This window comes from Natator depressus, chromosome 7 (assembly GCF_965152275.1).
Source record: "Natator depressus isolate rNatDep1 chromosome 7, rNatDep2.hap1, whole genome shotgun sequence".
Lineage (NCBI taxonomy): Eukaryota > Metazoa > Chordata > Testudines > Cheloniidae > Natator > Natator depressus.
Genome location: NC_134240.1, coordinates 16,032,545 through 17,185,977, shown reverse-complemented (window position 1 = coordinate 17,185,977; position 1,153,433 = coordinate 16,032,545). Strand labels below are relative to the sequence as shown.

Genomic DNA, 1,153,433 nt, shown 5'->3' with positions numbered 1-1,153,433 from the left:
AAAACATATGGTTACTATAACTACCAATCTAAAGTGCTCCTGACTTACTATTCAATATGGCATATAGGCTTGATCTAGCTAAAGAGCTTTTCATATAAACTCAGACACATATCATTAAATATACACACAGGGAATAAATCCGACATTAGGATCTCAGCCGTGCTCTATCATCTACATCTGAAAAACGCTGCTACTGACAGTGCAGGACCAAGCTGAGGATGGATCTTCCTGGGTTCTTCTGCTTGGGTAGGAGTCTAAAGAAAAAGCCACATTTGGAAATGCCAGATCCTGTCTGGTTTTGCATATAACTGAAAGTCCTGAAGAGTTAATAAAGGTTGGGTTTTGAGATACCTGAAGGAAAATGATTAAAAATGCTTTGCCTAATAATAGTTGTACCAGAGCATGTTCCTGGAAAGTCTCCATTATTGCCGATGCTTTGTTCCAAAAGGAGGGATTTTCAGATGTGCATGTCACTGCCATTTGTATCTTTCAACAGTCTGCCCTCAAGAACACACTAACTCCATTGTCTGTATGGAGTCTTGACAGCTGAACGCATTTCAAGACTTCCATATCTTCATGAAGTGAGTTAATAGTCGTTTGACCCTTTACTTCCAGAACCTCGATTACAATGGATTCAGGATCAAATGACAATCTCCCCCTCACTCCCTCCCCTGCCCTGCCCCGCCTGCAAATAGTTTTATAAAGAAAAGTGTTGATTTTGGTTGTCTGTTATTTGTGATTATATTATTAACACGGAGGCGTTTATGTTCAAAATTGTCTCATCTCAAGTTGACTGCTCACCTTTTCACTTTGGGCCCAACCTTCAGTCTTTACTTGTCTACCTTGGGTCAAAGCCTTGACTTTGGCCAAAGTGCGCACAGTATGTGGGGGTGGGGAAAGGTGATACAAAGGAGGTTTAAAGTTACCTTTGCTCATCCATAGTCCTCCTGCAGCTTTGTGAAGTGCCAGCCCCTACTCTGAGTTTGAGGCACTCTAAATTACACTGACTGCAGCTATCCTTGGCAGAAACTGCAGTCAAGGACAATGTCCCATTTCCCCCACTAAATGAAAGCAGGGAGCAGTGTGTGGCATATGAGACTCTTCACTGGTTCGAGGCTACCTGATGATCACCTGTACATAGAGTGGACTTCCTGGGTTTGGTTAAGCCAGTTTATATTAGTGTACTTTGTTGTACAAATGCATTTGGCTCATTGGCTTCAATAAGAGTTTTGACCAAGTAAGTTATTGAGAAATGGTTGTGTCCAGGATTTGCAGAGGGTACTTCCCACTATGGTGTAAACAACATCGTAAAAGATATCGTCCTATAGGTTCATTGCTGTGTTAAAACATTTTAATTGCAAGGTCACTACTAGGTTATGATTGGCCTGGAAAATCTTAGAAAATGTGCAGTCGCTTTCCAATTGACAACATTTTGTTCCTTAAGACTTATTTGGATGGAAGTTCCTATGCCCTGTGAACATATGAAACATTTGTGTTGACCAAAAACATTCTGTTCTAATAGAATGGTTATGATCATCCCATCCTGCTCTTTATTGAAGTGCTGACCTTTTGCTAACTCAATAGTTGTCAATATTTCCCAAGTTAGTTGTGTGCACCTTATGGCTACATTATTTCCTAGTAATTTGTTAATTCAGCTACTGGCTGTTTTCCTGATCGTCTCAAAATAGAATCACTTGATGCAATTTAACCTTAAAACCTTGCAGAAAAAAAAAGTAAGACACAAGTGAATCTTCCCTTTCAGATATTTCATCATTGTTAACAACATTAAATTCAGAAGTATAAACTAAATTAAATAACATGCCATTAGCAACCTTAAAGGGACATACACAGATAACCAAAATGTGTGTTTTGGGCAGTGTTTGTTTGCTTGATTAAATATCACAATATTTTTTTAAAAAAAAGCTATTTCATTTATATCATGCAATGTTTCTCTCTGTTTCAATAATGCATTCACTGGAGAGGATGTGGAAGCTATGGAAATACCCTTTCCCTAATGCTATGATAGAACTTCCGTAGTTTTATGCCTGGACCCATAATTAGGACTCTCACATGGTCACATTTCTGTTTCATACCGTACATCTATCTCTTAATTGAATCCATTTTCAGCAATAACAACATTGCTTGTAAAACACCATTACTTATCTACAGCCTTATGGATATTAACTAATAAATCCTTACAATGCCCTGGAGAGGAATGATGGTCTTATGGTAAAGGCATGGCACTAGGAGTCAGGAGATCTGGGGTTTGTTCCCTGTTCTGCCACAGACTTCCTCTGTGACTCTGGGAAATTCAAGCCAGATCTCTGGGCTTCAGTGCCACATCCGTAACCTGGGGGAAATAATACTTCTTTTGCTTAGTAAGATTGTCAGGGCAGGGATTCAATCTTATTATGTGCGGTAGCTTACGTAGCCAGTATTGGTCAGGGCCTCTAGGTGTTACTGTAATATATCAAAAGAAAAATAATCCATGAGGCAGATAGGTAATTAGATAATGGACTATTGTCCCCATTTTATAGATAGGGAAACTGAGGCAATGAGATTGTGGTAACACCAATTAATCTATTGCCAGAGCCAAAATTAGAAAGTAGGAATTTCTGGCTCCCTTTCCATGCTGAGTCTACTAGCCGGGCAATGTTGTCTCTCTGTGTTTCAAAGCTTATCATTTTTAAAAAGACAATTTCAACCATCAAAAGAGAAAGCTATTTAAACAGCAGTTTTTCGGGCCATCTTTGGATGACACATTGGAGAAATGAGAGTTTGCACCTGAGAATAGATACAGTACAAATGAGTATCTCGTAAATATGTGAAATTCTCAAAAATAAAGATGTCACTCTGGAAGAACACCTACTGAAAATGATTACTGTGACAGGAGAGTCATTTGAAAGCATTCCACACTTTTCAGCATACCTCATGTCTTTACAGATTTACTTGCTTGTTCATGCACACATTCAGAGTTAAGCTGTCAAAATTGTCAAACTGTGAAAGTCATGCAGTGGTAAGCCTTTTTAATGCTTGATGAAGCGTGCAATCAGAATTATACAACATGACTTGGGATATGTAAATAAATGCATAAAGAATGACTTTACTTTTAATTCAGTTGTTCTTAATAATTTGTTTGTATGAAAGATAATAAAGTGTAATGATTGTTAAATTCATAAATGAAGCTAATCCCTAGTATGCCAAAAATATGGAAAGCTTTTGAGAGCTTTTGAATCTTAGGCTCAAATTGTAAATATGTGGCCATGCTTAAAATTGGAAGGATATCATTCATTAAGGGCTATATTGAGTCTTTAAGTTCAGCCCTGAGTTAGAGTGGTGCTAAGCCCTGATTCAGCAAAACTTTAAGCTTCTGCTTAAAGTTAACCAGAGCCCAGATCCACAAAGGTACTTAGGCACCTAAGTCTGGGGTTTAGAGGCCTAAATTCCAGTTTTGGCTACACTGCATTCCACAGAACACCTGCAGGACTGTTTAGAGGCCTAAACTCACTGAGTGCTTAAGTTTTCAGGGTAAAAGTTCCCTAGGTGCTTATGTTTCTGCCTCTGGGCATGCACACGCTTACTCCTTTTATGCATCCAGATACTTATCTCCTGCTTAAGCCCCAGAGCAATGCACAAACTGGGGAAAGATAGGTGTTCATCCACCCACGGGCCTGATCCAGTAGACGCGCGCAGAGGCTGCCTACCAGATAAAGTGCCATACAAAATCTGGCTAGAGGAGGAGATGGTGGTGTTTATTTTATAAATTTTAGCCCAGTGGTCAGAGCACTTGCTTGGGATGTGGGAGTCCCAAATTCAATTTGCCTCTCTGCTTGGGGAGGGGTGGGAAAGAATTTGAACAGGGGTCTCATACTTCTGCAGGAGAGTGCTCTACTGAGCTATGGGATATTCTGATGTGGGGCTCCCTCTCCCATTGAAGGTGTTCCACTGTGGATGAGTAATGAAAGAGTGGGCAAGAGAGACAGAGTAAGAACGTCTCTGTGGTCAGGCCGCCCTAGGTCTGGTCTCCCTGCGCCAATCACTGTTACATTATTTATCCACAGCAGAATAGCTTCAACAGGAGAGATTGAAGAAGCCCCAAATCAGAATATCCCATAAGCACAGTGTTTATAGCACCATCCTGAGACCCCTGTTCAAATCCGTTCTCTGCCCCCAGGCACAGCAGGGAATTGAACTTGGATACCTCACATTGCAGGTGAGTGCTCTAATTCTCCGGCTAATAGTTATAAAATGAGCTCCTCCTCCTCCAGCTGTTTCTACACAAACAGCTGGAGGAGGAGGAGGGGCCCATTTTATAACTATATTAAAATAATGAGGAGGAGCCTAACTCACGCCCACAAGAAGGACCTAAGCCACCTGACTCCAGGTTCCTGTTCATGGATCACTAAACAGAGATGGGTTTCAGACTGGTAGCCATGTTAGTGTATATCAGCAAAAAGAACGAGAAGTACTTGTGGCATCTTAGAGACTAACAAATTTATTAGGGTATAAGCTTTCATGGGCTAAAACCCACTTCATCGGATACATGCAGTGGAAAATACAGAAGGAAGATATATAGATATATATCTATATCTATATATATACAGAGAACATGAAAAAATGGGTGTTGCCATACCAACTCTAATGAGACTCATCAATTAAGGTGGGCTATTATCAGCAGGAGAAAAAAAACTTTTGTAGTGATAATCAGGATGGCCCATTACAAACAGTTGACAAGAAGGTGAGAGTAACAGTGGGGAAAAAATTAGCATGGGGAAATAGTTTTTAGTTTGTGTAATGACTCATCCACTCCCAGTCTTTATTCAAGCCTAATGTAATGGTGTCCAGTTTTCAAATTAATTCCAGTACTGCAGTTTCTCATTGGAGTCTGTTTTTGAAGTTTTTTTGTTGAAGGATTGCGTCTTTTAGGTCTGTAATTGAGTGTCCAGGGAGGTTAAAGTGTTCTCCGACTGGTTTTTCAATGTTATAATTCTTGGCGTCTGATTTGTGTCCATTTATTCTTTTACATAGAGACTGTTCAGTTTGGCCAATGTACATGGCAAAGGGGCATTGCTGGCACATGGCATATATTGATGGAATATATCACATTGGTAGATGTGCAGGTGAACGAGCCCCTGATGATATGGCTGATGTGATTAGGTCCAATGATGGTGTCCCTTGAATAGATATGTGGACAAAGTTGGCAACGGGCTTTATTGCAAGGGTAGGTTCCTGGGTTAGTGTTTTTGTTGTGTGGCATGTGGTTGCTGGTGAGTATTTGCTTCAGGTTGGGGGGCTGTCTGTAAGCGAGGACTGGCCTGTCTCCCAAGATCTGCGAGAGTGAGGGATCGTCCTTCAGGATAGGTTGTAGATCCTTGATGATGCGTTGGAGAGGTTTTAGTTGGGGGCTGAAGTTGATGGCTAGTGGTGTTCTGTTACTTTCTTTGTTGGGCCTGTCCTGTAGTAGGTGACTTCTGGGTACTCTTCTGGCTCTGTCCATCTGTTTCTTCACTTCAGTAGGTGGGTATTGTAGTTTTAAGAATGCTTGATAGAGATCCTGTAGGTGTTTGTCTCTGTCTGAGGGATTGGCGGAAATGCGGTTGTATCTGGGAGTGGACAAGTCATTACACAAACTAAAAATTATTTCCCCATGCTAATTTTTCCCCTACTGTTACTCACACCTTCTTGTTAACTGTTTGAAATGGGCCATCCTGATTATCACTACAAAAGTTTTTTTTCCTCCTGCTGATAATAGCCCACCTTAATTGATGAGTGTCGTTAGAGTTGGTATGGCAACAGCCTTTTGGTCATGGTCTCTGTATATATATATCTTCCTAATGTATTTTCTACTGCATGCATCCGATGAAGTGGGTTTTTATCCATGAAAGCTTATGCCCTAATAAATTTGTTAGTCTCTAAGGTGCCACAAGTACTCCTCCCTCTTTAAACAGAGATGGGCATCTCTCTGCAGCCTGGACTTAGGTACTTATCTCCAGGAGCGGGACAAGGCTCAGTCTCCTCCTTTTGGCAGTACCTCCAATTGGCTAGCTTAGGCAGCTCCCACCTAATGTGTATCACATTCTGTGTGTATCACCTCTCTCCATTCATTAGACAAAGCAATGAAGTGCCTAACTCAGGCTTTGTGGTGTTCCTGTGATTTCCTAGGTGCTACAACGCTCAGCATTGCAACACCTAAGTCCCTTTGTGGAACTGAGCCCAGGTACTTAAGTCCCACAATGGCATTTGAATTATAAAATTCCATAAAGTGACTAATGTGCTTAAGTGCTTCCCTGAACAGGAATGGCTTTATACTTGTGCTTGTAGCTAAGCACAGACTTATGCTTTGCTAAATCAGAGCTTTAAATTGTATCTGAGTTGTGCTATCCAATTTTTTATGTGTTCACTCACTTTCTCTAGCTCTATAACAATAACAAAATTTCTCTATCACGAGCACTCTGTGTACAATAGTAGAAATCTGAAGACTACAGACTACTACTCGGCCAATATTTTTCAGATTACCAATACATCAGCTGTGCAGAATGTTTTTCTGTTTAAGAAATAACTGGTCATGGTAGGGCTGTAATACTGGTGTCATTTCTAGCATTGTGATCCCACTTGTTCTGCTCGTTATCCTTCTGTACTGTGTTAACTTTGCTGGGGAGGCAATTACCAATAGCCTCTTCTCGTTATTAATTATTATAGTTATTCCCATAATTCACTATGTGCTTTCCAAACAGAAAAGAAGGTATGGTCCCTGCTCTTAGGAGCTCATAATCTCAAGACCGGCAGAGAATAGGGGGAATGGATATTATATATACACAGAGCATTGTAGATATTTTTCTGTGCAACAGCTTGTGTAGAATTTGACAGGACTTAATTAGAAACTGATTTGTTCTTTCTAAAGTTTGTTGGTTCAGGGGTGGGACACTAGAGCCAACTGAGTGGTGGGGACTTAATTTTCTTTCCAACTTTAGTTATAAACATATCTTTCTGCAACAGATCTTTGGCATCACATTCAAGGTGGGATAAAGGAATTTCATCAAGGCATCTATCCATCTCCTTAGGGTCTTTGGAAAATTGCAAGGTGCAAAATTGAGAAAGTTGAACCATAACTTTGGGTTTTACGGGTTTCTAAGGTTAGGAGGTGGATTGATGGATGATGTAAACTACAACATTTTCCAAAAAAGGGGAAAAAAAGTGTCTATTCAACCTTAACTATGCAGTGTTTGTGTAACTGTGTTGGTCCCAGAATATTAGACATAAATGGTGGGTGAGGTAATATCTTTTATTGGACCAACTTCTGTTGATAAGAAAGACAAGCTTTTGTACTTACACATAGTTCTTCTTCAGGTCAGGTCAAATCTGATGAAGAGCTCTGCATAAGCTCCAAAGCTTGTCTTTTTAGCAACAGAAGTTGGTCCAATGAAAGATATTACCTCGTCCACTTTGTCAACCTTAATTACTCATTTAGCCAATGTTTTTTGGCTCAACTACTTAGCACCTGTGGTGGAGATTTAAGTCATTTAGTTCCATGGACTTTACTCAACGTAAGCTGCTGCAATTTGGCTGAATGTTTTACCTCATCTCTACCAACTCTAGTAAAACATTAAGGCCTCTAATAGCCGTTACTAGGATGCATCTGGTATGCTGAATGGGTTTTTGAATAAGGACTCCACTTATAAAGTGGGTAGGGGTGATTTATTGACAGAGGCTTCTCAGAGGCAGACATCAGGAAACAAAGAAAATGCTGGATGTGAGTTATGTAGCCCAAAAATTAAGTAAGAAGATCCCTAATGTAGAGGAAATGATGCTTATATAATAATGTTGATAGTTAAAGACAAGTAATACTATGGGCATGTAAAGATTCACATTGTGAAGAGATTTAGAGCAAACATATTCATTCGATCCTCCCCAATGGACGTTTTGGTTTGGGACTCTCTGGCAAGGTTTAAATCAACATAAGCAACTGGAGTCAATAGAAGGCAGAATTTGGCCTTCATAGGTGTAAGTTTAGTGACAGCAACCTGGAGGCATTGTTGAGAGAGAATATCTGGGGGAATGTGAATTAATATAACTAGTCAGTGCGGTTTAATAAAGGGTAAATCTTGTCTGACACAATTTGGACTTGTTTTGGCGGGGAAGGGGATAAAATGAGAGAGCTGTCTGAACGAGGGTTTTTCATTTCATTTAGAACTTGGTCTCTAGCTCCTACAAAGCTTATACTTGCACTGTGTATTAAGCAGAAAAGAAAGAGAAATATATATTGTAGTTCTTTGTTTTCCTCTAGAAAGTTATGTCCAGACAGAGATTCATTTCATTCCAACATATTAAGCTGTATTGAGTGCAAAGTCGCATGCTACACCAACAGGAAAGGAGCAGTCTTGCATTTTTTAAAAATGCTTCTTCACAATTCAATCTAGACAGGTTGGGTCTGATTTTCATTTTCATCCCAATGCAAAAATAAATCAATACATAAACGAAGAGTAGTTTGCTGTTAGGGTATTTTTTAAATGTTCCCTCTAACATAAAACCATGCAGTTATTAGAGATAAGCCTTCACAGAAAGCCTGAATATGAATGACCCTAAATTTCAGGGGGTATTAAAACTCAGTTCAGTATCCACTTCCCACAAATGATCCCTTCTCTTCATAACAGACTGTACCCAACACCCTAAATTTGGGGTGTTATAAATCTGGACTTGGGTACAAATATTGCATCAGATATTGCCCCCTCACCCCAATTCACTCCCTTGTTGGCAATTTGGAAGGAAAAATCAGTTGGACAGTTGGATGTAACATGGTGTGTACCTCACACAGGCTCTGAAAGGGTTAATGTGGACCTGAGTAGCCAGTTAGGCTACCTGGCAGTAGCTGAAGGGTGGGCCAGTCTTAATTACAGATGGGTCCCAGCTGGGAGAGGAGCTGGATGATTAGTTTAAAGAGGGGGAGTTTGGAGCAAACGTGGCCTGCAGGGGGAGGAGAGGAGGAATTCACTCTATAGTCATTCTCAGGGATTAGATAGTGGAGGAGAGGTCAAGGAGGAAGCCTGGGGGAGAGTTGGCCTTGGGGTCCTCTCCTAAGTAGCAAAGTCTGGCAAGAGGCCAGGAGAGAGTTGGGGCTGCCACAGGAAGTGGTGGTGAGCCTGGATAATAGGGCATGATCTGGACTTCCCACGACAGAGCACTAGGAGGTGTTCAACTGAAGAATGGGAGGATAGGAGGGGGTTTACATTTGTACTTTTAGTTTGGAATTTTGTTGGAGTGGGCATTTGCAGGTGTGAACCCAGTGAATCCTGGCCTGAGAGAAGGATGAACCTAGAGGGTCTGTAGGGTGAAAGCCTGGTAAAAGGCAACAGTAGGAAGAAGCCCTGGGAGGTAGCAGGGAATAGATAGACCTTGCCTGCTCATTACAGGGCCTTGGTCTCTGATCCTAGGCTAGCCCCTGTGGATTGAGAAGTAGGATATGTTACAAAAAAGACATAAAACTACCTTTGCCCCCACTTCAGCTTCTCCAAGTGCTTCTCTGCTGCTCTTAAGGGTTGCATCCATCTATTTACAAACTGTTTAAAATGACATAATAAAGCCATGTATGAGTGTCTTGTAGCTGAGCTCTGTGTGGCTTGAAAGCTTGTCTCTCTCCCTAACAGAAGTTGGTCCAATAAAAGATATTACCTCACCCACCTTGTCTCTCTATTAAAGCCAAACAGTAGAATGATAACTCTAAATCATTTCCTTGTTTGGCATTCTACAACCAGGCATTAATCACTGTCAGTTACACAGTTACCAACCAGGGGCAGTAGCAGTGTTTGCATTTTAACAATATTCATTCCTATAAATACTAACTGCTAGTCTCATCTAATCTCATGCTCCACTACAAGCTAAATTGGATGGGTTTTCCTCTTAAATTACAGTAACAGAGCAATACAGACTAATATGGCTGCTGCTCTGAAACCAGTAACAGAGCAGAGTCAACTGGCATTCTCCTAGCACTGCTCAGATCCTTCTCTTTGTGTCTGTGGGACTCAGTCTGGTTCTTTTCCTCTCTTGGAAACTAGGTTTTATTATATCATTTAAATCACTTTGTAAATAGATGGGTGAAACCCTCAGGAGCAGCAGAGAAAGAAGTTGAGGTGTCTTTGTTATGTCTAAACTATGCTCTTTTATCCTCACACTCCTCTAGGTTTTTAGGTCATAGTACCATACAGCATTCTGTCGGTATGTCAGCATAGAACACTATTTGAACTGATGGTGCCATATTGATGAGATAGGAATATTCATAACAATGATAATTATTGGGGTTAATGCACAAAATCTGAGTTAGATTGGTATGCTGCTGTGTTCCACCCCAAAGAAGGCTGCGTGTCAGTGGCTGGCACAGTGCTCCCAATATGCAGTCTATAAAATGGTGTGAGAGCCTTTTAGAGGAATGGCTGTAGGTATGTAACTATTGACTATATTGTAACTATTGACTATATTATTAACTTTTAATATTATTAAATGACCCATTTCCTTTCCTGCTTAAGAGGCTTGTGTCATGCCACCCACAAGAACAGAACAATGGCAATGCTGGCCATCCAGCTATCATACTACTTTTGATGGACACTAATGATAGTACTTCCTGCTTATCGCTTTGTCCCCCATCACTGAATGAACTCTTAAAAAAACAACAACCCTAGAAACAACGTTAAGTATTTGAATACCTTCGCACCTTAAGTTATATAAGCCATTACTTCTTTAATCAGCCTTTTGTGTTACTCGGGTGTCTGCTTGCACATTCTAGCGAAGTAGAAGCAAAGAGAATCAATTTCATACAACTAAGGAAGTATAAAGCTGAAAAGATGCTTTATTCCAGAAGGTGGGAAGACAGATATATTTTTCTGTAGAATTCCATTAGCAAATGTATCATGCATTTTTAATAGACTCTAGCTGAATTGCTAGAGGAGGTTATTCAGAAAACTAAATAAAGCCCAAACTGTGGCAAGAATGCACCGATAATATGTGAAATATCCTGCATACATTTATCTGTCACTGTACTGAAATTCCTTCCCTGCTTTTCCATTAGATATAACTTGACTCTCCTGAAATGAATAATTAAGGAATTACTAACTTCATTGCACTTCTGTGTGGGAAATCAGTGACAACTCTGAAAACAAACTGAATTCATCCTTCAAAGTCTGCTCCCACTTCTGTTGACTCAAGGGCAAAAGTCTTGCTGGTTTCAAAAGGAACAGCATCAACCCTCCCACCCCCCAAACTGCACAGGGAGACAGGGACATTTCGGAGTTTTTCATAGGCAAAAATAAGCTAGGGGCCTTGCTCCCAAACATGAACTTGAACAGATGTGCTCATTTAAAAAAAAATCTCCTGTATTAGAAGACATCTATGTTTTTCTCCCTCTGAAGCTTTGGGGTGTGACAATCACAACCTTTTCTCATCGTGACAATTTGATTCCAGTTCACAATTGTTTCTTTTTTTTTTTTTCCTTAGCCACCCTCAGGTCATGTGACAAAATGGGCCACACGGACAACTCCAAAGCCTGGCATTCGCAATGTGTATAAACTGGGACATTGCAAGCAGCTTTCCACCACACCACCCTGCCAACGTATCTCAGGCCTTGTCTTTCCTACTGAAAAAAGCATGTGAGGTAAATAGCTCTATTGGCCCTCCGTGGTTTGAACTCAGCAAGTTTACCTTGTGGTCAAACTCAAGTGCCCGTTCTTCACCTCAGCACAGCATAGAGGTTAACCCAGGGGAAAAAAAATACATATTCTTTAGCAGTGAAGACTTCAGCCCTGATACGGAGGATAAAGTGACGGGGATACCATTGGCACAGAGCCGGTGCTAGGCATAAGCAGACTAAGCAAACTACGGCCTGCGGGCCACATCCGGCCCGTGGGACCGTCCTGCCTGGCCCCTGAGCTCCTGGCCCAGGAGGTTCACCCCGGCCCCTCCCCCGCTGCTCCCCCTCCCACTCAGCCACGCCACCGCATGGGCGGTGGTGGCGCACATGCGCGGGGTGGTGGGGAGGTTGGGTAGGCGGTCCCGGGGGCCGGTTAGATGCGGGGGGTCCCGGGGGGCACTCAGGGGACAGGGAGCAGGAGGCAGTTGGATTGCGGGTCCTGGGTGGCGGTCAGGGATTGGGGAACAGGGGGGCTTGGATAGGGCATGGGAGTCCTGGGGGGCCTGTCAGGGGGCAGGGGTATAGATAGGTCGGGGCAGCCAGGGGACAGGGAGCAAGGGGATTGGATAGGGGGTAAGATCCCAGGGCACGGTTTGGGGCAGGGGTTTCCAGGAGGGGGCAGTCAGGGGACAAGGAGCGGGGGGGTTGGATGGGTGGGGGGTTCTGAGGGGGGCAGTCAGGGGGCAGGAAGTGGAAGGGGGCAGATAGGGGGCAGGGGCCAGGCTGTTTGGGGAGGCACAGCTTTCCCTACCCTGCCCTCCATACAGTTTCTCACCCTGATGTGGCCCTCGGGCCAAAAAGTTTGCCCACCCCTGGCTTAGGCCACCAAGCAGCTCCAGGGGACCCCTATTAATTAGTATGTGTTGAGTGTGTGTGTGTGGGGAGGTGTAAAATATTCCTGCTTAGGGCCCCCAGTGGGCTAGCATTGGCATGCAGTTTCCCCATTCTCTGATACAAACAGAGGCAGATCTCTCTCTCCTCTTTGTTTGGTGTTGTAAGAGTTCCTCCTCATTCAATCTACTCCAACCACCATGTGGAGGTCAACATCTATGAAATCCTCCCTTCACCAGCTCCCTGCCGGGAGACTACACTGGTCAGAAGCACTGCCAGGGATTCACCCTTGTCAATGGGAATTTTGCCATTGACCTCAGTGCGGCTAGGATTTCACCCATGGAAGTCAGGTAGAGGTGTATGTGAACAACTACTGTAGTATTTCTAGACCAACGGGCAGATGACTCTACCCTCATTCTTTCTGCTGGAAAAAGCATCAGCAGTGAAGTGCTAAATATTAGCTATTACAAGCAGAGCATCTATAACTAACTTCTTACAGAGGACACGCAGGGGAGATGCTATATGCCGCGGTTTGCTGCTCCAGGCCAATGGGGGCTGCTGGAAGCGGCGCAGGCCAAGGGACGTACTGGCCACCACTTCCACCAGCCCCCATTGGCCCGGAGCAGTGAACTGCGGCCAGTGGGAGCCACGATCGGCCGAACCTGTGGACGCAGCAGGTAAACAAACCGGCCCGGCCCGGCAGGGGCTTTCCCTTCACAAGCAGCAGAACAAGTTTGGGAACCACGGCTGTAGAAAAATACAGCCATGAACTCCATTCCTTAGCCAGGCTCCTTGCTCTAACTCCACATAATCCAAAGTGTTTACTGTTTATCAATAAAATTTACAGCAATGTTGTACTGTTTAAAATATATTTCCTTCCCCCATGTGCAAAATTGTACAATTGCCAATTTAAGTGTGTTTGTCTTTGCCCTCCTCTAAAGCAGCAGCTATTGGACCCAGGTCAGAGGCGGGGTGCTGGATTATATAGGTTGATGACCTAATCCAGCATGACAGATCCTCTGTTCTTTTGTTTAGTGACATTTTAAAATGTGCATTTTTTTTAATATGCACCCTCCTAAAAATCAAGTGACCTACAGAATATTTAGAAAACAGCTGACATTCCCTGGACCAGTGCCAATAATTAAAACTTTGCTGATCTGTTTTTAGCGGGGTTCAGGTCAAATAAAAATAAACCCAAACCTTTGCTTATACTTGTCCCAAACAGGGATTAAATATTGTTTAGCAGGTCCAAAAATTCATCTTGTGCTTACGTGCCCTTGAATTTCAGCTAGGACTGACAGTGGAGTAATGGAAGAGTTGAACTGATACTCTTGTTGACAGCCTTGTACAAGCCAAGTCCTGTCCTGAATGATCCTGGAGAGTGAACTTTCCTAGAGGTAGGACTCTCCACGACAGGGATGGGTGAGATTGGTGGATGTGATGAGATTAGAGACAGTGCAAGGAGGCTGGTGCTGCGGCTTCTAGGGCTGTATGTGGTCTGTGGATGAACAGTCAACTCCACTCTCCAGGACTGTCAATCCACCAACACCTTTCACCAACTCTAAATGTACTTACATTTTAAAAAAATGGGGGGAAAAACATCAAGTTGTTAAAAATGTCACTTTGCATTATTAATCTACCACTCACAATAAAAATATCAAAGATCAGGAGTCTGAGGCTGCTTTTCCATAACATTATCTTGGCTTCACGTCCCAACTTTCAAACCTCTTTCCTGTTCACCCAATTGACTAAGCTGGGTAGCACTTAGATCAGCCAAATTGCTCCTATTGTGCTCATTAAAAAAACCTACTGAATTAACCAAATAAAACATTTATTTTAAAACATCTCAGGGCAGCTTAAAATAGCTATTACATACATAGCATCTATTCTTAAGCTGTTATTTTACACTGCTCATCCATTCATAGGTTCAAACCTCAGGTTGTGTGAATGTCCCACCTCAAACGATGGAAGTGTATTTCAAGTGAGTCACCCAAGGGTTAGATGATGATGATCAAGAAATCCTGGATCCAATAGAGGAATCAAATAGTGCAGTAAAATCTTCCTCTTAATGGGTGCTACCAGTTGCATAAGTAAATCCATCTTTAATGAAAATCATATTGATTAATACATAAATATTTTTACTTGTTTCTATTTTTAAAGTGATTCTTCGTTATCATGAGAAATCCAGTTGCAATCTCCTTAATTAAACACCACCTGGATTGATCTCTGGCGGGATATTTAGCTTATGTTCACCACTCGCTATCTTATCATGCCACCAAAACTTTTGGTGACCACATGACAGTCCTGGGTAAACCCACTTCATAATTTGCTGGTCTTTCATCATAATATCTAATCCACATATACAATCCAAGAAAGCCACTGAAACTGAACCACTGTTAATGGAGGCGGTTGCTGGGTTAGGATCCCAGTATCTTCATTTCTGATCTTTTCCTGATACTTTAATGTGGAACTACTGTTGAAGACGATGAGTAGAAAATGTCAATTTGCTGCTCTTCAGCCTTCCTCAGCACCCGTTTCACTACTGTATGTAGAGTTGAATGTTGACAGATAGATAGAGCTTCAGCTTTATAGCAAGTTTGATGTCACAACATCTCCAGAGTGACTCCTGTAGGGCCTGAAATGTGGCAGCTGCTGGTATAGGATTGTCTGAATCTTTTGACCATCCTGCAGCACTGGACATAAAGCTGAAGATACTTTTGAAAATGATTGCTAACTAGTGTGATACAGCATGGCCAGAGGGCAGCAGGAAAGTGTTAGAAGGGAGCCTTATTCCCTGCAGAGGGAAGAAAATTTGCTATAGATTAATTAAAGCACCTCAAGCCAATTGGAGCACCTGAAGCCAGTCACCGGATAAAAAACCCCTGCTTCAATCAGACAAGAGGAGGAGTTGAAGCAGAGTGGATTGGTGTTGGAGGAGAAAGCAGTTTGGAGGAGTTGAAGTAGAGTGGATTGGTGTTGGAGCAGAGAGCAGTTTGGAGGGAAGCAGAGGAGAGTTTGGAGAAGTGCTGCGGTGGGCTAAGAAGACCAAGACCCTAGGTAAAGGGACACCTGGTTTGTGCAGAGGGAGGGCAGGAAGCCCCACAAGCTGAAGAGCAGGAGAGGGAAATAGCCCAGGGGAAGGAACTGCTAGTTCAAGTGATTTACCGCTATCCCTAGGGCCCCTGGGCTGGGATACGGAGTAGAGGGCGGGCCCGGGTCCCTCCCTCTCCACTCCCCTCCTCTAGGACACTAGTGGGGCAGTTAATACCCCAGTTCAGGGGCAAGAAACGGTGCCCTGAACCCCACCCAAGAAAAGAAAGCGCAAGACCCATCATAGTAGTGCCAGCAATTTGACACACTAGGTATGAATTGAATGAACTGGCACAATTAGGAACCCCTGTCGTGTCCATACTCCCTCTCAAATTTGGAAATCTTTGAGGTTCAAAACACATGACTAACTTCCTTTTTGTCATTTTTACACTTTTGATCATCTCTGCATTTCCATGGTTTTGCTAGGAGTAGAAATCTCACCAGAACTATGCTCTCAGAAGAGGATGGAGTTTCAGGACTTAGCCTACACTTGTGCACTTTGCTTGTGAACACACTAGCACTTCCATGTTCCCTAGAAATAATCAATAGCCTCTAACTGTAAAAGTAATTGATTAGCATGTGAACACACAAAATCTAAGGGTTACATGCACCAGAGGTGACAGACTATTTACAGTCTAGATTATATAACACAAGTTGGTGGGTAGTCATACAAGTGGTTCCATTGACTTCTGTACAACTATTCGTGCATAAGTCTTCACTGTTTTCAGTAAGGGATGTACAGTGTAGCCTTGAGTGTGTACAAGTATCAACATGCACACATACATTTACACCTGCCAAGGGAAAGTGCATTTTTGCATTTTGCACATATGGAGTAAAATCCTGGACCCACCGCTGTTAATGGGAATTTTGCTATTGGCTTCAATGGGGCCAGAATTTCACCCGTGAAAGCCAGATAGAAATCTGGCTAAATAGTTACTACAGTGTTTCTAGCCCAACAGGAAATTACCCTCATTCTCAGTCCTGGAAGAAGCATCTTAACATTCAAGTGCTATTCCAAACTGAACCAAACATGTCAACCTTTCAAGGGTCTCCCTCTCCCATCTTTAGGTCAAGAGTATCTGAAGTGTAAGCATATTCTTCTCCATTCATTACATTTGAACCAAAAAAAGTCAATATAAGTGAAACAATTCTGAGCAAGTGCTTAGTGGTTCATTTCAATCCATGAAGGCAAAAGTCTGAGACCATTTAGTGAATTCAATTACCTGTCACTTGTCTTAATGCAACAGGTTTAAAATATTGTATTTTAAACCTGTGGTGCAGATGCTGAAGGGAGCAGATGAGACAGAAATTCACATCTTACTCAGGAATACGTCATATACTGTACAAACTTGGCATAATAAAGAAGATCTTTTCTCCAAGTTAATTAGGTTATCATGGACTAGAGTTAGATGATTGAATGCAGAGAATAGTCTTGAGTCTTTGCTGAATAAAAAATTATCCATGCTCTCCAAAATAATGAAACTGAGGAAATGATTCCTGCAAACTGGTAATGAAATGAGTTCTGCTGTAATGAATAATACTGGAGTTAAGTCCCACCTCATTAGAAAACACTAGATTTAGGGGAGTCAAGGGCAGCTTTTGTTAAGGAATTTATATGGGAGTCAGGATATGAAGTATGTCTGAGCTTTAATTTAAAAAAAAAATCTGCACGCTAAGCTTCACACACACACACACACACACAGAGTCAAATAGCAATGTAGTTCATGTATAGTCATCTGAAGGCACAGATTTTTCCCTGGCTTTGACTTTATTTTTGCACCGTTCTAAGTGTAGAATTATGAGCTAACCTGTTCCAGAATTTAAGCATACAATTGGTATGGGGTACCAAGCAGGATCCTGGCAATATACATATCAGGTGATTTGTTTGACAACATATAACCAATGAACCATCAAAACCCTACCAAAAAAGCTAGTGATACTTAATGTCAGTTACTCACTTTGACAGTTCAAATACCCTGGCTCTGAGGAATGACACCAAACCACAGTGGTATCTAGCTAAAGCAACAAAATATCACAATGTTAAAGTCAAGGATTAAAATAACAAACATAACTGCATGACCAAGATTCTCTAATAAATGCCATTAAACGTATGTCGGTGCTTTGGCATATTTACATAAAAGGAATGGTAGTATGGTCCACACCATGAAAAAAAGAATGGCATGTATATACAGTGGAGTACGATGAACAGGAAGGGGTTAGGTGCGAGAGGGAAATGACAAACCCTGATATTCCAGAACCCTTAAGGATGAGGAAAAGGGGATTAATCCTTATTCTCTTTTGATGCACGTGTATGAACTGGTGAAGTCTGAAACCATTTGACTTTCATCTTGCAGAGCCTGATGTAGTTTAGGCTACTTTAGGCACCTGTGTTTGAAAATGTTTAGCACCTGAAGAAAAGTGAGGCAATGGATCATCCAGTGGTTAGGGTGGTGGGACTCAGTTCCCTGCTCCCCCACAGATTTTGTGACCTTGGGCATGTCACCTAATCTCTCTGTTCTAGTTTCCCCTCTGTCCACAGGGGTGGTTGAACTTAAATGCATTATAAATTGTTAGATGTTCAGATACTGTGGTAATGGGAGGCCTTATAAGTACTGGAGCTGGAAAAGTGGCATGATTTTTCTAAGTTTACTGGGTGCCCTTAACCCCCAGAGATGTAGGAGTTATCACTTAGCATCTTTGAAAATGTTGAAACTGGTGTTGTTTGGTTTTTAAAGGATTAAAAGTAATTCAAATGAATGAGGGGAAAAAACAATGGAAAATCTTCAGCACTCTGGATGCCATAACTAGTTCACAGTGTGGCATGCAGAGTAGCACTTAACACAACAAATATGCTTACTAAAAGTGAACACATTCACGAGTCTTTTCATTAACTATAGTTAATTAATGTCTAGGTGTATACGACAGTAAGAAGTCCAACAATCTTTGGACCACACAGATCTTTTTTCAAGGCAGTTTCTGTGATGTCTCCAATCTCTATAGTAACTGTATGGTACATTTTCTTCCACTGCTGAAGTCAAAAAAGAACGGTGTTCAAAGTATTGGTCACATCTCACGTCTGAAAAGCGACTGGAAATTGCTATTCCTTGACTCCTTTGCTGCACTGAAGGATCTGCAAGTGCTTCTCTTTTTGAGACATTTGAATACCAAATTTCAGCGTAGTCTCTAATAAGTCATGCAAAATGTAAAGGTGTATACATGATTCAGACTTTATACTTAACTGTCTCGTCTGCCAGTACTAAAACATCCTTAGACTTTCTAAACACTTTCTTCCCATATTCCCCACACCGTGCATGGGGCTCAGAACCAGCTCAGGGATACTCACAGTTGGTTGAAAAAAAATTAATAGAACAGTTTTCTGTCCTGAAGTGCAGTTTCATTTAAATCAAAACATTGTGCGGAAAGGTGTTGATTTTGACAAAAATGTTCATGGGAAGAAGTCTAAACAAATCATGTGGACTGTCTTGTTTCAGTTCTACAATGTAGAAACATTTTGTTTCAATAGTGTTGTTGTATCAACCAGGCAAGGTACTAACAAGCTTCAACAGGACTTTATTTTCAAAGTGGAAACCTCTTTACCAAGCTGCTGCTGCATCCTCTGTAGCTATAAAGTTCTCAGTTATTGGCAAGTGCAAAACTGTGGACACAAAATTGGAACCCAGCTCTGAAAATCAAGCTATTATCATTTACAAAGTAAAATAGTCTATTTCACAGGGGTGTTGTGATGTTTTACATTATGAAATGCTTGGAGGGTGAAATCCTCCTAAAGGTGCATATTCTTTTTTAGAGACAGTAAATATTCTATTGGGTTCATACTCAAGGATTTTCATAGATGTTCAGTGAATATGCTAGAAATTTCCCAGGTGGATTTTCTTTGGTCAGATAGAAGAAACATCTCAAAAATGGTTTCACCATCACATAGTTAACTAATTTGGAAGTCTGAGGAACAGTGTTATAACATTCAAAAACCAGTCGGAGAACACTTCAATCTCCTTGGTCACTCGATTACAGACCTAAAAGTGGCAATTCTTCAACAAAAAAACTTCAAAAACAGACTCCAATGAGAGACTGCTGAATTGGAATTAATTTGCAAACTGAATACAATTAACTTAGGCTTGAATAGAGACTGGGAGTGGATGGGTCATTACATAAAGTAAAACTATTTCCCCATGTTTATTCTACTCCCCACCCTGCTGTTCCTCAGACGTTCTTGTCAACCGCTGGAAATGGCCCACCTTGATTATCACTACAAAAGGTTTTCCCCCGCCACCCTGCTCTCCTGCTGGTAATAGCTCACCTTACCTGATCACTCTCCTTACAGTGTGTATGGTAACACCCATTGTTTCATGTTCTCTGTGTATATAAATCTCCCCACTGTATTTTCCACTGCATGCATCCGATGAGGTGGGCTGTAGCTCACGAAAGCTTATGCTCAAATAAATGTGTTAGTCTGTAAGGTGCCACAAGTACTCCTGTTCTTTTTGCGGATACAGACTAACATGGCTGCTACTCTGAAACCTGTCATTTGGAATCAGTTTGACTGCTTCCCTGGTATTCTACTGGATTGCAAATTTATAAAGTTATTAACGTACCAGCTGTCTCTTATTAATCTGTTTTCTAATGTAAATCTGTCCTTTCATTGTGTACCTACAATATATTACACACAAACCCACATTTAAATAGTGTTAAGGTTGTGTCACCAAGCATAAAACTAAAGAAATACAGATTAATAGAAGAAAAAAAATGTTTGTTATCCTTGACCACAATAGGAAAGTCATTAAGATGGTCATCTGATGTGGCTAGGTATCAGAGTACAAATGTTTTATTTCCATCTTAACTGTGTGTTTCTTAATGTGTGTTGCTTGCTTTCTCTGAAGTGAAACTCAGTCTTACACAAAATGCCAGATTTGAGAGAACTGGAAACTGAAGCTTATTAATATACCAAAGGGCTGCAGGAACCACTTACAGGGCAGAAAGCAGTTCATTCCCTATGTCCATTCAGTCGTTGGCACCTCTGTTGAGACTGCCAGCAGACGTGACATTATGTATTAACCCAATCAATCATGCTGAAGGATTTTGATTTATAATATAAAATAGAGACCAAGATTTTGTGATCATCTAACATTCATATATGCTTTTGGTACTCTTGACTACAGAATCAGCCAGTGGATATTATTCTGACCAGAGTTGATCAAAAAATGGGGACAATTTTTTGCATTCATTTATTTATTTTAATGTCCCAATCACTAGCCAGTGAAATAAAACACATGGTCATACAAAGATTCATGGAGTACAAGGCCAGAAGGAACCATTATGATCATGTAATCTGACCACCTATGTAACACAGGCCATAGAACTTTCCCAAAATAATTCCTAGAGCAGATCTATTTTAGAGAAAACATCCAGGCTTAATTTAAAAATTGCCAGAATACACCACGGAGAATTATGGAGAAAATTATGGAGAATCCACTACGACCCTTGCTAAATTGTTCCAATGGTTAATTACTCTCACTGTTAAAAACTTACACCTTTGTTTCCAGTCTGAATTTGTCTACACTGCTCTTTTTCTCCTGGCAGACTGAGCCCCATGGGCTGACCCACGCTCTGATACTCAGTGGCATGGGTTTTTTATAGGGCCTTCAAGCTATTAAAAAAATTAATTGCAATTAATCACGTGATTAATCACATTGTTAAACAATAATAGAATACCATTCTCAAATATATTGATCTCAACACAATACAAAGTGTACAGTGCTCACTTTATATTTATTTTTATGACAAATATTTGCACTGTAAAAAACAAAAGAAATAGTATTTTTCAATTCATCTAATACAAGTCCTGTAGTGCAATCTCTTTATCATGAAAGTCGAACTTACAAATATAGAATTATGTACAAAAAAGAACTGCATTCAAAAACAAACAAACCAATGTTCAACTTTAGAGAAGCGGTGGGCAACCTGCGGCCCGCGGATTGCATGAGGCCCATCAGAGTAATCCGCTAGCAGGCCGTGAGACAGTTTGTTTACATTTGCAAGGCCGTCCACAGCTCCCAGTGTCGCTTCTGAGCTGTGGGCGGCCGTGTAAATGTAAACAAACTGTTTCACAGCCCGCCAGCGGATTACCCTGATGGGCCGCAGGTTCCCCCCACTGCTTTAGAGCCTATAAGTCCACTCAGTCCTACTTCAGCTAATCACTCAGACAAACAAGTTTGGTTACAATTTGCAGGAGATAATGCTTCCCATTTATTGTTTACAATGTCTCCTGAAAGTGAGAACAGGCATTCACATGGCATTGTTGTAGCCGATGTTGCAAGATATTTACATGCCAGATGCACTAAAGATTCATATGTCCCTTCATGCTTCAAACACCATTCTAGAGGACATGCTTCCATGCTGATGATGGGTTCTGCTTGATAACCATCAAAGCAGAGCAGACCAACGCATGTTCATTTTCATCATCTGAGTCAGATGCCACCAACAGAAGATTGATTTTCTTTTTTGGTGGTTCGGGTTCTGTAGTTTCTGCATCTGAGTGTTGCTCTTTTAAGACTTCTGAAAGCATTCTCCACACCCCATCCCTCTCAGATTTTGGATGGCACTTAAGATTCTTAAATCTTGGGATGAGTGCTGTAGCGATCTTTAGAAATCTCACATTGGTACCTTCCTTGCATTTTATCAAATCTGCTGTGAAAGTGTTCTTAAAACGAACATGTGCTGGGTCATCATCCGAGACGGCTATAACATGAAATATATGGAAGAATGTGGGTAAAACAGAACAGGAGACATGCAATTCTCCCCCAAGGAGTTCAGTCACAAATTTAATTAATGCATTTTTTTTTAATGAGCATCATCAGCATGGAAGCATGTCCTCTGGAATGGTGGCTGAAGCATGAAGGGGCATACAAGTGTTTAGCATATCTGGCATCTAAATACCTTGCAATGCCAGCTACAAAAGTGCCATGTGAATGCCTGCTCTCACTTTCAGGTGACATTGTAAATAAGAAGCAGGCAGCAGTATCTCCCATAAATGTAAACAAACTTGTTTGTGTTAGTGATTGGCTGAACAAGAAGTAGGACTGAGTGGACTTGTAGGCGCTAAAGTTTTATACTGTTTTGTTTTTGAGTGCAGTTATGTAACATTCAAAAATCTACATTTATAAGTTGCACTTTCATGATAAAGAGATTGCACTACAGTACTTGTATGAGGTGAATTGAAAAATACTATTTCTTTATCATTTTTACAGTGCAAATATTTGTATCAAAAATAATATAAAATGAGCACCATACACTTTGTATTCTGTGTTGTAATAGAAATCAGTATATTTTAAAATGTAAAAAAAAATTCAAAAATATTTAATAAATTTCAATTGGTAGTATATTGTTTAACAGTGTGATTAATTGTGATTAATTTTTATCACAATTAATTTTTGTGAGTTAATTGCGATTAATCAACAGCCCTAGTTTTTTATCACAGTGTGGTAGACATATCTTGAAAGTAAGAGTTGCATAGGAGATGAATCGGAGAAGATTTGAAGCCTTCTTCACTCTGTTGCTTTACCCAAAGGCCTTCCAAATATTTGTCACCAATTGCAGCTCACCTTACTGTGCCTGTACAGCCAAGCTGTTGGTCACCCTGCTGTTGCCTAAGTAAAGATTGCAAAAGCAGGTGTTCTGAAATCCAGATCTTCTCTGGTTTTGTGCTAGCAACGAGGGTTATTCTCACCCCTTTGTTCAGGATCTTCCTGGAGCAGAGAGTAAAATAAGAGCTACCAGCAGATACAGCTCTGCCAGACGAATAACAACAAGCATAAAGATGTTTGATTACCCTAGACCTCAATTTCATCAAACAGCTCCCTGCGTTCTTTGCTTATCCTAGGTGAGGAATGTCACTCTGGAAAATTAGTTTGAAGCTGAGGTCCTTTTATAGGGCATAAAACGAAGAATCACTTGGCTAGCTATCATTCACATGCTTTATTTAACCTTTGAAAGTTACTTTTATTAGTCACAAATAAAAGCTAGCACAAAGGTTTGGTATTGTTTTCCTGTCCCCTTTGTTTAATGCCCTTTGGGTGCGAAGAGACAACTCTGGTTCAGGCAGAACTAATAGAGACTTCCCCAGGGACAGGGCATTAATTTTCTGACACTGAGATAGACATCTCATAAGCCTCAGAAATTTGGATTCCACGTGGGAAAAGAAGCTGTACTTGGTTCGTTTGAACGTGTTGTTCGCTGCTAGCTGTACCATTATTGCTTCATCTCCATCCTCCTGAAAGAGAGTCCCCACTGGCGCTAGCAATGGGATCTGTTCTTCCATCTGCCGCAGAGGGGGTTACAGAAACATCTCTCAGTGTTCCTTCACAGAGAGTTTTAAGTTGGCTTCTTTCTTGTGTTTGCCTTACCCAGGAGTGTTTGCTTTCCAAATAACCAGACATCATCTCTTCATCCACAACACCACCATTAGACTGTTCTAACAACCCAGTGCTGACTTGAGGAGGCATTTTTCAGTCAATAACCTGAGGGAATATAGTGGGGGGACAAATATGAGTGTGATGTTTCCATTATCCCCATCTCCCTGCCTTCCCCCTCCTATAGCATTACAGCCTATGTTATTGTTTTGATTGTAACATTCTTAGAGCAGCTGCAGGTTGTGCAGCATTCTTTTAAAAAGTTAGCACATATACGGCCAGCGCTGTAAATGCCTTTTGCCTTTATGTGCCAGAACCATCAAACAGCACAGAAGCAGACAAAAATAAGCAGCATTAGGTAGCCTCTGATCTTTTTGATTAACAAGTTGTTTCAATTTTTTGAGTTCCCTGATATGTTAAAATTGGCACTTCTGTTAGCACAGGAGAACGGGGAAGAAAAGTAACCCCACTGCCTTTCCTCTACAGGTTTCTAAAATACTCTCCAAGAAAAGTGAAAAGTATCACCCCGCTATTGCAAACCTGACCTGTCCTCTAAACTGTTATAGGCCTAGAGCTCACAAGGGTAGGTACTGTGTTGACAAATGCACAGAGCAATATCAGTGCTTTCCATATGAGTGATATCCCTACCGTTCCAGCACTGGTTAATTTCCCTGTGTGATAAAAATTAATCCGTGATAACAGAGGAGATAATCTGTAGCTGAATGTCTCCTAATATATATTCCTCTGGTTGGCGCTGGGTATGTAGATCATTGGCAATTGGTTAATTCTTTCTCCTTCAGCAGAGAAACGATCTCAGCTGTTAGCCCTCATTGCTGGAATGCCACAGAAACCAGTGGTGGCACTGGGATAACTTTTCTTCCCCATTCTCCTGTGCTAACAGAAGTGCCAATTTTAACCAGGGGGTTCAGCTGAAGGGAATTAGTCTATCCTGGAGGCTATAAGAGAAGTGAGTTCTGAGATGTCTCCCACTCTAGATTATGTTGGGTTAAGAAAGTGACCCATTTTGGGATGAGAGGAAAATGCTAATTATGGGAAACTTTTATTTGAGATTCTGACTAGGAGAAACTCTTTTATATTATGGGCCTGATGTAGGGATTAATGGGCCAAATTCTCTGGCCTGTGTTATGCAAGAGATCAGACTACATGATCATAAGAGTTCCTTTGATCCTTAGAATCCATTAAATAAAATCATGTTCACTGAATTCATTATTTTTTTTTATTATTTCTTATTTGAACCACAAACCCAAGAGTTCTGTCACCACCTCTTGTCATGCTTGAACTTTCACACAGGTACTCTCCAAAAGATGATTTTATTTGGTTATACTAATCTATTTTTTAATATAGATATTCCAAATTGTAGTCTGTCATACACCCAATGTGCAATCCAAATTGCACTGTTTGGTCAGTAATGCACACTGGCTGCACTATACACTCATCATTGGACTCTGGTTTTTCACTCTCTTTCTAGCCTAGTTGAAACCATTAGAGTGTGCTGTCCTTATTTTGCTTTTGTATTTAATAATTATGATGTAGCATTAGTTGGCCCAGAGGGACAGCAAACCAAACGGAAAGGCTTTTTGTTGCACTCCATTTCCATTTAATGGCTTCATCCTAATTGTCTGTGGATATTTTTGCCTGACAACCAGTGTGCATCACTTGAAATCCTGACTTGTGCTATGTAACATTGCATCTCATTGCGTTAGTTATAGCCTGATGCGATGAGACATAACAAACATTACAATTTCTAAATGATTAAATTCAAGGCCATGGTATATGTCATAAATTCAGGGTGACACTTCAGAATTACAATTTGCTCTGTCCTTTTAAGACACAAACTTATCCTGAGCATGCACGAGATCCAGCAGATCCTCATGCTATTATCTATGTGCTTCCCTGGCTCCAGTGATAATTGGCAGCCTATATGTTTCTGTCATTTGACTATAACTCCTGAACTAAAATTCAGCTAAAGCAGAGATCTCATAATAATGAAATTACACATCCACCAGAACACACCGATTCCTGGTGTAATAACTTTAATTTTGCACTTAGTCTTAATTTACCGGCTGTTCTCACCTAAATATATGCTACAAGTATCTTTGGCCAGTGCTTGACACACACAGTTGGTATTAACATTTTACTTTTAACCAAAGTAATTTCTTGTAGTTACATTTTAGCATAAAAGAAAACAAGATCTAGCGGTAGCCTTGCTGGAGTTAAGATTTGCCAGTCTTTGCATTTAATAATATCTGGGGCTTTTTCCACAAGACTGTCTAAGCACCAGGAATGTACTATTTCCCCCTGTTTTACACCATGTACTCAAGGTCCTATGTCTCTCAGCCAACAACCTTTCAGTAAAAAAACTTGTTAATGCTACTTAATTGGCTGGAGCCAACGCTGCTGAATTATAGGGGGCATTCCATCACCTTGCAAGAAGTAATCATGGTGTTTCTTTAGGGCTTCAGCCTTCCCAGCTCAATGATTGACATGCCAGACCAAGGAATCAAACCCTGGTGCTTATAAAGGAAATACATGGAACAAACCATTCTGTTAAGGCAGAGATTCTCCAACTGTGGTCTATGGACCAATAGGGGTGATCCAGGGAGCTGGCTGGCACATAAAATGTGTTGGCTTTTCAGTTTCCCAGCCACTAAATCTCACTAAAGACAACTACAAATACATAAAGTGCCGAAGACTAAGTAATTGCTGTAGTTTCCATAGAGGTGTTATGGCAGTTGGAAACAGGAGGAGGAAAGCTGTGTGAGAGGAGAGGTGTCCAAAGGATAACGTTTTTATTGAATTTGTTCCACTCTATAAAGATCCCACCCTATCCTGTGAGACGGTCCAAGAATCCAACTCCACCTCTCCTAAATAGCAGTGAAGCATATAAACCACTAAGCCACCATGCTCTTTGTATCCATTTTCGGGGGCGGGGCAGGTGGGGAGAAGTCCCTATTTAAGCTAGTATATCCTTTCTAAATCTAATTTGGAAATTACAGGTTCACACCAAAATCTTCCTTATGAAAGAGGAAATTTGTTTTCACAGCCTCGCAAAAGAAAGTTATGCTGATGATACGTTGTTTAGCAGCACCACATCTATAATCTTCTCTTTGAATATAATAAGTATGAAACCTGAGCCAATTTCATCAGATCTTAGTTTATGAGAGAGTAAGTCACGATGCCAATGTTTTAATGCATGATTTATGCAGACCTCCCGTAACACATTTATGACTGTGAGATCCTTCTCTCCTTTGGGGAGAGAAGTAAGTGGATGTAGGAGAAGGTACAGTAGATAGTTTCCAAAGTGAAGTAAGTTTATGGAGCATTTAAAATCCAGAAGAATAATTTATAATTGAATGTAGAAGTGTTTTGGATGTGATTGTAGATGACAGAGAGTGAGGGATAGCGTTCACGGCATTCCTTGCCCCATAAGGCTGGTTTCACAAACTGCACCTGAAAGATCCCCATCCCCTGCGGAAAGCATGTGATAGTTTTGCTGCTTTCTTTCATTTCCACTAAAGACAGAGGCTATAATCCCAACAGCAGCTCCAGTAGAAGCTGCAACAGGAATAATAGAATGATAGGATTAGAAGGGACCTCAAGGGTCACCTAGTCTAACCCCCTGCCAAGATGCAGGATTTGTTGTGTCTAAACCATCCAGGACAGATGGCTATCCAGTCTCCTTTTAAAGAAAAGGAGTACTTGTGGCACCTTAGAGACTAACATGCATCCAACGAAGTGCGCTGTAGCTCACGAAAGCTTATGCTCAAATAAATTGGTTAGTCTCTAAGGTGCCACAAGTACTCCTTTTCTTTTTGCGAATACAGACTAACACGGCTGCTACTCTGAAACCAGTCTCCTTTTGTAAACTTCCAGTGAAGGAGCTTCAACCTCCTTAGGCAGTCTGTTCATTGTCTTAATATTCTTACAGTTAGGAAGTTTTTCCTGAGATTTAATCTAAATATGCAATGCTGTAGTTTGAACCCATTGCTTCTTGTCCTGCCCTCTGTGGCTAGAGAGAACAACTTTTCTCCATCTTTTTTATGAAAGCCTTTCAACTATTTTAAGATTGCTGTCATATCTCCCACTTAATCTCCTCTTTTCAAAACTAAACATACACAGTTCTTTCATCCTTTGCTCATATAGCTTGCATTCCATCACTTTGATCATCTTTGTCGCTTGCCTCTGGACCCTTTTCAGTTTCTCTACATACTTTCTATAGAGAGGCGATCAAAATTGGACACAGTACTCCATCTGAGGTCTAACCAGCACTGAGTAGACTGGTATTATCACCTCCTGTGACTTGCATGCTAGGCCTCTGTTAATGCAACCTAAAATTGCATTTATTTATTTTTTGCAACAACATCACATTGCTGATTCAAGTTGAGGTTATGATCCACCACAACTCCCAGATCCTTCTCAGCTGTGCTGCTGCCAAGCCAGTTATCCCCTGTTTTGTATTTGTGCATTTGGTTTTTCTTCTCGAAGGGTAGCATCTTACATTTGTCTTTGTTGAATTTCATTTTGTTGTCTATAGCCCAGCTTGCAGCACCAGTCAACCTGGCCACTCCTTGATAGTACCATCCACATTTGGGGCTAAATTAGCCTTCTGTGAGTCCCCTAGTGAAAAGGCAATTGCTAATACCTTGGGCCACTGTGACTCCCTCCCCAGATGCATTTTCCACTTCTAGTGTTCCTGCATCCTGGTTTATTCCAGTAGAAACCAACATTAACTAAGAATAAATGTAGCCTGTGATATGTAAGGGTTTCTGATTTCCATAAAAGAGGTTATTATTACCCATAGTCTGGGTTGAAAGTGATTAAAGCAACAGTGATGATTGCATTTCAGCTGAGGCAGGGTGAAGGGAAGGACCCATTCTGGCAATGGGTTGGAGGTCTTGATAGGCAAATGGTCAGGTACAGTAAGAGATGTGAGAGGAAACGATCAGCTCAAGGTAAAGAGTGATTCCAAGGTTTCTGACCCTGAGGGTAAATTTGAAATCTGAGTTAGGAAGAGTGAGAGAGGAATCGAGCCCTTACAAAAATAGTACTTTTTAATCCAGAAAACTTCAGGCTTTGAACATATTGATGAGAAGGATGCATTTTTTGGAGTATAGTTTAGTAGTATGTCTATAAATACACTAAATTCTTTCCCTGCAGAAATCAGCTACCGAGATAAAAATACTTTACACTCAGTTCACTAGCTTTTCTCATCCCAGGATCTCAAAGTGCTTCACAACATTATCTAATTGTCTCACACTGCCCTTGGGACTTACATAAGCATATCTACAGATGCTATATAAGAAGTAGGTATCATTGTTAATATTACTTCAACTGGAGAAACTTGGTGATGAGTCCTATATTCTCACCGTTGGAGTATTCCTGAGTAAAAGTCAAAAAATATTGTGGTGGAAAATTTTGGGATTCTCTAAAGTGATCGTTTTAAGACAGGGCTTGCTGAACCATTAGATGAAAATGTGGCTTAAATGCACAAACCTCTTCTGTGTTTTCTTGAGTGGGGGTAAAAAAAGAGTTCCCCTTTTTTATCCATTGTATTCTGAAGAATACCCAGTCACTCTTTCATCTTACTTGAATTTACCTCATTATAGATTTCAAGACCTGTATAAACAACATTCAATGTTTTACACTAAAGAATGTGTTTAGGAACTGTGATTTCTGTGAAAATGCAATGCTATTAGTAATGTACTGTAGAGACGTGGATGAACAAATATGGAGATAGACAGATCAGAGAATACAGCCAGTCACTAGAAGAGAGATACTAACTAAAAGTGACAGCCCCACTCCCGCCTACATCCATTCTCATACAATTTGCTGAGGAGAGAAAGTGAGAGTAAACACAGAAAGATAATTTATCAAATAATATCCTGTATCAAAGACCCAAGCTCTATACCATCAATTGTGCATCACTGGAAACATAAGGGTCCTGATCTTTGCTGTTGTCAATCATGTAACTCCACTGAAGTCAATGCAACTATGCTGATTTACACCAGCTGAGGATCTGCCCCACAGACTGCAGTAGCATAGCAGAGTATCTGTGCCATTCCTAATTATAATTCCCTGAAATGGCAGTTGACAGAGACACAGACATACCAATCCACACTTTAAAAGAAAAGATTGTAGATTCAAATTTCCCAATAAATTCCATCATTGCTAATGGATTACCTGGCAGCATCTAATAGTAGCTATAGACCCTGTCTGTAATACATTGCCCTTGTTTATTACTACCCCTTTGTGTTGTACCCTTTGCCCCACCCATATTTCTGTGAGCTGAGGTGCATGCTTCTGTGGCTATTGTGAAAGCAGTGGGGAGACCAAACACCTCATTACCCAAAGTAAGAACCAAGGAAACTTTTCCATTAATGTTTGCATGTAGTGCTTGTCAGGCAGGGCATTTGTCCTCTGGTACGTGAGATCATCATAATCTTGTGTCTCACACCTCAGACTCCATCACTGATCACAGTTGTGAAGAGACCTGAGCAGTGAAAGTTGGTATTGCTGTTGAAGAAAAGTCATGAGAAGAAATAGCATGAACATCAGTTGCCAGAAGCTAAGTATCTCCCCTTCTCTCACAGATAGGTCTTCAGCCTGCTCATTGGCCATTCCTCCATTTATGACCGTTTTCCTCCCATGGAGAGGAACTCCTCTCAGACCATCCCTGAAGCTGCTCTAACAGTACTCTCATAGGGGAGACTTTCATTTTCCCACACACCTTCCTGTCCTCACACCATGTCAAGACGAACTGGGTAAATTTTATTCGGAATACCTGGAGGAAAAAAACAGTCTTTGTGTTTAAAGGAAAGGATCGAGAGTCTCAAATCTGGGTTCAATTCCTAATTCTACCACAGACTTCCTGTGTGACTTTGGGAAATCACTTATTCTTTCTGTGCCTCAATTCCCAACCTTCAGCTTGTATGTTGTATTCCTTTGTCCTACCATTTGTCTGTCTTTCCTGTTTTGGACATAAGCTATTCAGAGCAGGAACCAAGAGTTAGGGCCTCTAAGTGCTACCATAATATACATAATAAATAGTAATAATGATACCTAGATGCTGCAGTTACATCACTGATTGGACTCCACATGCATTCTGCTTTCATTTTCATAAAATTCACTTCTAATAGCCATTTGAGAATCCCTCCTGTTGCTTTCCCCTACATCAGTGGTTCCCAAACTTGTTCCACCGCTTGTGCAGGGAAAGCCCCTGCCAGGCCGGGCCGATTTGTTTACCTGCCGTGTCCTCAGGTTCGGCCGATCATGGCTCCCACTGGCCGCGGTTCGCTGCTCCAGGCCAATGGGGGCGGCTGGAAGCGGCGGCCAGTACGTCCCTCGGCCTGCGCTGCTTCCAGCAGCCCCCATTGGCCTGGAGCAGTGAACCGCGGCCAGTGGGAGCTGCGATCGGCTGAACCTGCGGACACGGCAGGTAAACAAACCGGCCCGGCAGGGGCATTCCCTGAACAAGCAGCAGAACAAGTTTGGGAACCACTGCCCTACATGCTTCAGGCTTCACTTTTTGAACCCTAACACTTGCCTTGATAAAAAGTTCATGGAAGTATTTAATGCTCATAAAGAGACAAGGTGGGTGAGGTAATACCTTTCATTGGACCAACTTCTGTTGTTGAAAGAGACAAGCTTTCAAACTACATAGATAGACCTGTTCTTCAGGTCTGGAAAAGGTACACAGATAGTCAAGGGTAAATACAAAGTGGAACACATTGTTTAGCCTAAACTGTTTACACATATTGAAAGAGACCATTCAAGGTGAAATGGCCAGTTAACATCTCTGCAGTCATAGGACCAAAAAAGGTGGTATGTGGTGGGGGGATGGTTAGTGGGTTGCAGATTGTTGTAATAAGCCATAAATTCAGTGTCATTATTAAATCCACGATTTTTAATGTCTAGCAAGGTTTGAATTTAAGTTCCTAGGCTTGTCTTTTGAAAGTGTTGTGCAGGTTTCCTTTGAGGCCAAGGACTGAGAGGTCAGATATGGAGTAATCGTTTTAAGATAAGTGTTTGCTTGCAGGAGATATGGTGTGTTTTATAATCATTTTTCTGTGTGAATTCAACATTCCAAATCTTCCTGCATTTTTTTTTCTTAAAGATGTATTGGTCTTCACATAGGGAGTCAGAGAAAACCCCCTGGGATATTCTTCGCTATATGCCTGAACAGTAAACAGTGTCTAACTCTAGACTCATTATGAGTCTCATGAAAACAAGTACCCTATTTTAAATAACATGCATCTATAACAGTAAAGAAGCATTTTTTGCTAAACATTAATATTCAAGAGGATAATGAGTTTGGAGAGTCTTGCAAATTAACTCAAAAGCTGATATATTGTATATACTTCCATTAGTCTGTTATCTGAAAAGCTTTTAAAACATTGTTGGATATTTTTATTTGTTTGTTGCCAAAGACCATTTGGTTATTTCTTTATACTAGGGGGATTTTGAAACTGCTGCTGTAAGAGATTACAAAATATCAACTCAAGAGAAAACACTTTTTAATTTCCCTGTGCAGTATGCTTGTCTGTGCAGGAAACCGAGATTTCCTCAGGGTCAGTCAGACTATGGAATGAACTTCCAATGAACTATAGGAATTAAGGACCTTCTCACACCTGCTTGGCTATGTTTGTACTCTGTGTCTGCGAATATCCCATACAGGTTTATTGGCAGGAATGTTTACCGACTTGATACATTTTAAGTGAATATTGGAGAATATTTACATAATGCAGATTCTGAACTTGTAAACACAAGTAACAGGCCAGAAAAATAAATCTAAGAATTATGCTCAGCAACAAAAAATGGTATTGTGTGACCTCTGGTAGGTGTCTAATCAAAACTAATCGACAGAGCTTACATTTCAATTGGATTATCAGATATTTATAATGAACTGCTTTCAAACAATCAACAGAGCAGGGATTAAAAAAAATCCCTAGTCTATGAATACATTTGAATAACAAATTTCAGAATATTGTAAGCTGTTGTGGATAGAGAGAGAGAGAAAAAAAATCAATGACTAAATCTCTCATTCTTAATTATTTGTTTTGTTCTATTATTTAAGAAAAACTTCCCAAGCATAGAAATAAAAAAATATTAAAGGGATCAGCTCTGAAATCACTGAATTTATTTACTGGACCTTATTTTCATAAGAGTTGCCTGATCCAGAAATAAAAATTGCTTCCCAAAGAAAATCATGACTGTAACAGACTTAAAATTATATCTGTCCTCTTGTAGTCCTTACAATCTTTTCCCCATTCCAGAAGTTATAGGGTCTCACATCCTGATGCATTTATCTCCTGAGGTTTTGAGAGCAGGCAATCCATGAATATTGCCAACAATCCTGTGAAGACGGTGGAAGTTTATCATAATCCTATTCCCCTACCAGCTCCAAGAGCAAGATTTTTGTAAATCTCAATAGACTACCTTCTCCCATGTATGAAACCAACGGGGCTAGTTTCAAGGGGATTGCATCATTCGTGTGCTGGTAGTGCTGGCCAAGCAGGCGAAAATTTTGACCTGTGAGGCTTAACAGAAAATCCTTAATTAGAGTTACCAAAGGCTTCCAACTAATTAGGCCCAGTGAAGCATATCAAATAAGAGCAACTGTTTTTATACTGGCTTGAACTGGGCAAGTCACTTAATCTATTTTTGCCTCAGGTTCCCCTCGGTAAAACTGGGATACTTCCTTTCTTCTATCATTTGCTTGTCTTATCTATTTAGATTGCAAGTTTTTGGAGCAAGAGCCTGTTTCTTAGTACATGTGTTTAGAGCCCTGAACGCAATGGGTCCCTTATCTTGCTTAGGGCCTTGGGTTCTACCATAATATACATAGTTAAGAACAAGAAGAACCTGGTCATATAATTCTATGATGATAGCTCTAAGATTTTTCTTTAAATCATTTTTATATTGAACAGTATAAAAAATAGGTGCTGTATATGCATGTAGATAATGTTTTGTTCTTTCTACATAACCCTGGGAAACGTCTCTGAATGCTAGTGAAAGCAAAAGCCATTCATTTCCCTTGTCACATATGTTTTAGTAATAAACCTCACAAAGAATATTTTTAATTGGGGTTGGACATTCATTCAAGAGAAAAAACATGCAGGGTCTGATCCTCAGCTGGCTCAAATTGTCATAGCTCCATTGATGCCTGTGGAACTAGGACAATTTAAACCAGCTGAGGAGCTGCCCCCTGGTAGTTGTAAGAATGACAGACTGCATGGAGGGGCTGTCTGCATTGATAGCACTCCTCCTTGACCGAAGTTTTGTCTGACTCCTATTTAAAAGAATAAATCAAACTTGTTCTCGTTTTGTAATCATTTAAATGCGAGGCATGGAGCAACTGGTTGGAGGAGTTCTTATTTCAAATAATTTGTCTCCTAAATAAAAACTTTTTCAAATATTTGCTGTGTGCACATTTAAATAAAAAATTGTGTCTGCTGTCCAGACATATACTGTAGGAATGTGCTTTTCCTCTGTTACCGGAAAGAAATTTTTTTATTTAGTTCTTATTTTGCCTGGTCCAGTCCACCCCCAGTAGGATAAATGTCAGCCTTTATTCTCTAGCACGACACTTTTCACTTGGATGACTCCACAGAAGAGATGTGCTACCCCTGGGATAGCCACCATCTTGCAGGCTCATAGACAGAATGTAAGTGAAAATAAAGTCATGGAGCTGAGTAAAGCCCACGGAAGCCAGGAAATGAAAAAACAAGGCTGTTACTCTGCTGTTTATTGGTCCCCTTGTGCCTAAGTATCATGTGGAATCTTAGAGCAGTAAGCGATCTGGGGGTTTTCTCTTTCTGCTGCAAAATACCTAACCAGAGTAGAAATGGCTATGTGTGGAGTATCTGTTTATTATGCTTAAAGCCTGAACTTCTCTGCTTTTTAAACATGTCTTAACGAGCACAAAATTTAAAACAGTCCAATGATGTATGCCATCATGTGCCAGCAATGCCCCTCTGCCATGTACATTGGTCAAACTGGACAGTCTCTACGTAAAAGAATAAATGGACACAAATCAGATGTCAAGAATTATAACATTCATAAACCAGTCGGAGAACACTTCAATCTCTCTGGTCACCCGATTACAGACCTAAAGGTCGCAATATTAGAACAAAAAGACTTCAGAAACAGACTCCAACGAGAGACTGAATTGGAATTAATTTGCAAACTGGATACAATTAACTTAGGCTTGAATAGAGACTGGGAGTGGATGGGTCATTACACAAAGTAAAACTATTTCCCCATGTTTATTTCCCCCACCCCCCACTGCTCCTCGGACGTTCCTGTTAACTGCTGGAAATGGCCCACCTTGATTATCACTACAAAAGGTTTCAAAAGGTTTTCTCTCCCCCCCCACCCCCGCTCTCCTGCTGGTAATAGCTCATCTTAAGTAATCACTCTCTTGTTACAGTGTGTATGGTAACACCCATTGTTTCATGTTCTGTGTGTATATAAATCTCCTCATTGTATTTTCCACTGAATGCATCCGAAGAAGTGAGCTGAGGCTCACGAAAGCTTATGCTCAAATAAATTGGTTAGTGTCTAAGGTGCCACTAGTACTCCTTTACTTTTTGCGAATACAGACTAACACGGCTGCTACTCTGAAACCTTTCATTAACCTGGGTAGCCTGTGAATCGATGGAACCATTAGATTAATATGTGTCATGACATTGATCTGTGCTACTTCAGCCAAAGCCACAGTAGCCACTGAGCCAGACACATCTCCTGGCCAGGTCCCCAACTAGGATCCTTTTCTGTTGTTACCAATGCATGTTAATAGTAATAATAACTTATACAGCAACTTCCATCTGGGAATCTCAGTGCATTTTACACATACATTGTGAACAGAACTTTGCAGCACTCCTGTGAGGCAGGCCAAATACTATCCTCTCAATTTTATAAAATTTTATTTTATATTTTTATATATATGCAGCATAACTCTTCTAACACGAGCGCGCACACACGTATTTTTTTTGTTTTCAGGGAGAAGGGTGGAGGTGAAGGGACTCAGTTAACAAATCCTGGCCTCTTTCCTTCCTGTACCCATCGGCATCCCGTGTGCAGGGGGGCAACAAGACACAGAAAGCCCATGCAAGGGTTCCACAACACTATGCATAACTATAGAGAGGAGGTGTAGGATAGGTGGGCTCACAGACCATCCACTCTCCCCATTCTGCAGCTTCCATGACATGGGGAAGAGTAGCCTTTCCCAATCTCCATCCTCTGTAGAACTCCTCACTACATGACCCTGGATACATGAGCTGTGGGTGGGGACAGGATTTGCCACGTACGGTCTTGCATCATTATTATGATCTCTAGTCTTGATGTACAACACTTACTACCGTGGATGTCCCTAAGTTTAATGATGTCAAAAACGAGGATAAATACATTCAGATTCCTGATACAGACGGGCAGAATAGGCCCCACTCACTGGCATGTTAGGGTCACTTTGTGCCACCCCCCAAGTCCAAAGCAGACCCAAGCCTAGCTTAATTGGCCACTGTGTTGCGGAAACCTACTATGACCTACTATGACCTTCTGTCCACTGCATGCAGCAAAGAGGGCATGGCCAGGACTGCCTTACGCTGGCAGATTATTGGCTGCAATAACAACCCCTGGGAGCCATTAGCAATTGGCACAGGTTAGAGCCGCCTTCAGGCTGTTCTAATTTACAGCAGTTACTGAACCGACACTCTTGCAGCCCCAGGATTGGGGAGGAAGATACAAAGGAAGCTACATTTCCTTCGACTCCTTGCTACCGTGAATTTTCACCAATCCCTTCTCAGCTGCACTAGAAAATGTCAACCCATGTCTTTACTCCTTTTCGGAGACACTTAACGCAAATTGGTTGAAAGCAAATCATAGTAGTAAGGAAAGTTTAGTCCGTCGAGAGAGGCTGTCTGTTAAGATACATTAGAAGAAACTCCAAAAAATTAAAGAGCTGGGATTTGCTGGTACCAAAACAGGTATCTGAAAGTATTTTTGGAATGATGGGATCTAATTAGCCCACTGCCTAGTGAAGTAAATCAAAGGAGATGGGTTATATAAGGAATCCTACTCACTGTGGGCCTGAACCTGTGAGGTACTGAATGCCCTCAGATTCTATTGTTTTCAATGGGAGTTGATGAGCAAAGCACATCATCTCACAGCATCAGGCCTTGTATCATCAAATGTTAGTCAGATGGACTGTATCCCTTCATGGTCCTATCACTGCCCCTGAGTACAGCAGAAGGGAAAGTCTATCAGTATCTTGGATAGTCAGTAGCTCACTAAATAATATTTCTGAGGAAACGGTGATGTTTTCACTAGTATTTTATAATGCGGCATTTGTTACAGAGAACAAGGAAAAAGAGAACTCTTGAATTATTTCTATGTGGGCAAATGTTTTCCTAAACAGTGTGTCTGCACACTGGCATCCTAATGCAATTGTTTCTCAAAACAATTAGTTCAGAATATATGGAAAAATTTTACTCTTTCTCCAGCAGCAGAACTAGTATGGTACTGGGGCACCGTTTGAGAAATACAAGCAGAAAAATTATAGTAATCCAAATCTGATCTTCCCCAACCTCTTCTCTGCAATAGGCCCTTACTTCTCCTGGGAGTACATCAGCCTCATAGCGAGCCCAAGAGAGAGATAGCATGTGTTTCCCTGAAAACATTAGGGGAAGACATAAAATAAGTCACTGAGCTTCCCCTCCAGAAGATGACTCAAGGCTAAGGAAATGTTGAAGCTGGGATTTGCTGGGAAGTAGTTCTGTGAGGAGGACTGCTTACAGGACACTTCCTTCTGTCCTTGGAGGCCTGGACCAACTTGGGGTTGGGATAGGGAATCTTCACTTCTCCCTTTTGGAGGTCCCATGGAGATCTCTTCCCTTCCCCTTGTCCAGCGGGGTCCTAGAGACTGGAAAGATAGGGAACATTCAGCCAGCAGTAGGCCAATGAGCCCTAACTGGCCAGGTAGGTCATGGCACAGCTACGAACACACATCAGTATTTCTGTCACTTCTAACTTTGTGGTAACAGCAGCAAGGGGCGGGAATGAGCATATGAATCCTCAAATAGCATGAAGACTGTACAAAATATTAGTCCCTATTCATAGATTTGTGTATGGCCAATATTTGTACTTGTTTGGAAAATGAATTATTGGATGTGCCATTCCCCCAAATTCAGCAGTCACTCAAGTAGTGCCTTGATTAGAGAACCATTCCCCCAAACTATCAATATTATACTATTAAAATTGCAGTGTGATTACTAAATAGGTTGCAAAGCGATTACCGAATGCCTGCCTAGTCATTGGATAAAAGATGCCAGACTGAGAGTTCTATATTTTATATGCTGCAGAATGAGATTGTCTTCAAAGCTTCAGTTAGAGCATTCATTTTGCCACTGGAGGGCGTTATGGCCCCAGAAAACAGAAAGCTATTTTGTATTGATACAACAATCAAATTAGCAGGATTTATAGAGCTTTAATCTTATTTAGAATGTAGATTACTCCACTTCAGTTAAAGTAGGGGGAGGAATGAGGCAATTTACATGTGTTTGTATATTTAGAATGAATTATGCAAAGATAAGAACATCTCGCTGAAGCTTTTGAACACTCTACCTGAGTCTCATTCACAAATTTATTGCAACGTTATCAGACACATTAAAAAATTTGAAGCTCAGTGTGGCCTCTGTAAAATTCAAGATAATGTAAAATAAATTCTCCTTCCCCTCACAAACACATAAGGTTTCATTATTTTTCTCTTCCACAGGCTGCTTTAAAACAAATATTAGCTGATAATGAGACTAACCATCCATTTGATTTTGTTCAAGCTTTTTGCTTCACTTTTTAGTCACAAAAACCAGAAGCCACTCTCATTTTTGTATTTGTAAGTTCTTTGTGGCATTTGTTGCATCTTTGTGGCATCTTTTTGTTGTATTTGTACAGCACCTATCACAATTGGGTCCTGGCCCATGACTGGAGCTCCTACATGTTGCCACAATGCAAATAGCTCTCCGGCACCACCATAATGCCCTTACACCAGTGCTAAAAGACTCTGCAAGAGTCCAGGAAGGAGGATTTATCTTACAGAAGGATTGAATTTGACCCGTGGACTGGAATCCAATAATTTCACTCCTTGGGAGCCTCTGGTTTTTTGGGAAAAGGTGTCCAGTTTCTCAGTTGTAGCAATGAGGGTGTGGGAAGAAGGGCTTAATCAGGGAACTGGTTACAATTCCCACATTCTGAGGCCATCCACACCTTGTTTCCTACCAGCCAAATCCCTGGCCCAGACTGCTCTAAACCACGCCACTTGGCAATGGCCACCAAAGGTCATTGGCCATCTTAGAACTGTGTTCTGGCAACACCAGCTCCCTCCTCCTTTCCCCGCCCAACTCACTCCTGATGGTGGCTCTACAACCACTGAGGACTTTTCCATGTTGGGGGAATCCCTAGCTAGGGAGATGTGGCCACTCTCTGCTGCTTTTGTGACACCTCAGCAGCTCCCCAGGAGCAGAGCAAGCTTGAAAATCTGGCCCTTAGTTTTCTTACCCATCCCTTATCATCCTTCCACCTTAACTTGGGAGATCTAAAGGCATGTTATGGATAAAAGTCGCAGTAGCAATGAATACATGTTTGATATTGTGAGAGGAACAGCAACTCTGCAACTTGTGATGAATCTGAATCTTTTACAATGACTTCACTCAGATTTCTCTTAAACAATGACACTGATTATGTTCTAAACCTGTCTGTGAATGCCTGCTCTCCCCCTCTCTCATCAAGCCACTTAATTTCTCTCCATTTTTAATACTATGTATTTATGTTTGTACGATTCCTGATGGGTGGTTCCAAATGAAGTTTAGCACATATTATACCCATTTTGTGGGTTTGCCAACATATCTTTAGTTAACTGTATGAATGGGTTGGTTATTTGCTTCATTGCCTTGCTCACGTTTGTATGAATTGGTGATGGTGCCATTTCTACAGCTTCTTTGTGAAACTATAAGGATTGATTACACGTGTGTTAAGAGAGGAGTCATATGAACCAACCCATGTATCTGCATATATTCTGCTAGATAGAGGAGCTGGAGATTAAGGGCTTAATCCTGCTAATTGCTTAGCATTTCCTGCACATGCAGAGCACTCTTTACTCCCCTTGCAGCACCTGCTCTCCAGAATCTTGTAAGAGGTCCTCCGCACCTTGCAGGAATTAGGCCTTGTGAATGAAGATGTCACAATCCTAATGATATCTTAATACTATATTATGAGACTAGCTACTGTAACAGGTTCCATGAGGTATTTCACATCTGGGAAAAATCTTAAATAAGGGCATAAAAGCTATGATTGAAAACAACATAAGCCTAATAAATTATCTGTGCATGTACACATTGGAAACTGTTGCGAATTTCTGCTATTAAAGGGGATCAAATCCATATTATCAAAATGATTGCACAATCTGTCAGTTATCTATATGTATAATATTTTCCAGTCCAGCATGCACCTCCTGGACTCCTCAAAACAGAAGGGAAAGTCCAATACCAATTTTTTCTCAAGTGTTTTGTCATGAATAAAAGGTAGGCCAGCATAAAGCTGAATTGAATTCAGATGCACAAAAACAAAGGGCTGTATTAAAGCCATGAAAGCCAGTGGAGTAATTCTGGATTTATAGTAGCATAATTGAGAGCATACAGTTAACTGGCCAAAGTGTTTAGGGATAGTATTGATTTTAAATAAAAAACTAGAAGTGGAGGAAAATATTATGGGATGAGAGTCTTTACGAGTTTCTGATTTTTTTTGTTCTCATGGTTGTTTTCCGCCAAGTCCCATTCATTATGTTTATGCTGAATTACTGCAGGGAAACAGGCACCTTAGAGTTTTATGATCAGCCTCTTTGAGAGAATAAGCTTTTGTCCTAGGTTGCTGTTAAATAGCTAGGTAATTCATCTCATGATGGTTGTGTGTGATCGTATACTGAGAGATTGGCTGTTACAGCTGCTCTTGCTTTGAAAAATAAAGTCAGAAAAGGCATTATGAGGGTCACTGGTGAGGTGACAAAGTCAGAAGTTCCAATCTCTCATTTTGGATGAGATCATAATTCATGTGCACCTTAAATTTTGACCTCATTAAACAATAAAGCTAAGAAAGACCGATATATCTGGGAGATTTACTGACCACTCTTCCGGGAGATGTGGGCTTTGTCATAGCTTAGTCCAAAAATGCTTCTGTGAACTATTTAAAAAGCTAAGTGTAAAAAATAAATGGCAGGTCTCCATCAGTTATCTCTGGCCAATAACAAGTTACTTTAGGCTTCCACGTGAATGATTTGGAGACTTCTTACAAGACATGGTGGGGGTAATTGAGAATTACTGTTCACCACATACATACACTGTGCTATGCCTTATAGGTGGATATTGCTCTTTAAACCATACATTAGCAAGTACCTTGTATGATAAAATAAATTACTCTGAGCTTCCTAATACTCTTAGATTAGCCAAAATAGAAGACTGATTTTGTTCTTATTTTTAATTATTCTTCTCGTCATGGGCCTTTGGAAGGTACTAGAGGATGGATACTGCTTTGGTGAAGCACCTCAAGTGGTTTTAGTCTGATGCTTTTCTATATGGTCATGCTGTAGCCTTAAGGGACAGACAATGTGAAGGATAAAGAGACTTTATTAGTGCTTAGGGCAGATCATGGCTTTTTCATAAGCCCAGTACATGGACCTGTGAGTAGTTGTTCTGCCCCAATAGCAGATTAGGAAGGAGACTATGACTCAGGGTCACAATCTGTGTCCAATTTCTCCCACCACCTGCTCTGGGAGGAGGGATATATCCCATGCTAGCCCTATTCCTAGCACAGAATATGTTTCTTAACACTCTCGTGAAGCTGTATTGGCCAGTTCATTGTGTGATAGTGCCAATGCTTCTTCTACACCCCTTCCCACCCACTCCCTCTCCATTCACTACTCTAATCCATCCACTCCTACCCATGGAGGAGAAGCCAGGATAGAGAATTAAGCGGGTGCCTTAATGGGTGTGCAGGATGGGCCACTTTCTGGACCCTAGAATAGAAAAGCGGCAGCAGTAGATACTGACTGGCAAATATATATAATTTCCTGTCAATTATTTTTGTCACTGGGTTCTTTTTTCCTCAAGAATCAATGAGAACTCATCCAAAGTATTGACATAGCCTGGATTCTTGAGCAAGGAGTAGGTTTTTTGGGGGGAGAAGAGAGGGTTCCCTATTTCAATAAGGAATATGGCTTTGATGGATATAGGTTTCAGAGTAGCAGCCATGTTAGTCTGTATTTGCAAAAAGAAAAGGATAAATAAGGATAAACAAATAAATTGGTTAGTCTCTAAGGTGCCACAAGTACTCCTTTTCTTTTTGATGGATATAGTACATGCTAAAAGGTTGATCACTTTCAAATCTGTTTTTACAGGCAGTATATATCTTCCAAAGAAGCAGTCATTTACAGAAATCAACATGTTTAAGGTGATAGTTTTCTGTAATGCCTGAGAAAATATATGCTAAGTTACATGAACTCTGGGCCATGCAACTGCCTGTCAAATATCGGGGATTCAGAGTTGAAAACTCAACATTTATGCAGAGGTGCTGCTCAAACAGCACTGATTTAAGTGAGAAGAGACAGTGGTGACATAATCCTGAAATGCATTTGCATTGCATTTTCTATATATAGTTTTTTCTCCTCTGAGGAACCAGTTCATCTCACAAAGACCCACCAGGAACCTGGTACTTTTTGTATTTACTCCTCATGATCCCATCCTCCTTCAACAGGCTGTGCTTCAACCAGTCCCACAATGACAATGGTGCAATGAATGAATGATTCAGTGATGATGCATGGAATGTGTCTAAGCATACATAAATTGGCACAGCCTTCGCATGTTCTTTGCAATGGACCGTGCAAAAAATGTAACCTTGTATCAGTCCTGCACACCCTTATGATTTACCAGTGCCCATTTTATCATTCACAGGGGCCACTGTTGATAATTCCCAACCTTTTATTGACTCGGGAGCAAAAGGGCCTGATTAACTCCCATTACAATCAACGGATCAAGACCTCTAAGGGTTAATTCTTTTTTCACGAGTGTAAATCAGAAGTAACTACACCATGGGGGTTATACTAGTGTTAATGATAGGAGAATTAGGCCTCTATACTGGGGACACAGGTCTGCAGCATGACCATAAAGATGGCCTTTTGAAAAGTACTTACAACAGTTAAGGGCCACATTGTCAGACATACATGAGCATTTTCCTGCTTCTGATAATTTTATCCTTAATTTTCTTCACCTTTGGGGTCAGATTGAAATTGTGGAGTCAAGTAGAGAATCACAGGCATCCTACAAAAAGAATACATAATTTATTACTATCTCCATATTGTCATTTTTTGTTGGATAAATTCCACAGACAGAAGATACTTTGCACTGGATCTTTTAAACCAATGAACATCCTAAAACAAAGTGACATTCTGCTTCTGAGAACGAAGTGTAAAATAAATGAAAAAACCCACCTCTGTAAATGCAAGTACTGAAAACTTAATTTACAAATGCAAACAAGATAAGCTGCCAAGTTGCCAACACAGTTATCTAATTTGTTGACACAGAGATAGCAGGCAAGATTCTTATTTAGTTCCATACATCTACATTTGTTTGCCATCTGATCAGAACTGTATTCCAGCTACCTCAATATTACAGAAAATTGCTCTACATTCTTCTCATTTTTTAAAGCTAAGTTGCAGTTTGTGTGTTTCAAGCTCCATCACTGACATTTTCTGCTGGCTGAATCTGTTTATCTTCAAGGCACCCTGCAAAGACTATTTGTTTTTCCAAGCATTTGGGGAAGGTGGAACTATGGTGTGTAGAGTAGACTTGTTTGTTCAGTTGATTTGAATATTAAGTTATTTGTGTTAAGGAATTAAGTATGTCTTTGTCATAAATATAAATGGAAGGGTAAACACCTTTAAAATCCCTCCTAGCCAGAGGAAAACCCCTTTCACCTGTAAAGGGTTAAGAATCTAGGATAACCTCGCTGGCACCTGACCAAAATGACCAATGAGGAGACAAGATACTTTCAAAGCTGGAAGAGGTGAGAAACAAAGGGTCTGGGTCTGTCTGTGTGATGCTTTTGCCGGGAACAGGAATGGAGTCTTAGAACTTAGTAAGAAATCTAGCTAGATATGCGTTAGATTATGATTTCTTTAAATGGCTGAGAAAATAAGCTGTGCTGAATGGAATGGATATTCCTGTCTTTGTGTCTTTTTGTAACTTAAGGTTTTGCCTAGAGGGATTCTCTATGTTTTGAATCTAATTACCCTGTAAGGTATTTACTATCCTGATTTTACAGAGGTGATTCTTTTACTTCTATTAAAATTCTTCTTTTAAGAACCTGATTGCTTTTTTCATTGTTCTTAAGATCCAAGGGTTTGGGTCTGTGTTCTCCTATGCAAATTGGTGAGGATTTTTATCAAACCTTCCCCAGGAAAAGGGGTGTAGGGTTTGGGAGGATTTTGGGGGGAAAGACGTTTCCAAGCGGGCTCTTTCCCGGTTATATATCTGTTAGACGTTTGGTGGTGGCAGTGATAAAGTACAAGGGCAAAAGGTAAAATAGTTTGTACCTTGGGGAAGTTTTAACCCTAAGCTGGTAAAAATAAGCTTAGGGGGTTTTCATGCAGGTCCCTACATCTGTACCCTAGAGTTCAGAGTGGGGAAGGAACTCTTACAGTCTTTATTTACAATCTATTATTATCGTCCATTTTAAGAAAATTGTGTACCTCTGTAATATTTTAACTGAAGCCTAGATATATTATTATGATTCTTGGCTTCAGGCAAAGAGCTTGGCGTTGCTCACCTTTGCCGTGACCTGATCAAGGGGCTGCCCTGCACTGATCTGGACCCCAGGGCAGGTTTGCCCTCTAGAGGTTATTTATTTATTTATTTATTTATTATTTTCATATGTTGTTGTAGTGCTGAAATACCCAATGAAATAGGCACACTCACTCCCACAGGGGCACTACGCCTCACCATTAGGAATTTGGGGCAACATAAATCTTCTTGTGTTGAATTTCATCTCACATGGAGAGTTATATCCCTCACTAACCTCCTTAAACTTGCCGTTTGGCCAAGCCACAAAAATTCACTCCTTTTAATCTTCCCTCTCAAGTCATTCTCACCAGCCACTTAATCATTTTGTTGCTTGTCTCTGTATCCTCTCCAATTTGTCAAAATGAATGGCTTCCAGCAATTGGTGGCATTGAGAAGGTGGAGGGTGTATTTAAAATGTCATTTATTTGCTCCACAGAGAAAACAGATTTGTTTTGTTTTTTCAAAGAAATAGGGCTTTATATTTTCATCAGATTAGAGACATGACTCTCCTGCATACTTACAAGACATTATACGGAGCTACTTTCTATTGCAATATTTTGCTCTTTGCTTTATTCTTCTGTTGTATGCTTCTGATGTGTGTGGTAGAAATATAAGTGTTCAGGGTTTTTTTATGCTCTGGAAAGATATTCATTTCTCCATAGCTTGAGCAAAGGTTTGGCCTCACTATTTGCTATTTTCCTAAAGCCCATCCCATTTATCATCACCTTTCACTTTAGATAAATACACCTTGAAAGCATTTTCCAAATTAAATGTCAAATAAAAAGTTGCCTCATTGACATATTGACATCAGTATAAAGCAAATCACTAACATAAATGGGCATCTAGAGAAGTACTCTCACAGTGAAAGGTATTCATTCACTGTGGATAAACCTAAAATTATTTTCTTTTCGGCAAGGAAGCACAATTTGAATGATATTCCAATGTTATGTTACCTTGACCTCTGGCAAAGCTATGAATTGTGATGAAATGCAGCAACTGTGCATCACACTTTCCTAATGCACAGATAGTCTTCACTTTGACTGATGTATGGCAAGCAATAAATAATTTTAGGAACCATCTTTTTTACTAAAATCTGCACAAAGAATCATCTTTACTGAGTAGTATTCTGCCTGCAGATCACATCAAAAGGTTGTCCCCCACCTTTATTAGAAGACCACCTGTTTTATCAAATCTTGTCAGTGGTTGCTTAAATCAGATTTCACTCTATTGCCATTGATTAAGCAGGCAAACAATTTAATATCATCAGTATATAAACCCTCTTTCAACCCTTTGTCTCCATAATATCTGCATCTCATCAGCATCGAAACGAATCAACTCAATTTCAGACCTACATTGAAAGACCTTCCAAAGTTTCCATTGCATTAATTTACCTGGCAGGTTTGGAAGCAATGAAGTCACCAAGGGCCTCATCCAATGAAATCATTGACATCTTTCCATTTACTTCAATGGCCTTTGGATTAGGTCCTAATGCATTCCAACCTTTTGACCTCAATTTGGTATTTATATACAGGGGGAGGGGAAATAATCCAATCATTGTAATGTATTGTCCTGTATTATATTAATAAGTCTCTATCCTCTGCACTGGGACACAAAATTCTATATAAGTATAGGGTGGTAAAACTCATACCCTTCTTCAAAATTCATAATATAGCAGTGCCCATCTTAATGGCTTTCATTCTTTCAGAAATTATAGCAATTTTTAAAACACCCAATCTAATACCAACATTTAAATGACCAAATAAATCTCAGGCAAACCTTCATGCTTTCGTTCTCTTCGGTGTCTAGTTCAGTTTCTCATAACTTTCCTGAACTAATCCACTCAGTTCTGGACAAAGGTCATTGCACAGGGACTATGCAGGGTCATTTTAATTTAATTGAAAGCTTTTGAGATAGCTTTGGTATCTGAGCTCAAACACCATAGACTTAATGGTGAGTGAGCCCAAACCACAGCCTTGATGCTTTTTCTTTTTGTCCTTCTTCCCCCCTCCCCCCGCCCCCCCAGCATTTTCAAATAGATTCATTCTGGAGTTTCCCTGGGTGAAGTTTTCCCTCTCTCTGTTTTTAATGAACCCCTTGAGTTCTGTGCTAGGTTTTTTACTTTCCATCCTTTCTGTTAATGGCACAATGTATCTTTGCAATTTAACATGAATGCAGCCAAATTACATTTTGCCTGTATTTGCCACAAAGTATGTGTTTTTGTCTCCAACACTCTTTACTCTGAAATGCCATATATGATCAACTGTCTTAGAAATAATCTTTCCATCTCTCAATCTTCATAAACCTGTAACCCAAAGCACCTTTGGGTTTAACATTTTTTTTCCTAGAGAAAGGTCTCTGCAACCAATGACCCCTTAATGAGAAATTTGCAGCCCCAAATCAGACTTCCACTTCCACTTTATTACATCTACAGAATACCATGCAATATATCTTGATATGACTGTCATTCGTGCAATTTTAAAGCCAAATGCATCATTTTAATATTGTCTGAAGTGAGGTCATGGATTTTACCCAACATGAAATATTATGGTTACCCTGTCTACAAGGACAATCTAAAGAAAAGCGATTTGTCTAACAACTGCAGTTCAACATCTCATTAATACTATACAGAAGTCACACAAAAGATACCGCAAACATGCTAAAATATTTGTGTGAATGAGGTCAGAGGAGAAAAGGAAGATGATATAATTCAAAGTTTCTGGTCATGTAAATAGTTCATGGCCTAATATCCAGAGCCTTTGTTCATTTCAGTTTGAGTTATGGAGGCCTTTGAAAATCAAGCCCATATACTTGCCATATACATATATTCTTTCAGCTCCTGATTCAGGAATGATTTCAATGGGACGTAGTCTATTCCTACCAGGTACTGAGCTCCCATTGCTTTCTGTGGAAGTTAGAGCACTCACCATCTCTCAGGATGTGCTCAGCAACACCTTGCAATATTAAGCCCTACGACTTCTAGATAAAAGCCCTTTTTCAAAAATATCCTCATATACTTCATCCCTACACTGGGGTATTATAAAAAGTTCCCCTGGAGCATCTCCATTTAGAAGACCTCTCCCTTATTTGAATCCCCAGAAAGTGTCTCAGCTCCTAACAACAGTATATCATTAGCTCAGATATTAGTTGAGGAGATGTACTAGTTCAGGTAGTGGATCGACTATTCATGTGAAAAACCACAGTAACATGTAAGGTTTTAACAAACTAAACATACTTTGACTCTGTTTTCCCATTAAATGCTTGGTAAATTTAAACTAATCTCTGCACAGTGTTTTATGTTTCAAATACAACATTTGTTGGGTTGTGACTTACTTTTTAATTAAATGTTATGTAGTACAAGGAATGCATTTTAACAGTTCATCTCTTTTCATAATGCTGGATAAATAATAATAAACTAATCATAACTTAATTTTTAAAGTTCCTTTTATCCTCAAGAATCCCAAATTGCTTTACAAACACCCTTAGACATTGCTACCTTACTACTGGAGAGCTGCCACATGCAGGGTGAAATATGGCAAATACTCAGTACTGGTCTTCACCACTACTCAGCATGTTAGGACAGGAAGTGATGAATACCTTTTCCAGTGGGGAATTTTATATATGGAGAGTGTAATTTTGTAAATATTCCACTTAAAATTGGCTTTCGGAGAATGGTTTGAAAGCTGTGATTTGAGAGGCATTGAATTTTGATTTCTTTCCCTTAGGGTTATTTATCTGTTAGGTTTAGTGTACTAATGATATAGCATCCTTGCTATATCACAGCAAGATATCTTAGATGGGGGGTCATTTCTAGACTACTCATGATTTACCTGTAACTTCTATTGTATATCAGTTACTTATGAAAGAGCTACTGCATCCCGGCATAATTTTTTTAAAATTGCCATAGATTCTCAACTGGTGTAAATTGTCTTTGTTCCATTGAAGATTTCAGTGGAGCTATATGACAACTAACACTAGCTGATGATCTGCCCTATAAGCCTGATCCAAAGCCCAATTACTCAATGGGAGTCTTTCCATTGTCTTCACTGGGTTTTGAATCAGTCCCTATGTATTTTTTAAAAAGCCCATTAACATATACTTTATATTTTCCTTTCCAAGTTTGCTTAGTAAGAAAGATTTTATGTTCAACAAAAGCTCTCTGTTTTGTAAGCTGTTTTCTCCTTCTGTATGATTGATTCAGTAGTCTCAAAATGGAATGTTCAGGATTTCAAAATTCACTACCATGCAAGAGGAGTGAATTAATCAGACAGGACAGGCAGGCTAATTATAATGGAGAAAGCCTCTATTTATTTCCAAGTATCTTGTTAATCAGCCATAATGGAAAAGGAAATAGGGAGAAATTACATGGCAGTTTAGTGAGTTCTTGGTAAAATATATATTTTTAAAAATTAGTTTGTGTCTTTAAATCATGATCATGTAATTTAATTTAATCCATTAACAATATGTAACTTGATGTTCTTTCCCATTATGTTTTCAACAAAGGAAGTAATAAAACGTATAGTGACAAGTAGATAATGTTTCTGTTGCAGACTTATTACCCAAAGACATGACAGTATTTATTTGTTAGCTTCAGTTTGCTTTGATATTAGATTATTTTTAATACATTAACTGAAGGAAGACTGGGGGAACAAACTACAGGCATTGTTATATTGAAGTCTAATCCAATAGGTTACGTTATTCCCCATGAACTAGAAGGAGATTGGATGTAGCATAAATCAAAGCAGAATTTGGCCCAACAGAGGGAGATGGTTATTTTCCTTTTGTCACCCTTCCAGACTACTGTGGTGAAACACAATAACTTTGTGCACAGATCAATATAAATAATCAGTTACATATGGTATATTTTAAAGTTAATTTGGAACAGAAAATCCTTATTTGATACTTTACTGATATTTTACAAAGAGGATTTATTGTGTAGGTATATAAATACTAATATTCACCAGTGTATCTCCATTCATGGCTTTAAAACCGTAGAGGACTTTAAAACCGTAGAGGACTGATACATATTGGAATTACCTGGGCTTGAGGAAAGTAATTGTCAGTTGAGTTGGGGAAACTACATTGGTGCCTTTCATTTTGGAGGAATATGGCCCGCATTTGTAAAACAAGTGCACAAACTAGATATGGGGTTAGATCGTGGGCTGCTCCTGGCTCTGGCCAACAGCACTTTGTTCCATCTGCTTACAGTGGTAACAGTGTAGCTTCTTTCTCTGATGCACACTTTGCTACAATCACCTATGCCTTTGTCTCTTCAAGACCAGATTGCTGTAATGTGGTCTACCTTGTGACTATTCAGAAGCTGGAACTTTAAGTGGAGTTGCATATAGAGCCCTGGATGGGCACCTATTCAGAGTTTATTTTTCTACATTTAAAGACCGAATAAATAATTGTGGGAAATGGAAGGATAGGCTTGTCAGCTGCAATTGGAAAAGCGAGGGGTTCCACCTCCTGCCCCCTCACAAAATGTCACCCAAGCAATGAGTGCAAATAGAAAAACCCCCTTTTAAAAAAATCAGGATATGGCAATACAATATGTGGCACAGAACCTGAAAGAGGGAGGTGGCATTAGAGGGCTGCGCTGAGTTATTCCATCAGCAATCATCTCCCAGGGACTATTCTGTCATCCAGAGTTCACCAGAGTACAGTACAATCTGCACCATACTCCCCACATACCCTGTCCTGGGTGGGGGCAAGGAGCACAAGGTGTGCAGCTGGCAAAGCTGGCTTTATACCAGTGGTTTCCCTACATCAGAGCTACCTTGTTAGGGAAATATTTGGTTGTTTTGCAGTACATGAGCAGCATAAATCAGCCCATAGAGCTGAGGGTCCAGATATTTGCCCCGGAGATGTTTAGCAAACATTCTGTTAGTCTTCATAGCTATTTCCATTGGATTGCTTTCCTGCAGTTACTTTTCCTAGAGTTTTCTGTGTGTGTTTCCACTGGGTCTGCTTCAGGCTGCTACAACCAGAAAACTGAACTGTACATATCTTCTTTCACATGAGAGCTGTAATTAAAGAAATATTCTCCACTCATCTCTAAGAAGGATTTTAAAAAATGGACTAAAAATGCACATTCATTCTTCTCTCACTGATTCCAATAGCAGTTTTTATTGAAAATAAGAAAAGTAGGTCGGGGGGGGAGGGGGAGGGAGAGAAAAGGGAAATTACGCCGGGAATATTAACAAAGCTGTTTTGTCAGAATTTGTTTTGCACTGTAAAGCTGATTATCCTAGGGTCTTGAACATATTGAATCACAGGTATTGTAGAACACCATTTAATACATTTCATCCCATTCAAACTACCTGCAGTGAATTATATGATTATCTCTGACAATTCTATTTCTCTGCCCATTTCTGTGTATAACCAGGGTCTCAGTGGAATTATTGCTGCTATGCTATGAAACAGCAAAGTTTGCAGTGCCAAGTCCCATCCCAGAGAATCAACTGACTCTTTCTCTGCAGTGCTACTGACTAAAGTGTTTCATTATCTTGGCACAGAAAGCAATAATCACAGCTTATGAGAGCTCTAAACAGCAAAACCATTCTTTTTTGGATATATGTTAGGCCCTAATTTAGGCAAGTCAGCCAGACTCCATTTCAGGCTCAAACTTTCAGTCTCCACTCAACATACAGCAGTATTTGCTCTTCATTCAGAGTCTGTTTGGGGAGGTTTTTGTTTATCAGGATATATGGAGTTTACTGATTAGAAAAAAAATGAAGTGTTCAAAATCAAACTTTGATCCCCTTAAGTTGCATAGAGATATTTACTAACAAGCATCTTATGAGTTGGAAATTGAATCTTACAGTACTTAAGCCAAGCAGTCTTGGAAAATTATGATTAAGGCTGGAATTGTGGGGTATCAGAATGAAAGGGTAACATAAAAAGACTGAGTTTATTTCTACTCCAAATAAACATAACTTTGGTTAAATAAGGCATTTCTTCGAAAGACTGTTGTGGGAAAAGTCCAGGCAGAGATCAGCAAAGGAGTTAGAAGTATTTGCTCACAGAAATAGGATATTAAAACAGATAAGAATAAAGAAATGTTTTGTTTTATTTTTTTGTCACAGTGCCAGACATTGGAAACCCAAGAGGTGGCCCATCACCTGGGACATAGGAGGATTTGCTGCTGTGGCATGGGATATGTACAAAGATATTTAAGTCACCATTGTGCGCACGCCCCACCTGTAGCCTCCTGAAGATGCTACACTCCTATCCACTCTACCAACAGAAGTTACAGCAACTGAAAGGAGCGGAAATGTTACCATGTGCCTTGGGTCACTAATCACACAGCTTAAATAATAATTAATGATCAGTCAAATCAAACAGTCCATGAGCAACCTCTGCGCTGAAATCCTTTGGTAGAAACTATTTGGCTAATCTATATGATACACAAAAATATCAACAGACATCACGACTGCTTTGAGAACGAGTCACTACTCCAATCCAGGGTCTACATTTGTAAGAGATATTGACAAAAGAGAAGAAGATGGTAGGATTAATAAGGCAATGCATGGCAGCTGTCTAGTGTGTCTCTTCACCACAGGCAGCATGCTACAAGCCCAGATTCTCTGACCCAAAGATTTTGTGACTCCCTGCTCTTTGATGCTGCTTGAAAATGCTATGGGAGGCATTTTTTTCTGGCTGTTTTCTGACCTGTCCTCTGTCATCAGGCCCTAGCTTTGGTTGGTGAAATTTACTTTACTCAGTTGCAGTCTCAGTTACATCCTCTTTCAAAAATTCTGGAGATTGCATTTGGACCTGTTGTGCACCCAAAAGACAGGTATGATTTGCAAACCATTGGGACGTTTAGTCCATAAACTAAACATTTTAGTAAGGTATCTGAAAATTCGGATAGCCCTATTATTAAAGGACTGGAAATTGTTTTGATTTCACCTCTGCAACCAAACCATTAACTGAACTTGCATTAACTGCATTTGAGTTGGTGGTTTTGAATGTGGTTCTTCAGGTATTAATATCCTAGCCTCTTCCTCATTCACTTTTGTGTTGCAATGTTATGCCTAGAAAAATGTCTCTTAGGAGAGCTGCCTTGTAGAGTCAAGAGAAAAACAAATTGATGGTGCTACTGACAAGGGTCCTGAAAAAGATAAAGTAGGACAAGATTGTGCATTTATGTTTTACTCATATCAAGCCGTTATTTAAGGTGACCTAAACATATTTTCTGAATATACACATTTAAATACCCATGATCTTGGTGCCTCAAAACATGAATTTTCATTTAGAACTCAGACAGACACCCAAAGGTTAAGCCCCTTTGCATCTGTAGTGCTCTGGTTTGGAAAATGGAGCAAATTAAAAGCCTAAAAATACATGTTCAAAAATAGAGCATGCAGGGCCATTTTTGATCATTTTGTTCATAATGCTTAGCAGTTATTCATTGTATTGATTACTAGTACTATTAATATTATAGAAGTGCCTACAGTGCACTAGCCATTTCCCACACTCCCAGGAAGACACAAATAATTGGTTGGAAATGTGCAGCTGAACCATCTTTGATCTAATCATTGTCCATATCTCTTTAAAAAAATGAATAAAAACAAGATCCTGATGCTCTGTCCATGTTTTGACCACAATGCACCACTCAGGAGCAAGACTAAGGTCCAGCTTGATACTTCCTCCCAGCAAAGTGGAGCTACCAGCTGGCATAAAGTGTGGTAGCTGGCTCCTACACCAAATGTCCCACTAGCTGGTGTTGGAGGCTCATTGGGCAAGACAGAGCGTACATATGCCAATTTTCAACTAGCTTATGGTGCCCAGGGAACTATAGTAAGTTGATGGAAATTAGAGATGTCCCTAGATTGCTCAAACTTCTACAAAAGACCAGTGCACTTAGTATCTAGTGACAGTAATTGGGTTCCTGACTGCTCTTCATGCTGAGTGAATTGTGGCACTGGGAGTGAATCTGGGCCTAAATTTTTACAGTGCTGAATATACAGTACAAGGTCTAGTGTTAAACAACTGCAGAAAAATAAATGATTATCCGCTCCAAATAATGTTCCGATATTAAAGAATGTTATTGGTTATGCTTATCCAGACATTTTCCCAAAGCACCAGTGCTTACTGTGTACCTTTTCTATCAATTAAATACATACTTTTAATTGCTGAACCAATCATGACAAAAATGTCAAAAGAAACCATACCTTATTTTTAATTTAGTTTTCAGGAAGCATATCAAACTGTCAGTTTATAGTCTTCCATAAAGCCTTCAAACAAGCATAAAGGGGACAGTGGTAATAGAAGGTTCCTAGGACTGCCCCACAGACTACATTTGGTCTGTTATAAAGGGATCACTTCTAGCAGAGACAGTCACCATAGTCATTCACCCCCTGTTCCCTCTGCTAACATTGCTAAAAATAATAGCAGTTAGGACCCAGTGGGGAAGTGGTTTTGTAATACAGAAAGCTTATCCACTAGGGACTGGACTGAGAGCACTAATTCAATTCACGTACACCGTCAAAACAGCCATTGGATGGTAATTGCTTTCAAATCACTATTGACCTGGGCTTTGCATTGTAATTACTTTCCATTTATCAATAACTCTTTGTCAGACAGGGATACCCAATCACCAAAAATGCCAGAATATGTACTAAGAACAGTAATGAACTGCAAACAGAGTTGAGTTTGACCTAGGATGTTACAAACTCAATCATAATAGACATTTGAATTGAGATATTTTTAGACAATTTCTAAACACCTAGTCCATTTTTTTCAGTAAATTAATTTATACTGCATACTAAATACTAAAATGTCACTGTGTGGTTCCTTCAGTTGACCTTAGCATCTTTTTTCTTCAGTCTCCATTATATTCAAACAATGCAAACCATGCTGAAATGCTGAGAAGCAATTACGCTGAATTATATTAATGTTGGTATTATCTAGAGGCCGTTCCCCCGCCCCCCTTTTTTTTTCAAATTTTGATGAAATTTAAAATTTTCAGAAAGATCAGGAGAAATTTTGAAAAATACCCCAAATGTGTTTTCTCTCTCTTTTTTTTTTCTGACCAGCATTTCTATTATTAATCATTATTACATATTTATGTGGTACCATACATTTACAATTAACACCGCATTTTACAGAAGTATAATAAGACACGTTCTCTGCTTGGAAGAACAAACACTTTAAGGGATAGATTTGGTGTGCAGTGGGATAAAGTATGAGGAGCCCGTCACACGCACACCTTGCACACGGTAAGTGGAATTACAAACTCTTCAGTCAGGAAAGCACAGGGACAAACGTGGAGGTAAAGCCAGGGCTCCACTGCTTATTCTCAAGCTGGCCAGAAGCAACCACCACCACAAATTGGAGTAGTAGTACAAAGATTCTGCATAACTGGCAAATATGTAATATCCATCTAGTTCTATGTAACAATGTAATGTTACCATGCTAAAATAAAGGTAAATGCACAAGAAATTAAGCTAACTCTTGAGTTGTTATTAATAATTCACGTAACTCCTACTTATTATGTACACTTTAATGACTTTGATAGAGTTGAGATATATAATACCCTTATTTTAATTGAGAGTGTTTGGTATTAGATGCTGTGAGGCTTTCAAGGGGAAACATCTGCTTAGCATAAGTATCAAAAATAAAACTTTCCTTTTGACGTATTTTAGCTCTTTGCTCTCGTGGAAGATATTAGATGATCTGCTTTCAGTGAATATTAATGAAGTAAATTATCTCAGAAAATATCCTACTGTGTTCTAACTACAGGAGCCAACATGCCTCATTAGACTGCTGTTGATTAGAAATATTAAAGTGGCTTTGTCTTTCTTTTCATTTTAATTAAAATAAATTTGATAAGCTCTATTTTTTTTAAAAAAGGAAAGAAAAGTCACAACTGGTTGAATTTCAAATCTTTTTAAGTTAGAAGAAAAGTACCACTTTCTTGTAAATAATTGATTTGGGCTCAGTTCTGCCACCCTTCCATCAAATTGTACCTGATGTGTGAAGAGCACCATTGATTTCAATTAACTTGTTCATGGAGTATGTTACCACTCAGTGTGGATAAGGGTTGGCAGAGTCAGAGACCTTGCTTAGCCTGCTTTTTTTGTTGCAGAATTTCACAGCAGCCAAAACCTTGGTTAAGAAACTTTCAGTTTTGGGGTAGATCCTAAGGATTCAATTTAAAAGAAGTAAGCTGCACACTCTTAATCAAAGATGCTACTTACAAAGAAAAACAGTCTGGGCTTGATTTTGCAAACTCAGTGCATGCAAGTAGTCCCATTGTTTCCACTGGCAATAATCATGGGTAAGGACTACTTCCACGAGTAAGGCAAGCAGGACTTGATCTCAGAGTAGTTGTCAGGACATGATGGCTTTTGTCTCTTAATCTCAATGGAGAAGCCAGTTGATATACCGATTTATGTGAATCTGGGTGATTCTAAAGCTGGCACTGTGATTTGAACAAAAAGAGATGCATCCCAGTTCTGCAAGCCCCATGTAAAGCATGTATGTACTTGCCTTATATATATAAAAGACCTTATTCTATTGTTGATTAAGAATGAGCACATCTTCCAAGAAAAGCTAAAGGAAAACATCATCCAAGAAATCTGTACCCCCAGAGAGAACAGTCTGGGGCAGAGTCTGACCTGGAGTATTAGAATCATAGGAATGTAGGGATGGAAGGGACCTCCAGATGTCATCTAATCTAGCTCTGACAGGTGTTTGTTTAACTTATTCTTAAAAACCTCCAATGATAAGGATTCTACAACTTCCCTTGATAACCTAGTCTGGTGCTTAACTAGCCTTACAGTTTGAAAGATATTCCTAATATATAACCGGAATCTCCCTTGTTGAAAACTAAGCTAATTACTTTTTGTCCTGTCTTCGGTGAACATGGAGAACAATTGATCACCGCCATCTTTATAACAGCCCTTAACACATTTGAAGACTGTTATCAGGTTCCCCCCTCAGTCTTCTCTTCTCTAGACTAAATATGACAAATTCTTTCAACCGTTCCTTGTAGGTCATGTTTTCTAAACCTCATCATTTTTGTTGTTCTTCTCTGGACTTTCTCCAATCTGTTCTCATCTTTATTAAAGTCTGGCACCCAAAACTGAACATAGCACTGAACCAGAGGCCTCACCAGCGCCAAGCAGTGTGAAACAATTATCTTTGCATCTTACATTAGTTTTACATGCTCCTGTTAATATACCCCAGAATTACATTTGCCTTTTTTTACCACAGGATCACATTGTTGACTCATATTCAGTTTGTGATCCACTATAACCCCCAGTTCCTTTTCTGTAGTATTACTACCTCGCCAGTTATTCCCCATATTGAATTTGTGCATTTGATTTTTACTTTCTAAGTGTAGTACTTTGAACTTGTCCTTATTGACTTTCATATTTTCAACCGGAACGCCTGGTTGAAAAGGGACCCTGTGGCTCCGGTCAGCTCTGCTGTCCGGGCCGCTATAAGTCCGGTTGGCGATGCAGCAGGGCTAAGGCAGGCTCCCTGCCTGCCCTGACTCCACACAGCTCCCAGAAGTGCTAAGCACAGGGGCCGCCAGAGGGGCTCCGCACACTGCCCCCACCCTGAGTGCCAGCTCCGCAGCTCTGATTGTTCAGGAACTGCGGCCAATGGGAGCTGCGGGGACCGTACCTGTAGGCACAGGCAGTGCACAGAGCCCCCTGACTGCCCCTCTGCCTAAGAGCCAGACATGCCAGCTGTTCCATGGAGCTGCCTGAGGTAAGCACTGGAGCCTGCATCCCAGCCCACTGACCCATCCCTGAGCCCCCATCCATACCCAAACTCCTTCCCAGAGCCTGAACCCCCCCCCACACACACATCCCAACCCCCCTCCCCAGCTATGAGACGCCTCCTGAACTCCAAACTCTTCATCCCTGGTCCCACCCCAAAGCCCATAACCCCAGCTGAAGCCTGCATCCCCTCTCGCACCCCAACCCCCTACCCCAGCTCTGAGCCCCCTCCTGCACCCCCAACCCCTCATCCCTGACCCTACCCCAGAGTCCTCACCCTCAGCCAGAGCCCTCACCTCCTCCTGAACCCCAATCCCCTGCCCCAGCCTGGTGAAAGTGAGTGGGGGAGAGCAAGTGACAGAGGGAGAGGGATAGAGTGAATGCGGGTGGGGTCTCAGAGAAGGGGTGGGGCAGGGGCAGGGCCTTGGGGCAGGGCAAGGGTGTTTGGTTTGTGCAATTAGAAAGTTGGCAACCTACAAAGGTGCCAGAACTATCGTTGCTAATCTGGTCCTCACTGTTTAAGCAAATAGAGGTTTGTTTCAGGGGTGTGTACTGGAAATGAAAAGACAACTTTAACTATAGTGATATGACTAGTGTGACTATAATCAGCCTGTTGTACACCCAGGTTATGGACATAACAGATGTATGCCATAATCACTACATGGGGTCTCATATGAACAAAATCTTTTTACACTGCTATCATGAAGTCTTCATGCATATGTTTAAATGTAAGTACATCTCTGCATCGTTGATACACATTAACATAGTTTTTGGTGTTGCTGTTGTTGTTTTGGAGTCTATACAGCATTTTATAGCAGAAGTATTTACTACAAAATAGTGTATCACAAACACTGCAGCATAGTCATGAAAAGATGGAGTTTCTTTTTGACTGTTCACAAGGACAAAAATGTATTACAAAGAACATCCCAGGAAATGAATTCTAGGTCTGGTCTATACACAGATTCTGTACCAATATAACTATGTCGGTTAGGGGTGTGATTTTTTCTGACATGGCTATATCAGCACAGTCCCCTAGTGTGGTTGCAGTTATGCTTTATACACGAATAACTTATTCCCTTTCCTGTATGGAAACAGCTAAACCAGTATAAAGCACCTTGATTAGGATATAAATATGTCAACAGTAGGGGGGCTGTACTGATGTAGTTATGCCATTACAGTTAACTTTCAAGAGTAGACAAGACCCTAGTGAAATTAGTTTATACACAGAGGCAAAACTCACAGACAGACAGTAATGATACCATTGCAATAACAATCATTTTCTCAAGCTAAGAGAGTATTTACAATTTGCCTAACTCAATACGAGCAATCTTTTAAAATACTGCTGGTTCTTTTAGCAAGAATTTTGCTTTCCAATCTCCTTTAAAGCCAGGCCATTTTGTTAAAACAACTTATTCAGGCATTAGGTAAGACAAATTTGCCGTACACAATCTTGTTTTAGCAACCAGGGGTGAAAGCTCAATGTAATAACATAGCATTGGCCCCTACTGTCACCAGATGTACAATATATTAGAGCCAATTATAATGTTCTCTGAATCAGAGGCACACAAGGGAAGTGGAGTGATAGAAAGTATTTAATCAGAATTTCCTTTGGGATTAAGAGACTAGGCAAGGGATAACGTTCATGGTAGATTACATCTTTTGTTGTGGTGGGATCTAGGCAGATTAAGTACAGCATTACTTGTGGTTACTTCTGTTCTCAAGATGTAGATTTCAGTCAGAAAGACTCCTAATGCCCTAATAGCAAAGTATGATATGATATAGGAGAGCTTTACCCATCAGTGGAGAAGCAAGAAATCAAGCAGGCTTGTTCTCTCTCTTTCTCTCTTTCCCCCTGTTAAATACATTGAATTTAGTTAAAGTAGTTCTTCACACTTACAAACCACAAGTGAAAGGATGATCAAAGCACAAGGACCAAAGTCAGGAAGTCCGTACCTTAGGGATCATTCTTATGATGTGCTGAACACTCTAGCCCAATCCTGCAAACCACCTAAGCACATGCTTAACTTCAACCATGAATAGTCCTATTAAGTTCAATGACACAGCCCTCTGCTGGGGCTGTTACTGGACTACTGCCCCCCTGGGGAGCACTGGGAGCCATTCTATCCTAGGGGAGGAACATCTGCCATTGAGCTTGTAACCCATAAAGACGATACTTAATTTTGTTTGTGACTCATGGTGCCCAGGGCAGCCCTCACTGAAAATGCCAAGATCAGGACAGGCTGCAAAAGGGAGAGCAGATACTCCCAAGACTGGTGGGTAACAATGAAGTTAAACTCCCCAACCAGTCACAAATTGTGCTTCTGATCCCCTGCACTGGTTATCAGGAAGCAAAAAAGAAATCACACAGCTCCCTTTATTGCATTCCAGTTCTCTGGCTCCCAATCAGCTCCTAGGTCCAGTACAGTAAGAAGTTATTTTAAACTCTGCTCACATATACAAATATGTTCTTCTGACCCCAAAGGGTCAGCCACATTACTAGGTCAGTATAGGTTTGAATCTTACCCAAAATACCACGCTGCCAGCCAATGCTTTAGTGTCTAAACTAAAGATTTATTATAAAGAACAAGAAGAGATATGTTAAATGGTAAAGCAGTCACATACATACAAAGACTTCAGAGTCCATATATCAGGTTCCTAGCAGTACTGGTGAGTTTGCTGGCTTGAAAGTCCCTCTGGGATACATCAGCAGCTTGGATGGATCATTCAGTCCTTTGTTCAGAGCTTCAGGTTGTAGCAACTCCAGAGGTAAGAAGGAGGATTGAAGACAAAATGAAGAAGATGCAGCTGCTTTTTTATAGTCTTTTGCCATGTGGCTTGTGCTTCCTTTGTTTGAAACACAAGCTGACCAGCAGCACATGGCTTACAAACCTTGGAGGTCTGTCCATAGGCATGCCTTGCTGAGTCATAAGATGTATCCTTTGCCTTCCCGCAGCAGGCTAGGCAGTGCTGATGCCAAACTGTCTGGCAGTGTCACCCAGAAACATAGCCCAAGTTTTGTAATACAGACATACATACATATCTATAACCCAAAATACAAAGGTGATACAAACATATAAATGAGATGATCATATTTGGCAAATTATAACATTTTGGCAGATATCTTACATGGCATATTTGACACAACTCATTGCAATTTTACTATTCATAATATCCTCAAGTGTCACCCAGATTCCATACAGCACCACAATGTTATATGGGAATGTGTTGAAATGTATGTAGGCCCAAAAATCTATTTTCTAAAAATAGGTTGCACAATAGTCAAGGGAGGCCTGCTAAATGTGAGTGACGTGACGTGAGACAGCTCAGAGGCAAGTTAGAGAGGTAAGTTAGAACATACCCCCAGGTCACGTGGCAAACATGTTTTGGTCCTAACTGGTTATTACAAGTGTTTTAGATAAGTAGCTAATGTTTAGGCAAATGCTATCTAGATTGAGTTATTGATATGGTATTTTTGCAGATGCTAATTAAGATGATGTTAAATAGTCAATGAGAAAGTAGAAAATATTTAATTATACTGAAATGGTGGATTTAATGTTCATTAGTTAAGGGACATGTGATTATAAAAAAGTGTAGCACACAAATTTTAGAGTTGGTGTGCCCATCTACTATCAAGGTACTGTTAGAGACAGAATTATACCCATTCTCCTCATTTAGGGACTGATCACCCCAAAGTGCACAATTTCATCTTAGAATGTGAGTAACAGTATGTGGTTATATTGTAATGCCTGTTTGCTTAACTCACCATTAGATATTAAATAAAGTCTTTAATTTTGTCACTTGTGTTATTCACAGTCTTCCACTAAATTAAATTAGCTGTAACCACCCTGGAGGCTCGAACCTTAAAGAATTCAGTTTGGTTTTATTTCTTATTTTAACCATTTAATTGGGAACACATACATCAAAAGTTGCATGCTCCTTCCCAGCCCCAATAGCACAGAGAGTTCAATTCTTCTTGTTTCTTAGCAATGCCTTGCCTGCTGTCCTTCCTGACATTTCACTGCACCTCTGTGGAGTAAATAAATATTATTATCCTCGTTCTGAAGACAACAAAACCAAAGCACAGAACACTTAAAGCCACATTTTTTGTAAGTGGGCCGCATTTTGGGGTATCTCCCATTTTTGGGTGCCTGTTGGAGGCTCCTGAGCCTGAATTTCAGAGATGCTGAGTGGTCCAGCTGCAGCCAACAGTTCCTACAGTGTTCAGTAACTCTGGAAATCAAGCCCAAGGTGTGTCCAGATGGACACCCACAATCAGCAGCTGTGGTGCAGCCATGCATAGAACCTACATATTCAGCAGCCCTGCCCTGTGCTTTAATGACTCGGACACAATCAGTCTTTTAACCTTATTACTTGTAGTAGGGTCACGTGAGAGGCTTTTCACACAAACAGTCTCAGTCCTTGCACCCAAATTTGTGCCGGGGAGGACAGTAATTATGAGGAAGAATGAGCTTGTGGGTAAAGCTCTAGCCTATAATTTAGGAGATCATTGTTCAACTTCCACAGCCCTTATCTGTAACATGGAGATGATATTACTACTTCTGTCTATTCTGTCTATTTAGAGTGCATGCTCTTTGGGGCAGGGACTGTCTCTTACTCCGTGTACGTACAGTGCCTTCCAGACACTACCATAATACAAATAATAAGCAGTAATTATGATAAAGAGAGAAAATGAAACTCTTTGTTTATGGCTTCATTTTAACCCTATATGAAACCTGGCTCATTCCAACAAAGTAGAAATAAATACCTGCTCTTTTACCTCCACTTGAGTATTAACATTTTGGAATTTAGGGGACTCTTGATAAAGACTGTATGCTACTGAGTCTGAGGAGGATGCTCGAATCTCTGAAAGATGTTTTTGAGCAGCAACCAGGATGTGAATCCCTGTTATTGTGCTCCTACCTTAGTATTCTCTCTTCGGCACCTCGTTATTGAGATAAAATAACTGTTTTGTTGCATCCGATGAAGTGAGCTGTAGCTCACGAAAGCTTATGCTCAAATACATTTGTTAGTCTCTAAGGTGCCACAAGTACTTCTGTTGTTTTTGTTTTGAGAAATGCTTCTACACATTCAGTGATTGCATTATTGAAGCTCTCAATATGTCTTCTCTTGTTCCAAATCCTACTCTCGGGCTTTGCAGGAGTCTCTGGAGGCAGCATTAGAGTGTATGCATTTGCATATCCAGAATGAGTTGTTTATAACTGCAAAGCAAAATGGGCCAGGTGTGAGTCTAAAGGGTATATCACATGTTTTCCACCCAAGGCTCTACAGGGATTTGCTCGCAAGAGTTTTAAACCATGAAAAATGGCTCATAACAGCCCTAAGAGATTAGGACTTCCATCATCAAAACATGCTATGTAAATGTTTCCATTTTCCATCATTTCTTCCTTCCAACTGCTGTGCTCCCTTTTATTTTGGTGCTTGCAGGTTCTGTCCTACAGGGATTGAAAACAAATTTTAGAACTCCCTAACTGTAATAGGATCAGCCCTCTAGGCAATAGCTGTCATTTAACTAGACATGGGGAAACAATAAGGCAACATCTCCTACCTAATACATAACTATTTATGTGCAACTGGCCAGGATTCAGTTTCTTAACATCAGTAATCGAAAGGATATCATGTGGCATGCATTAAATGGTTATGCCAAATGTATTATAATGGCAAGCCAAAATGCTTATGCAATTAGTGCAGCCTTGCCAATGGCCACAACCAGCAGATGTCTTGTCTGAATCCTCCATATACTTGGAGGAACCGTGCATACAGAAAAAAAGAACAGATTTTCTTAAATAAGAAGGAAGTGTTGCATTTCAATAACTTTATAAAATTCTGCACACATAGGGCCAGATCTTCAGATGGCATAAATTAGCATTACTCTTCTGAAGTCAATGGAGCTAGAGAGATTTACAGCAGCTGAGGATCTGGTCTATCCTGTATAGTGCTTTTCATAGAGCTTAAAACACTTGACAAGTATTAATTGATTCAGCCTCTTGAAAGGAATGATGGATAAATATGAGCATGCAGCATTGAAGTGCCTGGTCCAAAGACACAGAGCCAATCAAAGGCTGACCTGAGATAGATCCCAGCAGTGCTACATTAGATTACATGGGTTACAGAGGAGCAAGACTTTTAAGGGAAACGCTACAATGCATCTCATTACTTTTGTAACCTTTGTTGACAGTTTTGCACATACTCTTTCTGAAGCGCTTGCTCAACAGCCAGAATCCACTTTAGCTGTACCCATTTGTAATGCTTTCATAAATGCAGACATTCCCAACACATATTATTGATTATTACTGGAGCTGGACATTTGCGTTGAAAAGAAAAGAAGCCAAATGGGCTAAATGTATTGATGGCTTTGTCCTATAATATGTTTGACATATTGCTGGAAAATTGGTGGTGTGCCTATTTTTCATTTGCTTTCGTTGCTGAGTTCCAAAATCAACCAGCCGTAGGTATTTTGAAGGTCAATACTAAATACTGGAAAATGGATAATATAGCAGGTATGAGCAACACTGAGTGGTAATATGAATGCAGAAGAGAGAAGGAAGGATGTGTAAAATAGACTATCACTTTTAATGGAGGCAGTGGACTATTTTTTAGGCCCTACTCCTGTTAAAAGTGAATTGGAGTTTTGCCCTTTTCTTGAATAACAGCATTTTGGGGGTGGGCAGGATGGAGCAGAAGGAAGAAGAGGGGAAGTTTGTACATTTCCAGAGTTTCTAAATTGGGAGTTCACTGCATTTTGTAACATTTTACATTCTCCCTACAATGTCACTGACAATGATGTAGGGTACTTTTTGTGTTTGATACTGTAGCTGGATGTTCTGTACATAATGCAAATATGCTGTGTTGGGTGGTGTATTTAAATATTTCATTGGGGTGATCTTTGCACATTTTCTACACTGTCTTACACAAAGGGTTAGAGATGGTTCTGAGAACTGCTGGAACAGAGCAATCGTCTGTTCAAAGCACCAGATAAAATGCATAGTAAACATTGGTGTAATTTATAGACCATCTGAGTTTACTTGTTCATTCTCGGGATCAAAACTAAACCACAAATAAAAAATTAAAACATATCCATTCGGTTTTGTGGTTCTTGAAAAGGGCATTAGATGTTGTATAAACTTTAATCTGGCTGTACTACAACAGAGTTTGTTTTCATAAAGCGGCTTCAGGGTTTAAGGCATCTTGCAGCTTATAAAGTAGATTTTTAAAACAATATATTGAGCAGTGATTCTACAGGCAAACAGAGTCACCATTATCGATAATCTAGCTACTCCATTGACTGGGACATCTGACTTATGACAGTGAAAAGAGTTTGTCAGGAATCTTGAAGCCACCAGAAATCAGGATGGGTTCAGGTTCTTTTCAATTCGTGGACATCATGAAAACACATGAAAGGTTTAAGAACATGAGCTGATGTTGCTCACACAGCCCTCCCAACTCACATACATACCATTCCAACTAGCACCAGCCTAGCCAGAGTCCTATCTTCCAGCTGGCCCTGCAAGCCTACCTTTTTATTCAGAATGGCTGGTGACATCAGGAAGAGGAAGTCCAGATCTTTTGGTTGTCTTGTTGATCTGACTTCTTTATGATCCATGCTTTTAGGGCTGGGTGGCCCCCTAAGCCACCTCTAGATCTTCTCCTTTGGCCTTTTACCCACCCTCCCAACATGAACTTTAGGGTGTCTATCCAGCAGGAGCTGATGTCTCATCAATCCATAAATGTTAATCAGGAAAGGCCAGTAAATCCCAGTCCAGCCCACAGTGCCCCATGTAATACGCATTTTTTTTCTTTTCTGGTCCAAGCAGTGTTGCCTGACATAGATCCGCAGCGCATATAGCACTGTATGGCTTTATGTGGATTCACGGAAGGTGGGTTTTCAGTTGAGTGACTCACACTCTGCATGCCAAGCTTGTGCTTGGAGATCATTATCTGTGACCCAAATATGTCTAAATCCATATTTTCTTTAAATCCCAATGCACATTTTCAAAGTTAGAGGTTTTTGCATATTTTTGTCATACTAGCAATACAAGTAACTGGAAAGCCCTGCCTGAGGTCAGAACTCTCATTTTCTATGCAATAGACAATTTGGAAAGGATTACCATGCCTCTGCAAAGCTCATATTTGCCTGCCATTTGTATTTGGCATTTAGCACAGACCATCATTAAAGTCAGGTTAACAAAAGAAGGCAGTGAACGGTTTTGCCATTTGGATTTTTTCTTATTGCTAGAATTTTAAAGAGGGCAGAGAAATGTTTTAAGGAAAATCTGACACACCTCCTGCAACCCAGAACGGTGTGGATACTTCTAAATGTGACAGAATTTGTGCAGTTTTGTTCTGTGGGAAAGGGGAAGGTACAGGATTTGTGAGCCCAGGCAGGATTAAAGACTGCAGACCTAAGAACATAAGAATGATTATAAATATCAGGCCAAATTGGTGAAATTAGACACTATGTCCCCAGTCCACACTAAAAGAGCATAGTTCCATTGGAGTCAATGGGGCTTCAGTATGTTTATTTGTACTAACAGGATTGGAGTCACAATATTGTGATTTCTAAAACCATTCATATGACCTGCAGCTGGAATGTCAATTTACAGCAGCTCGGCAGCTATCCCTTGAGTCTATTCCCACCGTTTAAATGTCACTGTAACAGCTACCTATTCTCTTTAACTTATAATTAACTCTTTTAATTAAGTACTTGGCAATGGAGCTTAATGAAAAATTCTATATAAAATAACCTGTATTGTAAACATGCTTCTTACAGTGATCTGATCTTAAAGGATATTGCAGTGTTTTAAACTCTTCCATCCTCCTTTCTCAGTTTCTGAATCTGCCACCCTTCTTACTGAGTAGTACCCATTGAAGTCAATGGGACTACTCGTGAATAAAGTACTTTCCAATGTAAGGGTGGAAGAATTGGACACTTAGGACCCCCTTTTACATACCCACTCCCTATGCACCTATACCATTTGCAGAGTATTATGGCATGCAGTACCTGTTTACTTCTGCAGATCCATACCCAAGGTCTGCCCGTGTAAGGAAGATTCTTACTTCCCTGCATAGGCATGGGGTTCCACTCACAAATTTACCTTAAGGGTTTTTCAACATGGCCAGCTTTCAGCTATCTCAAGGCAGTTAGTGAGCTCTATTTCTAGTTCAAATCAGAATATGAAGCTGAGGCTCTCAAAATTTAAAAAAAACAAAACCCAAAACCTCCCCCCTCACCCCACCCGAAACCTATGTTTTTCAAACCTAAAAAAACAGACAAAAACACTTTAGTTACAATTTTGGGAGAAAGTTCAGGACGTGGAAGGTGGCTCTTATTTTAACTGAATTGCTTGACTATGCCTGTACTTTATTTTCTGCAGAGTATTTGCAACAAAAAGTCCATAAATAATGAATGATCTGCCCATAAAAAAGCATACGACAGCTAAAAGCCATGCGTTCCACCAAATGTGTCCCTTACTGTTGGCAGAGTTAGACTAGTGCCATTTAAAAAAACCAAGTCTCTAATAATGCAGCCACTAAATGTGTAAGCACATCTGCTCGCATGTCTCAATTGACCTTTGAGTACCCCACACAATCTTTGGACTCCATACATCTATCTTCCTATCTGGATGCACTGCTATCTTTTTGTGTGTGCCACTGCCCATTGTCACACACAAAAAAAGGTTTCAGAGCAGCAGCCGTGTTAGTCTGTATCTGCAAAAAGAAAAGGAGGACTTGTGGCACCTTAGAGACTAACCAATTTATTTGAGCATAAGCTTTCGTGAGCTACAGCTCACTTCATCGGATGCATTCAGTGGAAAATACAGTGGGGAGATTTATGTACACAGAGAACATGAAACAATGGGTGTTACCATACACACTGTAAGGAGAGTGATCAGGTAAGATGAGGTATTACCAGCAGGAGAGCGGGGTGTCGGGGGGAACCTTTTGTAGTGATAATCAAGGTGGGCCATTTCCAGCAGTTGACAAGAACCTCTGAGGAACATGTGGGGGTTGGGGGAACAAACATGGGGAAATAGTTTTACTTTGTGTAATGACCCATCCACTCCCAGTCTTTATTCAAGCCTAAGTTAATTGTATCCAGTTTGCAAATTAATTCCAATTCAGCAGTCTCTCATTGGAGTCTGTTTTTGAAGTTTTTTTTTTGAAGAATTGCCACTTTTAGGTCTGTAATCGAGTGACCAAAGAGATTGAAGTGTTCTCCGACTGGTTTTTGAGTGTTATCATTCTTGACATCTGATTTGTGTCCATTTATTCTTTTACGTAGAGACTGTTCAGTTTGGCCAATGTACATGGCAGAGAGGCATTGCTGGCACATGGCATATATTGATGGCATATATCACATTGGTAGATGTGCAGGTGAACGAGCCTCTGATAGTGTGGCTGATGTCATTAGGCCCTATGATGGTGTCCCCTGAATAGATATGTGGACACAGTTGGCAACGGGCTTTGTTGCAAGGATAGGTTCCTGGGTTAGTGGTTCTGTTGTGTGGTGTGTGGTTGCTGTTGAATATTTGCTTCAGGTTGGGCGGCTGTCTGTGAGCAAGGACTGGCCTGTCTCCCAAGATCTGTGAGAGTGATGGGTCGTCCTTCAGGATAGGCTGTAGATCCTTGATGATGCGTTGGAGAGGTTTTAGTTGGGGGCTGAAGTTGATGGCTAGTGGCGTTCTGTTATTTTCTTTGTTGGGCCTGTCCTGTAGTAGGTGACTTCTGGGTACTCTTCCGGCTCTGTCAATATATTTCTTCACTTCAGCAGGTGGGTATTGTAGTTGTAAGAATGCTTGATAGAGATCTTGTAGGTGTTTGTCTCTGTCTGAGGGGTTGGAGCAAATGCGGTTGTATTGTAGAGCTTGGCTGTAGACAATGGATCATGTGGTGTGGTCTGGATGAAAGCTGGAGGCATGTAGATAGGCATAGTGGTCAGTAGGTTTCCGGTATAGGGTGGTGTTTATGTGACCATCGCTTATTAGCACCATAGTGTCCAGGAAGTGGATCTCTTGTGTAGACTGGTCCAGGCTGAGGTTGATGGTGGGATAGAAACTGTTGAAATCATGGTGGAATTCCTCCTTCTTTTCCATGGGTCCAGATGATGAAGATGTCATCAATGTAGCGCAAGTAGAGTAGGGGCATTAGGGGACGAGAGCTGAGGAAGCGTTGTTCTAAGTCAGCCATAAAAATGTTGGCATACTGTGGGGCCATGAGGGTATCCATAGCAGTGCCGCTGATTTGAAGGTATACATTGTCCCCAATGTCACAAACAGTCTTTCTGGGGCCTGGTGGAAACCTGATCCACAGAATTTTGCAAAATGATAGGTCTATCTGAAAAAATTCTGGATAAAATGATATAAGTGTATTTGAGAGCAACAAATGATAGGTTTAATATGCTTCTACTCATTGTATTCTTGCATCTTGGGATGAGGGAATAACATACATTCATCTTCAGAATCACATGTCAGAAAGTTATTTCTTTTATTTTCCCTTGTGCAAAAATATTTATTATGCCTTTGTATCAAAGAAATGCCACCCCTTTGAAAAGCACAAATAGTTAGTGACTGTAGTGTAATGGCAACATGAAATTATTTCTGTAACCCATGTAGACACAGTGACAGTGGATATTATTCACTGTCAATTGGGTCCCAGAAAGTATTCTGTTAAATTGCCTTCTGAGACTCAGTAATGGGGTTAATTATTTAAGCACTTTCATTTACAATATAACTCAGTCTTTTGGGCCAGCAATCTAAAACTCCTGTTGAAGAGACACAGAGATCTAGCAAACCATGTGAAACATTCGTTTAAGTAGACACTACACAAAGAATAGGTTTCAGAGTAGCAGCCGTGTTAGTCTATATTCGCAAAAAGAAAAGGAGTACTTGTGGCACCTTAGAGACACACAAAAGATGTGTGGTTTGCAAAGCAGGAATTCAACCTGCTACAGTGCATGTGCAAAATCTTGTTTAAGTAATACAGATCAGCTCTTCCATTCTTTTTGATACGCAAGGTCCCCCAAGCTTGTTTTAATTTCTGCAAGTTAAAAAAGTGAATATACATTCAGATTGATGTTGTTAATTTTGTTTATTGTCATCATCAGTCTGTGGTTACAACATGTGCAGGGTGATGTCAGGTCCCAAGCTGACTTGAGCCAAATGTAAATGAAGCTCAGGTGTTCACAGGTTTAACTCAGTTCACGTGCTGTAAAACATGGGCAGCTGCAACTCGCAGCTGATTGTTGATAAATGGAAATCGTTACCAAAAATATAGATTTGAAATGCCAGCTGCGAAATGGACGCTGGCTATTTATTGCTAGTTAATTCAGCAGTGTCACTGGGTAACAAAGAGCAATTGCTGGGTGTGTATCATTATACAGCCCGGGGTGGAGTGTAAAACATTAATACTGGCTCTGTGGAAGCTTCAGAAAACTCTTTAAAAAAAAAAGAAACAGCTTAGTTAGCTCCAACTCACAAAATGACTAGTGATATGGGCTATTTGTTTCCACTCTCTTAATTCTTCACGAGCTAAGCTATAGTCACTGCAGCAGTTCTCATTGATTGCTTTCTCGAACTTTGGATGACTGATGAATGCAGTAATGCCACACTCTCCCCACAAGAGCTCAAAGTGAGAGGGGACCTGCTAAAGGTGAAGAAAAATTAAACAAGTGGAGAGGGAAAAAAGGCAGCTCCTTTTGTTAAAGGTTTGACTCCTGCACTCCACTGGTTCCACTTTTTTCTTTCAGTCTTTGAATTGTTTGCCTGACTGTTATACTTGGTGACTTTCTCCATACCATGTTGTTATTCTCACAAACTTATAGCTGCTCCTCTACACATTACCAAAGTACCATCTTGCTGGAGCTTTATTTCATTTAGGATTAGATACAAAATAGATCTTTTGTATTTTTCTTCAGTTTCAATTCATTTTAACTTTATTAGTTTACTAGTGCACCCCAGGTCAAAACAATGTCACATGATAGCCTATGTAATTATATGGTCTAAAGACATTAGAGCTGTGCACATCAGTCAGTCTTTGAGAGGAACCAAATGCTGGTCAGACCTTCGACTTGGGAGAAGCATCATGTCACTACACTTCTCACCAAAGTGCCCCAGAAGATGCCTCAAACTACCAAATAAAATCAATGTGGCTGCCAGGAAAGACCCCAGCAAACAAGCAAAGTTGAAACACACACTGGAAACTGCATTAGTTGAGGTCCCGGAGCACTGCACTGACATTGAGGAAAACTGACAGAAGCTCAGAGATGTCACATATATGGCATCCAAGGTTCTCGGTTTTATAAGATGGAAACTCCAAGACTGGTTTGATGAGAATGACCCTGAGATTGACCAGCTATTGGAGACTATGCACAACACATACAAATCCTACATCTTGGACAAGAAATCAAGAAATCAGCAATGAAGAAAAGCAGGTAACATCGGGCCAAACAAACACTACAAACCTGATTAAGTCTATTGAAGAACCACTGGTGGGAGCAGAAAGCTGTAGAACTGCAGGAAGCGACTGACAAGCATGACATGAAGGACTCATACAAAGGTCTCCATGCTGTGTATGGCCCAAAATCCAGTGGTATAGCCTCAGTCCTCGCAGCAGTTGGTAACCAGCTGCTCACAGACAAAGGCAATATTCTCTCTTGCTGGTCTCCTGAACTGTCAATCAGCTATGTCTGATGGAGCCATTGACTCACTCCCACAGCATCCTGTCATGCGTGGATCCTTCTCTAAACTGGGTTACTAATGTCATCAAGCAGCTGTCCATGGGCAGGTCTCTAGGCCCCAATGGCATTCCACCTGAAGTGTACAAATGTGGAGGTGCCCATTGTTACCTGGGGTTCTTTCAACCCAAAACTCTTGGTAACTTTTACTCTGTGCGAGGTGGTGTCAGGAAATAAATCAGGGGAGACACGGCCGTCCGACTGATAGATGGCTGGCACAAACAGGACAACACAAGAGTGCTTTCATTTGACGCTAAACTTTACTTTGTCTCAAGCACTTATACACACATCTGCAACAGGTTAGTAAAACACCCCCAACCCTTGATAATTACCAAAGCTGAGTGAGGCTCTCGAGTAGCACAGCGGCAGCCTGTCTGCGGGTGGGGAACACAAGATGCATCCAGAGGAAGAGTCCAGGCCTGAAGAGTCCCACCACCTCAAACTTATTTATACATTAGTAATAGAATAACATGTCCCTTAAAGCAAACTTGTTAAGTAAGCAGTTTCAATGGTCAAGCAAGAGGGTCCTTCTGATTATCGATTAATCAGGTGTGGGTTTTTCCAGAGTTTGCAGCCTTGAGGCCCCAACAGACATTCCTGGGGCACATCCTGCTCTTCTAAAATGCATGTATCAGCAACTTTAACACAATTCTTATGGGTCAAGCTGCCCTCTCTGTGGCACCCCAAACTCCCCCTCCCCTCCTGTCTTGGTTAAACTGAGACTGCTGAATGGCCAATTTACAGCCTGCTGACTTGGCTGCTTTAAGCAATAAGCCATAGTGGTTTCAGGTACTTTACTGGTTTGCCAAAGTCTCCCCGTACACCCATGTGGTCAGGAAATTCACCAGCTTGTTCAAAAGAGAAATCAAACCAAGAAGTTTCTGAACATGTAGGTCTTTGTTAAGAAGATAATAGTGTGTAAAATAACAAAACTCAGAACATGGTATAGAATTTTACTCTAAGAACATTTTTGAAGATTCCATTGAATACCTAAAGTTTTGAAACCATCTATCTTTGGTTATAGTTGACTATTTACCATGCCTCTTTAATCCCCTATCGCTTTTCTCGGTTCCTGGGCTTATATTGAAATCCATAGTCCACAAAGTGAGACCAGTTCAGCCCATTCATTGAGTTGAAGAAAATGGAGAGGGAAATTATCCAGTCCATCTGTCTGCCCAGAATAGGCTAGTGCTTTCTAGAATACATTGTGGAATGCTTTATCCAGTATTACTTTAAAAATCCCAAGCAATTAGTGCTTCTGCCACCTCTCTTGGGAAATGATACCACAATCTAATACATCTCACTGTCAGAAAAGCTTTCCTGATAATCAACCCCTAATTTTTCTCTCTTCTTATTCGATTACTGTTCTCCATTTACATCCCTGTGGGCCACACTAAGTAATTCATCTCCCTTCTTGGTGTTAACTCCTTTGAAATCTCAGTCACGCTTTATATTAAGGTTTGTTTCTATTAAGGTTATCTTTACAAGGGGTTAAAAATGATTGCTAGACATCATAAAAAAATTACAGTCGTGAGTAGTGTATGCTGTAGGTGGTAATAAGCACATCAGAATGATGATTATGAATGATGTTTGACTCTGTGACAATCTATTAAACATTTATTAAAACATCTAATAATCATTTACTATCTCTTTGCAGGCTATTTATGAATGAAACCTTAATATAACCTGTGACTGAAATATCTACAGACTCTTAACATGTGTCCACTTATTAAGTGCTTAGCCAAGCTGTACATACTTGGGTCTTTAATCATTCCTCATCAGGTGGGCATTCTTTCCGAAATCAGTCTCTCCAGCTCATTTATCATTTTTTGTTACTTTCCTCTAAACTCCTTCCAACTTCTACATTTTTCCCCCACTAATGTGGTGTCCAGAATGAAACAAAATATTCTAGGTGCAGTCACACTTGTATCATTTATGCAATTCTCTCTATTCAATACCTTTGAGAAAGATTCGTAGACACAATATATTGTTATGTGCAACCATTTCAATTCAAGGCACACCTTCATCTATGTTTTCTTCTGCACCCTGGTTTTAAGACTATCTCTAATCTGTAAATATTGATAGAACTTGTTTTCAGTAGTATAAAATCAAATTTTCACTTGTCAGAAGATATGAAGTGACCTTGTTACAAATAAATGTTTCAAAAATACATTCACCGGACTCCCTTCTGGTTTATATTTTTCTGTAGCTCACACTAGGACCCAACTGGAATTTTTTACACCTTTTCCTTCTGCTTAAATGATATGTATCAGGTGTTCCTCACTTCAGTATTATCATTCTTTTACATTTATAGGATGACTTTCCGCTGAGTTTCATTTGCCAGATACAAGAGAACTGCTCTTACAGCAGCTTACTTTATCACAGCAACTTTATTACAGCTACTTTTATCTTTTGTCTCAAAGGGTTCCAAAGAGTTGTGGATGCTGTACATGCCACTGTACTCTTTATGTGTCCACACAAAATATGTGATGGGGTGTGCCAAAATTATGAGTCAGTTATGCAGAACCACCCTAGTGGTTGCCAGTAAAACTTCTGTAGATCATCAATGTATTCTATTCAGCACATGCCACTGCTATGTATGTTACAGAAATGGACGATTTTCAGAATGGTTTAGAGTGTTTTCAAAAATTGTTATTGGGTCTTAAAATGAAATGACCTCCAAAACCCTATTTTACTTTAGTGTACACTAAAGTGTCACAACTTTGAAGTCTAGAGTCCATATCTAGGCTAGAACCAAGTGCTGGGTCCCACTGGGAAGCTCATTTTCCTTTTAGAATGATAATTTGGATGATCAGAATACACACATATGGCTTTGCCATGCATGTGTAATGCAGGCAGCCCAAACTCATGCCAATAAAACGTTTAAGCTACACGGCACCTCACTGTCATGAGCATTGTTCTATGACCCATGGTCCCACAATTTATCACCTGAGTCAGCAGTTTATCACTTGGATAACACCTTCACATTGGGGGGGAGGGGGCATAAAAATAAAAATAATTCTTGTATGTACACCATCACACACCATCCCTTTGATCTTGATCAGTGTAATCTTGGATTCATGACTATATGGGGCACAATTTTAGTCCTAGTATTTATTCTAGTAATATGGCAAGAATGACGTTCTATTTAACTTTATTTCAAACAACCAGTATGAAAGGCCAGTATACTCAGCCATGGTAGACCTATTTTTCTTGATCCATTCCTGGTATGAGTTAAAACATTTAATTAAAACTGCACGTCACTTATAAATATTTATTTCTTCTTCAGAGCATCATCCATTAATTCTGAGGCTCACCAGAAAGCTTGAACAAGATCTTCAATAAAAATTGAAAGCTTCACGGCTTACATTTTCCTGATTACTCAAGAATAAAATATAAGGTAAGGCATGAACGGACATTAAGCACCGAAAACCTCTGAGGACCAAGTTTGCTTGCCTATCTGTGTAAAGAACAGAGAAGACATGTCCACCTTGTAAATAACTGAGATATATTCAGAGCATGCTATGGCAATAATTGGAAACCACTGCACCTAATATATCTCATGATGCTTTCTGAACTATGAGTTTTGGACTAAATTACATAAATCAGACACTTTGTAGGCTCATTAACATTTTATGATACATATATAAAGCCGTTCCTGTTGGTAAGATGTGTATTATGAATTTCTTTTCTTGCTGCGGCCGCAGGCAGTGAGATGTTGTAACACAAATAGATTACTTCATTAACTTCCAAGTTGGAAAGCACTTACTTTAAACAGAGTGGTGATCTCTGCTAGGGTGTTTTTTCTTCCCAAAGGAAAAGTAGGAACTGGGAACTTGCTTCTCCAATCTATGTATACTTTACTTTAAGGAATAAAGATGTTATTGTCAAGCAACAAGAAATTCATTCCAAATAGTAGAGATAGGCAAACAGGAAATCTGTAGGTTCAGTTGAGATAGAGATGGTATTCTGAATTTTGATTCCAATTTTGGCCAAATTTGTGAAGCCTCTTTTTTTATCTGATCTGAGTAAGGGTTTGCTATTCCCCAGAAACTACCTGTTCTCTTTTAATCCCAAGGGGTCTTCTATAACATCCACCCACCTCTCAGCAAGGTGAAGAATCTTTCATTACTCACATTGACATTCAGCTATACTTAAGGCCATTCTGATATCTTTACAATAAGTACTATTGTGTTCCTCAAGTAACCCCATTGATTTCTTACTTCAGGAGAAAGGAACAGATCAACAATTTTGCATTTGCTTTTCTTTGTTTTGCCTGACCTCCAAAGACCATGTTTGAAGTGGATTACTTTTCTTCAGTAATATTAACGTATAGGTAGGTTTTTTGAAAAAACACCTTCCCTTTCAGGATTGTCTTCCTCACATAGAAAATATCATTGAATTCTATTGATTTTGTGAAATGAAGGCATCATATTTCTGCAGGGCAAATTAACTTTTCCATAGAAAAGGCTTAAATTGGGCTAATGCCTAAGGAAAAGCCATTGCAAATGGCTTAGTTCTGCCAGCCTATAATACCTCATCCGGATGAGTAATGCCCTGGATCTTTCACAGGAGCAAGGTACTACCCAGTGATGGCACAGGCTGCAGAATTAGGCCTGAAGAAAGGAAAAATAAACCGGGAAATTAATGGAGCAGCAGATTGTGAGAAGCTGTATATCTTGTTACCAAGCTTTGGAAGATTTCATCCATGATTACATTGCTAATGATCCTTTTAATCTTTACCTCCCACTGTTGCTTCTTGAAGGCAGACCCAACACATGGTCCTCCAGGCTGCTACACTTTGCTAAAGCCCAGGTCACATTAGGAGGGGACAGTAGTTCACAGAATTTTGCAACTCGTTGCTTTAGGTATGGCACAAATCTGTGTTCTCCATAAGCTGCTCTGCCACAAAAGTACATTCACCCCAACAAGAACAGTAATACAAACCCAAAATGAAAGCTGTCTATTTCCCCTGCGATATCAGACATAAATGTTGGCAGTTTTTCTAATGAAAGTGAGCTTTTGTGTACCACAGGGTGAGTACATACTAGGAGGGCAAGTATAAACTTGTATGGCACAAATATAAGTGCTGCTCCCTAATCTGGTCTGAGCTTCAGGGGGTTTCCTTATCTCACATGGTGCTGAAGGAGCTTGGGGACTGGTGGTTCCTGCTCATTCCAAATGTTAGGCACATACTACTCTGTTATGTGGCAGGCAGTAAAATATACCTTAAAAACTGCCAGACCCAGTCTATGGTAACAGCAGAGGCTCCATTGGATTCTCACTCCTGGCCCCTAGATCTTACAGAACCCCTTCCCTGGATCTGGGATGGTGACATTGGTGCAAGTGCCTGAGGGAGAAGCATGGAACTTTCCCTGCTTCATTTAGCAGGCCTCAGCTGCAGAAGAGAATCTGTCCATGACATCTGGGCATAGCCAGACCTCAGAGTCTGAAGCAGAGCTGTGCAATATACTTGCCTTGCAACTCAAGCCTGCTTTGGTTAATGTATTTGTACACCAGAGCCCAAACTCAGGAGAAGTACACAGATACTAGGTGAGAGTTGTAATCACCACACAACCAAATAATCATCCAAGTCCTCATATGGTGATGGACTTCAATATAAAACCTGGATAGAATAGCTCTGGTCTTCTCCGCCCCACTTGGAGAACTCCTGAAAGGTATTCCCTTGCAGATTCAACCCCAGAAAGTGTTTGCTTTGGTTCTAATCTCTGTGAATCAAATACTGCAGGGTTTGCACAGCTTTGGTCTGATCATTAACAATTTGTGCAAATGCATTGTGCGTATTCCTTGTCTTTAGCTATTGCTAAAAAAAAATCTACCTAGCTAATTTTATGTAACCTTTTAAATAAATGAAATACAGGCATGAGCACTAACAGCTCTATTCTTCAAAATCTCTTTGCCAAGCTATACTAAACTCTGTTAACAGCCTAACACTTTGATTCACTTCCACCTACAGCTGTCTGTGTATAGGTTACAGATCAGACGATTTATTTTTCATCCAGTTATTTTTCACTATATCCCATACAGCTCTACTTCAGGGTATCGCTGAAAAAACTAGCTCAGCAAGACCCAAAAGGGGATTAAGCACATGAAATAGAATAGCCTCTGAATTTATATGAGCTAGGTTGAACGTTATAAAGGCCATTGAACCTCATGCTGCAAGGCATCAATTGGAGCCCAGCTGGGGCCAGGAAGATAACTAGTGCTCCCCTCCCCCTTGTAAAATATTGTAATGTGCATTGTGATTTATTTTCCTTTCCTTTAAATCTGCATTTATAAGTCACTGGTGAGAAAAGGCTACTGGACTAGACAGACAACTGGTTTCTTCTATTGTAGTTCCTCTGGCCATTCCTTTAGGGTTTTAATTATCAAACTAGCGTCACCCCATCGATGACCATTTGAGTTTCTGCCTCATTTTCTTCATTAACCATTTTTCAGAAAAAATGTTCAACTTTAGTTTTGAGATCATTCCTCTGTGATGCAGTATCTCACACCTGGTTGGGTCTCTCAATAGCCCCATGGAATACATGCTGTGTGAAAACAGGATTGGTAATGAGGGAAAAAGAGAACACCGACAAGATCATTGTTGGGGGAGGGGGCATGCTCGTGGTAGACTTCTTGCTGGTAGGGATCTACTGTGCAGATTTTGCCTGCAAAACTGGCAGAAACCAATGAGTGAAAGAATCTGGGCTAGTATTTACACTTTGTATACGTAAGGATGGATTTTCAGAAGCATTGCACAATGACCTACCTGCTCCCACTGAAACAATGGGAGTTTTACCATTGATTTCAATGGGATCAGAGATAGGCCAAAGGTAAGTGCTTTTGAAAATACTGTCCATAGTGAAGATTTTTTGTATTATTGACAGTGGAGAAAGATTTTCAAAGGTGCTCAGCATCCACGGTTGGGCTGTCTATGGGAGCAACTGGGTCCTAAGCTCTTTTGAAAGTCTGGTTTTATGAGTATATATTTATGGCTCAGTCTTGCAAGGAAGCCTTCAGTAGCTGTGACTAAGGTCAATTCATTACACTCAAGGGAAAGTTTTATGGTTGACAGGTTCAAGCAGACATTTATTAATTGAGCAATTTATCCTGACCTTGATGGAAACTATCACTAACAATCTAATACATAGATTTGATCATAATCTTTCAAGCCCAGGTTTACAAATGAATTGCATTTATCTGCTTTTGACTGTTTTTCCACGGTGTTTTTTTAATAATCTTGCACATTTTCTTTCCTATTTGCACAGATGCGTATATCATGCTGAGAACAATGCTACACCTAATTTGCTTCAGCAAATGAGATCAATTAAAAATAACTCAACAAAAATGATACTGAATCTTCAATTACTTCAAGAAGATGAAGAGCTAGACATACAGTAATTGACTTGTTCATCTTCTTGTCCTCTAAAACTCTGACATTAAACAAAATTTAACCTCGGATTTACTCGTGACCTGGTATTTGCTGTTTGTTATTTGCAATCTGTGAATGGTATCCTAAATCATCTGTTATGATTTTTCTTCTCTGATTGGGTGACTTAAACTTTGCAAGTAGGAGGAGCACCTTCTTCTGTTCACAAACATTACAGAAGTGTTCGATTAATCTAGTATGTGAATAACAAAAAAGGTTTTGCAAAAGGGTATGAGAGTATTATTGGCATGTATAATCTCCAGAATATTTGCTCATTCTTATATTAATGATGACTTAAATTGAGCTGCTGGGTGCGCAGCACTACTGAAAATTAGGCCACTTATTAGGTGTCTCGTAGCTCACGAAAGCTGATGCTCAGATAAATTGGTTAGTCTCTAAGGTGCCACAAGTTCTCCTTTTCTTTTTGCGAATACAGACTAACACGGCTGCTACTCTGTAACTATGCATTAGTTACTTTGAGAATGCAAATTTCAAAATACCTCTTTTATTTTGTTTAAAATACTGAAGGAATCTGATTATCTCCATTGTCCTTGAATTTATGTGCAAATGAAATCTGATCTCCTTCCTAATATGTTCTACCTTGGTTATAATCTGCAAAAAGTTTCACGATTGAGGTCCCAGTCCTGCAAACTGCTATGTGCAGTTTGGACTTCTGAACCTCTGCAAAGTCACATCGAGTACAGCCTGGGTGCAAGGGCCTACCCCCATTCAACAGTTTGCAGGATCAGGACCCCAAAGTTTAGATGTCAATCCAAAATTTATCTGAATTCTATGATTATGTCAAATTGCCTGTGAATTGTCATAAGTATTTGTCATGGTCTTTTGGCACTAGGATGTCCAGTGTTGGCTAGAATTTAGGAATACAGAGTTAATTAAAAATATTTGGGTATAAAAGTTTAACCAGCGTCTTCGAAGGCTATTGTGCCTTGACCTCTGCCTCTGCTGCATTTTAACACCTCCTTCCTGACACTAGCATCATGTGGGTCCCAAGAGGGTATTATGCTAAAGAACAATCTTATAAATATAGATGAAGTAGCTACCCTTCCGACTAAGGAAAGTGTGGGTGGGCTACATACTATGCCTCTCTTTTTACATTTGCTGTCTCATTGGCAGTGCAATATTTCAATGGAGCAAAGCAGGAAAAACTATCAAAATAAGCAGTATGGCACAGTCAAAGGAAATATCTGCCTTTTGCGTATATCTTGAGTCTCTAAAATAGGATCCTGCCAAACTTCCTCTGCTAAGTTCATTTCCACCGATGAATTAGCAACCCTCATGTCACTAATTAGAAGGATTTTACAGAGAATGCACATTTCTAATTAGTGCTGTATTACACATGCTACTAATTCACAGTCAAACTCTTTTTGATGAATAGTGAACAGCTGTTACTGATAACACCACAATATTGATCTTCTTCCTTTTAATTTCAGGAGACATTCTCAACTGGGTTCCTGAAGGGTCTCTACATTAAGATAGAAGAATTAGGTCAGCTTCCTGGAAGATCCCTGAGCTATGAATTATTGGGGCATTTTATCCTGAAAAACAAAACTCATGAGAAGGGACAAAAGCAAATTACCTTTACATACAGTACAGTGCTTTGAGCACAGTAGTGGGAATCGGACATTCTGGATTCCATTCCCAGCACTGCCACTGACTTGGTGGGAGTGACTTAAAGAAAGTCACTTTGCACCAGATTCTGAATATCTTCTGTCAAATATCTAACTCCATGATCTGGACTAGTCAGAGTGTTAGTACTTGTCTGCACAGGGGCATTCAGAAAATTAATAAAAATTAACTAAAGGTATGAATTTGAAGTGGATTAGTTAAACCGCATTAAACCCTATGTGAACACCCTCATTCAGAATTCAAATGGCCTTCATTCAGTTTAGTTTAATTCATTTTAAGGTGAATTAGATGCTATAGGCAGATGTTCAGTTCGTGTAAATTGTCATAGCTCCATTGACTTGAAGAAAATCTGCTCCAAATTATTCAACCTCATTAACATTATCAGAATATCCCTTAAAGGGCGCATCCTATGAGGTGTTGAGTAGAAATTATTTTTTCCCATTAAAAATTGGTTTAAAATTGTGGTTTTGTAGATATTTTAGTTTACCCACAATTTTTTGGATGAAAACCTTTTGTGTGTTTTTGTGTAAGTTTCCATTTAATCTAAAAGACATTTTCCATCAAAAAGACATATTAATGAAAAACATCCAATCAGCTGTACTGTTCAAAGCATCCTCGTCTTTAACTTCATTGCTTCTTTGTTCCCCCATTTTACATGCATACTTTGTCTGCCATTATAGAGATGTGGCAAAACTTAATGGATGAATAGCTATAAAGGTTTTTGAAGTCCTTGGATGAAAGGCACTATAAAAGTGCAACATTGTATAATTATTTATTCAGATGAGCATATTGTGGTCTTCTAGTCCTATTACTAAATTCTTGTCTTTTTGTTCAGTTCTAAAGAAACATTTCAACCTTCACATAAAAAGAAAAAAAGAAAAGGCTTTTATATTTAATGGGGGATGGCACACTAATTAGAGATGAACCTTCATCAGAAAACAGAAGTATTTCCATCAGAATAATTGTGAGACTTCCCTCTCATTGCAGTCAGTGTAATCTTGAAGCCATTGCATATATCTGTTTTCTTTGATCAGACAATTAGGGGTTATCATTTTGATCCATGAAACTTCCAAAGTCCATATGTATTACATAAAACACTTCAATTTATATTCACAAGTCTTAGATTGGATTTAAAAAGCGTCATATGAAAGATGTCTCGCCTCAGAGAAAAAAAAAGTGGGTCTAAAGATGTGAGTACATTAGTTTGTTTTGGGGCTTTGATTCCTGTATATTGTTGTTGTTTTTTAACACTGTTGAATATCTGTCATAATCTCCTATGAGGTATCAGGATCACACAGGAAAGCTATTTTTCTGTCTCCCACTCATTGTCTCTCATAACCCAAGTGAGATGGTTACCTTGTCTTCACTGCTAAAAAAAGGTGTATTTTTTCACCTCAGGATAATTCATGCACATGAGCTATGCAGAGATAAAAACACAGTGAGGACCAGGCACTTCATTTCTACTATTAATTCACCAAGGTCAATACGTGGAGAGGGGATAGGGTTGTTTACCTTATCATTTACTTCAGGAAGAACTAAAGTGGCTGGTCTTCAATGTGTTTTTGACTAAGCATAGCTCATGTGTATTAGTTGCCTCAATATAAAAAATATACCATTTTTAACAAAGAAGACCATGCCACCATCTCACTTTCATTGTAAGAGACATGACTGTTACCTTGAGGTAAAAATGCATGTTTTTAAGCAGTGAAGACAAGACAGGTGTTTCAGTCTCACTTTGACACACACCCACTACTCCTCATGCAAAGTGGAGAGATGATCTTTTGGTTCAGACAGTGGACTTGGAACATTGGCCTGGGGAACAGTTCCTACTTCTGCCACACACTTCCTGTATGGCCTTAGAAAGTCACTCCATCTCTCTGTGCCTGAGTTTCCCTCTGTCGAATGGGACAATAATATTTACTTTTCCCCACCCTTCCTCTATCATGTCTATTTAGATTATAATCTCTATGGGGCAGTAAGTGTCTCTTACTTTGTTTCTGTATGCTATCACAGGGCACTGATCTAGGTGTTACTGTAACACAAATAATAAACACTAATAACTGCAATCAGAAGTTCATTTTGGATACCTTAAATATTATAATATTCACAAAGCCAATATTACCCCATTGGACACCAAAATCAAACATCTTTAACAGGAAAGTAGTCTATTCGTACATCTTAAAAGATATTTTTATACATTTGAGAAATGATCATCTTTTTTTTTCTTACTAAAGTCATACAATAAGTACCTGTGTTTTATGAAAGCAGATGGTGACTTTTTTTGCTTGAGTAGCTGCAATTGACATGTAGTATCTTGAACTTAATCAAGTGCCAATCTTCGTGAAAGCTAGAAATTTATTAAGTGAAATATCATTGTTTGCACATCAGTCAAAACGTTTTCCCTACTTAATACGCTTCTCCTGAGTGAAAGCTTTTGAAAATGTGAATAATAACACAACACTATATAGCACTTTTCATGCTCAGATTGTTCTACATACATTAACTAAATGATCCTCCTCACAGCACCCATGTTAGGTAGATGAGCATGCATTCATATTATCCAATAAATATTTGTATTGTGGTCACAAGCAAAACGTAACTATTATCACCCAAATTTTGTACCTCGAGATAGAGAGGCATAGAGTTTAAGTGATTTACACCCTCAAATCTGCAGAGGTTGGATTGGAACTGTGGAGTTACGACTTCCCAGTCCTCTACAATAACTACTAAAACCTCTTTAAAAGATGCATGGCCAAATTCCATCCTCATTTATGCCCATTTCCCCAGATCTTCTGCTGGTATTGAATGGCATAGCTACCGTGAATTCAAGGGAGTCATGATCATTTATCCCAGTGGAGGGTGTGACCAATGTCTTTCTACATGTTACAAAACAGAGTTGAGAGATTTTGATTAATAGTGAAATTATCATTGTTCTGTCTAAAATTTAACAAATTACAAAAAAATAACATGGTGAAAGATTATAGTGGGGTGTAGGATAATATAGTAGGATATTTTATGTGAATCTTATATCAGACTTTTTTTAAAAAAGGTTTCTGCAATAGTCAGTGTGACCCTGTGGGATATTCCATTGGCAAATGCAATAAAAATCATTTTTATTGTTCCTACTATAAAAATAGAGACTTTTTTGAACAAATATCTATTGTCTCCAGAGCTAAGAAGATACCACAACATGTTGAAGCTGGTAACTGTAGATATATTTATGAGACAAAATGGGGTACAAAAAACACCGCCCTGTGGTTCATTTTTGAGAAGTGGTGTCAAGGGGATTAATTTAATCATTTAGGGATATTAAGCAGAAATTAGTTTTCCATGCTTGTGGTGGCTTAGCAGAGGGAGAAGCATGTGCAATGCAGTGTCTTTGTTGTCGCTTTAAAAATAAATATACCTGTTACGTGTTTATATTACAAAAGCAAAGTCAAAGAAATGCACAGGCAAGCTTTACTCTTATTTTTAACAGTTCCATTGTGTCAGAGGAGTGTAGCTATCAACCATGATCTTCATCCCAGAGTATTAGCCAAGAAGATTAACAGCATTTGGGCTGTATAAGTAGGGGCATTGCCAGCAGATCGAGGGACGTGATTGTTCCGCTCTATTCGACATTGGTGAGGCCTCATCTGGAGTACTGTGTCCAGTTTTGGGCCCCACACTACAAGAAGGATGTGGAAAAATTGGAAAGAGTCCAGCAGAGGGCAACAAAAATGATTAGGGGACTGGAACACATGACTTATGAGGATAGGCTGAGGGAACTGAGATTGTTTAGTCTGCAAAAGAGAAGAATGAGGGGGGATTTGATAGCTACTTTGAACTATTTGAAAGGGGGTTCCAAAGAGGATGGATCTAGACTGCTCTCAGTGGTAGCAGATGACAGAACAAGGAATAATGGTCTCAAGTTGCAGTGGGGGAAGTTTAGGTTGGATATTAGGAAAAACTTTTTCACTAGGAGGGTGGTGAAGCACTGGAATGCGTTACCTAGGGAGGTGGTGGAATCTCTTTCCTTGAGGCTTTTAAGGTCAGGCTTGACAAAGCCATGGCTGGGATGATTTAGTTGGGAATTGGTCCTGCTTTGAGCAGGGGGTTGGACTAGATGACCTCCTGAGGTCCCTTCCAACCCTGATATTCTATGATTCTATGATTAGACAATCTTTTAGGTGTCCTGGGCCCAGGTGATGGAGTGCTTTGAAGATAAGGAGCAAGACCTTGAACTTGATTCAAAATTATATGGAAAGCATAGGTCTGATGTGTTCACAGCAGTCTGTTGCTGCAAAGACGCACAGCAGCATTTTTACTTGTTGGAGTTTTCGAGTGCTAAAGGTTTCATGACCAGGTATATTGCATTGCCCAGTTCTGGCAGAAAGGTGATGAAGACATGAATAACTGAGGGGAGGTCGTCATCCACCAGAATGGAAAGGAGACTCCTAGCCAAAAGGAGATGATAGAAAATATTATTCTCGACTGTTGCTCTAGTTCTGCCTCTCTTCGTGCTACACTATAGAGATTCACCCTAGGACCTTCTCCAGTCTTCCTTTCTGGTTTCCTACTATCATGTTAAAAATACACATCCTCACTGCACTCTTGCCTATCCTGGAGTCCACAACCTTTAAATACCTCTCCTCCTATTTCTGTATATGGTTGGGAGCTACCCATGGTCTGAGGGCTAATTCTTTGTTCACCTAAAAGCCCCATTGAAGACAACAGGAGTTTTCAGTATGTAATTGACAAACCTCAATGGGTTCAGTGCTTCACCAACTCATCCAGTCATTCAGCAGCGTATTCAAATACATTTAAACTAGATGTGTTTGGACAATAGTGAGAAAATGATTATAGCCCTGGCTGAACACTGAAATCCAACATTTCAGTGGTTGGTTTCAAAAACTCTTGGATTCTTTTGTGCTTATGTAATGTCAACAGACCCCGGTCGTTGGCGGGTGGGATCGAACCAGGGTCCTCTGGAGCTTAATGCATGAGCCTCTACCACATGAGCTAAAAGCCAGCTGGCTCTTAGCCAAGGCTATAGAGCAGACTCATTTAACTCTCTCTCTAACTGATCTCGGTGCCACTAGATGGGACAGAACACCACACCCAGGAGGTGTGTGGGTTACAGTTACTCAAACTGTTTCAAGCAGATGGCATCTTCCAAAGAAATACTTTTGTATTAAACACACAGATATACAACTAACCATACATGGCAAAATCAAAGATCCAAGCAGTCAACCTGTATTCTGGGTTTTCTCCATTTCCCCTGTAATCATGTCAGTGTGCTTAAGTTTCTAAGATACTACCAAAATTCAGACATTTAGTAATTTCTGATTCTAAAATGTTGCTTTGTTCCTGAAGATAGGATTGTTCAGAGTTAAATTCCAGATTGAAAATGCTTTCATAGAATCATAGAATATCAGCGTTGGAAGGGACCTCAGGAGGTCATCTAGTCCAACCCCCTGCTCAAAGCAGGACCAATTCCCAACTAAATCATCCCAGCCACGGCTTTGTCAAGCCTGACCTTAAAAATATCTAAGGAAGGAGATTCCACCACCTCCCTAGGTAACGCATTCCAGTGTTTCACCACCCTCCTAGTGAAAAAGCTTTTCCTAATATCCAACCTAAACTTCCCCCACTGCAACTTCAGACCATTACTCCTTGTTCTGTCATCTGTTACCACTGAGAACAGTCTAGATCCATCCTCTTTGGAATCCCCTTTCAGGTAGTTGAAAGCAGCTATCAAATCCCCCCTCATTCTTCTCTTCCGCAAACTAAACAATCCCAGTTCCCTCAGCCTATCCTCATAAGTCATGTGTTCCAGTCCCCTAATCATTTTTGTTGACCTCCGCTGGACTCTTTCCAATTTTTCCACATCCTTCTTGTAGTGTGGGGCCCAAAACTGGGCACAGTATTCCAGATGAGGCCTCACCAATGTCGAATAGAGGGGAACAATCACGTCCCTCGATCTGCTGGCAATGCCCCTACTTATACAGCCCAAAATGCCACTGGCCTTCTTGGCAACAAGGGCATACTGTTCACTCATATCCAGCTTCTTGTCCACTGTAACCCCTAGGTCCTTTTCTGCAGAACTGCTGCAGAGCCATTCGGTCCCGAGTCTGTAGCGGTGCATGGGATTCTTCCGTCCTAAGTGCAGGACTCTGCATTTGTCCTTGTTGAACCTCATCAGATTTCTTTTGGCCCAATCCTCCAATTTGTGTAGGTCCCTCTGTATCCTATCCCTACCCTCCAGCATATCTACCTCTCCTCCCAGTTTAGTGTCATCTGCAAACTTGCTGAGGGTGCAATTCACACCATCCTCCAGATCATTTATGAAGATATTGAGCAAAACCGGCCCGAGGACCGACCCTTGGGGCACTCCACTTTATACCGGCTACCAACTAGACATGGAGCCATTGATCACTACCCGTTGAGCCCGACAATCTAGCCAGCTTTCTATCCACCTTATAGTCCATTCATCCAGCCCATACTTCTTTAACTTGCTGGCAAGAATACTGTGGGAGACAGTGTCAAAAGCTTTGCTAAAGTCAAGGAACAACACGTCCACCGCTTTCCCCTCATCCACAGAGCCAGTTATCTCATCATAGAAGGCAATTAGATTAGTCAGGCATGACTTGCCCTTGGTGAATCCCTGCTGACTGTTCCTGATCACTTTCCTCTCCTCTGAGTGCTACAGAATTGATTCCTTGAGGACCTGCTCCATGATTTTTCCAGGGACTGAGGTGAGGCTGACTGGCCTGTAGTTCCCAGGATCCTCCTTCTTCCCAGACAATGAGTTCAGAGTGCATTGCATGACGAACTACTTCCTTGTGTTTGTTTTAAACCTGCTGCTTATTAATTTCATTGCATGACCTCCGATTCTTGTGTTATGTAAAGGGGATAAATAACACTGCATTATTCACTTTCTCCACACATTGATTTTATAGACCTCTGTTATATCTCTCCTTAGTCATCTCTTTGCCAAGCTGAACAGTACCAATCTTTTTAATCTCTTCTCATATAGAAGCTGTTTTATACTCCTAATCATTTTTGTTGCCCTTGGGCAACTGGAACTGCAAACAGTATTCAAGATTCGGGAATATCATGGATCTTTATAGTGGCATTATGATATTTTCTGCCTTATTTCCAATCCCCTTCCTAATCGTTCCTAACATTCTGTTAGCTTTTTAGACTGCTCCTGCACACTGAGCAGATATTTTTAGAGAACTGTCCATAATGATTCCAAGTTCTCTTTCTTGAGTGGACAGCTAATTTAGACCCCATCATTTTGTATGTAGAGTTGGATTACGTTTTCCAGTGTGCATTATTGTGCCTTTATAATTATTACATTTCATTTGCCATTTTGTTGCCCAGTCACCCAGTTTTGTGAGCTCCCTTTGAAACTCCTCTCATTCAGCTTTGGACTTAACTATCTTGAGTAATTTTGTATTGTCTGTAAACTTTGCCACCTCACTGTTTACTCCTTTTTCCAGATCATTTATGACTATATTGAACAGCATTTGCCCCAGTACAGAACCTTGGGGGACCCTGCTATTTACCTCTCTCCATTGTGAAAACTGACCATTTATTCTTATCCTAAAGGACTTAAGTGGGAAGGCAGTTTGAACTGTTTGTTAAGTAAGAACTGACTTGTTATTCAGGTTTCTGGAATCTATGGAGTAGCATAGTCTGGTAGTGGGCAAAGACATTCCTTCTCTGTGGTCTTGTTCCTCTGGCCTGTGCTGACTAGAGTCCTTCATTTTGCACCAAATTAAGACAGTGTCCCCCCTGCAGTATCAGCCATATAAGTAGGCCCAATCCTGCAAGGTGCTGTGAACATCCTGAGGGTTCTTGACCACCCACAACTCCCTACAATGACAGATGAGGGTCCCAGTACCTCCTAGGTAAAGCCTTAAAAGTGAATTCTCTAGACATAGCATTTCCTTTTGAATGATGAACTCTATGTGCTCATTCAAATGAAAGGTGTTTCCACCGCACACATCAATAAACAGTTGCAGATGTTGCCTACAATAAAATAAAGCACAAAATGAGAACAGGAAAAATAGCTAATAAATAAAAACAATTAATATTGCTCTTTGAAAGGAATTCTGTGGTGTGTATAATGTAGTTAGAAATATTAGACTGATCGTGGAAATTCTTCAATACAGGTGGACCACTTTAACTTCATGGACCCACAGTAAAGTCAATGGGACTCCATGTACATACAGGGATCCACCTGCATGGAATAAGATGCAAGGGTAGTGGAAAGAGCATCACTTATAAAATCATTCCATTAAACTGTCTATCTATATGCCCTCCATCCAGCAAAGCACTTAACGTTTAAGTACATGAGTAATCCCATTGGCTTCAATGGGGCTACTCATATTGCTTCAATAAGATTTGACTTCCATGGGACTATTCATGTGCTTAAAGTTAAGCATGTGCTTAAGTGTGTTGCTGGGTCTATGAGCGCAGCTTGGAATCACAATCACTCACAGATTGCAAGTCCACTCTCTTGGCAGAGAAATCTGCAACAAAAATACATTTTTGAGCTCACTGGAGCTGAACAGCTAATTCATAAACTGCTGTTTACTACAGAGAAGTGTGTATTTTGAATCCCAGTTGTTGACTTTAAGTGCCTGTTCTTATTTCTGGCTTTAATCTGTTGTACATGGATATAACCATAAATTAAAATGATTTCCAAAGAACTAACATATATTTATCTAGTCAGAGCTGTACATTCATAGACAAATATGTGTACCCACTAATCTCCTGTAAGGGTGAATACTGCAAAGTTCTGAGTGCATTCAAATCCCAGAGATATTAATGAGATTTGAAGTGACTCAACATCTCTTGGGAAGTTCCCAGTTCCATGCAGGATTAGGCAATTATAGACTTTATTTGCTTTCTGGAACACTATTATACCTTTCAGACAATGGCTATTCATAAAGAATGTTAAATACAACTATTTCAGTTATGTCAACTGAGCATTAATTCTCTATTTAAATTAATATGTGTGGTTTCGGAAAAAAATCTTTGTCTTCAGAGATACGTTTTAAGAAATTCAGGATTTTTTAGACGGATGTTTTCACCTTATCAATTTTTTCCCCATTTAGAGCTCTCGGGAGAAAATATTGGGAACGTTTGGAAATATAATGCTTCAAATATACTGGCACTAATTTACTCTGGCAACATATGAAACGTGCTCATTTTTTAACCCTGAAGTTTATGCATAAAGTGTAAGAATGTATCACCAAACTCATATGTACTGCAAATGGATACCTTCAACTGACAAACTGTGCATCAACAGTACAATACCTTTTCCCTCCTGTGAAGCTAGGGCATATCCTTCAATTGCCTCTGACATTTTCTGATAGATTTTTGCCAGTACCATTTGGTCTTTCCTGATATTTAAAAAGAACATTGATTTAGCATAGTATTTAGGTACAGTAAATTATCAGTATGACCATCTCATTTTGTTGCCTATTTATAGAGGTCCAGGTAAAAAACAGTCTCTATATTGCTGGAAATTCTTTCTAAATATTTAGGAGTATAAATATTTAGGGGCTGCCTGGGTAAAAGATGCTGTTTCTGACTGGAATGACCACAAGGAAAGGTCTTGATTCAACCCTGAGTAATGGAGGCCGCTGTCAGGGCAGCCCAAAATTTAGGGCTCTTGATGATAGAAAGTCCACCTGGAAGGGAATTATGATGGTAGCTTCTGCTAAATTGGGAGGCCTACAAATAGCGAGCACAGCTTGAAAGTGGGTCGTGGTGGAGAGACAAAGGGTATGGATAAGGTGGCTGGAAGCTGCATATTATCGTAAAAGCATGAACATGACCTGACCTCTGCTTGGGAGGAATCACATCTGGACACAACAGCCACTACTTGGTGAACCTGTTTCCCCCAATCCTTTTTAAGTGATGCATGTTGTCAGTTGGCTTGCATGTTTGTGAGTTCTTTCTATGTGCTTTCCCAGCTCTGCACAGGTAGCTGGTTCAGCTGAAATGTCGTTGCCTGGGTAGTGCTGTTTAGGTTTCTCAGGGCTTCTGTCCTTGAAGCGTCAATGTTATTAGGAAGCAATGCAGCATGTTAATTCAGCAGACTTTGATGTTTCTCATAAAGAAAGACCTCAGGCACAGTTCAGTGACAAAAGCACTTGGCCAGGTTTATTGCTGTCAAGACAGAGTCCTAGTGGCCTGGCTCCATGGTTACAGGTATGCTAACACGAGTGCTCTGTGTCAAGGAACAGCTCAGTCAGTCACAGGACTCTTCACTGTCCCCTCAGCCGAACAAAGAATTAAGGCAAAGTATCCCTACATTTATAGATGAAAACAAACAACTAATACACACAACCTACATACCATCTCACATATTTTATGACATCTGTTTGTTACCTCCCCTTGTTCCTGATATCTTAGACCAGTGTTTCCCAAACTTGGGATGCCGCTTGTTCAGGGAAAGCCCCTGGCGGGCCGGGCAGGTTTGTTTACCTGCCGCATCCGCAGGTTCGGCCGATCGCGGCTCCCACTGGCCGTGGTTCGCTGCTCCAGGCCAATGAGGGCTGCAGGAAGCAGTGGCCGGTACGTACTTGGCCCGCACCGCTCCCCGTGGCCCCCATTGGCCTGCAGTGGCGAACCGCGGCCATGGGGAGCTGTGGTCGGCCGAACCTGCAGACATGGCAGGTAAACAAACTGGCCTGGCCCACCAGGGGCTTTCCCTGAACAAGCGGTGGACAAAGTTTGGGAAACACTGTCTTAGACAAAACATCCCCATTCATTGTTTGGTCAAACCATCTTATCTTATGCTCGATTGGGATGTATCTCTACTAGCTGGAATATATGTACATAAATATCTAGTGCCTAGTACACTGGCAACAGCTTTGCCAAGTTCATGTACCAGACAGTGAATTTGTAAGCATCTGCTTTAATACTTGGCCTGACTTTGTTTCACAGTCTCTGGTTCCGGCCTTAGATCTTTCACCAGGCCAATGCTACCAGCTCTCTCTCTGTCTCTACTATAATACATTATTGATCATCATTTTGATGTTTGTTTCATGGATTCCATGCCTATATCTTTGATTGAATAAACTCCACACTGCATGGGTACAGGAAGGGGTTAATTCTCCACATGGGTACAGGGTCTGATGCTAGCCCTGCTCCACAACACCTGTCAGAAGCATAAAGGCTGCAGGGGAAGGCCTTCCAACTGGTGCTGCAGCCCTGTGGCAGATAGGATTTAGAGGATGGACTGGGCAGACCTGACCTAAGTACTCTAGTAGCAGCAGATTATAAAGGAAGCTTGGATGAGGCTTTATGTTTTCTTATTGTCAATAAATTCAAACCCCAGAAACACTGCTCACAGGTGTGTGGCCTCATACAATATTTTTTGTATTTTGCTTAATGAATCTAGCTTATTTGTTTTCACTTAAAATTTCCTTTATTTCCTAAGAGTCTACTACAAACCAAGGAAGAACAAATGTACAACCTCAGGGGAGAGCCCAGTGTTTGTGCCTCCTTTGTAGCAGGCTGCATCTGAATACAAGATGGCAGATCCCTCTCCAATTAATGGTGATTATCTCTAATCAATGGTGCAGAGAACAAATAATCACAGATCCAAGCCACCTTGTGGCCTCATTTGCCAGGGTTCAGCTACTCTAGGCAGAGATCTATAATTGGATCTGCACAAACACAAAGCCTGCACATATATCTGACACCAGGATTGAAGATGTAGCTTTGGACTGAACTGTAGAAATAACATTATCTTTAGAAGATGTGACCTGAAAAAGTCACGGAATGTTCTCCTTATTACAGAGCTGTTATTCTGCAGCAGGGTCATTTGCTGGTTATTACAGAGCTGTAAAGATCAAAGAGGTTCAAATTCATTATAGTCAAATAAATATGGGGAAAAAAGTGTGAGGTCTTTTTTTTCCTGTTGTTTTTCCAGTTCTTACTCAGAAGAATTGAGATGACAAAAATGATTTCGCTAATGAGTTCCATTCTGTAAATTATGCTGCATTGATTTAAATAGTCAGAATACTCAAAAACCCCAATCTAGGCACTGCATTTCTTCCAGTCTATTTACAAATAACACACACTGTATAAACCTGAAATGTATGTCTCCTGCATTGGAACTACCATTGCATAATGCTTTATTGGCATTAATAATGAAGAGCCTAATGCTCACCTACATCGGTGCAGGCAGAGGGGAGCAGAAGTTGGGTGGACAATGAGACAGGGAATGCAGGCCATGAGAATCTTTTACTGTATATTCCCCAACTTTCTCTACTCCATGAGATCAGGGATCTATGGGACAGAGTGGGGCCAGGAAGCAGCCAATCCAACTCCACACCAGTTGGGGAGGGGCCTATTGCCTCATACTTCCCCATAGTGGTGATAGAGCATCGTAGCACCTATGTTTCCAGCAGGAGGAGGATTGCCTTTTCAGGATTAATGCCTCCTTTCCCTGCGGATTGGTAGCACCTGCAGGGTGAACAGTCCTAACCTCCCTTGATCCACTGAACACTCCCTGAGATAAGGAGAAAGTTGGAAACCCTTTTGAGGAACCTTGAAGGCCTACATTACAAAATGCTACTGTGTCTGGACAGAGTTGTCAAAAATCATCATAGCTGATGATGCCAAGTGAAGTTCAGTGGTCGACATAGACCAGGACAAACAGTGGTCAGCTTCATGCCGGCTCATTGTGATTGAAAAACTAATTGTTCAAGTGTCCCTCCTTGAGAGCCATGCTCAGACACAGTAAATCATTGCCATTTAGACCAGGCCAATGAGTTTTCTGAGCTGTCAGTCCCCATTTACTATGGGAGGATATGATACAGATGTGTATTTCTGGCCATTTGTTTTGTAAATGGCAAAACTAGAGTTTATTTATGAAAGACATAATATAAAAAACCCACCATCTTAAAACAGAAAGGGAATTTTTCAAGATCTGCCTGTCCACACCTAAACCTTTAACCTGAGACCCAATTTAGAATTAGTAAATAATCACTGCTAGTTCATTTTCAATCTTTCCAGCAGATTAACTGCTTGTCTGAACACCTGAAACAGGAATGATGAGGGTCTGAAGAGACCCTGGAACTCCCTGATTACCTCATCTGTTTTAGTCTGCTACAGCATAGTGAGAAGTTGACTCCTCTGATCACGATGTGATGCTTAGTCCATAGGTGTTGAAGCTCCATTTTCATGCTACATGGGACAGAAGAAGCCTGTTGCTCTTGCATTTTCCATTCAAAGTACAGTGTGGAGAAAAGATAGTGATGATTTAAATGATTAAAAATAAGGCACTTTTAACATCACTTTTTAATTACAGGCACCATCTAAACCACTGTGACAACTAGAGAAATATCTTGCAAAATGACAAAATATGGAAAATTCTTGCAAATTCTGAAATGTTGAATAGAAGTTTTACGTAATTTGGGCCTCAAGAGCACTATTTCACCACATCTGTCAACAAGGACAGGTTATGCATTCAGAAATTATTTAATTCCACTTAGAGAAAAATATGAATTTTCATGACGTTACCGATTGGAGAAATGGTAGATTTTTGCCTGAAGAAATAAAAGAAACTTTTGCACTGTTTGTGCAATGTCTCCTGGAATGTTTTGTTTATTTCCAATGTGCTATTTCTCTGGCACAATGAATGTTTCCATATTTATAGCGGTTTTGCCATATTAATATCCACACATGATAAACATGGTTTCAGAGTAGCAGCTGTGTTAGTCTGTATCTGCAAAAAGAACACCTTCTTTGTATGTATATATATATATCTTCTTACTATATGTTCCATTCTGTGCATCCGATGAAGTGGGCTGTAGCCCATGAAAGCTTATGCTCTAATAAATTTGTTAGTCTCTAAGGTGCCACAAGTACTCCTGTTCTTTTTACATGCTAAACATGTTTGTTACAGGTGTAGTCTCTCTCGTATGATTTAGCTGCATAGTTTTCCCATTAGTGCAGTTGAAGTTTCAGAAATCACAGGATATTCTGATGCAGTTTCAATGTTTCTCAAAACAATCAAGATGATATTTTTCACTTAGATTATACTTCATGCAAGTGTCTGAAGGCACTTTAAAAAGTTTTAAAGATACAGTGTCAGGGAAGCTCTCTGAGAAACAACTAGGAAGGTTGGGTCTGAATTATGGAATTAACACAGGATGGGGAGACAGGAACTCCTGACTTAGACTCCCACTTATGAAAATGATTTACCCTGTAGACATGGGCAAGTACCTTGACTTGCTCGTGCTTTGGTTTCCACATCTGTAAAACTGGGATAGCAATATTGGCTAACCTTCCTCACAGGGCCATTGAGATTAAATAATGTTTGCAGAGCTTGAAATTGAAATGTGCTAAGTATTAAAACCATTATTAACAGTGGTAAATATTGATCAGATTGAAATAACTATAGCTCTAGAATCTAGCATGAAACTTATCCCTTACCCAGCCCTTTACATCAGGGGGCTGCTTGCCTGGGTAGGAACTAAATGAGGACTTTGGCCCTGATTCAAATGAGATAGTTTGGTATGCACCTAACTATAAACACACAAATAGTCTCATGAGCTTCAGAGAGACTACTCATAAACCTAAAGTTAGATGTGCTTGGGTACCTTGCTTTAGGGGCCTTTGGAATTCCAACTTAATTTCAAGCCATTTTCTCTGTCTTGATAGGTTTCAGAGTCGCAGCCGTGTTACTCTGTATTTGCAAAAAGAAAAGGAGTACTTGTGGCACCTCAGAGACTAACAAATTTATTTGAGCATAAGCTTTCATGAGCTACATCTGATGAAGTGAGCTGTAGCTCACGAAAGCTTATGCTCAAATAAATTTGTTAGTCTCTAAGGTGCCACAAGTTCTCAAATAAATTTGTTAGTCTCTAATGTGCCACAAGTCCTCCTTTTCTTTCTGTCTTGATAGTCCTTCTCAGTCTTTTTACAGCCCATGTGAAGCCACCAGCTGTATTTAAGAACACCAGATTTATTGTTTAAAACAAATTTTCTGTTGTTTTTCAATTCACAGAGGGACTGATTCTGCTCTCTTCACTCACACTGAACAGTAAATTACCCTTCCAGTAGTCCCCTTAAAATCACCTCACAAACCCACCTAACATACAAATGAAGTTATATTTGCAATTAGAGCTATTAAGGCTTATATTGCTGTGCAATAACTCATGCTCAGGTGTTATGACTAACACAGCGTATCTGTGTGAATAATGGTCCAATATTTCAAACCCTGGTGTATCTTATTAGTGAATTAAAATATCATTCATGCAGTAAATTATTCCTTGCAAATCTTGGTATTTTGTCAACATTTTTATTTGTTTTAAATTATGTAGTAGTAAAAAGAAACAAATATGGCAAACTGGTGTTCTTCCTGAAGGTATATGTAACCTGCCTTTGGGATATATAGAAGTTACACACCAAAGAGAAAATAGCATTTCCATTTTTACTTTACATTTATTTTAGTGTTCCACTCCCTTAGTTCCATTTAAGTCAATTCATTCACTGCAGGTGCCACAGATAAAGCACTTCCATGCCAGAATTCAGCATTACTATTCTTCACCCGATGGCACCGATTGCCACTATACATCAACTAGGTTTATTCATCAGCAGCAGTCAAAATCCTGTGGTGTACAAACATCATTTTGAGGACCACCAGTAGTGCAATGATAGACATAAAGATACATTATGCCAATGAGGATGTAAAGCTGTTGATCTGAGCATAATGCACACCTAGGGATGAAATTCTGGCCCAACTGACTTCCTTGTGAGTTTTTCCATTGACTTCACCCCGAATTTTTTCTGAGGATCAGAGTCTGACTTCAGATGTGGATTTGTGGCTATAGATTTTAATGGGAGTTTCATTTGTTCTCCTCCCAGTCGGCTAGTGTTTTTCCCTTTATATCTTTTTCACACCTTTCAGTTGATGCTTTCTACTCTGCGGTCCATTCTGTTTGGCTAGAACATTCTCACACTTCAGATCCACCCATCTCTCTTGTTCTTAAAACCAAATTTTTCCAATAATCTTCTCCTCATCTCTCTCTCCTCACTAAAATGTTATCCTAATACTTGTGTTTTTCTTGTCTATCTCAGGCCCTGATCCTGCAATGAACTTTGGACAGGAGAACATAGCCCTCATACAGAGGAATTTGGGACCCAGCATGGGCACTAGGGTCCACCCAAAAGGATCTAGTTGTAGGACTGATACCTATAGGGACTTCTAAAGACAAGGAAGTCAATGGAAAAACTCCCATTGACTTCACTGGGCTTTGCACTGCACCATGTGTTTTTAAATCACCATGTAATTTTATGATTCTGTATAAAGGTTTTGTATTAATGGCAATATTCAAGGAAAGAATTTTGCCTTACAATTTCATATTTTCCACATACACCAAATGTTTTAGTTGAAGTGAGTTGGAGACAGATGAAGTATATTTGAATAATTTTTATCCCAGCTTACTCTACCCCTGGTATTAGTTGCACTCACCTCACATGTTTTGGGGAACCTTGGGTATGAAAGACTGTATATAAAACCAAATTCTCCTAGTGTTTCAGTGAAATTAAGCATTTTCCATACACTGTTTTATGTAGTCCATGTAAATTATTTGCCATACTTTCCATCTTATTCTGTATCCCCCGTGATATAGGGCAACTTCGGCAGAAATAAATATCCTGCACTGGCGTAAATTAATCTATGGCAAAGTGTAATTGCATGTAAGTGTGAAGTTCTCTGTCTGTCAAACAGCTATTTGAATTAGAGGTAAAATTTATCCCCTGGGAGGTAAACAATGTTGAAGAATGTTTTTAACGTGTCATTGGAGTTAAGGCTTGTGCAGAGATAACCAAAGACAGTTCAGGGCCACAACGTGGCTTCATGTAACAGGTTTCTGTCATGGGAAGAGTGAGTAACGAGTGCAGCCTGCTAGGGGGCTGCCCAGAATAGCTCCAGCGGCACAAAGAGCCATGAAGGCAACAGATTTGGGCAGCTGGAAATTCCCGCTGTGAAAGGGGATTCCCCATAGTTGCTCATTGCGACCCTTTCTTACAACCTCAGGCCCAGAGGCAATGGCCTGTGGAAAGGCAATGACTGCAGAGTTTATGCTCTGGCTAATCCTGGCTGCTGGATGCCCTCTCTGGGGCCATGGACAGCCAGAGTAGGTCTGAGGCTAATCTCACTTATGCTGGGGGCCAAACTGGCAACACTGCCAACCCCAGAATGAAGGAGCCGCAAAGAAAGCATAAATACATTTACATCTCGGGTCCTGAAGTAAATGCAGTGCAACCGGACCTGGAAATCAGACTTGACTACTTTAAACGTCAAGCTACACTTGATTATTCTGCATGACTGTAAGTCAGGAGTAATTCCACTCAAGTCAATAGTTACACCAGCGTAAATCCAGTGTGAGATCAGAATCAACCAGTTGTCTTTCTATTTCAGTTAGTCAGAGCTTTCCTTTCCTGACCAATCTAGCCTTTCTCCAGACAGTGCCATTACAAATTAGAAATTTACCATTCACCATAGCTAACATAATATTTATGGTATTCTCGTTCTAAATATAGGCTTTGCTGCAAATCCTGGAACAGGTAAAAACAGGGGTATGTTAAACAAAGTTTATGACACACATTCATAGGTACAGGAAGTAGGGCAGTGGCAGGTTTTGCACCCAGCATCCCACTGCTGGTCCTGCGCCCCTGCTGCCCAAGGTCCCAGCTGCTGTCTCCGCGTCCCTGCCACCCGGGTTCTCGGCCGCCAGCCCCACTGCTGCCCCGGTGGCTCCGCTGCCGGCCCCGGGTCCCACTCGGCCCTGGGTCCTGCTCAGCTGTTGGCCCTGCACTCAGGGGCTCTGCTGCCAGCCCAGGGTCCCACTCGGCAGCCGGCCCTGCTGCCATATGGCTCCCGGCTGCCGGCCCCACACCCAGGGGCTCCACGCCAGCCCCAGGATCCTGGCCACTGGCCCACATGCTGGGGCTCTGCATCCTGCTCAGCTGTGGCCCCAGCCTCCGCCACCTTACTCCTGTTCGGCGCGGCCCCCAGCCTCCCCACCAGCCACAGCCCTGCTCGTGGTCCCAGCTCTGAGGGGTGGTGAGGGGCGCGGACATGGATAAGAGAGGTGCAGCTCAGCACCCCCACTCCAAAAACGGTTCCAGTGCCACTGCAAACATTATGCTTATTCTTATCTGTTATGAAAACAGAATACTCCATTTCCAAGACTGCAGCCATATGATGCTCACTTCTTGGGAACTTTAACTTGTTGCCAATGAGTTGCACAGCAAGAAAATAGAACTACTGCTATCTGCTAACCAGCATATTTTCGAAGCGCCTTCAAAAGGGCACTATCCTAACAGGCATGTTTACACTCAGCAGTAATGACTGTTTGACAGCTGTTGCTGTTGGACTTTTATTTAATTAATTTATTTATTTAATATTTAAGTCCTATGATTTCTGCCTTTCATCCCATCTGTACAATGTACAAAAAAATCTAAATGTTTGAGTAGAACCCAGGAATCAATCATACTTTCAGTTTGTAGTCCATTGCTGTCATTTAATCATCTGCCCTCTCTTTTAAAAAAGAGACTTTTTTCCTAATTTCTTGCCTCTCATTTTCTGCAAAAGAAAGATATGACTTGCTTCTTACAACATTTTGTTTTTCAGGGAGATGAACATAACGGTCTTTCTGTCATGTTCTAGTAATAATCAGAGTCTATAGACATATCAACTCCAGGGGTCAGACATATCAACTCCAGGGGTCACACTTTGCTTCTACTTCATTACATGGCATTTCACTTACATTTATGGGTTCAACTATCTAGCAGAATGAAGTGCTTTTTGTTAATATTCAGATACTACCTTGCTTTAGCCTGAAAAAGTAAACTGTGAGGAGAGCTACGTTTGTAACATTACTGTTATTTATCTTAAATATTTCTTAAGTGAGTTTTATCATTCTCAATCAACATTGAATATTAAAAGGTTCAAAGAATTCAAGCAGCAGGTTTGAACTAATTCCTATGGGTGAAATCTTGGCCTCATTTAAATCAATGGGATTTTTGCCATTGCGTTGACTTCACTTTACTATATTTCTGAAAGTGTTCGGGGTTGGATAGATTGGGCAAGATTCTTAGCTGCAAGGTACCATGGGACAGAAAGGTGCCAGATCTGGCTAGCTGAGAGATCCCTGGTGTGAGAGAGCTCTCATATGGCACTGTCGTCTGCACCACCTCTACCTTTCCTACTCAGCCCCACTGATGAGGCCTATCAGGATGGGGATAGGTGTGACTGGAAAGTGCCGTGCTCTGGATATTCCCAGCTGGTATATAGTTCCTTAGGGACCATAGCCAGTTAGTGTAAGTCAGAGAAGCCTCCAAGTTGTTTTAACCAATATTAGTGCAGATTCACCCTGAGAATCAGGGAGTTGTAATCGGCTCCTTGCCAGTCCCCTTCTCTACTGTGCCAAGCTAAAGCTGGAAACATTGGAGAAACAGACCCATTATCAAATAATGCCTTGTGCTTGATTATAATGACACATACTATACTTAAAATCCATGGGCTTATCTGATCATCAGTCTTCCTCAGTTATTACAGTGCTCAGAGATATAAGAGTAACAGTGCATTTAGTTCCTTCCATATGACAAGCCCAATTATTAAATCATTTCTTCCCAAGTACAATTCTTGTCAAACTTAAATTTAAATGAGATCAAATATTGCAGGAAGAAATAGAAGACGGTCAATGAAAGAGAATGATTGTTTCTTATCAGCCTGCTAGGAAAACCAGATGAAAGTTCTGGTGGTTTCAAATTCAAATTTTACTGGACCCCATCCAGCCTTTTTCAGACAAGGATTATTGAATTGCAATAAGTAATGGAGTTGAACTCTGGAGAGGGGCTGAGATGTAATCAACATTTTATACTCTCATAATAAATTTATGAACTTTTGTGAACAAACAGTTGAGGCTATATGACTGGGAGAGGACTAAGATAACATTTTCAAACGTGGGTTACCTAAAGTTAGGCACCTGTAAAAATCCCCTGATTTTCAGAGATGCTAAGCATCCAGTGGCTCCTAGATAACTCAACTTGAGTTGTGGGTGTTTTGAAAATCAGGTGCCTAAATGAGAATCTAGATGACTCATTTTAGGCACCTGCTTTAATAATTTGTGGTGAGCTTTTATGTAGTTCCTGTAAGAGGCACAGCAGAAGAGTTTAAAAAGGCCCAAGAGGAGATGGGTAAGTCAATTTTGGGCTGCTGTAGGGATGTAATTGAGACAGCCCTTGGGAACTGTTTATGGGTGGACTACGTCACCTGGGATGCACCAGGGTCTCCCCCCTGATTGAATTGCTGCAGGGTGTTATGGAAGTCCTATGACTGTGGTGCATCATTGAATATATAGTCTGGCTGGGGTGCCTGGCCTGTATATGAGAATGGGGGCCTAAGATACCTGAAGTACAACTCCCATAAGGCACTGTGGAAGCTCAGGCAGATGCAGTTCAAATCTGACCCAAAATGAAACATGATTCAGTTCACCAAGCCAAACCAAAACGTCAATATTTCTGAACAGAAAAAGTTTGGAACTTTCCATGGCTGACAATTCTGTTCTTCAGACACAATGGGATGTCCTATCATCAGGATAAAGCTCATCTGTGCAGCAGACTGCTTTCTCAGAGACTTTGGAATGAACTGTCACAGGAACTAAGGACTCCAAATCTTGCCACCTTCAAAGTGCAAGGTCCACTTTCACTTTCCCTCATCAAACATAAACACAGAGCAATGTGTACATTAAAAAACAAAACGCATCAACTCCCCACCCAATCCTACCAAAATAAAATACTGTACTGCACACACAATTATCCTTCTGTGGAGAATATGAGAGAAAGAATGAACCACATGTGACAGTTGCTAGTCCCAGTGCTTAATGCACTACTGGACAGGGCTCAGACACCATGGTCTGAGAGTAGTATAAGAACTTTGGTGGAATATAATAGATCTTTCAAGGCAGTAGGGACATGGATCGAGGTTACCAGACAAAATTTCCTCAGTTTGAGTCACAGGCAGCAGAAATGACTGAAATTCAGCTAAAGGATATGTTGACCTGAGCCTCAGTTGATGTAAATTGGCATGACTACATTGGAGTAAATAGATCTATGCTGATCTACTTCACCACATTTTGTTCCCCCCAGACACTACAACCTGACCAAAATTCAATTGATTGAATCTGTGAAGGAAGTACAAAATTCTTCACAGTGTGACAAATCTTACCACTTGTCTCCTTACCATCCTGGCTTGCCATTCATCTAAGTTTTGGACAATTTTACTGTGGTAACATGTGTCTTTTGATATTTTTGTTGTTACTTTTTCCTCACCAAACTTATGAGAGAATGGAAAGTGAGATATTTTAATCAACCCCACTGTCTGATCAAACGTGATGATAGACTCCAGAGTAGAGAGGGGGCATCTACATTTTGTGAATGGAGCTACAGAGTGTGTCCGTGTGGATTTAGTAGCTGCCCTTTTTGAGGATTTCAGCTCTGACGTTCTGTCCCAAAGGACAGTATAATTCAGCTTGAATGTGTATGTTTGACTACAGATCTATACTTCACACTGCTTCCCACGGAACACAATTTGCATTTGTATTTTTCTTTTTTTCTGTGTTACAGGTGACAACATACAGTATCAGTCCTAAGATGAGAGAGATCTGTAGGAAGGATGTGGAGATGAGGATTTTTCCCTATTTATTTTTAATGAGCTCTATATGAATAATGCAGTTTGGAATTTAAGATCAGAAAGAGACTTCTTACATTTACATAGAAGGTTTGTAATCCTGCCATAAAGTAATGTGTATATATATATATATATATATATGTTGATCATTTTGAAACATTTTGTTCTGTTAATCGAGAGGTACATTCTTTATCATCCTTTTCTCTTTAAATTAGGACAAAGAGCTAAAAATCTTATTTTTACTGTGAAATTCTGGGATTTGGCTTTAAACAGTACAAAAAACCTATCAGGTGAAAGGAAATCCAAATGATACACCCTCAGTTACTCTGAAATATTTTAGAGTCTAAACTACAAATAGGGGAACTTAGGGCTTGATTCTTACCAGGTATAAATGTGTGTAGTGCTACTGAAGTGAAAGGAACTGTGCTCATTTACAGCAGCTGAGAATCTTGTTCTTACCTCTCACTCTGAACAACGACTATTTTTCATTTTATGTTCCTAATGGTGGCTACTATTTTAATTTGGAGAAAGGGATATGAATAAATCATCATGATAGAAGCATGTCTGCGATCTTATACTTTTAAAAAATGAGACAGTCGTGTATTTTTTTGTTTCTCAAGATAACAGAATTAAAAGGATGTTAATATTATTTGTTCCAAGAGAGAGGACCAAAACCAAAACTACAGTTCCAAACATTGTTGTCCTAAGCAAAATTCAGCTCCAGATTTTAACTGTACAGCTGTTCCCCAGCTATATAACAGGCCAAATAAAAACCCAGGATCTGAACACCTTTGAATATCGGGGAAGTTCAGGTGAGAAATCCTGGCCCCACTGAAGTCAAAGGAAAAACCCTCATTGACTTCAATGTGGTCAGGATTTCACTCCAGGTCTTGATCCCATTTTTGCAACTTGGGTCCATCTCTATTTGTGATATAGTCCAGCAAAAGCATGGAAACTCATTTAATCCAGTACTTGATGCAAATCATCTGACGCTTAAAAGCTCCATCTCCAGTTCTGCAGAGCTCCAGTTCAATAACAGGATTGTTATGTATTGAAATTAAAGGGCACATTTTCAAGTCAGATTTTGCTTAGCTGAAGCAGCACACGTGCAAAATTGTTCGCTCACATACTTGTGCCTCCACTTTTCAAACACAAAACCACACAAGCATGATATAAACATGTCCCTTACTTGCATTTGTCTTTAAATGGTGGTCATAAAGGGGGTTGAATTTGCACCAGTAAAAGTGAATAGCCTTTCTGGGTACAAATTCAAACTCCTGGATGTCCACAGGTGATACATTAGTTAATGTAAGTGTAACCCACACACCTTCTGGGTGTGGTGTTCTGTCCCATTTTGTGGCACGAAGGCCACTTAAAGAGAGAGAGAGAGAGATTGAGTCTACTCTATAGACTTAGCTAACAGCCAGTTGACTTTTAGCTCATGTGGTAGAAGTTCATGCACTAAGCTCCAGAGGTCCCAGATTCGATCCCGCCCGCCGATGACCAGGGTCTGTCAATGTTACATAAGGACGCAGGTGGTTAGTTTTCTTCAGGAGCCGTGGGTTTGTGCACCTGACAATGATAGGCGTAATTATGTGCACATGCAAAAGCAAGGCCAGCTTTTTAAAACAATAGGTCGAATTGTCCCGCAAAATTATCTGTTGTTATAATTGATCTCATCTTGTATCATTGTCTAGTGATGTTTTCCTTTGGGTCAGGGCTAGGGGGAGGATTATAAACACAGACATTATCATTTCTGTTCTTATTTGTCCCTAGATTGAAGAGTACAATCAGATGGGCTAGAAAATAGCTTCTAATATTTATGATCTTTCTAAAAATCATTACCAAAAAATCTGATTTTAGAAAGCGTGTAATTCTCAATGCATCGAGACTGTAAATTGTCTGTTACTAATGGGATTTCTATGTCAGTGGTAGGTCATTTCATTTTGTCTATTTTGTTCATGGTTCCTGTCTCTGGTATCTTTTGTCTCCATAGGCTTTTTTTTGAATCTACAAATTAAGATTTTTTTTTTCTTTTGCTTTTATTGCAGGGATAATTTAGAATTTTAATTAAGCTAACTGCTTATATGTGTAAATAAAGGCAATTTCTCCCTACCTCCTCAGCCATATCTAAAATAATTAATGGGCTTTGTTGCCTAGATCTATATACATCTGTCATGCTAGTATGTACTATTGCAGCGGTTCTCAACCAGAGCCCATTCAGGGGGGCCACGGAGCCCTATGGCTGAAACCTGGTGCCCCAAGCCCCAGCGCACAGCCAAGAGAGGTGCGCAGGATTGAAGCTAGCACCCCCACCCCATCCCAAGCCTGGAGTGGTGCAGGGCTGAAGCTGGTGTGCCCCCCCACCCCCAACTGGAAGCAGCACGGAGCTGAAGCAGGTGCCCTCCCCCAACTGGGACTGGTGTGGGTTGAAGCAAGCGTCCCCCCCAAGCTGGGAGTGGCACGGGGCTGAAGATGGCAAATCTCCCCCAGCAAGCCAGGAGCAGTGAAGGGCTAAAGCCGGGACCCCCAGTGCCCCCCCCTGCTGAACCTGGGAGCCCCCCCCCCACCTGTACACAGCCCCTAACTACGTCCTCCCTGCCCCTGAGCTACTCCCCGGCCTGCACACGGCTCCTAACTATCCCCTCCCTACACCCTGAATGATTTTCAAACATTTTGAGCGGAGTCCCCCCATCGAGTTATATATTTTTTTGCGTCTCCCCACAGTCCAGACAGGCTGAGTGAGTCAGGGGGAGGAGGTGGCGCTCCCTCCCTTGACCCATGCTGAAGAGGAAGGCAAAAAAACCCCAAAGTCTCTGCCAATGTGACCAGGGGGAAAATTCCTTCCTGACCACAAACATGGCAATCAGTTAGACCCTGAGCACGTAGGCAAGACTCACCAGGCACATACCTGGGAAATAATTCTCTGTAGTAACTCAGAGCCCTCCCCATCTAGTGTCCAATCACTGTGAAAATGTGAAGAGAATCTGACTTTGATAGCAAAGCAGAACTATCTGCATAATTACTTGGTGGATTGAAGGGTAATATGAATACAAGCAGAAATCTATTCTTGGAGACATTTTTTTATCCATGATTGGGGGAATGTAAAGGCTAAACTCCCATCTTCCTTTCTCCCCAGCTGAGTTGTCTTGTGTATTCCTCAGCTGTTGTCAAGGATCTAGGCCTTTACCTACAATGTAAAACCCTGATCCTGCAAACAGATGTACTAGAGCATTCTGCATAGAGTCTCATTTATTTTATCAGGATTCTGGGAGGCTTACCATTGACTTCAATGGGGCCGGTATTTCACCTTGTGCATGGGCACAGGGACCTCCACTAGTACATCTGTTTGCAGTCCCAAGATCTGTACTCTGCTTTTTATGCAATTCTTGCATTCATTTGACTTATTACAGAAGCAGCATGAATGTGTACTGTTGTCTTGATTTTTTTTCAAATGTTAACATTTCAGATGATGATTTAGCATCATATTCCCTATGTCTAAAAATGTCTGAAAACACAAACTACTTAAAATACACATTTAAATATTCATTGCTTTAAATCAAATGCTGGAAACTTGCTGAATTAGAAAAATAATTCACTACTGAATTTAAAACAATTATCAGTTTAGGATTGAAGAGCATCTTTCCTCTGCCTTCATGCTCCTAGAAAGAATAATAATGGACAAGATAAATGTTTAAGATTTTGGGTTAATTTGAAACTCTAAGTGAGAGTGGTGAAGTATGACCATGAACCCAAGCAGATCAAAACCAAAATTGACCCCATCCGGATTCAAGCATACTTACTCATCCTACTCCATTGAAATCAACCTTGCTAACAGAATCTGGTCCAACATCTTTGTGTAAACTAGTGGTGTAAACTAGTTTGCTCTGCATGATTTTTTTGTCCTCTAAATGGCATATTGACAACAGTAGCTTGTTACATATAACTAAAGGAGTTCTCCTTACGATCAGTGCTAGGGAGTTGTATTTGAGGTGCATGATACAAAGCCCACTAAAGTCAATGGCAGTCTCACTACTGATATGAACAGGCTTTGGATCAAGCCCTTTGTGTTGAAGGTGTGATCCTTGCTTACAGCCATTAGTGTGTGAACAGTGTTACATTCATATGAACCCCTATGTAGTGAAACCACTGAGTTTCTCATACTTCTAACAGACCCTTGCCAAACACCAGTCCTGATTCTGCTCACATCAAGAAGAATTTTACTGCAGATCTCAGCCAAAGCAGGACTGAGCCAATTGCCATTTGCAATGTTAGACTATTTAGCCGCTATTTTGATTAATCCTAAAATATGAACAAAAACTAAAATGTTAAGGCTGAGATTTTCAGAGATGCCTAAGGGATCTGGATGGCCGATTTCTCTAAAAATGAACAGGGATTAAGTGTCCAAATCCCCTAAATGACTTTGAAAAATCTCAGGGAATAACCACTACAACATATTGTCTTAATTAAACATGCTATTAAATGTATAAATCGCCTATCCCAGGGTCCAGTTCTCCTAAGTTAAGTAGGATGTCTTCTGTAAGTAAATATTACTTACTTGCAAAAAGGTTGCCTACTTTCACTTTGTTCATGCACATTCGCTCTATTCCGCTCCACCATCCCACTTCCCCTTTCCCCACTATCTGAAAAGATACTAGCAAGGAAAGCAGCTCACTTTCATGTACAGTGAAACATTAAAATTATTTTAAAAATGATAAATGAAGTAGGACAGAGACAAATTAGGGAGGATTATTTGTATCCTCCCTAGCAAAGCAAAGTAATAGCCTAGAAATCATTATGTGGGAGAGAAATGGATACAAGTAAATACTTGCAACTTCTCAGTGGCTCGGCAGCTATTTCTGCTGCTGCCTGTAAGTTATTAGTTTCAGCCTTTCTGCACCCTCTCTTCCTAATGGGCATAGTATGAACACACACAAAAATTATTATTGCTCTTTTATGAGTGAGCCAAACTCTCTGCAAAGAATAAGCAGTTTTCCGTCGGTGGTTCTTGCTGTTTATGACATTCAATACCAGTTACCAGAGCTTTGGATGGTTTTGGATGACTTGATACATTATTTCATTGGATTAGCTATTTCATGTGCCATCTGTCTTTATTCATGTACTGAGCAGCAATACCAGACCCTCTTGCATTGCTGTTACATTCTGGTGTAGCCAATTTTGCTCATTATACTAATGCTTCGGACATGTCGGGTGCATGTGTTTCTTTGTCTGTTTAATGGCAGGAGTGCTAACAAGATGGATAAACATGTCCTGTAGAAATAATGTAGCTGAAGCAGGTACATTCATCAGCAGCAATATTATTGCTATTTATAATTCATATCGCACCAACAATGTGCTAGACACTTTGCCGACAAGTCTGTAAACAAGGCCCCAGATCTGAAGAGCTTGCAATCTAAATCTAACAGTTTGCAAGCTCTTTACAGCTTTATGAATATTGCAGATTATAAAGAAAGATGTAGGAAGTATAATGAAGTTCGGAGCCACACTGTATGTTGCAATGTTAATTTCAGAAAAAAATCAGCATTGCAGAATTATTTCTTTTTGAAATGTTTGTTAGTTTACTTCCACCCTCCCTATAGTTGTAACAGAGTCCTTTTTAATTAATGTTATAGATATGTGCAGAAATGTGGCATAGGATGGGTCAAGATTCAGCCATTGGTATGAGTTTGGGAGGTATTGCCCCTTTATTTATCCCCTTAACCCTTTTGTTAAATGTACCTAAAATTCTGTTGCCTGCCCCATTGATTTGGTAGCAAAGAGAATGTGCACAATCAGACTCTGTTAAAGCTAATGTGAATCTATCATTGGGGCTATTACAGTTCAGTACAATTCAGCACTGTCTCTTTGAGTTAATGCTAAACAAGAGCCTCAGGGGCCGCTAGAGGTGTCATCTTTTGGGAAAGATGTAAAAACAAAGTCCTGACTACATCTTATAATTAAAAATCACACAGCATAAGACTAAGTATGTTAATCCCAGTATCCTGACCAAATTCCAGCTGCCTAATTACACTTTGCCTGCTTGAATTTTTCCTGCCGTTTATTTAGAAGGTATTATTATTCCCCTCTTGTCCCAGACTGCTGTGTATTTTCGCTGTGTGTGGATATATGCTCTTAAACAACTGCTGTGTTCCATCTGAAGTAGCTTCATGTCTGTGATGGGGGAAGAGACCTCTAGATATTTTCTAGACATTGCCAATTTTCTTAGCGATGCTTAATACCCTACATTGTTAATTTTTACTGTGAGATACCTCCCAATCACAATGAAGTGTTTTGAACTTTGCTAATTAATGTTAATCACATTGAGATCCAAAAATGAAAGGCACTAGTGATGGGAAAGCATTATTCTTACTGGGCTAAATATAGGGACCCAGCACCAGTTATTGGGCCATGTGCTGGATACTTCCTTGGGAGGGTTGGATGAGGGTGGAGTTCTGGGAAAGAATGCTTTCCACCAGCTTGGCTGAAGTAGCCACCCTGGCCTCAAAACACTCTCATTTCAGGGGCGCTAAGCCCAAAAGATCAGTGCAGATACTGTTGTCCCAACCCCACCCCCATTCTGTACTTCTCCCCCTCCGCCCATGTACTGCTAGAAAGGGAATCCCTTACACAACTGGACTCTGTGCTGTGCAGCAGATGGGCCCCCTGCCCCCTTTCATGGTTACTCAAGTGGAAACCTCTCTGCACAGTTAAAGTGCATTGGTTCAGATACTAGAGATACGTATTCTAACCCCTGAAATCTGGAATCTCCTTATTTCTTTGTAAATCCTCCAAATGGCATCAAACATTTTTGACAAAACAGCTAAGAATTGTCTGCAGTTTTAGTCATTTATAGTCAGTTTAATTATAATAGAAGAGTCTCTATTATTTTATAGGTAGGTGATTAATCTGTGACAAAGATTAAAGATTGCATCTCAGCAGGTAGTCCTATTTTATGTTCTGTCATTTCACTGATTACAAATGCACACAAATTATATAAACAGAAGAAGCGATTTTACTTTATGCTAATTTTGACTTGGCCACCTGTGCATTACCCAGTGTTGGATTATGGCAGGTTATGGGAAGTAGATTTCTGTCATTTTTGCAGTCCCCTCCGACTTTACTTGTACTTTGTTATGCAAATACATGCGTGTTCTACATACTAATTAATTTTATAGAGAAAGGCCTAAACAAAAACCCTGGATACCAGTATGGATCTGCGTTCACTGCTTCAGTCTAACTCTATGAAACTCTAAAACTCAAACTTTGGGGAAGTTTGGATTTCAGTGTGGTCTTCAGACTCCCAGTGTAGAGAGTTTACTCCTTTAAGGAAACAGGAAATTCAGACCTGGATTTCAGATCTTTCTAATCCATCTCTACTAATATAATATACATTGTTGGGATGTAGGGAGAATGTAGTCTAGCGACTGAAGCCCACAGAGTCAGGACTTTTTGATTCTGTTTCTGGCTCTGTCAGGGATTCATTGACCTTGACTACACTAGGATTCATCAGCCCTATAATTCCCAGTGAGCATAGTTACACTAATAGTAACAGCTCTGGAAACTGTAGACTGGACAAGACCCAGGCATCTGTGTGCTGTGTTGTTTAAACCTGCTCAAAACAGGATTATATGACCCTGCATTAAAAAGATCAGATCTGCTTCTGACCTATTGAAGTCAATGGGAGTTTTGATGATGAGTTCAGTAGGGCCAGAATTTCACTCCTAGTGTACAAAAGGTCATATGAGACCTTGGTAGGTGTGGCCAAGGCCAGGGTCTGACACCATAATGATAGGTCAGGTACAAAGATGTTGTGATTGTTGATATGTGTTAATTAATTTGATATTGTAAATCAAGATTGGATATCTTTTAAAAGACATGGTCTAGTTCAACTACAGGTCACTGAGTGTGATGCAGGATCCACACAGTAGAATGTTATAGACTCTGTTATGCAGGAGGTCAGCCTAGAGGATCACAATGGTATTGTCTTGCCTTACAAGCTATTAATTGATGTTTGTAAAGCATCTTGAGATCCTTCTATGAAGGGTCTAGTACCAGCCTCAGATAAAAGGTGCAATATAATTGAAAAATATTTTTTATTCTTCTGTGTTGAATCATTTAATCTTTGCAGTCATTCAATTCATGTAAATGTTAATTGTCCCTAAATTCCAGCTAATATAGACAAATTGCTAAAAGACTCTATAACTTTGGATTTTTTTATATTAATACTAACATCCATATGCTTGTCCTCTACTGTATACTCATCCAAATGTCTGAACTGACTTTAAATGCCATTCAGATATTTTCTGTATCATCTCACATAATCCAGTGTGTTCTGTAAGCATATAGCTTTTGTATGTAGTTTGTGGTTTATGGCCAAAAAACCACAACCCCTTGAAAACCTTTTTTGTATTTATAGCATAGGACAGTTCAATCATTTGCTGGGTATTAATGAAATAAATGAAAATGCCACATGCCTGTCTGTTAAAATATTACTGTTATCCTTTGCTTGTATTTAACTGGATGTGTTTCCTCTACCATGTTTACTATCTTGTTTTAGGCTTACAATTAGCAAATGTAAAAAGGAATATTTAATTTATGTGATCTACATACTATTATTATTTTTGCATTTATATTTTTATTCCCCAAAGCAGTTTTACTCTTCTGTACTTTAAAATTATTTCATTGCTTTGGAGGTCTTCTAGCTGGTTTTATTTTAATAAATTTTAATTGACTCTTCCTTTTCTTTAAGATATATCCTCAGGAGCCTTAGACTTTTGTATTTTATGCATAATAAAATGAACTGCTTAGAATAGTATCAAGGGTGAGGAGAAACTAAGTATCTTGATATCCAAGAGAAAGTGCTTTAATGAGGACCAGATACTTAGGTCCTCCATTCTGTCAATAGTCTTTTTTTAGATAATGTTTCCTTTTAGAAACACATTTTAGCACTGATTTTTGGAAAGGTTTTAAACCCAACCTCCAGGTTTGCACACATTATTTTGCACCCCTAAAACCTGTGCTGTGAATTAAATGCCCACAATGCTAATCACAATTCATGACTAACTTCCAGATTGTAACAATAAATCATGTCACTGGACTACACTTAGGTAACTTTTTTTTAAAAAAAAATAGCAGGCGAAGATTTCTGAATTCAGTAATTATTGTTTGTCAAAAGGTAGCTTCCTAAACATTAGTTAAGACTCACAATATAAGGGAGGAAACTACTAGAGCTCACTGAAAAATAGAATTTCCATCCACAGAAAATTCCAGTATTTTGACATTTGCTTTTGTCACAATTTAGGGTGAAAAGTTAAAATATCCAAACTTTTGTGCAACAAAAAATTCCAACTCATGCCCCTTTCACCCCCCCCCCCAAATAGACTCAGAAATATTTAAATGTTTCTTTTTGACATTTCAGATGGAAACTAAACCTTTATAAATTCCCAAATCAAAATGTTTCATCTCAGTTTGTCTGCTCTCATGACACACTGCAGAAACTCAACCACAGTAAGAGACTACTATGCATCATGGGAGTTTTAATTCATGTATGGGGCTGGGCCATATGGGGACAATTGGAACTCAGAACTACAACTCACAAGACAGACACAGAAATTAAATTCAACCCAGTCTGTAATTAAATGTTTCATTTCAGTTCAACAAATTAAACCAAAATGTTTTATTTTGATTTTCCTGACAGAAAATTCCTCTAAAAATCCATCTTTTTCCTGTGGAAGATGTTGATGTTTTCTGATAGAAAATATTTTGTTTATGTCTGTTCTACCTGCCCTAGTAAATATTAGAAAAGAACAGTTAAAGAACTTCCAGGTCCTGACTCTCATTCCATGGAGTTCACCCCAGAGAGCAATCCCTCAAAATGTATGCATATGATTCTATTTGTTCTACTTTGTGAGTTATAGTTGTTTTATATTCTACCAATTTGTAGGCTCCGCGTTATCTCTTAGGAGCTGATATATTTCTTGTTCTTCCATAATAATAAATCTCCCAAATTTATAGGTTCATTTCCTCCCCCAACATATTGTATACAGTTCAATAGAGGATTTGCTGCCTAATATGAATGTTTCTCTTTGAGCTTATTTCTTTGGATTGAATTTTTCTGCATTGATTTTTCAAACAGATTTTTTCCCCAGGATACAGCACAGAATGATGTTCTTATTTTATCATTTTAGGCAAAAGTGTAAATATTTCTCCCCCCCCCCTCAGAAAAATCTCATAATTTTCTGTTGAATCTGTAATGTTTTTGGCTGTAGTTTTATTAGCTTCTATTTATTTTCAGTTTAACGTGGTTTTTGTACCTTTTTTCTCACTACAGTTACTATACTCTCCAATTTTATGAAATAAATTGTAACTGTAAGCAGATAGTGTGTGCTTTGAATCTCTGTTGGTCATTACAGGGATATCTGCTGTGTGAATTTGGACATCACTTCATTTGGGCAAGTCTATTCAATATCTTCATAAATGATTTTGGTAATGGCATAGAGAGTACACATATAGTTTGCAGATTATACCAAGCTAGGAGGGATTGCAAACGCTTTGGAGGACAGGCTTAGAATTCAAAATAATCTTTACAAACTGAGGAAACAGTCTGAAATAAATTGGATGAAATTCAATAAGGAAGAACGCTAAGTACTACACTTAGGAAGAAGTAATCAATTGCACAAATACAAAATGGGAAATGACTGCCTATGAAGGAGTACTGCAGAAAAGGATCTGGGGTCTATAGTGGATCACAAACGATATATGAGTCAACAGTGTAACGCAGTTGCAAAAAAAGCAAATGTCATTTGGGGATGTATTAGAAAGAGTGTTGTAAGCAAGACACAAGAAGTAATTATTCTACTTTACTCAGCACTGATAAGACCTCAACTGCAGTACTGTGTCCAGTTCCGGGTAGCACACTTCAGGAAAGATGTGAAAAATTGGGGGAAAGTCCAGAGGATAGCAACAAAAATGATTAAAGGTCCAGAAAACATGACCTATGGGGAAAGATATTTTTTAAAAAATGTAATATTTTTTTTTAATCTGGAGAAAAGAAGACTGAGGAGGAACATAGTCTTCAAGTACATCAAAGATTGTTATAAAAAGGAGGAAGTGCACGAGGACAAATTCTTCCTCCTTATCTACTGAGGACAAGACAAGAAGTAATGGGGTTAAATTGAAGCAAGAAAGATTTAGGTTATACAGTAGGAAAAATCTCCTAACTGTAAGGATAGCTAAACAGCGGAACACAGTACCTAAGGAGGTTTTTAGAAAAACAGGTTAGACTAACACCTGTTAGGGATGGTCTATTCTAGATAATACTTAGCCCTGCCTCAGTGCAGGGGTCTCGACCAGATGAGCAATCAAGTTCCCTTCAAGTCCTACATAACTATGATTCAATGACTTCTGTGTCTCTGTTTTCCCTCCCATCCTTTCTCTGTCATGTCTAAGGCTCTGATTTTGTTGGTGGGGGTACCATCGAGTGGCAGGCGTATCCCTCAGCTCCTGGCCACCGCGGGTGGTAGGGGGACCCTGCAGCAGAGCTCTGGGCTGCCGCGGGGAACCCTGCAGCTCCCAGCCACCCTGGGCAGCGGGGGCCATCTGGAGCTCCGAACCGCCACACGCTGCGGGGATACTGCGGGGATAACACGGGCAGTGAGGGCCCCCCACAGCTCTGAGCCACTGCGGTCAGTGGGAGCCCCTGGAGCTCTGAGCAGGCCCCCATAGTTGCCCAGCCACCGAAGGGGTTGTGGGGACCCAGCAGCTCCCCATGGATATTTTTACTAAAAGTCAGGGACAGGTCACCTGAATTTTTCTTTTCTTTATTGCCCCACCTGTTGTGGTGGGGTGTACAAACCCCACACTGAGCAACAAGGGCTTAAGGGCTCATTTTGAGCTCAGCCAGCCCCACCCTGCCACACCTGCAGCAAATGCTCCATCTGCTGGAGGAATTAAAAGGCAGCAAATTAGCTCAGTTGGTGAGCAGTGTGGAAGGTGAGCACACCTGCAGCCCGCAGAGCAGAGCAGAGCAGAGCAGAGCAGAGCAGAGCAGAGTGAAACGAAACGAAACGAAACGAAACGAAACGAAACCAAACCTAAAGGCGCTGATGAAGCTGCCCAAAGGGGCCTTTCGTGAGGAAAGGGAGGACCCTCCACAGAGGCAAGCAGAGAGGGAAGTATGCTGTGGCCTTGGACAGTGGCAACTTCCTCTTGCTTCCTTGTGATTTGGATTTTCCCAACAGGTTTGGGCTTCCACTGACTTTCACTTCTCGATGGGAACTAGAATGAGTCTTATGGTATGACTACACTGCAACAAAGCACCCATGGCTGGCCAGAGTTCGCTGAGGCTCGCAGAGCTCGAGCTGCAGGGCTATAACATTTCTAGGGAATTTTGAAATCAAAACCAGCAGCCTCAGACAATTTTTAGATACTAAAATTGGGGGGAAAGAAATTCATAAAAAGCTCGGCTGAGTTCAGACATGCAGGGAAACTACTAGTCTATAGACACAGGCAGAAATGATCAATGCAGGCTAACCATGAACATCTTGTGATTCTACAAGCATTGTAGGAGAATGGAATGTGATAGTTAATATTACCAGCCAACATAGCATTATTTGCTAGTCTAAACTGTAGATGCCAAAATGTTAAAATCAGTCATTATGGGCCTGATTCAAAGTACAGTAAAGTTAATGGGAGCCTCTCTACTGACTTCAGTGTGCTTTGGGATCAGGCCACAAATGGAGTAGGCACATGCAGTGTGACAAAAATCTGCAAGTACTTCAAATCAATCTAGAATTCTTGTTTTACATCAGTTAAAAAGAATGAAATAGCCATTTCAGTTTTTAGCAATGCTATAGATAAATATATTGTGCAGAGACACAGAAGACCTTGCATTGCACAACCTTGCCTGCACTTTAATTATTGAGCAAGTTACTCTCAAATGGCTTTGACGTGTGTACAGTCTGACAAGCCTACTCTAAAGTTCAGCCTTTCCAGAAATGTAATTCTATAAGGAAATTGCATGTCACAGCAATTGTGTGACTCAGCTTGGTGACAGCCATCTCACCACAGTCGATATGAAAAGAAGAAAAGTCAAATATTAATAAAAGATGGTTGTGTCTTGCCCAGGTTCTGTATTTCTTGTAAATGCCTTTTTTCCAGTCAGGACTTGGGTATGAGCTCAGTAACACTGAACTCAAAGTGACAGTTCTCATTTCAATTACATCCCGAGATGTCCTCCTTCCCCTTTCTCTCACTCATTGCCAGGGCACACAAGCAACAAAATCAGATACTGCATTAAACTGGAGTTTGGGGTTCACTGAGAAGCTGATGGATTGTTGTTGTTTCTTCAGAGCAAAAAACATTGCCTCATACTCCACAAACCCACCATGAAGTATTGTGCTTTGCTGTAGCATTGATTTATATGTATACGGTCAGCCCCTAACAACTCTGTAAGCCAAACACCAACCTCCTTAGCAACCTCAGGCCAGGAGTTTTAGGGCGTTTCCCAGTGTATAATTGTAAGGGAGTATCCAGGGGATCTCTAGCTACTGCATAAGTAGTCATTCTTGCCCTGGCTAGGGCTAGGTTAACCTCCTTTCCAATGCAGCCTCTTTTGTAAAGTCTACGTAAGGACTGCTTAGAATAGCAGGCTCTGACAATACTTAGCAGGGAGTAATTGGAGTCAGGGATTCTCCCCCTTTTGGCAGTGAAGATTATGCTGCAGTCCAAGGGATGGTGCAAATTACTACACCCTCCCTCCCATAACTCCTTTCTCCAGCATAGTAGCAACCAGGGATTTGGGTACGAAATGAAGAGGTAATTTTTTCCCCAATATCCGCTTCAGATGGTAGAGCTCTGCATCACCCATTACTCCGAGCTTTGCCTAATTGGCATGCTATAAATTAGCATTTTGCAGTGGACACAGCAGTTTCCCTGTTAATGAAACACTATGCAAGTCCTGTACAAGAAGACCCTTAAGGATTACACACACACCACTCCCAAGAGCTGTTTGAATTGCAAGTGCCCCCATACCATTACCTTTTCGATATCCTACTGACTTCAATTGGATTACTCTTGTGAGTAAGGGCTCACTACAGTAAATAAAGAATGCACAATTGGGCACTTGTAAGTCATATAACATAGCAATGGGGGTATTAGATGTACAATGATAGAAAGATACAGATATGTAGATAGAGTTTATACAATTGCCTTGGTAATTTGTTCCTTTTAAACCCACCTAGCTAAAGAGACCATTTCATAGATTATATGGTACAGTTACTGGTGCTATGGAATGAAAAATCTGCTGGTGATTGTTCTTATTGAAAGTTTATTTCTTGGGCTAAAACAGTTTAAAATCTCCTACTTTAATCAATTATTTCAGCCCTTGGGGTAGAGGTGAGTGTGTTATTTTATGAATCTTTTCTCTGCACTTATATTTGGTTTGTGAGGACAAGTCCAGGAAAAGTACTGAGAATCTCTATTGTGCCCTCAAGCTTAAATCTCCTGCACCACTTCTGACCACACATGAAATGATTTTTGTTTTGCCTACGTGTGCAGAAGAACAGCCACCTCTGAGAATGAAGTCAGTGCCATGTTCATTTCACCACCAGCCAGAAGGAGACAGAGTACTGAGTAGCCATTCTACTCCATTCCTGCTTCAAAAAAGTAGGCATGCTAATTCTAGTCAATATATGGGGTGAAACTCCTGCCCACTGATGTCAATGGTTCAGGATGTCACCCAATCCTAACTAACCAAATGTCCAAGATCTCTTATAGGAAATGATCTCTTGCACTATATCATGCAGTTCAATAATAAGAGCCACGATGCATGTCTGTGTATCTAATCTAATCTATCTATCTATCTATCTATCTATCTATCTATCTATCTATCTATCTATCTATCTATCTATTTTATACACGACAAAACCATGTTTATAGAAGATTATGAAGGTTGCAAAGTGAACACCAAGTTAGGAAATGTCAGAATTAAGGTTGCCTGGACACACTTTATCACAGATATTTGCTGACAGCAGAGGAATGGTGAGACTCAGAAATCTTGTGTTCCATTCCTGGCTCTGGAGGGGATAGAGGGGACGCTCTAGTGGGCATAAACTCTCTGCTAGTTTCCCCTGAGTTTGATCCCTACTGCCTCATCCCCTCCAACCTGTCACTGTCTTAGTCCTGTTTCTTTTCCACCCGTCTCCTTGTTCCAATTCCATTCTCCCCCCTCCAACTACCAGTCACAGTTTCTCTTCCCTTCAGTCCCAGTCTTATTAGACTCCTTATCCCAATTTATTCATTCCCCTCTCCTGGTCCGACTTTTGCCCTCCTATGCATTAAGATTTGACAGCTTTCTCCTCTCTGCACTTCCAGAATCCCCACAGGGGGTCGCTGAGAGCACAAGAGACAGACTCCCTGCTCTCAGTTTCAATGCCCAGCCACACCCAAGCCCAGAGAAACCATTAAAAGGAAGGTCTTTCTGTGTACCCATAGGCCTGGGCTGGAGGAGGCTCAGTTGCTCTGTCAGGGTTGCTCATGTGTCGTCCGGTCAGCACTAGGAACTGTGAGAAGCTGGAGTATACTCAGAGAGGATGGACTCTTCAGAGATTTTAGCTGTTAACATCAGAGAAGCCTCCAATGAGATTGAAGGATGTGGTTTTTGAAAGGTTTAAAATGTGGCCAGGTTTGGGCAGATTTTCACAGGCCTAAGGCATATCCATGACAGAAAGGCCACCCCCTCCCAAATGTCAAACAAAGGTCTCAAGCATTTTGAACATGAGAAAAACAGTGTATTCTCCGCTAGCCTGATTCTCAAACATAGTTGAACAATTTTGGCTGAAATTTTCCAGAATACTTCAGCCTGAAGCAGACACCCAGCATGGAAAATTTCAGCCTAAACAGTTAAAAATTTTGCAAAGTTAGAAATTACCGAAAACAAGGTCTTTCAATGGGAAGTTTCAGTCAATCTTAATAATAGGCAATACTACCAGCCTCACCTACAATGCCACATTCCTCATTGCAGTATCTAAGTATGTCATGCTCTTATCTATTTCTTAGACTGTCAAAGTTTAAGTGGGGCCTTTGTCATTAGTTTTGAAATTTGACTTTGACATTGGTGCCTACATTTTCAGTATTTTATGGGCCTGATATTTGTACAGATTTTACATGGATGTAGCTTCATCTATTTCAGTGGACTTACTCTGATTTATGTTGGCATAACTGAGAAGAGAATAAATCCCTATCAGCACAACTGCATGTGCAAAAGTGCACATGCATTTCCATGCTTCATTTTTGTACTCATTTACAACATTTTCATATGCAGTCATGGTGAATTCATTCTCAGATGAGCAATTTCCCATCTCTCTGGCCATTTGTGCATATAATTACAGTGACTGTGCACACAGTCATGGACATTTTGTATGCAACTGTACACACATTGTTCAGAAGCAGTTGTGAAAATCTACTCCTGGATTAATATAGTTTTCTCTAATCCCATGAATTAAAGCTACTTCTTCTAATTTGCTTGTAAATATTGGGCTATATTTTGCCCTAAATAAAACCCACGTGAACCCACTTACTTCAAAGATATTGCACAATTTATCCATAGATTAGTTTAGCCCCAAATATTTACTCAGGCTTTTGATGTAGACAACTTCTTGCTATTCCACATACTCGCAGTGAATATCAGAACCTCCCCTGATAAGCTTCTTCTTTTTTTCTGCTCCCTACTGAATTTTAATTCATTCATGTTTCAGGCCATTATTTAAAAGAATGTCCTTTAGGGATTTAAAGTTTTGTTGTCTGTCAGAACTAAGAGTCTCTTCCATAGTTCTATTATAATGTAATTAATTAGATAGTCTAATGAATTTTCTCTGTAGAAACATCATAAGAGCACATTATGTAGATACTTAGATGTTTATCTTTACCTCTTTTTTCCTAAGAGAATCATTCATATCATTTCCAGAACCCTTAGGATTCCATCTGATACTACTCTCTCTATTAGCATCATTGATGTTCTCATCCATAGTAACCAACATCATTCCAGCCAAGGACAAGTAGAGATGAAGAGACATTACAAATATGGAGTACATTAAGTTACTTTTCTCTGCTCCAGTTAACCTTCATCTACACTTTTCATCGTCTTCTCAGCCACCCTGGACATTTTGCAAGGGCATCTTGTTCCCAGTAAATTAAATTGATAATGTCACCAGAACATAGATTCATAGATTCCAAGGCCAGAGGGGACCACTGTGATCATCTAGTCTGACTTCCTGTTTAACATACACCTTAGACCTTTCCCAGAATAATTCTTAGAACATTCTCAGAAAAACATCCAATTCTGATTTTAAAATTCTACCACAACCCTTGGTAATTTGCTCCAATGATTGATCATGCTCACTGTTAAAACCATAGCTTCATCTTCGAGCCATTGGATCGTTGTAGTGGGGCAGTTGCCCCACTTTAGCAGGGGAGGGGGTAAAACAGGCTGGAGGGAGCCTGTGCAGAACCCGGCCAATCAGAGAAGGGCAGAAAGGCAGCCAATCAGGGCCCGGCTGGGCCCTATATAAAGGCTGCAAAGCAGAGGAGAAGGCAGTCTCTTCCTGACAGGCAAGGGAGAAGGACTGACTCCTTGTAGAGATAGCACCTTAGATACAGCAGTGCTGGGCAGGCTCAGGGGAGCAGAAGGAAAGCTCCAGCCTGTTACCTGCCAGGCTGAGGCCCCTGATGAAAAGGCCAAGAAGGTGCACAGGCCAAGGGGAAGTGGCCCAGGGAGTGTGAGCAGTAGAGGGAAGAGAAGGGGAGCAGGACATGGCTGTGCCAGAGGGTCCCTGGGTCGGGACCCAGAGTAGTGGGCAGGCCTGGGTCCCTCCCTCCCCCCTTACACTGCACCTGGCCATGGAGGAGCATGGCTGATGGACTGTGCCTTGGCCCTGAGGAAAGGGACTAGACTTTGGGGCTGCAGGTGGCCATGAAGGCAGGTGCAGACTGAGTAGTGCTGATACCCCTAGAAGTGGGAAGAATAGGGCAAGGGCACAGCCAGAGGGCTGTGTCCAGAAGAGGATGCTGCAAGCCAGGGAGCAACGCAGGTCCCAGACAGCAGAGCAGAGCAGACAATGGGCAAAACACCACGTGCAGAGGGCGCTCCACAGCTGATGGAGCTAATTCCCAGAGCAAGCCAGCAGGAGGCGCAGTGCTGGTGAGTCAGCACCTCATTACAATCATCTTATACCTTTCTCTGCTAGATTGAAGATCCCATTATTAAATATTTGTTCCCCATGTAGGTACTTGTAGACTGTAATCAAGTCACCCTTCTCTTTGTTAAACTAAATAGACTGAGCTCCTTGAGTCTCTCACTATAAGGGAGTTTTTCTAATCCTTTAATAATTCCCATGGCTCTTCTCCGAACCATCTCCAATTTTCCCATGTCCTTCTTGAATTGCAAGCATCAGAATTGGACACAGTATTCCAGTAATACTCAAACCAGTGCCAATTACAGAGGCCTGGTCTACGCTGGGTGGGGGATTGATCTAAGATACGCAACTTCAGCTACGAGAATAGTGTAGCTGAAGTCGACATATCTTAGATCGACTTAGAATCACTTACTTTGCGTCCTCGCGGCACGGGATTGACAGCTGCCGCTCCCCCATTGACTTCGCTTCTGCCTCTCACTGTGGTGGAGTTCCAGAGTCGACGGCAGAGCAATCGGGGATCGATTTATCGCATCTACACTAAACACGATAAATTGATCCCCGATAGATCGATCACTACCCGCCGATCTGGCGGGTAGTGTAGACGTGGCCAGAGATGAAATAACCTCTCTATCCCTGCTTGATTTTCCCCGTTTATGTATCCAAGGATCGCATTAGCCCTTTTGGCCACAGCATGACACTGGGAGCTCATGTTCAGCTGATTATCCATCCTGTTAATTTGTCCCAAATATTTTTCAGTCACTGCTTTGCACGGTAGTGTCCCCAATCTTGTAGGTATGGCCTATATTCTTTGTTCCTAGAGGTATACATTTACATTTTCCATATTAAAACACATCTATTCTCAAATTGGGAACACAGGTCTGTAGTGTTGGATCCATTCCATTTTCAATCAATCTTTCAAGATCCAGGAAGTCCTAATTTGAAAATGGGCTATTTGCCCAGCATTACTAATGTGCTGGTTACTATCCTGCCTTTACATTTGAGGTACACACTTTACTATTGACAATTATATTGATTTCAAGGAACTAAGATTGTGATTGCCTTCTATGCCAGTCAAATCATACCCGAGTTGCTATTTTTCTGTTCCATCAGACCATAAGTAAAGGTCATCTTTATTTTAAGATCGCTTGACATTAATGCTGTTGTGAACTTGTAGTGAACCTACTGAGTATCAACTGAATTACCAACAGCATCTGCCTTTGAAACGTGTAGTGTAGATGTCACAGCTACAAGTGCAATCAAAGGAATGTAAGTTATTGCTCAGACAAGAGCAACCTATGCTTGGAAATATGGGGTGGCGGGTTATGATACATTTAGAACTTAATCTTATTGTAAGTTTCATGAATGCTGTGAACAAAGATATTGACAAGAGCACTGTAAAAATAAGAGACAGGCTATTAGATCTGAATAAATTAATTGTTTTGAATCACAAGCCAAAACTTGAACCAAAGTAAATCAGATATTTGAATGTACAGTAATACTTTTTTAAAATAGTGCTTGTGGGAAAGTGACATTTTCTTATTAAACAGATTTGCATTGTCTGTGTATTTATAGTCTTATCTGCTTGCATTACTGTCAAAAAATAGTCTTGGTGACCTAGATCCTCTTCTGGTCCCCTCACCAATAGAATTGCTAGCTGCATTCCCAACGTGAAATCTTTATTCCTGGTTATGATGCATAAATCAGGAAAAAGAAAACAGAGCTTGCCTTTCAGATCCCAGGTTATGTCTGTAGATGTGTTAATTATACACAAGCCATCCATCTATTTGTATATTGAATATATTTTATCTGAAAGCCACCAAGAAATGTGAAACCAGCTGTTAAGGCTGGGTTAATCTTGTTTGGGGTTTTGTTTGTTTGTTTGTTTTACTTTCCATGCCCTTGTCAGCAGGCTCAGTTAATATCTCCTGATAGGCCATGGGTTATTGTCTTGTTTTCACACTCAGCTGAAACTGGGAAGTGCAAACACCACGAGAGCTTATTTTAACACCATTACCTACATTTGCGGTCATCCAATTCCATTACTATACCAGCCCCTCTTCCTCCCTTTTCAGAGAAGCACAAAGCAATGGATGGCTGTTCTGCTGAGCTTGCATCATCTAGTATGGTACTCCCTTCCAACACCCACGGCATGACGGAGCCTTAAAATCATCCAGACAAGTACTGAGCAAACAGCACTAGTGGCTAAATGGCTTGATAAAGGCATCTACCAAGTTTGTAGCCTGCAGTACAATAAAGTGTTTATTTTTAAACTGATCTTAAAAAATAATTCTTTGATTATAATCTAGATACTATAATATAGTTATAGGAAAGTAAATGAAAGTAAGGAGTAATGATTGCATGGATATTTTTAACCAGTTAAACAAAGCCAAGTGTTCTGTGAGTGGAACACTGCGTCATAATGCATAGTATATTACAAAGGGGAGAGAGTCATTGGTGCTAAAGTATTAGCATCTATTAATCTATAGGTTTGAAAAGGAGAATACAAATACAAAAGAAATAAACACATTCTTGTACAGTCATGACAAATGCACTCTGCTTACAAGATGATAAAGAAGGACCCTCTGCAATGTAGGGGCAAAGGTGACCACGGTTTCATGGGTTCTGGTAGAAACATAGATAAGACTGACAGAAGTGTATATGGGAACTGACACACAGAATGACTTTGTTGTGAAATTTTTACCTTCTCAGATGTGTGGGCTTCCGGAAAGGCATAAAATGAATCAATCCAGTTAAACTTTTAAATGACTCATTCCTATAGATCAGGTCAGCAGTCAGTGATAGCTTTAGGCCAGTACTTAGGAAAGTCTCTGTAACTCTCCAGCGCACAAAGGCACATTAATTACAGTTACACATGAAAGTGCACCTCAGCCTTTCCCGTAGCTTCCAGAGTCTGTTTAATGACACCTTGTTGCTTTGGAATACTTCTATTAGAATATGTGTGTGCAATTTAGGGTGAAGGTTGAGCTGCCATCTCCTGGATACTTCATTTGGGGAGCCACTCTGTTAAATTAACAGCTCTTAGCATAATATTAACCTCTCATTTTTCTGAGATGTAATGTCCCAGTTCAGGTTCTGGAGGCAAAAGGCCCTCTGGTATCAATTCATTTTTAAGGTGGGTAGTTTTAATTTCCTTGCTCACCCCTTCCTCTTCTCTGAACTGACATAAAAAAAGATAAGGTGGGTGAGGTAATATCTTTTATTGGACCTATTTCTGTTGTTGAAATAGACAAGTTTTGATCTTATTCAGAGCTCTTCAGATCTGGGAAAGGTACTCCAAGTGTCATCGCTAAATACAAGGTAAAACAGTTTGCTAAGCATAAGGAGTTAACACTTGTTGCAAAAGATCATACCAGGTAAAATGGGTAGTTAACATCTCTGTAGGGCAAAGGAGGGTTAGTGGGCTTCAGATTGTTGTACCAAGCCATAAATCCACTGGCTTTATTGAGTCCATGACTTTTAGTGTCTAGCAAAGTTATAAATTTAAGCTTCCTGGCTCATCTTTGGAAGGTGTTGTGTCCTTTGCAGGTTTCCTTTGAAACACATCAACTTACAATGGCCATAACAACACAAGCAAAATCTGCAGACTTTTCTCCACTCCTACTATGTTCAGTACCCCCCACAACACACCTTTCAAGACCCATGGGTCTTAAATATGCCTATCACAATGGGTGTACCTCATCCAGTGCACTAAGGGTTTGACTACACTGCAATTAAACACTTGTGGCTGGCCTGTGTCAGCTGACTCAGGCTCCCAGGGCTCAGGCTATGGGGCTGTTTAATTGAAGTATAGATGGAGCTTGGGATCTGGGACTCCACGAGCAGGAACAATCCCAGAGCCAGCCTGAGCCCAGACATTTACACAGCTATTGAACAGCCCCATAATCTGAGTCAGCTGACACAGGCCTGTCACAGGTGCTTATTTGCAGTGTAAAGATAATCTAAATGCCCCAATAACAACAATGTGGGTTAAATGAGACAATCACTGTACTCACAGATGAACTCACACAGAAAAATGACAAAAGGCAAAAAAACATATCACCGATGGGCAACCACTTTTCACAAAATGATCACTCCATATCTGACTTCTTAGTCCTTCTCCTCAAAGGAAACCTGCACAACACCTTCAAAAGACAAGCCAGGCAGCTTTGATTCATAATTTTGCTAGACACTAAATATTATGAACCCAATCAAGACACTGGATTTATGACTCATTACAACAATCTGTGACCCACTACCCTCCATTGTCCTATGACTGCAGAGGTGTTGACTACCCAGTTCACCTTGAATGGTCTCTTGCAACATGTGTTAACTCCTTATGCTTAGCAATCTGTTCCAACTTGTATTAAGCTCTGACACTGTGAGTATCTTTCCCAGACCTGAAGAAGAACTCAGTATAAGCTCAAAACTTTTCTCTTTCACTAACAGAAATTGGTCCAGTAAAAGATATTACCTTGTCCCTCTAAAATCCTGGGACCAACACAGGCAGAGCAACACTAAAATTAAAATAGATGTAGCCAAATATAATGCATTGCCTTTTATTTGGGTTTCAAAGGAGATACTGTGTCTTTCTAGATTTTATTAGAAAATAACAAATTTGCTCCTTCCTTTCATTATCAGATAAGCGTATTAAACAAATTCAATTGAGTATCTTTTGAAGTAATAAAACGGAACAATTGCTAGTGAGATTTTTCTTTTTTAATATTGTTACTCTTGTTTTTCCCCACAATATCTTTTATGGAACAACAAAGATAACTGTAGTATCACATTAAAATGAGAACAGGGGAATGCTATTATCTGCGAAGGATAAGCTGAAACAAGTTGGTTTTATCTTTTAACAGAGAAACACACATCTTGGTAAAGCAGTCACTAACCTAGCTGCCTTGTATTAAAGCATCTCCTTATTTTTTTAATCTTTCAGAGGTGATCTAGGAGATGACACACTACATTTGCATAATCAAAATTATAATAGCTACAGATGAGTTTAAACCAACAATACTTGTTCTGTAAGGGTGTGAAGGTAGGAGGAGGAAATAAATATTCTGGGCCAAAGAATATTGATTCAGAAACATTTTGACAGCAGACAATAACCTGTATTTTCTTCCAAAAAGCCAAAGCAAGATGAGTAATTCTATGCAAATCTCTTCCTGTAAAGCTCATCCAATCAGGGAAGAACAGCTTATCTATAATCAGCAGATCAGCATTCATACTTTTACAGCTTGTTCTGAACCACAGAGAAAAGATTTTTAAGGCTTTGTGAACTTGTCTCCATCCACTATATGGATGTATTTCCTTGCCATTAAACAACAAAATTGCAGTGTAAACCCTTCATCTAAGCCATGAACAGGCTACATTCAGCTATGGCATTTGTCTATGCATCCTTAACTGTTGTCAAAATCTGAAGTGGAGGGAGTAGGCACCTGATATTGGGGGGTTCAAAAGATCACCTGAAAATAAATGTTCTTTGCCTGCACAGACAACATTGGATTTGTGGAGAGGGGAAGTTTTAGTGTTCTTAAAAATTGCTAGATTTGTGTCACTGAAAACTGTGATATAGCATCATAGAATCATAGAATATCAGGGTTGGAAGGGACCCCAGAAGGTCATCTAGTCCAACCCCCTGCTCGAAGCAGGACCAATTCCCAGTTAAATCATCCCAGCCAGGGCTTTGTCAAGCCTGACCTTAAAAACCTCTAAGGAAGGAGATTCTACCACCTCCCTAGGTAACGCATTCCAGTGTTTCACCACCCTCTTAGTGAAAAAGTTTTTCCTAATATCCAATCTAAACCTCCCCCATTGCAACTTGAGACCATTACTCCTCGTTCTGTCATCTGCTACCATTGAGAACAGTCTAGAGCCATCCTCTTTGGAACCCCCTTTCAGGTAGTTGAAAGCAGCTATCAAATCCCCCCTCATTCTTCTCTTCTGCAGACTAAACAATCCCAGCTCCCTCAGCCTCTCCTCATAAGTCATGTGCTCTAGACCCCTAATCGTTTTTGTTGCCCTTCGCTGGACTCTCTCCAATTTATCCACATCCTTCTTGTAGTGTGGGGCCCAAAACTGGACACAGTACTCCAGATGAGGCCTCACCAGTGTCGAATAGAGGGGAACGATCACGTCCCTCGATCTGCTCGCTATGCCCCTACTTATACATCCCAAAATGCCATTGGCCTTCTTGGCAACAAGGGCACACTGCTAACTCATATCCAGCTTCTCGTCCACTGTCACCCCTAGGTCCTTTTCCGCAGAACTTTTCTGCAGAACTGCTGCCTAGCCATTCGGTCCCTAGTCTGTAGCGGTGCATTGGATTCTTCCATCCTAAGTGTAGGACCCTGCACTTATCCTTATTGAACCTCATCAGATTTCTTTTGGCCCAATCCTCCAATTTGTCTAGGTCCTTCTGTATCCTATGCCTGCCCTCCAGCGTATCTACCACTCCTCCCAGTTTAGTATCATCCGCAAATTTGCTGAGAGTGCAATCCACACCATCCTCCAGATCATTTATGAAGATATTGAACAAAACCGGCCCCAGGACTGACCCCTGGGGCACTCCACTTGACACCGGCTGCCAACTAGACATGGAGCCATTGATCACTACCCGTTGAGCCTGACAATCTAGCCAGCTTTCTACCCACCTTATAGTGCATTCATCCAGCCCATACTTCCTTAACTTGCTGACAAGAATACTGTGGGAGACCGCGTCAAAAGCTTTGCTAAAGTCAAGAAACAATACATCCACTGCTTTCCCTTCATCCACAGAACCAGTAATCTCATCATAAAAGGCGATTAGATTAGTCAGGCATGACCTTCCCTTGGTGAATCCATGCTGACTGTTCCTGATCACTTTCCTCTCATGTAAGTGCTTCAGGATTGATTCTTTGAGGACCTGCTCCATGATTTTTCCAGGGACTGAGGTGAGGCTGACTGGCCTGTAGTTCCCAGGATCCTCCTTCTTCCCTTTTTTAAAGATTGGCACTACATTAGCCTTTTTCCAGTCATCCGGGACTTCCCCCGTTCGCCACGAGTTTTCAAAGATAATGGCCAAGGGCTCTGCAATCACAGCCGCCAATTCCTTCAGCACTCTCGGATGCAACTCGTCCGGCCCCATGGACTTGTGCACGTCCAGCTTTTCTAAATAGTCCCTAACCACCTCTATCTCCACAGAGGGCTGGTCACCTCCTCCCCATGCTGTGCTGCCCAGTGCAGTAGTCTGGGAGCTGACCTTGTTCGTGAAGAGAGAAGCAAAAAAAGCATTGAGTACATTAGCTTTTTCCACATCCTCTGTCACTAGGTTGCCTCCCTCATTCAGTAAGGGGCCCACACTTTCCTTGGCTTTCTTCTTGTTGCCAACATACCTGAAGAAACCCTTCTTGTTACTCTTGACATCTTTTGCTAGCTGCAGCTCCAGGTGCGATTTGGCCCTCCTGATATCTTTCCTACATGCCCAAGCAATATTTTTATACTCTTCCCTGGTCATATGTCCAACCTTCCACTTCTTGTAAGCTTCTTTTTTATGTTTAAGATCCGCTGTTTATATATATGTTAATATCTGCTGTTTAATCACAGAACAAAGAAGGGATGAACAATGGAAATATAAGGTCCCCCTCCCCGCCCTTGATAGCACGTCTAAGGTGGACAAGCAAGAGTGCTTGTGTATAAGTACCTTCATGGGAGGAAAATACTGTACTAAAGGGCTCTTTAATCTAGCAGAGAAAGGTATAACCAGAACAAATGGTTGGAAGTTAAACTCAGACAATTCAAATTAGAAATAAGGTACACATGTTTATACTGAGAGCGATTAACCATTGGCACAAACTACCACGAAAAGTGGTGGACTTTCTATCTTTTGATGGCTTCAGATCAAGACTGGATGCCTTTCTGGAAGTTATGCTTTAGTCAAACACAAGTTATTGGGCTAAATACAGGGGAAATCAGCTGACATTTAATGGCCTGTGGTATAAAGAAGGTCAGATTAAATAATCTATTGGTCCCTTCTGGCCTTAAAATCTGTGAAACTAAGAAAATTCTTAATGTGTGGGGCTTGATCTGGCTCCATGGTCAATGCTTGGGCTTCACGGATGCCGAAAAGTGCTGGTTTTTAGAATGGCTTTTGTGATGTGGTTGCTGGTTTGAATTATTGCTAATTAGAACTAATGACAAATGGATACAAAACAAAATCCTATACAGTGTGAAGTCCTGCCTAGATGAATTGTATCTATCTCTGACAGATAGTTGGTGGGGGTTGGTTTCTCTTTTTCACACCTTGGTCATATTTATATAGCTCATCAGACCAATTGAGTTATACTGAATTGAAGTGTAAACACTTATTAATTTTTAAACAAACAGGCCATTAAAGAAACCAAATACTTTTATGAATTCCCTAAACCTCAAGAAAACAGAACTGTTGTGCATAAAAATGCCTCTGGCCAGCACTAATTTGTGCTTGAACTCCAAGCTGCCTTTTTTCTACTTTCTATTTTATGTTGTTGTCCCTCTTCTGCTGAGAGGTAGCCTATATGTCAGAGAAATGACTGACACAGGGCCTATGTATCTTCTAAGAATAACTTGCCACAGAGGTGGTCAAACTGTATATATGACAATCCCTGCTAAAAGGAATCTCAGCCCAACACCAATGCCGTTTTCCTAGGAAGCAATTTTGCCTCAAGAATTGACTTTACTCAGACACCAAGTGTGATGGGGTGGAGTAGGCCCTCAGGCCCCCTGCTGGAGGCCTCATGGCCCTGACACACCTTGCCCCAGAAAAGGGCAGTGGAGAGGGTCCTCCAAGCTGCCTAGAATGGCTTGTGGGATTCAGCCAAATGGAAGGGGCTGCAGGGAGCAGCCAATCAGGGCCCAGCAGGCTTAATATAAAAAGAGCTGCAGGGCCAAGGTGAGTTCAGATCTTGAATAGAGCAGTGCTGGCAGAGACTGGGGGGAGCAAGAAGGAGCTCCAGGCTGGTTGCTGGGACTCAACCAGGACAAAGCCCTGAGGTAAGGGTGAAAAATGTGCTCGGTCCATTAGCCACTGGGGAAGTGGCCTGGACTTTTGATGCATCCCAGAAGGGGAAACTGAACTCTTTTAGTGGCCCAGGAGTAGAGCTAAGGCCAGAAAGGTCCAAAGAGGGTGAAATCATTGCTTCCAGGGAAGGAGCCCTGGGGCACTGCTCTATACCAGAATAGGGACACTTTGAGAGAGCCCAGAATGGGCTGAGAGACGGTTTAACCAGGGTACTGTGATAGGCCCTGCTGGACTAATTGAAGACTGAGCCCAGGGATAGGGCTGCAGATAAAGAGACATGACAGAGGCCACTGTTGGACTTGTACCCTGGAATGGGTTTGCTTTTTATTTCACATACAAACTCTGAGTGACTTGGCTGGAGGGCTGAGTTGCTGAAGACTTGCCATAAGGCATAGAGAAAGTGCAGGCACACAGTCTGCTGGGGAGGAGGAGGGTACTTGTAAGAGGTGAGTACCACCCCATTACACTAAGGCTGTGAGCAAATGCTCTGGCTGCTCACACTCTCCCATCTCTCAGCTCTGCCTTTGTAGAGAAACTTGCAAAACGCAAACTAACAGCAGTATAGTACATCTTCCCAAGACTGAACATTTGCTCACAAAGAAAGAACTTAAAAGACTACTAGTGTCTCCTGATGATGACTGCCATAACAATATCATCATATCTATTTGACAGTGATCCTCATGGAAAGTATAATATTTGGAGATAATTTCCTGAGTGTGGACAAATTTTGTCATGAAATTTTAACTGGCTTCATAGTGAAATTTGATGATTATTTTTGGCAGGTTCCTTTGTTCCAGGCAGAAATTAATTATTTTGTATAGCTTTGTGATGAAAAGATAGCTTTCTCTACCTATAAAATACAGCCTGATGTTTATAAGAAAACTTCAAAGCAAAGGTGTGTATTTTAAACTGACTTTGCAAGGGAGGAAAATTTATTTGGACATTAATACACATAAGTCTTCAGAACTCAATCTTAAGTCACATTATATTAAATACACTATCTGTCCCAATTAGAATTCCCTGTTGAAATCAAAGGTTTGTAATTAGTGATATCTCATATATTTTACATGCACTTGAATAGCATCCATTCCGAAAAAATCATATGAAATCTGTTAGAGATGGATCAGCCTTCTATAAAATTTTAGTCCAAAATTACAGAAAGGTTAGAATTCTCTATTAAAATCTGTAGGTTTTTTGAGTAATTTTTTCTCACTTCCTATTATGGGCTACATGATCAGTTTACAATCTGCCCTGAAAAAGAGGAAATCAATGGAATCACAATTCCCTGTTTGGCTTCACATTTCTCTAGGGGGAAGTAATCTGTTGTATACTAGTGGAAGATTAGAGTCATCTGTGAGTTGTTCTGGCTATTGCTTTAGAGGTGGAATCTAGACTCTGCCCATTCCTGGAATCCCTGCCTGCCCATCAGTGTGCAGCTGCGGGAGCAGCAGCCCATGGTGAAGATGTCCTATGTGCTGGCCCTAAATTTCCATAGAACACAATTGGTTTAATCTCTTTAAATTCCAAAGGGAAAATTCCTTAATGAATTTATGTAGCTGTCTCTAAATCATATTAGATATTCAGGGCCTACTCTTGTAACATGCTAACCATAGGAATTTCAGGGTTTACAACCTTTCAGGACCAGCTTCTTGCAGAATGCCAAAACCTGTCCACCTTACTCATAATGAGAAATACTATTATAGTTAATGGGTGTGCTTATATGAGTAAGTGAGTAGAATTGGACCTGTAGTTAGATTACACAAGAAAGGCAAAAAAAGCCAGGATAGCTGTATCCCACTGCATTACTCTACTTTTTCTCAGATGAAACTCTAGCAGTTTCAATAGGGTGACATTGATGTAAAACCGGAGCAATGTGGTAGTGATACAAGCCCACAGTATTGAATGGCTATTAGAAAACTAATCATGACCAGGGTCAAACTCTGATGTTGGTTATATGCATAGAGCTCCCAGTGAAGGTCTGTGAGAACTATGTTTGCTTCTCAGGTCATACTGGGGCTTATTTACTTAGCATGAGGACTGACTGTATTAAAACGGCTGGATAATATAGATCCATGTCTTCTGATTGCTATCTGAATTGTTCTGAGTACATTCACTGCATAAGTGGACTCAGAATCAGCTAGTGCTTAATTACCTTTTCCACATGAACTTATCCTCCCTTGGCACATTTTATCCTTTTTATCCTGAATGACTTCTAGCAGGTTCCCCTTGTTCCTCTTGGGATCTTTCCAAGCTGGAGGACTTTGTAAATTTCCTGCTGTCCTCATTCTCCCTCACTATTACTTTTCTTTCCTTCTCCCTGGTCAACCCTCACATTTACTGCCTTCACTTTATTTAAGCTAGTCCTGGCACCAAAATGTTTCTCATTTTGCATAAGCTAAAAATAAATACATGTCAGGTGGATTCTCCCACAGCTTCAGAACCTCAAGCCTGGTGCCAGCTACATTTGGTGTGTCACTTTGCATCACACTAACCACACTTCTCAGATATGAAACCTGCTGAAAAGGAGTCTGAAAGGAAAGTGAGCACGTAATCAGGGAATGAGGTATTCACGTGCTATGGATAGTTTGAGAGCAGCACACTCAATTTGACAGATAATTTGCTTCCTCCACATCTGTACCTACACCATGATAAAATACATTTACTTTTTTTTCCCCCTGAAATGTCTGGCAGAACCACCACTATTATGTTAACAGTAGACATGTCTATAAATATTTCAGTAGACTGGCAAAACCAGGTCAGACTAGATGATCATAATAGTCCCTTCTGACCTTAGTATCTATGAATCTCCCAACCTAGAATGTGGTGGAAGTTTTTACCAGATGTGCCCGTTACTTTGTGGTATCCTCATTTATTTGGGTTACTCTTCTGGGGGGGAGGGTCTGTAATTCTATTAATGTACTGCTTATATCACTTGTGTGTTCATATGGAGCTCTACTCCTTCCTTCTGAAAGTCCCCTCCCAATGGAGCTACCCTGCAGGACCTAGGTTCCCCAGGACTGGGTTCCTCCAGCCCTAGAACCAGATGAACATATGCGCACACGCACACGCACACACACACACTTTCTCTCTCTCTCTCTCTCTAACCGAGCAAGTCTGAGCGGACCGGGTCAATCAGCACTCTCAAGCTGATCCCCTTATGTCCCTGTACTCAATGAACTGGGTCAAACAGCACTTTCAAGCTGTCACCCTTATGTGCCCCTGGTCTCAATAGGCTGGGCTGAGCAGCACTTTCAGCTGCCCCCCCTTATGTGCCACAGGTTTAACACATCCCTATCCCCACTTTCACTCACAATTGTACTGGTAGTAACCCACTTGATGAACAAATCCCACAGTATTTTTGGGCGCTATAGGGATCTTTAGCTTAGGTAAAAGAAGCATTGCTGCAGAGTAAATGGGGGAAGTTAAAAACCCAAAAGAGTAAAGTTCAGAGAGAGAGAAGCAACCAGCTTAACCATAAAAGTTATTTATTGAATAATAGTGATAAGTACACAAGGAGGGCTAAACAAACATACCAGTTGCATTATTAAAGGTTAATACCTGAGGTAGAAAAGAAAACAGAGAGAAGAGAGTGGGATCTCACCCACTCCATGGAGTTTGAACTATAGATCAGGTGAATCTGTAGGGTATCAAGAGGATTGGGATTCAGTGGTCCTCGTGCAACCTTTGATTTCTGAATCAGTTCAGCCTCTAGCCCTATAATCTAGAGACCAAAAACATGGAATCTTGATTTCTAGCTGACTGAATGGCCATAGCCCTTTATGATGAGATGCTCTTGTACCTTTTGACAGATGAGGCAACTCAGTATTTCCATGTCCATCTGTCTAGTGCCATGTTTCTTCCTCCATTGTAGTCTGCTTCTATGACAATAACATATTTCTTAATGGTTTATCTTATATGTCATCTGTTGTCCTCCTCTTTTCTATCTTCCACCAACTGGTATCCTATCAACAGTTTGTCTAGGAATATGTTTGATATCCATACAACATGCCCAAACAACTTTAGCCTTCTTTCTCAAATATTTGTCTGGCCAGTTTGTTGGCCACTCCTTTGTAACACACCAGCATTAGTTATTTTATCTCACCAGTGGACATGAAGTATTCTGTGCAAGCATCTCTGATGGAATGCGTTAAGTCTCATGTCTAGCATTTGCCAAGTTTCAGAAGCATATAACAATGTTGGTATCACAATGACCTTGTGTAACTTTATCTTGGTTTTTGTGAGTCTATTTTTTTCCAAATATTTGCCAGTCATGAAAGAGCTCCACTTGTCTTCCCAGTTTTTGGTTTTACCCCCTTATGGAGTTGGTCATGAGCACATGTATCTTGCAAGCAAAATTGCCTTAACCTTGCAATAAGCTTTACTGTCAATCACATATACACCATCATTGCTGACTCCTCTTTCAACAGTCATGACTTTCATTTAATTTTTGCTGATTCTTAATCCTTCTTTGGAGGTCTCACACTTGTTATTGATAGTGGTTTTTTTTCATGGCCTTGCCATCTGTGTCCAACAGGACAATGCCATCTGCAAAGTCAAGATCTTGACATTTTTCTCTACAGCAGGATTGTCTGGCTATGTAGACTCCCTCCTCAGGCCCTATGCTACCAGCACTCCCAGCTACCTTTGAGACACCACTGACTTCCTGAGGAAACTACAATCCATCGGTGATCTTCCTGATAACACCATCCTGGCCACTATGGATGCAGAAGCCCTCTACACCAACATTCCACACATAGATGGACTACAAGCCGTCAAGAACACTATCCCCGATAATGTCACGGCTAACCTGGTGACTTTGTGACTTTGTCCTTACCCATAACTATTTTACATTTGGAGACAATGTATACCTTCAGATCAGCAGCACTGCTATGGGTACCCGCATGGCCCCACAGTATGCCAACATTTTTATAGCTGATTTAGAACAACGCTTCCTCAGCTCTCATCCCCTAATGCCCTTACTCTACTTGCGCTATATTGATGACATCTTCATCATCTGGACCCATGGAAAAGAAGCCCTTGAGGAATTCCACCATGATTTCAACCATTTCCATCCCACCATCAACCTCAGCCTGGTCCAGTCCACACAAGAGATCCACTTCCTGGACACTACAGTGCTAATAAACGATGGTCACATAAACACCACGCTATACCGGAAACCTACTGACCACTATTCCTACCTACATGCCTCCAGCTTTCACCCTGACCACACCACACGATCCATCGTCTACAGCCAAGCTCTGCGATACAACCTCATTTGCTCCAACCCCTCAGACAGAGACAGACACCTACAAGATCTCTATCAAGCATTCTTACAACTACAGTACCCACCTGCGGAAGTGAAGAAACAGATTGATAGAGCCAGAAGAGTTCTCAGAAGTCACTTACTACAGGACAGGCCTAACAAAGAAAATAACAGAACGCCACTAGCCGTCACCTTCAGCCCCCAACTAAAACCCCTCCAACGCATTATTAAGGATCTACAACCTATCCTGAAGGATGACCCAACACTCTCACAAATCTTGGGAGACAGGCCAGTCCTTGCTTACAGACAGCCCCCCAACCTGAAGCAAATACTCACCAGCAACCACATACCACACAACAGAACCACTAACCCAGGAACCTATCCTTGCAACAAAGCCCGTTGCCAACTGTGCCCACATATCTATTCAGGGAACACCATCACAGGGCCTAACAACATCAGCCACACTATCAGAGGCTCGTTCACCTGCACATCCACCAATGTGATATATGCCATCATGTGCCAGCAATGCCCCTCTGCCATGTACATTGGTCAAACTGGACAGTCTCTACGTAAAAGAGTAAATGGACACATCAGATGTCAAGAATTACAACATTCATAAACCAGTTGGAGAACACTTCAATCTCTCTGGTCACACGATTACAGACATGAAAGTCGCTATTTTACAACAAAAAATCTTCAACAAAAAAACTACAACGAGAAACTACTGAATTCATTTGCAAATTGGATACAATTAACTTAGGCTTGAATAGAGACTGGGAGTGGCTTAGTCATTACGCAAGGTAGCCTATTTCCCCTTGTTTTTTCCTAACCTCCCCCACCCCCTCAGACGTTCTTGTTAAACCCTGGATTTGTACTGGAAATGGCCCCCCTTGATTATCATACACAATGTAAGGAGAGTGGTCACTTTGGATAAGCTATTACCAGCAGGATAGTGGGGTGGGAGGAGGTATTTTTTCATGCTTTGTGTGTATATAATATCTTCTACACTTTCCACAGTATGCATCCGATGAAGTGAGCTGTAGCTCACGAAAGCTTATGCTCAAATAAATTGGTTAGTCTCTAAGGTGCCACAAGTACTCCTTTTCTTTTTTTCTCTACTCTGTATAACTTGTGTATCTTCCTTTGATGTTGCTCTTCACATCACGTAATCTCTTACAGTGAAGAAAAGAGGTGATAAAATTAAAATGTATTGCACTCATGTGATAATACCAAACTAATCAGTCTCTCTATTTTCTGCGCTTACACAGCTTTTTGAATCCTCAAACAGCATCTTGATCAGTGACACTATCTTTCTCAGAAGCACATATTGTTCCAAGATCTGCAATAGTGACTCTCTATCAATTTAGTAGAAAGCTTTAGTGAAATCTATGAAATTCAAAACTAATCTTCTCTGGTGGGCGAGACTTTTCTCAATCTACATATCATGTTTTCAGTCTAAAGCCTCCTTGCTCATTACACAGTTTTTCATCTATGAACAGTTTGATTTCCATGTACTGAAAGTAATGTTGTTCTCACCAGTTATCACACACCACTTGGTTGCCTTTTCCCCATACTATATTACAAAGTTTGTTTTCAGGTACTACCAAATACTTACCAGCTTTAAGCATTTAAGCAGTGATTTTATGTTGACCAGGTATTTTGTTTCTTAGATGCCTAATTACTTTCTCTATTTCTCCTCCTGAAATTTCTAGCAGTGAAATGTTTAATTTTTTACTTTGTTTGCATCCATTGTTTTGAGTTGGTGGGTCTGGTTGGCTGAGCACTTCACTAAAATGTTCTTACCACCATTCCTTTTGTTCTGCTTTCACTGTTAAGTAACTTCCCATCTATCATTTTAATGGTACCACTGTGACTCTAGAACTGTGACAATCTCTTACATATGTAAAACAGTTTCTTAGAATCATGTCTCACTGTTGCTTCTTTGGCTTCTCTAGTTTTTTTTATAAAACTATTCTCGCTTATCTTTCCAACATATCTTCTTTTGTTTTCTCAGGACACTGGGTTGTAGGCAATCAGACTTAATGGTCATTGACCACTAGGCCAGACTACTGCTGAGTCAAAACACCAAAGCCTAGGGTCAAAGCAGAGTCAGAACCAGGGCCGAGAGACAGAACCATAGTCAGAATCCAAATGCCAGAGCCAAGGGTCAAGACAGAGCTGGAGTCGGGAATCAGAGCCAAAAGTCAGAACTGGATGACCTGAAATCGGGTATGGCAGGAGAACGGCTGATTCCAAGGCAGAATCAAGGCTGGGACTAGGACTGGAATAAAGCTGGATGCAGGACAGGGTCCAGGCTCAAATAAATTGGTTAGTCTCTAAGGTGCCACAAGTACTCCTTTTCTTTCTCTATATCATCATTCATTACCTGCTGCTCTTGAAATCTGTTAGAAGGTCTTATTTTAAAATCCAGCCCTCAATGGCAATTATTGGACACTTTCCTAGACATTTTATGTAATGAGAAGTAAACAACCTTCCACAAGGCTAGAATCAGAGACAATTGGGTCAATGTTAAGAAGCACCAGGCTAGTAATTTCAATAAGGACGCACTCTAACAAAAATCAAAGATAAACTGAAGAAGGATCCCATGGTTTTTCAAACAAGCTGTTTTGAAACCATTCAGGTATTTAAATATTTTAAATATATAAAAGTGAAACTACAGTGTGTGGGTGGGTGTACACTGATTGAAATGAAAACCTTCGAAATGAAAATAATGAAACAAAGGACCTCTGTTAGATAAAATGCCAATACCAAAAGCTTTTCATCGTGTGATTAGAATTAGAATCTTTTTGGTAGTTAACACTGAATGAGTGGGCACAGGGGTCAGGGCTAATCTTTAGAAGCACAGAGCCCTCATTTTAAAACCAGATTAGATTGGTTTAATGGAAGCTCTTGAAATGCTTGGATAAATAATAAATGTGCCATTCAACATATTTCTCATATTGTTCAGATTACTGCATCCCTCAGAAAAATCCGCTTAGGTGTAGAGTTGGAAACCACTGCGAGTATCTATGACTCTAGCCCTTGTTAGAATCATAGAATAGAATCATAGCATATCAGGGTTGGAAGGGACCTCAGGAGGTCATCTAGTCCAACCCCCTGCTCAAAGCAGGACCAATCCCTAACTAAATCATCCCAGCCAGGGCTTTGTCAGCCTGACCTAAGGAAGGAGATTCCACCACCTCCCTAGGTAATGCATTCCAGTGTTTCACCACCCTCCTAGTGAAAGTTTTTCCTAATATCCAACCTAAACCTCCCCCACTGCAACTTGAGAACATTACTCCTTGTTCTGTCATCTGCTACCACTGAGAAGAGTCTAGATCCATCCTCTTTGGAACCCCCTTTCAGGTAGTTGAAAGCAGCTATCAAATCCCACCTCATTCTTCTCTTCCGCAGACTAAACAATCCCAGTTCCCTCAGCCTCTCCTCATAAGTCATGTGTTCCAGTCCCCTAATCATTTTTGTTGCCCTCCGCTGGACTCTTTCCAATTTTTCCACATCCTTCTTGTAGTGTGGGACCCAAAACTGGACACAGTACTCCAGATGAGGCCTCACCAATGTCGAATAGAGGGGAACGATCATGTCCCTTGATCTGCTGGCAATGCCCCTACTTATACAGCCCAAAATGCCATTGGCCTTCTTGGCAACAAGGGCACACTGACTCATATCCAGCTTCTTGTCCACTGTAACCCCTAGGTCCTTTTCTGCAGAACTGCTGCAGAGCCATTCAGTCCCGAGTCTGTAGCGGTGCATGGGATTCTTTTGTCCTAAGTGCAGGACTCTGCACTTGTCCTTGTTGAACCTCATCAGATTTCTTTTGGCTCAATCCTCTGATTTGTCTAGGTCCTTCTGTATCCTACCCCTACCTTCCAGTGTATCTACCTCTCCTCCCAGTTTATTGTCATCTGCAAACTTGCTGTGGGTGCAATCCACACCATCCTCCAGATCATTTATGAAGATATTGAACAAAACCGGTCCAAGGACCGACCCTTGGGGCACTCCACTTGATACTGGCTGCCAACTAGACATGGAGCCATTGATCACTACCCATTGAGCCCGACAATCTCGCCAACTTTCTATCCACCTTATAGTCCATTCATCCAGCCCATACTTCTTTAACTTGCTGGCAAGAATACTGTGGGAGACCATGTCAAAAGCTTTGCTAAAGTCAAGGAACAACACGTCCACCGCTTTCCCCTCATCCACAGAGCCAGTTATCTTGTCATAGAAGGCAATTAGATTAGTCAGGCATGACTTGCCCTTGGTGAATCCATGCTGACTGTTCCTGATCACTTTCCTCTCCTCTGAGTGCTTCAGAATTGATTCCTTGAGGACCTGCTCCATGATTTTTCCAGGGACTGAGGTGAGGCTGACTGGCCTGTGGTTCCCAGGATCCTCCTTTTTCCCTTTTTTAAAGATGGGCACTACATTAGCCTTTTTCCAGTCATCTGGGACTTCCCCTGATCGCCATGAGTTTTCAAAGATAATGACCAATGGCTCTGCAATCACATCTGCCAACTCCTTTAGCACTCTCGAATGCAGCGCATTCGGCCCCATGGACTTGTGCTCATCCAGCTTTTCTAAATAGCCCCGAACCACTTCTTTCTCCACAGAGGGCTGGTCACCTCCTCCCCATGCTGTGCTGCCCAGTGCAGTAGTCTGGGAGCTGACCTTGTTCGTGAAGAGAGAAGCAAAAAAAGCATTGAGTACATTAGCTTTTTCCACATCCACTGTCACTAGGTTGCCTCCCTCATTCAGTAAGGGGCCCACATTTTCCTTGACTTTCTTCTTGTTGCTAACATACCTGAAGAAACCCTTCTTGTTACTCTTAACATCTCTTGCTAGCTGCACCTCCAGGTGTGATTTGGCCTTCCTCATTTCACTCCTGCATGCCCGAGCAATATTTTTATACTCTTCCCTGGTCATTTGTCCAATCTTCCACTTCTTGTAAGCTTCTTTTTTGTGTCTAAGATCAGCAAGGATTTCACTGTGAAGCCAAGCTGGTCGCCTGCCATATTTACTATTCCTTCTACACATCGGGATGGTTTGTCCCTGTAACCTCAATAAGGATTCTTTAAAATACAGCCAGCTCTCCTGGACTCCTGTCCCCCTTATGTTATTCTCCCAGGGGATCCTGCCCATCAGTTCCCTGAGGGAGTCAAAGTCTACTTTTCTGAAGTCCAGGGTCCGTATTCTGCTGCTCTCCTTTCTTCCCTGTGTCAGGATCCTGAACTCGACCATCTCATGTTAGCACTTAGCAAAGAAAAATAAGAAGACAATCACAAGGTCCTTGCTTTTTTTTAGGAACACTCCTGTTGCCTAGACCCACTAATAATGCAGTGTAGATGTTTGGGCATAGGCTGGAGCCCAGGCTCTGAGACTCTTCCCCCATTCCTGGGTTCAGAGCCCAATCCCCAACATCAACGCTGAAATTTTTAGCCCCACAGCCTGAGCCCCACAAGCCTGTATCAGCCAGATGAGGCTGTGCTATGGAGCTTTTATTCACGTGTACTGTACCTATTGATTCTATACAGATGGTGAGTGCTCTTAGAAGTAATGTTTTACAGCCAACAATGCTTGCTTCAGGCTGTTTTTCTTTAACTGTACTTAAAATTTATCGTTAAACCTCTTGTTTCCTTCTCCTTAATTTAGAGGAAAGTGTCTTCTCTACACAGCCATCTATGTTTTGCAAAAGTTTGTGTTGCTCATTTAAGGCAATCTTCTCAAACCAGATTTTATATGTAAATGCACTATAGATCAATTAAAAGATAAATCTGACTTATGTGGGAATAATCTCAAGAAAAATGCAATTCTCAAATCTTGATAACATATCTAATGATCACTAAGTAATCAATTAGGTGGAAAATGAAGACAGGAAATCCCTATTTTGTTGGAGATTTTACTTTCTAGTAATTTCCTGGTTTATGGTCTGAGATTTTTGTCAGTCTTGTTTGTAAATTTTTATTAAAGTATTTGAATAGATGCCGTGTTAAACACATGCAAGAAAATGATCAATTCTTCTAAAAAAAAAAATACCCAGACCAAAGATGACACATATTTGAAAAAAAACTAATACCAGCATGATATCTAGGTGTATTACATTGAGGTTGCAAAGTCAAGCACTCAATGTGGGGACATGCCAGCGTTTAGGTTGCCTGTACACTGACAGTAAAGGAGAAGGGAAACTAAGTCTCTGGTCCTGCAATTAACTCTGTGGGTAACCCTTGAAAGGAGCTCACCTGCATGGAGTAAATTACAGGACCAGGGACTAAAATATTTTTTTTAAAAAGTGTGGTGAAATGTTATATTTTTATAAGTATTTATTATACTTTAAAAGATAAATATGGAGACTGGTTTTCCACTTTGCTACACAACTTTTATGATGTTTTCATTTCATGACCCAACATGGAAAACACCCATGTAAAAGAGCAGTGAATCAAGTGTTTATAGTATATTATGTGAGTGTTTACTGATCTGACTATAAATCACTCATATGAGTTTAGCAGCAGTTTTAAGGCAAGAGAAAAGGCGTTTTTTTGTGATTAAAGCATTGGGATGGGACTCAAGACATCTGGCTTCAGTTTTCAGTTCTGACACAGATTTCCCATTTGATTAACACATGACACTTAACCTCTCTATGCTTCAATTCCCCATTGCTAAAATGGAGGTGATAATATCATTGGGAGGTGTTATGAGGATACATTCATCAATTCTTGTGAGACACTCAGATACTCTAGTGAAAAGAAGCTAGATTGAAACGGGAATCAGGAAGAAGTCTGTCATACATGAGGATAGATTATATAATTCATAATTCCCTGGATTATAAAGCCAAAAATGACCATTATGAACCCATTTCATTTAATAACCAGTCTGTAACTGAGGCATTGCAGAGGTGACATGCTGAATTGGGGTACAGTTGCTGACTATCACTCACTGTTGGTTATCCTCCTGCTGGGTGAATCCTGAAGGATTCTGATGAGGATGTTTTGCTTCTCCTTAACCAGAGACCGGGGAAGCACAGAGATGGGTTAAAATGTATTCCGTGATTGTGAAATTGCTAGATCAACAACTGTAGACCCTGAAATATTTTAACTGTTATGAAGTTGGTCAGGAGTTAAGTGAACTAAAACTATTGAGTCAGGCTGTGTCCTTCATCATGTAAAACCCTAGTATATCAATGTCAGATCTGCATTTAGGAAATGACCATCCCCTGTTGCTGCAAAGCAGATTGTGTCTGCTGTGAACACCCACTTTGACCAGAATTGGAAAGTTTGCTCAATAACTTTCTGTTATGTGCACAGTCAATTGAAACTATCATACTTTCTTCCCATATTGATTCCACACTGCAACCAGGTTCCATTATCTTCTTCTTTTTAGACTATTTGGAATGTAAGACAAGCTAACTCATATCCAGTGGAGCTGCTGAAATGGATGGTGGTGGTCAGACTGAGCTCCTTGCCTCATAATCTGTTCTGAACACAACTGTTTTTTAAAAAGACCAATTTTTCAAGCGGACTGATGTACAACATTATGGAATGAGACATAACCTGTTTGTGTTTTAATGCAATTTGAATATGAATAACAGATCGTTGCTGCACTATACAATAGAGCAGATCAGCTGAAAAGGTAGTGGTCACCCTTAAACATCTTCCAATTTTGGAAAATGTTACCTTGGCGTTTGCAGTATTCCCTACCCTTCCCTATGTTTATTATACAGAATGGCTAGGGAATACTGCAAGAATGGAGGTAACGTTATTTATCTAAGGCGACTGGGAGGTTTTTAATAGGTTTTAATAAAAAGATCATTGTAATCCTGTGGCACTGAAATACCACTCTTATAATAAGTCTATTTTTCCTCTAACAGGTTTTTATCTAACTTTTGGCAGGGGGACTAAGCTATAGCCTGGAGAGGCAGGAACCTGGGGTGCACTGAGTCTGGAGGTCTTTCAGAATCAGGAAGACCCAAGTGCTCTGGAATCCCTTCTCAAAAACATGGGTCACAAGAGGAAGTTAAGTTCCCTGTGATAGGGTGAGAAGGGGAATATCAAAGTGACCCAGGAAACATAGTTATTTGGGCAAAGGGGAAGTACAGGGATAGACCAGGGTAGGGAAAGAGGTGGGGAACATGCTTTATTATCTGTCTGAAAGGCAGAGTGACCTACATTTTTCAGTTGCAGTACATCCACAGGGAGCCCTGACCCTTAGGGAACAAAGTGTTTTTAATCTCAATGACACCTGGGAACGGGCTGCTTCGTAGGGATTACTTAAGGTCTGACAAACGACAAAGAACAACAGAGGAAGGAAAGATTCTAGACAAGAGTCCATCCAGGCTCTTGCTTCTCTACTTTCTGTTCCTATCTCTTTGTTGCAATTCTCTGTCACCCCTGGTTTAACCTACTGACATGAATTTCCTCCCCCTGACATCTTCTAATCTGACACTATGGATTGACATTTGCAGGAGGTCAGGACATTGCTCATTTTGGAAGTGGAGACTGGAGTAGAAATGCAATGTGACCAGGAGCAGTGCTGAACAAAGAGCTGAGTGTGGTGGTAAACAGGAAGCCAGCAACCTACTAAGAAAGGATATCTGTGCGGTTGGGCGGAGGGGATTGGGGGGGAGTTTGCAAATGAGATCTAAGATAGCAGAAGGGATTTTTTTGTTTGTTTTTTTAGCTTAGCGGGTACAAAGAGAAGTTGAAGACAATACCCATCTTCAATACTTCAGTGCAGAATACTAAGAATAATAATATTGTCAATGCTAATAATGATCCTACACTTATACATTAATACTTTACATTTTCATCAAGCCTTTCAATCTGAAGAATGAAGTTGTTGCATGGACATTTTTCTTCCTGTGTAAAGAAGAAACACGCTCCTAAATTGCCTGTGGATCTGAACTAGGGGACCCTACTAGCTCTTCTGCACATCTAATATGTATTCTTTTTGTCAGTGCATGAGTCAGTAGAACCAAACATATTATGCACCAAAACTTGTGAAATTAACTGTATGGAGTGACCTGAGGAGGTGGAATGTGTAAAAAGTGAGGTTAAGACACAGCCAGATCATTTTGCACTTGGGTAAATGATCACACAAAATAAAAGTGCAAGTTGACTGTCTGGCCCCTTGATGCTACTGCAAACATATATTATCATGTACCATGCCACACCACATGTTGCAACACCCCATCTGTCTACCATTTGATCAGTGGGTTGTCTCTTTCCTACATTTCTTTTCCCCTTCTGTTTGTTGTATCCACATGTCACTTAGATTGTAAATTGCTTGGGATGTTTACAGTCTCAATGAAAGGCTTTTTTTCCCCAAGGTATTAGCTTTTGTCTTTCACTCAGAGTCCATCAAATGCAATCACGCAGCAGCATGGTAATGGTTAGGATGTGAATAAAAGGGCTAGCTTTCTAATACAGTCTTAATGTGATTCTTTCACATTGAGGAGATGCAGTAATAGCTGTCTGTATAGTTTTAAAGCAAATTATGACACTTCACACTTCCTGTTTGTGAGAGAACACTTTGTGCCTGAAAGAAGCCCGGTCACTGAAATTTGATATTCAGTATGTCCTGTGATTGTGTTCTACCCCATACTTTGATCAGCGGAAACCATTAGCAATTTTTTTTTCAAGCAATTGAATCCAGTAGCACTGCATTATGTAGAATGAGTACTTCTATTAAACTCCTCACTGAGAACTTATTAGCCACTGTTGAAAATAAGAGCAAAACTCAAACGGTAATCAAGACCTCTGACACCTAATCTATCCAATAGCTTTATTATATTTAACATAGAGGCAGCTATGTGTCCATAACTATAATATCTAATCACAGAGATGGTTGAATAAAAGGAAAAAAATATTCACCTTTAAAGGGCCCCAAATATGACACATGAAAATTATTTTGTTTAGAGCAAATACGTATTTAGACCTATAGGTTTACACATATGTCCAAATTTAGATCTAGAACTAAGCATTTGATTCTGCACATACCCATCATGAGTGTGGATTTTGGAATTCTATTTATCAGCCCTGATGCAATCATCTTTTCATCATCCACCCACAGCCACATTGCCATTCAGAACTCAGATGCATGGGATATAGAGGGTCAGATCTGAAAGTGATTCTAAGAAAGTCTTGTGAAAGTATAAGGTGGTTTTACTTACCAGTCCCCTCAATGTATACATTAGATGAGCTTTGACTTTCTCTAGACTCATGGGCCAAATTCAGAGGCGGTATGCAATTTCGATCCTCTTGCACTCAGCCTAATTCACACTCATTTAGAATCCCTTAGAGCTATATACACCCACTCTGCTAATGTCTAAAAGAGCATATGCCACTGGGATTTACACAATGAGAAGCCAGAAAAAGGTTTAGGGACATTCATCAGCCTCCCCCTCCCCCGCCAACACACAGACACTTCCCAGACCAGCTTTTGTTTGTTCGTGCTGCTGTGAAAATAAGGGTGCTCCTGTGGTTAGTGTGCTAGCCTGGATTTGGGAGACTGGTGTCCAATTCTCTCTTTTGTCACAGCCAACTGTGGGCAAGTCACTTATCTTCTTTATGCCTCAATTCCCCTTCTGTAAAAGGGAAAGAATAGTGCTTTCCTACCTCACAGGGGTGTTATGAGGATAAATATGTTGCATATTGCAAGGTTCTCAGCTACTGTAGTAACAGGAGGCATAGAAGTACCTAAAATAGAGTCTGGTTTCTCAGCATGGAGGAGGTTATAGCAAGTTAGTTTACATTAGAGTGGGTATCGTAATTCTAAGGATGTTTTACAAGCACAAGACACTCTGAGTAAGTATAATGGCTCTAAATTGCACATCAATTTGGCCAATAGTATCTAGCATTAGAAAACCGGGGTATTACCTACTTATACCATACTGTAATTACCTTATATAATAAACATTGAACATGTAGATCTTTGCAGAGGTGTTATATATTGCTTTGTAGAATCAGCCTAATCTGTTAACTTCACATACAGTTACCTGGACCATAGCCAATAGGATGTCTTCATTTTTTGGCTGTGTATTTATATGCATAGTAATGAAATTATATTGAAAATCTAAAAGAAAAAATCTATAACTCATCATGGCCTAATCATATAAGCTATTTTTCTTCTGATTAACACTGCTGCAGGCAAACTAACGTTTTCATTATCTTTGAACTTCTTATGTGCTGTGGATATGTCTCAGAATCTAAATTCTTCAACACAGAAACACATGTAGACCCCTGTCCTGGTTGGTAGCGGGAGGGCTTTTTGCCAAAGCAGATTTGCCTGCAGATTTTCTATTGAAGCATAGGGAATCTTAGCTGCACAAGAGAACAATTTATCACAAAGCACAATGGCAGAATTATAGACAAGGCTGAAAAAAGCTCTCTCAAATCATCTCCCTGCATCAAGAAGACTCTCCTTTTCTACTAGTGCTTCTCAGATTCTAGGGCAACACATTCTTGCTGTCTCCTGCAGAAGGTAGTGCCATGTGCCCATTTGTTCCCTTGTATTTCCCTGCCTCTTTTGAGATAGCAAGCACTCCAAGGAGAAGTCCCCAAGAACATTGCTCATCAAAACATGGCACGTTTGGTGGTAGAAGGGGAAGAGAAGGAATTCCTCTTTTGAATACTATGTCCATGTTTGGAAATGTCCATTAATCATATGAGAGACTAAGGGGAACATTTTCAAGATTTCTTAAGTCCATTTCACAAGTGATTTAGGCACCTGCCCTGCTTAGGCACTTCTGAAATTTGGGTCTTAAGGGCCTAACTCACATGGATGCTTTTGTAAATCCCACGAGGTACCTTTGTGCATCATTAGGCACCTAACTACCTTTGTACATCTGTCCCTAGGAACTTGAGTCCTACTGTTTTTAAATGAGATCGAGGGTCCTAAATTTGTGCTTTTTTAAAAATGGAATATAGACTCCTAAACCACTTGGGCACCTTTGACAATTCTACCATAATTTCCCAGATCAGTGTGCATCCACTTGTGATGACCAGTTAGGGCTGTGATGAGGTGTATATCCTGCACAGGCTCTGAAAGGGTTAACATAGGCCTGAGAGGGCAATTATTCTACCTGGCTGCACCTGCAGGCTGGGCCATACTTAATTAATGATGAGTCCCAGCTGGGAGAGGAGCTGGGTGATGGTTTTGAAGTTGAACAGGAAGTTGAAGGCAGAAGAAGACTGCAGGGAGAGAAGGAAGAACTCTGCAGTCACTACTAGAATTAAGATAATGTGGGGAGAAAGGCTAGGGGGAGTATCGGTCCTGGGATTCACTCCTGAGTAGTTTTCAGAGTAACAGCTGTGTTAGTCTGTATTTGCAAAAAGAAAAGGAGTACTTTTGGCACCTTAGAGACTAACCAATTTATTTGAGCATGAGCTTTCGTGAGCTACAGCTCACTTCGCTAGCAGCCACTCGGCTGGAGCAGGTTTTGCGGGTAAGCCCTGATAAAAGAACAGAATCAGAACATCCTGGGAGAGACCACTGGGAGGTATTCAGCTGAGGAAAAAAGCAGGGGAAACCGAGCAGCAGAGAGGGATAAAAGGTGAAGACTGTGGAGGACAGAAATTACATTTATGTTTGTACTTTAAGTTTGGGTTTTCTAGGGAGAGCCCTGTGAGTCCTGGCCCTGAGAGGAAGGTGACCCTAGAGAGAGGTAGCTGGTGAAAAGGCCTGAAGCTATGGTATGAAGTCACCCAGGGAGGCAGTAGCAAGGAGTTGAAAGGAACAGACCTGGGCTGCTGGTTATGGGGTCCCTGGACGTATGCTGGTGTAATGGGGAAGGCCTGGATTCCCCTACCAGCTACTGGTAAGGTGGTGTGAGGCTGGAGAAGGGGATAAGGTTTACAGAAATCTTGAGAGAAGGGTGTGAGGACTATAGGGCCCAGAGTTGGTGCCACAGAACTTTTCGTAAGGACCTTTGGACTTTCATTTGTCCGCTACAGAAGGAGTAGAACTCAAGCATGACCTGGCCAGAGTTACTAGAACAGAGACCACCTCAAAGCTAAAGTGACTGTTGGTCAGGGGCACTAGAGAGGAAACAGCCTGATATGCCATGAGACTAGGGTTGCCAGTTTGGGTTAGATGTATTCCTGGAGATTTCATCACATGACATGATCTTTAATTCAAGATTAATCTTTAATTCCTGGAGACTCCCGGCAAATCCTGGTGGGTTGGTAGCCCTACATGAGGCTGTGAGTCCACTATTCTACAATGGCTTATCCCTTCTTTGTTATTTGGGAAATCAACAGAGAAGAAAAAAGATACACATATATAAATTAAAAATAAACATCAGACTAGAAGGCCACAACAGAAACACTTCCTTCTCAGGAGAATAGAGAAAGAAAATAGAAACTCATTAAAGACATTTCTTAATTTAGACTTGCTAAGGGACTTCTTCTCTATACACTTGGATTTTGGTGACTATTTACTATAGTTTTTAAAAAAGTATACTTGCCTAGTTGCTATAGCAACTGCCCCATGACATGAGCCATTCACTATCTCCAAGATACCAGTGCCTTCCCAAAGAAACACAAATGTCCTAGCATTATTTTTTAGCCTTAAGGGCTAAAATATGTGATAATGCTAACTTGCAACTCAGTTAGATTTCAAGGTGTTTCTTTTTCTTTATTTTCACCTTGTGAGCAGCCCCCTTTTTGGAAGGGTTGGATGCTCCTCTGAAAGAGCAGGAGAAGAGCCTCCTTATAAGCCTGGGAGTCTTACAAACATGGACAAAAATAGCAATAGTCACATGAAATGTTCAGTGGCAACATCAAAAGATGTTGTTTCTGTGAATCCCAGTGTAGGAAATTTCAGGAAATCAAGGTGTAACCGATTTTTTTTTTATTCCTTGTGGGATCCCACAGAATCAGTGTGTCCTCTGGTTTAGGAGTTCTACTTTTTTACTCTGTCCACAGCAAATGGAGGGAAAGATTATGATTGTACAAAGGGGTTCTGCCCTCCGATTATAACATGGTGAGGTGTAACTCTGCTAGCCCTGTGAAACTAGTAATGATGTCAGTTCCAAATATTTGTACTCATCCTTGGTGTAAACAAGGCCCCTGCAAATACCTAACACTTTTATGGTTATGCCATGAGGCATTCTCAATATGCACTACATTTTGGATCAATTTGAAAGTGTTGGGGTTTAGTGGGTATGAATAGGGCATTTCAGATAGAACTGTAAGTTTGTAGACCTGCCTTTCTATTGCCCTGCACCTAGTGTTGTCATTTCACCGCATTACAGTGTAAAGTGGCTGTAAAACATTAACAAATCAGAACAGTAGCGGTTTGTATTTTTCACTGGTGTCAATGGCTACACAAGATGCAGGGTTACTGAGATTCATGCTTTCTGTGTCTAGTCACAGGCTTTGAAATCATTTCTTAAGAGTGGGGTATTATAGCAGGTGTTAAATTAAATATTTATTCACAATGAATTATGTATCTAATATTAGTAGAGCTCTCACTGGTCTCACTGACTTCTTGGGTATGTAATACAAGTGGAAACTGAAACATATATTAATAAAGATACTGAGCTGTTCATTTGATAAACACATGAATCTCTGTGCACAGAAGGTCTTTACAAAGGAAAACAACCCTCTAGATTGTACCTTGGATACCAGGACATCCCGTATCTCCTTTGGACGTTTAGACTGGTCATTAGTTACTTAAACCTGGTGTTTGTGTTTCTGAATAACTGAGCTAATGAGGATGCTCAGGAGAATAAGGCAAGAAGGATTTGACCCCACATCCTCTAGAGTCAAAACATTCCATTTAAATCTGATGAGGTTTTTGGCTATCAATTTCACTCTAATGCAGTGGTGGGCAACCCGCATTCGGCCGGTTGCCCACGACTGCTCTAATGTAACATTTTTAATATTGCTTTCTTTGAATCTCATGCTCCTCTGGCATCACACAACTGCCAGCCTGTTCATGGATCTGTATTACTGATGTTGACTTATGAAAAGGAAATGAACCAGCTGAACTTTCAGATCCCAAGTTGAGTTTGAAAGGCTGGTAGTTTACTGAACAAGTTTAACCTAGAACCCCGGGACAACAAAACTGGAAGCATATCATGTCATTTTTTACACAGTCACTATTCAAAATAGAACTTCATTTTAGACTGCAAGATAAACTTTTTCTACAAAGTGAAACTTGTCTTACATTTACTCCATAAATAGGTACAATTGGCAACACTTGGCAAAATTAGGTCAGGTTTATTTTGGTTTTTTTCCCCCTTTTTTGTCAGAATGATAGAAAAGGTGTGTGCATTACTTTACTTAGCTTTGCTTTCCCCCAAACAACTGGAGAACACAGAAGATAAATAAACATTGAGGTGACATTTTGGGGATAATCCAGACCGGGGGGGGTGCTGTCACCACCTGCCTGGTAACAGTGTGTGGCCTTAATGCTATGCTGCTATGGCTTAGGACTCAGACCTGTAGCCAGCCCACAAACATAAAGGCCTCACTCTGGTTTCCACCAGCCTAGTCGTCATCCTGGTAGGGTGACCTCAACAAACCTTCTGGTCCTGAGTCTCCCCAAATCTGTCCATCCGGAATTCTTAACTACCAGAAGCTCGGACTTCCCCCTCTGGTTAGTAGCCCTGAAGGTGTGAAACTTGCCCTCATTTATGAATTAACTGGGACACACCACACAGTTTGCAAAACAGAGACCTGCTTAGGATTAAAATAAACAAAAAGTTTATTCAATAGAAAAATCACAGATTCAAAGATAAAATAGCAAGGGAATGCAAACACATACAAGTTACACAGAAAAAATTATCTCAGAAATTTATCTTAGAAAAATTCTCTTTTCTAATTCAAGTTACCTAATACCTTTGAACAGTCTCCCAGTGTACCTACCCTCTGCCATACAGGGGATCAGGTGTTCACAGATAGTTCTGTTCTTCAGTTCTAGAGGAAGATTTCAGTGTCAAACCGCCTTTTAAAAGGGCTTTTTAAAGTTTTTTTTTCCTCCTGGCACAGTGACCCTTGGCTACTTAGGGTGGAATAATTCTAGCTGGGATGTCTTACTCTTTTTCCATTAATCCTAATGGCCCATTATGTGCTTTTGTTTTTCCAGAGTTGTACAATGCTAGGTGCTTGGAGCTAGTCTCTTCTGGTTGAGGAGGCAGACCCTCCTTGCCTGATTGCTTCACTGCCCTGTTGTGAGATGATATTGAACTTACACCACAGTTACAATTCTGTGTGTTTCAGAGTAGCAGCCGTGTTAGTCTGTATCCGTAAAAAGAAAAGGAGGACTTGTGGCACCTTAGAGACTAATAAATTTATTTGAGCATAAGCTTTTGTGAGCTACAGCTCACTTCATCGGATGTGTGTGTGTGTGGCATATTTTCATACACAATAACATGTAACACAACCAGTTGATCAACAGCTTTGGAGTTCATCTTATTCTTCCCTTGGAGTGTTTGGACACTGATTGTCACACCCCACTTGTGCCTTTCATGCTCTGTGCCATTTCTTTTGGGATCAGGAGAGGAGTCACTGCCTGTGCACTTACATTAATCTTTTGGCTCCCAATGCCCTGGTGTGGAGAGATTGCAGCAGTATTTCCAGCCAATAGGAGTGGGGAGCTGCATAACAGACCCACACCTTAGCCCCAAATTGAAAATAGATTTCACTCTATCCCTATCCCACTGTCCACTTGTCCAGAGACCAATTTCTTGGGAGTGAATTATGCCCCTAATGAATAAAACACTCTGCTTTAATCTGACTCTAATGATGCTTCCAACAACCAAAGGGTAAGATTTTTTTTTAAATGACTTTCCTGAGAAGGACAAGATCTGACTCTTCTTAACAACAGCCACTAATGTTCTGTAATGAAAGCTCTAAGCACTGTAGCAGCATTAGATTATGCTTATTTAGGATTTATTCCAGTATATTGCTATTACTGATAACCATTTCTAGACAGCTTCTTTTCTTATATGGTACTTCTCTGACACATATTTTCCCTGTTTGGGTATCTGCCATTTGTTGTTGTCATAAATATAAAGGGAAGGGTAAACACCTTTAAAATCCCTCCTGGCCAGAGGAAAAATCCTTTCACCTGTAAAGGGTTAAGAAGCTAGGATAACCTCGCTGGCACCTGACCAAAATGACCAACGAGGAGACAAGATACTTTCAAAAGCTGAGAGGAGGGAGAAAAACAAAGGGTCTGTGTCTGTCTGTGTGATGTTTTTGCCGGGGACAGAACAGGGATGGAGTCTTAGAATTTAGTAAGTAATCTAGCTAGATATGCGTTAGATTATGATTTCTTTAAATGGCTGAAAAAATAAGCTGTGCTGAATAGAATGGATATTCCTGTCTGTGTGTCTTTTTGTAACTTAAGGTTTTGCCTAGAGGGATTCTCTATGTTTTGAATCTAGTTACCCTGTAAGGTATTTACCATCCTGATTTTACAGAGGTGATTCTTTTTTACTGTTTCTTCTATTAAAATTCTTCTTTTCAAGAACTGAATGTTTTTTTCATGGTTCTTAAGATCCAAGGGTTTTGGTCTGTAGTCACCTATGCAAATTGGTGAGGATTTTTACCAAACCTTCCCCAGGAAGTGGGGTGCAAGGGTTGGGAGGATTTTGGGGGGAAAGACGTTTCCAAACAACACTTTCCTAATAAAATAAACCCGGATAAACATTTGGTGGTGGCAGTGGAAGTCCAAGGGCAAAGGGTAAAATAGTTTGTACCTTGGGGAAGTTTTAACCTACGCTGGTAAAAGTAAGCTTAGGAGGTTTTCATGCAGGTCCTGACATCTGTACCCTAGAGTTCAGAGTGGGGAAGGAACCTTTACAGTTGTAATGTGGTTAGCTTTGAGACTACCATTAAGAGGAGAAATAAAAGGAATTGTCTGTGATAACATCCTTTTCCTCCACCTTATTTCTGTTCTTTGTCTTTTTAGAGTGTAAGCTATTTGTGGTAGAGATTCTGTCTTCCTATATGTTTGTATAGTACTTACCACAATAGGACCCTAATCCTGACTGAGATCTCTGGATGTGATGTTAATGTTATTACTAAAATAGAGGCTTTGCTCATAGCTAGTCTGCTATGCAAGTAATCGTGACAACAAGGAGTTCATTTCTTGAGTTTTAGGGTCTCAACATATATTTTTCACTGCTGCTTTATGGCTGTTCCATAACGGAGTATCCAGGCCAAGTTCAGTCCTGGAGGAAGCAGGTCTGAGTTGCCTTGTGGCAGGAGGCTAAACATGACTTTTTTTTTTTTAATTTTAAGTTAAAACCAGGCCACACAGGATTTTTTTTCCTCTATGAGAACTTCATTAATGATCTGGAGGATGGCGTGGATTGCACCCTTAGCAAGTTTGCAGATGCCACTAAACTGGGAGGACTGATAGAATCATAGAATCCTAGGGTTGGAAGGGACCTCAGGAGGTCATCTAGTCCAACCCCCTGCTCAAAGCAGGACCAATCCCCAATTTTTGCTCCAGATCCCTAAATGGCCCCCTCAAGGATTGAACTCACAACCCTGGGTTTAGCAGGCCAACGCTCAAACCACTGAACTATGTGGTCCAGTAACTCTACAAATAAAAGCGAAGATACAGTGAGTTTCAGCTAGCTGCAGTGGAACAGGCTCACAGGCTGAAATGAAGTCTGGTCTGGTCCATGGGCCCAGTAAAGTTGAAGGAAAGATTTCCCAGTTACCTCAGTGACACTTGGATAAGGCCTGAGATCTACCAAAACATCAAATATTCTTCTTTCCCATCTACTAGAATAAAGTTCATACAATGGAAAGTACAGATTCAGCAGAGGAGATCACATTCATGAATAGCAGTGTCAGCATAGACCGTTACACTGCAGGAGTTCCTAGATGGCATTGGCTTCCATATACCTGATCTCCTAGCGTAGCACAACTCCCTTTCACTTACTTAGTTGCATCAAGAGAAATATTATTGTAACATTCTGTACACGTCTGATGTTTGATTCTGACAAGCACTGAGTGCCTCTTGAAAATAGCTCAGCACTCCACTCCCATTAACTTCAGCAGGAGATGTCAAGTTATCACTAGGAGGCATTCCATCAACACCTGGTAGGATAAGGCTATTAATCAATATCCCTTCTAACTACAACAGAATATGGGCACAGAATTGCAAGGTGCTGAAAGCCTCCTATGAGGCCAATATATTTGGTTGTCCTGCAATTAAATTAGGACCTAATCCAATATCCACTGGTCAATGGAAATACTTCAGTGGGCTTCAGATCAGGCCTTCTAATCACCACCACTGCTTTTCTTTTAGAAAACGTATAAAAGAAAACCCATTTCAGCCATTTATTTTAACAAGAGGAAGAGGGAAGGGGGAACCAATGGTAGCTAGTCTATTTTTCATTCTTGTGGGTTTTCTTTCTACGTTAAAAAGAAATTGCTAAGAAAATTCTTTTAAAATGTTGTTGTATGTTAGTTGTGAATAATTTCTCCTGTGTGTATATTAAAGGTTTTTATATCATGTATATCGCGTGTCTTTAACAGCAAATAATAATATAATAAAAAACACCCTCACACTTTTGAAGAGATGATTTGGAACTTAATAAATAAACTCATACATCAAACAGCTAAATACAGATGGTAGTTCATTTTCTTCACTTTTATTCCACATCAGTCAAAGCTAACAAAGCTTTCTGGGAATTAGGAACACGGCATACCCAACTGTAAAAGCACATTTTCAATTATAGCACACCCATTGATCAAAACTCAGTGATCTGTATCTCAGAACATATTAAGAGTTCTTTCTAAAGATGAATTAATTTCCTTAAGCTTAATTTATCAGTGTAACAATGTACTTACTTTGCCAAGGAACCTCTAATGTCATAAGTGCTAACTTATGCCAGGAAACCAATGTTTAAAAAAGAAACTTTTGAAAGTTATCCCCCTTGTATGAAAACTAAAACCACCTAAGTGACATGGGGCCCGAATCCCATTTCAGAAGTGATTAAGGCACTGCATGGAGCCGACATCACTTTTGAAAATGGGATTTAGGCTCCTACATCACTTAGCTGGTTTTGAAATTTTTACCTTAAGTGCTGAATTCTTTTGACAGTTTTAAGCAGATACACCAAGGGCTGAATGGGGAAAGAGACTCTGCTGCCTCATCCAACCTGATCCGACTGTAACACACTGGTGGACAGTATAAGGAAGCTGGCACATCTGCTCTGCATGCTGGAACTTTTGTGGCTAAAGATATTAATCTACTCACTAGGGATGTCAAAAGGAGCACTAAATCACAGAGTGGGAAAAGACCGTTTATTTGACATCGTAAGCACCTAAAGCAGTGTAAGAAAACCATCCACTCTGGGTTTCTTTCAATGTTTCTCAAAGTGTATGAACTGTGCCAGTTTCGACAGCATGGACGGCTATAGCAACATGGAATCATGGCCTCCTATCTTCAGAGTGAAATGAAGGAATGATGGTAACATATATTAAGATGTATCCATAATTATGCCTATACATTGGGTCAAATTCAATTGTGGTGTAGTGTAAATGAACTTAGTGGGATGAATTTGGCCTATTGTCAGTGACTTTTTTCTTTCCCAAATTAATATTCCAGTAGTGCATTGCAGCTTCAGCTATGATTAGCACCCATTGTTTTTAATGCTGTACATACACAAGAAACAGTCCTTTCCCTGAAGAGCTTACAGTCTAAGGCAAATACTTATGCACATACTACTACTCATGAGGAGTAAAGATAAGCATACGCATAAGCCTTTGTAGGGTCAGGGCCTACATACAGACAAAGGGTATGAGAACAGGAATTTTTTTTTTCTTTTTTATATTTAATCCATAAGAATCCCCAAATGTCAAATATTTGGTTTCAGCCGGCAAGTTATGCTCTTCTTCACAGAAAATGTGTTCATGCCATTTGTTTAGCATTTTCCCTAAAGTAGCAATTGAGGTTTACAGCCCCTTGTGAGGCTCCTGAGAAAAATTCTCGTGAGCTGCGACTTCTTAATGTTGCTATAGTAACTGATCAGCAGTTAATGAGGTTTTTGCTTTATATTTCAACACACATCCAGGAAACCTAACAACCAGTTAAATTACTTTTAATAAACATCTTATACAATGTACCCCTGAATGTAAGACAGATTTTTTCAAAACCAAGTTGGGTAAGCTTATTACTATTAGTACAGTAGATACACATTGCTTAGAACTAACATCTGAACTGTCCCTGGAAGTGGCAATGTCTTTCTTGTTCTACCAATGCTGCATTTATTTTATGAACTGCAGTAATGCATTTATCCTTGGAATTTTGGCAGGGTGTGTATCTCTCTGAAGAAGCAAAGGCATTTACAGAAGAAAATGTAACTCCAGAGATGCATAGAGTGGATCACATAAGACTGCTACAAATGCTTAACAACATTTTTAGCTTAAGCTTTGTCGGTTATTGCCTAATGCCTGACTGAATTTAAATCACAACTCTGCATTTTTATTTTAACCACAGAGCTTCTACAACGGTGCATGAATCATTGTCCCCTGCTGGATTTTGCTTCAAAGGGCACACTACATATTCAGAGAGTTCTATATTTATTTATTTGTTTGTTTGTTTGTGGCACCATTCACTACATTTCTTCTGGAAAGCTTACTCTTACTGCTCAGTGCATTGCCCTAAATAAGCCTTAACATCATGCACATTTCAGCATTTTATTTTATTGTAAGTAGACATAACAGAAGATAGTTTGGGGGAATTGTGAGTACCCTCTGCTAGACCTTTCCATTAAAACCAATCGTTTAATTTCCGGTAGCAAAGTTCTTGGTCCAAAGTGCACAAGCTAAAAACTTCTGCTCAAGTATAAATTATCATTAAAGCAATAAAAGAAAGGATTTGCACTTCCTATCTCCACCATATATATCACATAAATAAATCAGAATTAGGCAAAGTAAAGCCGTTTTAAAAGCTTGAACTTTTTTGGTGGAAGGAAGTTAATATTTTCAGTTATAACAGATTTGCAACATTTTTCTGTTGCATGGACCTCTTAGCAGGAGTTAGCATAAAGCCACTGACCTATTCCTTCTGACTCCTTTTCACAGGTGCAGCTTTTCAGTGACAGCCTGGTAATAAGAAAGGCTATTGTGGCTCTTAAGGGCAGAGAGGTCTTGTGATGAATGGGGAATATAGCCGTACAATTGATTAATTCTGTTTGAAATTATTAACCCTATGAACCTGTGAGGAGGCAAACTCCATTTTGAATGTTTAGTCTTTTTGCCTTCTCTAGGCGGCGTGTGTCTCTATGTTGGGTTGTATGCAGTGTTGTCGTCGTTGTGTCAGCCCCAGGATATTAGAGACAATGTGGATAAGGTAATATCTTTTATTGGAACAACTTCTGTTGGTGAGAGAGAGACAAGCTTTTGAGCTTACACAGAGCTATGCCAAAGGCTGATGGCCAAAGAATAACTATAGAGTGTATCTGACTTTTAAGTACCCAACCTTTGGAAATCTATTCAGTCTAGACAAAAGACTGATCCCTGTCCAGAAGAACTAGTTTAAGGGAGGTGCGGGAGGAGGTCAGCTTGGCAACAAAGCCATGTGGCAGAGGTTTGTGGGAAAGCTGTCAAGGATGTCACCTGACACGGTGCTGAAGGTTTTAAAAAGGCAGAGCCTGGTCTACTTGGGTCAGGGGCCATTTTCTCCAGTGTGTGAGGGAGAGACCACTTACCATGAAACATGCATAAGGCAGGGGATACCCCACCTTCCTGTCTTCCTGGATCCAGACTGCCCCCCAGGGAGTGGTGAGGTAACTGAGACCAGGACATGCATTCAGTATTTATTGTTGTGTATGATCTATACTCTCCTGTGCTTTATGTGATTAAGAATAAACAAGCATAAAGATCTTAGACAGGGAAATGTGTGTGCTGACTGCTTCATAATGATTGCATGCCCCTGCGAGAGAGAAATTGTAAACCAAAAGTTTCACACCTATTGGGTGGAGTTCCAGGAGAGCGGTGCGTTTAAATACTGGGGAATCTGAAGGCTCAGCACTGTGACCAGAGGGGCTAGGCAGCTGGACAGCGTGTTGCAGCACTCGGAGAAGGATGCCAGAAACAAAGCCTGCACCCTCAGTGAGTGCCTGGGAACCCCAAGATTGGGTCAGTGGCTGGACTCCATTCAGACTCCAGCTTCAAAACCCCAGGGATACAGAGCAGCAGAGTCTTAGATACTCCTTGCATCAATATTAGTGGGCCAGGCCAGGAAGGGGTGCTCGCTGTAATCTGTGACAAGTCTGCTCATGCTTTATAATGTTGTTGGTGTTTATTGTGTTACTAGTAAAATCTGCTTATGTCAAATACAAGTTATTGAGCTCAATACAGGAGTAACTGGGTGGAAGTCTATGGCCTGTGTAATACAGGAGGTCAAACTAGGCGATTTACTGGACCTTTCTGGCCTCAAAATCTATAAATCTATGAAACTCATGGGAGTTTTATCCTTAATTGTTGCAATGAATCAGCCTAGCTCCAGTAACTTCACTGGAGATATGATGATTTTACAACAGCTGAGTCTCTGGCCCTGCATGTATAGCTTCTGTTCAGAGCAGGGTAAGAACTCCATATGCTTACACTAATGGTCTATTAAATGCTGTCACTTTGCATTGTTACAGTGTAGTACACCAGCCACTCACGTTGGTCGCTTTTGACAAAGGTTTCCAGATTTCAATATTTAATCAACACCAAGAAAAAATCTACTTTGGTGAGTGGAGCCATCATGCATGTGATCTGTATTCTGATGTGTTACTGTAAAGCATCTTCTGGGGATTATTTAGTGTTCACCTGTTAGCTAGGCACAAACACTTTGGGTAGATAGAGACATGTCCCCATCTCCACCACTTTACCACCTGTGGATGTTATTGTCAATCCAGGTGCAGTATTAATGCACCCCTGATTCGCCAACCCCAAATTGTGTGTGTGAATCATAACCACACTCTAGCTGAGCAAAGAAAGATATTACTAGCCCATTTAACAAGACCAACAGTAAGATTATGTTATATAGAATTTGCTCTTATCCTTTAACATTCATCAGCTGTGAGCTGCAAAGGAGATAAAATGTAAAACTAGAGTAAGGAGGCACTGAAAGCCACAACTGCACACGTGCAGGATTAGAGACTATCTAAAATACATAGTTTAAATATTTTAATAATGTTCTTGTGGAAGGCTATCATAACATATTGCTGTCTGTATCTGAGTTTCTCTCACTGTTAACTCTTTGCTTCGTTTCAGTGGCACTTACATGCTGAAGTCAAGCCGACAGAGTCACTTTGATTTACAACTCATTGATGGCAATTTCGAAAACTCCCGGTTCCAGACTTGGATCCTTAATGTAATATCCATTTCCCAAACCAGCTCCTCAAATCCCTTGTCACTTGAGCATCTTGATATAGTTTGGATGTGTTGCTTTTGTGAGCTAATGGCTCTTGAACGCTAATGTACAAAGACAAAGTTCCAGACTTGTAAAGATTCGGTTTTATTGCCAATGCAGCCAATACCAATGGCAGAGAGAAAGTAAAGTTATAGAGGTTTCTTACTGTTGCTTGTGAAAAGGTCATATTGCCACCCAGGATCTTCCAAAGGATGACCCATGCTGAGCTTTTTTATTATAGCTGTGCTGGTCCTGGGACATTAGAGAGACAAGGTGAGTGAGGTAATATCCTGTAAACCTGAAAAACCAGTCTGGAAGATGGTGGACAGCTGGCACACATATAACTCCCCCTCTCTCAGCACTGCAGCCTCTCAGCTTCTTGTACTTCCTTCAGCTATTGTTTCTCTGACATTGCCCTCCCACTGCATCACTCAGTAACTGAGGCATGAACGTCAGCTGCTTCCTGCCTTTCCAAATTTGTCTTTTCCCTCCATTTCTGAGGCCCCTCCAATCTCTCCACCATGCACATATTTTTCGTGAGCTGGTGAAACTGACCAACCTTCCCAAAAGCTGGTAAACCCAGCAGGTATGATTATACAAGTTCTCTGTTACCTTTTATGATGCAACCTCCTACACTTCCAAGCTACATTCTGGAGTTTACCCAAAGATGTTGGGGAGAAAATGCTTTCTTAACCCAGTAGAGTTTCTGATCAACTGAAAGTTGTAGCCAGATCCATTCTTTTCCATACACATTCACCCTCATGTGAATGGTTTAATTATATCTGAGCCAGTTTTAAAAGATGTTTACAAATTCATCTACTATCAATTTGCCTGGCCCAAACATGCTTTTGAAATTAGCATGGAACACGATTAGCTCATTGGTTGTTATCCAGAAAAACCTCAGGCAACAGATATTAAGAAAGATGTTTTATAAATGCAATATCAGTTCAAAAGGAGACTTACGAAAATATCAAAGCTATAAAGAGAATGCAAAGCCGACAATGCAAAGCCTTCTAGAACATGTGAGACAAGCTACAGAAAATAAAAATCATTTACGCTCTGCTCATTTTGAAGAAGTGAGGGGAAATAAAATAGAAACCTATCAAGATTAAGTTTATAGTAATGCGGGAGAGGGAGATAGGAAAGATATATCTTTAAGGGCTTTGCAAGGAAAAAAGGCATTGAATATTTTGCACTCTTTTTAATCATCAATAATTTTTTTAATATGTGAAAAACTAACTTAAAATGAAGCTGTCAAGAAAAAAAGCAAACACATGTTTTCTTGTAAGTTACACCCTAGATTGTTAAAACAAAATGTATTTTTCCTGATTTAAAGTGTTAATTTAATTTTATATTTCATTAAGCTGGGGCAATGAAACACCAGTAGATTGTGCCGAAAAGTGCCAAAAAGTATGTGTCCTACAGAAGACAAGGCTCTGACCTCTATTGTTTTGTCATTTAATTCACAAATATCATAATATTCACATCCACAGAATGTAAGACATTTGTAGTTTTATGTCCGATTCAAGATGCTTACTGGTAATGCCTCTTCATAAGATCTAAGATACCAAGAAAATTTACTTTTTGATCTACATGATTGACCAAATTATTTATTTGGAATATACCAAATACCAACAAACACTTACAGAGAGCAAAGCACAACCTCACAGAAAAAAATCTGACACTAATCTGTTATTTGTGCCACAGAAAGGAAATTACTGAGTGGCTGTCATAAAGTTCAGAAATGCTGTACAAAAAATAAGAATAATGCAACTCAAACAGAAAGAGCATCAAGAGAAACTTTTATTATCAGTTTATTTAGTGCTTTGTGGTTTCAGTTACAAACAATCCCTTCCTTAAGTAAACCCTTAAGATATATGCCAGGACAATATGGGTTGACATTGGAGGGACAAAGCCACAAGTCTGTTGTTAGAGGTGGGAAAATCTATCTCATAAGGTGAGTTAACGTACCATTTTTTATTATGATACTCACCATCTTGAGGGGGAAAAGAGCTGAATGTGTATCATCTGTTATCTTGTCTTTTGGCTTAAAAAAGAGTCTCAAAATACATTTTCTATGAAGTAGCCTTAGGGATTTCAAGACCAAATGAATTATTACCAGAGCAGTATGAGCTTCGTGGCACCATATTTGCTTCAAACCTGGCAAAAGCTACTCCAAGTCCCTGAGGCTTGCTCGTCTGCCTTCCTAAGGAAGAAAAGAATGATCTTAAACACAGATGGTTCTGTGTGAGCCTGCTACCCTACTCAAACGTATAACATTTAGAGGCTGGTGAGTGCATTTAGCCAAGATCTCTAGAGTCCAGAACTACAGCCTCAATAGCTTTGATGGATAGATTAGATGTTAAATACCCATTCTAAATTGGCAGCTACACTAGCCTTCCACTTAGTAAATGGAACTGAAATTTTCTTAAAGCTTACTTTGGTTTATATTAACCTTGTGCTCCTTAATCACTTTTAAAGAACCAAGAAGTGCAGAACAGGAATGGAAACATAACTTCAAATAGCCTCTTCGCTGAGAAAACAAAGATGAATAGAAGAAAAGGTTAAAAAAGAAAAAAACTCTGATACCCAGCTGGTCACTTTTGACCTATAAATCCCTATATCACTTGGGACCTCTCTACATGAAATCAGATCACTTATCTGTGCTGGAGTCCAGCACAATCTTGTCCCAAAAGTCATGGCTCTTTGGTCCCTTCTCTCACCACTGTGCAACACTTGTGTAAATATCCAGAACATACTCCTCGTCCTTTTGCTGTTGCAGTGGCATGAATTATAGAGTCAAGGATCAGGAGGTAGCCGTGTTAGTCTGTACCCACAAAAAAAAAAGGTAGCACCAGACTCCTTGTTGTTTTTATGAATTATAGAAAATTTCTAGGGTACATTTCTATTGGTCAGCAGAGAATTCAATATTAATAGAAGGCACCGAGGTGCTTGCCTGTTTGTTTGCCACTGTTATAGAGATTTACAGCATATTTGACCCCACAACTAAAGCCTAGTAACAACCCACTCTTCAAAACACCCAACCTAGATAAAGCTACCTTTTAAAATGTGGGTTTTTTTATTTCAAAGCCCAATTCTTTGGTGCCTTGACACCATCACAGAACACTGAGGTTTCAAAGAGCATGAGGTAACTTTCAAACAGGTTTATAGGCGTTCCAAGGCCGTTCGCAGACTGACTTCTCCAATGTCTTGGGTTGATTGTGTGGCTTGACTATGACCATGATCTTGACCTGAATGCTGTTATTTTTTTCCAGGTGGGTGGCCCTGCTTGCCATTACAGTTGCCCTGACACTTTAATAGCATTGTCTTCATCATTTTCAAAAGCTCTCATATCATTCCTGATTGTTCTACTGTTCCCTCGCCCCCCAAAAAAGTCACCTTCCAAGCCATAGAGGTGTAACCATACAAACAATTCAAGAGTTGATGGTTCCATAATGTTTCTAAGGCTGTGAAGCTGAGAGCAGTGTCTTTTGAATAAGACAAGTTTGGGGTTTTGTATACCATGTAAACATAAAGTGTCCTTTGAAGACAATAGGAATCTTTCATTGACTTCTGGGGGTCCTGGGTGAAGCCTGAAGTGAATGAAATTCCTTTTAAATATGATATACCTTTCTTATATTTGGAGTGCAGGTGTTTCTTGCTTTGATAATTAAGATAACCTTTTGTTGAAAGATCTAGCCACTGTACCACTACATTATATGTGCATTGCTGCTGTGAGACTGTTTTCAGTCTGAAACAACTCAATGAAATACTTTGAGATGAGCTTTAAAGAAGTTGAGTCACACGAGTGTCACGCACATAATGTATGCAGTGTTGTACCTGTCGGTCCCAGGATATTAGAGAGACAAGGTGGGTGAGGTAATATCCTTTATTGGACCAACTTGTATTGGAGAGAGAGACAAGCTTTCAAGCTTACACAGAACAGATCCCAGTCAGCCACTTTTCACAGGTGAAATGTGTTCCTATAAATTCAGTGTTTGCTTTTTTAAAGCACTGGCATCTGAGTCATACCATATTTTCAGTGAAACGTTCACACAGTAAATGGAGAGTCCTGGAGCAATAATGGCATTACTGATTTTCACATAATGGGACCAATATACATAAAAGTCTTGTGCCAGCCCATTCGTTCTGGAATGAAGAACTGAGAATAAAATGTTATATCCCTCCAAAGAGAGAGTCAAATTCCAGTATCAGGGACAAGGTACAAAGTCTCACTCTTTTCAAATATATGTATTCAGGTAGACAACTTTGCAGAAGGCTGTAATGTTTCATGATGATCATATCCGTTTGCAGTTTCCAAATCCTGTAGTTATAAAACAAGGAAGCTTTTGTATTACACTACAAGTAATTAGAACAAAAAAATCAAGGCACTTAGAAGAGTTGTAGCTATTGGCCAGATTATCTTCCCACAGGAATTTGGGGGCAGACTCAGAACTTCTCTTCACTGTGCAAAATATAGACAGCAGCAGCTGACAAAACATTTGGGATTTGATTCTCTGACCATATCTGTTTTAGAATGATAACCCCACTGATTTCAGTGAAGTTACTCCTGATTTACACTAGCATAAGTAAAGAAACAAGCAGGCTCTTGGCCTTTTAAAATGATCTTGAAATGATACTTGCTTCGTGTGCATGCCAGGAAAATCCCACTTGCATTTGAGGCATTTTGACCTAAATTGTTGTGATGCAGTTTTGCTTTCAAACATTTCCTGCATTTGACTCCAGAAGCAGTTGCCTTTCAGTCCTGGATGAAATGATTCTGATACATTGGGCCAATTCCTGTGGCTCAAGCAAGGGTTGTGGAACTCCTTAAATGTTGCACAACAGAATGGATTGGGGGGATTTAGTGAGAGCAGAAGCTAGGCACAACTTCCATGGCTCTGCAGGGATGGCTTCCATGTCATTACAGACTGTAATTCCAAAGGAGTCCTGAAACACTGTGCAACTAGGCCGCACCACCTGCTGTGATGAATGGGAGACCTGCTGTACGACACAGGAGAACACAGCCATGGCAGGAATAATGCAGCTCTAAGTGTAAGCAGTGTCAGGATGAGCTCCACCCTGACATCTGGTGGTGAGGTGTGGCAAGTTGTGGAAAAGAACTTCAGGGGCTGATCTCATTTGCATAGGCACACCCAACCCGCCTAGAATGAGGCCATAGCTGCCCAAATGGTCACTTTGGCTGCTGTGGGATCCCCAGTGTCTCTGTTATTGGGGCAGGAAGAATAAATTGTTATTACCCTGATTATGGGAACTGTGCTTGGAACTGTACTTGGCCTTTTGTTATGATGGAGGGACTCACCATCAACTAAGTAGCACTTGCTAGGCAAGGGTCATGGGTTCCAAAACTCTGTGAATTGAGAGAGGTTGGGGACAAGTATTAATACTTGGTGGCATGGGCCCCTTGGTGAGGGCCTTACATGTTAATTGCACTTCCTCCTCTCTCCACTGTGGAATATCAGAGCTAATTTTGATTTCATTAGAAGTCTAGTTACAGGCTGCTGAGCTCACTTTGGGCTAATGGTGCACCAGCACTGAGGCTCCCCTACTACAAGCTGAATTCACCTTAGAGCTGAAATCACTGAGCGTTGTGTTAAGTAGTGGGGGAGCCTGAAGCTATATTGTGGCGCAGTTTGTGGGACAGCTGGAGTGCCTTGTGGACAGGCTGGTGGAGCAGTTTGTAGGATGGCGGGAGCTGCTGGTGGGACGTGGAGCAGTTCGTGGGACAGCGGGAGCTGCTGGTGGGCCGTGGAGCGGAGCGAAGGAGTTCGTGGGGCGGCTGGCGGAGTGGAGCGGAGCGGAGCTGAGCGAAGGAGTTTGTGGGGCGGCTGGAGGAGCAGAGCGGAGCGAAGGCCTATGGAGCTGTGGGGCGGTCAGCTTCAGATCATGTAAGGTGCCTCTTACCCCCGTCCCATCTCCACCCAGGTTGGGAGGTAAAGCTCCTCAGATAAACTTTTGAACTCTGGGGCTGCCCTGACCAGGGACAGAGACTTTTGGGTTATTGGACTTTTGGGACTTTGGGTGATTTGGGGTTGCTGGACTCAAGAACCAAAGGGAAAGGGGCATGCCCCAATTTGCTTGGGGTGGGATTTTGCTCATGGGTTGTGTTATGAATCCTGTTGGTGGTGTTTTCCCAACATAATGCCACATTGTTTCTCTCTGTTATTAAAAGGCTTTTTGCTACATTCAGACTATGTGCTTGCGAGAGAGGAAGTATTGCCTCTTGGAGGCGCCCAGCGGGGGTGGTATATATTTGTCCCAGGTCACTGGGTGGGGGCTCGAGCCGGTTTGCATTGTGTTATTGGAATGGATCCCCTAGATATTAAACCCGGCCCTTGTTGCTGCCAACTCTGACGGGCAGAAGGGTTACATAAGTCTGCATTAGCAACTGTGAAGAGGCTTTATTCTCTCTCTTTAGTCAAGGAAAAGGAGTCTGGCCTCCTCCCTGTATTGCTATTTCCTTCAGCTGTGCACTAAAGACATAATATGGCAGACTGGAAATGATTTGGGATCTTGCTGAATTAAAGATGCTATACAGAAGAAAACATAATTATTTTCTCATGGAAAAGGAGACACTTATTTTGTGAATTGGGGAGAAAAACGTAATTTAACTAAGTAGGCCAAATTTTCAAAAGAGTACGCTACATCAACAGTTCTGAGCTCCCTCAACTTGCACAATACAAACTCCAGCGTGAGTGCATGCTAGCTATGAGTCATGCATGTCCATCTTTCTCTCTCTCTCATACACACACACACACACACACACACACACACTCTCTCTCTCTCTCTCTCTCTCTCTCTGCAGGAGGAAACCAGGCTTTGTGTGCACAGGGTTTAGCTGCACACTTTTAAAAATTTGTCCCAAACTTTCATTTCTTTTGTTGGCTTGCCAAATGTCACAACCTAATTTAATCCTGGGTCTGCTAATTAGTTAAATGTCTGAGCGCACATAGTGCCCTTTTATGTCAGCTGCTGATTGTTGTGGTTATTAATATTAATATCATATCATTAAATCGATTGATTTTTATAACACCTTTCATAGACATCAAGGCATTTCACAGACTTAGAAACTACACACTTCATTTAGATTTGAAATGCATCCATTCCTGATGAGACTTGTGGTAGCCCTTAATACTGTTAGCAACACTACAAAGATGAGGATGACTACTGTATGTAATTGAGGCAACAAGGCAAAGCAAATGGAATATCTTTTCTTATGGTGAAATCTGATCCCTTCTGACACCATCTTTCTGCCCTAGCACCACATTACAAAGGAGAATAAAAAGCAGCAGCAAAGTCCCAACCCAACCAGAAGCCAGGTTGTCCCCTCTCTCCACACACCACAGAGATCAAATGTTTTCATCTCCACTGGGTCAGCGCTAGGTAGTTCTGGTGTGGGGCGAAGATAGTGGAGCAGAGGCATGGCCACACCATGTCGCACAGACCCTGGCTAGCCCATCAAACCTCTTATTTTCTAAGTGGAAATATGCTTGGTAATTACTGCCCCTTTGTACCATCTATCCCTTTCCAAAGTGGGGCAGGATGCATAGCGTCTTCTGGAAGTAAATCCAGGCACAAGCACAGAGTGTGATGCTCTTTTAGGGTATGTCTACAATGCAGCAGGGAGTGTGCTTCCCAGCATTGGCTTTGGCAGAGAGACACCCACTAGTTCCACTCAAGTTCGTGCACTAAGCTGGAGCTTAGCTAAACTGCCTCTGTTTACCCACATCGGGAAACATGCTCCCAGATGCTGTTTAGACATACCCTTGTTGGCTGGGCTCCAGTCATCTGCTTCACATTTTAATGATTAGTGTACAAGGCTAATTTCCAGTAGGATCAGGATTCTCAAATTACAACAAAAGGCAAAATCATTAAATTCCTCCCTCAGAGCTTCACAAACCTACATGGGTGTGGGTGGATGGGTGGGGGAATAATAAACAAAAAACGCTGAGATGTTCAAAGCCCCGTGAGGGGATTTAGATGCACAATGTCAATATGCAAATCTCAGGCCAGACCTTTGCAGCTCCGTCACACGTATGTCATATAAAGCACTGTCATTATTACAGCCCTGCAGACCTTCTTCACTGGTCACATCCAAATTCAGGATTGCCATGGCGTTAGAAAGGTCTGCTTTTCAAAGCTTCCCAAAGAACTGCTAAGAGTGTTGCAGTCATTTTATCATCGACAGCTTCCTGGCTCTTTTTTGCTTCAGCACATTTTATTTTCTCCATATATAACCTGCTTGTTTCCCCCTTTGGTGCCTCTGGATGACCACAGAATAGAAGTCAGGATGTATTTATCCTCTCTGTTCTGCCTTTTCTGTGCTATGTGACGCTGTTGATGCACATGCCGAGTTTCCCCAACAGCAGTTTTATATTTCCTTTGTCTATGTTTACCATTGGATGTTAGCTTGCAGTCTACGTTTCTGTATGTTTTAACCTCTTTTTACTCTTCCTTTTTGTAAATCCTTCACTCGTGTCATTTGCCATCAGGAGTTCATTTTAAAGCATTTCCTTAACAACCGGCAAATGCTTGAAGTCTTGAGTCTGTGTTGTGAGAACATCTTCATTGTGGCTTACACATTCCTTTCCGTATTTTCCTTCTTTTGTTCATTCTTTGGCAGGCACATATTCCAGAAAACATTCCTTATAAACGTTGATAGAACTCTTTCTCCTCCAGTCCTGCTTTCAGGCCACTATAGTTCCGATAGGCTGTAACACATGGAGGTATGTTGAGTGTCTTTTCTCCAATGGTGAATGTCTGACCAGCCGGGAGTTATAGCACCTTAGCTGTACATCTGCCAATAGTAGATGTCATTCCCTTTTTTTTTTCTTTTTCGTTTTTGACTTGGATTTGAATTTTGTCATCTGTAACCTTGTCTAACTGTAGTAGGAAATTTACCCATTGCTAACAACTGGTATCAATATTTGGTGCACCTGGTCCAGTGTTGAAAAAAGCTTAACTCCGTTTATAGACAGGACCAAATTGTGTCCCGCATCATTTCAGAAACTGTGGCTACACTTTGTTGTGCTCACGGCTCAGTTTTCTCACTGTTTCTCATTGTGGGCTGAGGTAACTTGTTCTCTTGGCAAAAGTACTGTCTGACTGCAGATTTGTCACACTAGACTACCTTCCATCCATCCAGGTTCAGTTGTAGTGTTGGGTGGAAGTAAATCCAAATATGATGCTACTGTTCTTTGATTAGCAGAGCTCCAGCAATCTGTTCCACGCACTATCAGCCCTTGGAGAAGATTAATATCCAGCAGTTCTAAGCATCTCATTTTGCCAAACAGTAGACTTAAAGGAACAGACCATTACAAGGCACAAGTAGGAGGAGCCAGGAGAGCAATATGGAGAGTTGGAAGCTTTAGGGATGTCCAGAAATCTGCAGGATTGTCTTTTGCATTTCGTACGGGTCCTTGGACTCCTCTGAAGTTGAACATCATACCGCTAGCGCTCTGCAAGGATCAATCCTCAAATAATTTAAACTCTGATGAGTTTGTACCTGTTATTTTTCCACCAGAAGAGCAAAATGGGAGCTAGGGTTTAAAATTCTTTTTCATAGCACTGAAAAATATCGCTCATATCTCCCTGCATGCAAACAGTACCAAAACTGAGGCTGTGAGAAAGGCCAAAGGACCTTCACTGGAATAAGATCATAAAAATGATTAACTAATGCTGTAGTTTTAAATTCCATGGACAGGAGCAGCCTGTTCATTTTTCTTTCTTTCTGGGTCATTCCACCTTTACCTCAGCAGATGAGAAGGATTAGAGTAGTAGCAAGGCAGATGTCACAGGGGATCAGACTTCAACTTGGATAATTACGTCCTGCCCACCTACATTCCCTTGTTGCTTCAATTCAACATTTAGCAGTCGGCACTGGATTCCGTTGTTGCTTCAGGTAAATATGTCGGGCCAGATTTTCAGAGGTAGCCTCTGATCTTGTGTCTGCATTTAATTGCATGCATAAATAATTTCGATATTCCCAACTTTTGTGACTTTATCATATTAAATGTTTTTTATTACATACTCAGTGCTTGGAGTGATGGGATTATGTGAGACTCTCAGCTTTCATTTAAAAACAAAAGTGATGTTTTGGCTTGAAAAAGTGGCCCAAGTGCACCGTAAAGGCTTAGAAACCAGAAGGCAAATGAAAAAAAAAAGCCCAAATGTTTTCTTTTTAAAAAAAATCTAATGCATTCTAAGCCAAAATGTATCTATAATTACTGTACTGTCAACCCCAACCATTCAAAAATCATATCAGGCCTCAAAAATCATGAGATTGGCATAAAAACATGAGATTTAAAAAAAAAACCATCTGGAGCACACTGTAGCGGGAAGTAGGTGTACGAGCAAAGTGACATGTACCAAGAGCTTGTTTGGAATAGCCAAGTGCAACTGTAGTTGTAAAGGGATAGATGAGGATATAAACATTTGCTGGGTAGCGGTTGGCTGCGCTGTCCCCAAGCCAACCAAGGAACACATTGTAACTGACAGTCACAATTCTCGTCTTGCTTGCTGCAAGCAAACTGCTCTGCTGTATTGGTCAGTGCACTGTGTGGGTGAGGAGTACAATCAAAGCTTCTCCCACTCCCTGCCCAGCTGTCTCCCCAGTGCTATGAACCACAGGGTGTATGGAACCTAAATGTCAATTTTGACCCCAAATATGCCATTTTAATATTATTATAGCTAGCTGTTTATAAGGTATGCAATCCTTATTCGCTGCTTTCAAGGAAAGGAATACATTGTTATGTGAGGGACATGCGGTGCCCTTAACATCATTAAACATTGCAAATGCTTCAAAAAGAGGGAAGAAATGACACTCTATACTCCTTTTCCTCCTCCCTTTCTTTGGCAAATTCCTACTTGGGCACTTTAGATAGCTTGGATATGTTGCCTGATCTATTGATTATGTATTAATTATACTGGTTACTTAAAAATTCCGAATTAACACTCTGAGGTTTGATTGGTTCTCATCCCAAGATCAGGCCTAGTATTATTACAATTCCTGGTTAATTGGGAACCCCAACGTGCAGAGTGGCAACACTCACGCTTAGGAAAAACCTTCTGTGTTTGTAACACAGTAAGCAAAGTTCCAAACACTCCAGCCCTGTAAGGTAGGTAGAGAGAATACAGAATGAGCTGAGCATCCAAATACACAAGCGATCCCTTGCAGAACAACCTGAAGCATTCCCCCTCTTCTTCCCCCTCACCATCACCAGTGTTCATCATCCTGGCATCTCCCAACGCACGCAGGCTGGAATACAGCTGTTACAATGTGTTATACTGACACCACGATGTCTCATGTATATACTGTAGAGGTTTCAGCCCCTTTTCTTTATTTGTAGTTCCTCACTCTACTAATGTTGGGGTGCCCTTTTCCCATAGGTTATTGATCCTTTTACCTCAAGTCCATTAACATACGTATGCATTAGTTACCATAGCATCATATGCTGATGTTCCTAACTTAAAATATCCCAAGCTGGTATAAACTAGCATCTTGTGGTTACCTGTCAGCAGTTTAGTCATTACAGCATTCTATCTTGTGATATCTTATGATCTAGGGTTACTCTTGGAGAGCTACTTATTTTAAGGCTTTTGGGGCATTAGGCCTTGATTAGTTTAGCTAAGCTATTGTTTTATAGGCCTCATTGCATTAGTACCTTAATTTACAACCATGCATAGACCTATGCACTTATATTATAGGCTACAGATATTGAATGGATGCATTGGTAAAAGTGGGAAATAAGATTTAACCCACCAAAGGTCTCAATATATGTTTAATCCCTAAACCAGTAATTTAATGTCTCTTAAGGGAGTGCAAAAATTTTACCTAAAAAAAGAATGCTGTAATATAATTTGCTTTGTACAAAAGCAAATGAAGAATCCTGTTACAAGTGTTAAGGCTCATACTAATAGGCATAAATGATGCCTATCAACAAACGTTAAGGCCACATACTTATAGTTATTGCTGAAAGGAAAGAGATATTCTGATTTATTTCAGAGGGAGTTTCCTTATCTCTGAACAACTTTTCTGAATCCCTGAACCATTCCTGAAATTTAGATATTTAAGATATTTGCTAACAACTACAAATTCCTGTATTATAATACGGCATGGAACTTTGAATTAAGTATAGTAAATTCATGACTATGTAGCTAAATTTGTTATATAGCTTATATTTGTAAGTAGGCATTTTATATTAGTGTAGGAAGAATTCTTAAGTTACTAGTATGAGTGATGGTGTTGAGATGCCTAGTGACATACTATTGAATATAGGAATGTGTATACAAAGATTAAGAGGAAGAACTGTGAATTTAACATAAGGAGATATTATTGGTTAGAAATAGTGTTCTTGTTTGTATTACTAATGTTTTTGAAGTTATCTAGGATAATGCCTAAAATAACAAGAGTACTGTAAATACTTTAAGTTAGGATATTAATTTCATAATGAACCCTGGAAGTTGTTAGAAATTAAAATCAATCTGGGGAATAAAACCTTCCTAAACTTGAAGACAGGATAGGATAAATTCTCCTGTAATTAAGGCTAATTGTAAAAAGAATGAAGACTAAACATTAATCTCCAAGATTATTGAAATGTCAATAAAATACCACTCAATTTACAACAGAATATGAAAAAGACTGTTAAACTGTTGTTAAATGTTTCAAAAAGAATTAACAGAAAACAGAACTAAAACACTTCTTAAATAATTCTGTTCGTATTAAACATTTTAAGTTACATGCTCAATAGGAACTAAAGAATTCAAGGAAGAACTGAAACTATGCATACGTTTCTGACATACTTTTCTGAGATTGAGTTGCCACCTTCTGAATGGGTAGAAAAATGGAATTACATCTGACGTGCCTAAATGATGAATTTATCACCTGTAACCCAAGTTGTATCATCCCAAAATTTGTGATGCCCAATGAAAAGGTGCCAACATCAAACAACTGATCCTTCTAGGAGGGGACAATCTAGTTCATCAGTGCAACTGAATGAAAGAAGAATGCATGAAAGAAAACACATAACCACAGATAAGTAGTAGCATCCTCACCTAATGATCAACAGATCTTGAACACAGAGTTATCTTGATCAATCCAAAGAGTGCCTACTGCAAGCAAGAAGTGATCCATTATTTGATTTGCATTTAACAAAAGGGAATTTCTGTTCTTCAAAGAACGACAAGACTTGGCCTTGAATAAATGAAAATATTGCTTTCCTAGATAATTGAATGCACTGGCATTTAGATCTTTGTTCCATGAATCTAGATTATTGTGCTGGTAGGATTTAAACTTTGAGGGATGTCTGAAATTAGTAAACCCAACATCTTCCATACATATTACTGAGCTATCCTGATTTCAAATAGTAGGTAGAAAATCCACACTAGGAAAATAGAGAACAGCATTCAGACTTGGACAATTTTCTCCTAAGAAAAATAATTGAACTGTTATATAATTTAAATCTGACACATTAAAATAAGTGGCTTTGGTGCATGATTTAATTGTTAGTTTCCAAATAGAGTGCACTGTATCCTTAAAAAAATATTGTCTGCATTTTTCACGTTACAGCTGATTTAACCGTCACCCAGTTAACTAAAGGTGTCTTCGTCACTAATTGAAAGAGAACTGACACTGAGTTTATAACTGTTTTGCTGTGAATGTACCTGAATCATTAAACAATACTCATTTGTGTCAAAATATCTTTGTGATAGTTCATGGTTTATGGTGATCTCTTGTTCCATCGTCCTATCAAAAATAACCCCTAGACTTAGTGCTACTATGAACTTGTTAGCATCACCAAACACCACTGTTTTGCTATCAGCTATAACTAGTTCACCCTCAACCCCTTCTCAGCAGCTACATTGTGCTGCCTGTGTGAGAAGAAAACTTCAGATTACAAAGTTACACTGTGTGTGAGAAATGAAGCATACTGGAAGGCTCGCTTACAAAGCTTTGAAAAGGCAGTGCAAGTAACAATTACAGAACACCAGGTAGGATTTAGATGTCCTACCAAACCTTCTCCTTCTCCTCTGACACACGATCAGATACAGCAACATAATAACATATAAGACGACACTTAACACTCAGAAAAAAATACAGTGCCATCTATTGGTGGAGGTACTGCTTTCACACTCATCAGTACAATACCACATAACTCCTCATCTTGCTTCACTCTTCATATGTGTATGCTACAAATGATAAATTACTTTTCTGCATACCTTTTGAAATTGACTTACATTGGTCTTGCATTTCATTACACTTTGCACATAGACTTGCCATAAGCATGTTATTATAGGCTTCTCTGAACACCTAGAGATTGTACAGAAATATTGAAGATCACCATAGCTTTGGCTTGAAGCCCAGTACTTTGCTCAGTTTAGTGAGCCGTGATTTCTTTTATTCATTTTTAGGGTCAATGTGCATTGTCCTTACAAAAACTATTGGACTTTGAAGTTGCAGCTCTGGAATGCAAAGCATCTTTTTCATCCACAGAACATGGTTTTGCCACCAGCTGATTTCTCAGGGACTTTAATTCAAAGTGAAAAGGTCCACCCTTATCAGAAATAATTTTATTTGTGTCGTGCTCTTGCCCTTTCACAGGAATAGACTGTATCACAACCATATTATATCATATTGCATATTGGATGTGGTGGTTTACAAAGAGATGGATTTATTTTCCCCATAGCTATGCTGAGACCATCAGACGCCTTCTCTTAGAGAGACTCCTTCACGCTTTTATCTAGTAAGTTTTAAGGAAAATGAGCTAAAAGTAGTTTCAGTGGCTAATCTGCTGTTGAGTCCCCCTGCCAGATTTTGCAGGTTTAAAAACACTTTTTCCATATTTTAAATTTTTCTCAGCCCTGTGATATGTGAATGATCCAGACAAACAATGGTATATGAAATGACTGAATATAAAGTGCATACATTCCATTATCTCTTTCTCCTACCCTTTCATATGTCACTTATCCTCTTTGATTTAAGCTCCTTGGGGCAGAGACTATGTTCTCCTATGTGGTTTACACAGACCCTAGCAAAATATGGACCTGATTTTGATGGGGACAATAGGCTCTACCATAATACAAATAGTGATTAATGATAACACAATAACTGACTATAGAAGGGGGAATATTAAATTGACTATACACAGTGCTGTCAAATCACAAAGTAAATGAACTGGAAAAATTGATTTTTTTTCCTCATTACCCCTTTTTGGTTCTAGTCATCTTAGATGTCACTTGACTTATAACAATAGTAAGTAAACAATATTCAGGCTGACGTGTAACTTTTAAGTTGACAATGTCATTTTAAGTAATAAAAGATGATTTCTGAACTGTGCTTGCAGTTGCACTTTTGTAAATCCAGAATAAGTATAGTAATTGTAATGCACTTACTCCAGATTTACACTGGCAAGTCAAAATAGAATTTGACCCAATATCAGTCAGGCAAAAGGGCAGTGGTCTGAATGCCCCCTTCCCATTTGAGAATGAATTGTCAGGGAAAATAATAGGATTCTAATTATTAGTGTTAGACTAAGCCCTTTAAAATTCTTCCTGTCCTGCAGAAAGAGAGTGTTTTATTTGCAGGAACTCAGTGTTATTCAGTGGAATTCACTCTGCAGGGACAGAAAAATTTTCAAGGACCAGGACTGTACTAACAGTCAATGGAGCTATACCAATTTACACCAGTTAAAAATCTGTCCCATTATTTTTCTGAGTAGGATTGTGCAGATCTGATTTGACTAAGGAAGAAGCATGGAGGACTAAATCTATACAAAAATCCAGTAAATCAAATGTTAACCTAGAAGTAACAAGTCTTAGGTATTATTTTCCCCATGTAGATGCGCTGCTGTGTCTTAATTTAATTCTATTTATTCAGATAATAACTTCCATACATTTCTATCCCTAAAGTTCTCCAAACTTGATTTTGTTCCATGTCACATGTGCCAAAAAACAGGATGAAAATGTGTAATAAATTAAAGGCAGCATTTTAGCCAGTGCAAAGTGATAGGTCTCTTGTCTAAAAATCAGCATCTTATGTGCACATTTTGTCAAAATCCTTGACACTGCGAAGTGCTTAGAAACCATTTGTGTGGGTGTAGCAGTTTAATCTGGATTCACAAAGGTCGTAAATGTGTGTGCTGGTGAGACAGAATGTAGACTTACTTGCAAAATGAATTCGCCAAGTAAAGATGTGCTGAGCTGTACAATAGCAAACTTGCATGGGGTGAGGGTAGGTATATTCACTCATCCACTAAAACACAAATACAACTTTATATCAAGGACAGCTGGTAGTCACTCCAGGAAAAAGATCTTTGATGAAATGTAACTTGTATGCTGCTCATTGATGCTGAGCAGGCTAAGGCAGCTAGACTGCTAAGATGAGATCCTTTGGGAAAATGTCCAATACCTTGATGTCTGTGTATTATGTTTATTTGTAATTAGGGAGCGGGGAGGGAAATTGCTAAAGAGTACATACCATTAATGTATATACTTAGCATAAGTGATATGGAATAGCATTGTATGCCAAATACAGAGGTGGGAAGTGGTGTCAAGCAGTACAAAAAAACAAAAACAATTTGGCCCATCATCAGAGGTAATGAAATAAAGCTAGTTAACAATATAGATTTTTGATGCTTTTTTCATATTCTGAATGGGTTCCAGTAATGTCAGCATGTAGCAAGGAAAGAAAAGAGTAACCTCATAGTGTTTGTATTTTGGGGGGGAGAGGGGGAAGTTGTTTTGTCCTTAAGTGTTTGCATTGGTTTCATCCAACACGAGCAGCGTAGCTAGTCCTGGCACAGATGTATTGGGGAAGGAGAAGGTGCAAGGATCTTCTCTCCTGTACCTGGCACCTCTTTGCCACGCAAGGGCCAGCCATCAGTACAGACCTTGTACCCATGTGACTGGTTACATTACTATGCTAGACTTGGTTAGCACCACTAATATTTCTAGCCACACGAACAGGAGAAGCAGCGAGGAGAAAGAGGTCTGTTCCTTCTTCCGGGGCCAGTGGAGTTGCTGATGACAGAGGGGCATGCACATTACACCCTCTTAATACTATAGCTCTCTGCACAGCTGGGGGCTCTGGGAAGCACAATGCTTCCTGCAGCTCCCACTTGGGCAATGTAGTTCCACGCTGGGTCAGGTCCTTAACAGCATTAGTTCGATTGAAACAGGAGAGGGAGTTCTCACCAAACCAGCCAATAAGGAGAGTGTTACAAGTATTCTATATTAAAGATCTGTGTGTATGTAGTTAGCAAATGTAGGAACCAATCCAAAGCCCTTTGTAGTCAATGGGATTCTTTCCATAATCAGGCCCCATATAAAGCACCATCTACTGACAAATATAAATTGTGTAGAATTGTTCACAGGTTTGTAAGCAATAAAGTTACTGTTGTGGGGGGGGGTGCATTGAAAATGGCTCCCTGATTACACAGCTCATGACAAAGGGAGATCTGTAAAGGAGATGCTGCTCCCACAAGCTATGCAGAGGAGGAGGGGGTTTTCCCTTTATGCTCTTTCCTGCTCTCTGTTACTTTAGGCCCTACTTAGAAGGTGTGATGTATTTGAATGTATTGAGCAGAGTGTTGAATCTGCTTATGTGAATTTGCAGTTATCATTTCTTAAGAAGTTGCTTAGGTTGACTCTGTTGTTATATAGTGGTTACTATGTTTCTTCTTCTCTCTCTGCAATACAAAGTCAATCAGCCATCGTGGCTCCAACCTAATGTCAGGGATTCATGCTATGTTTGCAATACACAACAACTGGCGACGAGGATTTCAAAGACCTTGTGTGCATCCGAGTAGCAAAACAAGCTTTGACATTACTTGCAGTCCTGGTGGGAAAGAGAGTCTGCTACAACGAGTACTCTGAACTACTAAACTAATAGTAGTGAGGTGACACGGCAGGCAATATTTGGAAAAATGAAGGTCTTTGACAATGCCACAGAAGTCTGGCCTATACAGAGAGGCTGGAAGAGTACTGGAAATAAATGAGATTCCCCCAGAAAAACAAACAAACCTGTAGCAGCATTACTGAGAGTGATGGGAGGAAAAACATACAGTTTAGTATGCAATCTGATCGCCACAGAGAAGCCATCAGTGCAAATTGTTCAAGAGCACTTGTGAACCAATCTCCTGATGATAGGCGAAAAGTTCAGGTTTCGTAAGTGGAATTAGCTTGAAGGTGAATCTGTTTCATCCTTTGCAACAGTGTTAAAAAGATTATCAGAACACTGTGCTTTTAAGGATGGGCTTAACAAGGCCCTAAGAGACAGATTTGTGTGTGGCCTGCTTAATGAAAGCATACAGAAGAGCCTTCAACTGGGGAAAATCTTACCTTTAAACACATAGTAGAAATTGAAGCAATGATGGAAACTGCAACAAGGGATGCAACAGAATTATGTACTGGCATTAAAACAGAAGTAGGAATACATAAACTATCCATAACCCAAGCAAGAACCGGTTCACTCAGCAGACAGACACGTTAGCAGTGTGGAAAAGGGTTCCACATGCCTTGTTATTGCCAATGTAAGCATTCATATTACAGAAGCTGTAATAAATAAGGTCATATCCAAGTGGTTTGTCACACTAAGAGAAATAAGGAAGAGGCCAAATCAGGGCATAGAAAAAGGAATATCAAGGTACACTCTTTAGACAAATACAGTAGTGACACAGACTGAGAGTGGAGTAGCCCGCCTGGTTATACATAATGTGAGCAAAAATGACAGTAAGCAATCTGTCTGACACCAGGGGTGGTGGGAAAAACAGTCAAAATGGAATTGAACATAGGCTCCACAGTGTCTGTTATCTCATGTTTGGAAAATGAGACTTCTAAAAATACCAAACTGAGAGAGACACTGATGCTACTGAAAACTTATATGAGAGAAAAGATAGCGTCAGTTGGAGTGATGCAAGTGAATGTGGAGTATAAAAATAAGTACTTTTTATTAGACTTATATGTTGTTGAGAAGGGGGGACTGCCCCTTGGGGCCATGAATGGTTACATAAGGTTCCTCTGGGTTGGAAATCCATAAAGATGCTGCAGTCACTTTCAGAAGGCTCCACTAAAACAGTTGATACAGCTGGAAGGAATACTAAATCAGGCATCAGGAGTGTTCACAGAAGGCATTAGAACTCTAAAACACACAAAGGCTAAAATAATCCTAGCTGAGAATGCTACTTTAAATGGAGTTCAACAATTCACAACACTGGAATAGTTTTAATTAAAGAATAAAATCGATTTATTTACTTACAAAGAGAATTTAAATGAGTACAAATAATGAGGTATTAAAGTCAGAAATGGTTATAAGATAAAACACTTACTAAACTTAACAAACTAGTCTTGGTTCAAGGTGAAGTCCCTTACCACATGTTTCCAGTAAAACTGCTGACCGAAGTCTCGGGCCAGGATCTGCTCCTAAAGTCCAGTGGCTGCTTCTTGTGCTGTATTAGATGAAAAGAGAGAAAAGGATAGGGAGAGACAACTTGGAGTGTGTTTGCTCCTCACTTTTACAGTCCAGACCCCCTCTGAGATGTATTTTCCCTCAAAGCAAAGTTTATTCAAACAGTAAAAGGGGTGACGTGGTGTTTAGTAGAAACTAGATTCCATGCTGTTTCTTCTCACCTGTTTGCTGAAATGTAGATTTTTCTTGTCTTCTGTTTTCTCCCTCTCAATGTCTGAGAACCCTGTTTACAATTTATACATAAATTGAGGTAAACACACAATCCTTTGTTTGAGACCTGCTTGACCAGTTCTGGCTAATTGGCTCTATGTGGGTTTGAACATGTTCTCCCAACATCATTCAGGGGGAATTAATAGCTTTACACCTAATGTTGCTACATACATTCCACCAGGATATTATTGTCCAGCGAGTTATTAGCTTTCAGATGATACCTTACAAGCAATATTTTGTACAGAGGTGCATTTGTCTTGTAACTGTACCTTGGGTTGTTCCCCACAGGTACTTCTGAAGTTGTTGTGTTCATTTCATTTCAGGAGAGGATAGATGTGATGTATTTGAATGTATTGACCAGAGTTTGAACCTGTTTGTGAATTTGCACTTACAGTTTCTTAAGCAATTGCTTATGTTGAATCTGTTGTTATATAGTGGTTACTATGTTTCTTCTTCTCTCTTTCTCTGATACAGTCAGTCAGCTACCATGGCTCCAACTGTATGTATATGCCTGTGTTTCTAATCAGGGATTTGTGCTATGTCTTCAACAGACAACAGATATCATTAAATCCAGTTAGATGTGGCACCACAGGGTGTTCTAGCATACATTAAATTATGTTCTGTTCAGCTAAGAGTATGACTCATAGATTGTGGGTAAAATTTTCAAAAGTCACAGACATTGAGAAGACTGTCTCATAGTCAATGGGACAAAGGGTCCTAAGTGCCTAAGTCCCTTTGAAAATGGGACTTAGACACTTTTGAAAATTTTACCCCTTCCCCCATCTTAGAGTGTAATAATTATAAACTAAGGCATAAATACAGACTATTTTTATAAGACAAGAGCAAACATAAAAGAACAAAGCAAACAACAAATCCAGGCAAAGCTTGACAACAAACTGACTGTGCAACATTGAGAACTCAGGAAAGCAATGTGAACTGAGTGACAATCTGGTCCAATTGTAAAACCCATTAGTATTTCTTCATCATTTCCAAGCAAGGCTTAGCTAATGTTTAATATAACCAGACTCAATTCCTGGAAGCTGTGTTGCAGCAGTAGGTACAATACTAGGATTGATTGGATCATATTCATTTCTGGTGTAGTCTCACTGAAGGTGTTGAAACAGGGAGGAATTGTTTGTAAATGGAGAATGTACCTGAGGTTTGATTCTACTGGTTTGGTGGACACATTGGTGTTTAAAAATAAATATATCTTCAGACATATAGCCAGATTTTGAGCAAACACAGAAGCATTTGAAAATCCATGTGGGAAATGAAAACATTCCTACCATTTTAAACATATGATGTCTCCACAGTATTTAGTAACTAGTTAGTCCACTTGGTTAGCTGACATTTACAGCAATTCTATAGCAAATTTTCAAAATTGTTGTACCAAGGAAAACAGCTGTGGTTTCCTGCCATTGCTACTAGTGTGCCTGCTGTAAGACCTCCTGCTCTTCAATAGGAGTCTGCTGTCATTACGGTTACTGCTCTGCTGCAACAGAAAGTAAACCAATAATGGATACTAGATTGCTAACGAGGCCAGGCTGCAATCCACCATGCATGAGAATAAATGCTAGTGGCAAGGGTCATAACATGTGGGTCTCTACACTAGTGAAGAAACAGAGGAGCTGATTATCTTCCCAATAGTACAGGTTTTGCACTGAATAACTCCAGTGACACCATTCCTGACTTACACCACAGCAAAGGGGAGTAGGGTGAAGCCCCGAGTCTGCATTCTATTAATGGACTGCTAAATGTGACACAGGAGATAATATGCCATCCTCATGAGATTATAAAGAGGGACAATCAGCAAGGCCAATCTAAGTGCTACAGCCAGCGAGTGCCTCAGTTATATTGTCTCAATATTTAAGTCTTTCTCTAGTAAAAGCAAACTCTTGAACCATATTCACTACAGAATATGCGGACAGTCAATGGAGTTACTGCGTGAAACTGAACCAAAGTCCATTGGAATCAATAGAAATACCGAAATTGATTGAACTGTCACTGAATGAGGACTTAAGAGACAGGAGAATGGGGCCCAGTGTAAAATACTGAAAATAGAGATGAATAGTAGTTTCACACTTGGTTAATTTTGTCCAGGGTTCAAGCCAGGGAATCCCAACATTCTCCATAGAGTGTAGCACATCTTGATAGATACGTCTTCTCCCACTGGTATCCTGGATGTCCTCTCTCACTCATGTCCCCTCTCTCATGATCAAATAACATCCCTGTGGCAACTACATCAATGGAAAGGTAGTATTAGGAAAATATTTAATTTAATATATAATTTTAACTTATTTTAATGAGATCTAGCACCTGTCAACAGGAGGAGAGAGAGAATACTGCGTGACTACCAGCTCTCCTTGGACCAGCAAGTTCCATGGACCACAGACAGGGAACTGCTAGTCTAAGCATTTGGGTAGATGAATACCTTCAATCCATATATAGTACAAAATGTCTTTCAAAATCCCACTCAGGAAATATATTCCTTACCTCATTTTTTCCGTTATAACTTTCCATAAGCTGTGAAAGGTTTAATGAAAATAAAAACAGTTTACAATCAGGCTACTTTACATTGCCATTGAATGGATTACTTTGGAGTCTGGAGGTTTCTTTGTATGTATTTATTGTTTATTTTAAAATAAATGCACCTGCAGAAAACCACTTATTCCCATTTCTAAATATTACAGATGTAATGTACCCAACTTCTGTAACATATGGTACATGGGTTGTTTGAGAGAGAAGGTTAATTCAGTTCAGTAGAAGAAGTGAATTTTTAATATAGCAGACAATCTCAGGAGTGAGCCATAATGTCTCTCCTAATGGACAAGTAAGCAACCCTGCAGAAATTAAAATAATTTATGGTATTAATACTGCAAGGGACACAGGTTGAGCAGTAAACAGCACTAATATTTATGAAAAAGAGACCTATTTAGATCCAAAGGGTATTATTTACTGGATAGTATTAAGAATTGGTAGGTCTACTTATTTTAGGTAGCTGACAAGACTGGCTCAGTCAAAGGAGTTCTTTGCTGCTGCCTGACAGGAACAAACATAATTACCATCTGCTTTGTATTCCCACTAGAAGTATAAAGGCTTTTCTTTCTTTTTTTTTTTTCTTCCAGAGTCAGCTACATGCCATAGGATTGTTCATTGCCTTGATTCAGAAATCTGTGTTACCTTCACTGGAGAATACGTTGATATGTATTCCAGTTGCCTTCAAACAACTGAAATGTTACTTAGGAAGATTTAGCCTCCACTTTAAAGGACATTTTTGTTGCACTTGATGTTGGTTTTGCTAGATTTGTTGTTTATATGAAAACCACACTGATACAAAAGCAGGGGTGTCTGATCCAAACTGGGAACTGATTCTTAAAAATATGGATGCCTAAATATTGCACACATTGTAAATGGCAGTTGCACAGATGGTATTGGAGAAAGACTACGTGTAAATCTGACAGACATTAGTGCCATGGTATTTATACATGGTACATGTGTAAACAGGCTGGTTATAATGGATACATCTGTTTTCCTAGCTTTTTGCCATTCTTCCATCCTGTGTCCATTTTAGAGAATGATGAGAGAAGAATAGACATGGTGGGCCAGTGAGCCGAGGTATTCAGGGGGATGTAGATTGGCTTGCCTATCTCTATAATTGTAGACCCCTAAATCCAAGGTTTTGAATAGTGTGTCCCTGCCCACCTGAACTGGGGCCGTTGTATGTTTGACCAATCTTTAATTTCCCCTCTCAATCTCCATTTATCTCCAGGTTTAAAAATGCTTGAATCGAACTGAACAAAAAAAGATCCTAGCAGATCTGAATTCTTAATTCACTGCAGCTGAGCAATTGTATGAAAGTAGCTTCTGCGTCTACTTTTTTCAATATCCTCTGCCATTCTTCTCTGTTAGTCACTTTTGCTCTCCAGCAGTTGCTAGTGGAAGAGCACGGTGGTCTGCACTGTCTCAGTGGCAGTGACCCTCAGTTACACGGCTGTAACATGATGCTGCAATCTTGGTGCTTGTAGAGCCAAGGCCGGATTTAGGGGCAGGCAACCCAGATAATCTTCTGGGGTGCTGGGCTCGGGGGGCACCAGGCTCGGGGTGCTGTTTTTGTTATTACCAATAAAAGGGAAAATAGAATGTTTGAAATAAAATGTTTCAGGTGATCCATATGTGGATTCATTTTTCACTAACCTCCTAGAATGTTCTGGACTTTTGTAGAATGCCGTGGAACTTTCCAGACTTTCTGAGGACTACATTTTCCTTGAACCTCCTAGAATATTGTCAGACATGCCCTGGTGGTACATACAGGGCGGGGTGTTGCCAGTCAGTCAGTGAGATATAAAAACGAAGCGAACTGAAGTGAGACCTCAGCTGCAGTATTGTGAACCTTGTTTTATTGTGTAATTGTGAAAGTGTACTTGTGTTTTAAGACTTTTATGTGACAGGGATAAATCATGCATGCAAATCATGCATCAAAGTTGTGAAATGGGCTAGAAATGCAATAAAAAATAAGTTTCAGAGTAGCAGCCATGTTCCTCTGTATCCGCAAAAAGAACAGGAGTACCTATGGCACCTTAGAGACTAACAAATTTATTTGAGCATAAGCTTTCGTGGGCTACAGCCCACTTCATCGGATGCATGCAGTGGAAAATACAGTCGGATGATTTTATATGTACAGAGAACATGAAACAATGGGTGTTACCATGCACACTATAACAAGAGTGATCAGTTAAGGTGAGCTATTACCAGCAGGAGAGAAAAAAAAACCTCTCTCACCTTAACTGATCACTCTCATTATAGTGTGCATGGTAACACCCATTGTTTCATGTTCTCTGTATATACAAAATCTTCCTACTGTATTTTCCACTGCATGCATTCAATGAAGTGGGCTGTAGCTCACGAAAGCTTATGCGCAAATAAATTTGTTAGTCTCTAAGGTGCCATAAGTACTCCTATTCTTTTTAATAAAAAATAAGGTATTCAAAAGTTTAACAAATGGGGAGGGAACGAAGATGCTCCTTGCACTAGGGCACCATTTGGTCTAGGGTCATCCCCATGTAGACCTATGCAAGCAGGTCTATTCTTCCGGACTACATGACAAAGGTGAAGTCTTATAACAGTCTGATGCACAATGTTTGCAGCAAGATCACTGGTTCTGCCTGGATCTTCAGGCTCCACACATGCTCTCTGGTTTTGATTTCAAATTTTGGGGTAGGAGTGTCTTTTTTTAGAGCTGAACAAATTATCCATATATTCTTCCAAGTTGTCATGATTTCAGAGGAGGATTCAGCTGGAAAAAAGCACTGAAAATCATGATTTTAGTAGAAAGCTGCTGGCAGCTCATGGAAATACATTTCAGCCACACCTCACAATCTAAATAGCAGTGTTATTATAATAATCATTATTTATTATGCGTAAAACATTCTAAAGCATCTAAGTCACTTAGAAATATGTCTCATTGAAAGTCAATGGGACTTAGGATCCTAATTCCCTTGGATGCTTTTGAAAATTTTACCCCATGCCTAAAATAAACTTGGTGCTTTCCAGAAGACATGTTCTCTACGTCAAAGAGCCTATGATCTGGATTTAGATATTACAAACATTAGGCATATCTTTCCAATGAAGTGAGCTGTAGCTCACGAAAGCTTATGTTCAAATAAATTGGTTAATCTCTAAGATGCCACAAGTACTCCTTTTCTACATGCTAGATGGGAAGAGCAAAGAATACAATAGGAGGAGTTAGAAGGGGGGAAGGAGAGAGGAGGAGGTTTGAGGTAAGGAGCCAGGTGGGAATGAGTGAAGTATCGTGACTCTTGGAAAATTGTAGAGTGAAGGTGGTAGCAAAGGTGAGGTTCAAGAAGCTTCATGTGAGGTAGCTTGGCAAAGTGAAAGGGCTTGGCATTCAGTGAAATACATCATGCACTGCTGCTTAAATGGCACGTTTAATTGGTGCACACTCTGCATAAAAGTGCACGAAGCAGTACACACTGTGTAAGAACAGCACACCAATAGATTTATGCTGCAAATATTAGAGGCCAGATTCTGATATCCTTTCTAATGCTTAATAGTATCTTACTCTACAAGTGTTCTCATTGACTTCAGTACGGCTGTTGATAGAGTAAGATATTGAATGAGGATCTAGACCTGAAGTGAGTTCCTTGAACTTCAGTAATTAAAAGACAGATGGTCACAGCCTATAGAAAATAGAGAGTGCATTGGTTCTTTAAATTCCAAGCAAGAATAGACTGAAACTAAAAATACAAATCAAATAAAACCAAGGTAATGTATAAGGAAAATGAAAGTCACATTAAGACTTTATGAGCTCTGTCTGCATACTCATATTCTAGCTACAGGCTAGGATGCCCAGATCTGAAAGCATTGCAAAGTACAAAGTCATCCGCACAGCAATGACCTGTTATCCCATAAACTATAAAAAGAGGTACTGGGGAAGTGTCTTGAAGAATGATAGTCCCAAATTCATTGGCCTCTAGTTCAGCAAGAAAAGGGGTGGTGGTGGGGAGAGGGGAACAAGCTCTTTGCAATTTTCTCTAACTGGTTTGATTGAAGGGCTGATATTATCATTTCAAGTGGAAAGACATTCAGATGCGGTCACTTAAATTATGAATCCAAATACTATATTTGGGTACTTAAGTGTGTCATTTTGCATGTCAAAAAAGGAGCTATGGATGTCCTATTAATGTGTCCACATTTGAAAATTGGGCTCTTATGTTCTGATATCAATTATAGCTGTTCTATTATAAAACACTACAGCATTATCTAGTTAGAAGCAGTATGAACAACTTCTTGGAAAAGATACTACTGTACAGTATTCACTGTTATTAGTTTCACACATTGATGGATAGAGCTCACTTAAACCAAAGCCCATTCTGCCAAATCTATTGCTTCTAATACTACACTGAGCATAACTAGAAATTATGTGGATGAAAGTAAAGGGTTGGATTGTGTGTATAGCTGCCTATGTGTGTCGTACAGTCTATTAATGATACGATTTCACCTTCATATTACGTCTTGACTATTTAATTGGATTTTTTTTATAGTGAATAAACCAATCAATATGAAACTAAACCATCTAGACAACAAATACCCACAGTTGTGAAAGCCGCTTGCTGGTGTGGATAACTGGAGCGTTTACTACAGCTGTGTCTGAAGCATCTACTTATGTACCAACTAAACCTATGTGCTCATTTACCTCTTAACTGGGCAGGTGCATGACATCGTTATGAATTATTGATTTACAGGAGCAGCTTGAAGCATTGACTAGGAGCCTTGTTTTTTACAAGACTTTTGTGATGCTGTTTTATGTTTTGTACAATCTTTTTCTTGCTTGGAAGCCCTAGTAACAAGAGAAAAATAAGGAAATTGTACTGCTGCTGAGATTGCAAGCAATATATTTGCTTGAATTATTTTCTTCTGCAACAAAGAACCTGAGTGGTCCTGACTCTGTTAAGCTGAAGACTCTTTAAAAGAGACCTACTCAGTGGTGAGTGAGAAACAGTGAAAGACTTTACCTCTTCCTTCTGATTATAGCCCTTGTTTCTGGATTTTTAGACTGCCCTTTGTATCATTTCCAGCAGATCTTGCAACCTCATGCAGGTTTCTCTGAAGTCAAACAAAATGTTGTGAGGGTGCCATGGTCCTGAAGAAACCCACTGGTAGATATGATGTAACAAGAAGCCCTTTTTATCCCTCCAGATTAGACTTCCATATTCATACCGTCATGGTTTCCATACATAAAGAGCAACCATATATTGTCATTTCAGGTTGAATGGCTGTTTTTTAGATGCGAGGCAATCACGAAACAGGAAAGAACGAAGGTAAAGTCTCAAAGAAAGAGCACATTGTGTGCTTCCCCTGTAACATAATGCACCTACTATGCCTAACAGAATTGCAAGTGCATCTGAAGGTGCCTTAGAAATTTAAAAGAGTAGTACACCAACAAAATCATAATAGTTACATATACATACACAAACTACAAATACCAGGTAAGATTAGTTTCAGAGTAGCAGCCGTGTTAGTCTGTATTCGCAAAAAGAAAAGGAGTACTTGTGGCACCTTAGAGACTAACCAATTTATTTAAGCATAAGGTAAGATTACTTATTTTTAATACAGTTTTCATTTTGAAATGTCTTGAAATCTTCTAAAATGCAGAAATTTGTTTCCAGAATTTCAAAATTGTCAAGCAAAGAGTCTAGAATTCCGTTCTGTTTCAAGTTCCTTCACCTCCCCATAGACTCCAGATGTCTTCTTTTTTTTTTTTTTTTTTTGCTTTTGGGTTTTGTTTGTTTGTGGTTCTCCCCTCTCCAACCCCAGTTAAAAGCTTTGATTTTTTTTAGCATTATTTTATTTCCTACTATTTTATATTTGTTATGTGTCTTCCTTTCCAAAGATAACATTTTCTCTTTTAAGGAATAAAATTATGTGACTGCTATCCATCCAGATTGTTAGTTGTAGCAAAATGATATCTACACGTCTCTAGCTGGAATTTCTAGGTTGTCATCTTGTTACTTGGATCCCATATTTTTAGACATAACTTTCTAAATAATACAAATATCTCCATACTTATGTACTTTGTGTTACTTTGACATGAATGTTTCTTGTTCTAGGTCAGTGAAAATGAAATGTATGACCAGAATGCCTAAAGTTTCAAAATGAATGTTTCATTGCTTACGTATTTTAGTATTTCCAATATGAACAGTCTTAGGGTAATCAAGATAGCAAGTTGGGAATGGAGAATCCTACAATGGCTATTTAGTAACAACAGAGATTCTGCAATCAGTGGGGTGCTATTAAGATTGTGTTTAATAAATATTAGTGAGCCTATTTTTCTTGACTGACTTCCAGACTGTTAACATTATATTAATCACAGTATAAGCTATTCCCTTCATACCCTTCATAAAAATCATTATTCTTCTATTTATAATTCTGTTTAGCATCAACAGAATTTTCTCTAGAACTCAAGGAATAATATTGACTTAATTCTGGTTTCTAAAATGAAACCTGAGAGGTAAGCCTCATCCTGTGTGAATTTCTCTTTGATAGGATATGGGTTGTTTTTTTACAGACTAATAACAGAGGGAGTGTATCTAGTGATTACAGAAGGATACTGAAAATAAAGATGCCTGGACTCTATTCCCAGTTCTGCAAATGACTCACCATGTGACTTTGGGCAAGTCATGCCAACCCCGTGCCTTAGTTTACCCATCTGTAAGGGTGTTTTAAAGCCTTATTAACTGCTATTTAGTAAGCAATTTGAGATCCTTAGATGAAAGGTAGTATAAAGCACAATGCATCTTTATGAATATTAACACAGAGGTCACCATAACAAGTCTACATTTACCCAGTTGCCACATGTTGTTGTTTTTTATTTTTATTGTTATTTGGGTTCTATAATATTTTAGCATGTTTCAAACCTAGTATCTCCTACAAAGGCTGTTAAGTAAATGCAAAGAAACTCATTGATATCAATGGACTTTGCTCCAGGCACATGTTCCTGGAAGTAGGAAAGGAAGAGATGAAAACAAAAGGCAATATTATTCAGCTACAAAGAACAAATGACCCTATTACAGATTTGTTCTTATCACCAATATGAGCAACAAGAATGGATGAGTGAAATATGACTACTTCGACTGCAACTGATGCTCATTGTCCATAATACAGACATCTAAATGGCAACTGTTTTTATATTGTGGAGATAACAGTTGTGACTCCATGGTTAAGGTTGAGTTGAGTTCCATACCTTAACACAGGGGTTATCAAACGGGGGGTCGAGACCCCCTCAGGGGGTCGTGAGGTTATTACATGGGGGGGTCGCGAGCTGTCAGCCTCCACCCCAAACCCCGCTTTGCATCCAGCATTTATAATGGTGTTAAATATAAAAAAAAGTTTTTTAATTTATAAAGGGGGGGGGTCACACTCAGAGGCTTTCTATTTGAAAGGGGTCACCAGTACAAAAGTTTGAGAATCACTACCTTAACACATGTGTATGTCAGATTTCTCTGAAGTTCAGCCTTGCCACTGAATTTCCTGGCTTTATAATGTTTGGTTCTAGGATAACTACAACATATCCTTTTAATGTATTTTACGCTAAATTACTGATATATACTCTGAAACTTTACTCCATTTTAGCATATTTGTTTGTCTGGGAACATATATACGTTTGTAGTTTTTCTATGTTTATACAGGTTGGATAAGTCAAGTCATAAAGGATGTCATATAGTCATGAAACTAAGAACGTGATGCTCACGTAAGTCTGAAATTATTAGTAAATCTCCTGTACATACACACTAGGTGTTCTTCACAGTCTTTGTCTTATATGAAAAAATACATTGGGAGTGTTCAAGGTAAGTCAGTGAGGCTGATCTACTTTTCAAAGGAGTTTAGTAATAAGCAGTTCATTTTGAACACAGTGGATTAGCCTGATAACATTTACCATTTCAAATCTCTGTTCTAATCTGCTGATGCACTTTGCTTGTTCACTTTATCTACATGGCTACCCTGTTTTCATTTTTCAGTACCAGGTTAATTTCAGATACCTATTCCTTTTGGTAGGTTTGAGTAAACAAGGGAATCTACTGTACATTTTATCTTCAGAATGGAAGTTTTCATTTCGGCTCAGAAACAACTAACTCAGAATGGATATCAACTTCTTGAGCTGATTTGCAAACACTTCAAATGCTGAATCACAGAAGTTGAATCATGAAGACTGAAGTTTGGAAAATTATATAAAGTTATAGCTTTACAGGAAATAATTATATTGCTATCTTAGACAGTATGGAGCTCTATGAATCATTGTAATTATACAGTCTATTGCGGTACATCAAAGGCTGTTAGATAGGGGCAAGTTTTAATATGCTGCTGACAAACATGGATTTGTTGATCCTTTCTTTTTAAAGCCAGCAATGATTTATCTTTCCTTAAAACTGACAGCCTTATCAGAGTTACACACAAGCTGAATTACTTTGGGCCCAATTCTAAAGTCTACAGGCCAGTAAAAATATCATTAAAATGGCTGAACCCAAACCTGCTCTCAATTACCCCACAATAGCTCATGGAAATCCAGATTAATACTGGTGTAGCTGAAAGCATAATTTGGCCAATGGTAGTGTAGTTTACTGTGAAATTACATTAAATGAATATATAAGGGATCAGGGGTTTTATGGCTGACTATGCATTATCTTTTCCACGCAATATTAAACACAGAGAAACTACAAACAGTTATTCTGTAAGTATTTCAATAGCATGCATTGTTTCTGCAACTGAAAAAACAAATCACTGGGGATTCTTCCTGCTAGGGTCTCTGAATAGATATCTTTTATTGATATTAATAGTCTGAATATTACACAAATGAAATTGGTGCCAATAATATGCATAAAACTAGTACCTTGAATAATTTAATACTCAATTAACCTTTTTCTGATTAATTATAGAGTTGTTTGAGTATTAATTCCTAATGATTACTTATCAAATATTGCCATAGTTTTGTCCCATGGGTTTAGAAGATTAACATACCCAGAAAACAAACTGAATCACTGAAGACACTAGTGGGAATTGAGTTATCTTGTATTCATAATATGATTGAAGATGTTCTGTCTGTGCCCATGATTAATTTATATTAAACCATGACTATTATGATTCCCTGCTTTGGGTTTTCATTTTAGGCAATCAGTGAAAGTATAGATTATATGCAAAAATATTCATAACAGCTTTCATTTGGGTTGAAAACACAAGTCTTGGGATCTCACATGATTTTTTAAAAAACTTACTGTAGATGTTGTGACAGGGTCGGGTCAGATGGCTACAAGAGAGTGATAGAAGGCAGATATATTAGCCCCAGGTTAAGTAGGTCCCTTTTCCCTGGGTAAGGTAACAGGAAAGGTTCCAGAACAATCAGGAACTTTCTGGAAACAATTAAGGCAGACAGGCTGATTAGAACACCTGCACCCAATCAAGAAGCTGCTAGAATCAATTAAGGCAGGCTAATCAGGGCACCTGGGTTTAAAAAGGAGCTCACTTCAGTTTGTGGTGCGCGTGTGAGGAGCTGGGAGCAAGAGGCACTAGGAGCTGAGAGTGAGAAGGCGTAGTGCTGGAGAACTGAGGAGTACAAGCATTATCAGACTCCAGGAGGAAGGTCCTATGGTGAGGATAAAGAAGGTGTTGGGAGGAGGCCATGGGGAAGTAGCCCAGGGAGTTGTAGCTGTTGCACAGCTATTCCAGGAGGCACTCGAGACAGCTGCATTCCACAGGGCCCTGGGCTGGAACCCGGAGTAGAGGGCGGGCCCGGGTACCCCCCAAAACCTCCCAGCTCCTGATCAGACACAGGAGGAGTCAGCCTGGACTGTGGGTTCACGAAAACAGCCAAACTGAGGGCTGCTGTGAATCTCTGAGGCGAGCAAATCTGCCAATAAGTGCAAGACCCAACAAGGTAGAGGAGGAACTTTATCACAATGTCAAAAATCAGCCTAATTTAATGCGAACAGAAGGAAAGGTCCTGAGATTGTATTCAGGAATATTATTTTTGCAATGTCACATTCATTTAAACAATTTAATAGGGCAAGCATAAAGTGTAAGTATAAAAATGTGGTGTATGTGCATTCAGAGATATGACTGAATTAACGTAACGGAACCACCAATAGTTGCTACAAGGAAATGTGGTCTAATCTACTCTGGGATAAGAAAAGTGTGTCATAATATCTTAAGAGTAATGATTATATGTACTAGAGGTTCCACAAACAGTAAATATGTTACTGTGCAATATAATTTGGATCTAATCCTTAGCTCAATTATGGGAATAATGCAAATATAATTTCTTAAGTCTGCTTTACAAAAAACAAAAACAGTTGATGAGGGTCCCAAAGGGGAAGATACAGGGTGGTTATATGCAAGGAAATAATCATTTGAATCTCTCTCCATCAAAACACACAGACATGTACCGTACCTTTGAAGCAATGAAATGCCAACAAAAATCTATATATCCTACTCCGATTAGCTAACCAAGAGCTAGACAATGATCCCAATCCATTCTTTTCTGTTCTGTTTAGGTTTTTATACCACACATAATTCTGTGGTTTCCGAAGGCCTAATAAAACAAGGATTTTCAAAGGGGGCTAAGCAAGTTAGGCCCCCAAATTCCATTCTTGGGAGTTGTGTTTTTGTGCAGCACCTAGCCCAGTGGGGTCCTCGTCTGTGACTGGGGCTCTCCCGAAAACTACTGTAATACAAATAATAATAATAATAATTAATAATAAGGATGTTATGATAATGATCATCATCATTATCATCCCAGCCTAAGTCAACATTTCAGTTCTATTTCCTGAATTAATGTTGCTTTTGCATGTCATATATTTTTTTCCTTTGTAGCGGGTTCTCATTAGCGTCCAATTTTCTCTAAGATAAAATGTGGGTATACTACCAACATCAAAGAATGTATTTCTTGAATAAAAATATGGAATTCTAAATGTGTACATTAATATGAGACCTGAACTAAATGACTTTTGTTGCGTTTTCTCTTTACAGCTCTGTGTTACTCAGCAACTTATTCATAAAATACTAGTGGGAAAAATAACTTGTTAATTATATACTAAGGCAAAATTCTAAAGGTTACCATTTGCTGAGTGTGTGGGTCAGTGAACAGAATAGCTGCTTATTCAAAACATAGCACAGAAGGAGTTGCAGGTTTTTGCTTTAGTGAAACTATATTTATTTCCTGTAAATATGTTTTCAAGCTATTAGTCAAGATGTTTCTATGGTAACTGATATAATTTCATTTCAGTGATGGATTGCAGAAACTCCAAGGAAATTTGGGATCATTGGGTTTCATCTGACATGAACCATGACAGTCTGTCACACTAGAGTTAAGTAGTTCCAGTTATATTGGTAGCAAAAGGTATGTAACTTATTTTCAAAAGATAACCAGCACAGTTACTATAAGAACATAAGAATGGCCATACTGGGTCAGACCAATGGTCCAACTAGCCCAGTATCCTGTTTTCCAACATCCTGCATCCAGTATCCTGTTTTCCAGCATCCTGGTGCCAGATGCTTCAGAAAGAAGGAACAGAACAAGGCAATTATCAGGTAATCCATTCTCTGTCATCAAGTCCCAGCTTCTGGCAGTCAGAGGTTTAGGGACACCCAGAGTATGGGATTGCATCCCTGACCATCTTGGAAAACAGCCATTGATGGACCTATTCTCCATGAACTCATCTAATTTTTTTTTAGACCCAGTTATACTTTTGGCCCTGGCAACAAGTTTCTCAGGTTGATTGCGCAATGTGTGAAGAAGTACTTCCTTATGTTTCTTTTAGACCTGCTGCCTATTAATTTCATTGGGTGACCCCTTGTTCTTGTATTCAGTGTAGTTGTAGCTGTGTTGGTCCCAGGATATTAGAGAAACATTAGAGTTGTTCTTTTGTTCTGTGAAGAAGTAAATGACACTTCCCCATTCACTTTTTCCACACCATTCATGATTTTATAGACCTCTATTCTACCCCTCCTTAGTCATCTCTTTTCTAATCTGAGCAGTCCCAGTCTTTTTAATATCTTCTCATAGGGAAGCTGTTCCATACTTTTACTCATTTTTATTGCCCTTTTCTGTACTTTTTCCAATCCTAAAATATAGTATTCAAGGTGTAGGCATACTATGGATGTATATAATGTCATTGTGATATTACCTGTCATGCTTTCTATCCCTTTCCTAACCATTCCTAACATTCTGTTAGCTTTTTTTTGACTGCCACTAACATTAAGCAGATGTTTTCAGAGAACTATCCACAATGACTTCAATATCTCTTTCTTGGATGATAACAGTTAATTTAAACCCCATTATTTTATATGTATACTTTACTTTACATTTATCAGCATTGAAGTTAACCTGCCATTTTGTTACCCAGTCACCCAGTTTTGTGAGATCCCTTTGTAATTCTTTGCAGTCAACTTTGGACTTTGAGTAATTTTATATCATCTACAAATTTGGTACCTCACTGTTTTTCCAGATCATTCATAAATATGTTGAACAGTACTGGTCCCAGTGCAGATCCTTCTGGGGACCCTACTATTTACTTCTCTCCACTGTGAAAAATAACCATTTATTCCAACCCTCAGTGTTTTATCTTTTAATCAGTTACTGATCCATGAGAGGACCGTTCCTCTTATCCCATGATTTCTTAGTTTGCTTAAGAGCCTTTGGTAAGGGGCCTTGGCAAAGGCATTCTGAAATTCCAAATACACTACATCCACTGGATCCCCCTTGCCCATATGCTTGTTGACACCCTCAAAGAATTCTAATAGATTGGTGAGACATGATTTCCCTTTACAAAAACCGTGCTGACTCTTCCCCAACATATTTTGGTCATCTAGGTGCCTGATAATTCTGTTCTTTACTATATTTTCAACCAATTTTCCTGTTACTGAAGTTAGGCTTCTTGGCCTGTAATAGACATGATTGCCTCTGCAGCCTTTTTTTTTTTTTTTTCGTGGCATCACATTAGCTATCCTCCAGCCATCTGGTCCAGAGGCTGATTTAAGAGCGAGGTTACATACTACTTTTAGCAGTTCTGCAGTTTCATATCTTAGTTCCTTTAAAATTCTTGGGTGAATACCATCTTGTCCTGGCAACTTAGTTATTACTGTTTAATTTATCAATTTGTTCCAAAACCTCCTCTCCTGACACCTCTCTGTTTGAGACAGTCTTCAGATTTGTCACCTAAGAATGGCTCAGGTGTGGGCATCTCCCTCACATTCTCCGCAGTGAAGACAGATGCAAAGACTTCATTTAGTTTCTCTGCAATAGCCTTGTCTTTCCTGAGTGCTCGTTCAGCACCTCAGTCATCCCGTGGCCCCACTGATTGTTTGCCAGTCTCCCTGCTACTGAGATACTTACAAAAATAACAGCAGTTTTATTTTTGTCTTTTCCCAGTTGTTCCTCAAATTATTATGAGACAAGTTGTAGATTTTAGCTGGGTAAAAGCATCGGGGTCAGTTCACTGTTTGATTGCTGATGTCATTCTGTGGAGTAGAGGGAATACTACAGAGAGATGTGATTCACCAAGAGTTCAACAATCTTCAAATAATTCCAATTTCCCCTTCCCAAAATAATTCCCCCCAGAAATGTATTTGTTCTTTATTTACTATTAATTATTCTTCTCAGAAATATGATTCACACTTTGGTCATAAATAACCATTGTCAGTTATGTGACTCCCATTGAGGGCTATATTTTGTGTACCACTGAGCAGGAGCACAAAAGAAACCTTCTCTCCCTTACATCCCTCCACAGGCGTCAAATACAATCCTGGTGCTTGCTGACCTGGAGTTCAAAGATCAGAACAACCTAGTTCTGACAGGTGGCACTAGACTCCCCAGGGGAAGTAGAGAGGGGCAAACACATGGGTTCAGATGTAATGGCTGGGGATGGCATTCCCTTCTCACTCACAAAGTCATAATCATGCCCTTTATATTTACAATTTTCAAACTGCAGCTATAGCTTTTAAAAGTACACTCATCCGACAACACAGCCTTTTTGAATTCAAACAGAAAGCACTGAACTGGAAAAAAATGGAAGCTGCTGTATGAAATATCACTGTCAAGAGATTTAAAAAAAATCCCTCCAAGCTGGCATGGTGTAAACAACTAATTAAGCATTTTAAATTTAAAAATAGCTTGTCAAAGGATTTTATATTTATCTACATGATTCTCTTGTAAGGAACAGAGTTTAAGGCTGGAGAGAAATCTTGGCTAGTTTAATTATGTTAGTGAATGCAGTCTAGTGCAAAAATTTTAGGCAAACAATCTTCTCATGAGCAGCTGTACATTAGTTCCTTTAATTGAAATATTGTTACTGTCCTTTCCATTTAACCTTATCTAAGGAAAGATGTCTCCAACTTCTCTTTGCTTTGACATGCAATACCACCACTGGTATTGGTAGTCCAATGATAGAAGAGTTGGCTAAGTTCTGTGTTAAAATCTTGCCATTCAATGAAGACTCTTTCTATGGTTTAATTTCTTTTTTGCTTTTTATAGACATCAGCTAGATAGGTCAGGAATAAAGGTCCTTGATAAATTATTTTTTTTCTCAGCCTTCTTTATTCCCAGAAAATGATCACTGGATCTGTGTTAACATTAGACAAGAGTTTCTTGAGGCTATACATGTATTCATCATGAGGAAGACATACCTCTTAGCTAGATGTATAATATAATATAATCCCTTCTAATCTGTTAGTGTGCATGTCATTAGTTAAGGATAGGTGCACTTTGGAGTCCTGATCCTCAGATATGCTCTTGCCCCTTTGTGCCACTCTACCAGTGCAGCCCCTGGCGGATCTCCCCTCTATAGGGAAATCCTCAGCTGGGCTAAAACTAGAATAGTAGCTCCTATACCACACCCTGTTTAGCCCTTGGCATAGGAGGCACAACCAAGGGAAAGGAGCATTGGCAGAGGAAAGGGGTAATGAGGCACAATTCCTTTCCTATGCTACACCAAGGGAGTGTAGTTGCATCCCTTACACAGGCTAGAAGCAACTCAGTCTAGCCATATTACCTAAATAGAACTGCTCAGGTGAGAGAGGGCTGCAGGCTCAGGTCCATGGGTATGTCTACACTACAATAAAAGACCCATGGCATGGCTGTGATTGGCCTGGGTCATATGACTTGGGATCTCTGAGTTGGTGCCAGGGGATTTTTATCGCAGTGTAGAAGTACCCGTAATAGATGTTTTTCGTGTGTAATTTCTAGATGTTAGTTATACTGAAATGGATAGGAGTTATGAGTAAGTAGGGAGTTCAGGAATGGCATGGTTCTGAAATCCTTCTGTAGCTCAAACCCTGCTTTTCATTTACAAGAGTCAGTGATATTATTCCAGATTCACACTGTGGCAATTGAGAGCAGAATTTGTCCATGCATGTGTAGAAGATGATTTTGAACAAAATTTTGCCTCAGCCATCCACTTCATAATTGATTGCATTAAATTTATAAAATACTTAACAAGCAGCCAGCTTGTTAACTGGGGACTATTACTGTATTCTTAAGGATCAGATATTTCTGTTGTAGGTGTAAATACAGTGGATTGAATAAAACTCATTTTCTTTTCTTGAGAGAATCAATACTCCACAGCAGGAAAAAAGACATCCATTCCTGACTATGGCTTTATAAACAGCATTTCACTATTCTCATTATCATAACAACTCATTTTATCTCCTTTGTCAATATTTGTCTTTATCATGTAGTGTCTTATCTCTAAATCTTTTCTTTTGGAAAAAGGAAAAAAATACATTATCAATCGACGACCTGCTGATTTATAAATGGAGCCTGGGGCCCAAATAAATTGTTATTAAGCATTTAGATGGAAGAATAATGGGGTTTGTATTAATTACACACTGGAAACTGCCAGTGCTTTTTATTGTCTTCAATAAGTCATCATATCTTGTAGCTGTGAGGTTTGGAAAAACCTGCAACTTAACACAGAGTTGGATATGAGCATGAAAATCAGTCCTTCTTTTTTCTGTACCTCAATCAGACAGTGTACATTGCTGACTAAATAATGTTTTCATATAAGGCCTTATCTTCAATAGGAAAAAAGATGTGTTCTGAATTCGAGTTGCATAATGAGATAATTAACACAAGTGAAGACAAGGCACTCTGTAGGTTTCACATGAGTTAGCAGGAACTACAAATTGCCTTCTCTTGTCTAGGATTTTACCTCATATTAGTTACTGTGTGTTAACTAACTTGAGTTAAGAACATACCCTTTTCCCTAGTGAGGACACATCCTAAATGGCTTAAATGTGCAACCATTATTTTGGTAAGATATACTCTCTCCCATTGAAGCCAAAAATGGGCACACTAAGTTTATTACATCTGTGATATGTATTACTCTATATAGACATGAATAATTGATAGTATGAATATGCGTGTGTGGCTGTAGAATTTTTAGAGCCAAATGGTGGTTCTGAAGCTACTAGAGTGCTGCAAGGGGCAAGCTATAAACTGCTATAAACCAGATTTAAACCAATGTAAGCGTGGTAAAGTGGCATCGGTTTAACTTAACCAGTACAACACACTTTTAGTTAAACCAATTTAGCTTTGTGTGTATACCAGGCTAGGGTGGGATGGAGGGAGCAGCAAAGGCACTTTGAGGGAGACATTGTGCTGTGAAGAGCTGAGGAATCTCTTATTGTAAATTTAAAGATTAGCCTGAGGGATAGCACTTGCAGTGAGATATAGAGTAGAGCTCTTTTGGTCAGATTCACAGCTGGTGTAAATCAAGGTAGCTCCATTAAGGGAAGTGGAACTGCACCATTTTATGCCATCCTCAGATCTGGCCCTTACTGTTTAGTGGCTTTGACATTTGTCCTCCCTTTTCTATTTCCTTCCACCTCTAACTTTCTCCATTGTACAAAAGTCCCAGAATTTTATGATCTCCAACTAACTAACTAAACTAAACTAAAATAAATAAATAAAACAATCATATCGTGGGTTGGTCACCATGGAGTACTGAAAGCAGAATGTTTCACTGCTGTGATGTTTTCAGATTCCCATAATCTGAATTTTAGGAACCTTTGTCCACTTTTCTTGTTACACTGTAATACGTTTTGGCTAGCTATGTCATCTAGCTTATTTAGTTTTGTGGACAGTTTGATAAAACCTGGAGGAACATCAAACTGTTCTCCTTATAATAATTAATATGAGGTATACAGTATAAATCTTTCATAACTTGTACAGAAATTGGGTAGTATCCCTTTAGATAGTTTGGGAGCCCTCTAGTGGCCCAACCTGTCTTTGAATGCAGAAACCACCAGAACCTAACAGAGTAACTGTGTATGTATGTAACTAGGCCTTGAACGTGTGTATATAGTTAGAAGACATGATTATTTTGTGTTGTGTTGTTTCCTGGCTGTTGTGTACAGAACGTAAACCATGCCACGAATATGATGATAGATGCAAACCAGCTTTATCAATTTAATAGAAATTTATCCTTGATGAGATTGTTCAAGTAATTATTGACAATTTCAACTTTGCGAAGAAGAAAAACGTGCATCTCCTTGTTTGTTACAATCTTTTCATAGACTCACAGATAATATTCTTTGCATTAATGCAGCTACAGTAGGTTTGTAGGATGCGTTCTGATTTGAAAATAATCAGTTGCTGACACTAGAAAGGAATATGCCTGACAATAATAGCAAATGCATGAATGAATGAATGAATCGGGCTCAGTTTATTCCTGGTGTTGCCCTATTAAATTCATTGTAGGAATGAATTTAGGCTACGTTGTTTAATTACAACAGAAATGGAAAGTGGTGATGTTAATTGTTCATGCTAAGGGGAAAAAAATACGCAAATAGATTCAAATGTGTATCCCTGTAGAAGTGGCCTGAGTGTATCCCTGTGTATCAAATGTGTATCCCTGTAGAAGTGGCCTGAGTGTATCCCTGTGTATCAAATGTGTATCCCTGTAGAAGTGGCCTGAGTTGGCGGAAAGCAGTATACTGCCTGTGCCTTATTAACTACTAGCAGTGCATGTACAAAAAATATAAAGTTTGCACAATGTACTGACAAGATATGACAGATGAGCAATATGCATTAGATGTGATTTGCTGCAAAGCTGCATGGCTTATATGAATTTTTAAACACAGTGGGAAAATACCACTTGGATATACTCGACAGCTTTATAGTAAGAATCATGGAAAGATCTCTTTTTACTTTACCATACACATTGTTAGTAATAATCAGTTATATAGTGTGGCAAATGTATGCAAGACGTAATAATGATTAGACATGTTCCTTGCTTTAAAGAGCTTCTAAACTAAGGCCCTGATTCAGTTAGGTCCCTAAGCACATTCCTGACCTGAATCATGCGAGAAGTCCCATTGAAGCCAAATAATTCTTCAGCTGTACAAGCACTATGACATCAAAGTACCATAATGAAACAGAAAGCTGGGTGTATAATGGAAATGAAATATCCTGGATCAGTTCCTGGATACAGGCAAAGAACATGGAATACAAGTCCAGAGGAAGTTGCAAAGGTAGCGCAAAATCTCTCATTTGTATTCCCCTGCATTGCCAAATCCAGGGCTGCTCAACACATGCATAGACACAACCCCTGGAGTAATGGTGTGGGAAACATAACCTCCCAACTTTTCCCTCTCAGGTAATCCCCACCACCCCACCTTGCTACTGTTGCAAGTACCATGATATATTTCCATCTTGTGAAATGCCAAAAAAGGGTGTGGGGGGGAGACAGGGAGAGAAAAGAGGTTTAGGTGTCTGTAAGGTTGACCTGGTATCTGGTTGACAAGCCAGAGATAGGCACTTCCCTCCCCTTGGGATCCTCAGCCATGTACTTTCTTCTGGAGTTCAGTGCCTAAGGCAGGTCAGGTGCTTAAGTAGCTCGTGTCTCATCTTTCTGCTGTCTCCCTGAAATCATGTGTGTCTCTTTCCTCTACTCACTCTCAATATCTCGCCAATGCTCCTCCACCTTCCCTAAAACAGGCCCCCCTGCTGTAGCTCTTCCCCACTGAATTGTCCCCTGGACTAAACTGTTTTCTGCCTCCCTCACCCTAGTTCTTGTCGGTGCCAGCTGGCTCCTGAGCTGCTGCACACAACAGACCCTGCTGGGAGAGGAGAAAGCACAGACACATCAGTGTGTCATCTCTCTCTGCCCTGCCGCTAACCAAACTACAAGGGTACGGTGGGAATCCCCATGAGGTAAAGAGTGGGGGATTGAATCTGGGATGGTGCCTAGGGCCTGGGAAGGAGGCGATAGAAAGAAGCTTGAGGGGGTGTATAAGGGGAGAGAAAAAGAGCGAGTCTAGGTGGGACGCAAGCAAGTCTGGGGAGACAGTGAGGAGAGGGAGAGGCAGAATGTATGTGTGGGAGGGTGGGGGGAACAGAGAGAATCAGCCTCATTGAGAGAACAGCAGGTGGAGAAACCTGTGAATAGGATGAGGGTCAGAATGGGAGGGTCGGGGGCAAGTGAGAGAGAGAGAGCAAGCACGTGAGAGGAGTTGACTGCTTGTGTTGGAGGGGAGAGTGTGTGTGTGTGTGTGTGTGTGTGTGTTCTGGGGAAGAAGGCCGGCATAAACAGACTGTTTGATCTGGGAAGCCAGCTTGTATTGGTGTGAATGGGTCTGGGGATGGAGGAGAAGGAGCTGGCCTGTGTGTGGGAATTCTGGAGGAATCTCCAAGTGTTTGCCCATTCACCTGATTGTGAAGGGAAGGCTAGTGTGTGAAGGAAAGATTGCGGATGTGAGACAGCGGAGAGTGTGTGTGTGATTTGGTGGGTGGAAAAAAAAGAGTGTGTGTGAGAGAGTTCTTGGTGAGGGAAGTGGGAGTGAGTGGTTAGAGACTGGCATTTGGAATAGGGCGAAGTGGTGAAGGGAGAGAGATTGGAACATAGAAGGGAAAGAGAAATAAAGAGAACAATTACTATAAAATGTAGAAGCATGATACTGAGGGGAAATAGAATGAGAAAGATAATAAGACAAACATGAAAGCAAAACAAAAGAAGACTGAAAAGAAAGGGGAAAGAACAAATGCAAGAGAAACAAAGTGAATTAGAAAAAAGTTTTCTATAATAGAAAGGGTAGATGCAAAAAACTTCAAGATAACCAGAGAACATGCAAAGGAAACACAAATGTGTTTGTGCCCATTTTTGCCTCTTTATGATGTATAGAAAGGGTCTGAATTCATTTTTCCGCATTTCTATTTTGCTTGGCAAATATCAAGAGTGTCCAGACTTGACCTTTGTGTTTTTGCTGAAGGATTCCTTGGAGGTTGAGAGACTGGAGTGGGAATTTTTTCAGCCTTCAATTACAGAGACAGGAGTGTTGAATATTTAACAGAGAGCTCTTCTCCCATTGCAGTTAAATGGGTATTAACAAAACCAACATTCATGCCAGTAAAACTCAATGGTATGAATATTTGAGGAAAGCAAACACAAAAGGGCTGTGAGCATGGCTGAAGCAAGTTGTTTAAAAAGTCAGAGTGAAAATGTGCAAAAACATTCTGACCTATTTCCCCAGCTCTAATTAAGTACAACTGTTTTAGCAGTCCCCTATTTTCCTATAGAAGTCTCAAATGTTTGTCCACATTCCTCACCTTCTCCAAGAAATAGATAAGTAGAGAAGATCCTGAAATGTGCACTGTTTTGTGAAGAGCTGCATGCAGTTATATGTCCATGAAGATACAAAATCTCTGCACATATATATATATATATATAACATTCCTTCTTCAGTTGGTGCAAACAGCTTTGCTTCTGTTACAAACTCCTTTAAGTCAGTAATACCCAGTTTCTCTGGAAGAGATACCACAGTAAGGCAGGTTAAAGAGGTTGTCACAGACATCGTGGTATGTGATTAGCCATTAAAGCATGAACACTTCACAATGCTTTTAATAAGATCAGCAATGCCACAAGGTAGCATATAATTCAAAAATACGTCCAGTCATTTAAAGAATTCAATGTTCTTTTCTTCCTGATTGTGAACAGTAATCTTCATTCAGCACAAGGGTTGTTTGATTTTTGTCAACAGAGTCACTTTTCTACTGATATTCATTCTTTATTCTTAGTTCAGTTACCCTTTATTTTTTGTTTTACTGTGTAGAGAGAGGAAAAGCTTTAAACCTTTTACATAAGGTACTCATTGAAGAAGAATCTGATTTACCCCTTCCCTGCCTTCCCCTTCCTTGCGGCATGACTCTTCTTGACATCTTTGAAGTCTTGGACTAGTGACTCCCATAGATATTTCCAAATCCAAATCTGGTTTTGTTGTCACTGACTTCACTCTGGGATGTTTACCTCATTTAAATGAATTCCAAAGGTGGCTTTGTGTTTAAAAAATAATGAAAATAAAAAGCAGCCTTTGCCGAATTTCCAAGTGCTGTTGCATTTGAAATTATAATTATGTTAAGCAGAATAAAGTGGCAGAAATACTTTGTCCAATTACCTTCACAGTACTGACTGCATGCATTTAGACATCTATACTTGCAACTGGAGATGTACTTAAAAACTGTCTGAACAATCAGAGGGAAAATAGAAATATATTCTTAATCCCATAATGCCATTCTGTTCAGAGAGAAGAAGAAATTTTATAGACCGAATGCCAGTATAATTTAACAAAAGGATTATTGCTCTTCAGGCCTAATAAGATATCACTAGAAATCAGTTGGCAGTTGATTTCCACAGTGTGACAAGATAATATGCAGAATAGTCCTGGGATCATTGTCTTTTTGGCTTTCCTAGCCATTCTCCTCAGTAGTGACTGAAGAAGACACTTTAACAGGTGCTTTTGCATATGGACCATTCATTTTCTCAAGAAGACATTTTTACTTTGTCCCCATGGGATATACTTTACTCTCATTTTACACTCTGTTTGGCAACCAAGCATCTGGGTGTAAAACACAAAGCTCTTTTTATTTGGTAGGGTGATTATGTTGGTGCTTAGAATTGTATTGGTAACATAAGATAAACAAAATAGGTTCATCTCAAAGTACTAGCATGTCCATAAATTTGTCACTTGACCTGCCATATAAATCTAAGATGGAAACAAAGTACTAACTGGTCGTCTCTCCATCCTTCTCCTAATGCAGGGTGTATTCTCCATTACCTTTCCCAGCCCAGTTTTACATGATTAGAGCTATGGGACTCCCACAGTTTTCCTGCCACTATGAGAATGCTCCCAGTCATAGATCTGCTGTCCTGTATTGTTGTTTGCATTTCCAGAGTGCCTAGGAGCAATGTTCCCTCTAATTTTTGACAGGCCTTGTGCGCAAACAATTTCTTCTGTGCAATTTGTTGTGCTTCTGTGCAAATTTTTGTGCGTGCGGTGTTTCGCCATGTGAGCGGGGTTTAGGATCTGTGTGCGCACGCACATGCGCACAGCTTAGAGGGAACAGTGCCTGGGAGCCCCAGTCCTTTTGCTAGGAACTGTCCAACACAGTAGGAACCAAGACACTAATCAGTTTAACATTATGGTTTTCCTTGTTTTCTCTGTCAATGTTCCTAATCATTTTCCATATAGGACCCGCACTTTTCCATGCTGAAACCCCCACCTTAGAATTCCTCCCCTCCCTAGTAATCAGGGCCCTCTAACTATTTAAGAATATAGGACAGGCAGAGGATTGCAACCCTGTGACGTCGGTTTACAATCCACTTCCAGATGATGGGCTACCTCTAAGTAAATAGAGGTGACAGACGCCAAGAGATGGGGGAAGAGGAAGGATAGATGCAGATGGGGAAGGAGCAGGAGCTAGAGGATGGAGATGCACAGAGGAAGAGAAAGTCAGGAGACGGGGGAGGTGGGTTGGTTAGGAGTGGAGGGGGGTTAGTAGCTGGGGTGGAGTTTGGTGGATAGGAGCAGAGAGGCAGTAAGGCACATAGGTAAGGAAAGGATAAATGTAGAGGGCAAGGGGCAGAGGCGTGAGATGGGGGTACAAATAGAAACAAAGTAGGGGATGGACTAGGAGAGGTGTGTTGTTAGGATCTGAGAGGGAGGGGAGGAGGAGCTGGAATTGAGAGGTGAGTAGTATGGTAGGGGAATAGGGACTGGAGCCAGGGTGGGTCAGGTAGGAGAAAAGGGGGACAGGAGATAAGGTGAGAGGTGGATCGGAAAAGAGCAGGAGAAAGGCAGGCTGAGCCTGCAGGAGCATAATAGTCCATAACCACTAGAGGACACATGTCTCCAAAACCTAGATTTGAATACCTGGGCACAAGGGGGCTGAATTAAGTCTGTACATGTAACCTTAATTCTAGCATTTCCTAACTTGAGATTGCTTGGTTTTGCAAATGTAATATTCTTTTAATGTAGTATTTTGAGTATAGTATAGAGAAAGATTAGTTATGATCTTCAATTTAATATTCAAGAATTACCCAGCCTTTCTACAGGCTCATCTGTGTATGCAAGTCTGGATATTGTGGTTCTTGTTACTACTTCCTCTTTCCACTTGCATAAATAGAAAACAGCCAGATACTATCATCAGTTTGTTCTATTGTGCTAGGCCAAACTATTATCTCGGCGGCCTTCAATTTTGTTTTCAGTTCCAAGATAACTTTTGCAGAAACTCTCTTTAGAATTGTTTCCCCCATCTGTGTAGTTTTTATCTCCTCTTGCCAGATAGCAACAATTCATCAGTTACTCTTACCTCATCGTTCTGTTGCAAGCATTCTTTAATAGTGGATTTACTTTCTATCTCTCATCTGGCTATATTGTGAGTATAGTGGCCTTTTTGATTTCTACTGTGTAGGTATGTGGAAGCACCAGCTGTGAAAATCGGTACCTTCAGATCTGTTGACAACTGTACTGTGTATTTCTTGGCATCTCTAACTTGTAGGGCGTAGCATTTGCCTGTGTCTGCATTTAATACATTGATTTATTTGGTGGCGGGGCAGGGGAGGGAGTTAGGATACTGACATTTCTCACAAATGACACACTCTTTTTTTCATCTTTCTGTGAAATTCTCATTGCTTCCAAATATTATGCCACAGAGGATTTTTTAAAGACATTATTTATTTCAATGTCCAGCCAAAGTCTGAAAATGTATTAGAAAAATAATAGCTAAATGCAGACAGAAAAGAATCAAACTATTTAAGAGCGATGGGCCAGATTCTCCCCGGCATTAGTGCAGCTTGCACTGCTCCGCTAGCAGGAGGCATCCTTAAAGCCAGCGTAACTGGTCTAGAGAAATATTTCCCCAAGCATAGAGGGCATTGGTGATAGTGCAAAGTCATGATAGCACCTCCTATGCCACCCCTGCTACCTGAAGCCACTGAATGGATTGTGCCTAGAGGAAAGAGAGTAGAGCCATGATATGCCTACGCTCAGGTGGTCCCTTGGCTTGGTCGCTGGCTGGCACAAGATAAAGAAGGCTTCAAGCTGCTCTAACTTGCACCTGGCAACTGAGCCAGTGCAGAACTAATGTAGGATCAGGTGTGCACAAAGGTAGCTTTAATCCATTTTTGCCCTCTCCTCCCATTCTTGATTTGTGATGAATGCTCCTTGGCTGGATCCCAGGGACTTTGCACAGGTATACAAACCTCAAAGAAATACTCATAAACATAGACAAGGAGTAACACAAATGCTCCTTCTCCATGGCAGCAGAGGCTCCCTAGGCAATAGAAGATTGTGCTTCCACTTCACAGAGAGGCAGCTGGATATAGGGACAGTGGCTTGCAGAGGGTGCACCCACCCTCATGCTGCTCAAACTATGCTCCTTCTGATCTCCCTGCTCAAAGTGGTGGATCAAAGAAAAGGCTGCATGATCCAATACTAAGCAGATCCTCCTGGGCTGCCCTACTCACAGGTTTGTGTAAGCGTCTACGGAAGCTGTTTCAGCTATTAGTCTGAAGCAGGCTCTGCAGGGCAACTCTGTATCTGGTCTATTGCTTGTGCTGAAGTACCTAAGCACCAATTTTAGGGCTTGATTCAATATTAGTTGAAATCAAAAGGAGCATTTCCAGTGATTTTAAATTGGTTCCTTTTGCACGCTTCCATGCTTAAAGGAGCAGAAAGCCATGTTGTCTAGGTATCATCTCCTTGTTATACCTTTGGCTGACATATAAATAATATCGGTCAAAAATAACCACACAGCTAAAAGGTTGGTTTTAAAAAAAAGCCCCACAAACAAAACCTATTATCCTTAAGGAAAAAGGCCTTATATGCTGGAATTAAAATATGTAGGTGGCTTCCCAATGTACATAGAAATTAGAAACATCTAAACTGGAGGAAGACATTTCCAATAATTATCCAGTTATGTGTAATAGTCAAGACCAAATTGTCAGATGCTTCCTAAGCTTGAGAGAGAGAGACAGGAATAATTGGTGTATCCAATAGATATTGGGCCAGTTCCTGAGCTTTGGTATATCAGTGTGGCTGCACTGATTTCATAGGAGCTTTGCCAATTTACACCAGCCGAGGATCTGGCCTTTATTTTTTGTAAGAATAAATATTTAGGCAATCCCTCGGGAACATGAAACCAGCAAAAACCATTTGTTGAAACAGTGCTCAGACCCAAATTCTTCAAGATGTACAGGTGTTTTCATAATTGTACAACATCTCTTGACTAGAGGAACATTTGTATGCCCTAATCCTCTTGTTTCCTTATCCACAGGTATTGCTTTAGAATCTCAGTAGCTCATAATTAGTCTACCAAAGAGCTTACTAGCTTAATTCACCCCCTTCTTATGTTCTGTGTTCAGTAAACCACAGCTCAATGTTAGCTCTTTCAACCAGGAGCTGAACATGTGCCAATCACACTGGTAATTCCAGGTACTAATTTTTGATCTCTCCCTGTGTGGCAACAATTTGAGTTACTGAATCACCTAACCTTCAGTTTTGCTTTAGCCACTAGGACAAATCCGCTCTCCAAAGGAAAGCTTTGGCTGCCTATCAGAATAATGTAGGTTATCTCTGTGTGCGGAATTTGGCTCAGTGTACAGAGCAGGTCTATTTGAACCCACATGAGGTCTTTGAAACAGGGAGCTTAAGAAGGGACTGAAGCAATGGTAATAGTAATAGCCTTCTAAATCCAAGAGTTGAATGGCTTGGAAGACTGTGGCATTGTCTGAAAGGGAAAATTTGTCAGTGATCCAGGATTCAGGAAATTGCTACAAATTGTTGACATTAGAAATGACTAATCATAAAACTCTTCAGCATTTTAGAGAGAGGAAACCTGTGTGTTAGGTTTCTTCCTATGCAGTTTACTGGTGTTTCTGGTGGAGCCACTGATGCCCTTTTTAAAGTCTAGTATCAGAGACCATCAACGGTCCTGACTGAGAACCTAGGCAGAGAGGGATTTTTTACTTTTACAAGGATACCTGTTTATATACCAGGATACCACTACATTAAAATCCACTTTTAGTTGACATCCATTTTGTCTGAGGAGGAAATTAACTCAAAGTTTCAAGCTATATGCCAGTAAAGATAATTAAATTCTCTGTTTGGACAGTTTATTATGGGTTGGTCTGAATTCTCATCAGTCCTTCAGTCTATGCACAGAACAGTTACGGAAACTGGAAAGGACTTCTTCCTCATGTGTGATCAGATCCTGCTGACAGTAAAGCATTCCAGATGTCCTCTTTGTTCCTTGCTAAATCGTATTGGTGGTTCATTGCTAAGTCTACCATTCATGCATGGCTTTGCAGCTGTATATACTCTGTTTTCATAGTTTTCAATATTCTCCTCTTTAATTAGCTAGATAGTCTGCCATATCTCTCCTTAATGGGTTATCACAATGGGCTGCTGGTCCATAACTAGAATAACTAGAATGCTGGTCCATAACTAGAATAGCTACAGTAACACTACTGCTACTATTAATAATGCAAAATGTTCCTATATTTCAGATAAATGAAAGTTATGGCTTGAAAGTTGTTAAGAAATTTGGTCTATTGATCTTTCAAACGTTGGTATATGACATGCAGATATTCCAAAAGATCTCTGTAATTATTTGAGCAACAAAATTCTTGGCTTCAGTCCACAGCTGAGCCCAATATCCAGTGGGTGTATCTGTATGCAGCACCTGGTTTGTGGTACCAGCCCTCAGTATGAGGCTGTGCTAAATTATGTCCAGCTAGCTATAGATGGCCCAGAGGGCCAGCAGAGATCAGTTGGAGCATGCCATCCTGCAGTCACAACCCCACCTTTGGAATGCCTTATGACAAGGGCTGCAGGGCTGGTAATATAAAAACTGGCTATGCCATTTGTGTACTCTTCACTGGGGGGGATTCTCAGCTGGGGAGAAATGGCTGCTTTGTGACCTCTATGCTGCAGCAGCCGCACAAAGGGAAAGGAACTGGGATCAGGGTTGAGGCCCTTGACTCCAATAACAGCTGACTCCCTGTGCTGATGCCATGATACCATTTACCTTCTCTTCTGTGTTTCCCTTTCTTTTCACACTGGTAGGAAGGCATGTCGTCTATGATCATATCAAGACATTTCTTCTATTTCAGGGATGAAACCATAGTTTTAAATTTGTCCTTAGAGATTAATTAAAACAGGTTTGTACAAATGGCAGCACAACTCAAGGCATTGTAGCCTAGTTATTAGAGCACTGGACTGCAATTCAGAAGTCTGGAGTTCTATTCCTGAATTGGCTTCCTGGGTCACCCTGGGGAAGTCACTTCACTGCTCTGTACCTCAGTTTTCATATCTTTAAAATGGGAATAATAAATAGACTCCGTTTTTTAAAGTCATTTGAAAAACTGATGAAAAGCAACATATAAGAGCTAGGTACACTTATTATTATTAACACAAGATGTTCCTTCTGTACTAGTCAGAGTGCAGCTATGACAGTAACAGCAATTGCGATCAGATTTATATGTTGCACAATTAATTAATTTATTTATAATAGTCTGGTAGCACTAATAAACTAAAGCACCCTTCTCTAGTCCCACCACTTCAAATGCTCATCCCAAAGGGGTTCTTACAATTCTAGGCATGGCTAGGGAATACTTATCAACTGCTTCTGATACTAATATTTTAACATTAGGGCCAAACGTCTCTCACACGAGGCTTCTTTTCAGTGTTCCTGCATCACTGTATGCCTTTAATATACCAATTTTCATTTTCTGAGTCTGTGCTTATTCTTGTCACATTGCACAAACCTTCTTGTGCAGTATCAGTTACTTTTTTTTAACTACATACAGGACACCACCTGAGCTAGAAATGATATATTTTTGTCTGGTTCTTGTTATGATGAGCATTCAAGGAGAATCTCCTGCTTACACTTATCAGGGGAATAGATATTTTTTGCAGGTTTTTTTTTTTTTAATTTTCATTGCAATCTTCCTGGAGCATAAAAATTGTGCATCAGAATTATGATGTCTGCTCCATCTATGAATTGTTATTTACTGTAGGAAAGCACTTTGTCTTTTCCTGAACTGTTTTTTTTTCCCCAGTTGTATAGTCCTTTATTAGAGATTAGGCAAGAGGGGTAGGGGGAAAAGTATGGCTTCTGAAGGATAAACTGTAATTTTAATTAGAAGAAATAGCATGTTGGAAAGATGTGAAATTCTACAAACTGGGGTTATCAAATGGTTTCACAGTGTGGACTGCATCTAATTAGAGAGATTGTTTTGTGGACCAACTCTTCTCCCATTTCCTATAACACAGGGCTAGACTGACCCTTCACAATCTAACTGAACTCAATGGGGAAAAAAAATCTATATCCCAGAAACTGTTATTGCAAAGTTCAGATGCGAGTGAATGTAGATATGTGTATGGGAGACCTGAGAGACATAGAGGGATGAAGCTCTCTGCTCCCTCTACTGGGGAGAGAAAAAGCCAGCTCTGGTCACCTTAATTTGCATGAATTATACTGCTGTTTACCCATAATTCCACCTACTGAGTTTTGTTGTTTTAGTTGGGATTTGCTTGTTTTGATGTGCAAATGAGATAAAAAAATTATTATTGTTAGTGTATCCATGAAAGGGGTTAGGAATAATGCAAGACTGCCTTGGATGAAGGATCACACTGACTGTATGACTAATGGACTGGGCTGGACTTTGGTTGGGTAATGAAGCTCAGGAAACAAAAACAGGGGAAGGGTTATCTTCCAGGAAGCAGGGTCTCTCTCCGAAGGTCCTGTTTTGTTCTGCATTCGTCACCTGCGGAGTTTTGTACCCTGTGTGGACTAGACCAGGCAGACCACTAGCAGCAGAAGCAGAGCTCAGGCAACAGCCAGGACTGACCAGACCAGCAGTGGGTGTGGCAGAGGACAGATGACTCCACAGTGAGGTCCAACCTGATGGGCAGCAGCAGTGCTGAGCTGACTTGACCGTGCCCTGACCCACCCATCCACTGGAAGTGGAGCTGAAATCACAGAATGGCACAAGCTACATATCAGAGTGGGACCTGGTGGAGCAGTTCTCTAACACCTGGAGCAGACCAGCATAGCAGAGCCATCCCCAAATGCTCCTTGACTACCACTGACACTAACTTGGACTGTAAGTAGGGTTTTAGGGGAGTGGGGCTTGTGAAGGAGCTGGGCATGGGAGTGCTGGCCAATGCATTGACTGGAGTTGCTAATATATATTTATATGTGCATAAAGGAAATATACACACAAAGGGATTTCATGTTTGTTTTGACTGATTACTTCTGTTTTCCCAAATAAATAAATAATTTTGTTCCATGTTCCCAGAGGACTCTGAGTACTTGTGAGTGGGGGAAAAATCACCTGCAAAGGTGACCAACGAGATTTGTTTTTTAATTTTCCAGAGTCAGAAATAAAACTGTGGCTCTGAGTGGGGATTTGAACCATAATTTTATTTATTATAGGGAAAGGGTCCCCTAGATTGATCCTGACTCTTCTTGAAGTCCTTAGCATCCGGCAGAGGATTTTATTGATATGTATGTGTATCTAAGAAGAAGGGCCATACAACCTTAAATATAATGGCATTACCACTTAAACCTATAATATTATAGATGGAACTGGTAGCACCATCTGTTATTAAGGCTGCCCGACACTTCCCATTCTATGACCCTTTTTTTCATTTGCTTATAACTTTTTCGTAAATTTTAACTTTTGGCCTGAAATTTTCTTTAATAGGTGTCTGCCTCAGGCTCATTTCTTTCTTTCTTTCTTTCTTGGAAAATTTCAGCCAAAACTATTCAGATGTTTCTGAGAGTGAGGCTAAGGGAAAATATATTGTTTTAACCATGTGAAAAATTCTGGTGATTTTCTTTTTGAAAAGCTTTGAGTCTCCATACTTTGGGGATTGCTTTGTGTCAGGGATGTTCATTTTGCTATCCCCATGAAAATCTGACCTGGTTTGAGCAGAACTTTTCCTGCAATTGGAGCTGTCGAGTTGCTCTGGGCTGTGCCAGGTCAAGGTCCAGGCATCTGAACTGAGAGCAGGACTTCACTCTCCTATGTGATCAGTGATCCCCTGCTGGGCCCAGGCAGGGTGGAGGAGGAAGCTGGGAACTGAGGTTGGGGGAGACTGCTCAGTAAAGGAAATGGGAAATGACTGGACAAATAGATTCAGATTGGGAATTGGAGTGGTCAATGGGGGGCTTGGGAGTCAGTGTGTGTATATGGTGTTGAAGGAAGAATGAGATTGGATTATGATTTTGGGGGAATGGGATTGGCTGGGCAAGGGTATCAGAACTAAGAAGCACTGGGAATGGGGGAGGGGAGATAGCTCTGACAAGAAGTCTGAGTGTGGGTAGGAATTGCGACTGACAAGAAGCCGGAGGAGGAGGGGATGAAGGGGATACTGAGATTAGATGAGAAGCCTAGGAATTGAGATTGGGACTGGAGGTCCCATTGGGGAAACCTCCAGTAGAGGTGAACATGGGCCAGGGGCTGTGACTGGAAGGCACCATTGGGGAATGAGAATGAGCTCCAGGAATATGGAGGAACAAATACTGGCTGGGTAAGGAGACTGGAGATAAGGAGCTGTGTGGAAAATTTGGAATGGTAGGCCAGGAGACCGGGTCCCTGGTAGACTAAGATGGGGAGTATGAAAGGGTGGGACTAGGACTTTTGGACTAAGGCACTGAAAAAAATAGTATGTGATCGTGTAATTCATAATCATATATTATTATACCTATTAGCTTGAAGTACACAGACATGCTGTAATTAATGCAGATGCACAATTGGGGTTTGTGAAGGTATAAGGGATACCACTCCTCTGTGGTCAGGGGCCTGGAGCTGGCTGGATAATTAGCTCCACTGCTACACCTGGGAAGAGATTGGCTGATCCCTATAAAAGGAGGAGCAGGAACTGGACAGGGGCTGGAGCAAGAGCTGGGAGGAGCAGCTCTAAGAAACAAAGGGACAGAAAGGAGACTGGGGAAAGTCCTGTTTTCAGAAAGGCTCTGACGTAAGAGCCAGGAACTTTTGGGTTAATTAACTCATGGGATGAGGGACAGACTTGGGGAAAGGGACTTCCCCTGTATAGCCTTTGAGGGGAGAGGCTGTGAAGATTTGACCTTCTTTTCATTATGAAGGTTTGAAATAAAACCCACAGCAATTAATTGGACTGGAGACTGCCTTATCTGGATTCTGTGAGAGGGCTCCAGGCAGAATTTACCCAGGGAGGGAATGGGCTCAGCAGGCATAAGCCTGGATCCAGCTGGAAGAGGGTACTATAAGGTAGGCTCCAAACCTTTACAGGGATGATTTCAGGTTACATGAGCAATCTTAAGTCTGGCATTTCCTAATTTAGGAGTTCTTGATTTTTGAAACCTTAATGTTCTTTTAATGTAGTTTTGTGTGTAATGTGTATAGTATACTATGTTATCTATCTACAAATGTGTGTAGATAAGTACAATTTATGGTCAAATAGAGTGTGTGTGTGTGTATATATACATACGTTTATATAACTAAGTTCAGCAAACTAACAAGATAACAAATAAAGGCAACCCATCTTGGCCGTGGTGAAATAGCAGTGTCCTTTCAAGAGGACTGTTTGCACATGTAAGGGTAACTCACATGAGCAAGGATGCAGTATCAGGTTTATAATTAGCATGGTTCTCTGAATATCAGGTGCTGTACCTGACTCACTACTTGTGCTACTCTCCAGCAATTGGCATACAGAATGCAGACACTAGAGGGCAAGTCTGTAAGTGATCTTTTCTTATCTTAAGCGAACACTTCAATGGTTTGTGCAGTGAAAGACATCAACTATCCTGGACAATTTCTTTGTTTTCTGTGAGGGTTTTTTCAAAGACATACCAGACTGGGAGTTAGGAACACAAAATGCTTTTATTGTTAATGGAACACACAAATAAGTCAGAAACCTCTGAGAACATAGATTTCAGAGTAGCAGCCGTGTTAGTCTGTATCCGCAAAAAGAAAAGGAGGACTTGTGGCACCTTAGAGACTAACCAATTTATTTGAGCATAAGCTTTCGTGAGCTACAGCCCACCTCATCGGATGTCTGATGAAGTGAGCTGTAGCTCACGAAAGCTTATGCTCAAATAAATTGGTTAGTCTCTAGGGTGCCACAGGTCCTCCTTTTCTTTTCTTTTTTTTTTTTTTTTTTTTTTGAGACAATAGAGCCTCCTTTAAACATCATACAAGGTTATTCCCAAATTCTGTCTTAATTCAGCTTTTAATGGCTACTTGAAATTCTCAAAAATTAGCTTTTAGCCTCTACATACTGTGTGTGTGTGTGGACACACAGATGCAATAGTATAACTTACCCTCTATTATTGTTTCTATAAGACAGAATGCTGGATGGAGAATAGCTAATATGGAAGACTGTAGAAGATGCTTACAATGTTAGGACTTTACTTATATTCAATTCCTTCAGTTTTAACTGTCCTTCCTTCCGGCTCAACTGCACCAAAACAAATAAGGTCCTGCCCAGAAAAGCTTAGAATCTTATGGTATGTCTACACTTTATCTGGGAGGTGTGATTGCCAGCTCTTGTAGAGGTATCTGTGCTGTTAGCACCTAAAATAGCAGCATGTCTGTGGAAGCATGGAGGTTCCTCAGGCTAGACACACCAAGTACAATTATGCTTAACCCCCTTGGTGCGCCTTTGCGGGGGGTGGGGAGGTTGGTGGAGGGGGGTTAGACCAAGGTGCGGCCTGTGCTGCTGTGGACACACTGCTATTTTTTAGGCGCTAGCTTGAGCTCAGCTAGCGGAGGCATTTCTACACAAGCTGGGGATCACATGTCCGATCTCAAGTGTAGACCTACCCTCAGAGCCTGATATTGCAATCCTCTCCCCACAATCCTTTGCTCACCCATGTATTTCCATTGAAAATACTGGGACTAAGCAGGTGTGAAAAGGTTTCTCATGTGAGCAAAGCCCTAAATGTAAGCCCTGAATGTAGTCTAATATCAACCATGATAGGTACTGAGACTCAGCACTAGTAACCTGGCATACCAACCCTGTTGCATTTCTGAGAAGAGGAAGAATGTCTTTCTCTTGCAGTTTGTTCATTAAAATTCTGCATAACGTTTCTGACAGCTATAGATTCCCATAGGCTAGAAAGGTAAGTCTGTTCAAACACAAAAAGAAACACCTACTATCTTCTGCACCTTAAAACGAGGCATACATTTTGCTGTCTTCAGGACTGTTAAATCATTTGGCAAACCTGAAGTACTGCTTTGCTGATTACTGCATTTTCCCCTCCTGTAATATATGTTTTAAGTTTACCTGAAATTCTTTCCATCTGCACTCCTGCTTCTTCCCAGAACGCCATAAAGCATAAGTTATGGACACTTTGTAAATTCTTCATTCCTTTTTCGTATCTGTTGAGAATTTTTCTAGCCTTGAAAACTATCGCTTACTAGAATGTGACAGCTAACGTTCCCTAATGATTCTGTGTGATTTATCATGTTGTTCCTATGAGAAAATCGAGATATTCACACATAGAGTACCCATTCATACAGTTGTGTATATAGAAAGCTTTATTTATAAAGAGAGAGTCACATTAAGTAATATGTAGTGTCTATTGAATGGACAAGGCTAATACAAGTGAAGGAAGAAAATACACACACCCAAAATATAGGATGATAAAAATACTTCACACTTCCCTATATAGCTCCTTTCATCTGATGAGCTGTAAACACTTTATAAACATTAAGGGTTAAGTTATGTGCTTGGTGCTGCTCTCTAGTCATCAAGTGGAAGTGCTCAGAGGGATTATGCCTTCACAGGATCAACACACAGAGAATGTGTTAGTACCCAGGGGAGCGGGGGAAGGATCGTATAGCACATTTTACCCCCATGGGTGAAAAGTAGTAGTGTGAAGGTCAAGACTATAACAGGGTTTAAAAAAGAGCTAGATAAGTTCATGGAAGATAGGTCCATCGATGGCTATTAGCCCGGTTGAGCAGAGATGGTGTCCCTACTCTTTTTTTTTTTTTTGCCAGAAGCTGGGAATAGGCAACAGGGGATGGATCACTTGATGATTTCCAACAGTGGCCAATGCCAGGTGCCCCAGAGGGAATGAATGGAACAGGTAGACAGGATACTGGGCTAGGTGGACCTTTGGTCTGATCCAGTATGGCCATTCTTATGTTCTTATGAATTCAACAGCCCATGCGTAGATTCTAGCAGACATATATGGGATTGCAGCCAGGCCAAGGTGCCAGAAAAGCTCACTGAGGAAATGGAGCACTCAGCATGGTAGCTTACAGCCAATTCTCAGTTAATGTCAGAATTCTACATGCGTCCTTCTTAGATTCTCTGGTTAGGAGCACATACTGTATGTGCTTTCCTTCCTTCACACCAGAAGCACCCAGGACAAGTCCGATTTAGTCCAGAACAGCTCATACTGTCAACATCCTTGAAGTATCAGTTTTACCCACTGCTGAAAAGTGGATGCTACACAGCAATAGTACAACAGTGCACACCAACGCTACCTCAGTCTATTTCTAGGAGTGAACAACAATTCTGTATCACGTCGAAACTACAGCTGGAATTTAAGAGGGAAGAATTTAATTATCTAAATTTTGACCAGCACACTGAGATTAACACCTTTGCCAGTCTCAAGAAAAGTGCCACTGAAAATTTAATGTAAAGATTCTGTGATGTGTGTTAAGTGTGGCCCTAACAAGATGCCACAGCCAGCAGCACATGATCTCCTTATACTGTGTGTAGGAATTAACTTGTGATTGACTCAGAAAGGGCCCCCTACTAAATCTTACAAGTGTATCTAAGTCTCCCTAGAAAGTCTGCTACCTAAGTAATGACCCAGCCCAACCCAGACAGTATCGCTTACAAGGTGGTATGGCTGCAATCAAATCACAATAATGAACTCAACCAAGAGAATAATATGCACACATCAGTGCTAAAGATTCTATTCACCTAGGGCAGTGTTTCCCAAACTTGGGACGCCGCTTGTTCAGGGAAAGCCCCTGGCGGGCCGGGCCGGTTTGTTTACCTGCCGCATCCACAGGTTCGGCTGATCACGGCTCCAGGCCAATGGGGGCAGCGGGAAGCGGCATTGGAGCGGAGAACTATGGCCACTAGGAGCCGCGATCGGCCAAACCTGCGGACGCGGCAGGTAAACAAACCGGCTCGGCCCGCCAGGGGCTTTCCCTGAACAAGCGGCGTCCCAAATTTGGGAAACACTGCCCTAGGGTGAAATTCTGGTTCCATAGAAGTCAATAGAAATTAGTTTTGACTCCAGTGTGGTCAAAATGTCACCCCTATGGGTGCGTGTGCACTAGTCTGTCTACACTAGATGCTTCTTGGATGTTTAGACGGCTTGCTTGGGGAAGTAATGTGAAATATAAGGAACGATGTAGCAAAGAGCAGCTTTGTCCTCCCTGCCTGATTCCCAGCTACGCAGCTTGTAGGTAGCCCAATGAAGGGTTTTTGAGGGGACTTGAAGCAAGGGACTGGATGGGGAACCACACCCACATCTACTGAATTTCATCCCCTGTGCCAAAGAGCTAGAGGGGATGATAGGGAAATATGGGCAGAAACCATTCCTGGAGGAACTAATGACAAGGGAATATACATCAAAGCAGGGATTTCACTCCCATGAAACTTAGACCTAGTTTCCTATTAAGTAGGTTTTTTCCTTATTAGACAATCAAAATAATTTAGCACATTTATGAATTAAGGGGGGAGGGAGGAACTAATCAATCAGAAATCCTCGCAACTGCCTCAGATGATATATTTGAATACCTGAGTTAGTGATCTTGGTGTCTCCAAAACTTAGTTTCTAATTAAATAGTAACTTGGAGGTATGTGGAGCAGCATAGCCGTATTTCGTCATTGGTGATGAACAGCTGCTCTAACAAATGTATGGTGAAATAGACATTTTTAATCTTGAACCAAAAATAATCCCAAGGACTCAGTACTAATAGGAACTACTAGTTATTACAACTAATGCACCCACAACCCTTTAGAACTCATCACTATAGTATCTGGGCACTCTGTGTATGGAACAAGAAAAGGAGGACTTGTGGCACCTTAGAGACTAACCAATTTATTTGAGCATAAGCTTTCGTGAGCTACAGCTCACACAAAAGCTTATGCTCAAATAAATTGGTTAGTCTCTAAGGTGCCACAAGTCCTCCTTTTCTTTTTGCGAATACAGACTAACACGGCTGCTACTCTGAAACCTGTGTAGGGAACCTAAGCTAGACCCATAAAACAACAATGTGTTTGTGTGGGTTTCTTTTTTTCATTCCATATATAGATTTCAATGCTTCCTTTCCTTGCCACTGACTACTGCATCTCTTCAAGAACAGAATCACTTTCACACAGAGGCTATGTTTGGCTAGGAGACGTGGAGTCACGGTCCGTTTTTATTTAATGATGTAAGTAAAAGGAATCTGTTTATTATTGTATGGGCCATATGCTACTCCCTCTTCTGCAGCCATGGAAGGCCTTATGAAGCAGAATTGTTGGATTTGTGCTTTGAAAGTGTTCAGGCCAATGGAAAGTCACTTACTAGAAGACTCTTCTCTCTCTCTCTCTCTCTCTCTCTCTCTCTCTGAGCTGTATTGGGCATGGTGGGATAGGCTGCTGGAATAGTAGGAGGATCCACCACTATATGAATAAATAGGGGTGTACAAGGACCCCAGCTGCTGACACAACATAGAGATCCCTCCTTCTAACTTCTCCTAGATCCCCTGTATAAAACTCCTTGGGCTTTGCAGGAGGTATGGGTACCATTTGGTCTGTCATTATTAAATCTCTTTACTAAGGCAGAGTTCTGTATATAATGATTTTCAGAGTGTTTTAATCTCTGTTCCTGCTCGATTCTTGGCTTGTGTCAGAGGTAGACATGAGGAAATCCCACACATGCTTTGAAGGTGGTTCTTAGGTGCCTCTGCTCTGACACGTCATCCTCTCAGCTCATTGCCACTCTTGTGTTATTTGAGCTACGCTCCCATTGGCTCGTGTAACTTCCAGTGATTTCTAGAGGGGGGGAATGCAGCACTGAGAACTTATGCTTCAGTGAACTGCAAGTTTAGGACTAGGGAGAATTAGGCAGATCTTGGCCCTTTCCCTTGTCTCCCTACCCGTGAGGAAAGAGGGGAAATTGGGGCCCCCCATACTGGTGTAAGCCGTGGGTCCAATCCTGTGGTCCTTACTCATCTGAACACAGGCTGCAGGATTGGACTCATTACTGTTACCGTACTGTTCAAGGGTTATTTCTTTTCAAATTATAATTCAAATTATATATTTTTTCTTTTGTCTTGCAAGATGATTTTTTGCTTTTAAAATTATCTTTATACAAGTAACAACCTGAATGTATTGTACGATAGGTGCTGTGACAGTGACCCTCATGCCAGCAGCCAAACTGTAACGTAAGATATTTTTCAGTGGCGTCTGGCTGCTTAGGAGTTTGGATAGTTCTGTGTGCAGCTTCAGGGTTGCTCTTGTTTCTGGGATTAAGCTACCATTGTGCTGCTGCCTATGCTACTTTACATTTTTGGAGAGCATAACTGCCTTGGTTTAAGGAAAAGCTGCTCTGTTTTATTTGTTTTGAGGTTTAAAATGCTTTAGTTATTGGGCGATTTCTTTGTATGGCTTATTACAAATGGATCCAGGGTTTCTTTCATATAGGGTGACCAGATGTCCTGATTTTATAGGGGCAGTCCCGATTTTTGGGTCTTTTTCTTACATAGGCTCCTATTACCCCCATCCCGATTTTTCACATTTGCTGTCTGGTCACCCTACTTTCATATAATGTATATTTTCTCTGCCCTCAAGATATGAACCTTAGCCCTGGAGAGTTCTGGACTCTGGAACACATTTTAGAGCAGGGCAGGAAGACACTTTACAGATGCAGCATCAAACAGTTGGTGTGGGTAGATGTGTCTGTGTGACTGCCATCCTGCCTGATTGGGGTATATATTCAAACTATTCATTAACATAACAGTAAGCTTTTGCAAGGCCATATGCTTCCTGCATATACAGTTCCTTTTCATTCAATATTTCCTACTATTTGTATTTGAATAACATAAGGCTTACTTCCTTGCTAGCCTTTGAAAGCACTTTCATGTCCATGTGCTTCACTATTTGTTCATTCATGTAACCAGAGGACACCCCCCATCCCACGCAGGAAGATACTGAGCTACACTCTTAGGAGGAAGGAATGCTGCTAAAATAGCAATTGGAATGTCAGGGTACAATTCACAAAATAAGCTGGTCTGTAGGCAAACATGGAAGTACACACACTTCTTGTAAAAAATAAATAAATAAATAAACAACTTTCTCCCTTAAATACTTCTGTCTACAGGTCGGTCAATGAGACTTAAGCATTAAGTCAAGACAAGTTACACCATAAATGAATCCAAATAAAGCATATGCAGTAATAGCTAATACTGCCAGTATTTCCATCATAGAAAGATAAAGCTTTTTTGCAAAAGAATTCACTACTCTGTCTCCATCGCCATTTCGTTTCCCTTTCTTTGCATATACTTCTAATTTCCCTCTGAAAATGGTGGTGGTCCAGACTCTGGAGATTGTGTCCACTGCTTTTACTTGTAGCTCCCTCCATTCTTGGTAGAGGTAGCGAGCCAATAGTAGCACAGATGGGATAACCTGTCAAGAGTGCTGACAACCAAATCTCCAATAGTCCTCCCTGTTTGTCTTCCAGTTCCTCTGCCTCCATGCATTTTGAAGCTCCATTCTTTGCCAATTCATCTGCACTGCTAGCCTGACCTCCAAGTGGGGGATATGCAACAGAAATTACCACTCCCAAAGCAACATATGAAGGGGGAGGTGTGGGTCTAAAACCTCTTAAAAAGCTCATCAAGATTTAACGCAGCAATTGTCATCCATGTTTTATAGGTTAAACAAGACATACTATGGATTAACTAAATGCTCTTCTTCAAGGGACTCATTGATACAGACATGATGTTCATTGTTATCTGAGATGTTATTTAAGACTTTAATGACAAATAAAAACTTGTGGCTAAGAGTAACTGCTGTCACTTGCTGGATTTAATAAATCTTGGCAGGGACAGTAAACCTGATAAAAGCAAGAGTCTATTACTTTAAAGTTATTTTACCAAGAATATTTCTTAATGTACAGGGAAATCATTCGGTCACATTGGTTCTATACAATGCATATGTATTCACCTACAAAATTAGCCAGAAAATGCAAAGACAATGCAATTTAATGTTATTGCTCTCCAGCATCTAGGTAACTTGGTGGATTGTTTTGCTCTTGGGTGAGATTCTTTTTAAGAAATGACCAATTACTTGTAGTCATTGAACTAAAAACAGTCAGATACACATACATACAATAGAATAGTGGTTTTGGTTTGTTTTTGTTTTGTTTTTTGTTTTTTGTTTGTTTGTTTGTTTTTTTTGTGAGGGACTAAAAGAAAGACTATTGGTATCTCTATACACCAGTTAGGAGGTGTGATTGTAGCACATGTAAACATACCAGAGATAGCTTTGATTTAGCTAGATCACTGTTATTTTTACTCGAGCTAGCTTTGAAGTCATGGTGATACAGGCTAGCTAAATAAGCATGTACCCAGGATCCCAGGGCTAGCCCCATGCTGCCACAGCTTCACTGCTATTGTTACTCAAAGCTAGCTTTGATTTAGCTAGATCACAGGAAGCTTATGTCTGTCTATGTGTGTTGCAAGCACGCTTCCTGATTGCAGTGTAGACACACCCTTTGTATATAAAGAATAGTCATGATCTCCTTATGCACATACTCATGTACACAACTGTGCACTCCTCTTACACAGGCCAATATCGCATTGATGTCAATGAGAAATGTGTGTGCAGGACACGGCCTATCGTGTTCATAGAATACATATCGCCTGAAAGTGTAAATGTGGACATGGCAGTGTCATTCAATTTACTTTTCTCTCTGGGACTGAGAATGTTGACTCCCCACTTGGTGCCTGATGCAAGTCCCACTGAAGACAGTGGAAAGCTTCCAGTGACTTCAGCGGGTCTTGGATTGGGCCCTCAGCCCTGCAAGTCAGCTTTGAGATGAATCTCCAAGATGAATTTACAAATTCCACATCACCTCTGGCTCTCAACCTTTCGTTTCCACTAGTGTTGAATTAGCCAGTGTGAAAAGAGAAACACCTAAGATCTACATATGTCCATATGAAGCTTTGGATGCACTTTGAAATGGCAGTGGATTCCTTATGGAGTAAAATTCCTCCTTATATAGAGGGACAACATAAAGTTTATATGCCACTTCTGCCCTATTCTAAATAGATCTGTGCTGATCATCCATGAATTTCACCAGTGTGGAAAAGCTCAAAACATTTGAACCAGTAGAACAAGTTCTATCACAACCATTGGGTCATGTAGCATATGTAGACATGGGAAAAGAGGTACAGAAGAGAGAGCACAGAACAGGTGCTGAGTGATTTAAAAAAAAAGTCAAAAGATGACTCTGTGAAGGCCTGCATAAAATATCAGTAATCTAACCTTTAACGAACATCTGATTGCATTATCAGACATTCCTCTGAGCATGCTCTGTATCACCGTCAATGTTCCCCGCTACTCTGCTGTAGGTTGACACTGACTCACATCCTTAATTATTTATCTATCCTGAATGGATTCCTATTTCCAAGCACTGCCTGTAAAAAAATAAGTAAGGCAAAGCTCAGAAATCTGTGTGTGGTGTTTTTTAATCTAGGAAATACTGCGGAGGAAGCTCTCTCTCATTGGAACAGCTTGCCTTTTTTCACTAAAATCCCACTAAACTAGCCCATTGGTGGAGCCAGCAAGTTCAACAGTCATCTGGTTACAATTCCCGGATAAGGCAAAGAGAGGGTGCAATGCATGTGACTTCCTTATCCAGAGTTATATTAAAATCAAAGTCTACATTGAATCACAATCCTAAGTGACTCACTGATCTGGACGGCAAAGGCATTGTAACCAGTTCTTAGACATTTTGAAGCTGTTAACGTTGCGTTTTTATTTATTTATTTTTTATTCATCTACTTGCCCCATGAGTATTACACCTATGCGGCACATTTTAGACCTTAAACAAATGAGCCCATAGATCCATTTAGATTCGTTTGTTTTACTACCTAATAGACGATGGACAATGGCAGTGCTGTCTTAGTTTTCGTAATGTCTTCATCTTTTCACCATTTCACTGTGCAGTATTATTATAGTTCTATTTTGCTGTCTGTCAATGCGTTATTATACCTATTAGCCTTATTACACAGACATGTCTGACCTTTTCTTTTCATATGTGTGTACATTTTTTGTCATTTAAAATTATATCTATTGAAGAAAATACACATCCTGAATCCTTTAAAAAAATCAGAATACCTGTTATTTTCTGTGGGGGCTGTCTGCATTCTCACTACTATTTTTTTATTGTAGGTAGTACAGTAGCCTTCAGTGACCACAATCTGAACTAAAGCCCTATTGTGATGGGTTGTGCTATATAAATATGCAATAATAAAGTTTGTTGTTAAGGGTCTCGTGCAGGAACTAAGGAATGGCTTACACATAAAATGGAGGTTGACAAGCCGTGTTCACACCTCCGAAAGACATAGTTAAGCTGACCTAAGCTCCAGTGCAGACACCTCTAGGTTGATGGAAGAATTCTTCTGTTGACCCAGCTACTGCCTCTCAATGGTGTGGACTTCCTACACAGCCACAAGAATAACCACTTCTGTCACTGTAGTGCATGTCTACACTTTGGTGCTACAATGTCAGTGTCTTAGCAACTGTAGTGTAGACATAACCTAAGAAAAGGCTAAGACCCTACAAGTGGATGTAGCATACAGCAAAGTAGGCATAAAGTTAGGAAGCAGAATATGCCCCCTGAATTTATTTCAAGAATGTGGAAGTTAATGGGGAGTTTGATGCTTTTGAAAAGCCTGCTAAATGTGTCTCTGCATATTTACCTATAAATAAACTAGTCTTTAATCCCTCTGTGCATCAGTTTTCCATCCTTACTTTGGGAATAAATTGTACTTCCCTATCTCACAAGTGTGCTGAGAGTATAAATACATTAAAGATTGTTAAGATGCTCAGATGTTATAATACTTAAGGGCATATAAGTTTCTCATGTAGAAAAGGTTATTAGTTAATCTTATTGTTGATAGTTCATTCTAGCACTACAGTTGCCTGGTCTACATTCATCCAAAAAGTATAATTAATTCAGTCTCATTGTTTTGAGGCAGAGCTGGCCAGTGTCTCTTTCTGCTCAGAAAAATCTAAGGCAATCCATCTGCAGGAAATAAACTGAAACATGTACATTCAGTGAGACGGGAAACCTGGAAAGCGATCTAGTGTAGCAGGAAATATTAGACAAGAGGTTGATGTGTGCTTAGAATCTCATGGTGGTAAATATGTTGTAAAAAATCTAAAATAGATGGCTAGATGAAATCTGATAATAAAGGACTTCCTCTGTATTTTTTCTCTTTAGTCTGAATTCTACCCAAACTGGTTTTAATATTATAATTCTAGGTTAATTGTTCACAAATATCATTACACAGTCAAGCTTCCTGGGAGCTCTATGCAATATTTGATGACCATTTTTTTAGGCTGAGTCAGCGCTTAGTCTTCATTTATGACATTAATTGCATTTACTATATCATTAAAGGCACTCTAATTCTTCCGTTACAAAATTTATGCATCCAGGCATGTGCTAATCAAATGTATTTATTAATTTAGGGCTTTTTTTAAAAAGTCTGTAATGTTTTTGTGTATGAAGGCTTTGTTGATAGGATTTTAAAAAATATTGTGTTAATTGTTTTTTGTGCTGTGCACTCAATTAAAATTATTTACACTAGTTTAATCAAAAAATAAATCCTGTCCTCACTGAAGTCAATGGGAGTTTTGCCATTGACATCAGTGAGGTAGGATTTCACCCTTACTCATTAGTAAATCTACAAAAGCAAGGAAATTTTAGCCTGAAACGGTGGGCATAAAAAAGGCAATATTCTCATTGACATAACTGGCAGGTATGTACACAAAAATACAACCGAATATAGACCCTAGTCCTGCAAGGACTTCTTAAAGTGTTTTACTTTAAGTCAATGGTACAACTTATGTGCATAAATGGGACTATTCATGTGCACAAAGCTAAGCACTTATGTCTTTGCAAGATTGGGGGTGCAGCTGGTAATGACTTGGCAGGTGGTGGGTGGAGATCTTTGCTTAGTGCATAGTAATTTTCCCGTTGTGTCTCCTCCATCATCACCATGAATGTATGTGTCATGCAACTGTCACATCTTGTCTTTACCTAGACTGTTGACCTCCCTGAGGGAGAGTTTTTCTTTTTACTGTTGTCTGGCAGTGCCCAGAACTCCAGGACCCTGAGTAGCATACCTATAACCTAGTCTACACTTCAAAGTTAGGTCGAAACAAGGTGATTGACATCAATCTATTTTGACATGTTTCTACACTCAGCTATGCTTCTGGACATCATAAGTGTCCCGTTATGGTGATGCAGTAAAACCATGTTCCCGACTAGCTTGGAGCCATGGTCAAATGAGTGTAGACGCTGCATGACCTATATCAACCCTAAAAATCATCCAGCAGCTGTCCCACAATGCCCCATTCCCTGTCAACAGTGATCACTCAGGTCACAAATGTAAACTCCACTGCCCAGGGATCACAGAGATGGGAAGCCACAGCCAGCCCCCTTTAAAATCCCCAGCATATGTTTGAAATGCCTTTTCCTGATCGTCCATCTTGGCAAGCACAGCAAGTAACTCTCCTTTCTTGTGCGCAACTGCACTACCAACCATACTGGCTACATGCTCCATCCTGGAGTAGACTAGAGATAGTAGATCTCCTTTGCTTGTGGGGAGAAGAAGCTATGCAAGCACAATCTATGAACAGATTGCACAGGGGATTCAGGCAAAGTGATATGACAGGGAACAGCAGCAGTGCTGTGTGAAAATGAAGGGACTGTGCCCGGCATACTATAAAGCCAGGGAAGCCATCAAATAATCTGGTGCTGAGCCACAGACCTGTTGCTTTTATGAGCTGCATGACCCAACACCACCCCGCTGACCACTATGGATGCCTCAGAGGATTCCAAGAGAGAAACCCATGCTATGAACAGCAAGGAGAAGGGGGCGGGGGGAGATGCAGCAGGGGGCTCCAACCATTCCATGAGCCAGGACCTGTTCAAGATGTCACCACAATCTAGCCACCAGCTGAGCCCAAATGAACCCAATGAAAGGGAATGAACCTCGAGTAATTGTACATGGATTTTTTTCCTGACAAAATTTAAATTTAAAAGATGGCTCCCTGGCTTGTCCTCAAGTTAATAAGACACAGGTATCAACATCTCATTTTTTTACTCCTATGAGAAGAGGTAGCGGTACAAACAGGTAAAGCTGGCATCTGCGTTTCACTCCACTGTTGGGTTAGTCAGAGGTTGGGACCGGGAGGGAGAGACATGGATCCATTTGTTTGTTTACAAAGGGAAGTCCCTTCTATCCTCCTGAGAGATATATGACAGCATGCAGTATTCAAGGTGTGGGCATACGGTGGATTTATATAGTTGTATTATGATATATTCTGTTTTATTATCTATTCCTTTCCTAATGTTCCTAATGTTGTTAGCTTTTTTGACTGCTGCTGCACATGGAAGTGTTTTCACAACCATCTACAATGACTCCAAGATCGCTTTCTTGAGTGGTAACAGCTAATTTAGACCCCATCATTTTATATGTATTGTTGAGATTGTTTTCCAGTGTGCATTACTGTGCACTTATTGACACTGAATTTCATCTGCCATTTTGTAGCCTAGTCCCCCAGTTTAGTGAGATCCCTCTTTAACTCTTTGCAGTCAGCTTTGGACTTAACTATTTTGAGTAATTTTTTGTTTTCAGCATATTGCCACCTCACTGTGCATCCCCTTACCAGACCATTTATGAATATATTGAACAGCACAGGTCCCGGTATAGATTACAAGTTCTACATGTTATACAGGAGGTGTGGTTTAAGGTAATACTAGTAAACTGGGGCACACTGATCCTGTGGGGGCAGAGGATCTGGGATTTCTGTAAGTAGCTAGTGTCAGAGGTGAGGCACACAGGGGAATGATTAAAAGGGACTCGGGGACTGGGGTGCACCTATTGTTAATCTACAAGGCAAAGACAGTGCTGGCACAGCCCAGAGGTGAGTGCTTGAGTGGCTGACAGGCTGGTGATGTCAGGAAGCTGACACCCAGTTGGGCACAGGAAGGACTTCCTCATACCAAAGTACCTTCTGTTGATCAAAGCTTGTAGTGTAGACATGGCCTAAGTGCTGCTGCAATACAATTATATCACTTGTCAAACAAATTATTTTACCAATGCCATAGTCCAGGGCTTAAATTCCTATAGAGTATTTCCCAGAGCTCCCCACACCTCCCCCCTACATATTTAAAAACTCCAGTGGGGTTGAAAATATTTACTGGAGCTCCGCTCAAGTCAGCCCTGGCTGAATTTAAGCCCTGCCATGGTCAGTTAAACAAAAAGTTTGAGAAGAGGGAGTGGCCTTATTGAATCCAATTGTGGAAAAATTGGAGAGAGTCCAGCGAAGGGCAACAAAAATGATTAGGGGACTGGAACACATGAGTTATGAGGAGAGGCTGAGGGAACTGGGATTGTTTAGTCTACGGAAGAGAAGAATGAGGGGGGATTTGATAGCTGCTTTTAACTAACTGAAAGGTGGATCCAAAGAGGATGGATCTAGACTATTCTCAGTGATAGCAGATGACAGGACAAGGAGTAATGGTCTCAAGTTGCAGTGGGAGAGGTTTAGGTTGGATATTAGGAAAAAAATTTTCACTATGAGGGTGGTGAAACACTGGAATGCGTTACCTAGGGAGGTGGTGGAATCCCCTTCCTTAGAAGTTTTTAAGGTCAGGCTTGACAAAGCCCTGGCTGGGATGATTTAGTTGGGATTGGTCCTGCTCTGGGCAGGGGGTTGGACTAGATGGCCTCCAGAGGTCCCTTCCAACTCTGTTATTCTATGATTCTATGATAATCCATTAATTAATGTTGTTGGCCAAGTTGTTGAAGCTCATTTGTTTTGTAATTTGCCACGTGTGTAGTTGAAACAACCACCATTTTTTGTACTGTATCTTCACTAGCATTTATCTGCAGTAACTCGTATGCAATTAAATATAATCTTACTGCATGTTGAAAGAAATCTCCATTTTTCTTTTTTTTTTAAATTTAAGAATTCTCTTAGTTTAATTCTTTTCTCTTTATTTGTTTGATCCTCACAATGTAATTCACTATGTATAATCCAGAAAAGTAAAAGTGGTTTCTGACTGGATGACGAGATCACATGGAGTTAAGTTTAAAGAGATAAAACTTACTTACCATCTAGCAGATAACACTTTTTTTGCAAGGCAAAGGACAAATAGCACAAAGCTAGGGGAACAATATTGGTTTGTTTTTCCCTGTCCCCATAATCATCCGAATTATATCTGGATGAGGAAAATCTGCCATGTTTTAAAACAATAGGATTTGTACAGACTGTAAACAGGGCAAGTTGTGTTTAAACCCTTTAGATTGTGTGGTCAATACTTTCAGGGAACCTAGTTAAGCTAAGCCTGGTTGGGAAGGGGTCATAGTAGCTGTGGCATGTAACATGCTGGACAGTTAACGAGCTTGATCTGGAAAGAACCATTCAGGGGCTGGGAAGGGATAGATAAAACATAGACCATGTTGCTCTTCATCCTGAAAGACATTAGGTGCCTGGCTATAAAGCCAGAGCAACTCACAGTCATTGAAACATCCAGAGGTATTAGCTAATATTGTTGTTTTTAAAATGTTAATGGTGTATTCTTATTCACCAAGCTAGCTCCCATTCATCCAACTGTTCTGCAAAAAGCAGTGTTTTCCTTTAGTCTGATATTTACGTAATTATCTCAAAATAAAGGGCTATTTGCTGTCCCCTTTCCCCCTTGATCTCACACAGAAAACTGTTTACTTCATATAGTGTCTGAAGGTCAGCAAGGGGAGAATGTCGGCCTGAGTTTCTACTACCTTTGCCTTCTGTCACCATTTCCATCAGCACAAAGTGTGCAGAGAAAGCTGTCATTTAGGTCAGGTAAGGTTTACAAGAGGTGGAGGGAATCTCGATCTTTGACTTCAGTGTTATCTTGGCTGAGATGGATTTTTGTATCCAAGCTTGAAACTTATGTGCCAGGTTTCTCCCTTAAACAGTTTGAAATGTTAGAGAGACTATGTCTTGTATACTTCATAATATTTTACTATTCATTAATGGAGCAGAGTTAAATTTTAAAATTAAGCTGTTTTTAGCAAGGACTGGGATAAAAAATGACAAACTACCTTAAATGTATGTTTGAACATCGATAACTTATCGATTTCTTAACATGAGAAAAAGATCACATTTTGGCCTGACAAACCTTGCTATCTGCTCTAATTTGGAAACAAACAACAAAAACCTTATGTTGGAATTTGTGGAATTTTTGTTGTTCTTTTTTTTGTCTGCTTGTCTCAGACACTTTCTCTAGCTGCAGTTACAAACCTTCCTATGATTCTGGTTTAAAACAGCTCTCTTAAACTAGTGCTGTGGTCAGGGCCAGCTCCAGGCACCAGCTTTCCAAGCAGGTGCTTGGGGCGGCATTCAGAATGGGGCGGCAGTCCGTGTCCCGCGGCGGCAATTCGGCAGCCGCTCCGCCGCTCTTCCCGCCACGGTGGCTTTCGGCGGCAGCTCCGCCGCTGTTGCAGTGGCGGCAATTCGGCGGCGGCTGCTTGGGGCGGCAAAATTGGTAGAGCCGCCCCTGGCTGTGGTTTTAACTAACACAAAAGCAACCCCATTTAAACAATCTTAATCTACCTAACAACAGCAAAGCTAATTATCTGCCTAACAACTATTACCTTTCTTTTTTATATCAAGCCCCATCTTGTATTACCTATATTCCTTCAATTGACATGTCAATAAAATACAGTTGGCTTCTGCATTTGCACGTGCAAGCTGATAGAAGGCCTGAATTTGTGTGTCTACCCTGAATAGCAAGTTATGAAACCACATGGAGGTCAAATATTTAATTTTTTTGTGCTTCCATGTGAACTGCCAACAATTTCTGCAAACACAAAGGAAGGGGAAAGCAGCTTTGGGCAAACTACGATGCTTATCAATTAAACATTGTTATTTGCATGGGCATTAGACAGCCCTAGTGTGTAAGTCAGCTGGGTACCATTTGCAAAATCACTCTTGTAATCAAATTCCAGGCCAAAATCAGCCAGTGCCAAGCCAATTCCGAACCAAGGTCTCTGCTCGGAAGACTGTTGAACTTTCGAGAGGTGGTAGGATGGGTAAACAAAGGTGTTTCGAATCTTTAACCATATCACATATATGCACACATGTACACAGACATATACATCTGAATTTTGTGGCTGTCCTTGACTTCAATTTGCAAGCCAAAATTCATCAGTTGTGAATGTCATTCTACCAGTAATACATAGCACAGGCTTCACTTGAAGAGGAAATATGTTAACTAAACCATATTCCCTTCTCTTTTATTTCATTCTGTCCAAGTTCTTATACTATGCCCAGCTCCATGATATCTTAATGCCAGATATGATTTATATTATATTTTTGTATGAGAAAAGAGCTATGTTATCTCAAAGTTTTACCTTGCTGCCCATCACTGTAGTATCTGAGCTTCAATCATGTATAAATGAATAGCAACAGTGAAGTCCCAGATGGATTTCATGGAGCGTCTAACATTTCTTCCTTTACGGGCTCAGAACTTTGCCTGGGGTGAGGAAAGGGGTATTTAGATGGATCTAAACAACATAAGTTTCGAACTCTAGAATACACCTTGTTTCTCATTTCATCATCACCAGATATAACTAAAGAACACAAAGCATGCAGAAGAAAGTGATTCTCCTATAACAGTTAGACATTAAAAAGAAAAGTGGCTGTCCTCAGTGGGCCAGTGCTTCTGTCATTCCCATGTGCCAACAGTTTTGAAACACAATGAGATTATATGGTCATAACTGCAACACGATTACAACAAAGATGGGCCTTTTCCACCCAACTGGAATTAGCTACCAGCAGCCAGTTTCATTTCTCTCTTGCTCATAATCCCAATTCACTTGCTAGCAGTTAACTAGATCCATGTCACACTTGCTACTGTGTGCTTAGTACATTATCAAATAGCAGTTTTACAAAGCTAGCTCTGACCCTGGGACATCACTGTGCTCTAGCTAAGGGCATTGCCCCAGGCGTACACCACAAGTACAAAAAGTACATCCTTGCGAGAGCACTTGTGAGAGAGTTAAGAATCTTGAAAACTACAAGTAAAAAATATGAACTAGGTAAGTACTCTATCTTGTTCCCATTAACAACTATGGGTCAGATTGTGACCTTCTATAGTAAAATCCACTGAACGGGGTCAAAACTCCATGAGCTTCCCATTTCAGAGTTATCTCAAACATTATTCCATTTGGGGGAGGAGAGAAAAGAGGTTTTGCCCCTTCCCTTCTATGGAATAAGCAGCAGATCTATCTCCCCAAGACTGCAAGTTCCTTAAGTTCTGCACTGATCATGGTCATTTACTGGAGTTATATGGTTTCCGTTTGGAGGCCCCTCTGCTTGCCTTACATGACACCAAGGCTCCAGTAGTGTCTGTTCTCCAGTGTCCCAAGAAGAAACAAAATACACTATGGGACTTAATTACCTCTTTGGTGAGCTCTGTAGTGGGTGCCATGGGTAACAACGTATATAAGACCTCTGTGATATGACCCCCACCCTCCTCACCTGCCATGAGTGGAGCTATGGAAGTACAGAGTGTGATCTGTGACATCAAAGAAGGAAGGTTATTTATCACACAGGCTATTGTCCACATTACCTTTTTCTTCAGAGGATGGTTGAGAGGCAGGGGGGAGAGAGGCGGGCATTGAGAGGCAGGGCGGCGGGGAGATGATTCTAGCTCATGCAAATAGAGAACCAAGAAGTGAGACAAAGATTTTGGAGTCTTGTTTACCTAGAGTAACAGTGGCTGAGGATTTTAAGATGTAGACCTAGTACACTGATGGGTTTCCAAGTGACTGGCAGCTAAAGATATAGGCAGGGCAGTTAGGGGATTCTGTCCCATGGAAGAAAGTCAGAGGAAGGGAAATTAGTGGAGGATTGGATTCTTGCCCAAACCCAGCCTGCTTCCCAATTGTCAGAAACACTGACTGAATCCTCACTATGCATGTGTGTGATCTACCTCACATGCTACTTCCCTATGACATTGACATTTCAGTAAATAATAGTTAAGCTGTAGGGGTGGCGTTACCCAGGATATTCTCTGGACCGATGAGGGGACACAGCTGTTCAATTCTCCAACCTGGGGTGCCTTTTACACTGCTTTGTTGTGTGTGCACCCACTCTGGGTCCACTCACACACTGCCTCCAGCATGTAAGTTACTCCCGATTATACTGTATAAGTATTATAGTCAGCCAATCATGAATTACACTGCAGGGCAACACCAGCAAACTCCCAGTAGCAGACTTTCCCCCAGAAATGTAAGTCTTATAATGCCCAGCAGCCTCCTGGACAATACAAGCTCTTATAAAGCCTGTCATTTCATTAATAGAAAATGATACACACAAACCCTCTTATTCCAAATGACGTTTCCCAAACACTTCAATCCAAACACACTGGTTTAGCTAAAACAACACAACAGATTTATTAAATACAGAAAGATAGATATTAAGTGATTACAAGTAATGAGTTAGAATTTGTACAAGACATAAAAGGTAAAATGCAAATGATAGCTAAAGGAACAAGCTTAAATTTAATTCAAAGCAAAAGTGTGTCTCTCCCTCTCCCTCTCTCTCTCTCTCACACACACACACACACACACACACACACACACACACACACACACACACACACACACACACACACACACACACACACACACACACACACACACACACAAGTTCCAACAGTCTTACAGGCTGAATCTTTCAGTCAGGCTCTCTCTCCCCAGTCTAATGCTGCTCCTTTGTTCTTCAGGTGATTGTTTGTTGATACTGTTGGTAGAGAGAAAGGGAGAGAGGATTTTGGGGCATTTGCTGTCTCTTCTTATATTCATTTATCTTGCTCACAAAACATCTCCAGATGAGACTGAAAGTCTGTATGGTCAGGAGACTCAAGCTGCCTATGTCAAAGTGTAGATTCTTTGGCTATGCTCTCACTCCTGCCAAAGAGTGGCCATTAATCAGGTGATGGTCCCTTTGACTTCTTTGACACCTGGCTGAGATGCTAGTTCTTCTTTTGTCTATGGGGAACTGGTTTGTGACTGCCCTCAAGAACATGTTGGAACATGTGTCAGTAATATTATACAGTGGAATCTTATAACCGTACATACAGTGCTGCCACACATTTTACCAAGACAATAATGATCAGCAAATCATGAATTTTCAAATGATACCTCACAAGGCATACTTTGTGCAAGTTTGATCATAATCCTCTAAAAGGGGTGAACATAGGGGTGCAGACTGTCACAGGAGCTTGGCCAAGTGGGTAGGGTAGGAGCTGGTGAGGAGCCAGAGTGAGCAATAGCAAGGAGAGTGAAGAAACCTGTGCTTTCTCTGCGGAAAGTCTGTGAACCTTTTACTGTCACTGATGACCCGGAATGGTTATTCTCATTGACGTCAGTAAAACTATTCATCTGAGTAACTCCCCTTGCTAAGGGATTCACGATCTGGCCATTTGTGTGCCAGAAGTGGGCTTGTGGGAAGGGGATCAGTTCTTGTAGACAGAGCAGGAGGGATCATCAATTGGTAATGATGTCCTATTTCCTTTAAAGGAGCAGGGGGAAGGGAGGAGTAAGGTGATTAGGAGCAGTGCTGTGAGTACTACAGCTCAGTTGGTTCTCCTTCTTTTTACCCATCTGCCAGGATGGGCAGTTCAATCCTGGCCCCATCTCACCTAAATATTAACCTTTCAGTGTTTACCACCAACGGTGGCACGCTCACTTCCCTTTTTAACAGGGTGTTGACAGAGGCGCTGGAACAATTTACATAGTGGGGGTGCTGAGAGACATTGAACCAAACTGTAAACCCTGTATATGATGGAAACCACTTCAAGCCAGGGGGTGCTACAGCACCCCCCACATCCCTAGTTCCAGCACCTATGGGTGTTGATTTAAAGTCTGGCCTTACAGAATGAGCCAGAGAGAGAGGATCTATTTCCCAGTGCACTCTGCCTGGCTAGATTAATATATTCATCTTACTCATTTTCCAGGTGGCAATAAAATCACATAGTGAATATTAATGGTTGTGATTTTATTCTTGTGCTCTTTAAAACTAAAGTGGCAAATGTTTCTTTATTTGTAGTCAGCTGGAATTTTCCTTTTATAAATATAGATCATTTCCTCCCAATAAGGAAACTCTGTTAGAGAAGGAGAGGGGTTTTTTGGGGTGGGGAGGGGTAATGAAGGAAGGCTGTTGAAAGTCTTGGCATTTCCACTGAATAACAAAATAACGTCCCACTCTAATAAGGTAAGAATGAGAGCAATACAGTGCTGCACAATTTTGCACAATTTTGCACTGCTGATATAGTGGCAATGCAAGGCTGGATATTTATGTTCGGGTCCCAGGTTCCTAATGCTAGAAAAGTCTGGAAGAACAGAGATACAGAATTCAGAGTAGCAGCCGTGTTAGTCTGTATTCGCAAAAAGAAAAGGAGGACTTGTGGCACCTTAGAGACTAACCAATTTATTTGAGCATAAGCTTTCGTGAGCTACAGCTCACTAACACGGCTGCTACTTTGAAACCTGTCATTATGCAAGGCACTGCATTTAGCCGTATGGAGTGGAAATCTATCAACTGCATGAAAAAACTCGTACAGATACAGACAGACATCATCTTCCTTTCCAAATGCAAACAGATGGACATTGTACCAACTGATGAAGTGAGCTGTAGCTCACGAAAGCTTATGCTCAAATAAATTGGTTAGTCTCTAAGGTGCCACAAGTACTCCTTTTCTTTTTGAGAGATACAGAAGTTTCAGAAAATGTTCCAAAAGCAAGTACTTTAAGTTTTTCCAGAGGTTCATCATTATGAACTATGCGTCTATAAAACTAGTATGTTTTTTGTCTTCTGTGTCTTGAACCTTTAAACTGTTAAGCATTGTCCCTGAAATAAGAATTCAGCAGCCATTTTTGTTCTCAGAACTCAGTTCAGACTGTTCATAGAATATCAGAGTTGGAAGGGACCTCAGGAGGTCATCTAGTGACCCCTGCTCAAAGAAGGACCAATCCCCAATTTTTGCCCCAGATCCCTAAATGGCCCCCTCAAGGATTGAGCTCACAATCCTGGGTGTAGGAGGCTAATGCTCAAACCACCGAGCGATTCCTCTCCCTCCCATTAGAGATACTTACAGTATGCTTTCACAATACAGATTTAACTTCCCTACTTAGTACGGTGTTCTGTGTACCTGTTGTGGCAGCTGGGAGACCTATAGTTGAGCATGCTAAAGCCTTGGCTAACAGAGAACCTTCTTTTAGCTAAGGCAGTAATGGATTATTGTTTCATATCCATAAATACCAGGTTTGATTCCCTGCTGCCAACACCCCCACCCCCAAGGTCATGACTTAATACAGAATTAATTTTGTTCTTCCTTTCTTTCTTGCTGTTATTCTCTCAATTTTAAGTAAGAATTATTCTTAGTGAAAATATTTGTATGCTGTTTGTGTACGGAGAAGCATATCATCCGTGGTTAATGAGAACACCAGAAACTGAGTTTTGGGGAAACCTTTGCCAAGTTGCGGATGAGAATCCACTTTTTCACAGATTCCAGTAGATTTGTTGTTGCAGTTGAAACAATGGCAGAATTTTTCTTGAAGTTTTCAGGATGTTATAATCTGAAAATGCAAAACAACACTCAGAGGCTACAAGTCCACAAAAAAACCAAACCAAATGAGGTACTTGTTGCACATTGAAACCAGAATACTTTAGCTCTAGCTAGAAGTTTTCTGGAGGCAGCATTTGGGTGGAAGGAAAGAATTCTTTACCTCAGGCTCTGAGTGAGAGGAACAGTTCTGATGGGCTCCAGCTGAAGATGTATCTCCCCTCAATGTAAGGAAGGTACAACATGATGACAGGTTATGGGGGCAAGGAAAAATGCAGAAGCTTCACTTTTCCCAAAATGAATCAGCTATTTAGAATTCTCTTCACTGAAAACCTACTTATTAGGTTACTACTTTCCCTGTAATGCTTTACAGGCTGAGCCAAGCTGTTGAACACGTGGTCAAGGAGGAAAAGATGAACCCTTTAGTGTATGTGGTAGTCCTTAATGAAATATGAATTTATGATAAGAATCATATATGGCATGCGTAAACACTCCTTATTTTGCCCATAGATAAATGACTCAGTAATAGCTTCTGTTCCTTTTGATATTTTAAGAGAGGAGGATTGTGAGAAAGCTTATACGAATATTTAATAATAGACAATAGGTAGGAATGAAGTAAATTGCTTATAAGCCAAGTAAACTTCTATTCCCAATTTAGGATGAATGAATTCTTTTAATGGGAACACGTTCTGCTAACACCTGGTTTAATATTGTGTTATCTAATAGTTTTCTGATCAAATGAAATTTTTGATTTGACCAATTTATGCTGTTAAAATGATGTAGTTTAATTTAAGGAATTTTCACTAGAGTTCAATGCCAACTAGAAAATAATAGTGGCTACATTTGTGTGGTTGTATTTCATTTGAAAATATTTCAGAGAAAAATAATTTAGTGAAATATAACTTCTTGCCCCAGTTTCTTGCTCAGTAGTGGAATTAATTGTATAAATAATTTGTCTTGAAGTACATACAGTGTGAGTAGCATGGACAGTTGGTGATAGTCAATGAGCAAATGGGTTTTCTCAGTAGCCTAATCATCTGTGTAAAATGTATTTGAGTAGCATTAGCTATTTTCCTGAACCCATCAGCCACTATGAAAATCTTTAGTTAACCTAATCTTAGGATTCCATCAGTCATAAAATGTCATCAGATCTGTCATATGGAATCCGTTAGGTCTTAGTCCTTATTTTACGGGAAATCTTCAAGAAAACTCTCCCTCTCATTGGCCCTGATTCAGGAAAACATTTAATCACAGGCTTAAGTCCATCCCTGTTCAGGACAGCACTTAAATGCGTTCTTACATTTAAACATGTGCTTAAATCCCATTTTATTCATTGGACTTAAGGACTTAGTTAAGTGCTGTTGTGAATATGGATTTTTTTTCCTGATTCAGTGCTACCGTTAAGTGGGGCATTGAGTAAACTCCTGGCTCCACTGTAGTCCATAGTTTTTCCGTTGACGTCAATAGGGCAAGGATTCACCCCCCTCTATTTTGACTTCTTTACATGTAGGGTCATATTATGATAGTCTTATTTATAAAGTGTGACTCAGCAAGTAATCCTGTACATTTGAATGGGGCCACTAGTGGAGTAAGGTACTATTCAACGTGGAGAGGAGTCTCAGAATCTGACCCAACTCTTTTGGTCAGAGTCATTTTCCCAAGAGTTCTGTTATGATGTTAGTTTCTAGCCTCTCCTATTTTCTACATCCAGTTGAAATCAGCAGTTTTGGCATATTGATACTATACATGATTGAAAATCACTTAGTATGCGATCATAGAAAAGTGATTTCATTCCAGTTAAAGTATAATTTTTTTTAAATGAACAAATGGATCACATAAAGTCAATGTTTTGAGAGGGATTTGAAACAGACTTTTCATGCTGGCACATAACAGGTCTTTATTTTACTCTACCGAGGAATAATAGATTTGTTTTGAACTTTTAAATAAAGCCTGACCATAAGTATCTCCATGGTACCATCCATATTTTAATAGATGCTAAGGCGATAACTCAAGTTTCTTACTCTTTATGGGGTAACAAGTGTATTTTAGGCTATATACACTCAGAGGCCAAAGTCAACCTGACTACAATTCTTAAATGGATGGGAAACACCCGCAGTTTTAATTATACAGAAATATTTAATGCTTACTGATTTTTCAGCATAATTGTATTAAATATAATCTATATATTAAAATTTGAACAATTCAAATGCTGCGTGTCTATGATCATACAGACACTGAATAAGTTCAGGCACAGCTACAATGGAGTTCCTGCCCTTAAAACATTTCTGGGCTGCTTCTTGTCTGTCTACAGGGGCATATTCAAAGGAGATGTGGCTCCCTAACCCTGGCTCAGCCTGAGGGCAACTCTAAACTATGACACCTGGCTATGGCACCCTATGACAATTACATCAAACAAGCATGGCTAGAGTACTACTGGACCCCCAGTCACAGCCCTGACGGACATGCTGGGGATTGCAAGACTACGCTGGCTCTATTCAATGTGAGATGACTCTCCAGTGGAAGTGATATGCTGGCTTTATTGGTACTTTTAGGCCACCAGAATGCCACAGCGGCTTTGGATTATCATAAAGAATCTGGCTCTGAGTTCTGACCACAGGAATAAACAAATGTGGAGGGGTTTGTTTGTCTGGTAAATTTCATTATAACAAATGCATTCAAGGAATAAACAGCACAATTAATAGATGCCAGTGCAAGAAACCCAGAAGCAAAGCTGTTTATTCAGAGCACAGTATATTGTGCATCCATGCATTAGTGCTACTTTATGGCAAACTAAGATTGTTTTTTAAAATATTTATAATAGTCAGTGCAATGCCTATTTTTAAGCTTGCCAAATGCTTTCTATTATCCATTGTTTATAGCTATGCCAAACTTTAACCATTTTGGCTGATAATTTCCATGCTAGATGTCTGCCTCAAGCTGAACATTTCTGGAAATTTTCAGCAAAATTGTGTCAGTCTTTTGTAGGAACAAGCTATGGGGTAAATACATTGTTTTGCCCATCTTTAAAATAAAACCATCTTTACAAATGTTTCATTGAAAAATTTTAGTACCTGCATGCTTTGGACCAGGGACTCAAAATTTGGCAGAAGGGGTGGGAGTCCCCCTAGCATCAGGGATGTGCTTTTTTACTGTTTCTGGGTGGAAACACCTACATTTGGCTGACTTATAAGCCTTTCAAAAAATTCTTATTTTTTCACATGATCAGTGGGGACTTCTTAAAGTTGGGCAGCTAAATTCTCTGAAAAGTATGTCTACACTGAGCAGGCTCCAGCCTACTTCTGTAGAGGCTGAGTGGGACTTTCCCAGCAATTGCTTGTCCAGGATGCTGGGAGCAACTGTAGTGTCAGGCACAGGAAATGTGAGCATATACAATTATGAGACTTTGTGTCATTAATATAAAGGGAAGGGTAAACCCCTTTAAAATCCCTCCTGGCCAGAGGAAAAATCCTCTCACCTGTAAAGGGTTAAGAAGCTAAAAGTAACCTTGCTGGCACCTGACCAAAATGACAAATGAGGAGACAAGATACTTTCAAAAGCTGGGAGGAGGGAGAGAAACAAAGGGTCTGTGTCAGTCTGTATGCTGCTTTGCCGGGGATAGACCAGGAATGGAGTCTTAGAACTTTTAGTAAGTAATCTAGCTAGGTATGCGTTAGATTATGATTTCTTTAAATGGCTGAGAAAAGAATTGTGCTGAATAGAATGACTATTTCTGTCTGTGTGTCTTTTTTGTAACTTAAGGTTTTGCCTAGAGGGATTCTCTATGTTTTGAATCTAATTACCCTGTAAGGTACCTACCATCCTGATTTTACAGGGGTGATTCCTTTACTCCTATTTACTTCTATTTCTATTAAAAGTCTTCTTGTAAGAAAACTGAATGCTTTTTCATTGTTCTCAGATCCAAGGGTTTGGGTCTGTGGTCACCTATGCAAATTGATGAGGATTTTTACCAAACCTTTCCCAGGAAGTGGGGTGCAAGGGTTGGGAGGATTTTGGGGGGGAAGACGTGTCCAAACTACGTTTCCAAGTAAACCCAGTTAGAGTTTGGTGGTGGCAGTGGTTATTCCAAGGACAAAAGATAAAATTAATTTGTACCTTGGGGAAGTTTTAACCTAAGCTGGTAAAAGTAAGCTTAGGAGGTTTTCATGCAGGTCCCCACATCTGTACCCTAGAGTTCAGAGTAGACTTGACACTTTGTCTCTGAGAAATTGGTTTGTGGGTGTTACAACGTATTTCAGTAACAATCATAGAGCAAAGAGACACTAACATGGCAGCAAGGTGCTAAGAGGTCATTTTGTGATTAACTGTCCATTCACCAGCAGTGGGGGTAGATGTAAACAAGAAATTTACACTTCATCCCAGAGATGGTTTGGATCTCATGAATACAGGGGGCTGTTTGAGAATTACCCCCAACAGGGTGTAGACAAAGGGAGGAGGAGGGTATAAAAATAAGTGAAGGTGATCTTTACACTACCCCTCTCTCCTCCTCCCATCTCTCTGCTCATGGCATCAATGAATACCTGAAGAGCATTGAACTGGGGAAGGAGTCCCTGGCTGAAAAAGGAAATCCAGCCTGTGAACTGTTGCAGCTAATGGTGAGAGAGACATTTGGCTTTTAAATTCATATAGGTATTAGCTTGCGTTTTTATCTTTTTAGGTCTTTTGTAACCAATCCTGACTTATATGCGTCTATACTTGTAATCACTGAAAATGTACCTTTCTGTAGTTAATAAACTTTTATCTTATTGTTTCTTATCCCAAATGGAGTTTCCTCACAGACTGTAATCTAAACTCACACTGGTTAACAGGACTGGTGTATAATCATTTTCCATTCTTGGGATGACAGACTGTCTATGAGCTTGCACTCTCTAAGACAATACTGAGCAGGGCAAGATGCACATTTCTGGGGAACAAGGCTGGGAATTTGCAGGGGTTGCACTGTATGTAGCTCATGAGTGCCTGGGAGAGCACTCATGTATTTAGCTGGGAGTGAATCTACATGCTGATGGCTGCGTGAGCAGACCAGAACTGGCTGTTCTGGAAGTAAAGCTGTGTTAAAGGCACCCCAAGCTGGAGAGTTCAGAGGATACCACTGTTCAACAGTCCAGATTGCACCCTGGGGAATGTCACACCCTGTTATCAAACTTCATCACCAAACAGGCATGGGGGGTGCTCAAAAATATACATGGACGTTGCCTTATCACTCAGATCTGACCTAACCGCTCATATCCATCACTGAAAATTAGGCTCAATCAGATTTTTCTTTAAGGTTTGTTAGGGGATAATTGTTTTTGCTGGTCTGTGATTGGCTAATACTACTTTTCCATATTATTTCAATTAATATCAGGGGAATGCAACATTATTGAAAGATAATGGTTTCTGGCTGCTAAATACATGCTGATATGTTTTCACAGCAGGAGACCTTGACCCTGTAAGAGTGCACATTACAATGACTCTATTTCTGCCTCATAAGACGTTTGATGAAGATTTAATTACTTGTTCTAATGAATATTTGTCCCGCATGTTGCCTCATATTATACTACTACTGTAGAAGAACTACATTCAGCTGGGTTTAGAGAACAGACCCAGGCCCCCAGTACTGCAAACACTGATACACAAGGTAGAGGGGCTGTTTAAGTGGGCAAGGTTCCACATGTGCATAGGTAGTTGCAGGACAAAGCCTTATTTCCCTAAACCATGCTATAACTTTAATGGGAGCCACACACAGAAAGCCCTATATAATTATGGGAAAAAACCCTCCTATTTGCATCTTTATGGCAGAGGTTTATGCCTTTTTTCCTGAAAAGCACTTAGGCATGTGCTTAAGTCTAGGGTAGTCAATTAAAATGAACTTATCCACACAACGTTCTTTAAATAATCCTTTAACTTGAAATAAAACCAACATGGGGCTAAATCCTAGAGGTGACTGTAACATTGGCTATTAAGTTAAATTTTGCAGAGATAGAACCATAGAAATGTAGCGCTGGAAAGGCCTTCAAGAGGTCATCTAGTTCATCCCCCCTTGTGCTGAGGCAGGACCAACTTTAACCATGAAAATGCCTGACAAGTATTTGTCTAACCAGTTCTTAAAAACCTCTAGTGGTGGAAATTCCACAATCCCTCTTGGAAACCTATTCCGGAGCTTAACTTTCTTGGTAGTTAGAAAGTGTTCCCTCATATTTAACCTAAATCTCCCTTGGTTCAGATTAAACTGATTTCTTCTTTGCCTACCTTCAGTGAACATTGAGAACAATTGATCATTGTCTTCTTTATAACAGCCCTTAATATACTTGATGAGTATTTTCAAGTTCCCCCCATCCCCACTCTTCTTTTCTCAAGACTAAATATAATCAGGTTTTTTTAAAAAATACCTTTGTTTACAGGTCAAAACCATGTCTTATTTTTGTTGCTCTGCTCTGGAATCTCCCTAGTTTTCCGTCTTCTTTTTTAAAGTATGGCACCTAACATATGACGCACTACTCCTGCCTCACCAGTGCCAAGTAGAGCAGAAAAAGTACCTCTCATATCTTACATCAAACACTCCTCTTAATGCCCCCAAGAATATAAGCCTCTTTTGAAACTTCATAAGAATATGAAAAGATAAGAATGTTCATACTGGGTCCATCTAGCCCACTATCCAGACTTTTGACAGTGGCCAGTGCTATAGCCTTCAAAGGGAATGATCAGAACAGGACAATTATCAAGTGATCCATTACCCTGTTGTCTAGGACATGGGGGTTGTGTCCCTGACCATCTTAGCTAACAACCATTGATGGACCTATTCTCCAAGAATGTATCTAATTATTCTTGTCAATCCAGTTATATATATTTGGTCTTCACAACATCACCTGGCAATGAGTTCCACAGGTTGACTGTAGGTTGGGTGAAGACATACTTCTGTTCATTTTCCCTGGGTGTCCCTGGGTCATGTTATGTGAAGGTGTAATAATACTCACTTAGTCGCTTTCTCCACACCATTCATGATTTTATAGACTTATAGCATATTCCCTCTTTAGTCATTGCTTCTCCAAGTTGGACGGGCCCAGTCTTTTTACTCTCTCCTCATATGGAAGCTGTGCCATAACCTTAATCATTTTTGTTGTCCTTATCTGTACCTTTTGACATTTCTGATATCTCTCTTTTTTTTTTTTTGAGATGGGATGACCAGAACTGCACACTATATTCAAGGTGTGGGCATACAATGGATTTTTACAGTGACATTATGCTATTTACTGTTTTAATAGTTTTCCCTTTCCTAGTGCTTCCTAAAATTCTGTTTTAGCTTTTTTGACTGCCACCACTCATTGAGTGGCTGTTTTTCAGAGAATTATCCACAATGACTTGAAGTTGTTTGTCTTGAGTTGTAACAGCTAATTTAGACCCCATCATTTTGTATGTAAAATTGGGATTATGTTTTCCAATTTGCATTATTTTGCATTTATCAACATTGAAGTTCAGCTGCCATTTTGTTGCCCAGTCACCCAGTTTTGTGAGATCCCTTTGTAATCCTTTGCAGTCAACTTTGGACTTAACTCGCTTGAGTAATTTTATATCCTCTGCAAACTTTATCTCCTCACTGTTTACCCCCTTTTCCAAATCAATTATGAATAGATTGAACAGCACTGGTGTCAGTGCAGATCTCAGGGAGACACCCTTATTTACCTCTTTCCATTCTGACCATTTATTCCTACCCTTTGTTTCCTATCTTTTAACCAGTTACTGATCCATGAGAGGACCTTTCCTCTTATCCCATGATTGCTTAGTTTGTTTTGGTGAGGGACTTTTTCAAAGTCTTTCTGAAAATCCAAGTACACTACATGCACTGGATCACCCTTGCTCACATGTTAGTTTGAGCTAATAGATTGGTGAGGCATGATTTCCCTAACAAACTGTATTAATTTATTTGTCTGATAATTCTGTTCTTTGCTATCATTTCAACCAATTTGCCTGGTATTGAAGTTAGGCTTACTGGCCAGTAATTGCCTCTGGAGCCTTCTTTTAAAATTGCCATTACATTAATTATCTTCCAGTCAGTTGGTACAGAAGCTGATTTAAGTGATAGGTTACATACCACAGTTAGCAGTTCTGCAATTTCATATTTGAGTTCCTTCAGGACTCTCTGGTTAATACCATCTGGTCCTAGTGATGTAAGTGTTTAATTAATTAATTAATTAATTTCTTCCACATCATATTGCTTCTCAGATTCAATATGTGTTCCACAATAAAGCCTGGATGCTTTTCTGCAGTACTATTGCTTACCCAGTTGTTACCATTTAGTATGTGAGCATGTGATTTTTTTTCTTGTCTTTATTGAATTTCATCTTGTTGATTTCAGACCAATTCTCCAATTCATCAAGGCCATTTTTAATTTTAATCTGGTCCCCCGAAGTGCTTGCCATCCCTTCCATCTTGGTGTTATTTGCAAATTTTATCAGTATACTCTCCACCTCAGAATCCAAGTCATTAGTGAAAATATTGAATAGTACGGAACCCAGGACCCCACCAGATATATCCTCCCACTTTGCTGTGTATTGATTTCAATGAAAACTTTGTCAATCAGAAGAGTGTGTGTGTCTGTGTGCATGCACACACTTCTAAGGCAAAAGTGGACATTGTGCCATAATTCTATTTTTCCAAAAAAATGTTTGAAAGATTTTGCTTTAGCGCTAACGTAAAAGAAAAACAAATTTTGAAATCTCAAAAGCTACCGTCCGCCTGAATTGTCATGCTCTAGTCAGCACTGACAAATTCTAAAAGGAGCCGAGCTGCTACAACTTTCTCTAAATGGTGCTCTGCTGCATCTCTTAGAGGCTGGCCCACATTCTGTCACTGAAGGGATAGCTATCCCATGTATTTGGACCAGGAGACAATCCCCTCCTGTGTGTTGAAAGTGGATGCCCTAGATTTGAATGGTTGTACCCACGTATTTGCAAACAGAATTTGATTCTCACTTCACACCAGAGTAAATCAGAAGTAACCCCACTGAAATAAAAGGCAATACACTATTTTAAAACTGGTGTGATGGGACGCAGGATCTTAGGACCGTAATCTAAGCTGCTATTAAAAAAAATACACCGAGTTATCCTGGCTAAAAATAATAATTTTGTATTAGTCATTTTCTTTCTCTAGCGCTGTGCTCTTCCCGCCACCCCAATCTCTCCTAAGTGAGTTGCAAAACTAATTAGTGTAAAATTTGAGGCAAATTTTCTAACCTACAGGAGGGAGAGTGTTCAAAATTAGGTAAACTCAGTTTCCACATCCTTTTAATTAACTGTAAATATTTTATTAGCTCTTGCATAGTTAAAAAAATCTCTAAACTAGTTACCAAAGAGAGAGGGGGAGAGAGAGACTCCCCACCCACTCAAAGGAAATAAGTCATCATTGGAGCTGATGATTTTGTCTTGTCATTGCTTCTGTTAACTGTTATTCAAAGTTTGGGCATGATTCAAGAGACCTGATTACATATAGACCTGATTACAGCTACTTCACTCTGCCAAGAAATTATGACAATTTCTGATAAAAGTTTTCATGCATTTCCTTCAGCTAAGTGGCTTTTAGGTATTTTTTACTGCATTTGAAATCTAATTTAACAAAGTTTACAGAGTGTTTATTAAACATGATTGTTCCTTCAAAAGTTCACTGTGTTTTGGTTCACTGCACTCTACATCACAGTGATGACTTGGGATTAGCACACGCTTCAAAAATGTAAAGCAATGCAACGTTTCTGGCTACATTTTTTAGAACTGCAAAACAGGTGCAAGTGCTATATATGGTTGCATGCACAATAAAAACCCTGCAATAACTAAAGCTTTGTACAGCCAGCAATGATTGAGTCACAAAGGGGCTTGCAACCATTTTTTGGAGGGCAAATCAATTTCAAGAGGAACCCAAACCACTGATCCTCCAGCTTTCTTCAACCAGTCCCCAACTTCTGCCCCATCTTTCTTCAGATAACTTCAGAAATAGGTCTGGATGCCAACTGAATGACGTTAGGGTCAATCATATGTTATTGTAAATTATGTGTCTTAATACCATCTGCTGATGCCCATGTTCTTTTGAACTAAATGTACAAGCACTTGGGTATGCAAGAAACATCTGGCATTAGGTGTGGTGAAGTACATAAGAACAGCTTTACTGGCTCAGAGTAAAGGTCTGTCTTGCCCAGTGTCCTGACTTCCGACAGTGCCCAATGCCAGGTGCCCCAGAGGGAATGAACAGAACAACCATCAAATGATCCATCCCCTCCTGCCCATTCCCAGCTTCTGGCAAACAGAGGCTCGGGACACCATCGCTGCCCCTCCTGGCAGTGGTGCAGGAACACTTCAAATAGTGGGAGTGCTGAAAGCCAGCCCCCTTTAGCCCTGTCCATGCCCCCTCGCCAGATCCAGCAGCCGGGACCCAGGAGCAGGGAGCCAGTTCTCGCGCCTTTGCATCCTCGCTAATAGAAATTGATGGACCTATCTTCCATGAATTTATCTAATTCGTTTTTGACCTGTGTTAGTGTTTTGGCCTTCACAATATCCTCTGGCACAGCGTTCCTCATGTTGACTGTGTTTTTTTAGAGGCTGTTGCATTTAGTAGTAATGTTGTCTTAGTTCTCTTCCTAAATCTCTCTGAGTGAAGCCTCTCGTAAGTGCAAAGCTGCTGCTATAGCACACCATGAAAGCAAAACAAAGGATATCTCAGTGGTTTGAGCATTGGCCTGCTAAATCCAGGAGTGTGAGTTCAATCCTTGATCAGGCCATTTAATGGGGCAAAAATTGGGGATTGGTCCTGCTTTGAGCAGGGGCTTGGACTAAATGACCTCCTGAGGTCCCTTCCAAGCCTGATACCCTATGGTCTGGAAGGGGACCCTATGGTTTTCAAAAATAGAATGCCTGTGAATTTCCTTTCCTCACCTATCGGTTGAAAGTATACAAGCCATTGCAGGCATGGGACTCTCCCCATACTTCTTAGCCTAAGTTCCCCCCTCCACCCAGGATAATTGCCCAAGTGGGATGGGAGGCTACCGAAATCTCAAGTGTTTGCCCACTCCCATTTGATGGTGCTGACCTTGGTAAAGGAAGGAGAATGAAACTTGTAAGAAGCCAAAGTACTGTACTTACGGATATGTTTGTAGACCCTTATTGTGTCTATTATCTAGCCTTGAGAGTCACACCCATAATTTCTTTTATTAGACATTTTCTAATGTAATGTAAATAACACTGGATACGAATGGATGTACTTCACGGGTACCAACTGTTTTGGGTCGTACTTAGCTGAGTGACCACCTGTCTTCCCTTATAATGCAACCACTGGCATGGCCATCACCAGGAAGAAGAAAAGGACACGTGGAATGGATTTTAATGAGGACACAACTTTCTTAGTCAAATTACAGCCTCGGTTCTTGTTGGGGAAGAACCCAGTGCACTGATTCTCACCCCAGAAACCCACTAGCACTACCATAATTGTCATTGGCTGGGAAATCCCCCTAGTGTAGTGCCATGACCCCCGGTTCACAGCTGCGCACACACACACGCCCCTCCCCACCCGTGATTGTGCTAGACTCGCTGCCCCCGCTGGTAAGGAGATGGCCTTGGGTTGCCCACTTTGTTACCTTTTTTGGCGCTGAAGTCCAAACCAGTGAGTGCCTGAACTGTGCACCTGCCATAAGGAAATGCCAGCATCAGTTTGGCTACCTCCACCCCGGCTACCTTAGAGTTTGGCCAACCCAATACCAAGATTGTCTAGGAACAAATTGGCACTTATATCAGAGAAGTGCACACTATCCTCTTGCTAAAGGGCCTCTGGGCTGTGTGGCCATGTCCAATAACCTAGCCAGGATGGAGACCTCATCCATGTCACTATTTTCCAGTTGGCCTTCCTTGAGACCCTAGCCACCCTACGGTGAACAAGGTAATACTCATCAGGCACGTTCTTAGGGACAAGGTGCAGGGCGGTGATATGGCGCTTAGGCAACAGAGTTGTTGTAGAGTACCTGCCACCCTGCACAAACAAATACATCAAGCAGGGATGACACAGCCAAGGACAATAGCCAAAGGTGCTGTGCACCCTTGGCCCTTCATTTGGCCGCCTCAAACCCTGAACAAAATCATCCCACAAGTATAGTGCAGCTGCCTTGTTGAGATAATCCCTTTAAGCACCTATGTTAATTGGTGACACCATATTTGTCAATCACGTTGGCCCTAGTCCCACTCTACAGGAGTTTGGGCTGCTGCCTATGCCATCTGGGGAAGATGCACTTAATGTTGGGGCAGCCTTCATAGAGAGCTACTTAAAGAATGCTCAGGACAAGAGGAGGGTGTCAGGGCCAGGGGCATGGGCGCACTCAGGGCAGTACAGGCACCTGAGACCACAGAAAACTCACTAGAGCACAAGCTCACCGTGCCCTTTCAATGGGGATGGTTTTGCCGATAGAGTGGAAATGCACGCTGGACATTTGAGGCCACTTGGTGGTGGTTACTTTACGTGGGCAGCTGCTTAGCAGGAGTGGCCGATTGGTTGGAGGGTACTGTCAGTAGCAATGGTGCTGTTTAAATTGCCTGGCTACAAAACATGCTCCAGTTCGTCGATACATTATAGGGCTCATTGCAGGAATCACTGCCTGACCCCTTCTGCCCACGAATACAGGTCAGACTAGATGAGCACAATGGTCACTTCTGGCCTAACCCCCATGCCCCAAAACAAGAAACAAAACGATGGCTAACACAGGCCAGAGAATGCCCCCACCCCGAGTGGCTGGCACTAGACTGACCTGCTACATAAGTAACACAGTCAAAGCCAGCAATGTGTGGCCAAGCTAGAAAAATCTTTTTGAGACAGACACCCAGCCTTTATTTGGAGTGTGTGCTAGCACATTGACCCCTGCCGTGCCAAGTTGCTCCAGTGGCTAATTATTGTTGAGACATCGTGTCTTATTGCAATTAATGATCTTTAATGCCCAACCATTAGCTCTTGCTCAGGAAGGGTTAACCCTCCCCCCGACTCTCAGAAATAAGCTCCCCTTGTAGCAGCCCTGGTCCACATGGCGCTCAGTCTGCTCTTGGATAAAAACAAAGCAGCACGCGTGCCTTGAGCTGCTCACTGTCAGGCAGGTTTGTTTGGATTCTCACTCATTCCAGTGAGCCCTTGCTGAAGCCAATCCCATTTTTCAAGAGCCTCCTAGCTTCTTAGGGCCAGCACAACTTGAGGCCTGACCCAGCTTGGGCCTGGGCTGCTGCTCACTGGGCACAGGGGATATTTTCGACACAATAAAAACAAAGCCAACATCTTGCCAAACAGCAAAGCATGTTGAGCCCCCGCCCTCCACTCCCGCAAAGGATGGGCTCAGCTAGTGCTGGGGCTGGTGGACTTGGGCTCAGAACAGCTCCCATGGCCAGCCCCAGGGTTCCCTCCAGCCAGCATCCCAGCTCACACAGCAGTAGAATCCCAGAGGAAGGTGTAGGACCCTTGCAGGAGGAACTCACCCCAGGTGATGTATTAGCTCAGCCCCATACAGACAATTTTTGGCTATCTCAAACATAACAGCGTGACCTGGGGCATCCACATCCCAGCCCCTCTGAACTCTGGTTGGGGCAGTGTCCCAGCACAAGGGTTGCCTACACTGTGGCATCAAAGCAGGACAGGAGAACTGGGTGGGGGCTCAATCTTAGGGGGCCCAATCTTAAGCCACCCTTGGACCAGGCAAGGGTCTGGCCCTGTGAGGCATGGGCTCTCTCTGGTGGTGGTGAACACATGTAAGGGGGCGGGGCACTGGAGCTCAGGTACAGCTGAGGCTAGTGGGGTTCCAGGGCACCGAGCCCTGCACCCAGACACAAGAACCTCTTTCCTTACACAGCAGTCCCCTTCTCAGCCTACCGGGCCATGCAACACCGTCCTAGGCAGGGACTCACAGTGTTAGCAATGCTGACTCATGCACGGACCTGGGTCCCTTTCTGCACCTTCCACTGATGTGATTCGCTCTGGCCTCCTGCCGCTCAGCCAGGCTGAGGGTGAAGGGTCAGAGGCAAAACAATGCCTGACTGAGGCTTCTGCCTGCATCTGCGTTTAAGCAGCTATGGACAAACCAGCAAACAGGGATCATTCATGGGATCCAAATCTCATACCACAGACTGCAAGACCTCTAGCCTGTCCCCTCCTCCCCTGCAAGTCCTATGGGGGCTGGAAATTTTAGAGACATGGCCTGTCTTGTCCTTTCATTCCCTCTTCCATTGTGGAAGCCACCAAACTCACCCCTTGTTTGGCTTGGGGCCCCCATTTAAGTGTCCAAGTCACTTGAGTGAATAGTCCCCCGCACACCCTTGACTAGGGGCTTGATGGAGAGGCTTCATGGTTTGATATTATTGGTCTGAGATTTATTTCCCCCAGTGGTTTACTAAATTCCAGATTACAGGACATGCTGCTGTTTTTCCTGATGGAAGGGAGTGAGCAGGCATTTGGAAACAGGAGTGTTGCTTGAGGGAAGAGTTATTTTGATTGGGACAATTTCATGCTTTTATAAATGGGACCTAAGTGTTCAATTAAATGATATGGACTTACACCAGCTGAAAGCTCTGGCCTTGTGTTTATGGATTTTGCATAGAGTTTAGGTAAGTACCACTGAGAATTTTTTTTTAAATGAACACCAACTTTTCTGCCTTTATTAGTCACTGCCCCGATAGTCCTTTCCTACCAGTAAATCCCATAATTGGGATTTTATTCATTTAATTAAGCTATAATTCAATCTACCTATCTCTATATTTGAAAAAGTACCAAACTACTCCTCTTATGATATATGCATGAAGAGTCAATAGAATTGGCAAACAGAGTCTTTCATACCCTAACTGCCTGTTGTGGGCAAACTACGTTGCAGCTGTCAAATTTTCTTTTGATGCTGATTACCTTCATCAGTGTAATTTATCAAGTTGTCTCGATAAAATGGGACACTAAATACTTTAGAAACTGATCTTCAAATTGCTCTCAAAAGATTGTTGCAGTGCCAAAGGTAGTGTACTGATGTGACATTTTTTCTCTTGTGTTGCAATGGTAATTTAAATGAATTGCTTCTCCCTGGCTGTATCACTTTACACCTTTTCCCTCCGCTCTCTCACTCCACAAATGCCTTCAAATTGACCTTTGATTGTTCAGGAAGGGAAGGTAATGTTCTTCACTCACGAGACAGTTTAACAACTTTGGTATTTTTCAAGACACAGTGAAGGTGCAGTCATTTTAGGCTGGTGTTAGACAGCTCAAGGTATTTGGTAGAGCCCTTAGTTTGTTTACTTTTGTTCTAGATCACAGGAATACATATATGGCTTCTTCTAGAATGAGGCTATGGAAGGGTACTTGACATATTGCATGTTTGAGACCTAAAGAACCAAGGCTGTACTCATGGCTCTGAAATATCAATAGTAACTGTATTTTGTGAAGTTCTGAGCTGTAAAACCAGATTCGATTAATTCCTTCCACATAATGGAAGCAAGGAAGGATTTCTTCATTCTTACAATTTCTGGGCTCAATTCTGTTCTCCCTACTCTGTCAAAACCCTCATCAATCCCAGTTTGAGTATTACCTGGAGTAGCAGGTGCTCACTTTGTTGAAGAGATACAATGCACTGATAATTGTGCTATCTAGCTATGGGTTTTCTCCCGCCCCCTGCTTCTGTCATGGTCCCATGAAGGCTGCTGTGGTCAAGAGAGGCTGCAGAAGAGCTTCTGCCATTAGTCCCCAAAATGTGATCAAATGTCTCTAGCCACTTACAGCCACTTACCCATCCAACCAGTCCTAAATGTCAGCTTGGCTTCAGAGCTGCTACTGTGTTAAGACCAAAAAGGCACCAGAGAAGTGATCAGTGTTCAAGGTTTATGAGCCCAGGTTGAAAGATTTGGAAAAAACAACAACCCAGTAGTCAGTAAGCAAAGAATGTCTAAGGAGCATGCAAGTTAAAATAGGCTAAGCAATGACTAATGATTAAAGTGATTTTCAGCTCAGTTTTGATCTTGCCATCAGTGTTCTATAGGTACAAGGGATGCTCTTGTAGACACTTGAAATGGGGAACTACTTGTTGAGCTATGGAGGTTGGAAGAGGGCAGAATTTTGTTCTTGTTGTTTCAGCCTATTGTTTCAACCCTGCTCTCTCCAACCACTTTTCAAGTGAGTCTGAGTTTTGGTTCCTGCTCCACATTTGGAAAGTGTGGATCTGATTCATTACTGATGACTCGTGTTGATGAGTCCAGTTTTGCATTGGCATTATTCCACAGAAATTAATGGAGCAACATTACTGAACCACTTTGTGGCCTACATTTTCATACGTGATTAGTGATTTGGGGAGCCTCAATTTTGGAGTGTCCACACTGACACACATTAAAAGACCTGATTTGAAGAGGGCAGGGGCTCAGCTCATTCTGAAAAAAAAACCAGGCCCCTTTACCTTGTTTCAAGTTGAGTGCCCAGTGACTTTTCAAAAATTTCGGCCCCATCTGGTTAAAGTACTTTTACATCTTTTTACAGCTCCCCCTGTGAAAACCCTCATGAACAAACTAACTAAAAGGGGGAGGGGAGGAAACAACTAAAGATATTTATTGCCATAAATAAAAAAAAAGTTAACCAAAACCTTTTATTGATACATTCTTGGACAATATCACAGGATCAAGAGAGAGGAAAGGGGGGGGGAGGAGTTTGCAGGAAAGATGGTTTTCACTAATTGGCACATAAGCAGCAAGATTAACGAAATTACTTATTACAAACAGTATAAACCATACATGCTTTTTTTTTGTTTTGTTTTTTGAAGTCCTCATCACACTGGTCAATCATGGTGGGCATCAACAAAGAAAAACCTTAAGACATGTAAAAGCCATATTCCTTCTTCCAAGTATTGTAAGAATAATTGAAATTATTGCAAAATAGTCATATATCATAAAATAACAAAATAGAACACAAATACAAATATCAAACAAGTTATTAACATGTACTGTAAAATACATTACTGGCATGCATTCCACACATCAAGACCTCTATTAAAACCAAGCAATATCCTTCTTGCTTCCTCTGCAGCCCATCATACTTATGAAAGGCAGGGGCTCACTTCGCCAGCACAGTTTTTGGTCTTTAAATAACTTTTTGTTGTTGTTGTTGTTGAATTTAAAAAAAACAAAAACAAAAACAAACATATGGATTGCAGTGACACAATAATAGTTATACAAGTCATGTACATAGTTCTTTTAAATCCTCAGGGATTTGTTTTTAATGTGCTAACATCTGAGAGAATAGGTCTTCAATGCAACTGTGCATTCAAAACAAATAGTGAATCTTTGAAACAACATGGATGGAAATATGCAAAATTCCTCACAAACTGTACAGAAATTTCAAAAACTTGCAGTCTGGAAGTACATATAAAGACAAAATTAGCCCCTGTAAAGTCATTGTCACTAAATGCAGTTCACCCATAAAGAGCTGGGTATTCATGTCTGGAGCTGGGTACTCAGTTTTCATACTTCCCATACATAGAGAAGGTCCAAGGTCACAGCCCAAGGACAGTGCCAGTGACTTATTAAGCCAAGAATAATTAAGGATATTTCATATAGCAGCTGTTCAGAATGCTTGGTCCTCTTACATTGGTCTCCATATTAACTGCCTAGCCTTTAAACTTCTCCAGCGGTGGATACACTGCAGGTCAGGAAGAGGCCTATGGCAGTTTGGGTGGCTGAATGGATGAAAATCTTCATCCTTCCTCAACTCTGTCTGAAGAAACGGACTAGATAACCAGGTTATTATAACTGACATACTTCTTTTTTGCAGCAGGGCCTGAAAGAAAGGAGGAAGATGGAAAACAGTCATTGACCTGGAAATCTGAAACTGTCCTTAAAAAGGCCTATTATTATTCCCTAATTAGTTGACACAGTGATGAGAGAAGATAAGCAGATGGTGACTGCTTTGCATTGATATCTTTACCTGTCAACTACTTCCCCTTAGAAGACATCTGTTTATTAATATTAATCTAAGAAGATTACTTATTAGATCAATTTAAGTGGTGTCTCTAGTTCTGAATATAACAAACAAAATTACCATAAATTTACTTTTCATAGTTTTGCAGTCTCTATGTTTTTGCAGTACTGAGTAACAATGACTAGATTCCATTAAGGGTTTTTTGTTTTTATGTTTTATGGTTACACATTCTCCTACTTCTGAACTCTCATAGACACATAGACTTGAAGGCTGGAAGGGAGCATCGTGAGCATCTAGTCTGACCTCTTGCACTTTGTGTGCCACAGAACCTCAGCCACCCAATCCTGTAATAGACCCATAACAAAAGGCAGGGGGGTAGCTGAGGAGGAGACCCCTGAAGCGGACCTAGGAAAAGAGGCTCCAGGGAAGATTTGTGGGCTAAATTTCATTTTCTCAGATACAAAAATAAAATATTTTCTATTCAAGTTTAATGATTGCTGGGAGCTTTAAATTTTCACTGCTGGAGATCGACAAATCTGATCTGTTAGGCCCATCAATTTATATCTGAGTTTGCTAAATAAACAAATAAATAAACAAATAAATAACCAGTCGATAAATAAGTTATGAATTATGCTACTTTTTGATAGTAAAAATTGTGAACATTTGTGCAATGGCAACTACACACATAATTCAATGACATTTGAGTCTATAGTGTTTATCAAGCGGCTCCCATGTGGAACAAAAAAAACCAAAAAAATCTCCGTTGCTTATATTTGAACTCTGTATGATTCAATATATAAGCTTATAAACATATGCTACTTATATAAATATAGTTTTTCATATATTACACCACATCCACGTATGTAACATAAAAATGAGCATGTGTATGAAACAAGTGTCTTTGCAGAAAAGTTTTTAAAAACCTTTGAAATCATGTATATAATATACCATACAACTACACTGAGCATTTTTTCTGTATCTCTTAATATCCCAAAAGTTTAAAATTCATTTTATAATCATGCTAAGTAATTGTTGCCGTTATTAACTATTATTTGATAATTGTGTTCTTTGAGCAACTTGAACACAAAAACAGTAGAAAGGTGTATCATAAAAAATGCACAGAAAGTAACATAACATGCAATTAAAAGTGAGCTTTAAGGCATCCTCCTGATAAGAGTTAAACTTGCAAAATGTAGACAAAAGACACAAGGCCTGAGTTTCTGGGATATTTAATATTTGCTGCTCCCTTTGGGGTCAAATACAATTGTGTGTGCTTAGCACCTATGAAAATCAGGAGCCATTGCACTCCTGAAGCTATTTAAAAGCTAACACTTAAAAAAAAATCATTAATACCTGCCCTTCAAAAAAAGTTAGACCACATTTATAAACATTTATATTTCTAAAACTAATTGTCAGAAATGCTCGTCTCCACATATACCCATATCTTTTGGAGATGACTTTGTGCATCTTCACAAAAAAATACAACTGAGCTGCCACATGTTTTCTAAATAGTTTGGGGGAGGTCCTCAGTTTGTGTATATGTTAATTTACCCCTGAGAATCCGCTCGCAGTGTGTCTAATCAATCTAAATTGGGAGCACTATTAATTCTTTCCTCAAACTTTGATATAACAGGTTCATGAGTCGCCAAACAATGGTTTGGCGAGTGCAATGTTTTGTTTTCATAAGGAAGGTTTTCACCAACAGCACAGACTGTTTCAAGAATATAATGTACAAGGATGCAACCAAACACAAATACTCTTGTCACAATATTCATTTTCTTCACTGGCTACTTCCCAAAGTGCTCAGATCAAGAGAAATAAGGAAACAATTTTACATTTAGGTACTGTCAACAGTGTCATTGAAGAATCTTGAATGTAACTTTGCCATTTTATATTCTTAGTCTAAACCCACTTCCGGATTCACTGTAAAAGAAATCTATTCAATCCCAACTAAGGGAAAATGAAGAACACCTTCAACAACATCTCTGGGAGTGGAGGATGCTCAGCATTTCACAGGATGCCGTGATATCTTGACAAATCGGGCCAAATGTGGGTGAGTAACAAATAATGGGTTAAACAATTTTATTCACAGAAGGTTTACATAGTAATGATCTGTATTATGATCTCACACACACTTTGGCTTTGTACCATTATATTTTCAGGATTTCAAAAAGCAGCAGAGAGTTTATTGCATTTATACCAATAAAGAGACGGCAATTTAGATAAACTCAAATCTTGGTCCATAAATTGTCATCCCTTTCCAAAGTTTTCAGATTTTTCCCTCTCCCACCAATGAAATAATTATTTTCTCTGCAGCTAAAGCTTTGCTTTGACTGGTTATCCTCCAGTATCAGCCTAAATATCTCATTTGTCATTTTTCAGCCTGCCTAAGCAACAATATCAATCAAATACACCAACCAGAAAGCTCAAATGAAAAGAAATTTTTGTGAGTATATATTTTTGTTTGCTCACATTGAAAAGACAGAATACAAACAATGAAATCATAGATCATGAGATTGTCTGTAGTACATATTTTCCCCTTTATATTTTAACAAAATAATGCTTTTCTACAGTTGACAAATACAACATAATTGATCTGGATAAAATAATATCCCAAGAATAGCAATGTATTTCTTAAATTCTGTGGGGGAGGAAAGGGAATTTCTCTTAATTCATCGATTTTAAGGCCAGAGGGATGAGTGGATACCTGCTGTATAGTACAGGCCATAGAATTTCACCAGTTGCCTCTGTAATGAGCTCAATAATTTGTGTTTGACTAAAGTACATCTTCCAGAAAGGCATCTAGTCTTGATTTCAAGACTTTAGAGATGGAGAATTAACCTTTTTCCTTGTAAGTGATTTACTATTGCCGTCTCAGCTCTTCAGTGTTTTGGGGAATTAGAATGATGAAGCAGGTAGGGATAAAATATTCTCAAAGAAAAAAACTTCCATGCATAGAGCGTGTGCCAATGAAACCTCAGCATCTACCAACAGTGACCATGCTTTAATCTGAGATACCTGAGTATTCCCCTGTACCTAGAATGGAAAATAGGTAGAGTATCAAAGGTACTGTGCTATGCTAACTGTTAATAAGAGGTGGCATTTTAATGGCAAATACTGACTCTCTTCTGTGTAACTATGTCTTTCCATATGTAAGCTAATGTACTTTCACACTATATACTATGTTTCAGAGTAGCAGCCGTGTTAGTCTGTATTCGCAAAAAGAAAAGGAGTACCTTAGTCTCTAAGGTGCCACAAGTACTCCTTTTCTTTTTACTATGTACTATGACATTTAAAAAAAACAACATTAAAAGGGTGTTTTTAGGTCGAGAGTTGAGAACTCATAAATTAGGAAATGCCAGATTTACAGTTGCCCATGCAATATTAATTTGCCCCTCTTGGGTGTATGCATGATGATATACAGTTTTAGATTACATGATCATATGTTTTTTTTTCCAACAGGACCCTTGCTCCATTCAATATGCAGGATGGACCGTGCTCCTTCATTGAGCATCTATTCAAAACAAAAAAACATTCAAACAAACTACACGTTACAATTCCCTGTGTAAAGTCAGGGCTGGCCCACAACATTTTGGCACCTGAGGAGGGGAGCTCAAATGACGCCCCCATGCCCCCTCGCTTGGGCCAAAACTTTGAAAGGTCTCAATCCTGCCTTCTTCCTGTTCTACTCCTCTCATGGTACTGCTCTGCTACCTACCCCAATAAAAGAGAACTAACAACTTAAAATGCCTTGTTCAACAATTTTAAGTAACACTTAACTTTCAAATGCCTGAACGGCAAATGTAACTTGTCTTGTCTGCATAGTAAACACTGGCATTTTTATCTGCTTGAGTAAACAAAGTGGTGCTTTCTGTGCCTTCCTGGTTGCAAAGATTTGAACTGCTTCCTGCTGAAGGTCCACAGTCTGGGCCAGCTCATGCTCTGTCGAAATGGTTGCAAGGTTGACCAGCCTCTCCTGTGTCATTGTGGAGCATAGATGTGTTTTTATTAACTTCAGCTTGGAGAAGCTGCGTTCTCGCTGGCAACTGTTACAGGAAGTGTTAGAAGTATGCACAGAGCAACAAAAGCATTTGGAAAGAGGGTGGTCATCTTATTTGTGCACATATATTCCAGAACAGCCTTTGGAGTTGATCCTGCTGAAACGTATCTTGAAAGGGCTTTCAGTTCATCACCTAAATCACTTGCATCAATACTGCGTATGTCATCATGTGTCAACACTGTCTCTAGTGCCCTGCATTGCTGGTGTAGGTCTTCTTCAGAAAAAGTGAGGAGTTTGGGAATATCATACAACATCCCAAATATACTGCTGTGTTCCTTGAGCTGCATGAACATTTTGCAAGTAAAGAGACACTGATGCAATCTTCTCTGGATGCTTATCATCTATAGTGGCCTTTAACCTTAGTCTCATTTCAAGCTCTTTCCACCTATGGAATGCTCTCTGGTGATTTGCTGCCCTTCTCATGGCATGCCAGACTTCTAACCAGATTTTTCCAGTCCTTTGTTCCTGTAGAACCCAATGTGGCTGGAACATTAGACTGGAAGAGTTTGCAACAAAAACAGTATGCAGTATTCTGGGTTTTTGAGTACATAAGCCATGGTCTCTCCACTTTGTCACCATTGGGGATTTCATGCCAGTAATTTGTTGGATGGAAACTTCTATTTTCATTGTCTTTGGGGAACATGAAGTTTTTCGCTTGCTGTGGCCCATGCAGTACAAGGAAGTCCCTCAGGCTACTGCTCAAGTGGGTCCACAGTCCTGGATCATCTAGACTTAAGAAACTAAACTCAGCAGCAGCAGTTTCTTGCGCCTCCACCACACTCTTCTTTGATCTACAATGTGCATGTTACATCCATTTGAGATGGAGATATGGATGCTGCAGTAGCTGCCAGGTCACTTGCACTCTGACTAACTAGAAGATCAGGCATCTCCTCAACACTCTCATTCTCACTGGGGCCGGAAGGCTCACCGTGAACATTTGTGTCTATGTATCTCAGGAGAGCTCCTTCCTGCTTAGATAGAAAAGCTTCCTTTGCTTTCTTTCTTTTTCTGAATGCTGCCCCAGTGGGGTCTTTTCTTCTTTCACTCATGAGTGCTGTTCTATGCCAGCTATAGTGGCTCTCAACACGCAGCTGAAGGGGACAAATAAGCAGGCTGGTAGCAGGGCCTGAGTGAGGGAAGATATCAGCGTCTTAAGGGTCTAACTGGCTCCTACTACTTCAGTTGACTGCCTGTTCTGCTCAAGTGGGTTCAGGGAAGCAGTAGAAAACAGGAAGCTCCCTGAGAAGCTGGTGTTAATCAGTCCAGGCTCCTGGGGGTGCTAGAAAGGTGCATAAGAGGCTCCTCCTCCCCTCTCTCCATGCAGCTCCTGCTGCTTTCTGTTATTCCCTCTCACCTTTTCTCCTGCCTGCCTGTTATGTCTCTTGTGCCCTCCTTCCTCCAGCACAGCACTCTACCATCTCTGTGCATCTAGAGCAGAGAGAATACATATGCACCAGCAGCAGACACAATTTCTACTCTCTGGGTCCTAGTGCCCCCCCCCACAGTCTGACACCTGAGGCAACTGCCTCAGTTTGCCTCATGGTAAGGCCAGCCCTGTGTAAAGTGCTATCACTACAGAAGTGGGCTCCATCCAGTCTTTAACTTAGATTTGCAGGTCCTGATCCTCAGTTGGGATCTGCTGCACTGTTGAGCTATCTGCTTATTTCTACTATTATATTTCGAGTATTTTAAGTTCTTCAGGGCAGGAACCAGGTCTTTGTAGGTGTTTTTATTATACTCAGCCCTGATCCTGTTTGAGGCCTTTGGCCACTACCATAATATGAATGTTAAATAAAACGTGTGCAAATTACTGGGGATTTCACTGTTCAGCTCAATTCACTTGGTGAAGTAACAAAGCTGAAAAGACACACATGTATGTATGAAGACTAGTTATGCAGACAAGTTGCTCAGTGAAACAGTTGTAAGAATTTTCTTTTTTAATCTGGGCAAAACAATCTTTTTCTCTAATCTCATTATTGGAAATGGTTGAACCATTTTTGCTGAAACTTTCTAAAAGTCAGCCTCAGACAGAAAATCAGCATGGGATAGTACCGTCAGAACAGTGAATGTTTGGGAACGTTATAAACAAGTGAAAACAGTGTCTTATAATGGAAAGTGTTGGGCAACTTTAGCTATAGACAACACTACCAGACTTGCTTGTAATAAAAGCTACCAAACTCTACAGGTTTAATTTCTTTCAGGCAGAAACAGGCATTCATTTTCAGTTATGTGCTTTATTCCAGGAGGACTATAACAGATTCATAGTCCCTTCTCGGTCTAAAAATCATTAAAACTTTTCTGCTTCCCTGTTAAACATTGTCAAGTGCCAAATTTGATTCTTGCCCCGGCCCTAAAATGTCCAAGTACAGTGTGGTTGGACTGGTTATCATCTTTTTTAGTCCCATCATATGGAGTGTGCTTTACGAGTCATCTCCTTCCAAAGTATTCTGCTCAATGCCACACACCCTCTTACATCACATGCTAACTAACTTTATGACAGCCCACCACTTCTTGCTGGGTCAGCTGCTCTGTCTTTTTCCTTCAGTTTGGATCTGCTGGACTGTGTAACCCACTTGTCAGGACTGCACACCACAAGACCAAATCATCTGAGCCTGCACTCGAGTTTCTTTTTGTTTATGGGTGTTGCTTTCAGTATGTCTCTAACATGCACATTCCTCGTCAGATCTTTTTCTCCTTACTCCACTCATCCTTCTCAACATTTGCAACTCTGTGAAACAGCTTTTTTGCTCATGTTTCTTCTTCATTGCCCAACACTCAGCGCCATTGGTGGACTGGTTATCTGGGTTGTAAAAAATATACCTTCTTCCAGTTTCAGTTGTTAGGGTACACAAATAAAACTATTTATTTATTTTCAAAGGCACTTATTCTCCACATTTACTATCTGGGACACTGTGCAAGAGTTAAACAAAAATTAAACCAAAACTGGAACCATCATGATGTAAGCAGAGTCAGGATGGGCTCCACCCTGACATCTGGTGGTGAGGTGTGGCAAGTAGTGGAAAAGAACTTCAGGGGCTGATCTCAATTTGCATAGGCACACCCACCCCGCCTAGATTGAGGCCATAACTGCCCAAATGGTCACTTTGGCTGTTGTGGGATCCCCAGTGTCTTTGTTATTGGGGCGGGAAGAGTAAATTGTTATTACCCTGATTATGGGAACTGTGCTTGGAACTGTACTTGGCCTTTTGTTATGATGGAGGGACTCACCATCAACTGAGTAGCACTCGCTAGGCAAGGGACATGGGTTCCAAAACTCTGTGAAGGGAGAGAGACTTGAGACAGGTATTAGTACCTGGTGGTGTGGGCCCCTTTGTGAGGGCCTGAAGCACCAATTGCACCTCTGTCTCTCTCCACTGTGGAATGTCAGAGCTAAGGTTGGGTCTATTAAGAGTCTTGCTACAGGTACTGTGCTGCATTCACTTTGGCCTTATGGTGCACCAGCACTAAGGCCCCCACTACTATGAGCTGAAATCACTAAGAGCTGAAATCACTGAGCACTGTGTCAAGTAGTGGGGAGCCGGAAGATCTAGAGTGCAGTGGTGCTGTTCGTGAGACGGCGAGCTGTGCAGAGCGGAGCCGTTCGCGAGACGGCTAGCTGAGCAGAGCTGTTCGTGGGACAGCGGTGTGTTCGCGAGACGCCGAGCTGAGCAGAGCTGTTCGTGGGACGGCGAGCTGTGCAGAGTGGAGCCGTTCGTGAGACAGCGGTGTGATCGTGAGACGGCGAGCTGAGCCGAGCTGTTCGTGAGACGGCGAGCTGTGCAGAGGGAGCCGGTCGTGGTGGAGCGGAGCCGTTCGTGAGACAGCGGTGTGTTCGTGAGACGGCGAGCTGAGCCGAGCTGTTCGTGAGACAGCGAGCTGTGCCGAGCGGAGCCGGTCGTGGTGGAGCGGAGCCGTTCGTGAGACGGCAAGCTGAGCAGAGCTGTTCGTGAGACGGCGAGCTGTGCAGAGTGGAGCCAGTCGTGGTGGAGCGGAGCCGTTCGTGAGACAGCGTAGCAGAGCAGAGCCCTGTGGGGCAGTCAGCTTCAGGACACGTAAGGTACCCCTTACCTCTTTCCCCCACACACAGGCACATTTTAGCCAGACTGGGGAGTAACACTCTGCAGATGAACTTTTGAACTCTGGGGCTGGACTTTTTGGATTTTGGGTGATTTGAGGATTGCTGGACTCAAGAGACATTTGGGTTCTGGGACTCAAGAACCCGAGGGAAAGGATGTGGCCCAATTTTCTGGGGTGGGTCTTTGCTCATGGTTTGGTTAATGAACACTAGTTGTGGTGTTTTCCCAATTTAATGCTGATGTCGTTTACCTCATGTTATTAAAGATTCTCTACTACACCGAGACTCCGTGCTTGCGAGAGGGGAAGTATTGCCTCTTCGAGGCGCCCAGGGGGTGTGTAAGATTTTCCCAGGTCACTGGGTGGGGGCTCGAGCCAGTTTTGTATTTGCTTTGATGAGAGGGAACCCCTGTGTACTGAACCCGGCCCTTGCTGCTATCAACTTGGCCTGGCAGAAGGGTTACAATAAAGTAAATCAAGTCACTTTCAACTGGGCAAAATAGGTTTCTGTACATTTCTCTTTCCTCATTTACCCTAATTTTTAACTTAATCTTAACTTTTCGGTACTTTTCGATCACTGCTTTGATTCTCAGCACTATTTTTTTCTTTAAGCTATATCTTTCCACCATGAGTGATTTTTTTCCAGTTTTATTAATGGGTATTGTTGAAATGCTCTATTGAATCATCTTGGTATTTTTAAATGTTTTCCATAGCTTTTTAACTTCCCTGGGTCATTTATGGGAAGATCTCTTGGTATTTCCACCATCTCACAACTGAAATATCATTAGGAGATTTTTTGGGGGGGGGGGGAGGGGGAGACAATTTAATCCCTAGATTTTATTTGTATCACCTTGTCTTCATTTTACTTAGAGGGTAACAAATATGGACTCTGTTCTGTGACCAATCATCTGATGAGTCGAAAGAATAGTAAACATGGCAAGCGACCAGCTTGGCTTAATGGTGAAATCCTAGCGGATCTTAAACATAAAAAAGAAGCTTACAAGAAGTGGAAGGTTGGACATATGACCAGGGAAGAGTATAAAAATATTGCTCGGGCATGTAGGAAAGATATCAGGAGGGCCAAATCGCACCTGGAGCTGCAGCTAGCAAGAGATGTCAAGAGTAACAAGAAGGGTTTCTTCAGGTATGTTGGCAACAAGAAGAAAGCCAAGGAAAGTGTGGGCCCCTTACTGAATGAGGGAGGCAACCTAGTGACAGAGGATGTGGAAAAAGCTAATGTACTCAATGCTTTTTTTGCCTCTGTTTTCACTAACAAGGTCAGCTCCCAGACTGCTGCGCTGGGCATCACAGAATGGGGAAGAGATGGCCAGCCCTCTGTGGAGATAGAGGTGGTTAGGGACTATTTAGAAAAGCTGGACGTGCACAAGTCCATGGGGCCGGACGAGTTACATCCGAGAGTGCTGAAGGAATTGGCGGCTGTGATTGCAGAGCCCTTGGCCATTATCTTTGAAAACTCGTGGCGAACGGGGGAAGTCCCGGATGACTGGAAAAAGGCTAATGTAGTGCCAATCTTTAAAAAAGGGAAGAAGGAGGATCCTGGGAACTACAGGCCAGTCAGCCTCACCTCAGTCCCTGGAAAAATCATGGAGCAGGTCCTCAAAGAATCAATCCTGAAGCACTTACATGAGAGGAAAGTGATCAGGAACAGTCAGCATGGATTCACCAAGGGAAGGTCATGCCTGACTAATCTAATCGCCTTTTATGATGAGATTACTGGTTCTGTGGATGAAGGGAAAGCAGTGGATGTATTGTTTCTTGACTTTAGCAAAGCTTTTGACACGGTCTCCCACAGTATTCTTGTCAGCAAGTTAAGGAAGTATGGGCTAGATGAATGCACTATAAGGTGGGTAGAAAGCTGGCTAGATTGTCGGGCTCAACGGGTAGTGATAAATGGCTCCATGTCTAGTTGGCAGCCGGTGTCAAGTGGAGTGCCCCAGGGGTCGGTCCTGGGGCCGGTTTTGTTCAATATCTTCATAAATGATCTGGAGGATGGTGTGGATTGCACTCTCAGCAAATTTGCAGATGATACTAAACTGGGAGGAGTGGTAGATACGCTGGAGGGGAGGGATAGGATACAGAAGGACCTAGACAAATTGGAGGATTGGGCCAAAAGAAATCTGATGAGGTTCAATAAGGATAAGTGCAGGGTCCTGCACTTAGGATGGAAGAATCCAATGCACCGCTACAGACTAGGGACCGAATGGCTAGGCAGCAGTTCTGCGGAAAAGGACCTAGGGGTGACAGTGGACAAGAAGCTGGATATGAGTCAACAGTGTGCCCTTGTTGCCAAGAAGGCCAATGGCATTTTGGGATGTATAAGTAGGGGCATAGCGAGCAGATCGAGGGATGTGATCGTTCCCCTCTATTCGACACTGGTGAGGCCTCATCTGGAGTACTGTGTCCAGTTTTGGGCCCCACACTACAAGAAGGATGTGGATAAATTGGAGAGAGTCCAGCGAAGGGCAACAAAAATGATTAGGGGTCTAGAGCACATGACTTATGAAGAGAGGCTGAGGGAGCTGGGATTGTTTAGTCTGCAGAAGAGAAGAATGAGGGGGGATTTGATAGCTGCTTTCAACTACCTGAAAGGGGGTTCCAAAGAGGATGGCTCTAGACTGTTCTCAATGGTAGCAGATGACAGAACGAGGAGTAATGGTCTCAAGTTGCAATGGGGGAGGTTTAGATTGGATATTAGGAAAAACTTTTTCACTAAGAGGGTGGTGAAACACTGGAATGCGTTACCTAGGGAGGTGGTAGAATCTCCTTCCTTAGAGGTTTTTAAGGTCAGGCTTGACAAAGCCCTGGCTGGGATGATTTAACTGGGAATTGGTCCTGCTTCGAGCAGGGGGTTGGACTAGATGACCTTCTGGGGTCCCTTCCAACCCTGATATTCTATGATTCTATGATTCTATTCTATGATTCTATGATCTGTTGTATGATTGCAATGGGCAAGAGACTGAGGCTGAACTTATTTTACTTGCCAATATTTTTCAGGTGTATAGTTTGTGCTGTTACACAATGCTAAACCACTGTTATCAGCTAATCAGATCTCAACTGTAGCTCTCAACACTTTATCACTACTTCTACTTATAACCAAAAGGCAGAATGAGCCAAAAACAATCTAGCATGAAATTGGGAAATCTGTTTGTTATTTCTTACACAGAAAAGAGAAAACAAATGCCTCCAATGACCCGAAGGAAACCTAATTTGTGTTATAAGATGTAACACTTCAAAACAATGATTGACATGATTTTAAAAGATTCATTTACAACATGCTTTGAAGTACATAGAGAGTCTGTTGTGGAACAACACTAAAGCCGTCTGTGAGATTTACAGTTAACTTCTGGGTAACTTGATTGATGGTGTAATTTAGTAGCATTTTTGAGTGTAGAAAAACCAAAAAAACATATGCTGGAGCATCAGATTCCTAATGCCACTGTGTTTATTCAGTTTGCTGAGATAGTTGCAGAACTCCAACTCTAATATGATTATTTTAGAAGTACAGTGCTGTATTTTAAATTTGGACATTTGAAAGCCACTCTAAAGTACATCAGACTTACCAAGAGATCACAGCAACAAGATTACAAACAGTTTTTCTAGTAAATGAGAGTAAAAGAGATGCCTGTTTAATGGGTGAAGTTTTATAAATGATATACTGATATTTGGGATTAACTGAATAGAATTTGCAGCAAAACCAATACCCTGGGCATATTACTTTTACAGAAAAATACTTTTCCTTTCAAATAAAGGACAATTATATTTTCATAGTTTTACAGTGATATTGTTGTGTAGTAAAAAAGAGACAATTAAAAGATCAGCAGTAAAAAGCTACTAAAATGTCAACATTTCCCACTCATTGTTACACAGTCAACCACAGACACTCTTTATTCTAAACCCGGGAGAAATTCCGCTGGGTGCTAACTGTTGGCAATTGCTTTAATGTTCATCACTGACCAGGTAAAGGTGACTGAAAAAATTGTATAACATTGGACAGTACATATTCTGAGTAAATATTAATCTTTATTACTCTTTTTTATTTTAAACTCTCATGATTTCATAGCCAAACATCCCCAAATCTTTTCTGTGCTAGCCAAAGGTGCTGACTAAACACTAATGTTAGAGTGTTTTCTTTTGGCCTAGTAGGTTTGCACTTTACTAACCATTCTCATTTTACCCTGAACTTTACCAGACCCTATTGTGTTATCAATAAGCTGAATTTTAGCTGGACCTTAGTGTGTTAGTAAATAACAGATTGTGTGACATTTTATTCTGGCACTTGACCCTCAGGGAAATGTGTGCAGAAATCCAGAAAGGAACTACTTTTAATTGATATGGTATTTTCTGTGCTTAATAAAATAAGCAATTGAAACACGCACTTAGTTTATAGATTATTTATGTCATGATGACTTGGTTAAAGATATCTTTTGTAACTGAGAAAAATGGATTGTTGAACAGATGTCTTTAGCTTATCAATTACATGAGGAAGATACCTTGAAAAGAAGTCCACAATCAATACTCTTATTCATTTTCTTTGTCTCTTTTCTGTTCACACACATGGTATATAAAGACAAATGTTGTTATAGCAATGCCTTGAAATGGACACAATGGTGTAACTGATAAAGATGTTCATACATTCTCTGTAACTGACAAAATGGACAAGGAATTTGTGGCATAGCATGTGTGATCTATAATCAATATAACAGCAAAACATTAATGGATGGATGAATGGCTAAGAACTAAGAGCTAATTATGGTTACATATTGTCCCAGTAGTGATAAATTACAAGTCTCATTGGTCTTATTTTGAATTAATAAGCCAAGCATGAGAAAGGATTTTTCTTTGTTCTAAACTAATATACAATATGCAATGTATATTTACTTAAATCTATATAATTCCACTGTATACAAGAATGCTAGTAGCCCATATGAATATAGAGAATTTTTAAAAAATCATTATTAACTGATCTTAATAGAGGAATATGGCCAAGATTTTCAATCTTGAGTGCGATAGCTAAATGCTTAACACTTAAATAGTTACCTAATTTTCAGGGTTGCTGAAGACCCTCAGTTTCCACTGTGGCCAATGTGATTTAAGAGATGCTAAGCACTTTTGAAAATCAGTCCATTTATTTAGTTGCCTATCTATGGATTTAGGTATGTAACAGATATCCAACTCTAAACATGCTGGCCTATATATTTAGTACCAAAATAAACACCACCAAAATATGTAAACTCATTTCTTGAGCTGAATGCAGAAGAGTGAATGCACAACAAACCTGGATCTAAAATGAACTGACTCTGGTCTGGCATGATTATTTCTAAATATTGAATACAGCTATAACTGGAAATAGAGTGGGTTGGTATTAATCACCTGCACAAGGTTAAGTTTACAAACAAACAAGTCATTGAAGTACACAGCAGTAATGCAGAAATTTCTCTGATAATGAACCTCAACATTTACACATAAGAGCTACGTTTTGCTTTCAGTTAGACTGTCTCCACTCTGTTGACTTTAATGGACTAGCAACAACATAAAAATGAGAGCAAAATGTGTTCCATTCCATGGACACAGTTGAAAAATGCAACCTCACTTGAAGGGTAAATATGCATGTCTTTTCTTTTACGGTCTGGCAGGCACTTCTTTTACAGTTGTACATTGGCTTTGCATTTACTGTTCTGGAGAGCTGACTTAAAATCCTAACTCAGGTCATATGTGCAAATCAGTTTGCATGCGTTACCAGTGGAAACTGGGCTAAGACATTACGCTTTGACATGGTTAGCAATATCTGCTCAATGAGTTGTTGCATAGACGAACAGAAATGCCAGAAGGTATTCATTATTAATTATTATTATTATTAAGATATATATAATACTGGCATGGAAGCAAGGCACAACTAGCACATATCACATGCTTGTGCTTGGCAATAATCATGACTTGTGGTCTGTAAGTTTTCTGAGCATTAAATGAACATACAATTTGAAAATAAACAAGAAGCCTCAGTTTTGCTTTGTTTTCAGATGCAGATAAACAGTGAGGTGGTGAGATTTTACAAGCAAGCTGAAATGGGCCTTTTGCTAACTAGAATTTGATTCTCTGGAGAAGCCATAATAATAAAGAAGGCATCTTGAGCTCCACAAAATCCTACAAGTTCACCAACATGACATTTATCTTAAGGAGATGATCATGTATCAGTAGTCCCCTTTTCTCACTTACACTGTGAGCTATCAGTTGTCCTCTTAGTTGCATTCCACCCCTCTCCACCGTTGCCCAAAGGTTTTTTGTCCGTCCCCTGCCCCAAAAAAGATATTGGCGTTTCACTTTTACAAGAAAGTATCTACTGTTTCACTAATGGGGTCTATTTTAGGATATACGTCACATGCCACTCATCAGAGCAACCTAATAGAAAAGTCTTTTTCTTTCATGATAATTAGTGGAGACTGAAGTGAAGATGGCCTGTGTCTAACTACATGAAAAACACAAAAGCATTTAGCTCAACTTAACATTTAATTCAAACAAGTGATGGAGCTGATAGGCGTATGTGTGGCACCTTTTCAAGCCAATAGCTTTAATGAAAGTGCCACCGCCAATGAATGACCCGTTTCAGAGTAACAGCCGTGTTAGTCTGTATTCGCAAAAAGAAAAGGAGCACTTAGAGACTAACCAATTTAGTTGAGCATAAGCTTTCGTGAGCTACAGCTCACTTCATCGGATGACCCATCACTCTTCCCAGCTCTCCAACAGCTTGAAAGCTGCCTCTGCTACTGATTCCCACATATTCATTTTCTTTGTTAAATTACTTTTAGGTCAACCCACCAGTGGCACTGGTATTTCATGACTTCCCACAGCAGATGATGGTTTAACAGTCTTTTGAAATGACTGCATCTCTTGCTCTAAAGTCATATTAAAAAATATGAACAGATCAAACTCCTCTTTGGATATAAAGTTTAATCACTGGATTGGTTTTCATTATCTTCATCATGGGCCACAAACAAAGAAGAGTCCAAAAGGAAGGCAGACCTTCCTGCAGAGTCCAAAAGGAAGGCAGATCTGTCAATAGTCAGAGTGAGATTTTCATCATTTTCACTTCAATTATATGCACATTTATTACGTTTTCCAATCCTAAAGAGAAAAGATTTACAGCGCAAAAGATGACTTTTATTACAGCCTACAGGCATCTCAAGCTATTAAAAGTATGAAACATGATTTTCTTAGTATTTCCGATGTTGGAGAGAGCCCCATCATTGTGGTGACTACGAATTTGAAACTCCAGCCCTTATTCCTGACAATGGATGTTGCAGATTACCTGCACTGGATTCAGGGGAATGAAGCTGCTTTTTGTATGAAATGCTGAGATGGCCACAGTTACACCTGGGCATCCCTGTGGATTAGTGACTGGAAAATTGCAATATCCATTTTAACAGTTATGTTGATGACTCTTCCTGTTTTTTTTTTTTTGAATGTATGTTAGAGAGAGATGATGATGATGATGATGAGGTCCTGAAATGCTCTCCTAATGTTTATTTTAATCCTACAAATGTGAAAACTTAAAATGCTAATGCTTAGGCTTTAATATTTAAATGAAAACATTTTTTACAGATCATACTATGTCATCATCATATTTTCAGATCTGCACTCTTTTCTCATTATGAAAGTATGCCAATGGCTTTTCCAGTATATAAATGCCAAAACTAGGATAATCTATAAATTTGGTGGGTTTTTTTTTTGTTTTTTTTGTGGTTAGTTGTGTGTTTCTGTAACCACCGTCTGAACTGAGTGTTGGCTTTTAAGGAGATCAGCGTAAAGAACCTCATATTTTAATAATTAAATATAAATATATTAAGCTAAAAATAAAATATCACCCAAAATGGTGTTTCTCCTAAGATTGCTTTATGGCCTTCTCTTCTCATCAATTACACATTAGCTGGCATGGCTCCTCGTCAGTCTTGGTAAAGCAGAAACAATTAGCAACTCAACACTAAACAGAGCCAGAAATAGCAGTGCTGTCCTAGTTGCCTTGGAGGTTTATCAACAGATCAGAAATTACAACAGGGAATCAGAAGTTGCTAAAAAAATGGTTTCTTTTTCCTGATTTCTAATTAAGCTAGTGCATAAATACCGTAAGAATAACCTGGCACCAAGTTCAGTGGCAACAACAGCCTTCTCTTTTAAAAAAAAATTACACATTTTGCCCTGAGAACTGTGTTGTAAGGCGTGATAATTCTGGTGTTACACTGCAGTCCCATTTGCCTTTGCTCTCTGGGTTTTCATATGCATACATGGAACTGGCGCGTAGATAATACCCTAACATGTGAGCCTGAGCACTGTACCCAAGATCAGCTGATAAAAATGTGACTATAAAGATAATATAGGATTTTTAATTAAAACTATGGCAATAAATTGAGTTCTTGTGAAACGATAGAAAGAATTGTACTGGCTTGAAATAAACAGAGTCTGTGGGCAAGAACTGAATTAATTCCCATAAACACCCGTATCAATACCCCTACACTGCAGCACACCTGCTATTCCAATTCATGCCCTCCCCCATGCATGCATAGTGCCCCCAGTATAGGGATCTTGTGATATGCATAAAGGAGATGTAGCTCATACCAAGTTAGCTCAGATTTTTCTTTTGGAACAAAATATAACCGTTTCCATTCCACTCGTCTGCCCAGTATTTTCCACTGAGGACCAAAGCCAATACAATCCATAAGCAGTGAGAGAGGCAGCCTATATTCTCTGTGTCATTTATACAGGTCTCCACGATGCAGAGCTGGACAGAGCTTTTGTTAACAGCCCTTAAAGTCTCAATCCAACAGAGCACTTCGGCATGTGTTTACTTTTAAGCATATGAGAGTAATATGAGAGTAATCCCCACTGATTAAATGATTTGGCAGACCAGGGCCTAACTGAATAGTGTACATTTTTTATTCTTTTTTTTAAACATGGGAATATAGATTTTTTTTGTGGGCAAGTTGCATGTGAAAACATTCTAAAGCAAGTGACCCATTGACATGCCCAGAATGACTTTGCTCAGATTCCTTACTCTAACTGGGATCACTGGGTTGGTATTTCCTAGACTTTGCCAAAGTCCACACTAAAGTAGGGAAGAGATTGTGGGAGGAAAGTGATTGAAAAAGTAGGTTGTAAGACTGTGCATGCAAAACGTCAACGTTTACAAAACAGGGTGTAAAAATTAGAATTAAATAGAAAATGAAGGACAAGCTCCTCAGGTGGGTTAAGGTGTAACTCTACCAACTTCATTTAATTAAAGTGGGTATGTTGTGGGTAAGACTTTGTGTGTATGTGTGTGTGTGTTATTAACAACAAAATATTTCCTATCATGGAATCAATTTTCTCTCATTAGACATTGTTAATGTTCTTGGGTGGGATGAGATGATGCTAGCAAACAAAACCAGACTACATCTCAGTTATTTTAAAGAAATAAAGAAGGCAGAGAAGAAGTGTGAGTTCATATATGTGTATGAAGGGCATTCTGGATACTATAATAATGAGGGAAAAATACATGTGACAAGGGAGGCATGAGGGTTGGTTATTGCTTTAAAAGTTCAGGAAATTGCAGATACCATAATTAAAGGCTGATGAAAGGCTGAGAGTCCTGTGTAAGGATGAGGGGCAAGGCATGGGGGAGATAATGGGGTTATGATATTATAGCAGCAGATTTAGTAGTCCACATGGATTCCAAGAGACACAAACCCACTCTTTTTATTCCAGTTTCCCAAGGTACAAAACAAAATGTAGCTTGTTAGTGTGATGCTTTTTACATTTCATGCGAATAGGTATCCAAGCTATAAGGCCCTAAATTGTCACTTCAAATAGGATCAAATTAAGCAGCTATAGTCCGGGAGTAGAATGGCATAAAAGAAGAAAGATTTCCAGGTTGCCTAGTAACCGCTCCCTTTTCTGTGTATTATATGAATGGAGTCTAGATACTTTGGGAATTTCTTCTTGTAATATGGGGGAGATTTGCCATTTCACTGTGCAACAAATTAAGCTACTTTATGTAGTATAAGGACCACAAGACTATGCCATAGGACTGACAGAGTAAACTTTGTTGCCAGCAATGAGTAGTACAGACCAAGACTGAATGGCTCAGACTCTGTGTGCCACTAATACTCTTTCACCACAATGTTGCCAGTTCTGGTTTACTCCAGGGCAGTAGCTACTGAAAGTCTAATAGCCAGTGGTGAGCTGGAGCCGGTTCGCACCGGTTCGCTAGAACCGGTTGTTAAATATAGAAGCCCTTTTAGAACCGGTTGGTCCGTGAGGGACAACCGGTTCTAAAAGGGCTTCTAAATTTAACCGGCCAAAAGTGGCGCCTTAGGCACCAACTCCATGGGTGCTCCAGCCCTGGAGCAGCCAAGGGGGGAATTTGGTGGGTGCAGAGCACCCACCGGCAGCTCCTCGCCCCACCCCTGGCCCTAGCTCACCTCCGCCTCTGCCTCCTCCCCTGAATGCGCCGCCCCGCTCTGCTTCTCCGTCCCCCCCAGGCTTCCTGCGAATCAGCTGTTTGCACGGGAAGCTGGGGCAGGCTGAGAAGCAGGCGGTGGCTTCCTGCTCAGGTCCAGGGAGGCGGAGGTGAGCTGGGGCAAGGGGAGGGGCCGCAAGGAGGGCTGCCCGCGCCGCAGCAGGTAACCCGGGGGTGGGGGGAGGCATGCAGGGGAACTGCTCCCCACCCCAGCTCACCTCCGCCACCCTCAGCCTGAGTGGGAAGCCGCCGCCTGCTTCTCAGCCCTCCCCAGCTTCCCGCCGAACAGCTCATTCGCGGGAAGCCAGGGGAGGGGTTGGAGAAGCAGAACGGGGCACTGCGTTCAGCGGAGGAGGTGGAGCGGAGGTGATCTGGGGCCAGGCGCGGAGCTGCCGGTGGGAGCCCTGCACCCACCAAATTTTCCCCATGGGTGCTCCAGCCCCAGAGCACCCAGGGAGTCGGCGCCTAAGGCTTCACTTTTGATGTGATCAGTGGGGGAGCGGCCACTCCCCCCGCTCCTCCCCAGCTATGCTCCCCCGCCCCTAGGAGCCAGAGGGACCTGCTGGATGCTTCCTGGGAGCTGCCCCAGATAAGCACCGCTGGGACTCCCCACCTCACCCCCTGGCAGGTGCCTCTGGCTCTTAGGGGTGGGGTGGGCACCCACTACAGTGGCCCACGAGACCCTCCTGCCCGGTTCTGGGGGCAGTCAGGGGACAGGGGAGAGGGGTGGATGAGGCAGGGGTCCTGGGGGGGGGGGGTGTCAAGGCACGCGGGGGGGTTGGATGCGGCAGGAGTCCTAGGGGGCGGGGGTGGGCAATGACCCCCTAGTGGGGAGAGGAGGGAATGCATTGTTAAGATTTTGGCAGCTCATCACTGCTAATAGCTGTTCACTGCCATGAGTGAGATGGGTTGGTGGTATCACCAATGACTTCAATTCCAAGGGGAGGTCACAGGCTGAATGGTCTGGTGAACTAAACTACTCTTTCCTGCCTAAAGGTGGTCTTTCTAGAGTAGGTTTAAGGCTCTTTGGCAAGGCAACTTTGACAAAGTTTACATTGTCACCGTTCTCATCTATGGATAGAGAACTTCAGCCTTACATAAGCACTAAATTTTTTGAATTCATTTTCCTAATGTTCAGATGAACAGGCAGCTTCTTGAATGATCTAAAAACATCCACCTACATGGTTGCCAAAGCCATCTCTCCATTTACAGTCCTGCTGATAAATTCTTCAAGCTCACCCCATTGCTCGGTTTCAAGTGTTTTCCTACGACAGAGGTGTGAAATTCTCTGTAACTTTAAGTCATCACAATTTGTGTTTAGCCAGCATTTGATCAATTTTCCAGAACTGGTAATGCTGAAATAAAGGCAGATTCTCAAGTTTCTTCCTTAATTTGAACTGGAAGGTGGTCATTATAGTTTAATTATAAATTGGCTCCTGTAACTTGCACCCATGTTCTAATGGTCCTTACGGGGCTTTGATTTTGCACTGTTGCCTGGATACAGGTCCATCTCCAGTTCTGACCCCCTCTCTTCTCTGGCTCACCCAGGCCTTATCTCTGCTCTTCTAGGGCTGCTGCAGTGATGGTGCATAGTTATTAGCTGTGCCTGGATGTTGGGGCCCCCTGCACTGTCTATATTCTCTTGGAGGCTGTCATAAATAGAAAGGGAAGGGTAAACCCCTTTAAAATCCCTCCTGGCCAGAGGAAATCTCCTCTCACCTGTAAAGGGTTAAGAAGCTAAAGGTAACCTCGCTGGCACCTGACCAAAATGACCAATGAGGAGACAAGATACTTTCAAAAGCTGGGAGGAGGGAGAGAAACAAAGGGTATGTGTGTCTGTCTACATTTTGTCTTTGCCGGGGATAGACCAGGAATGAAGCCTTAGAACTTTTAGTAAGTAATCTAGCTAGGTATGTGTTAGATTATGATTTCTTTAAATGGCTGAGAAAAGAATTGTGCTGAATAGAATAACTATTTCTGTCTGTGTATCTTTTTTGTAACTTAAGGTTTTTGCCTAGAGGGGTTCTCTATGTTTTGAATCTAATTACCCTGTAAGGTATTTACCATCCTGATTTTACAGGGGGGATTTCTTATTTCTAATTCTATTTTTATTAAAAGTCTTCTTGTAAGAAAACTGAATGCTTTTTCATTGTTCTCAGATCCAGGGGTTTAGGTCTGTGGTCACCTATGCAAATTGGTGAGGCTTTTTATCCAACATTTCCCAGGAAAGGGAGGGTGCAAGTGTTGGGAGGATTGTTCATTGTTCTTAAGATCCAAGGGTTTGGGTCTGTAGTCACCTAGGCAAATTGGTGAGGCTTTTTACCAAACCTTGTCCAGGAAGTAGGGTGCAAGGTTTTTGGGAAGTATTTTGGGGGGAAAGACGTGTCCAAACAGCTCTTCCCCAGTAACCAGTATTTGTTTGGTGGTGGTAGCGGCCAATCCAAGGACAAAAGGGTGGAATATTTTGTACCTTGGGGAAGTTTTGACCTAAGCTGGTAAAGATAAGCTTAGGAGGTTTTTCATGCAGGTCCCCACATCTGTACCCTAGAGTTCAGAGTGGGGGAGGAACCTTGACATGGTGGCAGAGCGGTGGGATTAACCTGAAATCATTTTGAGATCCAGTTGAGATTTTTTTGAACTAGAAATACAGATTTTAAAAAAAAGGAAGTCCAGAAGCAGCTGAAACTGAAAGCAGCTTGTTTTTCTCTGCTTTGTGGCCAAGCAGAGACAAAAGGGGATTATCTTTGTGAATTGCAGGTTTTCTTTGCCTGGAGGCAGGGTACTTAACTCCTGCAGGGAAATTCACAGTCTTCCAACCCAGAGCTTTTTGTTTCCCTAAAAGTAAATAGAAGGAGGGGTGTTCTACCCATTTGCCTGGAGACAAAAGTGGCAGGGTTTGTTTTTTTTTTCGATTTTGATTTTTTACAAGGAGCACAAGTTTAAAAAGGAAACTTGTTTTTTTCTTTGGGCTGGGTAAACAGGTTTCCAAGTAGTTGGAAGTTTTTGCTTTGATTTGGGCCCAGAGCAGAGACAAGGGAATTGTCTTTTTCTGTAGGCTGACAATCACTATCAGAGAATAGGTATTCTATTCCAGCACAGCAAAATTTTACAGCCAAGTTTTGTTTGTTTATTTCTAAACCTCGGGTGTAAAGTTAGTTAAAAACAGAGAGGTTAGAATGACAAAATCTGCGGCTAGACTACAGCTGGAATTAGCCAAATTTCAGGCTGAGGAAAAACAAAGGGAACATGAAAGACAGATAGAACTCCTGCGGCTGGAGAAGGAGGTACAGGAGGCTGCCCACAAGAGGGAAATGGAGGCAAGGAAGCATGTGGAGGAGGAGAAGGAAAAAGAGAGGAAGCATGTGGAGGAGGTAGAGAAGATAAAGGCTCAGCAGAATATACCAACAAACCCTAGCAATCCTTCTCCAGGTACCACTTCCCATCCCAGAAAGTTCCCCACCTACAAGGCAGGTGATGATACTGAGGCCTTCTTAGAAAACTTCGAAAGGGCCTGCCTTGGGTACAGCATCTCTACCGACCAATACATGGTAGAGCTGAGGCCACAGCTCAGTGGACCCTTAGCTGAGGTGGCGGCTGAAATGCCTAGAGAACACATGAACGAGTATGAACTGTTTAAATCCAAGGCGAGAGTCAGAATGGGGATAAACTCCCGAGCATTCTCGTCGGAGGTTCAGAGCCCTACGGTGGAAACCAGACGTGTCATTTACCCGACATGCCTACCACATTGTGAAACATTGGGATGCCTGGATATCAGGAGCAAGTGTTGAATCTCCAGTAGATGTGCCCTTCCTAATGCAAATGGAACAGTTCTTAGAGGGTGTTCCTGAGGAAATAGAAAGATACATCCTAGATGGGAAGCCCAAAACTGTAATCGAGGCAGGAGAGATTGGAGCCAGATGGGTGGAGGTGGCAGAGAAGAAAAAAACTGGTCGCAGTTGGAGCGGAGACCAGAAGGGACAACCCCAGACCACACCCTATTACCGGGGGCCGCCCAAAGCCCCACCTACCTCCCAAAGAACCCTCCAGACCCCTTATCGTCCCACCATCCCGTTCTCCAGCAACCCTCCTCGCCCCAGTGACCCATCAGCTGGACGATGTTTTAAATGTAACGAGCTGGGGCATGTAAAGGCCAACTGCCCCAAGAACCCCAACAGATTAGTTCATTGCACCGGAATCACACCAGAGGTCCACAGGCCCAGATACCTCCCAGATACCCTTGGAGCAGAGGGAAACTGTGAGTGTGGGCGGGAAGAAGGTCACCGCGTGGAGGGACACCGGAGCACAAGTGTCAGCTATCCATGCTTCCTTAGTGGACCCCAATTTAATCAACTCAGAGATCCAAGTGACGATTCAACCCTTCAAGTCCAACTCTTTCGATTTGCCTACAGCCAAGTTGCCTGTCCAGTACAAGGGCTGGTCCTGAACGTGGACTTTTGCAGTCTATGATGATTATCTCATCCCCATGCTGTTGGGGGAAGACTTGGCCAATCATGTGAAGCAGGCCAAGAGGGTGGGAACAGTCACCCGCAGCCAGGCTAAACAAGCCGTGAGGCCTAGCTCTGTTCCGAAAACTTCTATCAGGACCCGGTCAGAGGTGATGGACCCGGACCCCAGACCAATGTCTGCAACAGCAGTAGTGGATCTAGTCCCAGAGACCCAGACGGAACCAGTCCCAGAACCGGAACCAGCCGAACAACCAACACCAGACCCATTGCCAGCACTGAATCCAGTACTTGCAACCTCAACACCAGAGGGCCCCACCGACCCTGAACTGGCAGCAGCCGATAACCCGACACAAGAGGCTCAGCCGGAGCCTGAACCCCAACATAGTGCACCAGCGGAGAGCGGTTCACAGTCAACAGAAACAGCTCCATCCCCTATATCGCTTCCAGAGGGACCAAGCCTAGGTCCACAATCCAATGAGGAACTGATGTCTCCAGCATCAAGGGAACAGTTCCAGACCGAACAGGAAGCAGATGAAAGCCTCCAGAGAGCTTGGACGGCGGCACGGAGCAACCCACTGCCTCTCAGCTCTTCTAATCGATCCAGGTTTGTTGTAGAAAGAGGACTTTTATACAAGGAAACTCTTTCTGGTGGACACCAGGAAGACTGGCATCCTCAGAGACAGTTGGTAGTTCCAACTAAATACCGGGCCAAGCTCTTGAGCTTAGCCCATGATCACCCTAGTGGCCATGCTGGGGTGAACAGGACCAAAGACCGTTTGGGGGGGTCATTCCACTGGGAGGGAATGGGCAAGGATGTTTCTACCTATGTCCAGTCTTGTGAGGTGTGCCAAAGAGTGGGAAAGCCCCAAGACCAGGTCAAAGCCCCTCTCCAGCCACTCCCCATCATTGAAGTTCCATTTCAGCAAGTAGCTGTGGATATTCTGGGTCCTTTTCCGAAAAAGACACCCAGAGGAAAGCAGTACATACTGACTTTCATGGATTTTGCCACCCGATGGCCGGAAGCAGTAGCTCTAAGCAACACCAGGGCTAACAGTGTGTGCCAGGCACTAGCAGACATTTTTGCCAGGGTAGGTTGGCCCTCCGACATCCTCACAGATGCAGGGACTAATTTCCTGGCAGGAACTATGAAAAACCTTTGGGAAGCTCATGGGGTAAATCACTTGGTTGCCACTCCTTACCACCATCAAACAAATGGCATGGTGGAGAAGTTTAATGGAACTTTGGGGGCCATGATACGTAAATTCGTAAATGAGCACTCCAATGATTGGGACCTAGTGTTGCAGCAGTTGCTCTTTGCCTACAGAGCTGTACCACACCCCAGTTTAGGGTTTTCCCCATTTGAACTTGTATATGGCCGTGAGGTTAAGGGGCCATTGCAGTTGGTGAAGCAGCAATGGGAGGGATTTACACCTTCACCAGGAACTAACATTCTGGACTTTGTAACCAACCTACAAAACACCCTCCGAACCTCTTTAGCCCTTGCTAAAGAAAACTTACAGGATGCTCAAAAAGAGCAAAAAGCCTGGTATGATAAACATGCCAGAGAGCGTTCCTTCAAAGTAGGGGACCAGGTCATGGTCTTAAAGGCGCTCCAGGCCCATAAAATGGAAGCATCGTGGGAAGGGCCATTCACGGTCCAGGAGCGCCTGGGAACTGTTAATTATCTCATAGCATTCCCCACCTCCACCAGGGAGGAGACGACGCTGAGTGGCCTGAAGGTGTCTACTACGAAGGGAAATGTGCTGGTGGTGTGGAAGAGGTGAACCTCTCCATGACCCTTGGGCGTATGCAGCGACAGCAGATCCAGGAGCTGTGCACTAGCTACGCGCCAACGTTCTCAGCCACCCCAGGACTGACTGAACGGGCATATCACTCCATTGACACAGGTAATGCTCGCCCAATTAGAGTCCAACCTTACCGGGTGTCTCCTCAAGCTAGAACTGCTATAGAACGGGAGATCCGGGATATGTTACAGATGGGTGTAATCCGCCCCTCTGAAAGTGCATGGGCATCTCCAGTGGTTCTAGTTCCCAAACCAGATGGGGAAATACGTTTTTGTGTGGACTACCGTAAGCTAAATGCTGTAACTCGCCCAGACAACTATCCAATGCCACGCACAGATGAACTATTAGAGAAACTGGGACGGGCCCAGTTCATCTCTACCTTGGACTTAACCAAGGGGTACTGGCAGGTACCGCTAGATGAATCTGCCAAGGAAAGGTCAGCCTTCACCACACATCTCGGGCTGTATGAATTTAATGTACTCCCTTTCGGGCTGCGAAATGCACCCGCCACCTTCCAAAGACTTGTAGATGGTCTCCTAGCGGGATTAGGAGAATATGCAGTCGCCTACCTTGACGATGTGGCCATATTTTCGGATTCCTGGGCAGACCACCTGGAACATCTACAAAAAGTCCTTGAGCGCATAAGGGAGGCAGGACTAACTGTTAAGGCTAAGAAGTGTCAAATAGGCCTAAACAGAGTGACTTACCTTGGACACCAGGTGGGTCAAGGAACTATCAGCCCCCTACAGGCCAAAGTGGATGCTATCCAAAGGTGGCCTGTCCCAAAGTCAAAGAAACAGGTTCAATCCTTCTTAGGCTTGGCCGGTTATTACAGACGATTTGTACCGCACTACAGCCAAATCGCCGCCCCACTGACAGACCTAACCAAAAAGAAACAGCCAAATGCTGTTCAGTGGACCGAAACGTGTCAGAAGGCCTTTAACAAGCTAAAAGCGACCCTCATGTCTGACCCTGTACTAAGGGCCCCAGACTTTGACAAACCGTTCCTAGTAACCACAGATACGTCCGAGCGTGGTGTGGGAGCAGTTTTAATGCAGAAAGGACCTGATCAAGAATTCCACCCTGTAGTGTTCCTCAGCAAAAAACTGTCTGAGAGGGAAAGCAACTGGTCAATCACTGAAAAAGAATGTTACGCCATTGTCTACGCTCTGGAAAAGCTACGCCCATATGTTTGGGGACGGCGTTTCCACCTGCAAACCGACCATGCTGCACTGAAGTGGCTTCACACCGTCAAAGAAAATAACAAAAAACTTCTTCGGTGGAGTTTAGCTCTCCAAGATTTTGATTTCGACATCCAACACATCTCAGGAGCTTCCAACAAAGTGGCTGATGCACTCTCACGTGAAAGTTTCCCCGACTCAACTGGTTAAAATCGTCCTTGAGATGTGGAAAATATTGTTAGTCTTTATGTACTTGGTAGCATATTTAGAGATGCATGTGTCTTATTAACTCTGTTTTCCTAGAGCTCCAGGAAGAAATCCCAGCCAGTGTTTCACCCTAGCTGAGATTTGGGGGGCGTGTCATAAATAGAAAGGGAAGGGTAAACCCCTTTAAAATCCCTCCTGGCCAGAGGAAATCTCCTCTCACCTGTAAAGGGTTAAGAAGCTAAAGGTAACCTCGCTGGCACCTGACCAAAATGACCAATGAGGAGACAAGATACTTTCAAAAGCTGGGAGGAGGGAGAGAAACAAAGGGTTTGTGTGTCTGTCTACATTTTGTCTTTGCCGGGGATAGACCAGGAATGAAGCCTTAGAACTTTTAGTAAGTAATCTAGCTAGGTATGTGTTAGATTATGATTTCTTTAAATGGCTGAGAAAAGAATTGTGCTGAATAGAATAACTATTTCTGTCTGTGTATCTTTTTTGTAACTTAAGGTTTTTGCCTAGAGGGGTTCTCTATGTTTTGAATCTAATTACCCTGTAAGGTATTTACCATCCTGATTTTACAGGGGGGATTTCTTATTTCTAATTCTATTTTTATTAAAAGTCTTCTTGTAAGAAAACTGAATGCTTTTTCATTGTTCTCAGATCCAGGGGTTTGGGTCTGTGGTCACCTATGCAAATTGGTGAGGCTTTTTATCCAACATTTCCCAGGAAAGGGAGGGTGCAAGTGTTGGGAGGATTGTTCATTGTTCTTAAGATCCAAGGGTCTGGGTCTGTAGTCACCTAGGCAAATTGGTGAGGCTTTTTACCAAACCTTGTCCAGGAAGTAGGGTGCAAGGTTTTTGGGAAGTATTTTGGGGGGAAAGACGTGTCCAAACAGCTCTTCCCCAGTAACCAGTATTTGTTTGGTGGTGGTAGCGGCCAATCCAAGGACAAAAGGGTGGAATATTTTGTACCTTGGGGAAGTTTTGACCTAAGCTGGTAAAGATAAGCTTAGGAGGTTTTTCATGCAGGTCCCCACATCTGTACCCTAGAGTTCAGAGTGGGGGAGGAACCTTGACAGAGGCCTTCAGACCTGTGCTACATGGCTATGACTAATAAGGCCTCAGAGCCGGTAACAGGAAAAGCTGCTTGTTCAGAGTCATAATCAAGATTTTATTTCAAGACAATCTTCTAGAAGACAGGCCATTCCCTTCCTGACTACAGTTCTCCATTTAGTTTGCTCACATTCAACATTAGTGTATTTAAATGAACACTGAGTCTGCCTCTACATGGCATGTAGACCTGCAGCATTCATTTTGTGTTTTACATAACGGTGGTGTGCTTTTACACACCATTATAACAACAGACACAATAACCATTATCATTCTGCAAGTCTAATTTGCAGAGCCTCGGACGACTGAAATAAAAGGAGTCAACTGGGCTTCTATGGTGTTTAGAGCTCTTGGATAGCTATATATTAGGTCTCCCCTTTCATTCACCATTGGGAATAATGCAATTTTGGAGACATTCATTTAAGATCCTTCTGTAGAGAGAACATTAAACTCTACTTACATGCTAAACTGATATTTGCCTTCTCAGCTTGAGTTGGGGGCAGAGAACTTCAGCACTATGATAGAGATTGTGAGTTTCTCTTTTTTTATGCAGTATTGAAAGAGAGCCCCTGAAGGAGTTGCACCTGCTTTTTTAATTCAGTACAGATTTCCGCCACCCCCCTTCATCTTGACATTAATTTAATGTATTTTCTTGCTGTTTTATTTGTTTAAACTAAGCTGCTGCAGGTTGCCACTCCAAAAAATGAAACAGAGCCACCCCTTTGGAAAATCTGTTAAATGCAATTTGAATGTTTCCCCATCTGTGTTATACCGGAGGTGAATTTTATACCCAAGAAATTACTGACGGCTCATTTGGAATTTTGGGTTAGCTTTGTTGAGTCTGATGGGTGAGTGAGTCCTGCAAAACGGGATTCACAAGCATTTGTTTGAACAGTTGTGAACTTCCGCCATGTTTGTGCGCCTTTTTATTCACTAATAGAGAATGTTCACATAAGGCAGATTTTGTTTACACAATTGTTTGGGGGAAAGGTCATTCTCTGAACAAATACCATACCAGCAGTTTCGTGCAGATGAAAGTATTCATATTCTAAAAAGAATGTTTGTTATTTAATATACTCCTGTTTGGAAAAAAAAAAAAACAACTTCAACCAGGAACAAGTCTTTCTGACTTATGCAACCAATTAGACTGCTCAGATAATAAATAGTGCATACAGACAGAGCAAAGAGTTCACAAATAATCCATGTGCTGAAGTTTCTTCACGTACACTGTTCAAACAGTTAGGAAAAACAAGAAGTGAATAAAAATATCAAATTCTTTGTCAGATAATTCACAAATAGAAATAAAAAAGCTAACTGCTTCAGATAAATTCATAACAAACAAGAAGATTAGCTCCAAGAGATTGGAATTTTACCTCTTGTGAAAGTTACTGAGGCAATAAAAGTGGGAGTTTGGAGGCAGCATTTATTCCTTGTAATTCTCACAAGTATGTTAGTAAGAGTGTCTAATTCTCAGTCTCTGTCTGCTTAAAGATTGTGCAGGAAAATACATCTACAGTTCCCAGGCTAGATTCACTACAGGGATTGTGTTGCTATTTAATACAATAATAAGCTTATAGACAAGAGAAAGAGAGGGTGAGATACTCATTCCCACTCCGACTCCTTTACACCATGTAAAAGGGCAGATACCCTAACAGAATTGTTTCAGGCTGTGGAAGAATATCCTGGCACAGCCACTGAGGAGGACAGTCCTATGGCTCCTTTCTGATGACTCTTCTAGGGGACATGTCAGGAAGGGGGATGGACTGCAGCATGCAGCACAACAGAGATTCCGGCCAACACTGTGGCCCATATGGCAAGTCCGGAGAGACTGCAGTAACTAAAGCTGCCTAAGACCCCCTGGCCACTGGGATGAAAGTTCTGTGCTATGCCAAATCTCACACAAAGAGCTCACCTACCTATAAGGCACCTTGAAAACACAAAGTCCCTGCTGCAAAGAACATATAATCTAAAAACCCAAGGCCAAGTTCTCTGCTACTACAACTCCATTGCCTTTTTGACTTTCTATTGACAATACACAAACACAAAGGCATTTATACTTAAATATAAATGATATCTCTCTCTTACCCTTCAGCAAAGAGTATAACCTCAAATTATCCTGATGTGAAGGAAAGGCAGAGAGAATAGTAAGCCAATGTGGCTCCATCAGGAGCTCTTTCTTGACCAGAAAATGAGAAAAAGAATGCTACAAAAAGTAGAAACATGTACAAATTGCTAAGGAGGAGTGCCAAAAAAAAAAAATAGCACAAGAATGTAGGAACAAAAATCAGAAAGGCTAAGGCACAAAATGAGTTACACCTAGCAAGGGTCATAAAATGCAATACAAAAAGGTTCTTTAAATACATTAGGAACAGGAGAAAGAGGAAGGAAAGTGTAGGTCCTCTACTTAGCAGGGAAAGAGAGCGAATAATTGATGACATGAAGAAGGCTGAAGAGTTTAATGCCTATTCTGCTTCAGTTTTCACTAAAAAGATTAATGGTGACCAAATACTTAACACAACTAATATTTACATGGAATGCAAACAAAAGTAGGGAAAAAACTGGTTAAATACTATTTAGATAAGTTAGATGTATTCAAGTCAGCAGGGTCTGATTAAATTCATCTTGGGGTACTTAAGGAACTAGCTGAAGCAAGCTCTGAACTACTAGCCATTATCTTCAAGAACTCATGGAGGATGGGTGAGGTTCCACAGGACTGGAGAAAGGCAAACATAGTACCTATCTTTAATAAGAGGGCCCACGGAATTATAGGCCAGTCAGCTTAACTTCAATACCTGGAAATATACTGGAACAAGTTATTAAACTATCAGTTTATAACATAGAGAGATATAAAAAATAGCCAGCATGGATTTCTCAAGAACAAATCATACTAAACCAATCTAATTTCCTTCTTTGACAGGGTTACTGGCCTAATGTATAGGGGGAAAGCATAGTTGCAATATATCTTGATTTTAGTAAGGCTTTTGGCACAGTTCCACATGACATTCTCATAGGGCAAACTAGAGAAATGTGGTCTAGATGAAATTACTGTAAGGTGGGTACACAACTGATTGAAAGATCACACTCAAAGCATAGTTATCAATGGTTCACTGGCAAACTGAGAGGCTGTATAGTAAGGTCCCACTGGGGTCACTCCTGGGTCTAGTACTGTTCAATATTTTCATTAATAATTTGGATAATGGAATGTATACTATGCTTATAAAATTTGCAGTTGATACCCAAGCTGAAGGGGATTGCAAGAACTTTGGAGGACAGGATTAGAATTCAAAATGACCTTGACAAATTGGACAATTGGTTTGAATTCAACAAGATGAAATTCAGTACAGATGAGCACAAAGTGCTTCACTTAGGCAAGAAAACTCAAACACAAAAAAGGCTAATATTTTTTGCGGTCCCTTCAAGCCCTATATTTCTGTGATTCTAAAGTGAGGTAGTTTGTGGTCTAGAGGACTGAATAAAGAGCTGAGATGCAAGATGCCCATCCTGTCTAAACTGATGATTCACTGCATGGCATTGAACAAGTCATCTAACATTTTTATGGCTCAGCTGTAAAATGGATATAACACTTATGTGCTAACTTGCCTCAGGAGGGTCTGTGTTGTGAGGATTAACTAATGTGTAGATAGTAATGCAATGTAAGGCTAAAGTCTTATTGTCACCAAACAACATTCAGCAAGATATCTTTATTATTGCTGTATTACTTTATATGTTAGATTATCTGGAACGGTTTCTGGTGCAGTTTTTAACTGTTCAGTCATCTTGCTTAAAGATCTGCTGACATGTAGCTGTTGACTTAGCTCACTTCAATTGTTTTAAAAATTTACCAAATTCATAAGAAAATGGTCATTTACAATTAATAAAATAATTGTATATATATCTATATCTATCTATCTATATATATATACACACAACATATTCTGTATGGTATGAAATGCCAATAAGCACACTTGAAATATATGTTGATATGTCAGTCATTTCGCATGAATATGTGTATCACTTTTTAAGTGTTTCTTGACTTATCCATAGTTAAATTTTACCCACATGGCTTTCTTATTATTAGTCCTTTTAGAAATGGATATTTATCATGTCTACTGTTGTACAACCTCTAAGCAAACTCAGCATATCTAGTGAAGTAAATTATATAACTGCTCTTGAAGTGAGCCTGATACCCAGGGGACTAGTAAAATACCGCACGGAACAGTGTGAGTTTCATAAGTAACAATTAAAAATATCCAAAGTAATGGTTTCTTTTAACTGGGATTGCTTTGAAGTTCCCAAAAAGATTTAATAAGAAGCAGAAGTATAACTTTGTCTGATCCCCAGAGCATCTTGGGATTTGAAGTAGGCTTTTTCTTCAATCCAAGTATATTTTTTATATATTTTTTTAGCTTATAGGACAAATTTAAAGCAGCAGCTCTCATCAGATGACCATACTTTCAAACTTTGCCAGCTACTGCATATTTCTTACTGTACTTTTTAAAAAAAAATAGCAAGGACCACGTACCCAATACAAAATTAGAAAAAACAATAAAAAAGCATTTTCTTGGGTAAATGGCATTCAAAATTAAGATATTAGCTTTTCTGATGAGAGTTGCCACCAACCTGGAAACAGAATTTAACAACAACACTGCACTAAAGCTAAGGGAATAAAAGGCACAATAACAGCTAATTGGTATTACTCAAACAAGATGATGGCATGTTAGGAGATGTATTGAGTAAGCCCAATTCATGTTCCACCCATAGGCCTTCAGTGATACTGCATGAAGCTATAATATTCAGTTCATCTCCTAAAAACAAACATATTTTGGGGCCAAATTTTGGTTCCTTCAAGTCAAAGTCAAATCAACCATTAACTTCAATGGAACCAACATTTGGTTCTTATACACATTTGAACAGCTCTAGATCTAAACATAACTTTTATTGTTCTAACAATGATACAGGTGAGTGACTGTATCATTGGAATCCCTTGTGGGAGCTCTCAAGGGCTAACGCTAACAATCTGAGTTAAATGATGAAGATCAAAGGACGTTAGCCCTTTCCTCAGAGAGTTTAATAGAAAGAAATTTGAATTGAAGAATTTAGGTCTAAGAGAATAGTGAAAATAGGGCGAAGAAAACTCTTAATAGTAGATAATACAGAGGAAGCAACGATGTTGAAGAGGAATTACCACTGCAATACAAAGCCATTCGTAAAATCCTGGTTCACTGAAGTCAATGGCAAACTTCCCATTGACTTCAATGCGGCCAGATTTTTCACTGCATGAGTCCAAAGGAAGGATGGGCTGCCTCTGATAAAGATCACAATAAAACGGCAGTAGATTGGGCTGGGAGAAACAAAGAGAAGAGAGAAAAAGATTTGCAGTGGGGTTTTATGACAACAAGCATTGCTAGAATTAGCTTTAAAAGTGAAAAAAATAGAGTTGCTACTGTAATTCAGTTAAAATAAGCTGTGTGGGATTACTAATAGGGATTGCTCAGTGGCGGGGAGGGATAGTTCAGTGGTTTGAGCATTGGCCTGCTAAACCCAGGGTTGTGAGTTCAATCCTTGAGGGGGCCATTTAGGGATCTGGGGCAAAAATTGGGGATTAGGCCTACTTTGAGCAGGGGGTTGGACTAGATGACCTCCTGAGGTCCCTTCCAACCCTGATAGTCTATGATTCTATGACAATACAATAAGCAAAACACTTGCAGAAACAGAGTGTCTTTTTTTAAATCTTAGTACTTCATAACCACTCTGAAGTGGTTGTCGATGTCTCTTCTGTACTGTAAGCAGACTGTAAACCATTTGTAGCAAATGTATACGTTATTGTATGCCATCTGGAGCATGCTAATGTCTGACTGACTCTTTATAACTCCATACACAACTAACCAATGCACTATAAAGACTCAGTGGGACATAAGCACACGACAGCTGGTATCCATTAATGTACATAATCCCTAAAATAATGTAAAATCCACTTACAGCACAGAAAAGACATCAACCACTATTATGAGGGAGTTTGCTTCATTAAAATCACTGAACATTTCTTTACAAATGGTTTAGATATGTCCAGAAAATTTTTATTACTAAATGGACATCCGCTAACATAAAGTAAATGCACATATGATGGTTGTCAAACTACTTAGGAAGCCACTTACTATAAATTAAATGCAGGTATTAGCCTGCTGGAACTATTTAATAAACATTTCTAATGGAACTCTCAATCCTTGTAATAAAGGATTTTCTAGGGAGTGATCAGAAACATGAGATCTTCATGGCATATAGAATGCTAGCAACATATATTGGTTCAATAAATAATCTGAAATGAACTGCATGCTGATATTAGCATGGAAGGACTTAATATACCTTTTTTTTTATACACAGCTCTTTCAGTAAAGGACTGTACTTGCCTGCCATGGCTACAGTGTCAACCATTCTTAAAAAATCACTAAAAAATTATAGGGCTAATTCTGAAACCTAGCGTAGGGTGCTCGCATATTCACCAGTGGCTAGATTGTGGTCTTAGGCCCTTGCATAAGGGGCATTGAGACACCCTACGTGTAGCACCAGGAGTCACAATTACTCCCCTTCTGCTCCAGGGAGGAAGTAATTTACTCTAGCCATTGAAAGGATGCCATTTAGCTCTGCCACTCACCCAGACATCTTCACTAGACTTTTTTTCCCCTTGTGTGTATTATTCCCCCGTAATGATATGTTCCGGTATTTTGTTTCCCCATTTTAATTCCATCAGTGTATTGTGCTGATGGTTCTATCCACTTGGTTCTGTTTTAGGGTTTTCTAATAGTGTCCATCCTTATTGTATCTAAGAGCTAGCTCTTTGTTCCCTTTTCTGCTCTATAATATACAGAAAAATAACTGGATATATTCTTCATTGGCTGTTCATAATCCTAAACCTTCTATAAGTCAGAGGAAATGATCCATTTGTTTAAATCTATTGAAACCTGTACCACTTCTATATTATTCACTGATAAATTTGGTGGCATTATTGTTACTAATTATTTACCTTATACTAGCATGTAAAAACCCCAAAAAGTGACCGGGTGTGGCTTTGCAAGGCACTGTACAAACACATAGTGAAAGAGAAACGTTGCCTTGAAGACCCAACAATCTAAACAAACCAGAAAGACAAGGGGTGGGAGGAGAAACAAAGGCATAAGCAAAGGGAGATGAAAGTGACTTGCCCAAGTCACACAGCACATCACTGGCAGAGGCCAGGAACAGAGCCAATGTTTCCTGAGTCCCAGTCCAGTGCCTAATGCACTGAACACACTAGCTTTTAATATAACACCTGTACACTCACACACTTTGCTAGCTGTACTTTCATCTGAACCATTTATTCACACAGTGACATGGCTCACACCTTTGTCAAGATCAAATAACTACAATAAAATTGAATGATAGAAATACAAAATGACTCCACTGCTAATTCTTATGAGACTCTTCCTCATTTATAACCCACATCACCTTTAGTCATTACAATCTGCCCTCACTCACCTAACCAGTATTTTATTAATTCAACGACAATGCTTTCTGCACCATGCTTATTACTCTTCTCTGTTCTCCTACTCTTCAGCTTTGTTATATGTTCTTTCAAAATCTAAGCACATTACAGCCATGGCATCACTCAAATTTGCTATAATTATTTGCAATTTTTATCTATACAACATCATAAGTGAGCTAGTTTTGCGGGCAATGTAATACTGTAGTATTGCCCTAAGGAGGTTACAATGTAAGTACCTACATGGCCTGAAAAGAGAAGGTAACATAAAGAGAGATTAGGTGGAGAAAGGTCACAACAATAAGATCACACAGTTGCTTTGTTTCAGAGTAACAGCCGTGTTAGTCTGTATTCGCAAAAAGAAAAGGAGTACTTGTGGCACCTTAGAGACTAATTTTTCTGAGCATAAGCTTTCGTCAGCTACAGCTCACTTCATCGGATGCATACTGTGGAAAGTACAGAAGATCTTTTTATACACACAAACCATGAAAAAATGGGAGTTTACCACTACAAAAGGTTTTCTCTCCTCCCACCCCACTCTCCTGCTGGTAATAGCTTATCTAAAGTGATCACTCTCCTTACAATGTGTATGATAATCAAGTTGGGCCATTTCCAGCACAAATCCAGGTTTTCTCCCCACCCCCTCCACAAACCCACTCTCCTGTTGGTAATAGCTTATCTAAAGTGATCACTCTCCTTACAATGTGTATGATAATCAAGGTGGGCCATTTCCAGCACAAATCCAGGGTTTAACAAGAACGTCTGGGGGGGGGGTAGGAAAAAACAAGGGGAAATAGGTTACCTTGCATAATGACTTAGCCACTCCCAGTCTCTATTCAATCCTAAGTTAATTGTATCCAATTTGCAAATGAATTCCAATTCAACAGTCTCTCGCTGGAGTCTGGTTTTGAATATCGCAACTTTCATGTCTGTAATCATGTGACCAGAGAGATTGAAGTGTTCTCCGACTGGTTTATGAATGTTATAATTCTTGACATCTGATTTGTGTCCATTTATTCTTTTACGTAATGACTGTCCAGTTTGACCAATGTACATGGCAGAGGGGCATTGCTGGCACATGATGGCATATATCACATTGGTGGATGAGCCTCTGATAGTGTGGCTGATGTTATTAGGCCCTGTGATGGTGTCCCCTGAATAGATATGTGGACACAGTTGGCAACGGGCTTTGTTTACAGACATGAAAGTTGCGATATTACAACAGAAAAACTTCAAAACCAGACTCCAGTGAGAGACTATTGAATTGGAATTCATTTGCAAATTGGATACAATTAACTTAGGCTTGAATAGAGACTGGGAGTGGCTAAGTCATTATGCAAGGTAACCTATTTCCCCTTGTTTTTTCCTACCCAGCCCCCCGCCCCAGACGTTCTTGTTAAACCCTGGATTTGTGCTGGAAATGGCCCACCTTGATTATCATACACATTGTAAGGAGAGTGATCACTTTAGATAAGCTATTACCAGCAGGAGAGTGGGGTGGGGGGAGAGAAAACCTTTTGTAGTGGTAAACACCCATTTTTTCATGGTTTGTATGTATAAAAAGATCTTATGTACTTTCCACAGTATGCATCCGATGAAGTGAGCTGTAGCTCACAAAAGCTTATGCTCAAATAAATTGGTTAGTCTCTAAGGTGCCACAAGCACTCCTTTACAGTTGCTTTGGTTATTCATACACACATCTTGAGGGATATGCAGATTAGTAGTTGTTGCTGTTTTCAAATCTTTAAAAATAACAAGAGAAGACCAAAGTTCTTAGTGTTAAAAAGTATCAAAGACTTCCTAGGCTCTCTTAATTCCACCTATTTGGGGGGGTTATTCCCTCAAAACAGTAGGGAATCATGCGTTTAAATTAACCCATGGGCTCAAGTTTTTTGCTCAGCACCTTGTAGGATTGAGATTTTGGTGAGCAGGATTTGGGCATAACTAGATTCAGAATTGCTACGTGTAGCCAGCTCTGGAGTGGAGTGTGGATGTGCACATAGCCTTTAGGGTTCATGTTTTCAAGCTTTAATTTACAGCCATGAGGGCTAGGAATTTATTTAAAAAAGAATGCTAAGATTCTCATGCAAACATTGGACTTCAGAATTTGGAATTTTCAGGAAATATCAAATATTGCAAGAGTCAGCTATGCTGAATCACATTGGCTTCAGTGCAGTTACTCCAAATTATGCTCATGTAAATTAGGTTAATCAAGACTTCTGTGTCTTTTTTACAACACATAGCAAATACCACAGCACCGGAAGCATCATAAAAGTTTTCCGTCAGTATGGGCTATTTTTTCCCATACATCATTAGCCATGTGATGTAGGAATTACTTCACAAAGTCAGTGCACACATTTTCCTTGAGATGAAGGAAAGAAGAAAGAAAAGTATATTTTCTTTTGTTTATTTGAATGTGAGGCACATTTTGGCATAGATATCATTTTCCATCTAGTGCACCATCTCAAGTACTGACATCAAAGTCATATCTCCCTAACACAAGGGAGAAGAAATACTATTTTATGTTTGAGAGGTCTGTTCTAACCACACTGGGTAACAATTTCACTTTTAGAGCATCTCATTGATAATAGCAAACTATAGTGGCTTATGCACAAGCAAGTAATAAATTAAATATGAACCATTCTGGAAAAGTCCTGTAGAACTCAATACAAAATATCAAACTTTCCATTTTTAAACCATCCCATAGAAGTAAATAGAGAATTGTATCCTAAATATAGCTCAATGGAATAGATATTATTCTTTATTAAGTTTATGTGTGCAATCTTAGGCCCATTGAAGTCAATAGCAAAACTTCCAGAGACATTTGTTGAACCAGGATCTTTCACCCTATAAAGTTTTAGAGTAATTTCTATTGCTCTCCATTAGTTTCTATAGGTTTTTTTTATATATTTTGTGGAATCTTCTTCGTTTCCTCCCTATTTCTACAGAATTTTTCTGTATGGGAAACTAGAGAAGAAATATACTTTAGTGTCTATTCTGCTGCTGTTCAAATGTTCTGCCATAACTAAATCAGTGCGTACAGTGTCCTATTTTCATACTACAGATAGCCCAGAAAATGGATCATAAACAGAGGGTCTAGATTCTACTCTTAGTTAAGTGGTTGTGAATGAATATCTCCAAGAATACTGCCTCATAGATAATAAGGGGGATGCAAAACTTCACACTGGGAGCAGTGTTAGTCCCTTGATGGGAGTTGACGAAGCTCTGTACCCTTGCAGCATCTGCCCATCGCACAGGTAATAAGTTCTCTAGGGAATATTTTTATACATCAAATAATATCCTCCTAATCAGCAGCTTAATATTGACCCACGAGACATGAGTTTAACAGTGGGACACACCAGTCTTGGAAAGAAGCATGTGTAACTATACAGCTGTTCAATTCCTGCAAAATACAGTTTGTGGAGATCAGATGAAATTCCAAACTGCGAGGGGGTTCAAGCATGCATGGTCTCCCTGATTGTTTCATGAACAGTGAACACTTGTGCAAATGGGGTTCTGTTTGCATAAAAATTTAGGCTGTGCCGGTTCTGCATATGAAATTGGGCACCATTCATTGTTCCTAAAAGCTTGTCTACATGGTGCTCTATTTCATAGCAAAGGGGTGTAACTCTTAGGCTGCATGTCATACACCAACAGGCCCACATGGACCCTGTTGTGCACTAGGGAACTTTTAGCGTATGCCAGGAGGGTCCACACAGGACAGTTAGTGCACGCCACACTAAGGTGTTCTGGAATGTACACTCCTCTTGTGCAGACTAATAGACAGAGTAGACAAACGCTTTGTAAGTCCAATGGTGAGCAAAAACAATGCCAGGAGACTAAGGCACCCAATTCTATAGCAGAAATACTTAAGGTAATCACCCCAAAAGCTGATATTTATTTCCTTAAGGAAATACTTGCAAGTAACAAGTAAACTGGTTCATGAAGAACAAGTGGGGTTAAATCCATTGAATAATTTATTCATGCTATATAATTCAACCAGCTCTACTGCAGAGTGACTAACTCAATTACTAAACTTAATCGGAGTGGTTACAAGTTACAGTTTGCGACAATTAACATTTTATCTCAGTGCAGAAAGTTGTTTTAAAAGCTCCCATTTGATATTAGTAAGTGTGTTGATTTAATAGGAGGCTCTTTAACCCAGAAGCATGACAGGTATTCTGTCAAGTGGTAGTAACTACAGCAACTGTTTTGTTTTGTTTTTTCTTTGTCTTTGTGTGTGTGTGTGTGTATTATTATTGAACAGCAAGAACAGATAGCACATTAGCCAGAGCGTCATGAATTCTGCTCTCAGGTACGGCTGTGAAAACTCTCTCAATACACTGAGTTAGCATGGGTATAAGTAAAAGCCAAATCTGATCCAGAGAACAGATTCACCCTCCTTTATTTCCATTTGTATTATTTCCATAGGTGTGTTTAATGGCTACTTCTGGGCGTGTAGTGTTTAGCCATTTTACCTAACCCTCCTATATTTTCAAGTGTTAGCACAATCTCTGGGTACAAAAAGGAGCTGTCTCTCATACAATATATTTATATGTAGATTGAGGGATCATGAACTGCATAAAAGCTCAAAATTGTGTTTCCTTGACAAAAAGGATTCTTTTGTCTGTATCTTGTCCATTTTTTCTCAGAAAAAACACAAATACATTTTTGTCGGAAGCAAAAAAGAACAGAAAAAACAAATACGATATTTTCAGAGAAGTTTGCTGGTGCAAGAAGCACTTGTCCATTTGCAATAAGAGAGAAACAAAGAGAGACGGAAATCAATTTCTTATGTACCATTCTTTGATTTGCTGCTGTTTGAGCTGAGCCAAACCAAAGCTGCACAGACATATTTTCTATTCATTTCATAAGTCTGTCTCCAGGTAAAATAGCCTGTCTTCTCATTTTATGGTTTTATTTTGTTTCCATGCACAAATCAAAGCTCATCTGTATCTCTACCCCATTTTAGGTGTACGCTCCCTTAATTCATCAGGAGTGTGTGCACAAGAGTCAGCTGGTTTCTACGTGAACTACACAAACAATATGCGAGTCTGTTCACACATATAGAGCTACTAAAACAGATATTTGCTTTTGTACTGTTAAAAAAAAAATCAGGTCATTAGCTTCTCTAAATTTTCCTATAAACGCAATAGCAGAGGAATGCCCAAAGCAGCAGGTTTTTAATAACTGGCCTCCTTTTCCGGCATGGCAGTTCCCTTCAAGTGTTATGCACCATCCCTGGGTGGGTTGTTAGTAGAAAGGATTGACTCGGGAACCTATGGCTCTTAAAGCCTAAGCCTCTGCTGCCTGAGCTGAAAGACCCAGCTGTCTTAGCTACTGCTATTGCAAGCTCAGCAACCTCTATATAAAGCCCAGTAGTCTTTGTGAAAGGTCTTTGGCATAAAAAAAGGCATTTTGAGATGAGAGAAGAGCATTGTTAAGTTTGAAAGCCTGTCATGCACGCAGCAATAGTTGGAAGCACAACATTGCAAATGCTGACTAGAATGTACATATACTAATGGATTTCTCTTCAGCTTGTCACAGGGCAGAGGAAATTCATTTATTCTGACTTTTCAGCTTGATATCTGAAAGCCAGCTGGTCATCCTGCAGGGTTAGAGTAAGCACTGTTGGTGAATTGTACAAAGCTGAACCCCTGTAATACAAGCCCAAAACCAAGTACCCAGAAGTGTTTTTTATCTATATTTCTGAAGGTGTCATCTAATTCTCACCCTTGACACTGCAGAGTTCTTGCTTTTCTGGATATTTCACTCCATTAAGTGTTTTGTCATCTGGAGCTTGTTTGCTTAATTTTCAGTTTCTGTGCAACCACCACCCTTTGTGATGAACTAGTGCCATCGGCTCCTGATCTTGGAAGCACTTACATGTCTGCTTAACTTTCAGCCAGAGGCAGATTACAGTTTTGTGGGGCCCTGGGCCAGAAGAAGTGGCGGCCCCTCGCTACCCCTTCTGCCTGCAGTTCCCCCGCCTCCTGCCAGGGTGCGGGGTTGGGGCATGAAGGCTTCCCCCGCTCTCTGGCAGGAGTGCCATCCGAACAGAGCAGGGCAAGCCCCATGTGCCAACCCTGCTCCCAGGCAGGAACACCAGGTAGGCGGAGATAGCAGGGGTGCCCATTTTTCTGCCCCCCCGCAATCGGCCAGGGCCCCTGGGCACGGGCCCTGTTGGTCCAGTGGCTAATCTGCCACTGCTTTCAGTGCCCCAGTACTCCCACTGAAGAGATCACTATAAAGACTTCAGACTGAACCTCATTGAAATAAACCAAAGAGAAAACACACCCAGCCTCTTCCTTCAAAATAAAAAGAAAAAAGAAAAGGAGTACTTGTGGCACCTTAGAGACTAACCAGTTTATTTGAGCATGAGCTTTCGTGAGCTACAGCTCACTTCATCGGATGCATAGCATATCGTGGAAACTGCAGAAGACATTATATACACACAGAGACCATGAAACAAAACTTCCTCCCACCCCACTGTCCTGCTGCTAACAGCTTATCTAAAGTGATCATCAAGGAAGGCCATTTCCAGCACAAATCCAGGTTTTCTCACCCTTCCCCCCCCCCCACACACAGACACACATACAAACTCACTCTCCTGCTGGTAATAGCCCATCCCTCTTTGAAACCTCTCTTTATAATGCGCATGATAATCAAGGTGGGTCATTTCCAGCACTAATCCAGGTTTTCTCACCACCACCCCCCCCACACACACACCCCCCTCCAAAAACCAGAGTGAGTTTGTGTGTGTGGTTTTTGGAGGGGGGTGTGTGTGGGGGGGGTGGTGAGAAAACCTGGATTAGTGCTGGAAATGACCCACCTTGATTATCATGCGCATTATAAAGAGAGGTTTCAAAGAGGGATGGGCTATTACCAGCAGGAGAGTGAGTTTGTATGTGTGTCTGTGGGGGGGGGGGGGGAAGGGTGAGAAAACCTGGATTTGTGCTGGAAATGGCCTTCCTTGATGATCACTTTAGATAAGCTGTTAGCAGCAGGACAGTGGGGTGGGAGGAAGTTTTGTTTCATGGTCTCTGTGTGTATATAATGTCTTCTGCAGTTTCCACGATATGCTATGCATCCGATGAAGTGAGCTGTAGCTCACGAAAGCTCATGCTCAAATAAACTGGTTAGTCTCTAAGGTGCCACAAGTACTCCTTTTCTTTTTTCTTTTTACGAATACAGACTAACACGGCTGTTACTCTGAAACCTTCAAAATAAACACACAGAAGAATCCTTAGCCTTAGAAGCTAATGGAAATTTCAGTGAACAAATTTGAGAGCACACGAGAGAGAGAAAAAAAAATGTCCAGAAAACAAGTGGTAATTATTGGAGATGGGGGGATGGGGTGTGTGTGGAAGTGGGAGAGTGAAAATGGAAGAAGAAAACCACTATTTTGTTTTCAATTTTTCCTTATCTGAAAATGGCATCAAAATCTGAAAAAAACTGGACAGCTTTCACGTTGGTAAATATATTTTTGAAAATGTTGTCAAATTTGCCTAGTATAAATTTTGAAATTTCATTGACAATCAAAATGTTTTTTCAGTTCAGTCACAGACATTTTAATGAAACTTAGATGCCTATATGAAAAAAGAAGTGTATATCTGAGAGCTGATGCGAAATGAGATTCGTAGCTGGACTCCATTTCTCAGTGGATAGCTGGCCAATTATGAGGCTTGATCCAAAATCCACTGAATTCAATATGAGTACCTCCATCAACTTCAGCAGACTTTTAGCTGGCCATATTTGCTAGCACGAGTAGTAACTGGAAGCCCCAGTCACATTCTCAAGAAGAGGGCAAGAACTGAATGTGGGCTGGAGACTGACCTAATCAGTTTGCCACAGCTGATCCCTCCAAGTTGAACCACATTGTCATACCAATGTGACATTGCAGATAATCTGTCATTTAATGGTATTTTGCAATGTCATCTTAGCGCTAAATTCACTTTAAAAAGTTGTAAAAAGTAGAGAATGGATTCAATTAAAAACAAAAAGAATAGTTTCTTTTTTCAGATTAGTAAAACTACATTTTATAAAATAACTTACTGTATTCTGATTAGTGGACAGGAGGAACAACACACCTATAAAGGAACCTGCATATATTCATGTGCCCTAAGGAAAGGACAAAGCACAGGTCTCCACACAGACAAGATCTGACTATCTTTTCCCTGGCAAAATAAGCAACAAGACTTAAGTCTTACCTAGACACTATTTCACTAGACTTCAAGAAAAACTGTCTGCCAATGGGGAAAAAAAAAACATCTATTTACTCACAGGAAAACCACAGCTAAAGACCTTTCTCTTACTGTAAGCTGGGCACTCTTAAATAACATGAGATTTTAAGTAAGCCTCATTTTTATCCAAAGCTAAATCCATAACGGCAGAGAGGATTCAGTCAATTCTGAACAAACTCCCTCCCCACTCCCAAACAAACACAGAAAAGTCAAGTGTTGCGCTCTTAGGCAACAGGTAAACAGAAATCACAGTCAGGTGAGGCACAGCTGAATACAGTAAAAAAGCCACCTCACCCCCTCCCAACCACCTTGTCCATAATCCCAGTCACAAACCTGAAGGCTTTGTGTCGGGTCCACAAACATTTCAGAACCAGTTTAAATAATTTCAGCATTCTTTTCTTTCCCCAGCAGGGAGGGGCGTTCTCATTTCAGATACACTTGTGGGATTTTCATTGATTGAACTTTACTATCACAAATGTCCAGTTCTGTTAGCGTCTGTGGTGAATATGAGTAGAACTTTTCTCATACCTAAGGGAAATAACAAGTCACCCATCTGATACAGGTTTTGCACTTAACCCTGTCAACTGTATATTTTTCCTTCACAATTCTAAACTACTTACATTCACACTAGCTGTTAGCCGTCCTCAAAATATGCGACCTTTCCTTCCTCAAATGTGCGATAGATGATATGGTACTGTTGTCTTTAAATATCCTTTCTTCAAAGCAAAAAACAGTGTTTCTTAATATTCTTTATTCAACTAATAAGGCTTGAAGATTTATCATATAAAATCAGAAATTACAACTTGCTTCCGCAATTATAAAAATAAACAATGTTATTACAAGGAATTTATTACTGGTTAGTTTGGCAAAAATTGGAAAGCCCAATATGCTTGAGATGTATGAAGAGAATAGGCAAAATCCCGCACTGGTATAACTGTACTGAGGCCAATGGAATTACATCACAGATATTTTATAGACAAAGAGTAAGATTCTCCTAGAGGAGCAACACAGAACTTGCAGCCTGGGTGTATGTGTGTAAGTGGGTGTCTTTAATCCTGGGCTGCTCCACAGTCTGCTGTAGCCCTCATGGTAATTTAGAAGCCCTTGGGCCCCCTTTCTGTTCTAGTAGCCTCCCTGGGCTGCCCTATGGGCAACAGCGATGACTAGAATTTCCACAGCGTTGAATGCTGTGGCCCATCCCCTAACATGTCCTTCCGGCTACCAGTCCCACCCCCTACACCAGGGTTTGCAATGGGGAGCTCAGAGGGCTATCTTATGCCTGTCTTCCACAGTGTCTGTGCCAGGAGAAATTCTTTCCCTCCTCCCGCTGGACAAAACTGGGCTTTTAGAGCTCATTTACACAGTTTTGGCCCCTTTATCTGGCATAAAGGAACAGGGATGAGGATTTCACCCAATGTGTTTAATCCTTAAAAGCAACCAGGTACAAAATAGTACTAGAACCCCCAAGAATTAAGTAGTTCACAATTTGTTAATGAAAATAAAAGAAAAACGATTTAATTATGGTACAAGTAAAGAGAATGTTACTAGAAATAAGCCCGATTCAAACTTTTGAGCAGCATGCACCTTGCTCTATGTATTATTAAAAATCATACAGAAATATTTTACACATTAAAGCCAACTACTGGGGCATGATATTCATCACAGCTAAACTAGGGAAGGAATTGGGGATGGGATTAGTGGCTCTAAATCCCTTTTCCATTCTCTCTGGGACAGCTGGAGGCCAAAATAGTCTCTGGTGAAATGTGGAGCAGCCTACCTCTTCCGCTGCAGTGGTACCATGGGGACCAGAGTGCCAGCTGGGTATCAGCCTAGTGCCATGTGCTCTGCTATGCCTTCTAAACAGAAGCAGAGTCAGCAGCAAGTGCCATAGAGAAAGATCTTCATTACCTGACATTATCAGACATGGAATCGTCAGCTGCTCCTTTCTGAGTGTACCCAAGGTGAGTCCCTAACACATCCTCAACAGAGAACAAAGACCCTAAGCTAATGTCCAAACCCACATTCTTCCTAGAGTTTTGCTTTATTTGTAGCTCAACAGCCAACAACACAACACAAACCTCAGATTAAACTTTGTCTGTTCTTCAGTTTAGTTGTCCCTGGACACTCTAGAACTTCTTCTTTCCTACCTCCCTCTCTCAGGAATCACTCTCACCTCTCTTATCTTCTGGGTGAACTTCATGAACTGCACTGGACACCATGGGTTAGTAGAACTACAGCAGGATTCCCTAAGATCTCCTAAAGTGGTGGATCACTGGGAGAGCCTTCTTATCTTATTACACAATCATGTGTGCTATGGACCTCAACTTGAATTTCAGTCTAACACTGCTGTATTTGGTAATATTTGTTGTTATCACTATAGTAGCAATAATAATAAAAAGCACATACACCTTGAAAGCTGTGAAAAAATTGTCAATGTGAGTCGGGGGGGGGGGGTGGAAGAAGAAGAAGAGTTTTCAAATCACACAGGGACTGATTCTAATCTCATAAAAGTTCTACATTAGGGGTTACTCTAGCAACTTCAGTGAAAGAAGGCTCGGACTCTACAGTTTTATTTCCTGATCCTGCAACCCTTACTTATCTGATCTTACCACCTGAGAATACTATTATGTTAAATTAATTGAGGTGACATTTACTCTGCACAGAAGAAAGAGATTAATTATATATATCTGGAAGATAAGGGAGCCAAAAGCCTTTGTCTCCTTCATTGATATTACAATTTATGAATTTGACAAATTCTCCCTGAGAGCATGTAAGACTGAGAAATTAGTCAGAGGTAACTTTGCACAACCAAGAGTTTATAAGGCCAAAGAACAACAGTGAAACTAGCGTAGAAGTCATACAATATATGCAAGATTTACAGCTTGCTTTTCTTTTGTATCTCCAAGGAGAGAAGAAAACTGAGAAAATAAAGTAAAGAAAGAAACAGTCTCACAAAAAGTGATATTAACATTCATATAGATATCAGATTTGAAGGAAAATCACAGACATACTCTTTAATCTACATATATATCCTTTAATATACCAAAGCACTTTAAGGAAAAAATCCACATGTAAATGTAGTCAAGCATAAAATATTTTCGTTAACATGTTGCTCAGATCTCACTCTGTATATTTAAAGGATCTCCCTACAAAGAATCTTGGTACAAGAAAATATGGATGTTTTCTATATTTTCGCCACATACAAAAGTTTTAGTATAAAACAAATATAAGAACGGCCAGGCTGGGTCAACCATCTAACCATCTAACCCAGAATCCTGTTTCTGACGGTGGCCAGTGGCAGATGCTTCAGAACAAACAGAACTAGCAAGTTTGAGTGATCCATCCCACATTGTCTAGTCCCACCTTCTGCAATTTGGAGGCTTTGGGACCCACTGATCATATTGGCTAATAGCCATTGATGGCCCTATCCTCCAGGAACTTATCTAATCCTTTTTTTAACCAAATTACACTTTTGGTTGTTCGTTGTGTGAAGATGTACTTTCCTTTGTTTTACACTTGCTGCCTGTTAATTTCATCGGGTGACCCCCTAGATCTTGTGTTATGTGAAGAGGTAAATAACACTTCCCTATTCACTTTCTCCACATCATTCATGATTCTATAGACCTCTCTCATATCCCCCATTAGTCATTTCTTTTCTAAACTGAAGAGTCCTGTTTTTTTTCATCTCTCCTGTATGGAAGCAGTCCCATACCCTGAATCATTTTGTTTCCCTCCTCTGTACCTTTTCCAATTCTAATATATCTTTTTTGAGATGGTGTGATCAGAACTGCATGCAGTATTTGAGGTGTGGGTGTACCATGAATTTATATAGTGGTATAATGATATTTTCTGTCTTATTATTTATCCTTTCCCTAATGGTTCCTTACATTTAGTTAGCTGTTTTGCCTGCTGCTGTACATTGAGCAGATGTTTTAAGAAAACTGTCCAAGTTGATGCCAAGATCAATTGCTTGAGTGGTAACAGCCAATTTATATCCCATGATTTTGTAAGTATAGTTTGGATTATTTTTTTCACTGTGCATTACTTTGCACATATCAAGATTGAAGTTTATCTGCCTTTTTGTTGCTCAGTCACCCAGTTTTGTGAGATCCCTTTATAACTCTTTGCAGTCAGCTTTGGACTTAACTATCTTGTATTGTCTGCAAACTTTGGACTTCACTATCAACTTTGTATCATCTGCAAACTTTGCCATCTCGCCGTTCACCCCCTTTTTCCAGATCATTTGAACAGCACAGGTCCCAGTAAAGATCTTTGTGGGACACAAATACTTACCTCTCTCCATTGTGAAAACTGACCATTTATTCCAACTCTTTGTTTCATATCTTTTAACCAGTTACAGGTCCATGAAAGGAACTTCGTTTTTAACCTATAACTGCTTACTTTTCTTAAGAGCCTTTGGTGAGGGAGCTTGTCAAAGAGTTTTTAAAAGACCAAGTACACTATATTGACTGGATCACCCTTGTCTGCATGCTTGTTGGCTCCCACAAAGAATTCTAATAGATTGGTGAGAAATGATTTCCCTTTACAAAAGCCACATCGACTCTTCCCCAAACTATCGTGTTTATCTTAGATGCCTGATAATTTTGCTCTTTGCTATAGTTTCAACCAATTTGGCTGGTACTGAAGTTAGGCTTACCGGTCTGTAATTACTTCAAGAGCCTCTTTAAAGAATAGGAGTACTTGTGGCACCTTAGAGACTAACAAATTTATTTGAGCATAAGCTTTCGAAAGCTTATGCTCAAATAAATGTCTTAGTCTCTAAGGTGCCACAAGTCCTCCTTTTCTTTTTGCGGATACAGACTAACACAGCTGCTACTCTGAAACCTTTTAAGAATAGGCATTACATTAGCTACCTTCCAATCATTTGGTACACAGGCTGATTTAAGGTTACATACCACTGTGAGTAGTTCTGCAATTTCATATTTGAGTTCCTTCATAACTCTTGATGACTTATTTTTAATTTATCGGTTTGTTCCAAACCCTCCTCTATTGACACCTCCATCTGGAATAGTTCCTCAGATTTGCCACCTAAAAAAGAATGGCTGTGGTGTGCAGACCTCCCCCATATCCTGTGCTGTGAAGACAGATGCAAAGAATCCATTTAGTTATCTGCAAAGGCCTTGTCTTCCTTGAGTGCTCCTTAAGCACCTTGATCTTCCAGTGGCCCCACTGACTGTTTGGCAAGCTTTCTGCTGTTGATGTACTTAATTGTTTTGCTGTTACTTTTTCAGTCTTTAGCTAGTTGCTCTTCAAATTCTTTCTTGGCCTACGTTTTTATACTTTTACAGTTAACTTGTCAGAGTTTATGCTCCTTTCTATTTTCCAATTTTTAAAAGATACCTTTTTGCCTCTAACCACCTCTTTACTCTTCTGTTTTGCCCTGGTGGCCTTTAATTATTTATCTATTTATTTATCTTGGTTATCTTACTGTGTATTTTTTCGCTTGGGGTATACATTTAGTTTGGGCTTCTATTTTGGTGGTTTTCTATAGTCACCATGAAGTTTGCAATGTTCCTTTCAATTGATGTTTAACTACCCTATTTATTAGCCAGTTCCTAATAAATCTTAAACCCTCCTCCCTACACCATTGTCTCATCCATTCATGGAGAACCTGCAGTTGTGTCTTTTTGGTCCTGTGCGTGGAACTAGAAGCATTTCAGAGAATGCTACCACGGAGACTCTTGACTTTAATTTCTTATATAGCAGCCAAAAATTTGGCCTCCGGGACCTCTCTCCTACCTTTCCCTATGTCATTGGTAAGTACAGGTACCATGATTGCCAGCACCTCCACAGCACTGCACAAAAGTCTGTCTAGATGTCTCAAGAGATCCACAGCCTTCACACCTGGCAGGCAATTCACATGGGGTTTCTCCTCGTCATCAAAAAGCCAACTATCTATATTTCTTATGTCTAATAATCAAATACCCCATAACTATTACCTGGCTCTACTTGGACCTGCCTGGGGGGGGGGGCAACATTAGTGCAAGAGGATACCATGACATCATATGAAAGGAGGGTGCCAACTATGGGATTGTTTCCTTCTGCTCCAGCTTGATTTTCCCCTGCCCCAATACTTTCATCCTCCTTAACAGCACAGAGAGCATCACACTCGGGGTGGAACCACTTTGGTGTCCCTTAAGTCTCCTCTATGTACCTCTCTGTTTCCCTTATCTCCTACAGTTCAGCTACTCTGGCCTCAGGAGCCCATATTGTGTTTTTGAGGGCCATCAGATGCTTGCACACATAAGCTACCTGCCCAAAAGGCAATTAGTTATACAAGCTGCCCACAGTGCAATAAGCTGGATAGCTCTCACTCTGCTGCTGGACTTCTGCCTGCATTATTTTTACACTTGCAAGGCTTTTGGGGGGGAGAGTGGGGGTAGTTATTAGCCTAAGTTTAAAGTATGTTTGTTAGGTGTATCAGCCTCTCATACTCCATGTCTGGACTCACTCATAAACTTTCCCTGTTCTCTAGTTCCTCTGGTCACTTTGGAACTGGCTTTTTAAACTTCTCTTCTGCCGGATTTAGCCCCACCCCATTGTCAAGGAATCCTAAAGGGGCTAGAGATCAAAGGATAGCAGATTAGAGCTTTGTTAGAAATCTTTCAGTCTAGCCTGGCTCAGCACCAAGCCCCCAAAAGAGACTACACTATAATCTTCAAGCAAGCAAGCACACAGGAAGCACCTAAGCCAACTAACAGACATGAATGATGGGAGGGATTTGGGGTAGGGGAGTAAATTTGGGAACATTCATTTATATAGATGGATGAATGCAATCTATGAAATCTAGTTATTTTCAGATATAAAGAGGCCCAATCCCAACACACTGAAATCGATGGGGATTTTACCATAGACTTCAGTGGGATCTGGGTTGTGCCCACGGTTTGTGAATTCTAGAGGCTTGGTGATATTTACTCTCTCATTATGGAGACAGAGAAAACAAAATTAAGTTGTTTCTATAATCAAAAATCACATATTAATCTGACCCCCATCCATGCTTAATATGACTTGTTAATAAAGTACGGAGGGGGGAAGACAAAATGTATACAGTACAGTCATTGGAAAAACACAGGTCTCAATTTAGGGTGACATTCACATGATATCCAATGTGAGCAGAGGATGCTCAAGACAATCTGCTGCCCTAGACAAAACTTCAGTGTGCCGCCCCCTTTCTCCATCCTAGATCAGATGTTCTTAACCAGTGAGATGCATTGGACTTTTTTGAGGGGAGATGCGGCGAGCCTCCTGATGGTTTGGTGGTTATGGTAGAAGTGGGGGAGGGGAAGGGTGGAGGGCAAGCACCAGGTTGCAGTGCCACACATTCAGGGTTGGCCTGACCACCTCCCTCCATCATGAACAGGGGGTGGGGGCAGGGGAGCTAGGCCAAATTTGAGTGAGTGGTGGCATGACCCGGCACACAGCGTCACAGTGCCACTCAGGTCTAGCCCTGCCTCCTCTGCCAGCATACTCTAACAGCGTTAGGAGGACAAGTCCCATTACAAGTCAGTGGGATCTGTGCTTCTAACTTAGGTAGGTGAGTTTGAAAATCCCACATGAAACCAGTTTCCATCAAATATCAAGCAAAATTCCTGCAGTAAAAATGAGAGTGGACATTATTACAGTACTTACACAGCATCAATCACTGCATCTGACTTATTTATGAGGGATCTTATAAACAAACTTTAAATAACACATTGCGTTTTTAATCACATACATTAATCTGTGGTTACTTGATATACATATTCTAAAAGTAAATAAAGTAGTGATGTGCTGTCTTTCAAACTTAGAGATCTTGTAAGAAAGAACCAAATTGTGGTACTCAGAAGAGTAACTGCAAAATCACTTGATAACACTCAGATGATTAGAAAAAGATGGGATGTTTGACTTACTTTAACTAGGCTACTGGGCAAGAGGATGTTGTCATGGATGCATAAAACCTGAAGGAAAACAATGACTCAAATAGGTACTAAGACCTTGATCAACCAGAGACAATTAAAATGCAAACAATGTGCAAATGCAACTGAAATGTGGAAAAGAGGAATTAAATTCTTGGAACAAAACTCCAGACTTTTGTTGTTTTTAAACCTGGAAGCCTGGCTTAATCAGCTGTTCAATTGGCATAGACAGTAATTACTCTATTGCCTCAACGCTTTACTGAGATGTAGATAGGAGGAGCAATTGGATACAAGAAAGAGGGAGCTGCCTCTTCTACTTATAGTTGTCCCAGCCATTGTCAGTAATAATACAATCCAAATCCTAGTGAGAATTTAGTTTTGATTGAGCTACAATTAATGATATTACATCAAGAACAGCAATAACTGATGACTCACTGGCTTCAGATCAATGCATACACTATCTCTCCAGCCCACTCATGAGCAAGTTGTTCCCCTTTTAACTGACCTGCTAAAGGTTGTATTATTGGCAAATGGGGTATGGAAAAGATGGCTGAAGAGAGGAAACCTAAAAAAATGTAAGTAGTTCATACACACACACACACACGTCAAATAGACTACACAACCTGTTGAAGTTCACAAATCACTAGGTTTTCTTTTCCAATGTATTGCCCCAAATGCATTTTATCTCTCCTTATAGCCTTCCTTTTAAGGCTTGTTTACCCACTAGTGTACACGTGTAACTCACCCCCCTCCAAAAACCACACACACAAACTCACACTCCTGCTGGTAATAGCCTAGGGTGAGGGGGTGAGAGAACCTGGATTTCTGCAGGAAATGGCCCACCTTGATTATCATACACATTGTGAAGAGAGTGGTCACTTTGGATGGGCTATTACCAGCAAGAGAGTGAGTTTGTCTGTGGGGGGGCGGAGGGTGAGAAAACCTGGATTTGTGCTGGAAATGGCCCAACTTGATGATCACTTTAGATAAGCTATTACCAGCAGGAGAGTGGGGTGGGAGGAGGTATTGTTTCATGGTGTCTGTGTATATAATGTCTTCTGCAATTTCCACAGTATGCATCCGATGAAGTGAGCTGTAGCTCACGAAAGCTCATGCTCAAATAAATTGGTTAGTCTCTAAGGTGCCACAAGTCCTCCTTTTCTTTTTGCTAAAGTTAAAAATGCATCTGAGGTCCATGGAATGGCATATAATAACTGCAAAACTGAGCACTATCTTTCCAAAACTATCCTAAACAGGGACAGGGGGAAAAAAAAGTTTACATTTCTGTTTGACTGAGAAAAAAAACAGTAAGTATAAAACAAAGATTTTTAAACTTTATCAATATAAATGATGTTATCTGTTGCATTAATACAGTTTAACTAATCTTTACCTATGCTCTGTTGAACCATCTTTAGCTTTAGTGCTGTAGTGATGAAACAGGAAACAAAAGAAGCCTTTCCAAATTCTTCTCTCTCAAAAACAAACTGCAGCAGGATTTATTAATCATACCATTTAGGATTGTGCAACAATAGGTAATAAAGGGGAAGCATATGGATGTATCTAAAGATTAAAGAAGCAGTTTTACCCTGGAAAAGTATCTGAAACACCTGGGCTTTGATGAATTAAAAGATATTCACAGAGGCTTTAGTGAATTTGCCATATATTTAAGACAGGTAACATGAGCAAATTAGAGACTGAGCACGCAGAGTTGAGTGTGTGAGAGAGAAAGAATATGAACAGTAAAACAGAAGGGTACTGTGGTTATTGGGTCCATGTAAATAGCTTGCTAGAGAGAGAAAGAGATACTTATGTCTATACATAGTCTCTCTTCAGACCTGTACTGGAGCGCATCAGTTCTGTGCTCCCTGCTGACACTCTTCAAGGGCTTGCAAGATCAAGGCTAAAATGTGCTGAAATCAGGAAATAATTTTTCCACCACACAACAGAATCAAGATGTACAAACCATGCCAATATTTGGTCCAGTTGGAGGGGGCAAGGAGCAATGCACCAGAAAATAGAGCAATGCACCAGAAAAAAGATAGAATGAACAGGGGACTGAAGGTTCATAAAAGCAAGCAAAGGAGAAGAACAACAGAGTAGGTCAACATCACGTGACCCGCATAGTCACCGACATGAAATGGGGATGGGGATTGAATATTCAATATCTATACCACACTGGCACCTGGTAAGCGGATGCCTGGCATGAATAAACCTTTTATCTGAAGATCGTTGCTGGGTCACCAGCAAAATGGTACAAGTGGCTGTGATGATCTGTGCTTGATTTATCCTGATTCATAAGTGCTTACTGCTAATAGATCTAATAGTAAGTTAGCTGCACTGCATCCATCAATTATCTTGTCCCGTCTTGTCTTGAATTTGCGGTCTCCATTGCTGGTCACCAGGATCATCTCCAATACCACTCTGCTAACAGTTATCACCAGATAAACACACCACTCCTTTGGGTGTCAGACTTGCACTGTTGAGACATTGGTGTGCATGGAGAAGAGAATAAGGAAGCAACTTTAAACTAAACATTTTTTTTTTCATTTTCAAACATACATGAGGTGGATTCATGGATTTTACATGAACAGATTCCTTTTTCCCTTGGTCCCTTAAGTGACTATTCATGGGCTGTGTACCACTAAAGTGCAAGACCCTAAGACACCACACCAAGGGACTCCAAAATAGCATCCTTTTGCACTGACTTACACAAATTTACTATATTCACTGTGATAATAAGACATTTTTGGCCTCTTGCATATGGTGCAGCACACATGATGATGGAGATCACAACGTTGATAGGCTAACCTTGTGGCATCATAACAAAAAGAGAAGCCCAGATTTTATGATGTCTGGATCCCAATCCCAACCTTGTAGCTCAGGGCCATTTCTAGTTATAACTACACCATAAGCATGTAATGTGTTGCTATTATGTCAGCCGTTTCTTTTTACCACCTGCTCTGCATCCGTTAATCTGATGTAACCATTTGGTAATGCATGTGTGGTGTGAAAGACTCCGCAATGAAAATATATTCCCGATAGGTTTCCCATTTATTTCTTAGTCCTCACACTATGTGTGAAGCAACGGGCAATAGCAGCTGAAGTGTCAGCTAAGAAACATTGAGAAAATGCTTAAGTTTCGCAATATAATATAGCTGAAAACAAGTTTTAAAGCCAACCTACTATACATGGATGTTATTAGCTAGTGTCTAACCCTGATACCATGTCCTACAAGATGCTGAATGTCTTCAGCTTCACTGGAAACAGTGGGACTTGAGGGATTCAGCACTTTGGAAGATTACGTTTCTGGTCATCAACAGATGTCATGAATAGAGGGGGAAGGGTAGCAACATTTATGTATGCTTGGCAGCTGTACTGGATTGCCTTACCTGTAAAGGGTTAAGCAGTTCAAATAACCTAGTTGGCACCTGACCAGAAGGACCAATGAGTAAAGAAAATACTTTCAAATCTGGGGTGGGAAAGGACGTGTTTGTTGTTCCGTGTGTTGTTCGCATGGAGGGAGAAGCCAAGCAGGTACAATATCTCTTGAAAAATATACCTGGAATAATCCATCTAAAACCACAGAAACTGTGAGTAGGGCAAGGAAATGTGTTAGGTTATCTTTTGTTTTGGCTTGTGAATTTTCCTATGCTACAGAGGTAGTAACTGTGAAGCTGAACCCAGAGGGGAATCCTCTGCGTTTTAAATCTTTTTATTACCCTGTAAAGTTACTTTCCATCCTGATTTTGCAGATGTGATTCTTTCACTCTGTTCTTTTTAAATAAAGTTCTTCTTTTAAGAACCTGATTGATTTCAGTGTCCTGAAGACAAACGGTCTGGTCTGTGCTCACATTGCTAAGGCAACTGGTTGGTATTCTGATTCTCAAGCCTCCCCAGGAAAGAGGGTGAATGGGTTTGGGGGGATATTTCGAGGGGATAGGGATTCCAAGTGATCCTTCCCTAAATATTCTGTGTAAATCACTTGGTGGTGGCAGCAATATCAGTCTAAGGAATTAGTGCCTTAGAGAAGTTTTAATCTAACTGGTAGAATATAAGCTTACAGGGTCTTTCATGCGGGTCCCCACATGTGTACCCCAGAGTTCAGAGTTGGGGGGGAACCCTAACAACAGAGTTGAAAAAATACCTCTGATATTTACTCAAATGAGAAAGTTCATGGCCTTCTGTTCATGCATGGTGTGTATGCTTTCAATGAATATGTTATAGATCAAGTTTAGTGCTAGGAATATTCATGGAAATGGTGATTTTTAAGCAAATATCAGGAAATATTAAGGAAAATGAATTATTAATTTGTAAACATGAGTATTTGCTCCAGACAGAATCCTGATTCTGAGGGATATCCCCATCCAAGTCATGTGATCTCCATGTCCAAACAAAGCCCCAGTGCTGAACTTCATGCAGTTAATACTCCCAAAGTACTGTCATTAATCACTACCAGCCAAGAATTATGCATACAAATTATGTTGCAAATATTCTCCTATAACAAATACATCTGAATAAAAATTCGCAAACAGTTTGTGGAAAATTTACATAAGAATAAGATACGTAAGGAAAGATCCTGCCACTTGTAAATCATATTGAATTGTACTTTACTATGCCAATCTCAGTGGGACTATTTGTGGAGTAAAATATTGAGTAAGGTTCTCAGAATCTATTGCATAACTAGGTGAATAAATTATTCACTGAAAATTATTCACTCAGTTCTAGTGATTAGAGTTAATAAACTTGAGCTTTAGATCTAAAATGAATCCATCATTTTGTTTTATATTTATTGTGACACATATTATTAATCATATTTATTACAGAGATGTCTAGGGACCAACTGAGAACAGGGCCCCACTGTGCTACGCACTGTACAAATACAGTGCAGTACACCATCCCTGGCCCAAAGAGCTTACAGTCTAGTAGCAACTCTTCTTGGTATTATGACTTTGATAAAGAATAAAGCTGAAAGATTTGACAAATATGTGGAAATGGGAGCATCGATGTTGTACAGCAAAGAAAAACATTCATTTATTTCAATTAATTTATTTTAAAAAGAGTTGTTAAATGATTAATGGAGAACATTTGTGATTTTATCATGTTAATACCTGTATTTCCAAGTTGAGAAATTGGGATATGAGAAAATAAATATTAGGGATTTGTGTTACCTTAAAGTATACTTGAAGGGTTCCATACCTGAGATTTACTTACATGCATATAGATCTAAAAAATTTAAAATGTGACCATGTTAACATCATTAGCATGTGTCCATGTTAAAGGTTTAGTTTTTCAGCCATCAATTTTAAAATACAAATAGATGCAGTGGAGGCTTGTCAAAACCTCTTTATGTCTCAGTTTTGACTGCCTATTATCATCTCTCATCAGTCTGTGCTCAACAGAAGATCATTCAAGAGAGGTTAGAAATTGAGCACTATTTCTGAAGATGAAACTAACTTGTTACAAAGTGAAAATGAGGTTTGAATTCAGGCTACATTAGGGTGTCATTATTCTGTTCCAAATAGCCTGAGATACAATGAGCTCCAGAACACATAAATTGCTTTAACATATTACTTGTGGCCTGATCTTGTGAAGTGCTGAGTGCTCCCGAAAGGTGTCCCCTGTCGGGTGACTTGGCTGGGAGTTAAGGGTGTACAGAACATCCCCCAGAAAGAAGAAAGGCAAGAAGATGATTGTTATTATGGTATATAGCACGCAACTCATAAACAATTTTACTCTTCAGGAAAGGACACAGTGGATTAATTCCACTTTGTAGTAAACATCACAAGAGCATCATCTTATTGTGCATAATTTTAAATAACTGTGTAAATGTATTCTAAAAAAGCTATGACCATAGTATGGAACAATTTCTACCAGCCTGTTGTTGCACGTACATTATAAATGATTTCAATGCTTAGCAATCACCATAGAAACTTATATGCATATAGATTTGTTCTTTAGCAAAAAATTACTTTTAAAGCAACTGAAAATCTGCCTGAAGGAGAATACTATACCCCAGTCACAGAATGTTAGAGACCCTGCCTTGGATTAAGGCTGAGCTATTGTAACTTCTAATACTATTATAATTGTTTAATAGTCTCGCTGGTGTTAATCATCCTGCTTTGTATAAAAGCTTGCTCTCACAGCTCTTTAGTAATTCTAAAGAAACAAAGCTGCCCTTGCAGAGATATTCAATGATTGGCATTTTCAGATTAATTCAGTTAGTACTGCAGACCTGCTTTTAGCCTAAAGCAGCGCACAAAACAAGCTTACTCTAAACTGACTCTAAAAGGAACATCAAGAACAGGGTTCTTCTGGAAGGTTCCAGTTGCAGTTTCTGGTTCATACAATATTTTTGGTGGGTGATAGCCTCAAAACTTTTTGTTCTTAACTTCTTACAACTGAAAGCTGCAAAACCTAGCCCAGATGAAAATGATCACTGGTGTTTGAAGATATGCGGCCAGAACCTCAGCTGGTGTAAATTGGCATAGCTCCAGCAAAGACAGTGGAGCTATTCTGATTTATATCTGCCTAGCATCTGTTCAGCAAGATGTCATAATTCACTGGAAAACAGACTCAAATGATTAAGGAGTATTAATGAGTTGCAGTGTTTTTCACAATCACCTCTGCTGAAGGAACGTGAAATGCCAAAGGACTGCAGGTACAGCCTTGCTGCAAATAAATGTTCTATTTAAAATCTAGGGCAAACTGTATTGCTATGAAGGAGTGAAACAGCTGCTTGCATAAAAATTATAGAAACTAAAGTCCTTGTCATGTCTGTACATGTCCAAAATTTACAAGGCACGCACAATAGGCTTAATTTGTATTCCTGTAAATATTCACCAAGGAAAAATGCAAAAGTCTTTACGGTAGGAATAAGTAAACACAATTTGCCTAATGCTGAATCCATTTAGTTTGAAATTAGCTCATCTGAGGTTTTTGTTCTGAAATGAACTGACATTTTCCCATTGCCAGCTGCTAGCAGGCAACACCCGCTTTTCACACAACCATACATTTTCACTCATTGCTTCCCTTTCTTGACTATGAGAGCGGGTGTTTGGAAGGAACATACCACCTTAGTCCACAGGAGGATCCTCTCAGACTGTGGAGAGAGAAGAAATAATGCTTCTGCTATAAATGGTCTCCCCGATACCTAAAAAGAAGCCCTTCCTAACCCTCAAGGGAGGGTAATATAACACTGGATACTGACCCCCGTTGACTCCAGAGGCTAGAGTTTAGAAAGTAAAGATGCGTCTTCCCCTTACCTTTGAGCTACACAGAGGTCTTCTTCAGGTGTCTGAAGAAGAGCTCTTTGGAGCTTGAAAGCTTGTCTAGCTCATCAACAGATGTTGGTCCTATAAAAGCTATTACCTCACCCACCTTCTCGCTCTCATTATTTCTTCACATCACTCAGGCAAGACACAACTTTAACTACCCTTCCCTAGATACTATATAGAGTTTTTTGTGTTTTTATCCATTTTTAAAAGTAAAGAAATATTGTTGTCACTCCTGGGAAACAACTGAAAAGGTTTATAAATACACGTTTCCATACACCATTTATGGGAAATTGACATAGTCAGGTAATAGGGTAATACAATATTAACGTGTAAACACAGATTGGTTAGTAAGCAAAATAAATATCTGTTCATAAGTGTTGATTCCCCCCCACCCCCCCCTTCTGATAACATCGTGTTTGCTTTTAATACAGCACATGAGGGAATGCAGATTTTTTTTCCTGTTCTTTTCTGGAAAAGCAAACCAAAAGGTTATAGCATCCAGACAAACAATCAGCACAAGTTAGGAAAATACTTGTTGAAGAAGGATGGAAACAGAAGAGTTCTACAGTTTCAGAGAGAATCTCAGGATCAGATCATCCTCCTCCTCCTCCTCAGCACTTCTGTAGCACTGTAGGGCTGATATTTTCAAATCAGCCTAAGGGGTTTGAAGTCCTTTAATTTTTAATAGGAATCAAGCAACTGAATCTCTTGCATGGTTTTGACAATACCCCTTGACGTGTTGAAAGCAATGAACAAGAATCAACTAATTCATGCCTACCACGCATGAGGATAACTGTGGTTTTCACAATATCCAGGAGCATTACAAGGAATATTCTGCTTTAGAGCGTGTTGTGCCAAATCCTTATATCTGTAAATATGTAACTATGTAAATATGTAAATGTAAAAATGGAGGCAACTAAAAACAGTTATTTCTTTCTAGGCTGGCAACCTCTCCAACCTCATTTATTTATTTCTACCTTTCTAATTTTCCTCCTTGGCAATTTGGTCTTCCTGTGGTTACCTGCTACCCCTCCAATATCCCTATCATTTGACCTGAAATAATATCTTGCATGTCCTCTCCATACTAATTATTTTTGACCTCAGTGATTATGCTCCTTTCTTATCTCTGTGCCTTTATGATCTTCATATATATAATAAATCTTTCTGCTTTAAGTTAGGATTACATGAACAGATTCAAATGAAATAAGGACCAATTAGAATGTTCAGAAGTCTCACTGAATCCAAACTTATTTTCAATGTTGCTATGCTGATTTATTCCAACTAAGATTCTGACCCTTTATCTCTGATCTTTCCCTTTGACAATATAGACATGATTCAAGTAATACCCCTGTTAACCATTCCTAGGCTTGCAATTGTAAAGTCTCAGGTATTCTGGCTCAGCTGACTGGAACTTTCATGACCCTGTAGCTCCACGAAAAAGCTACACAGATTTATTTTCCAGCCCATAATATGAGTAACACCATAACAACAACAATGTTTTTCATATATGGGCAAAATCAGAAAGAAAAGGCCAAAACACAACACCAACACACACACAATTTCAGAAATAAAAAATGTTTATTAACATTATTGCTTTTCACAAAATTATCAGATGGACTCTTATTACCCAAATTCCTCTGGAACACAGAATGTCCTCCTTGATAAGTCCACAAACACAAAATTAATTCACCTGTCCACAATGTGTGTAGTAATAACACTCAGTAAAATCAACCCTCAAAACTTGGTCAGAAAACCCTATTCCAGAGTAGACATCATTCCACTGTGATTCTCTACCCTACAAAAATGCTTGTAAATCTGTTTATTTTAACACCATTAGAAAACTGACCACATACGAGTGCTATATTACTTTTATGCTCCCAGCCAACCTATGGGAGGTTCCTAGAAATGATTCAGAAATCATCTTGCCAGTTTTTAGACATGATTGCTGTAAGTAACTTTTGCTAACTTTTTATTCAGATTTAATTTCTAGTGAATGGGCTAGATCCTCATCAGGTTTAAACTCATGTAGCTCCATCAAGTTTAATAATAAATCACCACCTTGCTCTCGAGCTATACCAATTTACATCATCTAAAGTTTTGGCCCAACATTTCTATTTTTTTATAGTCTTTCCTTCTTGCTAGTTGAAATATGAACAATGTTTAGGGTAGATTCTTGTTCCAACACAACTAAACCAGTGCACAGTTCTAATATTCTTTTCTTTTTGATATTAATATAAAATAAACATATAATAAAGTAAAAAAGCTAGATTATTTCTTACCTTCTTGGAAAGCAGGCAAAAGCTATACTGTAGGTGGAATAGTGTACCAAGTAACAGATTTTTGTACACTCTTTCTTACTGGTGGTATGCAGTCTACAGGAAAAGTAAATACATTGATATGTACAATATGTTCACAATAGAATTTTTTTGCTTTGTCCTGTCACTGAGATCATAAAATTTATTCGATTGAAGATCTGGGATTAGAACAGTAAGAGTGAAAAGCTTGCAGTATATACAATTTGCTGTGGATTAAAAATAAACAAACCAGTTCACAAAAGTTCAGGTACCTCTGAACATAGGAGTAGCTGCCTACTACATATGAGAGGGACCGGTTGGATACTTCCCATCTGCACCAGCCCTGGAAAAGCTTTGTTTAGTTCCCCTTTCTCTCAGAATCCAGCCACCCTCATCCATGCAATCGCTCTGAGGTTTCCCAGCAACACCAGCAGCCATTGAAGGTTTTTCTCAGAAAGACGTAACAGGCAACGTTGTGTCAGTGATGTTAGGATTCAACACAAATGAAGAAACAAAAACAAAACAGCACAGCAAAGTAGCATTTGCGCAGCAGTGTCTATAATTCTCTCTGAGACATGGGATGTTTTCATTTCATATACACCACTCACAGCTTGCTGATGGGAATCCACGCAGCCAATATAGATTCTTAACACCCACAAAAATGAGGCTTGACAAAGTTGTATTCTTATTATCTTGCATTTCGGAGATAGAGAAGCATGTCAGAGTGGGGCTTTCATTTTTGATCTGCTTACACTGCACTAACCGGAGAGCCACATATCGGATAACATATTATAAAGAGTTATTTTATAAAGAAAACAAATACATCACGTTTTGTTTAGTTATAAAAGGCACCAATTACATCTCAGTAAAAACTGCAAGCTACATTGATTGCCTAGTAATTTCTACTCAACACAAAGTCAAAGGGAAAAAGAAGAAGTCACTCTGGACAGATTTATAGACGTGCTGAGCACCAGAAATCCCCATTTATTTCAATAGGAGTTGTGGTTGCTCAAACTTCTAAAAACCAGGCCATATTGAAAGTTCTGCCATAGATAGTTGGTGACCCCATTCTTTTTGCCACATCTCAACAAGCTACAGTACCTCATCTCCAAGCGAGGTGAGGGGACCCTAACTGAACAAGCTACTCTTTCTCGCCATCTGTTTTACTTTACTTTGCTTACTACTATGCTTGGCTTATATCATACTGATGTGTCACCTCTGCTACCCACTATCATAAGTTAGTAGACTACTCTGTGAGAAAGACCACTGTCAATCACAAAGCAAAAGCTAAGTAGGGAAATCACAAAAATGAAAAAAAAATTGCCCACAGCTATTTCTGTGAGTCCAATTTCTTGAACGTGTCAGAGGGTGGCATCTGCAATTGCAGGGCAATCTATTGATTTCATCAGTCACAAAAAATCCTTAGTCTGCTCCTGCAAAGAAAACAACTTGCCAGAACACTGGTCTCAGGAGTTCCAGATCATGGGGACACTATGTACTATATGCTTGAGAGGGTTTTGAAACAACAAAAAGTCAGATAGAACAAACTTCAGTTGGCAAGGACATGATAAGAAAGCCAGCTGTTCTCCTCACAGCTACACACTGGAATCACATTGCCAGGTTAGTTAATATTCTCCACCCAATTTAGAATTGTTGCTTCAGGAGTCAGCTATGATAGTTTGAGTAAATATCATTAGTCTAGTTCTTTTACTTATCTTGTAGGTGCACTTTTTCACCATGAAAATTGCTCTGTGAAGGGAATCCTAAAAAAGGAGGCAGTTTTGCAGTCACACCAATGGAAAAATGCAGAATACTTTGGTACTCAAGGATTCTTAAACACTAGAATGCTTGAAAAGCAAATGGCCTGTCTGTAAGGTATACTATGTCTAGCTTGTTAGAGAGACAATTCTCTCATTACCAAACCACTGAGATCTTGATTTCTTGTTGCTGTATTTTGCAAAAGCCATACATTCATGTAAGTGGCTAAGTGTAAGCAGTAATTATACATAATCCTCACCGTAAGCTAAGTATGGGTTGGAGATTTTTATTTTTGTCCAAGTTTGACATTCTACTCTTGCAGCGGAAACACAAATACATGATGGATAAGGCAGAATGGGAATTCTCCATTTACTCAATTTAAGACATGATGAAGAGCGTCTTTTCAAATACTGTGAAATTCAACCAAAGAAACGCACGAGAGAAGAATGAATTTGTTAAAAGAAGAAAGCTGCTGTGCACCAATTTCTGCTCGTCTTAAGCTGCTGGAGAACATTTTTAATGCAAACATGTAATAGCAGAACAAAGTTGTTAAATGAGTAAAAGCATGCACATACCAGATGTAATGATTATCAGAATTGTTAAAAATGAGATTATTAAAGTTTGAAAAGCTTGGTCTCAAAGCATTCCATTGATTATGAAACCTGTTTCAATTGAGATCAGGCGAGCACAGCTTGTGACATTTCCCACTCCTCTCATATCCCAACCCAAGGTCAGTAACACTCCTAATTTCCCCTGCTGGGTGGGACATAAAATCATTGCCCCTGCATCTTGGGTTGTTTTTTTTTCCTCCATGATTGCAGTTCTACTCTTTGCACTCACTTTTAAACTTCCCCAATTAGGCTCAGTCCTGCTAAGTGCTTCTCTACACAGCTCTGAGCACCATCAAGTCTCATGGAAGTTGGGGATGCTCAGCATTTCTGAGGAGTTGCTCAGCCCCATGCAGGATCAAGCCCTTACAGAATGCCAATAAAGCTAAAAAACCTTTGTGCTTACAAATATACTGGTGTCAATGCTTTACATGAAACATTTCTGGTTCACTGCATAATTTCTTTTCTTTTTCTTTAGATTAAATGCCAGCAGTACACATGGAGGTTTAGTAAAACATATTCTTTCTTTCTTTCATTTGGTAAAGTAATTTTCTTTTTGATCCTAAGCGTTTGGCAGCTAAATAGCCTTGGCAACCAACATCTGGTTTACTTGGGTTCAGTCATCAGTCACCCCAATGTTTGGAGGTACATGAATCTCATGCTGGTGGTTCAGCACAGAATTACTCTCAGTATAAAACGTTCAACATTCCCCTCCCCAAAATATAAATGGCACCCTCACCATAAAATGCTTGAACAAATTTCAAAGCAATAGAGTTACCAGGAAATGCCTTTGAAAATCAAACTTGTAAATAAAACTGTGCTTACTCACTTGAAACAAATAAAAACTTTTGATGTGAAAATTAGATCTGTACCCTAAGGCAGCACTTTCTAATACTGACTGTATGTGCTCCTCCTCATCCTTCAACCCTCTTTCCATTTTTGCATTCAGATGTAACATACTGTGTAATGATGGAAACCGGGAAACGACAATCTGTGTTTAATCATCTTTGTGTTATCTCACAACAGTTCAGAACTCAGGGGGGACATCCACTGCTTTTGTTCCAACCCCCTCAGTTTCCTCCACTGATGACAATTAGCTGTAGTCTACTCACTATAAAAATATTAAATGGGTCACACAGAAAAGGGGGAGGGGGGACGGAAGAACACTTACAATAATTTTAGGGGGGAAAAATCAACATTTAGAAATTAAAAAAAAATGACCAGCTGATAGTTGTTTGAAAAATGGAGGAGGAGGACCATTGTTCTTGTATATTTTTCAAATTTCAAAATTCTGAAATTTCATCAAATGTTTGTTCCATCAGCGCTAGAAAAAACATTTTATTACTGAAACACTGGTAAAAATTTTCCACAAACTTTTCAGTGTCTTTTTGATATTTGAATTTTTTCAACATTTCTCTGAAATGCTTTTTTAAAAATGAAAGAGTCCTCATCTGTTATAGCTGTCTGAAACACCAAAACAGTTGCAAGAATTCTGCCAATATTTCTTTTAAAATATTTGGACATTGAAAAGTGAAATTTCAACATTTTTCACCAAAATTATCCAATCTAGAAGTTCACAGAATATGTCCTATGAGTTTGAGCCTACACTCATTGAAGTCAATGGCAAGGCTCTCATTAACATTAATGTTGCAGGGTCATGGTACTAAAACATCTTAAGCACATGAGCTGTCTAGCTTGTTAGATTAGATTTTCTAACAATTGTCATGAGTGCACGTGTTCTATAAATGTAGAATATCTATAGTATTAACATAGAATAATATTGCATGTGTATGTACACATACACACACACATACACATATATATATATACTTCAAAGAAAATTTCAGCTTGTTAATCATGTAAAATTACACAATATAGTATTTGCAGAAAGGTTAACACAGTATGTAGTCATACTGCTCCTGATGAGACAACTTGAGAAATGTACATAGATATTTAGGAATATGATATGCATATGAAGGAGAATACAAAAAACGTTCTCCCTGCATATGTGAGTTAGAATTATTATTAATTATTATTAATTTTATTACCCTTTGTAAGATTCTGCTCTCAGTAACAATGTACTCTAGTTTAAAAAAGTAGTATAAAAGAGATCAAAAATTGGTCCTTGAGGATGGGATTTTCAAAGGAGATTGACAGAGTTAGGTGCCTAAACCTCGTTGATTTTTATGAGATTTGGACACCGAACTCTGTTAGGTGCTTTTGGAAATCCAAGCCTACAACATAGGAATGGCAAAAAAAACCCAAACAGGTTTTCTAAGGAAAATTGGACTCTAAACTAGACAACCTTTTTCATGAAGAAGTCTCCTTTTCATTGAAAATTTTAATTACACAAAATTCAAAACTGAATATGCATCAACTGCAAAAGGGTCAATTAAGAAATGCCATCAAGGTGCATCATAGGAGATGTAAATCCCAGGACCTCCATAGTAGTATTCTCTGAAATGCTTCCAGTTCCATGCACAGGGCCACAAAGACAAAACAGATCATGGATGCTGTAGGGAGGAGGGTTTTAGGTTTATTCGGAACTGGGTACCTTTTTAGGAACAGGAGAGATGGGCCCCACCTAAACCAAAATGGCACCAGACAGCTGGCATGTAAAATTAAAAAGTTAGTAGAGGATTTTTTAAAGTAAGGGTTGGGGGAAAGCCGACAAGTGCAGATGAGCACATGGTTCTGGCAGAGACATCCCTTAGGGATGAATTTATTAAAGGGAGAACTCTATCTCCTAATAAAGATGATAGGAAAGAAGTTGGTAAAATACTGGTAGGAGCTAGTGAGGAGCAGTGAAATGTAACATGAAAGAGAGCACTGAATACTGACAAAATGTACAAGTGCTTATACGCAACTACTAGAAGTCTTAATAGTAAGATGGGTGAACTAGAGTGCCTTGGAGGAGCTTGTCTTGGAACCACAAGAGGAGAGGCAATTCTTCATGTAGTCCTAAATGGAATACAGCATGTGGTCCAACAGGTGAATACAGCTGAAGCACTCGGTAATCACGACCATCATATAAATTAAATTTAACATCCTTTCAGGGGAAAAATGCCAAAGAAACTCACCACAGTAGGATTTAACTTCAAAAAGGGGAACTACATAAAGACAAGTAAACTTATTAAATGGAATTTAAAAGGAAAAATCACAAGGCTGAAATGACTGCAAACTGCATGGCGACTATTTAAAAACACTATAATATGGCTCAAAGCATATTCACTAAATCGCTAAATAAATAAACAAACCAGTAAATAATTAAATAAAATGCTAAGGGCCCCAAAATAATGCTACCATGGCTAAACAGCAGAGTAAAAAAGGTATCCTTTAAAAATTGGAAGTCAGATCCTAGTGAGGAAAATAGAAAGGAGCATAAACTCTGGCAAGTCAACTGTAAAAGTATAAAAAGGTAGGCCAAGAAAGAATCTGAAGAACAACTAGCTAAAGATACAGAAAGTAACAACAAAATAATTAAGTACATCAGAAGCAGGAAGCTTGCCAGACAGGAAGTGGTGCCACTGGAAGATTGAGGTGCTGAAGGAGCACTCAAGGAAGACAAGGCCTTTGCAGAGAAACTAAACAAATTCTTGCATTGGTCTTCACAGCAGATATGGGGGAGATCCGCACACCAGAGCCATTCTTTTTAGGTGACAAATCTGAGGAACTATTCCAGATGGAGGTGTCAATAGGGGTGGTTTTGGAATGAACGGATAAATTAAACAGGAATAAGTCATCAAGAATTCTGAAGGAACTCAAATATGAAATTGCAGAATTACTTAATGTGGTATGTAACCTTAAATCAGCTCCTATACCAGATGATTGGAGGGTAGCTAATGTAATGCCTATTCTTAAAAAAGGCTCCAGAGGTGATCCTGGTAATTACAGACTGGTAAGCCTAATTTCAGTACCAGGCAAATTGGTTGAAACTATAGCAAACAGCAGAATGATAACACACCTAGATAAATAAATACGATAGGTTGGAGAAGAGTCAATGTGGTTTTTCTAAAGGGAAATCATGCCTCACCAATCTATTTGAATTCTTTGTGAGAGTCAACAAGCATGTGGAAAAGGATGATCCAGTTGATTTAGTGTACTGGGACTTTCAGAAATTCTTTGACAAGATCCCTTACCAAAGGCTCTTAAGAAAAGTAAGCAGTCATGGGATAAGAAGGTAGGCCCTCTCATGGAACTGGTTAAAAGATAGGAAACAAAGAGTAGAAATAAATGGTCAGTTTTCAGAAAAGATAAATAGTGGGCTCCCCCAGTGATCTCTCTTGGGATCTGTGTTGTTAAACTTATTCACAAATGATCTGGAAAAGGTGGAGGAACAGTGAAGTGACAAAATTTGCAGATAATACAAAATTAATCCAGACAGTTAAGTCCAAAACTGACTGCAAAGACTTACGAAGTGATATCCCTAAACTGGGTGACTGGGCGACAAATTCAATGTTGATAAGTGCATAGTAATGCATATTGGAAAAAAATAATCCCAACAATATCTACAAAATGACGGAGTCTAAATTAGCTGTTACAACTCAATAAAAAGATCTTGGAGTCATTGTGGGTAGTTCTCTGAAAACAACCACTCAATGTGAAGCAGCAGTCAAAAAAGCTAACAGAATATTAGGATCCATTAGGGAAGGGATAGATAATAAGACAGATAATATATATAAATGCCTGGTACACCCACACCTTGAGTACTGTTTGCAGTTCTGGTTGTCCCATCTCAAAAATATATATTAGAATTGTAAAAGGTTCAGAGGACGACAACAAAACATCAGTAGAGTTATGGAACAGCTTCTATACGAGGAAATTAAAAAGTCTGAAACTGTTCATCTTATAAAAGATGACTAAAATGGTTATGATGGAGTTCTATAAAATCATGAATGGTGTAGAGAAACTGAATAGGGAAGTGCCATTTACCCCTTCAGATAACACGAGGGGTCATCTGATGAAATTAATAGGCAACAGGTTTAAAACAAACAAAAGGAAGTACTTCTTCACACAACACAGAACCAACCTGTGGAACTCATTGCCCTGGGTTGTTGGGAAGGCCAAAAGTATAACTGGGTTCAAAAAAGAATGGATAAGTTTATGGAGGACATCAATGGCAATCAGCCACGATGGTCAAAGATGCAACCCCATTCTCCTTGTGTCCCTATACTTCTAACTGACAGGGGATGAATCACTCAATTCTGTTCATTCCCTCTAAAGCATCTTGTTTTGGCCACTGTCGGGTACACAATACTGGGCTAGATGGACTATTGGTTTGACCCAGTATGACTGCTCTTATGTAGTCCAGTCAAGGATCTTGACCCATGGAGGAAAACAAGGTCACGAGGCACCTCAGATGTCTATCCCATAAGTCACCAAGGCAGTATTTCCCGACTGAATTTTTCCACTTTAAACCAAAAGCATTTGACTGACAATTTTTGTTTTTTCAGCTTTTGATTTTTTACTGAAAAGTCAAAATTTTCCATGAAAAAAATATTCCCATCAGCTCCACGAGAATAGTAATCTGTGAAAATGCCGCTCAATTACACACTCATTTTCTCATTCCCTTCTCTAGCTATATTTCATCTTAGCAGATTCCTTCTTCCTATGCTTTTGTTGTTATTGTTCCTCCTTCCCTCTCTTCTCCCATTCCTCATTCAAAAGGCCAATTTAGTTCATCTCAGGCTTGGCTGTGTTAGGTGTTAAAATCAGTGGAAGTTGAAGGTGCTCAGAACATTGTGTGACTGGACCTTAGCAGCACAGAAATCACAGCAGTGAGTGGATTTAAAGGACAGGGATAATTTCGGAGGGGAGGGATTTTATATGATGAAATAGACAGATTTACTGTACTGAATAATAGGAATTTAATTTAGGGTAAAATTCTGCCTCCTTAATTCATTCAGGGTAGCTCCTTACTCTTCAAGTAATCCTATCCTGTTGACTTCTTTAGCAATCCTCATGAGTAAGGTTCTATTCAGCCTGAGTAAGAATGGCAGAATATTGGCCCCGATTGATCAGGACTGTTTCCTTTAATGACTGTGACTCTACCACCAATCCTTAATAAGGGTGCCCATCCCTTTTGAAGAAAAAATCCTGGTTTCTCAGTTCAATTAGAACATATTTTGTACAGCTGTATGATACAACCACGCAGGGGAAATGCTGTGTTTGCTAGCCATTTCCACTTTGCTTTGGCAGTGGAATTTCTACTTCAGGGCAGCTATTCAGGCCATCCTTTAACAGACAGAAAGTGGCAGAGGTTTCAGCAGCAAATGGATGAACTGAATCTGAGCAAAGAAAGGGCATTTCTTCACGTTCTGATCTGGTTTACACAAAATTGCAGATGTGTCTAAACCTTTACAGTATGCTGTGCAGCTATCTCCCTTCCTGAATGCCATGCAGGTTCAAATACAAATGCAAATAAAATGTGATGGCCTCAGTATGTGATTTTGTGCTACACTATACCATGACATCCACATTAAGGAAATTAAAGAAACTGGAAACATCCTTTCTGTCCAGATTCCTCCAAAATCAGTGGAAAGACTCAAATGAACTTCAGTGAGATATATCTTTCTTACAGGGAGATGGATCAAACCATTAGATGGGAATTCTCTCAGGGCGTTTAACAGAGGTTTCTTTGTGTGTGTACAAGTATTTGTTTATGCATGTTATAAGTAAATAACCACAGCCCAAGTACATTAACACAGAAAGGATTAAGACAACCCACTGCTCCTGAATACTGTGGTTTGAGTCCTGCCTCCACAGTTCAGACTGGACATTATAGCTGCAGGGATTAGGATGGAACTTAGATCTCATTACATCAGGGCGTGTATTATTGCACAGTGGTGGGGTCAATACTCTAAAAGGTTACTGTTCTTAGAGCAATGTTCCCAGAGGAGGAGAAGGAGGAGGAGGAGTAGCTCCCAGCTATCAAGCATAGTCTGAAGAGTTTTGCCTAGTAGGCAAGCATCAAAAGGTGGGAAGAAAAGAGCGAATGTCATAAAAAGGACATCCATGGAGATATTAAAAGAAATATATTACATAAAAACTTTAATTGAGGAGATCAGATTATATGAAGGATCTAAAAATTGAATATTGGTCAACACATTCCCAGAACACACAAATAGCCAAGTAATAGGTTTAGAAATACTTACTGTTTGGGTCTACATTTTCACAAAGTTCTGTTTTTGCTTCCCCATTGGGCCTGTCACTTGCTTTGTGCGAAAGCCGTGATGACATGGTCGCTGCCGTCACTACGGCCTTGAAGCTGCGTTTCCGTTTCTGGACATTTAGTTCAGGATGGAAGATGATGATGTACACTTTCGGCATGTAAAGCATCCCCAGGGCCACTGAAGCACTTAAGTTCATGGATATTGTAAGTGTGGTAGTTTGTATGTAGAGCTAGGAGACATAACACATGAGACACTATTACAAATAAAATGATTGGGAAATATGCAGTAGCACTTAAAGAGGAGGTGTTAAGTATAATCATGCTTCTTGAGATGGGCTAAACGTCTAGGCAACAAAGCATCATGCTTTGTGAGATGCAACAGAAAGAGAAGAGTAACACTTAAGTAGGCTTTAGTAATTTATTAACATTCTGAAAAACCTTCTATTGAGTTTACAAATAACAGCCACTAACATAGAATCTGATCCTGATGCAAATTACTGAGAGCTCTTCTCTACCAATGGGCATCAACTACCATGAAATCAGTAGCAGCTGAGGACACTCAGGATCTTGCAAAAGCTCTTACTGCTCTGATTTAGGGCATACTCTGCAAGTATAGCTTTATTTATTTTATATTTTATTCAGCATGTGAAGGTCAGATTCTGGTTTCAGTTACGCTAGTGTAAATCTAGAGTTAACTCTCTTTTAACTGAAACCAGATTCCCCCATTAGGGAAGATGAACACTATAAACGTAACAGTTCAACTTGTTTAGTAATTTTATTAAAGCTGTCTTTTAAATTCTGGTAACTTTTCAACAACCGTATTTCAAATTTCTGCTGTTTATTCAAAATGAGTAATATAAGTACCCAAATAATATAAAATGGATTTGCATACTGCTGGCTTGCAGTTAAGCTTGTTAGCAAAAATGGTATGTGCAATACTCAGAGAATGCTAGTACTGTGAGATATGAATTAAAGAAATCCATAACACGTCCTTCGTTTAAAGATGTTACGCACATACATAACTGGAAGTGCTGTAATTTTGTTTAAACTTATCTTTTCAGAGGATACTCAATACATAAAGTGGAACAAGGCTCGGGTCTCAAGGATTGCTCTAATTACACAGGTTTAGAGACAATGTAATAAATATGTGAGTGCCAAAAAAGGGACCAAAATATTGCAGGTGCTCCTCGCATATACTGTATGCCCGCATCCAGGAAAAATGTTCACACCAGGCAATACTGCTTCTGGGATGCAATATTTCTCACTGCAAACCAATCTGTTCTTATGATGTCAAGAAAAATGCACTAGCACAGTTAAATGCCCACACTGCCCTCATTTTTCCAAATACCTGTTCTCAGAAGAACTTGAACATTCCTAAACTTGCTAGGCTTTATCTGGATAACAGTTGCTATTATATTGGTTAAGAACACCAGTGGAGGACATAAAATGTCTTCAGTAAATGAGTATATAACTATAAAGGAGCACATAGCTTAAAACTAAAGTGCTTACTCAATTTCTATTCACTCCGCACTCAGACCAAACTCGTATTATCTTCAATGGACTTTTGCAAGAGAAAGGACTTCAAGACTGTGAAAATATATGATGGACCAAATACAAATATCTGTCTATATTTTATATGTTCAGATATGTATATTTATCTCTATTTCTATCTAGATATACACCATATATATTCTCTTACTCATATACAACTACACTGCCATTTAAAAGTATAACCTCTGCACAGATTTCTTAATGTCTGATTCCCTTCTGAGTGACACTAGTGTAATGAGGAGAAGCTGCACTGATGTCAGTGACGTTATACTGGTGTACTTGAAAGGAGAAGTGGGTCCCTTAATATCTCTTTTAAACTGGTAACAATATATAATAATTCATAAATAATAATAATAATGGAAAAAACATACAGAAAGAGCAGTTATCAGTGGTTTTTGTGAAACTGAGAGGGCATCTCTAATAGGGTCCTGCAAGGGTCTATCTTTTCATTCATAGCTTGGATAATGGAGTGGAAAGTATGCTTGTAAAATTTGCAGATTACACCAAGCTAGGAGGGGTTGCAAACACTTGGCGGACAGGATTATAATTCAAGATGTCCTTGATAAATTAGAGAATTGGTCTGAAATCAATAAGGTGACATTCAATAAAGACAAATGCAAAGTATAACAGTTAGAAAGGAAAAATCAAACGCACAACTACAAAATGGGGAATAACCGGTTATAGAATAGTAATGCAATGGAGTAAAGGACTCCCTCTGAAATCAGGACAGTGTCATAAATGCAACATGATGACTTTACAACAGCCTCACAGTATGAGAAGCAGATGGGTTGGGTGGACACAATGCAAGTTTCAGCACAAAATGTTTTAGAGTCTAAGAAAATCATGAAAAGAGCAAAAGGGAATAAACATATATCAAGCTGTAACTAAGAGATATTTTTTTAAATCTTACCTAGTATGAAAGTATCTTTTTTTTCTTTTTTAATATGGATCTTAGGTAAGAACAAAATTAATTAGATAAATAAAGAGTCTCCTGAATTTTTGAACCTGCAGTTTATAATATAAACGAAGGGCAAAATTCTCCTGTCAGGTCCACATGATGGATTCTGATCCTTCTGACTTCCCACTGGTGCCAAAAGGTGGGTAGGGAGAACACTGTATAGGGGTTGAGATCCATCATGCAGGTCAGAAAGCAGAAATCTCCCAGTTATTCAAGCATGTTCATACCAGTAGCTTATAATCATTGGCTTCTCTCCATGACGATGTGTCACAGTTTTTAAGAAAAGTCAATGTGGCTACACCAGAACTAAATTTGGCCCACTGACATAATACATCAGTATAACATCAAACTATTTTTTCTTTCTCTCTGACTAATTTCCTTAGCTATAATGTCCACCGGGCTTAGCCCTTTTTTGTAAGAGGTTATGGATGGTGAGCTATATATATACATATATCTCACCCTGGACATAAATCTATTTTCTGCTTCTCTAAGCCAGATTTCACTGACTATGCAGCTAGTCCATGGCAATGAGTTTCCTGGATTAATAGTAAATTATACAGATCCTTTGTAACCCATCAAACTAAGACATTCTGAGGACAGGAGAGTATAGTGTTCGAAGGCAGCAGGCCAGGTTCTCAGCTGTTGCACACCGGTGCAGCTCAAGTGATGTCAGTGGAGCAATGCTGATTTATACCAGCTGAGGATTTGGTCTAAAGCCCTAAAGCATAAATCAACACTAGTGCAACTGCAAAAGCTGTAATCAGTCTGCATAACATGCAGCTTGCACTTGTTTTCATCAGAGCATAGAATGTCAGTAACATTTTTATTTGGGTGCATAAGGTCGTTCATTTCTATTCCCTACAGTTAACTGGTGATCTTGTAGTAATATTTAGTCAACAGTGCCTTTTACAGCATCTGGTTCTATAATTCCAGTGAGGTTCCCTAACGTACACATTGCACAATGACGGAAGGAGGAGAGGGCAAGAGAAGAACCTTTGAAGAACGAGAAACTGAGTGATGCACAATGAGTCTCATGACAAATGGGAACTGTAAGGGAAATTACTAGATACATTTACACATGAAATGCAATTTACATGCAGAGATTTCACTCCTTGTTTCATGTATTTGATAACTCTTTGCAAATACTTCTGATGAATGCAAATCAGTATTTTGAAACACAAAGATTGAGATGTAAATTACGCACGAAACCTCTTACTTCATGAATGCCTTTTATGGCTGGCCAGTGTAAGGCTGAACAATGGGAGCAGAAGGCAGTTTCCAATCTTAGGGCTGTTATGTCATATAAGGTGCAGACCTGAGTAAGGGGTGGTGTGGAGCCACGCAACACATGTGGCTGCTCTGGCAGAGATTGTGCCTCAGGAGGTACAATTCCTCCTGAAACTTCTCAGTGCTCAGGGATGCAGCATTATCCTTTAGGATGGTAAATCATGCTTCCCTATTTGGGCCTCAATAGCTCTACTGGCTGGTACAGATTGAGGACTGGGAACATGGTCCTGCCCCCTTCGTGCTGCATGGAGTATTAGTAGGAGAAGTATTGCACAGGAATAGGTCTTGTGTATTTTTGCACACTGTGAAAGAGCCAGCAGTGAACCTCGCTGGTTAACAACATTGGCCAATTGCGCACATGCATTGCGAGCATTTAATTGATTGTCTAGCAAAAAGCATGTGAGAGAATGAAACCCATTTTATTTGAAATCTGATGGACACTGTGACCTCCCTATATTTAGGGATAATGGGAAGGGATGATTCTTTCTTAGCCAATGAAGTGCAGTATATTTCTGAAGAAGACAACAGTAACCTGTGCTAAAGTTTGTTTATTTTGGGCCCTGATCCTGCAATGAGGTCTTTATGGACAGACCCCTATTCCCACATGGAACTCACAGCAGAATTAATTCGGGCAGAAGGAAATTGTACCATTCTGTATGTGCCACAGAATAACTAGTTTTGTTGCTAAAAAAGGACTATTCACATGAATAAGATGTAGGAGGATAAGGCTCTAAAAACTTTACAAATTTTAACTTTGTACAGCTTAAAACATGCCGTGCTGGCATCAGAGATCAGACTTTGAAGGAGCACATTAGAGAAAATTAGGCCCTAAGGATATCATTCAGATGCAAAGGCACCCAGATTTTATCATTTATTTTACATAAAGGATTTTCATCTGAATTTTAGATTCCTATGTTTTCCACATTCTTGTTTTATTCATGCAAATGATGAAAATTGCCTTAAAAAGCTCAAGAGAAGATTAGATTGGTCTTGAATATACAGATGTATTAGCTAGCAATTTTTAAAGCACATATAGTATCAATGGCACTGCTTGGGTGAATAAGGATACCTAACATGAGTAAAGCACTGTGGGATCAGGCTCTTAATTCTTGTGCATCCAGTGACTAGATATGCAATAACTGGGACATTACAGTCAAGAGCATTTCTCTTATAAAAGGCTGTATAGAGAGTTCATAAAGTGTAAGCATGTGCTGGAAATTAAAAGTTGGTGAACATAATCTGAGTCCAGCAGCAAATTGCCTTTTTTTTTTTTTTTTGGTCGACATGATTTTTTTTTTTTTAAAATCATCCACTGAATTGTTTCTCCTTATGATTATGGGAAATTAAGTTTAATACTTTGAAATATATTTTTTTTTGCATTTCCATTAACTCACAAACAGATTAAAAAAAGATTTTTCTCAGCCTGATTTATTTCACATTTATGTCGGTATTAGAATCAACCTTGGTCCATCCCATTGAGATGAATAGGTCAGTTCAAAGCTGTTTCAGACCAATTGTGTCAGGTTGGTTGAAGACCACACCCTATTGCTCCTTATCTAACCATAAAGTTGAGAAACGTATTTTTAATGAAAATTTAGATTCAGGAGCCACAATTCCTGGATAGCGATTGTATTCTGTGGCTACAAAATGATGGAAAACAAGAGAACTTAAATATAAACGGTTTATAGTCTTTTCTCTTTTGTCTCGGTTGCTATTCCCACCACACAGAAATTATCTTGGCATTCTGCAGACAATAAAAGGGGATGGAAATACCATCTTACACATGTATATTCCTTGTATTTTGTTTTTAAACCCATCCTACTAAAAAGTACAACTAACTTCTGGATCCAAAGATGTTTAATAATTTGTTCAGTGCCTGAACTAATGCAAAAGAGACACAATAATCTTCACAAAGAGCAGCTCTGCTGCTATCCTGTGCAGTGCAGACAAAACCTTCCTTTAACATCTTATGAAAAAATGAAGAACCTCAAGCAACACAGCACGTCCTAAAATCATGCTGATTTAAGGCTGGATTAGATGGATCAGATTAGCACTGTTAATCAACAGCACTTCCTGCATCAAACTGAGGTTTCTTTGCACATTTTCCACCTAAGCTCTGCTTGGCTGAGATCACAGCCTAGGTTGGTTATGGTTATGGTAGACCATAAGGAAATATAAAGTATGGAAAGCAGAGGAAGCCCTTCTTTTGGGAAGTATTTTCATATTTAACTCCAAAAATATCGTCAACTGCAAAAATAAACATGTATCTGCTCTCTTTGGACAGCTTGATTTATGGAGGTTCCAAGAAACAATAACTTTATCTAAAAAAACCATGCCTTCCGCAAGGCTTGTATTCTTTTATGGTCTGACACATGTAAAGAATTATATATGAAGCAATCCTGTCTTCTCCCTTCTCAGATCTGGCTCAGCACTCCTCTTCTCATGCTCACCATGCCTTTCCAACAGCCTTTCCATATTTCCAGGTGCCTGCTGTTAATTCCCATGGACACATTCTCTCTCTTTCCCCACAGGGACTGGAACCTTTGAGCAGTAAATAATGCCTGCCCTGAAGCTTAGTTATTCTCTAATTTTCAAAAACACTGCTCACTCCTGCGTACATATAACGTAATCATCCCTTAAGTATGGTGTGATAACATGCCAATGTTACTCTTTACACCGCAATCTTCCTGGGTTGGGATAGTCTGGACCAAAGTACCTTCTTCCCTGGGCGAACTAGGGTCAAAGTAATGTTCAGAGGTCAGTGGAAATTTCTGTGAGCCATGAAAGAATACTTTGAAATACTACCTAATAAACTAGGCCGCAGCTCCCGCTCTGTTATTTTTAATCAGGTCCATTTTAATAGATATAAAGCTAAAAATGGCAAATGACTGGAAAGGGTCATTTCTAAAGGACAAACACACACACTTTTCTCATTGTTCTGACATGACTGTTCTCAAGACTTAGCTACAAGGCAAGTTTGTGCACAGTGAGAATCTACCATGAACCAGCTTGCTGACCACTAACTTGTCATGTGGATACTGTTATTGAGAAGTAAAAGTCCCAGAGTCTGGCTTAGCATCCAGCCTCCCCTATAAAATATTTTTATACATATATGTGTATGTGTGTGTGTACGTGTGTGTGTGTCTAGATTGCAACTTCTTCACATTAACACAATGGGACATCTGTGTTCTCCCAGAATACAGTACTAATTAATAAAAATTATAATAATGCACAAAAATACCTGGTATGCACACAAAAATCAGGAATATCGACAAGCAAGTCATGCAGTTAGCTACCTACATGACCTATCTGCATATGCAAAGACTCACATTGAGCATGTACAACATTGCACGCCAGGTGGCTTTGGAAGTCAGGCCTACATGTTTCACTTTACTATTCGATACTTGCAGGAAGTTAATTAAAAACTTCCTTCTTGGTGGGTATGTACAAAAATAGAAAATAAGCAAAAATGTCAGGTAAACATGGACAGTCAGGACCTGATCCAGAAAGGCACTCAGAAACCTGCTTAAGATTAACCAGGTGACTAGTCCCATTGACTTGTTTAAAAACTAAGCACATGATTAAGTGTTTTGCAGCATCTGGGCCTAAGTGAGGAATTATTGAGTTGAACCTTGGCACTGCAGTGCTTCCCCTCACATTAGGGAGACAGAACAACTCTGTGGGAAAACTGTGTAATTGAGGCTCCATGAAAATGTTTAGGGGAGAGGGTTGAGAGGAGAGGAAGAAATAGTGCCCAACTGGAAAGAGGCAGAGAGTACAGCTAGAAAGCAGTTCCTCTTTGTGGATAAAATTCACCACTATGCAGGGGGCAGGACAAGGGCCTCAGATCACTTAAATTCTATTTAAGACTTTTTTTGTGTGTCTACACCAGGGGTAGGCAACCTATGGCACACATGCCAAAGGTGGCATGCGAGATGATTTTCAGTGGCACTCACACTGACTGGGTCCTGGCCACCGGTCCAGGGGGCTCTGCATTTTAATTTAATTTTAAATGAAGTTTCTGAAACATTTTTAAAACCTTATTTACTTTACATACAACAATAGTTTAGTTATATATTATGGACTTATAGAAAGAGACCTTCTAAAAACATTCAAATGTATTACTGGCACGCAAAACCTTAAATTACAGTGAATAAATAAAGACTCAGCACACCACTTCTGAAAGGTTGCCGACCCTGGTCTACACTGAAGTCAGAGGAGTTACACTGGCTAAAATGTAGAATAATGGTGATGTGGTGAATAATCAGGCCCAGTAGTTTACACAAAAAGTCTACTCTTCCCCATGTTTGCCTACATGTTGTTGACATTACCCATTGCTAACATTTGTAGTGGGACAGATTGATTGATTAGTAATGTGCTTTAGAAACAGCAATATGCTAATTCACCTGATATCCTAATTTGATACGAGAAATTTAAAGTGCTTTAAAGTGACATCCCAAAGTCCCAAATGATGTTCTTTTTTAGCCCTCCATGTAACCAACCTTTGCATGTTGCATTTCATAGGTGGCAACAGAAGAGGTAGGCGGTGTTGTGGCTAACCCCACTCACTGCAATAGAATTCTGTCGCCTGAATCTGACATACTTCTGCTGTGCTGCCGAGGAAAGGACAAATATATCCCTTATCTTTTACACATTCCATCAATGCTTTCCCTTCACTAATACTTTAGGCTATTAGCAACTTCTGTACTGCAGTCCTTTGTTTAGTACCTGGCTCAACATCATATAAAATTTGTTAATGTCGCACAAAATCATAAATAAACCTGCACATTATAAAACTATCTTATCAGCATACTCTTATGTAAGCAAAAGCTAAAGTGGTACAAAATAGTTTTAAAAAATCCATACCATTTAACTTTGGGTGATTTTGCATGTGACACACTTCATTCTCCCCAAAATGTCTTTTAAATTACTCGTCCAAGCTTTCTGCTGATGTACATGGGCACAGCTCCATTGACTTCAATGCAACTGCATTGGGATTATTTCTGAACAGGGTATTTATAAAATTTATCAAACAACCTTTTTTTTTCAGTTCATACCAAAGTGGCAAGACTTGACTTCTGAGCCTTTTTACTTTTGTAATGTGAATATTTCACAAGCACCTGTGATCAAAACTCAATCTCTATATTGAAACAAGCAAACACAAAAACTAATGTGATCATTAATGTTAGTGCAATATGATCATTTAGAATTATCAAGTTATATTTTCACTAGTGTATACATTTATTACTACAGAGATATGGAATACCAAGTTATGAGCATAGTGATATCAGAGATAAAAAGCTGATCCTGCTTACAACTACTTCTTGATGTGCTGTTCCAGTTTTTCCACCTGGAAACATGGTCGACTTAGCACACAGTACATCCCAGGGGACAGAATTGTCAGTTAAGACTGGAAAAGATCTGACATAAGGAACTTTTTTTAAACCTTTCTATTCTTCATTGCATAGTTACACAGTAGTATAGGACCACATGGAGACCATGGGTCCATTCATGTCTAGAACTGTCTAATAACTCTGTCATCTCTAGCCTACACACACACACACACACACTATTCTTAACCTTTTTCATGCTGACATTTGGTGCAGTTTTGTGTTTTAGTTGGGAACAGTAGAGGGAAGACAGACTAAAGTTTCAATGGCCTCTTACAAGGTTGATCTGTACTAGAGAGGGGATAAAGTGCAATCTTAGCCACCTGGCATGTGTATGCCCATGGTCCTCCCCTCTCTTTCCTCAGATTACTAACACTGCTTCCCAGATGAACAGACAAATTATATCTGATCCCTGTGTAGGTGTCTATAGGAATGAAGCTAGAAAGGGCACCCTACATCCTAGCCTCTCCCAGCTCACCATGCTGACGCAGCCTTAGTTTCCCGCTCATTATTTAAAAAAAACGACTAGTGTCAGGATCTGGAAGGCAACCACAGCCACTAAACAAGTCATTGCAATGAAAAGCGGCCCTGCACTTCTCTCCATCCCATGATGGAGTCAACAACTGTGGGCTAGGATCAGTCTTCTCTCCCACCAGGTGGCAATCTGGTGGCTTTGACAGCAAGCCAGTCCTCCTGGCCCTTAGGGTACCAGCACCATTCCTCTTCCACAACCTGCACAATCACAACAGTGTCAAATGCCCAGTGTTGTATAGCAATGAGTGGGTAAGTTTGTGAGGCTCAGGTTTCCATATTTTTCTGGTGGACATCAGAAACTGGTTGGTGAAGTTCTTTCGGATACCTGTTGGGAGACGGTGAATAATCAGCTTACTCTTCAGGTCTGATTGAGGGATGAAGGGAAGCCTAATAGGTGTCTTGGTCTATAGAACCAACACTTGAGCTAGGCATTGAGAAAGGTAGAGACCAAAGACAGGAAAAAGGATTGAATTTGACCTGGTTTGCTAGAGTAAAGAACAGCTGTGACCATGAGTAAAGCCATCTGTATTGTTCATTCTGATCCTCCTGCAAATTTTGCAGTGCTTGAGACGCAGTGGAGAGTTTCTTTGGGACAGGCAAATGTTGAGGATGGTTTGAAAATATAACTGGATGTCAAAGCAGTGTAGGTATTTCTATGCAGATTATTATGTAGAGTGTGAAGCTTTAAAAATGACAAAGGATGCCACCCCAGGGACATTTGATAAACAAATGGTAGTAGCTATGATGATTGCAGCTATTACTGTAGAAAAAAAAGAAGGCATACAAATGGTCTTTCTGAAATTTCACTGGCAATGTTATGGAATCATTCACACCATTTGATTATATAAATTCAATGCCCTGTAATTAAACAAAAGGTGATACTCTCTTCAGGGACAAGAAAATGATAGGAATTTACTGTTAACACATTTTCTTTTTAACAGTTGGTAATTTTGCGAGTTGGGGGAATACTGATTTGCTATTAAAACAAGAAAGATCATGGAGGAATTGGATTAATATGTTCTGCCACTTGATAAAATGTAGCAAACTTAGTTGGATGTGAACTAACACAGAGACATTTGAAAATGACTTCTGATGTATTTTCACATTTTCTTAAATGTTGTCGACCCCACAGAAGTCAATGACAAAACTCCAACTATGAGATTTCACCCCTTGTATTTTTTTTTCTGAGAGGTATTCCTGGATATGCATATATATATTTTAAAATCTTCCCCCTTTCCTGAATTTGTATTGTACATTATTTTGATCCAATGAGTTCAGAACAAAGTGGTTTTGATTCTGATAAGAGCTGTGAGAAAAAACTGGTTCTCTCTCTTTTTTTTTTTTTTGGTTCACTATCCAATCTGAAAAAATATAAAAATTTAAAAAACCCAACACCTTGGTTTTGGGTTGAACAGAATGTTTTGGTTTGGGTTGAGATTTTTTTAAAAATAAAATAGATGGAAATATAAAAATGAAAAGTCATTGTGAATAAAAAACACATTTTGTTTCAAAAATGTCATCATTCATCAAGTTAATCAAAAATGAATATTTGATTTTTTTCTGATTTTCTTGAGGGGATATGACAAACCATTTGGCAACATGAATTCAAAAAATATTTCAGCAGGAAAAAAAGTTTCCTCTGAAAAATTTTGCCCATCTCTAATTCTGAGTTTGAATTGGTATAAATCATGAATAACTCCCTCCCATGCAGTCATGGAGTTGCAGTGTTTAAAACCAGTATGAGATCAGAAAATAGCCAACGGTATTGATGAATCACATGAGGAAGACACTTTGCAATCAACAGACCCCTGACATAGACTCCAACATCATCCATTAGTGTCCACAGCAAGCAATGTACTAAAAATCATATTTTATACATTCCATTGGGTAATGTACACATGCATGATACATTTATGACTAAAGTAATTAATTAGCTGTCAAATGGACCCCAGCAGGATTAAAAGGTGATGAAGGCAGACAGCTATTCTTTGCATGCTAAAACAAATTTTTCCTTCCTATGAATTGGTATGATTTTCAACCTGATGTGCCTATTTACCTACTTAAAACCATCCCAGGAGTTATGTACATTGAACAACTAGTTTTCAAATTTTGTCAGACTTTGCAGCTACAATAGCTTGCACGATTTTGCTCAGTGCAATTAACTGGTCTATTAGGTTAGTCCGCTGAACTGATAATTTACTACTAAATTATTACCTCCTGTGAAGATACTCAATGAAAGGGGTTTGATAGGTCAGGAAGCTTTGTGAGTTTACCTAGAGGATATACCTTCAAAATTAACAGGGAAGGGGTCAGGGGAAGTTCATTGAAGAGGGAGGAGCCACAGTGTCCATATCCTGAGAGCGTCTGTTATATGGCAGGAAAGAAGACCCAACTCTCATGTAAGTCTGCCCCTTTCCCTTATCTTTCCCTCATGCAACTTGATTCCCGTGGGAAGGCTCTCCATGTCTACATAAAATCCCGCTCAGAGGATGGAGGTGAATTACTGTTCTTCTTTACATAATAAATAAAAAATACTACTACTACTAATAATAATAATAATTCATAATAAAAATCTAGCTCTTACAAAAGGATATCTGCTCAGATATCTATTGTTCCACATAGAAAACGAGTGTTGCAGCAACATATTACATAAATAATTGTCTTATGCTGACATCTAAAAATAACAAGAGAAGATGGAATTGAAATAGAAGCAAACAGTCAATATAGCACTGATACCACAATTGAGATGAGAAGCTTGGACAGTAAATTGAGAACAGAGGAAGCTCAGCTCAAAGCTTTTGAGCAAGAGTCAGGGGGAAGATTACTTTTACTTTAAAGGCTTGTTAAATTGCCTTCTTGGATTCATGAGAAAACACTTCTCTTGCTGATGTTGGCTTCAAACTAGAAAAAACAAAATTATAGCTTGTAGGTCCATGAACTGCAAGATCATGCCATTTATCATGGTCAGGCTTGAGTACAATAAAGAAAATGAGTAATTCAGACAGTGTGTGTTGAAACAAGCAGCAGCAAATTTCCTTCCCCACTATTTTCCTTCCAAAAATATTTGTTAAAAGCACTTATTATTTCTTGAAAATGTGAAATTGTTTCAATTTTTTTTTTTGCATAACCTGGTGCTAGAAGACTTACATTTCCAAGGATCTGAAGAAACTGAATTTTCATTACTGTGTGGTTTAGGATAATTCAGTTTTCTTCAACGAATTATTATGCTCCCGAAGCTTTGTATTGGGAGGGAGGAGGGGGAATAAATACCACAGACCTGTGTGTATCTTGTCTTAAATAGTGATCGCTGTCTGCTCCTTGCTCTCCTGAAATGAATATGAAGTATTCCAAATACACTATACACATAATAAATTATTTCTGCTTATACAGCTTGACAAAGGATGTAATACATATATCATCTCAAAAACAACTGGTGCCTGAGTGCGTTTTCTTATGTATTTTACTGTGAGATGGATTTTTTTATTCTTGCTAAAATAATGAGGTAAGAGTTCAAAAAAGGTTCTGACTTGAATCACCATCTCTGAAGCGGAAAAGCAAAACACACCATTTATCTCCCTCGGAAACTAACCATGCCTCCCATGATATATATAAACATACCTTGGCTTCATCAATTAAGTTTCCATGCTTTTATCTCTTGACCAAAGGCAGAGATTTTGTTAGCCATAAACACAATACTTGAAAGTAATGTTTGGTTCTATTGGGCATAGAAATGTAGAAACAATTCACTCTACAATTACTTCTTTGAACATTGTGTTTGGACCACAGATAACCATCTACCATTCTTTGATTTAATTACAATGGATTTTACTTAATTCCCTGTAATAGTATAAGTATTTAATAAATAGACTACGTAGCACAAAATTTGGGTTTATAACATATTCATTCATAAGGTGGCCCACTAAGTGTTTTACAGTAATGAGTTAGATATCTGGGACATCAGTGACTATGGGATCCCATGCAACAACTACCACATGCTTAGCAACACTTCATGGACTGGCCAGACCCTCAGATGGTGTAAATCATCAGGGTTTCATTAACTTCAGTGGAGCTACACCAATTTTTCACAGAGGATTGGGCCCATCAGATCTGACATCTACCCTTTGGAAAAAACACTGAACAGGTTTTTAATTTCTACCTGAAAAAGCCACTGAAAATAATCAGAATGACCTTTGTTTTAATGCTACATCTAGAAAAGGACACCTGTGACAGTGCAGCATCCCTTTGTCCCGTAAAAAAGCTTTAAAATCCTGTATTAAGGTATTCACTGACATAAGTATTCACTGATATAAGTGCGTACACAGCAGTGGCTCTTTTTCTTCTTTTTATTTGTTAGAGATAAACTCACAGACTTTATGTCCAGAAGAGACTGTCAGGATCATCTAGTCTGACCTCCTGCACGTTGCAGGCTGTACAACCTCACCTACTCACTCCTGCAATAGGCCCATAACTTCTGGCTGAGTTACTGAAGATCTCAAATTTTGATTTAAAGACTTCAAGTGATGCAGAATACACCATTCCGTCTAGTTCAAACCAGCAAGTAACCCCATGCTGAAGAGGAAGGCAAAAACTTTTTGATAAGAGGTTATATAATCAATAGCTGCTGCAGCAAAATGAAAGTGAATAAAAGGATTATGATCTAAAAAGATTCATTGCTTGAAGCAATAGTAATTATTCAAAAAAGTTCTGGTGTCCGGATTTTCAGAGTTGCTAAGCACCTTGAGGTACCAGTCCTATTTAAGTCAAAGGGAGCTACTGGTGCTCAGCCTCTTAGAAAGTCATGCCATGGGAGTATTCTGAGGGTATTAACTCTCTGGGATGCAGACAATCAAAACTCCGATTTTAGGTGGTAACAAGGTACAGATCAATTCAATATAAATATCAGTTTTGAAATGAACTTCTAAACCTCTCAAGCTTATCTCAGTTATGCCAACTTTTTCAGGCTATCCTGCCACTCCTGGCCAACTTGGTGAATCTTCTTTGTGACCTATCCCCAAAAACAATCTTGTTACTCTCTAAACATCCCTTCAATAGATCTCCAATTTTTCCTCCCTTCTCCACCCTGCCTCTCAAGGAGAAGAAATAAATCTCACCAGACCTATAAATGGAAAAGAGAATAGCTTAACACCGCACTTGGGAGTGTGTCCCTTTCATACGCACATGCAGAGCATTGAATCATCTTCACAGCTCCAGGCAAACTACAAATGCTAAAAGATTATACAGCAGAAATCAATGTTTGCTTTAAAACACATGGTTCCACTCTGCCAGGATGTCTAACCAATATTACCAGGATCTTTGATATTGGATGTGACAGTTCCGGCCACAAATCGACTGACTGGGATGCTCTGAAAAGCCACTATAAGTCACATTAAAGTGGAGAAGAACATAACCAATATGGTGCTGTAGCTGTAAAATTCCAGTTGGCACAAATATTGCTTTTACTTTCGGGTGAGCTCTGAGTCCCTCCTAAAAACGTGATAAAACATGACAGAGAACAAAACAGAGTTATCCTACCGGGGAAGAAGAGTATGAGTTTGATAATAATGGTAAACACCTAAATGTGCTTACAAGCATTCATACCTCCTGTTTCAAGGTTCTGGCAGATACCAACTTTGCAGTGACAACATTATATACCATAGTTATGCAGGTAATGGGTGTGATGAATTATGTTTCAATATGGTGCTAACAGCAGGAGGGCTTAGATACCAAAGGGAAAATTGGGGTCATATTGGGAAAGATTACCACCTGCAGAGGCCAAGCACAAAGGCAGACAGTACAACGGTAAACAGATCCACAAGGACTAATTTTTGATTTCCCCTGCCAGCATTGTAAGAACTGTTTCTTCTAGTGTCACAGTGCTGTAACCAACTTAAATTTTCATGTCTTACAAAACAGAGCACCTAGCACATGGCTGGTTTTCTAGCTTGTATTTCACAGTCCTAAGAAAGGCAAAGCAGAAAATGTAAAGCACAGATAAACTACAGTATACATTTTCTAAGGAGTTTTGGGCCTCTTTTGAGCTAAATATTGTATGCGGCTTTTTCCATTATAATAGGAGCTTCTTTGCAAAAGGGAGAGAAAGAAAAGAGCCTAAGTAAAAAATAATGAATATTTATGGATCCATAGTTTGTGTGATAAATCAAAACAGTTTATTAAATTTTACAGCATTTAACCTGATGATTTAAGTGTAGAGAAATAAACAATTTGGTCTCTCTCCACCCTTACCACATAGAAACGACAATAGCTAATCTGGGAGGAAATTAAATTATTCAGGTAATTGGACAGAGCAATGAAGCAGAAGCATGCAGCTCCTGTCAAAGGACATCAAATGGCTAACAGAGAAAATTGCGGCAGTATCACAGAAAACTACCACCTTCCAAAGTCAAATTGCTGATTCAGAGTATGCACCTATTAACTGTGCATCCATTAGGGAAAGGTGTAGTATGTGCTTGTATGTCAGCTTTATAGTTATTAAAAGGGATTCTGTAAACTACTTCAAACCATTTAAAAATACCCAACTCAGAAATAAATAGTGAGGCCTTGTCTTAAATCAGGAAGAGATTAAACTTGCTGTGAGCCTATGACTTCCATGAACAGACTGCATGCTGTGATATAACACAGATTTCATAATTTCATGGTCTCTTAGAAGCAGAAAGTTTGCACATAAGGATGTGCCAAGAAAATAATCTTGCAAGTCTAGTAATATTCTGAATGCATTTAAAAAGTCATTGAAACTCATAGAAACTACTGACAATTGGTTTATATAAAGATAAAAATGCTGTTATATAATATACTAGCCTTTTTTACCCTAAAACAGAACATAAAGCAGTATATATGCCAATATTTTTCTTTCCCTATACTTTTTATTAATAGAGTGATTTATATGAAACTAGAGGGAGAGAGACCCTCATTGGAGTAAATTGTCATAGTCCCAGTTGAAGTTAATGGACTGAGGACAGATAAATCAGCTGAAGGTCTGACCCAGAATCGTTGATCCTTTGGATTTCTTCTGCTCTTGTGTTTTGCTCCTGACCTGAAGTCTGGGTGCAATATCATAATCATTCCCACTGTAATTAACTGAGATACTAAACCAAGAAGATAACTGGGTGAAGTGACAGGCAGTGAAAGCAGATGTCTATGCTCCTGTTATTTATCTTTTGAATTGTTTATTGATTTAATATTTATGGGCTAGTAGAGGATTTGGGGACTAGATTAAAAAAATATTGAGGCCCCTGTCTCTGAGCACCCCTGTTGGATCAGGCCCCACAAAAAAGAGGAGAATGAGGAGGTGCTGCTGCCCCCCCAGTACCCAAAGCCCAGTGTTTAGAACATGTGACTGGGAGATAAGAGCCATTGGCCAGCAAATCCCGATTCCGTCTGACTCAGAGCACAACTTGAACCCAAATCTCCCACCTCCCCAGGCTGTGCCTTAGCCAGGAAACTAAATCATAAGGGGATCACCACCACCTCCATTTTTTGTGAGAAAGGCACCTAAGCTATATCAGCCCTAACTCCAGAAGAGGATTCACGGCTGTGAATCCCAGGTGGAGAAAGGTGCCTCTCTCCGGTCCAGAGTTAGGCACCTAATTCCCTTTGACATTCAGGGCTTAGGCCACACTTCTGTCCTGGCATTTCCTACTGGCTAGCTCAGGCAGCTCACTGCTCAGCATGCTGCCTTTTGTGAACCCCTTTCTTAGGCACATAACTCTCCCCAGCGCTGCCTGGGCACCTAACTTGGGGCTGTGGATTCCACTAGGCAGCAGGCAATGATGAGTGGACCCAGCCCTTGGTTTCTAAGGTTATGTATTCTGAGAAGCAGTGCAGCTTCCCCACATTGTCTCACCAACCTGTATCAATGCTCACCTATGTAGATATGCATCAGTCCTGAACTAGGGAGGCCATATGTATAGGTGAAAGGTTAATACTCTCTGCTTGCCCAAACAGTTCTTAGCCTCTCTCTAAGGCTAAGGGATGAGACTGTCAACAGGGATTTCAATGGGAACACTTGTCCACTAGGGAACTGTACTGAGACTCCCCAAATCATTTCATTTGGGTCACTAAATGGCCTTCCGATGATAAAGAATTTCAGCCACAGTAAAGTTTGGCCAGATTTCAATCACTGCATTCACCTGCATGAGGTGAATGGCTCAAAAATCCCACTACCAATCCCCTAAACTGTCTGATGCCCCTTGCTTGTTTTTCACAATGGCTATAACAGAAATTACACTTTCCTAAGACAGACAAACACAATGCAACAGAAGTTATTTGTTTCCCCAAAATTTAGTATTAAAATAAGGGCTTTCTCCACTCCCTCTTGCTACTCATATGGCTTTAATTAGCTAGGCAGAATTCTTGAGGTGTGATTTCCCCTTTTCTCCTAAGGATTACATCATTGGAGGGAATTTTCCAGCTTTTGTTTCATTCTTTGCATCCACCAATGCACCACTAAACTGACTGACACACAATCTTGGAATTTTATGGTATTCAATTCCAGACTTCAGCTACTGTGATAAATCATATTTCTCCACACTTATTGCATTTTATACATGACCAGAGATTAAAGTTCAAATGAAATAGATTTTTCTATCCTTCTTATATTCAAAACATTTCTAGTCTAGAAATCTTTAATTTTAGTAACTTTGTCTATTGAATAATTCAACAGAAAAAAAATGCAAAACTAAGTTTGAAATTTTAAGCCCAAAAAAGTGAGAGTTTGACTGCAGCAACTTTAATTCTGTGCCCATATGTGTATGCATTACTTGGGTCTGTGTGTCTTTCTTAACCAACCGAGACAGTAGGGTGTCCCTGATATCTCACTGCACATATGAAACTGGAGCCTGGATGGAGAATAGCTGGCTCAAGAGGATCCAGGAAAGACAGAACTGATGCTGCTTGGAAGATAGAAATGCTTAACGGAACTGGCTAGTTCCAACATCTCACCCTGAGTTAATGGCTATTCTTTCTGGTATTAAGATAATATGGTCACGAAATCATGAGGAGTCTTTATTTACAAAGAGTACTTTAATAGTTGCAGTCACCAAACCCAGTGTCTTCCACCTTCAGTTTTTAAGAAGACTCTCTGTTCCTCTCAGTGATGACCTGGCCAAGGCAGTTCATTTGTTCATCATGTCTAGGACATGTTATTGTTATTCACTATTCCTTGGACTTAAAAAACCCCACAACCCTCTAAGCTGGTACATAACAGATTGGTCTGTGTCCTAAAATGAACACAAACAGCATATTACATTATATTGTACTAGCTAATTAAAAAAGTCAGAAAGTCAAAAAAGTTAACAGAATGTTGGGAATCATTAAGAAAGGGATAGATAATAAGGAAGAAAATATCATATTGCCTCTATATAAATCCATGGTATGCCCACATCTTGATTACTCGTGCAGATGTGGTCGCCCCATCTCAAAAAAGATATAGGAACTGGAAAAGGTTCAGAAAAGGGCCAAAAAATAATGCGTAGGGGTATGGAATGGCTTCCATCTGAGGAAAGATTAATAAGACTGGGACTTTTCAGCTTGGAAAAGAGACGACTAAGGGGAGATATGATTGAAGTCTATAAAATCAAGACTGCTGTGGAGAAAGTAAATAAGAAAGTGTTATTTACTCCTCCTCATAACACAAGAACTAGGGGTCACAAATGAAATTAATAGGCAGCAGATTTAAAACAAACAAAAAGAAGTATACTTTCACACAACACACAGTCTGTGGAACTCTTTGCCAGAGGATGTTGTGAAGGCCAAGACTATAACAGGGTTCAAAAAAGAACTAGATAAGTTCATAGAGGATAGATACATCAATGGCTATTAGCCAGGATGGACAGGGATGGTGTCCCTAGCCTCTGTTTGCCAGAAGCTGGGAATGTGCGACACGGGATGGCTCACTTGATGATTACCTGTTCTGTTCCCTATGGGGCACCTGACATTGGCTACTGTCAGAAGACAGGATACTGGGCTAGATCTGACCCAGTGTGGCCGCTCTTATGTTCTATGTTCTTATGATGTTCTTATCTGCATCCAGTTCAAAGCTGTCCTATGGATCTATAAAACCCTAAATGTGATAGGATCACACAATTTCAGAGAACACATATCCTGCTCATCACGTCATTTATGATGGTCCAGTTTGTTTTGATCCCTGGCTCAGGGTTGTGGAACCCCTTGCCATATCCAACCCATGCTACAAAATGAAAGCATTCTCCAAACACACACTGAGAGTGGGGCCCAATCTAGAAGCCATTTGTTCTTAGCTTCTGGACTCAAAGCTTCCCCAGAGTTAAAGGTTCTGATTCAAAGCCCACTGAAGTCAATGGGAGACTAACAAAATGTGGATCTTTCAGATCTGTCTCAAGATGATGGTGTTGGGGGTGAGTCAGATCAGATCTTGTACATGTCCTGTTGACTAGCAACAGATGCTTAACTCATATAAGCACCATGAAGCTCTGAGCAAAATCCTATTAATGTGAAACTGGGTGTTGCTTCTGTGGAAGCACCCACAGGAAACATCCAGGATCCCAAGATGCTCTTACTCAAACAGACCCATTCTACTGTGCTATAGAGATAGCTGGAGCAATAAGCTATTATTTAGGATTCCCAGATTATTGTGCTAAAGTCATATGGCTTCAAACTGCATTTGGGAATCCCAATCTCTCTCTATCTCCTTCTCTCCTCCCCATTGTTGCTTACCTGCACAGCCCAAGAGATCACCTCTGGAAATATGTCCTTTTTAAAGTGAGAATTCAAAAATATCAAGTTATCAAAAACCCCAGAGTGTGTGGGAACCACATCCTAAGGGAGATTTCATCAGTTAGATAAGTGGGAAGGACACAAATTAGTTTTGAGTACGCTTGACTATGCCTGAGATGGACAACAATCTACAACACAGAGGATATATTTTTACAATGTTGGTATTGCTGTTATTTTTAATTCTTAGGAGGTGCTCAGACAATAGGGAGATGGGAGACAAATAGAAACCCAGTTAAAACTGAGGAAGAGACCAGGATTGTTACAATATCTCGCTACAAATCAGAGGGCTGTGGTGAATGTTCCTTTTCTTTTCCCTAATCTTTCTTTTTTTTCCGTTATATTGTTAACAATAGTTATCTACATCATATTCACTCATTTGATTGGTTAATATGTTGTCATACAGACACCACTTCTGTACCTCTAGCGTGTACCTCAAAAGATGTCCAAAAACAATATTTAAAGTATTTGTATAATGTCACCTGTAACCACTCATTCTCCTCCACAAGTGATGCTGCTATTTATGATCTGTACTTATTGTGATATACTGTATAAAAAGGGCTAATATATTCTTTAAAACTTTAAGCTCTTGTGTTAGTTACTGTAATATATTTCCAGTACAATAAATAAGTATGAAGCCTGGTTCATGTCATACCACTTGTCTCCATAGATGACTATCATTATTGTGTAATACAACCCAAACACAAGTTTACAGATAGGATGATACATTTAAGAAAAAAATATTGTCCATTGAGATCAAGGAGATTTGTGCTGTGCTTGTGACTCAGGGACAATGTATAGCTTTTAGTTGACAAATAATGAATTTAATTAAAAATCTTAATGACTGTATCACAGAAGATATTGATGGGATATATCATCTCATTAAATAGTTCAAGTAGATATGACAATGTTATGTCTAAACTATATATCCCAATATTCTTGAGACAATGGATGTATTTCTTGTTACTGCTGCCAGTATTCTATTTGGTTTCCCTCCAAGCTCCCTCATGTTGTCAATCAGTTTAAGAGTACAGGGCTAGGCATCTTTTCTAGTGACTTTTTCCAGTTGTTTAAGTACTACTATTAAGACATTCATCCTGCTGATAATTGATCACCTGCTCCTGCATAGCCACACAGTACAAACTCTACAGTTTCATAGAGCTTGACTTACTATAATATAGATGACTATCTAACATTATATAACAGACTTTTTACTCTGAATTTTTCACACTTGATAAGTGGCCTGGGTTTTCGGAAGTGCCGAAGACTTGCTGCTCTCATTGCTCATCATGTCTAAAAAGCAGGCCAAAGGGGTTTAACTGAGTGTCATGGCTTGATTTTCAGAAAAGATACAGCTAAAATTATACATGACACTTTTTAAACAACATTCTAAGACACCCATCGTTATAGAATTGTGTTGGCAACCAAAACATATGAAATCCTGTTGTAATTGTCCATAAATGGCTCTGCTCTCCTGCACAAATTGCTTCATCCCCTTTTTTCTTTTCTTCTTTCTGCTTTAATCTTTCTATTCCCTTAGTGTCACCTGTGCATCCTCATAACTTTACAGTGCAATTCATCAGTGTAAAACCCCAAGTAATATTAATTAGCTAGCCTGAAATTACACTGGTCAACATCATCTTTACTGTGAATGACGTCATTTTAGGTAATCTATCTTCTGAAGGGCCATTAAAATGATGGATAATCTGCAAAATTATTCAAGAAAAAACTTTTACCTAAATGTCTTAATAAAAACATATCACTTATTTACTCTAGGTTACCAGTACTGTCACAAAGAATTCAGCTTCCAAAAGAAGAAGAGGGGCATGCAGTATTTTATGACATGTTCCATGGCAAAGCCTAAATTGCACTGATATGTCACATCTGAAAAATAAGTGGGTCATAGAATCCATGTCAATGCAGTAAAAGTGATGAGCCTCAATCCTCTCCCATTTGGGCCTATTTTGTTCTCTCCCAATGGATCATTTAACCTTGTTGACTGAAAAAAATCTGCTTAGTTCATCCCTGATTTCTGAGATTTCAAAATATAATACCAAATACACATTTTTAATTTATACACACACGTGCATGTGTGTATCTGGTATTTAGACACGTGTGTATTTGGTATTTATATATATATATATATATATATATATATATACCAATACCATATACATGTAAGAGTGTCTGTGTGTGCATGCATGTACACACACACACACACACACAGTTTGGAACTTGGTTCTCACAATATTTAAAGGGAAACTGTACCTATTTGCTTCAGATCTGCACCATGGCACTCAGGTACTACCACTAAGATGACGTGGGCTATATAAGTAAGTGTGTAGGTAAGTAGAGAGTCCAAACTCTGCCTTTGGAGGGTTAAATGGAAGCCAGGTGTACACACCCTAGAGCTGAATTAGAAATAGAGAGATTTCAGAAGGTGAGAATACATTTTAATGTGGACAATTTAAGACTGCTTTGGTTACTTATGCCAATTAATTATTGAAAGTAACTACATTTGGGGGTTTAAGCTTTGAAATTAGATATATTCCTCATTTGTGCCACTGAAACTAGGAAGAATCTGAAGGTGTTTCTGGAAGAATATAACAAGGTATTTATTGTCAGAAGCATGCCAGTGGACTGAGCAGAGATGGCACTTACATTTCATATTTCATACTTCAAAGTAAATAATTTGCCAGCTGATGACCTTTCAAGAAAAGAGTTAAAAAAAATTAAAACTGAGTAACCAATACAAAACAGCTAATCACATGAAAGCATTAGCGACAGTGCTATATCTATTCATGCTACAAATGTAGCATTGATTAAGAGGTGGGTTTTCTCCTCTCTGTGAAGGTAGCAATTGCTTTGGGTTCTGACCCCATAAATTCAAGTACTATGACACTGAATCAAAAAAACAAAACTCTTGTTAGCTGGAAGACAATTAAGTCTAACTCACACTGGCTATAGAAACATGCATAAGGAATGAATAATAATACGGAGGCATGAAAATTGAAGCTGACATTACCTGATTTCATTTATGAATCATATTTGTAAATTACAAAAGGTAACAGTTACTGAAATTTATGATTGTGTGAATTCAAAGGTATGCAGTAGCATATGAAGAATATGGAGAAAGTATAGTATTTAAAGCTTCCCTTGCTTTAGAGCCATCTTGCCATTTTAAACATGTTTTTATTGACCTGAATTTGTTCTAAAACGTGGAAATTGGATGTGATAAGCAATCTCTCACTGAACTGCTCCTAATCTAATCTATCTGCCACTACAGCTGGGCAATACTGCAGCCACTCACCATAAATTCACTTTGATGTTACTTCATCTAGTCAACAGGCATGTATCAGTGGTATGTATCCAGACTCCACTGTGTAATTCACTTCAATGGCACTTGCAGCTGCTGGGTATTGTCTCTCTCAAGAGGCCCTAAGCAGATCACTAGAGATGTAAAATATTGTCTTCCTATAGCCTCAGAGAAGCACCAAGGTCAATGCCGGCCTCAATAAATAATACATAATAATAATGAAAACATGAAATAGTATTGAAAAGTTATTAATTTAAATATTCATCTGGAGAAATTTTCTTAATACTCTAAATTTACTTTTGGAGCATTTAGGATAAATGGTGCTATATAAAAGTAAGAGTATTATAAGGTTTTGTTTGTGCAGTCAGCATTTCGATTCTATGGTGCTGGGCACTATAATAACTATGCCCTGGTCTTCACTAGGACTTTAGGTCGAATTTAGCAGCGTTAAATTGATGTAAACCTGCACCTGTCCACACGATGAAGCCCTTCATTTCGACTTAAAGGGCTCTTAAAATCAATTTCCTTACTCCACCCCTGACAAGTGGATTAGCGCTTAAATCGGCCTTGCCGGGTTGAATTTGGGGTACTGTGGACACAATTCAACGGTATTGGCCTCCGGGAGCTATCCAAGAGTGCTCCATTGTGACCGCTCTGGACAGCGCTCTCAACTCAGATGCACTGGCCAGGTAGACAGGAAAAGAACTGCAAACTTTTGAATCTCATTTCCTGTTTGGCCAACGTGGCAAGCTGCAGGTGACCATGCAGAGCTCATCAGCAGAGGTGACCATGGTGGAGTCCCAGAATCGCAAAAGAGCTCCAGCATGGACTGAACGGGAGGTACGGGATCTGATCGCTGTATGGGGAGAGGAATCCATGCTATCAGAACTCCATTCCAGTTTTCAAAATGCCAAAACCTTTGTCAAAATCTCCCAGGGCATGAAGGACAGAGGCCATAACAGGGACCTGAAGCAGTGCCATGTGAAACTTAAGGAGCTGAGGCAAGCCTACCAGAAAACCAGAGGGGTGAATGGCCGCTCCGGGTCAAAGCCCCAAACATGCAGCTTCTATGATGAGCTGCATACCATTTTAGGTGGTTCAGCCACCACTACCCCAGCTATGTTGTTTGACTCCTTCAGTGGAGATGGAGGCAACACGGAAGCAGGTTTTGGGGATGAAGAAGATGATGATGATGATGATGATGAGGTTGTAGATAGCTCACAGCAAGCAAGCGGAGAAACCAGTTTTCCCGACAGCCAGGAACGGTTTCTCACCCTGGACCTGGAGCCAGTACCCCCCGAACCCACCCAAGGCTGCCTCCTGGACCCGGCAGGCGGAGAAGGGACCTCCGGTGAGTGTACCTTTTAAAATACTATACATGGTTTAAAAGCAAGCATGTGAAAGGATTAATTTGCCCTGGCATTCGCGGCTCTCCTGGATGTACTCCCAAAGCCTTTGCAAAAGGTTTCTGGGGAGGGCAGCCTTATTGCGTCCTTCATGGTAGGACACTATACCACTCCAGGCCAGTAACACGTACTCGGGAATCATTGTACAACAAAGCATTGCAGTGTATGTTTGCTGGCGTTCAAACAACATCCGTTCTTTATCTCTCTGTGTTATCCTCAGTAGAGTGAGATATCATTCATGGTCACCTGGTTGAAATAGGGTGCTTTTCTTCAGGGGACACTCAGAGGAGCCCGTTCCTGCTAGGCTGTTTGCCTGCGGCTGAACAGAAATGTTCCCTGCTGTTAGCCACGGGGAAGGGGGAGAGTTGAGGGAGTAGCCACGCGGTGGGGGGAGGCAAAATGTGAACTTGTAACGAAAGCACATGTGCTATGTATGTAATGTTAACAGCAAGGTTTACCCTGAAAGAGTGTAGCCACTGTTTTATAAAATGTGTCTTTTTAAATACCGCTGTCCCTTTTTTTTTTCCACCAGCTGCATGTGTTTCAATGATCACAGGATCTTCTCCTTCCCAGAGGCTAGTGAAGATTAGAAAGAAAAAAAACGCACTCATGATGAAATATTCTCTGAGCTCATGCGGTCCTCCCACACTGACAGAGCACAGACGAATGCATGGAGGCAAATAATGTCAGAGTGCAGGAAAGCACAAAATGACCAGGAGGAGAGGTGGCAGGCTGAAGAGAGTAAGTGGCGGGCTGAAGACAGGGCTGAAGCTCAAATGTGGTGGCAGCGTGATGAGAGGAGGCAGGATTCAATGCTGAGGCTGCTGGAGGATCAAACCAGTATGCTCCAGTGTATGGTTGAGCTGCAGCAAAGGCAGCTGGAGCACAGACTGCCACTACAGCCCCTGTGTAACCAACCGCCCTCCTGCCCAGGTTCCGTAGCCTCCACACCCAGATGCCCAAGAAGCGGTGGGGGGGCCACCGGCCAACCAGCCACTCCACCACAGAGGATTGCCCAAAAAAAGAAGGCTGGCATTCAATAAATTTTAAAGTTGTAAACTTTTAAAGTGCTGTGTGGCATTTTCCTTCCCTCCTCCACCACCCCTCCTGGGCTACCTTGGTAGGCATCCCCCTATTTGTGTGATGAATGAATAAAGAATGCATGAATGTGAAGCAACAATGACTTTATTGCCTCTGCAAGCGGTGATCGAAGGGAGGAGGGGAGGGTGGTTAGCTTACAGGGAAGTAGAGTGAACCAAGGGGCGGGGGGGTTCATCAAGGAGAAACAAACAGAACTTTCACACCGTAGCCTGGCCAGTCATGAAACTGGTTTTCAAAGCTTCTCTGATGCGCACCGCGCCCTCCTGTGCTCTTCTAACCGCCCTGGTGTCTGGCTGCGTGTAACCAGCAGCCAGGAGATTTGCCTCAACCTCCCACCCCGCCATAAATGTCTCCCCCTTACTCTCATAGATATTGTGGAGCACACAGCAAGCAGTAATAACAGTGGGAATACTGGTTTCGCTGAGGTCTAAGTGAGTCAGTAAACTGCGCCAGCGCGCCTTTAAACGTCCAAATGCACATTCTACCACCATTCTGCGCTTGCTCAGCCTGTAGTTGAACAGCTCCTGACTACTGTCCAGGCTGCCTGTGTACGGCTTCATGAGCCATGGCATTAAGGGGTAGGCTGGGTCCCCAAGGATAACTATAGACATTTCAACATCCCCAACAGTTATTTTCTGGTCTGGGAATAAAGTCCCTTCTTGCAGCTTTTGAAACAGACCAGAGTTCCTGAAGATGCTAGCGTCATGTACCTTTCCCGGCCATCCCACGTTGATGTTGGTGAAACGTCCCTTGTGATCCACCAGAGCTTGCAGCACTATTGAAGAGTACCCCTTGCGGTTTATGTACTCGCCGGCTTGGTGCTCTGGTGCCAAGATAGGGATATGGGTTCCGTCTATGGCCCCACCACAGTTAGGGAATCCCATTGCAGCAAAGCCATCCACTATGACCTGCACATTTCCCAGGGTCACTACCCTTGATATCAGCAGATCTTTGATTGAGTGGGCTACTTGCATTACAGCAGCCCCCACAGTAGATTTGCCCACTCCAAATTGACTCCCAAATGACCGGTAGCTGTCTGGCGTTGCAAGCTTCCACAGGGCTATCGCCACTCACTTCTCAACTGTGAGGGCTGCTCTCATCTTGATATTCATGCACTTCAGGGCAGGCGAAGGCAAGTCACAAAGTTCCATGAAAGTGCCCTTACGCATGCGAAAGTTTCGCAGCCACTGGGAATCATCCCAGACCTGCAACACTATGCGGTCCCACCAGTCTGTGCTTGTTTCCCGAGCCCAGAATCAGCGTTCCACAGCATGAACCTGCCCCATTAGCACCATGATGCCCACATTGCTTTGAGAGAAGTCTGTATCTATGTCCTCAACACTCTCGTCACCGCACTGATGTCGCCTACTCGCCCGGTATCGCTCTGCCAGGTTCTGGTGCTGCATATACTGCTGGATAATGCATGTGGTGTTTAATGTGCTCCTAATTGCCAAAGTGAGCTGAGCGGCCTCCATGCTTGCCTTGGTATGGCGTCCGCTCAGAAAAAAGGCGCGGAACGATTGTCTGCTGTTGCTCTGACGGAGGGAGGGGCGACTGATGACATGGCTTACAGGGTTGGCTTCAGGGAGCTAAAATCAACAAAGGGGGTGGCTTTACATCAAGGAGTATTTCAGGCAGGACTTCACGGAGGGTTCCAATAAGAAATGGTGCACCTAAGTTATTGTTCTTATTGGAACAAGGAGGTTAGTCTGGCCTCTGATTGATACATGGCTATATTTACCTCGCTGCACCTTCCCTGTGAGTGACTGCAGTGTGACCTAGAGGAATGAGTCCCCTAGACGGGGGTGGGGGGGAAGCAAATGAGTACAAAACAAATCTGGTCTATTTCTTGTTTTGATACACTCCATCTATCTCTTACATCTTTGGCTGGCAGCAGACAGTGCAGAAGGACTGCATGCCATCCACATCTCATGGCTGCCCGGCAGAAGATGATGCAATAGGACTGCTAGCAATCTGTATCGCCTGCCTGCTCACCATAAGATGGTTCAAGAGGACTGACTGCAGGACTAAAGAAAATGACCTGGTCAAGTCACTCCAAATTTAGTCCCTGTGCCCATGTCTGCCCAGGTGCTCCTGGCCGATGTGGCCAGGAGCACCTTGGACATGACGATGACGGCTACCAGTCCTATTGCACCATCTGCTGCCAGAAGGCAATGGGTTGCTGCTACTGTGTAGCAATGCAGTACCGCGTCTGCCAGCACCCAGGAGACATACGGTGACGGCTACCTGAGCGGGTTCCATGCTTGCCGTGGTATGGCGTCTGCACAGGTAACTCTGGAAAAAAGGCGCGAAACGATTGTCTGCCCTTGCCTTCACGGAGGGAGGGAGGGAACGGGGGCCTGACGATATGTACGCAGAACCACCCACGACAATGTTTTAGCCCCATCAGAGTGCTCCATTGTGACTGCTCTGGACAGCACTCTCAACTCAGATGCATGATTGTTTGCCATTGCTCTGACGCAGGGAGGGGCGACTGACGACACGGCTTAAAGGGTTGGCTTCAGGGAGCTAAAATCAACAAAGAGGGTGGCTTTACATCAAGGAGTATTTCAGGCAGGACTTCACGGAGGGTTCCAATAAGAAATGGTGCACCTAAGTTATTGTTCTTATTGGAACAAGGAGGTTAGTCTGGCCTCTGATTGATACATGGCTAGATTTACCTCGCTGCACCTTCCCTGTGAGTGACTGCAGTGTGACCTAGAGGAATGAGTCCCCTAGACGGGGGTGGGGGGGAAGCAAATGAGTACAAAACAAATCTGGTCTATTTCTTGTTTTGATACACTCCATCTATCTCTTACATCTTTGGCTGGCAGCAGACAGTGCAGAAGGACTGCATGCCATCCACATCTCATGGCTGCCCGGCAGAAGATGATGCAATAGGACTGCTAGCAATCTGTATCGCCTGCCTGCTCACCATAAGATGGTTCAAGAGGACTGACTGCAGGACTAAAGAAAATGACCTGGTCAAGTCACTCCAAATTTAGTCCCTGTGCCCATGTCTGCCCAGGTGCTCCTGGCCGATGTGGCCAGGAGCACCTTGGACATGACGATGACGGCTACCAGTCCTATTGCACCATCTGCTGCCAGAAGGCAATGGGTTGCTGCTACTGTGTAGCAATGCAGTACCGCGTCTGCCAGCACCCAGGAGACATACGGTGACGGCTACCTGAGCGGGTTCCATGCTTGCCGTGGTATGGCGTCTGCACGGGTAACTCTGGAAAAAAGGCGCGAAACGATTGTCTGCCCTTGCCTTCACGGAGGGAGGGAGGGAACGGGGGCCTGACGATATGTACGCAGAACCACCCACGACAATGTTTTAGCCCCATCAGAGTGCTCCATTGTGACTGCTCTGGACAGCACTCTCAACTCAGATGCATGATTGTTTGCCATTGCTCTGACGCAGGGAGGGGCGACTGACGACACGGCTTAAAGGGTTGGCTTCAGGGAGCTAAAATCAACAAAGAGGGTGGCTTTACATCAAGGAGTATTTCAGGCAGGACTTCACGGAGGGTTCCAATAAGAAATGGTGCACCTAAGTTATTGTTCTTATTGGAACAAGGAGGTTAGTCTGGCCTCTGATTGATACATGGCTAGATTTACCTCGCTGCACCTTCTCTGTGAGTGACTGCAGTGTGACCTAGAAGAATGAGTCCCCTAGATGGGGGAGAGGGGGGAAGCAAATGAGTACAAAACAAAACTGGTCTATTTCTTGTTTTGATACACTCCATCTATCTTTTACATCTTTGGCTGGCAGCAGATGGTGCAGAAGGACTGCATGCCATCCACATCTCAGGGCTGCTCGGCAGAAGATGGTACAATATGACTGCTAGCCATCCTCATCTCTTGCCTGCCCGGCAGAAGATGGTATAATACAACTGCTAGCAATCCATATCGCCTGCCTGCTCACCATAAGATGGTTCAATAGGACTGACTGCAGGACTGAAGAGAATGACTTGATCAAGTCACTCCAAATTTAGTCCCTGCGCCCATGTCTGCCCAGGCGCTCCTGGCCGACGCAGCCAGGAGTACCTCGGACATGACGAGGACGGCTACCAGTCGTATTGCACCGTCTGCTGCCACAAGGCAATGGGTTGCTGCTACTGTGTAGCAATGCAGTACCGCGTCTGCCAGCACCCAGGAGACATACGGTGACGGTTACCTGAGCGAGCTCCATGCTTGCTGTGGTATGGCGTCTGCACAGGTAACTCAGGAAAAAAGGTGCGAAATGATTGTCTGCCCTTGCTTTAACGGAGGGAGGGAGGGAACGGGGGCCTGACAATATGTACCCAGAACCACCCGTGACAATGTTTTAGCCCCATCAGGCATTGGGATCTCAACCCAGAATTCCAATGGGCAGCAGAGACTGCAGGAACTGTGGGATAGCTACCCACAGTGCAACACTCCGGAAGTCGACTTTAGCCTCGGTACTGTGGAAGCACTCCACCGAGTTAATTCACTTAATGCACTTAGAGCATTTTCTGTGGGGACACACACACTCGAATATATAAAACCGATTTCTAAAAAAACGACTTCTATAAATTTGACCTAATTTCGTAGTGTCGACATACCCTAAGATAAACAGATATTATTCACTAAACTTTTATCAGGAAAAGCAGAAAGGATTTGTGTTTAGAGATTGTTCTAAGACAAGAGCCACTCCAGAAAACACTCCATCAGATGTAATCTTCTCTGATTTTAATGGGCACCTTTCATTGAGATTAAACCCTGGGAGAAAATATGGCAAAAAGTGAAATCCAGGTGGGTAGGTGAGCAGTATTCTAGGCACAATCCACATCCGATACAATGATGAAAGAAATTACCTTCCCCTGTGTAAAGGTCACCACAGCACCAAGCTCGGTAACTGGGTTTTTTAAGGGTTGGATGAGACAGAATACAATTCCTTGTGTAGGCAGGCTGTGGGGCTAGCATGCAACCCGTCTGCAGCCACTTTTCTAGTCTAAGGGATGTAATAGCTCCTTGGCATCTCCTCTGCATGGATGTGAAGCAGCTGGATTAAAGATCAATGTAAGCCCTCTGTTGGCTGGTCTATTTGAAAGCCCCCCTGTGTCTGCACAGTGGGTGCAAAAATAATAATACTTAATCTTATATAGGTTTCAGAGTAGCAGCCGTGTTAGTCTGTATTCGCAAAAAGAAAAGGAGTACTAGTGGCACCTTAGAGACTAACCAATTTATTTGAGCTTAAGCTTTCGTGGGCTAAAACCCACTTCATCGGATGCATTCAGTGGAAAATACAGTGAGGAGTGATTTTCATGAGTGGGTCACAAAGTACATTATAAAGGAGGTTAGTATCAAGATCTTCATTTGACATATAGGGAGACTGAAGCACCCAGTGGTTCTGTTCCCAGCTCTCCTGAGTCCCAGATCAGTTTTTTATCCACTAGGTCACACTGTCTCTCCAGCACAGCCTATGTCCAGTGTCTCCCACCATAGTCTATCCAGCCTCACCCATCAACTGTTGGTGTGTGGAGGGTCCAGGAGCAAACCCTCTGTACCAGGGTGAATCTCACCATAAAACAAAGGAGCTTCTGGAGAACAAAGTCTTGGGTTCATATAATTGAACATTCTGTGAATCCCTGAAGGTGGCTGAGGGCTGAGATGCTATGATCTTTGATTTCTGAATAGAGATGGCTGACCTTGTAACCCAGAAAACTCCACTCAACTCCACCAAATATCCCTGTCCGTAAAACAAGCTGTTGGGATATACAGACAGACAACTATAGACAACTGTTTCTCCATCTCCAGGATCCTTATCTGAGGAGTCCCACAAAGCTCAGTGGTCTCTCTAAATTATCTCACATCTACATGAAGCTATTCACAGGGTTGGTGTGAGAATACAAGCTGAAGTGCCAGTAGTACATACAACACACAGTTCTACATCTCCTTTTACATCTCTTAGTTTTCTCAATGCCTATTTAAAATCCACATCTAGATGGAGAACAGACAGCTGAATCCAGAAAGACAGAGAAGCATATTGGGAAGCATTTGGAAGAACTATTTTCCTCTAAACATCCCACACAACTGAGTTCATCTGCGCTCACTGTTAAATTGGTCTGTTGCACTGGGCTCCTTTTGGATTCCCAATGCTAGTGGATACCCACGCAGCGATGGTAACAAAAACATCCACTTCCGTAGGTGACTGTGCAGAAGAAAGTGCCGCATGCTACCAGAGACCTGGCCTTGGTGATCCATGCATTCATGAACCCCACACTGGATTGCTGCAATTGCTTATATAGGGAATAATCCACAGACCCTGACATTTTTCTAAGAGATACAAACCCCATCTACTTTGTTACACAGTTCATCATGGACACCTCACCCAGTGCTCCACCCTCCGTACTCTCTCTCGACTGAATACAGTCTAGTTCATGATCTCCATGTTGAAATTCAAAGACAGGCCTCCATGGGATTGGTCCTGGCCATCATAATCTCCTATGGCAGCTACTTTCCACTGAAACAATGAAACTAACAAACAACAAAGGGAAACTCAAAAGTGCTGAAGACACAACTTTCACAACGGCTGGACCTACATTATGGACCTGGACAAGATAAGGGTGACCACAGACCTAAATATTAAGCTTATTTCTTCCATCTAGCTTTCCTTCAAAAAGGCCCCAATTCAGAAAAGCACTTCAAGCATATGTTTTAATCCAGCCTTATAAATAACACTCTTAAGCATTTGATTAACTTTGCAATGTGCTTAAGTCCCACTGATTTCAATGAAACATGTTCAATTGCTTTCCCAAACCAGGCATATGTTTTAATCCAGCCTTATAAATAACACTCTTAAGCATTTGATTAACTTTGCAATGTGCTTAAGTCCCACTGATTTCAATGAAACCATGTTCAATTGCTTTCCCAGCCCACAGTCCATACCCCCTCCCACACCCCAAGCCCCTGCCTCAGCCCGTAGTCCCCTCCCATACTCCAAACCCATCATGATAACCATTCATAAAGTTTTTCTACTGCAAGACACAGTTTTAAAGAAAAAAAGTGCTGTACACTAAGAAAGATTTTCTTTTTCCTCTTTTTTGTTGGTTATGTCAGAATATACCACCCTTTTGATGTAGCAACATTACCTCAAAATAAGGGGTGACACAAAACACTGCAGGATGAGGTTGCCACAGCAGGCAGATTAACATTACCTTTCAAAAATCGGAGTGTGTGCCCATTCTCTTAACAAGGATCATGAAGCAACTGTAAAGGGCTTGTTGGCAAAAGCCATATTTTTCATTACAATGGCCAACTCATAGTTTTGCGTGTGTGTGTGTGTGTGCGTTTAAGAGGTTGGAAAAGTATAAATTGCAATGGTCATTTATATCTGAAATGACAAACGTAATTTTTCGTACATGTTTTTAAAACGTATGTAACAGTCACAGTTCTAGAATGAGGTAAACAGCGTCTAGTCTATTTCATTTTAGCTTTGCTAGTAATAATAGCTCAAGCCAACGACGTCTTTATGTCACAGAGAAAATTCAATCAATTTGCACTCATGTAATCTAGCTTTCTGAAGAGTCATGTAGAATCTGAGTGTCCAAAGTTAAAATTAAAACAATGTTGGTTCTCTGTGTGCATACTTTATAAAAATTCTGCAAATACAACAATCTCAGGTAAAATATTTGCATCAAATTTCAAATCCACTCAAACTGCTTTGGGTTCAAGGTACAGCTTATATTTTGAAAAGTACAGTATGTGTGCATTGAAGTTATTTACACAGTTGGAATTAGTTGTATGCTCTGAAAGTTGCTAAAGCTGTTCCAGAAGTTCAGGCAGGGGTATAACCTTCACCCCCCACTTCTCATAAAAATTGAGATGTCTACGAGATTAAGAAAGGCTGAAGTAGCTAATATGCAAATATCCACTCCTTCATCAGAAGTTTAAATGTTCAAACCTTAACAACTCAGTTAAATTATGTTCATTAATCCTTTGTGCTCATAAAGCACACTTGTTTGTGCTAACTGTGTATATGTATCTTATTGGGATACCTGCACATACAAACACACATTTTGCAGGTGCAATGGAGGAATTCTATTATACTGTGGCTGAAACTTAAGAAACAAAGTCTGAAAATTTAGTCATGACTTAAACTCACTTGTACCCAAAATACCATAAGGCTTCTCTGATTACCAGAGGATAGGTGAAACACAAGTACATTGTTTTTAGCAATGCCTGTGATAAATTCAAGACACATTCACTGTACGAGGACAGCAGACCAAAAATACCTTTGTGCATGCTTTCCTCACTGAGCCATCATTGCCAACAGCACAGTAAGACATGTTATGTGTGTTGCAGCATTTATAGACCGCATGAATCATGAACCAACATCTTTTACCCCAGATCTAGCTATTAAAAACCTACCAGCAAACCTTGACATTTTCCTTTCTGAAAGCAAGATCGGGCTTTGTCTCATGTTAAGAATGTATCTATGATATTACAAAAAGAAAAGGAGTACTTGTGGCACCTTAGAGACTAACCAATTTATTTGAGCACTCTGAAACCTATGATATTACAGTAAAGGGTGTGTTAGCTTTTTCCATTATAAACCCCTGCTTTCAGTGGCTAAATGTACTAGTCAAGGAATTGTGGATTAATCATCTGGTATAATCACTGTAAACCACACTTCCCTCTTCCCATCTCCCACACCAGCTGAAATCTAACATGCTTTATTGGTTTGAACCAAGGAACATGTTTCATTGATCAGTGATGTCATACTTCATCCCGCTGAGCACTTTAAAATAAATGAGAAGACATCCCCATAGTAGGACATGTAAGGCTATGAAAGATGTGCTGAGAATCCATAAATATTCTGTAAAAAAAAAAAATGCTGCACCAGCAATGACGTATTCATATTACACAGGTGTATTCCAGTAGGTGCTCATTTAATTTATTATTCCTTTGGCAGCATCCAAGTTTGCATTTAATTAACTAAACAACTTGAGCCATCCAATTCTTGTTGCTACTAATGTATCCCAATTAGAACAAACCGTAACCATGGAAACTGCTAAATCTATCATAATTCATAAACTGAAGTGGGCTTGCTTTTAAGCTTATGGAATCCTTGAGTTTCTCTGACATGCAGATGGGCATTTATTGTCATGCTAAATTGGGATTTGGTAATCTCAGAATACAAGATGATTTAGGTGCTCATTTAAATAAGATTTCATCATAAAGAGACTATCATTTTAGATCCTGGTGCCAAGTTTCAGTCATTATACGATCCCTCTGATCTGTGTGTGGTTAGGCAGGTATCAATGTGCAACTCTGAAATAAAACCCTTCCCTTTCTTAATTTTCTAATATTGCATTGATTTATTGCAGTCTCTGGATTAACACACAGATTTCCTTTCTAAATTGTGGTGCTACAGTAGTGATCTATGGTAAATGTCCAATCTATTTTGCCAATCCTCCAACTCTGTGACACTGTATCTTATGTTACAGCACGAAAGCTCATGATTTCTTATTCCAGATCGTGAGGCAGCCCAGAAATTAACTCCTGTGTGTTGCTGGAGTAGTACACAGTAGTTGTACCTAAATCAGAGATAACACTACAAGTAGGTCAGTATTCTTTGTAGCTATTTCTCAGCAGAAAATTTCGGGTATTTACAGAATGCTACATAAAATATTATTGAGAAGTCAGAAAATGTTTGGTTTAAGACAAGATAGTATGTACCCTTCACTAACCCACAAAGTGAATAAAGCTAATAAACACACAGACACTAAGCTGCACCTATACATTTAAATATTAAGTACAGTTTTTAACAAACTTTTCTCCCTGCCTTTATGTAAGACTGGGACACATGCATTTACACCCTTCTACCCCTGAGTATCGAATACCTATAAATGCCTGTTGAGTATCCTGGGATTCCTCCTTCCCACAGATGAGGAAGCAATTCTATAACACTAACACCAGAAATCAAAATCAAAACTTGAATTCTTGAAAAACTATAAATAAGTCAGAGCATATGAACCATTGGCTTCCAGAGAAAGATAAACCAAACTGCCTATAGTTAACATTTCAATGAGCCTTGCAAAAATGCATTTTGGGGAGGTTATAATCAGACCCAGACACATTTTCTCCTAGACAGAAGTGCATTTTTGTAAGAGTTGTCTTCCCCTTGCTACATTTCTTGAGTCACAGTAATATAGCACTGGGCATTCAATTCACTGTTCACAAGAAAGTACCTAGGCATACATCTAAAAGATGTATTTTATTTTCTCCCAAACAAGCCCTTGCTCGCTTTCAGATCAGACTGCATTGCCACTTTGTCTGAATGCCAGTGCTCTTTGCTCTATTCTGACTTCATCTGAAACAATGTACAGCTACCTAAGGAGAAGGTGGTGGAGCACATGTCCATGATTGCGAGAAATCAATCTTTAAAGGTCCAGGCCTTTATTTCTGATCCATGAAATAAGCTAATGAACTACATTGATTTAGCAAGTACTCAGGTATCAACACACTAGGGTTTTTTTCCCACTGAAACCTGCCACAGTTCTCAAAGGATGGTACCAATATAAAACAATTTATTGTTTTATTTCCAGAACATCCCATCCCCACTGCAGATATGTATTTCAAGCACTGACCGTCTCAACTGTTGTAGGTGATTTTTCACCCCATATTAGTGACATTTGACATCAGTTTATGCTTTAGCTTTTAAGTGCATCTTACTTTTCACATTACCTAGTAAATTACCATTGATAGCTCAGATTGTAATCAGGATCTGCTCCACTACTAAAAAAAAAGCAAACTAGTCTTCAAATTACCTTTAATTACCTCTGTTAAACTGCAGCTTGCTCTAATGTGGAAAATGTAAATCACAGAGAATAAAGGAAAGGCCAGGGCATACTGTTCATGTACTGTTTTATCCTCGTACACCCTCACTAAGTCCTTAAACAAATGTTCCCTCTTAGACCTACTGTTTGACTAATATGTTGTGAACAATAAAAGGAAAACATGGTTGTTTCTGCTTATGATACATATAAATTTTGTAGCTTTTGCAACACAGCCTTCAGATTGCTTTATCACTGGGACTGGATGACTCAAATAACTGGTAACGGGTTACACTGTATGGTGCCTTTCTCCAACTCAAGGTCGGTAATGACTGAAAATGGCTACCAGTTGATGGATGGTGAGAGGCTGACATGAAATGGCTAGAGCTGGGAGAACACAGAAAAACATTTTTTGCAAGTTATCTTTTTTAATTTAAAGGGCACATCACTCTGGTTGCGCTCATGCTCTCCACGAGGACACTGGAGTGATGGAGTTTTACTTGCACAAATGCTTGTGCACAATGAACTTTAAACTCACAAGGATCTTATATTAAGTATATTGCAAATAGAAAAACGGCTTGACACGGTGGAGGACAGATGTTCCATAACGTCTTCCTGAAGCCCTGAAAATTAAATGAGTCACAGACAAGGTTTTAATGCACCCAACTAGCTGACCCAGTCAGCACAGATTTGGGGCAAGAAGGTATATGCCAGCTAAGGGGACTTAGTACATGGAGCTGCTGATCCTCCCCTTGTATATCTTGGAGGCCCCAGGCCATGGTAAAAGAAGAAGAAATGCTTCCCCCGTGGTAAAAGAAGAAGAAATGCTCATTGTTTACTCCTAAAAACTCCTGGACCATGGACAAATTTCAAAACTTGGCTATAGAAAATGCCAAAAAATGCAGTATAGTATAGGTATAATGAGTAGGCACTCCAACCACTTCCCAATCACGCTAAACACACTAACACTGTCCCACCCAGCCACCCATACCAGTGCCCCTGATTCTTGGGTGACTTGTAGGAGAAAAAGCAGGAAGGAGGAAAATTCAATCTTTGGCTGTGGATAATAGTTTGATAGACAACCAGATTCAGACACAAAGAATTGTTGCCAACCTCTAATGCTGCCATAAAGCAGGCAAAGACCGCCTATTTCTCCTCTGCTGTAGAAGCTGTGAAATCATGCCCCCAGAACTTTTCCAGGATGCAATTCAGTTCATAAATCCAGCCTTCCTTCCCTCAATCCCAGAACACAGAATGTCTCTCTGTGAGGAATGGTTACTTATTACACATAGGCTAGGAAGAACAATAAGCCAAAGGTAGGACTGGAATCACAATGCCTTTATTCCCAAAAACTTGGCCTGTTCTCTGAGGAAGTAGTCCTGGAAGCAACCACAACAATCAGGGCCCACCAGCTATGACTCTGACCCTTGCTCATCCTGTGGAATAGAGAACACTTGGGTTATCTCCACAGTAATTCAGATTCTTGGCATCTTCTTTGATGAGCGGCATCTATTACATGAAGTATTCCAGCCAATGCTTTTTTTAAAAAGGCGTGTGAGCTGGGAGAGGTGTGGGGGAGTGGAACATGATCATCAGGTCAACACAAACTATCTGTAGAAGCTCCAAATACTTTAATTTTCTTGATAAAAAAACACAGTTGATTGTCGGGTGCTAGTCATTATGCAGAGTGTCTCAAGCTCAAGTCCAATTCAGTGGGGAGGTCAGGTTGGGCTTGAATCAATTTGGGGCAGGCCACATGACAATCTAGATGTCAGAATTAGAATTTATGTACTCAAGTTGGTTGTTTAGATCCCTAAATACACATCTGGACATCCGTCTGTAAGCACCCCAATTTAAAAATCAAGCCCTAACTGATGTTTTTTAAATCTTCTGGCATATAAATTGGGAGATGGACAGGTTCTAATAGTATAGGCAAGATTCTTCTTTTTCCCATTTCTTAAGCACACCTGTACTGAAAGGTAATCTCTTTATTCATTAACCACAGGAGGGCAGCACAACTGCTCTGTAGGCTATTTTGGACCTAACAGAATGTCCTGCTTTCCCAATAGCTATTCCACCCATTTTTACTGGTAGAAAAAGACAAGGTGAGTACTTAAAAGTTAGACATGATGTTCTTTTTAAACATTTCAACACATAAGAAGATATTTACTTTTTTCCCTTTGCAATTTTATATTTGTACAGTTTATAATGGCAATGACAACCTCCAGGTCACACATTTCTTGGTAGTTAACGACCAATCTGGGTTAAGGTTTACAGCTTTCATCTCCTATGGCTGGTCATTATTTGGAAGGAAATACCTGATGAGAGGTCAGTTTGCTCAAGTATAGATTTTTCTAAATGAAACGTAGAGATGTTCACTTGATCATAATAACTATCTTGGTAGAAAATCAATGCTGGACAAAACTTGCTTTCCCCCCGCTCTAATTTTTTTGTTTTGTTTGCATACCTCCTGCCTCTTTCATATTTTTTTTCACGTGACCCAAAAAACAATAGCACCACTTGACTAATACAGCCACCTAAAGCCCATTCATCAACTGGCCATTCACAAAGCATTTCAAAATGTCCTGGCAGCTCAGTTCAAATGATATTGACCTTTACGTGGCATCTTGAGCCACTGGAAATGCATGCACCATGTTCAGTCTTTCGGGGAAAGGATTAGATAAGGATACAAATAAAAATGTCATTGCATCAGACAAAGCCAAGTGCTTCCTTTATGAGACTCTTTTAGGAATTCCTCAAGTGCAACTCTTCTATTAAAAAAAAGAAGAAAAAATATTTTCTCTATTTTCTTAGGTCTCTTCTCATAGCTTTCCTTTTCACTTCCAGTTCACTTCTTAACCTTTCCTTCTTATATATGCTAGCATGCATCTCTGTTTCAAAAATCTCAGACCAACTTTACTCTTTCTGAAAGGCCTTTAAGTTATGGTGAGACATTGATTCTCTGAAATTGGTCCTTAGATGCTCCATAAGAGTCCATGTAGCCAAAATAATATAAGGGATTTCCAAAGACACCTAGAAGATACGAATGTCCAATTCCCATAAGTGGCCACAGAATGGTAGTATGAAAATTATCATAAGAAAAAGAGACTTTTCTTCAGGAAAAAATTAATAATGAGCAAAATTGAGGATTCCCCACAATTCTGTCTAAGGGCAAATTTAATTATTTTGGAGGGGAAAATCTGTTTCCCCCCCTCAGTAAAATGTCAGTTGAAAAATAGTTGAATTCATAGCTCAACTTAAATGTACGTGTTTACAGGGCTTTGTATAGTTATTCATAGCAATAACGATTAACGGTAATGAAAGCAACGCCAAGGGCAAGCAGTGAGACTTGGATTGTAGGCGTTCCACAGAAATCGATGGCACAGCTCCATTTGACTGCAAGGTAGCAACTTTGGAGACCTGTTGCTTCTAGTCTTGTCAGCTTCCATTTGGTTTCTGCTATTCTGAAACAAGCAGTCGAAAAATCTAGCTATGAATGTGTGACTGCCCCATGTAAGGACAATGAAAAACATAACTTCGGCTGCCATTTGAGTTAGTATCCTTTTGCATGCTGCTTTCATATTCCATTCATATGCAACAGCAAAAATACTGAAGGACCTATTCTTACTGTTGAAAAGGTTTTATCAAATGAAGCCCTGACTCCTGCATGAAAGTTCAGCAAGAAAATTGAGGAACATCTGCATAGCTTGCTTTGTATTAAATAAGCCCTTCATGGTTTTCTTTATGCTCCTGGATGAGCTTAGAATCAGCAGCCATTATTTCTTACTCAAAATAACATTATTATGTTCTTACAGTACCCAAGGGGTTCAGAAACTGGTTAAGATATGCTCTTACTAAATGCTACTTTAGTCTCTGGCATTCAGCTTATAATGTTAGACATGTTCTAAAGGATTTCTCTGAAAAGATGATTAATTCTTGTTCAAACAAAGAAGCATTAATGGGAACCAAGGTTTTCCACAGCAATTTCAAAGGCAAACTACACTGTATATAGTACATTTCTGGCAGAATGTGTTATTCTTTGGCTAGTCTTTGTGGAAAAGCTCCATAGAATTTAGTAGAAAATGCAGACCTTTCTATATATTTTAAGCCATCCTACATTTGTATCTCTGCAATAGAATTCACAGACAAAAAATTACATTATGATGAAGTCAAGGTTGAGAGAACAGATCAATACCTAAGGGACAAATACATTTCAGGAATATTGTAATTGCCCTCTCCCCAAAAAAGTATTACAAACTCAAGAAATTCAAAATTCCTGTTAAACTTAACAAAAATCCAAAAAAGTATGGCAATACAAAGTTAGGGCACCCAAACACTTTCCTTGTATTGACACAGTAAGCATATAATGAAGGTTTAGTGTTTGCAGTCCTAGAGTGCATGAAACTGATCTTTAAAGACATATTTGATTTTTTCCCTTCTCAATAATGTAACTATCTTGCAAATCTTTATGTGGTTGCTCCTAACTCACACAAGTAGCCACCCTGAGTGGGATGGGACTATTCATGTAACAACTACTCATGTACACAGATTTTGGTGGATTGATCCCTTAATGCTGTTAGCACCAAAATACATTAAGATACAAATTAATCTTCCATTGATGCCATAACAGCAGTAGGATGGCCATTGTAACAGCTCTGCAGGAGAAAATTATACTGTCAATTCAAGAATGTTTGACATTGTAACGATTTCAAAATGCAAGCAGAGAGGAGAATTTAATCAACAAAGTAATTACTCTTTTGGACTCAAAACATTGTCAATGGAACGATAATTATTTCATGTTAAGGTTTTGCCAGCTTATGTTGTAGATAAAAAGTGTTCTGTAACCTTACTGTGTGCATATGCAATGATTGCTTTGCAAATGTAAAACTCCCCTGGCGGTTTTACATTTGCTAAAGAAAGAAAACTAAAAAGCACATGTCAACACTATGCATTAAATGCTTGCAAAATTTTAGCTTTCAAAATTATTTTGCTTTTTATCCAGAGGCAGTTAAATATGCACCAGAAACCAAAAAGGAAAGATACTTTTTCCACTCCCTAAAAATTTCCTTTAGAATTAATTTAGTACTTGTGGAAAGTTCCAGAATGATGCAACACACACACAAATACACAGTGGAGGCAAACAAACAAACAAACAAAACACAGTGGAGGCAGAAAACTCTCAAAATATTTGAGTACTTCCGAGCACACCAAATTCGTGATGAGGGCCCACTAGTCAGGAATGTGTGTGATCTACCTTGTCTTGCAGGCATGCACTGATTGCTGTGAATATGGCATGGGATGCACATGAACATTTGAAAACTGGGGTTTGCAATCCCATGTTTATTCATACAACATGGACTATGATAATTCAAGGATCCCCACACTGTCAGACTAATATACATCAACCTAATCTGGAAGAACCACTTCTGTACGGTACATCTAAACTGTGGCGTTAACTCACATTACCTACACTCAGGTCACTTCTCTCAAGTTAGCACAGCTGCATTGTGAAACAACACTTGAGTGGCTGTGTCCATATTGGTACAGTACTCACTCATGTGTGGCGCTAAGACTTCTGGGGGAACATCCCATGGTTCTTTGCATTGCAGTAGGTTGACCCATTCTATACATTCCTTCCAAGCAAATCGTGGGAGAACTTGTCTGGCCTTTCCAAAAGGCACATGGTGGGAATTATGGGAAGGCATTGGAGGACTAGGGGTACTCAAGTGGAGCTAGCCTGATTTCACACTGCAGAGTGATTTTGTTTGCAAGTGACGAGTTGCACTACCTTGAGTTTTAGACTATACATCTGACAAGCCAGGCAGCTTGAGTTAAAAGCACCACAACCGTCAAGTTAAGGGTTTGTGTGTGTGGATGGGACTTGAATTAGGGGCAATACTTGAGTTATGACTTGAGTTAACTTTGCAGTGAAGACAAGCCTCATGTCATTTCAGTTCTTTGCTTCTCTCCTGAGACTGCCAACAGGGATATCAGTGCCCGTTGATATTTTTTTTCTTCTGCAGATCCCTGTCCTTTAGAAACTGGGATTGCGGAAGAGAGGGGGATTTTTCAAAGACACAGGGGACGGTTAGGTGTCCAACTCCCATTGAAGGTCAACACCTATTTGTGCCTTTGAAAATCTACTCCTAAATTAACGACCACAGTAGATTTGAATTGAGACATAAGCTGGTGTTTGAAATATTCACAACAAAATCTAAGGGCTTGTCTACCCTGCACCGCTGTGCACTTCAGTGGTGTGAATTCCGGAGTGTACCAAAGTGTTGTGCTCTCCTTGCCCCACATGGACACTGCTGGCACAAATCTAACAGGTACCTAGTTTGCATTAACATAGTCCTGTTAGAAGGAGGACATAACCTTAAATACTTGAGTTGAAGTCTTTTTTCCTATTTCACTAAAACTGATTTTTATTGCATTTTCATGGAATGTTTATATCAGGTCTTTAACTTGATCCTACATTCATAACATCTTTTCACAATTTTTTTTTCTAAGCACAATTGTTTGCATTATGAAAACATGAAAAATTGGTGATTTCAACTGTTTCTGGAGCCAAATTTCAGTTTCCAAATACCTTTAAAAAAACAGAATTTTTGGGGGTGCAGTTTGCAGTCATAACTAAGCCTGTGTCTACACAAGCATTTTTTCTGAAAATTCCTCCCTATTGCCAGGGCCGTCCCTAGGGGAGTGCGGAGCCTGGGGCAGAAGTGACGAATCCATCGCTTCTGGGACCGACCCGCCACTTCTGGGACCAACCACACTGATCTGCAGGGCCCCCCAAAGCGTGGGGCCCAGAGCGGTCTCCCCGATTCACCGTACCCCAGGGATGGCTCTGACTGTTGCACAGCCAGAGTTGCAGCTCCAGTGGAGTTGTAAGAGCACATAGCACAATGGGGTCTTGGCCCATGACTGAGTCTCCTATCCCCTACTGCAATACAAAGAATAAGTATTACAGCAACAGAGGGAGCACCGGGGTAGACCAGCCACCTGTATTTTTACCGTCTAACTCTGCTCAGAGCAGACCGTGACAACATAGCATGCAAAGTGCAGATCGATGGTCTATGCTTTTGTTTTCACCATTGCTATGACTGATGAAGCTGCACCAGTGGGAGTCCAACAGTGGGTCATTTTAAGAAAATTGTTAGCGCAGACTAGCCCTTCCTGAGCTGCAGTGACTTTGAATAAGTGGCCTAACACTGGGGGAAATGCTGCATATTCACATTAAAAAACATTTTAATGGACATTTATTTTATACTTTGAAAACATATATGAGCTTGTAGAATCTTTAGGAAATTATTCCATATTAGCCTTTAAAGCACATAATTGTTATTTACACTGTGGTGGCACTTGGAGGTCCAACATGACAGGGCCCACAGTACTAGATGATGTACAAACATACAGCAAATGACAGTACCTCCAGGGAGACCAGAACAGATTTAATAGTGAAATGGGTTCAAGAGTGATCCGTTGCTGTCGACAATTTTAGATGATTAATTACAACATCTATGATGCACAACTTAGGCAAATTTTCATCAGAAATAGTGACTGTGAGGCTAAAAAATTAATAAGATTCAGACAGTGAAGTTCACTGAAAGCCAGAGAGGAAGGATGGTCTTGTGATTAAGGCACTGGATTTATGCCACATGACATTTAGATTCAATTTCTGACACAGAATTCCCAGATGTCCTTGGGCAAGTCACTTCATCTCTTTGTGCCTCAGTTCCTTTCAACAATAAAATTAGGATAATCAAATATCCTTTTTCTACCCATTGTCTATTTAAATTGTAAATCCCTCAAGTCCGGAAATATCTTCTACTATGTGTTCATATGATTCAAAAGAACATAAGAAAGGCCATACTGGGTCAGACCAAGGTCCATCTAGCCCAGTATCCTGTCTTCTGACAGTAGTCAATGCCAGGTGCCTCAAAGGGAATGAACAGAACAGGTAATCATTAAGTGATCCATCCCCTGTCGCCCATTCCCAGTTTCTGGCACAGGGACGCCATTGATGGACCTACCCTCCATGAAATTATCTGTTCTTTTTTGAACACTGTTATAGTCTTGGCATTCACAACATCCTCTGGCAAGGAGTTCCACAGGTTGACTGTGCATTGTGTGAAAAAAATACTTCCTTTTGTTTGTTTTAAACCTGCTGCAAATTAATTTCATTTGGGGACCCCTCGTTCTTGTGTTATGAGAAGGAGTAAATGCCACTTCCTTATTTACTTTCTCCACACTAGTCATGATTTTGTAACACCAGTCATGATTTTAGAGAACAACAGCACCATTTTATAGCACGATTCTTAGGACAATGGGGTAGTGATCTTGACTGGGGCCAGTTGGTGGGACTGTCAGACATATAGATAATAATAGTAATAGAGTTAGGACAATTGTTTATAGTCAAAGATAATGTAGTTGTTCTTGTGTCCCTTCCTTAGCATTGTGTAATTTGACACGGCTCAGTTTAAGAATCCATCAGCAATTTCATTTGCATTAATAGTTAGTGAATGCCAAAAAAGCTCACTACAACAAGCATCGAAATAGCACAGAGGCTTACCCAGGGCTTATTTTTCCTTCTTTGCTCTAGAAACAGTGCTGCTATTGTCGCAGGTATTGGTTTTTATCATGATATTTCCCATCATTTCTGGTTCTTCCTGGGTTAACTAAACAAAGCTCAAAGCAGGGGAGGTGAGGGACAGTCAAGGAGCCTGATATGGCTCCCTGACTCTTCGGGCCTCACCTACTTGAGGCCTGAGGTGATTTAGAGCAGCTGCTAAGTTGTTCTAAACTGTGCCACTGGTATAAGGTAATAGTCCTTAATGAATCACATACTAGTGGAAGATTGGCAGAGTTTTGCTCTGCCGCCTCCCCTTCCTGACCCCAATACGCCACCTACATCAGGACTGGGGAGGATGTAGGCTGAGGACCCAGATACAGCACACTTGATCTACCGGGGGGCTCCCCTCCAAAAGGTGTATTTTCTGCGGGGCATTTGTGGCCAGCTCCCCTGTGTTGTTTGAGCAATACAAAAAGGCCACATAATACAATAGAGAATCTGGCCCCAGGTCCCGTCTTCCCTTGATTTTATATCTACTAGACCACATTGCACAATGGGGAACAGTGATTAAGTACCGAGAATTCAGGTCACAGCTTACACTCTCTCTTTGTCAGTTCCATTTATTTTTTCTATGTTTTAACCCAGACTTTTTTGTGGGGGAGCGGGGGTGTAAAACTCCCCCCCCCCGCCTTTTTAGTACAGAAGGGAATGGAAAAAAAGAGGCTAGAATTATCACATTGAGAAATATCCCTCACTTTCTGCATCAAACATCAAAGCACTAATGCTTGCAGGCTTCAAAGAATCCCTCCGTGACTGAAGACCTACCTCCGGGGCTGCTAACTTAAAAAAAGTAATTTCTGCTTAAATGAATACATCGCCATTATGAGACAGTTATATATAAATATTAATGAAATATTATTGTTCCATTGTGAAGATACCTGATTCAATAATTGAAAAATTCACAAAATGAATTTGTTGTTAATTATCCTTTAGTATTCACCTGTATATTCCTATTAAAGATACGGGAGGCTATTACTGCACGAGCACACTGCGTACATTTTTCATGCCATCCTAACAGCTGATGGCACCTCTTCATTGGAAATGTGCACTCTACTCCTTAGGTAATTATGTAGAGCATGATTGTGGCCTTAAGCTCTATCAGTTCAATATTTTAAATTAGATTTTTACCACAGAAGTGCATATTAACATTAAAGGAGTATTACAATGCGGCAAATGTGATAAAACAGATCAACTTTAAACTTATGTATGCTTTTTCTGTTGTTTCAAGAATCATAATTCCATTAATTTAAGTCTTCTAAGAGGATCTAATTATACTAATCAGCTCTTACTTTACTGGGAGTAGCTTGGAGTTTTCTGCATTCTAAATTTAAATATGCACCTTGATAACAGAGCCCTGCAGCTCTACCACCCCTGGCTGTGATCTTGTCAGCTCTTATAAACTAAATGGGGTCAGACCCTATCAATACTTGAATAAGAGACCTCCAAGGAAAAGCCTGTGCTCCGGGAAGTAGTGTTGGTGATTCAATAAAGTAGTAATCTTTCCTTTTTCAGAGTATTTAACTGATGACCTGGCATTGTGTTTCTGGATGTGTAGTCTCTTGAATAAGATTTAAAGAAAAGAAAAGAAAAGAAAAGAAAAGAAAAGAAAAGAAAAGAAAAACAACTAACTTCTGACTTCTTCAAGTCATTAAAGATCCCAAAGCACTCTTTGCAAGAACAGGGGTGTTAACTCCATTACCCTTATCAAAATTACAATTTAAGTGATTATATGCTGCCTAGTTTAAATTCCTGCTGCTGCTCTAGCGGATATGCTCTTCTTTACTGGCTTAATGTACTGCCAAAAGCACAGTGATTAGCGCAGAATGAGAACCTATATAGAATATGTGACAGATAAGGCAGTATCCTGCAACATCTTTGGGAGATCTTATTGAATTATGTTTAAATAGCTTTGGGGTCCATTGTATTATAAATGCAAAATGTATTTATTATTACAGGATTGTATGTAACTTCTCTAGGGAGGAGTCCTGCCCAATGTAAATCCCTGGGAAGTGTTATGAGCTTCACACAATGTGCCAGGCAAGAAGGAACTTTTGGGACAAACAAACATAAGTGGGTTTTCCTCGGAAATACCTGGGGGAGAGGTCTGGACCCAACCTTTTGAAGCTATGCCTAAGGAAAGAATCACTGTGTGACTATTTACTTATTCATGGTCTGTGAAGATCTAAGATTCCAGCTGCATAAAGGCTAACATATGAAAACTCTTATGAAATGGTAAACAGATGAAAAAACCTTTTGTGAGGTTTGAAGGACTGAATCTTACCACAGCCCAGGGTGGAGTCAGGAGGTGGTCTCTGGTCAACTTATTGGTATGAGTGTAAGTTTTTTCATTGTATTTAACATGTTTTCTCTGTAATACTTTTTCCTTAAGAATAAATGTGTTTGCTTACAAAGGACTGCAGGGTAACTCATGACTATGGGCAATCACATTGTTTATAGCATCTGAGGAGAAAGCAAAGAGCAGACACAGACCCATTTAGGCCATCTGACTTGCTGAGGATATCACAGTGTAGGCAGGAAACTATGCAGCCTGGAAATACCCCAATCAAAAGGGGGAAAGATGCAGGTCTACCCTCAAGAGAAGTGACAGCCGAGGAGCAGGGAGCCCAGAGTGGGTGTCCTGGGTGGGCCACAGAGGGGGAAAAGAGGTGCAGGTGTCCTGAACTGTGACAGAACAGAATAGAATTTTCTGCTTTACTCTGTAGTGCAGTGTTTCTGAGTGCTATTAAGTTGGTACATTTCAGTGGTAGGTGAATGTTTTATATACTTTGCATACCGCTTATAAATCCATCGGTAAAATGCTTTAGGGTTCTTCTGCATGCAAGGAGCCATTTATTATTATTATTATTATTATAGAAGTAGTATTTCTAAAACATTCCACGCTGTACTCTATATACATTATATCAATTGGTGATGAACTATTATGGCTCAGGAAAAAAAAAAAGACCCCTCTGAACCATTATACATTTCTAGAACTAAATTCAAACTGAAATTTAACATATTAAAATATTCAGATACATTTTTTCTGACTTTCTGTTTCCTGCTGAGACTAGACATGGAAGTATAAAAAAATCTCACAAGAAAGTATTTTCTTATGCAATGTGTAGCCCAGTTCTGCAGATTCTAGAGATGGAGAGAAGCACCAGCTATAATAATATTTCACACTTTGATATAGTGCCTTTCATTTGAGGGATTCAAATATTGTGTCTTTTTTTTTCTTTTTGTTATACTGGTGAACCCCACTGATGCTAATGGAATTACTTTAGATTCACATGGACGTTACGGGGGGCAGCTAGATTTGTCCCCCAGAACAAATTTTACAGCTTGAAAAACTGAGGCACAGAAAACTGAAGGGATTTGTTCAAAATTCATAGAGATTCTACAAAAGATGTGAGAATATAACCCATTTCCTCTGCTTTCCTGTATTGTGCTTTAACTACTAGACCACACCTCCTTGCTTATTCATCTGGACATTGGGATTTGTATGTGAACTAAACTCAAAGACCAAACATTGTGAGGTTCATTCTGCACAGGAATAAGTAAAAGTCATTAGATTTTGAGGCATCAGTGAAGAAACTTATTAGAGTATGTGTGATGGGAGTAGGTGGATGAGAGACAGGGGATTCTCTGATCCAGAAAGAAACAAAAAGGCGAGTAAATGTTTCAATAAGCAAGTTTCCTCATCTATGTCTCTCTTTGTAAATTTTAGGAATATAATTTACAGGTGACTCTAGCATTTACAGGTGACTCTAATGCATGCTCCCAGCAATAACTCATGAAAACACAGTGGAGCTTACTGACCCATGAAGCATTATAGGAATATATTTTCACATGGGTAAACTATCCTTGAGCAGTTTCTCCAAAACAGTAAAGCAAAAAGAGGCTCTCCTTCAATAACCAAAATTTATAATAGCATTTGCCAGTTTGTGTGTTTTTGTATAGGTCAGTGTAAGAAAAATTTACTCTGCATTCATTTTTGAGTACATCTTGTACAGGTATTTTAAGCATAATGTACATCAGCTTAATAAGAGAAGTGGGTATGGAAGTTTTATATATGAACTGGCAGAAGGGTTTTATTATTGTTAAGCTGAGGGAATATTGGGGGAAAATATTGTAAGCATTCACCTAAATTTTAAATTAAATTAATTTCAGCCATGCTTTGAACTTATTTGGCATTTGCTTCCTACAAAGATTTGATTGATCCAGCTTTTCTCACATACTATACACGCTTTGCAGACACTATTAAGTTTGCACAGGCAGCAAGATGAGTTAATGCTTAATTTGCATATATGAGTATTCACAGTGGAATGTTTTCTATTCTATTTAATATATGTTCTTATACTGCTCTCATCTTCGTAGTACCTGAGCATCTTCCAGCAGTGCATTAAGTGACATGACTAATATCGGTCACACATGGTTTGTTCTTTCTCTCATCCTCTCCCCAGGTGTAGAACTGTGTGTGCAGGATAGTGCTTTGTTTTTGTAGGTTTAGGTGGTTTTTAAACATAAACCCTTAGCATGTATGTTAGAGAAGGCAAAGTCAAAAAGTGCTCCTTGCACTTGGAGCAGAATGGGGTGAGGTTTGTGATGGTCCTTAGTTAGCTGGAATTCATTCCACATCTGAGATGCATATTTTACAAGGAATGAGTAACTGTGAAAGAAAGCATGGGGTCAAATAAGGCAAAAATTATAAATGAATCAAGATATGCCGTAGAATCTCTATGGATAGAAATTCCATGCTTGAACAATTAGACTATAGAAATAGGAATGCTACCGACTATTTGATGAGGATGGAGATGATGATTGTGAAATGCTCAGGGAGATTACAAGCTACCACGGCAGAAAACACAATAATAATGGGGATTTCAGCTACCCTCACATTGACTGTGTATATGTCACCTCAGGAAGGGATCTAGAGATAAAATTTCTAGATACTACAAATGACTGCTTCTTGGAGCAACTTGTCTTGGAACCCACTAGGGAAGGGGAGATTCTTGATTTGAGTTCTAAATGGAGCACAGGATCTGGTTTAAGAGCTGAACGGGCTGAACCATTTGGTAATAGTGACCATAATATAATGAAACTTAACATCCTCATGGGGGGGGGGGAGAAATGCCAAAGAAACAAGAGTAGCATTTAATTTTTAAAAAGAGGAACTAGACAGAAATGAAGACGCTAGTTAAATTAAAAGGAATAATCACAAGGGAGAAATGCCTGAAAACTACATGGAGACCATAATAGAGGCTCAAACTAAAAGTATATAAATATACCCCAAATAAAAAATACAGTAAGAGGACCAAAGTTTCTTAAACCAACTAAGAAGTCATAGGATAAAATAGAAGGTACTTTCGTGGATCAGTAACTGGTTAAAAGATAGGAAGCAAAAGCTAGGAATAAGTGGCTAGTTTTCACAATGGAGAGAGGTAAATAGCTGAGTCCCCCAAAGATCTGTACTGCAAGTAGTGCTGTTCAACATTTTCATAAATGATCTTGAAAAGGGGGGTGGAACAGTGAGGTGGCAAAATTTGCAGAATATGCAAATTTATTCAAGATAGGCAAGGCCAAAGCTGACTGTGAAACATTGCAAGGTATCTCACGAAGCTGGGGGACTCAGCAACAAAATGGCAGATGAATTTCTGTGTTGATAAGTGGAAAATAATACACATTGGAAAAAATAATCCCAAGTATACATACAAAATAATGGGGTCTGGAGTAGCTGTTGCCACTCAAGAAAGAGATTTTGGAGTTATCACGGATAATTCTCTGAAAACATCCATACAACGTGCAGAGGTAGTCAAAAAAAAAAAAGAAGAAGAAAAAAGCAGCTAACAGAATGTTAGGAATCATTATGACAGGGATAGGTAATAAAACAGAAAATATCATAATGCCACTATATAAATCCATGGTATGCTCACACTTTGAATACTGTGTGCAGTCCTGTTCCTCCATCTATAAAAAAGATACCTTAGAATTGGAAAAGGTACAGACAATGGCAACAAAAATGATTAGGGGCATGGAACAGCTTCCATACCAGGTGAGAATAAAAAGACTGGAACTTTTCAGCTTGGAAAAGAGACAGCTAAGGGGGAATATGAGATCTATAAAATCATTAATGGTAGAAAGTAAATAAGGAATTGTCATTTACCCCTTCATGTAACACAAGAACTAGGGGTCAGCTGATTAATTAATGTGCAGCAAGTTTAAAACAAACATGAGGAAGTACTTCTTCACACAACACACACTCAACCTGTGGAATTCATTGCTATGGGATATTGTGAAGGCCAAAAGTATAACTGGGTTCAAAAAAGAATTAGATTTGTCATGGAAGATAGATCTATGGATATTAGCCAATATGGTCAGGAACGTAACCCCATGCTCCTGGAGGGCCCAAAACCTCCAGCTGCCAGAAACTGGGATGGGATGTTAGCGGATGGATCATTAGAAATTACCAAGTTCTGTTCATTCCCTCTGAAGCATCTAGCATTGGCTACTGTCAGAAGACAGGATACTGGGCTAGATTGACTTCACTCTCTGCACTTAGGACTACACATGAAAAGACTTGGGATCAGTGACTGTGGTGAATGCAGTAAATCCAACACCCTTACTATATTTTATATGGGATGAAACAGGGTTTCACCCATCAAGGGCACAAGTTTTCCGAAACCCCATCACAGGCAACTAAACAAGGCAGACTAGGATCCAACCATGGTCTTTAGTATATGCACACAACTCTTCTGTGACCAGAGAAAAATAAATTAAACTCTGCACTCAACCAATAAATCTCATAGTGGACTATTTCTTTCCCTAGGAAAGCTGCCTCGAGTATGTCCTACATTGCCTTAGAGAAAATGATTTAATATTTTTCTAAAAAATCCCTACTCCAGTATATCTGCCACCTCACCTTTCACTGAGAGTCCCAGACCCCTTGGGACTTCTTCCAGCCTTCTCTATGATGAGGGGTCATGCTCGTCTAGTCAGGGGACAAATATACCACCATGTCACAACAAACAAACCTTGAATTCCAAAACTGAATATTAAATGCTGCCTGTAAACTCAATCCACAGAGAAGAGAAAACAGTGGTAGTAGCAACAACAACCCACTACTCCTTTTGGAATCCTCCAGCCTGTCATCTACCTTTCTATCCAGGTACTGACTTGTCCCCCATCAGTAAAATACTGGAGCAGCTCCCAATAATTTAAAAATAGAAATAACAATTTACATCTGTTTACGTGAGTGTACCTGTGTGTTAGTGCTGATGAAAAACTACTTTGGAGAAATGGATTTTGCATTTAGCTCTGAATACCGAGAGATCAGTTGTCACTGTCGCTTGTAGGAGTGAGTTCCGTGGTCTTGTGAAAGTTCTGCTTTCTGAACATGTTGTAGAGTAGTTAGATTCCCCTCACCAAAGGAAGTATGGACAATCTCAGCTAGCAGGTAGTGCAGGGGTTTTCTTCTCTCATTTACCATTCAGGAAGGGTTGGGGTAAGAGACTCAATTGGTGGCTCTCACTGTTTTCACCACCTGTATTTCTTCTAGGTGTATGAATGGGCCATTTTCTTGGAATAAAAGCATTATGTTTCTGATCCTTCTCTTGGCTTGTTATTTTCATAGCCTATGTGCAATACATTGACAATTCCTTACCATGGGTGGTGCTGTGTCCTAGGGTGGAATGAAGAGGAGTCACTCTTCCACAAAACAATTTTGGGCCAGAGAGGTTCTATGAGGCATGACTTCGCTCTACAGCAGCGGAAAAGTAGGGTCTCCCCCCCCCCCCAACCCCACCTCTTTTACAACAGTGATATAGATTTGTAAAAATGCTCGGCTTCTGAGTCTGCCTGTATCAGGCAGCATTTTCCACCACTGTTGCTCAAATTTGCTCTTTTATCGCTTTTTCTATCACAGGACATCTGTGAATCAGGGGTATTGGTGTGAGCATGGACAGCTGCGGTGGTGCTAACAGCAGTCAGCAAGTAGCTGAGGCACAGGGGTGGCCAACCTGTGGCTCTGGAGCTGCATGTGGCTCTTCAGAGGTTAATATGTGGCTCCTTACCTAGGCATGGATTCTGGGGCTGGAGCTATAGATGCTAACTTTCCACTGTGCCGGGGGGTGCTCACTGCTCAACCCGCTGCTCTGCCCCAAGCCCTGCCCCCACTCCACTCCTTCCCCAAAGGCCCCTGCCCCTTCCCCTGAGCCTGCCATGCCCTCGCTCCTCCCCCCCATAGCTCCTGCGCACGTGAAACAGCTGATTGCGGGAGGATGGGGGAGTAGGTGCTGATTGGCGGGGGCTGCCAGTAGGCGGGAGGTGCTGCGGGCTGGGGAGCGGATGAGGGGCTGGTGACGTATTACTTTGGCACTTTGGCAATGTACATTGGTAAATTCTGGCTCCTTCCCAGGCTCAGGTGGGCCGCTCCTGCTGTAGCACTTCACTAATTCTCCTCTGAGAATTGGTTGGGAAAAGTATGTTATATATAATTTTAAAATGTGATGATCCTCTCTGCTGAGTCACACTCTGCTATAGAGGTTCTTAGAACCAGCTGCTTAAAGGGCATAGGACATCTATAGGTGGATGTAGGTATAATGACTGGTTTAGGGGATGAACCCACTGCCAATACATCAGTGAGAGGGAAACTTGCCCTTTGAAAAATCAATGACCCCAGAATTTGAAACTCCTATTCAGTTCTGCGGTGCTTACATAATAAATAACGTAGATGTAAACATAATCTTATTCACAGCAAGGTAAAGCTACTGCAGCCAGTCATGGGGTATATCCCTTTTGTGCTACTCCTGACTTAACACTCCTTAGCAACCGCCCACTGTGCTGAAAGAAAAATTATAGGCAGAAAGCAATAAAATAAATAATAATTTTAAGAGCAGTTGCCACGCTATTACTGTGGTGCTATATAATTAAGGATTTTGAGTGGGTCTAAGCACATTTTAAATCTTTGAAACTTTTCTATAGATGTTTAATGGTATACTGTATACACATTTTTACATTAATGAGGCTATTCTGATAAAATCTATGAAATCACAATCCTTTTAATCAGTCCTCTTTTTTAATCTAAAATATTTAACGTATTATTCGTTTTCATCATTTGTGGGTTTTAAAGAATGTTTATTTTTTTCTTTATTAAAAGACAATGTTCTCATTAAAAATAGCCCATTCTTTTCTTCAAGGAGCACCAGTTCTACGTTGAAGGTCCTTAATTGAAATTCTCAATAGATTTTTAGCAAAGATGGCAAAAACCTTTTTCCTTGAACCTTTTTTTTAAAACGTGGCTTCTCTTAGACCAAATACAAGTGTCAGCTCATTAAATTCCAGGACGATCTCTGAAAGACATTGTCTCGAAGCTGACTAAAATTAAAAGCTACAGTGCCTGACCATGCAGACCACTAACAGCTAGCTGAAAACAGAGTTCTGCAAAAACTAACCAATAGAACAACGATGGAGGACACGTGATGTGCCATAATTTTATACTGCTATTGCCATCAAAACTAGTCTTTATTTACATCATCAATTTTAGGGGCTTTCAATTATTTTTTGGTAAATTGTCCCATTGTTTAATATTTGTCATTTTAAAAATGGTTTAAAATTTACTTTCTTTTTAAGTGAAAGCTGAGATTCTCCTTTATATTTCTGTGTGCCCCAAATTACGGGAAGTCTGCAGTCACAGGCTGCATGAGCTACAGACGCTAGTTCTCTCGCTCATACAGTGATACACGCAGCAACAAATGTTTGACTCTGACAGACATCCCCAAAGGTATAGTCGCTATAGCAACTGCCATATCAAGCATTCCTCAGTGAGAAATATAAGCTTGTTCAACCTGGTTAATCAATATTTATATTGCAAAGAACTAGAGAGTATCTCTCTTTTACCAACTGTACAATATATAAAGTGCCACTGCCATGTAATGTGGCATTGTTTAATCTGAATAAGAATCCAGTTGGTGTGTGCCTGTGAATTATTGTATTTATGTTACATTTTATACAATAAGTACAAATGTGTGCTGCCAAATGTAACGGGCATCCTGATTATTCTATCGATTTGAATGGAATGGCCATCCTCAAAAATGTCAGCAGAGGAGTAAGCAGGAGGGTTCCACAATTAATGGGATTAAGGGTTTCACATTTCGCGCTGGTGGTCATACAAAGAAATGGAAAGGAAAAAGTGACAGAGATTTATGTAATTTGGACACAAAAGCAAATTCTTGGCTATGGACAAAGAATACAAGCTGCTGATTGTCCCTGCCCATCTGAATTCACGGCTAAACTGTACCCAAAGAAGAAGATCATATTGGGAGCGAAACCATCATTACTTATTTAGAGTAATAGTTACAACCTTCTTATTCTACAAACATCTCCACAGTAGCTTAAAAATATCCCATAAGGATAACAGAGCTAGGTGCATGGAGACAATTTTGTATCAGTTTTGAGGAAGTGATGAAACAGAGCAACTACCAGTCAGCACAGCAGGGGTTAAAGACAGCTCCTAGGTCCAGCTAGCTGCACCCTGTTATACCTGCAGCCAATGCCAGGCCTGGAGGGAGGAGAAAAGGAGAGATGGTGGGTCTCAGTCTCACCAACTGATGGCTGCCCTCCTGAAGGAACTTGGGACCGTGACCAGGCCCATCTCAAGACCCACAAGGGGACCCTACAGGAAGCAGGCCACCCAACTAAGTGGACTAGAGGGCCATGCCCCAAACTGAACAGACACTGGTAGGAAGTAGCCCTTTAGACTCCCTGCTGGGAGGGCTGCCCCTGTTCAGGGGTTGACAAACACCAAGCCTTGTGCTGGGATCTGGTGGAGAGGGTGGACTTGGGTCCCCCTACCTTCAAGACTGAGGCCTGCCACCAAGCCGCAGGCTGGAGGCCATGCCCTCTAACCACTAGGCAGTCTAGCCATCCAGAATGACCAATCACAGTATGACTTCAATATTAGCAATTACTAAAAATAAAGAGTAATCACAGACATCTGGTGATAAAATTCTCAATACAACATATCTAAACAGAATGACGACAGATCCCTATGTAGTACTTCAGTCACCTGATTTGAGGAAATAAGATCTTAGGGGCATATTCTACATCAGTGGTGGACAACCTGGAGCCCGTGGGACACATGTGGTAATCCGCTGGTGGGCCGCGAGACAGTTTGTTTACATTGACCATCCATAGGCACAGCCACCCGCAGCTCCCAGTGGCCACGGTTCACTGTTGCTGGCCAATGGGAGCTGCAGGAAGTGGCGTGGGCTGGCTGCTACTTCCTGCAGCTCCCATTGGCTGGGAACGGGGATTACGCTGACGGGCCGCAGGTTGCCCACCACTGTTCTCCATGCACAATTCCATTTGGCAATTTGGCATATAGTTCCAGGCTATAACATGACCTTTAAACTTGGGGAAACCAGAATTTCTTGTAACATAACATTTATAGATAAGGCTTGTTTCCAAATTGCATTTCTTTTTAGAAATGTTAAGCGGGTGGTCACAGGAAGACATATTTCTGTACATATGAAGAAGTTGTGCAATTATTCTGAAGTCTATGCAAGCATTCTGAATAAAATGCTGAACGTTCTAGTGTAATAATGCAAAGGAGCATTATATTTCAGACAAACCAAGCGGATCCTGGTTTGTCTGCTACAGAACATAGATTGATATTCAGGATTGCCATTAAGCAATCTAATTTTTCATTATTACATTCTAGATATTCAGGGAATTTAATTTAAGTAACAGAAAGTAGATGATCGTTTCTTCCTCTACAGTTATCCAATATTAATTTGTGATTTCACAATGCCTTCATTACGTACGCTTAACATTCGCAGCGGAAGGGAAAAAAGGGCTGGTGCTAGGCAGAGCCGCATGCAATTTTTAAAGAAATTCTGCCCGAGTGATCTACTTTTATGCCCAACATGATGCAGAAATGTGACTCAAGTCAGCAATACTATTCTACCATCGTTCTCTGAGTTCAAAACAACATAGGTCTGGGACATTTTCCAGAAACTTAAATTACATATGGGGTATACTGACCCTTTAAGGTTATAGAGGAAAGTCTACAAGGCGTTTGGTACTGCGATCAAGGGGTTTTGCCACAAACAAAGGCCCACTGAACAAAGGAAGTAGCTGCTGGGAAAGAGGACCTAGTCCTGAGGTAGGAAGTTTTTGGAAAGCGTAGGGGACAATTTCCTGGCGCAAGTGCTAGGGTAGCCAACTAGGGGGGGCGCTTTTCTTGACCTGCTGCTCACAAACCGGGTAGAATTAGTGGGGGAAGCAAAAGTGGATGGGAATCTGGGAGGCAGTGACCATGAGTTGGTTGAGTTCAGGATCCTGACGCAGGGAAGAAAGGTAAGCAGCAGGATACGGACCCTGGACTTCAGGAAAGCAGACTTCGACTCCCTCAGGGAACAGATGGCCAGGATCCCCTGGGGGACTAACATGAAGGGGAAGGGAGTCCAGGAGAGCTGGCTGTATTTCAAGGAATCCCTGTTGAGGTTACAGGGACAAACCATCCCGATGAGTCGAAAGAATAGTAAATATGGCAGGCGACCAGCTTGGCTTAATGGTGAAATCCTAGCGGATCTTAAACATAAAAAAGAAGCTTACAAGAAGTGGAAGGTTGGACATATGACCAGGGAAGAGTATAAAAATATTGCTCGGGCATGTAGGAAAGATATCAGGAGGGCCAAATCGCACCTGGAGCTGCAGCTAGCAAGAGATGTCAAGAGTAACAAGAAGGGTTTCTTCAGGTATGTTGGCAACAAGAAGAAAGCCAAGGAAAGTGTGGGCCCCTTACTGAATGAGGGAGGCAACCTAGTGACAGAGGATGTGGAAAAAGCTAATGTACTCAATGCTTTTTTTGCCTCTGTTTTCACTAACAAGGTCAGCTCCCAGACTGCTGCGCTGGGCATCACAGAATGGGGAAGAGATGGCCAGCCCTCTGTGGAGATAGAGGTGGTTAGGGACTATTTAGAAAAGCTGGACGTGCACAAGTCCATGGGGCCGGACGAGTTACATCCGAGAGTGCTGAAGGAATTGGCGGCTGTGATTGCAGAGCCCTTGGCCATTATCTTTGAAAACTCATGGCGAACGGGGGAAGTCCCGGATGACTGGAAAAAGGCTAATGTAGTGCCAATCTTTAAAAAAGGGAAGAAGGAGGATCCTGGGAACTACAGGCCAGTCAGCCTCACCTCAGTCCCTGGAAAAATCATGGAGCAGGTCCTCAAAGAATCAATCCTGAAGCACTTACATGAGAGGAAAGTGATCAGGAACAGTCAGCATGGATTCACCAAGGGAAGGTCATGCCTGACTAATCTAATCGCCTTTTATGATGAGATTACTGGTTCTGTGGATGAAGGGAAAGCAGTGGATGTATTGTTTCTTGACTTTAGCAAAGCTTTTGACACGGTCTCCCACAGTATTCTTGTCAGCAAGTTAAGGAAGTATGGGCTGGATGAATGCACTATAAGGTGGGTAGAAAGCTGGCTAGATTGTCGGGCTCAACGGGTAGTGATCAATGGCTCCATGTCTAGTTGGCAGCCGGTGTCAAGTGGAGTGCCCCAGGGGTCGGTCCTGGGGCCGGTTTTGTTCAATATCTTCATAAATGATCTGGAGGATGGTGTGGATTGCACTCTCAGCAAATTTGCGGATGATACTAAACTGGGAGGAGTGGTAGATACGCTGGAGGGGAGGGATAGGATACAGAAGGACCTAGACAAATTGGAGGATTGGGCCAAAAGAAATCTGATGAGGTTCAATAAGGATAAGTGCAGGGTCCTACACTTAGGATGGAAGAATCCAATGCACCGCTACAGACTAGGGACCGAATGGCTAGGCAGCAGTTCTGCGGAAAAGGACCTAGGGGTGACAGTGGACGAGAAGCTGGATATGAGTCAACAGTGTGCCCTTGTTGCCAAGAAGGCCAATGGCATTTTGGGATGTATAAGTAGGGGCATAGCGAGCAGATCGAGGGACGTGATCGTTCCCCTCTATTCGACACTGGTGAGTCCTCATCTGGAGTACTGTGTCCAGTTTTGGGCCCCACACTACAAGAAGGATGTGGATAAATTGGAGAGAGTCCAGCGAAGGGCAACAAAAATGATTAGGGGTCTAGAGCACATGACTTATGAAGAGAGGCTGAGGGAGCTGGGATTGTTTAGTCTGCAGAAGAGAAGAATGAGGGGGGATTTGATAGCTGCTTTCAACTACCTGAAAGGGGGTTCCAAAGAGGATGGCTCTAGACTGTTCTCAATGGTAGCAGATGACAGAACGAGGAGTAATGGTCTCAAGTTGCAATGGGGGAGGTTTAGATTGGATATTAGGAAAAACTTTTTCACTAAGAGGGTGGTGAAACACTGGAATGCGTTACCTAGGGAGGTGGTAGAATCTCCTTCCTTAGAGGTTTTTAAGGTCAGGCTTGACAAAGCCCTGGCTGGGATGATTTAACTGGGAATTGGTCCTGCTTCGAGCAGGGGGTTGGACTAGATGACCTTCTGGGGTCCCTTCCAACCCTGATATTCTATGATTCTATGATTCTATGAATTGTTTGTTTTAACTTTGCTACCAGATCTCAGACTCAGGAAGGCCTGGGTTCTCTGGAGGAAGAAACACACACACAGAAGTGCCATATTGTTTGTTTAAAAGAAATCTGGTTTCATCTGGTTTGCCATAATTGCCAATAATTGGGCAGTCTGACACTCCTAGTTCTATAGTCTTACTTGATAGAAAGCCTACTGAAGTCCATGCATGTCTTTCCAATAACTCGCATGAGCTTTGGATGAGGCCTAATTTTCCCCCAACCATTCATCACCAATATCTTGATGGGACTAAGCCTTAGCTGAGTCTGTCTCTGCCAGCTCCTGGGAAGACATCATCTCATCTGGGTTTCCAGATCAAAGAACATACTGGTTGTGTTTTTGTGTTTAATTTACTGTCTAGGATTTGTGCTGGGTTAGTCTGGGAGTCAATGCAGGAGAATCATTTCTGTAAATATTATTATATCTCTATGTGAACTGAAGGTGTATTTAAACTAAATATTCTATCTGGATTTGATACGTACATTTTTTATCTGTCTGCTTTGTCCTTTATATTACCAAAATTGGAAAACAAATAAGATTAAGTGGAAAAACAGAAATGTAGATAAATAAATGTTTCTAAGATGAAGAATTTTGGAAGTTTCTCCTTCCTATGCAAACTGTCTCCAAGAGCTATCAACTCTGATACAGACAAAGTAATCAATTAAGCAACTTTAACAAATACAAAAGTGAAAAAAAAATCTGAAAGACCGACATACCACAATTAGTTAATTATACACTATTTTTTCAGTTCAGATACCTATCTTTGTTTTATTTTTCTTCACCTTTACCATAAATGCATTGCCTCTGAGAAACTTTTCAATTGTAAGTCTAAAGTAAAATTTATATTAGGGTACATTAATAATAAAGAAAGTAACATACTATTATAGAATCATATAATATACATTTCCAAACTATGTTTGAATAATTGCATCATATGACATGATGTCTCTCTGTATGATTATATCTGTGAATAGAAAACAATCAAAAGAAAGCGGACAATGAATAAATGTAACAAGGTCTCTCAAATTCAATCTGGACTATATCTTTTAAGATTTTGTTTAAACATCAGTGCACTGCTACATGTACATGATCTTCTATCTAAAATGATAAGTAAATCTATTCCAATAATGTTAAAGGATTGCAATCTCTGATATTTATAACTAGTGACATAAATTTTGGATAACAGAAGGCTCCATTGATACTAACTGAGGATCTGGCCCAATAATTCCTATGCTAGATCACAACAGCGGTCATCTAATTCAGTGTCCTGTCTCAAGTAGCACTGGATAATTTAAAGAAAAGCATAAAATCTTCATCTGAAAATATCATACAATTTGAGGCGCTGGGAATTTCTGACTCCAAACAATATGTTTACATCCAAGAATATGAGGATACTTACATCTGATACTGTACCATTTATCTTATGCATATGAAATCTTAATTAAGTCATCCTGAATTTAAAGTTGCTTTCTCCCCTACCTGACTCACAAATGTAGACTTTCCAATAAGAGAGAAAATATCATTCAAAGTTAAAATTGATTAGTAAAAGAGCAAAGTGTCAGGGAATAATTGCATTTGATGCTCTGTACAGCAGTCACCTACAAATCAAGTTTTTCAGAGGAATACATTGTTATAGAAACGACTTGTATTACTTCTCTCCTTATCTTTTTACTTTTGTAGTTTAAAGTTTTGGCTCAATTTGGCTTATTGATTTAGTTGTACTTTACTTGACCTTACAGATCAGTCTGTGTTCTTTTCAAGTGCCATTTGTACTGACTCTAACATAAACCTATAACTTCTATAATTAGCTTAGAACTGATAAGTCCCACACATCCACTGAGAATTTAAAATAGTTTTGTTGTCAAAACCAATTATACCAGGAGAGTTAAAACTAATGTTTCTTTTGTACAGCCGCTCTCCAAAGGTACATGTTAACAAGCTGTGCTACACCATCATGCTTAGTTGGGCAGGAGATGATGTATGAACATTGTCAACTATCTTGAACCCTAAAAACCCACAAGCACTTCAGTTAAGGACACCTTTGATCATTAGAAGCTGCTTAAAGTTCAACAACAAGTGACACATTATTCTCAGAAGGAACTAGCCAGTGCCACGTTTAGGGACATTGTACGAAATATATCTTCAAAAAAGGATGTTTTTCTACTAAGATGATGTATGAATGGATACTGGTTTCACTGAGAGAGTTACTCTAATTCCACCCAAATCAACAAGAGATTAGCATATACTGTAATAGATAAAATATAATATAAATCAATTATGTTTATAAATTATATGTAAAGAAGTCAATATGTGGATACCTCAGTCAAGAACTAAACAGCCTCAAAAACCTGTTAAGCCTATTAAATATAAGCATATACCAGCTTCACCAAAAACATAACAAGCCCCATAACAAATCAAACTATAATAATTCACAAAACACATGTAGCAGATCAGATATTAAATAGCAAGCAAAAAAATGGTCAACTGTGTAAATGGCAGTCTGAACGACATGTAAATTAACCAAGTTAATGTAATAGCTCACGTACCAGGGATGGTCTCCAGATAGGTTTTTAAATAAAATTTTCAGTACAGCCTCCTCCCCCTCTGGCCTTCCTTAAACCCCACACTTCTCCCTTCCAGTCTGTTAAAACACAGCTGTTGAGATCATCTTTCTCAGTCATTGTTTTACTACAGCATTACTTATGATATAATTTTTCTCTGCTTTAGTGGCATATCTTTGTCAGAAAGAGAGCAGATCACACGCTCCCAATTGATGATATGTTTGTGCTTGTTAGTAAAAGAATAAGCCCACACAATGAAAGTCACAACACTACACAGAACATCACTTCCCGGTAAGGATAAAATGTTGCAGGGAATTTTGTCCTGACCCAACTCCTTTTATTAACGTTAAGAGAACTGCATGGCTGATCTTCCACACAGTATGTTCAAGACAGGAAATCATTAGTGTTCATATGAAGACCTGTTTCAGACAAATAGCTACCAGACTGATTTCTGCACAGATCGCAGATTTTGTAAGTAAAGAAAAAAGTTTGGTGGCAAGTCTTGTTGCTGTGCCTCTAACAGCCCAGTATTCATGAATATCTGTAGAAGCTGGGCAGAACAAGAACAAAGAGCCATTGGATACAATCTGTTGAGATAACAGGCAAACTGTAATATTCTGGTTTTGTGATCATATTGCCCTCTAGGCTCAGACAGAGGATAAGGGGCCAACTACTGGATAGCTAGGAAGATCTCCTTTAGCTCAAGAGGTAGAGGCCTATTGTTTTACTAGCACCATCTTCTCTGTTAGAAGTAAGATTAAGCTAATAAATGTCTGTTGTCTGCAGTGTATGGATTCAAAGAATGACGTGTTTTTAGCTTTGCAATTCTCATTAGCTTTAAACCCCATGACTTCAAACTTTTGACAATACTATTTGAGATCAGCTAGTTTTTATATCAGTTTGCTTAAGTCTTTTCAACCAACAGTTTAAACAACACATTTAGCCATCCCTTCACATGTCAACTATAGACTCCGCTCATCACAGCTCAGACAATATTTGAGCATTGCTATTGTGAACATTGCAATTGCTAATTAAGAACAAAGTTATGAATGATAAAGAAATGGACCTAACATTGTTTAAAGTTGCCTGTAGTACTTACTTCTTGTTTCTCCTACAAATGCCTCACTGGTGGAAACTGCACCAGGGATACACTCAAAATGTGCATCCCCCTCCTGCTGAGATAACATCCCCTTTCTCAGCTAGCACTACTCCCCTTTGTGGCTGTGATGGCTGTCATGGGGTCCATTGCAGAGGGGAGACAGTGGTCAAGCTGAGCTGTTGCAATCTTCCCACTGAAGACTTTTGCTGCTGGGGACTCTGCATCCTACTAGTGTAACTCAACTCTGAGACTAGCCTTAAATTGCAAATCTTAGTAAGACGAAAAAACTTCTGAATTCTAAAGAACCATTTTTTTGTTGTTACCTTGCCAGTGAAAACATCAAGTAACTGAAGTATCAGCCTGCCGAACTTAATGTCCATACTGATGCCCACACAAAAATGTGTTGTGTTATTGATATTTTTAGTCATACTTTAACAGATCATGTGACTTTCTGTATCAGATTTTAGTGATGCAAATTTTTCGTTGTAGCACGTTGTACTGCAGGTGTAAAATAAATCATTTTAATGGGGACCTGAACTACCCACTTGCCCACTCACCTAAGAGGAGAAGACATTTTGCCTGTACGAGTAGGCGGAGCTGGGTCAGAGTCTGTGATTCTGGGGTCTATGGGGAGGAAAGGAGCAGAATGGACCAAGTCCCACTTCTCCTTTAATGGAAAGGGAAGTTGGGAGTAGAGCAGCCTAGACACTGTTAGCTCTTTATGAGGCAAGGAGAAAAGCAGTTGTATCTGCTACTTTTTTTTTTTAAGAAGATGGGACAGAGAAGACAGAGCAAAGCAGTCCTTGAGCCACTTTTCACCAGATATTGGGAGGCAGTGAGGATAAAACTGGCCTCTGTGCTGCTGCTCCTTTAAGAGGATGGAGGGGGAGTGCGAAGCAGAGGACTCAGGAGGACAAGAGGAAGTGGGAGGCTGGGATTCTACAAATGCAATAGGAAGGCATCCAGCAGGAGAAATTTTGCAAAGCTCACACTATAGAAACCCCTTTTCATATCACAAATGGATGCAGTTATGCAATACATTTCCAAAGCTGCAATCACATTCCTAAGCACAATTAAAGTAATCTAAAACTCAAAACTTCACTTAGTCCTGCTCATTGTAGTGGTGAACAAAAGTTTTCTGGCTTTTTCACAGTGCTCATGGATGAGGAAAACACAGCTTAAGGAATTTAATAAGGGGAAATAGGTAACCTGAAGACACAGCTAATGACTGAATTTGAAAGGACTCCCTGTACACACATAATTTTGGAAAATATATCATTTTTGGACATGCTGTCTCTGTATCGATCAACGCCTCCCTTCTTGCTGTGCATTGCTCTGCTGTGTAAATAAAATGGGAAGAGAAGAATTCATTTTTGTTTGTTGGTTTGATTAGGGAAAAAGAAAGCACTTATGCCTAGATTCTCAAAGATGTTTAGGTGCCTAACTCCCGTTGATTTCAATAAGAGTTAGGTGCCTAAATACCTTTGCAGATCTGGGCTTTCATGTTTGGGTTGAAGAGTTACAGCAACAATTGCAAACACTAGGCCAAACTCTCAGGTGGAGCAAATTAGTGTAGGCCCACTGATTTCAACAGAGCTATGCCCGTTTCCACAGTCTGTTTAATTCATAAATTGCACCTTAGAATTGATTACTGAGAGTGGCATAGTTCGAGGTTGTCCAACTTGCTCTTGTTTGCAAAAGTATCTTTATTTTTAATGTAATGGTACCTTTTCCTCAGCTGACTTGTTTCCTATCTTTGTGTGGAAGAAAACATGTAGTGGACTGGAGCACAAGTCAATTGCTTGTAGGTTTTAGAACAACAACAAAAGGAGATTGGGTTTTATCTAAAGCCTAGTGAAGTCAACAGGAGTCTTTTAATTCAGTTTAATGGGCTTTGGATCAAGCACACGGATTAGATCCCAGGTTTTGATGCCTATTCTGCAGAACTTAAATGTGTCAAATTCAGTCCTGGGTATTAGCAGAATGTGCTCCACTAATTTTAATGGAATTGGCTTATGCCAGGACTGTATGTTGCTCTGGATGATTTAGAATTGTATTCTTTGTGAAGCAGAAGACTCAGCAGGACAACTGTTCACTCTCCTTAGTGCTGAACTCCAGAAGTGCAAACATGTACAATAATTGCCATGTTTATTTTTTGTTCACAGATGCTAAGTTTCTCTCTCATACTCAAAATAACTTACTTAAGAGCCATCATTTCAGGTAGCATGACAGCTACCCCATTCACCATACTGGAAAGGTACAGCTGAAACAGACACAACAATGAAACTAATAGTTCAACTGATTCCTATTGCTCATCTGCCAATTTATCAAATGAATGGCCCACCAAGTAATTGGAAGAAAAGTAAGGTTATATTCTGCTACACGTAACATATTTTATATAGCTAGCTCTTTTTTGGTCTATTCGGATCATAATTTATAGCTGCAATGACTCCTGATATATCAGTCTAACAGTTCATTTTCACCTACCTTTTCAGCTGACTGTGCAGTACCAAAAAATATTGGAATGAAGGCAAGCCATACTATACAGGTAGTGTACATAGTGAATCCAATGGGTTTAGCTTCATTAAAATTCTCTGGGACACCCCGAGTCTTGATGGCATACACAGTACATGTAACCATTAGGAGAATGCTATACCCCAAGGAGCAAATGATTTGTAGATCCGTAATGTCACATTTGAGAACTCCTCTGGCTTGGTCAGGGTCCATAGTCTTCTGCTCATCATAATCTATGATGATGTTGGGTGGGTCAACTGCAAACCAAATGAAAACCCCTAGAAGCTGAATTGATATTAAACTTGAAGTAATCGCCAGCTGTGATGTTGGGCTTATAAGCCGAGGTGCTGTCACTGACTTTTTGCCCTGTTCAAATATGCGGTAGATGCGGTTTGTTTTAGTTAAAAGGGCTGCATAACTGATGCACATCCCCAAGCCCAAGAAGATACGTCGGAAGGAGCACACTGCAACATCTGGTTTGGCAATCATCAGGAAAGTAATTATATAACAAAGAAATATTCCAGTCAACAGGACATAGCTGAGTTCCCTTCCAGAAGCCCGGACGATGGGAGTGTCATTATATCTAATGAAGGTCGCCATTACAAAAATGGTGGCAATAATTCCAAGCATAGCCAAGAAGACTGGTATGACGGCCCATGGAGAGTGCCATTCCAATTTCACAATGGGTACAGGGCGGCATCCAGTGCGGTTCTCATTAGGTCGCTCATTATATGAGCAGAGCAAACATGTCACCTCATCAGCTTGGTATTGGTACCCATCACAGAGCTCACAGTGCCAACAGCATGGCATCCCTTTAACCATCTTCTTCCTTTCACCTGGTTTACAAGGCAGACTGCAGACAGAGGATGGGATCTCACGTATTCCTTTACCCCATTGCATGTCTTCAATCTGTGAAATGAGAAATGTGAAATACAAAGAGGGGGGTTATTTGTATGTTAGTGTCAGGTATTGCTAGGGAATTGAACTGAGCTGTTACTTAGCCAAAAAAATCAAGCAAGCAATAAAAACACAGATGGCTTCATGTGTTTTAGTGGGAATTGCAGGTGTCAGCATTTTCACATAAAATTCTGCCTGCATGATTGCAATTACTACTGTAATTTACTATTTTTATTATTAGCGGTCTGATTACAACATACAACATGTGGGGGAAAATGAGAGATATTATAGAGAGATATTAGGAGCACAGCACCTTCAGAAGGTATAGGAAGCCATTGTTATGAAAATTAATAGGAACATGTAATGGTTTAATGGAATGCAGCAATACCATATAACAACGATATGACATGCATCTACAACTTGGGGCTTGATTTCGTTTTTTACTAAAGTTAGAACACCAGATGCATCCACTTCATGCGAAATTCTGGCAACAATGATAACATTTTGAATATGATGGAAGACATGTACTTCATAAGGAAAAAGTGAGAGTGGAAATGTGGCACTCTCTTCAATTCTATCAACCCCGTAAGAACCAGAGTTTGAAAGAGTCCATGAGAAACATTTATCAGTGATAAAAGAATGGATAATAGCTAACTAACAGTTCATTTAAGAGACACATTTTCTTCTATTTATGTGAGGCATCATGCATGCTTCTGGGCACTAAAATCATTAAAAAAAATCTTCTTAAATGAATGGAAATTCCCATTTGATTTCCTTACTCGCACTCTGTAGCCTTGCACTCTTCCATGTCTCTGGGCTGGTGAACAAAGGTTTCAAGTACTAGACAAGATGCAAACTGTAAACATCTTCAAAATATGCCAAAGCAGAACCAGAAATGACCACTTTATAGGTCCTAACAGACCTAATGTGAATTTATTGGACCACATTCTGATCTTAGTGCCACAAAGGACCACGAGTTCTACCATGGACCACAGATGCAACCACGAGATGGGAGTGGGCTCTGAGTTACTAAAGAGAATTCTTTCCAAAGTGTCTGGCTGAGGGATCTTGCTTACATGCACAGGATCTAACTGATCACCAGATTTGGGGTCAAAAAGGAATTTCCCCCTGGGTTAGATTCGCAGAGACCCTGGGTTGCTGTTTTGTTTTGTTTTTTGTTTTTTTTGCCTTCCTCTGCAGCATGAGGGAGGGTCACTTGCAGGTTTAAACTAGTGTAAATTGTCGATTATCTAGAACTTTAAGTCTTTAAATCATGATTTAAGGACTTCAATAACTCAGCCAGACACCAGGTTAGGGGTCTATTACAGGAATGGGTAAGTGAGGTTCTGTGGCCTGCAATGTGCAGGAGGTCAGACTAGATGATCATGATGGTCCCGTCTGACCTTAAAGACAATGAGTTAGCTTTTTGTGACTATTAATATATATAGGAAAGCAACGGTTTGCAAGTCTTAAATGAAGGATTAGGTCATACTTGACTGATTTAATTCAAAATTGGTCCTGGCTCAACTTCATTTCATATATTTAAAAAAATAAAAAAAATCACATGCTGCTCCAAATGTTTAATCTTCTTGCTATGCTACCAAGGGACACTGCTGAGAATGTTAGAAAAATAATCCCACAATAATAGATATTCCAAAGGTCTGGCACTGTATTAGAAACTTCATTAACCTTCAATATACACAATTTATACACAACTCTGCTGAGTTAAAGGTGCATAATTTATAGAAGCCAAAAGGATATTGACTCCAGTAGTTTAAATGAATAAATATAATTATTTAATTATAATGATAAAGACAATGTGGTCTCACTGAAAAGCTGGGCACCAGCTGCCAGGAACTACAGAGTTCTAATCCCAATTCTGCTACCGATTCGTCAGATCAACCAAGGCAAGTCACTTACACTCCTTGGGCCAAATAGCCAGGTGATGTAAGTGGTGGTGTAAATTACATAAATTGTAGTAAAACGGTGAGTGTCTAAGTTACACGCTGAGAGGTCAGAATGAATTGTTGCAGAAGGAAAAGGAAGCAAGAGGGAAATATAAGTGCTGGAACTATTTGTATTGTGGGGGTGCTGAGAGCCATTCAACCAAACTGTAAACCCTGTATATGACAGAAACCGCTTCAAGCCAGGAGGTTTGGTAGCACCCCCAGCATCCCTAGTTCCAGCACCTATGATAAGAAGTTGAAATGGGATAGGATTTTTAACTCTACAAATCACATAAAAGACAAGACCCCTTAAAAAAAAGACCCTAAAAGAGCAATGAAAAACATAGAATCTTAGGGTTGGAAGAGACCTCAGGAGGTCATCTAGTCCAATCCCCTGCTTAAAGCAGGACCAACACTAACTAAATCACCCAGCCAAGGCTTTGTCAAGCTGGGCCTTAAAAACCTCTAAGGATGAAGATTCTACCCCCTCCCTAGGTAACCCATTCCAGTGCTTCACCGCCCTCCTAGTGAAATAGTGTTTCCTAAAATCCAACCTAGACCTCCCCACTGCAACTTGAGACCATTACTCCTTGTTCTGTCATCTGGCACCACTGAGAACAGCTGAGATCCATCCTCTTTGGAATCCCGCTGCAGGTAGTTGAAGGCTGCTATCAAATCCCCCCTCACTCTTCTCTTCTGCAGACTAAATAACCCCAGTTCCCTAAGCCTCTCCTTGTAAGTCATGTGCCCGAACCCCCTAATCATTTCCGTTGCCCTCTGCTGGACTTTCTCCAATTTGTCCACATCCCTTCTGTAGTGGGGGGGACAAAAACTGGACTCAATACTCCATGTGTGGCCTCACCAGTGCCTAATAGAGAGGAATAATCACTTCCCTCGATCTGCTGGCAATGCTCCTACTAATACAGCCCAATATGCCATTGGCCTTCTTGGCAATGAGGGCACACTGCTGACTCATTTCCAGCTTATCATCCACTGTAATCGCCAGGTCCTTTTCTGCAGAACTGCCGCGCAGCCAGTCAGTCCCCAGACTGTAGCAGTGCATGGGATTCTTCCTTCCTAAATGCAGGACTCTGCACTTGTCCTTGTTGAACCTCATCAGATTTCTTTTGGTCCAGTCCTCCAACATGATAAAAAATAGAGCAGATGTTGTCTGTCTTAAGCTTCACATAGTTATACACCCCTTTGGTTGTATTATAACCATTTCATAGGTAGGCAGACTGAGAAGGAGAGATCTTAAACTAACTTATTTAAGGTTGCACAAGAAAGTTGTGCGACCGAATTTACGCATTCTGATTCCCATCTTCCCCATTCTAACTACCATACAGAGTTTCATAGATCTCATATTTCTATTCTAACCTAATCTGCAGTAGTTGAGGGATTTGTACTAATTTTCTGTGTGCTAAAATATCAAGGAACCATACAACTGAATCCTTAATACATTATCATACTTTTCTTCTATTATAAGCTTATAATGGGTGAATTTCCATATTCTCAAAAGTATTCAATAGCATGGCCTGATATTTGGGACAGCCTAAAGGTATCTCATTTTGTGCATATACTATGTGCAAAGAGAGATAAACAGATGATCAGGCAAAACTATGGAAAGTCCTTTATTTGTTGACTGGGTATACACCATGATAGCTCGATATCATTGGCCTCAAAGATTTGTTAGTGTTCTTTTGCTTCTGGCTAAAAAATTAATAATGAAAATCTGCCTCTCAAATAAGCCACCTGACATAGAAGGCTGTCATAGTGAGATTATAGATCTGATTGTAGCTAGAGACACTTTCCCCACAAAGAAAAGACCATATCTGAGATATGTTTGTCTTTAAAATAACTTATTGGTTTATAACTTCTTAAAGAAACCCAAACAACAACAAAACGTTTGTTTATATACTACATATTGTCTATACTTTAGGTCTTAGGTATTTCTAAGGTTATCAGCTTGTTTTCCAAGAGATGGTAAATTATGTTGAGGTTTATTATTATTATTATTTATTCTCTCAACTGCCTTGAATCTAATTTTGGTTTTGAAATCCTCCATCTGAAAGAGAATTCTGCTACCACAGTAATTTCCATTTGTCAAATCATATTTGATTACTGCTTGCACTTGCGTTATTTACAAAACTGGTAGCTCTTTTTATGCCACACTTCGAATATTTTTTATTAATTGCAGATAGGATCCTACCCAGGTAAGATGCAGTATTTTCAAAATAGTTCACCTAAAAACATGTGCTTCTGAGGCTTTTTTTAAAGAGGTGAACTGAAATGCTATTTAAATAATCAAGTTGGTTGAGAACCTAAACAGTACTCAAGGACCCTTATAATTTACAAATGGACAGTCTTTTTTAAAAAAAAACAAAATATTTTTTAAATCTGTTCTTCTTTCACGTAGCTGACATAACCAAAACTCAAGGTTTTGCTTCTCTTCTTTCAGTTAACGACACTGCTAAAGTCAAAAACAGCTTAAGCAATGCAAGGGGGTTAGATGTTAGAGAGAGCTTCTCAGCTGTTACTGGAGAAATACAAAAACTGTGTCTTGGCCAGAGAAAAAGCTTTTCATTTCACTGTTACAAAGAAATGTCATTATTTCTTTTATTTGCCCGTCCCTTGGGGCCCCTCATTCAGGCCAAACACCCATCAAAGTCAAGGGGAGTTTTGCTTGCGTAAGGCCTGCAGGGCTAGATTGTTTCTTTTCATGTTTCGAAGAGGTGGAAGCTTCCACTCCGTTTTTAACTGTTGAGTATTGTTTCTTTCAGGCCCCACTCTGCTGCTGATGGCAAGCTAATTGATCGGAAAGACACATCTGCAATTAGAGTTGAAACAAACAAACAAGATATGTTGGAGAAGAGTCAACATGGCTTCTGTGAAGGGAAATCATGCCTCACCAATGTATTAGAATTCTCTGAGGGGGTCAACAAGCACACGGACAAGGGTGATCTAGTTGATATAGTGTACCTGGACTTTTAGAAAGCCTTTGACAAGGTCCCTCACCAAAGATTCTTAAGTAAACTAAGCAGTCATGGGATAAGAGGGAAGGTCCTTTTGTGGATCAATAACTGGTTAAAATATAGGAAACAAAGGGTAGGAATAAATAGTTCAATAAACTGTTCAGTATTTTCATAAATGTTCTGGAAAAGGAGCTAAACAGTGAGGTGGCAAAATTTGCCGACAAATTACTACAGATAGTTAAGTCCAAAGCTGATTGTGAAGGGTTACAAAGGGGTCTCACAAAACTGGGTAACTGAGCAGATAAAACTCAATGTTGGTAAATGCAAAGTAAGACACTTTAGAAAACATAATCGCAACTATACATAAAAAATGATGGGGTTTAAATTAAGTGTTACCACTCAAAGAACTTTGAGGGTAATTCTCTGAAAACATCTGCTCAATGTGCAGTGGCAGTCAAAAAGCTAACAGAATGTCAGGAACCACTAGGAAAGAGATAGATAATAACAGAAAATATCATAATGCCACTATATAAATGCATGGTATGCTCACACCTTGAATAATGCATGCAGTTCTGGTCTCCATATCTCAAAAAAAGATATTAGAATTGGGAAAAGTACAGGTAAGGACAACAAAAATTATTAGGGGTATGGAACAGATTCCATATGAGGAGAGGTTAAGAAGATTGGGCCTTAGAAAAGATACAACTAAGGCAGGATATGATAGAGGCTGATACAATCATGAATGGTGTAGAGAAAGTGAATATTTACTCCTTCACATAACACAAGAACCAGGGGTCACCCAATTAAATTAATAGGCAGAAGGTTTAAAACAAACAAAAGGAATGCTTCTTCACACAATACCCAGTCAACCAGTGGAACTTGTTGTCAGGAGATGTTGTGAAGGCCAAAAGCATAAGTACTTCACACAACACACATTCAACCTAAGGAACACATTGTCATGTGGTGTTGTGAAGGCCATAAGTATAACTGGGATCAAAAAAAGAATTAGATAAGTTCATGGAGGACAGGTTCATCAATGGGTTGTTATCCAAGAAGGTCAGGATGCAACCCCATGCTCTGGGTGTCCCTAAACCTCTGACTGCCAAAAGCTGGGACTGGACAACGGGGGATGGATCACTCAATTTCCCTGTTCTGTGCATTCCCTCCAAAGCTTTTGGCACTAGCCACTGTTGGAAGAAAGGATACCGGGCTAGACAGACCATTGGTTTGACCCAGTGTGGCCATTCTCATGTAGTGATACAATCTGGAAGAAAACAAAGCGTCAGATTGTCCAATGACAAGTACAAACTGAACCCACTTCATCCAGCAGCCTATTTCTCAAATGGGCCAACTCCCAACATAGTAAAGTATTTTGTGAGGGGAACAACTACAAAGTGAGTGTGTATGTTAACAGCACCCTGCCACTTCCTCCAATCTGAGTGCCTGAACGTATCTTTCTTAATCATATCCATACCAAAGAGGTTTACAATTTGTGGAGGCAATGTGGCCTAGACAACAGAGTAGCAGACTTGGACTCAGGGGATTGGAATTCTCATCCTGGATCTGCCACTAGCCTGTTGGGTGATTTTCAGCACATCATTTCTCCTCTGAGTGTTGCAAAACTCTGGCTATCTAACACAAAAGCTATCTGATGGCATATGCCATACTTAAACCACTATTCTGTAGCAAAGCAGTGGTTCTTGTGTAGATGCTTGTGATGGGGTGTATGTTTTAAAAGAGACAGGGTGTCTACACTTGTAGCACAAAGATGGAGCTGAAACCACTGTATCAGAGGTTCATTGTTTATAATTCAGAAGCATTTCTCTGACATCCCTACCTTGATTCAGATACTTAAAATGGGGAGACAATTGTTTTGTTGACATCAGAAGGGCACCAGATGTTACTATAGCACTTTGTTCTAGAAACACCTGGTACAAGTTCGTTAGCACTTGTTACTGTTGCTTTACATCACCTCTTGGTCTTATTTCAACAGCTCATCTGGCAGGAAAAAAAAAGAGACCATCCTTGATGGGGCAAAGCAATATCACTGGTTCTACAAGGAACACAGAAACAATACCCGCTCCACACTGCTTCCCAGACGTGAACGCACAAACACATTCACACACATTCACATGATTAACCAGGTAGCGAGCAGGACTGCACAGAGTAATACACAGGGGACAGGGGAGGTACTTCCATGTGTTCAATTTTTTTAAATTAAGAATGTGGCATAGATCTATCCAGCTGACCGGTTCAGTATAAAGAGGACTCTGCTTCAGTAAGATTGTCTCTTTCTTGAAACACAATTATCATTCAAATTGTGGGAGGAATTTACATCTTTCCTTGCTAATAAAAATAGTCCTATTCAAGACAGTTTTCCTCCTACCAGAAAGACAAGGAGCAAAGAAAAAAATCTTTTATCCTGGCTGGATTTGGCTGGCTTCCATCCTTTGATGAAGAGCATGCCTGAGGGAAACAAATGCTACCCATCTGCATGTAGAAACTTTGCATGTCATGATTTGTGTAGGCCATTGGGAAGGGCACTACAATGAAATATCATCACCTCCTTCCTATTCACTCAGCTGAAATGTGTGAATGTTTGGATTGTGTTCCAGATATAGACCTAGATTTCCAGAAATGCATGCCTATTTTCTGTGAATAATTACTATGATGCATGCAAATTTTAATTGCATGCACATGTTTGCAGGTACTACTGCATTCACACCGGTCTGAAAAGCTGAAATCACAGGCTCTTGATTACGATTTGAAATTCATCTATCCCTTCAGTCCTGAACCTTCCTTTTAATGTAGAAGTGATTGAGAAAGAGGCTATTCCAAAGGCATCTGAAGAGAGCCTGGTAGTTTGTTTTCTGGCCCTATAAGGCACAGATATGGTGTTGGTGTGTTTGATGGATGACCTCAGAGTGATAATCCATTACTTACATACCAATAATGTAAGATTTCCCCATTGGTTTGGCCACTGTTGGTCAGAAAGTAATACTGATCTGACTGTGAGGACTGGATTGTTCTAAGTCATTATTCTGGGATAAGTACTATTTAGTACCTTTTATCTGCACTAATTCCACTTTTTCCACACACACCTCTCATGTGGGTTGGTTTTATTTCCATTGTTTTACTGTGTATGCAAAGTTAGGTGAAATGGAGTATGATGCCGAGTGTTGATAGCCATTATCTTTATTACCACAGTAACAAAGACTTAAAGGCAATGTTATTGCAAAGTGATTTCCAAACATCATCTGTTAAAAAAAAAAACATCACCAGGATGGACTGGCAGGGTATTCACCCATGTCCTTTTGCAACATGCCCTCTGACACAGTTGCCATGGACTCTTTTTCCATTCCTTTTCTCCCTTTCTTTTCATGTCCTGTTTATTCTGGTCCCTTTGTGGCCCTGTTTACATGTTTTTGCTAACTCTTGTCTCCCTTCCATTTGGTTACACTATTTCCCCCTTCCCTTGCTGCTCCCTCACTCACCAGAAGGATACATGCGGCTTGTGGCTGGGAGCATCCTTTGGTGACACTCAAAGAGTTATGGGAGCAGAGAAAAGAAACTCGGGCTGACGGGCTGCTTCCTGAGCCTTCAGCCCTTTATGTCCTAGCTACTCCTTGCCGCCAAATTACTGTAAGGTAAGAGAAGGTCTACACTTATGATGGGGGTGTAGAGTACAGACAGTGCATGCCAAGCTAGCATGCTTATAAACAGCAGTATAGATAGTAAGGTACTGCTTAGGTGACCAGAGTAGAGTGCCCTGCATGTCTTAGCCCTAGGGTATATACCCTACACTGCTCTCTACACACCCAAGCACTGCATATTTGTAGTAGCGTCCATATTTGTAGTAGGGTCCCAGCTGCCGACCCTCTGCTGGAGTCTTTCCTTGCTGCAGTGAAAGACTCCAGTAGTGGGGGAAGGTTCTGGCAGGGGGAGGTAGAAGGGAAAAGCTCTGGCAGCTCCCCCCTCCTAGGGTCTTTCCCTGCCCTGTGTAGCTACACACCACAGTGAGCATGGACACAGCCTGCCTTTCATTGAAGTAGCTACATGTACCCTACAAAGGGTTACAAGTGTGGACAAGTGTAGACAAGGTCTAAGAGGCTGTACACAGGGCTTTACCTAAAGAACCTCTGGAAACTTCAAATGAAGCAGCACTCCTGCTTACCAGTACTTCTTACAGGAAATACATTATATCTGTACTAGTTGCTAGTTCATTTTCTGGGTGCAATTCAAGATCTGATTTTAATAAATAAGGATGCAAATTGGTTTGGGCCCTAGCTTCTTGAAAGATTGCCTTTGCTCGTGTGGGACCACAGCAGTTGTGACCAGCAAAGGTGATCAAGCTAGCACTCATATAGCTTTTGCTGAGAGGCCAAAACTGAATCACAGAGAGATTAAATGGCTTGCCCAATGTCACACAGAAAATCTGTGACCAGGCTGGGAAATGAACTCTGCTCTTGAGTCCAAGTGCAAGGCCTTAACCACAAAACCATACTTCCTCATGAATTATTTCCCCTACAGCACGGAAAAATCCATTTTGGTTCTGGGTTCTCTCTAATTCATAATCCCATTCTCCTTAAACTTCTGCCCATCCCCTATTTCAGAAAGGCTCAAAGTTCAGAGTTATTTCATCAATTTCCAATATGTATTCTAATTATGCTCACTGTGGACAAGACATTGTCCTAATTCTCCATTGTAATGAATAAAACAACTGTTACTATACGTATATAATATAAACATTACTTTTTTCCTCTTCAACATGAACATTTGTATTATGAGACACTTGTACCAAACAAAATTATTTCACACAATGTTTAACATCAAAATCAGTTCAGAAATAATTACATTAGTGTTAATTAATATACTCTGCTAGAAAAAATAACCACTTTCCATCTTCTGGCTTTAACAACAACTATGCCATGATTTTTATGGACATATTGGAAAACAATTGTTGAGGATCATTCTCAGCTTTATTACTACCTTAGAGATTGGTTGCAGACTCCAGTTACTAAGTAAGCAGTTTAAACAGTTTTTGTATATTCAGTCTTACAGATGATAATATTTGCATGACTTAGCTCCTAGGGCTTAGCCATTAATGTCTTCTAATTAATTTCTAAATCCTGGTCTTTAAAATGATAATGGTTTTAAGCTAAGCATACGTCAATAATACACAGTCAATATATCCAATTGCAATATCTGAACTAAACTTTCTTTTATTAAATAGATCACAACAACAAAATAAACCAACCTACCAGGAAAAGATGCAAATCTGCACCACTAACATCCCAATGCATTGCAACTAAAAGGAGTTTTCTTTTTGTTGTTATTTTATTTTAATGTCACTGTCTGCATGCGATTAACTGAAAACAGTTAAAGAGGAACGGGAGTTTTACAGACTTAAATCTTGGAGATTTCTGATTGTGCCTAATCAATCACTTAGTTCTCAAGAAATCATAGAAGATTATTACTGAAAGTTTTAAGAATATGTAACTGCAGGTTAACTTTAAAAAGCCTTTTAAAGTCCCCCTCCCCCCCTTTTTTTTAAACAGTAGCAAGGAACAGACTATATTTGAAAACGTGCTGATTGTAAAACAACTGTATTCATCCTTGCCTGGTTTCTATGAGAAGACTGAAGAATGATTATATGAGATTCCAGTCCTGGAATCTGAACTGGATTGGCAGGGTGCTGCTCTTGTGAAGACACACTATGACTTCAGTGGGATTCTCTGTGGGTGAAAGGACCTGCCTGTGTGGATCATGTTGAAGCATCAAGACCTTGATTATTTCCTACAATTTAAGAGCTTGATCTCCAGAGGTGTTCAGTGTTCCCATCTCCAACTGATTTTAAATTTTATTGTTCTTAATGGCTATCATGGGGTGGAGTGGATGTAGGTCAGGTTGCTCTTTGGTTTTGTGTGTGTAAATATATATGTATGTATGTTACACCTGGGAGACATTTTCAAAGTAACTAATAATGGCTACAGTAAGCACAGCAGTATGGAAATAAAGTTACTGATGAACTGATGTGCCCTAAAGTACAAGTTGTTCTCCCTTATTTTGTATCCCTTTAAATATATATATATATATATTTTAAAAGCAGCTTTAAAATATTTAAGCTTCTTTTTAAAAATATAATACTCTTAGAAGATATTATAGCACCTGAGAGAGGACAGTCCCATATAACTATTCCTGCTAGTGTTTAGAATCAGTCTTTACATTAAAAGAACAAATAATTTCCACTTAGATCATGGATAGATCGATAGAGCTCTCCAGGTGGACTGCAGTACAGATAAAGTCCCAGCGAACAGCACGGTGACAAAACCAGACACTTAAGGTGGCAGGTTTTTCTTCAGTCATGAATATATTCAGTCATTCATTGCACTCTTATTCTTCCTGTTCTATTCCTGTGAATTGGCTGGTACTAGAGTTCACTTAAAGAGCAGAATGCTGGCAAATGTCAGAACTCTGACTGATGACGAGAACACAGCAGCCAGATAGCAGTGGACAATTGATATTACAGGTAAGCTAGGATTTTCACCTTTAAGGCCTTATTCTCCCTAGCCCCTCTTCCTGGGGGAACAAAGAGCCTTCTGCGCACTTTATGCACTCACACAAGGACCATGAATAATCATCATCCCTAAGCTCAAGGGAGCATGAGTATGGTTCACCCTTCAGGTGCACATAACCCGAAGGGAATAGGGAGGAGGCAGGGTATGACTCAGTGACCAGTTTTTGACAACTGGCAGGGGGCACAGGGATACATAAGGGTTATAGGAATCCCCTGGGTCTGGTAGCTATATACTAGTCCACCAAAGAATGTCATGTAAGGTCTCTAGTGAAAGCTTGTATGTCACAGGTCATTTCAAGATGTATGTATGGAAAATGATGTGAGCATATATACGCTGAAAAGTACATTATCTAGGTCTGCAAGTTAAGGCAGATCAGCAAATGGTGATCCACATAGTCCTGCCAGACAGAGGGGACGAGACATTTTTTCTCTCTGGCTATTATTGTGAATATTATGTATTGTACAGTTCACAAAGGACAGCCATTTATAGTCTGATCAAAATGCTATTCAATAATTTGCTGGAGATGCAAGAAAAAACAAAAACAGCAGGGATCACTCTATTTACGAGTAAAGAGTCCACTTTTGGAACCATATCTGGGTTGATGAGCAGATGAACCCAGTTATCCTTCACCTAAGAAGTAAACTGACAGAGGGTTTACTTCATAAAAGGATCCAAACCAGGCTTGGCTGAAAATGCTGGAATGAACTTTGGGTGAGATAAACTGCTTTAGGCAGGAGGATAAATTGTTAGTTAGGTTTAGGCCATAGAAAGCATGTCAGTTGGTTTATACAGAACCCTTTCTGTTTGCTAGCATATGAATCTCTTACTTTTTATTAAATAAACTATATGTGGTTTCTCCATAAACAAATCTAAGTACAGTGTTTTAGGCGGAGCCATATCCTAAGGCAAGCTAGTAAGCGGTGGTTTACTGTTCCAACAGCAGGCCTGGTAATTCTGCGAGTGTCCACTGGATAAGGGGCTGGATACCACAAGGGTATCCTCCGAGGACTCGGGGGGTTGGAATGTGCCTACTGGTAGTCTGCATGAGGGACAGCAGGGCCCACATGCACCGAGAGGGGAATGCTTGTGCTGCTCATAGCTGGGAGAGTCAGGGAGCTGACTCCTGGTAGACATGGATAAAGCTCCCTTACGCTACGGGCAGGTGGTAGCAAGGTGCCTCATAACCATGGGTAACCCAGGGAGTGTCACGCAGCGTCATGGACCTGGCTTCCTTCTACATCAGCCACAAATAAGTAAGCAGGGCTAAGGAACCAATTTTAGCTTTGTATCAAAATAAGAGAGATGAATCGTGCTCACTTTCCTGGTGTCTCTCCTGTAACACGGTCCCTCCTACAGCTCCTAGAAGTCAGGACATTCCTCACCAGCTCTACTCAGCTGTCTGGAGAAATAACACAATGTAGCCCTTAGTGACAAAGGACAAAATCATTGTGTCATGTTACGAGCCTGTGTCCGGGCACTTGTGCCTTCATGACACCAAGTTTGCATTTGATAATTCAGTATACAGAGAAAATGCATTCAAATTTAACTATTTCACTCTATCCTCAAATTATATCCTAGTTCTTAAGTAGGATTGACAAGGATGCTCTCAGCACATTGGGCTTCAATGGAGTTAGTCTGTGTTTACACTGGTGTAACTGAGAGCCAGTGTCTAACCTTACAGAATATCTCTATATGCTTCGAAAACCAGGCACAACTGAGCGAGTTAAGGATGCAGCTGTGTCTGTCCTTCTCTCTTATTTTCTTTCTACTCTTTGTTTTAAATCAGAAGTCTAAATCTGGCAACTTTCAAAATACCCTTTAGAATACTATTGTATTGACAATGGCCGAGAGTGTGACACATTAACTAATGCTTCTCAAGCAACAGAGACAAGATACAGTGTCTAAATTGATCACCAGTTCCTGTAAGAACATTTCTGTGTTAAGATAAAACGATTTCTAGAACTCCAGTGGGCATGAGTAGAGCTCTGGGCACTGCTATTATATTCCAAAAGAGTATTGATTATACCATTAGAAATCCAATCATGAATTCTGCAATTGACTGCTGGATTTTCTTTCACAGCGTCTTTTTCTATTTTGAATATGATTCTGAAGGAACAATTTATCTCTCTTGATTTCCTGAGGAACTTTAACGTTGTGGTCAGGATTTTTTCTTAGCCAGCATGTCTATTCTTGTTTAATGAAAGCATTACTACTTCCAATATTTCTTATTTACTTCTCTTGGGCTGTGGATCTTGTCTGACACTGTTTTTCTCTCTACTTTGTTGCCAGCCTTTATGGATGGACCTTTCATCCCCTTCACTTGATTGCCAAGATTTTCCTTGACACATCTAGTAAATCATAAGAGATTCAGACTGATGGGTACCTTATTAGTGATTTGCAATCCACCTGACTCAAGAGGTGACAGAAAATTTTACTGGGTGAATCTAGCAAGGCTCAGTTCTTTCCATGTTCCTTTTCAACATCTACATGAAACCACTGGGTGAACTGATCAGATTACATGGACTCTAGTGTTAGTAATATGCAGGTGATACATAGCTTTACCTATTACTATTCCAATAGTGCTCAACACCTCACACTCAGGGCCTAAAACTTCATATACTTACTACTGGGCCACATATGAACAAAGTAGTATGCCCTGAAGGGTTTCCAGGATCTACAGAATGGAATAACAGAAACTTGGTGGGGTAACTCACATGACTGGAGCACTGTTGTGGATGGGTATAAACTGTTCAGAAAGGACAGATGGAGGAGAAAAGGTGGAGGAGTTGCACTGTATGTAAGAGAGCGGTATGATTGCTCCGAGCTCCAGTATGAAACTGGAAAAAAGCCTGTTCAGAGTCTTTGGATCAAATTTAGAGGCCAGAGCAACAAGGGTGATGTCGTGGTGGCCATCTGCTATAGACCACCAGACCAGGAAGATGAGGTAGACGAGGCTTTCTTCAGACAACTGACAGAAGTTTCCAGATCACAGGCCCTGGTTCTCATGGGGGACTTCAATCACCCTGACCTCTGCTGGGAGAGCAATACAGCAGTGCACAGACAATCCAGGACTGGGGCACATGACTTATGAGGAAAGGCTGAGGGAACTGGGCTTATTTAGTTTGCAGAAGAGAAGAGTGAGGGGGGATTTGATAGTACCCTTCAACTACCTGAAGGGGGGTTTCAAAGAAGATGGAGCTAGGCTATTCTCAGTGGTGGCAGATGACAGAACAAGGAGCAATGGTCTCAAGTTGCAGTGGGGGAGGTCTAGATTGGATATTAGGAAAAACTATTTCACTAGGAGGGTGGTGAAGCACTGGAATGGGTTACCTAGGGAGGGGGTAGAATCTTCATCCTTAGAGGTTTTCAAGGCCCGGCTTGAAAAGCCCTAGCTGGGATGATTTAGGCGGTGTTGGTCCTGCTTTGAGCAGGGGGTTGGACTAGATGACACCCTGAGGTTTCTTCCAACCTTCATCATCTATGATTCTATGATCAGGCTCCATATCCATAGCTGATCCCAGAATTACAGTGTCTCCAATATTTTGGGGTCACTACGTTTCTTTAGGTGACACTGTTATTTGTACTATAGTAGCACCTAGGAGCCTGACTTATGGACCAGGACCCCATTGCACTAGGCACTGTAGAAACACAGAAAAAGAAAGATAGTACCTGCACCCCCACAAATTACACAAATTTAGGACCTGATTTTCCACTGGCTCACAGGTGGAGTTGCCATTCACATCTGTGCTAAGTGGGTGTGGAAGTCCCCTAGATCAGGATGGTGTCATTTGAAATCCACTTTGCATAGGTGCAAGTGATAGCGTTTGGTATGAGGCAGTAAAGAACCTGACCCTTAGTTCCTCTAACCTTCTTTGCATCCCTCATGCCATATCATCATTTCAAAGTGTAAGTTGTCCTCATAATAGTCCTCTGTGAATTGTGCTGGAGCTAAAACTCAGGCAAACATTGGGCGTTATTTTATTGCCCTCTTTTATCTATCGGTACCTTTCCTGTTTTGAAATGGGTAATAAAACTATATTCACTAAAGACTGCACACACACACTTTTGTTACTCACTCCAGAATTTTGTATTCGGTACTCCCTGGTTTTATTTTTATGTCATGTCTCTAATCGGTTAATTGTTTTGCCTCGTCAAGATACAAACATCTTTCTGTGATTTCTTCTTCTTCCCCTAAACAAAAGCTGCTTTCTGGCACTTGTTTCCCCATTCCCCTCTGTGAGCACAAAGGCAAAAGATATAATATTATAAAATAATAATCATACATTTTAGACAGTTTTGTGGGAAATTCCACCTCTGTGGGAATGACAGAAATATTTCCTTAGCAGGTTGTTTGAACTAAAATGGTAACCATTTGAACGGGCTCAGGGGGTTGAATTCTTCCATCAACCTAACCACAGTCTCTTGGGGAAGTGGATTACCTACAGTGATAGAAATACTCTGCACCCCCATCGTCACTGTTCTGAAGCACTTCAGGAGTTCCAACACCATTGTGTCACTGTAATGGTTTAAGTGTAGACATAGCCTAAATATCACCTTTATTTCTGCACTGTATTTATTTCTACCCCTAGTGATCTTCTTGCTTACTTCATGGTAAGTTCTTGGCTAAGGGCTTCTTTTAATGTTTTTTTCTGTGTGTGCTAGAACCGTGTGAATAATTGATTTCTTCAATTCACTGGCTGCAAAAATAATTGTTTGGGGTTGACCAAAATGTTTTTTCTTTGTTGTTGTCAGGTGTGTTTAGTTTTTTAAAATTATATTTATGAAAATTTCAAAACAAAATGTTTCAAAACAAAAAATTGAAATGTTTTGATGTTTTGGCTAATAAAATATTTGTCCAGGAAGTTTCATCCTGCTCTATTCTCCTTCTGTTATTCATTTTTCTGCTTTAATATTTGTTATCGTTTCCCACCAGTTAGCTATTGTAACTGCCAAAGGCAATCTAGATGTACTGAGTGATTCTAATAATGCCCTTAATGAGATCCAAAGGACTATTAATTCTGCATTCAACCCAGCACATTTTAGCATGCTTACTGCACTCAGAAAAGTGCTTCATCTGCAATTTCAGAGAAAATGCTTATTGTCATAAATTTGTGTTGATGCATAGTAAACCTGTAGATTAATTATTTAAATGCTATTAAGCCTGACTATAACTTTGTGTTTTATTTTCAAGACTGGATGTGGGTAGAAAGCATGCTGTTGGCCTTCTATTACCCTCCTCCATCTCCAGATTAATTTACTGCAATGTTTTTAATATTTTTAATTACCAAAACATGGCAATATTCAATGTGAATTTAAACTGAATTGATGCAGCATATATTTTCCAGAACAAAAAACCAAAAACCCACTATGTTAAAATGGAGATAAGGTTGAGAGTACATATCAGGTAGTTAAGGCAGATAGTGTAATTATCCCCAAACTAAGCATTACAAACCCAGAACATTTAGAGTGAAAGTTAGACCGAAAAGAAATCTAAACCCATTACCGTGTGTCAGGTATGGAAATGAACCGTTAAGGCGCACAAACAGTTTTAACTCTGCTCAATATTGATGCCATTCAATAACATTACAATCATGACTAAACCATTTCAGTGTTTGTGCTCCAGATGAGATTACACTGATTTTTAAAGGTGGATTAGGGTTTTTTCCCTTCTTTCATGGTGACAGAAATGAGGTTGTTTGGGTGACAATTTAATTGTCTTCCTGATAATTTTCTGGTTTGGGGTTTTGATGACTCCTCACACTCCCAAACTGTATTTCTGTAATTTAGATAAGACCAAAAACACTGAGAAATTTTAGCTGAGGCAAAATTCTAACCCCTACCTCACATTATTTTCTCATCCTCCATCTGACACTGTTATATAAATCACATTTCTGAATAAAGTTTCCTTTATCCTTTCTTTTCCCATAAATCCCCAGGTTTATACAGATACCTAAATACTGGGGACTGGGCTGGGATTGCCAACTAAATTTTTGTAGGTCATCAAATGAAGATGCAGATAACGGAGCCACTGTCAAATAACCAATGCTGGAAATTATATCTAATTACTGTTCCCAAGGTGTCCAATCATATCATCAAAGCCAGCACTGACCAATAACCTTGCGGCAATCTCAGAAAAAGACCAATAATTAAACAGGCATGGAATATCGAATACCTTCATACCCTGCAGTGGGTTATAGGAGCCTATATAAGAAAAAGACCCTAAAATCGAGACTGTTCCTATGAAGTCAGGACATGTGGTCACCCTACTGGGGCTATGATAATACAAATAAATAATAATGTCTGTGGTGAGTCTTGCACTGTTCTGTAGAGAAACAGAAACATTTTGGCTCCTAACCAGCAAGCATATGCTTAACTTTAGAACACGACATCTCATTTAAGATAATGGGACTGCTTCATGATTAAGTTGCTTTGCTGGACCAGGGCCTAACTTCCCAGCATTGTCTTTTCAGCACCTTTCATCAGGACTACATTGACCCAAACACAAACCATTCCAACAAAACCCACAAACAAAATAAAATAAGCAAAACGGGAATGTCTTTTAACCTCATGATTCTCTTATGAATCACATGCATACAGAAAATTACCTGAAGATCCCAAGTGTAGAGCTCTTCCTATCTCCTGGATTAAGTTCAGAATCCAGTGTATTCATTTAAAAATTAATAAAAATAGTTCTCTCTATTAGCTGTTCATTGTATTGCAGTCATATTTTTCCCTCATCAAAACGACAAATATGTTCTGGAAAGTTGACCCCTAGGTCCCTCAAGAAGTCTTGTTGTTTGCTTCCAGCTGAAAATTTACCGAACTGCATACCGATCTAACATGTGAGCTATATGAAATCTTAGCTTTTTATTTAAAAAAAAAAACAGTTCTGATTGCACCAGTTGCTCAAAAGAAAGGAGAGACTATTGCATTTCATTTGGAAGATATTTAAATACAAAATTTCAGCATCATGCAGGGAAAATGACAGCTTGCTACGGGCCCAAAACTGAACTCTTAAATCGAATGACATTCCCCCTGATTTCAGTTGGAGTGTTGCCTGAGTAAAGACTGAAGGATTGCCGTTTAATTATCACACAGATTACCTTCAAAGCACTAGCAGATTACTTTAATGTTGCAGAGCTATCTTTGAGCAACTGATATCAGAAATGGTCCGTGAGTATGTTGATGAAATCATTTAATATTTTCTTTTTAAAGGAGTGTGACGTAGTGGCTAGAGGAGAAGAGTTTCTATTTCCACCTCTACTACGGACCAGTTATTTGACCACAGACAAGTAATTTGTCTAAAATAGTTCTGTTTTTCCATTATAAAAAAGCTGCATGGTTAGTATATGTTTCAACAGCATATTTATTAGAGATGGGTCTGAGCTTGTGAATTTTACATCAGAATACCTAGTTCAATGAATAGCCCTCTCAAAGTTTGTGGATATTTGGATTTAGGATTTTAATTCATAATAGGATTTAATTCATAATAGAAATGGGGGAGCCAGGAAACTCAGTTCTGGAAACTAGGCCAGAATCTGAACCTCCTGTAAAATTCTGAGGTGTCGGGAGCTCAGGTTTTGGCTCAGGATTAGTTCTAATTTTTAGTAGCCATCTGTAACAATAGAAATTATCAATAGCTGTGGTACCCTACAATGGCAACAGTTTAATAGCCTGATCTAGGATTTGCAGCTTGATAGGTGATGGTTAATGGTTAATATGCAAATACATCTCTCTGTGTCTCTCATTATAAAGTACTTTTTACTGTATTGTGACTACACTTTGATATAAAAAAATAAGAAAAACTGTAAAAAAATACAGTAAGCACTATTCAAAGATGTACAAAACCAATACTGTCAAATTCATTGCAGAAGGCTGAGACGTTTCTCAATGCCAACAGATCAAAAACGTTTGGAAGAAGAGAGCTTGTTACCACAACATTTCCAGCCAGAATTCTAGATTAAGGGGATCCAGCAAATCTCAAAGTATTTCATGCATACTGAGCTCGCAGCTACATTAAAATCACTAGCACTAGCACCACCACGCTGGTTTTATCACAAAGTACTTGCTATAAGAAGGGCATATGTGCTGCAGAATTCTAATTGTCACAGACTGTATCCCTTACAACCAAAACTTCAAGAATCAGATAATTCTGTCAGTCCTTTTAATTAACAAAGAACAAGATTCCATCTCATTCCTTTAAAATATTTGATTTATAAAAGAGCTTTCTCAGAAAAGTTGGGATGAATTTGGAGCTGCCTGTAATATTATAGCTCATACATAGTGCAATGCATCAGTATATCTCAGAGCAAATGCACCCCGGAATGAGGGTGTGGACACTTCCCACCAAACACTTAAGATGCAATGTAAGAACCATCTGCTCTGAAGTTCCACCTGCAATACCCTGCTTTGCTCACTAAACAGGCATTGGGTAGCCAGTTCCAAGAGTGTGAGCTGGGAAAACAAAAACTTGGGGCTCAATTTAGAACTCCTCTCAGAATCAAACAGAATGCAAAGATGAATCCAGAGGTTGAGATTCTGAGTGAAGTTAGAGGGGGAGGATGGTTAGACTCTAGGTAAGTTAGACTTGTGTATCGGCCTTTTGCTGATTTCAAAACTTTTTCTCTAATGTTATGCTTTATTACTACTGTAAAAATTAAACAATAATTGCAATATAAGAAGAAGTCTGGTTTGGCTCACTATATTCATAAGATCTCAAAGGGAAAAACGGCAGGTACTGAGTCCAGCAGGACCTGCTGGGCAAGCACTGTTGATATACTGAGTACTGTAGCATAGCACACAGTCTAAGAATGGGAGAATCATGGGATTCCATCTCAGAAAATGGGCCTAACACCTGTGGGGGTGCACTGAGAGAGACCAGAGACGTGGTCAAAAGGTGCAGCTAGCCCTATAACCATGACAAAAGTAGTAATAATATTTCAGTAAAATCCTGATGTCTTGACTCAGGTAAGAGTTACCTAAACTTACACAAAGGCATTTGCTTCAGAAATAATTGAGTAAAATTGGACTAGGACTTTGGGGTTTGTCCCAATAACATTTAGAACATCTGTACTTATTTACAAATATTATTTAGTTGTTACTTTAAAAGTCCCCATATGAGATAGCTAAATAAGCATTACTAAACCTTTTTTTATATATACATGGGGAAATTAATGGAATAGTTAAGTAATTTGGTAAAGTTCAGAGTAAGAGTCTGGCATAATTCACACACTTCAGGCTCCAAACAGGAATATTTGTATTTGTTTGGTCATTTCCTACAAGCTGCATTTCTGCCAACTCCTAATGCTTCTCTGATCACATACAACAAGCTAAAATTCTGCTTAGCTAAAGAAGTGATTTACAGCTTGTCTGGTTAGCGATTGGGACAATCAAAAATACCCATGAAAAAAGTGGCCTGAGCAACCCCCAAGTGTTTTATGCTCTTTTGGCATAAAATAGCTTGTCCCTAAGTGTCATGAACTTAGGTGAAATACAGCTGAAAAAATGAAAGCTGGCATCTTTGATGAATGAGAACACACTCTGTAATGAGGAATCCACTCCATCATAATGACAACAGGTCACAGTGCTTGGCTTTTCATGACCGCTGCACTGCAACTTAAGATTGTGCCTTTTTTGATCTATACAGCACACATCATTTGATATTAGAAAGATAGAGGACTAGACTGAGTTGTGTCTGCAGCCATGCCTCAACATGTCAAGTACCAAAACACCCAGTATCAGAGGTCTGATCAAAATGGGATTCATATAGTCTGTGTGATACAGAAGAGAATAAAGGCAGCAGATGAAAGATTCCCTTTAAAAATAGCTAGTCAAGTTAGCTGGTACAATTATAAACACACAGTTAAATTCAGAGAGACTGTTCAGAATTTTACTAAGAATTTATGGATCTAAAGGAGAGGAGGCCTGGGATTATTTTAAATCAAAGCTGCAGAAGCTATCGGAAGCCTGCATCCCAAGAAAGGGGAAAAAATTCATAGGCAGAAGCTGTAGACCAAGCTGGATGAGCAAGCATCTCAGAGAGGTGATTAAGAAAAAGCAGAAAGCATACAGGGAGTGGAAGAAGGGAGGGATCAGCAAGGAAAGCTACCTTATTGAGGTCAGAACATGTAGGGATAAAGTGAGACAGGCTAAAAATCAAGTAGAGTTGGACCTTGCAAAGGGAATTAAAACCAATAGTAAAAGGTTCTATAGCCATATAAATAAGAAGAAAACAAAGAAAGAAGAAGTGGGACCTCTAAACACTGAGGATGGAGTGGAGGTCAAGGATAATCTAGGCATGGCCCAATATCTAAACAAATATTTTGCCTCAGTCTTTAATAAGACTAAAGAGGATCTTAGGGATAATGGTAGCATGACAAATGGGAATGAGGATATGGAGGTAGACATTACCACATTTGAGGTAGAAGCGAAACTCAAAAAGCTTAATGGGACTAAATCGGGGGGCCCAGATAATCTTCATCCAAGAATATTAAAGGAATTGGCACATGAAATTGCAAGCCCATTAGCAAGAATCTTTAATGGATCTGTAAACTCAGGGTTTGTACCGTATGATTGGAGAATTGCTAACATAGTTCCTATTTTTAAGAAAGGGGAAAAAAGTGATCCGGGTAACTATAGGCCTGTTAATTTGACATCTGTAGTATGCAAGCTCTTGGAAAATTTTTTGAAGGAGCAGGTAGTTAAGGACATTGAAGTCAATGGTAAATGGGACAAAATACAACATGGTTTTACAAAAGGTAGCTCGTGCCAAACCAACCTGATCTCCTTCTTTGAGAAAGTAACAGATTTTTTAGACAAAGGAAAAACAGTGGATCTAATTTACCTAGATTTCAGTAAGGCATTTGATACCGTGCCACATGGGGAATTATTAGTTAAATTGGATAAGATGGGGATCAACAGGAAAATTGAAAGGTGGATAAGGAATTGGTTAAAGGGGAGACTACAACGGGTCCTACTGAAAGGTGAACTGTCAGGCTGGAGGGAGGTTACCAGTGGAGTTCCTCAAGGATCGGTTTTGGGACCAATCTTATTTAATCTTTTTATTACTGACCTCAGCACAAAAAGTGGGAGTGTGCTAATAAAGTTTATGGATGATACAAAGCTGGGAGGTATTGCCAATTTAGAGAAGGACAGGGATATCCTACAGGAGGATCTGAATGACCTTGTAATAGTAATAGGATGAAATTTAATAGTGAGAAGTGTAAGGTCATGCATTTAGGGATTAATAACAAGAATTTTAGTTATAAGCTAGGGATGCATCAATTAGAAGTAACAGAGGAGGAAAAGGACCTTGGAGTATTGGTTGATCATAGGATGACTATGAGCCGCCAATGTGATATGGCCGTGAAAAAAGCTAATGCGGTCTTGGGATGCATCAGAAGAGGTATTTCAAGTAGGGATAAGGAGGTTTTAGTACCATTATACAAGGCACTGGTGAGACCTCACCTGGAATACTGTGAGCAGTTCTGGTCTCCCGTGTTTAAGAAGGATGAATTCAAACTGGAACAGGTACAGAGAAGGGCTACTAGGATGATCCGAGGAATGGAAAACTTGTCTTATGAAAGGAGACTCAAGGAGCTTGGCTTGTTCAGCCTAACTAAGAGAAGGTTGAGGGGAGATATGATTGCTCTCTATAAATATATCAGAGGGATAAATACTGGAGAGGGAGAGGAATTATTTAAGCTCAGTACCAATGAGGATACAAGAACAAATGGATATAAACTGGCCACCAGGAAATTTAGACTAGAAATTAGACGAAGGTTTCTAACCACCAGAGGAGTGAAGTTTTGGAATAGCCTTCCAAGGGAAGCAGTGGGGGCAAAAGATCTATCTGGCTTTAAGATTAAACTCGATAAGTTTATGGAGGAGATGGTACGATGGGATAACATGGTTTTGGTAATTAAATATTCATGGTAAATAGGCCCAATGGCCTGTGATGGCATATTAGATGGGGTGGGATCTGAGTTACCCAGGAAAGAATTTTCTGTAGTATCTGGCTGATGAATCTTGCGCATATGCTCAGGGTTTAGCTGATCGCCATATTTGGGGTCAGGAAGGAATTTTCCTCCAGGGCAGATTGGAAGAGGCCCTGGAGGTTTTTCGCCTTCCTCTGTAGCATGGGGCACTGGTCACTTGCTGGAGAATTCTCTGCTCCTTGAAGTCTTTAAACTATGATTTGAGGACTTCAATAGGACAGATATAGGTGTGAGGTTTTTTGCAGGAGTGGTGGGTGAAATTCTGTGGCCTGCATTGTTCAGGAGGTCAGACTAGATGATCATAATGGTCCCTTCTGACGTAAATATCTATGAATCTATGAATCTATGATTCAGATTGCATGCAGAGAAAACTGTGCCATTTATGAATATGGGAGGGTGAACCAGCTCAGATAGTAAGAGTCAGAATGAACCTTCATTCAAATAGTGAAATTGCCCTTTTTTTTGAGAGAGAGAGATTTGGAAAACTTAGATACATTTTGTTTGTGTTTAATTTCAGAACCTCTTCACTGCAACTAGAACAGAAAAATTAGTGTAATGAGGTTAGATTTGGGTTACTCCTTACACAGGCTAAAACAACAAACACTAGGCTGTTGTACTTTGCACTTCTATATTGTTTTCTATCCAGGGATCTGAAATGACTAGACAAACATTCATTAATTTAATCATATAGTAAGTTAAGTAGAAGGTAGGCAGGTAATGCTATCCCCAATTTATAGATATAGAAACTGAGGTACAAGGAGATATAGGCCCAAATTCAGCAAGATAAGCATCTGCATAACTTTAAAGTGTGTGAGTTGTCCCATAAAGTCAATGGGACTACATTCTTGCCTAAAGCTATGCACATTCTTAAATATCTTGATAAATCAAGCTTGCAAGATGCTGAGGACTCTGGTTCCAATATGGCGAAGAATTTAAGCACCTGTTTAACTTTAGTCCATTCAGACTGCTCGTGTACTTACAGAGATAAAGTTAAGCGGGTGCTGAAGTGCTCTTCTGAATCTGGATCAGAATACTCTGCGTCTTGCAGGATAGTAACTTGTCAAAGTAAGTAACTTGGTCAAAGTCACCTAGGAAGCTTATGGCAAAACTGGAATAGAACCCAGAAATTCTGATACAACTCCTTTTCAGGGCTCCTGAGGTGGTACTGGTATGCACTGCCTTTGCCCCAGGCTCTCAGGAAAGGATTGATCTATTTCTTTCTGTTTTTTTATCCCTGCTCATCAATTGAGACTTTTCTATTATTTATGGCTGAAATATGAATGTGTCTGCCAAAACTAATATACTTCTTTTTTTAAAAAAGTGGAAATGGTAACTAGAGACGTACCAAATGGCATGTGTGTAATTTGGATAGCATTTACCTTGAAGTTCCCATCAACTCAAAGTACTTCACCCTATTTATCTCACCAATTCCCAGATTGAGTCAAGACCAGTATTTGCTAGTCAAATGATTTAGTCCTGGTTTTCCCTTTTAAAACAGATCAACATCAACATTGCAGGAATTTTCCTATCATGTCTAACTTTACATGTCATTGGCTTGGGCCAGGAAAATAACATTAAAGAAAGTAATACAAAATTCAGAGTAAAGTCCCAGCACCTGTCTTTTCTAGGACATAATTGGATTGCTGCAGTGTTATTAAAACTATTAAATTATCTTGCTCGAGTTATGCTCGTCAATCAATCAATCCCTAAGACAACTATAGTTGGTACACAGAAAATTAGATTTGGCTGATTGGATTTTAATTATACTTCATCTGGGGATAGTCTCCCATCAACGCTGCTGTCATGTCCCGCTGATGCAGCACAGAAGGAGAGAAAAGAGAAAATAGTGTGCCTTGTGACAGACAGTTACTAAAAGGGAGGATGGATGAATACTAAAATCACATGAGTTACTTTTACACTGAAGGCTATGTGAATTGCCAATTTAGTATTTGCTTTGAAAAGTAGACAGAAATGGGCTTACACATCACAGCAAGTAGCTGAGAACAGCATGTAAAACAATCCAAGAACATAACTGGATAATGCAGTACATTTTTGTAGACCACTATGTGCTAGTCAAATTATTGCATCAGGTCACAAAAATAGAGTAAAGAAGAATAAATAGCTTGGTCATCCTGTATCATCCATCTGGAGAAGATAATGGAATGATGATTGTAATATTGCCTGTTGAAATTCCACTCGAATGTTCTAGTAAATACATCCAAGAAGATTTAATCTTTTACATTCAATTCTCAAAGCTAAAGAATGATGCGCCTTATTGTGTTTTTTGTATAATAAAGTAGTAGTAGTAATACCTAGATCTTGTACATCACTTTCCATCCAGAGATCTCGAAGAACTTTACACAGGAGGTCAATATCGTTATCCCCTTTTTACCAATGGGGAAAATGAGGTGCAGTGATTCGCCCAAGGTCACCCAGCAAACTAATGGCAGAGCAGGAACAGAACATCAATCTGCAGAGTCCCAGCCTAGTGCTTTATCCACTAGACCACACCCATAAGATAAATAGTTTTTGCTTCTAGAATGGTTTCCATCTGTATATTGCAAGACACTTTACAAAATCAGTAAATATTATTATCCACATTTTACAAATAGAGAAACTAAGGCACAGAGAGGTTAAAGGACTTGTCTAGAGAGTCAAAGCCAGGATCAGAACACAGGTCTTGGAATTCCATCCACAATCCACTAGACTACAAACACATTTTTCCAGTGCATACTACTGTACCAAAAGCTCCGTTCCCAAAGGGCCTATCTCCGCTTGCCTTACACAGACACCCCCACTGAACAAGTAAATCCTGTTAAAAAACAACTTCAATTTCTAGCCACCATTAAAGCTAGAATTTCAAGCAATATATTTGATAGAAGCAACTGTGGTCAAATACATGATTTCCATGTCATTAAAGGGTAACAGACTGTGTAATTAATAAGCAAATATAGGTGTGTCATGTGCATCATTTAATGAAATTCTTTCATATGAACAGGTCATCTGCATCTCAATGGAAGGAGAGGGCAGGAAAAAAAACTTTCCTTCAAATTTTAAGCACAGGTTGAAGACGCTTTACAGCTATTTATCTGGGCTGTTATTGCCTATCATGTCAATATGTAACTAGAGACTCATTAAAATGCACATTATATAGCCAATATAATAGCCTTGCCTCAAACCACTAAGGTTTACTATGCAAATCAGCATTTAGGGATTTCTTTAAAATGATTATTTTTGACCCACTAGCTGTATAGACTCCTTTGGGGAACACTATGTTGCACTTACTACATGAAGACTTTGTGGATCGTTCAGCTGATGCTTATATATGCTGGGCTTATCTTCTAAATACTCTTTTCAGGATATTTTCTTCTTGTAAGAAAACAGGATAATACTTTGGAAGCATCATAAATTCTCTTCTCATTTCCTACCCTCAAAAAACGTCCATGGCACTTGCATCTGTTTTCAAAATGTCACTTTACAAAACACAGTTTGTTTTTTTAGGAGGGAAAAAAATAGTAAGACGCTAGTAACTACTATGTTAATACTCTCACCTTAAAAATAGTCAAAACCTATTTAGTTTGCAGACTTGGTAAATAAAATTAAAGACAAATGGGCAAATCTTCAGCTGCTGTAGATTGTCACAACCCTGTTGACTTCAATGGAGATAGGACAATTTACAGCAGCCAAGGATCTGCTCAAAAGCATAGTCTCTCCAAACAGAGGTCTGCAGAGCAAACTGTGATCCCAGACTTTGTAGTATTTTTTTTCACATTAACTTTAACGATGGAGTTTAACAATGGGATTTTTAAAAGCACTCAGTGTTGGCCTAACTCTACTCCCACTGAAATCAATAGTAAAACTGCAATGGGAACAGAATTAAGACTACTCCTGAGCACTTTTAAAAATGCCATCCTAAAAGAGAATGACAAACTTTTTGTTTTAAGCTACTGAAGATGCAGCTGTATTATCAACCTTTCTCTTCTCTTTCCTCAGTGACACAAATGTTCAGCTTCAACCGAAAACTACATTCATGGCAAACATCTGGTGGAATTCATATTCATCTATTATTTAGTTGCAATGTACTTTCCTGTGATGTCACAAATGCATTTCATACATTTTACAGAACTGCTATACAAGCTATTCATGTTCTATAGATTCACACTACAAAAATTAATGGAAAGTATATATCTAAATTCCCTAGGACCGCTTTGAAAATCTCACACAAAATATTTTGTATTTCAGGGCATTTCCTTTGTACAAGCATAATAAAAGATAAACTTTACATTTTATATTGTAATGCTACTGTATCAATTCATGCCTCTCTAGCACCTTCCATTAGAAGATCTCACAATGCTTTACAAGTAGCACTGCATTACTCCTTACAACACACTTCAGAGGAGGTGCTCTTAAACGCATTCTATAGATGGGTAGAAGAATGATTCCTGCCTCCTCGTCAGATTGTAAATAAGTTGAGTGGTCCACTGGGAAATAGACTCTATCCCACAGGGGAAATAAAATATCTGTATATTGTAGAAAACTGTGTTTTCTGATTTCATTGTCAGTAAATAACTCTCGCAAACAAATAACTCTGCACTATTGGCTGTTTGTTTCCATTCAGTGTGATTAAGAGACACCCCACTTTCTCTCTATCATCTCATGCCTCCAGCCACGGCAAGACCTCTTGAAGCTGAATGTAGCCATTTACGACTCACAGAGACAAAGATATTAAGTGAACACATTCTATCTAACTGCAGACATGACAGCAGGAAACAGAATATACATAAAAAGCTGGTTCCATATTTTCCAAAAACATGTGAAATATCTGCTTCTTTAATGATGCCCAATTCATTTACAAATGTAGGCATCTTAATTCATACATCCAGAGACCACTCCTACCAGGGATCTGGAAGACCAGTCCATGAGTATTCCTTAGAGCAGCCTGCTGGTGGCACCACATCCTGTGAGTAGGTGGCCTGCTGCATTACTGATTATTATTAGTTGTATTAGAGTAGCACTAACAGTCTTCAAGCAACATCAGGGCCCCATCATACGGAGTACTGTACAAACAGAGTAAGGGACAGTCTTTACTCAGAAGAGATTAACACTTAAAGCAGTGTCTATGCCCCATGCTGCAATTGCTTGCCTAGGATTTGATCAGCCTCTGCTGATCTTAGGCACACCTCCTGCCTGCACCCAAATAGGCAATAAGGATGTGCTGGATGTGGAGAGGAATTGCAACCAGGCCCAAATGGCTGGAATTCCAAAGAATTCCAAAGTGTTGTATCACACTCCATGGGCAGTTACTTCACTCCTTGAATGACTGCCCTCTATGTTCTATACCATGGATTCAGGTCACGTGTGGTTCCTTCCACCAGGACTTCCCTGTGGAGGGGACACAAAGCTGGCTACGGGGGGGGCGCTCAGTCTGCAAAGACTTCAGACTCTTTCTCCCTCTCTCTCCTCATGACCGCATGCTCCAACTGTGCAATCCCAGGTTTTGCTTACCACTAGGAGCTGGGGCCCTCACAGCCTTTTCCCCCACTGGACACTAATCACTAGTTGCAATGAGTCATTAATCTTAACCACATTATATGACCCTCAAATTCTATAATTTCTAACCCAACTGTGCCAGGAGTCTGCGAGGAAAGTGAAAAACTCACTGGGTCACATGCCAGTTTGGCGCAATGGGGAAAATTCCTTCCCGATCCCTAAAATCAGGGAATCAGTCAGACCCACAGCATCATAAGCAACACAGCTCCTAATCTGCAACAAATGGGAAGAAGGGTGGGGCACCTAACTACAGAGTAGAGAGGCTTTTGAGGAGTCCAGGTTTAGTTTATATAAGCAAGGTGTGTGGGAGAGAGGCACCTGACAGCCAGTCAACTGGCCCTATTTCCATTGCCCAGCCAACAGCTGAGCAGAGAACTGGGGAATGGAAGTGGGGGTGGGAAACCCCACTTCCTGCCACTCATGCATATTGGGCTTCTTGTGTTGCTTGCTGTCCAGTCAAAGTCCTTCTACACTAAAGCAGTGAGAGGATAATCTATTATATATTATAATTACAAATACCCATGTAAATGATGTTTCCGATCAGAAAGATTGCATTTGTAGGTAAAAAGCCCCTAACTGATTCTCTGAAATGGGGCCACCTATGCTTGGTTAAGCCAGATTGTCAAAACTCCTGCCTCAGAGGAATGCAGATTGAAAAGGAATGAAATATAAAGTGCATCATTGCTATGATGTAAATATAAATGGCTAGATTTCAATTCCTGTGAGCCACAGAACCATGGCTAGCCCTTGGGGGAGGGGTGTGTGTGTGTGTGTGTGTGTGTGTGTGTGTGAGAGAGAGAGAGAGCGCGGTTACATCCACTGGCTGGACCACAGGGAGGTTAATGGATACACTAGTGCCAAACGACAGAGAACTTTAGCTCAAGTGGTAGAAGCCTAAGCTTTTGGAGCTGAAGAAACAGAGTTTTAGTTCCAGCTCCCTGTGTGTGTGTGTGCGTGGGTGAGAGAGATTTTTCTAGTAATTGCCTCAGCTGAATGCATCACATGGATTTGTTACGGGGAGGATGGTAGCAAAGGCATCCAGCACATGCAGTGGGTCTAATTGTTTTTATACCTCCAAGCAGACCTCTGGAACAGTTTCAAGAGCCCTGAAAAGACAGATTAATGATCCCTTTTAACTTTAAAAAACATTTAGACCTACTGCAAGAAGCACACCCCACCTTCTAATAAAGGGTGCCCTGTAGCTGCACAGGGGGCTCCTGGCTCCAATTCTGCTGTGGCAGACTGCAGTTGTTATTCACAAGAAAAACTGTAGAAAAGAGAAAGGAAGTGATTTTTCAGCTCTCTCCGCTGTATGCGGGAGTTTAATTTTCCAGCATCTGGTAATATTTCTTTTTACTGATTCTAGGAAGAAAACAACCCACAAAACTTAGAAGCTACATTAGATAAACCAAAGAAATATTTTGTGTGGCAAACATTTAGATGCGTACGCCATCCCCTTGTTACCAGCAAGATATTGGGCTGGTGAATGGCACAGAATGTATCACACGGAAGGGGGTGCACAAATCTTCCCTTACCAGCACAGCTTCTCACCACAACTCCCAAACCCTTCCATCGCCCAGGTAGGCAGCAGTCACAAGACTCACTACAGTGTGTAAGATTTTTCTTGGGTGTGTAATTAAGCCCCATAACTTCTCAGATGCAAAAGAGTGGGGCTCACCACATCAATGTCAACAATGGATTCTGCATTGCTTTACAAAGCATAAACCACCCCCGCATCTGTTCCTCTCTTTTGACCTCCCCTCCACACAATGGCTCTCCTAAAACCCAGAAGGGAGACACAATGAACAAAAGAGTCCAAAACCTCCTCTTGAAAGTTAGAACCACACCACTCTTCTGCAGCATAACATCTGTCCTCGTCCTCCTTTGTCCCACAGTTGGCTCCATCTCCCCCTTCCTGTTTAACCTCACGCCTCTACAGTTCCCAGTACCTCTGCTTACTTTTCATAATACAAGCATGCTTTATGCTCTCCCATCTTAAAAAACAAACAAACCCTCACTCTTGACTCCAGCTGCCTCTCCAACTGCCACCCCATTTCCCTTTCATCTGTAAGCTCACTGAATGCACTGTCTACAATCATTGGCTGAAGTTCCTCTAGGTACCTTCTGCCTTTTGTATGCCACGCAAACTGCCTTCTAGCCAATGTCAGAACCAGTACTCGATCCTCATACTCCTTACTTTGTCAGTCACCTTTGACACAGTTGACCATGCTCCTCTTCCTGAAATCTTCTTTCCCCTTGTCTCCTAGGACTATGTCTTCTCCTCGTTCTCCTCCTGCCTCTCCAACCACTCCTTCACCATGTCAGCTGGAGGATCCTCCTCATCCCTTTCTATGGGGTCCCTTTCTTTGGAGGTCCTTAGTCTCCTTCTCTTCTCCCTCTACAACTCATCTCTAGGTAATCTCACACACAAACACAAATTCAGCTACCATTTCTATGCCAACAATATACAGATCTACCTCTCTATTCCAGACCTATCTCCTGCTGTCCAACGAAAATCTTACCATGGTCCATGCCTCCTTCATCTCAAGCCTAGACAATTACAATGTTCTCCCCAAGGGAACTGCAGCTTAAATCATCCCCCAAACTGGAGCTGGTGCAGAATCTGGCTGTCTGTGTATTAATGGCTGTATCTCGCCATACCTTTGGAATCTGACTGGCTTCTTACAAGTTTCTAGATGTCGTTGCAGGTGCTGCTTTTGATCTACAAAGCCTTAAAATGGCTTGGAACATGCCTTTCTGAAATACATACCATCTCTCCATGCCACTTTGCCACAGATGCCATCAACATAGACACTTCTGCTGGAGTCCCTTTAATATAAAAGAGTGAGGACTGCTGAAAAAGTATTTCCCATTAGCAGTCTCCAACCTTGGGAATTTACTCCCCCAGGGTAGGTCTGAAATAGCTCAAATCAGCTGACCTTCAGATTAATCTCTTTACTGAGGCTTTTGGGGAAGGCAGGGACACAATAAGGGTTGGAAGGCAAGGCAAGTTTCTGCAATGGTTTGGTTTAATCTCTCAATGGTTATTTTCCTTTTCTCTGGTTTTGGGGTGAGGGGAAGGAGCAGCTATCTATTTTTATGTCATTGTGTTATGTCAAACATTTCTTTTATGTACATTTAACTATGTCAAAGGCTTGTCCAAGACTGTCACTTAAAAAATAAAATGGTTCTACAAATAACAAAGTAACCAACTACATAAATAAGATACCTTCTCATCTAAGATGTTGCTGCAGCATACCCTTTTGTTCTACAGTACTTTATCTGTAGTCTGATTTTTATACTGTCTATTAATGTGACAGAGAGAAAAGCTATGTTGTATTGTGTGTGTCTATGTTATCAGAGTCCATATCTCATTGCTCCCAAGGGTTTGTTGTTGTTTTTTTTTTGGTTTAAATTTGGCATTATATGCAAAGTGTTTGTATCCAAGGAAATGCTGAGGAGGATTGAAACATTCTCTAGATTACAATGCACACTGGGTGAAATTTTGAAAGCAGCCTCAGGGAAGTAGGAAACTAAACCCTAATAGCTTCTTTGAATATCCCAGACATGAATTTGATTATAATGCACATATTATTGTTTTGCAATGCTTTGCTCAATTCTTCTCTGTGAAATATAGAAATATAGCACATGGCCACTTGCATGGATAATATTGTATTTTCAGGTTTTGTATTTATTGGGGTAGGAGCAGACATGCCAAACCCGAGGGAAAAAAGCAGAAATTGAGCTTGTTTTTGGCTTAATTGGCTTGTGGTTGCTTGTTAGCTAGTTTTTGGCTTGCAGCTTGTTGCTTGTTTTTTTTAATCAGCTCCCGGCAAGCAGGTACAAGGGGGATCAAGCTGGGGCAAGGGGGGGGAGAGAGTCAGGGGTGCACAGCGGGCCACCACAGTCCCAAGCTGCATGCTGGGAGGAACTAGTTACATAGAGTATTGGGGTTCTTAGGGATTAGCTTATTTTGGCCTTGTTTTGAAATGGGATTAGCTTGATTTTTGGTTTATTGTGAGAGTTGGAATGCTTATTTACCACGTGAAAGTTGGCAATTGTGGGTAGAAGCTCAGCTGTTGACCTTCTTTTACTTTACTATGGCAGTATGTAAACTTAATAGCCAAAAATGTCTATTGTGTTACACCCATCATCAGTTTTATTCCATGAAAACTGAAATCAGTTCCATAATCACAGCATGTGAGTGGGACTTATGTGATTTCTATTCTACCTACTAGTGTACATTTTAAACATATGATTGAAGATTAAGGAATAAGCATATGGTCATTCAGCAGCCCAATGGTTTGAAAAATTCCCATGCAGTTAGCTCAGAGAGAATTAAGACTGCAAGTTAAGGCCAATTAAGGGTATTCAAACCCATCATGGTTGATCTGAACAATGAAGGATAACAGAATCTAATGCACTTTTTTCCACTGAATGCATCCGATGAAGTGAGCTGTAGCTCACGAAAGCTTATGCTCAAATAAATTTGTTAGTCTCTAAGGTGCCACAAGTACTCCTTTTCTTTTTGAGAATCTAATGAGAGAACAAAATATCAGATTAGATATGTGGATAGACAGAGCATTTGTGTGGCACCCATGGCAATAATATCGTGGAAACCAAAGTACATATGTGATGGTGATAATGGATTTTAGTGGCACTCTAAACATATTTTGTACAATTTTATTTTTTATCTGGATGATATACAATTTGGCTGAAAGCACAATGGAGAAAGCAGAATTCTGAAAAATACCAATAAATAAATGGTACAAATAGGAAAGTTCAAATGAAAGAGTAACCCTGGACAATGCAGAGATGCAGGAGAGACTCAGACTTCAGTTACAGACAGGGAGAGAGAGGGAATGAGATAGTTGTTGAAACTCCATCATGCTTAACAGGAAAAGCAAGGGCAAAAGAGACGGGGCAGGATCACAGTGGGGTCAGGGAGCCAGACTGATGATCAGGAAGGGAAGAAGTGCTGGGGTCTTATAAAATTAGGCTTTCTCTCTAGAAGTAAGAAGTAGAAGGTTACTGAAAACTACTGTTACTTTTATGTTATATTTACTTTGGTTAAATAAAAGTTTAGTGTTTTTTTTCCAAACCCAGAAGTTGGAGACATAGTCAATTAGTGGGATTTTGAAGAGAACTCCAGGGCCCTCTAAACAGAATTAAGAAAAGCAACCAGGATCACCCAATATTCACAGGCAAGTGTCCTGAAAGGAAGTTTAGAAGGATAAAGGGCTGTGCTAGAGACCTAGAACTAATCAGTTTTGAATGAGGTTTGTGCCAAGGAAGGGACAGGACATGATGAAATACGATAATTTAGAAGTACAGATAATAAGACTTTGTATTTACGCACAGATATTCCGTGGACTAATTCCCATATAGCCAGCCATACATCTTTGACCAGAATTTTAGATTTTATGTGGATTCAGAACACCATTATCTTGGAGAGACCAATGATACATAAGAACGATGATCTGGCCCCAAAAGCTCATGAACCACACCAAATTACAACTTCATATTTTCTTTTCTTAAAATACAGCAAAAAATGCAGAAAATATATACTCAAGGACACCAATATTCTACTCTTATAGCTTCAAACACTGCAATACCTCTAAACAAAGATATCATTTTTGGACCATTATTTTAGGGCTTTGTGTTTGTTTGGTGTAAATATGTATGTATAGGTACACCATGAACAAATAGTGGGGTATTTCCTTGAGATGTTTCCAGGATTAGAGGTGGACTATTTAAACAATAAAATATATAGAACTCATTAGATAGATAGATAGATAGATAGATAGATAGATAGATAGATAGATAGTGTTAATGAAAAACATGAATTAATCAAAAGAGAAATTAAATTTTTCAATCGTATCATTTATATAATAAACACTGTCATTTTCATATACAAAAATATTAGCCATTTCCATGAACTAGGCCTTTATACCATCCCACAATTCTTTTCTTTGTGTGCAGCAGAAGATAGTGACCTGATCAGTAAAGTGTTTTTGCTATACCATATATTAGTGAGAAATAATTCAGAAAGTATAGCTGAAGTGTATATGGCCATTTGTAATTCTGTATTTTTTTCCGTCTATCCTAAAGCTAGATATCTCTGGACACAACTACATCTCTAAAGATGTCATTATCCAGTAATCCACATTTAAATAAATATGAGGGAGTCTATGGACTTTATGAAGGATTTTAAACTGTCGTAATTTTTAATGAGAACCAGAAGCTATGTCAATGGAACGCCTTCAATGCTGTAATGACACTAGAAAAAAGAAAAGATCCTAGTCAGACCTAATATATAAAATCTGAATTTTAAACAACACTCAGACCTAATTTTCTGAATTGACTTAATAAGAATTTTTAACACATGAATTATGCATACCATCATGAAAATCTTTCATCTTAGTTACAATCTTAAAACTGAAATTTTGTAACACAATTGTAGTATCTTTGTACCATCAGCTACTCATTACCACCTGTAACAAAAGTGGGAAATGGCACTACATGGGACAATTTAAGTGACAGTAACCGAAATGAAGAAGGAAAATGATACCAATTTTTTTTTACCCATTTTGTTGAAATCTTGAAACTATTATTTTAAAGTCTGTTGGATGCTATAAAGTAATATCGGGATCTAAAATAGCCTCAGTTGTATGTGTGTCTTTGTGCAGAATATATATCTGTGCGCTCAGGCACAGACAAGTATGCACACAATTGTCTGTGCATGTGCACACACATAAACACACACACACGTATACTAGAGGGTGAGCCTTTAATTAACATTGTCTAGCTCTAACCTGTTATAAGATACCATTTTCTTTTCCTCACATCTTTTCCAAATTATACTTGTTTGGCCTGAAATTTTCCAAGCTGGTGTGTGTATTTTATTTTAAGTTTCAGCTAAAATGGTTCAGTCATTTCTGAGAACGAAGTTAAGGAAAAATATACATCTAAGAAATGTCTACAACCATTTAGTTGAGCAACTCTTGTGCCTCCATGCTTTGATGTACAGATATTTAATCTGGCAGGTGGTCTCCCTCCAGATCTGTCTTTTCCTGTTCCCATGAAAATTCACCCCAAATTTGACTAAATTACGTGACTTCAAAAAAACTCAGTTTGCACATGCTCAGTGATGAGTTGTTAGTGTATGGCCACTACATTTTCTGGACATTCTGGTTGCACTGAATATTCTCCATTCCAGAAACAGACAGACAGATGGAAAGATCAACTAAACTTGAAAGAAAGAAAGAAAGAAAGAAAGAAAGATATGAAATATATATATAGAAAATTACCATCTGCTTGTGAATGTCTCCAAGCATCAAACTTAAAAGAGTAAAATTATCTGCTCAGATCTAATTGTCATTCTGAATATTTCTCCGAATTGCCAGGTACATTCAGGCTCCTGCCAGAGGCTTAGACCTTTTATTGCTCTATTCATTGCCCCAATATTCATAATGTTTTATTTCCAAATTTGGTAACAGAGATGTTTACAACAGTTAAACAGATTAGTCTGAGCACAAAGAGATTCAATAGGTGTTGAAGTACACAGGATTTGCATAAACTGCACAAATGAGTGCAAAGATTTTATAAATTTCTATTTTGGGGGCAACAGAACCACAGTATGCAAGTTACATAGCTCCTTTTGTCAATCATTCCCTTTGGAATGACATTTCTGGATGCTGGTTTTATTTTGCATCTGCACAGATGAGATTCAGTCTCCTCACTATCCTTTGCTTTCCATGTGTCTGTGCAGGCGAAAAAGGTTGACCATTAAGCCATAAGCTATGCTTATGTGTTTTAAGACCAGTGAGACACTATAGTACATGCATATTGTTTAATGAAAACCTGATTTCTCTTCGTCTTCCCATTCCTTTAAAATACTGCCCAAGCCTGTAGTGAAGAAAATAATGCAATTCAGTTATTTCCTCAAAGAACATGGAATTCTACTAATAAACATAAAGTGATTCACTTGGCCAGAAGCAATGCAAACAGGGATTTATTGGGGTGCTACATCTATATAACATACATGTTTGTACAACTATATTGATAATTATAAGTACTATTAATCTTCCAAGCACTTTGGTAGGAAGATTGTAGTAATTCATCACTGATTGCTGGAGGAGATTCTGAAAAAGAAAGGAATTCTAAGTACCCTGCTAACTCCTGAATGTAAACTGATCCATTTAGTGGCAATCATATTTCAGGCTATGCCCCATCTTAAGAGTTACTTAACAATTTACAATTAGAGGGCATTTATCTAGCATAGAACAGATTTATTTATACTTTTTATTGCTGTACATAGTAGATTTGGGGCTCTTTACTATAGAAATTATCTTTCTGAAAACAAATTAACTGGAGGGAGATCATCAGTTTATTTGGAGAGTAACATTTAACCACTATTAGTACATTAAAAATGAAAGTTGTTTCAGTGTGGACAATTTAGGAACTCTACAAAGCAGCAATAATGGGCAGAATGGCGTATTTTCCACCATCCATCTTTATCGAGCCTGCATATAGCATCTTCAGTCTTCCTGAGAATATGATGCAAAGTCTGATCAATACCCTCATGCCCAGTAGCACCTTTATGAGGTATAATATTGAACTGGAAGAGTGCATTTGACAAGTTGGAGATGCTGAGGCAATTAAAACAAAATGAAGCAACCTGTAAAGATGCTAACAGGCTCGAAGTAAAGCATTAATTAGATAAACAGACTGAAAAATGTTAGCTGCTATAGGAATATATTATTCTTCAATGACGTATGTGCAAGTTTTCTGTAATGGTTTTGCTACTCACCAGTACAAGCATGAATTTGATTATAACAAAATGTCATGCATACTGTGACACTGCAAGTTGTACAAGGAATGTTATGTACTGCAATGAAATTAAAAACCTATCTTTCACCGAGTACTAAGACACAAAATAAAACCACATGGATTTCTTTAGCAGAGCCCCATTCTGAACACCTGACCCAGACATCTCCTCTCTAGCTCAGGATCTACATGTTCAGAATGCTTAAAGAAAAGCCCAAGGAACTTAGTGTTCAAATGCACCAGTCAAACTTCCTTCCAGACAGCTCTTTTCTGTTCAGATCCAGTTCTACCTGTTATCTAGTGAGATATGTACAACCAGAGTAAGCGAGAATCCTAAGGTGCAGAAAACTATAGACACGCTTCTTTCAGTGACTCTAAGAACTTCTAGCCAATAGGAAACAGGCACACACTTGGGCGTGAAATCCTGGCTCCACTGAAATCAACGAGAGTTTGCCATTGACTTCAAACGGAGCCAACATTTCGCCCTCGAACTCTAATTTAACCTATGTGCATATATCTCAAAATTAATTAACTCTCTAGTTCAGTGGTGAGCAACCTGCAGCCCGTGGGCCACATGCAGCCTATCAGGGTAATCTGATCGCGGGCTGCAAAACATTTTGCTGACGTTGACCGTGCACAGGCACGGCCCTCCACAGCTCCGAGTGGCCGCAGTTCACCGTTCCACCACTGCTCTAGTTACTGGATTAAAATTTGGTGCAAATCACATTTATAAAACATTCTAACTATTAGCTAGGCTACTTCCCCTCCTTGCCCAATCACCACATCTGCTGATATGGGAGTTTGAGATTTTGAAGTAATTTTTTGAAGTAATTTATTGTTGTTTTTTTTAAAATAGATAAGAATTTTGAGATTTTGGGATACTTGCATGGGGTTCAGTGAATCTGAAACTTTAGACACGCACAGTTAAATCCTGGACTGCAAGGAACACGTTGTGAAGGGGGAGTGTTCCGAGAACCCAGACACCAGCACAAGCCTCAATGTCTGCATTGCAATTTTATAGCCCCGCAGCCCCAGCCTGAGTCAGTTGACATAGGCCAGCTGTGGCTGTTTCATTGCAGTGTAGACATACCTTAAGAGACAACAGGTTCTCAGCAACAATGCTGAAGTGATAGTGACCCACAGCATCAAATTCCCAGTGAAAACTTCCAGTTCTTCCAGGAGCGATGAGTTTCTACCTCCACCAAACACTTTAAAATAAGTGGTGATTACAAAGGTCAGCTGTGTTTGACCAACAACGTTCTGTCAATCATAGAGTCGTAGGACTGGAAGGGACCTTGAGAGGTTATCTAGTCCAGTCCCCTGCACTCATGGCAGGACTAAGTATTATTCAGACTATTCCTGATAGGTGTTTGTCTAACCTGCTTCTAAAAATCTTCAATGATGGTGATTCCATAACCTCCGTAGGAAATTATTTCAGTGCTTAACTACCCTGACAGTTAAGAAGTTTTTCCTAATGTCCAACTTAAACTGCCCTTGCTGTAATTTAAGCCCATTGCTTCTTGTCCTATATCAGAGATTAAGAGCAACAATTTTTCTCCCTTATCCTTGTACAACATTTTATGTACTTGAAAACTGTTATGTCCCCCACTTAGTCTTCTCTTTTGCAGACTAAACAAATCCAGTATTTTCAGTCTTCCCTCATAGGTTGTGTTTTCTAGACCTTTAATAAATTTTTGTTGGTCTTCTTTGCACTTTCTTCAGTTTGTCCACATCTTTCCCGAAATGTGGCACCCAGAACTGAACACAATACTCCAGTTGAGGCCTAATCAGTGCAGAGTGGAGCAGAAGAATTAATTCTCATTACAGAAGAATTACTTCTCATGTCTTGCTTAGAACATCTGCTTATACATTCCAGAATTACGTTTACTTTTTTTTTTTTGAAACAGTGTTACATTGTTGACTCTCATTTAGCTTGTGATCTACTATGACCCCCAGATTCCTTTCTTTAGTACTCATTCCTAGGCAGTCATTTCCCTTTAGCATGTGCGCGACTGATTGTTCCTTCCTAAGTGGAGTACTTTGCATTTGGTCCGTACTGAATTTCATCCTATTTATGTCAGACCATTTCTCCAGTTTGTCCAGATCATTTTGAATTTTAATCCTATCCTCCAAAGCACTCGCAACCCCTCCCAGCTTGGTATCATCCACAATCATCTGCACTTTGATCATGCTTTCTACCTATGAAGCTCGACTTTCTTTACAAAGATCAATGAACAAATATGCACAATGCCCCTCTCAAGTAGGTTAGTATTGTTCTTGTACCTATTTTATAAATACAGAAAACAAAGGCACCAAGAAGATAAATAACTTGCTTACACTGACACAAGCAGCTTGAGAAAGAGCTGGAAACAGAACACATGTCTCTTGACAACTAGCTTTGTTCTTTATCCACAAAATCATCTCTCTGTTTTCCAGTGGTATCAAAACACAAGTACTATATCTGACATTTATTGCAAGTAATAAAAGTTATTTTGTTTGAAAGCAAAATTAAAAAACAAAAACAAAAAAAAACCCAATGCCCATGACACCTTTTTTTCCAGTCGACATGATCTATTTGAATGGTTCCTAAAACATGCCATGACAAAACAACAGGCCCAACGATAGATAACCACACGATCAATAGTTAAATAGAAAAGTACGATAGTGAACCTGAAGTTACAGTGCCTGAGGTCAAGTATCGGGGGCAGCCATGTTAGTCTGTATGTGCCTTTGGCTTAATGAATAACCTGATGATAACCTGCTTTTCTGGTGTTGACAATGGTGTTGTCCTATGACATAGGCTATATCAAATATGATATATTTATGGTGTAAAAAATGGTTGAGCATCTCTTATTGAAAAAGAAAAGTTAATTTGTAACAACATAATTAACATCTGGAAAGACACTATTCCAAGAGTAGCTGTGGCTTTGCACACTTTCTTGCTATTCCCCATCCTCGCCTCTTTCCTTTTGGGACAGTAAATAGCCAATAGGAATAATTTCTCAATCCATGCAGCTTTCTATCAAGAAACATGAGAGTTTAATCATGGTCTTTTCTTGAATTTAAGTTTTATAAAAACCACAGCCATTGGTAACATACACCCGTGAAACTTTATATACTGCACCATGTGCACTGACAACCCAACTATCCCATTTTACTGTAGCTGAATTATGATTAATTTAATGCTGAACACATTCAAGGCATTTCTCCTCCTTGAAATGATGCCATTCTCTCTACATTATTTCATATTATGCACAAGTGTCTCCTCAACATAAGCAAACTGTAATACAGACCTGCTTACATATGATAACATTACCATGTTTAACAGTTTTATTGTCTAATTACATTAACTTTAATCTTGAGCAATTTGGCATGTACGGTAGGTCAAGATATTGCATTTGAATGGGTATGGAGCTGGTCTGATTTCTGATTCTAAAATCCAGGATCAGGCATTTCAAGCTGCAAAGAGGAGAGAAAGTATAAATACTGTGTATCAAATATGTGCGAGGGAGGTCACAAGGGGGCTGGAAGAGATGTTAAAAATCTTCAAGAAACAGTGGGAGGCAGGATGTACTTGCAGGACCTCTTAGTGGGAGGTAGACTGATATTTTTGTAATCGGAACTCCGCTTGACTACAGGGTGTATGCAACTTCCAACATTTTTCAGTAGAATATTGGTCAACCCATTTAAAATTAGACATCAGCTCATTTTATCCTCACTATGAAATGCAGCCAGAGTGTTCACTAAATCGTGATTTATGTCCCAGGAAGAGACGTTTTAGGTGTTAGAAAATAATCACACCATAAGGAGATTTGGTGATTATACTACCCTCTCTCCCCCGTGGAAAATTCATAATTTATGGCCAGAGTTTGTTGCAGCAAAAATGTTACAAGATATTTTCTCCCTCACTTTTTGCTCAGATTCTGATGCGGGAAACAGTGATGTAAATCCAGGGGTAACTCATGAGAAATCAGAGAAGGTATTCCATATTTACCCTGACTGTAAGAGAGCTCAGAATCTGGCCCTGTGAATGCACAGATCAAAAAGTATATGTCTTTAGCGCTGTGCTCCAATCCTAAAAAAAGAGATGCTGCACTTCACTCCCATCCTAAATAAAGAAGTGCTGGAACACACTTCCAGAAAACGATAGCACCAGAACGCCATTACAATCTCCCCCGAGAAAAGTGCCAGAACAGCATTCCAGCACAACTCGAGCCCTGTTTTTGCAAACATTCCTGCCAGAAGTGTGAAATCAAAGGTAATATAAAGATACATAGAAGCAACCAGGCCTGAGAAAAATGCCCAGTCTCAGACACTTCATAAAACTGGCTCTGTAAGTAAGATGATGACAAAAAGAAAAACATATACAGAACACCCAGAGGCCTCTTGAATGTTATGCTTTAAGCCTTTTCTGTTCATCTAACAGATAGCCCGTGCTTCAAAAGAATGAAAGCACTCCATATTGTAAGGAGAAACGATTTGCTAACTGGACATAAAAACATACCCTAGAGTTATCAAAAGTATCAAGAATAAAACTACCCACCTCCAAAAAAACCCCAAAATGTGAATGTGAAAGTAAATTGTATTTTGTCCTCTTCAATATAAACTGAATATACATCAGCCTTGCAATAGTGCCATGATCATTTAATAGCAAAATCTATTTTCTCATCCTTTATGGTGGAGGTGGTGAAAATGAGTGAGGAAAAAAACCCAAATATGTTATTTCTTTATAGCAAAAAAAACCCCAACCCAAAACAAAAAAAACAACCTTCGCTATCACATGGCCCTCATCTCTATAATGTCTGAGTGCCTCATGTATCATACAACAGCCCTGTGAAATAGAGAAGTACCATTGTCCCAATTTTACAGGTGGGAAACTGAAGCACATACAGGCTAGAAGGCTTGCCATGGTCACACAGGAAGTCTGTGGCAGAGTAGGGAATTGAATCTGGGTCTCCCTTTCACTGGACCATCCTTCTTACATTTTCCCCTTTTCCAAGTTGGTCAGAAGAAATTTGCAAGACTGATATAAATAGAGAAACAGGGATACATCCAGGGAGTCATCCTCATAAATAAACCTACAAGGCGAACTACAGGATTTGGCATTTTCTCTTGGGACCTATTTAATAGTAGTCAATAGTCTGGTCCCCTTGGCTAGAGAATTCCTAACTACTTTTGAAGCTGCAAAAGTTACCTTGTTCTTGAAAAGTTCCATGGAGGACTAGCAAACCAATGGTAATTCCTGGAGGCATTCGGCTTGTGGAACACACAGGCAGATAGAATGGAAGTTGCTGTAGTAACCCCACTGATATAACACAATCTAGCCAAGCCCAGAGCAGGGAGGAAAGTGCTTTGTATGAAAACTCTGAACCCAATTGCTGCAGAACGACAAAGGCGCTATTACGTTCTGATTTCAATTATAATAGGTCAGGATGAGTAGTTTATACTAAGTAGTATTTAGATAATAAAAATATTGATATTTTGGCAGAAAATAATTGTAAATTGCAAGTTAATAAGACAGTGTGCTTTAAATAAAACACAACAGCTTGAATAATGCTGACAAAACACATCACATACCTTAATGAGTATGGAATTTAAGAGGAAGCCCAATATTCTCCAAAGAGTGACCCTTGGTTCCCCACATTAATTACTGGTGTTACTTGGTTAAGACATACACTACATTAATTAAAGTGAGGAGAAAATGTACTAGATTAAGTTACATTTCCAAATTATAATATTTCCACCTGTCTAGGAGTGTAAATGTCTCTCACCACCGTAGGATCTGAGCGTCTTACAATCAACAATGGATTTCACCCTCGCAACTCCTCTCTGAGGTAGACACATGCCAGCCCTATTCTACAGATCAAGGGGCAGGTATTCTTTTTGTTTGTGTGTTTTCGTTATGGATTTTAGTTTGTAATGAAAAATGTAGTTAAAAGTAAAGACTCAGACTCCACAGATGAACAAAGTTTGCCTCTGCAGAAGGAAATAATCATATTCATTATTTCACATGGGCAACGTCAAGAATAACTGGGAGACATTTGATTGCCTTACCTTTCAGCTAGACTTCATTATGAAAGGACAGCCGCACATGTAAGAGTGGCCTCACTGCTAAGTGCATAAAAATATCCCTTGGGAAATGAGAGCCACTCAAAAAAAATCCATTTCTTTTGCACCAAGTTGGAGACACTTGGAGCAATTTGCAATTCTAAAGATGAAATCCCAGAGGTTTCAAACAGCTATGTATTACACTGTCCCAGTTAGCGGCTAGAGAGCTCCCATGAGCAAAAAAATAAAGAAATAACAATAAAAAATTGCACGGTCATCAGAACTCAGTATAAATCAGTCCAGATAGGGAACTATGCGAGAACAAGCTGCATATAGAACAACGGAAGATATTGTACAAAAACAACTTAAGTACTGTCCCCTACGCTAGTTCCTTCTTGGTGACAAAAGTCAATCGAATAACTATATGCTGATGAAAGCGAGCAAGTATAGAGTAAATTGGACTCACGTTGAGCTGCAGGTCATCTGTCCACTGGCCAATCAGGTGGTAGCCTGGAGTGGTGGTGTTTGTTGTGTGATACTGAAAGATGTCATAGCGCCCTGGTGCATCACCGTTTTTATTAAACATCACGGGAGTGCCCGCACTGCCTGAGGAAGGAAGCAAAAACAGCCAAAGCTTTACAATGCTTGTTTTATTTATTTTGTCATGGCTAAAAGCTTTAGACTGGCATCACAGCTCAGGCAGAGGCCATCCATCATCACAGCAGTTTAAATGGACGCTTTAGGACATAGTGGCATAATCCTATCCCTCTCTCTGTGATTAATTATCATGACTCATACCACTAGGTGAAACGTAAAAGTAAAGTAAAATGACATGAGCCTTGCTTCATATCATGAAATATCATACGGGCTTCCCTCCCCGCCTCTGCCCCCTTCTCCCCTGAGGAAGTTCTTTAGTGAACATCAGTCCTATGAATGGAGCCTCTATATGATTTTTTTCCCCCAGAAAATGTTCCATCTGCTTCTGAGAGATACTGCCATCAGAAGACAGCCCAGGTTTAGTGAATCTTGACTGGCATCCAGAAATAGCTTCCTCCTCCACAATTTGTTCTTATTCCAGTAATCAGCATGCAATTGAGATGGAACAGAACAGAGGACATTATCGGAAAACTATTCCTAATCTCTCCTTGTACGCTGCTTTGTTTACGCCCTAGGACACTGATACCTGCCGAAAAGTAGCTTAGTCATGAACAATATAGGGCCAGATTCTGGACTGTTTCTTGTGAAGCATGCTAGGTAGAGTGATGTGAGAGAGGCAATGAAGTGGCAACAGCAGATCTGAGGATGTCAGAACCACCTTGCTTGGATGGGTCAGGGCCCCGAGTGCAACACACTCAACAATGCTTCAACCTGCTAAAGTAGCTGACTACATGCCCATAGTGCGGCTTGCTTGGATGCATCATATGTACAGAATATCCAGGGGTGGGGCCACACACCCGAAGCCAGCTCATGGGAACAGTCCTTTTGGGGCCGTGGACCAGAATTGGGTATTAGTGTAGCCTCCCACAGGGCATAGGTGCTAGAACTAGGGGTGCTGCCAGACACCCTGGCTTGAAATGGTTTCCATCACACACAGGGTTTACAGTTTGGTTCAATGGCTCTCAGCACCCCATTATACAGATTGTTCCAGCGTCCCTGCCCAAGCTTTCTAATATGTGCCTGTCCTGCCCTTCGCCTATCCAGGAGCTGTGTAGGAGGAGGTGGTCCCCAGCACCTAATCCTCTTAGCACATCCAAACAAGACAGGTTAGAATAAGGGGGCAAAATAAACACACACACGTTACATGACAGCCAGGCATTAAATTCTGATAGCTAATTAATACATTTGAGATGCTATTGCGAAAAGTATCCCAACCAGAAGATGTGCAACTCAGTTAACACTATAAGGCTGTATGGCTACTTCTTAAAATGAGTGTTCAAAGAAATTTAGTATTTTCAGATAGATCTAAGAGAAAGCTTCCAGGACCACATGTGTTTCAAGATGTATTAAAATAGGTTTCTGGGACGTAAAGCAATATTGTGTCAAGATAGAAGGTCATTAGTATATCTATATTCAAAACTTTCTCCTACCACATTGCTTGGGGGGAGGGAGGGCGGGTATGAAAAATCTCTTCAGCTGTAGTACTGAACTTTAAGTTTACGGTTTTCCTCATGATTCCTGTTCTTCACTGAATTTCAGTGAGTGAAAGAAGGTTTGAAGGAGTGAATTAGCATAGTTTCCAAATTCTAACCCTCGTAAATTATTTCTTGTCTATACTGCAGCCTCTCTGAGATCAGACACTGATTAAGTTCAAAGACTGGTACAGAAAATCTTCCACAGAAATCTCTTGTCTCTGACTCCTTATGGATACTAAGCAGATATGTAACTTTGGTTATGGATTCATGCAGCCAGAACATCTTTATGGTGGGAAAACATTTTTAGGTGCATAAGGGCGATAATTCATAAATTCCTTCTCAAAGTCAGCAAAAATAGTAAATGGGATTTAGCTAATCATGACTTTTTAAAGTGTTTATATGATTTGCCAAGCTACATGTTGTTGCAGCTGACATAAAAGAATACAATTCAGAGCATAATAGTCCAGTCTGGCCCTCCATAAATATTTGTGGGTATATCCTTACGTCCCCAAATGACACTAACACAAAAAATGGGTGTTTTTTATACACTAGGGGTCAGATCTTCACCTGACATAAATTTTCACCGCCTGAGGATCTATTCCATAAATTGCGCAGTAATGCAGAGAGGGTATTACTCACATACATACATATGCATGCATAAAACTGTAGGTTTTTTTCTCCTTCTAAATAGACGCAGAATAAACTTGGTGTGTATCAACAAGAGTCAAGGTTAAAAGTTGCCCTGTGAAAGTATAGAGCTTTGTTATTTCATATCTGCAGATTAGTATGATATCTAGTTTTTAAATGACAGATTTCAGAGTAGCAGCCGTGTTAGTCTGTATTAGCAAAAAGAAAAGGAGTACTTGTGGCACTTTAGAGACTAACAAATTTATTGGTCTCTAAGGTGCCACAAGTACTCCTTTTCTCTTTCGTTTTTAAATGGAATCTATAAATGATAAAGTCCAAATGGCAGCTGGGGCAGGGAGACTGTGTTGGGGAGAAACAAGGCATGGAGTCCCTTTTCCCTGGGCTGTTAAACATTAAGTGGATAGTTTGGCTGCTTGCACTTGCTGGTAGTGATGGTGGACCATTAACGTTGCTGACAGTGTTCAGGGCCCTGCAGGGGTATGGCCCTGTGCAACAGTCAGGGCCTGGCAAGCTTTCCTAGTGACAATGTATATTGTCAAAAGAATGCACTATACAAGAGCCTTGCCTGTGTATGTGTAAATAGTTAACTGGGTAAAGGGCCAGTAGCTAGTGCTCAAGAATATGCAGGCCTATTTCTGGGTTTCGAAGGATCAATACAACTTCTTGTTGTGCTCTGCTAATGGCTTCCTTCATGCAGCTTTTCAATGCAGTTCTTCAATATCACAGCTGCTCCACCAGACTAGTTACTGCTGCTGGTCAGCCTGCTCTCTGGTTCATGAAAGCACCGCTGTTCAAGAAATCTCGAGTATGTGATTATCATTAAGCATGTGCTCAAGTGCTCTTCTTAATCTGGTGCTGGATGCCTACTCCTGGCCTCTAAATGCATAATTCTTCCAGACATCATCTATGCAGCTCGCCCACCCTACCCGGTGTGGTTCTATCTCTAGAATCATCATGTGTTATATTCTAAGTTAAATACAGCAAAATAATTTTAAATGTGATTCTATATTAATATGTATTCACCATTAGTATGCATTTATAGTAATAATTAGCAGCATAGTTGATATTTGCTTCTTTTTCTGGCTTGTCCGCTTTCATGAGTTTAAATTTACTTCATCTGGAAATCCACCCACACACCAAAAGGAAGTGAAAAGTGAGGGAAGCTATTTGGAGTAAGGAATGGTACATAGTTGTGATCATCTCAGGTTATAATTCAAGCAGAAGATTTCTGAGTTGCCTGTCTTATTAAAGATGGAGTAACTGGACTATCAACCAAAAGGTTTGCTTAGTAAGTGCAAATCCTACAGTCCTTACTCAGTCTTCGATCCCAGTGTGGGTCTGATAGCATATTTTGGCACACAGTGCCCCACCATTTGATTGGAGGATCTAATTCTTTCATGTGCCTGTTTTAAAGTTGCTACAGTATTTTACTCAGTGCTCTGTTTATTTATGCAGACTATAAGAAACAATGAGAAGTGGTACTAGGAAACCTGCAGGCTGAAGCATATTATTTTCATAACTGGTGCCATTTATTATTTTAATTTTTCTTATTATAACAGGGAGGGGGAAGATTTTCTTGAGGATTCAGGCTGACATACCTTTTTTTTTTCCTTTCATTGAGAATTGTAAGTCTCCACAGTTCCATCAGGTAACTGGGAAACCTAGTAACATGCTCTTCCCTGGTGCTGCCTGCACAATCAATGGTGTTATAAAATATTAATCCATCTGTTCCCAACGACTAAGTAACACACACACTAAATTCAGTGCATGATGCCCCTTTCACATGGAAAATCTCACTGCAAAGACACAATTTATTGGATTTTGCGGGATTTGTGTCTCTTAATCACCACAAAAAAACTCATCATGAAGAAAAGTGCAATAGGAGACGGGTCAGAGTCTTGTTAAGTGTGACAAGCTAAGATATCTTTTTATGACTCACAGTCACTGCAGTTCTGAGGAGCAGCTGTGGTTCATATAAAAATAATCCCTTTTTCAGGTCATTGTGGAGGGGAGGGGGAACACAGACACTTTGCATCATGAGTTGAATATTCAGAATCTTACTGCATCTGGACTTTTTAAAAAATTATTCTCAACATTGTGAGACAACACTGGAGTTCATACTGAGCTCCTAGTACAAATCCACAGTCTCTATTCATTAAAATATCGCTTGAGCTCTTCCTTTATGAATGTCATGGTTTTTGTAAGGGGGGAAAAAATCCCTGAAGTATGCACAGGCAAGATGATTTCAGCTGCATAGTTACAAGGAGATCTGTTTGCATACCTAAATGCAAAATAGGATTGGATCACAAGATCATAAGCTTAAAATGCACAAGAATGGGATACACATTTTTTCCTTCACACTGTCAGGAGAAAGGATTCATGTTGTGCCATTCTCTGTTCTGATTACAAGTCTTGTAACAAGAATGAGAGAGAAGAAGTTTAATTATGTATATGTCAAATGGTGACATTCAGCCACTGGCCCTCCCAGAAGCAGTGTTGGCTGTCCTACCCTCCCCGGGGGGTGCACCAAAAGGGGGCACTCAGCTGAGTGGCTCAGTATGCAGGAGAACAGTACAGATTGCAACCCATTTAGGCCAGGGACTCTGCTTCTTCCCGATCCAAGTTGGGATGGCATGCACCATCAGAAGCACACCAACGGATTACTCTTCATGCTCTCCAAGTGCAGGGACTGTAGCGACAAGAAGCGCTTGGAATGTACCATGCCATCAGGAAATAGGATCCTTGTGCTCTGTCACAATCTGGTCCTATCTGTTTAGTGAATTACAGTAATGTGTAAGACATCCATCTCTGATGTGATATCCCAAAGCAGAGTGGAGAGAATATGGCATCAAAAAATTCTGTGTATTCACGCTACACTTATGCTTCTTTACTGTTGGGCAACCGAGTTTCACTCATACTGATGCAAGAACAAATTTTAAGCTCATACCAGCAAATGTTCGTTTGGGAAGGGGTATATTTTACATGGGATAGGACACTGCTTGACTCAGCAGGGAGACAGGGTTCCCAAAAGCCCTTCTGCAAAAGGCCTGGCACAGAGTTAAACAAGCCAGACAAACAACTGGCCCTACCCCTTTACAACTAGGAAAGCACACACATTTATTGTGACTACAGTAATAGAACATTACAGACCTGGTATATTTTACAATAGATGGGGGCATGAAATAGAAAGAGAACAGGGCTCCAAGAATATCTCTCCAGAGCCTTGGCAATAAGCCTCAGATGTGGCTGCAATTATTCCACGTGAATGGGCCAAGAGAAAATAAACTCTGCACATGAATAACACATCTTAAAGACACCTCATGTTTCCAGGAACATTATCTAGGGCCTGCCCTAAATGGTCAAGAGAAGAAATAGTTTAAAATTATTATTTTAAAGTTCTGCTACCTTCTTGAAGCCTCCATGCTGTTTATGAGTTGTATATAAAAAAAATACCATCTGGCTTATGTGACCAACTACAACTACAGGAAAAAATCTTGCAAAAATGGGTGAATAAATTGAAATAATGAATATACTTGAGAAAACTGAAATCCAGGCAAATTCCACTAAGTAGATTATTTCCTCCGCTCTCTTAAAATGATAAGATGACCATTCAACTGCTCTGCTTTCTAAGAACCTCCTTGAGGCCTTTGGAGGAGAGAGAGATAAATGATCTGCTACAGAATTCTAGGATGGCCAAATTAGTAAAATTTACACAAATACCAAATTTCTCTGAAATTAGTATTATTTTTGCTTTGTAACATTCCGTTTGTGTTCTTTTTCCAGAAATAGGAAGATATGGAAAATCCTATCTGCTCAGTTTATTAATCCAGCAGTACTTGGCTTCTGGCAGTAGCTAGCAACAGGTAATCCAAAGAAGTGGGGGGGCGGGGAATCTCATGCATCTCTTTTGATACTCTGTGCCAATTATGCAATGCTTTACTTGGAGGGAAAAAAATCCTTCCTGACCCTTACAGTGATGAAGTTAGACCATGAAGTACAAGATTTATCTTCCTCATCTGGGTCTCCCAGTCCCTTTTCTTCTACTCTCTCTCTCTCTCTCTCTCTCTTTTTATTAGATTGTAAATTTCTAGGAGCAGGGAAGGTGGCGAAAATTTTCAAGACTTATGAACCTAAAATTGAACACTTCTACCAATAGGCAGGCACCTAAATAAAACCTTGATCCAGCAAAGCACTTTCATTTATGCAAAACTTTCAGTTTGTGAATAGTCCCAGTACGGTCACAAAACTGATTTTCAGAGGTGCTGGGCGTCTTTGGCTATCACAAAAACTTTAATAGGAGTTGCATGACTCCCATTCAGCACTTTTGAACATGAGTCCTCATTTAGGCCTAAATATGGATTTAGATGTCTAACTTTAGGCTACCGGGTTTTAAAATGTAAGTCTGGGTCTCCATCTTGTAGAGCGCGGAGGCAGACAGTTTAAAAAACTCCTGTTACATATATTAGCAAAGTTTATAAGGAGGAAAAAGTGTTAGTATTACAAGCTAACTTCTGTGACTGTTCAATTGTCCTGGCGCTGGGGGTGGGCTCACATGAATCTCCTCATGTATGTTAATGAAGCAAATAACCTTTAAACAAAATTTTCAGAGGTTGGGAAATCCTGCTATAGTATTTAAGCCAGATTCATAGACACTGGCGCAGGGAAGTAAATATGAAAGCCTATCCTGTACCTCAAGGAAGGGCTGCTGTTAGAGTTACCAATGTCCTTGTTGGGATCAGTGGGAGCACCTTTATTTGGAGGATGAATTATAGGCAGCTGAGGTGATATATTGAATCAAACTAACTTTAGCTTGTCCACATCCACATTTGCCTTTTGTGCTGTATTCTCACTATAAGCCTTCTGGGGGAATGGAAGTTGCAACAACCTTCACCACAGGAGACTTTCTGCTTAGCAGGTCTAAGTCACTTGGTTTGAAACCTGAAAATGAATCTGTTCCTTACACTCTAAAGTGTTGTCCTAGTGAAAATGACAGACCGGACGAGTCCTGTGTGACAAAGAAGTGCCTTTATTTTTTTGCCCCAAGTAGGTGGAAATGATACACATCAAAGGATATGCTTTGGATGACTCCAAGAAACTATACATTACCCATAGTTGCTGTGGGTTTCTTTTTTAAGCAGTGGAGTCCAAATTAGGCATTATATAACTCAGACAGATGGGACATATATATTTTTGTCTATCACCCACTTTTGCTGATGAGAGCAAATGTTGAGGTTATTAGCAGAGTTCAGTGGTTTCATCCTAATTTCCAAGTGCAACCATCATAAAATGGTTGCACAATTTAGTATCTTTTGCACAATAGAAGCTAAGGACTTGACTAGCTGGAGTACTCCATGTCAGAAATATAATCATATATATAAAACTCACTGCTTCAAGGAAAGCAGTACACAATCAAATGAATGCTAAACTTGGATTATATAAATGATGGCCACTCCATTTGCTAAGAAATCCAGTGAAATAATGAATAATTGATTGACTAATTAAATTTAAAAATCGTGTGTTCTCTGAAGTGCTTTGGATACACATTGCTTTGGACTCACCGTTAAAGTTAACATTGCGTATATACTTCAGCAATTTTTTGCCTCCTGCTTGTTCCATCTCCGGACAGATTCCAGCATAATCAGCACAAAGATCCTTGTTCATATGATGGAGGGCATGAGCCATGGCATACACAGCATCAATCACAAACTGAACTTTCCCCTCTTGTTCATAATGGGAATCTTTTCCAATTCTCTCCTGCCCTGCACATAAAAACAAACACAAATGCACACACACACACAAAGAGAAAGATGGTGAGGAACAGAATTCTCTGGGTGATGAATACAAGTCAAGCCACTTCATGCAGCATTAAAGAAATGAAGGTTGTTAGCCAGTGCAGGATTTTGAATAGTGTGGTTATGATTTCATTTTTTTCTTGCATTTTTAAATGAAAAAAAATCTTCAACCCTTGACACCGCGACCATTCAACTTATAGACAAAGAATTCACAAAGGCAAATCTAGTCCTAACCACAGACATGGCAGTACAAGCAACAAGGATCCATCTCCGAGAGAGAGAGCCTGGACTCCGTATGCTGAAAACGCTGGAGTCTTTTAATGAAGAAAGCACATTAAAACAATGCAGAGACGGTGTTTTAAAGTCTGGTGTTACATTCTGCCTTTCATAAACCAGTCTCTCACTGAAAGACATAGCCAGATAGAGAAAGGGAAGAATCAAACTAAAGGAAGCTCAGGAGAATTCAGTTAACATGCGTACTGTAAATGCAACCTGAAGCAGCACAGTTTGCACACATTTACTATGCACTTCTCTTCTCTTCCTGCAGGAATTAATGAGCCCTTCAAAATCCATTGATTGCCATCAAAATGCAGAACCTTAGCTTAAAGATTCCAGATTTATACAGTCAAATGAATTGGTACTGTCACCAAATACTAAAAAGGAAATAAGCAGTGATGCTTCAAGAATAATTATTTTAAATGTTTTATTATTTCTTATTTGTATTACCATTAGCAATGGAATTTAGGGTCTGTGTTAGGCGCTGCACATATCCTGTAACAAAGATCTTACACACTAAATATTATCCACATTTTACAGGTAGGGAACATAGGCACAGAGAGATTAAATGGTTTTCCCAAGGTCACACAGGAACTCTGTAGTAGAGCCTGAAATTGAAACCAATAGTCTGAGTATGAGTATAGAGCCTTAGCCATTGTTCCTTTCTGTCATTAGCAAATTGTGATAAACAAATAATGTGATTGACAATGGGACTACAAAAATAGTTATGTATTGGATTTTTAAAAAAATAAATGATAGTTTATGTCAAAAAGTAAAGAAACAAAACTAGAGCTAGTCAAAAAAAATATTCATCCAATATAATATCTGAATAACATTTATGAAATTTCTTGTATACTTTATTCAGGGAATATTACCTACCTGTCCCTAAACTATATTATATATGTGTGTGTGTGAGAGAGAGAGAGAGTCACCATTCCTCATGTAAAAAAGTACACACAGCTGGACACATTTGTGACAGATATGACAATATCCTGGGAAAACCTTATGAATTCAGTTAATATACCTTACTGAATTACATTTAATATCTTTGGGGTCCAATGTGAACTTCAGAAAAGTGTGTTCAACAATATAGCAGACACAATTGATCTTTTGCAACAATGCGTGTGAAGTGGAATTCCTAGGAAGTACTGAGGAGGTGGGGATTGCAAGCCCTCACCTACGGACTTAGCCGTTGAAGCTTCGCCTGGAGTGGGGGACCTTTGGTCTGCTGATCATCTGTTCAAAGACAGTTCAAAGACCCTGTCTGGATTTTCCAGGGACCAACAGACAAAGACAATTTTTTGATAAATAGTCTGGTTTTTAAACAGGCTTAGGGCTGTCTTCCTGATCCATCAAATAGACAAGACCTCTGGGTCCATGGAGGGCCCCAATCCTTAGGGAAGGGTTGGAAGGACTTGGCGTACTGAGGCCCCATAAGACTGCATACCAGTTCTAAGCTAACACTGTTGTGAACTTGTGACCACAAAAGAGACCTGTTTTGAAGGAATCACCTGCCAGAGCCCATGTTGGAGCAAGTGGAGTGAGCTCTGGTAAGCTTATTAGCTTTTGTGTAGCTTTTTCTATTATTGTTAATATGTTTTCTCTGAAAGGCTTATACCCTAAGAATAAAACAGGATTGCATAGGAAGTGTTGTGCGGTAACTTATAATTATGACAATTGCATCATTCACCATCTTTAAGGAGAAAGGCATAGCAGGTCTACATCGGCAATTTGACTTTGCTGGTGAATTCAGAGTATAATCAGGGAACTGTGCATCCTGAAAATACCCTGGTCGTGAGGGAGAGAGGCGTATGTCTCCACCCAAGAGCGGTTACAGCCAGGGAGCTAAAAGCCTGTGAGTAGGTGCCCTTGCTGGACTATAAAGGGGGAATACAAGTGCAGTTGCCCTGAACTGTGACAACATCTGCCAGTAATAAATTGGGACAATGATGTCTGAGGGGTAAACAAAGTACAATATTAGGAGCCAGGGCTTCTAGGTTTTATTCCCCAAGTCTGCCACTATCTTGTTTTACCTTTGGCAAGAAACACCCACATGATTCAATTTGTCCAGCTGTAATATGTGCTGTTATACTTATCAGTCTCACCAGGGTTTTGCAAAATGTAATCACCGATTGTTAAGTGTTCCGAGATACTTTGATGATATAATGGTATGACACTGCAAAATATTACTTTTTGAACAGCTGTAATAGCACAGTCCAATTGTTCAATTACTTACTATATGACACCTTCTTCCAACCTCAGCTTGAGGATCCTTCTGCAGTTACAAAGATCCCAGTCTTACGATGAGCTATGTGCAGTCAGACCCCTGGTACTTATGTAGAGTCCCACTAAAGTTAGTGGAGCTCTATATGGACTTGATCTGGGCCTAACAAGAAACTGGCTCTCAGTGGCAATATGAAAGAATAAATATGCAGGCTTTTAAAGACCGTGCCAGCCCTGAACAAGTTCTCACAAAAATGTCAGTGATCTTTGATCATTTAGGATGGAGATTCATGAGAAGAAATTATTTTTGCTATCATCCTTAATTTGAATGGTACTAACAGAATTGCAAGCTCTAGCTCACATCAGTTTTCACTTTTAGATTGGGTATGTGAAAAGTCACACTGTTAAGGAGTTTTTGCAAAACACATGAATGTGGCAGAGGACAAAATTCACCATTTCTGCTGCAGAAAAGGTTTGTTTTTGTTTGTTTTCTGATTAAAAGAACCATGGCAGAATTCCATCTTTGACTGTGGTAAGAACTTGATTGGGTTAATGAATTGCTTCTCCCTCCCACTCACATGGCCAGATTCTCAGCCTTGGGCTGAGAAAGCACAAAGACAACAGAAAGCTGTCCTAAAAGATCAACCAAGGATTTCCCAAAAGATGTTACCTCCCAGGGTGCTTTCAATTACTCAGAGCCATTTAGGTCCCTAGTCAACCCAAGATCAGGGTACAGAAAGGGGTATTAGGACCTTTTTAAACTTTACACTCTGCTCAGCTGCACCTAGGATAAACTCACTGCACCTGAGGATCAAGTCCACAATAGCACAAATTGAGTCTAAATACATCCTGTAAATTATTTACAGTGAATTCTGCTTATATTTTCTATCCTTTCCCCCGTCCTCTCTCTGTCTTGTCTATTTAGATTGTAATGGCTTCAGGTCAGGGACTGTCTATTTTCTCTATGTTTGTATCATGCCTAGCACAATGTGTCCTTTTTTTAGGTTGGTTTGTAGGCACCACTGTAAAAAACAGCATTAATAATAGTTAACTTTGGGCACAGGGGTTGTAGGCAAAATCTCCTAATTTCTTTTTAGGTCATTTCTGTAGTGAATGCAGTTTTGTGGGGGAAACACAAAGATTTAATATATGATCAACCCAACTTGAACCAAACACACAAACTGCTCACAATCAATCCAATTGATTGTAACAATAAAACATAATTGAGTAAATGTTGTATAATGAGGACAGCTAAGGAGATCACTATCTTCCTATGGGTATCCCATTACTAGAAAGCGTCTAAATATGTCCCAGAAATTATTTGCAGTGAATCATTCACTCAGTTGTACTTGAGACCAGCAAATATAAAATTCCTCCATATACATTTTCAACATTTGTGCAATTTCCCTCCCCCATACAGGCTGCCAAACTGCAAAGTATCAAACTGCAAAGCTCTGTTCTGCCAACCTACACATTATGATTAAGATATCATCTGGTGTAAAGCTCAATTATAATTCAAATCTAGACTAGCAACATCCAGTTCCTTTCAAATAATTCAGCAAGGTGAAATAGGTTCCAGGTTTTGAAGATTTACCTACTGTCCTTTTTTATCATTCCACTCTGCTCTCGTTGATTACAGACCAGATTACATTTCCAGACACTGACAAGGAAAATGCTTTTAAATGGCCTTAGCTGAGCTGAGCTACATAACCAAATTAGTAATGCAACAGAAAGGCAAGCCAAGGGAAGTGATCTTGGAATTGAAACTCTGAACACAAACAATACTGATTAAACATATTAAATGCAAGAAGCATATGCGTGGAAATACATAAGGGGAAAGAAAACCTTTAGTAGAAAAGTTATCTGTGGAATGAGACTGAGCAAAAATCCATAAAACAAAGTTGCATTCATAATATGAAGGTAAATAAAGGGCTGAAAACTGAGAAGAACTTGCAGTGATCATATGATTATTTATGGCTCAAAATAGCTATTTCTTATCTGTATACTATATACCCAGCACATATGCATACTATAAGCCCCAGATTTGTAGAACCGTGCATGTGCAACATATGCATACAAAAAGGTATGCATACAATTTACATGTGTAATTTCTGGACTCGCACATGCAATCACAGTTATTACTTATGCTAAAAGAAGATTTAAAAATCCACTCAAAGGAGACTGACGTGTCTTTGGAATAAACTTTCCATGCCATGCCTATTTTAAATTGACAAAAGCCTCTGCAGAGCAATGAAATTGTTTATATATACAGTCTACAAAATTGTTCTTTTTAATACAATTTTATGGTAAGTTCATCTAAAACTATGTATATGGTAAGAGTTGAGTGGCATGGACTTTTTATTTTAAGTAATTCTCAAGCAAGAGATGGAAATTATTGCACAAAGCACTGAACAAATTGTTGGGAACAAAGCACAACTTAGAAATAACTCAGTGATCGTAACAGCATACACAAAACTTTTGTTTGGTTTTCAGAACTCAGATACCTGTACCATTCGAACAGGTGCAAGCTAGAAGAGATTTCTGGGCAGTAGTGTGCAGATAGGAACGCAGCTTGAATAATCACTATGTGGCACAGTGCAGCATCAAGGTTGTCCAATAAGCAGCCAGACCCAGTTCGGAAGTGTTTTACAAAAATAATGCCCAGGTTCTTTTTTTTTTTTTTCCAAACAACAACAACAACAAAAGAAAATACCGGAACAAACAACAAGGAATAAATACCACCAGTAGGCCCAGACTTTTTTCAAATGACCACTCCTCATGCAACTCTCTCAGCCAGAAGCTAGGGAGTTTTATAGAAAGTTTCCCTATCCAGGATGGGAAGGGAAGTCCATCGCCTGACTCTGAGCGATTGAGAGCCCAGCTGGCCAATCAGCTCTTTCTCTTTCACTTCATGCTCCATCAAACTTAACATTCCGATAAATGGACATTTGGGAATTCAAGTTTAATGAGTCACACTGAATTTATTACATAAATTCATTCAGTTACTTAAAGCTAAATTATACTATCACATTAAAATTGCTACTGTATGACTATAAAAAAAACCTCAGTCAATCTTTGAACATGCAGAGCACTTCTAGAACTCAACAATAAGCCCTGGGCAGCGGCAAAGGAAAAACAGAGTCCATGCATGAACCTGTCAGATTTTTCTAAATGGAGCAAAATCATCATTTTAACAAGCACCTCACAAAGTTACAACCAGCTGTAAGTGGCTATATAATAAACTGTATTAATATCTGAGGACTCCGCATACAACAAACTACCATGTAATCTTTTATTTTAAAAAGAAATCTCCTATATAATAAACAAACAACAGTTGGACCATTTTTGGCAGTTTAGGCAGAGAAGAAAATTTGAAGGAACATGGAATAAGGCACCTCAGAAAGGGGAACTTGAAGACAATTAATAATAATGTTGCTACAGTATTTTAGGCTATTACTCTGAATAGTTTTTGGTGGGCGTGTGAGAAAGGAGGCTGTTTGCTTTTTACTTTTGGTTTAGTCTCATTGCTGTTAATATCTTTCATGCACATTAAAAAAACAGTAGAATTTAAATATGTATAATATTGGTATTGATTGTGTGTACTGTCATGATACACTTGATTTTCACATTTTAAAATTTCATACACATTCCTCACGTTACTCCTCCCTTCTGTGCTATTAGGGGAGTGAAGCATACGGACAGGAAGTCCAACTTGAATCTCCTTCTTTGCTTCTAATAAAGCCCTGGAGGATGCTGACTGCTACCTCAGTTCAAGAGGGAAGATGATGCTGGCGCTGCTTCCATATTGAAGCCTCTTACTGCATAATAATTAGGAATGCTCACAAATTCTTAGACACAAGATGAAGAAATGCAGTTCTCTTCTGGAACTGCTATTGATATCAGCCATTGCACAATACTGAGTGCTGTAACATACATATGCCAAAGTAATCAAGAGGCATCCAAAGTTCATCACTACAGTCAGGCTGGGCTACTTTAAGAGTGATGTGAAAGAGCACAAGCAAACGTTGAGAAGTCGCTGGAGTCTGGTTGAAAGAAGGGCAAGGTTACATGGAAAGCTGCATAGGCAACCAAGAGGAAGACCACCTCAAACACTTATTCAATCCATAGTCAAGAGACTGATAGTAAAACCAGGAAAGATGGAAAGAGTTATTGAGAGCTAAATAAGGAGGATATTTAAGAAGGTGACACGGATGGAACATGCAATATCAAAAAGCATTTTTGAAACTTTGGGGTTTTTTATTTCTCTGGCAAGCAAGATATAATCAAAGCTAGGGCTGACCCTGCAGTTATGTCATGTTGCTATGTGCTGTCACATAGACAATGTGGCTTTTAAACATTGCATTTGAAACCACAGGGTTTAGGGAAAAAGATGCAACCCTAAATATTATGTGAGGGAGTGTCTCATATCAATAACTCATGTATTCTATAGCCTGTTACAGAGCATTGTAAATGGCCATTGAATAGCGCCTCAACCAGACTTCTTCAGATAAAGGTTGCTAATCACAAAGCCTACATAAGAGCTGAAAGGGAAGAGAAGTGGTAGAGATCTCAAGAACTAGGTCAAAAGCTTCTCATAGAAAAAAGAATGAAAAGCTATGTTAAAAGAGATCTAAACATGGGTATTGTAAAAGTTCTACCCACCAAACTTCTGTGCAATTTATCTTGTTACTAACATGAACAATGGAGCCAAAAGATAATACAGAAAGTATCCTTAACATCCATTCTGCTAACAACCATCGAGCCCGAGTAACCAAAGAATTACTGCAGTTTACTCAGTTTCAATGGAGTAAAACCAGTGTAACACTGTAGTAACAGAGGTAATCTGGGCCCATTTTGTGCTTTCCAAATCCAGTCTCCGTGAAGATATCCTAATCACTCAGTCAGTTGGGGTAAGGGCAAGTGATAGCCAAGCACTCTTACCTCCAACCCCATCTTCAGCATCAGTCTTGCAGATGCTCTCCCCTTTCATGCCCTCTGAAGTAGCTAAGCAGAATGTTGTATTCTGCTGTACATATGGCTCCAGAAGTAAATTCACTTACATGCTCTGCCTCCCGCAACTATTATTGTTAAATATACCTGGAAAAAACAAAAAGCCATTAGAGTGTTACAAATAACTATTTTTTTTCTTCTGTAGCTTCAACATCATACATTTGTGACGCTGCTGGGAGATACTCTTCTTGAATCCACGGCCAAAGAACATTAAGATGTCCCTGGAGAATCTCAGAAGAGAAAGGATTGACACGATAGAGAACCAACAGATGGGCTCAAATTTCAGGTATTAAATGAGAAGCCACTACAACTCTCTATGCTGCCATAAGATGCAAAGATAGAAGCAAAACATAAAGTCCACTCCCACTGTGATCTTGAATCTATTGTTGTTTCTATCACACAGCTGTTTTTGTTTGTTTTTCCAGTTAGAGGTATATTCCTGGTCATGCATCAACTCTATTACCTGCACGGTCAACACACCTGACAGCTCGAATTTAAAGACAAAACATAGTTAAAGGAGAGTGCATTATTGACCCATTGGATTTGAAAAGGAATATCTAAGTACAGCAGGAGGAGGAGAAAACACAGTAGCTATTTATGGACCAAGAGTCTGAGTCGCTTCCAAAAGATTTATCTGAAGATGTTGACAGAAAGTTTAATCTCACCTCTCACTATATTCTCAGCTGTACATCATTGTGATTCTCACAGAAGAGTAGAAAGGACATGATCCTCCTATCAGTTTCATGCAATTCTTTTGAATAGGACAAAACTGGAACACAGAAGAATGGAAAACAAAACAGCAAGGAAGAAAGTCTCTTGTATGAGCAGTTCTAAACAATGTAGAAATTGAACACTGGTTTAGATTTGCTGATTCTCCTTTGTCTCTTCATATAGCAACATTATATGTTTTCTATGAGAAAGTAGCCAACTGGATGATTTCTACACCTTCTCTTTCTCAAAGTCTCTCTTTCAGTTTTTGGTCTTTCCTGTTCAATCTTTGGTTAATCCAGGTCTTCACATACTTCAGTGGAGCATGACATGCAGCATGTAGAATACAGCAACTATAATTTTCATGGCATGCAACTCTCGTGCTGGGCAAGAATCAAAACCTTGTTTCAATGGTGCTTTTATTATATTAATTCAGGAGTCTCTTGTGACAGATTTCTTGTATTTCTGAAGAAGTCATTAAACAAGCCTTCAAAGGGTAGTCACAGAACGCTCAACATTATTAAGACCTGATGGCAATTATTAAAAGTGATTTAATTTAAAAAATGCAGCATGCTTATGGTATCAAATAAGCAGCCATAATTTATGTAAACAATATTTCAGCAGCTGGTTAAGTGCCGACATCAAAACATTCACTCCTCATATGTTTGTGAATCCAGCATATAGGGTAGATATTATAGTCACAGTCTACATATCCATAAATTCTGTGGATGCTGTCAAAATTCTTCCTATTGTCTGTATACATTCTTCACCTGTAAATGACACAGTCCAAACAGGATACAATGACATAGCAGCATCTGTTACTGGTGTCAGCTATTTCAAATATATTATTCTGTAATGACATTCAGAGTTATGTAACACACACACACACACATATATATAAACAAAGAAACCTTAATCTGTATAATTGCTTCTGCTCTTCTTTTGGCAAGAATACATACCTACATGTAGGACAGGAAGAAAGAGACAAGTGTGACACTGATCTGTCCTGCTCCCTTGAGATCAAGTACTGTAAATACATTTAGGACATCAATTGTCTCCTGGGTAATGTTAGAGACATTACTTTCCTGTAACCCACAGTTGATATAGGCAGAGCTATAAATATTGGCAGCGCAGGGCGTCTGAAGACCAATTCTGCTTGTATGTCAAAGAAGCTAACTCATATGATTTATACCTCTGTTTAAAATTTAGTAGAATACCCCCTCTGAGCTCTAGACATACTAACAACAAACTGAGGAGTAAAATATAATTAATTCAAAATACTAAGGATCTGACAACCAAGCCACTTTATAATATAATCCTGTCACGGGGTGCTCTGCTCACCACTGGGTGGCACTGCTTCCTCACGATTTGGGGGGATTAGCCCACCCAGGTCAGCGCCCTCTTTCTGGCCTTCCAACATTGCTGTTCTTCTCCCGCTCACAGAATCACAAGTATGGCTGCTTCATGACTTAGCCCTTTGGCCAGGTCACACAGTGATTTCCCCTTCCACGGACGTGCTGGCCGCCACTTCCCGCAGCTCCCATTGGCTGGGAACAGTGAACCGTGGCCACTGGGAGCTGCGGGCAGCCATGGCTGAGGACATTCAATGTAAACAAACTGTCTTGCGGCCCACCAGCGGATTACCCTGACGGCCCGCAGGCTTCAGGTTGCCCACCACTGAGTTAAACCCTTCCTTTTGAGGTCCTTGCCCTTTTCTCAGGAGTTCCCATCACCCCTTCTCTCTCCCTTACCTCAGGGAGAGAAACTGCAGGCTTCCTCCCTGCCCATCCCATCTCACTTTTTCCAGCCTTCTGGCTTTATAGAAGCCCCACCTGTTCCCTTACAGGTGAGCTTCCTTCTAATTAACTTCCTCCACTCAGCCTACATCTCCCCCATTTGCATTTAATTGGCTGATTGGGCCCACCTGGCCTAATTCCACACTCTCAGGACCAGTGTGAGGAACACACCCCATCACAAATCTCAGAAGACTAAGGATTGACATGATAAAGAACCAACAGATGGGCTCAAATTTCAGAGGTATAAAATGAGAAGCCACTACAACTCTCCATGCTGCCATAAGATGCAAAGACAGAAGCAAAACATAAAGCCCACTCCCATTGGATAACACCACCATATCCCATAACATAACTGCATAGTAAAACTTGTATATGAATCTAATGCCACCATAAATAATAAGACCTTTCGGCCCCTACCTCAAAATCCTCACTCCACTCCACATGGTAAAATCTAGAAGAATACTTTCAAGTTTCTATTCAAAATTAACAAAAACCAACAAAAAGCCAGTTCTACTCAAAGACCACACCTTTCTAAACCAAAGGAGCTGTACGCTCAGGCTGTGCTATAAGCCAGGGAAAGAGAAAGGCAATCCCTCAGATAGACAGGGCCCAAACCATTTGTGGCTTAACTGTAACAATTGAATAAGCCTCTCCTCTAATCTGTTCTGCAGGTAACCTTCAACATCAAACTAACTCTCCAAGGTACCATTACTCTAACAAATAGAGATAACTTCATATCTGAAGACAAATTTGGAAATCAGAATGATTGCCCTATATAAATGATGGGCAGGAATGTCTTTTATAATGTGGACTTTGCTAGCTAATGTCCATTTTTACTGGTTTCCCTGTAGGATATTTGCAATAATAGACATTAAGAACCTGATTCTACTCCCACCAACACTGAGGTAAATGAGAGATAACTCCATTGAAATGAATGGAAAACTGGTGTAGGTAACAGGAGACTCAGGCTGTAACTATTCCTTACAACTTATTCCTCCGCTGACATCAAAAGGGAATTCCTGTACTTTAACTGGCCTTCACAAATTACTAATAAAGTTAACAACTATTATGGAGTCATTAGCATTGAGTACTCTAGATGTTATTGCTAAGATTACCAATATTCTGTAATACAGTCATTTTGATTACATTAATTTATAACAGCATCTTAACCCTGAGTGGAAGTGTTCCATATCTCTAGGTTTACCTTACCCATTTGGTGTAATTCACCTCTCTGCCCCACCTGAATCCTGCGATGGGCCTGTATGGGAGCACTGTGAGCAGACAAGACTTGTAAGGAGTGGGCTAAGGCGTGCCCCACATGCTCAGTGAGAAGGATAGAGGAAACCCTCAAAAGTCCTAGTTTTGGGATGGATGAAGCCAAGAAACTCCTTCTCGGGTGTGGAAGTGGCAGCAGCCAATCTTCAAGCCTCAGGGCTGGAGAGGGTTGCACAAAGCCCTGATGACATGGAGCTTTCATCTGTTGGGTCACTTTTTATTCTCAGTTACATCACCAATATGCCAGCTGATGCTCTCAGTTACATGTGTGCAAGTATGTAATATATTATAGGTTCGATCTAAGACAGACCTTTTCTACTTTCCATCAGTTACAGCTCGAGCCATATTCAATACACTTCGTATTCCTGTCAAAACATCCCATGTAACACTGAGAACCACAGCCATGAATATTGTTGGCATGTTAATAGATTCAGTGTGCTCAAGGAACAATGGACTTAGCATACTATACTACAGAAGCCTAGCATCTTAATGGGCAAGCAGAACAAGTTTCTAGTGAATGGCATCAATGATCAAGAAAATAAATATAAAGAAGAGAGCCGTGATTGGGTGATTTATAATTGGATCTATGATACTAGCTTTATATTTGTGTCATAGGAAGAAACATGTAACATGAGTACAAATGGTTGCATTGCACGTACAGGAGAAAGCCAAACTACAGCTTGGTTTTGTTCTTGGCACGTCACTTCTGGAACGTGGGAAAGTAAGCAATGCAACAGCTTGCATTTCAGGAAGATGAACAATTTAATAACCACAGAGAACTTTTACATTAAAAATGGACGTTTCAAGGTTGGTTAAATTTTGGATGCATCCACCTTGGCAGTGTCCTTTTTGGAATTCAGACATATATTTGAAGTCATATAACTCTAAAAGAGATTTATTTTTTAAAATGAAATTTCACAGGTCATTAGTCTATAATGCAGGGTTATGCATTGGGATATTACAGAGAAAATATTTTGTTTAGAAACAGTTACACATAGCTAGTCAACTTTCAGACTAGGATATTACACATTCCACTTACTCCTGGACCAATCCACATTACTGTTTTTACAAAAAAGCTGACTTTTCATTTCCATGATGATGTATGTCATATGTATAGGCACATTAGACAACAGTGAAGCAGTAGCAAAATAAGGTAGAGTGCAATCTAGTCTGAAAACCATGGGCCTGGACACCAGGACTCCTGGATTCTATTTCCCACTCTACCACTCTCCAAACAATTTTAAAATCTCAGATAAATTAATTCCTGGTGAAAACAGTGAAGTCATTGGACTTATGTCAGGGATTAATTTGGCCCAACAGGATTCAGTTTATTTCTCTCGTAGAAGGGTACGTTTTACTGTTGCCAGCCCTCCCGGATCATCCTGGAGTCTCCAGGAATTAAAGATTATGTAATGTGATTAAACCTCCAGCAATACATCCAACCAAAATTGGCATGCTTAGTACGATTATTTTTACATATCTCAAAGGAGAGCTGTTTGTAAAATACTGGATATCTAAGTAAAAGGCAATATTAAAGTGCAAATTATTGTGATTTTTAAATTGTTAATCAGCATTACATTTATTAAAAAACTTTATGATCACATTTGTGTTAAAGATTTAAAGTGAGAATGAAATTTACAGAGAAGAAAACAAATTCAAAAGAAAGAATGTCATCCTTAATATTTTTTTATGTAATTGAATTTTTATAATACTTTATTTTCCTATCATTTCCTACTTGAAATGATTGATGCAACTACTGTATTTCTAGTAGAGCTTTACAGGAACAATATTTTGCTTATTTGTTCTCATAATTAACAATGGTTCCAGCACAACTTTGAAAATTGGCTCTGCTACGCAACTGTTGCTGACAAGTTACCAGATGGAACATAAGAACCTGAAAACATTTTTTTTTTTACTTAGGCCCTGTATAAATAGTGGTTATTTTATTTGAATACTCACTAATTCAGAAGTAAATTACAAATATGATTCGAATTTTGAAGACTTAAAATACATAAATGTGTTCGTCTCTAAGGTGCCACAAGTACTCCTAAACTTTTCATAGGTGATCACTAATTGTGTGTTCCTCATTTTCTGGGTGCCCAACTGCTATTTTGGGGTCTGATTTGCACAATTGCTGAGCACCGACAACTGCATCTGAAGTCAATGTGAGCTGTGTTTTGAAAATATGAAGTGCTATAAAATGCTAAGCACCCCAAAAAATCAGATCCTAGGCATCTCAAATTGTATACCCAAAATTAGCGGAATTTTTTAACCTTAATCTGTACTTCAGCTCCTTACCTGTAAAATGAAGATAATACCACCTCCCCTTACAGGGAATTGTGAAAATGCATTTAGATTGGTTGTAAAGCACCCAGATACATAGTGATGAGCAACATAGAAATTCTCATGAGGAAATTAATAATGCTGTCTCCAGAGCAGAATTTGAATAGCGTGCAGGAAATAATGTATGGGGCCACACGGAACAACGAGGGGAAAACAAAATACTGAAAAACTGCTCATTAATTGAGCACTGTTTATCTTGTGCACTGAATAAGGCAGGGGTTATGTGGGGAAAAACATGGTAGGTGATCATGTAATTAAAGACTGTTATAATGTATACACACAACGGAGCCTGAATTTAAAATTGCACAGGCAACCTTAATTTGGCATTTCCAACTTTTGAGTGCTTGACTCTGAAACCTTAATAACGCTTTTGTAACTTAGTTTTTGCTTGTGCAGTTAGTATTGATATTATTGGATTGTAAGCTCTTTGGGCCATCGACTATCTTTTTGGTCTGTGTTCATACAGACCCTATCAGAAGAGGGACGAAGTCCATGACTGGGGCTTCTAGGTGCTACATCAATAAACAACAGTAATGGCAATAATGTTTTTATTAACAATGTATTAATAATAAAATAATAATAATAATAATAAAGTGCTGAGAATGGGTTTAATGCTCTCCTAGGCAGCAAATGAACATGGTCGCTGCACATAACAGCCTATAATCAAAGGCTCTGAAATTGCAATAGGATATGCAAGGCTGGAGCTCTTCTCCAATGTGGGGCAAAATGCAGGATTAGGGCCTCAAAGTCTGAAATAGAGGGAATGGGATTCACTGGGAGACCAGAGGAAGAATAACTTAGCACACTTATTTATCTGCATCAGAACACAGGATGTAATTGAGAAAATAAATTTTACACCATAGGCTGCCCTTTAACCTCACTTATAGCTATCCGAGCAACCAAAGAAAGACATTTTATTTTTACACTCTCTGCAATGAAATATTATGTATTTTACACAAAAACACACAGAGAGAGCTTCATTTAATTCATCAGAATGTGGAAGAGACATAGCAAGCAGCAACCTTTAAGAAAGTTCTAGCCAAAAGATTTCTTGTTCCTTTTAAAGTCATCAATCACAGAACGCATGCTGGGCCATAATCTGCCCAGATATGTACTGCTGAGTTCAATGGGAGTTCTGTATTTGTACCAAAGGGAAGAATTTGACCCTTTCCAAATTATTCTACAATTTTGCACACAAGATCAATACCATCAAGCTCAGCTAAACATCATCTTAACTATTTCTAGACTCAAGACCTCAACTAGCAGACATTATGACGTCTAAGTGATCCGTTTTTAAGGACTGATGTTTAAATAGGATTTAATTATACAATGTACCGAAGATTCTACTGTGATGAGCACCAGTGGATAGCAACCATTATAGATACCACTCAGGTTACAAAACAGTTTTCATGGAGCTGTTTAGGTCCTAGGATATTAAATAGACAAGGTGGGTGAAGTGATCTCTTTTATTGGACCAACTTACGTTTTGAGAGAGAGAGACCATACACGCCGAGTTGTCACCCACCATCCCACAAAGGAACCCATACAGGGTATTGTCAAACAACTACAACCTATACTTGATGGGGACCCCATCCTGAAAGAAGTCTTTCCTCAACCCCCACTTTTGGACTTCAAACAACACCGAAACCTCTCCAAGCTCATCATCAGAAGCAAGCTCCCCCCAGATCAAGACACACCAACTCAAAGTAGCCCCAGACTCTGTCAGAAAAACATATGGAAAAGCTGCAGACAATATCTCCATTGGTACAACAATCAACACCCCCCACAATACACCATTCAAGATCCATGAATCCGACACATGCCTGTCACTACATGTGTTATACCTCATCCACTGCACTAAATACCCTAATAACAACTATGTAGCTGAAACCAGACAATCACTACACTTTAACGAACTCACACAGGAAAATGATAAAAGACAAAAACACCTTGTCACCTATGGGTAAGCACTTTTCAGAAAGTGATCACTCTATTTCTGACCTATCAGTCCTCATCCTCAAAGGAAACCTGCACAACACTTCAAAAGATGAGCCTGGGAGCTTAAATTCATAAATCTGCTAGATACTAGAAATCAGGGACAGAACAGAGACACTGTATTTATGTTTTATTACCACAATCTATAACCCACCCACACCCCTTTTTAACTATAACTGCAGATGTGTTAACGGGCCACTCTACCTTGAATGGTCTCTTAGAATATGTGCTAACTGCTTGTGCTAAACAATTTGTTCCATCTTGCACTGAGTTGTGATACTCGAGTCCCTTTCCCAGACTTGAAGAAGAGCTCTGTCTGGCTCAAAAGCTTGTCTCTTTTGGCCCAATAAAAGATATATCTCACCCACCTTGCCTCTTCATTTTAATCCATCATTTTAGATGCTTTTACTTTCTGAAACATCTCCTCTTCAGCTTAGTGTAAAGGTGAATTGTCATGGAAAGTTTGAGCTAAAGGTGTTCAGCTGTTTTTCTGAAAGAATAGAGTGCAAAAAACCCTACGCTTTCCCCATTGTAGGTGACTTTTTACAATTTGCCATGGAAATAATTTTCTTGAAGGAGTAGTAACATAATATTGGTTTAGACGAAATGAGTGTGAAATGACCCAGTGATGAACATGTGAAAAATCATGTACATTTACAGTAAAGATTTGCTACTCATGTTACGGCCCCAACCCAAAGCCCACTGAAGTTAATGGGAGTCTTGAATGGGTTTTGGTTGAGCGTTAAATGCGCAAACAGAGCCTAATCTGCACAGCTGAGTCAACAGAAGCTTTGTCATTGATTTCACTGAGCACTGGATCAAGCTTCCAGTAAATCATATACTGCACCATTAACTTAGCTTTACCATTTCTCCAATTTCAGGGTGGGATAACTCAGGCACAGAGATATTTAAGACACTTGCCATATTGAAAGTGTAATAACTGGTCAAAATTTTTACATCTTAGCAATTTTTCGTCAAAATTCCTGCTTTTTTTTTTTTAAAAAAACTTCCTCTGCAAAGGAAATTTGTAGCAGAGATGGGAACAGACCCCAGACCTCTGAAGTCTTATCCGCTACACCACAGTGCTTACCAGGTGTATTGCTTCAACTCTTATGTATGCATTGTGACAATAACGTTTTTTCATGTCTATAAAGCACAGCTATAGAAGAAAAACCTTTGCCCCATTTTACATGTGAGACATTTTCTGTATCACATTGAACAAATCTCTTGATCTTCTTTTTCCACACATAAAGCTATACAAAAACTGCATGAATCTAGATTACCTGAAAAATCTACAGCCTCACAATACACATGTAGGAGAGGACATAATGAAACTTATTTGGACAACGGTAATTTTCATATTTAATTACTTTGGTGTACTTTACTGTGCAACCTTAATTTTGCACAAACATGGGTGTATTCATTCAATTAATTACACTTTGGCTTTCCCTGATGTTGCAAAGAACACACAATTTTTAACATTAAAATTACATGACCAATTCCGGGAACTATGCTGATTTACATCAGTTGAGGATTTGCCCCCTCTCCCCCCCCTCCCCCCCACACCTTTCCCAAGCATGATGCAAGAATTTATTGGTTTCCCTACAAAATGGATTTTGACTTTGAAACTGTACATGGTTATCAAGAGATTTTAAAAGTTTATAGAAGTGGATGTATAATTTTCTTTAGAAACTTTTAAAGGAGGCCATTTACTTAAAGTCAGTGGAAGCCTTTCCATTGACTTAAATGGACATTGAATTACACCTTAAATGAGGGACACAGCTGTTTTAGGGCATAGGAATTTAGAATAAAATAACAATATGTTTCACCTGGCTCTGGAGCCTCCAAAACCTACCTTTTCTGCAGGGTTGATATTTAATGGAGGATTCTACCTCAGCATCTCTATTTATCACCACAAATATTATGAGTAAGGGCAAATAGGGGCTACTGAAGAATCCACAAACTTCAGTACATTGCTGCCAATGTCATCAGTAAACTAAAGATTGCTTTCTTGCAGCATTCAAAGTCTGTCCTCATGTTTCACACACATGAAACATTCATTTGTAGAAGGCTGTCATCCCAAACCTTGAGAAGATCTTGAAAGGGAGCACCGCCTGCCTTTACATCTGTACTAGGAAGGTGTAAATTTAGACCTTATGACCTGCATGATTTAATAGTTCAGCTTGTCAGACACTCTGGAAGACCAATAATTATTCATGCTAATGAATATCATAAATCTAGACTTAAATGTGAATCAGACACACTATGGCTCTTGGTATTTGTAAAAAAGCTGTTCCAGATTTTGGCCATGGGTCACAGAGTTGTTTAAAACATCTCAGGTTTTGTTTTTGTTTTTTTTTTTTTCTGAGATGGAATATTCTGATGGCATTTAATAAACTAAATTTTTCTTTCTGTAATAAATTGCACACTTTACTAATGCACCAGATCACTTTTGTGGTTCAGTTTATAACTAGCATTCTTGTATCCTCAAGCTGTGTTATTTGCCACATCTTTTGTTTCTCATTTCTCTCTAACACTTAGAGATGGCTTAAAACGGTCTCCATAGCTTTTGGTTTTGTTTGCTATACTCTTTAAAGGTAAAGATGGTCATGAACCAAAGCTCATGATCTAGAGAGCTTTGGGAAAGCTTGGAGACCCAAGATATTTCTATGGATGGTTGAAACAAAACTTCAGGAAAGAACATCTCTGTGCTTTGGGAAAATTCAAATAAAATGGAGCTCTTAACATTGTGGTGTGGACTTCTTTCTACTAAAAAGCCATTTTTCTTATATAAAAAACACAGATGGCAATAGCAATACCTGCAGCCCGCAACCTTCCCTACTATACTGCCAGTTAACCAAGAGAAGCTGAATTCTGCCACACAATATGTAAAGCTGCTAAACATCGCGGGCATTAAAAAATCCATAATCCCTCCCTCTCATCCCACTAAGGCTCAACAGTGTTACAATGTGATAAAGATTCAAAATGAGGGACATTTCCCCCTCCCCCCCCAAATAGCCCTATTGATGCAGGAAATTTAAAGTGCTGTGGGGTTCATTGATTTAGTGCCGATAACTTGAATACCTCAGCTATGGAATACTTTATTTCTGTTGTAAATTATTCTTGACACTAAACTTATGTGGAATGTAGGTAGCCTTGGGGCTGAAATGAGTGACATCCCTCAGCACAGGGTAAATTTGAGAGGTACTGCAAGGATGACACTTGTTTGTGCATAAGAAGTGGCATTCTTGGGGGATGGTTCAAGATTATCGATTTTACTCCCACAGAAGCCAGTAATAACCTTAAATTCTGGGGCCTTAGAGTCCTAGTCAAAGCATTCCTCTTCCACATTATCTTCCCAAACACCACAACATTAGGGTTTTTTTCAAAATCACATGTGGTTTTTCTTCACGTGTAGGAGAATCAACTACCTGTGACGAATGTTAGTCACTGTGATTGTCTTATATTTGGAACATACTCAGACACCACAGAGATAAGCGATGTGTAAAAACTAGATTGCCATAGGAACAGAGCACACAGATTCTCTCCCCTATCGGCCTACCCTGTAGATATTTAGCAGCATTCTCTGCTGAGAGAAAGATAGGACTGACCTGGTTATTTCAGACATCAAAGGTAGTGATTCGAGAATCTCATCAAGATGCATGGCTTCCCAAGGAAGCATCATTGAGGACATCTGAAAGTTTACTACTGAAAGCCTAAGGAACAAGTTTCTAGTCCTAGTACTGATATTAATGTGTTGATTCATTTACATTATCAAAAACATACCGTAAATGGAAAGAAAGAAAGAAAGAAAGAAAGAAAGAAAGAAAGAAAGAAAGAAAGAAAGAAAGAAAGAAAGAAAGAAAATTCAAATCTTAGATTGTGTAAATTAGTATTACAAAAGGGCTATAAAAGAGGATCCTCTTCATCTTTATATACAAACACACACATACACACCCCTCCTTTTTAGACAGTGCTGAGTAATTCAATGAAAGATTTGTGGGTATTTAAGGAGACTGGATTGTCAGGTTCTTCTAGAAACAGGTACAGTAAATTCTGCTGAGACACATATAGCAGGACATTTATATTTTGTCTACAATTTTATTCTCAAAATGAATGTGCGTGAAATGAATTACTTGCTGGTATAACTAAAGTTCTCTTACACAAGGGGAAATTCTGACCTTTCCCTACTCTTCCCAAACTACAGGCAGTAAGAACATGTTAAACTATCCACCACTATTGCACTAGTTCTCTGAGTCTGTTTTAGGCATCCATTTTAGAACCCAAGTGCTTTGCTCCAAAGGAATGTTACAGACAAGTTCAGGCATATGCCTGCATACTCAAACAGCATTCCTATTACCCAGGCCTTCCTTGTCTTCCACTGCTTTTCAGTCTCAAACTGAAAGGATTTTCAAATAAGTGTATGTTGCGCTCTGTACTGCAGAGACAGTTGGAGAGAATATACAAGCACCAAAAGGCTTGCGTGAGCTTCTGAACAGAACTTTATTGCAATGAGACTGAAATGGCTATTTACAGTAACTTCTAGTGGTGCTATTTACCTGCCCAGAGCAGGGCTCTCCTTTCTGTACAGAGGTCTTCCACATCTCCATTTGCCCTGAACCTCACCTTTAGGATTAAGGTTCTCTGACGGCTTACCCAATAAAGTAGAAAATCTTTCAGTCCTTCTGAAGAAGCAAGTCTCCCCACATCTTCATTGGTCCCTCTTCTTTTCTTCCCCGGTGAGCTTTTCTTTCCCCTTCCACACATCCTTACATTTCAGATCAGCACTGCTGGTCTGCTACATGAACGCTACAATTCACAGCTCCTCCAGTGATCTGGTTTGGATATATATATATATATATATATATCATTTCAACTTGCACTTCGAACAAAACACTGGATTTAACATCGTTTTAAACATGTTTCTAGGATATGGACATAGCATCCTCAGCATAAACAAACTCTGAGATTAGGTGCAGGGACCAGTGTAGATCAGGAGTATCCCTGGTGAAGACAGTGGGGTTACACTGGAGTGAGAAAGGAATCAGGTCCTTTGTAGATATATTTCTGGTTTGGATACTGTCTTTTCCAGTTCTGTCTCTAAGAACACATACAAAAACTCAGCCTTTTACAAACCCTCTTGCTAAATGTCTGGCCTTTCGCTACGCAAAGACCTTCCTCCAAACACGTCCTTTAGAGCGGTTTACTGTGTGAGCCATCGTCTGGGCTGCACCTTCAGAACAATTACATTTCCAGATAATTAGAAAATCTCTCCAAGTAATAGACATTCTGATAAATGACATCCAGGGTGACATCACCCTTATATCACTTAATTATGTCTTGTCAAGTGGGAGGTAGGCTAAATTAAAACCTATGTTTAACGAGTGAAAACTGCTACACCTACAGTCAAGTGTTGGGATTTTCTTTTCAGTCCTTACTATACCCAATAGGCATAGTTAATTAAAAATGAGTTAATGTACATGTGTATTTGTAATGCTTTGTATTTGTAATATAATGCTTAGATCTTCTTTAAAAATAAAATAAAAGAATCACACAGCCACCATACTAGTAGTGTGCATCTGATGTACTTAGAAATATTCTGCTTCTTCAGGTGAGGCTATATTTCAAAACACCAGCAACAAAAAATATCCCATTTAAAAATTCAGAGGTTAGGTTCTGTGAATATTCTCCTGTGTTGATTTAAAATTCATGGTTTTCAGAGATCATAAAGGCAGAAGGGACCACTATGATTATCTAATCTGACCCCTGAATGCCACAGGCCATAGAACTTCCCAAAAATAAATTCCTTATTGAACTAGAGTATATCTTTTAGATGTTTCTGTGAACATTCTTGCCAGTAAAGTTGAATGCTAGTGGATGTGTGTAAAAATTTAGTTTAATGTTTGTGGATTTTTTTATTTATTTTTTATTTTATTTTTGCAACATTCACTAAACCCTAAAAATCACTCTGATCTCCTGCTCATTTGGGGACTGAATGTGATAGATTGATCACCATATAGGTTTCACATCATTGTCTGTGTCAAGACTTCGGGTTTTGATTTCCAAGTAGCAAACAATGTGAACGATTGGTCACCAAATACTGTATCCCACAATCTGAATTCATGCAGAGAACACACCAAAACGTGCTGCTTATAGGCACAGTACTGTCTCCTAAAAGATGGTACTAAGTTCCAATCGGGCATTGAAAATAGGATAAATTCTGCAGTGCATGCTTGATTTCAGTAATCACTTTGGAAATTAAAGAGATGACAATATATGCCAGTATATCTAGAAAGCACTATTTTATCACCTATTAATTCTAAGAAATTCCATAACTAAATCTTGATGCACTGGCAGATCAATAGAATCTTAGTGTAAGGTATATTAACTCCAACCACTATTTTAGAGAGACGTAGCCTTAATTATTTCCATCTCTATCCTGGGCTAGTCATTTCCTCTCTCTCTCTTTTTTTATTTTTATTTTTTGGCTTAGTACCAATGATTGTAGTAGAAAAAAAGTTTTATTGCATAGTAAAGTTTGAGCCAGATTATATCTTAGAATTGCAGGCAGCTTCATTTCAGTGAAGAAGTGATCCATACACAGACTTCATAGTATATGCGTAGGCCCCAAGCCTGCAGACAGAACTGCAGATCCTTGTACCATTGTGAGTCTCTTTGCAGAAATGGGACCATAATCTGTAATGGGCTCATTGTAAGGTATTATTATCTTCACCTATTCAAGGCTTTTCTCTGCAAAATAATTATTATCATAATAATTATTGTTCTTATGTACCACTGTCCACTTGGCGATTTCAAATTGCTTTTCTGAAACATTACCAAATTAAGCTTCAACAGCCTGGTGTGGTAAAGTGGATGCATAAAGATGCATAAAATCAGCCATCGAGAGGTTAAGTTACTTTCCAAAGCAAAATAGTAAGTCATTTTAAATACTGATGCCCTGATGCAGCAAAGCATGTGTTTAAATATTGTGTTGAATCAGGGGTTAGTTTACTTTAGATGGCAGGAAAAAAAAGGGATATACTCCAGGAGTGCTTGTTTATAATTCCTTAATCGAAGTACCTGATTGATTCCTAATTGATACCACAATAAATCAATTTGAAAGAAAAGATGAAAATTCCTAATGATACTATTATTAATAAATAATACATTGGATCTAATGTTGTCTAGACATATTTAATGCATGTACAAGTGTTCTATTTTCCCAAATTCTAACAGTGTCTATCACAATCAAAGCAACTTTCCCAAGCTTCAATACATCTAAATTATATTCATTCAAGGCACTGATTCATTCAAGGCTCTGAAACAAATATTTCAAAAATATCAGGATACAGAATGCTGTGGAAAGTACATGACAAAATTCCATACTAGAAGTCAATTAGTTCACAAAAGTGTATTCTTAGAAAAACTTTTCTTTTTTTGCTTAAGACTGGAGAACCACCTCCCAAAAAGGATGAAGAATGGGGACCGGCTTAGGGAATCATTTTCACAGATTAACTTAATACAGAAGATCCTAAATATATGCTTGGTATCTCTAGCTAGATTAATGGAGTGGGGTAGAGGTGAGTAATATTTCTAGCTGTCTACAAACTTAATAGCAGATTGAGATTCAGTGTTGGTTAGGGTAGGGGGAAAAGGAGGAGGAGGAAGTTTTGGAGTTCTTCCTTGGTTGATCATCTGGTCTTTTCAGAGGACTGCTATGGAGATTTGAATATTAGTCAGCTGCATCGTTCATTTTCTCTATTGGAATGAAATTCACTTCTCTTGCATGCTGCCAGAGTAACTCAGCTTTATGTAGGTGAGCTGGAGGGAAGCAAAATCCTATGCCTGTCAAGGTGAAATTCATCCACTCCTGGAGGCAGGGCAATGAGCTACATGATCCCCTATGGCTGCTACTATGGCTTACTCCTGCCCCCGACTCCCTGTCCAATGCTTCCACTTGTGTTCACCTGCATGGAGTTGGCATGGAGATCCCTGCACAGCTGCTCTGCTGAGGCCTTTTTCCATAGACGTACAGGGGAATTGTGGAGGACTTTGGACAGCTCCGCGGTGCTGGGCTGAATTTGCCTTGAAAAGTATGTGCGAGGAAGAGCACATTTGGCTGTGAGTCTTTCCCTGGCTGATATCCGATGCAGCTTGGCTTACCATTGCCAGTGCAGTTCCTAAACATGTTCAGAGGAACCCTATAGTCATGAGCAGCAGGTGTCTGTATGATAGTCATCATATGGCAATGAAATCAAGTAGTGCTACAGGCTCAGAGATGAAATCAGAGGCAGCTTGGAATGCCTAATGTGAACTGTGAATAGTTTCCACAGCAATGGAGCCCAAGAGGCCTGTGGAGCTCTGCAGGTCAGCAGCAACACAGAGTAATCATTTTCTGAACACTGCCTCTAGAAAGCCAAGGCTATATTACTAGCATAGGACAGACTCCTGTTCACCTTAGTTACGTGAATAGTCCCACTATAATCAGTGCTCTTATGGAAAAACTTCACAGAGTTTAATAGAAAATGGTAACTTCTCTATTTTGTTAAGGATCCTCTAGAAATCAATAAAGCATTATATTCCTTGTTATAGAATGGGTCAAAAAAACCTGCAGAAAAAAGGTACCAATAGCCAACTACAATTTTCTAGGATTTTAGAACAGTAGTTTTGTAGAAGCCTACAGGTTTTTAACCCTGTATGAAGTTTTCTTCTAGAAGAGCTGGATTGCTCACATGAGTAAGATTAGTAGGATTTAGCCCTAGAGCTATCAATAGTACTTACATGGCCCCTATCTCCGTTCACAATGTTTAACGTATTTGTTCGTGCAACACCCCTGTGAGATATAGAAGTGCTATTATCCTCCTTTTACAGGAACACAGAGAGACAAAGTGATTTCCCCAAGGTCACACAGGATGCCTGTGGCAGAGCAGGGAATTGAACCCTGCTCTCCCAAGTCCAGGCTCATATTCTAACCATTGGACCTTCCTTCCTCTTGGAAACTCATTGTCAGCAGTCTAACATCTCACTTGTTCACAATGTGTTGTGAATGAAGGTTTAGAAAAGAATAACACAGGATAATATTACTCCAACGTGACTTTAAGAGTCTCAATGCTGATGTGCTGGCAAATCATTTTAATAAATTACCTTCAAGATAATTTCTTAATTTGTGGCCAAATTCTACCATTGGATGAGAGACTCAGCATCTCGCTGACTTTTATGCCAACATTTTCCTTTCAGACCCAGCTCTGGCATTTGCTTTCTTTCTACGTGTAGGAGTTCCACCTTAGGGGACACAAAGCAGCAGATCTTGGACAAGATCTGCCAAATGAAAGTAAAAGTAGTATTTGGCCCAAGAGAAGCCCCGTATGCATAATTTCCCTTGGACCAAATTCTGAGATCCTTGTATCAAGCCAAATGTCCATCATTAACCACAGCTGTCAAAAGGAAGATCTTAATGGCCACACCAAGGAAACCTCTAGCATAGAAATGACTAAGGTGAATGGGTGATCCATTCTGTCAATCAGTGCTTACGTATGTCTCAAAACCAACACGTGATACTCTGCTTAGCCTATCAAACAAAGAGCTAAAGGAAATAGTTTGTGAAAAATGTGTAATATATCTATGTATAACTTCAGGGATAGCTTGTGGCCCAGCTTGACACAAATCATAGAGCTGGAAAACCGCTTGTCACTCTCTGAAGGATATACTTGTGAAACTGAGGAAAATTTTAGGAAATTTGGGACTTGAATACTGCACTTGCAAAAACAATCAATAGATTCATCTGATTTTGCATCACTCTTAATGGTACGTGGAACCACAGCCTAACTCAGCATAAAGTAATCAGCCTGTCATTGTGAGGTTGTCCCTACAGAACATTCCCCAACACTTAGTTAGGCCCCTGTGTGAATAATTCCAGGAATGGGCATTCTTTCATGCATTTTCTTTAGAAAAATATACCATTGTCCAATGTACTGTATCACTACATACAGCATGGACTGTTTGTCCTCCTAAGTTTAAAATAAAGAAGCTACAGTTATATTAAATCAAAAGGACACTCTCAAAGACTTTAATTTTTCACTCCATGAATCCACAGTCCACCACTTGCGTCTCCAAACACATTCCAGAATTATTTATCATCATACTTTCAAAAATAAAAAAACTGATCTCACAGCGCTTGAAAGGTAGCTCATGGTCCCTGATCCAGGGTTCTCCAGTGTGTTTGAGGAAGTTGTTGAAAATGAGTGTCAAAACTCATTTCAGTGGAAGACTGGAAACGGGGTCCACAACCCCTAAACAATCCCACTGGGGATGGAGAACTGAGTGGTGGAGAACTGCTGGATCAATATGCACTTGTGAGAGATGGGAGAAGAGGAAGGAGGTTATAAAATTCCTATAATCATCCTAGCATCTTTCTGATGAAAATAAATCTCCTGAACCAGACTTTAACCATGAAGAGAACCTCCTAGAAAACATTACACTTTAAATGCCCATTACATTTTTCAAGACCCAAAATGGGAGATACATAATAAAAAAAGGAAAAAGGCAATGAATCTAACAGTCACAGCTGACCCTATAGGCAAGACGGCTATGAAGTTGAGGCTTTCTGTATTACTGAGGCAAAGCTAGAAGAACACTTCTTAACTTTCTTATTCAAATGAGAATCTTGACAGCAGTGTTATAGTAACTAAAATTAGAATACATGGTACCATATTATCACAATTTCTACTGATATATTTCCTCAAAAGCTGAGTTCAAATACAGAACTTATTGTTAACACTGCTATTCAAAACATTCTGAATCAGGAACATACAGTCTGTATATGTCCAAACAGTTTATATTTCATGGCCAGATGACAAACCAATATTTATGAAGATATTTTTCTTAAAAAAATGAAACAAAACCAAAATGCAAACCCAACCAGCCACCGTATATTCCTCTGAATCCACAGAATCAATAGAAAATGTCAATTATTTCTGGATGGACAGGCAGAAAAAGAAAATGAAAGAATGTATTTTTGCCTCTCTCCATCTATTTCTCCTGTCCTGGAAGGCTTATGCTCCTGTTCCATTTTCTCTACAGCCTATTAAAATTCAATATATTTTTTTCAGTTTGTCTCCAACTAAGCTTCCATACATCAGCTATGCAGACATTCCTATATGGACCACATACAATAGAAGAAGGGTGAAGTGGATGAAATTACCTGTGCATTTACGGTCTGTGTCTTCCTTTTTTGATCCGCTAATCGTTAACTTGCAATTGAAGTTCTCCTCCCAATACTCTGCAAACCACACATTTCTTCGGTTGTTCTCCAGGGTGCGCGAGGTAAAGTAGGTATCAAATCCTAAAAGGAAATGAGCAGAAAGCTGAAACAGGGAACGTGTTTTTACTGGAAGTACTGAGACCCTAAAAATAATTCACGGTTTACATTTTCTTGACTATAGAGCAGACATTTACATAGCTAGCGGAGAGAGACTAAAGGAAAGAATGGACATCAGTTTCATGTCTTGTATTATCAACTATGCTTTATAAGTAGATGATTCTGCCACACATTGTAAGTTCTCAAGTCATGTAAAATAATTGTAAATTATGAGATATTTATTACATTCTATAACGGGATCAGCAACCTTTGGCATGTGGCCCATCAGGGAAATCCATTGGTGGACCGGGACAGTTTGTTTACCTGCAGCATCCGCAGGTTCGGCCGATCGCAGCTCCCACTGACCGCGGTTCGCTGTTCCAGGCCAATGGGGGCTGCGGGAAGCGGCAGCCAGCACATCCCTCGGCCCACACCGCTTCCCGCAGCCCCTATTGGCCTGGAACGACGAACTGCGGTCAGTGGGAGCTGCGATCGGCCGAACCTGTGGACGGTGCAGGTAAACAAACCATCCCGGCCTGCCAGCGGATTTCCCTGATGGGCCATGTGCCAAAGTTTGTCGATCCCTGTTCTATAAGCAATAAGTATGGATTAAATATAGATTGATAAAGAGACAGAGAAATACAGAGATAAATGAAAATATGCTGGGAATTTTTGAGTGAGATCAGTGGAATTGTAATTCTGTAATTAACATCTCCAGCCCTCCAGAGAACATAATTTTACTGTTATGTATTTCTCATCCATTGTCCACGATCTACCTAAGAGAACATAGGCCAAAATAGGTTATTACACATTTTCTGTTCATCTACTTCACACAGGTATTAGGGAACAGAGGAAAAACTTCTGCCAGGCAACTATAAATCACCTCCAGTTACCAGACTCTTGAATTATATGTCCTAATGTGAAAACAGTAAAAGTTTCTCAGGTCAGACTTGTGAGGGTCGATTATTAAACCGAGAGAAAAATCTTGCCACAGGCAGTTTTCTGGGCTGCAAGAGCAAAACAGCTTTCTTCAGGAAACCTTCATACAACATTATTCTGTTATCAGAGGGACTGGTTCAATAAAAACCAAAAAAATGCAGTGGAAGTTTGTCCAAGAGTTCAGAAGCCCTGATATTAAGGCTTCCATGGCTGAGCTACGTTCAGCCTTCCACGCTTATTGATTATGCACAGCAATTACTCTACATGCATGCAGTGTTGGCAACTCTTTCAGTTTGATCATGAGTCTCATGACTTTGTATGCCTTTTCTTAAGCTTCTGAAGGCATGTGATGATATGAGAATGTCAGCTTTCATTTTTTTAAGAAGTGTATAGCTCTCGTGACTGCAGAGAAAAGCTTGAAAATGTGCCCGAAGTAAACCCTACAGGCTCAAAAACAAGAAGAGCAAATAAAAAGAACTCAAAATGTAATATTGTTTTAAATGCTTGGGGCAGGCAATATTGTGTATGTGGAAGTAACACTTTCCCCTACTGTGCTTATTACCTCACTTTACTTATGAGAGAGTCAGAAAAGAAAAATTCGTAAGAAACCTGATATTTTCCACGGTTGGTATTTGTTCAGTATTCTGATGATAAAGAGATAGTCATGATGTACTGGATTTCCCATCCCACAGAACTGAGATTTCAAGTGTTCCTGGTCTGCAGTGGGATGAAATGAAGACGTGTCCAGTTTGTGGGTGATTTTGGGGGCAGGGGGTTGGGTAAAAAACCACAGTGAAAGAGAAATCCCATCTCAGAATAGCCCCTAGCCCAGGGGTTAGGGCATTCACCTGGCATATCAAAGACCCAGGTTCAAGTTCTACTCTGCCTAATTCGGACCAGGGTCTTGAACCCTATTCTCCCACATCATGGGCCTATTCTGGGGTGTGAATCTCTCTCTGCCTTTGACCAGAAATTCCACCCTGGACCTGAGAAACCTGACCAAAACATTTTGGTTTTGACCCATCAGCATTTTCCAACCAAAAAAAAAAAAATTTGTCAGAAAATCCGCAACCAATATTAATCACCTGAACCCAGACAGAGAGTGTGTCTACAGATCATTGTTTCATCCTGTTAAGGATCATCAGACTAATACAGTAACTTAGCCTTGGGGTTTGAAATGTCAAAACTAATGTACAGTTTTATTGCTATTTTGTTTGTTTTTTAAAATCAACTTGCAACCTTCAAATTTACAAGCACCATGAGACACAGGGATTACATTGCCAATATGAACTTGTGAACAAATGCATGCAATTTTTAATTCAGGTCAAATATCCTCTAACAATTTCCTCAATGCCCCTTTCTTTTATGCAGTCTATGGCTGTCTTCCTCCCAGGATTTTAGAGAGAGAAGGTGGGTGAAGTAATATCTTTTATTGGACAACTTCTACTGGTAAGAGAAACAAGTTTTCAAACTTACATAGAGCTCCTCTTCAGGTCTGGGAAACATACTCAGGGCAAGGCTGCACTACAAAATTAAGTCCACCTAAGTTATGTTGCCGTACAACTGCTGCAATAATTAAATCACTTTTGCATGTCTACACTATGCTCCTTGTGTCAGTGGTGCATATCCTCACGAGCAGCGTGTGCATCGATGCGGAGAGCGGTGCTCTGTGGGTACATATCCCATCATGCAACCCACCACCATCTGGCGCAAGGTGTTTTTGGAAGCGTTTGCAAAGCATCATGGAGGCAAACGAGTTGCACAGAGGTGACTGGGAACATGATTTCCATGTCCCATGATTCAGTTTTTTCCATCCCATAATATCTGCAGCCCATAATGATTTGTGCCTTTTTTCAAAAGCCCAGTGAACACACATGTGCACCATCTCTGTGAGAAGCATGGATCCTGCACTGCTCTTCAGTATTGTGCTGACCATTACAAACACAACGCACCTGGTCCTTCAATACTGACAGAGCCAACAAAGGAGCATTCATGGAGCAGTAGCAGATGATGGAGTGCCTGTTGTGGACCAGAGAAACAAGCACAGACTGGTGAGATTGCATCATTATGCAGGTTTGGGATGTACAAGGCCACATTTATGGAACTTCTTGCCCCAGCCCTCCAGCACAGTAACACCAAAATGAGGACTGCACTCATGGTGGAGAAGTGAGTGGTGATTGCTGTGCCAAAGCTGCCATGCCAAATTGATTCTCAACTGATCGGTAGCAATTTGGAGTTGGGAAAGCCACTGTGGGGGTTGCTGCGATACAAGCATCCTGCTACAAAGGACTGGGACCATATTTTAGCACCAGACCACCTTGCCAAAGAGTACATCAACAGAAAGGGCTATTTTTTCTATGGTACTGCAAGTGCTGGTGGATCACTAGGGATATTTTACCAACAACAAGGCGGGATGGGCAGGAAAGGTGTATGATGCATGCATCTCTGAAAACACAGGCCTGTTCAGAAAGATGCAAGCAGGGACTTCCTTTCCAGACTGGTGAATTACCATTGGGGATATGGAAATACTAACAGTGATCCTTGGAGACCCAGCCTACCTCTTACTCCCATGGCTTATGAAGCCGTACATCAGCCACCTTGACAGCAGCCTTGAGTGCTTTGACTACAGTAGAGGTGAGCAACCTGTGGCCCGCACACGGCCTTCAGGGTAATCCGCTGGCAGGCTGCCAAACAGTTTGTTTACATTTGCACAGCCATCCACAGCTCCCAGTGGCCATGGTTTGCCGTTCCCAGCCAATGGGACAAGCTGGCCGCACTGCTTCCCGCAGCTCCCATTGGCCGGGAACAGTGAACCGCAGCTATTGGGAGCTGCAGGCGGCTGTGCCTGCGGACGCTCAATGTAAACAAACTGTCTTGCGGCCCACCTGCAGATTACTCTGATGGGCCGCATGCAGTCCATGGGCCAGAGGTTTCCCACCACTGAACTACAGGCTCAGTCGGTGAAGAATGACTGGTGAATGTGCCTTTGGCCACTGGAAGGGCGCTGGCACTGTCCACTCACACAATTAGACTTTAGTTTAAAAATATCCCCCCACAGTTACAGCTGCCTGCTTTGTGCTTCATAATATCTGTGAAGCAAAGAGGGAAAAGTTTCCGCCGGGTGGAGCATGGAGGTGGAATGCCTGGCTGCTGATTTTGAGAAGCCAGATACCAGGGTTATAAGAAGAGCTCAATGGGGAGCTATTCTGCTCATGGAGGCTTTGAAAGACCATTTCAATAGTTAGCCACAGTAATGTGTCTTATTGTAGAGTGCTCTGCTTGGCATTGTTTTTAGTACCCCGCTATGAACCTTGTAATGAATTCTGCATGTGTGGTAATATAGCATTGCAAATGCACCTATTGTTATTATCGTTGAATGATGTCAGCCCCAGCCATCTTATGTTGCGAACTAATAAAAATGAACTAATATTCCACAAATAGACTTTTATTCCAAACACATGCAAACAAAAATAATTGAAACTGTAAATGAAACTGAAATGAATACAGGGAAAATAACTTCTGAAGGGGAAAGAACAGTCATTCTTATTTCAAACACACAGAACACAAAGCGTGTCTCTCACAGGTGAGTGTATGTGCAGCTGTGATTGTCTGTACTCTCCCTCGGGTTGGAGTGGTATGGGTACTGCAGTGGCCCCAGAGTATATGTGGAATGTTGAGGGTGGGGTGTAGGAAGGTCCCAGAATGTGGTTATTGACAGGCATCAGTGGGAGGCAAGCACAGGTGACTTGAACCTGAAGGTCTATAAGAGTCTCTAGCGTGTCCTTCTGGTGCTTGAGAAGCGCTATCATGTCCTGCTTTGTGTTCTGTCCTTTTGCTGTATGTTTCTCCTCTACACACTCTCCCTTTCCATTCTGTCCACAAGGGTGCTCCTCCAAGCCCTCTGCTTGATATCCACAGGATTTCTTGGAACACGTCACCCTGAGTCCTCTTTCTTCTCCTCCTTATCTGGCTGAGCTGCTTCCTGATGGTGGATGGAGGGAGACTCAAGGCCACATTTCCCGCTGCAGAAATACTATTGTGAGTATTTTCACTGCCCTTGATCCACACAAGCTACAAGTACTACCTTCTCACTTCAGCTTGGGATTCACAGAGCATGGTGGCAGTCCCAGCTGTGGTACATATGGCCCAGTGGGGTAGAGGGTGATTTGGGACACATGGCCATCAGTATATGCAGATAGGGCAACTGAACTGAATATTGACACCATTTTCCACAGATGGTGGTGATTTTAGCTTACATCTCACTTCTGAGAATAACAGAGGCTGAAAGGGAACACCTCCGGCACGCATCTGGCTGCAGACTGGGTCGTATGCTGCTAGCCTGTGTGCCTGCTGAAGTTATTGCTGATTGGTGTAGGAAAGTGTCCTACCATGGTGGAAGAAATAAGGTAGCCCTCCCCAGACATGTTCAGCAGATGATTGCAGCAGACTACACCCAGGAAAGTTTCTTTGAGATCTCTATGGAGAATTCAAGGGACATCCTGATGCACATAAACAAACTGTTCCTCAGGGCCCCCTCTGCTTAGCTGTACCAAGGAATAAGAAGCAGATAACAATTCTTCCTCAATTAGTTATTTCACTACCCCTTCTAGCCTGATTAAAAAGTAGTAAATGAACAGATGTCTCCCTGCAATATCAAAACAAACTGCATACTTACCGGAGGTTCCTTCACCTACATCAGGCTCGCCAGTGCTGGACAGTAGGGATTGGTTCATCTGCTCCGGCATCAGAAAGAGGTCCCATCTCACCACACCACTGGATCCCCCAGTTCCCTGTCCCCCATACTCCTCCTCCTTGTCCATCACCTCCTCCTCACTGTGCACTGTGGAGGCCTGTGACTTCAGTTCCCCCGAAGTATCTACAGGCTCTTGGTGGTGGTGGTGGTGGTGGGGTCTCCCCGCAGGATGGCGTGCTGTTCCTTGAACCAGCGGCGTGGTTTTGGCTCCGCTCTCCCTTGCCTTCTGGTACACCTGCCGCAGCACCTTGATTTTCACACAGAACAGCTGCGTGTCCCTGTTGTAGTCCTTCTCCCACATGCCCCGAGAAATGTGCTCATAGATATTGATGTTTCTACAGCAGGATCGGACATGTGCCTGGACAGCCTCCTCTCTCCACAGACCCGGGAGATCCACCACCTCTTGTATTCTCCAGGCAGGAACGCATTTGCTGTATGGAGTTGGCATGGTCAGCTGGGCAATTGCTATGTGAGCTCTCCACACCAAGCAAACAGGAAATGGAGTGGAGTGGAGTTCAAAATGGTGACCAGAGCAGTCACAATTGAGCATTGTGGGACACCTCCTGGAAGCCACTATAGTCAACGTAAGTAACGCAGTGTCTACACTGACACTGTGTCGCCCTAACTACATCAACCTAAGCGCTATGCCTCTCACAGAGGTGGAATTATTAAGTCGGCATAGCAAGCGAGTTACAACAGCGGGAGCAACATTTTAGTATAGACACATACAGAGTTAGATCAGCATAAGCTGCCTTGCATTGACTTAACTTTGTAATGTAGACCAGGCCTCAGTGTCAAAGATAAATACAAAGTGGAACAAATTTTTAGCAAAAGCAGTTAACACACATTTCAAGGGACCATTCAAGATGAAGTGTCCTTTTAACATCTCTCCAGTAATGGGGGCGGGGGGGCACGTTAAGTAGCTTATAGATTGTTGTAAAAAGCCTTAAATCTAGTGTCTCTATCCAGTCCATGATTTTTAAGTGTCTAGCAAAGTTATCAGTTTAAACTCCCAGGGTCATCTTTTGAAGGTGTTGGGCAGGTTTCCTTTGGGACAAAGCAGTGAGATATACAATGATCCATTTGTGAAGAGAGTTCACACATAGGCAATATGGTGTTTTTGTCTTTTATCATCATGTTTCTGTATGAGTTCATTCGAGAGTCTCAGTCACCCACCTAGTTGTTACTGGGGCATTTCATTTACCAGATGAAGTACTCTAAATGCACTGAATGCCCCAATTACAACTAAGTGAGTGAAATGAGATAATCACTATGCTCTTGAATGAACTCGTACTGAAAAATTATTGCAAATCAATGGACAGATAACCTAAACACTAGCCTGATGTTTGACCTAGAGCCCAGTAACAAATAAAGATCACATGAAAGCATGGTATGAAAACAAACAAACAAAAAAAAGAATCAGAATGTCAGTGTGGTTCAAATGCACAGACCACAGTATCAGTTTGGGTGATATTGCACTGATAGATATTAATGGGACTTCATGCAGCATGAGAGAGCAGTGACTAGCAGTGATCAGTGATCACTGCACTCTCAAAACAAGTCATGCATTACAGGATTAGAAATTTCCTGCCCAGCTAAATGGTGCATTGTGCCTCAGGCTTATGGCTGACTGGCCTCTGAATGGCCTGCTTCAATCCATCTCTTTATTTTAACACTAACCTTTGTTTGTCTGTCTGTTTGTTTGGTAAAGAAATAATCTGTATGGAGCCAAATAAAGAAGCACAGACACAATTACCGACCTTTATTATTTTTATAGCCCAAGAGATAATCTATTTTGAAAGATGTTGTCAAGGTTCCTCCCCCACTCTGAACTCTAGGGTACAGATGTGGGGACCTGCATGAAAAACCTCCTAAGCTTATCTTTACCAGCTTAGGTCAAAACTTCCCCAAGGTACAAAATATTCCACCCTTTGTCCTTGGATTGGCCGCTACCACCACCAAACAAATACTAGTTACTGGGGAAGAGCTGTTTGGACATGTCTTTCCCCCCAAAATACTTCCCAAAACCTTGCACCCCACTTCCTGGACAAGGTTTGGTAAAAAGCCTCACCAATTTGCCTAGGTGACTACAGACCCAGACCCTTGGATCTTAAGACCAATGAACAATCCTCCCAACACTTGCACCCCCCCTTTCCAGGGAAATGTTGGATAGAAAGCCTCACCAATTTGCATAGGTGACCACAGACCCAAACCCTTGGATCTGAGAACAATGAAAAAGCATTCAGTTTTCTTACAAAAAGACTTTTAATAGAAATAGAAGTAAATAGAAATAAAAAAAAATCCCCCCTGTAAAATCAGGATGGTAAATACCTTACAGGGTAATTAGATTCAAAACATAGAGAACCCCTCTAGGCAAAAACCTTAAGTTACAAAAAAGATACACAGACAGAAATAGTTATTCCATTCAGCACAATTCTTTTCTCAGCCATTTAAAGAAATCATAATCTAACACGTACCTAGCTAGATTACTTACTAAAAGTTCTAAGGCTTCATTCCTGGTCTATCCCCGGCAAAGACAAAATATAGACAGACATACATACCCTTTGTTTCTCTCCCTCCTCCCAGCTTTTGAAAGTATCTTGTCTCCTCATTGGTCATTTTGGTCAGGTGCCAGCAAGGTTACCTTTAGCTTCTTAACCCTTTACAGGTGAGAGGAGATTTCCTCTGGCCAGGAGGGATTTTAAAGGGGTTTACCCTTCCCTTTATATTTATGACAGATGTTAACCAACGTGAAAGACAACAAGATCAATACACTCTGATCTCCTTTCAAATATTAATTGAAGATAGGCTGAGACAAGGTGGGTGAGGTAATATCTTTTATTGAAACAACTTCTGCTGGTGAGAGAGATAAGCTTTTGAGCTACACAGAAAGCTTCTCTCTCTCTCTTTCACCAGTAGAAGTTGTTCCAATAAAATACATTACCTCACCCACCTTCTCTAATATCCTGGGACCAACATAGCTACAACAACAAAGCAGACATTGAAGACAGGCTGTAATTCAACTACAAGCATGCATGTGGGTATCCCCCCGCTCCCCAAAAAAGGTATCAGAACTTACCACAACAGCCAATCACTGTTTCTACTGCTTTTATTTCTTTAGCCATACTACTTTGTGACTGTAACTCCATTTAGCTCTCACAGGCTAAGCTGGATAAGACTAGGTCAATATTGGGATGGCAGACTTCCTAAGAACATGAAGCAATACCTGCTCTAGGAAATGGTGACAGTGGTGTGACATTTTGGGGATCACTCAGACCAATAAGGAGTTTTGTCACCACCTGCCCTGCAGCCTTGGACACCTTAATGCCATGCGGCTATAGCTCAGATCCTTAATACCAGTAGCTAGCCCATAAGCATAAAGGTCTCACCCTGGCTTCCGCCAGCCTAATTGCTCCTTGCATGGTGACCACAACAACCGTTGCAGTCCCAAGTCTTCCCAAATCCATCTACCCTGAGTTCTTAACCACCAGACACTCAGACTTTCCTGCTCTGGTCCATCACCACTGAAGGAGTGAAACCTGCCCCCAATTATCAGTTCACTTTCAGACCCACACTGCACACAGTTTGCACACCAGAGACTTGCTTGGGGTAAGGAAGAAAGGAAAACACACACATACAAGTACAAGGAAAAGCCACAAAGTCACACCGTCCGACTTTACACTTCTACACTCGCTAAATTCTCTTTTCTAATATAAGTTGCCTACTGCCTCTAAACAGTTTCCCAACCTAGCCCCAAACATAGAGAGGACCCAGCCTCTCATGGACAGCCTCCCACTTAGAGGCTGTCCCTGCCTCTCAGTTTCTGGATGTCCTTCACTTCAAACCCCTTCTAAGGCTATGTCTACACTATGCAGCTTTTAGCAACAGATCTCTACAGCTGTGTCGCTAAAAGACGCGTAGCCGCAGTTTGTCAGCTCTCCTGCCGACAAAGAGCTGTTCACATCGCACTTGTTGTTGGCAAAACTTTTGTCTTTCAGCATGTGTGTGTGTGTCTGTGTGTGTTTAACACCTCTGAAAGACAAAAGTTTTGTAGTTCAGTTGCCAGTGTAGACATAGCCTAAGGATTTGAAGGTTTTTTCCCCTTTCTCTCAAACTATCGGGATTCATGGTGAGGAAATTCCCCCTCTCCTAGTTTTCCAAGACAAGGGTTTTCTTTTCAGTTTCAAGTTGTTTCAGTATTTCCCCGTTAACTCTAATGGTTGACCATTGTCTTTTCCTGGCTGGACAATGGATGGGTATTTGAAGTTAGTTTTATGTAAACAACTGACATGGAAGCAGCCCCTCCCTGCTATGAGGTGTACTTGGAATTGCAATACCGGTCACGCGCACAGTATTCTGTATACATAAATGCACAGATACGTAATCACAGTCTGCATACATAGCTAATAAAGACCATCAAGTTCAGAGCATTACAAGTTTTCATAAAATCCCTTGGTATACAACCAGTTAATACAAATGCTTATTCTTCGGGGTTCAAACCCCCTGTTCTGCCCTTGGGGTGTGTGGACCCTGACTGTCACAGGTGGCTCAGTAGGTGACCCTCTACCTTCTGTAGTAGAAAGAGAGAGCTTGAATATGGGCCTGGTTCAAGGCTTGAGGCCTGAACCAAAGTCACCAAAAGTTATGCTATGAACAGGAGTCAGGCCCTGTCCAAAGCAGATGCTTGCCTGCAAGTCAGTGTCTGGTACATGAACTCTGCACCAGTATTGCTAGCATTGCTTAAACACGTTCCAGAAGGCCAGCACAAGAACACCCCAACCTAGCGCATGATAAAATGTTTTGACAGAAGTGAAGAATAGTGATATCTTGTCTGAAATATCAGGAGAAAAGTACAAGGGAAGGTAACAAACATGTCATGAAACACGTATGGTGATACGTAAGTTGTTTATCTCAGATTGTCTCCGTCTATAAACGTTGGAAGACCCTGCTTTAACCCTTCGTCCAGCCTATGGGGCAGTGGAAAATCCTACCCCTGATGGAGCTGCCTCCATAGTCACAGGCATACATGTATTCAGTGTACTTGGTGCAAGTATAGGTTACTCATACCGTGCGTCGTTGTCAATAAACTGACCGAAAGCCTTCGCTACTAATGGATCTGTGGTTATTGGGCAGTTCAATCGGAGTCTGATGTATGGGCTATCTGGCCAGAGCCAGTGCAGCATGCAGAGGGAACACACGCACATAGCCCAACATCTGACAATAAATATACCACGGGAAAAAATAACCCAGACAGAATGACCAACATTCCCTCTCAGTAAAACAGTTTGGGAAGCTGACTTAATCTGAACATAAGAACAGCCATACTGGGTCAGACCAATGGTGCATCTAGCTCAATAGCCTGTCTTCTGACAGGTACCCTATACTACAAAATGGAGTCAGAGGCAAAACATATGGCATAATTGAGTTAGCATACCAGTCCAATAATTTTAGGATAACAACAGAGAACAGGCAAACAAATATTTTCAAACCAAAAGGTGGATTAAACAGGGATGGATCCTCAGCAGCAGTATAACTCAGTACACACTGACCTAACTGCAGTACTAATTCATTTCCCATTCATGGTTCTACCACTAAGTGTAGAGAAAAGCAACATCATGATCTTGCAAAACTACCCTGAAAACAAAGTCAGCCTTTACTTCACAGGCATAGAACTAGACCACATCATAAACCACACAATAAATGTCTAACAAGAAGTACATCAGGATGTTCCAGGAGGGCTATAACAGCACTAAAGAAAAAGCACTACCAGCTTTCTGTGCCTGAGATACCTAAAAACCTCCAATCAGAACGCTGCTCAAATTATTTGATGGTATAATCCAACCCATCCTATTACACAAGAGTGAAACTGACAGCCCAAAATGTAACTGCACACTACAATATAACAAATGAGACAAAGCACCAAGAGAAATCTTACACCTGCAGTTTTGCAATCAAACATTACATTCAGAAATTCTTCAATCTATGGCACTAGGGCAGAACTAAGACAATTATTCTTGCTTATCACCCAGCAGAAAAGATAATAGAATGTCTAGTGTAACATCAAAGCACTACATTCTACCACCACCAACACAAGGTGTTAGGGGGCTAAAAACAAGAACAAGACAATAATACGCAGCACTCAAATGTATCAGTAACTCCTCAGGATTTAAGTATACTAACTTCTAAACCAGTTGAACAAATAATCCTGCTGAAAATCAAGTAATACTCAGTGCTACACAGATACCTAGGTTCTAGAAGGAACAAATAACCCATTGAAATCAATGAAAAAGACTCCCATTGACTTAAATGGGCTTTGCATCAGGCCCTATGGGTAAATAAAAGACTTTTCCATCCAAAAGCAAGAAAGAAAAACTGTGTAACTATAGTAGAAAGAAAAGAGAGGACAGAGATTATATCAAAACCCTAAAATATCCTGTCACCAAGTCAGATATGGAAAATAGCATCAAATGAATAACAAGGGATAAAACCTCAGTTATTTATTTCTCTGCTAATATGGAAGCTCAGTTCTGGCTGGATACTTGATGTATTGAGCCAGGGCCAGTCAGAGGCTCAATGTGATTGCCATTTACAACTTTGCACCCCTTGTACATTTTGTGCCAATAATGGCTTTTGATGCATTTTGAGGTTTAAGACAGTACCTGAGTTATATTTTTCTATGCATAGTGGCTCTGCTTGTACCATACCTATGACCATAAAGTTCACAGGGATATCTCCAGGAAGAAAGACACTAGGTTACCCAAATTCCATTGTATTTGGCAACCAACAGAGGTAGCCTCTAACACTACAACAATTAGTTAAGATTAATTTGCAACCAGCAAGACTTTCTGGAGAGTGGCAGTGGCTAGCCGGAAGCCCAGCTGTGAAAACAGCACCAGCAGGGCAGAAGTAAGGGTGGCAATAACCCCCCCAATAGTCTTGAGACCCCTCCCCCCCACAATACCATTTTGGGTCAGGACCCCCATAGTTACAACAGTGTGAAATTTCATATTTAAATATCTGAAACTGTGAAATTTATGATTTTTAAAATCCTATGACCATGAAATTGACCAAAATAGACCGTGAATTTGGTAGGGCCCTATATCTGATGCATATCCCACCAGATCCTGGATTGTGTTGCTGCCCTCAATCAAAACTGTCCATCATAGTTAAACTAAGCCATGCTCCCAAACATATTTTATATTCACTTGCTTATATCCATACATTTGAGCAATGCTGGTCTTCTGTCCGGGTAAGCTTCTGCAATAATGCCTGCATAGATAAGGTGGCTTCCCAATTTTCCCATGTTCTAGCCACCCTTAGCCACCAGGGCATTTTATTGCCCTGCTTCTCTGCCCTGGCTGACTCTCTCTCAGCCCCTCCTGTGCAACAGTGATAATATGTCCACATATTCACCTCTCAGCATTTGTGTTTAGTAGTACTGAAAAGGTGAACTCCCATTGGGTCAGCCACCCCAGCATAACCATATTTGTGACTGACCACTGGGGTGCCCTCTGGCTATGTCTACACTGCAATTAAAACGCCCTGATTGGCCTGTGCCAGCTGACGCGGGCTGCAGGGCTGGTTAACTGTGGAGTAGATGTTCAGGCTTGAGCTGCAGCCTGAGCTCTGGGACCCTCCCACCTCGCGGGGTTCTAAAGCCCAGGCTCCATCCTGACCCCAAACATCTACACTGCAATTAAACAGCCCCTTAGTCTGAACCCCTGAGCCTGAGTCAGCTGGCACAGGTCAGCCGGGGGTTTTTAACTGCAGTGTAAACATACCCTCAGTGTCCTGTGGCTCCACAGTAGCCCCGGATCAGCAATTCTATCCCATGAATTCACATTCCCTATCAGCCAGTCAGTTGTAGGGTACTTGTAAATCACACCCCCATTAAGGGCTCCCACTCCCTGGTGAGGGATCTGTACTACCTGACTATTGTCTCTCTCCCAAACTTGAGTCCATGCTGGGTTTCCATTAGCAGCACACCAGCCCCTCCATCCATGGAAACTCCCAGCTGCTGCTCCAACTGAAGGTTAGCTTGCAAGGGCTGTGCAATGCCATTAGCTTCTGTAGAAAGTGTGACTACCCCAACACAGCTCCTAGGATACCCCCTCCCCGCCCCCACATAGTCTTTTTGCTAGTTTCACTACCCCACAAGGTTCTGCGTCTCCTGCCCTCCAGGAGGGGAGGAGTAAGTGATCGCTCTCCCCTCCCACACTTAGGTCCCCCGAGAGGAAAAATGGGCAAGTTCCCTGAACCCCAGTGAAGTCACTCCAACAGACACCCATTGCAGCAATGGACGGAAGGGACTCACTTTCACACCCTGCCCCTGCAAGTTCCATCTGGTGCTCGTCACACTCATCCCTGCCAGCCACGCACACCCTCCTGTCCTTCAATCCGTTTGTTCAGACGTCCTGGCTCTGGGCAACCCACACACCTTGTAAGCCTGAATTTGTTTGCTGAATTTGCATAGTTTCTGCTGAAATTGTTTCTGCAGCAACTGCCCAGAAGACTTGAATCAATTCTCTGTTGGCTCCCCCACCCCCAAACACAGCTTGTTCACCACTCAAAGAGTTTGCTCCCCCAGGATCCACGCTGCTTCCCAGTAGAGGGGAATCCATTTGGTAGACAGACAAACCACCCTGGGATCTGCCCTCCTGGGTCCACTGGTTAGGATCCCCACCCCAGTCTCCCATGGTGCCTTGAGCCACACTCCATCCCCACTGAGCTGGGTTTGGAACTCCCTCCTGTCTGCCATAATACACCTACTATGGCCAGCTGGAATGAGGGGAGAGAGGGACAATCCCAGTTCTCAGTAGTCTGCTCCGGCCCTGCAATGAGGAGTTTGAAAAGCCTTCCTCTTCCCTTTCTGCTACAAAATGCCCATTTCTGCCACTCAGGGCTGGAAGGGGGTGGAGGCTCCTTCCCCCAACTATGAAACTCCCCCCCCCTCCATTGCTAACCACCTGCTTCAATCATTGCATTGCAGGGAGCTCTTCCCCCCATACCTTACGCGTTCTCACTGGTCTGCTGCTAGGTGGCACCACAAGAGAACAAAAAGAAAAGGAGTACTTGTGGCACCTTAGAGACTAACCAATTTATCTGAGCATAAGCTTTCATGAGCTACAGCTCACTTCATCGGATGCATACTCTACACTTTCCACAGTATGCATCCGATGAAGTGAGCTGTAGCTCACGAAAGCTTATGCTCAAATAAATTGGTTAGTCTCTAAGGTGCCACAAGTACTCCTTTTCTTTTTGCGAATACAGACTAACACGGCTGTTACTCTGAAACCTGTCACAAGAGAACAAAGTTTGCTAGGCTGCTGTTCCTGCTGCTCTGCCCAGTGCAGGTAAAAATGGACTTTTCCTGTACCAGAGTGATCCTAAATAGTCTCCCCTCTCTTCCAGTCACCTGGGGAGAGGGGATGGGTTAGTGTCCCTGTGTTGACCTGCTCTGAAGCTGCCCTAGCAAGTCATTCTCTGGCTATGTAGCCCTTAAAGGGGCCACAGACCTTTTCCCACAAGCCAAACAGCCCCTCCCCCCGCACATTTGTTTTTTCCTTGGTGTTTACCCATTTATAGGAAAATGCCCTCAAAAAGAGACAGAGATAATCTATATTTTTTAAAGTTAACTATTTGTGGTAACAGGTGCACAAAATGCAAACTTTCAAGGGTACTTTAAGGGCTGTGATGTTATGCAATTTGCTGCAAGCTTTGAGGTAAGAGGAAAATTGAAGGAAGTAATACCTGCAGGTATTAACCAAAATATTTCCATTGAGAATACCAAGATGCAGGTAAGCCAATTTCAGTACACATAGGGTGAAAGTCAGACCCCATTGAAGTCACTGGCAAAACTCCAATGGGGCCAGGGTTTCATCTAGAATCTTCATTAGGAATAGTTAAGACATCAAAGTTTTGTTGCTTCAGAGTGACTTCAGTAAAGATGAGCTTCAGTATCTGTAGCTATTACTTATTTACAATGCCCACTGATCACTATCTGACACTCTTTACATCCAGCTACTGGGGGAGAGGGGGAAAAGAATGCGATGTATAGGGCATCCTAAAGTATTAGCAAAATATTGACTGACTGGGATATATATTTATGAGACCATATAAAAGGTCATTTCTTACACTGTGAGACCCCAGTCCTGCTATGCTATATGGGTGGATATCTGCAGAGTTACATTGTCTTCCCTGGGGTATTAGGAATGCACAGAGGATCTGCCCACACATATCATATTTCAGGATCAGGACCTAAAAAAAAAAACAATTAAGGATGGGGAGGAAATGTCCGGAATTCCAGTAATTAATTACATTTTCTTCATTTACTGTCCATTCAAAAGATAGGGTTTTTAATTTTCCATATTACTTTGTTATACTTTTTTTTATAAATGTTGGTATTTCCTAAAACTGTGATGATAACGATTAAAAACCAAACCACGAGCAATTTTTGTAAGCATTCTCTTTAGAGGAATTTCACAAATCTCATAATGACTAATATTGAGTCACTGCCTCCAATGTTAGACAACATGTTTGAAGCTGAATTCCAGCTAACTTGTAATTTGTTAACCCTTGGAAAAATGCCAGCTTGTAATTGGTTCAAAAAATATACAAGAGAAGTAGTTTTCATTCAAAAGGAATTAGATGAGAATGTGAAGTAATGTCCTAAATCTCTTTTCAAATATTGTATTTTTTTCTTAAGAAAAACAATAAAAGTACAGTCAGTCATCAGCACTGCCAATGTATTTTCCGTAGTTTGGGAGGAAGGATGGTCCACATTGGGCACTAGCTTAGGACTTTGGAAATCTGGGCTCAATACTCATTGGTTCTAAAGCTGGCTACGAAAAATCTGTCAGTAAAATAGATGTACTCTTGTGTATGTGCCTGAAATTAATATTTACAAGACACTGTCCATGTGGTTGTAAAAGGGACCAATATACGAATACAATGATTCAGACACTGGCTCACTGGAAGTCCTAGTATAGTCTGCTTCTGTCAGTTTCTATTTGGTCAATTAGTTCTACACTGAAACAGTCCAAAGGCTAGAACCATTTAAAATGTCTTTCACTTGTGTGTCTAATATTCAGGGCTTAGCTTTTGGCTCACACAGCACCTCATGGGGCACACTGTACCGTACCTGTGTCTTCACCATCCTGGCCTATTTGCCTGTTTCTGCAGCACTCTGAAGAAAGTGTGGTGTTTGACACTGAATCAGAGACCTAAGGGATCAAACTACATGCATCATCCATAAATACTTGAAAAGGGCACAAAAAGTTCCAGACAAATAAGATAAAAGTAGTACTAATAGAAAAAAAAAATAGAACAGGTGGAAGAAGGAGGACAGTAGAATGGTTCGAAAGTGGTTGCTACTTTAAAGAGAAGTAGAAGAGAGAGTGAGAAGACGGGAAAAGGAAATGTTCTTCTCTCTTCATTAAATGGAGCACTGAAAACATTAACTAAACTTTGCAGAGTATGGCAGGGAGGAGGACCTTTAATTTAAAACAGTGACAGAAGCAGACTACAATGGAACTTCCAGTGAGCCTGTGTCTGAATCAGTGTATTCATATGTTGGTCACTTTTACAACCACATGGACAGTGTCTTGTAAATATTAATTTCTGGCACATACCCAAGAGCACATCTATTTTACTGGCAGATTTTTAGTAACTAGCTTTAGACTCTACTGTCATACTGTAGACAGATCCTTCTGTAGCGGAAGTGCTGAGTTTCTTTGGTCAGAACTTTAAAAACTAGACAAAGTGTATTGTACCTGTTCTGTATCTTATTGGTCATTTGATTACGGTCATTTAAATCAAACTGTACTGAAAGACTATAGTGTGAATGTCATAAACACCGGATAATAAGATAGTAGTGGAAAGTCATTACCATCTGATGCTTCTAATGTGACCTAGCATGTATGTGTCAGTCTCGCTCTCTGGTCTTAGTCTAGTTCAAAGTGGACAAATATTTACTTCACAAAAACAACCATACCAGCTGCCACACTAGTCAGTAGTTTCAGTGGAATTGCAGTGGAAAATGACCCATGCTCTCACTGCAAGGGGTAGTTTCATCAGAATAAGTATGAAGTATTGTCGTAGAGTAGCACCACTGCCAATATTGCACAATGTCCATATGGATAAATAAGGGGCTTTAGTCTCCTCTACCGTAGACCAGTACCACCCTTCAGAAGCTCATGAAGTCACTAAAAATAACATATACCCATAACTCCACCATCACTTTTGACTCATGAAAGATCTGGTGAATTCCCCAGGAGCTTTTAAACTACTTTCACATTCTGGCACCAGAGTACTCCCACACCCCAATTGCAGCTTAAGTGTAGATGTGGAACCATGTAGGAACAGTGTCACTTTCTAAAACCAAATGAAGATCAAAGTGCATGTGTGTCTTGGTTATCTTTCCTCTCCATAGATACCCTCTCCTGCCTACTTCTCCCCACACCAAAAAAAAAAAAAAAGATTATTTATAAGCACGGTTATTTCATCTTTAACATCTATGATCAGGGCTTCAAATTTAAAATCAAGAAAACCAGAAAATACCTACCTGTTTCCCCTTCTAGACCTTTCAGGCATTTCCCTGCTTTCCTCTGAAAATTAGAGCAATGCCACAGACTTCTTATCAGTTGGCACAACTATTTGGAAATTTCACACGATTGCTGTGTGAAATGAACTAGGAAATAGATAGAGATGGTGATGGAGTCTTGGCAAAAACACCTGAAATGTTAATCACCACTATAGCCTAACACTAAACTGGAAAACAAGACCTGTTGATTTTAGTTGTTTTCAATGCCCCAAAGATTATTTATCTGAAATGTTAAACTCATATCTTTTCCTCACATCTCATGTTATATTTTGCCCACTTTCTGCCTCAGAACATAATGCTCAGCTTCCTTGGCAGAGATGGCTGAAGGAATTGTACATGCTTTAGAGGATAATCTGGGCTTCACAAGTAGGAATTTAGGTTTCAATGGACAGCTGCATTATGGAGAAAAGGCAAAGTTTCACAAAGAAGCCATTTATCATGGTGAACCTGTCAAGCACATGCGAGTAGGAAAAGTACAGCCTGCAAATGAGAAAAATGGACAACATATTCTGTGGAGCCAGGAGTGTGCTGCTGTTCTGATATTCCATCTCTGCCTTGCTACAGCAGCTCAGTAGCATCCCTGCTGGTCCCATGCTTCTTCTCAGATGGTCAGAGTGGCAATAAGAGGTGTAGGAAAAATTGAATAATTCCAATAATATTTTTTTTTAAATTTGGGCCAAATCTTCATCTGGAGTTAACTGGTGTAGATCCGTTCAAGGCAGAGGAAAAGGCCAGTTAGCGAAGAGTGCTAAGGAACAGGATTGCCGAGTTGGAAAATGAAGAGGTGCAGCAGGGAGTAACTGAAGGTAGCAGGGCAAAGAAGAAGAGGAAAGCAGCTAGTCCTACAAGAAGAGAAGAAAAGTCAATGGAGATGGCCAGAGTTCAGAGTCCCCGGAGCAGGGCCGGCTCTACAGTTTTTGCCGCCCCAAGCACTGAAAAAAACTGCCATCGCGGACGGCAAAAGGAAGAAGCTGCCGCCGATTTGCCACGGCAGCGGGCAGAACAGAAATGCTGCCGCCGAATTGCCGCTGCAGCCGGAGGAACTGCCGCCCCAAACGCCTGCTTGGAATGCTGGTGCCTGGAGCCGGCCCTGCCCCGGAGGACAGAAGACTGCAAATGAGAACAAAAGACAAGAGGACTTGAAATCAGAAAGAACAGAAGGAGGAACACTGGAGAATTGCACAAACACCAGAAAGAGGCAGGTCTACATGACTGGGGACTCCCTGTTAAAAAGAGGAGACAGACCTGTCACCAGAGCTGATCCAGAGAACAGAAGGGTGAGCTGTCTGCTGGGAGCTAACATATGGGATATGGACCTGAGGCTGAAGACGATCCTAATGGGGGCAAGAAAGAATCCACTGGTTGTCCTGCATGTAGGAAAAAATGATCCAGCTAGAATCTAGCTGGAACACATTGGGGAAACTATGTCCAGCTGGGGAAGATGCTTAAAGAAATGGAGGCTCAGGTCATCTTCTGTGGGATTCTGCTGTCCCTAGAGGAGGAGAGTGAAGTCGAAAAAAGATTATGATGATTGATGGGTGGCTCAGGCAATGGTGCTATCATCAGGGCTTTGGGATGTTCAACCACTGGGAGGCATTCATGGACAGAGGACTGTTCTCATGGGATTGACTCCACCTGAGTAGGGAGGGAAATAGACTTCTAGGATGGAGATTCAAACAACTGATTAAAAGTTTTAAACTAAGAATTTGAGGGAGAGAATTGGGAGATGGTCATGTAATCTCCATGTCTGATTCTACTATTTATTGGGCGGAAAATTAAGTAAGAGAGGATACAGCAATGGAGAAAAGGAAAAATGGATGGTAGAAGAATGGACATCAAGAGGAAAGATGGTGCCAGTACCAGTGACACTAACAGTCAGGTAGGTGATACTTAAAGTAGAATGACTATACCTAACTGAGCAAGAAATCTGGGCAACGCAGAAACAACCAAGATGTCTGTACACCAATGCAAAGAACCTGGGTAACAAAATGGAGGAACTAGGATTACTGGTGTAGAAACTGAAAGTAGATATTATAGGGATAACAGAAATATGGTGGAATAGTAGTCATGCCTGGAACACAGGTATTGAAAGGGATGTGCTGTTCAGGAAAGACAGAAATAAAGCTAAAGGTGATGGAGTAGCACTGTATATTAAGAAATTAGAAGTGATGGAATGGATAAAACAGAATCTGTTTGGGTCAAAATCACTTTGGAGAAGAAAGGTAACATAGGCTCCACTGGGATAATGCTTGGGGTTTGCTACAGATCCCCAATATCTGATTTGGATAAAGATAGAGACCTCTACGATTTCTAATTAAATAAATACTGCTAGTAATTGTGTGATTATGGGAGACTTATTTCCCAAATATAAATTGAGGGGACGAGTGCTGCTAATAATATTAGGGCCCAGATATTCCTGGACATGATAGCTGACAGATTTTTTCACCAAATAGTCACCAAACCAAGAGGGAGGTGATGCCATTTTAGATTTAGTATTGGTAAGTAGCAAAGAACTCACAGAAGAACTGGTTGTGGAGTACAATCTTGGTTTGAGTGATCATGAGCTACATCAGTTTAAACTGAATGGAAGGATAAACAAAAATAAGTCTGCAACTAGGTCCCTTGATTTCAAAAGGGCAAACTTTTAAAAAAACAGAAGGGAAGCAGAGAAGTGGACTGGACTGAAGAACACAAGGATCTGAATGTGGAGGAGGATTGGAATTACTTGAAGTCAAAGATGCAGAAACTATCTGAAGCCTGCATTCCAAGGAAGGTTTATAGACCAAACTGGATGAACAAGCACCTCTACCAGGTTATTAAAAGGAAGCAGAAAACCTACAAAGAATGGAAGAAGTGATGGATCAGCAAGAAAAGCTATTTCTTGGAAGTCAGAATGTGTAGTGGAAAAGTGAGAAATGCCAAAACCCAAGAAGAGCTGGACCTTTCAAAATAAATTAAAACCAATAGTAAAAAGTTCTTTAGCCATATAAATAAAGAGAAAACAAGGAAAGAAGAAGTGGAACTGCTGAAATGGGATGGAGATTAAACATAATCTAAGCATGGTCCAACCCTTTGCCTCAGGTTTTAAAATAAATAACGAAGAGGTTAGAGGTAGTGGCAGGGTGGCTAATGGGAATGAGGATATGAAAATAGAAATCACCACATGAAGTCAAATTCAAACAGTTTAATGGGACCAAATCAGGAGCCAGAATAATCTCTATTGAAGAATATTAAAGGAACTGGTACATGAAATTGCAAGCTCAATAACAAGGATTTTCAATGAATCCGTAAACACAGCAGTCGTACCCTATGACTGGAGAATTTAAAAAGTGATCCACAGGGAAATATGGGCCTGTTATTTTAAGCTCAATTATATGCAAGGTCTTGGAACAAATTTTGAAAGAGAAAGTAGTTAAGGACAGAGAGGTAAACAGTAATTGGGATAAAAGACACATGGTTCTACAAAAGGTAGATTGTACCAGACCAACCAGATCTCTCTCTTTGAGAAGACAACTAATTTTCTAGACAAAGGAAATGCAGTAGATCTAATCTACCTGGATTGTAGTAAGAAATTTGATACAGTTCCACATGAAAAATTATTGCTTAAATTGGAAAAGATGGGGATTAGTAGAAGAATTGAAAGGTGAATTAGGAACTGATTAAAGGGGAGATGACAGTGGGTCATACTTAAGGTTAAGATTTTGTCATGGTTATTTTTAGGAAGAGTCACAGGCAGTTGTGGGCAATAAACAAAAATTCACGGAAGCCGTGACCTGTTCTGACTTTTGCTATAAAATAACAGGGGAAGAGAAGGCTACGGTGCAGGAGGGAGAGGGAGGAATGACAGCTGGAGTCCCATGGGGAGGGGGATTGACAGTCCCAGTCCCACCACCACGGGGTGGGGGGGCAGCCCTGTCTCCAGCCCCCACTGCAGACATTGGGGGGAAGGGTGGGCACACAGCCCCGGCTTCAGATCTGGCAGAAGTTGCAGGTGGGGACACACAGGAGTGGCTCCGGCTCTGGCTCCAGCCAAAACTGTGAAGTGCTGGGGTGGGGGTCATATAGCCTCGGCTCTGGCTTCAGCTAAAGCCATGGGAGCTGGGGGGTGGGGCACACAGCCCAGGCTCCAGACACAGCCATGGGGGCACGGGAAGAACGTAGATCTGGCATTGGCCAAAGCCATGGGGGCACACAGACCATGCTCCAGCCACAGATGCAGGAGGGCACGTAGCCCCGGAGTACAGAGCCCAGCTCCAGCCCTGGCCACAGCTGTGGGGAGCACGACCTAGGCTCCTGACACAGTGGGGTGCACTGCTCTGGCCCCGGCTGAAGCTGCAGGTCAGGAATGCACAGCTCAAGCCATGGGTGGTGGGGTTGCACAGCCCCAACGCCAAAGCTGCAGGTCAGGGACGCACAGCTGCAGTTCTGCGCCCGCTGCTGACAGCTGAAGTCAAAGTCACAGAGGTCCATTAAAGTCACAGAATCCATGATTTCTGTGACCTCCATGACTAAATCATATCCTTGGTCATATTGAAAGATGAACTATCAGAAAGGAGGGAGGTTACTAGTGGAGTTCCTCAGGGATCAGTCTTGGGACCAATCTTATTTAACATTTTCATTAACAATTGTGGCACAAAAAGCCAGTGTGCACAAATAAACTTTGTGGATGACCCAAAGTTGGGAGGTATTGTCAATATGGAGGAGGATAGGAGTATCCTAGAAGAAGATTTAGACATAAAAACTGGAATAATAGGAAGAGGATGAAATTTAATCATGCAAAGTTCAAAGTTATGCATTTAGGGACTAACAACAAGAATTTTTTGCTATAAGCTGGGGACATATTCGTTGGAAGTGACAGAGGAGGAGAAAGACCTGGGTATATTGGTCAATCCTGGGTCACCAATGTGATGTCACTGTGCTAATGCAATCCTAGGATGCATTTGGTGAGGTATTTCCAGGAGAGATAGATAAGCGTTATTACCACTATACAAGACACTGGTGAGACCTCAACTGGAATACTGTGTGCAGTTCTGGTCTCCCATTTTTAAAAAAAGATGAATTCAGACAGGAACAGGAGCAGAGAGTGGTTACTAGAATGATCAGAGGAATGAAAAACCTATCTTATGAGAGGAGATTTGAGCTTGGCTTGTTTAGCCTAAGCAAATAAAGGTGAGGGGAGATATGATTGCTCTCTATAAATACATAAACAGGCTAAATACTAGGAAAGGAGAGGAGCTATTTAAGTTAAGCACCAATATTGGCACAAGAATAAATGGATTTCAACTGGCCATCAAAAAGTTTAGGCTTGATGTTAACCAAAGGGTTCTAACCATCAGAGGAGTGACGTTCTGGAACAGCCTTCCAAGGGAGCAGTGGGGGCAAAAAAACCTAAGTGGTTACAGACCGAGCTTGATAAAGTTTATATTGGGGGTGGTATGATGAGTTGCCTACAATGGCATGTGGCCCATCTGAAACTATTAGTTGTCAAGAGATGGGGCACTAGATGGGGAGGGCTCTGAGTTACCTACAGTTAATTCTTCCCCAGGTGTCTGGCTTGTAGGTCTGGCCAACATGCTCAGGGTGTAACTGATCACCATATACGGGGTCAGGAAGGAATTTTCTCTCAGTTTGGATTGGCAGAGACCCTGGGATTTTTCACCTTCCTCTTCAGTATGGGGCAGGGGTATCTTGCAGGTGTAAACTAGTATAAATTGTGGCTTCTCTGTAACTTGAATTCTTTAAATCATGATTTGAGGACATCAGTAACTCAGCTACAGGTTATGGGTTTATTACAGGAGTGGGTGGGTAAGGTTCTGTGGCTTACAACTGTAATACTGACAGACGCTGGTAGCTGGTGGGTGGGATCAAACCTGTGACCTCTGGAGCTAAATGCATAAGTCTCTACCACATGACCTAAAAGCCATGTGGCCTTTAGCTAAGGATGTAGCAGACTCGTTAATCTCTCTCCAAGCGGTCTGGGTGCCAGGACATGTGTGGGTTACACAATGTGCAGGAGATCAGACGAGATGATGAAGTTATTGGGAGCTACACAAATTTACACCAGGTGAAATTCTGATGTGCTATGTAAACCACTTGTAATCATCTCATCTTGCTTTGAACTGCAGGCTTGCTTTGGACATCTATAACACAGTGAAATCACTGAGGCAAATAAATCTGATTTTTTTTTAAATTAAAAGTTCTGCAGGGTTTATTACTCAACATATTGTTGATATACACTACCAAGCATCTTTCTTTATGAGTCAATCACAATTTATGGGACAATGTGCTAGAGTCAGATATTACATAAAGACGACAATAATATGGTCAAATTTAAAAACAAAATTGTTGACCTACTTTATTTCTCTTGTGCCTCAAGTAAAATGTTTTCATTTCAGGCAATGTGGTTTGTGTCTAAATATAACATATTAATCCAATTTCAAATGGTGCTTCTTTCTTATTCTTTTATTTCACCTCTGCTCTTCTCAAAGTAACTAAAGACATTCAAACTGTCATGGACCGTGATCAAAATACAAACTTTACTTACATGTCCAAAAGGTATTGCTCTAGTAAATCAGCACTTCCGAAAGACTGCTGAGCCTGTGAGTTGGACTCAATTGCTCTCAAATAATTGTCTGATTTCTTTAGCACTCAAGCCAAAGTAGTTTTATATAATAAGATTAAATCCGAGATGAAAATGTTAAATGTGGAATGACTAAAGCGATCAACATTAAGGTATTCACTCATTTTTCCATTTTTATTATCTTGTCTGAGCAGTAGACTACATATTTTTATGCAACTATTAAAATTCTTTACAGAAGCTCTCTAGACCTCCTTGCCCAATAAAAAAGGGAATACTTCTGAGTGATTTTAATAACTTACTAGCATGTATAATAAAAATGCTTTCAGATTGTCAAAAGATTAAAAAATAGGCACTCTGGGGCAAAATGGAAAAAAACTGGTTTGACATGTTTTCGATGTATAGAGGTGAGATTGTCTAAAACAGATGCAGGTTCTTGTTCTTAGGGCAAATTGGGGAAATTATATTATTGAGCATCTCTATTTTGGGAATCACTACATAAATGCTAAGTACTATTATCATAATCTTATATGGTTGTACAGCATGTAGAACAATGGGATTCTGACCTGATTGTCCTCTAGACACTACTGCAAAATAAAGGTTAATACACTAACAGATTATTAATTATTCTACATTTTAGGACCCTAAAGCAGTCCTTACTATGAAAAAACTCCCACTGGTATCAATATAAAGAGAGAGAGTAAAATAATCTGAAATTATTACTATTTATTATTTGTATCAAAGTATCAGCTAGAGGAACCAATCAGGGATCAGGTCTCTATTGTAATAGGCACAATGAAGAGGTAGTCCCTGGCTTGAGAAGTTTATAATCTCAACAGGACTTCCTTGCATCCAGATCTTCTTCTTCTGGAATGGCACAGGCTTCAGGCATAATATCCCACAAGGTGTCACATTTTTCAGTCTAAAGGGGACAGGACAAATATTTCCTCTATAAATATAGATGATGGACCAACTCCAAGCCTCAAAGTGTCAACAATGCTCTAGGAAGGAGAAGACAGAAGGAGTACCTTTCATGTCCCTCTTCCCCAGAAGCTGTGTTCATATTCCACAGGACCTCTACACCTGAAACCACAGACCTGGTCATTCTAGGTAGAAGTCAATATGAGTTATCTGTGCTGTCTTGTGCATGCTGTGTACCTCTCAACCTGACTACCCCAGTTCTCATTCAAATGACCCCTGGCTTGAAAAATATTAACAAAGCACTGTGCACAGATCCAGGGCCAATTTAATACACTGCTTTTGCTAATGGTTGCCGAAGTCTGTCCTAAAACCTTTATTGCCTGAATCTGGCCAAGTATATAAGCTTTAAAACCATGATGAGGAGAAGAACACATTCCCCCACAACTCATCCTTCCCTACCTGCACTTTATGGTCTTGGTATCTTTCTCATCTGGTATATGCATTGCAAACTCTCATGTGCCAAAGGCAACGTTTTAGTGATTGTAAAGCCAAGGCAAATCAGTCAGTGATCAGTCTTCTCTTTTTCTTTGCAGCAGGATCATTCTTGTGTTTCAGCATTTGACCCTTGTTGTAATGATCTAATGTTATTTAATGTTGAAATACAGATTAATCTCTGCTTTCCTCATTTACATCAGGATAACTTGAATAAAATTAATGGAGTTTCCCCAGTGTAAAACTGGAGTAAAGCAACGATAAATCAGGCCCAGAGGCTGGATGCCTAGATTTCAGTTACTGCCCTATTCAGCAGATAACACTTATCCCCAGCATCCAGTTGTTGCTATGAGCTGTTCTTTTGGCATAGCTACTCCTTTTTTCTATCTTTAAGCTATTTGGGTTTTTATTTGTTTGTTTGTTAACCACACTCCCTTCTTTGTTCTAGTGTGATGTTGCTCATCACCTCTTAGAATCTAACCAGACCTTACAGTGCTTGACCTATGAATTTTTAACAACATGTGAAGGTAAGATCAAGAAGGGACACCCACTTCTAAAGTCTTTTGCTGTCCATAACAGATAAAACATCCATAGCCCCTCTTTGTGAGTTGCACTCTATATGATTTTAGGAAAATATGTTAATGACTGTGAATATAATATAATTAGAATATGCTTCATGAAAAAAGTCTCTTGCAAAGTATCATTGCAAAGCTTATAATCGACTGAGTGTGGTCGTGCTATTTGTATAAATGTATCACTCTTGTATCTGAAACTAGAAATATGAAATGTAACCCTGAGGTCCTACTGTAGTTATGCAAATTGTGGGCCATTAATGGTGGTTTGGAATCTTGATGGCTCCCATCAACCAGGACAATTGACTGTGGATGACTCTGTTTGCCTGCAGACCTTCCTGTGAGTCAGGCTGGGAGGAATGAGGGTTTGAAGTCTTACAGTGACATGTGATCCAGTCACCTGAACTGGGATGCATCTTTAACCTGGTGCTTTTCCATTCAGAAGGAGGGGTGGGAACCCAGAGAGGGACAAAGGATTCCCGCCTTATGCAAAAGATATATAGGGAGGTGGAACAGAACAAAGGGGGCTGCAGTCATGAGAAATCCCCTAGCTACCACATGAACTGGAGCAAGGGCTGTACCAGGGGAAAGGATTGGACCTAGACTAGGAAAGCGTCCAGTCTGGGATGGAAGATATTATTGAAATATCTCTGAGGGTGAGATTTTATCTGTATTCCGTTTTCTTACTGTATTAGCCATAGACTTGCATATTTTATTTTATTTTGCTTGGTAGTTTGCTTTGTTCTGTCTGTTATTACTTGGAATTACTTAAATCCTACTTTTTGTATTTAATAAAATCACTTTTTACTTATTAATTAACCCAGAGTATGTATTAATACTGGGGTGGGGGGGCAAACAGCTGTGCATCTCTCTCTATCAGTGCTACAGAGGGCAAACAATTTATGAGTTTACCCTGCATAAGCTTTATACAGGGTAAAATGGATTTATTTGGGGTTTAGACCCCATTGGGAGTTGGGCATCTGAGTCTTGGAGACAGGAACACTTCTTAAGCTGTTTTCAGTTAAGCCTGCAGCTTTTCGGGGACATGGTTCAGACCTGGGTCTGCGTTTGCAGCAGGCTAGCGTGTCTGGCTCAACCCAGGCAGGACACTGAAGTCCCAAGCTGCCAGGGGAAACAGGCTCATGGGCAGCCTCAGCACATCAGCTGGCAATTCCCAAGGGGTTTGCTGTGATCCAACCCGTCACACTCCTATCCCAAGTGAGTAAAAACAAAAAAAATATATAACACAGAGATACCTTTATATAATAAACACAGTAACCTAGAGCCAACATTAAACATGATCAAAAGCTAAAGCAATCAATTAACACACAAATTGAAAGTGTCAAACTAAATGGGACCCCAGGTCAAAGTACTACATTAAAAAGAGGAAATGCTGCCATCACAAATCCTAACATCCTCCGCAGAGGAAGAACTGAGGTTAACTGATATAACCTGTTTTAAAAGAGTTCTGCAGAAACTTAAGAGAAGAAAGTGAACATGAATATACACATGCTGTAATTTGGGCATTAGGGTAAAAATGATTGCAGATGAAGATTACTCAGGGTCTGAAGGTCATGCCACTTGAAAAGTAATTTTCCATTGTTTTTTAATAAGTTGTCAGACTTAAGTTATGAGCTTGAAGCCAAAAGGGGAAATAATTATCTTCCTGCAGGTAAGTGTACAGACCAACAGCTAAACTTTTTTTTTTTTGATAGAGTTACTCAAATGTTACCCATTTATGAGAACAAACTCACTGCTCAACTGTGCCAGTTATGCACAGCCCATGGGTACACCTCTCAAAGTGAGCATGGCAGAGAGGAAAAACATCTCCAGGAGTTCCCCACCTGTCCTGGGGGTAGGAGGAGGAGTGTGTTACACCTCCCTTTATAGGGAGAAGCATATTTGAGCTCTGCTGGCCGGGGCATTGGAGGGATGCTGCTCCTGCTCCACCTACCTTCTGCCCTCCATTTGGTGCATTATTCTCTTCCCCACCTCACTAAGGGCTAGCTCCAATCTAGGCATCAATTAGCAGATTAACATTTCTAAAATGTTACTTATTTATGCTGAATTTGTATTCTTTGAATATTTAGGGCACACTCCCCCTTGGTGTACACAGCTCAAGTAATACCTTATCAACAGAAAAAAATGATGTCTATAAATATACATATACACATTAGATTAGAAAGAGAGAGAGAGAGAGAGAGAGAGAGAGCGAAGACAGGCTAGATAGATAGTTAGATACCAAAACTGTTGACATGGAAATACTTCAGCTAAATTAAACAGCAATTTGAAAGGAAATAGTTACTATAATGCAGTGCCCCCTTTTTTCAGCTGGTACATCAGTTACACAGCTTGCATGGGAGATTTGTGCCAGTGGGTACTGTGAACTGCAGTAAGGTAAAGCTAACATGTAAGTAGACACAGTAGTAACAACCCACATGGTGACCGTATTGGATTTATTATAATTGGTTGTGGCTACACAGGAAAGTAATTTCTCATTGTGTTTGAGGCTGCTGCATCCACTATCAATCTTACTTTCAAATTCTCCTGAGATAATGAACTGAGAAAAAAACCCCTCAAACCATAGTTGCTTTGCTTGCTCTCATTTTTGACCATAGATTTTTATTTAAAATATTTTTACCTCCTTTATTTTTGACAATTGATTTATTTTAACTGAAAAAGTCTTTAATAATGGCATCCAAGCACAGTCTGTTGTGATGAAAGGCACTGCAATATAATTATTACTGTTCTTTTCCTCCCACTATACAGCTCACACAACTGGTGCTGCTAAAAGTTTCAGCTTTCACTCATACTGTACTGTGCCCATTAATCACAATAAACTACAATTACTATACATAAAGGTGATCGTACGTATTTTATGTAGGGAAAATATATAAAAATGTCACCAAAACATTTCTAAGAACAGAAGGGACCGTTATGACCAATCTAGTCAGACATCCTGCATAGCATAGGGCACAAAATTTCATCCATTAACTCCTGCATTGAGCCTAATAACTTTTGGTTGAAATATAATGCATCTTTGAGAGACATCCAGTTTTGATGAAAAGCTCTCAAGTGATGAAGACTCTACCATATCTGTTGGTAGGCTTTCCAATGATTGGTTATGTTTGCTGTTGACATTAACCAAAGGTTTATAACCATCAGAAGAGAGAAGTTCTGGAACAGCCTTCTAAGGGAGCAGTGGGGAGCAAAAACCCTAACTAGCTTCAGGACTGAGCTTGATAAGTTTTTGAAGGGGATGGTGTGATGCTACTGCCTACAATGGCAAGTGGCCCATCTGTGACTGCTGGTAACAAATATCCCCAATAGCCAGAGATGGGACACTAAAAAGGGAGAGCTCTGAGTTAGTACAAAGAATTCTTTCTCAGGTGTCTGTCTGGTGAGTCTTGATGATATGTTCAGGGTCTAACTGACTGCCATAATTGGGGTCAGGAAGCAACTTTCCTCCAGTTCAAATTGGCAGAGACCTTGGCGGCGGAGGTGGGGGTGGGGTGTTGGTCACCTTCCTCTGAAGTATGGGGCATGGGTCACTTGCTGGTTTGAGGTACAGTAAATGATGGATTCTCTGTAACGTGAAGTCTTTAAGTCATGATTTGAGGACATCAGTAACTCAACCAGCGGTTACGGGTCTATTACAAGAGTGTGTGGGTGAGGTTCTGTGGCCTACATTGTGTAGGAGGTCAAACTAGATTATCGCAATGGTCCCCTCCAGCCTTAAAAGTCTGTGTGAGTATGCACTGCTTGGCTTAGTACAGCAATTTTCAAACTGTGGGTTGGGACCTCAAAGTGGGTCACAACCCTGTTTTAATGCATTCGCCAGGGCTGGTGTTAGATTTGTTGGGGCCTGGGACTTTGCCTTTGGGTCCCATGCCCCCCGGACGTCCCTTTGGTCCTCCTGCCCGGGGTGGCAGGGCTCATGCAGGCTTGGGCTTCGGTCCCCCCTCCTGGGGTCATGTAGTAATTTTTGTTGTCAGAAGGGGGTCATGGTGCAATGAAGTTTGAGAACCACTGGCTTAGTAGATGCTTCAGCAGATGCTCCAAAGTGAATCACATTGATCCCTCCTTAGCCAGAAATCCTGTGTGTGCAACAGATGACCTTGAAGAACAAGGGATGATGTGGAATTCACAGGAGTCATGCACATAAGAGTAACTGGAGAGAGGGATTCAGAGCTGTCAGAGATCGAGGGGACCTGCCCCAACCAGAAATGTATTTATTACTGATGAATAAAGCACTCCAACTAGAAAGAAAGTTTTAATAGCTCTCTAGTAGATAATTTGTATTCACCTCTCTTCATACCAACACATTAACTAACTACATTATTTCTATAATGAGTAGATGAACATGTGTGTGGCTTCCCAAAATTTCAAGTGGCAATACTTGAGTCAAGTACACTTACCTTGGGGATTGATACACCAGCATTTTAAATAATTTCAATAGTTAAAAATAAAATTTAAATTATGAATACACTCTAAATGAAAGAGTTCAGGTATGGATGAGATTTTTGGATTTTGTATTAATACAACCAGTTTAACTTCTCATGTTTTATTTCAAACTTTATATTTGGTCCTATCACAGAGAACTACTTTAACTAAGAATGAGGTCAGTTTCATTCTCTGAGTGCTGTTTTGTTATACAGAAAACAAATGTAATAGGTTAAGCACAGAGATGTAGCCATAACTAGTCTGACTTTGTTTCTTTTTTGTTTGCTGTTGTTGGTATAAATACTTGCTGATATCTCCAGAGAAACTTTGCAAAACATCCTAGGTGTCACGGCCAAATCCCCACTTAGGTTTCATTTAAGTAGGTGCTTATTGCTCTTGAAAAACTTTGAAAACCACTCTATTTAGAAATGCTCATGCTTATGTACAATGTGGGTGTGCAGTTCAGAGATGTGTGCGCACAACATAGCTAATGCACGCCTACTGGTCTGTTAAAAACTTGACCCCACATTTGTAAACAATTATCCCACCAGCTGAGTTTTTTTTAAATTTAGTGTCCCCATATCATGTTGCTAGATATTTGCATGAAAACAGAATCTTTCAACATCCTTAGTCCTGTGTGCCAAGCATTTTTCTCCCCACCTTTAAATCCCTCTTTGGTGACTTGCCTTTACAATGGCTGTGAAAGTGATTAGGATGTTACAGGTATTATGAGCAAACCTAAGGAATAAGCATGAAGAACAAGTAGTCCTTACTGCTAAATATGTTTGCATTGAAATGTACCAAGTAAAAAATACACCCAGATTTATATGATATATAAGCAGAATTATTGCTAAAGGATTTCAACCGTTTCCAGAAGCCATTCACAACTCCTTAACTGAGATCCGAGGGGGTTCCCCTATATTCCCCAGGGGTTTGGGGCAGCTGAAAATGGTAATTAAACTGGAAAACACGGATATAAATTCAAAATAAAGGTTAAAATCACTTGATCATTAAAAGAATAATGAAATAATACGTATACCATGCTAGTCACTGTAAATACTGCAGTGAATAAAACTGAAGAAAGAGAAACAGAAAGAAAAGTTTGGTTTGCTGTAGCTAAAGGAAATATATGGTTAAGGCTTATTCAGCCAAAGGAGTCAATGGAATTAAATCATTTTCACACTGTAAAGAACCAGGCCCATCATATTCACTAGACAAGAGACAGAGGGCGTGATCTTACATATGGAAAAAAACATATTGAAGTCAAAGTTCTACTTGTGTGATGACTTCAGGATCAAGCCTTAAGAGGGAATCTTAATACTTGGCCATTCTGAAACAGCCAGCATGGATACAAATCAGTGTCAATTGTAATGGTGACTAAGTTATGTGGTATGCAACTGACAGTTCCTTGTCAAACAGTGTCAGTTGCATACCACATAACTTAGTCACCATTACAATTGACACTGATTTGTATCCATGCTGACTGTTTCAGAATGGTAGCAAGTACTTTTGGTAACTTCCTCACTAAACAGCTTATTCAAATGGTCCATATTATGAAACCTGAACGTTCTCTCTGGCTTAAGTAAAAAGACTTAAGATGTAAAAGCCTTTGCTTTATTTTGGACTTGATTCCCTATTTACATTGCAGCCCTTGCAGAGCTAATAATGGACCACAAGAAGTGCAAATAGACACCAATATCAGCACCATCTGGGTATCTGCAATCCTGGTAACAGAACTCACAGCATTTGGCTCCTGAAAACTCTGTCCATGGCCAATGACACAACAGAACTGTTCTGGCTCAGCTACTGAGAGAGTGGATACACAGTAGATGGGTTTTGCATATTAAATTCAGGAGAAGGATATAGACAAGCCAGTCCACCTCCCCACTTCCTCCTACCCTGTAATTAGAAACAGAGCTGATTTCCAGTATCTGTGCAGATAAATTTGTGTTCAAAAGAGCCAAGTCTAAACCGCTAGCAAGCCATTGATCTATAATGATACCTGCTCCTTAGACAGAGAGAGAATAAACTTTCTAGGAACATTACCAGTGTAATAGAAGAAGGGAGACACTAAACAGAAATTAAAGTGTGGGTACATATTTCTTAGAACACACACCGATAAATCTGACATACCCGTCCATACATGGAGCTTAATCAAAAACAACAGAGCACCTCTCGCAGCCTCCCCACTGGTGCCTGAATTAAAATGTTGTGCTGTAGAAGGTATATGCCCCAAATACATTGCGTGCATCAAAGCAAAACAAAATTCTACTCCACCAGCAACTAGAGTCGAGCAGAGAAGTTGCTAGAAGAGATGCTGTGCTCCGAAAAGATTTCTACCATGATTGAGGAAGAGTCATGTCAAGTAAGGGAGAGTATTGGTGAAACAAAAAAGAGGGTTGAGGGGGAAGAAGCCACTTTATTGACAGCCCTTGCTAAAACCACATTAACAGCCAAAGGAAATGGAAAAGACGACAAAATTGCTTGGACTTATCTATGTTTAAGAAATCTTTAGGGAAATTAAAAATGGATATCTATAAAGGACAGACGTCATTGAACCTTAAAGATAAAAGGGATGGGTGGAAATCTGAGTCAGTTCAGATCATTTGGGGGACCAGAAACCCTAGTCCTGTTCCAGCTAATGGAAATTTCTTATCTCAATTGACATCTTTCCATGGAAATGGAGCAGTGACAAACAATTCTGAGCTGCATAAAAACTACTGAACTAATTTTACTATCAGGTCAGTATTGGAAGGTTTAAATTACACATGGTGCTATTTTCATTTACAAACATAGAATTTAATTTCAACACTGATGAGGCAAAATGGTTGTATTTACCTTACTTCTCTCAGGATATCAAGTTTGACACCTGTCCTTTATAGCTCTTGATAATTAATTTCCTTTAAGATTTCCTAAACACAGATACACTCAGGCAATTTTTTTCTCAGTTATATTCCATTCCCTTTGCCTCTTAATATGCTTTCAGCAACACCTGTCAATAAAATGAAAACATTCTCTTAAGTAGTTTTGTTAACCCAGCACAAACAAGGTTTGCACTTTGACATTCACTGTGTTATTTTTCTAAATGAAAATGACAACAGGTATTCGTTCCTAACGTATCATTTCAAAAGCTTGTAATCATGACAACATTACAATGCAAACTTAAAAACAAAACAAAAAACCAAAAAGTCTCTACTCATTTCCTGCAATTCTTCCATTAGTATTATTTCATACTTGATTTTTCTCCCCTCATTGCATCTTAGCCTCTTGCGCTCAGCCTGTTTCAGAAGCAGACAACTCAGACAAACTAAGATGTGTAAATGTCGCCCAATAGCCTGCTGGTTCGATTCTTTAAGCCTATTCCTCACATTTCCCGCTGCAGCAGATGCTGTAAGTTAGGAGGTTATCAGCATACTCCACCTCTGGTGGGAAGAGGAAGGATTCATCTTTCAAACCTGATCTCTGTGACTGAGGAAGGAGAAGCGATGACTGAGGGTAAAGCAGATTTCTGGTCAGTGCTTTTGTACTGAAAATTACAGAATGTGACTCAGATCTTAAGGGTAACAGAAGAAATGGTGGGATCCTCAAAGACCCAACAGAAATGCCAATGATCCATGGGGGGAAAGGAAATCAAAACCTCAGGACCATAATACATGTGGTGTGCAAAGCCTGTTGAAAGGCAAAGAGTGAAACATTTGCTATAGTTAAGTTCCTTGGAAGAAATTTTACAAATATGTTCAGCAGTATATCTGTCCTTCAAAATCATTCATGTGTGAAGAATGGCGTTCACCTAAACTGCAAAGAAATGTATCATACAAGAAATCAACACAGGTGATTAGAGCAACTGGGATACCGTTGACAAAAAAGAACACTTCAGAGTGTGAAGTAAAACTTTTTTTAAAATTCCAATTTTTTAAAAAATGTGAACATTATAGACCAGATTTTCAGCCTAGACCTTCATGTTTACCTGCAAAATCTGCAAAGTAGAATCTGCATCTACTTTGTACAGACAGCTGTATTTATATGCAAGTCAGCCAGATGTGGATGACAGATCACTTACAGTAAAACATTTTATTTGGGGGTAATGCCATCCTAATAAAGGACAATCTAAAACTGACTAAGTCTCCTGGTTGCTCTGAGATGTAACTGGATGTTTGTGTGTTTAAAGCATTTAGATTTCACCTGGCTACCAACTAATGATCCTAACTGAACTTTTTAAATACACTATACATTAAGTTAAAAGTAGTACTATATTTGACATGGTTTGCTACTGTATGACAGTGAGACAAGGTAAACGGGTATTATCTAGTGACCAGTGACCAAGAGGTTCACTCTAGCTTGGCTTCTTCCTCCCCTTTCACAGATGCTCATCAGGAGGGCCTACCAGGGTGACTGCTTGGCAGATAGAGAGGAGAGAGTGTCTTTGGGAAGGTCTGACTTTAGACCTGAAAGGCGGAGTTTAACTACAAGGTCAGGGATGTCTTCTCCTTTAATTTTAATTGCTAATTCTATACAATTATTTTAATTTCTTGTTATAAAAATTACACCCTGGAGGAAAAGACTTTGCTGATTGCAACTTTTATTTTTCCTGTTCAGACTTTCTATCAGCTTACAGTACAAACAGACTTTATGTGCACACTGTATTTTCACTGTTGCCCACTTGAAATAAAATATAACCAAGAAATATAGATGAGATGAAACAACTCTATTTTTAAAATCTAAGTAAATTGCATCGTTTATGGACACTTCCACCTGACAAATAAACCCAATTATTCAGTCCGATATACACAATTCTGACCAAGGAGGAAGAATTCTTTGTCTCTTCTCATGTGTCTTAGAATCTTCCCCATTTGAGGTACAAGAGAGTAAGGATATGTGCAATGTGAATGGAGAATGTGCAACACTGGCAATGTGCCTTTCTTCCTTTCCTGTAGGTGAAAAATGGGAGTTTTATATTTAATCTTGTAACAAATACCCATTCAAAAATAGCTATTTTCACACTTCTATATGGTCTAAGGTTTGGTTCAGCAGCCTGGAAATTCCACTATTTCAGGGTCAAGTGATTTATCCATTGAGTTCCATCATTCCCTCAAAGCACTGAATCTCAAAAGGAGATTGATGCAAATTCAAATCAGCCAGTGATGCTTTGACATTTCTGAAGTGTTTGAAAAATGGCTCAGCTCATCCACAATGGAATTCTCCTTTCCTGCAAGTCAAGTTCCAGTAAAGAAGATCTGATTGCTGACACTGCCTATTGCCAGACCTGGAGGGCTTCGCTATACACAAAAGCTAACCCAGTTTCCTGCATTTGGTGACACACGGCAGCACTTTATTGAATTATTGTCTATCTGCAAAAATACCACCTTTCAGATCCCCAGATGGCTGTGAGCCTTTTCAGTGCATTCATCCGGATTGCTCTTTACTCTTGGCTATTATGACGTAACAGAGACTCCCAAAGGGGCTATATAAAACACTTGGCTGCAAACCCAATCCCAGTGGGAACTGTGGATTCTGGAAACTCTGCCCCTTTTATTAACAGACTGAAAACGAACGCCCATCAAGTCAATGAGTCTTACACCTCTGAGCCATCCTAAAAGCAGGAAGGAAGAGTACTGCCTGAGTAGCTGTGCCTACAGACATTATGCTTTTCTAATGGGCACCGGGGCAGGGTGTAAGGTATGCTTTTGGGCTTGCTGTGCCTGTAGCAATCAATTATTTGCCCTCCAAGCCCAGTCCTCCATCTGTTAGCTGGTGTGGAAGGGCCACTACCCACAGACATTCTTCCTGGACACCCCCTCACAGGGATAGAAAATTTTCTTTGCTGTTCTCTGCTCTGCTTGCTCCCCAGGATGCTGGCAAAACAAACAAACAAACAATCAATCAATCAATCTATGGCTATCTCCTGTGGAGGAAGAATGATCTCCCTGTGGACGCTCCCTCCTCTAACACACCCACGGTGTGGGTGAAGGTCTTTTACTAACTATACTACAGCATTCCTCCCCATAAAACATCCCTAATGAACCATCAGATCCATCCTTCTTACCATAGAACCTGCAGATCTGGAATTCTCGCAGGACATCCCTATAATATGCTCTCTGTCAATAACATCTTTGTATTTGTTGATTGAAATATTCTTTCTGAACATCACGCAGCAGACTCCATCGAATATTAAATTGGTACAGGGTACATATAGGTTAACAGATGGGATTTAGAATAAATGAAAAATTATCAGCTCCAGCATCCTGACAGTAACCCATCATTAATGTTTCTCCCCTGTTGAATAAGTTCTCCTCACTATGCCAGTCATACTATTGGTCACAACTACACACACACTAGCAACAGCAGCAAACAATTTTGTCAAAGAGAATGCCACTCTGAACGCATTACTCCGAAGAGGAAATAACCCTAATATAAATAAGGGATACATCTTAGTCAATAAATATCTCTAATGTGAACATGCAAATTTCTTCTATGTCTTTGGCAAATAGTTTCTTTCATTTCAGTGAACTGAAAAGGAGCATCTCAAATCTTTGTTGTGTGGTCCAATTTGAGTCTTATACAGAGTTACTTTTTTCATAAGGCAATACCCTCTAATAAAAGCATCCTCTTTTTGTATTGTGATAGTACTGGTTAAAACTCATCGCTTTGGATAAGGGGGAAAAACATCTTGATAAAGCTGTTCCCGATATTAATCGTCTCTTGCATTGATGAGTGGTAAGCAACTCTCCTCAGAGTTCTAAAAATATCAATTCTGTAACCTTTTTAAGTAAGCCTAAAAACGTAGTCATGGAAGATGATTAAAGACCACAGAGATACAAAGCATTTAGTGAAATGCCACACCAGAATATAATTATTCTGCCTCTGGTTTTCCATGTAGGAAGTTTATTCTTATACATGGCAGCTCAACATGTAAAGACTTACAAAAGTTCTGATCACATAATATAGAATCACAGATGTCAAGTCTTAAACATGAAGGCATTTGCTTTGCCACATTCTGGCTTTCGGAGTACAGCAAGCTAACGATTAACTCTGATATTGCGCCTCTCGGTGACTTTTTCTGTTCAAGGCAGAGGAGATCTTAGAAATAAAAGAGAAGAAAGAAAGCTGCACTGCTTTGAACAAGTTATTAGGAGCTGAGAAACTACATTAAGCTGATAACACCCAACTTTACTGTAGTAAAATTGCATTTCCTAGCCTCCCTATAGCTGCATATCAAAAAGTAACACTTCCCTAAAGTTCCTGGCTCTCTGAAGGTACTCAAACTCTCCCAAAAGCCTTCTTTTCAACCTTTGAAAGTTAAGCAGTGTATTGCTCTGAAACACCGCACTGAGTATGCAGTTGTATATGCAATCTGGGAATAGACCCTGTCTGTTTGGCTGGATCTCAACAACATTACCATATCTATCAATCTCCTGAGACTGTGCATCACTGAAAAGTGGCAGTCAAGCCACTATTTAATTGCACAGTGTTTTTCATGATGAAGCTGCAAACTGGCAAACCATGAAAGAATGCAAGGGGGGGGGGGGAGAGTGTCATATGATGTCTGGCTCACAAAATATTGCCCATAATACTGATGGAGTGCATTATGTTGCGGTGCTCAGATCTGCCTTCTGTCTGGCCAGTTCTAAACATTTATATGGACAAACAGAACAGGCATATGGTCCTTCCTATGAACCCTGCAACCCAGGCAAGAGGAAACAAGATTCAGCACTAAGTGAGGGGGAAATCAAAGCAGATCTTAACTCCCAGAGTGACTTTTCAAGATGTTCAAATCAATATGCAATGAACTTTTGGCTGGTGCAAGTGTTTCTCAGATTTGTAGGTAACCGCAGTATTAATTAAAAATCAATTAGCAGGTTCCTCAGCACTGCAAAAGATATATTCCCATCAAGTTGGCAGACAGAATGACTTGAAACATTGTACTGATTGAGGAATAAAGAACAAAGAGCCGAAGTCTACCTGCATCTGCACCTGTGCACTCCAGTGGTGTCAGTAAGGAATAAGCAACTTCAGCTGAGAGTAGGCGTTCATTAGAATTTACTGTGGATTAAATGACTGGATGAACACACACAAAAAATCATTTTAAAAGGTGAGAACACTAATTAAACATGAGCACTGAATGCTGCTAGTAGGTAGACTCTATACATAACAAGGGCAATGTTCCAGAAAAAAAAATATGCAAATAAGTACACATTTATTCACATTGTACTTCATGCAAATTTCACCTATAACCAAAAGAAAATATCCTAAGTGAGATAAGCACCGGCACCCAGACTATGGGTTCTGTATGGTATTGGAGTGGGGCCTGGAACTCTTTTCTTATTTTTTCAAAACAATTTTATCCCTTACATCCTGACAATAAGAAAATCTAAGTCATTGCATGGAATTTCCCAGCTCCAACAGAAGCCTCTTCCACACATGCAGCAGGGCGGGAACAGCTGAGCGAGGTTTCCCAGCCACTGAGTGAAAACATTGAGGATAGGGAGATTCTCCTGCTCTGCTCTGAGTTAGCACGTGGCTGCCGTAGAGGACAGAATTTGAGTGTTTCAGGCCCTTGGCAGCACCGAGCAGAGGGGGACAGAACAGAGGCAAGAGTGGGAGCGGTCACAGGCTGGGGTGAGCAGGTCATAAAGGGGTCAATGAAAAGAAGGGGCAGAAGAGGGAAGGCTTCTCCAGGATCCTTCCCAAACAACCCATTGCCCTTCATGCGCTCACTCACCTTCCACTGACCCCAGACTTTTCCTTCCACTGCCCAATTCCCACCTAGTAACCTGCTCCCCAATCACCTCTTCCCGTGTTGCAAACTCTCAGGATTTTACTGTCAGTCTTGAGATATTTGGTGTATTGCTCACCACCCCAGCTGGTGGAATCAAGAGGCCGCAAGGTAATCACAGCTTTTATTTACTTTTAAAATAAGCTTCTAGCCCTCCTGGTTGCAAAGAAAAGATTGAAAACCTGAAGGGAGTGCAGCCTAAAGGCTCAAAATCAGAAAACAAAGAAAAAATAACGCAAAGTATATTATTTTACAAAAACCCCTTCATGATTTGTAAGCCAGCCTCATGATATTTTGGGGGGTGGGACTGAAGCACTTTGGTGTTGTTCGTACTCATCTCCTCCCTCATTCTCCCTTGCTCTCCAAAACCTCCTTTTACAGATGGATAAGCTGTGCACAGAAACAAACCCATCCATCTCACTGAAACATGTTTGTGTACAGGCAGTAATAGATGTAACTAAGACAGCATTCCAGTATTTCATTACTAGTGGATATAGCTATCGAGCTGAATATTTTTTCTTCCACGTAGGAAGGTGGAATTTGAACTCTTTAGCTTTGATAGGAGTTGGGTATGCAGATAAAATATTTGAGGACTGCAGAACTAGTGCAACACTGACTGACATCTGTGAGAGAGTCATCTGTGTTATTCTAAAGCAGTATTTCCAAAGAGAAACCAGACAGATCCCTAATTTGAAAGAAACTGTTCCCCCCGTTAACCAGCTAAAGACTATCCTGAAGTCCTTGCCTCAGAGAAATCAACAGCAGACTTGCCAGCGTATAATGACTAGGTAGAAATAAGGACAGAACTTCAGGATTTGGCCTTAGAAGGCCCACTGATTAGTGAACCTTCATCTTCTAAAGCTGATTAAACTGTTTATTCACAAAAAATCTCTTTGCCGCTGTTCAACAGAAGCTAACATTTTTAATTACAGTAATTATCTCATATCAAGGATGTGTTTCCTCTTTACTGTGGAACAAGCCGGGAAGCAGACACAAAGAGAGGAGATGCGTGTTTGCACATGTATACAGTTTATAGAGACGAGACACTAGAATTACGACATTAATGGGTTTTTAAGAAATGAATGTTTGGAATGGTCTAGAGCAATGGACACTGAGTATGCCTTCACTCATAACTTGGTTTAAGTAGCTATCCTTTCATTGCCTAAAAAGAAAGCAGAAAACAAAAATAATTGGAAATTAAAAAAAGCTAAATAAAATCTTGACGCCTCAATCCACCACCTGTTTGGAAGACAAACAAATGGCAGATAAAGGGACAATTAGAAAATACAGGGCCAGTCTCTCAGCTGGTGTAAACTGGCATAGCTCCACAATACATCTGTACTAAATTTATACCACCCGAGGAGATGGCTCTCGGCGTTTAATAAATATGTGCCTAATTCTGCTGGGTTTGTGTCATCTGTAGCCTCTTATCTGAGAACTTCACAGGACCACAAACATTAGTCACATCCACGCTGCTAGCTGGCTTGAACTGAATCATTAATCTTAAATGCATTTGAATCCCATTGTTTACTTACATTAGGCTTTGAGCTCAGACAATAAATTATATTTTTTCATTACTGCCCAAAGTATTTTTCCACACACTTAAAATAATCAATATTGAATTATTTATCAGTCTAGCTTTCTCTTCTATCTGTCCTCAGCCCCTCTCCCCCACTTATTTCACTATGACTGAGTGTCCGTTAAAAACCGATCACAGAGAAGTAAGGACAATGAGAAGGAGGATTTTTAAAAAAAAAAAAAAAGAACAAGAACAAGACATATTGGAGTCTAAAGTCAGTAGCCCGGCTGATTAAAAAAAAACAAGAAGAAATGAGCTGTAACAGCTCCATAAGACATTTTATGACAGAAAATAGGAAGTAAATCAGAAAGGGGGAAAAAAGAAACAAGAAGAAAGTCGGCAGATGAATAATTCTATTAACATTTATCTTTCTCCTGATTCAAAGGCAAAAAGAGAGTCAGAAATCACTTAAACTACCTTCGCTTGAGATGGTATAAGAGAAGTATCTGACAAGGGAGTCTCTCTTAGTTGCATAAAATTAAATACATAAAAATTTTTAAAAAATCTTGCAGGAGTTGGAGGAAAGTTCATTTGATTTAAAAATGCTAATCAATTTACTTGCAGCCCTCAATACTCTAAAAACACCAGCCAAGATTTTTTGGGTGCTCATTTTTTGCATGCCCACCTTGAGGCTACCAGAAGGATGCTGATTCTCACTGGGTGGGAGCTCACCACTTTCCGAGTGTTAGATCCACTAAAGGTGACTCAGGTTGGGCATCTCAAACTTGAAGCATGGATAAATCACTTTGGAAAATATGGGTCATTGCTACCAGATCAGTTTCCCATACAAGGTACAATAAATCACAAATCTCTGTCTGTGGGCCAAATCCTAAACATCTTACCTCAGAGAAAAAGTAGCCTTTCAACTGCAAAAACTTGAGCAAGAAAGTTGGAGAGGACAATCAAGGAAACCATCCCATCTAGGGACTGTGCATTTTGGAACTCTGCCCAAAGCCCATTCAATGGATTCTAGGGATCCATGGTAGAAGGACACGTTGAAGGGAAGACAGAGGGGCTGTCTTGAAGGGATGGTTGTTGCTCTGCTGGTCCCCCACTGCAGCTAGCCACACTGCCATTGCTGATAGGATTAGAGGATGGTAATACAACACTGAGCTGTATAATCTGCCACATGGATTGCTCCCCATAGACAAAAAGTAAAGGAGGACTTGTGGCACCTTAGAGACTAACAAATTTATTTGAGCATAAGCTTTCGTGAGCTACAACTCACTTCATCGGATGCATTCAGTGGAAAATACAGTGGGGAGATTTATATACACAGAGAACATGAAACAATGGGTGTTACCATACACACTGTAATGAGAGTGATCACTTAAGGTGAGCTATTATCTCCTGTCCTCCCTCCTTTCCTGAACTCCACAGAGACCTACTTAAAATCGAGAAGTCAGTCCTTCTTCATCTTGTCACCGATCACTATTAATTTCACAGTGCCCAGGGGAGTTTGTTGGGTCCTTTGTAGAATAAAGAAAGACCCATGGCTTGCCATGGAGAATTCACAATCTACATTTCAGAAATGACAATCAGTGAGACCAACAAACCATAGAGAGGGGATGAGGTGAGGACAAAGGAGCACGTGGCTACTCATTTGGGCATATGGCTACGTACAAACACATATTGACTGACTCCCTTCTTGTAGACGTGACAGAAGAAGTGAGCCTCATGGAAGGTGAGGAATGAGAAGTAGAAAGATGGTCATTTTCTGGTACTCCATATACCCAAGCCCATCTTCATAGTGCTTTATTGGGGCTGAGATAGGCCAGTATGGATGCAGCAGCCTTTTATCACTTAGGATGTGCCATACTTAATTTAATAAATCATTGTAAATCTAGTCCAGCATGTGGTGAAATCCACTTTTCCTTCCTTCCCTTGTGCAATGGATACTTTATCACTGGCACAAGATTTTCCTCTAGCAACAAAATTTAGGAAGTCCTTGCTTAAAAATTATCGTCTGACAGGAAGAACTTAAATGGATATCAGGACCAGCAGTGTTATCCTCTTTAATCAGAGGGACATCCTGTTAGCTCCCCATATAGGTATATGGCAGCACGAAGATAGCTACCCCAGGCAGTTAAAAAGTATAATTAGATTTTGGTATCATAGTGATAACAAGACGACAGAAATGCTTTAAAGTTTATTAAAGCTAGTGCAAAATGAAGAAGTAAAGTGGCATTCTTAAAGGTCAGTGTGTGATTAAAAAGGATACCATAGAAGAAGTTCATTTACATTTATAGAGGAATAGCAGTGAAGTTGTTAGTCCTGAAGTAGTGGTACTTGGACTTCATCTCAAGAATAGTACAGTAATGGTAGGACCTACAGGAATCCAGTGTGGTGTTCCCATACAGTATTTTGTTTGCTTTTTCCTAGTCCTGCTGCTTCGGGAAATTCAAATAAAAATGTTGCAGATGAACAATGTTCTCCTGACTAGCATGCTAAGAGAGAAGATACCCATGGATAACCAACCGTTTGTAAGGTTGAGGGCACAATGCCCAGCTGTGCTGTAAAAACAAAACCCTTGTTTTACTACCATTCACCCATTTTCACAGAGCTACCAAAATCCTTTTGCTATTTGGACAGATTTTATACATTGGCCTGGATAGCTCTTATTTCCCCTATGATTGTGATCACATTTTCATTTCTAAGTCCCCCCACCTCCCCTTCTCCTACTTTACAAACATTCCCTCTTTTTTATTCCTTCTTCATTCCCTTTTCTAGATCAGCACTGGCTTCTCTCTGCTCTTCCACAGAATCTTGCCATGGAACTAGTTTCTTTGATCAAAAAGACCTATCTTTTTGCCAGGCATCTGAAGACACTGGAGCAGGATGGGGGTGGCTGTTTACAGGGGACAGAGTTGCTGTGGGGAAAATCCTGCCAATTTGGTTGGGGGTGGAGTTTTGCTGCTGTTTTGTTTATTTCATTGTTATTTTAATTAATCTCAAAGGCAACCAGAGCAGCAGCTGGGCTGATTATTATAAATTGAAAAAATAATAATAGTGATGAGGATAGATCTCATACCATGCCTAAATTTATTTAGGAAACACCTCTCTCTCTCTTGCCTAAACATCTTCATTTCTCTTACCTTCGGTCACTAATACGCACTCTGCAATTGTATTACATCACTCTGGCAAGTATTTGGGGGAATATCATCTGCGTAAAATATTATACAAAATTAAGCCCTGAGACAATAAACTCTTACACACAAGTATTGTGCCTGCAATATCAAGGCCTAATGTATTGCATGCATTCCTGAAAATATACACGCTGTATCGCAGAATTGTGGCTCTGTTTTTTCTTGTCTCCTGTGACAATGAGGACAAAGTTCCTTTTTATCTAAGAGTTCAGTACATTGATAACTGGGATATCACACTCACCTGTGGTGGGTGTTCCAGAATAAATACATTATTTTTTCCTAAATAAGGTTTGGAAAACATTTAAGTGAAGAAAATCAAGTTCTGCCCCAAGTTCTGATTACTGGTCCAAGTTGGATATGAGTGATTGGTTACCAACACCTAGTAGCTCTGATTAAAACTTTTCATATTCAACTTTTTATAAAGTGATTACTATTTAAGTGTGTACTCCCTCTTTGTCCCTGTGATAATATAAATCAGATGTGACTTTATCCTTTCATTTACATCAAACTTGACTAGGGCATATTAAGGCGGACTTAAGCTGACTAAACTCAGTTCATGCAATGGTTCCCTAAGTCAACCAGTGGGATAGTAACCAAGAAAATCTTGTCCCATGGGTGATGTCAAGCACCTGAAGAAATAATTCCTTACCTGGCCCCTGTTCCTGCAAGATGCTAAAAGCCCTCAATTCCTACTGAAGCCACAGAGTGTGGAGAACACTCAGAATCTCAAAGTTTAGGGCATTCAGAGCAAGATGTATTTAAGCAAACTTCTAGGAGGATTGTTTTCATTCTATAGTTTGAATTGAGAAGCTACGATTTTGGGGAGAGAAAAGTTCATTTGAAAATATTTTTCAGAAAAATGATGTATCATTTTACTGTATGGACTATGTGGGTTGATATTTTAACAGTAGCCCTTACTCTATAAAATGTTGAAAATTCCAGAAGCATATATTTTAGTATGCAGCCACAGTCAATTTAAGTGAGATTTAACATTTGCTCACTAGCCTAATATTTCTTAAGTGTGAGTAGAAAAGGCTGGCTGCATAACACCTTTAAGAAGGAAAAATGTTATTCTCACATTAACAACAAAAACATCCCCAAGGGAAAAAAAGCTGCTGAGATTCAAGTTTCCATTTAAGTCTGTGGGAAAACTTTCTCTAATGTGGCACAAATATAACTCGCCATAGTGATAAGAAGAATTTGAGGAGGAATGATATGGAGTGCTCTGGGGAGTTGAAGAAAAATATGAAATGTAAGGTCCTTTTCACACCATTAGCCGGGCACAAAATGTGATCATCACTGAATACTATGTAGGCAGCCTTCAAAGCTTCAGAGTAGGGATTAATGGAAAAAGTTGGCCATAAACAGTAACTTAAAAAAACCAACATTATTCTACTCTTGTGTATTCTTAACACATACAGTGGGGCTAGATCCTTGAGTATATTTATACTGTGTCCAGTGCAGCCTTAGAGAGGGGGTGGCAAAGTTGATTTTGTGTCACTTTTGCCCTGTCCTGATCTTGGAGGTCAATCTGCACTGAACTGGACCTCTGGTTTAAATCAATCTGGATGCTGTTCTACTTTATATTGACAGCTAAAAGTCACAAAGGACACTACCAGTAAACCCACCATTCCATTTTTTCCCTTGATATGGCACCTGCACCAACAGCCAAAAGAGGATAGGTGTTGGAACCACAAGAGCATCACACCACCCAAGCATCTACAGAAAAAGAGGGAATGCTAATGTGGCTCAATAAGACGATTTTAAATGCATTGCCTTAGAATGCATTGGTGGATCAGGGTGTAATATTTATGTAGCCAAATGAAAGTGATTTAGATGGGAAATTCTGAAGCACCTTTACTCCACAAAGTAAATATAAATTTGAACACTTGTGCACATATCTGCATATGTGTACATATTTATAGAAGATATGTATGTAGGTACATACATACTTTAGAGGGAACTGATTTTGAAAAAGGCAGGAATATTTGCCCTCTCAAAATCAGATCCCTTTGAGTGTTTCAAGTTAGGCATCCAAAAGCTAAGACATCAAAATATGTTTAATTTAAGAAAATTTAAGCCAACACTTTTCAAAATATGAATAAAGGAAGTGTACAGTAATATATACATTTCCAAGTAATTCAGCTTTTGATTATATGAAATGAAGCAGCTCATCAGTTGCCCAAACCAGAACTACAGTCTTTTTGATCTACACAAGCACTTCTTAGCATATACAAGGGGAAGCATTTTATGGCATTAAATCTATAACGTTTGAATCTCTAAAAACTGGAACATGGAATTTCATGTGATAGTAATGGATGGGGAAATCTGCTATGCCTGAGCAAAGCCAAAGTTAAAGAGCCTTTGGCAAGGGTGCTGCCCAGGCCAAGGGATGGTATCCTCCCCTGCAGAAAAGTGCTGGAAGAACCATAACTTCACTGATATAGCGGTCCACTGCCATGGCCCTTGCATTTGACTTCAACCTCTATGAGGCACAGGAGATATCTCAGCACCTCATTACCGCTGTCCGTCATCTGCCACCTCACGGACTCTCCATACCCTGCCCACTGTGCCATAAAACTGCACTGCATCTACTGCAATCCAGAGACTTTAAGACCTTCATTAATCAAAACACTACATCCCTATTGAGGAGAGCACTTATAAGCATGTGCTTAGGTCTCATTGACTTCAGTGGGTCTTAAGCAGATGTTTAGGTGCTTTATGGAATCAGTGCCTCAGAGCCCAAGGCACGGAGTGCAACATTTTTATACAGCACTGTATTAAAAGTAGACTATACTAAGCTATGATCCTGCTGAACATAAGATCCTTCAGGGGCAAATTCATTTACATTTTATCGATTTAGTTTCCTGTCTATCAATTTAAATGGAAAAAATAGCTGCTTGTTTTATTTATTTATTTTTGTCAGAAGAAATGTGCTGGTAAACTTTTGGGAGCAGATGCTTCCTGCTAGATGATTAAAAAAAAAATGACATTAAAATGTCCGTTCTCATTTCACTTAGCTTCATAACCAAACGATAAGAAAGAAAACATGGCAGTCCAATTTATAAATCTGGAAAGCTTTCATGGTAAGATACACACACATACGTGAAAGGTAACCGTTTCACCAAGCAAAAAATAATAGTACATAACCATGACTGACATTCTATAATTAACAGAATGCTCGGAGACGTTATCATCACAGATCGAATAAGATGGTATAATTGGTCTGAAACAAGACATTCTTTCCTATGGGAAAACATTTTATACCACGATTAGTCACTGTGAACGTTTTGAAAATTGCTTAGAAAGAAGGTACGCAACACGAAGAAAAATATCCTCCTTTTTCTTACCCATCACCCTCTCAGTAGGACTATGCAGATGGCAAATACAGATGGTGATTATGGATGTTTGAAATGGTTTGAATAAGGCAAGAACCTTTTCATGTTTAAAGAAAGTTCAGGAACCATTTGCTGCCCCCCCCCTTTTTCCCCCCATATACTCATCCAGCTCCACAATTTTTTTTTGCTTTCAGATTTGAAGCAAAAATATCATTACAATGTGGGCAGGGAAGATCTATTCTTACAGCATTTTTCATGCAGCTTACACCAAGATGTACGGGAAATCTTGTGAGAACACCCTTTTTTCTTCCTAATGAGACACTCAGGCCAATTTCCAAACAGGAGAAGTTCAGAAAAGTTTGACTCAACTCCAAAGCTCCAGACGCTTATCCTAGTATGAAGGTGGCTCCCCAGTCATACTGATGTTCATCCATAACTAATATTAACACTATTAGCTTTGAAAAGCTAGGCCATCTTACCATGCCTTCCCACTATTATCAAGTTCTTGGAGAAAATGTACATGTACACCGTATTGACTATATTTGAAATATGACTTTAAAGACCACAATTCCAAGTGAACAGGCAAAATGGGTAACTGCAGATCAAATTTAACTTAACTGACTTTATGGTTAAATACTGAATTCCACATTGAGAAGTAGGAATTAGCTTGCTCGGTGGACACATTTTTGAAGATGCATCCCCTGTGCTTACATTTGAAATGTGGCTGCAAGAGTTTAACTGATAAAGTATACACCTTGACCATGTCCCTGCGTCAACCTAAAGTATTGTTTGCAACTGAATACTCAACGTTTCCCATGATGTATAATGTATAGAACATGTTTAGTACACAGTAAAGATATTGTTGGGAAATATTGTAGAAGACTTTCATAGAAGTCACTACTAACAAGTATCTTTGTTAGAAATGCCCAGGGGTGCAATATAGACAGTATGATGGTGACAGCAATTGCTTGTTTTTCCACAAACAATATCCCAGTATGTTCTTTAGATATTTATAGGAAACTGAGATGGGAAAAAAAGTCACCTGGGTTTAAAAATAAAATAAAATGCTGTAGTGCATTATAGTTCTGAGAGGAATAATTAGTGAGGCAGTAGTGTAGACAGAGTAAAAAGGAATGCAAATATTTGATCTTCCTTTCAGCGAAGATGGTGGAGCTCATTTTAATGTGTGAAAAGTGTTCGGCGGATTCATCGGAGACCTGGCCTGACAGACAAGAACTACAAAACGACGTACCAACAGAGGAGTTTCTTTTTCTTTACATAGTGTCTCCTTTATAAAGAACGTTTCTTTTCAAATTAAATGAGAACATAAATTCTAATCAGCAAGTTTTGTTAGCCCAGAAGGATGCCAATTAGGTTTCTAAACATCTGTACTGACACAAGGGGGATAACTAAGAGAAGGAGGATTAGAAAGTAAAGTCATAGAAAAAAGAAACAAAAGTTGAGAAAGGAAAAAAGCATTATCTGGAAACCTCTGTGTGTTTGTGTTTGTTATATATCTACTTTATAATATTTATACTTTTTATACAAAAGTGCATGTGTGTATTACAGATAATAAAGGGTTTGTGTGTGTACTTGCACACACACACAAATGGTGTTTATCGTATATTTATCCCATTACATAACTGATGTGTAAAAACTTACAAATAATTTTATCCTTGCAGAAAATGTATCATCACAAAAAGTATAGAATAGCATAGCATAGCATGACAGCTAGGCAGATAAATAGGAGATGTCCAATTTTAGGAGAACCTCAGGGTATTTAGATTTAGCTTATTTTATATTGAACTGATGTCAAGTCTCTGAATCGTACCATCTATACATTTTTGTACATGGTCAGTGTATTGGTCCACCGGTGTTTCAGTTAGATATCAACAATGTTCAATTAAATGAGGAAACAGATAAGAAACTGTGACAGAAAGACTTTCAGAATAGAATTCTTACCCTCTATGGTTGCTCTCTTAGGCAGAATGGTGATTGCTCCCTCAGCAATGTCTTCTTGCTGAATTAGTGGATTTATTTTGGAGCCCCAAGTGTCTGATCCCACCCACAGAAAATGACCGATTTGATCAGCCCTTTTTGCAGCTGCAAGGATCTGCCTGTAGAAAGACACATATAATTCATACATGAATGCAAGATGAATGGAACAGTATTTAGTCACCCAGGAAAAACAACAAGGAGAGCAAGATTGCTGAATGAGCAGAAACAACATATCTGTAACTAACTTTTAGCTCAGAAATTTAACAATCCACATGATCACGAAGTTTTCAAAACAGTCTATCTTCCTCTTTGTTCTTTTATTCTAAGGATGAACTCCTGGCCCCATTTAAGTCAGCTTGAGTTTTGCCACGGAGTTTCATGGAGACAGGATTTCATCTCAACTTTTTTGTGAAATCTTAGTAACAGTTGGAATAGTTACACCATCAACTGACAGAACCTTCACAACCCCTTGGTAATTTAGAAATTACACCACAAATGACTCTGGAATAAGCAGATGTATTTCTGGTGAAGGGTAGATAGGGGATTTAATTGCTTTTAAATTAAATTATTAAAATATCCTGAAAAGCAAATGAAATCTGATCAGAGCAGGTGCTATTGAACGTCCAAGTCATTTTATCATTAACAGCTGCAATTAGCAACAGCAAATATATTGTTTATTAATATTAGCATTTATAGGGCACCCAACAGTGGAGTGTATATAGCAACTTCCATGCAAGAAACTCCAATGTTTTACAACCATTTAATCATGAAGTCTCACAATCTCCCAGTGAGATAGGTTAGTGTTATCATTATCCTTGAGTCACAGAACTTTAAAGCTCTGAGCCTGCAATGCCTTGCACACTGGTGGAGTGCTGGCCCCACACAAAGCCCCCCACTGCAGCCAGTGAGGCTCCGCACATATGTAGCTGTCTGCCTGCACACAGAATGTTCAAGTGATTAGTAATTTGCCCATAGTTGCAAAGTGAGTCAATCACAGAGTGAGGAGCAGAACGGAGGAGTTCTGATTCACAAATCCTTCCCATAGCCAGCTTATACTGAATTAAAACAAAACATGATCTGGATATATTTTAATATTTTGCCATAATTACATCAGTTTTGTTTACACACACGTGTAAAAGTGAAGTTACTGAAATGAAGAAATATCTATATATTGTAGGACGGGGTCAAATTTTGGGGAAAACAAAATGGTGGTACTCTCTGCACTCTACTGCAACTCAGTCTCCACTAGTGCTTAATTTGTAATGAAAGAGGTGCCAGGGCTTAAGCTGGCTTTTTATGTTTTTTTTTTTTTACTTTCATAATTGACAGGGCAAGCTCAGAGGTGCCGGGGCTCAGCCCTGGCACAAATTAAGCATTGGTCTCTGTCCATTCAAAACCAACACGCTCCTCTCTAGGGTGATGGATAGAAGCTACTGAGGCACAATTAGATATCACAGAAGAGCAACACCAAATTTCACAGGTACCAATGATGGTGTACTGGGATCACTTACTGGAATTCAGGTCCCTCTTTGGGCCCCCACACCAGGGTACTGCACTGGTATGCCCAAAGATCTAGGATCTCTGTTGTAGCCCTGTCATGGTATGAACTAGGGTCTGGATTTTCTCACTGGGATGTTTCAGTGGGGACCTACATAGGGTCTGGGGGCTCTCACTGGAGTCCTTGCACTGAGATCTGATGGATGTCCTACACGGCATCCTGGGGTCCTGCAATGGAATGTTCTAGGGTCCCAGTCTGGAGTCCTGCACCGGGGTGTCTCACCAGGGTCTTTCCGGAGCTCTGGTCTTTCTACACTGGGCTCTGGTGTCCTGCACTGGAACACTGTAGGATCCCAGTCAGTAGTCTCTCACAGGTGAGTGCTAGGGTACCTCACTGGTGTCTGGGGTCCTGCACTGGGCTGTACTCCTGCTACAGCAGCAACAGCTCCTTGGACATTTTCCTCTGGCTGCCCAGTAGGGAAGGGACCCTGGCAGCGATGGAGCCTCCAGCTCTGGCAGCGGCAGAAGCTCCAGATTCAGTGGTGCTCCCTATGCTCCAAGCTGGTGGGGAAGCAACTGCCTGAGAGGAGGCTCTTATATTAATGTGACACAGCTGCATTGCCAGAGTTTTGTATCACAGTCTCATACAGGCCAGTGGAATCAAAAGAGTTGTGAAGGGGTAGAGCAAAATGGTGGCAGCTCAGCATGGTTCTGGTATAGCATTTGCTTCTAAGCCCTGGTGAAGGAATCAGCGCTTTGCAAAGTATGGGTGGCTCTTGCCTCCAGGTCAAGACATTCCAGATACTATTATAAGAATCAGTGGCTTTTCCCTACTATTTATACTAGACAGAGTCCTTTGAGCAAAAGTCCACATCTGCCCAGGTGAAAGAGTAGTGATATTATAAATGAGCTTGCTTAGAATAGTAGTATATTAAGGTTTAAGAGATGAATGGAAATTATTTGTGCATTAACTAGTCACTGTAAGACACAGGTTGGTTAAATTCAGTTCTTCATCCTTCCCATGTAGATATGCTGACTTTTGTGAAGTTTATTGAAGAGGGTGGGGGTCTTTCAGATGAATCTTTAAGAGCCAACATCCTGTCTGCTATGTAAAAATATTAATGATCCCTTGATGTTATTTATAATACTAAAGATTCAGTTTTGTGACCTTGGTCAAAATTCCTTTCCCCCATCCCTGTTGTGCAGAATTTTGTGTGTTTGTTGCATGGCTTGCTACCACTTTCCTATAGCAGAGTTGGCTGAATGTCAACACTGGATAACATAATCCTGTATCCCTTAAGTGAGGATAACTTGCATTTAGATCCAATGGGAGTTTTGTATTCAAAGGAACTACATAACAAAGCCCTCAGATTATAGAGAGCTTTGGGATCACCTGGGGTGCGATACGATATAGGAAAAAAATGCAGGACAATACTATTTATTTTAGGCTGAATTTGAAATTGTAATAGTTATGCACATTTTATTTCCTTTCATTATTAAATTAATTTCTTATCATAAGAGTAAAAATGCCTACCAAGAAATCATTTTCCCATCTAGGGTATAGCGAAATATAGACTCATAGAATCATAGAACTGGAAGGGACCTTGAGAGGTCATCTAGTCCAGTTCCCTGCACTCAAGGCAACACTAAGTATTATCTAGACGATCCCTGACAGGTGTTCGTCCAACCTGCTCTTAAAAATCCCCAATGATGGAGATTCCACAACCTCCCTAAGCAATTTATTCCAGTGCTTAACCACTCTGACAGTTAGGAAGTTTTTCCTAATGTCCAACCTAAACCACCCTTGCTGCAATTTAAGCCCATTGCTTCTTGTCTTATCCTCAGAGGTTAAGAAAAACAATTTTTCTCCCTTCTCCTTGTAACAACCTTTTATGTACTTGAAAACTATTATCACATCCCCTCTCAGTTTTTTCTTCTCTAGACTAAACAAACCCATTTTTTTCCCAGTCTTCCCTCATAGGTCATGTTTGCTAGACCTTTAATCATTTTTGTTGCTCTTCTCTGGACTTTCTCCAATTTGTCCACATCTTTCCTAAAATGTGGCACCCAGAACTGGACACAATATTCCAGTTGAGGCGTAATCAGTGCAGAGTAGAGCGGAAGAATTACTTCTTGTGTCTTGCTTACAATACTCCTGCTAATACATACCAGAATGATGTTCGCTTTTTTTACAACAACGTTACACTGTTGACTCATATTTAGCTTGTGATCCATTATGACCCCTTTCCACAGTACTCCTTCCTAGGCAGTCATTTCCTATTTTGTATGTGTGCAACTGATTATTCCTTCCTAAGTGGAGTACTTTGCATTTGTCCTTATTGAATTTCATCGTATGTACTTCAGACCATTTCTCCGGTTTGTCCAGATCACTTTGAATTTTAATCCTATCCACTAAAGGACTTGCAACCCCTCTCAACTTGGTATCATCTGCAAACTTTATAAGTGTACTATCTATGCCATTATCTAAATCATTGATGAAGATATTGAGCAGAACCAGACCCAGAACTGATCCCTGTGGGAGCCCATTGGTTATGCCCTTCCAGCATGACGGTGAACCACTGATAACTACTCTCTGGGAACGATTTTCCAACCAGTTATGCATCCACCTTATAGTAGCACCATCCAAGTTGTATTTCCTTAGTTTGTTTATGACACATTCATGCGAGACAGTATCAAAAGCCTTACTAAAGTCAAGATATACCACATCTACCACTTCCCCGCTATCTACAAGAGTTGTTACCATGTCAAAGAAAGCTGTTAGGTTGGTTTGACATGATTTGTTATTGACAAATCCATGATGACTGTTATTTATCACCTTATTATCTGCTAAGTGTTTGCAAGTGATTGCTTAATTATTTGCTCCATTATCTTTCTGGGTACAGAAGTTAATCTGACTGGTTCTTGTTCTTTCCCTATTTTAGTCTCTGATCCTACCTCATTTTCACTGCCATTCACTATGTTAGACACCCACTTGCCACCACCCTTCTCGGTGAAAATCGAAACAAAGAAGTCATTAAGCACCTCTGCTATTTCCACATTTTCTGTTATTGTCTTGCCCCCCTCATTGAGTAACGGGCCTACTCTGTCCTTGGTTTTCCTCTTGCTTCTCATGTATTTGTAGAATGTTTTCTGGTTTCCTTTATGTCCCTAGCTAGTTTGATCTCAGTTTGTGCCTTGGCTTTTATAATTTTGTCCCTACGTACTTGTGTTATTTGTTTATATTCATCCTTTGTAATTTGACCGAGTTTCCACTTTTTGTAGGACTCTCTTTTGAGTTTTAGATCATTGAAGATCTCCTGGTTAAGCCAGGGTGGTCTCTTGACATACTTCCTATCTTTCCTATGCACTGGGATAATTTGCTCTTGTGCCCTTAATAATGTCTCTTTGAAAAACTGCCAACTGTCTTCAGTTGTTTTTCCCCTTAGACTTGCTTCCCATGGGATTTTACCTACCGACTCCCAGAGTTTGCTAAAGTCTGCCTTCTTGAAATCCATTGTCTTTATTTTGCTGTTCTCCCTCCAATCATTCCTTAGAATCATAAACTCTACCATTTCATGATCACTTTTGCCCAATTTGCCTTCCACTTTCAAATTCTCAACCAGTTCCTCCCTATTTGTCAAAATCAAATCTAGAACAGCCTCCCCGCAGTAGCTTTCTCCACCTTCTGAAATTAAAAAAAATTCTCCAGTACATTCCAGGAACTTGTTGGATAATCTGTGCCCTGCTGTGTTATTTTCCCAACAGATATCTGGGTAGTTGAAGTCCCCCATTACCACCAAGTCCTGTGATTTGGATGATTTTGTTAGTTGTTTTAAAAAATCCTCATCCATCTCTTCTTCCTGGTTTGGTGGTCTGTAGTAGACCCCTACCATGACATCACCCTTGTTTTTTTTACCCCTTTTAACCTTACCCAGAGACTTTCAACAATATACTATGTATTCTTCTGCTATCTCTCTATAAAGTGATCCACAGGTTCCTAAAAATAGATCACTCCATTACATTTCTCTGTACAGTCTTATTTACTTTGCCTACTCCATAAAGCCAGCAAGCACAAATGTATTAATTTTCTCAGTCACACTTACTTTATATCCTCATCGTTGGCAAAAATAACGATGGCCCTGGCATTGGGAGTGTCCAGGAGCTGCCTGATAATTTTATCAAAGTCAATGGTCTTCTCTTTGCGATCCTGGGGAATTTTCAGTGACTGGGCAATGCAGAGCCCACCTGTTTAGGGAAAAAGAAGAAAAAAAATCTGTAAATGAAGAGCAAGGAGAAGAGTGTGGAAAATACACAGAAGTTGGAGAAGAAAATAAAAATCAGTATTCGATCACCATCCTGAGGAAGTAGTTAAGCTCATGTTAAGCCCTGTAATCCAGTCTTGGTTTTTTGTTGTTGTTCTTTTTTCTCTTTGGTATGCTATGTGACAGGATACATACAATATGCATGGGTGGATAGAGTCACAAATGGACAAAAAATAAACCATGCACATAGCATTCATGCAAGGTTCATGCACTTGGCAACATTCAGGGCACACCCAGAGTGTTGTGTAGGAGCAGTGCACACACGGCTCCTCTCAAGGGCATGAACCTTGGAATCTCGCCCAGATGACATGAACCGTGGGAAGCCTCCCAGGACTGCGCTCAAGGCCCGAGAGCAAGGAATGTGGTAGATAGAAATTGGTAAATAAGAATATTATACAAAGCCAGTGTATTCCTTTTATCTGTTGGAGTATGTAATGCGCTGGGGGAGAGAGAGAAATAAAGGAGAGGGTGGAAAAGCTGACAGGCAGACCAGCCCGTCGGCAGACCAGCCTGCTTGCTTGCTTAAAGCTTGTCCTGTCTTGTATTTGAACCGCAACACATGCAAAAGAGAAAAAACAAACTAACCAGACAGTAAAGAGATGATGGAAATGGACAAGATAAAAAAAAATACTGAAATAAAGTAAACTGGAAGGCAATGGAGGTTGATAATGGCAGAGACAAACATACAAAATACTGAACAAGTTTATTTGGCGTAACAGCTTTAATTTTTTTTAACTGCATAAATAGAAAGAAAATCAAAAGAAACCGCTCTGACGAGTTAAATCAAAACAGGAATAATACAGAAGTCCAAATATTGTGAATACACAGAGGTCAATCTCACACATGCTTGTTCATGCAGGTGTCCACCTTTAAAGTGAATGGGGTTACCCCATCTGAATAAAAATTCATGGGAGAGTAAACATTTGCAGGATTTAACCCACAGTTAGTAACCAAAATTAAAGAACAATAATTGCAGCCAGTATAATGGTCGCAAAACAGAAAGCCCAGATGCAAAAGCTACTCAACAAACATAATTCACTTAATTAGGTTTAATTTATTAATCTTGTTTTAGAAAAATAGTTTCATTTACTATTTTACATCTTCTGTCGAGTTCTTCACATCAAGGGGGGGGATGGATTCATATGAATGTGTTTCTTCTTTTGTTACCTAATTATAATATCTATCATCTTAGATACAAACTCTCTCTCCCTCAAAATACTTCATAGTGTTAATTAATAAATTCTCAGATACGCATAATAGGAAACAGCAGTGAGGATGAGTAATTAAGTACTTGAAGCAAAAGAGAAAAGAGATGTTTTCAGATAAGGTTTAAAATAAAGGGAGAATTGATGAGGAAGATTGAAACTCTGTTCCAGAGCAAAGGAGCAGTGGAGAAGACGACTCACACACCACCATGGGCAAAATCTCGAATTATATTTCTCACTGCAAAAGAATAACTCCCTCAATCTGGATTTTTTTTTGTGGGTAGGGGCCACTACAGAGAGACTAAATATTGAAAGAAAAACCCTCATGTAGCCAAGCACATCTGTGAATAAATGCGTGGACTTAATACAGACAAAGATACCAGTAGATGGGCCCTGCATTGAAGTGGACAGAGAAAGCAATTAATATCTACTTGCCACTAAGTGACTTTAGTTTGATGACCAAGCTCACTCTCTCCCCCTCTGTCTCTTAGAATGAAAAATCTCTCTGCCTAAGGAGAGCTTATTAGCTGTGACTTTAAGGCACTGTTACTTTAAGGCCTCTCTGGCACTCCATCAAGCCATGATTTCCACTTTGTATCTCCCTCAAAAGCCTCCCATTTCTCCTGTAAGAAAGATTTGGGAACTTGGGAGAATTCACTGGGGCGGGGGAGGTGAAAGCAGATTGCTGCAAAGTGCCAGACCTGTCACTTGAAAATATATACACTCCAGCTACAATGTTCTTTCAAGAGGCTCCTACTCTGACATAGCAGTAAACAGAAGTAGGCATATTTCACAGTGTCAAGACTAAGGAGCCTTAGTGTCCTAGATGGAACCATTATTTAGACATATCTGAAGCTAGTGCTGAGGTGCTCTGTAATCCAATATAACTCTCCATAACTTAGATACAGAGATAAATCAGCAAATTTCAAGCTACCATCAGAGGGGGAACCAGAGACGTGCACAGAAAATCGTGGATGTGGACAATGAGCATATTTTAAAGTCGGTATCATCAAGAAACTTTAAGATCTCTTTAGGCTGGGAAGGAAGATTGCTTTACAACAGGCTGTCCTCAGGTGTGCACGACAAGATGCAGATATTGTAATGTTTCCCTGCTCTGCAGGTTGATGGGAGGAGAGAGTGGAGATAAAGACACAGAGGAAGGTGTGGGGAGATGAGGTTGAGAGCTGTAATCAATGACAAAGGCATTTCTGTATTGAAGGCTCCAGCTGCAGTAAAGATTGTTTGAATCCACAGAAACATTATCCTTCAGATAGGCCAGCTGATACACTGTTATGACAAAGCTGGTAATGAAATTACTAGTTGATATTGAATAAATGGGTTATATTTGCTACAATAGTACTTGATAGAAAAGCTTAAATACCCAGGACTTCAGATGTTGCAGCCACACCTCAGATAGATATTATGTATTCTGTGGGTCACACACTTTCTGCTGTCTGCATGGAAGAGAGGCAAAATCCAGCTGCAACAGACACCGGTTACCACTGAATGTGTCTGAGGAATCTCTTTGTGTAGAGCAGCTGAGTAGAAGGAGAACTAGGTCCGGGTCCATTTGAACTAGAACCAAAGGCCAGGCCTATGGTCAGTACTGAGAACAAAAGACTCTGATTTGGGACTAAAGGAATTCCTAGGTGACAGTACAGGGACCAGAAAGACCTAGGGTTCTTAAAGCAGGATAATGTCTGAGGGTGCTGCTACAGGGCTACACACAGAAGTATCTTGGCTGACACTTTTGAAAACCGAATGGCCAGTGTGAAGTTTTGCTGTCATTTTTGCTACCTCTGTTCAAGGGTAACAAGACTGATTTGCATTTTGTGAATATAAATTTAGGGGAATATGCCCTAAATTTATATCAAAGTCTCTACCACCAGAGAAAATAACCCACCAACAAACAAACAAAAAAATTCCCCAAACAAATCTGGCAACAATATTATTTGCTTTTTTGGCCCTTCTTTGTCTCACCCCAGTCCAAACAGACCAGCACACTGCAAGAGAGCAAAATCTATTTTAAAGTAATGGCAAGGAGACACACAAATGCTAGACAAATGTAATTAGCTAGTGTTTCTATTTGAGCTTATAAACTCATTTTGAAGAGTTTAAATCTATATTGAAGAGCTCATTACAGATAGTCACATGTCATGTTTAATTCCGTAACAAGAATATATTCCTAATGAATTGGATGGGGAATGGACAAAAAATATGCCTTACTGTTACAACTTGTCCAAGTGGCATATATAGCATAAATGTCACTTTCTTGTATTCAACGTGCACTCCTAAGACAAGAGGAAATGCACAGTTATTTAAACTGTCAAATTAATTCACAGTATTCCTGAGGTAAAGCCCTCAGAGGGAATTAAGTGGTAAAATTGTAAAAGTTGCAAATTAAGGATTTTGTCACAGGACCACTGCAGTACTATATTACCCTTCACTGAAGAAGAAGAAAAACTGACAAATGCTCTGAGTAGCTACAAACTGCCATAGCAATTACAGTGAATCTCATAGTTCTTTAAGTTAAACTGATCCTGGATCATTCTGCTGATAAGTAACTTCATGGCACACCCATCGCAGCTATAAACACAATCTATAAACACAGCAGTACCAAGGAACCTTGGAGTCATCTCACAGATTGGTTTCCATTAAGAATAATGCTCTAGATCCATTGCTCACTGAGAGAGGTTTTTGTTGCTGTTTTTGTCTAGTGACTTAAGAGGGAAATAATTGACATGTTGCAACCTAATGCAGAAGTCCTTTGTAGTGATAAATGGCAAATGGAAGGCATCTGAAAAGATTTGGATTGCAGTACATTTGAGAAGCTTGCGGGCTTTCAAGCAATGCTGCAAGCAGACACCATGTTCCCCCCATTTTGCTATCCTCAGTACAGTATGTTCATCCCAGAAGGCAGATGCCAGATAGTCAAGTTTCCATTATGCTTGGAGAAGGGGAGATATAGTATTCTGGAAGCATAAACATGGTCCCTTTAGATGTTTGAACAAGCAGCTGCATCATTAAGATTTTGATTCTTTTTCGCACTAATGACATCATCCAAATATGAAAGGGGAGGGAGTAGAAATGGAAATGTTATGGAAACATTGAAGGGCATAATTCATTCTCCCTTTGATGTGTACTGAGTATCTCCCATCAGTGTCAACAGGATTTCTGCAAGTGCATGAGCTTGGAGAATAGCTCCTTGATTAATAAAAGTATTTTTTTCTTTTTTCTTCCCATAGGAGATGTTGGGGAGATTTGTGGCTAGTAATATAAATGATCTTTAAGAATTCTGTCATTTTCCTGGTATAGTCAAATAGATGGTTAAGAAGACCACAGTTCAAGATGGGTTTTTGATTGTGTCCTCAAATATTGGTACATGGCCATTTTGCACATGCTTTTTGGGTAGCAAATCTGATTCACATATACAGAATCTGATTCACATATATAGAATAGCCTTAGTGAAACAAGCTGTTGCATTCATGAAAACAGGTGCATTAAAAGGCAAGTTGAGGACAGCAATTTGACACACATCGTATATTACTAAAGTTTCCCAAATCGTTGTTCCAACAGCCAAACACCACTTACATAACCCTGATCCTTTGGAGACCTGTTCATGTGTTTGCAGGATGATGGCAACCACTTCTTGAAACTCTTTTCTCTACCTTGCTATTCATAGAATTCTAACAGAGTCTTCTTTCTGGCATTTTTTTAACCCCTTCTCTAGCACAACCAAATAGTTTTGCGGTACAAAAAGTCTATGAATAGACTACCAGAAATAGACCTGACAGAGACATTCTCCAAATATGCCTTTGTTCATCTTATAAGGAATTCAGATAGAACACTGATCCACAACAAGGAGAGAGCACAAGACAAACTGTTTCCTCCAAACAATAACTTGAAAATTCCTTTGTTTTACAGTTACTTGCTTTCCCAGTGGTATGAGCCTTTCTGGCAAACAGACCCAATTGTTTTAATTTGTTCCAGTCATAACCTTTCCCAAAACTGCAAGACCCTGGAAGTAGCGAGAGCAAACCCACAACAACATTTAGACTGAAACTCTCTAACAAGATCTCCAAATCTTTTTTTAGCAAACAAAACAAAGCTTGCCTTTTCTGTCTTGACTGGTAGAAAATGCGGAAGGCTCTGATTAGCCACTCTGGGGAATTCTGACACAGGTAGCATTAGTTCTTGGAAGTCTTGGTAACAAGCTCAACCACATGGGAAAAGTTGGGGGCTGTGACATTTTAACAGTTCGCTACTGCTTGGAGGCCTGAGCATGAACAGATTATGGGACTGATCAAGGTATCTGTCCGGATTATGGATCCTTTGCAGGTCATCACTGGGTTGAATTGAGTCATTTTTAAGTCATCTCCTCCATTTTTGTGCACAAAATGCAGAGCGAATGAACACCAATCACATAATATGTTTGTTCCCTAAAGTTTCTTAATCTGGTCTGTTTTCAAATGGTCCGATGTAACATTCTTTACTTCACAGCACACAATCTGTGTCATCCTGCAGTAGGTGTCAGTGTGCTATTTATTTTGCCATTCTTCACTGGGGCAAGGCAAAGACATTAACATCAGCCCAACTATACAATGGTATAGTTTCACCTCTTCGAGCGGTGACTGCAACATGTAAGGCAATATCAAATCTGGGCGAGACATGAATTTTAACACATGAACACAATAGCAGAGCCAATGCCAGTCATGTGAATGCAAAGGAACAACCGTTGCTGTGGAAAGGATTTTAAAGGTCTTTTAAAATTCAGCAAAGTGTATTCAAATTGCAGCTAGTCTTCTATGTGCTGCTATTTAAGAAATTGACATCTATGTGATTCAAGCTTAATTCCTGGGAAGCCTAGGAGATAAATGAAAGAGCCTTTTAGGAATAACTCTGTTACACTGCCTCTTCATTTTGCGGAACCTCTCTCTGACTTTATTGCTTGCAGTTTTCCTAGGTCACTTATTGACATTTGTGCACCTGAAAGAACTTGCTTCACACTGGCAAAAAATCTGGCTTAGCCCATTTGAAACCATGTTTGAACTTTGTAACCATTGCAAATGTTCCCCTTCCTTTTTTCTTTAAAGTATGCCAGAAAGAACAAGCTCTTAGTGCTAATGTACTTAGCAAAGGGCCAGCCAAATATTTCATGCAGAAGGTTCTATCCACGCTCCAGCTCTAATGTATTGTCCAAAGAATAAATGAATGAACAAAATTCAAATATGAGGTGGAAATAATTTAGGGAGGGGAAAGAAGTTTGGCTCCCATCGGTATTTATTTATTTGGATTTTTTTTTAAAACTCCAAACCATGCATCCAAGACTCTGAACATCCTTTTCATATATTTAAAAACAACACAACATGGGGCATTACAGACCACATAGGGTTAAGCACTAGGGTGGCCACCTCCAGGACCTCCTTCCTCAGGCAGACAGTGCTGTCAGAAGTTAAGTCAAGTCCTTCTATTGTAAAAAATAAATGTAAAATCTAGGCATTTGGAAAAGGAAAGAGCAAGTGGGTGTCTGCTATAGACCACCAGACCAGGAGGATGAGGTAGATGAGGCTTTCTTTGGACTACTAACAGGTTTCCAGATCACAGGCCCTTGGTCTCATGGGGGACTTCAATCACCCTGACATCTGCAGGGAGAGCAATACAGCGGCGCACAGACAATCCAGGAAGTTTTTGGAGAGGGTTGGGGACAACTTTCTGGTGCAAGTGTGGGAGGAACCAACTAGGGACTGCACTCCTCTTGAACTGCTGCTCACAAACAGGGAAGAATTGGCAGGGGAAGTAGAATTTGATGGCAACCTGGGCAGCAGTGACCATGAGATGGTTGAGTTCAGGATCCTGACAAAAGGAACAAAGGAGAGCAGCAGAATATGGACCCTGGACTTCAGAAAAAGTAGACTGACTTCCTCAGGGAACTGATGAGCAGGATCCCCTGGGTGGCTAAAAGGAGTCCAGGAGAACTGGCTGTATTTTAAAGAAGCCTTATTGAGGGTGCAGAAACAAACCATCCCTATGTGCAGAAAGAATAGCAAATATGTCAGGCGACCAGCTTGGCTTAACAGAGAAATCTTCGGTGAGCTTAAACACAAAAAGGAAGCTTACAAGAAGTGGAAACTTGGACAGATGACTAGGGAGGAGTATAAAAATATTGCTCAAGCATGCGGGGTGTAATCAGGAAGGCCAAAGCACAACTGGAGTTTCAGCTAGCAAGGAATGTGCAAGGTAAAAAGGAGGGTTTCTACAGGTATGTTAGCAACAAGAAGATGGTCAGGAAAAGTGTAGGACCCTTCCTGAATGGGGGAGGCAACCTAGTGACAGATGATGTGGAAAAAGCTGAACTGCTCAATGCTTTTTTCGCCTCTGTCTTCACAGACAAGGTCAACTCCCAGACTGCTGCATGGGGAAGCACAGTAAGGAGAGGAGGTGAGCAGCCCTCAGTGGCAAAAGGAGAGGTTAAGGGCTATTTCGAAAAGCTGGACATGCACAAGTCCATGGTTCTGGACCTAATGCATCTGAGGGAGTTGGCTGATGTGATTGCAGAGCCATTGGCCATTATTTTTGAAAACTCCAGGCGACTGGAAGAGGTACCAGATGATTTAAAAAAGGCAAACATAGTGCCCATCTTTTAAAAAGGGAAAAAGGAGAATCCGGGCACCTACAGACCGGGCAGCGTCACCTCTGTCCCTGGAAAAATCATGAAACAGGTCAAAATAGATTCCTTGAGGAAGCACTTGGAAGGTGATCAGGAACAGTCCAAATGGATTCACCAAAGGCATGACTGACCAACCTGATTGCCTTCTGTGATGAGAAAACTGACTGTGGATATGGGGAAAGCGGTGGATGTGATATATCTCAACTTTAGCAAAGCTGTTGATACGGTCGCCCACAGTATTCTTGCCAGCAAGTTAAAGAAGTATGGATTGGATGAATGGATTATAAGGTGGATAGAAAGCTGGCTAGACTGTCTGGCTCAACGGGTAGCGATCAACAGCTCAATGTCTAGTTGGCAGCTGGTATCAAGCAGAGTGCCCCAGGGGTTGATCTTCGTTAATTATCTGGGTGATGGGATGGATTGCACCCTCAGCAAGTTCGTGGATGACACTAAGCTGGGGGGAGAGGTAGATACACTGGAGGGTAGGGATAGGGTCCAGAGTGACCTAGACAAATTGGAGGATTGGGCCAAAAGAAATCTGATGAGGTTCAACATGGACAAGTGCAGAGTCCTGCACTTAGGATGGAAGGATCCCATGCACTGCAACAGACTGGGGACTGACTGGCTAGGCAGCAGTTCTGCAGAAAAGGACCTGGGGATTATAATGGATGAGAAGCTGGATATGAGTCAAGTGTGCCCTTGTTGCCATGAAGGCTAATGGCATATTGGGCTGCATTAGTAGCAGCATTGCCAGCAGATGGAGGGAAGCGATTATTCCCTTCTATTCAGCACTGGTGTGGCCAGATCTGGAGTATTGCATCCAGTTTTGGGCCCTCAACTTCAGAAAGGATGTGGACAAATTGGAGAGAGTGCAGCAGAGAGCAAGAAAAATTATTAGGAGGCTGGGGCACATGACTTATGAGAAGAGGCTGAGGGAACTGGGCTTATTTAGTCTGCAGAAGAGAAGAGTGAGGGGGGATTTGATAGCAGCCTTCAACTACCTGTAGGGGGGTTCCAAAGAAGATGGAGCTCGGCAGTTCTCAGTGGTTGCAGATGACAGAAAATGGAGCAATGATCTCAAGTTGCAGTGTGAGAGGTCTAGGTTAGATATTAGGAAAAACTATTTCACTAGGAGGGTGGTGAAGCACTGGAATGGGTTACCTAGGGAGGTGGTGGAATCTCCATCCCTTGACTTTTTTAAGGCCTGACTTGACAAAGCCCTGGCTGGGATGATTTAGTTGGGGTTGGGCCTGCTTTGAGTAGGGGGTTGGACTAGATGACCTCCTGAGGTCTCTTCCAACCCTAATCTTCTATGATTCTATGAAGTATATGATACTGACAGTGAAGTTCCGATTTAACCACTGGGGGCAAGATAATTTTGAATTAAAGATTAAATTTTGGCTTGACTCTAAAGCTCCCTGGGATACATACAGATCTACACTACAGCCATTTTGTTCTCAGAGTTCAAGACAGATTGTCGGGAGAGCTGCACCTCATAGTTTCCTATAGTCTTTTTTTTTCTCTTTGTTTTTTTTTTTTGTCATTTTAGGCTGGGATTTGCAAAGCAGCCTAAAGAATGAAGTGAGCTGTAGCTAACGAAAGCTTATGCTCAAATAAATTTGTTAGTCTCTAAGGTGCCACAAGTACTCCTTTTCTTTCTAAAGGAGTCAGGAGCTCATCAATGCCCATTGAATTTCAGTGGTATTTGGGTGCCTAACACTTGAAAATCTTTTCTGTAATCTTTTCATAAAAGTCATCCTCAATTAAAGTGTCTGCTTGCTTCTCACCTATGGAAAGACATAGTTGAGCCATACTGAAAAGGGAGTTTAAGATTATGTACCAATGAAGCCAATGGAAAAGTTTAATCATTAGATGATATTGTGGGCTCTTCATGGCAGGGAAAGTCTTTACTAAATATATAATTATATTATATATAATTATTAATAATAATACATTGTACCTGCCCAAAAAAATTGACAATCTAACTCTGGCAAAAAACAAACATGGAGGAATAATGCAGGAGCATGAAGGTGTGGAAATCCCATTGGTGAGAATAGAGAGGAAAGATTCTGTACTGCATGTCACAGCACAGCAGAGAAGGTCCAACTCAGCGGTAGTAAAGGTGTCTTTAAGCACTTACCCAGATTCTGGGCTAGCTGCAGGCTGATGCAGCCCTCAGTACAAATTACAGTAACCTTGTAGGCTGCCCTAGGTTATAGCAACCCTCCCCATGTGCCAACAGTCTGCTCTGCAATCTGGAATAGCTCAGAATATCTGTAGGATTTAAAAGTCTATCTGGGGACTGACCAGGCCTGACACTGCTTAGCTTAGGAGAACTGGCCAGACCATAGGTCAAGGCTGCCTGTGTCCAGTCCAACTACAGCATGGCTGTTCCCTTCAGCATCTTATTTCAATATGTCTACTCCAGTGTTATCTGACAAAAATAATAATTATTGTAATTAAAAATTACAAATATCCACTGCACCAGGCCTTTTAGGAGGTCCAGGAAAACAGTAATAGCAACAAAAGGACCCCACATTTACAGGCATGAAACACACATTTTGCTCCCAAATTCTACTTTTAAAATGAAAACTTTTCTGAGCACAAGTGGTTAAGGAGGAAGAAACATTAGCACCAGCCAATCCCTGTGCAAAGAGAAGCTTCTTTTGTTTCACTCTGATCCTTACAATGGCCACTGTGCTCTCACATTCTGCCAGAGGAGTTTTAATTGATAAAGTGAGGCTGGAAACCCAGGGGCTTCAATCTTAAGATACTGCTTAGAGTGCAGGGATAAAAGGGGAAAGTAAGCCAAATGAAACAGAATGGTAAGTGGTGACCAGAAGGCTGGGTATAAGTATGAAGAGCACAATGAGTTCACAGAGCCAAATGACAAACTGAAAGACTACTTTTGTAGTAAATGGGATGCCATGACATCTGTTTTCTAGTTCCTGCTTTTACTTTGAGCAGGATGGCTCACTGGGAGAAACCACTTTCCTCAGTTACTGTCAAGAACAACTCCCCAAAACCATTGTCTCCCCAGTGGCATAGAACATGGGCATTTTGGTTTGTTTCTTTCCCCCTCCTCTCCACCCTGCCCCCAAGTACATATTTTATAACTGCCTCAATTTTTCCTTCCATTATATATTTGTTTCATTCTGAAAAATTAGTCAAACAAGTTGTCTTTTAACATTCACAGTTTGTGGCAAGGGAGCTTTAGAAAACTCTCTAACAATAAGGATCTTAAAGCCTAGAACAGGTTACCTAGGGAGGTTGTGGAATCCCTATCACAGGACGTTTTTAAGAACATGTGAAACAAATATTTGTCAGGGATGGTCTAGGTGTACTCCTTCCAGCCTCGGGAAGGGCTGGACTAGATCAGTGGTTCTCAAAGCTGGTCCGCCGCTTGCTCAGGGAAAGCCCCGGGTGGGACGGACCGGTTTGTTTACTTGCAGGTTCGGCAGATCGCGGCTCGCCACGCCGGGCCAATGGAGGCTGCGGGAAGGGCAGCCAGTATGTCCCTGGGCCCGCGCCGCTTCCCGCAGCCCCCAGTGGCCCAGAGCAGCGAACCGCGGCCAGTGGGAGCCACAATCGGCCAAACCTGCGGACGTGGCTGGTAAACAAACTGGTCCGGCCCACCAGGGGCTTTCCTTGAATAAGCGGCGGACCAGCTTTGAGAACCACTGGACTAGATGACCTCTTGATGTCCTTTATAGCGCTACATTTCTATGATTTGATAATGGGAAAAGGGCTTTTTTCTGGAAACAAAAAGATAGTATAAGAAAATGAAATAAAAAAACCAGGGAAAATCATTAGGCAGGGGAAAAAAAAAAAAAGATGCGAGAACATTCCCAAATACTTCACAAACTACAGTGTGTTGCATCACATGGAACCTTTCTGATACAAGCCTCTTCCACTCTTTTTGATTTTCATTTATTTCTCCATTTCAGACACTTTCAAACTTTTCCAACGTTTTCTCCAGCAAACAGAAATACTCATTTTTAAATTAAAGTTAAGCACTATAAGTTGCAAGTGCTTTATGTCATTTACATGTTACCTTTTAAGGTATAGTGTAAGTTTTGGAGGGTCTCTGACGGGTGAATGAAACTTCGTCTGAAGGATTGTGCTTCAATCTTTCTTTATGCCAGTAGTTTATTCCTGCCTTAAATATTATGTAAGAATTTTCTCAAGCTCTGACCATTGGCCTAATTCTGCTCCCATTGAAGTTAATTGGAGTTTTCCATTAATGAGAACAGAGTTAGGCCAGTGCTGAGCACTTTTAAAAATCCCACCTTATATTTTTTCCACCTGAAATAATATATATTGTGAGAGACCCAGACCAGGGGGATACAGGAGTCTGGTAGAAGGCAAATCTATTGGCCACTGGATGAACAGTTTTCTGTTCCCTGAGTGACCAGAGCAGGGGCTGCCCTAGAGCAATCAGGAACCTGCCAGAACCAATTAAGAGAGGCAAGCTAATCAAGACACCTGGAGCCAATTAAGAACTTTCTAGATTCAGTTATGGCAGGCAGGCTAATCAGGACACCTGGTTTAAAAAGGACCTCCCATCGATTAGTAGGGGGGCATGCCATGAGCAGGTGTGCTGCTGGAGGAGTGAAGAGTTTAATCGTGATCAGGCTTCTGGAGGAAGATCCTGCAGTGAGGCTAAAGAAGGTGCTGGGGGGAAGGCAATGGGGAAGTAGCCCAGGGAGTTGTAGGTGTCATGCAGCTGATACAGGGAACATTGTGGACAGCTGCTATCCACAGGGCCTGGGCTGGAACCCGGTGTAGAGAGTGGGCCCAGGTTCCCCCCATCCCCTGATCGGACAGAGGAGGAGTTGACCTGGTCTGTGAGAAACACCAGAAGGGAAGGTCGAAATTGGAAAAATATCTGCCCTGTCCCCGATCCACTAGGTGGGACACAAAGACTGCGGGGATTGTTCTCCGTTTCCCCCATGCTGGCCAGCGATAAGGTTAGCTGAGTGGACAGCAGGTTTGAGCCACTAGCAAGAGTGGCCAAACTGTGGGCTGCTGTGAATCTCTGAGGCAAGAAAATCCACCAATAAAGCGCAGGACCCACCAAGGCAGAGAGGAGAGAGAGAGAGAGAGAGAGTGTGTGAGTGAGTGAGTGAGTGTGTGTGTGTGTCTTAACCAGCCCCCCCAGAAGTAGATGCCTTAAGCTCAATCCTCGATGTCTTGTAATTTACATATTATTTTTCTTCCTCTTGTAATATTTCCTTAAAATCAATCAGAGGGAGGCTGGAAGCTCTTATATGCAGATCCTTTTGCCCAGTGTTAACAGGCTAGAATATCACAAAAGGTCTGTAAACCCCACCAATCTGGTCAGGAGAGGGTTTCCTGCTGTAGGCACTGTGGAAGACCCCCATAAGGCTGCCTTCCTAGAAGTCCTTCACAGGTTCTGATGGGGTGGGGGGGTATTCTGGGGGCAGGGCTGTGCTGTGGAGATTCCTGGCAATGCTTTGTCCCATAGACAGCTGGGTACAGATAGGCACCACTCAGCAGAGGCGAAACAGCCCAGAACTGGGAAGGAGCAAAGTTGGCTTAAAGCAACCATAGCCACCCTCCCTTGGGCTACAAGTTTTGCACTGTACCTCTAAGATTCATACCCCATACTCCTGCCTTCAGTGCAGGGGATTGGGCTAGGTGACCTATTGAGGTCCCTACCAGTTCTACACTTCTGTGATTCTATGAATACTTTTTTTAAGTTCAACTAGTCACGACCTAATACTTGTTCAGGGTGTCACACACCTAACTCCAATATTTAAAGGAAATGGATGTATCTAGTAATCAGAGTGCTGCTTCAGTATCCATGGATACCTGTGATTGTGTAGTATTTTGATTCCAGTGCAACAATACTACTCCGCTTCTCTGACATTCTCCAGAAGGCCCTTTCCTTATCGCAATTTAATTGGATAATCAGCTAGCCATAGACATTTTTTTAAAAAAAATATTTGTGTTCTTTACACAGACATTTTTGATAGCATAACTTGCTGAAGCAACATTTCATTATTATCTGCTTTCAAACTACTAACAGTAAACCCCCATTTTGAATTAATTTGATTCACAGGTTACTTTAAATTAAGAGCCATGAAAAATTGTTTCATTGATGTGTTTATCAGAATTTCTGAATAAAGAATAAGGTCAGGGAAATTTCCCCCTACCTTTTAAAAGGAAACAGCTTGATTTCTTTTCAAGACCCTAAACATTCCTCGAATGTATCATTCTAAAGGGATTGTGTCAGAGTAATTACAAAGCTTGATACTTCTTTAGTTCTATATCCCAGAAAAGCACAGCTCTGAAGTTATCCAAGCCATTTTAATTCACCCTTTCCCATCTCTTCCCCATTTATAAGTCCCTGCCTTTAATCCTCCCCTCTTTCTAACCCAACTAGATCTCCCTTTCTCCCTAACCTCAAAAGAGACATTTTGCTTTAACTAGTATTCTGTGGGTTGGGAGGCGGGGGGGTCTCTAGGGCTTAGTGTTATGTGTCTGTCTTTTACATCCTGAACACAAGTTACAGGGATTCACTGAGTAAATGTACACATGTGTAGTGCAGCGGAGCTCTGAGGAACAACAGTAGCTCCAGCACCCAGGCTGGGCTGCTGGCAACGGGGAGACATATAAGGAAGTGTGGTGTTTCTGTGCTGTTTCTTCATTAAAACTGGCTGGAGACTCCATCAAAAGAAGCAATTATTCACAAAAGAATAATTTTCATCACACTCAGATCCCCCAGGAAGGCCTACATAGAGTATGCGGACTTGGGTAGCATTTCTAATTAGTCTCAGTTGCTTGCTGAATGTGAAAACTTGCAGATTTCCTTATAGTGCTTTAAGGTGCCTTGTAGAATATAACATTATCTGAGTCTGACTGGCATTGAGATGCTGTTACACACACAAAATAAATGTGCTCTGTCTTATTTACAAGGGAAAATGTACAGGTATAAAGGAGCATGCACTAACTATAACATGCTAGTTATTGTGAAGTATCAGAGGGGTAGCTGTGTTAGTCTGAATCCGTAAAAGCAGCAAAGAGTCCTGTGGCACCTTATAGGCTAATGGACTTATTGGAGCATAAGCTTTCGTGGGTGAATACCCACTTCGTCAGATGCATGCAGATGACAAAGGCACAAAAGCTTATGCTCCAATACATCTGTTAGTCTATAAGGTGCCATAGGACTCTTTGCCGCTTATGCTAGTTATTGCTCGGCTAAAATTCACGTACATGCCCCAAAACCTTTCCCTCTTCTTTCCTGTTCCAATTTATTCTTGTCCCCCACTCCCCCAACACCTGAGCCAAACGTACACATACAGTACTTGCACAAAAGTCATCCCCAGACACATGCCCACACTGGTCACTCCCTTCAGCTAATCACCACACCCTCTCGTCACCCAAGAGGGTGTCTAATAAAACCTTTCGGCCACACTATCATATATTCAGTATACACTACATGTGACAGAGAAGCTACTTTAGGAATGTGGGGTGGGGTTGGGGTGAGTACTGGATTCCTTTGGGGAGCTAGGAATCTCTCCCTTCCAGCTGTACGTATTTTGAATCCCACTAGGTCACAAATTATTGGACATTTAAAAAGTGACATTATTATGTGTTTAAGAAGCTCTCTCTGACCCAAGACTGTAATGCACCACCCTGAGCCTTGGGCTGTGCTAATTTGATGGGATTCCCATCAAACTAGGGTCTTTTTAAAAATCAAAAAATAAATCCTACCCTGAAAGTAGGGTTATGACCCCACAGTGAAAAGTGCAATAGACTCCATGAAGTCTACTAGGGACTTTATTATTACTACTAATTTTATATAGAACATGCTCAGATACCACGGTGAAGGGCAGCACTACAGAATGAAACAAAACAAAAACTAGGAAATATGCCACATTAGGAGGAGGAAGGAGAAGAGACTTCTCTAGGAGCTTAATTTAAGAAGCTTTTTAGATGCTTGGAATATTACATGCAGTCCAAGGAGAGAGAGAGGGCAGAGGGCAGGCAAAAAGGTCAAATGTGTACACCTATGTCATGGTTCCGCAGTTTATCACATCATTTTCAAACATGTGGTGTAGGTTTGTACACTGTATATGCACTATCTTAGCTATATTTTGGAACTAATTTCAGCATTATTCCTTGTATTTCTTAGAGTTTCTGCTGTACAATAAACAAGACAAAAATCATTGTAGTAAATACACATCTTAATAAGTGTAGTACTGCATTTAGCAGCCCCAAAGACTGACATTAGAGAAATTGCACAAGGGTGCTTAAACCACAGTTCAGGGTGCCATCATTAGAAAGCTGAGCTACCGAAGGAAGGAACTAGAATGATAGTGTACACCTCATATTCTTGACATGGAACCATGCCCTGCAGCTCAGAGTCAGAGTTATTCAAACAAATGGGGCAAAACCCACAAACTATCCTCAAAGCAATTATTGAAAAGTCAATACAGAACTCAACCGCCTGTTTGGGGGAAAGAATAAAAGTTATGAGGCACTTGGTCAGGTATCAGAGTAGCAGCTGCGTTAGTCTGTATCCGCAAAAAGAAAAGGAGTACTTGTGGCAACTTAGAGACTAACGAATTTATTTGAGCATAAGCTTGCGTGAGCTCACTTCATCGGATGCGTGCACTACATGCATCCGATGAAGTGAGCTGTAGCTCACGAAAGCTTATGCTCCAATAAATTTGTTAGTCTCTAAAGTGCCACAAGTACTCCTTTTCTTTTTGGTTAGGTATGAAGAAGAGATTTTAGGGTAATTTGTTTGGGATACGTCAAGGCCTCTCGTTCACTAGAGCACTGGTTTTCAAAAAAATAAATTAAAAAAAAAAAAAACAGCCTGATAATCTTGATCGGGAGACCCAGAACTTCATATCTGTCCAGAAAGGCAAAATCTCTCCTGCCCTAGGGACAGTGCTGCAATGCAAGCCTCATGGCTGCTACTCCAGCCCACCACCTACAAAAGTGTCTGCACCCTCTGCATGTTGCTGGTCAAGGTGCTGGAGTCAGTGAAAGCATGACAGCTGCCCTACTCAGCCTGCCTCCCCACACTGCCCATCATACTGGTATATTTAGGGTCACTGAGAGAGTGTGGACACTCTCCCGGCCTGGGATCTCACACACGACTTAAATGGTGTGTAAGACATCACACAAGCCTTCTGCTCCTTGGTGATCTTTCACCCTTGTTGCATATGTCTCTGTGTGAGATAAAAGACCCCACAACTAGTCTCAAGGCTTTGCCCTTCCAGGAGAGAAGAAAAGTCTCCAGAGTAAATAAAAAGAAGATGCTAAGTTAGACTATAACTACCTTGGCTGCTGTGTGTGTGACAACCATGCATTTGGCAGCTCAGTCTGCAGTCCCACCTCTTAGCAGGTACATCACAAATCGAGAGGAACTTGAGGAAAGCCAGCACGCATTTGCCTGTCATTGCACCATTTGGCCACTGGAGGCCAAGTTGGCACAAACAGACAACCCAATGTCTCCCCTTCTGTATCACAGCATGAAACCAGCCGCTAAGAGGCAATGACAAGAATAGGCTACCGGGGCAGTAGAACAAGTTCCAGCTCCCTTCCTCCCTCCCCCCCCCCCACCCCGCATAAGCTGGAGCTTGTTCCCCCTCAGTCATTTAAACAAGCCCCAGTCCTCCAGCAATCCCCTAAGCCCCAGCATCCACAGCCCACTTTGCAGCTCCAAGTTCTCTCCCTGCTACACACACACTGATCAGGGCAGGGTATATTGACCATGAGCCTGTGACTGTGTTCAAATTATTTGCAAATAAGCAAATGAAATTATTTATATTAAATAATTTGCATGCAATGTCACACATGGAGCAGAACAAACCTTGGCAATTATGAATACCACAATAATTAACGCCGTTCTTGGATAGAGCGGTTGTCCAACATGGTGCAGATGGGTTAAGAACATGGGTTTTGTAGTTGAAATAGCTCATCCGTTTTGTAAAGCCTGAACTATCCCTGCTTTTTAGCTTTGATCTGGGTTCCCTATTATCTGAACCATCAAAGTTCCTCCTCATCAACCCAGTCAATAACCCAGCGTCAATGCACCTCCTTCATGCCACCTTCTTCCACTGAATCAAGGCATGTCCTCTCCAAGCCCTCTGCACCAGGCCTTCACTCTCTCTGTCGTTCCCCTCCCTTCTAAATGGACCACCACAGCCAACCCTCGCCGACACCAAAACATTCAAGAAACCTTTACAGAGTGGTAGGGGGGAGGATCTAAAGTGACTCCTCTTCCTTTGAGCCTCCCAGGGTGTTTTGTTGTCTCCATTATAAGATGTTTTTTCCCAACCAGTCACAGGAAGGTTTTAGATGGGGTGTGTGCCCGGGTGCTGAAAGGAGGTCCGAGTGGGAAGGAGGGTTGGAGAACAAACCCATCCTGTACTCACCCTGCAAGCAGTGGCTCCTGAGCCACAGGGCTGGGCCTGGCTCACCACTCCAATGTTGTGATTTGGTGCATGGAGTCACTGCATCACTTAGGTTTGGCCCAGCTACCTCTCTGTGGTACTGTGACCCTGTGCACCAGGTAGTAATGCCCAGAATAGCGATCCAGGCTTAGCTCCGTAGGACAGGAGCCACTACTGTGGGCTTAGTGCAGGGCAGGCTCATTTTCCAATTCCCCCCAACTGGCCAGGTTAGGGCTGTGGTGCTGGGGCAGAGGGTGCTGTGACTGGTGGTCTGGGCCCCCTCCATGCGGTGAGGAGGAGGTGGCAGCAGAGAAAGAGAAGAAACCTGGTGTAGGATTTTCAATTCCCAACACACGCACACACACGAATTGGACCCTGGGTGAGTCGCGGAAAAAATAAAAAGACACAATGCAGTTGGTGGGTTGCCTTAGTATTGAGTAATGTCTCCAAGACATGGCTCTCTCAATAGACCTGTCTTGTATAGCAACATAGTATCCATCTTTCACAAATACAACAATTAATAATTATTAGGGCTATCTGGTGATTTAAAAAAAATTTGATTAATCACACGATTAATTTCACTGTTAAACAATAATAGAATACCATTTTTTTAAATGTTTTCTACATTTTCAAATATATTGATTTCAATTACAACACAGAATACAAAGTGTACAGAGCTCACTTTATATTTGTTTTTGATTACAAGTATTTGCACTCTAAAAACACAAAAGAAATAGTATTTTTCAATTCACCTAATATAAGGATTGTAGTGCAATCTCTTTATCATGAAAGTTGAACTTACAAATGTAGAATTATGTACAAAAAAAGGCATTCAAAAATAAAACAAACAATGCAAAATTTTAGAGCCGGCAAGTCCACTCAGTCCTCCTTCTTGTTCAGCCAATCACTCAGACAAACAAGTTTGTTTATCTTTGCAGGAGATAATGCTGCCTGCTTCTTGTTCACAATGTCACCTGAAAGTGAGAACAGGCATTCTCATGGCACTTTTGTAGCCGGTGTCGCAAGATATTTACGTGCCAGATGCACTGAAGCTTCCCTTTATGCTTCAATCACCATTCCAGAGGACATGCATCCATGCTTATGACAAGTTCTGCTCATAACAATCCAAAGCTTTCTTTTTTGGTGGTTCAGGTTCTGTAATTTCCGAATCCGAGTGTTGCTCTTTTAAGATTTCTGAAAACATGCTCCACACCTCGTCCCTCTCAGATTTTGGAAGGCACTTCAGATTCTGAAACCTTGGGTCGAGTTCTGTAACTACCTTTAGAAATCTCACATTGGTACCTTCTTTGCATTTTATCAAATCTGCAGTGAAAGTGTTCTTAAAATGAACAACATGTGCTGGGTCATCATCCGAGACTGCTATAATATGAAATATATGGCAGCATGTGGGTAAAACGGAGCAGAAGACATACAATTCTCCCCCAAGGAGTTCAGTCACAGATTTAATTAACACTTTTTTTAACGAGCATCATCAGCATGGAAGCGCGTCCTCTGGAATGGTGACTGAAGCATGAAGGGGCATACGAATGTTTAGCATATCTGGCATGTAAATATCTTGCAATGCCTGTTCTCACTTTCTGGTGACATTGTAAATAAGAAGCGGGCAGCATTATCTCCTGTAAATGTAAACAAAATTGTTTGTCTTAAAAATTGGCTGAACAAGAAGTAGGACTGAATGGACTTGTAGGCACTGAAGTTTTACATTGTTTTGTTTCTGACTGCAGTCACGTAACAAAAAAAAAATCTAAATTTTAAGTTGCACTTTCACGGCAAAGAATTTACTACGGTACTTTTATGAGGTGAATTGAAAAATACTATTTCTTTTGTTTATGTTTTTACAGTGCAAATATTTATAATCAAAAATGATATTCACTTTGATTTCAGTTACAACACAGAATACAATATATGTGAAAATGCAGAAAAACATCCAAAATATTTAATAAATTTCAATTGGTATTCTATTGTTTAATAGTGCGATTAAAATGGTGATTAAGTTTTTTGAGTTAATTGCATGAGTTAACTGCCATTAATTGACAACCCTAATAATTATATGACTTCATAATGACAGATGATTATTAACTGCCCTGGATGTTGATGTTCTCTTTATCCACAGGACAGGTTCAGCACAGATATCAGCTCTGCAAAATTTTCCATGCTGCCCAGCCACTGTGCCTAAAAGTCTGGTCTGGAGGCACCATTTCTAGTGGAAGGACTAGTCCTTTTCAACCTCCAAATTATTCAATCTTTGGCCTTTCTGCCAAGACTGCCAACTATAATTCAACAGTTAGTACTTGCACAGCATTTTCCAAGACCATGGATTTTAAAAAGTGATGCATTTACCCCATTTTACAGTAGTTACATGCCAAGTTTTGTAAAGGGACTGCTCAGTGCACAAGAAACAAACTCTACTTACTGAGAATGTGCTGTTTTATTCAGCTACATAATGATTAGGGAAGGGGAGAAAACACACATCAACTAAACAGCAAGTGAGGGAGGGGTAGAGCATAGCTCCAACCTGTAACATTCTGAGTAATCTAGTTAATACCTTGATGACCCCTTTACTACGCAGAAAGTCAGTGTTAGCTAGTCGATGTTATTCCTAGTGTATACCACATTAATATGTACTACACATCACATTCATGTTTATAGCAATATGAATGGAAACTCACACTAGTCTGGAAAGGGTTAATGAGGCTGGGAGAGCGCCACACCCTGAGGGGAATTAGGTTTGCTATACAACATCAATTGATGATGGAACCCAGTGAGAAGGAACAAGCAGAGCGAATATAAAACAGTCTGGGCGGGGCTAATCCCCAGAACAGCCAGGAGGCGGCACAGAATCATAGAATATCAGGGTTGGAAGGGACCTCAGGAGGTCATCTAGTCCAACCCCTGCTCAAAGCAGGACCAATCCTCAACTAAAGCATCTCTAGTGGTGATGAGAAAACCCTGTTACAAGCTATTAATACTGCAAACATTATATCACATATGAATGCTGGGTAGTTGTGCTAACTGAATTTTATTATGCTTTCCTAGAATAGTGTTTTTTTCCTGGTCATTCATGCTAAGGTATATATCCCAATATACTTTGCAAAGCTGAATTCAGCTCTTGGTATGGGCAAATACAAAATCCGTCAGAGACAAGATACATGCGTAGTTTGTCCTGGAACAGGTTGGGAGGTACTTCCACAACCCATTGGTACCTGGAAAGCAGTGTTCAAAACAAAGGTACAGAAAAACAAGACAAAAAGCTGATTGGTGGGTTAAATCTTGCCTGGCATATCAAATGTTATCTAACTTGTAAACAACCATGCTACATATTCAGCTAGTTTTGAATACATATTTTCAGAGAAAAATTGAATGTTGTGAAGCTCTGTTCTCCAGATCAGGTTGGTAAAGTATTAACTGTTTCCTTTCTGTATTGCACTGCTTTGTCTTTGACTAATTTTGCTTATGCAGTCTCTTTAATATTGAGCTGCAAGTATAGTTAAGCAATTGGCTACACTTCTGTTAGTATCAGTGGCAAGGCTGGGAACAGAAGTCAAATCTCCCGACTCCGACTCCTGTTTGCTCCCCACTGGTCTACGCTCATGTCAGTTTTGTTTAGGAATAGATTAGAACTAACCTGAATCAAAAGCTAACCAATAAGCAACAACTTCCAAACATTTCAATTACCTCTTTCAAATATTAAAGCAAGAAATAATCTTTGTGAGCCCCTGCCCTCCTTGGTTTTGGCTAAAACTAAGGCAGAAGTACTATAAGGCTCTAAGGAAGATTTCTCTCCGTATTTATGGTCTTCCCAAACCAGGAAACACTGGGATTTGCTGCTGTTGTCTTAAGTAAGCCTGTGTTTGCAAGGTTTCCAGTCCCAATCCCAAACGAATGAGATTCACATGCCTTTGGATAAGCATTAGAACTTTTAAACATTACTTGTAACCTCTGACACTGGAGGTTCTCCCATCGCTGTTTATGATCATGGCTTTTGTAAGGTGGACATAAATTGTGTGGGAACTGGACTGAGGACATCCATGCATTCCATTTAAGCTACTAAACTAGGTGTCGGCAACCTTTCAGAAGCGGTGCCCCGAGTCATCATTTATTCACTCTAATTTAAGGTTTTGCGTACCAGTAATGCATTTTAACGTTTTTAGGTGGTCTCTTTCTGTAAGTCTATAATATATAACTAAACTATTGTTGTATGTAAAGTAAAGAAGTTTTTTAGAATGTTTAAGAAGCTTCATTTAAAATTAAATTAAAATGCAGAGCCCCCCGGACTGGTGGCCAGGACCTGGGCAGTGTGAGTGCCACTGAAAATCAGCTCGCATTCCGCCTTTGGCACACGAGCCATAGGTTGCCTACCCCTGTACTAAACAGTCATCTGATGGCAAAGACTTACACATACTACTACTCCATCTTGCATTATTAGCCTTTCAACTGTACATTACTGGTTCTATGTATCACAATCCCAGCCCTCTGGGCAGTTCAGTCGACCATGTCACAGAGAATAATGTTGGCAACCAGCATGAACCAAAATTTGAATCTAATTATATAGAAATTAGCTTGTTACTACAAACACTTTGTGGCATTCTGTCAATTCATGAACTGTTTGTTGAATTTCTGAAGTGAAAATAGATTAATGCTTTGGCTTCAATGCACTGTGGCTAAGACTGGACAGAAAACATTAATGCAGCTTTCTTTGCATTGCCCTCTGATGAGGACAACTGTGGAGCTGACTCTGCTTCAGTGTTTGCTGATGTAAATTAGGACAGACTCCCACTGAAATCACCACATTATAAAACCAGAGAATCAGGCCTTTCCTGGACACAGAAAATAATAAAAAAAATGGGACAGCATGTAGAGAATGTGCAGGTTTTGTGGAAAAATCTGCAAGTCAAACAAATATTGAATAGAAAGCATTCAGAAATCCCAATCACAGAAATGCAGGGCTGAAAGGAAACTTGAGAGGTCATCTTGTCCAGCCCCCTGCACTGAATCAGGATCAAATATAGTTAGACTATCCCTAACTGGTGTTTGACTAGCCTGTTCTTAAAAAGAAATTCACAACCTCATTTGGAAACCTATCCCAGTGCTTAAGTATCCTTATAGTTAGAAAGTTTTTCCTAATATCTAACGTAAATCTCCCTTGCTGCAGATTAAGCCATTATTTTCTGTCCTACTTTCAGTGGACATGGAGACAGTATCTTTGTGACAGTCTCTAAATGTGTTAAGGGCTATTATCAGGTCCCACCTCAGTCTTCTTTTCTCAAGACTAAATATGCCCAGTTTTTTTTAACATTTCCTTATAGGTCAGGTTCTCGAAACCGTTTATTATATTTGCTGCTCTCTGAATTTTCTTGAATTTGACCACTACTTTCTTAAAAGGTAGTATTCAAAATTAGACACAGTAATCCAGTTGAGGCCACACCAGTGCTGAGTAGATCAGGACCATTACCTCCTGTGTCTTACAGATGACACTCCTCTTAATAAACCCCAGAATATTAGCCTTTTTTGCAACTGCTTCACATAGTTGACTCTCATTCAATTTGTGATCCACTACAAACACCCAGATCCTTTTCATCAGTACTACCACCTACACAGTTATTCCCCGATTTGTATTTGTTCATTTGATTTTTTCCCTTCTTAAGTGTAGTACTTGATGCATATCTTTATTGAATTTCATCTGATTGATTTCTGACCAATTCTCCAATTTATCGAGGTCTTTTTGAATTCTAAACCTGTCCTCCAAAGTCCTTGCAACCCTTCCCAAATTGATGTCATCTGCAAATTTTATAAGCATACTCTCCACTCCATCACCCAAAAGTCATTAATGAAAACACTGAATAGCATTGAACCCAGGACAGACCTCTGAGGGACCCCACTAAATACATCCTCCCAGTTTGACAGCAAACCATAACCATAGTTAACTACTCTTTGAGTAAAATTTTTCAACCAGTTGTGCACTCCCCTTATACTAAATTTCATTTAGACAACATTTCCCTAATTTTTTTATGAGACTATCACGGAGGACTCTCTCAAAAGCCTTACTAAAGTCCCATCAAAGGCATTTGAAAGAGTCCCATTGGCTTAAGTTAACTAGGGGCCTGATCCAAAACTATTTCAATTGAAAACTTTCCAGTACCATGACTAATAAGAGTTCTGTAACCCAAGAAAATCTTCAAAATGCTTTGTGAGCACTGTCTAGAAATCCAAGGGAATCTCCATTTTATCAGACAACTGCTTGTAAAGTTAAAATATGCACTAATGGTTAAATAAAGCTGAAACCAACTCTTCCGTTGAAAATATACATTCGATGAGCATTTGAAGAAACATCATATAGTTCAATCAAATCATGAAACACATCTCTGTGGATGAAAATGAAGCTTGTTTTGGAAAGTGTCCATAAAGATTCTTTACATAAAATATTTTTCAAATGTGTTTTTCTTTTTATTTATTGATTGGTTTTCTCCCCCTTCCCCCAACCATGGTAAACACTCAACACCAAACAGAAGACTCAGTAAACAAATTGGAAGGGAAACTAACATTTCTAGCACAGATTAATTAATTAAAACTTTATTCAATTAAAGTTGTCATGATAATTTTTGGTGCATTTTTAATGCAGTTCCCTAGTGGATTTTATCATCTCAAAGACTCCTTTATTATGACAGTTAAATCAGACTCCCATAATATAGAAAAATCAAGACAGTCACTGGAAGACTAAATTAAAAGCTAAGAATGGTATAAAATGATAATTATGGAAGAGATGGGAAAGATAGCATAGCTTGATGAGCTGATTCTGATCTCAGAAAGGTGTGGGCTTACAGTGCCTTGTATCTTATTAAATCAACTACCTGTTCTCATGAATTCACATTTGTTCATTTCTCAAGACACTCAGTGATATGCTCTAGTGTGTCAGAGATCACAAACAATCTAAACATTTGTTTTACAATGGAAGTATATGGCCAGTCCCAAACTCCCATTTAATAAAGAATGCATGTAATAGATTTAAGCCTTATAACATATCCATGTAGATACAATAAGAACTCAGAGCAAACACCCTAATTTTAGGTTTAACATTATCACTATTGATTCTGTTTGTATTACAGTAGTGCCTAATGGCACCAGCCAAGACCTGGGCTCCACCGTGCTAAGTGCTGTGTATAGAAAGAGACAGCCCATGCCCCGAAGAGCTTACAGATCTAGATCCAGGTTTGGATTCTGAACACCCCAAGGTTTGGGATTGTTTGGATCTACAGTTCTGGTGCAAGCCCATTTCCAACATCCTATTTCAGCATCCACATTAGAAAACTGGAACCCTAGAGTTCAAATATTGCAGAGATGCTGAGAAAAAAAACTGTAAAGGATTCTTGGGTATATGCTCTGGTCCCCTGGGGGGAGAAATCATGATAATACAAACCACTTTGTGCAATCTAGTACATTCCAAATCCAAAAATAATGCATCTCTCCCTCTTCCTGCGGCAATGTGATTCAGACTGTCAGACTAAGCTTGGCACCCCTGTGCTATGGATACGAATGCACAAAAATAGCTAAGGTGAAGTTCTTAGAAATGGTGTCAGAATGTTTTACAAACTAAATTCCCTAACGCTTTATGAACTACCACAGCTGCCTGCCATCACAGGCAGAAACAAACAAATCCAAAATATAATGCAAAAAGTGTGCTGTATATCCGGACAGCCATAAAAATTAGAGCCCTCCCCAACCTACAACTTCATTTCAGGATCCAGCTTTTGCAGAAGGACCCTATTTCTATAGTGGGTTTAACCCAAACTCCTCTGAATGTTGGGGGGCTTGAAGACCTAATCCAAACTTTGAAGCTTGGGCCTATCTGCAATATACAATAAATAAAAATGCCCCAATCCTGCACCTGGGCCCTTTCACTGATTAGGACCCTATTGACACCAATGGGGCATGATTTTCTTGCCTAGATCTGATTGGAGGATTGGGGCCTAAATTAGGTTCCAAAACAGTATATCACCATGGCAATCAAATTACACAGTAGTTCAGTGCAGTATGTCAGTTCATATGTTGCTTTCTAATTATTTTCTTTTACATAAGTGTTCCTTTGTATCAAAATACAAGTTTATGTAACTGCCAGAGTTGAGCCATTGTGGAGTTTGAAAATAATAGAGCTGTTACCTGTCCAAAAAAAGAGATTCCAGCTGAGTGCTTGTCATCGCCCAGCATGATATAAATGTGTGCAGTGGGCATCCACACTCATCCATTTCTAATTTTCAGTTATTTGTTTGCTGACTAAAATGTCTGGGTGCAACACTGCTTACAAACAATACCTTCCGAGGTTGCTTTGGCTACCTTGCAAAAAGCAATTTCCTTCAACTTCCACATACACTAAAGAATCCTATGCTCTATGACATGGATTTATTTGTCTGAACCACGTCTTGGAACTTCACCCTGTAATTGAGGAGATTGTTCAGTGCTGTGCTATTCTTACAAGGAGTTTTGCCCACGGGTAATAACGATACCACCTCTGGGTGGTGAATCATTATAAACTGCAAGCACAAAATGATCTCGAATGATGAGGCTTTTTTAACTATGTTTTGGAGTTTTTCAACTTTATTTTTTCCTAAAATGTGCATAGCATTTTAACCTTTTTTGCAGTTGACTGTACTATACAAAGTAAAAGCTATTTCCCCATGCTAATTTTTCCCCCTTACTGTTACTCACACCATCTTGTCAACTGTTTGAAATGGGCCATCGTTCTTATCACTACAAAAGGGTTTTTTTCTCCTACTAATAGCCCGCCTTAATTAATTGGTCTCGTTACTGTTGGTATGACAACACCCATTTTTTCATGTTCTCGGCGTATATTCCTCTTCCTACTGTATTTTCCACTGCATGCATCTGATGAAGTGGGTTTTAGCCCACGAAAGCTTATGCCCAAATAATTTTGTTAGTCTCTAAGGTGCCACAAGTACTCCCTTGTTTTTTTTGCAGATACAGACTAACACGGCCACCACTCTGAAACCTGTATTTTCTTGGTGGTTGTTCATCTGTTAGGCTAAGTAGAGCCAGGCATTTACCAATCAAAAACAGTGGTAAATGCCTGGCTTGCTGAAGATCCCACAGTGGATTAGAAACGTCAAAAAGGTAGGTGGGGACTGCTGGCAGAACAGGTCTTGGGTTATGAAAGATGGGAAGACCAAGACATAGAACCAGAGAGCATAATGAAATAGAAAGATAAGCATCCAGGGGTGGACAGACATGGTACTCACTAGATCTGCATTAGGGAGATCAGTAAGTGTGCTTGTTGGCACGAAAACAGGCCAGGAGAAGTAGAGGGGCAGAGAAGACAGAAAGATACAAAAAATGTATCTGCTTTGGAAGAAGGTCAAGGTGTAATAGCAAAAAATATTTTGGTAAACATCCAAATGGTCTCATTTTATCCAAAGTAAACCTAATTCTCAAACCTTTTGAGATTTGCTTATTAGTCCTGTATACTTAAAGCAGGACAAAGAACTATTCCCCATGTTCAACAACAACCTTCTCAGATACAGACCTTTGAAACAGGTACAAGGAAGGGGTAGAAAAATAGTAAGAGCCAACTCCTCCACTGCGTCACAGCCAGCATAGCCAGTGGAGCGCATTGGTGTGTATGATTTACTCTAGCAGAAGATCTGGTTCATTGAATTTTGTGGGAGTTTTGCTGGAGTAAAGACTGAACTCAACAAGTAAAGACATCAGGATTTTGCCCCAGGACTAGCTACCATTGTAGTATGTAAGAAATTTTGGTATCTTCTTCAATTGCCATGTATCCTTCTAATGTACTGCTGCACTGACCAGCGATCAAGATGAGCTAAGAAGAAATTAATAAGCATCTACTACATGACACTGTTTTTATTTAACGTTTTCCAGAGATGCCTTTCAATGAAGAGCCTGGAAAAGACCATCTGCTTCTCTTCATTTGGGATCCTAAATTTTTCTTTGCACAGACACCAAACTCAAGAGGTGGATGAAAGATGTGTCAGTATTTGGACTGCCTAAGTCTGACTTTAACCAAGGGAAAAGCGGTGACTGAAGAAGTGTCCTTCGCAATTCCTCCAGTGAAATCCAACCTGCTCAAGAAAACATATGAAAATATTAAGGCGCTTTAAAGGCTTCATTGCCCTGTCAGTGGAGCTATGGAAGCCAACATTTTAAGAGTCATCCTATTCCTTCAGAAAAGGAAGAACAGAGAAGGATTCCATTTTTTTTCAGGAAAGGAAGAACAGAGAAGGATTCGATTTTTCTCTCCTTTGGTGGGTGTGTGATGATGATGCTAAAAAACAAGTGTTAGCACTTGCAGAAATTAGACAGGCATCTCTAAGGTTGACGTTAGGGAATCCTGAGAGATGCCTGAACTACATAGCTCACATGAACTATGCAGCTCAGGTTAGAGAAGGGAACTTCAGAGCAAAAATATCTGCTACCAGTTCACTTGAATAAATCAGATTTTTGTATGACATGAGTCAAAATGTGTGAGTGTGTAATAAAGAATAGAAAGAAAAATGCAAGAACAAGTTTTCAGCATTTCTAGAATGATCTCTGTCTTATCAGGGGTAGTGGAACTTTTCTCAAGCAACAGTAAAAACGCTCACATTTTCTTAAAATGGATGCTGTGGGCAAAATATCAGGCAACTGCTTATCACAAATCATGCCTTGTCCAGTAAGTTTTAAAGGTGATATGCAAATAGGAGTATGAAAATGTGATTGACATTAAATTAAAATGCTGAATGCCCCAAAGAGCAAGGGGGAGAAGGGTGGTCAGCACATTATTAACATTAAAGGCCTGATTCTCCTCTTTCTTACCCGGTTTTATGTTGGACTCTATTGACTTGCATGGATTTGGTCCTCATGCAAGCAAAAGGAGAATCAGGCACAAAATGTACCTTCTCCATTTTGTCTTTCAGGTCCAGTGAAGTTCTGATTCTGTGGTTCCTGCATCTGATGTTGTTAAAGTATGCTAAGAACCGGAAGAATCACACCCACCACAGAAATTCACTATAACACAATACTAGCCTATTGAAAGGTGATTTTTTTTTCCCAAAAAAATTATTTTGGGGGGGAGTTGCAAAATATTTAGTTTCTATGTTTTGCTACCTCACATGGTATGACATGAGCAGTCACAAAAACTCTGAAGCCTCTGTAACATGCACTAGTTTAGCAGCGTTATTACCCAGTGGACTTCTATGGAGACGTCACTATAGTGCATAATGGGATGTTCTTCGGAGTGGAAAACAGTGAGTCTGGAATTCAGAGGACCAAAAAGATGAAAAAGTAAGAGAAATTTAAAATTAATATTCTGAATGCACCTCTTATCCTTGTTGGCGGCATTCATTATATTGGGCTAATTTTAATTAAGTTTTGTTAATTTTTAGATCAAATTTAATGCACATCTACTCCTGATGGTATGCACCTAGAGCAGAGGTGGGCCAACTTTTTGGCCCGAGGGCCACATCGGGGTGTGAAATTGTATGGAGGGATGTGCCCCCCAAAAAGCCTGGCCCCCACCCCCTCCTCTTATTTCCCCCTCCCACTTCCCGCCCCGACTGTCCCGCTCAGAACTCCTGACCCATCCAACCCCCCTTGCTCCTTGTCCCCTAACTGCCCCCTCCTGGGACCCCCAGCGCCGAATCGCCCCCTCCCCCCGGGATCACACCCCCTATCCAACCCCCCCTGCTCCCTGTCCCCTGACTGTCCCAACCCCTACCCACACCCCCACCCCTGACAGGCCCCCCGGGATTCCAACGCCCTATCCAATCCCCCCTGTTTCCCGACCTCCCCAGAACCTCTGCCCCATCCAACCGCCTCCTGCTCCCTGTCCCCTGAGTGCCCCCCTGAGACCCCCCTACTCAATCCCCCCACTGTCGCGTGCGCGCATGCGCTGCCGCCGCCCCCTTACCATGCCGCTCAGAGCGGCAGGAGCTCACAGCCCCGCTGCCAGCGCGGCGGCGTAACTACGTGGGAGGGGGGAACAGTGGGGAAGGGACCAGGGACTAGCCTCCCAGGCCAGGAGCTCAGGGGCCGGGCAGGACGGTCCCGCAGGACGGATGTGGCCTGCGGTCCGTAGTTTGCCCACTTCTGACCTAGAGCTACACTGCTGGGTGGTCCATCATTTTAGCTGTCCATTTATCATATCTGATGGGAATTTAAGAGAGATATGAGCTCATCTTGATGTCTGAGGATTTATGTGTAACTAATTAGCATTAAGAGTAATTTTGCTTGAACTATAAATCCCTGTACTTCAAGATGAGACTACACCACTGAATTTTCATGTGTAGATGTGCTTAGATCTGTGTTCTCCAAAGAGCAATAGTTCCCTGATTTCAGGCTCCTAGTGTAGTCACAGAAGTTTTTAGGTTATTTTCTTAATTATTGTAGTTGTACCTATTTCACTGAAACTAACTTACCTTTACCCTCAGCTGTCTTAACAATACACATACTATAAATAAAAAAAATGATGCATCACACTACCAAAGGCAATCTGTGCAATGAGCACAAAGTGACTGGCTGACTTTTCATCCATTCTCAATGTTGTCTACTCATTGAATCAATCAGAACTAGGAATACTCTTTACCACCACCACTCAATACCACCAGAACACTTATCTAAATCAGTGTAACATTTTTTCCTGAGTGAGAACAGAGCAAGAACTGTCTACAGGAGCTGTCCCCAAATTTCTACATTTATACAAAATAACTTGTGAATTACTGATCAAGAGAAGAGCTTGCTCTTTTGTATTGCATTTTTTATTAGAATTCTATTAGTTTTCAATAATTTCATCCTTGGATTTTGGTACTAAGTGACTGCAATTGAAAACGCATGCCTTAATTTTTTTTTGTAAAGGGTGGACTTTCAAGGCCTGTTGAAGTTAATCAGATCCTACTGGGCAGTTGCACAACCAGGGAAGAGAAATAAAGCTCCAAGCATTAATCCTTTTAAGGCCCTTTCCTTAGGGCTTGTTTTATGATCAAAAACGCAGAACAAAAATAAATCAGCTGAAAAATAATGAGCACTAGTCCACAGAGGCTTTCCCTGCTTCAGCCAGCCATGAAGGAAGAGGACACAGCCTCTCTATGATCCAGCTTCCCCTTCCTGTTATGCTCTGCCATGAGAAGCCAAGTGACCAGCTGAGACCTGTTAAGGCTTCAGCCTCTTTACCATGGAACAGACATTAAATTACTTTATAAACGCATAGTGCTGCATCATTTCTCTTGGAAGACCCAGGCCCATTGCATGAGTGAAGGAATCTAAGTGACATCTTGGGTAAACAGTCTAAATGTTCGAATTTATTTTAAAAAAATTCCACTTTTACAAAAGAGAGAGGAAAGAGTTAACTTTGCCTCCAGAAAAAACAGATTGGCTTTACTTATTTTTTGCTCACTTTGTGCCTGGGAAGATTACCAAAGTAAACCTCTTGTCATTTACTACCTCAACGTGTGTACAAGAAATTAACATTGAAATATAATTTCAAATGTTCACCTCCATTTCAAAAGGTCTTAATTTAATCATTCTTAAATCATATTTTGAAATTCTAGTTATTTCGTGAGGAAATGTGAGAGGGTGGATTTTTAAATGATTTGCTGAAGAGAGCTCACCACTATTTTAGAACCTCATTGCAATATTTTATGCACACATTTTAATGGTTCCTTGACCAAGCACAAAATGCTACATCAAACCTTTTTTGAATTGAGAATATTTAACTTTGTATATAATATTTTAGTTCTTGAAACGAGAGAAAATATCAGATCACTTCATGGTCCACATTCCCAGAGCCATCATAATATTTTCATACTTACCACTCATTTGGAAGTTTTTCAGTTAAAGTCAAGGTTAATCATTAAAGTAATTAGTTAATCATGCCAAATTTTCCTGTGATTAATACAGAATCTTTTAATCAGCAAATATCCAGAATAAGTGGGGTACTCTTTATATATTTGTGAAGATGAACTTTAAAGTCTTGTTTTAACATTAATGTGGGCATGTCTTGTATACCAAAGTCTCCGAGTATTGGGATTACACAGTTAATGTGTTTAAAGATGGGGAGTATAAATACAAACACATGTTGCACACTATTATACCTGGTAAATAATGGTATCCCAGCAATACAGAATAAGTAAAATGTGTCTGAAGTTGCTGTAATTAGATCCACAGCTATCTAGTCTTGGATGGTGATCTCACAAGGCATTGTAAAGTGTTTTGTAAAAATTAGTTATATAATCCATATTTGAATAGGAAACTTGCAGGGAAAAAACACCAAACTGCTGGAAGTTACCCTGATGAGTCAGAAGTTTGTGCTGAATGACCCCACCTAGAATTAGGGAATGTTGTGTTGATGGAGATACTTGGCTTGGATAGCAGGTAAAAGAGAGGCACTTAACATACATGGTCTTCAGAGATACCATGACACTGATAGTCCTACAAAATAATATTTGTTAAATTCACTATGGGGTTTCCTCTGCACACAGTATTCCTTAGCTTTCTCTTGAAAAATTGTCTATTTCTTCTGTGAATTTTTAAAACCTATTCCACCCCAAAGATGCTGCATTTCAATGGTGAGAGAAATTATCCTTGACCTATCTCAGAGGAGTGCTTGTGGGTTAGCTAAAGAGTATTTCTGCTGTCATTTTCTACCATGAAACCCTATTAAACTCAGAGTTACACAGGAGTAAATAATAGAATCTGGTCGGATATTTGACTCAGAATAAAGTACAAAATAAATGCAGAGAGCACTGATGATAATATATATAAACAATAAATTATAGGGCCATATTGTGACCTGGCTAGTGGTGCTGTCCCTTAACCCAATGTTTCAGATTATCCATATCATAGGTAACAGGCCTGGAACAGAAGCACAAGCTGAATGCAGTTCACTCCCTATGACTGGGAGTCTTTGGGCTGCTCCAAGGGTAGTGCGAAAATATGCCACATCTTACTAAGTTCTTATGATTGAGATCCTAATGAGAAATACACAGCAGTAACAATTTGTACGTAAGAGGCGATAGCTGACTGGGAACTTGATTCTCCCCTCCATACACTTTTCAAATTGCCTTTGATGCCAACAGAGAATCAGGCCTGAAGGAAGCAATATAGACTTACCATTCTGTTTCCCTTGACGTTAATTAGGGATTGTTGTGTAAAAGAACCAGTTTAGACAGAAATGCACAATTAAAAATGTTTCTTTTCTTTGCTGTCCTTTAATACCCTATTGTCCTTATGAATGCATTTTTCTTCATGACGTGGTAGGGATGCTGTACGCAGAAGAGACAATATATAATCTCATGTCCTTGCAGGCACTGTAAGTCGCTGAAAATCTTATTTATTGTTTAACTTTTTCTTAGTTAAAGACGGATTTTTTGCGGCAAGGGGGAAATCAGACAATCCCTCCTCCTTTCTTATATCTTCATATACATATACACACACAAACCACTTTTGCTCATTTTCAAAGACATTTGTGTTTCATCTAGGGCATCCTCCTTCACAGTCTAGCATCCTCTCGTCTGACCCAGCTGTGAAATCACAACAATATGGAATCTTTGACATTAAAATAGTATTTCCAAAGCAACAGACTGATATCACAAACACCACCTTAATTTATTTTTCCATGCAACTGGGAGCAGAGGGATTTAAAAGCCAGTGAAATGCAGAATGGGACTGGCTAATAAAGAGCTTGTGCTATAAATGTTCTTTCCTCCTCTATTCTCAAGTTTGATCCACAGTGAAAGTCACACTTTGAACTTGAAACCTCTATTTTTTTTCCCCCGGCCAACTAATTGTGGTCATGTAGTTGCCATTTCAGCATTCAGTTTCTAGCAAAAACTCAAACAGGAAGGTCTATATTCTCCTAAACGTACTGTCAAAGGAAATAAAAACATCCATTAACTTTTCAGCCTAAATAAATATCCTTTCCCTTTTCTACGGCACTCTTTTCACTTTCTGTGAACGATAAGAATTCATTATATGTGACCAGCACCTTCCACCCTTACTCATATTGAATAAAATTTAATTCCACAAATTGTTCGACTGAAATAGGTGAAACTACATCACAGTCAGATTCTACTAAGCACAGGTAAGTGTGGCAGAATCTGGCCCATTGAAAGCAAAAACTACAGAACGTGTTACTTATGTGTTTATAAAGTAATTGCAGCTTTAAATGGTAGGAGAACCTTTTTAAGGAGAATGGTGGTTCTAGGTCAAAATTTTAAGTGGGGCACTGTCACTTGCCTTGGGTGTAATGCTAGCTCCATTTAAATCAATGACAGAAGTCCCATTGACTTCAGCTGAGCCAGGATTCCACTACAGATGTGCCCCTGAGCACTCTCTCCTAGACTGCCAGGTTGTTCAATGCAGCTGTTACTATTGCGGAGCCCTCCTCTGGAACGTACGCTATAAAATATGATGCAGTACTGCAGCTGCCTCTGCGTGGTCCTTCTATCTAGAAGAGCTACTCTATTCCAAGCTATCAGAATATTAGACTCTTATTGGAGTATCACAAAGGTAGCTCCTCTACCGTTCGGGAAACAGGAACTAAAGAGAGGAATATATAAGTAAATTCAAAAGACTCATGCTTTTTTGTCATTTAGGTTTTTACTTAAATTTGTTCTTTTGGGGGAGTGAGTGCTTTTAAACTAAGCTGACTGCATATCCATTTAGCTGGATAGGTATTTGACTCAAATACTTTGAACAGCTCCACTTCATTCAAGTGCCATATGTGCACCAATAGCTTTAGTTTACTGTGGTAAAGCTATTTGTTGAGTCATGCTCTTTTTCCCCACTACATTGAATATCAATTCCCCAGACAGTGTCAGTTCTCAATTTGTTAATCCGTATTTAATTTTAAAATCACAACATACCGTGGTTTTAAAGATAAGCTTTTAAAATGCCCTCCTACACAGTCTTTCTTGCGGTCTCCCAGGAGATCACGGATAAGTGAAAATCATATGTTTCAAATATTAATAACGAGGCTGTTACTGCAAACCAGGAGAATCAAGGCAACATGTCTGTGGTGTACAGATGGGATTCAAACTAAGCATATCTGTCCATGAATATTCCAACTTAGCACTGTTTCCACATGACTAAAAACTAAGAGTATTAAAGGGAGGCTCACAGCTTTTCCATATCATCTGTGGCTGCCTAAGGGAAGACACCCACTTGACAATCAAAGAAAACTGTCAGGGGACATCTCTTTAGCTGAATCTCTAACATTTAGGTGGAAAACTCCATGGATGCCCTGGCATCTTCACTCCATAGGTGTATAGACCTGCTGAAGGATTCAGAAAGCGTAAGACTCATTCAGTTACTAATTCCAGAAGCAGGAGAGGAGTATGGGACAATTTGGGATTTTCAGCAGAGCACAATACCTTTCACCTCTAGGTCATGCATTCAAATCAAGCCTAAATTGGTACAGTTTAAAGTTGGTGGGAAAATATTTGTAACAAAATTGTGTGATTTTGGTGAAATTTCATTTAAATGGTAATTCCCTGACTACCTCAAGTACTGACTGCAAGCTATTGCTATCTGATGATGGCTGTTCAGTAGCCTGACATGCGTGGGTGGTCTCAGCCCATTTCCTAGCGGACAGGTGCTGGTATGACACGACACATTGGGTTCTTATTTATGCCACTCTAGCGGTAAAAGGGATTTTTCAGATGGGTGTAACTAATTTTTATCCACTTTAATGCCCCTTTACACTGCCAGAAAGGGGTAAAAGGAACCTTAGTGTGAGAATCAGGATCACCATATTTATATTCTTAGCAGAGGCCAAAGCACAGCATGGGCATGGAGACCCCACTGTGGATGTGGTCTCTGCAGGTCATGATTAGCAGGGTGGTGTTGGGATTCTTTCCTCACCTTTAACCTATTCTGTGATTAACTAAAAAAAAAAAAATCTTTATTCTCCAGGATTGTTAGCCAGGCACCTTTTAAGAGTATTGTGTTCACTTAAAAACACATTCTGTGAGGTATAAAGGGATGCCCTGGGCTGTAGAGTACAAACTATTCTTTCTGTGGTCATTGAGCTACCATGCCTGAACCTTAAAACAGCTATTGTCAAAGCTGAAAACTCACTAAAGAGTTTAGTAAAGCCTGTGAAGATGGACTTTAATTTTTGTGACACCAGTAAAGTGTGTAAAAATTACAACCATTTTGATAAAAAAAATTAATTGCCTCGTGCTCTCCCAGACCCATGAAATAAGTTGGTGGATAAGGTAAAGCGAGTTTAAGAATTGGCAGATATAAATCCTATAATTCTTTAACAAACATTGGAAGCAAACTTAGAAGTGTATCTTCTGTTTTTAATTTCCTAGATTTAACTGAAATATTTTAGGACATTTTATTATTGTTAATTATTATTAGTAGTAGTAAGATACTATTGATTATGAAGGATGGAACAAAACCCTTTTTTTAGCACTATAGTGTGTTAACTGCTAGATTGTTTGGAGATTTCATCTATTTATTCCCCTTAAAGTTAAGGTTCATTTGTTCTTTGACAGGGTAACAAACGTTGGGGATAGGGTGAAGTGGTAGATGTGGTATATCTTGACTTTAGTAAGCTTTTCATAGAATATCAGGGTTGGAAGGGACCTCAGGAGGTCATCTAGTCCAACCCCCTGCTCAAAGCAGGACCGATCCCCAATTAAATCATCCCAGCCAGAGCTTTGTCAAGCCTGACCTTAAAAACTTCTAAGGAAGGAGATTCCACCACCTCCCTAGGTAACGCATTCCAGTGGTTCACCACCCTCCTAGTGAAAAAGTTTTTCCTGATATCCAACCTAAATCTCCCCCACTGCAACTTGAGATCATTACTCCTTGTCCTGTCGTCCGCTACCACTGAGAATAGTCTAGAACCATCCTCTTTGGAACCACCTTTCAGATAGTTGAAAGCAGCTATCAAATCCCCCCTCATTCTTCTCTTCCGTAGACTAAACAATCCCAGTTCCCTCAGCCTCTCCTCATAAGTCATGTGTTCCAGTCCCCTAATCATTTTTGTTGCCCTCCGCTGGACTCTCTCCAATTTTTCCACATCCTTCTTGTAGTGTGGGACCCAAAACTGGACACAGTACTCCAGATGACGCCTCACCAATGTCGAATAGAGGGGAACGATCACGTCCCTCGATCTGCTGGCAATGCCCCTACTTATACAGCCCAAAATGCCATTGGCCTTCTTGGCAACAAGGGCACACTGTTGACTCATATCTAGCTTCTCGTCCACTGTCACCCCTAGGTCCTTTTCTGCAGAACTGCTGCCTAGCCATTCGGTCCCTAGTCTGTAGCGGTGCATTGGATTCTTCCATCCTAAGTGCAGGACTCTGCACTTGTCCTTGTTGAACCTCATCAGATTTCTTTTGGTCCAATCCTCCAATTTGTCTAGGTCCCTCTATATCCTATCCCTACCCTCCAGCGTATCTACCACTCCTCCCAGTTTAGTGTCGTCTGCAAACTTGCTGAGGGTGCAATCCACACCATCCTCCAGATCATTTATGAAGATATTGAACAAAACTGGCCCCAGGACCGACCCTTGGGGCACTCCGCTTGATACCGGCTGCCAACTAGACTTGGAGCCATTGATCACTACCCGTTGAGCCCGACAATCTAGCTAACTTTCTACCCACCTTATAGTGCATTCATCCAGCCCATACTTCTTTAACTTGCTGGCAAGAATACTGTGGGAGACAGTGTCAAAAGCTTTGCTAAAGTCAAGGAACAACACGTCCACTGCTTTCCCTTCATCCACAGAACCAGTTATCTCATCATAGAAGGCAATTAGATTAGTCAGGCATGACTTGCCCTTGGTGAATCCATGCTGACTGTTCCTGATCACTTTCCTCTCATCTAAGTGCTTCAGAATTGATTCCTTTTGACACTGTCTCGCATATGCAAACTAGAGAAATACAACCTAGATGGAGCTACTATACAGTGACTGCATAACTGATTGGAAAACTGTTCCCAGAGAGTAGTTATCAGTGGTTCACTGTCATGGAAGGGCATATAGAGTGGGGTCCTGAAGGGATCAGTTATGGGTCTGGTTCTGTTCAATATCTTCATCAGTGATTTAGATAATGGCATAGAGAGTACATTTATAAAGACGATACCAAGCTGGGAGAGGTTGCAAGTGCTTTGGAGGATAGGATTAAAATGCAAAATGATCTGGACAAACTGGAGAAATAGTCTGAAGAAAACAGGATGAAATTCAATAAGGACAAACGCAAAGTACTCCACCTTAGTGCACAGTGAACATCAGTTGCACACATACAAAATGGGAAATGACTGCCTAGGAAGAAGTACTGCAGAAAGATATCTGGGGGTCATAGTGTACCACAAGCTAAATATGAATGAACAGTGTAACACTGCTGTGCAAAAAAAAAAAAAAAAAAAAAGCAGCAAACATCATTCTGGGATATATTAGCAGGAGTTTGTAAGCAAGACATGAGAAGTAATTCTTTTGCTCTACTGTGTGCTGATTAGGCCTCAACTGGAATATTGTGTCCAGCTCTGGATGCCACATTTCAGGAAAGATGTGAACAAACTGGAGAAACTCCAGAGAAGAGCTATAAAAATGATTAAAGGTCTAGAAAACATGACCTAAGAGGGAAGATTGAAAAAAAAAATGGGTTTGTTTAGTCTGGAGAAGAGAAGACTGAGGGGGGACATAACAGTTTTCAAGTATATAAAAGGTTGTTACACGGAGGAGGGAGAAAAAATATTCTGGTTATCCTCTAAGGATAGGACAAGGTGCAATGGGCTTAAATTGCAACAAGCGCGGATTAGGTTGGACATGAGAAAAAAATTCCTTTCAGGATGGTTAAGCACTGGAATAAATTGCCTATGGAGGTTGTGGAATCTCCATCATTGGGGATTTTTAAGAGCAGGTTACACAAACACTTGTCATGGATGGTCTAGATTATACTTAGTTCTGCATTGAATACAGGGGTCCGGAATAGAAAAACTCTCGAGATCAGTTCCAGTCCTAGGATTCGATGATTATCACTGAATACCTGTAATTATTTTCAAAATATTACCAGAAGGGAAAAAAGTAATCCAAGACACTGGGTTTCTTCATTAAAGATGACGTACCGGTACTTCTTTTTGCAAGATTGAAGGAGTTAATTCCAGTGTCTGTTCAGGTATGTATAGTGCCTCCAACATTGTAATATCTGAGTATCTCAAAAATTTATCCTCACAATACCGCTGAGAAGCAGGGACAGATTATCATCAAAATTTACATACAAGAAATGAGGCAGTCAGAGGGTAAGTGACTGCTCCAGGGTCACACAGAAAAATCTGTATTTGAGCCAGGAATTCAGCCCAGACATCTTGGGCTCCAGGCCAGTGCCTTAACCACAAGACCATGTACCCTCTCAGTGCCCTGGCACAAAATCAGTTTGAGGAAACACTCCGAGCTATATTATCCCTCCCTTCAGCCACATGTGGAGGGGAAGAAAAGCACTTAGATCCTGATGGGAAAGTGGACACCCTCTGTGACGCCATTCCAAGCCACTCCATAAACGGCCCTCCTCAGGTTCTAAGAATGAGGGAGAGCAGAGTTGTGAGGTAGTGGCCAAGATGAAGGCTGCTCACAGTGGTATTGCCATCCCTGTACATCTGCTCATCTTTAACTCAGTTACCATTAATTTGCCAATCTCCCCCGCCCCTGCCCCCCACACACAGGGACTCTATTACCACCCTGAGCCAGGCTGCCAAGGGACTTGCAGGGGTGCAGAATGAGGGCCAGCGTGTAAACCCAGGACCTCCACATGGATTATCCTTGGCCACTGTGAATCCTTGGAGATTTGGAGCTCAATTTCTGGAGGAGGAAGTGCAAGCCCCATCCTTTGATAAAAGCACTTGTAGGAAACTAGATTCATGCAACCAGAGTTTTGTCCCCCAGATGTGAGGATAATCCAATATGGCTGCTACAATGACAAGTGGATATGGAATACCCATCCAAAATTGATGTGTGCTGTTGCTGCACACTCTTAAATAGCTGTCATATTATATCCGAGAGGCAGCTTCATTTAATTGGTAAGTGAAGCAGCTCCTATGTATGTAATGTTTGTGAAGTGCTTTGGGCTCCCTCAAGATGTAACTAACTATTACAAGTAATATACACTAATAATCATCATCACTGATATTCCAGCCTTTCCCCCCAACACCTTTCTAGAAATGGCAAGCAGCTCTATTATTTTTAAACTGTACTCAGTAGTTTAGAAACCTGGTGAACTGTACATTCTGTGTAGTGTAAATGCACATAGTTCAAAGCCTTTCACTTTATCTCACTGGATTTACTGAATATTAATGCACTCTGCATTTCAGGGCATTGCGTTTGTGCAGCGGAGGAGATTACAGTAAAGAGGAAATTTTGGGACATTTTAACTGCATAATGAATGTTCCCACAGGCTTTCAAATAAGAAAAATAAAACCATTATTGTTACTAAGGGACCTCCTGCCAAGGAGCTGAGGGCACTGCACGCCATATTCAAAAATATGCTTTCGGTTCTGAAACCCACAGTGAAATGCCACAAACAAACAAACAAAAAAAAACAGGTAGAAATCAATTTCTGCATCTGAACATCATTGTCTCCCCCATCACTTTGTAAAGGATATGATGTTCTCATGAATTTGATGTAGCGCACAGTCAAGCATGGAGAGGGCTATAGAGATAATACATTCTCCACGCTGGTTTATAGATTCTCTTCGTCATCAGAGACCATCCATTGAAGAATCACTCCCCTCCCCACAGAATCAATATGCAGTAGGAACGTGCTGAAAATGTTTATTTTTCTTTAGACAAATAAATGGGATTTTAAAATAAGGTTTCAAATGAATCATTCCGGGCAAGTAAAACAGTGTATTAGAAACAGAAAATTATGTTGCAATGTTTAGTCTTATATTTATTAATACTGTCTGATAAAAACATGTTTTAAAAGCTCATCAAATCTCAGTTTTCAAATGTGTCCTTAATATCTCAGTTCAAGTTCATTAAAAAGAACGTTGGAATTCATAAGAGCATTCAAATTCAAAAAACAAGCCGCTTAAACCCTCTCTTACATATATACTGACAGCACTAGAAGTATACTTCAAGAAGATAAACAATATCCTTTGTTCATACCCAATCTATAATGCTGTTGTCATTTACGCCATCATTTCAGATATAAAGCCCTTTTTAAAAGCAGTTTAAAAAATGCAGCTATTAAATTCAAATTGGGATGAAACATGTTACAAGGTTTCATAGGGTCTTTTTAGTCTCCGGCTACGTTTGAAGGGCAAAGGGCAAGTGAAAGGTTTTTTGAACAGTTTTGAACCATTTTTTGTTGTTGTTTAGCAACTGCACACACAACATTCACACACACTGTTTGCATGTTGAATAAACATGGTTGTGTGCACAATTGCAGCCATTACACATAACACATGAGCAGAAAGGAGTCTAAATGATCATTTTCACATGCATTTGTTTCAGTTACACCTGTAAATGTGGTGATTTTGAGCACCGATTTCTGAAAATATGTCCCCCAGATAAGAATGGTAAGTACTTTGAATTCATTTTTAGTAAGCCTTCTGTTTTTCATTTTAGGACAACATAAAAATTGAACTTGTATAATTATAAACTGCATTCAAACTGCCCATACAATCCCTATTGATATCATTGAGAGTTGCAAGCAGCAACTAAGGACAATATGTGGCACTGTAATAGTTCTTTATCAAAAAGAAATCCTGTCCAGCCATTTAAGGAAAAAAAAGTTTGCAAAAAAACCCCAAAACTTTCTCAGAATGAGATCTTTTATTTCAATTTTAGTCAACAAACCCCTCATAACAGACATACAAAAGCAGCAAATAGCTTTTGCAATAATAATGCGAATAACTAAGGCAAGTGAAAAGATTAAAAAAACGTTTGTGTTTGTAACCTATCTAAAACTTTTGCATTAGAACCGAACATAGCTAAGCATTTCAGGTAGCTTCCCAGGCCTCACTGTAATTCTCTTGTCTACCTGACACCTTTGAGACTAAAAGAAAAGAGCATACATTTGCAGAATGACTAGATATACCAACTGACACTCCTTTACACTTCGATTCCAAGTTTTACTGCAGAAAAAACATGAGGATGACAAAGCCTTTGGAAAAATAATAATTTCAATAAAAAATTTAAAGAGTTAAGCCCCACACCATACTGCAACATTACCCAGTGGGATCATAGATGGCTGAATATTTTCATCAGACAATGACTCTTCAGATAAGTGTTCCAACTGGACTTCCTAGAATTCTCTGAACCTTCCTACCATTCTCATACTACCCTCCTGCTATTCACCAGCCTTCTCATCCTTCAAGTGTTGCCTTAAGGGAATTTTCCCAACACGATAAAGTGGGAATAGTTGCTGTCAGCACAGAACCAACCACAGGTAAATATTTGTCCGGATAGCACTCCACTATAGCCTATCTCTGTCATAAGAGTATTCAAACGAGGTCAATCCAAAAATGAGGTAAAACTGAATTACATGGCTTATTATTAGAGGGCTAAGGGAGAAATATTTGTAGAACTTTGTTTTAAAGTAAAATAAGAACCTATCCTATTTGAGTGTCTCCTTCCTACTTTCTATCCCTGTTTCCTTGCAGCACGTCTCCTCTGTTTGTTAGAAAGGGTGTTTAAACGGCTTGCAAAAGATAAAATTTTAAAAAAGTAATCAGGAGGATGCTGCAATTGAGGTGGACATAGGTTGCTTGAGCTCTGAAGTGGCCCATGAGGAATCCTCAAACATCATCCCCTAAACCCCACCATCCAACCCAAGAAATATTGGGCCCGACTACTGAAACCTTCAAGATGCCCTGCGGCTCTGCAACTTCCTCTCTGAATCCAAAAGCCCCAAAGAAACAGGGGATCTGCCTCCTCCATTTCTACAACAAAATGGTTCCTGAGCCTGATGGAATGCAGCTGATGGCTGTACTACAACAGATGGCTGCAAATACTGTTGAAATTAAATCTACAGTTTACACCCTACAGATCACCATGATTGAGATTCAGAGTGCACTACAAGCTCTGTCCAGATGGGTGGATGAAGCAGAAAATGATTTCTGAAGTGGAAGATGATTTTAAAGAGAACAAATTACAGTTTATGAAGAACATTAATGATATCAAAACTATTAAGACCATCTGGAAAGCAACTCAAGATGATTGTGGGTGTGCCTGAGGCAGAGGAAAAAGGTAAACTACTAAATGAACATAAGAATGGCCATATTGGGTCAGACCAATGGTCCATCCAGACCAGTATCCTGTCTTCTGACAATGGCCAACTGGTGTTTCGGAGGGAATGAACAGAAGAGGTAATCATCAAGTGATCCATTCCCTGTCACCCATTCCCAGCTTCTGGCAAAGAGAGGCAAAGGACACTTCAGATCATGGTTCTGCATCACTGCCCATCCTGGCTAATAGCCACTGATGGACCTATCCTCCAGGAACATATCTAATTCTTTTTTGACTTGCTGGATCTGCTGGTAGATATTTGTTTTGGTATAGAACAGGCACGCTTGCCCCTAAGCCAGCTCTGGGAAGATGGCCTAGAACATTGATTGTGAAGTTTCTGAAGTTTACCACTAAGGCGCTTATATTGCAGAAATACAAAAAATAGGAGCTGTTAGGGGAGAACCAGCAATTGAAATACTGCTCTTTCAAGATGATGCCTGTGATGTGTTTGCAATGAGGGCAGCTTTTAACCAAGTGAAACAATTGGCCCGGAAGATGGTCTTGAAGGATTTTATTAAATACCTGACATTGCTCCATATTAAGAATGGTGAGAAGATAGCATCATTCAGTTCTCCTCAACAGGCAGAAAAAAAAAATCTCAAAAATATACAAACTCCTCCCTCCCAAGAAGAGACATGTATGGAATGATCAGACCACATGGAATTTACATATTGCTCTCTGAGATCTGACCTAGTTACTCTAAACAATTGATGGATACTAACTGATATTGATATGTCAGTTCCTTTTTCCCCCTTTTTCATTGGGATGGAAGGGTTAAAGGATTATCAATTTACTCCCTATTGCCTTAACTCCTGGGAAAGGAGCATCAATGTAAAAATCTATCATTTGATTAGTTTATATATAGCACTTTATTAGATGGTGTTATCTTGTAGACTAATGTATAAAGATTCTATAGGTAATTTGGGATTACTATAGTTGTAATGTTTGGGAACCCAGGGGCTGTGAGGATCTTCAAGTTTCACCTGATTCGACTGCCCACTCTGGGTGTCGTGTGTATTTTGGATGTTTTAAACAGATTCTTCATTTTGATTTTATGGTACCAATGTGTATTTCTATCCACTGTCTTCTGTTTTGTTTCACTTATTTAATTCCTCTTTCTGTCCCCCACCTGTTACCCTCCCATGCTGGGAATTTCCTTCCTTCTCATGTAGGATATGTACTGAGAAGTGACACCCTATCCCTGGATTATGTAACTTCTTGAATATCAGCAAAGCAGCCAAACTGTATGCTGCTCAGGGAAAATTGCAGTTTTTCATTTATTCACAAAGTGACTTTATATTTTATCCAGTATATTTTAAACTGGATGTCTCTGATAAGTAAATGTGTCTCCTGGAATATCCAGAGTTTTATTAACCCCATTAAAATAAAAATATATACTTAATGTTTAAAAAAGGAGAGAGAGAGAGAGAGAATGAATGTTGATGTTGTCATGCTCCAGGAGAGACATCTGACAGAATCTGAATATGGTAAATTGAAAAGAGATTGGATAGTCCTCAGTTTCTAGTTGCTTTAATTCTAAAGCAAATGGCATTGCTATACTAATACATAATAAGTTAAATATTAATATTTTGACCACCAGGCCTGACAGTGAGGGCAGATTTACTATCCTCAAAGCAGAAACTGGCAATTCTATATTCAACTTTGTATATCTCTGCAGGTCAAACCAGGATGACCGCAGATTTTTCACATTTTTATGTGTGCACAGGACATGGGCCATCATCCTGTTACTGTAGCTGACATCCAGTTCTTGATATCTCCATCTTGATATAAAAACACTAATACTGATCAGGTACATACATGGCTAATTTAGGCTCACAAGGTTTGTGGACATTGGGTAATCCTACAGCCAGAGACTACTGGGTGTGGTATTTCCTGTTGCTCATTCAACATGATCAAGTTAGTGTTTCAAGACTTGATTAATTCAGTAACTGATTTTGGCATTGGTACTATTGTTATACCTAATCATAATCCTACACACATCTTTTAGGACTCCAGGGTGTGCACCCCCAGCTAAAATGTGGAGATTAAATCTCTCTCTGCTGTTTGATCCATCATTTGTTAACTCCAGCCAACAGGAATTGGAATTAAACAATGTCCCCAATGCTTCATTGGCTACTACATTTTGGGAAATCTTTAAAGCCTTTATCAGAGGCTCTATCAACTGTTATGCCACCTTTAAAAAGCAATGGAGAGAACATTGAATTGATACCCTTGCAGAGGAATTTAAGGCCTTGGATGTAGACTATGATTTCTCTGCCCTCCCCAGAGAAACTCAGAACCCTCATCAACCTAAGATAAGAAATCAACAAACTTCTATCCCAAAAGGATGAATTTGCATTATTCTGTTTGAAGCCAAACTACTGGGAATCTGGAAAGATAGCTGGCAAGCTATTTGCATATAGACTTAAGCAAATGGCTAGCAGAAATAAGATTGCTATTATCATGAATAGCAGCAATAAATTATATACAACAAACAATTTCAGCAGTGTTATTCAAAACTATATTTAGTGGAAGAGGGAATCAGTAAAGATGCCCTAGATAACTTTTTTAGTGGATTTTCTCTGCCACAGATCTGACTCTCAGAAGGAACTTTTAGATACTACTTTAGAAATCACAGAACTGACTCAGGCTATAAATGAAATGAAGTTGGAAAGACTCCTGCTGCAGACAGGTTCCCAATTGAATTTGAGAAATTAAAGTTCTCAAATTTTAATACCTAGATTGAGTATGTTCACTGAGGCAAAGAATGACTAAACTCTACCCACTATTCTAAGAGAAGCTGTAATTTCAGTTATTCCTAAACCTGGGAAAGACCTTGAACTATGTAGTAATTTCAGGCCAATTTCTTTAATCAATTGTGACTCTAAGATTTTAGCGAAAACTCTTGCTATATGATTGTCCAAAGTTCTCACATGTTGTACACATAGATCAGGTACGCTTTCTTCATAATAGACATGGCTCAGATATTGTGTATCAATCGATTGATATTATTGCTGCTTTGGAGAGACTCTAAAGAGCCCTTAGCGATCATTTCTTTAGCTGCCGAAAAAGACTGACTGTACAGCCTGGGAATATCTTTTTAATTTGTTAGTAAAATTTGGATTTGGTAACCAATTTATTGCTTGGATTAAGTTTTTATACTCTAACCCAACTTCCAGAGTAGTTACCAATGATATTCTTTCTGCCCCATTTCCATTACAGAGAGGTACAGTGCGGGGCTTCTCTCTTTCTTCTCTTCTGTTTCATTTAGCTCTAGAACCTTCAGCCATTATCATCCAAGCAAAATCAACATATTTGTGGTATCAGGGTGAGTCAAACAGAGCACAAAATTATGCTTATGCAGATGATGCTCTTGTATTTGTATCTAAGCCCAATGTTACCATTCCTAACCCTCTAACCACTATGAATAAGTTTAGATTTCTCTCAGGATATAAAATTAATTGGGGTAAATCAGAAATCTTAGGTATTAACAAATATGCCCACAAAAAGACTTTCAACAGCAATCTTCTTCTATGAAATATTTAGGGATACTGGTTCCACAAAATATTCAGGACATTGCTAAAATAAATATAGAACAATTATTGTCCAAGTGGCTAACCTTTGGGGAGATGGAGTGTGTTAACCCTCAGTTTGTGGGATAAAATAAATATACTGACAATGAATGTCCTTCCTAGAATTTTGTATGTCTTGAGGGGTCTCCCTATTTCTATTCTTCAAACTTATTTTAAGAAATTCAGTCATATTTTCAGAATGTTCCCTTGGGCTGCAGAAACCTAAGCTGGTGCTGTACATATTACAGCTCCCCCTATCTGTGGGAGGATTTTATTTTCCCAACTTGGAAAATCATCATGTCTTCTTTTTGTTAAGCCAGGCATCTTAGTGGCTTTTACCTATGACCACACAGACCCCACCTTGGGTTCATATCGAATGAGAATTGGTACACCCTGTTCCCCCTATCAGGCAGTGAAGGTTCAAATTATTATAGATTTGAAGGCTCCAGAGCTCCCACAATAATGTCTGTGATGCAAGCTAGGTCAAACTAAGAAGTTCTGCGTCCATCCACTCTTCCATGTAGAGGTGGTCCTATGGGGCAATCCTATTCTTAAAATCAGTGGCAAAACCTTGATGTCAAGGGACTGGATGACAGAGTAGCCATTTGTAGATCTTCAGCAACAATTAGGTTTGCCCTGATATCAAGAATGGGAATATCTTCAGTTAAAGCATTTACTTATGAATGTATTTGGACAGGATGCTTTGGGAGCTCCACAACCTCCAGAACTTTTATTATTTTGGAGGAAGCTTCCTGGATTTCCTTCATCAGAAGTATCCCTCTACAAATTTCTGGCTCAGAAAACTCTGCCAAATATTTGGAAAAAAAATTAAAATTATTAAAAAAAAATAGTAATGGGGAAATTAAAAACGTCTGTGGGGGGGATTGTGAAAGATCAATGTAATTTTTTTTAAAAAAAATATGCTTTTCATGTCATGCCAGGAAGGGTGCACTTCAATCACCTGCACGCAGCCCTAACACAAGGCTTACATTATTGGATTGATTTCATTGCAACTTGAGACCTAACGGGCACATGGCTTCAGAAGAACAGCTTCTCCTCTGGGAAGAAAAGGAGGACTTGTGGCACCTTAGAGACTAACAAATTTATTTGAGCATAAGCTTTCGTGAGCTACGGCTCACTTCATCGGATGGGAAGCAGCATCTTCTCAAGGTAGTAGCCACTAATTTAGGTTTTGTTACTTTTTCTGAAGATGGAATTAGGCTCCCTGTAACCCACTTAAAACAAATAATAATGTAAACTATGTAGCAGTAACTCAGTGGTAGAGTCAGTATCTATATACAATGCCAACAGTCCTTCCTCGGAGGTGAATTTTCATGTAAAACAACATGAGTGGGCATATTAGCCAGTGAGACAGACCTGTTCATCAGCTGAGGACAGACACCGTGTCAGATCTGTCAGAGAAATATCCTGAGAGAAATTTCCTTTTAGAGGAAAGTTTTTGCAAGAACGGTGCATTTTACTTTACCTTTATTAATTCACCACTATACATACAAAACTTTGATAGGCCTTCCCTTTATGGAGAACCACATTTTTACTCTAGCTAGGATAAAATCTACAAGAGCTATAAATCCTCAGGCTACAGGAAATAAGATGAGGATAAGCTCCAGTTTCCCCATGGAATGATATTTAACTGTTAGGATTATTATGGGGAAAGGGTTGTCACCATTTTCTGAAGCATACAAAATCCAATATTGAGCCAAATACTGATCTCAGTTACTCTGGTGTAAATTAATGGAATTGATTCATGTTTACACCAGTTAAGTGAGAACAGATTTAGTCCATTGTCTCCAGGAAACAACTTATTTTGCGTGGATGACCCCTGCACCTCTAGGGAATCCCATTGATTGACCTCAATGGGAGAAGAGGGTCTCTGCACAGTGCAGGGTTTCATTCACGTATGCAGAGTAACTTGCAGGGTGAGTGCCTTAGTTTGTTCTGATATGTCAATTGCTACATTCACAGGTTTAAACTACTTATTTGCCTCACAAACCAAAATGTTTTATTGCCCTTCTCCCTAATCCTAGTCTGACATGAACAGGCTTCCTTTAATAAAATGGTCACTGCACATCCCCAGTGGTGAAAATGAGATATCTCCACTTCTGGTGTCAAGAGATCATATATCTGAGGCACACGGAAGATTCAGCAGGTTTTGAGAGGTATAAGAGCACAGCTTGACAGATGACGGTTGTCAGAAAGCTAAAGCAGCACACAAGGCTTATAAATAGACAGCCTAATCTTTTTGTAAGCAGTAGCCGTATCAGAAGAGTATGAAATCCAATGCAATACAGAATTGGAAATCAGGTAATGCTGTAGATGGCTACATTGATTGATTCAAAGATCAAGAATCTCTTCTTTTGTGATGGGGTAAAAGCCCCAAGGGAATTTAATCATACTTTCTTTCAAACAACAGACTTGGTAACCATCCTGCATTAATCTTATCACTGAGATTTTGCCATAATATGCATATGATATACATATTTACTCATATGAATCTTCAGCTCTCTTTTCATGCTTAGCTCCTCTTCCTTTCACAAGCAATTGCTACTAAAGCTCCTCCCCTGCAGATGAGCTGCATACACTGCTGACAGATTAAATCAATCAGTAGCACGCTGCAAGGTGGAAATATCCCTTATGACATACATCTGGGTGAACTGAAAACACTGCATTCTCTGGGGAACCTCTAACAGTCATAAAATTCAAACACTCATAGAACCCGAAAATTAGAAGAAATTTTAAAAATTGTTATATAGCTGACAGAGGAAAAAAATTACAATCTTTAAATATTTAGCATATCTGTGAAGACAAGGAATTAATTACTCTAGATCGTAATTATGTTTCATCTGGCTCACAGTTATTTGGGCCACATAGACTCAGCATCACCCCCTTCTTGGAGAAACCTACACTAGCATGAAGTTCACATTTCCATCCAAAGACTGGTTAAATGGACTTGGCACATGGGAGTAATGTAGGGGGATTGGGAGGGACAAACCTTAGTCACCACCTAAAGGCAGGGATCAAGAGATCTGCACAACTAAGCTACAATTGCTGTTACGCTCCATGAGTAATGCCTATATGGCATACTATTGGACTGTACATAGGAGTGGAACCACAGAGTTTATGAACCTCTGACCATCCCCTTGACCAGTCTCCCCACTACACATACATACACATACACCCCTTAGGAAAGAGCCATTGCTGAAGTGAACTCCATAGTGACCGAGAGCTGTGAAGTCCCCCTACATGATCTCACTGATTTCCAGTTGTTCACTACCTGATTGTGCTTGAGGTAGAAGGATTTTACCCCTAGAATTGTGTATTCCCACACAAATGTACCTGCCTAGCTAAGTGGGGCTGTACTGGGTGAGATTTGTCCCCACTGCAGAGGGCCTGTGGTAGATCTATATACCACTTAAGTCCCACAGAGGCCCTCAAAACAGGATTTTGATGGTGCATGCACCTTATTCCATCTCTGGACTCAGGGATGAATTCCACTCAGGGATGAAGTCCACAATGAGATTGTGACTAGACAGTGTGAAATATATGCAATGAAATTTGAAAACATAAAAGACACTCAGAATTGGAGGTTTTCACATTTCATTTCAAATCTACAAACTGGCCAAATTTCATGAAAAAAAATCTGATTTTTCTCAGTTGAAAACAAAACCATTTCTGAGTATTCTACTTTTCACAGAACATTTTTAAATTCTAAAGGGACTAAATTAAAATTTACTCCATCAAAATAAAAATCTATGTTCACTTCATAAGGAGAAATTGAACAATTTGGCCTATTTGAAACAAAAGCTAGCAATTGGCAAAACATTTCTCTAAAAGCAAAAATTTGGGGCCATGAAACATCCAGCCATGAAAAGTACTAACTGTTTTTTGGCACTAATTCTTACTTTGCAGATCAGCCAGGTGTATATAACTTAATTTGTATAACATACTAAATACTATGAGTTAAATATTTTTTTGTTTTTAAATGTCAATAGTTGGATTTCACCCGCAGTTTAAAGAGTAACTGAATCATTTGTTACCTACCAAAAATGGAGTTCAAGGGTCTGTGTTTCCCTGGCAACAATTGAAAGACACCATTCACTCCTAAAACAGAGCAAAGAGCTGAACATGCATATTAAATATCTAATGAAAAGGGGAAAAAATAATTGCATTTTTATTTGTGTGCTTCAATAGTGGGGTTTTTTTTAAGTTTGATTTGTATAAAAGTGTATCCATCACAGTTATTATCGGGGAGGGCGGGCGGGGCATGTAAAAAAATCTTAGACAATAAAAATATAATGCTAACTAAAAAACAGACTCACTCAATTTTGGAGGCTGATCACTGTAACCTGCACCAGGAGAGGGGGTATATTTAACCCAAGTACTTGCTGGTCCACGCACGATGATAAGAATCTACGCAAGCTACCCATTAATGGAGATATTCTTTTAGCTGAAGCACGGTAGAAGTTCATGCTTTTAGGTCCGCATGTGAAGCTATCCAAGGCGCTAGATGAGGTCATCCACACTGAAGGTTCCTGGTTCAATCTCTATCACTGATCAACGTTGGAGGCTTATTACGAATTTTCTTAATTTAACCCACTAAAACAAAAGCATGAAAAACTCTGAGCTGTACTGGGTGTGAATAAGGAACTAGGACAATTTGCTGCATGGAGCCCAGTGGTATTATTAATTATTAGTATTGCTGCAGCAACGAAAAGCCTCAAGCAAGCTGGGATCCCTCGGTCGTAGACACGACAGAAAAAACAGCCCAGGGCTTGTTTAGGCAGCTGTTTGGTTTGCGGCAAACTGGGGTGTGAATCTGCCCCGCACTATCCTGCCATGCACTAGGTGTCCACATGGACCTTGCTGATGCACATTAACAGTTAGTGTGCTTTAGAACATAAAAGCATTAGAATGACCATACAGGGTCAGGCCACTGGTCCTCAAGCCCAGTATCCTGTCAACAGAGGCCAGCACCAGATGCTCCAGACGGAACTAACAGAATTGGGCAATTATTGATTGATCCATCCTGTCATCCATTCCCAGCTTCTGACAGTCAGAGGTTTAGGGAAACAGAGAATGGCTAAAGGCCATTGATGCACCTGTTCTCCATGCACTTACCTAGTTTTTTTTTTTTTAATTATTAAACCCAGTTACAATTTTGGCCTTCACAACATCCCATGGCAATGAGTTCCACAGGTTGTGCAAACAAGTACTTCCTCATATTTGTTTTAAACCTGCTGCCTATTCATTTCATTGGGTGACCCCCTGGTTCTTCTGTTATGTGAAGAGGTAAATAACACTTCCCTATTCACTTTCTCCACGTTATTTATGATTTTATCTGTCATATCTCCCTTAGTCATCTCTTTTCTAAACTGAAAAATCCCAGCCTTTTTAATCTGTCCTTTTATGGGAACCATTCCATACCCCTAACCATTTTTGTTGCCTGATTTTCAAAATGACATGGACAAACATGTGTGGCATTGCTTTGTGTAGCAATCTGCCACCAGGTCAGAAATGGAGAGTAATGACAAATGGACATGGGAACAAACCCCAATCAATGCATAGATCTACCCCTGGTAGGGCTAACCTACCAGAATACAGGAGAGTGTCTCTTTTCGTAGTTGGTCATACCCACATATATTAGAATAGGAAAAAGGTAAACTATATTTTTGAGATGGGGTAACCAGCATTCAAGGTGGATATACCATGGATTTCTATAGTGCAATATAATATTTGCTGTTTTATTATCTATCCCTTTCCTAATTCGGTTAGTTGTTTTGACTGATGCTGCATATTCAACAGATATTTTCAGAAAACTATCCACGATGACTCCAACAGCTCATTCTTGAATGATAACAGCTAATTTAGACTCCATCATTGTGTAGGTATAGGTGGGATTATATTTTTCAATGTTTATTACTTTGCACTTAACATACAGTTTCATCTGCCATTTGGTTACCCAGTCTCCCAGTTTTGTGAGGTCCCTTTGTTAACTCTTCGCAGCCAGTTTTGGACTTAACGACCTTGAGTGATTTAGTATCATCTGCAAACTTTGCCACCACATTGTTTACTTTATTTTCCGAAACATTTATGAGTATGTTGAACAGCATAGGACCTAACACAGATCCTAGTCATAGATATAATGTATTCCATCCTGCAGCTCCACTTATCGAGTGGATCTCAGCTTTTTTGTACTAGTCATAGCTCAATGGTCAGTTTCATGCAGCAAATGATATATTAGCTGCTTCAGAACACTACACTGGCTGATAAATTTCTTTTTTTTTTCCAGCCAAATATTATTTTGATTCTCTTTAATTTAAATAAAAATAAAGGGAGGGATATAGAAATAAAAAGAAGTATTTAACTGTCAGCAATAAAACAAGAAGAAACTCTATCATATCCTATTGTTTTGCCATTAGAGCATGAAGTTGACTGGGCAAAACATGCACAAATCAATGAATCTGAGACAAATGATATATCCCATATTATACATCCCCAGATGTGTAACAGTGGCTCATTTAATCTCCTTTATACCTGCCATCAGCCAGCATCTTCTCCCCATACCTCACAACTTACCAACCATTTTAAATGAGTTAATTCTGATAAAGTTAGGATCAAAGGAATTTCCCTAATACTTCTAACTGCCTAACAATAAAATTCTGTGGTACACTGCACTAGTAAGCTATTTTTAAAAGAACTGAATAAACTTCTTAGTGTTTAAGCCCCAATGGGGAAGTCTCTATGGATTGTCCATTTCTGCTTAGTACACACTGTTTTAATGTTGTCTGTCTTGCATTAGTCAGAAACCAGTGATGTATGGAAATGCTGTGATTTGAAAGATATTCAGAAATAATGATAAACAACCCTTGGTGCTTGATTTTCAGTTAGCTGAACCTGCACATAAAAAGAGCTACCAAAAAAAGCTATCCATTACTTGCCAAATCAAAATGACTTCAGAAAGCAATCCCCAAGTCTCCCGTGATATATGTCCAACAGAACCACCTCCTAATCTCTGAGAATTGTTGGTAAGAACTCCATTAAACCAGCCAATCATCAATCTTTGTTCCCCTTGCTATAACTCAACTAGATGTACTACCTATGAGCACTTTGAAAAAACAATTGCAATAAACCACTGTGGTCCAAAGCTAGCAACATGCTTTAGAATTTTACTTGCTGGATTAAACCGTTATCACACACATTCATATCTGGAGTATAACCAAAGAATGTAAATAAAACTAACATTATTATTTGTGAGACAAGGTGGATGAGGTCATATCTTTTATTGAAGCAACTTCTTTTGGTGAGAGACACAAGCTTGCAATCTAAACAGAGCTCTTCTTCGTGTCTGGGAAATATACTCACCATATGTCCACACTTCAAGTGCAACAAAGGCACAGCTGCAGCTGTAGCTCTTCAGCGTAGACACTACCTATGCCAACAAAGGGGAGGGGTCCTCCCATCGGTGTAAGTGATCCACCGTCCTGAGATGTGGAACCTCGGTAGACTGAAGAATTCTTCTGTCAACCTGGCATTGTCTACCCCATGGGTTACATCAGTATAGCTATGGCCATGTCTACACTAGCGAGCGTATAGCGGCAGAGCTGTACCGATGCAGCTGTGCCACTGTAAGATTGCTCGCGTAGATGCTCTATGCCTATGGGAAAGAGCGCTTCCGTCGACATAATTAAATCACCTCCAACGAGCGGTGGTAGCTATGTTGGCTGGTGACATAGTTATGCTGATGTAAGTTCCCAATGTAGATCAGCCCTCACAGTGGAATAGATCATTTAGCATAAGTAGTTACATATTTCAAGGAACCATTCAAGGAGAAGTGGCCCATTCATACCTTTCTAGACACAGGGGGAAAGAGGAAAAAATTAAAAGAGGCTGGGGGAGGGTGTTTAAGTTACAGAGCCTGGTACCTTAAACTCATTACTTTCCTAAATACTAAAAAAATCATGGAGTGAACAGACACACTGGATATATGGCTCATTACAATAATCTGTAATCCACTTAACCCCAACCCCAGCCTCCTTTTTCATTTGTTCTTTGCCCCGGTGACTGGAGATGTGTTAACAGGCCACTTCACCTTGAACGGTCCCTCAAAAGGTGTGTTAACTATTTAAGCTAAACAATCCGTTCCATCTTGCATTTAGCGGTGACACCCTGAGCATATTTCTCAGACCTGAAGAGCTCTATTTGGCTCAAAAGCTTGTCTTCTCTCATCAACACTAGTTGATCCAATAAAAGATTCTCTCACCCACCTAGTCTCTCATATCCTGGGAGCAACACTGTGTACAATCATAGATTAAGATTTGGATTATTGGTCCAGAATTCATTGCTACAGATTTTCCATACCCACTGCTCTAGCTGCTAAAATATTGTGCTCACATCAACATTTAAATGCTCACCCAAAGAGACTAATTCATTAAAATAAGAAAAATCCAAAGACCCTCTGACACTGACAGACCAGCCAACCTGTGTATGACCCATAACTTCACAAGAGGCATTGAAACTGAAATAAAGGCAACCCACTTATGTATGGGTATCAAAGAACTGTTAGACTAACAGGGCCGCTATTCTGAAAGAAATGTTAATTAGGCTAGCAACCCCCAACTCATTCACTTTGTATTGATAAGAATCTAAGAATAGTTGCTAAGTTTATTTGTCTGTGTTTACCTGCATCTTTATCAATGGAACTCAATCAGCTTTTAGATGCTAATTCCCTTTCATATCTTAATTGCCTTATATTATGTATGCGACTGTGTCCAGTTAACCTTCAGATCAAAGATGTGAGATACTGCAGGAAAATAATATTATCTACATTGTCTTCAGCTTAACTATTTTTGTTATAATGAATGACCGACTTGCTGTCTTACAGTGTAACTAATTTAGTTACATGCATAGGAAATAGTTTGTGGACCATTGCTTTGAAGTTAATCTTCTATCTACACTGCCTTTTCTTCCCCAGAGGACAGCCCTGCTGCGACAATTTCTGTGAGGAGGCTCCTCAGCCTGCTAGGGAAGTATAAAAGAGAAGCCTCTGGCCTGATCCTGTCATCGCTAGTCTGCTTAAGCTTTGAACAGGGAAAGTGTAAGCTGTAGGAATGAGATCTTCCATACAATTATTTGGAATACTTTGGAAAATGCATGGAAAGACTATCAGATTGTACATCTAAGCTGCATTTTGGATTTGAACCTTTTGGGATGATTCCAGAGAAATCTTTACAAATCAGTAGCCTCACCATCTCTGCTATAAAACTGACTTAAGGACTTTACACTGATTTGTATGTATATGGACCTTTTAACCATTTATAATGCTCTTCTTTCTTTTTTTCTTTGCCTCTTAGATATCCTACTTGGGTGAGATCTGAGATTCATATTGACCTTTGGGATTGGTAGAACTAAGTATGGTGAATATGTTTTTTAGTAACCTCTCACCATATTAGAAATGGTTGTGTAAAGGAGAACCAAAGGCTGAGATGCCTGAAGGGGACTGTATTTGGCTTTTTGTTAACCAGTGTGGTACAACAGAAGTTCTTTTGTTGCTGGCTTCGTGAATCTAATTATAGAATAAACCACCAGTTGTGTGGATTGTCTGCCCTATTCCTTGCAGTCTGCCATGAGCATAGCATCGTCAATGTAGCCCATCCAGGCCTCCTGTCACAGACCCATTTATTATAGGTCACTAGTTGAAATCCAGCCTATTTCATCAATATCTGATGACTTCTTAGTTCTTCTGTGAATGGGTTGGCAGTATAGTTCTTCCACACTGATATATAAGCTGTGTAGTTTAAACAGATTTATGACGTATCGATTATACTCAGCAGAATTCTAGTTTATTTCTTCTGTTTTATGCCTGCCACTCGGAAGTTGATGTATGTTAAGAGACTGAAGAAAGGTTCCCTCATATTATTTAGAACACTTTCATTCACAAGATAACTTACTTGATCCCTATTCTAAGCAGCCACCATCCCCAATTCTTGGGAGGACTGCACCTTGGCTGTATATGTTTAGCCTCTCTACGAACCTCATATTATGTATGATTGATTGTAACACTTAAAAAATGTCCAAGTGATGAAAATAAACTGGCAGCCTCTGTTTAGTCATCTGAAGCAGAGAGACTGATGGACACGGAGTCCGAACTTCCCTATAGATATCACTTTGAGAACAACGATGTGGCATTGTTAGGAAGGCTGCACTGCTCCTACCCAGACTGTATCTTTTCTCTAGATAAAAAGAGGACTGTTTCCTTTTCTAGTGCCATCATTTTGTTAACTTCCACAAAAATTAAGTTCCCTTTCAGTATTGTACTTTATAAAGCTATTCCACGCACCAAAGTGTTTAGTAGGAAAGGGTGTTGGACGTTGCAGCAAGTGAAGAATGTGTTTAGAGCTGTGCAGAAGGGATGAGATGCCCCTATGCGAGTCCCTTTTCACATTCAAGACACATGACATGAAATTTGGCATATTTTTACACTCATTGATTTGTATGTAAGATATTTTGAATGTTCAGATATGAGAGTTCCAAATTTTAATATTTTTGCTAGAAAATGAGGCCATTTTGAGTGAAAGAAAAATCCCAGAGACTTCATATAACTGAGGGATCTCAGCCCTATACCATCCCCTGGCTATCTGCTGTGGAATTGTGGTTATCCCTGCTTCAGTTTCCCTGAGTTGATTCAGGGATGGAACAGATATCCCACAATCTTCATCTATAACTCAAGTCAACTGACTGAAAGGAGTCTGGTCCCACCCAAAGTTCTCCAGGTCCCTTTTTTGGAGCTTCACTCAATAGTCTCAGGAGTCTGGCCTTTTACCTGAAGGCCTTTCCTAACCCTTTTCCAGTGCTGCTCCCTTTACAGGTATTTTTCCCCTTCTTTCTTCAAGAGGGCAGAAATAAAGTCTGTTAAAGCAGGAACACAAAGGCAAAGTGAAATATTCTGTTATTGTTGCCACCCCTGGTTTGGGTTCTTGGCCCTTGCTATCTGTGCAGAAGTTGTGGTGGGGGGGGGGGACCCAGGCCCACTCTCTCCTTTGGGTGCAAGCCCAATTCCCCTGGCTGGTGCACTCAGGGACTTATTTGTTTAAATCTTCTCCTGTTTCCCTGGGCTGCTCCCTACCTCTGGCCTTGCAGGTACTGCCTACCTGACAATCTTCTCTGATCCCTTCTGGCAAAGAACTAGCTCTCTCTGGCCTGACCTTATGGAGCCCCTTCCCTGCAGCTCTGTGTCTCTTCCACAGCTGCTCTGTTTAGGCTGGGCTGTAGCAGCCTTTTATCACTGCTGCTGTTAGCCTGCCCATAGGCTGCAGCTGGGGAGGCGTAAAAATTGACTTGATTCTTTACTGAAGATTTACCTAGAGCAAGAGAGCAGAATTTGGTCCTACTCTTCTTAACCACTTAGTAAAAGTCTGCCAGAGGCCAGAACAGAACAAAACAAAACTTTCAAATCAAGACCAAGACAAATCTTTATATGACTTCCTATTACTTTTTTTGTGCCCAGTTTACAGCCCTGGTAGAAGCTCTCTTTACTTAAATGATCATTTCATGAAGATTTGAGAGATTACAGGAAACCGGCTCTGGCCCATACATTTGTGTGGCAATTAAGTATCTAGAGATGTGATCAGTGGAACTAAATTAGTTTCATAAACCAGTGAAGGTTACTGATTATTTATGAAGCATTGAGAAAGAACGGAGCTGAGGCTCTTTAGACAAGGAAGTCTCTTTAGCATGTGCTAGCCTATTAAGGCTCATGAAATGACATTTTAAGAATGATACTTAAAACATTTAATTTCTCATTAAATGTGGTATGAATATTTATAATCACTTGCAGTCAGCCTGAAAGCATGAGTTCCTTTACATTGGAGCTAGTATATCCCCAGTTGTACTATCATATTCTTCGAAGAAATGACACTTGAGGAACCTTGTCACTGGATACTGCTGAGTACAGTGGTTGTAACTAAAGCACCAGATCTAAAAACACTGTCGCTTCACATCTTTGGCTATGATGTTCTCATTAGAGGAAAAAAAGGATTTACCAATTTCCCCATCAACCATAATGACTCCATGAACATTAGAAACTTCCCCTGAAATGTCACTGTTTCATGTCACAACTGTAGCATACAGTAAAATATTTCAGTAAGTCTTTTTAGGATTTGTTCCAGCCCTTAATACAGTGGAAGATTAACATCTCTTCAGCTAGGACTGATTCTGTTTTGCATGAACAGTTAATACAAACTCACAATGCTTTTAGGATAAGAGTCAGAAGGAGAAAGAGGATCATTTCTACTTTAAGATCCTTCTCCTTAAGAGAAGTGTTCAAGACGAAGGAATGTACTAATCAATAGTCAGCTTTAGAATGTGATTCAAATCCAAATCCAAGCTGAGTCTGTTGATAAATGTAAAAGCTGTTTATTGAGAACTTGCCCCAGAAGCATGAATACAAACAAGTTAAAAAAACAATCCTCTGTTGCTTCAGGAAGGATGGAAAAGCCTGCATTAGTACCCTCTTGAATCTTCAACTGATTTTAATTTCAAGGTCTGCCATGTTCACAAAGAACTATATGCTAGTCCAACAACACTCAGAAGGAATTGGCCATTGACTATGAAGGAACCAGGATTTTACCCAGTCAGTAATTGCTCAAGGGAGTAGTCTACAAGGAAAAGAAATGACAAGAGCGGGTGACATTTAGTATCAATGAGGATTTTAATGTCATTTGAGAGAAGGATTGTTTAGCTTATCAGAGCTTTGTGTTCAGAAATTCTGCTTATGGTAAAGTAACTGAACAAAGTATCTTCAAGAATATTTTTGTGAAAACATGGCAGCTCACATATGAAACAACAAACAGTTATATGGCTCAGACTCTGTTCTGTCTTTGCTCTCTACACAACATTAAAAATATGACGAAACTATGGACACAGCTGAGTTCCAAACAACAGGTTTACTAAATTTATATGCATACAGGGCTACCTATATACACACTACTGCTCTGTTAGGTCCTTGTGGCTTCTGCAGCAGAAGATAAGGAGGTCCACTAGACAGCTCCCAAACTATTTAAAGGGGCACTAAGCAATTCTTCTACACTACAGATTTTCAAAAGGTTATCCTTCTTTGTGTGTGCCTACGCTACAACATATTCTATGTAAGAAAAAAAAATGATGTAAATTTTAAAAAGTTCAGTTAACTTTTTACTCCCTGTTATTTCATCATACATTTTGCATGCTCAAGACCTGGCTGAGAACAGATGTGGAAGTTCCAAAAATGTGTAATTTTTTATCATTTCTCTTTTACAAACACTTGGGGGGGGGGGGGGGAAGAGAGAGAAAAACAATCAACCTAGTAAGCAAGGGTATGCCAATCTTCTGCCTGTTCCCAGAGCTCTGAGACCAGCACTTCTATGAAGCATAAAGGACCAGTGAAGCATTTAGTTATTATTAACAGACTACATTGCACAACAGACTCATACTTGAGTTCCTTTCTGTGCAGAGGAAGAACACATGGACCAATTTTTTACCCACCAATCAATTGTTCACATAGTTAAATTATAATTTAGAAAGTGGTAAAAGATTAATCTAGATCCATCTGGCTATATCGCATCAAATCAATTCCCTGCCATTGCAAGGGCCTCAGGCATCGACACACCTTGGTCCCTCCTATTCTCTGCATATGGCACACAAGAGTTTCGTCTCTGGAGGACTGCAATACTTTAGTCTAATCTAGATTATTAGGCTCAATGCCGGGTTAAAACTGGGCAGAATTCAATGGCCTGTGATGTGCAGGAGGTCAGCCTAGATGACATAGTGGTCCTTTCTGGCCTTAAACTCTATGATACAAAATTTGACTTGACTGTTTTCTCATTTTCATTTTTCTTCACATGCTTTGGTTAAAGAAGAAAATACAGAGAATGAATAATATCCCATTATCATGGCTTTGCAGATATATTGATCTTAGAGAGCCCTTGTATATAATTTTGAGTGACTATTTTCTTTATCTTTACCAATGTGTCTCTATTGTATTAATGGAACTATAAAACAAATTCCATTCAATGGCTAATTTAACATTGGCAATCATTATGAAGTCTAGCCTAGATCATAAGGAATCTGTCATTTGTTAAAAAAATAAAAAGGCGCAAGTTTAATGCATTTGCGTTTTCTGATACAATTAAATATTTTTTGTTATTTGAAAATGCAGCTACACATAAAACTTATATTTGTTACTCTTCTCTAAATCTGTATATGCCCATACAGCAAGATATAAGTTAAGAGACTCCTGTAACCCAGAAATCCCACAGTACAAAAGGCATGAAGATATAAATTATTATATTTCAGTACCCTACCTGCTCATAGGAACGGGTTAGGCAGGCAAAACAGAGTGGTGATAAAGCCTACAAATACACAATTGGATCAAAACAAAATACGGTTGATAGATCTAGCAATCTTGACAATGTCCCTTTACTACTCAAAAATCTCCTAAGGCCTACTAGTTATTTTCTTTTATATGCATCATTTTATTAGGTGTTAGAGTATCTTTAATGGCAAACTGATTTCTTTTTTTTCAGAACTCCAGTGTTCCTCTTTTCTTTGGAGTCCTCTATATTCCTGCCACCATCCTGAGAATTCCTCCATTTCTAATCAGCTTAGCTCTTCCTTGATCTGAAAACTGCATATCATAAACAATTGTTCCAAAAGAGACAGGGTAGGGGGTCCCTTTGAAACCCATCCATATGTCCAATTCCTCAATCAGCTTCAGAAGAGGCCCCTAATAATCAGAAGGATGATGTTCTGGAGCAGCCTCGTAACAGGAGTTTTGCGGGCAAACAACTTAATTTGTTTTAAGACAGAGGTGGACAAATTTATGAGTGTAATTGTGGGATGTGATTGCTTATGATTATAGGGGGAAGGGCTCAAGAGCCCTGGGTCTCATTTCCAGTTGATATCTTATGTTCCTAAAAGCTCATGCTTCAGGGTTTCAGCCAACCTCATATAGAGGTCAGGAAGGGATTTTTTTACCCCCAGTGTATCCTGGGTTTCAGGTTTTGATCTCCTTCCACTAAAGCATCAGGACGTATCTATAGGCTGGGTATGGGACATTGGACAGGAGGGCCAGGGATTTGAAGTGGCATCAAACATTTGCTCAGGTACTTCACTGGCTTGTTCTTGCTCTCACTCTCAGACTCTAACTGGTCACCATATGTGGGATTGGGAAGGAAATTTTCTCCAGGTCAGATTGGCAGTGTTAATCATTTAACTGGCATTGCAGGGCCTTAAGCACTGGTGCACCTTGATTCCTCCTGTTCTCTGCCTGTGGCAAATAATCGGGTTGTAATGCTTTGGTATAAGTTCACCTGTTGGGGTTAGCAGGTGGGTGCTGGGTGGTGTTGGTGGCCTGTGATATACAGGAGATCAGACTAGATGACCTGGTGGTCCCTTCTGGCCTTCAGCCCTGTGATTCTATTATTGGACCAATTTTTGTTGGTGAAAGAGACAAGCTTTTGAGCTCCACGGAGCTCTCCTTCAGGTCTGTGTAGCTCAAACACTTCTCTTTCACCAACAAAAGATACTGTCTCACCCACCTTGTCTCTCTAATATCCTGGGACTGACACAGCTACTACAATACTGCAAACATGAATCTATTACATAATTTTCCGGCACTTCTCTTCAAATTCCAACCACTCCGGGAAATGAGAGCACACATTGGGTTTTTTTATTATTATTTTAGAATTGGAACTTAAATGTATGCAGTTTGCTTGGTTATCATTGCAGATCCTTTGACAGGCGACAAATGTGCCATTTTAAATCAAGCAGTTCAACAAATGTAGCAAACCAGTTCAATTTGTACAGCCAATGAGTTCCTAAAATTCGTGTATCTATTTTCTTCAAAAAAAAAAAAAAAAAAAAAAAAAAGAAACCACATGCACCTGCATACATACACACACACACACACACAATTCTGCTACTTGGGGTTTAATATTTCCTAACCTCTGTTTTGTTTTTAATACCTTCCACCATTATACCTCAAAGTAGTTTAGACATTTATAAGAGAATCACTTTGCAACAGCTATCTCTGGTCTGAGAAAAGGCAGGGACACAGCAGCTCTAGACCAGCACACAGCACCATTTATTAGTTTAGCACAGTAAGTAAATCATCATAATGTATCAGGCAAACTGCAGGGAAAATTAAAAGAGAAAGAAAAAAGTTATCCAAATTGGAATGATTAGAATGTGGAGGCAGCGCTCTCCATTAGCAAAATATAAGATGTGATTTTTTAACGACCACAAACGGTCCGGATCCTGGGGTTATATCACATTTAGCACTGCTGAGTTTCTAATACCATGCTGGGGTATTACAGGCCCAATTTAAAGCTCACTGAAGTCAGTGGGAACACTAATTGACTTCACAGGATCAGTGTGGCTCAGTAAAGGCTCACAGGGAAATGTACCACATATGGAATCACCATCACTATTTCCTGCTGCACTTGGGATCATCTTTTGAGGTGTCTCAGCCAAAAAACAAAACATGCTGATCTTCTGAGACCTGAGAGACCACAGCCCAATGTGGTCTTGAGGTTTTGAAGAGAAAGCTGACACTACTTACCCGCAGATCAATGGTTAACTAATTTCAAGCCTTTTTCTATCATTGTATTGCCTATATCAATCATTTTTTCACCATCAATCACCGTAGTGAAGACTCACCCACGTGGCGCCTCCTGCTGGTCGCCTTGGGAATTAGCTCTTCAGCCTCAGAGCACCTCCTCGTGGCCTCAGGCCCCATGTCCCTCCCACACCCCAGTGCTCTTTACCTCGCGGTACTGCCCCTGTAGTGTCCCCTCCCCGGGGAACGCCCATTTCCCTATCCCCATCGCGCTTCAGTGGCTACTGCCAGTCATCATCTAGCCCACGTTCATCGGGGCAGGCTGCAGTATAATGGCCACTCATCATTGGCAAGGGGGGTTGGACCAGCTGCCTCTGCTTAACTCTGGGCTGCACCTCTGCAGCCCCAGTATCTCCTTAGGCCCTCAACAAGGCCTGCAGCCTGGGGAGTTGCCAGGCTGGAGCTCCCCAGCTCCTCTTGCCCTTGCCCTGGCCCTGGCCCTGGCCCTGGCCCTGCTTCAGGTACCCTGTCTCTGAGACAGCTAGGTCCTTCTCTCTCCACAGCTCCTGGCCTCCAGCCCTCTTATCAGGGCCAGCTGAGCCCTGATTGAGCTGGCCACACCTGTGGTCAGCTACTCAGTCAGCTTCCCCCAGCTGTTCTCACTCCTCTTATTTCAGGAGCGGGGTAACCACCCTGCTACAATCACCTTATAAAGTGACACCCATGTAGCCTATAGGCTAGCCTGCTTGCTTGCCTTTACATATTTTCTTATAAGTTTCTTATGGGTTTGATTATTTGTTTTATTAATAGGTTTTTAGGAGTATATTTTGGCTGTAACACAAGGGAGCTGCAGGCCACATCCTGTATGTTGAGCTAGGGAAAAGTTAGCGTGCGTGTGTTTGGGACCTATATTGATAGTGATGAACTAAAGCATAAGGTCCATGTATGGCTGTGACCTTTAACATACAGGATGTGTTAAAGCAGGCTGGCATAGGGGCTTTCCTAATGTCATGCCCTTTTAAACTTAACAGGTACACCACAACTTGCAACTTGGAAGGAACCAAAATAATCTGTTAGGACAGAAACAACAAATGTGATACCTAACCACAAAAGGGCCATGGTAATGAATTGACGTATATGATAATACGTTGAGATCATTGATTCACTAACCTATAGGAAAAAGACACTCCAACACTGGTATGGTGAGGAAATATAAATAAGGAAAAGGGGGGGGGGAAATCCCCTACTGAAATATGCATCAAACATAACAGCGTCAGCGTAACATATTATAAAAGTGGCATCCCAGCCTAGGGGCAGTAGGAGTCAGAGATGTAGTCCTTGAGAGGTGCCTGAATGATGGCCACTGGTAATGATGGGGAAGGTGATGGCTAAGACTTCAGGTCGTTCTACAGGAGACGGTGTGAGTATATGGATGTGCAGATGTACATTCTGTAATAGCTCTATCTACCTTACTGAGTTGGGGTGTTTGTGATGGTGCTAAATGTATTACTAAACTATATTTGTAAATATAAAAGAGTTCCTATAGTGTGAGTGTTGCAACTGTGCACATCGGGTTTCCAAACTATATAATAATTTAAATAATACTGGGCCTGATCTTGGGACAAGAACTGTCAACCCTCAAAGTGATAACTGGGGATTCTTAAGTGATCTAAATAATTAATACACAATCTAAAGATCAGGCAACACCCTGGATCCTTTCTTTCTGCTTCACTCCCTCTTTTCCTCTCTCCCTAAAGTTCAAAAAAACTTAAAGGTAGATCCTCTCTCTAGCAGTTCTGTAACAATAGGGAATTGGCTTCCAGTTCCATGCTTTTAAATCTCAGTCCATGAGGGCTATGGAAAGTGGCTACTGCTTAGTTCAGTTGGATTCGCTCCTGCACATTAGTTGTACTGGCGTCTTATAATGTGCTATTTGCAACAAATATTGGTATTACTGTGTCTTTATTTAGCACCATTATTTTCACAAAACCCCATTTTCATGCTGAAAAATATTCTGAGTGGCACATTACATAAGAAATCCAAGCTAAAGCTCTTTCTTTAGTAATGGAGGGGTAGGTAATGGGAATTAGCTTTACCATACACAGCACAATTGTGGAGTGTTGTGCACACAAGCACAATTTACAAAGGAACGAGCAGGATTGGGCAACCTGTATCTGGACTAATGAGAGAACTATGCAGCCACCAAATTACTCCAAATAGCAGAAGTAAGGCCAACGAGGGGTCCCTGAATACCTCATTTGAATGCTGAAGATCATAAATTCTTTGCCCCCTTTAAGCCGACATAATAGCGAGTACAAACAGGATCTGAGGCATACTATCTGTCAGTGCAGGGGAGCATGCCTAGTGCTCAAGTTTATTTGCATCATGCCCATTTGAGGGTTTGTATGCATCATGCTCATGGGAGGGTTTGTAGGACCAAGGCCATCACCAGGAGTAGATTGCTCTCCACCTCCCTGACGGACCCCAAAACATTTCTATTTTCAAGAATGGAAAAATCAGGAGAGCAAGAGCACTCTGAGGGGTAGCTCAGGAGTACGGGTCTGCTCCGGCAACTGGAAGTCAAGCATCTTTTGGCTATTTGACAGAAAAGCAACCACATCATAGTAGAAGTACATCTCCCAGTGAATGACCCATGCAGTGCCAGCTGGATCGTGCTCTATGAAGTTACACACTCATTAAATCCTTATTGCTGGATATGCACTCTAAGAATAGAAAAGAGGAACAAGAGAGATTAAAATGTCAGGGTAAGTAACTGTCAAGGTTCCTCCCCCACTTTGAACTCTAGGGTACAGATGTGGGGACCTGCATGAAAACCTCCTAAGCTTACTTTTACCAGCTTAGGTTAAAACTTCCCCAAGGTACAAATTAATTTTATCCTTTGTCCTTGGAATAACCACTGCCACCACCAAACTCTAACTGGGTTTACTGGGAAATGTAGTTTGGACACGTCTTTCCCCCCAAAATCCTCCCAATCCTTGCACCCCACTTCCTGGGAAAGGTTTGGTAAAAATCCTCACCAATTTGCATAGATGACCACAGACCCAAACCCTTGGATCTGAGAACAATGAAAAAGCATTCAGTTTTCTTACAAGAAGACTTTTAATAGAAATAGAAGTAAATAGGAGTAAAGGAATGACCCCTGTAAAATCAGGATGGTAGGTACCTTACAGGGTAATTAGATTCAAAACATAGAGAATCCCTCTAGGCAAAACCTTAAGTTACAAAAAAGACACACAGACAGAAATAGTCATTCTATTCAGCACAATTCTTTTCTCAGCCATTTAAAGAAATCATAATCTAACGCATACCTAGCTAGATTACTTACTAAAAGTTCTAAGACTCCATTCCTGTTCTGTCCCCGGCAAAAGCAGCATATAGACAGACACACAGACCCTTTGTTTCTCTCCCTCCTCCCAGCTTTTGAAAGTATCTTGTCTCCTCATTGGTCATTTTGGTCAGGTGCCAGCGAGGTTACCTTTAGCTTCTTAACCCTTTACAGGTGAGAGGATTTTTCCTCTGGCCAGGAGGGATTTTAAAGGGATTTACCCTTCCCTTTATATTTATGACAGTAACGCTATGATATTACAAAACACTAGGTCAAAAAGGGCCAGCTTGAAGCCCATCTCTATATTGGCTGGTGTTCGGCTTGCATCCACATTTACTGGTCTAAAAAGCATAGTAAAAGACATATATTTTTGGATCATCAGTAGAGAAGATTTCCCACTGATGGATCATGCATCCAAATGCCATAGAGATGGGCACAAAAAATGACTAAAATAGACAAATTAATACAAAGAAGTTGAAACATTACTGAAGAGGTTTAAAGTTGTTAGAAATGAATCTTGATTGGCTGAAATTATAAAGAGACATATACTTACTGTTCAGGGTTCTTCTGACTGCAGCCCATAGATGTCTATTACTGTGGTTGCAAAATGACTTCAGAAATGCGGTTGAGCAGAATCAAGAGAAATGGAAGCAAATGACTGCCAATAATAGCTGAACAGCTCAGCCATTTGAGGAAAGATGAGCCAAATGGGATGAACAGACTTTTTTAAAATAAGGATTTGTTTACAAAAACAATTTGTATACCTACTGTAATTAAGAATCCATAATCTGCCTCAGCTCTTCAGTATTTCCTGATATACTGTATTTTCTACCTTCTTTTAATACTTGGGGGGTGGGAGGAAAATAATTTGTGATGTCACAAATCTTGTTCATCTTTAATGAAAAAAGTCAGTAACTAAAGAAAATCCTGAGGAATGTAAGCCATGATTCCCTGCAACTAGTAAAAAGCAAATATTGAGTCAAAAACTAAGCAAATTCCCCATATGCTAACATTGCAGTATTCTCTCAATGTACCTGATTTAATCAGTACCGCTCAAAAAGATGAGGATAAACGACAACGTTATTTTTTTTTAAATAGAATGTTCACAGTTAAGGAAAGATCATTTGTACGTAGGAGAGATGTCTGATGAGTATGGTCTATCTGAATTAATTGCTGTAAAACTCGAAAGATGGCTAGGGAAATTTATCAAACATTAACTGACCCAAAATGTCACACAATTATGAAGGCACATATTGACCTATAAAAGGTTAATATTTTTTTCACTGAACTCAACTGTGACCGATTAGAATACAGTAATTCGTATATGCAATCTGATTGGTCGAAGTTGTTCCAGATCTCAGCACTAATCACCATCAGAGAGGTAGATACATAATTACTGCCTTCCACATGAAAATATAAATAGGCAACATTTAAAGAAAAAGGATTGTAACATGCAAGAAGCAACTCTTCCCTTATACATTTAAATATTTGTGCCATGGAGATTATACAAACAAGATAATTGTCAATTTTTTTCTCCACTTTTAACTCTTGCTCCTCACTTACAAATCTGATGGTCTCTCTAACCTGTTAGCAATTTCACAAGTATACACCACGCTGACACAATTGAGTTCACGACTAGCAGATGCATAGCATTATTTTTAACTTCAGCAAAAAATCAATGTACTCAAATTTACACAGAAAGATGTTCTGAGCTGCAGGCAATTTAATGTTGATTAATTTATTTTTCAGTTATTCAAACTGGTTTTAAAAAGGAATAATTTTTCAGAATCCAAGGAACCAGGCAAGGCATAACAGAAAGCAGTAAGATTGAAAATACAGGAGGCTGGAGTCTCACTTAACTTGCATCGATGTGCAAGGTTGGGGAGAGGATGTGAGTAGCATGCACCTTATGCAGTCTTGGGAATAATTACATTCCTATGTTCCCATGTATGCAAGGACTCTGCAAATAAATCACAACAGCACGAGACTCCACAAAGTGGACAGTAAGTGACAGGATTCAGGCCCCTGGTGTTGGTCCCACTTTCGGAGAGTGTGCATAATACAGGTTTGTCAAAGAGTGACTGACAATAATAGCTGTGCTGCCTACAGATGATTTCTTCTCTACTTTATTCCCTGGCACCATGTTAGGCTACAAACAAGTGTTTTAACATAGGCTGTGATTTAGCAAGTACTTGAGCATGTGTGTAAATTTAAGCAGGTGAGTAGTCCTACTGAAGTTAATGAGGATATCCATGTACTTAAGTGTTTTGCTGGATCAGGCCAGAGCGTTCAGCATCTTATAGGATCAAGTCCTTAGTTCCTCGGCTGCTGATATTTTTATTCTGAGTTTGATTTCAAAGAGTATCCAGAAGCTTCAGATATGTGGGGAAATAAGTTAAAATATTGTTAATCAACATCTAGAAATATTATTTTGAAAGCTTTGATACATTAAGCAATATCTGCCAAGAGACTCATCATTTTTTGTCAATAGTGAATGAGGAAAATAAACAAAGCTATGGAACATCCATCCACCCCTTTCCTCTCTGTCTCTTTCTTTTGTTCTGTTTTGTTTTCACACAACCTCTTTTCATAGAGCACATGAGAGAAACTGCTATAAAAAAAATCAAGGACATGAAAAGAAGCTTCTCTTTTGGTTCAGCCATGCAATGAAAGAATTTGGATTCCCTTCCAAAGAATTTACAGAACTCAGAGAGCAATTTAGTCTTTCAATACAGTCCTTAAAGCTCTCTCACCATGAAACACCTCTTTGCTTTTTGCTCAATGGCTCATAAAAGTTGGTTAAAAAAGTAACCACTAGGATATGAAGAGAAGATGGAAAATATTCAGTGAAGCGAATGCAGATTGTTGGAATTGGCTCAGAGCCAATCCAGCTAGTTTTGTGGTTTTTCAAAGTCTGAATACAAACACAGCAGGACATGTGTAGTGATGACAAGACTTGGACACACTGTTCAGTTCTTAGAACACGCAAAGTATTTGTAACAAATCACACAGCAACATAAAACTTGCCATTCTTGGGGTTTCCATTGGGTTTATTGAAAGTACAAGAATATTCAGAGGTACCCTGAACCCTGTTCAAGACAACCTGGGCCAAGTTATGATTCATGTAAAGTTCAGAGCTCCTGATGATTTTCTCCCCAAACCAGAAGAAACTACATATTTTGGATGGATTCATTTTAAAGTTCATTAATATCTAAAACTCAAAATGGTAGCAGAGGTTAAAACTCCACATGGATCGCCACTGAAGAAATGGTTTAGGCAAGAACCGCTGTGCAGAGTAATAACTGAGTCTTTTACAGGCCTGCTAGCATTTGTTGGAATAGTACCTAATGTTCTACACATTAGTAAAAATATGAACAACGTTACTTTTCTATAGTGCCTTCTGTGAGGATCTCAAAGCCATTTGTCAACATTTAACTTAATTGTCACAGTCCCAATATGTAATAGGTAAGTAGTATCCCTATTTTACCATCGGGAAAGCTGAGGCATGCTGGTTAAGGGCCTCATCCAAAGACCACGGAAGTCAAAAGATCTCCATTGACCTCACTGGCCTTGGAACAGACTAGAAGGAAGATGGCCAAGGCCAACCATTTAAACTGTAGCAGAGCTAGAAATACAATCCAAGCTCCTTACTCCTATCATTAGATTTTTACCACAGACCACCCTAACTCCCATCCTTTGATCAAGCCCAGGGATATTCTGAACATATATTATATTACGTTCAGAATACCGAGGTGGAGGGGTGGGGGTGCAGCTGGTTAGAGAACAGTAACTACAATCTCTACATTTTATGGAATGATTATTATTTTTATTATTTTATTATTGTTTTAAACATAAGGGTAACATCTACTCGAGGAAGCCGGCCAGACAGCATATTTAACCAACTGGGTTGTCTGCCTGTATGTTAGCCCCCCTGTGAGTATAATTTTGACAAAGAAATGACATTCTTACAGCTCACGTACATCTTTACTCAGCAGCTCGTTTCTAAAGATTTCATATACCAAACAAATCGGTTAAGGCAGCCCAGTAACAAGCATCTACTCAACTCGCTCCCTTTCACATCCACAGGCACTCCATTTCTCTGCATCTCTCTTGCTATCCTGTCATGTTTGTTTCAAAAATGAACACACGACACTTTCAATGCTATCGTCAGTTCCCCTGCAAAATCTCCACTGTGCAGACTGAACTCACGCTACCTGTGTGCAATAATGAGAAAAAGACTGAGCTCGGTAAAAGTTGCTATTTTTGCTTCATGAATTATTCACACTGAAAAATACAGGGTTTCGGTTTTTGTAAAATTGGAGGCAAACAACAATAGCCAATATTTGCCTGTGCAACTGCTCCACTGACTAAAAACTTCTCAAGGGTCAGGCTGTGGATACCACACAGATATCACATACAAGCTGTATGCAATTAACTAGGCTAATGCCTGTGTACTAACACATAACCTCACCAGAAAACCACAAAAAGAAAAAGATCTGGGCAGTTATTAAACCTTATCCTTGTCTTAACTTTTCAGCCCAAATACACATCTTCTGTGATTACGCCATTAATCTGAGGCACTCTCACTGGTCTGGAATAGCCTAATGGGATGATGATTTAAGATGCATTATAAAGCCCATCTCTATTTTGAGGGTTTAGAGAAGCAAGCAGGGAACTGAATGCTGGGGATGTTTTTGTGTGGCTGGGAACTGTTGTGAGGGGGAGCTTTTTCAATCTCTGTTGGTTTGGGAACATTGCTGGCTTGATTTCTGTTGTTTAAGTTGAATTGCCCTTTTTAAATGGATGTTAAAGGTGAATTTCTATTTTTATAAAAATCTATTAAAATAAATAGGTAACACAGAGGCAGACAGCAGACTGTACTATAAAACCAGGATATTTTAGTGTTGTATACAACAATCAATAACTTGCTTACATAGAACACCAGCTTCTGGTATTTTGTGCTCTCTCTCTTTCTCTCTCTCTCACTGCAACAATCCCCCAGAAAATGACTTTAGGTTCCTTGTAGCTTTCCTGTACCAAATGCGATATTTTATATTCTTCTTAACTTCTTTGAGTTAAACACTGCATTGTTCCACACTATATAGTTTATTCAGTGCAATATTAAAGAAAGCCAGAAACAATATTTTACTTTCCTAGAGTACTGGACATGATAGCAGGTACCCAGAAGAAAAGTGGAGATTTTTATTCCAGAGTTATGTCTAATACATATTCAGCACTTTAAAATGCTTTGGTTTCCTGATCCCCATGCTACACAAGGTCTGGATCAGACAACTTGAAGAATCAGTTATTGTATCCCCCTGAGGAATATTACTACCAGGCAAAACTGTCTACAGTGGCAGACCGGTGTCTAGTTCCAATGTAAAACTGTAACTGATGATGTCTCTGGGTAACTGAATCTGGGACTTTTCTGTTTCTGAACTGAGTTGAAATGGTCTCCCTATTATTCTCATTTGCCCACTGGTCTTCCTTTTTCTCAAAATGAAATGCGTGTGAAACCTCTGCTTTGTTTCACAGCCTGTTTGACTGGTTTGAGAGTTAGCCACTTAGGATGCATTTAATCCTTCTGAGTAGAAACTGGTGTGCTACACGATCTCCTCAACATCAGCTGTGCTGGGCTATGTTTAGCAGCATTTATTGGAATTGGTCACTAATGGAGTCAAGCTAGAAGTGGATCATCTTATTTAAGAGTGGTTTAATAAGCCGTCTCGGACTTGCCATTAGCTTGAGGATAACGCAGGCTTGTTGTATTGTGGAATAAAATATACTTGCGCAAAAATTAAATTAATTCTTCTGCCACAAATTGTGGGCCACTATTGTCCATGCCTTGTTTGTTTGGACTTCCCAACATGCTGTTCATGTATATCTGTGTGATTTCTAACTATCAGTCAACTGAAGCCAAATACCTCTCTTTGTGTAAACTACATATGTCAGCTCCCATGGTCTTCCAGGGTCTGTGTGGCAGCTAAGGAACTGTTTAGGTTTCTCACACTGGGTAGGTGTGGTTTCCTTACCCCACATGGGTGTTGTAAAGACTAATGTTTGTGAAACGGGGTTAAGTCACTGTTGTGATAGGGCCTGTATCAGTATGTATTTTAGACAGACACGATAGTCTGCATGGATTTTCCCATTCCCTGGATACCAGGCAGACATATTTGTTGGTTCATGACATTTATAAATGTTCAAAGGGTCATCACAGAATCTTATAGGGTTATTTTGACATTATCCTTTCTCCGTGACATACAATTCCATTTGATTCTACAAGAGTACTTTGAGAAACGTATCTGGACTTCATTCCTGGACTACATTTCTAATATATTGAGTCTAGACATTTTTCCTAATCTCTAACAGTATCTAAAGTTCCAGTTTTTCCAATAGTGGCCTGTCTGATGTGTTGTAACAATGAATCACATATTGATCTTAAGGTTTGCTGTGTGTTTCCATAAGCTTCCACTTTCTCTGCCATTTGCTATGTTTCTGCATCAGTCACAGCCTAAGGATGACTTTCCCCAGAAGGCGTAGAAAAGGTATATACTGTTGCCTGCACCTTGCAATGCACTCTCTTTGCCTGTGGGTCGTAGGTCATCATACACAGATGTTGTCTGACATCTGACAGGCACATGAGGTAAAGCTTTGCTGTTTAGCTAGGGCAGTAGCAGCTTATGACTGATCACACAGCAGTTTAAGAGAAGTTGAGCCAAGCAGGTGTTTTACGAGTTTGTTTGCATGCCTAGGCTGCAACGAGGCATTCCTCAACTTAGAGACAATAGGTCAGATTCTCTGGTCCACTCTATGCAGAACAGTGTAAAGCTACCAGAAACCAACTTCCTCCCCAGTGGGCAGAGAGCTCTTCACAGAGTGGCCAGGCTGAGGCAGAGAGAGGTTGTGGACAGATTTCAGTGCACTCCAGCAATCCTTAGCTTCTTTGGAGCTGTTATTAGCCAGCATAGATTAGAGTACCCAGCCCCAACCTTCAAAAAGAGATTCAGTTTTGAGTCAGGCTTTGGGTAAAGGTATTGGAAGAAAAAATTCTTATCACTAATCAAGGTGCAAACTAATGTATGTAGTTTTCAATGGGTTCTCATTCCACTGGCTAGACGTGCACAACACATGACTGGAAACCCTGGACGGCCTCCCAGGGTGTTACATGTGTTATAAGAGCAGGATTCTTTCCGTATCTCATGTATCTAATGCCTGTGAGCTCAAGTTCAGTATCTATGCAGTTAAATAGCTCCTGCCCCACCTTCCCTCTGACACTGGTGCCCATCTACTAAATCCTTTTCAGAATATCATCTGCAATAGCTTGCCGTGTTACAATACACACGCAAACTATAAATGAGCATTCTATTTAACCAATTAAATGCCTGTGTTATTTACACCATGCTTTTCACCCTGGTGTCTGAACACTTAAAAATACTCTCAAGTCACTTTCCATATAAACTCCAGCAGAAAATAATGTCTGAAAGCAACCAAAAACAGTTGGTGAATTCTGGCATTGGGAAAATCTCTCTCCCCAGTAACTGGAATTTTCTAATAGGCACAGAAAATTTAGGGACAGTTGATATGCAGTGTTCAATTACGGAAGAAGGGGACTCAAGATATAAGAAGTCCAGAAAGCAGCAGATGGATGAACAAAACTACACAGGATGAGATTTAATTTATGTTTCTTTTCCTTTTAAAAACATTTCCTCATTTTAGCATCTAATGCATTTTCTGTCTTCTCTTGTAGAAAATGTATTCTTGCGTGTCTATGATGCATATGATTTAACTGGTGAAAGAACACATTTCATCTAGTTTAAACAAAAGGGGAGTGACAATATTTTATTTAAATTACATGAAACAACATACAATACGTAAGTGATGTCTAAACAGGTCCCTCTTAAACGTATTTGATTTGTGGCTTTATATGGAACTGATAGGACCAAATAGCTTATCTCACTGCAAATATGTCATTTCTAAAAAACAGTTAATTTTTCAACAAAAACATCAGCTGCTAAAGCAATGAGACATTTAAACTTGATCAGGATATTTAGAGACTGGCAACAAGAACTTTAGCCACTCAACAATAATTGGATTAGAAATCCCTTGGAAGGCTAGACTAGTTGGAATCCTGCCTGGAACAGACCAGATCTGCATATCTTGTATTACCATGGACCAAGTGAAAGAGATACAGGATAGAATTTTCAGATATGCATAAGTGATTTAGGAGCTGAAATCCCATTGTCAAAAATGACTCATTAAGAAAGTTGGCAAGACTTAGGCTTCCAAATACCAAATCCAATTTTAAAAACAAGACACTGGGGTGATTTGAAAATTTTGCCTGCTGTCAGGAAGGTTAGACCCATTATTCAAGTTTGGTTTTTACAAAATATATTGAAAACAAGTTATTTTCATGATTAAAAACAAAAACAGTTTTCACAGATCGCAGATTTTTGTTTAAGTTTAAATTTATTGTGGTATTTACAGCCCATATCATCGCAGCTTGAAGGAGGATCCAGGGATAGGGCATTCGCTTAGGACTTGGGCGACCTGAGTTCAAGTCCCTGCTATGCCACTGACTTTCTCTATGACCTTAGGCAAATTGCTTAGCCTCTCTGTGCCTTAATTCTCCCATTTGTGATACGGGGATAGTACCACTCCCCTACCTCACAGGGCCATTGTGAGAATAAATACATTATACACTGGAAAATGCTCAGTTATTACCACGTAAGTAACTCAGGCTATGTCTACACTATGAGCTAGGAGTGCGATTCCCTTGCTTGTCTATTAGCACTAGCTCTCATCGAGCGAGCGAGTCTCGAAATGGCAGGGTAGCTGTGGAGTGATGACTGTGGAGGTGGAGGCAGGGCCGAGCCACGCCGAGTACAGACTCCCTGGTGTCAGGTGGGTTTGTCTTTGTGCCTCTGCTGCTGCTACCTGAGCTACCACGGCGGCTGTTTATACTCGCACTATCTCAAAGACAGCTAGCACGAGTCCTGTGTGCACAAGCAGGGGAATCACACCCCTCGCTCTAGTGTAGACGCAGCCAGCATTACTATTTGGTACAGAGCTCTCTTTCTTGTTCCCCTCCAGTAAATCCCAAAGGCCACTATTAAACTCATCATCCCCACTAAGTCATCCCTATCAATGCCTCTGTTTCCCATTTGGCATCAGTTTCAAGCTCCTTTTCTCCTCACTTCAAGCCTCTGTCCTTATCTACATCCCTTCACTGGCCTCTAGCCATTCTTCTGTTTGGACCTTGCTGTTTACCAGTTCCACCTTCATCCATCTCAGCAACTTGAACGTCCTCCCTGGTCCTATAAACTGCACAGCCTCTCATCTCCTCACACCCCATTTCCCATAATTCCTTGAACATTCTCTGATTCCCTTTAATTATTAAAATGTAATTGGAAAGAATGACAGAGAGAAACTAGAAACAAATACGGACCACCATTTTAACATACGATCAGACCCTTATTCTGTGTTTTTCGTCATCACCTCCCTTCATTCTCCTTCCTTGTCATTCCCCTTGGTGTCCTGTCTTGTTATAATAAATTCAGATTCTAAAGCTCTTTGGTGCAGAGACCATACACCAAATTCTGTTGCACAAGCTTAAATCTAGAATAGCTCCAATTAAGTTAATAGAGTTACTCCTGATTTATGCTGGTGTAATTGAAAGCAGAATTTGGCCATACTTGCCATGTAAAGGATCATGACTATCTACTGCATTAAATGCAAATGTAAAATAATAACAATGTGACCTACAGTGTTGCAATTAAAGCACTTGCCCAGGACATATTCAGTAAAAGTAATGAATGGAGCTCTGTTTCTAACAGAAGTAACACAAAATATTTTTTAAGTAGTACATGTAAAACTGGCGGTCTGATCAATATCTGGACTTCCGTTGTCAAAATATGCATGCTATATGAACACACATTGTGCGTACACCTCCAGCTTCTGTATTTTGCCAGCAAAGGTATCCAATCTAAAAGGAATATCAAGGCTTTTATACTCTTCCCTTAGATCCTGTACATCAAGCGTTTTCATGACTCTACACTTCTACCTAGGGATCTCTCTGGTTGTCATCAGGTCAAAATGGTACAGTGAAATGGCTCAGTAACAAAGCACCTTTTCCCTGTACTCCTCATTATGTCCTCTCTAAGCGCTTAGGGAGAGTTTGCTGTTACAATGCAAGGGCCCACCTTCTGCACCACTGAGTGTCCTGCTTTGGTAATCTCATGCATTTGCCTTTTAAAGAGGGATTTTAAACACAAAATAGAGTCAAAGCAAGAAGAAAGATTGCAGAATGTAAGTGGTGTGTCGGGGCAAGGCCAGATGGCTATGGAAAAGTAGTGGGAGATAGATATATTAGCTCCAGGCTAACCAAATCCCTGGTACCAGGATAAGTGAAATGGCAGCTGCTCCAGGTCAATTAAGACACCTGGGAAAACTAAGAACTTTCCAGAAGGCAGGGAGAAGGGTAGGTTGATTGGGACACCTGAAGCCAATCAGGGGCTGGCTGAAACTAGTTAAAAGCCTCCCAGTTAGTCAGGTGGGTGTGCATGTCAGGAGCTGTGGGAGGAAGTTGTGCTGTTGGAGAGGCTGAGTAGTACACACCATATCAGGCACAAGGAAGGAGGCCCTGAGGTAAGGGTGAAGTGGAGCTTGAGGAAGTAAGGGCTGCTGTGGGGGAAGTAGCCCAGGGAATTGTACATGTTATGTTTCTAAAAGGTCAGCTACCATAGCTGATGCTATTAGGGTCCCTGGGCTGGAGCCCGGAGTACAGGGTGGGCCTGGGCTCCCCCACCTCACCTTTGCCCCCTGATTAATCACTGAGACTGGGAGACAACAGAAACTGTGCAAGGAAGGATAACTTCTCCTCACCTCCCTCGCTGGCTTATGATGAAAATGGCTCAGTAGACTGTGACCCTTGTCTCTAGAGAGAGAAGGGTTACGTGGAGGGTTGCAGTGAGCCTCTGAGGCTAGCGAAATCCGCCAGGAAACGTGGGACCCACGGAGGCAAGGACAGAGCTTTGTCACAGTGGACAGAGTCCCTGATCTGCTTTTAATATAGACACACATACTGAATTAGTGTCCAGAACTACTGCCCATCCCCAGACCATTTCTGCTATTTTTTTTTTCAACGTAAGTACATCATCATAAAGCTTAAACTGAGTTTCCTCCTGTTTCTGTGGTTTTCTTTGCAAAATCCTCTTGTTTCACTCACAAGCCAGCTCACTTCCATTAAAAACTCACCCAGACAGTAAGGTCAGATGAGTCAGCAAAATAGTCCTGTATTTCCAAGCATGGTTCTAGAACCCTCTTGGATATGAGTTAAAGGTACTTAAATCCAGCATCTGGTTTCTAACAGAACATTTATGAGAAAATGAGAAGCTTCTCCCAATTGCTTTTCCATGGATAGTGATAGAGGGTAACATTTTCAGATGTGCCTAAGTCATTTAGGGGCCTAATTCTATGGGACTTACTTCATTGTGAGCAGGAATGCTCTTGATATTTAACATACCATAGACCTGAGGAATAGCTATTTGATAGGCTAGATCTTCAGAAATTCACATGCAGCTGAGTGACTCACATGGCCAAAAGTTAGATACTTTCCTTGTTTTCTGGTAATTATTAAAAAAGAAGGTCATGTTGTCACTATCATCTTTCTGCTGGGTCATTGCCATTTGCCAGAAATATTCTTTCAAAAACCAAATCAAATCTTTTGCTCATAAGAGCATCTTCATTAAAGTTCAAAGGCAGATTAGGCAGATTCCCTTCCTAAATATGATATAGACACAGACAATGACAACTGTCTTTAAATGCTCAAATGCTAGAATTAATTACTCATCTACCATTTCTTATCTCCAATTCTTCTTCTCCCCCATCAGTTGTGCCTGGCAACCATTTCATCTCCAGTTGTAATGCCCAGCAGTTAATCATCTGTTTCAGGTTAAATCTTACTGATGTACTGACATTACTGATCTTTGTTTTAAAACCACTTTCCCCAAGCCCATATACTGGATCATAGAAAGTGAAAGTTGAGAGGATAATTTGTTTTTCTCACTCATGCAGATTTAGCTACCCAGAAAAAATGTTCTCTCAAGCTGTTCTAAATATGGCTCTTTGTTAAAATAATGTGACTCTTTGTCTGATCATGTCATTGTCATACATTTTGCCTTTGCATATTTAAGATTCTGCACTTTCTTGATCCATTTTCTAGATCTTCGGATTTCTCTATGTGACACTGTTATTTGCATACTTTGAGCTGTCAACCAGTCTTTTGCTAGATTAATTCCCTGCTAATGCTCATGTCTATAACTCCGCTCATAATGAAATCCAGTACTGCAATAAACAATCCCAGAGGCAGAATATAGCCCTGTTAGCATTTTTCTTTTTTTATAATGGGGACCAACTTTGTTTCCCTAATAAAAATACCAAGGCAAGAGAAGTGAAATTCGTCCTTCTGTTCCATATTATTACTTTGAAATGTGAACAGTAGGATGTGCATCTGAGAATCATATCTGTCCTTTGGATCCTGCAGAGCCAACTTGCCCTGGGAGCCTCAGTTTGGGAAGGAACTAGAAATGAAGAAGTAGTTCTGCTTTAATCCAACATAGTACATTTATTAGCAAAGATAACCTTGAAAATATAAGATGATGTAATCCTATCCCAAAGGTTGCAAGGCAAAAATGACAATATTCCTATTTGTAACTATTGTGCTTTGACGAGTGTTGCACATGTCCATTCCACTTCAGGTGTGTGCATGTCAGTGCACTGTGCACACACCTGAAGTGGAATAGACATGTGCAAGCACTCAAAGAACTACCAACAGATAGACTTCACTTCTGCAGCAGGAGATGGGAGATAAGGAAGAGGGGGCAGGCATTAATCCCACCTACCCATATTTTTTTAACGGCATAGTTAAACTTGAGTTGCATCCCAAAGTATGATCTTGCTGACCCCACCCAACATCCCTAGTCCACTCCCAGCCCTATGCCCAGCAGAATGATAATAGTGGACATGAAGTGGTCATATCTGGTGGATGGGAGGGGCAGTTTGGTCTCCAATTAAATGTTTTGTTGGCATGCCTAAAATTGCTAAGGGCTGTCCTGTTAACTACAGTCTTGACCCTGCAAAGATAACATGTGGGTGCACAGTCTGCCCAATCTAGCATTACTCATTCTAGATCAGGAATTTAGCTGGTGATGGATTTTCATGTCTGTATTAGCCATGTTAGATACCAAATATTTTTTCCAGATCTAAAGAAGAGCTTGGTGTAACTTGAAAGCTTGTCTCTTCCATCAACAGAAGTTGGTCCTTTAAAAGATATTACCTCGCCCACTTTACCCTCTCTTAGCTGCATAAGACAAGCTCAAAAGGTATAGTCCTGATTTTTTTTTCTTGTGTGGAGGGGTGCAGAGGGGAAGTAGGGAAGAGCTCATTCTGGGTGGAGCTCACTTTACAATGATCCAAAGAAATGTTAACAAGGCAAAGACATCTTTAAAAATAGCCAAATAATATTTGCCAATTTCCAACTACTTCTGATATAGAGGTAGGGTAGGCAGAGTCTCCACTCTCAAAACTAACAGCAATCTCATCAATGTGACATAGAGCCCTGATGATGTATTAGAGAAAAGCAGCTTATGTACTAATGACATCCAAAATACGCCTTTCCCATCTTTACTGTCTATGATTCAAAGCATCATTTTTAAAGAGTGTGTCACAGCTTAATCAATAGCTCTTTGCTTTAAGGAAAGCCTTTAATAGCTGACAAGGATCATAGAACAGGTTTCACAACAAAACCTGTTCAAGTTAGAACAATATGAGAATAATCTGTTTTGCTTTTAATGTAAGGCAGGTCACGTAAATTTATCCAAAAAGGCCTCTATAAAAAGTTATTTTATTTTGCTTTGCTTACATACAGTGCAAACCAGAGAACCATGCAAAAGAGTTGCACATGCTCAAAATGAGCACAATTATCAGATAGCTTGAGGGTATTTCCTGTCTGCCAGGTAATGTATGTGAATGGGGGGGGGGGGGGGACGAGACGACAAGAGGCCAAAGATCAAGGTATTAATAGGAAATAAAATAAATTGTTTGGCCAAAAGCCAGGGAGTTTGTTATCCTGGGACATAGTTATTAAATTACTCTGGGCCAGATTACATCACCTCTTGCTTCCACTGAATAACACCTTGCTTTGAGAGGAGACCCACTGATTTCCAAACAAAGTTCTACCCAATGTGATAAAAATGGCAGAATCTGACTTTTTAAGATTGTAAGCTTTTCTGGGCAATCATCATCTTCTGGGTCTGGCACAATGCAAAGGACACTCTGACCACTTCAGAAATACTAAATAGTAGCAGGGCATCCTTAAGGACTTAATTACATTCAAGAAAAGTAACCAGGATGAACATTACAGGTGGCCAAAACATGGTTTATTTCCCTGATATAGTGATATACGTTAAGGAGCCAGATCATAGCATGACCTGTGCAGGACCATGCAAGGGGACAAAGGTATGATAGAGACTAAACCCCCAGCTTCTGATCCAGTTTCCTTGACCTTTGTCTATGGTGTGGAAGGCGCAAAGGATGCACTCCTGATACTACCCCTCCCTCTGCACAGGTGGGCAAGAATTCGTCAGAGAGCAATGGGGAATGGATGAGTCCTTGGCTCAGTTCCCTCAATCATCTATTAAAAAGGCCCATTAGCAAGGTTACTAGGACCCAGGAACAAGGGAGGAATTGTACCTCTCTAAGGTATGCTTCCTACATTGGGATGATTTTGCTGCACTTTGGAGTTACAAGAAAATGCACAACCAAGCCCAATGTAAATAATTCCTAATCCTGTTTTTGCAGGAGTGCCACTGACTTTTTACAGTTTCTCAGTGAAGCATGCCAAAGCATTTGAGGAACTGGCTAACAGCATGTGAGATACTTCATTCATTCCTGTTATAGAGAAACCTTCTTTCCCGCATAGCAAAGTCTCTGCTGCCCTTAACCCATATTTTCTTGGAGAACCACAGCAGTTCCAGAAAGGAGGAGAAAAGGCTACAGTGCCACTTTAAAAAGAGATGGTGTTTTAATGGGTTTTAAAATGAACAAGAGCTAGGATTGTAAACAAACTCTGGATTTACTGCACTGTAACTTCATCTCTTTTTTTTTATTGGAGAAGACTGAAAAAACACTGCATCAAAGAGATCTTCAGTGAAACAGCATTATTTGTAAGAGCCTCAAGAGGCACAAAACTAATAAAATTTTGCAAAGCACTCAAAAGTGCTAATTGCTTTTTTAGTGCATCTAACGGAACACTGGTACAATACAGCATCTAAGTGTGAAGAGCCAGAAAAGAGCCATAGCTTCCGACTGCTTCTGCGGAGATGTTTCAAATATGTTTATTTCAAGAAGCAACCTGACAGCTTGCGTATTATATTCTTTAGTTAGCCTGCATCTTATGCAATGCTTTTCTTCCCTCTAGAGTGCCGAATTCCTTTTGATGCTACTAAATACAAGATATTTGATTAAACTAACTGGAGAGTTGATGAAGTGATGTTTGCAGTGATAGCTCTGAGCTTTCTTGTAAGGAAAGGACACCGGAGGCTAGTTAGTTAAGGGAAATGCTAATGGACTATTGAAACTTTCACTGATTGGTCCCAGATTCAATTGTGCAAAACAGGCATTGCTCTGTAAAGACTTTTCACCCATACGAAATGAACGAGTGGTCTCAGTGCAATTCTTAATGGCCAACTTGCGTGCATCACAATATAGACTCTCTTGCCATAAACCAGCACCCACAGTGAAGAGATAATGTATTTATGAATATTAACTGTTTTTCATCCTGAAAGAGAGCTCTTTTGGACTGTTTCCCCACTGAGGTGCATCAGTAAGGGAGCATGTGAAAACCTGTCCCATAGATGTTCAGACTGCACCTTCCCCATGGTTAGAGGACTTCACTCTACACACCGTACACACCGTACACACTCTAAGGCCAAATTTTGAAACCCAGGTGTGTAAAGTTAGATGCCCAAATAAGCATCCTGATTTTCAAGGGTGCTGAGCACCTGAAACTCCAGTTCATTTAAATGGAAACCGCAGATGCCCAGCAACGCGGTCAGTCAATACATTTATATCCCACATATGGATTTAGGCGCCCAAATTTAGGCACTCAGGTGTGGAAAGTATTTTTTAAAGCTATGTAAGCCAACATGAAGGCAGCAATACCAAGCAGTAATAAAAGCAATCGCCAAGTTATGCTGAAAGGCACGGGTTACAATAAATAAAGAGCATCTCTTATAACATTCCATATACCATTCAGCAGAGACATGCCAGGAGTAATATCTAAATTGGCCAATAAATATTTTTAGACATTCTGTCTACACTTTCAGTTGCCTTGATATAAAATTGGCTTTAATCCCACCCTGCCCCTGGCATCCTCCCCCCGAAAAACCCATCTAAACAGCCATGAAAAGTGTTCTTAGTGGGGCTGTCAGTTTCTTTTTTCAAATTGCTCTTTGCACTCTTTATTTCAAAATTAAAACTAAATTAAAGATTCTTCACATAATGAAGCATTTAATCGGTACTGAATATAAGTACTAGACTAAGACACAAACATTTTTCACAACTATCCTGTATGTTCATAATTAGAGTCCAACTTTGCTAAACTTTAGTCCTGCAAGAGCACCCTGCTCACAAAAGGCCTGACTAAATGACGTTCACGTGGGACCTTATCCAATGCTACAGGGGTCTGGAATGGACAGCTTCTGGTTGAAGGAACCATAAGAACAGCCATCCTGAAGAAACAAAGTTTAGGAGAAGTCAAGGCTAGGGAGAAGTCTTAGTCTGTGTTTCAAGTAGTATTAGTTTTAGAATGGTCTTTATCAATACAATAAGACTCACTGTCGCTATGAAGAGTGTAGATCGGGGCGGGGGGGGGCAGTCCTCCAGTTTACACCAAAAAGAAACGCTGGGAAAAGCTGCTTCTGGCTCTTTCAGGATTTGAAGAGAAGTTCAGAGAGGGTCCCACCTGTTAATGAGATGGCAAACAAATGTTCCAAGTAGAAGCCTGCAATTTGTAGAGACTGGCACTAGAGACAGAGAGGGACAGGTGAAGCTAGGTCCTGATTTCCATGCTTGCTGACCTCAAGAGAAGTTCTGCCTGAGCAAGGCATTTTATATATATCCACTCAGAAAGCAAGCCAGCAGAGTATCTAAAGAAAGGAATCCGTTATTTTTAAGTCAAAAACAGGCTAGAAAAAAAAAACAAATTATAGATACAATATAAAATGAGAGTTAATTAAAAAAGGAATTAGACATAGGGATTAGTGAAATTAAGGGGAGGAACAAAATACATAGCTGGGAAAAGGTTTGGTGTTTATAGATACTATTTCACTGGTAATAAATTCAGGTAGTAAGTTCCAGCTCTTTGCCTGTGGATGGCATTGCTCCAGGAGTAGCTTCCCATGAAAGGGCAACTGCACTGTAGAGATGTACAAGTGGTTTTTGTTTCTTTTTCAGCGTGAACATTTGCTTTGTCATTATTATCCTAATATAATGACCTGTGCCTAAAATTTTCCAGAAAGATATGCCCCTCCCAGTGTGGAGAGCTGTGCCATTATCAGCGAAGTATAGTTAGAGAAACTGTTTAATGGGGGGGGGGGAAATCTGGACATTTCCTCAGGATTCCAGTGGGGCTGAAATAGTAAAGCATCCCTCAGCCTGAGGAAGATGGGCAAAATCTGGACCTAAAATCAGTCATTTTACTGACAGCTCTTTGTGCCCTAGTCTTACCTTACTTGCCTACAGTGTGGGGTAGCAGACGTACCCTATTCCTGACAGGTGTTTGTCTAACCTGCTCTTAAAAATCTCCAGTTATAGATTTCAGAGTAGCAGCCGTGTTACTCTGTATCCGCAAAAAGAAAAGGAGTACTTGTGGCACCTTAGAGACTAAGAAATTTTTTTGAGCATAAGCTTTCATGAGCTACAGATCACCTACGATGAATCCGATGAAGTGAGCTGTAGCTCACGAAAGCTTATGCTCAAATAAATTTGTTAGTCTCTAAGGTGCCACAAGTCCTCCTTTTCTTTTTCCAATTATAGAGATTCCACAACCTCTTTAGGCAATTTATTCCAGTGCTTAACAACTCTGACAGTTAGGAAATTTTTCCTAATGTCCAACCTAAACCTCCCTTGCTGCAATTTAAGCCCATTGCTTTTTGTCCTATCCTCAGAGGTTAAGAAAAACAATTTTTCTTCCTCCTCCTTGTAACAATCTTTTACATACTTGATAACTGTTATGTCCCCTCTCAGTCTTGTCTTTTCCAGAAAAAAGAAACCTACATCTTTTCAATCTTCCCTCCTAGGTCATGGTTTCTAGACCTTTAATCTAGATGAGAAGTTAAAAGAATTCTATAGTCCGTGTTAAACAGTTGAGACTAGATGTCCCTTGGGTCCTTAAAATCTATTAATCTAAAAAGATCAACAGGAAAAAAAGAGCAAAAGAGAGAAGACCCCCCCACCCACACTCTGTATTTTCTTCTCTTGGCAATACTGTATGTGCAAACCATTTGAGCTGTATGGTTGTGGTTTGTTTTTTCAGCCAAGAGCCTTGCTAAATATACAACTGTATGCTGGAGCAGAAAAGCCTGGTTATTTCAAATATCACCACAAAGAATTACTTTTGCATGAATATATAAGGAAGGAACATAAATTGCCCTGGTCAGAATTTATGACACATCTACTGTAATTCTGTGACACTGGGGCCAGAGGTCTTCTCTTTCTCTTTTGCTAATGATGTATTTTGTTCCCTTGGAGGAAGTTAGAGAGGCAAGGACTTAAACAGCTTGTAGAATTGGTCAGCAGCACTCATGGAATATTTTGGGCATGCTCATTAATTCATCAGCCCCATAGAAAGACATCATTCAAAGGAGCGAAGAGGGTAAAGTATTACTGGCACTCTGTAATACAAGAGGGTGACATAAAGAAGGAGCAAAAAAGAGGAGCTTGAAGGGATGGAAATACCAGTGTTGCCTATATGCTGCTGCTTTTCTGTGTCTGTGAACAATTTTCCATGTACCCCTACTATAAGGACAAGTACCCCCACTATAAGGACAAAGAGACACTGAAAGTGTAGTGGACAGGGGATGGGGAAGACACTTTCTGTTTCCTGCTGGGCTACAACAGTCAATCTCAAAAGAAAATGCCTTTTTCTCAAAGTTTTCTATGGGAAAATAACATTTTGCCAATAAACCTAATTTTTTTCCTTCGGTAAACAAATGATAGCACCCCAGCTGCCCACCTGGAAGACTCTTGTCTATTTCACTTTCTGCCTGCTGAAAAATTGGGGTTTTGTTTCCCCAAAACAGATTTTTTTAAAATTTGTGTCTCTCAGAAAGTTCAAGGTTTTTATTTTTCATCCTAAGGATGAAAAGTTTCCAAAATCTCAACTTTTTCCGTGGGTGAAAATTCCCTTTTCCAGCAAGCTGTACTGCAATTCTTCCCTGGCGTCAAAACTTTTCCTCCCCGGCTCAACTTCTCAACCTAATCTGGAGTACACTACCCTTCCTCCTTCCCCGCTTCAGCAACCCTTATTCCCCTTCCTGTCAGCAGCTAGCTCCATAAATCCCTCCAGCCTTATTGCCAGTCTGCCCCCTTTTTCCACTCAAACAGCACCCACTTTTGTACCCCATCACCTGTGCAAGCCGCTATCCCCAAAGCACCCCATATTTGCTTATTCTCGCCTCACATCACACAAAGGGCCAGCTTCCTCCAAAACAGTACCGCCCTCCTCCAGAAACTCCGTAACATCAGCAGCCTTGCCCAGGACAACATCCTTATTGCCATAGATGTCACCTCTCTATACGCCAACATCCCTCACCATGATGGCATTGTTGCCTGCCTCCAACACCTACAATATAATGTAGAATGCTTGGAAATCCACCCTAAACATATCACTAAACTCATCCATTTCATCCTCACCCATAACAACTTCATCTTTAACAACACATTATCCAAACCTTGGCAACAGCCATGGATGCTAGAATAGCTGCCCTATATGGTAACCTCTCTATGGGCTGCCTCGAGGAAGAATTACTGGAAAAATGCACTGTGAAACCAATGATATACCTGACATACATCAATGGTATTTTCATCATCTGGACAGATGATCTAAATTCCCCTATTGATTTCCACCACAATTTCAACAACCACCACCCATCCATCAAATTCTCTCTAGAACGCTCCCACCCCAGCATCAACTCCCTGGACAGCACGACAAGCTTAAATAATGGAACCCTACAACAATTATATACAGGAAACCCACGGATCACCATACTTGCCTCCAGAGATCTAACAACCACCCCAGGCATACCAAGAAATCTGTTATCTACAGCCAAGCACTCACCAAATCAGAGAATAGTTACTAGATTTTCTCTCATCAGTTCTTCATCTACCTGTTTAATGATCAAAAATTGCTCTGAGCGCTGATAATGTCAACACATAATTATATGATATAAGCTACTCAATTATGTCCTTATGTGGCTTCCATTACTGTAATATATGAGTTTCTGATTCAGGAAAGCACTGAAGCATGTGCTAAAGTCCCATTGACTTCAGTGTTTTCAAAAATAGGGCTTCAGTGCACCATAAATATTAATAATGTATTTATCTTCATGATAGTCATGTAAAGAAGGGAAATTTCATCACTTCCCTTTTTTTACATATGGGGAAATTTGACACTTGGGGCCCAGATTTTTAAACATATTTAGGTTCTGTTGTGCACACTGTTGCAAAGCTAACTGATTTAGGAGCACCAATTTTCAAAAGGGATTTAGGATTTTAGGAACCTGACCTGAACAGGACTGTCAATGAGATTTAGGCTTATAAGAGGGCTGCTGCGCAGTTAAAATATTTAATTGCACTGTTAAAAAATTTAATCATGCAATTAATTGCACTGTTAAACAATAACAGAATATCATTTATTTAAATATTTTTGGATGCTTTCTACATTTTCAAATATATTGATTTCCATTATAACACAGAATACGAAGTGTACAGTGCTTACTTTATATTTATTTTTATTACAATATTTGCACTTGAAAAAACAAAATAGTATTTTTCAATTCACCTAATACAAGTTCTGTAGTGCAATCATGTTATCATGAAAGTTGAATTTACAAATGTAGAATTATGTACAAAAATAAACTGCATTCTGAAATAAACCAATGTAAAACTTTAGAGATCACAAGTCCACTCATTCCTATTTCTTGTTCATCCAATTGCTCAGACAGACAAGTTTGTTTACATTTGTAGGAGATAATGCTGCCTGCTTCTTGTTCACAATATCACCTGAAAGTGAGGACAGGCATTCGCCTGGCACTGTTGCAGCTGACATCGCAAGATATTTACATGCCAGATGAGCTAAAGATTCATATGTTCCTTCATCCACCATTCCAGAGGACATGCATCCATGCTGATGTCAGGTTCTGCTCAATAATGATCCAAAGCAGAGAGGACTGACACATTTTCATTTTAATCGTCTGAGTCAGCTGCCACCAGCAGGTTGATTTTCTTTTTTTGGTAGTTCGGGTTCTTTCGTTTCTGCATCGGAGTGTTGTTCTTTTAAGACTTCTGAAAGCATGCTCCACACCTCGTCCCTCTCAGATTTTGGAAGGCACTTCACATTCTTAAACCATGGATCAAGTGCGTTAGCTGTCTTTAGAAATCTCACATTGGTACCTTCTTTGCGTTTTGTCACATCTGCAGCAAAAGTGTTCTTAAAATGAACAACATGTGCTGGGTCATCATCCGAGACTGCTATAACATGAAATATATGGCAGAATGTGGGTAAAACAAAGCCAAAGACATACAATTCTCCCCCAAGGAGTTCAGTCGCAAATTTAATTAACACATTTTTTTTTTCAAATGAGCATGGAAACATGTCCTCTGGAATGGTGGCCGGAGCATGAAGGGGCATACGAACGTTTAGCATATCTGGCACGTAAATACCTTGGCAATGCCGGCTACAAAACTCCCATGTGAACGCCTGTTCTCACTTTCTGGTGACGTAAATGAGAAGCAGGCAGCAGTATCTCCCTTAAATGTAAACAAACTTGTTTGTCTGAGTGACTGACTGAACAAGAACTAGGACTGAGTGGCCTTGTAGGCTCTAAAGTTTTGCACTGTTTTGTTTTTGAGTGCAGTTATGTAACAAAAAAAATTGACATATGTAAGTTGCATTTTCACAATTAAAAGTTTGCACTACAGTACTTGTATGAGGTGAACTGAAAAATACTATTTCTTTTGTTTATCATTTTTACAGTGCAGTTATTTGTAACAAAAAAATAATATATAGTGAGTAATGTACACTTTGTGCTCTGTGTTGTAATTGACATCAATATGATTGAAAACGTAGAAAAACATCCAAAATATTTAATAAATTTCAATTGGTATTCTGTTTAACAGTGCAATTAAAACTGCGATTAATCGCAATTAATTTTTTTTAACTGCAATTAATTTTGAGTTAAACTTGAGTTAACTGCAATTAATCGACAGCCCTACTTACAAGTCGCTAAATCCCTTTTGAAAATGACTTAAATATTTATAAAAATCTGCGCCTGAGAGATTAAGGGACAAATCTGTAAAGGTATTTACTCACTCAAAGATGCAGATGGATATCTAGTGGAATTTACAAAGCACCTAAAGAAATCTTAGAAGTCAACGGGAGTTAGACACCTAACCAGTCTTGCCCAAAGTCAGACAGAAGTCTGTGGCAGAGCCAGGAATTAAATCCATGTTTCCCGAGTTCTAGCCCAATACCTCAACCACAAGATCATCCATTCATCTAAATGGATAACCACATAACGTTTCCATTTAAATTATGCAAGAAGCCACAGCATGGTGGGCGAAAGCCTGAGCAAGCCCAGAAAGGGGATCATTAATTTTATTAGTAGCAGGCCAGTACTTCAGTTTTGTACACCGTTTTGTCTTTTCCTCTTTCAGAGGTAACTATTACTACTAAATTGCTGATAGAATCCAAAACACCCTGGAGGATAAAGTCTGATGTATCTTCTACTAGATCAGTAGCAGCTTAAAGGAAACTTCATTTAAACCATTAATAGTTCTATCAACAAAATGTAAAATGAATCTACATAAATATAAGTTATATTACCAGCCAAGGATAAATAAAATACATTTCCACTAGCATCCAAAGTAAATAGGTTGATTAGCATTTCACATGAAAGTGACAAGATTTCAGCTGGGAGTGCTGAATAATCTAGAAATGTTACTGCCATTGTTCTTTTACGTCCTAGCAAAAAAGATCTTGGTAAAGATTTCTCCATGGCTTTAGCACTGTTAGCGAACACAGAATATGAATATTGCTTGTGCTGGGAGGGAAAAACGTCAAATGTGAAAGTTGAACTGCATCAAATGACATTGATGTTGGTACAACACTAGGAAGCATAGGTTTCAGTAACACTGGTTTAAAATGAGAATACCAAAAAATCTAAATTACAGAAATAAGACTCCATATTTAACATACTATCATAAAACATCTAAAAGAACACTACTGAAAATGATAACTGAAGTAAACACAAAAAGGAAAATCTGCATTGAAAAATATTTTATGTACAATAAGGTGCACTATAAGATAAAAACACATACTATTTCATTAATATGTTATATATTTCTTTTTACTGCATTTGTCCCATGAGATTAAAATAGATGCACTAAAAATGAATATAGGTCTACGCGATCAGAAAGCAGAATCATTTATCATGGTCAAAAAAGCAGGTGCATAAATTATGCTTCTTACAAGACAAGTGTAACATTTGCAGCAGCCTAGTAACTCCTGCATCACTCTGCTGTTTTTCATTACATAAATATTGTTCTTTCATCTTGTCGTGATTTATCAGAATGAAGACTCAATGGATGCCAAACCCCAGGGCTATACTACCTCTACCACTAATAAGCGTGTATAATGCAGGTAACAAGTGACGAAGGGGCAAATTGAGCCCAACTTTGTTCCTTCTTCCTCCCAAGATGGGAGACATCCCTTTATGTGAACACTTCACAATCCAGATTCTAAGTGAGCGCAGGTGATCTGTCCAGTCAGGTAAGAGACCTGAGCTGATACAGCCTCTCTGGGCATTACTGGGGGGCAAGAGATTAGAAGTACCACTGCAAAATCCATTGAATGTTTATGCCAATGAGAACAGCATTAATGTGATTCCCATACTTCTTACCTGCATCAGCCAACACTGCTAGGCTGTCAGGACCAGCCCCGCTGACAAATCAAACTGTCTGCCAGGGAGGAGACAGGGCTGGGGAACAGTGTGTTGGGGCCAGAACTCCACCAGGATGCACTGAGATGTGTGGAATTAGGATTGGACTTCACAAGGTCTGCTTGTGTAGGAGATCAGGACCCCTGACTCTCTTTGAGGCTAATCCTCTCTGAGGCAATAAATTTCTTATTCCCATCCTTTGCACCAAAGGGGATGCTATTGACCCAAACTTTCAGGAAAAAGAAAAGGAGTACTTATGGCACCTTAGAGACTAACCAATTTATTTGAGCATAAGCTTTCGTGAGCTACAGCTCACTTCATCGGATGCATACTGTGGAAAGTACAGAAGATCTTCTTATACACACAAACCATGAAAAAATGGGTGTTTACCACTACAAAAGATTTTCTCTCCCCCCACCTTTTGTAGTGGATAACACCCATTTTTTCATGGTTTGTGTGTATAAAAAGATCTTCTGTACTTTCCACAGTATGCATCCGATGAAGTGAGCTGTAGCTCACGAAAGCTTATGCTCAAATAAATTGGTTAGTCTCTAAGGTGCCACAAGTACTCCTTTTCTTTTTGCGAATACAGACTAACACGGCTGTTACTCTGAAACCAAACTTTCAGGAGTAGTTCCTTTACAGTCAAGAAGGTGAATAGAAGTAGATTATACCAGAGATGCAAGCCTAGTATTGCAGAAGAGAAAACAAGCTGGCATGCTTGCATACATCTGGAATTTAACAAATAAAAATCAAAAGCTGCTTTTAATAAAATATTTAATAAACATTTAATAAAATATCAACACGTATCTGAGGAATTTCTAGGTTCTTTGAGGATAGGCCATGGCCTATGTTAAAAAGGGTGTCTATTATACCCACTGTATAGTATGATCTATTTGTCAACTAAATGTCTATGATCAACGGGCTCTCTCACATAACTAGAGGGGTTTATTTTGGTTTTTGTTGCTGCCGCTATTGAGTTCCCCCCCAGTTACTACTGGAAGAGAACGAAGGACAATTTTCAGTAAAGGTAGATTTTTTTCAATTAAATAAAATGTTATGAGGTCAGATTAGGTTGACCAGACGTCCCGTTTTTAAAGGGACAGTCCCGTTTGGGGGACTTTTTCTTATATAGACACCTATTACCCTCCACCCCTTGTCACATTTTTTCCACAGTTGCTATCTGGTCACCCTAGGTCAGATAGATCATGTTAGCCCAGCTTCTCCCAGAAAGACAAGATCTGATCAGTAACATTTGCAAAGTGATTCTTTTCCATTTAGGTCTTTGTAAACTGTAAGACAGAGCATGAAGCACTATTGTTTCTCATGAAAAGACTGGGATGGGTCAAAATACTTTCCATAGACTTAATGTACAGAAATTCCATTGGCATGCATTAACTAAGTGATTAACAGAATACTGGCCTGGTCATGCAGAAATTTCCTTCCTTGCAAACTGCTAACTACTGGGGGACAAATCTTAGTTCCATCTATATCAGTGGGGCTAGGATTCCACTCCAGGACTTCAATGGGACCATAAGACCAAAACAGTATCCTCCAACTTCAGTTTAATGTGATTTCAATTATACATTAATGCAATATTATTTAATACAACCTTGTCCAACAGGAAAAGCATAATAAAAACAGCAATACTTTCCCAAAATTTTAAGATGGCTAGTTCACAGAAATAAAGCTAAGTAAGGTTTTATCCTAGATTAGCTAGTATTTAAACAAACAAACAAAAACATACTACCCACATACTTTGGTCTTCTCTTTCATTTCATTCAACAGTAATTTATTGTACTGTATTTATCTGTGATCCACACTGCTTTCCAATTATCCAGTGCACTGAACGTAAGATTTTATTACCATTACTTCCAAAATCCTGTGTTATTCAGTAAACCAGTGATTTTGGGTTCAGCACTTCATGCCTTCCCGAGACCTCTTTCATAACATGCTAAATTATTTCAAAGTTCATTCCTTTCACAAAGCTGCTTTTTGCATAAGGAACTTTAAATTTTCTGTCTCCTGCCCTCATCACCTTCCCGTTTCTTTATTTTACAAGTTTAAACCATTGCTAGGTTTTCTTAACCTGGAGCTTTATCAGAGAGAGAGTTTCTCTTTATTGTAAAATACTCCAACAACAATTGTGTGTGTGTGGCCTGCAGTCCACTAACAGGGCGCTTATTACACTACAAAAGACAAAAACAATATCAATCTAAACTTTACTCAGATTCTGGTAGTTCTGGTTGAACCTACAAAAGAATGTCACTCATATTACACCTTAGAGACTAACCAATTTATTTGAGCATAAGCTTTCGTGAGCTACAGCTCACTTCATCGGATGCATGTGAAGTGAGCTGTAGCTCATGAAAGCTTATGCTAAAATAAATTGGTTAGTCTCTAAGGTGCCACAAGTCCTCCTTTTCTTTTTGCGAATACAGACTAACACGGCTGCTACTCTGAAACTTATATTACAGCTGAAATTGAAAAGCTAGGAGGAACACCTTCGTTACCCCTTTCCCCTGCACTTGATACCAAATATTGATGCGTGAGTACAACTCCAGATAACCAAGTGATGTCACCCTCTCCTGTTATCTAGCAATAGCTTGTGCTAAATGCAATACCCGACAGAGCACAAAAATCAGCTTCCATTAATAAACACAGATATTGGAATACGGGAGAGAGAAGGCAGGTGAGGTAGTATCTTTTATTGGACCAACTTCGATAGGAGGAAAAGACAAGCCTTCAGACTTCAGAGAGTTCTTCCCCAGGTCTGGAGAAAATAAGCAGAGTATCTGAGATAATCACACAGTGGGACAAATTGTTAAACATAAGCGGTAGGAGACCACTTAAAATGAAGTGTGATTATAGCTGTGTTGGTCCCAGGGTATGAGAGAGACGAGATACGGGAGGTAATATCTTTTATTGAAACCACTTTTGTTAGTAGAAGGAAGATTTTGAGCTTCACAGAACTCTTCCTTAGGTCTGGAGTTGTACTGGAAGACTTGATGAAGAGCTCTGTGAAGTTTGAAAAGCATCTTTCTGCCAACAGAAGGTGGCCCAATAAAAAGATATTATCTCACCTACCTTATGTCTCTAAAATGGACAATTAAGGGTTGTCAGGCAGTAGGATGAGTTGCAGACAGATAGAAAGACTTAGAGTAACTTGGCATGAAGTTGTGTAACTTCTTGATGGATGGTTTGGTGTTTCTTGTTTTTTTCCATGGCATTTTCCATAGCTGATAAAAAAGCCTAAAGTACTGATTTAAAATTCTGTATTACAATATGCTTCTCATTAGGGTTTTACAGAAAGTTTGATCAAATGGTTCCAATCAATTCTTGTAATCATTAGATCACAGGCATTTTCAGGAACATAAGTCCAGTGATTGCCTTCAAGAAAACAAACACTGTGCTGTAAAAGAAAGTGCTTCAATCTTTAGGGAGCCAGCACTCACCTTCCAACTACAGCCCATCCACAGGAGAGAGCTTTTCAGAGGATTAAGCTGCATTCTCACAATTCTGCAGCTGCTGCCTGGAAATGTTCTATCAGGGTTCAAAATGATATATAATTAAAGTTATTTTAAAAATACAGTTCTGCTATTGTAGTGACTATATATGTGGTACATACCTGCAAACCTTAGATTATTTGCTTTATTTGAATGAGTGACCTACTATTTAAAATCTATTAAGCATGACTATGCGACTGAAATGCCCCATTTATATAGAAATATCCTTCTGTCACAACTATAAGGAGGGGAAGTTTGAAAAGTGTTACTCAAGTATAACTTGGGGAAAGAAAAGGACTCTGATTTAGTAGAAGTTGTTTGACATTTTAGTTGGAAAGAGTGTCTGTTTATTAAAAGGAAAGAACTGGGATTCAGGATTTCCAGGTTCTTTTCCGCACTGTCAATGACTGTCATTTGAGAAGTCACTTATATTCTGAAATGTCTTTGCCTTCCCACCCACAAGTGTATATAAATCTTACCTACTGCACAGAGGTGCTGTGAAGCTAAATTAAACAAACATTTATACAGTGCTTAAAATATTATAAAAATAAAAGGCACTAAAATAATGAATACTTGAAAATAGTTATCCTTGGCTAATCCATTATTCCATCCTGACAGACGGACAGACAGACTGCTACTTTGTGCATCCTAGATATAGGCAAGAATCTTAAAGTGGATGAAGGGAGAAGTTTCTGATGGTGTTTCCAGGTGGTGATAACCTTTTAACAAAGACACTACAAAAGCCTTGTGTGAAAGGTTCAGGAGATGTAATTGTTTTTTGTGTTTGTTTTTTTTTCTTCATGTCTTTTACCAACATCAAAAGAAAAGAAATACTATATCCATAATTTCTGTTCTCCTTCCCTTCAGAATATTTGGAAACAGCTAAATCAACCCACAGCTGAAATTAGATCATTTTGGGATGAATGCCCAACCCAGCACGTAATCTGAGTAGGCTCTCAGTAAAGACCCAAAAGGGTAAGGAAAGAGAGGCAGTAATAGAAGTACAGCTGTACAGTCGCAATTCACCGCCTTTCCCATATAACCCCAGCCTGTGCAGTGAGCACCAGAGGATCTGTGCAGTGTGGGAGGCAGTCAGGATGCCTTTTGGGGGAGGGTGAATTCAGGAATGTGGAAACTGGAAAAATGGAATTGAATATTTACAAAAAATATAGAAATTAGGGCCTCTCTTTTAGGAGACATATGTAAAGCACAGCAGTGATGTCTGTCACTAAAGACATCCATGTATATATTTCTTTTACCCAGCAATTAACCTTGTGGTACAGGTTTTCATCTTTTAAAAATCAAAGTTGAAATAATCTTTGAAATTTATATATTCCTTAATAACCTGAAATTGTCCTTTAGATATTCTATGATTAGAGTGTTCTCTTAATTTAGTAATCCCACAGATTTTGGAGTGATTCAAATCTTCATCTTCTGTCACAGTGACATAACCAAACTGGCTTGAAGTACTCATAATAAAAGTCACTTTGTGACAAATTATTAACTCAAAGGATCAGGCAAAAGTCTTTATATTTTGAAAGTAAATTTTAAAATCCAGAGCAGATAACACTCTCTAGTCACTGTTGCAATTCCTAGGATGATGGCTGAATCGGCAACCAGTCTTGGTACAACACAGAATTTAAGGTAATTAATCTGCTACAGATTGGTGGTTGAAGATAAATGTGTTAGCTTTTGCATTAAAATTAACTCATTGTGAGGTGGTTAGAGGGGCTGTCCATGAGCCAATTATGGCTCCCAATTTTCAAACTCTCCCAACCCTGACTTTTAGTATAGCAGCCCTAAGGGACTACAAACCATCTGGAGAATTGATACAGTGGACCGGAGCTCTCCTCTGCATGCTCCCCACCCACTTCATCCCTATGCCAGATAAGGAGAGGGCACTTGGCACAGGCCCTGGCTCAGCCAGATTTACACCAGCTGAGAAATCCTAACTGCTAGGAAAATTCTCAACTGGCCAACTGCAGCCAAATCAAATCCTTTTATCACATCTCAGGCAGCACAAAGTGAAAGGAGCTGGGATTGCGAATCTGGGTCTCTGTATGGATGTATTTGCAAGGTACACAGTTTGGTGTGCTTCTGAAAACACATGTAGGCAAAGATATATATACACACATATTTATTTACTGATGCATTTATTTATATATTGGGTACCTGATTCATAAACATGTATGAATGAGTAATCTGAATGAACAGTACCATTGTTATGTTATTTTAATGAACGTAGTATAGGAGTCTTAGTCATAGACAATGACCCCATTACGCTAGGTGTTGCCCCAGAGAGTTTACAATCTAAATATCTATAAGTGTGTGCAGACCTATTCTTTCTGTAATGAATCTGTTGTATCTCTTGCTGCTATTTTGGGAGGGGGGGTGCAAATACCTGATCTGAGCATGTAGTTGCACCATTTCACATGAGCTAAGTATGCAGTTGGGGAATAAGGCCAAATCTTAAGAAGTGAATCAAGAGTTCAGTGTATATACACATAATGTAAGCCATCCCAATTAATAGTCTATGTCTTAGTTCAGTGGCTCTCAATCTTTCCAGACTACTGTACCCCTTTCAGGAGTCTGATTTGCCTTCAGAACCCTCAAGTTACACCTCACTTAAAAACTACTTGCTTAAAAAATCAGACAAAAATTCAAAAAAGTGTCGCAGCACACTGTTACTGAAAAATGCTTACTTTCTCATTTTTACCATACGATTATAAAATAAATCAATGAGAATATAAATATCAGTGTATAGTATACAGAGCAGTATAAATAAGTGATTGTCTGTATTTGTATGTACTTTGCTTATACTTTTGTGTAGACTGTTGTTGTAAAACTAGGTAAATATCTAGATGAGTCGATGTACCCCGGAAGACCTCTTTGTACCCCCAGAGGTACACGTACGCTTGGTTGAGAACCACTGTCTTAGATGATCCTATAGATAGCTCACTAGAAATGGGGAAAACTATAGCTAGCATTCCATTTAGGCAACAACCTCTATTCCCATGAGACATCTGTCATATATAACACTTGGGTTGGAAAAAGGATAGGTAACCCTGAAATGTTCCAGTTTTCCCAGGAACCAGAGATTTTTTTACAAAGGGCCAAGGAAAAAATCTTGGCCTAAATCCTCATCCCCATTTTGGTGGTGGTTTTATTCCTGGTAGCATTAGCTTTTCTAAGTGTTTCCCACCTGTAGCTTCAGCCTGCTAGCCTTTTCAGATCAGTACTTCTCTGCACAATGTCAACCCACTCATACAACAGCACTGGGCGCAACCCAGTAGTGTCCCTTCCTCTGTTTTCTTCTTGCCAGAATAGGATTTCCCATCTCACTCTTATCATGGCATCACATATTCTATCTGTGCTTGAGTACATTTTTGAAGATATTACACATGATCTACTCTTTTTAGGCCATGGATATTTGATCACATTCAAATACACATACTGTTCTAAGTGCATATGCCTTGTGATGACCCCTTGATACCGAGATGCATTTCTCACTATCTACTGCTCTTTCAGTACTTCTTTATTCATCAGGTATGTCTTCACTGATGTTCACCTGAGTGCCTTCTAAGTAGTTCAAACTAACAGATACAAGAAAAAAAAAACACCTCACCAACTCAATAAAAATACTTCCCTTTATCACCTCTTCAGATGGCTCATATGCTGATATCACAGTGGTTAGCCAAACATGGCTGGTTAAACATGTATGTTTTACACTGTATACTGAAGGCAAACCACCGGAGGGAGTGAATTCCGTACACATAGGCCCACAGGTAAGTTATGAAGTTTGGCCCATTCCGCATACCTACTGAGGAGTAAGGGACTGTTTTGCATCCATACCATAGGTAGCAACACAGACAGGAGACTGACCTCCACAGAACCGCTATGTCCATCCTGTGCCTGTGGGTGGGAGTAGTTGGGAGCTTTGGCTTGGCCCCCTGGTGACCCGGCCAGTTCAGCTGCACCAGTGAGCTGGGGAGCAAGTATATAGTTTGTGCCCCTCAGATCACAGGGGAATCAGGAAGCAGATCACAAGGTCTGCTCCTCTGGCAACACAGCTACCCAGTGCCCCATAAAAGGGTTTGTGATATACCTACAATACATCCCTGAAGTAACAGAAAAATCCTTGATCTGGACATAGTAGTGAATGAAAACAGACACAGGGATGGATTTTAAGCAACAGGCTGCAGCTCTTACCCTTAACGCAGGGGAGGACCACTGCCAGCCCCATCACACATACTCCCACATACCAGGCTTTTTAATTGGTTCCAGTACAGGGGTCATAGTGCTCACACCATTTAACTTGGGATAGACTCTCCTAAGCTTACCCCTCCCTCAACTGGTCAATGAGTAGAGACAGATTCTAGAAGAGGAGGTGCCACCCCTGCATCGCTCCACATGTGCTCTCCTTCTCCTTTCTACTGGGACTTCCCCGGTCATTGCTGGTACCATCAAGTTTTCTACCCATTGAGACAGGTGGGAGGCATCCATTTCATAGCTTGTTATTACTGTGATCAATATCTGTCGCCAGTAAACAATACTTGAAAATTTGGTTCTCATCACTGTGAAATATTTAGGAAATGGGACCACCTAGGATTTTCTGTTCATTCTAAACTTTTTAAAGAAGCAGGGGAAATGGTTGAAAGTTGTTAAATACACGGAATGCCACCTAAGCTGTATCAGTGCAACACATATCCATTCAATGCAATCTTAAGAAGAAAATGATGCTGCACAGCTTTTGAAGTGTATATAGTATGCGTTCCGAGATGAGACAAGCTGCCTATATTAAAGAAAGTTTATGCACTATACCTGCCATATTCTCAGTGTTGTAGGCGTAACCTACATTACCATGCATTTCCCATTGGTTTTAATAGGGTACCCACGCAATTATCATGCTTTATTTTTAACATATGTTTCATTTCATGTTGATTACATGAACAACTTTCCACTAAGTTATTTCTGTAGTGCATCTAAAGCACAAAATTATTCCAGAACTATAGCTTGTCCTTCATGTGGAAAACACATGCTCAGTATTATATTGCAAGAGTGTTTGTGATTCATTTGAATTTTAAATTATAATGAATACTGCATATTGTCACTTCCTGTGGTATTAAATCCAAAATAGTTTTAATACCACATAAATATGCATTCAAATGAACAGATGAATTTATGCAAATTCCAACTTCCTCTGTAATATCAACCTAGTGAAACAATTCCACACTCCCTCTTTCTAAGGCCCTGAAGTGCAGCATCATCACCTCCGCAATTCTTACATGGATTATGCTGACAAACGAGATGCAGTGACTTACTCAATGACAGTTTGGGGAGTGAGCAAACGAGCTAACACCCTCCGACTCGTGGATAATACAGGCAATCTGTAAACGCATGACGTATGCTTCTGAACCAGCTTTATAATAATGGAGAATACAAACCTCAGATGGTTGTTTAAAAGCACTGTAAACCCCACTATAATCTCTGCATTTCAGAATGCTTTCTCCTTAATGGTATGGAGAGAGAATTATGGTTCCAAGTCCTGCAGTGTTTACTCCAATTCAAGTCAATGAAAGTTTTACTTGTTTACAGATGGTAGGTTCAGACACTGCTCTCATCAAAATAATGAAATGTTCATAATGAAACATTCATTTCTATTTAACATGTTAACCCTTGCCAGGACATATCACCATATGTCTATAGAATTGAATTTTATAAAGGCACTGAAAGTGAATAGCATCTTCTGAGTACCCTACCGCTAACTGGCACATGAGGGATCCTCAAATATTTCAGCCTAGAAAAACCAAAAACAATGACTTCCAAGAAGTTAACTTGTGGTGGATTCATTTTCCTATAGAATCACAGAATATCAGGGTTGGAAGGGACCTCAAGAGGTCATCTAGTCTAATCCCCTGCTCAAAGCAGAACCAATCCCCAACTAAATCATCCCAGCCAGGGCTTTGTCAAGCCTGACCTTAAAAACCTCTAAGGAAGGAGATTCCACCACCTCCCTAGTGCTTCGCCACCCTCTTAGTGAAAATGTTTTTCCCTAATATCCAACCTAAACCTCCCCCACTGCAACTTGAGACCATTATTCCTTGTTATGTCATCTGCTACCACTGAGAACAATCTAGATCCATCCTCTTTAGAACCCCCTTTCAGGTAGCTGAAAGCAGCTATCAAATCCCCCCTCATTCTTCTCTTCTGCAGACTAAATAATTCCAGTTCCCTCAGCCTCTCCTCATAAATCATGTGTTCCAGCCCCCTAATCATTTTTGTTGCCCTCCGTTGGACTCTCTCCAATTTTTCCACATCCTTTTTGTAGTGTGGGGCCCAAAACTGGACACAGTACTCCAAATGAGGCTTCACCAATGCCGAATAGAGGGGAATGATCACGTCCCTCAATCTGCTGGCAATGCCCCTACTTATACAGCCCAAAATGCCATTAGCCTTCTTGGCAACAAGGGCACACTGTTGACTCCTATCCAGCTTCTCGTCCACTGTAACCCCTAGGTCCTTTTCTGCAGAACTGCTGCCTAGCCACTCGGTCCCTAGTCTGTAGCAGTGCATGGGATTCTTCCGTCCTAATGCACTTGTCCTTGTTGAAGCTCATCAGATTTCTTTTGGCCCAATCCTCTAATTTGTCTAGGTCCCTTCGTATCTTATCGCTACCCTCCAGCGTTTGTACCACTCCTCCCGGTTTAGTGTCATCTGCAAACTTGCTGAGAGTGCAATCCGCGCCATCCTCCAGATCATTAATGCCCACAGATGCCTTCCAGATTCCCAGCCTATCTGGGGAAATCTAAGCCAGTGTGACAGTTTATTTCCCTGTTTGCTTAGAACATCAGTATTATCCAACAGACATGTTGAAGTATTTCTTAGCTGGACTTTGGGGAATGTGATTTCATCAGTAACTGAAGTCATAGGCAATCCTAGCATCAAAACATCATGATATGCCCTGGGCCCCAAATACTCCTATGCCCTGAAGTATTTTTTCTTGAATAAATGCATTTGACCTCTCTCCCCAGGCTAGTAAGCTTCCTCCCTTCAAATAGAAGAGAATGGATTTCCTCCATGAATTTGCCAAACGAAATGACAAAGAAGAAAATTGATACAATATCTCATAACTGCTTGAAAGGTGGACAGGTAAAATATGACATGAGTCAGTGTCTAATAATTTTCTGCCTTCAAAGAACTTCTAGCTGTGTAGAGATAAAAACTCAGTATTTAAAAATCTGTCTTGTACCATGTCATCATAATATAATATTTTCCACTAGAATACCAGAAGAAATTCAGTATTTTATATTTTCTCCAACCGTGCACGAAAACCATTCAAGTTTCAAACCCTTGAGTGCTTTGTTTCTGGAACCCCATGAGCAGTTTAAGAATGAGAGTGTAAGGGAGCCATTACTGAGGAATTATGAAGAAGTCGAACAATTTTCGAGTCAAATTTCTGTTCAGAGAAGAATAGTACAACATGTAACACATAAATATCTATCCAATCCATACAATCCTGTCTTTGCCTACCTGCCTCTCTGGAAATCTGCATGAAGGACTCCACGCCTTTTTCTCCATAATTTCCTTCAGATGCCAACGTTGACACATAATTCCACCCCAAAGCTTTTACAATGTCAACCATTGCCTGTGCTTGGAAGGAATCTGGAGGGACCACTCGTGAGAAGAAATCGTAGCGCCTGTCATCACTTAACTCTGGTGCAGTTGAGGCATAACTGATCTGGGGAATCTGTAGGGGAAAAAAACAGTTATTGGTAAATAATATGGTCATAAATTCACCAAATTTCTAGCATTAGCTTCAGCTGAATCTCTGTTAGTCCACCCCATATCCATCCGTTATTTCCTTTCTCCATCAGTATTTCAGTACAAGTCAAATAATCCATCTCTTAAATTACGTAGGGAGTGAACAAATTACAAGAAAAGTAATCAGTGAATTAAAATATTTTCTGTTCTTTCTGAAAATTCTCTTGCACTTTTAAGGGACTGATACTCAAAAATGTCAATTGTGCTACGGAATGACTAATTTGCACACAGAATTACTTGTTGTTGCCTGTGCATAGCAAGTGCGGCATGTACAAATGGCCAGTTGTTCATCTAACTGTTCATTTACATCGACAGATATCCAATTTGTAAATGGAGCCATATTAGTATGCACATATTGTCCATGCAATTGCAGTTTTGCACCTGGCATTTTCAAAATCAGACCCTAGATATTACAGTCTTGTATTGACAGTTCTCTTCTCTCCTATGGCAGAGGTTTAAAGGGTAACACTTTTTTTAATAAGCCATGATCTCCAGCTTCCAAGTTAAAACAAGTGGCTCATTCATAAGAAAACCATTGTAGAGCCATTTAAAAATAGTGATTCTTCCAAACTCCCCTCTGAGTTCTTGTATCTTTTTGGGATTAAGCTATTTCCAATCAAACTATTTATATCGTCCCTTGAGGATACCATAGCCAAACATAGCAGTGAACAGAATCCAACTGTGTACATGTCCATTTTACTAGTAATCAGATTGTATTAGTATCTAGCCATTTGGGATCCTGAAGTTCAGCTGAGAGAGGAGGACTCACCATATGCCCAAGCATGATAATAAATTTAAGATGGTTTCAGCCTGCAGAAACATCAATATTTCATGCTACAGTACAGGTATATTCTGTATGCTCTGAGAGTCATCTTCTATCTTTACAAAAGCATTCCTACCAATATATATTGCTCTTCTCTCCCTCTCAAAGGAGGGAACAATACTATACACCCCAGGGTTCAATCCCGGAAAAGCCTCCATTCCTTCAACTCCCACTGAGATCAGTGGAAGTTGAGAATTACTCAACTTCTCCAAGAATCAATCTTACAGGATAAGGGCCCAAATATGCCTTTAGATAATTATGGAAAGACAGCCGCACAGCAATAAAGTAGCCAGCAGATATATACATTTACTGAAACTACATAAAGTGTTAACAATCCCAACAATTGCTGAACCATATAATGCTTCAAATACCTCTTTGATGTAGCCCATTATGAGGTACATCCCTTAATGAGCAGCCATTTAGTTCCATTCCACAGAAGTCTGGGCCTGGTCCTACCTATGCTCCTTGCGCAGAACTCCCACTGAAATTAGTAAGAACTCTGTATGCAAAGAGCTTGCCGAATCTCACTCTTCATTGCTATAAATTATTAACCATAAAAAATGCTTAAAATTCCCACTGGGTTTATAGAAATTGCTACCTCTGTTAGAGAAATGAATTCTTCATTGTAGTATTCTGCCTTTCATTTCTGTTATGTTGAGTTTTTGGTCACGCACTTCAAAAGACTAGTTTCAAAAATCTGAGGCTTAGTATGTTGAGAGCTAGGATGTTGCAGATAGTGGTCACCCATAAAGACTTGCCAGGGTTTCCTTAGATCGATAGATCTATTGCATCAGTTTCAGCAGTATTCCTTACACTGACTATAGGAGATATCTACAGGCAGATTCTCTGCTGACATAAATTGCCATAGCTTCATTTATGACAATTTACACCACTGGAAGATCTGCACCCTAACGATTACTCCAGGTACCTGCATTGATAGTATTGTTACACTTACAGCTATTGGCAATTTTGTAAAGGTGACCGGAGTGCTCTCTTTGGCTTATTAAGAGGGATTTTCTTTTCCCACTCTGTAAAGTGCTGCAAACAGAGTTTATTTCATTGGGTCTCAGCTCAGTTGTCATCCTATTAGGATGGTATCAGGAAAGCATAGTTAACCGTGGACAATGGTATGGCATTGTATACACACTACTAATCAGATTAAAGTCTGGTCAAATATGCAATATTGTGTACTGAACAACTGCGCAATGGGCTGAGTGCAGTTAATGTAAAACACATAGAGGTTAAAAAGTGTATCTTACATATTCAGATATGTGTGGAAAAAAAGGAATCTTAATGTATGTATCAAATTGACAGTAAATGTTTATTAACTAAAATCAAAGGATACACTTTTCACTCCTATATGGAGCAAAACTTCACTGAATTTTGCCCAAAGTTTTCATTATTTAAAAAAATCTTTTGCTTTCAAAATCTTTTTTTCTCACTTATGAAATGTTAATGAGACCTGTCTGTTTCAATCTGCATGCAGCAGTTACAACATTAAAACCAACCCTGTTATTCATATAGTTTCCTTCACAATGTCTAAGAATGTTGTACAAAGACATGAACTTTAGAAAGATTTTCTTAAGGTAGCAGGAAAAAAAAAATAAAAGCCAGGTCTAATATGCACTGCGAACATTGCAATTCAACTTTGTACAATAGGTCAGTGCTTCCATTCCATTACCTGTACCACGGAAGGATATCTACTATTCCCAAGCTCCTTTCCCTGCACACAGTCAGCATCCCAGATGTACAAAGTGAACAGCTGTTCAAGTCAGCTGAAACCTATAGGATATATTATTTCTTTTGCTGTTGAATTTTTAAAAAATCAGGCCTATCTTATTAAGAGATCAAATAATTAAAAAGGTGACAGCTGTAGGCCAGAGAGAACTGGACTCTTGAACTACAAATTATCCCTGGAATAACATGAGATGCTTAACTGTTGGAATAACTGTTGATATGTTTATGGACAATATTATGGCTTCAGCTAAGTGGACACATCCCCCGTTAACTGAAACAGGAACCCTCTGTCATAGTGGTATTGTGCTGTTTTGAGTGAGGGTGATATTAAGATGGAAAAATCGAGTCTTATGTAAGAAATAATGAAAATAGAACATTTAAGTTTCTATTTTCCTCTTTAAGAGTCTCTATTGAGTTTAAACAAACTTTTTGGGCTCACAAGATTAAGCACCATTTCATTTTGTTTTGAAGTTTTAATGACAATTCATAATATATATTTTTCCTCACTGGAGATGGCCCCAGAAGGTAGTGTTTGGATTCAAATTAGGATGAGTCTACGCTTCTAGGCTGAGACCACTTCAGATGTAGGTTTCACATCTGGATTCAATGAACCTGTCCACATCAGACTGCAGATAAAAATGTCAAAGCTTTAATGAAATCAGCCATTCTCTACCATCTTGAACTAAAATATTGTGAGATTTCAACCATGCCTAAACCAGAACTAGAAAAGGTGCAGGTTCTGGGTTTGGAACAGTATAGAATATATATATATGGGGTAGAATTCCGGCCCCACAGAAGTCAATGGGAATGTTCTCATTGACATCCATAGGGCCTTAATTTTACCAATGAATCCTGAAATTCAGATCCACATGCCCATGGAAAAATCAAGGGGGTTCAGATCTAACATTCCAATAATGGCCATTTTACTTCCTATACAAGGAGATTCACAGTGTTCAAAGTTTGGTAAATGTGAATGTAGTGTTCAGAAAAGATGCTGACTTGCCACTCCCACCACCCAAATATCCAATGCAGGATAACTCAGACAGTGGCAGTGTAAGCAACACTGCAGCACCACTGTTAATGAATCTTGATCATTAGGGACAACATTTAAGGAATGAGAAAGTTTATTCTGCATGATACAATCAGTCCTTAGGCTATTTGCTGAAACCACCTACAATCGTATCACTAAGTGTCAGTTCTGATCACATTTTGTGATGTAGACATTTGGAGACTGCCAATACCATTCACCTATGCCACTAAGAGCCATTAGATGGTAATAACTAATGTGCTCTGCATCTACCTGAAAATCAAAGGGAAGCTTTTGTCTATCTTGACCAATCCATTTACCATTTACCCTCTCCGCCCATACTTCACTTTTAAAAACATCTTTTAGAATAAGAACGGCCATACTAGGCCAGACCAAAGGTCCATCTAGCACAGTATCCTGTCTTCTGACAGTAGCCAATGTCAGGTGCCCCATAGGGAACAGAACAGGTAATCATCAAGTGATCCATCCCCTGTTGCCCATTCCCAGATTCTGGCAAACAGAGGTTAGAGACACCATCCCTGTCCATCCTGGCTAATAGACATTGACGGACCTGTTTGATCCTAGGTTTGAACCATCACACCCTGCTGCACTGGGAATCATTGGGACGCCAGCATTACAATGACTTCTCTGAAGGATTTAAGAAGCAAGAGAAGAAAGGCTGAAGGGAAGACAGAATTTGTTTAAGCAAAAATGTATCAGATAATTCACAAAAAAGGCTCATAAATCTATTTTATAAGCCATGTATAACGTATATGGAACACCATCCCAGCATTAGAGCTCAATCTTAAATCTATGGTATGTGTCAATTTAGCTAACTTCAAGGATTCTCATCCAGAACTCTTCTAAGCAGGGATCAAATGATGCATATTTATCAAGTAAATAAAGAACTACTCTTCATTTCTTTCCTCCTCCTAACAATTTAACAAGAACAACTAGAGTGTCTTTTCATTCTAGCCCTGCTATTTAATGAAAGAAATGTCAATTCTAATGAAAAATTTCAATTCTCTGGCAAGAAACTGAACCAAAAATTACAGTTTTAAACAGTATTTGGAATCAAAGTGATAGTATTCACTTCATTATGATGGTAACATGACTTTTTTTTTTTTTACTGCTTAAAAAAACAAACACACATTTTATGCCAAAATGTCAATTCAAAATGACAATGTGGTTAATTTTGATCAAAATTTTTCATTGCATCATTTTGGACTTGAAACTTTTCAGAATGTTTTCTTCCATTACCCTTTTTTTGGGTATTTTGACTTTCCATTCTCATTCAGAACAGAAACTAATTTTGAAATGTCACTATTTCCCACAGCATGAAAAGTCTGTTCTCTGAACAGCCCTTGTATCTTGGTAGCAGACTTGTGCTCTGCAAGCACAAGGACTTCAGTTCCTGCTGGTCTTTTCACAGCCTGGAAAAGCACAGGGGGAAAATTATTATACCTTCTTCCATATCCCTCAGTGTGCATGCATGCAACAGACAGGCACAATCTAACCCAGTGTGTCCCAAAGATAGGGGGCACAAGGGTCCACTGTGATGTATACAATAAGACACACAGGCCTTTATCAGCATCATATGGAAAAGTGGCAGGGAAGTACAATTGACTTCATTTTTCTGAAGGGGACCAAGAATTCAAAAGTTTGAGAAATGCTGATCAAACCCACAATGAAGTGTCAGATTTTTATAAAGTCACTCTGTATTTGCGGTATTTCATTGGATGTTACATAGAACTGGTTAAGATGTTCCTCATAGATGGCATTCTGCTTAAAATAACAAAGGAAAACTGAAATTGATTACATTGCATAAGTCAATGATTAAGTAAGAGTTGTAATTTATTTTTTATATTGGACATTAGCATGAGTCTGTTTCATTTTTTCCTTTAATGAACAGTTCTCTCTACTCGATCCCTTTACGACATTTAGCTGTTCTGAGAAGCGGAGTTTACTGAACACACTGAACACATAGGATATTCTATAACAGGCACAATGAGAGCCTGTACAGAAAACATGCTAAGAATAAAACCACACTGTAGAAAGTAGATGTTTTCCATGATCTACTAAGCTACAATTTCAAACATCAAAACCTCTTCTAAAAGCAGAACTGCAACTAAAAGACAAATGGAATACAAACTTGATACAAAGTTGACTCTGCGTGGCTAGGCCATTAGGGGAAATTTCTGTAGAATGCACCTCCTCTCTCCACCCCCTCACTTCTATGAAGGAGACAGCCATTTTGCCTGAAAGTGCACTAGGGCAGTGGTTCCCAAACTTGTTCCACTGCTTGTGCAGAGAAAGCCCCTGCCGGGCCGGGCTGGTTTGTTTACCTGTCGCGTCCGCAGTTCAGCCAATCACGGCTCCCAGTGGCCGCGGTTCGCTGCTCCAGGAAAATGGGAGCTGCTGGAAGCGGCGGCCAGTACGTCCTTCAGCCCGCGCTGCTGGGCTTTCCCTGCACAAGCGGCGGAACAAGTTTGGGAACCACTGCACTAGAGTATAAAGGGCCGGGACAGAAGTGCTAGACTACATTACGCTGGTGCGTAGTTGCTCACTGTCCTCCCTGAAGTGGCTCCAACCAGGCCCAGTTAGCAGTGCACCTCCTACCCTATTATCTAGCACAGCTCTCCCATCAAGGGGCATAATTTGATCCTTGATGACCAACATACACAATCAGTTTGTTATACATACACCTAACTGGGGGGAGGGATAGCTCAGTGGTTTGAGCGTTGGCCTGCTAAACCCAGGGTTGTGAGCTCAATCCTTGAGGGGGCCATTTAGGGATCTGGGGCAAAAATTGGGGATTGGCCCTGCTTTGAGCAGGGGGTTGGACTAGATGACCTCCTGAGGTCCCTTCCAACCCTGATATTCTATGATTCTAACATCCAGGGGTCTGAAATGTACTCATGTGCATCCCAGAGTAAGCAAGGAGAGACATCTATTCTAAACATCAAGTAATTTTTGGCACAGCATGATCTCCTAAAATGTATTCACAGTGGAGTTCCTAAGATTTTCCATCATGCAATCCACATCTTAATAACATGAATGTCTTGTCCTATTTGCCATACTGTAGCACCCATGTGGCAACTATGGCCATTGCATACATGATAAACCAATATTAGGAAAATATTTTTGTTAGGGCTGTCAAGCGATTAAAAAATTAATTATGATTAATCGCGCTGTTAAACAATAATAGAATACTATTTATTTAAATATTTTGGATGTTTTCCACATTTTCAAATATATTGATTTCAATTTCAACACAGAATACAAAGTGTACAGTGCTCACTTCATATTTATTTTTATTACAAATATTTGCACTGTGAAAATAAAAGAAATAGTCAGGGGTGAAAGTAACTTAAAGGACTTACCAGTACAAAGGGCAGCCAGGTTCCTAGGCAAGGTGCGGGGGGGCCCAACTCTGGGCCCCCAGAAGGGGCAGACCCTCAGGTGGAAGGGGCAGGGCTGGGGCCAGACTCCTCCAGCCAGCCCTTCAGCGCTGCCCGGCCCGTGTACCGTCGGCTGTGTACTGGCCCATACTGGCAGCCACTTTCTCACTAGTACACCGTACTGGCCCGTACCAGCTTACTTTCACCTCTGGAAATAGTATTTTTCAATTCACTTAATGCAAGTATTGTAGTGAAATATCTTTATCATGTAAGTTTAACTTACAAATGTAAAATTATGCACAAAAAACGGCTTTCAAAAATAAAACAATATCAAACTTTAGAGCCTACAAGTCCAATCAGTCCTACTTCTTGTTCAGCCAATTGCTCAGACAAACAAGCCCACTTCTTGTTTACAATGTCTCCGAAAGTGAGAACAGGTGTTCGCATGGCACTGTTGTAACTGGCGTTGCAAGATAGTTATGTGCCAGATGGGCAAGAGATTCATATGTCCCTTCATGCTTCAACCACCATTCCAGAGGACATGCGCCCATGCTGATGATGGGTTCTGCTCAACAACAATCCAAAGCAGTGCAGACTGACACATGTTCATTTTCATCATCTGGGTCAGATGCCACCAGCAGAAAATTGATTTTCTTTTTTGGTGGTTTGGGTTCTGTAGTTTCTGCATCAGAGTGTTGCTCTTCTAAGACTTCTGAAAGCATGCTCCACACCTCATCCCTCTCAGATTTTGGAAGGCACTTCAGATCCTTAAACCTTGGGTTGAGTGCTGAAGCTATCTTTAGAAATCTCACATTAGCATTTTTTTTGCATTTTGTCTGCAGTGAAAGTGTTCTTAAAATGAACAACATGTGCTGGGTCATCATCCAAGACTGCTATAATATATGGCAGAATGTGGGTAAAACGCAGAGCAGGAGACATACAATTCTCCCCCAAGGAGTTCATTCACAAACTTAATTAATGCATTGTTTTTTTAATGAGTGTCATCAGCATGGAAGCATGTCCTCCAGAATGGTGGCCAAAGCATGAAGAGGCATACGAATGTTTAGCATATCTAGCATGTAAATACCTTACAATGCTGGCTACAAAAGTGCCACGCAAACACCTGTTCTCACTTTCAGGTGACATTGTAAATGAGAAGCAGACAGCATTATCTCCCATAAATGTAAACAAACTTCTCTTAGCGACTGGCTGAACAAGAAGTAGGACTGAGTGGACTTGTAGGCTTTAACATTTGACATTGTTTTGTTTTTGAGTGCAGTTATGTAACAAAAAATAATCTACGTTTGTAAGCTGCACTTTCACAATAAAGAGATTGCACTACAATACTTGTGTGAGGTGAATTGAAAAATACTATTTCTTTTGATTATCATTTTTACAGTGCAAAGATTTGTAATAAAAATAATATAAAATGAGCATTGTACACTTTGTATTCTGTCGTGTAACATAAATTAATATATTTTAAAATGTAGAAAAACATCCAAAATATTTAATACATTTCAATTGGTATTCTATTGTTTAACAGTGCGATTAAAACTAATTGCAATTATTTTTTTAATCACGCTTAATATTTTGAGTTATCACGTGAGTTAACTGTAATTAATTTACAGCCCTAATTTATGTATTTTAAAATGTTTTTTTAGTCTGATGAGGGTTCACTTTTCCTCTATATTTCATCTCTCCCTCCCTTCTGTTATGTATTTCCCAGCTGGAAGCAATGAAGAGAGCTAGCACCGTGAGATAAGGAAGCTTTCAGTGGAGCATCAGCAAGGGCTCACAGAATACAACTTAGGAATTTCTGTTTTACCGTTCCGCATACTAACCATTCAGATTCTGCATAATCCCACTGAGCCTACAACTTCATTCACTCACTCCCATTTTTCCTCTCACCTCTTTTGACTCTCCCATTCTGCAAAGAGTCTGAAGGACGACCCATCACTCTCACAGATCTTGGGAGACAGGCCAGTCCTTGCTTACAGACAGCCCCTCAACCTGAAGCAAATACTCACCAGCAACCAAACAACAAAAACACTAACCCAGGAACCTATCCTTGCAATAAAGCCCGTTGCCAACTGTGTCCACATATCTATTCAGGGGACACCATCATAGGGCCTAATCACATCAGCCACACTATCAGAGGCTCGTTCACCTGCACATCTACCAATGTGATATATGCCATCATGTGCCAGCAATGCCCCTCTGCCATGTACACTGGTCAAACTGGACAGTCTCTACGTAAAAGAATAAATGGACACAAATCAGACATCAAGAATTATAATATTCAAAAACCAGTCGGAGAACACTTCAGTCTCTCTGGTCACTTGATTACAGACCTAAAAGTGGCAATTGTTCAACAAAAAAACTTCAGAAACAGACTCCAACAAGAGACTGCTGAATTGGAATTAATTTGCAAACTGGATACAATTAACTTAGGCTTGAATAGAGACTGGGAGTGGATGGGTCATTACAAGTAAAACTATTTTCCTCCCTCCCCCCACTGTTCCTCAGACGTTCTTGTCAACTGCTGGAAATGGCCCACTTTGATTATCACTACAAAAGGTTTTCTCCCCCCCGCTCTCCTGCTGGTAATAACTCATCTTAAATGATCACTCTCCCTACAATGTGTATGGTAACACCCATTGTTTCATGTTCTCGATATATATAAATCTCCCCACTGTATTTTTCATTGAATGCATCCAATGAAGTGAGCTGTAGCTCATGAAAGCTTATGCTCAAATAAATTTGTTAGTCTCTAAGGTGCCACAAGTACTCCTTTTCTTTATGCATATTAATGGTGGCATTACAAAAAATATTACAGCCATGCTACTTTAAGTGTGATTGAATTATGCCACCCCTTTACTTAGTCACACAGTAAAAGTTTAATAAAATGATGGCACCTGACAAAGGACAGTTGTGACAAAACTTCAAAAAAGGCATTTTCACGAAGGATCGTGTGCAATTAAGATAATGCATGAGTGTACCTATTGAGATATTAACGAGCTCCCACTGGGGTATTATTAAATTCAGTTTGTTATAATTTCACTTTCAACTTCCTAATAAAAGTTTTATTGATATGATTTCCTGACTTTAAAAAAAACAAACAAACTGATAAAGTCTCTTGAACTTATCTTGTTTGGAAATGCAGCATCAGTCTCCTTGCATCAACAACCCTGCCAATAACTTTGCTTTCCAAAGTGAGAGGACATTGCAGAATTTTCACTTGGTTGTAAAACCCTTTGGTGTGGATTGATGCATGACTAACCGCCGTGAATCAGTTTAGCCCCTAGATTTACTCATGTAGAAATTTCTTGTGTCAGGACTTAATCATCAGTTAGTAAAACTATTCTTTGTTCACAGTTTACCTCTCTAATTGCATAAGAAATGGCTTCAGCATCCTGTGAATTGCATATAATAGTTTCATTCCCATGAATTAAAATTACATGAACTTTTGTACTAGCTATTTTCTGCAGGCCAAACTCAGAAGGCCTTCCTCAGTTTCTACTGATTCTTAATCATGAGAAAAACTTTCACCAGTGGGAGTTTTGCCTGAGTAAGGACAGAGTAAAAACAGAATGGACGGACCTGCCAGCTACTGAGTAGCCAGAGTTTCTAAGGGTATGTCTGCCCGGATCGGCGGGGAGCGATCGATCCAGCAGGGGTCAATTTATCGCATCTAGTCAAGATGCGATAAATTGACCCCCGAGCGCTCTCCCATTGACTCCTGAACTCCACCGCCATGAGAGGCGCAGGCGGAGTCGACGGGGGAGTGGCAGCAGTTGACTCACCCTACTGAAGACACCACAGTGAGTAGGTCTAAGTACTTCGACTTCAGCTACGTTATTCACGTAGCTGAAGTTGCGTAACTTAGATCGATTCCACCCCTGCCAGGGTAGACCAGGGCTAAGCTACATAAATACAAGGCCAGAAGGGTCCATTGTGGTCATCTAGTCTGACCTTCTGTATAACACTAGCCATAGAATTTCCCCAAAATAATTTCTAGAGAAGATCTTTTAGAAATACATCCAATCTTGATTTTAAAATTGCCAGTGATGGAGAATCAACCAAGACCCTTGGTAAATTGTTCCAGTGCTTAATTACCCTCACTATTAAATATTTACACCTTATTTCTAGTCTAAATTTGCCATGCTTCAATTTCCAGACATTGGAATGTGTTATCACTTTCTCTGCTAGACTGAAGAGCCCATTATCAAATATTTGTTTCCCCTATAGGTATTTACAGACTGTACTCAGGTCACTCCTTAACTTTTTCTTTGATAAGCTAAATAGATTAAACTCCTTGAGTCTCTCACTGTAAGGCTTGTTTTCTAATCCTTTAAGCATTCTTGTGGCTCTTCTATGAACCCTCTCCAATTTATCATCATCCTTCTTAAATTGTGGACCCCATATGCTAGCAGTGGTCACACCAGTGCGAAATACAGAGGTAAAATATTCCTACTTGAGAATCCCCTGGTTGTGTGTCCAAGGAGCTCATTAGCACCACCCCCAAATCTTTTTTTTTTTTAATAGAATCCCTGCTTCCCAGGATAGAATCTCCCATCGTGTAAGTATGGCCTACATTCTTTGTTCCTAGATGTGTACATTTAGTCATATCAAAATGTTTATTGTTTGCTTGCACCCAATTTATCAGTCAATCCAGATTGCTCTGTATCAGTGACATATCTTCATTATTTACCACTCCTCTAATGTTTGTGTGGTCTGCAAATTTTATCTGTGATGATTTTATGTTTTCTTCCAGGTCATTGATAAAAATGTTAATTAGCGTAGGGCCAAGAACTGATCCCTGTGGAATCTACAGGAAACACACCACATGATGATTTCCCTTTTACAATTATATTTTGAGACCTATCAATTCGGAAGTTTTTAATCTATTTAACATGCACAATGTTAATTATATATTGTTCTAGGTTTTTTTAATCAAAATGTCATGCAGTATTAAGTCAACTGCCTTATAGAAGTCCAAGTATATTATGTCAATACTATGAAGTTTCTCAGTCAAACTTGTTATCTCATAGAAAAAAAATCAAGTTAATTTGACAGGATCTGTTTTCCATAAACCCATGTTGATTCACCACTGAAAAAAGTTTGTATAACAGTCTACATACATACAGAAAACTCACCTGTTTTACACATCCCTAACATACTATTTACACTGTTTATATATGGAGGTCTAGTTGCTCTATGTGAAAGTTAGACTCAGGTTTGCCAATTACTAAAGCTATTTGTGTTCAAACAAGATCCTGTTTGCTCACAGCCTATTTTATCCTTGCAGTGAATTCATAATGGCGAATTAGAAATCTCACACAATCATCTAGAATCACATACAGAAAATGGACAGATTTCACAAGGTACAGGAATACAAATATAAACAAGATCAAACTCAATGAAAAGCTAGCTTGGGAGGATGGAGGAAGCATTTAGTAAACCATAGAAACAATATAAATACTAAGAACACAAACCAAGTACATGATCATATTTTGTGAGTGTGAGTGTGTGTGAGAGAGAGAGACAGACAGACAGAGAGAGAAAATGTTGTATAAAATAGTTGTTCTACAGTATAAATCTCATCTCTCTACATGAGCTCACAAATAACCTGCCTATCAGCACATGTAAGGTCAATATGAGTATAGCTAAGCTTGCCCTTAGAGACTAAGACTGATATTGAGAGATCAAGTAAGCAGTCCATTCCCCCAAGTGTAAAAACAACTCAAGGGCTCTGCGCTCACAATTGGGAACAGATTGCCAAAAAGAGCCCAGCTCCCATTTAAGCTCTTTGTTGTTCTGTGTTTGTACAGTGCTTCTTAGAACAGAGTGGTCCTGGTACATGAACAGGGCTCCTAGGAACTACTGCAATGTAAGTAATACTAATTTATGTAACATTTTATTACACGATGTACAACTCTCAAGAAAAATTCAGATCTAGTTATTGAACTCCCCTCCACACCACCTCAAAATTGCATGTCGATTGGGATCCTGGATTTTAGTTAAACTATAACATAAATAGGGACTAGCTGTGAAATTAAGATCTGGGTCCAGGTTTGGATTCCAATCAATATACTCATGCTTCCCCTTGCAACTCAAAAACACCCAGATATCACTGGAGGAGGAAGGGCTTCACGTTTCTCTAAAATTATTATCTATATGTAATGTTTTACTTTCAGTAGATTTGGGTACGTAGCTACACAGCAAAAGTGTTGATCTGTATTCACAAGTGAAGTAACTGTTAGATTGTCTCACACAATGGAAAACATGCATTGATACATTAAAATACTACACAGTTTGTAGCTTAATTTGGTTTTGTACTTTTCATTAATACAGCATTCTTTGCTTACTTCGCATGCATCTTCCCACCAGTCTACACTAATTAACTGGCATCTTAGGAAAAATTAAATTGAAACAAACTATATGATGGATAGGATAGAAAATCATTTCCGAGTTACTACTTGTTATTTATATGGTCATATGCTTGTGTGTGACATTTTATAAATATAAAAGAAGAGAAGGTCCCCGCACTGAGGAACTTCTAGTCTCAGAAGAGACTGGAGTAAGACAGCACAACATGTTGGTGAGGGGATGAAAGGGAGAATGGGGAAGAAGTGGGATGACAAAGCATCAGAAGAAGAAGAGTGGAGATTAACAGGGAGTTCATTTCCTTTTTCAATAATTTGCCTTTTCTGAATTGTCTTGCTTTACAATTTTTAGTTCAGTTTAAACATAGCATTGTTAGATGCTGGAGTAGCCATGGGGATTCCTCACTGCAGATTAGCTGTGGAAAGCTCTCTATAATAGAGAAGCAACTGTAATAGACAGATACAGTCATAGACCATAACAGAGCTGTTAGGAGATAGCGGTGCTCCACTGACTTGACCATCCAGAAATGATCTGACAATGAGTGGGCTTGGGGCATTAGAAACTATTACTCTGCTTAACAGGACCTTGACAAAATTTACATGCCTTCCAATCATGGTAGTACAATGTATGCACTGTGTAATAGGAACAAACAATTCACTCTACTTAGGTTTCTCTCTATCTATGGCATTAGCCTTGAAGCAGAACTGTTCTATACAAATGTGCCCCAAAGTGCACTTTTCTTTTTTAACCAAAACATCTGCAGAGAGTCTAAGAAAAGAAACCACCTCCTGATATAAGAACAGGAGGACTTGTGGCACCTTAGAGACTAACAAATTTATTTGAGCATAAGCCCATGAAAGCTTATGCTCAAATAAATTTGTTAGTCTCTAAGGTGCCACAAGTTCTCCTGTTCTTTTTTGCAGATACAGACTAACACGGCTGCTACTCTGAAACATGTCACCTCCTGATATATACATGAAGCTTCATGCTCTAGCATAAACTGGGGCAAAATCAAATGGCAAAACATCTTCACTAATATTGGTACAGCTGAGAAACTTTGTATACGTATAAGTTCTCCTATGCCTCCCTCTTCCTAGACAGTGAAAAAATGTAACAGTGAATTACTGAGGTGACAAATCACAGTAATTAGTACTCACCACACAGCTCATAAGAGCTCTTTATCTGCTCAAAGAGAAATAGGCAGGGGAGAAATCATAACTATAATATATAATAAGAATGAGAGCTTTCAGCTATTTCATAGCAAAAAGCATGTTCAGAATGAAGACCCCATCACAACACATCACAACACTGTACATTTATAATGCCACTTTGGCTTGCACGTTTGCAAAACAGCTGGTGACCAAGAATAAAAGTTGGGTTTGGTCTTTCAATTCAGTGCTTTGAGACCCCTGGATGGACAACTGTTATGGCAGGATAGACAAAATGGAAATATTTATTTAATACTATCACAAAAGCAAACACTTTCTCTTTATTATTAATAAACATTTTTAAATCATGCCATAGGTAGGCAGAGATTTTACATGGCAAACCAAAACATGGTACATGCCTCAAAGAGCTTGCAAGATATGCATTAAGATATATTTATGATTTTATCCCTTATATTTTTTGTGTGTGCATGCAGGAATGTTAGACACTTGTGTCTTATTGAAGCCAACAAGATGGCTAAGACCCAGCAAATCCTTTAATATGAAGCAGTTTATAAATGAATTTACAAAATCATATTCCTTCCCTCTCAGTTACAAGGCAATGCATTAAAAATCTCTCCTGCTGCACTACATTATACTGCTGCCCTCTGCTCTTCTTCCATAACAATATCCTTCCATTTATTGCAATGACAGCTAGTATGACCTATTCCCCTCTGACCAATCAGCTAGTCATGGTTCTTGAACACTGTCATAAAACACAGTAAAAGTACCTGGAGCAATAAACTACTACTCATTTTGGAGAAACGGAGTGACATCAGACACTCTATATATTAGCCAGGTGGGACTAGGTGCAATAGAGAAAAGAGCAGCATGAATTATAGGTTTGAATTCAGAATCCACATTCTCCGATGAAGTGAGCTGTAGCTCACGAAAGCTTATGCTCAAATAAATTTGTTAGTCTCTAAGGTGCCACAAGTCCTCCTGTTCTTTTTGCATTCTCAAGACAAGCCTTCCTTTATGAGCTTCAGACAAAATATCTGGCCTTAGAGAATTAATCAAAACCTGATACACACAGAGCAGCTAGCAACAGGAACAAAACAAAAAGTCCACGTTTAATTACCTAGAAACAATTGTGAAACCTTATTGATCCAAAAGGGGGTCTGCAGTCCTTATTCGTGTGAGTACTCCCCTTAAAATCAACAGGAGTACTTGCTTGACTAAGGATTATTCAAGTGTGGTAGCATGTCAGTACTAGACTGGGACTCAGAAGACTTGGGTTCTATTCCCACTTATCAGCAACTGATTAGCTGGCCCTCGTGCAAGTTATTTCTGCTCCCTGTGCCTCAGTTCCTTAGTCTGTAAAATGGAGATAATGATACCAACCTCATTAGTAAAGTGCTTTGAAATCTATGGATGAAAAGTGCTACATGAAAGCATACAAGTAATATTTGTTGTTATTAAGAGTATGAATTGTAGAATAGGCTATTAGTCTTTCCCCTTGTAGTGAGGCAGAGTGGCCTCCCACAGACCCACGGTGGGAGGAACCCCTTACTGAGCTCTGGTGGCTGGAGCCAAGCTGTGCTTGCTCCTCCCACCAAAAGTCAGTGGGGAAGACAGAAAGTATGAAAGGTGGGTCTTGGGAGCTCAGTTCTGCTGCAGCCACTGGAGCCAGAGGTCTCCTGCTTGCTCCTGAGCTGGGAGACTGCTACAGGCCCCCGTGGAACTGAGGGCTGGCCAGAGCCACATGCTGACCCGACCAGGATTGCCACAGTCCTTCTACCCTGAAGATCTGGAGGACCCTCTACCAATCCAGGTAAACCCCAAGGGGGAGTTAGGAAATGGCCCAGGGGCAGCCAACCCTCATCTGGCTGCAGCGCTGCTGGAGATTAGGTCAGCATGTTGCAATCAGGATCCCTGCTGACCCAGTGGCAGATCACTCCACCACCGGTAGGGCCCTGGGCCAGGACGCAGTGGAGTGGGTGAGCTTGTGTCCCCCCCGTCAACCCAACCCTCGGCTGGTAGTCTCCCCCTCTCTAGACCACAGAGCCAGTGTTTCTCGGCCATCTGCAGGCGATAGGATGCCTGAACAACCTTGCTGCTTGGCTCTGACTACAGGCCTGAGATATTGACTCTTATTGCCCCGCCCTGACTAAGGGTCCAGGCTCCGTAGCTGTGTTTGCTGCTCAGCCCTGACTACAGGCCCAAGACAGAGACCTTTATTGCCCTGCCCTGACTGAGGGTTTGACTCCCTTAACTGTGTTGGCTGCTCAGCACTGATCATAGTCCACAGACTCTTGTTGCCCCGCCTTGACTAAGGGCCAAGGCCCCTAACTGTGTGTAGTGCTCACCCTCTGAAGGTAGGCCCGAGCTGGAGACTGTTGTCACCTCACTAATTCCCCATGATAGGCGACGCTCAGGGATGTGGTGAGGTGGACTAGCCTCCCATGGACCCGTAGTGGGAGAAACCCCATAGATCTATATAGATCTACATGGAAGTTGTGACCTGAACTTCAAACTCAAGCCAAGGCTGATTCAATCTGTATTCCTGCACCAGCGAAGATCAACCAGGAGTTTGCAGTGTGTTTGACCTGCCTGTTCAAGCTTTTGAAGAGCTTATGTTTTATCAGGATATGAGCATAATTTTTTCCAGCTGCTTTTCCTGCTATACTTTGAGTACAACCTATACTCACTGGGGTAACTCAGAAGGGGCAAGTCAAATGTGGATCTCTAATATGGCCCTGGTTCCCATTTCTAATTCCAGCAAACCTAATCTGAAACCATGAAGACCAGAACATACAACTTCCTGATGAGTTTGCAATGAGATTCAAGCATAGGAATGGCCACACTGCACTAGACAATTAGTCCATCTAGTCCAGTATCCTGTCTCTAGCACTGCCCTATACCAGAGAAAGGGGCGGGGAGAAATGGACACAAGTATTACACATGTACACACCCCCTTCCATGTCGCTATTGTGTTTTCTTCTCTCTGAAGAGAAGAGTCCTAATAACTTCAGTCTCTTCCCATATGGAAGTCTTAGGCAATACATCTCCCTTTGAACAAGGGTCTGTGACTCTAGCGGGGCTTGTACCTTGATGGCCCCTTAAGTCAAGGGGGTGGTAGGTAACCCAGCCTCTCTACACCCAAGTCCATGTTCTAAACCCCTCTGTAGTTAGCACAGTGTGGCCCAAGGACCAGAGTCCATCTAATTCCCGTCCTCTGGTGGGGTAATGCAGCCTAGCTGCCGGAGTCCAACCAACTCACTGTGTGGGGCCACACCCTTTCAAAGGTGGGTGTGAGAGGTAGCGGGACTCGGTACTGCCCCCTGCCCCGTGTCCCGACACAGGGCCCATTTGTGGCAAGTTCTCCTCACCAGTGGTCCGGCGGGGATCCACCTGAAACACACCAGCCTGAACGGTCTTCGTACCGTTCCCCTTTAAGGATTCCCTGGGTCACTTCCTACCCCTTTCTCAGATTCAACCAGATCTGCGGTGTCCTCTGCTTCCCCTCTGCAGCACATCTCTGCATGTCTGGCCTCTGCGTTCTGGTGTGCGGGCCACTCTGCTGAAGAGAGTGATGACCCTCCTTCCCCTCCGGTGGTCTGCCCTGACTGAGCACCTGTGCAGGCTTTTATACCTGACTTCCAGGTGGAGCATGCCTGGCAGAGCCTCAGCGGTGGGGGCCCGTCACAGTGACCCAATCCAGATGGGTTCTGATATTTAAAAAAAATTGCATACACCTTTGAACCAAACTTGTAAGGATCTGCACAAAAAACCACTTTCTATTGGTTCTATTATATGTATGAAAACGGCAATTGATGCCTTTGAGAAAACTGGAAAATAATTTTGACATTGTTACAAATGTTGCATATTGTTTCAGAAAGAGTAGATGTTCAAATGGAATTAAACTGTCTCTCACTTTATGTCCTTTAGGGAATTATGTAAAAAAAGAAAAAAGAGAATAAACCCACACTGTAGCTGGACATGGATGACTCATTGAAAATCATGCCATTAGGATGCTTTTGAAAATGGGTGTTCACCCACACTGTCATATTGGTCTTACATTTCAGTGGGCTCAATTACCATACTAGACAGACACAATGAACATAAATTGAGTGCTTCCTATTTGAGGTCATCCGCCCCATTTATTCTGAGGTCAGTAAAATCAAATGCATTATTCTCCAACAGTATTTTTTTTCCTCAATACATAATTAAACTTATTCATTAAATATAGTAAACACTTGGTGACAAATTTTCAAAAGCTGACTCTGAAACTGCACTCCCAAAATTATGAGCACATCCAGTTTGTATTTATAAAGAGCACTTGATCATATAAGTTAGATACACAATTACCCACTTTGTGTGTGAAAATTCCTCTTTGGTTGTAAAGTTTCAGGTGTGCAAGATTTCAACAGCTTAATTTTCAAAAGTAGCTCAAGAATTATTTTAACTACTAATAAACTATGGAGGAAGAAGGGGCTATGTTTGAAGATCAAGATTAGGAATCAGTAGCATATATCTTGATTTATAACCTATAAGACTACTGTCATGAACTCTCAGAGTGAGATTTCATGCTGTGCCTCTAAGAACATAGCACAGAATTCACAGCCCGACAGGAGGGCAGGCTAAGGTGGCTTTAAGCCCTTCCAATTCTGTGCTGCTCTGGGAATTGAAGCAGCCCCTAGTGACAGCCCTTGGGAGCTTGCCTGAGTTACAGAAGGTTTCTCAGCTGCCACAAAACAGCCTAGAATTTCCACAATGTTGATAACAGAGTGTTACACTAAACCTCTATCAGATTTCCAGCTGCAAACAAAATTATTTCTCCACTGTAAGATCAGATACATTCTTGATAATTAAGTTAAAAAGAACTTGTATCATTCAATATTTTAGAGTTATATATTTGTGATGGTGCAGTATTTTAACAGAGCTGCTAATACAGTAGTAAGATAATAAAGTTCTACTGATTTGAATCAGCTTATGATATATGGTGCATTTGTACAAGATATGATCAACACAGAACACTGGTATGTATGCACGGATTTTATAATATTAACTAAGTGATTCCTCCTTGGACATATCAGTTAAAATATTAGTGGCGATTGCCCATCATTTGTACTGTGAATGTGCACAACTCTGCATATTTTAACTCCAACACTGGAGTTTGAGAACAGCATTAAAATAATAGATGGCACTGTGCGAAAGATTATTTGAAATCTCAACAAAACTTCAAAAGCACTTGTCTATTTTGAGCTAATACTTCAAACCAATCATTAAGTTGAGCTCACATATGGTTGTAGGTGTACTAGGAACCCCTTCACCTTTCTAATTAACACCTTTTTGTAATTACATGTTACAACAAAGTTGCTTATACTGCAACTGGTTTTTTTTTCCCACGTCAACATTTTGATTCAGTCTGTGACATATATAGCTATTTTTCCTCACTTTCCTTGCACGACATAGCACAATGTAAAAATGTAATGATGCAGTGTGTGGGAGGAGAAGAAGGAAGGAGCAGAGGAGGGCCATACCCTATCTTCATTCAGCTTGTCTCACGACTAAATGTTCTTTGCCAGACTCTTGCTTCTATCAATACCTGCTTCTCTAAGGAAAGCATAATAGATTTCTCCAGGTCAGATACTTGGTGAAGACATTTCAAAAAGTGAAGAAAATAAAGCCTGGTCAATGAATGCTGTAAAATCATGTGTTTAGTGTTTATGTCTATTTTCATAATAAATGCTTAGAAATCAATGTAATGTCTAATGTAAACAAATTTGAGAAGCTCATGTAGGCAGAGAGGATTGTATCAAGCTTTATCATGCCATGTAAAATAAAGAAAAATAAAAAGGCATTTCTGACTGTTGCATCATTTGTACCGTACATCCAGGCTATTTCAGTAAATATGTATTCTGAACACAGAAAAAATAATGAAGATGTTTAAGTGACCAGGAGAACATATTGAATATAGTGTGTGGATCTTTGCCAGACTTAATACAATCTCCAAAGAAATTTTCCAAACAGGCACAGATGTGCTGGACAGAGAATAAGAGGAACTATGCATCCCACCCTAAACGTTATGGCTAGTAACTATATTTATTCTCAGCCCTGTGATCAACCTTCTACACATACTGCTCTTGTGTGCTAAAATCTACATACCATGAAATTGAGAACACCAACGGCGCCATTCTTGAATAAATGGATAGGTGAGGTTACATATTTCAAGAATCTTGTATACACAGTAGAGTCAGAAACCCTAATTCCTTTGAATAAAAATCAGAACCAGTGGACAAATACAGCAAGCTAACCTAAGTTGTAAGTATACATATGCATTTTTCCAGCCATCGTAAACATAATATTATTGCATATTTTATTGTTCACGGATATTTTAAAAAGATGTTTTAATCTGCCTGTAAAAATTTCATTCACTTTAAAAGCAGCCACACAGACCTATCAACAGAAAACAAACGTAATAGTTTATGGGTAGCTGGTTTGATATGGAGGAAAGAATAATATGTAACAGTTTTCTGAAACTACATACACAATTTCAGTAGAAATAAAACATTAATGTGGTATAATGTGAAGCACAACTATCTTTCAAAGTATAGTTTTTAGACTAAATGAAAGCTGCCAAATCAGCATATTGAACACATCGCTGCATTCACAGTTGAGTGTCCATATTCCAGTGGTGGAAATTAAGTAAATCTGCAGGTTGTGATTTGAATATTTAAATATGCTAGAGTATTCCCAAGTGGCTTATGATGAAGATGAATGACACCTACAACCTTCTTATACTTAGCCAGGTGTAAAGAAGGGAAACATTATACCCAAAATCTGTCAGTACCAAAAAATTATTTGCTAGAGTTTATTGACATTTTTCACAGCAAAGGCCCAACTTTTCCCAGCATGCAGTTTTCACTATTAGCAAATCTAAAAGTGCCAGACAACAAGTTTTAATGGTCAGAGGTTACAAAATTAAGGATTCAAACTCACATTACTTCAGTGGAAGCAGGCTGAGGCTAACTCTTTCAAAATGAGACATTTCCCCCTCAACTTTCTGTGTAATGGCCAGTTATCTACCAATTGATCCCAAGGGTATAAGCTGTGCTTTTTAATAGTAACACAATGTTGTAACAAGACTTCTGGTGTTCTCTCTGTTCCTTCTCTCCCTCCATCAGAGTCTTCACATGTTTTTCCCACTTCAAAATGTGTCAGAATACTACCTAAGAATACTCAAATGATTTTCCATGGTAAGTAATGATAGCTGGGTCTCTGTTCAAGAAAAACCCAGACACTTTAAAAACTTGATCAGTGCCCAGCTGGGCAGGATTTAAAGATTCCTTTTTTCTTATGTAGACTCACGAAGCACAGGCATGATCGAACTCCAGTATAACCATCACATATTATCGAAAGAAACTATGGGTTTTACTCATCGTGTCGGTCAAACCTTTAAAAGATTATTTGGGTATAAAAGGTTGAGCTGTTCACTGCCTCAGGCTCCATCTATACTAGGGACAATTTCTGTTTCTCATTGTTGCTTGTTCAGCAGAGAAAGAAACCCAATAGTAGACAGGCTGCTGCAGGCGTTTTTAATACTGTCATGTAGCAGATCTAATCAACAGAGTATTAAAAATGCTGGCAACATCCACCGAGCACCTATATTACAGCTTCCAACATCACTAACCTCAGTGGAACTCAACTGGTGTTAGTAGCCAAGGGGAATTTTACATCTGAGCTGAGTCTCCTCAGAGGAATGTGAGGCAAAAATAGGCACGTTGTCCACAAAGCACGCTGTGACCAGTAAACCCACACACAGGACAGATTCATGGGGCCCAACCCTTACATAGGTGCTGTGCAGTGGACTCTGGTGTTCACCCCCAATATACAGCAGTTGGCAAGGGTGGGTCAGATATGCAGGGAACGTAGCCCATGATAATACGGCTTCTGAGCCCCATTGTGTTTTTGGCATATTTTTGTCTCTAAGTAAAGCACTTTTATTTGGGTTTGCTCATTTTTACAGGCTTATGCCTACAAGAAAAAAACATAGGCATTGAGCGCTCTGTTGATAAGGCTTAGCGAAAGATCTGCCTATTTGGGTCACTTCATCTTTGGCCATTTATGCCTACCTGTTTTACTAGTCCTTTCACTGAAGGCTCTTCCCCCCCACACACACACCTTCTTCTTGGCAGAGTAGATGCTTTAAACTGGGCCATTATTACATTATTTGGGTGTTTAATTTGTTGTTCAGCAGACAGCTTTATGCCAGCAGTCACTATACAAATAGAAAAGATAAATTAAATCATTTATATATCCCCCTTGGACATATTCAAAGGGAAAATATCCTCTGCCCTCAAACAGCAACTTTTATTCATGGGAGTAATCATTCCTCCAGCAAGTAGTCTCATTCATGCCAAGCAGGTGAAAGTCACTTTAGGGCACAGGGTCCTCAATACATATAAGTGTGGGTCCTAATATTACAGGAGGACCTGGTAGTAACTCATATTCAAAAAGAGACTGAACACTTATGTGGATAACCATAATATGAAGAACTATAATAGTTACTGCTAACAAAAATTGTGGAAAGGATATTAAAAAACTCATGCTTCAGGGCATAAGCCTATCTTCAATTGTTAGGATGAGACCTTATGTGCAGGGCAGATTATCCGACATCTGCCTACTGCAGGAACCTTGTACCTGCCTCTAAAGCATCTGGGGATGGCCGCTGTTGAAGAGATACTGGACTAGATGGACTTTCGGTCTGATACAATGTAATCGTTCCTATGGTTCTTATTTAGGGTGCCTAACCACTTTCCATTCTTAAAAATACATGCATCCTTTTTTTCAGGAAGCTCTAACACCTTCATGGTTTGCAGCAGGCCTTTAAATCTGGGAGGGAGAAAGACCTCAGATTAGAGAAGTTCCATTCAGGTTTAGCTAAGTTATAAACCATTAAAAATTGCCATTTCCCTTCTCTTGCTTGCATTGCTCAGAAAAAAAAAATGGGCAGCATGCCAAAACAGAACTGAACACAAACATTCAAAAATTGCTGGGACCAGACTGCCACCAAAGCAAGAACAGGATGCCAACCCTGCACTGGGAATGCCCAGGAGAGCCATACCTGGCACATGGCCACAGCATCTCATGATCTTTTTGGAGCACCACATATGGCAGGCACCCCCTCCACACCTCATACCAGTTCTTAATAGATCTCTCTTTATATAAAGAGGGTTGATTTGCTACTGTCTGAATTTTTTTTTTTAAAAGTGCAGTGGGGCCAATTAAAAACTCATCACGGAATGTTACACAAAGTTGTGCTAACAATCGTGTCTTCTGTACTTGGAAGAAGAGATGTGGGGTCATTAAAATGAAGTGCTACATTATGAGTTGTAGTGGCAAACGGTGTGTGTGTGTGTGTGTGCGCGCGCGTGCGCAATTTGCCTTTGCAATTCTTTGATTAATAGGATCTCTCTAAACATAGTATTTAAGTTTTTCTAACCCTATTAGAAATGTTCTGACAAAACTGCAATAAATACGTCACCCAAATATATCAAACATTTGGGGCTAAACTCTGTGTATTCAAGGACAATATCTGAATGCCTTCATATCACTGAAGCATTAGTCTGGGATATTTGAGTTTGTCTGTGTGTCACAAAATCCATCATATATCATTTGCAGCACTCTACGAAAAGTCATCCCATGCTACAGTAATGACAGTACTGCATTGGGGAAAAAAAAATCTATTAAACCATAACCAAATATAATGTAAATGCATTTTACAGTAAACAAATGAGATGTAAACTATAACTATGAATAATTTTGAATTATGAACTGTATACAAGGATGCATAGGATATTAACATAATATAACTCATGCTGAAAACAGAGAAGACACCTCAAGAAATACAAGAAAAGCTAATTTTAAAAAAAAATTAGATTAGATTACAAACTAAGGTACCCATTTCCATATGTGCCAACTTTTGAATGAGAGAATAGTCCCTGGGACTATTCACATGTTTAAAATTAAACACATGCATACTTATTTGCAGGATTGGGACTTCTGTGATTAAATTTAGTTTAACAAACAATGGTCTTCATCCTGCCATCAATTACACATATGAGTAGTCCATACTCTGGGTGAAATTCAAACTAGAGTAACCTAGAGTAAAGTGAGCCATGGAAGGCCTATACACAACTTAAGTCCCATTTATAATCTCAATGCAATACTTAAGTGGTGTTTAAATGATGCATATGGCCTTGTGTATGGACTCAGCTCTGCAATGAATTTCACTCAATGGTAAGAAAGTGGAGTTATTCCTGATTTTCATTGGTGTACATGAGAAGAAAGTCAGGTACATAGTATATAGCTCATGGCTTTATAAAATGATTTGCGGCGTCAAAGGTACCATCTGCTGGTTTATTTTATTTCAATTATAATTATTTTACATTAGTGCTGAATGAATTTGATGCTCAGAGAAGTGAGGGGCTGATAGAATTAGCAAGAATCAGGGATTTAGCCTCACCTTGAAAAGCACAGTTAACTCCCATTAATGCTAATGAGAGAAATGGATCAATAGTGACGGAAGAACAGACTGGAGTGGAGTATAATCTTCACTCACCTGAATGTTGGGTTTCAATACAAAATGTGGAACCTGACCCACATCCATCAAAAGACTCATGTTCTCATACGTTGTTCCAAGTAACACAGGGTGGATTTTGCATTTGCATAAAAATCATAAGGATGTGTGTTTTTTTCCATACTTTTGAAGTGAAACCAGATGAAACTTGCTGGTTTCAAATAAGTTTGACTTTGTAATGTTGGGTTTCTTTCAAATGAAATACTCAAAACAGAATTTCACAGGTGGGGCCAGAGGGAAAACCCATGAAGACTGCAATAAGGGGTGGGGGGAAGGCTTTTTGGAACCCCTATGAAATGAACATGCCACATTTGGCACAGCTCCACAATAGATCCCAGGGTGCAGGTATGAACTCTACCATCTCTAGCACACAGCATTGGTTAAAACATTACAAAACTGGGGAGCTTAATCCTTGCCTCTGCAGAAGACCCTGACTTCAGTAGAGTAGGTACAGGTAGTTCTGTTGGTTGCATGACTGGGACAGGATGCGGTGATGCTGCACGGAATCATAGAAATATAGGACTGGAAGGGATCTCAAGAGGTCTTCTAGTCTACACACGCACTATAAAAATTGTTCCTACACCCCTGTACAACACTCCTGCTAACACATCCCAGAATGATGTTTTCTTTCTTTACAACAGTGTAACACTGTTGACTCATGTTGCCCTTCTTTGCCCCTTTTCCTATTCTGATATGTCTTTTCTGAGCTGAGGTGATCAGAACTGCACACAGTATTCAATGTGTGGGACTTATATAGCGGCATTATGATATTTTCTGTTTTATTATCTGTCCCTTTCCTAATGGTTCTTAATACTCCATTAGCTTTTTTGACTGCTACTGCACATTGAGCGGATGTTTTCAGGGAACAATCCACATTCCCTTAGAATTAAGTTTGCCAGCTAAATACTTGCCTTTACTTTTACCTAACTTATGGGAAAACAAAATTCAATAATAGAAATACAGCTAGAAAGACAAATACTTAGGAGAGAATAATTTTCAGACTTAACTTCGCCGGCTACATAGATATTCCAGACACTGGATAATTACTAGCCATTTCTTTATCGCAAAAGTGCCCAAACATTCTAATTAATTTAAATTGCTTTCTAAGAGCCATGCTATTAGAAATATGCAGAAACAACTTGCTACAGAATAACAGCTGTGCCCTGTCTTATAATTTAAAAAAAAAATCACTCACAGATTCCGTCATTCTATATCCTAACAAAATCCAAACCGCCAAACACAATCAGCAACGCTGCTCTCATTACACAGTTATGAAGTCTGATGTAATAGAAAGAAAGGGGTCAAATACCAGATTAGAAAAATTAGAAACAAAGCCTATTAGGCCATGATGAAATTCATGTTGCAAGAAACAGGCATAACAAGTCACATTTTCTTTTTATGTTGGGATTTCAAAATTGGCATATCAGGGCCAAAATGTACAGTCCTTACTGAGGACAAAATTATGTCCTCCAACAAAAGTTATTGTGCATGGAGACCTGAAAAGATATAAAGTAAGGAATCTTCTTTACTTCACTGGCCCCAGGTATATGATTTGGTGTAGATGATGCAAGCTGGCGTGCTGCCACTGCAACTGGATTGTATGAGTCACAGGCCCCACACATCTTCAACACACATAAGAGTGGGGTGGATGAAGGTGTGGGAAACCATGCACTGTTCTGCAGCCTGAAATTACACCCATCCTTTTATGTGAATCCCAGTTAATTAGTACTGTGTTCCTGCAAGTCAGGGGGAATTTTAATGGCAACTCCAGTGGCAGACCTGTGATCCTTTCCGTTTTATAGCATTCATGCCATGTCCTCAATAATGACTTGTATCATATTATAAACATAAACAAACTAGGGTAATACAACCTAGATGGAGCTACGATAAGGTGGGTACATAACTGGATGGAAAATTATTCCCAGAGAGTAATTATCAGTGGTTCACAGTCAAGCTGGAAGGACATAAGTGGGGTCCCACAGCGATCGGTTCTGGGTCCAGTTCTGTTCAGTATCTTCATCAATGATTTAGATAATGGCAGACAGAGTACACTTAAAGTTTGCAGACGATACCAAGCTGGGAGGGGTTGCAAGTGCTTTGGAGGATAGGATTAAAATTCAAAATGAGCTGGACAAACTGGAGAAATGGTCTGACGTAAATAGGATGAAATTCAATAAGGACAAATGTGAAGTACTCCACTTAGGAAGGAACAATCAGTTGCACACATACAAAATGGGAAATGACTGCTTACGAAGCAGCACTGTGGAAAGGGATTTGGGGATCATAGTAGATCACAAGCTAAATATGCGTCAACAGTGTAACACTGTTGCAAAAAAAAAAAAACAACCCCAAAACAAACATCTTTCTGGGATGTATTAGCAGGAGTACTGTAAGCAAGACACAAGAAGTAATTCTTCCGCTCTACTCTGCACTGATTAGGCCTCAACTGGAGTATTGTGTCCAGCTCTGGGTGCCACATTTCAGGAAAGATGTGGATAAATTGGAGAAAGTCCAGAGAAGAGCAACAAAAATGATTAAACATGTAGAAAACATGACCTATGAGGGAAGATTGAAAAAATTGGGTTTGTTTAGTCTGGAGAAGAGAAGACTGAGATGGCACATAACAGTTTTCAAGTACTTAAAACGTTGTTACAAGGAGGAGGGAGAAAAATTGTTCTTAACCTCTGAGGACAGGGCAAGAAGCAATGGGCTTAAATTGAAGCGAGGGCGGTTTAGGTTGGACATTAGGAAAGACTTCCTAAGTGTCAGAGTGGTTAAGCACTGGAATAAATTGCCTAGGGAGGTTGTGGAATCTCCATCATTGGGAATTTTTAAGAGCAGGTTGGACAAACACCTGTCAAGGATGGTCAAGATAATGCTTAGTCCTGCCTTGAGTGCAGGGGACTGGACGATGACCTCTTGAGGTCCCTTCCAATTCCATGATTAGCTCGATTTGGCGCTAGAGGTACTGAGATCTTTGGAGAGAGGGAAGAATTTATTTTAGCTTGAGTAATATTTGCCAATTGCTATTGGTCCTAGGTGACAGTGTGTGCTATACCTTGTATCATCTGCAGTCCCATGAGTGTACTCTTTCTAATGACAGGCCCTCGGCAAATCAAGGGGTGTCCCAGAACTCTGCCACCTCTCAGACTGTGTCTCTCGACTTCAGAACCCTATTTCACACTATGGCCCCTTTAGCAGGGCCAATTTGGCTTAGCTCCCTGCAGGAGTCTTCCCTCTTAGGAGCTTTGTAACCAGTTCAGTCTTTTCAAATCAGGCATAATTTCATTGTCAACAGGAGCAGGGTAGTCATAAATATGGATTAAAATAAAAAAAGAAGCCATGACACAAGATTTATACCTAATCTTTTAGTTTCTCCTTGATTAGTTAAGTAGGCCCTACTTAGTTCAGGCAGTCTTCAGTCTAGGGTTGCAGGAAAGGCTGCAGCTGCTACCTCCAACTGCCTGCAAGCGTATCTCCAAGTCTCTCCCCTTTTTCAGCTTGTCAGGGCTGGGTTTTTTTGTTTTTTTTTATTTATTAACAGAACCAAATCTTTTTTTTTTTTTAAACTTTCCCACCTCAGTGATTGACCCTTCCTTACCCCAAGCTAAAGGAGCCTGCCCAGCTGGGCCAGAGACATTACTTTACAGTCCTTATAACCTGTGTGGTTGGTGAAGTATTAGGTGATTGGGTTAATTCAGATAATTGTCTCTCTTCCTGGTCTCCTATGTGGAGAGCTTCTGGCAGGAGTTAACCCTTTGACTCCATGTAGACTACAAAACAAATGTAAGTAGGGAAACTGAGTCATACATTCATAAAAGTAATGCAGAAGTTTCCCATGTTCTTCATTGTATTATTTTGTTACCCTTCCCCCACCTGTATTAAATGTGTTTAATTCCTATATATATATATTGACCAAATATTGGCTTTATTTGCAATGCTGCAAATACTGTCCCTTTCAGAGCAGGTAATATACGCAATTCAGTACAGTTACATGTTCAAAGAGAGCAATAAATTTCTGTCCCACAACTTTTTGAGTTGATACACAATGATACAGATGACAAATGTCTGCATTATGTAATCTTTGCCACCAACACAAATTCATAATACCTACATAATACCTACATAATTATACTGTATATAAGAGTCTATCTTACACTAAACCTGCTATTTTCAGTTTCCAAAAGCAACGTTACTGTGGAATGGCTTCTATTAATAAATTCATGGTGGCTAATAGGTATCATTAAAAAAATCATCCAAAAATGAAACTTTTGCTCTCCTTCTGCACACAATGAGTTGGATACACAAAGTAAGGGATCCAGTACTGATGGGGAAGAAACCCTCACTTTATGTGGCAGAAATAAAAAGTACAAAACATATTGTAGCCACTTGATGCTGTATAGACCTACTAACAGTGTTGGCTAAAATCAATAATTTTCAGGTGTTCAGGGTTGCCTAATCAAACATAAAACTCTTCCTCCTCTTCCCCTTTTTCCACTGCTTTGCCTGAATGTGACAAAAGGCATTGTCTGTGCCCAGTGTTAGTCTTGTCTCCATATCATTTGCTATCCTTCCAAATGTATTCAGCCTGATTTGCCAATCTCTTGCCCCCTGTCTCATCACATACAACAATGCAAAGTAGGTTTGAAATGCTACTAAAAATGAGAATTACCCCAACTTTGTACTGCTGTAAATTACTTTTGTGTCGACTACACCAGCAGAAAATGGGGGCCATTGTATTTTCCCTTTCAATACATATAGGGCCAAATCCAAATCTCCTATAGTACTGTTGATTTGAGCAGTGTCATATTAGGGCTAAACATGGCCCATCAACTGCTACTTTTTGCATATTGACACAGTTCTATGTATTTTTTTTTTAACTTGAAAACAAAAAGGACAGTACATTAGTTCAGTTATTCAGGTGATTTCAGTGCAGATTTGGTAGCTTTCCCTGCTCCATCCTGCCATCCTTCTCCTTTCGTTTTCTTCCTCTAGCTGTGGCAAAAAAAACAACACAACAACAGAGGACCGAGGAAAACAGATTAGCCTGGCAATCACAAGACCCAGATGACAAACTCTGAAAATTATTTTTCTTCAGCAGAATGACATGTGGGACTTTTGTTGGCTGTTCACTTGCTTTTGGATTGGCTTTTTGGCTGGCTCACGGCTGTGTCTGCAAGTTGTCTCTAAGCTCTTCAGGGATCAAACTGCTAATGGGCTGACTGGGCTGTCTTGTACTTTTGTAACCTTTTTTCCTGTTTGACTGATCTTCAGTTGGGAGGATTTTGCTGTCAGTTACAATCTGAAATTTTTGCATATTATTTTTTCATTGTATCCACATGCAGGGCTCGGAACCTGTGTTAAGATGAAAGAGCTCATTCTGACCCCTAGCAGCACCCACGACAAAAGGTGAAGCAGCTGATTCTGGAAAGTGCTTGACAGTTCAAAGTTCTGTTTCAACTAACCTATTTGAGTGTTAGGTAACTTTCAACAAAACATCTTTTGCTCCCAACTTATCACTAGGCAGTAGTGAAGCAGTCTTTGAACCTCACAAGCGGTGTACTTTTAGAACATGCTGGCATTTTCTTGGAGAGTGGACTCTTAAACATGAGAATAACTTATTTGAAAGGTCCTCTCCCCCCCCACCCCAGAGATTTATATTAATGATTGTGAGACTCACGCTTGCTTAACTGACAATTAGTTGAGCCATTGTTATTATTGGGATTTAACGTGGGTGGGGAAAAACTTTCGATAATGGTACAGCTCACTTCTCTTCAAACTACCCTTTGACTGTTTTATAAAGGAATGAAATATTTGGATTCTCTGCTGTTGCATGCATTTACTACTGAAATAAATGAATTTGGCGACTCTTTACATAAAGTCTTATTTTAAAAAATGGAAAGTGTTCTCTTATAGACATGTGCTAATATGTTGTTACACAGCGCACACATGCTCATTCAGAACTTGATCTTGCAAGGTGCTTAGTACCCAGGGCTCTGATCCAGCAGAGCACTTAATGCTTCATTTTAAGCAGCACTGAAGTCAATGGGACTACTACACGGGTACTTAAAGTTAAAGCACATAATTAAGTGCTTTGCTGGATCAGAGGCTGCATATTGGGCCTTACAGGATCAAGCACTTAATGCTGAAGTATATTCAAATAGAAGTGCATCAAGTATATAGTTATAGTCAAACAATAAAAGTCAAAGATCAAAATACAGTCATCCAAAGAAACTAGATTGCATGGAGAATATTTCATAGACAACATTTCCTCATAAGGAATCAGCTATTTGTAAACCAAAGTGCAATGTCATTTTCCTCACTAATTTTGAGAACATACTTTCAGTCATATTTTAGCATTTTTATTTGTTCCTTTTTTAACAAACTGAAATATTATGCTTAATTATATTCTATCAGCCCCCAGGACAGACGATGGTCTAAACTGCAGTATGCAAACAACTTCTGCATGTTAGAAATCTTCATTACGTTTTATTGGGAAAAAAAGATGGCACATATGCAGTAAAGAGACTGGTTTCAGCGTAGCAGCCGTGTTAGTCTGTATTCGCAAAAAGAAAAGGAGGACTTGTGGCACCTTAGAGACTAACCAATTTATTTGAGCATAAGCTTTCGTGAGCTACAGCTCACTTCATCGGATGCATGCAGTGAGCTGTAGCTCACGAAAGCTTATGCTCAAACAAATTGGTTAGTCTCTAAGGTGCCACTAGTACTTCTTTTCTTTTTAGTAAAGAGACTGTAACTGAGTCATTTAAAGGTCTTCCTTCCAAACAGACAGGACAGAGAGCTCAGGAAGTTGGTAACCTTTCACGTCTAGGTCAGTAGTTCTCAAACAATGCCCCAAAGAGTTGATTCGGTCTCAGTGGTGTCATTCTGACCTGTAACAAGGAACTCCGTCAATTATTAAGCAGCAACACTTCCTGCTAGTTGTAGCCCAGTCCAGTACCCTTCTAACCATGCTGGACTGGGCTAGAACTAGCAGGAAGCGTTACTTCTTGAAGATCCACAGATGCTTCACTGATCAACTTGGTGGATAAAACCCAAACTTGGGGGGGAACAAAAGCAAGAGCTGTCAGAACCAAAAATGAAAAGGGTCCTGGACAGAGATAATCAGTGAAGTCTGCAGGCAGCAAGGAAAGATTTTGGTACTAATAAATGTCAAATTCTACCCCTCAGGGAGAGAATATGACACAGAAACAGGGTCAGATCCTCAACTGGTGTAAATTGTCAGAGACTTTAAGGACAGAAGTGACCACTATGATCATCTAGTCTGATCTCTGGCACACTGCAGGCCATAGAACCTCACCCACTCACTCCTGCAGTAGGGTCAAAACTTCTGGCCGAGATACAAAAGTCCTCAATTTTGATTTAAAGACTTCAAGTTACAGAGAATCCACCATTTACTCTCCTTCAAACCAGCAAGTGACTCATGGCCCACACAACAGAGGAAGGTATATACCACCCGGGTCTCTGCCAATCTGATCTGGGGGGAAATTAGTTCCTTACTCCAACCCTGGCAATCAGTGAGATCTTGAGCATGTGGGTAAGATGCACAAGACACACATCTCGGAATGAATTCTCTGTCGTAACTCAGAGCCCTCCTCCTCTAGTGCCCCATCTCCAGCCACTGGAGATTTTTTATAATAGCAGTCAGAGATGGACCATATGCCATTGTAGGCAATCTTACCCTACCATCCCCTTCAAAAACATATCAAGCTCAGCCTTGAAACCACTTAGGTTTTTTGTCCCCGATGTTCTGTTGGAAGGTTGATCCAGGACTTCACTCCTATGATGGTTAAAAACCTTCATCTAATTTCAAGTGTAAATTTATTGATGGTCCATTTATATCAATTTGTTCTTGTGCCAACATTGGCCCTTAATGTCAATAATTCCTCTTCCTCACTGGTATTTATCCTTCTGAGGTATTTATCGAGAACAATCATATCTCCCCTCATCCTTCGTTTTGTTAGGCTAAACAAACCAAGCGCCTTATGTCACCTCTCATAAGGTAGGTTCTCCATTTTTCTGATCATCCTAGTAGCCCTTCTTTGCACCTGTTCCAGTTTGAATTAATCTTTCTTAAACATGGGAGACCAGAACTGCACACAGTATTCCAGGTCCCACCAGTGCCTTGTATAAAAACATTTCCCTACCTCTACTGAAAATACCTCATCTGATGAATCCCAGGAGTGCATTAGCCTTTTGCACATCTCACTAGTGGTTCATAGTCATCATGAGATCAACCAATATGCCCAGATCTTTCTCGGCCTCTGTTGCCTCCAATTGATACAGACCCAGCTTACAGAAAAATTCTTGTTGTTAGTCCCTAAGTGCATGATGTTGCACTTTGCACTATTAAATTTCATCCAATTTCCATTATTCCAGTTTTCAAGGTCATCCAAATCTTCTTGTATGATATTCTGGTTCACCTGCATTTTGACAATACCTCCCAACTTTGTGACATCCACAAATTTTATTAGCACACTCCCACATTTTGTGCCAAGTTTATTAATAAAAATGTAAAATAAGATTGGTCCCAAGACTAGTCATTGAGGAACTTCACTAGTAACTTCCCTCAGACTGGTTTCAGAGTAACAGCCGTGTTAGTCTGTATTCGTAAAAAGAAAAAAGAAAAGGAGTACTTGTGGCACCTTAGAGACTAACCAGTTTATTTGAGCATGAGCTTTCGTGAGCTACAGCTCACTTCATCGGATGCATAGCATATCGTAGAAACTGCAGAAGACATTATATACACACAGAGACCATGAAACAAAACTTCCTCCCACCCAGGAGAGTGGGGTGGGAGGAAGTTTTGTTTCATGGTCTCTGTGTGTATATAATGTCTTCTGCAGTTTCCACGGTATGCTATGCATCCGATGAAGTGAGCTGTAGCTCACGAAAGCTCATGCTCAAATAAACTGGTTAGTCTTTAAGGTGCCACAAGTACTCCTTTTCTTTTTTCTTTTCCCCTCAGACTGACATTTTACATTTTGGTATGACCAGTTGTAATCTCCCTTTTAACCAGTTCTGCACCGATTTGTCAATTCTCGTATTAATCCGCATCTTCTCCAAATGAACTAATAATTTCCCCTGGGGAACTGTATCAAATGTTTTACTTAAATCTGGGTAGATTAGATCTACTACATTTGCTTTGTCAAGAACATTGGTTATCTTCTCAAAAGAAAGAGATCAGACTGGTCTGGCCTGACTTACCATGTTGGATTTTACCCCAATTACTGGTTACCTCTATGTCATTAACTACTGTCTTTCAAAATTTGTTCTAAGACCTTACATACAATTGAGATCAAACTAACAGGCCTGTAGTTTCTGGACCATTCCCCTCCCCCCCTTTCTTAAATATAGACACTATATTTGCAATTCTCTATTCATAGGGTACGACCCCTGAATTTACAGATTCACTAAAAATCCTTTCTAGCAGGCTTGCAATTTTATGGGCTAGTTCCTGTAATATATTAGGATGGAGATTACCTGGGATTCCAGATTTGGTTTTATTAAGATATTTGAGCTTGCTTTTCAACTTGGATGGGGTAATTTCTACTTCCATATCCTTGTTCTCACCCTGCCACTATGCTCCTCATTACCTTTGTGACACTACATCCCATATTTGTCATAGTAATATTATATATATGATATGATTATGGCATAATTATGATGCATTTTGTACAAGATGGGCCATGTAAGGTATCATTGGAAAAGTTCGCAAAAAGAAAAGGAGTACTTGTGGCACCTTAGAGACTAACCAATTTATTTGAGCATGAGCTTTAGTTATGATTCGCGGAATATGGTTATCCTATTTGTATGCATGTATCATTTTTGTATCTGGAGTTATAAATATTGACTATATTCAAATGGGCTTACTCTGGAAAACACCCACAGTCAGCCTTTCAGCTACAACAATGAAGAAGCCAAACAGTGCTAATGGCTCCTCAACAAAGACAATGGGCTGCGGAATAGCTTAGCCTTCCTGTTAACATTTCGGCCAGCCTGTAAGTAATGCTATGACTCTGCAAGGGCATGTGACCACACCACATGATTCTGAACTCCATTTTGGGTACCTGTATTTTTCCACAAACTGGTCTGGGAACCAAGTTTGAAACAAAAGAGTTCCCGCCCTTTGGAAAAGCTAGATAAGGCAGGGAATGACATCATCTGTTGTTCTTCACTCCCTCACAACACAGACGCTCTGAAAGAAAAGGAGTTGGAATGCGGGTGGGGAGCTCAAGCTGCAAAGCAAGTGCAGCTTGAGCCTTGAGAATCTGCGAGCCTGCTTGTATCATCAGTCAGGGTAAGAAATTGAGAATTCATATCCCACATTTCCAGTATTTTAGGCTTAGTTTGCGGTTTTGTTTATGTACTAGGTAATCTCCTTTGATCTATTTGTTAGCATTGATAATCACTTAAGATATATCTTTTTGTTGTTAATAAACTTGTTTTTGCTTTATCTAAACCAGTGTACCTTTGAGTGAAGCGCCTGGGAAAAAATCTCAGTTTGGTTAACAGAAGCGTATCGAGCATATCCTTCCCACACTGAGGGGAGGGCAAACATTATGCGCTTACATTGTACAGATCCCTGTGCAGTGCAAGACCATACAATTTGGGGTTTATACAGCAGCAAGGGTGCAGGGTGGAGGAGCTAAGAAATTGGCTGTTGTCTCCTGCCTGTTGTTGAGTAAGGCACTCAGGTAGCTCCGTTTGGGTGTGTGGTGCCACCTGCTGTCGTGTTGGGTGATAACAGGGCCTGAAGAGTCTGTGAGTCACCAACAAAGCAGCGCAGGAGAGGCCAGCCCAGCTGGGAGGTTAAAGTGGTGCAGCAATTCCCATAGCTCCCAGACTGCACCTTAGGATGACAACCCATCACAACCCTATTAAAAATGGAGGCAAAGTATTTGTTGAGGTGTTGGGCCATAGATAGATTATCTTTAATCTCCACCCCATAGCTCTATTGACAGTCAGGAGCTATGACAGTCAACAATTTGAGGATTCAGCCCATACACTTGATTGGTGCTCTACAAATCGATAGAGATATTATCAACCAGTTATACCCATCCTATTCAAGTGAGCTTTTCATGTTTTTAAGTCATCCATATGTATATACAGACACTCTAAACAACATTTTCCATTTCTCATTGAACCTGTTTTTCAGTCATACAGATCCTCAAAATGTTTGGTGCCAAGTTTGTTTGATATCCAGTTGAACATACACGTCTTCATCAGTTACAACTTGAAGACAGAGAAACTGCTAGAATTCTATTGATCAGGGTTTTTAAAATATATTGTTTGACAGATCTTAAAAAATTGATCATTAAATAGGACACGTTATTTAGACTGAATTCAATGCTTTGCATAATTATTAGAAACTTCAGAATAAAATGGAGCCAGAGAATTTGATGATTAAATGATCACTCCAAATTACAACTGTTAAAATAAATGCAAGGTTAGTTATGTGTAAGGTATCATTATTTGACAGGGCAATTGATCCACTTACTTTCTCTAAATTCAATGTCTTATTAAGGTGTGTTGGGGCCATTGAGTGCAGAAGGGTGGGTGTTTGCATAGGGGAGCTGGAATGTGCTGCACTCTGCCAACCCCTGGCTAGCAAACCAGCCCTTAGTCGATTGTTGTCACTGTCCTAAGTTAGGGCAGTCACAGGTTCCTGGGAGATGTAAAAAGGTTTAGAGACTTGATGAGCTCCATTCTTAGTAGCTAAGGATTGGGCTGCACTCCCCTTTTGGCATATGGGGAGAATTATCCTTACCCTCCTGTGTGAAGTTCTTAGAGCTTGATGGATGAAAAAGTGATGCGAGTGCTAAGAGCAAGGGCTGACAAACTTGCCTACAGTGGAAGCTCACTGGAGCTGGGACTCTATTTTTGTGTCCTGTATAGTAACAAAATGTTGGTGATCCTTAATAATACTGAAGATATTTTTATTAAACATACAACATGGGATTTTTGCTCCTCTTAGTGCAATTGTTGCTACAATTCAGCTGCATCTTTACCTACCTAGTAGTAGCATTTCTAAAGCAAGCCCTTTTACAGTTCAGTCTTGCAAATGCCAGTCAGATTCCCAAGCACCAAGCTGCCTAAATAAAACACGGGCTTTTTTCAGTTCCCTACCCTCCAGTTATTTATTCCTCCAGAGGGTAAAGGAACAGGTCCCTTGTGCATACTTCATCAAGATCTGTCAACTTGCTACTAATTACTGCAGTCACAGTTATCAACCTTACAAGCAGTTCAAAAGGATCAGACTGGAGTTCCTTCACTGGGTATGCTCACCCTGCAGTTTACTGAGGCACTGCATCAAGCCACATTTTCAAAAGTTGTGAAAAACAGGAATTTCTGAAATGCTGTGTTCTCAGTCACAAGCAAGCAACAGGAAAATTAGCATTGTAAAATGGCAACCTAATTTAGATAAGCATTATGTAAATCTGTCTAATTTGTATACAGAGTCATTATATGGTCACAACTGGGTGACTCAAGTCAACTCTCTCTTCCGCCCCCCTCCCCCCCACAGACACACATTAACACTGCTCTGTGAGTAGCTTTAGATGGATATGTATTACTTTTAGTGACAGAACACTGACTGTTCAATAGCAAGAGTAAGTGACAGACATCATTATGAATAACTCAAGACAACTGTCAGTCTGGGGTGAGTTAGGTATGTAGCAGATCTTATCAATTTCTCTATAGCCATTCAGCAGCAGATAAGGATTCCCAGCAAGTGTTCAGTTGTTTCAAATTTTTAAAGCAGGTGTCAGTTTGAAAGCACTGGTGAAGAATGCCAGTCATTGCAATTTAGGGTGCACCGCCAACCTTTAGTTATTTTACATTTCCCAATAAACTACTCAGCAAATGGCTTGCAAAGGGTGTCTGCTTTAATCATTAGCTATGCATTTCCACCAGCTACTTAAAATGGCAATCAGCTACTCACCACTATATTTACTATTAAAATCTCACTGCCATGTATTTGGCCATCAGGCAGGATGAGGCAGTAACTGGCACAGAAGACATACAAAGTCCTCAGTCATTTAACACTATCTGCATCCATTTGGAACCTTGGTTGTTCATGGTGCCTTACTGCCTTGTCTATAGTTCATTCCAGCAATGCTTCCAGGCAGCCAGTACTGTTATGCAGTTGTCGATTGCCAACTGAACTTGGAACTAAGTATGGAACTTGTTTATTTGGGGCTTTGCGTTCTTAACAACTATTTTGTAGCCATACACAACAGAAATGCCAGGAAATTTTAACAGCCATGATGACAGATTGGAAATCAGAGAGTTTAATATCACAAAGCTGAGTTGAAACTAGGTATACAGACTACTGCATGATTTTAGAGGAGGTATTTGATTCCCTTAGACAATGGAAGTGGAGGTATTAGGTATTCTCTACTCTCTTTTACTATCCAGGAACAACAGTGTTCACAGTAATATCTTGTGGCTTTGATTGCTGCCAGTGTTTCCATGGACTACTACTTGAATGGCCTACATTCTTGGAAACACGGTGCCACTTGTGTTCCTGCTTTCTTGCTGTTCTTGGTGGCCTATGAAGCCACTTAGATGGGCCTGATCTTCTCCATGAAATTAAATAATTTCTGAGTTCAAGAGGAGTTGGGTTCTGGTATGAGTGGAGGCAACAGATGAAGATCACTCCTTGCTCATCAAAATGTCAAAATATGATTAGATACCCCATTAACAAACAGGAACAGCTAATATTATATACTGCAAAATACAGAATATATCAGATCCAAAAAAATAGAACTACTGGGCCCAGGTTTCAAATTTGGACATTCTGCCTTTATGTTCCAAAAACTGGCAATTAGGTGTCCAAATATCTACTTAGGCACATGTGTGTCAGTTTGAGCACCCAAAGGTGGAAATCAGGTTCCCTAAATTAGGTGCCCACATTTGAACATTGAAGAAAAAACTATGTTTAGTTTCAAGTTATTTTGAATTTGCAAATCATCAAAGTGCAGAGTCATCCCACAAATCTGTTCACTTTCTTATTGGTAAGTCTGCATTTTTTAGCCCAAATACAAGATACTTAATCAAAACTCACTCTGAAATCCATGAAAATTTCTCCTGAGTAAGCACTGAGTAAAAACTTCAAGGTATCATCCACTAAAAATTAAATAGTATAAGAGATAAGAGAATCTCTTAGTTTTTCCTCCTGCATTTGAAAAAGTTACAAATCCTATCTATTGTTTACTGTGGTAAAACAAGAGATTTTAAAAGGTACCAGTTTATATAAATGCTGAACGCTTACGATAGAGCATTTCAAGTTTCAGTGCTTTTTTGCTGTCAAACCAAGTCTTCACACTGTGGCACATTAGAACATGATGCAAGTTAGTAGATGTCATGTCAATAAGCCTGACTCTGTGTGAACAAATGTGGCATTGATGCATTGAAATCAGATCCTGGGTGTGCAGGCATCATTTTAATTGAAGCTATAATGAAAGTGAAGGTGAAGCTAGATAAACAGACCACTGCATGACTTTAGACCAGTTGTTATTTGATTCCCCAAGCTCAGTAGTTCTCAACCTGCAGCCTACAGGCTGCTTGCAGCCCAATCAGTACAGAACTGTAGCCCATGTCACATCCTTGGGGCCATACAGGTAGTATTGGATGCGGCCCACGACGGTAAATATGTTGAGAACCACTGCCCTAGACAATGGAAGTGGAGGTCTCAGGTATTGTCTCCTCTCTTTTCCTATCTAGAAAGAAGTAGGAAAAAGTGAGGCGTCCTGCCTCAGGATCCTATGAATCCCAGTGGCTCATGTGTCAGGCATGAACACCTGACTTCAGACTCGGATTCCACTCCTGTTTCCGGACATTGTGCAGATCTCGTGACCTATAGAGAGACATCCAGGGAAAAAAATGTATTAATGCAATCAAAGTGATGGCTGACCCCACATCTGCCCTTCCATATGGGAAGAAGTGATCTGGCTATGATCACTTACAGCTCACAACCTTGGTGAACAAAGCATGTCATTTCCAACATGAGAAGTATCACTCATGTTTAGATATGTTTGGTTCCATTTAATAAAAAGCAATGCTTTAAAATGAATTGTGTAAAGGGGAAGAATTTCTAGCTATTTACCTATGCAATATTAGTGGAACTTTTCTTTTAAATGATGTTGCTTGAAGAACAAAAACTTTCTGACCACCTTTTTGGGATTTTGTAGAAATATAGAAACTACGGGTAAAAGATATCTTTCAGACCATCTATTCTACCTCCATGCCAAAGCAGAGAAGTATTCCCTGAATTAAATTTACAAGAGCTTTACCAAGCCTACTGCTAAATAACATGACTTCTGTCCTCTCTCAGGAACAAGCTTCCATTGCTCCTTGATATCTAGGAATTCGTATGGTTCCCTTTGCCTTGTTCCCTGAATGTCTCTATAATATGATATTTCAACACTGATAGAGCTTAAATGGGCACCAATGAGATCAAGTGGTATATCTCAAACTTGTGACCAGAGTCATTGTAGACTCTTACCCTCTGACTTGCAATATTTCCTATTTCCACCATAAAAAGGGGCAAAATTACTAGTTAGCATGATGGTATTGCAGGAATGCATAGATATTCATGTAACCATCCCAACTCATTTCACCAATTACTCCTGTTACTTTAGCTCGATTACAAATTGAAAACTCATCATTGGTAGGAGGCTAATTTTTTATGAAAAGAGTGAAAGCTACTGGTATGGCATTCTACTAAAGCTCCAATCGCAGTAAGAAGCATTTTTAAAAACATATAGTAATAAGAATACCTGAAAGTGCTTGTTTGAACAATGTAATATTTATCACATACACTGAGTAGAGACCTCAAAACCTAGCATCTAAAAGGAGCCTTAGGATCCTTTGACCAATGGTGAGATCTATTGTACATGTCCTGCAATTTATACCAGCTTTGGTAGCAAGTGTCTGAGCAACACAGGTCCATGTTTGGGTTTATCAGCTAAGCCAACAGAAACAGTGTTTTTTGACTAAAAACATTATTTAGGAAGGATATTTTTTCTGTGAACAAGTACGTACAGAGCTTCTGTTACTGCAAAGTGAATGGAGATAAATTTGTCATCTCTGCTTGCCAAATTCTAGTGCTGTGACTGCTTCAGACTGGCCCATAATGAATAAGTCTTCATTTCACTAGTTTAATGGGACTTTATAATTTGACACCTTTGTTCTCTTTCTAGATTTCACATTGGTACTTCCCTTTTAAAGTATCTGATCTCAAACAGGTTTCAGTATATGAAATGGCTGATTGTACGACATGTTAAAGCTTAAGTGCTCTTTTTTTGTAGGTATAGAAATATGCTTATACATTTATTTCCTTTCGTAACATTTTCTCACCCACCTCCCACCCCCAAACAGTGCCAACAAATGGAAGTTACAAGCCTGGAATCTACTGAAAAAGAGGAAAATTAAACCATTTCATGGGGAAAAAATATGATTATATATACTTAGCCAGCATTAACAAATTACACTGACTCACAGCAGACTGAGAATTTTCCCTTCTATTCACAAACTGAGGATGACCATTGTTTTGCAACTGCCCACACTGCACTGAATAATGAACACTGATGTATATTCATTATGTACTGGGAATCACAAGCCATCACCAAATGGTTGAGATATAAAGCAGATATCTAAAAGAGTTTAGCTTAGCATGAAGAAAGCAAACATTAACCGCTAACTCATCAGGTAAACATATACCGTAAATCCAGTGTTTCTAACTCACCACACATTAATCATGATTAAAAAGTCAAAATTTGCCACCAGTTACCACACTGCAGCATGTAAAATATGGAGTATTTGATGGTGTTTCCCTCTGGTTTTCTGGTGACACGCAGCACTGCTATACCAGACAGTCATTATTTATAGTATAGTGGTCCCTACAGGTCCAACTGAGAATGAATGGGGCTCGATTGTGCTAGGTGCTGTACATGCACCTGGTGAAACTCAGGCCCTGCCCCGAAGAGCTCACCATTTAAATGGACAAGACAGACAAAGGGTAGGTGTGGAATAATAAAAAGATGAAGTTCCTTGATGACCACCCAGCAGTTTTCCCCCTCCCTATGGTCTGTTAAAGCTACAAATGAGGATTACTACTGTCTTGAACGTCTATAACTTAAGATGCATTTGGCATGGCAAGTGGTACTGAATTTAAAAGGAATTTAGAAGGGACCACACCTAGCTGAGCAGCTCTTCCCCTGATTCTATCCCTTTGCTCTCCACTTCATCATGCCTTCAATCACTGAGCACTTGTGTTGCAGCCACAGTGAGGATGGAGCTAGTTATCAGTTAGGCTTGACAGCTTACACATTTCATCTGTGTGAAGCAACACTCCACCTCACAGGACCAACAATGCATATGGGCCTAAATTAATACAAAATTTGATTACCTACACAGCTTTCATTTTTTTCTGGAGCCTGTGGAAAGACAGATAGTTACAGTGATAACACACAGGCAAATATCTACATAGTAAAATTATTCTTTACAATAATGGGGTGGGTGGGAGTTAAGCAAAGAGTCTGGATTCAATGCTCATATGTTCTTTCCAGAAGAGGGGAATGGAATAATAATAGAATCTCTGTGTAGCCAAGATTGTGGTAGATGAGTCACTGTGATGTATTATGGTTCTGCAGGGCAGCAGCTTCATTTAATAAATAATAAACAAACCACAGAATTTGACTGCAAACTTGCTTTTTCATTGTTTATGGTGCATAAAAAGTGAAAAAGAACAGTCAGCTGTTAAAAAACACATTGGGCTGTTAGAGGCTGGTAAGGAAATTCACAAAACTTATACAATGTATCATAATGCAGCTATTCAAAATTTTAGATGAAAAACAGTTGTTTTTTTTATAGACAGTGTTGATACATACTTGAATGTAATTTTTTTTCTGCTTCCACCTGCTGGTCAGATAGTTACACTGATCAGATTGGGATGGGGGACTTCAGATGCAGTTCAAATCAGATGTGTTCTGATTACACATGGGCCATGGTTGTGGCAAAAACACAATCAATGCACTGAACTTTGTTGAAATTCACAAACCAAAATATCAGTACTTTATGTGGCTTTTTTTCCCCTTTTCAAATTTTTGTGAATTCGTCCATAGGGTAAAGTTTTACCATTATATTATGAAAAGCAATGCAACTGTTCACATTTTATCTTCGTTTTAGTAATACCTCGTGGAAGAAACACCACAAACAAGAAGTATGTGCACACTATTAGATATATAATAAGTCAAAATGAAAACAAATCAATTATCAAAGTAAGTCCATGAATTCACGGGAGTCACAAAAGAAAGGAATTTAGCTATTCTTTCAGATCATGACCATTTGCTTTCAGATATATTTCAAGAGGAGCTTCTCTAAGGCATTAGTCTGATGAAGATTGTATTTATGACTTTATTACAAGGGAGAATTTAGCCCTTATATATGTATAGCCCTTTATGTATCCCTGAGTAGCCACTAAAAATCAAAAAGAAAAGGAGTTCTTGTGGCACCTTAGAGACTAACCAATTTATTTGAGCATAAGCTTTCGATGAAGTGAGCTGTAGCTCATGAAAGCTTATGCTCAAATAAATTGGTTAGTCTCTAAGGTGCCACAAGTACTCCTTTTCGTTTTGCGAATACAGACTAACACGGCTGCTACTCTGAAAACTAAAAATCAAGTTTCATCTGCCACTAATTGGATCTATGGCTGTCGCCATCCTTAACATTTCTGTGCCGTTCTCTTCTACCCTTAAACTATGATATGTCAAAAGAGATCTAATTTGATAATTTAATATGATTAAGTCCCCAAAAGACTGCCACACAATGAATGTGGAAGAAAAATAGTAATAACGAAATGAAACAACTCATTTTTTCCTCAGAAAACCTCATTTTTAGAGTGCATATAATTTGAAGTGGTCTTGCTGTATTACACTAAACCTGGGATGAAAACACAGTACATGTGAACATACATAAATCTGAAATGCAGTACTCTGAAGCTATAGAGTAGAAGGCCCATATAAAATGTGTTATAAGATAGTGGTGATAGACCAAGAAACATGCATGTGTAGGTAATATTAGGACATAAAGTCTGTGTTGGCTGCTTTTACTGGATGGCAACATAACTCTCATATTTTGAGCCTTGTGACACTTTCCATCCAGCAGAAGGCAGTGCAACATGAAAACAAATTGGTCCAATCCCAATTTCCAAATGGTTCCAAGTTTTTGCTAGTTCAGTTGACTTCAGTGTGTGTGTTGAAAGTGCTCATCGCCACTAACGATACGACCCACTGTGAGAAGACAGACACAGATCCAGCATTTTATATAAAGATACTTATCACCCCAGTCTAGCCCGATATAGGACTTATTTGTAGAAAAATCCTGCTGCCAGAATTGTCCTCATGCCTCTATACACAAATAGCAGGAAAAGACTGTCTCTTGTAAAATATTTAGAAAAAGCTGCATAAGAATAGCCATCTAGAATTCATAACACAGAGATCTGCTTGTTAGTTAATTGCAACACAGATCAGGAAATACCTGTTGTGTATGTAGCTAAGTGGGAACCCCAAGTCTACAGTTATATTACAGCTGAACCATTCAACACCTCTTCAATAATTTTTAGCTTTTAACTCCACTCTGCTCCACTGTTAAACAAAACCCAACACACAATTTGTCACTAAGTGCCCATTTTAATTAAGAGTTATGACCTATTTATACAGGTCTGCTGCCAAATGTGTTCCTATAAAAGGTTGGAAAACATCAACAACAAATAAATGATGGAATTTTGCTATTCATACAAGCCTTCCTTCTGCTGTACACAAATGATCTAATAAAATAATGGGACTCCAGATGTGCAGGCAAGTAAAAATGGGAAGAGAGACTGCCAAAAAGGGTCATTCCTACACCAAATAAACAAACAATGTTATGTAAGGAGGGAAAGGGACCACTTCAAAAAGGAGAACTGCACCCTTCAGGGGGTAATTTTACTTTGTTTCCCAGTCATTTATAAAGGTATTTTAGATCGCTAGTGTAGCTATGTAGCATTCTATTAAAATTCTTTATGTTACAGAGAATGCATTGTACATAACCAGCAAGAAAAAATAGATTTGTTTATCTTTTGGGCCAGATTCTCAGCTCCTTTGTGTAGTGTGCCACCAGAAAAGGGATATTCTAGAGTGGACTGGGAGCAAGGAGCCCCTTGTGCTCCAATGACGATGGACAGAAGAGCAGATCTCAGGGAGCTGCTATCCACAGATGCAATTTACTTTGGCTCGGACTTGCTCTGAGGACCCAGCAGTCCCTCAGGATCAGGGGCAGTAAGACGGCGGAAAAGCACCAACGAATCCCTATCTCCAGGGGACACAGAGTGCTTGTTTGGCTTTTCAGGATCAAGACCTTGCATTGCATTTTATACTGATAATCAGCCCGCCAAGCACCTCAGAGAGAGAGAGAATACTCAGGGCCACCTTAGAGCTCTGTCCCACCCCACCCTACCACTTTCCCATTCCATCATTGATACTTCAGAAGAAATTGTGTTGTTTTTTTTTTAAATCTAACACCCACAAAAATTACTTTTGTGGGGAGAAGAAATCCCTTCCTACGTGCATGCCCATCCATCCCTTCATGGCTAGGGCACTGGCCAAGGAAATAGAAGAGAGGGACTTGAAGCTGAGCTGCCCAAGTCCTACTGTGATTCAGAGCAGAGATTTTCATTTTAGACCACTCTAAATCAGGCAGAGCATGGTAATCTTGCACGTGGATTTCCCACATCCAAGGTCAGTGGCCTAACCACCAAATTATAAAGAGAGACTCTCTTTTTCCAAATGCAAACTTTGTCAAAATTGAGGTCTCCAGGAAATTTGATTTCAACGAATCAATATGAAGTATTTAGATAATATAAATTTTCATCCAAAACGTTCCAACCAGCTCTACAATTTACTTTCCACTTTTAGGTCTTTTGGGCATTGCTACTTTCCAAGTATCTCTTTCCCACAAATGACCACTAGTTGATATATATTTTCCCCTTGACGAATGTTAAGCTTTTATTTCTCCAGATTGAACCTGAATGTTAGTGTTTACATATCTAACTCTTCTATATCTCTGTTACTCTCTGTCCTCTCTGACATTTTCAACACTTTTCAATTTAGACTGGTCTGCAATGAATTCCATGACAGCTTCAGAAATACAGAAACAGATGCTTTAAACTACACCTTTTCCATCTTTTTGAACTTCTGGAAAAGAAGGGAGCTGTCAGTATTACCAGTTCTGTGTTTTGCAGAGGAATACGGACAGTTCTTAGTCATTAAAATGTATTAAAGTTAAGTGTGGCAGGCTTGCTTTAGGTCCAAGGGTGTGATAAAAGAGCCCCCATTTCCATTCCCGCCCCCTTTTCTCAACTAATTGAAAATATAGGGAGGTTACTTACCTGTAACTGGAGATTCTTCGAGATGTGTGGTAGGGATGTAAATAACGTGTAAAACCAGTAACTGTGTAGCTTATTAAAATTCTACTGGTTAAACGTTTACGTTTAACCGGGGGAAGTAGGAATGCAGGGGGTGCTGCGACACCCCCATGGTTTACGTGGGATCCCTGCTGCTCGGCGAGGCGGAGGCAGCGGGGATCCCCGAGCGCATGGGGCCGGCAGCCAGGATCCCCGGGTGGGCGGGGCCGGCAGCAGAGTTTAATAGTTAACTGAATCTGATAAGCATCAAGCTTATCGGTTAACCGGTTAAACTTTTACACCCCTTATGTGTGGTCCCTATCTGTATTCCACTGAGGGTGATTAATAAGCAGTACCTAGCTAGGCGGAAGGTGCGAGGAAAATGATGGAACCATGGAACAGAGGACTGCTGTACTGAATGAGGCGTCTGTTGCAGAATCATGCACCAGACCCTAATGAGAAGAAAGGGAGGGTACTGCCATGATGCTGTCAGAAGCCTCTGGAAGTCATTCCTTCCGAACAGAAACAGTGGACCATGTGCAGTATCCAAATCCTCAGGCTCAGGGGAACTGGAGTCCTGTACGAATGGAGGCGCCGATTGGACTGACAGAATGGAGCGTGCTGTAGGAACATGACCAAAAGGTGGCAGATCTGATGTAGAAGAGGGGGCCATCTTAGCAGGTGAACAGACCAGAACATGAGGAGACCTCATCTGTTCCAGGGCAAATAGTTCATGAGGCCCAGTAGCACATCCGATTCTCCCCTGCATCAGTGGCACCTGGTCCATAGATGGAACTGGGGCCGGTAAGTGGGCCTGCCTTGGGACTAATGATTCACACTGTGCTGGTTCAGGGACCAGGGCCAGCCGATCTGGTGAATAATGCGGCTTCTTCTTGCTCTTGTGGGCCAAGGATTCCGCCCCTCCTCCATGACCAGGATTCATGGACTGTGCAGCATCTCTCTTGGATCTGGAGGAAGACTTACGGGCATGCTTTATGCACATACTTCCATGTTTCATGGTTAGGCTCCGGCACCGGGTCCATGGTGCTGGTGGTACCGGAGTGGGACTCCACGATGGGAAGCGCACTCCTGGGATGCTCAGGCTGATGTACGGGGCGGGGGGGTGGTGGGGAGGTCCCTGGCCAGGATCGGACTGTGGCCCCATGGCAGTGTCCATGAGGTGTTTCTTAAGTGCCCAGCCTTCCCGAGTACGGGCAAGGAAGGAGAGGCAGATACTGCACCAGGATGCAACATGGGCTTCCCCTAAGCAGTAAAAATAGAGTCAACGCTTGTCACAGAGCAAAAAGGAGTGAAGGCAAGAAGGACAGACCTTGAATCCCAGCATCTTCGCCATAATCAGTACCCAGACACAGGTGCTGGGGGATGGGGAGAAACCGCCAAAGCGGCATCCCAAAGTCCTTAATCCTAAAAAATTATTATGAACACTAAAACTACTACAAAAATCAGTAAAATCCTAACTATAAACAATTAAAAAAAACATTTTTTTCTGGAAGTTTGAAAAGCGCGTAACCAAGGACAAGAGAAAAGCTGAAGCTGACTCAGATCATGCGGCAGCGAGAAGGAACTGAAGACACGATCCGTCCACTCCACCCTTTATCACCTCGGGCGAAATCCCAAGGCAATGCAAGGGCGCACGCGCAGACCAACGAACACTACTACTTTGCCAACTACTACAGGCTCCAGATGCCTGGCGCATAGCCCTCAGTGGAATACAATAGGGACCATCACTTGAAGAAGAACCAGCCTGGTCCACACCATCTCCTTACTACCCTGCAAACAAAACATGCATCTACTCTTGTTTTCCCAATTATCAGAGAATCATAGAACTGGAAGGGACCTCAAGAGGTCATCTAGACCAGTCCCCTGCACTCAAGGCATTATCTGTCGCCTCTGCCCCACTCTTCATATTTACCCAGTGTGTCTAGCCATATTCTCTTCCCTCTCACCAGATCCATTAGCAGATGGCAAAGTGGCCACTAGGTTCTTTGTGCATGGGTTACTTTCATGGCTGTGTACTCCACAAGCTGCCAGAATCAGGGTCTGGGGGCATCAACTGGCAGATAGATAGGAAGACAAGCCACTGAGGTAGCTGAGTGCAGTATATGCCCATGGTGTATATATTTTAAATAATATTCTTCTTGATCACACAAATTTCTAGTCACAGGTTCACAACCACCTACTCAGTATATATGTCATGATTTAACTAAGACAATTTTCCTCTTTATCATTATTTCCTTCCCATCTTTATGAGTATTGCATTTTATGCTTATCATACAGCTACAGTATGACACTACGTCTATAATTCAGAACAGAGCTCCGAAACCTGCTCCTGTTTATAATTGCGATGCTGTGTGGCATTATGAATTTAGCTTCTCTTAATACTGTAAAATATAAATAAAAGTAATAATCCCCTCTTTTCTAATGTAGATATATATCTGATAGCCTAGTATAGTTATGAGACAAAGTTTTGCTAATTTTTATGGTACATAGAGAAATCAATCTCCCTTTTCCCTGCTCCCCGACTTCAAATCAGGCAAAGAAAACAAAGCCAAACTTCCTCTGCAACAAGCGCCAGAATGCAATTTGAATATTAAAAAAAAGAAATGATACACCTCCAAACAGCATAATTTCAGGACTGGGGCTCTTCAGAATTGAAGTGTTTGGTGCAAATTAGAATTTGCAGACTATGACAAGGACTGATGTGGAACAGATTTCACAGACAATTAGAATCCTCTAGTAGTTTCTTCATAAATATGCCACTCTCTATGGACTTCTAAAACAACCAGCCCCAACAGGAAGCTATTCAAACAGACATGTTAGCAGAGGATATAAAAAGTCCATGACACCTTTGTCATTTTAGATAAGAATGATTTTAATTGCTTAAACCATTAAACCACATTCACTCTTTTTTTAAAGGGATCTGATTAGCAGATCTAAAGCATATAAGAAGAAGAAAAAAATTTTAAAAAGATTCTTTCACCCCCTTCTTGCATTAATTTTTAATAGATTGCTGTTGACAAATCCTGTAATCCCCATAGGTGGCCTTACTATTTATACCCTGTTGTTTAAATGAAAGGCACAACATAATTAACAACGCTTACGCAGACAAACATTTAAGAAACCATTCTAAATGTACTGTTAACTTGGCACTGAATCCTCCCCATATTGGGTTCTACAGTGTAGACAGAGCCAAAATTTTGGCCTGTCTTACATCCAAGAAGAAGCGTACACATGCTGATGAGTTAACCCCTCTTTAGGTCTGATCCAAAGTTCATTTAAGTCAACAGAATGACCCTCACTGATATTAATTGGTTTTGGACCCAATTCTTGGGCAACCATTTAATCACTACCCAAACACCTTGCACTTCTCCTCCTGCACTGGACTGACCAGCCTGATGAAGTGTGGAGTTACTCCTGCATAGTCTAAGGGCATTACAACCCGTCATTCCTGCTTCACACTGTTCTGAACCCTTGGAATGTTCCTCTCCCATAGCACAGTGTGAATTTATTCATAAGCATAACTGCAGTGGCACTAAATAGGTCACAATATTGTTAATAAGAGTCATTCACCTCTAGCTCACCAATTCAAATCTGGCCAGGCTCAGGAATGACTGGAAGTTGTTACTATCAGAAGATTCTCCAGTAGCTTACATATAGGTGGTCCCAAATCCTAATAAGTAAATCTCCAAACCATCACTATGATGGACTACCTTATTGACAGTCTTAGCACTGAGACCACAAACTGAATAGGCCATTGAAACTAGGATATTTTCTAGGATATGGTCCCCTCCAACTGAAGGTGGAGGCATATTTCTGAGGACTAGTTTGGGAAGCTTATAGTGCCAATGTTTGTGCTTTACATGTTCTCTCCAGAGCCATCTGTTTGCCATCTTTCATGGGTACTAACTTCACTAAACATTTAACAAGTGAAAATACAGCATGTATAAAGCAATATCCTAGTATTTCAGAGTATTAAAAGACAGGCACAGCTAATCCAGTTACATAAAATAAAATTCTGCAACCAACCTACTCTAAGTACAGTATGAGAAGAAGAAATCTGAGCACAGAAAACAATTTAAATTATGTGAATAGCTTCAACATACCCTAAGGTAAATGAATCCATATCTTCTAAAATCAGACACTGCACACAGTGGCTAATTGCACAAGATGTGTGAATGTTGCATTGTGTACTTCAATACACATTTAAGCTTTAAGGGAGGAAAAAAAACCCCACACAATTAAAATACACAATGAAATACAATGCTATTCTGAAGAACATCTTTCATTTGAACTTCATCCCAAAATGCTTCACATTTAATTAAATGACACAGTTAATAAAAACAAAGTATTAAAAGAGAAACAAAAAATAACATTTGCAGGCTAAGGAGAAGAGGGATGTTTTCTGATGTGATCTCAAAATGAACGGCAAGTCAATGAGATGGAGGTATTTTAATGTTACAGAGTACTGTTGAGAGAAAATGAGAAGAGGGTTGTTCTTCCAAAGTTCCATTATTTAAACATAAAAAGCCACTTAAAATAAAAAGACATGCTAGTTATAAAGACTATCAAGATTCAGGTGAGCTACTTTCAACCCGGCTTGTTGGAATTTTGAGCAAAGCTGCAACTCCTGGAAGGTTCCACTCAAAAAGTTCATTACCTAAAATGAAGGAGCATGTTTTGACTAGCACAGGGAAGAAAATAAATTTACTACTCATACCACCTGCTGAGACACAACAATTATTGCATATTCCAACTCAAGAAAAAAATTAATCTGGCCTCTCTGTGAGCTGAGCCCAAGGGCACATCAGAGTCTATTTCAGGCATGGATTTTATTCACAGTGAATTAATTGGTCAAAGGTGTCATCTGCCTGTTGGCTGCCAATACTGGCTTATTGAGCCGGTATATCATTACTGATCTAATACAGTCATAGTTAAACCCAGCTTGAAATTTTAAGACATCCGAGAATAGGTTCAGCTCCTGCCTGGTACCTCATTTTTTTTTCTTCAGGAAATGGAAAATGAGTTGACATTTACCATAAAAGTTTATGGTTACAATACAAAAATGTAAGGTGCTTGCCATCCACAGAAACTGATTACGGTTATAGTCTAAAGCATGCTATGATCCAGAATAATGTATTTGTTTATTAACTACCTTACAAAAAAGAGAGACAAATGACTGTATATTAACCGGGTCTTAACTCTTCTGGACCTGTATGCACAATTCCCATTAACACCAATAAAACCTCTGCTCCGGATCAAGAGAAAGCCATGTTTATATAGGAAAGAAGAACATTTATCAATATAAAAACATTGCTCCTCACAAAAAGAGAAACTTGTACAAGGACAACAGTGGCATTCAAGGCAAGATTATAAAGTATTATATTGTGTTCACAAGATGAGCTGCCAACAATATCGTTTTGATACCATTACTATGTGTTCTGTAGATCTAGTCACCCCAAAATGCAGACAGTAAGATTCTATTAATAACGGGTATTCTACGAAGTATTTTCTGGAGAAAGGAAAATTTTGTGGTGGAATACAGAAAGTGATGTTATCTTTGAAGTAGCAAGTATCTATCCAGAAGGCCTTCTCCCATAAAAAACACAAAGTGTTTTGTTTTTTTTAACCCGGCATTGGTACATTTTGAACATGCCTGATTATTTTTTTTTATAAAAAGAAATATGTATTGTTTCTTAAACTATCTTATTAATTTCAGTGTTCTGTGATCACTATAAATGATTGATTAATGTTACTATATAAATGTATGGTTATCACACGAGTTTGACCTCTGCCTTATGTACCTGATGGTCCAGGAAGAATGAGGAGGATGATTCATCCCGCAGCACTTTACAGCTTCACAGCCTACATAAAGAATTTACTTTACCTACCACTGAAAGGCAGCCAACTACAAAATATGACACCTCCAGTATCAGAGAGAGAATGACAGGTCCGGCTCTAAGCACCAGCAAAGCAAGCACGTGCTTGGGGTGGCACAGTTCCAGGGGCAGCCTTCCAGCCTTTTTTTTTTTTTTTTTTTTTTTGGCTTGGGCAATTGTGCTCTTGGAGCTTGGGGCGGCAAAAAACCTAGAGCCGGCCCTGGAGAGTGAGCTCCCCAGCTCCTAACATCATGTTGGGATACTGCACCATTGTTAAACAGGGCGGGGAGAAGTGTCCAACAGTGCTTTCTGGAGCAACCTGAAGCCCTTTCTGGAAGTTTTCGATCCAAGTGCTGACCAGGCCTGATCCTGATTGGTTCATGAGATCTTAGCCCATGTTAGTTTAACTGCAAGTTTAAGAATTCTATGGCCCACATATACAAAAATACCATTAAGTGAAACAATTATCACAATGATCTTATTTATATAATGGGACAAATTTTTCTTTTTAAAACGTTATTTTTAAATTACAGAGAAGCATGTAGGCCTTGATTCAGTGAGATGCTTAAGCACATGAGAATTTCATCAGACTCAATTGGATTGTTTGCAAACTTAAAGTTATGCACATGCTTCTGTATCTTATTGAACAAAGGCCATAACTATTTCTATATACAGTATTCAGTAAACATATACCATACTACAGAGATAGAAATGACAGAGGAAAATCACCAATCCGCTCCTGTGTAAGATCCCACTATAAGTAAGGGGAAGTCAGGTAAAAATACACACACATTATTTAAGAAAATGAATGTACATCCCCCCCACAACCTGCACCTGTTCTCCAAGCCACAAACTAATCTGCCTCATTTGGTCTTCAGTCATCAGTGACTGCTTAGAACAAATTACATTAAACAAAGAATATTCTATTAATTTATTTCAGATCTTAGGAAGTTCAGTTTCTTTTTCTATCTGTATTTAAATTTCTAGCACAGTAACAATCCTTGCAAGTTGCAGAGAACAGCTATGACATGACGAGGCCTCAAACAGATTGTAAACTGGCATGAAACATCCGAGTAATACCTTTCTATCCAAACGTAAACAGGCGTGACCACATTTTATCCAGTTTAAAATGTTTTCGTTCTGTTATCAAGCCAAAATTTCCCCTGCAACTACCATGTATCTTAACATTCCCAATCTTGCAAGAATAAAACCTTGGGGTGACTAGTGGATGTTTAATTAGTTACGCTGGAAGGCACTTTCAGAATTCATAAAAGTCTCACTGCAACTAGAAATGACAGTGATTATGGCTCTAATCCTGCTATGTGGTCTGCATGAACAAACCCCTACATCCATGCTGACCCAATTGTTTGCAGTGAGGCGCCATATGGGTGCAGGAATCCACCCATCCGCATCACATTGCAGAACTTACTACCAATCAATACCTTTGTTGCAACAACAAGCGTCTCTACACCACATGACATGTCAGAGCCAGCTGGAACCCAGTTCCAGGAAAAAGGCAGAAGCAGAGGAAAACAACAAATCAGGGGCACTCTTCTGCAGAGAAATGAGGTATTGTTTCCCTCAGGCTTGGACAGCCTGCCTGAGATGAAATGAGGCAGCAGCTAAGGCACGAAAAGATCTGCACAGGAGGAGATGGCATACCCCATCCCAAAGAAACAGTAGCAGAGAGAGAAAAATGGCAGCTCCTGCAGAGAAACTGGGCTGTAGGTCAGGAAGAGAATTGCTACAGCAAGGAAACCCACATTCTAGGCAACAGAAAGTCGGAGTAGTCCATCTCCACAGGACCAGAGAGACAGAAAGATAGATAAACAAGCTGCCTTAAAAGTATAGACGCATCAAGGAAAGACATTAAAACAAAGAGGGCCATATCCTCATTTGGAGTAAACTGACATTGCTCTAGTGAGCTCATTGGAACTATGCTGTTTACTCCAGCTGAGAAGCTAGCCCAGAGTTTGTAAAGGAACAGAATTTAATTTTAAAAAAAGACAAAGTCAGTAGTGCCAACTCTCAGGATTTTATCACAAGTCTCACAAAAGCTGGTGTTTTTCTCAAATCCCCAGCTCCTGGAATTAAGAGATTACATGAGAATCTCAGCATTTTGAAATACATTTTTAGCCCCCATGATTGTGTAGAAAAATCTAGGGAACATGACCGAAGTGCATACATAGATTCCAAACACCTGTGATCCTTTAAATGAATACTTTCCAGGGCAGCAGGCTTAAAATGTAAATGTGATTTTTTTTTTTACCTCCTCCCCTGCAAATTTACCAAGAGTGGGCATAATCCACGATCAAGAACTCACGTGTGTATTGTTAGAGCAAGTGGCAACAGCTGGTGCTTGTATTCATTGTCTTCCCAGTATCTTTTTCCTCAGCACGTGAGCAAGTATTCAATATTGGGAAGGCATGCTGTGTTGCTCTTTTGCATTATGTATGTGGTGACCAGATGTCCCGTTTTTAAAGGGACAGTCCCGTTTTTAGGGACTTTTTCTTATATAGGTGCCTATTCCAACCCCCGGTCCTGTTTTTTCACAGTTGCTATCTGGTCATCCTCATTATGTATGGTTCTGGTAGAAGCAGGTCTGTGAAACCAGGCAGTGAGAGCAGTAGGAGAGTTTGCACTTTGCCTTCATCCCTGATTAGAGTCAATTCTTAAGACAGAGTTGCTGTCTGGAATCCTGGTATGGGTGTTAGGCCGAGATTCCTGAGACAATGGATTATTTTACATGCTGTTTGACAGTGTCTGTTCCAGGATGGTGCGTGTGTCTAAATAAAACAAGTAACACTTAAACTATACTAGGCACTGCAACACTGCTTTCTTTATAGGGAAGCTAACCTATAATGCCCCAGATATTTCATACGTTCAGCAGAGGGGCAATATTGGCAGCAGAACAGGATAGTGGTATCAGAACATGGAAGGGACAACAGTATTTTATTTCCATCAGCTTAGGAAAGTACCTATCCCTAGATATAGATACTTTGAATATTGAAAAATACATGTAATACCAAAAAATACCTCCCCCCAAACCTGATGAACTCCCCATATCTTAGGTACTTATATGGCCCCCATTCCCATAGTATCAAGCACTACACAACCTTTTACAGTATTTGGCCTACAATTCTCATCATTTTATGGATAAGGAAACCAAGGCACAGTGTAACCTATAGGGCGAGCTTGTCTTTATTATATTCACTGCTTTGCCTTCATTATATTCTGCTTTTATTATAATCAGCAGTAATGCAAGGAACCTACAGGCCTGTAACCTGTAAGACATTAGGTTCAGCAGCTAGCATAAGGCTTGCGGCCTATGAACGTTGGTACAGATGAATGGCCCAACAGTAACCCCCAACTTCTGGGGAACTGAGAATAGTGTGTGTGATGGAGAATTTTGTCAGAATGTATAGGACTTTACCATAACACCCCCAGCCAACCATAGGAATATGAGCTAACATCCACAGATGTCTGACCACAAGAATGCCATGGCAACACATTCACGTATATGGTAATAAGTTGAGATCATTAATATACTAACCTATAGGAGAAGGGCACCTCAACATTGGCAGGGTGAGGAAATACAAATAAGGAAGAGGGGAGAAACCTCTATTGAATATGCAGTAGACATAGGGGAGTCAGCATAACTATTATAAAACTGTGTCCCAACCTGTGTGCGGGGGGAGAGAGAGATGTAGCCCCTGGGAGGGGCCAGAATGATGGCCACTGGTGATGAGGAAGAAGGTGATGGCAAAGAGGAAGATAACGGCTAACATTTCAGGTTGTTCTGCAAGGGATATATGAGTATGGATATTCATACCGTATTATCTCTATCTACATTGCTGAGTTAGAGTGTTGTGACTTAGCAAAAACGTATTAATAAACTATTTTAAATATAGAATGGTTCCTATAGTGCGAGTATTGCAACAATGAACACCTGGGTCCCCACCTATACGGTAATTTTAATAGTAGTAGGCCTGGATTTTGGGACAAGAACCTGTCAACCCTCAAAGTGATAACTGGCAATTCTTAAGTAATCAATATAATTAATACATAAACTATAGATCAGGCAACATCAGGGAGACTAAGTGACATGCCCAAAGTCACACAGGAAGTTTCTGGCAGAGCAGGGAATTGAACTCGCCTCTTCTAAATCCCAGAGTACTACCCTAACCATTGGACTATCCTACCTCTCAAGGTGACTACAAGCACAATACATAGTCCATGGAAATATCAATAGCAACCCCACATCTGATTGCTCCATATACTTTTGCTGACTCGGTTTCCAAAGGAAGAAAATGAGCTCTATATTGAGTCAGGAATTTGTTTCAAACCATCTTTTTGACTCTTCATTTATTGAGCAGGTGATTCATTGAAACTAAGACTCCTGGTGTTTGAGTGTTTCCCAATACTATGAGTTCTAGCAATGGCCTCTTTCAGTGACCACCAGTGAAACATATATAAAACATGCAGCACATTCTGCCTGAGAGAAATGAAATGATGAGAGCATTTATGTGCCACTGAATATCTTAAAAGGCTATCTTAAAACACCTTTTTTTTAATTAAAACAAAACTGAGCCAACTGTTTTAGAAACAAAGGCAATGAATTGAACCATCTTCTGCTAAGTGGCTTCCCTCTAGTGACAAAATGGAAGTGAACGGAGATTTTGTAGCATATGTATATATGCCTTTCCTGATTGTGAAGCAATTTGTATTTAGAGGGGAAAAGACTGGAATCATTGAGTAAGAGACTCACACACTGTGTTTTAAAACGTGAAATGTAGTTTCATTTATAAAGGTAGCCTGTCAAAGGCAAAGTAACACACTCTGATATCATCAAAACTACATTTAGTACCGGATGGGTTAAAAAGTTAACAAAACCAGGACTACCTGGCTAAAAACTCGATGAATGGCTTGTCTAGCCACAATCAAGCTTTTATTCATCTGCTGTTTCTATGACAGAGAGGAAAACCTCATTCTAAGATGTTAGGATGAGCTTGAAAAATGTCCAGACTTGCACTTAAAATCCAATACTATCTACCACATCAATTTGTGTGTTACCTTTAAAAGAAAAAAATATTTCCCTTTAGGGCTTAGGACTTAGTAATAATAATGTTGGTCTTTTAAACGGCTTTTCATCTCTAGTTCTCAAAAAGTATAAGGGGCTTGTTAGAATACTTCCCTGCAAAGACAGACAGCTTTGAATGAACTCTTACAAATCAGAAAGGGACAAGTTCAGATTGAGATCAAACTTGTATATTGTACTAAAAGGCAGTCACTCCTAAAGAGGGAGGGAGGAAGGTCTAGGGTGCTAGCCTGAGATTCAGCACTCACAGGTTCCATTCAGATTTTCTCAATTGGAAGCTAAGTGAATGGAGCTCAAACTAATCACATGGAGATACTCTAAATATGCCCTCAGTGAGACTGCTACCTATTAGAGATGGTCAAAAATGAAAAGCTACTTTCATGCAAATGTTTGAAATTTTGAAGTTTTTTTAATTTCACAGTACTGGAAACTCATAGGTTTTTGGTTTGGGGTTTTTCTGATACTTGTGTGATTCCCCCCCCCCATTAAAAATATTGAAATGGTAATCACTATTTTTAATGTACCAAAACCCCTGGGTTTTGGCAAATGACTTTTTTATAGCCATTTCAATAGTGTTTTCAATTAAAATTGTTTATTTTTAGAAAGACACAAAATGCTCTGCACAAAGTGAAAAAAAATCAACAATTATCACAATTTTCTGTGAAACTTCTTTTGACGTAAACTTTTGGTTCAAAGAATTTCAGCAAGCTCTACTGCTGATGACTCATTGGACTACTAGAAGATAGTCAACACTGACTATTTTAAGTTATTTCTACCTTCTTTAACAGGACTCAATACTGCAAGATGCAAACCAGCTTCAATTCTAATATGATACACAAAAGTAGTGAGAAATTAGCATCTTCCAGGAGGTGCTCAGGACCTGGTAGAATTAGATTCTTATTCTTGGATTCCCCTGACACCACAATAGAACATTTATACACACACACACACAAATACAAATCAGTATGTCCCAGGCTAGAGTATTTTTTATCAAATGCAAAAACACAGTAAAACTAGAAATTCATTTTCATTAGATTCATGGGACCAGAGCCTTAACTAGTGTAAACAGGTCTCTATTGACTTCAGAGATAGGCTGTTGAGGATGTGGCCTATGGAATTAAAATATCTGTACAAATAAGAACAGCAAATATTTCCAGTTCTTCCTCCCTGCTTGCACTGCCAGTTAGGAGCAGTGTGCTATTTCTTGTACTGCTGAGAACTTTGCCAGTGCTGTTCCTCCCTGCTATTTCCTGCCCACATGCCCTCTCTTCCAGCATGCTCACTCATGCACTCCTTGTCTCCATCACAACAGGCAATCATCACACCTTCTGCTGGTGGGCAGACTGGCAAGGTGGTGATGGCATTTGCATTGCAATTCCCTGTTGCCTCTATGAGAGGCAGAGATATTAAATTAACTAGTACTACTGAAATTTTCATACAGGCTGTATATACATTGCTGGAATAACCGGTTTCAGTGGATAAGCACATCTTTTAAGCAAGTGGGAAATTCATCCCATTAGGCCTTATGCAGTGGTAGTGTTTTTAGGGAGGATGTGAAGACACTATGAGGCTGGTGTTACTTAAATCAATGTCACAAGGAGGGATAACATGTTTTTCCTGCATCATCAAGGAAAGGAAAAGCAAACCTATTACAGGATAAAACCATAAACTAGAGTCCTGAATTAATTCAAATTCAATCTATATTATTAGGTTCTAGGCAATCATGTTCCTATCGAGAGTACTCTGGCAAAAAGAAGTTTCAAGGAATGAATATAAGTTTCAAGAAATAGTGTAATCTCTCATTTCACTAAGCTCTGATATCGGACAATGGTTTCCTAGCAAGTCAGAGATAATTAAACATACAGGAAATCAAACCATGGCAGAGGATTTTTATATTAGAAGAGCTGAACTCAGGAGATCTGCTGGGTTCTGGAATGATGAATGCATCATGGGGATCAAAACTGCAGTTTAACTGCTTTCATGTCATGGGAAGTTAATTAATATTAAACCTCTATAGTTCCAGTCTATCATCAAGAAAATATTGGTTAAATAATTTGATTAATTGCTTAGTAAGAGACTGTCTGTAATTTGCCGGGGATATTTCTATTTTATTTTAAGAAGAGAGATTTAATCAATAAATTAGAGAAGTTATTTGGAATTGAATCCCTAAACCGTGCAGGCATTGACACCTTTCCAGCAGTGGGGAGTGTGAGCAAGAAAGGAAGACAGCAACCTAGCTGGGGCCTCCTGAGTTCCTCCTCCCTACTTTTCACCAAGTACTGCCTCATCTCTGTGGACCTATGCCCCCCATGGCCTCTCCTCCTCCAGCCACATGGGCAGCAGGATAGGCATCTCCCTTGAGTGGCACAATCACTTCTCTAGCTGTGGGAAGTAGGACCGCCAGGTATCTTCACAGCCCTTAGACCCCAGTGATGTCAACAAGAGACTACATTGCTCAGTCACTTTCTTCACACTCTGGTGATGGCTGGTTGCTCTGAGTTTCTCCTGCCTTTCTCCTACTATCCGAGTTCATCAGCTGCCAGCCTCATTTTTATGTCAAGCTCAAATAATTCTAATAGGTTAAAGCTGCATGATTTTCATTTACAGAAGCCAGGCTGGTTTTCCCCTCTCATCTCATTTTCATTGAGGTGTTTTATGATTCTATTTTTAATCATTTCAGACAAATTCCCCATCGTGAAATAAGGCTTAATGGTTTGCAATTCTCAGCATCTTCTCTAGCACTTTTATAAAACATAGGTACATATTTAGTTACATCTGGAACCAGCTCCCGTCTGTTGCTTAAGATTAAACAGAGAATACTCTTTCCTGTCGTGAGCTCTTGGACTAACTGTTCCAATAAGCAATTGTTTATGGTATCAAATAAATCTTGTCTTGTTCGGACATTTGAACTAATTCATTATCACAGTTTTATTAGAATTTTTTGTTTCTGGATCTTCCTTTAACATTGCACACTCATTACCCTTTTCCTGATTAAGATGCCAGTAGTATAACTTTACTAATATGACAGGTTTCAGAGTAACAGCATTGTTAGTCTGTATTCGCAAAAAGAAAAGGAGGACTTGTGGCACCTTAGAGACTAACCAATTTATTTGAGCATAAGCTTTCGTGAGCTACAGCTCACTTCATCGGATACATACTGTGGAAAGTGTAGAAGATCTTTTTATACACACAAAGCATGAAAAAATACCTCCCCCCACCCCACTCTCCTGCTGGTAATAGCTTATCTAAAGTGACCACTCTCCTTACAATGTGTATGATAATCAAGGTGGGCCATTTCCAGCACAAATCCAGGGTTTAACAAGAACGTCTGGGGGGGGGAAGGGTAGGAAAAAAACAAGGGGAAATAGGTTACCTTGCATAATGACTTAGCCACTCCCAGTCTCTATTCAAGCCTAAGTTAATTGTATCCAATTTGCAAATGAATTCCAATTCAACAGTCTCTTGCTGGAGTCTGGATTTGAAGTTTTTTTGTTGTAATATCGCAACTTTCATGTCTGTAATCGCGTGACCAGAGAGATTGAAGTGTTCTCCGACTGGTTTATGAATGTTATAATTCTTAACATCTGATTTGTGTCCATTTATTCTTTTACGTAGAGACTGTCCAGTTTGACCAATGTACATGGCAGAGGGGCATTGCTGGCACATGATGGCATATATCACATTGGTGGATGTGCAGGTGAACGAGCCTCTGATAGTGTGGCCGATGTTATTAGGCCCTGTGATGGTGTCCCCTGAATAGATATGTGGGCACAGGTTGGCAACGGGCTTTGTTGCAAGGATAGGTTCCTGGGTTAGTGGTTCTATTGTGTGATATGTGGTTGCTGGTGAGTATTTGCTTCAGGTTGGGGGGCTGTCTGTAGGCAAGGACTGGCCTGTCTCCCAAGATTTGTGAGAGCGTTGGGTCATCCTTCAGGATAGGTTGTAGATCCTTAATAATGCGTTGGAGGGGTTTTAGTTGGGGGCTGAAGGTGACGGCTAGTGGCGTTCTGTTATTTTCTTTGTTAGGCCTGTCCTGTAGTAGGTGACTTCTGGGAACTCTTCTGGCTCTATCACTCTGTTTCTTCACTTCCGCAGGTGGGTACTGTAGTTGTAAGAATGCTTGATAGAGATCTTGTAGGTGTTTGTCTCTGTCTGAGGGGTTGGAGCAAATGCGGTTGTATTGCAGAGCTTGGCTGTAGACGATGGATCGTGTGGTGTGGTCAAGGTGAAAGCTGAAGGCATGTAGGTAGGAATAGTGGTCAGTAGCTTTCCGGTATAGGGTGGTGTTTATGTGACCATCGTTTATTAGCACTGTAGTGTCCAGGAAGTGGATCTCTTGTGTGGACTGGACCAGGCTGAGGTTGATGTTGGGATGGAAATTGTTGAAATCATGGTGGAATTCCTCAAGGGCTTCTTTTCCATGGGTCCAGATGATGAAGATGTCATCAATGTAGCGCAAGTAGAGTAGGGGCATTAGGGGACGAGAGCTGAGGAAGCGTTGTTCTAAGTCAGCCATAAAAATGTTGGCATATTGTGTGGCCATGCGGGTACCCATAGCAGTGCCTCTGATCTGAAGGTATACATTGTCCCCAAATGTAAAATAGTTATGGGTAAGGACAAAGTCAAAGTTCAGCCACCAGGTTAGCCATGACATTATCGGGGATAGTGTTCTTGATGGCTTGTAGTCCATCTTTGTGTGGAATGTTGGTGTAGAGGGCTTCTACATCCATAGTGGCCAGGATGGTGTTATCAGGAAGATCACCGATGGATTGTAGTTTCCTCAGGAAGTCAGTGGTGTCTCGAAGGTAGCTGGGAGTGCTGGTAGCGTAGGGCCTAAGGAGGGAGTCTACATAGCCAGACAATCCTGCTGTCAGTGTGTCAGTGCCTGAGATGATGGGGCGCCCAGGATTTCCAGGTTTATGGATCTTGGGTAGTAGACAGAATATCCCAGGTCGGGGTTCCAGGGGTGTGTCTGTGCGGATTTGATCTTGTACTTTTTCAGGGAGTTTCTTGAGCAAATGCTGTAGTTTCTTTTGGTAACTCTCAGTGGGATCAGAGGGTAATGGCTTGTAGAAAGTGGTGTTGGAGAGCTGCCGAGCAGCCTCTTGTTCATATTCCGACCCATTCATGATGACAACAGCACCTCCTTTGTCAGCCTTTTTGATTATGATGTCAGAGTTGTTTCTGAGGCTGTGGATGGCATTGTGTTCCGCACGGCTGAGGTTATGGGGCAAGTGATGCTGCTTTTCCACAATTTCAGCCCATGCACGTCAGCGGAAGCACTCTATGTAGAAGTCCAGTCAATTCAGCTCCCCAGTGCCTAATAAATTTTAACCCCATTCTTGTTTATACCATCTTCTCATCCACACATTGAGACAGAAGTTTCTCCTATTTAGGTTTCTCTACTTGTGGAACTCAGTGTACATCAGAGAAAGCTTCCTCAGAGACCCTGGTCCAAAGCCTTTTTCTGTATTAAACTACGTTTTAGCTTCTAGGACCTTTCTCCTACACATCTCTGGGTTAGTAATGTCCATATGCACCACAGTCACTGTCTGCCATCAGTGAAAGATTGAGACATAAGGGTTGACTCACAGAGGCACTGCTCAGCAGCAGCCTAGGGAAGGAACTGATCTGGGGGAAAAGGGTGGGGATATGATCTGCTACTATCTCAGACCAGGAGCAGGTTTGTTCAACTGTACCAGCTCATCTTTACTGGCTATGGCATTAGTGGGCACAGAGCCAAGGCTCCACTGTTTCACTCTTCTCCTCCCCTCCTCCACCAATTTACTGCTTACCTCAGCGGAGAAGAGTTGCATAGAGCCTGCTCCTTTTCTCACTGCAGCACATGCAGCAGCATTGTTCAGGTGATATGGCCTTTACTCCCTTGTGAAGGCACACAGGAGAAATTACAATCTTGACTACTTACTGAGAGCAAGTTAGAACGACTCACTCTTTTTTGCACTTCAGAGGTTGCACTTACCATTTTGTTATAAATGGGAAATACCTTGACTATTTTGTCCTCCATCCAACAAAATTATACCAATGCAGCACTATTATTATGCACTTCAGCTCAGCATAGCTAAAGAGGAAAAATTATTACTAATTCCCATGATAATGAAGGTTGGGGTTTTTTTTTACTTGAATTTACTTCACTGAAAGAATGAAATCATAAATGGCACTTTTCATCTAAATAGTACCTTGTCAGAAATGTATATATATAAATATACACACACACACACACACACACACACTATAAATAACTGTTCACTTAAACTAAATCAATTTGCTTTCTACTGTATTCCCTGAGGGACTGGTTTCTTCAAAAAGAAACATACAGCATTATGTCAATACTGTGGATATGAAGAGACACAGTAGTTCACTAGGTCTAAGTTTTCATAGTTCTCTGAGCTGAGTCCTTTCGAAGTTCTATTAGGGCAAACCCCTACCTATCACTCTATAATTATCTATCTTGGATAGTTCTTAAGGACCTGTTACTTGGTATCTAAATGTTGAAGATGGTTCTCTGAAGGCCCCCCAAAATTAAGCTTTTGTGGTATAAAATGTGCTTCTAGAGTTTCATCAAGTGAGGGGAAAATTAACCACAGTTTTTATACTTAAATGAAGATAAATGAAGTTAGGGCGGCTTGATCTAAACACAGGACTGGAAACCAAAATATCCTCGTGGGTAATCACAGGTCTTACAGTTGCTCCCTCTGTGTCTGCAGTGAGTCATAACTTCTCTGCCTTATCTGTACAATATGAATATTGGTATTTCTTTCCCATGGCTGCCATGGAAATTAGTTAGCTAATGCTCGTAAAGTTCTATTATGCTTCATTTTTTCTTTATTTGTTTGCTCAGATGATTCCATTCTATTGTGAGCAACAATTGCAAGAATAATTTTTATCACTCCTATAATGTGTCTGACAATTAGACTCCCTTTACATGTAATGGGCTTGATTCAGCACCTCAGATCATCATCTCCACCTGTGCATAGTGGGTATAAAAATGCTACCAAATCTGAATTCCCTACTTCCACACACTGCTGTTATTGTTTCAAATCACCATGAACAGGTGGAAGTGATGACGCAAGGTGGAAGACCGTGGAGAAATGTGCATTTCCTCAGCAGTTGCACTTGTATATTTACCAAATTTGCTTTAGATAAACAGATCAGACTCATTACTAGCGGTATTCTCTATACTTACTATAGGAGATACTAGTGGAAGGTACAAATATCGCAGTGCAATTATTTATGGCTAATTTGTGCCAGAAGGATAAAATAAATCTGTAGCACAGGGCAGTGCAATACTGCATGAACTCCAAGAGCATCCCAGGGAAGGCAATGTCTTCTCTTAGCCAACTACTCCCCTCTTCCTCTTTAGCTGCAGGGTGAGAGAGATTTCCTGCTAATCTGCACCAGCAGCAAAGTACAACATCCTCATACCAAACTCACTTCTGCTGGCCCAGGTGTGTGCAGTGGGGGTTGCCCATCCCATGTGGGGGTGGGGAGAAGGATGGTTCTTATTCATCCTTAATAGACAAACCCACAATTTAGCATAATCAAAGTCATTATTGCCTGAGGAAATTGTCACTTCTTTTAGGATGAGCACTACAGAGAGGAACCCTTATCCCTCCTTCTTACAAATTGGGCTTCTACCTTACTGTTTATGAATTCTCTGTTTATCATTTAACAATAGGAAATTTTGAAACCTCCTTACTATATATTTTCTCTTTGAGGATTCTGTGACCACCCTTCCTTGTATTATGATGAATATATTAGAGCCAGACATCACGCTTATTCCGCCCCCCCCCCCCCAGCCTCCATTTCTCAGAGAATTTCTAAGGGTATCTCATCACTACCCACCGGATCGGCAGGCAGCGATCGATCCAGCAGGGATCGATTTATTGTGTCTAGTCTAGATGCGATAAATCAATTCCCGAGCGCTCTCCCCTTGACTCCTATACTCCAGCTCCGCGAGAGGCGCAGGCGGAGTCGACAGGGGAGTGGCAGCAGTCGACTCACCGCAGTGAAGACACCACGGTAAGTCGATCTAAGTATGTCAACTTCAGCTACGTTATTCACGTAGCTGAAGTTGCGTAACTTAGATCGAATCCCACCCCCCCAGCATAGACCAGGCCTAAGTGTTCTACTCAATGTGCTATATCCTACGTTTTCATACAGGGGTTTAAAGGGATATTATACAGATGCTTGTCTGAGGCATGCTTGTTAATTGCCTCCAGTCTTTGACACTGTCCTATTTTAAGGATCCTCCACATGCTATTGTTGCTAAAGCACACACACTATAATCTCTGAGCCCCCTTCGAATTAAACAAGAGGTAAAAACAATACACAATGAAGCACACATTTCAGACTGACGAAACAATTCACATCAGCTGGCATGAGAAACCCTGAATTATCACATTGATTCAAATCAGATCCTTGTTCGTGCTATTTAAATAAATAGTCCCTTTCAGTGGTGTTTGCTAGTCAGTGACATCTTTTTAAAATAAGGTCTATTGAGTAATGCTTGCTGAATCTGAGATTTCACTGTGCAATTAATGTAGCTCATTATTTCAAACGTAAGAAAGGTACAGGTGAAGCATGCTATTTGAGGTCTTTGCATAGTATTAAAGGCCCTGATCCTGCAAAGCATGTATTTAAATGCTTAACTTTGAACTCATAAATACTGTCGTTGAGATTGTGAGCAGTCCTATTAAAGTCAAAGTTAAACACATGCTTCACTAGACCAGGGCTAAAAAGAACAACACGGGACCTGATCTGAAGCCTGTTGAAGATAGCGGAAAGAGTCTTGTTGATTTGTCAGCTTTGGATGAGATTCTTTCTGCTGAAGAAATTAGAATCAATCAACTGAGTGAAACGATAGATTTCAAAACTTTTTACAAGGGATGGTAAACACAACCAAGCCAAGAATACAACGCAGGTATCATGAGTACCAGGGTAATGCTCTCTATCCACTGCTCCTAAACTACCTGAACTATATAAACAAAACTGGTGTTTAGAGGAACCATAACATGGGAGCTACATGTACCTGTCTCACAAAGGAATCATAACAAATCTATAGACTAATCTCATCTATCCACAATATTGATAAAAAGTGTCCATCGCCAGAGGTATGGGTAAGTGTAGGTGTAAAAAGCAGAAAGATTCTGCTCTATGTATGGCTTCAATTGCTGAGTCAAGAATTTAGAATGTTTCAAAGAAAAAAAAAGTAATTTAGTGGATCTGTTTAATGGTGGGGGAGGGGAAGCAACTGTTGGTAGCTGTGAAATTGTGCAGATCAAATGTCAAAGAGTAATTAAAAAGAAAGGAGGTTTTGTGTGGAATTGAATCTATAATTAGGAAGGGAGCCATTGTTAAACTGACACTTGGTTTAATAATCTCTGTAGAAATTGATAAAAGTTTCATCCAGGGGAATTATTTTTAAATTAGTTGGAAATGGCAGTGTGAAAATGAAATTGAAAATGAGTGCTTGTACTATTAAATGACGTACAACTCTTCTGAAAGGAAAGGTTCTCAATTAAGATACTTGCAATATAGGGCCATTGCTTCTCAGTTAAATTGCATTCTAACTGCTGTTCTCTTTGGAGATGCAATTTCTCACTGAACTGGACAATTAGGGGTCTGAACCAGTGAGGTGCTGAGCACCTCATATCCCAAATGCAGGACAAGGCTCCCATCACTTTGTGGGCTTTGGATCAGGTCTCAGATGGAGATTCTTAATATGGAGTGTGGCATCATAGCAGGACTCTGGATTGCTTAAAACCATATGATGTATTTTTTTCTGCCATTCCATATCCTTTTGGATATAGCCCCACAGATGTTATGTGTTGAATTGGGACCTTAAACAGGTCACAGAAATGATTTACATGCAAATTTCCTCTCAATGAGCAAAAGCCCCTGTGAGCAGTATTTTAGCTTGTCTACATTTTAATCAGATAATCCATACATTTTACTCTCAGTCTTTATCATCTCAATGCAAGCAGCATTCCCACTGCAAGTTCAGGGCATGGCTGTACCATATGGGTGGTCCTCAAGAACAAGAAACAGAGTGCTGACCTGGTGCAGATAAGAATTGATGAGGGCAATCCCAAAGACAAATGAAGATCTGTGGTTCAAAGAAAACACTGCAGCAGACAGCCAGTAGATGGGAAATTAAATTGCTATGGGTGCATATTCCGAATTGTTAATAAATCCATACACAATGGTATTAAATTACATATGATTCCAGTATTAGGGTCTGATCCTAACAGGTGCTGAACATCTATGCACTGAAGGCAATGAGAGCTTCAGGTGCTTACCACCTCTCAGAATCAGGCTTTTAGCAGGAGAGTAATGCCATTTACTACATCCACATTAGGAACTACCCTTTTAAGTTACAAGGATAGTTGCTGATGCAGTGCTGTAGGCAGTGATCTACTTGACCTACCAAACCCATATCATGCCCCTATTAGATCCACCCATGGAGGAGGGAACCTCCCACACTTCCACGTGGCCACTCACACAGCACCCTGGACACTATGGAAGCTTCTGCTTGTGGTCTGGGCTCTGTGTTGAACAAGAATTGGAGACTGGGTGGGTCTGAGGGAGAACAGGATGGAGCAGGGATGCATATTGTCCTCTCTTCCAGCCCTGCAGAAATGAAGCTAAAAAGAGAACACAGACTGAGGTGGTGTTACCTTTTGCGTATAGCCACCCAAGGAGGATCAGGGGGCATACACAGAAAAGAAATTGGAAGGGAGTGGCCTTTGGGGCCTTAGCTAGCGTGGAGGCATAGGTCCTTTTCACATATGGAACATAGCCAACCCCAGATCTGCAGATTGGGGGTGGGCCCTGCAGACTTTTCTATGTGGAATGTGGGAAAACCCCACCTCTCACAGGATAATATAGGGCAATTTCAAGAAGCCAGTCACCACAGAAATTTCCTCCTTCAGAGTGCTTGGACCCACTTTTTTTTTCCATAGAAGGGGATGATCCATGCACCAACCAGGAAACTCACAATACTACAAGTTTATAGTTCACTCAGCCTGACGGTGTTTGCTGTGTAAAGTCTATGGGCCAAATCATCGCTACCTTATTTCCATGAGTAAGTAGTAGAAGTACACTGAAAGTGGTGACACAGGTTAATATGCTATATTGATCATCCAGAGCATTCTCAGTGCAGACATCCCAGAACCTACAATTCTTAAACAAAATACCAGAGCTGGGCAAAGACCCAGACAGAAAGCTAGGCCAGCCTGAACCAGCTAAATTCAGGTCTGCTGAACTGAACCCAGACAACACGATTGTGGTTCAAAAGGAGCATCACTGCTTTGGGACTGTATCTGTGTAACATTTCCTTAGGCTGCTGGCTCACAATAGCCTTATCCTTGGAGATTTCGACCAGTGTGGGCTTGGGAAAATGGATATTACATATGAGTTTGTTATTATTTGTATTAGACTAGCACCTAGAGGCCCCATGCAGAATCAGGTACCCAGTGTCCTAAGTCCTATACAACATAAAGACACATACCCTGCCCCAATAACCTTATGATAGAAGAGCTTCTTTGGGTGTGCCCACTCAAAAACGTGCAAGGGAAATTCTGCTCTCGAATGAGTTTGCACGGCTGTTAAAGACATCAGAAGGAAATGCACAGCTTTTAGAGAAAGGCTGGTCCAGGCTCTCATTCAGCAAATCATTTAAGCTGGTGCTTAACTTTAAATCTATCCACCCCTCTCTTTAGCTTTGAGCATGTGCTCCACTTCCACTGGCTTCAATGTTTAAAAGTTATGCACCAGCTTAAGTGTTTTGCTGAACTGAAGCCTAAATGCACATTACTGGCACTCAGAAACTATTTCCAGTTAATATTGTGACTCCCGGTACTAAATAGTGTCAACAGACTCACTTGTGGCACTATGATTAATTGAAAAACGCCAGTGAACATAATACAGAGCCTATTCCCTTCTCAGTCTGCATCCATAACTCCCATTAATGCCAGTGGGAGTTGCAAACAGTGAATCAAGTGCAGATTAGTTCAGCTCAGTATTTTTCTTGGCAGAATGTAAACCTGAGAGCTCCAGAACAAAGAGAGATTAAACTCTCTGCTAGCTGTGTTTCTCCTTGCCCTTGCACTAAATTATAGATGTTAGACAATTCTAAGATAGGAGTGTTAATTATTAATGGGAATTATTTGAATTAATTTTCAATTACAGATTATTATTTTCTATTACATTCCTACAAGATTCTAAGAATGCCATTAAATCCAAAATCATCTTTCATTTCCATTAAGACACATGTAAACCAACTATATTATATCTGTTGAAGTCAATGTTTTCCATTATACATTTCCATTCATTTGAAGTGATTCCATTTCAAATGAGCTAAAGTAACTTATCAGTTCCTGGGCCCTCTAATTTGACAGGGACACAACCTAGCTCCCAGCACCTGTTTCTGCACATTCACAAGTTAAAAACCTCTGTTGGGCTTCATGATTGACTGAAGCAGGCAGCCAACTCATTTAGACTATTGTCTTTGGACAACGGAGACTTCTAGGCTCCCGTTAAATCTCACTTCAGAATCCTGACACCTAAAAATCAAGGGATTTTTGCTGCCTAGAAAGGAGCTGTACTGTGTTTTGTCTATTTTACTCTATAAATGCTTGATCCAAAGACCACTGAAGTCAGTGGCAGAGGCTGCTCAACAAAAGCGGTTTATCTAGACAACACTTCAGCGTGCCACTCAAATTTGGGCCGGCCATCCCTTTCTCAGGGCATCAGGGTCAACTCTGCCCCCTAGCCAGCTGCCCAGAAACCTGCCCCCATAGGCAGCTGACTAGCTTGCCTCTAGCTATAGAAGCCTCTAGTCAATGGCATAACTCCCATCTACTCCAACGGTGTAAGGTCAAGAATTAAAGCACCTAATGCAAAGTCTAGGGTAGTCAATAGAAGTCTTTCTACTGATATCAATGGGCTTTAGATCAGGCCTTATACTCTATCGGAAAGGTAGCAAGTCTTTTTCTATATTTTGTACAAATGTACATTTGCTATATGTAAATGTTTATTAACAACATAATAATGCAGAGTTTGCAGGAAGCACCAAAATAAATCAGGTAATTTTCATAGATCCTTATTTGCTAGAAAGCATGACAGGAAATTAAACATTAAGGAGCCTCTCAATCATTTATTCTAATTACATGCTTTTAAAGTATGTTTATAAAACATCCACTTTCTGAGGAATCCCTACACTGGTAGAAGTTCTGCTTAATATTTACTCTGCTTTATATGCTCTTCAAAACACAAAGGGCCAGATTCTCCCACTGTTATTCATGCTGAACAGTACCCTTATGAGTGCCCAGTCTCACTAATTTCAGTGGGACTGCTTTACAATTTACTGGGATTAAGGTGCTACTCAACATGAGTAGGGGTATCAGACTTTGAAAACCTGAAAATATTTGCAGGACAGCACTTCACTTTTGTGCATTTAAATATATCTGGATTGACTCATGGGCCAGTTGCTAGATTACAGCATATGAATACTGTATTCTGACACAGGAGATATAGAAAATGCTTACCTCTCCGAGTCATTCTGTTTGTAACTCTTAGAGAATGTTATTTGGGCATGGGGAAAGAATATTAGCTTTATTTCAGTCTCTAGTCACCCTCAAGCTGGGAATGTGAACACTAATGATGTTCATTTAACTGCATTTCTTTAAAAAAACAACCTAGAGATCTGTTGAACTATCAGCCATTAACCCTAGGTTCACTGACCACAGGTTGCCTACCAAGTTGCAGGTAGCATTGTTATTTATCTATCTCCAGTGTCGCATACCTACAGGTTTCCTTATAGATATAGATATATATTTGATGCAGTGTGACTCATGCACCCAAATGCATAAGGTTACGTCAACCTGTATCATGCCATATCATGTGACAAACTATACTGACATGACCTATTTGCTCCTTTCTATTTGAGTAGAAGCAGGTGATAAGAAATGAAAAACAGATGCTTAGTCATTGTCTAGGCCCAAAGAAATAGGTGGCAGATACACTCACACGTATACAATGCATATGCAGGTGAAGATTATGGGCCTGAGTTTTGGAGGTGTTAGTGGAAATTGTGGATGATCAGCATCTCTGAAAAAAAAAACAAGCAAGAATGAGAGAGACACAGGCAGGAAGGCAAACAGAATCAGAGAGAGAGATCTATACAAATTGTTGTACCAATAAAATAAAAACCAGCAGGATCTTATTAAAGGGAAAAAGGCAAAATACCACATTTATTGTGAATACAGAAAGAATCATAGTAAGCAGTTAGTTATAGCTATAACATTCCATTCAATCTCATATTTATTCCATTCAATCTCATATTTATTCACACATTCATTCATACACACACACACACACACACACACACACACACAGGTTCTGCAAAGTTGTTATCATAGTTACCAGCCTTAGAGTTGCTCATGCCAAGCCACTGGCCAGGTGGCCTGGACATGAGGAGGGAGCAGGGCCTTGTCAGATGCTCATCTGATGCTCCTGGAAGTTGGTTTGCAGAATCAGACCCCAAAGTTCTCACTTTTTAGAGTCTATTTTTATAGGAATTTCTTCCTATGCCAGTCTATGGGAATTGCTTCATCATGCTGTTGCTGAATCAATCAGCAGATAGTACATTCCTGATGGCTCCGTGCTGCTAGATGTTATCTTGTTCTTTGGTTCTCCCATTCTTGAGGCTGTCGGGTGGATTCCAGTCTGCCCTCTGGGGGTCCTCTGGTTATTTCCACTTGACGCCTTCTTCAGCCGATGGACACTGGATTCTTAGGCTGGCACCTCCCTGATCATTCAGTTATTATCCACGCCAAGCATCCATCCACATACATCCTCTAGCTCTATTTTAATCACAATTGTTAATACAACAAAAGGGCGGGGAGTCTCTGGGTGCTGTTTCTGTTGTTACAGAGTATTGCTTTGGGTCTCTCTGTGTGAATTGCTTTGAGAACAGACTCTGTCTTAGAATGTACTAACACAATTAGCAGCTTGCAAGTTTCACACATAGAGGGAGAGAAACAGTACCAAAAACCAAGAGACCTCTTAATTAGTAATACCCTGGAATTTAAACTATGGGGAATCAAACTCATTTGTGATTTTAATACAGAACTTCTTTAATATGATCCAACATAATGAATATGGAACAAATAGGTTATATCAGCACCGTATCCCTTGGTAGGGCAGGACATATAGATATATCAAAACTTTTACTCATTTACGTACATGCTCAGTAACTTCATTCAGTGCTGTTACTTTGGAGCAGGAAGGAATTATACAGTAGCATCCAACTTTCACAGGAATCAATAGCAGCAAGGGTTAATATAATGGTCAGAAATCTGAAGTTAATCTGTAAAACCAGAGATCAAAACAGAAGGGAAAAAAAATCATACTAGTCCCATGTACCCCACACAAGCCACTCTGCTCCGGCACCTGGCTTCCAGTCCTGGCTACTATGTACACAGTCCTGCTTCGCCATCACTCTGTTTTGCTCTGTTCAATGATACAACAAACCCCGATCTTCCCTGCCAGCCTGAATTGCTCCATCCCGCTAATAAGACCCACTCTGCTCCACCACAGGGAAGACGCAGTCCCCCTCTATCATTTTAAATGGCTTTACACAGATCATCTTAATTCTATTTCTTTTTAACTCACTGTGCTCACCAACTATACATTCATAATCTTTTTTTAAAACTCCAGAAAAAAATGAATATTCTAAAAATGAGTAAGAAATCTATTTTGTCTCAGAATGACCAGAATACACACAACACCCTTATAAACAAACATGTAGAGTTAGCCCTAAGTAATATCAAAAGCCGCATGGTAAGCTAGTTTGATTTATTTCTATCCTTTCTGGCTGCATAGGACAACTCATTGAAAGTTGACAAAAATGTTTCTAATTAGAGTTGGCCAGAAATTTTCTGATGAAGTGTTTTTCATCTGAAAATACCAAAAATTTCATCAAAACCAAAACTTTTTGTAGAGCCTTTTTGGTTTTGTAGACTCAGGATAGACTTTCTGGTTAAAAGGAGTAAGAGAAAAGACCACTCTCTCTCCCCTTCCCTCGCTCAAGAATAGTCTGGTGGCTAGGGCACTCACCTGGGATGTGGGAGACCCAGATTCAAGTGTCTACCTCCCAAACATGGGTCTCCTGTGGAGGTGCCCTACCCAACAGGTTATTCTGGAAGGGGGGGATGTCTATCTCCCCTTGAAAATTTTCAAAAGGTCTTAGTCTCATTCCAATACAGAACAGGATTTTTTAACTCTTGAAAATGTTTCCCACCCACATCTATGTCCAATGCTTCTAACAACAAAATATGGTATCCTCAAGGGCCTGATTCATCCCCATTGTGTAAGATGGTCTACAAACATAGCTAAAATTATCTTATCAGAGGGTTTACGATCTAATTGCAAAACAAGTGAAGTAGGATTGATAGCGTTATAGCCCTTCCATAATGAGAATTATGTAGAATAATTTAGCAGCTTTGCTAACACACTACATTAGTTACAATAGTTAGAAGACAAAGGACAGCATCCAAAGCCCACTGAAATTAATGGGAATTTTAGCTCTGAATAAATCACTGGAAATATATAAAAAATACACTTCATTGTTCATCCAGTTGTCTTTAACTGCAATTTTGGCTCAAATTTCAAGGTGCATGAATTTGAGACCTGATCCAAAGCCCAGTGAAGACGCCAGGAAGCCTCCTGCTGACTACCATGTGCTTTGGACTTTTATGCACTGACTTTGCAATGTGAGAAAATAGAATTTAGTAGACAGTTGCTCCACGACAGCATCTTTGCCACGAGTTTGTTTGAGAAAGATTTTGGGTCTATGCCATGTTTTTACTGTTAGTTTCTAAACTGGATTGATCTTGTATTGTTTTCATAAATATAAGGAAATTCTGAATAAGCTCAGGCATGTTGTATGACCAAATAAAGAGAGAAGTATCTTTACAACAGTGTTGGTGTTTGCCTACAGAGAACAGTTGAGAAAAAGCAAGAGTGGGAGACAAGCACTAACAAAGTATTGTACTGCCTCCGTTGTTGGGGTGTATATAGAGATATATAGATACCTATATCTATACTGATAGATATCAATATACATTGAGATTCATATATCCATGTAATATGTTATAGGTCATTGAGGCCTGGTATGAATGACACGTGCTTGACATGAATGCATGCATTGCAAGTTAGCAACTGAAGCAAGGTCAAGGGCTATTAGAACTTTTTGTGCAAAAACAATCTTATGTTCGAGAAAAATACAGAAAATCATTAGAAAAGGAAATAACACCAGCTAGACTGATATAAAAAGAATATTGTAAAATAATTGGAGGAAATAGCATGCCTTGGATCATGGCAGCCCACCCAGGACTGTCTCTTTGGAATTATGTGGGAAGAAGGCCTAGTAAACAAAGGCAAAGAACTGATGATGCGACAGAATGGACTATAAATGGATGCCTATAATTTCTGCAAATCGGAGTCGTTTATTAATCCAGAGTCCCATGTGGATATAGATGTGGTTTTTACCGGCTCCCCACATCTTATGATCTTATCCTGACGAAAGGAACCTCAGCTGATCATCGGGACCATTCTGACCTTTGGACTCTGATGTAGTAGGTTTGTGGTCTAAATGTGGAGTGAGTAAGGTTTGTTTTGTAATCAATAAAGACCATTTAGAGTATTGTATACCAACACCGTGTCTGGTATATTTGCTTCCCATCCCGTAGAGAGACCTCTATTGCGGGTCTAACACCATGTGCAAGCAGATTATCTGCCCTTAACTTCCCTCCTAATGCAACAAACATCTCTTTTTTTCCCTTTTCTTTACTCTTTCCAGTGTGGGAGGCAGTGTTTTCTAATGGCTTGGGGCAGATGCATTGAGAGTTAGGATCTCTGACCTATTCCCAGGTCTGCTATGGGTATTTGTCTATACAGAGGTGTCCTAAAGACAACGAGAAGATAACCACTAATTGAAAGTCCTGATCTGAAATTTTTCTCATACTCCACCAATATCCTATTTGCTCTTTTCTGCACTTTGTCCTAGTTGTCCAATGAGTTAGAGAAATTTCCTAGGGGTCAAGGCCCACACTCATGCTAACCCTCTGTGGGACCTGTAAGAAGTGTGAATTGCTTTGCACATTTGCTTACCAGACTTCAAAATCTTTATTTACATAGGCCTATATTTTCAAATGCTCCACACCCATAATCATGGCCAGGAAAAAAAAAAAGTCAAGAGTAGGAAGAGATATGGAATGGTTAGACAGAGATTTGGAGAAATAATGGAAAAGTGAAAACAGATAAGAGCAAACAGACAGGGGTTATATGGTGAAAGCCTTAAAGGCAAAAATAAAGAGCTTGAAGATTATGTGAAACAGAGGAAAGTTAGTAAAGGGATTTGAAAAAAAGATGGACATGATCATATTTTTTGCAAGCAGTGTTTTGGATGGATTGAAGAGGGGTGAGTTGAGATGGAAGCTAGAAAATAAGTTGGTGATAAGCTCTCCCAAAATCTTGGCACTGGGAACAGAGAGAAATGGAAGGATTCTGGAGAGGATATAGAATTAAAACAGGTGGGATTTACTAACAGTTTGTGGAGAGACAGAGAAGAGAGAGGACTGAACACGAAGCCAAGGTTGTGAGCCTGTTTGGAATTGCCAGTGATTATACAGAAGTGAGGAGGCCTTTGGTGGAAAGAGAAGGATGAAATCCTGGCCCAACTGAAGTCCATGGGAAAACTTAATGGCATTGACTTAAATAGGACTAGAATTCTATCCATGGAGATCAGTTTCTGCCCTGTTAATTTGAGTTGAGGGCAGATTATCTAATAACTGAAGCTGAACAGGAAGCTGGAGATGCAAGACTAAACAGAAAATGTTTGGAGATGTGGATCTGAGAGTCTCTCTTGAGGAGGTGGTAACTGAATCTATGGGTGAATTAAATTGCTTAGGGATAAAGTATAGAAGTACAGGAAGAGCGGCAAAGAACAGAGCTTTGAGTGACCGATAGAGAATGAGGATGGGTGGGGTGGGGGGTGTTGAGAAACTATTAAAGGAGGAGACACTAGATGAATTGCCTAAGAGACGGGTAAAATCCAGGAGAGCCCAAAGTCTTGGAAACCAAGGGAAGAGAGAGAGTGTCCAGGAAAAGGGAGTGTCAACTGTGACAGTCAAAAGAATGGCATTTTGAGGTCATCAGATGAAAAGCACAATACTAAGAGCAAATAGTCACCAACAGAAAAGTCTTTTAGAATTTAATGGGGATGAAATTGATAAGGTCTTATAGCAAGTATTCTGATCCTATGGAATTTGATATCAAATTATTTAGCAGAGATCTGATATTCTATATCAAGTGGATGGTTTGTATAGAATGGTTATAATTCTCTTAAATTTTGTAGGAATTTTCCAAAGGGGTAATATTTCTCTAAAAAAAACAAAGCACAGTGCAATCAAATTTTTAAATCCCAGAACACAAGTCCATTTTCTGGTAAATTTTTCATCAAGTCAGCTGGTATTCATTATGGTGTAACAACTAGGTGTCAAATATATTATAGCTGAATTTCTATTCAATGGTTCTGGGAGCTTAAGAAAATGAATTAACAAAGCATATCTTCCTCAGTTTGTATTATCCTTGTAAAATCAATACCATCAAGCTTTTTTTTTTTCTATTGCTTGTCTTTTTGACATGGCATAGGTGTTTTGTCAAGGCATGGAACCTTCCTGCATAAGAAATAGCTATGAAATCCTGTTTGTCTTTGATGTGGAATTATCCTTAGCATAAGAAATATTTGTTTGTGTAAATAAAATGAAAAGTTATATTCAGCATAACATTATTCTTTCTGCTGCATGGATATGATGTGAAATGCACATTCCACACTCCATTCCATACAACTGAAAGAGGTAATATATGTTGTGTGGAAACTGTTACTGAAAAACAAAATTATTCTGCAGGAAAAACACATTATTCTGAAGGGGCATTCATTTGCAAGACAATATATGAAATTACAGTAAGCCACACACACAGCATCAAGTTACTTTATTCTGCATGCCATTTTCTTAAAACTCCTGTGCAAGACTGCACCTTTCAGAATATATAAGATAAACTGGAAATACAATTAATATATTATCTTCTCTATTTATTGCCCATATAAATAAATATTCCTTCTATTAATATCTTTAGCTTGGTGGCTTCTGTTGGCAAAAATAAATCTCAGAATCCAGATGTCCTTTAAATTTGGAGAATGATTTACTAATGGCTTCATGGGGTTTCTTAACTTTCTTTTTGGAGATAATAGAGCTTGCAGTGAAGACATTTGCATTAGCCTTAGTGAGACCTCGGTACATGGAAAATACTAGATAATTAATATTGCTACATACTATCCATAATACAAAATTGAGAGGAAATTTACACAATGATTATTTTTAGTATTTTTATTACCTTTAGTCCTGACAATAGGTCATAATGATTGAAACAGAAAAGATATGCAAAATACCCAAATCTTAATCTCCCATCAGTAAAGACAATATGCTACGGCAGCATTCAAATTTTTTCCTGGCTCTATGCCAGAGATGAAGAGCTGGCTCCACTGATGGGAGTTTGCATGGAATAAGTCCTGAAAGATCTTCCCTTCGGTCCCTGTTCCAAAGAAGTTACAAGCAAGGCACATTACAACAAACGTGAGCCAGCCCAGTTGACTGGGACAGGATAGTAGTGTTGCAGACTCTTGTGAATTTATCTTGAGCCTTACACTATTTAGTGTTTTTCTTAAATCCCTGGCTCCTAGTGTCATGTGATTATGGGAATCACAGCTTTATTTTTTTTAAAGTAAATGTCTAGCCCTCATGGTTGCAAAATATATAAACACATATACATGAACCAGAAAAATAATCTCAAAAACCTCAAAATGTAATATTTTTTAAAATGTCATTTTTAATGGAGCCAGACTCCTGATTTCTGAATGCTGGAAGCTGACAAAGGATAGGCAGAGAAAGTCTATAAAAATAAAGTACCGTAAGCACTTGCTTAGGTGCTTTCCTGGAAAGACATTTAGTTACGTGCAGATCTTGTGTCAAAAGGTTCCTACTACATGAAAATCTGCATCTGGCCCATCCTCCTTACATATCCAACTACTCTCTCTCCTCAATCCACAGGACAGCCTAGGATAAATCATCTAGAAAACAATCCACAGATCTCCCAGGCAATACACACCTCCTTCAGTACAAGTCCCCATCCCCTTCACGGCATTCTTGACCTCAGGGACTCCTATAGTTACAACATCTACCCCCGCACTCCTCTCAAGCCACTCACCAAATTGCCTAAATGAACAGCTATCTGGCAATGTCTCAGGCAAAGTCAGCCCACAGGAAGTGGCTGGAGACAACAGGCTTATGTGATGTCTAAGGGTCAATGCCAACCTGATGCTGTTCTACACCCTCCCCACCCAGGCAGAGATTGTCATAGGCATCAAGTAAGAAGACATTATATGGTGTAAAGACCCCAACATGGCCATATTCATCCTTGTTCTACTTGTGTGACAGTTCTGATAGCTGGTGCAGTTTCTAGGTATATGTTGAGCATCCCTATTGACCTGCATAGAGTCTGTTATTGTAAAGGGGTCAGGCCCTTCACCCATAAGCTTTTCACAGTCAGCTTACTTTCTGTAGGACTCAACTTTTCTCCCGCCAAATAATATCAAGCTAAAATAAAAACAGCCCTAAAGTTGCTGCTATCCCAGGGAATACATCTACATGAGGTTTATAGACTTTGTTTTCCACAGTCAGCAATAGTGCATTTAAATGTGAATTCTCCTCCAAAAAGATGATTTTCATATATTGTCCTCCATAGCGAATTGGACAAGAGATTCCTGAATTATGACCCTCTAAACTAGTGCCATAAGACAACAACATTAAGTGTCAAAAAAGTGTCAAACGACTATTTCTCAAATAAAATATAGCTGTTCAATTAAAAAGTTAATCATCATAGATGCTGTATATGGAGCTATATTTCATTAGATGATTCCTGCCCCAATACTGTACTCTTTGAAATCAACAGTAAAATTCCTATTGACAGAAAAGGTGTTGGGCAAGACCCATAGTTAGCAAATGTAGTCTTGTAGCTAAATAGTTTCAAATATATACTTGTATGCTATTTTCTTGTAATTTCAAGGTATCTGGGGGCCACACAGATAGTTATTGCATTATAAACTATGCAGCACCAATTCTGCTCTGCACTGCTTATATAACGGGTTCCCTTGCAACCTTTTATCATAGAATCATAGAATATCAGAGTTGGAAGGGACCTCAGGAGGTCTTCTAGTCCAACCCCCTGCTCAAAGCAGAACCAGTCCCCAATGTTTGCCCCAGATCCCTAAATGGCCCCCTCAAGGATTGAACTCACAACCCTGGGCCAATGCAGGCCAATGCTCAAACCACTGAGCTATCCCTCCCCTGGGCATTTTTTTTATGAACATGAAATTTAGATGATAACACAAAGTAACCGGAGATTTCCTTCCTGTGAAGCTTAGATTACATTATAAACGGGTAAAAGCAAAACGGACTTCCCCAAACTTCTGAACATCCAGAACTGGATCCAAATTTTAATATCCAGCAAAAGCAGCCAGGGAAAAGAGAATGTTATCAAAATGTGGCTACACTGATGCATTACTATTTGTTTTAAATTACTCAGCATCTGCTGCCAGTTTTAAGTTTCCCCTCCATCATCACAGAGAGAGAGAGAGAGAGAGAGAGCGTGCTTGTAAGTATATTTTGAAGCAAGCTTTCTTCTCAGACATGACACACTGTATGAAATTTAGGAATAACTGCCGGTTCAAACTGAGGCTACGCTGATTTACACCACCTGATGATCTGGAGCAGCATTCTCATTGTCTTTCAAAAACACATGCACTACACACTCCTCCTACCTCACCATGAGGTTTATTTAGCCCAGAGCCTACAAAATCATTTTAAGTGCTTTGCAACTAAACATAAAATGTCACAATTTAAATATTAATAGTGTGTAATGGAGAGACAAGGTGGGTGAGGTAATATCTTTTATAGGACCAACTTCTGTTGGTGAAAGAGACAAGCTTCCAAGCTTACACGGAGCTCTTCTTCAAGTCACTGAAGAACATGCAGTGTGTAATCTAATCTTGGGGTTCTGCTACAACTCATAAAAACCCTAAATTTTCCTTCTGGAGTTCAGGACATGAGCAAATCTGCTAACTTATGCCTTATGTCCTTATAGTCATTTAAAGATCAGGCCCTATCCCACATGCCATACTGTAAGTTAATTAATTTATTCCCTCAGACAAGAAAGGTGCACGAGACTAAGAGCAACATTTCTAGCTCAACCAAGTACAAACAGTGGTGAAGGTAAAAGAAAAAAAAAAACCTAAACAAAAGAGGAGAAAACATGTACGACTGTTACACAAAGTCCCCTTTATACAGCTCCAGCAGCATTAAACAACCATAAAGAGAGTGAATATGCACCCTCCCACCCCCCATCTCTACAGGGGCGGCTCTACCAATTTTGCAGCCCCAAGCAGTCGCCACCAAATTGCCACCGCCCCAATAGCGGCGGAGCTGCCACTGAATTGCTGCCAGCCCCAGAAGAGCAGCGGAGCTGCAGCCCAAAAGCCGCCGCGGCAGGAAGAGCAGCGGAGCTGCCGCCGAATTGCCACAGCGGGACATGGACTGCCGCCCCGTTCTGAATGCCGCCCCAAGCACCTGCTTGGAAAGCTGGTGCCTGGAGCCGGCCCTGCATCTCTAGTAATGCTCCAGGTACTAAGGAGCAGGACTTCTCTGGCCGGTGCAGAATTGTTATACAGGCTCTATGCCACCCAATGGCCCAGACCCATGGCATAGATTTGGGGCCTGTCAGGGCGTATAATCAGAAAGCACTATACTGCACCTGTGTTCTCCTTCCTGGGACCTATCACTTGTATCATCTCAGAATATAGGGTGCATGTAAGTGCCTTAAAGATTCAGTTTTCATCCCTGTCCCAGTTGCAGGAATGGAAAGAATGTAAAGCAGGCCCAACGTATTTCAGATTAAGCATCTGAAAGTGGCCTTCTAAATCTTTCAGAGCTCAACAATCATTATCCCTTTATGTATTTCTCTGGACAATCCATGTGTCCTCCTGAAACATTAATCTGATAGCAGCAGCTTCAGGAACACAAAATATTTTACCAAGTTTCAGAACATTTTTGCACCCTGAACAAAAAAAAAGGAAGGTCTGTTTACAAACCTTTAGGAGAATACTTGCTCATTAGCAAAGCCGAGTCATTCTTATGCAGCTTTCTTCATCCACCTTTTTGATGTAATAATTTATTACCCATCTCTCTCAACTCAGCTCACCAATTTTATACTTCTCGTGTCAAGAGAAAATGTGGCTTTTCTCCCTAATTTTTTTTTTTAAAGAATCTCGTATTATTTTCCCCAATCATCTTCCTCTTTGTTGAGATCTTTCGTCCTGATTGCTTTTATTGAGTATGGGGAAAGCATAGTGATCTGGCTCTTTGTTTAAGCCAGGTTCCTTCTTCATTGATGATTTCTTATTCTTTAAGAAAAAAAAAAAAGAGATTCCCTCTTCTATTGCTCATATAATTATAGATTTATTTACTCACCAATTTCTGATTTGACAACAGACACCAGCCTCTCTGGAGTTTACAGTGTAGAATATTTACTGTTATATTTTGCTACTTGTTGGATAATCCTGTTCATAGAGTGAATCCGTATACACCATTATAACTCAAATTTAAATCCCACAGTACTGACATTAACATTTCCTTAGCACTTTGCATAAGCATGACATGATGAGCCATAAACTTGTACAAATTACTACTGATTCGACTTATGTTGTTGTTCTTGCTTACAAATGTTTTGATAAGCTTCTGTTAAAAGACAGAAATACGTCTTGACAAATTTCTCCAGAAACTATTTTGACAAGGTCCAGGTACACTGTGAATGCTAAGCCCTGTAATGAGCTGCAGATTTTTTTGGCCTGTGCGCTAATTCATTGGGGGTCTTTACTATGGCAATCCACAGCCATAAATATGAAGGATTTCACCCAGCAATTATTAGACAGAATTATAGATTGCCATATCCACAGAGAGTAAATCATCCACCCTTTTTCAGTCATATCTACTGTAGACGGAGAAAAAATAGGACATTCATCTTTTATAATACTTTGATTCTTGCAGGTGTTCTTGTGAGAATTGATGGAAATCAATGAGTCATAAAACCAGATCCTGAGTCTATGTAAACTGGCAGAGCTGATGTCAATTTCAAAGCAGCAATAATGAATTTGCACCTGTTGAGGATCTGGCCCATTACTTTTTGGGAGTCTAACCATTAAACATGGATCACGGCATGAGGCTACCAGGCTAGTTGTTTTGTTTTGTCTAAACTAGACAAGACCCAGGCTGGTCTTAATACACTGTCACTATTGTTCTGATGGAAAAGGATTGGGAAAGAGAAAAACCTCACACGATCATTTACTCCATATTTCCAGTATCAATACGTGTAACTGTCTCATTTAGTTATCCCCCTCTCCATCCCTAAACCACACACAACACCTGTGCCACAAGAACCAAAACTTAATAACTTTGCCTCTTGAACTCCTGGCATTGCTTCATTGACAGCTACTGATAAAGCATGATCCATAGGCCATATCTGAGAAATTGGCAGGCCATAGTTGAAGCATTCTTAACCTTTAAGGACAAATGCTACTTACTGGAAGCAAAGTTTTCTAGGCTGTCCTTCAGGACCTTTTCAGAGTAGTAGCCGTGTTAGTCGGTGCATATATTCATTTGGATGTTCCGAGCAATGTGTAGAAAGTGCATAACTTTCACATTTTAGTATCAGAGGTAAAAGTCTGCAACAGCTCAAAGCACCTCTAAAGGTGTAGTGCTGGCCTCTTGTGATAGAATATTCATCTTTGATTTTATTCACTGCCTACTATTTTGTGGGGAATGTTTGGTTTAGGTTTTTGTTTGTTTGTTTTATGAAAGGGATTATATCTTTCCAATTGGAAGAATTACATGATGTCAGAAATCAAAAACAAAGACATACTTCTTTGGGAGGAAATTCGCTCCAGGCCTCTATTAATTATTTAGGCCACCATACAGCTATTCACACCTACAAAGATTATATCCTTCCATCAGGAGAAACTGCATGGTATCAAATAATAATACACAATGCGATTTTAACTAACAGATACAGGGAGCTGTGATCTAGGCTAACTTAAGTACCAATTGACAGACAGCTATTCATAAAGGATTCTTCATTACCCAGGAAAGAAGTGAAAGGAATTTCCAATACTCACTCTAAAGTCTACAAAGCCCACCGCATATGACATGAGCTACAGTCCATAGTGGCAGGTTTCAGAGTAGCAGCTGTGTTTGTCTGTATTCGCAAAAAGAATGAGGAGGACTTGTGGCACCTTAGAGACTAACAAATTTATTTGAGCATAAACTTTCGTGAGCTACAGCTCACTTCATCAGATATCTTTGTTCTATTTGGGGATTATTAGTTGGTTGCTTCAGGGAGACAAAAATTTACATGAAGATAAACTGAAACCTTCACTTGGTGATAATGTAGCTTCTTGGGATTACAGGAGGTTTGCTATTTCAAAGAAGGTAGTAGGAGGTTTCACAGGGTGTTCCAAACATCCAACAGTGGTTAGCAGACCCTCCATGACATTCCTATTCTTATAGAAATATTGTTTAAGGCACTAGTTCCTAAACTTGTTCCACCGCTTGTGCAGGGAAAGCCCCTGGCGGGCCGGGCCGGTTTGTCTACCTGCCGCGTCCGCAGGTTCGGCCAATCGCGGCTCCCACTGGCCATGGTTCGCTGCTCCAGGCCAATGCAGGCTGCTGGAAGTGGCGGCCAGTATGTCCCTCGGCCAGCACCACTTCCAGCAGCTCCCATTGGCCTGGAGCAGCGAACCGCGGCCAGTGGGAGCCGCGATCGGCCGAACCTGCGGACGCAGCAAGTAAACAAACTGGCCCGGCCCGCCAGGGGCTTTCCCTGCACAAGCAGCAGAACAAGTTTGGGAACCACTGGTTTAAGGAATGAAAAGTAGAGGAGTGTCTCAGAGTCTGATCCTTTAGATATGCCATGGATATTACATAGAGGAAAAACTGCCTTCTACTGAATGGGATGCACTTAGCTACTACAGTGATGGGCACTTATGTTTGTCCACATAAATAAAAAATGCATGAAATTTGGGCTGCCAAGTCCCAAAATGTGGCCTGTGGGTCATGCTTTATGTATAACTGCAAAATTGCCATTTGAGCTCTGATCAAGCAATAGACAGAATGTCAGACCTGCTAAATTGCATGCAATCATATCTCTATAGTGTCTGGAGTCTTACAGGGCTTACATGCCTAAATACAAATACAGCAAACAAAGATTCTTCTTTATCTCAAGTGGTAGGTTTTCCAGTGGTCTTCAACACCTCACATCCCAGCTTCAGGAGCACAGAAATCCTGCTATCAGACATGTAGGGCTGGAAGAGAGCTAAAGAGATCTAGTCCAGCCCTCCATACTGAGGCAGGACCAAGTATACCTAGGCTATCCCTGACAGGTGTTTGTCTGAACTGTTCTTAAAAGCCTCCAATGATGAGGATTCCACAACCTCCCATGGTAACTAATTCCAGTTTTTAACTATAGTTTTTATAGTCAGAAAGTTTTTCCTAACATTGAACCTAAAATCTCTCTTGCTGCAGATTAAGGTGATTACTTCTTGTTTTACCTTCAGTGGAGGAGAACAGAAGATCACCATCCTCTTTATAACATCCCTTAACATATTTGAAGACTATCAGGTCCCACTTCAGTCTTTTCTCAAGACTAAATGTAATGAGTTGTTTTTATGTTTCCTCATAGCTCAGGTTTTCTAAACCTTTTATCAGTTTTGTTGCTTTTTTCTGGACTCTACTTTGCCCACCACTTTCTTAAAGCGTGCACCCAAAACTGCACAAAATACTCCATCTGAGTCCTCACCAGTGCAGAGTAGAGTAGAATGGACCAATTACATCTTGTGTTTTACATAGGAGAGTCCTGTTAACATACCCAGAATGATATTAGCTTTTTTTCTTGCAACTACACCATATTGTTGACTCATATTCAATTTGTGATCCGCTAACCTCCAGATCTTTTCTGCAGTACTACAGCATAGCCAGTTATTCCCCATTTCGTAGTTGTGCATTTGATTTTTTTCATCTTAAAAGTGGTGCTTTTCACTGGTCATTAAACGAGCCCAGGCTTCCTGCTTGGCAATAGAGAACACTTATAAAGGCTACTAATCTGCTACTAACTCCCATTAATTGAACGTATAGCCTGTTATGACATGAAAATCTTCTGGATTCTATAAGAATGTGTGACATCTTGGTTTGACTCTTCATTAAACACTAATTCCATTATTGCATTGATACAAGATTGAGAGAGGTTTTGATTAAGCATATACAGGATCATTTCATTCAATCTTTTAGCAAAGAGAGCACCCACAGGTCAAGACACAATCTACAAGAGCTGTTGCATACTGTGTTTCAGCTTGGGGGTTGTTTCCTTTTCTTGGGAGAGGATATTAAAAAAGAAATGCGTGCTAAAGGCCTGGTCCTGGTGCCTTTGAAGTCAATGACAAAACCAAATTGATTTTAATGGTGTGGAATCAAGCCTAAAGGCTCAGAAATAGCCAGACAAGTCCCTCACCCAGTCCTGCCTATTGCTGTTACACTGCTCACAGAGTAAGCCCTAGCCTCCAGTAACATTCTTTACATTACAACCCCAGACACTCTAAAGGAAGCCTGGTAAGAAGCAGGATCTTGTGATATGCACTTAGACACCCATTCTTACATAGTCCAATTTTTGTTTGAGGGCTTATACATAACTTCTGGTTTATTTAAGAGCACAGGAACCAAGAATGGAGAAACAGAGGAAGGGAAATAAAATAAGTGCTGCCCAATAGCTTACAAACCAAACCCCAAAGCATTTCTGACTGAATACATTTCATCCTATTGAATAGGGATATGAATGACACAATGGGCATGAGGCAAAGTAGTCGGTATCGGATTTCGCATAAACAGTTCTACCATATTTGTCATTAAGATTGTAGCTATTTTGCCTCACTCTCATTGTGACATTGTAAGAATCAGTGTACAGGGTCCCTGAACATCATTGTCACACACCTGTCTAACATAACAAAAGCCAACCTGGACAAGTCCTTTGAGGAGTCAGTCAAAGAGGAATAGCACTGATCAAGATGTGGGGGGTCAGTTTGTGAGTGATGATATCTTTCAGCCTTTTTCCACTGAGGAACTGTAAACAGGATTGAGCTGCAGGAAGCAGTACAAGATTTCACCAGAAATGCTACTACACCTTGGTAAAAAGAACATAAAATGTCAGTAAATTTTCATATCCATGTTATCCAAGAGAACAAGATGCCTAAGATGTAGCGGAAAGCTCCAATGATAGCTTACCAAAACAAGAAAAAGACTGTTCCTTTCTAGCTAGCTACTGGCCAATGTCACTTCTGAGCTGGGCTTACAAACTTTTAGAACCACTATTTCTGCAGAGAATCATGCCCACAGTAGAACAAGGTCTGAGTGATGACCAGGCAGGTTTCAGACTTAAAAGGAGCACTTGTGACCAAGTTCTTGCTCTTACCGCTTATATAGAAAATGGTTTTCAAATGAAGGAAAAGACAGGAGCTGTGCTACTTGACATGACAACAGCATAGGATACCATCTGGAACACTTGCCTTCCGGTCAAGATGTCAATGATGTTACCGCAGTGAGTTGTCACAGCTGCAGAAATGATGCTTTGAAACAGACAATTCCATGCAACATGAGGCAATAAACAGAGCACACCAGGGACCCACAAACCCTGGCTCATTCAGGGATGTGTTCTTACCCAACATTTTTCAGCACAGTTATGAATGATCTGCTTCCAACAATCTACTACACATTCCAGGTTTGACAAACTGGTATTTTCCAACAAAGCCTTATTTCATCAGAAAATTCTTTGCTAGCTCTAGATGAGAGTGCACTCATTCACTGATAAATCTGTGCCAAATGAGAACAGAGTGGGTTTAAAAATGACTCCGCTCATGTGCCTTAGATCCTCTGTGCATAAGTCTCCCTCTGTAGGACGAGGGCTCAACAACCTCCACAAAGCTGTCTTCCTATACCTCCCACTCTCCAGAGGCCTTTCAGCAAGGTCCAAGTCCCAGGCAGGGGACATGTGCATCATTCCCTTTCCCAGTTCTGCAGAGAATTTCAGAATAAGATAGAGCCCCATGCGCTATTATTTTTCATGGTCTTCCCAAAGTAGTGTTTGGGGGGGGGCGGGGGAAGACTGCCTCATGGAAACTGCTTCCCGCCACAACCTTCCCCCCTCAACTTTACCCTGGGAGTGTGTGATCTGGGCCATTCTGATGGGTAACATTTGCATAGGGATAAATACCACAAGATCCAAAGCAGCAGGGACCCAGAGACAGCTGTGGAAGACGAGAACTCCTTTCCAAGCTTTTCTCCAGGAATTCTTTTTAAACACGTACTTGAGCCTTCACCTGCTCCAAACAGTAAGCTGAAGATAAAGAGAACACAAGTGGAATGCTCACCATGGGAAAATGAGGTTTCTGTCTCTGTCTTTGTCTCCCTCAAGGTTTTAGCCTCTTAACCATCAGGTTTTATGATATTTTTAGCTGCAATGCTCAGCAGGAGAGAGCTTCCAGAGGCCCAATGCTTAAGCTGACTCAGGAGAGTGAATTTTAGTGTCATCTGAGGTGATTAGGGAGTTCCTGCACTGACCATGGAAAAAATGAAGGGGAAGCATTAAGAAACAAACAGTTGGCCAGCCTTAGAAAGCTAAGAACAGATGAGAGATATGGAACTTGATTGTCTACTGCCTTGTACCTTGGGTCATCCTTTATCCCTGGGCAAAGAGGGTGTAAAATTCTACTCCTTTGATTCAGTGGCATCTTTGCACTGACTTTGCTTGACTGTAAATGGCAATGCAAGTGACTGGTCAATGAAGAATAAAGGCCTTGTGAGAAAGGTATATTCTAGGAGTTAATCAGATTTCCCTCAGCAGACCTCAATTTGTGGGGCACGATCCTCAGCTGGTGTAAATCAAATGTAGCTTCATTGACTTCAGTGGACCAAATGAGCACTGGCTTTCTCAGAGCCCACCCTATCACATGATTGATCATATAGTCATTGCCATTAATAGAAATCTTGCATGAAATCTTTGCAGTCAAAGAAAACTATGTCAATAAGGACCTATTGGAGGAGGAGGGAAAGGAGTTCAACTAGATTTAAACAGGTCTTCTTTCTATAGGAGAGTAAAAAAAGACACACAGAAATGGAGAAGACTGGTGTCACTTTCAGTATGACCCAGTAATTGCTGTGCTCTATTTATTTTAGCATATGCCTGATGGTTTGCTACTTTTGGATGCTCCTCTAAGAAAAATCGTGACCATTTGCTTTTTAGATGGCTGTAGAACAAGATTGTCCTGTCTTTGTATCCTTCAGACTGCCAGATGACTTCAGTTTCATCATGTGTCATGACCCAATTTAAAAATCAAATACTTGTAGAGGTTGTAATGGGACTGAGCAAACTGGTTTGGTTAAAATAAATCACAGTCTGAATCTAAGCAGAAGCTTTGAGGGTAATAAACGCTCTCACCCCATCTATTTTTACTTCAGAGCTTTTGTTGCATACGTTTCCTACCAGAACTCAAAGCTCAAATGCCAAGATACTAAGAGAATTTTCAGCCCAATTGTCTTCAGGAAACACCAGAAATCTTCTGAGAAAGTCTCACTTGATTTCCAGATGAATATTGCAGATGGGAAGTACTGAGAGTTTGGAAAAGCAACAGAAATTTAGGCTGCTTATCCAAACCAAACACAAAAGCTAAGCCTTTTGAAGTTTGTCCATCACTAGAAATTAGTCTTAAGTGATAAACATTTGCAGAGCCAGTGGGTATTTTTGCAGCCAATGCAAGATTGTCTTTCCATTTATTTTCAAAACAAAAAGGAACAAAAAAGAGATTTCAAAACCAAATACATGAAACTAGCTGACATAGCAAATGCTTTCATTTAAAAAACAGAAAAAAAAGAATTCAAAGAAAAAAGAATTGTACAAAATACAAAGCAAAACATTACACTTACACTGTGTGAAAAAACAGGCACTGAAAAGAAGTAGAAGTGACACATGGAGTTTTGACATATATGAGATCAGAACATGTTACACAATAGCTACTGTCAGCTTTCTTGAAGAATCAGTCCTGATGCCCTGCATACTCCATTTTACAAACAATCCTTGGTCGCATTAGGCACGTATTATTGCAAGGGCTCCAAGAGAAATTAACTGTCATGTTCATTAATCACTAAACTCAGTTATTCTTTATAAAATCCTTACTAATAATTAGTAATATGGTCCTGTATTTTAGTTTTTCCAGAAAAATTATTTGTTTTTCCTTGTAGGCATCAGAAACAAAAGAAATTTTAATTCACATGAATAGAGTAGTGGAAAGGTAACATTTTCAAAACCATCCAAATGACTTAGGAGTGCTTTTGAAATTCCCCCTCCCCTTCAGAAATACATCAAAGCTGAAATTCATTAGACATGGTAACAAAAACACAATATTTAGTGTTTTGGAATATAGCTGTTAATTATACCACTGGTGTTATGATTATGCTTAGAAGCACCAATTAGGATCAGGTCCCTATTACACTGAGTGTTGTACAAACACAGCGAAAGACAGCCGCTTCCTCACGTAGTTTACATCTTAGGCCAATTTTGTTAGCTTTTGTACATGGGCGGAGCATCACTGGTATTTCACGTGTCTGGAGGCCACCCTCCAAAGCAGCGTGCAGGTCTGGGGCTCTCAATACACTCAGTCATTGCTTGCTGTGAGCAGAACTATGGAACAGACATCACCTCTCTTTTTGAAGCAGCATACGAAGAATGTAATCATAAGAAGTGGTTTCAATAAGTAGAAAGCTCACTACCCATCTAATGCAGGGGCAGGATGGGGTCCCCTTCTTTGAAAGATGTTTATCTTAAAATAAGTTTTCCTATTGACTGGTAGATTAAAAAGAATATTTTCTGCACCTGCTGATAATTTCCAAAATGAACAGATTTGGCACAGAAAGCTTGGGCAAGTTATAAAATAACCAAGTTTAGTTTCATAAACCACACAGCTCTCTCCCTAAGACAATGTTATTAGCACGAAAGACAAAGTGCTCATACTTCTAGAAAAAAGAAATTCTATGACTTGTTTATGTTTACTGAGATTGCATTGACAGTAAATGTAATATAATTTAACATCCATTCAAAACCCTGAACCTACAATAATAAATAATAACACCACCTCTCAACCTGCTGACTTCATTGTTAAAATTGACCTATTAGTAGGGTACAAACTGATTTTCAGTAAATCTCATTTTCAAATGCTTTTTCTGCCAAAGTAGCACTCCAAATTTCTGTGATTTATAACACTAACTGATCATGCCTTTTAGATCTAGCGCTCCTTTCAATGGAGGGCTCTCAAAGTGCTTTACAACCATTAAATAATTTGGCTGTGCAATACCAGGTATGAAGAAGTTTACTGGTACGATATAGCAATCACTTCATCCAGTATTAAAATATAGACATTTCTGAGATAGAACCCCACAGTTAACAGTACACAGCAACACTACATAATGTCTGACATCAAATGAAGAATGATGTGTGCAATATAAAAATACAGATGAAAAAATACTGTTTCCAATTCAGAGAGGAAATTTAGCAAGGGGACATTTAATTATTTGAGTTGGGATTTGATATGACACCATAATGAATACATCTATTCTTTGGGAAAGTGCCATGGAATCTTTAACAGCCAGGCTGGTAAAGACCATGGTTTTATATTTCATATGAGCAATAACAATACCAACAGCATAGTGTCCATAATACTATGCTGGTACAGTAATTTACTACTGTCTCAAAGGATGAAACCACTAAAACCACATCCTTCAGCACCTAAATATTCTTTGGTGATCTCCCATCCAATACCGACCTGGCAGCTCCATAAAACAGGTTGCATAGAAATAAATCCTTTTACTCTCTCAAATTCATATACATCATAGCCAGCTAGAACCATTCTGTTGACTGCCTAACCCAGAAGTAGAAATTTAGTAAGTTCATCTCACTAGTTAAGACTGTCAGCCAGACTTAATTTGGCCTCCATTTTAATACATCCACTTGTACATGAAAAATCTATGTGCACGCAAATTGCTCACAGTTCCTGGGCCCAGCGTCAGACTGCTTTCTACTTGCCATTTATCTATCTATCTAACTAACTTTCTGGCCTTGCGGATTAAAGGGGATGAATCATGGGTTAGATCTAGGAATACTGCATATAGCATTTGCCAAGTAGAAGAAAAACGTGTGACTGTGTATTATCAATATGGAGGTCTGCAGTGCAGGAAATTGAGAACGTAAAAAAAGTCTTTGATTAATTAGTTTGTATTTCAAGAATCAGCATAGCCCGGAAGAATATAAAAATTTCTGGTGTCATTGCAACTTACATACGACTCTTCACACTTCGTGGGGGAGGGAGGAGGACAGGGTGCAGGAAGGGTTGTTATTATATTTGCTTTCTATGCTTGGAAGAAGGAAATTATTCCTGTTTGCCAAGCATCCCTCATCTCCTCCCTCAGACTTCTACTAATCCACATATTTCGCTTCGCCTACCATGGCTGACTTCAAAGGATTGTTTCATCCCACCTGCCCACACCTTTTAATTTGGGAGGAGGAGAGCTGGTTTGTTTGTTTGTCAAAATTTGCTTGTAACGTCCTCGGGTCAAGCACAAGGTCTGATTTTCTCCATACAAGATGCTATAGGCCCCTAAAGCATTATACAAATAATAATTGGCTAGATTGTACCACTCACTTCTTGTGGACAGAATCTGAACTGTGTGTCATAGGACCTATATTGCAGACAGCTAAAGGAGATATGCCTTTTAGCTCAGGACTTTGCTTTTGGAGGCAAGAAGATTAAAAATCTCTTTCCACTGTTGTTGTAAAGTTCTGGTGGGGCATAATGTGTAGCATGATGAAAAAGACTTAGAGGTAGACATCAATTTGCAACAATATTTCACTTGCAAAACATAGCTAAAGATTTTCATTTCATAATGCTATAGTGACAACTTCCTCAATCTGTAATTGCTCCAATTATTTTGTCAAGTAGTAAGCAGGACTAGCAGGCCAGCTGTGAAAGTACAAATTAAATAATAAAACTGTATACAGACAGCATTTAGATCTTGTCAAAGTGCTCTACAAACACTAATTAAGCAAGACACAGAACAGCCATGTGAGGTGGATAAATGGAGTCACAAAAAACTTGGTTGGTTGTCCCCTACCCCCAAGTTTACACACAAGTCAATGGTAAAGCTAGAAGTCAAACTTGAGTGTCAGCATTCCCGGTTCCCATTTCTAAACACTAAACCATGGCCCCTATCAAAATAAACACATTCATTAATTTGTTAAACAAGGGTAGTTTTACACTACTTTAAACTGCACCTGAAGCACTGAACGGTTCATGAACCAATTTTAAAAACTGAGGAATTATCTTCCATGCTTATTTTTCTTCACAGCAAAAATTTCATTTTTCCCACAGGCTGGAGGTTCGCAACCCCTTTCTTATCCCTATTCTGGATTTAGAATGGCACGTGCCTTCACTTTTGTTAAGAAAACACATGAGACATTTTTCTTTTTATATTTTTGATATTGATGTTGTAGCCATGGATAAAAGATAACAGGTGTATTTTGGATATAGAGATGAAATCTAAGTATTAATTAATGCTGTAATAGGGCCTACAGGCCTCCGGCCTGTAAGCTTAGCTAAACAAAGCCTCAAGCCTAAAGATATACAGTCATTCATTATGTCAGCCTATCACAAGATGAAACATTTACACATACAGAAGTATTAACTGCTGATATTTAGGAAATGTATATTGCAATATACAAGGTAGTCTGGTTAGAATATTTTGGGGATTTTTTCCAGATATAGCGTGTCAGCAGTGAGTGTATTAATCACCAGTTATGGTGAAAGAGTGACAACATTAATGACTGTAAAGGGAACTAAGAAGTTAGCCTTGTTATGAAAAACAGATTTAGTGAGGTGTGAAAGTATAAATAAGAAATAGGGGTTAAAACCTTCATAAACACGTTTGAACCCCAGTGGGTGTCAGCCTAACGCATTATAAAAGTTGTATCCTGTCCTCTGTGCCTTGGGACACACCAGGATGACACCCACCGGTGACAATGACAATGATGATGATGATGAGGGAAATAATGACTGACACTTCTGGGTTCCCCACAAGGGATAGAGAGAGTAATGCAAGGGCTGGCCAGTCTGTATTCTCTCTCTCCTCTTAGGATCGCATGCTACATTGTATCAGTTTAGCTTGTTAAATGAAATTGTTTATGAGAAACAATCCAATGCCTTTATTCCTGTGCGCTCTTTGGGTCTCTTATTCTAATGACATTGGTGGTAATCTTCCTGATGCTGTAGCAGCTCAGAAGACTAAACCCTTATTGACCTCTGTGGTATAAGACAGTGCTACTCAAAGTGGTGGCACCGGTCCGCGAGCCACCAGCTGCCGGTCTGCATGCACATTGGGAAAAAAAAAAGCCAGTCCCCCACATCAGATAGCTTGAGAAGCACTGGTCTAAGAGATTAATAAATATAATAATCCACCAATTAGGGTACGGTGTAAATGGGTATAGCTCTATTGATTTCAATGAACTCATGCCAATTTACACCTGCTGATGATCTGGTTCAAGGTTTGGGTCAATTTCCATGATAGTTTGTAATCCAGCATGGAACCTGGCTGAAGTTTATAGGTATGTCGGGTAAACATTTGATGAGAGTGACCATATTTCCCTATGCTGAATATGGGACACCTGGTAAAATTACTCATATTCAAGCAAGTTTAATGGCAATCAATCAGAACTAGGCAGTACAAACCTGCAAATTAACATCAAGTTGACTGAGCCCATGTTAAAAAGAAATACTGCATAGCTGGATTCTTTTATTTACCTTCTTATCTTTAAGGCTTTAGGGTTCACATGGGAGAGGTGACACACACATACCCCTCTCTCACATGGGGGGTGACTGACCCAACCCGACCTTCCCTGCTGTTGTCTGCCCTCCATGCCTGGCTGGGCCCCAGGGAATGGACCCGCCTCTCCTGGTACCTGGCGCCACGTCCTCCCAAGGAACATGTGGGTGGCAGGGGGTGGGGAGGAGGAACGTGGGGTCACATGCCTCCCCTCCCCAGATTTCTGCCAGGGTTCACACCAGTACGTGGCCAGCAGTAGCCTTTTGGCACTGTATGGGAGGGAAGGGATGGGAGCTGCTTCAAGCCACAGGGAAAGGGAGTAGGAGAAGGAATAAACTGGCCTGTGTCTTTGCAGAGCTCATCTCTTCTCCCCCCTGCCCCCATGGCTGGAAGCAGATTGTCCATTCCTGCCTGCACAGGGTTGAAAAGCACCTAACACCTCCTGGCTGCTGGCCATCGATATAACCCAGCCGCCACCTGTTCCCTGGCTACAGCGCAGGCAGGAAGGGGGTAAGCCCTAAGGATGCATTGTGCACCAGGCCACCTGACTGCAGGGGCTTCAGCAAACCCAGCCAGAGAGGTGGCTCAGCAGGGAGGATACCTAGGGGACAGAGCAGCCCTGCACTCCCTGTGGGTAGGACCCGGGGTAGATAAAGAGGGTGCTAAGCCCGAGTCCAGGGGGCTACTGTGGAGCCTGCAGGGCTGAGGCATGAACAGGCTGGAAATGGTTTCCCCCCACCCTTGCTGCTCCAGAACTTAGCTGAGAGGCTTCCCCGTGCCAGTGCTGTGCAGGGCTTTGGCACATGCAGGGCTTGGCTCCTCCTGGCCAGCGCCCCAGGCTGGCTTGTCTTGGGCTTTCCCAGGGCACCAGGCCAGCCTGAGGCAGTGAGCGAAGGAAGGAATCTGCCAGCCAGGCTGTTGGTGAGCTGAGAGCTCTGACCAGGGGCAGGTTCTCCGCACAGCCCTGGGAGCGGGATGTACCCTGCCATGGGGGGAACATGGAGGAGCAGCAGAGCTGGAGGCGGGGGGCAAAGGGGCAAAGCAGGAAGAGGACAGCGAGAGGGGAAGCACATAAAGGGCTGATGGGTAGGCAGCAGAGGCGTCATGTAACCAGCCGCTGCCTGGCACCTGCCTGCACTCACCAGCCACCGCAGCCCGTGCTGAATGGAAATGGGCCAGGGGGTGGGGCCCTGCTGGCTGAGAGCTGGCATGCAGTGAGGGCTGTGCTGACAGACCAGCAGGGAGAACGGCCGGCCCTGTGCACAGCATCTTTGCCCTGCCACCAGCCTTGCACACCCACCCCCAGTCGGCCACTGGATGCCCCCCCCAGGTCAGTGCTGGTGGGCGGGTGGCTGGTGAGCAGGGATCCGGCCAGCAGCAGGACCTGCCAGTACAGATCAGGAGACAGAAAATATGGGACAATTTGCCCATTTTAAAGAAAAAGTCAGGACCCCTGCAGGAGAGCTTAAATATGAGACTGTCCCTTTAAAAACGGGACATTTGGTCACCCTATGTTTGATGTACATTTTGATAATGAACATGAGTAGTTGTTTGGTAGGTCTCATTCTAGTTACGTTGGACAGATCATTATAGAACACCCACAACCAGAGTTAACAATAATTACAACTGGGGCTGGCAGTTTCAGAAGAGCATCTTAAGATGTGATGGATATTGAAACTGAATTCTCAGTGAACTACCTCTTAAGGTAATCCCTCCAGAGTAGGACTGCGGAATTTTCGTAATATAAAGAGGAAACAAGCACAGTTAGTGTGCGCTGCACCTGGTCCTTGGCTATATTGAGATCATTCCTCAGCTTTCATTATCATAAAAATGTATAGAGACTGAAAAGTTTCCCAGTAGAATCACTGCCTTTTACCCCCTCCTGTACACAAAAGGTTGTATGATTTTCTAGACCAGCACACTCTGACATAATGAGAAGTTACTCAAGGTTTGGTTTTGTTTTGGTTTTTTTTTTTTTTGGGGGGGGGGGGGGAGGAGAATTGTCAAAAAGCTTTTCCCCCTCCGCTTTACTGAAGTTTCTAATTTTGGGAGGTCCTCTCCTTTAATAATTTTGCTTTAAAAATTATTGTTTTAATTGTGCAAGTTTGAATTTTAACTGAATTTTCACATCCACAGTGGAAAGCACCAAATCAGCATCAATATTTTTTTTTCCACTGACAGTTCTCTGTTAGATTTCATCTCCAACTCCAGTACATACATTGGTAAATACATATACTGGTAAATACAAAGAGTTCTTAATGAATGATATTCTAGATCTTACCACCAAAATTACAGAGATAAGAAATCTGCTAATATTTCAATATAACACTTCCATCCAGAATTACATACATAGTCTCAAATTTTGTTGGTGCTTGCTTTGAAACAGAAACACCCAATGGGTAGCAAAATGCTGACCACTTAAAAAAAAAGCAGGGGGGGGGAATCATGATAAAAGGAAGCCCTTTAAAGGGCAGCATGGGATGTTAAGATACATTGTAATCTTACTTAATTACATAGCACAGAGGACCTGTCTTAACATGGGCCCTTTGGCAGGTTTTCTGAAATAATGATTTCTTTCTCTCTATAGTTAACCTTAAAGAATTACTTCTCCATAATCAAATTGTGACTGATAATAGCAACAGACAAAGAAGCTGTTTAAATTTGAACAGTAAAATAATAATGGTTAAAAATTATTTTCCTGCATTATTATAGCATTGCCACTGCAGAGTGCTTAAAGCACAGGGTCTTCCAGAATGTTCGTTACAACTGCATTGCTCTGTGGGGGGTTACAATTTTGCTACGGAATTTTCCTGGTGGCTAATATATTTGGACCACTCCTAGGAGACAAATTACCTTGGCTGTAGTTTTGAAATTATACATATTTAAAAATAGGTTCTTACAAGTTATGCAACAAAAACTGTTGCATTTAAATGAAAAGAGTTGGCAAAAAATACACAAACGTGTATTACAATCACTTTTTTTTTTGCGCTGCGTTGAAAGTAAAGATAGCTTTCATGTACCCTGTGTTCTGTATGAAGATGAGGATTCCATGTTTCTAAAACTAAACTGGCTTTTTATTAAGAGAACTATTTACAGAGATGCTGCAACTTCAGCTATCAGTCAAACCATGGGCAAACACACTGAATTCCTGGTGTCTCCTCCAAACTCTCCTGCAACCTGTGCTCTTCCCTCCAAGTTCCATGCAGGTTGCTACAAATATGATAAATAGATAACACTGTAGCTCCAAATCAATTGCAATCTTTTTCTTGAAAGCTGTGGGCCAGATCGTTAGCTGGTGTCAATCAGTGATCCTCTTGGCTTCAATGGAGCTACACAAATTTACAATAACTGAAGATCTGTCTCAATTTAAAAAAAAACAACAAAAAACTAGTCTTGTCAGAGATACCAAAGTCACATGAAAAAATTAAATATTCTCCGCAGAATATTCTTTGTGGCTTTATACATTCAGAAAATAAATAAAATGTGAATCTTATGGAAAAATTTCCTCATTAACAAAAAAAGGCAGTAATTATTTATATTTCAGCAGCAACCAAAATGTGAGTTGCACTGTAGAAACATATAGAGAAAGACGAAAGGGAATGTGTTAGTTATTCAGTGTGTGTCTACCAAGTGAGATAAAACAGTTGAAATAAATTGCAACTGACTATCCTGGTATCCTATACAGCAGGTAAATGGGGAAGAGGGATTGTCTTTCTTTATGCCAATCCCAGGAGGTTCTCGGTGCTATCAGGGCACACAGCATTTCTCATGAAAGAGTCCCAGGGAGATCTGGAATTACACTCTCTCAAACCTTTTGCAGGAAAGGCAATACAATGGGAAAGGTAGTTGCTACCAGAAATGACTGAGAGCAGTGAACTGTGGAATACAGGGATGGATTTTGCCCAAGCTTAAATGCTGCCAAAGCAAAGAGAATGAAGCACAACTGCAATGAAAATTATTAACACATGGCATTTCCCTTGGGGAGGGTGTACACTTGTAACTAGTGTGGGGTCTGGGAAGGCCAGAAAGGTCTACAATAAAGCCCCATCTCAGAAGAAAAAAAAGATAGCAAGTCAGAGGTACCATGATTCATATTTTTCCTCTAGAGATTCAGGTCTAATACACTGTATGCAGTTTGCCCCGATCCTTACCTGTATTCATATAAAGAATTACTGTATATGGTCCATCCCTGCAATGTAAATTATATCCCTTCTCTTAAATCCATGAGGATTAGTAAAAACCTAGTGGAAGTTTAAAGTTTCAAAATAGAGGATTGAACGTCATGGGTAGCACACAATGGATCTATGACCACACTGAGTGTGTCATCCTCTCCACACACGCTCTCCCTGTTGCTAGTTTATATTCCTCATCCTCTCTAAGGAAATCAGGTGACTGCTGCCAGTTAAGCTTTTCCATATCTCCCCCAAGGAACTCCAGTCAGTTTATTAAGTTTAAAGGCATTGCTGGGAGCAGCTGCAAGAGTACAGATTGCCTGAAGTCCAGATATTTTTTTTTTAGCAACCCTTCATTACTTCAGCATTTTGTGGGCAACACCAACCTGCCACAGTAGGAGTGGGATTATTACTCACAATTCCTCAATACTAGATGCTAGTAAATACTTCTTCTCAGGGTAGGGAAGGTGTCTTCTATAATGCCAAGTGGACTGAAGCCAATGGACACACCTTGTAACTCCAAAGAAACACATTGCACGTGGAGAGAAAGGAACATGGTAAGCATATTCCTGAAAGTGCAGGACCAATCCTTCTAAACAGAGTCACCAGATACAGTTAATGTATTCTCACCCAGAACTAAAAGCTTAGCTGCTGAACTGACTGTCTCTTACTGCCCTATATTACAGAGCAGCTGCTTCAATCTCCAACTAAGGTTTTCATTTTTAAGCCATTGAGAAATGTGAAGGATAGTTTTATTTTCCTTCTTCCTCACTTCAGATGTTTGAATCCTAGAGAATAAAATGATTGTGCTTTCCTTAGCAGCACAAACATTATCCTTGGTTCTTAGGAATAAATATTCTACTCTGGAACTGTACTGACGCAAGTGGTTTATTTGTACTGCTAGTGACACCAAAAGCAGATCTTTCTGTTATTAATTGAAGCCACTGCGGTAATTGTTTTCATTTTGGCTACAGTTAATCAGTCTCTCAAATTTGCAGTGGAAAATGTAAAGCTCTCCCCCCCCCAAAAAAAAATTAAAAACACTTGTATAAAGCATCTTTCTTATCTTGAAACCTAATGGAGTGGATGACAAATTATAGTTAAAAAATATAAGTGACACACAAGCTGATGCTTCAAGACATCAACGGGGTGAGTTACACATACACAAACCTCATTAGAACTCATGATATATTTTATTTATATTAAATATGTTTTTGTACTGAAATGATCTCTGATTTGGAAATCATTCAAGAGCAGCAGCAGTTAAAAGTTCATGATGAGGCACACACATTAGATAATATAGGGCAATCCGTTACACGGAATTAATGTTCTACTCCTGACACTTTAATTTCAAATATCTTCAGCCACACTTCCTTCACTACAGTACATCACTCACCATTATGAAGGGCAATCTGATGCTGCAGAAAAATAGAAAGGGAGGCGAATGAGAAGAGATGCAGAGACAGCTTGGAAGAGAGAGTTTTAGAGAAGACCATATCAAACTTATGGGAAAGCCATATTTCTCAAAATTCATCACTTGCTAATAATGCAGGAGAAAAGACTGGAGGGACATATGAAAAAGGCCAGAGAACATCTAAGAAAGCCAATAGGAACATCAAATTATCTTATTATCTTGGACATATTTCTAGAGTGAACAACTTGTCCTTTCCTAGATGCCTCTAGCTTAGTTTATGTACATATGGAGTAACTGAAGGATCTTATAAATTATGCCCAAGATTTTCAAAGTGAGAGCCAATCACTTATCAGACCCTTGTTAGGCACCCACCTGATTTTCGAAAGCACAAAGGACTCAACAGCTCCCACTCAGCTGGAAGCTGTTGGTTGGTTAGAGCTGGGATGTCCACATGCACCTAGTTGACTTAGGAGCACAAGTCCCATTCACTTCCAATGGAACATGGATTCCCCGAAACTTAGGCAATTTCAAAAATTCGATGTTAGGAGCCCAACTGTAGGTTTCTATTTTTTGAAAATCTTGGCCTTAGGCTCCACATGAATCTCACATTGCAAAGCAAAAGAGGGTTCTTCAGAGGCACAATATGTAATTCCAGCAAAGTTAAAGTCTATTCAACAGCGTTCTTAATCTCTACAAGAGACAGGCAGATGATTCTGTTGGGGTCCAGGTCTGGATTATACTGAGGCTAGATTGTAGATTTATGGCCTAGGATTATTATTCACAACCAAAATAATGACCAGGTAATGGGTTCAGATTTGATAGTGCCAAAATCTCATGAGCAATTCTTGTAGGCTTTTGCCCTCAAGCAGTGGATTGAAGGAGCTCAAGTCACAAAATTTCAACCATTTGCAACCAAATTCCCACGAGAATGGCTGCGCTCTAAAGAAAACCATAATGGGCCTACTTTTCCAGTTAGCGATCTGGCCAAGAAATAAAACTGTAGAATGGATGGTTCGAGTGGTAAGACAGAGCGCTAAAGCTCCCAAATTTCAAATAAGAGTTCTGACCAGAATTCTAGCTTTGGCCACTTCAAATGGGCCATTCAGAATTAAGGCATAAACATCCTTCCATTCACCCACCATTGTTATGTTGGTTCAGCCGACTGTAAATGATTGTTTGGGCTCATGGAAGGCACAAAAGTGATGTTACCAGTCAGGATGCAGCTGGACTTTCAATGCAGTTCTAGTCTGGAAAGTTTGATGGTATAAAAAAAATGAAGCTTTGCTGAAATATCCCATGAAGAAATATACCTATGTTGTCTAATAGTCAGAGAAAGGGACTGCTGGGACTTTAGACAAAATGACTTAATTGTTCTGTGCCTCAGTTTTCCCACCTTCAAAACTGGAATAATTTACTTCCCACAAACATTTAAGAAAAAAAAAACTAAGTCATGTCTTCTGTAAATCTGTGTGCTTTTCACATGAAAGGTACAATAAGAAACGCAACGGTGAATGACAGATCTTAAACAAGCCCTAGAAATGATCAGGGAAGAACTACATATACAGCAGAGTGCCCCAGCTTTTAAGAGACAGCTTAATTTGTATGTAATAATGGTATCTCTTCTTCATTACTAGCGTTCCACTCTGATGTTCCTCTGCAGGTAAGAATGTCATCTTGACAAGCTATGATGAGCGAACACAACAGTGAGATGCAACTGAACAGTTCAGAGGCTACACGCAATCTTACATGTTGATCAGCCAGAGATTGAGGCATGACCAGCATATTATTAAGCAGAAAATCTGCATAAGAAATAAAGGTTTAAAAATGTGACAACAACAAAGACATGTTGCAGAACAAGCTTTAGAACGTGTAGGATGATAAATTTTGCAAAGAGAGGAAAACGAGCCTGAATATTAGTGATTCAGCTACGCTCACAGGTACACCAGAACATTTGGTACTTTCATTATATTTGTTTTATGTGTATAAATCTTAAGTGCTGGGTCATATTTTGCTCATTAGCTTAATGAGAATGCTGCGCACACAGAGATACGATGCCTGTCTGTAACTGTGGCTTTAACAAATTGTTACAGAACGTGTGGGAGAGCGGGAATTCATTCATAGACTGTATATACTGAATTTGTTACAGCAAGAAGATGAAGGCAAACCTGATGTCACTGGTGCCTAAGATTTACTTTGATTTTTAGTAAAAAGAAAAGGAGTACTTGTGGCACCTTAGAGACTAACCAATTTATTTGAGCATAAGCTTTCATGAGCTACAGCTCACTTCATTCTGTAGCTCATGAAAGCTTATGCTCAAATAAATTGGTTAGTCTCTAAGGTGCCACAAGTACTCCTTTTCTTTTTGCAAATACAGACTAACACGGCTGTTACTCTGAAACCTTTAATTTTTAATGTAATCTACTGAAATCCTAAACACACCATTCTACAGCTCCTCAGTTGTTGGCAAGATGATGATCTGCTCAAGTGTGGGAGATACAAGCACTTGCCCCCTTGAACTTGCTTCATGGCACTGCCCAATGAAAGCAGCAACTGAAGATGGGGCTAATTTCATATAGGTTCAAGTCAACTGAGCATGAGACTTTCAGCAAGGTCTCTGAAATGCCAAGCATTCAAAAGCTGCTGAAATAAAACATATCTTCTGTTTGGTTTCCTGCCAACCCCAGAATTAAATGACAATTACTTTCTGTTAATGTCTTTTACAGCCATTCCATTTTTCGTACATCATAGCTAGTTGGTGGTATAATCAAGGGCTTTCCCTATCCCCTCCGGTTTTCCCGGGGTGGGCTATTGGCCCCATGCCTCTGCTTGCCTTTTGGATGTCGGCTATCATATTAGGATACCTAAGAAACAAATATATAATTCCTATGGTCTTTGCATCAAATCCATTAAAGTCAACTGGAGTCTTTTCATTGACTTTACTAAGGTTGGGATCAGGCCCTATATACAAGGGAACAATCTAGTATGGGAAGAGGGATTTACATTCAGGACTCTACATTAAGGGCAGGTAGTTATGGTGATGATTAAAGTATGTAAAAGTTTTATTTTTTAAATTTATTTTCAACAAATTTTATTCTAGTTAGCACAGAATCAGTTTGATGTCAGCACTTCTAACTTAACTTCTAAGAAACTAACTAACTAATGTTACATCTAAGAAAAAAGGTAGAGGGTTCAAATGGCACATCCATATCAAGTACCTGATCCTGCAAGCTGCTCAGCATGACTGGACACCTACACTGAGGCAACGCTGCACTGACTTCAATCGACCTGTGTGGACCAAAACCTAATTTTCTGTTTTCAGTATATATTTCGTAAGTGTTTTGTAGCTTCCTTCACTTTTCTGCTCTACCTGGGAAGAGCAGAAATTTGATCACATCTATAAAGCCATTAGTGCAGATTCTGTCTCACGTGATCTCCAGTGGGGTGAATGAGAGACAGACAGACAGACAGACAAACACACACAGAAACACAGGAGGTTTCTAACCTATTCATCGGGGAAATTTAAAGTAATCTGGTGTCCAATCAGCACCTTTCACTTGAACAAAGGATAAAATAAAAGACAATGACAGAGACAGGGGAATAATATATATTGCATACCGATATGGGTGTGAGTCTGTACCCCTACGTTCACCCATTTTATAAGATTATGTTAAATTTTGTACGAAGTATGCCTTGTGAGGTATCACTTGAAAATTCAATTTCCTGATCATTATTGTCCTGGTATAATGTGTGGCAACCTTGTATGTAAAGTTATAAAATTCTACTGTATAAAATTAATAAAGACATGTTCCAAGTCTGGAGAGAAGTCACAATCCAGTACCCCAGAGAAAAGGCTAGCTGATGCCTCAGCCAGGTATCAACAAAATCAAATGGACCATCACCTAGTTAAGTGACCATTCTTTGGCAGGAAAGAGGGGGTCAGTGAAAAAAAAATCTATATATTGACAAAGAAACAGGTTGGGGTTCGCTTTCACTAAGATTTTGTGTCCTGAACTTCATAGGATTCTCAAGGAAGGGAGAGCAGATACCCCGAATTCTCTCTCCCAATCTCTCTACCCAGCATCGACAACACTTGAAGAACAAAGAAAGCAGCATTGGACTGGGGGAGGAATCACTGGCTGAAAGAAATTTAACCAATAAGACTGATGAAACATTTGGTCAAAGAGACCTTCGCTTTGAATTAACTTAGTTGCATTTTATTTTTATTTTCTTGCAACCAATTCTGACTCTTATGCCTCATTACTTATAGTCACTTAAAATGTACCCTTCTGTTGCTAATAAATTTGTTTTATTGTTTTATATAAACCAGTGTGTTTGGACTGCAGTGTTTGGGAAACTCCATTTGGGTTAACAGGATTTGTGCATATCATTTTCTATTAAAAAAATGACAAACTTTATGAGCTTGTAATCTCCAGGAGAAAGCTGGGCAGTACATGATGTAGATTTCTGGGGGAATGTCCGGGACTAGGCATTTGCTGGTGTTGTTCTGCAGTCTAATTCATGAGTGGCTGGCTATAGCACTCAAACAATATAACTGGGAGTAACTTACATGCAGGAGGCTGGGGTGAAGGTGCAGACCAGGAGTGGTATCTCTCTCACAGTGATGCAGTGAAAAAAAGCACCCCAGGTAGAAAAACTGACAGGACACAGCTGTTCATCAGTCCATATTATACCCTAGGTAATGACACGGAGTGTAGAAATCACTAGAGTGGTTGTTGGACATTAATTTCTCTCAGCAAAGCCATTGATGGCCTTACTTATTGTACTTTAGGAGATACATACTTGAAATAATTTCCCCAGGATCTAAGGCTATGTCTACACTATGGACTTTACAGCAGCACAGCTGTACTGCTGCAAGTTCTCCCGTGTAGCCACTCTATGCCTGCAGAAGAGAGCTCTCCTGCCAGCATAATTAAACCGCCCCAACAAGTGGCAGTAGCTACGTTGCCGGGAGATGCTCTCCCGCTGATACAGAGCTGTCCACACTGGTGCTTTTGTCAGCAAATCTTTTGTCATTCGGGGTGGGGGGGGTTCACTCCCCTAACAAAAGTGCTAGTGTAGACACAGCCTGAGACCAGCAAACCTTGCTTAAACAGGTCACTGTAATCTGGGGCAGTTAACATGTTGTTGAGAATGACTGGTTAAGCTTTTTCTAGTGTTGAACATAATTAAAGATCCAGAACATCTGATTTACTTGCCTGGATGAACTGAGCTTGTCCCTGCTTAGACCACTCATATACAGAAATGATGTATGGTCAAATAACTCCTCATCTGTGAGAAAAAAAAATGGCATAAATCTCTTTATTTTGTGTATTCTCTCCTGTTACCATGCAGAGTACAATTATATCACTGAGCAGTATATATTAAGGTGAGACACTAGTCTCCCATTATAGCACTGGTATTGACACACAGCCACTGCCCTCTTAATGAACACATCTCATATTCTTATCAAATATAAAGAAATTCATTCTGTATCACAACACAACATCCTTAACTGTAACCCAATGCTGCTAATTCACCAGTAATCAGAAAACCCTTGCAAAATGTAAATATAAAAGTTATACATGAACGCATCAATTATATATCTTGATCAGCCTCAAATGCAGTCCTACATGCATACTTTTCCTGTCAATTATTATTCACTTTCCTGTTAAACTACACATAAAACATTTCCAAGAAACAGCAGTTGTAGATACATTACCAAAATATCCCAACGTCCATTATAGTAGCTGCTCAAATTTTCGAATTAGCAGCATCCTAGAAAAGAAATTTTGTGATACCAAAAAAAAGGTAACAAAAAGCAATAAAATAAATTTAAAAAATCCATGGGTCAGAGTTTCAGTTGTGTTGTGATGAAACAGGCATTTCTCACCATAGTGTAGTTATGACGACAATTCGTGTCTTATGATTACTTTTAAAAAAAGAAGGGAAATGAATAGTTCAGTGTTGGGGCTTTGTAAATTATGTGACATGTAATTACAGTTTTGTCACTTTGCAGCAGAATTGATTTTTGAAACTTTTTTTTGTTTTGTTTTGAATAGTTTATGCCGGGTCTGGTTGTGGCAGCATAGTTGAGGTTGGGAGAAAGAGTTCAGTTTACTAGGAATTAAAAAGCTTTATTTGTTTTGTAAACTTGTTTCAGTTTATGAATTTTTCATGGTGATTTGATGAAAAAAACTGATCAATAGAGAACAAGAGTTCAAAAATCACCATGATTTGAAATTTCTACTGAAGTATCTCACCTCCACTCCCCAACTACTTTTGCAAGAAACATGAGACATGCTGAGCTCCATATGCACCTCAGACTGCACTGCCAGTTATAATTGATCGTGTTTATCTAACAATGTGAGAGGTTTTCAGAATCACTGAGCCACCAATAACTCCCCTCCAGGCAATCACAAAAGACCCCAGACTCCTCAGCTGAAGTCTCCCCTCCGACTCTTCATATGTCCAGGCATTTCACCACTCCAGGGCCAAAGGGGAAAGAAACCACTAGAGGAACTTCAGAGCCACAGTTCCTTCCAGGTCTCCTTCTGCAGGTCAGTCTACCCCATAGTTACTACAGAATCAAGAGGTCATTGCAATAATGGGTGATGCTGACAAGAAGGACAATCCATGGAGATGAAGGACAGTCCAGCAGTTAGGGCACTAGCCTGAGACTCAGGTGATCCAGCTTCAACTCCTTGCTGTGACACAGGACTTTTTACATGACCCTTGAGCAGGTCACTAAGGGATCGTCTCCACTGCAGTTAAAAACCTGCAGCTGGACTGTGCCAGCTGACTCAGGTTCACAGGCAGAGGGGGTTTTAAATTGCAGTGTAGACATTTCGTTTCAGGCGTGAACTAGATTCTAGAAGCCTGAGAGAGAGTCCCAGAGCCTGGGCTACAGAATGAGCCTGAACGTCGACACTGCAATTAAAAAAACCCTTAGCCCAAGTCCTGTGAGCCTGACTCAGCTAGCACGGGCCTGCCACCACTGTTCCCTCGAAGCTGTGTGCACGCACCCAGATCCGAAACCCCGCGCACACGGCGAAACACCAGGCGCACAAACATTTGCACAGAAGAATTTTTTTGCACACACAGCCTGTCAAAAACTAGAGGGAACATTGCCTGCCATGGGTGTCTCATTGCAGTGTAGCTATACCTTTAGTGTCTGTGTGCTTCAATTCTCCATTTCTAAAATGGGATTATGGTACTTTGTGAGGACAAATACGCTGAAGATGGTGAAGTGTTCAGTTACTATGGTAATTAGTACTTAAAATAGATAATAATGATCATCATGTTTTCATATTAGTGTCCATTGTTTAAATACAAATTGGCCTGGCCCAAAGTTTTCAGGTTTTAACACATTGTTTTCCTAGTGAAGGGCAGCAGAGCACTTAACTGTCCAGCTGGAAAGTTAGCACAAGATGGTATAAAGCAATAGTTGTAAGAATGGAAGGAGTAATAAGCCATAAGAAACCTCTGTTTTATTGGCAAGCGTTGTATAATGGAAGGAAGATTTTGATTTAACCATTATGTAACAGTTACATGCAGAGGACTCATTACATAACTACTCGGAAGACAACATCTGATGCCAGAAGTCCAAAGACAATAATGTAACGTGATTGTAAAATACGTTACCCTGCAGTAGAGCACAATCACTTGTGAATACTTTGAAGTGATGAACAATGGTCAGGCAGCAACTACTTGACTTCTGGTAGTTTATCATCACTGCCCTTCAAGCTTTTGCACATTAGTATTTACATCACTGGAGTGACTGTGGGTAACCTGCATAACCAGCAAGACCTGAATATGGCCAAACATGTTCTTATACAAAGTAGGTTAGATCCATGGGTCATGGTCAAGCTCTGCTCGGCGCAGGACTCAATGGGGAAAAAAGATTGCTGTACTCCACTTCTCTCTTGCCCTGATTCTGGGGCTAGCTAGGAGTTGGTCCAGCTCCTACACAAGCCTCAGGGCTGCTTTAATTTGTACCTAGTTTCAAGAGTCCCCCCCCCCAAAAGGGCTGTTCTAGAGCTGGAGTACCACACTCTCCTCTTTGCGATCATATCCTGTTTCAGGAGGGAACCAGGAAGGGTGAGTAAGAGCTGCTTTTTCTGACTCTACTTCACCAAATGAATTTTTCTACTCAGATAATAGCTAAGGATGCTTTTGGCTGTTTTGCGCTAGTTACACAGGGGCCACGATCTACCTCAGAGAGGGTAATTTAGAAGAGACAAGGGTCACATACTCTGATTTCTTGAGGTATGATCTGCTTCTAAAGTCTGAAGCCTCCAATTCTTAAGCGTGTGACTACTACAGGAAAGCGCCCCAGGAGTATTACCTCTTAATATATTGCATGCTCAAAAGAGTTCCAGTCCAATGAAAATTTGTATCATTTACTTACACTAACCTAGACTGATGCACAGGAGCACTTTAATTTTCAATTTCTCATTCCATTTGCAGCGCTCCCATCTCCTACCAAAACTAATTCACTTCAGTTCTTTGGTCTGGGAGAGTGCCAAGCTGACAAATATTTCAGGTCAGGCACCCAGTGTCCTTCAAGAGGAGTAATCGTCCATATGAAATACCAGGAGGCCTGGTTCTAAATTAGATATGGACACCACAGTTGAAAATACATGCGCAATTTCATGGAGTAGCAAGGGCTTCTACACCCCCAATATGCCCACCATCTTCAGGAAGGAATACGCTCCACTACACAAAGATTCAGCAAATGCCTCTAAAAGGAGAAGAATGTTTTTGTTGCTTTATTATAATTGGTTATTTTGTCTTTTAGTATTGTTTGTCTTTCAGAGTGAGGACAGGATGGAATTTTATTGATGTTTGTACCTGCTAAAGACTCAGATAGACTGGGTGCAGGGGTGGGGGAGCATATTGTTGATGGTGGTGGTGTTTTTGTTTGTTTACTAACTTTCCTTACTTTACAAGGTTCATGAACTTGGATGAATATTAGGTGATCAAAGCACGTGCAGGTTTTATGTCAATTTCTTTTTCAGCCATAAATAAATAGGATTATAACAAAATTGTATAGGGTATGTTACGCTGGAAGAAGATGTTAATGGCTGCCAGCAGGGGAGTGGTGGATCCACAGGCACTCAGACTTCTTTAAAAGCAAAGCCTGTGACACATCCACTCCCAGTCTTTAAGTGGATGTGTCATTACACAAAGTAAAACTATTTCCCCATTTTATCTTCCCCCCTACTGTTCCTCACACGTTCTTGTCAAAGGCTGGAAATGGCCCACCTTGATTATCGCTACAAAAGGTTTTTTTCCCCTCTCCTGCTGGTAATAGCTCACCTTACCCGATCACTCTGGTTACAGTGTGTATGGTAACACCCATTGTTTCATGTTCTCTGTGTATATAAAATCTCCCTACTGTATTTTCCACTGCATGCATCCGATGAAGTGAGCTGTAGCTCACGAAAGCTTATGCTCAAATAAATGTGTTAGTCTCTAAGGTGCCACAAGTCCTCCTTTTCTTTTTGTGGATACAGACTAACACGGCTGCTACTCTGAAGTCTGTATGCAGAAACTGCCTGCAAGGATGACATCATCAGTCCTCAGTTATCTTCACAAAATGTGTGTGTGTCATTTTAGAAGTGATCATTCTAGGACTACACAGTGGCTGATGAGATTTTAGAGCAAGCAAGACAAATCCTACTTAGAAAAAAGCAAATCTGCAAGTACACTTGAAGGAGAGCAAAAGTCATTATATATCCATCTTCGAATGCTGGCAAATAATGTTCTTTGCTTGAGCTTTCTTTTAGACCAGGGGTCTCCAAACTACTGCCCGCGGGCCGGATCCGGCCCAGGGCTTCCATTTGTCCGGCCCTCCAACCAACAGGGGAGAAGCAAACGGCTGAGTAGGCACCCTGAGCAGGCAGGGGGGAGGGCCCGCCAGCAGCAGCTCACACAGGGCAGCAGCACAGCTGAGCTGTGTGGAGGGGTGAGTGCCCCCGGGAGCCAGTGTCCCCCCAAAAGGGGAGCCAACTTAGGGGAGACTTACTGCTGCAGCCGAGGCCCTTGCCTTAGAGTAAAAACACAAGCCAGATGCTTAATTACATCTCCAATAAATGGAGTAAAGAAGATGGAAATTAACAATTTCATAATGGTTACATTTTAACTACAGCACTAATGGAACCAAACAGTCCCAAGCAACAATGGGAACCTGGAGCTTCTCTTACCAAAGTACAGCCAAACTTTCAATCCTTTGTCATTTTCTTCAGCAGAGCAGGCATGCCTAGCGGGCACAGGGAGAATGGAGCAGGCACGGGGCAGAGCAGACCCAAAAAGGGGAACCTGATTTAGAATTTAATGCAATATTGACACAGAGTAGTGTTGTTTTTTTAACGATTTTGCATATATTTAAATTTTTTTCCACAGTTGCTTCGGCCCACGAAGCCCCTTCAAAAATCTAATATGGCCCTTGTCTCAAAGTTTGGAGACCCCTGCTTTAGACAATACTGCAAATTAGTCAGCATCTGTCTAAGAGTAGTGCCACAGGACTTGAGCCTCAGAAAGAATATTACCTACACATGTGTTCCTGCATCCACTGAGGCTATGACTCCAAGTAATCTGTTAGTTTAAAAATATGGAGAGAGTGTCCCAATAACAGAAAGCTTTCCCTTTTCCCTGTTAATTAAGCACATTTAACTTCCAAAGATGGAGTCGCTATTTTAGAAAGGACATAGGCCACAAAAAGCACTGCAAGAGTTACACAGATTCATAGACACAAGGGCAGAAAGGACCATTATGCTCATCTAGTCGGACCTCTGGCATAAGACAGGTGGTAGAATTTTACCAAGCGAGTCTTGTATTCAGTTGGCGAGATACAGTTCTGTAAGGTGAGTGTAAGTAGCTTCATGGGATGCATCATAATGAAATTTGGTTTTATATCATAAGTTGGGGAAGAAAATACTATATATTTCCATATGCCTAAAATTCACAGCTGGTAGAATAATTGTAATTCATGTCAAGTGAAAAAAAAGAGAGACACACAAACCCGAAATAATCAAAGGGGGAAAAATGAACTGCCACAAAAATGCCCAAACTTTCCAGAGTCCTAGTTTTCCTCAGGTTATGCTTGATCCTGGCACTGTTACCACACTAGGTGAATTTTTTGCCTCGAAGTAGCACCTTCAGTAGATAGCATTTTTAATCACTTTTGAAACTGATAGCAGCTGTAACAAATTATCCTCCTTAACTTCAGACTAGCTCAAACTGATAACTACTATTTGCCTCTAGGTATGGGCCTTAAATAGATGAGAACAGTTGAGAACAAAATAGTTTTTCTTATCCAGCTCTATCTGCCACAGAAAGGAGTGACAGATTCATTGCACTGCTTCCTGTCCACATTTTCTAACATACCCCCGCACCCCGCCAATCACAATGGGGATTATACCAGTCTGCAAAAACCGCTTTATTGGAAGGTACCAAAATAAGGCCCTGTAGGGTATGTCTACACAGCATTTTGGACTGAGCAGGAGCAGGCATCCCAATCTGGCTCAACAGACTTGGGTTAGCAGAACTCACGCTAGTGCTCTCTATATAATTGTACAGACAATGCTTTGAAGTTGTGCCTTGGGCTGGAGCTCGGACTCTGAAGCCTAGGAGCGGGGATGGCTTCAGAAGCGCTGTCTATACAGTTATCTTTCAGGCACTAGCACAACCCACGCTAACCTGAGTCTGTCAACCCTGGCTGGCAGGCTCACTCCTGCTCAGTCCAAAATGCTGTGTAGATATCACCGCAGCAAGTCTGGATTATAGGAGAGTCTGACACAGATATGGAACAAAGCAAATTCAAGAGACACAGTATACATCTGTTTTTTTTAAAGATGTAATTCTGCCATTTTAAACAAATATCAGTCCTTTATGTTCATATTTTGTTATTGTGTATACTGTTGATTGTTTATGGCTTGATCCAAATCCCACTGAAGTTGATGGATATCATTCCATTGATTTTAATGGACTTTGGATCAGAACCTTAAACTCTGCTGCCAACTCTCTGGTCTCGCCCACATATAATGCTGTCTACATTTACAGAATTCATGCAGTATTTGTCCCCGCACCCCCAACATACAAAGAAATCATGTGTGGTGGTGGTGAGGAAATGGGCTATATCAATGCATCTATTTTTAAGCAGAAAGTCCAATGATGACCAAATTGATGCTACTATATGGCCCATAATTTGTTGATTTTATAAGCCAGCCTTACCCAGGAGGTGCAGTTGCTGTACAATAACAGTGCAATGGTTATATCAAAGACAGAACATAACACATTAATTAAGTCCAATCAAATTAATTCCAACCAAGTACAGGAAAGATCAGTCAAATCCTGTTGGAGCTCATCATATGAGCTCCTAATTTATTTTCGCCCAAAACTCAATCCAGGTCTGTTTTGAATTAATTGGTGTTACTAATTACTGGGGAAGTTTGTTAAACACTCCAGCCACAGTACTTCTGAATCACATACTGTATTGCGTTTTCAATTTAATCCTAAACTCTGTGTGTTTGGGGGGGGGGTGTTTGTTGCTGTTTGTTTTAAATCTCTCATTTGTCTTGTAAATTACTTCTGAACAGGGATAGTCACATAATTAAGGACACTACACAAATTAATTTTGGAGGGTGAGGGAAAGTCTGCATAGTTTATGGAGAAAAACCACATTTCATCACAAACAGATTTGTTTATATGTATTTTATAAGAGCTTACAAATAAATCAAACTGGCACAAAGTTATTTAAAGATGAGTCAAAGGAAAATAGTGCCCAATAGATTAAAACAGCCATTGTGAAACCCAATCTGTTCAAAAACTACTAAACACAACTGTCTGCAAAGCCTGCCAAAGTGACAGATGTTACTAAAAGATTCCATAACTTAGCATCTGGATTGTGTGCTTGCAGTCTACAAAGAAAGAAGGAAGAGTGATATAAAGTGCCAACAAAAATGCTGCTCACCACTGCTCATCTTTCCTTGCAGTGGAACTTAGCATTAGCATCACTGGATAGTCAAGTGGCTAACTATCACCGTGTACTTCACTGGGTAGGACTAAGGACTAGCACTCAGGAGACCTGGTTTCTATTCCTAGCTCTGTCACCAAAATGTGACAAGATACCTTATCCCCCTGTGTATGTGTCATGTGACCTGTGTTACTGCCTCTGTATTCAGACCGCACCTAGCACAATGTGGTCCTGGTCTCAGCTAGGGCCTCTATATGCCCCTGAAATAAATAATAAAAGGATCATTTAGACACCTCATCCAACTTCAGTAAAATAACTTTGCAAACTTATTTTGGGGATGGAAACCTTCTCATTGAAATGCTTATTCAATCCCCCCAAAAATCCATCAGCGTCAATGAGAACATTTCCATTGACTTCAATAAGCTCTGGCTCAAGCCCAGTATGTTCAATGGGGTTAATTTTGCTTCCATTTTTGGCTCCTGATGTACTCTAAGATGAGAGGTCAAACTAGCCTCTGACACTACAGGTTTAAAATCCTGTAAGTCCAGGAGAAAGCAGAGCTTTTTATAACCTGTGCAATGTTCTGTTTCTTCAAGAGTAATGAGAGTACAAAACTGCAGTGAATACAAGTGTGGCTGCCCCTCTAGAGCAGACAGTGGCAAACTGTGTAAATGTTCGCATCTCTTCAAATGCTAAAATAATCTAATATTTTCCTACTTTCTGTCCCCTCCAAAATCCTATTGAGTCAAACTGAACTAATGACTGAAGATTCTTTACAAGCATCATGCCTCACTGAGCACAGTTCCTTATGCATAATTTTGAGACATACAAAAAGGACTGTGGCAGTCAGTTTCGTTCAAGTGATTAGAGATATCTTACAGCTATATAGTATGATGAGAGATCTCTAGGTAGGTTAGTACTAAGATAAAGCCTGCACTTACATGACCAGACTTCCCAAATGTATTTTTCCCCTGCTTGGGATATTATACCAAACAAATTGCATTATTGCTGGGAGGCCCCCACAGTCTAGTGTTAGCACAGGATGGGGGTCTAGCATTGCTGCTGATTTTGGGAAAAATCACTTAATCTTTCCATCTTATAGGTCTGTAAAATACAGCTTCACTAAGCAATTTGAGATCCCTGGGTGAAAAATGCCATCTATGTTTATTACTGTTTTACTATTGAAGATTGGTAAAGCCATTATAATAGGGACCAACTTTTGTCCCAAAATCCAGACTGAACCTTGGGAGGTTTGAGGAAGTGCAGTTAATATTTATTTATTTAGTCTTGGGGCTGGGGGGGGGGGGAGGAGGGTTGGCTGATTTCTCGGCATCAGCTGAGACCTAACATGCAAGACGACAAATACAAGAGGCTTTTAAAAAAGAAAAAAAAAAAAGGATTTTCAATTCAGCCAGAACCAGGAAGTCCCAAAAAATCTTCTCCTAGTGATATTTCCTTCTTGACATCTAAGAGAATCAGAAGCATGGATGAGCTTCAGATGAGCATCTGAACTTCTGTCTTTATGTAAAAAGGAAATTATGTCTCAGCATTCAGGATTATAAAATCTTGTTTTACCACATCGCAATGGTAGGTATGTAACATAAGAAATAAATGTCTACTAGGATCAGTGTGGTCATGACTAAGCTGCACCATGGCTGTTCAGAAGTTCCCAACAAGAGCAAATATCAAATTCAGAACACTACCTGCTCCAAAATCCGCTGCACACACGCTACTTGAGCTAAAGGAGACTTTCCTTCAGCTGCTAACAATACACACTTATGGAACACATTGAGCAAGTCAGATTCAATCCAGTGGAGTGAAGTGGAGCACACAGATAAATTATTTTCTTTATATGGGAATAAAAATGTTTAGATCAATCAATCAATCACTCTCCTTCACCTCTATGTACTCTTCATTCACCCTGAAAAATACATGTTTTTTACAATAAGCTTATGTATTTTAATTTGTTGGACAAATATCTACCACTATGTTTGCCGCTCTGTAGAAATCATGGACAGGCTAAATATGACCAGTACATTTCTAGTTATAATTATGTTTTTCTTCCAGAAGGATTTCCAACTGATTTAAGATGTTGTGTGAAATAAATGTAGGAAGTGCATCTCTCAGTGCTCGAATACAGTGGTCTCTGAAATAAAATACGGCTGGTGTTTCACAGCACACGACAATTCTATGCAACAGTTTTGGAAAAGGAGATAAATTTATCCAATTGAATCCAAAGGAGAATTTATTTTTAATGTAAGCAAAATATAACTAGCCGCACTGGAATTTGGCTAGGACACCACGGTTAACACTGTTTAAAATTCACCGCTTCCCAAAGTTACAGTGGAAACTTGGAACATCTAACTCATCTCAATTTAACAATTCTTCACCTAATTGTATTTCCAGGTAACAAAACCCTGTAGGAACACATTTAATCAGAAGAGTCTGGCACTGATTTATGATATTTAATAGCATAAATTCGGACTAGTTGCCGTTTAGTTTGAGAGATTTGCCAAATCCTGCTATCTTGTACAAAGTAAATGTACAATGTTTGAAGCTTTTGCTTTACTGGGACTCTGTGCAGGTAGAGGCAAAATTGGGACTCTGACAGCAAGTCCAGGGCAGGAGACTAAGATTGGCTGGACAAGGAGACTCTATTGGGATGAGAAGCCTGAGGAGTAGAGCTGGGACTGGCTTGGTAAAGAAAATGGCACTATGAGCCAGGGGTGAAGAAATGATAGATCTGGGACAGGGACAGGTTGAAGGGGAATCTCAATAACATTATTTTCACGCATGAACTATTTGTATACTCAGCCACTTGTTCTTCAGAAACAAAAGGTTTCGAACTTTGTAGATAAAAACTTTTGAAAGGCTTCATTAGTCTTTTCCTTCTCTCTTCACTTCTCTGGAAGTTTGATTACATAATGTCCTCAGAAATACTGACATGATTCCCATTTAGAAACCACTTACAAGCTATGATTTTAGCTTTACATGACATCTTCATTGTTAACAATATCCACTAGCCGGGTCCTATAGCCTTTGTTATTTCCTTTGTAAGGGACAATTATTCTTTCACAGTTCTATATTCTACCAGCAATCCCTCCAGTTTGGTCTGTAGTTCTCTCTCTTCTCCTCTGGGTTGGGAATAAAGGAAAAAGTTCAGCTGTCTGTATGTCTCACTGACATTCACACTAAAAATAAAATGCAGGAACTTGTAATTAACATCCCAAGCCAACTGAGGGGAATTCAGGGTAGCTTCACCTTTGAATGAATTCCTGCAGTGAAATTTCCAATTCATTAGAAAGGTTTCATCCTTAAGCAAGCAGTATATATTTGGTTTAATCTGTCTCCATTTCCATCTCTCCTTGACCTGTAAGTTCATACAATCATAGGACTGGAAGGAACCTCAAGGGGTCATCTAGTCCAGTCCCCTGCACTCATGGCAGGACTACGTATTATCTAGACCATCCCTGATAGGTGTTCCTCTAACATGTCATACACAATTCCAGTAACGCAAGGCCTAATTAAGGTAGTAAGCATTTTCCTCCATGGCATCTCTTCACTGTTACCTGTGCCCCTAACTCATAGCTAATTTTCTGCACACCTTTATATTTACTGTAGAAGCAAGAGTCCTCAGGTTGTACACCCCATAGGGCTCAGAATTTTTTTGTATGAAAATTATATTGGCAAAGCATGATATTCCATCCTGATAAGTCTAACCTCACCCAAATACTGTACATGTTGGGGCCGGGTCATAGGCAGCCAGTCCTAGTGGTCAACAGCCAGGGTCCACGGTCATGAGCCAAGAATCAGGCTGGGTCTGGACACCAGGCAGTCAAGCCAGGGGAGTGAGAGTAGGAGCGGGAGCAGGAGGCACAAGGTACACAGTCCAGAACAGGGCGGATCCCAGTTGTTCGGACAGTTTCCTGTTTGTGGCTTAAGTAGGGCCAGTGGGCCAATTGGCTGCCCTGGGACTCTGCCAATGGGACGTTAGGGACGGAACCTCAAAATTGGGCCTGAGCCAGCAGTTGTCAAGAGGCTGTCAAGTGGAAGGTTGAAGCATGGCTTTTCATGTGGACCCAGGTTCAAGGGTCATGACGGTACTTGGATGAGTGTCCCAGATTTCTTTTTATATAAAAATAAAATAAAATAAAATAAAATAAAATAAATAAAGTATATGAGCAGCAGAGTTCTCCTATGGTGTAAGGGAACAACAAATAATTAATACGGCTCTCAACTATATGAAATTGAACTTCAAAAATGCATTTGATTTTAAGAATCCTGCATTGTCTTGAAAAATGCAGATATGTCTACATTATAAAATCTATGCTGGCATGCCCTGCTAAAAACACAGAGTATGCCAACAGGAGGAGTTTATCTGGTGGCAAAGTAATTCCACCTCCCCAAATGACATTCACTATGTTGACAGAAACACACTGCTGGTACAGTTGAATCTACACTGTGGGTTTTGCTGCCCCTGCCATGGTTTACTCCTAGCTGACCTAGCTAGGCTGGCAAAACTGAAGTGTAGAACAGGCCTGTTTCTCTTTCATCCGCCATTCAAAAATGTTTTAAAAGTTTGTAGAAATCCATTTTCTCCTACTGCACCCGGGTAAGGACTGAACATTTAGCCCCGATAAAGGAGATGTATAACTGCACCAGTTGCGTAACAGCCATTTGAAGTCCTTCTTTGGTTCCCTTTTGCTTCAGGGGAGAAATAAGTTACAGTCACCCTTTATAGGGTGCAGCTTACTTTCCCCTCACGCTGTTGAATATTACCTCAAGTAAGTGATTACCTTTTTCTCTAGTCCTTAACTTGGACGGTCACTTAAAACAAGTTTCAGTGTATTCCTACTTGTACATTGGGAAAAACAGTGGACAGGAAAAGATTTTCTAGACCTAACTAGACTGACTCAAGTATCTTTAGTTCATTCTCTTCTTCTTGCTTACTTTTCACTGCATCTTTCACAAGTAAAAAATGTGTATTGATTCTAATTTTTAATACAAATTACAGTACAAAGACCCTCCCACAGTCCTATGCATCACTTAACCCCAGTAACACACGGGATAAATAGGGTATGCGCGCTGCTTATGTGAACTTTCTACATGGAGTAAATTTCACTGACTCATTATCATCAATTTTATGGCAACATATTTCATGATATATTTGCAACCACATACCTGAAGTATGTATCTGAATTCTGATTGTGCCTCATGGATTTGAGTGGTGGAAAACTACTCTAAGATTAGAAGTAGGGAAAGGGGAAAAAAAAAACCACTAAAAGAGGAAATAAAAATGTGGATTTTAAAAAAAAACATAAATGTGACTTCATATCATCTAAATATATTTATCTTGCTCAATTTATTCTTTTGCTGCTACTCCCCCCTTTCCCATTTTTTTAAGCATAAGAAAATGTTTTGGTTTGGAGCTTTGCTTGCAAAAATAGCACAAACTATTAAACCTGGTATTAGGCATTTGTAGAGAACCTGTCACTTGTCCATGAGTTGGCTCCTACATGCCACTTGCAATATGCACACCCACACCTCCCCACCACCCCAAAAAATGAATCCATTTGGCCTTCCAGTCCAATTTTGGCCCTAATTTCCCAATACCTACATTGATTTGCAGTAATATTTCATTTATTTGCTATCAAAGGCAATAGATCCTTAAGTGCTCTCTCAGTGTAGTCTAATCACATTTTGCTGCCAGACATGTACAAAGAAGCTAGAGCCTTCTGCAATCATTTTAATAGCATGGCATTTAATGCCCGTGAAAGTTGCCAGTTCAACAAGGACCCTATTCACAGGGACTAACAAACAAGCACTCAAAGGCACTACTTATTAGTGCAGCATCTTCCACTTAATGGAGACTCTCTGAAAGTAAATAGATCAGAAGGCTACAATTATGAGCTTTAAGTGGCTACAGTTTGTAATGAAAAGCCATTTAGGAATATATCTGGGGAGGTGGGAGAGGGAGAGAGAGAGAGAGCGCATCACCTGTTTGATTCTATCAATTCTAGGAACATTGGAAAAGCAGTCTTAGTGGTCAAGAGCCAGGGTCCACAGTCCCCAATTTCAAGAGCCAGAAATTGCACATATTTTTTCCTGTGCAAAACAGATCGACTTAAGTTCACCCAAAATGATCACAGCACTTTCGGTGAAACCTCAGCCACGTTAAGTTTGTAACAAAAACCACAAAAACAGGCAACTTTCATTTGATTTGGGTGTTTGCTTACAAACCCTTTAATATAGTTCCAGTCAATGGAACTCTGAAACAGACGAGGTAAATGAAGTCACAGCAGAACAGAGTTTACAGAGTAAGTGTTCACAATATGCTATTTGACAATGTGTGCAGAAAAAGATAAGCAGCAAATTGCAGGGTAAAGCCAATATCAGTCACTACATTTAATACAAACATGAACACAGAAATTCACTAATTGGATATAATGTCATTTCAAAACAGATACTGCAAGGGTGAAGGATCATATATCAGAATCTCCTTATCGTTATTTTGGAGTTCTCCATAGTGATTCATTGGGAACCAGCAGGTTCAGGGGACTGGTCATGAAGTCTGGAGCCTTTCACCTCCAGATCAGCCATTCAACTCCTTCCTTGCGGGTAGCATCAGCCATTCCACTGCTTCCCTGCTAGTAATTACTAATTAAATCTGAACTCAACCATAAATACCTAGAAATCGACCCCTAACAAACAATACATAAAAAATACAGAGTAAACACAGACCACAATAGAGCGGGGAGAGGATGCCAAGTAGGCATTACACAGAAGAAAGCAACAGAGAGTCTGGGGAGCACCCAGAGGTGTGGGAAGAGCATTACAAGATTTTGTGCCTTCTGTGGCGAAGGCCCTATCTTAAAACTGTACCTGAGGCTCATTCATCCTACCAACCCTGCCCCTGTTGCCATTGTTCTACATAACAGCCACATGCAGAGCTTTTGGGTCCATGAAGATGGAATTAGAAACAAAAGTTTTATCACAATTCTGAAAAGTTTTTAGCTCTTTTCTTTGTGAACATGACTTGAAAATATGACTCACCTATGATATGAGTGACACGTAGGAGGCTGGGGCACAAAAGCTCTCTCTCCTGACAACGTTTTCAATGCAAGGAGCCCCTTGTGTGAATAGCCAAACATTTTCTTCTATCATTGAAATGACTCATCCTTAAGGACAAGTTCCTATCTTCTTTAATATGCACATAGTATAGCTTATTTTGCAATTGTCATCAATTGACAATCGAACTTTTGGGTACATGTAGGTTTAAGTCAAATATTTTTGCAGATTGTAATACTAGCAATCTAAAGACTAAACGTGTGACCCAGTGTGCAGTTTTCACTGAGCTGTCTCTTGTATTGTTACATCGTCACAGAAAGAAACACAGTCAAGCCTTCACACATGTCCTTTGATATATACAAATCTGCTCAGGCCGATACACTTTTTGAATGCTATATTTCAAACCACAACGCAATCTCTCCAGCATGGGGATTCCTCACACATGTAAATCCTGCTTTGACATTTTTCTGACACACATTGGAACTTGCAGAGAAAAAAAAGACTTGACTATAATAAGTTCAGTGGAGTTACACCAAGGATGAATTTGGCTTACGGTTTCAGTGGGAATGTCTAAATTGCCATTAAAAACCCACAAGCTGATGCAGACTCACAGGGCTCAGATTAAGGGGATGTTTAATTGCAGTGTAGACTCTGGGGTCTTCTTACCTCGCAGGGTCCTAGAGCCTAGGCTCCAGCCCAAGCATCTAAGCCACAATTAAACACTGCCTTAGCCCAAGCCCCATGAGCCCGAGTCATTGAATTGCAGTGTAGACATACCCTCAGTGACTCTAAATGGCAATGGGTTGGAAAAAAACAGTAGGTCGAATTCATCCTGGGTACAGTACTATTGGTATTAATACAGTTAAACCAGGAATAAATGACCTAGTATCTGTATGCAATTATGTACAAAACTTCATGTTCATTGCTCTCCCAACATGTCAGCTTATGTTTCAAACCATGCTGCTATTTGTTATGATGTTGCTTGAAAATGCTTCACTTCATATAGCTATCTAATCAAACATGTTGCCTTTAGGCTAGCTTTGTTCCTGCTTGAGGCAATAGCTGCATTGTACCAATAAACTGAAATAAGGATGTAAACATGTGCCAGTTGTCTGGTTTATGAAAAAAGGCTGACTTTTAGCAACTTAGATTGCTTTAAAAAAAAAAAAACCCTTGGTGTAGCAGATTTTCACATGGATTGCTGCTTAAGTCATATATGAGGTTACAAATTTCCCCCCTCATTATCAGCACAATATTGATTAGTGGGCCCCGATTCTACCCTCAGATGTAAATACGCAAGTACAATTAAAGTCAGCAGGGATTGTGTGCATATTACACACAGGATAGGGCCTCCCTCAAGTCCATAAATGTCCAATTAAAAATGCCATGTCTATGGAAAAAAAGCTAGAATATTGGTTCCGGCAAAAAGAAGGCCTGGCTAATTTTCAGTGAGAAATGAACAGAACCTATTTTGAGGTTCTGAAGAGTTTGTTTTCATCCCCTGAAGGAGCAGGGGGTTCATCCTCCTCCCACAGCACTTCATCCCTCAAAAGTGAATAGGATGTGGACAGATTTATTTGGGGGGGGATATTAAGGGAGGGGGGGGGGGAAATCACAGGAGTTCTCTGTACTGGCTCCCAGTCTCCCTCATCTGTGGTGCCAGGGGCTGTGTCATCCAGCAGCTGACCTTATAGCCTCACCCACCATGAGGGCTGAGGCTTTTCCCCTCCATTCCTTGGCGTGGGAGGGAAATGTCATGGTAAAGTCATGGAAAGCACCTGCAGCCCCATTCCCTCCCACACATACACAGCTCTGGAGGGTTGGGAGGAAGTGAGTATGATGCTACCTTCCCGCCCCCTGCCCCCCAGCACATCTATCACAATCTGATCCCTTCTTCCTGTGGAGGTGTAGAGGACAGCATGGTCCTTAAGATCTGCTACTGGCAATCCACATTAAAAGGTCTAAACACGGTTTGGGGTTTTTGCCATGATTAATGTGATATTACTTCTCTGGGGTCTCAAAACACACACAAACTAAGCCTGTATTTTATTCAGCCTGTTGTACGTGTGATGTCATGTGTGCTGAGATGGTCATATCCACTTCTGAATACAACTGAAAATTCCTCAGTTTTCTCAGGTTCTCAATACAGGCCACTGGGTAGACTATCCGCCACACAGATTGGGTTGCCAACCCTGCAGGATTGGCCTGGAGTCTCCCAGAATAGACATTGACATCCTGGTGACTATTGAAAGCAATCCAGGAGATTTTAAATAGGATATTTTAAGAAAATGAGATTATGTCATGTTGTAAAAAATACTATCCGGGAATAGCTTCAGTCAGAGTCGGCAACCCTACGCACAGACAGATCATGAGCTTGGAATTGGATTGGTTTACCTCTGCTCTAAATAAATAAGTTGGATATTTATTACCAGTAATGCACAGTTCATTTTTATTTTACTCAGTAAGTGTAGATTTATTTGAATTATTGCCTCATTTGGAGAACGCAGAGATGATATGAAATGTAGTTTTGAAGGAGAGTGGCTTTTTGTGGATGAGTGAGAAATTCATGACAACAGAACACTGAATTCAATAGCTTTGTTATAGAAAAAACTGTAATGCATCATTTTTGATCAATCATAACATGGCTTGAATGTATCTTATTTATGGCCAATTGTCCTCATGGCATTTAGCTAATAGAACAATTCATATGTGGTTACTCATACAAAAATAAATGTAATTATGGACTTCACAAATAAAGTTGCTCATTATGAATAAAAACTGCAGTTCAGGCAAATTTTCTGGAAAATACATCGCAAGCTCTTCCTGGAAGACAGAGTAAAGTCTTGAGAAAGATGCATAGAGTTAGATAGGTTTCAGATAGCAGCCGTGTTAGTCTGTATTCGCAAAAAGAAAAGGAGTACTTGTGGCACGTTAGAGACTAGCACATTTATTTGATAAGTGTTCTTACAAAAGGGGAAAATCCATATTTTTTTTTCATTGGGGCAGACAGAATGCAAGGTATTAATAAATTAAAAGAATAATCTTTTATTTACTTTCCTTTACCCTAAAGAAACCTGAAGTGCTTTACCCCACATCCTACCTTTCCTCCTCCCCAAAAGAGAGCGATTAGGCTGTATCTAGAGATCACTTCACACACACACACACCTCAACGACAACTACTTCTGGGTGAAAAGCAGTTGCTGATCAACATACTGATTCTATGCTCATTCAATCATCCTATTCACCTCAATAGGCACAGAAGGAGACTCCAGCAAAATTACTCAACAGTTTAGAGCAGGAAGCAGAGAGGAATACCGTATCAAACTGAAACTTTGTTCTGCTTATTCAGATGGGTTTAATATACAGGATTGGTTGGATTCTAATGGACAGGATACCAAAGAAATTACTGCAAAAACACTCAGATTCACAGACACTTTATAGCAATGGGGGATTTTTTTCTGAGACTGTGCTACTAGCTTTCTAATCAGTTCAACTCTCAATGTACTTCATTTCTCAGCATCAGTGTCATCTACCCACAGGTGAAACACATTCTTAAAGAAGAATTGTCTTTGGGAACTCTCAACCTTTTCCGACAAGGACATTTGAGAAATCTCTGGGCAGGAAAATGAAAGAACAAATAACTCTTCTGAATTTCCTTTGGAAAAAAAATTTACATGCACATACAGTATATACTGAATGGGGTTGCTTGTGAATATTCATCTTCTCTTTGTAGCAACAGAAAATACTGTGTGTCTGACTTCATTATTGATTTTATAACAAATGCATGTTTCATCAACATTTGTGTTTATTTTTTCTTTTGCCAGTCTTACTCCCTCATCTATCCTCTCCCCCTGCCCCATCTCTCTTTTGGCCCATTCTTTTCCTGCTGGATCTCCCCTCAGCCATGTCACTGTTTTCCATTCATCTCCACTTTGTGCTGTTTTCTCTTTGGATATAAAGTACAAATTCCACCATGTGTTGCATTTTTAACAAACTGGTACTTAATTTTGCCTCCGCTTGACATTTTGATGCCTGCTATTTAATATAATCATTTGAGCATAGTAACAAAATAACAGGACAGAAAATGAGGTGATTTAAGGACAAAAGTATGCTCTCAAATCCATACAACAAATATCAGTCAGTGATTTGCTGTCCTTACTGCAAAAAAAATCTGACAACAATGATGATGATCTGGGCACACTGGGAGAGCAAATCATTGTTGTCAAGACCCACTACTGATCTGGGAGCAGGATTTTGCCTTAGAAAGGAGACGCTTAAAGAGACAAAAAGGATGCTGAGGAAAGTATTACATGGATAGCCAGCCCACAAATCTTTTTCTCGGATCTAGGCCTTACTGTACTGAGCCAAATTCTTCCTTTAGAGTCCAGGACAAGCGTGATCTTGTGTTTAAGACTCAGGATATCAAAATTCAATTCCCATCTTTCTCTCACACTTCCTATGATCTAAGCCAATTCACTTCATCTCTCTGTCTCTCAATTCTCGATCTGAGAAATTGAGATAATACAGCTTTCCTCCTATCCTTTATCTTTTTCATTTATATTTCAAGTGTTTTAGGGCAGGGACTGTCTATATTTGTACAGACTAGCACAATGGGTCCCTGATCCTGGTTGGGACCTTTAGGGGCTATCATAATACAATCAAAACCAATCAATAAAAATAGTAAACAAATGGGCATCAAGGCACAATTCTGTCTATTATTTTCAATATCCAGTGAAACTCAAGTTGAATTGGGTGGAAACAGATTTCTCATCCTGTGAAAAATTGAGAAATTGAAAATTTTCCCATCTTATATCAGGGCAAAAAGTCGAAATCTCAAATTTTTGGAAACCAAAAATCCAAAAAGTTTCCTTTCAAATCCATTGGAATGTTACATTGCAGTAATTTAAGTATTTGTTTTAATCTATAATTGGCTTTCAAAAATGTCCTGAAAAAAATGTTTTGACAATTTCAAACACTGTAAAAAAAAAGTTAGATTGCAATCAATCACAATTGACCCTTTCTTGAGAAGAATTTGGTTTCCATGAGTCAGTATTTTCCAACAGAGCATGCTCTATTGGAAAAATTCTGACAAACTCTAAATCCAAGTGGTTTTATTCATCATTATGGTATAGCAAGTGGCTAGAAGTCAAATTTTGCCCACATTATAAATAAACTAGAACCATCTTGAAAGTATGTATATTAATATTAGTCAGTCTTTTGTATTTTAAATGTGTCCTGAATTTAATTTTGCCCTGAAATGCTCTTTGTGGATTTTTCTAGTCATTTTAGTAGTCCTAATTTTAAATTCATTTAACTGTATTTGTTCACCTTTAGACTAAGCTTATTCAAGCATTTATACCACACTAATGAATTGTAAGACATCTGTGTCTACACAGAAAGAACCCCCTGACTTTTGTCGAGCATGTATTAGCACAGATTTGTAAATTCAATAGTCAAGTTCATTGGCATGCACAGAGTCAAGGGCCCTTTGTTAAACTAGGACATTTGATGAGGTCTGTTTGAGTAGATGCACAATAAGAAGTCCTTCCTATTTTAATGTCAGGAAATTAGAAATATTTTAATGAATTCCACTTGTTCATATCTATCATAGCTTTTCAAAAAGGTCAGTATTTAAAACATATTTAAAGGCATATGCCTGGCTTTTTGTAAATACAAGTAAAGTTTCCTCATGTTACAGAACAAAAACAATCCTATGGGTCATTTTGCATGCCTAATTGTCAACGAATTTCAGCATACAAAAAGGAAATAATTTCAAGCCTAATGAATGTGGTGGTCATGGTAAAATTACTCCGTATTTACAGTTAATGCTTTCCCTTAAATAAGCAATCCTTAAAACTCAACATATTCTGACATGTATGGTGATTCACACATCCCTAACCAATCCAGTCTACATGAGTATGTGCATAAACACAGGAGGACTGGATGGCTGGGAGACTGGTAATTAAAGCTGTGGAAATAAGTGATTTGTTTTTTAGATTGGATTACAGTAAGTTGTAAAAAAAAAAATTTCAGGTTGACCCTAAACAAAAAAGGTGTGTGTGTGGGTGGGTGGGGGGGGGGGGTTGTTTGTTTTAATTTTCTGCCGGGGAGGGGGGGGGAGATCTGCATTTTGGTTGAAATAAAATATTTTAAAAAATTAAAAGTGAAGGAATTTTAGAAATGCCATTCACAAAAAACAGAGTTGGTGGTGCTCCCCTTGCTTGTACCTTATAGCCCCATGATTAGAGCACGAGAATGTTGGAGACTGGTTTCAAGTCCCCACTCTGCCTGATTTGGAGCAGGGATTTGAACCTGGGTCTCCCAAATTACAGGTGAATGGCAACCACTTTCTCCCCTAGTTTCGCAGATGGTGCCTCTAAGTCTCCTTCTGAATCCAGACCCCCAAATATTTTAGGCCCTCCAAGCTATTTGGCAAATTCATGATGAAAATGAACTGACTTTCAGTGAATAAACTTTTTCTCACAAAAAAAAAAAACAAAAAACAAAAAAACCCAAACAAAAAAAACTTTCCAGCAATGGAATATGCCTGCCTTTCACCTCTGAGTCCCATTCCTTTTATCTCCTTAGTTGTCCCCTGTAATTATTTGAAATCCTGGACCTGTGGGTCCTCCCCTTAGGCTGGGGGGAGGTCCTTTAGCAGTGACCGGGCTTCTGCCCGCCCACTTCCTGGATCCCAAAAGGACCTCTGAGTCACTTGTTCAAATCTGCCCAGACTGGTAATAATCAAAACTTGTTACCATCTGATGGATGTTTGGTGGCCTATGAGAATATTTTGTTCAGCTGGGATAACCTCAGCATTCAGTCTTCAAGGTTGCCATTTTGGTAACTTTCATGGCAACCAAGTTCACTCAATAATGAAATATGTACTTCTGTATAAGTAAAACTATGGTAACACTAGGCCACCATATCCAACAACCCTGGCTCAGAGAGCTCAGTCTATTCTACTATAGGCCCTGCCTGCCACGTATAAAACCTTTTAGAATAAAATTACAGAGCTCTTCCTAGCCCTTTCCTGTAACCTTTGCACCACTTGATCTGTGGATTTGTTGTTCTTCCCAGGAGGGTGGAACCTCTTTGAATGCCAACGATGTCCTGGAACTATGGAAATGAAGAAATTATACCAACAATCCCAAATCAAGTATATAGATATACTTCCCCAACTAAACCAACTCCATACAACAGCTGTCAAACAATGTATCCTTATTTAAGAAAGCAGTGCTACTATGGACTGGGAAACTGCATGTTACAAAGAGGAACAGATGGTAGAGGTATTTTTAAACACTAACAACAGTGATCTGATTCAGAGATGCTCCATGCTGTGGACAGTTTCTTGTTTACCTGATGGCTGCATCCATCTATCCAGGAATAAACTCATAAATCCACAGATATTAAGGTCAGAAGGGACCATTAAGATCATCTAGTCTGACCTCCTGCACAATGCAGGCCACAGAATCTCACCCGCCCACTCCTGCGATCAACCTCTCACCTATGTCTGAGCTATTGAAGTCCTCAAATCATGGTTTAAAGACTTAAAGGAGCAGAGAATCCTCCAGCAAGTGACCTGTGCCCCAGGCTACAGAGGAAGGCAAAAAACCTCCAGGGCCTCTTCCAATCTGCCCTGGAGGAAAATTCCTTCCCAACCCCAAATATGGCGATCAGCTGAACCCTGAGCATATGGGCAAGATTCATCAGCCAGATACCCAGGAAAGAATTCTCTGTAATAACTCAGATCCCACCCCATCTAACATCCCATCACAGGCCATTGGGCCTATTTACCATGAATATTTAAAGATAATTAATTGCCAAAATCATACTATCCCATCATACCATCTCCTCCATAAACTTATCGAGTTTAATCTTAAAGCCAGATAGGTCTTTTGCCCCCACTGCTTCCCTTGGAAGGCTATTCCAAAATGTCACTCCTCTGATGGTTAGAAACCTTCGTCTAATTTCAAGTCTAAACTTCCCGATAACCAGTTTATATCCATTAGTTCTTGTGTCCACATTGGTACTGAGCTTAAATAATTCCTCTCCCTCTCTGGTATTTATCCCTCTGATATATTTAGAGAGAGCAATCTTATCTCCCCATAACCTTCTTTTGGTTAGGCTAAACTAGCCAAACTCCTTGAGTCTCCTTTCATAAGACAGGTTTTCCATTCCTCGGATCATCCTAGTAGCCCTTCTCTGTACCTGTTCCAGTTTGAATTCATCCTTCTTTAACATGGGAGACCAGAACTGCACACAGTATTCCCGGTGAGGTCTCACCAGTGCCTTGTATAACGGTACTAAAACCTCCTTATCTCTACTGGAAATACCTTGCCTAATGCATCCCAAGACCGTATTAGCTTTTCTCACAGCCATATCACATTGACAGCTCATAGTCATCCTATGATCAACCAATACTCCAAGGTCCTTCTCCTCCTCTGTTACTTCTAATTGATGCGTCCCCAGCTTATAACTAAAATTCTTGTTATTAATTCCTAAATGCATGACCTTACACTTCTCAGTATTAAATTTCATCCTATTACTATTACTCCAGAAGGTCATCCAGATCTGCCTGTATGATATCCTGGTTTCTCTCTAAATTGGCAATACCTCACAGCTTTGTATCATCTGCAAACTTTATTAGCACACTCCCACTTTTTGTGCCGAGGTGAGTAATAAAAAGATTAAATAAGACTGGTCCCAAAACCGATCCCTGAGGAACTCCACTGGTAACCTCCCTCCAGCCTGACAGTTCACCTTTCAGTACGACACGCTGTAGTCTCCCTGTTAACCAATTCCTCTTCTAAAGTCAAATGCATCCCTTAATCCTTTTCAATAATCTCCTTCTGTGTAACCCTCGGAAGGCCTTATCGCAATACACATCCTATCTTGAGCTAGGTTGAGGGAAAAATAAACTATTCATCTGGAAAGAACAGATCATATAAAAATAACTGCCAGGGAATTTATATTTTTATATATATATATATATATATATATATATATATATACACACACACACACACACACACACACACACAAAATATTATAAATTCTGGGTTCTTTAATAGGTAAAAAATTATTCAAGTGTGACGAATAGCAGATATATGCAGAGAAGCATTTTTATCACCACATTTTTGCACCCGCAATTACTGTAATTATTGCAATTAATCTAAAAAACAATAGTCACTTTTATAAACAGAAGCAGCTTTATCTCTATCTGGATTTTATACCTTGCATAAAATATTTAAGAACAAGTTTCCGCCTATTATTCAAGTTAATTAAAAACAAAACAAGCAAAAACACCCTACAAAACAATTGTAACCAGACTGTTAAAGCCTGAAACTTTTCCTGAAAAGGAAACATACAGTTTCTCTGTGTAAAACATCATTCTTCTAGGAATGTTTAAACAAATACAGAAAACTTTGTCTTTTAAAAGCTATTAACCTCAGGTTTGATCTACATTTTAAAAAGTTAGGTTCAGTGGTGAGCTGGAGCCGGTTTACTAGAACTGGTTGTTAAATTTAGAAGCCCTTTTAGAACCAGTTGTTCCGCGAGGGAGAACCGGTTCTAAAAGGGCTTCTAAATTTAACCGGCCAAAAGTCGCGTCTTAGACGCCAACTCCATGGGTGCTCCAGCCCTAGAGCACCCACCGGCAGCTCCCCACCCCACCTCCAGCCCCAGCTCACCTCACCTCCGCCTCCTCCCCTGAACGCGCCGCCCTGCTCTGCTTCTCTGCCCCCCCAGGCTTCCTGCGAATCAGCTGTTTGGCGGGAAGCCGGGTCAGGCTGAGAAGCAAGCGGCGGCTTCCCGCTCAGGCCCCGGGAGGCGGAGCAGAGGTGAGCAGGGGCGGGGGAGGAGGGCACGAGGAGGGCCACCCACGCCGCAGTAGGTAACCTGGGGGGAGGGGCATGCAGGGGAACCGCTCCCCGCCCCAGCTCACCTCCGCCACCCTCAGCCTGAGTGTGAAGCCGCCGCCAGCTTCTCAGCCCTCCCAGGCTTCCCGCCGAACAGCTGATTCGCGGGAAACCAGCGGGGGGGGCACGGAGAAGCAGAGTGGGGCGGTGCATTCAGGGGAGGAGGCAGAGGTGAGCTGGGGCCGGGCACGGGGTGGGGAGCTGCCAGTGGGTGCTCTGCACCCACCAAATTTTCCCCTTGGGTGCTCCAGCCCCAGAGCACCCAGAGAGTCTGCGCCTAAGGTGCCATTTTTGATGTGATCAGTGGGGGAGCAGCTGCTCTCCCTGCTCCCCCCCCCCAGCTATGCTCCCCCACCCCTAGGAGCCAGAGGGACCTGCCGGATGCTTCCTGTGAGCTGCCCCAGGTAAGCACTGCCGGGACTCCCCACCTCGCCCCCCGGCAGGTGCCTCTGGCTCTTAGGGATGGGGTGGGAACCCACTACGGTGGCCCATGAGACCCTCCTGCCTGGTTCTGGGGGCAGTCATGGGACAGGGGTGGATGGGGCAGGGTTCCTGGGGGGTGGGGGTGGGCAACGACCCCCTCGTGGGGTGAGGAGGGAACCCGTTGTTAAGATTTTGACAGCTCATCACTGGTTAGGTTGACATAACTATCTCAGGTAGGGATGTGAAAAAAAACCACAGCAATGGTATTTTAATGTCCAGCGTAGATGCAGCTAAGCTGATTGAAGAAATGGATCCATCAGTGCAGCTAACTTACTTAGGGGAGGTGGAATTCCTACACAAATGGGAAAACCCCTTCAAATCAGTGTAGGCTGCATCTGCACTATGGGGTTAAACCAGCATAACTAAGGTGATGTAGTTATGCAAGTACAGTCTCTAAAGCATAGCTACAGCCTCAAGACAGTGTGCATATGAAATCAGACTTTTGGAACAGCTCCAAAGAGAAAGTGGGTGGACAACTTAAATGCAGTGCCTCATTAAGACAATTACAGGAGTCAATAAGAATTGGCAAAATCAAAAAAGATTCATTAGGCTGTTTGGTTCAATTTCCCTTTAATTCAAAGACAGATAGGTCAACTACAGCCTGCAGTCATCTCAGTTGATTCCTGTGGTGCAGAGAACATTACAAAATTGGTAGCTACCTCTGTTTGCCATCTCACTGTACAGCTTAATGGGTCATGACAGAGTTCTGGCATCTCACTTTCATTATAAATAATATCGCTATGTCTATGCACCTACGATGTGGTTTTAATTATCCTAATTAGAGACAGCAATAGATAAGTGACAAAGCCACAAGTGAGCTATGCAACACTTCCAAATTGTGAGTTATTAAAATCTTTATACCACACCACCATATATTCTGAATATTCCACTTGTAGCTAAAAACAGTTAAAAGTTGATAGTTTAAAGTGTTGGGAATATATTTCATACCCCTTTTTCTGAAAACCTGCCATCTTTTCATGCCTCGGGGAAGAGGGAAATCTCAAGTTATCAATTTTAGAAGCATCTACAATTTACCATGAATAGGTTTTCCCCTCACACATTGAACACTCAAGAGAGGAAGAATATTCAGGGAGGGAAAGAGAGGGATAATAGATTATTGAGCCTCTCTGACCTCAAGGAAAGAATTCCAGGAAGACAGAACCTGCTGGAAGAGAAGGATAGTGTAACTTTGTGGGGCACTGTGACATTTTAGGGTCCAGGCAGACCGATAAGGAGCTGTTCTTTATCTTCACATAGGCCAGCATGGAGACCAGTTCCATGGTTCACACTAAGGCAGCCCTGGACTGCCAGAGCCATCTGATACCTGGAATAGATCCAGAGTGGCGTAGAGGGCCTTGCACCTGCCCTTGACACCGAGATGAATTTAGTCCTCAGAAGATGGGAGATATATTAGCATGATGGGTAAAAATGCTTAGTTAGTAAAAAGGTCCAAAAAGGGTGGGGAGAAATCAAATCCTGGTACAGCTACCATAGCCTGAATAATGGAACCGGGTCAGATGGCATATTTACAAGACTTCAGAATACCAATGCATTGTGTGCCTCTCACAACTTGAATCCCTCTGAATACATATAATAAAGATAGAACCAAGTTTAACACACAACAAACAGGATTATTTCTACTCAGTTGTTGAATGATTGCAGCTGTATTATTTCCCTCTATTTTTCTCTCTCCTTTAAATGTAACACAATTAATCAAAAATCATAAAGATAAGGTAAACCATAGGCAAGCAAAACCCAAAAACACTTAACAAAAAGGGAGTCATTAAGTGGTACCCCTTTTCCAACCTCTATTTAACTTGGAAAAATTAGGTAAACAAATGCAGCGCATTAAAGAAATATCTTTCATGCATCCCAATTTAAAAAATGCCTCACACAATAAAAAACAGAAAAGATGACAACACTTCTCTTGGTCCACAGACAGTGACTGTAGCACTGAAAGGTAGGTGTAGTCTATGGGCCAGATGGTATAACACTTATTCCCAACGGTAAGTGCTTATTCACGCAAGCAATCTTTTCACCTATGATTCAACTCTGCCTGTCAACAATAACTGCACGCAAAATGACAAAAAACAACAGAAGTATTTATTAATACTTAATCCAAACATACATGAACATCTTCCCATGATCCTCCATGTAATCTGAGAATCAAGGGAGAAGAGTTGCAGTCCTGGTGACCAGAGGTTAATCTGTCGGGGGGGGGAGGGAGGGAAAGACATCAGAAATTTCCTTTACTCTAGAAGATGATTCCCCTTATTATCTGTTGGGTTTCTCTGTTTTGCCCAAGAACGTTGGGAGGGGTGGTGAATTGGTTGCTGGGAGGGGTTAGAGTTGTTTGCTTGCCTGTTTTTTGCTCACCTCTGAAACCCAATGTGCCAGATTCTCAGATGGTGCAAATCAGCATAGTGCCACTGACTGATTTACACCAACTGACCATCTGGTCCCTGTCATTTCTGGGTATTTATCATTATAACTATTTATCTGTATTACAGTAGCATGTAGAGACCCCAGCTGAGATTACATATGCATAGTATTCACTAATCACTGTACATTATCACAGGTTTCAGAGTAGCAGCCATATTAGTCTGTATCTGCAAAAAGAAAAATGAGGACTTGTGGCACCTTAGAGGCTAACAAATTTATTTAAGCATAAGCTTTCATGAGCTACAACTCGCTTCAACGAAAGCTTATGCTCAAATAAATTTGTTAGTCTCTAAGGTGCCACAAGTCCTCCTGTTCTTTTTGTACATAATCAGTCCTTGCTCCAAAGAGTTTACAATCTAACAAAATTTTAATTTATACTTCGATGTCTATGAAAGGGTGTATTTTATAAATCAAAATTAAATAGTTACAAATAGTTTCTTCACATGTATGTTTTTAATCTGATGCCTGGGGGGAAAAAAAAGAAAAGAAAAAGAAAGAAATGGGACTATATACCTTTAAATGAATGCAGGGAGCTACTTACCTCCCCCGCATCTGTCAGAGAATTCAGGTTTAATAGTATGTGCCACACTTTGCCAACTGTTCAGAAAAACAGATTCTAAATGTAGCATGCTTCACTTAATTTATATGAGAGCTCTGAGAGTTTGGGAAAAAAACCCACCGGAGAGCAAGCTTTCCCCCCTATGACATAAAAAAGAAAAGCTTGCCAGGCTTGTAAAGGTTGGGAGAGCTGCTTTAAATTTGGAGGAGGGAAAACACAGCCAGATTCTGTTCAGACACACCCCAGGGGGCCAGTTCACTAGTATTTTAGGGCTGCTTTGCACCACTCTGTCATCACAAAGAAGCTTTAAGAACAATTTAGCTGGCCACAGTAGGATTCCTCTATGAACACAAATCATCAGGGGAATGCCTCGGCTCAGGTGATCCCAACCCACAATCATGGCCCCTGGCACTGCTGATAGAGCAGATTTTGGTTAGATCTCAGGACTGCGGGATAAAGGAGCATGCAGAGGTATCAAAGTCAGGCTTCTCCCCTCTTCTAGACTGGCACCAAGTGCTTATCTGCAACCCAGATAATTTGGGCCATATATTACAATTGGACATTGTAAAATTAGCAACTAAATACACTCAACCAGATCCAGTGACTTTACAGGATGCATGTTTTTACAAAGAATCAGTCCTATAAAGATGTGGGGTTTTCCCCTGGGGGTTACCATAAAGCTCTGTAGAGTGGTAATGATCTGTGACCCAGTGTAGCATGGAAGGTCACAGAGCTCAGTTCGAAGGACAGATAAACTGTTCAGCTGCATGGTTGTGTGGCTAGGCCGGGGTAACTCAATGGATCAAGTCTGTGCAGAATCACGAAAGGCCTGAGGTTGTTGCGGTTTTTATTTTGTTTTTGTGTCTTGTCAGAATTAGGCTTGAGAAAAGCAATTATGCTCCTTATTAGCAGATAACCCCATCTGGCTACCATTCTCCCATACCAGATATTGAGATCCATCAAGGGGCTATCCCTAGATGCTTGAGTGCTCTGTACCTCCAGTCCATTTTCTTTTCTGATTGCTATTTTTAAAATCACTGTAGCTTTTAAGAATATTGATGGCTCTGGGCAACAACCTACCTTTCATTTAGTTAGGGTGTGCCCTTTCCCCATAATAAAATATCCAGGGCAGTTTATGAAGCATGTAGTCAGCTTTTTTGACAGTAGTACTAAGAGTCATATTCTGGGATTTAAATGGAGTCAATAGGACCAATTATGGGCCCAGATCCTACTTGTGATGGCATAAGGGGAATGTGATGGGTCAAGGGGAAAATATCCCGGTGCAGGAACAGTATAGAGCTGACATAAGCATCTCTGTCCATCTTGCATCCCCTGCAGCATAGGGGACATACCTGTTGTGTGGAGCACTGTAGGGGATTCTCAGCTGCAGAACAGCCCAAGTAATGTTGCCCTAATTTACAGTAGCTCCTACCAGTAGAGTCAGATGGCATAAAGCCATGCATCTTCCCTCCCCCTGGACTGAGACATCTGGACTCTCAAGAGAGAAGGAGCACAGAATCCTTTCCAGGAAAAACTAGAACTGAAGGCCTGTGGGACAAAGTGGACACCTATGGTTTTTTGGAAGACTAATCCCAGTCATAGGCCCAATCCTGCTGATTTTACTCAGGCACAAGTTCCACAAACTGCAACAGGAAGTTTGCCCAAGTCAGGTCTATAATAGTAGCTACTAGGCAGCGGACACCAACTCCTGCCACGTAACTGGCATATTAACTTTTGTGACCCTGACTTGTGGCACATGATCGGGGCCAGAATATACAAGCTGTCTACTAGCATCGCACTTAGGACATATTCTTGTTTGGTACCCTCCCCCTGACTTGCTGCCCCCCATCTCTCTCTCTGTGACTGGTCTCAGAGACACTAACAAACAGCAAACACGTAAAAATAGCAGGTTTTAGCTTTTCTTGCTTCGGAGCTCTCCTCCCCAGCAAACCAAAGGACTGATTCTGCAAAGCCCCATGAGTGTCATTCCTTTCAGTGGGACCAATTCACACAAATAAGGATGACTCATGTGCATAAGGGGTTGTAGGATCAGGATTTAAGTAAATTTTCACGAGTGTGAATCTGTTTTGAACAGCTCACTGCAGTTCTAACTCACCCCATTGTCAAGACTTCAGATGTCATGACGGATTAAGAAAAAGTGACCCATTAATCTTATGTGCATATTAAATGCAATGATTTATTCACCAGGTTTAGGGTGCGGTGGGGGGAGAATGAGGAGAATTGAAAGGGATTTTTTGTGATACTCATGCTCATCAGCTTGTACCATTTAAAAAGATTTGCTTGTTGTCCCATAAGATAGGTTTCTGCTAGTGTGCCAGGTAATGCCACCAACTTATTTATGATGCCTACACAGCTTGTATTTTTGTTTCTAAGAAACCACTGCAATTCTATTGAGACACATACATGAGCCTCATGAGCATGGCAAAGCATGAGCCAGAGAGCCAAGCAGTATAATTCTCAGTGCAACTCTGGAGTTTACAACATTTCACAAAATGGATTTTTAATTTGGTTTTACAGAACGCATTCACTGTTGTGACACAAAAACTCAAAGATGACGAGGTCAGTGAATATACAACAAAATTAAAAAGATCAATTTTCTCCAAAACATCTGACTCTTACAGCTTGTGTTATTTTTAAGACATGCCACACTTAATTTATGCTGAATAAGGTTTAAATGGGACATATGACAAATACAGAATATGAAAGAAGAAAGAGCACTTTGCTGTCTTAGTTATGTCAATGATATCTTTGTACTAGCACAAGCAGATTGTTTTCCTTCTTTTTATGAACTACATAGCATCTTATCTAAGATTCACCCTGGAGATTTGGATCAACTGTCAGATCAATTACCCAGACTTCTTAGGAGTTTTAAGAAAAAAATAAATAAATTTACCACATAAGAACTAAAGCTGGAAGCAGGAAAAAAGGGAAGAAAAAAAATTCCACAAAAAACTAGACCATACTAACCACTAAACAACAAAATCCTGTACATGAAAGAAACATCCTTGCACTACAACTCCTGCAAATGAACTGGTTCACACTATAAAATGGTTGATATTTTTGATAAACTGTTGCAACATTTCTCGTAATCCAAAGAATGACTTGTGTTTCAGCTGATTTACTGCTGTGGGGTTTACTCTCTTATTAAGATGTGACTGTAATTCGTTAGCTTTAATGGGAGTTCCACCCCTATGTCAAAGACATGCTACTGCACTAAAACTGACAGTCTTATTCTAATTCTGAACATGGCACACTGGAGCCAATGGGAATTTTGAGCACAGAACAGCAGCATGGTTGTGGTAACTAAGAAAAACAAATGTGTGAAGTTTATGGCATCACCCAGCCAACGTCACACCAAAAGCATGTGCATGGTGTCTCTTATCAGGGCTGTCACTAGAGTGGTGCAGGGCCCAGCTGCCACACTCCTCCTCGTCCGCCTGCCTGCCACTCGCCTCCCCACTAGTCTCCTTGTCGTCTGCCCGACCGACAGCCTCCTCACCGCCCACCCCCTCACCCCACTCCCGCTGGACTGCCTGCCACCCACCTCCTCACCTGTCTGCCAGCCGCTCTCCTCCTTGCAGTTCGTCCGCCTGTCTCCTACCCTCCCGCCCACCTGCCGCTCGCCTCCCTGTTCACCTCCTCACCCTGCTCGCCTGCTTCATCTCCTCGCTCGCCTCCTCACCTGAATATTGGGACAAATGGCATCCCGATCGTACATCTGTCGGGACACAAGACAAAGGGCTAAATATTGGGACAGTCCCAGTTTTATCGAAGCACTAGGCCCAGGGCAGTCGCCCCAATTCAACCTACCCAAGGGACAGCTCTGTCTCTTATTGACATGTGCATTCCTCATGCATCAACTATGGTAACCCAACATGGCAATTTCTAATCCATTCTGCGCATATCTAGCAGGAAGTTTTTATAAGACCCATCGCCCTCATTTTCTGAATGTACTCATGCACAGAGGTGCTTATTTTCTTTTGAAGTATTAAAGGGCTCCTCTTAAGGAAAGGGATACAGATTCTCTTTAGGTAATATGAACCGTTTTATACTGTAGCAAAATTATACCCATAACTGGTAAAAGTATGGTATTTATAACTTCATGTGATACATTCATTGCTTTATTAACCTAACGTCCTCCCAGGCCCATCATATTGCAAAAAACACATTGTTCTTGATAACCACATTTAACAGGGGTTCTATAGTACAACTTTGGATTTCTACATAAAAAAACCAAACACACACACACACACCCAACCTCTACCAAAGATCTCAAAGCACCTTGCAGACATTAAACAAATTAAGTTTCACAACACTCATGTGAATAGGCATGACCCCCGCCCCGCCCCCACAGGAGAGACTGAGGAATGGAAAGGTCAAGTTATTTTTCTATTTGAAACAAGACGCAAGTCCCTAATGACTGGTGCTGTGCTTACTCTCAGCCTTCATGACAAGTCGTTTCCATATAAAGGCATATTTAATTTAAAAGGACAGTGTCAACTTAAATATCATATGTAGTGTAATGAGTGAAGTGATTTATTTATTACCACCACAGTATTGGGAAGATTGTCAAAGTTTCAAATGTGCATTAGGTGTCTAATTACCACTGACTTTCCACGGGAACTGGGCATCTAAATGCCCTTTGTGCATTTGAAATCTCCCCATTATTAAATATGAAAGCACTTTAAAAATACATTTCATTGCTAATTGTTTTGGGGCGGGGGGGAGGTGATTTTGTTTGCATTACTTTCAGACTGGCCAATGACATCTCAAATGAGATTTCACTGTCAGGTGGTTTGTGCTGCAAAGTTTGGATTTCACATGCTACAGAGAAGTGTTTGTTTAAAACTCATGGAAGCATTTCTATTGGTCTTGGGTTTTAAAAAAACCTGTTTTTACAAAATGTTAATTTGAGGCCAAAATTTCAGTTGGCAGTTCCCATTTAATTTATGCTTGTACTTCCCCCTCCCAATCTGCTATTTTCTATTGGTAAAAGTAGGATTTGTTTTTTTGATCAGACAACAACTTGATATGACTATGGACATGTGCTCTTTTTACAGGAAGGCATGATCGTAGCAGAACTGACAGGTGGTGCTGAAGCGGTCTGAGACCTTTATAAATACTGTAACACTAAATTTCAGTACCTCAGTGAAAACCTCAAATTGTCAGAGAAGCTAACAAATAAAATACACCAAAATGTTCAGGGAAGTCAGATCAAATAAGGAGCCAAGGCTTGCTCCCACTGAACATACACATTTTAAACACCTACCCTTGGAGAGATTGAAGTCAATGGTGAACTTTCCATGGATTTGAGTGGACATGAGAAAGCATCTCCAGTCTGATGAATAAGTTGGCATTATTCAAATATTGAAGAAATAATTAGAAATCACTTGCCATAAGAATTGCAGAATGCGGTCTTGAGAAAAAAAGAGAAATCCAGTAGACAAACCTACAAGGCACAAGTCCCCTCTCTGGCTACTGACTCAGGAGGCACTGACCATCTTGCAGCACAGTTCTCTTATGCTGTTTGAATAAGCAGCTGTGCTGAAACACTGACTGACATTGCCATTATAATGCACCAGCTGAGTTGCCTGCTCTGTAGTCTATGCACAAGCAAGTGCAGGTACCTGGAATACCTCTTGTGATCAATGTTCCACTCCCTACTGAGGTGAATAGACACCGTCTTCAGGCATAACCATGCATGTTTTCCATAGCTAGTTTTCCAATGTCATTTCATTTCCTTTTTCAAAATAACTTAAGTCAGACTCTGGAAGGAATATGGGCCTGATCAGTTGATTTCAGTGAGAAGCAGAAGACCTGCCATTCTCTCATTGACACCAGTTACATGTCAAGACCTAAGGACGTCAAGTGAATCCATCACTTCGTGAGAGACACTGCACCTTTCATGATCAGGCCCCTAGCTCAGCCGGGGGGGTGCGTGGGTGGGTGAATTCACTCCACTTGCATACAACCTGAGTATTAATTCTTTCTCTATCCAGAAGGCGAACTTCTCCCACTCAAGAACAAGGGCTGACCACTGCTACTACCCCAATTTGTAGGTTAGAATAGTAGCCATTTCCCTCCCCCCTTCCCCACAGATAGTGTGGCACTCCAGGGACACCAATCTGCATAAACAAGGCTTCATGGGCCTCCACATGGCCTCCCTTCCACATTAGCCCTGCAGAGGTCATAACAAAGACTTGTTCTGTGGTAACCTGACTTGTGTTTCAGGTGGCTGGCTCACATAACAGCCTCTCCACAGAGTTTAATTTGAACAGAGGGACCTATGTCAGTCTGCCACACTTTGGGCTAAGCAGTGAAATCCACCAAAGAAGGTTTTGCGGGTGTTAAGTGCCACATACTTTTCATATTTGGGGCTTCATATTTATGCAGGCCCTGTCTATAGTGGTGGGTTTCAACCTTACAGGTTAACCAAAAATATCTGAGAACAGATGTGGATAGTGGTTCTTGAACAACTTGGCATGTGATGTTTTAATACTGTAAACAGGTTTGCTTCCATGTTTATTATTGCTGCCTTTTATTTCTAAGGCCAAGTGGAATTAGAATAATCAAAAGAGTTGCAGATAATTTTATTACTCAATAAGAATGACTTCTCTTACCCTGGAATGGCTTTTTTAATGTGGAGCATTAATGGCATGAAATAGAAGAGAACAACTACAACACAATAGATGTTGCAGGAAGAATCTTGTGATTTACTGTTGACTGCAAGCATTATAAACATACATTGACTTCAAATGACACCAGAAGCAAGATCAAAGAAAAAATATACTGACCAAACATCTTATGTTAAGTAATATTTAAAAGGTTAGAACTAACCATGGGCAATGCTGCATAATGCATATGGTACCTAGATAATGTATCATAATAACTAGGTAAAAACTGGATGTGTTGAGTAAAATACCTCAACTCCAAACTTAATGACTTTTGAAGGCTTAGGTCTTCTGACTTTTTTTACTCATTAAAAAAAAACTAAGTGAAAATTAAGCAGCACTAGATTTAAATTATATTAAACCCAGAATTCTATAGTCCCTATGGGGATAATAGAAGCAAATCTTTATCTGGCTTAGCTAGTCAATAGGGACTGAGTCTTGATGTTGTTACTCCAGCAAACAGGAGGTTTGGAGCATTGGAACAATAGATCAGACCAGTGCTCCATTTAGTCTACAATTTTCTCACTGACAGCAGCCAGTACCAGCTGCTTCCAGCAAAGATGCTGGACAATCTGTACTAGGCAATTATGGAGTAATCTACACATGTGGGTTAGAAAGAAATTTCCCCTATCTTTAAGGATAATGCATTAGGATTTAGATCCATTATTTATTTTCACCTGGTAAGGACTTCAGGGTTCGTGCATCAGGAAACTGCTCCTGTAATAATCACATGTGGGGTTACACATCCCTTCTTTCACCATTATTTCCAGACCCAAAACTTGCAAAATCTTTGTCGCTGTCAATGGTGGCAGAGGCTGTTCACAGCTGAGTTTCAGATTGTGGATTGAGTTTTCAGAGCTAGCTGGAAAAGCCATCCTTTGACTTTTAAAATAGTATTTAGTGATGCAAAAGACAATAGAATCCCAACTTATTTTACAACAACATATGCACTCTGCAGTGTTAACAGGAGTAAAGACTATTTGAGTCTGATAAATAGGCACTCACCACTCACATGTGCTGCAAACATTGAGTGCTTTAGTGCTGCTTTTTAAACAGGGCCAAATTCTGCTGTTAACAGTGCCAGTGGACTCCCTCTGATGAAGTTAGCGGTGAATATAGATTTGTCACCATTACTGAGAGCAGAGCTTGGACCACAGTGGCTTACTAATTTTTCAGTTCAACTTCAGCTTAAGGTTTTTGATCAAATGGGCATTTCTCAGCTGCCAGCTGGTATTAAACCCACAGCTGAAAAGCCAGCATTTGTGAATCTATAAAAACCTCTTAAAATCTATTCTTTAAGATTTGGCCAAAAATGAGAGGACTCACTTTAAGCATGCTTATTCTACCAGTTCAAGAAAGCAGCATTCGCCTGGTGAAACCTTTTAATACAGTGACTGAGAACTTCTCACGCCAGCACTTTACAAACTTCTTCTCGTTACTTTATAACCAGTGGCTGGGTTTCAGTCAGGAGGATGACTTATTTTATGGCTGCATTGCCATTTGTATATACTCTGTGGCAAAGCGCTCCCTTGCTCAATACAGTAAGCCCTGGTCTACACTAGGACTTTAGGTCGAATTTAGCAGCATTAAATCGATGTAAACCTGCACCCGTCCACACGATGAAGCCCTTTATTTCGACTTAAAGGGCTCTTAAAAATCGATTTCCTTACTCCACCCCTGACAAGTGGATTAGCGCTTAAATCGGCCTTGCCGGGTCGAATTTGGGGTACTGTGGACACAATTCGACGGTATTGGCCTCCGGGAGCTATCCCAGAGTGCTCCATTGTGACCGCTCTGGACAGCACTCTCAACTCAGATGCACTGGCCAGGTAGACAGGAAAAGAACCGCGAACTTTTGAATCTCATTTCCTGTTTGGCCAGCGTGGCAAGCTGCAGGTGACCATGCAGAGCTCATCAGCAGAGGTGACCATGATGGAGTCTCAGAATCGCAAAAGAGCTCCAGCATGGACCAAATGGGAGGTACGGGATCTGATCGCTGTATGGGGAGAGGAATCCGTGCTATCAGAACTCCATTCCAGTTTTCGAAATGCCAAAACCTTTGTCAAAATCTCCCAGGGCATGAAGGACAGAGGCCATAACAGGGACCCGAAGCAGTGCCGCGTGAAACTGAAGGAGCTGAGGCAAGCCTACCAGAAAACCAGAGAGGCGAACGGCCGCTCCGGGTCAGAGCCCCAAACATGCCGCTTCTATGATGAGCTGCATGCCATTTTAGGGGGTTCAGCCACCACTACCAGCCATGTTGTTTGACTCCTTCAATGGAGATGGAGGCAATACGGAAGCAGGTTTTGGGGACGAAGATGATGATGACGACGACGAGGTTGTAGATAGCTCACAGCAAGCAAGCGGAGAAACCGGTTTTCCCGACAGCCAGGAACTGTTTCTCACCCTGGACCTGGAGCCGGTACCCCCTGAACCCACCCAAGGCTGCCTCCTGGACCCAGCAGGCAGAGAAGGGACCTCCGGTGAGTGTACCTTTTAAAATACTATACATGGTTTAAAAGCAAGCATGTGAAAGGATTACTTTGCCCTGGCATTCGCGGCTCTCCTAGATATACTCCCAAAGCCTTTGCAAAAGGTTTCTGGGGAGGGCAGCCTTATTGCGTCCTTCATGGTAGGACACTTTACCACTCCAGGCCAGTAACACGTACTCGGGAATCATTGTACAACAAAGCATTGCAGTGTATGTTTGCTGGCGTTCAAGCAACATCCGTTCATGTGTTATCCTCAGGAGAGTGAGATATAACCCATGGTCACCTGGTTGAAATAGGGTGCTTTTCTTCAGGGGACACTCAGAGGAGCCCATTCCTGCTGGGCTGTTTGCCTGCGGCTGAACAGAAATGTTCCCCGCTGTTAGCCACAGGGAGGGGGGAGGGTTGAGGGGGTAGCCACGCGGTGGGGGGAGGCAAAATGCGACCTTGTAACGAAAGCACATGTGCTATGTATGTAATGTTAACAGCAAGGTTTACCCTGAAAGAGTGTAGCCAGTGTTTTATAAAATGTGTCTTTTTAAATACCGCTGTCCCTTTTCTTTTCTCCACCAGCTGCATGTGTTTCAATGATCACAGGATCTTCTCCTTCCCAGAGGCTAGTGAAGATTAGAAAGAAAAAAAAAAACGCACTCGAGATGAAATGTTCTCCGAGCTCATGCTGTCCTCCCACACTGACAGAGCACAGACGAATGCGTGGAGGCAAATAATGTCAGACTGCAGGAAAGCACAAAATGACCAGGAGGAGAGGTGGCGGGCTGAAGAGAGTAAGTGGCGGGCTGAAGAGAGGGCTGAAGCTCGAATGTGGCGGCAGCGTGATGAGAGGAGGCAGGATTCAATGCTGAGGCTGCTGGAGGACCAAACCAGTATGCTCCAGTGTATGGTTGAGCTGCAGCAAAGGCAGCTGGAGCACAGACTGCCACTACAGCCCCTGTGTAACCAACCGCCCTCCTCCCCAAGTTCCATAGCCTCCACACCCAGACGCCCAAGAACGCGGTGGGGGGGCCTCCGGCCAACCAGCCACTCCACCACAGAGGATTGCCCCCCCCCAAAAAAAAAAAAGAAGACTGGCATTCAATACATTTTAAAGTTGTAAACTTTTAAAGTGCTGTGTGGCATTTTCCTTCCCTCCTCCACCACCCCTCCTGGGCTACCTTGGTAGTCATCCCCCTATTTGTGTGATGAATGAATAAAGAATGCATGAATGTGAAGCAACAATGACTTTATTGCCTCTGCAAGCAGTGATCAAAGGGAGGAGGGGAGGATGGTTAGCTTACAGGGAAGTAGAGTGAACCAAGGGGCGGGGGGTTTCATCAAGGAGAAACAAACAGAACTTTCACACCGTAGCCTGGCCAGTCATGAAACTGGTTTTCAAAGCCTCTCTGATGCGTACCGCACCCTCCTGTGCTGTTCTAACCGCCCTGGTGTCTGGCTGCGCGTAACCAGCAGCCAGGCGATTTGCCTCAACCTCCCACCCCGCCATAAACGTCTCCCCCTTACTCTCACAGATATTGTGGAGCACACAGCAAGCAGTAATAACAGTGGGAATATTGGTTTCGCTGAGGTCTAAGCGAGTCAGTAAACTGCGCCAGCGCGCCTTTAAACGTCCAAATGCACATTCTACCACCATTCTGCACTTGCTCAGCCTGTAGTTGAACAGCTCCTGACTACTGTCCAGGCTGCCTGTGTACGGCTTCATGAGCCATGGCATTAAGGGGTAGGCTGGGTCCCCAAGGATACATATAGGCATTTCAACATCACCAACAGTTATTTTCTGGTCTGGGAATAAAGTCCCTTCTTGAAGCTTTTGAAACAGACCAGAGTTCCTGAAGATGTGAGCGTCATGTACCTTTCCCGGCCATCCCACGTTGATGTTGGTGAAACGTCCCTTGTGATCCACCAGAGCTTGCAGCACTATTGAAAAGTACCCCTTGCGGTTTATGTACTCGCCGGCTTGGTGCTCCGGTGCCAAGATAGGGATATGGGTTCCGTCTATGGCCCCACCACAGTTAGGGAATCCCATTGCAGCAAAGCCATCCACTATGACCTGCACATTTCCCAGGGTCACTACCCTTGATATCAGCAGATCTTTGATTGCGTGGGCTACTTGCATCACAGCAGCCCCCACAGTAGATTTGCCCACTCCAAATTGACTCCCAACTGACCGGTAGCTGTCTGGCGTTGCAAGCTTCCACAGGGATATCGCCACTCGCTTCTCAACTGTGAGGGCTGCTCTCATCTTGGTATTCATGCGCTTCAGGGCAGGGGAAAGCAAGTCACAAAGTTCCATGAAAGTGCCCTTATGCATGCGAAAGTTTCGCAGCCACTGGGAATCGTCCCAGACCTGCAACACTATGCGGTCCCACCAGTCTGTGCTTGTTTCCCGAGCCCAGAATCGGCGTTCCACAGCATGAACCTGCCCCATTAGCACCATGATGCATGCATTGGCAGGGCCCATGCTTTCAGAGAAATCTGTGTCCATGTCCTGATCACTCACGTGACCGCGCTGACGTCGCCTCCTCGCCCGGTAGCGCTTTGCCAGGTTCTGGTGCTGCATATACTTCTGGATAATGCGTGTGGTGTTTAATGTGCTCCTAATTGCCAAAGTGAGCTGAGCGGACTCCATGCTTGCCTTGGTATGGCGTCTGCACAGAAAAAAAGGCGCGGAATGATTGTCTGCCGTTGCTCTGACAGAGGGAGGGGCGACTGACGACACGGCTTACAGGGTTGGCTTCAGGGGGCTAAAATCCACAAAGGGGGTGGCTTTACATCAAGGAGTAGTTCAGGCAGGACTTCACGGAGGGTTCCAATAAGAAATGGTGCACCTAAGTTATTGTTCTTATTGGAACAAGGAGGTTAGCCTGGCCTCTGATTGATACATGGCTAGATCTACCTCGCTGCACCTTCTCTGTGAGTGACTGCAGTGTGACCGAGAGGAATGAGTCCCCTAGACAGGGGAGGAGGCAAATGAGTACAAAACAAATCTGGTCTATTTCTTGTTTTGATCCACTCCATCTATCTTTTACATCTTTGGCTGGCAGCAGACGGTGCAGAAGGACATATTGCCTGCCTGCTCACCATAAGACGGTTCAATAGGACTGACTGCCGGACTAAAGAGAATGACCTGGTCAAGTCACTAAAAATTTAGTCCCTGCGCCCATGTCTGCCCAGGCGCTCCTGATCGACCTCACACAGGCGACCAGGAGTACCTCGGACATGACGAGGACGGCTACCAGTCGTATTGTACCGTCTGCTGCCACAAGGCAATGGGTTGCTGCTACTGTGTAGCAATGCCGTGCCGCGTCTGCCAGCACCCAGGAGACATACGGTGACGGTTACCTGAGCGGGCTCCATGCTTGCGGTGGTATGGCGTCCGCACAGGTAACTCAGGAAAAAAGGCACGAAACGATTGTCTGCCCTTGCTTTCACGGAGGGAGGGAGGGAGGGAAGGGGGGACTGACGATATGTACCCAGAACCACCCACGACAATGTTTCAGCCCCATCAGGCATTGGGATCTCAACCCAGAATTCCAATGGGCAGCGGAGACTGCGGGAACTGTGGGATAGCTACCCACAGTGCAACGCTCTGGAAGTCGACTCTAGCCTCGGTACTGTGGAAGCACTCCGCCGAGTTAATGCACTTAATGCACTTCTGTGGGGACACACACACACTCGAATATATAAAACCGATTTCTAAAAAACCGACTTCTATAAATTCGACCTTATTCCATAGTGTAGACATACCCTAAGGTAATTTGTACAGAGTAACAAAATGAGTGTTATCACGATGTACATTTCTCCACATTTTCTAGCTGTTTGGCACCAGCTCCACCTTTTAACGGGTACCTGATGTCAATTTTTTGGCTCTTCTGAGGCCTGATATAACATCTACAGAGAGAGAGAGAGAGAGAGAGACAGACAGACATCTCAGGAATCAGTAAGCCAATGAGCCAGCAGCTGACTTTTGAATTTAGGTACTGCACTGATAAGTGTCTTCTGAATGGTCTTGTCTTAAAATTAGAGTGAAGCTGTCTTTAATCAGATTATAAAATCTACCTTAGTTCACCTGAAATTTATTTTAAGGGGGTGGGGGAGGAAGAGAGAGAGAAATGAAATAATCATACAGCGGAGCAGAACTAGAATACAACTCAAAACAGATTGATTTGTTTTACTCATCTTAAGTCTAAGAGACCAATACGAATGCCCTTGTTGCCAAGACCAATACGTGCCCTTGTTGCCAAGAAGGCCAATGGCATTTTGGGATGTATAAGTAGGGGCATAGCCAGCAGATCGAGGGATGTGATCGTTCCCCTCTATTCGACACTGGTGAGGCCTCATCTGGAGTACTGTGTCCAGTTTTGGGCCCCACACTACAAGAAGGATGTGGATAAATTGGAGAGAGTCCAGCGAAGGGCAACAAAAATGATTAGGGGTCTAGAGCACATGACTTATGAGGAGAGGCTGAGGGAGCTGGGATTGTTTAGTCTGCAGAAGAGAAGAATGAGGGGGGATTTGATAGCTGCTTTCAACTACCTGAAAGGGGGTTCCAAAGAGGATGGCTCTAGACTGTTCTCAATGGTAGCAGATGACAGAACGAGGAGTAATGGTCTCAAGTTGCAATGGGGGAGGTTTAGATTGGATATTAGGAAAAACTTTTTCACTAAGAGGGTGGTGAAACACTGGAATGCGTTACCTAGGGAGGTGGTAGAATCTCCTTCCTTAGAGGTTTTTAAGGTCAGGCTTGACAAAGCCCTGGCTGGGATGATTTAACTGGGAATTGGTCCTGCTTCGAGCAGGGGGTTGGACTAGATGACCTTCTGGGGTCCCTTCCAACCCTGATATTCTATGATTCTATGATTCTATGAACTCATCAGAGGAACAATATTTTAAAGCTACTGCTATGGCTTCTATGTGCAGTCATACCCACAGTTCTCAGATGCAAATGAGGTGTCAAAGGACACCCACGAATTGCACACTTCTCTCCAAAGGAACATCTGCACACACGTTGGAGGTATAATTTCCTGCTCGGGAAGACATACAATCACTAGCTTTGATTTAGCTAGCACATTAGATATAGAAGTGTAGCCACATTTGGGAAGGGTTAGCCACCCAAGTACCTACCCAGGATCACAGATGGGATTATATTCACAGCAGTTAGCCCATCCCTTGACACACACCACCATGGGTACACTTATTTTTTAGTGAACTAGCTCAGTCAGAGGTAATGAACATGTCTGCTCACGCTGGAAACTACACCTACAGCTGCAGTGTAGCCATACCCCAAGTCAGCATGAAATCAATGCCATAGAAAGGTGATAGATAGATAGCATTACATGGCATCTTCCAGACCCAGTGTAAAACTGAGGTTCTGGCCATTTGTGAAGAAAGATCCCCTGGTGCTTTTTACAGTACATAAAGTACTTTGAAATAAAAAAAGAGTACTATATAAAAGCATAGATTTCCTCTCAATATGGCTACAGATGTGTATATAAAGTTATGTATGTAACATGTATATGATATGTCCATACATATTTATCCCTATGTTAGGGGTGATGTGCAGCTGCACCATCTCAGGAGAAGTCCTGGAAGGAATTGTGATTCTGAATCACATCCGCCCTGTGTCTTTGTTCCCCGGAGCAAGAGTAAGTTGACACACCCTTCACAGAACACTAATTTACTTCTCACCTTGTGCTGGCCCAACTCGGCTGATTGGTACATTGGGAAAACAGAGCTATAGCCAACCTCCTGTCCATTCCATCCTTGCCAATGGGGGACTTACAGACTCTGCTCTCCCCTCCACACTCAGAATCCAGATCTTCATTCAGAGAATTGGGGAGGGGCTCTTACTGGCTCCCCAGCCTTATTTCTATGAGTGACCTCATTAGTGCTATCCTTCAACTAACCGTTAACACACGTCAGCTTACCATGTTACTATATAATTTTATTTATTTCACTTCACTTGTTCTATATATTTTTCATTTATCATAGAAAATTAGGATTGTAAGAGAAGTCAGGAGGTCACTTAGTCCAATCCCCTGGCTCAAACCAGGGCCAATCCCAACTAAATCATCCCAGCCAGGGCTTTGTCAAGCTGGGCCTTAAAAATCTTTAAGGATGGGGATTCCACCACCTCCGTAGGTAACCCATTCCAGTGCTTCACCACCCTCCTAGTGGAATAGTTTTTCCTTATATCCTACCTAGACCTCTCCCACTGCAACTTGAGACCATCGCTCCTTGTTCTGTCATTTTCCACCACTGAGAACAACCTAGCTCCATCCTCTTTGGAACCCCACTTCAGGTAGTTGAATGCTGCTGTCAAATCCTCCCCCCCACCACCACTCTTCTCTTCTGCAGACTAAATAAGCCTCATTCCCTCAGCCTCTCCTCATAAGTCATGTGCCTCAGCCCCCTAATCATTTTCATTGCCCTCTGCTGGACTCTCTCCAATTTGTCCACATCCTTTCTGAATTGGGGGACCCAAAACTGGACACAATACTCCACATGGAGCCTCACCAGCACCAAATAGAGGGGAATAATCACTTCCCTCGATCTGCTGGCAATGCTCCTACTAATGCAGCCCAATATGCAGTTAGTCTTCTTGGCACCAAGGGCACACTGTTGACTCATATCCAGCTTCTCGTCCCCTGTAATCCCCAGGTCCTTTTCTGCAGAACTGCTGCTTAGCCAGTTGGTCTCCAGCCTGTAGCAGTGCATGGGATCCTTCCATCCTAAGTGCAGGACTCTGCACTTGTCCTTGTTGAACCTCAGATTTCTTTTGGCCCAATCCTCCAATTTGTCTAGGTCACTCTGGACCCTATCCCTACCCTCCAGCGTATCTTCCTCTACACCCCCAGCTTAGTGTCATCCGCAAACTTGCTGAGGTGCAATTCACCCCATCATCCAGATCATTAACGAAGATGTTGAACAAAACCTGCCCGAGGACCAACTCCTGGGGCACTCTGCTTGATACCAGCTGCCAACTAGGCATCGAGCCATTGATCACTACCCACTGAGCCCAACAATCTAGCCAGCTTTCTATCCACCTGATAATCCATTCATCCAATCCATACTTCTTTAACTTGCTGGCAAGAATACTGTGGGAGACCGTATCAAAAGCTTTGCTAAAGTTGAGATATATCACATCCACCGCTTTCCCCATATCCACAAAGTCAGTTTTTTCATCACAGAAGGCAATCAGGTTGGTCAGGCATGACTTATCCTTGGTGAATCCATTTTGACTGTTCCTGATCACCTTCCTCTCCTCCAAGTGCTTCAACATGGATTCGTTGAGCACCTGCTCCATGATTTTTCCAGGGATTGTAGTTCCCTGGATTCTCCTTTTCCCTTTTTTAAAAATGGACACTATATTTGCCTTTTTTAAATCGTCCAGGATGCAACCGATGAAGTGAGCTGTAGCTCATGAAAGCTTATACTCAAATATATTTTAGTCTAAGGTGTCACAAGTACTCCTTTTCTTTTTGTGGATACAGACTAACACGGCTGCTACTCTGAAACCTGTTTCACTAGGAGAGTGGTGAAGCACTGGAATGGTTTACCTAGGGAGGTGGTGAAATCTCCATCCTTGGAGGTTTTTAAGGCCCGGCCTGACAATGCCCTGGCTGGAATGATTTAGTTGGGGTTGGTCCTGCTTTGGGCAGGGGGTTGGACTAGATGACCTCCTGACTTCTCTTCCAACCCTAATCTTCTATGATTGAAGTCTCCCACGAGAACCAAGACCTGTGATGTGAAAACTTGTTAGTTGTCTGAAGAAAGCCTTGTCTTTCTCATCCTTCTGGTCTAGTGGTCTATAGAAGATGCTCACCATGACATCACACTTGGTGCTCTCGCCTCTAAAACTTAACCCAAAGATTCTCAACAGGCTTTTCTCCAGTTTCATATTAGAGCTCTGAGCAATCATACTGCTCTTACTTACAGTGCAACTCCTCCACCTTTTCTCCCTCGCCTGTCCTTCCTGAACAGTTTATACTCATCCATGACCGTGCTCCAGTCACATGCGTTACCCCACCAAGTTTGTTATTCCAATCACATCATAGTTCCTTGACTGTGCCAGGACTTCAGTTCCTTCTGCTTCTTTCCCAGGCTTTGTGTACGGGCACCTAAGATAATTAGCCAATTGCCCTTCTTTCTCACTATGAATCAGGAGGCCTCGCCTCTTGCGCCCTCCTCATTATGTTTCCTCCTGGTATCCCACTTCCCCACTTACCTCAGAGAAAAAGTCTTTATCACCCGGTGAACCTAGTTTAAAGCCCTCCTCACTAAGTTAGCAAGCCTGCCTGTGAAGATGCTCTTCCCTATCTTCATTACGTGGATCCCATCTCTTCCTAACAATCCTTCTTCCTGGAAGAACATCCCATGGTCGAAGAATCCAAAGCCCTCTCTCCGACACCACCTGTGCAACCACACATTTACTTCCACAATTCGATGGTCCTACCTGGGCCTTTTCCTTCAACAGAGAGGATGGACAAGAACACGACTTGCACCTCAATCTCCTTTAACCTTCTTCCCAGAGACACAGTCTGCTGTGACCCACTCAAAGTCATTCTTGGCAGTATCATTGGTGCACATGAGGAGAAGTAGGAAGGGGTAGCGGTCTGAGGGCTTCCTTGGCAGAGACTCCATCAGATCCTGAATTCTAGCTCCAGACAAGCAGCACACTTCGAGTTTCCTGGTCTAGACAGCAGATGGATGACTCCGTCCCCCTTAGGAAGGAGTCCCTGGCCACCACCAGCCATCTCCCCCTCTTGGAAGTGGTGGTCATGGAAACCCCATCCCTAGAACAATGCATCCCATGCCTTCCGGTCAGTGGAGTCTCCTTCTGATCCTTTCCCTCAGATGACTCTTCCAAACCATTCTCTGCCATAGTACCTGTGCAGAGAGCCTGAAAATGGTTTCTTACCTCTATCTGCATTGTGGGTACATGGGTTCTCCTTTCTTCTTCTTCTGGAGGTCACATGCTGCCAATTTTCTTCCCTGTTCTGCACTGCCCTCTGATTCTTCAGCATGCTGTGCCTGCAGTACCAAACGCTGACTTCTATCCAGAAAATATTCATTTTCTCTGATGCAATACAGGTTGATACTTGAGTCCCTAGTCCTTTAACCTGCTCTTCCAATATGGAGACCAGCTTGTACTTCATACAGACAAAGTCACTTTTGTCCTTTGAGAGAAAGACAAACATGGCACATCCTATGCAGGTCACAACAGCAGATCACTCACTATCCATATTGTCTTCCTTCTAAGAGCCTCTTCAGATGTTGCATTTACTGCTCACAGAAGCCTGAAAGGCAAAAAAAAAACAAAACACACACCTCGGTGGGATTTCCCCTAGGTGAACTCCCTCTGTTTGCCTGTTGTCTGCTCACTCAGTTCACAATTGACTGCTTTTGTTAATAAGGCTTCTGGCTCAAATTTCCTTCAATTTGTTAACAAAAACCAAAACGCTAGCCACAAGTATTCAGTGTTGTTCCCAGGATATGAGAAATACAAGTTGGATGAGGCCTTCAAACAACCCTCTAACCTCTCATGAGCTTATCAAAAAGCTCTCCACAGACCAAGACCACCAACTCAGAGGCACCAGACCCCACCAGAACCTGTAGAGATCTCTACTGCTATGATGATCAACACCCACCACCCCAACACCACCCCTTTTGAAATCCATGGGTTCTACACATGCCTATCACAACCATATCACCTGAGAGTGAACACTTCTCACAAAGTCATCACTCTATATCCAACCTCTCAGTCCTCAAAGGAAACCTGCACAACACAAGTCTGGGAGCTTAAATTCATAACTCTGCTAAAATGACAAATTCATGGATTGAATAAAGAAACTGCTGTAGCAAGCCATGAATCCAATCTATAAACCATTAACCACTCCTGTATCTTCCCCCCCATCCCATGATGGGGGGTGGGGTGGGGGGGGGAACAGGGGTATGTGTAAACAGGCCACTTCACTTTCAACAGTCCCCTGAAGTGTGTGTTAACTACTTATGCCAAACAATTCATTCCACGTTGCATTTAGCTGTGACACAGAGTACATTTCCCAGACCTCAAGAAGGGCTCTCTGTAAGCTTGTCTCTCACCAACTTCTGTTGGCACAATAAAATAGATTGCCCACCTTGTCTTTACAGCCACAAGTATGCATCTTACAACAGCGTAAGCGTAGCTAGATAAACAGAAATACCTTTCTAACTCCCAAAACAATCTTTCCACCCACTCACTCTACCCTTGGAGAGAACTTACCATTTAGGGCACACAGCAAGGGCTAGGAGATGTTATCTGTCACAGCAAGCAGGGGGAATGAGTTTCAGAACCAAGCGTCTCCTGCTAAAGCCACAGCTCCCTTCCCATTTAAATCCGAAGCCTGTTAGTTCAAGTGCCTCAGATGATCACAACACAAGGAGAAAGGTAATCTTTAAGTAAGAGCACTATGGAGAGCTTGCTTTTTGTGTGTGTGTGTGCGCGCGCATAATTAAGTATTCATTTTAAAATACTCCAAAGACTTTTGCTTGTAATGCCCCTTCATCCAGAAAGTCACTAAATACTCCCTTTGCAACACACGCCTTAACATAATATGCTAATTCTTGCCTTAGTGACCTGAAAATGACACAGCGAAAGTATCCATGGTCAAACTATAAGCCACGCTACGGTAGAGAAGAGTCTGGTAGTGCTGCTGCAGCAGTTAGAGTCTATTTAAAAATTTAACGTTAAACATCAAGGAAGATACCAAATGAAGTGCTGACCCTCAGAAGAATTGAGAGATGGCCCCAAAATTGATGAGCTCGCTACCATTCTGTATCAGCCTAGTTTTAGGAAGTAAATTTCTCCCCGTCAAACACACACACACGCACGCACGCTCGCTAAGGATACGCACAGACTAGCTGGTGTCAGATCACAATACACATGTGCGTTGGTGTCTATCAGGTTCTGTAATTATAAAGCATAACACTCACAAGCCTTGACATCACAACCTCACACAAGTGCTAACATGCTCAATAGTCCCTGAGTTACAAAATAAAATAGGTCATGGAAGCCCAGCCTCAGCGAGCTTGGGCTGTACCATCTGTGCAAAGATTCTGCGTTACTTCATGGAGACTCAGAACCGTAGTAGACATTAAAAGGCCTGTCTGAGAGCAGAGGGGGTTTCAGAGAGGAGGAACTTCTAACCCAAGCCTGTTATTTTTGAAATCACAGTCAGTTTGAATCTTTTTCTAGCCCCAGTTCAGCCACAAAGTCACCTTTTCTCCCTATCTCTTTCAGAACAAAAGACCTTCCTGCTAGTATCTGCAAGATGTGAACACAGTTGTGTGGACGAAGAGAATGGCTTTGAAATAGAAAGAGTTGCTCCACACAACTAAGATTTATGGGAGAGATTCTGTGCTGGGTCTCTAAGATGCCCAGCAGGTCACATGCAACCCAGAAGGAGGAAGGACTAAGTCACCTTTACACATTCCACATTCTAAACTGCTCCAGGGGCTGGTCCCTGTCATAATTTAGAACTGCTAAAGAGCTAACTAACTTACAGCAGCTTCCTCAGGCTCCTCAGGATCTCCACAGCACTGCTTGTGAGTGCCCTTGACACTCTCCTCCCCACCTCCTAGTCCCCTGTGCCCGGACTTGCAAGGAGGTCTTCAGAGAACAGTCTATATGGCTGCCTTTCATAGCTCCTGCACTGGGGGATCCTTGCTCGGCTGGAACGAGTACTTTCAGAGCCCCTTTATGCTGCTCCACCCCCTTTACCTGGCATGGAGGGGCCAGAGTTTTGAGTGGAGAGTGTTCACAATTCCGCATAAGGCTCAGAACCTGAAAAGACTTACTCACGTGCTTAATGCTATGCAAATGAGTAGTCTCACAAACTGAATGGGACTAACTCATGCTTAAAGTCAACCATGTGATTAAGTCTTTGCAGGATTAGGGCCTATGTGACGCTATGGCCTTCCCCCTCCTCCCTGTTACTCTGGATTTTCACCAGTGTAACTGTTGCCTTCAGGGGAATCAGTCCAGATTTACACCTATGTAACAGAGCAGAATCTGTTATTATGAAACCAGTATAGAATTTTGTGAGGAAAATCACTTTGCCCAGAATGCCTACCCTCTGCCCTATTACTGTGAATTTATTGAATACCTTGCTATTCAAATTGCTCTAATTACATGCTTCAGATCTTCCAATATTATGATCAAATTCATCATGTTCCTATCCCTGGGATACTCTATATTGTCATGTTGAGATTAATTTGCATATACTAACAATAGAAATAGTGGCATCTGATATGATTCAATGTATTGTGTTGGAAGGTTTTAATGCCTTCAGGCAAAACTGATATCCTCAGATAAAATATGGAATGTGTTATGTAGTTTTATACTGTTGGCATTGTGGGGCTCAAAATGTGAATATTCTTTATGAAAATTAATGTTTTAAAATGACTCCTGTCTACATGACATTTCAAATTGGTCACTTTACTAATGTATTCTTTGAAGTGAAGAAATTGCACAATTTTGTTTGCTGAATATATATTTTCACTGAATGAACTGCTACCTTTTAATTCCCACATCTCCATCATCAATGGATGCCCTAACTCTGCCAATTATGTCAGCCATAATCAACTGCTTGACCTTTTCTCCTGCAAGCACCATCATCTTTCTTCCATGCCACCCCTTATACATGCAATGTCCCCCCCTTAAAAAAATCCTCTAAAGCCACTACTATATCTTCCCCCAAATCCCTTCTAAAGACTTGTTTGTACCATGAAGTCTACAGATGGCTGTCAGCTGACAACTGCTATGCTGGTGGCTAGCTGAAACTACTGCTACGGATATGCTTCTTTGACTCTATTAACAACAAAATAAGCGTTCGTTCCAAAATATTGCACATAGCTAGTCTATGAAAAAATATGTTCATGTTACTCTGACCCTAAACTCTGTCCCATCTGTTAATTTCATCCTCCTGTAACTTGGCATCCAAGATTGCCAACTCTTTGGGGGCAAGGATTGTCTTTTACTCTGTACAGCACCTAGAAAAACAGAGTAAACAATAATAGAGTAAAATATGTTCATTACCTCACCTTGTTAAAATTATTTAGGTAGAACAGTAAAAACAAGGAAAAGCACTTAAGATGGAGAACATAGCTTGTTGAAAAACGAGAACACAATTTGGTGAAAAATGGCAAGATGTTGAATTTCCATTTCCATTTCGCGGGCTTTAAAACTAAAACATTTTCATGGTTTAGTCAAAAAATGAAAATTTTACAATACTCAAAACTTTATTGAAGTAGTTTTGAAGTTATTGAATTATCTCCTTTGCAAAAATGTCTGGAAAGACTTCTGAGCAGGATTCCAAAAAAAATGTTGATTAAAAATAGGCTAGGTACTTTCCAGTCAGAGGATGATTCTGTCCCTGCCCTGAAGAATGCATAATCCAGTAGATTCATTCAAATTAGTAATTTGGCATATTATTTGTATTGTTAACTCAAATCCAATCAGATGGGACTCTGCATGCATGCAGGGCTCCCCCTGTGCAGATCTGATTTCAGGATCAAAGTGTATGGACCAATATCATGTTTCCCCACTGGAAACGACGAGAAAGGCAAAGATATGAAGGAAAACTCAGTCTCAATTTGTGAAGTTCTAAATACCTTAGCAATAGGTGCAAGGGGCTTTGTGAAAGCACATTAAACAGGCACTATACAATCTAATTTAAAACAAACATAGGAATCATCTTTCCAAACCACACAGATGCTCCAATATCTGAGGGGAAATTGTCTGGAAGATTAGCATGTTCTTCAAAGGGCCAGTCCCTTCCACTTGATCCCCAAAACTCATTAAGGAGCCATTATACCACGGTTTTCCCACCTGTTCAGGAGGGGGGCAGCAAACATACAAGAGGAACTCCCTGACTGGGCCACTATTACTTCACACAGGCCAAGAGCTCATAATGAATAGAGTGGTTCTTCCATAGTTCCAGCCACATCCACCCAAAAGCTGCAGAGCCTCCAACCCTATCTCGTTCATGCAGAGCCACTGCCAGTTTTCCAAGGAGTAAGTTGCTTTTAGATTTCTCTTCCATTTTTGATGGCTCTCTCTGAACCTATCATCCACAATTCTTAAACCAGTGATAATATCACAAAGCAGCAGTTAGATGAAGGAGAAAGAGCAGAAGAGGGACAGACACTGTGGAAGATGCCATAGGCCTGATCCAAACTCCACTGGAAAAAGACTTCTATTGACTTTACGAGGCTTTGATTCAGGCACTGTGTGACAAGATATTCTGATGCTTAATACTTTTACTTCAAAAAAGAAAAAGAAAAAATCTAATAAATTAAAAATTACCCTTCCTACCTTACCCACTTTCACCTTAGTGTTCCAGTTGAGATGCGTTCCTACCCTGTTATAGCTTTCCTTTCCCACAATCCTGTTAAGGCTTTCTTTTGTTCATGTATATATCCAAATGGTAAGCATGACAACATTGGTCTCTCTTACAGAGCACTGACGTGTTTACAGAAATGGGAATATATTCAAAAGCATCTAAGGGATTTAGGGGCACAAGTCTCACTGATGTTCAAAAGGATTGTGCTCCTAAATCCCTTAGTGGTTTTGAAAGAGTCCCCCTTTTAGATGACCATTTCCAAAAGAATTAATATTGGTAAGGAAAGATGATATTTAGATAAAGAAAACTGTCTATTGACCAGGAATTATACTTGCTGAAGACAGAAGCTAAGGCAACAATTTAGTTCAAAATTTTAAGTATGTTTGTGGATTCTAAGAGAAGTTATTTTTACAATGTGTTTTAAAGAAAGTGTTGATTTCCCCATGCTACATAATTTCATTATCCATTTTACATATTTAGTGAAAGTATTTAGTAATTTTTTCAACACAGTTACTGACTTTCATGGACACTACATTCATAATGAAGTAAATTTTATTACCTTGTTCCATTAGGACTAATAGTAGTGTTGTAATACAACATAAAGTGTAAATAAAAACACTGTTTTGAAATTCATGATGCATTTCAAAACAGCTTTCCAAACTGATCCTATTTTATTTTTAAACTGGAAGTTTAATTTACAATTGCCATAATCTTTATTGGCATTTCCAAACAGAATTTTAGTCCAAAATCAATAGGACATATTTAACATATGCACTTATATTTACATTCCCTGCATCAGGTATACCCATTCAATTATTGTCCAAAGTTTACTAAATCTTATATGATATTAATGTTTACTGTCCCTACCAAAGATAAGGGACCCATTGTGCCAGGCACAGTCACACAGTAAGAGACAATGCCTACCCCAAAAAACTTACAATATAGAAAGACATTACACAGAGAGAAAGGAAGTATTTTACATTCACTGGACAGAGGGAATCTGAAGTGCAGAGACTAACACCTTCAAAGGTGCCTAAGTGATTTAGGAGCCAGTATCCCATTTTCAAAAAGTGAATTAGGCACTTAGTCTCGAGACACACCGACTTTGAATGACTCTTAAACTCCTCTGTTCCTAAGTCACTGTTGAAAATGGGACCTCAGCACTTTTGAACATTTTTCCCTAGCCCAAGGTCACCTAGGAAGGCTGTGGAAAGCCATCAAATGAACCCAGATCTAAATTCCAGTCCACTGCCTTACTGACAAATCCATCCTCTTTTAATGGCTACGTTTGTGTGAGAGCAACTGATTGCATCTCTCAAAACTTCACTCAGAATTGGGCATGAGAAATCATAGAAGGATGTGGTCTTATGGGACATATACTGCCTTTTTAATCCCTGTGCCTGACTACGATCCATCTCAATGCATGATTCAAAGGGAGTGTAGTGACCCAATTTTGACTAGTGCATCACTCTCTCTTTCCCTGAGAGAGCTTCCCTTCATCAGAATGAGCATATTAGCCCAATATGTTCATGCTGCTTTTGGACTTCTGAGGGATCTGTGCTTGGATCTAGAATAAGAATACAGCTCATAGTATCCTAAATATAAAATATCCAGTCTACTCATACTATGGTTCTAATGATGGTGTAAATCAGTGATAGATGAACTGACCTTACCAATATTAATTCTTTTGGAAATGGTCATCTAAAGGGGGAGACTTTCAAAATCACTAAGGGATTTAGGAGCACAATCCTTTTGAAAAATCAGTGAGACTTGTGCTCCTAAGTCCCTTTGATGCTTTTGAATATATTCCCATTTCTGTAAACACTTCAGTGCTCTGTAAGAGAGACTAATGTTGTAATGCTTACCATTTGGATATATACATGGACAAAAGAAAGCCTTAAAAAGGATTGTGGGAAAAGAAAACAATAACAGGATTAGGAACCCATCTCAACTGGTAATGCATGGTAAGGTATGGTGAATTTAAAGTAGATTAACTATTCATTGTGTGTTTAATGCTCTTATCCTGGAATAAAAATGCCCTTTTTCCAAGTTAGTGAACTCCATGATGCTAACAAATCACGAACAGCTATTCCAGAATAACTCATCAGGTAGACAAGCTCTTAGAGTGGTATGCAAGTGGGAGAAAGGAGAGATCCTTATTAATTACATAAGGAAAATGAGCAAGTTAATTGCCAAGTGTATATACACCCACATCATTTTTCACCAAATAGCATCTTCCACCTGCAACTACAAGGGTGAATTAAAAGTGAGAAGCATTCAAACCCCTGTTTACCCAAGCTGATGCACCTGATGGTATCATCTGTGATGTTCCCAACCTCTACAGCTGACGCCAGGGCACAGTACAGAAACCTGCATCGTAAACCTTTATTCACCTCATTCCATGTATAATCTCCTCCGGGGGGGAAGGGGGGAGAACAACACAAAATGTAGCTCTCTGGAGTCGTTAGTGATCTGCACCAAGTTGTGCATAGGCTGCATGCATATGGTTTGAATATAAAGGGTGCAATACAAAATCCTCTGTTCTCTCCTAAGATACTGTGAGGGAAATGGAAACGTTAATGAGTGGAATTTTCTTTGCACTAGCCTCAACAGATGGAAAGAAAGAGCTGATCTGCATGATGTTGAGGAAAACCTGTTTGTGCTTACTGCATAAAATAAATGTTCAAGAACCGTTCATCCATGTTAAAAATATAACCCCCGTAATGTTGCCAAGGTCGGTGAAACCTACAGTGATCTGTGGAGTACGTGCTGGGTGCACATGCTAAAGATGCTTGGGGAATTGATACAAGTTCCACCTCCCCCTTCCCCCCCCCCGATAAACTTACTCCCCACCCAATGCTAGTTTGCATATTTAGGCTATTTTCCTTCTTCCGACCCTGTTTTTAGATATACATCTTCCATTCTATCCTCTCTACATGAGATATTCTGAAATGCAACAAATATTGAGAGAGAGAGAGAGTAGATTTCTGTGCGACTGGAGCCGTTTAAGCAAAGCAGAACGCTGTAAAATATGTAGTCAGTACAATTACATAGCAATATTTAGAACTTCCTGTTTTCAGCATGCTTTGATTAAAGCTATCCTTGAATTGTGTTATTCTGGATATACATTGTAATATGTAGGAGTAAGTTAGATGTTATTGCATGCATTCAAACTCAGTTACATAACAAAACCGGGAGATCTTACAGACATTGTTTCACTACATAGAAGGAGCACAGTACCAAGATTTGCTTTGGAACGATGCATAAAGTAGGTTGGTTGATTTTGACACAGTTGCTTGTGAAAGCCTAAAGCAAACACTGTTTAACTAGGACCTCGGCATTTTCTCACGTGCATCCTCCACAGGAAGTGTTTCACGTTTGTAGTTCGAATACAGCTTGAGATCATTTATTTTTCACCGAGTCCCTGTTATAATTCAGTAAGACGCCCTGAATGCATTAACCCCTCCACTAGATCTAATTTTCTCTCTCTCTCACACACACACACACCCGGGTTATTTGTATTTCTGCCAGTTGTGTGATCTACCAGGTCTGATGTTACTACTAAAGGCCGTTCTATTGTTGTATCTGCAGCTTTAATGCTGTGCTGTAGTTAAAATCCAATTTTGTACCACTTCTTAAATTTGAGGGGGGGGGGGGTGGCTGGAGACGAGAATCTCAACTGAAAATTGCTCCTCGGTGTTCTTCAAGGTGTGGCAAAAATAATAATAATGGTGATGATGATCCAACTCTCAATCCATGGAGGGGAGGAGGAGGGGCAGGGACAGCAATGATCAGCGGCTCACTTTGTGCCTTGTAGGTGACGACTGCCCCTGGCACTGGCAGCCAGATGGTAAGAAAGGAGCCCCCGTGAGTTCTTGAAACAGAAAAGTGAATTTGCCAGAAGTTCCCGCGTCTGTAGCCGGAAAAACAAGACAAACAAACAAACTTGCCTGTTGCAAAATAACGTGAGTGGGGCTGGGGCGCGAGAAACCCCGGTACCAGCAATGATGTGTCTGGCGGGGGGGGGGAGGGGGTCACTGGCAGCGCTTCACGCTTCCCCGTGGGAAGCCCGAGGCGTCTGGCACTGCAGCGCCGCGATCGCCCCCGACACAACGCCCATGGCGGGATGGGCCGGCGACCGCGAGCGGAGCCCGAGCCAGCCGCTGGAACCTGAGGGCTGATGAAGGCGCCTTCCTCGCTTCTCTTTTGGGCGGGGAGGGGTGTGTGTGTGTGTGTGTGTGTGAGATGGAAACCATTATGAACCACGGAGCGATCAGCACCGGGTTGGAGGCGAGCTACCCTTTCCATCAGCCCCCTGCGCCCCCTTTCCCTCTGCCTGGCTGGGCACAGCCTTTGAACGATGTGGGCGCTCGCCAGGCTTTCTGCATTACACTCCCATCCACCCCCCCCCCCCCATACACACACACACACGATCTCTCTCTGCCACCCCCACCCTCCTTCTAGGCCGATACCGATACTCATGCAATGCGATCCCTCCGAGGGCTGAACCTGGAAAACGCAGGGGCGAAGGAGAATGGAGGAAATACATACAAGTGGCGCTGGGGGCGGGGGGGGGGGGGGGTGCGTAAAACAATGCGAGGTGCCTCAGTGAGCCAACTTGCACGCTACAAGTGGATGCATCTATTCTACCTGCAGCCGGGGCCCCCGCTTTCGGCGCGGCGAGAGCTCCCCCCGCCCCCCCGGAGATTCGGCTCCTCCACCCTGGACGAACAGTTGCAATTTGCAAAGCGGACTAAAAATGATCGGGTCCTGCTGCGCTCGGCGCTTTGGCTCCACCCTCCCTGCCTAGCTCGGGTGTGCGCTTTTCTCCCTGCCGCTCACAGTACCGTGACCGCTCACGCTCGCCTCCCCGACCCTCTCACATTCAGAGAGAAGGGGATCATCCAGCCTCCTGCCCAAAAGCAGCGCCTAATGATGGAGACGCTCCCTGGGCCCGATCCCTTCCCGAACTCTTTGGCAGAGGCTGTGCTTTAGGTTAATCAAATCACTTGCTATCTCTCCTCCTCCCCCCCCCAGCCCCATCCACACTTCGCCGCATAGATGGGGGGATTTCAAAGCGGCGGGAGAAAAGCAACTGCCTGGATACGAGTCCAGAAGGAAAAACTTGGGGAGAGACTTGCCTCTTTGAATCCTTAAATACAGCAGCGCATGGACCCAGGCAGGGGGATTTGAGTGCAGGGACTCACATAACGGGGGCATGTATCTGAATGAAGCGGGGAGGAGAGAAACAGGAAGCACTGCAGCAATCCACACACCCCAATCCTTTAATCCGTCTTCTCAACTCATCCTTTAGCACTTGAAGGAGGAATTAAAGCCTGAAGCAATCCAGCAGGAGCTGTCCCTACAGCCTCCCTGCGCTACCCAGCTACGTGTCTGGACAGGGTTTTAAAGAGTCCGGGGTTGAAACGAACTAAGGGTTTCAGTTGCAAGGGATGGGTTTTTCGGGGAGGGGGGGTTACTGAAATATATCCCCCCCCCCGCCCCAGGAGTTACTGCATTTCCTCCCATCTATGAATCTCGCTTAGAACGAGGTGATTTCCGAGCTGGAGTTCTGGTTTATCTACTACCAGCTGGGAGGAGAAAAATGTCATTTAAAGTAGATCAAACTATGGTTTATTGTTTAGCTGGATGAAGATGTTTAAACACAGACCGACTTCTGCAGCTGTAAAGTGGTGACAGGAGTGGAAATTAAAAGGCAAGTGAAATAATGGGGAAAAAAATCAAATGAAAAATGTACATATTCTCTCTCTCATATACACAGACACGCATTTGGTTGCGGCGCTGTGCACTCTCATCCCCGTGTAACTCATACTAAACTAATCCGGGGGCTGTTCGGCGGAACCTGCGGTACCCAAAATGTGTCCTCATCAAAAACCTGTCATATTTCCTGTTTGAAACCATTTGTGCGCGCGCCCCTGTTCTGTTGCCTTTTACAAGCGGGTTTGCCGAGCCATATTTCACTCTACTGCAAACCCATTTAAATCACAGCCTTGTTTTTTTCCACAGATTGCTTCTTGTAAATGGGGCGATAAATCCAGAAAGTGTCATGCACGGTGGAATAGAGAGGGGTGGGGCGTTGTTAAGAGAGAGAGGTAGGGGGTAGGAGTGGAACAATGTTTAGGGGAATTAAAGGGGGGGGGAAACACCTAAATGAACATGGAGAGTGTAAAAAAACTGCATCGCAACTCTGCGAGCCCCTGCTACCCCTGTACAGTGGGGAAGCCTCAGTAGAGTAGACATGACGAAGGGAGCAATAAATCCATCCGTTTCAATGACAAACCCAAAATAAGCCCCCACCCCCACCCCACTGCCAAACAACCTGACGACTCCGGAGCCCCTACCTGGAAAAGCCTTAAGATGTTCGCTACCATAATGGACACTGAACTTCCAGATGCCCCAATCACTCCAACCACTTTCTCCGGCTTGACGAAGACCGGTGGTTCCCCATTGGTGCACCGCACGTCAGAGGTGTCCTTCTGGATCAGCGCCTGGACAAAAGTGAGCGACTGCTCCAGGGCATAGGTGTCCCTGGAACAAGTGTCCAAGATCCGAGCCCCGAGCGTCACGTTGGGCAGCAGGTCCGGGTCGCTGTTGATCTGGTCCAGCGCGTACAGCATCGCCTCGAGCCGGTGGATGCCGTTCTCTTTCTTGATGTCCCCGCAAGGCACTCCGGTGGGTCCCTTGGCGTGGACGGGGAAGAGCCCCCCCAGGGTGATGTCTCCCTCTATCCGGATGGAGTGGGGGGCGTACATCTCCTGCCCGTGAGCCACCGCAGAGAGGAGAAACTCCAGCAGGCAGCAGGGCAACTTGATCAAAGTCAGGAGATGGAAGAGCCTCCCCAGCCGGATCATGGTGCTGCCGCTGCTCGGGCGATGGCCAGCTGCCCTGGCGTGGCCAGCGGGGCACCCCTGCGGCTTCATGGGCAGAGGAGGGGGAGATTCCCTGCGGGTGTGTGGGGTGGGGAGGGGATGGGGTGGGAAGGTCCGTCTCCTGCCGTCCGCCCTCTCCAGCGGCACAGCACTGGGGAAAGGTAAGGGTTTGCTATCGCTTTAAATGGTCGCTCGGCTGCTCTCCTCCTCCCACTCTCCCCACCTCCTGCTCTCACCCTCCCCATCCCGGCTCTCCCGGCGCGTCATTACGCAGAGATGCGGGCTGAGGTAACCGGAGGCAGCGAGGGAGGGATGGGGATGGGGACGGGGGGCTCCCGAGGCTGGGCTAGGTCGCGCTCAGCGCCCACTGCGGCCTCTCCACCCGTGCTCTTGGTTTAATTCCTCCCCGCCGCCCGCTGGGAAGCGCGCAGCCAGTGCCCTGCCCTCTCGGTATCTTCAGCTTGTAGGAGGGGGGCTGTGAGAGGGGAAGGAATATAGCTGGCTCCACCCTGCTGGATCTTCGTGATTTTTGGCCCCAAATAGTACCATGAAAATAGAAAAGCCCAGCCACTTCTACTTCCCAAGAAAAAACAACCCCGACCCTGCTGGATCTAGTCACAAACACCCTGCATCTGGCACTCAGGGCTGCCCAGTTACGGCCCTCAAGCCCCACATTCCCCAGCTGCTAGAGGTGCTCTCTAGACAGGCAGCTAGTGCATTAAAAATAGCTAGATCTCACCCCAAAACTCCAGCTCGGACACCTGATCCTGGCAGATTCCATGCTCTCTGCTCCCCGCCTAGCACCCAAAAAAAAAAAAAAAAAAAAAAAAAGTAGTGTGCTGGTACCAAAAAACCTGGATCTGATAGTTGAATCCTGCCAGTTTCTGGCAGCAGCCATCCCCATTCTACTGTCTAAATGGTAATTAAGTGTAGCTGCTTCTACTGCACCCAGAATCTTGACCTTGATGCATCCTGGCATACCAGCACCACAAACATCTCTTTCTGGTACCTGGATCCAGCTTGGCAAGTTTTGGCCTCAAAGAAAATACAAGTATGGCAGCTTCGACTTCACTAGGAGAATCATCAGAACCCTGATGTATCTCAGCCCAACAGCACATGGGAAAAAAACCCACCGCAACACAACATATGCCAGTTACCTGGATCCTACTAATATTTGGTCCCAAAACATCTGGCACGTAGGGTTTTGTTTTTTTACAGTAACCTCAAAATTGAAGTGCCGTTGCTCCAATTTCACGACAGAAATCCAGAGCCTGATGCATCCCTACTCCACAGTCCCTCTTTGTCCCCCACAAAACACCACATATCCAGCACCTGGAGCCTGTTGGAGCATATCATTTTTAAGTGCCGTCCCTTAAATTGTCAAAGTACACAGACATCTCACCACTCCTCCTAAACCAGACAAATCCATGCTCTGACACTTTCCCAGTGCAAGAGCAATTCAAAATATATTTATGGCACCTGGGTCTTGCCAGATCCAGAACATTTTTTGCCATAAAACTCTACAGTCTATTGCATAATTAGACTACATGTATAGCTGCTTCTAGTCCACTACAATAATCTGGCCCAGATACATCCTGGTACAGGAGCACTTGACAAAGCCAGGATGGGTGCAGCTACAGCAGGGTTGTGTCCATTTTCCCCCACCTAGATCCCCCAATTTTTACCTTCAGCTAGCCAGCAGATAATCTGTATCCAATACACTGCCTTTCAATGAAGCCTCAGCAACCCATATCTGACATTCTTCTCATCCCTCTGATACTGCCACATTTCATCCCATAAAATTGAAATATTTCAGTAAAACTGGGCTAGCAGTTATGATCATATTAAATATGGTTTTAACCAAACTCTTGATTGATTTTTCAAAGCAGTCTAGGGGATTCAGACATGTCTTTCATAAATTTTCAATGGAAAGTGGATTTTTACACCTCTAGATGCCTTTGAAGCGGGGTGGAGGTGGGGAGGGAGGTCCCTCAGTGCATCGAATACAACGATTGGATGAACTGGGGTCTAGATCCGAGATTAATTCGGAGATTAGATTTCTGAAATGGAGAGGATTTGGATGCTGAACACATGCACTAATTTGGAACATGGTCTGCATTTTTGGGTGCACTAGTAACTGCTACATTTTTACTCTATTTAAACAGTAGCATTTAGCAAAAAATGATGGGTTCAGGTGCTAGATATATATGTAGCTGATGCTCTTGAGGGTCCAGAATTTCCTGGAAAGATACATTGCTCTCTTCACATGGCGAAATTTGGAAAACAGGGTCAGAAAGGGCAGGACCCAGCAGGATTGAGGTGGATTTTTTGAATAGGATGTTTGGGGCTAAAATTTGGGAGGATCCAGGTTCTGGGACAAATATAACCTCTTGTGATTTCATTTTATCTGGTTATGAATAAAAAAAACTTTAAAAAGCCACACACCCCTAGACCCTCTGACTCAAAAAATTATACAGTGACTAAAATGCTCAATATTCATCAGCTGTATGTCAGCTACTCCCAGATTTATATTTCTTAAAAGTTTGATTTGTTATTAAAGCAAAGTCAGCCCCCTCAGACAAAAATGTTAACTCACTGACCATGGGGCTGTTCATGTGTGGGATTTTTTCCCCCCTTCTCTTTCTGTTTGTATGTAGTTTAACTATTGCTCATCATCATGTTGACACAATTGGGACAAGGTGTCAGTTTAAGCAGAGGAGCCTGGGATGGTGGCATAAACAGTTATCCACATCTGGTCAGAGATAAGGCCAAGTGTCAGTGGGAATTTCACATCTCTACAGGCAACTCAACTGCTGCCCATTTTATACCCACAGGTTTTGACGTGTCCACCGCCCAAACAAATTGCAACCCACCTACTGCCCATTCATCATCCCTCACTCATATAGCCTAATCTATTAGTCAGTTCAGTTGTTTGTTTCTCAATCGAATGCCTACCTTGTTCACCTTTACACTATCACACACACACACACACGTTGTTAACATCAACTGCTACCCCCTTATGCCCTCATACCTATTCCCACACAGAGTAGGGCTACTCTAATGAAGATAGCGAGTGTTTTCCCTAAAGCTCAAGCATTTGGAATCCATTGACTAGGTGAGAATCTCAGCTTTCATTTTTAAAGAGAAAGAGTAAATTTCTAGCCCTTGCAGTGGTGGAGAAAAAAAAAATCTTGAAAACATGACTGAGCCCCATCCTAAATACTCAAAAAACAGAAAGCAAATAAAGAGAAACATTTTTTCAGTCTTAATTTAAGACAAATAATGATTTTTGAATACTTGTGCTTGGAAAATCTGCAGCTACATTCACTATACCTACCCTCACACAGATACAGTAAGGTACAGTAAGGTACAGCTGCCTACCTTATGCGCCTTTTCCCCACAACCTGTCACCTCAAAAAATAGTCAACATAAACTTACATGAAATGCCCCAATACCCAGTCATAGGAACATAGGAATTGCCAGACTGGATCAGACCCAATGTCCGTTTGGTCCAGTATTCTGTCTCCAACAGTGGTCAGCATCAGATGCTTCAGAAAGAGGTGCAAGAACTGCACATCTGTCAGATGTGGGATAATAAACCCCCACAATAATCTAGTTAGATATTTGCTTCACAGTTAAACCAGAGAATTAAATATCCTTATCACAAATTGTTATATTAATAACTGGATATTCTTGAGATCCATGTAAATGTCCAGTTCCTTTTTTTGAATCTTAAGTCCTTGCTTCAATGACTTCCTATAGCAAGGAGTTCACAGTTTTTATTATGTGTGATGTGGGTATTTATCATTTTTGAATTCCCCCATCTTTAATTTTTAGCCCTTTAGTCATTTATCAAACTCATCATTTTACTATGTTATTCCCATTGACCACATGCAGTCGGCCTCCCCCTCCCAATCATTTATTGTCCTCTCCGACAAGGAATAAGGTATGGTAATCTATGCATTTAGCACTTCTATTCATTTCATGTACTTGTAAGGAGCCTTTCATCTTGGTATTGAAGCACTGTACATCACCAGGCGACACACTCATGCTGGTCTTCATTATTCAAAGTGGTATCCCTCTGCAGCTACCCACCCTCCACAGGCTCCCAATCTGCTTCCCTGCTGAACTCTTTTACAAAGACCTTTAACAGATTAAGCTCTGACTGCGCCAGAGACCATCTCATCACTTATGACCTTCCAAATACCAGCGCTGTAACTACAGTGGGAAAAACTCAGAGGAAGATGCAGAGCAGTTTCCAAGCCAAAAATCAGACTGTGTCCAGTGAAAAAAAACAAGACTCACTCCTCCTCCACCAGTCATTTGGCAGAAGTTTAGGATCAAAATATCCCACATCATGTTTAAATTGTGTCTGTAATCTGTACCAAATGGCTGGCAACTGGCAAGCCATTACATTACACAGCCGAAAGACCTAACAGCCGATAGGACATTTGTACCATTTGATAACAGTACTGATTTAAGTGGTGGTAAGAGCAAATTTCCTTCTCTTCTTCTACATACTCTAGTTAGTATTGAAATGAATATCCACTAGTCATTTTGTGCTATACAGTGTCCTGAGAAAGATTACAGCCCTTGACTATCACTGGATAGTTTCTTTACAAATTTTAATTTGGCATAGTTGGAGAATTGTGCTCCCAGCACAAATAGATTTTGGGATCAATATGATGTGAATTGAGCCATTATTGTTCCTGTTACTAGAAGGAGGATAGGCTGGGGTGGGATTTTTGCATTTCCATTTTTAATACATACACACACACACTGCTACACATAATATTAAAGACATACACAGAACCCACAAAGGTCAGTGCATTTTTACACCATGTATTGGCACAATTGACATTTTACCATGGTTTTGCATAGCAAGAAAATGAACTATGGTGCAAAGCCTTGAGTGCACGAGACAGATCTGTGTGTATGTGTGTGTGTGTGGGGGGGGGTGTTACTGGAAGCAGGGGATGACAGTTGGTTTGGCAGCTGGAGGGTGAGTGGAAGAGGGGAAATTGGCTTTTCATAGTAAAGGTTTCCAGAAGATTTGGCATCTGAAAGGAGGTTGAGATTGAACACAATAGGGGAGGCAGCAAGACATGGCTGGCAGTTGGAGGCCTCACCACAGTGCAGGGATGGAAGAGGAGAAGAGCTGCAGGAAAATGGTTCCAACTGTAGACGATTGTTGCCTAAATCCAGGGTTTTCAGCCTGCACATGCAGGAGGCAGGGAGACTATATGCTGGGAGTCAGACACAGGTGGCTGAACTGCAGCCAGAGAGGAGCAATGGATGGGAGTTTGGTTCCAGCAGTCACAGATGAATGCAGCAGAGTGGGACAACTTCCATGAGACACATCTAAGTGTAAGACTTGACAGGTCTGCGAATACTGTTTGACACCACACTTCTGTACCGGATCCTTCTGGTCTCTGAAGAAGAAATATCAAATAGGTGCTAGTATTCATTATGGATTAAGCGACTGCAAATGCTTGAGGCCTTTAAAAAAAATGCTACACCTTTAGGGTTGCCAACTTTGACTGAAGCTATTCCAGGAGATTCCACACCCCCCCCCCCAACATGACGTAATGTCATTTTCTTAAAATATCCTATTAAAATCTCCCGGATTGCTTTCAATAGTCCCTGGAAGATCAATGTCAATTCCGGGAGACTCCAGGCCAATCCTGGAGGGTTGACAGCCCTATATACACCTTTTATACAGAAGATCTCAGAAAACTAATTTTGTACAACTGATGTACAACTTAACTGATGAGATAAATGGAAAGTAAAGTCTCTAGGTCACAAATTTAAATCTGGCTCAGAGTAGTGAGTTTAGGCGATCGGGGGAAGGTTTGTCCTACCTGAATCTTAAAGCAGTGACAAGCTGAAATAAAAAGGGCCTCATTGGACAAATAAATGACTCTGACTGCTCTGGTAGGGCCCAAATGAACTTTAGCCTTATATATGGAAGAGGATATGGTTAGGGGTAGCACTAACCCCATAGCTGCTGATTGATGCCCAAGTTGAGAAAGAACTCTCTAGTCATTGCTTCAGCCAGAACTTGAGAACATCACTGCTGGTGAGAGCTATTCCAACTCCTGAAAGAGATTTAATCTTTTTTTAAATGTGGATGAACACATATTACAGCACAGCCTAGAGGACAATCAGATTCAACCCTGTTGTGCTAGGCATTGTACAAACATAGTAAGTTGCACTCCCTTCAATCTAGGGTAGATGTATGGCAATGCTCATGTCTACCATAGAGAAAGGATGAACCCTTCCTACTATGCTAGTGTTAAAAAAAACTAAAACAAAAAACGCGGCATGGAGTTGGGTATGAAAATCAATAAGAGAATTTTTTTTTTTAGGAAAGACTTAGTTTAGAAACCTTAATGCTGAAGCTGAATGGTGAGTGATGTGTTACACATATCCAAAAAGCGGGCCCTTTAACTTGTCTGTCAAATGGCTGAATCCATCATCCTAATCTCTATTGGATAGGTTCGGACGTTCCTAGAATCATAGAGGATCACGGTTGGAAGAGACTTCAGGAGGTCATCTAGTCCAACCCCCTGCTCAAAGCAGGACCAACCCCAACTAAATCATCCCAGCCAGGGCTTTGTCAAGCCAGGCCTTAAAAACCTCTAAGGATGGAGATGCCACCACCTCCCTAGGGAACCCATTCCAGTGCTTCACCACCCTCCTAGTGAAATGGTGTTTACTAATATCCAACCTAGACTCCCCCTCTGCAACTTGAGACCACTGCTTCTTGTTTGTCATCTGCCACCACTGAGAACAGCCGAGCTCCATCTTCTTTGGAACCCCCCTTCAGGTAGTTGAAGGCTTCTATCAAATCCCCCCTCACGCTTCTCTTCTGCAGACTAAATAAGCCCAGTTCCCCCAGCCTTTCCTCATAAGTCATGGCCCCAGCCCCCTAATCATTTTCATTGCCCTTTGCTGGACTTTCTCCAATTTGTCCACATCCTTTCCGTGGTTGGGGGGCCCAAAATTGGACACAGTACTCCAGATGTGGCCTCACCAGTGCTGAATAGAGGGGAATAATCACTTCCCTCAATCTGCTGGCAATGATCCTACTAACTCACCCAAATATGCCATTAGCTTTCTTGGCAACAAGGGCACATCTGCAGCTTCTTATCCACTATAATCCCCAGGTCCTTTTCTGTGGAACTGCTGCTTAGCCAGGTCAGTCCCCAGCCTGTAGCAGTGCATGGGATTCTTCTGTCCCAAGTGCAGCACTCTGCACTTGTTGAACCTCATCAGATCTCTATTGGCCCAATCCTCCAATTTGTCTAGGTCACTCTGGACCTTATCCCTACCCTCCAGCATATCTACCTCTCCCCTACCCCCCATTTTAGTGTCATCTGCGAACTTGCTGAGGGTGCAATCCATCCCATCATCCAGATCATTAATGAGGATCTGGAACAAAACCGGCCCCAGGACCGAGCCCTGGGGCACTCTGCTTGAAAGTGGCTGCCAACTAGACGTCAAGCTGTTGATCACTACCGGTTGAGCCCGATGATCTAGCCAGCTTTCTACTACCTGATAGTCCATTAATCCAATCCATACTTTAACTTGCTAGCAAGAATATTGTGGAAGACTGTATCTAAAGCTTTGCTAAAGTCAAGATATATCATGTTCACTGATTTCCCCATATCCACAGAGCCAGTTATCTCATCACAGAAGGCAATTAGTTGCCAAAAAGTCAGCATAACAGCTGGCATCTTTCAATGAAGCTACAGAAAAGTACTCTAGCCAAGGATCTGGCCCTGTATTTATTGCTGAAGACAGTTTAAAAAAAACTAACAAAAAACACGGGCACTGGTTTCTATGCAGCTATCCAGCATGGTCCATTAAAAAAAAACCATAACAGATCAGTGGAAGCGAAGCAAAGCTGACAATATAAACAAAACAGTATTTTAAAAAACTGGTAGCGTAGTATGACAATACAGCACACAGTTGGAGGTAGTTTCATACTAAATGAATGGATGTGATACAAGCAATTAATTTTTTGGTTGAAGTCAATGGTAGAACTTGAGCCAGGGCTCCTGATTATCTGGCATCAAGGAAATAGTGATTTTTGGCATTGAAACCAGGAAAAAGCCTCTGATCCTTAACTCAGAAGGAGTTACAATGTCTGTCTATGGCTCCTGGTGTTAGAAAAACCAGCAAATTCTCTGAGAAAACAACATCTATGGGCCCTTTGATAGATCTTATTTTTATTGGATACAATATTAAACAATCAATAATAAAAATCAATATTAAGCATCTATCTACAAAAGAAGTGAATGTATACACCTCATTTACTCCATCTTCTGTCACCTCTGAGCTCTTGCGTTCTACGTCCTATCCTATATCCAGAGTTACAATAGTTAATGCTTAACCAAAAGCAGCATTTGAAGGGATACAAAACCTCATGCTTCAGAGTGTAAACCAATCTCTAACCATGAGGGACTATGAGGAGATTTTCCTTGGGGACAAATCATCCTAAGTCTGCCTCCTGTGGCATTTTGGCAACTTCCTCTGAAGCATCAGGTGCTGGCCACTGTCAGAGACGAGATACTGGACTAAATAGATGACCATAGGAACAAAGGACTTAGCACATCAGATCAATCATGCAATCAAACCCTTGTGCAGACCTCATTGCAGCATTGGGGCTTTAATCTACTATTTTATCTGAGTACAGGGCACTTACTTAAAGCAGCACTGGTCTGATATTTAGAATCATGCAGGATAAATAGGAAGAAATAATTTAACTGTTCAAAATATTGGGCTCTTCATTTCATCTGGTCAGCATTTCAAGCCACAAATGCTTCTGCTAGGAGGACAGTTTCAGTAATAAATTACACGAACAAGACAAAATCAGAATGTCACTAAATACAGGCAGGCTATTTTAGTTATGAGAACCAAACTGCGTACCAGCCACACTTAGGAAAATAAAATGTGTCACCGTGTACATTTATGTAGCACATATTTAGAAGAGACCGACCTTTATACATCTGTCATTCAAGCCATTAAACTTAAAGTTGACATATATTGTCAGTACTGCCAACCCAAAGTGTTCAAAAGTGAGTCAGGCCCATGAAAATCAGGAGTGATTTTAAAATAAGATTTTTTAAATTTATGGGGTCTTTATTTCTTGTCTGGTGTTTGAGCCTTTCAGGAGTCACATTCTCCAGCTTTTCCCCACAATCAGGATAGCTAGAAACTAATTTTTAAATGAAAGCTGTGATTCTCATGTAATCACAAGACTCCAGAAGCTGGAGTTTTAAAGAAAAGATTAAATATCACAACACTCATCATAAAGAGAGACAACTGGCAACACTGCTAATAATTGGCCTTTTGAAGCAAGGACCTTGTCCTTCCTCTCTTTAAAGGAACCTGCTCATCCATGGTGCTGCTCATTGAAAACCACCACAAAAATGAATGTCTCACATCTTCCTGTACTCAGTCCCTGCCTGCAAGAGAGGAAGCCAGTAGTCATAATCACTACTCCATCTGATCCCACTGAAGTCCCACAATGTGAACAGTGGGAATTTGAGGACTTTTCTACACTAAGGCTTTCACTGGCATAACTCCATTGGATTGGGAGGAGGGGGTGATTTGTTGATGACAGTTATGTCAATAAAGGCCCTAGTGTGGATGCAGCCAGCCTGCTTTTAGAGTTGATCAGGAATTTTTTGATTAAGCATTGGACATTAAAAACACCAACTGATCAAAGCTGAAACTTCTTGCAGGATAGAGTCTATTTAGTCTAATTTCTTGCCTTGAAAAATTGTTTGAGGTTGTCTAAACACCCTTAGGTTTTGAACTGGAAGAAATTTTTTTCATAAGTTTCATATTTAAGCTAATATAGTACAAATAGTTGAAATCAAAAACAGAACATTTCAAAGTTATTGAAATGAAACATTTTGGTTGAATATTTCCTTCCCCTCCCCCAATCCAGATTTTAGGTTTGGAAAAATTTCACTGTTTTGATTTTTGTCTCAATTTGGGAGAGTCATTTTTGAAATCTCAAATTTGTGTGTCGTGCGAACAGAGTTTCCCACCAGTTTATCAAGCTCTGCTTGATAAGATGCATTATGCAGACATGGTTTATTTCACTTTCCACTGGAATAAGCCATACAGGTATAACTGTGTCTGCATTAGGGGAGGTGTTTGCCTTTTTAACTATCCTAGCATAATTAAAATGACAAAACTTAAGGGTAGATAAGCCCACAATACTTGCAGATTTAGATGGTGTAAATGGACAAGAAGGGGGATTTTGCTGGGGCACAGCTGTTGTATGTGGCATCATCTTCTGCAAACCCAGAAGATATCACTGGAAATTAACAGAGTTGATGGCAGCATTCGTTACCATGGATTACCACACTACACTCCCAGCCTCTCAGTGTCCTTGAGGAATTACTAGCAGCCTGGCTCCAGATCAAAACTGGTTTCTGGAGATCTCAGAATAGAACAGAAAAGCCAAGACCTCCCCACAAGAAAATCAGCCATTTTTGGAGTCCTAGAAATTTTCTGGATTTTTCCAGTGGATCTCAGGAAAGTCACAAGGTTGGAGGACCTCACATCCTTCCTACATCATGGAGTAGTGAACCCTGCTCTCTCTCCTTTCTTCCACTCCAGCTTCATGGTCCCTTGAAAATTTTACAAATGGGACAAAAACAGCCAGACTTTTACCAGTAGCTTTTACTGTTTTAAAGATTGGTATTCCATGAGAGGGCATAATAAGGATTCTATTGTCTTTCCCATGAAGGGTATGAAAGTCAGCAGAGGATCTGGAGATTTTTTTTAAATAGCAATCCCTACTTCAAAAAGCAATTTGCAGTGCCAAGTTTGAATAGTGTCACTTTCCTAAATGGGAAATCTATTTACTCCATCTATATATTTGGGCATCTCTATATTCATTCTCCTTGCAAGAGAAGTTTTTGGCATTTTTTCAGACCATGTAAAACACAGGTCTCCCTCAAAGTCACATCAATGCATGTCTCATTACTTTGAAAGCCATCCAAGCCTTTAAAAGGAAGAGATCAATCAATTATGCAGGAGAAAAACTTTAAAACTGAAATATTTGCTATCTCAAAGGAACAAACAGGCAGGTATATTAGAGGAGCACTCAAGCCAAATCAAAATCATTGCAGTTCTCAGAGAACATAATTCCCCGCCCCCCCGCCAAACACATACAATGATATTGGTTCCCAATTTACTAAGAACATTTGGTATCAAAATTATTCACTCCTTATTTGAAACACTTCCGCTTTCTTCAGCAACTAAGGATTTTTATTTATTTATTTTTTTTTTAATATAAATACTAGTATTTCTCTCCTTCACCACCACTCTGTAAAGCCTGCCAATAACATGATCTGCCAAAGGATTAGTTTTAAAAAAAAAATTAAAAAACAAACACAATTGTCTTCAGTGTGGACACTCATCTAGCATATCACGTGTCCATACTTCATTGTCTATGCCAGATTTAGATCCAGTCCTGCTTTCCATGCACATCTCAACCTCCCCTTTAATTTTCCCTACGCAAAGAGTAGAGGGGCTTTGGATTTTGAGCCTCCAAACCCTTGAGTGACTTACCCTCATTCATGTCAGAAGTCAGTACTGGCAGAAATATCAATGTGACCAATCACTGGAGTACAGTCTACTTGCCCAAAACTACTCATATGGGTATAAGGATTTTCAGGATCATACAGGCTGCTACCTGAGCAAATCGTTATGTGCACATGGAGTTCAATTCAAGTCAATGTTGATTTGCATGGATTCAAGCATTTACCCACAAAGATTAGCTTTGCAGGATCAGGACTTTAGATGGTAAGCTCCTTGGGTTTGAGACCATGTCTCAGTGGTATGGGTTTCTGGAGATTTAAATACAGATAAATAGATTTTATATAATTCTGAGCATAAAGGACATACAAACAACAAAACCTCTGCTCGCTGATTTTTCAGTTCACCTGGCAGGTCCAAACAAAAAAACCCCCACAAACAAACAAAAAAAAAAAATCACACCTAGAAAAATTCAAACAAGGCTAAAAAAAAATTTTCACTTCAGATCAAATGAAATATTTGGTTTGACCCCAAAAAATTTCATTTGTATTTAAATCTTTTTAAAAACAAAAAGTTAAAGATGCTTTTTGCCTGAAAAATTTCTGCCAGGCCTAGTTGTCACTAACCTTCACACCGTGGCAGCTCCGAAGGTCAGCAACACTTTTACAGAATCGAGATCCTCCTGTTCGAAAAGCAAGGGCCCCTCCTGCTTGGACTGAGGCGCTCCATCAGCAGCTGGCATTAGAAACCCCACAGGCATGCGCATGCTCATCTTCCAGCTTTGTACGCTCCTCTCTTCAGAGGTTTATAAACCGGCCGAAGAGTTAACCCCAGCGTGAAATCTCACATGCCAAGTCTTGCAACTTCCAGTCCCATCCCAGCCTGAATTTAAACATCTCTACCCCTACGCCCATCCCACGTTTTAGATTGGCGTATTTATATTTTATATTGTGCACCTCCACGTGACAAAGGGTGCGTATACGCAATTTAATAAATTGCATGGATAGATATTCTCCACTCCTTTCTTATAAGAGAAAAGGACAGTTCCGTTCCCCACAAACAATCCATCCCCCTCTCACCTCACTCCCTGAAGCACATGCTTAAGGAAGCATATGCCTTAAAGCAGCTCAAAGGATAGATAACCGGACACACAGCTTTTCACTTTTAAGTCACCTGTTCAAGTCAGGCTCAACTTACAAGCAGTCAAAAGTCACCACCACCTCAGTGCTACTTAATAGTTTCAGTGTAACAGGTTGATGGTCTAAATTGAGTTCCCTGTGAAAAAGGGGCCAGATCACAAACCACCATCATCACGGCGAGCATTCTTGCAACCAGTCTTATTCAGTTCTTGGAATCTCCGCTAACTATGAAAGAATTAGGCTTGATTCCTATCCTGATAAAAGGCTAAGACTAGTAGGAGCAGTTTGAGGAAGCATATAGACTAACACCGCTGCTACTCTGAAACATGCACTGATAGTATCCCTGTCACTCTTGTTCTATGGATATCCTAATTTAGTCTCCAGGGCTGCTCTGGCACATTTCATGACATGATCAGGGAATTGTTTTAAAAGTTAATTTCCAAAGATCCCCTTGTAGCTTTGTACTTACTAGAATTACAAATTCAGATTCTTCAATATTGCAAGCTAATCCTTTTATTTCCTCCATTTAAAAAAACTACTAAAAGCTTGCTATTATGATTTTATCTATCCTTTTTAATGTATACATTGTTAAGAATATATGTTCAGACTCAAAACACAAGGACATAACTATCATTCTCACTTCCATCCACATGTGTTTAAAATGGAGATACAGTTTTACTTTTGTTCCTTATACTGATGGGGCTAATATTAGACATTTATCACTACGTTTGCTTCCTTTTTTATGGTTTAATAATCAGCTATTTGGCTTTATGTCAAAGCATATTGTCCCGTAAGGTGACTATCATCCTTATCTTCACCCCGTCAATATTCAGTTTATGAGTCAATAAACATTGACGTTAATCTCAACAGAAGTTACCATCTGGTAATTCCATGCTAAACCATCTAGTGCCTCCAGCTTGTTCATCCTACATTTGCTTTTGTATAGAGCGAACGATGTACTTGAAGTTCTCAGAACTATTCCGAGTTCAATTTAGTATCACTGGGCAGGTATGGAAGATTTGGGGAGCAAGCAAAGGGAGAGAGTCAAGCCTTTCCTGCTGCAGAACGCTGAAGGCAGAAGAAGTCAGGAGGTTCAGAACTCCTAATGCACATCCAATGCTAAGTTCCCTCTCAGCTGCGTGGCCGCACAGCAGCCTATGAAGGGCCGCACAGGTGCTCAGGGCCCCAGCGGAGGGTACCCCTCCCCTGCCCCAACCTGGCCCTGTATACTAGTGCACATAACAAAATTCATTCTGCACATGCGTGGGAAAAATTAGAGGGAACACTGGCAATGCATTTGCGGTTTAGATATGGATTTGAGCCAAAATCCATAGAAATCCATGAATTTTGGACCAGGCTCAAAGGGAGGAGCGAGAACAGTGGGTCTGTTGCTCTGAGGGTCCTCTAGCCCAGTGTTTCTCAACTTTTTGATACCAGGGACAGGCTTGTTAGCTTCTTGAACAGTGTGAGGGAAAATCTCAGGGACCGGTACTGGTCCATGGACCGGTTGTTGAGAAGCACTGCTCTAAGCTAGCCTTCTGGGCTCTTGCATGAGGTGCCTTGGAAGTGGAAAAGCAAGAAAATGTCTTGTAGTGCATACTCAAGCCCCAAGGATGTAATGGCTACAGAGTAGATTAACTGCAGCTACCAGTTGTTGAGGTGGCCAACCTAACCCTATGAGAATGTCACTTATAATGATTGTCCAACTGTGCAGTCTCCCAATGCATTTTCAATGCCACTGTGTTTTAGAGATCCCAAGGAGAGAACATTCTCCCCAATCCACGCAGACACCTCCCCTCTCCACTTCACTTACAATTGTCTAGGTCAGGACACAGTCATTTGACAGCACTTTTAAAAATGAAGATGCACTTCAGGCTATGCTCATAAACCGTTCTCAAATATTGAAATTTCCACATCAGAAACAACAACTTAGCAATTTTAGAACAATCTCCACACCCAGGATGTGCTGCATTTCTGTACCCAAAACGTTTATCACTAATTGGAGAGGTCTCTGATCTATGATTTGGAGCAGTATTTTTTCCCATTGGTTGGTATATTTTCTTAGAATGATCAAATGAAATGGATCAAACTTCATCTGAGAACAGGGAGAAGGAAGAAAAAAAAAGATTTCCTGCCTTAGAAAATCCTGGGCTAATAAAGCTTTGTGTATGGGTTGTTTAAACTAAAATGGTGTGAAGAGGAATTTGAAATAACCCAGGCTGAAGTTACTACAGAACAAAACAAAAAAAATTCATTAGTAGCACTCTTCCCACTATGAACAGCAGGATAGATACAGCTGATTTAATGTGATTTGGTAACATCAATTCAAGACCGCATGGTCTGAGCTGTTGGACTCAATAGGTGAACTATTTTTAAATCCAGTGCCAGTTGGGATAGCTATTCAGAAGCCCGTCCTGCTTCCATTGAAGTCAATAACATTCTCATTAATTTCATTCAGAGAAGATCTGGACCTCAAGTTTGAGTGCCACTAAAAAAGGAAGCTAGAATGAACTTGAAGACTGAAATATGGCTAAAACAAAAAAAATCTTTACTTTCTGAGTGTTGCAGAATCCAACATGCATCTGAAATCCTGGGGAAACACAGGGAAGGCTAACATCCCCAAGAACAAGTATTTTTAGTGCAATATCCGATCCTCTCCCCCTTCACCCCATAATGTTTCTGCATCCAAGAGACAAGGAGTCTGATCCTCTTCTAGTGTAAGGCTCTGTCTACGCTACACAGCTTTTAGGGACACGGCTGTGCCACTGAAAGGCGTGCAGCGTAGCTGCTGTTTGTCGGCGGGAGAGAGCGGCGTTAGCGTGGTCAGCAGGAGAGCGCTCCTGCCGACAAAGCACCGTTTACACCAGCGCTTGTCGTTGACAAAACTTGTGTCTTTCAGGATGTGTGTTTAACACCTCTGAACGACTGAAGTTTTGTCTTTCACCTGCCAGTGTAGACAAAGCCTAAGTCAGTGTAGCTTTGTTGACTTCAGTGCCACTACACAGGTTTACATTAGTAGAGGATCTGGTGTAGTATCTACAACATCACAATACCCCGTAATGACAAGTTGATGAACTGGTACGCACAGACTTGGAGGGAAGAGTACCATCTACTGAATCAGCTGCATTACCTCCAACACCATGTGGACTCATTTTCGGACGAGATCATTGCTTGCATGGACATATCAGGAAATAAGACACAGCCCCTCCCCCTTAAATAAAGTTAAAAGAAGCCTGCAATTTAATAACTATAATATGTTATAGTTATAGACTTAGGGAGGGACTGTGGAACAACTCCACATTGTCCACACACAGCTGCCAGGCAGAATGAGTCCAATGCACTTCTGACAAATTATGATGAAGGCCAAGACTAATCCCTACAGAATTTTGCTAAATCATTCCAGGACCAATATGGAGGTAGCCCCAACATCTCCTTGACTTCTATTAATCTAGAATCTAGGCAAGAGCAGCCACTTTCTGCAGACATTAAAGCCCTCTTCTCATCCTGCAATGAAAAGCACAACCCCCAGTGAGATGCCACCGAGCCAATGTGTTAGAATGCAGCTGCTGTTGACCCCCTGCTCCCCTGGCCCATTGTCCTGCCCTCACCTGCAAAAAAGGTGAGAAAAAAACCCAACAAACAGAAAGCACCCCTCCTCTTTCCATGTGAAGCTAAAACTCTTGGGTGTCCTGAGGAAGGCAAAAACCCACACTGCATTGTGTCAATTCTGAGGTGAGGTGAAATCCTTCCTAGCCCTGAAAGGAGCATTGTTAGAACCCAGAGCAGATCAGGAAGCCAAACAGAAAACAAACTATGGTAACAAACCGGGGGCAGGGGCCGGGGGGAGGAAGGCCCAGGGAAGTGGAAGGAGAAGAAGAATTTGGGCACAAATGTCCTACACCCATAAGGAGTCTTTCAAGGCAGCGTCTCTCTTCTCCCCATTTGGAAAGGGGGACTTAACCAAAAGCAGCCCCCTGAAGCCCTGGAAGTGGGGCAGTCAGATCATGGCGGAAGGCAAGGAAACCCTGCCCACTATGCAAGGCTGCTAGAAGGAAAGCTCACCATAGGTTCTGGAACGAGGTGTGCTGCTGTATCCCCAGCTTGAAGTGGTTTCCATCATATACAGGGTTTACAGTTTGGTTCAATGGCTCTCAGCACCCCCACTCTAAAAATTGTTCCAGTGCCATAGAGCACCACAACCCTACCCAGGTAGGAACCCAGATCTGACCCTCCCTTACAGGTCCATCCAAACCCTGGGGAAGGGAGACATATTTGAGGGTGCTGTGGGATGATCAGCACTGATGCATCCCCATATTAATTCCTATTTTCCTTACTCCACTCAGTATTTTTCCCCTCCAAGATGACTGTTTTTATGATGTGGTTGCCTTTATAAGACTGTAGAGAATACAGCTGTGTCTGAAGCAAAACATTTTCAGTTTGCCAGTCTTGCAATTCAGAACCTGGAACACACAATTTAGTCTCTCTCAAAATCTTGATATTTTCAATAATATCAGGGGTCAAACTGTGCTAAGGCTGCTACAGCTTAATAAGGCTGTTTTTTTTCTGTGGGGGAGATGAGGTGCTGCAGGAGAAGGAAGGGTGTTGAGCTCTCTACTTTACGTACAACAGTCCAAGCTTTAATTAAAAAAAAAAAGTTTGTCCATTATAGTTGCAAGGAAAAGCTTCAAATTCTCAACCATAGATAATCAGATGCAACAATGCCTGCTAGACAATCTCAAAACAAGAACTCCAAAAGCCTCAGCTGACCCAGTTCATCTCTGTGGCATGTCACTCACCCCATGCAATGGCAGGTTTAAAAAGTACACACCGCATCACAAAGATTTTTAAAATTATGTCCTTGTTTGGAATGATTAGTGTTCCTGGTTGTGAAATAAAAAGGAATTTCAAACCACCATCAACTAGTTCGATATTTGTTACTAATGAAGATGTTTGCTGGTTTTATGAGCGAACAGCATTGCTCCATTCTCTCTGCACGCACTCACACTTGTGCGTGCGTGCACACACACACACACACACACACACACACTTACTTCTCTTCCTTGAATTAAAAGTCTCTCTTTAAATGTATAAAGCACCGACAAAATAGAGTGATGCTAACGGTAAGAGGAGAGATACAGACGATATATAATTGCAGGCATATGTAATACATAAATCACAACTTCTAATCATTTATACAGCATCAGTTACAAGCATTTTTTTTTAAAAAAAAGAGTTTTTATGTGGTCATTCAGAATTGTCACAGACAAATATTGGTGAAAAGATCCCTTCATCTGAATTATGTTAAACTGTGTGACACAAATAAAAGAGGCCAGCCCTGTTTATCCTCTGGACACAGAACCCTGTGAAGGCAATGAGAGTTCCACACATGGAAGACTGGCAGGACTGGGCCCAGAATGAACAGTGTGGCATATGGATTTTAATTTATTTTTGAACATGGACTACAGAAATGGCTTGATATGCCTTCCAACCTAGGGATCATTCCTGTTTCCAGTGAAGTCAATGGCAGAAATCCCAGTGACTTCAAGAGAAGCAGCATAAAGTCTTAAAGTTAAAACATTTAAGACATTTTTGTTCCAGATGTACCACTGATTTTGGGTTGCTCCATTTCTGCATGCTCAACCTGAGATACAATGGTGCTGATGTTCAGAAGTACCAGATAAAGTCAATGGAAGCTGCAGGTTCTCAGCAACTCTGAAAACAAGAAATGTCAAGCTGAGCTTCTAAAAACTCTTGCACTGCATTTGACTATTTTGGCATGATTCCTTCATTTAGCCCAGGAAATGTGTATCTATGGATTACTAGTGGGGTAGGTGTTGAAATTCTAGCTTATTACACTAGAGCTGGTTTAATAAAGAAACATTTGGTAAATATGCTATCAACTAAACCTTTCACTAAAGTTATTCATTCATAAAAAATAGACAATTAAATTAAATATGCCCAATTTTACTGAATAAGTTATTCCCATTGAATATCAGCAACTTTAGCCTTCATAGAATTAACGACCTTTAAAAAAAAAAAACACCTTTTTCACATGAGAGAACCACTAATATTGCAAGTTTTGAAGTCCTATCTATGCTTTCTTCTACAATGCGCACCATTTAAGAGTCAACATCTAACCACACTGTTAACACACTTTATAGTAAATCTGGACAAATGTTGGCTTATGTATTACATTTTTGTTATCTCCACCTGCATTTTGATCAATAAAAGCTATAAAAAGATTTGAAATAGCTTGCAAAATCTAAAATTGAAAAGAATAAGTCATACACTGAGAAAGGTAAACACACAAAGCACAAAATGCAAAAGATGACAACAAAACTAGTCAGTCTTCGCTGATATCCTGAAAGAGGCCTTCTGTGCTACAGGCACAGATAGACCCACCTTCACTTGTGAGAGTAAATACTCTAAGCAAAAGTCCAAGAAAAAAAAACAGACACACATTCACAGGCTGCCATTTAAGTTTAACCTCTATGAATAGAAAACTAAGCCATCCCACTAAGGGATACTCTATCAGACCTGCTAACAAATGTAACAAGATCCCTTGCGAGCAACTTATTACTACACTAGAGACAGATACAAGGAGAATCCAGGCATCTGTCAGATATCTCAAAGCTTTTGTATATTTTACTCCCATTGCCAAAAACATCAGTTGTTCAGAGAGTTTCTCCAGAAGTTCTATTTTCTTTTTGAAATGTACCTTTTCCAGTTATTTGATATTATATCACCTGCCCACATGTAGAACTTCTGAGTTCTGTGGCTTGAGTATAATTAAGGTCCTAGGCTTCCCTTTGTTACTCGTGTATGAGAACTCTGATTTGATGGTCTATATAGACCTGCTTTAAAGTGAATTTAATATTAATGAAAGGCATCAGAGTTACAGAACTGAACATTATATGAATCCAGTGATCAGGTAAACATGGCCAGTTGAGTTTCAAGGCAAACTTTCCATGTAACACTGATGTAGTGTTGAACTCTGCCTGAAGAGACTCCTTTAAGAAGGGTGGTTTTTTTACCCATGAAAGCTTATGCCCAAATAAATCTGTCAGTCTTTAAGGTGCCACCAGACTCATTATTTTTGTGGATACAGACTAACATGGCTATCCCGACACTTTAAGAAGGGTATGTCTACACAGGAGAGGCAAGCATGTTTCCCCAACACAGGTTGGACAGAGACGTGACCGCTGCGTTTGAGCTAGTGCACTAAAAATAGTGTGGTTGCAGTGGCACGGGCTAGCACCCGAGTACACACCCAAGGCATCAGGCAGGTTTGTACTCAGACAGCTAACCCAAGCCACCGTTCATGTCACTGCAGCCAAATGCTATTTTTAGCATGCTAGCTTGTGTCTAGCTACCCACACTGGGAAGCATGCTCCCAGTTGCTGGGTAGGCATACCCAAAGTATAGGAATGCAGTTCTGCCTTTGGGAGAGATCCTCACCTAGCATAAACCTCCATAGTTCCATTGATGTGAGTGGAGCGACATCAATTAGCACCAGCCAAGGATCTGGCATTTTATGTTGATTTTATCCTTGGCTTCTCAGCTAAGACTGCCAACAAGGTAGCTAATTAGTGCCAACTGTGATCATGATTTTTGTGTGTGATGTGAACACTTTTCCCAGTAGGGACTGCACAGAAACCATCAGTAGAGTCCTGCTAATAAGTTTGGTTCATCTCCAGTTTTGATAAAACTAGTTTGATAGAGTGAGTGATTAAGACCATCTACAGCTTAAAAAAAAAAAGAAATAATCGCAGTGCTGCAATTATATTTTTCTCCCCACCCCCCAAAAAATTCTTGAGATATTAAGGTTGCAGGTCTATTACCTTTCAAAAACATTACCATTAAAAAAAATAAACCCTCCAGATTTAGAAACCCAGCAGAGACTGTGATAAGGTTGCACTTCAACAATGCACCCAAACTATCTTCTCTCTTATTACACAGAGATCCCAGCCCACCATTTTCTCTTCTTTGTATGTAAGCTATAGACTATGAGCATTGCAGAACATCGGTTTTATTATTTGCTTATTATCAGACATGCACGTACAAAGCATGATGATTTGGTGCTTCTGTAGCTTTTACTGTTTTCATGCAAGTTCTCCAGTAACATGATTTGGGCATATGATGTTTACAAACAGCTTTGCTCTACATCTAGAGACATTTTGCTTGTTACTACCATGTAACCAAAAAAATGAACATGTAATCATAAGGCCCAATCCTGTGGCTTAGTTTAACACCCTCTCTGAGATATCTGATCACATGCTCATTGAAGTCAATGGGAGTCTGTCAAGTGACTTCAATGGCTTTAGAATCAGGATTTTACTGGACAATAGGGAAGTATTGTCTTCAAGATTTATCTGACTGGAAATTTGCAAAATTCTTGTATGTGTTCCGTACATGACCATAAAGTTCCCCAATGTCTATGAGACTCGGATTGAAGAAAACTGTTTTGTGGGAACAGATGAAATTAAACGGGTGGTTATGGATGAATTACATAATTTTTTCCAAGGATATTGCTAGAGGATGAATATGTGATGCCTTGTTTGAGGACTGTAACTTTCTGTGTGGGCATTTCCTTAACTTTGTAAAAAGTCATTCTGTGGGACTGGCTAACTAATGGAAACATAAGGGGTGTCCGTGGGAGACTAATTTTCCACTTATTCCATCTTCCTCCTGACTTGCCTCATTGATGCTCTTAAGAAAAGACCCATCTTCCTCTGGGTCATTCCAGTTTCATTCCCCAGTGGGGCCACACACATGAATCATCTCCCCATGCTATTCTGGAAAATTAAGATTCCTTCCTTTATTGCAAACTCCCTAAAACAAAAATATCTGGAAGGTCTATATCCGAGGGAATATATTTTGAAGTCCAGAGGAAGAATTTCAGCTAACTTATTTAATAATAAAATTTAGTGATAGAATTTGTACTAGATTTTCTCCACTTTAGTATAATTGATCAGTTTGCTTCCTTTCAAAGATACGGGAAAAGATCCTATGTCAAATGCCTCTGTAAATTGCCAGTAATCTCAATTCTGAACCTGCACCTACATATGCATGTGGACAGCTGCATTAAACCCAGTGGGATTTCTCACATGCATAAGTAGGTGCAGGACCAGGGCCAAAAGGTGTTAGTTTTCTCCTAAATATTTTGTAAAATAATCAGCTGGAAACTCATCACCACCTGAAGATAATTCACATCTGTTATCTCACTTTCCATCAAGACAATTTGGAATCTCTTACTGAACCTCATTCATTCGCGTTAAATCCAAAGTTTTGAAAGTATTGCTTAATTTTAGCATCATTTTTCTTGATTCAGGCTTATACAATTTTCTAACACTAAAAAAAGCTCTTCATGGAAGCACTCGTTTTCCCCTATTGTTTAATTCCAAAAATTACAAGGTTCCCCCCTTCCCTTTTTAATTAACTAAGCCAATAATGTCCCAGTATTATCTCCATGTTCATAAGTTATCTTGTATTCTGTTTTCCCACATGCCTTTGGTTAAAGCAAAGTCCAATGCTAGACAAAAATGTTACTGATGCTTTTCAAAACACAAACAAATGGAGATGTGGAATTGTCACTTGTGGAGAATAATTAAGAGCGTGTAGAAGAGGATTCAACTCAGGAGAAAATAAAACTAAGTTAAAATGAAGAGACTAATATGCATTAAGCCAGATTATTCAATTGGAAGGGTAGTTGAAAATTGTGAAAAGTGAATCTAGTTCTACTAGACTGAATTGGGACACGAGGTATCTGGGTTCAATTCCTGGCTCTGCCACACGTTTCTTGTGGGACCACTTTTAAAATGGGGATCACACTTTTTCCTCACACTCATTGTCTATCATGTCCATTTAGATTGTAAGGTTTTGGGGCAGGGACCATCTTTACAATATACATTTACAGCAGCTGGCACAATGGGACCGTAATCTTGATGGAGAAATCTAGATACTGTTGTAACACAAATAGACAGTCACAGGTCCACGTATGGACTTACCTCTCCCATGCAAAAAAGGGGGAAGCTGCCTTTGTAGCAGCATTTCTCTGGAGGCTGTGGAAGGCTCTGGAATTCTCACAGGAGACAGAGTGAGAAGGCCCAGAAGGCAGGGATGCACCTTGTCCTTCCAGCAGCCCTGTACAGACTTCCCAGAAAGACAGCACAATCCCAGACTGTGTTGAATTTCTGTGTTCCATTCCTTGATGCTGAATCATCCTTTTGGGGGCCTGGAGGGCAGTTGCGGAAGTCATATCAATGCAACACATGGAAGCTCTAACAGTGGCACCGTGTGGCAGCACCGCTCCAACGAAGAGACTGAGGGAGCCCCATATCAGAATCTCTCAGTGTGGTGGTTATTGGACGTCTTGAAGTGGTGGCAAAATGTTCTAATTTCTTCTCCCCCTCAGGTGGGGGGGTGTCCCTCATTTCAGGTGAGTACCTTAACAACTTGGCTAAAAGTCATAAGGTAAGTCCCTCCCTCTCGCTGTTTTGTGTAACTGAGGGGCCTGATCCAATAGGCATATTCAGAAAGTGCCTACCAAACTGAGCCCTACATGCAACTCAGATGGTTGAACACCTATCTTTCCCTGCTTTGTGAATTGCTTAGGGCAGCGTTTCTCAAACTGGGATTGGCAGACCCCTGGGGATCCACGCGCCCCACTGATCAACTCCTTCCCCTCCCTCCCAGTGCCTCCTGCATGCTGAGGAACAGCTGTTCAGCGGCATGCAGGAGGCACTGGGAGAGAGGGGGAGGAGTGGGGCCTATGGGGAGGGGTGAAATGGGGGTGTTGCCTGGTGCTGAGGGGGAGGCTTGGGGTGGGGGCGGGGGCTGAAAAAATTTAAATCAAAATCAGGGTCCTTGGGTGGCTAAAGTTTGAGAATTGCTACCATAGGCAGGAGATTGGGCATGGATGCTCTAGGTGTCTGGAAGCCTGAGACAGAAACTTAATGGCCTATTGACTCCCCTTACCCTGCCCCCGACATAAAACCAAACACACTTTAGGTGCTGAGTAAGTTTTAGGCACCTACAGGGTTCAGCAGGAATTTTGGGCATGGCAGTGGTCCCAACACTGGGACTTTGAGGCCTAAAAAATAGGGACTTGGGCATCTAACTCCTTTGGTGCACCCAGGCCCCAGTGCATATGGAAAGTAGGCCTGTGTCACACTAAGACTGGCACATGTCATGGTTTAAACAAAAATCTCACAGAAATATGATGAGGCTAGTCCTGCACGGTCGACTCAGGGAAAAACACAACACCTCCCTTGGCTATTTTAATAGGAAATTATGAAGCATTTCGAAAGGCTTTATGATGAAAATACTAACGAGGCTGTAAGTAACAGGATTGCAGGCCTAATTTTTCACGGGGACATATACATGGCAAGTGGAATGCAGGGTTTAACCTAGCATGAGAATCCACCTGTGTGCACTTTGTTCCCTATTGTATCTACCTGCTTGCTACATGCCTGCATCACGGCAGCGTTGGGACAGGTGAAGCATGTGCATGTGTAAGTATGCACAAATTGTGCATGAGCAGAAGCCTGCTAAAAAAGGGAGTCCCGTAAGACTCTTAGAAAGGATGTGCTCGAAACAGAAATTAGCCAGACTGGAAACTGTCCTGAAAAGGCTTTCTGGAGCACAGATAAAGTCCTCCTGTAACTACTGACCACAATTTTCAAATCTAGTAAGCATCTTCCAAGTACATTTGATTGATCAATTGGTTATGAAGTTGGATCTACATGACACAAAAGAGACTGCTTAATTATTACCACACAGAGTGGAGAAACATATTGATTTAAATGGAAGATTTGCCAGAGCATAGGTGCAGGATCTGGCCCACCATCTGTCAATATATTCACATCATCAATTGCTAGAGGTCAGCAGGTAGATAGTCTGCCTTTTATGCTGCAAATCTACCTTTATCATCTGTTGATCCACCAAATGTAGCTATAAAAGGTCTAAGAATTGTGATGAGCAGTCATTACTGAAAGAGTTATGCTTTTCAGAGAGGACTTTAAGGACAGATTCTAATCTGGGCAATTCCTATTTCAACTATACAACTCTAAGATTATTTTTCTATTACAAAGAATTAGATACAGAATAGTTAGTATTCCCAGAACGTCTTTCCTTTATAACAAAGCAAATCAGAATTCCGTCAGGTTACATATGAGCCAAATCCTGTATGATGCTTGACACTCTGGATCTAGTCCAGCAACACATTCAAGATGGTGTTTAACATCAAGCATATAAGCAGTCCCATTGATTCCAGTGGGACTAATTAAGAGTTAGAGCTTAGCATGTGCTTAAGTGCTTTGATGAATTGGGGGCAGGGTGCTCAACACCTTTCAGAATCAAGCCCTGTATTTGGATTGAAAGATGTACACACAGAATATACATAAATTCTATATGTTTATACTATATAATAATTTCTATCATGTTAACATTTAGACATCCTGGTCAGGAACAGAGGCCCCAGAGTGGTAGACATTGTACATTATGTACAATGGCCAGATGGCTACAGGAGAGTAATAGAAGGCCGATATATTAGCCCCAGGTTATATAGGTCTTTTCCCTGGGTAAGGTAACAGGGAAGGTTCCAGAACAATCAGGAACCTTCTGGAGACAATTAAGACAGACACGCTGATTAGAACACCAGCAGCCAATTAAGGCTGGCTAATCAGGGCACCTGATTTTAAACCTGGGTTTAAAAAGGAGCTCAATTCAGTTGTAGCGTGCGTGTAAGGAGCTGGGAGCAAGAGGCGCTAGGAGTTAGAACACATACTGTTGGAGGACTGAGGTGTACAAGCATCATCAGACTCCAGGAGGAAGGTCCTATGGTGAGGATAAAGAAGGTGTTGGGAGGAGGCCATGGGGAAGTAGCCCAGGGAGTTGTAGCTGTTGCACAGCTGTTCGAGGAGGCACTCGAGACAGCTGCATTCCACAGGGCCCTGGGCTGGAACCCGGAGTAGAGGGTGGGCCCGGGTTCCCCCCAAACCTCCCAACTCCTGGTCAGACACAGGAGGAGTTGACCTGGACTGTGGGTTCACGAAAACGGTCAAGCTGCCGTGAAGCTCCAAGGCGAGGAAATCCGCCAATACGTGCAAGACCCACCAAAGTAGAGGAGGAACTTTGTCACAACACATATAACAAAGTCTCTGCCACAAAAAGCTTGTAATCGGAGTATGACAGGCAACAGGAGGATGCAGCAAATACAGAAAGAAAACCAAGATGACAGTGAGAAGACTCTAGAATCTATTACATAGAAAATTGTGGGACAGTGAGAGAAATCATAGAATCATGAATGAGTTTGAATATCTTTGAGTGCTGTCAACTAATACCTCCCTGCAGTTTCCAAGTTCTTGCCTTTCTCCATATTTGTATTTTCTTTGAACTGCATCCAACATTCACAGACTTTAAGGACAGAAGGGACCAGTATCATCATTTAGTCTGGCCTCCTGTATAATACAGGCCACAAATTCAACAAGCAGCTCCTGCATCAAGCCCATAATGTGTGATTGAGCTACAGTATATCTTTTAGAAAGATATCCAATCTTGATTTAAAGTTTTCAAGTGATGAAGAATACCATTGAAACAACTTACCTAGGGACATGATGCAAAGGGTAATAAATACTCAGTATTAAATAGTACGCTTTAGCGCTACTCTGAATTTGTCTAGTATCAGCTTCCAGTAATTTAATCTATCAGACAAAGGCATAAGATCCATGTGCCCTCAAAAACCTTCTCCAAATGTAGTTACTTATAGATTATCATCAAGTCACCTCTTAATCTTCTTTTGAATAAACTAAATAGATTGAGTTTCTCAGAGCATGACAGGTTTTCCAAGCCTTGAATCACTTCTGTAGACCTTTCTGAACCTTTCTAGTTTATCACCAGTCTCTTAAATGTCTACTCTTCCTGCTGTTGAGATCATACAAAGCAGATTTAATGTTTCAGATATACTTAACAAAAAAAAAATATCAATTTTTTTAAATAAAGTTTTTTTAAAAAAACAGAACCCAAACATGAAGCTAAATACTGGTTCTCTTATCTGTCCCGCCCCCCCGCCCCACTCTCCCATTTCAGTGACAAATGGTATTAGGAAGAGAAAAGGGTTGAGGGGAGGATGCGAGGGGAGGGGAGGAACAGAAAAAAGAAGGACAATGGAACACACTTTTCTGGTTTTCATTTTTTTAAATTTGAAAACTGAGGAAACAGAGAAAAATGTTAATATTTTACCATTTTATAAGTGGTAAGTTCTCATTACAGCTGTACAGGGTTCCTTTCTCTGCGATGCTAATTTATTTGAGCATAAGCTTTTGTGAGCTACAGCTCACTTCACAAAAGCTTATGCTCAAATAAATTGGTTAGTCTCTAAGGTGCCACAAGTACTCCTTTTCTTTTTGCGAATACAGACTAACACAGCTGTTACTCTGAAATCTGCGATGCTGTATATGCAGGAGTAGAGCATCAAGTAATTTTTAGCTCACTGCAATGAAACTGTGCCAGTGTTATTATATCAGACCTGAGGGATCTGCAGATCCAATATACTGTGAATCGAAGATTAAAAAAAATAGTTTCAGTATGTGTATCTCATGTACAGAGTAATATCAACCTAATTAGGATTTCAAGACGATTTTTAATTATTTTTTCCCTTCTTATAGAGTTTCAATAATATCAGATCCTTCGGGATGTTAAAATAAGTACCACACATTTCATATTAAACGGAGTGAAACAAAGAAAACAGGCTACATTAACATTAAGGGGAACTTAAATTTATAGATACAATAGAGCAGTAAAAATGTATAATATCCCATAGAGTATATTCATTCTGATTGCAATTACACTATTTTATCCCATAGAATAAGTTTTAATTGTTCCCATTTGCCTAGGTATAATTGTTTTTTTATGCATTATTGGGTCTAAATTTAATTTAACCAATACATTTTCAAAGAGAGGTGGAGATTTAAATATGCCACTTCCATTAACATTAATAGGAACTGCATGACATAGGATGTGATCCAAAACCCACAAGAGTCAATGGATCTTTGGTAGGCTTTGGATCATGCCCACATTCCACTGAAAGCATATCCATTATAATTAAAAAACCACAAGAAAATTCAGTGTTAAATGTATCACTTCATCCTTAACTTATATATAATGCTTAAGTATTTAAAGAGTGAATATTGCAATACAACAAGCAGTACCAAGGATAACTACCATTGACTTTGGCAGGGCCAGGAGTCAACCCCTGGCCTGTTTGCGCTCCATGAAGCCAATGGAAGTACTTAAGCACACATTGCAACTCAGTGCAAGCATTCCATTGATAGCGCCTCTGATCAGATCAGAAAATTTGTAGGAGAAGTCACGATTTTGTATTCATTTAATTTTGCCAATGCACTTTATTCTCAACATGAATTCTGCTTCAAAACTGTGGCACGTTGGTTTATGATCAAGGAGCATTTTACAGTAGGCAAGATTAAGATGTGTTGAGCATTAAGGCTACATAATTAGGAATCACAGTAACCACAAGCAATTCTTCTGAAAACAGAGCATTACCTTTGCCTTATATTACGTATTTTTATTAGTTTGAAAAATGCACATTCTGTTGTATCTCCCTGTTTCTATGAAGTGAAAGTTATGAATGCATTTGAAACAAAATACTCAAACTTCTTTTTTAATTCCCACTAGAAACAGACTCACTAGATCAAAATATTTCAGAGTTCATATCTGTATTCATAAAGTAAGACTTTTTGCTTGTGGTTTAAACATTTTCAGTTTTAAGGCAATCAGAATAATGAAGGGAAGGAAAGGAAAGCCGGTAATGCAATACATCAGATTCTGCTGGGTACAAACTCAGCACATCACACACATTGACCTCTGAACATAGTTTCCTAACAGACGTTTATGGTATATCAGCAATATCTCACATTTTCAGTCAACTATGCTAGTTTTCCATTTTCTGTACCAGCAATACATATACCCTGCAGCCAGCAATTTTGGAACTCTGTGGGAGGAATTGTAGGTTCAGACTGTCAACCCCTGTGCAACACTTAGCTGTCTTCTGACCTTCAGTTCTGTTGTGTGCAATCTACCTTACAAAGAGCGTGAACTGTTCCAGATCTCAGAACACACCAGGTCACATGGGGCTAGAGTCTTGAGCAGAAGAATCACCATTGTGAGAGAGTGCTGTTTCTGTTTAATAATGTGCACAGCTATGGTTCTCTCGCTGATAGGTCTCAAGTTCAACAATGAAGATGGTGATTTGGTGAAGGACAGGGAGAAGGAGATGCAATAGGTACTGCGCAGTGACAAGGTAAAGGCCAGCATGGTACTATCAACAAAAGGCAAATGCCTATACTGGTAAGTGTCTCAGTTATACTGTTTACAGTTGTGATGTTAGCAGTTATTGGCTATAGTCATTTAAATCTTTGAATTGGTAGACCTTCATATCAGTAGTAAAACTCTTGAACTAAAACCAAAGCAGAAGAAAAAGTTCTGTGATCCTGAATACTGTACAATGGACAATTTTTTTTTTTTATGTTTATACACATACACTTTTAATGTTGGACCTGATCCAAAGCCTTTTGAAGTCAATACTCCAAAGCCTATTTTCATGGACTCAAATGAGATAAGCAAGTACATAAATGTTGCTAGCAATTTATCAGTTTCACATCAAAACTCTCTTTTTTTTAAAGCCTTGGTTCTCAAAAGAGCCAACCAAACAAAAAACCAACCACCACCATTTCTTCCTATTTGGTTTGAAATCCATGTACTGCTTGCCTTGTCTGAAACATACACTTAAATATAACTGAGGGAGGGAGGAAGGAAGGAAACTTACATCTGAAAATGACCACTCTAAAAAGGTCCAGTTTGGGGTGCTTCCAGCAATCCATCTGTTGCTGAAACTTCCAGTCTGTGTGTGTCAAAGTGATTTGAAACTTTCATTATCGATCAAACGGAAGCTTCAAGAAACCAGGAATTTAGCAGCAGTTTGAATCCGCAAAGAGAAAGCCAAATGCCTTTTGGGCGTTCTTGAGAAGATTACCCACAATTTACCTGTCTCAAAGTTTGTTTTAATTGACCTTATAAAAGTCATTCTGGACAGGTAGATTCCTGGTCCTGTTACTCAGTTCTTAAGATCAGAGGAAGGATATAGTCTAGTGGTTAGGGTGAGGGCTTCAGTCACTGGAGACCTAGGTTAAATTTCCGCCTCCACCACTAACTTCCTGTGTGATCTTGGGCAAGTCATTTATCTCTGTGCCTCAATTCCCCATCCATAAAAACAGAGATAAAGGTACTTCCCCCTACCTCAACAGGATGTTGTGAGAATAGTTACATTAGAGACTAGGAGTGTTCAGGTACTACAGTAATGGGGATCTAAAAGAAACAAGAGAAGGGTAAAAATCAATCAAGAATGGATAAGTAAAGCTGGGTATTTCTTTTCTGAGTTTACACAATCCACTCTGTATTGAACCGGTTTCACACTTTCCTTTCTTCCACAGTCTCAATTTATGTTGTTTTCCCCACCCCCGAAAGCCATCCGGTTAAATTACGTATGTATAGCAGCTCTAACCTCCAACCACTCTTCTGTTATTATTAACCTTCTGCATAACACTAGCATGCTGCTTATTTGACCAGCTGATCCTACAATTGCAACAGCACCCATCCACAACAGAGTGATTCTCTCTTAGCAGCAGGCTGCCCCGCATTTCACAAACTGCATTCGATGCCCAGCAATGTTTTGACAATACTGTTGCACCTTTCAGATGTGAATAATGGTGCAGTTTTTCCAGAAGCAGCCTCCTACGTGGTGCATGAAAATCACATCATTTAAATCAAATCAACTCAGGCAACTAAATGTCTTAATGGCATCACTTGTGCCAGCACAATTTAGCTCACAATTGTTTACTAGTGCAAATTTTCAGCCATGAAATGGGAGGCTGTGTGGCAGCCATTTTCCAAAACTGGCCTAATATTCAAATTTAAACACGCCGTCTGCTAGTAACTGTGCTATCTAAAAATCTCTTGCTACTGAACAAGGGTCTTGGAGATGAACACATTCCTCCACTGTATACCTGATTCCATAGTTTTCAGATATATAACTGGACAAATTGCTCCCTCCCCTTGCCCCCCCCCCCTCGGATTTCTGGAACAATTTCCAGAGGATAGAGACATGAGATACAATTCACTAACCTGTAGTGAAAAATAATTATTCCATTAGGCTGATCTCAGTAATAATTCATGACATTTGAATTATGTTGCCAATGGGGCGTCTTCCATCAGCTTTATTTCTGCTGGTAAATAACAATTCACTTAATTACAGAAATAAATCTGGTGTGGCGTGTATGTGTCATTTAAAGTGATGAAAATGTTTAATAAAATATGCCCCAGCAATGGAACACAATTAGAAGCAGTATTTTGGCCACAACTGTTCTATTTTTTTATTTGCTGATGGGGTGGGGCATTCCCAATGACCTTACAGGGTGATTCCACAATGATTCTACAGGATGGCAAGATGATATGTTGAAACATCATTACAGTAGTAACAGTAAGAATTTCTGACCTCGTTCAATGTTTATTGCTTGAGCTTTCTATGCCATCAATGCCATCACTTGCATTCTTTGGGGGCTATAAAATTCCTTATGGCTTCTAGAACAGGGCACAAATTGTTTACATCACTGTCATTTGGATGGCAGGCCTTTGTAATATTTTGATTTTTAAAGGAAGCTTTAAGAGACATTGTTTCCTTTTGTTCCACTTAGTTTGACACGTTTTGATTGGCTATTATACAGCTATAAAATTTAAAATAAAAAAAACTGCACTTTAAAAAAACCTACTAATGAGTTAGATTATTGTTCCATCTTGATTCCAGCTACATTTTTTCCCTAGATGCTATCCATCTTCATCTGAAACGGCATTTCTTTTAGAACTTGGTTTGTAAGACCATGAGTTTTTTACCACAGTGTTTTAGTGCCTTGTGTGAAATTCACTGGTAGTTCTTCCCTTAACTCCAGGCTCAGCTTCACCTAAAACCACTAACACAACAGGCACTAATTCACACCTTTACCAAGTGTGGCTTAGATCCAAAGCCAAGAGAAGACTCCCACTGACTTCAATGGGTTTCAGATCTGGTCCTGTGTATGCAGAGGATCCAGACTGGACACACTTTCTACCTTCAGGTGAGGGTGAGTCAGCTCCAACGTGCATGGAGGCTAGGCAGTGTCTGCCTGGTTTTATATCTAATATATAAATCTTTACACATGGCTGTAATTTCAGTCCAAACACACATGCCAGCTTTACCTTCCCGCTTTCAGATGTCACTAGCCTCTACTGGGTCATGTTGGTAAATCATGGTGGGAAAAGCCCAAGAACTGATTCAGTTAATGGCTATTTTATCGTAGGTATCTTAACACCACAGTAGGGCTAACTTCAAATTTCCGACTCTAATACCAGCTCATCAGGCACTATTATGGACTGGTTTAATTCCTGTTTCTTTCACATTGTCACCAGAGACTAAAGCATCACTATTATGATCCAAATAGTACTTGTGTCTCCCCATGCTAGGGATCTTTTCTGGGTCCTGTCTTAGCAACAAGAGACCTATAGCTACAGAAACATTATACAATTCTTATAAATATCAATGTTATATGTATACAGCTGACTATAAAGTAGTTTTCCGTCATTTATGACAACCAGGCAACAACTCTGTGTTGCCTGACTCCCTTTCTTGATAGTCATCTTTGACCATCATCCAATTTCTCGCGAAACAAATGTGGACAAAAAATTGAACTGTTGCTCCTTAAGTCTGTTCAAATGCTGTCCCCTCTTTCCTCTGAATATTTCCCCCCACTGATGATCACCATATCTTTCTCCTGATACCATTAGTTTCTAACCTTGGGGTCAGTTTTGACTTGTTTTCTCTTGGAGGCTCACACTAGTCAGATTAAGGCTTCATATTGCCACCTTATAGATGTAGGCTGAAAATTAAAATAAATTGTTTCATGAGGATGCAGATACTCTTATATAATCCCGTGTGACATTCTGCCTGAATTATTGTAATTGTAGTAGTCTTCCTTCCTCTTTGCCACACCATTTAAGCTGAATTCACTTACTAGAAGTCTCAGAGCAACCAAGATACCCAGTCGTATCAGCTATTTTACAGATCCTCTGCTGCCATTCTGACTACATGTGCAGGGCCAGGAAGCTTCCTTACCTGCCATATTAAAGAGATCACAGAAGCAATGAAGGGGACAGTGCTGGGGCCACAGAAGTGAGAAATACGGTTTAAAAAGACAGGAACCAATGTAAGCCAACCACTACATGGTCAAGAAATGTGACTGATCTCCACACTATAGCCCGAGAAGAGGGCTTTCAATGCCACTGGGAAATTGCCAAGACATTAAGCAAGTTCAACAGGAATCCAGAGGTGAAATGCTAGAGGAGGACATGTAATCAGTAATAGCATCTTATAAACTAAAATGTCACTAGTTAGGGCTACAAGCATCTTTTAAGCAGTTGTAGCTTCCTTTCTTGTCAAATCATTTCTACTGAATGGAACTTAGGGGAGAGGAGTGGAGGGTCATTCATCTTAAGGCACTGCAGGTGGAAGAGGAGACTATAATCATGTAATGGAATGCTGGCAAGAAAAAAAAATATCCTTCTGGACTCCGTGGTTAGCAAGCTAGTTTTGATTTGCTATTACGTGTTTTTACAGGGACTCCAAGTCAATACTGCAAAACAAGTCTCATTTTGTAGGTTCAGGGGATTTTAAAATACAAGTCTGAAGGTCTATAGAAAAAAGAAGAGAGAATGATTTTAAATGGATAGATGGTACAGCACTCTAGATTTATTTTATTGGTAGCTGGTCAGTCCTGGTCAGCATGGAAATTTGACTCCTAGTACAAGATCTCTAAATTGCCTCCCATAAGGAAATCATTAATGTTATCCGAGTTTTGATTTAGGGTCAGCCAGTATTGTATTATGTAGTCTTGAAGAATAATAAAGGATCAGTTCCTTTAAGTGGAAGAATCTGTTGAACCAATAGCAAACCAGAAACAGTACCATCCACTCCTCAGTGACCTTTACTAAAGATCACAAATAATAATGAGATGTACCAGAAAGGTAGTTGTTAAAACCACACAAGTGCAGACACTGCAATTTTAACCTTCTTAATGTTTTGGGGTCTGATGCCAACACACAAAAATAAAAAATTCTCATGCCTGTGTCTTCATGTATTAAATATACTCAAACTAGGAGGTCAATCTTTCTGCATTGGATTTCTCTTGTTCATTATGTTTTTTGCATAGAAAAAAAGTCTCTAATGGTATTAGAGTTAAACCCCAAATTACACAGGTCTTCCAGCATAATTTTGTTTGGAGGCAGGAGTTATGATTAGATGAAACTTTCAGCATTGTTTTTATCATCATAGCCACAGTGTCCTCCTGCCAAAATGCACCAAAAGATTCTTTGGGGTCTCTGAGATCTTCCCCCTCCCCAGCATAACATTTGGCTCATGTGTCACTCCAATTGTCCAGTAAACCGAGTTTCTTTCAAGATAATACTGTCAGACTGATTTTTTTTGAAACCTGAACTTGCTAGGAGGAGTTTCTGGGGAAGCCACACTTGACCAATGCTGATGTTGGGGAAAGACTCGCTGTTTCTGGGGCAAAGACTTACTGTTGCATTGCACTTGCACATCGCATGTCTGAATGTATATATTGTTTGGATTTTATTAAATGGCACAGTAAACCTTTGAGTAAGAAGCAAACAGATGCTTCTCAGGGGCCTGGGTACAGACATCGTGAAAGCACCGGTACAGGAAGGGAACACAGCCTTGTCTCAGGCGTCTAGGGCAGCAGCATTGAGTGTGCTGGGTATTGATCCAGAGTGAGCTTGAGAAATGGGGAAGATGTTACATCTGTTCTTGAGTCATTTATTTGTGCCATTTACTTAAAGTAATAAGCTATGTACTACCACTTGACCACATTTGTGACTTTTATATTGTGGCTCTTGGTATGTGTTTTCATTGTCTAAATATGGGGTCAAGTTTGACCGCCAATACCTGCATAATATGTACCTTTCTAAAACAATGTGTTTGATCCTGGTGTCAATTACACCCAACACAAGTACTGTATCATGTGCTTCTGAATCTAGGAAAGTTTCAACTTGTTATTTATAGTTCACTGGTTACAATAAAGTCAATTTTAAATGCATTCTATGCGTTTCCCCCCCAGTTTTGACAGCTATGACCCAACTATTTCCATATCAGGGTCTTTCTGAATTAATATGAGAGTTAAAAATCAATTCTCTGGACTGGGTACCAATGAAGATTAAACCAATAAAGGGGTTACGAGGAAACTTGAGAGAGAGAGAGAGAGAGAGAGAGAGAGAACGAACAACAAACATGCTGAAGAGTCCTGAGCTGGGTTGCAGTCTTGAAATAATAGCTTAATGCAATTCAGTTCTTATTGGTTGCCTAGAAACTAACTTGGAAAAAAAAGTAAAAGCACAACTATAATGGGTGCAGAGGGCTTAATAAGGGAATTATTGATGCCAAACTGTTAGGCTACCATTTCTTGTAAAAAAAAAAAAAAAAAAAAATCACCCCAAACCCTTCTTTGACATCCCAAACACCAAGGTTGTAGACCCCACAAGGTGAAATTACATAATGCTAGCAGTTAACACTAGCTGAGGAGCTTTTGACATTCAGATATTTTCCATCAGTGCTACACTAGATCTAAACTTACTCGTCAAGTGGTCTCTTTAGGTAAAACTTTTGTAGCAGGATATAGCTGCAGCTATGGCTATTGCAAACAAACCAATCCATTTCATTATAGTCGCAAAAGGGTTTGCATTAGGCTAGTGGAACAGGTTGCAAAACCAGAAGTGCAGAGCTTTATAGATGCTTCTGATGGATTAAGATTCAATGTATATAGAGTATTATTGTCCATGGACTACAATAAGGAAGGACCTAGCTCTAAGGCTGACTCAGGTTGAAGAACATTTAGGGATGAGATTTTTTCTTCAAGCTACCGTCTATTAAGTGGTTATGAATATCATTTGTGTTAGTGGGGAAAAAAAACACATCAAAAGGGCCTGAGCCTACAAACATTTCATCATGTGTAGAAATTTATGCACCACTGTGCTAGCCAATGCTCACTGAAGCCAATGGAAAAAGATTCCCAGCATTGACTTCAGTGATCAAGCCTATTGTGCCTAAAGTATCGGTGGGTCAAAAGCTGAAGTCTTTTATCATGACAATGTTTGACCTGCAGGGCTGGGGAATCTCGTACTGATCCAAGATCTAGTCCAAAATGAGTCACACAGCTTGTACTTATATGATTAACCATATAGTATATAGCTCTCAAACATAAAACAATTAGACCACGGACTATAGTCCGCCCAGTTTTATGGCTTGAAACAGTTGTTTAGGGAGTACATTTTTTTATCCTAATTATTTTTGACAGGAATTAGGTCACTTTAGTTTAAAATTCTACTGAACAGCCACCTTTCTGCTCATTACTTTTGGCGTATATGTGATTTATTTACAATAGCAAAGGAGAAAATAGCATAAAAAACTAGTTGCAAGCCTTTGAGAGTTAAAGCCACAAAACAGTAATGTGCAAATGCTGAGCTTAAAACCTACACATTGCCAGTGTTAATTTAGGTAGGACTGATCATATGTTAAAAATAATCTTTAAAAACATGATTCTATTAAAACTCTTCCTTCAGCATACTGGAGTGCAAGTAGTCTTGTGTTAGAATGTACAACAATATTAAACTCAGGAATGGTGACTGAGACAGATTTACCTTTGTTGGATACCTATTACATATAGAAACAGCATTTTATGTAGTCACTAATTATAGGCAGTAATTTTATTATAAAAATGAAGCTTTCTAAAAATGTGATTATTAAAAATAAGTTTAATACTACTTATTTAGTTCAGTTCATAGAGCTCCTATTCCTAGTGCTAGGATAAGGAAAAACACAAACAAATCAACAGTCTAAAACCAATTGATGAAAGGCCCAAATACACACTATAGAGTCTGAGGTTTTAAAAAAAAAAAAAAAGCGCCATTCAAGACAATAGAAACAACCCCATTCAATCAATCATGGGCACTGACTGAGTTCACTGCAAGGTCAGAAAGTGAACAAATCAGAGGTCCTCTACAGAGCATCCTGCTGTCAGCTCCCTCCCATTTAAGGCTCTGATTTTTGAGAGCACTTAAGACTATCCTTCAAGCATGTGCTTAAGAGCCATCAAAGCCAAGGGGACTTGAGCATGCTTCCTGAAAAAAACCAGAATACTTAGCTCACTGAAGTCAAGGATAACACTCCCATTGACTTCAAAAAGTACTGTACTGGGGCTTGAACCTGCACTTATCCAAGTCAATGTAAAGCTCCCATTGACTTGAAATGGAGCAAGATCAGGCACCATTTGAGCCCTCAATCAAGGCAGCTCTAGCGGAGAATCTTGGCTGACTGACCTCATACCTCTTGAAAGAGAAAGGATGTTAGTCATTTCAGACTCAAAGCTTCCAGTGTTCCACACAAATCTGCTACCTTTACTTTTAATCACTAAAAACTATTTACCCAAGAAATAATGAAATTATTCTGAGGTTGTAGAAAACAATTTATTCTTAATGTGACCAGAGATTTTTGCCTCAGTTGCCCAAAATGCCTTAGAACACTTTAAATTGGAAATTTGTAGAAAAACCTCAGGATGGGTTTTTGGAAAAATGATAAAACTGCTTAATTGGACATAAGAGTCCTGATACTATCACCACTTGTTTTAAATGCTCAGAACAGTAATTCGTTTTAGGACTAAATCTGTAATTAAAAAAAAATTAAGAATAGTTTACATTAGAAAAATCTAGTAATGGTGGCTATAGGATGATGCAATATAATGGAAGATCCCCTTCTTGGTCACATGGGGATCCATTGCCTATGATGTAATGAATCCACTTCTTATGATGTAATGGTAAATTCCACTTCCTGTGAGGAATAACTCAGCCAAATCCCATAGAGATACATTGAAGCCCATAGGAATACATGGGACTTTCAAACAGGAAGTAGCTAGGATTCATCCAAAGGTCAGCTGAAAAACTCCATAGGAATATGTTGAGCCCATAGAAGTCTATGGGAGGAGAAGGTGCTACAAAGACATGTGACTAATTAACATAACATATGCTAATCTCTGGAAGCTGATTAACTAAACTTGAGTGTCACATGTTGGTACACTGACAAATGAGCATATGCAAATCCATGAAACTAACCAACTATAATGTATTATCGTAATTCAGCCAATGAGCTGTAAATCATATATAAAGGCAATAACCAGCAGGCTAAAACCTTGTAGGGGACAGGCACCTGAAGGAGAGCGGAGTGCTGCAGGATACCTGGAAGAAAGAAGACACTGTCAGAGCTGCAGCAGCCACACCAGTGGAACCCAGCTGGGTAAGAAAGCTAAATATTGCCTTACAGCAGCAGAGTAGCAAGCTACCCACAATCACAAGCATCGACAGTGCTCACTAGCCTCAGACAACGCTCACTAGTGGCCATCACTCTCAAAGCCGCTCCTACTACAAGAGCGCCATAAGCCATAGCAACAGCCTCTGTGAAGTAGTGAACAGCCTTTTCACCTGAGCCATGCCACACGGTAGCACCACAGCCCACACTGGCTAGCATCCTTCCCAAGCAGCCCTCGCAGAAAGCAGTAACAGCAGTCCATCCAGGGTCCCATGGTTGCCCCTGACAATGGCTGTTCCTGCCACCCAGCCAGCAGGAGGCCACCACAGCTGTTACCTTAGCAGGCTTCCATATCTGCTACCTGCATAGCCGCTCCACACCAGCGACCCACAAACCACACTCCCGAGCATCAAGACAGAGCAGAAGGACCAAAGACGGTCTCCGAGGGATTAAAAGGAAGTTTCCTGTAAGCCTAGTCTTTCTCTTTACTCATTTATCCCTCACATGTATGGGTTTCAAGTGTAAATAAAGCTGGATGCTTGTGGTCTGAGTGAGATAGTCTCCTACCAATTTAGTAACCACCAGGCCAGCGCTTACTAGATACTTAGTTTTAAGTATTTAATATTGAATGTTTAGTAAATATATTGTTACGTGTTTGATTGTTATATTGTATTAAGGTATAGAGTATTAAGGGAATGATTCTACTGTTATATGCCAGAGTTAATTGTAGTGTTGCATTTTTATTTGCCACGCCTCTTCATTCCTTTAACTGTAACCCTATTTTTATCTCTACTTTTTTTTTTTTTTTGACTGTAACCACTCACTTCTAAATAAATATTATTTTTGTTTTCAAATAATTTGCTGCTTGCTTGCCTGTTCTTGACCAGAGGACTTTATCCCTGTCCTTTCAAGGGAAAGTTAGCAAGCTGCCGCTTTCCCTGGAATTTCCTTTAGGGGGGACCACAACCTTGATTATCGGATTAGAAAAATTAGTAAAAGTGATTCCAAATCTTCCGGTAACATCAAGGGATAATTCCCACAGCATTTAAAGTATACTTCATGAATCATTTTGTGTGCCCTTTATTTTAAATCTGTCTCTCTCCCTGCATTCCACATTTGGGACTTGGCAAATTTCGAGGCATGACTACTGTAATGTCATATGGGGAGAGAGGTGGTTTCCAAATTATGGACCCATCTATGAACCAAGGAACTGGATTTTTAATTTCCCTACCACAGCTTTTAACAATTTTGTCAGTTACATTCTGAATGCAGAATCTTTATTACTCATTTAATTTCAGAAGATGGGTCACTGGGCAAACTCTCAAGGTTCCCATAGCAAAGGGGTGGGTGGAGAATATTAAATCAATCAATGATGGAACAAAACATACTAGTAGTCCCTGGAGTCTTAAAGGGATATATCATTATTTTTGATGTGCACAGCTAGTGAATATTTTGGTATTGATATTTCAGTTATGTTGACTTGTCATTTGTCTGTATTTTGAAGACTCCTTAGAGGTCCTAAAGTAAATATACATGCAACAACTGCAAAAAGAAGTTATTCTGATGCACTGGGTAGGTAATCTGCACAGCAAAAATTGTCTGAACTTCTATATGGGCAAGAATTAAAAAAAATAAATCTAAGATAAACATTGTGCCCCTGATGCTCCTCTCAAAGTCAATTGGGCTTTAATCATCAACTCCACTGGAACCAGGACTGGTCCCTACTGAGAAATACATACCAGTTTCCTTCTTCAGATACACACCTAGCCACCCCTCCCATTGAGCTCAGTAGGAGTTGTAAACATGTCTGAGGGTGACATCTGGCCCAGTATAATGAGTACACTATACAGTCAGAACAATGAAAGCTATGAGGCTAAACAGTTGCTCCTGCCTTTGGCCCCTTAACTCCATTCCAACTGCCCTAGAAGGACAGATAGGGATTCCCCAGGCTCAGGAGAAATCTGCTTGAGCAGAGTCTGTGTAACTGGCTGTATAGCACCTACTCCTAGTAGGAGGGAGGAGGCATGACCCAAGATCCTTATATTCTACTGATTCACACTGACAGGACTGCTATGGGGTTCGCTTTTGGATAGTGTAATCCAGGGATGCCCTGACTTACAGAGGCACCCTGTCCCCCCTGACTCCTCCTCCTTGGGTCCCTCACTGTGTACAGCTGAGCCAGACTCAAAAATTTGGCTCATGCTTTGTAAGGGCGCATTTCTGCTTCCACTGACTTCACCACAGCAGATCTTTAAAGAGGAGGCTCTGGATTACAAGGACCAAATCCTTTCTTCAAATACACATTCACAGCTCTGACTGCAGTCCACGAGAGTTTGGCGCATAGCTACAATTTAGCCCATGCTGTTTATTGTTTATGACTGTCCCAGTCATCTGTAATTTCTGCTTTCCATTTCTTCATTCTGTTTCTTTACATGAGGAACCTGTATATAAAACTTAGCATCTGTATTTCTTTATTCTGTTATATGGAGTTGGTACTCTGAAAAGAAGATCACTGAACCTGAGAATCAGCACACCTGTTAGGGACACTGACTTATTTTTAGTGAGTGCCTTTAACTTGTGCGCAGAAATTTTATTTGCTTTTTTATTACAAATCTTGAATGTCTCTGCACCAATCTGATCACATCTTGTATATCCAGTTGGTCAGCATGATTTAGTTGTTACCATGTTTCAAGTCAAAATGCATTTCAGGCTTCTAAAGTTGTTTATTTTGGTCCAAATGACTGACTACACGTAACAAGTGTTTTAAAATGCTTGATAGGCTACAGTAGATTTTTCATAGCTGTCTTGATTTGATGGTTAAATATGTATTTTATATTGGTTAAGCTATTTCCCTTTAAGAAGAGGTGCTTCTGAGTTGTTACAACACATATATAGCAATAAATGTTAAGAAACTTTTTGCATATTTGATTCCGGATATGATTGGCCACACCAGTCCATGTCATCAATACTTTGAAACATTAATATCAAATTATTCAGATGGGCTTAATGTCAGTTGTATGTCTGCATTCTAAAAATCTCTTTTAAGAGATATGTAAAATTGAACAAACGCTAAAGATGTACAAACATGTATGTCCACAGTTTGTATCTTTGTCTTTTGGGTTAGGTATAATACTGGACACCAGACTTGGAAACTATTGACATTTGCAAACCACACACACTTCTTTTTATCCAAAACATACCTAAGTTCAAGTGAATCATTTAGGATGCACCTACTTATCTTATTTAAAGCATGTTTGCATTCAGAAAAAATCATATGAAAATGGCACCTTCATATGAAACATCTGTGTCTTCCATACCAGAGATGTATTTATTTTAGTGACAAAATAAGGTTTGATTACTATGGTGTCAGACAGCTAGAGGATGTCAGGTTTTCTATTCTTCCCCACAACATTTTTTTGATTCAGAAAAGATGCAAGCAGCAAAAAGAATTCAACTTCACTTTCATATCTGACATCAAGTTGAAGGGCTTGAAGTTAGACAACTTTTTACCTCTAAACTGAGCAAAATGGACCTGCAAGTCCTTTAGATGGAATACTTGACAAATATAAAAGCTCAATACTATTTTAAAAGATTCAAGTGCTTCTGCAGTCAGCGAAACGAAACTATGGGAAGTGTGTGTGTGTAAGTGTGTGTGTGTGTAGGGAGCAGACTTAGGCTGAAGACTTTATGACACAGTGTATGTCTTCAAAATTATAGTTAAAAAAATCCCCTCAGAATCTTAGCTGGTTTACATTGGCACCTCTCTATTGTAACGTCATTGAGAGCAATGATTTACAGCAGGATTTGTTCCTTGGTTTTTAACTTATAATTAGTAGGCACTATAAAGGTATTTGTAAGCCCTGTCTTCTGGAAAGAGGAAGATGTCCTTTTAGGTCTGAAAAATGGATAAGTATTTTATTTTTATAGCTGTTGGAATCAGGGATGGCAAGTTATATCTCCACGTGGTGCCTTAGCACCAACAATATTCAGAGCCCAGGGGCCCAGCTCCACCAATATTTGGGGCCGGGTGTCCATCCCCCCCCAATCTCCCCTGCGCCTCCCCCAGCCCCCTCTTGCTGCTCCCCCCACCCCCGCCTGTGGTGCCTCCCCAGGCTCCAGAGCAGAGCATCCCTGCCTCTGCCTCTTCCATGCAGCTCCATGCTGCCTCCCTGCAGCAACTGCTGCCGCAGGGTCCTAGTGCCCCCCCCCCCCCCACTGCCACTGCCAGAGCACACTGACTCTGAGCCTGCCCTTCCACCTCAGACCCTTCCCTTTTCCGGTGGGACCCTCTACCAGCACAGGGGACCCTTCGGCCCGCAGTCACCGCTCCTGCCCCATGCTGGGCAAGGAGCAGCGCCACCCCTCACCCCCAGTGAGGCTACAGTCAGGGGCAACAGCAGGGGAGGAGGTGCACACAGCACCCCCGGCACCCACCGCGTGGGAGGTGAGGGAGATTCCTGGACCTGAGAGGGGCCCTAGGAGCACATGCAGTGACAGTGGTGGGGGTGAGTGTGCTGCTGGGGGGGTGGGAAAGGGGAGGTCCTCCCCCAGAGGTCGGTGCTGCCGGCAGGGAAAGGGCTGGGGGGAGTCCTCCTCTCTGGCCCCTGTCCCAGTGCAGCCTGCCTGCAGCCCAAACTCATCCCCAGCCCTGCCCCACCCCACCCCAGAGCCCACACCCCAGTGAGAGCTTTCACCCACCACCGCACCCTCAACCCTCTGCCCCAGCCCTGAGCCCCTCCAACACCACAAACCCTCATCTCCAGCCCCAGCCCGAGCCCTCATCCCACTGCAATCCAATCCTCTGCCCCAGCCCTGAGCCCCCCAACACCACAAACCCCTCAACTCCTGCCCCAGCCAGAGCCCTCACCCCACAGCCCTCACCCCTGTACCCCCTCCCTCTGCACCCCGTCCCATCCCCAAACTCCCTCCCAGAGCCTGCACCCCAATCCCCTGCCCCAGCCTAGGGCCTGCACCCCAGACCTCCTCCCCCACCCAAACTCCCTCCCAGAGCCTTGGGCAGGTGGTGGGCGGAGTTTGGGGGGGCAGAGTTTGGGGGAGGGGGGCAGGTTCTGGGTACCACCAAGATTTCTACAAACCTACCACCCCTGGTTGGAATACAGAGTCAATTAATCTTTAGCCCAGAGTTATTGTTTGCAGACAAGATGAAAAATCCTAAAACCTAGCGTTTTTAGTGGGAATGGTGACAGGTCCTTTATTATAGCAAAGTGAACATAATTTTTATAATTCAAATACCAAAAAATTTGACCACATGATAAATGAATGGTGAGATACTCATGTCATGCCACTTCCTCATGCTTTTTAATGTAAATTACTGTATTGTAAAAAAAACCCCAAACCTTCAATTTTCTTCTCTTTTCCTATTGTTTAGCTGATTTTTAGCATTAGTTGAAGAAACTAAAAGATGGGGAAAAAATGAATATAATTAGAAGTATGGAACATGAAAAAGTGCCTACACACTGAAGAGCTTTTTGCTGCTTTTTACTGTCTTGACCAAAAAAAAAAAAAAAAAAAAAAAAAAGGAGAGAGAGAACATTATTCTCATTAATGAACAAACTCAGAAACTGAAGCATAAGAAGGCTATTGATCAGGCCATAATGACATCCATAAATTAAATGGAAATACAAACCAGTTGAGGTTGGGGCAGGGAGGAAATCCCTAATGAAGTTTATTGAGAACTAATCAATAGTTATAATTCACAATTTATCCTTTCTGTTATATGTAAATTCATTTGCAGCAAGTATGCTGCTTGGACAGTAAAGATCTCATTTGCTTCAGTCTAAAGCTAGTGTAGACTTATTCTCTTGGTTTCAGAGTAGCAGCCATGTTAGTCTGTATTGGCAAAAAGAAAAGGAGTACTTGTGGCACCTTAGAGACTAACCAATTTATTTGAGCATAAGCTTTTGTGAGCTACAGCTCACTTCATCGGATACTGTAGCTCACAAATGCTTATGCTCAAATACATTGGTTAGTCTCTAAGGTGCCACAAGTGCTCCTTTTCTTTATTCTCTTGGGTTATTTCAGATTAAGACCAGTTTAAAAGAGTAGGATGTGTCTTTAATTTATCGTTTACTAATTTTAGAAAGTTATATACACGATCTTTGATAAGTTAACTTGGATATAACCATAAAAAAAAAAACAACACCCATAACATGGGATCTTAATGGTGTTAATGGAGCAAATCCTCATGCAGACAGCCAGAGAAACATGTTGACAAAACATGTATGCATTCAACCATCAACTATGCTACACAAATGTGACATATATAATGAAACTTGAAACCAATCCCCAAAACACATCCTTCTACCATTTGAGCTAACTATAAACTTTCTTTAGCTGCTAGTACCATATTCACAGACAAATTTCCTCATTAAGGTCAAGGTGTTTGTATCCTGTTACATGTACCTATATTGTTCTCACTCACCATTAGGGCATCTCCTTGTGGCTGACTTTCGGGATTAGCTCTTACAGGGCCTGATGCCTCCAATTCTTCAGCCAGGTCACTATTTAGTCTTCCTGCTCTAGAGTATCAAAGTCCCACTAGACAAGCTGTTCATAAATCATGTCAGGTAGTCTTCAAGTCCACATCCAGTCCTACTTATCCAGTGGCTAGTAGGGTCCCTGGGCTGGAACCTAGAATAGTGGGCAGACCCAGGTATCCGTATGCCTAAGGACCACAGTCTACTCAGACCCTGATGCGATCTTCCAGGGCTCCTTTTTTACCTCACGACCCACCTCTGGATTTACCAGACCAAATTTCCTCCACTCCCAGTGACTACTCCACCCCTCTCAGCTCCTTACCAGACTCTGTAGTCCAGAGTAGGATCCTAAGGTTTACGCTCCCTCTAAAACAGCCCCTAGCCAACTCCCCTTTGTTTCAGGGCATGACTTCAGAGTTCCTCCCTAAAGTCACTTTCTGGCTTTGTACAAGCTCAACCTGCCCAGCTGGGCTTCATCTTCAATTAGATTTTATCAGGCCCTGGCTCTCCTCCAGGTGCAGCCTATCAAGTTAATTGGTCCTTTTTAACATGGTTTGGGAGTCTGGGTCTGGGTCTGGGTCTGGAGACACCATCACAGTAGACTATAGTGCCAGGATTAAGGTAGAACTAAATGAGAGCAATGAAGGTAGTCTTTAGTTAATACCAGCCTTCATTAACACTGTACCCTACCATAGCGTGGGTTGAGACCCATACTAACCATTCCCTCGCCCCCAAATATCAGGTACTCTGAGTCCTCCCCTTAATATCCTGTTAGAACATCAAAATGAATAAAAGCAGATCCTTGGGATTTAGGCTCTGTGCTAGAAGGGCCCTTAAGTTTGCCAGCAGAAGGCGCTTAGCTGATCAGAGAGCCAGCTTCCTGAAAGACTATAGTCAGGACCCAGGCAGGGGAACTGAGTGCTTCTTTGATCTACCCAGATCTTATACAGTGAGTTGTTTTTTTGAGCTGAATGGGCCACTGTAAGTTAGGATAGCAAGGGGGAATCGGTCTAAGGTCGTAATTGTGTACAGCTTGAAGAGAAAAGAAGCTGGTCAGCAGGATCTACTCTTCCATGCTGGCTTTTCTGTCCTCTGCTTTGGACTCAAGCCCCTAGCCAGCAGATCAATAATAGCATGGAGTCATCTTGGATCTGTAGCCAAAATGCATAAACCACTACCACTCCTCTGAATTGTATGTGGAGAATGGAGGCTTGAATCCCTGACAGCAGCAAGGTGGATGGATAAGAAATTCTAAAGCTCGGGGTAATTCAGATGAAGAAACCTTGTGGAATGCTCCCCCATGAAATAGCTTAACTATTTGTCATAAAAATGGTAACATGGTTCATTTTAAATCTAAATATACCTGGAGTCCCCCTGAATCCCTTAAGGCAATTGAGTAGCACATTTGTTTGTTTTTAGAGCACAAAACGCTCAAACAAGAAAGCTGATTTACATCACATCTATATCAAAGAATGCTCTAAGAGTTACTCTACTGCTGTTTGGGGGCAGGGGGAAATGCAATAATTACTAATTGGTGTTTCTTTTATTGATCAACAAAAGGTACCACCATTGTGAAATTAAAGCATCAGCCTTAAATATTTTGGATTATATCAACCTAGTTTATTTGCTTCGATCATCAAAACAATAGTTTAAACATCTGAAATATTCCCTTACTATTTTCATCAATATATATTTAGTGTACTGTTACTGGCTTGATTAAAATAACCCCTAGAACCCTACAACCTCTCTTAGAACTGGACTCAAACTCTGAGTGTTGGAAATATTTAGATTACTCTTCCCCACCCATGCCTGTTTTGTGTCTTTCTGCTTCCATGTACAGTCTGGAACCCAGGGATGATGAAATACCAAAAGAAAGACTGTTCATTGTGGTATTTCTGGTTGGTAGCAACAGCATTTCTAGACCGAGTCCGTTTTGATACCACTAATAAAAGCCTATTGACGAGGTCACAAGTCTGATGGAACTGAGCTTTTTTTTTTTTTTTTTTTTTTGTAATGTTGAAAAAGACATCCACACTAGGGCTTTTCAAAGTATTTTTTTTCATGTTTAAATATCTCATATGATTGTTAAATTTCCATTACTGAAAATATAAGATATCAAAAACAAAAAAACCCAAAGGAATTATAAGGTTTAAAAGTATAAAGGCCTATATCCCAGCCTGTACAATGAAGTTAAAGGGATGTTTTCAGGACAATATTGTGCCAATCTTTGGTAGGAATATCACATCAGATCTTTACGGGGAGCTTGACACACTCCATTAATAGATAAAAGTAGCAGGAGAAATAGGTTTGCTGGGTTCTCACAGTCATTAGATACAGTGTTTTTCTTCCTTTATATGACAGATTTCTGCCAGTTTGATCTCAGGTCATGTGTAGCAACACACTTGGCATATGACATAGCAATAAGTGGTTTCTTTCCACTTCATATTTTTGCTTTGGATAGAGCCTTTCCTTTAAATCACAAGTGATTTTATAGTTATTCATCCCGTAGAGTACAGAATCTCCACATTTGTAGTACTTCATATAACTAGAAACAGGATGTAGCCATTTACCAAAATACAATACACATATTGCTAAAAACTTACTCCTTCCACTGTGCCGATAAGACTTGAGTTTATTGCAAGTATGTCAGAAATAAAAAGAACACCAACAAAAAAGTGCTTTATTTCCCACACCTGAATTATTCAGTATATCCTGACTTCTATGAGAATGAGGGGGCTAGGCCCCAGAAACTTAAAGGGACTACTCACAGTGCATACAATTAAGCATCAGCATCATTTTTTGCAGGATTGGGCTTTAGACTGGGGTATGCACTTTCATTATTTTTGTTTTCTAGATCTGAGTACATTATTAGCATTAAAAATAAAAGTAATGAATTAATAACCTAAGGCTAAAGCTATAAATCATGTTTACCTGGTCTACTCAGTAGGAAAATTAGCTGTGCTGACGATGATTACTTTTCATTAAATTTGAGTAGAAGCATGGACCAGTAGTTGCAACATCAGACTGGGAATCAACAGACTTTTTGGTTTCTACCACCAATTTTCTTGGTGGCCTTCTACAAGGCACTTTGCCTCTCTGACTCATTTCTCCTATCTGTAAAGCATGACAACGTACTGTGTGTCTTATAAGGGTGCTAGGAGGACTGATTGATTAATGTGTGTAAAACACTTTGAACATACAAAGTTCCCAATAAATACTATATATTAGTATATTAGATGATACCAAACTTTTTGTTTAGTCCATTTCTTCATGGAATCATCAAAGTTTGTTATTTTGTTCAATTCATTAAAGTTTATTCCTGTAGCATAAAAATCCATTTCATTTTCTAAATTTGTACATTTTGACCTCAACATGTAAAAGAAGAAAAGCATGTAAGTGTGTGAAGAATAAAAACATGATCTTTTCTTACTTTTACATGCATATATTCTTCGTCATAAAAAAGATGTGTGGTAAAAATGCATAGTTAGCCATAAATGCTATACTGTAGTAAATATTTGCACAAATCAGCATTTTTTAAAAGAAGTTTTACATCTTTGAAACTGTGTGGAATAGCTGACTTATTAAAAACTATCATTTATTAAACTCATGCAAATCAGACATGTATTGATAGCAAACAATGAATAAACTCAATTACTACTGTCAACTGAAACCACTATATGAAACACACATACTAGCCAGTCAGAATGTGTTTTCTAGTAAAAGCACAAGTGTGCCCCCTTCTGAAGAAATTGATAATGGCAGAAGTCTCTCTGCTTTGGTTGAAGACACACTTTCCTTTTCACAGATTACTGATGTGGAAGCCATTTCAAAACTATATTTAGTTTTAGCCAATATTTTTCTGTACATATAAGTTTAAGAACAGTTTATTATTATTATGCACACATTTATATTTACACTATCTGACTCCTGCTTAACAAAGTACAGGAAGAATATAGTTGTAGAAGGCCTTTTCCCTCTTTTACTGTGTGAGAATGTTAAATAAACAACATTGGAAAGGATCACCTACCAGATACCTATACGTTAAATATAGGTTAAATTTTCCATGGTTTTATGTTAAATACATTGGTAAATCTTTACAGCAAACAGAGTCCTCCATTCTCTTAGCCAGATCCTGAGGACCTTATTCCATTTTTATTCAGGACTTCACTCAGGCAGAGCTCAGATTGACTTCACTGAGAAGCCCATGGTAGATTGCCTGAGAAAAGAAAAAGAGTACTTGTGGCACCTTAGAGACTAACCAATTTTTTTGAGCATAAGCTGTAGCTCACGAAAGCTTATGCTCAAATAAATTGGTTAGTCTCTAAGGTGCCACAAGTACTCCTTTTCTTTTTGCGAATACAGACTAACACGGCTGTTACTCTGAAACCTGCCTGAGAAAGGATTTCAGGATTTGAGCCTGTAAAATGGTGCTGGTGATGGGGCAAGAAAACTGAACCACATTTCCACTCTGGATGCTAGAAGTTAGCATAGAAAAAATTAACATTGAAAATTAAAGTAAAAGGTGAAGGTTATTATAGTAAAGGTAGAGCATCTTTGAGGCAATCAGAAAAGAGAACTATGATGCAGATGATTCCACAGAACATGAGACTAGTTGCTCCCCATCTTAGTTAGGCAGAGGAGTTAGTGGCAGCTATGTGGCAAAGGGAACAAACTACCTAACCACTTTTCTTTCTTTGTGGGATTAAGTGCCCTCTTCTTCTCTCTGTACCAAATAAGAAGATAAAATGCAGCCCAAGGCTTATTAATAGAGTGGGCATAATTAATTGTTCTTTATGCTAATATTTACATAGAAAAGCTGTCTCATATTTAACTATTCTGTACAGATTGTACTTATGGATGGAGGGTGCATGAGGTTTAAATCAGTACAGACTTTCATTTACTATTCAGAGCATTGGCTACCTGAAAAGGATTTTTGTTGTTCGTTTTGGCAATGTAGTTTGTTGAAAGGAAAGCAGTTGCTGTTAAGAATGGGGAAAATTCAGAGGATTAGAACTTCATAAAAAATGTGGGAATAGGTACTGCAAGATTTTAGATTTCAGACACATCGCCCCATACACTTTACAACGAAAACTCCCTGTCTGGTTCCAAATTCTATATGACAGAAGCTTAAAGTATAATTATTTTCTCAATATAACTAAAATGGCATTATGGACTTAGGTCTCTCCAAAAGATCCCAGGACAAATTTCCTCAGTGTACAAGTGAAAAGAAAAGTGGTGTGTTTTTGTTTAGTTTCATTTCATTTTTGCTTAAAATTACCCATTCTACAAACTCATGAAAAAATTCAAGTTGTACATTTTCTGCTCCTTACTTCATCCTCAGAAACAATGATTCTCCAGTCAGAACTCAGGGATAGAGGATGCATGAAACAGAACAGGACATAATTCCTTTCTCTATAGCTGTTTCATGCCAAATGAATATTTTTCTTCCCCTTCAGCAGGTTATAAGATTTGACTTGAAGACACGACAAAGGTCTATGCAGTAAGAAATGGCCATCTTTCCACAGTCACTTTTCAGAGCATAACTATATTTAAAAAAAATGTATAATTCTTGAAATTTTAGAATGTGAACTTCATAAAACCTTTGGATTCTTTTATCACTGCAGGGCCCAGCTTTAAATGTTTCATTATTGTAAAAGTTATGCTGCTCCACCTCCACAAACTACTGTCCTCCAAAGCAGTGGTTCTCAACCACAGTTATGTGTATCACTGGGAATACGCAGAGATCTTCCAGGGGTAAATCAACTCATCTAAATATTTGCCTAGTTTTACAACAGGCTACATAAAAAGCACTAGCAAAGTCAGTGCAAACTAAAATTTCATACAATGACTTGTTTATACGGCTCTATACCCTATACAATGAAATGTAAGTACAATATTTATATTCCACTTGATTTATTTTATAATTATATGGTAAAAATGAGAAAATAAGAAATTTTTCAGTAAAAGTGTGCTGGGACAGTTTTCTATTTTTATGTCTGATTTTCCCAGCAAGTAGTTTTTAAGTGAGGTGAAACTTGGGGTACGCAAGACAAACCAGATTCCTGAAAGGGGTACAGTAGTCTGGAAAGGTTTACCTCTCAGTAAAGTTTAGACTAAGCATGAGCACAAGGTTAGAATGGAGTCAGGAACTACAGAGTGCTAATCCCGGTTCTGTCACTGACTTGCTAAGTAGTCTGAGCAACACTTCATCACTATGATTCAATTTCTCAGTTGCTAAAAATGAGGGAAAATATTTCTTTGCCTTTCTCACATAGTTAAGCAGCTATCTGAAGGAATGAAGTGCTGTATATGTGTTAAGAATTATTACCTTCCTTCCCCTCACTCCAATTCTTATTATATACTTTGTCTTGCATTAAATACATATGTGAACCCAAGTCCTCAGACAGAAGCGAGGAAAATAATTCCTGGAAGAGTCTATAGACCACATTCATCCCTGACACGACTCTTTAGGTTAGATTGGAATCTTGCTGCCTATTAAGGAGTTGTGGGGATAAATATATTTAAAGCCATGACAAAGATTCCACATTCAAGTCACAGGGACAAATCCTGAGAGGTACTGAGTATCCTGCAGCAGTTGCTCAATACCACTCAGGGTTTAGCCCATAAAATTTGGAAGTATAAATTGAAAAATCCTCTCTCAATATTTTCCCCTTCCTGGCAACTGAATAGTTTCTTTCTGCTTATTATTGTGAAACTTTTCATTCCTCTTATGTAAACACACAAATTTGCAATCTAACAGCTTTGCTTTTGAGTCTACATTTGGGATAGACGCCCAGCGCTACTATAGGGTTATCATTTAATGAATTATTGAGTAAACGCCCAGATGGTTTTCAGTAAAGGATAAGGCACGCAGAAGTCATTTTATGCACTGTGACTCTAATACAAGGCTTATTCTACTTTTTTTTTTTTTTTTTCAAAAAAGGCTTATTAAATCATGGTATCCATACACCTCACAAACTTGAGCTTATTCTTCCAACAGCCCTTGGAGGTAGGGCAAATGTAGGATAGTGCTGGGAACAGAATACAAATCTCCTTATGCCTAGTCCAGTGTCATAACCACATGGCTATCCTTCCTCCTTTCCAACCAGTGCTGCAGTTTCCTAGCACAGCATTTACTTCAGAAATGTTGATGCAATGGAAACTCCTTCGAAAGTATAGCAAATGCAGGGAAGTAGGCTTGCACCATCCAAAGGGAAAGAGTGTTCGTTCATGGCCAATCCTTCCCCTTTCCCTCACTCTAAAGAGAAGCAAGTTGAGTTTTGACCCAGAAAAGAAAGGTGAATAGGCAGACCTGATGCCTCAGCTCCCTCTGAAGGGGAAAGGAAGAACAAACTCAAAACCCCTTGCCCTATTCTCCCTCAACTGGAGGAGAGGTGTGGAGGGACAGAGTCAGTTGGCCTGATCCTTCCGCCTCTTATGGGAATATGGTCTGTCAGGCCTCTACTTTCTGACTGCCAATGATAAGGTCCCTTTCCCCGGTGATCTGTGATCAGCGTGAGTAAAGTCCAAGTAAAGTGAAATAATAGCTGATGTGAAAAGGGACCAAATAAACAAACGTACATCTCTGCTAACTTAGGGCTTGTCCACAGGAAAAGTTAATGTGTGGCAAGCCAAGGTGTGAATTCACAGAGCATGAGCTTGCTGCACAGTAACCCACCACGTAACTACAATGCAGTGCTTTCAAGCAGCGGTATGCTAAGCTGCACTCCATGACTTTTACTGCACTGTAGCAGTGTCCACGTGGCGAGTTACTGCACAGCAAACTGATGTATTGTAGATTCACACCCTGGCTGTGCAATAGCTTGTCCCATAGACAAATCTGTAGAGGGACATTTTAAATGGAAGAACAAAGATGCTGAAAGGAATTAACACTATCAAGTGCAAACACACTAAGCACCGAATCATCCACTGATAGATACTCAGTTCTCCCCACAATGTTTTCGGGCATGCCCATTTGCCTCTGCAGATCCCCATGTCTGTGCACGTAAGTCTGCATTTTGCTGTGCAAATAGTAACTACACAAATATCTGTGTGTGCAGTCTCCTGATTTGTGTAAGCCAATGTGAGGTTTGGTGCATTTAAATGATCTCTACTAATATTGCAATTGCTATTAAATGAAGACCAGAAAAATGTTAGACCCCCCCCCATAGTTCTGAGAGCACAACAATAGCATTGCCTCAAATATAGGAGAGCATATCCCAAAATGGACACACAACTGAACTGTGAAAACGCTGCAGCATATGATCAAATCTCAGATCACTGTTATGAAAACGAATGACCTTATTTCTCTGTCACAGATACTGAGAATAATTATTTTAAATGTGTACTTGCTAAACCCTACAGACAAAATAAAGGAATATTGGTTCTGTATCCAGAAAATACTCTAAAGGAGGACAACGCTGGAAACTGACTGTATTTTGAAGAGGACATTTCAAACTACATTCCCCTCTGAATTTCTGCCTGTTCCCTAAGGCAGTTTCTATTCATGAACTCACAAGGCTGCATAAGAAAGTTTCTCGAAGCTCTGATAGATGAAGTCCAGCGCTGCTGACGACTCCAAAAGGTTCAGTTAGCTTGAGTGCTGTATGAGAGAGCATGGCATGGTTTGCATTCTCCCTCTCAAGTGTATCACATTTATACCATGCTCAAGATACAGTGGACCAAAATCCAGTATCACAAATCTATGTTTGATCTCTAAGTCGTAGGTCAGGTCCAATTCCATGTTTCCTCAGCCACCTTAAAGGGAGAGGTTTAGGAAGTAATTTTAATACAAATAAAAATGATATTGTTTTAAGATCACACAACCTTCCAATAACTTATGTGCTGTGTAAGGCACATTATAACAAATTATTCATCCATTCACCACCAATTTATACTTATTAGTATGTAACTTAGGGGCTTATGTCAGCTTGTCTGCTGCAAAACTGCCCAAGAGATAGAGATATCGTACCTGCCTCACATACTGAGCTACAGAAACATCGATTCGTGGGCTATAATTTTAGATCTTTACCTTCACTTAGATCTTCTCTAGCCTTAAATTGAGTAGGATTAACACAGCGGTGCATTATTGTGATTACCTGCTCTGTCAGTCTACGAGGCTTTTTTTGTTTTATTTTTCCCCATAGCCTTCCATCACAGCAACACACACACACACACAGTGTGTACTTAAGAATAAGTATGTAGCAGTCACTAGAGACTAGTTATCACGGTCTTTAACCCTGATGTTTGATTGGCTCACTCAGTTTTCTGATCAGCGTTACAGTTTGTTTGGATTGGGATCCTATGTAAATATTAATTATGGAACCTATCTTCCCTCATCTCTACTCTAATTACACTTATGGTTAGATCTCCATCTACTGCTGCTGCTCACTAGCTACTGGCAATGCACTGAACAGTGTACTTAGACCGGGGCTTAACGGACTTGCTTTTGATGTGAATCAGAGTGCATAAGACTCAACATGGGCCAATTAGGACAATGGAAATTCTCCTATCAAAACCTGCTGTGATGAGGAGAAAGACCCTGAGCCGACCCACCCTTCAGATGAAGAGGTGGGCTGTCAAACTTCCTCTAGCCACACAGCGTGCTTCTTCTGGGACAATGAAGTCTACCCACAACAAAAGGAGGAGGGAAATAAAGGAGGCATCATGGAAGGGGAGCACCTCAGTGTTGGGATGAGCAGCCAGACTTACCCTGCAAAACTCTTGAAGTTCTCTCATTCACAGGTTTTAGACATCCCAGTTACACAGTCACTATAAAGCTTATCCACAATATCTAGTTTATCTGTGTAATGCAAGTATTTAAATTTGGCCTAAGATTCAGACAAACATCTTACTGATGGCAATACTGTAGGAGTTTCATGCATGTTGGCAGTATCCATATGTGCTCTCTACGTATTGGGTCTTACATTCTAGAGCAGTTGAATGATGAAATTCATCTCATGTTCTAATTATAAAATTCCTGAACAATTTTTTATTGGCCTCTGAGTTTTGAGTTAGTGCATTCTGCTAACAAAGACAGTAAATGAGTCTTCACTTGTAGAGTGACTAAACTTACTGCAAATCTAAGTTTTGGGGCATCTATTTATAGCTATTCTTCATTTTAAGACCCATTGGGGGCTAATCAATCCATTCTCCAAACACAAACATGAGGAGAATCACAGTATTCCATTTCCAAGGAGGATTATATGATTTCATCATTATCCCATCGCTAGTGATACACTGCCCAGGAATATATCTCCCCCGTGATGCCCCCATAGATCTCATTTACACAATTTTATTACATCAACAGAAATTAGCTATTCATGCTTCTGTCTTCATTTTTCTTTTTCCTACATAGTAAAAATAAAGCCCTGTCAGACTCATAACTATGATGCAACTAATATAATCTCTGAACCATAGACAACTGATGCATTTTATTGGGAGACATTTCACAGTATTTGCATCAATTCTGCTTAAGCAATTAAAATAATATATATTGAACTTTTTCCAGTCCTATGAGAGTAAGAAATTGACATGAGTACAGATAAGCAAATCTAAGCCATGCAAAAAAGGACTGAGCTGGAATGAAGACTGGGCTCTCTAGATGTTCATTGATGAACTTTAATGACTGGTTATCTAAATAAAGTGCAACAGAGATTGTTGGTGGAGCATTTGTTCTGAGAGAAATGCTGGTAATCAAGGCTCCAATTCTGCAAAGACTTGCAGATGGACTTGATTTTAAGCAATTGCATAAGTTGTTGCAGGATTGGGGTTTAAGTGTTATGCATTCCTAATGTCTGCAAGCCATACTGAAAGTTTTTGCCTTTATGTCAGATGCAAAACTAACGAACAGAGCTTGCATTTCGAATACATGCAAGAAGCTACTTCAAACAGTCTATGGACAAATAATATTTTTGGCAAAAAATTTTGATCAACACGTTTTCCAAAAAATCATACGCAGCTTGTGGACACTTAGCAAACAGAAAAAATGCTAAATTCAATAAAAAAATTTTTTTGCTCTGGATTTTTCACTCACTCAGTTCTAATATTTGTCTGGAGAGGTTTTTGAAAAAGTGCTATCATTGCCAAAGTTTTCAATGGGCCTCTGAAAGCATGCTCACAAAAGGTGATGCCAGACAAAGGGGGCTGATCCTACAAAGACTTGAGCATATGAGTGACTTTATGCACATAAAACCTGTGGGGTCAATATGATTATTCAAGCACTTAGTCTTTGCTTGAATATAGGAACCCAAGTTTTGTATGCAGCACTCTTTTCACATGCTAACGATCACATCTGCAACCACAGCCTATCATGCTGACCAATATTGTCTCATTGTTTCCTTGTACCCCCATCAGTCTGTGTACATCCATCTGCTGTCTTTTGTCTTATATTTAAACTGTAAGCTCTTTGGGGCAGGGACTATCTTTCTGGTCCCTGACTTGTAGGAACGATAAAACAAATAATAAAATAAAATAATAATTAATAATATTTCAGGTACTATTATAGAGAAGGGCTGGTTTAAAAAAAAAACACTCTAAAGCCAGAACAGGTTTTCCAGCTGAACTATCTGGGAAGTATATTTAATTATAGCAGTAGTACAAAAGTAGTAATATTAGTGACAGTAAATGCTAGCACTGTTCGAGAAATGGAAATTCTTAAAAACAAACAAACAAAAACCCCACTCTTCCCCCTCCAATTCCAGGATTTGTTCCTTCATTTTTCATCCAAGTTCCAAGAGCTTGGGAATTTTCAAACCAGCTCTAAAAAAACCTCCCTTTTCTGTAGTATTTTAAATTTAACACAGTACTGTGCTGTATTTTGTTTCTTTTTTTTTTTTCTTTTTTTTTTTTTGTCTCTGCTGCTGCTTGATTGCGTACTTCCGGTTCCAAATGAGGTGTGTGGTTGACTGGTCAGTTCATAACTCTGGTGTTCATAACTCTGAGGTTCTACTGTAGTTTCAAATCATTTTCACTGTTAAAACCTTTCCTCTGAGATACATTTTTTAATTTCAGACTTTCATCAATTGTTTAAAGACCATCTGATGCCTTGTGAAAGACTTTGAAAACTGTTCTATTTAGAGACAGTTTTGCCTACATACCATGTTTTCTGTCTCTCTCTTCCCCTCGCATCACTTGCATGAAATCGGGATCTTTACTGCTTCACAGTTCATCTGCTCCTGCCACTTAGTCTTCATTGAAAGTCATAATTCCCAGTTTGTAATTCACATTTAATGAAAATGATTACGATATCATAAACAGAGTTAGGACTTCAGACGAGGGGAAAGCAGCAGGAGTAGCTTAGTCCAATCACTGGAGTCTCTCTTTTAATGCAAATACCTATAGTATTAAAAATATGAAAGGGAAGAAACTGCCTTATACATAGTCAAATTCTGGATCAAAATCCATGTAGGAATACGTACAAAATTAATGCACTAAATCAAGTAGTTAAACTCTGCAGAATCTGCTATACACTGTTGAAATGCAGTGCCCAAATTCTAGGTAGCTGATGAGCATTTGTAAATATAGAATTGCAGGCATTGCATGAGTTGCAACAAGGAATGCAGAAAAAGGAGGAAGAAGGCTATATGGGTGAACAACAAAACTTAAAACAAATGAAGAGGGCATAAGAACACCATCAACTCCTATTTAAATCAAGGTCACACTGTGATTACATTACAATTATACTGTAATTACTATGGATATTTGCTCTTCAAAATGTAATTAACAAGGATTTTTATAAGCAGAAGGTTAACTGCATATCTGAGTTACTTATTCCCCCAGTTGCATTCTTTTAATGCATAGATTGTTAGAATCTGGATATACAAACTGTTGAAAACTATTTCCATTGATAATTGAAATTTGAGAGAGCAAATTAAGAAAAATACTGCTTGAGAACTGATTAGAGTTTGATATAAGGAGATTTACCTTGTATCTTTTGACATGTGATGTAGTTTTATAAATGTTAAACAAATTGTCAACATTTTTAATCTCTACTGGCATTAAATAATGAATGTCTGACGAATTCTTTCCACAACTGTGAAAATTTAAGTCAATAAAAATAGAAAAAATGCTTAAATCCATAATTTGTGCAACTGCAAAAAAATGCTTCAAATAAACCATTGATTCTATCCATCAAAATTATACAAAAATATAGAGAGAATTTTGCCAAGCCTGATTATATATTGGAGTGGATAGTAGAAACCTGCTAACCATGCCTCTATAGATTTATGCAAAAATATTTAATCTGAGCTCACCCAGAATACAGAAACTGATTATTCCCATTTCATGCATATGGGAATGCATGTATTTTTTGGATAATTCATACATTTCCCTATTGAACAACAAGCAGAATTTGGCCCATGGGATGTATCACAAGAGTGATCTTGCCAAAGTTGTCCTTGGGCATCAGTAGCTTTTTGGTTTTCTAGTTTGTTGACCTGCAGCTTGGTCAGTTCATCAGATTAGTCATGGGTTGATGGGGAGTTGTTTGTATATAAAGCATTATAATTAACAATTGTACAATATCGGACTTTGGTATTTTTTAAATATTTGATGAGGTCTGTTAGAAGTAATAGGAAATTCAAATTAATCATAAATTAAAATCTGTAAAGTCAGTATTTTTCCTCCCCCTTGAATGAATAAAGCTGTACAATTAGCCCACTTCTATAAATGTTAACTGCTATATAGAAAGTGCTTTTTCTAATGGGGAATTTTGTCATGTAACTTAGTTTTGTACTGAGGTCACTGCAAAGTTATAGAATGTGTGAACTGGAAGAGAATGAACAGTGAAATGTTCAGATATTTATATATATTAAGCCTTTCCTTGTTACCATGACATCAAGGCTTCCAGACCTATTTTCTCAACATATACTGTATCTTGATTTTCATCTTCCTCACAGAATCACGTGATCGACAGATCCATTAACTATTAAATATATTGCACTGATTTCATATCAACCATAGTTACTGAATTATTTTCAATGTCAACACAACCTAGTATTTCAATATTCCAGCACTGCAGCACATCCATACAGCTACTGTGCTTGATTCTTAACTGTTCAGTACAGTGTAGGTTTTTAATAATAAAAAAAAACAGCATTCATTTAGAAGAAGTGAAAACTAAAATGTAATCTTAGAATGATTAGCACTATAAGGGATCTCTAGCGAGTGTGATAGTCCTCCCACTGGATGATTATTTTTATTTTATGTTCTAATAGCAGAACATTAAAAATATGCATCAGCACTAAAACTTCAGGACAAAACTCTACCTTTCTATTGACTTTTCCTTTTTTGTGGGGTGCGGGGAAGGGTGCAGAAGATAGTAATGAATAGGAAGCTGTATTCTATTTGAGATCATCTTTTTCCTGGAATTTTTTCTATCTAAGAAGTTTGTGCAAACGCTGCGGCCTTTTATACAGTATAGTGGTGTATGTTCTAAGGAGGCGGAATTGACCAACTTTTCCCATGAAAGCAAACATACTATCTTCCTGAGAGTCTGACCTTGAGCCTCTATAAGCAATATAGATGAGCTTCAGGGATTCCTGGCTGCTGGCACAGTGTCTTCAGGCTGCTGGCAACTGGCTCAATTTAGAACAGCTTGAGGGTTTCTCTACCTCAGGCTGGGGAATTGGAAGATGCAGAGTGAATCCAGGGTGAGGGGAGCACAAACAATGACAAAGAGACACTTCTACAAATACGTATTGGTCTTGAATTGTGCTGTGAACTACTTCACTTTCACTTCCGCTTCCTTCTAGTCCCTCAAGTGAATTGCCAAGATGGATTCCAGATTTTTCCCCACTGAAATAAAATGCCTCTCTTATAACCTATTTCTACAGTAAATAAAGTCAGAAGATGATTTATGTTTTCTTTTTCTGATTTTTTAACAGTCTCATTGTGATAAGCATACTGTTCCAGGCTTTCCAAGCTCAATACTTCCCCCTTACCCTAATATCTGTCTGCTGAACAAAGTAATGAAAGTGCCCTTAATTAGAACTATTACAACAATTTACCAAGACCAATAGTTACACCAGGTATTAATACATAATTAAACTTTACTAGTCATTTCTTCTAACTCCCATTTCAACAAAGATGAGATTCCAAATGGGACAATCACTTACGGTACATATAATATATATTGTTTGTTATATATAGCGTATACATGTTAAAAAGGGTCCAGCATTGATTTAACATATAAAATAGAACATTTGTGTCACTTGAGGGGGTGGAGTTACAAATTCATCTGTTTCTTTGCATAGCAGAGTGAACCACAGGAAAATAAGCATTATTTGAAATAAAGTAGAAATGAATCACTCTGTAGGTTGAATTCCCACATGTTTTTCAATCAGAAGCAGCAAACAGCAGCAAGTGGTAACAAATGTATTGTCATTGCAATCTCATATTTCCCAGCCAGTGTTCTGGAAGAATGGTCTCTTTTAGCTGTTAAAACACAGCCCCATTGTCCTAAAGATGTTAAAATATGCAAAACTAAGCCATGAATGCATATATGAATGATTATTTTTATTTAATTTAGGCCTTAAAGAAGCCACATTGACACCCGTGAAAACTGAAGTCCTCCATTTAGGGAACAAATACAGTAGCAGAGAAAGTTTCTTTAGGTTAACATAATAATTTTACTCAAACAATCTAAAAGCTGAAACTTGCCTTCTAAAAGATTCCTTCAACAATCTAAAGCTGAAATTTGCCTTCCTTTATGAGTCCAATTCCCTCCCACATCCATCCTGTAAAAGCATCAAAAAGAGGGCATTTCCACTTCAAATTTTGTATGGGCGCTCGTGATTAGGACTTCTTTTTTTGGCTCACTCTTTAGGTGTTTCAGACACAATGTTATTCTGCGATAGGACGGAGAATCCACCTGAACCCATGGAAAGTTGTTTCCGTGGTTATTCTCACCATTAAAAATGTATGCTTTATTTCCAGCCTGGATTTGTCTAGTTTCAACTGCTAGCAATTGGATAGTTATACCCTTCTTTGCTAGATTGAATTAAATATTTTCCCCCTACATATGTACTTACAGAGTGTAATCAAGTCACCCCTTAACCGTCTCTTTGTTAAACTAAATAGATTGAGCTCTTTGAGTTTACCACTATCAACATGTTTTCTAATCCTTTAACTATTCTCAAGACTCTTTACTGAACCCTCTCCAATTTATCAATATCCCTCTTGAACTGTGGGCACCAAAACTGGACAGGGTTTCAGCAGTGGTCATACCAGTACCAAATATAGAGGTAGAATAACCTCTCTAATCCTACTCAAGATTCCCTTGTTTATCCATCCCAGGATTTCATTAGCTTTTTTTGGCCACAGCATCAAACTGGGAGCTCATGTGCAAAACTTTTTCACTGGGACCAGCCAACAGAAAGGGTCTGATATGACATGTTCTTTACCCTCAAGACCCCCATCATTGTTTCCCCTTCACATCTTTTTGCAAAGAAGAGGATACTCTGACCTTTCAACTTACCTGAAATAGGATCTTTATATTGCCAGGATTTGACTAAACAACATTAGAATAAGCCCAGATTTAAGCAGTTTTAAATACATTTCTTATATGTAAAGGGATTTCTTTAAAACACTAGATATATTGCATGGTTAAGCCAGATTTTCTTATGACCCTCTCCAGCCTTCATCTATATTTTTGTCTGTTCATTGTTCCCAAGGAGAAAGGAAATAAAAATAAAGTGATGTGTATATAGAACAAACCTGGAAGCATTTTTCATGCACAGTATATGGCAAAATAGTACACAGCTGAGAGAATATAAAACTTTCCCATTAAATCAAAAGGCTCACTATTCAAAACCAACAATGCAGATTCAGCAGCAGAAACCCTGAGAGAATCTATATAAAATTAAAATGGCCAGAAGTACAGCTTGAATAGTCATATTCCCTGCAGAGAACCCTACTAAATTGAAAAGGAAGAACATTATTCTTACTTTTAGATGTTTAGACAGCAGAGATACTGAATTACCCTTTAGAAGTGATCCATGCAGGGCCACGGATGAGGCCTGTTGGTGCATAAGTTTGCAAGAAGATGTCAATATTTCACCTGTTCTGTGACTAAATAGAGGAACTTGGCATCGAGTGCTGCCATGGGTCTTCTATAGTCAGACATTTAAAATGTGGCAAAATTCAGTCTCCATTTGGAGACAAAGTACAATGTAACTGTTAAGGGCTGCTGCCTTGACTCACAAGTAGCTCCTTTGATTTCCAATGGAAGTCATTAATGGAGTAAAGAAATACTCAGGATAAGTGGCAGAATCTGAACCTGCATTATTAGAGTACAACCACCACCTTCATTTTTGTGGTTTAAAAATTGCTTTTATTGAAAGTATGAAATCCCATTAGCTTGTGACTGGTACTGAAAGAAACATCAATTCAAGGAATGGAGCAAACTAATGAGCACGATTATACTGTAGATTTACACAACATCCCCACTCATATTTGCAGCCTTCGTATAATATTTCTTTGCTATTAGCCTTGGAGGTCATAGCCTCCTAGAGTTTCAGGTCAGAAGGCACCACCAGAGCATCTAGTCTGACCTTCTGTATATTATAGACCACCCACACCATCCAGCATCTGCACACTAAACCCAGCCACTAAAATTAGACTAAAGTAATATAGTCCACAGGAGACTAAGCTATTATATGTCGGTACCAAATTATACTGCATATAATTCACTCATGTAACTATAATGTGGGCAACTTGTAAATCTGTGTGTAGCCCCTTCTGAGGTGTGACTCAAGCCTCCTCCCTTCTCTCTCCATGGTGCTTGCTATCACCAATATTTGGAGTGGCTTCTCCCCTCTCCTGGCTTGGGTTTGGTCCTAGGTTCTTTTTCTTGGACCTGGTGCCTCCACCCAAGGCGACTCCTCACTGTGCCATGCAGAGTGGTGCTGTCCTTTGAGAAAAATCCATACAACTAGCTGGCAAGGAGTATAAACCTCATTATACAAAAGGACCACAAAGTACATAACAAACCCTAGCAAATGAATGACACACCCAAAATAACAGTGTAACAAAGCGACAGGATCTCGAGAAGGAAATGATTAAGGTTAACTAATAAACATTAAATAAACCAATTCCGTGCCTCCCAATAGGCACAAACTCCTCCCAACCCCCAGCAACCTGCCTGGCCCCTTTCCTGAAGGAGATGATAGGCTGAGGTGCTGTCTGCAGAGGCAGAGTGTTGTAGTGCAGTGGGGATGGTCAGCTTAAATAAGTCACTTTACTTTATTCTACACCCGTGGGTAAAGCAGGGTCCTCTCCTGACCCCTACCAGTCTTGCTGGCTCCCTGGTCTGGAATCCTCCTGTGGTCTTGGCGATCAGCAGGTTACCTCAAGTGCCTATATACAAATGCACGAAGCCTGGGAAACAAGCAGGGAGAACTGGAAGTCCTGGCACAGTCAAGGAATTATGATGTGATTGGAATAACAGAGACTTGGTGGGATAACTCACATGACTGGAGTACTGTCATGGATGGATATAAGCTGGACAGGAAGGGCAGAAAAGGTGGGGGAGTTGCACTGTATGTAAGAGAGCAGTATGATTGCTCAGAGCTCAAGTATGACACTGCAGAAAAACCTGAGAGTCTCTGGATTAAGTTTAGAAGTGTGAGCAACAAGGGTGATGTCGTGGTGGGAGTCTGCTATAGACCACCGGACCAGAGAGATGAGGTGGACGAGGCTTTCTTCCGGCAACTCACGGAAGTTACTAGATTGCAGGCCCTGGTTCTCATGGGAGACTTCAATCACCCTGATATCTGCTAGGAGAGCAATACAGCAGTGCACAGACAATCCAGGAAGTTTTTGGAAAATGTAGGGGACAATTTCCTGGTGCAAGTGCTGGAGGAACCAACTAGGGGCAGAGCTCTTCTTGACCTGCTGCTCACAAACCGGGAAGAATTAGTAGGGGAAGCTAAAGTGGATGGGAACCTGGGAGGCAGTGACCATGAAATGGTCAAGTTCAGGATCCTAACACAAGGAAGAAAGGAGAGCAGCAGAATACAGACCCTGGACTTCAGAAAAGCAGACTTTGACTCCCTCAGGGAACTGATGGGCAACATCCCCTGGGAGAATAACATGAGGGGAAAAGGAGTCCAGGAGAGCTGGCTGTATTTTAAAGAATCCTTATTGAGGTTACAGGGACAAACCATCCCGATGTGTAGAAAGAATAGTAAATATGGCAGGCGACCAGCTTCGCTTAACAGTGAAATCCTTGCTGCTCTTAAATACAAAAAAGAAGCTTACAAGAAGTGGAAGATTGGACAAATGACCAGGGATGAGTATAAAGATATTGCTCGGGCTTGCAGGAGTGAAATCAGGAAGGCCAAATCACACCTGGAGTTGCAGCTAACAAGAGATGTTAAGAGTAACAAGAAGGGTTTCTTCAGGTATGTTAGCAACAAGAAGAAAGTCAAGGAAAGTGTGGGCCCCTTACTGAATGAGGGAGGCAACCTAGTGACAGAGGATGTGGAAAAAGCTAATGTACTCAATGCTTTTTTTGCCTCTGTCTTCATGAACAAGGTCAGCTCCCAGACTACTGCACTGGGCAGCACAGCATGGGGAGAAGGTAACCAGCCCTCTGTGGAGAAAGAAGTGGTTCGGGACTATTTAGAAAAGCTGGATGAGCACAAGTCCATGGGGCCAGTTGCGTTGCATCCGAGAGCGCTAAAGGAGTTGGCGGATGTGATTGCAGAGCCATTGGCCATTATCTTTGAAAACTCATGGTGATCGGGGGAGGTCCCAGATGACTGGAAAAAGGCTAATGTAGTGCCCATCTTTAAAAAAGGGAAGGAGGAGGATCCTGGGAACTACAGGCCAGTCAGCCTCACCTCAGTCCCTGGAAAAATCATGGAGCAGGTCCTCAAGGAATCAGTTCTGAAGCACTTAGAGGAGAGGAAAGTGATCAGGAACAGTCAGCATGGATTCACCAAGGGCAAGTCATGCCTGACTAATCTAATTGCCTTCTATGATGAGATAACTGGCTCTGTGGATGAGGGGAAAGCAGTGGACGTGTTGTTCCTTGACTTTAGCAAAGCTTTTGACATGGTCTCCCACAGTATTCTTGCCAGCAAGTTAAAGAAGTATGGGCTGGATGAATGCACTGTAAGGTGGATAGAAAGTTGGCTAGATCTTCGGGCTCAGTGGGTAGTGATCAATGGCTCCATGTCTAGTTGGCAGCCGGTATCAAGTGGAGTGCTCCAGGGGTCGGTCCTGGGGCCAGTTTTGTTCCATATCTTCATAAATGATCTGGAGGATGGTGTGGATTGCACCCTCAGCAAGTTTGCAGATGACACTAAACTGGGAGGAGTGGTAGATACGCTGGAGGGTAGGGATAGGATACAGAGGGATCTAGACAAATTGGAGGATTGGGCCAAAAGAAATCTGATGAGGTTCAACAAGGTCAAGTGCAGAGTCCTGCACTTAGGACGGAAGAATCCCATGCAGCGCTACAGACTAGGAACCAAATGGCTCGGCAGCAGTTCTGCAGAAAAGGACCTAGGGGTTACAGTGGACGAGAAGTTGGATATGAGTCAACAGTGTGCCCTTGTTGCCAAGAAGGCCAATGGCATTTTGGGATGTATAAGTAGGGGCATTGCCAGCAGATCGAGGGACGTGATCGTTCCCCTCTATTCAACATTGGTGAGGCCTCATCTGGAGTACTGTGTCCAGTTTTGGGCCCCACACTACAAGAAGGATGTGGAAAAATTGGAAAGAGTCCAGCAGAGGGCAAGAAAAATGATTAGGGGACTGGAACACATGACTTATGCGGAAAGGCTGAGGGAACTGGGGATGTTTAGTCTTCAGAAGAGAAGAATGAGGGGGGATTTGATAGCTGCTTTCAACTACCTGAAAGGGAGTTCCAAAGAGGATGGCTCTAGACTGTTCTCAGTGGTAGCAGATGACAGAACAAGGAGTAATGGTCTCAAGTTGCAGTGGGGGAGATGTAGGTTGGATATTAGGAAAAACTTTTTCACTATCAGGGTGGTGAAACACTGGAAGGAGTTACCTAGGGAGGTGGTGGAATCTCCTTCCCTAGAAGTTTTTAAGGTCAGGCTTGACAAAGCCCTGGCTGGGATGATTTAGTCGGGGATCGGTCCTGCTGTGAGCAGGTGGTTGGACTAGATGACCTCCTGAGGTCCCTTCCAACCCTGATATTCTATGATTCTATGATTCTGACACTTTTTAGGTGAGGCAGGGTCAACTCTCTCTCTCTCCAGGATGCTGGTCACTGCAATGCTGGAACTTCCTGATACATGCAACTAGAGTCTCTCAGCAGTGCAAAAATTAACTTTTGGTTGGGGAGTGGTAATTTCGCAGTGGCTCTGAGCTTGCCATTGATCTATCAGCTTCTAAACCAAAAAAAACCCCTCAAACTAATCATAGAATATCAGAGTTGGAAGGGACCTCAGGTGGTCATCTAGTCCAAACCCCTACTCAAAGCAGGACCAATCCCCAATTTTTGCCCCAGATCCCTAAATGGTCCCCTCAAAGATTGAGCTTACAACCCTGGGTTTAGCAGGCCAATGCTCAAACCACTGAGCTATCCCTCCCCTTGAAGGAGGGATCTCTTTCTCATTTGCATAGAGGCAGGCTGTCTGCTCCCTGGGGGCTCTGTAGCCCTGGCTAGCTCTTTCAGGCCCGACCCCTGACTCCAAGGATGCTGGGAAATGAAGGTCACCATCTTGGTTGTAATAATTTTGGTAGGGCCCTCTAGAGGATCAGTCCAGCACTCCAGGAGCTGGCAAACTCCAAGTGGAGGTGACACGCCACTGCATACAAACACAATCAATATGCCTTAGGTGCTTTCCATGGCCAATACAGTGTAAGTAGTTGATGACACAATATATAGTATTTCTAACGATCTTAGACTTGGTCAGTACAGTATTCAGTCAGGCCTCAGTCCTGCAAGGTGCTGCAATCTGTGGAAGTTGCCCTTGCAGAGTTGAGCCCTAAATAAATAGTATGGCATGCAGAATTTTTGGGAACTCAGAGACCAAGGATACTACGCTTTCCTTGGATACGACACATCTCTGCAAGTGTCGCTGAATTTAAAGGGTGCTGTTTACATGTGTCTGAGGGCAGGAGTAGGCCCTTAACCATGTACCATACAAATGTAAACTACAGCTTAAAATACCGCTATAAGATCACCCTCAATTATTTTATTTCATCTGCCATTCAGGGAACAGCCATCCTGGAGTAATGCACTGTTCTCTACATAGGTTTTTGTCTGGGTATACAAACAAGAAAATAACAATTAGCCACATTGCTGTCCACTTATATATAGATGACCAAATAAAAAACTGGCACTATCAGAATCCAGCATTCACATAAGTGTGGGTAAAAAACAAGAACAAAAAAAAAAGGAGGGTGGAGAGGAAAAAGGGGAATCCCTGTAATTTTCAGAATGAAGAGATTCCTGCTTGAATGAAATAAAGAACAAACCTGTTCTCTAAGGTAAATTTCACTCTAACAAGAGAGTGCCCATCCCACTCTATGATGTGGGAGAGGGAATAGAAATCATGATCACAAATTGGCAGATGTGCAATACACAAATGTGGGGCTATAGGGAAAGTGCAAATTGTCCCCACTCTCAGTTTAAGTGGAAGTGATAATACAACTTGTGTGTATTACCAAGAACCATGGTGGCCATTCCTGGTACTGTCTCTCACCAATGGAGCTGGAGGAGGCAGGGAGCTGTGGGCTGGCAGGAGTCAGAGCTGATCTGGATTGACCAGATCTCCAGAAGATTCCTGAAGAAAAATCCTCATCCCCACTGCAGTCAGTGGGAGTTTGGCTCCATTGTAATCAATGGCAAATGTTTCACCCTCGGTGATCACCAGGCTTGATATAATCCATTCTTGGTGGGAAAACTCCACCCTCTCAGTAGAAAAACAGGGGAGAGATTTCTATGAGTGCTGTTGGCCCCTTACTGAAACGTAGTGGATTTTTTTGGTTGGCCATCTCACAATTCCAAGTGAGGAGAAGGGCCGAGGAAGATTCAGGATCCTGGGACTGACAGGTTCCCAGGGAAATTGGAAGAGCTCTACCCCCAGGAAAAGCCCTGCAAGTCAGCTGGATTGACAGGGCATGCAGGCCAATGAGGGAGTTCAGAGCCCAGGGTCCATCCCCTGTGTGAGCTGGGGCCATGTGCTTACAGTAAGGCACAAGAGAGAGAGTGCAGCAGCCCAGAATTGGAGAAGCATCAGAGCAATATTGGTGAGGTGAGCCTCCCGCGCTTGCAGCAGGGTCATTTGTGTGGTCTAGGAAGAGACAGGCCCCTTTTCCAAAGCAGGTAGAGCGTGATTAGTGCCAGATCCAGAGGGGGATGTGGCCTGACAGAAGGGCCAGAACCAAAGGTAGAGAATGGGTTCTGTCACATAGAGTCCAAATCCATCCTGGGTGAATGCCACATCAGCAGCATCCAGATCCAGGAAGATGACACCGGGCTCATAAATTTGTTGTAACTGTAAAGTCTATTACACTTTAGAGACTACAGCATTGAACCTTACCCAAGCCATTTCCCTATAGTGCTTATGCTGTGACCTGCTCTTTAATCCCCAAAGAACCTGTTTTGTGTAACTCAGTTGTATATATGTTTAAGTGAATTGCAGTGATCATGGGTTAAAAGGGTAACAAGTGAGTTAGGAGTATCCTGCAGCAGGGTCACCCTTGTCCCCGCCCAGAGCTGTCCACGGAGATACTGAGGTAAATACCCAGTAACACCTGGCCTCAGTCCTCCCTGTGTGATTTGAGGTCTGTTCACACAGGGCCAGGAGAGGAAGTAAAGGTAGGTAGGAGCCAGAGTGAAGTGACTTGGGTTGGGGACCAGATCCTTTTGTCATTTGGTTCCACTGGGGTACTGTGTACATAGAGAAATTGCCTCGCTACGGTGGGACAAATTCCCTGTTTACACACTGCTGTGGGGGAGTCCTTGCAGGGAATTCAGCCCACTCAGCACCTTCCCATGTTTGTTTATGTGGGGTGGCTTGATACTGCATGCTTTAATTGAATGGTCAACAGTTTCCCTTTCAGTGAGAAGACAAGTACAGAGCGTAAAACAAGCAAAAATGAACTAACATCTTGTATCCTTTTAAAAAATAATAATATTTTTAATAATGTTTGCTCCTAAATCCATGAAATCTTTAAGCAGATTTACTATACAATGTGTACATGTATCTAATTTAAAAAAAACTCCTCATAATCAGTTGTGGATTATCTGATACCAGTTTAGCCCTCTTTTTCTCCGGATATTTTTGTGAACAGTGTTATTAAAAGAAAATCAAATTAAGGTTGAGAAATAAATGCATAATGTATCAGAGCATAAAACAGACAAGTGCACAGAGTATATAGCTGTAGGAAAAAATCACAAAATATGGTAAGAAAGAGCTTCAAAGAATATCTTGTATTTCAAACACGTTTATCTTTTATTCTTCCTTTCTATTTTTTTTATGTGAGACCAGTCTTAAAGCCAGAAGATAAACAACAAATGTCTGTCTTCCTTTTTCAAATATGATGCGAGTACCTCAGCCTCCCTCAATCTGTAAACAATTGAATTACTTTCCTTAGGAGTGTCTCTTATCAGAAGACAGTATGGCTTAAAGAAAGAGAGTGAAGAAAAAAACAAAAGCTAAACAATCATTTTTAATTTCCCTGGGAATATTACAATTTTTTTCTCCTCCTGTATGTAAATTGGCTGTCAAAATAGTTGTAGCCCACTTTGCAAAGAATGTTCACCCATCAGTTCTAGATATTTTTAACCAGACACCACAATAAAATGAAGGGGTTTCAAAACAAACAAACAAAATAAAACTCTGGCTGCTTGTAATCACCACCATTGGTCAATGCTTTGCTGTTTGTAAAAATGAAACCACGATTGTGATCTCAGTGATATCACACACATATCATAGAATCATAGAATATCAGGGTTGGAAGGGACCCCAGAAGGTCATCTAGTCCAACCCCCTGCTCGAAGCAGGACCAATTCCCAGTTAAATCATCCCAGCCAGGGCTTTGTCAAGCCTGACCTTAAAAACCTCTAAGGAAGGAGATTCTACCACCTCCCTAGGTAACGCATTCCAGTGTTTCACCACCCTCTTAGTGAAAAAGTTTTTCCTAATATCCAATCTAAACCTCCCCCATTGCAACTTGAGACCATTACTCCTCGTTCTGTCATCTGCTACCATTGAGAACAGTCTAGAGCCATCCTCTTTGGAACCCCCTTTCAGGTAGTTGAAAGCAGCTATCAAATCCCCCCTCATTCTTCTCTTCCGCAGACTAAACAATCCCAGCTCCCTCAGCCTCTCTTCATAAGTCATGTGCTCTAGACCCCTAATCATTTTTGTTGCCCTTCGCTGGACTCTCTCCAATTTATCCACATCCTTCTTGTAGTGTGGGGCCCAAAACTGGACACAGTACTCCAGATGAGGCCTCACCAGTGTCGAATAGAGGGGAAGGATCACGTCCCTCGATCTGCTCGCTATGCCCCTACTTATACATCCCAAAATGCCATTGGCCTTCTTGGCAACAAGGGCACACTGTTGACTCATATCCAGCTTCTCGTCCACTGTCACCCCTAGGTCCTTTTCTGCAGAACTGCTGCCTAGCCATTCGGTCCCTAGTCTGTAGCGGTGCATTGGATTCTTCCATCCTAAGTGCAGGACCCTGCACTTATCCTTATTGAACCTCATCAGATTTCTTTTGGCCCAATCCTCCAATTTGTCTAGGTCCTTCTGTATCCTATCCCTCCCCTCCAGCGTATCTACCACTCCTCCCAGTTTAGTATCATCCGCAAATTTGCTGAGAGTGCAATCCACACCATCCTCCAGATCATTTATGAAGATATTGAACAAAACCGGCCCCAGGACCGACCCCTGGGGCACACCACTTGACACCGGCTGCCAACTAGACATGGAGCCATTGATCACTACCCGTTGAGCCCGACAATCTAGCCAGCTTTCTACCCACCTTATAGTGCATTCATCCAGCCCATACTTCCTTAACTTGCTGACAAGAATACTGTGGGAGACCGTGTCAAAAGCTTTGCTAAAGTCAAGAAACAATACATCCACTGCTTTCCCTTCATCCACAGAACCAGTAATCCCATCATAAAAGGCGATTAGATTAGTCAGGCATGACCTTCCCTTGGTGAATCCATGCTGACTGTTCCTGATCACTTTCCTCTCATGTAAGTGCTTCAGGATTGATTCTTTGAGGACCTGCTCCATGATTTTTCCAGGGACTGAGGTGAGGTTGACTGGCCTGTAGTTCCCAGGATCCTCCTCCTTCCCTTTTTTAAAGATTGGCACTACATTAGCCTTTTTCCAGTCATCCGGGACTTCCCCCGTTCGCCACGAGTTTTCAAAGATAATGGCCAATGGCTCTGCAATCACAGCCGCCAATTCCTTCAGCACTCTCGGATGCAACTCGTCCGGCCCCATGGACTTGTGCACGTCCAGCTTTTCTAAATAGTCCCTAACCACCTCTATCTCCACAGAGGGCTGGCCATCTCTTCCCCATTCTGTGATGCCCAGCGCAGCAGTCTGGGAGCTGACCTTGTTAGTGAAAACAGAGGCAAAAAAAGCATTGAGTACATTAGCTTTTTCCACATCCTCTGTCACTAGGTTGCCTCCCTCATTCAGTAAGGGGCCCACACTTTCCTTGGCTTTCTTCTTGTTGCCAACATACCTGAAGAAACCCATATCAAATGAAGTTGGTGGTTTGACACCAACTACTCAATAATAAATGCAACATTTCTATAGTGCCTTATGAATGGCTTCTGTGCTGGTTCAGGGAACTGATGTAAGATGTTGCCACTCACATCATATATGTGATACGTATGGTGAGGCTTTGCAAGGAACATAGAAGTAGGAAAAAGAGGTCAGTCGCGCAGATCAGTCAAACCCAGCACAGAAGCCAGGTGCACTGATTTCTAATGCAGAAGAATATTTTGAGTGTGATAATTACTTAGGCCTACTGCTTATTGTCACAGCCTTTCTCAAGGGTTCTGGCTCCTTTTCTTAGATTTGGGTCCCACATAAAAAAGATCCTTTTCACCCACCCTAGAAATACAGCCATAGTCACAATGGTATAAACATGACATTCACCAGTACACAGGCAATCCTGCAAAATAGCTTAGACTAAGTTAAATAAAATATTTCCCATTACCCAAGTAGGAATTTGTCAGCAGTCTAGGACTAACACCTCTGCACTTGCAAAAATAGGGCTGTTAGATTCTACATTTGCATAAATTGTTGGGACCTCAGTTTTATGACTCATGGGTGGCAGCGGCTAAAGTGACAAAGTATTGAATTTCTTTTATGCTTAGTGTCACAGTGCATCACTCAGAGAGTGGGCAAATGCCTTCTCTAAAAATGCTTGCAGCTGTATTTACTTGTCACACGAGAGAAAAACATGCACCCAACACATTTTAAAATAAAACTGTATGTAAATTTTAGTGCTCAAAAACAGTATTAGATGATAGCATGCAAGAATGAACAAGCATAATACAGACAGTGGAAATGCAAGCATTCTTATTTTGCCTTAAGAACATACCTAATCCCTGAGCTATTGGAACCATATTTATGGGTTCATTTCCCTTGACTGTTCAAAACCCGGACTTTCCACTTTGAGCAACGGTAATGACAACTGTGTTGGTATAAAACTGGATTGACATTACCAGCCCACGTTGACTCAAATCAGGAAGACAAAGAATTCACATCCAGTCTAAACTTCAGCATCATCATTTCAACTAGAGATGGTCAAAAATTAGGAAAAGCTATTTTGTGAAAAGTTTCAAAATTTTGAAGTTGTTTCCATTTCATGGGGTTCAAAATTGACTCATTTCCCCTTTTTGCTCCACCCGTTTTTTGGCTAAGTTTTCCCACAATATTTTTAAATCAAAATAATGTTTGCAATTGCTTTTGAAAAACTTATTTACTGAAAATCCAGTTTCCAGTAAGAAAATGTGAGTTTTGGGAACCAAAATATTTCAATAATGATTTCCATAAAATGGTTTAAAAACTGTGGAAATTTGGCAAAAAAATGGAAAATTTGATTCTACTGACAGTTTTGCACAGAAAGTTTTTATTTTTGAAAAATACCATTTTCCACTAATACAATTTTGTGAAAATACAAATTAAACACACTGAAATTTCAGCTATTTCATTTGTTTCATATCTGTTTCAAATACATGCAAGTAGAAGCTGGTACACTGAAAATAATGCATCAGCAATTATAGAACCCAAAAGGCAACATATATCACTGAAGATAAAACCTCCATTTTTAAAGCCCGCTTTATCTTTTTTTAAAGCTCATTTGTAAGTAGGAGGAAGAGTAAATGTTCATGTTGTGTCAAAAAACATGAAAAATCATGAACCAGGACAAAGTGATGTCAGTAAGACCAACATGATCTGTTAATGGCAGATGAACAAAAACTGCTGAGGACAGATTAAATAGCAAGTCAAGAACTGGGAAGGAGGGGAGGTAGAGAGAGAAAAAATCAGTGCATTGAAAATCTTATGGTAAGAGGTTCTAATACACAGGCCGCAGAGGCAGTCAAAACTAAGTAAGTTTCCTCTGAAATTAAAGCATAAAGGCAAAGTTAACAAACATAGCCGTATTGTTCGGTAAAGACTGTTTCAGCATAGGAAACTAAAAGAAGACAAACCTGATTCTGATATCACTTACATTGCTCGTAACAGAATTACCATCACAAATTTAAATGGAGTCATGCATAGTTTCCTTCAGCATAAAGGAGATATAAAAAAAAAAAAATCAAGCCTTTAGAAGTACACTATATGTGGAAGTTTGCAGCCACTGCCACAAAATTCCTAAAAACAGAAGTTTTGCTGCTAACATACAATTCAACTTTTTCCAATATTGTGGAATATTACCATGGAAAAGGTGGACTTTTTATTGATCTCAAAGAAAAAAAAATCTTGACAGTTGATCACAGTAGATGAAGAACAGGCAGTTCTAGTTTGTGTAGTTATTAAGAAAACTACGTTTTCCCTCCTTTTATCCCTTGCTTCAAGCAATGGTTCAGCACAATTTAACAGTTTCCAATTCAGTGAGTGAAAAAGTTCAAGATTCTTTACTTTTCTGGGGCAAGAAGGGCAAACTCCAAAACAGAAACACTCCTGCCTTCAACAGATCATGATATTTGTCTGATACATGAGCTCAAATTCTGTGTTTGTTTAAATCTAAAAAGCATGACCAGGACATAGAGTGGCAGCCCCTGGCCTAATCATAAAATTTAAAATACAACTATTAGAAATTATGAAGCTTTTGTCAGAGCAAAATATGTCCAATCGCAAGGCATGGGGCCAGATACCCAGATCTGGGTGAACTTCCCCAATCTCAGGACCTGCCGGAGGGGAGGAAAGATAATGCTAAGCCACCTTTCTGTCACATGATCCTTAGCCTGAAAGGAGACTAAAGCAGCGCCCAGTGTAACTTCCAACAACCTAAGAGCCAGTCCCAATAATGGCAGCTATAGTTTTTCCCTGGTGACCCCAGTGGACCTTGTTGTGCACGGGCATTGTGCCTTCCTGTCCCCATTCTACCTAGGAACATCACATAATCTCAGGCACATATGTGGGGTAAGGCGAGAGTGGGTGGTAGAAAGCTTGCTATGCCAGCTTCCCACCACCTGGAGATTCCACCTTCATCAGGGGAATCCATGGTGAAGTAGGTTTCTATCACCTATTGGCTAATGAAGCCATAGGCCAGGATTGAGTCCATGATTCTATTACTAGCCCATGGCTCAAAGATTTTCTTTATTTTAGGATTCATTTATAATACTGAGTAAGTCAAACTGATAAAGAAGAGTCTTCCACTCAAAATAGCATATTTTCTTTGAAAGCTGCATTTTCACATGGATTAAACATGCCTGTGACAGGGTGCTGGGCAAGAACTGCTGACTCAGCCTTCTGTCATGCCAGCTCCCATTAAGAGAAGTAAATTAGAGCTGGCTGTAGAAAACCTGCACCTAACTGGGGAATGGGAGAAAGCTGCCTGCCCAACTAGCCTGGGGCTATATAAAAGGCTGGGAGGAAGGACGCCAGGGGAAGAGGGAGCAGAAGCAGAAGCAGAGCAATAGCTCTAGCTCTACTCTCCTGGGTGCAGACACTAGAACCCAAGCTGTGTATGGGAAAAGGTGGTGGGAGCACAACCTGTAAATAAATGGAACCACCTGTAAATAAATGGCACTGAGGGTCTCCAAGTGACTTTGTCAGCACAGCAGGGGCAGGAGCCAAGAGGGCCCTGCCGTGCCCTGCTACAATGCCCAATAAAATACCCAGACAGAAAACAGAGAGAAATTCCTGTCCCTGCCCCTATGGAGTTCCCTGAGTGAACAAGTGCCCAGGACTAAATTATCTCATATAGTAATAAGTCACAAGGGACTCAAGGGGGCTTGACATCAGTCGTCTTTGGGTCATGCCCTTGGAATGTCCCAAGTACTCTACTCATGTAAATATATTTATCATTATAATAACGGTATTCAAGTTTATGATTTTGCCATAACTGACCATTGCTCTCACCGCAGTTTTCTACTGCAATCTCTTTTAGACTTACAGATTAGAAAACGTTAGACTGGTACACCAGCCTAATATGATGTATTGAAGGCAAGAGTGCTTGCATTGTGGCGTTTTCTCTTCTCACCTTCGAAAAATAAAGAACCTTGAACTTTTTCATTGACTGGAATTGAAAACTATTAAGTGGTGCTGAGCCATTGCTTGAAGCAACAGATGGGGGGGGGGGGCTACGAGGGCGGGGGATGACTACACAAACTAGCAGTGTCAAGTTTTACAGCTGCTTTCAACTGATAGCATGTATCAAGAGTTTTTCTATCTTATTAGATAATTTTATTTAAAGGAACATTTTCTCTCAACACTAAAATATTTTAAAAGTTGCATGGTATTTTAATTGGCATTTAACTCTCATTTCACTAAATAGCTTTAATTTTACATTAAAAAAAGTGTTTTATTAAAAGGAATAGTTTAAAAGTGTGTTTGTGGAGGGAGGATGGTGGGGGGTAATGTTAGGGGAGTACATGGACTGTGTCCTTCCACTAGTTAAAGTAGTTACTAATAGAATGATAAGAGAAGGAAAAATGTTATAAATACATTTTCTCTATTATTGTGAATGTTTTCTCTCTCAAAGCTATCTGGACAATTTTTAGATAATTTGCATTTTTACAGCACTTTTTATCAGAAGTACCAGAACAGTTTACAAAGGAAGGATAGCTATTATACACATTTCACAGATACAGAAATTTAGGCACAGAGCGGTTAAGAAACTTGCTCAGGTCATACAGAGAGCCTGGAGCAGAATTAAGCTGGCACTCGAGTCTCCAGATTTCTATTTGTTTATTGCCTTTATTTAGACTCCCATGCCTTCAATTCCAACTCTTTAAAAGCCCAGCTGCCCTTTCAGCAACAGCTAGTGGTCCGATGGTCACTTTCAGCTCATGTTTATTACAAAAGCGATGGCCCTGATTCTGCAGTGGGATCCCCACATCTGCAGTTAATGTCAATGGGATTCTGGGTGAGTATAAGAATCTGCCCATAGGGTCTGAATGAAGGATGGAGACCTACATTTGGAAAATAAATAAATAAAAATAAACAGGCTCAGACTGGAGCTCGTGCTCTGAAGCCAACCCTTTACCTTGGCAGTAGAGCCCAAGCCCCAGTCTGAGCCGCAACTCCTGGCATTGGCCACTGTCAGGCTATTGGGCTAGATGGACCTTTGATCTGACCCTGTATGGCCGTTCTTATGTTCAAAACTGTCTATCCAGCTTTTTTTTGTTGTTGTTTTTTGTTTTTTAAAGAGCCCTAGCATGAGTCCCAACTAGCCGAAGTCCGTCAACCCAGGCTGGGAGACTCACTCCCCTTTGCTCTGAAATGATGTGTAGAAGTATTCTTTGATGCTAGTGTGGACGACTTGGGTTAATGTAAATTGAAAAGCTTTTTTTTTTTTTTCAAAAAAATCTTAAGATTCTGCATAACAGCAGTAGAATGTTTTTGTGGGTTTCTGTTTACTATTTTCAATTTTGCTTCCTCCATCATTTGGCAACTTTCTCAGTATTCTTTATGGTTTTTGTGGGTAATTTTTTTTTGTAGAAGTTCTGTTATCTCACTAAAGAATAGTTTGGGCTTTAGGAGACTACAAAAGCTTGGCAGGTTTTCCAGAAGTGTGTGACTTATGCTTGTTGTTTGTATTTTTAAATTAAATACATTGTTACAGGCGAGATTAGGTATGATCTACTATATTCATATGAAAGGGGTGTTAACTTTGCACACAATATGATGGCTCTAAAACAAGATTAGCGGTCATTCTCAGGGAGGCAAGAATGCCTGATCAGGTTTTAGACATATTTTCCTTTTCCTGGCGCCTTGCCTAGCTGTGTAACTATGAGTCAGCTGGAAATAATTTGGAGATCTGTGTATAGGCTATACAGCATAACTGAAGGGGATTCTTCCTGATCCCTTGAAGTCACGTATTGGGGAAGGTGATATCTGACCCAATAGCCATTTTGCAGACTCAAGTAGAGAGGAAGTGTTTGTAGACATGGAACCAATAAGAGGAGATCAGTAGAGCATGCTAAAGATTCTAATGTAACCTGTGAAGTGTACCAAGAAGAGAGAGAGAGTCAAAAGAGGAAAACGGAAAGTATAAAATCTTTCTAGAAATTGTTCTTGTATGGTTCAAACACAGGTTGTGTATGCCGTGAATGCATAATCTCATTCTCACCTATGTCTTCCCTCCATGTGTCTTTCTATCATTTGTAACTCACTTGCACCCTCTTATACTAGATTGTAAACTTCAGGGCAGACAGCAGATCTTATTTTGAAAAGCACAGTAGGGTCCCCCGGTCCTTTTTGATGCATGTAGGCATTACCAGATCTAACATTAAAAGTAGTAATGGGTTACATATTATACATTTCTTTCATGTTCAGTTGGAATCTATAGGAATTCCAAAGTATGTTCGGAGCTCAAGCAGTAGATGTTTTTTGTGCAACTAGAAAATGATTCAGACACAGGGAAACTACATATTTACATTCAAATACTTCACAATGGAGCAATGCACTTTCTGCAGGACTATGCCACAAGCAAAATACATGTTGCGTTAGACTTTGCCCCTAAATGATACCTGCAATTTCTAAAAATGACAATTAGAACTAAATATCTGCCGGGCATAAGATCCTTACTGAATATCATGCAGCCTCCTAGATTGTGTCAGCTTCGGGTGGGGGGGAAGGATAGCTCAGTGGTTTGAGCATTGGCCTGCTAAACCCAGGGTTGAGAGTTCAATCCTTGAGGGGGCATTTAGGGATCTGGGGCAGAAATTGCAGATTGGTCCTGCTCTGAGCAGGGGGTTGGACTAGATGAGGTCCCTTCCAACCCTGATATTCTATGATTGTGATCATTTTGCCAGAGAGTATGGAAGGCCAGATGATCCCAGCAATTTCAGATGAATATATGCAATAACTTCTGACATGTAAGAGGGATTCAGTGAGTCCAGGAAAAGGGTCCATTCCAAATACAGTAATGTAACATAGTTCTTTAGAGAAGGTTGACATTTTTTGAATAAAACTTAATTCGGTAGAAAAATGAAAGAGTTCATGAAAAATTGTCAATACTGTAAAAACGTCTAATTTTTAGCAAAATGTTTTCCCCAAAAATTTTATCAGACATTACAAAAATGTTATAAAATCATCATTGAACTGTTGCTGAGTCTAACTGATAACGAAGTAAACAATTAGAGAACAGACACATCAAATAGTCTGAGTCCAGTCAAAGATAACTCACGTAGCTAAAATTTCCAACATCAAAGAGTACTCACAAACTATTTTCCAAAATTATTTGGAAATTAACTGAAAGAAAATCAAGACATTCATATACACTGTTCATTTAGCAAATGGGAAAATGAGGCAAAATTCATTAAATTATTTGCTGCAAAATATTCATTCAATTCTATTTCTACTTCATTTCTGACTCAGATTAATGACCACTATGGGGATTTTAGCCTGCTATGAATATTCACTCTATGCTAGTTCATTATAAGTCTTTAGATGGAAAAGCGAGCATGTAAACTGATGGTGAAATGTTTATTGTGAGCCAAATATATCACAAAATGTGTACTGGAGGTGGCCCGGTCACTTACAGGCATCGCATTGATATGCAAAGTTATGATGCATTATGAAAAAGTTCCCCCCACTGAAAATTTAGATCAATAGAAAGTTGTTAAAACAATGAAATCTCCTAAAACACTTAGTCATGTGTGGATCATGGCCTATGCACGTGTGTAGAAGTCTCCTCCATAGAGCTCACACATTTCCTGCTTTATAAGTTATAAATAATAGATGGCTGTAAAAAGACCAAAAAAATCCATGTTTTGTTTCGCTTATTTGGTCCATTTTCACCTTCAGTGAGGAACTGTTTGCCAGAGAAAATGGTTCTGTGCTTAGCAAAATGAAAATGTGGGAATTACTGGATACAGTGAGTACTGAAAGTCAGGAAATAGTTTCTAAATGCTATAATACATTTTATCGTCTTACAAGCTGAATTTACTTATATAATCAGCAACTTTTAGACATAAGAAGGAGAGGGTTTGGAGAAGGTGGAAGTACTAAGTTTCTCAGGAGAAAATCAAAAAGAAATGACAAAAATGGCACTCAGTGCACAAATTGATATAGGAATATACGAATTGCCAAATCGGTGATCGGTGTTCCACTAACAGCGCCTGCTAGAAATCAGCAGTACATATTTGAGTGGAAGAGCCAAGGAATCTCGCAACAATGAGTTATGGAAAAGCCTGTCCATAGGGGAAGTTTATAAGGGATATAAACTAACAACTGAGTAATGACAGGGATAAATTAAGTTTACCCATTTTAATTAGACCAGCTTTTTCAACTGGGAGAGGATGAGGCCAGCCACTTCTAAGGTAGCCCCCACTCTACAATGTTCCTTCAGACACTCTCTATAAATAATTCTCTCTCTATCCTCCAGTTCAGTCACTGTGGTCTCAAGACCCGATGGGTGGCTCTGAAGGGCACGAATTGTCTGTGCTGGTATTAGAAGAATTCTGAATAGAGTTGTCCTGTTGGTAGGAGATGTATTATATCAACAAGCTTTGGAAGAATCCTAAAAGATCTATAGTTCAAAGGGGAGGGGAAGTTACATTTCAGGATGTGGCTAAATATTAGTTTGGAGATTTAATTTTTTGATTGCTTAATGGAACAGAAGCCACTTTTTCCTCTCTTACTTCACAGTGTACCTAACTATCACAGTGCTAGGATTGTACGTACACAGATAACATCTAGACAAGTAAGGGAACCAACTAGTAAATAGAATGCACTTAGAGTATAAAATCACCACCACTGCAAGATTTTTTTGGCTGCAGGAGAAAACCTTGCTAGCTTCCCAGTGCATGTTGTTAGGCCCACATCTTCAGTGAAAAATGTATTAAGTTCCTAGGTTCCTTTGAATGTGGCTGGAATTTTCAAAGGAGCGTAAGAAACTTAATACATTTTCCATTCAACTGGATCTTTCAACACACGCAAAAAAACAGGCAGAATGACTATCAGAGCCACATTTTTGCCCAGAGCTGGCTTACAACAAGAGAATTTTGTTTTACCTTAATTAATCTTTGTGATGAATTAGCTTTTTCACAAGCTGGAGTACTACTATCAGTCATATAGTCAAAACAGACTATGGGAAATTTTGGTGCTCTCACCTGATGATACACAGTTCTCAGTAAACCTACATCAAGTCATACGTGGGACCAAAGCATGTGCTGAATTGCACCACTGACTTCGCTGCATTGTGTTTAAACTATCCAACTCCCAGGCTTGCAAGCTGCCTTGCACCTAGCATACTTACTACATAGATGACAGGCAGTGAGGGGTTTCCATGAGCAAATCTGAGTAATGTCCATCCCTCTATGCCAGCAATCATGTTTCATCTAATTGATTGTATCTGTTGACAGTGAACTAAATACACTATTGGCAAAGGCAGCTGCAACACCATTGCCTAGTGTGACAGGGTGCACCACTTACCGCGAGTCTGGTGCCTCCTCCTGGCTGCTCTAGGTATTATTTCATTAGGTCAATGCCCATTCCCACAGTTGCACGTCATCACTCCGTCTCTCTCTCTCTCTGGTCTGCAGCCCCTCTCTCACTCCAGTAACTGCAGCATCCTCTTCATGACAGCCCTCTGGACAGGACACTCAGCATTTCCCCTCTTCCAGCATATATCAAAGTCTTTCCTTCAGCAGCCCAAGGAAGTCTTCCCATTCACTGCCTCAGGTGCCACTCCTTCAGTGGCTGGTAGGGGAACCCGGGCCCACCCTCTACTCCAGGTTCTAGTTGAGGGACCCTTAACCCAGACTTTACTCTCTCATCTCTCACTGCTCCTTCCCTAGACTACTTCCTACTCTTCTGCTCTCCATTCTTTTCTCTGGGTATACCAGCTCCAACTTCCAACTCCCTTCCCCCAGGCAGTGACTGCAGCCTTTTCCAGCAGCCCTACCTTTTCCTGCCCAGCTGAGCCTGCTTGTAACCAATTCCCTGCTCCCTGGCTCTTCCTCCAGGTGAGCCTATGGAGTTAATAGGCCTATCTGACCACCTTAACCCTTTCCAGCCCTGTGTTGTATGGAAACCCCATCATAGCTAGATAAGTGTAATGTAAATAGTCTGGAAAAAAATGTGGGTGTTTTGGGAGGGTGGGAGAACAAACTGAGACATCTCCGTGCAGCTGGGAGAAGCAGAGAATTGGAAATAAGCTTGAAGAGCTGAATATTGATGTTGTACAAGACTAGAACAAGCAGAGAATTACAAATAGGTTGGCACGATCTTCTGAGAAGCTGAATATCTATGTCACATAAGGCTGAAACCTGAACTCTGCTCACCCTGTGGTCTTGCCAATACTAATCAATCTTTTCCCCTTAAAATTCCCCCTCATTGCCACCACCAAGTATATATCCACAGGTGGTGGGAGAGCTGGCATGAACGTTCTGGTACTTTAATCACCACATCATCTAGACTTTCTCTGAGCTTGCATGACATGGTAGTTAGAGTGTTAGTGGCTGGGCTACTTTAGCACTCCCACCCCTTATACCACTGCTGAAATAGCACTCATAAGAAATGTTTAGGGGGAAATAGGTTAGAAGAGAGACAGCCTTACAGATGACAGGGTGTCCTGTCTAAATGTATAAATCACTAAGGAGCGGTAAAAGACAAGCACAAGAAGAGATGGTTTTGCTTCTCAGTTCATGTTTATTAGGGAGCATCTGATGTTCCCCGCTGCCTTCCTTCCCTCATGGGAATTGGTATCAATCAGAATATGTTCATGTAGGTTCTTTTGAGGAAATTGTTCTGGTCTCTCTCATATATGGACACATTCACATGATAAATTTAATTTAGATACACATCAGTCAGGCATGTTTTTATCGCCCAGATTTGCAGTCTAGCTGAGGCCATGCCAAACAACATGTGGGTATAGAATCACATTATCCCTCATTTGGACATAACCACAGAAGCATAATGGAATCTATGGCCAAAACCACAGAAAACAATTTGGATGAAGACACAATCCTTCCTTTGGATTTAAATTGCCCTGCTTACTGGGTCAGACAAATGATCCAACTAACCCAATATTCTGTCTTCTGACAATAACTGGTGCCAGATAGTTCAGAATGATCAGAACAGGGCAATTTATTGAGGATCTGTCCCGTCATCTAGACCCAGCCTGAGGCAGTCAGAGGTTTAGGGATGCTCAGAGCATGGGGTTGTCTCTCTGACCATCTTGGCTAATAGCCATTAATAGACCTGTCCTCCATGTATTTATCTAATTCATTTTTGAACCAGTTATACTTTTGGCCTTCACAAAATTCCCTGGCAATGAGTTCCATAGGTTGCCTGTGGTTTGTGTGAAAAAGAACTTCCTCATGTTTGCTTTAAACCTGCTCCCTATTAATTTAATTGGTTGACCCCTGGTTCTTGTATTATGTGAAGGGGTAAATAACACTTCCTTATTCATATTCTCGACACCAGTCATGATTCTATAAATCTTTATTATAGTCCCCCTTAGTCATCTCTTTTCTAAGCTGAACAGTCCCAGTCTTTTCCATACCCCTCATCATTTTTGTTGGTCTCCTTTGCACTTTTTCTAATTCTACTACATTTTTACTTGAAATGGGGTGGCCAGATCTGCATGCAGTATTCAATATGGAGGCATGCCATGGACTTATATAATGGCATTGTGATATTTTTCATCTTATTCTCTCTCTCTTTTCTAATGGCTCCTAACACTGTTAGCTTTTTTGACTGCCAGTGCACATTGAGCAGATGTTTGCAGAGAACTATCCACTATTACTCCAAGATCTCATTCTTGAGTGGTAACAGTTAGTTTAAACTGCTCCCAGAGCAGTTTAAATATTTCAAGGGGGAAAAGGAAGTGTAACTTGGGTAAAATGGTTACTTAATGTTTATGGTTGGCTTGTAAACACAAATACTGTGGGACACAACTCTAATTATGTATGCCTTATGGACCCAGTTCACCGAAATATTGTGACCTTAACTGTGATGCATTAATGAAAATAACAGGGTTACAAAAGAGTAGTTCTCAAAGAACTTTGTACTGGACCCTGGAGTCACCACTGAAAGCCTCAATGAATCATGCCAGCTGGCTTTTACAATGTAATCCATTTTAAGCAGAACAGTCTATTTTAACAATTGAGTGAAAACAAGACACATAATACATGAAAATAGTGTCCAGATATGATATGAGAGACAGTTTGGGCAGTTAATGTATAGATGTGTGTGATATATTTATTTTACCAAGGCATTAAAATACCACAAGAGTTGACCTTGTGATATATTTGTGATAATCTAATCAAAGCATACCACAAACTGCTGATATTCAGACTAATAATGCTAAAAATGTCTTTTTTTGAATTTGAAATAAACTTTGCAATTCAATCGATGTTTTGTACTCATTAATGTTGAAAGAGCTTGTTGCATAATTTGGGATTTTACTGCCATTAAATATTAGGAAACCATTGAATATTTGATTAGCATAAACTTGTACGGCAGTTACCTAACACCACACATTACACATACATTACACACATCTTTTGAGAGCTTGGTGAAATTCTGTATCCAACTCTGAGGTTACAAAGACTTTCACTCCAAGATCTAAAATTTCATCTGAAAAAGCTTTTGCTTTATTCTTTCCTGTTGTGTTTTAATATTACTCTTTGGTAACACCACTGCTAAATCATGAGGAAGCACAGAGGTGAAACACAGCCCATACAGTGAAGTATCTGTATTGAAGTACATTGCTATATTGTGGTGCACACAATACAGTTAAAATAGGTTTGTGCCCCTTTTGGGTTTGTTTTGTGCAAACAGAATAGCAAATGAAATCAGAACCAATAACTTTCACCAAGATAATGAATTTTAAGTGAATATAGCAGAATATTATGAATTTCTAAGTATGAGCACTCACACTGAAACCAGATTCTAAAGTTTATTCTGGATCAATCATAGAAAATAAATACTCTGGAAAGATACAGGTCTAATCAAAAGATATCCAATGGCAAATGCTTCCAGTGAATGGCTTATGAACAAGCTACAAAGAATTATTTGCAGAGATCATTTGGAAAGTTATTTAAAATAATGAATAATGTCAAGAAAACAACAATCTATTTGTGGACAGTTAGTGAGCAGAAAGACAGCTGAAGTTAACTGATTAATTAGCATGAATTATTTGCTGACATGGATGAGAGGAAGGATGATCCAGTGATTAACCTAGGACCTGGAAGTCACGGGTTCAGGTATTCTCATGAGTATGTCTACAGAGCAATGTAAGCCCAGGGTTAGCAGAATTTGAGTTAGCAGGCCCTAGGTTTATTATCCTAGGACTTGAGCATCTACATTTATTCCTCAGGTCAGGAATTTTTGACCCCGGGTCCCAATCTGGGGCTCCAGGGTCTAAACTGCATTATGTGGGCTCAAATCTGATCACCTATATCCCTTACTTCCTCGCACTATCCCAAAATGTGGCTGCTTTAGCCTTTTGTTTGTGGTGCAGCGTGGGAAAACTTCACTGTCCACCAAACTTGATTGTCCAGAGGGCAAAGGAAGTCAGCCTATGGGATACTTTTGGCAGACTTCCTGAGCTTGAGTCCATTGGGGCTGTCTACACTGCAAAGCAATAGGGCTTGAACCCTGGGTCCCAGCTTGATTCAGACTCAGATACCCTCCACCGCCACCCTCGGTAGATCCTGGGATCCTGACTCTGAGTCTTAGGTGAGTGTGATTTTTGTGTAGACCAAAGGGTGGTCAGGGGGTTAAATCCTGGGATTACATTGTAGTGTAGCCATACATTACAAAGTATTCATAAAATACATAGTCTGGCCCATGTCAGCTGACTTGGGCTCATAGTGTTGGGGCTATAAAACTGCAGTGTAGATGTTCAGGCTTGGGCTAGATCCCAGGCTCCCTGGCCCTGTGAAGCAGTAGGGGCCCAGATCCTAGGCTCCTGCCCAAGCCTGAACTTCCAAGCTGCAATTTTATAGCCCTACAGCCTGAGCCCCGCAAGCCTGAGTCAGCTGCATAGGCCATCTGGAGGGGCTTCATTGCACTGTAGACATACCCTGTTTGATTTAGCTTCTCCGCTCCTCAAATTCCCCACCTGTAAAATGGGGATAACAGCACTGGCCTACCTCACAGGGGTATCGTGAAGATAGATATACCCAAGACTGTGAAACTCTCAGATCCTACCTTTACGGGGGCCATAGGTACCTAAGGCAGTAGTGAGCTGGAGCCAGTTTGCAGTGCCACCGAAGACCCGGAGCGACTGAAGGACCTGCCGCCAAAGTGCCACCGAAGACCTGGAGCGACTGAAGGACCTGCCGCCGAAGACCCAGAGCAACCGAAGGAACCGGTTCTTGCTCATGGGAAAACCTATTTCCTTTCCAGTTTCCCTCCCCAGCAAAAGGTGTAGAGGGCAATTTCCCCATCTGACACCTTCTATGCCTTTATTTATGTTAAGTTCAGTATAAAATTAAATAAAATTTAAAGAAAAAATTATTATTCCAGTCCTTGCTACTTCTTTCTCCAGACACATTAAATTCTTTTAAGCTTCTCTGAAACTAGGTTGTTCTGTCTCTAGGGTTCTTAATAATGTCTAAATAGATGTTCTCCTATTAGTTTGTGAAGTGCTGAGTCAAACACTAAAGGTAATTTATTCCGAAGAAGTTGTGTTTTACAGTGATATAATCAGTCACCATAGGGTCTTATATACATATCACAAAGCAATTAGAGATATCTATGTACTTTTGTGTGTATGGCAGATTCTTCTTTACATAATTGCTCTGTAGCATATACATATTTAATATACACAGATATTTTTTAAGTATTTTACTTTTATGGGTTTGTGAAACACACTATTAGTTACAGGAAATCCAGTGTCTTTAATGTACAACCTGGACTGCACCACAGTGAAAGTTGTATCCACAACAATGCCTGAATCCTTAATTTGCTCTTTAGTTTCTTCTCTATAACCTTTGTAACTTTGAATTTTGTTTGTGTGTGGTCTAATCATCATAGTAAGGCACTGGGACCCAGTCAGGACACTCATTTCCCCCCTCTTTCCCTGGCTCTATCCTTTCATCCTTTAAAATTTACACCAAATAAGTGTCCTACTTGTCTTACACCATCCATGAGGCTCAATATACCCCAGAAAGCAACCTGTGCTGTGGGAGGAAATAGAAGGAGCACATGATAATCGGAGAGAGGCGCTGGGACTAACTGTTTATTTTGGCAGGCAATTCACAGGGAGGAGAAGAAACAGGGAGGTTCAGGTACCAAGGTGGGATTTGAAGGAGAACCCCTAGTGTCAACAACAGGGCACATACACCAGTCTTATCGCCATACTTACTGCCTCTGGGTGCTATTAATCCCAGCAGGATTGTTATAAAAGTACTGCCTTGAATAAAGAAAAGGAGTACTTGTGGCACCTTAGAGACTAACCAATTTATTTGAGCATAAGCTTTCGTGAGCTACAGCTCACTTCATCGAATGCATCCGATGAAGTGAGCTGTAGCTCACGAAAGCTTATGCTCAAATACATTGGTTAGTCTCCAAGGTGCCACAAGTACTCCTTTTCTTTTTGCGAATACAGACTAACACGGCTGTTACTCTGAAATTGCCTTGAATGTAATCCTCTGAGATGCTTTAGTCATAGGATTTTTTTAGACCAACCTGTGAGCCCATGCAGATTATTCTTTCTTCAGTCATTACTCCCCCACTTAATCCCCTGATTAGTGTCTTCCCTAGAGCTTAAGTGTTGTTTACAAGTCTGCAGTTTACTGAATCACTCAAAACTTTTCTTAAGCGTGTAAGTGTCACAGCAGGTTTTCATCCTTTTCCAGAGGAGTTTAACATTCGGTTCCACAGGAGTTTAACTGCTAAAGGTCAGCCATTTATCTCTTTTGCAGCTGCCTTCAGCATTCACAGACAGATCTTTCTGGCCCAGGAATTGTGTCACACTTGAGTCAGAAACTTGAAACTTGAGTCAGAGTTTCTTGATCACCTGTTCAGACACTATCCTTATTTCTTTCAGTAGTTCATTGCCTCCTTCCCTCACAAAATTAATGCCTGTTTTTGGCAAATGCCTCCCCCCGCCCTTTGTGGACAGGAACCCCAAATTCATTGACAAAAGAGGCAGTCGTCAAATCAATTATCTCCTAACTCTCTCCTAGAAGCCTGTTTATCTCTTTCACTCACCTCTTCCTCCTCATGTACTTGAATCTTTTTAATCCTGTACCTCTTGCCCCAGATTCCTTTTCCTCTGTAGATTGCCATATAGAACACAGGCCTTATGTAAAACAAACCAGCAAACTGTTAACAGCAGATTTGGGTCGCATGAGGCTCTTGGAGCTCCAGAAAGTCATGGACCCTGTCTTCATGGGAAGACAATTTATTCATTTGAGAATTAATCTCTGACCTCATACCGCATGACACCCTGAGTGAGACACGAATGTGGACATGTGGCAAACTACAGTGGGCCACATTCAACTTTGGCTTAAGCAGGCAAAGCTTCTTTGAAGTGAGATGAGAATATGGCCCAGTTTTTAAAAGCTAAGGCTGGAATAAACACCTGCATGACCATGAAAGGGAAATACAGCTATGTATGGCAGCTCCCCACACACAAAGAAATACAGCTGAGGAGGAGGTTCTTTGCATGCTGGAGTGGGGTGTCAGTGGAGTGGGAGGACTGCTGTCCTCAGGCAGTGTCATCATCATTATGTAGTGCTCCCTCAAACTCTCTTCCCTGGCTAACAAACCCTCTGATTCCAAGATCATGCAGCCAGAATATATAAGCTATTTCCTACTACCACACCTCCTAGTCCTGAGGCAGAAGAAGAGTCAGATAACTGGCATATATTATTCCATGGCTCATCTCAGGAACGGGAACTGTCATAGCTCCAAAGCACAGAGGTTCCACAATTTGAGACTGTGGGGCAAATGGGTTAAACTCCATGGAAGAGAGTTTAACCATGAATCTTGAAAATCTCTCTGGCTCACTTCACATGATGTCTGGAGACTCACTAAACACATTAATTAAAGGCTTGACATGAAATGCCAAAAAAATGTACATACTCTGGGACCCACAGCAGCAGGCTGAGTCCTTTAAAATTGTATTTGAAAATTGGTAACAGGGATGTATTTGATAATAGGGATATTTTCAGTTTTCCCTGAGTTTTGGAGATTGCTTTAGCCCTCAGTACTTTTGTTGGGGAGCTGCAAAAGCTATTTTTTTAAACAGAGCTCATCTTCCTCATCTTGTCTCTCTCTGAATCCTGGTCTTCCATTATTCGCAATCCATATCCTATTCTGAAGGTACAATTACACTGCACACGCATTTCAACGGTGTTTAAAGTACATATGTGCATAACTCCCCTAGCATGGGTATAAATAGTACTATAGCCAGTGAGATATGGCTTAGGCGAGTAAAGACACACCTGAAGGGTGTGGAGATATATGAGAATACACTGCCGACACACACTCTATTTGCCCAAACCAGCATGGACGCAGCAGGCTTTCCACTGTAGTGTGTAGCGATGCGTACCCTACTTGTGCTGCCAGAGTACATAGCCTTAATTACCTCTTACAACTTCCTTCTTTGGAGAAGCAGCATGGTCTAGCAATCTGAGCACAGAAGAGGCAGTCAGGAACATTTCTGCTTCTCACTCTCCATAGAGACTTGGGCAGGACACTTAACTTCTCTTCCTCTGGGTCCCTCTCTGTAAAACAAGGATAATACTTACCAGACAGCAAGATTGGGAAGCTTAATGCTTGTAGAACATTTGGAGTATTACCATTTTTTGGCTTCACTTTAACTTGCCTCAGTAGGCAAGAGAGAAATCATTTTTTACATTTTCATAGATACATTACGTTACGCTTATTGCTGATGCATCCTTATGTTGCTGTTTCCTTTTCTAATTGCATTTATTCAAATCCTTTCTGACTTGCACTGTGATATTGCATCAGTCCATCTACATACTCGCATACAGTGGGTGGTGTGTTATTTGTTTAAAATACAAAGGTTTTTTTGTTGGTTTTGTTGGTTTTTGTAAAGTACACACTGTGGACATGAGACCTGCTTAGGCAAATTATCCCACACTCATTACAATTTCACAGCCAGAGCAGTAAGCTCCATTCCATAGTAACATAAAATGAAGCTATAGACTTAAAAGACCTGTATTTGGGTGAACACACATTCACTCCCTGGGAACTTCTCTGTCGCAGCTGTGGTGACAATTGAGACAAGTATTCCTGACAGGTTTAAATGCAAAAACGTAAAATTAGAATATTTTCACATGCTGAAGGTCAACAATAAAGCTACATACTTTTACAGACATCCTGTTCTCTAGAGGCCTGAACCTACACTCCATTAGGTCACTGCAGTATTACCAATCCCCAGCATTCAAAAAACAACCAAATGTCATCAGTCTCATGATAAAATCGTGAGAAATGGCAACACTCAATGACGAAACTCCATTTAAATTTCAGTGGTGTAGAATCAGGCCTCACATACTCAATGTGAATATACAGTTTAAAAAAAAAAAGCATATTTATACCAGATCGTCTCCTAAGAAGAGCTGTGTGAATACTTTAATTCAAATACAAACCATTGATTCACACTGATGGTATCTGTGATCTTTTGCACTGAACATTCCTATGAGCAAAGTACATTTGTGGAAAGAGACAGATGCATGGATGTGTGAATATGGATTTACATGGGCATGCATGTGGAATAATTCACAAGGCCATGTGGAAAGTTGTTTGTGCGCACTAAAGGCCAAAACAAACACCGAAAAATAATGCCCATGGATTTCTGGTCAAGTAGAAAAACGTCCTCCACAACAAAGGTTTCCTTTTCCCCAGTATTTCTCCTGTATCAGAGATTCTTTCACAGGTAGTTTTTGTGGAAAAATTCAAAGAACAAAATTCATCGTCCTAGAGTTCCCTTTTCCCAGGTTTTCCTCAAATCTGATCTTACTATCAGCATAAACTGAATATGGCCAAAACTGCTTGGGTGCAATACTGGCCCCCTGGAAGTCAATGGGAGTCTTCCCATGTTCTCTAATTTTTGCAACACCACAGTATTCCCTGTCACTCAGCCTGGACCCTAGGAAATCTGTTTTGGGCTCCACACATTACACATTTAGAAAAAAAAGATTTAAAGCAAAAGATTTTATGGATGGCAATTCATGGAAATTAGGTCAGATTCAAAACACCTGCTGTCTGCCATTACTTGTTCTTTCTCTGGATAATGCTGCCCTATCATTTGTTCCCTAGTAAAATCTCTCTCTCTCACTCACACACACACACACACACACACACACACACAAGCTGTATTTCTAGTGCATTGTTCTTCTCTTTCCTAGAGCATCTTCTCTTCCTCTTTTCCAGATCATCATATTGGCTATTTCTCATCAAGAACATAGTTAATAAGCCCCTCCTTTCCTTCCACAGCCACTTCCCTTCTCAGCAATGTCCAACTAAAAGATATTTAAAAAACCAGCAAACAGTTACCTTATTTTCAGAAAAGTGAAATAGCAGTTAACGAGCACCCTGATCAGGACAACGTAAATGTCAGATTTTTGCCAAACCGAGCCTCCCTCCATATAAATTGATCTTGAATAGAAAGTATCTAGCCCCCATGGTTGAAGAGAAACACTTGAGTATATGAACCAAACCCCTAAAAGCTTAAAACCCAGAAAGAAAATAAAAAGAATCCCAAATATATTAATTTTAAAATAGGAGTGTACCATATTAAATGTTCATGATGGGAAATATCTGCTTACTCTTTGTGAACCAAATCAGAATTAAAAGCAATAGGATGCCAGCTGATGTCAAACATTTATATGAAGGTCAACACTGAACTGATTTCTGCAAGATTTGGAAGGTCCCTTTTCTTCAGAGATAAATCTGCTTTTCTCCACACAGATTAATGATAATTGCATCCACGTATGAATTATGCGCCCAGCTACCTAGCAACAGTCGAATAGGGAATGAGAGTGTAAATTTTATTCCTACTGCATGAAAGAATGGAACAAAGTACTGTAGAAAGCCCTGAAACAAGATACAGACTAGATATCAAGTCAAACACAGAAGAACTCAATTTCTAATGTATGTTGCAAACATTTTTAGCTATACAATCTATGGTGGATATGAGAAGCCTGAAGATGTAAATATTTCAGAGATGGGTTGCCAATATTTTAAATAAGGACTCCTGTGAACATTGTACACTTGGTCTGTGGTAAATCCCAGAGTCTCAGGGGCACCTCAGGTGCAAGAGAAAGCAGCAAGAGGGGTGAAGCAACCTATTTATTCATATTCTCATTTCAACAACAATGCTCTCTTGTCATCATAACCAAGGAGTACGGAATATATGAAGGAGATGGGTACTATAGAAAACTGTAAAATTACACAGACAGGTAGGAAACAATCTTATACTAAATGCGTTTGCTGGAAGTGTTTTTTTTACTTTGGTTCCTGAAAACCTGATTGGAGTATAGTGATAAAGCAGAACAGTGCTCTGCTTGTGTAATTTCAAGAGAACTGATGAAAACCTTATAGTAGAGTCTAGAGGCTTCCTCCTCTAGCAAATTTTGAATATAACTGCCATTTGGTGCAATCTGCCGCATTCCAGAGACAAAACATCTGCTCCTTAGAAATAGTTATATGCAACTCGGAGACAAATTGTCTCTAGTAAGGACAGTTTACCAGCATCACCCCAATTTTTCCTTCAACTGCTGGCTGAATTTTAATTCGCAGATCCAAGAAGCCCCAAGAAACCCTTCTATGGTATCTCTGATAGTACTTTTAAACCTTTTTATATAGAGTATTATGTGTTTCTCTTAACACTATTTATAGAACACTGCCTCTCAATACCTCAGTACAGTAGTTACTCTAAAATACTTTTCCAATTGCCTTTATAACTAAACAATATTACCAGGTTAGTCCCTACTTCAAATACAGTGGCAACCTTTATCTAATTATGAAAGGCAAATCTGGGTTTCCAGGGTGACTGCAGTGTGTAAACCAACACAATAGAAGAGATTTTCAAAGCCACACTGAAGTTTAGACAATAGGAGTTGGGTGCATACCAATCTTTTTGCCCTCCCCCAACCTCCCCCGAATAATAAAAATCTTCCCTAGAATAATAAAAAGTATATAACTAAAAATAATGGGGTTAAATTAAGAAAGTGAATGCTTATATTGAATATCAAGGGGAAAAGGGCTTCCAGACAGTGAGATTGATTAGCCTTTAGAGAAATCTACCAAGGGAACTGACAAAAAGCCCAAGCAATTGGTACATTTAAATTACGCTAGCCAAAAACTAGGAAATATACAATAGGTACCAATCCTGAACTGGGAAGGAAATGGACTGTACTGGACTCATGCTCCAATGGCTGGAAGTTGAAGCTAAATAAATTGAGACTGGAAATAGAGTGTATATTTTTGACAGTGAGGGTAATTAAGCACTGGAACATTTTACCAAGAGTAATGGTGGATTCTTCATCAGTGACAATTTTTAAATCAAGATCGGATGTTTTTGTAAAAGATCTGCTCTAGAAACTATTTGGGGGGAGTTCTACACCCTGTGTTATACAGGAGGCCAGGCTAGATTATCACAGTCATCCCTTCTGGCCTTGGGATCTACGAATACAGCATTTTCCACATCTACCTTCTATTATTCCAGACTCCTTTGTACCACAGAAATGTATAATATTGTATCTGTGCCAAAACTGTTTTTCTTTAAATGCAATTCAAATAATCTGTAAATTTAGGGACCATGAATCACGGTTCATGGTAGAAAAAAAAACCCAAAACAAATTAGGAGGTAAAATTGATTTAATCTATTCAGGCACACTACTGTGAAATATGATACACAACACAGTGGACCCATTGAGTCATAAAACTTGCCAAGACTACTAAAAGTTTATTACCTTGGAAGAGTCGTGTAGCAATATTGGGAATATTAAATTTAGACATGGGCAGGGTTTTATAATTCCCGTAGGCATGCAAACATTTCAGAAGATTTATTGAAAGACAAGAAATATAATTTAAGACAACAAAACAGCTTTCTCTCCTAATCAGATGAAATTGAAAAATTCAGTCCTGAGTGGCTTGAAAGATTCTTTTCTCTTTCTTTAATTGTAAACTACAGCAAGTCTTTAGGCATAAATTAAGTCCTTAAGCAAAAATGTTTTTAACCACAATGAAGACGACCATTTCTATGGTACCGATGTCAAATCAACACATACATTATAGATAAATGACATCCTTACATATATCCTATAAACTGTAGGTTCAACTTAAAGCTGTCAAAATGCATTAGCCTCTCAAGTCTCAATGCAGTATATGTAGGGATTTAACCATATTCGTACTTAACCATAAGAATTCATTTTAATCCCTAGACATTTAACCATATTGAAGCCAATGAACCAGGGCCTGCAGTTCCATTGATATCAACGGCAGTGCTGATTCTATTAGGACTGCTGTACTCAGCTCATAGGTACAACCTCATACAGTTTATTGGCATAACTTTTGGTTCAGGCTCATTGTTAATTAATACACTGTCGGTACGGACTGCAAGTGACATTTAACCCCGAGAGCTGCAATCTTAGTCAACACTAGGAATGAACATTGAACCAGAGCTAAAAGCATGAGTCTTTACAGCTTCAGTTAGAGAGCCAGGCATTGTAGCTGGAACACACCCACGTCTCTGTGTATGGGACATAGAGGAGGACACATCCATAATTCACACTGATTACCTGCCACAGACTGATTATAGGTAGTTATTTTTGCTTTGATAGGTTTTCAGTCCAGATTTAGCCAGACCAGGCAAGTTTTCAAACAAAAAAGTTAGAACTACTGAGGTTTGTTTTTTCAAAGCAGAAACACAACCACATATGGAATTTCTTGTGGAGGTATTTCTATGGCTGCACAGCAAATTCAGAGGTGGAGATGTTGACGTTTTAGTGTTGAAATTACTGTATTGCTATAGAAAAAAAAACATTTAACTGTAAACAAAGTGACTTCCATAATTCCACTCTTTGGCAACTGTTAACACAACTCCCTCCATTTTGGGAAGTTCATAAACTCATCGCTTAATATGTAATGGATTTGATGTTCAGAGCTGTACTTTGAATATATAAAGAAAGAAAGTGATGGGTGTCTATGTTAGTTTCATGTTGAGAGATTAGAAAAGGAGGCAGCAGTAACTTTGTGATTCAGAGAATGCCTGGTGCTCAGAACTTCTGTTTGCAATGAAGTCAGCAGAGGCTGCATATTATTCTGTTTGGAAGGAAGTATGGTTCTTAAGATTACTCACACTGCATATGTAGGTCTTGAGACTGAATGATTTTGGGCACAGATATGGATGATAAATGGCAGCCTTCAGTGCCTGCATCTCTGAGGAGTTGACGTGCAGCCATTGATCACACTGTCCTTGTACACACACAATACTCCTATTTACTATATCATTATTTAATTAAGAAAGTTTTACTATTCCGAGTTAAATGCAAAATTTAATTAAATATACCCGGCATCCTGTAATGTTAGTGAAAAGTCCCAGGGGACAGTGTTAAACCTGGGAAACTGTTCTTAAAATCAAGATTTCCCCCTTTTACCTGCTACAACAACTGATTAGAATTTTACAGAGTTTTTAGCTGAAATGAGATTTTGCAGCTAGTAAAACATTTTCAGACTAGGCTTTACCTTTGTGAGGCAGATGTTGCGCCCTCCCCCCCGCACACACATACTGTCCTAGAGCCATCTCATTGTCAAGTGAGGATAAGCCAACGTGGGCCAGATTCTCCAGTGCAATGTGTCTGTTTTACACCGCCATATTGGCAGAATCTGACCCTGAAGCAGATTTAACCTACCAGAAAGTATCACTCTAGTGCAAGTGTGATCTTCGTGTGGCACAGAGCTGACATCAGGGCTCACATATGACACCCCCTGCCAAGGTTCCCTCCCCACTCTGAACTCTAGGGTACAGATGTGGGGACCTGCATGAAAGACCCCCTAAGCTTATTCTTACCAGCTTAGGTTAAAAACTTCCTCAAGGTACAAACTTTGCCTTGTCCTTGAACCCTATGCTGCTGCCACCAAGTGTGTTAAAAAAAGAACAGGGAAAGAGCCCACTTGGAGACGTCTTCCCCCCAAAATATCCCCCCAAGCCCTATACCCCCTTTCCTGGGGAAGGCTTGATACAAATCCTCACCAATTTGCATAGGTGAACACAGACCCAAACCCTTGGATCTTAAGACCAATGAAAAAGCAATCCGGTTCTTAAAAGGAAAATTTTAAAGTAAAAGAATCACCTCTGTAAAATCAGGATGGTAAATACCTTACAGGGTAATCAGATTCAAAACACAGAGAATCCCTCTAGGCTAAACCTTAAGTTACAAAAAGACACAAAAACAGGAATATACATTCCATTCAGCACAGCTATTTTACCAGCCATTAAACAAAAGAAAATCTAATGCATTTCTAGCGAGATTACTTACTCATTTAACAGAAGTTCTAAAGAGCATTCCTGATCTGTTCCCAGCAAAAGCATCACATAGACAGACAGAGCCTTTGTTCCCCCCTGCCTCCAGCTTTGAAAGTAACTTGTCTCCTCATTGGTCATTTTGGTCAGGTGCCAGCGAGGTTATCTTAGCTTCTTAACCCTTTACAGGTGAAAGGGTTTTGCCTCTGGCCAGGACGGACTTTATAGCACTGTGGACAGAAAGATGGTTACCCTTCCCTTTATATTTATGACACCCCCCAAGCAGGGAAAAGGGAAACGGCTAAGGTGATCCAACACCATACTCATCCTTGACAGTACTTTTGGCCCCTTGTGACCATGTGCAGATGGCATAAATCAGAGTATCCCTTATTATAAACGAGTCCCTCAAAGATAGATGAATATATCCTCACAATACCTCATGAGGTCAGGAAGTATTAGTGCTATTTCCCCATTTTCAGATGCGAACCTGAGGCAGAGAGAGATTAAAATGACTTGTCTAAGGTCAGAAGAGTTCTAGGGAGCAGAAGCAGGATACAGAACCAAGATTTCCTGTGTCCTGGTATACTACCTCAATCACAAAACCATTCTCTCTCTGGCAGCAGTCCCCTGCTTCCATCACTACTCACTATTCAATTTCTGCAGTGAATGATGGACATCCACCTCACTCATGATACACAATACAATTAATGCAGTGAATAGGTCTGCATAAGTAGACCATTTCATTGATACAAACCTGCATTAGTCACCATCCTACATGTGCAGTGAATGAGGCAGGATCTTTAGGGGGGAAAACAGTAAGGGACTTTTTTCTCCACCTAAAAAGATGCAACTTTGAGAAAGTAATAAGCAACTGAAAATGGCCATTTATTATGGAAAGTCTTAGGCAACCACAATTACTCCACATGCCATCTATATCACCACCATCACATGCTCAATAAAGTTACCAACCTGGGAATTACTTTCCTCTTCCATTGATTTCAAAAAAGCCTTTAGCCAAACCAAAATTCAAGATGCTATTCTAAACGTGTACATTTCTTTAAGAATTTTAATACAATAGAAAACCTTCTTAGGTGCATTTATATTCTGAAATGTAGCCAGCCAATATACTGGAAAGATGATGTATTTTAAAATGTATACTATTTTACAATATTCTTTTAAACTGTGTTACACTTTCCCCTACACTGAACAAGCAAATTAGTTTCAATTGTGAGTAATTGCCATGAAAAGCATTAGAATCTCATTTCTATTAATTATAAAGGAAAACATGAAATGGTGGCAATTAACATTTCTGCATGTTAATAACAAGAAGTTATGGCTGAAGGGTTCTGTGTTTATTACTCTAAAGGAAAATCTCTGGTAACTGTGGTGAATATTTTCTAACCTGAGCTTGGCTGAGAAACTGAATTGTACAACAGTGATTTTACTGTTCAGTGAAATACCATTCACAAAACTAACTACTCAAACTTCCAACTTCTAGTGAAGTTGGAATCTTGGGGTGGGAATCTACATTTTATCTTTCCTCAGTATATACACAAAGACCCATTAAGAGACAAAGGACCCATTCTGTTCTCATGTGTGCGGGTTAAAATCCATTATGTCTTACTGAATGTCAGTGGAAGCCCTGCAGATTTGTATGGCTGTTACACAGAAGAATTTGGCCCACAAACTCTGGCTTTCTAGTTCAAATCATGAAGTGTCCCATTACTCCCAAAGCATCACATTTTATCACATAGGGACAGTTTTTAAGGCTATTTAGCTGCCTAAAGTCGCAGCTAGCAGCTACCTAGTGGAATTTTCCGAAGTGTTTAGCTGCCTATCAGCCTCTCTAGAGGCCCAAGTTCCTTTAAAAATATCACACATAGTCAATGGGAGTTTCGCTACCAGCTTCAACAGCCCACTGGAATACAACTCATGCCTTTAGGACATTGATGTTATCTAGGCAATTTTGGTTGCTGATAATTAATCTTTACCATTGTCAGCATTAGAAACATATAAGCAGATGCTGAAATTTTTATGTGCAACAGATGTATAAAAATGTAAGGGACTGAAGTGTACAATAGTATTAATCTGTGCCAGCATTTGTGATGAGGCCAAGTTCTGACAAGAGACTGAATCCCACAGTATTTTGCTCAAGTTATTAACACAGATTCAAAGGCAAGACTAGCAGAAAGGGTAAAATGCAAGTAAACAGGGAAGGACGCAAGAGTAGAGGTAGGAATGGAATTTATCCCTCCAGGCCCTGGGCAGGCAACAGGCTGTAACACAACCCATCTAGAGTCACTCGTCCAGCCTATATAGAATTTTTGGGACCATGGCTCCCAAAGCCCAAAACCAATGGATAATCAATCCTAATGAACTATTTGAAGATGTTGAGGAGTGGAAAACTCCCCACAGTCACCCCACTCCAAGTCTCTAGTGTCACAGAAGGTCTTACAATGACTCTTGACAACTGGGTGAGTTTACCCTAAAATGTACAGCCACAAGAAGCCCCATGAATTTCTATGTCTTACCACCACCACGCCAACGTATCGTTTCTATCTTCTATAGGATTGCTATCTTGGTATCTAGCACTGTAAAATAGAATATGCTATAATGTAAATATCTTTATTCAAGATACACAATACAGTATCTTCATACATAGTGTAATATATCTTGCCTTGAAATTCTCATACAACAAATAAATCATAAAATAGAATATCAGGGTTGGAAGGGACCTCAGGAGGTCATCTAGTCCAACCCCCTGCTCAAAGCAGGACCAAGCCCCAATTAAATCATCCCAGCCAGGGCTTTGTCAAGCCTGACCTTAAAAACTTCTAAGGAAGGAGATTCCACCACCTCCCTAGGTAATGCATTCCAGTGGTTCACCACCCTGATAGTGAAAAAGTTTTTCCTAATATCCAACCTAAACCTCCCCCACTGCAACTTGAGACCATTACTCCTTGTTCTGTCATCTGCTACCACTGAGAACAGTCTAGAGCCATCCTCTTTGGAACCCCCTTTCAGGTAGTTGAAAGCAGCTATCAAATCCCCCCTCATTCTTCTCTTCCGTAAACTAAACAATCCCAGTTCCCTCAGCCTCTCCTCATAAGTCATGTGTTCCAGTCCCCTAATCATTTTTGTTGCCCTCCGCTGGACTCTTTCCAATTTTTCCACATCCTTCTTGTAGTGTGGGGCCCAAAACTGGACGGAGTACTCCAGATGAGGCCTCACCAGTGTCGAATAGAGGGGAATGATCACGTCCCTCGATCTACTGGCAATGCCCCTACTTATACATCCCAAAATGCCATTGGCCTTCTTGGCAACAAGGGCACACTGCTGACTCATATCCAGCTTCTCGTCCACTGTAACCCCTAGGTCCTTTTCTGCAGAACTGCTGCCAAGCCATTCGGGCCCTAGTCTTTAGCAGTGCATTGGATTCTTTTGTCCTAAATGAAATCAAGCTACCAACTTAGTAAAAAGAAATATGTACCTCCACATATAAAATGCTCACATTAACATAGGATTAAAAACTCAGATATTATCATGGATTTTCCACATGGGTAAATTGGTGGGAACATAAGATTATGTAAGGGGCTCATGTCTCTCTGCTAGTGAACATCTGGGAACAGAGCCTCAGCTGGCATTATGTTGTCAGAACTCCATTGATTACAATGGACTGCTGACAACTTATATCAGCTAAGGATGTGCCCTCTTGTGGTTTAACTAGAGAGGAACATGAGTTGCCAAGGTAGAATTAGAACTTTACCCAAAGTTCAAGGGATATTTGAATCTCGGGTTTGGGCTGATTTCTGGTTCTTTCAGGCAAGAAGCTTCAGCATCAAATATGTGGCAAACACACTCTCTCAAACAATATTTGGTCATAATTTATAAAAGTAAATCCCGTCTTCTCTGTCAGTCACACCCTCTTTCTTTTGCCGTTTACACTGTACCATATTCTGCTATACATCAATATTTCTACACTTGGGCAGATATTTACTGTAATGCACTGAAGGCACAGAAGCATCATTTTCAATAGATTTTAAAGGATACTATGGATCAATTAATACATGTGCATTTCAACAGGGACAAGAAAGCCAATGGTTTCTTTCCTTCAGTGTATTTTTAGCGGAACAATTTATTCGACTGAAAAATCTCTTCATAAGCTTTCCTCAATGCCAGATGTCAGTTGATGTCCTTGACCATCACAAAGTAAGACGACAGGTCATTGTGTCCTATTCTTGTCTAAAAGGATATGCATGACGCTACTAGACATGGCACAACAACAACAAAATGTCACATGTTCATAGCAAGAGCATAGGGCAGCTCTTCAGTAAAGCCTTCCCTGAAGGAGGCTACCAGGCTGTCAAAGCTCCATTTTAATTATACACATTATAGAATATCCACCCTACAGAAGTGCTGCTCCGAGATTCCACTTATTTCTATCTTACAAAGAATTGGAAAGATGGTCTGGATGATGAGCTTCCCTTCTTACATATTACTCACATTTTGTGTTCCTACTCTGCTGATTCTTTTTGAAAGTTTAAGTCATTCTTTTCCTTGGTGCAATCATCAGACACTGTACTTCCCAAAGGATCTGGTACTGCACCATCATTACCACAGCTTCTACTCTTAATTGCCAGAGCCCCTTCCCCAGTATAATTTGTATGTGAATTTTAAGTATTTTTCTAAATGGCTGTCAAGTTGCTTCCAAAAGGCACATAATAAAGTAAGTTCCCCATAGTTTTCTCTATCTAACCTGTATACAAGTGCACTCGTACTTGAGATTTTTAAAAGCTCAGCAAACTCTGTGCATGTGCGTGATTAACTGCTTACAATTCCAGCACAATAGAACAAAGCTTAACAGTTATTAGTTAATGCCATATCCTGTCCTCATTAAGCCTCTGAACCCAGATTTGTGCACATTTTAAACAAAAACCCTACTGGGAAACTTTGGAATTCAAGTGATTGGAAATAAGGATTGTGACATCCATTAAATTGCCTGCTGCAACACTGGCATCTTTGGTCTTATGGAAGGAAGTGCGCATAATTTATAATTACTAAGGAAAGGTGAGAAGCATGGAAAAGAGCAAGTTACATGTGATTCCCTCTTGGTAAAAGCAAATCTGAAACAGAGATACATTAATTTGAAACACACCTCTACCCTCCAAATTTAGTATAACCACATTAACCTCACCTGCAGTTAGATATTCTTATCAGCTCTAAAAGTAGCAAGGCAGTTGTATACATCCCTCTAAATACACGTCTCACAGGGAGGCAGTTAAATTCCTGTGTGTGTTTACAACACAGTACCACAATGAAATCCTTGATTTCTGTGTGTTTACACAACACTCGATGCCAGTTATCAAAATGTTTATATTAACAGATGGAAGGCGATTTTGTTAATTTGTCTAGAAAAGCAAAACCCATTGTAATGGGCTGTCTATGATTAGAAGAATAAGCATAAACAAGAAAAATCACTAATGAAACATTCTGCAGTTTATTCAGGCTCTGATCAGTGAAGAATCATGCATAATGTAACAGTGCTGTGGCTAATAACAGCAGGCTCCCAAGAAATCACTTAAACTTGTTTTAATGGACAGGAGCAACCTTCTGCCTTTTCTTCATCACCTTAAAAGTATCCACAGTAAATACTCTCCCCTCCCGCCACAGACCTTCCATCTCAAATTCGCGTTCCCACTGATCCCCCAAAAATCTTAATTCTGCTCAGCATTGTGATCAGGCTTGGTAAACTAACCTCAAACAGCTGTATTGGTGGGATGTGTGCCCCCCTGCTTTACAGGAATACTAACTGCTTCTGTTGCGTACTACTTGCCCCCACTGCTCCTTTTGCTCCAGCTGGCCTGCATAGACATAATAAATCCACTGGCTGGTGGTGCACATTCTCCTCCCCCACAAGCAGTCTTAACGGATACTGTAAAGAATGCCACTCTCAGGAAGTATCTCTTGTAGTATTTTTTTTATTAGCATGCAAACATTTCTTGTATTTGTATATATAAAAGCACCACTGGAATTCCAATGCCATGCAGATTCCAATGTGAGGTAGAGACTAATCTGAATACAAAAAGCACATGGCTATCAAGCATACCACACAATGCACATTGGCAGTGAACTGAAGATAGGCAATATATTTGGACAGCTCTCACAAATTTATACCCTGAGGAGTTTCAGAAGAATTGACTGTCTGTTTCCTTACAACAGAAGCATTTTATCTATGTGAGAAGATGCTACATGTTTAAATCGTATTAGGCAATGAAACATGCTTCAGCTGGGTGGCAAAAGCAGATTTGAGGGAAAGGGGCGGGGGGGGGGAGTTATTTTCCTTTTCAGTATTGTCTCCATGTAAATCACAGGGTTCCTTTCCCTGTTGTTTGGATACTTCGAAGAATGAAGTGAAATTTGAGATTCCTCAAATATTAAAGTTAAGCAAGAGATCATGACAATTTATAAGTAATGGATACCAGACTACGTATTTTAATTTATGAATGAAAATAAATTGGGCAAGTACCTGCTGCTAAGAAGCTATCGATTTGGGGCTTGGCCCTGTTGTGTGTCTGAATTTATTAACAATTGGAGATTCTCAAATAACAGGCTCAAATGGAATTATTTCATCAAAGATTATTAGTCAGAGATTAGTACAGCACCATACCAGAATGCAGAAAGAATAGATACATTGCCACCACTGGTGTAAGGTTAAGTGTTTGCCTCTGTCTCCCTCTTCTCTGTATCTGGTGAGATGCTGGCAGTTTTGCTTTCTCTACATAAGTCCCAATACCTCTGTCATTTTATAGGGTACAAGACAAAGAAACCCCTTGTTGTGGATGGAATAATACTTTCCCAATCTCACTATATGTTGTGTTTTAAACATTTTTGTTAACCTCGTTACTTACGGAATTTCCTTTGTGGTATTTGTACGTTACATGACTGACAGGCAAGAAAGGGAATTCTAATCTGGTCACTCTCTCTAACAGCTGGGTGAAGTGCCAGTTCCCCAAAACATCTTTTAATGGATCCCTATTTCATCATTACAGAAAGCATCTGCAATAACACTGGTTCCTTATCAAGCAATCCTGCTTAAATCTTCGTAGATACTTTTGGTAGTTGAGGGGGATCTTCACTGAACATCTCTTTTCCCACAGACTTGGAGGTGCCGGCCACAATGAATTATGGTCCAGTACTCAATCATCTGAAACTCCTGAACAGAGGTCACTCTGGCCTTACTATTCAAAACACACAACACCATAAAGATTTTGGGAAAATAATTAATATATAAATGAAATTAATACTCAAAGAAGAGGAATAAAAAGGTCAATATTTATTAACGGGTACAAACAATCCAAAACCCATTGAAATAAATGGAAGAACTCAGTTTCACTGTGCTTTGGGTCAGGTCTTTGATCGTTAAATATGAGCAACCTCATTGTACATGGTCACAAATGGGAGACAAGAGATCATAAGGGTTTCAAGTAGATACACTTCATGGGAGTGCTCTAGGACCACGGCTATGGAACATACAGGAGGCAAGGGCCTGGAAAACCATGGAGCTGAACAATCCATAGAAAAATCAGGTCCATTTGCTGAAATTTCCAGCATACTTCTTCCTGTCCTCCAAGTCCCGCATCAACTTCAGAAGCCTTTTCATATCCCTGTATTTTTTACATGAATCTAACAGTATTTATAAGTTGTTGTATTTTTTTAAACCAAACAGCAGGACTTTATGATGCTGATTTTATGAAAAAAAATGTATGTTTCTATAAATCTACTTGAAGTACCAGTTACCACGGAGCATCTTTCTCTCAGGAGATTCTTGAAAATTAAATTGTTCATCTAAGGAGGTTAATTTCTGGATAAATGACTTTTATTAATCTGGTTTCCCTTGAGTCTTATCACTTAGACTGCTCATGATATTAACGTTCTAGTTGGTCAGCTTCCTCCAGAATACACAAGCATTGCCTGAAGCAGACAAATCATTAGCAGCTACATTTATTCAATTAATATTTTCATTGCAAATAAAAATATTTTAAAATATTAACTCTGATTATTTCTAAGTGATATTACTTCTTCCCACATCCCTGAACTGCTTTAATGCTCTATGGCTTAGAGGTACAGCTTGGTTTGTGGGTTTTATAAACCTGGAAGGCCCAATTCTGACCTCAGTCACACAGGAGCAGCTTCATGGATTTCTGGTTGGATCCTAGTCCCATTGAAGGACTGTTCTCAGTGGTACCAGATGACAGAATGAGGAGTAATGGTCTCAAGTTGAAGTGGGGGAGGTTTAGGTTGGATATTAGGAAAAACTTTTTCAATTGGAGGGTGGTGAAGCACTGGAATGGGTTACCTAGAGAGGTGGTGGAATCTCCTTCCTTAGATTTTTTTTTAAGGTCAGGCTTGACAAAGCCCTGGCTGGGATGATTTAGTTGGGGATTGGTCCTGCTTTGAGCAGGGGGTTGGACTAGATGACCTCTTGAGGTCCCTTCCAACCCTGATATTCTGTGATTCTATGAAGTCAATGGCCATTTTACCATGGGAACCGGGTGTGAGTTACACACTTGTAATCAAGTGCAAAACTGGGCTCTGACATAATAGTGTTATACTTCAAAGTATTGGGCACTTTCATTGAAATCACTGGAGTTTTGCCATCGGGAACAGGCTCTGGCCCAGATCACAATCTCTAATTTACAAAATGCAATAGCTGTATTTCAAGTATTTTTTTTTCTGAAGACACATCAGTGAAGTTGGATTATCTGAAGTTAATATCCCATTAAAATATTATAATTCACTCTTAACCCTTGTGATCTTAAACCCTGTAGGAGTATCCACAGTGTGTCTTATGATATATGTGAGCAAATACAAGCTCTGGAACTCACTATGCAACCAATTTTTCAATAAATGGGGCTTTCATGCTACACTAACACACAGCAGGATCAGAAAAAATAACCCACATTTATTTTACAAGTGGGAGGGAAAAAAACAGATTGGGGTCGCATCTTAGACCTATCATCATCACAGACATTTTAGCAAATGTATTTGAAATGCTAAGCTAGCTCTTTACTCAGAAAACAGCACAGAGGTCTCTCTCACTGATGGCTATGCAGCATCTCACTGCAGGCACTAAACCCAGCATATTAGCTCTGCAGCTCCAGGAAGCTGTCTACTTAATTACTTCACAAGCAATCTCAACTCTAGGTCTTGTGCAATATTTATTAAGAAGTTTCTTTAAAAAGAAAAAGAAAAATTTGTCCTTTGTCACTTTAGACCAAAAAAGTATCAAAACAAGGAGAGATATTTGAGTCCAAGGAACAATTTGACTTTGAAGCAAGATGGAGGGAATGGTAAAACCTATGGTTAAACCAAGCACCAAGGGACTGGCAACCTTTACTGGAATTTATCAGCCTAATATTCTAAGGAACTATTGTAACATTCTAGTATACTGGGCATTTCTTCTCAAGTACCAGCTTGCCCCCTTTATTTTATTTGCTCTAGGACTTCCAGTTGTACATAAGAACAGCCATACTAGGTAAGACCCAGGTCTACCCCAGTATCCTGTCTTCTGACAGTGGCCAATTCCAGGTGCACGAGAGGGAATGAACCGAACAGGGAATCATCAAGTGATCCATCCCGTCGCCCAACCATCAACTAATCCATCCCCTGTCGCTGATTGTATTTGTGGCAGCTGAGTGGTTAAGATACTTTACTACAATCCTGGAGGTTGTGTGTTTGAATCTCACTCAGTCTCATACTGAAAGATCACTTCCAGTTCACTCAGCTGCAAAATAAGTACATGATCCATCAGATTAGGGAAGTCAATGGTGCTTGGATGTGATGCTGGCTCCCTGTGTACTGTTGTATATGAAACTGATGTATGTTAAGTGGGTCAGGCAGTTGGCTTGGGGGAACTTTGACTTCCAGTTAAAATGATGCAGAACCTTGTTATTTCTCAGCATAATATTTACTCTAATGTGTGTTTTAGGAAATTTTTGTCATTTTTGCTGCTTTTTTTTTCCTTACTCTAAAAAATGAGAGAAGATTGAGGTTTTTTGTTTTGGATTGCTTGGTTGCTTGATCTGGAGAAATACAGAAGTGGCATCTCCAGTGATTCATTAGTGTTTATTAAAGAAAATATTCATATGACAAAGTGTTGTGTGTATAGTTTGATGTAGCTTAACCTTTAATTCATAATGAACTGTAATCTTTTAGAAGTGTTTTGCCAGCCTTCTTTTTGGAAAAAAAATATTTGTTGTGCAGCCAAAGTTATACTGTGGACTTGATTTGTCAAGGGACCTTAAACCCAATTTTGAAAACTGTTGGTGCAATTTTATAATTTCAAGTAGTTGCACTCACAGTTATTTGCCAGTAAAAATGTTTGAATTTATCTGATTGTATCACAATGGTTTAAAATCACTGTGCAGCATTTGCACCTTTAATCAATTATTTGCCCTCTCAACACTGGGCTCAGATTCAAAATAGGAGTTTCTAATCAATAAAAAAAATGGCAATAGTAGCTACTGCACGTATATTTGCTATAACAAAGACTCCATGCCTTATTGGAAGATATGCTTTAGTCAAACAATTTTTTGGGTTCAATACAGAAGCAACTAGGTGAAATTCTCTGACCTATATTAGTACCTTCTGCCATTAAATATCTGTGAACTTATAGAAACCAGATCTTTAAAAGACTGTTTGCTACTAAAACAATTGTAAATAGAGGTAGGCTTGAACTGCTATCCCATATTTAAGCAATTTGCATTGCAAATCAGATGCAAATGGAACTTCTGTACAGGGACCCCAATACTATAAAGGACCAAACCCACATATCCAGATATGTTCACCTCATCATTTTCATCCCCCTAAAAAACCTACACACAACTTAAAATTCAAAATATCTGGTGAATTTGAGATAAAAATCTGGATACAAATTATGCTGCTTGAGCTCATCTGTAGTTTAATAACATTATGTTACTATGGCTTGTGTTTTCAAAAATAGAAACAGACACAATCTTTAGATACACAGCAAAGAAAGGTATAAACAAGACTCTTGAGCCATTTAGTTACCTGGTGGATATATGCAAGTCTTTTGTAATTTTAAAGGGGATAAAAAGGATTATCCCATGAAAATACTTAATCATCATTCAGCTGACTACAGTATCTTGCACTGACTAACTTGCTTCATATTTAAGATTTAGGCAAAAGATACCTGTTCCAAGAACGGACTTCTTTGACCGTACAAACAGTGTAAAAATGCAATTAAAACATCATTTGGCACATGCAGTGTCAGCAGTAACTTGGCACCAACACTCCAGCATCTTGTGTTCATTGTGCATCCTCTTTTCATTTCAGTGCTGTTTATTCAAGCATCACAGCCAGTGCCAATGGCCAAAAATAAGCTTGCTTTGGCAGTTGCAGACAAACGTTTGCATTTAGGGCAGTGTTTCGTAGCTTCATATCTTAATTACTTGTTTGAGGTCTGGCCGAGAAGTTGTGTGGTTGCTACACTTGCACTGTTTTTTTGGTCTTGGAAATTGTTCTGTCAGAGTCCAAACAGACATACCCTGGCATCTCTGAACATACTCAACCTTACACAGCTGATATCTTAATAGAAAGAGCTGCCACAGATCAAACATATAAGGAATTGCTCTTTTATTTCCCCCAAAAGAAATATCTTTAAGAATTGAAAGGATATTTGGACCCAAAAATATTGTGTGTGCACAAGAGTTGAAGACAGAAAATTGTGAACTGACTTTTAGCCACAGTTAAATTGTGGGCACAAATCAAAATGCCTGAACCTCTGATTTACTGACTGGAAGCATAAGAGGTAATTATAGGTGGAAACACTCTGATTTGCACACACAATTCATTTAAAGATAAAGATGTGAAGATGCAAATTGTGCCTGAAAAGAGAGGGGACAGACATAAAAATTTACCCCTTGATCCTCTCTGTAATTTTATTTTAAAAATTTTTTTTAAGTGACCTTGTTGATTATATACATGAGCATAAACTTGCTGTACACAATCACCCAAAATCTTGTCTCGTTTTCCTTTTGTTTTCAGGGGCCCCTGCCTACACCAGAACCACTGAGGTTCAATTGCATTGGGGAAGAAAGCAGAATCTAAGTTGCATATAGATATTGGATACACCTTGTGCAGCGTGGATTTCAGTTCTGTGGGAGTTCTCACTATGTGGATTGGGGAGGACGGTTTGGAGGAGAGAGAGGGCATTTATATCACCTAAGGACCACTCTGTGGCTTAGAGGATGGGGATGGAGAAGGACAGCTCTTATGGCGTCCGCCTACCTTCAGCCAACCGTAACCATTTCTGGTTTTGTGTCGTTTTACCAAGAGGACAGGAGAAGATGAAAACAGAAAAAGGGCACAGATAATAGAGCAAACAATAATACAGAGAGCTAGATAAAACGTGATCTATACATTACAAACAATAAGAAGATGGGTCACCAAGCAATGTATATACAAAGCATGCATAAATACAATAGTTTCAGTCTGATTTATTGGAATATACATGAATCTTTTGCTCTTCTGTTGCACTTGTTTTTGAATATATATTTAAGGATCTATTTCAAGAAGGAAAAACTTCCTTTATATGTGCACAGGAAGTGATTTTGCTTAAAGGCAATAGTAATTACAACAGTGGTAGCAGCAGTTGGATGCACCAATATGAGACAATGTTTTGCCCTACAGAAATATGCACCATGCCAGACATTGAACCACAGGATCTGAATCTATGATAACAAGGAAATGAGAAAAAGCTACATAGGAACTTAAAGGTTATGGGAAATGTCAGTTAAATGGACTGGTTATATGATGTAATTGTACAATTATAGAACATGAAATTCTTAAAGTAAAATGTGCTCTTGTTATTGGTTCCAGTGGAGTTAACCACAATCATCACACGGAAAGAAAATGCTATTACAAACACACTATTATAGCCACTATGTCATTAATAACCCTGCTGCTTTTATTTTTAAAAAAGGAAGGAGGAATTCATCTGTGACAAATTTCTCATCGAAATTGTAAATTTTAACTCAATTTTTCAAATTTTGAACAATTTCAACAGTTCAGACCATTAGTTTATGTAACTAGTGGTTCTAGACATCAGTTCCTCATACCATTTATCCTGTTAAGCCACATTTTTTTAAAACATGGTAACACAATTCAGTACTGGAAATACTGTAACCATCCTACACATGCAAAGCTGAACTAAATGCTATTTTTACACTGTTCTCATATTTTCCAATCTATTCTCTAGAGTCTCATAGATTATCAACAGATTCAAAGTACTTTCTACCCAATGCAACATTTCCTTTGTCCTTTTTCTTTACCCTCTTGACCACTATTCTACACTCCTGCTTTGATTTGACAGGCCTGACTCTACTTTCACTTACAATGGTGTAATCAACAGTAAGCCCATTAAACTCACTAGAGTTGCACCAGTGTAAAACTGGTAAGAGAGAAGAATTACATTTTAAAAGATTTCTTTAGTCATTTGTGTCTAATTTGCAAATTTTTTCTCCCAATGTTTATAAGGGATAAGAGTCTGAACAATAAAATCATTTCCTCAGTTTAAGAAGATTTATTTTCAGAAATACCGGACCTCCCAGCTGAATACTTTTAATCAGTAACCCCATTTTCTTAAGTGCCATCTTTTAAACTAGCAAGAACAGAGCCATCTTCCCCAATCAATTACGGTGCACAGAGAGATATGGTAAGCAGAGCTTCCACATCATTGTAAAGTCCCTTTATCACTATCCACTTGATTCCAGCAAGTATATTGCCATATCTATAGGGGAAAGGATTATGCACAAGAAGTTTTGTAGACTATTGTAAAACTATTCTATGTGAAACTATTATACACAGTAAACAAGAAGAAGATTTATTTTATGAATCTTACATAGATGGATCTGAACCAAATTTGATGAGAGATATCAAATTTTAATGAAGTGTTTAAATATTTTTCCAGTCTTCTAGTTTTCCTCCCTCATTTGCAAGATTTTTGTTATTTGATTATAACATGCAGTCTGTGAAGGAAGTTGAAAACATGTTATACCAATGGTATATCTTCTTACTCATTTGAGCTTCAATAGGAAAATCATCAGATTTGCCCAGTACAGAAAATTGCTATCATTGTCAATATCGTGCAGTATTTTTGCCATAACTTGAGAGAGGATAATATTGGACTCCAATGGGAAAGACTCCTGCTTTAAGCTCATCAAAACAAAAATTCCCTAACCACCACATGGAAGGTTTTTCAGAATATCTAGAGGCTAGAGACAATGTCCTGATGGACCTGTCCTTGGTGCTGAAAACTGAAAATTAAAGAAGAAGAAACTAATCCAAGTTGAAATTTACAGGAATCTGCCATTGAATTCAATGGGAGCTGGATCAGAAGCAGAACAATGGGGTATAAACAGTGAAATGGAGCATGTCTCAATCTTTCCTGTACTGTTGTTTATAAAGCTTGCTCCTGTGAATCTCATAAAGGAGTATAAATATGAATATTCAGATTACCAGGGCTGGACTATTACTCAGTCTCCAAAGGCACCCAACTCTATTGCCTACCACAATCGCTCTCCCCCCCTCAATATTTATGGGCAGATTAAGATATTTTCATTAGACTGCTTTTGTCTGTGTGTTTATTTCCCAGGAGCAGTAACTATGAAGACAATCTCTCAGAAGAATCACAAAGATAATCACTCATTCTTGAGCAGTAGTGCAACTTGGGATTTATGTGCCTCTCTGTGATTCCTTTATTTTTAATTCGTGTTTGTTTTTATCATTTACATTAGGATTTTGTGGCTTGTACATTCATGAAAATGTACTGGAAAACAGTCACCTACAAACTGGTGGAATAAAAATACTGAGTAAAGTACATACTATATGTTTGCTGAGTAAAGCCTCCAGCATGCTCAGTAAGCTGGGATCCCTGTGAACTAGAATCCATCATGTGTGATACAAAGAATGTAAAGTTTCAATAGTTTTGTGATCTTGTTAAAAAATCAGACATAACTGGGCATGAAAAGATTATGAAAGAACAATTTGTGTTAAAGAAAATTGTGCATCCTTAATATATGTCATATGTGTGAGAGCTAGTGTTAATGGTTTAATTTTCTATTAATAATAATTTACTATTGGCCCAAGCATGCTCTCCCATTTCTAACATTATGATACCTCTAGTGAACAGTTGTAGCCCGGAAATTCTGCAGTACCTTTGCAGAACTTAAGAAGCTCAGTTACAACCCCACCTAGGCTGGGCTGAAATGTGAACCTTCCCTGAACCACCCTGCAAAAGGAACAAAAGTTATGGGAAAGAAGAACTACTGACATGTAATTAATTATACACAGAATTCTCCTCAGAAATTTAATGAACTCAGAGTGAGCCAAGCCATCTGGATCCACCCCTTATTGCCCCTGAATCTTGGAGGCTCAAACTCCTGAGGCTAAGAAAGGGATCCCTTGGACTCAAGACAGGTGGTTGGAACCCTAGCTGCTACAGCCCATCCCAATTTTGTGCCACGATGTCTAGTTAACTCCCTTCCACCAATGCAAATGGAGAGGAGCATCCCATCCTACATTATGAAACAAGAGCTCTGACAGCACCAAAACTTAGTGGTTTTGCTAAAACTAGAAATTACTAGCTCATCCAGGATAAATAATCACCCAATACCCTAACAAGAACACTACTTTACCTGTGTGTGCGCATGTGTATTATTATTGATGATCAATCACAGCTAGGGTGACTTTATGCTCAGCATCCTGTGGGCTTAAGGGTTTTTTTTCTGCTTATATAATCCTCCACCAAGGGACCACTTTGTTGCAGCCGGAACATTGCATGGTAAGGTCTGCAATCTTTCTGGGCTTTTACAGGCTGTACTGTAAAATTGCCAGAGTCACATTTGATCCATAGGGCACACTTCGACCAACCACAGCTAGTGGAAAGCAAAGGTTAATGAATCAAGGAACACAAACACACACACACAGTGATGAGAGCATCCCATTAGGCTCATATTTCTTCAGTACAAGTTAGGCAAAGTCTGTGTGAAAAAATGCAGGATTTTCTTAAACATGAAAGCTAAAACTCTTCTTGTAGCATCATTCAGGGATGTAGAAACATTGCAAATCAGTTATTGTAAATGACAGAATCTAAGCAATTCACAAGAGGGTAAGTTTAAATGTCAGTTATTAGTAAACCTTAAGATAGCCAGTTGTACCAATTAGGGCTGTCAAGCAATTAAAAAAATTAATTGCAATTAATTGCGCAATAAAAAATTGTGATTAATTGCACGGTTAAACAATATAATACCATTTATTTAAATATTTTTGGATGTTTGCTACATTTTCAAATATATTGATTTCAATTACAACACAGAATACAAAGTGGACAGTGCTCACTTTTTTTGTTGTTACAAACATTTGCACTTTAAAAAAGAAACTTCAATTCACCTCATTGAAGTACTGTAGTTCAATCTCTTTATCATGAAAGTTGAACCTACAAATGTAGAATTATGTAAAAAAGGATAACTGCACATAACAATAAAACAATGTAAAACTTTAGAGCCTACAAGTCCACTCAGTCTTACTTCTTGTTCAGCCAATCACTCAGACAAACAAACGTCCAGTGTTGGGGGAGGACAGGGGAGGAGGGAAGCAATGACTTGTGCGGGAGAAGAGTCTGGGAGGACACAGGGTGACAATGGGGAGAGGCCAGCAATAACATGCACAGGAGGATGATGAGGGAGGTGTCTTGCTGCTGCTTCTGGAAGGGTGGTTTCTGGTACTGGACTAACCTCCTTTTACTGAGCTAGGTGGGCTCCCTTTGCTGAGTGAACCCTTGTTTGCAAGGGAGGGTGAATTTTACCTCAGGGACTCATCATACTGCAGGAGAGGAGAGGCTGGTGCAGGGATGCTGAGATTGCCAGGCCCATGTTCTCTATGGGATACCCCTGGAGCAAGCGGCTGGCTAAGGGAAATGGAGCATGACGCAAGGGCATTGGTCCTAGGAGTGACGGACCAGCTGGGAACAATAGGGCATAGGCTGGCTCGGGTGATGATATGTCCTGTTTTGGCCAGGAAAGTCCCCTTTTTCAGCTCTGACCTGGCCATCCCTAATTTTTCACCCAAACTGGGCATTTGTCCCAGCTGCGAGGCAGAGCAGAGAGCGGCGGCTGCTGCCCGGAGATCAGTTGAAGGTAGCACTGACCACCAGCAGGAGAGCGGAGAAATTTGCCACTGGAGGGCAATGCTGGGTTCAGAGCTGACCTCTGGGTGGCACAGAGCTGGGGGGGAGGGCTCAGCCTCAGCTGGGGGAGGCGTGGATCTGGGGGAGGGGGATCGGCACCAGCTGCAGGCGGCATGGGGAGGGCGGCTTGGGCGAGCCCCTGGCCATCCTGTTTTTACTTTAAGAAATATGGCCACCCTGGGTGGGGAGGTGTCAAGATCTCTACTTCTCTGCTGGAGCGGGGATGAGAACCACGTCTTTCTCTAGCCTTTTCTCTTCCCGCCGTCCAGTGATGGCTTGCGTTACTGTGCCTGACCAGACATAGGTTCTCTGCAGCGGGTGATGCTCCCCTCCCACCCAAAGGGTCTGCGACCAACGTGTGTTAAAAAAAATTAACGCATTAATTCTGCTGTGCGTTAATCACACATGTTAATGGTGAGTAACTGACAGCCTTAGTTCTGATGCTTTGCCACACTATGGCTGAAGTGTACTGTTCCAAGATGGGCTTTAAGCCAAAATTCTGACAATTTAAAAGGAGCAGGGCAACTGTATAGCATATCCCCTAAGAGAAATCCTTCCCTGCTTGGCTGGCTTTGAGACCCAAAAGAAACAATGTCAGAGCTCCAGGAAAATGAAATTGAATCTATAAGCTGCCATCATGGGCTAAATTCTGTCTTCATATATACACATCTCCTGCCTACATCAAGTCAGAGCTGCATGCCACGACATGAGGAAGCATTTGAGAATTGCTGCTGTTACAGTTTCAGGCTAACTGTACTGGTATTCCCCCTCCATGGTCCACCAAGGGCACCCACTTTTAGACTCCCAGCTGTCACCTCTCTTGGGCAAAGACCCATATCTCACTCCCTCTGGACCTGGGTTTTAAGGCTGCACAGCTTCCTGCATTACACTGTGACATCCCCAGCAAGCCAGAATGCCTGAACAGGCCAGTGCCTATGCTTCGCTTTTTCACCAAAGGCTATGCCCAGTGTATTGCCTGAAGTCACAAGTTACCAAATTGTTCCTTCTAAGCAAGCACATTTATTCTTAAGGTGAAAGCATTACAGAGAAAGCATATCACACCAAAAGTTTACCAGAGGGCATTCATCAATCTTATGGGTCTCTAATAGGTGAAGTCCTTCCACTCTTCTATAAGAATTGGCCCCATTTTTGGGCAGAAGGTCCTGCCCATTTGCTGGATTGGAAAGAAGGCACTGAGTCAACTGAAACTCAAGCTATTTATCCAAAAATCCTCTGCTTGTCTGTTGGCCTCTGAAGAATCTACTTTGAACTGGTATATAAGCATCTCCTCAGGAGCTGATATTTTTTTGCGGGGCCGTGGGAGGAAATAAGAGGGTAAACCTGGCTGAATCACCATCCACTCTTTTTAGTTCCTGGAGGAGCTGGGTAGCCCTCCTTCATGGAGTACAGCACATTCTGACATAAACCATTTATTTGAAACATTGGAGACAAAAGGTACTGCATGGGGTTGCAATATCTATCACAGCCACATGCTGGCATTTGAATTGCAATGGAAAGCACCTCTCAGATGGGAATCAACACCACAAAATTTAGCTCACACCAGTGGTTTGGTCTATACTGTTCATATTATCTTCTGAATATCTGAGGTTTCTTTTCTGAATTCTAAAAAAAAAAAGCCCACCACACGCCATGCTTACAATGAACCATGTGGCTTCTACAGATGACTGAGATACCTGAATTGATCTGCTAAAATTCAAATCCATCTAGTGTGAAGATTTTTTTGAGTGTTAATCCTACAATTTGATTATTATTATAGATAAGGGAGGAATAGAGAAAAATAGCATATGAATTTTGGCTTCTTCTGACGTAGTTAGGAGTATGTGTGAATGAAAAGCAGTGATCACTTTGAGCTTACAAGGCTTGTCTTAAATAATTAGATAACGTTACTGCAGCAGTAGTGTCTTACCTATGGTTAGCACAGATAATATTGCAAATGTTGAGGATTAATTATGTGGTTTTCTAGTTGAGCCATCTGGGGGTGGGGTAGAACACAGGAATCATGACTTTTCAGTGAAAACCCAGAAGTTTTTGTCCAAAAAGTTTGTTTGTTTTTTTGAAAAGTAAAAGCCTAAATTTCCAAAGAGCAAACCCCTTTCACAAAAATTAATTCAGTAAATAATGAATAATTTCCCACTGAAAAACATTGTTTGGACAGAAATTTTTGATCTATATTATTTTAAAAATCTAAGATTTGTTGTTTTCCAAACACCAGCAGGAAAATAAATACTGAAATAAAAAAAAAGGATTTGGTATATAGTCTCACAAGTAATCACTAAAACCCAAATGTATCCCTGTTGTAACTATATAATGTATCCATAGGCTACAACAGATACAATCACTAAGTGAATCACATACACAGGTAATAGAGACTATAATCTGCATTATTTATATAATGGTAGTCCCTAGAAATCCCAGTCAGGGGTCAGGACCTCATTTTGTTAGGCACTATATAGACCAGGGGTGGCCAAACTGTGGCTTGCGAGCCACATGTGGCTCTTTTACCATTAAAGTGAAGCTTGATGAATGCCCCCCGCCCCCCATTCTCCACCTTTCAGAATGGGGAAGTGGGGGGAAGCTCAGGACCCCTGCCTTGCAGCAGAGTGCTCTTGTGCACAGTGGAGGGGGGGGTCCTCAGAGCTTCAGACTTGCAGGACACCCCTGCTAGGGCTTGAGACTTCAGCAGGAGCAGGGCTGAAGCCCCAAGCTCAAGCCCTGAGCTCCGTCATGCACCTCCCGTGGGGCTGAAGCCCCGTGCCCTGTCCCCCAGCAGGCGCGCCCCAGCTCTTCAACTTCTGAAGATTGTCGTATGCGGCTCAGAGGGCCAGCAAATTTTGCCACCCCTGGTATAGACATATTACAAAGGAGACAGCTCATGCTCCAGAGCGCTCAAAATCTACTTTATAGGCAAGACACCACAGGAGGACAAAACAGACAGATTGGGTGGGAGGCAGAAGTAACAAAACAAACAAGCCTCAGCAGAAAAACAGAAATCACAGCTTGTCATTTGACCAGCCAGTGACACTGGGGAGTGATTTGTAAGCAACACAGCAGATATGCATTGTAAGGCGGGATTAAAAGGAAGATTAGCAGACCACTTTACAAAAATTGATGGGGAGTTTTCCCTATCTATAAGGGTGTGGCATGGTAGAAAGTACAGAGATGCTTGAGGGAGAAGTGGGTAAACAGGTGATTGAGGCTCTCATCACTGGCAGGGGTCAACAGATCAATAAGCTAGTAGATGTGATAGAGTGGGACTAAATAATGCAGAGGAACTCTAGTGAGGGATGCAAAGAGTGGAGTGATGTGGTTGGAGTGACAAGCCAGAAAGAGGATCCTAGCAGCAGCAGTCTGAATGGATTTAAGGGGAGGGGCAACATGGGTGGGATCAAAGCCAAAGGAACAGATCACAGAAATTGTGCTTTCTAGCACAGTCTGGCAGCTGAGAGTGTCTTCCTTCTGGGTATGCTGCAGCCTCTGTATCTCAGGGACCAGGGTGAACCCTGGGATAGAAAATTTAAAAAACAATTCTCTTTATTAGATACATACCAAGATGGCGCCTATCAATTCCTAGCATGCAGACCCTGAGTGTGCCTACCTCATATAGTGGCCCTCTGGTGATTACACAGGAGTCAGTACCACACTATATAATAACAGTCACTGAGGCATGAGATACTGAGGACCAGAATAAGAACTTTAGAAATCTGGACAGACTGATTAGTAATTATGAAGCTGCAAGTGTCAGGACTTGGATGCATCCTGGATGCGTGGGTCTAGAGAAAAGGGTGAGCTGAAGATGAAACTTCTTCTACTTGAGCTATAGAAGAACTGACACCTACAATAGCTATAAACTGCTTATCCCCTGGGTGAATCTCATCGCTCAATCACACCCACAAAGCCTGTACATCAGAACCACACCAGGAATTAAGTGGGCCCATTTCTTCTTTATTTTTAAGAAGTGAGGAAACCCTGTTGTTTCAGAGGTTTTGAATGCTTACCAAAGAATGGATGGCAAAACCTAGAGATGGAAAGACCTAGCACCAATGTAGGCTTGTTCCCTACAGAACATTTAGGCCCCAAATCAGCACTTATTTTGGTGCTCAAAATAATCAAATAATAATGCATCTTCCCATGCTTTGTCTAATCTTGTTTTAAAATATTCCTGCTTCTGTCCCTTCCTTTTCAAGGACACAATCCTATGGGGTACTCCTTAGTCAGTGAAGTGAAGATCCACAGTATTGGGGTCTAATGTAGGTACACAGATCTTGGAAAGTTAGAATAATGTATTTCCAAGACCACTGGAGTTTTTGAGCATAAGTGGTCCCACATAAAGCCAAAACACAATAATTCTTAAATACAAGGCACCTTTAAATGAAGTATATATACTGTTTTATACACTGGAACTTTCCAGAGTGGAGGTAACTACCAGTCATGAACCAAATGGTATGAACATCATTACCCAACACCCGTAGAGAGACTTCATTTGACTACTACAAAACACTCAGCATTATCTGACCTGGGGCTAGCTCTCCTAAGTCCGTTCATAACTCTCCAAACTGGAAATATGCAGCATATTCAACATATATTGGTTGGGGCTTTAACTGAAGTCACCTCTTCTGCTCAATGAAAATATATTTGCTTGATGTATGGTCTATTTCTAGTGAAATGGAGAAGTGTATAAACACAAGCAGTTATTGTAGTATGTCATATGTTAACTGCAAGAGATGCATCTATAGGTGTGAAATATAAAGTTCAGTCATTAATATCTTAAACTTTTTTTTAAAAATCACAGATTTTAAACAGGCACTGATATTAATATACTTTTGTAGTTTGAAAGACATTTTGAATAACTACCTGTTCACTCAATGAGGCAGGGGTCCTGTGGAAAAAATTGTATGTAATCATATAACCAAAGATTATCATAATCTTAAGAACAAGAGAGCTGAATTAAGGTTGCACAGACAACATTAAATCTGGCATTGCCTAATTTTTGAGTGTCTGACTTTGCAACCTTGATGTTCTTTTAATGTCCTTTTGTGCTTTAGTTAACAAGTCCCATGGCAGAATTTTCAGCAACCCTTATTTTTGGCCAAACTTGGCTCCCACTGAAATTTGTGGGAGTTTTACGATGGTCTCCAATGGGAGCAGAAATTAGGTGAATATGGAATACTTTCTAAAAGCTCACTTTTTTATGAATGACCAACTGCACAATTAAAGAGGGTATTTAAATAATGGAGCAAAAATAGAATATATCCACAATTGCCTTTTAAAAATCTGTACACTTGGAGAGCAAAATATACTTACAACTAGATGGCTAACATACCTATACTGAAGACTCATTGAACAAATCTAGGTCCCTCTCTTGGCCCAATCTCAACCTCTCCCCATACCTGCCACACTGAATGCTACCATGGAGGAGTGTTCTGTGGTACACAAGGGTTGCAGAATCACCCAAATAGCATATCTGCAGCCAGAACAGTTCCATTGTGTTGGGCGCCTCCTGCAGCCCTACTGTAGGCCAGAGATTTGTCTCCTCATAGAGTTTTATACATTATCATGGTTGCTAAGTACAGTTTCTTACTAACAGCAGTTTATCTCAAGGAGTTTAACTCTCTCTAAAGGATTGCCCTTGTCCCAAGGGGGTTAGCACAGTGATATTAATGTTTTCTGAATTCTCACAACATTGTGCCGTCACTTAGATTCGGAAGAAAGCCCAACCAAACCTCATATATTCTGACTGTGCTCTGTCCAAGATGCAACATTTCCCCCACTAGGTTATCATACCAAATGTTCAAGCATTGACCTACAGTTCTATGACAGGAAAAAGTTTTTTTGGCCATCTAACAAAATGCTACTTTCTTATTTCTTCATTTCCAAATTTCCATAATAGCATATTATAGTAATGGAACATAAAACTACAATAACAGATGTATTATTAAGCTAACAACAATTGAGGTCTGCTTGTGCACTGCTCATTATTGCCTAATTATTTTGGACCACTGTTATAGAATACCGTAACTTTCTTTGTTTTGTGTTTTTAAGCGTTGACTTCATGCAAGACTATTTTGTCAGTAGCGATTCCAATTCATCCATCTATTTTTTAAAAAGAAAATGAATATCAATGAATTGACAAATAACAGACTATTAAGTATGCAATCACAATATTTGCCTAAAAAACAAGTCAGACAACTCATTCTTCATGTGCGCTAAGGAGAGGAACAGAGAACTGTCACAATATGTTGTCTTTCTTAAGTTAACTGCCAATGTGTATTGTGGTAAACCTAATAACCATCTGCTTTTTTTGGTAGACCAATTTGTCCCAGCTTAATGTTAGGAGCTGCATGGCACAGTTACTTATTAATTACGCAGTTGTTCTACAAATATAAAGCAATAAAGTTGTTATGCTTATAAGAATTTCACAAGTCATTACAACTCATGCTGGTATTATTTGGGGACAAAATTGTATTTTTATTTAGTTATGATATTTGTGTTACACTTTGGAGGGTCGAGGGAAGCACGGGAGTTCACACACCGCTCTTAAACCTGAGTATGTCATTTTATGACAGAGAACCCAATCTGATAGTCATTTTGAAATATTCAAAAGAGGTAGAATCGTCTTGTAATTCAGACACTGGACCAGACACAGGCAGTGAGCACTGAATTTCACCCTCTGCTACAGACTTCTTGTATAACTTTGATCAAGTCATTTAATCTCTCTGTGCTATATGAAAAATTAAGAGAATACTTTTATATTTGTCTATGTTGGCCATTTATTTATTTGTGTGTTGTCCATTTGTCTTTGGAGCAGGAACTATCACTTACTTTGTGTTTGTACAGGGCCTATCACCATAAAGCTCCAATCTCTGTTGTGGCTTGTAAGTATTCGTGTAATACAAATATAAAATAATAATTTCCCCAAGAGACAAAGCAATAAAGTATCCTTCCTGTTTTCCTCTTTTTCTTTATTAAATTCTCTTCTCAGACCTGTCCCAAAAAACTCCCACTGTTGCAGTAATTTACAAACAAGTGGATTAAGTTTAGGATCCTTCAAAATTCTGCTGGCCCTAAAGTGTTTCATATTCTTCCATCTCTCCTGACCTGACCTGGACCCAAATTTGAGGTTTGTGTACTACTGCTGATTTTAGTGAAATTAAGTTGTATGTATAAGGCTTCTCAGAGTCTAGCTACAGAATTTCTCAGGTTTAACACCAACAGACTAGTAGTTTTAGAATTTAAGATGTTATTGTGTCTTCTGACAGCAGCTCATCAGTGATTACTGATATACCTAATGTAACAGGCTAAAGCTATAAAAGCTGGAGTGTATTTCCTATATTCCTGACTGGATTAGATTACTCCATTAGTTTTGCAATTTCCTCTGTGAAAGATCTAATCTTTTATTGCCCATTTTCTATAGCTATTTAATATCACAGTCTGGGAGAGAACACCACATGGGAATGGAAATTGATTCTAGAGACTCTGGTAATAAAAACGTGGCATGTAAACTGTATGCCCAGGGTTTTTTGCTCTCAGAGAGGTCCTGATTAAGATCAGAGTCATCAAAACTCAAAGTGTAAAGCTGCTAGGGATGAGATCACATCAATGGGTGTGTGTCACTCTGTAGTTCACACACTAAAAAAATAAATAAAAAAATTCAGACTTCTACGTTTCAGACTCTTTTTTTTTTTAAAGTGACATAATGACCAAAGCTTATCTGCAACAGCACTGTCCTTCTTGGGAAATGACTAGCATTAGGTTAGAATTAATTACTTTTTGGTTTAAACTCTAGAACCAAACTGTTAATTAAATCACAGGCTTTCACATGTTGGATAGAAAGTGTTTCCTGTTTCTGAGGCTAAACGCAAGGAGTTTATTAGCCTTAGATATTGTTGTTGCCATCAAGTCAACTGCCCACATTTAAGTTATTCTACCGAACTATGATCTTCATTCCCCTCCCCATGCAATCTGATTGGCTATTGCCCTCAGAAATCCCCATCCATATGCCAACCACAAATATGGCCATCTCAGCTTTTGGCACCTTCCCCTTTAACATCTTGCTTCTCTGTTCCTTGGAGAAATATTAATCTTTGCTGTCAATAATTCATTTTATAAATTATATTCAATATAAAGAGATGGGTAGGGTGACATAATGGACATTTATACCCCTTGTTTTGAATTGTCTGACTTAGATTGGTGCAGGTACTTTCTATAAAGAACGAAGCATGTCTATTAATTGGCACAGTTTGTTTTAAAAAAATAGCACGCCTGGGGCCTGATTCTCCACTGCCCTGCACTTTGTGTAGTCATTTACACCCATGCAAAGAGGGTACAAAGTGTTACCAGTCTGATTTGGTAGCATTTTATACACACTTGGCACATGTGTATGTGACCATACAAAATCCAAAGCACTAGAGAACCAGGCCCATGGAATTTTCAGACATTATATATTAGCCCTTTCTAATAATACACACAATGTGAGGAGCACTCCGACAGAAGGAAGGCACAGCGCTCACCCTGTACAGCTTCCAGTCTGAACAGACAATGGAAAAGGCTGTGCCAGGTACGCTTTGGCACAGATAACAGTCGTTTACTGTGCATGCATTAATTTAGGTGTTCTCACAACCAACAACTCTGCCAAATGCTGTCGCTCTAATACTGTGGAACTGGGCTCTGGAGAGCAGTGCAGGATGACCTCTTCTACACACAGCTAGCCTTTCTTATTTTATTCAGTACACTGGAAGCAAGGGGGGAAATATACAATTAGCCTTATTTGGGGTTGTGCATTTAGATTATGTTTCATTGTTATCGGATGACTCAAGGGCATATATTGATAGTACAAAAATATTCAGAGGGTGTTAGCCTCTGTTAGGAGGCATAGGTTATCTTGTCAACTCTTTAGAAGACTAGTTACCATTTGCCTCCTCCCCCAAAGGATACACTGAAAACAAATCTATTGGTCTGATACTCAGCCAACATTCTGCTTTCCCCAGAAGTGCTTTTGCAGCAACCAACACCCAAGTCAGTGTGATTCATTGGATCAATAATTCTAAGGTCTACACCTAAAAGGTTGAAAAATGTGATATAACCTGGCAGAAGAGTAATGATTATAATGTTCAGCAAAATAGTTAATGAGACTTGGGGGAGAGAAATATGGACAGATTCAACCTTACGCACCAGCTTCAGCAAAGCATTCTGTAATTTGTGTTAACTCTGAAGTCTCCATGGTGTAACGGCATTACAAAGGCATCTTTATCTTCCTTTTGTTTTTATTCTTTTACTGATTAACATTTCTCATTACCCCAATTTCTCGTACTGACTAATGTAACAGAGTAGGGCACCAGTGCCTGGAAAGGATAGCCCTACATGTGCCTTGCTAAATAGCTAATTGAGTTAGGCAGCACTCTTCCCATTAGAGAACAGAAGGAGTATACTCGTCCCTCTCCACTTATCAGAGTCTTTCTGTCTCTACCCTTTTTTATCACTATCCCCTACCAAAGAGGACAAAGTCCTTCCTCACTTTTGAGCTGCCCCATAAATCAACCTCTCCTTGCAACAAAAAAAAAAAAAAAAAAAAAAAAAAAAAAAAAAAAGAGTACAAGAGCATTCTACAGGGCTCCCCTCAAACATTGCAACAATAGGGATACTGCAAAGTTTGAGGCTAGTAATATAGAACACTGTAGCTTTTCATTGCTGCAAGATACAAGGATCCAGACAACCACCCTTTCCGACCCTAATGCATGGTTATGGCTTCATACTCACATCTCTCCTATTTGCAAGACCCACCTGCTACATAGAACCACTCAAGCTCCAAGCTGATCCTCCTTCTCTGAACCTGGCTAGAAATTGGCAGTATGACCTGTCATGGTCTGTCAGATACATTCCAAAGAAGGAATGAGCTATTGGTGACATTATCAGACCAGGAAATGGGAAATTCTGGACAAGTTGGAACCCAACCTGCCTTCTAGCAGCCAAAAACCCTCCTTCCTCCCCAGCCCAGAACTCCACTTTTTTGCCACCAATAAACACTTTAAACTTAGTTAGTTTCTATCTATAATATGTGTGGGAACTAATTAATTTTCTAGCCCTTGAACAAAGGATTTGTACATCAACACCACTAACGCATTTTACAATTTCCCCCTGTATTTGTCCGCCTGGATTAGCAAGAAGTCCTTAGGAAGAGGCTAAGTGGTATAATATTTTGCAATGCTCACTTGTATTTACCATCCCTGATACTAGCCAATGGCACGTGTGTAAGCCCTACGCTCATCCCATACTGCTTTTTTAAAGCATTATTTCCATGGTGAAGGCTATTAGATGTATCCGATCCCTTCTGTGTGGTACAATTTATCATCTAACCAGCAAAGATGACATAATGAACTTTCCTTTGCTAGTTGAGACTCAGCACTTTTTCCTCTCTAGCGTGAGACAAAGGAGAAACCAGTGGCAAACGATATATCTGTATATATTTCATGAACTAGCTTCTTAATACCACACTTTAATTTTAAAGCTGTTTTATAGCCAGAGCAAATGGCAGTCAAACCACAAAGTGAAGACTGTAGATTCATCTGGAAACACTCTTTACCATAGCGACTCCCCCCTGCCGCTAGGGTTTATGAATGCAGTTAAATTGGAAAGCAGTTACGTGTGATATTTCTGTACGTTTGAAGACACTGGGGTGGTAATTAGGCTGTGTAGGAGAAGGAATATTTGGACCTAGCCGAAGTTACGTGTAAGATCTCAAGGGATTTATGAACCTTGAAGTTTGGTTATCATTTAGAGAAATAAGTAAACCAGCCCTGTAGTTTTTCTTGGACATATGAATTAATCCATCCTCAAAGTTCCAAGGTCAAGCTACTCCAGATGCTCCTTCCCACCAAGAAGCTTCAGGATCTTTCAGACATTTTGAGGGAGGGTCCTAAGAGATGGTTGGCTGCACAGGAAGGAGACATGCTGCAGTAAGAACAGAAATTCAATAGTTTCCCAGCTCTGCTCACAATCTCAGCTCATGTTTTCTGAATTTTCATTAACCAATCCCAAGGTTCATGAATGCATCTAATCTCAGAACCAAGGCACAGTTTGAGCAGGCTTATAGTTTCATACAGACTTTGAACAGCTGTAATCTTGGCCCTTTTTTATTTCAGTTACATATTTTGCAAGTAAAATATCCCAAACACAGAGCTGGATATTAAAAAAACGATAGCTGTCACTGGCTAGACAAGCTTAAAATCAAACTTCTTATAAATACCAACAGCTTTGCTACTTCATGTTGGGGGTCCCCCAAGACCTTTTCCACTCAGTTCCCCAAGAACTCAGTTCGACTCCAGTCTCACCACTGAGGTTCCTTTGTTTGGCATACAACAAAGCTATGTCAAGTTGATTAAAGACAAGCATAGGGGGTGAGCATAGGGCATACCACACATCCAGTGTACATAATCACGAATCAGCTTATATACACACTTACACTTAATACTATTGGTTAATGCATTCTAAAACACAGTTTATGAGTGTCTACTAATGTTTGTAACCAATCCCTGTACAGATGATTAACTGTCCACAAACTGCAAAGTATGCTAATAAGCAAAGCTGCGTCTGCAAGCTTATCACACATTACTCTTCTATTTCTTTACTAATTATCTGTTATTTACAAATCTACTTGTGAGTTTATATTTTGCCTATTGTTAACCTGTTTCCCTGCTTCTGTTTTCTTTCATTGTTCATGCAGGGCCGAGACTTCATCATAAGGAGAAATTTTATTTGTCATAAGCAGGGTCAGATTAATTCAGGGGGTTAGGGGCTGCAGCCCAGGGCTAAAGGGGGGCCCATGGCAGCAGGGCTCAGGCAGGCAGCCTGCATGCTATGGCCTCATGCTGCTCCTGGAAGCGGCCGGCTGCTGGCACATCTCTGCAGCCCCTGGAGGGGAAAGGGGGAGGTGGTTTTGCATGCTGTCCCCGCCCTCAGCACTGTCCCCGCAGCTCCCATTGGCTGCGGGCATTGGCAGTGCACGGAGACACGCTGCCCCCATCCCACTAGGGGCACGCAGAGACGTGCCGGCAGCCGGCCGCTTCCAGGAATGGCATAGGACCAAGGCATGCAGACAGGCAGCCTGCCTGAGCCCTGCTACACTGCCGGCCGGGAGCCATCTGTGGTACCACCTCCAAGCCAGAGCCTAGACCTTACACCCCCTCCTGCACCCCAAACTCGTGCCCCAAGTCAGAATCCCCTCCTGTTCCAAACTCCCTCCGAGACCCCACGCTCCTTCCTGCACCCCAACCCGCTGCCCCAGATCAAAATCCGTTCCTGAACCAAACTCCCAGAGCCCACACCCCTCACTCTCTCCTGCACCCCAACATTCTGCCCCAGCCTGGAGCCTCCTCCTGCACCCAAACTCCCTCCCAGAAATAAACTAATATAACAGCTGTTCTAAGGTAAGAAGTAGGCTATTTTGAATTAACAATATTCTACGTTTTAAGACTGAAATGTAACCACAGAATGGCTTTATGTTAATTAAAAGGCAAGTTTAGTATAGCATTAATAGCCTCAATGCCATAATTCTGATAATTTTGTTTTAACTTAGGGAAAAGACTTGTATACAGGGGCCCCACAAAATCTAATAGCCCTGGGCCCATATGAGTGTTAACCCGACCCTGGTCATAAGGGTGGAAGCTGCAACAATGGTGATGTTCAATTCCTCCTAAGCTGTGTGAAGTGAGATTGGAAATGTGCATATCTTCCTGCAATAATGCTGTTTCTATCCACTGAATTCTAACAATAAGGATCAATTTTTCATAAGAAAATCACAGAAACACAGAGACAATAAGTAGCTGTTTATAGATTTCAAGAGAACAACTATGTTGTGGGGTCAATTCTGCAAAGCATTGAATGTCCCCAAATGTTCTGAATGCAATTGAGTCTGGAAGTATCAAACCACTGAAGGATGAAATCCCATGTCCCTTAACAACCTATACATTTATTGCTTGTCTTAAACACAAATGAACTAAAAAGCCCCACCTAGGAGAATTCCTCTTCCTTAAAGCCTTCTCTATATTATGCCATTCTCAAATACCTTGAATCACATTCATTGCACAGCTGTGTGTAGCTGAATGATTATGTTCAAAGCCATTTTGATCCATGCAATAGTCATAGAATTTAGATACTGTGGGTGTGGATTCTCCCCTCACTTTTGCTGATGTAAACCGTTAGTCATTCTTTTTCAAGTCAATAGAGATACAAGTATAAATGAGAAGACATTGCAGCTCTATATGAGGCTACGGCTGGTGGGAATATTCTTTTTCAGCCACCAAATATTTTGAGTTTTCAACGAACAATCAAAAACTGAGATATTTTGATTCTAAATGCTGCCAACGTGCTTCATGAGAGCTGGAGCTCAGGTGCCTCATGCACCCCTTCTCCCCTATTGGCCTGACACAATGGTTGGACTATGTCTCCCATGATGTACTACAGTCTCCCCTCTTGGTGAGGGGAAGTGGTGCATCATGACTATTTCATGGCCATAGTGCATCATGGGAGATGAAGTCCATCTGGGGCATTTTTAACCAGCCCTATATGGACTACTGAATTATCCATGGAGGTGAATTCACAAGCAGAGTTAGTCCCCTACTGTTTTTCCACTGAGAGTATCAGATACAGTAACTTATTGTATTTATGATACAGTATCAGGGAGGATAATCTTGGCCACTTATATCACCTGTAATTGTAAGCGAATGTGTCCTGTCATTTGCCCTGAGCAGCATCATAACAGCATTTTCCCTGAAAATGCTCTGAGGGAAAGAGTACTGTGCTCTGCTGGCAGGCAGCCCATATATTGGCCTGGCAAAGAGACATACAGTTTCTCTTTCCTAGCCTGGATGTGCCTGAATTTAACACCAATCCCAACTTGACTGTAAAGGGTCTGCTTAAAAATAACTAGCTAATATTCTCTCTGAAACCATTCAATAATGGTAAAAGAAAGGGGGAATCCCAAACCAAATATCATGTTTTTCTTGCATATTCAGTAGAGCTGGCAGGGAAATGATCTCTCTCCCCTGTGAAAAATTCAGGTACAAATTGAAATATTTTCATTTTCATCAAAACAAATTTTCAAGTATTTATTAAAAAACATGTTTGACTAAAACATAATTTTTTCTGAAAAAAAAAAATATTTCAACTGAAAAAGTAAATCTTAGAGGTGTTTGAAAATTATTATAATGGAACACCCATCAAGGAAGCAGAAAATAATAGACAGCTAAATGCACTGCAGATATTAAAATACTAAATTAACGATAGTACAAATATTAAAATTGCTGCTTGCATGTATTTGCCCACCTCTATTGCTGTCTATGGCATATTTGATTAGGTACAAAGACAAAAATAAAGAACATTTGTTCTAAAACACCCTCAATTGACTGAAAAATCAAGGAACAGAGGAATAATAATGGAAGCAGAGATTCTGTTGGCCTGCACGGGAAGAACAAAACTGTAGTACAAACATGAAGCACACAAACAAATAAGAACGCTGAAGAGGAAATACTTGAAGGACCTATGAGGATTTCTCAGAGAAGGGGTGCCAGAAGTCATCCTCCTCCAAAAATAAAGGTATTTGGGCAGAAAAATTATTCATGGAAGTAAAATCGTTTGAACCATAGCATTTATCAAATTCATGGGTTCAGCTTTATAGCCACCTGCATGTCAATGCTTGTGTCATTTTTATACTGGGAAGAAGGGCTGGACCTTGGGAGTTGGTCAGGACTGTGTGAAAGCTCCTAAGGTTCTGGCTGTTGCTAAACTTTCCTTACCGAGGCTCACAAAAAGATTTTTCTTCCTCTTAATTTAAATCATTGTCTTTCAAGGGGATGGTAACCAAAAGACATGTCTTTTTAAACTGACTGAGTAGTGTAAGGGGCCTACTGTCAATCAAACATAGGCCCCGCTCTCTGACCCCTCAGGCCCTGCCCACCTGTCACCCAAAGACCCGCCCCCTGGGGTATTACTTGTGGGGTTGAGATAGACACATGACCGGAAGTGTGACATCCAACTGACTGAAAATAGATGCCACGGGGTAATTGCTTAGGCCCACCTCGGTGTCCCTGGTGAGTTCAGTTCCATCTCCTTTTACAATCTTGCAAAAAAGATAGAGCAGTGCGCTGTTTAAATCCATATAATCTATGCCATTCCCTGCTAAAAAAAAAGTCGATGGAGGCAGCCTCCGTAATGGCCGATAGAGGCGGCACCTTGATGTAGATGCTTTTCTCGATGCTGGTCTGCGTAGGGGCTATTTGGAACAAGTCTAGTTCAGGTTTAGTGCACTCTTCAGACCTGCAGTGAACAAAAGCCACATTGATTAAACTTGTTCTCTTTTACCAGGTAGAGAGTGTCTCCTTTTTCGCCCAGGCTTCCTCTTGGACTTTCACTTATGGCCGGCCTGCATGTCAAAGCCCTTCTTTTAGAGGGTTTCGGGGGACCTGTGCGTCACGGGTCTGATGCATTTCTCTTTCTCTTCCTCCTTTTAATGTACATCAGCCCCGATCCTTCCTGTGCAGCTGGATTCTCCACCTTCTCCAGAACAGCTATATTTTGAGTGGCGTTTTTTACTTGGCGTTTAATAATCTCTAGCCCCCTCCTCAAAAGCGGTACAGCTTTTCGAAAGAGGCTGCAAAATATTCCGTCCACACCAGCCTCATACATCACAGGGGCCCCATGATATCCAGAAAGGGCATATCCAGCCCAGGCTTTGTAATCGTTGCTGTAGATGGTGGGGTTGCCGTAATATTTTAGGGTCACCATAGCGCTTTGCTTTTTAGAAACCTCACTCTCTCTGGGAACACAGGTGCAGCTTGACGATCACCTTGCCGAAGCGAAATGAAACGTGTCTGTTCTGATCTGACTTTATTTCAAAGGTGACGGTGTTGATGTGGCGTTTACTGACAGGGACGTAATGAGGTTTATTGTAGGTGATGGTGACAAACTCATTGTTCCTTCCTCAGATTGAGCTCTTAGAGGGGTCACATGACCCTCTTCCGGGCAGGTCACTACACCCCAAAATACCCCCTGATTGGTCAAATCTGCTCTCGGGGAGGTCCTGTGTCTCTGAAATTCATCCTGATTGGTAGAGAGTGGTGGGTGGAGTTCTTAGAGGGGTCACACAACCCACCTCCGGATGGGTCACCCCACCCCAGAACACCCCGATTGGTCAAATCTCCCCTTGGAGCGGTCCTGGGGGGGGGGGAACCCATCCTGATTAATAGTGGGCAGTGGGAGGACTTCTTAGAGGCATCACATGACACCTTTTCCTTCCGGTTACACCTCTGTCTTAACCCCAGAATTAATATCCCCAAGGGGTGGGTCTTAGGGTAACAAGTGTGTGGGGTTTTAGGGGTCAGGGCCTACATTTGATTGATGGTAGGCCCCTTATACTACTTGAATGGAATTCTGTACTCATCCTATTCAAATGTGAAGGATTCTTGTTTGAAAGTCATTCTTCCTTAGCCCTAGGACTGTCAAGCAGCAAAACAGGAAAAGCTAAGAACTTGAGTTTTGCAGGCCCCCCAAATGATATTAAATCTCCCGATTTAGAAAAGTTTAAGGTGTAGAACCTAATATTTTCAATTAGATCCTTTTTTTTTTAAATGAAGTCTCCCTTTCCTAACGTTAAGTTCCAATTCTGCTATCAACAGCAAGCCTGAATCTAGACCATAAAGGCCACAACCCAGGAATGGCTAAACTGTGATCAGCTCAGCACCCAGTTGGGGGGGAAAGGGTGGCTCTGCATCACCCATCTGCTCCCTCTCCTGAGACTCAACCCAGCTGGGGGTCAAACTGGTGGTCCCCTATTTGGCTGGAGATTGCTCAAGCACAAGTGCATTCTGGCTTCAGTCCTTCACCATGCCTACCCAGCAATGCCCTGCTACACCTAGGAGGAACGGAGGACACATTGGGTTTACATTACCTGGGAATTTCCCCTTCTGTATTCCCTTGGTCAGGGATCAAACCATGAGCTCAATCAAAGAGAAGAACTGAAGGGTAAGGAGGATAATTTCACTCCATTCCAAGAGCAAGAAGGAAATGGAAGATACACTAAGGAGAAATGGCTAGGTGGGTTGCATTAGGTGGGTTGCTCCACCATCCAACAGCAGCACTGAGAGAGTTAATTCAGACAAACCTAGCAACAGAACATGCATAAGCATATTCCCCTTCAGTGCCAACTGACATGGGAACAAAATCTTGACTGCTTCATGATTGTCATAGCTTGCTGGGTGTCTGTTTAAAAAATAAACATCTGCCTCAGTCGGTGGCATCAGCTTTGAGGAAACAGATGTTTCTGCATCTAGATTTCACAAGGCTCACACAGCAGCTGACATGTTATCAAAGTTTCAAGAATAAATCAATGTGTGATTTGCCTCAAAATCTTCCTTCTAGTTTTTGATTACCACCACAAACTGAGCCGAACCGGTAAAGTAACACGGCAAATTGGCCAGCTCACACCCTGCTGATCAATGATAATCCATTAAATAACGATGAAGCTGCGTGATCTGGCAGGAGTTTACCAAGGGTCAGACTGTGATCAACTGCTCTCCCAGGTGGGATGGAGGGAGATTTGGAGTAGCCCTCCTTCTCTTGCACCCCGCACAGCAAATGGGAACATTTCAGCTTCCAAGGATGTTAAGTCTCTCATTAGCAGGGTGTGGGAAACCAAAAGTTGAGTCCATTCTCAAAACCTAGGCATTTTTATCTCTAGCAGACTGAATTAACACAAGTGAATTTTTCAGCTCCTTTGGAAGAACACAAACCTGCGGACAATTCACAAGGTTGGCAGATGCTAGTGAATCAGTCAGACACACAACCACTCTCTAGGCCTTCCCTGGCATTCCGCTCCCCCAGGCTTCCTCCTTACCACTAAATATCTCCAGGGAGCCATGACCTGCCAGCATCTTGCCTCCATCCCCTAGGTCCTAAAGCAGGATCTGTCACTCCATTCTGCAGGTCATCAGGAATTACCTACCAAGGGTACTGACTGCTAAAAGTCTTCTTGGGGATGGGAAATTCCCACTCCCTCTGCAATTACTTAGAAGGGAAAGTTTCACCTAATAAACCTCAATGCAGTGTGATTAGGGATTCTTGGGTATCCCCTATCAACCATTCAGTGGGCAAGACAAGGCTCATTGGTTTATCCAGACTTATTGTGAGAGTTCTCCTTTCAGTTAATACTTTTCTGGCCTATTGGGCACTTTTTATAGGCATTAAACCCCACAATAATGAAAACAAAATCTCTCCTCCTATAAACATTAACAGTAAAGGAGCCTCACAAGCATCTAAATGCCATGGATGTATTTGTTTCCATTGTAGTAGGAAAAAAGAAAAGGAGTACTTGTGGCACCTTAGAGACTAACAAATTTATTTGAGCATAAGCTTTCGTGAGCTACAGCTCATTGCATCCGATGAAGTGAGCTGTAGCTCACGAAAGCTTATGCTCAAATAAATTTGTTAGTCTCTAAGGTGCCACAAGTACTCCTTTTCTTTTTGCGGATACAGACTAACATGGCTGCTACTCTGAAACCTGTCATTGTAGTAAGAAGAGAGCCTGAGACATAAGCCCTTGCATCAGAGGCCTGGTGTGAGGCAGGTCGTGCTCTCAGAATCTGGCAAGAACAGGGCTGAAAATGCAGAAATACACATTCCTAAGAAGCGCTAAGCACAGAGTATTCATGCAAACACATCTCAATATCAAGTGGAACCAGAACATTCCTATATCAAGGATGGTACAAAAACATTCCCCAAGGATAACAGAAACATACTGGCCCCTCCTAAAAGATAAGGTCAGGATTATAGTACATAATAGAGATGTTTTGATCAAACCAACATGTAGAAGGTGATGGGTAATAACTAGCCATGTCCGGGGCAGTTACTAACTATGTCAGAGGTAGTACTAACTTGTTTGTATCAGGGTATAAAGATGTATCTCAGAGGGGTATCTTTGTCCAGCCCAGGGGGGAATGAAAAGTCCAGCCATTCACTGAGCTGCGTCCATTTCACGGGCATATATGTTTTAGTATCCTCATAGAATCTGCTGTCCTCAAAAGACTGAAAAACAGCAAACGAAGTACGGGAAAATTATGTTTAAAGGCATGTCTGGATCAGGCTTTTAGAAGGGGGAATGTAATCCTCATAAGCTACATATGAACTCTTTTTGTAAGGAAAACTAACTCACCCTTCACCCTCTGATCTGTTACTGCCAAGCTGTTTTAATAATTTCAGGTATACTCACTGATTTCCCCTTATTCCTACTTTAGAGCTCTGCGAAGGGCTGAATCCTTGCCTTATCCTCAAAAGAGCACACAGACAGAGTTTGTGCCCAAACTCACTCCTATCCCCCACACTTTAGCTGCACTGGTAGCTCAAACACAACACAAACCTTAGCCACTACTTTATCGCTTGGCTTGGCTTCAGAACTAACTCCTCTCTTGAGAGTTACTCCCATCTGCTTCTTAACCAAGGTGAATTAAATGAGCCACACCTGCCACTATGAGTCAGCAGGTTTCTCTCACCTGCCAACAGGCAGAGTTAACAAATGAGCAATTTGCAATATTATTGACCCCAATAATTCCAAAAATGGGGGAGGGGCGGACCCAGGCTCCCCGAAAGATCAGCTTAAACATAATGAGATTTTAATATAATAAATTGGGAGAGCTTTTCATTTGAGCCTTTTGGCTTCACATTTTCAAGTTCTTGCCAACAACCATTAAGGCTAGTAACTTACTTCCTTAAAAATGAACACTGAGATCACAGTCACATGACTCCAGAAGCTGCAGCTTTAAGAAAAGCACCAAATATCACAAAAGTTGGCAGCATTACCTCTGCTACAAGCCACTTGATACAGTGACTACTACCTTTGCTACAAGCCCCTTGATACAGGTGATTACTAACATGGATAATTTAGATAGTACTTTTCATCTACTTAAAGGTGTTTTCAAATATGGGTCAATATCATTACCTGCATTTTACAAATGGGGAAACTGAGGCACTAAGAAGTGCTCAAGATGGCATGGTGAATGAATAGCATAGTGGGAGCATAGTTGTCTGTCTATCTAAGGTACTGGCATGGTCCCCATTACTGAGGTACTGGGGCACCTCACACTTTTTAATGTATTTGTTCTCCTATCAGTCCTGCAAAATAGGGAAGTGCTATTATATCCATTCTACAGGTGAGGAACTGAGTCACAGAGAGGCCAATGTCCCACAGTAAGTCTATGGTGGAGCAAGAACTTGAACCCAAGTCTTCCAGGCTAGTATCCTAACCATTGGACCATCCTTCCTTCTCCTGATTCCCAGTTCAGTACCCCTTTTAAGGGATCATGCCACCTTCCAGGCAATTTCTAAGAAGTTCCATCCCTTATATGGCTCCTCATCTGGACGATGGAAGGGCTAGGCTGCCAAGTAGCACACTTTCTAATTTTTCTGAGGGGCACTGCATCAGCTTCCCTAACGTAAAGCCAGTTTAAAAGCCCAAGAAAGGATCATGACATCATTGGCATGATCCTCTGATGTCATAGAGCTGATTTTTCCTCCTATCCAGGTTCCTGTGAGGAACCTGAATGGGGGGGAAAAGGGGCCATAGCTTCAGGAAAGGGGAGGTGGCAACGACGGCCTACCTTTCTGCCATTGTTCAGCTGTGGATTCAGCCCTTGCCTCTGTTGAAACCTAATATAAACTAGAGCAGTCCTTCAAGCTCCATATCATGGCAGGAACAGCTTGACAGGAGCAGTACCGAAATCAAGGGAGTGCAAATGTGAGTTTTATGCCATCGTTGTAGGTGATGTTCCATTTGCTCTGTCTTGGCTATGTCTGAGGACCTGGCCCTATATTTATTAATTCTCAGTAATACTATTACACAATGTAGGGCTGGATTGTGACAGCCTATCTGCCCATGCAAGGGAGTAAGATAGCTTAAGAGTTCTTCTTACACTCCCGGATGAGCTAGATAGATCTTGCGTCCAGGAGCATGAGACTGAGCAGGTGCTGTGAGGTGTTGCCCCCGCCCTACCCAGAAGGACTGGGTGAAGTGGTGAAAAAAATTAAGGCAATGTTGGCTCCACCCCTCTACTTCCTGGACAGCACATCTGAGCTAATATGGATAGTATCGATTTGCTGGAAGTATCAGCCAGCAATAAATTACTATCTTAGTGGAGCAGGGAAGAATTATGACTCGGGGGGTATTTCTGAGTTACAGAGATCCCTTTCCCATCCCCTCCATTGCTACTCCTGAAGTAGTGAGGCTTACACACCACATGTTGCACAAGGCTCTGCCTATAATCACAGTCTACCCTGAGCTCTTTTAAAAGTCAGCAGAATGTAAAAAAATAAATACAAACAAAATCTAATGTCCCCTAAGGGCCTACTTCTACCCCCTTACTTATGTGAATAGTGCCTTATTCCACAATCCGTTCACTGATTTCAACACAAGTGAGGTTGCCTTATCTGGGCCCATACTGTTGCCTTCCACATACAACAAAATCCATTGATACCTAAAAGTTTAGAGGGTAGTTACAGTTCACAACTGTAAAAGCAAATACCCAAAAGCCATCGCTGGCAACTCTGATGCATTATTTCTAAGCAAATTCAAAGCTGGATATTAATGAATATAAACACAGTATCTAGACAAAGAACAGTACTCGATAATTACAATGCAGCTAAAAATATGTATTTTCCCCCCAAGTCATGAACATAACTAGTCAGAGAATCTCAGGCTAACCAGAAATCAACACATTTTCTTTTGAACTGTTAAAACATTTGAGGTAACCTACAATTTTTCTTTTTGAAGACTTTCTTCCATTTTGACAAGTAAATAAATGTCTAACTCTCCTGCTCCTTTTATTGCCAGAAACAAAAAACAACAAATAGCATGTAAGAAGCTACAATAGGTTTGCTGTATATAAGTTACTCTTTTAATGAAACCCAGCAAGGATATTTTACAAACTAATCCTGCTTTACGGTGACCAGGAAGCTGGAGACTGCCTTCGGTTTTGTGTTATTGGATAATTTGTCAGTTCTGGCATTTTGGCAAGTAATAAAGTAAAGAACAACTACTGGAAGCATAACCAAATTACTGAGTCGGATTTCCTTTCTTTTTCTTTATTGTACTCCATGAATAAGCTGATTTTAAATAAAATGATTCGGAGGGGAGCAAAATGATCTTTAGTACTTATGAAATATACTGTGATAAAATAGGTTGATGTGTTTGGGGGTTTTTTAACATCAAGATAGAGAGCATGTTCTCTTAAATGCTTTGACCTGAACCACTAATGAGTAGTACTAACCATTCCAATCCTGTAGTTCTTACTCATCTAAAATGTCCATTGCCCTAACTGGGAGCTTTGACTGAGGAAGGACTGCATGAGTACTAGCTCCCAGATGTGAACACTGGAAATAGCTAAAAAACAAGGCTGTACCCTTATTATATAATGAGCTTTTTTCTACCTTATGTTATAACCCTATTTAAAAATATTCAAGCGTTTTATGTGCCTACTTGTATTTTCCCTTGTTGATACAGAGGTTGTCAATGAGTAACACGTAATACCCCCATTCATCCCCAGAGGAACCCACAAAAGCAGAGCTCATTAGTCCATAAAAGATTGAGCCTGGGACATGTTGAGAGCATCCTGCAAGGTATTCAGTATTTCCATCTCCCACTGCAGTGAATGCAAGTTGGAAATATATGAGTAATTCCCACTGTGGCACATGATTATAGTGTTTGTACAATGTGAAGAACAACAAGATTTATTCAGTGTCGAAGTCCCTCTGATTAGGTATGAATTTATTACCTCTTCACGTAGTTAATGCTTGGTGGCAGAGTTTTTATTCTTCAGTTTACAGCATGCTAAAGCAATGAGAGGGGCTACCAGTGCTGGAGACAAGGTGTTAATGAACTCAAAAGACTACGAATTATAAATTAGTTCAACAAGAACCAGCAAAGTATTAAATTAACACTCCCTCGTTTACATGGTGAGGTACAGATGTCCTCATGGGGGGGAGTGGGGAAAGGAGGTGTTGATCTTAGCAAAATGCTAAAATGGTAAAAAAGAAACAAGAAAATACTAACAATTCATATTTTGCACATTGAAATATGTTACTACAGGATCTAGATTAAAAAAAAACTAATTACTGGGACTGATTGAAATGTATTAAGGCTTATAAATAAGCAGCTGTTTAAACGCTTTAGATTTTATTTAGGTGCCAAGGTACTGCTGAATTATGTGCACCAGCATTCATTAATATCCTTCTCTTTTATGGCTTTCATTGGGAGTGGTGAGCAAATAGTAGGAAAAATGTCTGTGTATATTTATTTTAATTCTATAACTGATTTCAATTTACCCATCTTTGTGATCCAATCAGAGAAGAGAAATAATAGACCAAGACTTACGTAACTAACCGAGGCCGCTCATATTCTGAAGTCTGAACTTTTGAAGTTAACTATTCAAGCTAGTTAGGGGCTGACCCAGCTCCCACTGAAGTCAGCGGGAGTCTTTCCACTGATTTCATGGGAGTTAATTTGTGCCCTGACTTGATACCGGTTACAAAGACCAGGAAAGAGTCTCATTTACTTGGGGCTTTGGATGAGGTCCTAAAGGACCTGATCCTTCAATGTGTTGACCACCCATAACTCCCATTCACTTCAACCAGAGTCAAGAGTGTCTGAACTTAACTGGAAATGCTTAATACCTTGCAGAATTGAGCCCACAAGCAGGAAAAAATTGTGACTACGTTGAAAAAATCCCTATCTGTGAACACACACAAAAAATGGTGAAATCTGTCCATGATTATCTGCACAATCAATAGCATTTGGAAAGAGACAGCTGCCTAGTATAGGGTGACCAGATGTCCCGGTTTTATAGGAACAGTCCTCATTTTTGGAGCTTTTTCTTACATAGGCACCAATTACCCCCCAACCCCGTCCCAATTTTTCACACTTGCTGTCTGGTCACCCTAACCTAGTATGATATTATAATAGATGTTCTCAACTTGTCACACCCCACCCATGACTCTGAGGACTTTGAAATGTCTGTTGAGGACCCCACATTGAGAACAAAATTTAGCAAAGGCGGAATCTTATATTGATGTGAGGTTCATTCACGTAGCACTAAATTTTGTGTGACACCAGTTCTGTGATTCATGCTATTCTGATCTCATTAAATCAGAGTAATATAATGTAACGTAAGAGCTGATGTATATGGTAGGGAGGGAAATTAGGGAAGCCATACAATTGAAATAGGATACGAGGCAAACCTACTTTGAGGGCTGAACAATAAGCATAAACAGCACTAAAGGCCTGATGTGGAGAGCATTTAGCACCTTGCAGGAGGTACTTGGCAGCTTATAGAATCAGGTCCTAACCCTAGATCTCTTCATGGGAAACATATTACAGATTTTCAAAGCTTCTAAATATACTGAATTATTTGGATGTAGGCAACATGTCAGACTAAAACCCAAATGCACGTTCCATGTTTTACAGAAGGGAGGAAGAAAGGAAATGTCTAATAGATAGATTAAACTCTAATCCTGTGGTCCAATTCACGGAAGGCATCTCTCTATGCCTCATTTCCCCCCATATGTAATAACAGACACTGTACCTATTTCATGAGAGTATTGTGAAGCAATTAGGATTGCATTGTAATCTTGCAATCTGTCCCAAATAAGGGGCAGTATGTAATTGCATTATATCAGGAGCAGGCCAGGGACAAATCCTGTGACTCATAGTGCTTTCTTTTTTTGCTTTGGTGAGGAAATAAACTGTGCTAGCTCTTCTCCTGGTGCAACTTACTTTCCCCCATCCGTGCTACTCAGCTGTGCTTGCCAGCACCCTGAGGAAATGGAGTGAAAGCTCCACACCCTCCCCACCCACCCATATGGGAAGGGGATTAAAACCCAGTCACAGCTAACCATGATACAGGCAGCAAGCAGAGGGGAGCAAGGAGGGACCATTAGACTTTCCTACCTCACTGCATGAGCATGCAACAAGGGATATGATCTGGCGTGGCAGTGCTTGAGGAGGCTGGAAATTTTACTCGTAGACTCGGTTTACTCAGTTTTAACATTAGCTATTCACTTGCATGTTGATGATTTCCCCCCGCCCCCTCACACTAATTAAAAAAACTAAATCTTTGCTTAATAGCAGTTTTAAATAATAAATCGTGGATTGGACATGAAATATTTCTGGGCAGACCCTTAAGCAAGATAGAGCAAGAAATGTAGAACTGAAGAATCAGTGCTCCAGAGGCTGGACAATCCATAAACAGATGGGATGCATTTTCACAGTTATTAAAAACTACTAGCTGTGAGACATAGTAAAAGAGCCTATAGCAGACCAGGACAGTCAGGAGGCCAATTACACACCCCGATACCATACATTGTCAGGAAATTATATTCCACAGCTTGGCACCTGGGCCTGACAAGCAGTCGCTACGTGGACATTGACCAGGAATGTCATGGTTGCTGCTAAATCATGTGGAGGTGGAAATGGAGGTGAATCATTGCTGCAAGACATATGACTATGGTCTGACAATTTACTAATAGAATTGCCTGAAGATGATGACACTGTATTTGCTTTTCAGTTCAATCGCCTTATGAAAAGAAAAGTTTGGTTTAGAAAATGTTCCTGTAGGTATGAATCATCTAAGAACTCACAACTTAGCTAGTTTTGCATCCTATTTTGATCATCATTTATTTTAAATCCATTGTCAACTCTTATCCAAAAATTACAGAAAAATCATGCAATTTCCAAATCAATTTCCACATAAAGCCACATCCAAAAGACAAGAGAGAGAAGGGACTCGAACAACACTTAACTAAGTTGCTTTATTCTAGCAACTTCTGATGACTCCCAATTGGCTGGAAAAGAATGCTGTTATGTGAAAAATTTAGAGGGTTTGAAATTCATTTTTGTTCCCCATTAGAATAAGAAAAAGAAAGAAAGAAAGAAAGAAAGAAAGAAAGAGTGTGACCCCAGAATAGCCAATAGCCTGGTGGTTAGGAAACTCCCATTGACTCTATAACCTGCGTCACTCTCTCACCTGAGAAACTGTTTTGTCCAAATTGATACATTTCCACAAAAAGTTTCAGTTTCAACAAATTGGCATTTTCTGACCCAAACAAAAAGTTTGGTTGAAAAATTCCTGATGAGCCCTACCCCCAAAAGACCTCTCAATATAGGAAAGTACAAATACCACCCAATCAGTGGTAGTTAGGTGCTTTGAGTTAGACCCCTTTGAAAATTCCACCCAGTAATTTGCTCAAGGTCCCACAAGAAGCCCGTGTAAAGATTGGAATTGAACCCAGATCTCCAGAGGCCCAGTTTAGTGCCTTAACCACAAACTCCCTTGCTGCCACTGGTCTGTATCTATGTGGATGTTCAGATGCTCCCTGGTGTGTCCTTCCTGATAGCAGAGGTCAAATGGAACCATACTTCCGAGGACTTCCTTTGGCCAGAGCTGCTATGGGATATGCTTAATGGGGGATTCCCCACCAAGGGGGAAGGTCTGTGGGAACCTTTCATGGAAGGAATATCCCTGAGGCTGGAAGTTATACAATGTCCAGACCCCAGATCCCACTCCCAGTCAACATGTGGTTGCCTCTTCTGCACCCCTAGTCTCCCTGCCCTCCTCTCACACAGATCCTAAGCCCCTTGCAGGAGGGAAGACAGTGCCACCAAGGTGGCTGACTCTCCATGTGGGAGGAGAGAGATTCCTGCTTGGAATAGGTGTAGCATTGGAGGGCACAGTCTGTGGACCTATATTTGACCCATACACTTCAACTCTGACCTTCTTTCATACATCAAATCCTGCTGTACCTACTCTGTTCTCAGCCCAAAAATCCTATTGAGGTTTGGGGAAAACACTTCCCGTGACTAATTTTTTGCTAAATATCAAATTACTTCTAAACCCTAATGTGTTAAAATAATCTAATGTCAGAGAGAGATTACCTTGTTATGCATCATGAAACATCTGGTTAGATCCTGGTAGGAGAAAGGTGCCTGGTGAAACTGAGCTACAAGTCAGTCATGCTAATTAAATGGAAAACAGCTTTAATTTTTCATTGAAAGGAGAGACAATCCCCGGCATCTCTGTTAAAATAAACCCATATTGTAATTAAAATGCATTTGAACATGAAATGCCACAGTGACACAAACAATTTGCAGTTGATTTCCTGCAGAGACAAAAAAAGTAAACTGGATGGCGTGCCCAAGTAAGTTCTGTACAAGCATTCTATCACAGCATGCTACAGTTTTAGAAGCTGGCAAAACACCTGCAATAGCTGTCAAAACAGTATTGTATTCTCCGCACTCTCTGGGTATGTCTAAACATGGCTGACCAATTCTCGCTGGCTTGGGCTGCAGGGCTCTTTCATTGCAGTGTAGACTTCCAGGCCTGGAAGTCTACATTGCAATGAAACATCCTCGCAGTCCACGCCCCATGAGCCCAAGTCGGCTGGTGCTGATTTTTCAGTTACCGCTGGCAGCATAAAGGGGAGTTAAAATGGGAATAAATGCCCCCCAATCATACTCCCTATACAAAAGACTGTTTTGGCCAGAGTACAGTTGGTAAGGACTATACACCAGCACTACACCCAGACCCTGCCAAAGGGGGGCATATCAGGGATGTGGTCAGAGTGCACTGAACTACAGCTGTTCTCTGCTTCCCAGGATCCATACGGATCTAAAAGCTGCTCTAACTCACACCAGGCCCCTCCACAGCTCCAGAAGAAGGGGTGAAAAGGGGCTTTAACCTCTATCACTCCATCCTGCCTCCATCGCAGAAATGGGGTAACTGAGATTCAATCCCTTATTTCCTGTCTTGATTGCTAGTATAAACTATCAAGGACAAATTTTGGCTTCTTCCACAACCGCATTGGACCCAGGTCCTTCTTGCTTGTTTTGCCTTATGTAGTCATTTACACCAGTACAAAGAGGCTGTACAATGCTACCCAATCAGAGCAGTAGAGTTTTGTACTTACAAGGTACAAGGCAATAAGGAATGGACTTCAAGTAATGGGGTTGATTGGGGTATAAGTGAGCGCAGAATTTGCAGCTTTAGGACTGGATTTTCACTGGCCACCCACAATTCCAATGAAAATCAATGGCAGGTATGTGCTCCCCACCACCGCAGTGACTTCAGTGGGAGTCAGGCCGCAAACCTGCTTAAGTGCATTTGTAAACCCAACTAGGTGTCTATTTGCATCTTTAGGTACCTCCCTACCTTTGTAAATCTGGCCCTTACTGTATCAGGGATTAATATGAGTTAAAGAGAGTAAGCACTCAAGTGTCTCTTCATTTATTGTCCTTGTTTTAGAGGGTTCAAGAAGCTTTTGGACTTAATTTCTTGTTGGGAAGGAAATGAGGAAACACAGGCTTGGGATAACCTTTCAGGGAGAGTTCTTCAAAGGTACAAAAGGCAGCTAGGTGCCCAACAACCACTGAAAGTCAATGGGTGTGGAGAACTTAACTCCAGTTATGTCTTTGAAAGCCTCTCCCATTAGTCTATGTTTATTTCTAGTGAGCAAATTCTGTTCTTGTTTACAATGGAATAAATCTAGGATAGCTCTATTGACTATGATATATATTACTAATTATTATTAAATATCAAGCAAGAGAGGTTTTGACTCTGGCTACCAAGAAGTTCTTTCTTCTTACTACATGCATATGGTTGGAAAACTAAAAAATGTGAAACGGGTCAGCTGCTGCAGGCAGAATTCACTTGATCATCCTAATAAATTTTGTCCTCAAGAAAGACATACAGAGCTCTTTATTTCTGTATTGTATTGTGTTGAGATTGTGTAACATACTGGTTATATAAGGGAAATCATGTCTCCCCTACAGTGGTTGGCTCACTTCAAGAATGAGAGCATGAGAAGAAGAAACAGTAATTTTTTCCCAAGTAAAGGGTTTATGATCATCATAGAATGATGATGCTAGTCTGTGATCATCACAGAATGATGGGGTGGTTCTTTGTCTATCTGGTACTTATACACCCTCCATCACCATAGTATCTGAGCACCTCACAGTCTTTAATGCATTTATCCTCATAATACCCATGTGAGGCAGGGAAGTGATATGCTCCTCTTTTCACAGCATGGGAACATGGGCAGAGCGAGAGAGAGAGAGTGTGAATTGCCTAAGGAAGCTGTGGTAGAGGCGAAGACAAAACCAGGATCTCTCAAGATCTAGGCTAATACTCTAACCCTAGACCAGTGTTTCCCAAACTCGGGATGCTGCTTGTTCAGGGAAAGCCCCTGGTGGGCCAGGCTGGTTTGTTTACCTGCCACGTCCGCAGGTTCGGCCGATCGCAGCTCCCACTGGCCGTGGTTCGCTGCTCTAGGCCAATGGGGGCTGCGGGAAGCGGCGGCCAGTATGTCCCTCAGCCCACGCCGCTTCCCGCAGCCCCCACTGGCCTGCAGTGGTAAACCACAGCCAGTCAGAGCCCCGATTGGCCGAACCTGTGGACGTGGCAGGTAAACAAACCGGCCCGGCCCGCCAGGGGCTTTCCCTGAACAAGCGGCATCCCAAATTTGGGAAACACTGCCCTAGACCATTCTTCCTCTCCGTGTAGTTTTGGACCTACCAATTTGTGCCAGAGTGAGAGAGCTCTTATTCAGTGTGGTAAGAGTAACATCCTGTGACCCACAAACAGCTATCAGAGCTATGAATAAGTAGCATGGCTTTACCCTTGAAGATAATAGCCACTAGAGGGAGTCATGATCACATATACACACAGCCCAATCCAGTAATTTCTGTATATGTGGACCAGAGAGTTCATTTATAACTACAAATTAGTAACTAAATAAATTGCAAGAATATAATGACTACTGATAAATATTACTAGGAAGATCCAAAGTGTACTTTGATTGTAAGCTCTTTAGGGAAGGGACCATCTTTGTGTTCTGTGTTTGTATAGCACCTAGCACAATGGGGCCCTCGTCCATGGCTTGGGCTCATAAGTGCTATGGAAATACATATAATGCATAATTATTAATGAAGTATTAGCACTAAGTACAAAGAGCTGGTGTGCTGTATTATCCCAACTTATATTTAAATAGCATGGCTGAACATTATTAGGAGAAGGTTAAAATTACCAGGTACCCCACCTGGCATTAAGACTCTGAAGAAGAAAGTCTATTAGAAAATAATCTTGGTCACGGAGTATACACTCAGGATCAGCTACACAGCTTAAAGAGATTCTCTCAAAAATAGGAGGCTCCAAAATTTGACCTAGCTTTTTTTCAGTTCCAAGAAGTTATTAAAAATTAAACATTCCTTTAAGGAGACTTGAGGAAAAGTATTGAAATGTAGGACATGCTGTACTAGAGTGGTTCTCAAAGACAGTCCGCCGCTTGTTGAGGGAAAGCCCCTGGCACGCCAGACCGGTTTGTTTACCTGCCACGTCCGCAGGTTCAGCCGATCGCGGCTCCCAGTGGCCGCGGTTCGCCGCTCCAGGCCAATGGGGGCTGTCAGAAGTGGCGTGGGCCCAGGGACCTGCTGGCCGCCCTTCCCACAGCCCCCATTGGCTTGGAGCGGCAAACTGCAGCCAGTGGGAGCCACGATCGGCCGAACCTGCGGACACGGCAGGTAAATAAACCGTCCCTGCCCGCCAGGGGCTTTCCCTGCACAAGCGGTGGACCGGCTTTGAGAATCGCTGCTGACTGTATGATTGGGGATATAAAGTATTTTGATAGGAAGGGACAAGATCACCCCTACTGCAACCCTCCTCTGGACTGACACCAGAAATGACATCGGTTCATATTACAGTGACTTTTACCAAACTTTATTATACTGAGGGCCCATTTTTCGTATACGAAAAACACCTCTCTCAGCTGTGATCTTTTAAGCATGTTTTTAACTTTAAGCACATAAAATAGTCCCAGTGGCACCACCTGATTAAAGTTAAGCATGTGCTTTAAGTGGGTTGAGGCCAAAATCCATGAGTTTCTCAGGTATTGCAGGATTAAGTATAAATTTAAATTGCAACGGGTCCTGCAAACAATGATAAATATAGTCCCCGTTTTATTCCTGTACTAGAGCTAACCCTGGCACAACCACCAAGGGAGAAGGCAAAGTCTGTCCCCTCTCCTGCTAGCTTGGCCACCAGTCCAGATTAGAATTTGCATCCTGGCTGTGACAATTCCTATGGGACATCGTCCACTGCAGGATAACTGGAGAATGATCAATATCCCAGCTGTAACTACTTCCACTCCCACTTTGTCCCTTTTGTCACCTGCTTGCCCAAGGTACAGGGGACATTTGTCACAGCTCAGTGCAAGGACTATGCTGATACAGTGGGGGTGCAGACTAGGGATGAATCCATGCCACTGAACCCATTTCTGCCTTCAGATGTACAGGTACAACTTCAATAGGAGCTGAAGCATTGTGCCTCAGGGCAGGATCAAACCCACTGAGGCTGAAGGAGCAATTATTAGGAGAGCAAATTGCTGAAGAGGAATGAACAATACGGGAACTTTTTTGGGTAACAGCTGTGGGGAATCATCAAATGCAGACTGTACTATAAACAGACCTGAATTGTAGCCCATTTCAGTTGGGTTTACTTTACAAATGTTGTTTAGAGATTGCATACTTATCATTAAGCTTCCAGCCAAAAGTCTTGTTAATTTGCTAGCACAGCTCAACCGTTTTCTAAAATTGTTCTCCCTTTTCTCTTGTCTGTGTGTGATAAATTGCATCCAAAACAGTGCAACCATTATCAATGAGCAGATTAAATCCATTGTCCACAGAATTTAAGTACTAATTTATCCATTTCTGCCAAGTACACCCTGTTTCTTTCCAACCATCTTGCAGCAGTTTTTAAAAATCAATACCTTAGCCCTGTAAAATGGCAGGAGCCAAATGGAAGAGCAGCAGCTGCTGCTGTTGCTTTCCCAGCACTTCTGGTACAGTAAATTCTCCTTAAGTGTTTGATTGTACCACATGGGAAGATAGTGCTGGAATCAGCAGGCATTTCCCCACACATGATTAGCACTGAATGGAGGAATGTTTAAATCCTAGCACATCATTCATTTTAAATCACTACATTCTCATGGGTAGCTTGTCAGAGGGTTGTGTGGGAGTGGTATGTACAAATTCCATTAATCAGTAATGGGATTTGTACGTGAAACTGTTTCACACTGCCTTGAAATTGTAGCCCCCAAAATGTTCATCAACTTCTCTGCTGCTTGGCAGCTTCTCTAGCTCATCTCCTCAGTCCTTGATTTTAGGATTGTAAAACCACACAGGTTTTCTGGAAGCTATTGTCTCCAGAGTGGCTGGATAGCATACACTTTATCTAGAGAGTAATCTAACACGTCAGTAAACGATATGTATAGGTATAGAATTGGGTTCTGAGTATTATATTCATTGGATAGGGTACATCATTCAGAATACAGGTGAGCAAAAATCTGGGGTAGTAAAGGATTCTACTCCACTCTGCTCTCCATCTTATTCTGCTCTGCATCCTTACTCCCTTCAGCAACTTTAATCATTCATCTCAATACATGATGCAGCCTTTAGAGGTGGATTTTGCATACATACCCACTATTTGTTGTATGTCCAAGTCAGAGTCCTCTGGTGGCTAATGTAGTCCTAAGGGAGACAGTTTCCCATCAGATACACATATCCTTTTGCAAAGTGTAGTCACAGTGTCTATGAATGTGGTTCTTTTTATGGCATTTCAGAAACATGTGGTTTGACAGCTATGAAAAGTAAAGTAGCCTGTAACTTTAAGCCATAAAACGTAAGAGCTTAGATGCTAAAGTATGTGAGCCGTGGAAGGATCTACATAGACAGAATTCCTCTGTGTGCTAAAGTTCATACAAAATGGATCCTTGATGGGTGTATAGCTTGAGGAAGCCCACTGTGGTCTTGCAGACAGATCTCTGGGAGACAAAAGACCTTTGTTCTATTCCTAGCTCTTCCACTGAAGCTCTTTGTGGTCTGGGGCAAATCATTCACTCTCTCTGGGCCTCAGCTCTCCCATCTGTAAAGTGGGGCTAATAATACTTACATTCCTTTGTGAAATAGTTTCATATTTACAGATAAAAATTGCTGACAGTGGAAGGTATTTCTATGTTATGTGGCAAAGCACCTTCTTGGTCTCACCAGCCTCAGCTGTTTTTAGCCTTGGAGAGACGAGCTTGGGGTAAAACAGTCCCTCTTGGCTGCACAGGAGCAGTCCACTCCTTCTCTCAGTCTTTTAGGCTTATTTTTCTCCCCTATGGGAGGGAATGCAGCCTCCCCTCCTGGTGAGGCTTGCTGTTCCTCAGCTACTGGCAGCTTGACTCTCCCTACCCTCCCCCCGCCAGGGGAGGGTTTAAAAAGGTCTCAGGCAGCCCTTGTTGGAATCAGCTGATCCTAATTGTCCTCAGGTAACTCCCTCTCAGCTGATCCTAATTAATTTCTGGTAACCCCTTCTCAGCTGAACCTGATTGACCTGTAGTCACCCCTCCTCAGTTGCCCCGCCCTTGCAGCTGTCTGTCCTGAGTTTATCACAATCAATACTGTTATTTTATTCATGGTCCAGGAGCTCTTAGAACCAATATTGCTACAACTGTTAATCCTACTAAAACAAACTCCAGTAGGCAGCCTTTTGGGCATTCAAACCCAAGTAACTAAAATGAGTGTGAAACAAGCACTCAGCACTGTCCAGTATCTAGAAACTAAAACTTTCTCATAAGGAGCTTACAATAAAGATGCCCTGAAATAGTGAATGCTCATTGTTGTCTGCTATTTGAGAATGAGCGTTATATTGTTTGCATTGCACTGAAGTATGCCCGAGTTAGAGTGCCCCTTGGCAAACCACACAAAAATCCAACGTGTATGAGTGAGGCTAGCCCTGAGAGACACATTGTTTTCTTAAATCAAATAAAGAAAGTTTGCATATATAAAGGTTCTGATTTTCTCAGATAATAAGGATGAGATCATTGATATCAAGTTGTGTTCCTAAGGGAAGATGGCCCTCCCTTTATTTATGACTCTTATTTATTAATTTATTCTTTCACAGCAAAGATGAATGCTATCTGTGCGATGCCATTGGGGCCGGAAGATATTTCATACTACTGTGTTTTTTTTCCAATGGGAGTTGGAAAATTGCTCCCCTTTGTGCCCTTGGAGATCTCCCCTTTGTACATCATGTTAAGTGTATGAAACAGGGTGCAATTGTACTCCTTGGTAAACAAGGCGTTAACTCCAGTTTGGCGTCCCTTGCACAGGTGCTCAGGGAAAGGGCTATAGGTGTGCTCGTATCAGAGAAGATGTTTTAAAAGGTTGGGCTTCTGTTCAAGTGCAATGGGAATGGGTTCAGCCCCAAACTGGGAAGATTTTGCGATTACTTTCTGGCTATACTAACTTACTTTACTCTCGTAATGTAAAATAAGAAAAGACCTTGTTGCTTTTTTGTTTTGTTGTTGTTGTTGGTTTTTAATCTGCTGTCATTCCACCAGCAGAGAGCACGATTTCACATTCGCAAGTGGTCATGACAAATTAATATCGGCCATATTGTGACATCAAATCACCTTGATTTCAATGGGAGAATGCTCCTTACAAATTAGCAGCACAAATGTCTTCCATTCTTCACCTTGTAGAATCAGTAGAGGTTAGCACTACATGAAGCACAGATGTTTAAATAATTTGAAAGTTGAGGGCCAGATCCTCAGTGGCGCAGGCCCACCGTTGTGTAATATTCTTCCAGAGCTTGTAATATTTATCATCTTCTCCTCATTTATCTTGAAATGTCTGAACTGCAGGGTGTTTTTTCACCTTGGGAAGTATTTTTGTTAATGCACTGGCTTTGTGTTTATTCTTGTAGGAGGGCAATATTTCCTACAGTCAGCCAACAAAATGCACATACTCTATGAATTACTTTTCAGAGCCATATCCTCAGCTGGTGTAAGTCAGAGAAGCTGCACTGTCTTCACTGGAATGACACCAATTTACACCAGCTGAATAGCTGGCCCCAATAAGCTAAAAATTAGGGTCCAAAAAAGTCCACTTTCTATTTTGCCTAGCCATCAAGAAGACATTAGAAAAATGCCAAAGATATGGGAGGATGTAAAAGTAGTAGACTAAATGGATTAGTTCTTTGGAGAGTGTAGGAGGAAAAGCGAACACAGCATCTCCAAGCCCAGGACTCATCAATGTTTGTCTGTTGCAAAACAAGTAGTCAATTTGATGTATGACTAAGACGAAGAAGGAAAACCTTTTCAGTCATTCCTTTCACCATCCTCGCACAGCTGAGTGGGAGATGGGCAAAGAACTGCAGTTGTGTGTGTTTTCAGATGACTTACAGATTTAATAAAATAGAGAGAAATCCAATTTACTCTCTATCTCTGTGCCTACACTGAAATGTAAGAGAGAAGCCATCACATATTCCTGCGCAATTTTAATTTTAATTGCTTATAAGAGGTGCATTTTTTTGCATCATTTCTCATGCTCAACCTGCTTTTAACTGCAGTTTCCCCAGTAGAGGAATTTTCTTCAGAAACATAGTTGAGAAGGTGTTCTCAATTACAGCCCATTCTATAGCGCGCAGACACTAAAGCTTGGAGAATGTCATGTCAACAGACTAATTTTCAATCCAGATGCTTGCTCCTCCTTGTGCTTCCCACACAATAGCTGTATGACCAAAAATATGTTGAAAAACCAGAATGTAAGAACATTGTTTCGGGTAAAAAGCTAGAAAAGTGTTGCTTCAGAATCAAAAAGTCACTCTTCCTAATCTGATGCTGCCATAGAAGTCAATCAGTTTGGTAGTGTACATTGCGGCTAGGAAGGGCAACAGAGAACATGCTGACAGCCAAATCTTTGGGCTTAATTAAATCATTTGGGAGGATAACACATTTTGCAGAGGTGTATTCTAAACTTGAACCTCAGCACTTCTTGTTTAGGTGGCCACCTCCATTGCAATAAAAGGGAACAGCTCTGTTGAAGTTCATGGAGATTTATAACAGCTGAGGATCTGGCCCCAGATCGCTAATGGTTTAATGTGTTAAGTACTCATTGTACATACATCTGTTAACATAGTCCTGCAGTTCTCTGCCTGGGGGCCACAACAGCCCAGAGATCATGAGGCAGGTGGTCAACTGGATAGCAGCCAAGATCTCTTCCTAAAAACTATTTGGGACAACATTTCAGAGGGCAGCACCCAGGATCCAGCAAGAGAAGAGACATTCACAAAATCATAGAAAGGTGGGATGAAAGTGACCTCAAGAAGTCATCTAGTCCATCCCCCTGCATGGAGGCAGGAACAATATACCTAGACCATCCCTGACAAGTGTTTGTGGAACCTGATCTTAAAAATCACCAGTGATGGGGATTCCAGAGCTTCCCTTGGTAACCTGTTCCAGTGCTTAACTATTGTTATCATTAGAAAGTTTTTCCATATCTGACGTAAACCTCCCTTGCTGCTAATAAAGCAGATGACTTCCTGTCTTACCCTCGGTGGACAAGGAGAACAACCGATCACCATCCTCCTTATAAAAACCTTTTACATATTTGAAGACTTGTGTTCCCTGCCCCCCTCTCACCCCGCCCCTGCCTTCTTTTCTCTAGACTAAAAATGCCCAAAACTTTCAACATTTCCACATAGGTCATCCATTCCCTGTAGCTGCCAATCAGCTGTACCGCAGTCAGCTCTAGGGAAGCATGACTAAAGGAAGAAGTGGAGCTGGCTGAATGTCATGAGAAATTGGAGATCAGGCAGATGCTTCCACACTGGTACCTTCCTGCGTCTAAACATGGCACAGGCAGGTAGGAAGGAAAGGAGGAGGGAAGGAGTATCTTCTTCTCCAGCAAGCAGTACCCTGCCCTCCCACATACACACACCAAGCGCATCCCATGCGAGGCTCACTACCTGCATCACCCACCAGGCATTTCCTGACTCCCTCATTCTCATCTCATTCAGCATTCCTTCAGTCATTCCACCCTCCCTACAGCCAGCAGCCCCTCCACACTCACCCCCCCCCAAAGTCTGCACTTGCTTCACACCACTGCCCAGTTTCATGGGCCAAAGGGGTCAATAGAATGTGTCCACAATGGATTATGGATTTGGGGTCATTGCAAGTACCAGCAACTGGTTTTGGAGGTCACTGGCGGAGAACAAATGTCAGCTCCTGGTGTGATCCTTTACCATCCCTGATGGATCTTAGCATCAGTAAGATGTGTTGTGACATGAAGTCACATTTATTGGGCCAGGCCCCCAGATGGTCGCACACAAGAACGGACAGGGACCAAGAAATCCCTCTGGAGCCCCAGTGCAAGGCCAAGTCCAATGGAACTCTGCAGTGTGAGTGCTGCTGACCACTCTTCAAAGGGAAAGGGGCCATTCTACTCCACGTCAGCCAGTCGAGAGGGGCTGGGTGTTGAGCGGAAGAGAATTTGTCCCTTCTTTAAAAGCACTGCAGCAGTCCTGCTCCCTAGAACTGTGGGACACGTCGCTCTAGCATGCGACTCCATGCTACTCCCATGGGGAGGGTGGTGGCACACGGCTTCCACAACTGAGCCACTGCATTTCTCAGCACCTTCCATCCTAGGATCTCAAGCAAATCTTCACATCTCACAATAGCATCGGAGGATGCAGGAAGAGAGATTATGTCCATTTTACATTTTTTGGGGGGGGAGGGAGAAAACTGCCACCAGGGTATCTTCTAACTGAGCACAGCAGCAATGTACAATACTTTCTCTACACAGACAACCAGCTCTTGCCCTTAGGCTTATACAATGGGGGATACACATCTTATTTGAAACACTGCTTTTTGGACCCCAGTATTTAAAGTATTTTGAGTACAATAGGTGTCATCAGCAGGGTGATTAATATAGCATGTAAGTAAAAGGCAATTGCAGTAGATTTATAACAGACAACGTAGTAACCATCATCTGTAGAATGAGAATAAAGTGGATTTGCAATTATTTGTTTAATGTAGTCAAAGGATCTACAAAAGACCTCAGTATCTCTAGAGATGATATATGTGAGTAACTGTGGATAATATAGTGTAATTACAGGGATTATCATACCCCTGGGACCAAGAGAGTGAAAACCAAGTGTTCTTTAATCTCACTGGGAAATAATGAACTTGGTGATAAGTCTATTTAACAAAATATAGTTATTTGTACTAATTAAAAGATGAAGGTGGCAGTTCTAAGGTCCCTTCCAATCCTGATATTCTATGATTCTAAGTTCAGAATCCATTTATGGTTGTCATTTCAGATGTGCTGTCTGGTTTTACAAACATCAAGCTCTTCCTCTAAGAAAGTCACAATCAAAATGGTGTCTCAGTCTAAGCAATGCAATTCGTACTATAACTCTACTTTTACCCAACTGATTACTAGAGTTTTCTTTTATGCCCTCTAATAAACCTAGCTTGCAGAATTTGTATTTGGTGCCTCCAACAAAATGGAATTTCTTTAGTAATGTAAATATTTCTGCAAGTATACTACATATCTAATAAAGTCACAACAGTTTGCAGAGATACACTCCTTTTATTGGACCACAAAGGCCGAGGGCCAGATTTCCAAAGGTATTTAGGTGCTTAAAGACACGGATAGGCACCAAGTGAGATTTTCACAAGCACCTAAGCAGGTTAGGTGCCTAACTTCCATTGAAATCCCACTAGATGCCTATCTGTACCTTAGGCACCTAAATACCTTTGAAAATATTACACCCATGAGTACATGGATTAGGAGATATAGCTAGAAATGTGTAAGATTTTATGAAATGATTGCTCAGTCTGATAATATGATGACAGCTCATTGATACTACGCTGTGTTGTTCCTCATGCTAAAACTAATGTTTTCTAAATAGAGTATGGTCAGAAACAGTGATGGAGATGGTCAGGCATAGTGGTCAGAGCTGTAGCAGTCATGCCTAATATTTGGAGCCAGGAGTCAGAGATAGAATGCAGACTCCAGAGCAGAGTTGGAGGAAGGCCGGAGCAGGACTAGGAACAGGGTGGGAGCAACAGGAAGGCTGGAGAGGGCTAAGGCTTGGGGAGTCTGCTGCCACTGTCAGGCAAGAGAAAAGCCATAGAGTGACATTGAGCAGGCTGAGCTGCTGTTCCTCCTGTAAGGTTTATATACATTCCCTGAGAGTCACCAGACCAATTCCTGGCTTGTGGATTGGCTGAAGCCTAGCACAGGAGTGACTCATCACCTTACACATATTTGGAAATGCAACATAACACAACCACGCGATGTGTCATCATATTTCATGAGGCCCTGATATACAGCCGTAGAAGGAAGCAGGGTCTATACCCTTCGATATAGATGTGCATATATAATGCTCTATGGATACAGTTGAAACGTTTTCTACTGTATATGGTTCTCCCAATAAAAGCATCAAAATGCCAACATTTTGGAGTTGTTCTTATTCAAACTCCCATTAACACTAATGGGACTGATTCTGAAAGCGCTGTGAATGGGGAACTCCCAGTGACTTCCCTGAACTAGCTGATAAAGCCACTTCCCTTTCCTCTTTCAGATGCCTTCTGAAGACTCACTTCTATCCTGATGCTTACAGCAAACTGGCCACTAACAATAGCTAGGAGAAAGGTTAGAGGGTATTGTTCATAATTACTTACTTTTATACACATATATATATATATATATATATATATATATATATATAAAATGTAAAGAATTTAATGGAATAGGTTTATTACACACTTTGTAACCCCATGTCAACATGTTGTCATTGCATCCCCCACCCAGCATCACCACCCTGCTGTTGCTTGTCATTTTTCCTTTTGTGTGTCTGGTCTTAAAATGTCCTGTAAAAAACTCAGGACAGAGACCTTTTATGGCTCTTAGCACAAGAGAGCCATAATCCTTACTGTGGCCTTTCAGCCATACTGCAAAATATCTATAATTTATAATAACGAAGGGAAATTCTGAACATGGATCCCTTGCAGGCAAGGATACTATATCCTTAAGCTTATGGATCACAAGAGAAACATAAATTAACAGACTATTTAGGTAATATGGCATCTTGGGGGAAGGCAAAAGTAGCCAGCATGGGGAACAGACATGGTTAGTACCAGTCCCTACAAGGTAGACCACATATACTGAAGTCACAGATCCAAACTGCAACAAGAGTCAGTAAGTTTCAAGTAAGGAGCTTGCTAAAAAACCCATAATGCCTAAAGGGAGTGGTAAGACTGAAAACACAAACTTTTTAATGTCATGATCACAGGGCTCAAAGGCTGGGCTTCAGACACTCCATTCTCTAACAGCACAAGTTAGTATGCAGCCAGAAAATTTTGAGCAGGGAAGCTCTCTGTACCACTTAATAAAATTTCTCCCTGCTAAAACAGATACATCACAGAAGTCCAGCAATGCTTTTGGGGAAAAGAAAAGATTCAAAATCACCATAGCTAAAATAAACAAGGTTTTGTAGCTCAAAGGACTAAAAAGCAAGACTACACATTCAAACAGAATCTAAACTGAAAGGAAAACTTCTCTTATTAATCCAAAAGAGGACAATGCACTGTAAGAAGTCTTCTGTCCACAGACGTGCTGTTAAAACACTGGATAATAAACAACAAATTACAAATAATTTGAGTTCTTAGCATCACCCCAGGAATGACAGAATCTGATGCAGTTAACCTGTGGTAAGGAAAAATGTTGTCTAAAATTGTGGTTGCTGATTTAAGGCATGAATCCATCCAGATTGACAGGTGCACTAGCATTCCCATGAGAGTGCTATAAAACATATGTGAACCTGGTGGAACATTGACCCTGACTTTATCAAAATTCAGAGACAGGAACAACATCCTTGAAGCTGTCAAGGGAAAAAAAGGGGACCTCCTGTGGGTGAGACTGTTTGCAAGTGGGAGGGGCCCAGGAGGACAGAGACAGACATCAGAATCTTTTTGGTCAAGTGGCAGCCAATTTATTACACTTTTAACTTCAAACAAGATAACTCCCAAATGCATCTTTCCTGGCAGCCGTGAAAGAGAGAGAAAGCAGCCCTTTCTCTGCTCAAATCCAGAATATCCTGTTTTGTCCCAGCTTTAACCAGTACCTTTTGAGCCACATCATTCCAGGGGCAAACTAAGGCCTGCAGCCCTTTCATGGTCTTAAGTCTCTCATATTTGGTGGTATGTCATTTTGAATAGTTTATAGGCAGATTTTAAAAGGAAAGGAAGCCAACTTGTATTTAGTTGAAAGAAATATTTAAAATAGGTGGACTAAATATGGCGAGCAATGAAAATTATTAGACCTGAGTGCATCACTCAGAGAAAATAATATATTTGATTAATTTTTGCTATTTTACCTATTAATCTACGTTGGATTTTATAAGATCAATCATCCGTGCACCTGTTCCCATTTTTAAATTCTCTGAGAGTCATTTAACTTTTTTTTGTTAATTTTAAATGATCTGCCAAATAATTTGTGTGTGTAATTGCTGATTCTGGTTCATACTTTGTTACCAAATCTGAGTTGTGTTTGTTGGTTTTGAATGGACACATAGATCACATTGAAATATTGCTGTTACCTGCATGAATCCGTGTAACTCTTAGACACAAATTTTGGTTACTAATATTCATGTTTGAGTTCAAACTTCACTTTTCATAAATATTCTCTGCCTACAAATATTCTTCCTAGTAATCATGATGGCTCAAATAGTCACAGAAAGCAAATTCAAGAAGAGTATGAAGACAGAGAAACTAATTCATTTTTTTATTTGATCAAATATCCACTGAGAGTGTTGAGATACTCACCGAGCTCTAACAGTGATCATCTATAGCTTCTTCTGTGCCAGGGGATGTGCTGGCTTCATGATCGGGAAAAGGAAAATATCCCAAGGTGTATGAAAATGCAGAGTGATGTGATTAAGCCATTTTCTGTTCTTCTAACAGCAGTTATTAGATAACAAACTTTAAAGCTACTTATCAAGCTTTTACTGAGTGGGATACACCATACAAAATTAAACTTTGTTGCTTCATAGACACAGCTGTTCAGAATATCCCTATTTGATCGACTGGAAAGATATGATCTTGTTGGGATAACTGACTACAGGCAGGTGTTACATTTGACCTTGAAAAAATATTTGGGTCACTCTTTGAAAGGAATTCAAGTATAATTTATCCTGAAAATATTTATTTAATCACTTGTAATTTACAAATTTGTGTATCTCAGTCTAAAAGATAAGGCCATTACTGTAGGCGAGGCTGATAATATATAACTAAAAATAAAAAAGATGGTGTGTGGGTGAATCCCATTTTCATAAACCATTTCAAGCAGCAGGAACAGAATCATTATGGGATCGTATTGCTGGCATATCATTGTCTCAAGATCAATGGAATGAAGCATGTTCCTGCATCCTCAGAGCATTTGGATCTACATCTCAGCTTTTTCTTCCATGCTTCTTGTTAAACTGGATTCAGCTAGTCTAGTTACAAGGGATAATATAACCTGTTTTTTCTAACTGTGAGACAGGAAGTACTGCTCATTAGCCATAGCAGTTTGCTAAGAACTTCCCATCCCAGTTCTGAGACGCTCAGAAGAACTAAAATTGGTGTAGATTTGAGGCAAGAACCATAATAATAAAATCAGCAGCCTTTCCTAGGACCAGATTCTGGAAGTCTTACCCAAATTGAGAGCTACCTTACCTTGAGAATAGTCCCCGTGAAGTCAAGGAAGGTGGTGTGTTACTCATGGGGTAAGATACTAAATAGTATGAGTAATAATATCAGAAACTGGCCCCTAGTAATGTTAAGCCTGAAGCTGCTCCCAGTGATTTAAATGGAAGAGATCCTATTGACTTAACCCTTCTGCGGGTGGGGAACGGCTTCTAGCCGGTCCTGGTGGCCAGCCCTACCTTGGGGAGGTTTGGTACTGTGGCTGCACTGGAGTCATGCTGTTGGGAAGCATCAGGGCTCTCTGTAGCTAGTGCTTTGCATGGATGACCCTGCCTTCTTGCAGAGCCCTCATGACCTGTACGGTTTCTTCGTGGTTCTATAGCCTAACCCACCTGAAAGAGGGCTATGTCCACTCCCAACTAAATGATTAGTGAGGAACTCTGTGAAGGAATCCTCCCAATTCCCCTTTCATTGGCTTTTCTGTGGGATGTGGCACTCCAGCCATTTATCTTCTCTGATAATGATATTTATTATTTAAGCATTAGCTCCATGAAAGGTTGTCTCATACCCAAACCTCTCCTAATTCTTTGGAACCCCGTGGTGTACATGAAGTAGAGTATCTATTGCTTTTCTAATTCCATTTTCAACCATATTTTAACTTCACTCTACAGTGGGCAAAACTCTGGCTGGGTGGAGAAAGTGGGGTTAACGCCACCAAACACAGTGCACATATATCCATTGCACAAGTGGTGGGAAAGTGCATATGTATTCATCCTGCCAGCATCCTATGTCTAGTCTTTTTCTGCTGAGAGCAGGAATAATATGTGCTGGGATCTATGCACAGGGATCATGCTTCACCCCAAACATCTGCATCTATGCATGGAGACCACACTCTCTTCTGTGGCCACAGCCCACTTCCCCTTCAGAGAAGTCAGTCATGTAGGGCACTCTCTCCATGACTTTACACAGGAGGTAGAACTCATGGCCAGCTTTCACTGCAGTCTTTGTGCATTGTCAGCCAGAATTTAACACACTGGTCACAAATGCATATGTTAAAATAGCTAAGAACTTTGAATTGAACGTTATACCTTAAAGGTAAACTGCTGAGAGTTATTTGAGACCCCAGGAAAATGTTTAACTTATACTTTAGTTTGGACAGGAGGCGTTTATGCAAACAACTAAGAACATATATATGTGTTTGCTTTTTAAATGAAATTTCCTTCTTCCTTCTATCCCCCATTTCAGCCGATTGTGCCTTGTTTTAAATTAACCATGGTGAAATCTTCTTTTGAATGTAATTTTTCCCTGATAGCGTTTATATTCTTCATTGTACTCGTTAGCCTTAGTGAGAAATGTTCCATTTATTTGACTACTCTGCCCTCTATTAACCCAATGTTGCCTAATTAGCTCCATTCTTAGCAGTAGTTTTCTACACTGCATAGCACAATTGAGTCCAATTAAAATGCTGAAAAGCATTTTTGTTACAGATAGTTTAGTTTTTCTTTTCCATCTTTTTGTTTCCTTTCTCCATGCAGAGTGTTTCCACAAAGTAGATTTGTCCTTATTGATCTCCTTCAAAGGTGCAAGCAAGCAATTCACCCTTCTGACAGGGAAGATGACCAGGGCACTAGGAAGCTGGATTTTCGGGGGGCGGGGGGGGGTATTCAGCTCTGGTAAAAAGCCCCAAAGTAGCATCTTTTGACAGTCACAGAAAAGCAACAGCCCTGACTGCCTCTTTAAGAGTCAGGCCCGTGAATCACGCTATCAGGCACATGACCAGGCTCTGAAAATGCAACATGAAGAAAAAATGAAAGCCAAAGCTAAAAATACTATCCGGGCAAATGAGGAAGGGGTGTGTGATGTGTCTAGAAAGGATTTAGGACTGAGGGCAAATGAAGCTCTGAAAAAGATGGAAGAGAAAGGAAATAGGTGAGGAAGATAAGCGAGGAAGAGGAAAATGAGCAGCATTTTGTAAAACGACACTTTGGTCCTGGTCCTGCAATGAGCTCTACACAAGTGGACCTCTGCACCACACACTGCCCCACGAATAAGGATCGTTGGTTAATTCAATGCAATAAAATACATATCTACAAAAATCCCAAATATGACAAAAACAAAAAGAAAATATCATGAAGGTGAATAACTGCCCAGATATTTGAGATTTATGAAGGATTCAAACAAAAGCACCTGCCAGGGGGTTTGACAGGAATGGAACAAACATTCTGTAACCTGAAAGGAAAGAAAAGAGGATTCATGTAGATGGTACCCTCTCCTCCGCCTGAGATAAAAGAAAAGAAATGAAATAGGCCACGTCTGCACTACAAGGTAAGGGTGCGATTCCCCTGCCCATGCCCACATACACCCGCTAGCTCTCATCGAGCTAACGTTAGTATAAATAGCAGTGTTGCCACACTAGCACTGGTAGTGGCAGCAGAAGCGTGAATCAACTGTACCAAGAACAAACCTGCCCGAAACTGGTGGGTATGCAGCCAACACAGCTCAGCTGTGCCCAGAGCCAGCGCTAGGCATAAACGGACTCAACAGTTGCTTAGGGCCCTGAACAGCTCAAGAGGGCCCCCTGTTCACTTTTGTAGTATGTCTTGTGTGTGAGTGGCCCTCAAAAATATTCCAGCTTAGGGTCCCCAGTGGGCTAGCACCGCTTCTAGCTGTGCCTTTTCTACCACTACACGTGTTACTGCAGTGACGCTTGCTCTGCTCCCAAGATGGGTTGGCCCTAAAACTGGAATCAACACAGTGTCATGAATCGCAGCGTAACAAAATAATTCTGCATCCTACGTCACCTTACAAAGACTTTAAACTAGAAATCTAAAAATCTGTTCTCTACAACTAATAATCTCTCTCTTAATATGTAGAGTACTTTGTCAATGTATGTAAGCCTCATAGAACAGGAAGAAATTCAAGGGGCAGGTAAATCATTCAGGAAAAATAATTTGAGCTCTCTCAGACATTATGGGCAATAATCTCATGTGATCTTTACAGAAATTCCCAGCTCCAATTTCCTATTTTCTCTATACAGAGATCTCTCATTAATGTCAGTTGGAGAACCGTGGGTGTGGAAAGAGTAGCATGTTAGAGTCAAGATTCACCATGAAGATCAGAGCAGAGAATTGTGCTCTAAAAGTAATTTAACCTGAACTAAATAGGTCTCAGTTGGATACCTAACTGAAGACTCCCAACAGGAGCATATGAAATGTTACTGGGCTATTAATAAATACATACCCTTTCCCATGGACTTGGAGTTATCATGCAGGGAACCATATACTCACAAGATTTCCTTTACACAGTTGTATTGGTTAATTACTGACATGATTTTAAAAGAAAACTTTTATTTGTGTAAACTTTTCACAGTTTAGCTAAAGCTTTTTCACATGGTAAACACGGAGTAAATGTAAACACTGGATTTTGAAAGGAGCAAAAAGTGAGGTAATTGTGACATTGAAAGCACACAATGATTTATTATTATATCTATGTCTGTGACAGAAGCTCTTTTAGATTGTAATTAATTCCACTTAGCATTTAAGTGTCCTATATATCTGCAGACATGAGTTTAATTCCTAGTTGGTGTTTATTAGCAAGATAATTGTGCTTATTGCTTAAGCATAGTGCCTATCTGGCACCCAGCCCAGATGAGACTTTCATCTATATTGTATCTGCAGAAAAAAGTTGGATTAACTTCAACAAAAGCAGATGTTTTACCAATTAGGAAGAACTTGGCAAAATCTTGCAGCCACAAAACATTTGCACCCAACACACATTCAACGATGGAATGGCCATGAATGGAAACGTGAGAACTGGCAGAGCCATAATGTAACACAGTGAATTTTCTCTATTATTTGTCAAAGGAAGGGCATGAATTGCACCTAACTTACACCGCTGAACATCAGCAGTAGCTCTGTTGAAGTCAATGGAGTTATGTTAGTGTAAAATCCGTGTGAGGAAGGATCAGCCATGAGAAGTCCTTGGCTGTGATTTTTCATTTTCTATATTTTTGGGGGGCTGGGAGGAGAGAGGTTAGCTGGCTGATATTAAGGAGTGAAAGCTCTGCCAACAGAATTCTCTCTTAGCGTACATCTACACTGCATTTTAAAACTCACGGCTGGCTTGTGCTATCTGACTCAGGCTCACAGGACTCGGGCTCAGGGGCTGTTTAATTGCAGTGTAGACGTTCAGGCTCAGGTTCAGCCCGAGCTCTGGTACCCTTCCACCTCGCAGGGTCTTAAAGCCCAGGCTCCAGGCTGAGCCCAAACATCTACACTGCAATTAAACAGCCCCTTAGCTGGCACAGGTCAGCTGGCACAGGCCAGCCGCAGGTTTCAAATTGCTGTGTAGACATACTTTTAGGGCCTTACCCAAAGCGAAATGGCAATCTTTCCATTAACTTCAGTAGTTTTGGATCAGGCATTTTTAATCCATAAAACAAAAACGCAGCAGCCCCTGCTCCCTCCTCCCACTAGTATGCCTAGGTCTTGATCTGGAAGGATCACTACCAAGGATGAATCAGGGAAGTGCAGCCACCCTTTCCACTTAGGTATCGATCCTGCCCCAGTCCCTTGGGCAGTTAGCACATACTTAAGTGCTTTGCTGAATAGGAACGGACTGCTAAATTGGAGCCATAGACACTATATAGTTTCCAAAAAAGAGCCACTTTTATTTTAAACAGAGGGAAAGAGTACAGTATGGGAGGCAGGGGAAACATCTGGTTTTCTGTTGGGGATAATCCTCAATTGAACTCACCACTGTAAAAATCAATGGGCTGTGAATATAACAATTTTCCTTCCAGATATGTGGCTGACCACGTTCCCATCAAAATAGCAGATCTCAACGATAAAGATAAATCTATTTCTCTTCTTTCCTTATCTCCCTGTGCCCTCTGACTCACCTCAAAAAGCACTAAACAAAAACCCCTTCCAGAACGTTGGCAAGAACTCCTCCCACAACTTGCACAGCATTTCCACAGGATAGAAATATACTCTCTCCCCTGAGGTCTTTCTTTCAGTGCAGCCGTTGTTTCTACCTCCCTTCTTCATGCCTCTGCATCTTTACACAGCAGGTGAACACCACCTTAAAAAAGAAGTTCAGTACAATCTTTTTTCATGAGATAGGAACGGACTGGCATTTCTATTCTCTATACATTTTATCTAGAATCAAACACCTGCTTATTTTTTCTAGTTTCTCATTTTTCTGTGTGTATTTTCAAGCATGCAGAAATTTATTTATTTCTATTGTAATTTTTTATTTTAGCAAAATTGGCTACGCCTATGTGGACAACTGTCATCTCCTAGACAGCATCAGAAATGCTCACCAATGTGACACATCCCTGATAAAGTTAAGAACAAATGAAGATTTTCATTCTCATTTAGTTCTAGCTCAAGTGGTATGGGCATATATACTTTTCAACTATAAACGATTTGGAAAAGGGCGGTAAACAGTGAGATGGCAAAGTTTGCAGACGATACAAAATTATTCAATATAGTTAATTCCAAACCTGACTGTGAAGAGTTACAGAAGGATCTCACTAAACTGGGTGACGAGGCAACAAAGTGGCAGATAAAATTCAATGCTGACAAATGCAAAATAATGCACTTTGGAAAACAATCCCAGCTATACATACAAAATGATGGGATCTCAATTAGCTGTTACCACCAAAGAAACAGATCTTGGAGTCATCACGGATAGGTCTCTGAAAACATCTGCTCAATGTGTAGCATCAGTAAAAAAAGCTAACAGAATGTTAGGAACCATTAGAAAGGGGATATATAAGATGGAAAATATCACAATGCCACTATATAAATCCAATGCCACACCTTGAATACTGCATGCAATTCTGGTTATCCCATCTCAATACAATAAAATAAAGGGCAACAAAACTTAGTTTAAAAAGTCTGGGACTGTTGAGTTTAGAAAACAGAAGACTAAGTGGGGATATGTTAGAGGTCTACAAAATCACTTTCTCCACATTATGGTGTTCCATATTTATTGGAACTATGATTTCTATATCAAATATACTCAGTTTACCAAAAAAAAGTACTGCTGATTAAAAAATGGGAAACCGATAAGTTTGTGAAATTTCCCTCCATTTTGCCCAATTGAAGTTTAACTGAAAAAATCATCAAAAAAGTAAAACAAAACAAACAAAAATACATAAATCCATAGACAGCTGCAGTAAAAAAAGTATTGTAACTATTGCTTCAAACTCAAACTAGTGCTTTAAACTCAAACTGGCATCTGAAAGTCAAGCCGATTCTCTGCTAATGATAATAGCAACAATACATGCCTTCTGTTAAATCAAGATTCTCTCTGAACGTGAAAACAGTAATAGCATAGGTGCTGGAACTAGGGGTGCTGAGCATGCTGCCGCAACCACTGGTTTGAAAGTTTCCATCATACACAGGGTTTACAGTTTGGTTCAATGGCTCTCCGTTTCCCCACTATAAAAATTGTTCCAGCACCCCTGAATAATGGATATGAATGTGTTTCAGTTAATGGGATTCTTCTATAAACTGATTACTGTATTTCTTTTTTAAATGATTACAAGAAAGCTATGTGTCTTGAACACTTCCAATCATAGCAGTGAAAAGAGAACGTGATAGATGCAAGATTATAAGACAACACAGACTTGGGTGAAATCATGCCAATGGACGAGACCACACATATCTATGACCATGTCTGTGGAAATAATGCAAGAAGGCAATCTTTGAACAGTAGTCCATTGCAGATGAACCAACAACCCTAGAAACACTGGGGTTGGCCAACACATTCTAAGGAGAAACTATAAATAGGTATTGGTATATCTCTGCTCTCACTGGCATTAATGGTCACAGTTAGTTCAATGTCTAGTGCTTTTGAAAATCTCACCTTATACAGCACCTGGTAGGATCCAGCTCTTGAAGCAGAGTGATCCACCCTTTACAAACAAGGCTATTTAGTGACTCAGTTTAAAATTAAGATTCTGTGTTTCTACTTTATGGTGATTCATCTTCCCCAGCATCTAAGAGTGACAACATTTAAGCACGTTCAGTATTATAATGCATAGGTTTCATTGCAAAAACAACCTTAGCATGCCAGATTGTGAAATGACACTTTTCCATTACACTGGGACATTCTTTTAATTGTTCATTACTCAAAAATAAGCGGATACAGTAACATGAGCTTCTTGTGCTAGTAGGTCTCAAAATACATTATGTGCACTGTAACAATGCTTTGTGGTAGAAATAAAGTTGTCAAGTGGCATACATGGAGGATTCGTTACATTACTTTAACTACCTTATTTGTATCTATGATATTTTCCTGAATGTGATCCAGTGCCGTAATACATTTGTAAGACAACTGTGGAGTCTTATTTTCCCCTCCCGTAATCCTACCAGGTACCATTCTGTTGATATGTCATGTCAGATTCTTGAAATTGCTATCATCAAAGACTCTTTGGTTAACGAAAGAATAATTACCTAGGGTTCCAGTTGGATTTGCAACAAGCCACGCTGATGCTTATGCTGCTGCAGCTTCACTGCTGCAAATACATGAAAACCCTTATATACACAACTACTAAAAGTGCTGAAAGCCAAAATGCCCGCTGGCAGGCAACTTGGCCCAAAGTTGTTACTTCCTAATGTACTTCCAAGGGAAAGTCCTGAAGGAGAATCTCACAACCCTATATGAAATGAAATCAAAATCTTAAATCCCTTCAGAGCAAAGCAGCGTAGGGTTTCTCACTGGGTCACTTCAAAATATTCTTAGATGCAAAAGTAACAGTAATGGAAAGACTCCTATTAACTTTAATGAGCTATGGGACTTGATTTTAAGACAGAGCTACAAGTAGCTTACATATTAAATGCCTCACAAAGTCTTTCTCCATGCTGTATATGATATCTATAACTACCAAAGTATTAGATCACTATATTCTTCATATTCATTATTTATACACATTTTGTCCCCTTGTACTGTATATCTTTCCTTGCACAAAATCATGTCGCCATTAAATATTGTGGAATTGCAAGATAACGAGGAAGTGGCCTCTTCTGGCTTCCATTAGTTCTTACATTAATGACTTTTAGTTATGATTGTCACAACAGAGATGAGGGTAGTCAGAGCTAGTGGTCGGGGCAGGAGTCAGGCCGAGTCAGGCACTGGGAGGTCAGACTCATAGATATGCCAGAGGACAAACCAAACCAAGAGGCAGGAGGCAGGCAAGGTCAGATTACCAGGAGATCAGGGTCAGGCACCAGGTTACACACAGCAATTGAGACATGAAGACAAGGACAAACCAGGGTTGGAAACCAGAGCCCAGGGTCTATAGCAAGTAGGGTCTGGAGCAGAGCAGTCAGGCAGCCTCTGTTTTTGTTCAGACAGCTCCCTTTCATGGCTTCCTGGTTTTAAGTACTGGTATTAGCCAACCAGTGGGCTATAAGGGGCTGCCACTCAGGGCCTGCTGGGTGGTACTTCCTGTCGAGCCCAGCCTCACAGGATCCTCCCGTGGGAGCCCAGCCTAACCCTCCAGTGGCATCAGCAGCCTAGAATCCCAATGGTCCCAGGTTCTAGCCCTGCAGGTTGTTACAAAAACACACACACACAGCATGGCATGCAAGTAGTAAAACATATAGAATCCGGAATGTATTTAACTTGCACCCTTTTGTTTTCTTCATTTCAATGATCTGTAAGCCTCTGCCACAATATTCTATCTCAGACTGACAACTAATGCATTTTGTACTCCACTATTTACATTCATTCTTTTCTCAGCTCATGTTATTTAGGGAGGCAGCACATTGCTCCAACCCTGATGTCCTCATTACTGCTCTATGGTTACCTTTGAAACTGGGTTGGGTTTGGCATTTTTTGGAGGCAAAGGAGAATTAAATTTCTTTGTGTCAACTTCTCCTTTGATCATTATGCTGCATTATGCTTTAACAGATAGTGAATAGTGGAAATTTTCTCTGTGAATCCCTGAACCACCTGAGGGAAGTCTTCTGTGATTTGAAAGTTCTAGCTGCCAACATTTTAGCTCATCTAATAGAAGCCTTTGATGGACATGGCACTACATATTTTGTTCACAGGGCTAGTCTCATGCACAAGGTCCACAAGAAACTGCTTTCATCTCCCCACTTTTGTCCTGTGCTTATTTTGGAACTCACTGAACTGACTGATTTGCACATCATCATGAGGACCAGAAAGAGAAGTAATTCACACACTTATCGAGAATCCCCACTTCATCACAAGACCATTGGAGGAAGCAATTCAGAGGATGCTCTCAATCTGGCTCTTTGGCAATTCGGAGCATTCAAAAATAATTCATAAGGTATTCCCTACTTGTTCAAACCTTATATGAAAAATGAAACATGGGAATTGATTTTTCCAGTCATTAAGGGCCTGATCCTCCCCTCATCAGAATGAATGGAAGTCTTTCCATTGACTTTAATGAGATTTGGGTCAGACCCTGAGTCCCATAAGTAGGACTCCGTTCTAGTTAGCTGCATAATATAATTTTCAGTTGCACCATTATTAAATGCATATACAGTAGGATCTGCTTGTATAGAAGCATTTCTATAGAAGAATATCACCATTCAAGCTATAAAAGCCTGAGTTCATCATCATCCTTGGTTTTTTTTCAGAAAGCCATTTATTTTAGGTTTCAGTACCAGTAGCAGTTTAAATTTCAGTGACATCTGAAAAATTGCACATAGAAGGGAAAAGAAAAAAAAACTAAAATAGATGAAAAAGTGTAAGTCATTTTTTCTTCCCCTGACATTTGATCTATTTTACTCATACCTACTTACTAGGTCTGATGGGATCCCCAGGGTACAACCTGGAACCGTGGGACTGCTGTGCCTCCTTAACTCTCTAGCCTGGATGGTCTCTCATAAAGCTATGCCAGGGACAAGCAGCAAACCCTTCCAGGCACTGTGATCACTCAGCCATCAGCATGTGGAGCCCCTCACCCAGCTAAATTGCATGAATGCTCCCTGAGCCACTCATGAAACAGAGAGAGAGGCCCCAGCCAATCACCCCAGCCCCCAGCCTTGCACTCCAGAAATATACCATCTTACATGGCTCAAAACATACTTGGACAGTGCAAGCTCATTAATTAGTTTGCCATTCTGACAAAAGAGTAATGGATGTGCAACAGCCCTTGTTCACTTGGGTTGAGATTCCCCAAGCACTTTACCAAAACACTGTGGTTTTGGTTAAAGTATAAAATGGATTAACTACAGAAAGGTAGATTTTAAGTGATTATATAATGTGGACAGAAAGCTGGCTAGATGGTCGGGCTCAATGGGTAGTGATCAATGGTTCCATGTCTAGTTGTCAGCTAGTATCAAGCGGAGTGCCCCAAGGGTCGGTCCTCGGGCCGATTTTGTTCAATATCTTCATAAAATGATCTGGAGGATGGCGTGGATTGCACCCTCAGCAAGTTTGCAGATGACCCTAAACTGGGAGGAGTGGTAGATATGCTGGAGGGTAGGGATAGGACACAGAGGCACCTAGACAAATTAGAGGATTGGGCCAAAAATATCTGATGAGGTTCAACAAGGACAAGTGCAGAGTCCTGCACTTAGGACGGAAGAATCCCATGCACCACTACAGACGAGGGACCGAATGGCTCGGCAGCAATTCTGCCGAAAAGGACCTCAGGGTTGCAGTGGACGAGAAGCTGGATATATGTCAACAGCATGCCCTTGTTGCCAAGAAGGCCAATGGCATTTTGGGCTGTGTAAGTAGAAGCATTGCCAGCAGATCAAGGGACATGATCATTCGGCATTGGTGGGGCCTCATCTGGAGTACTGTGTCCAGTTTTGGGACCCACACTACAAGAAGGATGTGGAAAAATTGGAAAACGTCCAGCGGAGGGCAACAAAAATGATTAGGGGGCTGGAGCACATGACTCATGAGGAGAGGCTGAGGGAACTGTGATTATTTAGTCTGCAAAAGAGAAGAATGAGGAGGGATTTGATAGCTGCTTTCAATTACCTAAAGGGGGTTCCCAAGAGGATGGATCTGGACTGTTCTCAGTGGTAGCAGATGACAGAACAAGGAGTAACGGTCTCAAGTTGCAGTGGGGGAGGTTTAGGTTGGATATTAGGAAAAACTTTTTCACTAGGAGGGTGGTGAAACACTGGAATGTGTTACCTAGGGAGGTGGTGGAATCTCCTTCCTTAGAGGTTTTTAAGGTCAGGCTTCACAAAGCCCTGGCTGGGATGATTTAGTTGGGGATTAAGTCCTGCTTTGAGCAGGGGGTTGGACTAGATGACCTCCTGAGGTCCCTTCCAACGCTAATATTCTATGATTCTGTGATTATAAGTAGCAGGCACAGCGATCAGAGTTATGTAAGAAATAAGAATCAGTTTACAGACTACGCAGTCTCTCACCCTAATAGATGTTACAGGCAGCTCTCAGTTCTCAATACACAGGCTGGATTCCCTTCCCAACCTGGGACCAATCTCCCAGTTCAAAGTCTGTCTTCTACACAATCTTCCAGGCGTTGAGATAGGGGAGGAGGGAGGCCAAGTGATAATGTCACTGTCCCTCTTTCATACTTTCTTTCAGATGCTAGAAAGATCCTTGCTGTGACGTGGGGGGTAAGACAGCCCTCATTGTTTATGTGCCTTCTCCGAGGAGTCTCTGGGATAGTGGATTCTTCTTGATGGACCATCAACGCCTGTCTGGCCAGTAATAGTTGCTCCTTTGTCACTACTGAAAGGCCAGCTGTGGGTGTCTCCCAACCTCGCAACGTATTTCGTAACACATATAGCAATATTTCATAACTTCACATGCAATAATACATACAATTAAGCATGATATTAAGGTTCAACAGATCAAGACTTTTAAAATGATACCTCAACAAGGCATGCATTGTACAAAACATATCGTAATCATATGACAGTGGTGAATATGGGGGTTCCAGGATGCTACTTTGAAGCACAGAGTCTCACACTGGGAGCTCGGTACAAGTGACAATTTGATTGCCCAAATGTAAAAATATTCTGCTTTGCTGTATTGGAAAGTGAATTAAACATGCAACAGTGTAGCCAGTTTAGTGACTGAATACACTAAGCGGATGAAGCGTGGAGACCACTGCTCCTGAGATATTTATGTAAAGTACATGCAAACTGGAAAAATTGCAGAGTGCTGGTTACAACAACATCATTACATATTTTAGGGGTCTATGCACATTTTTCTCAAAAGCAGGTTGCTATGAGAGAAGGAAAACAAATAAGTTACTGGACAGATTAAAGAGAGGAAGCTAGGGGGATTTTAGTATTCCCTGTCATGGACTTGAATAGGGGTGAATCCAGTTGTATTCTTTAGAAACTAGTCTAAAATATTTAGGTCCTGATTCTCATTTACACGAAGGGTCCCTTTATACCATTCTGGCAGTGAAAAGGGACCCTAAAAAGGACACACATTTATGCCCACTTTAAGGCCTACCAGAGCACACTGATGTGGATCAGGAAACAATGGGAGATAGATGTCATAATATCATTAAATGGAGAGACCTCAACTTTATTTAAAACTGTTATCTCACTGGGCTAACTACCCCAAAGCTACCTGGCAGGGTTCTTCCATTCTGGATCTCAAGTGGCAACAATGATTCCTGGAGGACTATAAACCAGAGGGTGAGTACACCTTCAGGCTGGACAAGGAACCCTAAGTGAAAGTCAGAGTCCCAACCCACTCTAGTCCTCCTGACTGGAAGTAGGAGAGATAAGATAAGGGGAGCGACAAGCTGCATGAGACAGAAGCACAGCCCCTCACCTTGCAATGGCATGCCCAGGACCAATGCCCAAGCAATCCACTAGGTTACAGGAACCTCAGTCTGACCCTTTCTAAACCATCAATTGCATTGTAACCTGCCAAAGTTGAGATGCATGTTATTTACGACATCCAAACCAGACCTTTAAGAAGTCTAATGGAGGATAAAAAATAATAATAATAATTTAAAAAAAAACAAAACCACACAGCTGTTTGACAGTTTTGCCATATGGGAAAAATCTCTTCCAGGCCCCAAAGCTACTTACCCTAGTTCAGCTGGACAAGAGCTCCAGCCTAGATTTAGAGTGGGATGGAGCGCAAAACAGGAAAACCCACAATGGCTCCCCCTTAGAAGCAAACCGTATCAACCCTCTCATGCTCCACTACCAAATGGAAGCCAATCACCCACCCATACCACCCAGTGGCAGCAGCAGAGCGTGGGATAAACCCCAGAGCCCAGATGCAGCATGTAGCCCACCTTTTACCTCCCCTATCACCAGCATGAGAAAGGAAGAGGCAGTAAAGGGGCACGGGGAAGAGAGACACAGCAGACACCAGATTCTGTCTGAAAGAAAAGGGGAGAAGAAAGTGGGGGGGGAGGGGAATGTAGAACACTGCTTCAGCTGGTTCCAGTTGAAATCTGCCCTTCCCTCCCTCCTCCACTCCCCAGCCCTATAAGGTGCATCCATGGCTCCTAGCCCCATCAAAGGTGAGATGAGGATTAACGTCCACTTAAAGGCCCAGAGCTATGTAAAGCAGCCTTAGTGTAAATGAGAATCAGGCCCCTAGAATTTAAAACAGAGTGATAACCTTTTGATGGGGTTTTTGAGTAATCATGTAGAATATAAAAGAATTATATTCCTTTTATAGGTTTTAAAAACACCTACAGAATTCTACATGGGGTGTAATCAAAGAGGATTGTTCAAAAAACCTACAGATATGTTCTCTTAAGTTCTGAGACTTTCCACAAGGGATAATACAAAAAAGTGGGGTTTTTTAAAAGCACGGTATTAACAGTTCAACTTCTTAAGCCACACAACAGGAACTATATATATTTTTTCTCCATAAGACATTTCGAAGCAGCGCTTGCTTAAGATATCTTCAGTTATTTCCATCCATCAAAAGGAGTGGATGAAAAAGTCAGACAATTAAATCCAAGCTCTGAATCAGTTTGGCTGGAAAAAAAGTGAACTTTTTGGGCCATCGTGATAGCTTTGCCAATTTTAAGTACAAATCCACACAGTTTGAGGAAAATCTACTCATTAACATTTTTTTTTTATAAATGGTAAGACACCATCTGATTTTAAAAGAGAAGCACCCTCCTCTCTCCTAGTTATTATTTCCAGGTGATTAAAGCACATGATTCAATCTGGTCTATACAGGGGGGGGAAAGCACTTGGCTACCCAAAAGATTATTCATCCACCGGGAAGCATTTCCTTGTGATTCACTGATATGCTTACTGAAAGTAGTACTATGATAACCTAATCTACAAATCAAGAACAGATATCACTCATTACTTACATTGTTGTGATACAGATTTGTATTGTGTGTTTGTATAAAGTAACTAGTATGTCTCCAGCTGGTTCACATTAATATTTAATAGAGTCTGTGATAAAGAACGTCCAGCAGCCAGAATGACAAATGAAAGCACCAATGAAACTTTGCCAAGCAACTGCTGCTCACCAGAGACCTCATAGTTGCAGAGATAATTTCATAAATCTCTGTTGTCTTTTTTTACTCACCTATGACCTTTTGAGCACAGTCCATTTCCTACAGGATAGATGTCCACATTATAAATACACTGTACTTCCTCTTATCTCAGCAAGAAGGTCAAGGACTAAATGGAATTTGAACAATTCTCTCAACCTCTAGAGATGGTCTTGCCAAATCAGGATTATGGCACATCAGTGGTGCACAAGCAGAAACTGTCTGTAGCTAACACGAAGATTAAAATCCCCAGGGCTCTGAGCTTTTCATGAGAGCCTTTTTTTTTATTTAAGGGAAGGGGGGGTTAATTTAACTTTTTACATTAAATAAAAACAGACAACTTATACAAAGCACTGATTATCTAGTCTGAACTGTCAGTATTCACTAAATGTGCCTTTATGAGGAAAAACCTAGCATGAGTTCAGGATGGTCGTGTTACTCAGAAGTACAGAAGCCATATATAAGTTATGCAGATTAGTAAAGGTAAAATTTTACACCACACCATCATCATGTGTTTTGCATGCGTCCCATATATTGCAGAAAATTATTATATATATGTTTCCATAGCCTCTATTAATGTCATATCTAAATGTTGCCTAGATAAATTAAAGCTGCATGGCAAGGTTTCATAACAGACCTTATGGCACTTTCTGCTCTTCTCCCTTTCCTATTTGAATGAGTCTTTGCTTGGCAAATAATTGTTTTCCTTTACCATCATCATGCCAGTTATAGATGAACAGTTGAAGATGCTAGGTGCTTTGTCAAAGAGGAGGGCCTGGCAAAGTGTTTATACAAGCGCATGAGCACGTGCGCGCACACGCACACAACAGCTGCTCAGAAAATGAATTTTTTTTCTTCAGATAACACTTTTTGTCAAAGACTGAAAATCAAATTCATCAATTTTCTGAACAAAATTTTTCGTTTATAACCAAATTTTTTGGTTTACAGTGAAAATTCTTGGATTTCATCTATACAGTTAGATAATGAACAATAAAATAATTAAAGGAAAGCATTTCAATTTTCATTTGCATAGAAAGTGACTAAAAACCCAATTTTCCATTAAAAACCAGTTTTGATGGACATTTTTGATCAGTCCTAACACACACACACTCCAAAAAATACAAGTGAAACTTTCCCACTTTAAAGGGGTAATGCTTAGTAATTCTATATAAAACTATTTTCATTTCCACTAAAAGGAGAGGTTTCACTGCATTGTTTAGAGTGGGTGCTGCACGTAAGAAGTTGACTCCTATTTCATGTTTACCAATAGTTTTCCTAAAAGTGAAGCGGGAAAGCATCAATTGATTTGTAATTGGAAATGAATTCCATGGGAAAGCACTGGTAGCTGGCAACGGACAAACCAAAACTGCCAGTGCTCAGTTAAGAATGTTTAGTTCAGCCAGAATTAATGGTGAAATTATGCAGGAAAGAAGGTTGATAAAAGCCTCTCCGTAGTTTATCTAACAGTGTCTGGAAAATTCCTGCTACTGAGCAATTAAAAAACAAAAACAAAAAACAATATGATATATAAAGCACCTTCCACTTTTATAAACAAGAAATACGACCTCAGAAATGACCACATGTTAAGCAGTGGGGGGCTGTTGTTTGGCTTGTTGGGGAAAAGTGTGTTCCCCTTTAAGAGCTAGAAAACCATGGAGTGACTTTCTGTTGCAGTGGCAGAATAGGTTAGCATGGGGATGCTGACTCATCCCTGCTCACCAGGTGAACAGAAAGGTGGCGGGAGGCTATATTGGTCCATGCTGGTGCAGGAAAAACCTTCTTTTACTTGGATCAGTGTAATGAGAGCCAAGAGAAAAACTAGATCAATCAAGCTGGGTGACATGATTTTTTTTTTAAATTACACTATGACAGAGACTAAGCAGTTAAATTTACACACGAGTAGTTGCATTGAATTTTCTTCATGTAAGGAAAGTTACTCATATGCTTAAGTGTTTGCAGAATCAGGCCCTACAGGGACTTACTGTACCTTAGGTCCTGAATCACCAAAGCAATTAGGGCCAGAATTTTAAAGATATTTAAGTACACAGAGAGTGAGAAAGGCACCTAGTGGGATTTTCAAAAGCATCTGTGTGCCCAACCCCCACAGAAATCAGTGAGACTTTGGTGAATCAAGATCTTGGGGTATGTCTACACTGCAATATAAGCCCAGAGTTTGAAGTCAGGTTCAAGCCTAACTCCCCCACTTCCATCCACACACAAATTATGCCAACTCAAGGCTCGAAACTTGAGCCTTGAGGTTCAAGTGAAGGGTGTGAGCTGGAGCCAAGCCACGACACACAGGGTTCAAGCCCTATTGCTTTGCACTGTAGATGCAACTCCACTGGACTTGCGCTCTGGGACTCCATCAAAAGTATTTCATAATCCTATGGACCAAATTCCTTTGTTCTCTGGACAATCAAGTTCGGTGGACAGCCAAGTTTCCCCACACTGCTCCATGAACAAAGGGATAGAGCAACCACATTTTCTGAAGGCACAAGGAAGTCTGGCATATGGGTGATTGGACTTGGACCCACATAAAGCAGTGGATAAACACTGGAGCCCCACTTTGGGATCCAAGGCTCAACAATTCCTGACCTGGGGTTACAAATGAGTGTAGATGTTCAAGCCAATTAACAAACCCAGGATCTGCTAACTCAAGTTCTACTAATCCTGGGCTTATACACTGCAATGTAGACATGTCCTTAATGACTAACTTCATTGGCTGTTTTTTCATTTTAAAGCTGAGCAAAGAATGCACTATAGAATATTTTTTTTCCTATTCTGGAATACATATGAAGAAAATTATCAAATGCATTCATTACTTTTGAATTTCGTCAGTAAATAATTATTGGCTTTCTGGTGTAGCAAGTGCAAATGGTTACTATTACAGTCAAATATACAACTGCAATTTATGTAAATAAACTTGAGTTATAACTTGCTGAATTAACTCACAAAATATTCACCACACAAGTTAATTTATAACTGCATATTAAAGTGTAATATTTGCAATTCACACACCATGGGTTAAGTAATCAAGTCAACCAATCATGGAACAAATGCAATACCATATAACTTATAGAGGTAACAACAGCTATTATACATTTTGAAATTTCCTTTCAGTTCAAGCACAAGTGTAGGTACCAATAAAAAGCTTAAATCCAAAGATATTCACAGACAATGAACTCAAAAATGAACTATGAATAAATTCAGACTTGAATTCACTTACAAATCTCAGTGACTATTCTCTGAAATTTCATTCCACTATCCCATCTAGGCAATATATACTATTAGTTAGATGTTGTCACCTTGTTTATCACATTGATTAAGTATTCCCATTGTCAATCATGTGCACCTTTTAAAAGAGTTGGCTTAAGAGCTACAAGCCTGTTATGTCATTTTGGAATCACATTCTTTATAATCATTCCTATGACAGCCAAGATAATACATCAAGTTGAAAGATACAGCTGAACGGCAAGACTGTAACATTCAGAGTTTCACAATACTAATAAGCTTGAGCAAATGTTGTGTAAAGCCATTAGTCTGACCTACTTGGGGAGTCTTGTGATAAGAATTTATGGATAAATTACTGACACAATACAATATAACTTTATTCCACATAATGTATTTCATAGAAATTATTTCCCAGAATGCATATAATACTGTTATAAACTTAAAATAATAGCAGAAGAAAAGAGAAATTAGGAGGCATAACCACTGAAGAAGAAATATGTTTTCAGATGTGACTTGAAAATAGGCAGTGAATCAGTGAGGAGGAGACACTGAATACATGTACTTGTAGAGGGAAAGTGGCCAGGGAATGAAAAGTGGGCCCCAAGCCACTGGGGAAACTGTGAAGCTAAGTTGCTCAGGCTTTGACTTCAGCCCCAGGTGGTGGGGCTCAGGGCCCCGGGCTTCAGCCCCAGGCAGTGGGGCTTTGGCTTTCTCCCTTGGGCCCCAGTGAGTCTAACACTTGCCCTTCTTGGAGGACCCCCTGAAACCTGTTCGTGGCACCCCAGGGGGCCCCCAGACTCCTTGAGAACCACTGTTCTAGAGAGCAGATGTCATTCATTTCTTGGCTTTCAGGTACATAGTTCAAAAGGATAATTACGCACCAAGTATTAAGATCTCTTTTCGCGTGCAGGAATGCATTTCTGAATTACGTTTAGGGTTTACCCATGCATGCATCTTCCCTTCAATGCATAGTGAAAAGTCTGAGATGGAATATATCCACTGCATATTAAAGAGAGAAATGCAGGCAAATAAGGAACCTGAGACTTAATAGAGATAAGGAGAGTTATACAGATAATAGGATTAGTTTCAATGAATCACATACACATTACAGAACTGCTTCAACGGAGAGGCAGAAAAGAAGGATATAAGTTAGAACAAATTTAAGACGTATTTAAATTCCATGGGCAGTGTACTGAATGTTATCAGAATATAGCAAAGTAAAGGACATCTTTTATTCTGTTACCAAGAGCTAAACTTTAAAAATGTGTTCATTGTTAGACACTAGACAGTACTAGGAATAATCATGCTTTTTTCACTCTGCAAAATACTTCCTTCTGTATATTCCTTATGGCTACTTACTTAAATGTTCACTTTACAAACACACAATAGAATATTTTGTTCCTAAATCATTTGACTGTTGCTCATTCTGTCTTGCCCTGTCATGGTATTCTCCAGTCAAAGGCACCTAGGGTGAAATCCTGATCCCACTGAAATTAATGGCAATATTACCATTGATTTCATCCCTAGTGTGATAACACAGTAGCAATCTGATAGGACTGTGCAATAGAAGTGTGTCTGAACCAACCCCCTGAATCTGAATACTCACACACCTTGATAGGTGTGAAATCCAAACCCAATTTTGAATTTTGCGAATTGTCATTATAGGCTGCCTCAAAACTCCAATTTCTAACATCACTGAATTTAGGGGTATTCAAAAACCTATGTTCTGATACAAAGTGTCAGCTTGAGCTCATTTCTCCTTCACAACCACATGTTCTCATTAAAGCTACTTAAATAAGGCTACTTTGTGGCCTGCCTATACAGCTACACAGATGTGTCTCTCTCACACACACACACACACCCCTCTGCACAGTCATCCTGGAGCTTGGGTCCAAGTGTGTTGTGGTAAAGTAGGTACTACATGCTGATACTTTTCCCCTCAATAAGTGGGCAGAGCTTTGGCTCTGCCCAATCTAAAGCAGTGTTTCTCAACCAGCGGTACATGTACCCCTGGGGGTACTCAGAGGTCTTCCAGGGGGTACATCCACTCTAGATATTTGCGCAGTTTTACAACAAGCTATATAAAAAGCACTAGCAAATCAGTACAAACTAAAATTTCATACACTGACTTGTTTATATTGCTCTATATACTATACACTAAAATGTAAGTACAGTATTTATATGCCAATTGACTTATTTTATAATTACAAGGTAAAAATAAGTAAGCAAGCAATTTTTCAGTAATAGTATACTGAGACACTTTTCTCATGCTGATGTTGTAAGCAAGTAGTTTTTAAGTGAGGTGAAACTTGGGGATACACAAGACAAATCAGACTCTGGAAAGGGGTACAGTAATCTGGAAATGTTGAGAGTCACTGCTCTAAAGCACCATCTAGTGCAGATGACTGGTAATCTGCTGATGGTAACTGTCAGTAGTGGTTTACTTAGCACCTGAAACGTGTGACAAGGTAAGGAATCATGCCTTGTGCTACTCCGGGGCTAGCATAAGCTAGTATATATGCACCATCTAGCCCTAAATTAAAAGGAATTCCATAAAGTTCTTAGAGATGATTTTATGCCTGATGTCACTCCAGTGACTTCATGTAAGTTATAACAGGGATGTGTTTGTGTCTCAGTCTTTTCATTCCCTGATGGTTCACAAAAGAAAACCTACTTCACTCCATGACGACTGCTCAACAAGAGGTCCCTGACAAAGAAAATGTACAATATGTTCAGCAAAATTTTCTTTTGGTTTGTGCTCAAAGCAACACAAATGTGGCTGTTACTTCTAGTCTGTAAGACTAAAATGGTGAGCTTCCTCTCTTCCCCCATTCACTGTCTTTGCCCTAGACGCTTGTGTTGAGGATTCACTTCACAGTCCTCTTTTAAACCTTCTGTATCTTCCATTTTCCTTGCTTCCATCGAAAACGTATATTTTCAGTGCATTGAAAATACGGGTTGTGTGTTCAGCTCCCACCAATAGCACTGAGAATATGTGACAGTGACTAAACTCAAGTAGAAGTCTTCAGAACAACATTCAGTGGTGGAGTGCAGAAAGGGTTTGGGGAAAAAATGAGGCATTTTTCAGAGTTGTTCACTTCCAACATCATCGCTCTTCCAATATATTACTTCACTTTAAACAATACTGTAAGCTGTTGCTGTGTCAAATAATAACTCTCCTATGTGCTGTCCTGAAAATATATCAGAGTGAGTCTATTTTTGACATCAGACATTTTGTGAATAATCGAATGTGTCTGAGTGTCTGATATCTAGAGGATAACAATATCAAAGACTTCATATTGAGGAAGGAACTTAATAAACCTGAATATTTTTTTCCTGAAATTACTTGTTTCAAGAGTGGAGGAAAAAAAGATATCAAAGACCAGAACTACAACTATATCAGAATTAGATTAATGGGAAACTTGCTTTTTTGCTTCCGATAATTTATTTGGTTTGCAACCATGTTTCTCTTGGAGTTTGAATCTGAAATTCTGTCAAAAACTCTTGATTTTTGCTTGGTATTGATGGAAAACTTTTCTTTGAGGAGCAGTGGGTTGGTTAAAAACTTGTGTTAGTTTCACCAACCTCCAACAACCAGAAACTGAGATTATTTGCCTGGTGTAGTTACAAAAACTTTATACCGTCTTAATCATGATTCATTCACCTTGGAGCAAGCCATATATTGAATTCAAGCTAAATGCAGAGAAATAATAAACCTGATACATCTCATTGAGGAGTGTGTGAAACTCTCTCAGATGCACTGAGCTATCAATAGGATAAAAATAATAAAGATTGATCTCAACTTCTGACAGACCAGTCTCAAATCAAACTGATGTGAAACGCATGGAACAGACATGAAAAACTTGGACATCAATGTAAAATAAAAAATGTCAATCCATTCCTCCACGCAAAACGGTTAAAACTTGGAATTTCCAATTCAGGAAATTTTGACATTTCAAAATTTGTTTGTAATAGAAAAAAATATTTTCAAAGTATCCTGAGAAACAAAAATTCTGAAATTGCCTTTTATTTTTCATTTTTTAATTATTTTTATATTATTTCACATCAGTAGCAGCAGTGCATAACATACAATGTCATATCATGATTTGGGGTATCATATTATGCACAGCTAGCTACTGATGTCATAATATGAAAGTTGAAATAGTCAATTTTTATTTTATTGTTCAAATTAGTTTGATTTTTCACATCATTAAGGGCAGACGTGTCTGCAAAGTGTCTTGCAAAGTGTCAAACTGTTACATTGCAATGCAAAGTGTCTTCCATTTGCATTGCAATGTAACAGTTTGACACTTTGAAACAAAATCATATAAGCAGTCAGTATGTTAATTAGAGAAACAGCTGTTTTCAATATCCTTATGTTAGTCTGTAATCATTTTTCTACGTAATAAACAGTGAGAATAAAACACTGGGAGTTTCTACAGCTTTACCTGGGAGCAGGTTATTCTACAGATTCTTCTGGTATTTGTTATTGTGTTTTATGATGTTGATACTGTATGCAGAAATAGTTGTATCATTTCTTGACTATTCGGGCAGGGGCAACAAATGATGCTTTATAAATAAAGCTGTATTTTGTGTGCTTCTTTGGTTTTTCATTGGTTCTGATTCAAGACGAGTCTGCTCCACATTGTTCAGATCTGGATTGTGATCTGTCCTCACTGGCAGGTTGTATGAGATCCTGGGTTCTGATCAGTGCCCATCAATGGTTTTGATATATATTATTGAACAGCATCTTATTTATAACTTACTTGGGCAAAACGTAAAGCTCTAGGTTCAACAAAGTAGATTTATAAGAAGGGAATTGTAACATCAGAGTGATACCAGATGTGACTATAATAGCAGCTTTGTGAAGGCATGAGACATTAAAAACAACTTCCAGCTGCATAAAGCTGAAGTGTACAAATAAATACATAATTTAAAAAATAAGCGTTTCGGACTGGACAAGCTGGGACCTTTGAAGCCAAATGCATTTTTACACATATAAAGGTTAAAACTGGCATTAGCTGCTCACAGCACATCCCATCCTTTCACCGCCCTCTCCAGCAAGCCTGTGGTTGTTCAGCATGAATCACTTCCATGGTGATTCATGCAGTAGCTCGCACGCGGAGGTGGCCAATAATTCAACTGGCCTGACTGAATTTGGAGTTGTCTTTTATCTCAGTAAGGCAGCACTTGGAGCGACAATACTGTCCTTTGACTCTTGAAAAAAGGAGCTTCTGCGCAATAAAAGCATGAGTGGTCAAAATAGAACAAGTGGCATTTATTAATTGGATTATACAGAATGCCATGAAAATGTTATCAAAGTGAGAAAAGAACAGGACAGCATGTGCTGCTCGGGCAGAGCATGAGAGCCCCACCTGGCCAGCAAGCTATTTTTAACTAGAGTCTTGTGAAACTCAACTATTTTGGAACTCAGGTGAGCATGCATTCTTGGGGCCCAATCCTGGTACACTGAAATTAGTGGCTAATGCTCTTTGCTTTGATTGAAGCCAGACTGATCCCCCTTTTTAGCCCATTTTGATTCACATGAGTTCCTCCTTTCACGTTACCTTACTGCCACTAAAAGAAATGTGTGAAGTAAATTTTTCAAAAGTGCCTAAGTGACTTAGTCACCTAAGTCCTTTTATCAAAAGTGATTTATTTGGGATCCTAAATCCCATTACATTTTAGTGAGATTTAGGTTCCTAAAGGCTAAATTTACAAACGTATTTAGGCACCTAAAGATACTGATAGGTGCTTAATGGGGTTTACAAAAGTGTCTAAGCAGATTAGGCATCTAAATCCTATTGGACTGACTTTCAATATGAGTTTGGTGCCTAACCTGCTTAGGCACCTTTGTAAAGTCCACTAGATGCCTGTCTGCATCTTTAGATGCCTAAATATCTTTGTAAATGTGGGCCCTCAGGCCCAGATCCACAAAGGTACGAAGGAGTCACAACACCTACCTTTCAGGCACCTAGAAAAAAATCATAGGAATATCACTGCAATCCACGAAGCCTGCGTTAAGTGCCTGTGTCCTATAAAATGAATGGGGAGTGGTAAGTGTTTTAGAATGGGATTTACAAAAGCCAGCATGCTAGGTGGGGAGCTGCCTAAGTTAGCCAACGGAAGATGCTGAGAAGAAGGGCGTGTCCTAAACCCTACCCCTCTCCTGAAGCTAGATGCCTAAATCCACAATACAGGGAAGGGACTCTCTCTGCTAGAACCCATTTCCTAGAGTCAGGCTGCTTAGGCCCCTAAGTCATTTCTTATGAGAACGAGTGAGGCAGACACCTTGCTCCACACAAAATGGCCGGAGGAAAAAGTGGTAGTGGTGGCAGCAGCAGCCGCCTTATAATTTTTTAAACCAGTGATTAGAGCACTGACCTGGGATGAAGGAGACATCGGTTCAATTCCACCCTCCAGCAAGGTCAAAAGGATTTGAACAGGGGTAAGGCGCCTGAATACCTTTGTGGATCTGGGCCTCCATGCCTAAATCTGTTTTGAAAATGGGATTTAGGAGCCTGAGATGCTTTTAATAAATGTTACCCACTGCCTACTTTAGTGCATGAATCTCTAGCTGCTGGTCGTTCAACCACACGTAATTTTAAAACACACCATATTTTAGCATGTTATTCTTTCATTCGGAGTTCTATGGCTCAGCATAAGGCTCACTGGCAAAGCATGCCTGTGCTGTGGCTATGGAAATGGAAACTTTCAAAATGCTGAAGAAACTGTCCAAGACTGAAGGGAATGTGCCATTCTTCAGTGTCACATGTTCTGTGCCAGAACAAGTCCTTGTTCATCACTATGTACTTTGAGTAGAAAAACAATAGGGAAAAGTACATGATGGAACGAATATGAAAGTTGTCACAGACAGTTATCAAATAAAGCATATCCCTAACCACATTATCCTCATTATAAAGTATCTTTACATGCAACATTACCATGCATTATTCCTAATACAGAGCTTTCGCTGGAGCCAATGGTTCAAACATTACATTTATTTCAATGGTGCTCTACCACTAATAAAATACACACTGCTTCATCAAAAGTTTCTCTACTCAGTAACAATGTTATAGTCAAGGTAAGATGAACAAATGAAAAAGAAAGTTTTAAACTAGAAAGCTTGTGTTTTGTAGAGACGGTACACGTGTGACCAGGAGTGCACATTTTGCCATAGGATCAAAACTGAATACTTCCCAGTACAGGACCTGATCTTGCAATGAGGCTCTGAGCAGGGGCAAGGGCCAGGGGGCCACTCCCATAGAGCTCATGACTTTCAAGCAAATTAAAGCGGTGTGAGTTGAGGAAGGTGTAACTGTATTAAGGAGAGTGTCAGTCCTACTGGGCTGGATGGGATAAGTTTGCAATTTGATCTTGGTTTCTTGTATGTGTGCGTTTGTTATTATTTTTATAATGGAAATGTGACACACACATTTTTTAAAAAACAAATAAACCTAAAATCAGTTTCTGGAGAACTTATGGAACCAGGCACTGTGCTACAGTATCTTCTCTTGTAACAGTACCAAGCCCATCCACTCCCCACCTCCCCAGGAGGGTTGTCGTCTAATGGATCGATAGAGCGTTGCTACTCCATAGTCCTCTCACAACATTCCTTCCCATTCCCTCAAAGCAAGCCCAGCACCATACTGAGAATGAGAGAGTCCACTCTGCTAGGCCCTCTTCTTCCTGAGCTCCAAACACAGCAGAAATGTGGCTTTTGCTTTGTGTGTCAGGCATTGCACAGCTAGGGAGTGGGCCCCAGGACCTGCTCTTTCTGAATACTTGGTAATACAAGGATGCGTGCTAAATATTGGGATGCTTTTTCTACCTCAGGGTTTAAACTAACCATATTCAAAACCCCTGTTCTCTATAGATTCAACATTAAAGTGTGAATTTCCTGGGTCAAATAGTTCTCACAAACAATATTTTTCAAGTCATTATTATATTTAATACAACTGAAATGTCTGAATGTTATTGTTCTGGGTTCTGTCTGCAGGTATTTTTGGTCTACAGAACCAAAATCTTCATCTAAAATAAAATTCTGCTTCTATCCCTTTTGGTTGTAAAGATAGCCTTCAACTTATAGAATCATAGAATATCAGGGTTGGAAGGGACCTCAGGAGGTCATCTAGTCCAACCCCCTGCTCAAAGCAGGACCAATCCCCAATTAAATCATCCCAGCCAGGGCTTTGTCAAGCCTGACCTTAAAAACTTCTAAGGAAGGAGATTCTACCACCTCCCTAGGTAACGCATTCCAGTGTTTCACCACCCTCCTAGTGAAAAAGTTTTTCCTAATATCCAACCGAAATCTCCCCAACTGCAACTTGAGACCATTACTCCTTGTCCTGTCATCTTCTACCACTGAGAATAGTCTAGAACCATCCTCTTTGGAACCACCTCTCAGGTAGTTGAAAGCAGCTATCAAATCCCCCCTCATTCTTCTCTTCCGCAGACTAAACAATCCCAGTTCCCTCAGCCTCTCCTCATAAGTCATGTGTTCCAGACCCCTAATCATTTTTGTTGCCCTTCGCTGGACTCTCTCCAATTTATCCACATCCTTCTTGTAGTGTGGGGCCCAAAACTGGACACAGTACTCCAGATGAGGCCTCACCAATGTCGAATAGAGGGGAACGATCACGTCCCTCGATCTGCTCGCTATGCCCCTACTTATACAGCCCAAAATGCCATTGGCCTTCTTGGCAACAAGGGCACACTGCTGACTCATATCCAGCTTCTCGTCCACTGTAACCCCTAGGTCCTTTTCCGCAGAACTGCTGCCTAGCCATTCGGTCCCTAGTCTGTAGCTGTGCATTGGGTTCTTCCGTCCTAAGTGCAGGACCCTGCATTTATCCTTATTGAACCTCATCAGGTTTCTTTTGGCCCAATCCTCCAATTTGTCCAGGTCCCTCTGTATCCTATCTCTGCCCTCCAACGTATCTACCACTCCTCCCAGTTTAGTATCATCCGCAAATTTGCTAAGAGTGCAATCCACACCATCCTCCAGATCATTTATGAAGATATTGAACAAAACCGGTCCCAGGACCGACCCCTGGGGCACTCCACTTGACACCGGCTGCCAACTAGACATGGAGCCATTGATCACTACCCGTTGAGCCCGACAATCTAGCCAACTTTCTACCCACCTTATAGTACATTCATCCAGCCCATACTTCCCTAACTTGCTGACAAGAATACTGTGGGAGACCATGTCAAAAGCTTTGCTAAAGTCAAGAAACAATACATCCACTGCTTTCCCTTCATCCACAGAATCAGTAATCTCATCATAAAAGGCGATTAGATTAGTCAGGCATGACCTTCCCTTGGTGAATCCATGCTGACTGTTCCTGATCACTTTACTCTCGTCTAAGTGCTTCAGGATTGATTCCTTGAGGACCTGCTCCATGATTTTTCCGGGGACTGAGGTGAGGCTGACCGGCCTGTAGTTCCCAGGATCCTCCTTCTTCCCTTTTTTAAAGATTGGCACTACATTAGCCTTTTTCCAGTCATCCGGGACTTCCCCCATTCGCCACGAGTTTTCAAAGATAATGGCCAATGGCTCTGCAATCACAGCCGCCAATTCCTTTAGCACTCTCGGATGCAACTCGTCCGGCCGCATGGACATGTGCACGTCCAGCTTTTCTAAATAGTCCCTAACCACCTCTTTCTCCACAGAGGGCTGGCCGTCTACTCCCCATGTTGCGATGCCCAGCGCAGCAGTCTGGGAGTTGTCCTTGTTAGTGAAGACAGAGGCAAAAAAAGCATTGAGCACATTAGCTTTTTCCACATCCTCTGTCACTAGGTTGCCTCCCTCATTCAGTAAGGGGCTCACACTTTCCTTGGCTTTCTTCTTGTTGCCAACAAGAACTTATACATCAATACATCATTGTTTTGATTTTTCAGCAAGCCAGACAGACCAAATCATCCAATTTCATGTAGCATTAAAGGGGGTGGGAACTTACCCATCTTCACTAATGAAGCTTTTAACATTTCAAAGGCCGTTCACCCAAAATAAAGCTTTAAAATTAATCATAAAACATTTTGTATTGCTGAACTACAGTAGATTTTACAGTTCTTTTCACTGCATATTATACCAATTGTGGAATAACGTAAGCATAAGAATCATGGCCAATGCTTTCAAATGCATACACCCAAATTCCCCAAAATGCACGTGTATCAGGATGTACACACATATAGATGAGACCAAGAGATTTGTGAGCGTCTGGCTGGAAGTCTGGGCCTTGATATTTTTTCCCCCGTGTTAATGACACTAGATGATCAAAACATGAAAAACATTAAAAATCTAATTTAATTATTATAACTGGTATAGCTCTTCATTTCTGACTTTGAATCCAACTGGAATCAAAATTCCAAATTCAAATCCAGAAATGTGAATCCACCTTCTGGCTTCAGGCCCTGAATCAGCAAGATACTCGAGCAGGTGCTTAACTTTCACCATGTGAGTAGTTAAAATAAATATTATGCCAGTTATTTGTACTGCTATCAGTAAAATAAATACCACTCAAACTATTACAGTTACTCATTATTGAAATATTATTCCTGATTAAAATCTGGCCAATGGTTTAGACCCTCATATTCACAGATAAGCTGTTCTGTGAGTTTTCTATGCAGCTTTGTTCTAAAACAAAGCTGGATTCATGAATAAGCAAAACCCCTGGTATTGTGACGAGCTAACAGCAGAAGATAGGATATTGCAGACATATCATTCCTGACAGGGCTAAGCAATAGGTGATGGAGATAAGCAGGGCTGCAATAAAATATGATTAAACCAGTCTTTTCCATTCTGTTTTGATTTAAAAGTACACAGTGCAAACTATTCATCTTCTGTCTGGAAGCACCAAATCAACCGATAAAGAAAAGTGAAATGTAAGTGGGGTGCCAGGAAAGTCAAATCAGCACGCATTGGTAAACTGCTTATGCAAAGGAGGAAAATGGGATTAAGTAACAATGCAGAAGTGCTGCCTTATCTTTCTGAGCATCCGAATTTATGCAAGATTAGCGTACACACACAAAATGATAATAATAAAAAGACAAGAGGGAAAGAAAGCAAAAGGAATTGACATCAGTACAGCCACAGTATTATGCCCCTGAAGAATTAATATCAGGGTCTAATGTAGGTTAGCGGTTAACTTTTTCTTTTTGACTGAGCTAGCTTATTATACAAGTGGTACACTTTAAGGAGTATTTGGAAAGCTCTGCAAAAATTTCAAACAGCAAGTCCCACTGGAGCATCTGTTACGAGACACTCTGAAACTGTGCCCTGAGTTATGGGCTACCTCCAGGAAACCTCCTAATGATGCCTGTTTCCTGTTCTAGGGAGAACGTGCTAACATTATATGCCCCCAACTCCTTTGATACCTGACTGTGTAATTATAACTGCAGTGCCAGTATGTTTCTTACTCAATAACAGTCTCTCCCAAAGCATGTAAAATCAGATTAGCGTTCACCGATTTCTTTAAGTGTAATTCAACAAACACCCCTTGCCAGCACAAGGTCCTACACATCATTTGAGATCCACATTGAGAGGCATAGTGGGGAGACACTATGCATGGGGAGGTTTCTGCATCCCTTATGAATCACAGGAAGTTTGCCACACAACCAAGGTGGCATCAGGTTAGATCAAGCAGTAGGTCAGGAATGCACAGCTACATAGCTAATGTGGCCCGTACCATTTCATACAAATGGGATGAGGACTGGAGAACCAGCTGTAGGGAGGCAGAGGGAGCGAAGCTATCCTGCTGTCCTATGTCCTGGCCCAAATGCACCTCTCCCACAGAAAGCCTGATAACTCAGGGTACAGTGGATTTCTCCCCAAATAGTAATGAAAATTAGAGCTGGTTGGAAAAAAAAATACAAGGGAATATTTTCAAAAAAAACATTTTGATTTTTTTTCAGGACCCCCAGGTTTCATTGCAAGCTCTGCCACTGAGTCAGTAGCTGGGCAAGTCTCTACCTCCTGTTATCTACCTTCACACATATTTGTAACGTTAGTAAAGAAAGAGATCTGGTACAGACAGCTACATAGGAGATCAGAGAGAAGAAGAATAAATAAATCCAATTCACATAAAACATACTTTAAGATTTCATTTATCTTGATTGTAACATAAAAACACGAATTTGGTGAACACTGTATCCAACCAATGCTCTCAATCCTACGGAGACAAAAGAGATTTCTCCTCTTCCTTTGGAAAGCGTTTTAGAACTTGGGAGAATTTGATCAGAAAGACTAGATGAGGTAAAATACTGAACTATTATGTTCCATTGTCAAAATAATTATTTCATTAAAACATGCCACTTCATAATACGTATGCTCCTGGTTCAATGCTGCTTGCTCAAGCACTCTATGAAGACAGCAGCTAAGCAAGAGGTAGAATAATTTAAAGTCCCGAGAAGAAAAACGTTTTAGTGTCATAACTTGAAGTCATTATTTTAAGGTTGGAATGTTCTACTGAGCTATGCTGTGGCATCCAGGAAAACATGAGAGCCTCTTCAGGAAGGATCACCACGTCAATCAGGACTGGCTGAAGTCTCGGACCGGGAGCATTACTCTTTAGAGTAATAGCAAGGTAAAATGAGATAGAAACAATCAGCATGAGTGAAATGAGGGAAACAAGCCTGCATATTTCATGAAAGCCTGTAAGGATATTGGCTGTTGGTATTAGATACATTCTAACAGCTCCATGAAGCTCTAATTATTTAATAATGCATCCAGATTTTTTTTTAAGAAACTTTGACACAACATTTGAATTTCTTTTTTCCTTTACCAATATTTTAACCCAATAATATTCTGAAAAGCCCTTATGTAGCAGTTGTTCACCAGTAGATCTCAATGCACTTGACAAAGGTAGTAAGTATTATTATCCCCATTTTACAGATAGGGAAACTGAGGCACAGAGAGGTCAAGTGACTTCCCCAAGGTCACACAGCAGGCCAGTTACAGAGCAAGGAATAGGCATAGTCTCTTAAGTGCAAGTCTACTGCTCCACTAGGCTACACTGTCTCCCCAATTCCAAACAAATCATCAAATCAAACCAACTCCAAAATAAATGATCAGAAAAATAAAATTAGTTATATTTTACTTACGATAATTATTGTAAAATTAAAAATTTTAGGGGAAGTTTCTCTAAGATGCTCCGCTCCCTTTGTGCTGCTTAAGAACTACAAAGAGAGCAGAACCTGGCCTGCAGCTGGGGATTCCCTTGGATTGGAGAGAGTCTCCAGAATGTGTAGAATCCAACAGAGCTGGCTCCTATCCCTAATTCCCCACAGGCTCAGTGCAGGGAGAATGTCAGGAAGAAGGGTTTGACAATTTCTTAGAAATCCTTGCCAGCTGATGCTGGATCTAACCTGCACCTTGGGCCAGTCGTAGGATTTGGAAGTCATAGCCAATTCTCTGATCTCCTTGCTCTCTGCTATATCCACTGAAAGCCGGACCTAGCGGAGAATCTAGCCCTTACTTTTTTTTTTTAATATGGATTTTTGGCGCTGTACTGAACTTTCTGATGAAGATGTAGACTAGTGAGGTGAGCAAGATTCCTTCAGGCTAATACACCCAATGTCATTCACCCTTTACGTCTGTCAAACAAGACTGCTGCTTGCTGTTGCCCCTGACACTCAGCTGAAATCAGAACAGAGGTGCAGTAGCCTGCTTTGAAGCAGAGGTGACAGAGAGGAGCTTTTCTGTTTTTGGTTTAAACACAGAGGAAATCAAGGTAGGATGGGTATAAAAGCTAGAAGAAACCATTATACTGTAAAATAAATTGGGCACCAATTCTGCAAAGCCTTTACTCACACGCCTAACCGTGCATGTGAATAGTCCCACTGAACTCAAACACTTGGTGTACAAAAGGTGTTTACATAGTTGCTCACACCCATAAGTGTTTAAAGATCAAAGCCTTGATTTGTTAAAAGTAGTAGCAATACCTAGGAGCTGTAGTGTTTTTATGTCCAAATCATATTGCAAATATTTATTCATGAGAATTACCCTTCGGTCACTTTATTTCAATGGGACCAAATCTTAGGCTGTAATCTCTTTGGGGCATATCTAGTACCATGATGCCTCAATCGCCCTCCGTGCATAGCCCATATTATGGCTGGCCAGAATTGCAGTGCATGCACTTGCAGGAGAGCAAAGGCAGCTATAGATTTGTTCCTCCCACAAGAGCATCTTGCAGAAAAGATGCTGTGAAGGGGTGAGGAATAGGTGGTCATAGCTCCACCACCCTCCTTTACCAAATAGCATTGCAGTTTGCATGCTCCCCTGGGCACCCAGAAGTGCCACAAAACATCTCTGAAGCAGAATATCAATCCATATGCCCCCTGGGATAGTACAGCTCTGCATCACTTCCCTCCCGCCCCCAAAGCGGAAGGCTAAATACTGTAAATGAACACAAACCACAGCTATTCCAGCCAGCTTGCCCAATGTAAAACAACATAAATATGCTTTTAAACTCAGCAGACTTGAGCTGTGGCAGCATGGTCTGAGGGGGGAGTCCAAAGACAGCAAAGCTCACAGTTTTACTCCAGGAACTGAGAAGAAAGAGCATTCCAGCTGATCTCTGCCATCTCAGCAGGATCTGAGGAAAACAACATCTTACATAACCAGCTCTTTAGACCCAGTCACCGATACCTTGAATTGCACAGATACAGCAACCGCATTTAAGTGAATAAAAGCATACAAACCAAAGAGAGATTCTGCATGGATAAATGCTTATGTTTCTCAATTGTACTAATCAAACAAGTGTGAAGTAGGATGGTGTTATTTTTAGCAGTTAAATTAGGTTTTTGGACAGAGAACAGAGATTTAAGGATTTTCTCCCCCTCTTTTCAGATAAGGAAACTTCTGGTTGAATAATCATATCCTAAAGCACAGTTTGCAGAGTGCTTGGCATTAATTCTACAGGCACACTGCCATGAGTATTCAATCGCACTGTTCAATTACACAGTAACCGAATGCTGACACCTACTGATATACGAAACCATCAGACTATAACAACACTGTTGAAAGCTGATTGAAGTCCATCACACACGTGTGGTCCACCCTCCCCCCAGAAACATTTGCTATAAAAATTATATGATGTGCATTGCCAAAGGAACTGTCTTGTTACAGTAAAATAACTGCAGTCCTTTAATCCTTTAGACCAGGGAGTTTTATATATTTTAAAAACATATCTGCTTAAAAATTCAAACTACAGGGCTGAACTGAGAACTCCTCACTTATATTAATACTCACACTGAAGTCACAAACAGAGTTACCCATGTGTACATGCTTGCAGGATCATATAATCTATCTATGTGAGTAATTGTTCACCAGTGAGAGTCTGGCCCCCCAGTGAGTGGTTATGGTAGAATGTTAAGAAACTTTGACGTTCAGCTACTCAATCCGTTCAAAGCTTTGGATGCTCAGAATAATGACGTCATTTAAATGCTCTTTCAAAATACACCACATTTTGCTTAGCAGCTGTCTTAACGCAGTGTTTCAGCAGGAGCACACTGCAAGCACCACTGAACAAGGAACATTTGTGTTATAAAGGGGCATATTTCAATTAAATTATTACAAGCATGGAACATAATAGTGCAGTATTTGGCATCATCCAGTCTCTCTCACCATATTTTCCCATTAGCCATACATCCAACAATCACGCTGGAAATTTTGGGTGAAATCCTGAAGTCTTTACTTAATTTTACTCCGTTCCTCCCAAGGCAAAACATCTGTTGGCTTCAATCCACAATCTCTCTGCTACACTGGCTTCAGAGGAGAGTTTGCATCAATGAGGTCTCAGTAAAAAGTGAGTAAAACTTCAGAACTTGGATCATTATGAGAAATAGCTTTCTGGTTTCATTTTGGGTCAGAACTACTAAAAAAATATCATTTTTTTCCTGTATTTCATCTTCCAGACAAACTCAGAAAATGCAGAGATGCATAAAAATTTTTTTTTTTATAAAACAACATTAAGTTTCGGCTGAAAGTTGAAGTCGATTCTTTTTATATTGGAAGTGGTTTGTTCATCCCTAAAAACGAATAGCAATGATTTCTAGTACCATGCTAATACCAATGCAGTAAAATAATGGGACTGACAGCAAAACATTTATCCTGTTTAGGAGTCAGTAGGGCTTCTGGCCTCTTCAGTATGCATCCAAACATTTACTGGGACATGCATTATGATTTACTGTGAAAATATAGAGGAGATGAAAAACACTCTTGCGTCATCCTATCCAGTGTAATACTCTTTCCTTCAGAATATCTGCCCATATTTTGTCCACTCCAGTTTTAAATTGTGAAAATGATTGGCTTTCCAATACTGGCCGTCAGTGAGGACAGTGATCTTACCATTGAGAAGTTTTTTTCCCCCCGATAAACTTTAAACTCTCCTCAATAACCTGATTCCTAGTTATCCCCTTGTGTGGCCATAAACAATTCCTCCTCTGAAGGTCCTTAAGAAGTCTGAAGGTTTGGGTATTTCTGGAATTACATTTAGGCCATCCTGTGCACGATTTTTCACTGCTTTCCCCTGCCCCTTCATAATTTCTCATTAGTGGAACAACAAATCCAATGGCATCTGATCCAAGTAAAACTTTATGCAGAGGTTTAATGAGTTTCAAATTGATCAAATAAGAGCCCAATCCTATGGTCACCTTTGTGCCTGAGTAAAACCCCATTGGAAATCAGTCTCCAAGTTTAAACATCCATATTTTCAACTGGCTTCAACAGACAGCTATGAATGGCTAAACTATAATTCCTTCAAGCAGCATTTTGGGATATTCAAAGCCACAGGACCAGAGCTTTCTTACTCCCTACTGAGCTTATACTCTAAAAGTGTTTATTTACCTTTTTTAAGTATTTACCCCCTCACAAGTAGCTTTAAAACATACAAGATGGCATGACCTTAACAAGGGTTTTACAAATTCATACACTGTAAAATATGGATTACACATCAGCCCACAACAGCAAACAGCTACAATCATGTCTTTTGAAGTTCCTGTATGGAACCCCATTGATTTCAGTGGAACTGTGCAGGAGAAAAAGGTTTGTAGGAATAGACCCACAGACAGTACCACCTAAGTGCTGTAAGAAAGTTACAAACTGCTTTTTAGTAAAAACAGGTTATTTGATTAATGTTAACATGAATTTTTACAAGGATTCCACCAATGAATATTATTAAATGTCGCCGAATCTCCTGAAATAAAGAAACAGTTACCTGAAGTGAAAGAATTGAAGCAATGCAAATAAATCAATGTATTAACGTCATTCTTCTCAGACCTAAATTCTCTCTTAGTCAATAGGATGCTACAGCCTTTAACTTGCTGTGTTAAGAAAGCAAGTATTTGCAAACTGGAGGACACATGCCAACCTCTATCTTTTAGTTGTTGATTGATTGCTTCTGAATTACGTTTTTAGTCATTATATGAAAGGCATTAAAATAATAATGGTTGTTGTTATCAGGAGCAAAGAATTGTTTGTCAGCTCTTTACCCATTTCTTGCTGCAATTGCTAATTAGGTAAAAAAAAGCATTTGATACTACAGTGTGTATTGAAAGGAACTTACTGTGGTAATTATTCAAAAGGTTTTCATACAAACAAGACATGAAAAACAAATTTCTACAGCTGTTTCTACAGGTTCTTGATATTATTATTCTCAAACACCAAGTTTTACCATAGATAACTGTACACAAAATAAAGTTTTTGTGTCATGAAGACTGCTATGACCTTCTGCTTGAGGGGGAACCCTCAGCAGAGCTCCTTTACTCTTCTCTAACATCTCATTAGCAGATGATGATATAAAGGTTAAAGGGCATCCCACATGCAATTGAAACAGAACAAGAGGCATATTAGACAGAGTTTGTCTCTCTCACACGTTTTCATTACATTCAGATGTCAATACTAGTAGGGCAAGATCGAAGGTTAGCAGTTTGCCTTACTTTAATAAGAACAACCACCTCTTGGCGTTCCTTCTTGTTAGCTGCTGGAGATATCACAGTTAGCTTTTTTTCACTCTATTGGGATGACTTTGTAGGTGACGAAGTCTAGCTGCCATCTTCATTAGGGGCCTGATCGAAAGCCCACTGAAGTAAATGAGAGCTTTACCACTGACTTCGGTGTGTTTTGGATCAGGCCCTCTCTTCTCTACTCTACTCATAAAAAACAAGGTAGGTCTAAACTCAGTTTCTTTTTCTCCTTCTTCACTATCTCATTTATTACTATTCTGCTGCCAATGTCCTCTTTTCCACTTACTGTCAGATGTAAGGAGAGAGTCTTACCCTTTTACCCATTCACCCCTCATGAGTTTTTGTTCCTTTTCATAGAATAGTATTAAAAGTTTCAGCCATTTTTCATACTTTCAAAACTCTTCTGCACTAGAACTCATTTGAAAGGAGCCATGCACAGTGGCACTCAGCTGCTTCCATACCAGGACCCAATGTTACAAACAAATACATTTTCAGGATACGTCACCCACATGGTCAGGAGGTCAGGGACTCCATGGAAATGTTTGATACTCCTCAGGGGTAACAACTCCAATATCGAGAACCCATGAACTTCATATATTGTGGCAAACACCACAGCATTGCTGGGTGGAGTCAATAAAAAAAAAAAAAAGACTTGTCAGCCATATAGGTCTTTGTTTCACTATTTGGACTGAGTGAATGCATACTACCCGCTCTGCAACCACTCATAAAAATAAGAAAAATAACATAGTAAGAGCACTGAGATTTGGTCCTATAAAAAGCACCAAGGCAATTGTGACAGATATCATTCAAAGAAGGGAACTAAGAGTGATCTGTAAAGAAGCAAAATTCACTTTATTTTCCAAAAATATATGCAATTTTCTATTTATTTGCATTTTTATGAGTTATGAAGTTCCATAACATTCTTGGAGATTCCAATTTAATATGCATTTCTACATTTCATTAGTAGTAGTTTAATACCTTCCTGGAGATATGTATTTAAGAGAAAAAAGGAGACATACAAGACAGTGATAACTACCACACCATTAAACTCATTAGCCACATGTAGAAGATTTGGGAGAAAGTTATCGATAAGAGACTACAAAAAGAAGGAAATGTCAGTTGCAATCAGTTTTGATTCGTGCATCGCAGGTCAACAATGGATACTATCTTTGCATTAAGATTGCTTGTGGAAAAAACAGAGAAAAGAGGAAAACCCAACACATATTAGTCACTGATCTTGAGAATATTTATGACCACATTACAAGAGAAGCCACCTGATGACGTATGAGATTGAAACAGATGCAGGAAGACTATATCAGATTTGTCTAGAATGTGTACAAGGGTGCTATTACCAGTTAGAAAGCCATGTGGCTTGATGCTAAGCCACTTTTGTACTCATTGGTGCTCATTGCACTTACAGAAAACATCCAGAGAGTAGACCCTGGTGCCTGCTTTTTTTCAGATGATGTATTGTTTGTGAGGAAGAGCAAAAAAGAAGTGCAAGAAGATTTAGCGATGGAAGTGCACACCTTGAAGGAATGGCATGAATCACCAGAAATAGAACAGATTATATGGTTGGTTGATTTGATGGTACCTTGCAGGAAGACAACAAAACTAAGTCGGGAGGGGGGGAAACACTACCAAAAAGGTACAAAAATTGTGGTACCCAGGTTTAATAGTACATGATAAAGGTGAACTCAATTATGCACTTAAAAGCACAACAGAAAAGCCATGGAGTAAATGGAGAGAAGTGTGCAAGTGATCTGTAATAGGAGAATGCTCATCTCAAATTTAAAAGTAAGAGTGACAAGGTGGTGTTCTAGCTTCAGTACATGCTAGCCACCTGAATAGCTACCCTGGATTTCAAGCCATTGCTTCATTATTCTAACACCTGAGCTAGTGAGATTAAAGCTAGCTCAGGTAGGACTACATGAGCTGCAATTACACCCCGTTACTGCAGAATGAAATCCTGGCATCACTGAAGTCAAAGAGAATTTTGCCATCAGCTTCAAGGGGGCTAGTATTTCACCCTCAGAATTTTGTTTTGAGACTCAGGTTAGAACAAACCCAAGGAGAAACTCACCTGCAAATATAACAAGTCATGCCTGGTTTCAAATCAGAACTGTGCAAAGTGGCCTGGTTTTAACCTGAAAATGGCACCTTTTAAATGCTGCTCAGAGGTATGGCAATTCAGCATATGCCTGGGGGGGACGGATTAGTAGGCAGGCAGCAAGTGGCAAAGGTGATAAATTAAACTGATCACATGGCTGTGCAATGCCTCTATAAACATATCCTTATAGTGAAAGAGGCTGCTGCTGGTAGTGTATTCTAAGTGCGGGCCTGAGACAGAGTGGAATGAATGGTTAAGGACTGTCTGTCATGTAATTCAGCAGGGCTTTCTAGGAAGGCGTGCATCCATTTCTGGGAAAAGGGAGAAGCCTCTGAGTCCTGGCGGCCTGTCTGTTCCAGAGGAATAGCTTTTGGTTTAGATATTCCTGTAAGTTTCTGTATTTATTAACAACCTGTGTCCTCAGGGTAGGATCTGAAATGAGACTTGGGCCTGGCAATGAATTCCTCTCAGGCTGGTGAAGAAGCCCACCAGCTTAAAGGGCTCTTTGGTTCTAGAACTTGCTCTCCCCTCCCCTGATCTGCAGTAGTGCACACATTTTGTTGAACAGGAAAGCACGCTGCAAAGACCATCTATTATCCAGTGCTTGAGGTGGATTGAGGGTATGAGTATCATGGGGTATATTTTGGTGTTTGAATTACTGTCTGGCGAGTTTAATTTTGATGTTTGGGGCCCTTGCTACATTGCTGGGTAGTAATCTGTGTATGGACTGTTATTATAAAAATATTAAGGTTGGGAATCGGCTTATTTTTCATTTTAGCTGATGTAAATTAATATACGCATCTAACATAATTTATTAATAACTTAGTATTTATATATGTTCAAGTGAATATTTCTTGGGCTCAGACCCCTCACCAACATTTACTGGTTTTGCTTACCTCTGGGTTTTAGAATAAAGATGTCTTTTAGAAGATTATGACCATAAGTTCCTTCATTTGCTTTTTTAACAATTACTAATAATACCACCTACCTTGTATAAGGAACCTTAACCTTTAATGCTTGCCACTGCTGCTTTTTGGCAAGGATTCTACACTGATCAGTCATTGGACATCAGCTACAGAGCATTCTGGTCAATAGAAAGCATTCTGGACAATTGCATTGAATGAGATAGGACTGCAGTGGATACCTGCTTCATTCATCATATTCTCTTGGCCAGTTCTGATCGTCAATTCTGAAGGCATAGAACCTTCCCACCTATTTAGGTGCATCCATGATTTCATCTCCATAGTGAGTAAGTAATACCTTAGTAATTACTTGAATCATGTACAAATATGAAAGGCCCACAGGGCCCAATCCAACTTTCATTTAAGTCCATGTGAGCTATTCCATTAATTTCAGTAGGAGTTATATTTGTCCCACAATGCATATTAATATGCTTTTTTTGTGAAGCCCTAAAACAATCTCATCTCTGAAACAGATAACCCAATAAATGCTGGTCATTTATTCAAACTATGTAACCTTTTTGGATTTTTCCAGGGCATGACTTACCATTTCTCTTTTTCCGGATGATAAACCTGATTGTTGTTACTGTAAATTCCAAGGAACAATGAATTCAGAATAATACCTTTTAACATCAAAAGGTAGTTTTGAGATGGTCTAAATCTGACATCCTGCATATGACTACCCTGAATTGATCACTGCTTCAAGTCCAGTAGCGGTGGTTAAAATAAAACGTATATCTTTCGGAAAACATCTAAACTTAATTTCAAAATTTCCAGTGATGGATAATCCACAACATCCCTTGCTACATTGTTCCAATGGTTAATTACTTTCACTGTTAAAAACTTGAACCTAATTTCCAGTCTGAATTTGTCTAGCTTCAGCTCCCAGCAATTAATTCCGTTACACCTTTGGTCTGATAGACTGAAGGTCCTTTTATCAAATTTCTGTTTCCCGTGTAAGTACTTATAGACTGATCAGGTCACCACTTAACCTCCTCTTTGATAAGCTAAATAGATTGAGTACATGGCTTTCGCTATAAGGCATGTTTTCCATCCTTTAATCATTTAGTTAACTTGTTGACAAATTGCCTTCTTCCAACACCACCATCCCCTGCGCATGCACATGCCTCCCCCCCCCCCCCCGCAAGGATCTGTAGCGATGGTCTCTAAGTTGACAGTCTCTTATTTTATGTTTCTACCTTTCATTCAGTCTAGGATTCTTTCCCTCCCTCAAGATACATAAAATTCTTGAGGCAACCTTAATGCTCTATTGTACGCATCTTATGAGACACAAGACTCTCATCTACACACCTTAGAAGCTGCACAGATTTTACCCTTCTAACTGTGCACTGGAATGAACCTGAACAGCTCTGCCATACTGATTGCCTCTGTTACTGAACGAGGCTCCTGCAGGTCTTGTCTCCTTGGACTCAGAGTAGCAGCCGTGTTAGTCTGTATCCGCAAAAAGAAAAGGAGGACTTGTGGCACCTTAGAGACTAGCAAATTTATTTGAGCATGCTCAAATAAATTTGCTCAAATAAATTTGTTAGTCTCTAAGGTGCCACAAGTACTCCTTTTCTTTCTCCTTGAACTGTGGGGGCACCATACACAATGTGCTATGAAGGAGAGAAGGCATTCAATAAATTCACCATGCAGCATGCAAAATATAAGCCTCAGAAATTAATATTTTGAACACATGCACCTTGAATACACAAACACTTTATAGTATATGGCTCAGTCCAGTGCACAAAAATGTATATGGCCCAATGCACATTTTAGGACAATTGCATTGAATGAGATAGGACTGCAGTGGATACCTGCTTCATTCATCATATTTTCCTCAACAAAAACAAATTCACAGAATGAGTGAAATTGATCAAACAGTTTGAAGATACCTAACAGATTGACTTCCCTTGTAAATTATTTACAATAGGACTATATAGCCACCTTTGCTTACCTATACTGTTTCTGGGGAAAAAGCCATTCTTATCCCTACCTTAATGGCATATGTATCTAAGAGCAAATGGGACTGAAATCTTGGGTATCTGAGATTTGGTATGATCACAGCCTGATTTTGCTGCTGGATTTATGCCATAAAATACCCTCTCCAAACAAATTATTGCATTTTTACAATGAATTTATGAGTGGTCTTTGCTCGATCAGCTAAACTAGGGATAACCTTACAATAATAGTTATAAAGCTCTATAAGTCCATAGATGTCCCTAACACAGATGGAGTTAGCCATTTTTGTGCTGTCTGGGTTTGTCTTGGAGCAAGAGAAATCCCTTTACACTAATTGAATGGCCCAGATAAATTTCTTCACTCTGAAATAATACACCCTTGTTCACATTCATTTTTAAACTGGAACACTTGAACTGATTAAAACCTGTTTTAAATTACCTTTTGTACGGCACACTATAGCACATACCCTGAAACTGCAACATACCTATTAACTCTGTACTGCCATGAGCTCTTGGTCTTAGCTTTACATATTTCTAGCCAACCCTAGGAAACATCTAGTATTCTGTACAAGGGAACTATCAGTGATCCATGCATGACTGAGAATAAAAATCCTATATAAGGTTACTTCTTTGTAAATCCTCACAGAATCCTTCATCCTCATCGTATTTATTTCACAAGAATTTTTGAAGATGGTCATGTCTCTGAGAATGGTTCAGCAGTTGGACAGGCAAACTGCTTTGAATGAAACAAGAACTGTCCCTATACATGTGTTCAACATTCATATAGAATTAGGGCTGTTGATTAATCATGTTAACTCACACAATTAACTCAAAAAAATTAACTGTGATTTAAAAAAATTAATCATGATTAATCACACTGTTAAACAATAGAATACTAATTGAAATTTATTACATATTTTGGGTTTTTTTTACATTTTCAAATATACTGATTTATATTACAACACAGAATACAACGTGTACAGTGCTCACTTTATATTATTTTTATTACAAATATTTACACTGTAAAAATGATAAAAGAAATAGTATTTTTCAACTCACCTCATACAAGTACTGAAGTGCAATCTCTTTATTGTGAGAGTGTAACTTAGAAAATGTAGATATTTTTGGTTACACAACTGCACTCAAAAACAAAACAATGAAAAACTTTAGAGCCTACAAGTCCACTCAGTCCTAATTCTTGTTCAGCCAATTGCTAAGACAAACAAGTATGTTTACATTTACAGGAGATACTGCTGACTGCTTCTCATTTACAATGTCACCTGAAAGTGAGAACAGGTGTTCGCATGGCACTTTTGTAGCAGGCATTGCAAGGTATTTTACATGCCAGATGCGCTAAACATTCATATCCCCCTTCATGCTTCGGCCACCATTCCAGAAGACATGCTTCAATGCTGATGATGCTTGTTAAAAAAAAATGCATTAATTAAATTTGTCACTCAATTCCTTGGGGGAGAATTGTATGTCTCCAGTTCTATTTTACCCACATTCTGCCCAATATTTCATGTTATAGCAGTCTCAGATGATGACCCAACACATGTTCGTTTTAAGAACACTTTCACAGCAGATTTGACAAAATGCAAAGAAGTTACCAATGTGAGATTTCTAAGGATAAATACAGCACTTGACCCAAGGTTTAAGAATCTGAAGTGCCTTCCAAAATCTGAGATGGACGAGGGGTGGAGCATGCTTTCAGATGTCTTAAAAGAGCAACACGCTGATGCGGAAACTACAGAACCCAAACCACCAAAAAAGAAAGTCAACCTTCTGCTGGTGGCATCTGACGATGAAAATGAACATGCGTCAATCTGCTCTGCTTGGATCGTTATTGAGCAGAACCCGTCATCAGCATGGACACATGTCTTCTGGAATGGCGGTTGAAGCATGAAGGGATATATGAATCTTTAGTGCATCTGGACGTAAATATTTTCCAACACTGGCTACACAGTGCCATGCGAACGCCTGTTCTCACTTTCAGGTGACACTGTAAACAAGATGTGGGCAGCATTATCTCCTGAAAATTGTAATCAAACTTTTTTGTCTGAGTGACTGGCTGAACAAGAAGTAGAACTGAGTAGACTTGTAGGTTCTAAAGTTTTACATTGTTTTATTTTTGAATGCAGTTTTTTGTACATAATTCTACATTTGTAAGTTCAACTTTCATGATAAAGAGATTGCACTACAGGATTTGTATTAGGTGAGCTGAATTATATAATTTATTCTGTTTTTTACAGTGCAAATATCTGTAATAAAAAATAAATACAAAGTGAACACTGTACACTTTGTATTCTGTGTTGTAATTGAAATCAATATATTTGAAAATGTAGAAAACATCCAAAAATATTTAAATAAATGGTTTTCTATTATTGTTTAACAGTGCGATTAATCACGTGATTAATTTTTTTAATCGCTTGACAGCCCTATATAGAATATTTCAGAGATTCAATATTTCTTCTCTTTAAGATGCCTCTGCACTTCTGACTTCCTCACTAGTTTAGAATGAACTTTCTTGCAACTATTTTTTCAAGGAATGCAAGCCTTTTGCCCTTATGTGTTCTGTTCTTGAGCAGACAGGCAGTAAATCTAACCCAAAATCTACATTCATTCTTCAGAAATTACTACTGATTCCATTCAAAGACAAATTTATTCCATCTAATCTGAAAATTTAGTTTTTGTTTTAGGTTGGGTTGGGTTTTGGGGGGGGTTAGACGTGGGGGGGGGCAAATGGGATTGGAATCAATTCACCAGTTACAATTATAAACTGGCATAGCTCTTGGTCAGTTTTCCAAACTCATCTTCAATGAGCTCACAAAATATTTTGCAAGACACCTGGTCTTAAAAGTAATATCAAACTCTACTTGGATTTTTTTTTTTAAATTACTCTTAATTGAGTCTAACTCTTATGCGGTGTAATAAAGACAATACCATGAGGTTCACTTTAAATGAATTAATTTAACATGCAATCAAATACAACACACAATTTCAAACTGAAATCTGACCCACTGTCACTAGACCACCTGGGAGACAAAAATCAGAGCAAAGAACTTATGTACCTTTTGCTTGTGCCTGGAGAGTCAGACCGTTACGGTGGACCCAACAAAGGATGTACAGAACCTTTATCCTATGCTGCATTAAGTTTGCCCAGGACATTTAAAGTTAACATACTTTACAGCCCTGAAACAGAAAGCATGGAAAAGGAGCTTAAATATTCAAAACAGTCTTTTTCTAAAAGTAAACCACCTCTTTGTATGTGCAGACGGATGGCTCTTTAAACTTCTCTGGCCTAGTGGCCCACCTGACCACATCAAGCCCAGGAAGAAAGCTGCTACTACAAAATGCCAAATATAAATATCAAACAAGTAGGCAAAAGTCATGTCAAGTATAATGCTAAGAAAAAAATACATTTAACTTCCTCCTGCAACCATTAGAAAACCCAACCTCTCTCACATTCTATGCCTTTCTTTTCAGTGGTGTTTCAGCTGTTATATTGCACAGGCAGATTCTGCAGTGTCAACTAACATCTCTTTTGGGAGTAAAAAGGAACTTAGAAGGGTGTATTTCTAAATATTTTCCTTGCAGGAAATGGAAGTATAATGTTGTATTGACATTAGCCTCTTTGGTAGCATATCAATGACACTGATATTGTACAATAACTTAAGGAGTTTCTGAATAGATGGCATACATCTCATTGCTTATCTAGACTATAAGCACTTTAGGTGGGCTATCTACCATATACGAAAGCTCTTGAAAATTTGGCTCTAATCACAAGCAATAGAAATTTTATTCATTTTAGTTTATATAGATACTGTCCCTCAACTACAAATGACTTTCCATAGATGATTAAATTGCAAATCAATGAGCTGCTGTCTGATTCAACTAAAACAGTATTTAGCATCAAAGACACCAAATATATCAAAATATAGAAGGAACCTCAAGATTGAGCTATTTAGCAGTCAACTTATCAAAAACCAAATAGAGGGCTGTGAAGCTACTCACAAAAGTCACGTGGATAGCATAAAAAGGCCAAACTCACTGAGAGTAAAGGTTTGATTCTGCTGTCATACTCATAAAAGTCAGGAGTAAGTCCATGTAAGCCAATGACATTATATTAATGAAAAAAATCAGAGAGAGACCAGAATCAGGTACAAAATGTGTACTAAACAGAAACAGAACAGCAGGAAAAGCCAACCAGCACTATGCTTAACTATTTTATGTTATGGGTCCACAACAACTTTACTGCTGGACTTTGTGGGTCTCACTAATCTGTGGGTCTGATGGAGAAGTATAAGTGATGCCATAGGCCCAAGTGACTCCAAGTCTTTCTAAATTTCTAAAAATTTTCCAATTTCTAAAAATAATAATTCATGTTCAGATATCCTGATGGCTCTCAGCACTGCATCCTAGATTCATAGATTCCAAGGTCAGGGGGACCATGCTTACGGCCTACATAGGCCAGAGACCAAGGAACTTGCCCAAAATAATTCCTAGAGTATATATTTTAGAAAAACTTCAAATCTTGGTTTAAAAATTATCAGTGATGGAGAATCCACCATGACCCTTGGGAAGATGTTTCAATAGTTAATTACTCTCAGTGTTAAAAATGTATGCCTTGTTTCCGATCTGAATTTGTCTAGCTTCAACTTCCAGCCATTGGATCACCTTACATCTTTCTCTGCTAGATTGAAGAGCCAATTGTTAAATATTTGTTCCCCATGTAGGTACTTGTAGACAGTAATCAAGTCATCCTTGACCTTCTCTTTGTTAAGCTGAATAGAATGACCTCCTTGAGCCTATAACTATGAAGCCTGTTTTCTAATCTTTTAATCATTCATGAGGTTCTTCTCAGAACCCACACCAATTTATCAACATTCTTCTTCAATTGTGGATGCTAGAACTGGACAAAGTATTCCAGCAACGATTGCACATATAGAGGTAAAATAACCTTGCTACTCTACTCAGGAGTCTCCTCTTTATGAGTCCATGGATTGCTTTAGCCCTTTTGGCCACAATGTCATCCTAGAAGCTCATGTTCAGCTAATTATCCACCACAACTCCCAAATCTTTATCAGAGTCACCGTTACCCAACAGAGAGTTCCCACTGTGTATGTATGGCCTATATTCTTTATTCCTAGATATATACATTTAGCCATATTAAAAACACATACTGTTCATCTGTACCCAGCTTACTATGCAATCCAGATGACTATCAGTGACCTGTCCTCTTCATTATTTACCACTCCCCCAACTTTTGTGTCATCTTCAGATTTTAGCAGTGATGATTTTATGTTTTCTTCCAACCCATTAGTACATGAGAGTAGGGCCTAGAACGAATCCCATCAACACTCCACTGAAAACCCACCTGTTCAATCATGGGAGGCTAGCCCTTCCACCCAAGGCCCCGCTCCTACCTCCCCCCCCCGATCCCTTAGTCCAAGCCCGGAGCCCCACCCACCCCAGCACCGGGCTGACTCTTGGCCCCAGCCGGCTGCTGGCCTCCAGCCAGAGCTGAGGTCCTGCTGGCTTCGGGGAGGGTGGAGCATTGGCTTGGGCAGGGCCAGGGCCTGGCTTAGGGAAGACTTAATTTCCCCTGGCCTATTATACCCACTGCCCATGTGTTCAATGATTATTCCCATTTACAACTGCATTGAGATTATCAATTAGCCAGCTTTTGATCCATTTTGTGTATGCCATATTAACTTTATATTTCTCCAATGTCCTAATCAAAAATGTCATGTGGTAACAAGTCAAATGCTGTACCGAAGTCTATTACAGCAAGACTGTTACTTTTATCAACCAAACTTATCTCATCCAAAAAAAAACCCATATCAAGTTAGTTTGACAGGAGCTATCTTCCATGAACCCATGTTGATTGGCATCACATTATATTACTCTCCTTTAATTCTTTATTAATTGGAGTCCTATATCAGCCACTCCATTATGTTGCCTGGGATCAATGTCAGACTGACATTAATTACCCAGATCATTCTTTTGACCCTTTTTAAAATATTGGCACATTAGTTTTCTTCCAGTCTTCTGGAACTTCCCTGGTGTTCCAAGACCTATTGAAAAAAATCAACACTAATGGTTCATTGAGTTCCTCAAGCAGCTCTTTTAAAACTCTTGGATGAAAATTACCCTGACACGCTGACTTAAAAAATCTAACTTCAGTAGCTGCTGTTTAACATCCTCCTGATATATTAGTGGAATGGAAAAGAGTTATTATATGATGAAAACTATATCCTCCGTTTTCCCCCCCAGATACTGAACAGAAATATTTATTGCACACTTATGCCTTTTCCACATTATTATTGATAAGTCTACCATTTCCATCTAGTATTGGATCAGTACCATTATCAGGATTCTTTTTGCTCCCATTATACTTAAACAAGTTCTTTTTATTGTCCTTAACTCTGCAGGCCACAAATTTCTCTTTGTGTCCCTTTACTTCTCTTATCAATTTTCTATAATTCCCATCTTCTTATTTGTATTCATTACTATCAACTTCCCCTTTCTGCCATTTCTTGTTGTTGTTGTTTTTTAATAGCTGCTTGCACTTCCCCTCCAAATCTTGTCTATTTCAAAGCCTTTTCTTCTAGCTATGCAATTTCAACATGAGGAGAAAATGCCTGAACTAAAAATACTTATACCCCACCACTGGGTCAACTTAAAAGCAAGGATGCAGAAGTCCTGCTGTGTTTACAAGTGCAATCTGGACCTTAGATGGATAGATTAGATAAAATAGACTAGATTAGATAGATAGATTTATCCAGAAAGTGTTCAGAAACACTGATTTCATGAAGGGATTCCTGGGTACCCATCACATTCTACTCAGAGTGAGACAGCTAAGAGTTTATGTTATATACAGCAAATAATGGGCCAGATCCTCCAGTGTTGTGCAGCCACTTGCTTCACACTTCAGACATAAGCCTGTCTTAAGCATCCAGGTAGGGAGGGTTGTCCCAGTGTAAGGGTGATATTTTGGTGGTGCAGAACTTTTACACCAGTCACCCTCCTTGCTGCTTGTTTTTCAAGAAAAAGAGTATGTGGGTGTAGGAATAGGAGGTGTGAGGAGGATACTCCTGAAATATGCAGATCCCTCATCTGTGCTTTTTGCCTCGTGTCTGTTGCAGCCCTGCATAAATTGGAGCAGTTCTCCAGCTGTACTCATATAGTAAAGCAAGATGGACCTGTCAACAGCAGTACCCAGATCGGAGAAGTGCAAAATTTTAAGCCATCAGTGCCCAAATGTACATTGGGTGCATTTAAAAAAGGTTTTTGTTTTTGTTTATTTTTTTAAATAAAAAAACCTCTAAATATTTAAAGATATAAATGTAAAGTACCAGTACACAACAAAACTCACAACTTATCCAGAGCAAGGCTCTCCATAAAACCAGGACGTTCATTACTCACACGGCTTCATCCCCAAAAGTTATGGAACTTATTGGAACATTGGCCTGCAGCCCATCATAGGAACCTCTTTAAGACCCACTTCAGAGAATTCCAGCATGTGAAGCTGCCTCCCCTTGATGGTAGCTTTGTTACCAATTTCAACCTCTCCTGATTTATACTCTGGCCAAGATTCTTTCGCCAGCAGAATCCTGATTCCTCATCAGAGATAGGGAGAAACCAGGCTACCGTGAGAACGAGAAAAAAACATTGTTACATGTGAACAAACTAATATTTGAATGACAGTCCTAAGAAACGAAGTCACAGGTGTGTTTGGTATCTCAGTAATGGGTGTATGTCTTTGGCACAAGGATTGTATTTTTCTCTGTGTTTGTACAGCATCTAGCACATTGAAGGCACTAATGCAGTGCAGATAATCATGAGTAACACAACTTGCATACTGTGTAGAATCCAAAGATGGTAATGAACTATCAACTGTTTGCTACTGGTGCATGCCATTGGTACTCCCTGGTCCTAGTGAACACGGAATTTTAACTCAAACTCTTCCTTCTCCCCTCCCACAGATGCTTGGACAAAGGGCAAGTGACTAACAGAACTAAGCAAACTCTACTAAAGAGAGAAAAAAAAACCCACACAAACAAAATGCACTCTTCTGTTTCTGGCCAACATAGTAGAACCTGTTGGACAAAAACCAGTACATCTAATGTGAACTGATATACATATAAAAGTTAAGCAATAGTGAACTGTACCACATTAGGTTATGTAAATTCTCATCACCATCCTAAATATCTTGCAGTATAACTCTGTGCACACCTATAACAATGCATACATCATATTAAGATGATCTGTTAATCATAAATAAAATATGAATAAAAATGGAGAAAAAAAGATGAATCACAAAAGGTATTCTGGAATCTGAACTAGTAATCTATAAATACTACAAAATATCTGACATTTAACTGTGCTGTTTGAAGTTTCGAGTTTGAAATGTTTCCTAAGCCAGGGAAATTTGGATGGATAGACTAACAGATGGACGGAAAAGTCCACTGAGTGCATTATTGGCTGCCATTCAGTGAATGGCAGACAGCTAATAAAGCACTCAAAGGAGTTTTCCATCCATCTGTTCTTAATAAAAATAAATGATGATGTTCTGAATCTAGTTGTTTTGATTTTTAGCTGCACTGTTCAATAATATAACTGATAAACTGATCCTGAAAAGCCCTTTACAGATTGTGACCAACCCACCAATATTGTTTCCTTTGGACATGTCTGGGCAAAAGTGTTTTCTCTCCTTTTATTTCTGATTTATAAGACGACATTATTATGCTTGGATAAACTTAATAGCCTAGAAGTTCCATTGTTCTATTGAAAGTAATGAAATTAGATTAGTGCTGCTCTGTTTAGTGGCATGAGTCTTTGTGATTCTCTTATGTTTGGGGAAATATATGTTTATGAAACTCTCCTTGTTGCCCAAGAAAGCACAGCATGCTACATTAATAGAAAACCTCTTTCATTTATTTTAACACATTTTTAAAGTGGATTTTATTTCCCTACAGCAAACAAATGTCAGAAAGAGAAAAGTGGATATGCATCTTTCCTACTATAAAGTATTTGCAATTAAAAAGAAAACACCCAATTACCTTTTCCAAGGGACAAATTCTGATATACTACTCATTATGAATAAGTGTCTTATTCTATAATAACCCGTATGTGGGGCAAAGAATTTTTCACCCAATACTCCTGAGGGAATTCTGCGCATGCTCACACAAAAATTCTGCGCACAATGTTTTAAAATTCTGCCTATTTTGTTTGTCAATAAATAATCTGGAAGCTTCAGCATAGCAGTGGGGAGCATAGGTCACTAGCTACATGGAAGTGAGAGATCACCCTGCAGCCCCACCTCACCCAAGACACAGGCTTGGCAGTCAAGCTGCACCCAACCCTAACACAGCACAAGAGTCAGACCTGCCCCAGAAACACCCCGGGGCTGTGGCCTTGCCCCTCCACATCAGGCATACCAAGGTAGTAAGCGAGAGGGACAGAGTCTTGCTCGCATGCACACCCAGCCCTGGCCCCCTGTCCAGCTGTGGAGCAGGCAGGCTCAGCCCAGCAGGATCCAAGTGTGGAGGGGCTTAGTGTGGGGAAATCCAGGTGTGGGGTGATAGGGCTCTGTGTGGGGCAATCTGGGTGCAGGCAATTTGGTGGGTGTGGGAGTATCTGGATGCACAAGGGTGTTTGGGTGCAGGAGGATTGGGACTCTGCATGGGGGTTCTGGTGTGGGGGGCTCAGTGGGGGGAATCTGGGTGCTATGGGAATGGGGCTGAGCAGGGTGAGGATTCAGGTGCAGCAGGTTGGGGCTCAGTAGGGTGATGGCCCAGTTGCAGGGGTGTGGGGGTTTGAGTTCAAGGGATTCTGTGGGGGATGGTCTGGGTTCAGGGGGACTCCAGATTCAGGGGGTTGGGCTCAACAGGAGGGTCTGGATGTATGGGGAGCAACTTCCCATACAGTGATCCCTCCCCCCGCAACTGAGGAATGATGGGGGCAAGAAGTGTGGGAGGGTATGGTTTCCTGCAGCCAGTGGAGGTTTCTGGGGGTGGGTCTGACCGGCCCCACCCCTTGCGGGGGGAAGAGTAAGTCCCATCCTCCCCTGCCCTCAGCCCAGTTGGGACTAACAGCTGAGCCTAGTGCAGGGTAGGAGCCTCCAGTTGGGGTATCCCCATCCCTACCCCTCTGCTGTGATTTCTCTCTCTGCCAACTTCTCTGGGTGCTCGAAATGATGTGCCTGCTCATGTGGCTTCCGTTTGCTTCCCCGTGACAAGTCATTTTTCTGTAGGAAAGCAAAGAAATCTGAGGGATCATGAATTCTGTACACACACAGCGGTGCAGAATTCCCCCAGGAGAGAAGTAGCCCAACAGGAGTTTACTTTCAGAATCTGGTCAAATCATTTCCTGTTTTATCTCAGATACCACTGTGTGACCAATTCTGACTTTGTAAGTGGTGATCACTGTATAATTAACAAATATACGGTACACGCCAAAGATAGTAACTTCAGCTACTGTGCTCCCAAAAGCTTTTGGAAAGTCTAAAAAGCTTGCTACTAAAGATAATGGAATGTATCACTAGGAGATTTCTGGGGAAAGATACAAGAGTTTTAAATGGTTTCTCCTATGGAAGTACAAGGAAGCCCCTTGTAAAATTACTTGATTTTCCCCCTTTTTAAATTTTGTTTTTCAGTGTCATCCTCAGCAAGAGAAATAGCTGGTAATAATGAAATTTAAAATAATGAAAGCAAAGAGCACACAAAGAAACAGTTCAAGACACAAGGTTAATGATTTTCATTATGAACCAATTTTTAAAAATGGTTTCTACAATTTTGTGTACAACCAATTGTGAGCATACATGACATCTAGCTATCTGATTTGCAGGTATAAAACTACAGAATGCTCAGAATGAGAGGCCAAGTTAAAGAGCCTTTCAAACTTTGGCCCTATGAGTTTAGTTTGTCTGGCCTATAAAAGCATTCTATTAAAACAAGCAAAAACAAGCAAAAAAACAAACAAACCAAGCTATTTCTTGTTTATAGACACTAAGCTTCAGTTTGGGTGGAAAAAAAAGAAATCCACTGATCATGTGACTTCAACGAAGCTATGCCAGTTCATACCGCGTGAGTTTCTAGCCCACTGCAGACCGTGCACACTGGGGATGGGAACCTACACAGCTTGAAGGGCGTCGAATCCTCCCTGACCCACTTGCTTAATGCATTGAAAGAAACACTGGCTCACAGCTGGCATTATAGCCTATGTTTAATAGTGGCAGCCATGGCCTACATCTATGAATTCCCATCAGGCTTTGCGGTGAGTGGACTTATATATTTGCAAACACCTAGGTCCTCTGACCCAGGTCACAAACCTCTCATGCGCTTCTGTTGTGCTCTTCCATGAATTCAGCTCTGTGCTATGCAGCTCACATAGAATAAAAGTTCTAGGAGTTAATAAGGATTAAATCAATAGAATATTATGGAAATGTCAAACAAAAAGGGTTCTCTAGAAATAACACCATGCCATAGAACTGAATACAGAAGGATATTTCTTCCCTAGGTTTTCTTGAACAATCCCATAAAAATCTGTAGCAAGGATAGAATATTGTACTTTTCCATAAAGTTGAAGACTGTGGATTCCCCATACGTGGCCTCCTCACTTAGAATCATAGAATATCAGGGTTGGAAGAGACCTCAGGAGGTCATCTAGTCCAAACCCCTGCTCAAAGCAGGATGAATCCCCAATTTTTGCCCCAGATCCCTAAATGGCCCCCTCAAGGATTGAACTCACAACCCTGGGTTTAGCAGGCCAATGCTCAAACCACTGAACTATCCCTCCCCACCCCGTCACTTCTTTGACACCTCCTCCTGTTCCCCCACACGCGCACCATGAAGCAGGACAGCAGGTCTCACAATTACAGTGGGATTGGGGGATTGCCTCATAGAAGATCAAAAATATATACTGCCCTTGAATAACATGCAGACACATCTTAGTGTCCATGTTATGCTCATCCTAAAGTGTCACTGATATTTTGTTTTTTCCCCCCAAAGGGGGGGGGGAATCAACAACAGCCAGACACACGTTCCCCTTTAACATACCTGTAATTGGAAACAGCTGAGATATCACAACATGAAAATTGAAAGTTAATACTTCACAGATTGAGACCAAGGTTTCAATTTGGTACTGATGCCTGCGAAAAGATTATGAAAACTGCACATGCTCAGAAGTAGGTTTTCACGTTTAAATCCTCAGTTTTTACAAGATTTTTTTTCTTAGAAAATAAATACATAAACATCAGTCCATATTAAAAGACTTAATCATTGTAACATTTCATTTCAAGCTGTGGTTTTTTTTAATAAAACAAACATTCTAGACGGCTGAAGCCTTGACTATTTCTCTTGTAATATTGTTAAAAACCAATCCCTCTTCCACTGATGACCAGAGAGTTCTCTGCTATTGATTTCAATAGGATTAGTAGGTTTTAAATATGTTAATTTAAAACGTATACTCTTTGGAATTAAGATGTATTTTTTGTTTATTGCCCCTTAATCCCACTCCAATATGTAATTTTTGCTGCAGTACAGAATCTTCCTGCTTCTTGTATCTAGACATTTGTGTCATGCCAATGTTGAAGATCAGAGTTCCTTCTTCACCATTAAAAAAACCTCACCACCTTGGTGAAATTAGTATTAGTTGAAGGTGACTGACCACCAAACAGTGAATTTCTCTGGTTCTCAGCCTAAAGATAATTTCTCAGAGGAAGAGAAAATTCTTTGAGTTCTAACACTTAGTAAAAATTAGCAATATTTTATATCAGAGTCAACACATTTACAACGGTGCTGAAACAATTTGAATTGTGGGGGTGCTGAGAGCCATTCAACCACACTGTAAACTCTACATATGATGGAAACCACTTGAACCTGGGGGTGGGGGGAGCTCTCCCAGCCCACTTAGTTGCAGCACCTATGCGCTGTAAGTGAAGATTTTTGTTAGCCATAACCTAATAAACTTAGAATTTCAAACCACAGCCTTTTTGACTGTACTGTTATGCAAGATGTAGCATAAATCAGTATCTTGTGTGATGTTTCCTCTCACCTCTAAAACTCAAAGCCTAAGAAAAGCTTTCAGCTTATTTCAACACACCAAGTACCTCACCCTCCTGAGGACAGATACATTGCACATTTGACTGGTTACTGTCTCTGAATCATTCCTCAGAGATTTCACCATCCCATGCAGCTCTGCAATTTATTCTGATGGAATCTCATTCTAATGTTGGAAGGATATCACATTCAGAGACAGTGACACAGACCATTTGGATTAACAATATGATTTTGAAATCGAGGTGCACCCATGACTATCACACCAAATACCCAGCCTGTGGAATACTTCATGGAATGGCATCACCACTTAAACCAAACCAATGAGAAGCTTCCAACACAGCAAACACAATTTTTGAACGTTCTGCATTCAGGGCAATGCTTTCAGTAGCGTACCAAAAAACCCCTAACAAGTGCCAAGGTTAAAGTGAACACTGATAATTTAACAATATACCGGACCCACTCACCTAGCACTAAACACTCTTGTTAAATTTTTAAACCTCTCTATCATCCTCCTTCTTCTGGACAGGGACCATCACTTACTATGTATTTGTGTAGTGATTATACAATGGGGTCCCAATATCAGTTGCGACCTGTGAAAGCACATGCAGGTATGGGGGTGATATCTAGGATGATAAACTGCAAAGCCTTCTGATAAATTAGTTTAACATGCACCTTTGATTGCCTCACCTGTTGTGTGCCCACTAATTCACCTCCAGCACAAATACTTGCAACATTCCAAACCCCATGCTCTGGGTGTCCCTAAACCTCTGACTGCCAGAAGTTGGGACGGGCCGACAGGATGATCACTCAATAATTGCCCTGTTCTGTTCATTCCCTCTTAATGACCTTGGTCACTGTTGGAAGATGGGATATTGAGCTAGATGGACCACTGGTCTTACCCAGTAAGGCCAGTCTTATGTTCTGTTACATAAACCTCTGAGTTGTACTAACTGAAAAATAGCACTGGAATGGGTTACCTAGGGAGGTGATGGAATCTCCTTCCTTAGAAGTTTTTAAGGTCAGGCTTGACAAAGCCCTGGCTGGGATGATTTCGTTGGGGATTGGTCCTACTTTGAGCATGGGATTGGACTAGATAACCTCCTGAGGTCCCTTCCAACCCTGATATTCTATGATTCTGTGAAAAATAGGGAAATATTTTTGTGAATTTTTTTATAATTGTGGAAAAATGTTTTTGAAATTTCCAGTTTTCAATATATTCTGACCTGTTTTAACTCTAAAAACTGGTACCGGTTTGACTTTGCTTAATCAACTTGCCAGGAAATTCTCTTTTCCCCCATTTGTAAAACCCATCTCAAAACCTCTTTTCTCTTTAAAGTAGGATTATTCTGCATAATAAAAATGCTAATATGGAAATAAAATGTATTATAAATATCGCTTAATTGCACTAATATCACTATACTTTTAATGTATTATTTGATATGTACATTTCATATTTTTACACAACAAGTAGGTTATAGCATTGATCATTTTGCTGAGTATAGTTCCAATTGCCATCTGATATACTATTTCTATAGAATTGTATTTGCAGGCTATACAGAATTCTAGCAATATTATTTGCTTCTGCATACTGTATTATAGTGTCTCTCAAATGCTGCTAACCTAGGGAACATTGGAGCAATGCCCAGCATGATAATCCATGCCCAAGTGATGATATATTTGCATATGCCAGAGAAAGCGAGCATGTGTATATATGTAAAACATTCTAGGAGGTCTTCCAAGTAGCTTTATTTGTAACCATTAGGCTGTCACAGATAGAATATTTAGCATTAATAAAACAGTATTACTTTTACTTTCCCACACACACACACACACATATATACTCCAGATTCATGACTGGGTGTTTCTTGCGACTACAATAGTTCACTAGTGGGTGTTAATGCATATTACTTCCTCTGCCAACTTAGCTGACCCCGACTCTGATGTCTGTGCTACCCTTATGGTTTTTTTCTGCCTTCCTACTTAGCTGGGACTTCTGCCAGCTTGGCTGGTCTAGGTGCTGAAGCCTTCTGCCCTCTTGTTTGGCTGGCTTATCTGCCAGCTGCTCTCCTGCTGTGATCAGCCACCAGCACAAAGCTGTCCCCCACCATGCTTCCCTATGCTCACTGTCCTTTTGCTTGGCTGGCCTCCTATCACTGTTTGCTGAGATGTTTGCTGGGTAGGGCACTTGCAGTTCCATTCAGCAACTTGATTAACCAGCTTCTTATGCTGGAAGAATGACAAGCCCTTCTTTCTCCCTCCTCCTCCTGGAGTCTATTGTGGATGACATTTTCTACTCTGCTATCTCACCTCAGCCATGTTCATCATCATTTCAACCTATTGAAATCCTATACTACAATAACTCAAATACATCCAAACCTGGATGGACCACACTCAATTCAGTGTCCATCCTCCATACCCACACTGCTATATAACACTTGGCACTGAGACTATGTATTAGTATGCCATATGCAGCAATAAAGACAAATGCTCCATCCTTGTACCAAGTCATATGCTCAGGTCAGTACAGTGAGTGGTAACAGGTATGCAAGTGATGCTTATGAAACGATCAAATGGTCAATTTTTTCCTGTGTATTTTCAAACAACAAATCATGGTTTATATGGAATCATTAGTTCTTTGTATTTATTCAATAAAATTTTTGTGTAAACACATGGATTTCTCATGGCCTGTTCACTAAGAGGATTTGCAATTTGATATTTGAGCTGTGGGGTCAGTCACTTGAAACCCATTATGGTGTTATTTTTGTTCCCTGATTGGGTGATCATTATTTTTAAGATAGTAAGAACGCCTGAATAAGTCACTGAGGCTCATCAGATACTGGGAGGAAGGATTCAGAGTAACAGCCGTGTTAGTCTGTATTCGCAAAAAGAAAAGGAGTACTTGTGGCACCTTAGAGACTAACCAATTTATTTGAGCATAAGCTTTCATGAGGTACAGCTCACTTCATCGGCATGCATACTGTGGAAAATACAGAAGATGTTTTTATACACACAGACCATGAAAAAATGGGTCTTTATCACTACAAAAGGTTTTCTCTCCCCCCACCCCACTCTCCTGCTGGTAATAGCTTATCTAAAGTGATCACTCTCCTTACAATGTGTATGATAATCAAGGTGGGCCATTTCCAGCACAAAACCAGGTTTTCTCCTCCCAGCCCCAAACCAATTCTCCTGTTGGTAATAGCTTATCTAAAGTGATAGAAGGAGTTGGAGAATGGAAGGATTAATGTTAAGGAATTTTAGCATATGAGTTTTTTTTTTAAATAAACACTTGCATTGTTACAGCTACATACATGGACCCAGATCTAGTTGGTAGTTGAATTGTTTTGCTTCTGGTCAACCCTCATGAACTAATTAGCACTTAGTCCATGGAGCTGGCATTTGGACAGCCAGCTTCCTGTGTCTGTTACTGTTCCAGGGAGCACTGTAAGTGACAAGTCTCTGTGCTAACAGGAGAAGTTTAGAACTTTGTAAAGGGTCACTTCAGTTCTCTTACTTTCTTCTGCATTGAGAGATTTCGGGTAAGACTGTTCAGGTATCTAAAAGTGCAACAAAATGAGACAGCTAGATCACCCTCCATAGGACAAGAAAAAAAAACACTTATTGCTTTTAGTGGAAGAGAAGTTAGTTTAGTGTTTAGAATGGACAAGCAGAGGTGGTCTTGGATTCAAAAAGTAAGAACGGGGAAGAGTCCTTTAGAAACCCATTTGAGCTACCCATTTTTAGACTGTGCGGAAACAAACAAGGCAAGAAACAAGGAAAAGATACACAAAGCCCCTGATTCAGGAAAGCACTTAAATGCATGCTTAACTTTAAGCATAGGCTTAAGTCCATCTCTCAAGCATGTGTTTAAAATTAAGCATGTGCTTAACTGTTTTGTCGAATCAGGGTCATTGACAATATGTAGCATTTACTGAGTGTAAAGTAAGCAATTACTATGTACCTTTATTAATAATAAAGGCCACAAAACGTGCTGTTTGATAGTTAAACAGAATATATGCTTTAGTTAAAAAGATTGACTTGAACATCAAAGTCTTGCACTAAAAGCTGTGTGAATGGAAGAAATTTGTCATCCTTCTATTATATTCCCCGAGTGATTTTTTTATTGCAGTATTTGAAGAATATTGAACATCAGAAGGTAGAAATACTGAAAAGAATTTGTAAATTTTTGAAGGTTGGGCACTTTCATTATATTTTCAGATATTATATGTAATATGTATAAAATATTAACATAAGAATACACCAAAATGCACGTACAAATCTTAAACTCCAATAGTAAGACTTAAAGCTACACAAAAATAAGGAATGTTTTAAAACAATCTAACCACTCTCTAACTTATCGGGTAAAAATGAAAACTTGTAGATCATCATATGAATTTTTCCTGTTATATAATAAATAATAATAATAATAATGTGATATTTGTTGTTAGATTCTAATCCACATTGCAAATTTACAAGCCACATAAAGTGATCTTTTCCCACATCCCCCATCCTGAAATGCAGCCAAGTGTAGATTGAAACAACTGAATAATAGCTAACAGCTATACTACACAGTAGCATAGGATAGAAAATAATCAATACAATACCCTTTCGAAACTACAGGGGGAATGTTTGAGCAGGCAGAATTTAATTATCTCCAGTTGGAACCGAGTCAGGATACCAAGATTAAACATCCTTCTTGTTAAAAACGTTAACAAAAGTTCTATGGGAACTTTAACAACTGGTTTCTCTCTCTTGGGGTAGCCCTCTCAGGGCATCTCTAGTATTCTTTGAGGCCAAAGCAGATACATTTTTGAGGGGGTGGTGTGCGGGCATGAGAGGGTGATAAGAAGGCAGGTAAGGGAATTATGTCTGTGTATGAGTTCCTCTTAAATTGTGCATTTAAAAAAAAAATTTTGGTCACTAGAAGCCTTGGTATTGAAAAATAAATGAGGGTTATTTACTGGTAGCCAAAGTTCTTCCAGACAACTGGAATATTACATTAGATTACATATTACAGTTCTTCCAGATGACTCAGCATATTGACTCTTGTGAGTATTGCACCGCCTAATGCTAGAATCTTCACCAAGCTTTGGAGATAGAGCACACAGTCACCTGACCCCCTCCTTCCTCGGCATTTTTGAGCATTCGGAGAGCAAAGTTGTATAAGGGGGCATACACCTTTTAAATTCCTTTAATCGCTAACCTACAGAAATCATAATAAAACTGAGAAAGAGGGGAAGATGGGTGGAAAGTGTAACTAGGCAGAGTCATATCAAGCAACTGCAATTAGACATCAGTTATCTTCATTGAGTAGCTCTGCATATTCCCACTTATGGGAAATTGGACACGCAGTGTTGAAAACTCAGGAGGAGGGAACAGAGTCCTAGTTAAGTAACGACTGAATCACTCCTCTGCCAAATTGGACATCTGCTCTCCAAGCAGAATCTAGAGCATAATACTGAGTGAATGAATGTGCTGACTTCCAAGTAGAAGCCCTGCAAATTTCCCCTAGAGGAACACGTTTAAGACCAGCAAAAGGTTCTACTAGAGAGCTAGCATCATCAGGCTGTACAATAGCATGCACAGGAATTTCATAACTCGTAATTGTCAATGATACACTGTTTGCTCAGACTATTTCTAGATGTGTTAGACACTGAGCAGAACCCATACAATTCTTAGCATAGACAACCAACCAAACTAGGTTATTTTCTGAAACAATTTTATTTAAATATGTAAGCATTCTTTTAGCATCTAAAATATATAACATATGCCCCTTTATTAACATATGGCTTTGGGAAAAATACTGGTAACTTTCATAATCTGAAAGTCAGCCACTATTTTCGGTAAAACCTGGGAGCAGGTCTAAGAACCACCTTGTTCTTATGAACGTTTATAAAAAGTGGATCAACCATTAGAGCATGAAATTCACTCACCCTTTTGGCAATAATGAATACCATTTTAATAAAGAAAATAAGGAACAGCCTGCCAAGTGTTCAAAAAGTGGTTTCATCAACATAGATAAAACCAGATTAAACGTTCCAAGAGGGAACTGGATTTCTCAAAGGAGGATACTTATTAGATCGCCCCTACATAAACTTTTTAACTGTATCATGCACAGTGATCTACTAGTCACCAAAACGGCATTCAAATTTCGAAAAGAAGCTGGGGTTAACATACATAAACAGAACTTCCAAATGTATCTGCTCAATTTTCTAAAACTGAAAACTGGACTGAAACCCCAACTTTTGTTCTGTACCAGAAAGTACCTTAAATAAAAACCCTGTCCCCATAGATGTTGGGGTACCTCCTTGACAGCTGCTATCTAGAGCAATTTCCATACTTCTTCTCATGAAGTTATTCTACTTTCAGGTTCCCTGAAAAGGAAAGGGTAGGATGAACTGAAAAGGGGCAGGTTTTCAAATTGAGTGGCTTATTCCTTCTCTATAATTTCTAGTACCCAGAAGTCTGATGTAATAAGCCTCCTTTTATTGAAACATTGGACTAGCCAGTTTCCAAATAAAGGAAGGGACAGGTCCTCATTGATTTGTCCACAATTCATGATCCTTGCATCATATCTGAGGCTTGGTATTCAATGGAAATGAAGAGGAGGAAGCACGTTGTTTCATCCTCGGTATGGATCTGACAGACCTCTTTCTATGCTGACTCCAGAACAAAAGACATTTTGAGCCCTCCTCCAGGAATACGATGTAATTTCCAATTCTTGATGATCTTTTACAGCCTGTTAAGAGTATTTGGTGAACATCTACTTCCTGTCAGCATATTACCAAAAAAGGGTTCAATGTGGATGCCATATAATTCTCCAGATCATGGAACTGCAAAGCATCCTCAGAAGCAGCAGAAGCCATGCCCATATGTTCACCAGATGACAAATCAGGGGCAAGATCTCTTAATTCTTCCTCTACCCTACTCTAAATCAATATCCAACATCAGATCCGCTAGGAATTGCGCTGGAAACAACAATGGAACTGGAGGGTGAAGAGAAAGGGAAAAAAAATGAAAAAGATCTTCCAGGGGATCCCGTAGGAGTCTCAGGAAGAGGTGTTGTAGATGGATCCAGAGAAAGGCTAACAACCTCCTCGTCTCTTCTCCTATTTTTAGGTGAAAAAGATGCAGACCCCAGAAACAAAGATACCTGTCTCTTCCCCATCACCATGTGCCTTTCTCTCACATCTGAGGAATGCTGAGACACAGGAAGGCACACATCAGCCACCACTGTAAAAGTCCTCTTCAGACCCTAGGATGATCCTGGAACAGGAGCAGAAGACTGAGCCAGTCCTATGGCCCTGGAAAGTATCAGATCCAAAGAAATATTCAGCTCTGATCTTTCAAGGTGAACCCAGAACCGACTGGGCTTTCAGAGTCAGAACCACAGACGCCATGTCAGAATTAGACAGCTCTGATCAGTCTGATGTTCAGAATCTAGCACTGCTAACTGTGGTCATCTTCTCTCTTGCATTCTTCCTTGGAACCAATATAGCTGGAGCCCATTATGTGGCTCCAGGACCCTTCGCAGGCAGATGGCCTTTTTCAACTAACAGCATCTTGACAACTTTAACAGAGTTGGAACCAATGAAGATCCTGATGTCCTGGAAGCTTTAAGCAGCTTAGTCTTGCTGGAGGAAGCCACGGGAGTCAAACCCAATACCTTATGCTTCAGATGTGACACCATCTGGAAATGGAGGGTTTAGAAGCTAGAGCTTCCTTAAGGAGAAGCACCTCAGAGTATTCTGCCTCTCTTTGCATGCTCTGAGCATCAAAGTCTGACAATGGAACACCCAGAAGAAGAATGACCTTCCCCCGAAGCACTTCAGACACATGGTCATCCCACACTGGGAAGACAACTAATCATAAAGCACATCTCTTAAATCCTGGTTTCTTCTTCTTCTTCAGTTGTGTCATGGAATCACAGACATGTAGGGCTGGAAAGAACCTTGAGAAGCCAAAAAGTGCAGCCCTTTGCACTGAGGCAGGACGAAGTAAATCTGGCCGGTGTTTGTCCAACCTGTTCTTAAACTTCCACTGATGGGGATTCCACAACCACCCTTGGAAGCTTATTCCAGAACTGAATTAAAGTTTTTCCTAATATCTAACCTAAATCTCCTTTGCTGAAGATTCAGCCCCTTATTACTTGTGCTACCTTCAGTGGACATGGAGAACAATTGATCACTATCCTCTTTATAAACAGCCCTAAATATATTTGAAGACTTATCAGGTCCTGTCCCCCCAAGTCTTTTCTCAAGATTAAAACACCCAGTTTTCATAACCTTTCCTCAGAGGTCATGCTTCCTAAACTGGACTCTCCCCAATTGATCCATCTCTTTCTTGAAATGTGGCACCCAGAATTGGGCACAGTATTAAGTCAGAGGCCTCACCAGTGCCGACTGGAGCAGGACAATTACCTCCCATGTTTTACATATAGGACATCTGTTAATGCACGTGTAATAGGTCTTTTGTGGGCCAGGTGGCCTAGTGGTTAGCACCCACCCAGTAGTGGGGGCATTGTTAGGGGAGCCCAGGTCCACCGACATCACCAGGCTCTGACCCAAGGCCCTAGGAGGATCAGCAACAATTGACCTGCAAGGGGGCCCTCTGAGTTACCCTCCTTGGATCACTTCCTATTGATTTCCTTCCACATCTTCTGGTCCCAGATAAGGGAAAAAGAAAAGGAAACCAAACCATCATCCCCAACCGAGCTTAACATATGGTCTTATTGCCTCAGGGAGCCTTCTCCAGCCCCTTTCTCAGGAGCCTTCAGGATAGGTCCGTCTTCCTCCCTAGCTCCCCCTCCCTTCTGAATTGGGTCGCTTCCTTTCCAACCCTGTCTCCAGCTGGAGTATGTCTGTAGGGTTGAAGGGATGGGGCTACCTGGGCCCAATTCTGTCCTTTAACACTTTCTGTCACACTGTGGGGTTTGTATACCCTATCACAACATCCCAGAGTGATATTAGCCTTTTTTGCAACTGCATCACGTTGACTCATACTCAATTTGTGATCCATTATAACCTCAGATCCTTTTCAGCAGTACAATCACCTAGTCAGTTATTCCTCATTTTCTAGTTGTGCGCTTTTTTTTTTGCGCTTAACTGACAGTCTTTGTACTTATCTTTTGATTTCAGATCCACGTTCCAATTGGCCAAGGTCATTTTAAATTATAAACCTGTCTTCAGAAGTGCTTGCAACCCCTCCCAGCTTAGTGTCATCCACACATTGTATAAGCATATTCACCACTCCATTATCCAAGTCATTAATGAAAATATTGACTAGTTCTGGACCCAGAATTGACCCCATTGGGGCCCATTAGATAAGTCTTCCCAATTTGACAGTGAACAAGTAACTACTCTGAGAATAGCCCTTCAACCAGCTTTGCACCCACCCTATAGTAGTCTAGATAAAATTACATGTTCCTAGTTTGCTTATAAAAATGTCATATTGGACTGAGTCAAAAGCCTTACTAAAATTCAAGATATATTGTGTCTCTTGCTTTCCCCCATCCACTAGGCCAGTAACTGCTGCCTATTCCTTAAAACACTATTCTCTAGGAACTTACAAACTCTTTATTTAATAATTGCTTCCTGTATCTTTCCAGGATCCAAGTTAGGCTAACTGGTCCATAATTCCCCAGTTCCTCTTCGTACAGAGGTGGGACATCCAGCCTGCGGGACCGTCCTGCCGGCCCTTGAGCTCCCGGCCAGGGAGGCTAGCCCCCTGCCCCTCCCCTGCTGTCCCCCCCTTGCAGCCACGCTGCCGCACCACCAGGACTCTGGCCCACCACTCCTGCCGGGCAGCGTGGGTTGCTCCAGCATGGTAAGGGGGCAGGGAGCGGGAGGTTGGGTAAGGGGCAGTGGGTCCCGGGGGCAGTCAGGGGACAAGGGGTGGTTGGATGAGGCGGAGCTTCTGGGGGGGAAAGGCAGTCAGCGGATGGGGAACGGGGGGGCTTGGACAGGCATGGGAGTCGCGGAGGGCCGGTCAGGGGGCGGGGGGGGGTTGGATGGGGGTGGGGCTCCCAGGGGGACGGTTAGGGGCGGGGGGTCCTGGGAGCAGAGGGGGTTGGATGGTTCGGGGGTCCCGGAGGGGGTGGTCAAGGGACAAGGAGCAGGGGAGTGGGGGTGGATGGGTCAGGGGTTCTGAGGGGGGGCAGTCAGGGGGTGGGGAGTGGGAGGGGGTGGATAGGAACGGGGGGCCAGGCTGTTTGTGGAGGCACAGCCTTCCCTACCCGGCCCTCCATACAGTTTCGCAACCCTGATGTGGCCCTCGGGCCAAAAAGTTTACTGATCCGTCTCAGTACCCATTTTTAAAAAGGGGAACAATGTTTTTTTTTTTCTTTTCCGGTTTTCTGGGACCTCATCTGTCCTCCATGAGTTCTCAAAGATAATTGCTAATGGTTCCCTAACACAAAACCAAACCCACCAACTATAGTAAACTATCTACAGTTACTACAATATTTAAACTACACTACACACGAACAACAAAAACTACAAAAAGCACCAACAATGGGGGGGGGTGGCAAAACAGATCTGAATGTACTGGAGCAGTTCATTTCCAGCTGGTGCAATGGTGAGAAGGAACTGAGGTGGTAGAGGATGCAGCACCCCCTTATATAGCCTCACCTTCAGAACATTAAAAAATGCTGAGGGAAGGACTGAGGAAGAGGATTCTTGGAGAAGGGGCTACTGTTAGGTGTCACCTGGTGGCACAATGCCCATAAATGGTAATACACAGAGCCATGCAAAGGACAATGATAATATTACTATCTATTAATTGCACAACAGTTACAACACCCCAAAATGAGTTAGGCCCTAATTCTGCAATTGACATCAGAACACGTGTCAAGCCCCTGTGACTTGTTTTGTCTCATAATATTTTTGCAAGAGGTGAGGCAGAGGCAATCCTCCATAAATACCCTTTTAAATCCATTCTCATTAGCCTACACACTTCCTTCCAAGAGAATAGATCAGGACAGAGCTCCCTAGGTGCCCACCAATACCACTCCTAGGCTGGCCTGAAGCGGGGACTTGAGTGCAATACAAAGCTCTTGACCTCGCTGAGGACTGAGGTCAGGGCCCAAACTCTGAACCCCACATGGCAGCATGTTACTCTGCCTACAGACGACTGAGCAAAGACCATAAAATAGAAGACAAATCTAACAATATCGCCTGTCACACCACTCTCCTACTTCCAGACAGTATTGTTATAGAGGTGTTTTGAGGAGTATTAGTGCTGACCTTGCATGTTCAAAAAGATTCCATCAGTGCCTCTGTCATAAATATAAAGGGAAAGGGTTAAGAAGCTCTGATACAGTACTATAACATCCTCTTACCTGTGAAGGGTTAAGAAGCTCAGCTAACTTGGCTGGCACCTGACCAAAATGATCAATAAGGGGACAAGATACTTTCATATGAAAAATTCATACGATGATCTACAAGCTTTGTCTATCTGTGTGATACCTCTGCCCGGGGACCGATCAAGAAACAAAGCAATCCAACTCCTATAGAGTTAGTAAGTAATCTAGCTAGAAAATGCGTTAGATTTTCTTTTGTTTTTGGCTTATGAAATTCGCTGTGCTGGAGGGAATGTGTATTCCTGTTTTTTTTCTTTTTGTAACTTAAGGTTTTGCCTAGAGGGATTCTCTATGTTTTGAATCTGACTGCCTGTGAGATTATCTTCCATTCTAATTTCACAGAGGTGCTTCTTTTACCTTTTTCCTTTCTAATAAAGTTCTGTTTCTTTTAAGAGCCTGACTGATTTCTCTATGATCTTAAGACCCAGAGGTTTGGGTCTGTGATCACTTTGTAACCAATTGGTTAGGATATTATTCTCAAGCCACCCCAGGAAGGGGGAGTAAGGCTTGGGGGAATATTTTGAGGGAATAGGAACTCCAGGTGGTCCTTTCCCTGATTCTTTGTTAAATCACTTGATTGTGGCAGCGTACCCCCCAAGGGCAAAAAGTTTGTGCCTTGGGGAAGTTTTACCCCAAGTTGGTAGAAATAAGCTTTGGGGGTCTTTCATGTGGGTCCCCACACCTGTACCCTAGAGTTCAGAGTGGGGAGGGAACCCTGACAGCCTCAAGCACTGAAGTGATGGCTGAACATAGAAACGTGTATGTGAAACAGGCAGGCTATATAAATAACTAAAACAATCCCACCTTGGGGTGTAGCTTTTACTAATAAATTCTTTCAAATTGTGTTGTTCAGAAATTAGTTTGCCTTAAGGAGATTATTAGTGCAACCCAGTTTTAATAAAGTTGTATGACAGGGGCCAAATATTAAAATACAGCGCTTCAGGAATGCAAAGGTTTCTTGGCCGTTCACATGAAGTGTTATAAAAGACCCTGCTGCATTTTCTTCTTAGATATACAATCCTCTTCAGCATGGAGAAGAGACACTTATTTTCCTGCTTTTTTAGACTTAAACTGCTCCTCAACCCACTCCCCACCCACCCACATTTCACAATAGGTATTTTTAAAATCTGCAATAATCACAGACCAAACTAATGCATACATATGAATAGGGGAGAGAGACAGAGAGAGACTGTTCAGAGACAAACTGCATGTGATAAAATGGAGTGATTCTAATTAGTTTTAATTAGAGGTCTTACCCTGAATTTTCCATGAATTATTTAAATTTTCTCAGTTTGAAAGATACCCAGAAAGTGTTTCTAAAAGGCCTTTTCTTCTGTATTCACTCTCCCTGCATTCAACATAAATTGCATATGTCTGATCAAAAGCAGAGATATTTTTAAACGGTTTGTTATGCAATGCTAGACTTTTTCAGACAGGGTTTGCAGGGCTGTGTGGCACACGGCTATGATTAATGCGATACAAAGCTGAATAATTTAGTTTAGCAAAATTTATATCGGTTTCTATTCTTAAAATCAGAAAATAAGTATCTGATGAGGCTGTGCTGGAGTAGATACAATCAAATCTCAGTATAAAATGGTTACAATAGCCCAGTGCCTGAGGACCCCCAGGGAGTGGTGCACAGAAGTGGTAGTGAAGCCCAGAATCTCGTTCACTGGATCCAAATTAAAAGTGGTTTTCTAGCCAACAGATCTTCATAGAGTTTATAACCAGAAGACCGTATGGGAACAAAAAAGGCTGTTTAGTGAATAAGAACTCCCATTAAAGTACATAAATTTAAAAGCAAAGCCTTAAAATAAGCACTGTCATGCAAGTACTTATGTATGAGAACAGCATACCATTCAACTGCTAGTGATGACTATTATGACACTACACTTTGCTTAGATTCCTAGACATAAAACCACATCCTGAACAGGATCATAAATGGAGTATGCGGTGAACTAAAGCTGCACATTAAGGATGGGATTTTCAGAACCACAAGTCCCCTAGAGTTTCAAAAGGAAACATGCTTTTAAGTCACTTAGGTGACTTTGAAAGTCCCATTCTTAGGCCCTGATTTCAAAACTGTGCACCAACATTTAGGTGTGTAAGTGATGTACAGGCAGAACTCAGGTGGCTGTGTATGTGCATTTGCCAATTGTGCCAACATGTTTGATTCACATATGAAACGGCAGGAGGGTGACGATACTAAACTGCTCAAGATAGTTAAGACCAAAGCAGACTGTGCAGAACTTCAAAAAGATCTCACAGAACTAAAACAAGAAAAGGAGTACTTGTGGCACCTTAGAGACTAACAAGGCGCAACAAGTCCTCCTTTTCTTTTTGCGGATACAGACTAACACGGCTGCTACTCTGAAACCTGTCACAAACCTAAGTGATTGGGCAACAAAATGGCAAATGAAGTAATGCACATTGGAAAAAATAACCCCAACTATACGTACAATATGATGGGTGCTAATTTAGCTACAGCTAATCAGGAGAAAGATCTTGGAGTCATCGTGGATAGTTCTCTGAAGACATCCACGCAGTGTGCAGCAGCAGTCAAAAAGCAAACGGGATGTTAGGAATCATTAAAAAAGGGATAGAGAATATCTTATTGCCCTTCTATAAATCCATGGTATGCCCACATCTTGAATACTGCATACAGATGTGGTTTCCGCATCTCAAAAAAGATACTGGCATTAGAAAAGGTTCAGAGAAAGACAAGTAACACGATTAGGGGTTTGGAACGGGTCCCATATGAGGAGAGACTTTTCAGCTTGGAAAAGAGGAGACTAAGGGCGGATATGATAGAGGTATATAAAATCATGAGGGGGTGGAGAAAGTGAAGAAGGAAAAGTTATTTATTTGTTCCCATAATATAAGAACTAGGGGCCACCAAATGAAATTAATGGGCAGCAGGTTTAAAACAAATAAAAGGAAGTTCTTCTTCACACAGCGCACAGTCAACCTGTGGAACTCCTTGCCTGAGGAGATTGTGAAGGCTAGGACTATAACAGGGTTTAAAAGAGAACTAGATAAGCATCTAGATACTGTGACAAAGCTCTGTCCTTGCCTCCGTGGGTCCCACATTTCCTGGCGGATTTCACTAGCCTCAGAGGCTCACTGTGATCCTCCACGTAACCCTTCTCTCTCTAGAGACAAGGGGCACAGTCTACTGAGCCATTTTCATCATAAACCAGCGAGAGAGGTGAGGAGAAGTTATCCTTCCTTGCACAGTCTCTGTTGTCTCCCAGTCTAGGTGATTAATCAGGGGGCAAAGGTGGGGGGGAGCCCAGGCCCACCCTCTACTCCGGGCTCCAGCCCAGGGACCCTATTAGTATCAGCTATGGTAGCTGACCTTTTAGAAACATAATATGTACAATTCCCTGGGCTATTTCCCCCACACAGCAGCCCCCACTTCCTCAAGCTCCACTTCACCCTTACCTCAGGGCCTCCTTCCTTGTGCCTGATATGGTGTGTACTACTCAGTCTTTCCAACAGCACAACTTCCTCCCACAGCTCCTGATATGCACCCCCACCTAACTAACTGGGAGACTTTTAACTAGTTTCAGCCAGCCCCTAATTGGCTTCAGCTGTCCCAATCAACCTAGCCTTCTCCCTGCCTTCTGGAAAGTTCTTAGTATGCCCCAGGTGTCTTAATTGACCTGGAGCAGCTTCCATTTCACTTATCCTGATACCAGGGATTTGTTTAGCCTGGAGCTAATATCTCTATCTCCCACTACTTTTCTATAGCCATCTGGCCTTGCCCCGTCACTACCTTAAGGACCATTTTAAATGAGGATGCATGTCCACCATTTGTTGACTGGGTTTATAACCAAAGAGTCTGGTTGGACTCCGAACTGCTACTTCAAGATCAGGTAGCTGCTGTGGCCAGGTTGGCTTTTTAATCATTTACTGATGGTTGCAGCAATTCCTTCTGGATGCCTGTAGGTTTCTGGGTGCTGTTTAAGGTGTTGGTTTTGACCTACAAAGCCCTCAATGACTTAAGGCACTATCTATATGATAGAGACACTCTTCCCATATACACTATGGTCAAGATCATCAAAGGTGCTGGATCTGAGGCTCCATGGTATACACAGCTGCTTATTTCCTGTGAGGACCTTGTGGAATTCATTCCCCACCATGATCTGAAATAGTCTGAAGCTGATGAGATTCAAGGCATATGGTAAATTTATTTTATCCCCTCATCTGAATATGAGGGTGGAAGAAGAGAGGACTACAAGGATGGGGAATATTATAACTTTCCTGTATCGCTGCACTTTAGTTATGTTTGGCCATTAATATTGTTGTGGTTTTGGTTAGGTCAGGGACACCTAGACCATATGGAATAGCGCTCTTGGTTAGCATGTGTGTATACATCGAAAGAAATACATAAAATAAATTAACAGAGTTGGTATAATGTTACATCTGCAGCAGAATACGCAATTATAGCTCTTTGCCATTCTACAGAATGTTTTTATTGCTCCCTTACAGCCATATCTGTAGACCATCAGTCAATAGAAGCTTTGCCACTGACTTCAATAAGCTTTGTATCAGGTCTTTATTCTCTACTAGACTCCTTTAAAGTCTTGAGACTCCTGGTGGAGCAGCCTCAGTAAAACTACTCAACTGCTTACACTGATGGTGACTTCTGATAAACCAGCCTGATAGGACTGCATAAAGGTTTAGCAGGGAGAAGGAGAAAGCAGTATTCTTAGTCATGCACGATGTGCATCCACAGGTGTAACATGAGCACAGGCAGATAAAAAATAATCTAAATGTCAAGATATTCCTGGATGTCATCATTTTTTAAAATGAAAGTGAAATGTAAGGTCTGCAGATTTACATGATGAAGCTTATGTAAAAATAGATTGATATATAATAACTAGGCTACCCTGACACATAGGTATAGAAATTCCTAACTATTAGACTAAGATATGACACTGGTTTGAAGTACATGATGCCCTCAAAGGAAAAGCTAATATCTCCCAGAAAATACCTGCACAAGACAACTGACAGCTGAGTTTAACAGACTGCAAAAGCAGAATCAATCATTTATAGCAACCGGCTAGAGGCAGCGCTTACCTGCAGAAATAAACCAGGTGGCTTAAAGATGTTGCCACCCTCTTTTCAGAGAAAGTCAAAGGTGTGGATATACACATTTTGCACACATTTCCAGTTTTTTTAAAAAAGGCACCTTACAATAAATCAAGTGGGCAGAAAGGTACATCAGGCCTACAAATATGAAAGTGTAACCAGTATATATTGCATGCCTTCTCAAACCAACACAATAATACATGTGACAAGATGCCTCCACTAATACCCTTCTTACATTGTCCAAGAAGGACTACAATAAATCAGTCTAAAGCTTCCAATGAGAAGGCGTTCAGTTGGCACCTTTTGCATTCTCATTTGTATTCAGTGTCTCAAGAGGACACTAATCTTGAGCCATTCTCTGTTTGCATTATTATCTTTGTCACGCAAATGAGAGTGCTGTCCTACTTTAGCTTTTTCCCCCCATATATTAGGAATGGGTGGGGATGTGTGCAAATATATTTCTCAACCCCTCAAATTTAATCACTTGGATTTTTATTCATGGAAAGGAAACTTTTGAAAGACCAATCCTTTCCCTGGTAGAGTGAGCCCCAAGGGAGCGGGGTTAAACTGCATTGGTGTCCCTGAAAGTCCTTATAATGGTACGCAGACTATGTTAGAATACACTTATTTCCCAAGTGCCTGCCTCGAAATGGGTATGTTGTAGCATAAATGCTTTAAAAGCAATGCAGAGTGGCATCAGCAGCATTAGGAAGACCATAAAAAAAAAAGGTAAAAATGATACGTATGTGTCCAGGGAAAGAAACAGGGCCTGCGGAGAAAACAAAGGAAGGAGCAGAGAGAGATAGAGGAGGCAGAAATGGAGAATGGAGAGAAAGTTCCTTAGGGTATGTGTACACTGCAGCTTGGAGCTTACTTCCCAGCTTGACAGATACATGCTAGCTTCATTCAAGCTAGAGCTCTAAAAGTAGCAGAGTAGCTGTAGGTAGTTCAGGAGTTGCTTGGGCTAGCAACCTGAGTACAAACCGGTCTGAACCCCTGTTTATGTCTTGACGGAGCTAGCCCAAGTTACTGCCCACGCTACCCTTAGCTACACTGTTATTTTTAGTGAGCTAGTGCAAACAGAACTACTCTATGTCTGTCTACTCAGACTGGGTAGCATGCATCCAACTACAGTGCAAACATATCCCAAGAGTCAGTTTGAGCAGGAATGGGGAAAAAACAGATTGAGATATTTAAATAGAACTAAGTACTTGGGAAGGTAGGTTGGGATGGGGCCCATCTTCAGGTCAGTAACCCAATACAGCAAAGCACTTAAGCACTTATTTATAGTTAGGCCCATGCTTCAATGTTTTCCTGAATCAGAATAGGCTTGGAAAGAGGCCATAGGGAATATTCGCCTAAACAAAGAGAAAAAGATATCTTGTGCTGGGAGCTAAGACTGAGCAGGAACCTTCATAAGCGTCTTCTGTTCTATAAAACAGAAGCAATGTGTGCCAGTGCCTTATCTGCAGATTTTGTCATAGCCAGAAAAGAGAGAAATAGTACCAGAAAAAGGATAAGAAAGTACTCATTCTAGGACTGTGCACAGAAATCCTGGGAAAGCAGGAATGGGACACTTTGGACTCCAAAGGTAAAGAAACTTTACCAGAACACAAGGTCTTTCCTTTCTACAAGCATGAACTTTTTTCAACAAATGGTAAAACATTCATAATTTTCGAAACTGTTGACCAATTCTCAGCTGATGTAAACTGGCATGGCTCTATTGAAATCCATGGTACTAGGCTAACTTACATCAGCTGAGAGGAGCTGGTTGTCGGTCTTTATTTAAATCAACACTAGTTCAATTACATAAATCTGACCCCCCAAAAAGGAAAAACATGTGTTAGTAAATATGTGATCTCTTCATATGTAATCTAGCCTAATTATTAAGTGATGTATAAGAATACTAATACATGCATACATTGTGTGCATAATGTTGCTTCCTTTGCAGTCTGTGTCAAAATTCCCATGAACCTGAATGGGAGCAGGATCAGGCCCAACTGATATATCAAGTAATCATATTAAATATCTGTTGAAGATGCTGATTACATGCCAAAGTAAGGAACGACAAGCACAAAGTATTGTTCAGATGTTGAGTATCTCGAAGATGGTTGGGGAGGCAAATGGAAAGTATAACGTTAATATAGGCATATTTGACCTAACAGATTTAGGTCAAGAAAAACCAAAGAGGGATCAGATAGAAAAATCAAAATCTTGAAATAAACATAAATAGTATCGTGATTTACGTGCATAGAAAAGTGAAAATCAGAGGCAGTTCAATTGACAGGATAAACAAACTTAAGTAATACAAAAATTAAGGATACATGACATTCCAAGCTGCAGGAGCTTCTCTTGCTATGGATGATCATTAGATGCACAAAGGCATATGAAGCTGACAGAAGGCAATCGAGGGTAGATACGGTAAGCGATAAGTAGAAAATTCTCTTTACATATCATCAGTAATACTAGTTGGTGAGAAAGTAGGCTTCTCACATTTACTGAAATACCGTAAAGGATACCTAGAAGCACAAGTCCTTCCGTTCTGTTACAAAGAGTATCAATCACATAGAATGTTACTATAAACAGTATTAAATGCTAGTTAAATCCCACCTAGATTATGAAGGGCCTAACTTTTAAAAGTGCTGAGCACCACAGCGTGGCTGTCATTCAAGATGCAAAGTGAGTGGCCAGCACCTCCAATGGTTAGCAACTGCCAAGTACTGAGCTCTTTTGAAAATCTGGCCACAAGTGTCACAATGGGAGCTTTTGGTTGCTGAGCATTTTTATGGCTGCTGAGCACTTGAAAAATCTGAGTATGACAATCTGGCCCCATTTGTTCAGATTTAGTCACTGGCTCATGGGAAGGATAAGATACAACGTCCAGGATAAAGCAGGCACACAGGATGTTCGCATAGGCTTTAAAGCCTATTTTTAGAGTTTGCAATTCTTCTCAGCAGAGAAAGTGAACTTTATAGCAACGTAGTAAAGGTGTTCATAATTATTAAGAGGAATGAGAGGCACTAGGGGAAGCCATTTAAAACTTGACACTTTTGGTAAAACATGGAATTCAGGCCATTTCACCAAAAGCAGGAAATTTTAAGGCCCCAGTCCAGCAAACCACATAAGCATGTGAATAGTCCTGTTGAAGTCAGGAGGATTTCTCATGTACTTAAAATTAAGCACATCCTAAGTGCTTTGTTAGATCTGGGCCTACGTGTATTACAGGATAAGGATTTAAAATGCTAGGTCCACAGCTGGGCTCCAAGGCTCTACGATAATACAAATAGATAAATACTAAATTGTTTCAATAGCTCTACAACAGATTTAAGAGATGGCCAGATAATGGTGTGTGCGCGCGCACGGCAAGATTACATGAGGACCGGTGACTGTGTCAGAGATGCAAAGAAAGGATCATGTGAAGCGTTCCACTTGCTTCAGATGTTGCCTGCTGTCTGCAGAGGTTTTCAGAGGTTTCAGCCATGTTAGTCTGTATCTGCAAAAAGAAAAGGAGGACTTGTGGCACCTTAGAGACTAACAAATTTATTTGAGCATAAGCTTTCGTGAGCTACAGCTCACTTCATCAGATGCATGTGAAATGAGCTGTAGCTCACGAAAGCTTATGCTCAAATAAATTTGTTAGTCTCTAAGGTGCCACAAGTCCTCCTTTTCTTTTTGTCTGGAGAGGGAGTGCCAGGCGCTCCACTGGCTGCCTGCAAGCGAGCTACTCTGTTCCCCTCTAAAGCACCCCCTCCAGCCTGTGCAAGATTGCAGATGTGGCAGGGTGGAGCTGCCTGGACCCTGAGCAGGCCCTTAACCCTTTCCACTCCAGTGTGGGGTTTGTACACACCATCACAGGTTGCTTTAGGGGTGATGCAAATGGAGATTTAAGAGTCAAAGGTGGGATGATGCATCTGAAAAGAGAGGTCAATAGGAAGCTGTAATAAAGCAGAGTAAAAGTTTGGAGTAAGGAAGATGTGTCCTCCAACCAGTTTATTCATTCATCAACGATGCGTGCTTTAGTGTTAGCTCATGAAGACTTGTATTGTTTTCTTCCGTTCAAGAATATTCAAGTCTCACATCCCATAGAAAAATGAGGAATCCAGAGAGGAAGCATTTAACAGCCAAATAAGCTATTGCTATAGATTTCACCCGTCTCTCAATTTGGATGGTTTGGATTTCATAGAAAATCACAATATTTTGCCGTGTACCAGCCACCACTTTCCTTGCCACTATATTGTTTTATCTGCTCTACTAAAAATAGTTTAGAAATTACTGAAATGGGCAGTGCTACTACCAACGGCTGTCGTGAAAACAGTGGTGCTTAAAAACTGAAAAAGGCTCCTAACAGACATCGAGTTAGCAACTGCTTTTTATTAGAGCATATTCTGATCTTTCCTACCAGTGTACAAATTACTTTCCAAAATAACACTAAATATTTTCCTCATATACCACTAAACAATGTTATAAGATTAGCTGGATAATTGCTTTAAAATAGGCAATTAAAATGTTCACAATATATTCATGGCTTTATTAACATTTTTGAAACAACAATTTTCCAGTGAGAAATTACTTGAGTAATTTTCCATGGGTGAGAGAGAGGCTTGTTTACAGTTTATAAACACAATAAATAGAAAGAAATCCCAGCCAACCGAGCTGAGAGATGAACTTACAGTGAATATCTTATTTGATTGATTTAGCTTATTTTCATGGTCACATATATACTTGTAGTAGTAAATAGTCTCTAGTTTTCTAGATACAGATTTATCTGTGCTCATGAACTAAGCCACTGTCCTAACACCCAGTTTAGTGACCACACCAGCAAAACAATGATTTATTAAAACATTCTCTTCCACTCCACAAACACAGACCTTTAAAATAGAATAAAGCTGTTTTACCCACAGGCTCTGTATTAAACACATTTCGTTTTCTGCACCACCCCTTCCTCCTCGCACATGCTCCCCCCTCCCCACACAGACACAAACACAAACACACACACAGCTTCCCCACTAGAGAGCCTTTTCGAGTCTTTGGTCTCTATTGGTTTTTTCATCGCAGCATCCTCTTTCTTCTTCTAATGCTGAACACTGAACAGTGCAATGTTCCTACAGAGAGGGCACAACTTTCCCACAAGTGCCTCTTAATTAAATTGGGAACCTGAGGGGAATGTAAGCCCACTCCCTAGGAGTCCTGTATCAGCTATTGGCACCGCATCTGATCATTCATTTTCTCTCATCCTGGTGCTTTTGCTTTCTCTGCATTCCTCCTCATGCTGTCGGTTTTATCTGCTATTTGTTGCTATCATGTCCGATGTGCAGTGCTCCCCCCCACCCCACCACCCTTTTTATTCGATTGTATTTTTTTCTCTGGTTATGTTTTTCTCTTTGATTTTTTTAGTAGATTTAATGTACCTTCAGAGATGCCACAGCATGTTTATGACTTTCCTCTTCTGCTCATTTACACACACTAGAGATTGTATATTTCTCTCCTTTCTTCGTTACTTTTCTTTTTGTTTTCCAGGACTAAGATTTAAAAGGCCCCATAGAAGGATTTTCAAAGGCACCTACGGGCAGTGAGCTGCCAAACTCCTATCTACATTCAACACAAGCTGGGCACCTAACTCCCTTAGGCACTCTTGAAAATTATTTCTATGTGCCAGCGTCCTTTTTTAGACAGCTAGACATATGGCCTGATACTCAAAATTGGTGAACAGAATCTCATGTTGAAGTCAGTGGGAGCTGCTAGGTGATCAGCAATTTTTAAAATTAACCCACTTTATAGCTACCTAAGTAAGGGCTTAGAAATCAAAAAGCCCTGTCCTTATTTTTCCATTCTGTCTCAAAGAACTGACAAAGATGACTGATTTTGTCATTGAAGTGTAGAACTCAGTTGGGTAATTTGCTGTATTGGGTAAGGCAGGTAAGGTCAAGATTTCAGCTCTCTTTGCATGGCCATGCAGTGTGCAGATGGGAGGGGGTAAAGAGACAGCCCCTGCCTAGTGTAAGGGGAGGCAGAGAATTTAAGCAAAGTGCATGTCTGAACCTCCACATCTTTCAAAGTTCACTCATCTTTATTCAGTCTTGTCATTATACAGTTTGACTCAGACAATGATGGTGAAACCCTCGGGGTCAACAGCAGCTCATCTGTCCTTCCACACCATCACTGATGTCTGTCGGCTTGACAGGCTCTCATTCTTTTATTTTGTAAATATGAAGCTGTATTGTCACAGAGACTGGTAGACATTTTATAAAAGAAAAACTATAATTGGATAGTCTTGCTTAAAGAAGCAGGTCCTTATGCTTCCTGAAGGCAAAAATATCACCCTAAGGATATCACTTGAGCTAGTCAGTAAAGGGTAAGAATTCTCAGCAAAAAATTTCCAAAGAAACAAAACCTTTGGGGCCTTTTCCCCAAACTTTCATGGAAATTTTCCAGTTTCTCAGCCAGCAAACAAAGTAATTTTGGCTTTTGAAAATTGATTTTTGTTTTTATTTAAAAAAAAAAAGCAGAACATTTAAAAAAATGAAAATCTTCCACCAAAAAAAAAATAGTTTTGAGAAACTGCCCTTTTTTCTTCTTTAAATGTCAACCAGCTCTAGACATCACAAAACAAACAGCGAACTACAAACATGATCATCACCACATGCTGGAACCTATGATCACTGCAATTATACCAACTGTACCAGTTGCTATCAACTTTCTATGCTATGCAATACACAAAGCCAATACCTCACAATTGCTGCCCATGGTAGGTCAAGGTTTACTATAACATCTTGAATATAGTTTTGAAACATTGACCCTCCCTGCAATTGTACAACAATGCACCCAATCCAAACGAGAATAGAGGCAGAGTGTGTGCACAACTGCATAAACACTGCATTACATTCATTTTACAATGGACAGTGTTTCATTCTGAAATATACCCGCCTCAGACATCAGTAATAAGCCACAAAAAGAAGCTATATTTTTTTAACATTTACACAACAGCTAAGATATAGATTTGGGTTATTCCCCAACGTCCTTATCCTCATTGACAGTCGAGAATGTCTTTTGAATTGGCATCTTCCTATCTTTTGGTGTGCTTTGCACACCATCTGAGCATGCTATTAAATAATTTTCTTGACCATATTATGAAACAGATTTTAAAAATCTATACCTTCCAGGTAATCACAGTAAAGTCCTATACAATTCTTGCGGAGCTACTGAAGAAAAGCAACTGGTTTGGCTGGTGGTAGACAAAAAAGCCACAAACACAGACAGCGAGATGTACAAAAGCAAAGGATGAGCTGCAAAAGATTATACATTCTTTGCAGAAAGACACAGTCATACCAGTATAATCCAGGATGGATTCCACACCCAAAAAAAGCCTTTAAAACTCAAAGGTGAGTCTACAGTAGCAAGGGTACATGTGTCTGTGCACGTCTAACTGTGCCATAACATTCATATTGTCCACACTTAAACCCCAGAACATGTGTCTGAAGGCAGGTGGAGGCAAAGTAAGCTAGTACACCTGAGGGTATGGGTAAGTACATACCTCATCTGTGCCTTGGCCCATACCATGCCAGTTTGCAGTATGAACAGAGGCAAGATGCATGTACCAAATCTTGAGTTTCAATAGTACTCTACCCTCATTCCCACAATGCACTGAATGGTTTTCTCCCTGACCCTTACCCAATCTAGGCTAACCACCTCAGAACAGCTTTCTGATGAACTCTACAGATCATTACAAGTGAACATGGATGCTGCTCCGAGAGCAGCAGGCTGGAATGCTGACCACACCTGAGTACTGATCAACCTGTGGTCAGAGTACACCAGCCTCCATGACTACCCCGTGGAGTGGCAGGAACATTCACTTGTACTGGGAAATATAATGGAGGCTGCAGCAGGAAGGGATTCATTGGACTCTGGCCCAGGACCAGGAACACATCAAGCATTTGAGGCTCCTGTACAGGAAGGCCATACATTGAACAGTCACTTCGGGAGGGCTCATCGTACTGGCTCCATGATCCCTTCCTCAACTCGATCAGCCTCATTGTCCTCCAGGATGCTGATAAGAGCCAGGGTGAGCTGGCAGTCAGACCATGGAGAATGCCCAGAGCATGAGGAACATGCCATTTTGCTCTTCTTCCCAGAGGAGCCAGTTGAAGAAGCCCTCTCCCTGATGAGCTGAGAAGACCCTGAGCCACAGCTGGAACTAGGAGCTGAGGCTGGTAAGTTACAATGGACCTCCATCCTGCTCACCAGGATCCCCTCTTGCTCTGATGCCAAATTCTGATTTTAAAGATCAAGGTCATTTGAAGTACTGTGCACTGACCTTTCCTCCTTGGATAACATGCCAAGTACTGCTACATCTGTGTGTGTTTGAACTGCAGTGCTATAGCTATGGTATTATCACGTCCCTCCCCTTACCAAATGCCTCCAACTTACCCCCCTCCATCCAGCCCCCACTCTACTTCACCCCAAAATGGTCCTCAAGAAAGAGTTCTGAATCAATTATTTTATTCATTTCTGGTGAACAATTACAACTTTTAAAGCAATTTTTTCAAACACTGTATAAAGAAAAATCAGTGCACCCCGGTGTCAGTGCATTTCTCAGCCAACAGTCAGGCAGTGATGGCCCCAGGGGGCTTGATAAGGTCTCAGCTGGGGAAGGGAACAGTTGTAGCAAACTTACAGTTGGTTGTCTAAGGAAAAGTTAGTTACGCCCTTGGAAGATTACAAAGTCATTACAGTCTCTGTCCCCAGTGTCTATCTTCAACATAGAACCGGTGGGGAGTGGGAGACAGAGAAGGATCTGGTCTGGCAATCAGCTAAAAACAGCGCCATGTCCCTCTCTAGTTATCTGAAAAGAGGGTGTAACATTACCCAGGGTACAGTCTGGACTGATGAATTGCTCTGTCTCCTCAGTTCTCCAAGCTGGGGTGCCTTTTCAACTGGTCCACTGTGAGAGTTCCTACTCCTGATATCCTCTCACACAGCCTCCAGCACGTAAATTACTCCCAGTTATATGAGTGCTATATTCAGTCACTCTTGAATGACACTGCAAAGTAATGTCAGCAAATTCCCAGTCCCAGACTTTCCCCAGAAATGTATGTCTTGTACTACCCAGCTCTCTCCTGGACAATGCAAGATCATATAAAGTCCATCATTTATTAATAGAGAAGGATATGCACAAATCCTGTTATCTCAAATGGAGTTTTCCAAACACACTGATTTAGATAAAATAAAAAAGTTTATTCACTACAAAAAGATAGATTTTAAGTGACTACAAGTAATGAGGCATAAAAGTCAGAATTGGTTACAAGAAAATAAAAGTAAAACTCAATAACTACCTAACTTAACAAGCTAAATGAATTCAAAGCAAAAGTCTCTCTTACCACATGCTTCAGCAGTCTTCCTACCTGAACTCCTTTCAGTCAGGAGCCCTCCTCCAGTCCAAAGCTTTTTTCTTTGTTCTTCAGCTGTTGTGGACACCATGGATCGAGAGAAAGGGAGGAAGTATTTGGGGCATCTCCTGCCTCCTTTCTTATAGTCTTTTCTCTTCTTTGAGAATCTCCTCCAGCTCAGGAGACAGAAAGTCTGTGTGGACGGGAACCCCCAACTATTTCTTTGTCAAGATGTAGATTTTTGCCCACATCCTCTTTCCTGCCAAAGAATGGCCATTTAACCAGGTGATGGTCCAATAGATTTGGCTGACACCTGGCTGAGGCGTTGGCTAGCCTTTTGTCTCTGTGTAACTGGTTTGTGACTGCTCCCCCCAGTCTTGGCACATGTCTGGTAATTCTATAACTTTACATGCCACACATTTTACAAGGACAATAATCAGCACATTGTTAGTTTTCAAATGATACCTCACAAGGCATATTTTGTACAAAGTTATCAAACCACGATTTGAGGACTTCAATAGCTCAGACATAGGTGAGAGGTTTATCGCAGGAGTGGGTGGATGTGATTCTGTGGCCTGCATTGTGCAGGAGGTCAGACTAGATGATCATAATGGTCCCTTCTGACCTTAATATCTATGAATACTCCTGTAAAAGGGGTGAAAATAGGGGATACAGACTGCCACAGAGGGGTTTTAGCACCAAGCAGAATCATCAGGAAACCCAGTGAATGAGGTGTGTCTCTGTCTTTCCCTGTCCATTTCACCATTGTTAGGTAGGCACAGGGCCAGGATTTTCAGGTAAAGCCGAGTCGGACAAGTGGGAGCGGCTCATGATTCAGATCTCCTTTTGCATGAAACTTCCCTGTGCTAGCTGAGAATGTAGTCAAATTTCCAATGGAACTGCCTCCCAATCCTATAAGCACATACCACCAAATTTCTTGTTGCAACAAAAACTCCAGCTGGTTCTTAAGGTTCACCAGTATTGCAAATCTGCTTATCCCCCTTCATCGCTAACCAAACCCATCCAGTCAGCAATATGTAGAAGGATGACCATTAGCAGAAATCTACCGCTGGCATAGATTCCAGCCCTGTGGAGGAGATCTGGCAAAGCCACATCTTTTTCCATTCTGGTACTTTGATGCAAGGATAGTGAGACAGCCACATTCCTGGAACAATGAAGAGTATAAAAATTGTGGTCTTCTAACGCAAAATTACTTTATGTGGGTGAGATTTCTCAGCTTCTTCCAAATATCAAAAATATAACGTTCCTCTGCTCTTTAAATTGGCAGGACTTAAGGCTCCCAAGAACAAAACCATGCCATCAAGAGGGCAGGAGCAGCACTCCAGAGACATCAGACGCAGACAGAAAAGCCCCCTTCAAGAGCTGCTCATAGGGATGGACAGGAGAAACCAAGAGCTATTTGCATTCTTCAGGGTGTGAAATAGCTGTCTCTTCAGCAGGAGGAGACATTTATAAATCAGCTCATGGACACTTAGACACAACATGGGGAATAGGAACATTCATTAAACTAGTGGCCAAAAGAGTGCAGTGTCCACCAGCTATGGTGGCCCTAAAAACCAGCCCATCAGTCACTATCTCCTCCTCTTCCAGCTGCTATCCACGGTGCTGCAAACCTAGAGGATCCTGTTGCAATGACACTCCCCCGACCAGCCAGAAGAAGAACACAGAGCCTGCAGGAGTATATTGTGATGGTCTGATACTGCCCCCCAATACCACTCACAGGAGATGCTCAGTGAGAATCGGGGACATCATTGTCCGTGGTCATTCATCCTTTCTGGATGAGGAGAGGAAGGAGATGGGTGCAAAAACATTAAACTATCAGCAGTGTTCTCAATGGTGAACCATTACTTCCATAACAATATGTTGTAGTTTTGATTTCAAAATATTTCTGTTAAACATTCCACTTCATACTTTTAATAAATGTAATGCTTTGTTTCATTGTGTGGGGGTCCTCCTTCCTAATGATGAGCTGAAGGGTTTTTGGGGTTCTTGAATGGGCCTCAAGCTTCCTACGTCACATAACAGAATGGCGCGTAAAAATCATGTTCCATCATAGTGCAAGTATTTTTGAGTCTCACCCACGAAGTCGTACAGCTACATGGGAGGGATGGGGAAAGTGCAGTGTATGGTGTAAAATGTTTTTTAAAAGCACTACTATTTTTCTACATAGCAGAAGCCTAACACATACAAAAGAGGTCAATCAATGTTTTCAAGGGCTTTATTACACTTGTGGAAACTCAAAACCCAAGAACAACAAAGAAAGGGGAACATACCAGCAACATCAGTGTCGGCCGATACATGCCCTTCCTTGCAACCTGAAGAGGTTTCAGCCTTAAGGTTAGTGCTCTCTAAGACTGGTAATTGCACTTAGCAAAGCTGACAAAAAGTCAAAAACCACAATGGGTGCACTATTTCCCACCCAAAGAAAACTGTCTTAAGCTCATTAAAAAGTTGAAGTGTTCACGATCAGAGCTGAAGAAGTGTGAATAGTGAAGACAAAAGCATTACGAACAACAACTTGGCTGCTGCCCTCCATGGCACAAATCAACCCCAGTGTAATAGGGCACCTTCATTGGGTTATAATTGTTTTTAATGTGTGTAATGTCACGTGAAAGAAGGGCTAATGATCTTTGGCTACTTTTAGGAACAAAACCTTCACAAAGCAATGTAGCCCCACAGATAGTACCAATGTTTGCTCATGTGCATTTCCACCAGCTGTACAGGATGTGAAGGTGTCCCTTAGCACAGGCAGATGTCATCCTCTACCACCCTGCTGTGCCAAGATTGTGCACTTATGGCATCCCTGATGTCCCTTGCCTACGGGAAACCAGGACCCGTGTGCCTGTGAGTGGGATCTGACTGCCTTCACAGAATTTGTAGACCTGACTTGTCCTGAGCCTACTTGGGATTGAAGCATTCCCCTTATCGTCACTAATGTTCTGCAGCATGCAGCAGGTGACATTTATATGAATGACTTTTCCCATATTGGTATCCAGATAGATGTGTAGGCAGTGCCAATGAGCTTTCAGCCTACCAAATGCACACTCCACAACCATTCTGCAGCTATTTAACTTGTGACTGACTTCACTTTTTCAGTGTCATTGATGCTGGGCTACGGTTTCATAAGACAAGGCAGGAGTGGGTATACAGGGTCTTCCAAAACAACATTTGACACAGACATGCCGTACAGAACCATATAATTTCTGAGGCATAAAGTCCCTTCTTCCCGCTTCAGGTACAATCCTGAATCTCCTCAGTATCCTGAATCTTTCAAGTGTTACCCATATTTGTATTCAGAATTCTGCCCCTGTGGTCCATTAATCCTTGCAGAACTGAATAGTAACCTTTTTGGTTCACATACTCACTTGCCTTGTCAGCAAAGTATTGGGATAGGCCTCAATAGCCCCTGCACAGTTTGGAAACCCGGTCCTCTGAAATCCAGTTATTATTTCTGGAACTTTTCTTATGGCAACTACCCACAGAAAAAAAAAAATCACACTGTTAAATGTTTCACAAATCTGCATACCCCAAAGTGGTTTGCAACAGACCAATAGCGGTCTGGTATAGCCAGCTTCCACAGTACAATAGCAACCCACTTATGAACTGGCTAGCTTCTCTGAATCAAATGTTTTAGAACAGAATGTTTAGTGCAACCTTCTCACACAGCTCCACGAAGGTCTGTTACCTCACTTGGATGTTCTGAAGCCACTGCTGGTCATCCCAGGTTTCCAAAATGATGTGAACCCACACCATGCTGGTTCTCCATCACGAGAAGTGATAGTCAATAAAAAGGGCATATGAGGACAATACTGGCGTTCACCATATCTGTACAGTGTGAGCTGAATGAATTGTCTTTGATTCTCAAGGTCAGCCATCACAGACATGTCAGATAATGCTGCCCAAATTCCACCCAGCATTTTGCCGAGCACCCACTCCACTGCACATGCCCCTCTGTCATAAATATAAAGGGAAGGGTAAACCCCTTTAAAATCCCTCCTGGCCAGAGGAAATCTCCTCTCACCTGTAAAGGGTTAAGAAGCTAAAGGTAACCTCGCTGGCACCTGACCAAAATGACCAATGAGGAGACAAGACACTTTCAAAAGCTGGGAGGAGGGAGAGAAACAAAGGGTATGTGTGTCTGTCTATATTTTGTCTTTGCCGGGGATAGACCAGGAATGAAGCCTTAGAACTTTTAGTAAGTAATCTAGCTAGGTACGTGTTAGATTATGATTTCTTTAAATGGCTGACAAAAGAATTGTGCTGAATAGAATAACTATTTCTGTCTGTGTATCTTTTTTGTAACTTAAGGTTTTTGCCTAGAGGGGTTCTCTATGTTTTGAATCTAATTACCCTGTAAGGTATCTACCATCCTGACTTTACAGGGGGGATTTTTTTTTATTTCTATTTACTTCTATTTCTATTAAAAGTCTTTTTGTAAGAAAACTGAATGCTTTTTCATTGTTCTCAGATCCAAGGGTTTGGGTCTGTGGTCACCTAGGCAAATTGGTGAGGCTTTTTACCAAACCTTGTCCAGGAAGTGGGGTGCAAGGTTTTGGGAAGTATTTTGGGGGGAAAGACGTGTCCAAACAGCTCTTCCCCAGTAACCAGTATTTGTTTGGTGGTGGTAGCGGCCAATCCAAGGACAAAAGGGTGGAATATTTTGTACCTTGGGGAAGTTTTGACCTAAGCTGGTAAAGATAAGCTTAGGAGGTTTTTCATGCAGGTCCCCACATCTGTACCCTAGAGTTCAGAGTGGGGGAGGAACCTTGACATGGTGGCATAGTGGTGGGATTAACCTGAAATCATTTTGAGATCCAGTTGAGATTTTTTGAACTGGAAATACAGATTTTAAAAAGGAATTTTTTTTTCCTTTGGAAAGGAAGTCCAAAAAGCAGCTGGAACTGAAAGCAGCTTGTTTTTCTCTGCTTTGTGGCCAAGCAGAGACAAAGGGGGATTATCTTTGTGAATTGCAGGTTTTCTTTGCCTGGAGGCAGGGTACTTAACTCCTGCAGGGAAATTCACAGTCTTCCAACCCAGAGTTTTTTTTTTTCCTAAAAGTAAATGGGGGGGTGTGTTCTACCCATTTGCTTTTTCTTTGGGCTGGGTAAGCAAGTTTCCACGTAGTTGGAGGTTTTTTGCTTTGATTTGGGCCCGGAGCAGAGACAAGGGAATTGTCTTTTTCTGTAGGCTGACAATCACTATCAGAGAATAGGTATTCTATTCCAGCACAGCAAAATTTTACAGCCAAGTTTTGTTTGTTTATTTCTAAACCTCGGGTGGAAAGTTAGTTAAAAACAGAGAGGTTAGAATCACAAAATCCGCGGCTCGACTACAGCTGGAGTTAGCCAAATTTCAGGCTGAGGAAAGACAAAGGGAACATGAAAGACAGATAGAACTCATGCGGCTGGAGAAGGAGGTACAGGAGGCTGCCCACAAGAGGGAAATGGAGGCAAGGAAGCATGTGGAGGAGGAAAAGGAAAAAGAGAGGAAGCATGTGGAGGAGGTGGAGAGGATAAAGGCTCAGCAGAATATACCAACAAACCCTAGCAATCCTTCTCCAGGTACCACTTCCCATCCCAGAAAGTTCCCCACCTACAAGGCAGGTGATGATACTGAGGCCTTCTTAGAAAACTTCGAAAGGGCCTGCCTTGGGTACAGCATCTCTACCGACCAATACATGGTAGAGCTGAGGCCACAGCTCAGTGGACCCTTAGCTGAGGTGGCGGCTGAAATGCCTAGAGAACACATGAACGAGTATGAACTGTTTAAATCCAAGGCGAGAGTCAGAATGGGGATAAACTCCCGAGCATTCTCGTCGGAGGTTCAGAGCCCTACGGTGGAAACCAGACGTGTCATTTACCCGACATGCCTACCACATTGTGAAACATTGGGATGCCTGGATATCAGGAGCAAATGTTGAATCTCCAGTAGATGTGCCCTTCCTAATGCAAATGGAACAATTCTTAGAGGGTGTTCCTGAAGAAATAGAAAGATACATCCTAGATGGGAAGCCCAAAACTGTAATCGAGGCAGGAGAGATTGGAGCCAGATGGGTGGAGGTGGCAGAGAAGAAGAAAACTGGTCGCAGTTGGAGCGGAGACCAGAAGGGACAACCCCAGACCCCACCCTATTACCGGGGGCCGCCCAAAGCCCCACCTACCTCCCAAAGAACCCTCCAGACCCCTTATCATCCCACCACCCCGTTCTCCAGCAACCCTCCTCGCCCCAGTGACTCGTCAGCTGGACGATGTTTTAAATGTAACGAGCTGGGGCATGTAAAGGCCAACTGCCCCAAGAACCCCAACAGATTACAGTTCATTGCACCGGAATCACACCAGAGGTCCACAGGCCCAGATACCTCCCAGATACCCTTGGAGCGGAGGGAAACTGTGAGTGTGGGCGGGAAGAAGGTCACCGCGTGGAGGGACACCGGAGCACAAGTGTCAGCTATCCATGCTTCCTTAGTGGACCCCAATTTAATCAACCCAGAGATCCAAGTGACGATTCAACCCTTCAAGTCCAACTCTTTCGATTTGCCTACAGCCAAGTTGCCTGTCCAGTACAAGGGCTGGTCAGGAACGTGGACTTTTGCAGTCTATGATGATTATCCCATCCCCATGCTGTTGGGGGAAGACTTGGCCAATCATGTGAAGCAGGCCAAGAGGGTGGGAACAGTCACCCGCAGCCAGGCTAAACAAGCCGTGAGGCCTAGCTCTGTTCCGAAAACTTCTATCAGGACCCGGTCAGAGGTGATGGACCCGGACCCCAGGCCAATGTCTGCAACAGCAGTAGTGGATCCAGTCCCAGAGACCCAGACGGAACCAGTCCCAGAACCGGAACCAGCCGAACAACCAACACCAGACCCATTGTCAGCACTGAATCCAGTACTTGCAACCTCAACACCAGAGGGCCCCACTGACCCTAACTGGCAGCAACCGATAACCCTACACAAGAGGCTCAGCCGGAGCCTGAATCCCAACATAGTGCACCAGCGGAGAGCGGTTCGCAGTCAACAGAAACAGCTCCATCCCCTGTATCGCTTCCAGAGGGACCAAGCCTAGGTCCACAATCCAATGAGGAACTGATGTCTCCAGCATCAAGGGAACAGTTCCAGACCGAACAGGAAGCAGATGAAAGCCTCCAGAGAGCTTGGACGGCGGCACGGAGCAGCCCACCGCCTCTCAGCTCTTCTAATCAATCCAGGTTTGTTGTAGAAAGAGGACTTTTATACAAGGAAACTCTTTCTGGTGGACACCAGGAAGACTGGCATCCTCAGAGACAGTTGGTAGTTCCAACTAAATACCGGGCCAAGCTCTTGAGCTTAGCCCATGATCACCCTAGTGGCCATGCTGGGGTGAACAGGACCAAAGACCGTTTGGGGGGGTCATTCCACTGGGAGGGAATGGGCAAGGATGTTTCTACCTATGTCCAGTCTTGTGAGGTGTGCCAAAGAGTGGGAAAGCCCCAAGACCAGGTCAAAGCCCCTCTCCAGCCACTCCCCATCATTGAAGTTCCATTTCAGCGAGTAGCTGTGGATATTCTGGGTCCTTTTCCGAAAAAGACACCCAGAGGAAAGCAGTACATACTGACTTTCATGGATTTTGCCACCCGATGGCCGGAAGCAGTAGCTCTAAGCAACACCAGGGCTAAAAGTGTGTGCCAGGCACTAGCAGACATTTTTGCCAGGGTAGGTTGGCCCTCCGACATCCTCACAGATGCAGGGACTAATTTCCTGGCAAGAACTATGAAAAACCTTTGGGAAGCTCATGGGGTAAATCACTTGGTTGCCACTCCTTACCACCATCAAACAAATGGCATGGTGGAGAAGTTTAATGGAACTTTGGGGGCCATGATATGTAAATTCGTAAATGAGCACTCCAATGATTGGGACCTAGTGTTGCAGCAGTTGCTCTTTGCCTACAGAGCTGTACCACACCCCAGTTTAGGGTTTTCCCCATTTGAACTTGTATATGGCCGTGAGGTTAAGGGGCCATTGCAGTTGGTGAAGCAGCAATGGGAGGGATTTACACCTTTTCCAGGAACTGACATTCTGGACTTTGTAACCAACCTACAAAACACCCTCCGAACCTCTTTAGCCCTTGCTAAAGAAAACTTACAGGATGCTCAAAAAGAGCAAAAAGCCTGGTATGATAAACATGCCAGAGAGCGTTCCTTCAAAGTAGGGGACCAGGTCATGGTCTTAAAGGCGCTCCAGGCCCATAAAATGGAAGCATCGTGGGAAGGGCCATTCACAGTCCAGGAGCGCCTGGGAGCTGTTAATTATCTCCACCTCCAACCGAAAGCCTAAGGTGTACCCTATTAATTCTCTAAAGCCCTTTTATTCCAGAGAATTAAAGGTTTGTCAGTTTACAGCCCAGGGAGGAGACGACGCTGAGTGGCCTGAAGGTGTCTACTACAAAGGGAAATGTGCTGGTGGTGTGGAAGAGGTGAACCTCTCCATGACCCTTGGGCGTATGAAGCGACAGCAGATCCAGGAGCTGTGCACTAGCTACGCGCCAACGTTCTCAGCCACCCCAGGACTGACTGAACGGGCATACCACTCCATTGACACAGGTAATGCTCGTCCAATTAGAGTCCAACCTTACCGGGTGTCTCCTCAAGCTAAAACTGCTATAGAACGGGAGATCCAGGATATGTTACAGATGGGTGTAATCCGCCCCTCTGAAAGTGCATGGGCAACTCCAGTGGTTCTAGTTCCCAAACCACATGGGGAAATACGTTTTTGCGTGGACTACCATAAGCTAAATGCTGTAACTCGCCCAGACAACTATCCAATGCCACGCACAGATGAACTATTAGAGAAACTGGGACGGGCCCAGTTCATCTCTACCTTGGACTTAACCAAGGGGTACTGGCAGGTACCGCTAGATGAATCTGCCAAGTAAAGGTCAGCCTTCACCACACATCTCGGGCTATATGAATTTAATGTACTCCCTTTCGGGCTGCGAAATGCGCCCGCCACCTTCCAAAGACTTGTAGATGGTCTCCTAGTGGGATTAGGAGAATATGCAGTCGCCTACCTTGACGATGTGGCCATATTTTCGGATTCCTGGGCAGACCACCTGGAACATCTACAAAAAGTCCTTGAGCGCATAAGGGAGGCAGGACTAACTGTTAAGGCTAAGAAGTGTCAAATAGGCCTAAACAGAGTGACTTACCTTGGACACCAGGTGGGTCAAGGAACTATCAGCCCCCTACAGGCCAAAGTGGATGCTATCCAAAAGTGGCCTGTCCCAAAGTCAAAGAAACAGGTTCAATCCTTCTTAGGCTTGGCCGGTTATTACAGACGATTTGTACCGCACTACAGCCAAATCGCCGCCCCACTGACAGACCTAACCAAAAAGAAACAGCCAAATGCTGTGCAGTGGACCGAAAAGTGTCAGAAGGCCTTTAACAAGCTTAAAGCGACACTCATGTCTGACCCTGTACTAAGGGCCCCAGACTTTGACAAACCGTTCCTAGTAACCACAGATGCGTCCGAGCGTGGTGTGGGAGCAGTTTTAATGCAGAAAGGACCCGATCAAGAATTCCACCCTGTAGTGTTTCTCAGCAAAAAACTGTCTGAGAGGGAAAGCAACTGGTCAATCACTGAAAAAGAATGTTACGCCATTGTCTACGCTCTGGAAAAGCTACGCCCATATGTTTGGGGACGGCGTTTCCACCTGCAAACCGACCATGCTGCACTGAAGTGGCTTCACACCGTCAAGGAAACTAACAAAAAACTTCTTCGGTGGAGTTTAGCTCTCCAAGATTTTGATTTCGACATCCAACACATCTCAGGAGCTTCTAACAAAGTGGCTGATGCACTCTCACGTGAAAGTTTCCCAGAATCAACTGGTTAAAATCGTCCTTGAGATGTGGAAAATATTGTTAGTCTTTATGTACTTGGTAGTATATTTAGAGATGCATGTGTCTTATTAACTCTGTTTTTCCTAGAGCTCCAGGAAGAAATCCCAGCCAGTGTATCACCCTAGCTGAGATTTGGGGGGCGTGTCATAAATATAAAGGGAAGGGTAAACCCCTTTAAAATCCCTCCTGGCCAGAGGAAATCTCCTCTCACCTGTAAAGGGTTAAGAAGCTAAAGGTAACCTCGCTGGCACCTGACCAAAATGACCAATGAGGAGACAAGACACTTTCAAAAGCTGGGAGGAGGGAGAGAAACAAAGGGTATGTGTGTCTGTCTATATTTTGTCTTTGCCGGGGATAGACCAGGAATGAAGCCTTAGAACTTTTAGTAAGTAATCTAGCTAGGTACGTGTTAGATTATGATTTCTTTAAATGGCTGACAAAAGAATTGTGCTGAATAGAATAACTATTTCTGTCTGTGTATCTTTTTTGTAACTTAAGGTTTTTGCCTAGAGGGGTTCTCTATGTTTTGAATCTAATTACCCTGTAAGGTATCTACCATCCTGACTTTACAGGGGGGATTTTTTTTTATTTCTATTTACTTCTATTTCTATTAAAAGTCTTTTTGTAAGAAAACTGAATGCTTTTTCATTGTTCTCAGATCCAAGGGTTTGGGTCTGTGGTCACCTAGGCAAATTGGTGAGGCTTTTTACCAAACCTTGTCCAGGAAGTGGGGTGCAAGGTTTTGGGAAGTATTTTGGGGGGAAAGACGTGTCCAAACAGCTCTTCCCCAGTAACCAGTATTTGTTTGGTGATGGTAGCGGCCAATCCAAGGACAAAAGGGTGGAATATTTTGTACCTTGGGGAAGTTTTGACCTAAGCTGGTAAAGATAAGCTTAGGAGGTTTTTCATGCAGGTCCCCACATCTGTACCCTAGAGTTCAGAGTGGGGGAGGAACCTTGACACCCTCAATAAAGGAGCAAAACCAAAACATCGCCCATCATCAGGGGTGATGTGATCAGGAACTGGCACTGGCAAAATGTGTGAAGGCAGGGGACAGTGCCAACACCACACAGCTAAGTGCAGGTCCAAGAGTATCTCGCTGCGACACAGAAACCTGGGTCACTGCCCCCAGAATGGTAGCTCTAATGTCACATATCAACAGCGGCAGCATGGACACACGTATACATGTGCACACAGTGTTATACCCATGTCCAGCACAGCACACATCATCGTCTCTTGGGCATGGGTACGGGAAGCATTTGGGAACATTCTGTGCTCCACTACTCAGGTATGTGTGCAAATGTAGTCATAGCTTAAACAAAAAGATCGACCTGGCTCAGAACTGGAAGGTCTGAAATCTTTAGGCATTTGGAATCTGATGAAGGGGTAAATTAGAATGTAGAACAGTTCTATAAACAAAAGTTAAACATGGAGACTTGTCCATAGCTTCTGACTCCACTATGGATGAGGCACAACAATTTACAATCAATTGTCTTAAAATGAATGTGATGACATCATATAATAACTGTAAATTATTCCCAAATGACAGTCTAAAACATAGCATTTTATAGCAACAGTGCTACAAAACACCACATGGATCTCTGCTTCTCTTGGAATTTCTGTATTAAGTTTAGAGCATCATCCTGCAAACCCTTAATCAAGTGAATAGTCTTGATTCACACAAATAGCCTCACTGGAGCCAAAGGTTTGCTGATCTGGATGCTTAATTTGGTAGAAGGAATGAAGTGTTTGATGATAGAAACAAAACTACCACCCAGAAGGGCTTCTCATTTAGACAGTCAGAAAGCGAGCATTCTGTTTTTCATTTGAGTGACTTAGCCCTCGCTTCAAGTTTTATGCTGCTTTCCTGTAGTTCCCATAGTTTCTCCCTCAGCATTTTACATCTTTCAATCAATGCTGCCTCTGGTTTCTGCTGGGGTTGGGCCAAGAGACACTATTTTCTCCTTTTCCTGTTACCTTACTTTCTTATGAATAATTTTTTTAAAATAGGAAGTTGAGGACATTGCTTAAATTTAGTGTCTTCTGTTTTCTTTTCTGTCCTTTCTTCTGTCTTTTCCTCTGTACTTTACTTCTGTAAATTGCCTATCTTCAAATGGCTCCCTAGTTCAAATAGCACACTAAATCTAAGCTATGTGGGAATCAACTGCCAGCTCATCCATGAGATAGCACATTTCAGAAAACTGATGTCTTCTAAATAAATTCCCACATAGCTAGAGCTTGCTAAAATCTTTCCCAGTCTAATGTTTCAGATTGTAGGGGGTGGGGCAGAGACAGAAGAAAACTGAAGGCATGCACTTATGTCTCATAATAGGAAAGTAAATATTCTGCTTTAAGTAGGAATGTAAACATGTGACTCAGGCACTGTGGGAGGATCCTAGAGGATCCTAGAGGCATTCCATCCGTGTGAGTCAGCCAGAACACCTCTGGGGCTTCTGGGGAGCAATCACTGGAGGAAAAGCTCCACCACACTTTGGACTAGAAGGGTGCACTGTAGGCTATCTCCACCCTCTATCCCGTCCATCCACCCACCCTGCAACACCTCTGACTGGTTAAGGAGGGAGTCATAGCCCCACTGTTACATTCCATCCCACCTTAGGGGAGGCCAGGGACATCTGGCACTCATGTTTCCCTGCTTCAGAAGTGGCTGACCTTAGCACAGGAGTAAAACAGGTGTAAGGAAGCCTACTTGAGCTGCTCTCCCAGCTTCTTTGTGCACCGTCACAGACCCAGCCAGTGGCACCCAGTGGTTTATAACTCATTATTTCTGGGCCTGTAGCCTATGGGGCTAACCTACTTGCTTGCGTATATATCTTTTCTTATAGATTTCGTATTTTCTTATGAGTTTGATTGTTTTATTATAATAGGTTTATCGGTTTATATTAAAGTAGCTTGGCTGTAACGCAAGGGACCTACAGGCCACATCCTGTATGTTGAGCTAAGGCAAAGTTAGCATACATATGTCTGGGACATAGAAGGAGGGCTCAAGCACCCATGCCCTATAAGAGCGGTGACCTACCTTGCCAAGGAAGCTTGTTTTCGAAGTTTTCTAAGCTCCAAGCTTCTTCGTTCTTAGTTCTTTGTTTATTAGTCTATTAGTCTTAATTGTAAGTTTTCAGTCAGTTAAGTAAAGCTCTAAGTTAGCTTCAATAGCTCTTTAGCTTCTCCTAAGCTCTACAGCTCCCACTCAAGAACTGAGGAACCTGGACCTGAACTCTCTTGGCATGCCAGAGGCCAGGCTGGTCCTTTGTCTCTTACCACCAGGTTATCAAAGAAGGGTGTGAGTATATTAACCAAAAGAGTTATAGTATATAAGATCACATGCCTCTCTAGAACAATAGTATTGCATTTGTAACTCTGATTATTTTACCATTTGATTATAATTCCATTTATCTCAATAAAGAAAAGTCTTCAAGGCTATACTTGTCTCAGTGTGAGCGTCCTGTCATACCCCTGAGGGTCCTCTGCAAACTCTATGTGGCCTGATCCTGGGACAAGAACCTTATTATCTTCTGATCAGAGATTAATTGGCAAGCCTATAACCCATACTATCCAAAATAATAATATTAACCTCCGAAAATAAGGCAACAGGCCCTGAATGGCAGATTCCCATTAATTCCCATTATCATCTCTGTTTAATCTCTAAGATTTAAAAACTGATGGTTCTGTTCCAAGTGCTAAAGAGAAACCTCCCCCTGGTCCCTCTTCACAATTTTTCTCTCCTTGCCCTTTCAGTACAACAACACTTCTTTTCCTCTCAATACGTTTTGCTCTGATGTTAACTTAAAGGTGAGTCAGTACAAAGCATGTAGTAAACTTGCACTGGCTGCATTTCCCTTCTCTAGTGATACAGAGTTGTGTCTGTTGCTTTTTTGTTTTGGATTCTCATGGTTCAGTCAGTACCAAGTTTCTGATGTATAATCTTGGGCCATAATTTTTTATGCAGCAATTCATCAAAAAATCACCTCTATTTTTACTAAGATTTCTGACGCTATTGAGAAAACACAACTTTGATAACAAACGGCCTAGTGGGTTGGCAGTAGAATACATCAAGATACAGGCCTGATAGGGTATGAGAACTCTGCAGATGTAACATGCTCAGTACAACAACACAGAACTTTCATTACAACCCATACTCCAGCCAGGATGATTGCAACATTTGCTTTGGTTCACAGGCTTTCAGCTCACCTAGGTCTAGTAACACAAACTCATTAGCTTAGGCTATCACGGCGTTCTTTTATGTGTTTGAGCCTGAAATTCTAAGGAGAACTTCTGCAGTCTGAGCCCACAGGAACTGAATTTAAAAAAAAAAAAAAAAAGGTTTGAACAGATATTACAGTGGCAAAAACTCTTTATAAAGGCACAGAACAAAAACAAAAAGTTCAACTGATTGCTATGGAGAACAGATATTCCTGTAAGGATTCTATAGTGCATGTTACAAGAAAAAAAAAGTGTTATCAAAATACCGCAATGAAGTAAAAATATGTTCAGCACTAATTACCCCATCCTTTTCCCCTTTGTAGATGTCCAACTCTGCAGATGCAGTTATTATCACATGCATTTTCACAACTGTTGTACATATGCAGATAATTGCCTCCAGAGTTTGCACATGCAGGCAATAAAAATCTATAAGTGCCAAATCTACAAGTGCCAATCCCACTTGAGACATACACTTGTCCATGTGGAAAAGTACAGGTGTACAAATAAAACCTGAATAAGGCCTCCTTTATAATTTGGCTCAGAAGAAGCCTAATTTCATATGGATTTCTCAAACTTCCCACAACTATAAACAAACATTCTTTCAAGTATTTTGGGTAAAACAAATCTTAGTCTGATTTAGAGAGTTATGAGACCCTGGAGAAAAATTTATACAGAATAAATATTTTTTTATATTGTATATAAACACACACACTCCCTTCCAGATATGGTTATATAACTAATGTATATCATATATTAAAATTGTCAGATTGTGATGAATGGGAAGGTTGCAACTGAAATGTATTTTTGAAGCTGAACATATGGCATTGCTAAATGTCATCGACTCTAGAGACTCTGACTGACACATTATTAAAAGAACCTGAGGAATACTTGATGAAGTACCACAGTTTAAAAGTACAGTACAACTTCTGAGATACAATTGCATAAATAGGTCTTGCAAGATTTTCTGATTTTTGCAAGCATCAGAAAGGAAATAAATGGTCAGAATTTTTAAACAAATTTTCAGATCTGTTAATTATTGTTGCAGTTTTCTATATCTTGCAAGACAAGTCCTTTTGCAACTGTGAATTGACAAGCAAAACAAGGCTTTCTTAAAGCTTCAGTTTGGGAAAAAACACCAAAATATTTTAACACCTGGCTGAAATACAGTAACCGATGCTTACGTGGTCTCTCTTCCTTTATCTCTGCGTCTTATTATTTTTTCAGCCTCAAATCAGCAAAGCTTTTACGTATGTGCTTAACTTGGAGCACGTACTTAGGTTCCATTCAGTCAATAGGACTTCAGTAAGTATTTAAGTGCTTTACTGAATCAGGGCAAATAAGCCCAATTCCATTCTTCTCTTTATTCCTTAAGCCCAACCATTTCTTCCCAGCACTGATGCCATTCTACCTCCTTCCAGATGCTAAATATAAAATACATTATTTACTGGGGCCAAGGGAGCTGGCCTTGGCACAGGTGGGGAGCTTGTAAAAGATTCCTAAATATATTTCTATTATTTTTATTTATGGGGCTAATATTAAATGCTTGTGTGCATTTATTAATACAGATTCAAAATGGCCACTTAAACAAATCATTATGTCAACCAAGCATCCCTGCTGTATATCCGATGTGATTAAAAGAGCTTTTTGCCAACATTAGATCATTTTTCCATCTTTGCTGCTGGCAGCCTTTGATCTAGGGACCTCTCACTGGTTTCCATTTCACCATAAATTTAGCCCACCTTCTATTTATTTTTCCTTCCTACAGCATCACTATCCCATTGCTGCTTTCGAGATGAAGGATGCCTCTCTCACGCTTTCTGGCCCAATTACTATTTAACTATTTAGACACAGTGGAACAGGAGAGATGGAGAGAAACCTGTACTTGACTACCTGTGGTTAGGGCATTCTCCTGGGAGGTAGGAGACCCATGTTCAAGTCTTTGCTCCTCATCAGACAGAGGGAACATTTGAACCTGGGTCTCATGTTCTGGATAAGAGCTCTAGCCACTGGGCTAAGAGTTATAAAGGGGGCACCAGTTCCTTTCTTGAAAAATAAATTACTTGGAACAGGTACCTAACTCTAGCTGGAGATAGATGCCTCCCTTTGACCCAGATTAAGGCACCTAACTCCCTTTGAAGGGCAGGGTTTAGGCCCGACTCCTCTTCATCTCATGCTGGCTTCTGTAAATTCCTTTTTGAAGTACCTAACTCTCCCTATGCATTGTACAGGGATCCTGGGTGCCTAATTCAGGGTTGTGAATTCCATTAGGTGGCAGAAAACCTAAAAGTTAAGTGCTGCAATGCTCCTAATAGCAGCATCTAAATTTCCGCTGTGAAACCCAACCTTAGCATGTCTGCCATTTTGCTCTGCATATTATACCTGGCAAAATACAAGTGTAAAGACTGAGGGTGTAAACATTAGAAGTGCTCATTGACTTCTACAGGCATGAATCCGGTGCTATGAAAGTCATCCATATGGGGAACAGAAACAATAGCATACTAACTCATCACCAATATCATTAACATTTTGGGTGTCAAACATCACAAACTGAATACTACCAGTGAACTACCTGTGATCAGTCTATAGAGTAAAAAAGAAAACTCTTTATAAAAGGGGCATGCAAATTTGTATAACAAGTAAAATCCAGGGAAATAATCTGCTCAGATACATTCAGAAAGCAGAAAAATAAGAGAACTATCAGTGGCCTCTTGCTCCTATTAACTCCACTGGGAATTCAGTTCACTATATCAGTTCATGAGTTCACTATAAATTACCTATTCAGGTTAGGGACTAGTATATTGGGCATTATATATTATAATTCTGGCAATGATCAGGAAGCACCTTAAAAACATGAGAACAAGATATCTGATAAAGACTCAGTGGCTGCCACTTCATTTGAATCCCTTCTAAGAACCGTCTCCTTTCTGCACTTGTGTCGGAAAACAGAAATACTAGTATTTATTACATTTTGGTTGTTAAGGAAAAAGCAAATCTGGAAAGCACACCCAGTTGTAGTAGATTATAAAACCCATGTTGCTAAGTGTAACCCTATGATAGAGGCAAACGTGCTGTCTCACAACAAAAGGTATCAGCCGCAGAAGGGATGAAGGAAAATGTTATACAATATTCAGTAGGCTATAAAGGAGCAAATGCAGAGCAAATCTTGTCTGGGTGCAGGCACTCAAATTGAAATGACACTCCCAGCTTGGTGCCTTTGAAGGAAAGGTAAGAAAGACCCCAGCTCACATATGAGAAAGAGAAGAATACAGTGGAATTGGACCATTCTGCTCTTTCTTCTTCAGTCTCTAAATCTAGTAATTGATTTGACATCTTTCTTTTGTTGTACATGCACAAACAAAGAAGATACATATCCCCTGAGGTAGTAGATAGAGGGATATCTCTCATCATTTATTTGTAAGGCCTGAAAAATAAAATAGAGAAGGATGTTTTCAGAATGACTAATAGGTTCTCTTCCCTTTTTTGTTAGGACTGTTCAGAACAAAAGACACATTGTCTTCGCTTTCCTGCTAATCCTGTTGGCCAATTCTATTTTAATTCAAATTGTTCTCTAGGAAAGCTCCTCATTAGAATACATGGGGGTGGTGTAGATAGTTTTTTCAATATTTGAGGGTAGGTGCAGGTGTAATGTGTGATATTTGCTTAGCTCTAGCAATTATTCTTCTTCGTTCAAAAATAAACTAATTACTGGATTGACGCTCCACATAGCCTCTTAAGATATGCAGTGATATCAGAGATGGGAAAATATTTCTAGCTTGTTTTCCTTTCTTGAACTCCAAGATCTTCTTCAGAGCTGGAAATAATCTTTTTAACCTTTTGCCACTTCCGTTTCTCAATTTTCACACTTTTAATGTGGTTTAGAAAGAGAGAGGCCCCTTCGTAAACAAGGGCTAAATCATTCAGGCCTCTGTTACTTGGAAATGAAATGGACCATATTACATACAATACAGTATGAAATCTACATGCTACAAAGTAAATTAATCCGGATTTTGGAATAGCAAACTTCTAAGAGTATGCAATAATGACTAAAGGTAAAAATCTATACTATTACCCTTTTCTGTAATCATGTTACAGCACTTGTTATTAGAAAAAAGAGCAATATCTGAATGTATTAGATCTCATAATTTATAAGGAAGTTAACGTCTGAAGAGGAGACAGAATGAGGAACAAATTAAATATAGACTAATGTAAAAGAAAAACAGTTTAACAGACCTCTATTTCAGAGGATACAGTGTGAATGATATCAAAAGGTTTATGGTTTTATTTTCTGGACAAAATTATAATAAAATCAAATCACAATATGGAATGAAAAGATCTGTTGACAATCCAAATCACAACAGCCTATGGGTGGGATTTTCCAAGCACACTGCATTGCCCTAACTCTGCTGCCAGTGAAGTCAAAAGTAGTATCAGCTTTGTCCCTAATCCTGCCGTCCTGACACAGGCAAAACTGCTGCTGATGTTGAGAAGTACAAAATTTGGTCCAAACAGAGATTTGCTTGTGTAGGACCCGAGTAAGGCTTTGCCTACACCGACAAGTGAAAGACAAAACTGTTGTGTTTCAGAGGTGTTAACCCTCCTCCCCCTGAAAGACAAAAGTTTTGCAGATGACAAGCGCTGGTGTGATCAGTGCTTTGTTGGCAGGAGCGCTCTCCTGCTGACAACGCAACAACGCTCATTGGGGGAGGAAGTTTTTTGTCTGCAGGAGAGCTCTCTCCTGCCGACAAACAGCGACTACACTGCATGCCTTTTAGCGGCGCGGCTGCAGTGGCGTAGCAGTGTCGCTAAAAGCTGCGTATATCCTAAGGAATTTGAGAAAATAAAATGGGTAGGTTTTATTTTACAGAAATATTCCTGTATTAATATCTCCCAAACAGCCACACTTTTTCGATAGACTTAATTCACTTAAAAAAAAAACCCCACACACAACCAGATGGAAGCTTGTATTAGCTGCACTTTAAAAAACAAAGATTTCCTTTTAACTTTCCAGTTGACATATGCTGCATTGTGGTGACTTACTTCAGGTTGCATGAGTAATCAAATAACGGAACACAATATGACTGAGGCAACCTGGTGTGAAGTAGTCTAATGGGTTGGACTTGATAAGATCAACCTGACAAGTGACTGTAAACACCTTTCAGAGTGGTACCCATATTAGTCTGTATCAGCAAAAACAACGAGGAGTCCTTGGGGCACCTTAGAGACTAACACATTTATTTGGGGATAAGCTTTCGTGGGCTAGAACCCACTTCATCAGATGCATGGAGTGGAAAATACAGGAGCAGGTATAAATACATGAAAAGATGGGTACCTGCTCCTGTATTTTCCACTCCATGTATCTGATGAAGTGGGTTCTAGCCCACGAAAGCTTATGCCCAAATAATTTTGTTAGTCTCTAAGGTGCCACAAGGACTCCTCGTTGTTTTTGCTGTAAACACCTTAATAACCACACAGAGAATAAAGCGGCCATTATTTGCAGAGAAAGTGCAGAAATGAAAGCTGCTTGACCTGCCCAACCTCACCAACTTCACCTTTTCAAGCACCAAAAAACATCTTACAGAGACAGTTACTTAAATGGCAGCACAAGAGAGGTGAGAACATGTGATCTCACAAAGAGAGCCCTCCTTCTATGCAGTCCATTACAGTGGGCAGCCAGAGTCCTGTTTGCATCTTTCATGCCGTAAAAAGGGGGGAAGGGGGAATGGAGACGTCACAGTGCCATTAGTAGTGCAAGACACCCAAAAGAGGGGCCTAGAGTGGATTGGGATATGGCCTTATCGCCTTCCCTCCATCCACAAACTGAGCATCCCAACCTAGATGAACCAGCGGTGGAAGTTGAATGAGGGACTGAATTTGCCAAACTATTTCAGTCTCTTTTCTAGTAAGATGGAGGCCACAAAATATGCCATAGATAGATATTTTTTTTGTTCCTCAAGAAAGTCACATAAATTGAAATCACACATCCAACTAAACGGGCAGCATGACCGAACATGTTCACATGCCAACTCAGACCAAAAAGGATAAAGCCTGTTCTCTTTATTTGTTCTTTAATGAAAAAATTCTCTCAAAAGATAATGCAGAAACAACTACCACTAACTGCAAAATAAATGAAGAAGTTGAGGACCTGGTGTCGATTTCCTAGTCTCTATTAGATATAATGTTCAGAATTTAGCTAACTCATTTTAATCTATTTATACTTAGGGAGATATTGGTACTTCATTATGATGATTACATATAAGATTTAAGTTACCACCTTGAGAGGTTTACTTAGAAGCTGAGATTGTTGCAATGGTAACAATGGCCATGTTGGAAACATATGTTGAACAACCATGTCTTTTTATTCTGTGCATTTTTAAGATTCATATATTCATAGATATTTAGGTCAGAAGGGACCATTATGATCATCTAGTCTGACCTCCTGCACAACGCAGGCCACAGAATTTCACCCACCACTCCTACAAAAAAACCTCACGCCTATATCTGTGCTATTGAAGTCCTCAAATCGTAGTTTAAAGACTTCAAGGAGCAGAGAATCCTCCAGCAAGTGACCCGTGCCCCATGCTACAGAGGAAGGCGAAAAACCTCCAGGGCCTCTTCCAATCTGCCCTGGAGGAAAATTCCTTCCCAACCCCAAATATGGCGATCAGCTGAACCCTGAGCATATGGGCAAGATTCATCAGCCAGATACTACAGAAAATTCTTTCCTGGGTAACTCAGATCTTACCCCATCTAATAGCCCATCACAGGCCATTGGGCCTATTTACCATGAATATTTAATTACCAAAACTATGTTATCCCATCATACCATCTCCTCCATAAACTTATCGAGTTTAATCTTAAAGCCAGATAGATCTTTTGCCCCCACTGCTTCCCTTGGAAGGCTATTCCAAAACTTCACTCCTCTGATGGTTAAAAACCTTCGTCTAATTTCTAGTCTAAATTTCCTAGTGGCCAGTTTATATCCATTTGTTCTTGTGTCCACATTGGTACTGAGCTTAAATAATTCCTCTCCCTCTCCGGTATTTATCCCTCTGATATATTTATAGAGAGCAATCATATCTCCCCTCAACCTTCTTTTAGTTAGGCTAAACAAGCCAAGCTCCCTGAGTCTCCTTTCATAAGACAAGTTTTCCATTCCTCGGATCATCCTAGTTGCCCTTCTCTGTACCTGTTCCAGTTTGAATTCATCCTTCTTAAACATGGGAGACCAGAACTGCACACAGTATTCCAGGTGAGGTCTCACCAGTGCCTTGTATAACGGTACTAAAACCTCCTTATCCCTGCTGGAAATACCTCTCCTGATGCATCCCAAGACCGCATTAGCTTTTTTCACGGCCATATCACATTGGCGGCTCATAGTCATCCTATGATCAACCAATACTCCACAGTCCTTTTCCTCCTCCGTTACTTCTAATTGATGCATCCCTAGCTTATAACTAAAATTCTTGTTATTAATCCCTAAATGCATGACCTTACACTTCTCACTATTAAATTTCATCCTATTACTATTACTCCAGTTTACAAGGTCATCCAGATCCTCCTGTAAATTATCCCTGTCCTTCTCTAAATTAGCAATAACTCCCAGCTTTATATCATCCGCAAATTTTATTAGCACACTCCCACTTTTTGTGCCCAGGTCAGTAATAAAAAGATTAAATAAGACTGGTCCCAAAACCAATCCCTGAGGAACTCCACTGGTAACCTCCCTCCAGCCTGACAGTTCACCTTTCAGTAGGACCCGTTGTAGTCTCCCCTTTAACCAGTTCCTTATCCACCTTTCAATTTTCCTATTGATCCCAAACTTATCAGCAAAAAAATGGCATTGGTAATAATAATAATAATCCTATTTCTTTGCACTTCCACATTTTCTGCTATTTAGGAACACCAAAGAGATTTACAAATAATAATAATGTAGTTACGCAATTCCTATTTTATAGATGGGGAAACTAAGAGGTCAACAGACACACAGCAAGAAATCAAACCTATTTCCATCTAATTCCTAGCCATAAGACCATCTTTTCAGAGTACCGTCAATCATGGTATTTCAGCACTTCTGCTTCTAGCTGCAGACATGATATACAGACATGGTTGAAAGTGATGTGATACGGCACCCCATATTCTTCATAGTTGTATGATTATGATACAATGATGACATAATTATGATGAATTTTGTACAAGATATGTCTTGTAAGGTGTCTATGGAAAAGTTATGATGTGCTGAATAGAATTATCCTATTCGTATGCACATATTTTTGTATATGAAGTTATGAATATTGACTATGTATCTGTATTCCAAATGTAGTTACACCTGGGTGACACCGACTAGGCAAGATGCTTCCAGTCTAGACAGCTGGTTGGGAAGGGCCTATTCAAGGTAACGGGCCATTATTGAAAACAATAGGCCTTAGGAGAAGCTTATCCCCCACCTGGTGAGCCTTCCTGAGAGTGCTCCAGACAGCCTATGGATAACGGCTGCTAGGACTCAGCAAGGCATGCAAGGGCATGTGACCAAACCACATGACACTGAACTCCATTTTGGTACCCATATTTTTCCACAAATTGGACGAGGAACTGAGTTTGGAACAAACGGTTCCTGCCATATAGAAAAGCTATATAAGGTAGGAGTGAAATCTCTTAGCCTCACTCCCCACACAAGAGAGCTCCTGGAAACACCAAAGACTGAACTGTGGGAAGTGCTGATCCCAGGCTAAAGGGATTTCTAGCCTGTGTATGGAAATTTGGTGGACTGCTTGTAACATCAGTGAGGGTGAGAAATTGGTAATTCAAATCCTTTCCATCTAGTATGTTAGACATAGTTTGTGTTTTTGTTTATTTGCTAGGTAATCTGCTTTGATCTGTTTGCTATTAGTTATAATCACTTAAAATCTATCTTTCTGTAGTTAATCAGCTTGTTTTATGTTTTCATCTTTACCAGCGCGTTTTGAGTGTCTGGGGAAAATCTCAGCTTGGTAAGCTTGATAAGCTTGTTGTGCATATCTTTCCCACATCGAGGGGAGAGTAACTTATATTAATGAGCTTACTTTGTACAGGTCCCTGTGCAGTGTAAGACAGTATAATTCTGAATTTATATTCCAGTGGGGGTGCAAGGCGGGGGAGCTGGAAAATTGGCTTTATGTCCTAGAGTGGCTTAGGTAAAGCACTCAGGTTACTCCGTTGGGTGTGTGGCAATACCTGCTGTCGTGTTGGGTAATAACAGGGCCTGGTGAGGCTGGCTGAATCTCCAACAAAGCTGTGTGAGAAAGGTCTGCCCAGCTTGGGGGTTAGAGCCCACAGCACTTCCCACGCACATTGGGGGCAACAACCCATCACAAGTGAAAAATATATTTTTAAATTAACCAAATATTGTAAACTTCAAAAATATTTATTTTAATTTTGGAGCAAATACTTCCAGCTATCTGTTATTTTTACCAAGCTAATTTAATCCCTAATTACAATAAATATTTGAATGTTCCTGACTATTTTCTACAGACATGGAAGACCAGTATTCTCAGGCTATGTCTAAAGTACCAGCTAAATCGGCTCTGCTGCATTTGATGCAGTGGTGTCAATTAAGCGGGTCTGGTGAACACACACTAAATTGATTGGAGAGCATTCTCCCATGGATGTCTGTACTCTACCTCCCCGAGAGATGGAATTTGTGTCAATGGGAGAACATCTCCCGTCAACATAGCACAGTGTAGACATCGCTGTAAGTCTACCTAAGTTACCTTGACTTCAGTTACGAAACTTACCTAACTGAAATAGTGTAAGTTAGATCAACTTACAGCGTTAGTGTAGACCAGCTCATCTTGCTATACCACAGGACTTTTAAAAAGGTGTATAAAAGTTAATATATCAGAAGAAATTGTGGCTACATTTATGTCAAATGGGAAGTTTGAAATCCTGGCCACTGGCAACTGTTGTCTCTTTCATTCCTTTCTCTCCAGCTGCTCTGAAAGGGGCAGATTTATAATGGGTCAGAATGATTAAATGGGTCATTTTGTTATGAGAACTGTTCTTGACATAGCCACAGCCATTTTGTGTACTCAGCCACTATAAACAGGAAAAGGACACACCACGTAGTCAGGAATAATTCAACCTTTTGCTTAGGAAGACAAAACACCTGCACAGCTGCACAGTGTTGCTAGTCAGAATAGATAACATGACATATTCATGAGAATGGACAAAGTGTGAATAGCTGACCTGAGATCTGGATGTCTAAGTTTTTTTTGCTGGGAGTTGCTTTACTGACGAGTAGGATTTTATTTTATTTTTTTGAGCTGTAGCCCCATCCGCAGGTACAGCCCCTGCAGTTCCCATTGGAGTGCTGGAGGGGGCGACTGGAAGGAGCCAGAGCGGGGCCATGCTGTGGTTTCTGGGAGCTGCATGGTGGTGCCCCCAACCCAACGCCCCAGCTGGAGCGGGGCTGAGCCCCAGACCCCACTCCCCAGCAGGAGCTCCTGGGCCAGATGCAGCCCGCGGGCTGTAGTTTGCCCACCCCTGCACTAGAGTGAACTAGAAAAAGAACCCAAAAGCTCTCAATCCTAAATACCAACCTTCTAAATAGGGTTAAGTCCTGTATTTCATAATTCAGAACAGGGTTTGAATATGGATTTTAAAACCCCATTGTGCCTCCACCCAACCACTCTGCTTCCTTCCACAGTTCAAGGATTTGGGGATTCAGCATTTCAGTACATATCCATCTCTACTATCAACCATTTTAAGTACGTAAATGTTGAAGTGAAAGGACTACACTAATCTGGAGGCAAATTTTCTATATCAAGATTTTTTTTGTTTTGTTTTTGCTCAGATGGATTAAAGAAGTCATGTTTAACACAGCTTGAGCTTATGATCACTAACACTCCTGGAGATAAACTAATCAAAATGTCAGTACCTCTGTCAATCTTTACTACCTCCCTTAGGCTGGGCAATCATGTCTCCAGCATAGGAATCTGAGTCTAGTTTCCGTATCTCTGTTTATTTACACAGTGAACACAAATGTTTGCACAAAGCATATTGGGTTAAAGAACAATTTACCTGGATGTGTGAAGGGGAATTGCCAGAGACAGGTGAAAAATATTAATTTGCTTTTTCCTAAATCCAAGGGGGAGAAAAGAACAACACAAATTCAGGCACTGAGCGGTGAAAGATACACCTTGAGGTATAGATATTTTCTTGAGGAGCGCCCATTACTATAATGTAAGGCCAAAACCCAAAAACATATAACTTTATAAAATTACAATGTTTTCTGTTCCTGGAATATTCATGCAACTAATTTCACCAGTCATATTCACTTCATATTTATTCCACAAACATCTTTGGGAATTGTTTTTTTTTTAACTCTGAAATTATCATGATTATTTGGCATTCAAGTGATGTTTCATATCACAGGGCATCATTTCTGTTCCCTGACTGGATAAACATACAAGCACTTCCTGAATTAATTCCTGCATGTGCAAATTTAAAATTGTACAAGCACTCTTGTACCAGAATAAAAATGTTTCCACAAACAGAAAAACTAAGTGGATGAAACATTTGTGGAATATGGTTCAAGTATCGGTAGAATAGTAACACTAAAGGAGAAGCAGCACAAAGCACATTAGTTTAAAAGAGTGAAGACATTCACGCCTGTACAGAGTGGGCATAATATGTTACCAAATCAAAACAGTACAATCCATCCCCCAACCTCAACTCCACTTAGCACTCCTTGCATAGATGGAAAGGCATATGTGATATGCAAGATATCAGAGAATCAATCTCTTTATACTTAAAATGAGCCCCACACAGAAAAGTGTAGATTTGGATACACATTGCTGGCACTGCAAACTGTATCATTAATCAATAGAAATGGGCCTGAACTGCAACTAAAAAAATTTGGATCCAAATTCAGATTTGAATATAGAGTGGTTTGGATCATTACAAATTAAAACCATGTTGATATACCATAATGTAATTTAGCTGCAGACACGTGGGGCCACTTTCTTACACCGTATGGATTCACTCATTTTCATGGGAGTTGTATGCATTCCTTCAAGGATAGCCTGTCCAACATAGCTGAGCTAATACTGATACAGAAGCCTTGATGCTGGTATTTGCTTAATGTTTCAGATTTACACTGTGAATCCTAGACAGTGAATAAACTCTCTCTTACTATACGTATTAATCAATTTACATGCAAAGGTGTAAAAAGGTGGCAGCAACTTGACTCAGAAAATTCTATTTATGGATGAAGCAAGCCAAATCTGCCTCTTCAGACAATTCTTTAAAAGTTGCCATTAATTTGGGGTGCCAAAGGCCTCATATGTAGAGCACAGAAAAATTAAGACACCTAAAGCCAAAGATTAATTCTGAAAATTGTTTCTGTAATGCATTATAGATGCTAATCTCTTAACGAGTCTTAAATGATCTCCCAATTGAAACAGGACCAATAAGAGGAAAATTGGTTTTGTGATTAACGTACTGGACTGGACCTCAGGAAAGATGAGTTTAATTCCCAGCGCTACCATCAATGTCCTGTGAAATTTTGGGTAACTCTCTCTTCATCTCTTGGTGCCTCATTTCCCCCTCTGTAAAGTGAGGATAATATTACTTCTTTTGTCCACCTTGTCAATTTAGATTGTAAGCTCTTTGGGGCAGGGACTCTCTGCATTTGTACAGCTCTAGCATAATGGTGCCCTGACCTATTGCTGCTGTTCTAATAGAAACAACAAAATAATAATGGAAGTACTTTTGGGGACAGAAGTTAACTGGATCAATTAATGTTAGGTGCCCTCCCCAAATTACAAAATATTTCCAGCAAATACTACATCCTAACAAAACACCAAGGGTTACAAACCAAATGATTTCAATTATGTTGCACAGTTAGAAGACAACCTATAATTGCCTGTTAAATATGCCAATAATCTGTTTTACATCTATACTAAGTAATTATTAATGAGACTAGCTATGTAAATTGAGATGTGGGAGATAATGAATGCTCATCTAATTTTCACAATTAAAAATCCCCTTCTAAAGCTACAAGTCAGATGGAGAAACTAGCCTAGGTTTTAATGATCACTTTTTTGGGTCACAAGATGTAGTTGCTGTTTAATAAGTACAAAATAGAAAGATAGGAATGTAATGGAATGAATGGGAGTTGAAAAGTAGTAGCTATTTATAGACTATAGGATGGGAACATAAGCCCATAATGGGATGAAATCAGGTTAAGAGGATTGCCAAGTTTGACCTAGCTAATATCTGTAGTTACCAGTTATGAGCATAGCTGGGTGGAATAAGACATGACAGGGTGTGAAGTGTGTTATATTAATTCAGGCCTAGTGAGTTGTGCAGTGAATGCAATTAGACATGCATTAATAGTGGACAACATTCATATATGAAGAGATAATATTGTATTATAAATCCAGCATTTTATTCTTCCATTTATAACCATCACCAATGTGTTCTAGTCTCTCATTTAAAAAAAAAATACAGTATTTGTTTGCTTTTATGAAAATAACCATACTATTTCTGGTGGTTTCCTCATTTCTTTCTATTATACTTTCCAGGCTAATCAGCAGGTCTGTATTCCATAGACTGTGCCTGTTAAATACTTGTTCTCTTGAAACACAAAACTCATAATTGTATACTTCACTCACCCTTAGTTGAAACTCAGAAGCTGCCTTCTACATCATGCTTAAAGTGCTCAGATACAATGATAATGATCCATGTTATAAATACACAGAAAGACAGTTCAAATTCTGAACCCTCACATAAAATCTAATCTGGATCAGAACCCTCATTTAAACCTAGGGTGACCAGACAGCAAATGTGAAAAATCAGGACAGGGGTGTGGGGGGGAAATAGGAACATATCAAAAGAAAAAGGCCAAAAAATTGGGACTGTCCCTATAAAATTGGGACATCTGGTCACCCTAGATTAAACATAATCTAGATCCAGATTCCCTAAACCAAATCCCTAGCTGGTGTAAAATCAACGTCATTGATTTCAATTGATCTACATCAATTGAGGATCTCATCAACTGTCTCTAGTTATGCATACTTAAATCAAGGTTATTGATATGTTTTGAAGACACTTGATGGAAAGCACTGTAGAAATGAAAAACAAGTATATGGAGACATGTCCCAGAAAGTAGACTGCAAATGTACATTGCTATATCACTGTTTTATAACAACATATTGCACAATTGCTATCCTCATTATTATGTCATCCACATTGGTAACTGATTTATCCATCCCTCTATAATGACATAATTACAGAGATAATTACTTTTGAGTATATTGTAACTTTCATTTTACATAAAACAAACCAATGTTTGTTAAAGGAATTTCACTCTCAGAAATGCAACTGCAGAACTTTTAATGAGATCACACTGAACAGAAAACAGTCTCCACAAGTTATTTAAACAATTTTTCCCATGAAATTGCCAAATAAAGCTCTATGGGGAAGGACTACAAAGGCTGAGATTTTTATAAATAGGAACCTTTATTCAGGCTAACCCCTCATTAAGGCAGTGACCAGATTTTCAAGAGTGCTGAGCACTCGGAGACCCTACTTGACCAGGTTTTGGCACCTAAACAAAAATGCCAGATTTTTTTAATGTGCACTTATTGGAAGTTGCTGGGTGTGGAACACTCTTGGAAATCTGATCGCACCATTTAGGTAATTGAGTAGTCTTGGAAAGTTGGCCCCCAGTTGCGGTTGCTGACCACTGTCCTTTGAAATCAAGCGATTTAGCTGCCTAAAGAAGAAATTAGGAACCACTCAAATTTGAAAACCTTGGTCCAATACTTCAGTCTGCTACTGGTCCTTTTTACAAATGCATGCATCATGGTTAATTAAAATTGCTGAATATATAAATGTGCTTTATATGTTTTTTTTTTTTGTTTTTTTTTACAAATCTGACACTGAGTCCATTCAACAACCAATGACATTAGCAAGCTATTGTCTATTACATGAGCCAGTCCAGACCATTTTTTGTCACAAAAGATAAAAAGCATCCTGCTTTCTCTCAGTATGCAAGTTTCTTTTAAATGGGGATTATTTTTTGCAACATTTCGTAGAACAAAGAGCAGTTGCAGAGATGTTAGAAGAAAAAGCGGAGCCACGAAGCAAAATACAGTATGTATACAAAGACTTAGAAGATTATCACCTGAAGGAGAACGACATTGTTGCCAGTAGGCACTGCTGAAAATGCTAATTGCTTGGAGGTAAAATTCCAACTGTCAAACAATTTGTCAGCAATGCCGCAAGCATCTAATAATTTTAATTAGAGGGCATATATTGGGCTACTTTAGGTTAGACATACAATTAAAACTCTACTGGATGCCACTAACGTCAATGAAATGCTTTAATGTTAAGAAATGCATACTTTTCTTTTTTTCCAGCGTGTTGTTTTCATGTACAGCCAAACACTCCTCTATCACCCTTGCTAATAAAATCTTAATTATGGATATACTTTAATTATAATAAACTGCATCATTTTCCCAGGAAGGGGGGTATGAGGGCTTACTGCCATTGAAAGAAAGGTTTATTGACAAAGCATGATTTACAATAATTAGCAAGATTAAGAATTACTATTACAAGCAATTAAACAACAGAACTTAATGGGAAAAAGTGTCGTGTAGTGAATAATACACTGGATGATGTACTTTCATGCAGCTGGGGAGCAACAGGGATGAACAGGCCAGGTCACAGGCTAGGATATTCTTTTATATGTACAAAATGGATTCACCAGGAAAGGCTGTAATCTGAATAGTATGATTTTTAAATTCTGATATTACATGACACACCAGAACTAGAAATTACTATGCACCACTGGAAAGCTGAAGTCCCTCAGTATTCCATTGTTGTATAGCACTAAATTTATATCCATGGTACCTCATGAGAGCAAAGGGTAACCAGTATCTCAGACCAGGTAAAAACGTAGGTCATTTTCCAAACAGAATAGGATACTTCCACCAACTCACATCCTGGATCAGTCCACCCTTGCAAGTAAACATTCCCCGCCCTCCCCCTTCCAACCTTTCCTTCTCCTCTAACAAATGGCTGCAGTAAATGCAACATATCCCTTGTGGTCATTTTCTCTCTTCAACTCTCTGCTAGTTCCTGCCCTCCCACTTCCAGTCTTTCTTTCACCCAGAGGTCAGACAGAGCCAGGCTGAGCAACTGAAGTATCTTCAACAGCTACTGCTCTCAGTCCCATCCATTAACACTGAATCAGGTCAGCCAAGTTAAAAGGATAAAGGATTTTGACTCTGACTGAAATCCTCAGAGTAAATTCACTAGCTCATTACGCTGTGTTTGAATAATGGGGATAGAAGTGTGAGAGAAGCTCTATGGTGTTTCTGCTTCTCTCTTCAAAATAATATTTTGAATTCACCTAGTGCAGTCTGAGATCACTAAAATGGAAGGGGAGAAGAGCCAGTGGACCTGGACAGGGATGGGGAAGGAAAGACTGTCACTTCTTTGACTTTATTCACTCCTCCTTCTGTCCCCATGGACCTCCTTCCATGGATGTTCTATGGAGTCCAGAACCACCAATTGGAAGGACTGGACTGGGGGCAGAAAAACATCAAGCAAGGAAGACAGTGGCTTCTCAACCCTATGGGGATACCCTAGATCAGCATTAATTTAGGCTGGTTCTCCCATGTTTGGAGGGAGCAAACAACGAGGTAACTACACTGTACTATGTTGGTGTACTATAATGGAGGCATGGAAGCATTGAGGGAGGCTGGGAAGCAGTGTAGAGGTACACTGTAGACCCATATTGTGGTATCCAGGTTCCCTCAGCTGACTGACTTTGCCAATTCTGCTTGGAGGGAGGAAAGGGCAGGAAATCAGTCCACGGAATAACGTGAAGGACATTCCTTGAGTGAAGATTCCCTACAGTCCCTTCATGGAATTAATCTGAAAAGTAAGTTAAAAACCACATTCAGAATTCTCTCAGCGTAGGTATTTCTCTTTTCCCTCATCACAATTGGCTCCTTTACTGGGCAAAACCTGAATATCATGCCAATGTGGTGGCACAAGTTTCATTTTAGGCTCATGTTCATCTTGAGATGCCTAATGAAGGTATTCAGGCTTGCAGCAGAGAGCAAGATTACTAACGGGCAGTAAATTTCTAAATTTTGAACAGCTTGCCAGCTTGATTTTGCCAGTAGGACAAAAACTTTTTGGAGCTCTTCTCCTCTCCTCTCCCTATATGTCTTCAATGATGAAAGATGTTCTGAACCAGATGTCAGAGAGACAGCCTCCTAGGCAGCGGGTCGAACAAAAATGTACTGACTCTTTTCAGGTCCAAGATAAGAGTAAGGCCAGATCTGCTTAAAATGTAGTCAAAACCTTCAGCAAATTGATACCTTGTTCAAGAGAAAGAAAGGAATCTCCCCCCAAGTCTGGCAGATGGTTCTATGTTCTGCCTACCTCTGACAGATTAGGGAACCAAAAAGGGAAGAAATTTAAGAAATTTCCTCAAATTTCTTTTTTATAAATCAAAATGGTCTGAACCACACTGAATAGTTAATTCATACTACGTGTCTCACATCAGGATACTTAGAAAAGCTTACCCTATAATCAATTGCAAGATGTTATTAAAACTCCTTATAACTAGCAGAAAAAGTCCTTGGCTTTCACACTTGCAATCAACAGACTAGTACCAGGAAACAGCAGTGGTGATATTTTACCAGCCAGTTAGAACATCATTCCATGCCAATTTTGCTGGCAATCAGAGATAGTCTCGTTCAATTACACCTTCAAATTAGATGTTTAACCCCTTTAAAGAAATGCTCTTACATGCAAGTGACCTTGCAGCTCACAATAACCAAGCTTAATAAAACCGGTTCCTTGAACATTAGAAAAGTACTGGAAAACATTGTAGTGAATAATCTTGCACTGGGACATATGTGCTAAATAAACTAATAGGTCCTTTACATCTCAAACCTCTATCACATTATGATCATGATTGGAGTCAAACAATTACTGATACAAACTCACGCATATTGCTCAGTGTTAAAGTTTGTTAACAAAAATATGATCCAACTGTATTCTACTGGTGAATTGAATAGACATCACAATGACTCTCTTTCTTCACTATTACACTTTTGATGTCAGGTCATATAAAGTATCAATCAATTAAATGTGGCATCACTGGAACTGGACGCTTCTGACATCTGATCCTGCATTTCTTGCACACTTAAAACTCTCACTTACTTTGATGCAGATGTGTATAGTCTGAGGGTGGTTGGGATGCTAAAAGCAGATTCTGACCCATCAATTTAATAGCCTGTGATGACTTGTTATATTTACGCATAGTCTGGGTGACTAGTGGCCTCTACAAAGGGATAATATGTTATAACCCTCCATGGAAAAAAATAGAATGCAATAATTGCAAAACTAGAAATCCTCACTTTCCAATGCTGCCTGGCACAGCCTCCTACCTTTGGTGGTTCATGTAATATTGAATGTTTAAGAAAAAAAAAATCACATTCCCATTACAGAATACATCAGATATCCAAGAGTGTATCATCAGTACATTAGCATTTTGGCTTGTAACTCAGATAATCCATCCCTGTTTCAATGAGAGTTTTGAGTGATCAAGGAACTCAAGTTCATGCTGATAATTGGATATGTTCCACCAAGTTACTCATGTAATCCAACCTCAAGCCAGGCTAGGCTGTACCCAAGATTAAATTCTGATCTTAGTTACATTGTGCAATAGATTGGCAATGTTTACCTACTAGCTAGTCTTTATCCCATTGGGAAAAGTATATAATTCTGATTTACTGGGGATGGCTCATTATTCAAAGTGGTGGCAGTAGCTCTACCGGGAGATGACCTAGAACATGTGCTGAACATTTCTGGGGTAGGAACCTCAGTAGCAGTGAAACTGACAAGAACTTTAAGTAACCTTATTTTTTGTCAGTTTCTCTGCTTTAAAAAAAAAACTCTAGGAAAGAGAGAGTTTGAATTGGAACCTCTTGGGAAAATCATCCGTTCACATACCGATTTAACCTTGTGCATCTCTACTAACTTCAATAGTATTATTCTGGCAGAATCCGGCCCATAGTATCTGGACACAGTCATGCGTTCCCACACCAATTACATAATCAGATATGATGCTTGCTCACCAATATCTGGCTACCGATCTGAGCAGTCAGTTTTGGAGCCTTCACTTCCTCTCCGAAATGTTCCAGCTGCAGAAATCATTTTCACATGTGAAAAATGTATTTTTTCCTGTAAAATGTCTTCTCCTTTGCAATAAAAGAATGCAAAATAATATTATTAAGAAGTCAGTCTTTTCTTTAGAAATTTTAAAATACCAAAAATACCCATAGGAACATGGTTAGAAATGCAGAGCCTAATCCAAAGCCCAGTGAAATACATTACATCAATCATTCACTGAAGTACATTTCAGATTGGGATCCAAATGAAACTGATTCCAACAGATTTGAGTTTTAAAAAAATTATAATCTTCAGGGGATGCATCATGGCTTCATAAAAAGAGTCAAACCAAGTCATTAAATTTAGAGGCTGTGGAGCTAGAAATACTATACTCCAATGGAATATTGTTACATTTCTTTCATCGCTTCATAGGGTCTCTGAAGCACTGCCTTGTGAAAAGATGCAAGATGAGATCCCTTAGTTTTGCCATATATACACTCACAATTGCATGAAGGTTCAAACTGAAAATTCAGAATAAGCTGCCAGCTAATCTTTTCAACCCCATATATATGTTCAATGGAGTAACTGTAAATTGATTTTAATCTTAAATGATTCAAGAGAGTGTTCTTATTTCACGTACAAAGATGTGATCTGAAGTATAGAGAGAAACATACATTTCAGATTTTTGATTAAAAGTCCAGCAGAGAAAATTATGTTAGTGTCAGTGCCAAACATAATTCAGCAGGGGTCCATATAGATTTGCTATGCTTGATTCCCTCTGTAATGCTTCCATAATAACGTATTCGATGTTAATTCCTTTTGAAATGTTGGGTTTTTTTCTATTTATTTATGCTGTACTCATCACTATGGTAAGCTGAACAATAATGTGCGTGATGGAATGTGTGCTAACAGCTTTAGCATTCTACTAAACTCTATGGATATGATTCTTCATTTCCTGCATCTTGTGTACTTATTTATACTCGTGAAAAAAATAGGTGTAAAAGCTACCATTCTTATTCCCAATTTGCCCTGAACCTAGGGTGACCAGATGTCCCGATTTTATAGGGACAGTCCTGATTTTAGGGGCTTTTTCTTATATAGGCACCTATTTCCCCCCAACCCCGTCCCGATGTTTTACATTTGCTATCTGGTCACCCTACCTGAACCTAGTCTAGTCATTTACACCTGTGAAAAGGAGAATCAAACTCTCTCTTGCAGGTTGACCTTCATTAAAAATCAGCATCTAAATAGACTCACAAGATGAAAAACAAAAACAAACTTCAAGTCAGAAACAAATTCTTTCATTGCTTTGTTCTCTAGAGGTCAACAGACTTACGATGGCTGCCGTCATCCCAGACTTTTTAGAAGTACACCATTAGACTGGACACCTCACTGTGCCAAGCCTTCAGCTGCTTGATTTTTTTCATGAAAAAAATTTAAATTGAAGAAATGCCTTTTTTAAAAATGAACAATTTTGCAAAACTCTTGACTTTTTTTAAAATGAAACTTTGTAACCATTTCAACAATGGCTCTGATAAAATGGATACAAATTTATAACAAAATTCAATAAAATTTCACCAAAGATGGTTTTAAAAAAAAGTCTGTTTCAAATCTTGCAAAAAGAAAACAGCTTCAATTTTTTAAAATAAACCAACCACTTAGCAGAGCCACACTGAACAATACAACTATACACTTTATAGCAGGACATGCTAATATGTACCATGGCCTTCTACTGGATGGCATATCAGACCTAGGCAAACTAGTGTGATCACTGGTATTACCCAGGCTGTAATAATTATATCTTTGAAGTGTATGTGGTCTTGTTGCCCTCTAGAGGCTTCAGACTTTAGAGGCTGCATGCCCTAAAACAGCTACTATGATTAGTATTTAATAAAGAGTAGAAGTTAAATGTGCTTTAATAGCAATACTGATAGCATGCTTAATATCATTTTGTAATTCTATTTTTTTCAATGATTATTAATGATTATTAGTTGCAAACATACTACAATCCTGAGATGGCAGACAAGACTAAGCATTCAGATGACCCTGTGTTATCTGTAGCAGGATAACTTACTCCTGAAATCTCATGAAGTGTTAATCATTTACAACAAGGTTTAACTGGGACCACCTCTCTTCCCCATGCAAAAGAGGGAAATGTGAAAAAATGTAAAATGCTTTTCTTAAAATAAAAAACGTTCATTAAACCAGGTGTGACTATTGATCCAGAATTATTATTCAAGACTCAGTTGTGAAGGCCTTATCCTAGGAAAATCCTAAATAGGCTTCTTAATTAAGTTATATATTATACCTGGTAGTAAAATGAGAATTTTTTTTCCCAAAACTTCAAAAAACAAACAAACAAACACACACACACACACACACACACACACACACACACACACGTGTCCTCTTTGCCACTCAACTGAAAATTTTCAAAATTCAAATCTGATTATTGTAAAGGGCCATAACACAGAGAGAGATCGAGAGAGAGAGAGAGTTCAGAAGTACAGTAAGTTCCATGCAGGCTTGAACACATGAACATTTTATTCAGAGTTGAGAAGAGGATTGTGTGACCTGGAGGACTGAGCAATGGGACTGGGACCCAGAAATCCTGAGTTACAAATCCAGGTTCTGACGCAGTGCATAGGTCTACTTTCCAAGATGGGAGTGTAACTCTCTCAGTTCAAGGAAAGAGACCCATACTAGCTCTATGAGAGCTAACAATGGAGTGTAGCTGTGGTGCCAAAGCGGCAGGAGCAGCTGACCACCCCAAGTACATACCCCTCCTGCTGCTTGTGCCACTAGGGTTACACACTATTTTTAGCACTCTACCTTGATCAGGGCTAGCACAGGTATGTCTCCTTGAGCTGGAAAGGACACCTCATTTTGAAGTGTAGCCATATCCTGAATAGCTCTATAGTTTTGGGGAAGTCAATTAGCCTCCTTCTTTTCCAAGTTCTCCATCAGTAAAGTACGAGAAAAAAAATTCACACCTACTGAACAGCCCAAGCTCTAAGCATTACATTGGGTAATGTTTCCAAATACATTTATTTCTGAATAGAATACTGTTCCCCACTAATTCAAAGATGTATTATGGAATTTTTAACTTAGATCGGGACAACCACTGGAGAGGGGGGAACAATGGCACCTTCATTCATCATCTCATCTGAAGGACGGAATAGGTTGTAATCAGAACAACAGCGAGTAGACTTTCATTGAGACAGGCTCCTAAATGCCTATGACACTTCTGAAAATGATACTTAGGTATTGCAATAACTAAATACCCTTAAAACTATGGGCTAAAGTCTCACTGAAAGTCAGTGGGACTTAGGAGCCTAAATGCCTTAGTCTTCGCTTTTATTTTCTTTAATGAGAATGAGATTGCAGTAACAAATGGGATCCTTAGAGTAAAATAGCCCCATCTTTTTAAATTGTTTTAGCCATCATGCACCAAAGGCTTCTCCCACAAAAATAAGATGAATATGCAACTTGCCTAATATTTTATATGAACCATAAAAACTTTTTAGAAGAACTTTAGGTATGCATCTATTTATTAAGTAGGTTCTACATTTTACCTGAACAGTGTGTATTGGCACTGCCAAGTGGGTTTCAGAAGTACAAAGATGTGCAACAGCATTAAAGGTAACGAATGTTTCCTCCTATAATTTTTTTCAAATCAGTTTCAACCCTAGAAAGTGGAGTCCTCTAATTATCTACATCATTAGAAGTTGGTGAAAGTGGATGAGGAAAAACTAAAGGGTTTACTATAGTCAATTAGGTCTTATTGTATCCAATGAAAAAGGCCTTTAGAGGCAGCACCGATTCAATCTTTTCCACCCTGCTCTGCAAGTGAGAACCTGTCAAGTTCTAGAAGGACACCACCACCTAGAGATGAGTGGCTGACTTAGTTTCAATGTTCATTCAACTGATTCATATATTTCAAGACCAGAAGGGACTACTGTGGTCATGTAATCACAGAACTTTCCCAAAATAATTCCTAGAGTAGACCTTTCAGAAAAAACATCCAATCTTGATTTAAAAATTGCCAGTGATGGAGAATCCACCACGTTTCTAGTAAATTGTTTCAATGGTTAGTTACCTTCACAGTTTAAAATGTATGCCTTATTTTCCATCTAGCTTCAACTTCTAGCCATTGGCTCATGTTATATCTTTTTCTGCTAGATTGAAGAGCCCATCATCAAATATTTGTTCCCTATGTAGCTACTTATAGACTAATCAAGTCACCCATTAGACCTTCTCTTCATTAAGCTAAATAGATTGAGCTCCTTGAGTCTGTTTTTTTAATTCTTTAATAATTCTCATGATTCTTCTCTAAACTCTAATTTATCATCCTTCTTGAACTGTGGACACCAGAACTGTCTACACTGAATACTGTACACAGTATTCCAGCAGGGATTGCACCAGTGCCACATACAGAGGTAAAAACCTCTCTACTCGTACTTCAGATTCCCCTGTTTATGCATCCAAGAACTGCATTAGCCTTTTTGGCCACAGTGAGGGAGCATGATTTTTTTTTTAAACCAAATGCTGAGAATACAAACCAGCACCAACTTCGCCTTTCTGTTTCTTCCTTCCCCTGTCCCCTTTAACAATGTGCCTATTTGTTCATTAGAAACTAGTCTGAGAAAACACCATATTTCAAAGAAACTGCTAAGTAGATGCCAGGTGGCAATGACCTTTCAGGCATTAAGGCCCTAAGCCAAATTAAAACCAGCCCAAGACTCTGTATCCCTTTCCCAAATCCTTAAGCCACCCAGTCTCAAAGGATGCCTATTTTGCCTTCCTATCAGAGACCAACACGAAGTTTAGAGGCAGGCATTGCATGCCACCCTGTGGAGAAATAAATGCAGCCTCCATTGCAAGATCCACACAGGTATTTCCTTCACCAGAGGGCCCCTCACAGTTTTTAAACGAAGGAGGGAATGATTTGGGCCCACATCAAGGACTTGATGAACAGGCCTTAGGGCAGGCCTTCTGCACAAGGGTGAATGTCACCAGTATCCTGTCTTCCAACAGTGGCCAATGCCAGGTGCTTTAGAGAGAATGAAAGGAACAGGCAATCATTGAGTTATCCATCTCCTGTCATCCACTCCCAGAGCCTTGATTACACTAACAGAACTATGCTGCCAGAGCCCAGTAGTGCAGACACAACGTAAACTGACTGAAGTTCTTCTGCCACCATAGTGGCACCACCTTCCCAAACAACATTAGCTAAGTTGACAGAAACACTCTTCAGTCAACATAGTTGTGTCTAAGCTGGAGGTCTGGCTGGCATAGCTATGTCAACTGGGTGCATATGATTGTTTCACACCCCTGATTGACAGCACTGCACTGGAAAACCTTGTAGTTTACACCAGGCCTATACAGAAAGCAGAGGAGAAAATAATAAAAAAACTCAAATGAGGGAATTAACTCTGAGTTCCTTTGATTGTCACAGTAGAGGCTTTAAAATACAGCTTTGTTCCAGACTAATGTTTACTAACAGTGAGGTTTGGAGTTGAGATTTCAGAAATAAAATAAAAGATTGTTGCTTTCAACAAATTAATTCCTTTCATTGTGATCCATTGCTGGGAACTCAAAAGAATCTGAACAGAAATCAGATGGTTACCAGTGATAAGAAATGTGTACAACTCATCTGACTCGATGCTGCCACGATTTCTAAATCATTGTTTCCTGCCTGCCAGTAATAATTTCTTTTGGTTGGGTAATCAATACAAGCTTATGTTTTAGATGAATATGTTTCACTTTGCATAATGAACTGCTGGCAAAGAAATTCACTTTAGTCCAATGCAATTACGCTTAAGAAAAAAATAACATCTGTTGCAATAGGGTGGAATTAGGCCTAGTAATTTTGCTTTTATGAGGTAAATCAGTGTAAAATGGAATAGCTGATTTACTACTACTACTTACCAGTTAGAAATTACCTAGACCATGAAAGAAATTCCAGATAAAACTATGAACAACAAAGTATTTTGCTGTGCAGGGAGACATGAATCTTTTGCACCTTTTAAAGTACAGTGTCCATCGTCATGCTACACTAACGTTAGTGTTACTGACTGAATCAAAGGTATAGAATACCTAGAGCTTTTTTAGATCTAATAGGTAAACTGTTTGGGAAATGAGCAATAGGCATCAGTTAAATCTAGCAGTATTTAGTGCAGGGACGGGCAAGGTATGGAGGGCCAGTTAGGGGAGGCTGTGCCTCCCCAAACAGCCAGGCGTGGCCGGGCACCTGCCTCCTATCCAACCCCTTTCTCTCCCTCTCCCTGCTTCTTGCCCCCTGATGGCTTCCCTAGGACTCCTGCCCCATCCAACCCGCCCTGTCCCCTGACGGGCCTCCCGGAACTCCTACTCCATCCACCACCCCCTGCTCCCTGTCCCCTGACTGCCCCCGGAACCCCTGCCCCTGACTCCTCCCGCCGCCCCATCCAACCCCGCTTCTCCTTCCTGACTGCCCCCCCCCGGACCCCTGCCCCATCCAACCCGCCCTCTTCCCCACGGTCTGACCGCCCAGACACCTATCCACACCTCCGCCCCCTGACCACCACCCCCAACTCCCATGACCTCTAGCCAACCCCCCCCTGCACTCTGCCCCCTTACCGCGCTGCCTGGAGCGCCGGTGGCTGGCGGTGCTACAGCCGCGCCACCCAGAGCAGCGGGCAACAGCGCTGCCCAGAGCATTGTGCCAGTGGCGCAGCGTGCCGAGGCTGCGGGGGAGGAGGGACAGCGAGAGGGGCCGGGGACTAGCCTCCCAGGCCAGGAGCTCAGGGGCCGGGCAGGAGGGTCCTGCAGGCCATAGTTTGCCCACCTCTGGTTTAGTGGTTAAAAATGGTCAGCACTTTGGCTAAATTCTAATTAGAAGCATCCAAAGAGGAAGAGCAATAAAGGTATAAGCTATTTATTTTAAGCAAAATCCTAATACTGTCTTCCCTCCCCACCTTGGAGAAAACAGAATCAAGGAATTTAGTCTGGATTTCATGGGGAAAATAACAAACAAAAAATATTTACAGCAAGTGTAACTCATGGTCCAATTATTTATATTATGGGTCTCAATCCTCCAGTGACCTCTGCGCAGGGGATGGATACCATGAATCCACAGAGCCCCATTAGCCGAGACCATTGCAACATCAGAGAGATAATTTGTAAATTTAAAGAAAAAAAACGACCCCACCTTCATTTTCAAATATTTTTGCTATTTACAATATTTCTACCTTCAAAAATTTATATGCTCTTGTGACATTGTAGGAGTCATATTATGTCAAGTTGTTGTTCAGGTATTTTTGTCTTAATTTGTCACTACTATTCACACCAGTGACATGAAGCATGACAGAGGGTAGAATGCTAAATGATGCCACCAATTAAACTGAAATTGATGCAAACAGGGGAATGCAATTTAGAAAGTTCAAATCCAATGAGGGATTAAGTTTGAAAAAAAGCTTTTAGCTTGTCTGCTTCATTCCGTATGTGAGTATGTAGGGTATCAGGGAGAGGATGTTATTGGTCCACAGATAACAAGAAATAATGACTTCCCACCAGAGAAATGTTGAGTGATGAGGAAAATATGAGGATTATGGAATGAGGATTATGGAATTCACTGTAATTGGGAAGATGACATGTTTCAGAAAAACCTCAATTTCATATACAGCATATATAGCACATAGACTGTTCACTATCATGGACTAAGGAAGATTCACAGCATTTTAAAATTCAGCATAATTATCTATATTTTGGTAGCCAGAGGCAGGAAATAATGCTGTATGCAAACTATATCAAGACAGCTCATGAAGAAAAAATTTAAAATACTAAATATAATTTAAAAGACTTTTAAAGATGTGAACGGTGTTAAATAAACTACAGCAAACATAACAGCTTACTGCAAAATAAAAAAAAAACAGCAGGCCGAAGACCATGTTTGCTGGGAAACATTACATTTGCAGTAAATATTGTTTCACCATAATGCAAATTATATTCGGCTTCCTACTCATGAGTGTACTTCCAGGGGTCACAGACAGGGCGTGTGTGTTTGCAAGAAGAGGAGACAATTCATACAAAATTGTGAAAACACCATTTGTTACCATGATTTTGAATCCCTTGCCCAGTTTTTCCCTCAGAGTTTCAGAAAATTGAAAAAAGTTTTACCTAGAGCATGAAAAAAAAAAAGCCACCTTGCATGCAAAATGTTGTCCAGGAGCTATGGCCCCAAACCAGAAAGCACTTAAGTAGTCAAGTAGCCCCTAAGGCAGGAGTGGGCAAACTACAGCCCACAGGCCACGTCCGGACCATCAGACCTTTTAATCCGACCCTCGAGCTCCTGCCGGAGAGCAGGGTCACAGGCTTTCCCCACTCCGGTGCTCCAGCCGCAGAGCGGGGTCAGGGGCTTTGCCCCACACATGCCGTGGCTCCACGCAGCTCCCGTTAGCAGTGGCATGTCCCCCTTTCAGCTCCTACGCGTAGGGGCAGCCAGGAGACTCCGCACGCTGCTCCCATCCTAAGCACTGCTCTGCAGCTCCCATTGGCTGGGAACTCCGGCCAATGGGAGCTGCAGGGACGGCGCCTGCTCATGGGGCAGCGCGTAGAGCCACCTGGTGGTGCCATGCCTCCGCATAGGAGCTGGAGAGCGGATATGCCACTGCTTCCAGGAGCTGTGGGGGCGGCACCTGCAGACGGGGCAGTGCGCAGAGCCACCTGGCTATGCCACCATGTAGGAGCTGAAGAGAGGACATGCCACAGCTTCCAGGAATTGCTTGAGGTAAGTGCTGCCCGGAGCTTGAACCCCTGACCTCTTTCCACACCCCAAACCCCTACCCCAACCCTGATCCCCATCCCACCCTCTGAACCCCTCAGTCCCAGCCCAGAGCACTCTCCTGCACCCCACCCCCCCTCATGCCCAGCCTCACTCTAGAGCCTGCACCCCCCAGCCAGAGCCCTCACCCCCTCCCACACCCCAACCCCCAATTGTATGAGTATTCATGGCCCGCCATACAATTTCCATACCCAAATGTGGCCCTCAGGCCAAAAGGTTTGCCCACCCCTGCCCTAAGGACTGTAACTGGGGTTATAGAGTGACTTGCCAAATGAAAAAGTGTGGTACCTCTGTAGGTTTCACATGACCCTAAGGATTAAGTACGTGACTGCGAACCCAAACTCTGAATGCTATTCCAGTTTATACCAGTGACTTACTTAATAACACTTTTCAAACTTGTACATTATGAACATACTCTCTTTGCCTCACAATGCCCCATTAAGTAAGTACACAAATGGAGGCAAAGGCCCAAGATGTAAAGTGCCTTGCTCAAAGTCATACAGCAATTCAGTGTCAGAAATAGGATAAAAAGATAGGATTAAAGTCCCAGTCCCATTGAAGAAATGGCAAAACTCCCATTGACATCAGTGGGGCCAAAATATCACCCAGGTTTCGTGATTTCCAATCCCACTGTTTATCTTTTAGACCAAATTGACTTGCAAGGAAGTACCTTAATCTGATGGCGTCTTAGTTTCTCCATTTGTAAAATGGTGTTAATGAGATCAAAAACTAGCAGAATCCAAAAGTATATTATATTTTAGGAGTTCACAGCCACATGTGGCAACTATTTTCTTCAGGTGAAAGTCACCCTTGTGCAGAAGCTCATCACAAGGCTTATGCACCATTTAAGTCCTTCAAATAGGTTTGAAGCAATACATGATCTTTGCACTAGTGAATTTAATCCTCTATGCAAAAGCAGCAATAGGTTTCTCTCAGTAATCTGAGTTTTCCAGATGCCTGGAGTAAAAGGAAAATCCCTTTCAAACAAGAATTATGCCAGACTTCCTGAATTAAAGTCATAACACCAACGTTGAACATTGGTATCTTCCATGCTCTTTGCATAGATTAGTAATGAGCGAAGTCTTCCCATTATGATTTTGCCAGATTTCCAAAGTCAGTCATAAGTTTTTCAAGTTAGGATTTTTTATGTCTTTTCTTTTAAAAATACAGCCTGATTTAATTATAATGTCAAGTAAAACACAGCACCGGGATTTTCTGTTCTGTTTGCTGCTAGCATTTCTTAGAAAACGATTTTGAATTTATTTTTTATTAAGACTTCACAGACTCTTCATAGAGATTAGTCCCTGTCTTTGAAAGATTCATGTTAGCCTAAAAGAAACGTTAGTAGCATTCATCATTAGCATTTTTAATATTAGTCTAAAAAAAAGTTAAAGCTGCTGACTGAAAAGCCAAAGTTAAGTGTCGTCTCCTATAGTAACAGGCAGCGTGGATTGTCTTTATACAGCCTTAGCAATTAAAGACAAGCAAAGACCTATCTCTCCATTTGCAATTCAAAGGGACTTTTTATTTCTGAGTAAAATGGCGAAGCTGAAATTCTTAATTGGGGTGACTTTCAATAATGAAGAATATATTCTTGCCACTAATCAGTAATTAGCAGTTTGCCTTTCTACAATAACTTCCTGCTATTATTGTAATAGTACATATGGTATCATTAGTCTCTCACTTAAATACACATCTACTAATTGTCCTTTTCCAGCTTCAGATTCTAAACAATTTAAGCTGTAGCTTTATCAATTAAAGGGAGGGGAGGAAAAAAAAAAAAAAGAGAGAGAGAGAGAGAGAGAGAGAGAGAGAGAGAGAGAGAGAGAGAGAACAGCTTCTTTCCCCGCATATACTAATACAAATCCCTGAATCCTCAAATATGTAACAATGTGCAAGGCAGAAACAGGGACTTAACACTCTTAGCACCCAGGCAAGGAGTCCACCTAATACATCCGGCAACATTCCATAGTCCTGAATTAGTGTGGTTATCCAGTTTGGAGCTTCCCAGCATTTAGGGATAGCGTTTTCACATTGTGGACCTCTTTTGCAACAGCAGTAAAGCGCTCACCAGGCAAGCGTTATACATATCATAAGTACTTATCTGGTCCCCATTACTTTGGGATATGAGCACCTCACAAACTTTAAATTATTTAATCTCACAACGCCACTGTGAGATAGGGATCTACTATTACCCCATTTTACAGATCAAGACTCAGGCACAGAGAGGCTTATTGACTTGCCCAGGGTCACACAGGAAGTCTACGGCACAGCAGGGAATTGAACACACGTCTCCCAAGTCTGAAGCTGGACCATACTGCCACTCCGTTCTTTACTCAAGCATGATAACTCAGAAACAAACTGTTCCGGTGCTCTCCCATCAGGCCTAGTAAATCCCAAATGTGCCTGTTTGTGCAGATTTCAAATATAGGCCATGATCCTGTAAACATTTAAATATGAGAGATGAAGCTTTAGGGAATACCAATGTCCATAGAGTTGCTTTTGGCAAGAAAACATCAGTCCTGAAATTACTTTAAAGTTTCAATGTGTAGTTTTAGTTAACCCCCCTCCCCACCATCCCTAGGGGACTTTGTTCTCAGAATTTATGAGCACTGTTCATAGCATTAGTGTGACAAATCTAGCATTCCACAAAAATACAAGATGGAAACCCATTATTACTTTCAGGTACTGAAATTAAACCCCACAAAGGTTTTCAGTTTATAAAATCCAGATTAACATTCCACTGTGTAAAAGTCAGAAACTACCTTGAAACAAAATCAAATCACTGGAAGCTGTCCTACTTTTAATTAAACATCATCTCTACACCTTGATATGCCACATACACAACTTAGCTTGTTAATTATGTTGTGCAAAGACTACACCACTGCACTCTTACTGAATGATTTATTAACTTAAGTAACATTTTTCTCTACAGTTTTGGCATACTGAAGACAAAAAAAAGAGATCATTACTGTGCCGAAAGCACTTTTAAATTCATTTATACGCTGTACACAGCAAGCAAATGATGTAGCCTGTTTTATGCACAGTCTCCTTACTTAGATTCCAGCAACCTGATTTTTTGTAAGCTGGATACTTTATCATCCTTCACTTAATAGTATAAGTCGGAAAATTCCCTTATTATTGAGAAACACATTTCTCCTTGCATGGGATAGGTCTGCAAAAGTGACACAAGTTAATGGACCTGTTGTCATATGAGAACCTAATTCCATTTCATTATCTAAATGCCAGTTCTCATGATGGAGTAGGACTATCATTCCCTATCATTTCATTGATTGTAGAGTAAGACTTCGTGTAGAAAGTCTGCTTATCCACTCTGTTCGCTTCTGAGTCAATTAAATTCATCCACCTGATTAGTAATTCTCCCCAATATTCAGGTTGCCAAGTAATTTCTTGTTCGTAATAGCTTTGAAGCATCCATCTTGACATTCCTGAACAGAATATGGGGAATAATGCAATACCACCTGTCAGATTATCTGTATTTATATACATTTCAGCATCTCCTTTTCTTTTCCTATGTTTCATCTGACTGTCAAACACCATCACAAAACTGATGAAATGCAGTTACTGTGCTGAAAATTTTCTCCTGATGGTCACATCCCCAGCCAACTACAGAGATACTTGTAATCTGTTCACTGACACTTGGCTCTACTATATATCTGCATTAACATACCGATGGATAACTGGGTTAATACAGTGCTAGATTCTATAAATTCTTACAAATTAACACAAGTAATCAAAACTCACAACATTTTATTCCTGTTATGAGTTTTGATTACTCATTGGAGTTAGTCTTCTGTGATCAGCCAGTAAGTACATCATTTCCCTGGTATCTACAGACCTTGAAAAATTGCTATAAAGAGATTAAAGTAAAAATCTTTAAAGAAAACTAAAAGTTGCAGCTTTCAGGTAAAATAGGGTCATGTAACGTTAAAAAAAAGCCAAATATTAGGTGCTATGGTACTCAGCTCCCTCTTTCCAAGGCTTCTGCTGTAATTAGCATGAATCAGCTGAAATTTCATCAAGTTTGACTCTTTGGCAGAACAAAGGATCTTCTTCCTGTTGCAGTTTTCAAGTAATCGAGTAAACACTGAGCCTTGGTTATTCTGGCACTCAACATCTACTGTATTCTGACTTTCACACAAGATGACTCACACGAGTAATTTCCTTGGGTCAGCAAGTTCCTCTTGTTATTTGTTAGATGTTCCCTCCCATAAAGAGCTTAGGAACACTTTGTCTTCCTCTCTCAAGTTCTCTCTAGGAAATATTCCTTCTCTCCTTCTGGTTCCATGGCTATTGGGTTTCTCTCTCCACACTGGGCTAGTTTCCCTCTTTCTCTTAGCTCATTCACTATTCTTTTTTTCTGCATGGCCTCAATATCTTCAATTAAATTTAGAATTTAACCTAATTTTATTTTCTTGTATGGGGAAGGAGAAAAAGGATTCAATTGAGAACAAATATAATCAGGCTGATTTAAATTTGGTTATTGCAACATTATATCACCAGCTAGAGCTACTGCTGATCCTGGTCCTTCTGTATATCTTAATGTTAGACCAGGGAGAAGTGATTGTCAGCTGTGACGCAGTTTGCTTTCAGAAGTTCTGCATGTTACAAGTAATCTTCTGCCTGAATCTCTCTCTTCTGAGGTATGATTTTCTCAGGTATAACTGCTGTGTTCAGCTTGTACCCACAAGTGAACTAAATATCATTTTGTGCCAAAATACTGTCTACATTCCTCAGATAAAAAAATTGTATGCATGTCTTTTAGACAGTTTTAAAGAACAGTGTGATATTGATTGGCTGCAGATAAGTAGAATAAGCCCATCAACTAATATAGGTTTTATATAAACAGAGTGTTTATTTAGATATATACTATACCGTCACCTCAATTGGCCTTGTTGGTGTATTCATCATTTGGGGGACATTTAATCTGGCATATTTCTTCTCTGGACTCAGCATGTTCTTCTTCCATAATGGCTAAAGTGTTATAGTGAAGTTAGTTGGAAGTAAGTAGCGTATGTGTTTCTAGAACAGGGGTTCTCAAAACTTCTTTGCGCCATGACCGCCTTCTGACAAAGAAAACTGCTACATGACCCCAGGAAGGGGAACTGAAGCCTGAGCCCATCCAAGCCCTGTCGCCCCGAGTAGGGGGGCCAGGGGCAAAGCCAGTGCCCTGCTGCTCTTGGCCGGGCAGGCCCCAAAGCCAAATCCGCAAGGGCTTCAGCCACAGGCGGGGGGCCTGTAACTTGAGCCCTGCCACACCAAGGGCTTCAGCCCTGAATCTTTGGCCTTGGGCAGTGGGGCTCGGGCTTTGGCCTTGGGCCCAGCAAGGCTAATGCCAGCCCTTGGCAATCCCATTAAAATAGGGTCCTGACCCACAGTGTGAGAACTGCTGGTTTAGACACACCAAATCCTCCATCTTGGAAGGGGGTTAGACTAGATCAGCGGTTTTCAAACTTTTGTACTGGTGACCCCTTTCAGATAGGAAGCCTCTGAGTGTAAACACCCCTTGCCCCCCATATATATTAAAAACACTTTTTAATATATTTAACACCATTATAAATCCTGGAGGCAAAGCAGGGTCTGGGGTGGAGACCCCCCCAAGTAATAAGGTCACAACCCCCTGAGGGGTCCCAGTCCCCAGTTTGAGAACCCCTGTTCCAGTGGATGTAACTGGCAGCTTGGCCATCTCAAGACATTCCGGATGTAATAATCAGTATGACAGAATAAAGGAGATAGGTGTGATGGAGAGAAGTAGAGTAAGTGTGATTGCTGAGCTGAGAGATTTATTTCAGAGATACAGCCTGCTGCGGGGCGGGGGAGACAAATTAAAGTTTATTCACAGTTAAAAAGAGTATTAACATACATGCTATGCATTATGTTTGCATAATGCAACGTGTGTCCAGTTATACTGACATATATAGTTTTGAAAACAATATATATCCTTAATATATCACTAACCTGGGTTTTATAGTGGTTGTTACTATGGCTTTTTCCTTTTTCCTCACGTTAGAATCCTCTGTGGAAAAACCAACCCCCTGAAATTCTGAGATCGTTTTAGAAATAGAGTGGGGAAATCCATGCAGATACAATGCCATCTACCTCTCCTTCCCTGACACCATTTTAACACTGTACTATTGACATGTTTTCATGAAGATTTCCTTATTTCAACTAGTATCTTTCAAATGATTTTTGAGTCAACCATGCGTGCTGCATACTGTGCAAAGAACTTGACTAACCTCAGGCTGAAACATAAAGGATGAAAAGAGAAGCAAATGAAGCCAGTGCAAAATAAACTTGATTCGATTTTTTGCAGAGGAGAAGGGGGGAAGAAAGCCTTTTTTCCCTCTCTCTCTCTCTCTCTCTCTCTCTCTCAAAAAAAAAGGTAATATCAATGGAGATGCTTTGAGGATCTAGTCCATATGCTCCTCATTAAAAGGCTGTGACATAATTTTGTACTGCTCTTGAATTTAACATCCATACTTACATTGTGTTAGATCTGATGTTAGTGTACTCTGAATCTATAATACAAACCCAGTCACATGAAGCTATGTTAAGAGTGCTATCTGGGCATAGCAAATTTGTCCTATTAATCCTAGTTACCATACTTGTTATGAATTTCAGATCTTAAGAGCTACATTGTAAGAGAGTAGGTCACCTTGATCTAATCAATACTATCAATTACCAGCCTTTTTAGGAATAACAGCTTGCCATATTGGCTTATTGAAGTGCATCTTCTTTGGTTTCTGTGTAGCTAAAAAAAATGATTTTTTGCTTTCAGTTTTAAAAGGAAAAGTATCTGAAAAACGTCATGATTTCAATATATTGAAATCAACAGGTCTAGGTTGGAACACCAAAGTATAATATTTTCTGTTGGCAAAAGCTACTTGATAATTAGTTTAAAGGTTAACAGATGATACAGGGTTCATATTAAGGACAATCAGAAGTTTTGCTACTATGATGTTGCCTTCGTCAAGCAGAGCTGTCCATATAAATTTCCCTACTTCTCAATTGCCAGTCTATTTTCTCCCCTTTTATTATTTATAATTGGTATTAAATTGAGACTGAGCAAATTTCAAGGTGATAGGGGTATTAATGTGTCTCCAGACCAAATTTTTGAAGGCATTTAGGCATTGTTCTGCCCAGCATTACAATGACTAACTGAGGCGCCCAAGTCTCATTTTGAAGTGACTTAAGACCCTATTTTTAGAACTACTTAGGTATTTAACTCAATTTTCAATGAGAGATTAGTTCCTAAATACTTTTAAAAGTCTAGCCCTGGGAGCCTGTCTCATTGAAAGTCAATGGAATTTAAGCACCTAAGGCACTTTTGAAAATGAGACTTAGGAACTGAAATATTCAGAGGCGCGACTCTTAAATAGCTTTAAAAATCTAGGCCTCAGGAGCTTGGACAAAGTAAGAAGTGAGATCAATTTAAAGTACCCGTCCTGATTTCTAGTATCTTGAGGCTACTATCCACAGTTCACCGTGCATTCCTTTTCTACTTTTTCACAGCTGGCCTGTTTCCCATAAACAAAAACCAAGTTCCTACCCACATGCCCTTTCCAAATACTCTTCTTTTGCCTCGACAGTCATGGGGCCCATATACCTCTACAGTTGCTGCCTGCATGATTTTATTTATCCCTTTTTAAATAAAAAACAGATTCCTGGCACGGAAAAATATTAATACCCCCATCCATAAAAATGGAAAAAATTGAAAACAATTAACCCCCCCCCCAAAAACAAAAACAAAAACAAAAAAAAAACCCCACCATTCTTAGCAGATCCCAGAAAACCAAGCCCTTCTGCAAAGGTTAGAATACACATCCTTTCCACACTGTGCCGCATCCCCAAAATGTCCATCCAAGATGACCCTTTCTATATGCATTAGAGGTCACCAGATGGCAACTGCTAGACAGAAATGGATGACAGTGAATTCCAGTGTAGAGGGACACACACAAGACATGTTTCTGACAGCCCCCTGTCTTGTAAACAGCCAAAGGGAGTTTCAACAAAAACAAATTAGTGTTACTACACTCTCCTTCTCTTTGCCTTTTCATGAAGAATGCTGGAATTGTTACCTCTGCAGTAAGAATTGCCATGACCTTGGGGCACAAAAGCCCTAGCTTTCTGTTGTACTTGTCACCAGGTTCAAAGCGGTTTAAAAACAAACAAAACAAACAAAAAAAATAGTCCACATTGACTAATGTTCTTCATATGTTATCGGCTGTTTTAAGGGTAGTGGTGTTATCTCGGTCATTCTATGCACTTTAAGCTTTACAATGCTAGAAGGCTGGCCAGATCTGTATATATATTAGTACGCTAGCTGATAGCTCTGCTTCCAGACTGTGAAATTCAGTTCAGTATGGTGCTCATTAATGGAGGCAACTGGAAAACTGACAAAAGTGATTTAGCAGAAGTGCTTATAAGTATCTGAACCTGTCTGAAAGCAGGTCTTGCATTACACATTAAATCTTCCCACTAACCCAAAATGGAGTCTACCTAAGAAGGGAAGAATCATTTTCCTTCACTTTTGTTGGGTAGCTACTATTCACATCAGTGTATTCACATAGGTGTAAGAACAGTGTGATTTAAGGAACTAAAACAGATTGTATTAGATTAGATTGTGTTAGGGTAGGATGGCCAAACCATTCACCTGGTACTCACAGCAAGCTACAAACCTATCCATTCCACTGAGAACCTACTGCATTGAAGGATCTCCATACCGATTTGAGTTGGAAGGTCAATAGCAAATCTCTGCCATGAATTTATTGTGAGATGGGGTTTATTTGTGTGTGTGTGTGTTTGTTTTAAAGATTGGGCCCCGTGTTAGCAGTGCGAGTCAATGTAGCACCGCTTGGAATGGTGAGGAGCTTGAAACAATTTGTGTCTCCCTCTCTTGGCCCAATCCATACTACTTTCTCATTAAAATTCTCTCTCTCCAACTTGGTGAAACTTAGGACATCCCTAACTCCACAGACTGTACTAAACTGTGTTATCTGCCAATGGCCTAATGGATTGACTACTTCAAGTGGCGATCATTGGGATAGAATGGCCACACCCATTGCACCAGCCGGAGGAAGGGGAGAAATTAGCTAGTATACGGGTTTAATAGTAGTTCTACATCATCCGAGTATCGTACAGTGGCCAGTTATACCAGCTTTAAGGCAACAATTATATATAGGGTGAAATTCTGATTCTACTGAAGTCAATGAGAGCTTTGCTATTGACATCAGGGAATCAGAATTTCATACATAAACTCACATCTAATACATGCAACCACACTTTAACAAATACTTATTTTTAGTAAATGATAATACACTCCTTGAGATGATTACTGTGTACTTTGTTCCCCTGCTATTAAAGTAAGAAAGCACATTTTCATATATTTTGCTTACTGTTTTATTCAGATAAATATAATCTGGTAAATTCCTGTGCGCAAGTGATCAGGGAACATATTGGCACAGCAGAATTTTCCAGGAAATACCTTTTCCTATCATACAATGTTTATTGTTGTTTCACTGGAAACCAAAAGGTGGAAAAATCACTTGGAGCCAAATGACATGTTAATCTGTATCAGCAAAAACAATGAGGAGTCTTTGTGGCACCTTAGAGACTAACAAATTTATTTGGGCATAAGCTTTCGTGAGCTAAAACCCACTTCATCAGATGCATGGAGTGGAAAATACAGTAGGCAGGTATAAATACACAGCACATGAAAAGATGGGAGTGTCTTACCAAGTGGGGGGGGGTCAGTGCTAACGAGCCAATTCAATTAAGGTAGAAGTAGCCTATTCTCAAGGGTGGGGGGGAAATACCAAGGTAGGGAAAAAATCACTTTTGTAGTGCTAATGAGGTCAATGCAATCAAGATAGCCCATTTCAAATAGTTGACAAGGTGGTGTGAGTATCAGCAGAGGGAAATTACTTTTTGTAGTGACCCATCCATTCCTAGTCTTTGTTCAGGCCTAATTTGATGGTTTCCAGTTTGCAAATTAATTACAGTTCTGCAGTTTCTCGTTGGAATCTGTTTTTGAAGTTTTTTTGTCAGTTGTGCAAACCTGAATAAATGGCCTCCACATAGTGCATAAAACAGAGCACAGGTTTCCTTTGACTGTATCATTCAGTCAGAAACAGGCAAGAAATAGCTTTGTTTTGAAGCCTTGAATTTTATATATAAAAATCAAGACCTTGCGGGGCTTTTAAAAAAATATATACAAAAACATTATGAGTTGTATAGACACCTACCAAAAGGTCTGTGATAACACTACCTCTTCTCATGGTTCCCCTCTTCAAAAGTGAAGGACAATCATTTTTATTCTTGCATTAGATAGTCTCCATTGTGGATTAATTGAAAGATTAAATATGTACTGCAAGACCTGCTTGCAAACACATTCAGATACTTAAAAGCACTTTAATGCATTACACTGCCTTCTAATGAACCCTCCCCACTCCCGTGTTGCTAGTGTAAGTCATGGGGCCTGAAGTTAAAGAGGGTAGCAAGCTTGCTGCTACCATCTGTTCGTGAACAGGAGAAAGAATGGAGGGATGCTGGACAATAGAAGGTGCTCTCTGCCATCATCTACAGGTGAAAGGGGAAGGTCAACTATAGAGAGCTGCATAAACTTCTGCTTAGAAATCATCCAAACACCACACTGGCAAATCACCAGAACTGTACACAAAACTCCAAACTGGTAGGGTAGTGGGATTGAATGGAGAAAAAGACAAATGGGAGGGAGGGAGGGAGTGAAAAGAGAGTGGCCAGGACTATGCTCAAAGGGTTCTATATCCCACTGCTTCCCACTCCACTAAAGACCATATGATGGACAGCACAAAGGAACTTTGTGATAGGAGACAAGACATCAGCACAGGGACAGCCTCATGGTGAGACAACTCTTCACTGAAGCCACAGAGGAAAGACAGCAGCACAGCTGAGTGAATTCCCAGGAGAGGGCCCCCATAGCCATACCCACCACCAATAAAGCTGAAATCACTATAGCTGGGTTAGGTGGCCGAGCCTCAGGACTGGAGTGGGTAGCAATTCCCCTAGGGACTGGAGACAGGCCTGTCCAGGTGCACTCCTGAATTCTGCAAGTATGCTAACTACCGACACCAAACTTCTACCAGAATGTAATGGAAGGAGAATGAAGAGGTGTTAGAGGGCAATCTCCTTATTGGACATTCACACCTGCAGACGGGGAACTGAGTTAAAGGCCTACTGCCAAGATACTGGGGGGGGGGGGGAGTGTTTTACTTATTTATTCTCTCTCTCTTCTCACACACACACACACACACACACACTTGCTGTGTTTTCCAAGTTAATGTTGTGACCCCTTGCTTCATATACAGATTCAGTACTTGTGAGCAGAGAGATACTGCTATAAGGGTTCTCAGGGAAGATATTTTGTTTGCCCCGGGTTTCTAGGTGGGGACTCAAGCCAGTGGTGTATGCTACTTTAAGAGGAACCCCTTGACATTTGAACTAGCTGGACATGAGGGAAGGGATGAGAAAAATCTCGAGATGGATCTTTGCTTCGAAAGCAGAATTAATTCTGGAGCTTTGGAGAGGAGAAATCTGCACATGAGGTTTCATGGTGAGTTATAAGGAAATGGTGTTTGCTTTGAATAATTCCTAATGGAAGGATGTCATGCACTGAACATTGTAGAATTACATCCACAGACTGAAAAAGGTTTTCTGTTTCTAAACTATAAATACATCTTGGACTCAAACCTATACTTCTTACTCAGGAATAGCTCCCATTGAAACTCAAAGCAGTAGAAGATCAGGCTCCTTGTTAGTAATAAAATGTTTAGCCTTAATGTATTAGGCCCCACTTCCACAGCCCCTCCCTCCCTCCCTCATTAGCAAAGCACTTAGAAAGAGGCTTAGACAGATACTTAAAATACTTGGCTCAACAGGTGAATTCTAACTACAGGTCTTACATGTCACCATTACTGAAATATCTGAGTACTTCACAATCTTTAAACATGTATCCATTCTCCAAACATCCCTTTGGAGATAAGGAACTGCTATGATACACATTTTACAGGTGGGGACTCAGTGCCTGTCTACGCTTACTGGGGGATGGACACGCAGCGATCAATGCATCGGCAGTTGATTTAGTGGGTGTCAGATCGCTCTCCCATCGACTCCTGTCCTCCACCTGAACGAGAAGCACAAGGGGAGTCGATGGGAGGGCGTCTCCCGTCGACATAGCACAGTGCGGACCCCACGGTAAGTAGATCTCAGTACGTCGGCTTCAGCTACGTTATTCACGTAGCTGAAGTTGCTTAACTTAGATTGCTCTCTCCCCGTAGTGTAGACAAGACCTCGTACACAGAGAGGATAAGTGACTTGCTGAAGGTCACACAGGAAGTCTGGCATAGCTGGAAATTGAACACATATCTGTCAAGTCCTAAATAGTACTGCACTTTCCTTCCCCTGCATGGAGCCGTTAAGATCTAATTTTGGTTTTAGTCCCTATTTTAATAATCAGAAATATTAACTAACACACCTTTCTCGTTCAACTTGAAATCCAAACCTTTTAGATAGCATTTTAACCTTGCTCTTTGGCAAAGCCAGATGGCAGTAAATGTGCCATGGGGATTTTTGTTTACTTCATTTAGCCCTATAAAGCTGCACAAATTACAGCTTGAATTTCTTGTAAGTTAGTTTCTAGCCCAATCAATTGAAAGACACCCTTGGTATACTGATGTATTGCTGAGGCTTTGGATAGGAGACTAATGAATTATGGGATCCTCTGCTTCAGCTACACATTTTTTACATGTTACACATGTTAAAGTCAAGATGCTAAATATGCCAAGGCCAATTTAGAGTCTGTACCCATGGTCCCTGTCATAAACATAAGGGTAGCCTAAAATTCCTCCTTACCTGTAAGGGGTTAAGAAGCTCAGATAACCTGGTTGGCACCTGACCAAAGGAACCAATGGGGACAAAAGATACTTTCAAATGGGGGGGGGGGGAGGAAGAGAGAAGAGAGGCTTTGTTTTGGGTTCTTTGTTTCTGTGTTCGTTCACTCTTGGGACTAAGAGGGACCAGACATCAATCCATGTCCTCCAAACCATTCTGAACCAACCAGTCTCTCATGTTACAGAAATTGTAAGTACAGCCAGGCAAGGCGTATTAGTTTAATCTTTGTTTTCTCAACTTGTGAATTTTCCCTTTGCTGGAGGGAGGTTTATCCCTGTTTTGTTGTAACTTTGAAACTAAGGCTAGAGGGGGTTCCTCTGTGTTTTGTGCATCTTTTGTTACCCTGTAAAGTGATCTTCCAATCCGATTTTACAGAGGGGATTTTTACCTTTTCTTTTAAAGAACTGATTAATTTTTTTTCCGTGTCCAAAGATCCAGGGATTTGGGTCTGTTCACACTTTGTAACCAATTGGTTAGGATATTATTCTCAAGCCCCCCAGGAAAGGGGATGTAAGGCTTGGCGGGATATTTTGGGGGAACAGGAACTCCAAGTGGGCCTTTCCCAAATTCTTTGTCTAAATCACTTGGTGGTAGCAGCATACCCTCCAAGGGCAAAGAATGTGTGTCTTGGGAAAGTTTTTAACCTAAGCTGGTAAAAATAAGCTTTGGGGTCTTACATGGGGGTCCCCACATCCATACCCCAGAGTTCAGAGTGGGGAAGGAACCCTGACAGTCCCATTGAAGTTAATGCCCTGGATTTAGCCCTGGATTGTAATGGCACTGCAATCCAGCCCATGCCCAGAAAGAACTACACTGCTGATGTTCTTAATTAAATGCATAATGACTATCTGTGGTACTTCTATGGCCCACAGTATGGCTCCCAACTTTTAATGTATTGTGACGGGGCAAGGCCAGATGGCTATAGAAAATTAGTGGGAGATAGATATTAGCTCCAGGCTAAACAAATCCCTGGTACCAGGATAGGTGAAATGACAGCTGCTCCAGGTCAGTTAAGACACCTGGGGCCAATTAAGAATTTTCCAGAAGGCAGGGAGAAGGCTAGGTTGATTGGGACACCTGAAGCCAATCAGGGGCTGGCCGAAACTAGTTAAAAGCCTCCCAGTTAGTCAGGTGGGTGTGCATGTCAGGAGCTGTGGGAGGAAGTTGTGCTGTTGGGGAGACTGAGTAGTACACACCATATCAGGCACAAGGAAGGAGGCCCTGAGGTAAGGGTGAAGTGGAGCTTGAGGAAGTGAGGGCTGCTGTGTGGGGGAAGTAGCCCAGGGAATTGTACATGTCCTGTTTCTAAAAGGTCAGCTACCATAGCTGATATTATTAGGGTCCCTGGGCTGGAGCCCAGAGTAGAGGGTGGGCCCAGGCTCCCCCCCTTTGCCCCCGATTAAATCACTGAGACTGGGAGACAACAGAGACTGTGCAAGGAAGGATAACTTCTCCTCACCTCCCTCGCTGGCTTATGATTAAAATGGCTCAGTAGACTGTGACCCTTGTCTCTAGAGAGAGAAGGGTTATGTGGAGGGTTGCAGTGAGCCTCTGAGGCTAGCGAAATGCACCAGGAAATGCAGGACCCAGAGAGGCAAGGACAGAGCTTTGTCACAGTATATCCTCAACACCTCTGTGGGGTACTATTATACCCATTTTAGAGGTGGAGAACTGAGGCACAAAGAGTCTAAATGCCTTTACTAAAGTCACATAGGAAGTCTGTAGCAGACCAAGGAACTGAACCCAGCTCTCCCAAGGCCCAGACTAGCCCCCTAACCATCTTTCCTCTCTATTGCCGTATTACATATATTTCGTAATGTAATATATCAGTGGTTCTCAAAATAGGGCCGTCACTTGTTCAGGGAAAGCCCCTAGCGGGCTGGGCCGGCTTGTTTACCTGCCAAGTCCGCAGCTTCGGCCGATCGCAGCTCCCACTGGCCGCAGTCCGCCACTCCAGGCCAATGGGGGCTGTGGGAAGCGGCGTGGGCTGAGGGATATGCTGGCCACGGAGTGGCAAACTATGGCCAGTGGGAGACGCGATCGGCTGAACCTGCAGATGCAGCAGGTAAACAAACCAGTCCGGCACGCCAGGGGCTTTCCCTGAACAAGCAGTGGCCCTAGTTTGAGAACCACTGTTCTATATATTCATCTTTCCTTTTCCTTATTTTAAGGATAGATAATTTCTTTCATTTGCTGGACGTGCTAATGTTCCTCCTTGTTTTGTATGTAGATTATAAGCACATCACACATAGTGAACTGAATATCTAGGTGGTGTATATTTTACAAAACCTCAGCCAGACTGTGGTAAAACATGTTTGAGAACCTTTGGAGGCCCAAAAAAGGGGTTTCTTTTTATGCCTTTGATTACAAGGCCTCCCTTCTAATTGAGCACTGCTCTCACATATAATCATTTGTGACCTGCCTAACCCCAAAATGATTACATCTTCTGGAAGAATTGAGTGTTGAATGCCATTCATTAGCCAGGATTGAGTACTGTTATCCAGGCAGTAAGCCACACATGCAAAGTTTGCCATCCAAGGGAAGAAACAGCATGTAAGAAAGAGCCACATCTTCATTTGAGAACTTTTAGGATGGCTCAGCAATTAAGATATTGGCACAGAAAGAGAGTAATTTGACATAGATGTATTCCAAAATTTACCAAGGAGAGATTAGTAAAATTGATAACTACACATGAACTAAGAAAAGTAACCATAATTCATATACCAGACATTTACTTTCTCAGCTCGAGTTAAAGAATGGAAACATTTGTTTGGAATAAACCTGTAGTGGATGCTAACAATAATGTATGGTACTGCCTACAGGGACTGAATAGATGGGAGCTTAAAAAAAAAGCCACACCCCAACAACAACTAGCAGTTACAGAAAGGGGATAGTACAGATCACATTGTTGGCACTGCTAAAGTCTAACATTAATGTAATGGGGTTTAAAAAACAAAAAAGCCTTGTCTTGTGAGATTTCCTCAGGTTCAATAATACTGTTGCTACTAAAGATTTCATTGTTTTTATAAATATGAAAGTTCTTCTTGATATCAATGTTACTGCTACATGGAAAAATCACTCAGTTTCAGGTGTAAACAGCAAGGATAGAGGCTATGAGGAAAAAAATTCATATATGAAAACAATATGATCCATGCTAGTGTTGCAATCATTGCATACAGAAACTTAACCACAGTTCCAAGGTGTCTTCCTAGACAAAAGGGTCTCCACGTATATACTTAACAGCCATAGGTGGAAATAGTCAAGAAATCACAGATTCTCCCTATGGCATTACAGGGAGTGGACTGCTAGATAAAAGATTGCCAGTCCTACTACCCCCGTAAACCCACTGGAAATGAAGGGGTGGGTTGACTTGGAATTGTGAGGGAATACCTGTTCTCCATCAAGTCATGCGACCCCCAACCCTACAGGGGATTTTGGTGTCAACTCCTGTTCTCCCAGAGCCATATGAAACCCTGTATTACCGAAAGGGTTTTGAAGAGAGTAGTCTATAAAGGCAACCCTATAGGGGAGCTCTTCTAGGAGTCATTTTGCTATGGGAGCCATGGAGTAGATGTGAGAACATGGAGACTCAGATGTTCCAGCGGTCTTGACAGCTGACCTCCTTTGATTCTTGCTGGAGCCAGCCTTCCCCACTACATTCTCCCTTAAGGGAGAATTCCAAGGAAACACCCATGTAGGGGTAAGCACCTGGTCCTAAAATTTAAAAAAATAAATAAATCCTACTTCAGTTTTCCTAAGTCTGCAAAATACATATATAATTGAGCAATACCACACCTCACTCAGTTGTCAGTTCCCTGTTGTATTTACCTGATCTAATATAGAGAAAATCTGAATGGTATTCAGACTCAAAAAATAAGTTTATTTTCTGAATGCACACGATCATTTAATATGAAAAGAACAACTGTTGCTACTGAGCCAGTAACTTCCCATCCAAACAAACGTTTCTTTTTAGTTGTTAACTATTAAGAATCCCAGCAACATCCCTTCCCCTCCGCCAATCATTTTATTGGAGAAAGAACGATCAGTTCTATTTGCCCATTCCACACCCGTGTATGACGGATTTTGTGTACTTACAGACTAGGTTTTGTTTTAGCCCTTGGGATGGGGACCAATGAAAGTTCAATTAATGTAGGACTGATCCTGATCTATTATGTAAGAAGTATAACAAAACCCAGCAATAAAACTTGCATGAATTACTGCAAGAAGGATTTGTCCTATGGGAGCAGTATTCTCTTGGCATGAAGATGACGATGTCAAACTCATTTTATTTATGATCTAAGTCAAATGTACAGAGGTGGAAGACTATTTAGTTCATGAAGTCATCACTGCCATGGGAACTCCCTGATTTAACAATTACCTTGAAACTTACTATTTATTCTAGATCATTTATGTTACAGAAGCACATAGACATGTTACTTTGCTACTTCTTGATAGAGAACTCCCCATTCTCATAGGCAGTGTACAGTGATCAAATTCACCAAACTTTAAGTGTGAAAAGTGACAGTCTGAAGGCATGTTATATATAATTATGTATGGTTAACCTGCCATAACTTGACATGCTATGCTTAGTAAGTGTCATATACTGTAGCAACAGGAATGTAAGTCCTCATTCCATTTTCTAGCAAGAGAACATTGTCTCTCTCTTGAAGTCAAGTGTTGTGTGGTTTTTTAAAGTACGTTAGAATGTATCTGCGAGTAACAAAGATTCAAGTTTATTTTATTTGTCTGAGGAGACACTGTGTGTGTTACACAGTCAAGAACGCCACAAGAATACTGAAACAAAAACAGTTGTTTAAAATGATTTGTAAACTCACCTGGTTGTGTGGATACAATTGTGGATTTGTTTGTTGTTGTTTCTTTGCTCATTCTGAACAGATATGTACTATTATACAACTTGTATTCTGACCCAGAGGTAGCAGCATCTCAGAGCTGGATCAAGGAAGACAGAGAGCCAAAATCTGAACACTTCAATAAGTATTCTTCAGTTAGTTAAACACTGGTAGTTTTTACAAATGTGCTTAACTTCATTTAAAAAAATAAACAACAACTGTATTGGGTGAAAACTTAAAAGAAAAGCAAAAAAGTCTACCTGAGGCAGCAGGACACATGAGATATTTCAGCCTGAGCAACTAAAGTTTGAAAAATGTTGTAAATGATTACAAGGAAAAGTGGTATGCAGTCTTATTACCCCTCCCCCCACCCCCGTCACACATGAAATAGAGGAGTCAGGGAAGAAGTATTTAGCCATAGGTTTTCTGGAAAAAAAAAAGTAATTTCTGTGACCAAGTTATAACCTGGGAAAATATTTTAGAATATAAATTCACTTATAGGAGATTTCCAAAAGTGCTCAGCATTTGTCTAACTTTGCTCCAATTCACGTCACAGGGAGTTTGACCATGGATTTCAATGGGAGCAGAATTAGGCCAGTACTGTGCAATTTTGAAAATCCCAGTCTATTTTCCTGCAGTAATGGTCGCAGGAAAAAAAGCTAATTTTTCTGTCATTTAAAAAAATTAAAATATTACTAATTAAAAACAGAGAAAATGGTGAGACCTTATTTGCAATTCATTTGCACTTACACTTTGTATATTGTTGCTATGATTTTAAGCACAGGAAAAATAAAATGTAATATAAGGGACAAGGATAAGTGGTAATGACTACATGAATCAATAGGACCTTGAATCATTTTTAGTGTGCACAATCAATGTACATTGAACACGTCAATGTTCTGAGAGATAAGACCTTAAAACAAAAGGCAAAGGGAACAGTAAATTGACTGTTATGAATCTTTTCCTTGTATTCATTTAAGCTCCCAAATCACGGAACTTTAGCATGCTCAGTATGTTTACATCAGTGATGTATGTACATACAGGAAAAAATTATTCAAGGACTTAAAAATACCTTACAAAGCCCATTTTGTAGTCTCCTTTATTGCACATTTTATTTTTAGTCTCATGTTTATTATGGCACAGCCTAAGGACCTACTAAGAGTGCAGGCCCTTTGTACTAAGTGCTTTACAGACACAGTAGCAGAGTCCCCGGCCTGCTGAGTCTATAATCTGAATAAACAAGGCAGACAGAGTGGGGGGAAGTGATAACATACAATCAAAGTGAACAATGCGATGGCAGCAAATGTTATGTTAGTTCCATAATATTTTGGGGTGCAGAGTTAGTTAGCAGGTGGGAAGCTTAATGGAAAGAAAAGTGAAGGGAGAGGGGATGAGAAGAAAGAGGAGTGGGTATGGAGTGAAGTAGAGGTAAAGAGACGATAAAGAAGGAAGATGGAGAGAGATGGGCATTCTATGAGGCAGGTGTTCCCCCTTTGGCCAAAGGGGTTAGACAATATTTTGAGCTTTGCAGAATTGTTTCCATAGAAGGGGGGAAAAAGTGATTCTACAAGTCAGGTACATTCTTTGGGGGCAAGCCTGTTTGTTTACAAAGAATGTGCACAAAGTCCCAGTTCCTTGGGCACAATACAAAAGCAGACAATACCTTCAAGCACTTTACAAATCACACCCCTCTCGTGCACTCTGCTGGAACTGTGCAGTAAAGCCCTGCGTGGACTGGGATCCCACAGCTTCTGCAGGACCCACTGCCAGAATAGTGGGAGCGAGATTTTAAGAAGTCCTGCACAGGGATCTACCAGGAAGACAAGGCCTGAAACTAGTCAGAATGCAGTATGTAAGGAAGCCTGAAGTACTCGTATGTATTTAGTAAATATGGTTATTTGGGATCTCTTTCCCCATGTAGCTTCTTCATATTATTTCTATTGCACAGAATGAAAGACAACCACCCTGATAAAGCGCCAAAGGCATTACACAGCCCAAGCCACCAAGAAAGAATCCCCCGAGTGTGGATCAACTGGACTGCTCTACTGTGGTTACTCTGTCATCTCTTGTCCCTCTGTTCCTTAGCACTGCCTGTGTTGTTGTTTTCCTCAGGGTGGGAGTGGGGGTTTGAACAGTGATATGTAGCTTTAAAATAAATGTTTTAGGTAATACTTTCATATTCTAGAAGTAGTAGCCATATCTGTAAGATAGTGAAAACAAAAAACCACCACCACCACCACCTGGCCCAATTATGTGAGCTGATGTGCACCATTCCACTACGTTTAATGGAAGTTAGGAGCATCAGTACCATCCTAACATCAGGCCCCAAGAGACCAGGGAAACAGACATGCTCTTTTACTGTACACATTTATAGTTTTAGCTTCTTTATATTTGGCATTAATAGAACTGGTGGATGTTAGATCTAATGCAGCAGTGGAAGTTTTACTCCCAAACATGTGACAGATTAGCTTGCAAAAACAAATAGTGGGTTTCCCCACTCCTTCCGTTTTTTAGAAATACTGGTGAAAAAAAGCTACTGGAAACTTGCCTATTCCTGTTGCAATCTTTCTTCTTCTATTGCTTGCTGAGCAGTTGCTAACAGTGGCAGGAGGTCCTGTCATTTATTTTCATATGTAAAAATTATGCAACTAGGACTGTGCTTCATTGTATAAAATTATTCTAAATTTCCTTTTAAGTCAATAGGACTTCTTGACAGAAGGGGGGGGGGGGGGGAAGGCTGTTTCCTTTCCCAAAGATTAAAATGAGTCTGACAGTATGAGCAGAGCTGAAATATTGTTATGTCACTCAATACCTACGGATGTGATCACAAAATCATGCTACTGCGGGGAGAGGAGAAACACTGGTACAGGGAGACAAAAGAGTTCATGAGGGTCAAATGAAGAACTCCAGTAACATCCACAGAAAAATGCAGCATGTAGATAACCTTTTTAAAAAGGTTATCTGCCCCCACTCTAAAAAGTCACTAGGAACAGGCAAAAAAACCCTCAAAACTTAACATGTTTTCCTGTTTAACATTACAAAGTACAATACAATAACTCTAACAGCCAGCTATTGTGGTAGGTATTGGAGATATTCTATAGAGGAGGGAAAGAATCCCATAAAAATATAAAGGGGAATTAAATTTTCCTCTTTCTTTCAAGAGGAAATAGATTTATCACTGCCCATGGGGAATTTACAAAATTCCATTTTAGTACAAAACACATTTTTTGACCAAATCCATTTTTCCTCCTCATCCCCATAGAAATTTGGATGGAGAAAATATATGTTTGACTTGTCTGGAAATCCAAAAAGGTTTCAGTTTTTGGACAATAAGGCCATTTTTCCCGTATCAAAAGCAGACACTTTCAGGATGTTTAATTGAAAGATGATTTTTCCCCACCCAAAAATGGTTTCAGTGGAAAAATTTTCCAGCCAACTCCATACGCAAGTTCAACAGCAGCCAGAATTGACAGACCCTTCTTCCCATCATCTACCATGCAGGCTGAATGAGGTTAGAGAGGATGGAGTCTGACATTCCTCTGGATTTGCTAATTCTACCTTGGAAATGCTTCCACTCAACAAGATCAGAGCCTGTGCCACCACTGACCAACTGGTGCATTTTAACTCAGGAGTTATCACAAGTCTAGTAGATTATGTATAATTTCCAGCAGAAGTGGAGCAGCCTCTACAATAGGATTCTGCAGAGTTTCTGAAGAGTTTAGCTCAGAGAGGCAGGAAGTTCAGAACGCCAAGAAACTTAGTTTTTATATGCAGTAGCCACAGGATTTTATAGCTGCCTGCATTCAGCTCCTTACCTTGCATGTTTTTCCAATATAGCTGAAGTTAAAATAAATATGAATGGGAAAAGTTAACACCTCTGCTTGAGACATACCGATACAAATTCCTGTAATTTGAATGAGAGTCAAACACAAATACATATTTTGATAACTGGCTAAAACATTTAGTGGATACACTGCATGAAACATTTTAGCCTTCTTCATCATGTCCTATCACTTTTCTACAGGACAGTCTTTTGGACTTCTCATGAGTGAATGTAACGGGACAACTGTTCAATTTCCTTGGAGGTTTCATTTGAAGGGGATCATCATCTAGTTCTGCCATTTAAATATTGAATGGCAACTTTGTTGAAGTTCAGGAAGTACAGAAGCGTCCCCATTTGTTTCAGTGGGAGCTGTGAGGATAACACTTAGCTCAGCTATGTTGTAAATTCTGTAGCAGCTCCATCTGCTTTAAAATACTCTAGGGAATTATAGTAGATAGATGTTAAGTAACACCTGAAGGTTGCCGTATGGGATACTCGTAATATGCTTTATTGAACTCTTACTATGTACAACTTGAAATACACCAACATTAAATACATGAAGTAATTTTAAAAACATTAGGATTATTATACATACACATACCTGTCACCTGGGTATTTGCAATTTTCTTTTTGACATTTCTTATGTGCTTAATCATTATAAGATTTACTCATATGCTATTGATAGAGGGGGAAAGCCAATAATAACTAGAGCTGGTCCAAAAACAGGGGAAGAAATGATTTGTCACCCCATGTTTTCATCAAAAGTAAAGTTTTAAATGTAATTCCCCAAACATCAAATCAGCTCTCTAGTTGGTCAACTATCAAGTTGTCATTTAAAAAAAAAAATCAAACTTTCAAATTGACAAGATATTAAAGTTTTGTGATTTGAAAAATTTTAATGATCTCCACTAATATAATTTCTCTGGATGGACTTCATCCCTTGTGTAACTTCTGTTGATCTCTCTACTTCAACACCCCCCCCCCCCGGCAAAAAAACACACACACACCACACCACACCCCAAGAAGTTGTTCAGCACACACAAATAAGAGTGGCATACCTACTATTTAAATTAGGCCAGGGACTATGAATAGTGTCTTGTTATGAGCCATTAGCACTGTGAAATATTGCTCTTGATAATGAACATGAATATTAGTATTAAAGTCTTTATGGCTGTCATTCACAAGTAATAACCCTAACCATGTTATTTCTTATATTAATAGAAAGATTACCACAATACAGCCATAATATTTATTAGGCAGAAAGGTAAAATTATAAAGATGTTAATTGTGAAAAATAATGTTTCAAGTCCACTTCACACAATAAAGTTAACATATCTGTAGCTTGTTTTTTTCCTTGGTTAAGCTGGTCAAGTAACTTGTGTTTCATCTGAAAATTTTCGTTACATTTTTTAAGGAAAGTTTTCTTAATTAAAAGAATATTCTCTTCTCCATCTTCTTAGAATGTAAAAGGAAAAATAGGAAAACAGCTAACAGGAGAATTCATAACCAAATACAGGGGGTGAGGGAAGAGAGGGAATGAAGTAAATGCATAGAAAGAAAACATGGGAGAACTCAGAGTAGGCCAAAGAAGCAGGCCAACTACAGAATGAAAGGAAAACACGCTGAAATTAAGGGATTGTCTACATTACCTGCTGGATCGACAGGCAGCGATCGATCCAGTGGAGGATGATTTATTGCATCTAGTCTAGACGCAATAAATAGACCGCCGAGTGCTCTCCCATTGACTCCAGCACTCCACCAGGGTGAGAGGCGCAGGCAGAGTCAACAGGAGAGAGTCAGTCATCGACTTACCGCAGTGAAGACACCTTGGTAGGTAGATACAAGTACGCTGACTTCAGCTACATTATTGACATAGCTGAAGTTGCGTAACTTCGTTCAATCCCCCCCCCCCCCCAACTACAGATCAGTCCTAACTTGACATGTGGAAGAGGTCTGAGAAGGAGAAGAAAAACGATAGCAGTGGACCTCTGTACAATAGTTCTTGACAAAAGGTAGAAATTGTTTGTTGGGGGTAAAGGTTAAGGACACAGAATAAAAGTATGAGGTTTTATTTAAAGCATATAAGAAGTCCATTGTGATAAGACATTTGGCAATGAATAATGTAATGGAAAGTAAGGCTAGGGTTATGAACAATAGCATTCAAACATCCTACGTTATGCGATGACTGATGTGTAAAGTGCTTCATTACGTTTTCCTGCCAGTCAGTCAAAGATGGATGTTCTGGGTTGCTCAGCATATTTAAAAAGGGTCAATAATTGTTAAATGCCAAGTACAAAATATAAAGTATGGGATATGAAACAGTCTGGTAAATTAAAAATGCTTTATAACCTATAGCAAGTAATATAGACATCAGGATGGGACAGTTTATGGCTCTATGGATAAAAGCTAATATGTCTGAGGAAGACATTATAGCACATAGGAACAGCCATACTGGGTCAGACCATAGGTGCAATCTAGCCCAGTATCCTGTCTTCCAACAGTGGCCAATGCCAGGTGCCCTAGAGGGAATGAACATAACAGGTAATCGAGTGATCCATCCCCTATCGCCCATTCCCAGCTTCTGGCAAACAGTAGTTAGGGACACCATCTCTGCCCATCCTGGCTAATAGCCATTGATGGACCTATTCTCCATGAATTTATCTAGTTCTTTTTTAAACCCTGTTAAGAGTCCTGGCCTTCACAATATCCTCTGGCACAGAGTTCCACAGGTTGACTGTGCATTGTGTGAAGAAATACTTCCTTTTGTTTGTTAGTTTTAAACCTGCAGCCTATTAATTTCATTTGGTGACCCCTAGTTCTTGTGTTATGAGAAGGAGTAAACAACACTTCCTTATTTACTTTCTCCACACCAGTCATGATTTTATAGACCTCTTCATATCCCCCCTTAGTTGTCTCCTTTTCCAAGATGAAAAGCCCCAGTTTTATTAATCTCTCCTCATACGGAAGCTGTTCCATAACCCTAATCATTTTTGTTGCCCTTTTCTGAACCCTTTCCAATATATCTTTTCTGAGATGGGGCAACCACATCTGCATGCAGTATTCAAGATGTGGGCGTACTACGGATTTATATAGAGGCAATAGGATACTTTCTCTTATCCCTTTCTAAATGATTCCCAACATTCTGTTCGCTTTTTTGATTGCTGCTGCACACTGAGTGGATGTTTTCAGAGAGCTATCCACAATGATGCCAAGATCACTTTCTTCAGTGGTAACAGTGAATTTAGACCCCATCATTTATGTGTCATTGGGATTATGTTTTCCTGTGTACATTACTTTGCATTTATCGAGTTTCATCTGCCATTTTGTTGCCCAGGCACCCAGTTTTGAGAGATCCTTTTGTAGCTCTTCGCAGTCTGCCTGGGACTTCACTATCTTGAGAAGTTTTGTATCATCTGCAAATTTTGCCACCTCACTGCTGACCCTTTTTTCCAGATCATTTATTAATATGGTGAATAGGACTGGTCCCAGTACAGACCCCTGGGGGACACCACTATGTACCTCTCTCATTCTAAGAACGGACCATTTATAACTACCTTTTGTTTCCTATCTTTTAACCAGTTACCAATCCATGAGAGGACCTTCCCTCTTATTCCATGACATGCAGAACTATATTATAATAGTAGAGTGTGCGGAGTGAGTTTGAATTGAAACAGTAAGTAAATTATGGTGAGACACTATGCTTATAGTTACAGGTTGGAAATAGAAGATAGATCGGCAAATGTTTATGCAGATAAAGGAGGATTGGAGATATACCCACAGAACTGATGAAGGGAATTTCAATTATCCAGGCGTTGACTAGTAAAAGGGATTGCAAAATGACTAAGAAAGGAAAGGTTTCAGAGTAACAGCCGTGTTAGTCTGTATTCGTAAAAAGAAAAAAGAAAAGGAGTACTTGTGGCACCTTAGAGACTAACCAGTTTATTTGAGCATGAGCTTTCGTGAGCTACAGCTCACTTCATCGGATGCATAGCATATCGTGGAAACTGCAGAAGACATTATATACACACAGAGACCATGAAACAAAACTTCCTCCCACCCCACTCTCCTGCTGGTAACAGCTTATCTAAAGTGATCATCAAGGAGGGCCATTTCCAGCACAAATCCAGGTTCTCTCACCCTTCCCCCCCCCCCCCCAGACACACATACGAACTCACTCTCCTGCTGGTAATAGCCCATCCCTCTTTGAAACCTCTCTTTATAATGCGCATGATAATCAAGGTGGGTCATTTCCAGCACTAATCCAGGTTTTCTCACCCCCCCCCCCCACACACACACCCCTCCAAAAACCACACACACAAACTCACTCTCCTGCTGGCAATAGCTCATCTTACAATGTGCACAGCAATAATCCAAGTTTAACCAGAACGTCTTGGGGGGGGTTTGTAGGAAAAAAACAAGGGGAGATAGGGGATGAGAGCTGAGGAAGCGTTGTTCTAAATCAGCCATAAAAATGTTCATTTGCAAATTGGATACTATTAATTTGGGCTTGAATAGAGACTGGGAGTGGCTAAGTCATTATGCAAGGTAGCCTATCTCCCCTTGTTTTTTTCCTACAAACCCCCCCCCCCCCAAGACGTTCTGGTTAAACTTGGATTATTGCTGTGCACATTGTAAGATGAGCTATTGCCAGCAGGAGAGTGAGTTTGTGTGTGTAGTTTTTGGAGGGGGGTGTGTGGGGGGGGGTGAGAAAACCTGGATTAGTGCTGGAAATGGCCCTCCTTGATGATCACTTTAGATAAGCTGTTACCAGCAGGAGAGTGGGGTGGGAGGAAGTTTTGTTTCATGGTCTCTGTGTGTATATAATGTCTTCTGCAGTTTCCACGATATGCTATGCATCCGATGAAGTGAGCTGTAGCTCACGAAAGCTCATGCTCAAATAAATTGGTTAGTCTCTAAGGTGCCACAAGTACTCCTTTTCTTTTTTCTTTTTAAGAAAGGAAAGAAATTTTGGAAACACATCAGTGCTGTTTTCTTGTGAGGCTTGAGAATGAAAGATTCTATTCTGCCCTATTTAAACAACACAAAACATGAGGCAGTTATATGGTGAAACTAAATCTTGCCCATTCACCTTGTGTGGATACAGAGGTTCCTAGATATACTGTTAATCCCTGCTATTCTGACTCTGGAGGATCCATTTAGCTCTACTTAATGTGCATCTCACATTATCCTCTCTAAACAACATGAAGTTACTCATGGAACTTCACCAGTTTCTGTAATATCAAAATTCTATCTCCTGGATTGGGGTGGGAAAACTATTTGGCCCAAGGGCCAAATAGGAGTAGGGAAATTGTATGGCGGGCCATGAATACCCATGAAATTAGGGTTGGGGTGCAGGAGGGGTTGAGAGCTTCAGCTGGGAGTGGGGATGAAGGGTTTGGGATGTAGGAGGGTGCTCCAGGCTGGGACTGAGTGATTCAGAGTGTGGGAGGGGGCTCCAGGCTAGGGGGGATGAGGGGTTCGGGGTGCATGAGGGTGCTCCAGGTTGGGACTGAGGAGTTCGGAGGGCAAGGAGGAGGACCAGGGGTGCAGGCTCCGGGTAGCGTTTACCTCAAACAGCTCCCGGAAGCAGCAGCATATCTCCTCTCCGGCTTCTATGCAGAGCTGCAGCCAGGCAGCGCTGCACGCTGCCCCGTCCGTAGGCGCCGCCCCTGCAGCTCCCGTTGGCCACAGTTCCCGGCCAATGGGAACTGAGGGGATGGTGCTTGGGGCAGGGGCATCATGTGGAGCCCCCTGGCTGCTCCTACACATAGAAACTGGAAGGGGGACATGCTGCTGCTTCAGGAGCTACAGAGAGCTGTGGCACGCTTGCACGGAGTGGCCTCGACCCCACTCCCCGGCTAGAGCATGGGAACAAGGCAAGACCCAGACTCCGCTCCCCAGCAGGAGCTCGAGGGGCAGATTAAAATAGACTCTTGGGCCAAATGTGGCCCGCGGGCCACAGTTTGCCCACCCCTGTCCTAGATACAGAGTTCTTCATCACTAGGCTATGGTTCAAATCCACATTAGTAGTGACCCAAAATAAGTATCATGTAGCTAACGTGTTTTTTTATGTAACCTCTGTATAAACAAGCCATCTTTAAAAACCACTTCTACAGATGACTGCTTATGCCAATCAATGTAGTAAACCAAATTCTTGGAGGATGCCAATTCAACTTCTATGATGTTGGAGACAAATTCACAGGCAATGTATACAGTGACACAAATTTTACATCAGCTCTAAACTGGATAGAAAATGGACACAAATGGCAAAGGACAAGAGATGGCATTTAAAAAAAAAAATCCGCATTTGCTCAAGAGTAGTGGTATTTCCAGTACCTCGATTTTCCCCTACACTTAAAATAGGCAATAACTTTGGTAACTAAGCTCTATTGTGATTTCAATTACACTAATAGAATTCCAGAGTAATTCCTCTGAAGTCAAAATGTAATCTATTCCACCCATGTTTAATTTATCCCCTCTTGTTGACTGATGTTACTGCTCCCCCTCCCTTTCTAACTCCTTCATACCCACTAAATAAGCATCTCTGTGCAAGCTACATTACTTTACTATTTATATACAATTGAACTTGGCCTCATTTTGTTTTGCTTGCTTGCGACCAGTACCATGCTCTCTCTAGAGGTCAACACATTCTAATAAAATCTGCAGTGTTGTACAAATGATTTTTTTAAAGTGGAAAGAAGAAAAAACAGAAGCTCTTCCAACAGTAAAATTGTGAAAATTTATCATGTACTAATAGCACATTTGACACTGCAGAACAGATCATACAGCAGTGAAAAATGGTAATGAACTGCAGCGTAAAGACATAATACTGGAAATAAGTACATACTAGTTTTACTACATTGAACTAGAGACAATATCTAAGCCAAGAACCAAACAATAGTTAACTGAATGTTTATTGCTTTTTCTTAATTATGCATGGTAAAGCAAAATAAGTTTCCTTTTGATGGTCTTATTTGACTAGATAATACACAGAGATGAGAAGACTAAAACCATGAACAATTACTCAGTTGTTAGTAACGTTACAAGTGGCTACATATTGATAATACATAATGGGGATGAGGGTGATAAAAATAAAACCTATTGTGTAACATAGATCACTGGAAGGTTCTCAGATTCCTAATTCTGTTACAGACATAAGCTTCACTCTCCAAGACAGACTTTCCCTATTACTCATATCTTGGTCACCCTGAGAATAGATTACTGCAATGATCTCTACATGGGCCTACCCATTTATACCACTCAGGGAATGAAATCCTTGCAGACTGTGGCAGCCAAATTCACCCTGGGACTATGGTATATCATTGCTCCAGGACCCACACTAGCAGTTGGTAAATTTCTAGGTGGAGTTCCAGCTGATGGTTTTAACTCCTAAAACTCAAAATGGCTTGAGACCTAGTTACCTGAAAGACCTTCTCTCTCTGTGCCATATTGATGCAGGTGGGATCAAAGTGTTCACAATGGTCCTGCTTCAAAATGAAAGATGAGATAGCAATAGGAGAATATTCTCCCCTGGACCCTGAATTTTACAATTCACTCCCTTCCCTGCCCAGATCGGTTAACTTTCAGAGAATGCTGCAAAGGCTTGAGTTCTCTCTCAACTATTTGAGCAGGAGGGTGGGCTGAGGTCTAGAAAAACTTATATTTTCTGCAGGAAAGAGGATATCTCCTACATGACTTTATTTTATACTATGAAAAGCGCCCTGTTGTATTTGAGTGTCTAATTTAATATCCCATCAGAAAGTCTCTTTAGTCGTTTTTATAAACTGAACTAATTAATACTCCCACGTCCAAGATCCCCGCTCAGATTTACAGTTTCATACTTTGGTTTGCCAGTACTGCCCCATGTTTCATGCAACCACCATGGGAAGAGGTGGGAAGGTTTCTATGGCATTAACATTTAAGCTCTGGGAGTGTACCACCATGTTGGGAGTATTCAGCTCCGCATAGCGAACTGTCTTCAACTACCAGGACACATTCAAACGTAGAGATTGCCAATGACATCATGGTTCCTAGTGAGGGATGCTGGAAAATGTGGGGAGGACTGTTGCCAACCCCAAGAATTCAACAAGCAACAAGTTCAGGCCCCTCAAAATAAATGAGTGCCTTAAAAATAGATATTTTAAAAAAAATAAATGTGGGGTTCTTCTTTTTACTTTCTGCCGTTTGAGTCTTTAGGGTGCACTCAAGTCAGGTTTTCAGTCTTTTCGCCCCCCCTATATGGGCTAGAAATTTCATTTTTTATAGAATGAGTCTCACCAATTCACTTTACTCCAGGAGCTGGGGCTTGAACAAAGACACCAAAAATCACAACACTCACAGTAAAATCATGAGCTGGCAACACTACAGAACTATGCAGATTTATGATACTCCCTGGATCAATGCAGATAATTTCCCAAGAAAGGCTGTGTTAAAGAAGTCACACCTGCTCTAGTTAATGGAGTTGCATCTGCTTACAGAGTTACTGTTGGCCTGTACGTCTGCTACTCCCATCCAATATAGAGCTGCCAATATCACTTTAAAAAAATACTATTTGGCTTTTCTGAATAATTAAAGCTAGCAGTTCACAAAGTTTTCATTTCCCTGGCAGACTCAAAGTTAAATAGATGCACCATTCACAGAAACAATTTCAAAACCATCAGAAGAGGGGTTAAGAACAATCAAGTGTTGTTTTGGAGTTTATTTTTATGATCACCTGAAGGCTTGAGAGACTTCTAAGTATGAGTAATGTAACAAGCATTCGTATTTCTTGGAAACTGATGTATTAACCCATGTATTAGAGCTAATGAATAAAGCATTCCATTACCCATAAATTATGATCTGCATGATTTGGGATGTCTTAATAAAGCTTTCTTTGGTGGGGAGTGAGAGGAAGAACTTGCTATGTGTATTTCAGCCCCAACTAAATAAAAATCTATTTAAAAGAAATTAAGGAAATGTCATTTTGTTCATACATGACTTGAATTTCATGAATGAATAGCATCTATTCTAGCATGTACAAAGAAATGAACCTTACATAAATGCCCTACATGATTCAAGCAGTCACTTTCTGATCTTCATATTCCAACAGAATTATTAATAGCTGTTATGAAATATTCATAGAAAAGTGTCTGTTGCTTGTGATTTCTGATTAAGTGTAATTTAACTTGTTTTATGCATTTCTTGCTATCATATTAATTTAGGTCAGGCAAGAGCCAAAGTTATATATTATTATATTATATATAATATTTATATATATTATATATAAAAAAAATGCCTCTAAGACAGACTGTATGAGGTGATTTGACCTTCTAAATAGGTATTATTTACAGCAGTTATAGGCACTATGGGCCTAATCCAAGTCCACTGAAGTCAAATGTATTCTTTCCGCTCACTTGGGCTGGGGCCTTTGTATCAGGCCTAAAGGTGCTCTTAGTTACACTAGTGTAAATGTAGACAGAGATATTATTCCGTATTTACGCTAGCTTAACAGTGTAGCCTGTGGCCTATTATCAGATACCATATATGTACAGGACCAAATATTATTATTCTCTCTAAGGCAAGATTAACAACAATGGCGTAAGTTTGTAAGCATAATTCAGTCAAAACTTCTGTTGGCTTCAACGAAAGGCTGTTCTGGCCTCTTGGATCTTAGAATAATTAATGCAAGAGAAATAAAGGACCACTTATTGAAAGACTCAAATTAAACGAATGCTCTCAGTGAAAACTTGTAGTGTAACTCCAGGCTTTGCTTACTATGGGCAAAATGCCACAGTCTTTACACCAACAAAATTTCACACGGACTTCAATGGGGTTTCATGGGCAATTGAGGACACCTTTATACCCCTGTGAGCCCATTGCCTTTGTGTGGGGTTTTATCGGAATCCAAGGATATGATTTGGTCCTAATTATGGATTGTCAAAGGGAACATACACCAGGCTGTAAAGAGTATAAAAACAACCAGTGACATTTGCTTTTTAAGAAATTATATTTTGCACAGGAAAGGGCTCTGCAGAGAGGTTAGAACTGTACCTTTCACATTGAACATGGGATTTAGTGACCAAGATGGAACAACCCTTATGTTGCACAAACAGAGCAACACCTACATATAGTTACCCTTGGGGGTCTCCTAGCCCTCCTGCTTTATTCATGTTCTTACCCCAAGTTCTGTAATGTGATCACACTCATTCTGGCTAAGGAGGGTGCTGTCCAGCGCTCCTTAATATTCATTTGATGCAATGTGACATTTGACAGATAAGCACTATTCAGAGGGAGCATTTGAGAGCAACGTACCCACTCTCTCACAAAGGTTCTCAGGGAACAAATGATGGACACTAAATTCTGGACCCCACTTAGCATCCTGTTGCAACAAAGAGTGCAGTGCAAGCTTTGCTTGCACTGGACCACGCACGTGCTTCAATTGTGACAAGGAGAGACACTCCCCCTTGGCATGAAAAAGGTAACTCACTCTCCTGGCCATTCACCCTGAGCCTCTCTGCTTAGATTTGCAAAAGGAGGGTGAGGAAAAAGAAGAGAGTTTAACAGGGGATGTAAATTTAAATATATAAATAACTGAAATCATGTATGTCACAATATCACACACTGGGCTGCCCTTCCCACTTCAATAAAGTACCCAGCAATCATTATTAAAATGATTCCTTAAAATGATTTACCTTCTTCAGGTAAAAATCATACAAAATTTGATAGGGATTTTAAGGTCACTTTCTGTGGAAAATACTTTTAAAAACCCCACAGATTTTAATACAAAACAGTTCCACCCTTTGTGCCACCCTACCAAAATCCATTATAGGAATTTTAAATTCTAGAGGATGGCGTCAACATAGCAGACTGTTCTATGCCTCTTTTGCCTCAGAGTTTAAAGAGATGGGGCACAGGTAATTCTTAGGGAGCAGAATTCATGTTAAGAGAACTCTATCAAGGTATGTTTTAAAATATAACTAAATAGTCACAGAGGGTTCAAAACAAGTTAAAGCAAGGCTATTTTTCCTATTAAACTATCATTTTCCATAATGGTTCAGCCTGCATCCCTAAAGGACAATCAGTGCAACCCACTGAGTTTTTAGCACTGGTGCTCTTGTCATGAAGCTCTGCTCAGTACCCCTGATTCTGCCCCATGCAGTTTTCTTGTTCTTGCTCTCCTCTTTGTGCCTATCAGATTTATCTTTTTTCCATATTGTATGCATATTTATAATTAAAAAGGAACATTTGCTGCACAGTGAATTTCAAAAGGCTTAGTATACCTTATACATACATGCATGTAATGGATAAAAACTGTTACATGTTTATTTCATTTTGCAAATGCTGGTGTCACATGGTAAAACAGAATAATGTACCCTATTTTTTTAAATCAGGTTGCCATTACCACTTTAAATAATACATCACCAACAAGAATTTTTCCAGGTAATTGAAAGAAATACACCCAGGAAGCAGGTGTTTTTTCCCATTGCTACCAAATAATTCAGGACGACACATAATACTTTGACAGCGCATATTATATATATATATATATATATATATATATATATATATTATATATACACACACACATACATACACACACACATATACATACACACACACACACCCCTCACTCAGAAAATGTTCTTAAAAGACATAGGTTCTCCTGAACGTACAATATTTCTTGCCACCACATTGTGCCATCACTGCAGAGGCTGAGCTGACAGCAAAAATGTAAAGTTCATAATTAGGCTGTGTCCAGTATTTATAAAAAGCGAACAAACAGGGATTTAATTTCTGATTGCTATTTCTCTGACTTGAGAATGAAAAGTGTGTGGTGTGGTGGTTTCTCTTCAGAAGGGTCTGTGGAAATATTTTGTTTAATTTTCCTCTTCATGGAGTTCTCTATAAAAGATTTTATAACCAAAGCAGTCTATAGAACCCCAAGTTTCACCTGGTTTTCCATTGAAAGCAGATGAAACCATGAATTTCAGATGACTGATGCAAACCATCTGTAATGGAACCTGAGCCCTCATTTGCTCATTAGATACACAAACCTCTGCAAAATGGGGTCAGCTCTGAGTCAAGAGTTTGTAGTGAAACTTGGTGTCAGTTGGGCTTCACATGGTTTGCGGCTTTATTGCCAACACTTCTCAGGACTTTAAATTCTAGTAACAGAGAATAAATAGTGATCAAAATGCCAACTGGACTGTCCTCTAACTAATATGCATAACCCTACATAGTAGTTTCATTAATAGATCCTGGAGCCAGTCAATCACTGCATGCACAGATACAAACATTCTGTGAACATTTCTAATTTCTGAAGGAAAAATTCACCTCAGCCACTTTGCTTTGCACAAGTATCATGTGATCAAGCCTCACTAGCACTAATACTTGGAAAACCTGAATTATAAGCTCAGACCCTGAAATGCTTCAATAAAGGAAATGTTCTATTTCCTTTTCCGCATGTGTTCAGAGCTTGGATAATTTGTTTGTCGCATTAATCAAATCTAGCTAAAGAAACATTATTATAAGACACAGGCAACTATTCATAGGTAAGCAACACAGCTTTAACAGCAAGATAAGTCATTAATTTTAATGAAAAAGTTGATTTCAAACAATTAACACATTTGAGAAAGTTTCTCTGAACTCATCGTGATTGCATATGGAAAAAAAGAGGTTTAATCTGAATGAATTATTCTCTCAGCTCCAGCAAACAAACAACAAAAACTTGTAATTAGTGAGTAGGAATCTTCCAGCTAATGCACTTTTCCCAGCAGTGAAATACCAGAGGGAGAGTTATATGGAAGTATACATAGATGAACTAGAGTAGTTGTGTCCAATATAAAGTGCACTGGATACAGAACTCTGGATTCAAAAGTTTGAATCAAACCCAAGATGCAAGACTTTATCCAAGCCTTTTTACTACTACATGATCTGGAGTCTGCTATCACATGACCTTTGAGCTGGGTTTCTCCACCTCAAAGTTGATCAAGTTCAGTGCTATGGAAGTGGGTGGAATGGATGGTGTTTTAATTGAGAAATGCGATTGTTATAATATCAAAACTCTGCAAAGAGGGCCACTGAAGTTCCCAGCCTAAAACTCATGCATTCCACAATGCATGTAAGTACTATGCTAACAATACTATTGTTACACATATCAAAAACAGAAGTTGTATCACCCATTGCTGCAAACCAAGACCTGCCGCTCTTCAACCAATCCCCAAAATGTTCTCCTCTCATGTCACAGGATGACTAAAATTAGATTGTAACCTCTACAGGGCAGGGACCTTGTCTGTCTATTTAAGGGGCTGTATAAGTAAGTTTAAAAAAAAAAAAAAACCCGCATCCCGATGCTACCTGGGATGAGTGCCTCAAATGCCATCAGTAATAAACATGGTGATAATACTGCTTGGGTTCTTCGATCCACACCATATAGAAAAAAAAACATTGAGGGCCAGATTTTCAAAGAGCTCGCCATCCCACAGCTCCCATTTAGGCACCTCAATAAAGGCCTGATCCAATCCCATTGAACATTTCCCAGAGACCTCATCTACCATTTAAGCATCTAAAAGAAGTAGCCAATTTTTCCAACAACAATGAGCACGCAGCAGCTCCCACTGAGAGCAATGGAATCCACATGTTTACTATTTACTTGTTGACAATAACGGTAGCTGCTGGGCAATGAACCCAATTGACAATATGAGCATTTCAGTTGTGTGTCAGTGGGAGCTGAGCTTTTTGAAAATGTGGCCACTTCATTCAGTTGAGAGAGAAAGTAAGTTAATCAAATGCTATTTGATGAATATATGAGCCACATTTTCCCACTACTGGAGAAATGTATCAGTTGCTTTGACCATTTTACCAGCTCTAAAACTGAATTGGTCTTGAAAAAAAACCCCAGCATGTGTTTAAATTGCTAAAAAAAACAGATGCACAAACTATGTATGAAAACACGGAAAAAAAATAAATAGCTTGAGGTCTGCAAAAATCCACAAAGACTGTTCCATCCTCACTTGGATATTTCAGAATCTTAGTTTAGTGACTGCCAAGCAGGTCTCCAAATCCCCAGGAGGAAAGTATATTACAGATATTAGTGCCTGAACTTGCCAGGAACCTCACTGTCATTGTCTCTTTTTAGCACTGAAGTTATGTGCTGTACACATTAATGAACGTTGTATAGACCTCAACATCAATAGCTCTATCACACACGATAATATACGTGAGTGAAAAATATTTTTCAAAAGGATAATAAAAGTGGATTCTATCTTGCGAGCAAGTTCTGTATTATTTTCATATGTGACCCTTTTCCCCCCCCAAGGGATCATGAGGCTTAAAAAAAAAAAAAAAAAACCACACACACCACAACCACACAACATACCCCACACTTCATTACTGAACGATTTGTTGATCTAGAGTGCAAATGGAGGTACACTACATCATGAGAACACAAATCTTTAACATGTTAGCTGAAATAAGAACACGAAAATCATACAAAAACTTGCAACGTCATCTTCCTTGGCCTCTTTGCTGCTCTAGAGACTGCTGATCATACTCTCCATTCCAGATATTGTATCCCTTCCAGGCTTTTGGGCTCCTGCCCTTTCCTAGTACTCCTCTAATCTTTCTGGTGTTCCCTTCAGTATCTCTTTTACAGGTCCTCTTCCTTGAGACATGCAGGAGATGACAGAGAAAAAAGACAGAGGCTCGGCGATAGACATACATTCATAGGAGCTCCTGTGGTCCCCTCCTCTTCTCATTTTACAACATATTTTTGGGTGATGATATCTGCAGTCATTTGTTCCAAATGCCACCTTTAAAGTACCTGACTATTCCAACATCCCATCATGGAAATCTTGCTATCAATTTAAGTTAACTGTGACCAAAACTGAACTTTAATCTTCCAACCCTATCTATTCCTCCAATCTTGTGTCTTCCTGCATCATGTTTTTAAATTTCATTGGAAACCTAACACTCAGAATGGGATCCTTAAAGTTTTGATAACCTTAGGAGCAAACCTGTGTTCACTTTGCTCACATGGTAGAAAACCTGTGGGCCAGTTTACCATTGTGCATGCAAAATTATGAGAAGTCCTCAGTCCCACCAGCAAACCAGGTGAAACTTGTCAGTTTCAATTCATTGGAGAGCAAACTCAAAAGTGAATTCTGGCAGGCTGAAGGGGGATACATCCAGGTGAAGGAAGGAAAACTGAATTTGACAAAAATCTGCTATAAACTGGCTTGCCAAGGTACATTCACTAAAAGAATATAAACCAACTGACTAAACTTCAATCCAATAGAGACAAACTTTTAAAGATTTTATGTCCTTCTCTTGCTCCCTTCCACAATTACAGTATGTGGTAGAAATGCAAGATCTATTTAAAAATCACACAAAGGGATTTAAGTTTGAATCAAAAAACATGGTGCACAGAAATTAAAGAAATATGCATACAAATTTACAAATTCAATCCACATACACAGGTATGCCATGCCTTTAAATTCTCCATTTTCCTCTTATACTATTGCCCCAACCAGGCACTCTCAGTTTGCTATGTTACTTTCAACAATCAATATGTTTTCACTTGTCTGACAAATTGAAGTGAAGGGACCATATCTTCTATTTGACCTTGCATTTCACATTCAGGCTAGTGGAATATAAGAAGTCTGGGGAAAAGATAAGCCAAAAGAAACAAAAACTTTTACACATCACAACAGCATTTCATGTACTGTACCTTTTTTCCTGAAATGGAATTGATTTCAACATTAAAAACCTCCCTCCTGGTAAAACAAAACCAAGCCCCAAATGTGACTGATAAATCTGAAATGGAGGCTGCTGCATGGCAATAGTTGTGTGCAGATCAGTAGAGATTAGACAAGCATTACCCTTTTCTTAAAAGGAACATTTTACCTATACAGGAGATTGAAAATACAGCTCTCTGAAGATTCATTTTCAAACAGCCCCCTCCTAGATGCACATGAAGTCAAACAGCTTTTTTTCTTTTCAACATTTCATACAAGTAAGAGGAGGAGTTAGGGGGAAAGGACATAAAAAATGTAATGGCTGAATATGCATTCTAACCAAGCTGGGAAACACAGTCCAACCTATTGCAGCCTAGTATAAAAACCAGAACTATTTCACCTAGGGATGGCCTGAACTGAAAACCTGCATTCAAACATACCTCAACTTTGGAATGGGAAGGATCACAGTTGAGATCAGAGGCCAGATTCTGTTTTAACAGCTTCATTTTAGCATTGTAATGGGAAAAACTAAAGCCGCAAACTTTGGGATGTTTGGGGCTGAATTTGGGGGCACAAATATTTCTCCTCCAGCTTGAAACAGCCATTTTGTTCTTCTTGGGTATAACCACATCACAATATATAGCCTGGCTCATGATCACATTCCATCTAACCCACGCTGGCATGGACAACTTCCTTTTCCATTAAAAAAACCTCACATAACTTGCCTCTGACAGCTACAGCTTACACAGAAAAATAAAAATCAAATTAATTGGTCATTGTGTTAATGTGGTTTACCAGCTGGAAACAAGCAAAAGGCCAGCCCTAGATGGCCAGTCACTTTTCCAGAGACTACCAGTGTCTCTGCCAATAACAATGTGAGCACAGCTGGCTTAAAAGGGTCCAATCCTGACATTCTTGATTGATCAAAATTCTGATTTTAGCTACATTTTACAAAATCTGAACAAATCCTCCTTTTCTTTATTCATATGAGAAATCCAGCTGAAGTCACTGGAAGTATTTGTATGACTGACGTGAACAGGATTTTGCTCTCTTTATATAGGGATCGCTTCACCCACCACTAAAATGTAGCTCTCTCTTAAGCGGCAAATGATCTTTTTAACAATACATGAAAGCATTGTGGTCTATGGTTCTCTTTTCTGTACTCCTGGGATAAGGTTTTATTTCTAGTTCAAGAATTATGGCTTTTCTGTATGTGAGCTACTCATTCAGTGTCTATGTACACTTTCATTCCCTGTAAGCCACATGCATCATATATATTTTACAGAAAAAACAGTGATAAAATATTTTAATGCCTTTTTCTCATCGAAAGCTATTTTAGTCATTTACTAATTCTCAAAATCATATGGGGCCAGTTATCTATTGATTTAGTTTATTACTTACTATGTAAAAGATGATACAAGTTAAAAATAAGATGTTTCAGACAGTGAAATTCTTTAAAATGTGATGACTTCCCTATTAGGAGAAAAAAATGCCTTGCAGCTCTTAGAGACATCCAACATTACCAATACCTTGTATCAATATATTAAAAAGAAGGTTTCTGGTGAAGTTTTGTCAAACTATTTCTCCTAATTGGTTCGCTGCCTAAATATTAATGCTGTGCACCATAATAACTGAAGATAACAGAGCTTTAAGTCCCATGGCATTCCTTGCTGACCTTTGTAATTACATCTTTTACACCACTATGTCACATTACGTAATCCATCCGAATGTCAAGGAAGAAGAGATGTTGCGAAGTACAGCAGTGGGTTGGTGATGGGAGATGTAGTACTTGGGTACTCCTAATTCATGCACTGCAGTATCTAGGCACTCAGTGTGGTGCCTAGGAAGACCATTGCCTGTAGTTTGCCATTTGAAATCAAGTTCAGGTTGGTAGTGACCAAATTTTAGTGAGTGAGATTTAGCAGACTGTTAGAAATGAATTGATCATTTCAATCCAGTTACTGGTGGGTACGGATCAATGTTAAATCCACCACTAAAGAGAGCATATGATGGCAGGCAGTCACTGAAAGAGGACCTACTGATGAACAGGAATGGAAAATGAATTACTGCATCCATAGATAGCAGTATATTGACAGAGCAATGTGAGGGGGAAAAACTCTCACTGCCGTTTCCCTAGGATGTAGCTGCTCTGAAATGGTAATAACTAACTTCCAAGAGGTAGCAATCCAGCATCTTTCCAGCTCTTCTCTTGTGGAAGTCACAGCAAGAAAGATCAGAACCTAAACAGCCACAACACCACTAGACAATAGCCTTTAAAATTTAAAAAAAAAACAAACACACACACACACACACACACCCCCACCACTTCTCTCCTTGAAATCTAAATTGAAGTCATATGGCCCTGATCTTTCCCCTTTAGGAGAGTTGCCAATGCAGTTCCAGAAGATTCAAGAAAAGGTGATGAGTCAGTTCCCATCTCTTGATCACATTTGTCCAGAACTGCAACTGCAGCAAAAATGTAGCTTTACCTGCAGGAGGAAGATAGAACTAGAGGGCATAGCTAAGTAACAAAGGACAGAAACAGCAGGCAAAGAAAAAAAAATACTTATTAGGCCAGAAGGAAGGCAAGAATACAAGTGACAAATGTGCTTTCTACATTTTCTGTATATTTTCCATTATATTCTTTAATGCCTAGACACTGCTCTGGTCAAATAAAATAAATACTCCCAATAAACACTTGGATGAAACTTCATTTTCTAGTTAGACACAGAAGACTGATTACGAGTTCACATTCCAAAAAAAGGACCTAAAACCTCACATGCAGGAGACCTGCTGTATTAGCTTATGGAAATGGGGAAGAAAAAGCAGAATGCTTTTAGGCTATGAAGGTTAAGAATGACACAACTAGCTGTTAAGCAGATAAATTATTCAACTGCTTCTGTCTCTTTTAAGGAATACCATAATACTTAAGAAGAAAGTAATAAAAAGAAGCAGAACATCTGCTTTCTTCAAATCCCCTCTTCCTCCTCAAATATTTTAGCTTTTGTCCCCATTTAGGTGAGAGAGCAGCTAGTGTTTGGATAGCTGTCCTCACACTCATTAAATCAGCCTACATCTGAAAATCCCAGAATCCAAGTAGATAGGAGGTTTGACCTGAAGAGTGCGTAAGTGGAGTAAAGAAAATGCAATTGAAGTAACCAAGCCAATTAAGGAATTTGGTTGCATCCACATCCTGCAAAGCACAATGCATAATGGGTTAGCCACAGGAAGGGAGACCAACTACTACAGCATTGATTAATGAAAGTTTATTAGTCACCAGAGGTAAGTGCCTTTTGAAGCAAGCAAAGAGTTAAAGCTTCACAAAAGAGCCTGAGGGAATTGCAAACTTGGCTACAGTTGATAAAAGGCAGGGGAATCGAGCAAACTTAGGCAAGGTAAAAAACACAGGTCTCCCCCACACCCACACACCAGAACCAGGGTTGATTTATAACCCCAAGGCAATTCTGTTGACATCATTTGGGATTGAACAGGGTATAAAATCAGCCTGAGCGGAAGCCCCTGCCCCAGAAAGGCACTGGACTCGGCCCAATTAATAGCCTAAAGACTGATTTCCTCCCCAGTGGCCAGATTCAGAAGTCTGATGTAAAGCAGGGTAAGTTCAACGAGGTAGGTGGAAACTGCATCATGCAAAAGATGTAAATAGGCAAATGCAATTCAGGAGAAATCCAACCTTGCATCACAGATGGCCTATTGAATCACATCAGGGCACAGTTGTGGGGTGGAATTGCTATCTGCCAGCTAGATGGCATAGTTCGGAAAACTCCAGTGAAACCAGCAAAATATTAATTGGAGGTCATGTGCCAAAATGGCAGACATATGTAGTTATGGCCCAGTTGTTAGAGGTTCTAACACCTGTAGCTGTCATCAACTATAGCTGGTCACACACTATAACCTGATATTTTCCACAAAGATTGTCCATGATGTTTTGTTTTGAAGCCTTTGTAATTGACCCATTTTTATGTCGTCAAATTTTTACAAAATCTTCAAAGATATAGAAAATATCAAAAACCATACCAAAAAACCATTAACTCTGACTGTTGTCAGCTAAGATCCTGCAATTGGTAGGATACAGACTATTGCACCAACACTTGGCCTCCTTAACCGTCCAGAGGACTTCACACAGGTGTGAAAATCCATCTGCATGCTATCAGTTGCAGAGCAGAACTCTAAGGTGTAATTATGCCCCATATAAATCATTTGATCTTGTGTTTATTCTGCCAACAGGCTGAATTCTGTCAGACTTAGTCTACACTTGAAAGTAGAACTAATTTTTTTTTTATGGATATCCAAGCACAAGTTCTACTGTTGACACCTTTATGAGAATAGCTACACCAGTATACTGTGGCTACAGTAGGTGTTGTAATGCTTTAACTATACCAATATAGTTACCGTTAATGTAACTGTATCCATTTATGAATGTAGACAAGGCCTTAGTCTTATTCAGGCCAGGTCTACGCTAGAAACTTTTTCTGGTACAGTAACGTCATTTAGGGGTACGATTTTTAAAACCAAAATTTCTATACCAGCAAAAACCCTAGCATAGATGCAGTTGTACTTGCAGAATATACTTTTGCCAGTATGGCTTATTTTGTTTGTGGAACTATACTGGGAAAATCATTTTTTTGCTGGTGTAAGCTGCATCTACAGTAGAAGGCTTTGCCAGTACAGCTATAGACTTCAGAAAGCCCAGTTGACTGCAACATGTCTAAACACACGGGAGTAAGGTGAGAGAGATTTAGTCAAAGACATTGCCCGAGAGTGTGTCAGGAAAAATACAGTCTCAAATAGCTGTGTTAAAACGTAAGAATTTCTAGACAGCTGACATATAATGGCATACAACCATTAAGGATACCAGGGGAAAAAGCTGAAATAATATTACTTTTAACTCAATAAGCACAGTATTTAAAAAAAAAAAAAAAAAAAAAAAAAACACACCACACCACACACAGCATATTCTGCGTCTCCTAACCCCTTGTGAAATTTATTCTGGGAAGATTCCAATAAAAATCAAACTCTTCACAGGCAGCAAAATTTGAAATGCTTAAAACTGAAGCAATCCAGGCAAGACCAACAGAAAGCCTGTCGGAACTAACTACAACTTATTAGGAATGAGTCACAGAACAACCAATGAGTAAAAAAAAAAAAGTCACTTTTTAAATACACATTTTAAAAAACATCTATTTAATAGGATAATTAATTCAGTTTGTTGAATAAATTAAGCCTCCAGACTTTCAGTAGAGATGTAACAAACTTGTTGGGTGTTTGATTTCCTATTTATGCTACGGATGAACCCGAGCAGCATATAATGTTGATTCATATTAAAAAAAAAAAAAGATATTGTTGTAATTATTTCTTTTACATGTACCATGCCTGTTTAAAAGAAAACATATCATCCAGTTATACCCCAAATGGATTCTTTCAAGCTGACAATACAATATGGTAATTCACTTTGTGATGCACAAAATGGTTCTTTAGTTTATGCATTTATTCCTAATCTGGTCTTCACATAAAAACTCTATATCATTTTGAAGGTTCTTTATTTATTTTTTTAATCAGAAGATATTCCTTTTCTCATTTTAACTGTTTCACTGTCAGTATTTGCCCAGTTTTCACACTATAGTCTCCAAGATACTGCATTTAACAAGAAACAGAAATAACGTCCTGATGCAGAAGTAACCACTAGAGCACGTTATGTGAGTGATTTCACTGCAGTCATCGACTTAAAGTTAAACATGTGCTTCGTTGCACTGGGGTCTATGTAGTCTCTCAAATAAAACTCTGGCTGATGATAGTTTCCAAATCGAAACTAACAGCCCAGCAGATAGGGTATCACTCTCCTGTGATACAGTAGGCCCAGATAAGTACCTACTCCAAAATCAGGCAAACCAGGGATTTAAATCTGGGGCTCCAACATCCCAGGTTAGTTAGCTACCCGACGAGCTACTGGTATTCCAAGGTGGGTGTGTGTCTCACTCACTCTCACAGAAAACCTTCATTCTGTTCCACATCAGAATGTAAACAAATGTTGAAACTTCAAAAACTTTTGTGAAATGGAATTCTTGTTTTCCAGCCAGCCCTCCTTATAGAACACCTCATCTGAGAGTCTTGCAAAAGACTAAGTTTTACAGCATCTCAGTGTCATGGTTAATTATTTACAAATGGAAAAAATGAGAGACAATAGTTAAGCTCTGTAACTTTGGGCAAGTGCAAGTGAGTAGGAGAGCAGAACACAGAACTCAGGTGCATCAGGTGCTCTGAAAATTACCAGATCAGGCACCTTACCGCATGTTCTGTGCAAGGCAGTCTGCATCATCTTTTAGGCCTCAGAAAGACTCTACAATAAAACCTCCTTTAAATCAGTACAGGTTGATGCATGCCCAGGGCAACTACTCTGGAAAGGGGGCAGTAATAAAGCCCATTGAAGTCAGATTATTTAGCATTAACTTCAGTAATACTGGATCAGGCTCTAAGATAGTGCTAATACACATAGGTTTGTACAAGTCTGGCAGCAGGATCTGGTCACTCCCAAAATGTCCTTCATTGAGGTAATTCAAATATCTGCTGTCACTTCAGTTTACCCCTGCTGTTGAAGAAACACCATGATTGGTGTCTTACTTTGCAAACTGAAATTTGGTGGGGCTAGTCTGATTAAGGCAATGCTACAATTTCCACCATCTTCAAAAAGAAGCAAATCTGCTTTCCCTCCCCAGGTCCACCCCCACTTTCAATAGAACATCTCAATAAGTGGTCTAAAAGGTACCACAGCTGTTTTGAGTAATCAGCCACCTGGTTTTTAAGAAGTGAAGATGATGATAATTCCCTCCTTACATTGAAAGATTTTGTTCTCTCTCAAACATTGGTTCTTCCTGATAATAAAGCCTCCAAAGGGTTAGGAAGTTTTAGTTTCTATTTAGATAAGCCTGCATGTTTATTCACACCATTGAAAACTCTTAGGTTTGCAGAAACTGGACCTGAAATTCTCATCAGAACAGCTTTTCTTGTAGGTCTCAGCAATTTTAGTTCAAGTGTCGACTTGTAAATAAACCCCACTCCACTCTGGCTCTCATATAGCCCTTTTCCACCAATTGATCTCAAAGCACCTTATAAAGGTGATCAGTATCACTATCCGTATTTTACGGATGAGGAAACAAAAAGGCACAGAGAGGTGAAGTGACTTGCCCAAGCTCTAACTACTAAACAAAACATAAATGGGTTTTAAGTAAACAGAGGATCATTTTGTGATCAGTATGCAAAGGTTTCTATTTATCTGAAGGGAAATGGTCAGTTTTCCTGAACTAATTAATCAGTTCCTTCTTTCTACAGAATATGCGATAATCAATATAAACATTAGAGTCCTACAAAAATACCAAGTAGCACTCTCTTTAAGTTGAGGTAGCCCGCTGATTGCGGAACTCCCCTAGGAAGAACTGTGAACCTTCAACCACTATTGCCTTCAAGGGGAGCTGAGGGTGCTCAGCATCTCTCATGACTAGGCTAGCAGTCTACAGAAAAGTGACTTATTCACGTAAGAAAGCATCATCTAGTGAAAATAGATTCGTTGTCCAAATACAGCCCTCATTAAATCCCACTAAAGACTCCAATATAAATATTTTCCTGGGTGCTGTATGTTTAAAATTGCTCTGGGTTGTTCTCCTGTCATTTCAGCAGGGGTAAGAGTAGACAATATTTCAACTGTAGTACATGTTTAGACTTCATCTTTGAGAGACATTTTTCCATTTATTCCTGTATATGATAATAAAGCCGGTCTCAGAACAGCACAGAGCAGCTTCTTGTAGAGGTAAAGGTTTCAGCTAAGCTTCACAGGACAAGTGCCTGTCTCTAAACACAGACCCTTCTTCCTCTACAGCAGAGGTGGGCAAACTTTTTGGCCTGAGGGCCACATCAGGGTTGCAAAACAGTATGGAGGGCCGGGTAGGGAAGGCTGTGCCTCCCCAAACAGCCTGGCCCCCACCCTCTATCTGCCCCCTGACTGCCCCCCTAAGAACTCCTGACTCATCCAATCCCCCCCCGCTCCTTGTCCCCTGACCGCCCCCTGCCAAGACCACTCACCCCCCCAGAACCCCACACCCTATCGAGCCCCCCCGTCCCCTGACTGCCCCAACCCCTATCCACACCCCCCCACCAGGCCCCCTGGGACTCCTGACCCATCCATCCACCCACCCCTCCCTCCCCCACTCCTTGTCCCCGACCGCCCCCTTCCAGGGCCCCCATCCCTAACTGCCCCCCTGGGACCACACCCCCTATCCAACCCACCTGCTCCCTATCTCCTGACCCCCCTCCCCCCAGAACCTCTGGCCCATCCAACCGCCCCCTGACTGTCCCCCGTGACCTCCTGCCCTCCCCTCAGAGCGGCAGGACAGGCTTATTTGAAAGCCTGGGAGGTGGGTAGGTGCAAGCTGTGCTTGCCCGTGCAGTGCACTCAGGCTGCGGGGGAGGGGGCACAGACGAGGGGGTGGGAACTAACCTCCCCAGCCAGGAGCTAGGGGGCCAGGCAGGACGGTCCCGATGTGGCCACAGGCCATAGTTTGCCCACCCCTGCTCTACAGCATGACTAGGTTACCAACAGCAGAAACCTGTTACACATTACTGCTTTTATGTACCTGTTTCACAGCTATGGAATACTGTGGTAACTAACAATATGTAAGAGGGGGAGAGCAGAACATAAGGTTTTTCAAGACAAAGTTTGCTTTAAGACTTCTGGGAAATATTAAACCAATAATGCTTAAAAACAAGGGATTTTTAATTACTTTTGTGGTAACAGACAGGAAAAAACTGAATAATTTTATGGAATGAACTATTGGTATGTTAATTATATGTGGCCCTAGTGAAGTCAAGCAGAGTTTTGTCACGGAATTCATTAAGACCATGATTTAGCGCATGGAAAGTATCTATTCTGGAAAGTCAGAAATTCAGGCTAATGATAGAAAAAGGTACTGTATACAAATAAAGGCTTTTTTTCTTTAATTTTCATAACACACCTGAATGACTACTTAGACATTTTATTCAGAAGCTGAAGTCACATTGGTGGGACAACGTTACTGAAACGCTGCTCGGGCCATGCACCCTTTAAGATAAAATGTGACCATTGTGTCATTTCAGCGATGTTTTCTTTGTTACTCAGATTCCCATGCTGCCCAGTTCATTCAGAGAAGGGCATAATTCTGAGCAGGTGTCATGTATTTCTAAGTGAAGGCTCTCTCTCGCGCGCACACACACACACACAATAAATGCCACGTGCTGAGATGTCTGTTTTTCATTCAAGATGCAATGCAGAACATTGAATAACTGCAAAGAGAAGACGCATAGTGTTGTCATCAATACCTATTATTGTAAAACACTAAAAAGTCACAGACTACTGAATCCAGAATATTTATTAGAGGTGGTTAAATCTAAATTTGGCAAAGTTTGCCTTAGATTGGCTGTATAAATTATTCACAAACCACTCTCACTATTTGATATTCTACAGATACCACAAGGGAAACAATGGTAAAGTATCTTATGTGGATATTAACTCAGTCTTGTAAATGATCGTTTAGGTTATGAGAGAGTTGGCTACACATACTTGATTATAAACTTGAAGATTTGGGGGAGACAGTGTGGTCTAGTGGTTAATGTGTCAGAAGACCTAGGATTTGTTCCCAGGTCTGCCACTGACTTAGGTGAAGTGACCTAACAAGGACCCACACATCTCAGTTTCCCCTCCCACCCTATGCTGAAGTCAGTGGCATTACTCAGACATAGATCCTTAGATTCTAAAGTTACCAAAACTATGTTCCGATGCTCTGGCATGCCTACCAGGTATGAACAGCAAAGTCTCAAATTGCACATTCAAATTAATCAAAAGATTTAGAAAGAATCATCATTGTGTTTTTTTAAAATCCCTTAAAATGTCAAATTAGATATAGCCAATAATGATGCTGGTCACAGTGACACATTCATGGAGAATGACATTTTATCATTGAAATGAATGATGACACACTGCATTCCTTTCTCCTGATCACCACACATTCAGTTTTAACCCACAAGCACATTGGCAGTAAATATTTCTGTCTTTCTTCCTTTAGTGAAAGATGTTACAACTAAGAAACCCGGCAGAAGTTGATGCCATGTGAATTAAACAAAAAAAAGAAATATTAAATTATTGCAGTTTATAACAGCCACTAGGAAAGTGAAAATCCCTAGTCATATCTGCATTAACATTAATAAGAGGATGGCACAATACAATTTGCTGATTACATGTTTAACAGCTACTGCAGGACTCTATCAAGTTCTTAAATGCATGCCATATATTGGACATCATGGTATTTTATGCAAGGGCAATGATTAAATTGGCTCTCTGATGTAAATCACCATGCTAGTAAGTTTTGCCATTAGGACACCTACTCACAAGTCAGTATCCGCACCTGGATTACAAGGACAGTGCAGTTCTCAAAAAAGAGACAATATTGAAGAGAAAAAGAAGAACCATGGAACTCCAATTATTTCTCTTGCCTCATCCTACAAGACCAATTCAAGTGTGCACTGAATAACATAGGGTTACCTTATTTTATATCCACCTTTGGGTATTATGCAGAATGAAGCAGGGATCTTCCTTCAATCTGTACACACATAGCAACTGACTCAATTTACAGAGAAACAATGTATGGCAATATAGTGTGCAGATGTTCATTAGCCTAAAGGGAATTTATGAAGCATTTTAAAGTGATCATGGGGGCTCTATTTCTTCTTCCTTGTTTTTATTGGTTCCCTTTTCAGGGGGGCCAAAAAATTCCTATGGGGAAACTCCAGCATTGCCAGGGGACTGTGCCATTATTACACGTTTTGATAGCTGAGAAATTAAATGTGGCCATTCAAGCACACCAGAAATGAAGCATCTTGTATAGTAACTCCATCTTTCTTGTTTACGTAACCATTGCCCAGGTAAGAGTCATATGCCCTGATTTTAGATGGCCTCAGAGGACCTGGCAGCCAAAGTCTTTAAGTTAATGTATTTGGATGAGTTTGGGGAGGAGTGGTACTAGTGACTAATATTGCATCTGTTCCTCTGGTAATAGGCACAAAACCACAACAATTCAGTGATTTTTCTACATCATGTGTGTGCAAAATGAAACAAGTGTAACAACCTTTGGATCTGCTGGGGTAAATTGGTTTAGAGAGACCGGTCTTTGGAAGTAATCCTTTTTAATTAAAGTTAATGAGAGACCAGTGTTTAGTAATCATTATTAATTTTGTGTACTACAGTAGGACCTAAACTGTGACCAGGATACCACTGCACCAAGCACTGGACAAACAAACACATAAGAAGTTTCTGGCCCAAATAGTTTACAATCTAATTTAACAGAAGCTGTGACCAAGTCTGTCATACTCACAACAGGAGGTGGAATGAAGGCCACAAGTTCATGTGGCTACATGAGACAGTTGTGTGCAGACAGCTAGATTGTTATAATTAAAAATAAGTGGGGTTTTGGTTTATTTTCGCCCCAATCATTTCTGTTTTCTTGTAGGTGGCACAGCAGCAGTAAGTCTGCCCAGAGGTGAGAGCAGAGGACAAAGAACGGGGTCTGCTATTGACTCAGCAAGTCCAAGAGGACAAAATATGAAACTGTAACTTGGTTCATGATTGAAAGTGTTAGCACCTATTAAATGATGGGCTGGGGCACACCAGCTATTAGTTAATATGGTGACAATGTACTGTACCTTTTAGCGTAGCTGAAAAATGATCACACAGAAACAGACATCTTCACCCATGAAAGTATTTTCAAAATGATAGGGCTACTAGCCCCTGGGCTGTAGTCTACCACCTGCAATAATCCTTCTGACCCTTGTGAGTGGCATAGAGAAAGGGGGATTCAAGGAACTGTCTACAATCAGAACTATGCAGGACAGCAGTTCCCTTATGTTTGCCTGCTTACAGACAAACAGCAGCAAAACCTTAAGGAAGCAAGTGCTACATTGGTGATCCCAGATGTTGCAGTCGTGCTCAGTCCTATCCAGTAACATATATTGGGGCTGGATTCTCCACACCTTGTATGTTGTATAGTCACTCAGACCTGTGCAAAATGAGTGCAGAGGGGGCATGAAGTGATACTATTTGATTTGAAAGGATATTTTGAATGGTACAATGTGAGCATAAAGTGCTTCCAAATAAAAAATAGTAGTAATTTGCAGAGGTGCAAGGCATTGGAGAGTCAAGTCGTTTATGTATTCTGTGGGGAGTTTCTGCCTCATGAGTTGAGAGCATTACCAGATGAAAGCAGCAGAGAATCCAGCCAGTTGTGTAACATTCCATCTCAAAATTCCCATCGATATTGATAGAGCCAGGATCATTTGACCCACTTTTTTTTTTAAAAAATAAAACTGAAGTAAAGTTCAAAGCAGAAAGGCATTCTACATTTTTTTAAGTGAAACACTTATTTCAACATTTTTGAAATAATTTTTTTCTATATTTTGGGCGGGGGCGGTTGGGGTGTTAAACTATTCAGTGAATTCAACCCAAATTCGCAAATTGCTTCAGTCAGTCAACCCAAATCTGCATTTTTCATTTGGGGAGGAGGAAGTATTTGACCAAAAATTTCACCCAGCTCTAATCCCTATGCATAGTTGCATGCACAAAGATTTGTAATTAATAGAGAAAAGTGATTTTTCATAAAGAGTTCAAGTCAGGGTCTCATGGAATTTCACAGTTTTGGAATCAGGTAAGCATTCATGAGTTAAAAGACAACAGAAATGTCCTATAACTAAACATTAGTTTGCCTATTAAAAACATTCTGTTAGAACAAAAGAATCAACATCTCTGAATTTCAGAAAAGAGACAAACCAAAGGACACGGAAATCTTTAAAATCTGACAATCTTTAGTTTCAGCATCCATACTTCCCTATATCGTAAGCTTAAGATCTAAGCAGAATCATTTTCTTTTAATGGGACTCCTCAGTGGTCTAGGAAGTAATGCTGGAGATTCAGTAGGAGGCATTTTTCCATGAGACACTACTGAAGAAGTGCTCTTGCATTTTGGTAGGGAGTGCTGCTTTTTGTTGGAGATCAAATTCTTTATGAAGGAAAATTATACTTTCTACAGACAGTGTTATAACTGGACACTGGGAAGGTCCCAGAGTCAGGTTAGGGAGGGTTTACAGTAGCATCCCACTCAAATAATACTCTGTAAATAATTCCAGAGTAACTGGAGGTTTCTGCCAAACCATCAGAACTGACATTTAAGTCATCAATAGGCTTCAGAGACAACACCAATACAGGTGAAGGATGCAGTTCACTCCTTTTAAAGCTAACGGGTCAGGTTTTCAGCTTTAGCACACACACACGAGCACATATCAGCTTTGGTTTTGTTTTGTTTTTTTTAATGAACAGTTACAAGCAAACATGTCCAACAGTGTACACCTAAGTTAGTGAAAAAGAAAGAATAGGGGAGATTTTCACACTCAGAAGGTTACCTTTGCAACAGTTAGTGTTTGAAATTTGTTTCAGTGAAAGCCTAAATTCTTCAGATACGTCCCAATGTCATTGATCAGTGACACAGGCTCTCTCTCTCATTCCTGGGTATATCAAGACAAACTCATTTGGATTACAAAACATTAATTAGACTAAGAGCAGGTAGCATGTAAAATGTCCCAGGGACTGGGCATGTCTGCACATCGAGAATTAATAATTGTATATGCAATATTGAGTGATATTTTCTAATTTAAATACTGCATTACTTTGTCTGTTCTATACTTCCCCTAAATCAACGACAGTATAATAACAGGTGCAAACATGAGAAACCAACTCTCCTCAAATTCATAATTCAGAAATTGTCGAGACATTTGAAACTTATGACTCAACTTAGTAAATATGCAGCCTCCTGAGTTTCTAGAGCTCTGATTTTACAGCTCAGATATTTATATACTGTGAAATTTGGTTTATCCGTAATAGAGTGGAAAACTCATGAATTTCTTTGACTGTCAGTTTTACGCTACTTAGTTTTTCTACCATTGGCTTCACTCCCTATCTCGATTCCAAATTATTGCTGAGATTTGCAGTCCTGGAGTGCTAAAAGCCATTGTCAAATATGCTTCAAATGCAATGATCAAAGGTGGAAAGTAAAAATAAGTTTGCAGTCCCCTAGTTGAAAAGAAACTAGTGAGGCATACAACAAACACATAATACATCCAAAAGCTGTTTGACAAGCTCTAAGAAAGTTAGTTAGCATTATGTAAAAGGTACAAATTAATTCCTGGATCATCATCAGTCTTCTGGATCATGGCTCTAAGATTAGAGAAAAGAAAGATGTAGTTTGGATAGACACTTTGTATTTTCTCAATGCTCTCCATAAAGCATTTTATGGCTTCCCCTTCTATTTCGCTAGTTATCAGTGGGCAGCTGGTGCATGTAGACATACTGCATAATGGAGGTGAAGCAATGCGATTCATAATTTATGACTAAAGTATTGTCTCTAAGGAACCTGGAAGTTATGAGAAAGGAGAGTAAATGAAATTTCTTAAATGCTACTTGATTTTTGATCTTAAATATGCACTAGACTTTTCACAAAGAGTTTAAGTAATTTTCTTTACAGATCACAATACTTTCCTTGACCATTTTTGATCACTGGGGATTTTTTTTCCATGTAAGTAATATTATTTATGATTCATTGACTCTTGCTGCTAATGCCTCATGGTTAGATACTGTATATTCAATGCTTCGCAACCCACACCATACCTGTTCTGTGGAAAGTTGGGCTTTGAGAATGTTTAGCTCCAGACCTAGGCTGCACAGTTCAGACCCATATCCAGTGGGACAACGTGTAGAGCCTATATATAGACACACACCCACACACTTATGTACATACACACTCTCTCTACACGTTGTCCCATATTGGCCCTTTAGGGCCTGATGCAAATTCCATTGAAGTCAGTTTGACTCTTTTCATTGACTTTAATAGGCTCTGGATCAGGGACTTAGAATGTAAACTCTTTGGATCAGGGATGTTACATAAATGGCACTCTTATTCCTTACCCTGTGCCATACATAAAACATTCTTTTGTCATTATTTAAAGACAGCCCCACTCAATCAGGATTGAGTACTTCTCTGTGCCTGGGCACTGTACAAACATTCACAATGACAGTTCCTGTCCTCAACTGCTCATAGTGTAAGAGGATGGAACACAGAGGGATACAACAGGGAAGCAAAGGAGTGCAGCATACAAAGTGACAAAGGTGGCAATAAGGACCATTCTTTTATTACGAGCATGGGAAATGGTAGCTGGGATGAGTAAAGAGGTACAACAGCTGGGGAGGAGAAAAGGATGACTGGAAAAGCTACCAGCAGAGAGATTGTGAAGATGACAGAGGTGGTCAGGGTAAATGACCAAGGAAGCAGACACTAAATGCACAAGGTTCCAATTATGAACAGCAGCCTAACCATCTCTGGCATTCTGAGGCATTGTAGGTCTAGAGGGGAGGGTCAGGTGGACCTTTCCCTGATCGTGGCTGTTGCTGGGGAAGTGCTACTGCTCCTAGGGAGTTAGCTCCACCTCCAGCAGGTCCTCCCCAGCCCATGGATAAATATTTTTTACATCTGCTTCTGTGCAGCTCACTATGGTGCCATGGAGACCAGATTATGACTTCACTTAGGTTTTAGTTTAGATCCATTAAGTTTTGGGCTTCCCACTTTTTGAAAGGCACATTTGCTTCAGTGTGGGTTTTTGCCTGAATAAGAGCACTAGGATTCATCCTGTAGAATACAATACAATACAACCAGTAAAAAGAGCCAATATGCATCTTGGGGGAAGTGAATGGAAAGAGTGCCAAAAAGACAATAACTAACAAAAGGCCTCCCAATAATCTGATATTTAAAAACACAGTTACATAAATACAAGGCCTAGTGGAATGGCTATGAATACATTTCTTTAACTCATTATTGCTGACCTTTTACATAATTAATCAGTGGCTCTGTTTTGCTTTGCTACTTCTGAGTTACATACGGTCATCAATAGTGTGGAAATAACTAACGTAGCCATAATCCAGAAAAACCCTTAGAACTCTTGTTGAGGAAATGGCCTTCACGGTAGAGCAAGTTCGCAAAAGGAGACTTCTTTTGTTGAAAAAATTAAAGGGGCCAATCCTTCACTTCCTCCCCACCTTCCTTTTATTTCCCTTGTTAAAATGATAAAAGCTGTTTGTGTCCAAATCCAGACTTCTCCTGCGCAACCACCCCGTTTCTTTTGGCTAGATACTGCAGTAAAATCCTAGTCCTGTCTATATGCTGAGCTTTTATAGTATATTTTTGTACAGATATTGTTGTAAACAATTATCAGAGACCCTCCCTCATAAGGGATCATATTATGAGCATAGGAATTTGGAGATATGCCCTGAAGGTAGGGGTTGGGAACATTACATGGCTATTAAAATTGTATTCCTTTCTCTTTCGCTGGTTTGTTATTTAATGAACCCCAAGACTGTTACAATGTTCAATTAAAAAAAAAAAAGTGGAGTAGCAAAAGCTGGAACTTAAGGGGAGAAATAATTTATTAAAAACACCAACATGATGCCATCACCGGGTTTACTCACCGCTAATGGTGCCTCCTGCTCACCATCCTGCAAATTAGCTTCGCCAGGCACTGCACTCCCCACTCCAGCAGTGTCATCCCCTGTGTTATCTCACCCTGAAGCCCCTTTCACTTCAGGGGTTGCAGTCTCCTGTTTGCAGCTTGGCCCTCCAGCCAGGCCACTAAGGTCCTGCCCTTCTAGGGAAATCAAAGTACTTCCAGACCCGCTGTCTCTAATGCTGTTGTTGCTCCCCAGTGTCTGGTAGGGGAACCCAGATATGCCGTGTACACTGCCATCGGTCCCTATAATAAGCAGCCAAGGACTATGCATAGTCTTATCCCTTACTGCTGTTTCCCTGAGCTTCTTCCTACTTATCTGGTTCTCCCCCCCCCGGTTTGCCAGCTTTCCAAATCTCACCACTGTAGCCTTCTCCAACAATAGCCCCCAGCTCAACAGTCAACTAGCTACCCTACCTGTTCCTGCACTGGTGAGCCTGACCTTAATTTAGCTACCTCCAGCCTAATTACCTGATTAGGCCCAGCTGGCTTAATTCAGCTCTTGCAGGACTAGTGTGGGGAGTCCACCCCATCACAGGTACCTTTAGCTAATTCTGTGCAGCACATTTTTGAGAATCCTGGAGAGTGGATACCACTTTTCCTACTTAAGTCTGCACGGAATCTAATTATTTTAAAGGATGTGACTGCAAGAGTTTAGGATAAGCGGTACATTTTTAGATTCTCATATAGATATACATATTAGACAGACTGACAGATTCACCCGACTGAAATTCATGTTCTATTAGATTCCATTCTGGTGTTGCTTTTTAAATGTGCCATTTGTGCTTCAGAGCATGGTTACTTTATGAAACACTAATCTCTTTTTATTCCTATGAAGACAACAAACAAAACAGTCCATAATGCTCTAAGAGTTAGCCTGCTACTGTGGTTCTGAAGCAGAACTCTAGGTTAAGTTCGCTAAACAGGAAGGCTGAGTTTTACCCAGTCTAATGCTATAACCAAGTAGGGTTGCCAGGCATCCGGTTTTTGACCGGAATGCCCGGGCGAAAAGGGACCCTAGTGGCTCCGGTCAGCACCGCTGACTGGGCCTTTAAAAGTCCGGTCGGCGGTGCAGCAGGGGTGAGGCAGGCTCCCTGCCTACTCTGGCTCCACCCAGCTCCCCAAAGCAGCTAGCATGTCCCTGCAGCCCCTAGGCGCAGGGGTGATCCACGAAGCTCTGCGTGCTGCTCTCGCCTGGGGTGCCGGCTCCGTCGCTCCCACTGACTGGGAACCGCGGCCAATGGGAGCAGCGGGGGTCAGGCAGCACGAACCATGCAGATCGGCCTGGCCGCGCCTCTGCCTAGGGGATGGACATGCCAGCCACTTCTGGCAGAGGCACAGAGCCAGGTCAGGCAGGGAGCCTGCCTTAGCCGCCTGAGGTAAGCGCCGCCCGTCTGGAGCCTGAATCCCCTCCCACACCCCATGCCCCAAGTTGGAACCCCCTCCCGCACCCTAAACTCTGCCCAGAGCCTGTACCCCTGCCCCAGCTCTTAGCCCCCTCCTTTACCCCAAACCCCTCATCCTCAGCCCCACCCCAAAGCCTGCACCCCCAGCCACAGCCCACACCTCCTCTCACACCCCAACTCCTGCCCAAGCCCAGAGCCACTACCTGAACCCCTCATTTCTGGCCCTACCCCAGAGCCCCTACCCCCAACCAGAGCCCTCACCCCCTCCCGCTCCCCAACCCCTTGCACCAGCCCAGTGAAAGTGAGTGAGGGTGGGGGTGAGCGAGCGACACAGGGAGGGGGGATGAAGTGAGTGGGGGGTGGGGCCTCTGAGAAGGCGGGGGCGGGGGCAGGGGCAGGGCAAGGGTGTTCGATTTTGTGCGATTAGAATCTTGGCAACCCTATCATCAGGCAATCAGGCTCCAGGCAAGGAATTGCACGAGCACTGAGATACAGTTAGAATCCACATCTAACAATCCCCATGCTGTCTGTGTTGCTGCAATGAAGCCCTGCTGCAACTAGTATTTCAACACAAGAAGTTACCATGTCGGCGATCACCAGGAATTGAAACTTGGACCTCTAGAGCTCAGAGCATGAGCCTCTGAGCTTGAGCTTAAAGAGCAAGACCCTAGCTGGGTGCTGTAGCAGATTCATATCCTCTGTGGATCAGGCATCGGATGGGGGAAAACAGAACACACACAATGAACAGTGGAATATGAGAGCACCTGCAGGCAATTTGCATCCCACAGCGCAGAGGATTTAAATCCAGCTTCAGTAGCCACACAGTAGCTGATCTGGGACCAGTGAGATATTATACAGAGAGGCAACATAAGGCTTAAATGGTGGGAAAAGCCTTATGTGGGTTGATTGCAGCCACAGGAGATTATACATGATGTCTGCTGAGACACATCTCTTCTACCATAGGCAAAACGGAGAGGAACTTCAACTACTAAAAATGGCTTTTAATTAAACATTAAGACAATGCTGCATTTTATAGCAAGATGAATGATGATGTGAAGTGGTGAAGGCAGCTCTGTACTGAGGCGCAGAGGTGACAACCAAACATTATTTATAATGAGAGCCTTTCCAACATATAGTAGTACAGTGTAAGGGTATTTTATAACTGGAAATTCTGCAAAGCAGCTCACCATGATTTAAGTATTCGGAAGCTAATAAAATTGCATTTGTCCCTAGGGATTAATTTGCCGGCAATGGTTCAGACAGGGTTGATTTCCTCCCCCCTTGTTTTGTTGTGCTTTTGTTGTTACATATTCAATGGAAGAACTTTCCAGGCGGGACTTTCATTTTAATTACAATGAGGAAATAGCTGTCTGTCCCTGAGCTGGACTTCGTCTGGCAAAAGAGAATCAGTGCACACTATAAAGGAAAAAACAAACTACATTTAGAGACATGAGAATATATTGCCACATCCCCAACTGAGGTTTACTCCATGGAAAACATTCATACCATAGTGACCAGTGGAAGGATAAAACCCTAAGATTGCACCTCTAGTCCCAATCCAGTGTTACTATGTTAGTAGTAAATTCTCCCCTAACTCCAAAATATATTTTGCAAGAACCAGTAACAATAGTAAAATAAACCTTAATTTAAGAGAATTACCTTAGTGCTTATATTACAGAGACAGAGGCTGTGAGGTGCCACCAACAGACAGTGAGATAGCATGGGAAGCTCCAGCCATTCAGCAATTTCATAATGTCACGCGTCAGCCACTATTATTTTCTGGTCGCTTTGTTAGTAATAGCACGTTCTGTCCAGAGATCTCAGCACACTTGACAGAGATGGACAAGCGTCATTCTTCACTGTTTACAAATGGGGTACAGACAAAGGAAGTGACTTGCTCGAGGTCACCCAGCGAGGCAGTGGCACAGCCAGGAACAGAACCCTACCCATCTAACTCCTGGTAAGTCTCTCCCTTGTAAAGCACATAAATTGCCGTGATGCTAATTAGCTTCCATTTTGCACATTTCACCTTCAAAGCAGTGTACCAATATTAAATTTTCAAATTACTCATGTGTGGTTTGGAAGCATTAATAGCTTTGTTCTACAGATGGGGAAAGAGGCACAGAAAGGTTTAACAACTTCTCCAAGTCCACGGTGGGAACTAGAATCAGGATTAGAATTCTAGTTTCTGGCTCCTGATACCAGGCCTCTCTAAAGAACCATAACAATGACTTTTTTTTTCCTTGCTATATTTCTCACAAATCCCTCTATTTTATTTTCACTGGCATGTTATTGCTTTCAACTCACTCTTTAAAAATTCTCAACTCTGTTTGCAATCACTACCAGGTAACAGAATAGCAGGCTTTGTCACGGGCTCCTTTTAATGCTAACGTTTGCCATTCATCTCCATTGCAATGACATACTGGCCTTTTTTTGTGTGCATGCACGCAAAAGATGTCTGGTCACTAATCAAAAGAGCTGCATGAACGAGAGAGTGAGAGGGGGGAAAAAATATTTTCGTTCATTTTAATTAAGTGTCACAACTCAAGAAGCAGATCTCTGAACACCTCACCTCCGGGACCCAGCCTTTAAGAACTGTTAGGCACTCTATCCAGAAAGCTACAGAGAAATACATGAATTTATGTAAAATAGCAAAACAAATTTTAACCAGCAGGGGTGAATCTGACTTACTGGATAGGAGGGTGAAACGTTTTCCTTCTCTGTCCCATTTTAATCCTGGTCAGACAGATTTGCAGTCGTACATTCCCCTCCTGGCCTCTTTTTAACAGGAAATTTATTAAACTCTCTGTTAAAGGTGGTCAAATGAAAAATAGCCTATTAAAACTGAAATAACTTTCACCAAAAGCTTTTCAATTCCTCACCCCCTTTTTATTCCCTCCATCAAAATGAAATGGATAGGATGATGTCTATGACTGTTGTTTTTTCTTGGGTATTTACGTATGTACATACACACACACACAAACACAGTTCTCATTAACCTCTAGGGATAGGACAAGAAGCAATGAGCTTAAGTTGCACAAAGGGAGGTTTAAGTTGGACATTAGGGAAAAGAATAATAGAATTATAGGAGCCCTACCCATAGGAACCCTAACCCTAGCCCCAAGCCCGCTGCCCATAGGAACCCTGACACAAGAGCTGGGAGCCCTACCCATAGGAACCCAAAATCTAGCCCAAGTCCCCTAAGCTAGGGTGGGGAGCCCTATCTATAGGAACCCTAACCCTAGGGTGGGGAGCCCAACCCATAGGAACCCTAACCCTAGCCAGAAATCCCCTACCAACAGGAAACCTAACATTAGGGCAGGGAGCCCTACCCTTACACTAGGGTACCTACAGGTAGGGCTCCTCACCACAAGATTATGGTACCTATGGGTAGGGGACTTGGGTCTAGGGTTAGTGTTCCTATACGTAGGACTCTGCATTAGGGTAAGAATTACTTCGGGCTAGGGTTAGGATACTTATGGGTAGAGTTCTCCACCCTAGGGTTAGGATACTTATGGGTAGAGTTCTCCACCCTATGGGTAGGATTTACCATCCTAGGGTTAGGGTTCCTATAGTAAGGGGACTTGGAGCTAAGGTTAGGGTTCTCTTGGGTAGGGTTCCCCACCCTATGGTTAGGGTACCTGTGGGCAGGGCTCCCTACCCTAGGGTTAGGGTTCCAATGGCTAGGGCTCCCAGTCTTAGAGTTAGGATACTATGGGTATGGGGCTTGTGGCTAGGGTTGCCATGGGTAGGGCTCCCCGCCATAGGGTTAGGGTTCCTATGGGTAGGGGTCCCTGCCCTAATGTTAGCATTCCTATGGGTAGGTCTCCCAGCCTTAAGGTTAGGGTTCCTATGGATAGGGGACTTGGGGCTTGTGTTCCTATGGGTAGGGGAGTGGGGCTAAGGTTAGGATTCCTATGGGTAGGGCTCCCTGCCCTAGCTTTACGGTTCCTATGGGTAGGGCTCCCTGCTCTTGGGTTAGGGTACTTAGGGGTAGGGGATGTGGGGCTAGGGTTAGGATTCCTGTGGGAGGGGACTGCAGGCTAGGGTTAGGGTTCCTATGAGTAGGGCTCCCCGCTCTTGGGTTAGGGTACCTAGGGGTAGGGGACTTGGGGCTAGGGTCAGGGTTCCTATGGATAGGGGACTGTGGGCTAGGGTTAGGGTTCCTATGGGTATGGCTCCCTGCCCTACAGTTAGGGTATTGTGGGTAGGGAACTTGGGGCTAGGGTTAGGGTTCTTATACATAGGGCTCTCTACCCAAGGGTTAGAGTTCCTAGAGGTAGCGGAATTGGGGCAAGGTTTAGGATTCTTATGGGTAGAGCTCCCTGCCCTAGGGATAGTGTTCCTATGGATAGGTCTCCCCACCTTAGGCTTAGGGTTCCTATGAGTAGGGCTCCCTGCCCTAGGGTTAGGGTTCCCATGGGTACTGCTCCCTTCCCTACGGTTAGGATACTGTGGGTCAGAGACTTGGAGCTAGGGTTAGGGTTCCTACAGGTAGGACTCTCCACCCTGGGGTTAGTGTACCTATGGATAGGGGACTTGGGGCTAGAGTTAGAGTTCCTATGTGTAAGCAGACTTAGGGCAGGGGTTAGGATTCTTATGGGTAGAGGTCCCTGACCTAGGGTTAGGGTACCTATGGGTAGGGCTCCCAGCCTTAGGGTTAGGGTTCCAATGGGTAGGGGTCTTGGGGAAGGATTAGGGTTTCTTTGGGTAGGAAACTTGAGGCTAGGATAGGTTACCTATGGGTAATGCTCCCTGTCCTATGTTTAGGGTTCCTATGCATAGGACTCCCCGCCCTCGGGTTATGGTTCCTATGGGTAGGGGACTTGGGGCTAGGGTTAAGGTACCTATGAGTAGGGCTCCCAATCCCAGGGTTACGGTTCCTATGGGTAGGTCTCCCCATGCTAGACATAGGGTTTCTGAGTATCAAACAATGTCCAGTGATGAGAAAGATCAAGCCATGCGGATAGTAAGATGTCTCAATTTTTACCAATTGTATCCTGTTGTTTTGGCACCAGTATCTACAGCAGTAAACCCAAGGCTAAAAGATTTGGGGACAAGCCACTGACCAAAATGCCACCTAAGTTCCTACAGTACCATATAGGCTATTTAATGTGGTATAGTGCATGGTTTCTTGTTTAGTAGATGGAAAATAGATATTATAGCATGAGCATCTGGAAAAGTGTTTGCTGAGAAGTTACTCGTATATATGCACAGAATCAACTGCTTGGCCTCCAGTTAAGTTCAGTCAGAATGTAACTGCAGTAACTAGTGATCGGCAAACTAAAAGTGGTTTGGAGGTTTGGTTCAGATTCTTCTGTAACCTATAGGGATCCAGGTAAGACCATATCATCTGCCAATCCTTGATGCAGTCCCTACAGATCTCTTGTTACAAGCCTTGACTCTTCTCACTCCCACTGCTGCTTCCCAACCTCTATTAATGGGAACCCAGCAGATCAAGTAACCTCAATATATAGCTTCACAATGTCCAGAACATGCCAAGCATAAAACTCAATAAGAAGCTCTAGATAGTGTAAATTTAGTCGTGAATGCCTTGTGACTGTTACCCAATCAAAATACAACAATGCCAATTACTGTAAAAATAGTTTAAGACTCTGCCGGAATTTTTATTGTAAGCCTCATTTTTCTGAGTTTATTGCTTGTAGAGAAAAAAAATTGTTTCCACCTGAAACTATGTCTGGCCTGGTTTTCCAAAGTGTCTAGCACCCATACCTCATTGTTTAATTCTTATCTTAGCAAGGTTTTCAATTAAGATTCCCAAAGATTCACAGATTGTATTTTTTCTTTATAAAACAGTTAGTTTGTATTTTAAAATATTTCACTTATCAAAACCTATTTACTGAGATTTGTACTCTAACTATCAGCTGTGTATCTACTTTAGGGCTGTTCAATCTTAACACATGTTTAAAAAATAATCATTAACTTTCATTAGGTAATTAGAATTTAAGGACATAGAATAGTGACTGCTTGGTATTTAATCAATCATTAATTATTTAAAATATATCCAGTGCATCCTATTAGCTATGTAATCTGTATGCACTCACTTATGAGAGCTTAATTATTTGATCATTTAATTTAAATCATTAACCCCTTTCAGCTGTTACTACTTTATATATTTAGCATATTTTGGGGAAAAAAACATTCCAGAAAATATCTGCTTACTTGGCTTATCACAGTAGTTCCTGAGCATATAACCATTAATGAATTTATATTCACAACATCCCTGTGAGGAAAAAAAATACCAACCCTATTTTACAGATGGGTAACTGAGGCACAAGGATACTAAGTGACTTCCAAGAATTCCATAACAGAGGTGGGAACTGAACCCTGTCCTCCTGGGTTATTTGATCTGTGCATGAAAAGAGCCACTCTGTGGTTACTATGTCTGCTGTGTAGTGCCCAGTGAGCCCTGCTCCACTAAGAAAACAGTCAAGTCACTTCTTACTGCTTTTCAGATGCATCTGTTTGACAGCAGAATTACCTCACTTCATTATAGGGTGACCAGATGTCTCAATTTTATAGGGACTGTCCCGATATTTGGGGCTTTGTCTTATATAAGTGCTATTACCCCTCTCACCCTGTCCCGATTTTTCACACTTGCTGTCTGGTCATCCTACTTCATTAATAGAGTCCTAGATTTACAGGCCAGAAGGTACCATTGTGATCATCTAGTCTGACTGCCAACATAATACAGCTATAGAATTCCCTGCAGTCCTTCTCCCTTGTAAGCCACTCTAAATGCATCTGCTGATTATATCTATGGCAGTATAAACACCAGGAGAAAGATAAACTCTGAAACTGGCAAATCCCAGACCACTATGGGTTTTCTATAACTAAAGCACTTATGGCCAAGTATTCTTTCAATGCAAATGCAAAATTTGCATTGCAACCATTTTTTATTTCTTCATATTTATATTTTAGAAGGGCCTCTCCTTTGCTTCAGGCATTCAAAAAGTTTAAGTCACACACAGTAAGCAGATAAAAAACCTCTGCTGTACTGTATAAACATATGCATAAAATGTTTAGGTACACCCGAGAATCAAGTAAGGGCTTGAAAAAACACCTAATTGCATACACAAATGTGAGGGTTTAATCATGCAAGTCAACACACTTACAAACTTTGGTCCTGATCCTGGAGTGAGATCCACTAAGAAAGACTGTCATTTTGCAGGGACAACGCGTCTCTGGCTACTGCTACCGAGCCCCCTGAAAAAACTATCCTTTTTATTAAAAGTGAGGAAAGTAATCTGGGATGAAACATCTATTAATTTCTTAAGATCCTTGGATACCTACTGGATCAAACTTAATAAAATGCATTGAATTAATAAAATATAGCATGTATCTGGCTATTAGTATTAAAATAATGTTACTCCCGCTATTAAATCCTGGTTAGTGATTCTTATAGCGTGGGATTACAGTGGAGGGAATATTGCTTGAGCAGAAAAGAGCCCTTAAACCAAACTAGTCAGAGACAGAGCTTCAGCTGGTGTAGATCAGTGTAGTTCCATTGACATTAATGTAGCAGCAGAGGCTCAGGCCTCAAGAGGAGTGTTGTTAACATGAGAGGTGTTAGGTATTGTGTGGGAAGAAAGTTCATCAGCATTCTTCACATGCTAATAAACAATTTAGCAACTATACTGTAAAACTTTGCAAAGGTGTCTCCAGTCTGTAGATAATTATTGTAAATTAACTACATCTGAAGTTCCTGAAACTGACTGATTATCTGTGAGCTGTGAAGGTAATGAACTCTACAAATTTGGATGCAGTTTGCCAGCATGCTGAAACCAGTGCTTTGTCTATTTCATTGACCTGCATGCTCTAGCTCTCTTTGCTAGAATTTCTGTTAAACATTTGAAAGTAATATGGACAGAAAAACAGCACTGTATGTTCTGAATGGAAAGTCTGCAGCTTGTAAAAGCCATATGATGCTATATTAGCTTGAAACAGAGATCAGTGATGTGCAGTCGTTCTAATCCAAATCCAGTAAGTCTTACTTGTGTAAGCAGCCCTTACTACGTAGGATTGGGTCCTGAACCAGAGGAGTGGCTAGAAGTATTGCCATTGGCTTTAACTGTTGTAAGACTGGGCCTATGCAGTTCAACTTATCTATCTGTATTGTAGCAGCACTTATGAGTCACAATTGTGTATCAAGGCCCTATTGGGCTAGGTGCTGTACAAACAGAACAAAAAGATGCCCCCTCCCCCTCCTTCAGCATACAGTCTATGTAGTGGGATTTGAATGGTGGACAGGCTTTGTAACCCAAATCCCCAGAGGGATTTAAGCACTAATGTAATCCACAAAACTCCTTTATTCAGCTGCCACCTAAACTCTATAGGCACCCAAACTATGTAGGTACCTAAATTTCCACAGTTAAAGTCCCACAGGTGCCTAATTTCTGTCTCTGGACATCTACCTCATCATGCTTAAGACTTCACCTATCTTACCTGTTGGGCCTGATCCCCCCCCCCCCCCCCAACTGGCCTAGGAATGGGAGATGAGCTCCCATATAACCTGATGAGGATAAGGGATTTGAAAAAGGGTTTTCCACCTCTGCCCTACCCACTGCACGAGGGTGTCACTCTCAGTCTGTCTCTGTCCCAGACCATATTTAATTATTTCTACAAAGGGGAATGGCTTTAAGAGGAGAGACTCTTACATCAGAATATCTCATAGTCCTGTAGTAAGGGCACTCACATGAAAGATTGGAAACCCATGTTCAAATCCCATCTCTTCATCAAGCAGAGGAGAGAACTGAACTGGGGTCTCTCAGATTGAGTGCCTAACCCCTGGGTTCAAGGTTATAAGAGTGGTCTCCTCACCTCTGGCTGTGTTGTGTGGAGTTAGGCACTCACTGCAGCTATTCTTACAAGAAATGACTTAGACAGCTGCTTTGTGCTAGGTTAGGTGGTTTCCCATGTAACATGCTGGGTTTTGTGGATGCCATACTAAGGTGCCTGTCACACTGCACCCCATATTCTTTATAGTGATATTATGATATGATTATAGTATAATGAGGATGCATTTTATGCAAGACAGGTCATGTGAAGTGTCATTGGAAAAGTTATCATTTTCTGAATATGATTGTTCTTTTTGTATGCATGTATCATTTTTGTATCTGAAGTTATAAATACTGACTGTATCTGTACTTCAGTTGTAGTTACACCTGGGTAACGCGCACTAGACCCGATGCTGGTTGGGAAGGGCTATTCAGGGCACTGAGCCATTAGGAAAACAATAGGCCTTAGGCGAAGCTTAACTCCCACCTGGTGAGTCTTCCTGAGAACACTCCAGACAGCCTGTAAGTGATGGCTGCTATGACTCTACAAGGACATGTGACCCAGCCACATGATTCTGGACTCCATCTTGGGATGCCGGTATTTTTTCACAAACTAGTCTGGGAACCAAGCTTTGAAACCAAGGGTTCCCACCATATGCTAAAGTTATATAAGCCAGGGAGTTACATTATCTGTTGTATCACTCTCCACGCAAGAAGACTCCTGGAAACACCTGAGGAACAAAGACTGAATTGGGAGAAGTGCTAGACTCAGGCTAAAGGGATTTCTAGCCTGTGTATGAAAGACCTGGGGATTCCAAGCTGTAAAACAAGTGCGGCCTGTCCCTCAAGAATCTGCAGCCTGCTTGTATCCTCAGCTAGGGTGAGGATTTGTTAATTCATATCCTATCTTTCTAGTTTCTTAAACAAAAACACAAACTAAGTCAATTTACTACATAATCTGCTTTTATCTGTTTGCTATCACCTTTGATCACTTAAAATCTCTCTTTTGTAGTTAATAAACTTGTTTTTGCTTAATCTAAACCAATGAGTTTGGAGCGAAGTGTGTGGAAATCTAAGATCAGAGGGGCTGTTGCATATTCCTCTCCAGATTGAGGGGGAGGTGAACTAGATAATAAATTCATACTGGTTGGGATTTGGACCAGGGCAGAACCGTAGAGCCCTAGAAAACTGGTAGTTAGTTTGACTGTAGCCTTTTTATTGTCTAGTCAGAGAGCCTGCATGTAACTGCAGCTGGGTATATCCCTATCTGTGTGAATGCTAATGGAAGTGTAGGATCAGGAGCGGGTCTTCAGCTTGTCACAGCAGCACAGTGAGAGAAGGACAACAGGCTGGTGAGTCAGAGGGCTTACTGGTATCCAAGTTCCAGGTGGCAACGCAGGCAGGGAATCCATCACAGTGCCTCCCTCTCCTCTACAATGTATAGGCAGCCTGGCTACCTACTTGTGGATTCAACTAGGCAGCAGGGTGCCTAAAAGTTAGGCATTGCATTGTTCATAGGTGCAACCCCTGAGTCACTTTGTGGAGTGAGGCCCAACTTCCTAGGCTCTGTTCCATCATGTATATCTGTTTTTATACATGTACAATTACTATTGCTTTTATGAATAATGAAATATTAACTTGAAGGTTAGCATTAATTCTATCTAATCATTTTGGAATGAAACAACTATGCACTATGTGAAAATGCCACACTCATATATTTGTGCATTTTGCATTTTATTTTTCTTCAATGAAACGGACCAGAAGACAAACTCTGGGAGCATGTGGCAAAGAACAAATGTCCTGGTTACCATTTGAGAGCAACAAATATAAGAGGAAGTTGAGAACCTTAAGATGAACCTCCACAGTAGGGAACAGTTCCTCATTATCTAACTAAAACAGAGGGATAGAGGAAAGGCATGGTGTTGAATCATTAACTGTGACATGTTCATACTTGCATACCTTGGATTTGAAATTACATATGGCAACACACTACTAAGCTTTTTAATTTTAGGGCTAGATTTTGATATTTTTACTCACACTGAAAAGCACATGAGAATTTGGCCTATTGACTTCAACCATTTGAAATACTCAACTCTCACTGAACATAGCTAACTCATTTTAATCGGCAAAAAATTTATCTTCCAGGGATATGATAATTCCATTTTCCAGTCCATCTACTACATTCCTCATCTAGTTGCTTAAATTCAAAGGGAGCTTTGCATGAGTAACATCTTCAGGACTTTGTAATTTTTACAGTTACAGCAGTAGGCAGACATCTGCAACAGAAGACCTTCAAGGGTAAAGTTAACAAGGGCTACCGAGGTGAAAGCGTATGCAAGTAAGAGAGCAGCTTTCTCCCCAACGTCTCTTCCCTCCCGCCCTTTGTTCACCATAATTAAACTTGATCTGCGTTTTAAAGCTTGTAGAGACTTTGATAAAACAAAGAAATAGATTTTGAAAATGAGAGCGAGAGGGGGAGGCTGAGTTCTGTGCATATTCCAATCTCTTCAGTCTCTAAATCTGAGCATACCATAGGATTTTCATAATTCCTCCCACTTGATTACAGAAAATCAGGTCGGGGGGGGGGGGTCACAGGGATGAATTAAATTGTCAACAAAACCCTCAGATTATATATTTCTTTATTTTACAAATAGAAAGAGGGGCTAAGACTAAATCATACACTGATAAAGCTAATAAAAAGTTTGGTAGAATAAAAATGTAAACTGCTCTACTGCTCCATCAAGGGTGAAATGCCTAACCCACTGCAATCAATGGCCAAACTGTCACTAACTTCAATGCAGCAAGGATTTTAACCCCAAATTCATGTCTTCCACACCATCCCCTCTTGCAGTAAAAGAAAAAAATTTTAATAGAAAAATAAATCTATTTCTGCATCCATAATCATTTGGGTTTTTTCATTTAGTCAAGTGTATAGCTAATGTTTTGATCCTTTATAATTTTACTAAACACACACACAACATTTAAATGGATAAGTCACAAAAAGAAATAATCTACAACAAATCATATTCTCCCTTTTTAATCCACTCATCCATCACTCAATCCACCCGCTTAGGAAAATGCTGAAGAAAGGTATAGGACTTGCACTATTCCCTGACAAAACCGAGATTTTATTGACTATTGGCCAAAGAGGAGCCATTAACAGAGCAGATTAGGTCTGCCATGTAGACTGGAGAGAGAACTTGCTTTGAAGCTCTAGTTTTTACAAGCAGAAACAAAAGGGTCTGATCCAAAGCCCATATAAATCAAGGGGGAATCCTTCGGTTGACTTCATGGGGATTTGAATCAGGGAGAAAATGAGAACTTGTATCTCATTCAGATATTTTGGGGCTGCAGTTAGTTTTCCAGCCATGTGTGAAATGTGCAAAAGGCCCAAATTTTGTAGTTTTGGTTCCCATCCCATTAATTGACACTGCTATTGCTATCAAAGTCAAGGTACTTTTCATAATAAAAGTCCAGAAAAAGCCATGAGAGCAACTCATCAGGGTGAGGAGACTATGTGGTATCATGCTAGCACGGAACGTCAGTGGGCCATTCACTACAGTAAATTGTATCAGATAGCCGCTCCTCCAATGAAGGTGGCTGGTTACGAGAGACCCATGTCTGATAAATGGTGGAGTAGGATTAGGTGAGAATTCTCAAGGGTTATTCTGGAGCACTATTGAGGGCTATACACATCCTGTCCCCTTTTTGGGGCGGGGTAGAGTTGAGATACTGCCGCTGTCACAGTCTCCCTGATACTCCTTAGGCCGAAAGCAGCATGACCCAGAGACTGGAGATGGTCTAACAGCCCTGGCATTCAGGGCAGCGTGGCCTAGCGCCCAGAGTCAATATAACCGCCCTCAGGAGCAGGGCAATATGGCCTAATGGCCAGGGTCCATATAACAGCCCCTATGCGCGGGGTGGTGATGCTCAAGGACCAGTGTCAATATAACAGCCTTCGGGTACAGGACAGTGTGAACCAATGGCTAGAGTCAATATAGCAGCCCCTAGACATAGGGCCGTGTGGCCCAATGGCCAGTACCCAGGGAGAAGGAAGGGGCTGCCACTAGGGGATGGAGACCTGTGTAGGGAGGCCTGGTCCCACCCGACCCCACTGGGCCTCAACCCAGGGCCCCGACAGTGGCAGAGTGGTCCACCATTAGGTCAGCGGGGACTCCTACCGAAACATGCTGACCTCACTCGAGTGGGAGGTACTGCTTGTGCACTCTCCCTGGATCACTTCCTACTACACTTCCAGACGATGTAGTCCATTGAGCATCAGGGTTTCCAGGCTTGTCAGCGTGGGTGATTCCTTGCGGCTCCATCAGCCAGAACCCACCAGTCCAGGTCTCGGGGACATTTCTAGTTTTGAGACAGCAGTTATGAGCAAGTCTATCGGTACAGATTCTGTAAATGTATCGTAATGAGTTCTGTTTGCCTTTTGGAAGACAGCAGCATGACTACATCACACTCAACTTTTACTGGAAAGAGGCCTGGGATTTAAAAAAGGCATAACTAACTAGTCATAGGAAAGTAGTAGACTGAACTAAACTGGTTTGGTGTAAACTCCTCTTTAGATAATCATTTTCTTAAATGTTTGGACAGTACTTACAACATGGAACCATGATTGGGGCACTTAAAGCACTAACACAATGCAATGAAATAACAAAAAGTTAATTGATAACATGGGTAGTGACAGTGCAAACAGCCTTCATTTATACACAGGACAGAAAATAGGATGGTGAGGACTGCTTGCACTATCACTACCCATGGGGAGAAAGGCAACTAACGAACAATGGGATCCAAAAAAAGCCAATGCTGTAGGTGAGAATTTACTTAACCTAGTCAACAGCACATGCTGAGTGGAGAGATGTCTTAAGCCTCATCCCTCTCATGAGTTAAGCAATGAAATCCAGGCTGGGAGGAAACAACTGGAGATCCACAGCTGGGACCTCTCTCTGGGGGTCAGATGCCTAAACTGTTTCTAGCAAGAACAGTGGTGCTGCACACTGAACTCCACATGAAACAGCCAGAAGGGAAGGAAGGAGGAAAAGGCCTTTGTAACCTTTGACCCAGTGGTGAGGACACTTGCCCAGAATGTGGGAGACCTCAGTTCAATTCCTCCCTCTCCCAGAGGAGGAGAAGGGGTTTGAACATCGGTGTCCCACCACTCAGGTGAGTGCCCTAACAACTCAGATCTGCGATATTGTGATGTTGGTTTCTCTCTCTCTCTCTCTCCCCACCTCCACTGAAGTCATTCCACTGCATATAATTAAATATACATTGGGACAATGCACAAGTGAGAATGTCTAATCAGGCATACTTTGATAACACCGACTGGATTGGGCCCACAGGCAAGATAGGTGAGAAAACATCTGGAGTCACCAGCTTTGAGGATCCTGCTGGGGCTCAAGTGTGAGTTGGCTGCCAGTCACCTTGTGATGCTTTGGAGTTTTACCCAGATAAGAAAGGGGTTATATCACTGCCTGTCCTGGGTGTTTCTCTGCTGTGCTGCTTTGATTCAGAGCCCTAACACCAGCAGCCTGCACACAGCACAGTGGCCTCATGCTGGTTTCCCCCAACTTTGGGTACTCCTTGCAGGGTGATACCAACAGCACTTCTAGTCCTGAGTCTTCCCAAAACCATCTCCCCTGCAAGGTCTGCCTCTCACCAAAGTTAGGTTCACTGCCTCCAGAGAGACAGAGCACACACCAGCCTGTTAATTTGACTGAAGACGTGCACTTCAGTTTAATACATAGCCCAATGACAGATGGATTTTTACAGCAAAAGTTTATGTGCCAAGGGATTTTGGACACCTCCCATGTTAGGAGGTAGCTGAGCAGGGGGTTTGGTGATCTCAGTGGTATCTAAATTTTGGATTTTGGCACCTAAAGTGGAAGTCAGGTGCCTAAGTAGTTTTGTAGGATCTAGGCCTTTACCTCTATTGAGAGAGAACCACCCTGAGGAATAAAATTGCACATGGAGCAAAAATCGAACAGCAAAGGAGAACAAGCTACCCGCTAGAGCTGCAACATGCTGCCAGATAAGTATACATTTTGATATTCTTTTTTATTTGTTTACACAGTGCAGATACTCCAGAATTTTGGGATCCTAATTAAGACCATCAACTCACTTCATGTGGGCCACCGAAGACTCAGTCAGTCACTTCTGATCTGAATGGGACAAGGGCCAAGTAACCCTGGGCTGAAAAGCTCAGCATTCCATTACCAATCAGTATTTATATTGTATAAGTACCTACAGTACTCGAATGAGATTGGTGCATGTTTGTATCAGGCGTCTTCAGAGACTGTCTTCATCCCAAAGAATCTGCTCTTTAACTAGACAAGACAAAGTAGATTTATCCCCATTTTACAGATCAGGAACTGAGGCACAAGGAGATCAAGTGACTTACTAAAGGTCACACACAGAGTCTGTGGAAGTGTTGGAAACTGAACTTCAATCTCTTGAGTACCAGTCTAGTGCTTTAATCACAAGGTCCAGTCTCTGAGCCTAATTTATCATGGTCATCATCAAAATTAGGAAGTTGAAAAAAATCAAATGAAGTTACATATTGCATTTTCCACTTCACTACATTGAGTTTATTGGAATTATTTGTGTGTATAAAGTTACTCATATGCAGTGGTGTTGCAGATTTGGGTTCCTAATGAGATATACTTCAATATACAGGCCCACCAGAAGTAATAAAGATAATCTGACCATCTTTTATTACTGTGTGCATGCAGTATCCATGAATCTTAAAAATAGAGCAAAACTAGGGAGAAACCTTGAGTGAATTTGGAGCTGAAAATGATCTGTTTTGGGCTGCTGGCTTGCAAATGGTTTTCTTGATGAAACTCATGAGTCCCCTAGAGACAGCTGCAGATCGATGAGCTGAGCATACGATAAACCTGCTGCATGAGTTTATAGTTAATTGCACATCATCTTTTTGTCTCGCCATAAAAAATTTCACACCCACCTTGCACAGTAAAGGTAACATAAGTGTCATAAACCATATGTCTCCTGTGCTTTCTTTTTGCATTATTCAATTGGTCTTGTTGTTAGAATGCTGTTGAGACAATACAAATTTGCTAAACCAGAGATGAAGCATACCACATCTTTTTTCAGATGATCTCCTCCATCGTCTAATAAGGAGAAATGCCTCAGAGTTATTTGCATACAAATAGCTTTATTTCTAATACAGTCAGTCACACTAATTCACACATCTGGTAGCTAGCACACACAGCATATGGCTGACTAATTTGCATAGTGTGAAATACACCCATATGCAGAGAGCTCAGACACAAGACATGTACACCTTCAATGGGAGTTTCGGGAGCCTGGTCCCTAGCATGAACTTAAATTTATTGTTGAACTAACTTAGGTCCTGACTGTTACCTACACAGAAGGAGCTGGAAAGTCCTTCTGCATAGGTAACAGTCAGGACCTAAGTTAGTGAGACCTAAGTAAACAGCAGCCTCACTGTTTACCCTGTACTTTCACAGCTCCTCTCTGGCAGAGGAGCTCCTGTTCTTGCCATGCTCCCCAAAAGTTCCACTCAGGAAGGAATTGTGGTTTCCACAGCACAAAGAGGGCACCACACAGAAAAGTCAGTACTGATGCCTCACCACTTCTCTAGCCATGGATTCTGCTCTGAACACAGCAGCTTCCATGGAATCTAGGGAAAGGGAAAAATGATGCCACAGATGCAGTCCTCGACCAACCAGTATTTGTCCCCTCTTCAGCCACAGAGGCAAAGTGCATGATCTCAGCTATGTAAATAGAAAGGAGTAAGGAGATAGTGAATGTGAACTGTGACACAGTGGCCCTATAGACAGCCTCACATGTAATACCTTATAGCTACAACAGGGATGCTACATCATCTGTAGCTAAACAGGTATTTAACTCCTGATGGCCATGTACGGGGCAAAATATTGCAAGAGCTGGCCATTTCAAGGTATTTCCATTCCATCCAGTGAAAAGGCTGGAGTTCATCTTATTTTGGTCCCATATATGGTTCACAGTGGGCTGTATGATCATGATTTGATCTATATGGTAACATGATACCATCTTGTAACATCTCAGGAGCAAACGTTTCTAGCTACATCATCAAAAACCAGTCTGGGCTGGCACAAATTTGGATGCCACTTTACAGTAACTGGAAAGACAAAAAGTACACTTCATCACTATTTTAAACCATGTCTATTTCAAGCTTGGATGCCACAATCAAAAGTGACGGTTCTAATAATAAATAAATAATTTAAACTAAAAAAGTTTTTAAAAGCCACGCAATAGAGGAATTCACAGGAATATCAAAGGAAGAGATGAGTTACTGAGAGGAATGAAAAATGGGAAAGGACCCAAACAAAATAGGTTTAATAGATGAAACACCTAACAACTCTCCATCACTGATTACTTGAAGAACTTACTAAATGTTTCAAGAATGGATATCCAAGATGGATGGTGACAGGAAAAACTGTCCTCATATGAAAAATAATAAGAATAGGAATAGAGAAGGCTGCAGTGATCCTGTGAGTTAAAGACTAATCATATTTTTACCAACCATATGGAAACTTCTAATGTCATTTCTTGCCAAGAAGTTCTGGATAGCGCTAGCTCAAAGGAATGTTGCCTCATGAGCAAAAGTGACTGTACAGTAAAACACAAGTGGGACAAAAGACCATTTCGGCTGAACTGGAGGATTGCAGAAGATAAAAAACAAAAATTTAGAGATGGTGTGAACAACTACCCAAAAGCATATGACAGCCTCCCACATTTGTGGATGCATAACACACTGAAAATGCACATCCAAAGATCATTTCCTTTCTGCAGCAAACAATGGTTTGCAGACATGCAGAACACTTGACTCTACCTTGAAGAGACTGTCACTGAGATCCACATTAAAACAGGAATCTTTCAAGGAGATTCCTTATTCCAGTGCTGTTCATGGTAGCGATGCTGTCACTGACATGGATGCTTCGTGAGGTAAATTGTAGTTATCAGATCAGGAGAGTGCAACAAGCAGTTTACCATTTATACGTGGATAATCTGAAACTATCTGGATGGTGACAAAAGGGGATATGGAGATTGATGGTGAAGACATAATGCTGTGGGTTGTCTTGGCTAGGATAGGCTAAATGTGTGTTGATATCTGTTAAGAGGGACAAACGGATACAAACAGATGGCATACAACTTAACCAAGGTACTAACCAAGCGGTCTCTCAGCATGAATCCTACAAAGAACATGGAATCAGGGAAACGTTAGAACAACAACATAAGGAACTCAAGGAAGAAATGAGGAAAGAATATTAGAGATTAATAAGAACTACTTTAAGAACAAAACTCAACTCAAAGAAATTGTTCCAAACCATTAATATATGGGCAGTATCAATCATATGGTATACTGCTGGAGCGAAAAAAAGAGAAGAAGAAACAAGTGAAATCCATAGAAGAAAGCTCAAGATAACAAATAGCATAATGAATATCATTTAAAATGAGGACAAGATGTATATTCAACAGTGCAATGGAGGAAAAGGTCTGCTATCCGTAGAGGAAGCAACTGACAATGAAGACTACAACATCAAAATATACAGGAGTATAACGGGGTCAGCATCCATCTCTTGCAAGTGCCTCCTTTTCTCTGCCTGATATACCTGCAATTACAGTCTTCTTGTGGGGTGGCACCCACCTCTCATGGGTAGCCCCCTTTGGTTGGTTGGGTGTGAGCCTACTTTTGGGTTTAATTCTTATATTGGGGTGGCACCTGCCTCTCGCAAGCACACCCCCCCCCAGCTGATGGTTCTCTTGGCAAGTCTTCAGTGACTCAGCCTCCTGGCCGAGCCACATATACTGTACCCCCTTCCAGTGTATACAGTCCCAGTTCTTATGTTGGCCCTGGTATGAGGCCATAGCGCTAAGGCTTCTCGCAGAGGCACTGCCTTCTTCAACCACCCAGACGGGGCCCATCTCAGTACCCCCAGCTGGTGGTGTTTCAGTAGGCCTCTCTGGGTGCAGTCTCCAACCAAACCAGAGGGGCCCATCTCGATACCCTCGCTGGCCTGGCCAGGTTCTGTGCTCAGTCCCCGTGGGCTTCAGCCTGCTCACATTGACCTTCTGCTGGTCCTGCTGCTCTTCCTGACAGCCAGGCACCTGGTCTTCAGCAGCCTTCCCTGGGCTTCAGTCCTGTTTGCAGTGAATTCTCCACAGTGAACTGTCCATGGTACTACTGCTCTTCCAGCCAGTCAACACCCAGTCTTCACTCCTCGAACTCCACACAGCAATTGAACTCTGCTCTGCTGCTTGTCTTATATAGGGCTCTTCTGGCCCCAGACTGACTGCTCCATCAGCCCCTCTGATTAGCCGTTCCTCTGTGGCCACTCTATGCTGCCTGGAGGACTTCCCTCTGCTATATTCTTGGGCAGGATGATGCAGGGCCACAAGGCCTCCACCAGGGAGCCTCTGGACCTGGTCCACCCTGCCACAGGGAGTAAGAGCCAGAGTAAGATATCATCTGGTTGTGATAAACAATGGCTGAACACGCATCCCAACCCAAGAAAGCAAAAAAAAGAAAGGATAAAGCAAATAGTCAAAGAAAGACTTGAAAGATTTACACAGAAATCAATGCATGGACAGTGGTGGAGAGAGAAAGATCAAGCCCATTAGTGATCAACAGTTAACAAACACCTGGCTTTTAGAAGGGTACCTCAAAAGAGAGATAGCGAGCCTCATTATGACTGCACTAGAGCAGTCCTTAAGGCTTAATTACTTTCTAAAGAAAAATGCCCAACAGAACTGCTCTCTGAACTACAGAATATGTTCCAAAAAGGAAGAGGCAGTGGAGCATGTACTGAGCGCCTGCAGGAGCCTGGCTGGGAGAGAATATATGAACAGACACAATGAGGTCACCAAGCATCTGCATTGGAGTCTCTCTGGCAAGTACAGAATTAAACAAACTATGCAGGATTATGACCATCTAATTGAAAGCTCTCCAGAGGACCAAGTGGCTAAGATTTTATGGGGTCTGCAAATCACCACAGACCAAACAGTCCAGGCAAACAGGCTGGACATAGCTGTTGTAGAAAAGATGACAAGACCATGTGTAGTGGGGTTCACCTGGGGGCTGGAAGGCTGTAGCTCAGCAGCCTCCCAGAGTCTTGGGATGGCCTTGCTGGACAGTCTTCCAGTTGGCCGGAGGAGGAGGAGGAGAAGGAAAGGATATGGGGACCCAGGTCCTCATTCTCCACCAGGGCCCAGCCCAAGGCTCAAGGGGAAGAGGTGAGGAGAGTGTCAATGCCCTGTTAGCTGAAATATCAGGCCAGCCTCCCCTAGGCCTCTTCCTACCTTCCTATTCTTCTTTCAGTTTGGGGCATGATCCTGGCACTCTGCTTTCCTCTCAAAGGGCTGCTCTCCCAGTCTCAACAATTCAGATAACTAGCTGGAGCTTCCCACCTCACTTTGAATGTCCAGTTTCAGAGAGAGAAGGTGGGAGAAAAAGGGTCAGGCCTCTGGCATCCCAGTCAGGTCTTCACTACAACCCTGTCCCAAAATCTAAAGCCTAGCTGCCTTCCTACAGACAGTCACACTCACTCCCCCACCCCAATTTGACTGTCAGAGTCCTCTTACGTCAGACCTCCATTTGGAACATGCTCTGCAGCTGCTGAGGGGCAGGGCCTTCTTGGCCCAATACTGCTCCACCATTCCTTTAGCCTTAATAGGAGGTCTGCAAACTCCATCACACCATGTTAATTGATATTGCTATACCAAGCAAACAGAAACATAAAAAAAAAAAACAAGATAGCAAAGTAGGAAGAACTCTGCCACAAAGTGGAACAATTATGGAGAACTGAAATAAAGACAATGCCATCGAGCACTTGGAGGAATCCCAAAGGGTATGGATGACAAATAGACAAATTCGAGGATTGGGCCAAAAGAAATCTGATGAGGTTCAATAAGGATAAGTGCAGGGTCCTGCACTTAGGATGGAAGAACCCAATGCACAGCTACAGACTAGGGACCGAATGACTAGGCAGCAGTTCTGCGGAAAAGGACCTAGGGGTGACAGTGGACGAGAAGCTGGATATGAGTCAGCAGTGTGCCCTTGTTGCCAAGAAGGCCAATGGCATTTTGGGATGTATAAGTAGGGGCATAGCGAGCAGATCGAGGGACGTGATCGTTCCCCTCTATTCGACATTGGTGAGGCCTCATCTGGAGTACTGTGTCCAGTTTTGGGCCCCACACTACAAGAAGGATGTGGATAAATTGGAGAGAGTCCAGCGAAGGGCAACAAAAATGATTAGGGGTCTGAAACACATGACTTATGAGGAGAGGCTGAGGGAACTGGGATTGTTTAGTCTGCAGAAGAGAAGAATGAGGGGGGATTTGACAGCTGCTTTCAACTACCTGAGAGGTGGTTCCAGAGAGGATGGCTCTAGACTATTCTCAGTGGTAGAAGAGGATAGGACAAGGAGTAATGGTCTCAAGTTACAGTGGGGGAGGTTTAGGTTGGATATTAGGAAAAACTTTTTCACTAGGAGGGTGGTGAAACACTGGAATGCATTACCTAGGGAGGTGGTAGAATCTCCTTCCTTAGAAGTTTTTAAGGTCAGGCTTGACAAAGCCCTGGCTGGGATGATTTAATTGGGGATTGGTATTGCTTTGAGCAGGGGGTTGGACTAGATGACCTCCTGAGGTCCCTTCCAACCCTGATATTCTATGATTCTATGAACAGCCCAAGCACAATCACTGATCTCCAGAACACAGTGCTCTTAATTGCTGTGAGAATTTTAAGGGAAGTCAAAGGAGGACTAGACTTTTGAGCACCTAAAATGCAGGAAGGTTTAATAAAACTCCTGACTACCCAACCTATAGAGTTGGTTCATGGTCAGGATTTATTAGTGACTTCTGGGGATAAATTTCAAACAATACCTTTCTCCTTTTTATGCTTAAAGTTCTTGCATGTTGTGAAGGCTAATTGTTTTTTTTTAAAAAGTCCCCATGATGGGACAGTAATAAAACCTCCTGGTTTTCATTTGTGTTCCCATCCTGTCTTCCAAAATCTCTCCTCATCTCACCTATTGTAAACTCCAGTGACTATTTGTATAAAGAAAGTATGGATTCTCCTATTCACTCCCTCATTTCAAAGAGAAGTAAAACTTTTTCCCAATACTGCTGCTGCTTAGCTGACTGCTTCAGAGACAGGACTCAGCTAAAGTGTTTAGCAGGGTTTCCCCAGGAAGCAATCAGACACACGCTGTGGGAATGAGCAAAGTGAGTCTAATGGACATATAAAGGATTTATCCCAAGTGTTCTTTACAGTATACAGCCTTGATTTCCAGAATTTAAATCTCTAGAAAATAGTTGTTCGCTGTTCTTCTCACTGCAACAATTCACTTACTCTTTCAAAGGGTCCTTTACCAACACCAACAAAAATAATGGAAATCAAGAAAAACTGTGCTCATTCTTCTTGAAAAGCTTCTGAAAGCAATGTCTGTTGAGTTAATTACTGAATAAAAACTAAAAAAGTTTATTCAAGAGACGAACAACACACTTAACCAATAGCTCAGCCTGTTGGATTAACAGCAAAATGTAAATGTAGGTTCCAGTTTAGTATGGAATTGAAGTATGTGCTGTGACAAAGCTCTGTCCTTGCCTCTCTGGGTCCTGCATTTCCTGGTGCATTTCGCTAGCCTCAGAGGCTCACTGCAACCCTCCACATAACCCTTCTCTCTCTAGAGACAAGGGTCACAGTCTACTGAGCCATTTTAATCATAAGCCAGCGAGGGAGGTGAGGAGAAGTTATCCTTCCTTGCACAGTCTCTGTTGTCTCCCAGTCTCAGTGATTTAATCGGGGGCAAAGGGGGGGAGCCTGGGCCCACCCTCTACTCTGGGCTCCAGCCCAGGGACCCTAATAATATCAGCTATGGTAGCTGACCTTTTAGAAACAGGACATGTACAATTCCCTGGGCTACTTCCCCCACAGCAGCCCTCATTTCCTCAAGCTCCACTTCACCCTTACCTCAGGGCCTCCTTCCTTGTGCCTGATATGGCGTGTACTACTCAGCCTCTCCAACAGCGCAACTTTCTCCCACAGCTCCTGACATACACCCCCACCTGACTAACTGGGAGGCTTTTAATTAGTTTCAGCCAGCCCCTGATTGGCTTCAGGTGTCCCAATCAACCTAGCCTTCTCTCTGCCTTCTGGAAAGTTCTTAATTGGCCCCAGGTGTCTTAATTGACCTGGAGCAGCTGCCATTTCACTTAACCTGGTACCAGGGATTTGTTTAGCCTGGAACTAATAGATATCTCTCTCCCACTACTTTTCTACGGCCATCTGGCCTTGCTCCATCACAGTGGCTAATTTTAAGCATGTGGGTAGCAATCAGTTGATTAAATTTCAGCATGTGCTGAAGTAACTTACTGAATCAGGCTTATAGTTTTACCTGAATCTTGCCGACAGTGAGAAACATAGTAAAAGATTGCACCCCTACCAAAACCAATGAAATCAGGAGTGTAGCTTTAAATAGTTGACTACATATCAGTTTGGCTCTTGCCTGATAGTAACTTCCTGTCGTGTTCATATCTTGTATGCATTCCCTTTTCTTCTCACATGAAATCACCCTTTTTTGTAACCAGCTGCTTCTCTCTGTATAATGTAAGGTAACACCTTCAAGAAGACCCTCGGCAGTGGGGATTGAATGCAGGACTTCTGCTTTTAAAGGCATAAAATGCTATTCTCTGAGATAAGTCATTGACATCTGTTAGCCTGGCCTGCGTACAAGGCGCATCAACTTCTATAGGTGGCCCACCCACCACCAGAGCGGGCTACTGCTCCACAGTGAGTGGGTGTGGGTTAGAAGAGAAAAACATCCCACACTCTATGTGCCCTAACAAAATATTTTTAAAAACCTCTCCTATAGAATCCAGTGGGAGTTCTGACTGAGGACTTTAGAAAAAGACAACATTTTGGATTAAAATTTCAAAGAGCGGTTACTGTGCCTCTCAATAACCCAGAATGTGGATGAAAGGCACCAGGTTCACTGATAGAGGAACACCACAGCTTAGCAGTGGTTCTGCTGATGGGTGGCAAGCTTGCATGACTGGAGCTCTTAACTGGGAAAGGCAGGAAAGGTGGGGCAGAGAGTCTAGGTAAGTGATAGGAAAAAGCAGATAGTGTCTTATTGAAATGGTACATTGAAAAAATTAGAATTTGGTTCATTTTAGGCAAAGGGATGAAATGTGGACCATTTCAGTATTCTAATAAACAGTTTCACCCACACAGACTGTGTAGCCCTATGCCTGAAAATAGTACATATTTTGGTACAATGATTTCTGTTTAGCTGCTTCGGGTGTCATTCTGCTCAGTGCTGGTGCAGAGTGGCACCTATATAAGTCCCGGTCAAGAAGCAGGGGAATATAGTTGCAGGAGTATGTCCTATAGGTCTGATCCTTCTTCCACTGAAATCAATAGTGAAATGCCCATTGAAGCCAATGGGAGGACACTTGTGTCCTAAGAGGAGAGCAGGTAACAGAGCAGCACCTCATGGACATGATGAGGATCACACTCAAGCCCACATCCTCTCAGACATATCTTCTCTGCTCATGCCTTACCCTCCTTTGTATCCTGTGCCCTTGTGAATAAGGAAGTGGACATTTGAGATATGCTCAAGGAGGACTATGCCTTCCACTTACCCTTACCTCTTTGTACATACCGCCACGTCTTGCACTTGCGCAAGAACTTTATGTCCCATGCCTGGCACCTCACAAGGATTTGCAGGACCAAAGCATTTGCATCTTGATGCGTAAGACTGGACAACATGAGAGCAAGCAGGTTCTTATGAAAAATAAGCAATCACGCTGCTCACAAATACATGACAAAGGATGTATAAGGCTACAGACTCCACATTTTTCCCCATGAAATTAATGTCACAGTCCATATTAATGGCTTCTCACTGCTGCATAAAAAAAAACAAACAGGGGTTTCCATCCCCATTTCTTTCAGATGGATGCCACTATATGGGGAATTTGTTTTAATACAAGGAGCCTCTTTTTGGTGGTTACAAATTTAACTGGTCAAAATAAAATTTGAAACCTGGCATATTAATTTCTAAAAAGTGACAGTTGTGTGAGTTCTGTGATATCACTGCACAATAACTAACTATACTGTTAAACTGAACAACACAGGGAAATAGTTCTGCTTCAGTGAGTACTTAGTGCTGTAATTATGCTTCCTCTTTTCAAAATCTAGTGCTTATTCTAAAAATGGATAAAGTGTATTTCACATATTTGAGTTGTAAACACCTCTGTGTATTTGGGAAATGAATACTTTTAATATTGCTGCCTCTACATTTTCAGAGGAAGAAAAGCTTTGCCTCTGGCAGAATAGCTAGGAGATAGTAGGAGAGAATTTTCAGCTCTCAGTAATAAAATAAAATGGACTTTATCCTAAAATTATAGAAAACAGTTTAGTAACATACAATCCTATGAGAGTACAAATAATGCACATTATTGGTTGTGGATGACCCTAACTGTACTGCTGCATGCATTGAAGAATTTTTGACACCCCCCCACCAATTCTGCCAATCAAAAAAGTTTAGCCTCCTTTTTCTTCTTCTCTATTCCCGCACTTGTAACCCTGACACATCAAGTGATGGGGGATCAGTGCTAAAATGGGAAATGAGTCTTTTAAGGTAGCTGGCTTCTCCCCCAACCCATGATTCTTGGGACGTGGCCTAGAGCACAGTGTATTTGGGCCAGATGGTCTATTCTTGCTGCCCTAGCACTGGAGATGGGCTTGTGCAATGTGAGAGTGTGGATCTTTCATAGTGGACAATTTCTTTCTGTCATGAAATTGCTTCCAAAGTCATGATGCCCTCTAAAAATGCAGAGCCCAATCCAGCCTGCATCTAAAGCCATACCGGGTTTCTACATAAACAAGCACCAAGTCAGGTAAACAATAATCTAGAGACACACAGGAAACACAGAATCTGCTCTTCAATGTGCAGCAGATATTTGATGAGTTGAGACCTTTATGAAATTGTGAATGGCAGTGAATGGAATGACAGTTCCATATTAAATTACTCTTTCAATTCAATGCTATAAAACAGGTACTTCTAAATGAGATTATATTTTGTGCAGAAGGCAGCACCTTGGATGCACACAAGGTTATTGTGTTGTAAAGTTTAGCATCCTATTGAAATAGAGATAGGGTTACAGGAGCCTGCATGAGCAATATTTCTTCAGAACCAATATATTGTTTTTGCATCACTTGTTCCATCAAAGAGAAAACAAACACTGAATTCACCAGCTTCCCAATTCATCTACCTCGACCACATTATATATTTTAAAGGAATATTGTCACCTGCTTCTAATTTTTCCTCTTCAGTATTTGTCATCTGAGAATCTCTAAAATCCTCATTTATTTTACGTTTTTCTATTGTGAAAACCTTTTTACCTCATTTAGTGACAGAAGTTTTGAAGCTAGTGTGGTTTCTTTTATTTATAATCTTGCTGTGCACTAGGAATGTAATGATAGCAGCACGAATATGCACAGATCCAGGATCAGCAAGTTTGATACCACTGCATACCCAGTTTAATAGCCAATATAGTCAGGGGTACCGATTCCTGCCATGTGACAGGATATTAACATTTTTGTAACCCTAACACGTCAGGTCATTGGTTCCCATAAATAAAGCCTAGTAGCATTCTACCAGCTCTTCTCTGTGTCACCCTTTTATTAGAACCAATACATCACGGTGCAGTAAGCCTCAAACTTATTTGGCTCTGGTCCAGCCAATCATTAAAGCATGTGCAAAGTTAGAATAATTGACTTTTAAAAAGCTTCAAGTTATGCTTAAGTGCCTTGCTGGATTATGGTTTTGGTTATTTTGTTTAGGAATGGCAGAAATGTTTTGGCTAAAATAAGGTCTGACCTGAACTTCTAGACTCAAATTAAAATCAAACCTGAATGCAGATAATACTGAGAACTGTTTCAGCCTTTCATGTACTTCTGACCTCCAGCTGGTACTAGAAGAGCCAAAACACGGAGAAAAAAAGTTGTTGACATGGTACAATATTTCTGGCTTGATTGGAACCAAGACATTTCTATCCTTGGAAGAATTCTGTCCCAATTTACAGCAATAAGGTTGACATAAGCTCATGAACAAAACCCTATGTATTGGAGGAAGGCACATCCCTAACATCCCTAACTTGTTTTTTATTTTCCCCAAGAACAATGCAAACAGAGGGCAATTTAGATCCTGAAGAACCTTGGTTTCCAGATCCTAAGAACTGTACAGTAGGTCAAATTGTGAAGCTCAGCAAATTCCATCCATGTGGGCCAACCATTTAAACATATATGAAGGACAGAAAAATTACCAAGAGATCCAGACAAGGAAAATATTAAATATTAAATATAGTAGCTGCCAGTCATATTAATATAAAAAGAGTTATCAGTGGGAGTTTTGCCTGAGTAAAATA

General features: G+C 40.6%; 1 protein-coding gene across 2 annotated transcripts; it reads right to left on the bottom strand.

Annotated features, from left to right (window-relative positions):
* Positions 1-252,122: 252,122 nt before the first annotated feature.
* On the bottom strand, positions 252,123-793,506 carry GRM7 (glutamate metabotropic receptor 7). 2 transcript variants are annotated; one of them, XM_074957548.1, is made up of 11 exons: positions 792,900-793,483; positions 628,850-629,066; positions 526,221-526,362; positions 520,585-520,739; positions 470,333-470,473; positions 443,273-443,473; positions 435,401-435,540; positions 390,092-391,027; positions 323,599-323,845; positions 314,064-314,156; positions 252,123-253,285 (listed from the first exon to the last, which is right to left on the bottom strand). In XM_074957548.1, the coding sequence occupies exons 1-10, from the start codon at positions 793,476-793,478 to the stop codon at positions 314,086-314,088; spliced, it is 2,829 nt and encodes a 942-aa protein (XP_074813649.1). In that variant the 5' UTR covers positions 793,479-793,483; the 3' UTR covers positions 252,123-253,285; positions 314,064-314,085. The 2 variants fall into 2 exon arrangements, with proteins under 2 accessions (XP_074813649.1, XP_074813650.1); XM_074957549.1 differs by lacking the exon at positions 314,064-314,156 and having other exon boundaries at positions 792,900-793,506.
* Between the last annotated feature and the right edge of the window lie 359,927 nt (positions 793,507-1,153,433).

What these genes read in the sequence shown, in the direction of transcription:
- GRM7 (XM_074957548.1), bottom strand. Translation starts at nt 793,478, where the DNA reads ATGAAGCCGCAGGGGTGCCCCGCTGGCCACGCCAGGGCAGCTGGCCAT. An exon ending in ACATCTTAAGGCTTTTCCAG is followed by an intron (nt 629,067 to 792,899) that starts GTAGGGGCTCCG and finishes TTTCCCCTACAG; the next exon opens with ATTCCCCAGATCAGTTATGC. An exon ending in CACAGACCGTAAATGCACAG is followed by an intron (nt 443,474 to 470,332) that starts GTAATTTCATCC and finishes TTTTATGTGCAG; the next exon opens with GGCAGGAGAGAATTGGAAAA.